Source organism: Bacillus rossius, chromosome 10, assembly GCF_032445375.1.
Source record: "Bacillus rossius redtenbacheri isolate Brsri chromosome 10, Brsri_v3, whole genome shotgun sequence".
NCBI classification, from domain to species: Eukaryota; Metazoa; Arthropoda; class Insecta; order Phasmatodea; family Bacillidae; genus Bacillus; species Bacillus rossius.
Window position 1 is genome coordinate 48,735,090 of NC_086337.1, and position 1,153,433 is coordinate 49,888,522.

The 1,153,433-nt window shown below is 39.4% G+C and overlaps 7 protein-coding genes across 9 annotated transcripts in view; 2 read left to right on the plus strand and 5 right to left on the minus strand.

Moving 5' to 3' along the window:
• LOC134536121 (eukaryotic translation initiation factor 2-alpha kinase) overlaps positions 1–26,938 on the minus strand; it is a 29,297-nt gene extending 2,359 nt beyond the window's left edge. Inside the window, exons 1-17 of the mRNA XM_063375704.1 lie at positions 26,681–26,938; positions 26,425–26,551; positions 24,320–24,473; positions 23,293–23,470; positions 20,072–20,255; positions 17,598–17,738; positions 15,789–15,906; positions 14,683–14,796; positions 11,876–12,050; positions 10,256–10,337; positions 9,935–10,179; positions 6,812–6,955; positions 2,925–3,264; positions 2,056–2,289; positions 1,188–1,364; positions 829–993; positions 1–9 (exon numbers count right to left, since the gene is read on the minus strand). The exon at positions 1–9 is cut by the window's left edge and continues 2,359 nt beyond it. Of these exons, the coding sequence (XP_063231774.1) occupies positions 1–9; positions 829–993; positions 1,188–1,364; positions 2,056–2,289; positions 2,925–3,264; positions 6,812–6,955; positions 9,935–10,179; positions 10,256–10,337; positions 11,876–12,050; positions 14,683–14,796; positions 15,789–15,906; positions 17,598–17,738; positions 20,072–20,255; positions 23,293–23,470; positions 24,320–24,473; positions 26,425–26,551; positions 26,681–26,832 (2,739 nt within the window). The 5' untranslated portion in view covers positions 26,833–26,938. The remainder of the gene's footprint in view (positions 10–828; positions 994–1,187; positions 1,365–2,055; positions 2,290–2,924; positions 3,265–6,811; positions 6,956–9,934; positions 10,180–10,255; positions 10,338–11,875; positions 12,051–14,682; positions 14,797–15,788; positions 15,907–17,597; positions 17,739–20,071; positions 20,256–23,292; positions 23,471–24,319; positions 24,474–26,424; positions 26,552–26,680) is intronic.
• Positions 26,939–31,563: 4,625 nt separating this feature from the next.
• LOC134536122 (colorectal mutant cancer protein) lies at positions 31,564–190,735 on the plus strand. 2 transcript variants are annotated; one of them, XM_063375705.1, is made up of 16 exons: positions 31,564–32,069; positions 79,683–79,903; positions 87,612–87,766; positions 161,434–161,547; positions 162,597–162,759; positions 166,056–166,195; positions 166,753–166,941; positions 169,176–169,343; positions 170,738–170,982; positions 174,020–174,150; positions 174,900–175,083; positions 176,446–176,653; positions 179,994–180,182; positions 182,881–183,077; positions 186,021–186,123; positions 188,177–190,735. In XM_063375705.1, the coding sequence occupies exons 1-16, from the start codon at positions 31,939–31,941 to the stop codon at positions 188,306–188,308; spliced, it is 2,670 nt and encodes an 889-aa protein (XP_063231775.1). In that variant the 5' UTR covers positions 31,564–31,938; the 3' UTR covers positions 188,309–190,735. The 2 variants fall into 2 exon arrangements, with proteins under 2 accessions (XP_063231775.1, XP_063231776.1); XM_063375706.1 differs by lacking the exon at positions 31,564–32,069 and adding an exon at positions 60,047–60,891.
• A 7,881-nt stretch (positions 190,736–198,616) lies between these two features.
• LOC134536123 (pre-mRNA-splicing factor SPF27) lies at positions 198,617–205,203 on the minus strand. Its single transcript, XM_063375708.1, has 5 exons — positions 204,937–205,203; positions 204,737–204,829; positions 201,858–202,030; positions 201,665–201,775; positions 198,617–199,258 (listed from the first exon to the last, which is right to left on the minus strand). Exons 1-5 carry the CDS (start codon positions 205,009–205,011, stop codon positions 199,018–199,020), a joined length of 693 nt encoding a protein of 230 aa, XP_063231778.1. The 5' UTR covers positions 205,012–205,203; the 3' UTR covers positions 198,617–199,017.
• A 2,999-nt stretch (positions 205,204–208,202) lies between these two features.
• On the plus strand, positions 208,203–229,256 carry LOC134536124 (large ribosomal subunit protein uL4). The gene is made up of 8 exons (XM_063375709.1): positions 208,203–208,439; positions 214,847–215,024; positions 215,641–215,886; positions 216,566–216,690; positions 216,818–216,916; positions 224,548–224,819; positions 225,497–225,656; positions 228,916–229,256. The coding sequence occupies exons 1-8, from the start codon at positions 208,437–208,439 to the stop codon at positions 229,204–229,206; spliced, it is 1,374 nt and encodes a 457-aa protein (XP_063231779.1). The 5' UTR covers positions 208,203–208,436; the 3' UTR covers positions 229,207–229,256.
• A 10,880-nt stretch (positions 229,257–240,136) lies between these two features.
• Positions 240,137–249,119, minus strand: LOC134536125 (uncharacterized). 2 transcript variants are annotated; one of them, XM_063375711.1, is made up of 3 exons: positions 248,812–249,119; positions 247,402–247,641; positions 240,137–244,141 (listed from the first exon to the last, which is right to left on the minus strand). In XM_063375711.1, exons 1-3 carry the CDS (start codon positions 248,854–248,856, stop codon positions 244,076–244,078), a joined length of 351 nt encoding a protein of 116 aa, XP_063231781.1. In that variant the 5' UTR covers positions 248,857–249,119; the 3' UTR covers positions 240,137–244,075. The 2 variants fall into 2 exon arrangements, with proteins under 2 accessions (XP_063231781.1, XP_063231780.1); XM_063375710.1 differs by having other exon boundaries at positions 247,402–247,659.
• On the minus strand, positions 248,942–948,612 carry LOC134536341 (nephrin-like). Its single transcript, XM_063376094.1, has 13 exons — positions 947,804–948,612; positions 567,121–567,253; positions 555,604–555,812; positions 525,157–525,270; positions 516,043–516,246; positions 336,591–336,742; positions 320,503–320,647; positions 304,074–304,204; positions 296,021–296,180; positions 286,989–287,282; positions 266,096–266,392; positions 250,860–251,114; positions 248,942–248,991 (listed from the first exon to the last, which is right to left on the minus strand). Exons 1-13 carry the CDS (start codon positions 947,901–947,903, stop codon positions 248,942–248,944), a joined length of 2,244 nt encoding a protein of 747 aa, XP_063232164.1. The 5' UTR covers positions 947,904–948,612.
• Positions 948,613–1,030,422: 81,810 nt separating this feature from the next.
• On the minus strand, positions 1,030,423–1,044,489 carry LOC134536342 (uncharacterized protein DDB_G0290685-like). Its single transcript, XM_063376095.1, has 3 exons — positions 1,044,341–1,044,489; positions 1,032,413–1,032,660; positions 1,030,423–1,032,341 (listed from the first exon to the last, which is right to left on the minus strand). Exons 1-3 carry the CDS (start codon positions 1,044,487–1,044,489, stop codon positions 1,030,423–1,030,425), a joined length of 2,316 nt encoding a protein of 771 aa, XP_063232165.1.
• Between the last annotated feature and the right edge of the window lie 108,944 nt (positions 1,044,490–1,153,433).

Genomic DNA, 1,153,433 nt, shown 5'->3' on the forward strand with positions numbered 1-1,153,433 from the left:
GAGATCAAACTGGAAGCGAACAGCAGCAAAGCATTATTCGCTTTGAAGTGCAATCTCACCGACTCATTCTCTGGAAAGGAAATCTTAACACTTGAATTATATAAGTGCATTATTCTAAAACATAAAAAATAAACTTAGCTTTCTGGCTCAAAATGCCATAGTAGGATTCAACTCAACTCCATATAAGATAGTAGTAATGATAGCTAATCCTGCGTGATTGATTAAAAAATACCAGAAGAGCCATGTACCATATTTTCTGGTGGATAAGATGAGAACTTTATGCAAGTTAAAAAATTTTAAAAAGCCTTTTAGGTAGTCTTATTTGACAAGTCATCTTAAGTGACGACACTTATTTCACTGTTGCATGGAGTACCTGGTGCCAGGTGTCTACAGACAGGCAAATTCAGATGTGAAGGATTTTTTTTAAATTTTTTTACCCATTCATAGGGAAAATAAAAACATGAAAAATGCAAGGAAGATATTTTGAATAAATGTTAAAACTTTAAATGCTTGATCAAACTACTGCAGTCATGTGACTTGAAGAATATTCCTCACAATGTTCTGTATGTCATGCTTTATGCAAATGGTATAATTTTCTATGCTGCAAAATTAGAAGTAAGGCAGTTAAAACTGATCTCTCCTTTTGATTGCGAAACTGCTGGTCCACCAGTTCCAGTGGCCTCACGTTTGATGCGAAAGTGCATATTTATTTCCCATTTTTCATCACAGAGACCTAACCTCGCCTTGAAAGCGGGGAAACCCAAGTAATGAAACAGAATGGCGGACCCCACTCTACACTCCCGCAGGACCGGACCCGGGGGCACGCACCTCCTCCTTGAACTGCAGCTGGAACTGAGGGGGCAGCTTGTTGCTCCGAGCCTTCGTCAGCGTCGTCACCCGCTCCATCTCCGTGCGGAAGGGCACCAGCAGCTCGAACAAGATCACGCCCAGCGAGTAGATGTCCACTTTGTAGTTGTACGGCAGACCCTTCGACTGAGAGACAAGGATTGACGGTTGGACGCAATTTATGGTCTACGTACATCACCCCAATCAGAAAGGAACAAAAAAATTAATAAGTAGACACTCAATTGGGAATCACAATGAGACAGCTTTTTATTTATGAAATGCTTCGGTCACACATGCTAGAACAGAACAGTAATCCACACAGGGGGTGGTGTCACACCAACCTGCTCAGGACTCATGTAGAGTTGGGTTCCGACCTGCGCCGTGTGTTTCTCGTCCGCCAAGAATGTTTTACCCTCAGCACACGGAGTCTGGTCGCAACTGCCTTCGACCATCGCGGTTACGAGGCCGAAATCACCCACTTTGATCTGCCCGTCCAAGGAGAAGAAGATGTTCGAAGGCTGTAACACGACAAGAACAACATTACTAGTACCAAATACCACTTGGCTCTGACAATGTACAGCCCTTACAATTGCTTCACCCAACGCTATGATCTACAGGAGTTAACACGGCATGTTTATATGCAAGAACATGTGAAGCGCAAGAAAATTACACTGCCTGAGCATTCTGCGAGTTCACATAAAGTGGAGAGTGATATGCAAGAAAGCGTAAAAATTAGAGGTGAATGTAAATCACACTTTTACTTCCGAGCCGGGGTTCTTGCAGGAAATATGTCGGTATCAGGAGCAACAGCAAAGGAATTATGCTTCTCAACTGATGTACAAAATATTTCCTATCAACTAAAAAAAACTAGAACCACTCTGGTATGTTGTATACATACTTATGCTTAAATTGTTAAATTGTTATTTATATTTCCTCAAAATTTTCACTACGGCTGATCTAACACTAAGTAACACTTTCTCTTAAATTTTTTTTTTTAAATAAGCCCTTGAGATACACGTGAACACAAGAGTGAGTACGCATCGAGGCCGCTCGAGAGAGAAGTCCAGTTCGGTTCACACGTGCCCAATCTACTCGGGCGTCGACTCTGCCTGGCAGTTGCTGTGTTTCAAACTGGCAGCTGTCGAAACTGGTTCAAGTTCAGGCACGTTCAGCGCGACAGGCAACGTCGCTCGGCTCAGGGGGCCGTACCTTCAGGTCCCTGTGGATGAGGCCCTGCAGGTGGACGTACTCGACGGCGTCCAGGATCTGCAGGAACACGCCGTGCACCGTGGCGGGGTCCCGGGACTCCACGTTGTCCTTCAGCCACTCGCGCAGGCTCTCCTCCCGGCACAGCTGCATCTGGATGAACAGGAACATGCGCTCCACGGGCCTCCCTCCGTCCCCGCTCCCCACGTCCAGGGAGAACGGCCGCTTCACCACCACCTGCCGACAACACCACACCGCACATTACACATTACCGAGTCACGAGCCGAGTTCAACACCCTCTGAAATTTCCTAAATGAGGCTTAATCAATTTCACAACTTGCTTACACTTTAACAACAACAGTAATTTTACAAAACACACAAACATGACACTTATTAATTTCACCACTCTTTGGAAACTGTGTCGGTGAAATTAAAGAACATACATAGTTTCAAAACCTACCGTCATTTCAGTTCCACTTTACTGAACCAACATGCCTTGGAAAGTTTTTGCTACTTAAGTTTTAACTTGCTACACACCATAAATCATAAATAGAAAGAATTAATAATACATACTATATACACACATATACATACAATATGATATATACATTATATATATTAAATATATAATATTCTATATATTCTTTCAGTACTAATAGCATGCCATTTCAATAATGCAAATAGTTTAATATTAACATCATTCATCGTTGTGAAAATAAAATGACCATTTCCATTATGTATTTATTCCAAACCAGTGGACGGCTAAGAGGTTAACAAACACCCCAATGCAGAGGAAGTAGTACTGATTTGACAGAAAATATTAGGACACATAAAACCACTTTTCTCTATGTGAGAAATCCACGAACACTTGCCTGCTTCATCTCGTTGCTGTTGGAATGTTTCTTCCACTTGGTCTTGGAGTTGCTCTCCGAGCTGTTGCTATTGAGAGTGATAACACTGTGCCTCCTATCGCACTCTTCTTCTTGCTCTTCTGGTGATTCAAAGGTGATGAAAGAATCGCTTATATCCAACGAGCGGCAGCCTTTCTTGCTCCTCACATGTGGGTGGATTAGAGAGTCGTCTATGTTGTTAGTACTTCGCAAGTTTAAGAGGAATCCAGCATTGGAAGAGTTTTTGTCTTGATATGTGGCTTTCGATGGTTTAACTGGGTCCATAGAGGTAACCTCCTCCAAAGAACATGAAGTGCTGATGCTGAAATAAATAATTATTATTTTTTAATCACACCAGAAATCCTAAAAGTCATATTAGAATAGAGCAAAAATACTCAACAAAAAAAAAGACAAAAAAATACTGTAATAGATCCACATATACCGTATATACTCGTGTATAGCGCGCCCTTTTTTCCCCTCAAGTAAAGGGAAAAAATAAGGATGTGCGCTATACACGGAAAAAAAAGTTTGGTGGGGGGGAGGCGAGGATGAGTGGAAGTCGTTAACTGCCGGGTGACGGTGACGTTTCTGGTCAGCCCCCACACATACGCACAAGCAACAAGGCCTCTGTTTCACACACACACAGACTCACAACCTGGTCTCTCGCACACACACACACACACACGCGCGCGCGCAAGCTCGCACATCATGGTCTCTTGTTTATTTTTAGACCTCCCCCCCTTTACAGAAAGCCAGCTCAGAAGCTAGTAAAAAAAAAGAGAGAGAGAGAGAGAGAGAGGGGGAGAGAGAGAGAGAGAGAGAGAGAGAGAGAGAGAGAGAGAGGAGAGGAGGAGAGAGGAGAGAGGAGAGAGGAGAGAGGAGAGAGGAGAGAGGAGAGAGGAGAGAGGAGAGAGGAGAGAGGAGAGAGAAGAGAGAGAGAGAGAGAGAGAAGAGAGAGAGAGAGAGAGAGAGAGAGGAGAGAGGAGAGAGGAGAGAGGAGAGAGAGGAGAGAGAGGAGAGAGAGGAGGAGAGAGGAGAGGAGGAGAGAGAGGAGAGAGAGGAGAGAGAGGAGAGAGAGGAGAGAGAGGAGAGAGAGGGAGAGAGAGGAGAGAGAGGAGAGAGAGAGGAGAGAGAGGAGAGAGAGGAGAGAGAGGAGAGAGAGGAGAGAGAGGAGAGAGAGGAGAGAGAGGAGAGAGGAGAGAGAAGAGAGAAGAGAGAGAGAGAGAGAGAGGAGAGAGAATGTCTGTCACCAGTTCCCCCCCCCCCCCACTCCCACCCTTGCTATCCACCATTCCTCGTCCCAGCAGCGACTGGTGAGTCATCTAGTTCTCCGCGCCAGCTTAGCAACGTAGCGTGGCACGCCTCCCTCCCTCCCGCCCACTTACCATTTGTGACGATACAGCGCTTCATTATCTTCCCTTCTACACAGCAGAGTTTAAGTATTTTCCTGACGCATCACCACACATCAATTTAAATAATCAGGTACCACAAAAGTTAGTAAAATTTATTTATGGGGGAAAAAAAAATTCAATTTTTTTTTCTTTGGAATTTGTTGCAAAAATCGTGGTGCGCGCTATACACGAGGGCGCGCTATACACGAGTAAATACGGTAATTATAATTTACTAGAAATAATTTTTAAAAAAAAATCAAGCACAACAGTGCAAATTTGTAATGAGCAATTACCTACTGTCACTGCCATTTTCACTGTTGAATGCTACTCATGTGTTACTGTTTCATCCAAATAAATTAAAAAGATTATAAGTATTATACCACTTACAAAATTTTGCAACCCTAAAATTTGAGAACAAATAAAAAATAATAAGAGTACACAAAAACCAGAAAACTGAACTAAGAATTCTTTTATTCAATGAACAGAGTTTTATCATTGTGAATGTTAAAGTTTGCAAAAGACTGTTACGGTGCAGTTGTTCACCAATGTTGTTGCCATGAGTAGAGAACTGTGACGTTCGTGTTATTTTCTGGTACTAGGCTAGATTGCACACATATGTATTCAAACTGGTCAATTTCTTTTGTTCATTGGCTGTTGCAAGATTTCACCTTCTGTCCAGAATGCATATGGCTGGATCACATGAATTCAGGTAATTTCATAATGGTTCCTCTTCCTTCAGGTGTGTCAAACTACCCATGATCCAAACTAACATATAAAACTACATAGTCACAATGCTATAATGAACACTACACGACAAAATAGGCACCTGCATGAAGTAGATTATATTTCTAATTTCCGTCGTGTCATGCCACAGTACAGAAAGCAAAAACAGAAACCTTGCAGAACTAACCTTCAAAAATATTTACCTATTTGGTAAATGTTTATGCTGAAAAACCAAATTTCTCTTTACATTTAGTTTTACTTTCACATTTGTAGTATGCCTTCAACTGTTTATTATGTTTATTTTCAATTTTTAGCATGACTAAGCAGAATTAATTTCTATCCCTTATCATATAGCTTGCTTCCTTGTATCCAAAATAAACTATCTCAATTTATACAATAGACTATTAAATGTTATACTGTTATGCACTTTGTCGACAGGAAATAAAAGGGCCACAGCACATTCTATATTTAATTTTATGGACACATTTGACTTGGAAAGACATGCTGACAGCCACTATCAGAGTTGGTCGTGTTAATGTTATGGTATTGTAACCCTACGCTTTTAACTCTGTTGTGCTGGAATGTTGTACGACACCTAATAGGCAAACACAATTTTTATGGATTCATTTTTAGTCCAATTCATTTTTAAAACAGAGGATTTCAGTGTTATTGTTTTTTTAAAATAAAACAGTTTTTTAGTACTTGCTCCACCACAATAGGGGTAAAGCTTGTATGTTGCATTTTTACGGTAAAAAAAAATTATTAATAAGTTGGTCTAGAACAGATACATTCAGAACAATAAAAATAAGTTGGTGAGCATTTATGGTTTAAAATTTATTCTTTAAGAGATGCACCACAAAAAAAATTAAATTAATATTCTGATCCATGCACTTTAGTGCTATGTTTGTCTGGAAATAAGGACATTCCCTCGAATTTCCAACGTTAAGAGTCCTTTTTCCATGATTTGAGTTAAGATTTGGTTTAAAAACTACTTAATTCCATTATATAACTCGCATTTTGGTGCTACGCAGTGCTGACACTTGCTTGCTGGTGTTATGTCGGTTTTATTGCAATTCACCATTAAAATCGTCCCTACTAACGGTATTTGTCTTGTGTGATGTGTCGTGGCATTGTGACTCCAGCTTGATGACACGCTAAAAAAAAAGTAAGTAAATTACAGGAAAGTAACTACAGTAAAGTGTGTGTGCGTTTTTTAAAGAGTTTAAATGTTACAACTTTAAACACTAAACTACAGCCACTTTTTGGTACATGTGATTTCATTGCCAATTTTTTTCTCTTGCAATCAACGCACAAGGCATTTTTTTTTTGGTTGAACGTAGTGTATTGACAAGTGGCCGATTTGCGCTAAATAACGTTTATTAATTAATAGAGCCACGGAAATTTCGCGGATTCATTTAGTCACAAGCTAGAATGCAAACCTCCACACTGTCGCACTGTGTTCATGATTGGACCGCAGTTATCTGGACACGCCCCTCTACGACCGTGAGCCAACGATGTCTGGCTAGGAGAGAAGTAAGCGAATCAGGTGGTGCCGAATAACAAGGATAAAGATGTTCTCGCTAAGAAATCAACCAATGGGAAAGTAAACATGGGTCGAGCACACCTATAACTTTGAATTCTATCCTGAGGCCAGAGGAATCCGCGAAATTTCCGGTACTCTATTAATTAACACGTAATGACGTCTGTGTGTGAATAATAAATGTTGGTTCTGCAGGTATGTAGCCACGAGCGAACCTGGGCGGCCACAGCTTGTCCTGCTGCTCCTGCCAGCCGGGGGGCGGGCACTCCAGCCACGCGTTGAAGTAGCGCACTATGTGCTGGTGGTCGAGCTTGGCCAGCGCCCGCACCTCGCGCATCACCCGGTCCCGGGACTCTGGCCTGCAACCACACGGGCCCCCTTCACGCCTCACCCCTCTCCCACCCATCCTCTGCTCGACGACAACCCCCCGGTGACTTGACCTCGCTCGCCACCGCGGGGTTGTTGCCGTTTCCGTTTCTCCTCGCACCTTCAGAATACCATTTCTCTAGTGTTCAGTGCACTAGTTGACAAGTGTTGACTCAACAAGTAGCCAAAGCTGAGTCCAATGCCATGTCAAACAAAAAAAAAAAAAGTAGCAAGGAAGCTTTATTGCAAACTGGATCAAAATATATTTGAAATGGCAAGATTGCAAGGCCTAATCTCTCTCTACAGTAAAGTACCTATGTGCAACACTGCACTGCACTGCACTGTTTATGTTATTATTGTATGTTGGACCTCCGTGGAAAATACCACTTTTTTTTTTTTTTAAAAGCAGTAAAGAACAAGATGGCTACTGTGTTAAATTCTCAAGTCTCAAAAATTTCTGTTAATTATCAGGTTCATGTCGAGTTCCTCCAGACATATAATGATACCAATAATTAAAGTAAATGTGGCAAATTAAAACATTCAACACTGACAACATGAAGTTTAATAGGTTTATATGTATATGTTTTTCTACTACCGTTCCCCAAGGTATTGCTCTTTTAATTTGGTAATCATGCAAATAAAATAACATATGTGTATCGATTTAAGAAACTTGGTTAACGAGAAAAACTTTTAAAAGGTTTTATGTTTTTATCGCCATTGTGAATATATTTTAATATTTTTTTTAAAAACCTTGAGAGCTAATTTTGAATTTGACGGGGAGAGTTGATGTGCAATTCAAATTGGAGATTCAAATGAAGTAAATTGTGTTTTTACTAGGGATGGGTTGAGTACACATTTTTATCGATTCCGATACCGGTACCGATTCCTAAATTTCGATTCTCGATTCCGAGTCATTCCAGTTTTCGATTCCTGGTAATTCTGGTCACATAATTAAAACTACTTAAGAATTTAATGCATTACATAATGATAATAACATGTATAAAGGATAATTATAAACTTAGGATTAAATGTTGAGGGTTTTTTTTTTTCAATTACCAGTGAAGAAGCATCTTCACATAAAGTTTGTTTGCTAGTAAGTACGTACTAGGCTGTGCACAAAGAAGTTCAACATTTAGACAGGGTTCTTTAACAGGCGATAACGCCGATAACATAACATCTTTTTTCAAAATGGGTTCAAAGGTAGCACTACTTTTTTCTGTGGTACCTTTTGACTTAGTTGGTGACAGTGCTGTAAACAAAAGTTTGTTTTCTTCAAAGACTATTTTTTCTGGTAGTAATGTGTGCCGGGATTTCAAATGCTTCATTAAATTGGTTGTAGATTTGTAAGTACGGCTCCGTGAAATTTGCGCACTACCATGATTACAAATTGCATATTTGTCATTTTCACTATTGATGCGAAAATGTTCCCAAACTTTAGACATGTTGATACAATATCAGACCATTCGCATCGTAATTTGAAACGACAGTCTGCGAACATTTTTTTACTAACAAACTAGCAAAACACTTGAAAATAGTTTTAGCAAAACAATATTTGTGCCAAATAAATAGCATAAATGCGCAACAATTCACAGAAACCTCAATAGCACGACGGTGAATTACGCCGCCGTAATTCACCGTCGTGCTATTGAGGTTACTGTGAATTGTTGCGCATTTATGCTATTTATTTGGCACAAATATTGTTTTGCTAAAACTATTTTCAAGTGTTTTTCTAGTAATTATTACGGATTTCCTTTGCAAGAAATAAACACGAGCCTCTGTTGGCGGTATGGCCAGAGAATTCTTTAAAATCGATTGTTGCTTTCATTATACAATCTGTCCCGTACGCAACGAATCGATACGTTTCGACTTGACTTTATATTTTATGGCCACCAGAGATTTTGTGGAGGCCATCATCCTTGAATGGCTCACAACTAAAATGGTGACGACACGTGATGTGATCTCGTTTCATAACCGTCACTTTCTTCACAAAAAACAATGGACTTTTCTTAACTGCAAATAAAATTAATAAGTCTTTTTACAATTTATTTACATCTAATACATGAGTGAGGAATAATGTTCTTCGATCGTGGAGTTTTAATTAGAGGTTAAACATGCCCGGTAACATTGTTTTTATTTATTTTTATTTGTATAAAATTAATATTTAATAATAATGAGGATTATTAGGAATTTAATGCGCATACGGCAGGTAAGATATATTAAAATAAGTAAGTAAAGTTCAGACGAAAATATATTACTACTGTATTTTCTTAACTTAACCGATTCCTAACCTACCTTGCCGTTTTTTAGTACCCGATACTGAGTACCCAAATTTTTTAATAATCGGTGGTATCGAGGAATCGGAGAATCGAATCGACCCATCCCTAGTTTTTACCACAGTGGGCTCTGGGCCAATGACGATCCATTTACCAAATAAAGAAAGAATAATCAAGTGCCATTTTACACTAGCCACTAAATCAAAAGAAAACAAGGAACAATATTGGTTCAATACACTATTATAAGTAAAACATAAATATAAAGTTCTAACTCTAAACCAAATGCCAAATTTTCCTCACTAGTGAATTTCCTCTAACATTTGACAAAGAACAAGAAAAATTTTTTTACGAAATGCAGGAAGAATTTTATACGAGAAAATTATAAAATGGGGAGAAAGTTTGCGAGTGTAAAAAACATGGGTGAGCGACTACCACGCACATTAGAAGTGAATCTTCACAGATAGAGGAGCAGTATGCGAGTGCACAAGTCTGCAAATGTGCAAGATTGAAAGAATGTAAGTATACAAGTGTCCAAAAGTGTAAGTGCACAAGTTCACATACTTGCAAGTATGCAAGTTATATGTGTGTGCAAGGTCAAAGTGTGTGAATTCTATTTGCCTTGACTTACCCTACGAGTTATAAAGAGTTTACTATTAAAAAAAAAAATTTACTGTAGAAAGAATCTTGAGAGGTCCGCACCTATTGGGCAATGCTATCCTCTTCACAGCGTAGCTCCAGTCATCAATCTTATTTTTAGCCTCGAACACGACACCAAAACCTCCTTTGCCGAGGCAGCGGACGGGTTCGAAATCCGTGAGGTAGCGGGAAGTGAACTCTGGCACCGCAGGAAGCTGCCCGGGAATCGACTGGCTCCTGGCGGTCGACTGATCGATGCCGGAGTCCGTATCTTCGGTGACGATCACGGGCTTCTCCACCACCACGACCTGTCGTGATCATGCCGCTTCAGACACGAGCAAGCGAGACCTGTGTTACTCTGACAACACGCGTGAGCACACGTACCTTCAGTTCCTTTACGTACACCTTCCTGTACAGTAGGTTCACCAACAAGGCTGTGCTGAAACTTATGATTACCACTTCTTTCCTGCAATCAACAAACGTGACTGCAAAACCATGCACAACAGCAATTTTTTTCCTTCACAAAATCGCTTTCAAAACTAATACTACACGGAGCATTGCAAAGATAAGAACACTGCAAAAAAAAAGTAAATTACAGGAAAGTAATTACAGTAAAGTGTGTGTGTTTTTAAAGATTTTAAATGTTATAAGTTTAATCACTAAACTACAGCCACTTTTTGGTACATATGATTTCATTGCCAATGTTTTTCTCTTGCAATCAATGCACAGTGCATTTTTTTGGTTGAAAGTAGTGTATTGACAAATGGCCGATTTGCGCTAAATAACGTTTATTAATTAACATGTAAAAGCCTATCCCAGTACATGCCTGGGTCTCCAGGTACAGCCAGAACCCTTAAGGTCTGAAAAATCTATTCAAGAAGATAACTGCAGCTAAAACTGGCAACACCAACGATTGAATTAAAAGGACAGTTTCTATGGAATTATGACTATTGTTTACTACTGACAAAACACAGTTCCTTTTTTTCACACCGGAGTAATCTCATTTCAACTGGAGGACCACACATTCACTTGCGATGTAGTAAACATCCACTGGTCTGTCCGTACTTGAGTCACCAGAAAAGACCCATGCCTCGCAGTCAGAATTGTGTGGACAGCACACTCATTGTCCTCCACAACGTTGCCACCCACTCTCACCATGTTCCACATGTGATTAACTCATTAAACAAAAGAACTGACAGGTGACAATTGCACCTGGTAACAATATACCGGTATTTCAACGGCCAGTGCTACCAACTCAAAAGTTTAATTCGCTCATGCACACTATTTTCAACCTAGTTTGTTGCTGAGTATATACACAACTATTTTTAGGATTCTGTATTATCACAAGATGAAATGCACTAGAGAAAACAAAAATGAGTGGTCATTAGCATGCCAAGTGCACCCTGCTTTAACGGCACTGCTTAAAAATTCACCATTGAATCTTATGCATCACAAAACAATGAAAACATTCTAGTAAATAACATCAAGAGCGAGAGGCTTTTTTACATGCTTGCCAACAGTGCAATGACTGCTGCGAGTCGAACAATCAAACGAACACTATCACTATCACACGTAGATATTTTACAGAAAAAAAGATAGAGATACTAACATTACCAATGACGTATATTGTGAAAAACTAAATAGTTGTCTTCAAATCTAAATGAAAATGCAGATTTCTAACTATTTTGGAATGTCCATAAAAACTAGAAATAATATACTATAATCAATCAGTAACATTATGAATCTAGAAAATAAGACTTGTTACGACCAAATATTTTGAGTAATTATTTGAATACAAAACACGTTGTTCATGCTGCTGCAGTATCTTTGGTGAGCAAGGAACTGCAACATGCTGCATGTTAAAAAATTATTTATAACCTGGTATCAGAAGGAGAGTTTAGTGAATGATGCTAATGATTCAATACCTTAATTCAGCACGGTGTCTCCTCGGAAGTCAGTAGGCCTACCATGGCGCAGTCTCACAAGACTGGGAACTGCACTCACCAGTAGTACCAGATGGAGACAATGATGATCTGTGCTGGCGTGTCCTCTGCAAACATCCCTTCTTCCCCGCCCCCGGAGTCCTCCGGCGAGACGACCGGCGCGATGGTCACGTTACGCCGGCACTGCCCGTGCTTGTCCGACAAGTCATTCTCACTGAAGAGGTAGTAGCCGTTACCTGGGCACAGGGCCGGTGAAAGGTAAATTGGCGCCCTAAGCGAAAAACCTTAATTTCCCCCCCCCCCCTCCCTCACTCCGGGCCGGACACCCAAAAAAAAAATTTCCTTGCTTCAAAATACATCACGTAAGCCTAATATTTTGTCAACAATCAAATGTAAGCAGGCTTGTGTTTTTTTTTTTTTTTACTTTTTTACTTATTACAAATCATAAACAGGTCACCGTGGACTTTAAATAATTACTTACTATATCAATATAAACATTTCAAACTGTTACAAAAATCCATTTTCATCTAGTTTCAATAATCGTTAAACATGTTATATCAGCTGTTATGTGTCGTGCTGCGCCGCCCCCAGCTACGTGACGTCCTAGGCGGTTGCCTGGTTCGCCTGTGTGGACACGCCGGTCCTGCCTGGGCAGTAACATTCAGTAACAGTACAATCCCAAAGAGTACTTCGAATACACCCCTCGAAAACGAATCTAAGTTTAAGGGTCTAAAATAAAATAATATGCAAGAAATGTAAAAAATACTAACCATGGTGTTGATACATTTAACCCTTTAAATGTCTGTTTCATGAAATAAGTTTCCAGAATCAACACACATAAAAATTTTAATTATATAAATAAACGTTAAAAGAAAACTACCTTGGGGAATGGTAACAGGATAAGTATAAAAAAAATTGACCTAGTAAACTTCAGAGGTTATCAGTGTTGAATTTTTAAATTTACTTTATTTCTTCTATTATTTTTTTAAAAATCTTTTCCCTCAAATATTGAATTCTTCGAATACTAAGCAATTGAGGATTTGATTGGCCCATTCATATAAATAACATATGATAATGAAAAACCCTCACATAAAAAAAAATTCAAATACTTTAATCTAGCCACATAACTGCATTTAATCCAAAATAAACACAGAATTTGCACAGCCTTTGTTTCCGAGGTGGAACAGAAAGTGTACAGTGTTCAAATTATATTTTATTTATAACAGTCTTTAGTGGTGGCCCTCAACTTTACAAATTTTTGGACCATTTACTTTAGGAGGCCCCAATATTTTGGAGGGGCCTTATTGAGGTACCTAGGAGAAAATAAAAAAAAGTTTGATGGGGGCCCTCCAAATGAAAATTCATGAATTAAACTCTTTAAAACGATGTTATGAAGTCAATTGAGAACATTAAATTTACACAATGTTTTGGTTAAATTATTTTACAAAATTCTGATATTCTTTCTAAACAACTTATAGCCAGGTTAATTCATAAATATTAATGATCAAATTCTGGCAAGAATGCATCATTATAAGTAGCAATACAACCTTTGAAAGTTTTTCTGATACAAAATCATGAAAACTTAATTGACATAGTAAAGTATTGACCTGCACTTTTAACTATATACATGCCAAAAGCAATTTAATATTCCCCCCTTTTTTATCCAATAATTATAATTTTTTTTTTTTTCCAAATAAAACTATAAAGGCTTGCTGGCTCTGGAGCCACTCCCGATAGTTTTGCACATAAGATCCTACATTAAAAATTAATATTTTATTTTAATGAAAGTACTATATATGTGAAAAGTGACTCATCATACATGCTATCATTTATATACAGTAACATAAATATAAAAAGGTTGAACGTACACCATGATTACACATTTAGACCAATACAAAATATTCACGACTATCAATTCAAACAAGCACTTAAATACTTATTACTATTTAAATTACATCTTTGTGGATTAAAATTATACATCAATTTCTCTTTTTAAAAAGGTACAAAAAATTTACTAGTTTGATTCCGTAGTAATTATGGCCAGAGTAAATCTTCCTTTTTAAAATACTGGCAATAATGACTTAATGCATTTTACTATTAGTGTTGAAGAGCATATTTTAAAAAAGAAAGAAAATTAATTGTATTTTTAAATAATTAATTGTGAAGAGTCTTGTATGCAGTAGCTAATGAGAATATCTTTAATGTCTATACCATCGTGAATGTTTATCAAAGAGGTTAATTTTAAACTTAGTTAACCTATAGTCCCAGATAAAACAGTAATGATTTTAAAGTGTTCAGATTAGCAATAAAGAGAAACTTTACATTTGTCTTGCTGGTAACTAGGTTTTAAGTGATGGCAGATTAGCTTGATTGCATTTTTAAGTGAATCTTACTAATACCTATTTCAGGATTTGAACTAGTAACTTGAGTTTTATATACAGACAAACAAATTTATGAAAAAAAAAAAAAAAAAGGGGGTTGTCTGTAAAGTCGGTTTATGGACGATAATTTTGCGTGATAACGTCATAAGAAAATATTGATGAAAAATTGCATACTTTTTAATTTTCAAATATTATTTACAGTTATTACAAAATTTAATTTAAATAATTAGTTTAAATATAATCACGAACCATTAGATAAAAAGCCCGCCTTAACCTGTTTGATATTATAGAAGATTTTTTTGCACGGTGGTTGGCCGGTTCTTGCACGCTCGGCTCAGGCAGAACGTGAAAATTTTTTGTGCGTGCAGCCGGCATTCATCGATTTATAATACGTTATCACATCAAAATTTTCATGGTCCTTTTCGTGCATTTATGTAAAAAAAAATTTTTTTGGTCATTATTTTTAAATTCATACAAAGGAGCTCACCATTGACGTATGAAGAAGCGTACAGAACAGACATGGCTGTGGTAGACAGTTGAGTGTCGTGATCATCACTGCTATCGTTGCTGTCACTACCATCTGGGAGACCAAGGGCAGTACCTGGACGGAAGAACAGAGTTAAGTACCAACATTTTTACAGCAGATTTCATCCCTTATTTCATAAAATTCTATACAAAAGTTATTGTAAAGCTACAAACAGTTCTGACATTTTTGGCACAAAACAGTTTCCTTATTTTTTACATCTAACTGTAAGAATAATATAAATTTTTTTGAATTTTTTTAAAAATATTTTCTATTCTAAACACTTTTTGCCTTAGCTGTGCTGTTTGAGATACAATGCAAGATGTATACATGATTAGAAGGTTTAGGATGTGCAACAGAAAGTTATACTTGGAGCCAGTGTTTAATTTGTACAAACTAATGAGTGCAAATAAAAGCAACAAGAGTGGGTATGTGAGATAAAGGCTACTGTTTACCTTCCATGTGTTATCTCACACACAATCGGCCTTATGACTCTACAATTCTTAAATCCAGTGAACATATTTTTATATAAAATGTAATCATACTTTTTTATTAATTAAAAGAATCAACTCTGTTTAAGCTAGTTTACTTACTACGTAGTAATGTTGGCTACTTACCTGTTTACCTACTTTAAATAAATTTAAATGTTACACTGTTTTAATATTTAGATTATAAGCCCAAATATAAATGCTAAAATAAATTTTTTTTATTATTTTTTAACTGTTACTAGTTATAATGCACGAAGAGAATAAAATGCAGATTACATATTCATAAAATCTGATTTTAGATATACTAATCTATTAGAAAAAAAATTTTTTTTGTTTCCCACGTTGATAATTTACATTTCTCCTGAATGCCAAAAATGTATTTATCCAATAAAGAAAAGTCAAAGCTGTTTATATTTTTTTGAATTGGTGTGGTTTTATTTACGATTTAATTCCTTTCTACTTTCAAAATAAACTTTCCTAACTTTCTAGGCTTTCTCAAAGGTTTCCGTCAACCCGAGTGAGACCCCTCCTGAACTGAAGCATCGCGACGACGGACGGCTGCTCCGAGGCACTGGAACTCACTCGTGACGGGGACCGGGTGCCACGGGATGCGCAGCGACAGCCCCGGGTCGCCGGCGGTCGCGCGGGACTCCAGCAGGGCCTTCCTCCTCTGGAGCATCACGCTCTCCTGGATGTACAGCTGCAAGCACACGGCGGCCGAGTCAGGCCGAGCTGCTGGGGGCGGGCTCTCCCAGCACCTGCGTGCAGCAGCACTTAATCGGTAAAAAAAAAAAAAAAGGGGGGCGTTGTCTGTAAAGTCGGTTTACGGACGATAATTTTACGTGATACCATCATAAGAAAACATTGATTAAAAATTGCATACTCTTTAATTTTCAAATATTATTTACAGTTTTTGCAAATTTAATTTAAATAGTTTGTTTAAATACAATAACGAACAATTAGTTATAGAAATAAACTGATATCAAATCAATGTCAATAAATTGTTAAGTTGAAATGACGAAAATTGGACAAATAAATCAAATATTTTTTTAAATTGCTGCTTTTAAAAAGCCCGCCTTAAACCTGTTTGATATTATAGAAGATTTTCTCGCACGGTGGTTGGCCGGTTCTTGCACGCTCGGCTCAGGCGGAACGTGACAATGAGTCATGCTTTTTCGTGCGTGCAGCCAGCGTTCATTTATTAGACGTTATCACGTCAAAAGTAGAACTGTGTGTCCGTGCTGTCACCGTTTTTTTGTCCATCCAGAGTATTTAGTTATTTTTACAGCTGGTTTCATCTGTGCATCATTGTACTGTTGTGTCGTCCAAGGGTGTTGTGTTTGTCTGAATTTACCGTTTTCGTTGCAACTCTCTCGTCATTGTCCGTCTGCTTTGTGTGTCTGTGCTGAAAGTTTTCCGACTGAATTCCTTCCACAGAATTTTCGGTTCTGTCTAGACATTTAACTTTGACACAAGCGGATTTTCAGCTTGTTCTCAGTATGATTTTTTCCTTCTTTGTTGTCCATTTTAGAGGTTTTTTTATGACAACCAGTGTAAACCAGTACTAACCTATTTGTCAATGAAATTGAAAGTATCATTCAAAGAACATATTTAGGGCCAGGAGTATGCAGAATTTTGAGGGAAGGGGAGAGCTTTCAAATTCTTTTCTTTTATTAGTGGAAATAATAGATTTTTAGGATTTCGGCGGGGGGGATATTTCCCTCATCCCTTGTGTACGCCCCTGTTTAGGGTTACGTTATTCAGAGAGTGTGAGTTTGAAAGTCAAGTTTTAACAACACAGCATTTGATGGAGTTTGGAGTAAGTAACATTCCTATTTTGGACCTTCTATGCTCATGTTAATATATCAAACAAAATTATTTTTGAACAGCTTTTTTCTCTGAGAAAAGGTTGTGGAACTCAACTCAAATTTTGCAACTCCTAACAAAACCATGATGGAAAAAAAAATTCACCAACACACCAACAGTTATGAAAAAATTATGCACAAAACATTAAAAAAAATCTATTAATAAGACAAAAAGGTTACAATTTAATATGTTTACATTAAAAAAAAAGATATTCAATTAAAAGGACTAAAAATGACATCCCTGGGCACTCTAGTAAGTAAACTCCTGGATTTCCGGTCATTGCAGTTACAAACCTAAAAAACGATTGCTTTATTCATTTTTTAAAACTTAATTTGAAAAGGTTCACAAGAATTGCGGTAGCCTGAGCAACAAACCTACTGAGAAAAAAAAAACAGTAGCGGACTATGTTTACGGAGCTAGCTGGGCGTTTTCTGGTCCACCAACCACATATTTTGGCATCGCGACTCGACCACGTTGCTGCTCCAGGGAACACCGCACCACACACCTCTGCCGCGCTCTCCGCACCTGCTTGTTGTGCATCCCGATGTAGAGCGGCGGCGAGCCGACCCCCAGGTCATCCCCGCGCCAGTGCGAGCCGCTGAACAAGTCTACCTCCAGCATGCTGCCTTCCGCGTACTGCCACGCCGACACCACCGGAGCATCGAACTGAGACCACATTACACATTACAGCTTCACACAGCACAGAAAACAAAACACCATTCAAAATTGATAGAATTTTCACAGTACGTATCTTCAAGACCCCTTCCAGCAAAGGTGTATTTACTGGTAAGTAAGGACGGGCCAACCAAATCCTCAAAATACCATCAACGGATCTGATACTAGAGGAAAAAGATTTGAAGAAAAATATTAGAGGAACCTCCTGAGGTTTACAAGGTCAATATTTTTCTTCATACCTATCCTGTTATCATTCCTCAAGATGATGTACTGTTAACATGTTATCGTGTAAATAAAATTACAATATGCGCTGATTATGGAAAACTAGTTCGTTTAAAGGGTTAATGTTTCAACATGTTTTTAATTTTCTTAAACATTATTTTATTTTGGACCCTTGGTGCTAGATCTGGATTCAAGGTGAATATTCAAAGAACTCTTTGGGATTCAAATTCAAGATACAGATTTAAAAAAAAAAATTGGGAATTGACCCATCCCTACTGGCAAGGGAAAGTTCTTTAAGTGACAATATTTTCTGAGGAATTCAAAGAACAGCTAAATGGAAGTAATTGGTAGATATGAGCAGATACTCAAACTCGAAAGTCGAAGCTCAGCTGCAGCTCAACTGTTTTGAGTACAATAATATCATTACATATTTGACATGTGCAATGTGCATGATATGCCGTAACATTATTTAGCAAAAACTTCATAGCATTATATTGTATTTACGTTCTCTCAATTCCTTAAGGTAGGTTTTATATTACATTATTATACTGCCCAAGAAACATATATCCGACTATTTCGTTTCCAAAGACTAGAAAACAATGCCATTTTGAGATGGCATGCTGTACTTCAGGGCAAACAAACTTGAAATAATAATGTTAGGGGTGTATTTTTTTTCTACTGCAGCAGAAATTGATAGTTTCATTGCTAGACAAAAACTCAAAAGTATTACAACATAGATCTGTATAGGTTATCTAGTCAAAATAGTGTGAGGCTGTATTTTTGTTGATTAACGTGCTACTATTATATCATTGACACCTTGATCTAACAGTAATTAAAAAAAAAAAAAAAAAAAAATGTGAAATGAAATTTGACACTGCCCGAGTATTGGTATTTCATTAAGTCGGGACAGTAGCTAGCCATGAAATTGGCAGAAAAAAAGATCAAATAGTTAATATACAGTAACTTTTCTTTGTTTACATTTTCAGTTCTGTAATAGATATTTAGAGTACATCCAATAAATAGAGTTTTAAAAAATGACTGCCTTACATAGCAGTTTCTTAAAATAAGTTAATGATATAGAAAAATAGTGTTTTTGAGTAGTTCAAATGTTACTTGATAACCATGCAAAGGAAATTTTTGAAATCACACTGCTTTATAAAAAAAACTCTACGAATAACTAAGCAGAACTATGAAGAATAAAAAATTGTACATAAAAAATTATAAAAAAAAGAACATTGAAAAACTTTAAAATAATGATCAATATTTTCTCATTTTTGAATCCCTAAAACACACTATTTTCCTTCACTTCCAAGTCCTATACAACTAGCGAGTTCTCCAGAAACTAGTGGGAATAAAATACTCAATTTTAAGGAAATCATAAGTTGGTAACATTAATTATATATCATTTATTCACATGAAAATCTACTGGAAGAAATATATAATGGTACCTTAACAAACACCAAGAACATAGAATCATTCTCAGGTAAAAAAAATACCTTAATTTCGAAATGTCCTCTCGCAAAATTATCGTAAGAAAAACATATGCAATCACTAAAGCTCAGCTAGATTTTTAAAAACTAACCAAGTGTGGACTCTACTCGACTCAAAGGTATTATTACTGAATTCGGCATGACTATCAAATTTTCACTCTAACCCTTCTCTACTAAATAGAAAGAAAAAGTCTGGAAAACAAACCACTGTCACAACTTTTGTAATAATTATTGTAACTTTGAATAATTAGAGACCAGAAAAATTTGCGTGTTCAATGACCTCCAGGATAGACACCAATATCCTCTACACACACTCGGGCAAATGCCAACTGTTCATTGGCTGCTGACTTGTGAGTCGTCTCGACCGAGTGTCTGTGATTCGACACTTCTTTGAGCGAGGGTCTCTAATTGGCCCTCAGTCCTCCAGATTAACAGTGAACCAATGACAGAAGCAGCACCAAGGTATAATTATTTGAATTTTAGCATGACACGAAATGAACCCGCGAATTTTTCAGGTCTCAATGAATAATCAATACAAAAGACAGTTTAATGTACTTTTTTTTTCTTCTCAGACAGTGAGAGCTAGTACTTGTATCAATCGTATCTATTCACCTTGTATTTCCACACCACCCTGCTGGGATTGGCCTTGCTGAAGGCACACACCAGGCCCTCTGGAACAATTATTTTGAGGACGAAGTCGAAAGCCGGACTGCGGCCTTCTTGCTTGCCCCCGTGGCAGTCCGAGTTGGGGTTCATCACCATCTTCACATCGTGCTGAGCCACACTGAAGTTCCATCTGTCACATGAATGTTCAAGCCTTAGCGAATACTAGTTTTTTTGATGACAGGAAAATATCAAATTGAATGTTTAAAATAATTCGTTAAGTTGAATCGAATTGCAAATATTGTTTCTCCAGCAAGGCTGTATTTTTATAAAATACTGGATTGAACTTAAAAAATATATATTTTAACTTTGTAATGATGAACTTACTGACTAACATGATTAACCAATTTTGACCATCATATAAAAACATTCAATAAAATATACAAACCAACCATGCATAATACAAATAGGTATTGGGCATTCACAAAACCGAACCCAAGTGCCACATTTGATTTTTTTTAAGTAACCAACGTTATTCGTACAAACCATATACAACAAAAACAAAAATTAATGAGCAAATCTTAGGCTTCCATATTTTAAAACTTCGGAACAAACGTCTAGCTTGACATCAGACGTGAAGCTTTGTATCACAACTGGAGATTAAAACAAATTGAATAGCATATTTCCTGGCGAAGACCAATTTTATATTAGAAAAAGCTTTGATTTAATCACTTAGTCAAACCTTAGCACAGATCCAATTAATACCCTCATGTTAACTAGAGACGTGAGTGCCAAAATTATAATCACATATTTCTCGAGAAAATTATTATTTTTTACCGACATAGAATTTTATAATTTAAATAGGTTGATAAGAATTACTAAAAATTTATGTTCTGCAAATCAATAGTAACTGTTTAAACACCAATTTTTTTTTTGTTCATAACAGTTGGTACTGGGTAGCATGATTCCTAAACAACCCAAAATATTGAGCGAGACATTAAATGGTAGAGAATAACCAAAATGTAGATTTTATTTGGTTCTGTTTGCATATAAAGGTTGCTAAAATTTATAGGTGATTCTCTGAAAGTATAATCTTTTGAAAAATATTACTGTTTTGCAGAAAATATTCCGGTAAATTGAAAAACAGTATTCTCAAAAAATATATTTCCAGAAAACTATCAACTCTAAGGTTTACTTACAGATGTTTAAAAAGATTGACAGTCTAAAGAAGAAGAGTAAACTACACAACTACGCAGGCCATGGAGATATAAATTGTTGTAATTTTTTAAATATAAATAAATTTGCATAAATTTTACATTAAAAATTAATGAAAGTAACATATCGTGAAGCCTTGATCCATGTTTGTAACACACACAAACCACCACCACCACCACCACAACCACTACTACACACAAACCTAACACAAAAACTACATGTATACATTCACACCACACCATCACTATTAATAATACACACACACCACACCATCACTATTAATAATACACACACACCACACAACTATATATACTATGCACACACACCACACCTATATATATTATGCACACACACCACACCACAACTATATATATTATGCACACACACCACAACTATATATACTACGCACTCACACCACCCCACAAAAAATTCTACTACGCACTCACACCACACCACAAAAAATTCTACTATGCACTCACACCACACAAAAAAAAATTCTTCTATGCTCTCACACCACACCACAAAAAATTCTTCTATGCTCTCACACCACACCACAAAAAATTCTTCTATGCTCTCACACCACACCACAAAAAATTCTTCTATGCTCTCACACCACACCACAAAAAAATTCTTCTATGCTCTCAAACCACACCACAAAAAATTCTTCTATGCTCTCACACCACACCACAAAAAATTCTACTACACACTCACACCACACCACAAAAAATTATACTACGCACTCACACCACACTACAAAAAATTCTACTAAGCACTCACACCACACCACAAAAAATTCTATGACATTATTTAACCATGTATGTATGTCTAACTGGTAACCAGAAATATATAATTAAATTATTATCTTGGGACAGTCATTAATTAAAATTCTCATAAACTGTACACTAACAGGAAACCCATTTTACCATCAGCAACAGTGTGTAATGACTTGCGACTCAGCACCGGGCTTTATAAGGGTTCAGCTACAAGATGATTTTGTGATGGGTTGATGTTATCTGTTGCCGTACAAAGGATGAATGGCGCATGATACCAATTCATAAAACTAAGAAAATTTTGGAACCAAAATAACTTCTACCTTGAAAGGTATCAAAAACAAAATTACACCCCCAACAGTTAGTCATGCATCCAGACTTAAAGTCCATTCAGGCTTATCTGAATGTGTAAAAAATCAACTACTGAAAAATTCTTTGCCTGCAAATTGGGAATGAATGTACCTGACAAAAATTCAGTATATATTCTGTTAGGTTAGTAGTACATCATTGAATTAAGTTCCTCGTCTTAGGTATTTGTTCGAAAATGGTAGCTGGTAAAAATTATTTGTTTTCAATACAAACTTAAGTATTGAATTTAGCATGAAAGCAACATCTTTCATCTCCAATAATGTTACAGTTATGCTTTGCTTGATGCCTACAAGTCATTAGGTTCCCCACAGTTCTTCAGAATAATTAAGGAGTTCGCATCGGTGGTGAGAGACCCATACCTTGTGAAAGAGGTGAAAGAGCTGGAGAAAGAGCAACGCAGGGCAGCGAGAAGGATCATTGATGTGGAGAAGGGCAAGAGGGAAATATGCATAGGCCATCGGAGATGATCACGAGGCGTGAGGGAGGCGGAGGGTGGAAAGGCTGGTAAGGTTTTTTTCTAGGTGATCAAGGGGCTGGGGAAAGATGGGAAACAGTCTGGGTACAGTAGGTTACAGGGGAAGGAGAGATAATGCGTGGAAGATCAAAAGGGAGTGCAGACGTACAGAAAGAGTGAGGCACTCATACCTGGTGAGGACAGGGCGGGAGTGGAACGGACTAGAGGAAAAGGTGTTGGCGGTGAGGGGTGTGAAGGACCTACGGAGGAAGTGAAATGCGGAGACAACTCCTTGCCGCTGGCTGAAAGCTCAATAACAAACGGATGTAAAAAGTTCAAAAATTCAGCAGGGCATTAAAAATTTTAATTTAAGCAAGGACCAGCTGTAGTAACTAAGGCAATCAGGCTGGACGAGCCCTCACCTTTCGGAGCCGGAGCGAGCTTCCACAGCTCTGACCGTCTGGGTGAGCCTCTGCACGACTAAGACCTCCTCAGTGTCTGTGGCATCGTCCGTGAAGTTCCTGCAGTTGCTCATCGAACACTCGTACATCAGCCGGCCAGACCTCACGTCTACCCCATACGTAGATGTCTCCCTCCCACCTATGACAACCAGAATGGCCACTGTAGTCAAGAGATCTGATCACTTGCAGGGATGCCACTATTTTAAAATTTTGAAATGCCCTGACATTTCTCCTGACAAGCTAAAGATTTTTCCCTGACAATTTTTAATGTTGCACTATAAGAAAACATATCAACTCAAGGTTGACTGGTTTACTACATGGGGTCTGCAATAGTGATGTTTAACAAATGGTTGTGAAAATCATATTAAAAATTCCTCGATACAAAATTATATCACAGATTTCCCTGGAACGCTCACAAAATTCCTGAAAATTTCCCAGTATTCCAGAGAGATGGCAACCCTCACCTGGCTCCTACGACCATAAAAGCTCAATTCCTGTAGGATTAGGTCCCAGATTTCTCGCAAGCGTGAAACATGGCAGATTTTGCAGCAAGCTGATGGATTTTCTCATGGTACTACTATTCACCACCCTTCCCACCACAAATTCATTCAACAAATGCTCCATTCTCATCTAATCTCATCTAATCCCAATTTAGATAAAAAAATATCCTTAAAGTTGAGCAAATTAGTTGGGTCCTGCATTTAGGTGCCTTAAAGAAAATACTACAACCTGTGTACAGTAGATTTCCTTCAGATAAAGAAAATGTTTAGTATTAAATATATGTATATAATTATGAGTATAGTTCATGAGATAGAGCCAAATGAAAGAATATAAATAAAAATTTTGCAAGCAAATGGTATATCACACAATATTAAAAAAAAAAAAAAAATTCTATTTGGTTTGAAAATGAATAGTTGAAACAACACAAAATAAAAAAAAAGTTGCAACAAAATCTAAATCCAGAGCCGAATAAAATAGGCTGTGTCACCTGCAATGACCAAGTTGTCGGAAAACAGGTAGCCCGATGACTGCAACAGGTTATCTGCAGTGACTGGGACAGCCTCGATGCTCTCCCCGTTGAAACGGTACAGCCCTCCACTCAGCGAGGGGATCATCCGAACCCACTGGCCCTGGTTGGTCAGCTACGGCACACACAACTCCTCGAGAACAGTACTTCATACTTTACATAAGGTCTTTGTTTCCTTGTGTCGAATGACCTCAGGATTCAGGAAACCAGCAAGTGCCTGAATAACTACAGGGATTCGCTGTTAGCGTTAAAACGTAACAAACTGTAACAGTATTTCCCATGTTGCACAAGATGAGGATTGAAGAGTTGAACTGTTAGTCTGTTATGATATAAAACGAGTTATCTTTGTCATGATGCTGCTATTGTGTGGAGAAGGATGTGTGGAAACTAATTTCGGGATGAACTCCAGGATGAACATAGGCTTTCCTTCGCCTGGAACAGAAATTCTAATTAGTGCCCCTCTCTCTATCTTTCTCAATAAACGCACAATGCATAAATTTGTTTTTCATCCGTTTGTATGTAACATTGTACGTTAAATAAACTCAATAGAAACTCGGTAATGAAGATTTTAATTGAAAACATGGTTATTAGTAATGAGGAAAATAAAAATGTAAGGTAGATAGTATATAATTATTTTTTTTAATTCACCTATGTACTTAAAAATGATCTCCCCCACTTTCTGTAAGTTTTCCAAGAACTAAGTACATGTAGGAAATTCTGAAACTTATTTTTTTAAAGTTACATACATATTATTTTGTTGAAAATATTTCAGTTTAATAATTCTCACTTAAATTCTAGTATGCTTTTGGATATGTAAAATGTAAATATTACAAAGATTCATGTACAATGACATGTTCCATAGCCTTATGGTATGTACCATAATCAAAGTCTCAATGGAATGTATGAATAAATACATTACCAGAAATTGTATGTTCATGCTACAAACCTGTGCATACTGATCAGTAGTTACTCTTATTGTATTCATTCTTACCCTCTGCAATTTCTGACAAGTCTTACTTTAGAAAACACAAGGAAGTTGAGGTCAGCTATGGTGAATATCTGAAAACTGATTTCATCCTGTATTTATTAGGTGACAAATAATTTAATTTTAAATAAAAGAAGTATTGTGAAAATGTTATTTTCAGGGTGTTTATATGTTGCGTAAGACTTTGCTAAAGCTACTATTCAAGTCCAGGAGTTTTGACTGTTTGGTAAACTATAAAAATATAGTATTATTAACATTTTTGTAAGTTTTTTTTTTTACTTACGTTTAAACGTTACAATATACTTTACCTTCGAGTCTCTCACATTCAGTCAAAGTGCTTTTTGGGAAATAAATATATTTTTACCTTAAAATTAATGACTTCATAAATTATTTCTGCAAAAGTTCCAAACACAATCAACATAGTATAACACATGAATAGTATAGCAATTAGCACTAACACAACACAAAACTAGCACAGCGGCCTGCTTCAACGGGCATAAAATTAACCCCATTACTTTGTTTATTTAATTTTTTTAGCCTTAAAAAATTTCTGGTATAGTTGGTAGTGTTAAATTATATGTAAAAAAAAAATATTATTAACAGAATAATATCCATAATACATGAATAGCAAAATTAAATACAATGATAAATTTTAACTCTTTCATAAATTGGACTGTGATGTAACTCCATCATGTGAACATAATATTCAATATCTGGCACAATCTAAACACACATATATTCTTGTTTATTAAAATAATATCTCAAAGACGATGTAGCAGAACGTTCAGAATTTATGATTGGCCGAAAACATATCACAATTATAGCAATAACAGTGTATAAACCAAAAGTAAAGCTGAGAGCAAACTACCTATACTTATTAGGTACTAATATCAAGCTTGTGGAAATGCTTAATACAATGTTCAATTGTAGCTAGTTAGATGGAATTAAATGGAGTTATACTATTATGTACTTATAATACTGTGATGTGTTAGTGAAATACTTATGTTGATTGTGTCCGGGGCTTAAAGAAATTACTATCTACTTCCCCTAATTAACCAAAATATAAACAATATATAGTTACCTCTAGGCGATGTATGCTGGATGAAAGCATTGGGCCTTGCCCTGTGTTGACATCCCATGATAGCAAACCTCCAGACAAAGCATCTAAAGCTGACAGTTTGCCGTCCAAAGTGGAAACAAAAACTAACCTGCAAACAACAGAACGGTTAAACTGAGTGATTTATCATTCAAAAGAAAAGCCCTTTTTTTTCCCATACAAACTCAAATAATTAGTTAACGTACAACGCGTAAAAAGGTTTGTATAAAATAATACATACTTCTTAATCTCATCTTCTGTTCTCAAGTTACTTGGATTGCAAAAAGGTAATTCACCTATTCCAACTTCATCGTTACCGGATATAACTAAAACAACAGTCGATATACAAAACAGTAAAAGACTTATAAACCTTATAAATACTGATGTTGCCATTAAACAACCACCACAATAAATTTTTGAAGAGTACTTCCCCTAAACACACAAACAAACAAGTCTCAGCTAGTTATCACTTCTGTCAAAAAAAAAACCTTGTTTATATGAGACGTCACTTGAAAACATTGGACAAAAACAATTGTTTCATGGCTATCAGTTTGTTTCAAGGCACAGCAAGATTTAATTAATTTAAAATTAATATAAAAAATATCTATAAATCTTAGATTAACGTTTTTCATACCATCACACCTCAACTGAAAAAAAATAATTCCGCACTTTTCCTTTCCATCCAAAATTTATCCAGCTCTTAAGGGGCCCGCCTCGTCAGGGGTGTATGTGTGTTAGTGAGGCGGGGTGATAAGCGCGACGCTCTCTGGTGCTTCCAGCGCGGTATAGCCTCTAAGCGCAAGGCTCTGAATTGGCGCGCATTCGTCTCGTCGTCACAGGATAACTGTGAAATTTGAGCGGTGACCGTAGCATTATATGGCGGAGAAATGAAGATAAAGGTGTTATGCAAGCCCCTTAAGTGCTTTCAAGAATCTGTATTGATTGTTTTATGCCTAAAAATTACTCTGAAAACACGCGTTTTAGGCATTTTAACGCTTCTAAAAATACAGTTTAAAAACTATATCCGTAATTAAAAGTACTTTTCGGTCCTCAGCGAACTCTTAAATGCTATTCGTAAATAGGCCCCACTCGGATATCTTGAGTAGTTTTGAAATCGTGTTGTTTTTCCTGAAGCTCTGCACACCGTATGTGTGCCTAGGTAGGCGGGCCCCTTAATAAACTATTGAAGTTTATGGCCCAACTGCCTCTGACATCACTTCGCCGATCCCTCATTTTATCATCCAAGGAATTTAGTGTGACAGATCAGAAACCAAAGTTTCTATGACTGCCGTAGAGTAAACTTATTTTGAACGAAACATACACTTATCATTTGGATCAACGAGCAGGGTGCATGTCCTGTGCAACTGTTTGGTACAAGAGCCTGCCTGCATGTCGGTATGAAGTGTAATGCTAATATAAATTCTTGTTAAATGTACGGCTGGGAAAGGAAGGATACTTCTCACCAGTTACATGATGAAAGGTCGTATTGGTAATAATTATAGCAATGTTTGCATGCTGTAGTTCTGAAAATCTTTGCTAGCCACTCCAACAAAGCCCTTAATACACATGCATGAGTGGCTAACCCATTAGAGAAAGTCCATGTGAATCAGGCCGAAATTCTTACAGGCATACAATCGTGTGGTCATGATGATGTAAACATAATTTACAAGAGTTATTAAACTTGACATGTCCCGGCAACAGCATCTAGTGCTGGGGTGGCTTGAGGGGGGATGTGGCGTCCTCCATCATCACTTGACAGCTCCTGTAGTCGGCAATTCACCGTACAGAAGGGAGCTGGTCCTCTTGCAGGGCTGAGATCAAGGAAGAGGAGGGAGGGAAAGCTCCTAGAGCGATATCCTCGAAAGGCCACTCCAGGGGAAGACGGATGCTAGAGCTAGAGGTGGGTCGAAAAGTATCAACCTGATACTTTGGCACTGATACGCGCCTGTATCAGTAACGGCAAACGAGTACACTTGAAAGTATCAAGTACTTTAGTATCAGTTCTGAATTCGCCTGGAACAACACCATGGCCAATGTGCGCGTGCGCAGAACCCGATCGCAGAATAGATGACGGTCACTTGGGCGGAGCTTGTGAAAGGGGAGGGAGCAGGAACGACGAATAAGGGATAAAGAAGGGAAATAATGTAGGGGAGGAAGCGCAGGGGAAAGCGTTGAAGGAGAGGCGCAAAGCGAAATTGTTACGAGTCGTTTGGTTATTGTCCCACATCAAAGTACCCTCAGTGCGCAGTGCGTGCACAGTCTCGTTCAATAATAAAACTAATGAAATTTTAATATTAAAACCTCGTGCGCCGCGGCGCCGCCTCCCGGCCCAGCTGCCCACGCAGCGACCGAGGCGGCGTCCGCCTGCGCCAGCACCTCACGCGCCGCCGGCGCTAAGGCGCCACGCGCTATGGAATCGCGTGTCGAAGGGTGCCGGCTGAGCTAGGGGGTCGTCGTACCGCGGGAGCGGGAACACGGGGCGGAGACGGGCTTCCACTGGGGGGGGCATTTGACGTCGTACCGACCATGGCCTTTAAGCCCGTGCTCCGCACCGCCAGTACCGTATCCCGTTTTCGGAGCGCGCCCCTTGCCCAGCCGGATTGAGTCAGACGAGCGCCTCGGGCGTGACCCCAATAGACAACAAACCAAATTAACAGTCACCGCGGCCACTGGCCTTAATTAAAATGCCCGTGAATGTCGGAATAGGAGAAGTCCCTCTAAAACAATTCACAGTGGGACAACATGGTAGTAAATTTACAGTCGCCAACTTGATGTTTCATTTTAAATAATTAAATACATTAAAACTATTGTTAAGCCTTAAGCACCCAATTACCAGGTGCTACATTTTAATTGGGCACCTGGAACATGTTTTAACTGGTAATATAGTAAATTAAATTAATATAAGTTTTTTGACGCCGACTCACAAAGAAGAGAAAGTTTCTCTTCCTTGCGAGGCGGCCATGTCTGGCAGTCTCGAACCACTCCGCGCCGGGAACAGACGTGTGTCCGTGGGCAGCATCCAAGTTTCTTTCATTTTATTACTTTTTATTCTGTACTAAATCTTTAAATTTAAAACCTTTTGTTAATTCACCGCTGCCCACGTCGACTCGGCGCGTATTTTGCGGATCCGGGCCTATCCCGACCGTCTTAAGTGTGATACCGCGATACATATCGTAGCACAAAACGTACGGTGCTGGCCGACTCCAGCGAAAGAGTTTTTACTTAAGGACGCCGTGCATATGCCTGCCGGCTGCACGCACGTAAGTGTTTCGCCGAATTTAGGAGCCCGCTCATAGAGCACCCCCTGCACCCGTTAATGTTCGGCGCTGGCCGTCTCCAGCGAGCATCGACCCGCGTCCCGCGAGACTGCCGCGGTAACCATTAATGTCGAGTAGCGTTGTTTTTTCTGTGTTAATCGTGTAACGGCTAGACGTCGCCAAGTGTTGGTGAGAGTGTTTTGTAGCGGGACTAGATTAAAGGTAATTCTCACCAACTCGTGTATACTAATTTTCCGGAGTGTCCCGTACTCCACACGGCCGAGCGGCCTTCACAGTCAGGGACAGTGGCGTCTCGTCAGGGCAAGCAAGGCAAGCAGTGCTTGCCCAGGCAGTTTCCAGACATTGTATTTTTTAAATAAATATTTTATTCAGAATAGTATTTTACTTTGGCTCGTGCAGTTAGGTGTATGTATTTTTTACACTATCTTCTTGGGACCCAATACTGTGTGCTGTGCGCTATAAAAAAAGAACTCGTTGACACAAAAACATGCTGTTCTAGAAGCGTTGCTAGGTTTAGAAGCGCTGGTAGGATCGCTTTCAGCAGGAAGGCTGCCGCAGTAGTTTCCTTTCGGAAGGGGGGTGGCATGGAACAAAGGTTCAGGGAGGGGATTGGCTGGAAAAATACGCGGTAGAAGCTACGAAGGTAACGCTTTCTTGCCGAACTGGAGCGAACATGGCCGAAGCAGACGGTGGAATTTTTCCGCCGACTGGTTCGGCTATGTCCGGTACAGTTCGGCACGGCAGGTGGCAAGGTCGCGTTTCAGTCGGCGGTCGTCTCTCGGGGCGCGCGCATCTCTCCCGCGGGTTGTTGGCTGGCAGTGCGTAGGGGATTTGTGGGCGTACGATGATACTACACTCCCACTTAGTATATAAGTAATGTAGAGTAGGTATTTTACTATCAGAATAATTTAAGTCAATCATTATTTTTCAAAAATAATGTATTTAAAAAAAATGTCAATTTTTCTACTTGTGGAATAGTCAATGTTCAGTTAAGAAAACTACTTAAATAGCACCATTTTGTACCTTGAAATCCATATTTTCCCGGCGGAGGGCCCCCAGACCCCCCCCCCCAACCTCATCATGTTTTGGTGTGAACGGAGTTATTGCTTCCCCTCATGTAAACCTCACGCCTCGCCACTGGTCAGGGAGAACCATTCAGGGTAGATTCAAGCCGTGTACCTGGCGGGGCACGCGGGGGCAGAGTACCCACGACCCAACATCAACGGCCTAGCAGTCCGCTAGCCTGGCGCCCCTCCGGACAACAAGAGCACCACGACGCCCGTAGCGCCCGTCAGGTACCCCCCGGGCCTTTCACATAGGTCGGGTGACGGCAGGTCCAACCAGAGAATATTTTGACCCAATAAGCTCCGATACTAGACAGAATAATTTTATTTTAGCTATGTGAATTGTATTTAAATTTTCTGTAAGAGTTGGGTAGTTTAAGGTGATTTATTAAATCATGAGAAAACCTTAACCATACAATGGTTCAACAATGTTTATGTAAGAATGTTATAGTGCATAGTATATAAATTTTTTTAAAACACATAAGGCATTGTGTGGTGTCTTTCTAATTTATCTTATTAGTAAAGTTTGCATTTTTATACTGACATAATATTAATACCTAAGAACTTTACTTTATGCGGGACCCACAGAGAAAAATATTATTTGTTTAGCTAGAGTATGTAGTTTTTTCTAATTGACTAACGGTATACCAATATAACTTAATTACTAGAAAGTTACGTTCCTAAACCGTTTTATAGTAATATCATAGTAAAATAACTATAGCATGAATTTTCTTCTGTTGTTGGCTATCTTTGTGTACAATATCTGTGTGTTGTTTATTTTCTTAATTTGTGTTTCTAGTTGACTGTTTGTAACATTAAATAAATATATAATTATTATAAAATTTGTATTCTTAAATAGTTTATGATGTATACTTTAGCTAAACTTGAGATATAAAAGTTAAAACACAATGTGCAAGCCCAATGATTTTTTTAACTGCATTCCCTTCTCTTTATCATTATTAAGGAAATCGTTTATGTTAATAGTACGTAAAAATTTAAATGGGAATGTAATTGAGGTTTAAGATAACATAAGCTTTATGGGAACTAATTTATTGATATCTGGTGAATAGTGCAAGTAATGGGCCAACATTTGTTTGGTGGGTATTTTGATGGGATAATCGATGTTTTAGATTAATTAATTATTGCTTAAGATAGAAATGGCAGATAATATCGAGCACAACTCTGAATGTTATGGGGGTAGTGAAGATGCTAGTTCAGTTTGTGATGAAGAGCGTGTCCGGAAGCTGTTTCAAGCCTGTGATGGAGATGGTGATGGCTACATTGACAGGTACTTTTCTTTATTTTAGCCACATACTTATGTTTACTACTTACAAAACTTAGTAAAGAATTGTTTAATTCAATAATTTAGCACCAGATATATCCCAAGAACCAAAAAGTTGAACCGAGAAAAGGTATTTCTGATGATGAGTAAAGAGGTATAATAATTAGGAAATGCATATACACAATAATGTGTAGATTAAGTTAGCTATATTTAAAATACAGTAAAATCGTTTGAGCAGTTGGTTAGGTGAAGTTACATTTAAAATTATATAAATTTGTGTAAATGGTTGGTTAGGTTAGTTTCATTAAAAATACTTAATAGCAGTTTTCGGGACAAGTAGTTCTCAAAAATAATCCTAATTTATATTTATGTTTTTTTCTTAAAGATTACCTAGAAAGTTAGTCATTCTCACCTGAGGTCAGAGTTTTAAGTAATGGTATTTTCATCCTGATTGGATTCACATAATGCACGAAGCTATTGGGTAAAAATTGCATATCATTTATCCAAGTTTATACCTACCTGTATCCTAATGGCATAATCCTCTATACATTGAACCTGTGGTACATAATTCTTGCCCTTTTAATTTAGTACCTATGTTGAAAGATCCTGGACATAACAGAAGCTTGTGATAACAATTATTTATGATTGTAAAAGGTATACAAAAGAAAAGACATTTATTTGTATTGTGATATTCAGGTTTTTGTAATGTCTAGGATCTTACGATGTACTAAATTAAAACAGCATTAAAAGACCATTCCATCAGGATCAAGGGATAAACTTGGGTATGTGGTAAGGTTACTGATAAATTTTTGGTGCATTTTTGTAGAGAGTTCTTTTACAGATGTATGTTTGCCTTTGTAGACTGTATTTTATTCAGTGTGTTTGCGAATTTATAAAGACCACATGATAAATAACATTGGTTGTTAAAAGTGACTATGTATTTGGTTAGATATTTCAGGAAATATCTGCAATATTTTTAGTAGCTAGTTAAATGATTGTAAAAAATCATCATTTGCATCTAAAAGCTTATCTCGAATATATCGTAAACCCAATCACTTATTTTTCTTTTTACTTAAGGTACATAATAAATGGCAGTGATGATATTTGTTAACAGATTTTGATATGTAATTTTCATCATATCTTCAGAATCTCACTGGTTATCTGATGTGAAATTATTTGAATTTCAAGTTAATAGAATCAGCAGTTTTTGGTTAAATAATTTTGTATAAACAGATAGAAATAATGTGAATGTGAAGTGGTTTAGGGGTAAAATTTCCGTATGACGTATTCAAGTTCATCCCTTGATCCTGATGGCACATGATGTTTTAATTTAATATGTCACAAGATTCTGCACATAGCAAATTTTTATGTGCAATGATCTTTCAGTGTTCTAAATTAAAACCGCAAGCCTTTGTACCACAGGATCAATATTTACAGGATCATGCCATTAAGATCAAGGGATAAACTTGGATATGTGATACGAAAAAAAAAGTACCTGTTTAGGTGCCATTCTACTTTTGTAACAGGAATATTTCAATAATTAAAAATTCATTGGCTGACGTTTCAATTTTATGTGTGTTGATTGATAGTTATAACACTCGTAAGTGATAGTATGTACTTAACAGAATATTCAGTTCAGTTATATCTAGGGCTCCACAATGCATGTCCGCTTGCGGTAGTACTGGTGAGAGATTGTTGTGGATTTCTAATGCAACTAAACTCCCATAAAGTTCTTTCTGTTTGTGGGGAAATTTAGTTAAGTTAAATTTTAGGATTAATTTAAAATCACAGAGTATCAGCTTCACATTATGAAACAAATCCTATACAATTAAGTCAAAATGCTTAAAAATTCATGCATGCAATTATAAAAAAAAAGCTTTAGATGTATACAACAAATTTTTTTTAACCTCAAAGCAAATTTCTCATTTGGTAAAATTGGGCAAGTCATATAAATTGACAATATCCAGACAGAATAGTGGTTTATGGTACAATTAAACTTTACCAGACTGTTAACTGACACATGGACAAGTTCAAAAATGTAAGCCTCTGACAAACAGTACCAAGAAATTAAAATAGTATACCAGAAGCATGTTAAGATTTAATGAAATAATAGCAGCTTAAATCTGCGTTTTGTACTTTGCAGCATTAACTACCAACTTCAATTAAATTTTTTTTATCAAGTTGCATTGTTTATCAAGTTGTTTAATTTTTTTTACAAACAAATTATTTAAAAACTATGCCATAGCTCTAATGTTCATACATAGGCCTAATATTAACTTTAGATGGCTTTGTTTATTTACACTGCTATGCTTGACAGTGATGAAGACTTGTAATTTACTAATTGTGGCCTTATTTTTGGTACTGTACACTCATTCAGTTCTCCTCGTACACTGATGGCATGATGAGCCTGGAGGCTGGAGTGTACCCCAGACATCACCACGGGGAGGTGACTGTGGTGTACAAAGCGGGAAATGAAAGATAAAACGGCGATGGTTCGCAATTGCCCTTCTGCAGTATGGAGATTAAGGGACAATGCAACACACTGTCCTGAACCCGAGGAGGAATTCTCCCGCAAGTGAAAAAATTGCTGACCCATCTGGGAATCGTCAGCCAGAATCCAATTCATTATAATCCAACTATTTGTACACTGATGCACTACCAAGTGCAAATTCTAAATTTAAGTCTTGCAAATTATAAAACCAAATTTTTTTTATAGTTTTGGAAATTTGTTACGTGTAAGATGATAAAATATTGAAACCATTTTTGTGGGCCTGCTTACACTGTATGTCATAGAAAAAATTCAAGAACTGGCCAAAAATAAAAAAAGAATGTACAAACACACAGAAAACAAGCTAAAATCAGTTGATGTCAAATGTTAAATGCATAAACAGCGCAGGGCATTCCATAGAGAGAAAAAAATTAGAATAATATCAGCAATGGCACATGTCCACAAAGATAGTTTAAATCAATCTTCCCCATTGCAATATTCATTCAAAGTGAAAGTCGCTGCTGTTACTACCGGCGAGTGGCTTTCCTCCCCACACTGTCCTTGCACTTTCTTCAAAGGTATCGTAACATTTAAATTCAAAGATAATCAAGGAGCACCCGAGGATTAAGAAAGGCTCCGGCAACAAAAAGGTGAGTCCAAAACTAAAAAATTTATTTTCAAATCTCCAAAGACAAATTATTAGGGCATCGTGATAGTAGCATAAAATAAAAAAAAAAAATCAAGAAGTAACTTCCTGTGCATTTAATGGTAATTTTAAAATAAATACATCTATGTAAAAACCAATATTATAAGCTACACAAATAACAATAATATTTCCTTGTTATTTATAAAGTTAATTAAATAAATATTTACCCTTAAAAATACTTAAAAAATAAATGTACATCCTACATGATTATGTATAATATAGTGTACAAATAAATATAAAAAAAACTATATACTATGAAAAAATTAGTTTATGTAAATAAAAAACTTAACTGTTTCTAACATGTGCGAGTGTACCAACCTAAATTTTTAGTACCGGACTTTTTTTTTTTTAACATTTTTGCTCGAAGAGTTATTTTTTTTATTTATAGTATTTTAAACTTGCTTGCAATTATGGTCTGTCGTGACACACATTTTCATGCCTGCAAGACTTGTTTCAAACAGCAAAGTTTGGGTTACTTGCCAAAATAAAAAAAAGTGAGAACACCCTTATATTTTTCACTAAATTTAACTATCAGTTTTCTCAGTCTTCCCACGGCTAAAACGGGGAATGGGGCGAGACTTACTTTTTTAAAATTTATTTATTGCAATGTTCCAGAGAGCATTGCTCAATTTTGGAACTATACAGGTCAATGTGACATTATACAAAAATTTTTTTTTAAGAAAACAAATGCACTCTAGTCTGTATCAGAATGAGATTATTATAAACACTAACATTTACAATATTCCTCACACATTAAATTTATTACAGAGTAGTACCTTTATATTGATAGTTTAACAAGAATCTAACATTGTTTTTTCTAGACATCACTATGCATACATATCAATTTCCCACACATATATTTTTAACAATTTAAAAAATATACTTCCAGGTTTAATGACTTGATTTTTTTTTTTTTTGTAGTTTATTGTAAAGTTTGGTTGTACTGTCTGCAACACTAGAAGATCCATATTTAGCTGTATTATAAGAGTCTAGATAAATATTTCCGATTTGCCTTGTGTGTTTATGATTATTTTTAAAAAAAAAAACATCAATATTACCATGCATCAGTTTATATAGTAACTTTGTTTATATAAATTATGCTTGCTAGGTGAATTTGCATTTTAATTGGCCGTATTTTACATTTTAAAGGGTGAATGTGATGGGGTGGAAAAGGGCAGCCTGTACAGAATCTTGCTAGCACACTTTTGTAGTATGTCTAGTTCTTTTATCATGTCCTTTGACCCATGTGGCTTTGCTCCCATATTGTGCACAAATATTGAAGATGCAGATGAATTAATCCATAGTACACACTTTTACAGATACAGAGTGGTACAATTGTTTTAGGTGGTGTAGGATACTGATTATGTACACAAAACTATTTTAGTTTTAATAAGGCTTATATGGGCAACTCAGGTTAAATTACTGTCAGAAAGCCTAGATGCTTATCAACTTTTTTTTAAATGATGTTTTGTCTATGGTTAAGTTAAAAGAGTTTGTGGTGTTTGATGTAACTTTTGACGTGATCGGGTAGCAAGTTTTTGGTACACTTATTTTCAAGTGGTATTGTACGAGCTAATTTTTTACAATATTGAAATCATTTTGCCAATCCTCATATAATTGTCTAGTTGAGTTTGCTTGTCTGCATCATCAGCAAACAGCGACAGTACGCCATGAAGTGATACGAGCCCCATGTCTTTGATGTATATCAATAATAACGGTCCCAAGACTGAACCCTGTGGCACTCCATAGGTCATATCCAGCTCTTTGCAGTCTCTTCCATTGACAAGAGACATATTGTTTCCTTTGGTTTGGTTAGCTAGTTAACCATTTTTTTGGCAATTCCTCTTATTTCAGATGCTTCTAGTTTTTGTAACAAGAGGTCGTGATGTAATATCAAATTCCTTTTTTGAGATCTATAAATATTGCACCTGGCAACCTTCCCTTCATCCAAGGCTCCCTCCAACTTTTTTGTTATATCTTTTATTGCATTAGTTTTTTTTTCTTTCAATAAAACTGTATTGTTAAGGATAGAGGAATTTAGATTTTGACGTGATAACGTCTTATAAATCGATGAACGCCGGCTGCACGTACAAAAAATTGGCACGTTCCGCCTGAGCCGAGCATTTGAGAAAATCTTCTATAATATCAAACAGTTTAAGGTGGGCTTTTTATTTTTAACTAATTGTTCGTGATTATATTAAAACAAATTATTTAAATTGAATTTGCAAAAACTGTAAATAATATTTGAAAATTAAAAAGTAGGCAATTTTTCATCAATGTTTTCTTATGACGTTATCACGTAAAATTATCGTCCGTAAACAGACTTTACAGACAACCCCCCCCCCCCCCCCCCCTTTTTTTTTTTTTTGAAAAATACTGCAGTCTGGATTAACACACTTTTATATTATCTTTGATATAGTTGGAAGTATGAATGTTGGTCAATTTCATGGCTATGTTTCGAGTCCCTTCTTGGTATTATTCTAGCAATTTTACATTGGTCTGGAAATTCTCCAAGAGAAAAGGACTGGTTGATTAAGTTGGCAGGGTTTATAGTTCCTTGAAACCTTTTGGAAATGATGTTGGTAATTCCAGATTTTGTTTTGTAATTTTTTTCTTAAATTATGTGTTGATTTCACAAAACTACTGTTTGTTAGTGGAACTAATTTTGGTAACTTATTTGGTTTTTACCTACATTTGAAAAAAACATATAAACTCATCAGCTACTTAATTTGCTGGAATAGTCTTATCATTCCTGATTAAATTAATTTAATGTACATTTTAAGATATTTCCACTTACACAGCACCTGCTATAGTCACTTTTCAACATTAGGTTTTGAGGATTCTGCTTTAATCATTTTTCCTTTTAGATAGTTCAAGGAACTCTCTGCTTATCTAAGCTGCTCTATAGCTTAATTTTTTTTCTACAAACACTAGATTCTCTAGTAATTCCTTTTGTGTAATATTCAATAAATTTATCATATGTATTAATGTTATTTCCTTCTACTGAATATGTGCTTTTTTTAAAGTATAAAATAGCTACCCTAATGTTAGTATGTCTAGAAAGAGTGACCAAACTAGATTGCCTATTTGTGACACATTTTTTCACTTACATAAAACAAGAGGGCATTGTGATTACTAAAATCTATTGGAAAGTTAATGACTCGTGTGAATAGTTATTAGTTAATATGTGATCAATTAGTGAGTCAGAGTTTCCTGTTATTCTTGTTGGTAAATTTTTATTAGGCTGTGGATGATGAAATTTTGGTGTCCATTAAAGTGTTAATATTGAAATAACCTGTTACAAATGTTGGTTTCCTTAAAAGACCAACCATTAATTCTTCTAAGTAATAAAAAAAACACTTTTGCAGTTTGAAGATCTGGGTTGTAACTGATTATTACATTAAATTCACAACTTTTTTTTTATTACTAACCGACTTTATACTATATAATTTTACAAAGTTCAAGTATATTACATGACCAAGAGTTGTGCATACAAATGTCTACCCCACCCCCTCTACGAGTCGTTTTTTCGGCATCCATAATTAAATACTCTTGCCATGTTATAAAAATTTGTCATAGTATTAATGATCCACGTTTCTCATATTACTATTATATCGAGAGGTTGTAGCCTACATACCATAATTTCCAGGTCTGTCATCTTATGTTTTATACTTCTAGCATTAATATGAATACCACTAAATGCAAGTTCGTGCAGTCGATTCTGGTAGTCCATTTGTGTGAGCGTTCGTTACTTACGCCAAACATTACTGGCGATAAAAGGGCGCAAGTAAGCCCCTCAAAACCATTCACGTAGATTCCGCTGATCCACTTGCCAAGAGCCACAAAGCAATGGTAGTTCCACTATTCGGGCGGCCAAAGTTCGCATCCCTCACGAGGTGAAAACTTCGTTGCACACCGGCCGACACACTTCGACGCCACTGACGTAAAAGTTAAACAGTGCGTTTCTCATTTTGATAAAAAAAAAACACTTACGTCCACTAACGGGCGCCTCTTCGAAGCACACTTGGAGGAATTGTTCAGGTACTCTTCAAACCGCGACAGACAACTCGCGCAATCCCGGCCAGCGGCAGACTTCTTGACGTCAACCCCCCCCCCCCCCCCCCCCCCCCCCCCCCCCCATCTCTTTTTACGTGCCTTCACTCGCACTTTCAAGAATGTTCGTGCTCACACACGTAAATATACTATAAAAATACTTTAAAGTTCCTTACGCTCACACGAATAATAAAGATAAAAAAAACATAACCCTTTAAAATTTACATGAAAATTCAAACTAATAACTGAAACTTTAAAACCGTTAAAATCTTACCGCTTCTAGCCAATTCTAGCGTCATTTCATAATCATTGCCAACTTGAAACATTATGAACCAAATATACCATGCGTGTAAAAATAAATTTAAACCAATTAGATAAATATTTTAAATTATAAACATAATTAAATAAGACTAGTATTGCTAAAATAAAATAAAAATACGTACAGTAATTAATAAAGAAATGGGAGTGGCAGAGCCATGTCCCTAAAGAACTGTAACTTATTAATTTGTAATTAATATGATTGAGTGGGACATCATAAGTTACAGTTAAAATTATTTTTCAGTGTAAAGTATTTTTATGTGTTTATAATAAGTGATTTTTCATGCAAAGGAGAAATTTTAGGCAATGCTACCTCAAGGGAAGGAAGGAATTTTCTTTACACTTATATTCTGAGAATGTCAAAATTGTGCCAATCAAAAAAAAAAAAGTATCAAGACTTAGCTTTCAGTAATAACAACTCAATAAAAAATGCTACCAACTTACACACTCTACTTGTATATTTTCAGATCCTCTGGTGGGTGTAGATTCTTATTAAGTATCTGTTTTGGTGACCATATTTTTTAATACAAGTAGCAGAACACTCATAAACGAAAGTTTAATTTACACTATTCTTGAAACGAAAGTCGTATTTGCTAATTAAATTAAATTAGTAGAACATTAACAGTAAACTTTATTTGAAATATAGTTTTCATTTGAATCAATGGCTCAGTGCAGACATAGTTTATAAAATCAGAAAAAGGAACGTAGTGTAGGAAAATTGTTAAGACACGTGCTAAACTAAATTAAAAATATGGTACCTTCAGAAAAGCAATATTGCTGGCATACCAGGTAATATAAATATCTCCGTTGTGGTCTTATAAAAGTGCAGGGTTTTATCAACTCACTTGAACTAAGTAATGATATTACAATATTTTATTAACTCTATTTCATCCCACAAGGCAAAACATATATATATATATATATATATATATATATATATATATATATATATATATATATAGAGGCCTATATAATGCAAAACAGCAGGATGTTTGATCACCCTAGTGCCTGTGTAACATTAAATTTAAACAAAAAATAATAATAATTCCATACATCAACGTAACTTTTTTGGGATAATTTTTACAATCAGTAACAATAATGTTCTATATTTCAATGAACCTTCTTTTCCATAAATGCATAGACAGCACAGATAATTCAGAGGAAGGAATTAGTCGGAATAACATCAGAGCACAGAAGAACAAACAGCTCTGGAGACGGACACAGACAGAGAAACCTAGCGATGATGAAAACAATTTTCTAATTAATCTTCAGTTCCCAAATTTTGACCACGTTAGTGGAATCCCTGAAGTTAATAGTGACTAGTTGCTACAAATAGTTTCCCCAGCGAAGTCGTTGGTTGGCGTTTAGTAATGATTTTTTTTTTGGGAATGACTACAAATGTAATAATACTATCAGTAGACAATTTAATTAGGTTGCTAGTTGAACCTTAGGGGGGTGCCTCCCATTTCAGGTCAAGATTTTATATTTACAGTAATTACAGATAAACTTGTAGACTTTTTCAATTGTTTAAATTTCACGAAATGAAAAATATATACAGCGCATACTTTTTGCATAATTAGCTGCCAAAGTTACATTTTTAAGGTTTTTGTGTTGTACAAATGAGGAGAATTTAATTTATTGCAGAACTGAAACTTTTTAGGTTTAACTGCAATGCAACTGGCTACTTCAAGAAATGGTTTGAATTTCTTTCAGAAAATATTAATTAATTGTAACTGGTATTTCATAATTCTCAATTTTGTTAGGATTTTGACAGCCAAGAAACATGAAATGTGTTTTTGTGATAGAAATGCAGACCATATCATGAAATAGCCAGTTGCATTGCAGTTAAACCTAAGAAGTTTCAGTTCTGCAATAAATTAAATTCTCCTTATTTGTTAAAAATGTAACTTTGGCAGCTAATTATGCAAAAAGTATGCGCTGTATATATTTTTCATTTCGTGAAAGTTTAACAATTGAACAAGTCTAAAAGTTGATCAGTGATTAATATAAATGTTGAATCATGACCTGAAATGTGAGGCACCCCCTTAAGTTCAGCGGACGCGGGAAGCCAACGCACTTACCTCCCGTGCCATCACTCTGGTCGGAAACACCGCTGTCCCTATGCCCAGTTCCCCCCCCCCCCTCCCTCCGGTCAAGCAGCCAGAACTCCAAAGCCCAAGCACGGGCCGTTAACTGCTTTTATTTCCTCCGTGCCTTTGCGCTTAAGTCGTGCGCTGCGGGATTCACGGAATGGTCTTCCGCGCTTTTAAGTGATTAAAGCTTCGGCGTGTGTGTGTATATATATGTAGATATTCACTCCGCCTGCCTCTGATTGCGAAGGGTTGCATCGATCGACGCGTCTCTGGGGCGTGCGTCAGGACAGCTTGAGTTCTCAAGACTTCATCATCTCCTTCGGGCGCAGGGATACTATTCCGCTGATAATAAACCGTAGTGCTTTTTGACGGCCGTCCTTATAGGTCGAGGGCTGAGAAGGGAGAGGTTTACGCACCAGCGAGTCATAAACTGGGGACATTTAACCCCTCACCCTCCTTCCATACCTTCCTGTCCTCCCTTCCTGTTCCCCCCACCTTGGCGAAATTTGGAAAATGTACCAGCGAAGAATATCTAACCAATGTTGCACCCGAAAAACTTGTATTATATATATATATATACATACATATACACACACATATATATATATATATATATATATATATATATATAGTGCGTATATAAAGCCTTTATAACACACTAGCTGATCTCGATGTTGCACGGGCTTTGCCCAGACGGGATGGGGGCAGTTTTTTTGTAATCAGACGTAGGCAGCAATTTGACTAGAACGTCAAGTGTGCGTGTTTGTGTGCGTGTTTGTCGGGAAAAGGGGGGGGGGGATCGAGCCTGAATTCGACCGACAAAAAATTCGCCTGAAGTTTCATCACGTAAAAATAAGTTGAAAACACATGCACAGCATATGGTATAAATTTCTTCCCGAAGACTGGTGAACGACTTAGAAGTTGCCGCTGAACCTGTAGATTTTGAAAATAACAAAGAAAATATTTGTTATGAAAGCGTCTGCGTAATGTCTGATGAACAAAGTTCTACAAACACTGCAAATCTTGTACTTAAGTAAAATTATTTAATGAAAATAATTTGGGGTAACATCCTTATTTCCCACAAGTTTTAGCTACGGGGAGGAATAATGTGGTTTTTAAAGGCGGATTTTTGATCTGCATGTCATATTATTTCGTTTTTTTTTGGTCATGGCAATTTTCAAAGAGCTATTTCAAAAATTTTAACTCGCTTCGTCTCTTGATTTTTTTCCAGAAAAACAAACGCAAGGAGGTATCGAGTTAAACATTTAGAAATATCCCTTAAAAAAGGCAAGATAGAAAAAATACCACCATGACGTATGAGACCGAGCATTAAAGTAAAGAAAGATGAATCATCTAGAGTTTTTTTTCCTTCCACCACTTTGCAGCTACGTAAAAATTTAATCTACAAAAAGTGCACACTAATGAAACATTTTTATTTTAGCGAAATTAAAAAAAAAAATATTCAGACACGTCAAATTAAGCGTGGACCTGCCGTAAAAGTCTCCCCAAAGTCAAGAAAGTATAATTTTTTTTTAAAAATTATTTTGCCACCCAACCGGGAAAGATAACCTTTTTTCGTGTCTTTCCGCCTTTTCCATCACACAGCAAAATTATCTTTGTTATGTGCCTAGTAGCTGATGTCCACGGGATCACCGAAACTACTAAATAGTTGTAAATATGAATAGCGATATGATCTGTCTTAATGAACAGAGAGCTTTTTTTAATGCTGCACTTTTTTAATAACGCATTAAGATCACGGACCTATTTTCCTAATCTGCTGCCAGATGCAAACGCGTTAGGGATTTGTCGTTACAACGTGTTTATAAACTATGCAAGAGCAGCAAAAAAAATCAAGAGTTGAATAAAGCAGTGACGCGAGAGATGCTATTAAAGAGGATGCTGCGAGGGATTCTGTCCTTTACTGATCCGTCATGTGCTCGCGTCAGCCCGCAGCCGACAGATGTGCTTGCTTCCTGTGTGTGCGGCTACCCTGTCCCTCCTCTTTTCTTCAACCCCAGATGCCGTCCTTTTTTTCTTCTTATTTTTCCTCCCTCCCTCCCCCCAGAACACATGTACTTCCTGGGAACAACTCACAGGGCGACAAGTGTCTTCATGTAGCCACGCGCACGTTTCTCGAGCTGTAAGGCTTCCTTCCCTATACAGTGCCACCGTCGGCTGAGCTCTATGAACTTCTCAATCGAAGCCCTGGTGCAACTAACTAGTCGTTCATTTCTTCATCCAGACCATTTTCTGTCGCCTGTATTCTCTAATAACACTTATTGCATGCAAATTTGCATCCATCATGACTTTATTCAGGTCCCCCCCCCCCCCCCCCCCTTGTGTCCATGCAGGTTTTTACTTTGGACCAATCCAAAATATAAATACACTCATCATTAGGGACACCTGTATTTCGCGAATACATTTCGTGTCAAGGTATTTCACAAAACACTGTACCTTTTTTCTAAGAGTCATGGCAAATTGTGAGGGTGCAGCAGTACGGTGACCAAATTCTCATTGGCCCTGTCAAGAGCGGGACGACACCTCTCACCGACCTCAGCCAATAACCACAGGAGAAAAGCTACAGTATTTTGTGAAAAACTTTGACACTAAATGCATTCGCGAAATACAGGTGTCCCTACTCATCATATTAACGAGACACACCGTAGTTTATTTTTCTCCCCAAATCGATTTACACAAATATACTCTTAATTGTTTCAATATTTCTCCTTCAGTCCTGGGTGCCTAACAACTCTCGTTGGGATCGCTCTACGCAGCTGTTTCCACGGTTTCCAGAGGGTGTACCGTATTGATTTAAATAGTATTTCATTTCGACCCATGCTGTCTACATTATCAGTTCAAAGCTATCCCGTTTTGTTTTAAATGTAGGTTTTTTTTTGTATGATTACACGTTGAGAACAGTTTTAAAATATATTTTTAATAATGTTAGTAGTTTAATGTACGCATATGTTTTTTTTACGCTTGACTCATACATACGATATAGTAAGAGAAAAATCAAACCGTTCTAGATCATACTGACTGTAGAGCGTCCCACCCTTAGTTTCAGTACAGAGTAAATGGTGCGCGGTGTTACCAGAGTGATACAACTCGGCGACATAAAATAATTGCGTTCCGCTAATCATCATATGGTTTGTTTACACTAAAATGTAAATTTTTACACGCCATTGCAAATTATATAAAGTTTTAAATTTAAAAGATATTATTATTGTTTCTATCTTTTTAATACTATAAAATGGTGTATATTGACAGTATCATTACAATTGTAGTCATTCTGAAAACACCAATTCAATACTCAACACCAATAATTATTTCACATTGTAAAATATTTGTAGGACCCTGTCACTTGTTAATTTAAGGAATTCCATTTAACCAGAGCCAAAATGTTAATAATAAATTGTAATAAAAAAAGGTTGTTGAAGAAGGCAAGAGGGCATTATGATTTTGACGAAGTAAATCAAGAATATTCATTATTTCCCAAATTCTCATTTAAAATTTCCTTTTACAGCATACAATAATTCAGAATTTTTTTCCCCAAAATGTTTCTTTACCTTACCGAAACGCAATTTTTCCGAAACATTACAAAGTTATGTCTAAAACGGTCGTGCTCTATGGTATACATCTGGCAACAGTGACAGCGCTTGTGGCAGGAATGGTGTATTGTAGAGGAGATAGTACATGCCCATTCCACTGCACACTGCAAACGAAGGATGAGACGCGCTATATAGCATGCAAGTCACAAGTCGAGCACCTCATTATGCAAGAAAGCGGCTTCAGTGGTGAAGAGAGAATACGGCCGTCTCGTTGAGTAGTTTTATTTAACAGCTTGAGAAAGAAGATGAAATGAAATTCATTCGAGGAATTTGGTCAAAGGAGAAGAAAAAAAAAATGTTGGTGTTGGAGAAGGAAAGTAAGGCGGAACACAATTAGGAAGTAATCTGTATTGACATTTGCTTCCTTCTGTAAGGTGGTTGAAGGGAGGGGGGGGGGGGGGACCGGAAAACTTAATTTAGCTCGCTACGTCCCAGAGCTTTCACTGCAACCTTTTGAAACGACAGGGTGACTTAAAAGTTGTTTCTCTTGTTTGTACTTACGGCTCGGTTTTACACGCCAGGTTGATTTTATTTTTCGTTCTATCATAATTAATTACTTTATAAAGGGATACATCTAAAATTTTAACTCGTTACGTCTCTTGCATTTATTGATATTTACAGATATTTTCACTTAGTGTAATATCCTGGGTCTAAAGAGAATCGCAAGTGATGTTAATTACAAAGACATGCGCGGCTTTTTTACGTCAGTGGTATTGCACAAAGTGAATATCTCTTGAAATTATTTATGGCAGAACAATAAATGCAAAAGAATCGGGCTAAATTTTTTTAAAGCAATCCCTTAAATACCTAAAGGTAATGGCAAAACAAATAATCAACACGTCCTTCATGTGTGCAAGGACGGTGGACTGAACAGTCTGAACTGATGGACTGACGGAACTGATGGCTTTCCGTAGATCCTGACTGGGCTCGAGAGCCTTCGGTCCGAACTGCCTCGCGTGGGAACAGCGTCTCCGCCAGTCCAAACTGCCAGTCCAAACAGTCAGTCCCATCAGCTGAGTGTATAGTGTTGGACATCTTTGTTTGTACTTATTTTTTTTATTTCCCTTTAACGAAAAGTACAATTGGAAACTGTAGCATGCAAAGTTTCTTTAATGTTCTACGATGAAACGATGCATCCAAACAGCAACAGTTACCACAAGGCTGATCGTGTGTGTGTGTGTGGGGAAGGCTTCAGGTCAGTCCAAAACTGACAGTTCGGACTGAGCAGTCCTATAACTAGGAGCTGGACTGGTGTGTGTGTTTGTGTGTGTGTGTGTGTGTGGGGGGGGGGGGGAGGGCTTTAAGACTGCGTGCGCTTCTATCGCCCTTATCACCCTATCGTGCCGGGTGAGAGATGTGCTCGCTCCAGACCCGAACCAGAGCTTTATGGGGTCCGAGGGTTTGGGGGCGGGGGGGGCGTTCGACACCCCTCCTTGCTCTCCCTCGCCTAGGGACAGTTAGTGTCGGCGATTGATTCGTCCGCCCCGCGGGGCCGCCCCTCTCTCTCTGATTGATCGTCGCGCGCAACATGGGCCGATCCCGGCGAGCAGATACCCGGCCTGTTATCGCGGTCAGTCGGCCCGAACTCCCGGCCTCTCGTCGCCTCTGGCTTCCGGCGCCTCGCAGTCGGCTGAACTCTTGTTCAGGACAAAAACTTCCCTAATGTAAATCATCCGTATGCAACTCAGCCCAGCTTTCGTGCTGAGGCAGACAGACCCCTGGCCATTAAAATTGCATCACCCAGATTTGCTAGGTGAAATACCTAATCGTCAGTGCCATCCAGAGAAACCAATAGCGCAGGGGTAATTTAAAAGTACAACTTTTCAAAACCCCAAAATTAATAATAAAAAAAAGGGGGTTGTCTGTAAAGTCGGTTTACGGACGATGATTTTACTTGATAACGTCATAAGAAAACATTGATGAAAAAATTGCATACTTTTAAATTTTAAAATATTATTTTCAGTTTTTGCAAATTTAATTTAAATAATTTGTTTAAATATAATCACTAACAATTAGTTAAAAAGCCCGCCTTAACCTGTTTGATATTATAGAAGATTTACTCGCACGGTGGTTGGCCGGTTTTTGCACGCTCGGCTCTGGCGGAACGTGACAATGAGTCATGCTTTTTCGTGCGTGCAGCCGGCGTTCATCGGTTTATAAGACGTTATCACGTCAAAAAAAAGTATTAAGACTGTAAACGTTACTGTTAGTCGTAACTGCAAACGTGATCTGCGCGTATCGTAACGAGCTCCAGCGGCTCGGCCGGGGTCGTTACCACAACGCCGAACGTACAATAACGCCGAATACCATAACGCCGAATGCCAAATTGACCGCAACGCCGACAGCTAGAAAACTGCTGTGTACCACAACGCCGAAATACATTAACGCCGAAAAATGTTGTTGCGGGGAAGGGGGAGGGGGGCACAGGAGCAAAATGAAAAACAACTGAATGAATTTGTGAGCTAACCTTACCTAACCTAACCTTTGCGGCAGTCCTGCAATGACATCTTTCGGCGTTAATGTATTTCGGCGTTGTGGTAATTCAACGTTGTGGTACACAGCAGTTTTCTAGCTGTCGGCGTTGCGGACAATTTGGCATTCGGCGTTATTGTACGTTCGGCGTTGTGGTATTTCGGCGTTGTGGTGCGTTCCCACTCAGCAGCCGTACCTTTGACCCGGGGGGGGGGGGGGGAGACCTGGGGCGAGCAGGATTGGACTCCGATGACGCGCCAGGTGTCTCGACCAGGCAGTCGCGGGAGGCGACCATTTGTGGTCCCGCGAGCGGAAGCGGTCTTCGTCGGAGAAGTGGATTGCGTCTCCCCCTCCCCCTGCCTCCACCCCCCCCCCCCCTGGCGAGGGACCGACGTTCCACGCACAGTTGCAGTCCGTCCGCTCAGGGTGTCCACAGTTAGTACTTTCGTACTAGATCTAGTACTTTCATAAGTTTTTTAGTGGTCAAGTACATTTACGCTCAGATCTAGTACTTTTTTCTTTAATATAATATTATTACAGTAACTCCAATATGTTTTATTATTAAGAGTAAATATTTTTAAAAACTATGGAATGTATGTGTGTGTGTGTGGTGTGATATTTAAGTTAGAGCATTGCAATGTCATGATAACTTCCTAATTTGTTAAAACCATAACAAATTATAATTTAGTATTTCTTTTTTTTTCAAATCTAGTACTTTTTTTCTCGTCTAAGTTGGTACGAAATATTTTTTTCCTTGTGGACACCCTGCGTCCGCGGCGACAGATGCCCCTGAAGCTGCAGACGGCGACGAACCGTGCGCGCGGAGACACGGGATCGACGTGCCGCGCGCCGCCTGGACCGGACACGCGCCGCTCGTCAGTGCGGCGCACAGTGTGCAGTATGACCAATCTAGAGGGACAAAACTATTTTTTTTCGACTTTTTTTTATTATGGGTTGTGGTTATTGAAATGTTATCGTAGAGACTGCAGACCATTCTGTAATGTGCTTGGTTGACCGTTTTAAACATTGCTGCGTGCCTTCTGGAGAGCTGATAAGAGAGCTGTATCGGAAAAAAACAAAACATTATACGTTGTTTTGCAAAGTAAATTAATTTCAGTAATGTAACCCTGTATGGTCTTCTATAAATATTATAAATTTTGCTGACAAAATCGTCAGAAATCATTAAGTTAACTAAAAATAATAATTAAAAAAGCAAATAAAAGCAAAAGGAAACATCATTGGCTTGAGTTTCGAATTTTGTCCGTCCAGAATGCTCATATTGCACACTGTGCGGCGGGGCCGCTGTCTTCCTGCTAGTCGCTCGCCCCCGTCCCTCCTGGACCCGCCTGGCCCCACACCCGCCGCCACCGTTTCCACATTTCGATCAGTGCGACGACGAATTCCGCGCCAGGACGGTCCCCGATCGCGCGCTCACTCGCTGTCGCTGGAATACAAAACAGCGCGACGGCGGCTATACGCGAAGATTTCCAGCCGATCACGCTCGACACACGTGTGACGCCCAGCGCGACGGAAAAAACGGCGGACGCCACAGGCTTCCCGATCAAGAAATATATTTTCTATATTTATCGCTTCGCGGGCGCGGAGTTACTGAAATGCTTGTCAGTATTTTTTTGTTTGTTTTCGAAATGATGGTTAAACTGGTTCATTGGCAATTCTATTTTTATTGTGTTTTTAACGGTTTTATTTGCTAAATTTATTTATGAAATGGTTTACGCACAGTGATGTTAACGATTGAATGTTAAATTTGAACTAAAAAATTATTCTCATGTATTATTCATCGCAAATTGTTGCGTAAAATGTATGACCGTTTAGGCTCATGATAATTGAGGTTGCATCACAAATTTTTTGGCACATACTTAATGAACTTTGGCTGCGGCCTTATTGGAGCATATGTTGGTGAAGAAATTATCTGAACTTAATTATTGTCCTCTTTTTGTGTCCTTGTGGAACAGCGCAATCTCTTGTTGTATTTTGTATGTAATGTGTGGACTCGCTCTGCTAGGTACCCTTAATAGAAAGGGTGAAATTATACAGTCCAATACTGATATGATATGATATGACCTGTCGAGCGCCGTGTGTAACTTGGTGTGAATAGTGTGGTGTCTTGTAATCTTCTTCGTTCACACCACGTTGCAGATTAAAAAAAAATATCCTGCAAGCATTGATTGCTGTCTTATGTTTGGTGTGTACGTAACATCAAGAAACATTCGATATGCAATTGTTTACGCGCGAGTGAAAAAAAAATCACAATGAAGTGATATTTTGCTATCGCATCGCCATCTTCGGATCGCGCCGACGCGCTATTGTGGAGGTCTCCTTCTTGGACGCGGCATGCTCCCTCGTGTGTGCACTCTGGCAGCGGGGAAACACTGTGCTGCTGAGGCCGGGGAAACACTGTGCTGCCGAGGCCGGGTTTAGAAGACGCAAGGGACGTAACGTCGCCGCAACGCAACATGACGCAACATGCAGCCAGCGCAAGTCAATCACGGGGGTTTACAAAGCAAGAAAGTCAACAACCCTACGACTTGAAATCATATATTAGTAGAAAACAAAATTTCTTGCCCTGGGTTTCCTTTTTGATCATTTATATTTATCACGAAAACACGAAATTACCAATAATTTGATTTCTAAGTGTTAATTTCGTTCGCTGTGCTAAATTTTAACAAGTGAAAATGTGATAGGTATGTACTACAAAAACATCGTTGCTTTATTATGTACGTAACGTCTGCGTCGTTAATAGTTTTCGTATCACTTCATTTCAGAAATGGAAGGTGAAAACGCAAGCCGAACGCTAGAATTTGAAAGTTGCGTAATTTCTATATAAGTTGGTTTATTGAGCTTTTTTGCGTCTTGCGTTTCTTGCGTAGTTCATAAACCCGGCTTAAGTCTTCTCTTCGTACTAGTCACCAGTGCCGCGGGTGCTGCTGCACTCTGTGGAGTGTTGCCCTGCCCTGCCCTGCCCTACCCTGCCGTGCCCTGCCCTGCCGTGCCCTGCCCTGCCGTGCCCTACCGTGCCCTGCCGTGCCCTGCCGTGCCCTGCCCTGCCGTGCCCTGCCGTGCCCTGCCCTGCCCTGTCCTGCCCTGCCGTGCCCTGCCCTGCCCTGCCGTGCCCTGCCGTGCCCTGCCCTGCCCTGCCGTGCCCTGCCCTGCCGTGCCCTGCCGTGCCCTGCCGTGCCCTGCCGTGCCCTGCCCTGCCCTGCCGTGCCCTGCCCTGCCCTGCCCTGCCCTGCCGTGCCCTGCCGTGCCCTGCCCTGCCGTGCCCTGCCCTGCCCTGACGTGCCCTGCCCTGCCCTGCCGTGCCCTGCCCTGCCCTGCCCTGCCCTGCCCTGTCCTGCCCTGCCGTGCCCTGCCCTGCCCTGCCCTGTCCTGCCCTGCCGTGCCCTGCCCTGCCCTGCCCTGTCCTGCCCTGCCGTGCCCTGCCCTGCCCTGCCCTGCCGTGCCCTGCCCTGCCCTGCCGTGCCCTGCCCTGCCGTGCCGTGCCGTGCCGTGCCCTGCCCTGCCCTGCCCTGCCATGCCCTGCCCTGCCCTGCCCTGCCCTGCCGTGCCCTGCCGTGCCCTGCCCTGCCCTGCCCTGCCCTGCCGTGCCCTGCCGTGCCCTGCCGTGCCCTGCCGTGCCCTGCCCTGCCGTGCCGTGCCCTGCCCTGCCCTGCCCTGCCCTGCCCTGCCGTGCCCTGCCCTGCCCTGCCCTGCCATGCCCTGCCCTGCCGTGCCCTGCCCTGCCCTGCCCTGCCCTGCCCTGCCCTGCCCTGTCCTGCCCTGCCGTGCCCTGCCGTGCCCTGCCCTGCCCTGCCCTGCCGTGCCCTGCCCTGCCCTGCCCTGCCGTGCCCTGCCCTGCCCTGCCCTGCCCTGCCCTGCCCTGCCGTGCCCTGCCCTGCCCTGCCCTGCCCTGCCCTGTCCTGTCCTGCCGTGCCGTGCCCTGCCCTGCCCTGCCCTGCCGTGCCGTGCCCTGCCCTGCCCTGCCCTGCCCTGCCCTGCCCTGCCCTGCCCTGCCCTGCCGTGCCCTGCCCTGCCCTGCCGTGCCCTGCCCTGCCCTGCCGTGCCCTGCCCTGCCCTGCCCTGCCGTGCCCTGCGCTGCCCTGCCCTGCCCTGCCCTGCCCTGCCCTGCCCTGCCCTGCCGTGCCCTGCCCTGCCCTGCCGTGCCCTGCCCTGCCCTGCCATGCCCTGCCCTGCCCTGCCCTGCCATGCCCTGCCCTACCATGCCCTGCCCTGCCCTGCCCTGCCCTGCCGTGCCATGCCCTGCCCTGCCATGCCCTGCCCTGCCATGCCCTGCCGTGCCGTGCCGTGCCATGCCCTGCCCTGCCATGCCCTGCCGTGCCGTGCCCTGCCCTGCCCTGCCCTGCCCTGCCGTGCCCTGCCGTGCCCTGCCCTGCCCTGTCATAGGCATTCCCCCCAGAGTCGCGTCCTGTAGGTACGTCCATCTTGGTGTTGCAGTCGCAATGGCGATCAGTGTGTTTCATTCACTACCGGGAAGCCTTCATTTCACAGACGAGAGAGCCACACCGGAAGTTCCCCGAAGTTCATGCTCGCTTTTTTTGATTTTTGATTTCACAGTACCTTTAATGTAGCTATCCTAACCAAATCAACCGTCCATAATGTTTTAAAGTATTTATAATGTAGCTAACATAACCTAATTGACCATTAATTATCATGAGTTACAATGAACAAAAAAAAAAAAAACCGAAGATGCACGATCGGACGTTTGGCTCTCTCTTCTGCGAAAAGAAGGCTTCCCTTCATTACCACGTCATTTAGTCAACTACAGTAGAAAGCAACACTGTACAGCTTTATGCTGTCAACATTGGCAAGCGCATGACGAATAACCAAGTGGCATGCAGTGATGCTGTAATGATGTTATAAATAAATTGTTAAGTATTAAGTGTTATCACCTGGTTAAAAAAAACACATTTGAAACACTAGAAGTTGTTACCATAAATTTGTAGGATTTTTTCATACGTTTTTAAAATCAATGTTCTGTTCACTACCCTGATCAGCATAACATTGCAGCAATCAAAACATTAAAAACTAAAGTTATTTGTTATTATTTACATGTTTTATTCAGTTGAAGAATATTTTACTTTATTTTATTTTACATTTTATTATAATCATAAGTAATGTAAATGTTGCAAAATTTAAGCCGAAATGAACGATAAAAAACTATTTTTTGTCGCTATCACGAATGTATATAAATTAAAAGTGTGTGAGATTAGACTTATTTTCAGTGTCATCTGAGTTGTTCTAAGACTGAATAAAATCGCTCCAGTTGAGATTGAATAGTTTTGTGGCAGTCTCCGTGTGTTAAAGCCGACACCAGTGATGATATTGATTGCTGCTGGCCCCTCCCTCGTGGAACGTGCTTGCTGTACAGCTGACATTCTCGGCGAGTTCTCCGGGGAGGGGGGGGGATGTAGGAGGAAATGGAAGTAGCCACGCTGTGAAGACACGAAGGAATGAAGGAATGGAGGGATGAAGAAGTGCAGCGAGAGCGTGTTAGCGGGAGTTGTAAGAGTTCAACTGAAATGAATGGCACGACCAAGAGGGAGAAATGAAGACAGAACGGCGGTCTGGGAGCAAAATGTCTCGAGGGCAATAAAAAGAACGAGAGGAAAAAAAAAAAGAATGGAAATGTAAGGCGTGGATTTCCAACCGCTTTTTCGCCCTTTTCCTTTTATACCAGAACAGTTTCTGCTGCCTTTATTTTGTTGAACGGGCGTAAGATGAATGAATGGCCTGCGTAATTTTCGGGCTATTGTGTTAATATCAATGTGTTTGCATATACGTGCATGTACATGTAATAAAATGAGATCAACTGTTTGTATTTTTACGTGAAATATGTGTTCAAAATAGTGACATATTCGCTAATAAATGATACAGAGGTCAGAGCAATTTTTTTTTAAATAATTTTGTCTCAGCTTTTTAAAATGTTTAAGTGCCAAGCAAAAATCATGCAAAATATTTTGATGTATTTCAGCACGAATATATATATATATATATACTAGCTGCAGTACCCGGCTTTGCCCGGGCTGAACACCGGGTGATATATTGTCTGCGAGTTACAGCAAAATGGATAGCGATATGTCCAGTGTGTTGGACAATAAGAAATGACACATAGGCTAATTACTGTTTGTGTATCTGTGAACTATGATTTTCTGTTTACCCATGGCGATCGGTTGAAAGGTTTAGAAGTTGATGCGCTACAGCGCCATCTAGCGGCGAGTTACAAAATAAAATGGTTAGCATAAAAACCTTCTCCATGATAAAAACACTTCGATGTGCCAACTTTCATGGCGATCGGTCAAACGGTGTAAGAGTTTATCGACGTCATACATACCAAAATCCAATTATATATATTCTTATATTTAGAGATTTTGGGGCTTTCACTTTTGCGAAAAGTGGATGTTCAGGACCTCGAATGGTTTGGAACACTCCATCTCGAAATAAATGATATTTGAAATTCCTGAAATTGTCGAAATTTTGGGGTTTTGTCCCCAGAGGGGGAGGGGTGATTTTGAGGACCCTGAATGGCTAAGAAACAATAAAAATCAAAAGAATGATATTTGAAATTTTTTAAATTTTGGGGTTTTGACCCCTTAGGGGGGGGGGTTATGTTGAGGACCCCGAATGGCTCGTAAACACTCCAAATCGAAAAAGAATAGGTTTTTGGAAATTTTGGGAATTTTTTTAATTATTGGGTCTTTGACTCCTTGTGGGGGGAGGGTAGTTTGAGGACCCCGAATGGCTCGGAAACACTCCAAATAGTAAAAAAAGTATTCTTAAATTTAAGAAATTTTTCGAAATTTTGGGGTTTTGCATTCCCCCAATCCCCTTACCACAAATTTGTTGGAGAACACGTCTTTGGGTAAACGTTCCGCCATCCCCCGGACACTTTAGTTCGTAATGACTTAATTTTAATACAATTTTCTCCAATTTTTCGAAATTTTGTGGCTTTCACTTTTGAGAAAAGGGAGGGGGGGTGGAGGTTCAGGACCTCGAATGGTTCGGAACACTCCATCTCGAAAGAAATGATATTTGAAAATCCTGAAATTTTCGAGATTTTGGGGCTTTGTCCCCAGAGTGGGAGGGGTTATTTTGAGGACCCTGAATGGCAGGGAAACACTAAAAATCGAAAGAGAATGATTTTTGAAATTTTCTAAATTTTGGGGCGTTGACCCCTGAGAAGGGGGGGGGGGGGGTGATGTTGAAGACCCCGAATGTATCGTAAACACTCCAAACCGAAAGAGAATAGGTTTTCGAAAGTTTGGGAATTTTTTTATTATTGGGTCTTTGACTCCTTGTGGGGGGAGGGTAGTTTGAGGACTCCGAATGGCTCGGAAACACTCCAAATAGTAAAAAAGTATACTTAAATTTAAGAAATTTTTGAAATTTTTCGTAATTTTGGAGTTTTGCACTCCCCCCCCCCCCCTCCCTCCAAATTGGGTGCGAAGTCGACTTTGGGTAAAAGTTCCACCATGCCCCGGACACTTTAGTTCATAATGACTTAATTTTAATACAATTTTCTCCAATTTTTCGAAATTTTGTGGCTTTCACTTTTGAGAAAAGGGAAGGGGGGGGGGGGGTGGAGGTTCAGGACCTCGAACGTTTCGGAACACTCCATCTCGAAAGAATAGATATTTGAAATTCCTAAAATTATCGAAATTTTGGGGCTTTTTCCCAGAGGGGGGCGGGGGGTTCTAGGACCCTGAATGGCTCGAAAACGCTTAAAATCGAAAGAGAAAGATTTTTTAAAAATTTTAAACTTTCGAAATTTGGGGCTTTAACCACCTGGGGGAGGGGGAGGGGGTGATGTTGAGGACCCCGAATGGCTCGGAAACACTCCAAATCGAAAGAGATATAAAGGAAAACTTATTACCTACCTATGAATAATTTTCTAAATAAATTAATAAATAACTCTATGTTTAAGAATTTACGTACATACATAATATTAAACTTCAAACTATACACACCAAAAAAAAACTAAGGATGTTTGTGAAACTAATTTTTATTTGTCATAATGTTTAAAACATTTGTAGGATTTGTTGATATGTAAAACTGTGGTGGCCATATTCCGCTTATCCAAAGGAGTATAGAAATTAATAGAGATATCACTCCCTGTACACACCACAATACTTTGAATTAAGTAAAAAAAAAAAAAAAAAACATAGTCCAAAATAAAACAAAAAGTATAAATAACAACTAATTTTTCAAAAACATTTATTCAACTGGAATGACAATGTTAACATCCACCTGAAATTTAATAGAAGTAGGTAGGTAAGAATATATATATATATATATATATATATATATATATATATATATATATAAGAAAATAAATGAAATTAAAACATACATAAATAAAATTATATCACACTCAACCAAACATAATGTTTAATATGAAATAAAGGAAGATGGCAATTACACGTAACTATTCTAATTAATAAAAAAATCAACTTTCCTGAAATAGTAAAATTCAAATTTTTCAACAATATATTACATAATTGATAAATATTTCTGGTCTTCGGTCTCAGTAGCCCTAAGACTCTTGACGCTCAGCAGATAAATTATAAACACTAAACCAAACTCCTTGCAAATAAGTTATAAGTAGGTACTGTAAAAAAAAATAATTTAAATTGTAATAAATACAAAAACGGTATTGAATATTGAAACAAATATGGCGACACTACAAACTGTCAAGATATTTATTTTTTTCTTACTCTCTACTTAGTTCCTTACAATAGCAAAACGTAACGTAATGGCTTGAAAGCTATTGCTCGGCAGACATAGAGGAATGACACTAACAGTTTGTATATCTATGACACACGTTACATAAAATTAAGATATATTTTTTAAACCCGTTTAAAATTTATTTTTTTTTAGACAAAAGATAGCCTATGTCCATCCCCAGGATATAATCTATCTCCTTGCCAAATTTCATTACGATCCGTTCAGCCGTTCAGCCGGGAAAAGGTAACAAACAGACAGACAGACAGACAGACAGACAGACAGACAGACAGACAGAGTTACTTTCGAATTTATAATATTAGTAAGGATATATATATATATATATAAAATTAACTTTTTTTTCATTCCTACGGGATTTGAATTGAATTGTCATGTCATTAATGTAAAAATGTAAGAAGTCTTCAATAGAACTAAAAAAACATGAATATTTAACATATTTAAAAGACGTGTCTAATTCATTTAGAATATGATAGTAATCTGCATCTTACTTGTTTCTTACTTTTTAGTTTGCCGTAGTCGGGTTAAGGTTTTTTGAAATCTTTATTTTTAATTCGTAATTGACCTTGCCGGGATTTGAACCGAGGGCTCCAAGGTCCATGACAAGTGATTTTGTATTACAATTGTTACTGTAAACTTTTTAAAATTTTAAATTTCTTTCCAATTTTTTTGGATAGTAATTATCTATTTTCAAAATGGCAGACATGATGTCATAATTCAAAATGGCGGAATATAAATGGCGAAAAGATTGCGGAAAGTTCTAGAAAACAAAATGGTTAAATCCAAAATGTTGGAATCCAATATGGCGGAGACAAAAATGGTGGCCGGGGACAAGATCATCCTAAATGGTGGCCGGGGCCAAGGTAAAAGGTCAAGGTCATCCAAGGATGCCGCTGTGACTTCACAATCCACAGCATGCATCCTGTGCCAGAACGGGTCCATACATTATTTATATTGTTTAGAACTCACATAATTTCTAAAAATGTCAGTTTGTGTGTCTCTGTATATTCTGCCTTTACTTGAAAACTAAGGAATGGATATCGATAAACATTTTTCTCGTAAGTATGGCATTTGGTTAACTTAAACACTAGTCCATATGCCATTACAAAATTCAATCTCTATAAGGTGGAAATTGTGTAAATATTATTTTACAATGATTAATCACACGTCTGAAACTAATCAAACAAAAGTTTAGATATTGGAATGCAATACACATGCAATAATATCTACTAGTTTTTTTTTTTTTTTTTTGCCATTTTTCGTAATTTTGTTGAGAATGGGGTGAGTATTTTTAAGTAAAGGAAAATCGTATCACTGAATATATTTTAAGTGGGTCAGAAACTGGGTATTAAGCTAAATAACACACACAAAAGCTAGGAATTTCTATTCTGTGTTTTACCATTTTGAATTTCTGTTTTTGAATGAGTTTAAATGGGCTTTGTTTTAGGTGTTTTTTTTTCTTCAAAATCTAAGCATTAGACGATGCATTTTGCATAATGAATTTATGTACAAAATAAAGTAGTGCTTATCAAATTATGCCCTGCCCTTGAATGATAAATACGGGATGCTTGTAGTGTTATTGGGGCAACGGATATTACCGAATCATTACAGCAGGAAGTCTTTTTACTTTGAAAATATACACGAAGTTTTTTTTTACGTACATACTTGGGAGCAACAAGGTGAGTAGTGAAAAACTGACACTGAAGCTAATAAATTTTATTGTTATAATCTACACTTAAAGTTAAGGTGTGAGTTTTTCAAAAGTAAAAAAAGAAAAGAAAGATAAAATCGGAAAGTTCTGATTTTTTTTAAAGGCTGTGTATGCACCAAATCCAATGAAGCAGGAATTGAAACGTCATTTCAAAATTTGTTCCATAGTAGAGTGAATAGGAGGCGTTATTTTATCAGGGTTTAACCTGGGAGAAAAAAATAAGACACATCATCATAAAAATAAATAAGTTTTATACCTATTTCCACTTAAGATGTTCCAGCCGTGTTTTTTATTTTTTTATTTTTTATTTTTTTTTGGGAATTACACCCTTTAAAAACCAGCCACTTTGTTGCATTAGTTACTTTACGCGTACTTAAAATATTTGAAATTTATCATATGCCTTTTTACAGTGTTACACTATCTGTTAAAAAATTTGCGTGAGCGAAGCCGCGGGTGTTACAGCGTGTTTATTTTGTACGTGCATAAACTTTAACTCAGAGAAATCAACAAATGTTCAAAGTAAAAAAAAAAAGCCGTGTTTTTTGTCAAATACATTAGCTCTCATTTGACTCTTTTCATACTTATGTACATGTTAGCTTTATGGAGAAAAATAAAGAACGTCTTTACTAGACCAGTGTAATAATCGTTTGCAGCAAGCACATTCGCTAATGTCATCATGCACATAAATAAATAAAAAAAAACGGCAGATCCCCAGAATTTTTTTTTTGTTCGACTTAAATAGCAAAGGTTACCATAACTGAGCTGCCAAGTTCTGTTGACTCGTCAACACGAGGTCATGTCAGTTTAACGCGCTTGCCCACTGGATGTTTTGCCTTTCTTAGACTTCTTTTTTTCAGGCGTTCAGTTTTTTTTTTTTGAAACGTCATCGCGTGTGGAAATTATAGAAACCATGGAGCTATGAATTGGCAGGAGACGGCTTTGCTGTGACGTAGGTGAAGTCACTTTTTAACCTCGCCATCGCTGTATTGTACACGCCCCAAAACATTACGGAAATGGTGCTTGCATATCATGAATTTTTGTGCGGGAATGTACTGGTCTTGTGTAGTCGGCGTGCAAGTCGAGTGCGGGAATGTACCGGTCTTGTGTAGTCGGCGTGCAAGTCGAGTGCGGGAATGTACTAGTCTTGTGTAGTCGAGTGCGGGAATGTACCGGTCTTGTGTAGTTGGCGTGCAAGTCGAGTGCGGGAATGTACTGGTTTTGTGTAGTCGAGTGCGGGAATGTACTGGTCTTGTGTAGTCGGCGTGCAAGTCGAGTGCGGGAATGTACCAGTCTTGTGTAGTCGACGTGCAAGTCGATTGCGGGAATTTACTGGTCTAGTGCAGTTGAGTGCGGGAATGTACTGGTCTAGTGCAGTCGAGTGCGGGAATGTACTGCGAGGGCCGGCAGCAGGCGGCTGTGAGACGCCTGTCCGAGCAGGAAGCGGCCGCGGCCGTATCGGGCCATCAATCAGGCTCCCCTCGCCCGTCTGCAAGACGAGCCGGACGAGACGATTTGCGCGCGTGTGTCGGACGAGGCTCAGCTCTCTCTCCCCCCTCCCTGCCCCCTCTGCCCCCGGGGGCGGATGGCGGCGGCGGCGAGCGGAAGCGGGCCCTGCGTGTCGCGCGTGGTCCGCGCGGGGGGCGGGCGCGAGGCGGGGGCCGCCCGGCCAGCAGTGTGGGGCCGCCCTCGGCGACGCGAGCACGGAGTCGTCGAGTCTCGCGCGCGCGTTCGACCTATCGAACACACCTGCGATGCGCAGCACCCTGTTGGTCACACGTCGTGAACTCAGGGGACAACTGGATCTTCTTGTGTTTCGTCGCTCGACCTATCGATAGTTACTCGATCTGCGGAAACTACCATCGCAATTACGAAGTTTCAGCCGAGCATCGGGATCTTCGACTGTAAACGTCGTTCGATTCGTCGATCGTACCTGCGAGATCTGCTGCATCTGCCATCACGGAGTGTGAATGAACACCGTTGAAAATCTCTCATCCCTCGGCGTATAGCCTCATCCGTCTTGTTTGATCACACGTCGTTCTGCGAAAGCTACCGTCGTGAGTGAACTCGAAACGAAAGTCCCCCCCCCTCGGGACAGCTGGATCTTCTTGTGTTCGTTGCTCGACTTATCGATAGTTGCTCGACTTATCGATAGTTGCTCGATCTGCGGTACCTACCATCGCAAGCGTGAAACCCGTATGAAGTTTTCAGCTGAGCAGTCGGGATCTTCGACTGAAACTTCATCGTACCTCGAGATCTGCGGGCGTCTGCCATGTGTGAGCCCAAATGAAGATGTACCACGGCTGAGAACCTCCGAGGTCGCCCGACAGACGTCTACGTCGTTTTGTTGTCTCGCGCCAGGATGTGCGGCCGGCTCCTCCGGAGCTGTACTCGCGAGCGGGAGTGTGTCAGGAACTGTGCAGGGCTGTCGGTGCGACGGTGAGTTTAGGAAGGATGCTCGTGTACCACGACGCGACACACCGCGCGCGCTAGTTGCCGCCTCGGCCGCCCGGTAGCAGCACCGCCTCGGAGGATGTCCCTGAAGGAGTCACACCGCGTCAAGAAGTGGGAGATGCGCACTATCCTGCGCGGCTCCTTGCGCAGGCTCAAGAGGAGCAACAGCAACGGGTCTGTCTTCCCCTTTTTTCCCTTTCGTACTCTCGACGCCGGGCGCCTGGCTGGGCGCGCAGGCTCTGAGGCGGGTTCGTAAACCGCGCAAGAAACGCAACACAATCACCGTCGTTTATAAAGCACGACGTCACCAACCCTACAACTTGAAATTGTAGAATATTATAAAACAATAATCTCCTCCGGGCTTCATTTTCATAATTTATGTTACCACGAAAACATGTGAAATTGTCAAACCATTTTTATTTGAAAGCGTTAATTTCTTTCGCAGTGCTAAAGTTTCACAATTGAAAAAAAATTACGTATGAAATAAAAACAACACAGTGACCTTCTATGCACGTGACGTCTCCGTCTTTAAAATATTTTTTTTCGGAACACTTCACTTCCAATACGGAAGGCGGAAACGCAATAAGTTGAAAGTTAGTTTAATACCCGCGTTGCATCGTTGCGTCTTGTGTAGTTTATAAACGGGCATTTTAAAACGTCGGTTATCGAACTTTTTCCGTCTTGCGTTTCTTGCGCAGTTTACAAATCTCAAACCAAGAGCGACGCTGTCTCGCGCCTCAGACGCCTCCCCGCCACTACGAGTTGTTGGCACCGGACTGGGTGTACATGCTTCGCCTCGGTAACGTGTCGTTCCTTAACACTTTAATTACGTATTATTAACTATCGCACGTTCTTATATTACTTAAAAGTAATGTCCACGTAAAATACCTCCGTGTAAACAATCTCTTTTTTCGCTGCTCAAAAAAAAAAAATACTCGTTAGACGTTTATTTTTTGCTTAACAGTAAGGTCCGCCTAAAACACCTCCGTGAAAACATTTTATTTTTCGCTGCCCCCCCCCCCCCCAAAAAAAAAAAAAAAACTCGTTAGAAGCGAAACTGTTAAGTGCAACGACACTTGTTTAAGCAAGCGCAATAGCTCTTTAATGCCATTCTTCATGACGAGCCACCTTGCAGTTTGTGAATGGCGGGCGTTCATACCCGGAGCTCTGCACACCGTTCAGCGGGAAGTCTTCTTTTCACAGACGAGAGAGCCAAACGCCCGATCGTACATCTTAGTTTTTTTTGTTCGTTGGAAATAAATATGACGGTGTTGATAAAAGGATACTAATGGTCAATTAGGTTAGGTTAGCTACATTATAAATACTTTGAAACATTGTGGACGGTTGATTTGGTTAGGATAGCTACATTAAAGATACGGGAAAAAAAGCATGAACTTCGGGGAACTTCGGGTTTCGGCTCTCTCGTCTGTGAAAAGAAGGCTTCCCCCCGTTCAGCTGCCCGGCTTGGCGGCCATATCTAGCCCTGGAGTCGCCTCTTGTCTGCTTGTTCACGGCCTGTCCTCCACCGGACCACGGGTTCACCGGGTGTTTTGAGGGGTCCCAGCGAGATGTAGGCGCCAGCAGTGCTGAGGACACAGCCAACTGTCTGGTCAGCTGAGTGTGGAGCAGGGGCTGAGGAGGCGACTACGCTGGGTTGGTGGCCCCAGCCGCTGGCCGGCTCCGAAGCTCCAATACCCTCCCGATCAAACAACAGGGAGCTATCCCTAACAGTTCTGTAATTTAAAAAACTCTGGAATGTTTTTAAAAAACAGAACAGGAAGATACTCCCACACTACCCTTCGAGGGCGCATATTGGGAGGGGAACGTTGAGAAATGCCGGCTGCAAGGTCGGAATATATCTGTTCACGGCAGGAACGCACCACAACGCCGAACGCGCCGAATGCCATAATGCCGAATGCCAAATTGACTACAACGCCGACAGCTAGAAAACAGCTGTGTACCACAACGCCGAATTACCACAACGCCGAAATACATTAAGAGTGGTATATACCCCTTTTTAAAACCAGTTATACATGCGTCCACTACTAGCCTATTTTCTCGAGAATTATGATAGCTACAGCTTCCAGATTATTAATCTGACGAGAAAAGTAATGCAGTTTTTCCAATATAGTTTTATATTTTGGAAATCGTGACGCAAAATATATTTAAAAAAATGGTAAAAACAAGCAATTCGTTGACGAATTTCTAGTTATTCGATGAGAAAAATTAAAATTTGAATCTATATTGGAAAAGATTATATTTTTCTGAACAAAATGGTATATTAAAAGTATAAGGTCACCGCATTAAATATCAGTTTATTTGGTTAGGAAAACTGGCTAATTTGGCATTTTTAGTGTCTGCCTTGTGCTGCTCGACGTGAAAGTTGATGCCAAGCTCCGGGAAGACGAGCAGGGTGGGGATGACACTGACACGCCTCAACGTCGCCCGCGGTAGGGGAAGTGCTGATCTGTAACGGTGATAAACCTCCCTCCTCCCTTCACCCTCTTCCTGCTACACAGCAACACCATTTCTCTGAAGGATTCATAGTCCAGGCATTTTATGAGAAAAAGGGGTCGATTTACGGACAAATTGCAAGAAAAGGTTTTATTATATCAAAATTTGCAGAAAAATTTGTAGAATAACATATCCAAAATCCACCGAAATCCACTTTATTTTGGTAACGTTTTTTCCGGGATTTGTCCCGGAAAAATGCGGAATAAATTAATAACTGGAAAACGGTGCGTTCTACGAAGAAAGGTAGAGACACTAAAATTAAAGAGAGCCAAATTTACCATAACATACAAAAAATTTACAAAAATACACTAATAACTACTATTTTGTTTTCTGGAATTCGTCACGGAAAAACCTAAAATATTGAAATAAATTGAAAATAGCGCACTTTACAGCAAAATGTTTCAGGACAAAGTTAAAGTACACAACGATTTTCATAATATATTACAAATTAACAAAAATCAACACAAAATAGGTTTTTGGTTTTCCAGAAAATTTCCTGGAAAAAAAAGGACAAATCGAAAACGTATCGTACGTCAAAGAAAGTCGTGACTAAAATTAAAGACTTTTTTTTGTATTAAATATAATTTAATTTCACCAAAATCTGCTCATATATATAAATGTATATATTTTTATATGTATAGTTTTTTTTGTGACTCGTCCTGGAAAATCTTTAAAAATTCAATAAAACGAAAACGGAACATCGTATTGAAAAAGTTTCGGTGGGACAAACAGAAGCACACAAGATTTCCTTTACCAGATCCTAAATTCACTGAAATCTGGTAAATAGATTTTATTTTGTGATCGGCCACGGAAAAAGTATTGAATATGTAGGCAAAATAACAGAAAGCATTGTATCCCATGTGTAACCCTTCTTCCTCCTTAATTGGAAGAGGGGTTGCGTCCCCGACTCACTCTGGGCGCGAAGGGAAAAAATAAATATTAAAACCAGGCATAAAAAGCTAAACAATATAAATTCCCCACACCACTGCCCAGGGGTCAGGCCAAAAACTTCAAAGGATATAATAGCAGAGTAACCATTAAACAAACAAGAGGCAAGACTTTGGACGTATGTTATTAAAAAATAGAAATTTGCAAAAATAGTATTTACTATACATAACCATACAAGCTTAGTTACAAAAGCTGACGTTAATAATGGCAGCATATTATCCCCATTTGCGATACTAACAATAACCTTTAAAACATCATAAAAATATAAATACTGATAACAACAAGTATAAAAATATATAAGGGCGTGAGGCGTGGCCACTATAAAATATCAAAATTTACTGACTGCCCTAATACCAAAAATCAAACAAGACAATCAATACAAATATATAAAAATTCTACAATAATAAAACTGAAGTACAAAAAATGTATTTAAATAAAGTTCTTAAACTCTCAATCAACAGTTTAGTCTTTCTTCTGATGTTCGTTGCTAAAGACTTGCCAAAAAAAACAAAGTTAATATCCTAGGCGTGCGCTGGCTTCCTGACCTTCCTCACCAACTCCAGAGTCTAATGCCACGCCGGGCCATAGGTTCGAATTCACAAAGGCGTGAACGATGATCAAAAAAAAATTATCTTATTTTTTAGGGAAATGTAGCAAAAACTCTTCACGTAACATAACCATGTTACCACAGAAGTATTTATCATCTACTTCAAACAAAGTCTTACTTCTTTATTAACTTGCCAATGATTTCATAAAAACGTAGAATGGCCGCACCAACCAACATCAGGCTGCGCATGTAGTCCAATACAGATCGCATACTTTTAATAATACTGCACAAGCTTATTATATTAGCTAAAGCCAACTTTAAGTATGCAAATTACGAAGACAAAGTCTCAAAAACAAATTGCAAAATGTTCGTTTCTTCCAAACTTATACTTTTATTACAACTACAGGCAAACGGGCGACCAATTTAAAAAATCCCACACTGGAACAACGTGTGAAACGAATGGGCCTCTTCACCAAACAGGCTAATAAAAGTTCCGTCCAAATAAAATTTAGTATGGGAAAATACACAGTTCACTAGGTTTGCCAAAAACCAGTGCAGCACCACGGGGGTAAAAATCAAAATTGCGGCCTCTCTTTACCTTGATAAGTTCAGTATCACAGGGCAAACCATTGCCCTGTCACCCAGCGTGGAGCCTCCACCACCATACTCTTCGTCGCCCGTTGCCGTCCGGCACACCAGTCCGCGCCGTCACATGGCTCTGTCCTCGACGGTCGCTCGCCACACACTCCTCGCGACCCCAGCTGATTTTCACTCCCGGCAAGCCGAAAGTCTGACGTCATCAGCCAACCGCCGGGCGCTCGCCAAGTAGTATTTACGTGAAACACAATCGATGTTCTTAAACTCATAATCGATAGCTACCAAACGGCGTAGAACTAATTAACAGAAACAAATATAATTAAAAAAATTTACAGATAAATTAACATTAATTAAAAAAGGCGTAAAAATATGTGAAATAAAAAACCATATAAAACTAGAGACCAGCAACAAAAATAAATTACAAGTAAAAATGTGGCCCTGCCGGCCACACATGTCAAATTGTCAGATCCGAACTATATTCATTTTTCATAATATATATTTAAAGTCACTTAAATTATATTCCTTTTTTCAGTTAGTGATGTGTTAAAACGTTTTTGAAATCTACCAAAATTATATTCCAGAAAACAAAATCAGACTCATTTCAACTGCTTATCGTTTGAAAGAAAAATTCGACACGTCCATTCTCACAAAACATACCATACAATTAAATTTACACAAGATTTCCAGTGACCTGTATCGAGAAGAAATAGAAAAATATACACACATTGGGATGCACTCTAACACACAATACTGAATAAACATGCATTAGGTAACATACATAAGTACTTTAATTTAAAATATAGGTTACCTAAACAAACATTAACGTGATTTTATATTTCTATTAATGTTAACAAACTGATCCAACAATTCGGAAAATTACCTACATATAAGCTCGAAATGTTATTTAACAGAATCATCCTGTTTAAGAGTGGTATATACCCCTTTTTAAAACCAGTTATACATGCGTCCACTACTAGCCTATTTTCTCGAGAATTATGATAGCTACAGCTTCCAGAGTATTAATCTGACGAGAAAAGTAATGCAGTTTTTCCAATATAGTTTTATATTTTGGAAATCGTGACGCAAAATGTATTTAAAAAAATGGTAAAAACAAGCAATTCATTGACGAATTTCTAGTTATTCGATGAGAAAAATGAAAATGTGTAACTATATTGGAAAAGATTATATTTTTCTGAACAAAATGGTATATTAAAAGGTCACAGCATTAAATATCTGTGTATTTGGTTAGGAAAACTGGCTAATTTGCATGGATATGTAGGAACACCCTACCTTAAAAGCCGTCACAGTAATTGCAGTCCTCGGGAGGTAATTCACGGTTTTTACAGGTTGATCCATGACAGTTTCCACAAGCCGAAGAACATGAGATGCCGTGTTTCCTAGAACTGCAGTTGGATGCACCGCAACCATATTCCTTGCAAGTGCACCTGATTACCTTATAAAGGCATTCCGGAACTGTTGGCTTGTCTGTCGAAATTGGCAAGAGAAGGTAGCCACATTTTCTCCATCCCCATTCTTCTGGATTCATCTTAATTCCCTTCCATTCTTGTATCTGATAGAAAACCCTTAAGAAATGGAAACGAGCTGAAGCACTAGTTGGAGGTAATTGTTCTGGTTGTACACATTTGGAACTAGTAGCTGCATTCTCACTAAACACTTTACAACGCAAAGTGTCGAGTGTGTCACTTCTTGACCCATTGTACAGGCGTACTACAGCTGTTCTGCCGATTTTACAGTGTCTTCTTTTGACACACTGGGAATACTATCTGAAATACTTTCGCAAGTTGCCTGAAGGCACTGTCATTCTGGAGCAGATCCAATGTTTTCCCCTTTCCTATACCATAGATGTGTGATGTGTCACATCCCATGAATGCATGACAGAAAAGAATATTACTACAAATTTCATCACCGAGCTTCAGCTTTAGCTCCTTAATGTGATATGTTTTCTTCTGCCTTTGTTCACTTTTTAAACACAAACATTTATGTGTTTGTGAGCCAAAGTAGTAGAGTAAAAGGACAAGTAAATCTGTGTCTGTTCCTATAACTATTGTCAACTGTTATTTTGCACATTTTAAAGCTTCTTGGACAATGTAAATATCTGCATCACCTGGTGCTTCAACAACAGGACATTCTGCTTCGCGTAAATGTATTGCTAATAACCTTACAAATTGTCCTTTATTTCGCTCGTTCAAAAGAAACATATCTTTACGGAGTGATAGATGCATTTCTCCTGTGAATTCAACTACGGGTGATGCATTACCTCTTGTTCTTCTCATATGTGCTGTGTCTTTAGTACTGTGAGTTTTCCCATATCCATCAAATACAGTAGTTGCTAATCCATAATTTTTCAAGATGAAACTCACGTACAGCTGAGCGATCTCGTTGTATGTTGCAGTATGGGGCCAAGGTAACTGATGAAGTAAATATCCTCCGTCAATGACATATTTAATTTAATTTTATATATTTTATCGTTTGCAGAGTTATAACACATGGATACATAAAATCACTCAGTACAAGGGAATGGGAATTCAATCGTATAAATAGTAACTACATATACCAGCCAGGACAATAGTACACAAATTTTAAGCACAATTTGATAAAGGTCAATTATATAAGGCAATTTTTTTGCCCATAATTTAATTCACGATTTATTTTGAAGTACAGTGCACAATTTCCGTTTTTTTTTTTTGCTTTCGATAACTTTTTACCGGGACATTTCCTGAAAAACAAAAAAAAAATTAAATGTTGATCTGTGTTAAATTCTCATATATTATGATAAACATTGTTTACTTTATCTTTTTCCTAAACCATTATGCTGTAAAGTGCACAATTTGCGATTTATTTCATTTTTAATATTTTTTCCGGGACTAATCCCGGAAAACGAAGCAGAATTTATAAGCTGATTTTCTTGAACTTTGGATATGTTATGGAAAAGTTAATCTTCTTTAATTTTTGCCTCTACAGGTTTTGTCGTCACATGCACCGTTTTTGAGTTATTATTTTATTTCGTGTTTTTTCCGGGACAAAACCCGGAAAAAAGTTACCAAAAGAAAGTGGATTTCGGTGGATTTTGGATATGTTATTCTACGAATTTTTCTGCGAATTTTGATGTAAAAAAAACCTTTTCTTGCAATTTGTCCATGTTTTTTTCATATCTTTCCTGGACTATCATGGGACAGACGATTTCCTTGGCGAGTAGCTTGAAAAGAATCTTCACTCGGTAGCAAACTACATTGTAAAAGATTTTTAAGTCTGCTGATTCGTTCAATGGTTCGTTAATGCTGTTTGTGAGCTTTCGCATAATATAAAAAAGACGCAATTATCTGTTAGTCGGTACGCATGGAAAAAAAGCAAGACAAATTAATCGGTAAGTTAGGGCGACTTTATTTAAGTGCGAAACGGAAGAAAAGAAGACCAACGGATCTGATTGAGTACCAGAAACAAAGGTAAGATATAGCGATACCGATATTAATTTTTCTTTTATCAATGTAAAAGAACACCGGAGAATTCCAAAACCGGCTAAAAACTATTTTAAGAAACATATTTTACAACTAAGTTTGTACAATGCATTTAATTTTTTAGAAAAATCCGAAGAGTTGAAGAATATGGTGCAATTCAAGAGGAAGTCAACAGCACAATAACTGATCCCCAAACAGCTAACTTGACGGCTCATTTTTCTTTACCAGGATCAAGCAACGCAGGGAATGAAAATATGGTTCTGAATCCTGATGAGGAGTAAGTAGCCAGTGTTTTATACTACACAAACTGCGAACTGTATTTAACGATAACATTTATAATTAGCATTTTATTACGTTCAGAGTCTAATGAAAGGCTTAAATTTTTCATATAAATAATTTTCAGTTCAGTAATTGAACTTCTATAGATTTGTTCTTGGAAAAATATATATATAGGCCTAGTGTTACGGACAGATTAAAGAAAAGTTAGATACTCGGTATTACTGTTGTATGCAAGTCATAGGAAGTTATTATGGCTTGACGACCATACATACGTCATCGATTATCAATTTCAATTAGTAATTTTAAAAAGTGAACTAATAGGGCATTTATTCAGTCCAAGAAAAGTCCATGTGACGTGAAAAATACTAGTGCTATTATAAAACAAGCCGAAAGATAATTAAATTAATCAGTATGGGTGAAGTTATGAGGGTGGGGGAATAATTGCGAGAATGGAAGGCAAGCTATTGATAACTCACTGTGTTCGGTTCCAAAAGACAGTTTCTTCATCCCCCACCTCATTTCCCTTGTTTGAGCGTGTCTCAGTTTACAAATGCGTTCGACTATCAACAAATTATTGTGTTACTTGTGGTAGCCGCTAGCTGGAAAAACGCCAGGAATCCTTACTGCTGTATGTTGCAATATTCAAGTGCGTCATTGGGTGATTGTCCATGTTTCCTTATAAAAAATATTGAGTGCGAAAAATTTTCGCCTCGTAGGCTTTCTAGTAAAGGACGATATACAATATGGCTCTCCTGCAAACAAAAAACATTCAGTAAATATATGATGACATAAATTATTATTGTTCCACGTAGCCTTTCCTTTTTTTTGAATGTTACTTCTTTGTATGCAAGTTTGTACGTGCATGCATGTGTATGCCCGTATCTCGTGCTGTACCTACATTCTGGAATTAGACTTGTCATATTAGTGTACAATAAAACTCTCTTACATCATATCCCACATTTACTGATTAGTTTGCGAACAGTGGTAGAGTTTATAGGCAGGATTATAGAATTAACTGAATATTTCACTACCTTTAAAGAGTAATTCATCAACATTTTGAGCGGAACACACAACTATAAAATTGTACTCAAATATGAGAGCCAAAATAGGAAATTTCGTTACTTTTGGAATTTTGATACTCAACATGTCACAAATATATTTTGTTTTAATCTTTGCAGGACAGTCACCAAATCGTACGCCAAACTTCAGCCACCAATCCAACTGCTGGAAACGGAAGCCGGTGTTTTTCATTGGTCCACGGAAGTGTCTGACACCATCATCATAGAAAACATCAACATCGTTGAAAACTTAATAAAATGGCGTATGAAATGAGCAGTGTTCAACAGGAAAGAAAGGTATTTAGAACAAACATTTATTGCTGATTTAGAATTTTTGTAATAAAACGTTTGAACCTATTTGAAGCCAACAACAACCTGCTAGAACCTAGTAAGAGCCATAATATACTCTCATGACATACTTAATGTTCCAGCAGTACAACATGGCAGGCAGTCCGAAGAAATAGTCATCAAACAGCTAGAAGACCAGGAAAAAATTAATATAAGTAAAGCTGGTCTTTTTATTGACCAAGAACACCCATTTCTTGCCGCAACACCCGATGGCCTTGTTGGCGAAGGTCGTCTCGTAGAAATAGTGTCCTGCTTCGGCATATGGAATGGACATAAATGAAGCCATGCGAGAAGGCAAAATAAAGTATTTGAAATATTCTGAAGAAAGTCCTACTGTCATTTCATTTAAAAAAGATCCTGAATATTTCTACCAAGTCCAGGGTCAACTTCACATAACCAGAAGGGATATTTGCTTGTTTGGCATCTGGACTTCGAGCCAAAATAAATTAAAAGTACCTATTGGAAATTTTCAGAGACGACACATTCTGGAAAGAAAAAAATGGAACCAAAACTCGTTTTATTTTACACACAATGCGTTCTTCCGGAATTAGTTGATCCTAGACACACAAGAAATATGGAAATTCGGGATCCGCCGCACATAACAGAGGCTATCAGAAGTCATAAGATAAAATGCATGGGAAAACGAAGATCGTCCAAAACAAAACCGAATATTACACCCTGATTACATTAAACGTGAACATTTTTCAAGCTTTTGCAGAACTTTCAAGAAAATGTTGGTCTTGGATATTCATTCAAACTAATTTTTATAGTGACCTGTTTGATTTATCAATCTAAGTCGCCTGCTCACTTTGCTTCATAAACTATCACCTTTCATACTGGAAATTATTCTTGCTCATTGTTTCTAGAACGTTTAACCATGCCAAGTATTTTCATGAACCTTCATTTTTAGTATGCCAGCACCTACGTGTGCATAAGAAAGTATAGCCCGTGTGGTCACGTTCAGTGGCTACCTAGAGAATCATTACCGTAATTATTTTGGATATGTAAAAAAATAAAATGTCTTACCTATAATGTAAATTTTAAAGCTGAGTTAAGCTTTTCAGAATGGTTAAATGCTCAAGTGAGCAATGGTGTTTAAAATTATAGAAGACATTGCTTGTTTAGGTGAATAAATACTGAGGTGTTCGTAACTGTTACTTTTGAAGGAAATTAATTCATTTGGCAGCCAATTGAGAAATTTTGTAAAATTTTTAAATGAGAAACAAGAGAATTTCATAAAAAGAGTGTTCGGTATGCATAAACTTCTTGTCTGGTAAGTCCTAACAAAAAGGAGAAACGAAATAAATGTATAATAGCGACCATAAAAATATTTTGCTTCAGTGGTAAGCTGAATTAAATTCTGTGTTTTGTTGTTTTAAAAGTGTGTGTGCATTAAATCGAATAGTATAAATGCCTGTCTAGTTAAAAATATAAAGCTTATGTACATTTTTTGTGCGTCACAGGTAAAAACCAATTTGTGTGTAATTCTACTAAACTTGTTTAAATAATCTGTTGTCGTTTACTGTATCGGATTTGTAAAATTATTTCTATTTAAGCATTTGTTTCTCTTAAATACCTCTCTAAAGGCCATCTACATACTTTTAAGATTGTTGGACTTTTCTGCAAACTGTTTTGAAAAAGGTTTTTGTGATGTAAAAATATTTGTGTTTAAAATGTCTATTATACCGTACAGTTTTTTTTTAAATTTGTCTTTCTTGGAAGTAACTCGTGCCCACGTTGGTTTAATTTATAGTGCTCTTTTTAAATTTATTTGTCTTTTATAACATAATGAACATTGTATATTGGTGTGAAACAAAATGTATGAATTACGTGTGAAATAATTACATGTTTTATAATGTGGAATTATGTAACGATTTTTTGTATAGTGCCTTTTTATACCACGTCCAAATAAAATATATGCTACCTGCATGATAACTCATTGCCATGACACAAGTGAAACAATTACAAATGAGATTATTCCATGTTATAAAAACACGAACACTTTTTTTTAAAAAAATAGTACATAATATGTATGTATTTCGAAAAGCTTTTACAACTATCATTGACAGATGCGAGTTATAAAAAATACATAACATCGATTCGGAAAATATATTTAACTTCGGCAAGATTTGTTTGCAGAATAAGGTAATTTCATGTTCCTTGGAGGATATGTAACGTTTAATATCCACGTGACTTCGAAAATTACGATGTAATATCACTTTTCCCACTTCATGTAAAAGTTTGTGTTTTTAGCAAAAACATAGTAATCCATTTTATATTTTTTTTTTTTACTTATGAACTACTAAACACGCGTAAAAAAATGCTACCATTACGACAAACATACTTTTCGCGTTATTTGACATTTGAGTTGAATGAAACGTTGTGTGTAGCCACTAGCTCGCGCGGCGCTCCGCTCGTACGGGGAAGGAAGGCAGGCAGGCAGGTAGCAATGCTGTCGAGACATCCCGACCCGTACCGCGCCGTCATGAGGAGGGAATGACCATGGCGTGAGGGAGGGTAAACCGAGTCTATCCCCTCCACCGACATCATTTCGCCAGGACGCGCTCCTAGTAGGCCACTCCTCCAAGGCTAAACTCCGCCCAGGCTAGAAGTATTTTGTGCTGCTCGCGCCGGATTCTGAGTAGCCGCTTCTCTATATACCACTCTTAACGCCTAAAAATGTCATTGCAGGACTGCCACAAATGTTAGGTTAGGTTAGGTTAGGTTAGGTTAGGTTAGGTTAGGTTAGGTTAGGCTAGCCTAGGTTAGGTTAGGTTGTGGTATTTCGGCGTTAAGATACATTTAAGAAACACACACAAATTCATTCAGTTTTTCATTTTGCTCCTGTGCCCCCCCCCCTCCCGCTGTAACATTTTTCGGCGTTACTGTATTTCGGCGTTGTGTTACACAGCAGTTTTCTAGCTGTCGGCGTTGCGGTCAATTTGGCATTCGGCGTTATGGTATTCGACGTTATTGTACGTTTGGCGTTGTGGTATTTCGGCGTTGTGGTAACGACCCGTTCACGGCCTGTGGCTCGAATCACTCCCGCGCCATCGCGGCTGCTCGGTTCGCACGATATCTTCAACACTGGTGGAGGGTCCTTGGTGCTCAGTACAAAGTTTGGTGACGGGCAGTGGCGGATTTAGAGGGTGGCACGTGGGAACGTTCCTCTCCCCCCCCCCTTTTTCCAGAAGGGTAAAATATGCACTTGATGATACGACTTCTGAAGTACCTAATAAACAGGTATCATACTAGGCCCAGACTACCGTTGCCCCACCCAGAAGTCAATTTTGGGTCCGTCCCTGGTGACAGGTGGTGGGTGGTAGCACCTGAGGTTCTTATGGTTGGTTGATTCTGCGGTGGGTCAGATTGCCTTCCAAACAGGGTTGGATTTTTTTTTTTTAAACTAATTGACTTGTTCTTTTTTTGGACCAGGTTTTTTTTTTAGGTTCAAACAATTTTTTTAAAAATTCACTTTAGTCGTTTGGTTCTCAGCATGTTCAAATAAAAGCCGTACATCTCGCTTTCTGTCAGTAATGTTGAACCAGAAAAAAATATATCAAAAAACTGAAGTCCAGCAAATCTGCACATATGACTGGGACTTAACCACAATAAAGGGTATTTCCCCACAGGAGGAGGATTCTCTATAGAATGGATCTTTCCCACAAAATGGAGATTTACAGTACAGTCGGGGATTTTCAACAGAATAGGGATTAAGTATTTTATTTTTAATTTTAGAGGAGAATTTAGCTGGACATGACGTACAACTTATTCACACAATTTAAATGTTAAGATATTAATTAGTATATTATTTTTCTGTTCCTGCAAATCACAAGAAACATTTATGACCAAACTTTTGTTGTTATTAAAATTGAATGAAATCTGTCATTAAAAAATTAAGATAGTCTATTCAAAAATACATTATTAAATTTTTTTTTATAAAAACCACTTGGTTTAAACCATGGTTTAAATCGCGTCTTAAACCATTTTGGTTTAAATCAGTCAACCCTGCTTCAAAATTATGGAAGTGCACGACAACCTAACCCCCCCCCCCCCCTTTTTTTTTATCACTTAGTTCTGAACCCGGGAAAACGAACCCGGGACCTTTGGTTAACCGGCCAGTATTCTTGAGCACTAGAAAATAAAGTCACCCTCCCCTCCCCCGACCCGTTTAGAATTATTTTATGACGAAGTGTACTCTTGACGATGTATTTGATTAGTGGCATAGTTTTGATCATATATAGTCGTGCATCTATCGGCGCTATCGAGGCCGACTAACGCGCCTCTTTGGTTATAGCCTATTATGAAAAATAAAGTGTTTAAATAATAGTGTGAGAATATGAATTCTGATATCAAATGGTAGGAGAAACATTGATTAAGTGCTCTTTAAGTCCTTTACTTATTTTTCCCTTCGTCAATACTCATTTGAAATATAAATTTCCACTATATTTTTTTTTAAATTCATAGCTTAGGGCTGTGACCGTGTGTAAGGTCACGAGACGTTACAGATGTTTTGTTTTATTATGTTTCTACACGACAAACAGTTAAGGACAGGATAATAGTATAGTCAACCTTACCTGAGTCATTGTGCGGGGAAAATAAAACATGAGTCGTCATCGTCGAGTCATTGATAGGTTAATGCTGTGTGCTGAAAAAAATGAGAAGCCTAAGATATCCATCAATTTCTGTCCCTGCCCGAACACGCCCGAATGTTCACCTTCGGCCAACCTCGGTATTTGTTTTATTTTTGCGCAGGAAAAATGAATTCAAATATTAAAAGAGGTCGGTTAAGTTAGCTACATTAAAACACTTTAAAAAACTATGGACGGTTAGTTAGGTTAGTATAGCTACAATAAAATAAACAGAGAAATATAAATATATATATATATATATATATATAAATAAACCCGAGATTGGCCGAAGGTGAATATTCGGGCGTGTTCGGGCAGGGACAGAACTTGATGTACATCTTAGGCTTTCCGTAAAAAAATGGTAAACATTCAGCGAAAACCATAGACTGCGGATAGGGTTGAGTGAACCTTCTTGCGTGTCAGCCGCGGGTGTGATGAATCCCTCCCCTATTGTAGGATCCGCTGTGCCTTCCCTCCTTCAGCGGAGAACGCCCCACTCCTCGACTGGAAATAGCACGGCCTGGAATAAACGGTAGACCGCCCAATTAGCCGCTAATCACGCTAATCACGCCTCTCGGTGGCGAGGGCGCGCAGGTTAACTTTAGACGCTCGCGCGTGGCTTCTACTCCCCCCCCCCCCCCCCACCCCCGCAACCACCCTAAATGGACGTTGCCACGTGACGGACTCGTTATCTCGGCACGTGCTTCTCACTTCGTTATCATATTCACCTGTCAACTCATTCGCCTGTACAAATTTTTTTTTGACGTGACAACGTCTAATAAATCGATGAACGCCGGCTGCACGCACGAAAAAGTGTCCCTTTACGCACATTGTCCCGTTACGCTGTGTCCCGTTACGCTCATTGTACGCTTGAGCCGCATATATCTCTCTTCCACTCGATTGGAACAACCATCGATTTGACTTTTTCGAGGCACATTAAACTTGAAACACTCCCATTCGTTTCCTACTTTTCCTATCATCGTCCTATCCTTAAACAGAATAACACAGATTGGAAGAAGTTAAATAGCAAACATGTATAAAAGTTATAGTTAAAATAATATCTTCGTTAAAGTAATAAACATATTTGAATTAATGAGTGCAAATAAAAGTAAATTTATCAATTAAATTGTAGATTTCATTTCACTCCTTTTTTGTATCCATACAAAATAGGGATAATTCAATAAAAATAATTCAATTTTATTCATAAAAGTATGCAATCATTTCATCAATGTTTTGTTATGACGTTCTCACGTTAAACTATCGTCCGTAAACCGACTTTACGGACAACCAATTTTTTTTATTTATAATTTGTATTAGTTGAAGTAACGGGCGTTGCCCCGGCCAAACAAATCATAGAACACTTACGAGTTTCAAGTCAGTTGGATGTACACTTAGAAGACGGGAAAATTTCAATTTAAAGTCCCATTTTTTTTGCCCAGGTAACCCCTAGGCAAGACGTGACGGACGCACCAAACGATATAGTGTTATAAATTCAAGGCAACGCCATCTAATGACGAAGTTCTAAACTTAACTGTTCATTAGCAGCTGCGAGCTTCTCTAAGAGCATGGTTTTCGCCAAGGAGAAGAATAGGAAGTTGCTAGACCTTACTATATATACATATATGGCCGTGTGGCGGACTTAGAGAAATGACACAAACTCTCTCTTTTTGTGTGTGTATGACCTACTTCCTATGAAGTTCTACTATAAAACAAAATATACCTCTTTTTTTCACTCCTTAGGAATGGAATTTCATAATTATACGTAGTCCATGCCACTCTCCGGCCCATAAACTATCTGTATGCACAAAATCATGTCTATCTGTTGCTCCGTTTCTGCGTGAAAGAAGGAAAATCACACTTTGGCATTTATAATATTAGTAGGGATGCTCAAGCCAGTGTTATAAGTTACTCTTTAACTGTAAATTTATAACATTATTTATAAAAAATCAACAATAGTAATATTTCACATTTATTTATCTTAAATCGTGAAGAAAATACTAAATTAAAGAGTAAAAAAAATTTAAGATACTACCCCTAGGAACGGGTGAAGAAGGTGCTCACATGTGCTTTGTCACCACCACTGGACTGAAATAAGTAATTTTCTATGTGTTGCAGGTATGTAAACTACGGTAATAATACATTGGCAAGGAAAACAAATGAAAATAAAACAAGCATGATGACTGGAACAGATGCCAATTCCCGAAACGTCGCAACTGTTTGTCATAAACCTACTTACTGCGTTCGTCGTGTTGTCGTCGTTGTGTTTTCCATAATACCTGTTTGGTTTCATCGTTGGATCCATTTGTTCGAGATCAGCTGATTTAGGCTTGTTCTCTGTGGGTTTATGTTTTCAGTTTTACTTATTTTGCATTCTTGAATTTTTTTCGTGACAAACAGTGCAAAACTGCAATGGTGCATGTCCAAAAAATTGTATTAAATCCAAACTCCCAATTGCATGAATCATTCAAAGAACGAAAATATTTTTGTCAACCTTTTTTGAATTTTTTTTTGGTTCGATGCACATAAAACTTGCTCAGATTGTTAGGGAAGAAGAGTGCCATTGGGATGGGGGCAAGGACGGATGTTGTAATCTTATGAGAAATTGTACAAGATTGCAGTTCGTATGAATTCTTACAGATGTCGGAATGTGTCTGTTTCGCACTTAGTGTATTCAAAAATTGACATAACCAAAATCCAATCTTTTTAATGTTTTCAGCAATGTTATGTTTTTTTCTCAGCCCGGTTCTACAATGGCACGGGAACAGGAGACGCATCTCGTATACGTAGACGGATCTCCCGGTGCATTTCACTACCGCGTCTGCTGCTTCCACAATGTACGGAAACATAACAAATGGCAACCAATGAGATTGAATTTCAAAGTTACGAAATATTAATTTAATTAAAAAATAATTATGCTTCGTGATCATATCACGGGCAGAATTTTTATTCAAAAAGTATGACCTTCGTATGTTTGTTTGTTGGTCTGTCCCATACGCGTTCCTAAACCATTCATTCGATATCGATTAAATTTTGCACACTCTACCTTCGAAGTACGAAAAAGGCCACTGTCTAGATGATATTTCGAAATAAGCAACACTTTAAGCACAATTTAAGGTGGAGCGCGAGTAATATCGATAATTATCAGTAAGTATTTTACGACAGTTCTTCTTTTCGATGGTCCGAATAATAATGGTGGCACGCGAGTCGAGAGAGAGAGTGAAAGATAGAAAGGGATATATAAATAGAGAGATTGACACATAGATAGGGATAAAAGAGATATTAGAAAGATAGTGAGATGGCGATATACAAAGATGTATAGGGCTATAGAGAGGAATAGAGGGAGATAAAGAGAGATGCTTTGTATAAGTGTACCTTCTTCAAACAAATTACAAAAAAAAAAAAAAAAAAACGAATGAGGCATCAGCTAGTGTAAAGTAAACTACTAAGTGATAATAGGACACTAGATGTTCTTGTTCTCGACACATTTGTTGACGTATACGTACAGACAAACACGACTACCGTCGCAGCCGAGAGGGAAGCCTTCTTTTCACAGACGAGAGAGCCGAACGTCCGATCGTGCATCTTCGGTTATTTTTTGTTCACTGTAAAAGGTTAGGTTAGCTACATTAAAGATACTCTGAAATCATGTGAACGGTTTCCTAGCCCTGGATAGCTACATATTTAAAAAGTTATTTGCTAAGCAACCATTAAATGATTTTACAGTATTTTTTTAATGTAGCTATACTTAACCTAATAACCAATCATCCACAATGTTTTAAAGTATTCATAATGTAGCTAACCTATCCTAATCGACCGCAAAATTTAATGCCACACCGGTTTATACATAAGCCTGTCACAGGGTTTCCTCCCCCCTCCCCCTTTTTTCTTTATTAACCCAGCGCTCTTAGCCTCACGGCCCTGCCGCCCCGGATCACGCCGCATACGCAACCAGGAAGGGCGTTAGAGCTTTGGGCTATACACAGGGGCTGAGGCTACCCATCCCAGCATGTGTACCACCATCGGCCCCCTACCCCACTCGGCTGACCAGAAAGTTGGATGCTCACACGTAGCCCTCCGGAGTTGTCATCACACCGGTTTATACAATGAGATGGAACCGAGGGTGGGGGGGGGGGGGGGGGGTGAAGCGAGCATGAACTTCGGGGAACTTCGGGTGTGGCTTTCTCTCGTCTGTGAAATGAAGTGCTTCCCGCAGCCGAGCACTGACATGTCTGCCGTGCGCGCGTGCCTTTAAGGGGTGAGAGACAGAAATAGAACCACGCCATCTTTGTTTCAACATTTTTTTTAAGTCGATACCAATAAATTGTTTATTATTTATATTGTCAATTTACCTTTCGTTCTGGCTGAGCTCACACATCAAGATATGTAATTCAAACAAATAAAAATGTAGATTTTTCGTTCGTTCAAAATGTTAATTTCTCAGAAAGTTCTTCGCCGATTGCTTTGAAATTTTTGAAACAACGTTGCATTCGAGTAGTTGCGTGTGTCACACCTGTAGCACTGTAGCCGGGGAGGAGGTCTAGCGTGCACGCCCCGGGTGTGTGTGCAGCCAGGACCTGCTGACGGTGTGCCGCGAGCTGAACCTGGAGGACTCGCTGGAGGAGCTGATGCGCGAGCTGGGGGCCGACGAGCACGGCCGCATCTCCTACCAGGAGTTCCTGCGGCGGCGCCTGGCGCTCCGGCCCGAGATCGACGCCCTGCGCGGCCGCGCGCGGCCCGGGCGCCGCAGCACGCCCGAGTACCTGCCCACCAGCAGCGACAACAGCCTGGGTGCGTGCCCCCAGTTCCCTCTCTCTCGACCAGTCTGGTACACGGCTGTGTTAGCTGAGGTACCTGGCGTTGCCCGGGCTCAACACGGGAGGAAGGTGTCTGTACACAGTCAGGGGCGTAGCCAGGGGGGGGGGGGGGGGTTAGGGGTTCAACCCCCCCCCCCCTTAGCACCAAATCTTTAATTAAATTTCTTATTCATCACTCAAACAAATTTCTTATTAAAATTTAATAAAAGTTTTAACAATTACAATATTTAAATTTAAGTACCGAAAACTGCTAAAATAGCACTATTTAACACCTTAAAATCCAAATTTTCCCGGGTGAGGACCCCCGGACCCCCCCCCCTTTTTAATACGGGGGGGGGGGGCATACTTCTTAACACCCCTCATACACAAATCCCGGCTACGCCACTGCACACAGAAACTGTCTTTTTGACGTGACAACGTCTAATAAATCGATGAACGCCGGCTGCACGCACGAAAAAAAGTGTCCCGTAACGCACGTTGTCCCGTTACGCACATTGTCCCGTTACGCTTATTGCACGCTTGCGCCGCACCTATCTCTCTTCCACTCGATTGGAACAACCATCGATTTGACTTTTTTCGAGGCACATTAAACTTTAAACACTCCCATTCGTTTCCTACTTTTCCCATCGTCGTCCTATCCTTAACAGAATAACACAGATTGGAAGAAGTTAAATAGCAAACATGTATAAAAGTTATAGTTGAAATAATCTCTTCGTTAAAGTAATAAACATATTTGAATTAATGAGTGCAAATAAAAGTAAATTTATCAATTAAATTGTAGATTTCATTTCACTCCTTTGTATCCATACAAAATAGTGATAATTCAATAAAAATGGTTCAATTTTATTCATAAAAGTATGCAATCATTTCATCAATGTTTTGTTATGACGTTGTCACGTTAAACTATCGTCCGTAAACCGACTTTACAGACAACCAATTTTTTTTTTTATCTTAACGTCAAGCGTGCAAAATCTGATCAAGAGTTGCCCAAATTCTGATTCAAGGGGTAGAATAAGGTGTTTTTTTTTGTGGAAAAAGGGGGGGGGGGGGGGGGGGGGAGCCGGAGAAAGGTAGTATACCAAAATCTCACGGATTCAAATAATTTTTTTTTTAAAAAATCAGACGTAGATAGTAGTGTTCTCATTTTTAACGCCAAATGTGTGAAATATTTCATTCTGAAAGGCCAGAATAATGTTTTCATGGATAGGAAAAGGAAATGTTTTTTATTTATTTAATTTTTTTTCTTCGTAATCTCGTGTTTTCAGTGATTTTTTTTTTTCATCCCTTCAACTGTATTTTGACGATTAATTCCTCATTTTAACGATTTATCTGTAAAATATTTCTGTAGTCACACAACCCTTTTGCCGCTAGGTTATTCTTCAACACTATGGCCTGGGTTGTTAGTACAGAGCTGTCCGACATTAGTCTCTTAGTGTGTTTGCTTGGGCTGTTGCTGGTTGCTCGATGCAGAACATCCCCTGGAGGAAATAACGACTCGGGACATCAGTTCACGTCCTGTTTTTTGGACAGCAAGCTCCGTTGCTATCGAGAACACTCGACGAGGCTGTGCCTCGCGCAGGTACAAAACAACAGCTTGTGTGGCGCCACAGCGGGAAGCCACGCAGATCAATCGAGATTACCGCTCGCGGGAAGGATGGGGGGGGGGAGGGAAATATTTTCATTGTGTCGGATGGTTTTAGTAATTTGACGCGGTTCGTGTTCACCGTACTCTGGTTTGGAGGCAGACAGCCCCATGTGCTAAAAAAAAAAAAAAAAATTCAAAATTAGTCTAACATGATATGCCATTGCGACGTCTAGAAAATACATTGCAGCATTTTTACTTTATATTGTTCGCGTTTCAGTCGTTTCGAAACAAACGATTGGATTTTGCTGGGTTGTGAATGCTACCGAGATGGATATGAGTTGATCATGGAAATAAGTTCTTGCTTTTACTTTGTCCTCTCCCCAAGTACTTATAGCGGTAAAAAAAAACATTAAATGAAATTGGCTTCACCACTACTTTGGTAATTAATTCACATACATGTGTTTAAAAGATTACATGATAGCAAATATATAACATGTTATACTGTTAATATTCTCACCCTTATTGTAGGCCGAGGAACGTAAGAAAAATTAGCTGTCTTATTTGATTTGCAGTCATTATACGTGTAGCCGTAGGTGTATGTACACAAACATGTTTGAACTAAACGACTTCCGCGACTACAGCATGCTTCATAATTATAATTTTAATTAAATATTTTCTTGTTTTTGATAGTACGTGCAACGTTCAGAGACACACTTTTCTCTAAGCAAGCTATCGAAATATAATTTTGAAAAAGCCACGTGACATCTAAAAATTTAAACGTAACAAGTTAATAAGATATATGCAAACAAGCATACAATTTTCGTAATTTCTCATTGCTTTTTATTACTTTTGTTCTCCCTTCACTATTTAAAAAAAAATATAGTTAACATTCATCTTTACCAAATTATAGATTTATCAAAAACAATTAAGCGCAGATAAAATAATAAATTTATAAACAAACGCGTTTTTGCCGGGTTCCGGGCCTTTAAGATTCTCAGACGCCTGAATATTTGCCCAATTAGCCTTGGTAAAGCAGCCAATGAAACTTATCCGGACGTAACAGCGAGAGTGAATGCGGTCTCACATAACAGCGCTTGCCCCTGCCCGATCTAATCGCTGCTACACTGCAGTACACACCTGCTGAGAAGGTAGCCGTCCAGCCATACAACCTCCCAGTGTTCGGGTTGAGGAAACCCAAGTTACTTTTTTATATGTAACATCTTACCTCGCTCTGTACGGCATTTGGCGTGATTTAGTGAATGCGACGGAAATTGCATGGAACGGAAATTTGTAACCACGGTGCTGCCATTTGTGGTGGTTGGCGCGAACCAAAGTTCACAAAGACAAAGGGAAACGTTATAGTATTAACTCTTTAATGAATTTTAACAAGATGGGCAGTATTTTAATGAAACGCCTTGTTGAAAATCAGGTCCAAAGCCGGGGTTTAGTATATTTTCTTCAATTTTTATTTTTGCTATCGGAGCAGTTTCATTATATAGTTTGAAATTTTGGTCTGCAAATCAAATGATTTCGATAGTCAACGTAACTTCTCCGGCAGTGAATTATAGTGGCCGTTGCAGAAAATACATGTGATTCGTATTCAGGAATGTAGTTGAATACACAATTTGCTTATAATTATCATGCTAGGGTTTATTATAAAAGATTCTGCTTTAAATTCCGTGTCCGAGTTTCTTATTACCAGTGCGTTTGCAACATGAGAATATACGAATTTTCTCGTTACCGAGGTTAGATGTCACACATCTTTGGCGAGTACTGAAACACTCGCTCTCATATGTATACTTTTTTTTTTTTAAATGACTACACGAGAGATGTCACTGTCAATATTTACTATGTTACGGTCTTTGCAAATCTCGCATTGTTCAATCTCTGCCTTAATGAACGCAAATTTTCGATATCAAACGATAATAAAAATTGTTATGGAATGAAAATAGTTGAAACCAAAGGCGATAATTACGAACACTTGCAAGACATTGTACACCCATTACACACTGAGATAGCAGTAAATAGCAAATAGATACCACTGCTGCCATTGTAAATATAATTTAGTGTATAATTAATATTTATAAGTTTAGATCTCTTTCAATTGTACTAGTTTGTTTATAATATTTATAAGACCATTAATTAGTGGCTTTTGATAGTATTATCATTACAATTTATACATTCTAAAAGAAAAAAAATCAATGATAAACACAAAGTAATATTTAACAGAAGAAACTATTTGTAGCAAATATTAATAACATGGAATTATATTAATTATGTACTACAGTAAAATAGCATCTTAATTTTTAATGTTAAATGTTACAAAAAATCTATGGCAAAAACGGTTGAAACCAAGATGGCGGCTTTCAGTTACATTTTCTTAAAAAAATTGGTTGTCTGTATAGTTGGTTTACGGACGATAGTTTAACGTGACAGCGTCATAACAAAACATTGATGAAATGATTGCATACTTTTATGAATAAAATTGAATAATTTTTATTGAATTATCACTATTTTGTATGGATACAAAGGAGTGAAATTAAATCTACAATTTAATTGATAAATTTACTTTTATTTGCACTCATTAATTCAAATATGTTTATTACTTTAACGAAGAGATTCTTTTAACTATAACTTTTATACATGTTTGCTATTTAACTTCTTCCAATCTGTGTTATTCAGTCAAGGATAGGACGATGATAGGAAAAGTAGGAAACGGATGGGAGTGTTTGAAGTTTAATGTGCCTGGAAAAAGTCAAATCGATGGTTGTTCCAATCGAGTGGAAGAGAGATAGATGCGGTGCAAGCGTACAATGAGCGTAACGGGACAATGAGTCATCCTTTTTCGTGCGTGCAGCCGGCGTTCATCGATTTATTAGACGTCACGTTAATAATAATAATTTAATATTATCATATGATGCTCTTGATGCAGTACAACTGAGTTTCGCGGCTGGCCACGTGACTGCACGTCTTTGTTCAGCGCGGCGGTTCTCGTGGGGTCGACTACCACGATTGAAGGGGAAAAAAGCACCGCTCACTGCGTGTCGGGTTTGATACTATCCTGCGATTGCTAGCGTAGATTGTACATTCGCCTGCGAGCGAGAGGGAAAAAAGAAATCTTAATTATCATCCATTTAGTCTGCAGTCGACTTTTCCGCCTCGGCCCTCGGGCGTTTTTTCTTTTTTTGTTCACGTCGGCGCCCCAGGGGTTTGGTTACGTATGCCGTCCAATTAGATTATCAGCCATTATGCGGGCGCCGTCAGATGGGTTAGTGTAGCGGGTCTCACCCTCAGATCGCAGTGTGCATTCAAAATGAGCATTTACTCTCTCTGTCCAATGCACGACTTGTGCTGTTAGCCCTGTGTTCTGTAGCCAGGTATACGCATAGAGCATAAATGTAATGAAACATCTTTTTAAAATTTTTATTTTGTAAAGGAAAAAAAATTAAGTGAGTATTTTGAAAATAAATTTTCTTGTTGTATTGCATCATGAGCATCATATGATAATATTAAATTATTATTATTATTAAGAACATGTAACTGAAAGCCACCATCTTTGTTTCAACAGTTTTTGCCATACATTTTTTGTAACATATAATATTAAAAATTAAGATTCTGTTTGACTGTAGTACATAATTAATGTAATGTATTGTTTTTAATAGTTGGTACAAATAGTTTCTCCTGTTCAATAATAATTTGATTTTAGAACTTTTTTCTTGCAGAATGTATAAACTGTAATGATAATACTGACAAAAGCCACTATTTTATAGTCTTATAAATATTATAAACAACTAGTACAATTAAAAAAAATTAAACTTATTATAAATATTGATTATGCACGAAATAAGATTTGTAATGGCAACGGTGGTATCCATTTGCTCTGTACTGCTGTCTGAGTGTGTAATGGGTGTACAATGCCTTGAAAGTGTTCGTAATTATCGCCACTTGCACGACATTTTTACACCCATTATATTACACTTAGTAAATGGCCGTTGAAGATATTTGTGACACAAGAACAAATGCAAGAAAGCTATAGATTTCAAATTTCAGAAATAGCACTTAAATAATAGGAAATACGAGAAAAAAATGAACATAAAGTGTGAGATCTAGCCTTTACTCGGTTAATAGAGAATCTACTCTACCTTTCGTCTGCTCCATATTTCAATCCTTTGGTCCTTTGGTCATCGTTGGTCCGTGAGAATGTCGTTGCGCCACACTCTAAAAAATTAAATTTACAAAGAGCGCAGGTTACAAATTATCCAGGGATCTTCGTAATTATGCGTAATTTACAGACACTCATTTCACTAACTTTGAACGTGAATCCAAAATATTTTTTTGGTATATTAATAAAACATCCAAAAACGTGATAAATCGACAGTAAGAACATCATCTGTTAGCCACCTGTTTGTTTACTTTTTTTTTTTTTACGAAGTGCTGAATCTTTGTAGAAAATGCGCCGTATTTCGACTCCGGGGTTGTATGTTTCGTCCTGAACAAAGTTGGACTTAGGTGGACAAAAGAAAGGTGTTCGTACTGTAGAATTAGCACGTTTTTGAATTATTACTTTACCAATATATATATATATATATTGGATTCATGTTTAGAGTTAGTGAACTCAGTGTACGTAAATTCACGAAGACCCCTGGGTAGTTTTGCAGACAGTATTCTTCGTAGATCTAAGGTGAAAATTTTGAACAGCTATGTTCCAACCTTTTGGTCGGCATCCTCCAAAAGTCTTCCCAAATGTGCGCCCTATAAGAATAGATTGGGAGTCGGCTTACAGATCCATTATTTTTTTTCTTTCCAGAGAAAGTAATATCTTTGAATATATATACTGTATAGAAGTCGCGAGTGGATAGGATTTACTCTACGTTTTTCAGAAGCGCATGATGAGCAGCTTGGGAACTTCACCGCTGCAGTGCGCTGCCGTAACGCCCTGTATCGTCTTAGTTGTTATTTACACGTTAGAGCGCAGCGCTGTCGCCCGCTGTCATTCCCCGCTCCCCTAATCCATCATTCACTGCAGCTCAACGTCGTTAAACGGGAGGGGGAAGGGGTGTTTGAAGAGTTCGAGACTTGTCCGCTAGGGACCACCACAAGTAGATGCCCTAGAGATGGTGGCGATTGCGGCGGTGAATTAACCAACTACCTCAAAACCGTATTAGAAATTTTAACCTGGGCTGGCGACTTCTATACAGTATATATATTCAAAGGTAATATTAAGACAGAGCTGTCAAAGGATTACTCCCCCCTTGGACCAGGAAGGTGTTAGTGTCTCACCTCAGCCCTCCTGCCTCACTCAGCTAACCAGGCAGTTGGCTGTGTCCTGAGCCGTATAAGACTCAGGCAGACGGATTGTGCCGACCTGCGGCCGGCATTCTCACGGTTCCCCTCCCACACGTATGCGCCCTATCAGGGTAGGGTGGTGAGAAATTTCCAGTTCGTTTGTACATTCCAGAGCGATAAATTTTAAACAGAACTGCTAGGGATCGCTCCCTCTTGTTCGACCGGGAAGGTGTTAGAGCTGCGGCAATGACCAGCGGCTGGGGCCACCAACCCAGCATTAGTCACCGACTCAGCCCCAGACAGTTGGCTGTGTCCTGAGCCACGGAGGCCCTCGGTCTCCGTCAAGATCTACAAAATGTCACTCAAAATAAAAAAAAATAATAAAACAACATCTTAGGATTTCAAAATAAACATTAGGTTGGGGGGGGGGGAAGGGGTAGCAGTAGAGCTGGTACAGGAATGTCTAACCTCCTTAGGACAGGGGGTGTAGGGTGTTGACTGAAAAAAAAAAGTGTGATTCATGCCACATCGTTTCAGGTTTATTTCCGGTAAACCGAGAACAACACACGAATAAATAAATAATTAAATAAATACATGTAAATAATGTCACGCTACTCTGTTCACAATGAACAATTCGTGAGCACTGCTGGCGCCTACCCCGATCTCCCACATGACGCTGGGACCCGGTGAACCCGTGGTCCCGGTGGACTGCCAGCCGTCCAGGCTGGCACCGGGAGCAGTGTCGTTGCGTCACCCCGGGCCGGCGGCAGGTTCGTGAGGACGGCGAGGAACTCTGGTCGCGTGTCTGCAGGGGCGGCCTCGGCGGGCAAGCTGGAGAGCTGGGAGTTCGACTCGGGGGCGCGCGACCTCAGCCCGGAGCCGCACACGCTGCAGAAGCTGGTGGAGGCTGCGGGCGGCTCGCTCACGGCGGGCTCCACCAGCAACATGCTCGACCTCGCCAACAAGGTGAGTCCTGCTGCACAGGGCCGGTGCAAGGTCAATTGGCGCCCCTGGGCGAAAAACCTTAATGCCCCCCTCATCCCCCCCGGGCCGTACACCCCCTCAAAAATTTTTTTCCTTGCCTCAAAATACATCACGTAAGCCTTAAGATTTTTGTCAACAATCAAATGTAAGCAGGCTTGTGTGTTTTTTTTTTTTTTTACTTTTTTACTTATTACAAATCATAAACAGGTGTCCGTGGACTTTAAATAATTACTTAAATCAATATAAACATTCCAAACTGTTACAAAAAAACCATTTTCATCTAGTTTCAATAATCGTTAAACATATAATATCAGCTGTTAAGTGTCGTGATGCGCCGCCCCCAGCTACTTGGCGCCCTAGGCGGTTGCCTAGTTCGCCTATATGGACGCGCCGGCCCTGCCTGCGACCATCACAGGTCATCCCAGGGTGGCCGAGTTCTCCTTACTTTGAAACATGAATCAACGATAATAATCACATTGTACAAGTAATACATCCAAAAAGCGTTGAGGACGCGTCGGGAAGAACTCTGGTTCACCGGTCATCCAGAGTGCTGAGTTCTCGTTACTTCGAAACAAGAATCAACGATAATAATCACATCACATAAATAATACATCCAAAAAGTGTTGAGTCTGCAGCGAAAACATTTTTTTTTCCCCCACAGAAGTCGGAATCCAGCGTAATTTTCACGAAGATATTGTTAACTCTTCGTTTCTTCCAGGTTAATTCTTCGTAGCAAAGTCCATGAATTTGAAAACTTTAAAAATACATAAATAAATAACACAACTCTTTAATTAATTAATTAATTATTCAGACGTTTATTATTCAAGCCTATTCATTGGCCTATGAACTGCTCTCGGCGCTACGTTTGATTCTGGGCCACTCCGTGTGGAATTACAATAACCTGACCACATGGAAGGGTGACGTTTGGAGCCTCAAACGGCGGAGGACCACAAGACGCGACCAGAACCTCTGGGAGCTTGGTTCCGGAACACTGCTGCAAGGCGCGCGAATCCACCGTCTCTTTAATATCATGTTGCGTTTATGTAGATATATTTAAACAGTTAAATGTATTAATTTAAAATAAATATATTCAGTATAGTAAAGTTTGCTGTAAATTCATATATTCAAACAGGAGTTGTTTAAAATGATAACAGTTTTTAAATTGTAGTTTACTGTAGATTGTGCTTCGCGATTTTATTTTTAAAATCACACAATTATGTACTTTAACTGTTTAAAAATATTTAAATTATTTGATTGATAGTTTAATATTGTGAGAAATTAAAAAAATAATTTAAAAAAAAACAAGTGCTAGTGGGTATCGAACCCGAGCCAGCAGATCGCCAGGACATGCGCTTGTTCAATACGCCATATGCCTGAACTGACTACAATGTAAAACATATTACTCAAACATCACTTCAACGTAACTAACGAATTAGGAAAGAAAAAAAATTAAGGTATTGGTAGAGATTAGGTATATACAAAGCACCCAAACGAATGAAGGGGAAAAAAAGTAATTTGGGAAAATAATTAAAAAAATAAATTGAGACTGAATTATGAATAATATATTTCATTCTAAACTCTCATTTGACCCGATGGTAATGATGGGTCCAGCTACCACTAGCGCCGTTAGTGCGCAGGCCGCCGCGAGCTTCGCCGAGACGAGGCTGAGTTAAGGTAAGTTGCCGGACCTGCCTGTGTGACCGTGATCTGAACACGTCGCTGCGCGGGAAGCCTTCATTTCACAGACGAGAGAGCCACACCCGAAGTTCCCCGAAGTTCATGCACGCTTTTTTTGATTTTTGATTTTCTCAGTATCTTTAATGTAGCTATCCTAACCAAATCAACCGTCCTCAATGTTTTAAAGTATTTATAAAGTAGCTAACCTAACCTAATTGATCATTATTTATCATGAGTTACAATGAACAAAAAAAAAACCGAAGATGCACGATCGGGCTTTTGGCTCTCTCGTCTGTGAAAAGAAGGCTTCCCGTCGCTGCGCAGTCTCGGAGTCTGTGCCCCGGACATCAGGCGCATTGTCGAGCTGACGAGGTCCCACAGCACTTTACTCTCTTCAGGGTTCAAGGAGGTAGTCTGTCTCCTCAATTATTTAACTTTTCATTTCCTCGTTCTTCCCGCGATTTTAAATAAATTCATAACTTAAACATATTTAACTGTCTATAGAAAGTTTTTTTTTCTACTTTGAAAATCGTTATTTTTTTTATGTTTATGAACTTAAAAGACAAATTTTTATGTCAGGCCTAGCATGTACTGAAAGCATGTAATTTTGTGGTGTACAGTTTTTGGACCAACGTTTCGTGTCTAGCCTTCGTTTTAAAACTCTTAATTTAAATGTACCATTCGTTAAGGTAATATAAGTTTAGGTTTTCCCAAAACCATATAAACCTGAGTTTTTCTTTTTGGGGTTTTGGGAAAACGTAATTTTTATTGCTTTATGAACTATACAAAAATTAAGTTTAAAAATAAATTAAGGTTACGTGTGAACGGTTCTTCCAAAACTCTATACTACATTATGTCATGATTTCAGTACATGCTAGGTTTGACATAAGAATGTGCCTTTAAGTTCATAAAAAACATTAGTAGGGAAAAAAGTTTTTTAAACAATTAAATATGTTATATTATGAATTGATTTGAAATCATGTGCAAAAACTGGAAATATTAAAAGGGTAATAATGCAGGATACCTCCCCCTTTCATATAGCAAGCATTTCATATTTCTTGACTAGTAAAATTGAATATGTTTTCTTTTTTTGCGTTAAGGGGTACGGATAGAAATCTAAAGACGCCATCTTGGTTTCGAAAGTTTTTAGTCCTCAACAATTTTATATATTTTAATCATTGAGGGGCTTCTTAATTCCCGGGGGGGAAGTTAGAAGTTTAACGTTTAAATCATATTGTCAGGCCCTCGCATTTTTGTTTCAGAAATGATACATGTTCCTCGTACCCTCGTAAAAAATGAAGTTGGTCATCACTGCTCTAGATCAGTTGTTTACATGTTCGATTTTGATAAGTTTACTTAGTGCATTCGTGTGGGACCTGCGTGTTGCACTAGTAAGAAGAGCTGCTGAATGAACATTCAGCCAGTAAACGCCGCGGTGGTTTTAGCCGCAGCGCCAGAAACGCTCAGTGTGACACAGTGGCGGCCCTAGATTTTGCAGGGCCCCAATATTTGAGAGAGGCGCCTTTTCGGAGAGCCCGAGGGTTTCGGCATCCCCTCCACTAGAAAACTTTTAACAATTACATCTTTAAAATACATTTGTTTTATCTGTACTTTACCTTGGATTTTATATTATTTCCCGATAAATTTTACTCGGGGCGAATTTTATAAATGCCAACGATAAAACTCTGTGCGAAATCACGTCATTGTATACGAGGCAATAAAAATCATTGCAAGGTTTTTTTTTTTTAATACAGCATCATGAAAACTCAGTTGAAATCGAAAAGATATACTGGCCAGTGCTTTAAAGCACGCGCTAATGACAAATTTTAATCCTTTTTTTATTTTTTCCTTTTAACGTCCTAATTATTTTTTAGCGGGAAACTAGGCGATCAACGAAAGTAAATAAGAGAATTGAAAAGTGCTGGCGCGGGGCCCAGGCTTGACGGCGACCTCGGGTGAGGGGGGCCTCCAACGCCGCCCCTGGACCGCCGCCTCCGGACCGCCGCCCCCCGGGCCCCACAGCACGATAGCGCGGCCCCCGGCTGGGGTGGCGTCCCGCCCCCATCGATCGGCGACGCCACTTCCTCACTGCGATTGCTTCCTGGCGACATCACGGGGGTTGACTTCCTAACGACTTCGGGCGTAGTGCGAGCACGGATTATGACGAACATGCGTGTCAAATGAAACGCTCGTTTCAATGTACGGGACATGTTTTTTTTTTTAAATACAGATTTACGGGCGGCCTTCTTTTCACAGACGAAGTTCCCCGAAGTTCATGTCTTTTTCCGTATCTTTAATGTAGCTATCCTAACCAAATCAACCGTCCTCAATATTTTAAAGTATTTATAATGTAGCTAATCTAACCTTATTGACCATTAGTATCCTTTTATCAACACCGCCATATTTATTTACAATGAACCAAAAAAAAAAAACGAAGATTCACGATCGAGCGTTTGGCTCTCTCGTCTGTGAAAAGGATGCTGCCCCAGATTTACAGTTAAATTCCCGAGCATGATGACATTCTACACACTTGACTATCAGAAACAAGAGGAAGGGCCACTGTCTACACGAGATTTTGAAGAAACCAACCCCCCCCCCCCCCCAACCCATATCACCCCTTAAAGCAGAATTATCCACATTTGAGGTTCTGTCTACGCCTGATTTCTCAACTCTTTAACTCTTTCAGTACCAGGTCCCATACCATGATTTTTTTTCTGTGGTCACCAGTATGAGTTTTTAATTTAAAAATAATAAACATATAACGTTAATACCGAGTTCAAACTGCTTACGGCCAATCGTTGACATTATTACCATTTGCTAAACGCTACTGTGTGCAGTTGCCCTTTGTATGCCCAAAAACGAGTACTTGTAGAGGCGTCCGCTTCAGTACTTCCCAGAACCTCTCTCCTGTATTGCTTTTTTAGGAATCCTGATAATGCAAACCCAGCAGTGAAATGTTTCATGGTTACCGTTTGGTCACCCACCATTTATTACTTCCGTTAAAGGTTAGAGAAAGCGCAAACGTAGGATTCGAGGGAGAAAGATAGGAACAGAAAGATCCCAGATTGGTTTAAACAGATCTTACGTCATAACAATGTTTTTTTTTTTTTTTTTTTTTTTAACGTTTGATAGTTAACGTAGGCCTTCATTAAGATATTTTCAAACACCATAAAACATTTGAAACCTGCAACAACATTGAATCAAATACAGAACTTCAGGCAGAACTATTTGTAGCAGCCAGTCAATATTTAATTCAGGCATTTGTGCTAAATTATATATGCTTTAGCTAAGAAAGATTTTGGGAAATTACTGGGTAGAAAATTGTTATGTCTCAAAAAAATGTTGAAACCAATATGGTGGATTTGGTTCCTGTATCCTGTATACAGAAAAGAACATACAAGGTTACATATTGCTGCGAAACTCTTGGGTACCGATTGTGTGATGCGAGTAATTATTATCAGAGGAGTTGGGATGGATTTGTCGCCCCCTTGCCAGGGGTACATGAGCGGGACGTCTCAGTGATAATGGCCACCGGGGACCGAGAGTTGTGGTCTCGGCGGGAGGTTAGAGGAGGAGATCGGAGGAGGGAGTAATTGGAAAGCCGATGGCGACCCGCGATATTTAAAACGAAAGCAGAGCCCGGCAGCTGTTTGCCCGGAGCTCTCGAGGGTCTCCGTCCCTCTCTCTCTCTATCTCTCTCCCTCTCTCCCTCGCGCCCGGCTGGGGGTCACCCGCCCACACCCGGGGGTTGCTGTGCGTCTCAGGTTGGGCGGCGGGGGGGGGGGGGGGGGGGTGGCTAATTGCCGGTATCGCGCGCGGGAACACTTGTTCGAGGGCTCCCGGCCCGCCTCTGCGCGCGCTCGTAATTGGCCGCCGCGTCTTTGAGTGCCACGCCCCATCCCTACCCCCTCTCTCATTCCATCTGTCTCCCTTTCCCCTCTGCCTCCATTTTTTTTAACTCTTTCTTTGCTCTTTCCAGTAGTGGAAGAGCAGTGTTCTTTCTTTTTATCGCCCCCTGTCCTCCTCCCCTGGGAATGACTGTAGGATAAGGAGACGAAGGTGCTGGCGAAAGGGTGTACCCCACCACTTGTGTTAATCTGGTTAGGAGTTGGCCGGGTAGCTCTGGAGGGCTCTTGTCGCGAGTGCCCCGTGCACCCCCAGAGTTCCAGCGAACACAGTTTGTTTTCGAACACACAACTTCATCAGTTAAAAGCTGCGATCCTTTACTTGAGTTCTTCTTGTGGGCTGTACAGACACATTTTATTTATGTCCTGGATAGGAATCCAAATCAGCCCATAGGCTGATCGCCCATCATCGTAAATTTTTGTCATTTTTACTTCAGGTCAGCGTGTAGCTGACATCACAAGGCATAACTGGTTTTTAAAAGTTCTCAGAAGTATGTGTTTCTGAAAAGGATTCAAAGTTGTTTAAAAGGATTTAAAATTCTTCAATGTAGACAGCGATGTGTTCACGGATTTCATAGTATGGTGCAACAAAGTCACGTTAAAAGACTGAAACATTGCTCAACCATTGTATTTTCTGTAATCCATAGACGATGCAGGATGTGTTGTGCTTATAGTCTTGTGTCATGTAATCTGTCTCAAATTTGACATTTCTCAAATGTAATACACTTGACGTTTGTTTACGAACACTGACAATCATATGGAGTTGTTTGTAATCACTGTTGACTGAACGATGGTCTCTGAAATTTAAGTCAAGTTCCATTACACAGACTGTGGCTGTATAACCCTTTGCTTGCTATTTCCTTCTGTGCCTCTAAAATGCTTGCCAGATTGAGTTTGTATGCAGTTGTGTCCATCACTTGGTTTCAAACAACTGACCTAAGATGTAATGCGATGTGATATAATGTAAGATGAAATAAGATGTAAGTGCGATTGTACTACGCGGAAACGGAACTCGTGAAGCGGAACATATCATGTTGAAGCGCGTTAGTTGACTGGCAGATGTGCATACATAAGGCAGGAACCATCTTCAGTCCTTCGTTGTAAGACTGCTCGAATGGAATGATGCAGTTGTATTGTTTGTGCCTTCTGTTACCTGGAATTCCATCGGGTGGCTCGAAACATATATCATCTCGAGTGTGGAGTGTAGGTCCACATTATGGTGATATATGAGCTTTAGAACCTTGTAGAGTCTCTCCGACATATGTGAAGAAATTCTGGAGATGTACAGTATTTGCGAGTTATTGCCAGCAGATACTAACTTAATAATGTGGAAGTTGCATCCAAGAACTCTTTGGTTTGTCACATGTCACTTCAATGATCTGGTTGAGTCGTCACTTTCAGGCTGTCGTCCAACATGGTTGAAACAGGGAATGGTTCGCGGGAAATTTGATTATATTGAATGGTGTGCTGTACTCAGAAATGGGAATGTAACTTTGACAGGCGCCAGTTCGCGATTGTGGGAGGCTCAGTGCGTGAACTAACGATAGAACAACATATTTTAAAGAAGTCGTGACTTGGACGCGTGGCATAGGGACTTGGTTCTTTTGAAAATGGTGCAAGGATTGCATATATGTGGCTCGGCCATGCCAACAGACGCAGCACATGAAATTTAATAATTGAAAAATAGTTGGATGTAAAAAAAAAATGACTTTTCATTTTTGCTTTGTGCTTCACAAATGCAAAAGCCAGGTAGTTGTTATATACTGGGATGCCTGCGACATATGGATCCCGCTGACGCGACATGCGTCTGTTTACACGTGTTCGCTCCGGGAGCTTTTCACAAACACTGTTTTCCGCGCTCCTGCTAACTAACCTAATTACAGACCTTGTTCGGGCTCGCCTCGCCTCTGCCTCGGTGGCGGCGGGGGGGGGGGGGGGGTGGAGGAGGGGCCGCGGCGTCGTGGGTTCGGCTGTTTCCGCCGCTCCTCGGGTGGGCTCGGCTCCCGGAGCGGGTGGAGGGGGGCCGGGGGTGGGCGTTGGTGCGGAGCCCGCCCGCTCCCTCTGCCGACAGTGGGACGACCGCGGCGTAGCCGACAGGCGGCTTGGGCGGCGCGCGGTCTCTTTCGCCGTCCGTCGTCCGCGGGCTCCGAGTCCCTCCCGAACCACACCCCGTCGCTAGTTATCGCGCTCTTCGCAGCGGGGATAATAGTTCGCTGTTCGCTGCAACCCGGATGTAAACGCGAGTGCACATGGTAATTCTACCCCCAGCTCCCCCCCCCCCCCCCCCCATCTCATTGCAGGTTTACACGTTCTTCGTCGTCGTCGTCGGCGCGCTATGACGTGTTCGTGAGAGACGAATGTCGCGTACGGTCTTAAGAGGACTGCGCTGCACTATATATTGCATATATATAGTTCAGAATACATACTGTGCGTGCTTTACTCGACTGGAAGCACGGTTTTTCAAGGCAATTTAAGTAAAGGTTTCAAGCTCCGAACGCGATTTTAGTCGTGTGGTTGGCTCGTGACGGGAGATTTGAACTTGAGGTGACGCAGTGTGTGTTGTGCATAACCGCATGAATATGTTTGATATTTTTATGAAGCCCAGTTCCTTTTTTTTTTTAACGGAAATTCATTGCGCATGTTCCGCTCTATGCCTTTAATCGGATCTGTACACGCTGTCTACCAGGCGTGAGGGGTAGTGTTGCCAGTTGAGTAAAGTGCTGCCATGTTTTGGAAGAGCCGTCGGTAGCATCTGTTGGCTGAGTGAAACAGTGGCGGACGCAGGGAGGGTGATAAAAAAAAGGAGGGGAGCGACATATATCTCCAGAATTTATGAAGAAAAAAAAAAGTGCTGTATTTCGGTAAAGAAGTATGTTACTTTGGGTTAATAAAGGTGAGCTGTTTGTTACAACACCTGACACCACAAAGACAGTGATGCATGTTGAGAAAGATAATGCAATTGTCCATATCCCTTGTTGTTGACGCAAGTTTTTTTAATTATAAAAAATATATTTTTTTCAGTCCCCTCCCGGAATTAATTCCCGTGTCCGCCACTGGCGTGAAACCACCAGCAGAAGATAGTTTCAAAGAGCAGCGGTGTTGGCGCGGAGTGGTTATCGACCCGAGTGCAAATGGAGAGCCCTAGAGCACACAATTACCATGCTTGCATAGCCGCTCGACTGCTGCTCTGTTGTTTGAAGTGCGTTAAAGGAGATAGTGCGGGTTCGCACCTTGCGAACAATAGTTCATTTGGCGCGTCAACGCCAAGCCAAACCCGATACTTGCCTGTGACTGCGTTCAACGAAACTCTTTTTTTTCCATCGGTTCTTTGTTAAGGCCTTTACTTTCATGCCCTGGTGCTATTCAGGAGTGAGTAACGATCGAAACCAAACCTATTCTCACGGTAAAAATAAGACTTGCCCTGGGTTAAAACCCAGTACCTGTCGTACCAAAGTTTGTAAGTACCTCGACCACTGTGCTTCTTATGGCGAAAATAAAAACTAATAAAAAAGCTAGAAATAATTGACACCAAGTAGTTTTTGATTGGAAAAAGAAGTAAATAAAAATTAATTTTCAAATTTTTTAAAATAAAAATGTAAATTTTTGTAGTGTCTTAAAAACATAAATATTCCATATGTAAGGACATTTAAATTCCACCTTATTTTGATAAGGGTTTTTTGACTAAAATTTTGTTATTTTTTTAATGATGCCTAGTGGGAAAATCTTTTTTAAAATAAAGTGACTTAGCTCGATTAGTTTAATTTTTTTTTAATTTGATGTATTGTTGGTAAGATAGTGATACAGGTATGTGCAAATTCAAGTGTAAGTAAGAAGGCACACGACGCTGTTCGTACGAATACGCAGCCCGATTAAAAGAAGCGCCATAAGGACATTCATACATGGCCTGCGGCTTTGCACAACGAAGGTCACCAGAGACGTTAATTTTTTCGCGTAACGTGTTGGTAACAACCCTCTCGTCTGCAAAGAAGGGGTTCGATTTTTTTTTTCAATACGGTGGTTTTATCGTGCGTTAATTGGCCAGCCTTCTAGTACACTCTACAAATATTGCGAATGCGCACATTCCGTAATTTAGCCATGGAACTTGCCGTATACGAAGAAATGCGGTTAATAAAATGGTACTGAAGAAGCTAAATTGTGTAATGTGTGGAAATTCTAAGAATAAAAAAAGGGGGAGGGGGGTGGTTGTCTGTAAAGTCGGTTTACTGACGATAATTTTACGTGATAAAATCATAAGAAAACATTGATGAAAATAAACAATGGAAACCACATTAACATTTCACTTCACTTTATAAACAGTTCACGTGTAGGTCGTGTGCTGCCGCTGTCTCTCTTCTACTCGGACGTCATCGGCCGATCGTGCGCCTCTCTGTCGCTTGTTCCGCGCTCTCGCTTTGCACGCTCGGCTCTCAGTCGGAACGTGACAATGAGTCATGCTTTTTCCGTGCGTGCAGCCGGCGTTCGTCGATCTATGAGATGTTATCACGTCAAAAAAAAAGTAAAAAATAAAGTTCTCATCACGAATATAAATTAAAAATAAACTAATAGTAAGGTACGTGTAGTATCTAATATGGCGGTCAAATTTCCAATACATAGTATCGTTGGTCGGAAACAGTAGCGTAGCCAGGATTTGTGTATGGGGGGTGCTAAGAAGCATTTCCCCCCCCCCCCCCCCCGTATTAAAGCGGTGGGTGGGGGGTCCTCCCCCGGGAAAATTTGGATTTTAAGGTGTAAAATAGTGCTATTTTAGCAGTTTTCGGTACTTAAATTTAAATATTGTAATGGTAAAATTTTTATTAATTTTAATATGGAATTTGTTTGAATGATGAATAAGAAATTAATTAAATATTTGTAGCTAAGGGGGGGGGGGTTGAACCCCTAAAACCCCCCCTGGCTACGCCCCTGGTCGGAAACGCTGCGGAACAGAAACGGCAGGCCACAGTTTGAGACGGCGGGCAGGGCTGAGCGGGGTAGAAGTGTCCGCGGTAGCAGCGAACCTCGCGCGGAAGCGTGTTCTGGTAACTCGCGCTGGGCGCAGCGCGGCGGTCGACGGGAGGACGCCGTGCGTCGCGGCGCGGGCGACTGAGCGTGGCGAGCGTGGCGTGCGCGAGCGTGGACGACGGCCGGGGAGGCGGCGTGGCGGCGGCGCTCACCCGCTCCCGCTCCTGGCTGTGCTGCCCCGCCGACCGCGGCGGCGGCGGCGGCGGCGGCGGCCCACGGCCCCCGGACGACGTCGCCGCGCACCAGGTGAGCTCCACAGTGGCTGACCCGCTCGCCTTCCACCCATTCATCCACCTTCAAAAAAGGCATATATTTATAATTCACCGACGTTTCGGTCGACATTGCAGTCGCCATCATCAGGGAGCAGTTACCTACTCAGTAGGTAGTAGGTAACGGCTCCCTGATAATGGCGACTGCAATGTCGACCGAAACGTCGGTGAAATTATTTGCCAAGGACGCGGCTACAACCCAGAAGCCAAGCTACTTCAGACAATGGCCGTGAAAGCCTGCGAACATTATTATTATTATTATTATTATTATTATTATTATTATTATTATTATTATTATTATTATATATGTACACACACGTAATACATGCATATTCCGGGAATGGCTGAAAGTTAAAACACTCCAGCATCGTCTGTGTTTTCGTGTTTTGGGCGAGTGTCTTATCAGGTACCTACGTGTCGATTGTTACAGCACCGATCACAGTAATTGACCCGGTTAAATACGGCAACGACGTCTTTCGCAGACGGTCGTCATCCACGAGGAAGAAACCGCTGGTGCGGGTGTACCTTGTTGCAGTTTTATTAGACGTACAGATTTTTTTTCGCGATAAATGCCTGCCCCTTAAGAATGCACGTATACACATGCATGCAAGTAGAGTCTAGCCAGGAGTGGAAGCGAAATAATCGCGGTCATCTACGTTCCTGTAATAGTTTCATTTTATGGTTTCTTTTTTACATTTTTTTTTGTTTGCGAAAAATGCGTACACGCGTGTTTTCACAATTTGCTTCACGTAATTTTAAGGAGGATAGCCTATTGTAGAATCTTCGTTTTAAATTTGTGTATAGGCGCGTTACCGACGCTAGGACTGCACGCCAGTAGTTCCGTGCCTGGCGCCTAAACGCTGCGAGGCGCATGACGCGCGAGCCAATGTCGCCCTTAGCGCCCGGCCAGGTTCACGTCGCGCGAGCGTCTGGTCTCGGCGGTCGTCGGGAGACGTCGAGGCGTGGCCGAACACTGGTGGAACAGGAGGAGGGGGGGGGGGGAGTTGGGGTAGCACACGTAGGAAACCCGATGGCCGCCGGCGATGTCTGACGAGTTTTCCCACGCGCGACAAGTCCGGACTCGTACTGAGATCGCCGGGCGTTATGGCACGCTTGATCCGAGACGACACCTCTGCTGGGGAAACGCTGGGATGTTCTCGTACTGCGCATAATCAATATTTTCGAGGAGGAAAGGAACACAAAGTCGTCATCTTGGTTTCAACAAATTTATTTTTGCAAGAACAATTTTAATTTTTTTCGTTCCGGCAGAGATTACACATCGAGAGATTTTCTGAGACTATAAAACAGTGTCTATTGAGTATCATTACAGTTGTAATTATTTGATTAATCCACTACTTAACACCAATGACGTCACATGGGAAACTATTTGTAGCGATTAGTTACCAATAACTTCAGGCACTTCAAGTTATGTACTGTGCTTTCACGCAGGGAAATATTCTATATTAAAGTATAAAAATCATGATCGGCCTCAAGATTAATGAAACCAAGATAGCGTATTTATGTTTCTATCCCTTATGTAATGTTAGTATACTAGTTTTTTAATTTTATTTTCGTGTTTTTGTAACTATTGATACGTAAAAATTTAGTCGGTCAGATTCATTGCATATGTGTGTAAATGAACGTTTTTTCTTTCAAATGTAATATTTAAGGGATGCCTGCAGTTTTATAAGAAAGACCATTTACAAAATAATCAGCGTATAGTACTTGTGTTTTGAAGTACGAAAGTAAATCCAGATTTGTATGTTATCCATGCAAAATTTGAAAACACAGCACTGTTGCCAAGTTTGGATGTCCCAGGCTCCAGCAAGGGAGCAGTGTGTGATCGCTCACTCCAGTTGTGAATCCTCGTTTAGGCTCGTCCTGGGCAGCTGTCGAGGATTATTGCATTTTCAAGTCGCCGTTCCTATTTCACTGCATGTTTTGTCGTTAATGTCGGCGCCATTAGCATTCTATACGTGGTCTGCTATTGGTTAAACCTTTTATAATTAAAACATTTCCTTACTTATTGCGCTATAGCCGTTGTTTTTTCTCGCTGTTGGGTAATTCATTTAACGTAAAATGTTTACGCGTAATGATATGGAATCACCGGAAACCCAAAAACTAATCTTGGTGTATAAGGCCAAGCTGTAAGGTGGATCGGCTTCCTCTATATATATTTTTTGTATATGTATTAATTACTTCATTGTGTAGTTTGGTGTTTTAAAATAGGTCCTATCAGGCCACAAATAATATTGAAACTTTTCTTTTAAAATTCTTGATATTGAGTCACACTCATTTCTGTAGACGTATTTAAAATAAATTAAATATTTTTACGTTTTATATAACCCGAAAAAAAATCTAAATTTCAATAGTCTTTACCAGCATCAGAAAACATTTTGATTAATTATATATATCACTATGACATTTTTAAATATTTTATTGGTAAAGTAATTTACGGAAGGTGACAAACAAGTCCTAGATGGGAAAATATCTTCGCACTAAAGCTTCAAAAATGTTCCGCAGGGAAGCGCTAGAGGAAGGGTTACAACCCTTAAATAGTGAGGACAAATTGCAAAATTTTCAAAATAAAATGAGCCAATATTTTATTGTGTGTACTCTCTTTACTATTAAACAACCACCATCCTTTCCCCCTCATTTTATGTCATTTCTGTGTGTGATAGAGCATAATCATTGTACGTATCAGTAAAATTAAATCTGTAAAATTTAAAAGTATGAGTTACATAAAACTAAATTATTTAAGAAAGTATAATAATTATAGAATTTATAAGTTATTTTTCAGTGTAGGGCTGTGATCTGTTGGTCGGAACACTTCCCGAGCCTTTGTCGTCCACCACTGCACCATCGAAGGTGCTGCGATAAGGTCGGCGACCGCGGGATTGTCCTACGTGCAATCCGCCCTTATGGGATTCGTGCTCGTGAAAGCAAATTGACTGTGAAAATTCGCGCAGTGGTTATTGGCTTTCCCCGTCCACGCCCCGACGCGACGGGATGAACGCCAAATTGGATGTTTTCAGCCGTGGGTCGTCCAGCGCTGTGTTCTGGAGGCCCTCTCGCTCCCAACTCCTTCCAGAAAAGTTGTTCGAATAGTGTCAGAGGTTCGTGACAACACCGGGAAACGTCACTGGCACAGCCATGATAAGCTATTGACTTCCATCACCTACTAACTGCCACGGGGACGCACCACAACGCCGAAATACCACAACGCCGAAATGCCAAATTGACCACAACGCGGACAGCTAGAAAACTGCTGTGTACCACAACGCCGAAATACACTAAGGTCGAAAAATGTCATTGCAGGACTGCCACAAAGGTTAGGTTAGGTTAGACTAGGTTAGGTTAACTAGGTTAGGTTAGGCTAGGATAGGCTAGGTTAAGTTAGGTTAGGTAAGGTTGGGTTTGATTGTGGTATTTCGGCGTTTAGGTACATTTAAGAAACACACACAAATTCATTCAGTTGTTATTTCGGCGTTGTGATACACAGCTGTTTTCTAGCTGTCGGCGTTGTGGTCAGTTTTGACAATCGGCGTTATGGTATTTCGGCGTTGTGGTCAATTTTTGACATTCGGCGTTATGGTATTTCGGCGTTGTGGTAACGACCCAACTGCCACCCTGAAGATGGTGACTGCGAGGTCGACCCAAAAAGTCGGCGAGATCTTCGCCTTCGACTCGGGCTGGAACCCAGAAGCCAAGGCAACTTTAGCACAGCCACGTTTGTTCGACAAGTTGGGTGACTTGAGTTTCCACGAAACTGTTTGCATAAAGGACTGGTTCCAGTATATGTTGGAGATGTGTGACGGAATAGCCCAGTCAGAATCGTGCCCTGCGGAAATTGGCCTGCGTTTACGTCTCAGCGTATCTTCAAAATAACGAAGGCCACTTGGGGGATCAAAGGACATGTAAAAGTAAAACAACTGAAATAATTCATGTCTTATGTAAAGAATTTATCTCTTACAATGAAATTAGGTATCTGTAACTTTTAAGATCGCAGAACATTTATTTAATAACGCCACGAGTATTAATGTGATTTAAAAATAGCAGGTGTTTTTAATTTTAATTTTCTCAAAATCAGAGCTTTATATATTGTATCCAGCACTTTGTTGCATTATTTTAATTTTAAAGTAGGTGAAAAAAATAATTCAGTCTTTGAAAGTGTGACAGGATTTAAAAAAGTTTGTTACCAGTTCAATTGTCACTTCCATAAATCACGTTACTTTAAAACATTTTCCACAATACAAATGTTTTGGGCGGCTTCCCCCGGTTACAAGGTAATCATACAGACTTGTCCACCCCCTGCTTGTAACACACCACTGAAACTTCTACACGTTGGTGACAACCGTTGAAAGTCGATTCGAAACGCCTGTTAGTAACAACTTGTGGCGACAAGAGCTTATTGGTTTTTATTTATAGTTAAGGGGCCCGCCTCGTTCAGGGGTGTATCTGTGTTAGAGAGGCGGGGATGATAAGTGCGACGCTCGCTGGTGCTTCCAGCGCGGTGTCGCTTCTAAGAGCTGGCGCGCAGTCTTCTCGTAGTGAATAGGGAAACTATGACACTTGAGCGGTGGCAGTAACATCAGATAGTTGAGAAATGAAGATAAAGGTGTAATGCAAGTCACTTAAGTGCTTTCAAAAATCTGTACCGATTGTTTTGTGACTAAAAATTACTTTGAAAACACTTCTTATAGCCATATTTTAACTCTTCTAAAAATACAGTTCAAAAACTTAACCCGGAAACCAAACTACTTATCGGCTCTCAGCGAACTCTTTTAAAAAAATTATTTTTGTAAACGGGCGCCACTCGGATATCTCGAGTATTTTTCAAGTAGCGTGTTTTTTTTCTTCTGGAGCTCTGCACACCTGTGTGTGTGTGCTCGCGGGGTAGACGGGGGGGGGGGGGGGGCGCACATTAATAACCTGTCTTTGCGAAGCATTCTCTGGTAAATTCCAACCACGAATGTCGAAATGTATATAGGGGCCCCTGGTTATTCGAGCACGGTCGAAGTCAATGGCCCGGGGTAGGGGAGGGGGGGGGGGGCTCTCGAAAGGAAAATGAGGAGGGTTTCTCTCTCTCTATCTCTCCCCCGCTGCCACAACTGTTCTCCCGGCCGGTAGAGGGGCGAGGCGGGAGTGCTCTCGACACAGCAGCGCAGGAGTACCGCCGCGGCGGAGGAAGAAAGCAACACCCCCCTCCTCCCCCGCCCCGGGTAAGGCCGGGTTTATAGAAAACACAAGAACGCAGAAACGCAAGAACGCAGGACGCGACAACCGCAAGAAATTCACAGTCGTTTATAAAAAAAACGCAAGGACGCCGGCCATCGCCAACGTCAAAAAATAAAATTTCAGGAATAAGTCAATATTATTTTTAATTTCTTGTTGTACTTATCGTACAGGCAGGGAAAATTTCGGATAAGCTGAACAAGAAATTCATCAGCTTCCTCCATTGCGCTGTATTCACTAGAAGAATGCCAGCCCAAAACATAAAGAAACACAAGCGAAACGATTAGTTACAATCGCAGAGCCTTCTACATGCATTTACATGACAGTTTCAGTTTCCACATACTAAAGCAACCAGTATAGAAGGCCGAAACGCAAGGAGAAAACGCAAGAAGTAGAAAGTTGAACAACTTCTGCGTTGCGTTCTTGCGTTTTTTTTAATAAACGTGCTGGTAGAAGAGTTAAGGTTGGACTTTTACCGTAGTTGCGTTTCTTGCGTTTCTGCGTTCTTGCGTTTTCTATAAACCCGGCCTAACTCGCGGCATGGCGCGCGACTGCCTCGTCGAACAGGGGATTAAGAAGCGCGCGGAGAGCCTCGAGCACAGAGCCGCGGAACTCTTGGCTGTGCCGCTGGGATGGGATACTTCCCCGCGATAGCAGGGCCGGCGGTGTAATCGGCTTACGCTCCGGGAGTTCCCGAACATAGTTCCCGCGTGGGAGTGCCACAATACCTCCGGTATTCGACCAAATCCTACCCCCGTCGGTGGTGAAAGAAAGGGTTTGTTGCGGTTGTGGAGGGGGGGAAGAAGAGAACGATGTTTATGTTACAAAGAAGTGAATCGATACTTGGTACATTTATTAAACGTTTTAAAGTAATATCCTGAACTCCCATTCACGATCTTAAATACAGTTTGATGGAATTTTTTTTTTCAAAAATGTATAAATTTAAAAAAAATCTAAATGTGTTTGTGTGTGGCGGAGGGGAAGGGGGTGGTTCTGTGCGGTTGCGTTGTTCAGACGTCCTCCCTCCCTCCCGCCTTGCCACGCGACCGCTGATTACCGCCCAGAGTGCAGATGTGAGGGGGGGGGGGGAGGGGGCGACGCCCGCCGCAGTGCGGGAAACCGGGCGTCAAGACGCTGGGCGACGCCCCCCCCCCCCTCCCACCCTTCCCGTGTCCCCGGACCGCCCACGGCGCGCGCCGGCGGCTGTACGGGCATAGCTCGGCATGCCTTTCTGCCGCTGCGGATAAAAACTTCCGTAGGCGCTTTTTTTTTTTTTTTAACGTGTAACATCTTAGCTTCCTGCATTTGGCGGGAGTGATTTCGTGAATGCGACGGAAATGCGTAAAAACCAACAGTGCTGCCATCTGTGGTGGATGGCGCGAAAAAAAAAATTCATAGACACTAAGGGAAACTTTATAGAACCGTTTGATGAATTTGAACAAGATGGGCAGTATTTTTTAAATAAAATTCCTTGTTGAAAGTAGGTCCAAAGCCTGAGTTAAGTATTTTTTTTTCAAGCTTTTTTTTCTTTCGCTTTTATCAGAGCCGATTCATTATACAGTTCAAAATTTCGGTCTGCAATTGGAAAGATTCCAAAGTCGACGTGGTTGCTCCGGCAGCGAATTCTAGCGGTGGGTGCTGAAACTACGTGTGATTCGCGTCAATGGCGGCTTCAGGATGACTTTTCGGGAGGGGCTATCGCACAAAGAAAGGTCGTAGTTGCAAAAAATGAAAGTGGTCAGATATTGGCCTTTGGATATTATTTACAAATTACAGGTTTCAAATACAGAACCTTAGTAGCTCCATGCAACTTTTGATGAGATAAAAGTTTAACATATGAAATTAAATATTTAAGTAAACATAAATATACACTAATCAAATAATTGTATCTCGGGAGGGGCTATTCCTCCCCCCCCCCTCCCCCCCTTTTCTGGAGCCGCGCTTGATTCGCGTCCATTGCATCTAAACAAAACCCAGTAGAAATCTGGCGACCGGCATACCACGATTCTCGCTTTTTCTACTCTTATCGCTCGGCCCCAAATGGTCAACTTGGAAGTGCAATTCCGTGTCCAAGGAGACGTTTCGTGCTCCTTGGACGCGCCCCACTGATAAGTATTTCCTTACCCCTACCTCCCCTTTCTCCCTGCTTGCTTCTACGTCCCCTTCCGTCCCGTTTATCACCCACTCTTCCCATCCCCGCACGCAGACAGCTCGTAAGACACCCGAGCATACTATAGGCATAGAACAAGGAGGGAGATACAAAAGTGCGACCCTTACAGTGGTAACTGACACCATTTTTTGTGCAACATGTGACACTATCTTGACGACTAATTGCTTTAATGAATAAATTCAAGCTTTGCAAAAAGAAAAATACTTTGGAATTTAAAAAAAAAACATGTTCTATATTAATGAGTAGGAGATGCAGTATTTCCGGTATGCCACACCACAAAATATGTTGCATTACTTCTCACAATGAATGAATGTAGATATTTTAATATCATATTATTAATGCTACTTGTCTAGTGGTTGGCCCCAAAACTACTTCAAAGAGTAGGTCTCTTTGGGAAACTAAAATTTCTCCCCCATGACTGTAGGGACAGCGAGTTTGGTGGATGACGTCCCGGGCGTGTTCGGATCGCATTGGGGGAAGTAGTGGGTTCGGTGGGTATTGTTCCCCTCCAACCCTCAAACCGGGTGAAGAACCTTGCACCAGCCCGCCCCCGCGCCGCGTCTTCACTTTGCCGACCGGCGAGGGTCGTTACCACAACGCCGAAATACCATAACGCCGAAATGCCAAATTGACCACAACGCCGACAGCTAGAAAACTGCTGTGTACCACAACGCCGAAATAACAACTGAATGAATTTGCGTGTGTTTCTTAAATGTACCTTAACGCCGAAATACCACAATCAAACCTAACCTTACCTAACCTAACCTAACGAAATATAACCTAACTTAACCTAGCCTATCCTAGCCTAACCTAACCTAACGAAATATAACCTAACTTAACCTAGCCTATCCTAGCCTAACCTAACCTAGCCTTCCTATCCCAACCTAATCTAACCTAGCTTAACCTAACCTAGTCTAATATAACCTAGTCTAACCTAACCTAGTCTAACCTAACGTAGTCTAACCTAACCTAACCTTTGTGGCAGTCCTGCAATGACATTTATCGGCGTAAGTGTGTTTCGGCGTTGTGGTATTTCGGCGTTGTGGTACGTCCCCGACCGGCGCGGCGGCGAGTGGTGTTTTCACGTGTTGGCCAGCGCCTGGAGCTAAAATGAAATAAAAATGAAACAAAAAAAAGGGGGGTGTGGCTGTGTCATGGAGACGGCCGTGTTTCGTACATGATTACGTGTACGTAACCGGTAATATTTTCTTTACAAAATATAAAATACACAATTTTTTTATTTTAACACCATTTATATTCACTGTAACTGTTTTTACACTAATGTTTTGTATGTGAAATCGATAGATTTTGACGAGAGCTGACGATTGAAACTCAAAAGAACGTCGAAGCTTCTCCGAGTCCAAAAGTTATTTCCGAATGGAAATCTCGAAACGCAGCAAAATGACCTCAAAATGGCGGCGCTTCCCCCTCCACTGCGCGGGATGCGTCACGGTCCTCACTTAGCGTAACGAATTATTTGATCCTTTAGCTATCCAGTGGTGTGATTAAATTTTTGGATGGAGATGATTGATGTTTAGCTGCAACACCAAACTGTATCCCCCCGATTTTATAATTTTTTTTTTATTGCCTCCCACTAGGCCGGCCGATTCATCATACTGCCATCAGGGGCAGTAAGCGTGGGCGAGGCCAGAAACCGAAGTTTCTACGACTCGCTAAGTGCACAGTAATTCAGGTGCACCCCCACATTGATGAAGAATCATTTGAATCGACGGCGGGGGTGGGTTGTCTTGTGGGATAGGTTTGGCACACGGGCCTGTGTGCGCGCCGGTAGGTTGTGTGATTCTCCCACTAGGGATGCAATTTTAAAGACGTGTTCTCGTCAAGTAAGGAACTCGGGACGGGCCGTGCCCCGACTGCAGCCAGCAGCGACTACCAGCAGCCTCGAGTGGATCTCTCTCCAGCCGTCTCTTCCCCAACTCCTCCGTCAATTGCGTCGTCCCCTCTACTTCGGGAACCCTCGGCACTCGTCGCCGACCACTCGCGCCGCTCGAGGGCGCTCCGGAGACTAGCGCTCTGCGCCTTCGTTAAGGGGCCCGCCTCGTCAGGGGTGTATGTGTGTTAGTGAGGCGGGATGATAAGCGCGACGCTCGCTGGTGCTTCTAGCGCGGTATCGCCTCTAAGCGCACGGCTCTGAACTGGCGCGCATTCGTCTCGTCGTCACAGGATAACTGTAAAATTTGAGCGGTGACCGTAACATTATATGGCGGAGAAATGAAGATAAAGGTGTTATGCAAGCCCCTTAAGTGCTTTCAAGAATCTGTACTGATTGTTTTATGCCTAAAAATTACTCTGAAAACATGCGTTTTAGGCATTTTAACGCTTCTAAAAATATAGTTTAAAAAACTTAATCCGAAATTAAAAGTACTTTTCGGCCCTCAGCGAACTCTTAAATGCTATTCGTAAATAGGCCCCACTCGGATATCTTGAGTAGTTTTGAAATCGCGTTGTTTTTCCTGAAGCTCTGCATACCGTATGTGTGCCCAGGTAGGCGGGCCCCTTAAGGACGTTTGTCCGCTGTGCCGCTTGTGGAATACTGCGCGGTACGTCGGGAGCAGCAGAAACACTCTCCGAAGCTTCGGGTAGATTCTCTCACCTTTATAATAAGTTTGTCGATATTTTTTATTTATTTAAGACAAAACATTGGAAGGCCAAAGGTGGATTATTTATTTTTTTTCCTTCCTCTATACGTTTGTTTGTGTTTTTTTTGTCCTGAATTTATTTTTACTGGCTTGATGGCTCTTCTTCGCCCCCTCACTTGTATTGCCTGTCATAAAATATATCTGATGCTATATCTGGAACTGCAAATCCCCGCCGACATAAATTTCCCCCGACTGTAATTACGGATGGTGGCGCCGCTTAGACGCGCTGCAGTATCACGTGCCCCCTCCCCTCCTCACCCCTTTTTTCTCACTCCCCTGACACTACTGAAAGTTGCTCCCCTTTCAACCCCATTTCAACTGATGCTGTGTTTTTATTCGGTCATCATTTCTGACTACTGCTTCTAGCGCAGCCGTCGCTGAGTCTATCTTCGCATCTAAACAAGTGTGCAATCCGAATCCGGGATTTAGATCCAAGCAAATAAATCTCTCTTGAAGCCTTTTGCGAGTTGGCTTGCAAAATCCTTTTTTTTCCTATCTCTATAATACCTACCGTTCATACAAACTTTATATTACAGAGTTTTGAATTGATGGTAGAAAGACGAACTCATAGGCTAAAACAGACAAAAGATCAGTAAGACTTCTAAGCAACATCGGTTGTCATGTATCGAGAACTGGGGTATTTTTTTTTTTACCATCTTTAGGCACACATGCACTTATTATTTGCATATCTCAATCTGTGGTAGTTACCTATAAATTGCCTAAGACACTTCTGTTATTCGAGGTCCTTTCCTCGTTGAGAAATCCGTTAAACGATTGTACCTAGAAATAGGTAGTGGATGTTATCCTAATTGTTATGGAACTTTGTGTAAGTGTGTCTGTATTTGTTTAATGTTTTTTATTTCTTATGCTCATCTACTTTTCTTAATGTATATTAATTAGTGTCCATTGTTATTTTCTCCTGTAAAATTTTTTTTATCGTAAGTTCTGTTGTTTTTTACGTCTCCATTAAATCATGTATGTTGTTATACATGGTACGATCAATGATCTAAATGTCTGTCCACAAATTAATCACACTTTCGTAAGTCCACTAGTTTTACTCTCCGCGCTGGAGCTCCACTCGACAGTGGCGCTCTCTACATTTCGTCTCTTACGTCGCACCTGCTTCGCTTTGCTCACGTGTCCGCCGCGCACACAACACCGTGCCAGATGCTTCTGTCCCCGATGCCTCGATCCGACGAAACCCGTTGCTCGTCGCCCGCTATCGCTCGCCAGAGGGACACTCGCCCTTGTTGGTCATCCTCTCCGTCTATATACCTCTCATTCTCTCTCTGGTAAGGTCTCGTAGCCCTTCGAAGTGTCGCGTCATCAGAGTCGACACTTGACACCAGAAGTTGCGAGAACAGTGGCGTCCTGGTTATGCCAGTTCTTGTTGTGCCGAACACTCGAGAAGAACTGAGAGGCGTCGCTGAAAACTATTGTGTTTGTTTCGTCTTTTCGTTTTGTCGTGTTTTTGTCTCGTTTCAACTGTTGTGCTGAATTTTTTTGGGTTCAATATGTTTGTGCTGTCATCAATTGTGGTTTTTTTTTCGTTCTCTTAGTCCATTTTTCTTTGTTTTTCTTTGTTTGTTGACCATATTCCTGTTATGGAATATTATGTGGTGTTTATATCATGTTGACAACAGCAATATTTTGCTTAATTTGTGTTTTTGTCTTTTGGGTATTTTTTTAGTTTTCTTCTACGGACATACATATGCTTAGCAATGGCGTATGTCCAAAAGCTTACATCAAGTCGCTGATAATCGGATTACCGTGTAGCGGTAGTAGAGGGGCGGGCCTTCCCTGCAGGCTGGATGGCCTGCCTCGTCGCTAGCAGCTTCGTAACAGTAATTTCCAACGCCTTTTATACGGCAAGGCCTGCAAGAATTTCCTCTTCGGACGAAATTAATGAGGTGAAATAGGCAGTAACCTATCACGGCGGGCGAGGCCGCGCCTTAAATCACCCCCTGGCGTGACCCGGGGGTCTTAACTCGCCGATGATAACCTCTGCGATCTTCCCTTCTGCGGCCTCCCTCTCGCGCGCGGCAATCGCACTTAGCTCTTCCATTGATCTTCCATCGGTGGGTTCGTTCGCCACGCCCCGCTGGCGTCGCGACTGCAGAATGTCACATTGTATAGACATGGATGTTTTAACCCCCGCGTCGAACCGAAACAAACAACTAACCGCAGGTGTAAAATGCTAGTTGCCGTTATATCCGCACTGCATATCCGACATCCACCACTGCTAACAAGTTTGGTTTAATGGATCTGTTTGAGAAAAAAAAATTTTGTTCGGAAAACGCATTGTATAGTAGCGCATTTTAAATGTTTTCACAGACGAACTCGGTGAACAGTATGCAATACGCGAAATATAATTTATTACCGATGCAGCAGTTTAGTTCTCGTCGAGAATTAAAATTTCAAATTCTCATTTCAGCAACGTCGCGCCCGCGACGTGAAGGGGAAAAGAAAATTCTGATCCGAAAGTCTTTCGCGTCCGCGAACATTGTCGCACTGACGTCACACAGATGTCGGGCTTGGTTATCATTCGCGTCGCGTCCACTGCGTTGTTTGAGATCCCAACCTTTAACGGCCTGCGCATCACTCGCTTTGATTTATAGGCAATCAATCACACATTTATTTATTACAGGAATTCCATATGGTCCGAACGCTTTTTGATGTCAATCATGCAAACATCCACACTTTGTTACAATAAGATTTGTTTTCCTGGCAGTTTGCGTAGCAGATGATTAGCACAAAGAAGAAAGAATCGTGGTGCGAAATATCCCCCCGCCCCCACCCCAACCCAAAAAGCATTTTCTTTCCCCTGTGGAAGAAAGAACCGTCGGAAAATTCAGCTGTTCAGGAATTCCTCGGCTGCCACACTCGTTCTCATCCGCCGATGTCTCCATCGGCGTAACGCGATTCCGGTTGCCACGGGCAACGCCCGCGACGCCTCTCTCTCTCTCTCTCTCTCTCTCTTTCTCTCTCTCCCACGGGGAACGTCGTAGCGAGTCGCTCTCCTTCGCGCTGCGTCTCGGTCGTTTTCGTCTTCTCTCGACTTCTCGGACAAATAGGGACTGCATTATGTGGTGAATTGCCATAAAGCCGAAATAACACTGCAACGCGTGTCAGTTCGACGCGTAACGCCGAAATTAAAGTTAATACACCACAAAGCACCGAAATTTATCGAAAAAATATGAAATCAATCAGCAATTTAACATAACATAACTGAAATTACAAAAAAAAAAAAAAACTTACTACAGTAAATTCATTGACTGTAATTTATTTGATATGAATTTTGTACCAAAACGTATGAACTAAATGGGTTGGGAAAATATTGATTTTGCATCTCATTTAGTAAGTGCATCATGTGTCAGTCAAAATGAGGCTATTTTTTGGTGCAATAAGTTTGAAGAAATATTTTAGTTTCATATTTGCTGAATAATACAATATTGTTTTATGATTGAAGCCAGTTTATAAAATTGGAAACGATTACACGGAAATGTCCTGTTTTAAAAATGAAATAGGCCTAAAAAATAAAACCATAAAATCTTATATCTACTGATAAACTATCCTGGCTTTGAAGGTGGCGCCGCGTCTATGTTGTAGATTGTACCCACGTTTCGCCCTGCATTGCAGCAGGCATCTTCAAGGTCGAGGGATCATTACTTATATTTGAGGGCTTTTCTTGTAAATTTATATCGATTGCGCTTTTGCGTTTTGTGTTTGTTCTTAAAATTTCTCAACAGATATGACGCTAAAAAGTCTAGCAACCTGCTCGAAAATAAAATTTAGTAAAAATCTGACGCGAAAAACAATTGTGGTTTCAACAACAAATGCAAGAAGCTATCGGAATTATTCACAAGAACATTCCTTAATAGTAATCACAAGAAAACGGAATAACCAATATTGAGCGTGAGTTCGAGCCCCTTTGTAGTGTAGATTTGTCTCAAATTTGACAGTTCCCCAAAGCAGTACCAGTGGTCTGCCACTGTTGTTTATTCAACAGAATTTGTTAAAAATTTCATGGGTCTGTCAAATGTCCGTAAACAACCATTTGATTGGGGTCGCACAAGCCATATTGATTTTTTTATTTTATTTTTCACGTCATTACTACTATGCCTAGTTTGTATTTGTTGTTCTGTCACAAATATTTTTTTAAACATCTAATTACTTAGTGTAATTTAATAGGTGTAAAAAGCGAGATATCTAGTCAAAAATTTGATAAATAGCACGTAAATAAAGTAATAAAGAAAAAAATTGATTGTCTGTAAAGTCGGTTTACGGACGATAGTTTAACGTGACAACGTCATAACAAAAGATTGATGAAATGATTGCATACTTTTATGAATAAAATTGAATCATTTTTATTGAATTATCACTATTTTGTATGGATACAAAGAAGGAGTGAAATGAAATATACAATTTAATTGATAAATTTACTTTTATTTGCACTCATTAATTCAAATATGTTTATTACTTTAACGGAAAAGTAGGAAACGAATGGGAGTGTTCCAAGTTTAATGTGCCTCGAAAAAGTCAAATCGATGGTTGTTCCAATCGAGTGGAAGAGAGATAGATGCGGCGCAAGCGTACAATGAGCGTAACACGAAACAGCGTAACGGGACAATGTGCGTAACGGGACACTTTCGTGCGTGCAGCCGGCGTTCATCGATTTATTAGACGTTGCCACGTCAAAAACAAATACAACATTGCGTGTGAGATCAACCCTTGTAACATTCTCGTGATGTATCTCGTGGTTGTAACCGCTGGAGACCACGTCGTGCTTCGCCGCCGAGTTAAGGGCGAACAGCGCTGGGCGGTAGTTTATTTACGGTGTCATTGGGAATGTTTGGGGGGAGGAGGAGGAGGGGTATTTTTACGGAAATGAAAGCTGTGCCGAGAGCTCGTGCCGGAGACTCGTTTGTGTGAAACACTGTCGGCGACGATCAAAGTGCACTTAGCACCGACGTCAGCCAAGTGTCGGAGGCGCGTGTTCAGAATGTGGCGTGCTGCAGGTGGCCGCCAGCCTTCCCTGCCTGCTCAAGGGTGTGTTTATGTCCGTGCGACGCTCGCTGGTGCTTCATGCGCGGGGGGACGCACCGCAACGCCGAAATGCCAAATTGACCACAACGCCGACAGCTAGAAAACTGCTGTGTACCACAACGCCGAATTACCACAACGCCGAAATACACTAACGCCGAAAAATTTCATTGCAGGACTGCCACAAAGGTTAGGTTAGGTTAGATTAGGTTAGGTTAGACTAGCATAGGCTAGGTTAAGTTAGGTTAGGTTATATTACGATAGGTTAGGTTTGATTGTGGTATTTCGGCGTTAAGGTACATTTAAGAAACACGCACAAATTCATTCAGTGGTTATTTCGGCGTTGTCGTACACAGCAGTTTTCTAGCTGTCGGCGTTGTGGTCAATCTTAACATTCGGCGTTATGGTATTTCGGCGTTGTGGTAACGACCCCATGCGCGGTATCGCCTTCGAACCGGCGCGCAGTCTTCCTTGAGTGGCGAACATGACATATGGCGGACAAATGGAGATTAATATGTAATGCAAGTCCCTTGAGTCCTTTCAAGAATCTCTACCGGCCGTTTCATGTCTGAAAAATTATTCTGAAAACACGCTTTTTAGACATTTTCATTCTCCTAAAAAAACAGTTTAAAACAAAATTGTTTGTTGTTTGGTTAGTCTTCAATGAATATGCAATTTATCCTCTAGTGTAAAGGCAGCTGAGAGTGTCAACCAAATGATACGACCTGAGTTCCGCTTTGCTCTCCTGGACTAGTGCGCATTCATATTGACATTTGTTATAGTTTTGGTTACACAGGGCTCATTTCGAAAGTTCTCCACTGCCAGATTCAACTTGTGTTGTCTGCACAATCTTAACTAATCAGTTTATATTTTAGCTAGTGACAGGACGGTTTCGCGGATTCGTTCGGTAGCAAAGTAGGCCGGGAGAACCTCCTGTACATTTTTACTTTCTTTGATGATTTGACCACAGTTTATAGTAAGCACACCATCTGGGCGATCCGTTGCGAGCAGTCAGTAAACAAGGCGAAAGAAGCATCGACCCAATCATTCGTTTCCAACCCCAGTCCAGATGACACGATCTCTGACCTTGGCATCAGACCATTAAAACGGCTTGATTGTGTATAGAACAGTTTGGGTCAGGCCTGAAGCCAAAATAATTCACGCGGAGCGTTTACCAGTCGACTCGCGGCATCACTTGTTGGCGCCCGGACGCCGTGACCTCGTCCGCGCGATTTACGAATTCGAGAGAGAGAGAAAGAGAGAGAGAGAGAGCCGGTCGACGTCTCATTATTTATGGAGCGAATTAAAACGTCCCCAGGTATGCTCTCCTCACCCCCCCCCCCCTCCTTTCAGCTGACCCCGACACCCCTGGATTACCCTCGCCATAATGGCGTTCGATTAATTGCGCGGGCGCTGCGGCGCGAAAGGGACGCGGAAAAAAAAAGGGATGTTCGTGCCGCCCGCGCTCCGCTTTAAGCGCGGCCCTTCTCCCTCCTCTCGGGCCTCGGCGCGATATCGACCGAGATATATCGACCTGGCCCTCACCTTCGCCTTCTCTCTCTCTCTATCTCTCTTTGGGCGCCCGCACCTCATCGGCGCTCTCCTTTCTGCGAGGGAGATGCTCAGCATTGTCTGCGCGTGAAGTGTTTTCGCCCGCAGCCGGGGAGGAGGTGTTGGGGTGGGGGGCGTCCTTTTCTCGCGCCAACGGAGCGTCGCCGCAGCGCCGACTATAATTAGCATCGGGGCGTCTCCGCGTCTTCTACCCCCTCCCCCTCATCTCGAGCGGGGGTTGTCGGGAGGAGAAGGCGTGATTGGCCCGCGTCGCCGCCGCCAGGTTCAGCCGCTCCGGCTCTGTGTGGGCGTGAGTGCGACACTAGCTAGCTTCTCCCGCCGACAGTCTTGCGAGAGGCCACACTCCCGTCCGATGTATCGATACCCGGAGACGGCTCGTCGCGGCGTCGAGCGAGTGTGCGGACAAAGTACCTTACTTATTGTGCTTTTTTTTTTTTTTAGCAATTTTTATCGTGCAATTTGTAAAAGGCGAGACAAGTACCTGTATTCAAATCAAATTTTTGCATCATAATCACTATCCACAAGTTCATTTCCTGAGTTTCCATAGCGGTGAAAGGCATACAATCTAACGTTTGAAATTTTTTTTTTTTGGTAAAAATCGTAAAACCGCAAAAAAAAAAAAATTATAAAACCGACGGATGAAGCCAGACTTAAGTAGAAAATCCAGAGTAATTGATTGTTAGTACAGGTTCTCGTTGTTTAATAATTTAACTTTAGCGGCGGTTAGACTGTTTGATCGTGACATCCAGCGTAAATGTTCACGAGCGCCTGGTGCCCCAGTCGGTACCCGGGTGGCTGTCTTGGGGGTGGCCTCCTCTGCTTGCACGTGATGTGTGCAGTAGTTCACTGTACCCAGATATGTAGTCCGTGGTATGTAACTGTCTAAAACTTGACATTCCTTCTGCCACTGCTGTTCTGTCAACGATGTTGTAAACAGCTTTATGTAGTGTTCAGTTCTGCAAAAAAACATCATGTGATGCTTTCCAGGTGGCAGTTTGGAAACGGGCACTGCTTTCGAGAACCGTAAAATTTCAGACGAGTTACGTGACACAGACAATAATTTGTTCCAAATGTGAAATTGTCATCGCTCACACACACAGGTCCTGGTTCATTCGGGGGGTTCTCCGATGCTGATTCTCGTCCGTGGGGTGAACAAGAGGACGAGGCATCATCTATCCATAAAGTCCATTCGCTCTTACCTGAAAATCGAATAATGTTCTGTTTGCTCCACTACCGGCCATTTCAAATTATGTTGATACCGCTTGCAATAAAGCTTCCGTGCTAATTTTTTTTGTTTGACATGGCGTATGACTTAGCTTTGGCTGTTTGTTGAAGTCAACACTTGTGAACTTGTTGTCGCCCGCATGAAATAATAAGTTATTTCCTCGCGGCGCTTACAAACTAGAGCCTGTTGGTAAATACGTGGTTGCGACAAGGTATAGAAGGTCTAGGAGATATTATTTGTGCCTTCAGATGACAAATATTGGGATAAATAGTTCAAAATTATAATTTCAGCAAAAAAGATGGACGAATCCAAGATGTGACGGGGCATGATCCTCCCTGAGTTCACCCGGGGATGTCCCACGGGGCATTCCGTCGCTGCTTCAGCACATCTCGTCCGCCTCTGACGACACTCGACGCTGACTCCTTCGTCGACGTGAGGCTGACGTGCGGGGAGCATGGCAGGTTGCGAGCTTGCCTCGCCGGCGGGTATCCGTGAACCCCGCGACACCGTCTCGACGTGCTGGGATGAAGATGTCGGGTCCCGCGCGCGCTCTGCAGGACCCGCGCCCGGAGCCCCTTCCCGCAGTGCGGTGTCGATTAGTCGAGACGACCTGCCTGTGTCTCCCCCGCAGTTACTCGTCCAAGCTCCATCGTCAGGCCCAGAGCTCTGGCACTGCAGAACCACTCACTCTTGGATTGCCGCTCACGGCTCGTGGTGCGCGGTCTTACCAAATCTCTTAACACATTACGAATTCCAGGAGATCTTTTTCTTTGGAATTACGATTGCACAAGAAGCTTTTGTAAAGAATAATATTTTATACTATCACGCTTATAAATTGGTATAATTCGCCAATTTGTTAACTCTAACTTAACAAGAAACCGTTGGTACAAATTCATGTGATAGTTGTACAGAGAACACGATAAAGAAATTTATAATAACATATACGTTGTAATCACTATAGCTATCGCTGACCAAAATTTACCAAAACGTCCTTAATTGCATTGTACACTCAGGTTTTTTTGATACTCAAATACTTTCAACACACTCTTGCGCTCGCTGCCTGACAATGAATGCAGTGTCTTTTTTGGTGTTCCACCTTCCATAGTTCACATTTATTTAATTCACATAAAGTCAAAATAAAATCACATATGTGAATAAATAATCCGTAAAAATTGTAACTGTAACGAGTCACCGGACACAACGCGTCGTTTGGTCACGAGACACGGCACTAACTGACAGGCTGGTATTCAGAAATGCGTGCCTCATTTTCTCCAAAAACACGGGCGTGTTTCCTCTGACCTGACGATGTTGCTCCTGACGACAATTTGGGAGCCGAGCCTCTATTACAGCGCGCTCTTGCGCTGATGAGACATGTCTTCAAAACCATGGAAACAAAAACTGCAGGAGCAGTTGAGATGGTGTTGGTGTCATTGTGAACATCTTTCACGCTTTCGACCCCCATTTAACTTTAATATAAAAAAAACATCGTTGCTCAACTTTTTAATGTGTTAATTTTCTGAGGAAATGCATTTTAGTATTAAGAATAAATTTACATAACTTTTTGTCTTGCGATTTATTCGGTGCCATGTGCGAGAGAATAGTGCAATGCAGAACGTTGGGTGAGCGGTAAAACACGAGCAGTAGGTATAACCGCTGTCGAGTTGTGTCGACCTTAGGAAAGAGCGATAAATTTGTGTACTGACAATTTAATTGTTGTACCTTAATAGTGTATTAGATAATATATAAAACTGTATTTAATCGAACCTGTGTTCTCCTGGTAACACTATGATCTACGTCTTGCCAGATATTTGGTTAAATAACTTCAACATTGAAATTACAGCAAAAAAAAAAAGGGGGGGGGGGGGGCGTAAAATCCAAGAATACGAAAGTGAATACCTTCTTCACCTTGGGAAATAACTCGTGATCTCGCAGCAGTCGCATGTTTCTTGCGTGTGTGCTCTTTTCGACGGCTTCTCGCGGCTCCCTGCTCAGCAAAGCATTGCTGGATCTCCTGAGGCCGACCCTCATCCACGGCCAGAGAGAGAGAGATAGAGAGAAAGAGAGAGAGAGATAATCGCGAAGCGTGCGAGATAAGGACGGGGCGGAGGAAGAATATGTCGACCCAGGAGGCCGCGGAAAAGTGATATCATTCTCCACCTTGACGTGTTCATCTTGCCCCGCAGCACACCTTTTTCTCTCTCTCTCTCTCTCTCTCTCTCCTGTTCTACCCGGCATTCCCGCGTCCACCAAGATGGCGCTCGGACCCTCCCCCCCCCCTCCATCTCACCCGCGGTTTCCCGGGAGAGTTAATTACTTTCTCCAGGCGCGCGTTTCGCCGTTCCTCCCCCGCGGTAATTAAACGTGCTACGCCGCCCCGGGAAAAAGGGGGAGGGGTTTGGTTATGCCCCCCTTCGGCGAGATAGGACGACCTTCGACCTCCGTGGCCGCGGCGAGTCGCCATTCACTACTCACTACTCGCTCCTTGCAGGTTCGATGGCAGGTCGTGTGTTGTCATTCCTTGAATCGCCTTGTTTTTTTTCCTTACTTTTTTACTTTGTTTTAGTTTTAGACTCGGCGTGCGGCACTCGGTAGGAGTAATTCCGCGAATGGAACAGAAATGTGTAACCACGGTGCTGCCATCTGTGGCGGATGGCGCGAACCGAAGTTCACAAAGCCAAAGGGAAACTTTGCCGTATTAACGGTTTAGTGAATTTTTAACAAGATGGGAAGTATTTTTATTAAATTCCTTGTCGAAATTCAGGTCCAAAGCCGTGGTTTCATTTTTTTTTTTAAGTTTTTTTTCCCCTCGCTTATATCGTAGTCGTTTCATCATGTAATTTAAAATTTCGCTGTGCAAGTCGAATGTTTCGATAGTCGACGTAGCTGCTCCGGCAGTGAATTCTAGCGGCGGGTGCGGAAACTACGTGTGATACGCATCCAGAAATGTAGTTGAAAACAATTATTTGCGTGTATCTGTCATGCCCGGCAATATTTTAAAGAATTCTAAGTTAAATTACGTGTCCGAGTTTCGTAGCATAAGTGTATTTGCAACATGATAACACGTGAATTTTCTAGTTACCGAGGTTTAGATGTTACACATCTCTGGCGAGTGAAACTTATTTACAACTTTTGGAAGTAAATCAAGGCGATGACTCGTAGAGTGCAACACTCAGGAATGGACTGCTCGTCGGTTAAGAAAAAGGAGGGGGGGGGGGGTGAGAGACAACTAATAAAGAAGAGAGTCGTACCACACAGTAAGGCTCTTTGCAGGCTTTTCATCGTTATTCTTACAATTGTGTACCTCCGTTCTGTACTTTAAGGTTTAGTTTTATAGTTCAGCTCATTTATTGAATATTTCAATTTTTATCGTCTAAGTGGTTTCTTGAAGTGCGAAATTTCAATTCTAACGCACGCGATGGTCACGTATCCAGTTTTATTTTATTTTATTTTGGGTTTGCTATAGAAATTTTTCGTCTATATAAACCTAAAATAGACATAGGGGCCTATCTGAATTTTTTTTTCATAAGAAGAACTGAATTTAACCTGGGTATGTTTTAATTCTGTAAAGCGTAGTATGTACCTAATAATTTACAATAATATTTCGTCCTCCCCTTAAAAAAAATGACTGTATACGAATGTAATGGATAATGATTGTCGGTTAACGACAATCATAAACCGTCACCTTTGTGTACATAGTCATGTCTTAAGGACTGGGCTAATTCTTACTTTTATTTCTGAAGTATTCAATCGTAAACTAACTTCATTATGGGTAGGTCGCCAGAAAGTTTAAAATGTGTTACTTTTAACAGTTTATTATTTAAAATAATCATAGAACGTACTATTTTTATAATGAAAATTCCATTACTAAAAAAAATCGACATGTTGCAAGATGTATTACACAGATATTAAATAACCACGTGAAAAGTACAGAGCAAAACAATGAGTGGACTGAAAGGTCTCGGCTGCTGATAGTGGAACTTTCGAATCACTATTTCCACGAGTCTGTGTAAGGCTCATGTTCCAAGCATGATGAGCCTTTTTTAAGTTTGTGTGTTTGCATCTTAACTGCATTGTTTCATGCGCGATGGGTTTCACTAGCTTTTCTGCACCGTTCTGGTACTAATCAGCTCGAAGAAAAAAAAAGTATGACGATTAATCATGGAACACGTGGTTTTTGTATTTGACGTAACGATGTATATATTATGAGCATTTTTACTTCATGACCTTGTTTTATTTTTAGTTTTGGTTTAAATGTGTTAGGTAAAATAAAAATTTTATTTAATTTTTGCATGAGCGAAATATGCAGCTGTTAAACGGCACGTTATCTGTGGTTTTTTTTTTTTTTCCCCTCTTGCTTCAGAAGACATGGCACAGTTAAACGGTGAATCCGGGGAATAGATGGGGAAAAATAGGGGGGTGGTAATTGTGGCACTGTTTTTTTTCTTCTCTCTGGGAGAGCAGCGGTAATCGAATTCCACCTTTAACCCTTTATTTTTTTGTGTCGCGGACTGTACGCGGTAATAAAAACAACGATGCGTTCGCCCCGCGTGTTTGTGTAAAAGGGTGTGGGGATGGGAGGGGAGTATGCAGCGCCGAATAATTTATCTGTCCCGGGGGAAGTGGCCGACCCAGGGATGAAGAGGGGAAGGGGGTGGAAGTCGCCGGACATAGGGTTAGCGCGTCGAGTCTCCTTTCCGGCCTGGCCCGTAGCCAGGGTCCAGTACAACCATTGTGCAAATTTTTTATGAGCAAGTTTCATTTATAGTTGAATTTTAAAATAAAATTAATAATTATTATTAGACTTCCAGAACTCCGAAATTCACACACATACATTTAAGTAATGATTTTGCTTGAGATGTTTAAACTAATAATTTTGTATTTTTTTTACTATATTAGTTTTTAATACTTTGATCTTAAGTCAAGTGTACGATGATTTTGTTAAAATAAGTTATAAACGCGTATATATACCATTGGTATTGAATACTCAAGTTTGTATGAAGTACATGCAAAAAACACGTGCACATGTTCTTTTTTATTTTCTCATTAATTTGAACGCTCACACGTATTGTATCTGCTTGCAGAAAATATTGCAGGTTTTTTTTTGCAGCGAAGCTTATATGTAGGTCTGTCCGTCGCCTATGACTTTTCCGGGTCAGTGACCAAAAATGTGGGCTTCCCGCCAAGTGGAGTGAATGTCGACTACTCGGAAACACAGTTACGGTCGTTTGTGCGCACGAGGCATCATCGCAAGGACCGTTGGAAACACGGCAATCAGCTCGCGCCTGTATGTCCGCGTGGAAAATGTTCCCGCTCGCGGAGGAAACTTCCCTCCCGTCCAATGGCGGCTTCAGGATGAATTTTCGGGAGGGGCTATCGCACAAATAAAGAGTCGTAGTTGCAAAAAAAAATGAAAGTGGTCAGATTTTGGCCTTGGAACATTATTTACAAATTACAGGTTTCAAATGCAGAACCTTGGTAGCTCCATGCAACTTTTGACGAGATGAAAGTTTAACGTATGAAATTAAATATTTAAGTGAACATAAATGTACACTTATCAATAAAATTGGTCTCGGGAGGGGCTGTCGCCCCCACCGCCCCCACCGCCCCCCTTCTGGAGCCGCGCTTGCTCCCTTCGCGTCCCCGTAGGAGGAGGAGGCCGGCAGACCCGGGACAGTAAAAGTTTTCGCGACGCCTTTAAAAACACCGCCGGCGCCCCACGAGACGGCGGGAGGGAGGGCGCTATGGGGAAGTATTCTCGGCACATTCCGCCCGAGAGAGCGCGCGTTCTCTCTCTCTGTCCCGACAAGAGTGCGAGGCGCGTTTTCTTTCTTTTTTTTTTTTTTTTTCGCGGCTGTTTCACTTCGTCCCGAAAAGCGTGTGGCGCACTGTAAAAAAAAAAAAAATCAAAGCAGTCACGAGGACTGCCGGCAGAAGTGAAAACTTTTTCGCAATTTTTACGAAACAAAATATTATCACACAACAGATTATTTATCGCAATGCATAGTAATTGTAGGTATTAAAAAAAATTATCTTAAAATTTTTAGGTTATATTTGCTACAAAGACTCCGTTTTCTTCGTTATTCAAACTATATATCTATATGAGAATATTAATATATTTTATACTCACTTTTTACTGCACAGTAATCGTATACTTACGATTTAAAAGCGCAATAAGTTATAGTGTTATCGTCAACACGTCACGTGACCGTGTCGATGACGACTTACATGAATTTACTACCTATCCAAACCTTCCCATAGAAGTTTTCACTTCAAAGAGTGTACGTTTTCCAAGGAAAGTTCCGTCCTGACTCAAGGGCGTCGCCAGCCGATGGTCTAGGTAGGGGGGGGGGGGCAAGTTGTGGGAAAAGTATGTATTTTTTTGCATTTGGCTACATTATTTTATATCTCTAAGGCTCTGGGGGGGGGGGGGGGCGACTACCCGCCCCCTCCCCTGGCGACGCCCTTGTCCCGACCTGTGCGGAAATTTTGGTGTTGGTTCGAGCTTTCAATACATATACTGTATAGAAGTCGCCAGCCCAGGTTAAAATTTTTAATACGGTTTTGAGGTAGTTGGTTAATTCACCGCCGCAATCGCCAACCATCTCCAGGGCATCGACTTGTGATGGTCCCTAGCGGACAAGTGTCGAACTCTTCAAACACCCCTTCCCCCTCCCGTTGAACGACCTTGAGCTGCATTGAATGATAGATGGGAGGGTGCGGGGAATGACAGCGGGCGACAGTGCTACGCTCTAACGTGTAAATAACAACCTAAGACGATACAGGGCGTTACGGCAGCGCACTGCAGCGGTTGAAGTTCCCAAGCTGCTCATCATACGGCTCCTGAAAAACGTAGAGTAAATCCTATCCACTCGCGACTTCTATACAGTATATATATATATATATATATATATATATATATATATATATATATATATATATATATATATATATATTCAAAGGTTCGAGGGACCTCGTCTTCCTCGGCGGCTGCGCGCGGACGGACCGCAGGTAGAGTCCTCCAGGCTTCGCCGTCGGGGAGGTGGGCGGAGGGGGGAGCCAGGGGCGTGTCGGTCAGATGTGGCCGGCGAATACCTACAGCCGTTTCCTTCTTAGATTGTCTGGAGGCCAGACACGGCTTTCCTTTCAGTCCCCTCACCCACATCCAGACAGCTCGCGAAGGGTCTTTTTTTTTTTTTTTTTTGTGGTGCAAGGGGGTGTCGGGTGCTGTTACGTCACTCGCCTGCCGTCGAGGAGACCAGGGTTCTGTTACCGGCGGGGCACCACACCCCCGAATTTCCCGCGAGCCCAGTTTCACATCCTCAGCCCCCCGATGACTGATATATTCTCTCATCTTCGCCCCTCGTAGTTTTTAGACGGCGAAAATACAGCAACAGAAAAAAAAAAATCGTTTCGCGTTCTCCCATTTCAACAAGTGTGAGTCAATTACAGAGCTGTACAACGTGATTTCCGTCGACGTCGCGGCAGTAAACCTCCCACCGCTCAGAGCATTCGACGGTAGCACCAGCAGTTTGAAGAGACTGGTTTGTTTTGCGGAAAGTAAGTAAAATAACATGTGGTATTTTCATATTAGCCTATGTTAAATTTTACTCTAAGCTTATACCATTATTCATTTCAATGTTACAGGCTTGTGAAATCAGATGAGTTATTTACAAACAACCTGTATTTATAAAAAAAAATTGACCTTCAATTTTTTTTTGCGAGATGTGAATATCTAATTAGTATCAAGCGAGAAACCAAGAGTACCTGGGAAAATCATTTTGTCGGGCCCCCTCCCCATTGGTTAAACTTTCAAACATCACAATTAAAAAAAAAATAAGACTGTAAAGGCCCGTCTACAATAGCAATGTCCTAAACTGTGTCCGAAGGACACTCGTCGCTGATTGGTCCACGTGACCCTCTTACGTCATGCGTCAAGTGGGCGAAGGTCCGAACCTACCTGGTCCGAAGACATTCGTCAATTTGAACTTTTTGTCCTAATCTGTGTACTTCGGACACAGAAAAAGAACAGAATACTCACGATATTTGAATTTCCGGTTCCCGTTTGAAAACGTGGTGTTTGTTTTTGTTATTGAAGGAAATGGAAGGTGTTGTAAGTCCCTTATAACTTACATAACTTTCATAAGTTCAATCTCAAACTACAAAGCATCAAAACAATAAACAAAAACATTTGGTTTGGCACATTTACTGCGCTCTGGTGACAACTTTAGAAATCAATACATTCGGACATCGGACATCGCAATTGTGGACAGGGCAGTTTTCGGTGAGACAATGTAACGTCACTCACATCCGGATAAGGACACGGACCACGCACAGGTTCGGACTATTGTAGACGGGCTCTAACAGTTACAGTGGCTGTAACTGGTAGATATCCAATGAATTATGTTAGCAATATATAAACTTATAATTTCTCTCAACTCTTAAGGTATACTCATGCGTTAAAAAAAATTGGAAACTCAACCGGGCGCCCCTGGTACCCGGGCCCCGGAGATTTTGCCCCCTCTGCCCCTCCATTTCGACGGCCCTGCATAGAGGCCCCGCCTACCCGGGCACAACACACGGTGTTGAAGGTTTCGGGGAAAAAAACCAAGCGATTCGAAAGCTGCTCGAGATCTGTTTACGAAAAGCATATACGAGGACGCTGGAGGGCGGATGAGAAGTTCTGTTTTCGTATTTCGTTTCAGAAGAGTGAAAATATGGGTAATACGCGTTTTTCTTCTTCAAAGTAATGTTTACGTATGAAGCACCCGGTGAAGGTTGTTGAAAGAATTCAAGAGACTTTCATTAATCCTTCATCTCCTGTTGTCCGCCCGCCGTATAATATTGCGGTTGTCACCCAGATGTCACAGCTGTCCTGTGCACGACGAGAAGACTGCGCGCCAGTCCGGAGGCGACACCGCGCTAGCAGCACGGGCGAGGGTCGCTCCCGACATCCCCGCCTCACTGACAACCCCTCCACCCCCCTCCAACTAGGCGGGGCCTGTGTTCTCTGGACGCGGACCGCCGGAGCGCTGACGGGGCGCGACAGGCCATTGTTCTCGCGCCTTCCGCTCGCAGCGCCGACGTCACCAGGTGCTCGCCGTCTGAAGCCCTGGTGCCCTGGTGTTTTGTTCCTCTGGTGTCCTGGTGCTTTGGTGCTCTGGTGTCCTGGTGCTCTGGTGACCTGGTGCACTGGTGACCTGGTGCTTTGGTGCCCTGGTGCTTTGGTGCACTGGTGACCTAGTGCTCTGGTGTCCTGGTGCTTTGGTGCCCTGGTGCTTTGGTGCACTGGTGACCTGGTGCTTTGGTGCTCTGGTGTCCTGGTGCACTGGTGACCTGGTGCTTTGGTGCCCTGGTGCTTTGGTGCACTGGTGACCTAGTGCTCTGGTGTCCTGGTGCACTGGTGACCTGTTGCACTGGTGACCTGGTGCACTGGTGCCCTGGTGCTCTGGTGTCCTGGTGCTTTGGTGCCCTTGTCGAGACCTGCCGGGCTTCACGTCCTGACGAATACGCCAAAATTTACCACAACATTTATAAAATACCATTTTATAGCCACGTTTGAAAAATAGAATCTATACGAATAAAAAATTGTAAATTTTCGTTCGTTAAAAATGTTAAATCTCAGAAAGTTCTTCGCCGATTGCTTCCAAAATTTTTACTCAACGTTGCATTCGAATACGCGCGTGGTTTTTTTTATACCTATGTCACATCTGTGACAGGTAAAAATATGGATAAAAATATAAATAGGTTAAAACCTAAATTTTTTAATATTTTCATTGCTATTAGTGACACACACATATAAAAAGGCGAGATCGAGATAGAGATACAGGTATATATGTAGATAGAGGTATACAATGAGAGATACGGAAATGGAGAATTAGGGAGGGATAGATGCTTTGTATGTGTGTACCTGCTTCAAAAAAATTACATGAACAAAAATGATCGAGGAACTGCAACGCATACCGTGCATTAGTTAGTAATAAATAGAATACTTAAACTCCAAAACTACGCATTTAAAATATTTAAACTGTTACGAAAATAATTCTGAGTTTTATAAAATATTTACTATCATTTTGAAAACAGTTTTATTTAATTTTTATTTGTCAGTAGACAAATTCAACTCCGTGTTCGGCGGAACGCCGCAGTTGTCCGAAACGTTTCACACAACTGCTTTAGCGTGCTGGGGTTTATAGTAACTACTCCCTGGTGAGGGCTGGATCACCACCAACACGGGCTTTCATCGCGACTTGGAGGTGTCTGAGGAGTAGCCACAAGTAGAGGCAGAGGCTACCAATCCCAGCGTCATTGCCACCCACTTTAGCTTAACCTGTGGTCGGCTCTGAGGAATCCGCGTCCTGAAGAGCATCATCACAACTCCGCGTGGCTGCTCGCAGCTGCCGACGGTCACGTCGAGACGGTGTTTACCAGCCAGCCGTCAGTCGCTCGCCGCTGGGGCGCTGTTCGCTTGTTTACCGGCCGTCGGCCTCCTCTGCGGCTGCGCTCAGCGCTCCAAGCGGGAGCGCCACGGCACTAATCTCCCGCCACTGGTCATGGGGGAGAAAGTCCAATTACCGAGACTGAGGCCTAGTTTTTTTGAAGTAGTCATGGACCCGTCCGCTAGATAGTAGTTTTCATAAAATATTGCTGACATAGCTACATTAATTTATTAGGAGAAGTAATGTATAAGCAAACAAACCAGTGAAAATTCACCCTATTTAGGTAGCCACTAATTTTGTGGTGTGTAATACAAAGAGTTTTTGCACCTCCTACTCCTTTATTTATTACATTACGGTTTATTAAAAAACAGCATTAAGTATTTTCATATCGATTAAATTAGTTTTGCGCCGCCAATGAGATAACTCAGTATAACCAAAAAGAAGTATTAACTAAAAAAAACTTTGTATGAGAACCTCTATTCCGATTATTTATTTTCTGGTAGTTATGGGCCCGCCCAACAAATAGCGACACATGTCGCGTGAAACATGGTTTCAGTTTTCACTGTAAGAGTCGCACTTCTTTATTTCCCTCCTTGTTCTGTGCCACTGGTGTTCTGTCGGCGGTGTCAAGTGCTTGTCAGTCTTCGCAAACGAATATTTTGGGAAACTTCGGGAACTGTCAAAATTTTGAAACTCGTTACATTCCACGCACTTCACTTGTAGAAAATACGGTAAATTTACGGACTTTTTTTCAACGAAGAACTAACATGAAATAAATTTAGTGTTCTGCGTGAATTCTGATCGTCGTATAAACTTATCCGTACTCTGACTTCCTAGTTATGTGGTTCGTTTTAAACAAGGTAAAATACACACGTGAAAGAAATAGTAGTGTTTTTGTTGTTAGACTAAGTTTTAGGATGCTTTGTCAAGATACCGAGATTATTCTTGTTGATTCGTTACTGGGAAGATAAAAGTAAATTAGCGAAGATCCCTGGATAAATTGTAATCATTGTTGGACAGACTACTATGTATTGGCTTGCCTTGGACGACCCAAAGCTTTCAAAGAACAGGGAGAAGACGTGTGGACCCAAGTTCATAAGCCTGCGATCTTGACAGTGGCGACTTTAGACTCCACGGGACCCTGGGCCATTCGCTATTGCGGGGGGGGGGGGGGTGTCATATTTTGAAGAGTGGCCTTACCGGTGAGGCCTGAGTGGGTGTAAGTACCATCCAGGCCCTCCCCTCAGGAAAATTTTGAAAAAAAAAAAATTAATTACAACAACGCTTTAGCTCATTTATCTCGAAAATTTTGTGTTCTTTTATGATAAATTATTCTCGGGATGGTTTTATAAATTCTTACTATCCAGTTCCGGTAAAATCGCGTTATATTGTGAGGCAATAAAATATGTGAAAGAATATCTTATACAAAAACATGATTTTGAAAAAAAAATTGACCTAGCACTTTAAATTGCAACCCTGAAATTTTAAATTTTTTTCTTTTTCCAATAACATCCATATTTTTACCAACGAAATTAAAACTGGAAGGGGTAATCCCCGGGCCCGCGGATACGAGCAGAGAAGGGGGTGGAGGGGGGGGGGCGAGCGGTTGCCCGGTTCGCCAGGCCTTAGGGCCGCCCCTGGATGTCGATATCAGCCAGCGAACACACAGAGGCCGCAGGCAAGAGTTCCACCTGACCTCTTCGCTCACGACCATAGATCGCCCCATTTCCAAGCACAAGGCTGCGTGCAGACACTGGCCAGGCGCGCTGTCTGTAATGGGCACAGCCTCGCGTCTATTGGAAGCTCGTGGAATGACGACGTGGACGTCGCATGCGCCCGTGGCTTATGTCGTCGGGCGCGTATTTGAGAACACCGCCTCGGTGAGGCCCCCCGCCATTGCTCCCAGCCACCGCCTACTCGCGGCGTGCATTTGTGAAGCGCACCCCTGGTCGCATGCAGTGGCGTAGCCAGGATTTGTGTATTGGGGGTGTTAAGACGCATGCCCCTCCTCCCCGTATTAAAGCGGGGGGTCCGGGGGTCCTCCCCCGGGAAAATTTGGATTTTAAGGTTTAAAAATAGTGCTATTTCAGCAGTTTTCGGTTTCTTAAATTTAAATATTGTAATGGTTTAAATTTTATTAATTTTAATATGAAATTTGTTTGAGTGATGAATAAGATATTAATTAAAGATTTGTGGCTGGAGGGGGGGGGGGGGGTTGAACCCCTAAACCCCCCTCTCCCCTGGCTACGCCCCTGGTCGCATGCAGGACACCGAAGACTGTTGCTTTGTGCGGGGTTTGTTACACGCCGAGGTAAACCCGTGAAGGGCCGGCGTAACTTCCCTGACTTGGGCGTGGCCGGATGTGGCGAGGGAACCACTTCAGCGTGGTTCAGAGGTGCTGGGTGAGAGCTGTGTCGAGAGGCCGAGGGAACACATCCCAGCATCGGCACCACCACAGTCCCTAGCCCACTCAGCTAACCGACAGCAACTAACTCGCTAAGCCCCTCCAGCAGTACTGAGGGCGCCTATCCAAACGTAACACGTTTCTGGGACCCCTCTGAACACCCAGAGAGCCCGTGACCCGACCAACTAGCTGTTCAGGCCAGTGCCGGAGCAGTAACGCTCCTTCCCCGCCCGCCAGTTTCGAAGTAGATACTCCCGGGGCCAATGGCGGCTCCAGGATGACTTTTCGGGAGGGGCTATCGCACAAAGTAAAGGTCGTAGTTGCAAAAAAATGAAAGTGGTCAGATATTGGCCTTGGAATATTATTTAAAAATTACAGGTTTTGAAATAAAGAACCTTAGTAGCTCCATGCAACTTTTGATGAGATAAAAAAGTTTAACATATGAAATTAAATATTTAAGTAAACATAAATATACACTAATCAATAAAATTGGTCTCAAGCCCCGAGTGACCACATACACCACACGACCTGAGCGCCAGCATGGAAACCCCAGGGGGGATTCTCCCATTGCGATTGGCCGTCCCGCACTGCGGCACTCCTGCCCGTTGGCCCTTCGAGCTAACGTGATAACTGCCCCTTCGGAGCGCAGGGTCAGCATCTAGAACGGTGTTTTCCCAACCGGGAGGGCCGGCTCATCCTCTGCCTCCCCTACCCTGACAGGGTAGTTTGGGAGTCAGCCTACATAACCGTATTTAACGTTCCAGAGCCGTTTTATAAATCCAGAACTGTATGGGGATTGCTCCCCCCTTTTTTTTTTGATCAAGAAAAGGTGTTAGGGCTTCAGCTGTGACCAGAGGCTAGGGCTACTCATCCCGACATAAGTCACCACCTCGGCCCCTTGCCTCACTCGGCTAACCAGACAGTAGCATCTAGGACAGTCGAAACGAGAAGAACGCGCGAAGTAGCAGCGGCCGTGTGGATGTGCTGCCTTGTGCTGCCTGGCTCTTCGCGCCAAGGCCACTGCCCGCTGCCGCCGCGCCCCGCGCGCCAATCACTATAAATAGCCGTGTGCTGGTCCGGACCCTGCCCCGCCTTGCGCCTCGCCAGCCCGTCGCGTTTATTTCCCTTCAGCAGTAAACGTGTCGTCGGGACGAATTAAAAATAATACGCGTGCCGGACCGCCATGCGCGCTGGAACCGAAACTCATATAACTTCAATAATCCACTAGAACGATAAAATAAAATAACTAATATTTCAGTACACTATTGTGGTTCACAACAATTGTAACAAACATGGCGGCGGAAAACGATTTACAAAAATTCAGGGTTGAAGTTTAGTATGTTTCATTGTTAAAATTTGTATAATCTGTGTCCTATTTGGTGTCATGTTTCAAGTTGGTCCCCTTTTTTTTATCTCAAAGTCTGAATATTTTTGTAGATTTGCGAAAACTTGTTTCGATTGTAAATACATTATTTTTTTAACACAAATTAATGGTGTGTGAATTTATTTCAAACGATAAGAGCAAATCTGTGCGCTGATCGCCCATTGTAGTACACAGTAATTTGAATATCGCGAACGTTATTCAGGCTGGGTCGCTAGGATCGTTGAAATCGTGTGTCTTCAGCGTTCGCTATGTTAAAAAGCCTGAGTTTCTTACATTTTATATCTATAATATTTGATATTACGTTAAATCTGTCTTCCCCTTTAAAAAAAATGGGGTGTGGCTGTGTCACGGACACGGCCTTGTGTTGTACGCGAATACGTGTACGTAACAGGTAATAGTTTCTATACAAAATATAAAATACGCTATTTTATGTATGTTATAATCACCATATATATATATTTACTGTAACTATTTTACACTAATGTTTTATATATGCAATCGAATGATTTCGACGAGAGCTGAAGATTGAAACCCAAACGAACATCGTAGCTTCTCCGAGTCAAAAGTTATAATAAATGTAAATCTCGAAACGCAGCAAAATGACCTCAAAATGGCGGCGCTTCACCGTCTACCGCGTGCGGTGCGTCACAGTCCTCACTTAGCGTAACGAATTCTTTGATCCTTTAGCTATCCAGTGGGGTAATTAAATTTTTTGGATGGAGATGGTAGATATGTAGCTGCAACACCAACCTGTATCCCCTGATATTGTTATCATTCTGTTTTTTGAATCGCCTCCCACTAGGGAAGCGACGAGCGCGCATGGCGGACAGTGGGTAAAGCGCCAACCCCCGGCGACCAGGCAACCCGCTGTGCGGCCAAGGCGCTGCGCTGCGGGGAAGCGTGCCTGGCAGGCGTTTATCACCCAGCGAGGAGCAGTCTCGCCCGTCAGGCCTCGATTTACTGCAACCTTGTGTTCACTGGCTCCGAGTCAGGCACCCGAATAATCCTCATTCGTGCGTCCTCCGATTATTTCATTTCGCTTCTTCAAATTTAAAAGTAGAAGTTAGTCACGTTACATAAATACAATTCGATAGTGCAGATTTTTTGAAGTGAAATTTCTTTCTGCGCGATGGGAGTAAAAATTTCAAGCCCGAATTTTAATGCAACGTTTTCGTGATTTTTTTTTCCCTAGCCTAACTAAAAACTAAGTGTATTTGGAAGGGGTCTGGGTTAGGGAGAGAGACTAAGTGCGTCTCAGGTCGAAGCCTACTCGCTCTAATCATGCAAGGTTTAAGCCATGCATGAGAGATAGCATGCATCATGTGCTAGGAGGGAGAATGACCAGCCATGGCAGCGATTGGCGCTAAGACTGACTCCCATCACTGACTATTCTAGACTAAAACTAGATAAGTTGGGCCCAGGTAAAACCTGCGTAGACACAGGGATAATCCTGGGCACAGTCATGTGGGGGGCAAATTTGTATGCATTAATATCAGGCAGGTTGGTTACAGGAAACAGGAGGGATGGTTCCTGAAGAAGAGCTGGTCAGAGTAGTAATAAACTGCTAGGAAATGGGCGGGAACTTGCACATTTCTGTCCGCATTGGTTTTGGGAGTTGCTGGTTTTTTGGCGCGACTTTCGTCATTTCCCGCCAGGCTGCCATGGTCAGCTCGTGTAGCTAAAACAAGATTGAGTGTACGCTTGCTGTAGTCATTAGCGAATTTAATGGCTAAAAAGTATGTTTTCATAGTAATTGGTAGGTATAAAAATAACCGGTACAGATTCTCGAAAGCACTTGTGGGACTTGCATTTCACCTTTATCTTAATTTCTCCGCCATATAATGTTTAAGGTCACCGCTCAAATTTCGTAGTTGTCCTATGCACAACGAGAAGACTGCGCGCAAGTTCAGAGCCTTGCGCTTAGAGGCGACACTGCGCTAGAAATACCAGCGAGCGTCGCGCTTATCATCCCGCCTCACTAACACAGATAAACCCCTGACGAAACGGGTCCCTTAAGGCAGAGATCACACATTCCAAGAATTTTTTGAGACGATAAGATAGTTTCGATTGATTGTTATTGCTGTTGTGGTCATTCAAAAAAAAATCCAGTCTAACTTAAGAAAGAACTATTCGGAAAAACACTACATTAAATTACATCCCGTGCTTTAATATTAATTTTTAAACGTAAAAAACCATTGTAACTAAGATGGCGTCTTTTTCTTACCTCTCTCCTTATCAGTTAGGGGATGTTTTAATTTAATATGTGTGTCTAACAAATGGGGCCTGAGAAATATTGTTTTTGACACTGTATTTCATCTCGTACTACCATCGCTGAGTAATAAATATTATGACGTATGTAAAAAGATTATTTTTCGTTAATGAAAACGTACGGTTGTCGCTTCAGGTTCTGGAGGGAATACGTAAGACCTTCTTCCCGCACGTCAGCGTGGCAGAGTCGTTAGGCCGTGGGTGCACGCGAAACGGCAAGAAGAGTCGACCTTATCGCTGCGACTCCTTATTGGCTGCTGTAATCACGAGACGCGGGTTTGGTCGAGTGTGGATGGGGTTGGCTGGCGAAGGAAGGGTTTTGCGAGGGGGGTGGGAGAGATTGTTCTGCAGCGAGGGTGTTCCGCGCATTAATATCTGAGCAGCTAGTTCGCGGTCTTTCTTCCCCCTTTTATTTCTCTCTCTCTCTGTCTCTCCCTTTCCTTACCTCGTGCCTCGTCCTGTGACCTCGCGCCCGATGAGGTCAGGTCGATGTGACCTTTGAGCGCCGCGCATGCAGCTCCCCCCCCCCCCCCACTCTCTGTGTGTGTTCCCGGGAGGGGCGGGCAAAAAGTGTTCTTGTTCGTTCCGAGAAGGTCCGCTACTCCCCGCTCAGGCGAGACACAGCCTCTCAGCATCGAGCTACGAGGAGACGTCCAACCAATCACGTGCGACACATCTGTGACGCCACCGCGTCAGAAATGGCGGACGCGACAGACTTCCCGATTAGAAATACAGTAAACTCCCTATTATCCACGGGCGGATAATCCGTGGTGCGGATCATCCGCGCATGCTACGAAAAAAACACAGCCCACATGTAAATCTGTATTTTATTACAAGTGAGTAAATTTGAACTCTACTGACGAGTGTATTGTGTGCAGTATACAGTAAAACGCCACAGGCCTTCTCGGAACTCACGCAGTGTCTAATGAAGTCTCTGAGTACGTAAAGTACTGTATCCTTGTTACGAAGTAAGTACCGAACACTTTTAATTATTGTATGTTAATTATTCAGTAAAATACTAAAATTTTAGCATTATTTAAAATATTTACTGTTAATTGTAACTTCTACTATACATACATTTTTAGATTTTTAAGTTGAAATTAATGTTTCCGTTTTTGTTTCCCATTTTCGTCTCTTTTGCGGATTATCGGCGATTTTCACTATCCGCGGTGGCCCTGCCACTTAATTTAGCGGATAATCTGGAGTGGAGTGTACTGTACTTTATATTTACATCGCGCCGCGGGCGTAGAGATACTGGAATGCGTGTCGGTTATTATTCTTGTATTTTTTTAAAGGTTTTTATTACTAAATTTATCTGTTAAATCTCTGGAGTGGTTCACGCACGTTGATTTTTATACAACTGAATGATAAATTTTGAATTAACCAAATTTCTCTGAAACATGTTTAAAAAAAAAACTCGGGAAGCTTTGATGGCTGTAGTATGTTTGGTGAGTATGTAACAGCATGAAACATTTTACGTACAAACGTATGTGTTTGGTTGTCGCGCGGGGTAAAAACCGTATGTTCACAATGACGCAATATTTTGCCGCCGCATCGCCATCTTCGCATCGCGCCGTCGCGCTATTGTTGTTCCATCATATCCGTTCTTTATAATACATACTATTTTTATACCTTATGGTGTTTAGTGTGTTATTAGTATCCCCTTTATTGTTTAGTTTCATCTTTCAAGTGAATTATTGAAGTATGAAGTTTCACTTCTAAAGCTCTTAATGGCCACGTACATTTTTTTTGACGTGACAACGTCTAATAAATCGATGAACGCCGGCTGCACGCACGAAAAAGTGTCCCGTTACGCACATTGTTCCGTTACGCTGTGTCCCGTTAGGCTCATTTTCCCGTTACGCTGTGTCCCGTTACGCTGTTGGCTAGTGCAGTAATAATAGGTTATGTTACAATTGACTAAAAAATTATGGTGATTCATATAATTGATGATATATATTTTATTACAGTTTATTTATATGAAAACTTTTTCATAATTATATTTAAACTTTATAGCTAAACGCCAGTTTTTAAAATTAATTACAAGTCATCTACCCGTGAACTGTTTCGTCGACTGTATATAAAGTGAAGTGAAAAGTTAATGTGGTTTTCATTGCTTATTACAACAACAATTTCGGCAATAAAGGTTAATTATTCTTGCATTTAAAAAATCTGATTACTAGTATAATTTCAAGTATTTATTCTTTTATTATTAAAATAAAAATGATTCAATTTTATTCATAAAAGTATGCAATAATTTCATCAATGTTTTGTTATGACGTTGTCACGTTAAACTATCGTCCGTAAACCGACTTTACAGACAACCATTTTTTAAGAGGTGCAAAGGCTTAGTCTCACACGCCGAGTTGGTTTTTTAATTGTATTATTACTTTCACTGAGAGATTTTCCTATTCATTCATAAACAACAGCAAGAGTTCCAAAGAAATTTATTTAAATTTAATGTAAAAATTTTGTGATCGCTGGTGGTAAGATTGATATACGCCAATTTTTTAATAGACTTTTTTTTTGCGTCCAACGGAACGCCACTGTGGTACTAGTAATTGTTTTTTTTTATTGCGAACACAGTTTCTGCAGGTTTTTTTCTTCAGGTTTACTTATTACGTACATGCTGAGAAAACTGTGTTAAAACACCCGTGGCGTCTCTAGTGGAGGTATTAGTCCAGCTCTTACCTCTATGGAGTCACTTTGTTGGTTGTCTTGGGTATGATTGTATGAACAACGCCACGCTGTTTCTTCCGTGTGATAACCTAACCCATGCCCCCCCCCCCCCCCCCGCAAGGGTGGGGCTGGGTGGACCCTTGGGTCCAGCCCTGTTTATTTTTATCTCAGTCTGTGAAATAAATATACATACTCGCTATGGTAATTTTAAAGTAAAATAATTTTATAAATAAAGCTTAGTTTGGACTTATAAAATAGTGACCATAATTTTAGCCTGTATTTTACGGTTAAATAACATTCTCCAAAGAGTGTAGGCAAGAAATAACCATGCAATCATAATGCAACACGTGACTGTAAAACTGTGTGTGTGTGTGTGTGTGTGTGTGTGTGTGTGTGTGTGTGGGAAAAGGAAGGGGGGGTTTCTCAGATCCTGGGTCCAGGGCCCGTAATCGAATGTGGAGGCCATGACCTAACCTGACCATTAATTTCGGGTTAACTTCGGAACTGTTCGGAGTTGCGGCTGTGGTTGTGGGTTTTCCATCCCTGTGAACTGTAGGCCGTCCACACGTGCCTCAGTTTTATCTTTGGACGATGCCGGAGGAAGTGCATCTCGTCGCACTCGCGCGCGGCAGGGTGTGTCTGGTGTGACCCTCGCGGGTCAACTGGCCCGACCCCCGATCCCTGACCCCTGACTCCGCGTTCGGGATCGGTGGCGCACGTCTGCAGGACTCGCACACTCACAACACCTCAGGGTCACCGAACATCCCTTATCCACGTCACCGTTAAAACCTGATATCTATTTTCACAACCAGAGGTAGTGGGGCGGCAATCCGCGGCCTGGAACTCTACTACGCGGGCCCGCGGTTTGATGCCCGGATCTGGCATTCGGACCTCGAATGCCCCCAACGGCTATGATGACAGTACAGTTGCAGCTTAACCCTGCGGCGGTGTTGCCTGATTGAGCAACAAGTCTGATCCCGCGCGGCCCCAGACAGTTACTCGCGTCAGCTCGACCGACACGAGTCATCTGTGCATGTTGTACACTGCCTGCATGCATACGATAAGCAGAAAACTTAAAAAATATACGGAATGTTTTCCATAGGACATAGTTTTGACCTGAAAACCCGTTTCACGGTCACGATTTATACAAGTGCAGGCAGGCCCCCTCAGTGAAGGGCTTCTTAGTCCCAATGGGGGCCCGGGTCCCCCTGCCCCCCTCCCCCAGGGGTTTACGCCCATGCCCAAGGACGTTTAACGGAGGGGGTGGCGCCGGTCTTGATGGGGCGACAGGTGTGAAATATAGGCGAGTATAAAAATAATTTAACAATATTTACGTTATCACGTAAAATTTTCATCCGTAAACCGACTTCACAGACAAACCCCTCCTTTTTTTCCTTCTTTCTAACCGTCGCGAGACGCGGCGAAGTGATAAAGGGAAGGAGGGAGGGGTGACGTGAACCACGGTCGCGGCATGGCGTCTCCTGGCGTGGCCTGGACCACCGCCGCCGGGAGGCCGCGGGCCCCGTGCGCGCGCCGGGACGGCGGGGCCTCCACGTATCGACCCGCGCGCCGAGGCAGGCCGGGGCCGTGTCGGCTCCCCCACTCGCGACTCGCGCGCCGACAGTGTCCCGTGTCCTGGACCTTTACCCCGGGGGAGGGGGTGTAATAACAACCCCCTACCCCCCATAGATCAAGGGGGTGTGGGCATTGGTGACACCTCCTTTGGAAAATTCGGAAAAAAAAAAAAAAAAAAAAAAGATCTTTAAAAGCACGTTTTTATGGTTAACGTGAAACTTAAAAACTCCGCCGGGTTGATTTTTTTTTACGTTCTAACGAGAAAATCCCGGTGCAATTGCTTTATTACATAAGAGAATACAACATTTTGAAAAATGTTTTCCAACGTGAAATTGTGTCAACTCGCACGGAAGGTCGGAAGGTATTAACAACCACTTTAAATAATTTGCTGATTGCAGTTTAATTCTTGCGTTTACCATTAGTGTCCATAGTATTTTACATAAAAATATTTTAAAGAAAGGAAATTAAAAAAGAATAGTTGCCTGTGGGCTTTGCCCCGCCCTGGAACCGCCCCTGATAAATAATCACATTAGTGTGGACTTTCTACTTCGTGCCATGTGAAGCCACGTAATGTGATGGAAAATCTAAATTTAGATGTTAAGGAAAGTATAAAAAGAAATACAACATAATGACTATTGAAATTGGCAATAACTTCTGGTTAAATATTATCTTTACTATACTATGTTACACAAATTGCTTTATATTTAATCTCAGTGTAGAAGTAGATGGAACGCGTGTGAACACATGTGGTGCAGCGGGGAGACACTGTACCGGCAGTCCAGGTAGACGAGTTTCCAGTCCTCTGTCCCGTCGTCCTAATGTCCGCTTTCCGTGTGTTCCCGAAACCACTCCAGTCCGGGTTGTTGTGTGCCTGTCATCTCTGATGACCTCGCTATCGACACGAGTCGTTAAAGCCCAAGTAAAATAAAAAAATTAAGTGAGAACACGAATGCGATAGGTCTTATCTCGCAGCCGCGCGTAGACACGATGTGGGGTGAACCTCCCAGAGGTGGCGTGGTACGGCGCAGCACAGAGGACTCCCCAGTTTTCAGCCACGCCTTGAGGGCCCCGCCTCGTCGGGGTGTATGTGTGTTAGTGAGGCGGGATGATAAGCGCGACGCTCGCTGGTGCTTCTAGCGCGGTGTCTTCTCTGGACTGGCGCGCAGTCTTCTCGTCATGCACAGGACAACTGTGAAATTAGAGCGGTGACCGTAACATTATATGGCCGAGAAATGAAGATAAAGGTGTAATGCAAGTCCCTTAAGTATTTTCAAGTTTCGGTACCGGTGGTTTTACGCCTTATTTACTCTGAAAACATGCGTTTTAGCCATTTTAACTCTTCTAAAAATACGGTTTAAAAACTTAATCCGAAATCAAAAGTTCTTTTCGGCCCTCGGCAAACTCTTCAATGCTTTTCGTAAACAGACCCGACTCGGATATCTTGAGTAGTTTTGAAATCGCGTTGTTTGTCCTGAAGCTCTGCACACCGCGTGTGTGCCCGGGTAGGCGGGGGCCTTAAAGGACTAAGCCAGATCGCCGCACGAGAGACGCCGATGCAACCCCCTGTCCCGCTATGCCCGGGCGCACGTCGTCTACGCTAGGCTTCATGCCGCCAATCCGCAGGGATGCTAACTCGTAGCCAGGAAAAGTTACTGAAATGTCACATTTTATCTAAATTAACAAAGGATACAAAAATATTCACGCGAAAAAAAAATTGCAAGTTACAGACATCTGCTCCGAGTTCTAGCAGTTTTCCCAACTCTCGCACCCCGAGGACTTCCTACGAAGTAGTAAAATGGCGTCGCCCAATACCATCGAGTCGGCAAGGGCGCATGGATATCCTCACATCAGCAAGACGTGTGCCTTTCGTAGTGTGATTGATCGCACCTGTGCTGAGGGAATCAACATCCGCCATATTTAATTTTAAGTATTTAGCTGTCACTCTTGTTACGTATTTTGATTTTCATTCGTGGCTTAACATGTCATAAACCTTGTTCGGCTAGTGTAGTTATTATTATTATTTGCTTCGAAGCTTCCTGAATTAATTCATACAAATTGTTAAAATTTAAAAAAAAAAAAGTAAATTCAAAATTGGACTGATTAATTTAAGTTTACTATTATTCGTGCCATGTCGAGCCAAATAATGTAGTTCAAAATCTAAATTCAGAATTAAAGCAAAATATAAAAAAATATTAGATCATGTGTATTGAATTTTTCTGAAAGTGTATTACGAAAGTTATTTCAAATTGAAGTTGGCAGTTACTGTTGTTTAATCACTATCTTTACTTCTGTGTTACAAAAATAGGTTTGAACTGAATGTCACTGTAAGTGTTGATCGCGCCGTAAAGAGGAAGGTAAACGTGTGAGGGTGCCATCCTTACACGAGTGGCGGTTTTATTGCATGCATAACTATGATTAACTGTAGGACTGGTTACGAAAGTCACGAAAAAACTTCAAAATAGCTCGTGAAGTAACGAAAATTTATTTCCCAGCAAAACTCACATTTTGTTTTTCGACCCTCGCTTCAATTTATATTCACACGTTAAACATACTAAATAGTTGGAGACTGTCAACTTAAATCACGTGGAAATTATCTTTGAAAAAGGTTTTAGCTAACTTTAAATTCGGCATGTTCCTGCAAATTGTAGACAATGTTTTATTTTATTTTTGTCAAGTTTAGTATTGGTTGTATATATTTAAAAATCGCCAGTGATGTGTAACATCTAACTTCGGCGACTAGCATATTCATGTGTACTCGTGTTGCAAATACACTTTAAATAGCCCGCGGACATGAAATATAACGTAGAATTCCTTTAAAAAAAAATTCAGATCGTGATAAATATACGCAAATTGCGTATTAAACTAAATTTCTGGACGTGAATCACGCGTAATTTCTGCACCCGCCGGTAGAATTCGCTGCCGCAGCTGCTGCGTCGACTATCGAATCATTCGATTTGCAGAGCGAAATTTTGAACTGCATAATAAAACGGCTCCAATTAAAGCGAAAAAGAACTGGGGGGGGGGGGGGGAACCAAACCTCGGCTTTGGTCCGGATTTTCGACATGGAATTTTAGTGAAATACTGCCTAACTTGTTAAAATTCATAAAACAGTTAATATTATAAAGTTTCCCTTTGGCTTTGTGAACTTTGGTTCGCACCATCCGCCACAGGTGGCAGCACTGTGCCTGCACATTTCCGTTCCGTGTGACTTCCCGCTCCATTCACGAAATCTGTACCGATAATATATATTCCATCTTGTAGATGGAAATTCTTATTTAAAGGTCCTGATGATTTCCTCCAGTTGGTTCACCAGTTACTTGGTGGAGGTGGAGCGACGCGGCGGTATTCTGGTCACGGAGCCAGAGTCGGTCTTCATTAGCGCGAGTCCGGGGTCGCCGCCGGCCTCTGCGATTGGCGGCAGTTCGTCGGACTTCCCCCCGCGCGCGCTGATTGGCTCGTCCCGGGCAGCTGCTTGTCATTCTCCGCGGACCCCTGCTCGGGGTTCAGCAGTTCAGATTGCCTTTCCAAATTATATATCTATCGTGGTGTGACGTCCTTAGGGGTGCCGGGATAACTTGGAAACACACAATATTGAATTTTCTAAGTTATTGCAGTTGTGATAGTTCTAAGTTGTGTGTTTATATTATCTTTGAAAGATTTGTGCAATGGGAGTGCATGACTTGATGTAAGCTTTTGGACATGCGCCATTGCTAAGCACATGTATGCATGTAGAAGACATTTTTGTTGTTTTTTTTTTTGTAGTTTTCTTCTACAGACATACATTTGCTTAGCAATGGCGTATGTCCAAAAGCTTACATCAAGTTGTGTGTTTATAATTTGTGATAGTTGTAAGCTGTATGTATCTAAGCTACCGCAGTTATAAGTAGCTACACTGTTATAGATTATAGTGAGTTTACCGTCTTTCCAACGAAGAATTGACCTGAAATAAACGAAGAGATCTTCGTGATTTAAAATAACTTAATCTTCGTAGAAACCACTCCGTATTTTGACTTCCCAGTTGTATGTTTCGTTCTTAGCAAAGGTGGACAAAAGCAGTGTGTTCTCTCTGTAAACTTTACAGGTTTTTGAATTGTTTACTTGTATACAAAGAATATTGTTTTTGGATTCATGTTCAAAGTAAGTTAACCCAGTGTCCGTAAATTTGCGAACATAGCAGGAAATTTACCAAAATCCCTGGATAATTTATAACCAGTATTCTTCGTAAATTGAAGGTGAACATTTTTAACAGTATAGGACAATTGTGAGTTATGTTGTTTCTAAGGTAATCTACGTGTTTTTAACTTACGGCAGTTCTTTGTCGTGTCGTGTTTCTAAGTTATAATAGTGTTAAGTTGTGATGATTCTGACGTGGCGTTTTTCTAAATTATGATCGTTATGAGGTATTTAAATTTTAATTTATGTGTTTTCTTTTGCAAGAATTCTAATTTATGACTTTTCTAACTTGTAACTTTATGAATTTTACGTAGATAATGTCCTTAAATTAATATACTTTCCCATTATTTATTTTTTTTTAATTTACTTCATTGAAAAATATGGATGTTAAACTCGTCCCACTTAAAATTGCCCAGTACTCTAGTGCATCACTTCCAAGAAGCTTACTTAGCTCTCAAACCCGTTTAGGAAGTCACCTCCTCCCTAAGTCCTGCATAATTTCCTTTGCTTCTGTGTTCTTCATTATATAGCTTAGAATGTAGTAGATATCGTTGTTTAAGATCTTGTTTTATGTTTCGAATGTTAGTAATAAAGCTCAAACCAACCATGCGTCATTTCATCGCACACTCCGAAAATTTTACCTATATAGTAGAGTCGAAAATATTTTTCTTTGTCGCCTTAAAATATGATTGTGCATTTGAAAGCTGTACATTGTGGTGGTTTAATGTTCATAATTTTTTATTTCACTTTATCCTCTTCCTCTCGCTCAGTTCTGCATTTCCTTTTGGTTACTATTACACACACTAACCGGAAATTATTTGTAGATTTCAGGAAAATTCCCTTAACAACTTTGTTACGTGTAACCCTTACGTAGTGAAAGTTCTGGCTTGTTGTTCCAATTGAGACCGGTTAGAAGAGACTTGCATCCCTTTAATTCAAAAACGAAGTGTTTACAGACGTACACTTTAAGTAAAAATGGTACGCGTTATCATCTCAATAAAGGTTTGTTATAGTCTGTCGCACGTGACATTGTCTCAAATTTCACAGGTCTAGAAATAAGTTCCGGTGTTACCCATTTCCCAACTGTGACTTATAAAGAACTACGTGGTATTTGTGAGCACCGGCATTCGCATGAAGAATTAGTTTGCAAAAACACTGTAGAGAGAGTAACGGTTGCAGAATGATGCGTACACAACAAAGAATTGTCGAATTCGAGGGGCAGGTTGGGCGACACAGACTGTACGTTAGTCACTGAACCATCCTGCGTTTCACGCAGCAAATACGTTAAAGTACTGCACACATTTGCCTTCAGTGATGAATGTTTAACTAGATCACGCGCCTTAACGGGCAAAGTCGCGCACTGATGTGAGAAGTTTTCTTATTTTCGGGGAGTCCTTGAGGGAAGGGGTAATTGCAGGCATACACACATGCGACCCCTTTGCCGCCCTGCCTCATTTCCCTGCTCGTGTGACCCTCGACGCCCGAGGGGTGGGTTTATATTTCCCTCGGGGCAGGCGGGGGTGGTTAGCCGCCGCCGCCGCCGCCGCCGCCGCCGCAATCCGACCAGAGGTCCTCGGAGGAAGCAGTCCCACCGGCCCGGGACTAGTTGCCTGATCAAACCACTCCGCGGGGCCTCGAGGTCCGACTGCCAGCACTGGGCTTCGAACCGCGGACCCGCGCAGAGTTCCATCACTTTCGTTCTCTTCTGTTTTTGGAAAACTATCGTGTTTGTTTCGTCTTTTCGTTTTGTCTCGTTACAACTGTTGTGCTGAATTTTTTTTTTGTTCAATATTTTTTTTTGTGCTGTCATCATTTGTGGGGTTTTTTTTTCGTTTTTTTTTTTTTTTTTTCGTTCTCTTAGTCAATTTTTCTTTGTTTTTCTTTGTTTGTTGACCATATTCCTGTTATGGAATATTATGTGGTGTTCATATCATGTTGACAACAGCAATTTTTTTTTTTTTTTATATAGTTTTCTTCTACAGACATGCGTGTGCTTAGCAATAGCGTTATGTCCAAAAGCTTACATCAAGTCATGCACTCCCATTGCACAAATATTTCAAAGATAATTCCATCACTTAGACTTTGAAATATGCATAGTGCATACGTTTTACATGATGAGCTGGTAAAGTGTGTAATTTTTTTTTTTAACATTATTGTGCAGCATGGACAAGGAGAACCAAATAAAATAAATAACTGAAAATGCTGGTGGCTATAGCGGGGAATGGATTAAAATTCTTTCAGAAAAATTTCTTTGATTTTATCCAGCCCTTTAAAAATCACGAAAATTCTGATGATTTTAAAAGACCAGGTAAAATTCAATAGTTATTTTTTTCTGAAAGAAATTAAATCTTATCACATAGCAGCAATTAAAATTGACTTTGAACCTAATAAGTTACAGTTTTGTATATTTCGTTTCATTTTTCATGTCCATACTGCACAAAAACTGTAAAAATGCAACTTTGTCAGCAAATTATGCAAAAAGTATGACATGTCTGTATATATATGTTTGTTTTTTTTCATTTTGTGAAAGTTTAGCCACTCGAAGAGTCGTCAAAACCTCGGCTAGCCATCCATTGGTAGTATATTTTAACAGATATGATGTAAGTTTGTTCGGCCGTCGAAGTAGAAACGTTGATGAAGCTTCATTTGAGAAAAGTGTACTCGTTGGGTCGTGCAGGGTGTATAGTTGCTTCTATTTTGAAAGCACTCCCACCTGACGTAGCAGCTCACGGCTCGCGTGGCTCGAAAGTGACCTCGCTAATTGCGACCGCGTCGATAATGGCTTCCCCCCTCCCTTTCCAACACCCTCGCCATAGCCGAGAGCGGCGTCGTTTAGCATTCCTGGCTCGAGCCGGCCGCTGGGCGGGAAATAGGACGGCACGACGGTGTGGTCGGTGGTTGGTTGGACTTTGTTCTATTTCAAACGGATCCGATTCCAACGTCCATCGGACATTTATAGTAGTGAAACTTTTTATGTGTGTACACCACGCGATTATAGGTCGTGAAACTGGTTAAGATAATGGTTGAAATTTTTCTAAGATAACGGGTTGCTTTCGTAGTGCGCGGTAAGACAAATAAATCTTAAGTTTTTCACTTTTTTTTTCAGTGAAAAATCGCACGTATTATCATGTTGCGTTTAACTTCAGGCGAAGTGAAAAAAAAAATCTTTGTTATTATGTGTAAAAAAAAACCTTCATTTTGACACAACTGAACAGTTACGACTTTATTTATGTTAGCAGTGGCAAATTGCGTCCAGGACTAACTCGAAAGCATTTTCCATTACCGACAAAAATTTCAGGAATGCAACTTTACTCTTCTGGTTTGTAATGCATCTATTTCATTGCGTAAAGGAGTCCGAATCTTTATAATGTCTTGATTGTTGTAAGAAAAGCTAAGTGTAATCAAAAATTTCTAAAAGTTAGGCTGGGTAAAGCTATTTTGTTTCATGCCAAGTATTTGCAGCATAAAATCCAAAACAGATAAATTGTAACAATGAAACCATTTTATAAATCAGCTTCAATGAGAATTTTAAGTTGATTCAACCATATCCAAAATATATATACACACATATATAGTTATCATTTGTGGATGCTGAAACTCGACCCTTGACCAAAATCTAGAGAAAAGAACGGAAGCTTTTGAAATGTATCTATCGCCGTCTTTTACGCATCCCTTGGGTGCTGAAAATTTCAAACGACGAGGTCCTTCATCGGATAAAGAAGCGGAAAGAACTGCTGCTCATTATAAAGCAAAGGAAGACTCAATATCCGTGGCACATTATAAGGGGAGAGAGGTACGGGGTGTTGCAACTCATCATTGAAGGGAAGATAAAGGGAAATGTCTTGTTGAGAGGAGGAGAAATTCGTGGTTGGTACAACTGCACGTCAGAAGCTTTCCTCGCTGCAGCATCTTACTTCCTGATCTGGCTGCATGGACCACCCATCTCCATAGGCAGAAGGCGCCTTAAGGAAAGAAGAGAATATGTTACACATAAGACGCAAAAAAAATAATCATAAAATACATGAATACCAATTCTTCACACTTTAATGTTTCATTATTAACAATCGTAAAAAAAGTTTATTATGTGATATAAGCAGTATATAATCATTTTTAAAAACGTTCTTATTGTTCCCCAACAAGTCAACCAAGGGTGATTTCGACTCGAAATTAAAAAACAAAAATACGCCTTAGCGATCCCGCTGGCCTTTTTTTTTTTTTTTTTTTTTTTTTTTTTTTTTTTTTTTTTTTTGGAAGTGTGAGCTGGCGCAACTTTTCACCGTGATGTTTGTTCTGGTGCTCGCCTTGTCCGCCTCTTTATCGTGCTATTCCCCTTCCAGCCTCGTCCTCGGATCCGACCGGTGCGTAGGAGGACCGCTGAAGGGAGGACGCAGGGCTATTTCCAAATCGCTGAGACTTAGGCAGAGTTAACAAGTCTGAAACCAGCATCCTCTTTCCCTCTTTTTTTTTTTTTTTTACTCCTAAGCGGCGCGAGTGTCCAGCGAAACGTTAATGCCGGGATTATACCGGCTTACGTGCGCCCTCTTCCTGTCCCTCATGCGAGCTCTTCCTGACTCTCTCAACACGAACTGTATATTTTGCAGATAAAAGGTCCCGGCCAGCTTCGAATCGCTTACGCGAGTCCAGCAGTTTAATCCCGCTGTAGAAATAATATTATTAATTTTAGCGAATGTCGTGTATGGAATTTAACTTTGGACCTACGTACTCATGACCGTGGTTTCCACATCAAAAATTTGCCTCCTTTAAGGTAGAGCGTAAGCATCCATAGACATTCAGTTTAATATAGACCTTATAATGAAATCGCCAACTCGGCGTGAGACTAAGCATTAATTATTTGTCGCCCAGCGCCTTTTATTGTTTGTCAGTCGCTTGTTCTAGAATCTGTCGTTAGTTGTCCAGTACCTATATGTTTTCCGGTTTTTTATGTGTGTCGTAGTCGTCACCTTGTCTTGTATTGTCCCTTAGTGGATGGTGCCTGCCTATGAGGAGGTATACCTACCTGAATGCAGTGCGTACTCTCAACGCAGTATCCGCCTTATGTATGTTGTCGTTAGTATATTCCCATTTGTGTAGTGCCTACCATAAAAGTGTTGCTAGGCATCTAAAAAACTAATAAATAATAATACCAAAATTTCTTAGTAAATTATCTAAACCTTAGACAAAATTTTAGCTCCAGAATGGCTTGAAAACAGTTTTTTTTTTTTTTTAATTTTTATTTTTCAGACTTTCCAGCGTATAGGTGAGCTCCCATTTTCTCTAGGGGCGTCCCCAGTAGGTGAATGGAAAATGATACAATCTTCGGTTGGACGTTGGTGTCTTACAGGAAAAAAAGAAAAGAAAAAGAAGCCAGTGTTTGTCGGAGCACTTGAGCCACTGTTGCCCGCGCTGACCTCCGATAACCGAGCGCCCTTCTGCTATCTGGGATGGCCGATATGGCGGCCACGACGAGGTTTTTTTTTTTTTTTGGTCCTTTGGAGGGATGGGGGTGGGTCATCTTGTTTTATTACCCCGTTGTTCTCGGAGAACGCGACCGGAAAGAAGGGAAGAGCCCGAAAGGGGGGGTCCTTCTTTCGCTTTACGACGAGCACTTAGCCCTCGTGGTTGGATAAACACGGAGGTGGCGGCAGCTGCCTTGCGGGGAGGATCACAGTTGTCCCGAAGTCAACCCCTCCCCCCCCCCCCCTCTTCCGGGCTCTCGCCCTCCTCCGGTTCAGGAATCTCGGATCGGGAAGGGCGTCGTGTGAGCTCAGACGAGTTCTTGGTGGCGTTCCTGAGGAACGAACAACCTCAAATAAAGTTGGAACACGAAGAAACAAAAGTTCTGGTGTGCATACGGCATTCGGTAGGAGTAATTTCGCCGAATGGAATGGAAGTCGCATGGAACGGAAATGTTTATCAACAACGGTGCTGCCATCTGTGGCGGATGGTGCGAACCAAGGTTCACAAAGCCAAAGGAAAACTGGTATACGGCATTTGGTAGGAGTTATTTCGCTGAATGGAACGGAAGTCGTGTGGAACGGAAATTTGTAACAACAACGATGCTGCCATCTGTGGCGGATTGTGCGAACCGGAGTTCACAAAGCCAAAGGAAAACTGGTATACAGCATTTGGTAGGAGTAATTTCGCCGAATGGAACGGAAGTCGTGTGGAACGGAAATTTGTAACAACAACGATGCTGCCATCTGTGGCGGATTGTGCGAACCGGAGTTTACAAAGCCAAAGGGAAACTTTGTAGTATTAACTATTCAATGAATGTTAACAAGATGGGTATTAATTTATAAAATTAATTTTCGAAAGTCAAGTCCAAAGCAGAGTTTCTTCCCCAGTCTTTTTCTCTTTTATCGGAACCGTTTCATTATACTTAAAGTTTAAATTTTCGAACTGCAAATGGAAATATACTATAGCTGACGTAGCTGCTCCGGCAGCGAATTCTACTGGCGGGTGCGGAAATTACGTGTGATATGGCGTCCATAAATTAATTTGAAAACACAATTTTCGTATATTTATCACGCTAGGCATTTCTTAAAATTTCGTATCCGAGTTGAAAATTATAATTTATTTGCAACATGGAATCACATGAATTTTCTAGTTGCTGAGGGGAAGCCTATTATATTCATTGACCTCGAGTTGAAAATAGAAATAAACCTCGTTTGTGCATCTCCGTGGTTTTTTTCCCCCTCGTGAAAGTAAAAGGTGGGTTACGATAGGTATATTACATGAATAAAATTCTCGCAAAAATTCTTTCTTGATGTATTTTTTTTCCGGTGGGCCTATGTCTAGATGATAGTAACTAAAATTGAAAGGTTGGTCAAGTTAGGTCAGCGACAATGAAAATACTCACTCTTGAAAATGTACTATATATAATTCCTGCCTGAAAGTTGCGTGAGTGAGCGGCCCGATGCCGATATGTTCTCGAATAGAGATGATAAAAACCGGTATTTTTCGATCACAGTATAAACTGTGATTGTTTCTTTTTAGCGGTGGTCCGATCACTGCCAAATCCTTTTTTTATCTTCTCTAGTGATGAAAGTAATAATTGAGTAAATGCAAGTGCCAATGACGTAACTTTTCAATTCTAAGTAGTTTCAAAACAATTAACTAATATAAAGTTGGTCGAAAAAGAAAGTTTGTTATAAAAGACAGTAATTGAAAATATGTTAGGTTAATATTGAAGTTAATATGCTATATCTGTTTAGAAATCATCATCTAAATTTATAGTATGTGTTATGGTAATGTTAACATTAAAAATAAATTTCAAATTGTGTCCAGAAAAAGCATTATTTTTTACAATGTGTTACATATATCAGACGTCGGAAATATTGCATCATTTTACTTCTCTTCGACAATAGTTATTATAGCTAAACAATGCTAAAAAATTGCTCCAGAAAATATCGTTACATTTGTAAATTACAAATAAAAAACTTTTCTCATTAGAGACGAAAAATTTATATTTAGTTCGGTGGGAACAGGAGCTGCGATCTATCGGCTAGTAAAGAACTATTTAGTTCTTCTATAAAGCGCTTCGATTTTATTTCACGAAGTAAAATAAAAATATCTGCACCCCAGGCGACAAAACAAAAAAGTGTGCATCTATTGGTTGTTTGGGTAACAATCACAGTTTAACGGGAAAACGGAAGCTGCATTGCAATTGGTGGATTGAGAGCAGTCGTAGTTTATTGGAAGCTGTTCCGCCGAAGGATCAATCGCAGTTTCCAAACTTCCTGTGTCCGCTACATCGGCCGGAACGCTGTTCACGTCGCGACCGATGATATTGCTTACTCTGGTCGCAGATACTTCGTGCGATGAATCGCAAACTGTGACCGCGATTTTTATTTTATATCTGCGACCGAATCAAAGGTCGTGGTCTTACGACCCATCTCTCTTCTGGACTGATCGTGGCCAGTCAACATAATCACCCTCCCCAGACGTACTGTACTGCGTTGCAGTCAGGCGGTTAGGCAACCACGTCTCTCGCAGTTGTACGACGGGTTGCAGCGGCGTATTGGCAGGCGCTAATCCTGTTCGACCGACTCCTGTTGCGGGTCTCATCAGTAGATTGCAGTGCGCATTATAACGGGCGTCTACTGTCTTTCCAAAGCACGATATCTGCTATTAGCGCTGAACTTGTTTCGGTGTTCAAAAGAGCTCAAAAGTTTTAAACAAAACTGTAGGTATATTATAATTATGTGTTTTTATAATCTACTTGAAAATTGTATTTTTAAAAGAAAATTTTTAATAGGGAGGTTTTGAGATACATTTTCGGGTTGTATTTCATCAAAAGTATCGTCTGATAATATTCAGTTATTACTCCAGGAAAAGTAACAGAAAAACACTACGTGGGTTTCAAATTTTTTTTATAATTTTATTTTTATTTCGTTTGTTATTAAACGTTTTGCTTTTGTTTGACCATTGGACACAATTAATTGAATGTCTTGTTATTTTTGGTGATCAAATGCTACAAATAGTTTCTCCCGTGAAACAATAATTGGTGTTTAGAATATACCAAACTGTCTATAGTTATTGGTAGTATAAAAAAAATAACCGGGTAAATGTCGACAATCTGGCAACAGTGGGCGCTATTTGTTCTGCACTGCAAAGTAAGCGCCAGACGGACTAACAGTGCGTTACTGTATTTATCTCCGGGTTTGCCAACATGGGTATTACTCGCTCCCGCGTTCGCGTAATTATTCCTCCGTGGTTATCGGCTGAGGCGTGGCTCGCCATGCCAGTGGGCAGCTGGACAGAGCAGATGAAGATGAAGAAGAAAAAAAAATTGGTTGTCTGTAAAGTCGGTTTACGGACGATTTTTTAACGTGACAACGTCATAACAAAACATTGATGAAATGATTGCATACTCTTATGAATAAAAAAGAATCATTTTTATTGAATTATCACTATTTTGTATGGATACAAAGAAGGAGTGAAATGAAATCTACAATTTATTTGATTAATTTACTTTTATTCGCACTCATTAATTCAAATATGTTTATTGCTTTAACGAGGAGATTATTTTAAATATAACTTTTATACGTGTTTGCTATTTAACTTCTTCCAATCTGTGTTATTCTGTTAAGGATAGGACGATGATAGGAAAAGTAGGAAACGAATGGGAGTGTTTCAAGTTTAATCTGTCTCGGAAAAGTCAAATCGATGGTTGTTCCAATCGAGTGGCAGAGAGATATATGCGGCGCAAGCGTACAATGAGCGTAACGGGACACAGAGTAACGGCACAATGTGCGTTACGGGACACTTTTTCGTGCGTGCACCGGCGTTCATCGATTTATTAGACGTTGTCACGTCAAAAGGAAAGTGACATCATTTTGAAACAGCAGCTTGGCAACTGTGCCACGCCTCTGCCGTCGCGATTCGTCCTCCCGCGTCACGTGAGCAGCCCGGCTGTCATGTCAGTCCGGACTGCCTCTTTCCGTAGGCTGGCTGTGCTTCTACGCTTATGTACGTCGTTTACGTTCATTGATTTACATTTTTCATCTCGATTATTTTACAAGATTTAATAATTAATTGTATACAAATGTTTTATATTAATACCAAATATTGAGTATTTATTGAATTTTTTTTGACGTGACAACGTCTAATAAATCGATGAACGCCGGCTGCACGCACGAAAAAGTGTCCCGTTACGCACATTGTCCCGTTTCGCTGTGTCCTGTTACGCTCATTGTACGCTTGCGCCGCATATATCACTCTTCCACTCGACTGTTTATTAAGTGAAGTGAAAAGTTAATGTGGTTTTCATTGCTCATTACAAAAAAAAATTCGGTAATAAAGTTTAATTATTCTTGCATTTTAAAAATCTGATTACTAGTATAATTTCAAGTATTTATTCTTTTATTATTAAAATAAAAATGATTCATTTTATTCATAAAGTATGCAATCATCTCATCAATGTTATGTTATGACGTTGTTAAGTTAAACTATCGTCCGTAAACCGACTATACAGACAACCAATTTTTTTTCTAATGATTTAATTTTCTACTTTACCAACTGCATCTATAATATAGCTCCAGTCCTTTTATTATGTTATTTCTTTAAGTTGGTAGCATGCAAAATTATAGCTAGTTATTGTGCCGTTAATTAGTAAATTAGACACGATATATTTTAAATTTTTATTATGATTTTAAATTTGGTGTGGAAATTTTATTTGCTCTACTAGAGTGTGATTTTAATTTGTTAGTCTGGTGTACTCCTCTGAGTTAAACTTTGTCTCAGTGCTCTGAAGACCCTTTCCCATCGGCGTATCGGATATTTTGCTGGCCTAATCCCTGACTGGCAGACAGCTTACCATTTCCCCCGCCTTCAGTCACGCCTCAAGCCTGTAATATCATTTCTCTTCGTGACCCTAACTGCATAGACAAGCCTGTAGCTTGCAGGCGACCAGTTCGCAGAGACGAGCTGAGATTGGCTTTTTTCATCACGTGTTAGTGTTATGTTCGCTCCTCTGCAGCCACGACGGGACGTAGATTCCCATCAGCGTTGCATTTTACCCTCACCTCCCCCCCTTCTCAGTTCCAAGTAAGACCAATGACCGGTCGTAACCCCCTGGGCAACAGTGACCGTTCTCAAGGTCTTCTCGCAAAAGCGAGTGTGCCAAAACTGATCACAAGCGCTACCTAGCGACCAAGTCGCGAACTTCTCCGCTAACCTACCCTCTAGGGCGCCAGAGAGCAGCACCTGTTTTCCCTTGAGTTATATGGACGCCAGGCGCGAGTCGATTGTTTTCAACTCAGACCCCTCCGACAGAGTTCTCTACTGTCGCCCAGTGATGCCAACTTCAAGACTCCTGCTAAAGTTTTTTTCTCGCCCGCATTCAGGCAACTTCGGAATCTTTCGGCGGCCCAGACCTCCCTCCACCTGTAGGAGCCGGCGGGCACTTTTAATTACGAGACGCGGTTTGCCGCGACACAGATCTACTCGCGTCGCGTATGCAGACAGATCTCCATCGAGTATCGGCGAATCGGCAAGACTTCATCCGACCGCTAACGACTATGTAGTCGCTGTGTATAAGGGATGCTATCCCTCAAGTCAATCCTAGTAGATTAGTCTGTCTGCATAGTTTAATTATTTACCTTCAAATTTTTTTTTTCTTTTAATTGTTATTATGAAGAAATCATCCGCGTCCTGCCGCGCAATTCGCGAGCTCCAGATCCTGGCTGACTCCACGACTGCAGCGTGCTGGGCAACTCCCCTGTTTTGGTGAGTGATAATTCGCGACCCCCCCCCCCCCCTTTTTTTTTCCTTTAAATTTTTTTTGGGCATTTTCTGCCCCATAGACTGCCTGTATACAAGTTCTAATCAGGTTTGATTTGGACTGTTGCAGACAGGGTCGATGACAGGGAGAGACTGATTGCTATCATCTCGTGCCCCCCCCCCCCTTTTCCTGTTCCGTGGGTCACATTCGAAGAAACGTTTCTACTACCCGACGTGATCGTTTGAAGACCTCGGGTGGTAATGTAAATTCAACATTTCCCCCTTACCTAGCTACGAACTATCTTAAGCGGATGACCAACCCACCAGCGACCAGTGTTTTTCTCAAGAAAATGTAAAACGAATAGAACTAATTATCAATGTAATCATCGGATCCATCCAACTTTGGGTGTGAAACTCATAATGCAAATGTTTATATTTCAAACTAAGAATGTAAATTGGTTTAAGTAAGCGCGGGCCGGCCCATTTTCGTTTTTCTTTTTGTTAATCTTTGAAAATTGTTAAAACCTTTTGTATGTAAAATAATGGAAACAAGATAATTCATCAGGGCAAATAAAACAGGGAAACTATAGATCAAGTTAATCGTGTAGTTTTTATTTATTGATTTTAACGATCCCCCAACTTCCTCCTTGCTTGTTACAGGAAGTTCCTAAATTTTGTTTGTTCCCCACCTCGTGTCGCCTCTGGTAAATCAATTTATTTACTTATTTTTTTTTATCCAGCATGTTTCCAAGGCTCTTTTTTTAATTAATTCCAAATAATTCTATTTTGAGGCACGAGGGGTGTTACAACTTGGTAGCAGAGCATGGTTTCCTTGGTCTATAGGCATACCTGAATAATATAAGCATACCTAAACTAAAAATAAAAGTACAAAAATTTTTTTTTAATTAATTTTTGATAATAGCAATTTTGTAATAATATTGTAAACTGATCGCTGGTACACCCTGTAGTTATATTGCTTTTTCTATTTTAAAATTTATTTTGAGTTTTACGTCCCACTGTGATTGTGTTTGCGCGCGGTCAGACACCGCGCGGCCTCCGTCGCGTCGGTGCGACGACCCTCAGGCAACGTGTCTTATCAGGCGCGCGTGTCATTCTCCCGGCCACCACTTCACCCCTTCCCTCCACGCCTCACCGGCTGGTGGAGACAAGGTCATGTCGTTGACCCGTGTCCGGCAGCGTAACAATGCGTTGCAATCTAGTTTGTTACTCGCGGCCGACAGTGCCCTGAGTTTTTCTAAATTCCTCCCTTTTATCAGTGTTTTTTTTATAACACATCCGCCTGCAAACCAGGCCATCTTTGTGAAAAACAGATCATCGAAGTCCTTTCGGACATCGTGGTATTTTTGGTTTGTCTCTCGGCGTCTTGTGCGCGCCGACTATCTCTTCACCACATGACAGGGCCGCCAACCGCGCGGAACCCCCTCTCCTCTCCCGTGTGCTCCACTCATGGGCCACGTATTTTGTAAACAAACTACCCATGCTTTGTAGGTCCTAATGATATAATTTTTATGTCACAAAACAAGCACTATAAATAATCTATACTGCATTAATTCTAGCAGCAAAGTATTTTCTTAATCTAGGGAAACGTAAATTATAACATAATAATTTTATATATACCTTATAATAATATTAACAATACAAATAATATGATAATATAAACGTTTTGTTTTAGCTAATGTTAAGGAACTTCCATTGTTTACTATTTCTAAGTATCTTAAAATTAACGATTAAGTATTTTAATAATACATAAAATAAATTTATTAAGGGTCCATTCATTACGTAATATAAAATAAGAATATGCTCATAAGTAATTTTAACAAGTACTCTAATCCTATTGCATCGTTCACAAGCAACGTGAATATACTTCGACGTACCATTTCATGGTGTCACCATACACATCCATGTGCCTAGCTTTTGTTTAGATTTATTTCGTGATCACCCAACGAGAGGTGCAATCACTCATGCCTTTAAGGAAAGGTTACTGAATTAAATTGTTTATATACACGGGTTGAATCCCCAATACTTTTTACGCTAGCCATGAGGTGAGGAATTTATTGTAAGATAGAGTACTATACCTTTTTTTAACGTCGAGTTTTCTATGAGCAATTTACCAATTAATCTAAGACGGCTAAGTAAAGGATAAATAATATTTTTGTAATTATGAATTTTGAGTAAACAATTTATTAACTTTTATATTTTTTTTGGATCGGTATCAATCTCTTTTATAAGGTGGCGTACAACTACGTATTTAAAACTGAGCACAGTAGCTCATGCATCACTTTACACTAAATTTGATTGTTTTCTTGCTCTCTACCTAAAATTAGTAGTTTGATGTTCATTATTATTTTGCATTGTTTTGCAAATGTGACTTCCAAGGTGGCATTAAGGTTTATTTTCGTGTATTTCTAAAGTCGAGCTAGGTCAAGCTAGTCACAGTGCAGCACTAAATTCAGGCGTTAAATCGCGAGAGGTCTTCTGAGCCAATGAGCCAAGACCTGGCCCTCTAGGTGAAAAATCCTATGACCATAGAGTGTTCCCTGGGTTACATCCCCAGCACTCACCCTTTGGACGACCTATGTTCAAATCCCCTCTTAGGCAGTGTGAACTTTTGTGCCCGCCATGGAAGATCCGACAGCGAGATTATAATTAATTTAAAATTAGCTTTTTTTTAGGATCATAATATATCATGTTACGATGTTACTTATAGTTTTTTTATTAAATTTTAGTGCAAGAATTATGATTAATTAAAATTACATAATAACTACAATATTATACCAGTCAATCTTTTATAATCTAATTTTTCTTTACATAATCAATTTTTCATCCAAATTCGTTGATCTTTCGGGTTTCGAACCCGAACTAACTCAGGGGTGAAATTCCCTCGTAGGTCTCTCTGCTTCAGCCTGATGGTCTGATCAACCGTCGGAGCTTGAACATATTGAGCCTATGTGAGTTAATAAATGTAGGTATCCGGGACCGAGGTGTACTTCGCTTTTAAGCAAGTATTAAATTCATATCTTTCGTCTGATCCATCGTCAGATTGTGCAGAGCTATGACTCAATGTCTTCGACTTCTTATGGACAGCGAAACAATTATGTACAGGGGTTATATTCCCAAATTTAGTTTGTAAGTTACGGGTTACCATACCCATTTACAGGGGTTACAGTCCCCATTAGTCACTGAGTGCTCAAGGACGCATTTCCCTTGTTTCGGCCTCAGTGCTTTTCGGCCTCCCTCATAGTGCCCATTTTGTGTTCCTACACGATATCCAAAATCTGAGATCAACGGGATGAATTCATTTCATTAATATAGCAAAGACATAAATAGTTGTAAGCATACAGGTACTTTAAGGTTAAGCTTTAAATTTAATATTTTTATTTATTAAATGATTTTAAGGATTTATGTTAAATAATTCAAACCAAGTTTAAATGGACCCTATTTAATTATAAACCTTGTGTTTGACTCATAAAGTGTTACAGTCAAAGGACATGGAATTAATTCTGCTTTATTACAAGCAGTGGGGCAACAGGCATCCTTTTTTTTGTTCAATAATAATAATAAAATCAAGCATATAAAAATAGGTATTCCCCCAGAAATTAAGCAGCTACGAGGTGACTAGTCTCATTTTAATATTTATCAGTCTTTAATCACCGAGAAGGGTGAAATACTTTCAACCCCCAACGAAAGGTCCACTTAATTAATTTGGGTATGTTTGAGCATCCCGTTTCTAGGCTAGCACAAGCTAGGTAATTTAAGATATTTTAATTTTTAATTTTTACATACCTTATTTCAGTCTTTAACAAGCTACTTGACGTAAATAGTTTTAATTTTTTTACTCAGAAATACCTCTCTGATATTTTTTGAATCTTCATGAATCTTGTTCCACGATTTCATATTTTTAATTTCTTATTACGTTCCTTTTTTTTAATATTCATAATTCGTAAAGTAAGCAAGAATAATGTTTGTAGTGTTTTTTTTTTACTGATGTTGCATTAATACTTTTACATGTTTAGTTCTTTATTTTCCTTGTCCGTAAATGTGATGTACAGTGACGTACATAGAGTCTGAGCACTGAAGCTGTCACATCTAGCCATTTTTCCTTTTTCTTTTGCATTCTACCCCAAAGTTGTATTTCTTTTACATCGTTATCGATGAGATGCTTTATTTAAGTAAGAGCTACGTGACTTCCAGACGGCAATCTGGTTTCTTTTATGTGTTTTACTAAAATAGGAGCTAGGTCAAGCTAGCCAACGAGCGGCGCAAAAGTTAGGGTCCTCTGAGCCAACGAGCCATGACCAGGTCCTCTGAGTGAAAAATCTCATGACCATTTTCGAGTGTTCTTTGGGTTACATTCCCACCACTCATCTTTGGACGGCCTATGTTCAAACCCCCTCTCAGGCAGTGCGAAGCCTATCAGCAGTCATGGAAGATCTAACCGCTCTATTATAATTTATCCCCTTTTTGATTTATAATTGTTGGTTTATTGCATTTTACATTTCTTTAAATAATTTAAATTTGAGTGCGAAGAGTCGTTAATTTATCGTTTTGTTTCCAGAATAGTTTAAAATAATAAATATTAGTTAATAATAATAAACATCAGAGTGGTATGCACTGAAATTTCTTAATTTATCGAATATTTAAAATTTTTAAATTCATTAATCTCTACGGATTGTTGATCTTTTGGGGTTTTCATCCCCACATATTTAAAATTCCGCCAAGGGAAATCCACCCTTAGGTCCTGTGTCACTCTGGGACTGAGGCTCTGTTTCGCCTTCGAGCAAGCAGCAAATTCGACTGTCTTCTCCATCGCCTGACTGTACAGGGCTGAGTCCCAATGCCTTCGGCTTCTTATGGAAAGACTATTGTACAGGGGTTTACATTCCCACTTTCATTATTTTCAGGGGTACACAAATCCCCATCTTTCATAACTGGCACCCGACGGACCAAGTTCCGGTTCCGGCCCAGTGTTTTCGGCCCGCCTCACAGCGCCCAGGTTTAGAGTATTTGTCACGTGACACCATTCCCAACATCTGAGATCAACTTTCCTCATGACATCATTCACCGTTAAGGGTAATTTAATTAATTATAAAACACCTTCGATTTGATCAACATAATTTTTTGTAAGTAGTAGGATACAGGCGAACCTGGTACTAGTTCTACTGAGCAGTGTAAGCGTTTATTTTATTTTCCCTATATGCTCCGCATTCAAGCGGGGGAGTATGTGCCGTTAATTAGTAAATTCGACACGATATATTTTAAATTTTTATTATGATTTTAAATTTGGTGTGGAAATTTTATTTGCTCTACTAGAATGTGATTTTAATTTGTTAGTCTGGTGTACTCCTCTGAGTTAAACTTTGTCTCAGTGCTCTGAAGCCCCTTTCCCATCGGCGTATCGGATATTTTGCTGGCCTAATCCCTGACTGGCAGACAGCTTACCATTTCCCCCACCTTCAGTCACGCCTCAAGCCTGTAATATCATTTCTCTTCGTGACCCTAACTGCATAGACAAGCCTGTAGCTTGCAGGCGACCAGTTCGCAGAGACGAGCTGAGATTGGCTTTTTTCATCACGTGTTAGTGTTATGTTCGCTCCTCTGCAGCCACGACGGGACGTAGATTCCCATCAGCGTTGCATTTTACCCTCACCTCCCCCCCTTCTCAGTTCCAAGTAAGACCAATGACCGGTCGTAACCCCCTGGGCAACAGTGACCGTTCTCAAGGTCTTCTCGCAAAAGCGAGTGTGCCAAAACTGATCACAAGCGCTACCTAGCGACCAAGTCGCGAACTTCTCCGCTAACCTACCCTCTAGGGCGCCAGAGAGCAGCACCTGTTTTCCCTTGAGTTATATGGACGCCAGGCGCGAGTCGATTGTTTTCAACTCAGACCCCTCCGACAGAGTTCTCTACTGTCGCCCAGTGATGCCAACTTCAAGACTCCTGCTAAAGTTTTTTTCTCGCCCGCATTCGGGCAAGTTCGGAATCTTTCGGCGGCCCAGACCTCCCTCCACCTGTAGGAGCCGGCGGGCACTTTTAATTACGAGACGCGGTTTGCCGCGACACAGATCTACTCGCGTCGCGTCTGCAGACAGATCTCCATCGAGTATCGGCGAATCGGCAAGACTTCATCCGACCGCTAACGACTATGTAGTCGCTGTGTATAAGGGATGCTTTCCCTCAAGTCAATCCTAGTAGATTAGTCTGTCTGCATAGTTTAATTATTTGCCTTCAAAATTTTTTTTTCTTTTAATTGTTATTATGAAGAAATCATCCGCGTCCTGCCGCGCAATTCGCGAGCTCCAGATCCTGGCTGACTCCACGACTGCAGCGTGCTGGGCAACTCCCCTGTTTTGGTGAGTGATAATTCGCGACCCCCCCCCCCCCCTCTTTTTTTCCTTTAAATTTTTTTTTGGGCATTTTCTGCCCCATAGACTGCCTGTATACAAGTTCTAATCAGGTTTGATTTGGACTGTTGCAGACAGGGTCGATGACAGGGAGAGACTGATTGCTACCATCTCCTGCCCCCCCCCCCCCCCCCCTTTTCCTGTTCCGTGGGTCACATTCGAAGAAACGTTTCTACTACCCGACGTGATCGTTTGAAGACCTCGGGTGGTAATGTAAATTCAACATTTCCCCCTTACCTAGCTACGAACTATCTTAAGCGGATGACCAACCCACCAGCGACCAGTGTTTTTCTCAAGAAAATGTAAAACGAATAGAACTAATTATCAATGTAATCATCGGATCCATCCAACTTTGGGTGTGAAACTCATAATGCAAATGTTTATATTTCAAACTAAGAATGTAAATTGGTTTAAGTAAGCGCGGGCCGGCCCATTTTCGTTTTTCTTTTTGTTAATCTTTGAAAATTGTTAAAACCTTTTGTATGTAAAATAATGGAAACAAGATAATTCATCAGGGCAAATAAAACAGGGAAACTATAGATCAAGTTAATCGTGTAGTTTTTATTTATTGATTTTAACGATCCCCCAACTTCCTCCTTGCTTGTTACAGGAAGTTCCTAAATTTTGTTTGTTCCCCACCTCGTGTCGCCTCTGGTAAATCAATTTATTTAACTTATTTTTTTTATCCAGCATGTTTCCAAGGCTCTTTTTTAATTAATTCCAAATAATTCTATTTTGAGGCACGAGGGGTGTTACATTATTTATGAAGCAAAGTAAGTATTAATTCTAACGCGCATGCATAAGTACACGCATCCATTTTCTATTTATTTTCGTGACTTTCCATGCGCTTACTTGTAATTATGTTATTGCGTTTAGTATTTGGCTTGAAAAAAAAAGTGTATTTTCATGTTGATGGTATGGTAATAAATTGAATGACGCGTTTGCTTCATTGCGTCACAAAATTACTGGTGTTCTTTTTGCTGATTTTAGAAAGAAACACAACCATTCGCGAAACACAGACGATACTACAGTTTTTTTAGCACTAAGTATCAAAATCTTTTCGCGAAAACTACACGCCTCAAGATTTTGTTGTCACTTATCAATGGTTTTCTGTTCAGGTGACAAAAAATATGTTCGGGTGCCCGCATTTTGTTATTTATTGTAGCTATCACTTTTCAGGGCAAGAGATGGGGACTATGTTTCAACAGTTTTTGGGCCATAAAATATCCTTTTGTTCAATTTTATCTTTTTAATTGTACTTCATTAAAGCATAGTTTATAATTTTATGAAATTTCTGAAGTTAATGGTGGATGACTGTGATAAATAGTTTCCCTTGTAAATTAATTGGCGTTTAGAATTTTTTTTTTAATGATTGCTACTGTAATAATACTATCAATAATATACAACGTTGAGAATATCTAAATATGTGATCTCAGCCTTAACGAATGAAAATATCTGATATTTAACGATAAACAAATTGATGAGACAGTAAAAAGAGCGCGTGTAACTCAGTACAAGTGATAGAAGAGAAACTTGTTTGGCAATTCAAACCTCGACTCGTAAGTATATCGTAAGAAGTAAAACGGCAGAGAGAGCGATAGAAGACAATTTTCTGAATAAATATTACTCACTGTAGAAATACTCATACCGTAAAGAAAAACTGTGCGTTTTACTGTTTCTTCAAACAATTCTGTCATTTGCAACTCGCCAAACATCTTAACGAAATATGAAATTCATAACAGGTAGCGCTATATATGCAGTAAGTGCAGGCACTGTCTCAACAGCGCTCTCTGCGCTGCTGGTTGGAAAAAAAAAAAAGGAGAAAACGCGAGTGCGCTGGCAGTAAAAATAAAATTCAAGGCACTCACAACTGACTGTATAGGATACCTATATCTATTGTTCCGAGACGAACGCATGCGCATACTTTCTGTCTTATTCTTTTGTTCATATATATCTCTCCGTTCTATTTTTTTTTTGGGGTCGGGGACGAATCATCGCGCAAAGAGGAGAACGAAAACGAGCCCAGCAACGTATATATAGGATAGTGCTCTTTTTATATATATATTTTTACCAAGCATCAGAAATGCTTCACGTGAACGTTGCACTAAAATTCTGCCTTGAAACTTACCTCTCATCGCGCGAGAGAAGTTTCACTTCTAAAAAAAAAAAGTTGAAAGCAATACGACGTACCATCTCTTCCATTTCGAAATAAAGGTACCTACGTGGTGTGTGGAGTGACGTGTTGTGCCAAGTGTGAGCGGCTGACGCAAGGAGCAGTCCCGCTGACCCGCGGGTGTGCCCTCGCTGTTGCAGCTCCACCTGGCGGCCCTCGCGTCCTTGAAGGGCGAGATCCTGGACCTCTCCAGCCGCCTGCACTCGGTGACGCAGGAGCGCGACCTGCTGGACAAGTCCCTCAACAAGATACAGGTATAGCGCACACTCGTGTCAAGGCCGTTCTTCGTGCCGTATCTCACGTCCTTAACTTGCATCCTTGTAGCGTTTAAAGAATTGTTATCGCTATGTTATATTTTTTAAAAAAATTGCGTGCGCGTGTATTTAAACACACATATTTTTATACTTTTTTTGGTGTTAATTCAATTTAATATTTTGGAGACTAATAGTCTAATATATACGTGTGTATACCTCGGACACACAATAGCCACTTTTTGGCAAAATGCACTTTTAACCATAAACTTCTTTCTAGTGACATCAGGGAGCAGTTACCTACTCAGTACACGGTACACGGCTATACAACTCTGAGGCCAAGCTACTTGTGGAGTCTATATCGTCAAACCTCGACTGCAGGTTTATCATGACGAGCAAGCTTCCGAAAGGCCGGTTCGCGTGATTGAAGTTGTAGCTGGGAAACTTGTTCCTCGCAGTGTGGAAGCAATGCTGTCTTGCAGGGGCGCGACAACAGGGGGGGGAGGGTATTTCCCCCCCCCCCCCTTCTGAAACCTTGAAGTGGGGGCATATGGGAGTAAAGAAAGTGCTGTGTAATCAAATTTTTGATAATAAAAATGCTTAAATAGCACCATTTTCCACCTTGAAATAAGAATTTTCCCGGGGGAGGACCCCTGGACACCCCCCCCCCCCCGCTTCAATAGGGGGGGGATCGATGATTCTTTATAAAAAGGTATATTGCCCCCCCCCCCTTTTTGGAAATTTAGTTGTTGCGCCCCTGTCATGTGATATGATAAATGAGATACCGAAGGTATAATATCAAAAATAATCTTAAATACGGATAATCTTAAACATTTATAAATAGGAATATTCCCAGCAACGAACGACCCAAAAAAAAAAAATATCAAGGTAGCCAAACGTTTTCTTTCAAAAAGTTAACGACTTTTAGGTTGTTAGGTTGCCGAAAAATACCTCGCAATACACTGATTTCTGAAGAATTGATTTGCGATTGTTTATCTGCTATCCTTGGCGGGAGCGCGGCAGGAGGACACCGGGGCTGTCGCGTGTTGCAGCTGGAGAGAATCCGCGACGCGGTGGACGCGGAGGAGAAGCTCGACGGCCAGGCGCAGCGCTACGAGGAGCGGCTGACGGAGCTGCACTCCGTCATCGCCGAGCTCAGCCGCAAGATCGACCGCCAGCGCACGCTCGTCATACGCGAGGAGGAGGACGTGTCCGGTGAGACGCCCCCCCCCCACCCCCCTTACCCTTCCCAAAAGCCCACTAGCGATAAGGACATACAATGCCACTTCAAAATAGTGCCTTTGAATATATATACTGTATAGAAGTCGCCAGCCCAGGTTAAAAATTTCTAATACGGTTTTGAGGTAGTTGGTTAATTCACCGCCCGCAATCGCCACCATCTCCAGGGCATCGACTTGTGGTGGTCCCTAGCGGACAAGTGTCGAACTCTTCAAACACCCCTTCCTCCTCTTTTGAACGACCTTGAGCTGCAGTGAATGATGAATGGGGGGGTGCGGGGAATGACAGCGGGCGACAGTGCTGCGCTCTAACGTGTAAATAACAACTAAGACGATACAGGGCGTTACGGCAGCGCACTGCAGCGGTGAAGTTCCCAAGCTGCTCATCATACGCTTCTGAAAAAACGTAGAGTAAATCCTATCCGCTCGCGACTTCTATACAGTATATATATTCAAAGATAGTGCGAAGCACACAGGTGAATGGTCGGCCCCCTCGGGTTCTCTGCCTGTCGTGTTAGTACTGACCCTCATGTCTGATGGCATAGCTCGCCTGCCAGGCCTCACCTACAATGCCAGCTGCGTTCTGAAAGGCATGAGATTTTGAATTACAGCCTAAATAAATTAACTAAATAATTTTCTTTCTTAGTAATTTAAGTGGGCTGGCTGGCAGCCCGGCGGGAAACGACTGAAGTCGCCCCCGAAACAACCAGTGCCACCAAAATCAATGCGGACAGCAATGTCCAAGCCCCCAATTCCCCGCATGGTAGACTCTTTTCTACTCTGTCCAACTCTTCATCCAGATCCATCCTTCTGATTCCTGTAATCAACCTGTTTGTCAATAATGCGTGAAATTTTGTATCCCGCATATTAGTGCCCAGGGTTTTCCCTGTGTCTATGCAGGTTTTACCTGGGCCCAACTTATCTAGTTTATAGTCTAGAATAGTCAGTGAGGGGAGTTAGTCATGGCGCCAATCGCTGCCATGGCTGGCCAATCCCTCTCCTAGCACATGATGCATGCACCCTCTCCTGCATGGCTTAAACCCTGCATGATTAGAGTTTATAGGCTTCGGCCTGAGACACACTTAGAGTCTTTCCCTAACCCAGACCCCTCCCAAGTACACATAGTTTTAATTTAGGTTAGGAAAAAAAATCTTCCCAAAAGCGATGGAAAAATGCCAGCATCATAAATTAAGTTTTAAATAAAAAGAAAACATGAACATAATGATTTACATAAAGTAGTAATTTTACAGGCATTATTAGGTTAGAATTTATGGAATGTTGTACAAACGGAGCGGTGTACTGAGTGTAATTGCAAAACTATTATACTTTGGAAACATTTTTTTGACGATGTTGAATTATCTTGGTAGCAATGAAATAAGCATCGCTGCCATGTGCTCGTGTGTATGTTTTTTTTTTTTTTTTTTCAATTTAAACTTGATTTTCATCACTCATACTTTGCAGCCGTGCAGTTTTTAAATTTTGAAACAATTGTAACAGTGTTTTGGTAGGTTTGTATTGGAATATGAATAATCTTAAACGTTTATAAATAATATTCCCAGCAACAAATGACTTAAAAAAAAAAAAAATCAAGGTAGCCAACATTTTCTTTCAAAAAGTTAAATACTTTTAGGTTGTTAGGTTGCCGTAAAATACCTCTCAATTCACTGATTTTGAAAGAAAATAAGAACATTAGTTATAGAATTGATTTGCGATTCTTTATCTTCCTTCTTTTGTGGGTAAGCGTCCCTGTCTGTGAGCTTGAGGCCGTGTTTATGAACCTCGCAAGGAATGCAACAAAGTAAAAACACAACTGACGCAGGATAATCATAGTCATTCTTAAAGCACGCAAGTCATTATACATCACAAAACCTAAAACATTTATTTATTTATTTCTCTTCATTAGACCCATAAATGTGTTTTTAATTAATGCTATGGGACTCATCAAAGTATAAGTTGAATGTTAAGAATACAAAAACTACAGACATGAAAGTAAAGAAAAGAAGTATTACAGGTAGCAACTACAGAAATGAATTTTTTAACTTTCAAGAAACCAAAGATATAGGTAAGAAAACTAATGTTTCAGAATAACTAGAATTGATAGTGTTTAATTATCATCACTAGTACTAGTGTGATATGCATATATAAGTATAGAGAAGATTTTTTTTTCGGTGAGGTGGGGAATGAAAATTTTGAGTTTATCTTCTGAACCATCTCTTTCAAAATTTCATACATTTGAACAAGAAACTTTCATAATTTAATCTTACCAAACAAATATTATTTAACTTATTATTTTCATATTGTTGTGATTGTACTTGGATTCACTTTATGCACATAGTAATCTGACTTAAATAGGAGAAAACATACCACAGAACAAGAAACTCAAAAGCATAACCTAGTAAAATAATAAAAAAAAATTGGTGCTAATGAAAAAATGTCATCAGCCAGTTGGTGTCTATTAACTAACTATTGTTTAAAGGGCTTATTTGTATGATTCAGTTGTAATACAAAATAAGTTTATAATTTTTTTTCAGTAACAAGTATGTGTGATTTGCGTGCATGCAAGTAGCCAAAATTAAATACGTTGAATGAAGTGGTAGTGTCATGAAATTTTTATTTAAAATTTTAAATTTGATGCCAGCTTTTTAAAAAAATTTTATAGTGACTTGTTAAAAAAAAAAATAATATTTTGTTAAGTCATAGAGTAATGAGCATGATTGCACCACAAATAATCTTTGTTTCTGTTAATTGCATCAAAAAATTTTCTCAGGGAGAATATCCTGGACGTCCACCTTACTTGTGGTTACATATTAGTAGAGACATGCAAAATTTGCGGGTTCGATGGCCTTCAGTATAGACTGCACATACCCCTGTACACTCGGTCAAATAACGCAAGTTCATTTGCCTGCCGACTTGTAAGTCGTCCCAGCTGGTTTGTTTGTGATTCAATCCTTCTTTGGTTGAGGGTTTATAACTGGTTGAGATTCGTCCAGATGAACAGTAAGCCAATAGCAAAATTATCTAAGAGGTATATGTGTTTGAATTATAGCCTATCACCGAATGGATCCGCGAATTTTGCAGGTCTTTACATATTAGCATCTTGCCAACAGTTCTGTTGGGGTGCAGATGGGTATTTCCAAAAATTTCCTCTTCTGTCATTATCCCTGAAAAGATTTGTTTGCGTATGTCATTCATTGGCAGGAATTGAGGATCATGTATTATTCAGTTGATAGTTTCTTCTGTTAACGAGCGTTGTGGTGACTTGCGAACCGGCAGAAACTGAGGACCAGGACATCAGCCGAGACGCGGAGGGCTCCACCACTCACCTGGCCGACGACTCGGAGCTCCAAGACGTCGACAGGACCATCGGAGACGCGGAATCCAGCACCGACGATAATGACAACCCCGTGCCGGAGGTAAACCCCCTCGTAGCGCGCGTGACTCATTCCGCCGTTTTTTTTTTTTTTCCAGGTGTGTCAATTCCCTGGCTTCACAGAAACAAATTATAGGTATCGCCGTTTGTGTGCAGCTTTTAACATGTATAACTTAATTCTTTGTATATCAGTCATATAATTAAAAAAAAATTGGGATTTCCCAAAATTATTCCAATTTGACATAAAAATTTGCCTTTAAGTTTCTAAAAATTTCTAATAAATACTTTAAATTTATAAATATTTTTGTAAACAATATATTATTTATTAAAAATAATGAGCAATACCACTAAACTATGGAAGCAAAAGAATTTAGTTTAGGATATCCCACTTAATAACCCTTAAAGTTGGCTGCATCGTGTCAAGCCAGGCTGTGGGGGGTCACAGTTTCGATTCCTCGGACCTGGCTTGGACCCAAGCAGCCCGAAAGTTGCACCTGAGCACTGATGTAAGTTAAACCGGTCTTGTGTTGACCGGTCGGGTGGGCTTCCGTCCCTCACGACCCGACCGTGGACGGGGTGATGACGGCCGTGGTCCGCCAGGCGGAGGAGCCGGGGCCGCTCGACAAGGAGACGGCGACCTCATGCCGCAGCCTGCAGGCGGCCGCGCTGGCGGAGGAGCTGGCGCAGCAGCGCGCGGACAACCAGGCCCTGCGCGACCAGCTGGCGCGCCAGGAGCAGGAGCTCACGGAGGCGCGGCTGCGCGGCGACCGCGAGCGCCAGCGTCGCAAGGTACCGCGCATCCCTCGTCGGTCCAGACACTATCACCGAGTGTATTGTGCTCACGCTAGCGTCAGCGTCGCAAAGTACCGCGCGTCCCTCGTCGGTAGACACTATCACCGAGTGTGTTGTGCTCGCGCGAGCGTCAGCGTCGCAAGGTACCGCGCGTCCCTCGTCGGTCCAGACACTATCACAGAGTGTGTTGTGCTAGCTCGGGGTGTCTGTAGGGTCTCGAAAGTCATAAGCACCACATAAAAGTGAAAAGTCATGAAATTAATCTTATATCTTTAAACGAGCAATTCTTGTATGTATATAATCTAAATCTCTGAAACGGCTCCAATGATTTTCGTGAAATTTAGTATGCAGGGGGTTTCGGGGGCGATAAATCGATCTACCTAGGATTCATTTTTACAAAATGTCGTTTTATCCGTGTTTTCAACTATCAAATTTATTGATAATCATGCCATTTTTTTTAATTGTTGTTTAAGTGTTGTTAAGCAAATGAGTGTTTGTTTGGTTTGAGGTTAGACCAAGAAAATCAATTGTTTACTTACGCAAGGTACCGCGCACCTCTGCCCATCCAGACACTATCACCGAGTGTGTGTTGTGCTCGCGCGGGGTGTCTGTAGGGTCTCGGAAGTCATGAGCGTCACATAAAAGTAACAAAAGTCACAAAATAAATACTATCTGTACTAGAAGTCCCTAAACTTATAATATCCTGCTGCTACCACTTGCTAACTGTTTACTGATGCTTCTCTTAGTTGATAGTTGTACATTAAGTAAAATTATTTGGAGACAGTCCACTTAAGTAATGAGAAGATTATCTCTGGAATGGTTTTAGTGTTCTAATATAAAAAAAAAATTTGTGTAACCCTGCGAATAGGAGTTCTATTTTGTATTTTCTTTCATTTTGATTTTTGTACGTAATATTACCCTGTAAGGTGTAAGGAGTAAAAAAAATTTTATTTTAAGGTTTTAAAGTCCTGAAAATTGTTCACTAGATATTCCCTGTCACCTGTTACACTCTGTTCATTCAATATGAGATGGGATATTTTTTTTTTGTTTGATAGTTGCTGCAAGGAAAATTTAGACTTTGACAGCAGAATAGGTTTAGGTAACAAACAAAAAAAAACATAAATCATGTTTAACCAGACTACTCTTATCATTTATCAGTCATTATTTTTTTAATTTCATAGGAATATTTAACAGTCAAAAACAAATGTTCCTTATGCACCTGTCAAAAAAAGACTTCCCTTATCTTGAACAGTATGTATTTGTTTCGGAACAAATGTATAAGGCCTCAAGTATATGATTTTTAATAAAAAATATTTTACTTTACATAATAAACTGGAATAATATATAATTATTAAAATTGTATACCATTAATCTTATTTTATACTGAAATTTTTACTACATTATCTGTAATCATAAGTGATTGACAGCCATCAATTGTTTTCCTTTACAATTCAAAAGGCCTTGGCTTCATTGACAAATTTAACAAAACATTAATGATTATGAGCCAGAAATCAAGTTCATACATTTTAATTTTAGAAACTGTCACCTGAAATTATTATTAAAGGACATATTATAACGATTTTAAAAGTTTTTTTTTTGTATAGATATATTATATATATATTTTTTCAATTTAGGGGTATTTGGCTAATTGAATTTTTATGAAATCAACTTTTGTAAGAGATTCCACCCATAAAAACCAATGATCGAACATGTTCACGTTGTGATTTACACTACCGTATTTAAATTTAAATCACTGACACATTGGTTATTTATTTTATTTTGAAGCTGTGTAGAGTAATTCTTACCACTTTTGTAAAAGCTAACTGTTCTTAAATTGCAGCAGACCAAAAAATTTTTTTGATATTACCAAAATGGCACTTGGGTTGGGAACTCCAGGATTGACTCCACAGTCTTCTAAATACTCGGGCGCATGTCAACCTGTTGATTGACTGGTCAATTGAGAGCCGTGTTAAGTGGGCTGCCGATGATCATTTCTTCTTCGGCTGAGAGTTCCTCATTGGCTCATAGTCCTCCACATGAACTTTGGCCGATTGTTTGAGAATGCCAATTAGAAACAAGTTTTCAGCCTATCCTGAAATTTAATTGCGAGTTTTTCCGGGCCAATTCTGCTTCTGCCGTTTCCAGTCATTTTCTTGTTGCCGTCTTGCCGTCGTGAGCTTGTCTTCTCGCCGGAGGGAGAACTGGTGCTGGCACGGCCACATGTGTCGCAGGCACGCGAGCTGGAGGGGGGGAAGCCCAAGCTGCCTGCCTCGCCTCCCCCGCTCTCCAGTCTGGCGGTGGTGCCCCAGGACGACATGCCCGTGTGCAAGGTCGCAGAGAGGGTGATGCTGCGTCGCATGGACCGCCACATCACGGGTTCTCAGCTCGCCTCGCTCGGGGTGAGTCGCCCGGCCGGGTCATCTCCCTCTGTCCCTCCGTCATTCCTCCTTTATCTGCTCTTCCCACCTCCTCTTTGGTCTTTCGTGAGGCCCTCTTCCTGTGCACTTCGACCCCTATCATTTTCCCCAGGCAGCCTATCTTTTCCCGTTCACGTCACGTAACCATACCATCTCATTCAAGCCCTGTAGCTTCCAAGACTCAATTTCTGTTATTGCACGTACGTTTGATTATCACCTGTCGGAGCTTCTGGATTGTTAGCCAAAGGTTCCACTCGAATTTGAGCTGGGTGGACTTGTTAAATTCAGGGAAAATTTGCTTCCTGCATTCGGGACAAAGTGTTTTGTTGTCCCTTCACTGCCGTACTGCAGAAGGCGGTGGGCAACCATTGTAGAATAATCTACCCATAGTGATGGCTGGGGATCAAACCTGAGGAAGCTACACAATATAAATGTCACATATTAATTTTATTTTTTAACTCCTTTTGGGATAGTGGTTTGATATCACTTTTGGAGGAAATGATGATGGGCCGGAAAGTTTCGGCTTGCCATGTCGTACCATCTTCAGGAACATTTTTTTTATCTGCAGTTTGCAAGGTTGCAGGGGTATGGGGAAATATATTCCCTCTCCCCCTCTGAAATTCTAAAAAAAATCTAAAAATCTAAAGACTTTGAAAGCAAACAGCGGAAAGTGGATCCAGACACTCCCTCCCGGAAACAAAATGTGAAATTCTGCGTGAGAGCCTTCTGGCGGGCGGGGCCGAATCTCCGGAGCCAGGTTTGAGTTTCGAGATCGTAAATATAATATTCATGGGATATGCACACGTACGGCTTTGGCCTTTATCGTTTATTTGTTTTGTTTTTTTATGTTTTTTTTCTCTCGTGAATATTGAAAATTTGTACATTAAGTAGCAGCTTTGAAAATATATACTGTATAGAAGTCGCCAGCCCAGGTTAAAATTTCTAATACGGTTTCGAGGCAGTTGGTCAACTCACCGCCGCAAATCGCCACCATCTCTAGGGCATCGACTCGTGGCGGTCCCTAAGTGGACAAGTGTCGGAACTCTTCAGACACCCCTCCCCCCCTCCCGTTGAACGACCTTGAGCTGCAGTTAATGATGGATGGGGGGGGGGGGGGGTATGCGGGGGGAATGACAGCGGGAGACAGGTGCTGCGCTCTGACGTGCGAATGACAACCTAAGACGATACGGGGCGTCACCGCAGCGCACCGCAGCGGTGGAAGTTCCCGAGCTGCTCATCGTACGCTGCTGAAGAACGTAGAGTAAATCCCATCCGCTCGCGACTTCTGTACAGTATATATGTTCAAAGGTAGCAGTGAGGCGGGCCGACGGCGGAGCGGCGTGGTCTGGTCTGCAAGGGGGCCCGGTGGCGTGCAGGTGTGCCACACGCGGGTGGCGGAGAGCCTGGTGAGCGAGCTGCAGGAGGCGGACCGGCAGGAGCTGCGCGGCAGCGAGGCGGCGCGTCGCCAGTATGAGGCGGAGGCGGAGCGGCTGGCGGCGCGCCTAGAGCACGCCCGCGCCCAGAACACCGTGCTGGCGCTCACCCTGGAGGAGGCCAAGACCCAGGCGGACCGCCTCAGCCTGCTGGTGGGCAAGTACGAGTCCAACGCCACCGCGCTCAGGTGAGCAGCACGTCGGGCCATGCCCAGTGGAACCCTGTTGGTACATAACTCTCGTTAACACACAGTGTTTTCATAGTCCGTATAAAGTACATACGAGTGCTCAGGTGAACACGTCGGGCCCTGTCCCGCTTGCGACATGAGGGCTCTCTCCACAGCTGCCGTGTCCAGTGGAACCTCACTGATGAAAACCCTGTTAGTACATAACTCTCGTTAATGCAAAGTGTTTTCATAGTCCCTATAAAGTACATAGGAGTGCTCAGGTGAACACGTCAGGCCCTGTCCCACTTGCGACATGTGGGCTCTCTCTACAGCGGTCGTGTTCCGTGAAACCTCATTGATAAAAACCCTGTTAGTAATAACTGTCGTTAATACAAAGTGTTTTCACAGTCCCTATAAATTACATAGGAGTGCTCAGGTGAACACGTCAGGCCCTGTCCCGCTTGCGACATGTGGGCTCTCTCCACAGCTGTCGTGTTCAGTGGAACCTCATCGACGAAAATCGGTTGTCTGTAAAGTCAGTTTACGGACGATAGTTCAACGTGACGACGTCACAGCAAAACATTGATGAAATGATTGCATACTTTTTGTGAATAAAAATTGAATCATTTTTTATTGAATTATCACTATTTTGGTATGGATACAAAGAAGGAGTAAAATGAAATCTACAATTTAATTAGTCAATTTACTTTTGTTTTGCACTCATTAATTCAAATATGTTTATTACTTTAACGAAGAGATTATTTTAACTATAACTTTTATACATGTTTGCTATTTAACTTCTTCCAATCTGTGTTATTCTGTTAAGGATAGGACGATGATAGGAAAAGTAGGAAACGAATGGGAGTGTTTCAAGTTTAATGTGCCTCGAAAAAGTCATATCGATGGTGGTTCCAATCGAGTGGAAGATAGATAGATGCGGCGCAAGCGTACAATGAGCGTAATGGGACACAGCGTAATTGTACAATGTGCGTTACGGGACACTTTTTCGTGCGTGCATCCGGCCTTCATCGATTTATTGGACGTTGTCATGTCAAAAACACTGTTAGTACATAACTCTCATTAATACATAGTGTTTTCATAGTCCCTATAAGGTACATAGGAGTGCTGAGGTGAATATGTCAGGCCCTGTCCCGCTTGCGAATTGTGGGCTCTCTCTGTATTTTCATCACTATAACTGTCGGGTTCAGCGAAACCTCATTAATATAAACCCTTTTTAATACAAAACTCTCGTTAATACAAAGTGTTTTCATAGTCCCTATAAATTACATAGGAGTTACAGTGATAAGTAATTTTTTTAAATACAAAAATGAGGTCATTACGTTTTACAAAGTTGTTATTACTCCAAGGGTACAACATTTATATGAATTAAAGGATGGTTGGTCAAATATCCCAGAATAATGTGAAGTTTAATTTATTATGATACTAGTACCATTGCTTTGGCTCATTGCAGGTTAGGGAAAAACGCTTAGAAATTTTATTCTTCGAAAATGATGGTAGTATGTCATTTTGTAGATAATTTTTTAAAACTTTGTGTACGTAATTCTTCTGTCTTACAGCCTTTTAAGTGTGATACAACATTTTTTTTTTGTTTGTTCAACAGGTGTAGCTATCCCAAAATCTTAAAATTGTATTTTACAATCCCTAAAAAAAAGAAGTATATTTTGTGTGGTATAAAATTTTATGCACGGTTTAAGTTTATTTGAATCTGATTTGGAAATTATATAAATGTTGTGATTTAATTTTGTAACAGTTTGGTTAGTACAAACCTCGTTATTGCATTGTGACAAAATTATGGTCCCTTTATATTTGTGTTATTGAGGTTTGACTGTATTTTGTTTTTCGTCTAAAATTTTCTCAAAATATATTTACTAAATGTGCACCAAAATTGTTGTACAATATGTATCTTCTCACGCTTAGGAAGCAACAACCCTTATTGTAAACTTTCAGAAACCAGACTTGTCTTTTATTCATACCTTGCTGTTTGTCTAGGACACGTGCACGTGTATGGTTAAATTATTTTAGTTTATGTTTGTCACTTAAGACTTACCTGCAGTTCAGTTAACACACAAAAACAACACATCCACCATCTTTGCCACAAATGTTCTAATCTCATAGATGAAAGGTATATGACTGGCTAATAAGATGAAAATTAGTTTGCACTGGTAAAAGTTACGTATCACATATTCAAATTTATCCCTTGATTCTGATGGCATGATCCTATACATTTTTATCCTGTGGTATACGATGCTTTGCTGTTTTAATTTAGTACTTCATAAGATCCTGTACTTAAAAAAAAATTGTGATATTCATATTACTCAATAAATTATGATCTTAAGTTGAATAAAAAGGTAAATATATTTTGTTCAACTTACAACCATTATTCATTGTTATATGACAAGTTTTTATGTGCAGGATCTTTCTATGTAGGTAGTAAATTAAAACAGCAAGCATCATGTATCACAGAATCATACCATCAGGATCAAGGGATAAATTTGGATAAGTGATATGAAATAATTACCGCTGCACTATCTTGCTTTAGCGGTAGTGTAAAGTAAACCACAGCAACCACAGGTATGTGGTGTTCCCCTAAATGTTACACTTGAACCATGTGGTTGATGTTCTAGTAATTGTTCTCTACTCTAGTTTTCATTACCAACATGATTCATGATATTGCCATGTCTTTGTGATGCAGCCAAGTTACATGTATCCGAAATGACTGCAAAATATAAGCCCCCACCAAATTAATCCATTTTATGTTTAAATGTTTGCTAGCATATGCACTACTAATGTTTTAAGTAAATTATTTGTAGTTTTAGCTTAGAATGGATAGAAAAGTTTATTTTTTTACAAAAATGAACTCAAAGGTTCTTTGCAGGTATTAAGAATGTGTATATTAAGTTTTGTGTAAGTTGCATTAAAATGCCTATTTCATAATAAAAAAAACAATTTACAATATATTAGATACTAATCTTGCAAAAAAAAAAAATGCCAATTTTCCCAGCTCCTACTTGTTACTGTATGAATATGTTTCGTTAAGGTTGGCTCTCGGCTACAGCGACAGAGCTATCGAGGCGTACGACGTGTTGGTTGCACTGCTCGAGAGTGAGCTAGGCTTGCTGCTGGCGAATTGTCGAGCTGCGGGCATCGGCAAGCAACTCAACATACGTGGTGGGTGCAGTGAGTCCTGCACACCTGGACATGTGTTATTCCTAATTGTTACATTTACTGGCTCTTTTATAATCAATAATAATTTAAAAAAAAAGTGTCTGTGTAACTTAGTACACATGATACAAGTGAAACTTCTTTTTGGCAATTCAAACCTCGACTTTTAAATGCTCTCTTAATATCGCTTTGGTGTAGGACACTTTTCAAAACAATATTCCACAAAAAATGTTGCATGAAAATTCGTCCTTGAAATCATAATTGATATTTCACCCCCATCGCACCCAAAGAAGTTTCACCTCAGAGATATTTGGTTACACAGCTAAATCAATATTCATGTAACACAGTTTAACAATACTGATTTACACAAATAATTAAAAATAATAAGTTTTGTCAACTACGTGACCTGCACCCAATAAGATGGACTGAAAAATGTTATCCACTCGTCCATCTAAAGCTTGGTAACTTTATACTTTTGACGGGTGAACGGATGAAACTATAACCTCCTAATGTCTTCTAGGTGTTTGCATATAAAATATTATATTAAAATGTATTAAAGTTTGTTTCATTGTTTAGCTGATTCCAAAATAATTTCTTAGCTTACGTTTAGACACATTTCGAAAGCTCTTTTTTGAAACAAAAATGGTCTAAGTCACGGAAGTATTGTAATCACGTATGGTAACTACGTCCTGTCCTGTCGAAGTGACACTTCGGAGAGGACGCTGCGTCCACTGTTGTTGTGTGGCGTGCCGCAGGGGAGGGGGTGGACGGCGACTTGGAGCCCTGCGAGGTGAACAGCATCCTGCGCAGAGCTCGGGAGAACAGGAGGGCGGCGGAGACGGTGGCTCGGCACCTGCTCTCCCGGCTGGACAGCGTCTCGGTCAGCAACGCCATCTGCCTCAGCGCAGCGCCCTGGGAGGAGTACAGCCACACCACCAGGTCTGCCCCCCCCCCCCCCCCCCCCCACCTTCCTGCTGTCCAACTGTCGTCTGTCGCAGATTTGAGAATTACGCTGATTCTGTACAACAAGTAAAAACTGGTATCCTTAGATCCAGGGGCGTAGCCAGGGGGGGGATTTTTAGGGGTTCAAACCCCCCTCCCCCTTTTGCACCAAATCTTTAATTAATTTCTTATTCATCACTCAAACAAATTTCATATTAAAATTAATAAAAAATTTTACCATTACAATATTTAAATTTAAGTACCGAAAACTGTAAAAATAGCACTATTTTACACCTTAAAATCCAAATTTTCCCGGGGGAGGACCCCCGGACCCCCCGCTTTAATACAGTGGGGGGGGGGGGGGGGGTGAATGCTTCTTAACACCCCCCATACACAAATCCTGGCTATGCCACTGCTTAGATCTATCTACAAATCAATTTATCACAGCATGCTAAATATTACAAAACAAAAAGGACAACTACTATGCACCGGAAAATAACTATTCAAGAAAAAAATGTTAGCAGAATAAGAGGCTGTAACATTTAACATAGATCCAGGGGCAGGGGTTTAAAAGGCACTCAGAATTTTTTGTTTGTGTACCTCAGTGACGTAATAATCTCGATGTTGTACACCAATTGAACCAAATAGATAGCGCTGTTAGTTTTTTTAAACCTAAAAGTAACTAAATTGCTTTGCTTCTTTCGATATGTTTTATTTATATTTTTGACTTCTTGGATAAGAGAAACAAATTTATTGAGTTTGCTTTGTGATTTGTGTACCTACTTATTACATTTTGATAAGAAGTTGTCAGTTTTGAAGTTAAAAATATGGAAATTGATGTTTAGGCTTCTGTTTATAAATAAGTCAGTTGTATTAGTGTTTTCGTAAAGTCAGCAAAAATAAGGATGGGAAATCCCATCGGACACTCAGCTAGTCTAGAGTAAATTTTGTCCTTTTGAGGTTGCGCGACATATTTTTACGTGAGGTACCCCTGCGTGCACCTAATGGTACGCGTTTTGCACATTATTATTGTAAGCAATATGTTAATCGTCGAAAAGATTTGGCCTGTGATTTAATGTTGTTTCAACACGCAAATAAACTTTTACGTCCCGTGTTGTAATATCCTTAACAGAAGGGAACGCTACGTAGTTTGCGTGGTAATAAGGTCATAACTGGCAGGATTGGTGTCTCCGTTAACTCATAGATTTCAGTTTTATTCTGGTTAAGTTTTGTGACATGTCGTTAGTTATTGTAATTTTTATTTGATGATGGAGAAATTTCATAAACGCGGCAGTTAATGGGGTATATTGCTGTGAGTTTTGTAAGTGTCGGTGCCACGGGAGAGCGTGTGCGTTCCAGCACGAGCTCGTCGGGCGAGGGGGAGTGGGGGCAAGGGGAGGAGCGGCGGCTGCGCGACCACATCGGCCGGTTGAAGACGGACCGCGCCACCGTGCGGGCAACCGTGGTGGAGCTGGAGAGCTGCCACGCCGAGCCGCCGGGGTCGCGCCAGGCCATCTCGCTGGCCGAGGCGCGCAAGCTCGACCTGGAGACGGCCGTGCTCATGCAGGTGAGGCGTGCTCCCATCGGCTCCCGGGCTCCCTCGGCCGTGAGCGCCGACGCGTCGTCCTGCTCGTGGGCTCGACCCCAGCGAGTACAGTGGTGGGCAATACGGATGAAAAACCAATACCTAGAGACCTGCAAAATTCGCGGATTCGTTGACCTCTAGGATGGACTCCACAGTCCTTTAAGTACTCGCGGAAATGACACCTGTTCATTGGCTGCTGACGTGTGAGGACGTCTCAACTAGGCAGTCCGTAATTCGCGCATTTTCTTGGTTTAGTGTTTTCCGTCGGTTCACAGTTCCCCCGGATAAAATGTGGGCCAATCGCAGAAGCGTCACGAAGGTATAGTTTTTTTGATGCTAGCCTATCGCGAAATGAATCCGCGAATTTTGCATGTCTCTACCAATACCCATCTATTTCTGTAACTGATCAGATAATTGATACGAAACTGATTCAATACTTTTTTTGTAAATAATCACGGTGCAAGTCTCCACAAATCCAGTATTTTTAACTTCTAAGTATTCACCTGAATACAATTATTTATTTGAAGGATTTTTTTAAATGATAACAAAAAAAAAAGTATTTTATCACAATTAAATTTGTGCATAAACAATATGCATTATGTCTTTGACTAATTAACAAACACAGCATTAAGGTATAGCCTTAAATTATAAAAAAAAAATTATGTAAAAGATGCCTGCAGAACTATGAAAAGGTGAATAGAAAATATGGTTGACACTTGAGAGGGTTATATTGTAGTACTTTTTTCACTGGTATCGATTTTTTTAACTATCATTTGGAAACGATTATATCTGAAATTCAGAAAATTAAGAATATCTGCAAATACTGATACTACAATGATTATAGCTTTACATCACCGATTTTGTATTAAGTGATTCAAAGCACACTATAATCTTAGAGGTCCTTTGGCCTTAAGGCTCTCTCTCACATGCAGAGTTTTTTCATTACTTTTAATTAAGGGATCCACCCATTGATTTATTCAGGTAACTCTTTTGCCTGTGTAAATAGGTCACATATTTTCTCACCACATATATACAGTATTTGTCCTTAAAGTAATTGGATTGATAGTACAAAGACAATTTACAACAAACAACATGATAACTTTAAAAATCTTCAAAGTAGGACCCCATGTGAAGTCACACAGCGCTGTCAGCATTCTTTCCATTGCTCATACGCCCCTTGGAACTCGTCTGGGTTGCTGCGAAGGTACCTCACCAGGGTAGGACGCCATTTTCAGACTGTGGATTTGAATGATTGAAACAGTCTGAAAAATGGCTTCCTTTGATGATCCTCTTCAGCCGGTGGTGCTAGGGGGGGGGTGAACAGAAAAAATTTGCACGGAGACAGGTCTGGGCTGTACGCAGGCTGTGGCAAGGCTGGAATTTTTTTTCGTGGCCAGAGACTCCCTGGTCTCCAAAGCGGTGGTGGCTCGACGCGTTGTCACGGTGGAGGTTCCAGCTGTCGGCAAACCTCAGGACGGACGCGTACGAGCGATGGAAAGCATACACTTTGCTAAGTGTTATTTTTGAGCTGTAAAAAGTTACGCAAGTGATCATGATTAAAAAAATAAATAAATTTTGTGACTTTTTACTGTTATTAGCAATCGCACCTGTGTTTCCGTACCATTTGCGTCTCTGCCTGAGGACGGGAGCAAATAGCAGTTCCCGAAACGTCGCTTGTTTCTGTTTTAGAAAACTGTTGTGTTTGTTTTGTCTTTTCGTTTGGTCGTATTTTTTGTCTCGTTTTGACTGTTGTGCTGAATTTTTTTTTGGGTTCAATATTTTTGTGCTGTCATCATTTGTGTTTTTTTTTTTTTTGTGAAAACTATTGTGTTTGTTTCGTCTTTTCGTTTTTCTGTGTTTTTATCTCGTTTCAACTGTTGTGCTGAATTTTTTGGGTTCGGTATTTTTGTGCTGTCATCATTTGTGGGTTTTTTTTCGTTCTGTTAGTCCATTTTTCTTTGTTTTTCTTTGTTTGTTGACCATATTCCTGTTGTGTGGCGTTAAATCCTGACAACAGCAATTGCTTATTTTGTGTTTTTGTCATTTGCGTTTTTTTGTAGTTTTCTTCCACAGACATACATGTGCTAAGCCTACATCAAGTCATGCACTCCATTGCACAAATCTTTCAAAGATAATAGATAATCTTTATTTCGGTAGTATCTGTTGGGAAGATTCGAGACCAAAAAACAAAGCACACAGAGCTCTAGCCCTCGTGTCGTGGTGAGAGCAGGAAAATTTTGTGTCCGAGACGGGAGTAGAGGGCTGTGTGGGGCGTGACTGTGGCGTCCGAGACGGGAGTAGAGGACTGTGTGGGGCGTGACTGTGGCGTCCGAGACGTGAGTAGTTGACTGTGTGGGGCGTGACTGTGGTGTCCGAGACGGGAGTGGAGGACTGTGTGGGGCGTGACTGTGGCGTCCGAGACGGGAGTGGAGGGCTGTGTGGGCGTGACTGTGGCGTCCGAGACGGGAGTGGAGGACTGTGTGGGCGTGACTGTGGCGTCCGAGACGGGAGTGGAGGACTGTGTGTGGGGCGTGACTGTGGTGTCCGAGACGGGAGTGGAGGGCTGTGTGGGGCGTGACTGTGGCGTCCGAGGCGGGAGTGGAGGGCTGTGTGTGGCGTGACTGTGGCGTCCGAGACGGGAGTGGAGGGCTGTGTGGGGCGTGACTGTGGCGTCCGAGACGGGAGTGGAGGGCTGTGTGGGGCGTGACTGTGGCGTCCGAGACGGGAGTGGAGGGCTGTGTGTGGCGTGACTGTGGCGTCCGAGACGGGAGTGGAGGGCTGTGTGGGGCGTGACTGTGGCGTCCGAGACGGGAGTGGAGGGCTGTGTGGGGCGTGACTGTGGCGTCCGAGACGGGAGTGGAGGACTGTGTGGGGCGTGACTGTGGCGTCGGAGACGGGAGTGGAGGGCTGTGTGGGGCGTGACTGTGGCGTCCGAGACGGGAGTGGAGGGCTGTGTGTGGCGTGACTGTGGCGTCCGAGACGGGAGTGGAGGGCTGTGTGGGGCGTGACTGTGGCGTCCGAGACGGGAGTGGAGAGCTGTGTGGGGCGTGACTGTGGCGTCCGAGACGGGAGTGGAGGACTGTGTGGGGCGTGACTGTGGCGTCGGAGACGGGAGTGGAGGGCTGTGTGTGGCGTGACTGTGGCGTCCGAGACGGGAGTGGAGGACTGTGTGGGGCGTGACTGTGGCGTCCGAGACGGGAGTAGAGGACTGTGTGGGGCGTGACTGTGGCGTCCGAGACGGGAGTAGAGGGCTGTGTGCGCGTGTGCACGGCTAGTGTCGGAGACGGGAGTGGAGGGCTGTGACTGGGGGTGTGGCGCACAGGAGCTGATGGCGACGCGGGAGGACAAGGCGGAGCTGCGCGCGCGGGCGTACCTGCTGGAGAAGGAGCGCGCGTCGCTGGAGCTGAAGCTGGCGGCACAGGAGGCGCAGCAGGCGGCGCAGCTGGCTGCTGCGCAGCACCTGCGAGCCCAGCTGCAGGAGGCCGAGCAGCTGCTCGAAGCTAGGAACAAGGTGCGTGCAGGACATCACCCTCGGAGATGGTGATTCATAGCATTTAAAATAATGACATTTAGCATTTTGTAGCGTTTTTAAAAAACACGATTTAGCCAATTCTCTCATTGTACATAACTGAAGAAAAGCATATTTTTAAAAAAGGAAACCGTTGCTTACGTTTCACTGACCTTTTTTTCCTTTAAATGACTTCTCGGTGGATCTTTTTTTCTTCTTTCTTTCAGTCTGATGTCCGTCAGATTCAATGTGCTTTTCAAGTACAGTACACTCCCTATTTAACGCGGTTGTCGGGGGACATAACTCTGTTATTTATTTATTTTTTATTTATTTGGAATTTGTCACATGCCCAAAAGTTCCACAGATTATCATTCCAGTGTAAAACGCCGGTTATCATCGTATCAAACGGATAACAAAGTCGACAACCTGTGCTGGCACATGAGACATTTGGATATGGCAGTGTGAAACGTACAAACTGCGTTTATGTACTTACATTAAATTCTATTTCATGTTCTGACAGTCGTAGACTTCAGTGGTGGGCGCACTACATTGCAAATAACAGGAACAACAGTTATCGCCACCAGTGTACGGACTCCCACCTCCGTCGGTACCGCAGGAGGAAAACATCTACAGACGGCCGGCAAATGAGAGCAAGAGTACCACACACTAGCAGTGATGATAACAAAACAGACAAAACACTAACAAAGGTTAAAGAACCATAACACATGACACATAAAACATATACATAGTTATTTTGTGCCTTCCAGGCCTTACTTGATTATACACTCATTATACCTTCCACCGTATAAAACCATACCTGGGGGCAGATCAAAAGTAGGGAGAAATTTTCAGCTACCCCAAAAAACATTAATAAACTTTCAAAAATACTTGAACCAAAATGGCATCAGATCTTATTTCGGAATGTTTAATAAACACATTCTTTTATTTGAATGAAAGTAGAGAGATATTACTTTATGTTTACGGTGTTAAATAAAGTACGGAGGTCCAATTCGTTTGTAACATGTCTCTTCCCCCTTATAATCACAAAGCTGCTGTCTGGATCCTCCCTGGCCGCATATGCCTTAATAGCATTATCACAAGCCTATTGGCTTGTAGGCATGCAGCAAGCAGCAATTAATCTAAATCATCTTGTGGTATGTACATAATGAAAATAATCTCTTTCAGAAGCCTCTTTCAAACATAGTAGGTACTTTTATAAGACATCAAGTTAAGAAACTTGTGCCGATTTGTACTGCCGACCTAAGTGATGTCAGATTCTGAACTCATTCTTTCAGTCATAATCCACAGGTTGTAATTTTTTTCAGTGGTTGATTTCATAAGTGTTTAAGTAAACTTTTAAATGGAGTGGAAACTTACTGCGGAGATATATATATTCTAATTTTCTGTGCATTACTACCTCACATTGGCTTCAATTTTGCCAGTAAAACAACTTTTCCAAATCACCCCAAAAATCAAATGTATCTGTTAAAATCATTTTAATGTAAAGTAGTGTTTTGACTCTGTAAATATCTCAATTAACCTATGGATCACGAAATGGCTCTCACACAGCCCATCGCATTTAAACTCTGATGTAAAAAAAAGTTGTATTCAATTTTATATTGCGTATGTATATGTTTTGTTACATGTAATTGGTTTTTAGTACTTGATGTATGTGTTGTCAGCTGCAGTGTGATAGTAGTTTGTGTCTATTTATAGTGTCAGCCAGATTACGTTCCCCTGACTTTGGCTGGCACTCAAAATCTATAGTAAATACAATTTTAAAAAATAATGAAAATAACAGTGTACTACTGCATCCACCATGATGACATATGTTTCTGACTTTTATTTTGGCCTTTAATGTGGTTGGAGACCGTCCACTTAAATCTTGTGGAAATTATTTGTGAAATGTTTCAGCTTTCTAACATAAAAAATGGTACATTCCTGTGAATAGTGTGTATAATTTGTATTGTGTTAAATTTAGCTTAGTTTACTTGAACAACTAATTGGTACCGATCAAATGTAAACTATTAATAACCTGACATTATGGGGAAGATAGATTATTGTAATTTTTATTTCATGAAAGAGAAGTTTTATTCTTTTAAATTTAAATTTTGTGGAATCTTAATTTCTTTTAGGTGCTCGGTAAAACTCCCTAAATTTCCGGATATGTAATGGTTTTTCATCTTTGCAAGTCCAGGTGATGTAGAGCTGCATTAAAAAAATAGGTGTGGATGGCGGAGCACCCTTGGTGTGTTGCGGGCTTGGCTGTAGCTTTGAATATATATACTGTACAGAAGTCGCCAGCCCAGGTTAAAATTTCTAATACGGTTTTGAGGTAGTTGGTTAATTCACCGCCGCAATCGCCACCATTTCTAGGGCATCGACTTGTGGTGGTCCCTAAGCGGACAAGTGTCGAACTCTTCAAACACCCCTTCCCCCTCCCGTTGAACGACGTTGAGCTGCAGTGAATGTTGGGTGGGGGGGTGCAGGGGAATGACAGCGGGCGACAGTGCTACGCTCTAACGTGCAAATAACAACCTGAGACGATACAGGGCGTTACGGCAGCGCAATGCAGCGGTGAAAGTTCCCAAGCTGCTCATCATACGCTCCTGAAAAACGTAGAGTAAATCCTATCCACTCGCGACTTCTATACAGTATGCATGTTCGAAGGCTGTAGCGTGACAGTAGTTTGTGTCGGCAGGGAGTGACGAGCGAGAGCGAGGACGGAGACGCGGGCACGGACGAGCAGTCGGAGCTGGGCGCGGCGCTGCGCAGGGAGGCACGCCTCAAGGAGCGCGTGCAGGAGCTGGTGGGGGCGCTGGACACCGTCAGCCACGGCGCCGAGCTGCGGCAGCAGCAGTCCGCCGACCTCGTCACAGACCTCAAGAAGGCCAACAGGTCTGCTTCCACACCTTCTTTTTGCATTGCCTGTACCTGTGGGAGAAGCCTTATGTTAGAGGGGACCTAAGTGTGTCTCACGCCTAAGCTTGTAAGCCTAATCATGCCGGGGATAATTCATGCACAAAATGGGTCGCATGCATAGTGTGCCTTTTTTTGGGGTCTGGCACGACATGGCAGCAGTTTGTGCCGTGACAAACTTCCCATCTTAAATCTAGCCTCAAATAATGGCTAATGTGTGTCCCAATATATAAAAAAAAAACCTATCATTCCCACCACCGAAAGGAAAGAATTTGAAAGCAGAAAATGGTTCTATCCCACCACTACCTCCCTCCCCACAAAACATAAATAATGAAAATCTGCTTACACTCCTGGTAGTGGGTGGCTATTGTTACCATCCACCCAACTGCCATTCAGCACTCAGGATGTCCACACAAATATGTAAAAAAAAAAAAATTACCTGACTTTTCCATTACCAAAATTAGGAATTTCCATGACCTTTTCTGACTTTAAAGTAAGTTTCCCAACTTTCCCTGATTTTAAAGAATGTGGACTCCTAATGGGGTCAAACACAAAATTTTGCATGTGGTGGACAGGACAGTTGTTTGCTGTGAGCTGTTGGGGTTTTCCCTGGGTACTCACTCGTCCCCTCCACCATTCATGTTGTGTATATCTCATTACTTCCCAACACTAATTAATGAGTCCTGAGTGGCCGCGATGACAGAGATGTGGTGCTTGTGTCGTGAGGTTGGCGTGTTCTGTCCCAGTCGCCAGCGTGACTCGGTCTACTTCAAAGAGGCCGAGGCACTGTAATCTTGTGCCGGAAGTGGAGAGCGGGTCTCGTAGGTGACAGTAGGCTGAGAAACATCTTTTATTGGGGACGTATATCTGCTATGGCAAGTTTTTTAGAAAAAAAAAAGGGGTGGGGGAAGTGTTGTAACCAGGTGTGTAACAACTAAATTTCCTAAGGGGTGGGGGGGGGTAATATACCTTTTTATAAAGAATCATCGATCCCCCGGGAAAATTTGTATCTCAAGGTGGAAAATGGTGCTATTTAAGCAGTTTTATTGACTAAAAATAGATTACACAGCACTTTCTTTGCCCCCGTTTGCCCCCACTTTAAGCTTTCGGGGGGGCAAAATACCCTTGCTGTTGTTGCGTCCCTGGTTGTAACATTGTTAAGTGATAAGATGGAGCTATAGCCCTTCCTTTAGTCTTGGTCAGAGAGAGATGGACACCAATTCTCTGCTGAGGCCTGTTTATCTTCCCTTGTTTGATCCTGCTGTCATATTTCACACTAACGCTCACTATCACTTCATCCCTAGTAATTCCTTAATTATATTTTTTTACTGTTATTTCATCTTAACTCATCCCCTCATTAATTTCTTTGTTCTTTTTTTTTTGTCCACTTCTTATTGTACTATTATTTTTCTCTTAGGAATCTAATTTCCATTTTCAGCAACCCACTCGGATACATGTTTTGACTTTATTTATCCTGTGTTATTGCTGGTTGGTAAAATACTTCATTAGTTTTTACTAATGACATTACTGTATTAATGTAAGTACTTTTCCAGTAATAGACCTGCGTGCTCTACACTTTCCACTCAACTCTGTTCTGGTAACTGTCTACACTTTCTAGCTCTTTCTGCCTGTAAACTAATCTACACTTTCTAGCTCTTTCTGCCTTTAAACTTAGCTACATTTTCTCTTTGCCTTCTAAGGCTACTTTCCTATTTGTTTCATTATTCCTGTCCAGTGTCAACATCTTGCTTCTTTCCTATTTCCTATAGTTCATGTCATCCAAAATGATATTAATGCTGGCTCTAATTTTTTTTGTCATGAGTACTTTTAAAGCATGGTCACAAGTGTTACATATTATTGTTACATACAGTAATTTTATATTTTGACCTACATTTTACATCATAGAATTTCACTCTTAGAGGTGGAGTTTAACTCTTCTGATGCTGATTGGCTTCATTAAGGCTAATATTGTGAGACAAAAATAAGATTTTAGATGTTGAATATGGTATACCTGTACCCTAACCATATATTTCTAGTGCACAAAACTACTCCCAAACCCTTAGAACGCTTATTTTTAGGGAGCGGATTTTGATGTCCTATCTGTGACTTAGCTGTTGCTCTAAATTATGTGCATGCACAGAGCTCACTTTTTTGTGATTTTGTCCAGATGGTGGACCATTAATTATATAATTAGTCACTTTCATGAACATCAGGGATATACCAAGTGTATCGGTACTCTAAATGAAACTTTATTATTCCAAAATGATCCTGGAATACAATTTGTACACTTTAATGGTCATAGCAAGAAATAATTGCAACTTAAAAAGTACTCGAGAAAATTAGAAATGCAGTTCCAATTTTTGTGCTATGCTGCTGGTATCTCTAGGATTTTTTCAGTAATAATTGTATCGATGGATGCAAAATGACAGCTAGAATGCATTGGAACCAGTTTCTAGCCTCATGCAGGGCATCGTTTATTAAAACGGTTGTCAATCTTTTACCTTCCGGGGATTCGGTTTGGATACGTTCTGGAATACAGCCTGTGTGTGAGGTTATGGCTGTATCACAACAAGGCAGTGCTTATTCACTACCTTACCTGAACATCTTGGAATACCACCCTAAGTGTAGCCCAGTCTTTACACAGTGACTGCATTTTGGAATGCTTTGGCATCTACCGTGGTAGCCGGTATTTACGTTTATTGTGGTGTCAGTGTGATAAGTCCATCCACGGTGTAACTGTGACTTAATAAGCCTGAAAAGCATGTTGGTTTCTCTTTTATGTCGACTTCCATGTACAATTTAAGATATCACTAGTGATGTCTAGCCAAGATGAAATTCCTGTTTGTCATAAACTCCAGCTGAAGGTGGGTTTTTTTTCTCTATGGTTAAAAAAAAGTCTGCATGTTTGTTTCTGTCTTGTAGTGCCCTTGTCCAAACACTGGACCGCTCCAAGAAGAAGTATCAGTCCAGACTTCGGAAACTTGAGCAGCAGATGCTTGCGATGGTGGATAGACACTCTACCCAGGTACGCACTGCATTATGTACTTATCGCTGAAAATCACATTTGTGGTGGCTTAAACTTTTTTGAAACCTGCCTTTCAAAACAAACATATGTAAAAGTAGACATGAGTGAATATGTGCATTGTTTGTGCACACATATTCAAGTTGGCAGCACTTCAGAAAAGGTTTTTTTCTGAATTTAATATCTTATAATAAATGTAAAACCCTCTTAAAAGTAAAATTCCCTGCATAGTAACAGTAAGTTTAAAAAAATTTAGTACTTTACATATAGATAGAGTCCCGTAAAAGTGGTTTTATTTTTCCTTAAATTTTGTTTTGAAAAAATCAAATTTTCGTTTTATTTCGCTGTTTTAGTTTTTCATGTTTACTTTAACTTTTGAGAATGGTTTTATGACCTACAAGTTTCGCTTGGCTAAATAATAGTGGCAGGGCATATACTGCACTCTAAAGTCAACACTATTGGCAAATAAAAATTGTAGGCTTGAAACAGCTCGGCACGGCCCGGTGTCGCCTAGCGCGCTGCCTCGGCACGGCCCGGTGCCGCCTAGCGTGCTGCCGAGTACTCGTTACTATCGTGTCGCTACGTTACTCGTTACTTCTGATACCGCATAACATGCTATGTTATGTTGCAGCAACGAATCGAGTCGTATTGCGTACGCGTACAGTATGACGTCACGTAAATAATAATAAATAGAATATAAACAATTAACAATATTTGATAATTAACAGTTTTTGTTAACCAAGAAACAATTAAATCTCATTAGAGCGGTTTTATTATATTATCTCTTTTAAGATAAAAACAAAAAAAAACCTGAAAATACGCGATAATAAAGAACAATATCATACATATTTGTAATTTGTAAAAAATACTATCTTATAAACAGTAAAAAAACTTGGACGACAAATTTCCATATTACACTTTACTTAATAAACAAACATCGTTCTTTGTAACGTAAATTCATCGAATATGCGCGCGCATGCGTAAAACATACGAAAAATGCGAGTAACGAAATCCAGCCGTGTGTATCGTTTCGTTTCTCGATACTAGATGGCGCACCCGTTACTCAGTACCGTATACATACGGTTTGCTACAGCTCTAACGAGTAGGTTGCCAAGCCAGTCAAACGTAGTTGAAAGCATGAGGTTGTTAACCGTTCAACATGAAAGGAAGAATTAAAAATTTATATTTCTCTACAAGATTAATGTGTAAATACAGCTGTAAGGCGACAGTTTGCAGCAAAGAAGTGGGTTGAAAATCATGGCAGCTATATTGTGTTGAAAACATCGCCGGTATTTTTATTAACTTTGTGTTGATGCTCAGGTACATTTTTCTCTTTTTAATTAGTTTATGATTGCAATTACTGCTTTCGTTTCAAATTGTCATGATTACGTGACGGGAATACTGTAAATCATTATTTACTTTCATTACTACAAAGCGGCCATGTTGGAACTTAGAAAAATGGCGATGTGCCGTCAACGTCGTGTTTACTTGTTTTTCGCGATGTCTTGCATGGGTGGTCTAATTCATTATCATCAGTTTTATTTCTCGATGCTGTGCGATTTCGGTGTTTTGTCGCGAATTAAGGTAAATTGCGGTGTTATTTCGCGATATCGCGATTCGCGAAATTTCCGTGTCTCTACATATAGATACATACATACAATTAAACTATTTTGATTAGTTTTCCCTGGTTGTATGCGAGTTTAAATTGTTAAATAATTTTAGAAACTAACAGGTAGCCTATTTATTGTACAATTATTCAGGTGCCATTACCACTTAGTTTCGTTCATTTTCTAATTTATACAAAAAAAATCTATTTCAGAACTACCTAGAAATGTACCTTAGCCAGTGACCACTATTTAGCTGTATTAATGTGCAGTAGGTTGCCAACCTTGGCAATTAAAGATAATTTCTTATAACTGCTTATTATCAACAGTAATAATATTTGTATGGGCCCAGTTCTATATGACAGGAATTCATTGTCTCTTTATTATCATTATTATTATTATTATTATTATAGTCGTTATTCAATTGATTTATTTTGGCTTTTGTGGTGCAGGTGAGATGCTTAAAGCAGCGAGTTGCCACCCTGGAAGAGGAGCTGGTGCAATGCAGGATGCATAGCTACCAACCCGTAACCACGCAGGGCAGCCACTCTCAGAGCTCCGGCGCGAGCGAAACATCGTTGTGACGGCGAGACTGAAACATGTTGTCACAGGTTCTCGTTGGCTCATGGCTCGACGGCTTGCCGTCGCCTCCACAGTGACCCGTGGTCATCAGTCTCCTTTATTCAGTGTGACTGTAACATAGGGCAAATATTTTTGTTATCGTCTGTATAGATTGCCATAATTTTGGTGCCTCGTTCTTGCCTTTCTGCTGTAAGCATGGGAAACCAAACCTAAATCGAACCGAAACTGCTCCTATGATTTTTGCCACGAGACCAGAAAGACTGACCTACGTTGTTGCCATGTTGGCAACTTGACATTGCATGTTGTTACATCACACCTTATGTTGGCAACTTGACATTGCATGTTGTTACGTCACCTTACTTTACACAAGAGAAGGGAAACACAAATTCAGGATGGTATAAAATGAAACTACCAGTTATAACTGGTTTTTTATTTTTGTGGGTTGCAGAAAGCAAAATATCACTGTGGAAGAGATCAAAATCTGATAGTAATAAACCTTACAATTTATTGCTGCAGCATTACAAGTAGTTGATCAAGAACTAAATACTAAATACTAAAATAGTTTATGAAACTTGTCTGAAAGATGAGCCAAGTTGTGGGTCCGTGCCAAGAAAATTATTACTACTTCACTATCATCAATCTAATGTCATTACATTTTATGAACGTCTATTGGTTTGTTGAAATGGGGGTTGACATTTTCGAGGGTGGTTAGAAATATTAATCTTCCCACAGGCAATATTTTATCTGGTGTTGTGCCTATGTAAGGACACAACCGCTGTCTCTACCTGTCTGGTGTGATGTAAAGATGAGTGGTAAACACAGGCAGATCTGTCACTGTGATGCCCTATCATCTTTGGCTTCAAACTGAAGATGGACCCACAGCACATCAATTTCACAAAAGCAAAAGGGTCAGGAAAGTTAAATGCCTACATCTTTCTCTGTCCCTCCACCATTCCTCCTCCACTGTTCCATTATTTTCCTCTCTCCTGCAATCCTTTACATATCTGTTCTTCCCACATCTTCCTTGGGACCTTCTTCTCTTCAACTCCATAACTTTCCTAGGCAGCTTCTCTTTTCCCATTCTCCAGACATGTCAATTATTTTTTTTTTCCTAGATCTCATTCAAGTCTTGTACTCCTGCTCTTTCTTGCATCATCTCATTCGTGATCCTGTTTTACCTTTTCTTTGCTGACCTGGCCGCAGCAGATGATGATGATGATAATAACAATAGAAGCAAACCACAAGTTTGTGGTTGAATATGGTTGTGTTGCCGTAACGCTGTCAGCAGGTACATTGTATAGCCCAGGCCTCTTGCCGTCGCCGGCCTACAACTTCATCGGAGTTCAGTCGTGTACCTAGCGTTTATTTGAATGAACAAAGTGAACACACACCATTTACTCCAAGATTCTGGACTGCAGCCTGGTCCCAGTTTACAAGTGGGCCAACCATAATTTTCCCAAAGCACCAGTTTTTTATAGGCAGAAGAATTTGAGGTGCAAAAAAAATTAAAATTGTTACCGTATAATACTGCCAAGAACAGAGACAAGGGGAATTGTTTGTTTATGCTAACTTCTGCAGTGTTCTTAAACATATTATGCCTTAAACCAAATACTTTGGAATTAGATTTAAAAACTTGTTTAACAATATAAAGTGTACTGCAACAACCATTTATTAAATTTAAATAAAAAAAAACTAACAGCTAAAACCTTTGAACGACCTTGGTATTTAGTTGAATAATGTGCTGTTGTAAGACTGATGGTAATTGAGTTTGAATTTGTGAAATTTTATGATGTTTGGGGGGAACTTGTAAAGGAAGAGGATGGGTAAAGATCGTCAACTCAGAACACTGGCTGCCTGAATTCAGGGTCTGAATACAGTATGAAACTTAATTTATTAGTATCAATCTTAAGTCTTACACTGACTCATCTTGGTTCATCTGTCAGAATCAGAACTCGTTCACATTTACTTTAAAATTTTTGAACCCGCCCCCAGACCCACACATTACCTCATTGTTAGCTGGTTGTTATTTATGTTAAATTTAACACTAAAATAGCAAATGAACAAACTAAATGCTAACAAAAGAGGCTAAAGCTTTGAAAGCTCATAGAATTAGATCTTTAACAGCACAAAAGACACTTGGGTATGAATTTACTCTACATAGGCTCATAAGATTGTGAAACATGGAATGTTGAAGTGTCATCACCTCAGGAGATAGTCATACTGATTACAGAATGTGCCATTTAGCTTTGTTAATTGTTCACAATTTTTTTTTGTTGGCTAGTGCATTGAAGGCTCTCTTCCATAATAGCATTGTGTTTCCAGGCTGTAAAAATGTATATTGTAATACAAAGCAATGTTATTTGACTGCAAACTAAATCTATGTAATTTTTTACTCAAAAGAAGCATTAAATGTGTGAGATTATAATTAATACTTGTGATTAACTTCTTTAGTATCTACATAATATGACTACCCATAGTAATTTACATTGCCATTCTGCAAAATGTTTTTCTTAGGTGTAACAAAATTACATCTTAAAAGTGAAATTTGTGCCAATAATGTTACTGAAGAGAAATGTACTGAAAATCGCATCACATACAGATTTTAACTTCCAAGGTTCCAAACTATTTAAATAAATGTTAAATTGTGGTTAGTGATAAAAAAATGTGTGCATGGAGTTCATGCGCAACAGAAGTGAAACTTCTTGCTTATTATGTATAGATAAAGATAAATTATCAGTATTTTTTATCGAATAAGAGATGATAATCGAGAATAGTAAGGATGCGGGTATGGTCTCAAATTAAAAAAAAAAGCCTTTTTCCGTGCCCTGTACTCACATCCGTTAACTGGCATTTTTTGGCATCTCTTTTAGTGGTTTATTCCCATGTTACTTTAAAAAAATACCTCTTATAAGCTTCTGCCTTTTTAATATTTTAAGGCATGATAATAAAAAATGATATCCAGCTGAATAAAATGAAAGAAAAAAAAACATAACAAATAACACTTTCAAGTTAATCTCGCAAGTCTACAAGTCCTTTTAACATTTCAAATCACAGTGTTCACATACCAAAAAATAAATTACACTTATAAAGCTAACCTTTTAAGTCTAAACGTCTTTTTTTTTTTACATTTTCAATCACATTATTCACATACAAATGAATGATACTTATAAAGTTAAATGCACAAATTAATATTTCTTTTCCACACAAATAAATAAATTTTAGATATGTTAAATAAAATTTAAAAAATCCGGTAGCGTCAATTGTTAGCCGTTACGAAAACTCAGTTGAAGACACACACAAGCAGTGTTACGAGAATTATGTAGTATCACTGTTGCGTCATTTTTACAGGAATTTTCGTAGCTCCCTCAAAAAGCAGTTTCACTTTAAAAAGACACACAAACATACATGCATGCAACAAACGAACAAAAGATTTCCATAGCCTTTTAAACACAGAGTTGGTTTCGTCACAGGTATAAATCACACTGGGAATAAATCAATTACAGTTAAATTTAAGGTGTTGGAATGATTGTAATTTTTGTTGCAATTATATTTTTGGGTTTTATGTGTGTTTAGTGCCAAATGTTAATCTTCAGGGGTAATGTGATGAAATGAATGGAAGTGATGTGAGCAAAATCATTTTCATGCTGACAAACATTGAGATGACAACCTTACAAATGAAAATACAGTAGAACCCTTGTTTGATCGTGTATATATGTAATTAATGAAATTCAGTGTGTGACTTTTATGGTTCAGTGCGGTATGGTGCTCTGCAAGAAAACTATACTTAAGACTTCCTAGCTATTGATTCACACTAGTGCGTAGACGAGGACATTTCCTGTGTTTTAAATCTCCCGCCCTCACTGCATTCACTGTGTGAGTTGGCAACACATCCGGCTACCAAGTTTCTACAGTTGGTGTCCCTGGCGGCAGGCGGATGTAACCAGTCGTCATCATGGAGTCTGGCCGGTAAGACGTCGTTTCGGGTACACTCGGTACCAATCTGTTTTGCCGTACATGTGATGTTGGTCATCGGTGTAATACAGTCCATTTTTTCGTATGACCAAACATTTTGGTCCTCCGGGCCGGATATTTCCAGTGTTTTTCGTATCGTGCGCAAGTTATTGTGGTGCGTTTTATCGTTTGCCACGCGGGCATTTATTTGTATTATCGGCCCGCTGTTTCGTTAAATTCCGCTTCGTGTAAAGTTGTTTGGTATTCCACGCCGTCTACCGTTCAGATTCTCTGTTATGCTGTGTTAGTGAGGCTAATAATTTGCCGGTGCGTGTCTCGTGAATGAATTAACCTAACAAAGTGCGCGAGTGAGCACGTGTTTTCGAAATGTTGTTCGCATTCGCGGACATCTTGTTAAACATTGCCTAGTAGATTTTCGCCGATTTATTGCCTCGTGGATTGGTTTACTGTACTTAACCTCAATTATGGCTGGTGCTCAGGCGGCAGCATTGCGGTTACGTCTCGCAGAAGGTCGTATGAAACGTGCAAGCGATCTCTCAATTGCCGCGGCAAGTGATGTTTCAAAGGTGAAGTTATTGTTAGCTACCGTCCGGGATTTGCCTGCCGTGAAAACGTCGTATGATGCAGACTACATCACAGTGGAAGCAGCATCGGCTGACCTCGAGGATTATAATGCAGAACTGCACCTGCAGCGTATGATGACGTTTGAAGAGCAATACTACAGTGTGATGGCCGCTGTAGACGCTGTGGACAGTAAACCAGACCTGCTGGAGACCTCCGCTAGCGAGACTTCAAATGGCCGTAAGTTGAATGTTGCTTTGCCGAAGATTCATCTTCCTCATTTTGATGGTACTCCCCAGAAGTGGCCTAATTTTGCAAATTTATTTACGACACTTGTCACGGAGAACTCTCGGTTGTCCTCTGTTGAAAGGTTGGCATATTTAAAGGGTGCTGTCTCTGGTGAACCTCTTGGCATAATTCAGCCTTTAGAATTGTCAGAAGCAAACTTCGAAGTTGCATGGGACTTGCTTGTAAAGAGATATGATAACAAAAGGTTGATTGTGTCCGCTCATGTAGAGGCCCTGTTTAATGCACCTTCAGCATCTGTCGAAACCCCCAAGTCACTTCGCCAGCTACTTAATGTCATCTCAGAAAACCTTGCTGCTTTGAAGGCACTGGGAGCTCCAGTGGAGCATTGGGACATGATCCTTTTACCGATACTGTCAAGGCGGTTGGATCCCAAGTTGCAAGGAGAGTGGGAACTTAGTTTGAGCCATGAGTTTCCTAAACTTGAAAATTTTGAAGCATTCCTTGAAAAACACTGTAGGGCCCAGGAGTTGGTTGGTTCGTCTCGCTCCAAGCCTGTGCGGCCACAGTTACTGAACCAAAGGCCGCAGTCCTCTTCTATGCCTAAGAATCATAATTCATCCAGCTTTGTTGTCAATTCATATATATCACAGTGTTGTTTGTGCAACTCATCACATACCTTGCACCAGTGTCCTGAGTTCGGATGTATGACTCCCAGTGATCGCTTTGAAATAGTAAAGAAACATAGATTGTGTTTGAACTGTCTAGGAAAGTCTCACCAGTCAAAAAACTGCCCATCTACATCATGTCGCACTTGTGGTAAGAAACATCATACCCTGTTACACTTTGTACAGAAGACTTGTTCTGACAAAAATGACGTGTCGGCCACCTCATCACCAGATCAGTGTGTGTCTACTCTTCCAACAGTTATGTCAGCAGTTACTAACTCAGAACACACCATTCTGCTATCAACAGTTCAAGTTGCGGTTTTGGACTCTGCAGGGAATGCATGTACAGTTAGGGCCCTGTTGGATTCCGCTAGCCAAGCTAGTTTCATTTCAGAGAAGTGCATGCAGAGGCTACGTTTACCTCGTATTAAGGCGCACCTCCCAGTCACTGGCTTGTCAAGCACACCTGTCAATATCGCTCGAGCCTTTGCCTCCATTGTTATTGCTCCTGTCGGTGGGGTTGGGCCTCAATATGCCTTGGATGTCTTCGTCTTGCCTCGGATAACTGCGGATCTGCCTTGTGTAAAGTTGTCACCTGAAGTTAGCAGGGCAGTGTCTAACCTGAAACTTGCAGATCCTACGTTTGACACACCTGGCCCTGTCGATTTGCTCATCGGCGCTGACCTTTTTCCCCAACTGCTCACTGGAGGCAAGCTCAGTGGCCCACCTATGGCTCTTGACTCTGTATTCGGTTGGGTTTTAATGGGAAGGGTGCCCTCTGAGCCACCTCAGTGCTCTAAGTCATTTTGTGTTTCACTTTTCACATTATTCCCTCCGTTAGAGGACACCATGAGAAGATTCTGGGAGTTGGAAGAATTTCCGGCCACAAGGCATTGTTCTCCTGATGATGACATCTGTGAAAGGACATTCGTTGACAGCCATACCCGGAATGGCGAGGGTCGTTATACTGTGTGTCTGCCATTTCGTGCCTCGCAGCCGGAATTAGGTACCTCTCGTTCTCAAGCGGTTCGTCGTTTGATTGGGCTCGAAAGACGTCTCAGAGGAGACCCTCAACTGCGGAGCATGTATTTTGAGTTCATGACGGATTATCTGACAGCTGGGCATATGGAAAAGATTCCCCCCGAACAGGTGCATTCGAAACAGGCATACTACTTACCGCATCACTCTGTCGTAAAACCAGAGAGCTCAACAACCAAATTACGTGTAGTCTTTGATGCGTCTGCAAAAACGTCCAATGGATTATCCCTGAACGACAACTTGCTGACTGGCCCAAAGTTGCAACGTGATATTGTTGAAATTTTGTCCAACTTCCGACTGCACATGGTTGCCTTTACAGCAGACATAAAACAGATGTACCGCCAAATCGGTGTTTGTATTGAGCATCAAGAGTACCAGCGTATTGTGTGGAGATTTGCTGACACAGACCCTATTGAAGATTATTGGCTGAAGACAGTAACGTTTGGTGTGTCTGCAGCTCCTTACTTGGCCCTTCGCACGTTGAAACAACTAGCTTGTGATGAATCTGTGGCATTTCCTTTGGCGTCTAAAGTTTTGCAGGCAGACATCTATGTTGATGACATCGTGACAGGCTCACAGTCTGTCAGCTCTGCATTGGAAATCCAGCGCGAATTGATTTCATGCCTTGAACGAGGTGGGTTCAGACTGCGAAAGTTTTTGAGTAATCACCCAGCTTTACTTGACTGGTTGCCAGCTGAAGATTTGGAAGTGCCACAGTTGTTTTGTCTTGACCCGGATAGTCAGTTGGCTGTAAAGGTGTTAGGGCTTCAGTGGAACCCAGTCTCTGACATGTTTGTGTACAAGATTAAGAGTAGCTCCATTCGTGCCACCAAACGCACCATATTGTCTACAGTTGCAAAAATCTTTGATCCTCTTGGCTGGCTTAGTCCGCTGTTAATGGTAGCTAAGCATCTGCTGCAAGTCCTGTGGTTGAAAACTGTTGACTGGGATAGTGATCTTCCTGAAGATCTGGCACATCGCTGGAACCTATTTCACAAGGATCTACCCCTGTTGTCATCCATAATGATTCCCAGATGTATAAGAGGGTCAAACTGTTGCCGTTACGAGTTGCATGGTTTTTCAGACAGCTCTGAGCTTGGCTACGCAGCAGTCGTCTACCTGCGTGTTCTTGGCCCTGATGAAGTTAAGATCCATCTGTTGATGGCGAAGTCAAAGGTAGCACCTCTAAAGGTTCAGTCACTCCCAAGATTGGAACTGTGTGGTGCCCTACTCCTTGCCCGGTTACTCAGCCATATCACTCAGAGTTATACAGAAAACATCACTGTGTCCTCGGTGACAGCCTGGACTGATTCGCAGGTAGTGTTGGCATGGGTAAGGTCATCTCCTCACAATTTGAAAACTTTTGTAGCGAATCGAGTGAGCGAACTTCAGAACCTCACTGATGCTGCCTGGTGGAGGCATGTACCGTCAGCGGAAAATCCAGCAGACTGTGCTTCACGAGGTCTACTACCAGCGCAGCTTCTGGAACATCACTTGTGGTGGACAGGCCCGGTGTGGCTGAAAGAGTCTGTTCACCACTGGCCTTCAAGCTCTCCAGGTGCTACTGAAGTGGATCCAGTCCTGCTGGAACAGAATGTTTGATCGTGTATATATGTAATTAATGAAATTCAGTGTGTGACTTTTATGGTTCAGTGCGGTATGGTGCTCTGCAAGAAAACTATACTTAAGACTTCCTAGCTATTGATTCACACTAGTGCGTAGACGAGGACATTTCCTGTGTTTTAAATCTCCCGCCCTCACTGCATTCACTGTGTGAGTTGGCAACACATCCGGCTACCAAGTTTCTACAGTTGGTGTCCCTGGCGGCAGGCGGATGTAACCAGTCGTCATCATGGAGTCTGGCCGGTAAGACGTCGTTTCGGGTACACTCGGTACCAATCTGTTTTGCCGTACATGTGATGTTGGTCATCGGTGTAATACAGTCCATTTTTTCGTATGACCAAACAACCCTGTTATAATGAATCTGAAGGGAGTAGTTTATATGTTCACTATAGAGGGGAAACTTTATATCTGGGAAAACTTTTATATTGGCAATACATACTCAAAAGCATAATCTTAACTACATATAGGCCTAAGCCAAGAAAAGAACGAATGAAAATACTCAAAGCAACAGTTTTATGAGCAAATGCAGATATTTTTAATACACTACACATGTACAAACTTTCTATTAATGGTTCTTCGACATCGGCGTATTTTCCTTTTTTCAGGCGTTTAATACTCTGTGACGTATTCGCAGCTTGAGAAAGAAGATTGTTCAGCTTGTTTAATATTGTATTTAATGTGGATGTTGCAATTCCCAGTTCCTTTGATATTAACACGTGCGGGACAGTGGGGTTGGAGTCTACCTTTTTAACAATGTCCAGTTTATCTCGCACAGATAATGCCTTACGTTTTTTAACGCGTTTTTCACCCATTTTTATGTACGTATTTCTTATTGAAGCACATTTGCAGCTTAATAACACGAAATTCTTTTTACCGTCAAAAGTAAATAAACGAAAAATAACGAGTCTGGCGCATCAAAGATCACTACGTATCATTTAGTATCGCAGTTGCTAAAGCTGGAACGAAAATTTCTTACTTTCTATGGAAAAAAAAAGTCCACAGTTCTATCTAGTGGTAGTCTTACGAACCTTACTCGATCAAAATGTCCAAAACGTGAACGATAAAAATGAGACGAAAAATTTTGAATTTGTTGCTATAATGTACATACGTATTTTTGTGGCGGTAATTTATGTTTAATTTTGATAACTTATTAAATGTACACGCGTTCGCCCATTCTTTAACGTTTTGTGAAAATACTTGTAATTATATGAAAATATTTGAGATAAATGTGCATTATGTCGGCAAAATTTGTTCGTGGTACACGGGAAAACGTATCAACATTGACAAAAGTTGTGCGCTATATCCAAAAAATTAATACATAACCTCACATCATTTTGCCGGGACCGAGACGGAAATTCACAATAAACGGGAATTCATTATAGGCGGGTTCACTATAAACGGGTTCTACTGTAGTTCACCAACAAGGCAGTAACTGATGACTAAAGCTGCAATGCTTTTTATATTTATACTTGGTTTTATGTATATTTCTTTAATTACTTATTGTGGCACAAAAATTTTGTTTTTCAAATGGAGAAAAACGTGGTTTCACGGTAAACGTCTCAAACGAAATTGAAAAATAATACAGTATGAAAACCTCTCTTCTCATTTGTTTGCACTTTGGTTTTAGAAACCTTATAGGTTAGGCCAAGAAATAATTGTTAATGGTATGTGAACACACATTACAGTGTGTTTTGTGTAGGTTCTGTCCTGTTTATGCCAAAATATAGAGTTGGTGTACTGCTTCATTTAGTACCTACCATGTGTTTTAATGATTCAACAGTAAGTTATTTATTTATTTTTTTGTTGAATTTAAGGAGATAGTCAAATGTATATTTTTTTAGATAGTTTCTGTACTGTAACCCAAAACGGTTTTTTTATTCTGTAAAAATCATCAGAAATTCTGAAGAAAAGCCTTGCTTCAATTTCCCCCCCCCCCCCCACTTTTTTTTTTAAATTTTGTTAAGTGGAGGGCCCTCTTAGAACAGATTTCTTAATTTCTTGGCATGTTTTCAAATCATTCTGCAAGATGGCATTGTGATACTTGAAGTAGTTTTTCATTTTATCACATGGTTAGGTTAGGTATAAATATAATACATGACATGATATTGTAAAATGGGTTGGTTGGTAGTTGGTATAGCTTAGCGACATTTAAAATACTGTCAAATCATTTGGAATTACCTTACAATCTCAGAAACACAAATGTTTGCTAAAAAATTTTTATTTCTAGTCCATCATTTCATTTTTGACTCTTGAACCCTAGATTCAGATTCAAGGCACTCTTTGAGATTTGAATTCAAGAAAATGGGGATTTGACCCATTACTACATTAAAGCCATTTAATAGTTGCTTTTCATAATGATAACAGCGATAAAATATTTACTGTACACATTAATATGTACTTTAATTGAAAGGCTATGGAATGTTTACAATGATTAAGGATATCTATAAATTAACTTATATTTTTTACACTATTTTGCTGTATTAAATGTTAAAAAAAATTTTTTTTTACATAAATTAACCAATCACTTCTATGCTCGAAGCAACATTTTGTTCACACGTTGGAGAATTAATTGTGCTCGCTGCACAATAAGCGAAGAAGATCGCTCAAGCGTCCTTCACTTGCGTCTCCTCCTTGTCCTTGTCTTTTGTGTCTTTGTCCTTGTCCTTGTCCTTGTCCTTCTCGGCCTTGAGCCGCGCCATCTCCTTCTCCAGCTGGACGCACGACTGCTCGATCTCGTAGTTCTTGCTGACGAGGCCGACCCACGACGCCTCCAGGTGGCGCAGCTTCTCGCCCCCTTGCGTCTGCATGTTCTTGCGCTGCCAGTTGATCTCCTGGATCTGCTTCCTGTAACCAACCCTCACATCACATCACTGGGTATGGGAACTGAACAGTAGCAGCACCTGTCCATACATACAAGCTCGAGTGGTTTGAGTGCTTCAGTATGTATGTTTATCAACACATCCTGCAAACCACACAGCGAACAAGAACAGTGTTTGTATACCTGTGTAACAAAAAAAATTACGGGTTTTTGAAGACCTATAAAAAATCACTTCTACCAAAATTAAGTAATGTTTAACAACATAATTTTAAAAAGAACAAGAACCATAACTCACCTGTGTATTTTCGACAACCATTAACCTTGATAAACAAAACTCATCCCTTTAAGATTCTGCTTCTTATGTAAGATACTACAGAACAGATACCTTTGATCGTCCTTCTTCCATTTCATAACTTTAGCTACTAGCCACCAGTTTCATTTTACTTTAATAAGAATTAAGGACTATTCTGGATTATAGAAGAAAATGACTTTTTTAAGGTCTGCGCGAACCCATTTTCTGCATATTAACCAACACACTGCTAGTAAATAAAAGGCAAAATGGTGATAAAAATATTTCTTACTCTTTGCAATCACATGACATACCTTACGCATATAGCTGAATGTGAAACACAGTACAAAAGGAATTAATCCTTTTTTTGTTAGATAAAGTATTCATAAAAAAAAACATTCATGGAAAGTACTTTTATTTACAAAGTGAAGTATAAAAATGCACGCAAAACAATTTAATTTAATAAGTCATGCAACAAAATCTTTCTTCAACTTTAAATAGAAAAACAAACTTTAAATAGAAAAACAAAATCTGTGATCCAAATGCAAGCCGAACGAACGCGTAACTACCGTAGTAAACACCACGAGTGAGCGGGATGTCAAATGTAGTTAACTCGATTCCGCATAGAGAGCGCGCATTGCATGCAATCGGCGAGATATCGATATTCGACTACGTGTGCGCGCTCTATACGGGAAGCAACATAACCAAACAGTAATGATTGCAACGAAAGCTGGCTACATTTTTGTAAGTGGTACACTGCGGCAACACAGACAAAGAATGAAGATTATAACGTTTAAAAAGTCTTAAAAGAAAATTTACACATCAGGCAGCTTTGTATTTCCGTTATTGAAATAAGTACGCGGTAATTACTGAATAAATATTACCTATATTTATACTTTAAAAACATTGTTTTATACGGAAAATATACCTACACAAAGTGCTCGGCATCTAATAGCGGGACCAAAAACATAATGCGACGTTTACACGAGAGGTTTTTTTTATCCAAATTTTGACGCCCTAAAATATAGGTGCGACGATTATGCGATAAAAGAGGGTAGGTCCACCCCAAGTTCATTTTCCTGTTGAAGCCACTCGATGTATAAGCATACCTAATATGAATGTTGTACCCATCAGCAAATTGTTTAACAAGATATGCATGTTTAGCATGAATAAACACTAGAGGAAAACTTTCAACCACTGAAATTAGTGCTTGACAAGAGTATCGAAAGAGACAAAAGTGTATTAACTAAAAATGACACTACAAATAAATCTCATAAAACCTTTTATTTCCCTCCTAACTATTTGGATTGGAGGACCTTAAAAACTGGCAAATTTTACACCCGCATTGAGCACTTTTTATATAGGCTGTTTTACAAACATGATTAAGACTTACCAGTGTGCTGAAATTGCAATCTTATTTCAATTCCTGAGAGGAAAAAACAGCGAATACTACCACAGTTATTATACATGGCTCTGAACAACAGCCTTGAATCTAGCTTATACACTGTATTCTGCTCTCAAAAAATTTCCTGAATCTCAAGTTTTTGATTTTCCTGTAGTCAAAGAAAATTAGATTTGAATTCATTTTTTTTTTCTTTCTTTTTTCAAGCTTTGAACACCACACATAAATTTAAAGAAAAACAATTTTTTTTTTAATTACTTGTGAAAAATAGTACATAAGATTAATAAAAAAATTAGGTAAACAGAAGTCAAGAGCAAATGATGATTGATGAACTTAAAAATAAAACATTTTGAAATTTGCAGAGGTGATGTGGAATGATAGCAACATGACAAAACTTGGACAGTAAATAACACCAGAAAGCAGTTTTTAGCTTTTTAAGTATTTTCATGACGGGGAAAATAAAACTTACAAAAATATATCTAATTCTTTATCTGTACACATTAAAATAACTTACAACTGATGGTTAACCTAATTCATACCTGTTTTATCAAATTACACGTAGTTAGTTTCTACTGTCCAGACATCAAAATAACTAACTTCTCTTCCCAACTCACATCCTGTAGTGTACAAATGCTTCTTACTGTCCTGATTGTTCCATCAATTGAAGCCTTTCTGAAGCTAACCAATACAAAACCTCTACTATCGCACACCACAGTAACTAGCGCAGCCAGGCAAACATACCTCATGCCCTGCAGTTGCTTCTGTGCCAGCGTCACCAACTGCACCAACACTTCCAGGTACGACTTCCACGCCTCGCAGCCGTACTCCACCATCAGTTCCAGGTTGCAGATTCTGCAACACCGCTCGTTTGCGTCACAATCAACAACTACGTGCAGGCTCGGAACGAAGTGCCGGGGGGGCTGCCACAACGCACCTCGTGGCCTGGTGCTCGAGCTGGGCCATGGAGTTCTCGACGCACTCGTTCCACGCCGCGATGTCCGTCATCTTGCCGGCCGGCGGGGGCGGCAGCTCGTAGCGCTTCATGCTCAGCACGTCCATGGGCAGCCGCTGCTGCATGCGCTCAAACTCGCTGCGCATTATCTCCGTCTGCAACAGGGAACACGGCCCACGGCCCGTGACTCAGCATCTCGGGAAATGAAGGATTGACTTGACTGTCACTTTTCTCTGCTATGTTATTCGCAGAGATATTAAGGGCCCTGCCTATACCCAGACACACACATACGTGTGCTGAGCTTCGGAAGAAACTAAGCAATTTTAAACTGCTCAAGAGATATCCAAGTGGTGTCTCGTTATGTGGTTATGAATAGCATTTAAAACTATGCCAAAGATGGGTTCTGTTTCCGTATTTTGTCTTTAAACTGTATTTTATTAAGAAAAAAAAAGAAGATAAAACGTGTGTTTGCAGAATGATTTCTAGGGTTGAAACTCCTGGTAGAGGTTCTCCAAAGCTTTAAAGACCTGCATTACACCTTTGTCTTCATTTCTCCGCATATAATGTTATGGTTACCACACAAACCTCATACTTGCCGTATGCACGACGAGAAGACTGCGCACCAGTCCACAGCCTTGTTCTTAGAGGCGATACCGCGCTAGAAGCACCAACTAACATGTTGCACTTATAATCCCACCTCACTAACTTAAATATACATCTGACTAGATGAGTCCCTTAAGGTGAAGGGACTTCCAATATTATAGTTAACTCCAAAACACTCATGTTCCAACTCGGTGCTCATAAATTTTTAGCCAAGCCGAGATGGGATCCAACCCAGAAACCTTTACACATGAGAACAACGCATTAGCAATCATGGACACCGAAGATCATTAGCCATTTATAACGTACTAGAAATATAATATAATTGCAAAATCAAACAATGAAGCAGGTAAGATACTTCAGAAAAAAAATGTGCTACCTGTAATATGTGTCAAAATTAGGTGTACTGTGCTTGCTTTCGCTAGTATTTCAAAACGATGTTTACAAATAGTTTTTCAGTTTGTCCCAGATGTTTCAAGGCCGTTTTATCATTAGTCAGGGGACTTTAATACATCGCTTCACATCACTAGGCTACAGTGGCCCATTCTGACATCAAGCCAGGCGACAAAGAACATGCTTGATGCAACCTTTTTCCTTCCACTTATCTATTCAATAATAGGTGCCATTCATAAAATTGAAACAGTTCTCTATTTACCGCAAATATTTTATAAAAGTAATAATTTGTTGCACAAGCATGCTAAATGTACATTTTCACACCGAACTTAAAGGAAACTTCGGTAAATATGTAGAGTCGCTGTATATGCGAAAAAAATGCTAAAAATCCGAAAATACTTTTATTCTATGCTCTTTCACTTCCTCTTTTCAAATCAACCGGCGGAGATAAGAAATTCCAAATACTTTAGAAGATATCTAATTTTTTTAATTTTGGACATGTAGAGTAGCGGTATTTGCGAAAAAAAATTCTAATAATCTGAAATTACTCTTATATGCTCTTTTACTTCCTCTTTTCATTAAAACCGGCGGAGATAATAAATTCCAAATACTTTAGGAGATATCGAATTTTTTAATTTAGCAATACAACACCTGTACAACCATTCGAACAACGCCATTTTTGTTATTTTGCTGTGTGTTCGTGAATGCGTAATAAATAAAATGGTCGATTAGGTCAGGTCAGTTACATTATTAATACTTTGAAACTAAGCGGACATAAAAAATAATGTGAATTAATTTTAATGGTTGTTTAGTTTTAAAATATTTATAATGTAACTGACCTGACCAAACAAACCGGGACAAAGGATAAACAGTAGGAACTAAAATGGTCGATTAGGTCAGGTCAGTTACATTATAAATACTTTCAAACTAAGCGTACATTAAAAATAATAATATGAATTAATTTCAATGGTTCTTTAGTTTTAAAGTATTTATAATGTAACTGACCTGACCTAACAAACCCGGACAAATGATGAACATTAACAACTCACGTAAAATTTTTTTGTTACTTATTACTTGCGCAACAATATCCAAATAAAAAAATAAGACTTTAAAATTAGAAATGTTAAAAGTCCACCTAAGTTGGAGGCGGGTACATTTCCTTTGCCATTAGAAGGAAATGATGTAGTCGTTCACCTACGTCGCGATACCTCCGACGGAACATTAATAAATAAATAAATAATCACGTATTGGTTCATTTGAATACTGGCCAATCATTCATAATGTAACTGACCTATCCTAATCGACCATTTTAGTTCCTACTGTTTATCCTTTGTCCCGGTTTGTTTGGTCAGGTCAGTTACATTATAAATATTTTAAAACTAAACAGCCATTAAAATTAATTCACATTATTTTTTATTTCCGCTTAGTTTCAAAGTATTAATAATGTAACTGACCTGACCTAATCAAGCATTTTATTTATTACGCATTCACGAACACATGGCAAAATATCGTTCGAATGGTTGTACAGGTGTTGTATTGCTAAATTAAAAAATTCGATATCTCCTAAAGTATTTGGAATTTCTTATCTCCGCCGGTTTTAATGAAAAGAGGAAGTGAAAGAGCATATAATAAAAGTAATTTCAGATTTTTAGAATTTTTTTTTCGCAAATAACGCTACTCTACATGTTCAAAATTAAAAAATTTGATATCTTCTAAACTATTTGGAATTTCTTATCTCCGCCGGTTGATTTGAAAAGAGGAAGTGAAAGAGCATAGAATAAAAGTTTTTTCGGATTTTTAGCATTTTTTTTTTTGCATATACCGCAACTATACATATTTACCGAAACTTAAATGATTACATCTATTACCTCAAATGCATTCACATTAAGTGGTGGCAGATGTTCTAGGTAATTCTTCGTCGGGCGGTACCTTCTAGTTTCTTCTTCCACCATGGCCAATGCCTAAAAAGTACATAAAACACAAGTGTTGAAAAAATAGTGACCTTAAATAGTATTCAAAAACATATAACCATATTACTCTATATTTAAAAGGAAAAACAAAAACTAACCGCTTCCCTAACTCCAGGTTCATCATAGCCATGGTCAATATACGGCAAGGCATCAACTACAACTTCGCCAGCCATTTATTTATTACCAATAAAAAAAAATATATTCCTCTTCCTACAACTATTATTATCACGTTAAAGTCATCCACTCTCCTACAGACCAAAGAAATTAAGTTTAGTTTACTTTTTCATTACAAACCAACACATTTATCACTTTGAAACAACTAACACTTTTCAAAACAATAACAATAACAAACTATTTCCAAAGATAAACTTGATTGGATTTGGGAAATGAATCATAACCAGAACAATATATAAAACGATTTTCAATTATGACTAACTTATAGCTTTCATAAATATAATTTATAAACCTACATTAAAAAATAAATTTCTGATTGCAGGAAAATATTTTTTCACGAGAGTCAAAATAAGAGATTAAAAAAAAATTCTACCTTTCGTAAAATGGATCATTGAGTCTTTTTATACACCATAATATAAACATTACATGGGTTATGCAGGCCTAGCACAAAAACGGTTTGTATATTTTGAATTTTGCTAGCACTGACATCGTACAACCCGTGGTCATAACACCCTCTCACCCCTCCTGACATTGTAGGAATTCACCGACTCACCCAGCCCATACAAATAAAAAATTGTGAACCCCTCACCAAATATCCAAATAGTGCCTATAATCAAGTTCGGTATTCCAAAACCCCCCCCAAAAAAAGGGTATATGTTATGAATATGCAACACCTGTACCCAAATAACTTCATTCCAGTGCAAGATAGGACATGGTCAGTGCCTTATTTTTATAAATTGGATTTTGTTGCCCCAATTTTTTGGCTTTCTGTTGCCCAAATTCTGCGCATGAACAGAGCTTACTTTTTCGTTGATTTCGTAAAGATGGCTGAACCGCATCTTGAGACTGATGCCATCCCCACTACCTCCATTGAGTTTTACGTGATTTTTATATGGTTCGTGATCTCAGGGTAGGTTCGGCCTTGTGGCTAGAGGTAGGGGTTAACGCAGTAGGGCCCCCCGAGCTGTTATGGCCACTCGGGACGCCTGAAGAACACAATATTATTGATTGATACCTGATGAATTTATTACAGCACAGCCCTATACATAGTGCTGCCCGTCCTGCCCGTAACGGTTGTCCCGAATTGAATAGTCACACGCGCAGCCACTTTCTCAGTGGCGGTTCACGATATTACTACGCGTGAAGGACATACTCTTGCACATGATGTGATGGTTACAGAATAAACCCTAACATGACATATTATACCCTGACGAATTAAACACTTCACTATAACATATTACGTATTACACTGGGCTAATGACACGTAGGCCCGTATCTCCTGCAACTCTACCTGACTCTTAGACTTGTCCCAGATATTGATTCGTTAGTAAGTTTGGTGGCACGTGTCGCCTGCTGGCTGCCCTGTGCGGGCTGAAACTATTTAGCCGGTCGGCTAGGTTGTTGCGTGAAATGCCGACATAACTTCTTGTAGATTCCCCACAGTACTTACGTATAATGCTGAACATTCGTCTTGGAGCACTGAATAATTTAAGTGAAATATCACATGGTAAATTGAGGCCGACCCCGGAACTGTACGAAAAGATTGAGAAAGATTACGACTATTGAAACTACATGTCGGTGAAAACAAAAGTTGCTGGTTCCGTGTTGCGCGGAGTCTGCCGGCCTCTCTGAGCTCCAGAAGGATCCTGCCGCTCTCGCCGCGCGCGACCCCCCTCCCCCACCAGCTTTCCTGCGTAAACCTGTGATTTTCGCGGGAAACTGAACCGGCCAGGTTCGGGACAAGGCGCACAGTGAAACATAATTTTTGAGAGGACTGAAATATTAAATGATGAAAATAATGTCTCATAAAAACCTGTGGAAAATATACATAATTACATTTGTTGTAGTTCGGCGGAGGGATATGCAACACCTGGCCGGATACTTCCGCCGACGTAGCACTTGTTGCATGGCGTTCACCTCATTGCACGATCTACACTTTGGTGCGTGCACGAGCGCGTTCGGTGCACACGCCTTTGCGAGACGTTGATGAGGCATAGCGGTCTATGCGACATAGAGGAGCATTGGTGGTCGGCGTCAAGACATTAACTCGTATAAAGTAATTTTTGTGAAAATCGGGGGACATACAAAGTATGTTGATATGCCAAATAAATTTAATGATAACGAAACTATCCTGTAATAATCTTTCTGCCCTTTAAATGTTCATAAAAATAATCGCAACTTAAAAGAATGTGAGAAAATTAAAATTACACCATTTGATTCGCATGATAGAGCTGTATATAGAGGAATTTTGTTGTAGAATATTATAAGCGATGGTTACCAATCAATCGCTACAATGCATTGAAATCGGTTTTTAGACTCTTACAGGGCACAGTTTAACAAAACCGTTGCTTTTTTGTTACCTAACAGGGATTGGGTATGGACACATTATGGATTTTGCTCTGCGAGCTAGGTTATAGTTGTATCTGAACAAGGTACCGTAGTGCTTATTCACTATCTTATCCGAATATCTTAGAATAACTTGACCAATGATTTTTTTGTGATTATTTTTTATAATTTGTCAACCAAAAAATCCATTAATCTTGTAAGCAAATAAATGTAACCCAAATAATGCCCGCAAGAGAAAGTGTGACATGAGACATATTTGTTGGCCCCTTAGGTCACCATTAAATATGAAGACCCTTAATTAATGGTTCTAATTAATTTATACTATTACCTGAGTGTGTCACTTTGTTATAAGAAAGCCAAATATTCACAGGTGGAGTTGTTACAGCAAATAACAAACTGAATTAAACTTGATTTACATTTTTAAACTAATTATTTACTTTATAATTAAATACATCATTTTGGGCCTTAAGTTGTTTGTTTGCCATACATTAATTAAAAAAAAAAGGAAAACATAATGTGAACAGTCTATAAGTTATTGCATGAAATTTTAATCTTTTTATTTGTAAACATCTTTGCGCTCAGTTTATAGCATTTGGTAGAAGAAATTTTTTGAAAATGGTACGGAAATGTGTGACAATGGTGCTGCGTCTGTACAGAATTCTCAGAAACACTTAAAATATATGATACATTGTAGTAAAATAAGTCCATATATAGTTAATTTATTAAATATTAGAGTACATAACAAATGCATTGTTGGGCCAAATGAAACTTTATGAAAGTGAAACTACTCTGAAATATTTTTGTTAAACTAAAATTGTCATAGTAAAAAGTAATCCCGAATTTTATTGACCTAATAATAACAGGTTTAACCATCATTCTAATACATATAAGAAACTTTATATATTTATTTTTTAGATGTTAACAATATTTTGGAATTTTCGTTTTGTTATTATGTGTCTCGTGTCTTTCTATGTATTTCCAGTTCCGGTCTTTTGTGGACGATTGTCGGGTGTCGGCGTATTTTCGTCGTCGGCCATTGTCAATGAATGTACCGTTTATGCTTGAAAATTAACGCAACATGGTGAGTTGAGCTTTGTGAGAAGTAATTTTGATTATGTTACATCACATTTAGTATAAAGTTTATGTTAATGGTGTTGACATCGGTGTAATTCAGGAAGGTTGAATTAGGCCACGTGTATCTTTTCACTGCTGGTGTTTGATAGCATGTGGGAGCGATGATTGAGGATGTTTTATGTATGATTTTTTACATTTTGATTTATAAAGATCATATCTTTTTCGAAATATATTACAATCTGACTTCTTTGTAATCGGAAGGCGGCATCACCAAGTCATTGTCAAAAAATATACCATCTCGTTTAACTTCCAGCCGCACTAACTTTTAATCCCATCCAGAAATTGTCGTAAAATCACTACCTGTGGTTTAATCGCAGATTTCAGAAAATCGTATTCTCTCTTTGTGCTTCATCTCACGAAGTATCTGTGACCATAGCAATATCATCTGTCGCGGTCTTGTTTCTGACAACTAGTAGTGCTCCAGCCAATGTGGCAAATATATAAATTTGGAAACTGCCGTTGCTCCAATACCACCAATGGCAGAGCAGCTTTCAGGTAAATATGATCGCTCTCAAACCACCAATTGTAATGCAAGCAGCTGTAGATTCCTTGAAACTGTGATTGTTCCTTAACAACCAGTAGCTCTTTGCAGAGGGGGCTCGTAAAATCACAACCTGAATATCAAGTAATCACATGACTAGCACTTCAGTCAATATGAAAACTGTGATTGTTCCTAAAATACCAATAGCTGCACACCTTATTTTCTTATATTGTCTGGGATTATTTTTTACTTTGATAATACATCAAAGTCCTTTATACATGAACTAAACTCAAGTCGATAGAGCTCAACTCCTGTTCCCACCACATTAAATACAAACTTTTGGTTTCTAAAGAGATGGTTTTTTTTAATTAGTAATTTACAAATGTAACAATATATTTTCTGGAGTAATTCTTTAGCATTATTTAGCTATTATTACTGTTGTCGAAGTGAAGAAAAGGATGCAATATTTCAGATGTCTTTTATAGGATATAATGTCTTGTCAAAATAATGCTTCTTCTGGACTTGATTTGAATTTCTTTTTTAGTGTTAAATACGAGTAACATGTATTACAGTTTTACAATAGATTTTCTTATAGTATATTTACTTCAATAAACACAATTGGTAAATATGTATTTGCGAAATTGTTTTTATAAAATCCGATAATACTTTTATTATATGCTCTTTGAATTCCTCTTTTCATTAAACCTGGCGGAGATAAGAAATTCCAAATACTTTAGGAGATATAGAATTTTTTAATTTTCATTGTTGGTCAATATTTGTTAAAAAAAAATTTTTATATTCCGAAAATACTTATTCTATGCTCTTTAACTTCCTCTTTTCATTAAATCCGGCGGAGATAAGAAATTCCAAATACTTTAGGAGATATCAAATTTTTTAATTTCCATCACAATACCTGTGTGTTCATGCGGCGTTAGAAATTGTTTCTTGTTTACCAGTATGAATTTTTTTTTCGCGACGTAGGTAAACGACTACATAATTTTCTACGAATGGCAAAGGAATTGTACCCGCCTCTAACGTAGGTGAGTTTATAACGTTTCAAATTTTAATGTTTTGTTATTTGGATATTGTCGCGCAAGTAATAAGTAAAAAAAAAATATGACGTGAGTTGTTACTGTTCATCCTTTGTCCCGGTTTGTTTGGTCAGGTCAGTTACATTATAAATACTTTAAAACTAAACGTCCATTAAAATTAATTCACATTGTTTTTAATGTCCGCTTAGTTTGAAAGTATTTATAATGTAACTGACCTGACCTTATTGACCATTTTAATTAATTAGGCATTAACGAACACACGGCAAAATAAAAAAAATCACGACGGTCGAATGATTGCACAGGTCGAATGATTGTACAGGTCTTCTATAGCAAAATAAGAACGATGATATCTCCTAAAGTATTTGGAATTTCATATCTCCGCCAGGTTTAATGAAAAGAGGAAGTTAAAGAGCACAGAATAAAAGTATTTTCAGATTTTTAACATTTTTTTTTTTTTTGCAAATACCGCCCAACTACATATTTACCCATAATTTTTTTTGTGACAAACTTCCTTTTTGCAGTTTATTTAATTTCTTTAGTTTACTAACCCTTCATTAAATATTGTCTTTTATACTTGATAATAAACAAGTCATATTGTAGAGTTATGTCATTAGTACTTTTGCAGCTTGCTCAATTATTAATTTCACCATTAGAAGAGACATTTGCTTGAACTGTGTTGGGATCACAGCTAAAAATCACATATTCAAAATGAGCACTCACATTTGAGACTATGATAAAAAAAAATATCTGTTTGTACATCTCTGATGTCATCCAAATCGTTCCAATTCTGTCCCTGTCCTCACCAGTAATGAGTGCTCCTCTCATCCTCTTCACCTCTGTTTTTTATGCTATTGTCCCTCGTGGTCCTCTCTTTAACAGTCGAAAGGGTCTGCTTCGGTGCTTCGGGTCAGTGCTAATTTCTGCTGTGCTGTCGTGTGAACGATGTGCATTTTTGATTAGATTATATGAGTCGTGTATTTCCAAAACTGGCCATCTCCCTCGGAACAGTTTTGCGAGAAATCGAGAAATGCTGTTTACTCAATTCCATGATGTGGCATTCAAGACTGTTTATTAAATGAATATGGCCGCTTTTGTAATTAACTGGTCCTTATTCACTGTGGGTTACCATAGAATTTGTTTTTCTAGAACAAAACCATTTTTTTTTATTTTGTGGAGATGGCCGGTTTGGGAAATACACGACTCATATAAATGAATCACACAGCTATTAGGTAAATATGTAGTTTAGCGGTATTTCTGAAAAATGTTAAAAATCCGAAAATTCTTTTATTCTATGCTCTTTAACTTCCTCTTTTCATTAAACCCGGCGGAGATAAGAAATTCCAAATACTTAGGAGATATCGCCGTTCTTATTTTGCTATACAAGACCTGTGCAATCATTCGACTGTTGCAATTTTTTTATTGCAATGTGTTCGTGAATGCCTAATTAATTAAAATGGTGGATTAGGTCAGGTCAGTTACATTTTAAATACTTTCAAACTAAGCTGACATTAAAAATAATGTGAATTAATTTTAATGGTTGTTTAGTTTTAAAGTATTTATAATGTAACTGACCTGACCTAACAAACTGGGCCAAAGGATGAACAGTAACAACTCACGTAATATTTTTTTTTACTTATTACTTGCGTGACAATATCCAAATAACAAATACAGTAAAACATTAAAATTTGAAACGTTAAAAACTCACCTAAGTTAAAGGTGGGTACAATTCCTTTGCCATTAGTAGAAAATGATGTCGTTCACCTACGTCACGAAAAAAAAATTCATACTGGTAAACAAGAAACAATGCCGAATGCCGCATGAATGCACAGGTATTGTGATGGAAATTAAAAAAATCGTTATCTCCTAAAGTATTTGGAATTTCTTATCTCTGCCGGGTTTAATGAAAAGAGGAAGTTAAAGAGCATATAATAAAAGTATTTTTGGATTTTTAACATTTTTTTTCTGCAAATACCGCTAAACTACATATTTACCAGCTATTATAATAAACAATAAATGCATGACTATCACCATTGTATCTAAGTGTTAGTGTTAACACTTTTCAACTGATACTAGTCTTAATGGAAAAAAGATCACGTTCACTACATGATACTGTGCATTACTATTGGTTTGAAAATGAATAGGGGAAATGTATATAGTGACATCGAAGTTGGTCATTGATAACAAAAATTGACTGGTGAGACTTAGGAAAATATATTAGCTGTAACATTCTTACAGTGCAGTTTTTATCATGATGTAATAATAAAATTCTGAATGTAACTTTTCCAAACAGTAGCCATGTTTCTTTTATTTACATTGAAACAGAGTTTCTGAATTCCTACTGGTTTTTGGGATATCACCTTTTATAACTTCTGTTACAGTGTGTGTGTGTGCACAATTCTTCGCTTTCCCGTGTGGGTCTGTGTGTGTGTATGATTTGAAAAACTTGGGTTAAGTTGTGGGAATGGTCAATTACATAACATTAAGTTAGCTACATTAAAAATACTGTAAAATAATTTTAATGGTTGCTTAGGAGTTACCAATTTAATATGTAGCTATCCTGACCTAAATAATCGTTCACATGGTTTCACAGTATTTTTTATGTAGCTATACTAACTTAACTAATTGATTTTCACAATTTAATTAAAGTTCTCCAAGACCCACACGGGAAAGGAAAAAAAATGGTGGCTGCTGCATCACTGTACAGATATTGCAATATATTAAATGTGATTTCTCAGAAACGAGTAGGAATATAGAAACACGGTTTTCAGGGTAAATATAGGTACGTCTTTAGTGTAAGACAAAAGTATTTTCGGAATTTTATTATTTCTTCAGCGAAAATCTCTGCTGTATGTAAGAATGTTACCTATAGTATGTAGTATTGGTTCCAGTGAAATACTTACTAGTGTCGAAACAAATTTTGGAAGATAGTATGAGAGTGAGTTTTGGAATTATAGTATTTGTGGTATGAGTAAGAGTGAAGTAATAAGTGAAATAAAATATTGGTAATATACTTACGTATTGGCTTTTCTGCAAATTAATAATTAAAATTCAGAAATAATTTTTTGTTCTGAATCTAGAGACGTTCCAGTATTTACCCTGAAAACGGCGTCTTTATACTCGTATTGGTTTCTGTGAAATAATCGTTTACAGTCTACATTACAATACCTATGCATTGTCGCAGCCATTGCCATTTATTTTTAACATGCTTACATATGGAGAAAGAGAATCGGCAAACCTAACATTCGCATTCCATTCTGAGGCTGCGTTTGTGCATGTTTGGTATTATTACAAAATTGTTACTTCGTAATTGGTTATTAATTATCACAGACCTGCCAACTCTCACGATTTTGGTGTGAGGCTCACAATTTTAAGGTCCATCTCACGCCCTCACGCCAAAATAGTGTTTCCTCACGATTTTTAGGGGCCCCAAGATTTTGTTTGCAAAAGTTACAAAACAAGTTTTACGAAAGCTTACAGTAACGAGTTTCCATCAATATTCGAGTCACGTAAAGGAAGCAATTTTGCGTTTTGTAGCATGTGCCGTGCTGATTTTTCTATCTCGCATAGTGGAAGAGGAGACATTGTGAAACATGTCGCTACAAAAAAACATAACTAACACGTGAAGTGTATTTCTTCCAATAAAAAAATTAATTTTGCTGTGAACAGTGATAATAGTGTTACACGAGCAGAATGTTATTTTACATCTTTTTTAGTTGCGGCCCTGCATGATCACTACACGACAGCGCTAAATTATGTTCAACTAAATTAAATCTGCAACCTATAATTTGTTGAAATAAATTTTGAAGCAGAGACCATGTAACATATGTACAGGTATGTCACTTAAATTTAAAGATTCTCACTTGTTGTTTTTTATATCTAACCTGTATTTATGGGACTGAAAATTTTTATCGAGGACCTCATGATTTTTTTAATTTTAATGTTGGCAGGTCTGTTATTACATTTCATTTTTATTTTAGAAAAAAATAATTCTATTCAATAATTGTATTTATATTATAATGTTCATTATAGCTTCTAACAAAGTAGCTTCAGATGTGTGTCTTCTCGTCAGACATGTTATACTTATACAAACAAAACAGTAATGTGGAATTTGACCTTCTGCCCTACATAAAATACCATATTTCTGGGAGTATTAATACCGGTCCATGTAAAACTTCCGCTAATTTTGTGGGCCTCAAATTACTTTCAGAAAAAAAAGTTATTAAATTTAATTGTATATTCACTTTTTACCTGTGTCGCAAAAAAAACCAGTTGTTGACCGTAGTGTAACCCTGCCCCTTTGTGACGCATGGCATTCGGCAAATTCCCAGGCAATTGTCCATTTCATAAATGTCCAGCCTACTGCGCATTTGCTCGGCCCACATCACTAGCCTGGTCAAAGAAAAACACACAAGTCTTACGAATTACATGTTTTATTTTTCCAGGGGATTTAGCAGACAAATTCACCAAACACACACCTTTGAGAAAAGTTGAATTGCAGTTGAAACTCATGTTGAGTTGAATGATAAAAAAACTAAAGATTTTGGATAGCTTTATGGTCTTAGGTGCTTCCGCAGGCAGGTATCCGCATTTGATCTGAACAAATGGTTTATTGCAATTAGCAGAGAAACTTTTTAAAATGGAACACTGAGCATTGGATAATGTTTAATTGAACAAAGTTCTAGAATCTGCTGTTGCTGCTTTGAAATTATTTCACTGAAATTATTTCACTGAAATAGTTAAAGGTATCAACATGTCATGAAATGTATAAGGAGAATAGTTAGCTCTAAAATTATCTTGGTTTGGCATGCTGACTTATTCCAGAGTTTGTCAGCAACTCGTCCACTGATAAGCATCTACAATGACAAGAATGAAGCCACCGGGAACACGGTTGCCCTTCCGGCAGTCTTCAGGGCCCCCATCCGCCCGGATGTGGTCAACTTTGTCCATGACCAGATGGCCAAGAACCATCGCCAGCCGTACTGCGTGAACAAGGATGCAGGTGAGTGTGCTAGGACGAAGTGCCACACACACAGCGTCCCAAGTCTTGAGATGTTATCTTGGTCATTTCATTTTCTTGTGTGGATGCTATTATTCAAGGGCAGTTTCTGTAAGTTTTATCATAATAGTTATGTTTTTTTATGCATTTGCATGGATGGCATTTTACATCTTCCAAATCAGGTTGAACTTAAAAAAAAAATACATTTCAATATATGTAGGCATCTGAGTTAATAAAGATGGTAGTCCATAATTTAAATGCTAGTTGTTTTGAGAAGGTTTGTGAGCTGTGTTTTAAGCAGAGTTGTAAATGGTGTCTTGCATTTTAATGCTTCATGAACATCAAATTCCACAGACTAAACAGACTCTATTGACCCAGATCTGTGCGTACACTACATTGAAGAGAAGAAATAATCAAACTTGGACTTACACAAACATCGAAAAATTATGAATGTTTCATTTCCTCTGAAAAGTTGCTACTATGTATTATAGAACATATTCACAGTTTTCATATGAACACTCGAGACTCAGATGTGATGTAGAAGAATATATGGAAGTGGTATTTCCAGGTGTTGATTAGGAAATCGGTGACGCCCGGCATGCGTGCTGTACGTTCGCAGGTCACCAGACGAGCGCGGAGTCGTGGGGCACGGGGCGTGCCGTGGCCCGTATCCCCCGAGTGCGCGGCGGAGGAACCCACCGCTCCGGCCAGGGTGCGTTCGGCAACATGTGCCGCGGGGGGCGCATGTTCGCGCCCACGAAGCAGTGGCGCCGTTGGCACCGCAAGATAAACGTCAACCAGAAGCGCTACGCCATGGTGTCTGCCATCGCTGCGTCCGGCGTCCCTGCGCTCGTCATGTCCAAAGGTGGGGCCGAGCGTTGGTTCGATTTTCCCCCCGGTGTGTCCCGCTGTCTGTCGTTCGACGTAAGAGTTTCTGGGATTGTGAGTGTTGCAGGTTATATTGAATTGGTGTAGCGTTTGACAAAGTTGCGCTGTTTTTTATCTGTTTTTTTTTTTTTTCCTTGCGCACGATGGCAGCAGCACTGCGTAACTTTAACACAGTGCAACAAATTAATATGATTAATAAAATACTATATTACCCTTCCTTTGATAACTATTGGCTCCCTTCATGTCTTATTTTTTATGTTACGCAGAAATCTCTCTGTTGCCAGAGTGTAGCCAATGTTATAATACGTCATCTGCCAAGTCAGCGGCAGCTCTGGTGTGAAAGACCGGAAGCTCTGAAGGCATATTCATCTCGCATCTACCAGGATGCACTAGTGGCAAGTCCTGTGGTTAGTGATTTTATGGCAAATGTGCAGTATCTGGAAAACGTACAAGTTTATGCTTTTTTATTGTAATCAGACATTGAAACAGAGTTTCTATATTATTATCATTTTTATTTGTAACACAGAAATGTTGGAGCCTATTTAGTCAAGTATCACTTGCTGTTCTTTTATTTTTCAAAACTATTTATTTTTTTGTTTTTTTTAGGGTAGTCACTTTTTGAAGACTTTTTGGTTTTACATGTGTGATATTTCCAGGCCATATGGTGCAGGATATTCCAGAGATGCCTCTTGTTGTCGACGACAAAGTTCAAGAATATAACAAAACAAAGCAGGCTGTTATATTTTTGCGTCGCATCAAGGCTTGGGCAGACATACAGAAGGTTTGTTGGAAGTCAGTGCCTTTTTAGTTTTGTTTTTAATTACCAATGTTTGCGTAGTAGAAAATCAAGAATTTGTGTCAAATTCACCTGTTAAAAAAATCATTCTTCTATTTTAATTTTTGTGTAGGTGTACAAGTCAAGGAGATTCCGTGCCGGAAAAGGAAAGATGCGTAATCGTCGCCGCATACAGAGACGTGGCCCTCTTATCATTTATGATCAAGATCAGGTAACCTATTTTGTTATTTTATTTACATTAAAAAAAAATAAGATTAGTCATTCTTGGGGACCCCAAAAAATTGTTAAAAAGAATATTGAAGATGAAAGTTTAGATTTGATGTTTTGAAGTTTTCTGTGAAATCAAAACATTTTTTTTTTGTGAAAACACAGTTTGGCACGAAATACAGTTATTTCCATGAGCTGATCAATGCCGTTTCTGAAAACATCATGAGGTGGGCCTTAGATTTGTAAAACAGGAAACAAATTATAGTAAAATAAATTAATATCTCAAACGTAGTATTTTATTTCCCTTAGTGCCACATCAATATTATTTATGAATGCCTCAAAGGCGATTCTTTGGTTTTAGTCCATTCACCCTGTGCTGTGTGTACAACACAAAGTTAAACATCTTGTATTTATTATTTTTGGTCATTTAGTTGAAAGCAGGATGGCTTTGTGCACAAGAGGGCTACTATACATTTTATTTTTATACCCGGTTTTACGTAACTTTTCTTAAATTGCTTGATGTGGTAAAAAAAAGTCATTTTTTCAGGTGGAGAAAAAGTTTGTTTCCTGGAAAACTCACAAAAAATGTGGAAAATAATATGGAAGTAGCCATCCTCTCGTCTCTATATACACTTTAACTTTCATAATTTTATATTTTTTGGGAGTTGATGCACTGCTTTACTTATTACCTACCACATGTATTGATTTAACTTTTTTTTTTTAAATTTTACGGTAGTTATAGAAATTATTACATGTATGTTCAATCTGTAATTCTGAAGGTCCTCTTTTTTTTTTTGAACAAAATGACTATTTTCTTACATCCCCCCCCCCCCCCCCACCCAAACATTCTCAAAAATGTTGCTGTGATAGTTTAATAGTTTACCATTTTAACAAGTGGTTAGGTTTGGTTAGCTGCATTAAAATTAAAAATACTGTAAAATCATTATGAAATACAGGATTTCAATGGTTTCAGTGGTTAGGTTTACACGTTTGAATTATTTAAAGCAATCAAAAGGATTATTTTTGATGCCTACTCATAAATTACAAGTAAATTATTAAGCTTAACAAGAGACCACCCATGTTGTGTGTTTTCCCACATTTTCCCACATCTGTTAACCATCCTTATTTTTTTAATAGTATGTTTAATGTAGCTAACCTAAACCACCATTCACAGTAGCTAACCTAAACCACCATTCACACCATTTTGTAGTACTGCATTTACTCGCAAATGAGTTGCCCCTTCGTATGGGTCAATGTTAGTTTTTTTTTTTCCAAAAGAAAAAAATTGCATATGAGATGCTGTATATTTTATTAAACACAAAATCTGCATAAAATCTATGAACCGTAAGTAGTAAATATAGTATGTACTTTTTTATGTACCTAACTTGTTGACACACCATTTCATAGTAGTATGTACTTTCAGTGTACCTAACTTGTTTAAATGGTGTATCCAAATGTCCTCTTAGAGAATGATTGGGAAAAAAAAATATCAGGAAGTAAAAAAAATTTTAGAATTTTTAATTTGTTACTGGAAAAGAGACTTTTTGTTCAGAATTATCAAAAGTTCTTAAGTTTAAATTATTGCATATAGAAAATGATTTTTAAGGTTATAAAAGGCAAAAATGAATATTGGATTTAGAATTTAAGACTTAACAAACAAAATATTTTGCACCGGTTTTGTACACTGTTATTATATTTTAGTACCATTGCCTTATTTTAATACTGCGATTGGATAATTTTTATTCACTGATTTCTGGGCTCCCTAATCATTGCTAAATATTTATACAGACAATGGCAAGTAGTAAATATGGTGTATACACTGGTATATATGTCACTTACAAGTGTAATTATTACCAAGATGTGCAAGTGAAGTTTAACAATTTATTAATATTTTCGTATTAGAAAATAGTGTTCATACCTGCCAACTTTTACGGATTGTCCGTAAGTTTTACGGATTTTAATACTATTTTACGGTTTTACGGACGTCTTTAATATCTTACGGATTAATTTTTGCGTGGTGGTTTATTACCATTCACTGTACCGGCCATGCATACCTGCCAACTTTTACTGTATGGGCCATGTTACTGACGCACCGACGGAAGGTGGAATGAAAACAAAACAAGAGATAGATAGTTATTTGTATATGGTTTGGACTGGTCTACGTTTGTTTTCCACTTAACGCAACAAAAAAGTGCTTCCTTAAACGGAGGAACGGACCACAATTGTGACGTCAGCCCTACCTCTTTGGTCTGTTCCTTGTTCCTTATATTATGTCCAAAATGGCTGAATATTGTTCGTAGTTCCAATTTAGTGCTGCGCAAATGTTTTTTTTTGTTTGTATTTACGTGATGGGAACCATGAGTAAGCTAGCCAACAAGAAATATATTCAGACTTACCCTGCTGCGTATAACAACGAATTCTCGTGTATACTGAAATCGCAAAAAGGAGAAACTTTTGTGTTTTGCACAGTGTGCCGGTGTGATTTTAGTATTGCTCATGGAGGTAGGTCTGACATAACTACACACATTAAGTGTCCTAAGCATAGGAAAAACGTGCTTTCTGAGGAAGAAAATAAGAAGATTGATAGCTTTTTCACCAGTACTGCACACACGGGGTTGGAAGTGACGAAAGCAGGCACTGTTGATGTCAAGTGGGCTGAATTATCAAGAGTTCGTGGAGTAGATGGCTTGCTGAAGTATAACAGATTGTCAAATGCTATCAATTCTGTCAATCCCCCACAGTAATTCAGAATGTGAGCGCATTTTCAGTATGGTAAAAAAAAAAACAGAACCCAATTTAGGTCCTCCATGTCATCTAAAACTTTGCAGTCTATTTCTGTGTTGAAATCAAGGAATTGTGTTTGTTATGAACAAAGATTTACCTCAGATTTATTAGGTAAAGCAAAGAAGGCAACTGCTGCACATTCTAAGTCTTAAAATTGCATCAAGGATGATAATCAGGAAATGACTGAAATATGTAACAAACATGTGATATAGCAAGGTATGTCTTTAAGTAATCTTGTTTAGTGAATACTATTGCTTTTGTTTTGTACTTGATCATTTTGCTTTTCATATGCATGCTGTGTAAATTGGCACATTCTGGATAGGTTTAGTTTCCCAGTACATTTACAATATTGACTGTATGAAGTTTTCATTCTAGGCCATCGATATGCCCTTCATGTCATTAGTAAATTAGCAGAAACCAAATGGAATAGAAAAATAGAAAATAATTACACATAAAGCATGTAAAAAATTGCCGCATTTGATTTACGATACATTTTCCCAATTTAAAAGTTTTCTTGATGACCAAACTAAAAAGTTGGCAGGTATGAGTGTTCAAGTTGTAAATATTAATTTAATTTGTAGTTGTACTCTTCAAGATTAAAATGATGCCTTTGGTTCGCATGTACAACCTTTTCCCCAGAAAAAGCATATAGAGTGGCATCACTCAATCATTCTGGTTTGGAATGACTGGAAACTATTCAGATTTGGAAAACCTGAAAAGGTCAAGAAATTTAGGAATCTAGAGCTATTTGGCTGCCCTGGAAATGGTTGTTCAGTGATAATACATTTTTGTTTGAAGTATTTGCATTGACTGTTCAGTTGGAGACAACACGTGGCAAGATGATGCTGGCACTAATGATGACACTACTGGGTTATGATCACCTGTGATTTACATTGACACCTGAGTGTGCCAGTATCATCACCAGTACTGTGGGGGGTCACAATATTCCTGCCAAAATATTTCAAAGTTGTATTGTGAGCTAGTATTATAAACAGATAGAAGTAAGAAATAAATGTTACATTAAGCTAATTTAAAATAATAAAAAAATATGTATTATTTTTTTCACTTCAGCATACATTGGCTAATCTGATTGCACAAAAACTTGTAGTAAAAATTTAGTAGAATAAAACCCTGCTAAGAGGTTTCTCTAGATTCTTCGAAATTAAGACCTATCAACAGAGAAACCTTACTAAAAGGTTAAAATAGTCCTAAATTTTTGGAACTTTTTTCACTTTATATTTTAATGTTATTAAATTAGTAAATCGAATGACCAAATCAATATTAAAACACATTAATAATGAAGTTTCAAAAAAACTTATACTCACATTAACCATTGTAACTACAAAAAAAGGTATAACAATAAAGTAAATTGCTGTAAATTCACGTGGCAGCAATGAAGTGTTAAAAATTATTAATTTCAGCTTTTTTATAAAAAAAATTTGCGTTGGAAAATTAAATGTAAATAACCAGTTTGGCCGGCTATTAACATTTGAAGAGGCCAAAACCGGTCCAGATTCGTCAAGGTATCCAAGGTTCAGTACAGTAGGACACGGCCATAGTTCAGCCTCATCTTTTTTGATTTATTATGTACACAGTAAGTTTCAACATTTCTGCAACCCATCGATAGGAAAATAAGTAATGTATTTTTCAGACAATTGTCCTACCTAACCAGAGAAAGACACTTACATGAGCACTTTATTTACCTATATCTATGTATTTTTCTCAATGTAGCAAAATTTAATTAATAATTGCCTTCACATCTTTGTCAAATATTTAGATCTTCGTCTTTGACTTCGGTGATAATTTATATCTTAAACTTGGATTCAAATTAAAAAAAAATGGTCTTTGCACACTCCTAAAATTTCCAGCGTAATAAGTACATACAATTTTACCCTGTTAGTTAACTTTATTAATACAGTCAAACCTCTATCTATCGAACTCGCATGTATCAATTGTCCGTGTTTATCGTATACTTTCTACGGTCCCGGCAAAATTGCCATACAACTAAGGTTAAAAAAGTCAGCTTGTACCGATGTTGGAATTATCGTTTTGTCCGCATTGATCGTACAAAATATGTGGTCCCGTCACTGTAAATTATAATAGATGATCGTTTAACCATAAAGATTTTGCAGAAATAACAATTTCTTAGAAAGAAACCTTCATAAAAACAGTAACGATAGTATACAGTAGTAAAAATCAGCTTAAATCTGCAGCCAAGTAATGGAGCACGTAAATATGAAGAAAAGACAAATGAACAACACCTTACGAAGAAATATGGATGATGTACCATAACTACAGTACAAACCCAATTGTTATCCTAAGATAATTACCATAAAAAGAACTAAAGATTCTTTGTCGATACCATAATTACTACAGAAGCACGATAGCTACCACATTTGCACTACAGTTACCGTAACCACTGAGAAGTATATTTACCGTGACGGTAATGTATTTATTTATGACATATTAAAATTAAAGAACATTAATGAAAAAAAGGATGTTAAATTTTTATATGTACGTTTGGCACATGTTGCGAAGAAATAATGCGATCTGAAAGAATGCAGTACTACTACGAAAAGTGAAAAGGATACTCGTGGATTTTTAGGTTATGGCAGTCTCTCGTTTTTCAGTAATATCGGCCGAAAATTAACAAGCGTATCGGAAGTCGGCAGAAATGCCGATTCAACTAAATATTGGCAAAATCGGCTTCTTCAGTACAGCTCTACATTTGATGACATGAGTAAACATATTTCAGACTTCAGGATATTGAAAAAGACTTTAATTGCCATGTAGATTTATTGTGTGTATGTTTTTTTTTTTTTGGAAGTGTAAATTGAATTAAGTAAAAAAATACTTTCATTTGTATTTATTTTTCAACTGATATATTTCTGACACTAATTTTGAGGTTGGAATATTATTTTTTTAAAAATTCTTAGAGTGAAGTCCACATCTATTGAATGTCCGCATCTACTGAATTTTTTTTGTTGGTCCCCTGAAAAACGATAGATAGAGGTTTGACTGTAAGTCTAAAATTCTAAGTACCTTTGAAAATTTTTTTAATGATATTTACTGCATGCAGTTAGTAGGGATGTGCGAATCCTTGATTTTCAGTTTGGTTTGAATCCGATTCGAATCCCTGGCAATATTTGAGATATGAATCCGATTCTGAATATCAAGCACAGGATAATTAAAAATAACTGATTAATTTAAAAATAATGTGTTCTCTTTTTTCTAACTGTAACTACTGACAATTATTTATTACATTGAGATTGAAATGTTTGTAATTATGTAAACTTAATTAATAATAAACACTTTAAAATATGAAAACCAAAACACATTCGACTCTCCAACTCACGTAATAAACTGCACGCCACAGGGAAATCTCTGTTTTATAAACATTTCAGCAAACGATACCATTTTTTCTCCAATATATAGCCAAGATGTTTTTTTCTTGTAGGTATGTACACTACAACCCTGTTATAACATTCTCCAAGGGACCAACTTAAAAAAATGTTATAAGCAGGAAATCATAAAATTACATCTTCACTTTGTATAAATTACGTGTGGATTGATTAATTTAAAGAGTATAGGTAAAACAACACAAAATACAGGAGTAATACACTAAGTACAGCAATAGAGTGGAAAATTGGTTAATTTTATTTATAGATAATACCTAATAATATGCTAAAAAAAAGTTTTGTATGATACAGTTCAGAGTCGAAACAGAAATATTCAACTCTTTTGCAATCACAACATGCGTTTTGTTGGGGTTCCTGTCCACTAGTTAATAAACTGAATTTTTTCAGCTACAGAATATGATTTTCGTTTATATTTATCGGCCATCTTAGCCGTACAATAACCTGAATAAAATTTCAATACTGCGTATTTTAATTAAATACAACCGTGACTACAATAAGTAAGTGAAAAAATAATAATTACGGTAAAGGTTAACCACAAACAAAAGCCGTGAATATATCCATAGAACATTTAACCATCTCAAGGTGTTAAACCTTTGAAACAAAAACCAGCACCATAGAGTACAGTAGCACTGTTTCCGACCATGTATCAGTGCACAAAATGCGCATCATAAGTATAACGGAATAAGTCATAGGCTAACGAGCGCGAACAGGACGCCATATTGATAGTCGATCTGGTGCAAGTTGTGGAGTGCGTGTGTACCACGTCTATGGTGAACTACACAAATATAAACATCTGATGTTTGTATATGCGTGCTGTATTTTCTAGCTATGGTTTCGCTCTAAATTATGACTTTGAAGGAAGGGATACTGAAAATTGTGGCAGTTATCAAAGCAAATTTGAACGTTAAAGGCGGGAATGTAGAAATTTTAATATTGTTACAGGCAGGAAATTAAAGCATTGTGATAAATGGAGAAATGACGGGACCATGAAATTATGGTGTTATAGGCGGGAAAATGTTAAAAACTGGAATGTTATAACCGGGTTGTACTGTAATTGTTTTTAGTTTATAGTTTGCTATACGACGAAATTCGTAATTATAGTTTAAGCTCTCGAAATCTCAAAATTCTTTTAATGTCACTGTGTTATTTAATTTACATATTTTTCTTTGATACATCATATTATAAATACTTACGTAATAGTAGCCTAATTTTATTTTTGACTGCTAGTATTTTTGAGCAGTATTAAATTAATTTATAACTTTTGTGAATATTCATAATACTTTTCGAATCCATGTAAGTACAACGAATCCGGGTTCGGGTAATTGTGGATTTGAACCGTACCCTAAAATATCGGGTACTCGCACATCCCTAGCAGTTAGACCTAAAAGCGACAGCTGCGAAGGAGAATCGTTGCGAGGCGGCTGTCGGACAGGGGCTGACCAAGGCGTTCCGGAACATCCCCGGGGTGGACCTGATCCATGTGAACAAGCTGAACCTGCTGAAGCTGGCGCCGGGCGGCCACGTGGGGCGCTTCGTGATCTGGACGCAGTCGGCCTTCGCCAAGCTGGACGACCTGTACGGCTCGTGGCGCAAGGCCGCCAAGCTCAAGAAGGGCTACAACCTGCCGCAGCCCAAGATGGCCAGCACCGACCTGGCGCGCCTGCTGCGCGCCGACGAGATCAGGAACGTGCTGCGCCAGCCCAGGTGAGACTAGGACAGCTGTAGAACGTGGATTGTGTCGGATGAAGCCAAGATACAACTAAATTCCAAGCTCAAACGTGAAACCTAACATAACAACATTACAAAAAAAATTTTTTTGAAAAATATTATTAATTTTTGTCAATTATCTCAAAAACTCAAATTCGGTGATTTGGCAGAATTAATTGTTTTACCAATTTTATCATGAATTCATAAACCTGTAATTATCACATATTTTCTTCACGGAGATTATTGAATACATGCAGTAAAACCGTCTTAAGGATAATTCCTTTTTGATAAATCTTGCAAAGTACGTTAAAAATTTTATCACTGGACTTTTAAGTAAATGTAACATATTTTCAGCTTTTGCGCAGAGAATTTGTTTTTTTGTATAGATATGTGAACTTTTTTTTATAGCTATAATGTTACTTTTCAAATCATAGTTTACTAAACGTACTTTGCAATGTCGTGCTTCCTCCGATTGGGACGGTGTGCGCTGTGTAGTGTGTAGCTTTGAACCTGGCACGAATGATGACAACCAAACTCACCAGGGCATTGGGTTATGAGTACCCGTGATTTACGTTGACGCCTGAAGACTGCCGGGGCACGCGGCCGGCCCTGGGGCAGGGAACGACAGTGTGGCAACAGTTGTGAGGTGTTTGTTTGCTCCCCCGACTGCGCAGGAAGGTCGTACGGCGCAGCGTGAAGAAGCTGAACCCGCTGCGCAACACGCGCGCCATGCTCAAGCTCAACCCGTACGCGGCCGTGCTCAAGAGGAAGGCCATCCTGACCTCCCTCAAGGCGAAGCGGGCCCGCGACGAGATCCTCGCCAAGAAGAGAGGCGTGAGTGTCCAATGCACAGGGGCCGGATAAATTGGAATCTTGTTATAGACGCTATTTTTTTTGTTAATTTACACTTTAGTTAGTTATGGGTCGAGACTCGAAAAATCGAGCGAGTCGAGTCGAGCCGGCGAAACTAAACTCGACTTGAAAACCGAGTGGATTAAGATCGTGTCCTCGAGTCTCTTCAAGTTAAGTTTTTGGCTCGACCATAATGTTGCACAATTTCCAATCGTGAAGGTACTTATCCGAAACCATGCACTTTAAAATAAAATAAATAAAACGTATTATTTAGGCCTACCTAGTGGAAAACCTCTGATCCAACACTGAAAACCTTGAAAACGAAGTCAGAAGATTATTTATTTTCGATTGTGTGTAACTGCAAACTGTGCATCCCATCCTTCAATATGCACTTAATAATTTTTAATTACATCAAAATACCTTTATTTAACTATAACGGAATTAAAAAATGTTCTCTAGATTCAGTCATGAACAAGACCATGAACATCGTCAATATTTGGGCAGCTTTGGAAGTAAATAATATTTACTACTAAACACTAGATAGCCGCCATTTTAACTCCAGGCCAATGCTATTCATTGGTTGATAATTTTCGCAATTGTTTTAAAAAATGTATACTTTCACACTTACGAAGAATCAACCCTAACTTAGACTTCAGAAGTTTGTAGTCCGTCTGGAACACATGCACGTGTATATGTAATTACATTTTTAAACTTGCATGGATCAGGTAGAGACATTCCGTTATAGACATTTGACAAAGGACTTTGTTTTACTGGAATGCTTTGATTGTTTTGAGTTAGACATACAGTGTGACTCACCAGATGCACGCTTCTTTACCTCTGGCGTGGTATGTAGTTAAAGCCATGTCTAATAATTTTACATTTGAATGAATTATTCCTTTCATTTTTCTTATGAAATCAGAGTCAAATGGTACTGATTTGCCACACATTGCACCATGGTTATGGTGCCATTTTGAGAGTAGTTGGACAATATGCTTTCCTTGGGTATCTTTGCCTTTTTGGAAGTCGTCTGCTACTTAAATACATTTATATTTGAGTTTCAAAACTTGTCAATTTTTTGCCAGAGAAAACTGACACAGAGTTGGGGTGGAAAATGGCATATTTTGATTTATGGTTTTTTGGTGGAAAGGATGGGGGAGGGGGTTCATTTGGTCCAAAGTGTTTATTACCATCCATCTCAATTATGACCATATTCCCGTGAACCATGAGGGGTCGAAAGAATAAGATTTTACCGTATTTACTAAGTTGCCGAAATTAAATTCAAATTTCTCAATATTCTTAGCTTCATGTATATTTCTCATCTTGGTTTTTTTTGTGTGTTTGTTCCACTTGCTGTATGTATGCTGTAGAATCGAAAATCAAATTATTTATTAGAAATATCAAATATTTTTTTTTAATACCTACAAGTTTCCAGATTTTTCATCCTCTATATTTGTATCAGTGGCAATATGATGATAAAAGTTTTACCTACAGGGCATTGGGTTCTGAGAACACATGATTATCGTTGACAACCTGATTGCCGCTGGTCAAATTTTTTTTTAAAATGACACCTTAATATATTGTGTATTAATTGACGTCTGAAAGTGGAAAGTGTATACAGTTAAATTCTGTTGTTACGACTCCTCTTTGTTCCTGGGAATAGGTTTGTAATAAACATTTTGGACCAATTGACCCACCCAGACCCCCACTCAGAGACAAAATTTTTCACACCAATTCTGTGTTCAGTAGTCTAGCATGAAACTGATAGGTTCTCAAGATTAAATATGAATTAATTTTAGTAGCAGACATCTTCCAAAATAAATATCTTATTAGACAACCTGCTGCTGACACTATAACAAGTATAAATGTGGCATGCAGCTGTATCTTTTAATGAGCGCTAAGTCCATTTAGCATTGATTTCACAAGAAATTTGTTAATTTTTTTAACTTAGGCCATCAATATATACTGTAATGTCGTCAAAAAAATTTTCTTTAGTTTATAAAGAAAAATTAATACCATTTTTATGTGAGCATTTCAGAATTCGCACGAAAACAACACACAGATATCTACACCTCTCCCCCAACCCCTCAAAAATATGTCTATTTTATTTTGCATGTAGAAAATTTCCTAAATTTTACCACAATGAAAAGTTCTTTTCATAGATAACACATTTGTAGCTTACAAATATGTGAGTTGCAATCTGTAGTGTCTTAGGAGACATTACTGGCTACACACTATATATCAATTTAAAGCATATTTTCTTTGGAACGAGCAAATTGGTTGTCATAAAATGTAAGTTCTAAAATATTTCTATAAATGAAACGCATACTACTTTCCGTCTGTACCTTCTCTGACTTGTTCATTATTTATGGTACTTTCTTAAAAATTGATGGATAGGTTAGAATTGAACACATGCGTGAATTGTAGTAGTTGATTAATAATACGGACAGTATGGAAGAAAAGTTGATGGTTGATGTTGTCGAGCAGCACTGCACTTAGTCTGAAAAAAAAATATGGATTTGCGGAGAAGTTTTGATGCTAATTTTAAATCAATGCTCCTTAAATATGCCATAGAAAATGGTACACTCGCAGCACACTGATGGTACAGTATCTCGGAAAAGAAATTGAATTTGTATGTACAAAAAGGTTTTTATTATAAATATCATTTCATTTAATATATAGTACTCTTGCATCAAGAAAAGAGAATGCTAACAACAATCTGTGTATGTCATCACCGGTACTGAGAATGCTAAAGGCAATAATTACCAAATACATGAATATACACACACACACACACACACACACACACACACACACACACAGATATATATATATATATATATATATATATATATATATATATATATATATATATATATATATAAATGAAAATTGGTAACAAGTTTTTATTTTAAAAGTTTGTTGCAGGGCATATCTAAACAACGAATAGTTTTGGTAATCTTCAAAATATTTGGGGTTTAAGGCTTACTCGTGGGAGCGACTTATTCGGGTAAATACGGTATATGTACATTCAACAGTGTTACACATGAATGACTATACTGTCTGGACTATGCTAACATACTTTATTAATTTTATTTTTAATATTTATATTATTCCAAAAGTTTAACCACAATTAAATTATTGAAAATATACATATAATTTTAGTTTATGCTTAAAGTAATTATAATAAAAAAATAGAGGTGCTTCTTGTAGGTTTCTACAAGTAATGTACTGTTTGTTTTAGATCACTCTACGCGTAGACAAACTGGCCAGGATGGACTCTAAGACTCTCGGCAAGCGTAAGTATGCTTTGGGCAAGCAGAAGGAAGTGAAGGCGAAGAAGCCCAAAGTGCCCAAGGCAGCCAAGGGCACAGAGGCCAAGAAGGTGTTGCCGAAGAAGGCAGCTGCCAAGAAGCAGCCGACAAAGCAGGAGCACATCACGAAGCAGCGCTCCAAGAAGGAGTCTGCCAAGAAGGAATCCGGCAAGAAGGAGCCCGCCAAGAAGGCTGAAGAAAAGGCACCAGAAAAGAAATGAGATGAATGCTATTGTTAATGTGGAGAAATAAAGAAATGTAAATGGTTGAATTGCTGGCCTTGTGTGCTTTTGAAAACTCCCGGGTCTCGGAAATACTTTTTAACCTTGTACTGGCTATGAAACAACAGAAATTTTCTGTTTTGTATACTGTATTTTTTTTTATTCCCACTTTCAAGAAGGTGGTGGTATGTGAAAATAGAGCAAAATGGTCCAAATCTAAAAGAGTTTCTCATGTTTGGGAGGGCCCAAGCTTTAATCCCTGTCCGACCATCCTGATTTCATGTTTCAGTCTTTTTGTCGGAATCAATTGTGGAAAAATCTAGACCTGCTTCTTGTAATTGTCTGTCACTTCCTGCTGTTTGACAGGGCATATTGCTAACTATAATTCATTTGCAATTATCAATTAATATGTGAATATTTGTAAATTTTAATTCGTGGTTAGGACTCATACTGGAATTGGAAACTTTGGATGTTTTTCATCATTTGAAAAATAATCTCTTGAGCTTCATCTACAATTAATCTAGTCCTGCTAAAAGAAATTACTGTATTTACCTTAATATAATATGATTTTTACCAAAACTGTGGAAATTTAAAGTGGAGGTCGCATTGTAATCACAAACTTGAATCATGCCTTTGGGAATGGCTTAGTTGTAAAACTACATACTGCCTCTTTAATGTGTCACCTATGCCACTTCAGATCACTGTTAATTACAGTCTCCTGGACCTCTACTTAGTTGAAAAACTAAAATATCTGCAAGTAAACTGCATAACATGTGAATTTAGTCCATGCCACTTAATAATGTAAGGGCTACAAATTTCAGATAGACCCTATGTGTTCCAGAGAGAATTCTGGACAAGAGGAGCTCATCTGTAAAAGAAAAACTAACCAAATCATTTTTAATGCATTAACCCCTTGTGATATCTCGTGGTGACAAATGCAGATCCTTAGCATGGCTCAGGAAACAATTCATCTGTGGATTTAGTTTGAGGCAGCCTGCTCAAAAAATAATGGCAAGTAAATATACCATGTTGGTGACAGCAGATAGTCGAAGGAACTTAAGGGCGTATGACCCGTTCCAGGTCATGATTTTAGATTTATATTAATCACTGATCAACTTTTAGACATTTTCAATCGTTTAACTTTCACGAAATGAAAAATATATATATAGTTGCATACTTTTTGCATAATTAGCTGCCAAAGTTACATTTTTAACCTTTTTGGGTTGTACAAATAACGAGAATTTAATTTATTGCAGAACTGAAACTTTTTAGGATTAACTGCAATGCCACTGGCTACTTCAAGAAATGGTTTGCATTTCTATCACAAAAACTCATTTCATGTTTCTTGGCTGTCAAGATCATACAAATTTTGAGAATTTTGAAATGTCAGGTAAAATTAATTAATATTTTCTGAAAGAAATGAAAACCATTTCTTGAAGTAGCCAGTGGCATAGCAGTTAATCCTAAAAAGTTTCAGTTCTGCAATAAATTAAATTTTCCTTATTTGTACAACCCAAAAAGGTTAAAAATGTAACTTTGGCAGCTAATTATGCAAAAAGTATGCAACTATATATATTTTTCATTTCGTGAAAGTTAAAACGATTGAAAATGTCTAAAAGTTGATCAGTGATTAATATATATCTAAAATCATGACCTGGAACGGGACATACGCCCTTAAGTCCGTATTAATGATGTTGATTTATAGGGAAAAAATATGCCAAGCAATGGCTTGTGATCAGTTAAAATTTGAAATGGACAAAAATACATAGGAGGGAGTGAATTTCTTTACTGCAATAAATAGCCAGTCCCTCTTGATTAAGTGTGAGTAAGCTTCCTCCAAAGCTGACATGTTTATAGATTTTTAAGCAATTGGTATGTCTATAGCTTTACCTAGCAGGGGACTATAATGTGTGAGCAATGCACCAAGAGGTGAAGCATTGGCTGTAACCAGAGATTATAAAAGGATACATGTGGAGCATTAGCCATCAGACATGAAACTGTTTTTCCCCATTTTTTCCTTCTGATTTTTCACTTACCAATATGGCAGACATTTGTTTATTTCAATCAGCTTTCTGGCCTGCAATTATTGACTAGTTAAGCTGTGGAAGGAAACGCATATCAAAATATTACTGGTTAACATATATGTAAAGAGTCCAAAATTAATCTTCATAATACAAATGTAATTATATGAGTTGACATTTTTCTCAAATTTAACTTCCAGTACAGGTACAGCTGATAATTTGTAAACAAATGGCCACCATATTGTTAGGTGTAGCACACTAAAATCCCCTTCCTCTTGACTTCATCCGACCTTGTGCTCTATCTCTGGCTGCAAAGACCAAAGGTAACTTATGATTATAAGTAGCTTTCACAGTTTCAAGTACAAGTTGGTGTTCAGTGGTCCAGTCCCACGCAGCCTTCGAATCCAGCAAGCGGTGTAAAGATTTGAAGATTGTGGCCTTGTGTCTAAAGAATCTGCTATAGAATGAAATTATTCTCAAACAGAAACTGAGGTTAGTCTCCTAAGTGAATAGAATCTGGGTGTAAGCTGCTTCTAAATCAGTATCATAGAATATGACACCCAACAATTCTGACAACACGTGATCAATGGTATAGGTTTCAGCAAAGCATAATATTAACAGTGCATTTGTAATCTGCGTACAATCACAATGAACTATTGTGCTTTTACAGGAATCTATATTCCTATCTACTTTTGCCCCAATGCTGTTCTATCCTAGTTGAGAGTGAAAAAACAACGGAGCCAGCTTACTGATAATATTGATTGAGATAATCTAAATGCGATAGTAGTTCCCAGTGCCTGAAATGGCAGGAAGTTACATGATTGACTGCTAAAATGTCTTATCTGACGTGGAATAGGGTACGTCAGGAGACAAAATGTTCACGGTGAATGGAAATGCTAAGGGTATCAAACCAGTTGCAACCCAAAATATTCTGTCCAAAAATATCAACAACCAGCACAGGCAGCTTAAAAGGGACATCCTTGGGTTGAACAGTTGTGTGGAATTCACCAGTAAGAGTTGATAACGGTGATGCCCATATGTAGTTGATTGGGCGTTGATGAAATACAGATTGGGTGACACAATTTGCACAATATCCATCAAAGGTGCCTACATTCATTAGAATTTGAGAACAGCTAGAATCCACTTCAAAGTGCATGGTAAAATTGTCAATTGGTACCTGCATCAATTTTTTTTTTTTTGACGTGACAACGTCTAATAAATCAATGCACGCTGGCTGGACGCACTAATTTGTCCCACTTACGCATGCGTGGCATATCTCTGGTATGTTGCGGACGGTACAGAGAACTCGGCCGGCACGTGGCGGCGTACTGGTTCGAGATTATTGTTGTGCACCGCACCACGGGAATATATTCGCAAGGAAATGGCGTTCCTACAAGTACGTATTATTTTAATTACTAGTGTAAATCAGTATATTTAAACAGTGTTGTATGAGTATTGTTTAGCTGTGTAACTAAATATTTATTGCTGGGATGATACTTTTCACGCTTTAGTTTGACATTGGTAATTATTTGTCATGAGTTATTATTTGATCAACTAAATCACACACCGTATTATAGTTATGAGCCCATGAGCCTGTAAATATTTCGAGTCCAACAGAGAATATGTTAGTTAAAAGAAATTCAAACAAATATCGTGCGTGGAATATTATTCATATAAACAATCTGAAATAATTTTCTCAATTTGGCCTCGTGGCCTTGTGGTTAGACTGGCTGACTTCTAATCCCAAGATTGTCAGTTCGAGTCCCGGCAGCTGCGAAATTTTTTTGTACTTGTAAAAATAAATACGGCGCACGCAACATTTCAAAAGTAATAAATATATTTGAATTAATTAATGCAAATAAAAGTAAATTTATTAATTAAATTAAATTGTAGATTTCATTTCACTCCTTTGTATCCATACAAATTAGTGATAATACAATAAAAATGATTCACTTTTATTTATAAAAGTATGCAGAGGTAGATTTTATCATACAAAAGATAGAAAAATTTAAAAAAAAATTCTTCCTCAAAGAATAATATTTTTAATGCCCAAATGGTTTGGTTGCAAAAACCTATTACGGCTCAGTCTCAGGCCGAATATGATATTTCCTTTTCTTCTGGATCAATCATTTCATTAATGTTTTGTTATGACGTCACGTTAAACTATCGTCCTAAACCGACTTTACAGACAACCAATTTTTATTTTAACCTAACGTCTAGTCGACTTTCGAGGTCAACAGAGGCGTAAACTCTCAACACGAATCACGAAAAATTTGGAGCAGGGAATCCCCACACATACTTGCACGGAGTGTTTTCGGAAAAAAAATCATGGAAAACAGGAGGAAATCAGAATTGGATGGACAGGGGTATTCGAACCCGAGTTCGTCGAAATGCAAATTTCGTTTTTTTTTTTTATATTAAGACAAGGCGATGGCTCAGCCAACAGAATCAAGCTTTCAGATTGCGGTAATGACCTGCAAGAACCAAGATGGTCGATAAACCTACCTGTGGTAAGGTGGCTGCAGAAGTGTGACAAATCAACTGCAATGAAATTTGTGTGATTGTCCATCACCAAATGTGATAAAGACTTTCTCCTTTAGCTTGCAAGCCCAGTCTTATTTCAGACATTTTAATTTATTTATGGAGTTGGGCAAGTTCTAGCAGTATGTCCCAACTTAGCATATCTGAAACAGGTCAAGTTATTGTTGGACGTAAAACTAACAGACAGAGACATAAATTTTAGTCTCATTGTCCCACTGGTATGAAGTTTGCATACCTACCTCGTCTGTGCAAGAATTCTTAACCTCAAAAACATTGGCTTTTAAATGTTCAACCATCTGTACTATTTCTAAGGCCTTTGTGGTATGTAGTTAATTTCTTCGAGAACAGTTTTGCCTTTAAGTAAATGTTAAGAAGGCCACAAACTAAAACCATGGTTTTGACATAGCCAGCAAAGTTTCAACTCGGACACAACAGCATCTCGTGTGCCAGAGAGTTGCTGTTCAAAACTCCACTACAAACTCAACATATGTATGACTCACGATCTTTGGCGTACTGCAATCCTTTAAATCATAAATTGTGTGGTCGTCTAGTATTTTTATCAGGAACCCTCGCTTTTGTTCATCAGTCACTTGCCCTTCTGAATCTAACAAAAGCTGAAAATGTTCCCAATTTTCAGCCCAGGTTTCTGGGAGGGAATGGTTGTATTTTGTGGAGGATGATGCCATGTTGGGCACACGAGAATTTTCACTGAGTATGAATGAAGCAGTGTAAAAAAAAAAGTATTGTGCTTGCACTAATCTGTTGCCATTGTTAGGTAGGTTTGTTTTCACCATACTGTATCACATACACTCCGAGTATTAACATGAAGGTCTCATGTTAATGGTGCCTTTGAGCTGACGTGCAAATTCCTTCTATCGTGAATAACATGTCATTCTTGCTTGAAGTTGGGTGGTGACTAGGAAGTATACTGTTGCGTTCTCTTCTGCTTTCCACATTGAAACATCCCTTCCCTGCACCTAAAAATGTTATGTATACACATTATTATTAGCATTACGAATGTATGTCAATAAGGTTTGTCTTTTCTCAGCTGGTTCATTACACTGTAATCACCATATCCTAAAATATAGTTACAATATTTATTAATACTCATTTAATAATCAGTTATAATCAGTGGTATATAAATTTTAATAGTTAATAGATATATGAACTGACAGTAGTTTAACTAATATTGATAGAGACACAAAATTAAAATAATATTTCTGTAATGAAAATATGTCTGCAAATATAACAAGAATTGTGTCTTGTTTTTACCAGTCAGCTGGTGATATTTATTACTGTGTTACAACAATTCACTTAAATCACCTCAATAATAATTATAGGGTAGGTGGGGGCAATATTGTTCGCGATTTTTGGTTTTAAATATTTGTGGACAGCAGTTATATGATTTTACTAGGTTTCTGGTATAGAATTAAAAGATTAGGATGTAACTAACCATTGTATAACAATTTCAGCCAAATATAGTTATTATTTTGGGAAATATTAATTTTTATTCGAACAAATGATTGTGCGGAGATTTGCCCCATTTTGTGGGGCAAAGTTCCGCACTGCGGAGATTTGCCCCAATAGTGGAAAACGGGAGGTAAAAATACGAATTCTATTAAAACTCATCATATAAACTTTATTTTAGTAGTTATAAAAGTCACTAGAAAGAATAGAAACTGTGAAAGGCTTATTTTTTTAATATCTAACTACCATCTCTGAACATAACTTTATTGTGATGAAACAATAGGCTAATATTACAAAAACTTAAACTTATTGAAAATCACCTACGTCAAAAAGTGTAGTTTACTTAACATAAAAAATAATAAAATTAAACTACCTTCCAACTTAAAGACTAGGAATCTATTGATTTCTCGACTAGTAGACAGTCAAATCAGTCAAATCGTCTGGGAAAGTTAACATTTTATGAAATCTAGCACTGTGGCTCTCATTTGGTTTTGACAGTTTCAGGATGATATCTTTTTTGTCAACGAACGCTTCTTCTGGAGTTTCTGAGAATTTGTAGGTATTAGGATACCGCTTGAAAAACATACATTCGTATCCTCCGTGGCTATGAGAAAGGATTTTAGCCACATAAAGTCGGAAAGAGTCCTTAGTTTTTCCATGAACTTTAACTATAGCATAGTCATTCGATGATAGCGAACCAGAGTTCTTGTTCTTTTCAAAGTTTTCTGTTTCATCTTCATCAACCTCACTTCCAGAAAACTAAGACCTCACATCAAGGTCAGTGTCAGTGTTATGAAGAGACATTTCACCTTCAGATTCTGAAGTGCTTGAGAACTCAGTGTCAGTCTTTTTATTTTTTTGTTTTTTTTTATACCTTCTTTCAGGAGGAAAGAGCTGTCTACCCTGCTTCCTTGACATCAAACGTTTCTCCTTTTCAGTTGCTTCTTTTTTTTTGTGCATTCAATTCTTTTTCCATGTTTTCTTTATGAGGAGTTGACGTCAGCAACACAGATTTTAACCCTTTTCTTGACCGTTTCCTTCTTATAAGTATTTTCGGAAGATGAATTATTTCTTCTGGGCTCTTGGCTTGATGCTGACATTGTTCAGCATTGTCTTTGGCTGAAGTTCTATCAATACAAGCAGGAGGTTGGGCAACAAATTCTTCTTGGCTTGCGACAACTGATGAATGTGCTAAGGAGGCAGAGGATGTTGGATCAGGAGCAGCTTCCGAGATTTTATCAGGTTGATTGAATGCAATCAATCTATTGTTATCTGGGTCCTGTAAGTCTCCTTCTTCTTCATGTGGTAGTTCCTGGTTTGTTATTTCAGCAGGAAGAAAGTCATCATCTGTGAATTTATTTACATCCAAGGGGTAAATTCCTGTAGCTCTAAAACCTTGTACGGCATTTTCGATAGTGCCTGCCTTCTCGAAAGCTATCTTGAAAGCTTCGGCAACACAGGATATGTTGAAAACTTCTCCTGGGTGGTTGACATCCCAAGTGTCAACAGCAGCATCGTAATATTTTTTCAAGGGACCAAAAAAATTACGAATAAGTGGTTGTGTCTTGTGACTGCTGTGTGGTGGCAAAGTCAGGAGGTGAATATTGTTTGTTTTTGCATAAATCACAGCCTCAAGAGTTGTGTGAGACACATGGTTATCCAATATCAGCAATATACAATTGTTTTCACTTGGGTTTGCATGTTTTTTGAAGTGCTCAAGCCATGTGATAAATGTGACTGTCGTCATATATCCTTTATCCGTTATACCCATGTCGCATCCAGTAGGCCCTCCTTTGATTAGCAAACGATTTATTCTTTTACGTGCATATATGAAAAAAGGAGGTACATAATGAGCAGTGGCATTCATAGCGCAGACAGCTGTAACAGTCTGACCTTGTTCAGCTGCGACTGTTTTGGAAACATCCCTTTTCCCTGTTGGTGCTACATGTTTTGGAAGTTTATTTGGCACCGTTTGTACCCCACATTCGTCCATGTTGTAAATTTGATTTGGACCAAATTGAAACTTTGTCAATGTGGCCTCCAAATTATTAAAATACATCGATAATTGGACCCGATTAAAGCCCATAGTTCTAGCCACACTTGTCTTACGTGGCACTCATAGTGACAGGTTGTTCCTTTTCATGAAATCCCGAGTGAAGTCTCTACCAGCTAATTTCGCCTCGGTTGAAAATTGGTGGGGAATTTCATTTTCCTCAGCATATTGATAAAGGAGAAAACGTAATGATTTAAGGGTCAAACCAAAGTACATTTTGTCAAGTTGAATGCAATGTTTAACCAAAGTATCCTCCTGCTCCTTGGTGAATGTCTTCTTCCTCCCAAATTGCCCACTTGCTTTATTTGCCTTCAGTCGATTTCGTAGTGTCTTTTCATCGAACCCAACTTCTTTAGCAGCTCTACGAACCGAGAACCCTCTTTGAACTAACGAACAAGCGACTTTGAATTGCTCTTCTGTCATGGGTTTGTAAGTTTTCTTCCTCACATAGTTCCTGGAACAAAACAAATCTTTAGAATAGGTATGTATCTAACTAAAGCCAGTACACGAATCTTACATGTGCAGGTAGATATTAATTTTAAAGTGAAATACTTGATGGGTATAAGTAAACCTTTAAGTTAATAGAAATACTACATTTATTTTCACTATTTATAACTCTGTTAGAAAAAAAAGGAAAGTCAAAAGGTTTTGCAAAAATGGAGCAGACAAGGGGCAAATGTCCGCATTCGGAAGAGTGCGGAGAATTGCCCCAAATAAAGTGAGGAGACTTGCCCAATTTTGTAATGTCCAAAAGATGAGCTACTTTTTTTTTTGTAAACAAAAGAAAGAATAAAAATTAAGCTTTAATTTCAAAGATAATCAATAACACTTTTTGACAGAAAATTCTACAGTTATAATAAGTAGCTCTATTCTTCTAGAACTTTAAAGAGAAGTCACGAAAATATTGTAATAAACATATAAATATCTGACTTACCTCATTTTTTCTGCTCCCGAATGACCATTAACCATGAGTTCTCGAGATACAACTGGAAGTTGCACTAACAACCTACTGAGGCAAGACTGCTTGAGTAATCGATTGTTAAAATCGATATACCTCGATGCGGACACTTGCCCCCTGCGGACAATTGCCCCCACCTACCCTATCTAATTTCATTGCTGTAGCAGGTTTACTCAAGTTTTTATAGTAATATTGATCACTGATAAGTATGTTTTTTTTCTTTATATGGACGCACGTACAACAGTATGAATATATAACACTGATGAAATTTACTTTATTAGAACACTAGTATTAAATACTCAGTCAAACATTTTGTACACAAGATTATGACATGTAATCAGTTTTAATTATTCATAATGCAAATTACTTACCACTCCCAACATGGTATTGTAATTGTGTGATCATTTACGCCTATCTCCATCTGTTATCACAACAATAAGTTTAATTTCTTATGCATCTACAGAACCTGCACCCATTATTCTTTTGCTTCTTCACTCATATTTAGACATGCTTAATCATATGTAACTGACTAGTTTATTTTCACATTTGTAGTATTTGTCCTTTGAACAGCAAGGCATTTCTAGCGATGATGTAATTTCTTTAATTGGGTGAAAGAGTGTCCTGAAAATAGCATACTACTGACACAAGCAGTGCTATCGTCCATACAATTCTTCTTTGGAATTTCCAAGACTTATTGCAGTGAAACTTCTTTTTCAATTATTGTGCATTACGAAAATTCTGATCGCATGAGGGGAAATAGCTATGTATGTGGGAGGGGGGTGATCGGGAGAAGAAGGGAATTGTTAGGTACATGGTGGCGGAACTGGTAGAGCAGATGGCAGGGAGAGGTATAAATGATGCTGCATACTTGCACACTTGCTCATTTGCGCACTTACCCACTTGCACATTTGCGCTCTTGCCCACTCACACATTCGAGCATTCACACACTTGCGTATGCGCAGTTGTTTCTTGGGGGTGGCGCGTCTAGCTATCCTACTCCGGGGCCGTTGGCGCGGTTGGTGACCGCTGGAGCAGCCTTGAGCGGGCTCCATGTGGCGGCGTGCGGCTCAGGTTGAACCCTGCCACGCTGCAGGGATAGGCGGGTCGCGGCGATAGGGACTTGCCTGCGATAAGCAAGCATAAAGAAGTGACACTTGTTTAGTACCATAGTTCGTCTTATGCAAAAAAAAATGCAGTATAAGTTAATATGATTTTTCTTACTTCCCACTTATATTTCTTCCTCTCTTTGACCTATCTGTTCTTGCATCTTGCTACCAGGTGCAGTCTACCTCTTTATTCCATGTCTCTATTTGTTTTATGTATCTCCATATCCATCACCTCTACATGCTCACGATTAATTTGCAATATTACATTACACGCTTTTGAATAAATTAGCTGTAGCGTATCAGCACAAACGCACTTCGCGGACACAGGTAGATAATGAAAGTTATTCTGAATTTGTACGTGCTTTTCTGTTCTGCAGTTACAGAGTTAGCTTGAAGCGAGCGTTCGTGAGAAGAGACGTAACTGATATGGTCGCTGGCCAAGTCGTGGCAGCCACCACACCTCCCGCCCCTCGTTTAAAGCGACGGAGGGGAAACAGCCGGCAGCCGTGACAGAGGGCACTATGAGACAGCAAGTGGTTTCGCTGATGCAGACATTTACATCTAGTAAATGAGAATTCTGAGAATTCTGCAGTGACGTGCCTGTTAAATTACAGGAATAAATGCAAGAACGTCTAAGGCGTGTCCAACTGGTGAGTTCCTTAAATTCAGAAGATTTGTACTCTACAGAAAAGTAGTTTAGATAAGGCCTTTTTTCCATGGTGCTGGCGGGGTATAAAAAGTGTAAATGAGGGTACAAGGCAACTTAAATCCACCAGATCAACGCAGAATGTACTTTTTATTCCTTTCCTACACAAACAAAAGCTTCCTGGATCCCGCTGCAACGCTCGTGTTCACACTGGCCGTCCATAACACCTGTGAAATGTAAAATTTGTGTAAAACCAACCAAGATTGGTTTCATAGCATATTATCAAATTTTTTATTCTATTTTAATTCATTCACAATAAATCACAGCAATTTAGATGCTTAAAAAGAGTGAAATAAACTATATTTTATGTAAAGAAAGATATTTTTTATTTTACATATACAGCAAAAAGGTTTGATATTTACAAATCAAATTTTTGTATTTACGTTTACATAATATTAATGCACATTTTTCAAGGTAAAACAGTTTTTATATAATTTTTTAACACTTTGTCTTTTTCACACCATTTTATTTTTACACAAATGTTTTAGTATGTAAACTTTTTTTACAGTCAATTATTATGGGAGCGAAATTATTGGAATGTGCGAAACAGTATCATTTTGATTCAAATGACATAGTTTTGTTCAAAATTGTTGCACAAATAATTTAAAATTGGAAGACAGCTGCTATTGAGTTAGTAATCTTGCAAATTATTTTTGTAAGTAAATGTTTGAAAATACTATAAATACTTCTTTTCAGCACAAAGAAGGTACCAAAATAGGCTGAGTGGTAATTTAGCAGTATTCAGTGATTTTGACAGAATTTTCTGTGCCAACTTATTTTTTTTTTGTACATCCAGAGCTAAAAACTAAAGTTGCTGTGTTTTTCTTACATGAGTATGAGTATAGTCATAAGAGTGTATACTTGTTGAACTTATTTGTGCATCAGTACATCACAAAGGTACAAAAGGAAGTGGTGCATTGATAAAACCAGGATGTTTTGGGAGAAGCTTTGTTAAAATCCCAATCCAGATACGCTGATTCTGGCTGTCCATGAGTTTTCTGGATTCCTCTAGTCCAGGGGTCAACAGACTTCCAATTTAAATCAGCCAAATGTTAACAGATTATCAAATTTTTTAGTGCAGCATCATGTATTTTCTCTGTATCTGCATGGAATTTTAAGATGATAAAAAATATGAGATCAAATCAAATTAATTTATTCACAAATTCAACATAAAAATCTTTAAATAAAGGTACTTTGAAAAAAAAATGCGTAAATTAAAAAATATATATATTTTAGTCATTAGTAGAGCTCTACCGATAAAACATAAAAACCTAAATTATTTTAATTAATTAATTAATTATTAAAATAAAAAAAAGCACCAGGGCGAGTGTGGAGGCAGGTAAGCAGGTTGAAGACATGCGTTGTGATTGTGCTGTTTCATTTTGTTCTGCTTTTTTTTTTTTTTTTGTGCTGTGAAACGCATCGAGATGCAGAGACGTGAAACCCTATGAAAAAAGCCGCAAGCGGCTCGCAAGCCGCAGTCTGCCGACCCCTGATCTAGGCAACTGATAAGATGGTTCTTCATTTTAGGTCATGTATTGCTGTTTCAAAAATAATTTAGGCCTATCCGCCACTAACGGCCTCATCAAGTAATTAAAAATTAAAATAATGTCTTTGTGGCATTCCAGTTGGAAAAAAAAAGTTCAGTATGATTTGGCCTTTGTTTTCACACGTAGTTTTTAAATCCATCTTTTAACATGTATAAATTTTTTTTTTTTTGCTATTTAATATTGTGTATGGTAAAAATCTAATAATCTTTCAGTTTGCTACAAATTAACATTGCCTCAAAAAAATATTGTAAAATTATGCAATATTCAGCATCATTGTACACCTTGTGTATAATTTCCAGCTTCTCTCAGTGAGTAGCGAGTTTCAAGTATCAGATTTATGTGTGTCTCGATGGAAAATCAAGAACTGAAGTGCACAGTAATTTCTCAGGTGAGTATTGTATTTCTTGTATTTGTGTGAAAACAGCGCAAAGTGCAAAATAAAATACAGTGTAAGCTGTTGGCTCGGTGGTTAGTGTTTCTGGTGAACCATAGGTCCGTGGTTCAGGACTTGCTTTTAATGATGACTAGACACTTCAAAAAAATGTTAAAACATGAAAAATTTCAAAATTCAGTTAGGTAATTGCATTTTGTAATCATGAAATTGTGGGCATATTGCTGTAAACACTGAGTTTAAGAAAAAAAGTATTTATGCATGTATGCATACAGATTTGATAGCTTACTTTCAATAGTTTATGCAATTATTTACAATATTTCTATGCCCTTGCACAACCTGTTGACAATAAACCAACCACATGCTAACAAATGCACCAGCGGACAAGAATGTTTTTAATTTTCATGGCTCTTTTGACTAAATAAGTTATTTAAATATAGTGGAAAAATGCACACTAAAATTCTAAATAATAATCTCTTTCTGGGACAGGTCATGATGGATGTATTTTCAAACATAAAATATTTATTTCTTGTTTGTAGTTTTTTCCAGTGTTGTTGTTAATTGTATTTGTAGGTTTGTATCCAATACTTTACAGGATTATATTTACCTAACGGAAAATGGTACCACATGTATTTTGATGCTGTTAAAAAAAAATGGCATCAAGAATAATTAAAAAAAAAAAAAAAAAAAAAATTGAGTTCATCATTGAGGTGCTTTGAGGTGCGGCTTGACAGTTATCTACAAATCCTCGAGTACATTGGAATAAAGTATCATGTAAACCAAATTTGTGAAACTGATTTGGAAAAAATTAAGCGATGCCTAGACTGAAGCCAAGTTATTTCAAAATATTTTTATTTACTATTCGTTCTGATGTATTCCTGGCACCATCTCTACTGATAATAATAATAATTATTGTACCAGATACACAAGTAGAATTAGAGCCCTTTTGTCACTTTACTAGAGGAACATAAATTTAGTTTGGGTTGTGAAAACATAGTATTGTAATAATTAAATTTATTTAAGGAGCCATGAAACATTTATAAATATAAGAACACACAAACCTCAATTACAAAAATATAATTTATGGCCAAAATATAATAATAATTTTTTTTAGGATGTTATTAAAGTTGAATCTGTGATTAGTAAATTGAAGACGTTTAGCTAAGTTTAAAGATAATTATTTTTTATATTTTACTAAATTGTTTTTTAAACTCTGTAGATTTGTGTATGTACAAGTGAAAATACTTTTATATTGTGCATCCAAGGTTACATCCTGTAAGTATTAAAAGTTAAACTCAAATTTCATGGTAGCATGTCTAAAAGCAACCAAAAAATACTCTAGATACATAAAAAGTTTTTTTACAGCACAAAATAAATTTTTACAAATTTTTTATGAAAACTAAAATGTTGACATACAGAATGTTACTTTGTGAACATGTAAACGATGCTGTTTTGCACATTCCTGAGAAAATGAATTTGAGTAAAATGCTTAGAAAAAATGGATTGTGTGGAGCAAGTCAGATAGGCAAGTCACTCGCGTGTCACATCCGTTTGCAGCACTTTCGTGTCCTTGTGATAACAGGTAGTCGAGCGGTCCACATCGCTGTTGACGTGAACACTCTCAAGTCATCTTTTTTGAATTTATGTATTTATATATAAAAAAAACAAAACACCGACGTATCATCAGTTCTCTCGGCATCTAGGCAACGTGCATGTTCATTCGTATCTCCAATACCTGTGTATAAATTGACTAGCATGTAAATGCTTTTTTGTTTAATGTGTGAATTAAATGAACAAGATCTATAAACTTTATATCGAAAAAACGTCAGTTTTTTTTTACAAAACTGTCTTTTTTTTTTTTTTAGCATTAACACCTTTGAAACTTGCCTGTTTTTTTTACACGTAGTTTTACTTAACATATTTTAATCTTGCATGTTGCACGAAACAGTGAACCACTGTGTATCAGTAAACACGGGGACAACAGTCGTGGGGCGGGAGGGACCGCCGGAAACACGGCCGGGGGCATCCTGCCCCGAGGGGCCAGCGTGCTCACTGGTCGGCGGGCAGCGAGGCCGGTCAGAACCTCGTCGTGGTCATGCGGGGCGCTGGGACTCCGCCCCCGCCCGCTGGACGAACCACCCCCTGCGCCAACCAACACGACACTCCCCCTCAACACCCGCCGGTGGCTCCGCCCTCTCGCACAGTCATCATTTCACATCTAGTCAGCAATTGTTCTTTGTAATTGAATTCGGTGCACAGTGCTCGAATACTGTAGGGTCGCTATTTTACTACAGTCGTGTAGATGTGCACACAGGGTGTCCACAGTTAGTACTTCCGTACTAGATCTAGTACTTTATATAACTTTTTTATTTGTCTAGTACAGATGTAGTACATTTTTCTTTAATATAATAATAGTATAGTAACTCCAATATGTTTTATTATTAAGCTTGATTATTTTTTTAAAAAACTATGGAATGTATGTTGTGTGTGTGTGGTGTGATATATTTAAGTTCTAGCTTTGCAATGTCGTAATAACTTCCTAAATTGTTAGAAACCATAAAAAATTATAATTTAGTACTTGATTTTCAAATCTAGTACTTTTTTCTCACCTAAGTTGGTACAAATTATTTTTTCCTTGTGGATACCCTGTGTGCATAAAAACTGCATATTAGTTCGTTCCCAAGACCATAGAGCAAAGAGGCAAATAATGTGAGTCACTTTTGCCCCGTGTTGTTGGAGTGCGCCCAACTAGGAGAGTCTACTGTAAAACCTGTCATTTACTATTTTTAATATTTATTACTTCCCTCTCCCCCATAAAGTTGAGAGGTTTGTTCTGTTAAAAATGCTTCAAAGAAATAACTTTTTTTACTCAAAATCAGGTAAACTTATAGTTCTGTCTCACGTGCCATTGTTTATTTCATTTTCTTGTAGTTACTTTTATTTGAGGGCTTTTCCCGCAAATTTAACACTTAATTATCTTGGGTTTTATGTTTAGTCTAATATTATCTTAATAGATATTTACTAAAAATTTAACTTAGTGTGTACACAGGTCACAGGGCACAAAGAGGTAAAGAAACTGAAGGTCTGGTAATGAAAGTCACGATAAGGTCACAGAATTAACGGTAATGGTGCTAGAAGTCTTGAAACTTTAATATCCAGCAGTCTTTATTTTTGCTAATTTGCATTTAGTTTTATGACTCCTAGCTTCAGTTTATAGTTTCACATTAAAAGAGCACGTGTATCTCAGTACACGTAATAGAAGTGAAACTTCTTTGGCAATTCAAACCTCGACTCGTGTAATGGGTAAAATGGCAGAGAGAGGGGGGAAATAGAGAAAGAAGACTTTTTATAATAATGATTAATTAACAATATTATTCACTTTTGAAATACACCATAAAGAAACACTGTGCATGTTACTGTTTCTTCAAACGATTCTGCCATTTGGAACATGCCAAATATCTGAATTAAATATGAAATAGCGCTATCTGTACGCAAATGCAGGGACTGTCTCAAAAGCGCTCTCTACGCTGCTGGTTGAACAAGGAGGAACTTGAGCGTGTTGGTAGCAAATATAAAATTCAAGGCATTCACAGCTGACTATAAAGAACACCTATATCTATTTTCTGAAACAAGTGAATAGACACACACTGTCTTATTTTTTCGTTCATCTCTCTCTCCCTCTCTCGGTTTTTTTTTTTTGGACGGGTGTCGAATCATTGCACAAAGAAGAAAATTTAAATGAGCCTAGAAATGTATATAGCATAGTGCTCTCTTTATATCTCTTTGGCCAAGTACATATTCTCTGTCCTTTTGATGGCATAAAAGTTTCACAACAATCTTTCATGAAAACGTTGCATTAAAATTTGGCCTTGTAATTTTACTCTCATCATGCCCAAAGAAGTTTCAGTTCAGAAAATTGTTGGAATTATCTTTGATAAAGTTTTAGTTTTCTAACGTAAAGCTCGGCACGTTCCTGCAGATATTAGATATGTTTTGTTACATTTTTGATTTTGGTTATTACATACCTATTTATAAAAATGATAATGATATATAAAAAAGTTGTAAGGAAATTTTATTAAGAGGTCCTTAAAAAGTTCTAAAATTGTTTCACTAGATATTTGTAGACACCCTGTAAAAGTAAAAAGGTATGCAAGTGTTCAAAATTACAATAATTTGCGCTCAAAAATAATGTTACTCAATATCTGGTGAGAAAATTCGAGACCCTACAACAAATAATAGTCATGTAGATTTTTGGACATAATCGTTCTGTTTTAAATAATACATGCAACAACTTGTAATAAATTACATTGGTATGAGAAAAAGCACAGTGTATTTATTATGAATACATTAGAGTTTCACTAAAAAACATTAGATACGAGCGAACCTGATATGGGCCACAGAAAATCCGGATTAAATAAAATTCACCATAAAATTCACATAATAATAAAAATAATAATAAAATAATAATTTAGATGGGTAAAACTATAAAAAAAATCAACGATTTATAACTACAACTTTTCCTACAGCTTTACGATAGTTTTAATACTAACGTATATTTACACCTAATTTTTAACCTTTTAGCTGATGTAGAATTAACAAACCTAAACAAAAGTATGGCTTTTTTAAAATCCTCTCTGGATTTACCAATGTCCGGACAAGGGGAGTCCTGATTAGCGGACTCCTCTGTAATTTTTTGAAGGTTAGAAACATGATAAGAAGACTAAATCAAAAACATCAATGCTAAGACCATGCAGAAAAGATAGAATATTAAGTAAGACTTCTTTGTGGATGGGATAAAGTTATAAGATACATAGTTAAAACAAGAGGAGACAGGTGGTGTTAGTCTGGAGAAATCAATATTCAGGTCTTCATTATTATAAAACATAAGTTATTCAAAAAGGTTTTTAGCCGATCTAGTCATTTTTTAGAGCAGGGGTGCTCGACCTCTGTGACCTGAATTCACAGTTTGAACCAAAATGCAGATCGTCGTAAGATTTTATGTGTATTTGAAGGTCCAGTAGTAGTAAAAACATTACCCGAAACATTAATACATACAGTCGTCAAAGAAAAAAAAAAGTAAAATAGGATATTAGAAAATCTACATAAATAAAAAACCTTCAGTATGTAATATTGGCAAGTCAGTACTAAAAAAATAAAATATTACTTGAAAACAAAGAAAATAAATTTAAAACGACTTTTAAAAATGGCCAGCTATTTTTATGAAGTTGTAGAATTTTCGGGCCTGGGGTCGAGCACCCTTGCTGCAGGATATTTGTGCGCACACTTGGAAGTACCTTGCAGCACCTTGCAGCTCTAGGCAACACAGCGGGCAGGCGGGCGGGCGGGCGGGCGAGTCTACTCTACAGGGGGGCGGCGAGCAAGGACAGACCGGGGTGCTATACCGTGCTCTCCCGGCGCTGCGGGGCGGGGACGAGCGGGACGCCGGCCAGGTGGTGGGGGTGCAGGAGGGGCAGGGCGGCGGGCGAGGGCTCCTCCCCCCCGCCCCCCCTCCTGGCAGCGTCGATCTGCGCGTACACGACGGGCTCCTGCCGGCGGAGCGGCGTGGCGGAGACGCTGCCTCGCCGCGGAGACGCGCAGCTCGCCCGGGCGTGGGACAGCTCCACGTACGTCACCTCCCCGGCCTGCCACACGCCACGCGCCTGCCGCTCTTAGGTCACCGCCTCGCTTCACTGTCACCACAGTGAGTTTAGTACAGTCCCGAACCCTTGTGTACGTTACTTGTTGAGGGTTCATCAGGGCCGGCGCATCCATATAGGCGAGCTAGGCAACCGCCTAGGGCGCCAAGTAGCTGGGGGCGGCGCAGCACGACACATAACAGCTGATATGATATGTTTAACGATTAATTAAACTAGATGAAAATGGATTTTTGCAACAGCTTGGAATGTTTATATTGGTATAAGTGAATATTAAAAGTCCACGGTGACCTGTTTACGATTTGTAATAAGTCAAGAAGTAAAAAAAAAAAAAAACACAAGTCTGCTTACATTTGATTGTTGACAAAATATTAGGCTTACCTACGTGATGTATTTTGAGGCAAGGAAAAATTTTTTTGGGGCGTCCGGCCTTGGGGTGAGAAAGGGGGGGGGGGGGGGGGGGCATTAAGGTATTTCGCCTAGGGCGCCAATTTACCTTGCACCGGCCCTGGGGTTCATGTTACAATTGATGGCGTGTTACACTCACCCAGTTTATTAGAATTAATTGCGTACTCAATAACTGAATTTTAGAAAATTTAAAATGTGTTGTAGCAAACAATATTTATGACTGATTACATTTGCAGGTACACGTGTCAACACGGTTTTGGTAAGAATACATATAGTATGCAATTTAGTAAGAAAGTAATTCACTTGTTGCATTGCGTCACTGTATAAATTAAGGCTTCTGTTTATTTCTGAAAGCCTTTTAGGATTTTACAAATAAAAAACAAAAAAAACAACCCATTGTTTAAAACTCAAGTTTGATCGTAATAGTCTTTGAACATAACTTATTAGGTAGCACCGAGGGGTGTGTAATATACTTAAAAGAAATAATACATTGTAAAACCATTCACCTTTAACAAATATATATTTTATTTAAATTCAGGTACATCTTATAGATGCACAAATATATTTTCTTTTAGTGAAAAAAGCATCAATAGGGTAATGCATCTCAGAATCGATGGCATCTTATGTTCGAGTTATCACAGTATGTGCTAAGGGTTGTCTTGTATTTCAGGCAGTCGTTGTTAGAAATGACTTTCGAAAGTCAATTCTAAAATGTACTGGTTAACTAGAATCCACTGTGCGAATACTCACTGTTTTCGGTGTGTTGTTGCCGACGTTGTTACTGTTGATGTACATCGCACCGTCGGGAGACTGCAGTCGCGGAGTCACGGTGGTGTACAGCCTCTGTGGGACGTTGTTCAGCTTCTCGAACGCTTTCTCGTCAGGGTCTTGGTAGTCGTCTGCGATCAGAGATCAGATACAGTTCTGAGGCTGCATGAGCACGGTCGAGGAAACCACTTTGCACTCCTCGAAAATTATACCGAAGGTAATCCAGCCAAACCAGATGATGCTACCTCGCAAATAGTTATAGTTGTGACAAAAAAATAAACTATGCATAGTACCTAGAGACAAGATTTTATGGTTTTAATTTTTTGAATTCATTTATTTCATAGTGTTAACACATTATTAAACAAATATAACATTTAATTTTTTATTAAACTTATTTAAACAGCATCATTTTGAAGAGTACATAATGCACTTTTACAATATAATAATTTGTAATAAGCATTTATAACTAGTACTTGGAGAATATTTGTGTGTTTGGAAAATGACCCATGTTAATGTAAAAAGAACAGTTTGCAAGATAAAAAATAAACTTACAGTTAAAAAAAAAAATAACTAAAAAAAACATGCTTTTATCGTTGACTGCACTAAAAAATAAAAAATAAAATTTAAATTCAAGTTTTTTGTCCAACAGCCATGGTGTATTGGCATGCTTATCAATGTTATTTGGTCTGGAAACTTCATCTTTCTCTTTGGCGAAACCCATCCGCTTACGGCTGCTAGTCAACTAATGGTGCTAATAACAGTTTAGTTTAGAACTTTGTCAATAGATGGCGTAGCCTTGAGTTTGTAACGCGCTATCGTTTGGTGCGTCCCATCACGTCTTGCCTAGGGGTTACCTGCCTTCCCACAAAATGAAGCTGAAGATTGGCTACCCAGTTTTGCTGATGCATAGCCTTGATGCAACAAGATTATGCAATCAAGGGGACTTAAAAATCAAAATTTCCCTGTTTTCAAATTTATGTCCTACAGACTTGGAATTCAGTAGTGATGTGGGGGAGTGTTAAGAAGCATGCCGCCCCCCCCCCCCCCCCCCACGTATTAGAGCGTTGGGTCCGGGTGTCCTCCCCCGGGAAAATTTGGATTTTAAGGTGTAAAATAATGCTATTTTAGCAGTTTTCGGTACTTAAATTTAAATATTGTAATGGTAAAAATTTTATTAATTTTAATATGAAAATTGTTTGAGTGATGAATAAGAAAAATAATTAAAGATTTGGTGCTAAGGGGGGGGTTTGAACCCCTAAAACCCCCCCCTGGCTACGCCCCTGGGCGTGCTACCTGCACAGAATCTCATTCAGTGATTGGAATTTTTGCATTTGTTACACTTTGAGGACAGAAAACTGAAATAAAAAATTGATATGCTTTTTTTTAATCTCCCATCATTTTCCAGCTAAATAAAATATTACAAAGCTCAGAGCCCTATAAATAATAGCAGGATTGCTACTCCACGTGCCAAGGAAAAGATCCCTAGTTACTTCATAGAGATTCTATACATATTTTGATTATTAATTTTGTAAGTACATAGAAGCATAGCATTTAAACATAAAGTTTATGAATAACAAGCTTGCGACCTGTTTATAAGTAAATTAATAGAGTGAGGAAAACATTTACGGTTGTCAAGTTTGTCGATTGTGAAGGACATAAAGTGGGTAAGATTCAATTCGCGCTGAGTGTTCGCTATGTGCTGGTACTGCATGTGCTAGCCAGAGGCGCAACAACTAAATTTCCAAAAGGGGGGGGGGGGGGGGGGGGGCAAAAATAACATTTTTACAAAGAATCATCAATCCCCCTCTATTGAAGCGGGGGGGTCCGGGGGGTCCTTCCCCCGGGGAAAATTTGTATTTCAAGGTGGAAAATGGTGCTATTCAAGGCAGTTTTATTATATTGAAAAATTGATTACGCAGCACTTTCTTTGCGCCCGTTTGCCCCCCACTTGAAGGTTTCAGAGGGGGGTGGGGGGGCACAATAACCCCCCCCCCCCCCCCCCCGGTGCTGGCGCGGGAGGCGTTGCGCACCGCTGTTCTGCGGGATGATGTCCGGGTTCTTCTCCTCCAGGCTGTCCAGGCTGTCGTCGGTGTCCTTGCTGAGCGGCACGGAGCAGGACTTGTCGGGGCCCGGGCCGCCCTCGTCGCGCCGCTTCTCGTCGCCGTCGCCGCGGCCGCGGCAGCGCATCACGCCCACAATCACCGCCGCCACCAGCACCAGCGCCAGCACCACGCCGATCAGCACGCCCAGGATCGGCGTGATGTGCAGCATCGCTGGCCCGGAGGCTGCGGGCAGAGAGCCATCCCTAGGCCGTGCGTTCGCCCCCTCGGCTACCGGCTCTGCCGGGCGTAAAATGTCAGAAATGCGATAAAAACAGCTTTCAAGGGGCTGTCGCTTTTTGAAATTTTAAACTCCCCATTTAACTGCTAGGTATTACATACAAACAACCCCCCCCCCCCCTTCTCCTCCTCAAAATTAAGCTGAGTCGGTTACCGTGCCGCATCTGCTGTTGGCTTGCAGTTTGAGCAGATGACTCTGGGCGAGTCGACCAAAGGAATATCTAATCGAGAACAAAACCCAGTTTACAACAACATCTCTTTTGAGTGAGCAACCGATGAACAGGAGTGTGAAAACAAGTTACCTGGTCGGTAGAGGAGGGACGCGTAAGCAATAAAAAAATCCAGGGAAATTGGTGGGGACACGTTCGTCGAGATGATCCTGCCGTGTGGTTCGTTATTGCCTCCCGCCGCAGCGTGGAGGGTGAGCGGGACCAACACTGCGGCCCAGTCCTGAACCGGAAGATGGAAATTTTACCACTCGTGAGAAAAATCCCAGACCTGGTCAGGAGCTCTAACCACAAGGCAACAGCTTGGACCCTCTGTGCAGGGCTGTCGTGAGGGTTGGCTAGGGCAGGAGGGGGGGAAATTGAGTTTCGTATATTTTTTATCCGTGAGTTCTTCAAAAATTACAAGTATATTGCTAAGAGAATTCATGGGAAACCTACCAGTCATGCGTTATGCACAGATCACGCTTATAGTTATAGCCACAGTAAAATATTTAGTCTTTGGAATTTTTGTTTGATATTTTAAAGTTAAGAAAGCTGGGCCCTTTGTTTCTCTTGACCGCCCTGCCTCTATGTGTGGCATGTGTGTGCGTGTGCGTGATTTTGTGCATGATATAATGTGTGTGTATATAGGCATTAAACATCATTGGTAGTATGTGTATGTGTGTGTGTATATATATATATATATATATATATATATATATATATATATATATATATATATATATATACAGTGTTGTTAAGTAACGAATTACAAGTAATCGAATTACTTGTAACGATTACTTTTCAAGTAATTTATACTTGTAACGAATTACATTTAAAAAATGTAATTCGTACTTGTAATCGGAATACATAACATTAATTGTAATCGATACTTTATATTTACTTGCCGTTACTTTTATTCTTGGAACGTATAATGAATACAATTAAGAGCAAGAAGATGGTACACTTTTGTATTAGTAAAGTTTATAATTTTACGCTTGTAGTGCTACGATCGTATGCACAACATCTATGATCAAAATTGAAGAGCCATAGTGACTTGCAGTGTCTCCAAAATTACCCTATCCTAAAATCTGCATTTTTAAGGTCAATTCCACTACTTGTATAAAGTCTTTTGATGTTACGCAAGCAAGTTTGTCCTCAACTATTATTAATTTAATTAAAGATAATAAATTTAATAATTACATGAAATCAATTTTTTAACAAAACATATATGTATGTATATTAATGTAACAAAGTGTAAAAAAATTGAATCGTAGGTGAGTTTTAAAATGGTAGCGGAAAGTAATTGTAATTGTAATTGTAATTTTACTGATTACTTCTATGTAAAGTAATTTTTACTTGTAATTAGTTACATTATCACCACAGTAATTGTAATTGAGCCCAATTACTTCTTCCGAGTACTTTTAACAACACTGTATATATATGTGTGTGTGTGTGTGTGTGTGTGTGTATACATGTATGTATGTATATATGTATACACACACATATATATAAAAAATAATGTATCAACTATCAATTTTAAAAATATATATGTTAAATGCAGGAAAATCAACTAATAAAACAAAAATTACCTCACCATCAAAGTTTTAAAATGGAGGAGGGGTGGCCTTATAGGTTACCCTCCTCCACCCCCCTCCCTTTCAATCACGACACACCGGTCACAAGAACGTATCCCTTTATTTTCGAATGAGGGGGTGAGGTTTAAGAGGGGAGGGTCTGTATATATTCTAGAGGTGTGCTGAATATTTTTCTGTGACAAGTAAAAAAATAGTAAAATAATAAAAGGGCTTGATATACAGCATTTATATTGACAAAAACATGACAATGTATCCACAGCCTAGAAGTAAGAACTTATTATAAACATTCACAGCTTGAATAACTAACAAAACAGCAAACACATTAAAAATCACTTTTTTTTTTTAAAAAAAAATTAAGAACCACATTCAACCAAACTATATCTACTCTACTTACTTATTAGTAGTATATTATGTTTAGACATAATCACGGGTGAGAATCTGTAGGATACGCAGGGGGACCACAGAATCTGCGGTCAAAGCATTTTGCACATTGGGCTAAACGACTCAGGCTGTCTAGGCTTATGTGCATGCAACAAGGGGAAAACTCTACATCATCAGAAGTTTTCCTTAAAACATTATTATGTTATTCATCTACATGTCATGGTTATGATTGCCTCCACATAGAGGGAATCCTATGGGATTTACATCAATTAATATAATAACTAACTGCCTGGGAAACACATTAATTTTAATTGGGCAGACTAATAACAAAACTTTCAATGCTTGTCCACACAATTAACTTACCTGACACAACCTCATTAATTTTATAATAGTAAGTATTTCTGCTATTAAAATAATTGTGTGTGTTTGTGGTGGTTACCACAGCATTTGGATAAAAAAAAAATTTCATTGTACTTTTTATGATGCCAAAAGGGTTGAATTTTCAGGCCTTATTTAGTTATAGTATTTTATCGAATAACAGAAGACAGTTCTTGTCAAATGTCCACTTAACATCCCTCTTTTACTCTATTTGATATTCACCATATATACTTACTATTATCAAAGCTATTGATATATGTGTATATATTTTTTTACTAGAGTACTTTTAAATACATTATAAATGTTTTAGGACTTCAAAGGAATCAAATAATAAAACCATTATTTAAGATATGTATTGTGATAAGGTTTTATATAATTTCCATGACTTGAATTCACATAACCATAAAAATAATTGCATGCAGCAGTCATCTTGAACCAAGAGCATATCCAGGGGAAAAAAATAAAACATAAAAAATAATATAAACTTCAAATTTATGAAAATTATATCAAAGAAATAGGGACACTGCATCATCTGTGAAAGGTCATAACTACAACCTTTAGAATTTTTCATAAGATTAAAACTCTTCCATTTTGAGCTGGATATGCCCTTGTCTTGAACTGTGTACACATTTACAGCTAAATATGTAAAAACTGCAGCCAATCAAATATTCTACATGCAATAAAAGCTATACAAAAATCAATGGAAAATAATAATTAAAAAATATATAACTGGCATGCATCTGACAGTGATATATATATGCTAGCACCATTTCAACCATGCTCAATTATATATATACATGCATAGACTAGCTAACAGTGTTTTTTTGAGATTTCATTTCACAAAACACAAGTGCTATTCTTTAGCTACCGGTATTGGCTGTAGGTTTAAGTTGACTGAAATAAATATTCAATCTACCTTAGCATGTATGTAATACTGCCATTATAAAAAACTACTATACATAGTTTTATAGCAAATAATAACAAAAAATATTAAAAGCATAATAAAAATAACATTTGTGAATAACCTAAATATTTTGATGATTATATTCAGTATGGTATAGAGTTTGGCTACTTTTTTTTTGTCCATCGTAAGGGGTGTCGTTTAGAGCTTCTTAGATGTTAAATTTGGATACAGACTATGCCATGCTGTCATTGGCATATAAGAAAATACTTATACGTACTGTTTTATTTTGTTTACCAGTATGTTTATAATGTAATCATTTTTTATATGGGTTTACTATATGGAAAATATTTAAGTATTGTTACAAAAACCTAGAACAAAAAATATTTTGTGTTTTGGAGTTAAGTACTTATTATTAATAATCACAATAATATTTTGTAGCGCTGTAGACAAAAAAGTATTTCCTTGCCATATTTCCAATTTATTTTATCATTTTTTTTGTGGTTTGTTATTCTCTGTGATACATCAGATAGTATAGGCTACTATGTAAATCAAAACTTAAGGTTCAGGTGTGTGTAGGTTATGCCACATTAACATAACATTAAAATGATATTAAGTTTTCTAAGTAGTCAACATAAAAATTATTTCTGCATACAGTTTCATCATTGGTAAATAATTAAAATAATTATAATTCATGAATGATACTTGAAACATAATTGACATTATCAATACCAGTCAGAGTATAAAAAATGTATAACTTACATCTCAATGATACACAGTAGTTAAAGGCATTTAAATATTTCACAACATGAGCTGTGGATATTTAAAATTGGCTGAAAACTAACAATAGGTGTAAATACTTTCACATTATTACATTTGCGTGTAAACAAAACTATTCTTACTTTCTCCTAGTGAATAATTTAAGGGAAACAATTACTTAAATGCAAGAAAGTATAATATTTCAGTGCCTGAAATAATGAAAAATTACTGCTACAAACTTCTAGGACAAGGGTTTGTTGGATGCATTTTTAATAAACAATGCATAGTCGCTAAGACATAAATTTTGATCGTGTGGGGAGTCCGATCAAAACGCAAGTAGCTAAAATGTTAAAGTTTTACGAGCTGTATTCCTACAGTGTTCCTAAATAATAAATTTACTCAAATTGTTGATTTGACACCAGAATTAAACTCCTAAAAGTTTGCAACATTAAATTTTCTAACAGTCAACACATAAGCAACTTATAGCCAATAGCGACACATTTCCATGTACGATAATGTGCGGCAAAACTAAATAGTATGTCAGTGGAAGGAAAGTGAATTGAAAGTAATAATGAAATAGTAATTGTGTAAATTAAATTTATTTTGAAATTTTTTTTACAAATGCAGTAATACAAATCTATGTTTAAAATAAAGTACAATATTTTTAAAATATATGTATAATTATTTTATAATCTTCAGGAAAACACTGTCAGTCACATATCCACTAATGTTCACAGTCATCAGCAAATGAAAAAAGCATTGTTTAACAGAATAACAAAAAAATCCCATCACAGCACAGTTTTTAAGACTACCCCACCACCATTTCACCACCACCAAGTTAGCTCAAGTCTACTGAGTTTATAAACTGGTGAGAAACTATTGATTCCCGCCACATCTCCCCAACACTGTTCACATGCGTTCTGCCACTGCGGGTGTGTAGCCTGGTCTGCCATAGTCTACGATAGTGAACGTCCGATGTGAGTGATGTCACATTTTTGCACGTGAAGCAGCCACGTCTACGATTGCAAGACCCGAAACCGCAAGTTCCAATTTTTTTTTCAACAGAGCAATAAATTAAATCTATGATCCCAAGTATTTCTCAACTGTTTTTATGGAATGTTTCAAAGTTTGTTTGGCAATTAATCATGTTAAATTTACACAAAATAAAACTCTGTATGTTGAAAACAAGTGCAGAATTAAATAGAAAATATTCAACTGTGTTCCACATATTTTATTTGAATCATGGATTATATAAATATTTTGATTGTAAAAATTTAAGGTACTCTGTATCAATTTGTTTTCAGTATTTTTGTTGAATATGTATAACAATATTTGTTTTGGTGTTTGCATGTGAAAATATGCTCGGATGACTATTTCTCCCGTTGCCTTCGGACAGTGATGGCCAACTTCACTATTTCTAAGGGACCCAATATCATTATTCAGTCTAATCTGAGGGTCACACAATTAATTATTATTGTAATTTTACAGCATATAGTTTTGACTAATCTTTTCCATAGAGTGACTAAAAAATAAAATTCTGGCGTGTAATAGATTAACAAAATTTTTTTAAAAATAACATTGACGAAAAAACTAATAAATAAAAAACAATATATAGATTATGTGGATAAAAATAATTCTTTTGAATACATCCGTTTTGAATACACTAACTTCTAAACACTGGGGCCGACAAGAGGGAGGGGTAGGGGAGGAAAAAAAATCCCCAGGATCTGGGTACCAGAGTGGCCCCGTTAAGTTTTAATATTTTTTTTTTTTGTGCGTTTGAGAGATTACCGTGATAGGAATAAAATTACAAGTAGATCACTAGTGAAATTAACTTGAAACCTAACAAATTATGCGATCCGTTCCATTTTTTTTTGAAAATTTTTTTTTTGTAGGATTAGAAAAGCCCCGATGTCTTGATGGCTCTGCATGCATGCGAACAAGGATCTCCAACACGTGACAGTAGCTATACCTACAAGGCACATAAGGTGGGCCTTGCGAGACTATGCCGCGGGGCCAGGACCGCAACTAGGGGGGGGGGGGGGCGACAAGCGGGGCATAAGCCCCGGGCGCAAAGCTGCGGGGGGCGCCGAAATCACTTGCATTGTAATTCCTACTACAACTGGTAACTGGTAAAAAGTTTTTTTATCTTGCATGCCAGGAATGTCTAATCTGATTTACAATATAACGTCTCAACATATATTTAATGAACAAGTCTAGTGATTATACGGACTACTTTAAGGACACAGTGGATTCATGCATGGAAGGTACAGTAACACAGGAACTGTTACATGTAGGTATGGAAAATGCTTAAATAGCACAATTTTTTCCGTTGGAGGGCCTTGGACCCCCCCGCTTTATTGGTGTGGTATGTGCAAAAAAGAGGGCTGGGGGAGGAGGGGGGGGGCGCATGATTCCATTCATGCCCCGGGTGCCAGAGACTAGTTGCGGCCCTGCGCGGGCCGCCAGGTGGCCACCACTGTCCTAGGGCGAGTGAGCGCGGAACAGCAAGTCCGGAGAGCGGACCTCGCCACAACGTACCGCCGCGCTGGCGCTCTGGCGGCTCGGGCACCCGCGCGTGGATGGAGACGGCGTCGCTGGTGGCGCTGGCCGTGACGGTTCGCACGGCGAGCACCAGGCCGCGCCGGTCCGGGGGCAGGTCGCCCAGCTCGAGCGCGCCGGCCGAGCGGGAACTGGCGCTGGCCACCAGGCGGCGCGTGTCGGCGTCGAAGGCCTGGAGCATGAAGGTGGCGGGCGCGTCTCCCGGGGGCGGGTCGCAGCGCACCGTCACCGAGGTGAGCGTCTGGCGCGCCAGGGCGCACCTCTCCGGGGGCTGCGGCCGGGCCGGCCCACCTGGGGCGGCGGGCACACGTCACACGTCGGCACGCTGCTTCCTGCCGCGCACTCGCGGGACAGACTCACCGCTTCTCGGCAGGTCTTCTGTTCACGCACACTCACAATGATGGGCGGGAAATTCTTTATTTAACAACTGTTTCACGTAATCTCGTAACCAGGGGCGTGCCTAGGGGGGGGGGGGGGGGAGAGAAACGAGCGGGACCGGACCCCCCCCCCCCCTTTTCAGGGCTAAAAATATTTTAATATATAATTCATAAAATGAAAAAAAATAAATATTTACTTTTATGAAGTTACGGCCAGTATTTTTTAGATACCCTAAATCAGCAATATTGAACACGTATTTTTCAAAATTTTCCCGGGGGAGGACCCCTGGACCCCCCGCTTAGCTGGGGGGTATTCCATACCTCCCAGACCCCCCGGAAAGGCCCTAGCCTTCTGCCTGACCACCCCTCTCCCCCCCCCCCCCCCCCACCCCAGAGCGTAGATTAATCATTTTCATGACATATCTTAATGGCAATTTTACTGTTTCGCTTTTATGTACACATGAAAGGTAAAACTGCTTACTTAATAGTGTACCAACAAAATAATAAAATTTTGATTTTCTTTTGTAGATGTTAAAAAATATTTCTACTAAAGATAAAATATATCTTTAAATTATAAAAGTACTACATGAAAAAAAGGAAAGATGATCAAGGAAGATGACACTTACAACTGTGAAATTGTGGTTGAGAGAGCTCGGTTATAAGAAAAATTACTCCCAGATTTGTTTTTTTTAGCTGGAAGTAGTTTCAGAGATTTCAATTTAAATTTAAATTGTAAAAGTGCAGAGTTATTACTTTAAGGGAAAAGTTTTAAATATGTCTTGTTTTATTTTCTTGTCACAAATCATCTGCCTGACATTATCTGTGTTGTTCAGAAATGTGTGTGTGTGTTTGCATTACGTTTTTTTTTTTTACTTGCAGAGTGGATATGTTGTAGGAGGCACAACCAGTTTACTTCTTTAGTCAATGGTTCTACTAGCACAACTGTGTACCTACTACAGTGCTTAAACTTCCCAACTGCAGACGTGTTTTGTAAATACTTTCATTGACAAAACTCAGCAATTAACCAATACTGAGGCAATAGCAAAAACAAATTGTTATTTTTCAACACAATACGTATTTTGCACAAAATATGCTTCCAGACCCAGAGAAAAACTTTTGAGTTTTAGGCATCTTTCATTTTTGCTTTTTGGAAGGAGCTATTTTGATCTACAATTGAAAGTTTTTTTTTAAATTTATTTAGGAATGGTAGTTCTCATCATTTAACTGTCATAAGTTTATTGTCTGCACTGGCATTGTTTTAAGTCAATTGTGCCTTTCAACAAACTGTTACAGTTTTTTTTTAACTTTTTTTCTTATCTTCTGTTATCTTGTAGGAACTTTTTAACTTATTAAAAAAATCCCATATAATGCGACTGTAAGTTTTTATGTCAACACTTTATTAATATGGACCTCAATCTGTATCCCTGCAAATTGTTTAATGCAATGCATTTGTTTAACAAACCTTAACTATTTGCACAGATTTTGTAGAAATTAAACGAATTGCCAATCTGCTGCATGCGATCGGTGATGAATGCAACGTCCAATGTTCGTGCTCTGAAGTCGATGCATGTCGCTTGCATCCATTCATGAGCAAATACCGACTGTATGCACAAGGGCAGTTTTTTTGTGCAACACTCCCGCCATGTCTCCCTCTTTGTGTATGTGCCAGTTTCAATGCTGCAAGTGTTACATGTTTCATTATTAGTGGATTGAAGTGTGTTCTGCATCAATTCACTATTTTAAATTGAATAATTAAAAAAAAAATGTGTCTTGCAGAACTATCCGTAAACAAACATACCCTTTCTTGTAACCTGCTGGCCACAGTAGTTATATTAACTAATTTTTGCTTCAGTAATTTTAAGGAAAAAAAAAACATTTTTTTTTGCAGCTGTATGTTATGTGGGACAGAATATTGCATGTTTGCTTGTCAAAGAGTTTAGAAATAATAATTCTTGGCCAGTTAAAAAAAAAAAGTTAAATGTTTTCAAAAAGGTAAAAATACAGATATGTAATGATGTGATTTATAAGTATTTGTTTTTATATTCATTTTATTACTTTTGTGAACTCGATGTGCTTAACTAGCCAGGGCCAGTGCAAGGTAAATTGGCGCCCTAGGCGAAAAACCTTAATGGCCCCCCCCCTCTACCCCCCCCCCCCCCCCCGGCCGGACACCCGAAAAAAAAATTTCATTGCCTCAAAATACATCACGTAAGCCTAAGATTTTGTCAACAATCAAATGTAAGCAGGCTTATGTTTTTTTTTTTTTTACTTTTTTACTTATTACAAATCATGAACAGGTCACCGTGGACTTCAAATAATTACTTATATCAATATAAACATTCCAAACTGTTACAAAAATCCATTTTCATCTAGTTTCAATAATCTTTAAACATATTATATCAGTTGTTATGTGTCGTGCTGCGCCGCCCCCAGCTACTTGGCGCCCTGGGCGGTCGCCTGGTTCGCCTGCGTGGACGCGCCGGCCCTGGATCTAGCGATGGTAAAACGGCGCCTGGACGGGAGGTCGGGAGTGTCTGCGAAGGCGAAATGCTTTGACGAGCTGCGGTTCGAGGGATGCGCGCGTGTTCGTGTGGGATCGTGTGGGATTCATAGAGAGGGGGAGGGGGAAGACGGGGGCCATATGTCGGCGGACGGAGGACTGCGAGTCCACACCTGCCGAGTGGCGTACGTGCGCGCGGGGGAGTCGAGTGAGCTCGGGATGTGACCTTGGCGGACGCCGACATCCCGCCCCGTGGATCGGGGCGAGCCGCGAGCCGTCGACACCTGGTGCTGCTGTCAAGTGAGTCCAAACCAAACTTATTTACCGGCCAACTTTTTTTAAGAGAAAAAAAAAATTACGTCAATCGCTAATTTCCGTCTAGGAACAGTGTGACCTGCCAACCTTAAAAAAAAAAGATAAAGCTACTCTCCTTCCACTGGTCTGCTTGTGTTAGAGGCCCTTTTCACACGGGCAACTCTATCGCCGGCAACTGATATGCTAAAGTTTACATGTTCATTCGCCTGTGTTTTTAGATACATTTTCTTATTTTTTTTTTCAACGAAATGCAAATGTAAGATAAAAAACGTGATTTTAAAATTGGTTTTAATGTTAAGGTTGTTACTGCGTTACAATGGTTATGTTCAAGCGTGAAAAAAAGGGGGAGGGGAAGTTATTTACCGGCCGTTTATTTCAACACAAATACTTTATGCAGCGGGATTTCCAGCGAGCGTTCACACGGGCAACTGTCTCGTCAAGGTCGGGCAACTCCCGAGCGATGGTTGCCCGCAGTTGCTCTCCCCGTCAGTCGCCCGCTACCGCCTTCAACAACTGTTCCGTTCAGTTACGTGAGAGGGCTTCCGCACGGGCAACTTGTGTCTCGTCAAATTTCGTTCTTTTTTGTACTGCAAAAACATGCGTTCCACGTTTGATGCCGAGATATTCATTGAGTTGATCATGAGTGGCCAGCCCTGTGGGAAATCTCCATAATGTTGGTTACGCTAATAAACTTGTGGGAGGAAAATAAAATTTGTTACGAAATTTACGAACCTAGTGCATTATCAACTTAGTATTTTTTGGTTATTATAAACTTATATTAATCAGAAATTATTCTTGATATATGTTTCTAAAGAACTATTGTTCATTGTTACACATTTGCCTAGGCATTTTCATTATTTTATTGTGTCGTGTAATTCATACAAATAATATGTACCTGATTGTGACTGCAATTCGTTCCTCAATAGGTACACATCAACACTACTTCAACACCAGTTTCAAAATTTTGCTCAGTTCATTGAACTTGTCTAGTGACGTTATGAAGTAGTTATAAAAATTGATTTAAAAATCTGAGGAAATATGAAAGAGAAGGCTCCTTCCTTCGTCTTGGCAGCATTGACAGGATGCGCCCATAAATGATTTTTCTTGACTACATTTTTGTGTGTAACATCTTAGCTCTCGGTATACGGCATTTGGTAGGAGTGATTTCGTGAATGTAATGAAAGTCGCATGGAAAAGAGAAAGGGAAATGTTAGTTTTAACTGTTTTAGTACATTTTAAAAAGACGGGCAGTATTTTTCCTGGTATTTTTCGCTTTCATCGGAACCGTTTCATTATATAGTTTAACATTTCGCTCTGCAAATCGATTGATTCGATAGTCGACGTAGCTGCTCCGGCAGTGAATTCTAGCGGTGGGTGCTGAAACTACGTGTGATTCCCGGTCCAGAAATGTATTTTAAACACAATTTTCGTTTATTTATCATTCTGGACATTATTTTAAAGAATTCTACGTAAAATTTTGTGTACGAGTTTCGTGACATTTTCAGGGGTTAATGTTACACATCTCCGGCAGTACCGAAAGACTAGCTTACATTTTTTTTTTCTCCCTGTGGACACATTCGCCCATTATCAACGCAGTAAGAATGTATTTAACGCCTATAGCACCAGAGCTTGGCGCGCACTTAAGCGAGCAGTCAGTTGCACACTGGGTAATACTGACTGGGATCTCCCCAGCAGTCGGGCAACTATCGCTGGAAAGTCTGCGGCGGGGCAACTGCAGTTGCCATGTCTCGGCAACTCGTGCGCGATCGAGTGCCGGCAACTTGTTGCCCGCGTGAAAGAGCTCTCAATATTACGGTAAACTGTAAATTGGGCAGACTGCATGTACGACGCTTCTGGGTGGCGAGTTAAATGCACCCACCTACCTCGCTGGGTGAGCATTTTGTCGCTAATATACTTTTCGTTAGCTTTTAAACTTTTTGTTTGTTGTTAACTTGTGCTAAAACGCTGAATGGAAAATACGTGAAGTTAACACCTCAAACGAGCGCGATTATGACCTGCGCTCAATTTTGTTTGCAAATTTTACATCGCTCGTGCAGTAGTAAATTACTTTTACGGGACACTTAAAAGTTGTTATAAAACTTCAAATATAAAATCTTGTGGGTTTTCACGAAATATGCGTAGAAGTATCGCCTTTTGACAACGAGACTGCAGAACGTTTGGCTACGTACAACTGGTTTTTTCCCCCCCTAGTTTACTCTCTCGCTTATAGAGTTACGTGCGAGTGTGTATTTGATCAGGCCCATCGTGTTTATTAAACTTTACTGGCAAGTTGGAGACTAATTATAGAGGAAGAGTGTGTCAGCGGTGACGCCACTTCAACGCATGAGCCAGCGGTCGAATGGGAAGACGTAGCGTGCTATATGCTAGTTGTAACGGCCGGAAGAGGAGGCGGCAGCGGAGAGGTAGAAATGACGCAGCAGTGATGCTACGGAATTCTTATGAACGTTGCTTTCTTTTGTCTATTCCTCAGTTTTCGTAACGGCTATCAATTTACGCTACCATAATAATTTTATCAAAAGTATCTACAATTTATTTATTCGTATGGAATAGTTATTGATTTGTGCAATTAACTTGATAATTATCATTCATTTTTATGTGAATCGTGTGATTTGAAAATTTAAAAAAAGACGCATAGACTTAAAGAGGCTAGCTTTATAAGTGTTTTTTTATTTTTGGTATTTGAACACAATGTTTTAAAAGGACTCGCAAACTTGATATAGATAGACTTTATAAGTATAATTTATGTTCGATTGGAGTTTTTTTCTTTCTTTCATTTGATCCAGCTAGAGATCGTGATTTAACGTCATGCCTAAAAATAATAAAAAAGGGAGAAGCAGATAAGAGGTATTATCAAAGCCAACGTGGGAATAAACCGCAAAAAGAGGCGTCAAAAAGTGCCAGTGAACGGATTCGAGAGTAGATAGCGCGGAAAAAGACAACTTTTTTTTTTTCATTTGAGGTAATACCCTCATCCTAACTATTCTCCATTATTATCTCTTGTTTGATAAAAAATACCAATAATTTATCTCTACCTATACATAACTAGCAGTACCCGACAGACGCTGTCTTGCCTGTTTACCTCTATATATCTAAAATTGATGGTTTGCATGCAATCTAGAATCTATAAAGCGTTTGAAATGGTATTCCATTTTAAACTCACTCACCAATTATCACAGTCACAATCATTATTTGTTGTTACTGTGGATCAAAGACGTAAAAATCACAATAAACCAGTTTTCATGGCGATCGGTTAAATTGTATAATAGGTTTTGCGCTGCACCGCCATCCAGTGGCGAGTTACAAATAAATGTATATCGCGAAAATATTCTCCGTGTTCTAATATATATATATAGACACACACACCGTTTTTTAACAGCGATCTGTAGAACGGTGTATAAGTTAATGTGTAGTAGCGCCATCTAGTGACGAGTTGTAGCAAAATGAATAGCATGAAAAAAAAAAAAACTTCGATGTGCCCACTTTCGTTGCTATTGGTCAATCATGGCCCGCACAAGGGCCCGGGCCCAGCCCTGTTTATTTTTAAATCTTTACCTATTATAATTTTTTACCAACTAGAAAAAAAAACATATTGAATATTTTATAAATAAAGCTTAGTTTGGACTTACAAAATAGTAACCATAATTATGCCCTGTATTTTCAGGTTAAATAACATTCTAAAAAGAGTGTAGGTGAGAAATAACCATGCAATTATAACTATCACGTGACTGTAAAATTGGTAAGGGGGGGGGGGGGGCCCTTCTCCGATCCTGGGTCCAGGGCCCGTAATACAATGTGGGAGCCATGCGGTCAATTGGTGTCGGAGTTTACCAACGTCATACATACATAATACCAACATCCAATTATGTATCTGTATGTACACACACAAACATATATAGGTATATATCATTAGATGGTTTCATTATTGTGTAGTGCAGGAGGCCGTCCGACAGATTATTCCTACCTTACGGCCGGCGTTCTCGCGTTCCCCTCCCACACATGCGCCCTAATAGGGTAGGGTGGGAGTAGCATTCCAGTTCTCTTTGATTATAACATTCCAGAGCTTTTACGAAGACAGAACTGTAAGGATTCGCTCCCTGTTGTTTGATCGGGAGGGTGTTAGAGCTTCAGCAATGACCAGCGGCTGGGGCCACCAACCCAGCATAGTCACCGCCTCAGCCCCAGACAGTTGGCTGTGTCCTGAGCCCTGAGACTTTATCAGCACTGCTGGCGCCTTCCCCGATCTCCCACATCACGCTGGGACCATTCAAATACACCCGGTGAACCCGTGGTCCGGTAGAGGTTCTATCCAACCTCTGCTAGCTGTCCAGGCTAGCAACCGGAGCTGTGTCGTCGCTCACCACGTCGACTCCGCATCGGGGCTAGGGAACCCTCGGAGCCTGCTCCAAGCGATCGGAACACCACTACCAAGTACGAGTCCTGCCCAATCAGAATCCAGGGCCTTGGAGGAAACCTCAGCGGGACCTTTGAATATATATATACTGTATAGAAGTCGCCAGCCCAGGTTAAAATTTCTAATACGGTTTTGAGGTAGTTGGTTAATTCACCGCCCGCAATCGCCAACCATCTCTAGGGCATCGACTCGTGGTGGTCCCTAAGCGGAGAAGTGTCGAACTCTTCAAACACCCCTTCCCCCTCCCGCTGAACGACCTTGCGGGGAATGGGTGCGGGGGAATGACAGCGGGCGACAGTGCTGCGCTCTAACGTGTAAATAACAACCTAAGGCGATACAGGACGTCACGGCAGCGCACTGCAGCGGTGAAGTTCCCAAGCTGCTCATCATACGCTCCTGTGAAGAACGTAAGAGTAAATCCTATCCACTCGCGACTTCTATACAGTATATATATGTTCAAAGGCGGGACACAGAGGTCGTGGAGAGAGAGAGAGATAGAGATAGAGGGAGAGACTCACCGGTGCGCTTCTCGGCCGCCTTGAGCGTGTAGGCGTGCAGACGCACGGCGCCGCTGCGGCCCTTGGCGTTGGACGCGAACAAGGTGACGTCGAAGCCCAGCCCCGACTCCAGCCCGCTGACCACGAACAGGGGCGCGCGCGACGTCACGTTGGAGACGAGGCCGCGCGTCGCCGCGTCGTACACCTCCATGACGAACTCCTGCGGCAGACCGCCGTCGAAGCCGTCGGCGCACTCGACGTGCAGCGAGTCGGCCGTCTGGTTGAGGATGGTGCAGTTGTGCGGCGGGTCCGGCTTGCCTGCGAACCGCGCCCAGCCTTCAGGCCTGTCGTCCGCCTTCCCCGTTCCCCCGTTACCCGGCCATTGCCAGCCCCAGGTTAAAATTTCTAATACGGTTTTGAGGTAGTTGGTTAATTCACCGCCGCAATCGCCAACCATCTCTGGGGCATCGACTCGTGGTGGTCCCTAGCGGACAAGTGTCGAACTCTTCAAACACCCCTTCCCCCCTCCCGCTGAACGACCTTGCGTGGAATGGGTGCGGGGGAATGACAGCGGGCGACAGTGCCGCGCTCTAACGTGTAAATAACAACTAAGACGATACAGGGCGTTACGGCAGCGCACTGCAGCGGTTGAAGTTCCCAAGCTGCTCATCATAACGCTTCTGATAAACGTAGAATAAATCCTATCCACTCGCGACTTCTATACGGTATATATATTCAAAGCCATTGCTGTACCACCTTTAAGTCACTCGTCAGATCATCATGGCCATTGTCTGCATCTTCCTCGAGGCTTCTGGGCGCGGGCCGTGCCAAGATAATATCAGGGGTTGACAATGAAAAGGAGGTAAGTGCCATATTTCACCACACTGTCATTTCTGCAGGAAGAGAAGGATCTACTGAAGATGCGAAAGTAATACCTAACCAAAACAGCACTACAAATTTTATCATAATACTTCGAAACAAGTCAGTGGTAGAGTATTTATACTCCTGAATTGGTTTTTCTTTTCCTGAAAAAAAAAAAAAAGCATTAATGGCACTTACCTCCACGCCTCAATTGTCTTACGACGTTTCGGCAGTCATTGCAGCAGGCGGGGGCGCAACAACAAGGGGGGAGGGGGGCGCAAGGGTATTTTGACCCCCCCCCCCTTTTATGAAACCTTGAATTGGGGGCAAACGGGGGTATAGAAAGTGCCGTGTAATCAATTTTTAGATAATAAAACTGCTTAAATGGCACCATTTTCCACCTTGAAATACAAATTTTCCCGGGGACCCCCCCTGCTTCAATAGGGGGGATCGATGATGCTTTATAAAAAGGTATATTGCCCCCCCCCCTTTTAGGAAATTTGGTTGTTGCGCCCCCTGGCAGCTGCCGTCTATCGGGTAGACTTTGACTCAGCCTGACCGGTGCAGAGAGATAGGTCCTTTTATTACTACCCTGGTGTCTGTGTGGCTGGGCCGGCCAGACTTGGTCTGCCTGATGATGGCAGCTGAAATGACTGCCGGAACGTCGCAAAGACAATTATCTGACACCGCCTTCGCCCGGAAGCCAAGAAAATGTAAAATTATTATTTTCTTTTACATTCACCTTATACATCACACTTTTTTTTTGTTATCTACAACAAATTTTAGCCCATTCTGTTGTGCCCCCCTAACTCGGCGCCTTCTCTCCCCCCCCCCCCTCCAAATCCAATATCCGTACCTGCACACACACACACACACACACACACACACACACACACACACACACACACACACACACATACACATACACTCTCTCTCTCTCTCTCACTCTCTCGCTCTCTCGCTCTCTCTGTTAGGTTCACGCCAAAAAGTTATTTGAATGATTCTTGCAATGGTGAAGGCTAATCTAAAACTCGAAATTACACTAGATGTCATAAGAAAACCCCGAGAATGGACAGCTAAGAAATTGCGGTTAAGTTTTCTAAGTTTCTGGGAAAAAGTCTTCTTTAAGACGAAGATTCTCGCACCCATTTAATCATTAACTTTAATATTTGATGCAATAGTTTTCTAATTTCATAACCTTCGGTAGGAATATAGTAGAGGCTAATAAAAATTATCAATCATATATGCAGGGCGTATGCAAAAAAATAATTGGGGGGGGGGGGGGGATATAAAGCTCTTGGTCAGCTTTTTGCTTTCGAATTATTTTCTGTTGCTGGTGGGAATTATTACTTTTTTTTTCAGGATTTCGGGGGCGGGGGGTGATGGGGGGGGGGGTTTATCCCCTCCCCCTCTTGCGTACGCCCGGGCAGCCAGCAGACCCCGACGTTTCGGTGAGCTTTGTTGCAGCCATCTTATAGTAGTTAGTGACTGCAGTCAGGAAAGCCTGCGATCTAGATATTGCATGGTAACTATGAACAAATAGGGGCGCTGGGACGCCCAACAAACAAGGCGGCGAGACGGGTTTCTCTGGCGAACAGGGGGACGTAAGCATTCGTGTGACATTGATGAGAGAAGCAGAGGGGAAAAAAAAAGTCGTCCCGATGCTACGAGGTTTGAGGCGCCATTCGCCAGACGAGTCCAAAAACTTGCCAGCGCTGGGTCGGACAGAATAACATTTTCCGAGGACGATAGAGAGAGTGAGAGTGAAGAGAAAAAAAAAAGGTAGTGGGGGGGGGGGGGGGGGGGGGGGGAAATTCACGGCGACAAACAACACCGAAGGGAAAATAAAAAGAGGCAAACAATAGTAAAAAAAAAAAAAGTTGCCAGCACTGAAACAGCAGGATCGCAAACTTCAGGCGCGCGGATATTTCGTAGTCTCCAGTGGCCCGACTGCGGAGAAACTGACAGCTTCCTAATCGAGTGCCGCCCGACGTGACGCCGAAGAAACCTCGCCGACCGGAAGTTAAAATAATAAAAAAAAACAACAGCGCAGCAGGACAGAGAGAAAAATGTGCACATTCCCCAAAAAAAAAAAATTTTTTTTCTCCTTTCTCCCCCCTCCCACCCCCTTCTGACAATACGCGTCGGAGGAAGGCGGAAGCGAAATTATTCGCTGGAAACGAAAAACGCAAGAGAACAACCCCTCCCCGGAAGGAAAAGATTCATCTCACAGCTGAGATTACGTGTTTCTGCGAGTGTTTATGTGAGCACAAATAAAAAAAAAGGAACAAAAAAATTATATACTAGTGAAACACGTACCACAAAAGAAACCCACCCCTTGCTTCTAGCCGAAGGCAAATCTGCAGTTATTCGCATAATAGTATTTCTACGAATGCTACAAAACATACACAATATGCTATTATTGCATTGAATAAAAACACATTAAGAAATTAGTTTTCTTTTTGTGGTAGGTTGGCAGCAGTTAGGAGTTGTTTCCACTATATAGCCAATGAAACTTCATGTTTGTGTTCTGGGTGTTACAAAAGAGAAAAATTGTTAAATTTCATTGCTTCATCACAATGCACGCAGTATGCAAGTAAACCTTGAATATGTTAATTTATCACAAGCAATGTTAATTGTTACACATAATCGAAAACTTAACAGTTTGAATTTTAACCATGCGCGTAGATTCCGGAGAAGGCACCCTATCCAGAGGCAGTGGCGGATCCAGAGGTTCACCTCGGAGGGGGCACTCTAGGATTTCAGAACAGCCAGAGTATTTAATCTACTCACACTACACGTAACATCCAACCACCAGATTTTTTATGATTCTACAAGAAATTCATTAATTATATTTAAAATATTTTTATTGGTTTCAGAAACAATCATTTTTTGTCGGAAATATTAATGTAGCAGACAACTGGTTTTCGGGGGGGGGGGGGGGGGCACTTGCCCCTGGTGCCCCTCCTTGGATCCGCCATTGTCCAGAGGTGACTTATGTCGGTTAAAACCCATGCGCTAAACTCTGCCCCCTTCTTCCAACGCCCTTGATTTTAACTGCCAGAATATAACATCTGAAAACACTTTCGCCTTAACGTATAAGCATAACAACATCCAGTGCAGGTGATTTTTATTCGCTAAGCGAGTTACTACCACAATAATAAGAGATATTACAAACACGTTCTATGAATGATTGTTTCATTGGGGAAGATTTATTTAAATGATTATTTTGGACATACGCCATTGCCAGCTTGCACTGTATGGCGTAAAGAAAACACACGTGTATCCATCTATCTTTGTTCGTTCTTTGGGTTTTATCTATGACAGCGCTAACTAGCAATGGCGTTTGTCTAATATTGAAATTATCAACACATTATAGGCTATATTAATATATAAGAAATTCAGATAACTATCACAAAATAATTTAACCCGCAACAAAATATATTTCATCCTACTATTTTGTTGAATTTTTCTATAACCAAATGAACATTTTGTTTGTTGGATTTAAAACCAGCGAAAAAATTAATTTAGTTAGAAAACAGAATTTTTTACAGGATAGGGAATTTATATTTGAAAACTTATAATTTATACACGTACATTGGACAGCAAATTATTCCGGACACGTGAAATACAATGGACTCGATGAAAATGGAAGTCAGCAGAGGGAACACACGCTCGCAGAACTTGCTTCTCGCCTTGCAAAATGCGCTCGGGAGTGTTCGAGTCTCCCCGCGAGCTTTCGGAAACTCTCGCAGACGCCGAAGAGACTGGCGGGATTTATGAAAAAAAGAATTGGTTAGGTTGGTGGTGGGGGGGGGGGGGGGGGGTTAGGACAGCGAGCCCACGGGGGAGAAATAAAAAAAAAAAAGATGTCCCGACGGCCATATACGCGATTTATACTTTTATTGCAGTGTGAGATTTTTTTTTTTTTGGAGAGAGAGGACCGTTGTAAAGTCATATATAACCACGCGACTAGATGTTCGCGCCCGAAGAGATCAACGCTGCCAAAACGCATCCCTCCTACCTCCGTCGTATTCGTAGCACAACAGGCGAGTGGAACAAATCACGACCGATTTGTAATGGAAAGGTTTCCTCCTCCCCCCCCCCCCCAACCACCCCCGCCTCTCCATCCACCATCACCCGAAACATTTCACTTCGTTCCGAGGAGGGCGTAATATCTCAAAACAATAAACAACTGACAAAAAGAAAAGGGTGAAGAAGGGGAAGAGGGTGTTCGGACTGTGATAAACCGCAAGGAAGTGGCTTCCGAGAACACTGCAGGCTCCAACCCCGAGGACGAACGACAAACCTGACGATTGAATTAAAAAAAAAAAAATTAAAAAAAATTAAGGTTGGCTGTGTCTGGACACGTCAGCAAGATTCTGACGTGGATGCACCAGCCAGCCATCTTAACGTGCGAATGAGAGAGGCAGGGATGAGGGGTGATGTCCAACACAAAAGGGGGGTGGCTAATGAACAGTTAGTTAGCCATCCCTCCAATTAAGTCACGAGACCACGGAGTCTTAAGCCTGACGGTCAAATCATTCGTATCTATCGCTAAAGGATAGGCTCTATATAATTGACTCAAAAAAAATATCCAAACAATAATAATTAATCCTTGGGAACTCCGAGGGAATGATTTCCCTCAAACGCGAATTTGAATTTTGAAAACAAATTATGGATTTTAGTCCTTATGCTTTGAATAAACATGTATTACTCATATTTATGTGTTTTTATTAAAATGAAGATGTTACGGCAGATATTTTTTTTTAACAAAACCACTTAAACCAATAAAGGACAGTGTTAAATAAATCCACTTTGCAGCATACACTTTGTGATACAAATAATTTTTTTCTAGATCCGCCCTTTCTATTCATCTCAAAAGGGTTAACACGAGCGGGCAAGTGCCTCGCGCGTAAGGGCGACGAGCAGTCCGATGCGCAGGCCGGCGTCGTCCTAATGGTGCTCCGCTGCTGCCACACCACGACACGCGATAGAGCGCATCAAGACGGGGGATCTGAATTGTTGCCCCTTGGAAGGGCAGCCCTTCAGGATTTTTCTGACAGTGGTTTGTTTGTACAGCGACTGGAAGGGCAGCCCATCCAATTCCTGAAAAACACGTTTCTTTAAGTGTTTTAAATAATCCTGAAAACTTGCCCCTTGGAAGGGCAGCCCATCAGGATTTTTTTGACAGTAGTGTTTTTGAAAGGTTGTCTGAATTGTTGCCCCTTGGATGGGCAGCCCTTCAGGATTTTTCTGACAGTGGTTAGTTTGTAAAGCGACTCGAAGGGCTGCCCTTCCAAGGGGCAGCATTTCAGTCGCCCCATCAAGACAACGGCGGCGAAGTGGAGGGGATAGTGTTCCGGATGATGGGTGGGGGGTGGGTATCTGTTAACACCCCTCCCCCCGCGGATAGGGTTGATAGAGGGCGAGAAAAGAAAATGACATCAGAAAACGAACTAGAAGAGCTCGTCTGTGCACCAAGACGTGAAGAGATTTCTATTTTCGCGACCCACGGAGTGGACGGGTAAGGAGGGGGGGGGGATTGAGGGGTAGGATGGGGAAATCGTTGGACCGAAGGGTTCGAAAAGGGAGGGGGGGGGGAAAGGGGAACGAGAAATCGAATCAAAACTTGGCAAGGTCTTTTTCTGCCCCGGGAAACTGCGGTCCAGCCACATGAGAAATGGCGAGTTGCTTACCGGCAACCACATTTAATCTCCGCGCGGGGACAGGGTGCCGCGAAAGTTGCTCCACTGCGACATTTTTATTTCGGTGCGTCGCTCGCAATGTGCCTCAGCGCAGCAGAGTTTTTGAAATGAAAAACATTTTTTTTTTACAGCCGGTAGGGTAAAGCAGGATTCACAATCACCCGTCACTTCGTCTATCACGTGACATACAGATGGCCTGATGAATTCCACTCATCTGTCCGTCAATACCTTGCCGAGCTTTAAATTTCGACGAACGGATGAAATTATAATCTCAAAAATGTCTGAAAGGCATTTCCTTTATTTTAAAAGTTTGTTTTTTTGACGTGCCAACGTTTAATAAATCGATGAACCAGGCTGCACGCACGAAAAAGTGTCCCGTTATGCACATTGTTCCGTAACGCTGTGTCCCGTTACGCTCATTGTTACGTTACGCTGTCGGCGAGTGTAGTAATAATAGGTTATGTTACAATTAACTAATTATGGTTATTCATATAATTGATGATAGATATTTGATTACAGTTTATTTATATGAAAACCTTTTTCATAATTATATTTAAACTTTATAGCTAAACGCCAGTTTTTAAAATTAATTACAAGTCATCTACACGTGAACTGTTTCGTCGAGTGTTTATAAAGTGAAGTGAAAAGTTAATGTGGTTTTTATTGCTTATTACAACAACAATTTCGGCACTAAAGGTTAATTATTCTTGCATTTTAAAAATCTGATTACTAGTATAATTTCAAGTATTTATTCTTTTATTATTAAAATAAAAATGATTCAATTTTATTCATAAAAGTATGCAATCATTTCATCAATGTTTGGTTATGACGTCACGTTAAACTATCGTCCGTTAACGGACTTTACAGACAACCAATTTTTGTTTGCGTATTTGTTTATATGCTTCTGTATTGTGTTTTGAAGTTGGTTTAAGTTTGATATTGAAAACGATAAAATCGTTTGATACACAAAAGTAATTAATAATTCACGGTAACTCGAAAGATTGTAGAGTTTGTTTGATAATTTTTAAGTGCTCAGGGTGCATAATCGTCAGAACGGTAAAACTTTACAAGAAAAATTCTCTCAAAAAATGTAAGCCTTTAGCCTATAGTTGGTTGGCGGCATCCATGTATAAAAATTTTATGGCGGACGGGTGACTCATTGTTGAGTCCAGCTCAAGTCGAAGCACTGACGTCATTCAGAGCGCAACGAAAAAAGCGTCACAAAAAAAAAAAGGTAACCTGCAGAGGGAAGGGAAGCCTTCTTTTCACAGACGAGAGAGCCAAACGCCCGATCGTGCATCTTCGGTTTTTTTTTGTTCATTGTAAATAAATATGGCGGTGTTATTACGGCCCGTTTGTATTAAATTACAAATAAAAAAAATTGCACTGGGAAATAACTGAACATGACCATATTTCATATAAAAAAAACTTTACCTGATGAACCTCTGAAGTATATTCAACAATTCAATTCAGTCATTTCAAATTATACTCCTCATATACCGATCTTCTGTAAATGTATAAAACCATTGCATTTATTATAAACTTTTACAATTATAAAAAATTATAAATTACTATATTTTCGGCAGGAAAAACTGCAACGAAAAATCTTTTAATGATTAGATCTTCTACCAAGATAACTTTACTTTTTTAAGTTACCTCTATAAAATGTGAAATATATAGAGCGGAAAATTGCACTCTGAAAGAAGTTTTAACTGAATCATAATCATACTTTCCCAGAGTTTGTTGAGAACTAAGTTGATATTAGGAACGTCCAATAACAGCATTATAATGAATACGCGTCGGAAATGAAAGCAATATAAAGTTTAGTTTATATTAGAGAGGAAATAGAACCTTTTATGAAAAACAACCCAAGTTAAAATATGAGACGACTTCCGAATTGGATTTACAAGACAAAAAAATAGCGAACCACAGTTATTTCTGGATAAAAAAGCTTTTATTTATATACCTTTTTTTTATAGTGGTTTGATCGTTCTCATAAGAAACATCTTTTCTGCATAATATGATTTTTATTTCAGTCGCTACGATGTGAAGATGAGCATCTGTGTTGTAATGTAATACAAACCCCTTAAACAAGTAACTTGAAAAAAAAAAAAAACTACAAATAACAGGTTTTTAAAACTCATTTACACTAACCCATGAAAATAAAAATACCCTTAGTTAAGATGAGTTTAAAAATATACAAATACTTGCACATTAACTATCTAACATATTTCAACATACTGGAGATTTTTTAAAATATTTACTAGAAAATTACAGTTGTTGCGCGGTGTTTACGTACATTATTTTTTTATACTGTGATGGTACACGTCGGTAAACCTTGACGTAAATAAGATACAATATTCTTGCCAAGCAACATCGAGATGTTACTCGCCTTGAGTTTCAAGTCACCAGAAGTGACGGCTCACTATACAAAACTGGCCTAGAAATGGCGCCTTTTCAGTCAGTTCGCGGTCAGATAGAATTTTTTTTTCGCGGCAATGCATTTACTGCTTTTGTATTAGTTTGTTGTATGACGAAGAAGCGCATTATAATACATTCTCATTACTCTTACGAGAGGCGAAGAAATTTTTTATTGTGAGAGGACATATTTATCTCTTGTTAGAGGTAAGTGAGCATTCTCGTTGCCATTAAATCCAACAAAAAAGTCTTAATCATTCTTAACGTGTGTGTGTGTTGTATGTGTATGTATGTATGTATGTATGTATATATATATATATATATATATATAAAAAACACAACACGTTAATAGAGCCTCGATTGTTCCGCGGATTCATTCAACTCCAGGTTGGACTCAACTTATCTGTGCACAGTCAAGCCTTTTTTTTTGGAGTACTCATTGGTCAATAACAAGGTCACGTGCTTTGCAAGTAAGTATTGGATAACTACTTCCTTTCCTTGTTTATAACTGTGTGTCACGAGAGCTGTGTAGTACAATCATAGAAGAGAAGCAGGTGTATTATGTGCTTAATCTACTTTGGTAAACAATTAATCCGTGTAATATTCGTTACTCCTGTCAGTAGCGTTTTTAAACCTCAGGATTTGATTTTTAACTTGAACAATAATAATAAAAAAAATACTTCCCTTGTATCATTTCCAGGTAGCCGAGGCCCTTAATTATCAAAAAATATGAACCATAACGAGAGATATTTCAGCTTGTTTTATAACTGCGACTAGATAGCATGCGAATTATTCTACGTCGATATTCACACACGAGACCTGTGTTTGGACTGGAGATATTCCTGTTTGTTTTCCTTTCCGCGTGTGTCTGAGGCGGTATGGGAATGAAACTGAAGACGCCACGAGGATGATACCACGCTGTTTCGAAGGAGACGATAATAAAAAAAGTTAACTGAATATCGAGAGACGTCCTCTTTGTTTTCTCTCGCGGCGCTGGGAGGCTTCTCCGCACACACTCGCACACCCGGACAGCGGCGGAGATTGATCGAGCAGCCGCGACCTCCCCTTCGGGCGAGTCGGCAAGCAGTTTTTGATTGAGTGTCGTCCTCCCCTCCCCACACCCCTCGGGAGACTTTCTATCCCCACCCCTCGCGATACTCTCTCTCTCCCCACCACTCCCGATACTCTCTCTCCCTACCACTCCCGATACTCTCTCTCCCTACCACTCCCGATACTCTCTCTCCCTACCCCTCGCGATACTCTCTCTCCCTACCACTCCCGATACTCTCTCTCCCTACCACTCCCGATACTCTCTCTCCCTACCACTCCCGATACTCTCTCTCCCTACCACTCCCGATACTCTCTCTCCCTACCCCTCGCGATACTCTCTCTCCCTACCACTCCCGATACTCTCTCTCCCTACCACTCCCGATACTCTCTCTCCCTACCACTCGCGATACTCTCTCTCCCTACCACTCCCGATACTCTCTCTCCCTACCACTCCCGATACTCTCTCTCCCTACCACTCCCGATACTCTCTCTCCCTACCACTCCCGATACTCTCTCTCCCTACCCCTCGCGATACTCTCTCTCCCTACCACTCCCGATACTCTCTCTCCCTACCACTCCCGATACTCTCTCTCCCTACCACTCCCGATACTCTCTCTCCCTACCACTCCCGATACTCTCTCTCCCTACCCCTCGCGATACTCTCTCTCCCTACCACTCCCGATACTCTCTCTCCCTACCACTCCCGATACTCTCTCTCCCTACCCCTCGCGATACTCTCTCTCCCTACCCCTCGCGATACTCTCTCTCCCTACCACTCCCGATACTCTCTCTCCCTACCACTCCCGATACTCTCTCTCCCTACCACTCCCGATACTCTCTCTCCCTACCCCTCGCGATACTCTCTCTCCCTACCACTCCCGATACTCTCTCTCCCTACCACTCCCGATACTCTCTCTCCCTACCACTCCCGATACTCTCTCTCCCTACCCCTCGCGATACTCTCTCTCCCTACCACTCCCGATACTCTCTCTCCCTACCACTCCCGATACTCTCTCTCCCTACCCCTCGCGATACTCTCTCTCCCTACCCCTCGCGATACTCTCTCTCCCTACCACTCCCGATACTCTCTCTCCCTACCACTCCCGATACTCTCTCTCCCTACCCCTCGCGATACTCTCTCTCCCTACCACTCCCGATACTCTCTCTCCCTACCACTCCCGATACTCTCTCTCCCTACCACTCCCGATACTCTCTCTCCCTACCACTCCCGATACTCTCTCTCCCTACCCCTCGCGATACTCTCTCCCCCTCAGGAACCAGTCTCTCCTGGGAGCCACTCTAGGTCCCCGACGTAACAGACGAGGTTGGTATCGTCCACAGACAATCCCTTGTCGCGCGCTGCATCTTTAAATGGACCGATTGCGAAGACCGTCACGTAAGTTTCAACCCGGTTCTTAAAAAATCTTTTTTCCAGCCAGGACACATTGCAGCTACCCCTGGGTGCACTTCGAAATGAACTTTCAAGCTGCAGCAAACAGTCGTCTTTGAGGCGCGGTGATTAACGATCGTATTTGGCAGTATGAATTGGAATGTTCAGGAACAATTAAGCATTTGGAGCATGAGCCAGCAGCAGTATTGGATAAAGACACGGTCGCCATCTTGGATAATGATATGGCTATGATCATTCGATTTTACACAAAAAATGATTGAAAATTCTTTTAAATTCCTCAAAATTTACTTTTTTTTGTACAGAATTCGGATAATGTAAGTTGCAAAAAGTGTTGCAAGCATATCACCAACAATGAATAACGCCAACAAATTGTGGCTGGATTGTTGTACGTTAAAATTAAATTTTACACTTTTACAATATTTTTAAGGACAGTAAACGCCATCAAGATTTTACAAAAACTACGAATACATTTAAGGAAGATTTTAGTGCAAATTTACCATATTGAATAACTAATAAATCCTCAAAAAAATCCCGTAAGTAATTAAATTGTTTGCTGAAAACAATCTGGGGTGCTTGCCACGTGCTTTGTTAATTTTCGTATACCATATACTTGCTTGATTTCATAATAATTAATTATTAAATATAATGTAAACTAAGTGTGTAAAAAACATGTATACTTTAACCGTGTGGTCGAGTACCATACGGGGTATATCTAACACATGTTCAGGAGGAAACACGTCATCTGTGACGGATCTCAAGGGAAAATATATATAATTAATTGTTTAATTTTAATAAATTAATTTTAATGTAATTCATTGTCCAAAATCAAGTCCATAACCGGTGTTTAGTGATTTTTCACGTCTTTATCGCTTTTATCGGAGCGATGACATTATAAAGTTTAAAATTAAACTCTGTAAAAGGAATAATTTGATATTTAACGTAATTGCTCCGGCAGCGAATTATAAGGGCGTGTACGAAAACTACATATCATTTGCAACCAGAAGTTTAGCTGAAAACACATTTTGCGTAAATTTATCGCTCGCCATTATTTTAAAGAATTGTGCGTTAAATTTCTTGTCAGGAGTTTCGTATTGTTAAGTGTATTTGCAACACGAGAAACATATGAATATGCTGTTTAACGAACTTAGATGTTACACATCACTGACGAGTAGTAAAACATACGCCCACCTTGCTTCTACCCGAACCACCCCTCCCTTTCCTTGCGCGTCTCCCCCACCTCGCGGCCACCTCCTTCCCCCTCCTACTAAGGCGCGGCCTACGAGTCCACGCGCCGGCGAGTCAACCTAGGGTTTGGAAATACGCGTCCGGGCAGCTGGGGCCTTTAACGAAGCTCTCCTATCGAATATAGCAAGAACTTGTGGAGATACACTGCACGCACCGAGTATCGGACCGTCATCTCCAAAACCATTTATGCCAACAGCGAAATTAATTGCAGCCGTGTAATGGATGGGAGTGTAATGTATGCATCTCCCCTCAGTGAGGCAAGTGATCGTGGATCATTTCGGGGGGAAAAGGGGGGGGGGGAGAAGGAGAAAGCCCCATTCTCCCTTTCACACGTGACTCGGTGAAGCGGACACCCGGTCCGCAGGTGCCGACACAATGGCAGTTTATCTGCGGCGGCACCGGACAAAAGGAGCGACGCCTGAAAGGGAGGGCGGCGGCTCTTTCAGAGGCGACAGTCTCGATGATTGATTGACGCGCCCCGCGGCCTTGTTGTGCGCGTGAGCTGTCATGCTCGAGAGCGGCGGGGAACTGAGGCAGTATCTTCCGCGATACAGGGATGCAGCCTGGGTGTGAGGCGCAGCCAGGGGGGAAGGAGGCGTAGCCAGGGGGGGTTGAGGCACAGCCAGGGGGAAGGAGGCGCAGCCAGGGGGAAGGAGGCGTAGCCAGAGTGGGAGGAGGCGTAGCCAGAGTGGGAGGAGGCGTAGCCAGAGTGGGAGGAGGCTTAGCCAGAGTGGGAGGAGGCGTAGCCAGAGTGGGAGGAGGCGTAGCCAGAGTGGGAGGAGGCGTAGCCAGAGTGGGAGGAGGCGTAGCCAGAGTGGGAGGAGACGTAGCCAGAGTGGGAGGAGACGTAGCCAGAGTGGGAGGAGACGTAGCCAGAGTGGGAGGAGACGTAGCCAGAGTGGGAGGAGGCGCAGCCAGAGTGGGAGGAGGCGCAGCCAGAGTGGGAGGAGGCGCAGCCAGAGTGGGAGGAGGCGCAGCCAGAGTGGGAGGAGGCGCAGCCAGAGTGGGAGGAGGCGCAGCCAGGGGGGAAGGAGGCGTAGCCAGAGTGGGAGGCGGCGTAGGAGGCGGCGTAGCCAGTGTGGGAGGCGGCGTAGCCAGAGTGGGAGGCGGCGTAGCCAGAGTGGGAGGCGGCGTAGGAGGCGGCGTAGCCAGTGTGGGAGGCGGCGTAGCCAGAGTGGGAGGCGGCATAGCCAGAGTGGGAGGCGGCGTAGCCAGAGTGGGAGGAGGCGTAGCCAGAGTGGGAGGAGGCGCAGCCAGAGTGGGAGGAGGCGCAGCCAGAGTGGGAGGAGGCGCAGCCAGAGTGGGAGGAGGCGCAGCCAGAGTGGGAGGAGGCGCAGCCAGAGTGGGAGGAGGCGCAGCCAGAGTGGGAGGAGGCGCAGCCAGAGTGGGAGGAGGCGCAGCCAGGGGGGAAGGAGGCGTAGCCAGAGTGGGAGGCGGCGTAGGAGGCGGCGTAGCCAGTGTGGGAGGCGGCGTAGCCAGAGTGGGAGGCGGCGTAGCCAGAGTGGGAGGCAGCGTAGCCAGAGTGGGAGGCGGCGTAGCCAGAGTGGGAGGCGGCGTAGCCAGAGTGGGAGGCGGCGTAGGAGGCGGCGTAGCCAGTGTGGGAGGCGGCGTAGCCAGAGTGGGAGGCGGCGTAGCCAGAGTGGGAGGCGGCGTAGCCAGAGTGGGAGGAGGCGCAGCCAGAGTGGGAGGAGGCGCAGCCAGAGTGGGAGGAGGCGCAGCCAGGGGGGAAGGAGGCGTAGCCAGAGTGGGAGGCGGCGTAGGAGGCGGCGTAGCCAGTGTGGGAGGCGGCGTAGCCAGAGTGGGAGGCGGCGTAGCCAGAGTGGGAGGCGGCGTAGGAGGCGGGTTAGCCAGTGTGGGAGGCGGCGTAGCCAGAGTGGGAGGCGGCGTAGCCAGAGTGGGAGGAGGCGTAGCCAGAGTGGGAGGAGGCGTAGCCAGAGTGGGAGGAGGCGTAGCCAGAGTGGGAGGAGACGTAGCCAGAGTGGGAGGAGACGTAGCCAGAGTGGGAGGAGGCGTAGCCAGAGTGGGAGGAGGCGCAGCCAGAGTGGGAGGAGGCGCAGCCAGAGTGGGAGGAGGCGCAGCCAGAGTGGGAGGAGGCGCAGCCAGGGGGGAAGGAGGCGTAGCCAGAGTGGGAGGCGGCGTAGGAGGCGGCGTAGCCAGTGTGGGAGGCGGCGTAGCCAGTGTGGGAGGCGGCGTAGCCAGAGTGGGAGGCGGCGTAGCCAGAGTGGGAGGCGGCGTAGCCAGAGTGGGAGGAGGCGTAGCCAGAGTGGGAGGAGGCGCAGCCAGAGTGGGAGGAGGCGCAGCCAGAGTGGGAGGAGGCGCAGCCAGAGTGGGAGGAGGCGCAGCCAGGAGGGAAGGAGGCGTAGCCAGAGTGTGAGGCGGCGTAGGAGGCGGCGTAGCCAGTGTGGGAGGCGGCGTAGCCAGAGTGGGAGGCGGCGTAGCCAGAGTGGGAGGCGGCGTAGCCAGAGTGGGAGGCGGCGTAGGAGGCGGCGTAGCCAGTGTGGGAGGCGGCGTAGCCAGAGTGGGAGACGGCGTAGGAGGCGGCGTAGCCAGTGTGGGAGGCGGCGTAGCCAGAGTGGGAGGCGGCGTAGCCAGAGTGGGAGGCGGCGTAGCCAGAGTGGGAGGAGGCGTAGCCAGAGTGGGAGGAGGCGTAGCCAGAGTGGGAGGAGGCGTAGCCTGAGTGGGAGGAGACGTAGCCAGAGTGGGAGGAGACGTAGCCAGAGTGGGAGGAGGCGCAGCCAGAGTGGGAGGAGGCGCAGCCAGAGTGGGAGGAGGCGCAGCCAGAGTGGGAGGAGGCGCAGCCAGAGTGGGAGGAGGCGCAGCCAGAGTGGGAGGAGGCGCAGCCAGGGGGGAAGGAGGCGTAGCCAGAGTGGGAGGCGGCGTAGGAGGCGGCGTAGCCAGTGTGGGAGGCGGCGTAGCCAGTGTGGGAGGCGGCGTAGCCAGTGTGGGAGGCGGCGTAGCCAGAGTGGGAGGCGGCGTAGCCAGAGTGGGAGGCGGCGTAGCCAGAGTGGGAGGAGGCGTAGCCAGAGTGGGAGGAGGCGCAGCCAGAGTGGGAGGAGGCGCAGCCAGAGTGGGAGGAGGCGCAGCCAGAGTGGGAGGAGGCGCAGCCAGGAGGGAAGGAGGCGTAGCCAGAGTGGGAGGCGGCGTAGGAGGCGGCGTAGCCAGTGTGGGAGGCGGCGTAGCCAGAGTGGGAGGCGGCGTAGCCAGAGTGGGAGGCGGCGTAGCCAGAGTGGGAGGCGGCGTAGGAGGCGGCGTAGCCAGTGTGGGAGGCGGCGTAGCCAGAGTGGGAGACGGCGTAGGAGGCGGCGTAGCCAGTGTGGGAGGCGGCGTAGCCAGAGTGGGAGGCGGCGTAGCCAGAGTGGGAGGCGGCGTAGCCAGAGTGGGAGGCGGCGTAGCCAGAGTGGGAGGCGGCGTAGCCAGAGTGGGAGGCGGCGTAGCCAGAGTGGGAGGCGGCGTAGCCAGAGTGGGAGGCGGCGTAGCCAGAGTGGGAGGCGGCGTAGCCAGAATGGGAGGCGGCGTAGCCAGAGTGGGGGGAGGCATAGCCAGAAGGGGAGGCGGCGTAGCCAGAGCGGGAGGAGGCGTAGCCAGTGGGAGGCGGCGTAGCCAGAGTGGGAGGCGGCGTAGCCAGAGTGGGAGGAGGCGTAGCCAGAGCGGGAGGAGGCGTAGCCAGAGCGGGAGGAGGCATAAACAGAGTGGGAGGAGGCGTAGCCAGAAGGGGAGGAGGCGTAGCCAGAAGGGGAGGCGGCGTAGCCAGAAGGGGAGGCGGCGTAGCCAGAAGGGGAGGCGGCGTAGCCAGGAGGGTAGAGGCGTAGCCAAGGAGGCGAAACCAGGGGGAAGGAGGCGCAGCCAGGGGGGGTGTAGCGCAGCCAGGGGGCGGCACTGTCAAGGGGGGGGGGAGTCCTTGTGGTCCGGATCCCTACCTTCCAGAATTAAAAACTAAAATAAAAACAAGTCTGGATTGGAAAATTACAGCAACTTAGCTATAGTCTTTAAGTTTATTGAGAGATCTAATATATAAAATTCTCGTGTCACAGTTTTCGTTGCCATACTCCTCCGAAACGGCTTGACCGATTTTGATGAAATTTTTTGTGCTTATCCGGTATCTATGAGAATCGGCCAACATCTATTTTTCATCCCCCTAAATGTTAGGGGTAGTCCACCCCTAATTTTTTTTTTAATTTCCAGTTTTTGGTAGGAAATCACCATGGCAACGGCTGTTGCTTTGTTGATGCTTCATTCGTCTCTATGGCAACGGCTATTTCATTGTTAGTGCAGTCCTCATCACCGTTGAAATTTTGCAAGTACTTTAAATATCAAAAATTGCCCTTTTTTTTTCAAGTATATATATTTTACAGACTTGAAACTTCACAGTAATGTTCCTTATGTTACGCAGGATGACATTTTCCGAAAATTAGATCCCATAGCATAGGTGGTTAAAACCAGGCAACAGTGGGTACTTTGTCTGCATGAGAACAGTATTTTGCATTGTTCATGACTTCTGCGTCTCCATGGCAACAGGCATCGCGCGGCAGTGGCGTACCCACAACGAGGGGCATGTATTATGAGCGGCGCAAGAGTGATCTGCCTGTAGACTGCCGTAGCGAAGTACGGGTACATCAGTTTTATGTTGCGTGCACGAGTCGGGAAACCATCGGTACATTATACAGCATTGTAATAAATTTTCACGGAATTTTTTATTATTTACCATTACTGTAAATGGGAGATGTGGCATAATTCTTTTTCCATTAGTATAGCCGTGCGAAGCCGGGTCGGGCAGCTAGTTATATATATTTCCTCGTCATTATAGCCACATACACAGAAGCGTATTTAATTTCCCAAGTAGTCTATATTTAATGCCGGTTATCATAAGTGTTACTGTAAGCACATCTTTCATACAAATGTATTTCATGTATTTAATTACATTATTATAAATATATTTATGGTTTTTTAAACCGAAATAATAAAATAATTGACTTAAAAACAGTTTAATACAAAAAAATATAAAATGTACAGTTTTGTGTTAAAAGAGTTCCGAAAGTTTACTGTTTCCTGAATATATTTACTGTGACAACCATTTTTAAAAACTTCAATTATAAATAAAACTTACACATAAAAAAATTAATGTACTGGTCTTACTGGACCAACATTTTCACTAGATCTTGGCTACGTCCTGAGCGACAAAGCCTGTGCCGGACACGAATGCACGAGCTTCAAGTTGGTAGTCCACCAACGTGGTTCGCCGTCGACCTCAAATTAGGACACTTTAAGGCCCCTTATTCAATTGCAATGTCGTCATTAATATTGTTCTGCGTGACCTTCTGAAGTAATGGGTGGTGTGGGTGATGGCCCTTACTTCTCTGGTCTGAATGCGAGGTGCGATCCAAGAGTAATGAGTGGATTTTTCAAAATTGCTTTTTTATTGAAAAATTAAAAAAAAAATACAATTCAATGTTATCTCCTTCTTCGTGCGTGCAGCCGGCGTTCATCGATTTATTAGACGTGGTCACGTCAAAAACGGGGTGTGGCTGTGTCATGGACACGGCCGAGTTTTGTACGTGAGTAAGTGTACGTAATATTTTTATTTTAACACCACATATATATATATATATATATATATATATATATACATCCACTGTAACTATTTGACACTAATTTTTGAAGTGAAAACTTCTTTTGGCGCACCGCACACACATTTTTTTCGTAGGTAGTAAGTTAGGCTGATCCGTCACGCTCTGAGGTGAAAGTCTCGATCGGGTGAACTCGGGACCCCCGAGTGTAACCGAGCGAGACAGATGCAGTCAGCTGCTCTTCGCTGTTGTGTCGCTGTGTTTAGTATATCCAATTAATACGTAATAATTGTCATTATTAATTTAATAGTTATTATTGGTACGTAATAATAATTTTTAACTTAGAAGGTGTCTTTACCATTACATAGAATGCATCATAACACCTTCATCCCTGGACTTAGTGCAATTTTTCAAAAAAATGTAACATAACACCTTCATCCACTTACCCCTATTATTATTTGGTTTACATTGTGAGGTTAGTGTGTGTAGTTAGTGGTTTATCGTGCTAATATTATATATTGAAAAAAAAAAAAAATTATATAATTGATTGCGATTGCCAATGAAGTTTTCACTTCTGACGTGCGGTCTTAAGCACACACTCTATTTTTTATGTATGTAATCGATAGATTTTGACGAGAACAGACGATTGAAACTCAAACGAACGTCATAGCTTCTCCGAGTCAAAAGTTATACTAAATGGAAATCTGAAAACGCAGCAAAATGACCTCAAAATAGCGGCGCTTCCTCCTCCACCGCGTGCGAAATAAATATTAATTAATAATGAGAATTAATACATATGCTGAATGTTATTCTGATTTATTTTAATTATTTATTGAATAAGAATGTAACATTGTATGATTTATAATCCATATTATAAATTCGGGAATATAACCTTACTTATATAAATACACTTGGAAATTTTTATAAGCACAATTTATATCACTAATGATTACAATAAATAATTGTTTTTGATGATATTGCCCAGTATTAAATATCAGTCACTAAGTATATGATTTAAAAGCACGTATATAATTTTTATTTGTATGCAGCATTTTTTTCATTGTGTCAATTTTTGTTGCGTGCTGCGCGCGCATCGTAAAAATTCACACTCATAAATTTTTTTTTCATAATTTTCCTAAAGAAATGCAATTTCAAAAACGTCCCGAGAAAGAGAGAGGGAGAGAGAGAGAGAGAGAGAGAGTTTCTGGAGTAGTAACATAGATAAAGAATAAAAATATATCTGGAATGCTTGGACATACAGAGTTCATGCACAGGCCCCACAGACTCGATGATTTGGTAAAATTGCTGAGAGTAAAAGCCTTGGCAGCAGAAGAAGAACGAAAGAAGACGTCAAAATAATAAGAGTTAGTGAGAGTTACCAGAGCGGAGAGATGCCAAAAATCAACAGTTTCTAAATTATAAAAGCGAGAGAGAGAGAGAGAGCGAGCGAGTGAGCTGTCAGACCGTTCACTCCTGTCTGACTTCATCTGCGAAACACCGGTTGCGCCGCGTGTTTCGAAACAATTATTAACTTGTTTTTATCTAATTTATCTCCCTGGGATTCGTTCCAAGTTTATGAAGGTTCTGAATTTTTCATTACTTCCCTTCTTGGGAAGTTCACGGTATCCTCGTTATCTCTTCATTTGCCGAGCTTCCTCCGAGTTTCCGTTCCTCCGCGCGGATCAGTTATAGTTGCGAGCCCGTTGTTGTCTCGGGTCGGCTCTGGGTCGATCGAACGTTGTTTACACCCAGGTCTCTCTTTAAAGGCGGACACAGTAGTATTTAGTTGTTCATATTACAAACATTGATCTTTTTCAGTGATGTGCGGTCAAGGACCAACAAGAAAACTAGTTACTGTCGAGTCAGACACATTGACTAGAGACCTGAAAAATTCGCGGGTTCATTTCGTGTTATGCTAAAATTCAAATAATTTTACCTTAGTGCTGCTTATGCCATTGGTTCACTGTTAATCTGGAGGACTGAGGGCCAATTAGAGACCCTCACTCATGGAAGTGTAGAATCACAGGCCACCCAGTCGAGATGACTCACAAGTCAGCAGCCAATGAACAGTTGGCATTTGCCCGAGTGTGTAGAAGATATTGGAGTCTATCCTGGAGGTCATTGAACCCGCGAATTTTTCCAATGACATATGATAAGTTATATAAGAAGATAAGTTATATAATTCAATAAATAGTGTAAAAATTAGTGAATAATAGCTCTAAACTAAGAAAATGGGGCTAGACTTGTAACACTTCAAAAGACTACACTAATTAAGGTAAGATGGGGTAGATCGACAAAAGAATAAATCAGAGGAAAAATTTTTCAAAAATTCGTTTCACACTTTTAAATGAGTTAATTTAATTTTTAATGAGCCAAAAAATGGTTATACATTTGGCAACATAAGTGTTTTGAATATCTACTACAGATTTAAGAAGTAATGTTTGCATCCAAATTTTTTAAATCCAAATTCAAATTTCAATATTGTTGTATTCTTGTATCCTTGAATAACGTTTTTTTGTTCAATCTTTGTTTTGTAAGTAGTAATAAGTTTTGTTGATGCCTGAGCAACAATCTACCCTAGCGTTTAGACACGATTCATCCCAACTTCATGTTAAAGACTGCCTGCGAGCTCGAAGGGAGAGGATGCTGGCACGCACCTGCGGGTATGACGTGGAAGACGCAGGGCTCCTTCTGCGCGCCCAGCTCGTTGCGACCGGAGCACAGCAGCGTGCCGTAGTCGAGCTCCGTCATGGGCACGTACGAGGCGAAACTGCGCGTGCGGTCGGACGCGATGTGCGACGACTGGATGTCCACCGTCTCGGCCGTGTTGTTGAAGCGCCAGCTGAAGGCGACGTCGGGCGGGTTAGCGTCCACCTCGCACATGACGCGCGCCATCTCCTGCCGCGCCACGCCGTACACCTTCTGCTGTGCCGGCCGGCACACGGGCGCATCTGAGGCGGAAAACAAAATGGCGGATAGAGGTCGAGCCTGGTCCCGAACATATACTCTCCCACTATACACTCCATATTTCACAGCGCCACGCCGTACACCTTCTGCTGCGCCGGCCGGCACACGGGCGCATCTGAGGCGGAAAACAAAATGGCGGATAGAGGTCAAGCCTGGTCCCAAACATATACTCTCCCACTATACACTCCAGATTTCACAGCGCCACGATGTTGCACCTTCTGCTGCGCCGGCCGGCACACGGGCGCATCTGAGGCGGAAAACAAAATGGCGGATAGATGTCGAGCCTGGTTCCGAACATATACTCTCCCACTATACACTCCAGATTTCACAGCGCCACGACGTGCACCTTCTGCTGCGCCGGCCGGCACACGGGCGCATCTGAGGCAGAAAACAAAATGGCGGATAGATGTCGAGCCTGGTCCCGAACATATACTCTCCCACTATACACTCCATATTTCACAGCGCCACAACGTGCACCTTCTGCTGCGCCGACCGGCACACAGGCGCATCTGAGACGGAAAACAAAATGGCGGATAGAGGTCAAGCCTGGTTCTGAACATATACTCTCCCATTATACATACAACATTTTACAGCACCACGATGTGCATCTGTTTGTGCGCCGGCCGGCACACAGGCGCATCTGAAACGGAGAACAAAATGGCGGGTAGAAGTCAAGGCTGATCCCGAACGTATATTCTCCCACTACTCATTATACGTGCTACGTCCTACCGTGCCACACCTTACACCCCCTGCTACTCTTATCAGCCCACTCGGGCATCAGCAACATGAAACAATATTGTGGACACAGACACACGCGCGCGCACACACACACACATGCCCATGCACACATATGTACGTTCAGCTATGGTTATTTTTACATATGTGAAAGACCTGTTTTGAGACAATAATGAGTATTTCTTACGAAAATTGGCGTATGATTTTATATTTTAATGGTTAATGCAAGTATAATTTTTAAAACATCAAACATATAATCGAGTATTCAATAATTGGGCTTTATTTTCTCAAAGGTTTTGCACAGTTAAAACTAGAAAACTATTCAGAGAACGGATTAGAAGTAACTTTAAATATTTACTCGGACAACACGAAGTGTAAATGCCCGGGTAATAATCCGAACTCATTATTACCGCGAACACTATTTTTTGGTAACACAATTGTTTTTATGTAAAATTTACAATAATACGTGATTATTTCTGTTCCATTTACGAAAAAACAAAAACATTCTGGTATGCATTACAGCCTCTCTCCGGGCAGTAATGCGATTTTCGCAGGATTATAAAAATACATAACAAAAAAAAACTGCTCTGTTTAGTTGTTGGCAACCGTAACTCGCTTGGCTGCGAATCTCACGCCACGCCCTCGTGGGAGCCACTTGGATCGGCTAAACGAATCAGCTTCACGCACGCACGCAGAACGCTTTCTGCGGTCGGCGTTGAATTGTGAGAGTGGGAAGGGTCGTTGGTGGAGAGGGGGTGGAGGAACCGGCTGAATTAATACATCACCAGTATTGCAGTTGTTTGCGGAGCGCGGGCGATATTTCAATCAGCGCGGCGAGCAGATACTGCCGCGATAGGCGCGCGCGCCGGCGGTCATGAATACGAACCTCAGCGAAGAGAGAGCCACCCCCTCCCCTCCCCAGCGAGCCGCGCGCGATCCGAAACTGGAACGTCACGGCCGGAAAACCTAACTCATTGGTTACAAGGGTCCGCGCAGGCGGCGCTTAATTCATCCGCCCACTACAAGCGAAATTTGCGTAAACACTGCCGCGTCGGGGTTGATGATATTAATTGCTGGAATGGCCCCCGTTCATCAGCGGTATCATTCGCTCCATGTGACGAGACAATTGCATGCCAAACACTGCGTGCTAACGGAGTTTTAATACCGGCAGAACGCAAATTAAGCGTGCATTCATGTCGATTCGAAATATAAAAAAAATAACTCTGTGATGGCGGCGCGCAGATGGGCAAATATTAGCTCACCGCAGTGAACACAGGTGCCGTTACTCCCACAGTTTGAATTTTGATTCGACAGTTGCGTTTAGCAAACCGAGAAAACATTGAGCTCATTGGCACACACCCTCGTCCCTTGGTCGGCCACACACCAGCATTAAGGCCGGGTTGATAAACTACGCAACACGCAAACAACGCGAGAAAAATCACATTTCGTTTATAAAGCACGTAAGTCGCAAGATGTCACCAACCCTACAACTTGAAATAGTGAAACAGTAGAAAACAAATTACATACCCGGACCTATTTTAATTTTTAATGTTTTTCGTGAAAAAATATTTCTAAACTCTCAATAATTTGATTTAAAAAATGTTTCTTTTTCTTCTTTCTCTGTGCGAAAGTTTTTAAACAAGTGACAAATACAGGGCAAGTCTGAATTCGACCAACAAAATTCACCACAAGATAATTTAGAAACATCTGTAAGACTAAAGGACTTAAGTACTTCCCAAGACTAGTATACGCCTTTGAATTTGGGGCTGAACAACATTTTTATTGTAAATAATAAAAAAAAAGTATTTAAGATTAAACAACTGAGTGTCTATTTATGTTTAACTAAAGGACTAACTTAACTAAAGACTAAACTAACTTTAACTAAAGACTAAAGGACTTAAGTGCTTCCCAAGACTAGTATACGCCTTTGAATTTGGGGCTGAACAACATTTTTATTGTAAATAATAAAAAAAGTATTTAAGATTAAACAAATGAGTGTCTATTTATGTTTAAGTGAATGAAGTTATACAATCACGGCGAATTTTGTCGTTGTAGCCAAAATTATTTAATTGCATTAACTGGGGGGTAGTAACACGCCACAAAAGTATGTATAAAATAAAGGTGTTACTTCCTGTTATTTCAACTAAATAACTTTGCTGCAGTGACCAAATTTGCTTGGGTTGTAAAACTGCATTCAATTGAACATAATGCAGACCCTCAGTGTACTGCCTCTGTTATTTACAGTAAGAAACTGTTGTCCAGCCACAACTTAAGATGCATACCAACTTTGGGAAGCACTTTAGACCGTAATTAGTGTAGACGTTTACAACTTAATTTGTCGCAATGAACCTGCATGTGAAGTTTGTTGGTCGAATTCAGAACTCACCCTGTATAATAAAAACAACATCGTGGTCTTCTGTGTACTTCTGCGTGTTTGAAAGTTTTCGAAACACTTCACTTCAAATAATGAAAGCGGAAAAAGCAAGCCGGAACGCAAGAAGTTGAAAGATGCCCGATGCACGCGTTTCGTTTTGGCGCCTTAAATATTTCATAAATGGTCATTTAAAATTGTCTTTATCGAAATTTTTGCTTTTCTTGCGCAGTTTATAAACCCGGTATGAGAGTCGAGGCTAGATCGAGGAAATGTCCCGGCAATGGCTATAGAAATTAACTACATATATATTTTTTGGCGACAGGCTAGAATGCAAAACATTTTACGCTTCATTACTGTTATCATTTTACCTTACCTCTTGTAAGAATGCTTTAGTCCTGTTCAAGAATTTCATGGCCGTATTTTGTTGCGACCAGGATATATTGTAAAGTGTGGCATTGACTAGCAAAGAAATTAAACCGAATATTTATATGTCACGTGCACATTTGTAGAGTCTAGCTAGAAGTCTCAAAATGTCCAGCAAGCTGCAGGTTCCTAGAAAAGACGCAGGATGAAGCACTCTCAAACTGGATGGGGGCGCAGTCATCCCTTAACGTTGGAACTATGTAGAGAGGGTGGAATATGGACCGTTTGGATTTCGCTGCAATCTCTTGCTGCTCATGAATTCCCAGCAGGAAAAATCCACATAATAAAAATGGAAATACGTTCAAGAACAGGGGAATGTTAACTTCTGGAATACAGATCCCATTTTCGATCGTAATAAGAAAAGTAAACGTCCAGGGTTCGATTCTTCAAGTGCATCGCAACTTATGGTGTTTAAAAACAAAATCAAAATTAATGTTTTATATGAAAAACAGCTGCCAAATTTCATAAAATTCCTAACTTTTAAATGATAGAAAAAATTAAATACATTTTTGAAAGAAACTCAAACAGTATCATAAAGTAGACAGTAGCATTTCATTTAGATCTATAAAAGTTTCAGTTCTGCAAACTATTATATTCTATTTTTCGTTAAAAATGCAACTTTTGCTGCTAACAATGTTAAAAATATTATATATATAATATTTTGTGAAAATTAAATATATATATAATATTGTGAAAATTAAGTCACCAAAAAAAGTCTAAAAGTTCAAACCAATGACATGTAATAAGGCAAACATCCTTGAGAGCATGCACAATTATGGAAGCTAGCATAAAACAAGGGCTGGCATTGCTGTTTTACCTTTTTCATCCGTTATTGTTTTGCACAACATTAACGTACAAAATTTTGAACAGAGAGTTGGGATATACAGTACGATCGCGCACTGGTCGGTAAAAACTGAAATCGGCTTTGTAGGTGAGTCACAGCCATTCTAAAATTCAGTTGGACTGGCATCCCGCAAACAACGGGAAACGCGCGGAAGTTTGCCAGAGATAGGATAAACACGGGAAAGCGCCCTCGCAAGATCCCCCCCCCCCCCCCCGTGGGGACTGGAAGATGTTTGGACTGGAAGTCGGACGAGTTGGTCTCTTCGACGGAGAAGTTCTCGCTAAGCCAATCGCGCGAGGACGCTCCGCGGCAGACCTTACCCGCACCGTCACCGCCCGTCATCCGTCAGCCAATCCAGTTAACCTGCACTTGGCGCTGGCGCCGCACATTGAGGGGGGGGGGGGGGGAAGGTGTGTCAACATCATTAAGTCCGCGCTGCATCGGCACATCCCCGTCTGGTTCCCGGCGATGGGGAGTTCCATCAGAGTCAACACGAGCGCTGGCGAGGCGGTTCGTGGTTACACACCGAGTCTTCCTCCCTGGAGAAAACAGGCCCGGAGCGGAGCTGCGACGTGCAATCATATGTCAAGCCATTCTCTGGGTGCTTGCAGGGGCCCCCTTCCCAAAGACAACATAATGTCATAATAAGCACGCCCCAAACCCCTGCCGTCATACTGAATGATTAAGCCCGCCAGGCTCTGTGTTGATATTGGTAATGAAGGGGTGAAAGGGGAGGGGGATCTCTTGTAACGAATACAAGGCTTCATGTTTACCCTAAAACCTCCCCTCCCCTTCCTTCTTATCGCTCTTCCTCGCGTTTCGCTTGCCAGCACCCGGGAACCTGAGGGGGAAGGAGAACAAGAGAAGGGAGAGGGGAGGAAAGGGGAGGGCGGATCTGTACTAGAAGTGTTCCGCTACCCCTACTTCAAACCCCCGCGCGTCTTTTCCCATTCGCTCGCGCGCGCCACATTTGACTTTTGCAGGGCCTCATCTTTATTCACGAGGCACGCGCGGGGAGGTTCGACGGGCAGAAAGACGGGGCTGCCCGGCAGCGGAACTGGGTCACGCTTGTGTCAGCTCAGCACCCCCCCACCCCCTACGCGTCAGTGGCAGCGCACAGCGTGACGACGCAACAAAACGCACCGACCGGGGGTTAACGGCACGCACAACGCGTGTTTCCTGGAAATTTGCATGTTGTTGTGAGATTCATGAGCGAAACTTTACATCGAAGCGTACGGTAGGAAAAATTCTGTTTTTGGTCCGGAGGGGGGGGGGGGGGGAAGGAATGAGGGGTGGAACTAATAAATTAAATTATATATGGACTATACTAAAAAAAAAAACACGCCACAATAGAACGAACCCTGGACATAAATTACATTTTTACGAGAGGAGGAAGTTGAAAGCATAATAAAATTGCTTTATGAATGCTTTCTTGGAATTAATACGAACTGGTCCCATACCTTTATGCCCGGGCGAAGCCTAACTGTATCTCGTCGTCTTGTCAGCTCTTGGTTACTGGTTCCCGGTGGCCGTTTTTGCTGAGGCACCGCGCTTGTGTGACGAGAGTCTGTGAAACACAGCTCCCAGCTTGACTATTGGTTGGGAGCAGGGGCGTACGCAAGATATATCCCTTCCCCAAAAACAAAATAAAATATGTGCGTGTACTTACGTACGCGATTTAGAAGTTATTTTTATTTGGCGTAATAAAAAAACTAACTTTAATTTTGCATGCAAATAATGAATAGAAATAAAATAATAGGGCTGTAGTGATATTATAAATACATATATTATAAATTAAATAATATCAGTATTCAATATTAAGCACGTATATTGAATTAATTATTTTATTTTATTAATAATGAAAATCAATAAATATGCTGAAATTTTATTCTAATTTATTAATTGTAATAATTTACTAAATAATAATGCAATAATGTATCATTTATAATGCAAATAAATTATATATAGTAAGATAACCTGACTTATATAAATGCAATTGAAAATAAATTTTAAAGACTTTTTAAACACAATTTCGATCATTAATATTTACAATAATTGCAGGTTTTTAATTATATGGTACAGTATTCAATATCGATCACTAAAGTATATGATTTCAAAGTACACAATTTTTATTTGTTTGTAGCTTTTTTTCATTCTGTCAACTTTTTTATTGTATGTGGCGCGCCCATTGTAAAATTTTATTCATAATTTTTCCATAACGCACCTAAAGAAGTATAACTTTTAAAAAAATCTGTAAAAATCTATGATTCACCCCATCAGAAGGTAAGAATTTGAAAGCAAAAAGCGGATGAAGCGGTTCTATCCCCCCTCTTCCTCCTTAAATGAAATTGTGCTTACGCCTTTGGCTGGGAGCATGAGTGTATCCAGAATTTGAGGAAAGAGCGATTGTGGGTGATTGGGGGTTGAGGCAGCTGTATGAATATATTTTGGACATGCCTGTTTCTGGCAGGTATGGAATACCTTAAAATAATAATAAAAAATTACTGCACTTTAAAGGTAGATTCTTCACTATCACAGCTTGTGATTATGTACGAATTTGTGTTTAAAGTGAAGGCTTCTCCCTAAATTGGCATATTCAGTGGCCTTGAACAGAGCCATATTTACTCATTGAGGACATTTTCGGATGCAAGGCTCACCGGGAACCGAACCCGGACCTCCTTGGGGAGGGGGGGGGGAGTCGAATCACGTGACCTCTCGAGCACAGTGGCTCCTCGCTAGCAAGAAGCTGTAACTGCACGGGTCGGGCGGAACAAACACAAGTCGAGTAGGAAATTACCGGCAAACTTCTGCTGAAGTTTCACCACGAAAACATTTTAATTTGAAGCTAGATTGCCGCCTATGGTTTGAAGTCCTTCCCAAGTTTGGTTAAACCCTTTCAAGTTCGAGCTGTACAACTTTTTTTTTATTGGTCATAATGAATGCAGTATTTAAGATGGAATACTGAACATCTGATTAATGATTAATTGAATCAATCACAAGAAGCATCGCAAAAACTTATCACCATTGTAAAATTATTTCTTTGAAATAATTGGTGGTAACATCACATCAGAAAAAAAAATTATGGGGAAAAAAAGTGTGTCACCCCCAGTTATCTGAAAGAAATCATTTTTCGGTGGTTGTAAACCTTTGTTTAATAAAACATCGTACAGACACATAGTATTTCATCTTAAATATTTTATCTAATATTTAGAGTATAGAGGTTGTTCATCTTCAACTTTAGAGTTGTATACCAGCATTGGGAAACAGTCGTTATATGTTTTCAACTTTTTTTTGGTGTTGAACTTGCAGCTGATGGAGTTTCTGTCTAACTCAACCCGCATAGTTGCGCGCGAATGAAAGCGGTGGCTACGTCTGTACGATTACGTGGTAACCGAATGTAGAATTATTATTATTATTATTATTATTATTATTATTATTATTTTAACTCTTGGTCTGCGCCATTTTAGTTAGACGCCCACAACATTGGCTGAAGTATAATGTTTGCATTTCTGTTAAAAAAACAAACAAACTTAAAATTACTTTATTTCGTGGAGGTGACTGTTGAACGACGGAGATTAGTAAAAAAAAAAAGGGGGGGGGGAAGGGGTCTTTCTCATTTTGACTTCAAGTATTAACATGGCAAAGACTGACTGCACATACCAAACTCCTTTGCTTTTACCTCCACGGTCAAGACACACACGTTAGTTGCCTCCATACAATCTCAGAGATAAAGTAGTCAGATCCAACATTTTTTTTTAGCATTCTGGAAGACCGAGTCCCCCCCAGTCTGCAAGTCGATCCAGGAAAAAGCATAATCGGCGAATCAGTCCTCCCAGATCAGCCACCGTTCCCTGATGAAAGGACAAGTGGTAGCAGCTACTTTCTGCACCTTATTGTTTAACTTGCCGAGACCGATGGAGCAATTACTCCCACCATGGGCTGAGCATCCATCGAAACAACGGCTCCGTAAGGTCATCGGGAGATGGAGACACCATTCCCCACGCAACCTGGACGTGTTTGGTGAGGAGCTAGAGCGAGAGGCTGAGGCAACCCGTCCCAGCATCACCACCACCACTAACCTGTGGTCCACTCGAGGGAATTACCTGTTCCAAGAGTCCAAGAGCATCACAACTGACGGAGGCCCGAAGGCCAACGCACCCACCTTCCGCCCCTCCCAAATGTGCGTCCTTTAAGGGTAGATTGGGAGTCTGCTTGCAGATCCGTATAGTCCAGAGCCCCGCCTTACTGAAGCTATACCAGATCCAGAAAGCATGCCCCCTCCACCACTACAGCACCCGCTGGGCTAGAAGAGTGGCTTCACAGGACGAAGGGACGGGCGCACTTACACTTGACGTCCAGGTAGACTGGGTTGCTGACGCCGTCGCCCTCCTTGTTGCTGGCGACGCAGGTGTAGAGCCCCGCGCGCGCCCTCGTCACCGACTGCAGCACCAGGCTCTGGTTGCTCACGATGGTGCCCGTGCTGGCGTTGTTGTACAGCGGCTTGCCCTGCGGACAGTCGCCGTCCACCGGGTGTTAGTCCGGGGAGTCGGCGGTCCGGGGAGTCGGCGGTCCGGGGAGTCTGCAGTCCGGGGAGTCTGCAGTCCGGGGAGTCGGCAGTCCGGGGAGTCGGCAGTCATGGGAGTCTGCAGTCCGGGGAGTCTGCAGTCCGGGGAGTCGGCGGTCCGGGGAGTCGGCGGTCCGGGGAGTCGGCGGTCCGGGGAGTCTGCAGTCCGGGGAGTCTGCAGTCCGGGGAGTCTGCAGTCCGGGGAGTCGGCAGTCATGGGAGTCGGCAGTCATGGGAGTCGGCAGTCATGGGAGTCGGCAGTCATGGGAGTCGGCAGTCATGGGAGTCGGCAGTCATGGGAGTCGGCAGTCATGGGAGTCGGCAGTCATGGGAGTCGGCAGTCATGGGAGTCGGCAGTCATGGGAGTCGGCAGTCATGGGAGTCGGCAGTCATGGGAGTCGGCAGTCATGGGAGTCGGCAGTCATGGGAGTCGGCAGTCATGGGAGTCGGCAGTCATGGGAGTCGGCAGTCATGGGAGTCGGCAGTCATGGGAGTCGGCAGTCATGGGAGTCGGCAGTCATGGGAGTCGGCAGTCATGGGAGTCGGCAGTCATGGGAGTCGGCAGTCATGGGAGTCGGCAGTCATGGGAGTCGGCAGTCATGGGAGTCGGCAGTCATGGGAGTCGGCAGTCATGGGAGTCGGCAGTCATGGGAGTCGGCAGTCATGGGAGTCGGCAGTCATGGGAGTCGGCAGTCATGGGAGTCGGCAGTCATGGGAGTCGGCAGTCATGGGAGTCGGCAGTCATGGGAGTCGGCAGTCATGGGAGTCGGCAGTCATGGGAGTCGGCAGTCATGGGAGTCGGCAGTCATGGGAGTCGGCAGTCATGGGAGTCGGCAGTCATGGGAGTCGGCAGTCATGGGAGTCGGCAGTCATGGGAGTCGGCAGTCATGGGAGTCGGCAGTCATGGGAGTCGGCAGTCATGGGAGTCGGCAGTCATGGGAGTCGGCAGTCATGGGAGTCGGCAGTCATGGGAGTCGGCAGTCATGGGAGTCGGCAGTCATGGGAGTCGGCAGTCATGGGAGTCGGCAGTCATGGGAGTCGGCAGTCATGGGAGTCGGCAGTCATGGGAGTCGGCAGTCATGGGAGTCGGCAGTCATGGGAGTCGGCAGTCATGGGAGTCGGCAGTCATGGGAGTCGGCAGTCATGGGAGTCGGCAGTCATGGGAGTCGGCAGTCATGGGAGTCGGCAGTCATGGGAGTCGGCAGTCATGGGAGTCGGCAGTCATGGGAGTCGGCAGTCATGGGAGTCTGCAGTCATGGGAGAGGTTGTTTAAAAGGGTAACAGGAACTATCTATAGGAAAACCTAATCGTAAAAAAAAAATCATATAATTATTATTCATAAGGCTCAGTCTTTCGTAGCTTTTTTCTTTTTTCTTTTATTTTATCTTTATTTAAGGGCTATTTATAAACTTTTAACTCGATTCCTATCTTAAATGTGTTGTTCACCCACAATTATTTTCTACAGATATTCACTTATTGGGGAGAAAAAGTCTCTCAAGTTTTAATCATTACGAAGAATTTCGCGCTTTTTTACACCCATGATATTACACTGAATGAATATCTGTCGAAAATATTTTTTGGTAGAACAATAAATGTAAGAGAGGTATCGACCTAAAATTTAGAAATAGACCTTTAAATTAAGTTAACGACGAATAAAACATTAAAAAATCAACATGGCGTGTAAAGTCTGAGCCTTAAAAGAAATGTGTTAAGAACACACCAGAAAATAGGTTTTCGTGTTCCGCTTTTACTTCGCCATTTAGCACGGTAAATATTCAACATCCGCCACAGCTTCGCTACCGATGACGTCATCCGAGGAGACACAATCAGACGTAGCTGTGCAAGGGTGCAATTCAAAACTTAAAAAAAAATTGGTTGTCTGTAAAGTCGGTTTACGGACGATAGATTAACGTGACAATATCATAACAAAACATTGATTAAATGATTGCATACTTTTATGAATAAAATTGAATCATTTTTATTGAATTATCACTATTTTGTATGGATACAAAGGAGTGAAATGAAATCTACAAATATGTTTATTACTTTAACTAAGAGATTATTTTAACTATAACTTTTATACATGTTTGCTATTTAACTTCTTCCAATCTGTGTTATTCTGTTAAGGATAGGACGATGATAGGAAAAGTAGGAAACGAATGGGAGTGTTTCAAGTTTAATGTGCCTCGAAAAAGTCCAATCGATGGTTGATCCAATCGCGTGGAAGAGAGATGGATGCGGCGCAAGCGTACAATGAGCGTAACGAGACACAGAGTAACGGGATAATGTGCGTTACGGGACACTTTTTCGTGCGTGCAGCCGGCGTTCATCGATTTATTAGACGTTGTCACGTCCAAAAAAAACTCTCTGTGCAACTGATTACGTGCAGGACGCAAGATGTCTTCGCGGGCGAAGACGTGAACTCGAAAGTTAAATGGGACCACATTGAGAACATCTCGTTGGCATCACGGATGGGAGGTGACGAGACGAGAACGGAGCGTTGACAGAATGTGTAGGTATGTTGCGAAAAGAGGGGGGGGGGGGGGTAGTGTCAGGAGTGCCCTGAGAAAACCCATTGGTCCACGACCAAATGTCCGCCAAGTTTCCCTGTCTGCTAACAATCCGGGAATGACGCCTTCGGGGAACCGAACCCGGACACGTGCCTCCGTGTGGTCGAGCTCTCTGATCACACTCGACCAACGTGTTGCCTTCGATGGATCGATTGGCACGTGGCAAGGGTCGTTAGCTCGGATAATTGATCGACTGCTGAGAGCTAGATGACACACTGGCGATACATCGGGCCTTCTTTCGGAAGGACATTGATTCGTATCTCGTTCCAGGTACCCGGATTTCCTCCCCTTCCCCTTTCCCGCTCCTCGAACATGAATCCACTCCAGACCAATGCTTGGATGAATATTTGCCAAGGGGGTCATGGTCGATTCTTTCCTCTGCTCCCCTGCGCAGTGTAATTATTAGAGACCGGAAAATTTCGCGGTTTATTTCGCGATAGGCTAGAATCCAAGTGCGTGCTAACTTATTGCCGCTTCAGTGATTGGAACACAGTTTGCCTTAAGGACTGTGAGCCAATGATTGACCCTCAACTTAAGAAGTACCGAATCACAAGCATCCCAGTTGGTGTCACGAGTCAGTAGCCAATGAGCTGGTGTAATTACAGAGGATCGTGGAGTCCATCATATAGGTCATCGAAACCACGAATTTTTCCAGTCCCTAGTAATTATGTGGCTACTGGGACAATGCATTTCTTGTGGGACTAACAATTGTAGGCTTGCCGTTCGCAAGGATTCGGTAACGTTCGGACGTTTCCGTCGCCAGCTGCTCATGATCCGGGAGCTCATCGACCACAGTCCAACACCTTCGTCTTCTACATCCGCAATCCTGTCCGATGGTTCACGGGTGTTTGTACCAGAGTATTCCAGGGTCGCCTGCGAGACACTGTACCGTCGCCGGTAGTTCTTGTTAAAGCCCGTCGTACACGCACGTCTCTAGTGACGAGGTAAAATAATAATAATAATAATAATAATCGTGCGTTGTGTTGTTTGATTCCGATAATTCGCCAAGTTTATGCACAGACACGTGTTGTTGCCCAGGGGGCCGAAACGCGATGAATAAACACATGAATAAATCCGCCATCAGCGGTCGTCGAAGGATACATACGTACGTACGTACGTCCGTCCGCTGACGAGGGAAAGAGGGAATGTTTTTTTTTTTCAATTTTTTTTATTTCTTCACGTGCGATTCCAGTTTCGAAAAAAAAAAAAAAAAAAACAAGGGCCTGATTTGCAACTGAACTCCCCTGACGAGCACCAGTGGCGTGCAACAAAGGAAGGAGTGCCGCTCCAGGCTTTTTGCGGACATTTCCAGCGAGGACGGTGGAAGCGAAAATAAATAAAAAAAAGTGTGGGGGGGGGGGGAGTAGAGGGGGTGGGGTTCCCTCTCCCCTTGTGCTCGGAAACAAAATTGATGGCACGTTTGAAGTTATCGCGTGGAGGTACGACGACTCATATTGTGTATCCCTGATGTCGCATAAGGAAAAAAAGAATTTGGGTTTTTCGGTGGGGGATGGGGTTGAGGGGTCGACGCCAGCGGGATCAAAAGCAGTGTCGGATGAGGGCTTTCTGACGCAGGGAGAGCAAAGGGGTGGGGGAAAACTCGGAATAGGGCGCAGGATGTATCTCTACCGACGCTCGGAGAAAGCCGCCCCCGCACGATGCATACCGTAAAACTATTTTTTTTTCGCCACAAGTGATGAATTGTTACGAAAACACACACAAGTATATATATATATATATATATATAATTAAATATTATCCACTGCAAACATTATGTTGCTGCAAACAAACAAATAAAAGTTAAGTTATAGTTACACCAAAAAAAAACTTGCATTGTTTTTAAAAATAATACAATAACTGTATTTGTAATGAAAATGGCTACGATTATTATGAATAATATTTTGTGTTACATGCCAAGTTATTGAAACTCCTAAAAATATATTAATACACAAATAAAATACATTAAATAAAAAAAATTGGCAATAATCGTATGATTATTTAATACTATCTGTGACGAAATGTAAAATGTAATTAATGTGGGTTAAAAAAATTTCTTGATATATACTTTTTTACTTTACCATAAAGAAAACTATTTTACAAATAATAGGCCTACAGTTTGGTTGGTGAAATAGCCTTCATTTATTTGGAATTATTACGTACGTCACAAAACTACGGTGTCAAAAGTATGAATTAGAAATTATTTTTATTTACTACTAGGTAAAGAACCCGGCCTTGCCTGGGCTTTATGCATCGTGAAGAGGTTTCTTTTAGTAGTATATGGATAGTTTTTTTTTCGAAATCTTATGCAGACATTAGATATACTTATATAGAAATTAAACCATCCAGCTAACATTTATGTTATATATTTTGAACCTTGTGTTGCAAAGTTTGAGGGCACAGAAAGTTTTTCGTTTTTTTTTCCAACGGGAGAGTAAACTATCCTGCTTGCTGAATCTCGAGAAAAACCACGTACAGTTGTCCTGAGTGAAAAATCATGACGTTTGCCCGTGTGCCTTGTTGATACTCGTAGTGAACGCAAGTCGTTGGGAAACTGCAATCGATTTAAATCGAAAGGCAATCGGCGCGTTGCCAGGAATCGAGGAGAGCACTGACAATGCAATAACCGTTTCCACGGAGACGAAGAAAGCTCCAACAGTTGAACAAAGACGTGCCGAAGTTCTTTTAAGGAATGCACGGGAATGGGGGAATGTGTGTAATTTTCTGAAATCCAACGAGAATTCGAAGGTGAAGTGTGCAAAATTTCATCCATATCGGAGTAAAAATGTAGAATGTATACGAAACAAGCAAGCAAGCAAGCAAACAAACAGAAAACAGAAAACACAAACACACATATACATATTATGTATATCTTCTACGTGAATCTGGACCACTAAAAGCGCGAAAAATCGTTATCCATCCTTCGCTCTAAACAGTATTAAAGTGAATGACGAATGCATTTACTTATATATATATATATTAAAGTGAATTACGAAAGCATATATAAATAAATAAATGTATATATATATATATATATATATGGTGTTTCACGCGTCACCGAGTTCTAAACGTAATTCCAGTTTTAAATAGCTCAAACGCTCGCCCCAAGCGCGACTTCAAGGGACGAAGGAACGACGAAAAACACACAAAATGTTTTTTTTTTTTTTTTTTTTGAAAATTATGTTGGGGAAGGGGAGAGGGGGTAGACATGACGGTCGAAGCGGTGCATGGACGCCCAAGAAAAACCTTCAGCTAGTGGTAGGTGGATCTGAACTCCCGTACTGAGACAACTTAATATCGTAAATGCAACGTTTTGAAAAGGGGATGGATTTAGGGGAGTGGGAGGGGTAGGGGAGGGGAGGGAATAAAAGAAGACCACCACGCCAAGATTCGTTTGCTTTGCGAATTAAACTACCGCGTCCAGAAGGAGTCGGGTTGGGGGGAATAAAAAAGGGGGGGGGGGGAAATTAGTCCCATTCCTACGGTTTGCATTGCCCATCCGCCTCGAGTGAAAAAAAAAGTGGGAAATAAATCCGGAAACGATAAATAAGTTTCAGCCGCAGCGCTTAGGACCGGAAAAAAAATGTTAATGGGATTAAATCTCACTGAGAAAAAATTCCACGGAAACGGAAAACAGGACCTCTAACAAGTCATTATTTTCACGCAGAGGATCATCACGAAAATGAAGGGGGGGGGGGGGGGGAGGAATAGAGAAAAATAACGGAAAGATGTTGGGAGGGAGAAATGTTAATAACCCAGATGGTTACTACTCTTTCTAAATATTGACAATTTAAATCAAGTCAATTGTAAAAATAAAATCAAGTCTTAAAATTATAAGGCAACAGTTCAACAATTAGCACCATAAATTTGTCTTGTTATTGCATAACTATTTGAAAAATAAAAAAGAGTAGATAGTTTACACTCTGGTCAATTTTGGATTACGATAACATACTTGGTTCTTACTGTTTTCTTAAATTATTTCTTGCGTATTAATTTTTATTTCTAATGAAGGACTGTTCAAAGATTATTTATTTCCTGAATGCTAAAGCCTTATCTTCAAGTGGACTTTCCAACCAAAGTTATAATTTTATGCTGGATGCCGTGGAGAGGGCAGAGAGGGCTGAGAGGGCGTGAGAGGGAGGGAGTGGGAGGGAGAGGGTGGAGAGGGGTGAGATGACAGGAGAGGGAGGGAGAGGTGGGAGAGGGCGGGATAGGGAGGGAGAGGGATGGATGAGGGAGGGTAGGGAGAGGGAGGGAGAGGGAGGGATTAGGGAGGGAGAGTAGGGAGAGGGAGGGAGAGGGAGGGATTAGGGAGGGAGAGTAGGGAGAGGGAGGGAGAGGGATGGATGAGGGAGAGGGCGCGAGAGGGATGGATGAGGGAGAGGGCGGGAGAGGGATGGATGAGGGAGAGGGTGGGAGAGGGCCGAAATGGCGGGAGAGGGCGCGAGAGGGATGGATGAGGGAGTGGGAGGTAGAGGGTGGAGAGGGGTGAGATGACAGGAGAGGGAGGGAGAGGTGGGAGAGGGCGGGATAGGGAGGGAGAGGGATGGATGAGGGAGGGTAGGGAGAGGGAGGGAGAGGGAGGGATTAGGGAGGGAGAGTAGGGAGAGGGAGGGAGAGGGATGGATGAGGGAGAGGGCGCGAGAGGGATGGATGAGGGAGAGGGCGGGAGAGGGATGGATGAGGGAGAGGGCGGGAGAGGGATGGATGAGGGAGGGAGAGGGAGGGAGAGGGATGGATGAGAGGGAGGGAGAGGTAGGGAGAGGGAGGGAGAGGGCGGGAGAGGGATGGATGAGGGAGAGGGAGGGAGAGGGATGGATGAGGGAGAGGGCGCGAGAGGGATGGATGAGGGAGAGGGCGCGAGAGGGATGGATGAGGGAGAGGGCGGGAGAGGGATGGATGAGGGAGAGGGTGGGAGAGGGCCGAAATGGCGGGAGAGGGCGCGAGAGGGATGGATGAGGGAGAGGGCGGGAGATGGATGGATGAGAGGGAGGGAGAGGTAGGGAGAGGGTGGGAGAGGGAGGGAGAGGGCGGGAGAAGATTGAGATGGCGGGAGAGGTTGGGAGAGGGCCGAAATGGCGGGAGAGGGTGGGAGAGGGATGGATGAGGGAGGGAGAGGGAGGGAGAGGGATGGATGAGAGGGAGGGAGAGGTAGGGAGAGGGAGGGAGAGGGCGGGAGAGGGATGGATGAGAGGGAGGGAGAGGGAGGGAGAGGGATGGATGAGAGGGATGGAGAGGGAGGGAGAGGGCGGAAGAGAGCAGACTCACCCCATGCCGCCAGCTGACCTTGTAGACCCAGGGGTTGGACTTGATGCTGCAGTCGAAGTACACGTCCACGCCCTCCCTGATGGTGCTGGCGTTCAGGTTGCTTCCCAGCTCCAGGTTCACCACGGGCACGTCTGCAACACCGGCACGCACGTGCAGGAGCCACGTGCCACGTGTCTCGTGCTTCTGTAGCCGCCACACGGCGAGAAACATTCCCAGCCTGGTTTTATAATGAAGCCTAACGTTAACTACATGTTGATGTGTTGTTTACCAATACTAACTTCATGTGTAGCATTTTTTTTACGATTACTCCTAGCGAGTTACTTCATGTTATCAAAAAAATAATTTACCATTAACCTAACTGCAGCTACGGTTTATTTTCCTAACTAATTGCTAATTAGTGTTTTTTAAATTTTTAGCACAGATAGCGACTCTGTAGACCTCCATGCTCAAACCCGAGTTATGTTTTCCCAACACTCAGTGGTTAGGTTGCCAATAAATAAAAAATAAATAATAGCTTATCATGAAGTTTTTATTCGGCGCACTGTTTAGGTTATAAAATATTCCCTTCTCTAAGCCTACGCGTGTTCTAATTCTCTGATCGAGGATTCGTGAATAATAAATTTAACAAGTGATTTGTGTTAATGTCGGTTATATTTTGTTTGCGAAAGTTCTGGCATGTTTGCGATCCGAATGAAAAACAAGGTCATGCCTTATTTTTTTACACTCAAAGAATATTAAAGTTACATTAGCATATCGCAAGCCTTGGTTGTGACGATAATACCTAATATTAGAATTTGTTTTACAATTTGAATGTTCTCATTGACGCTATGTGAATGAGAATATACAATTGTAATACCAATTATAATATGTATTTGATCAGTAAATCAGTATAGGACTAAATAACATTTTATATTCTTGAAAAAAATTTGTTTTTAAAATTAAATATTATCCAAAGTATTAACAAAAAAAGTTGATTGTAATAAAAAACAACGTTTGCAACAAAAAAAAGTATTTCCTTTTTTTACGCATGTAAGTAAGTCTGTGAAGGAAAAGCAAATATTTAAATTACATTCCCTATTCCAATCGGAAATCTAAAATAAAGACTGTGTTGCTTCAAGCTTCCTACATACAAACCTTGAGCGCTTTAATCCATGCACTGAGCTCTTCGATGAAATTAAGCAAAAAGCAATCTCTTGGAAACATCGGACCAACATTGTCACACTTAAAAGCTTGAGCAGGTTAATCGTATGCTTTCACTCGCGCAAAGATAAGTTTATTTTGAAGGAATAGTTCAGGCAGAACTTCCGCCCCAAACCTTTTCGACGAACCTTTCAATGAAATCTGTAACGGAGTTCTGATTAACATTAGCATTGCAGTTAAAAGATGTTTATGCTTGCAAAGAAGTCGAACTTAGTTATGAATCAAGGCATGCATGAACAGTTTGCTGCATTCTCTAACTTTGGCCTAGGGTCGCTTTCTAATTTAAGTTTGGAATCATTAGGAGCAATACTATTTTTCGTAAACTGAGACCAGATTCAAGAGAGAGAAATGTTTCGAGCTTCCAAATACTAGTCCAGGTATCTTCTTAACATTTAAGGAAGATAATTACGAAGTATAACCTTATCTTCAAGCACAATCCCCCCAAAAAGATTTCTGAAAGAGTTAATGCCTCTTGCCAATTCCTCTCGGCCAGCAAATTAAGCGGCAGAAAATGAATGGAAGAAACGTCCTTTAAAAGATTATTATCGGTGAATAGTATTACATTTTCTCCGAGCGTCTTTCAACAAGCTTAGAGCTGAAGAATCTTTTATAAGGACAGATCTAATTAATTCTGTCCCAGGCAGTTCCCCACTTTAATTTGAAACAGCTCAAGTTTTTTTTATACTAGGCAGCTAGCGTTTTGTCTGCGAATAAAGTCGTTGAATATATATTTTTTGGATTGCAATATACAGACAATCAAGGATCACTTAATTAACTACTGAAGGAGAAAAAGACGCCTTTGCGTAATTTGGTTCATTGTTAAAACTAAATGCATAGTGGGTTTGAAAACAAAAAAAAATAAAACATATAAATAATTTTAACTCTTAAGGCATAATATCCCAATTTAGAATACAACTATATCAATTTATTATATAAAAAACTATAAACCTTTCAATAATGCGCTTAAGACCACATTTAACAAAATAACTTTATAAAAGCAGTACGTGGCAATGATGTGACTTCTGACGTGTGTTGGAAGTACACATTGGCTGGAAAGAGAAAAAATATAAAGTATTCCATTCAATAGGATCACCTATTAGATATAGCTTCAGAAAGTAATTTTTAACACAGAACTTTTCAAAAAAAAAAATGTTTTGTCCGAATTCCCCATGGAGTACATACATGCAATTACCACCGGAATTGGCATCAGTCCTGTCCAAATTAAAATGTTTACTTAAGGCTCAGCCTCATTGATCTAATTAAAAAATTTCAATTTAGATTTATTGGAAAAAAAAGTAGGATTAGAGAGGATACATTATGGCACACAGCCTCGAAAAAAATAATAAACTTCTAGTAAGAGAATGTGACGAAATGAACCTAACAAAATGTTTCATTAGACATCTGTCATTGTGAAAGACAGCTAATAGGTTAATTTTTTTAAATGAAGAATACGTAATGCGATCGTTTAGTAGTTCGTAGTAAGAGTTCAGAATGTAAATCAATAAACTTAGTAGACGTTGAAACATGCACGTCAAGGAAGTTGTTGAACATGCTCGCACATCTGAACACACGCTGAAGAATAGTACGTGCGGTCTGCGAGGAAGAGGTACAGAGGAGGCGGAGAATCATGGTTAACAAACCAGGAGGGGCGAGAGAGAGAGAGAGAGAGAGAGAGAGAGAGAGAGAGAGAGAGAGAGAAGGGGATATATGCTGTTGCGCGTCGGTCGCCCAGAGCAAATGGTCATTGACGTGACAGCGCTTCCACGCGGACGAACACATCGTCACGTCGAGACAGGCGGGATACGCATTCGGGGAGAGAGAGAGAGAAAGAGAGAGAAAGAGAAAGAAAGGGAGGGAGACGGGCTCATGTGTATCCGACAAAACTCGCCCATCCAACTCGAGACCCTTCGCAGCGGTGCAATTGTTTCGGAATAAATTCATAACACGTTTGGAGATTAACACGGGGAACCTTATGAACACTCGAACAATGCATAATTCTGTACTCCCTTCCACCCACTCAACCGTAAATCCTAAAAGTTAAGTTAAAAATCTATCATTCGGCACCAACAAAGGGAAAGTAAAAAAAAACAGTCAAAGTGGGTTTACCAAACCCACCTTCCTACTTCCTCCACCAGAAATGAAATTGTGTGTACGCAGAGCGTGTCACAAGAGTTCAGGCGGAATCACTAGTAATGAGCTGGTTTTGATCATGGTTCGAAAACATTTTCTGTTGCACCATTGGGTTATGAGCGCTGAGCGAAGATCATTGGGAACTTCGATGTGAACAGACTGTCGGGTCGGTTCGTAGCAGTGATATCGGATCGACACTGCGCCAGCAGATATGCCCGGCGTTTTCACGGACTTTGTGCATGTAAGTTTAATCAGACCTAAATATTATAGTATTATTTAGAAAAAAATCAGATCACATATAACACAAGTATCAAAAAGTTAACTTTTTCTAGAGGTACATCCTCTTCTCACGTGTAATACTAAAATTTTAAATGTATGAAATGCTTGTTACTTTAGATTAATGTTTCAATATTTATTTGTCATTATTACTTTTCATATTAAATTAAATATCTATTCATATTACCGGATTTCTTTTTTGTATTAACTTTTGAATACCAGTACGTGTTTTCAGTCGTTATTAAAATTAAAAAAAATAGGGCAGCGACTACAGTATATGTGCTGCCATCTTGTGGTATTCGCATTTACCATTTGTTTAGCTGAGTGAAAATCGTTTGTAGCGACTCATGTCGTTCTATCCCACCAATAGAAATGCTCGTAACATTTCTCCGATACCGCTACTACCTGTTGTAGATTGGAAATGTATGAATTATAGTTTACGCAAGCCAAGATCTTGTAGTCCCAGTGTGTTGGCGCTTAGTATTTAAAAGCATGTACATAATTATTATTTGTATTCAGCCTTTTTTTAGTCCTTTGAAAATGTAATTGCATGGTGCGCGCGCACTCAATTTGTTTTTCAAAACGCGCCTAAAGAAGAATAACTTTAAAAAATCAATAATATGCCGAAAACTATTTATTATTTCACAGGAGAAACAATTTGTAGAAGTAGGTTAGTGTTAATAACAAGGTGTTCCATAATTTATAATTTTAAATGACGTCAAAACATTTTTTGACAAAAAAGTTAAAACCAAGATGCCGTATTTTAGTCCCGTCTCTATAAAAGTAAAAAAATATATATCAATGATGATCTTGGTGAAATACAAGAAAATGAATTTCCAAATTTCTTATTAATTATTTTCATTTACAAAATACATTGTTTCAGATACCTACATTAAAAAAAAATTATTACATTACACAATTGTGTTTAAAATTTTTTTTGCTCTATGGAGCATATCTGGCAACATAGCACACAGAAACATGGACATCGGTTATGGCAAGAAACCGTGCATTGGAAAGTGAGAGTAAAGTGCCAAATGAAACGCGCACTGGAAACTTAAGGTTTGAAACACGCTATAGGCGGGAGGTCCATTGTTAATACGTGTCGGAGTGTACCAAGTTTCCCGACGTCACCACGAGCGCGCGGTGACTCTCGGTTATTTCAATATGGCGCCACCTCGCCAAACTTCACTCCCCCCCCTTTCCCCCACCAGTTGTAGCCGCCGCGTCTCCACAGGTCCCCCATTCAACCTCCCCTCTCCGGCCGTAACACGGCCCTATTTTACCCCCAACCGGAGGGCCCTGGCAAGAAGGGGGTAAAAAAAAAACAAATTTCCTAAAATATTGCTTTTCATAATCGCCGTCGTAAGATGGGGCTCGAACCGTGGTAGAACGGGGCGTATGCATGAGCCCCCCCCCCCCCCCCCTTTTCTTTATCAGGGTAGGGGAGGGGAGGAGTGATGGACGACATCTGCGCGTGTTAGCATTGGTCGAACAGGACTACGGAAGCCTGCGGCCCGGGAAGGAAAAAAAAAATCATCTCGCGAGAGGTAGAGAGGGAGAAAAACACTGCAAGATGCTGACGAGATCTGCTTGAATGCTTTTCGAAAAAAGCCCTCATAGCAGCCTTTTCGTGGTGCATAAAAAAAGGCCATGCTTGATTCGCCAGTTTCTAAGGAACTGCTTCTCCGTTTTATTACTGGCCCAATACCAAACATAGCCTCAGTCTGCTTGTATCCACGCATCGATCCGTGAAAGTAAAGAACAAGGGTACTTTTGAACGAAATCTTTCTACACTGAAAGAAAGCTTTGTTTGTTCAACAATATATTTGCTTCTATAAGCCCAAATACGTACATAGGTCGATTAAAACGATTATTTTGCTGTTATCTTTAAAAGATTTGTGCAATGGGAGTGCATGACTTGATGTAAGTTTTTGGACATACGCCATTGCTAAGAACTTTTTCTGTTGAAGAAAAACTAATAAATAAAATAAATAAATAAAAATAAAAATAAAAATACTCAAAAAAAGATACAAAAACACACAAAATTAAGCAGTCGCACCTGTGTTTCCGTACCATGTGCGTCTCTGCCTGAGGACGGGAGCAGATAGCAGTTCCCGAAACGTCGCTTGTTTCTGTTTAGGTAAAACTATTGTATTTGTTTGTTTTTTCGTTTTGTCATGTTTTTTGTCTCGCTTCAACTGTTGTGCTGAATTATTTTGGGTTTCAATATTTTTGTGTTGTCATCATTTGTGGGGATTTTTTCGTTCTCTTAGTACATTTTTCTTTGTTTTTTCTTTGTTTGCTGACCATATTCCTGTTTCGGAATATTTTGTGGTGTTCATATCCTTGTTGACAACAGCAATTGTTTGCTTAATTTTGTGTGTTTTTGTATCTTTTTTTGAGTATTTTTATTTTTATTTTTATTTATTTATTTTATTTATTAGTTTTTCTTCAACAGAAAAAGTTCTTAGCAATGGCGTATGTCCAAAAACTTACATCAAGTCGATTATTTTGCTGTAGGAAAGATTTGGTTAACCTGAAACTTTTTTATTTCAACTCAACTATATATTTTGTTAGGGCACACACACGCAGAACTTTGCTAGACATACAATTTGGTATGGCCAACCAAATATTTTATTAACTCAAGTAATTATTTATTTCGCCATATGAAAAAAAAATCTATATGTTTAAAACAAACCTTTTTCTCTGTGTATGCTGCAAAAAAAAATGAAAAAAAAAGAAGGATTTCTCGGTATACGGCATTTGATAGGAGTAATTTCGTGAATGGAACGGAAGTCGCATGGAGCGGAAATGTGTAACCATGGCGCTGCAATCTGTGGCGGATGGCACAAACTAAAGTTCACAAAGCTAAAAGGAAACTTTGCGCTATTAACCGTTTCATGATTTTTAACAAAATATTTTAATAAAATTCCTTGTCAAAAATCAGATCCTAAGTATTTTTTGAAATTTTTTTTTCTCTTTCATTGGAATTGTTTCATTATGTAGTTTAAAATTCCGCTATGTAAATGGAATGATTCAATAGTCGACGTAGCTGCTCCGGCAGCGAATTCTAGCGGTAGGTCAGGGAAACTTGTGTGATTCGCGCCAAGAAATGTAGTTGAAAACACAATCTGCGTACATATTTGTCACTCTCGGCATTATTGAAAGAATAATACGTTAAATTTTATGTCCGAATTACGTATTATAAGTTGTATTTGCAACATGAGAACACACGAATTTGCTCGTTACCGAAGTTAGATGTTACACATATCTGGCGAACACTGAAAGGCTCGCTCATAGTTTTTTTTTTGTACGAAAAGGTTGGAACAGTTTTAACATATCAGACCCTGAGAAATATATTTTCGTCTCATAACGAATATTTTAGATTAATGTTGTTGAATAAACCTTTAATTTTTTTTTCAAAGAATTCAAAAATTTGTTGCCGTGGACAATTTACAATTTTGTGAAATGTTTCCTTTTTTTTTTGTCTGATTGAATTTTGTTAAGTTTAAACTTTTTTTTTTTTTTTAAACATTTAACAAGCGCTGAAGTTTCTACCCGCATTACCGTCAATTTCATATATTTTAGTGTTCAAATTGTTTATTCTTGATTTGTCTGGAATAGTTGATCTACAGGACGTGGCCAAGCGCGGGACCACTGTGTCCAGCGTCTCGCCGGCTGAAGTCCTCGGTACTTTGCATCAATGGCTTCCCGTGCGACGCCCGCCGCAAGTTCCGTGCGCCGCGGGAAGGGGGTGAGGGGTGGGGGAGGTGTTGCTTCGAGGGACAGTCACTGGGGGCGGGGGGGGGGGGGGGGGGGGTCGACCCACGCCGCGTTGCCGCAGCCAGACGCGAGGAGAGCGGCGCGCCAACTCGCGCGCGAACCTAATTGATTCCCCTCTAATGGGCGCATTATCAGGCGTCGCGTCGGACGGGGTGAGGAGGGGAATGTGGGAGGGTGCCTAGAGGAGCGAGAAAACTTGTTTTTCCAAAGTGGCCAAGTTTATGCAGCAAAGCGGCCGCGCCTGGCCCCTAGAAGCAGCCCCGGGAGAGGAGAGTGTCCTGGCTCTGAAAAGGGGGGGGGGGGGGACGTACAGCGGGCGAGGAAATTCCCCGCCGTCATTGCAAGATAATTAAAGTCTCGAAGTGGCGGAAAAGGGAGCGCGAAAAGGAACGCCCCCCCCCCCCCTCCTCCTAACCCCCTCCCTCGATGGAAAAGTCACTTAACTCGGGAAATCCCTCAAGTCTTTGTGGGGGAGGGGGAGGGGGGGCTCAGACTTTAAAAGCAACGGGACCTCTTCCAAACATGTCACAGGCCACACAAAAGGTATAGTTTTTTTTAAAAAAGGCCGAATAAGTGTGAACGTTGTAGTTTGAATCAAGTTAAAAATAATCTATATAAATAAAAAAAGTAAATGTACGTTCGTTCAAAATCGTAAATCTCTGAAATTTATCTACAGATTGCTTTAAAATTTCAACACAGCGTGTTCTTATAAACCTGTATCACACTTGTGACAGATAAAAATATAGATAAAAATATAAATAGGGAAAAAAATATATAAATGAATGTTTGTGTGTTAGTCTTCTGTTTGTCAAGATAAATATATAGATATGAATATAGAGACACAGAGAGATAGAGAGGTAAAGAGAGATAGAGCTAGGGATATATATAGGTGTAGAGATATACCTATAGATAGGAGATAGATGAGATATAGGTAGAAACATAAATACATACAGAGTGATATGGAGAGATATGGATATATATTGATATAAAGAGATTATTTATAGCTAGATTTATAGAAGGACATATAGAGAGAGTTGATTTGTATATGTGTACCTACTTCAAACAAATTGCAAACAAATTTGAGAGACACACAGCAAAAAGCACGCTGAATATTAGCTAGCACTAATATTGTTTAATATGGTTTAATTAATACGAAATGAAGTAACTGAGTTCGATAGTTGTTTCTGAATATGGCCTGATGTAAAATTTTGACTAGCATAAGCTGGATACACTTATGATCCATAGTCATTAAAAAAATTAAATTTTGATGTTGTAACTGTGGGGTCACGACTCAAAGAACATAGAACAAGGCGGATGCTATACATATTTATTGAGCACAATTAAATTCACAATAATTCATTAAAATAAAATTATAATCAAACAATGTTCTTTGCTCGTGTCTTAACAAGCTTACTGGCAAGCTTCCATACGCGGTTACTTGATTCAGGGCAGTAACACAATTGTTTGGAGATTACTAGAGATGAAATAATCACAGTGTACACACACACTGCAATATAAGTATATATATATATACTAATTGGGTCAGAAATTATCCCACTTAACAATTATTTCAATTATTTGATTCCAATTGGTTACCAAACCGGCAGAATTTCCTGAAAATTCGATTGCTTTCACACTAGCGATAATGTACATAATTATCTGTAAACATCCACGTTAAACTTAAAGAAGGAAGAAGTTACAATTATGATATCAAAACATTCAGTTGTTAAGAGTCATCGAGTGAATATTTAAAAAAAAAATTATTAATATTTTTACAAAAAGTCTCAGCCAGAAACTTAAGTTGCGCCGTTATGTGAGATGCGACAAGTGTAGTGTATCACTGAACAAGTTATGCGATGGAAATTAACACCGCTGAAAATGTGCGGAACTAACTGCTGCTAGTCACATGCCTTGTGTTGCTTTGCGGTGGCATTAGCCTGTTGCTTTAGTAATGACGGTTATGACATTTTAGCAAAACTTTTGTGTTCATATATCTCTTTCTGATTTTATACCATACGAGGTATCCGATACTTTTTTTGTCTGTAATCCAGAAATAAATGGCTTGAAAATAGCATAAATTCCTTTTCATTGAGTTGGAATACTTCATTTCAAAATTCTTTTAAAAATATGATATAGTTAATACTTCAATGGTTCTTATGGTTCCTTAATAAATACATACATACTTAACAAGGAACCACAAGAACAGTAGAGTATGCTGCAAGAAGCAACTTTGATATTATTACGCACAGGACTATTCATTAGCGCATTACCAGGATGCTCTCTCGGAAAAAATTCCAAGAAGAGAAGTGATCCATCAAAGGACGAAGGAATAAGCAGTATAAAGACTCAAATAGAATAACGAATTAGGAGAGAGTGGTTACTAAGCGGTAGCCCACATCAACAATTCTGTGGTTTTTTCCTGGGGAATACTCGCCATTTCATGTGCCATAACTTAAGATTTATAATTCACAGGATTTTTTTAAAAAGGACAATTTTGACTGTTCCGCGTGGTTGAATTAGGTGGCGCAGAATGAACTAAGTCATGCACAGCTAATTTGCGCGGTAGAACCTACAAAATGGAATTCAACTTTCGGACAACTCAAATTGAGACGCTGAACATAATGAAGAAACGATGGAATGACACAAAGAAGACGTTCATAAATATTCCTGAAGCATCTCGGAGTGTAAAGGAAAAAAAAAAAAAACTCCAATGTCGCGATGAAACACCAAAACACTCAATTACGTTAACATTTCGAAAGAAAATGTTGGCTGCCTCGAATTTTATTTATTTTTGGTCATTCGTTGCTGGGAATATTCACCATAACTGTTTCAGATTATCTATTTTTGAATACGGAGCAACGTTAACACTATGTTAAAGTGTTTAATTTTTGTTTGTTTTAATAGTTAAAAACTGCATAGCCGCAAAGTATGAGTTTGAAAATCATAACTTCAGTTTGAATTGAAAAAAAAAAAGAAGGAAAAAAACACGAGCACACACCTGCACATGTGCACATGGCAGCCATGCTTATTTCACTGCTACCAAGGTAATTCAACCCAGTCAAATATTTTTTCAAAGTATAGGTAATAGTTTGCAATTATACTCAATACACCACTCCGTTAATACCTCATTACTAGAGACCGGAAAAATTCGTGGGTTCAATGACCTCCAGGATAGACTCCAATATCCTCTACACACTCGGGCAAATGCCAACTGTTCATTGGCTGTTGACTTGTGAGTCGTCTCGACTGGGTGGCCTGTGATTCGACACTTCTATGAGTGAGGGTCTCTAATTGGCCCTCAGTCCTCCAGATTAACTGTGAACCAATGACAGAAGCCGCACTAAGGTATAATTATTTGAATTTTAGCATAACACGAAATGAACCCGCGAATTTTTCAGGTCTCTACTCATTACATAGATTATGAACTAATGTTGTCTGTGAAATTAATTTCTTATTTTAATCATTATGTTTAAGAATTTTCTATTTTTTTTTATTTTTTTAGGTAAAACGTAGGTTTTGATGTTAGCCGCACAGTTTTTTTTATTTTATTCTTAGTGGTGATATTCCGTCTGTTCGGTGAGGGGCCCTCCTGCCCGGATGATGACGAGTCTTGCCGCGTGCTCCCGCAGAGGGTGTTGTCTGGTGTCGCTGCGGCCGCCCCCGGGGCCGCTCGCTGATTGGCCGGCGGGGCCCGGGGCCTCCCCCCCCTCCACCCCTCTTCCCGGACATCTCGCGTGACGTCACGGCGCATCGATCCCCCTCGTGGCCGGGTCAGCCCCTTACTCCCTGCGCGGCTAGCCCCCACCCCCCCTTCTCCTTCATCAACCATCCATCACACGAGCTAACCCGCGGGCAATTCCTGCTTTCGGTCACTTTCCCGCCCGTGACGGTCATTTTTACCTACCTTTTGTCAGACCTCTCGGCCCTGCTAAAGAATCAACCGGAAAAATTCGCGGATACATTTCGCGACATGCTGAAATGCAAATAATTGTACCTTTATGCAACATCTGCCATTGGTTCACTGTTAACCTGGAGGACTGTGGGCCAAAAGAAATATCGAATCACGAGTCCCCCAATTGAGACGCCTCACAAGTCACCAGCCAATGAACAGGTGACGTTTGCCCGAGTATGCACAGGATCGTGGAGTCTATCCTGGAGGTCACTGAACCCGCGAATTTTTTTTTCAGTCCCTATCAACAACGCAGGTTTAGTTACATTTCGAAGAAATACTACACCTTGCAGTTTTATCATGGCCCGACTTTCAGATAATTTCTACCTTAGTTTTTTTTTCTTCCAGTTTTATGGTGCCTAGTTGTCCCTAGACACCAAAACCATCGTACTGGGATGCTTATGATTCGATACGTCTCACGTTGAGGGTCATTCAGTGGCTCAAGAGTCCTTCAGGAAAACTGTGGTCCAATCACTGAAGCAGCATAAAAGTTAAACGTATTTGGATTCTAACCTATCGTGAAATGAAACCGCGAATTTTTTTCCGTTGTCTCTACGTATGTGTAATTATTGACACGGTGACTGCCTTAATTATACACAAATTAATACCAGGAAAGATACGTTGTATAATGAGACTGGAAAATCTCCGTCAAGTTCGTTGATGGGCAAAATCGAACCAAAGGGGGTTGAAATAAAAAAAAGTAAAAAAAAACCTGAAAAGTTGTTGTAACTTCTCTCGCAAAATCCCTAACGCCCCCAGAAGGTAAAATACTGAATTAATTTTTAATTTGAAGTTGCTGTAAACTTTCTAAATATCATCTAAACCTTTTGTTGTTAACAATCTATGATACGACCAACACTTACTTCATTGCTGTCGCAGAAAAAAAATTCTGTTCAGGGAACGGTTTACAATTAACTTCTTAACTAATGAAGGAACTGGGAAAACACGCGCACAAAGAATCCGAACCCAGTAGTAATGCGACATTTTTTTTGTAGCGATACCGTTACTTTCGTGTAAATGTAAAAATCTACAAACCTATGTAATTTTACACGATAATTTCAGTTCCGTTTACAAAAAAATAATCACAGTGAAGCGACGTGTGGTCATGCGCCGATCATACGAAGCAAAGATAGTGTTAAGTTCTTTGAATGAATCTTCCGATGGGGAATAATTATTTGGAATATTGGTATGGGATTTTTTTCCCCTGTCAGTTCATCATCGTTGGTATTCTTGAGGTTTTTCTATAATGAAGCAGTAAAAACCAGAATGGCGTGTGTCATTGAAATCATTTTATGTAAAAAAATATTTGTAGATACACAAATGTGTAAATATTCCGCAAATAATAATTATTTTAATTTACAATGAAAATTTCATAACAGTTTATGTGTCTTCAGAATTATACTTTAAAATCCGTGTTCCGAGTTTCGTATTGTAAGTTTATTTGAAACACGAAGAACTCGTTACCGAGTTTAGGTGATTTAACATCACGGACGAGTACTAAAAGACTCGCTTGTATTTTTAAAATACAAATAAACATGACCCAAAAATTTACCGAACCACTTACTCGTAACAACCTTCAAACGTTATTTCTGATGGCATAATAGTAGTATACAAATGTATGTCCGGGCACTGGGTTCTGGGTTTGGTGTTATGGTGTTATCCGCCATCTTAAATTGTGACGTCACGGTGGCAATCTTGGATGACCTTGAACATTGACCTTGACCTTCAAATTTAGCCAAAAATCACCAAAATTTCCATTTTATGAAGAAAAAAATACCGCCAAAAATTATCAAAAAATTCCACAATTCAAAAATTAGGATTTCGAAAAACCTCACAATACTTTTTGCCTTAGAAAGAACAAAATGTCCTAAAAACGGCTTAAGCATCCATTACTAAAGCTTCCGATAAGCCATTTCTAGGAATAAGGATACCATGACCGCCATCTTGGATTATGACGTCACCGTTGAAATTTCCGTTACGGCCGCCATCTTGAAAATCCATAATTTTTTGTTAGGAAATCGGGAAATTTTTTAAAATTTATAAAAAAATTAAATAATAGAATTTTAAAAAAAATTAATAAAATAATATTAAAAAATAATAATGTACACTTATGCCATGGAGCTCGGAGTCCTCGGTTCAAACCCGGTGAGGGCAAAAAAAAAATGACGACCAATCCTTCCTTCACGGAATCCGCTGCCAGACTGACCTCCCACAACTTCTGTCAAAGTACCTATATATATCGTCAGCGAGTATGACGTCATGTCCGCCATATTGAAAATCTATATTTATTGTCCGATTTTAATTTTAAAAAAGTTTAAAAATTTATAAAATGAATAAATTTTTAATAAATTTTTTTTTAAAAAAACAGTTGCATGTTTTGTTACGACAGCCATCTTGAAAATCCGTATTTCAATGCTAGAAATTCTGAAAAAATTCCAAAAATTATTTTAAATGTTAAGTTATTTAAACGATTTCGGTCGTCGATTCGATTCCCGATGAGAGTAAACCAGTAATTTATTAATATATTTTAAAAAATTCACAATAAAAAGTAATAAAAAGCTCTTACGACACACCCGACATTTTGAATTATGTCACCACTGTATCATTATCGTTACGGACGCCACCTTGAAAATCTTTATTTATTATCCGATTTTAATGAAAAAAGTTCAAAATTAATCAAAAAATTAACTTATTAGAATACTGAGGCTTTAGACATGGATGCTTAAGCCGTTTTTAGGACATTTTGTTCTTTCTAATGCAAAAAGTGTTTTGAGGTTTTTCTAAATCCTAATTTTTGAGAATTTTTGGTGGGATTTTTTCTTCAAAAATGGATTTTTGGTGATTTTTGCTAATTTTAGCGATTTTTGGCTAATTTTTGGTTAATTTTGAAGGTCAAAGGTCAAGGTAAATGTTTAAGGTCATCAAAGATGGCGGACAACACCACACCCAGAACCCAGTGCCCGGACATACATTTGTATACTACTCATAATGATTCTCTCGCTCCGGCGGGGTGGATCAACAGCAGGTGGTCGAAACGGGGAAAGAGAGAGCGCGCACGTTGGTACCCGTGCAGGGACGGGGAAGAACGCGAGTGGAAGAGCGGAGATTTAATTTTTATAAAGTTTTCAGGGAGAAAACAGGGGAAGGTCGCGTCTGAAAGGGCTCCATCCCTGCAGCGCTAGACAGGGCACGGCGAGAAAAAAAAACCCCAGCACGCTACCCGTGGCGCTGGTAATTAATTTCACGTCGTCGAGAAATGTCGGGGGACTGGCTGGGTTATCATACATCCTCCCCGGCTGCTGTGTGGAGGGCAGGGTTCGTGCGTGTATCACTAATGATACAGGTCTGAAGAGCGTGTCTCGATTATACATGCAAAATAAGCAAAGGCAAAGGCAAGGGTTTGCAGTGCACGTCTAAGCATACAGAGTCTGGATACACAGCGGAACTACGTCGATGATAGCGGGCTGCGAACCACTATGTTGGCATGACGTCATTCATGTTGACAGGATATCAGGTAATTTGGCATAAGATCGGATACATCGGCAGAATGTCAGGTGTGATTTCAGAATGTTACGTATACTGGCAGAATATCCGGCTATACTGACAGAATATTAGGAATATTGTAGCCGCGTCCTTGGCGAATAATTCACCGACGTTCCGGTCGACATTGCAGTCGCCAAAATCAGGGAACAGTTACCTACTGAGGTTCTTACAAGTTATCCTGCCTTTATATACTCTCGCCTGAGAGGAAGGTGCTTCCTGATTGGCTGCAGCTGTGGGCCAATCAGAGCCTGGCGACTGCAATGTCGACCGAAACGTCGGTGAATTATTCGCCAAGGACGCGGCTACAACCCAGAAGCCAAGCTACTTCAGACAATGGCCGTGAAAGCCTGCGAACATTATTATCAGGAATATTTTTAGAATTTCAGGCAGAACATTAGGTATACTGCCTGGATATCAGGTATACTGTCAGGATATCAAGTATACAGCAGAATAGCAGGTGTGCTGACATAATATAAGGTATATTGGCAAAATATCAGGTACTGTATGTAGTTTCTGACTTTTAACTGCCTCATAAAGTGCCATGTACCTAATTAGTAATATGATGAGTGAAATATATTTGTTTACTTTCACACGCGTGGTCTTGCGGTCAGAATCACTAACTTGGCGCTTGCTTACATTTCCTAGGGCCATGACATTGTCACATAGACGTTTGTCCAGACGGAGGGGCGGTGGTGTAGAAGGGAGGAGCGTAAGGGGGGGGGAAGGGAAGTTGAAGCTGGAGGGAGAGGGAAGGGGGAGGAGGAAAGGAAGGGGGAGGGGGAAATGAAGGGAGAGTGGGAGGGGGAGTGGAAAAGGAAGAGTGACGGGGAGGGGAGGGGTGGAGGAAAGGAAGGTGGAGCGGGTGGGGAGGGGAGGGGGAAAGGAAGGGGAAGCGGGATGGGGGGTTGGAAAAGGAAGAGTGACGAGGAGGGGAGGGGTGGAGGAAAGGAAGGTGGAGCGTTTTTTTTTCCTAACCTAAGTTAAAACAATGTGTGTAAGGGAGGGGTCTAGGTAGGGAAGACTCTAAGTGCGTCTCAGGACAAGCCCTATACGCTCTAAACATGCGGGTTTTTAACCATGCAGAGAAGGTCACATGCATCATGTGCTAGGAGGGGATTGGCCAGCCATGGCAGACGTTTTCGCCATGACTAACTCCCCTCACTCTTAATTCTAGACTAAAAATAGATAAGTTGGGCCCAGGTAAAACCTCCATAGACAGAGGGAAAACCCTGGGCACATACATGGAGCGGGAGAAGGAAAGGAAGGTTGGGGGGGGGGGGAGGAAGGTGGAGCGGGATGGGGAGGGGGATGTGGAGAGGGGGATGTGGAGAGGGAGGGGGAAATGAATGGGAGCGGGAGGGTGGAGGGAAGGAGGAAAGGAAGGTTGGAGCGGGAGGGGGGTTTGAAGGGCGAGCGGAAGGGGAGGGGGTAAGGAGGGGGAGCAGGAGAGAGAGTAGGAGGGGGAGGAGGAGGAAAGGAAGTAGGAGAGGGAGGCGGAGGGGGAAGGGAGGGAGTGCGGGTGCGGGTGCGTGGTGCGACAACACTCACGGTGGACGTTGAGCACCCAGCCGTCCTCCAGGGTGCTGTCGGCGATGAGCGCGTTGGAGGCGCGGCAGGTGAGCACCTTGCCGCCGTCCTCCATGCTGGGCATGAAGGTCAGCGTGCTGGTCGTCACGTTGCCGTCCTTGCTCTTCTGCAATACAACACACCATCCACGTTCACGTCACCGGCACATGCAACACTAGCTAGTTGCAAGGCGTTCATAACAAACACTTTGGTTTTATATACACGAGATATTTATTTAAAAATACAAATTATTTTAATATTTTATAAATGAAAATTATTTATAATATAAATATGAAAATACTAGATAATGCCCGGCATGCTTTGCAATGCCTCAATCAATTTTTTCTGTAATTTTTTAAACGTATACTAAGCATCTCTCTTTATCTCTCTAATTCTCTATCTCTCTATGTATATCTCTATAACTCTCTCTATCTTTCTATTTATATCTCTATCTCTCTATATATCTTTCTAGCGGACCCGACAGACATTGTCCTGCCCAAATGTACTTTTTCTGAGATATGGATATGGCGGTAAGTATTTCTACGCTGGACATTTTGTATTTTCTCATTATGCCCTCCTCTTGGGCACGCCACTGCCGTTACCAAAAACCTTTCCCATGGTTACGCAGAAGGCAACAACAATGCAAAATCCCGTTGCCATGGAGGCTTATTATCAACAATGCTTAGTTTTTTTGCTTTTAAAGCGTGTTTTTTTAGTTTTTCTTAACTCAGAATCGAGATAAAATATCCAATTGTGAATCTAAACCATCCTCGAATCCCCGTGAACTCACACACAAAATTTCATCAAAATCGCGTACAAGCAGACAGACAGTAAAAGTACTGTTTTATTATAGTAAGATAGATAGATTATTCTTACATGTTCGCATCCATGCAGTATATGAAAAATCAGCATGCATAGCCCCACACCTATAACTATATGTTTCTGCTGCCCACGACTTTTTCCGCATGGAATTTTGTATTATCTTGCACCATTTAGAAATTTAAACATTATAACATAACAGTTGATACAGTTGTAGTAGTTTTCTTATGTTCAAAAATGATAATTTTTCTCACCTCTATTTTAGTCTTTGCAATAAAAATATGTTACTACCTAATTTTTGAGTAAATATGTTTCTACTTTCAAATGTAATGACGGGAAGACACTTCATAAAATGTCTTTGTAAACCACATTTACTGTTTTTTTCCGTTTTGAGCTAGAATGTAAAGATTGTCTGCATTACTGACCCGCGAGCAAGCTACATACATTTCAGAGAGAGAGAGAGAGAGTGAGAGAAAGACACCTATTGAATGTCTATCTAACTAATTTTTTTATGAGAGCATATTTTCATTAAATAAATCATGAAATCATTCAACGATAAAAGCTGTTTATTTAATTAAGCGGACGGGTTCGCTCCAAGGAGAAAATTGACGCGGCGAGACCTCGTGGACATAGAGAAATGACACACACTCTCAATTTGTGTGGCTATGAAACATGATTTTTTTCTGCAATTTAAAATGTAATATACAAAAAGGGTATTGAAAATTGAAACAAATATGGCGACACTATAAACTGTCAGGATCTTTATTTTTTTCTTACTCTCTACTTAGTTCCTTACAATAGCAAAACTTAATGGCTTCTAATAATGCGTTGCAATTTTTGCTTTCAAAGCGTGTTTTTTTAGTTTTTCTTAACTCAGAATCGAGATAAAATATCCAATTGTGAATCTAAACCATCCTCGAATCCCCGTGAACTCACACACAAAATTTCATCAAAATCGGTCCAGCCGTCTAGGAGGAGTTCAGTGACATACACACGCACACAAGAAATATATATATAAAGATTAAAAAAAAAATGTAGGTATGTGTTTGGAGTCCACGCCCGACAGAAGTGAAACTTCTAGCTTATTAGAAAGATGGATAGAGATAAATTGTTAAAATATTTTTATTGAACAAGAGATAATAATTAAGTATAATAAAAATGCGTGTATGAAACAAATGAGAAAAAAAAACTAAGGAGTAGAAAAACAAAAGGAGCGTTTCGAGAATTCCATACTGCTACATTTCGACCTCTCCCCTGCCGTTACAACTAGCATAGGTATAGCATGCAACGCTACGTACCTACTCCCCCTCTCCAACGCATCTTTAGTCGTCTTCCCATTCGTTGGAGTGGCGTCGCGTCGCCGCTGACGCACTCTCCTCTTACCGGTTCCCCCATCACGTTACCTAAAAATTCCCCTCACGTGATCCGAATTTTCGTAACGCTCGAAAATTGTAGCGCCCTCAGCAAAGAAGTTTCACTTCAAAAATATTTGAAAAAAAAAAACGTTTTTAATTAAGAACCTTTTGAAAAAATACATCGCATGTTAATTGTCTCTAGTCATTCAAATATCTTCCTTGCTCTAGATTCGATTCAATATACACCAGGATGTCAACCTCACTGGCTGTGCTATTCGTATGAAGGTGCTCAATTGGAGTTCGCAACAACATTAGCTTGCCATAATTCAAATGTGCCTTAACATCTATTTGTGATCAGTTTAATACTATCATTAGCGCTGTAAAATTGACCCAACAGTGGTTGGTAGATTCATAAGCCTATTTGCAAGTGGAAGCCATCAACTTGAATCATATTAAAAAGGGGGTTGTCTGTAAAGTCGGTTTACGGACGATAATTTTACGCGATAACGTCATAAGAAAACATTGATGAAAAATTGCATACTTTTTAATTTTGAAATATTATTTAAAGTTTTTGCAAATTTAATTTAAATAATTTGTTTAAACAAAATCACGAACAATTAGTCAAAATGCCCGCCTTAACCAGTTTGATATTATTGAAGATTTTCTCGTACGGTGGTTGGCCGGTTCTTGCACGCTCGGCTCAGGCGGAACGTGACAATTTTTCGTGCGTGCAGCCGGCATTCATCGATTTATAAGACGTTATCACGTCAAAAGATGCACGCGGCCAAAACGGACAAACTAAGCCACGGCTCGCTAATAAATGCTGAAACTATAGGCCTCGTCAACATATAACGCTATGCCCCCATACATATTATCTTTGCGCCATGTACTCGGTAGCAATGCTAGGAGCAACATGTTAGCAAAGATCAATGAAAATGTTACACTGTAAGCGCATTAAAACAGAATTCATACAGCGTTTCAGTCAGTCAGTAATTCATTGATGAGTGTATTTGTATTTAAAATATCTTCACCTAGTAGGCATAAGACAATATGTCACAAAATACATATCTTTGTTAGAGAGTTTAAAGAATTTTAAAGAGTGTTTCACTTATTTACTAAATTATTTTCTACCCAAAATATGTGAATTTTTTACATATCGTTGATCGCACATTCCACTAGAAAGAACGTCAACCTGTGATCAAGTTTATGGTTAAAAGTGCATTTTGCCTAAAATATAACATGGTGTCAAATGGCTCCGAGGTTATATATATATATATATATATATATATATAATTTCTATTTATTTCAACAACCTAAGGACGGACTAAATATAGGGAATACTAGGGGTTATTAATGCCCTTTTTAATCTTGTTTAAACCACGTATTATTTGGCCTTCTTATCTTAAAATCACATTTTATGGGGCTTACATATTTTTGATACATTAGAAATTATGTGCAGCCTGCATTTATTACTTTAATAATTAGTTGTTATTCTGTAATACATTTATTTCTTATAAATTAAACTATTCTCCTCTAATTGATTCATAACATTAATTACGGTTAGTTTGTTTTAAATTTTATTTTATTTTGTTTTATTCCTCTTGAAATACATACACTTTTTCTTATGTATTGTGAAATTTGTCACTAGCCCCCAAAGGTACAACACTCGATGTTAATTTCGCAATTATATGGCCTTTAATATATGAATTATGTTGCCTTTCATCTACGAATTATGGTGCCTACCACCTATGGTTTTTAAGCTTTCGGTAGGCATGTTACAACTTGAAATAGATAATTAAAATTAATATATTTTTCCCCTGCCGTATCTGATTCCAAGCCAAATTTCTCGTAACGATATTTAAAATGACCTCGTTCTCGTAGAGACGTTAGGCTAAAATTAACAAAAAAAAATATTGAGTTTTACACGGTTTTTTTTTTAAATTCAGAACTGTAGATAGTCTGAACTTTTAAATATTTCTGCTAAAAATAATTATCCGTCTTTCAAGTAGCGCGTTTTTTTCCTTGAGTCGCGCGACAAGTACGTCATTGGGTGGATTCCCTTGACGTCAACCAGGAAGCGCGCGCGAGCAGAGGTGACGAACTGCGACGTCGACCCGGAGCAGGAAATGAAACCGAAGCCGCGCGAGGAGTTGGTAACCGTGTGCGCGAGCGAGGCACAAGGCACAAGGCACAAGGCACGAGGCACGAGTGACGCCCCTGCTGCGACCTAGGGTGGTGGGGAGGGAGGGGGGGGGGGAGGAGCAGAACTTGCCCCATCGATCACTCCTGTCAAAGTCTGCGAGGCACCGTCGAGAGCTGCCTCGCTTCCAACTGTCTCCCGAACTGTCTCTCCCGTCCCGTCGGGTAGATTACCGCAAGTCCCCAGACGCTAGCGGAGGTGGTGGCGACGTCTGCATGATCGCGTGCTAACTGCGTGAAGCCTTCTGTTCCCCAGCTGATTGCTGCGCCGTATTGGTTAGACGCCCAAACACATTGGCTCAAGTGCAAGTGTTTTCATTTTTGACGTGCCAACGTCTAATAAACCGATGAACGCCGGCTGCACGCACGAAAAAGTGTCCCGTTACGCACATTGTCCCGTTACTCTGTGTTCCGTTACGCTCATTGTACGCTTTGTTATGACGTTGTCACGTTAAACTATCGTCCGTAAACCGACTTTACAGACAACCAATTTTTTTTAAACAGTAAATAACTTCTGTAATGCAACTAACCTAATATAACCTTAGTTCACACGATTGCACAGTATTTTTTTTTTATTGTAGCTAACCTCACCTAACCAATTGTCCAAAAATATTTGAAGGTATTTTTTGACGTGATAACGTCCTAATAAATCGATGAACGTCGTGCTGCACGCACGGAAAAAGCATGACTCATTGTCACGTTCCGCCTGAGCCGAGCGTGCAAGAACCGGCCAACCACCGTGCGAGAAAATCTTCTATAATATCAAACAGGTTAAGGCGGGCTTTTTAAAAGCAGCAATTTAAAAAATCTGATTTATTTGTACAATTACGTCATTTAAAATTAACAGTTTATTGACATTGATTTGATTTCAGTTTATTTCTATAACTAATTGTTCGTGATTATATTTAAACAAACTGTTTAAATTAAATTTGCAAAAACTGTAAATAATATTTGAAAATTAAAAAGTATGCAATTTTTCATCAATGTTTTCTTTTGACGTTTTCACGTAAAATTACCGTCCTTAAACTGACTTTACAGACAACCCCCCCCTTTTTTTTTTAATGAAGCCTGACAATTATCTAATTTCTCAGTCACTAAAGCCTATGAAAGCACACCTCATAACTAAATAACCAATTTTACGAAAGTGACATATTTTTTTTTTTTTTTTTAACTACGGAGATTCAAATTCATACTTACTAACCACCATCAAGCACTATTCCCGCAATGTGTTGGGCGGAACAATATGGCGATGGCGAAGTTAAAAATGTGACTTCAATTACATCACAGACTGCCGTCTCCTGACGATTAATAAATTCATGCCGGAAAGCCGCGTGGTCTGATGGGAAGCCTACAAGGCACAAAGACTTTTCGATTTTTTTTTTTCTTAACCTAACTAAAACTAAGTGTATTTTGGAGGGGTCCGGGTTAGGGAGGGACCTAGGTGCGTCTCAGGCCGAAGCCTATACGCCTAGTCATGCTGGGATTAGCCATGCAGGGAGAGGGTCGCATGCATCATGTGCTAGGAGGGGATTGGCCAGCCATGGCAGCGATTGGCGCCATGACTAACTCCCCTCACTCTTAAATCTAGACTATAACTAGAGATAGGTTGGGCCCAGGTAAAACCTGCATAGACACAGGGAAAACCCTGGGCACATTCATGCGGGATGCAAATTGGCATGCATTACGTGTAGGAATTTACAGGAGACAGAGGATGGTCTGGATGAAGTGTTGGACAGAGTAGAAAAGAGTCTACCATGCGGGGGTTGGGCACTTGGACTCGTGGTCCGCTTTACTAATTTTCCAGTACTGGATTTAGTGACCAGGGACGCAAGCGCCCCTGGTGGTGAGTGGTTGCACTGACCACTCACTCCACCGCCAGTCAGCACAAGACTTTTCGGCACGCCCGATTGGGTGCCCGGAAAGTTCCGAAGTTTACCGAAGTTCGTCGCTCGCTCGGGAAAGATCCGAGGTGTGCTTTCATTTTTGCCCGGGAATATTTTTTTTTGATGTCTAACGCCTTATCTCTCGGTATTCGGTATTCGGTATGAGTTATTTCGTGAATGCGTCGGAAGTCGAGGAACGAAAATGTGTAACAACCATGCTGCTACCATCTGTGGCGGATGGCGACAACCAAAGTTCGCAAAGCCAAAGTGGAATTTCATAGTATTAACTGCTTAGTGGATTTCAACCAGTTGGGCAGTATTTTAATGAAATTCCTTGTCGAATATCAGGTCCAAAGTCGGGGTTTAGTATATTTTTTTAACGTTTTTTTTTTTTTGCTTTTATCGGAGTCGTTTGTTTGTATGGTTTAAAATTTATAAGTGTAAATCGAATAATTTGATGGTTGACGTAGCTGCTCCGGCAGCGAATTCTAGCGGCGGGTACGGAAACTACGTGTGATTCGCGTCCAGAAATTTATTAGAAAAACAATTTGCGTTTATTTATCACGCTCGGTATTAATTTTAAAGAATTTAAGGAAAAAAATAATTCTGGTGTCCGAGGTCCGAGTTTCGCATTATAGGTGTATTTGCGACACGAGAACACGCGAAAGTACTCGTAACCGAGGTTAGATGTCGCACATCTCTCGGCGGGCATTGAGAGACCCGCTCGCTCACGTGTTTCCCCCCCAAGTCACGTGGATTAACGGCCGCGGTGCGTGTCCTGTGGGGTAGTCTGGGGACACACTACAACGCCGAAATACCACAACGCCGAACGTACAATAACGCCGAAAACCATAACGCCGAATGCCAAATTGACTACAACGCCGACAGCTAGAAAACTGCTGTGTACCACAACGCCGAAATACATTAACCCCGAATAATGCCATTGCAGGACTGCCACAAAGGTTAGGTTAGGTAAGGTTAGCACACAAATTCATTCAGTTTTTTTTTTTCATTTTGCTCCTGTGCCCCCCCCCCCTTCCCCGCAGCAACATTTTTCGGTGTTACTGTATTTCGGCGTTGTGGTACACAGCCGTTTTCTAGCTGTCGGCGTTGCGGTCAATTTGGCATTCGGCGTTATTGTACGTTCGGCGTTGTGGTAACGACCCGGATAGTCTGGCACACGCGCTTGTCTGAATGCCGGGGTACTGTGCAAAGCTGAGTTGAAGTTACGTTTTGGTGTTCGGCGAGGGGTGGTAAGGATACTCCCCCACCAGTTATATCGGCTAACTGGTGAGTTGCAGTGTCGTGTTGGTGGGCATCAGAGGCTTGTTAGTGTACTGTAGAGAAAATGGTAAGAACGCATTTTTTTTCCGGGTGCACAGAGAAAAAGGTTTGTTTGAATCAAACAAATATATTTGTTTATACATGGCGAAACAAATATTTACTTGGTGGAGCAAAATATTTTGTTAGCTTAACCAAGCTCGGTTAGTAACAAAAATGACTTGTTAGACCTGACCAAATATACTTTTGAGTTGACAAAATCATTTTGTTGGGTCAACAGAATCTTTCCTACTGCAAAATATTTGCTTGAATTGACAAAATATATTTTATTTCGCCATATGCAAACAAATATTTTGTTGAGGCAAACAACCTTTCTCTCGGTGTGTGAACATGCAAAATGAAAGATCACAAAAATGGTTTCAAAGTTCAAGTAGTTTTAAGTAGCCACTGGGAGAATAGTGGCTAAAGCGCTCTGGGGAATGCGATTGTTAGAATGCAGATATATAGTCGGCTTTTCCGCGTCCAGATAATAACCACGTCAGAGCGCGTCAGAATGACACGGCAATGAGCGATTGCTCATTCATACATATTCTACTTTTCACCAGACCGAGTGTTGGTAGACGAATGACCAGTGCTCTCGGCTTCGGCAGACCCCGGATTGTGGCAAATTACTCCACTATCGTGAAATTACACCTGCCGCTTTGCAAACAGATTTGTCAGTTTACCAGCGGGGATTAATTAACAACACCTAATTTGCAGTGGTGTTTTGAGTTAAGTATGCGTTGCATTAGCGAAACAAGGGCGAAATGTCAGCCAATGATGGCGCAAAGGTGAAATCCTTCAATAAATTAACACACGCGGAACGAAATATAAACCCACGCGACATCAGCTGAATTCAGTTAAACCCAATTGGAAAATAGGAGCAGCAATTGAAAAATTGCACTCAGTAATTTATCTAGAAACTTATTTGAAAAGTAATTGGAACGAACGATAGCTTGAAGATAAATTTGACTGAATTAATAATTAATTTCCCATTTAAAATCCCAGCATTATTTAAACTAAGTTTTTGTCATAGATTATTACTTCTTTGTCCGATATAGTTCGTTTGAAAAAAAAAGATAATGTAAACGTGAGATTACCAAGATTTTGTAGAACCCCACTTTTGGACTTTTCTTAAATTGATATTTATAACTTTAATAATTATACTAAAAATAAGTTCCCTTTAATATCTAGTAAATTATTAAGTAAAAATTATATTTGTATCAACATTTAGTTACAAAGCAGACTAGGAGCACGTCCTCATAAATTTGTTTAAGCGTTTTTTTTTCGTGTAAAAAAGGCAAATTTGGCGAAGGAAAAAAAATGTAAATAGAAATTTCGTGAAAACGTAATCACCGCGAACATTCTCCCGCCAGCCGGAGCGAAAAAAGGCGGTCCTTTACTCGCGCGCGGCGCTGCTGCCGGCCAGGCAATTCTTGCCAGTGAGTTTATTTCAAATTATTAAATTAACCAATGGCCAAACTATTATGTCTTCAATTTCAGACCAGACAACCACTCCATACTCCAACTCCTCCATGGCCAATTGGATGGGAAAAAAAAAAAAAAAAAACGCTTTGCGGGATCGCAGACGGCATATTTCAGAAGGGAACTTCGACTCCCATTCGGGTGTCCCAACATCCAAGTGGACCAAAAAAAAAAAAATCTTCATGTCCTTCTTAAGCCCGCGCCGTTGGCTGCTTCGCCGGAGAAGGAAGCACGGACGTGAGCACCGGAAGACCGGAAGGAAAGAGTTGCGCTGGTGGGAGTCCCCTGCAACCATAAACTTCTTCACCCCATTTCTCCCCGCGCAGAGACTGAACGGTAATCTCTCTCTTCCTTCCCCCCTCCCTTTTTCCTGGGGGCCACCACCTGCTCCTGAGGACCTGGTAAATGGCTCCAGTAGGAATAGAGATGCGAGCCCCCCCCCCCCCAATAATCTCCCCCCCCCCCGGTGCCACGCGAGGGGCGCGACGCAGAGCGCTGGGAGGAGGGGGGGGGGGGGTAGCCTTCTTTTTACAGACGAGAGAGCCAAACGCCCGATCGTTAGAGACCGGAAAAATTCGCGGATTCATTTTGTGATCGGCTGAAATTCAAACATGTGTACAATTCTGCTGGTTCTGCTATTGGCTCGCGGTTTAACTGGAGCTCTCTGGGCCAATGAGAGACTATCGACCAAAGAAGCGTCGAATCACAAGCTACCCAGTGGAGACGACTCGCAATTTAGTAACCAATGAACACGCGTGATTACTTGAGAAGTGCAGAGGATAATGGAGGCTATCCTGGAGGTCATTGAATCCGCGAATTTTTCCGGTCTCTACCGATCGTGCATCTTCGGTTTTTTTTTGTTCATTGTAAATAAATATGGCGGTGTTGATAAAAGGATACTAATGGTCAATTAGGTTAGGTTAGCTACGTTATAAATACTTTAAAACATTGTGGACGGTTGATTTGGTTAGTATAGCTACATTAAAGATACGGAAAAAAAAAAACATGAACTTCGGGTTTTTGGCTCTCTCGACTAATGAAAAGAAGGCTGCCCTGCGACGGGACCGTGCGACTGCGACCGAGTGGCGCGAGACTGTGTTGTCAGGACAGGCACAGAGGTGAGGGGCTAAACCACTGTCGAGCCTGGCTCCAGTGACGAGTGCGAAGATTTAATTAGTATTGTAAGTATCAGTAGCTAATTAAAAATTGTATACAATTAATTTTGGGCTATCCTTACGAACCCTTCTTCACCAACACGTAAAAAAAAAAAAAATTACCTGACTATTGCCTAGTTAATTTTTTTTTCTTCTTTTCATAAATCAAAAAAATATATTCCCTTGTATTTTCGCATGTTTTTTCCCCTGATTTCTCTGATGCCTGGTAACACCGCAGGAACGTAGGACTCTGACAACAACACGTCCAGTAGCACCTCTCGGGATCTACCCGCTGACGGAAAACTAATGACGTGGGGGTGGGGGGGGGGAGGGGGAGAGAGTTTTTGATCCCGGATGTCAGACCAGAAGCTCTCACCGACAGTTTCGACACGGAGAAAAAACCCGAAATACTTGCCCTGCCCCTTTCCTCCGGGTTGTCCCTCTTGCCTTGATCCGCCTCTTCTTCGTGCCGCTCTTCTTCTCCGTCTCTCCCACTCGTCTTATCTGTTCCCTCGCCCTTCCCGCCGGCCACTCGGAGGGGATTACAGGGGCCCGCCCCGAGGTTCGCTCTGACGCGGAACCAGAGACTGGCGATGTACCTACCCTCCCCTTCCATCCCTTCTCCCCATCCAACCAACGAACGTTATCTCGCCCTACGAGAGACAGATAGAGGAAGTTACCTCCACGTCGAACTTTCCTTTCTTCCGGGCAAGTCTCAACTCCCCTCTCTCTCTCTCTCTCTCGCTTTCCGCCCGTGCTTCCGAGAGACAGCCTCTTGACGAGATAAGGAACCGTTGTTATCTTTCAGCTTCGTGATCGCCCGGTACCTTTGGTCCTACTGCGCTCCGCTCGGAATACGACAATGAACTTCAATCTCTCTCTCTCTCTCTCTCTCTCTCTCTCTCCTTTCTCCACCTGCCGTGTCATAGAGACCGCGTTCGATGAAAATGTAAATTGTTGTTATCGCACCTTTTATTAGCTTGTTTGTTGGCGCCGGTTTGAAAATATACGGCTGTCGAATACTTTGAGAAATTATTTATAGATATTGATATTTAACTAATATTTAGCTTTAGTTTTCTCACTGCCGCAAAAATGCGGTAACAAAACAAAACACACGGAGTTGACTTTTAATTACTCAACAGAAATCGCACGATTCTATGTAGTTGTGCAATGGAATTTTTACATTTCGATAATTGCAATGAATATCACAAGGGCGCGGGGAAATAATTAAATCTCCGTGGAGAGAGAAAAAAAACATAACGAAAGGATCATATATAGAACTTTATATTGTACAAAACCGCAAGGAGGAGGGCAATATTAAGCTGGGTTATAGACAAAAGGGGAGGAGGAAAAGACAGCCATTGTCCATCAGAAAACATTGAGTGGATAATATGACCGCCATTTTGTGAATTTGTCCGGTAGTTGCCTGGAAACGGTGCGGTTTGGCTGTCTTCACATTCGCTAACACAAGTTTACATGGACTATTCCAATACATTTGATACGACCAATAATCTTGTAGCTTGTTCACATTTTGAAAATTATCTCTTTATTTTTCATGTAGGTAAGAATATTATTAATACTGCCATTATAGTTCCTGTGTATATCAAACTCATTGTCGAGATCTAGTGGCAATAGACTGGACTCGCATAGAGTGGTGTATTTTTGATGCGCTGCAGGGGTCAGTTATGTTAAAAATTCTAATCTAAATAATTAAACTGAAATGCTGGGTACTTAATTATTACAACGTTTTTTTTTCACGTTTTTTTTTGCAGCGTCTTTGTTTATATTGTGAACAAAATAATAGTTATGAAGTTTCCTTAAACTAAGAAAAAGTTTACAAATTTCAAATTTTGCTTCTCTGCTATGTAGTTTGTGGTAAGTAATATATTTTTTTCCCGGGTGTCTACAAGACTATGCATCGAGGCCATAAATGTTCCATCATCTGATTGTGAGTCAGCTTACAGCAGAAAAAAAATCTCGCCAGAGATGTGCAACTTATAATACGAAAAAAAAAGAAAAGGAATTTAACGTATAATTCTTATAAATAATGCAGATTATGATAAACACACACAAATAGTGTTTTGAACTACATTCCTGGAAGCGAAGCACACGTTGTTTCCGCATGCGCCCGCTAGAATGCGCTGTCGCAGAAGCTACGTCGACTGTAGAATAAATCTATTTACAGAGCGAAAGGTTAAAACTATATAATGAAACTGTTCCGATAAAGGCAATAAAGACTTAAAAAGAAAAGAAAAATACTGAACCCCTGCTAGTAACCTAATTTTCAAAAAGGAGTTTCATGAAAATTTTGCCCATCTTGTTAAATTTTACTAAAAGGTTAATATAAATTTTTTTTTACTTCCGTTCCATTCACGAAATCACTCATACCGAATGTCGTACCGGAAAAATTTGCGGGTTCGATGACCTCCAATATAGACTCCAATATCCTCTACACACTCGGGCAAATGCCAACTGTTCACTGGCTGCTGACTTGTGAGTCGTCTCGACTGGGCGGCCTGTGATTCGACACTTCTATTGAGGGTCTCTAATTGGCCCTCAGTCCTCCAGATTAACAGTGAACCAATGGCAGAAGCAGCAGCACTGAGGTATAATTATTTGAATTTTAGCATTACACGAAATGAACCCGCGAATTTTTCAGGTCACTAGCTGTAAGGTGTTGGACACATCGATACACATCAATAATACCTATAATGAAATAAAAAATAACTTTAGGAAAGCCGAAATTGTAGTAAAATTTCCAAAAAAAAAAAAAAAAAAAGCGTGAATGAGATTTTGTTTCCCCCCTTCCTTCCCCTCCGCGGCGAGGCAATTGAGTCGCTGGTTGGACGACTCAGGGGCGACCCCAGCTCGCACAAGCGCCGTAATTCCCGGCTCGCTTGCGGGCGCGGAGCAGGTCGCGCGGCGCGGTAATGAAGTCGCTTCTTCAGGGCCCGAACAGCTAACGAGAGCAACTTTAATGAGGCATGCGACAAGATGTCGCGGATCCCGACCCTAGGGGGGAGGGGAGTGGGGGAGGTTGCGTCGCGCTAACTTCGCGGCAACTATCCCGAGCGAGCGCAACCTCGTTCCACGGCGAGGTCGCTAACTACGTTCCTCGCGGGACGTAACTTCGGAACGTGACTACAAAACAAAAAAAAAACAAAAAAAGACAAACGAACATAACTCCCGGTGTAATGAGAAAAGATTTCCTTCGAAGAATACCTATTAGCCAGTCTGTGTAAAATTATCTGTCGTTGACTAAACATAAAAAAAAAATCGGTTTTGTAATAATTAGTTAGTGTATGTCCACAAAATAATGTCCCGGTTGCAATAACAGTTTAATTTAGACTGTTTAAAACAGATCATATCTCAAATTAAAGGTAAACTAACCTACTTTTTCTTTAAATATTAATAATAATAAGTTATTTCCCATTTTTTACACTTTGTTAACAATATTCACTTAATTAACCAGGAAATTTAGCACTCACGAAAGCAAGCTTGTATGTGAGTGCATTTAGTCGCTTCAAATTACATTTTATTAAATTAAATTTTCAATATGTTCACCTTTAGTTATACGGCACACTTCCGAACCATAGTCTAATTTTTACCACTCTTTGGTTAAGAAGTACGAGTAATGGAAGAAACAGCCTCTTAAATTCGGTGTCTCAACTCTCGAAAATTATTATGTAGCTGCGGAACGTAGACGCGAACTTCTATAAAGCCCTAAAGAAAAAAATCGCAAGGCGTTATGTCAGGTGAACGTGGAGGCCAGCGATAAAGAGCTCTGTCGTCTCGAACATTACGACCAATCCAACGGCCAGGGACGTTCAACCACTCCCGTACAAAGAGATTACAATGGGGAGGGGCTCCATCCTGTTGCCAAATCAAGTTTACATATCCACCCTCTACTACAAAGATGGCGCTGCAAGCGAGACAACAAAGCAGTATTCACGCATGATCTTATCTGAAACGGTTTGAGTTCTTTTTAATTGTGACCTTGACCCGACACTCTAAAACGCTTGCAGTTGATAATATTAAAATTTATAACTGGAAAATTATTTTATGGACAAACTGTATATATTTATTACGTACACTATATTCTAGGTATTATGTACTGTACTTGAATCAATTTTGATTCTCGTCGACAGCTGAGAGACGGATGAAACTCAAAACAAGGGATGCTGTGTCAGGAATCATCACAAAGAAATCATCACAACATTGAGAAAAATATTTCTCACACTTTGAATAACAATAAATTGACACTTACGAGCTGCTGACATTGAGAAAAAAAATGAGAACTATAATGGTCCAGTTTCCGGATTTGTTTGCTTAAATAAAAACTTTATTTAATTATATTAAATTTTAATTTAAAAAGCGTAACATTGTAGGTACAGTTTATTGTCGTTTTAAATATGAGTAAGATTTTTGGGAAATATTATATAAACACAGGCACGCACATATTAGCGGGTAGTTCACAACGAAACAGACAATGTCTGGCAGGTTATTACTTACGAGAAAAAAATGCGTATTTTCCCTAAAGTTACTAATAAGGGACTTACGCTGCATTTCAAAACCAAGTATAAAAACTCATTTACTTTTAGTAATATCGAAAAATAAGCAGAGCATCTGAGAATAATGACTCTCATAAAAGAGATGTGGCACCTGTGAAGGCATGGGGGACGCAGGAGAGGGGAGAGGAGAGAAGAGGAGTCAAATGTTTCCTAACCTAACTAAAACCAAGTGCAGTTTGTTTGGGAAGGGGTCTGGGTTAGGGAAGACTCTAATCATGCTGGGTTGAAGCCATGCAGGAAGGGTAGCATGCATCGTGTGCTTTTTTTTGGGAATTGGCCGGCCATGGCAGCGATTGACGCCATGACTAACTCCCCTATCTTAAACTCCAGAGCAGCGGTTCCCAAAAGGTGTCCCGCGGAACCCTGGGGTTCCGTGAGTCAGGACGAATGCCATGTAAAGCAGGCACAATTATTGTCAATTTACTTTCTTTAAGGAGTTGGGGTTCCGCCAAAAAATAAAAGTCGATGAGGGTTCCCTGGCCGAAAATAAATTTGGAAACGCTGCTCCATACTGTAACTAGTTAAATTGGGCCCAGGTGAAACCCTTGGGCACGTTCATGCAGGGGTTAAATAACCAAGCACCAAGCAGGCAGGTTCAGTACAGGACAAGAAGTTGGGCCCAGGTAAAATCCTTGGCTGGTTCTTGCAGGGGTTAAATAACTGCAAGCAGCAAGCAGACAGGTTCAGTACAGGACAAGAAGTTGGGCCCAGGTAAAATCTTTGGCTGGTTCATGCAGGGGTTAAATAACTGCAAGCACCAAGCAGACAGGTTCAGTACAGGACAAGAAGTTGGGCCCAGGTAAAATCCTTGGCTGGTTCATGCAGGGATTAAATAACAAAGCATCAAGCAGGCAGGTTCAGTACAGGACAAGAAGTTGGGCCCAGGTAAAACCCATGGGCTCGTTCACGCAGGGGTTAAATAACTGCAAGCACCAAGCAGGCAGGTTCGGTACAGGACAAGAAGTTGGGCCCAGGTGAAACCCTTGGGCACGTTCACGCAGGGGTTAAATAACTGCAAGCACCAAGCAGGCAGGTTCAGTACAGGACAAGAAGTTGGGCCCAGGTGAAACCCTTGGGCACGTTCATGCAGGGGTTAAATAACCAAGCACCAAGCAGGCAGGTTCAGTACAGGACAAGAAGTTGGGCCCAGGTAAAATCCTTGGCTGGTTCTTGCAGGGGTTAAATAACTGCAAGCACCAGGCAGGCAGGTTCAGTACAGTACAGGACAAGGAGGATGGTCCGGGTGACAAGAAGGGGGGGGGGAGAGGGAGAGGTGGCACGCACCAGCTCGTTGACGCTCCTGAGGGGCACGCTGCCCTTCCACCAGGTGATGACGGGCGGCGGGCGGGACCCCACGGCCTCGCACTGGATCTCGTAGTTGTTGTCGGCCGACAGGGGCCTGTTGTTGCCCAGCAGTCGAGCCCACAGCGGCCGCACTGCAACCACACACACAGTCCCGTCACAACCAGCTCGCTACCTTGCACCACGTACCCACAGTCCCGTCACAACTAGCTCACCACCTTACACCACGTACCCACAGTCCCGTCACAACCAGCTCACTAACTTGCACCACGTACCCGCAGTACCGTCACAACTAGCTCACTACCTTACACCACGTACCCACAGTCCCGTCACAACCAGCTCACCATCTTACACCACGTACCCGCAGTCCCGTCACAACTAGCTCACCACCTTACACCACGTACCCGCAGTCCCGTCACAACTAGCTCACTACCTTACACCACGTACCCACAGTCCCGTCACAACCAGCTCACTACCTTACACCACGTACCCGCAGTCCCGTCACAACTAGCTCACCACCTTACACCACGTACCCGCAGTCCCGTCACAACTAGCTCACTACCTTACACCACGTACCCACAGTCCCGTCACAACCAGCTCACCACCTTACACCACGTACCCGCAGTCCCGTCACAACTAGCTTACTACCTTACACCACGCGTCAAGTGAAACCTCTTTGCTGAAGAGGGCTGCAGTTTTCGAGCGTGACGGTAATAGTTAGGTTCGTGGAGGTGGAACCCGATGAGGAAGAGGCAGAGGGGAGAGGTAGAAATGACGCAGCATAATTGCACACATATACTTGCACACGCACACTTGCACACTTACGTACTTGTGCAAAAGCATAATTTAGCGATCGCGTACTTGTTTGCTTGTGTATATATAATATGCGCCTTCAGCCAAAGAGAATTGTGTTTCCTTTAGCATTGTGTGAGCAGATTAAGTCATTGATACACCACATTAACCGTTAAAAGAGCGTGCTAAAACCATGTGTGTAGATCCAGGGGGGTAGGAGGGCGGGTGCATCTTCCCCTAGAATTATAAAGCCCCACAATGAGGGGCCCCGCTTACGCTATGCAAAATCATGATTGTGAAACGGGGGTTGACAAACGTAAACGTCAAATATATTTATTTATGGAAAATATTTTTTGTATATTTTTTTAATTTTCTGGTTATTGCATGCGTGTAGACCAAAATACAACATACGAGAACCTTCGGAATGGAGAGATAAACATATGAAAAACTAAAGAAGGAAAATTACCAATTTCATCACGGGCCACTAAACGAGATAATGCGCATATATATTTTTTTATAAATACATTAATCAATATACGGCGTCTTGTTGCTGTTAAGAAACAGTAGTATATATTTTGAAAACACCAAAGCTTCAGAAAATAATAGTAAACTTTTTATAATACAAAATAAATTCGCGGAAGCTGAATATCGAACTACGTGAAGGTTTTTTTTTCCTCCCTTAAACGAGATTTTATTAAAAACTTTTTTACCGCCATTGAACCACGAGTTTGTTTTAAACGCGTTTATTCAAGAAATTTTTAAAGTGAAACAATCGAGGTTTGTGTTGGACCTGTTGGGGGAATGGAAAGTTTTCTACGAATAGAAAGAGTTTCGAGGAAGGAAAATATAAATAAATAAAATCGCGAAATTCTCTGGCACAGCGTTGGATAATATCAAGTTGAAGCTTGGGCCTGGGTAATTAAACAAAAAAAAATGAAACTGTAATAATCATGCAAATTTACAGATATTTATAAATTTTTACATTTACATGAAATCAAAAAATGCTTGCAGTAATACTGGTTTTGGATTCTTGCCGGTAAATTTAATTGGTGGTGTGTTATCCCAGTTCCTACATCAGTTTGAGTTATTTATAAACAGTTCCCTGAATAGCTTTCCCGCACATTAATAAGCACAATAAAACAAAATGAAATAAATTCATTGAATATTCTATTATATTTTCCGTATTTTAAAATTGTTATGCTTGAATAAAACACCAATGAAAATTTTAAGTTACGCGCCAAGGATTTTTTTTTAAATACCACCAATTGTGTTAAAATTTATTAACCAGTTAATAATATAATATATAATGTTTTTTTTTTTGTGAGATTTGGTTCGAGCTGTCAACCACAGATGGCAGCACCGCGGTTACACATTTTCCCTTCAGCTTCACCCAAAGAAATTACTCACACGTTATGCCGTATACCTAGGGACATCTGTATTTCGCGATTTAATTTCATGTCAAGGTATTTCACTAAACACTGTAGCTTTTTCTAATAAGAGTCATGGCAAATTGTGAGGGTGCATCAGTACGGTGACCACATTCTCATTGGCCCCGTCAAGAGCGGGACGAAAACCTCTCACCGACCTCAGCCAATAACCACAGGAGAAAAGCTACAGTATTTTGTGAAATACCTTGACACGAAATGTACTCGCGAAATACAGGTGTCCCTACGTATACCGAGAGCTAATATGTTACACGTAAAAAATAAATAAAAGATTCTGCGCGCCCATTGGCGATCCTCGTTCGCCTAAGCCCCTCCCCTCACGCGCCGATCCACAGGTCGTCCGACGCCCCGGGGAGGAAGTCATGGCGTAATGGCGTAAAGCCCTGGTGAGAACCCGGAGACGAGAGGCTGATCAGGTGATAGATCTGTACCTTGGGTTGGGTGGCGGATGGACTGTAGATCCAAGCACCCTAAGAAAACACCTCTCTTCCTCGACAGGTTCTTAATGGCAGTCCCGGGCTAACCCCGTAAATTAAAGATAGAGAGAGAGAGAGAGAGAGAGAGAAAAAAGCCATATTTCTTTTCTCTTTCGCGACCCGCCCCATCCCCACTCCCCACATTTTCTCCCCTGTCCCCCCTTCCCTCTTCAAGGGTTCAAGCGCACACCTGCGCTAACTGACCGGACAGGGCGTAAAACCTTTTTATCGGCGCGCGTGACACGGGGCTGGCCGGGGAACCAATAAAGTCGTCGGGACACGTCTTTACGTCGGCCCGCGGGCTCCAATCAGCGGCTCTGTGCTCGCGCGCGGCGGTGCCGGTGAAATACGGAACGGCTCGAGACAGGCATTTTCCCCCTTGCGTCCCGCCACCAAATCCACCACTTCGGGCAGTTTTACGAGCGGGACTGGTCGTTCTAAGGCGGATGGGTCCCGCCTCTTCAATTTTATGTGCTTTCATGTTCATTTACATAATCAAGTTTATCACCTATAGCAGATACCGAAAGAAAAAAAAAAATTCGCAGGTTCGTCTCGCGAAGTGCTAAAAAAATTCAAATAATTATACCTTTGTTCTGCTTCTGTAAATTGATTCACTATTCATCTCGAGGACTCTTAGCCAATTAGAAACCTTCGAGTTGATAAAGTCTCGAATCACGAGCTAGCCTGCTGAGACGCCTCACAAGTCAGCAGCCAATGATCAGGCGACTTTTTACCCACTTTACCACCTCTTTCCACCCCTTTAGGGAAGTAAATTAAAAAAAAAATCCCTCGTTAGTGCGCCGCTAGGGTATTCAGGGAATATTTCCTCCAAATTTCAGATATCCAGGTCCACCGGTTTAGGCTGTGCGTTGTCAGTCGGTCTGTGATAGAGTTTTATTAAGTAGATCTTTGTTTCTTTAAAGACTAATATCTGACCATGGAGTTAGGAATTGCCAGAAGACAGCATACTGTGACGTAGTTGAAGACACTTTTTAACCTCGCCATCACCATATTGTTCCACCCAAAACATTGCGGAAATGGTGCTCGATAACGTCGTATGATGTTAAGTAAGGATGAATCATAATCTATGTCGTTAAAAACAGCCATTCTCATAGAAATAGTAACTTGAAACTGATTCCACAATGGAAACAATACACTTCAGCCGATGTTTTGGGCGTCCAACCAACATGGCGTAACAATTAGCTGAAGAAGATAAACGGCTTACCACACATTTACCACGTAATCAAGCATGCGTGGCCACCCTCTGTTTTTGACGATGTTGATTTTGTATTTTGACAATCTCAGTAACTTATCTATACAATTACAAGTATTATACCGTGCCTCACCCGGGACTCAAACCCAGAACCCCTCACCCTGAAAGCCGGCGTGTATCCTACTGCGTTTCGAAGTTCGGCTTCTTTGTCCCAGGGTTACAGAGAGTATCGATGCTTTTTCCATGTTAATTGTCGCAAAATGAATATATATGTATATATATACACACACTCTCTTTTAGATCAAATATTGAAAACAAATTACATGTGCGTGACACAAGCTAAAATGAAGCTGAAGGAAAATCAAGACGAAATGTGTAAGTAGGTACTCATTATTACAAAAGTGTGATTATTGCGTCTCCAACATCTAAGACGGCGTTCTACCCGGGTTATAGTTTATTTACTTATTTAATTTAATTTACTCTAACCAGTCAGAGAGCATTGACACTAGAAGAAAATACGCGAAGATTAAATAAAATGAGTTATCCGAAAAACTACTGCTTTGCTTCAAGCTGTAAAATAAACCCTATTGATAACATAATTTTTTTAAGTTGTGCAGGCTTTTTATCGAAACGAATACAATTTCAGATCGAATACAACTCTGGGCCCCTAGTGATTCAACAAGGAAAGTGACCCGTCGCAGCTAATCAATGTCAGTTTCAGGCATCAATAGGAAAAAAATTTCAATAATAATTTACAATTCATTTTAGAGCCTGAAAACTGAAGCTCATTTAATATATCACACTTTTATTTTTTGTATATATAGTTGTTCTCATAATTATTTAATCTACGGCAGGCAAAACTTTCCTGGGACAAATAATAATTACCTCGAATTTGAGATATCTCCTCGACTCTTAATGAGTTTTGAAAGTTTTTGTATAACTGGTGTTTATTTTTACATTTTTAATTTTGTTCACAAAAAAATGGGTAAAAATGTGTTCATTACTTTAAATACTTTCCAGTAAATTAAAAGGTTCTTCCTTCCAACAACGGATTTAAACTTTCCCCAGAGCAATTTGACGACGGATTAAACAAGGAGGCCTTTTTTAATGAAACCCGAGAGAGCAAACAATAACTTCTCTGAAACAAATTTCCTCGAATAAAATTTCTTCTGCGGATAACATGTCCTGTCGAATCGAAGCAATTTATTTCTGGCAGAAATCAGTCCTACAACTCGACGCAGCCAATAGCATTATTTCCTAATTAGGATTATTATTGTTTCACTTGTTTCTTGTTGCGTCTCTGATTTGGACGTACTTTTTTTCTCTCGAGATAACACTGTTTTTATTTCTCTTGCAGAGTTTCACAGTAACACTCATCGTTAGGGACAGGAAAAATTCGCGGGTTCAATGACCTCTAGGATGAACTCCATAGTTCTTAGTACACTCGGTCAAATGCCACCCACTCATTGGCTCCTGTCTTGTGAGACGTCCCAACGTAGCAGCCTGTGATTCGTATAAAGCTTTGGTCGGGCGTTTCTCATTGGCCCAGAGTCATCCAGGTGAGTTGTGAGCCAATAGCAGAGGCAGCACTGAGGTATAACTATTTGTATTTTAGCCTATCGCGAAATGAATTCGCGAATTTTTCCGGTCTCTACTGATCGTTCACTAAACCGCACCTACCAGCCAGCAAAATAAACTCACTATATATATATATGTTTAATTATGTTGATGTTTGACCACTCAAAATGTGTACAAGTTTAACCGTGTAAACCATAAAAATAAAATAATGACAATGAACGGCACACACACCCTTAAGGGCAACGGAACCTCCGAGGAAATAGTTGGCTCGGAACCACTTAGTAACGACTCGGGCTGTTGGTGTCAAACACATGACCCCCAATATGTGAACGCAACGTGCCAGTGAACACAGCCACCGTCGACATAAAACTCTTCGTATTTACAATATATGTTATCTATTTAATGTTTGGTTCTGCCACACAGATGTTTCACTATCTGTAAAAGGAGTCAAAGGAAAAAAAATATGGTTTTACCATTAGTTTATAAGTTACAAAAAGTTTATTTCCACTCCTGGCAGACTTTTACCACGGCAATATATAATTTCACGTGACGTTGAAAAAAAAAACAGAGCTCTTTGAAACTTTTCAAATTAAACTGCATATTACTGGCGAAATAGGAAGCCATACACAGACTTTGTACATCTCACTTAAAACAACTCATAACATTTTAGTTTCCAGGATTCACAAAAAAAAAAAAAAAAAAAAAAAACCCTTTACGCCAAGCAAAAAAAAATTTCCTCAGTAATGCATTAAAATAATGATTTTTTTTGTCAAGTTGGCGCGGCACTCTCTGATGTATTCCAGACGCCCCAATGAAATGTAAAAGAGTTTCCGGAAACTTCCAGCCAAGGTCATGTCATGATTTCGAATCACGGATCAAACGGAAAGGTTTTCCCTCGTCAATGTTTTACACGTTACACTAAAATGGGTGCAATATATTTTTTTTCTAAAGGAAATAAAATCATAAAATTATGATCTCTGACAGCACAGATATTTTGATGACCTAATTGAAGTATTTAATCATTGATTGTGTATAAAACATTTCTTCTGTTGCTCAGTCAACATAATATCTAGAAAAAAATATTTTATTCACATTATTCTGTTAAATATATGCATTCATCCACCCAGATTACTGGACCATTTTTTTCTCACAAAATGTAAACATTGAGGCCGATATATGACCATCACCGATTATATATTCATGAATGGATACAAGCCGTGACGGACGCAACAGACGAAAATGCGTGTCATTTTCAATGCAACGCCATCTATTAACGAAGTTCTAAACTAAACTGTTATCTGCGCCGTTAGTTCGCTAGTCGCTGTGAGCTCTGCCAAGCGGACGGGTTTCACCAAGGAGGACAGAAAGTTGCCAGACCTCTATATGACTGTGTGGCGGACAATTCTCCCAGCCCTGTGTGCATGATACAGGCACCGTCTGCGAGTACTGCGTTATGCAACCCGCAGCACCGTACTGTTCAGCTCGCAGCCTAATGCTACGAATCCAGGGGTTTTGCCAAAACCAAACAAATATGTTACAAACAATCTGAAAAGAAAGCGAGTTAAAATTGCATTGCTATTTAGTTCTGAGATATGTTCAAAGTTTCAAGTCTCTTGTTCATTGAGAAGTTATTTTAAAACCGATTGATAAATCTGTACCGAACAGATACAGACAGACGAAAGTGAGTTAGTAAAAACGTTTTAAAAAACACAATTTTACAATAAATGTGTTCCTTGGTGCTTTTTATGTCAAAGCCGTTCATATAGGGTAGAAAGGCTAGGGGTTTTCGAGTGTTTAAGATTTTATAAAATACAAATTATTTATAAATTTGTACATTTAGATGAAAAAAACTGCAGCACTATCAAATTGTGTTCGCAGTAATACTGGGTTCGGAATTTTTCCCCGGACATTTATTCTTAGTGTTGTCCAAATACCTCCAATACTTAAATAAGCAATTAGACGTCAAGTAGTTCAATTAACATTATAAACATAATACTTTTGATTTGAACCTCCCGTCCGAGTTTTTTTTAAACATATTTCTCCGCTAGTAGTTACGGGCCCAACCAATAGATAGCGCCACATTTCATGGATTCGGTTTCCACTGTAAGAGTCGCACTTCTGTATCTCCCTCCTTGTTCTATGATCCCGGTGACTGACGAGACTCGTCGAGACTTTGACAAGGAGGGGGGGGGGGGAGTGAAGAGTTCGACGGAAGTGGGTGGAAACAGCACTAGGAGAGGGGGTGGGGGAGGAAAGAAGAGGTCGCTTCTGTGAACCCACAAAACCTCTCTCCAGCAGGGTCGTGCCCTAGGGCCGTACGCAGATTCCCGAAACTTGCAAAACACGCCCACGGAAACAAAAGGACGTGGGAGAGAGATATAGAGAGAGCGAGCGAGTGAGAGAGAGAGCGAGCGAGTGAGAGAGAGAGAGAGAGAGAGAGATAGAAAGTTTTCGGCAGGCCAGGAAGTCGCCGGGATTAAATTTTTCCACGGAGAGGAAGCAAGGAAATGAAAAGGAGAAACTGATCGCAAAGGACTCGAGGTAAAACAAAAAAAATAAAAAAATAAAGGGGATGGGGAGGTAAACTGGAGATACGTATTTCTCCTCTAGGTTTTTTTTTAAAGAGAGACAGGCGATATATTTTTTCCAGGAATTACGCCTCTTGATACTTACGTTCGCGTTCAAAATATTTTCATGTCAACGAAAAGTTGAAGACAAATATTTTGGAAGGTATTCAATTCTTCAGTCCACAAGTAGACCCACAATGTGGCTAAGATGTAATTTCGAAAGTATAAGAGATTAAAATGCATTATTATTTAAAAAACTGTTTGCCTTTCGTAAGTTATGTATATTAATAATCATCAACGTAGGCTATTGACAACCAACAAGTATCTGTTTTCTCGTTTCCACGTATGTAATTCAATAATACAAGTAATTCATACCCTGGGAATTGTTCTGGACGGTACAGGTGGGTCAAATTACAACCTATTGCAAATTTTTTGCAATTATTAAGCAAACGCTCAAATGTTTGGAAGTATAGCGTTTCATTATACAGTACAAAAAATTACTTATAACTATTGCGTGATAATGCCCGATCAATGGAACATTTAAAACTGCCGAGTTCAACCCTGTCACTACCACTAACGAAGAGGTCTTCCACAAGGCAATGCGATGAACTAACTCACAGTTCATCGACAAGGTCGCCGTTTGAAGAAAGCCAATCAACACTCTCGCCTTCAATGACGTCACGCCGAGCCAATAGGATAGGCAGTGCCAAAACAACTTCCGCGCGAATGCTCATGAGTCTGAAGAAAAAAAAAATACGCGCGACAATAGGATGCTAGCAAAGCTGCTCAAATGTCCTACAACACTTGGCTACATTTGAACCTAATAAATTTTCAAACTAAATTTTACAAAGAATAGTTTCAACCTATTTAAATACAAACATGACTTCAACTTTAAAACTTAATTCACAAACTCTTAAATCATTTAAAGGGGTTAAGTTTGTCACCTAAAGAGCCAATAAATTATTTTATGTAATAATTTATGTGCTTCGTCAGAGTTTTTTTGCAAGTTATGTTTTGAGAGAGATATTTAAATTATCAATAACCCAGCCTTAATAACAAGATATACCATATAACTCCTTCATAGCATTCCTACGACTTATAGAAACGCAAACAGTGAACAATATATTTGAAGCAAAATTTCAGGTAAAATATTCTATAACAATTGCTGAAAAATAATTTTCTTTCGGTTCAGTAGTTTAATATGAAAATCGCGAAAAATGCAAACAAATATAAAAATAATGCGGGGAAAAAAATCAAATTTGGAACGCATGCAAAAAAATCCTTATCATTTCGATTAAATAATTGGTTGTTCTAAACTACAGCCATAATGGAAAATAAACTACAAAAAGTTACTTTTATTTGGATTTTTTGTTACGTATTTTGATCTAATGGCTGTACTGGTTTTTTTTCAAGGTTCATTAAAACTGAAAGTCTAAATACGAATTTAGCACTTGAAGGCCTGTAAGTAATACAGCTAGCTGCAGTGGTGAATTTTTCGGGATGATGCATGCATACTCTTAAGGAATGCAAGGCGCGGTTAAGTAGGCTGTTGACTGGCTCATCTCGCTTTGAAGACACGCGCGTTTATGTCTGCCCCATTCTTCCTCTCCCTCTCTCCCTTCTTCCTTCTCTCAGCGGTCTCCACGCCTCTCTGTCCGGGACAGACCACTGACGGGAGCAAACCCCGTTAACGGAGCGAGCAGCTTTATGGGGATTTTTTTTTTTCGGAAGCCAAACTCTTTATGGCGGGCACTTATGAAGAGACAACTTGGGCCGGTTTACGGCCTTGCACGGAGGTTGTAATTCTTATGCGAGTTTACGAAATTTTTTCAGAAGAGGGTTGCTAAGGCGAGGGAAAAGTTTTTTTAAGGTCCATACAGCAATAACACTCCCCCACTCCGAAGGGGGTAATTCTTCGAGACTCGAGATATTAGCTTCTCACTCCTAGAGGCCTACTTTGCTCGGTTTATAGGGAAGGGAGAAACGAGCTCACGTCATGAAATTTGAGCGCACAGCTCATGCAAACTGTTCACTTCTAAATATACAGCTCTTCTTTACAACAGTGCAACATGACTGATGCAAAATGTTTAAGTTATGGGCAGATGAAGAGAGAGGGGCGCCAAAATGTGGCACGAAGTTATAGTCAACCATGGTTATGTTAATTATACCATTACTAAAAAATTAAAATTAAAGACAAATGTGAATTACGTTTCAGATAAATATAAATTTCAAGCAAACTATTACTTATAAATTGCAGTTTCACTGCATGATGTTTCAACTAACAGTTTAACCTTTCGTTATGGCTTGCTTTATAATATAATCTAAAGAAAAGTACGCGATAAATTACGAACTTATTGCATAAATATTTATTAGTTTAAGAGGAGAAGAGTGAACATGTTAGGCGTATTGACTGAAGCAAAATAAAGGTATGGTATGTATGTGCTAATTGTGCTACGGCTGTTAACAATTTTTCCTGAAATATATTTTTGGAATGCCAAGATTTGTGAGTCTTGAGTACTTATAGAAATACGTAATATTGTAACTATCGAGCTAATTAATCTATCTGTTAATAACGAGCTTAAAACTAATTTACTGAATAGGTATACTTATACTACTTATCTGTGCCCGTGACTTCTTTCGAGTGAAATAATAATTAGTTGTTAGTTCATAAACTATCGTCAAATATACTTGGCAAGTTAGGTCAACAGTGAAAATTATCAGTACTAAAGAGTCACATGAATGTTTAAAGAGCTTCTCTATGCACGTTTAACTAAACTGAGACAATCTCAAACCACATCATAAACATATAAGTATCACAAGAATTTTTAAAGCAATAAATTATCTGTAATAATGACAAATCGAAATTTTTTTTTTAAAGAAGTCTGAAAAAGTCATACGTTTTATTGTGAAAAGTTTTGAACGCCAAAACCAAAATAAAACAAAGTTTGTTGTTATTAAGTACAATCTATTTTCAGTTGAAAAAATAAAAAAAATGCATAAACAGACTGTGTTTTAGTTTAATTTTGAGCAGTTTCTTAATATTGTTCTTGAAAGCTGGAATAAAATCACAATATTGATCCGAAATAGTGCAAATGCTCCAGATAAAAAAAGTGTAAATCTATTACAACTGCACCATTTGAGTCTATGTATGAATTTCGAACAGTTTATTTCCTTTGATTTAAGTTCGCTAATATACGTGTGATTACCGATGATTTTTCTGAGGATTCCTCCACCTTGAACTCAAATTCCGAAGCAATTACACTTATTAAACAGTCAACTACAGCCCGGTATGAGAAATAAGTTAATTACTGTGAATTCATTGATTTAATTCGCTGATCCAGGCAGGTCTATCGATGAGGGTGGAGGGGCAGCTAAGGGAATGAAGGGGTATACGAAATCTCTAGGAATCAGTTGAGTATCACTTATACAGGCGTGGTCACGGTAACTCTTAGATTTGTACTGTTTGGCGCGATAACGTCTTATAAATCGATGAACGCCGGCTGCACGCACGAAAAATTGTCACGTTCCGCCTGAGCCGAGCGTGCAAGAACCGGCCAACCACCGTGCGAGAAAAATCTTCTGTAATATCAAACAGGTTTAAGGCGGGCTTTTCAACTTATTGTTCGTGATTATATTTAAACAAATTATTTAAATTAAATTTGCAAAAAACTGTAAATAATATCTGAAAATTAAAAAGTATGCAATTTGTCATCAATGTTTTCTTATGACATTATCGCTTAAAATTATCATCCGTAAACCGACTTTACAGACAACCCCCCTTTTTTTAATTGCGCGGTTTCAAAAATTGTATATTAGGTAATTTGGCTTCTCTCGGCGGTCCTAGATTCGCGAGTGCACACTGTAATTTATTTTTTTTGCAAATGGAACAGAAATATTCATGTAAAAGTACAGATATTTGAAAATTTTTACATTTACATCCAAGAAAAACTGCACCACTACAAAAATAAAAAGGTGTCCAGAGTAATACCGACTTCGGATTCTTACCAAGGTTTGTGCTGTAACAACAGCACCTCCAATAGTTAGTTATTTGGAAACCTTTCCCCGAATGGCTTTCAAGTACTAACTGCGCACATTAATAAACATAATAAAATCAAAATAATTTTTTAATTAATAAATATTCGATTATTCTTTCAATGGGTTTAAAAAAAATTATGCTTGAATGAAGTATCTCGAAAAACGTATTTCATATATGCAAAAAAAATATCTATAGCCATGTGTTGTACAGTATTACAATATCTTTCTGGTATAGTGCTTCAAAACTATTTCTTGGTAAATAGTCTCCGAAGGAATCTTTTTGAAAATGTTCGTCCTGCGTAGAGCTGGCGGCTGTCGTCACGGAGGCTCGGAGCTATGCTCATCCCTTCACCAATCACCTCCTCCACCCTACAACCCCTCGCCCCCCCCCCCCCCCCAAGGAGTCGCGCTCCGCCGCGGCCCCGCGGATGACTGAACTCAAGAACACGGGAACGCCATCACCATCCTCCGATGCCTGTCTGTCAGCTGACAAGGAGGGGGGGGGGGGGGGAGGAGTTCTCTCTGGTCTCGCTTCCCCGCTTCCCCGCTTCCCCGCTTTTCCTTCCCCCCACCCTGCGACATACGTCTGACGTGGAGGGCCTCTAGCGGCTAAGGGTTTCGCCTATCTGGGCACGCACACGCTATGGTGTGCAAAGCTTCAGATTACGGACGATAGTTTAACGTGACAACGTCATAACAAAACATTGATGAAATTATTGCATACTTTTATGAATAAAATTGAATAATTTTTATTGAATTATCACTATTTTGTATGGATACAAAGAAGGAGTGAAATGAAATCTATAATTTAAATTGATAAATTTACTTTTATTTGCACTCATTAATTCAAATATGTTTACTACTTTAACGAGCAGATTAATATTTTAACTATAACTTTTATACATGTTTGCTATTTAACTCCTTCCAATCTGTGTTATTCTGTTAAGGATAGGACGATGATAGGAAAAGTAGGAAACGAATGGGAGTGTTTCAAGTTTAATGTGCCTCGAAAAAGTCAAATCGATGGGTTGTTCCAATCGAGTGGAAGATAGATGCGGCGCAATCGTACAATGAGCGCAAAGGGACACAGCGTAACGGGAAAATGTGCGTTACGGGACACTTTTTCGTGTGTGCAGCCGGCGTTCATCGATTTATTAGACGTTGTCACGTCAAAAAAATAAAAAAGATAATGTACCATGTTTTTATAACGGACTTAAAAAAGTATAAAATAATTTCTCTTATCCTTATGAATAGAGACCTGCAAAATTCGCGGATACATTTCGCGATAGGCTAGAACACCAAATACGTTGTTTGCCTTCTTGCTGCTTCAGTGATTGGGCAACAGTTTATTTGAAGGACTCTGAGCCAAATGAGAAACAATTTACCAAAGAAGTATCGAATACGATCATTCCAGTTAACATGTGTCACGAGTCAGTAGCCAATGAGCAGGTGTAGTTCGTCCGAGTACGCAGATGATGTTGGAGTCCATCCTATAGGTCATTGAAATCGCGAATTTTTCCGGTCTCTACTTATAAAGGATAAAAACATTTACAGATTTCTAACTTTTTTCTAAATTATCCTGAAAATCCATACTTGGCAACTTTTGATAGCTATTAAAAATACTTGTAAGATTGGAAACGAAAAACATTAGGCGCATGCAGCAGATAATTGATGCATTAATAACTCAACTAACAATTTTATTGCACCGCAAATAATGTGAACCGATAATTCAGTTCTTTTATTGATAGCTACTCTCTACACTCTTTATAGTTACGTGTTGCAAGGCTTTAAGGATACACTGAGGGAAGTAGTTCTGTTTGTGCATTGATTTTTACAACTACCTTTCTAGAAGAGTGAATATGACTGAAACACTTTTTTTTTTTCTGAATAATTTGTAGGCATGGATATTTTTGAAAGAACTCAAGGGAATTGCGTTACACCTTTATAGTCTTTTCTCCGCCACATAATGTTATGGTCATCGCTCGAATCTCATAGCTGCCCTGTGCACGACGAGAAGACTGCGCGCCAGCTCACAGCCTTGCGCTTAGGGGCGATACCGCGCTAGAAGCACCAGCGAGCGTCGCTCTTATACTTCCTTACTGATTTTTTACAGGCCGAAATTAAGAAGGAAAACTTTACCCATGCTATTAGCACGATTTTAAGTTCCCCCACCTAACTAAAGATACAGTGTATTTGTTGGAGAAGTCCAGGTTGTGAAAGGGATCCAAGTGGGATCATGCTAATCTGTGTGACGGCGGCCTCGCAGTTTTCATATCAGATGCTGTCAGAAAATCGCGGATACGCGAGAACTCCGTTGTTGGAAGTAACTCCCCCCCCCCCCCAAAAAAAAACGTTCGCACTTAAATGCGATTATCTTTAATTCTTGAAGCTACTGACTAAAGTTGCACTTAGCAATAGTGTCGAGGTAAGCAACACTTCGCTAAACGCCGGTTGGTTTTTGAGGTTGTTTACTTCTTGGCCACAAGTTAGCCACGACCAAGTTAGCGCGTAAAATATTTGAAAACTCGATTGATTGCTTACGCACCTAGTGAATCAATTAAGAGGTCACAATAACTGAAACAGAGTCATGAACGGTACAAACAAAGTAAATAATAATTTACTTCAAAACAGATAACTAATTTCCGTTTCCTAATACCCCTTGCGTGGTCTTGCTGGAATTGTTTTTGTTAATAACATTTTCCATTTAACTTAATTGGTATTTTAATAACTGACTCGCGTGTATTTTTGTTAGTATTCCTAAACGAAAACTCTCGATAGATTAAAGGTACCTCCTACTAATTAAGTAACAGTTCGTGTCAGAAAAGTATCTGTACTTTCTAATATTTCTGCATTGATTTAGTTTCAATCCTCTGTTGCGGTCGTATGTATTCCTAATAATAATAATAATAAAGTAGAATAATTTACCGGCACATCTTCGTAGAATTTTAATCGAAAAAAGAGAACCGCAAACGGCCGTATTTTTGAAACCAAGTCCCGAGTCGTAGATCACAAATTCAAATTCATCAGAGGTCACTGAACGCATTTGTAACTGCCAAAGCATAGACGTAAACATCCGCCTCTTCCATTCGATATCAAGGAAGGGAAACAAACAGGAGGAAAACAGAATTAAGAGGAGCTGCGAGTAAAACTGCCTAAGAGAGAGAGAGAGACGGAACACAAAGGAAACAAAAGAAAGGTTTTGCTGAAAGTTTGCATGTCGGCTGGCCGGCGGGTTTGGCCGTGACGTAAACAAAATTGCAAGCTTCAGGGGCGGAGGGGGGAAGGGGCATTTGTCTGCCACAGATTGTTGGACATTTCCCGAGATAGGCGCTGGAAGGGACGAAAGGGGGTCGAGAGTTTTCCAAGTTGTCGAAAGCCAGTTTTGGGAGAGAGAAAAAAAAATATATCGTCCGAAAGAGAAGTGAGTGCATTTGGCGCCCAAAAACAGAAGAAGAAAAAACAGAATTCTCGTAAAAGGGCGACACGACAAACAAGATGCTGGGAAGCGAGGGTTTAGGCACGTTGCATAACACCCGTTACGTCAGACTCTTGTCGGGTTACACACATAAGAGCGGATATGAAGGGTTTCGCACCTGTGTACATTGAGTCCACGCGCGCCGGAGTGAAACTTCTTGCTGATTATATTATTAAGTATAGGAAACAAATCCTCTTTGGCTAAGTTCGCAGATCAAGAAAACACACACAAACATCAAAGTATGCAAGCACTAAATTATGCTATTGCGCAAGAATGCAAGTGTTCTGCGTCATTTCAACCTCTCCCCTGCTGACTCCTCCTTAACTGGTTTCCCTATCACGTACCTAACTATTCCCCTAATGCGATCGGAACTAAGAACACTTAACTAAATGTTCTTGTTAAAAGAGAAATATTTCTGCAGTGACTCCGTAATAATAATTCGCATTAAGTAGTAAAAATGCTATCACTAACGATAATTGCGAAGGTCACTGTACAATTACATTTAACTTCAAAATATTGGACAGATATAATTATTATAAAATATTTGTGACTGCGTATAACTTACTTTTCAGTGCAGGCACTGTTACTGATCATCCTGTCTTTAATTTACTCTTAAGATGATTATATATTATGAGTGACTTCACAAGAATTAGTAAATAATATTCTTTGGGTTAAGAATGTCTTCGTCATGTTTAGGAACTAACTTGATTCATCGCTACCGTGCTTAGTTGGGTTCGGAAAATATATTTCCAGCGTATCAAATGGTAATAATAGTGCATAAATATTTAAATCATGTTTACACTACGCAGAATCTGAAATGCCGGTAGACTGATGCTCGGAAGGGTTTCCCCATAGCTGCAACATACGAACGTATACTGTTCAACTTTGATCGATGTCAAACTTCACGTCAGCCTATCCATCATAACTCGCGCAAAAACTCACTCCTAACACTTATCGTTCTCTTTTTGGAAGCATGTCTGCAGACGGAATAAATTTAGAGTACGATTCTGTATAGGAATGAATAATAAACTGATATTTTTACTTCCTAGGTGGTAAACAAAATTTATAAAATTTTTGGTAACAGTTATTTGTATAACTGTTCTATGCTGAACTTTTTTTGTTGCGTTCTCGAAAAATCAATTCGTAGTCAAGTAAAATTTGAAGATAATTTTGTTACAAAAATGCCACTTTTATTTTTCTTGACTTATCCTTTCGATGAGCATAACTTTTTTTTTAACTTACGTACTTAATTTAACCAAATTCGCACACATGGAAACTTCTGAATTTTATATTTTAAGTCTATTAAATACTTGTGATATTTTTAATGATTTCAAGTAAAATAATGTTAGCAATTTTCTATAACTTTTTGAGAGATGTAAAGAAAAGAAAATAATAATTGTGTTTAGGGTTACTAGTTTATTAGTCTACATGCATAAATAGAAGTGTGTGTCCGTACATTTCACCTTGCAGCCACAAATACCCAGCAAAGAGCACTGATGATTGTGTGTGGTAGTAACCTTGAGTCTCCCTATGGTGCACTATGGTGGTAGCTGTGGTGGTGGGGGGAATGTATGTTTAAAGTGGTTGACCTCGGGTATTTTCTTAAATTTCGACTAAAGTGGTCTACAAAACGTTCGGAATCTTTTATAATGTTTGGGATTTCTCGAACTTGGTGTATGCGTAGGTCTGCGAGTTACCATCGGCCACCAAACAGCTACCAACGACCACCCGTCAATGAATGTTTTAGAATGTTCTCGAATGAATTAAACTAAACTGGCCACCAAACACCCCACTATCGACCACCCGTCATTGAGTGTATTAGAATGTTCTCGAATGTACTAGAGTGAACTCGGCCGGAATAACTGCACAGATGTGCCAAAAAAAAAAAAAAAAAAAACTAGCGAAGCGGGGAGCCCTCAGCTAGTTGACTATAAAATTACACCCATAAGTATGGCCATTAGTAACTTTATACAAAACTTTAATCTGTACAAATGCATTTATCGAGATCGTCCTCTGTCTCCTGTATTTTCCTTCGCTTAATACGTGCAAATTGGCACCCCACATAACTGTGCCCAGAATTATCCCTGTCTCTAAGCAGGTTTGCCTGGGCCCAACCTATCTCTAGTTATAGACTAGAATTAAGAGTGAGGGGAGTTAGTCATGGCACCAAATGCTGCCGTGGCTGGCCAATCCCCTCGTAGTACACGATGCATGCGACCCTCTCCCTGCATGGCTGATCCCAGCATGAGCAGGCGTATAGACTTCTGCCTGAGACGCACCTAGGTCCCTCCCTAACACGGACCCCTCCTTTAAATACACTTAGTTTTAGTTAGGTTAGGAAAAAAAAATATCTTTGGTATATTGAGAGAGGTTGGGATGCATGATCGTTACACACTTCAACTGTGTGTTCGTTGGACTGTAATTTCTTTTCTCCTTTTTACAAAGAAAATTATTAGGAACTTAGTTTCCAAACGATATCACTAGTAAAACTGCAAGGCAGAGTTTTTTTAAAATTGCAAATGGTACAAAGCTCTGCCTTAGAATTTCACAAGTGATGAAGTAGGCAACTGAGTTTCCATGGACTAACCTTATAAAAGTAAAAAAAATTGGTTGTCTGTAAAGTCGGTTTACGGACGATAGTTTAACGTGACAACGTCGTAACAAAACATTAATTAAATGATTGCATACTTTTATGAATACAACTGAATCGTTTTTATTGAATTATCACTATTTTGAATGGATACAAAGAAGGAGTGAAATGAAATCTACAATTTAATTGATAAATTAACTTTTATTTGCACTCATTAATTATTCAAATGTGTTTATTACTTTAACGAAGAGATTATTTTAACTATAACTTTTATACATGTTTGCTATTTAACTTCTTCCAATCTGTGTTATTCTGTTAAGGATAAGACGATGATAAACGAATGGGAGTGTTTCAAGTTTAATGTGCCTCTAAAAAGTCAAATCGATGGTGGTTACAATCGAAAGGATGAGAGATAGATGCGGCGCAAGCGTACAATGAGCGTAACGGGACACAGCGCAACGGGACACTTTTTCGTGCATGCAGCCGGCGTTCATCGATTTATTAGACGCTGTCACGTCAAAAAAAAAATTACAGTGTAAGTTCGACCCTAAACGAATGACAAGACACCGATTGAAAAAGTTACAAAATTTCAAACGATCCGATCGCGCGTGATCGGGAAGGAAGGTGAAAGTTGGCGGCAGTCACAGTGGTGGACAGTAGTCGTCGGGCTCGCCTGAGCTGAGAAGCTCGGCCCTGGCGGCTGTTCTCCACGTCTGCAGCTGCAACTCGCCCGGGCGTCGAGGCTGGTCTCCCGTAGACACGGTTTCTCCTCTGGTCTCGGCGAGCACGTCTAGGACGGCTATAAGCAGCTGCGCCGGGAACTCTTGTCTTGCTTCTAGCCTCCGCCGCGGACACGCAGATAGCCTCCCCCACCCCCCGCCCCACGCGAAGAGAGGCGCCGGCCTCGACCGAGGGGTTAATTGCCGTTAATGTCGTCGATATTACGCTCTTCTCCATTCTTCTTCTGCTCCTCCTCTTCAGCGGGGTTGGCAAGGGGCCAGGGGGAGAGAGGAGGTTGGGCACAGGGTGTCTCGAAGACGGCAGGGGAAGCCCGCGCGGAATGCAAAATGCACCCCCCTTCCCACCCCCTCTACTTCAACCCTCCTCTCCGGGTCATGCCAGGACGCGACGTCAGCCCGCCATCCATCACCATCCATAAGGCGCGCACGCGACGCTCCAAGGAGGAATAAGAGGATCAAAGTGGTGACAGGAGAAGGAGGGGGGGGGGAGGCCTGCAAACTCCGACGACGACGACGACGATGACGCTCATTAAACACGATACAATGCCGCCGTCGCTACGCTTCATTAGCGGCGTCCTCGACCCTCCCCCCCCTCTTTTTTTTTCCACCAAGGCTCTCACCCCCCCTCCTGGTCATTAACCCACATTATTCTTCCTAGGGGGTCTCCCGGTCGAATTTCTTTCTAACCCCCCCTCCCCCCAACCCTCCGCTTCATCTCCGTTCCCGACACCCAAGGAGCCCATTTCGCGCTACAAGTGTTTTGAATTCGGAAGCGTCCCGTCGAGCGAACCACTCACGACGTGGCGCGCTAGTAGGGGGGGGGGGGAGAGAGAGGCAGGGTAGGACTAATGGAAGGGGGAGAAGGGGAAACATTAGCGGCGACGTTTTCGCAATGAAAAACGACGCCCGGCGACCCGGCGTCTCATTACCAGGAGGACGCGAGCGTCCTCAAGACGGCGAGTGGCAAGCGAAATACCCTCCGCCCCTCGCGACAGAGGGCGTCGAAAGTATAGAAGAGCAGGCCTGCTAAGGGCGAACTTGGCTCGCGCGCTACATGCTTCTTCGACTCTACAGGACGTGTCCTTTGAAATTAGTGTGGATATTTTGGTAGATGCCATGGGCGGTTTATATTGGAGCGAGTAAAAACTTAACTCCCCAAACAGCCAGGAGAAAAAAAAATACAAGATCTCCTCCTGAAGTTTTTAAACGAATCCAACGGGAATGAAACTCAATCAAACTATACCTACATGTTTCTATACCCCGTTCGCACAAATTATCACTCCGTCTGCTTGCTAGACGCGTCAGTGATGCTCCTAGAGTAAGTACCTAATATATTAAAAAAAACACATTTCCCTGAAAAGCTAGTAAATATAATTTTACCTATTTTTTGTAATGACGAATGGAATCGGTAAACAAAGTATAGCTCATTAGTTTTGGATTTTAGACATTAAATTCCTCCCCGACAACTTAATAATAATGCTTAAAAACGCCACTGGTAGGTGTGAGAGGGTGATCCTAATGATTTCATTCCGTTTAAATAGCAAATTAATGATTAAGATGATAAAAACCATCGGCACTTTTCTAATATTTATTTGCGGTAGGACGGTTTGCATGTAAAGTATTTTTTTTGTACAATTTTATACGTGTACATAGTGTTCTATATGTTTTTCAGATACGTGAAAAGATGCATGCTGCTTTTGTTCATCTATTTTAATTCTGGAAAATCGCTGAAATCAATGTAATATATCATTATAATCACGGTAGCGTAACAAGTCACGCTATGTTTAGCTTGTGATCATAAGGCAGTTCCAAAGTTTTGGCGTATAGCCGCATGAGTTGTCTTTGAATCAAGAATAGGAAGACTTAACTTTTTTTTTGCTTGGCGGGACAACAGAAGAGAACATCCACTATTTATATGTTTGTAATTAATGCCCCGTGTCTTACCTCCTATGAATTTATATATGGATTTATATCCCCAATTTTCACTCCCAAGGGGGTGGAATTTCATAATTATAAGCAGCCCATTTTTAAATTCAATATATATGCTACCTCAGTTTAAAATTGTATTCAAATCTGTACAGTATTAAATATTTCTTTTAGTACCAAATAACCAAACATAATACATACTTTTACTCATACGTTTGCTAGGATAGCGAAGAAAATTTCGCTGGAGGTACTTCAATTCATGTGGCATTAGCTATGGAGCGGGTGTCTGTTATGCCATACATAAAAAGTCAAATTATTTAGCAATTGGTTAACAAAAAAACCGTAGCTGTACAAAGGCTAATGATAGAATTTTTTAATAGCTGGGAAAGAAATCGCTTGGAGGAATCGTAAACGTTCCAGCACGAAGTAAGTATGGTTAAACAAAGATGTTACAACATTATAAAGAACTTGCTGAATTACCCAGCGTTTCCCTGGCTAAAGCACCCTTGGGAGGTGATTTTAGAGAAGGAAAAAAAAACGTTTAATGGCTGTGTAATATAAGGAACATCACTGCAGAGTTTCGAGCATGTAGAAAGTATACTTTAAAAAAGGGAAATTTTAATATTTAACGCTCCCGCAACCCGCCTTGCAGGTTGATTAAGATCTGAAAGAGAGTAAAGATTTAAAATATGAAAGACGTCGCCAGGAGATTCAGATACCATCAACAATGCAAATAGTTGTTGCCATGGAGACGAAGAAAGCACCAAAAATACAAATAGCATTGAAAAATAGAGGAATTGTGATCTTTAACGCCCTCGAAACCCCCCTTAATAGATGATTTTCGTAAAATACTTTCTTAGCGGATGTCTACGTAGTAAAAGGAATACATGAGCCAAATTTCAAGTGTGTAGGTGTAATAGATCCTGTGGATTCTAGATGAGAAAGACATTGAGTGGTATTTCGCTTCATACAAACTTTAACGCACCTTTCAATTTCAAAAAAAATCCCTCCTTTGTGCTCCCCTAGGGTACTCAAGAAATATTACATCTAAATTTCAAATCTCCAGGTACACCGGTTTAAGCTGTGCATTGTCTGTCACTCAGTGTTAAGAATTTTATTATGTAGATTAGCGTTACACTTTATTGTAACTAAATTTGTTTTGTTATGCATATGGGGGTTGCTATCTTTTTTTTCAATTATTAACATGTGAAATATTTGTTATATTTATTTCTTGTTCTGACACGTCTTTATACACTTTCACACTAAGTTTTTCAGGAAATCTATCATTCTCAAAAGCAAGATTGTGTGAAAGTGCTAATTGTCTCTTTATGCTACGTGCGCTATTTTAACTATATTGATATTTATATTTCACACACTCCCCCCCCCCCCTCCTACGCCTACTTCTTACCGAATTGCTTAGGCCAGACAAATAAAAAAATACAAAACTCACCCGGAATACGAACTAATAGGAAATGGGAAGTGGTTTTAGTATGTATATATTGTTGTTAGTTTGTTTTTGTCATACTTCTGCAGTTTATATTGTATTTATATTTATTTTTGCTTCTGGCTGAATTTCCTTTATAAGAACTCTATACTTGTAAAGTAACTATTTAACTCTGACATCAAAATATATCTCCTAGTTTTCTTATTTGTGTTGTTTATTCTAGTTTCTAAGATTTATTCTCTAGTGAATCTCTAAAAAAAATTAAAAATATCATTTATGTAAAACGTCTTACCAATTAAAAAAAACGACGAAACATAACCGCAACAGATTCATGCATGTTTTTTTATTTAACTGTAAATTATTTTCCAACTTCAATACAGTTTCGGCTAGCTGCAATAACTAAGTAAGATGTAAAAAAAAATTATTCATGGTTTTCTGTTAAAACAATACCAATACAGTTAAAAGTAAATTTACAATCATTTCACATTAATTCATGCAATTATATAAATATGTATATATATTTTTTCGTAATGGAAAAAAAAGTTATCCGCGTAGGTCTTTCAGGATAAATTGAATACGACCCCCCCCCCCCCCCCCCGAGGGGGAAAGTGCCCGTAGTTGCTTACGCGAAGAGGCCGATGATTGCACAACAGTAGCGTAGTACAAAAATAACAGAGTTAAGCGTTCGTCGAATGTTTTCCCTTCTCTCATTTCTAAGTGAAATATATCCGCAGCGAGGCAGGGGTGGTATTGGAGAGAGGGGAGGGGGGGAAAGGCTCATCTCCATGTCGAGTGAAAAGTAACACATTTGTCTCTGGGAGAGCACTGAGAGCGGCTCTGAAGTAAACAAGAAGCACTTTATGGCTCTGACAAGGACGGATGCGAGGAAGGATGCCCGTCGCGAGGCGGCGAAGCGATGTAAATAGAAATAAAGAAAGAGAGAGAGAGAGAGAGGGAGGAAGGAGAGAAACATCCCCTGAAAAATAATATTTCTCTGTCCACGGATGCTCGCTCAACGTCTCCCCTTCACGTGGAATGGAAGCCCTCCGGGCCGTGGGCCTGTGACGGAATCCATAGAATTCGTCCGCCACCGTCGGGCAAAACTGATGCTTCTGCCTTTATTAGCGTTGCGCGCTGGTCCCTGCCGTCCAGTTCCCACCCCCCTCCTCCACACCTTTTACCAAAACCCCCAAACGAAGTACGCAGTGAAAAGGAGCGCCTTTTCAAACAACCCAAAAACCTCGCAGTCAGACAGACACGCCTTCAGACTTGCGACATCAACCAGAGGAAATCGTACGTCTGTCGGCTGCTCGGTGAAAACGCTTTCGTCGGAAGCTCCGTACACTAAGTACTTTGTGGGATGTTCAACTTGCAGATATTTTTCCAGAAACTGACAAATTTTTTTTTTTACTATTTCGTGCTGGTCAGAAATCAAAAATTCAATTTATTGTTAGAATGAACAAATTCCTTACATCTGAAGAATCACGCATACACGCACCGCCTGCGAGTACTGCGTTATGCATCCCGCAACACTTTACCGTTCTGCGCGTTGCATAATGCCACGAATTCGGAGGGCCTTTGCTAAACAAAAGCAAACAAATTTGTAACGAACAGACAGACAAACAAAAAAAAGAGCCATTATTGTATTGTCATCCATTTCTAAGTTACGTTCAAATTTTCAAGTCACTAGCTCATCGGGAAGTTAGTTTAAAATCTATTGCTGAATGTGTACCGAACAGAGAAACAGACAAGAAAGCAAGTTAATCAAAAAGTAAAAAAAAGGAACATCGAGAGAACTCGGTTCGGGGCAAACTACTAGTATAAAAGCGTCAAAGAACAATGTTAGTTTCACAGAATAGTACATACATGGAAAATCCCTGCATTAGTCGCATGTTAACGCTGAAGCTATGGATATGAATCATGTTGCAACGTGTTTACCTGGTACTGCCTGAAATGCACGCGTTCGTGTGTAAATGGCTCTTGCTGCTCCACAGAATAGAAACCACTTTTCCCATCGAAATGTTGACACTCGCCTTTTCCGGTAATTAAAAGCAAACACAACCGCCGCATGCGATGCCTGCACCCTAGACGACCCGCACGCAGGCTTGCAAGATATAGTTTCCCAGACGTTCACTGAATTGCCACGAGAATTCACTGTAATTTTTGAAGTTTAACTTCCTTAGGCGCGTTATGAAAAAAAACGATGAGAGTAAATTTTACCGATGCGTACGTACCATGCTACGAAATTTTCACAGGATCGAAAAAAGACTACATCCAAATCCTACTAATATTATAAACGCGAAAGTTTGTAATTATGGATGGATGTTTGTTACTCTTTCACGTAAAAACTACTGAATGGATTTGATTGAAATTTGGCCTACAGCCTGGATTAACACATAGACCCCATATTAATATGAAATTCCATCCCTAAGGTAGTGAAAAAGTGATAATTTCATTTTGTAACAGAAAAAATCATAGGTCATAGACATACAAATAGTGAGTGAGTGTCATTTCTCTATGTCTGACACACGATCATACACACAGTAAGGTCTGGCTAATTAATATTTTTCTCCTTGGTGAGACCAGCCCGCTTAGTGGAGCTCGCAGCGGCTAGCAAAATAAAGGCGCTAATAACAGTTTTGTTCTTAACTTCGTCAATATATAGAGTTGCCTTGAATTTTAAATGCACCATCGTTTGATGCGTTTGTCATGTCTTTAATTTTCGTTTGTTTGTGCTGCATGCGTTCCTATACCATTCATCCGATTGCGATGACATTTTGGTGATTTGTTATGCGCATTCCCATGAAGGTTACTGAGACGGTATAACTATTTTTTAATAGTTGGAGCACGAATCGTGTCAAAAATGTGTTTATTTCATTTTATATAGCGGCACTTCCTCTGTTTTTGTTGTATAAGTGCGCACGTATGACACAATTCATTTAAATATAAAAGAGAGACAGAGATAGTGATATATATATATATATATAGTGAGATAGAGACGGAGAGATTAGTTGAGATAGAGCGAGGTATAGAGAATTAAATGGGTTAGATAAAGCGATATACCTATAGATGTATAGAGCTATATAGAGACTTATATATAGAAGATATAGAGATAGTGGGAAGTATATATGAAGATATAAATAAATAAATAGAGATAGAGAGATACAGACGGTATAGCTATTTTTTAATAGTTGGAGCACGAATCGTGTCAAAAAATGTGTTTATTTCATTTTATATAGCGGCACTTCCTCTGTTTTTGTTGTATAAGTGCGCACGTATGACACAATTCATTTAAATATAAAATAGAGACAGAGATAGTGATATATATATATATAGAGTGAGATAGAGACAGGGAGATTAGTTGAGATAGAGCGAGGTATAGAGAATTAAATGGGTTAGATAAAGAGATATACCTATAGATGTATAGAGCTATATAGAGACTTATATATAGAAGATATAGAGATAGAGGGAAGTATATATGAAGATATAAAGAAATAAATAGAGATAGAGAGATACATAGATGTATATAGATGTAGATAGAGATAAATATATAGAGAGAGATGGATAGATGATTTGTATATGTGGAACTATTTCAAACATATTACAAAACAAAACTGAATGAGGCATTGCAATGCAGGCCGAGCATTAGCTAGATTATGGAATCTTTTCAATATTAGTAATCTCTTATTTTTCAGCTTTTTTCTGTATTGCTTTATAAAGTCTAAATTACATACAGACCAGGAAAATAACTATAAACTGGCAGACCAACGTCTGTCGGCATCTGAAAGTGATATAAATTAATTTTCACACTTGACATTCAAATTAAGAAGACAATTACTAACTACATCTGATTTCGAAAAAGGTCCCCTTCACCCTGTGTTCAGCCCGGGCAACGCCGGGCATTGAAGCTAGTTATATATATATATATATATGTGATTTCAAATATTATACTTAAGTGATTGATATTGAATACGGGTCCATATCAACGAAATTTTTTTAGTGTGAATAATAGTGACAGAAATAGCGTTTAAAAATGTTTTCAAGTATAACTATGTAAGTAAAGTTATGTTTCCGTATTTGCCTTATAAATTATACATTATTATTTCATAAATAATTAAAATTAATAAATTCGAATAAAAATGCAGAATTATTATTGGTTTTAATTAGGAATTAAAATTTATCTCATTTATTTTACTTAATTAAATCATTAATTCAATATACGTTTTAATGTTAATATTGAATAATGATTATTTATTAAAACAATTTTTTGATTGATTTTACACATTACCAATTATATTTATTATATTACTCCAGTCAATTTATTATATAATTTATTTTAATTATTCTTATGCAAAATTAAAGTCAGTGTTTTAGTACGCCAAGTAAGAAGGTATAATAACTTCTAACGCGAGTGCCTAAGTAGGCCTACCCATTTGTTTTTGTATATGGAACTGAAATAATCATGTAATATTATTTTGGACATTTGTATATTATCATGAAATCAACTTCCACACAATAAAAAAAATGTTCGCAGTAATACTGGGTTTAGATGCTTGCCCAGGCATTTATACTTTACGTTGTCCCAGTAATTGCATCGATTAGAGTTATTTGTGAACCATTCCCTGAATAGCTCTCCCGCATTAACTGCACGCATTATTAGGACTATTAAAACCAAATAAATTTCCAATTTTTTAATATTCTATATCCTTTTAATGGGTCAAAAAATTATGATTGTAAAAAAAAATTAAATTTATGCGCCAATTTTCGTAAGCCTGGCAAAAAAAAACTCAGTATTTTTTTTTAAAACGTATTTCATATATTCAAAAATAACTATGCGATGAGTTTTACAAATTTAAAACATTTTTTCGTAAGTATAACGAACTACTTTTTAAGAACTGGTTTCTAAAAAATATTTTGTAAAAATAAAAATTATTTTCCTATGTATGTATAAAGTTGGCAAAAGCCATCGGGAAACAAAGTGTGTCTTACTTCAAGATATTTTTCTCATTAAGCAGAGTGTTTACACGAAAACATATAATTTCCCTGGTAAACCTATAAGTAACATTTTCTGGGCAGAGTCCTGTAACTAAATCATGGCTTTTTGGGTTGAAGCCATGTCTGTATGAAAGATGGTATGCCCGACGTTTCGGCACGCCATCTTCAAGGGCGATCAACAACAGATGATCAAAAATACCAGGCCTTGAAATGTTAATCGCCCTTGAAGATGGCTGCGTCAAGACGTCCCGAAACGTCGGGCGCACCATCGTTTCCGCGGAAGTGGCCTCGACACGAAATCCCAGAGGTTTACAAAATTTGGTTTTGTTATCAACAGGCAGAGTAAGGCTGGACTGTCAATAATCCGTTCCGAATTTTCGTTAAAAAGCCGAGTGATTCACAATATGCGCTAAGGACTTTTAACTCATTAAATGAATTATTTCGCTCTAATATTTATTTATATTTATTTTCGAGTTACCGTACGCTATTGATTAGAATTTTGAGTATGGGTTCAGTTTTTGTTTCAAATGTAAAAGATTTTAATGTGTTTAAACGCTATTAAAAATATAGCTTGGAAACCGCTATACTAATGAACGAATTAAAAAAGTACACACAGATATTTTTTTTGACGTGACAACGTCTAATAAATCGATGAACGCTGGCTGAACGCACGAAAAAGTGTCCCTTTACGCACATTGTCTTGTTACTCAGTGTCCCGTTACGCTCATTATACGCTTGCGCCGCATCTATCTCTCTTCCACTCGATTGGAACAACCAAGGATTTGACTTTTTCGAGGCACATTAACTTGAAACACTCCCATTCGTTTCCTACTTTTCCTATCATAGTCCTATCCTTAACAGAATAACACATATTGGAAAAAGTTAAATAGCAAACATGTATAAAAGTTATAGTTAAAATAATATCTTCGTTAAAGTAATAAACATATTTGAATTAATGAGTGCAATATAAGTAAATTCATCAATTGAATTGTAGATTTCATTTCACTCCTTTGTATCCATACAAAATAGTTATAATTCAATAAAAATGTTTCAATTTTATTCATAAAAGTATGCAATCATTTAATTAATGTTTTGTTACGACGTTGTTACGTTAAACTATCGTCCGTAAACCGACTTTACAGACAACCAATTTTTTTAGTCACAACGGATGCCAGTGGTAGGGCCTATGTAAAAATTACGTAAAAATGCATTACCTAGCTATGACTTACCAGTGATGTCAGACCTGGGTCATGTATTCACGTGGTCAAATTAACTTCACTTACTGCTACTGCAGCATGTCGGTGATGCGAACTCACAAGATTTTACCCAACCAAAAAAAAAAAAAGAGTCCAACACGCACATGATACAGTCGAGTGTATACAATGTAGGGCCTATTAGTGTATATATGCGTTTACATGTACACAGGCCGCTGCGATTCGCCAGTTTGGGCGCAACACGTCACTAGCATGTCGGCGACGCGAATACCCATAAGTTTTGCCCCTACCAAAAATCACTCAACGCGGCTAGGGAAGTTTTCACGGCGTACGAGACCCGGCGTTAAGGCGCACTGCGAGGTTGCCGTCGCGTTGCGAGCGAACAAGGCGGTTGGGAGCCCGCGCCTGCACGGCGCCGAGTCCTGGGAGGCGGCGGCGGTAGGCGGCGGGGGCGGGTAATGACGTCAAGCCGCCCCCATCGGAACAAGCAGCGGGGGCGGGACCCCACTCGGGCGTCTTTGAGCGGCGGGCGGTGATTCGATCACGGCAATTTGCGACGGGCTGAGGGGATTGATAGCCTCTCGCCTCGCCACGTCGCCGGGCGTTAAGGCCCTGCTCCACCCTCCACGTCGGAACACCGCGTCTTCACGACACTGCCTTTGTTGTTCAACTGCAGTACATGTGCAGGCATAACAGCCTCCCGTCACTGATGAGGAAAGATTGGGTTTTGCATTTGAATTATATATATATATATATATATATATATATATATATATATATATATACACACACATATATATATACATATATACATATATACATCTCAGCTCTCGGTATACGGCATTTGGCGTGAGTACCTAATTTCGTGAATGCGACGGAAGTCGCCAAGAACGTAAATAAATGTGTAACAAACCACATCTGTTGCGGATGGCGCGGATCAAAAGTTCAAAAAAGCCAAAGGTAAAACTTCATAGTATTCACTGTTTGATGAATTTTAACAAGATGGGTGGTGTTTTAATAAAATTCATTGCCGAAAACTGAGGTATAAAGCCGGGATTTAGAATTTTTTAAAAGTTTTTTTTTTTAATATTTTGGAGCCGTTTCATTATATAGTTAAAAATTTCTGTCTACGAATCGAATGAAAATAGTATTTGCATAAATTTATCACGCTCGGCATTATTTTAAAGAATTCCACGTTAAATTTCGTGTCCCGAGTTTTCGTATTATAAGTGTATGTACAACATTAAAACACATGCATTTGTTCGTTACCGAAGTTAGATGTTACACTATGGTAATAGCGTCACATTAATTACGAGGCTAAAGCTTTCTTCTTGCGCCAAAACATTGATATAAAATATTTTGTTTTAATGCGTTTATTGTATTAAAGATATAAACAAGTAGGAGAGAAAGCCCGGAAACCTGTATTTCCGTACAGGAAAAGAAAACAATATTCACTAATGGCACCTAGTAACGACATGGAAAAAAACATTTTGATCTCACATCGAGATTTGCGAGACTGTAGACTTGGCTGTGCTGCGATCACGTGTTTATGTTCTTTGGCTGTGATTGTGTTTGCCGCTATCCGATGAATCGCTCAGAGGTTGAACACAAGTAACACGAATTATTTCTATTGAGTTTGTTGGACAATGCGTGGTGGTTCAGTGCCCACTGAAATACTAAAGGATCCGTCGCCTTAAGCATATGTGCATATCGGTGTGACGTACAACCTTACTTTCACTGTTATATTTTACACGCTTTTTCCCCCTCAATATTTTGCGTCTATCAAACGCGTAACAAATTTTTTAAACCTCGGGGCGCAAAAACGCCGCAGGCGCCTGCGTGTCTGTACAGCGGCCACACGCTAAACACGTTTGCTGCGGGTTTGCATAACGCTTCAGGCGTCTCCACAACTACATGTACGTGTTTGGAAATACACTGAGGAAAAAAAACTCGTATTTCTCTTAAAAAGTCTGTTGTATAAACTGTTTATATTCGTCAAGTATTTCCAAAATAAATGCGAAACAATTAATTTTTAAAGTTCAACAGGGTTACTAGAAATTTTACTAACTTATGCCCGACATTTTCAATGAAATTATAATGCTATGATAACCCGTTCGATGCAGAATGCAAAATTAGTTTTTTTTAATTAATCACTACAATATTGCACTTTTAAAAAATATTAACTTTAAAACGCCTTGACTATTACAGATATTACGGGACCCACACACACAGTTTCTCGGACGAAATTTTAAAGTTTATTTCAAGGCAGAATATAAAAATTTTACAATGAGTTTCTTTTTCAAAATATAGGATTTAAGGAAGTATGGACCCAAGGTTACAACAGTTTTTTTTAGTGTTTAACGAGCCCCGGGCTTCTGAAATGAGGCTACCAGTCCAGTGTACATGGGTGTCATACTTGCGAGTGCTTTCTCGACAATTCATTTTGTGTTGACAAATGAAGTTACTTCTAAAAAAATAAAAACAAATAAATGGCTGAAAATGTTGATTTATTAAGTTTGAAAAAAAAGTGTTGTTTATTTAGTCTTATTATTTTTTCAATGGGCGTGATGGTCCATTAAAATAATAATCAGTAACTTTTCTCGGAATGGCGCGAGAAAGAAAGAGAGGAGGGAAAAAAAAAATAGTAACTTGTGGAATACATTTCCGCGGTAGAAGGGCGTGAAACGTGAGGAGACAGTGGGAGGACATCGCGAGTAGGATGGACGTGTTGGAGACGTGGTGGGGGTGGAGAGGGGAGTTGCCACCCTTCACATCCTCCGAGAGAGTGGAGTCTGAAGGGCGCCGTTATGACAGCATCTCGCGCGTCCTGAGGAGCAGGGGGGAGGGAAGGAGGGGGTATACCGCCACCTTACCCCTCCCCCCTCCAACCTTCTCCGTTCCATCGGGGCTCGCCAACCCCTAACACGACCCAGAGGTCGATGACGTCAGCGGGCGCCGCCTTCCGGCCGCATTAGTCGTCCCAGCTAGGCGCCGGCGTCCACCCCTTTCCCCTTCCCTTTCTCAACCGGGCGGAGGGGAAGGAGGGGAGGAGAGGTATCGGACACGTGGCAGAAGCGGACGAAAGGGAACAATGATATTCTTGTCGGCGGTTGGAACAGGAACCACGCATTAATAATAGGATACTTTGTTGTTGTTGTAATTATCCCGTAAGTTTTATTGCAGATAAATTCTTTAAAATGATTTATGCTCTTTTTTTGTGCTTTCGAGTATTTATTCGGTATATCAGTGCCTTTTATGATTTCGAAACTTGCCCACGAAGTATTTGATACGCCCTTAAACGTACCTGAGCCAATAATACACAGAGAAATGCTGTTAAGTGTATGGATTTGGGGGTCTATTCTGAAGTTGAAGTCATTTTGGTTTTAAGTTGGTTAGAAAAAAAACCCGAAAGTAACTTGAAAGTAACTCGCTAGGAAGAATAGTTTAAATGCCATCATGAAGTGAGTATTGTTAAACAAAGATGTTGCAACAATTAATTAACAATATGTATATTTTTTTTCCTTTTCATACGGGAAAGGGCTGTGCGAGGTATTTCTCATGTTTACTTCAGTTAGCCTATTAACACTCAGTCCACTCCCTGACTTCTTATCTCTATGGTTCAAACGATGGTAAGTCTGGCCAGTGGTAGCAGCCAAATAATAAATATTCTAACATGTTATTGTTTTAATGTTAATGATTCGCGAAAAAAAAATTTCAAGAGCAATTCAACAAGCTGAGGTCCGCCCAACTCGCGGAGAGAAACAGACAATCGCCGAAGAAAAAACGCTCTGGATTCCCTCCTTCATCGCTTACGGTACGCCCTCAACAGGCCTCCGTCTGTCCTTATCGCTCTCTCGACTTGCTCCAGCAAACACACGCGCCAGGCCCGCCACCTTCCGAATGGGAGATAAACTTCCGCCTTTTCAATAACACCTGAGAAATGAGGCTATTTTTGCCAACCTCCAACAAGGAGCTGCTTCTTGCCACCGCTTTTCCCCCCTCCCCCCCACTTACTCCAACACTCTCCCCCCCCCCCCTCGCACACCACTACCAACCCGCCGCGCAGACCTTCACTAGGCCCTCGGGCGCTCGGTGGGGGGGGGGGGGGAAATTTATCGACGGGCGAAGGAGGGATGGCGCAACTGCTTCGGGCGCAGAACTGAGATACGGATATGGCCTGCGCCTTTCCGGTCCTTCGTGGGTCGTTTTGTGTTTCCGCTGTCTCAGTTGGCCGGACTGCTGTGTTTTGTTTCCCCCGCTGGGCAAACGTCTGCACGGCGAAATTTTATTTATTTATCATTTATATATAAAAAAAAACATTATTTTAACCCAAAAAAACTGTACAGCAACACAACAAAAACGTTACTGTGGCTCTACAAAAACATATCTGCACTGTTAAAACTATCCGCTTCAATCTGTTAATCAGGAAAAGAATTATTTAAAAACCAAACAAATATATATTTTGCCCTGCTGTGCAGTTACTCACCAGATGAGTGTACTTACTAAAAATAACAATTCACCTAACATTGGAAAAAATTAAGATGCAAATTTTAAAATGCAGCATTGATAATTTGTTTTCCTGTTCAGAAGCAGGATTATTTTTAAAGAACTAAAAAACTAACAAAATATAAAGTATAATCATAATTTTGTTACTTAGTGCCGATCACTGGATGTCGTAACGACATCAGGTGATTCCTTTACAGTGTCAAAATATTAACATACAATTTCGCTTACAACAAAATCTCAAACGCAAGCAAAAAAAAGTATCAATTTTAATAATTCCCAACTGTGATCAAAGCCTAGACTCGGTTAAAGCCACGGTTAATGTCATTATTGAAAATGCAGACTAATGATGTGATCGCAAAACGAGGGACAAATGAAATACAATTATTGCGGTTTGTATTAAATTCGAAGTTTCACTTTTCTTTGAATACTGTGTAAATACGATAAAGTATGTAATTATTTTCTTAAGGGGGCAAAATCCTATATTATATATCTTCTAACAATTTGTAATTTTGCACGTGAATTCTAATACATTCATAAAATAGCCACATCTTTTTATTATAAAATGTATTTTTTTACTAAACTAATCCTTTTTTATGGTACTAATTAATTTATGAATTTACTCCGACAAACAAATTTTTATGTCAATCCAAGCATGTACTGAAAGCATAAAATATTGTGGAGCACAGTTTTTAATTTATCGGTCGTTAGCCTTCGTCTTAACACCTTTTTATTTTTTGTTTATCATTCATAAATAGATAAAAATTAGATATTCTCAATATCACACATACCTGAATCATTCAGGGTTTTAAAACCTCATTTTAACTTATTTATTATATACTGAGAATAAAGGGTTTTAAGGCAAAGGCTAACAAACGGTTCATCTAACACGTGATTTGGTGCTTTTAGTACATGCTAGGGTTGACATAGAAATTTACTTTCGAGTTAATAAATGCCATTAAATAAAGACTTGTTTAGTAGAAAAATAACATTAGACGAAAATTGAATATGGTTTTACTATGAATTTATTTAATATACTGTGCTAAAACACGAAATATTAGAAAAAAAATAGTTAAGGTCACTTTTACCTTAAGCTTGACCTAAACCGAACCGGAGGACCTTGGCTCGGTTATTTTAGCAGGCGTGTGAGAAGTATAGCCCTTTTCCGCAAACGTTGATTGACAGTAAAAATGCTGAAGACGCGCGTCGCAGCTGTAAACTGGGTTACGAAATTTAATCCCGCTGAAGTATGTGGCTGCGTGCCTGCCCAGACTCTCAAATCCTCGTCACGTACGTCTGTGCCGAAGACATGAGTGCAGACTCTTCAGATTGAAATATTAACGACGAGTGGGTTGTTTCGAAAAAAAAAAAAAAAAAAATGGATCCGTTGCAACAGGCTCTTATTACGAATTTAAAGTTAGTTCATCTTTAACTAAACGCATTCGGAAGCCCAGCTTCAAAATACACTGTCATGTTCCTGTGGCCAGATGAACAATTCTATATTGCCACAGGCCGCACAAACAGTTGGTTTCATCAGTACAAAAATAACTTCAAGATTTGTTAATGCACATAACTTTCAACGATGTCGAATGCTTCTTAAATTACAAATTGATTATGCAAGAAATATTGATATGGGTTTAATAAATGTTAGGTATGCATGTATTCAATTTATGTTTAGGTTAATACAATATCTGTGCTTACATTTTTAATTCTTGGTAATATTTTCTGCGAATATAATAATTATATAAACACACATAACTTTTGTACCTGTAATCAAGTATGTATTATATCTCTTACTCTAGCCTGCGAATGAAAATTCTGTGTACAATTAAACACATTCCATTTTTTTTACACAATAAATTTGTTTTAGCTACTCCCTTCATTTGTATTGTTTAAACTTCCTATTTATTGTAGAGGTAAACATACGCAACAATTCTCTCATGCTAAGAAAGGTAAATTAACCTTGACCTTTTATTAAATTGCAAATTACCTTAACACACAATTAAAAAATAGCAGCACAATTCACTATAAGATATCCTCTCAATAGCCACAACCTTGTTGTCAAGGCAACGGGCTCGCCTTAGCAGAAATTTAAGACGAACCAACTACTTTTATGTATAAAATATAGATATGTTTACATGCTTTATTTTAGCGCCCTCGGATTAGTTATACATGGTTAGTAACGTAAAAGGTGCTGATATAATACAACAATTTTTCTAGTTGAAGATAATAAAGAAAATTTAATTATATTTTTTATTTGTAAGATGCGGAGTAAAATTGTTTATACTGCCGCATGTTTCGTACGTGTACGCCCGTCGATCGACCAAAATGTGCCGGTGAGTACGGGCGGATGTTCGGTTGGGAGGAATTCAGTATTTTAGACGTGGCTGCCGACTTACAATTTCTTTAGAGAGCGCGAGGTTCACTTGCTACTGTTGCATCAGCCCAGGGAGAATTTTAAGTAATAGGCATTAGTTGAAATTAAATTGTATATAAAAAATGCTGTACATTTTCTGTGTATGAATGTGTATTCCTCTCTAAACTCGTTACCTTTAATTGCTTAAAATTGTAATATATTTTTAGTTCTAAGATTTGATTATCATAGATGTCTTTATTTTGTGATTTTTAATAATTTTTCAGAGTAAATGTTTGCATATTTGTTTATTTATTTATTTTTGTTTTTAGCCCTTATTAAAAAAACAGTTTGAAATTTAAAAAATCTATACACTGTATGGAACTACTTATGTATATTCAGGTTACCGTAATGAAAATATCTAGCCGACAAAACAAACCTCATCTATTCTGTAAAGTCGTTCAGATTCTATGATTGTTTTTACCTTCTCTGTCAAGTCGTTCAGATTGTATTATTGTTTTTACCTTCTCGTCATGAATGCACAATGCGATCTTTCCTATCCTCTTAAGTCAATTGAGAAATTTCTAAAGTAAGTACGATATCTCATGAAATAAATTTTGCTGATTTGAAAGATGTGTTCTTTGAGCAAGTTAAATTATACAACGAATTTTAAAATGAACCAAATGCATACTTTGATTAATTATTATTGTTTTCACTAACTTTAAGAATATTTTTACACTCGAAATTATGTATACTTCCGTTTTGTTCCTTAATTATTCATGTAAACAAAACAAAAAAGCTGAATACATGAACTCTTGCATATACTTATGTGCATACTTAGGTATGTGGCAGTGATTATTGAGCTGTTCATGAAGATAGCTCGAGCGTTGGTAGTAATAAACGAATTGATTAAGAAATTTCAGTTTGAATATTAATGATTAGCCCTAACAAAATAAATACAGATTGCTTTCACGATTCCCTCACGCTAGTTTTCACGAGTAAAAAAAAGGGTTATTTATATATTCCTTCCGCCGGTTCATAAAAAATAAAAACTAACAGAAGCTCCAGAATTGGTTAGTTAGTTGGCAGGGGAGCTCGCGGGGAGTTTATTCAATGAGACGCAACAAAAACAATGGCTCGCTCCGAAGACGATGCGCTTCACTCGGCGCGGAGTCTCGGAAGCAATGCGGGTGTGAGGTTGCCCCGAGGGACGGCTCCGGACAGTTGGCAGCACTGCCAACCGAGCACCGAGCACCGAGCTCCGAGCTCCGAGCTCCGAGCTCCGAGCTCCCAGCTCCGAGCGAGTACTGGCCGAGCGCTCGGTACATACACGCAACATCTTTTAGTTTCCTGTACCATGCACCAACTAAAAATTGCCTTGGTACGCAAAAATATGTACCATCTTTCCTTGAATTAACCCACGAATAAATAATTTTGTCTATGCATTGTCACGAATAAATTTCACTGATTATAGTAAACTCGCCAATAACTGATGGAAGGCGCCCCAAATGCACCAAGAGAAAGTATAGTTTGACCATCGAAATATTTGTCTAAATAGTGACACTCAAAATTCAGAGTAGTTACTTCAGCCGTTTATTGTAACAGGTTTAGCAGGGGAAATTTTTTGTTAACTGATTTTTTTGCTGCTTCAAAATATATTTTTATAAACTAACACGGTTTATTTTAAGGAATTTTTTTAGTAATGTTTTTACACGAACCATATTTTTTTTGTGAAACTTTGTCTCATGTGAGGGTAAGGAAAGGTTATGATTTATTAGTGATTTATTATTGAAAGGCTTCTTTTCACAGCAATGATTCATTATTTCGCTAGTAAAACGTCCTATCCTTTCCTTCCCAAGTAATAAATGTAAGGTAAAAAGCCCAACAAAACGATTTCGTGTAAGATAATATGCATGAAAAAAAGTTATTTATTTCGAATTTCGTTTAGCTAACAAAATATTTTGGAATGGCAATAAATGTTTTTCTACTCATAAGCCTACCGGAAAAAAAAACACAGACTGAATAGTTTTACTGTGTATTGTTAATGATTCCGACATTTTAAATTGAAATAAAAAAGTAATTTAAAATATACGTAACAATGTTTCGCAAGGAAAACCCAGCAAATAAAATGGAGTTTGTAGAATAAATTAAAACTGTATTTGATAGGTTTTTTCATCTGTAGCATACAGAATGACATGAGTAATTTTTACAGGCTATATTATAAGCGATAATAGTGTACTTTAACAAAATACGTTTAAGAAAACATGAAACATGAATACTAAAACTGCACTTTAAATTACGTAAAATCCCGGACGTTCCTTGTTAGCCGGTTTGTAGTAAGACAAGGTTTGGAAATTTTTAAAACTATCTCTACCCCCATCCCCAGATGACGGACATTAGTATAAGGTCCCTAATACAAACATGAATTTTTCGTCAACTTTATCCATTATATTCGTAATTTATGCAATGCAAAAATTCCCCTTAAATTTCACGTAACTAAAAATGTATCTAAGTAACGTACAAGTATTACTTTTTTATCCGATAGTCAATTTAAATGAAACAGTTTTTTTTCACGTGTGAAACCAGAGATACGAGTTGAGTCCTTTGCTGTACTGAATGTACCACGCTGTACATCAGAAGCACCCAGGAATATAAAAAAAAGGTAGGTTTCCAGCTTTGTGTGATTTCCACGGTGGTGCTTATAGTTGAACGAATGATAAAAAGGACGGCACTAACGCAATCTGCCTTCTGGCCCACTGGGGCTTTTTTTTCAAAGGTGGGACAAGGATAGCTGCAGTGGAGAGTTATCTAATTACATTTAGATATTTTTACCAATATCAGCTTTTAAAAGCCCAGCCAGTTTCGCCCAGTGAAGTCTGCGGCGTGGAACAGATAGAATTAGGAAAAAAAGGAGGGGGGGGGGGGGTGTTTATGAGAGGTCGATGCTAAGAGAACATAAAAGACCGACAGATGCGAGTGAATAAAGTGGAGGGTAATCCATCTACAGCAGAGAAAAGAAGAGAGTCGACGTTATGCAGCAAGCGGCCAGATAAAATCCGAAAAAAAGGTGTAAACGTAGATAAATCCCCCTTTCATTATTGTATCTAATATACACACAAAAGGCAAGAAAAAACTACTCAAAGTTGTGTGACTGATGACAGATCTGATGTTAACATTAGGAACAAAAACAATCAAGGGAAAAAAATAACATTTGATCAATTATGTAATTTAACTACGTTTTTTTAAAATTACAAAATTAAAACAGTCAATTATAAATGTACAAAGTGACAAGCAGTTGACAAAATTAAAATAAATAAATAAAGGAACTCAAACGTATTAGCAGACTAAACGTACCCACAGCAGCAGGATAAACATACATGTCTTAACTCAACGCTACAATAAGACCACTGCTACAAAAACTGTCGTCATTCTAAAATTCCCTTCAAACCATTTACATTACGCATGGCTTGCTCAATTAAATTAGTCATCTGTTTCCCAGTGTCATTTTAAGGTGAGCGGTTTTCAAATACAATTAAAGACTCTGTTTAAAAATAGTTTAATTAAATTAAAAAATCAGTCACACACTAAGAAGATGAGTTCCACTATCCACCTCCAGGCTCCATCACCAGATAAGTTCCAAGGCGCAAAATTATTGTACAAAATCATCCGGGATTACATCATATACTTGCAAAGTTTCAAATCGATACGACAATTAGCAGCCGGTGTTAATACCGACTTCCCCTATTTGTTTTCATAGTTCGTTAGTCAATTAGTTACAAAAGAAGCTAATATAAGCGTGGTAATGTCAACACTTTACTTCAATGAAATGTGCCAACGGTTGCACGTCACGTATGCCTCGAATAAAACAAATCTGTTAAGAGGTCGCCACGCGTGTTATATGTGAAACTTCACACTTCAATAACACACTCGAACGATAAAACAAAACGTTTAATAATTGAACTGAACGATAAAAACCTAGCAAAAAAAATAGTGCGTGGAGTCCCTCCGCGCGGAAGAAGTGAAACTTCGTAATGTGGAAATGAAATTAGGAAGGGGTAGAAATTGATTTTTAGTGAAATCATATTGTTTCTTTAAGACAAACTTTATTAACATTGCTTACAATGCATAGCAAGAATACCACGCGCATGTGCTTGGGATCTACCGACGCACTCTCTTTCTCTGTCCTACGTTCTACCTTTGTGTATATTTCTTTCTCTCTCCCTCTTGCGTTGGAATATTGGACTCTACTCGTTGCTAACGCTCGCGCATACGTTCGAGTGCCACGCATTCACTCTCGCTCTGTCTCTTTCTATTCCCCCTCCCCAGGAGCGTTGAACTTTTAACGCAACAGTGCTTTCATACCCCCTCCATGGTAGCGTTAAACTTTTAACGCAACCTTGTTGGAAGTCGCATTAGAAGTTTCACTTCAATAAAAATTATACAGCAGTGATTCACAATTGCAACCAACACGGCAACGGAAAAAACCTGAAAAGGGTCTTTACATCAGTCCAACTCTCTCCGCTTTTAACTCCAACACTTTTCCGTTACGCTCCGATGAGTCATCGCCTAGGCTTCACCGTACCGGCTGCAAGGCAAGAGCAGGCCAAGTATTGTTACGTCCTCCTGCAAAGACCTCCGTAGCCATCCACGACGTGATTGGAAATCGCGGGAAGTTTGTGGTTGACCTCGAAGAAGTTAAAGATTTGGAATTCCAGCAGTCCCGGTGAGCTGCGTCAGCGCACAAAACCCCCCTTTTTTTCTCCCCCCTTTTTTTCTTCCGTCCTCCTCAACACAAACCACACACACGGGAACTCGCGGGTGAAAAAAAAAAAAAAATAAACGGGAACGGGGTGGAGGAAAAAAAAAAAGAAGCGAGGTTTGCTGAGTCAGGGATGCTGGTGGCTTGATGAAAGTTGGTGGTTGCGGAAAAGGCGGTAAAAGTTGTTGGAGAGAGAGAGAGAGAGAGGGGGTTTGGAGGGGGGGGGAGAGGAGGGATCTCGCGGCCCGGGCATCTGGTGGACCCGCGGGTGTAATTTATTAACACCCGGCGCGCCCAGCGCACGCGGCCTCCCCCATTTTGACGCCACTGCGCGACGCCCCTACTTTTTTTTCCCCACCCCCTTCAAACGGCCCCCCCCCAGTCCACCACCCCCCAAAAAAACAAACCCGGTCCCACGGAACAGCGGCTCACTTCATTTACCTCGCCCGCCGCATTTACACATGGCGTCCGGGGGCAACGAGAAGGGGCCAATAAAAACAAGTGAAAAACACATATATATATTTTTTTTCGGGGGGAAAGGGGGAGATGCTATTAATAATGAAGCAGGTTTATTAATAAATGTTTCGCGGGGTGGCTCGTTGCGAAATAGCAATTTACAGCCCGGTGAAATATTCATAAAGGGAGCCAATGTGCGGAATATCCTTGATTTCGTGACGCGCGCACAATGAATCATTTCATCCCCCCCACACCAACCCCTCCCCCCTTTTTATTTCACGTGGGTATATTTTGTGCAATTTTAAAAGCTTGGAACGTTGGGCTGGTCTTTGAAAGAGCAAGAATTAATAAAATCTTAATTGACCTTTTGTTTCATTTCAAAATAGGTGATGCGAATACCGTTTCAAATGCTTGAATTTTTTTTTGTGCGTTGGGTAAAATATTTTTTTTAATATCACCGGTAGATAGCGCACAAGATTTTTTTCGTGTATCAACTTGAAAAATCTGATGGTAATTGTGAAATTCGGCACATAACATAGAAGTTTTGGGGGAAGGGGGAAATGGGATTTTCATAAAGATCATAACTTAAAACAACTGTTAAACTGCAAATCTATTTGTATTAGTCTCAGTTACAAAAGCGGGAAAACGAGTTAGTCATCTCATCCAGGAATTGGAATTATTTCTCACTCATAACTTTGATAAATTTTATTTTGAACCTCACCAAACTAGATACCACAGTGCTCTTTTTCAACAAAATGTTTTTCTCCATCACATATGTTAGAGTGTTAACTACTTAAAAAAAAAAAACTGTGGTGATACGAGGAGGACGTAACTCTAGCCAAGAGCTTCGAGAGTTTTAGAGTCCCTGTGAAGTTAACATTCTAAAGAGAAAAAAAGGTTTTACAATTTTTGTCAGAATTTTCATCGTTGTCAAAGTCATCTCGCCCCAGTAACGGAGCAAAATAGTTTAGATAATAATTGAAATACATTTTTTATAAGTAGTTACACCACGACAAAATACGCGGAAAAAAATAAAAAAATACCTCCCTACATGTATCTGTATGTATCTTGACTACAAATAATTTCGTTTATCTGCATTCCAATTTTTTTTTTTTTGTGTTATAACACTACGATATTCAATTAAATATCCGTAGTAAAGATTACTCTGGCGAGTTGTTTCCTTGCTGGGATTCGGTCTGGACGATGTCTGGAATACGGCCAGCGATTTAGGTTGCGGTCGTGTCCCAAACACGGTAGTGCTTTTTCTCTACCTTACTCGAAAGTCTTGGGATACCGCGAGCGTCAGACGCACGGTCGTGGTACTGAACAAATGAGTGAGCGCGGTCTGTTGCATTATTTAATTTTAGAAAATTATTAAGCTAAATAAATTCTACAGCAAATATGCGAGGGAATGCTGAGACACTTGATTTTCAAAATAAGGACCTTGGAAGAGTTATTTTAAAACGTCTAATCAATCGGATCTTGTTAAGAAAAAAAAAATTGGTTGTCTGTAAAGTCGGTTTACGGACGATAGTTTAACGTGACAACGTCATAACAAAACATTGATGAAATGATTGCATAGTTTTATGAATAAAATAGAATAATTTTTATTGAATTATCACTATTTTGTATGGATACAAAGAATGAGTGAAATGAATTCTACAATTTAATTGATAAATGTACTTTTATTTGCACTCATTAATTCAAATATGTTTATTCCTTTAACGAACAGATTATTTTAACTATAACTTTTATACATGTTTGCTGTTTTAACTTCTTACAATCTGTGTTATTCTGTTAAGGATAGGTCGATGATAGGAAAAGTAGGAAACGAATGGGAGTGTTTAAAGTTGAATGTGCCTCGAAAAAGTCAAATCGATGATTGTTCCAATCGAGTGGAAGAGAGATAGATGCGGCGCCAAGCCTACAACGAGCGTAACGGGACTCGGCGTAACGGGACAATGTGCGTAACGGGAAACTTTTTCGTGCGTGCAGCCGGCGTTCATCGATTTATTAGACGTTGTCACGTCATGACAAGGCCACGAAGGATTACGATTACATCCAAAACGCGACGAAACAGTTGCAAGTGCTGACGGTTTGTCACGTCGTTGCCTTTCCTTCGGCCGTGTCGGGGTGCGATTGCGGGTGCAGCTGAAGCATCGTCGGGAAACAGTTCCGCAACACCTCCCTTGCAGCGGTGCTGTGACCGGCTCTGCAGACGCGCGTGGCTGGACCTTGGCGGTCGTCCTACCCAGGTGCCAGTCCACCTCCGCCTGACCCCAAGCCTCGACGACCTTCAGCGGGGGACGCACCGCAACGCCGAAATACCACAACGCCGAACGTACAATAACGCCGAAAACCTTAACCCCCGAATGCCAAATTGACTACAACGCCGACAGCTAGAAAACTGCTGTGTACCACAACGCCGAATTACCACAACGCCGAAATACATTAAGGCCGAAAAATTTCATTATTATTATCTTTGAAAGATTTTTGCAATGGGAGTGCATGACGTGATGTAAGCTTTTGGACATACGCCATTGCTTAGCACATGCATGTCTGTAGAAGAAAACTACAAAAAAACACAAATGACAAAAAACACAAATTAAGCAAAAAATTTGCTGCTGTCAGGCGTTGTGTGGCGTTAAATCCTGACAACAGCAATTTTTTGCTTAATTTGTGTTTTTTGTCATTTGTGTTTTTTTTGTAGTTTTCTTCTACAGACATACATGTGCTAAGCAATGTCGTATGTCCAAAAGCTTACATCAAGTCAAAAATTTCATTGCAGGACTGCCACAAAGGTTAGGTTAGGTAAAGTTAGGTTAGGCTAGCCTAGGTTAGGTAAGGTTAGGTTGTGGTATTTCGACGTTAAGACACATTTAACATTTTTTTTCGGCGTTACTGTATTTCGGCGTTGTGGTACACAGCAGTTTTCTAGCTGTCGGCGTTGTGGTCAATTTGGCATACGGTGTTATGGTATTCGGCGTTATTGTACGTTCGGCGTTGTGGTAACGACCCACCTTCAGCGCTAGGCCAGGCGGGGGTGTGGAGGGGAGGGGGGTGGGAGACACCCCTCCCCCTGCTCGAGATGGAATCCGTAATAAAGTCGGAGGAGCGCTCGTGTCGTAGTCGGCGCGCCAAGATGACGCGCGACTTGCCGGGCGATGATGCGTCGGTACCCCGTCGTCGACGAGGTCTGCCCCTGGTGGAGGGGGGGGGGGAGGGAGGGTTGCTGAAGGGCGAGGCGCGGAGATTGGAATTGGTTCGGATTCTGAAGGGATTTTTCGCTCGCGGAAGAAATAGCTTCAGGCTGTGCTCGGCGTGAGGATAAAAAAAAATTGCTGCGTCGGTTTACAGGGGTGAGGAGGGGTGGGCGGGAGGAAAGAGAGGTGCACGGTTAAGGGATACGGTTTCGGACAAACACCGCCCGCAAATCTAATAACCCTAGAGGGGAGAGGGAAGGGGGTTAAGAAAGTTGTATGGGAGAAATATAGATCTCTCAAAATTTGGAGTGAGCGCAGGTTACAAGCAAGTCTGCCGTCGATTCGAGACAGGGAAAATATATATTCGAGGAAAGACGCGTGATATACAGCCACCGGGCGTATTGTGAAGCTAGCTAAAACTCCTTGCCAGCATTTTTGGGCCTTTTTTTTTTTTAGCCTGTTAAGATTCCTGGTCAGTTGCAGAGAATAAACGGACGACTCGAATCACGGCAGACCAACGACTTGAGGTCCCCGCCTATACCTGGGCACGCACACACCTGGTGTGCAGAGCTTCCGAAAGAAACAAAGCGATTTTAAAACCCGCTCCAGATATCCGAGTAGTGTCTGTTTACGGAAATCATTTTAAGGGCCCCGCCTATCTGGTCACACATACGGTGTGCAGAACACAAGGAAAAAGAAAAACAAAAAAAAAACAACGCGATTTGAAAGCTGCTCAAGATGTACGAGTGCGGTCTGTTGACGAAAATCGTTTAAAAATTCGCTGAGGACCGATAAATGGTTTTGTTTCTGGATTAAGATTTTAAACTGTTTTTTTATAAGAGTGAAAATGGCTATAACTCATGTTCTCAGAATAATACTTTTTAGGCATGAAACATCCCGTACAGATCCTTGAAAGCACTTACGGGAATCGCATTACAACTTCATCCTCATTTCTCCGACATACAATGTTATGGTTACCACTAAAATCTCATCATTGCCTTATGCACGACGACATTACTGTGCGCCAGTTAGCAGAATTGCTTTAGAGACGACATCTCGCTAGAAGCACCAGCGAGCGTTCTTAGGACAACTATGAGAAAAGAGTGGTAACCACAACACTATACTGAGGAGAAACGAAGATAACGCGCAAGTCCCTTGAGTGCTTGCAATAATCTATACCGGGTATATTTCATGGCTGAATAATTATTTCGGAAACCACGCGTTTTATCCATTTTCACTCTTCTTAAAAAATACAGTTTAAAAAAAATGAATACGGAAATCCGCCCTCGGCGTATCATTAAATGCTTTTCGTAAATAGATACCACCATGATATCTCGAGCATTTTATAAATAGCGTTTTTTTTTAAGCTTTGCACACCGTGCCTGAGCTCAGGTAGGCGGAGCCCTTAAAGGCCAAGTAGTCTTTGAATTCTTATCGTCTTAAGCCTTTGTGCACATCCGAGTCGCGTAACACGCCTAAATTTATCTCAATTTTTTTTTGAGCAGGATATGATGGATTCGATATTGGAGATTTTTTTCTCTCTCTCTCCCACTTTTAAGTCACTGCAAATATCTCCACGGTCAACCGTTGCCGAACGGAAAACCATTACTTATTACATTTTTTTTATTTGCGTGGAACGTGACCTACCTCTTCAGCTCTTTTTCTCGCGTTGAATGCTTTTCCTAGATATTTTTTTTTTACCCCTCTTCTCGTTCCATTTATTCCGCGTCTCATATCGAAAAGCGGTCGATTCGTGGATTCTTTTCTTTCCACATTTTGTCTGCAAGCGGTGTGGGCCGGAGTGGGTTGGGTTGGGTTGGTTGAAGGGGGGGGGGGGGGGGAGGAAGAAGTCAACGAGTGGAAGTGAACTCGGTTTCTTGGATGGTTGTGGACCTGGGAAAGGGGTTTGTTGGTGCAAGGAGGGGGGAGGCAGCTGGCGAAGAGAATGAAGGCGAGGAGAAGACCAGGCTACGCAGACGTTCGCGAGTGGTGTAAAGAGCGAGTGTGGGGGAGGGGTGTTTTGGGGTTGAAACGGGTGGGAAAAAAAAGTTGGGGAGGGGAGGCGGAAGGAAGAGCCAAACAACTTCAAGCCTTTGGAAAATATTTCTCAGAGGGCTCGAAAATTATATTTCAAGCTTCCTGGCCGCGTCTGCCCCCCCTTCCCGCAGCAAGTCTGCGTACTCTCCAGGAATGCCCTCCTCTGCTCTGCTACACTCCTCCAGTTCTCTCCCCCATCTCCACACTCGCCAGTCCCGTCTCCTCCAAGCCTCTCCTTCCAACCCGGCGCCTGTTCTCCCGGCTTCCGCTGCTGAGAATTCCAGATTCGTCTCGGAGGCTCGAGGAGAAATTGCAAAGCGAAGCTGAGGAATTCTATTTTATCATTTTAAGAGGAATTATACGGTTGGTCCACAGGGGTCAGAAATGATACAAATGCTGTGCTTCAAATAATTGCTTGCATGAATAATTGTTCTCACAAGCATAGGTGACTCATCCTCGTTGGAGTTTCCCGATCTTCTGCTGACCCCGTGTTGTTCATCATGCTGAAGGCGTGAATCCTAGAACTAGATGATCAATCAATCATCGTCTAGCCTGCGCTGAAAATAAAATTAATGAGTATATGGTTTTACAAAATGCTAATTGTGACCACATTGCATTGCATTGCATTTCAGCCAAATAGCAGAGTGGTTGAATATTGTCGGGTCAGTAGAGGATCCCAAGTAAGAACGACCTTCACCAATTTGATAACCAGGTGAAAATTATAGGAAGCATGCGCACTCTCTCATATTTTACAGGCAGGTAGCGTGCAGATGCTATGCTACGTCCTCCTTTATCGCATGAAACAGTACGAGCAACGCTTCTCTGTCGCACATATTTACCTGCTCCAATTTTTTTTAAACTTCAAAGCCTGGCTACCGTTATCTATAAACAGATTTTCACGAGCAACCCTATACCACGATTCTCTACTCGCAATAAAATTACCTACATTTTAATGTATATATATTCATTGTGGTAAGCAGATGAGGTGCAATTACTAATATCAATTTACCTGTTTGTACGCGGCTACCACAGGTAATAGGGAACAGAAAAAGGTAAGCTACCGATAAACTGCATAGAGCGAATGTTGTATACTTACTTTCGATTAGACTATGAGTCGTTTGGCAACTAAGTCAAATTTAAAAAAAAAAAAGTTATTAATTTTGTTATAATTTTAATTAATCATAGCCATGAACATTTTTTTTACGACAACCCTATTGGTACACGTTTACAAACACTTTTATTTATTAAAATATAATTTTCACCTGGTTATCAAATTGGTGAAGGTGGATATTACTTGGGATCTTAGACTAGTATGTTTTAGCTGAATGCAGCGTGTGCCTGAGATCCTCAGGAAGTGTGGAACTGGCTGGAGGAGACGGCCAACCACAATAGACACTACTGACTCCGCGCGCCTTCACAACTGCGCATCAACACCTCACGTTGTTCGAGCTGTGCCAAGTGGCATTCGTCGATTCGGCATCACGTGAGAGACAAGGTCTGATTGCATCGGTGGTCATTGTCCAAAACCACCTACTTCGGGTTGAATTTACTGTTGCAGTAAAAAAGAAGTTTTATAACCAACATTGAAATATTTTGTAAATATTCACCCTGTCAAATATGCTGTGGCGAAAACAAAACAATATTATTAGTATTCGCATAGGTGCTTATTATAGTCAGAGCAAAATTGTGTGGTCAAACATTCCTATATATAGGCTATTTATTTTTTACGGACACCGTTACCGCAAAATATTTCACACGATGAACATTAAAAGAAAGTTTATGTGTGCTCAGAACCCTTCTTTTTAATTAGCATATAAATTATGTCGATAAATTGTGAATTAAATCTTGGTCCCACACACCAAATTGATATTTTTTCTTTTTCGAAGTTCAGTTAATTTTGAAAAACTAAAACTGTTAAAAAAATAAATTTTATTATAATAAATGTTTTTTTTTCTGTCTCAGAAAACCCTAATTAATGTGCACTCTACGCCTTGTAGAAAATAAAATTGCAGTAATATAAAAAAAATCGTTACGAATTAAACAAGATGTAAATCTAAAACACTGTCGGCAGGCTTGGAACTACCGATCTTCGCCACATAGGTAATGGCGGTGTGTGGGAGTTACACGCGAACGTAATGGAGACAGCGATCTGAGATCGGACCAGCTCTCTCGGCTGGTAGCTCTGCAGGAAACGTGGCTTGGAAAATGTCAACGCTTACTCCCTCGAGCTCTTGAGTGGAGGTGGGGGAGGGGGGGGGGAGGGGGTTTGTAGCCCGCGTGAAACATCTGACCTTCGCTGCTTCCTTCCCGCTTCCCCCGTTACGGCGTGAAAAGCCTCGTCCAGAAGGCCCCCGCGGGGTCAAGCGAGACAAGGCGTCGCCACTGTCTCGAAATTACAAATTCAAGAGCAGCTGATGACGGACAAATGTGTACCCCCCTTCCTCCCCACGCGGTTTTGATGCTTCCTGGTGGCAAGGTTTCTGGGGAAGGGGGGGGGGGTTAGTGGGAGGAAGAGTGAAGGCCGTCTTCATCTCACAGAGATCACTGCCTGGACAAGAAGATGCGACAGCTGCGAAGTAGAGAGAAAGAGATAGAGAGACAGTGTATATATATATGTGTATAGTGAGATTAATGGGGACAAATAAGTTACTCGATGTCAGTGTCGTAGCAGCCACACGCTCTCAACTGGAAAGAAGGCTATATACCAGAGAAGATGAGTGGAGAGAGTTCGGCTACGAAGCGGAAAAAAAGAAGCACAACTGTTCCATTTTTTTCTTCTTTCACGAGCTCGCCGAGTTGAAAAATGGTTTCCCAGTGACCGTTTTTATCAAATGTCCCCTCGCACGAGTGAAGGTTGTTCGGAAGTAATCGATAGGTTATTATTCCTTTTTTTTCTTCTTCTAATGCAGATGCTCAGATTATTATTTTAAATTTTGATGCGTCACATCTTGCATTACAGACGTATTATTTAATTTTACCGACGTTGATGATTCAACAAAACGGACGACACTGTCGCAGAAAAAGAAATGAAAGGACAATATTTTTTTTATAACATTTATCAGCAAATAAGCACGTTATGAAAATTCAGACGGAAAGTTTAATTCTGATAGTCCGTTTACGCATCAAACGTATTTATTTTGTTCGTGCGCGATATAAACGCTATTCACTGTAAATTTTGTTGCGTCATAAAAATGTATTCTCTTGAGTGGAAAAGCGATGTATTTTATCAACTACGGGTGGGAAGGGGAGGGGGGCTATTTTTTTGCAGTGATAAACATATTTCCTATGTCACACTAAATTGTTTAAATAGTTCTAATGAAGTGAAGTGTGAAATATTCTCATCTTAAAAACAGCTTAATTAGATACCGGAGCTGCAAAAGGGAATAGGAAGTTTGTTTTTACATTGCTGTCATCTTTCATTTCTTACACTAACAGACTTTGTTCTTTAATAGATTTAAGTGTTCCCAAGTAGCTACTCCCAAGATGAAACTAAAATTTCAAAGCGCAGCTCCGTTAACACCAGCATTATTGTAGGTATTTAGAGAAGGGCTAAATAAACCGTGGGGATGGCTTGTCGGACTTTCACACCGTACGTTTCTTAATTTGCGCAACAGAAACTGTTCCTTAAGACTTCCTTTCACATACAATACAGCCACACACTGGCGGCTTGTACAGAGGAGGTCTGTGGCAACAACCATCTAGTAGCAACATAAACTTTTGCGTTGTTGCTGTCATCTGTGTTTTGGCGAGTGATTTCATTCTTAAAATATGATACAAAAATCCGCCTTCAATAAAATACACAATGTAGGTTCACGTTGGAGGTTCAGAAATACAACAAACATAGCGACGAAAAAACCTTGTTAAAAGTCTCGACAGTTTTCTGACTAATTTATTCGTTCTTTCTCTATCTCCCCCCTCCCTTTTTCCACCCAATTAGATTTCCCGTTCCCAGACCGCAGAACTTTTACTTTTTCGTCACGCTCCGATCTCGTCTCATCCTATTTGCCGAAAAAGAAGTTTCACTCCGTAAAAAAAATAGCAGTTGGTCCATGATTGTATAACTGCGTCAAATTTATGCCACTTTTATTTTTCATTCAGAAGTGAACGATAAGTACTACATTGCGAGAATTTTTTTCCTATATATTTCTGCTGCATTATATCAATTTTCTTCACTTTTGATTTTGTTCATCGTTGATCTATTATATCTTGTTTTAAATTGTTTTATTTATCACTTATTTCTTCTTGCTTTCTTTACTTCTTACATGTCAGCATCTTAGTTTCTATCTTGCTTAAGTTATCTTATCCAATTATAAGTCCCCAAAGTGTATTTCTTGTTTTCAATCATAACCACCCATATATAATAGGTATATATTTATTATTTTTATCACTTACTCCTATTATTTCTTGAGTTTCGTGTCTTCTCCATATTTGTTTCAATATCCTTCTTTATTTATTTTTCTTACAATTCATACTGTCGTCTCCCTTTTGCGTGTTTTATCCATCCTATGGGGTCTTGGTTAGCATTCATCCAGTCTCCTCCCCATTACTGGTGCGAGTTGTTTCTATGTATTATAACATTCCCTTTCTTCAACGATGGTTTGAAAATCTTCATATCTACACTTGTTATTTACAAGAAGTTCTTTATTCCTGATATCTTCCGTTTTTGCACATTCAAATATGACAGGGAATACTGTATGATCTTATTGGCATACAATGAAAATTGGGGATTCAACGAGGTTCATATGATGCAACTTATGTTAAAAATTTCCATGTAGTAGTTATTCACAGAAATCCATTTGTTCTTCATTCTTTTCATGACATCAGGAAAGATTCCATATGTTTATCTTAGTTTTCTGTATCCTCCCATATTTTTAACCATATTCTCAATGTCTCTTCTCTGGCGTTTATATAGTCTTTATTAGTGACTTTATGTGTCTGTGACACACTATTATAACGAGGTCAGTGAAAATATCTTCTGCTATTATCTGTTGACGTAGTCATGTATGCTTTCGTAATCGTGTGTTTACGTCTCAGCGAAGAAAGTAGCATCCGTCTTATGTAGGAGTGTTCAACTGCCTTATCCCATACTGCAGTTGCATAAATCAGAAAAGTTTTGTAGAATCAATTATAGATAGTGGATAGTGTTTCAAAATCAAGCCCCCAATTTGCAGGTGAAACTCTTCTCAATTTTTTTGAAATATTATTAATGACATCTTACCGGCATACTTGGTCGTGATAGTTTCGTTTTTCCATCCAGGTACACACCTAGGTATTTAATCTTGTCAACTACACTCACTGCACTGGATAAGTGGATGTCTGGTGTGACTTGAGTCAACTTCTTAGGAGCATTGCATCCATCTTCTCGGGCTATCTTGAGTTTGATCTGTGCATCATGTCAAGAGAGCGTTCTCTATCTCTCTCTCTCGTTCAATATCTAAAAATTGCTTGTTGTGGCATTCCTAGGGGCATGCATGTTTCGCGAAAAGATTCTGAGACGAGTTGCAAGTTAAAACACTGTAGCATCGTCTGTGTTTCGTGATTGGGTGAGTTTCTTTCAGGTACATGTCGATTGTTACAACACCAATCACAGTAATTCATTGCGGAAGCAAACGCGCTCTGAGTGGCTTGGTCAAATAAGGCAACGACTTCTCTCCCAGACGGCCGCCAATAACAAGGGAAAAACCGCTGGCACGGGTACACCTTGTTGCAGTCTAAAGGACGTTCATATTTTTTTGGCGAAAAATGCCTGCCCCTAGGCATTCCGTGCCACCTACTGAACTTACGCCCGGTTGTTAGAGAGCACTCTGTACACCTGGGTGGCGTGTGCGCTGGTTGGTGGGTAGCCCTTTGGGGAAGGGAGGGGTGGAGGTGAGGCGGTGAAGGAGGTTGGGAGGGGGGAAGACGACTGGAGATACAGCCTATTGATCTGTCTGGGATGAGGGGCATGGATGTGGCAGGACAAGTCAGCGAGGAGCGCAGAAGTGGAGCTCTGAGAAGCGGCAGACATGACATATGCACATCCTCTCGTCCTTTGCAGAGCAGTCTGGAGCTCGTCACATCATCAGTATTAACGTCTCGGCAAACGTGGCCATGTTGGAGATGAATGCAAACTACAATTCGGAATAATACACGGAGGCTTGCAAAACATTGTGTGCATATATATAATGTATGTATGTAGGATTCGCAAAAAGAACCCCGAGCGGCCCGAGTTTTGCGCGCATTTTTTTTTAACCGATACACCACGAGTCATCTCTGGATAGGCAGCTCGTATGTTGTGTACTGCCCGTACGTTGACCTATATGCATGCATGCATGCATGCAATAAGCAGAAAACTTTAAAATGTACAGAAAGTTGTTCATAAAACACAGTTTCGACGTTTACGTTTATCAAACACCCCCCCTCCCCCCCCCTTTCACGGTCACAATTTTGCAAGCGCGAGCGGGTCACCCTCAGTGAGGGACTTCGCAGTCCCGGGTTGGGGGGGGGGGGGGGTGGGAAGAGGCTTCTTTCCCCCCAAAAAAAATCCACGCCAATGTGTTTTCGTACCATGTGCCTGGGGACGGGAGCAGATAGCAGTTCCCGAAACGTCGCTTGTTTCTGTTTTGGAAAACTATTGTGTTTGTTTCGTCTTTTCGTTTTGTCGTGTTTTTGTCTCGTTTCAACTGTTGTGCTGAATTTTTTTGGGTTCAATATTTTTGTGCTGTTATCATTTGTGGGAGTTTTTTCGTTCTCTTAGTCCATTTTTCTTTGTTTTTGTTTGTTTTCGACCATATTCTTGTTATGGAATATTATGTGGTGTTTATATTCTGTTGACAACAGAAATAGTTGCTGAATTTGTGTTTTTGTCTTTTGGGTATTTTTTAGTTTTCTTCTACAGACATACACATTGTGGACGGTTGATTTGGTTAGGATAGCTACATTAAAGATACTGTGAAATCGTGTAAACGGTTTCCTAGCCCTGTATAGCTACATATTAAAAAGGTTATTCGCTAAGCAACCATAAAATGATTTTACAGTATTTTTTAATGTAGCTATACTTACCTAATATAACCAACCATCCACAATGTTTTTAAATATTTATAATGTAGCTCACCTATCGTAATCGACCGCAAAATTTAATGCCACGCCGGTTTATACAATGAGATAGAACGGCGTATGACCTATGAGTAAGCTACATCCCAAATAAATAAATACACCTGTTGTGGTACGGAGAAAAAATGCGAGCATGAACTTGGGGTAACTTCGGGTGTGGCTCTCTCGTCTGTGAAATGAAGGCTTCCCTGTCTGTGTCTCGCGGCGCGGAACCGGGACGCCATCTTCGGCGACGAAGACCGCTTCCCAGTCCTGGCAGGTCAACCACTCCGACCACTCTGTCCGACTGGGACGTGCGGTAAAGATTTTATCCTCGACCTGGCTCAAGCGATCGAAAAAAAAAAAAATATAAGGCTGCAGTATGTTGGAAATTATTAAGTGTAACTTTTGGTCGTTTTATTAAAACAGACCATAATTTTTTTTAAAACTGTAACCAGAACTATGTTTTTTTTAAAGAACAATAGATAAAAAATTGTCTAATATACTCAAATCTGTATCGAACTATAAATTGCTCTGAATCATAATAAATAAAATGTACTTTTACTTTTTTATAATGCTTGAGAACTACTTTGGATTTCGGAACCAAAGAACATAATTTTTTTTTTAATTTAAAGGAATAAAGTACACCTGATATAGTACATAAACGCCTCTTAGTTTAAAAATGTAACTATTTACATGATTAAGCCCGGATGTTTTATGATTAACATTAACTATCAAAAGAATCGAGGAAGAATGTGGTTTTATACAGATTTAAAGTTTCAAGTCGTAGAATTGGTGATGTCTTTGCGACTGTTGTACTTCATAAACGACCGTGATTTTATTGCGTTAAGTTTGTGTTGCGTCCTTGTTTTTTTTTCTTTTTCTTTTTGCGTAGTTCGCTAACCCCAGCCAAAGTTTTTCCAAGTGTTGTATGAATATTTACCGTCAAAAGGCACTCGTGCGTCGCGAGAGAAACAGTATCGGTGGCCGTTAAAGTAATCGGGGAGGGGGTTGGAAAGAGGGTTGCTTTCCACTTCTGCTTTGTTTGCAACCCTGCCTCCAAGTGCCAAAGGCACGAGGAGCTTTCATCAAACACGAGGACTCTCATTTCAACCCCCTCTCCCTTTTCCAGGCCGTCGTCGACGCGCCAATTATTTACGTCCTAATACGAGGCATTCCACTCGGTGCTTTTGGCTCGAGTATTGGCAGTTCAAGCACCTTCGTCGTTCACAGACGGCGGCCCTTTTGACTGGAGCGTTATTTTTTTTTTTTCAGCTGTCATTTCGACGAGAAGATTACGAAATAAGTTTTCCAACAAAGTGAAACCAGTTACGGACAGAGGAAAAAAAAAACAACGTTGACTAAACGGCAGGCATGCCGTTAGTGGCAACACGTTTCCATGAGAACGTTATACTTCTTCAGGCGTGTTATGGAAAAAATTACGAGACTTGAATGTCTTCACGATGCGCGCGCGCCATGCTACGAAATTTTCACAGGAAGATGGCGGACCCACGTGTATGTACATAAACCCGTATAAAGTCGCTTTCATGAAAATTTAAGGTCCATACCAAACGTTTTGGTGTGCCAAATGAAACTTTGTGACAGTGAAACTACCCTGGAATATACTTGGTAAACTAAAATAGTTACAATCAAGAGTTATTTCAAGTTAAAATAATATATTCTGGTATTACAAAAATTATAATAAATATTGTCTTTACGATCTTCTGTCAAGCTTCGTAGCGCAGTGGATGTCGCCCTACGGAGCGTAGTCAGCCACGCACCGGGCTACGGTCCAGGGGCTCTGGGTTCAAATCCCGGGTAAGACACGGATGTAATCTGTGTTGTCCCAATCGTCTCCTTGGTGCTTAACCATACAACACAATTACAAATACAATTTCACAACGACGCGGGTTACATGGAAAAAAAATCAACATTAAGGGGGGGGGGGGGGGGGGGGGCGATGAGATGATTGGCACATTGGTGACTGTCAAACTTGCCAGTGTGCCAGCCATACTAAATAAAAAAGGTTATAGTTCGCTATCAATAAACTAAAGTAACGTGTTTCAAAACTCGGCAGTGGATTTTTTTATACCTTTTGAAACTATAGAAAACTGGATTACACAAATGGTGCTTCAACCAAAAATACATTAATAAATTTTATTTGTTTATAGTGTTGCTATGGTATTAATAAATACATAGCTCTGTCCATTGGATTGATTAATTTTTTTTAATGAACAGTTAGACTTGGTGTTGGATACTGCAGGTTTCCCGCTCTACCACCGAGCGCTGTTCCCGTCCAAGGCAGAGTCAACGAGGGCGCCACAAAGGAAGCGGAAGTCGATCACGGCCGGAACTATCGTTTCCCGGCCTGCGATCCCGTACGGGATAAACAACCTGCCCTACTTCGATCATATCTGCGTCCCCGCTTTGTGCCCGGGAAGCCTTCTTTTCACAGACGAGAGAGCCGAACTCCCGATCGTGCAGCATCTTCGGTTTTTTTTTTGTTCTTTGTAACTCATGATAACTAATGGTCAATTAGGTTAGGTTAGCCACATTATAAATACTTTAAAACATTGTGGACGGTTGATTTGGTTAGGATAGCTACATTAAAGATACTGTGAAATCATGTAAACGTTTTCCTAGCCCTGGATAGCTACATATTAAAAAGTGATTTGCTAAGCAACCATAAAATGATTTTACAGTATATTTAATGTAGCTATAATTACCTAATATAACCAACCATTCACAATGTTTTAAAGTATTTATAATTTAGCTAACCTATCCTAATCGACCGCAAAATTTTATGCCACACCGGTTTATAAAATGAGATAAAACTTAAAAAAAAGCAAACATGAACTTCGGGGAACTTCGGGTGTGGCTCTCTCGTATGTGAAAAGAAGGCATCCCCTTGTGTTCAGGTCAACTTAAGAACCGACCAATCGATCCATGTGTTCCTATACATCCTTTAGCCTATATAAAATTTAATGTTTGTCTATTCGTCTTCTATGCGTTCGCGCAAAGATGATCCGATTAAGTTTAAACTTTGAACTGTTGTTGTTGGCACTTTCGCTAAGTTTATGACACAGTACCATCAACGTACAATAGGTGACGCGCGAGTCGTATTGGACCATGTGTGCGTGTATTGTTTGTATTTAATTTTTGAAGCTTTATCCGTATCCAACACAAAGATTTTTGCATAGTTAATACCTTCTGTGTCTCCACGACAACGGTCATTGCATCAGTTCCCCCCCCCCCTTTTTTTTTCATTCGAGGTGCGGTCAAATTCAAATTCAAAAGATTTTTATTTTACATTGATACAAATTTACATTTTCATGACAGTGTGGCATGCCAGCACCAGGTGCTCCTTTGCCAAAAAATACATTTATTATAGGTGCGGTCGAGCTGTGTGTAAACTACATGAACGAGAGTAGATTTATAAATGTAAAGGGCTGTTTTTTTTGTAAATACTGAGTTTTCTCCACAACCACTCACCGCCTTATACGCGCGGTGGTTGTGGTGGTGGTAGATAGCCCTTGGTCTACCATCGATCCTTAGACGGTTTAATGAAAGTGGCTGTGCGTCTATGTTTTAATATTAATTTTTGAACTCCGTTTTCCCGGTAATATCCTTGGCAACGGCTGTTGCATTGTTGATGATCCATTCGTCTTCATGACAATTGCTAGTGCATTATTTATGCATTGTTCGTTTCCTGGCAAACGTCTATCGCATTGATGATGCCTCCTAGAGAATTATTGTACCATAAATGCCGTTGCACTGCCTCAAACTGAAGGGTGGATCGCCGATAATTTTCTGCGGAATCTGAATTCTTCGAAATTATGTAAACGTCTGCAGGATAACATTTTTGAAGCGAGTATAACAACTGGCAAAGAAAAGTGAATACCTTTAATTTCAACCAAAACGCCTTAGATTTTTAAATGATTGAAATTCTCAGTGATGTTGGTTTGCAGTTTGACTATCAACAAACTACCAACCAAACCACTATAAATCTAAGATCATAATTTATTCTTACCCGGGTGAATGCCGGGTGTTGCAGTTAGGTATTGTTAGATAAAATCAAACTTAAAGGTCTTTAGAAAACTGTTGAATCCAATATTTCTTCTGGTTATCGTAGTTCTAACAATTATTTTTTGTTTGTTTCATGAGTTGATTTTCGAAATTAGATTTTTTTTTCTTTTTGTTCGAGGCGGCAGTGGCGTGCCCACGAGGAGGGGCATGCAGAATGAGAAACGCGAGAGTGATCTGCCTGCGAACTTCCGTCGCTAAAACAAATCATCACAAGGCCTTGTCGTAATCGAAATAACGGCCACAGGATCACAACTTAAAGACCATACACACAATTAAACAATAAAATCTCAGCCGTTTCAGTTGGAAACACTTAGCTAGTCGAGGATATTTTTTTTAAAACAGAAAAATTTCATCTCGGCTCATTTGCCGGCGCAATGAATCGACGAGCGTTTTCGGAGATATTTCATTTCCCAGCTCGACTCTTCCGAGCGGGGTCCCGGGGGGGGGGGGGGCATGGTCGAAACAAGCAGAAAGAGTCGTGCTTCATGTCCCGCGGAACGCTGCGCGGGGGAGAGGGTGGGAGGGGGTAAGTGAAAGGGCAAGCAGCAGGGAGACAGGGGGTTGGTTTGTCACGGAGCGATGTGTCGGTGGTCCGTGGCGGGGGGTGTAGGGAGGGTAGTTGATGGCCGCGGGGGCGAAGACCCCTTTTAACCCGCGCGGCAAAGTGACAAAACTTGACATCTTTACGGCGCAACAAATAACGGGAGATTGTTTTAGTCGGGGTGAAAAAGGAGGGTAGAGGAGGGAGGGGGTGGGAGGGCAAAAGGCTGGAGAGAGTCCAGAACCGTCGCATCGCCCCTATCTCTGGTTGGCCGGCTGTGTGTGTAATGCGTATGCAAATTATCCGCAGGAGCAACTCTGCAGACGCTGCTCGGAGCCAGACCGCAGCCTCCCCCCCTTCCCCACAAACCACCTTCTACAACCACAGGCCGCTGCAACGCAATAACTCTTTCAGTTACTTCACTTTAAGGCAACAGACAACCTGCACCGCTACAAGGAACGAACAAAGTTTTAAAAACCTCCCACCCCCTACCCCCCCCCCCCCACCCCGGGCAAACCCGGGCACACATACGGCACGCAGAACTTCAGAAAAAACACGTAAATAAAATAAAACTGTCCAAGATATCCGAGTGGCGTATGTTTACGTAAAGCACTTAACAGTATACACCGAGGGCGGAAGAGTTGTTCTGTTCCCGGAATTAGTTTCAAAAACGGTATCTTCACAAGAGTGGAAAAAATTGCTAGAACACGTGTTTTCAAAGTAATTTTCAAGGCACGGAACGGACTTGCATTACACCCTTTATCTTCATTTACACATCGTGTGACAGCCACCACTCAAATCTCACAGTTGCCCTATGCACGACGAGAAGACTGCGCGCCGGTCCAGAGAGGCGACACCGCGCTAGAAGCACCAGCGGGCGTCGTACCTATCGTCCCCGCCTCACCGACACACTTGCACCCCTGACTTCAAAACTCTTCAGATGACGGCGAAACATCGAGAAGCGACTACAATAATGAAAAATCACGACATCCCCAGCCGCGTAACCGGAAGTGGTTCGGCAGAGCTGGCGTGCGAAAGGAGACACGAAAGAAAAAAAAACCGTTACGAAGGGGTTGAGAAGGGAGGGGTGGAGGTAAAAAAAAAAAAAAAAACCAGAACAGCCCTGCTACCAGCGCGACGCTCGTATGGGAAGGAAGAGAGGTAGAGGCAGAGACAGCGGCGACCGTTGCTAAGTGCTCGGGAAGAAAATGAGATTCGGACGATGTTCAGCGTTGCAGCCTTACCTAGCTGCCGCCTGGGGCAGAGTTAGCGGGAAAAAAAAATTCGTTAAGTGTCCCCGGGGAGAAGAAAAAAAAAGGGGGGGGGGGGGGGGAGGGTGGAAGGCTCTCGCCTGGAAGACGCTTTACCTGGAATTTGAATTTTGCCGCCCCGCAAGAGAGCGCAGCGCCGCATACGACCGCAAGGCCACTTTGTGCTCAGCTGTTTTAAGCCCCCAGCGAGGAAGTAGGGGCTGGACTGCCGACGCAGGGGGTTGTTAAAATAGTCGTGGTTATCTCGGGAGTGTCCGCGCGGGGGAGGGGGGTGAATGTATTCGCGCCCTGCGCCCACATGAGTAATAGCATTAAAAGCTAAAACAAGAAAAGAAGAAAAAAAATATTGTCGGAAATGTGTAGACGACAAAAAAAGAAAAAAAGAATTGGATTTAAAAATCAGTGCGAGAGCAAGTACAAAGGAAGTTCGTAGAAGTAAAATATATTTGCCTATCCACCCACTTAAAGTTAGCAGGACATTTTATTACAAAAAGAGCAAATTAATTTTAAAATTTGGAATGTGCGACACACATCCAACTGTGGAAATAGCAGCTCTCTCTGGTAGAAAACTTGCATTTTGTAAGTAGTATTTTTAATTTTATTAAAAATGTACAATGTGTCTGTAAGCTTCGCAGGAGAAAGCTTACTAATTTAATCAAAATAACTTATTTAACCCTACCAGTTCTGAAGCTATAGCTATAGCTATATATAGCAATGGAAATGTTCTAATCAAGAAGAGAACGAACACATAAAGTACCGTCGCCATGAAGTAAGACGTTGTATGAATATTAGTAACACTACAAGTATGATGTTGATATTTCACAGATAAATTTAACTTGTGTTGTAATAACTTAGAAGAAAACTTTTTTGTTTGTTTTAATTCTGATAGTGGGTGCGAAATTCAAAACTAAGCCTTGGTAATGAGAAATTCTGGGAAAAATGCTATTTGCAACATATACATGAATGGTTTAATCAGTAATAATACATAATTTCAAGATGGCAGTCTATGTCAGCATTGGCTTACTGTAGGCTGGTAGATGAGGAATTTAAGCAACTTTTAGAATTTTGGCCATGTTTTATTAAAAATTTTTTTCAACCTAGAATAAATTTTTTTGCATCATTCAGAGATCGAACAGAGGGAAGTAATCGATTATCTCAGTAAATTAATTATCTAGTGATTTTTTTGATAATTTTTCCCGAATGTCTAGCTAAAAAATGTTAGATTTTCAATATGGTGGCCAATATTGCCGACAAGAGCACCTCCCACCTACTCCTGGGTCAGAAGGAACTATTAGGTATATACTAATGTTATCCCTTGACAACGAAACGTCTAATATTGCCGAATGACCTTTGAAAAGGTGTGAATACCAATCGCTAGAATGAATACTATAGGCCTATACATTTTTTCAAATAACGTCATCTATCGACTTATTTTCACAATCACTACAGAACGTATTCTCATGCTGAAGGCAAATCGCAGATCTTTTAATGTTTCAATCGCGTATATTTTAGGTATTGCGTTGTACCTACAGCGCCATACTGCAGAAGGCAATGGAAATACCTTGCAGACTCATGGAGCCAAAAGTCTTTTTTTTTTTTTCATGACGCAGTAATCCAAACCATCATCAAAAAGTTCTCGCGTCGACAAAGAAAACAGAATCGTAAATGAATGATTCAGAGAATATGCGTAAGCAAACCTCTGAGATTCAGATGCGTTGTAAAAAAATGTATGTGTATTTACATATTCTGTCCATGTAAGGTTAGTTTTTTTTATATATATTTGTCTTGTAATTTGGAAAACACATGCAGTTAATGTCTTTTTACTCATTCCTTGTGAAAAATTACTACATAATTGTATAATTGTACACCAAATGTCGGTTGTTATTCTAAGAAATCAACGTTTGTGTAAAACTACACAGTTGCTGGATAAATTAAAGATTCTCCTGATAATTTCAAACCCACAATGTCCTAGTAAAATTTCATTAACATGAACTAGAATAACACGTTATGTAGTGATAATAATACACCACCATCTTGGTGAAAAGTGTGTTAAACTCGATGTTCAGCAGAAAATCACGTTTATGTAAAGGTTACATTTTTTCGAATCCAAACAAATGAACATTGTTCAATATCCATATAGAAGGAAAGTGCGTTAAAGGCTATGTTTGGCCAGAAATGGCTGTTTTGTGAAATTTGTTTGAAACCAAAAAATCCAAGGTTTTGACACCATCAGATGCAATTTAGCATTATAAGAAGAAAATAGCTTTTAAGTGAAACGTGCGTATGCCACATAGTTTGGCCGGAAATAGCGTTTTTGTGAACGTTCCACTTTCTCGAAATAAAAAAAAAGATAGAGCGGACTATTTTAAGACGGAAGTATGAATTTGAAAATACGATTAACAATATTGTAAATAGGCTATACTCACTTTTATCTCTGTGTGCCTATCAGGCAACATTCCTTATGCAAAATTACCACAACATCGTCTAGTTTTACACCAAATGTAGGTTGATACTCTAAAAAAAAAAAAATATCGACATTTTTTTTTAAAAATAATACACAGGTGCCGTTCGGTGAAAGTTAACGATTCTTCAGGAAGGTTTACACACGTGTTTGCGTCGTCGGCTCTCTCCTGGCGCGGACCCTGGGAAAACCGCAATGCGTTACACGCCGCGAGAAAAACGCCTCGCGCGTCGTTCCCCTGGAGGTGAGTTCGCGCCAATATACGTCCGGTTCGCGCGTGCAAGGAGCTATCGCATGTCTTTTGAGGGACGAGCGGGAATGTGAAAGGGAAGGGGGAAGGGGGGAGTTTCCCGTCAGGAAATGGGTGGGGCAAAAAAAAAAAAAAAAAAAAGAAGTCGACCCGCTTGTCGCCGGCGATCAAACGAAATTGGTTTTCCCAAACCCCTTCCCCCCCGGTTTAACCCCACGCCAAGGCCTCTCGAACCCGGGCGAACCCCCGACGAACAAGACAAGGGGCACGCGAGCCGTAGCGTTTCGTATTGCGATTCGGCTTGTGTCGGGGCTGCGAGCGGATAGCAGACACGGCACGAAGGATAGAGAGAGTGTGTGAGAGAGAGAGAGAGAGAGAGAGAGAGAGAGAGAAATCTCACGTGCCGGAGTGCCTCCCACGCGATCTCATGTCGTGTTCACGTCTCCGTGAAGGTTTTGCGCGCCGTCCATGGAGGACAGAAGAACCATGGAGGTGGCAGGAGCGGAGAAGCGCCGCGACCCTTCCCCCTCCCCCAACCATCGATTTAAAACCTTTATCAAAGCGCAATTTCTTCGTCGCAGCGTAGAACAAGGAGGGAGATGAAGAAGCAGGTGGTGGCCACATCTGCATGATTACGGGATAAGAGTGTGAAACCCTTCCCCCCCATTTTTTGCTGAAGTTTAGAGTTGGCATTGTGCAACCAGTTTTAAGTGACTGTTTTAAACGACGGAGATTCTATTCCATACTCGCTAACCGTCGGCAGATGTTATCAAGCACCATTTTCCCGCAACGGTTTGGGCGAAACAAGATGGCGATGGGGAGGTTAAAAAAGTGACTTGAACCGCGTCACAGAATGCCGTCTCCCGACTATTCCTAACTCCTGTGTATAGACGTGAGACTCTTCAAGTCGAAACTGAAACCGTGTTTGGTGAGACATGCGACGCTATCTGTTGGGTTGGGACCTTAACTAGCAGCCAAAACTCTCGGGCGGGAGGTTCAAATCCAAAGTTTTGGCTTTATAGTGCTAATACAACTACTTGATGAATAATTGCTTAGTAGGTTTCTGTGCTGTCTATGCATTTAACATTTGACAAGTACTGATTATGGCTTGTTTTTTTCTGAGTGTTTGTGTATTCATATTTCTTTATCCGTTCTTCCGGTTTTTTAAAATGACATACAGCGTAAACTAGCAATAACGTATGTCCAAAATAACGTTTTAAATGAATTTTCCCCATTGCAGGAATCATTAAAATAATTAATTTGACGTAGGAACCCACTGTACGCAGGCAAGAACAGTGCAAACTACTTTATAAGAGGTTACGTCATTACAACGGGCCTAACTCAAGTCACGTCATGGAATAATAGCCGGCCGAGAATCCTACCCAACGCGACGATGGGGAGGAAAAGTTTAGTTACAACTGACAGCTCTGCGTCCCTACTGAGATGTAATTAAATTACAATTTACATTTATCTGCATAACTACATTTTAAAGTGGATGGAGCGCGTGATAAGACGTAATGAAACGCTGAATGACGTTATAATATGGAAGGCTGAAAGAAAGAGAGGACGCATGTAGGAAGATGGCTACAGATGGCGATTAAAGATAGAAAAGCTTTCATCAGAAGTTAAAAAAAAAGTTAACTTAGGCCGGTATTCCAAGACACTAAAATAAGTATTTATGTTTTGAATAAGCTACACCTGTACCCTAAACGTATTTTTTTATTGCATGATTTGACACGGCCAGTCCTTTTATTTTTAGGGAACGGATTTTGGTGTCCTATCCTTGGCCGATCTGTTGGCCAAATTTCGCGCCTGCACAGAGCTCAATTTTTAGTTGATTTCGTCCAGATGACGGACCCGCGTCTGCCGCCATTAACTTGTATATATATATATTTTTTAATGATCATCGGGAGATGTACCAATCGTGTTGGTGTGCCAAATGAATCTTTATGATAGCGAAAATATCCTGGAATGCATTTTGTATACTTAAATGTTAATTACAAGAAATAATCGCAACTTTAAAAGTACTTGAGAAAATTATAAAGGCGGTCCTATTTTAGTGCATTGTTGCTGCTATCCCTAGTATTTGCTGCCGTTACAATAAATTGTATCGATGGTTGCGAAACATCCGCTAGAATGCGTTGAAACCCGTTTCTAGCCTCGCGAAGAGCACCGTTTATTAAAAAAAATTGTTGCCGATTTGATTCCTTAATGGAATTCGTTTTGTCCCGCGGGTTAGGTAACGGTTGTATCCCAACAAGGCAGTGCTTATTATCTATCTTACCAGAACATCTTGGAAATACCCGCCCTTTGAAACTCCTTTTGAAAGGGAATAACGCGGCTTTGTTCATACTAATCATTCAAAAATAATAATCCTTGTATATAAAAAAATGACGTGGAATAGTCCTGAACGCTGTTGGCCAGTTGTTAATTTAATTTAATGTTACACCGCACAATGAGTACCGCTCCCTTCGGGCGGAAGCTATGAATGGACGCACAGGAGGACACAAACAGGTGTTCCGTTACATCGTGCGCCGCACCGTCGGTTAACCGACAAGGTGCGTGACGCCGCGACGTTCTTATAAGTCACCGTCGTGGGTTCCCGGCTAATTGCCAAACACAGGGAGCGTCCTGTTTCATTCTCCTGTCAAACCCACTGTGTTGTACCCTTCCGCCGCATGTCAGCATTAACATAACGTTGGGCCTGGCTACCTGATGTGTCTGGGAGCAGAAATGAGAAGAGCTGTAAGTATACTGTATTTTACTATCAGCAAACTTCTGACAGCCTTTCCCGTTCAAAATCTAAAAAAAAAAAAAAAAAAAAAAAAAAAAAAAAAAAAAAAAAAAAAAAAAAAAAAAAGGGGGGGGCGTGGAGTGTGGCTGTGTCATGTAATATTTTCTATACAAAATATAAAATACGCTATTTTATGTAGGCTATGTTATAATTGTTTTTTTTTTAAATTTTTAACACCATACATACTAACTGTAACTATTTTACATTAATGTTTTAAATATGCAGTTGATAGATTTTGACGAGAGCTGACGATTGAAACTCAAACGAACGTCGTAGCTTCTTCAAGTCAAAAGTTATACTAAATGGAAAAACCCACAAAATGGCGGCGCTTCCCCCTCCTCCGCGCGCGAAGCTTCACAGTCCTCACTCACTTTCTTTGATCCTTTAGCTATCCAGCGGTGTAATTAAATTTTGGATGGATCTGGTAGATATGTAGCTGCAACACCAAACTGTATTACCCGATTTTATCATTCGTTTTTTGAATTGCTTCCCACTATGGAAGCAATTTTAAAGACGTATTCACGTCAAAAATAAAAAAAATGGAAGCGGGCTAGACGTTATAATTAACTTGGCGTAATAAAAACCTAACTTTAATTTTTCATGCAAATAAGTACTAGAAATAGAATAACAAAATGACTGATGCGATATTATAAATACGGTTACTAAAGTATAAATTGAATCTAAATAATATAAATACCCAGTATTCAGTATAAACATAAACATGTGTATAAAAATAATTGTTTAATTTAGTAAAATAATCGAGAAATTTTTGAATGAAAAATGAAAATAAATATTATGAAGGTTCATTCTAATTAATTAATTATTTACTAAATAATAATGTAATAATTTATCGTCTATAATTTAAATAATTAATACATAATGTGGAACATAACCTCACTTTAATAAATACACTTGAGAAAAAAAAGTTTATAAACACAATAATTTATATGACTAATTATCACAATAAATAATTGTTTTTTTTAATGATACGGACCAGTGTTCGATATCAGTCACGAAAGCTGACGGTTCGTCGTCCAGGTGGGTTCCAGGCCCGGGCCCGATGCAGTAGCGTGCGCTTTGAGCGGGGCCGCGGCGGGTGGTGAGTGACGCGTGGATGACACTTCCTGGCGGCGACTACGTACCTCCCCGCGCGATGCGTCAGACAGAGGAAGGGAGCGGCTGACAGACGAGCAGCGATGGCGGCGCCGCAGGGCCGGTCGTGGGTTCACGCCTGCCAACCTCCCGCCGCTGGCCTTCTCTCTGGGTGGGCCATGGGTTGGCAGCACCCACTGACTCGTGTGTGTATTCGAACCACTCGCCGCGAAGCTCGTGGACAAGCCGCTAACTGCGTCCGCGTCTTGCAGTAAGAGACAGCCACGCCACATCTTCTGCATGTTCTAATTTATTCAACAAATTGGAAAAACTTTACCCTTTAGTTATGTCTGCTTACTATCACCATTAATATTTTTTTTGGAAACCAGGAGCAAGAACTATGGTTAGAAAATTTATTACTCACTCATAAACTTTTAACCAAAAACCTTCTTTTTAATAAACGATTTTTCTTCCGTGGCCCCTCCTTTGTCAAGAAAGCTGCCGTCCAAACCCCCTCCTTCCCCTTGCCGGACAACTTAATCATTCCTCACTAACGTTTTAAGTTGGATATGCAATTGGTCGTGGATCAGTGCGAATTACTTACTTCATGGTGCGAAATTTTTTTTTGTCCGAACCCAATCATCCATAGGCACTCCTCGGTTACAGCTTCTACACGCCGTTCAATGTCCTGTTCGAGCTGAATTAGCTGCTCCAAACACTTTACTTTACCCTCGAACTGAATTCTGGTTTCGTCGATCCTCTTCTTCATTTCTTCTTGAGCAGCAACTAGCAGCAACTATTTAGCCTCGCATTTATTCGTGATTCCTCTTCATTTCTTCTTCGCTATTTATCATTTCACTCTTCACTTGGTTCTTCCACTCCTCTTGGCCCCTCTTCATTTCTTCAATTATTGTTGTACACTTTTACTAGCTACTAACATTTACAATACTAATTAAATCACCACACTAATGTCTGTTCACAAACCACTAAGTATCTGTGAAGTCCACAGTACGCATTCCTCACTGGACCCAGGCTCAACAGTGGTTCGCCCCTTACCACGCGCCTGTCCGCACACACAGTCTCGCGCCACTCGGTCACACACTCGTACGGTCCGGTCACTCCGCACTTCACTCAACCCGTCTGATGGAACTCAACTGTCGCGGAGGCGGGCGACACCGCTTTTTTATACTCGTGGTGTCTTTTCTGGAACGTACTGGCGTCTCATCCCGGGCCGAACCCGACGCTTCGAAGCATCCAGAATAACAGCGAAACATTCACGCCACTCCGCGCGGCTGCCTCTGTAAGCCGGCGGGATTCCCAGAACCAAACAGGGATAGATGACAGCGGCGAGGCAGAGGGTGGGCGGGGTCCCTAATGGTACACGCGCGTGACGTCATTGACCGCGGGGGGGGGGGGGGGGCCCGTCGGTCGCCCGGGTTATCTGGCGCGCATCGCGTCCTCGTCTCTCCCGCAGCAATCAGAAGTTGCAACCGGGGGGGGGGGGGGGCATTCTTTCACGGACGTACTGTATTATCCCGCTCGGTAATGGAACCCACTACCGTCCGTCAGTCCGCGAGGAAGCTGGGGGGTCACAGCTGCAGCCGGACACGTACGTCAGGTTTGAAGTGATGGGGGGGGGGGGGGGGGTTTAGGGAGGATTCTCTAGACGGCGGCATCCGGAGTGTTGTTTGCCCCGGGCCACGATGGCGGCGCGTCGAACCCAAACCCCCCGTCGACGGAGCCGCCGCCAGACCGCGGGTCCAGAGGCAGAGTGAATGGAAGGGGAGGACGGAGCGTGGTAGCCGGGCACAGGGAGAGGAGTGGAAGGGCCGAATTAACCGTGCATCGGGGCGAGCCGTCACCATCCAACGAGCACGACCGCCCTGCGCCCTCGTCCGGAAGGAGCCACGAACTACGCGCGCCGACTGTGATATTGCTTCCTGCGAGGGAACAACCGCCCAAGCGACGCGACTCCCGAATAGTGCGGGGGTTAAGGGTATGAACCTTGCACTTTTTGATAAAAGCAAGCCACTTCGTATACTTTATAATTGAACACTTATCAACATTTTTAGAAGTGGTGCTCCTCGGTACCCCTCATAGGGGGGCCGGTACCCCCTTATAATGTGCCAAAATTAAGTTTTTCTCGTTTATTTGAAAACCGGCGGTTCCGGCGACAAATATAGCCATACACAAAATGAAAGATATTTAAATTTCCTACAATAATGTTCCTTACTATTTTTTAAGAAGAACTTACCGTTTGGTAGATAAATAATAATTAACATTTAGAATATATTGATGAAGTAAGAAAACCAAACTCAACTACATTATTGGCCAATAGTTTTTATAAAAACTTAAATACCTACAGAGAACAAAATCATTTGTATATTTAATGGAACATATATTAATTACAATAATTAGTAATCGAGACTTAAAAATAAAGTTATACTACAGAAATGACAAGTCGCGCATTGCGCCAACTCCTGGAATGGATAATCCAGAACAATTTGAAATGTCTCGGATACGTCTATGTTTTGCGTGTTGACTAGATGTTATAATTATGAATACCTTGATAAACATAAATTTGTATATGAATTGTATATTTTAATGCTAATAAAGTTGCAACAACATATTTTGTTTATTTGTTTTGGAAACTATGATGAGAAGAACAACAGAAATACATATAGTTACAATATGTAGTTGCTTGATGTTTCACATAACAGTAAGTTAAAAAGGTAATTAAAGTGTTTTAAATTTAAAAAAACTAATTTAAAATCGATATTTATATACAAAATTAATCACTTTACATCAATAAAACTATGTTTATATTCATTCGAACTAAAATGTCTTTTAAAACATGGCAAATATAATGCAAAGTTTGTTCCCAGGTATGTAGGCCTATTCCTGTAATTAGTACTCTTTCCATTACCTATTAAATCAAATATTGGTAAAATTTTAACATTTCTTTAAGACATTGTAACAATAAAACACAAATTCCTGCCACCCAAAACATGCATTACTACCACAAATAAGTAAGTAATTACGCACATGAAAATCATTTGTAGTCGGAACTGCATTTGCCACCACAATTGCACAAATCAGTGCACTTGAGTTGTACTTTTCAACACTTGCAGTGTGAAGAACACCCTTAACTTGAATCCACAACGCACTAATGAAGACATAGACTCTGAAGCTTGTGGAAGAGTCATTCAGACTGGCTGCCATTCATTAACATCTTTCCTCCAGCCATATTCTGCAGGACTTAGGATATATGTCAACACATATTCTAGGTTTTAGAACAAGTTTCAAAACATCACACCGAAAAAATAAATGAAAGTTTAAATAAAGGGAAATACATTTTATTCTCACCTCAGGCCGTGGATTTGCTGCGTTACTCCAAACACAACCTCCTTGGTAGGCAGCACGCTTGACATGTAGGTAAAGGGCATCCAATGTAGGAGGAATCGCTTCCATTTGCCTGCCTTTCTTGGTAAAAAGACTCTTTTTACATTCATTGACACTATCCAACTGACTACTTATGTCGTACATTACTACGACGAATTTCTGAATTATAGGCATTGCCTCACTAACTTCAATTCTTGCCATGGACAAAAATCCCGATATAGCCTCAGGAAACGCTTTTCAGGCTTCCCATGCCGTTTTATTTCCCTTTCCGCTGAACTGCGACACTGTGTCACAGCCAGTAAACGCATGGAATATGGGTAATGCAGCTGACTTCTCGGGGCCCAAGGCTGATGAGATTTTATGAGCTGCTACATTACGTTGATGTTTTCCGGTTCCAATCGAAACCCACAGTTCTTCCAAGTTTTGAATCTGACTCACAAAGCACACAGCAAGTACAAGTACGTCAGTGTTGATGGTTCGTATCACAATTTTGGAACAACCTCGTGCTGCAGCATCTGCAGCATGAACTATGAGTCTGACATCGGCCTCCTCATGTGCACAGGGGCATAGACTGTCCATATCTTCACGTTGTACAGAAGTAATCACATTTGAGTGCAGTGTAGAATACACTTCTTTGTCAGTAGTTTTACATGCTTGGATGGTGTGTTTTCCAAGATATTTAAAAGGCTCTGTTTTATTCTCACTATCTCTAAGAAAACTTTGCGAACTATGAGGAATTTTGGTAGAACTCATGACTCGTATTCTTCTTCCACTGCCTCGTTTTGTATGTACAAAATTCTTGAGGCTATCTTTGGTATACAAATCCCAAATTATATCAAGCCTTTTGGCTGGCAGTGAAAAAATATATGGAAGGTATACATCATCCACATAGTCTTGAAATGTTTGTGCACCTTTAGGTTGAAGCATGTGAACAATTGCAGCTGCATCCAAAAGTATTGCATTCACTGGAGGTAATGTTGAAACTGTAACCTCTTCAGAACTTGATAGTGTGCACTGTATTAAATCTGATTTAGATTGACATACACGTATTTCACCAATAACCGACAGTGAAGGTGGACAGCACTGATTCTCATGCTTAAAGAATTCATCAAGATCACCGTATTGTGTTTGACAGGCTATGTATACTCTACCAAAAAGGGAGCAGTCGTTTTTCAGGCCAGCGAATTTGCCATCTCCAACTTTCTTGGTAGAGTTTTTAGTTTTACTGAATGTAGGAAATATATTTAGTTTTATGGGTTCCATTATACCCAAAGTTGCTTCTTCCAGCCTTTCCTTCACAAACCGCTCATATAACTGTTTTCCCTCTTTTCCAATAATCTGGACAAAATTCGCAACTGTACTATCTGCAACCTCCCTTGTAAATAAATTATAAAGTTTGGGGCTGTCTTCCAGAAATGGGTTGCCAAGGTTATCTATCACAGCTTCCAAACATTTTACATCTTTCTTAAAACGACTCTGAGCCGAATTGGTGTCTTGGTGATGTTTGACTACTACATTATCAGGATCAGCCGAACATGTTCCAAATGTCTGAACTATAACATACAGCTCAGGACTAGCCAAAACCCACTTGTTAAAAGATTTAGAATTTTCTGTTAGGCCAGTTATGCCACAATCGCCTTTCAATACAGCATTAACCTGTTCATCAGCATGATCTAAGGCAATGTTTGAGAATTTCCTTTTGCATTTTGTTGCCACAAATGCACCAGATTTAAATTTTTTTTTGCGATTTCAGGATGATCATGTTCCAAGTTAACCATGTCTCTAACATGAACTGAAAGCCATCGATCATAATGTGTGTTCTAAAGCAAAAAACCAGGGCAAAAGTCTAATCATACCTTCAATGTGTACTTGTCAAAGTCAGCTTGACGTATGGCACGAACAAACTGTAATATTATTCTCTCCAGATGCATTACTAAGCTCCAGAATTTGTGTTGAGGATATAGCTTGCACCTTTCTTCATCCCAATCTTTAAAAACTAGCTGACTTTCTTCATCACATGTTTCCCTGTAAACATTATATACCTTCCTTTTCGAGGAATACAGAGCACAAAGAGTAACTTGATGGGCGTGTGATATGTGTTGCTTTTATCATTGCATCTGCTTTACCTTGAGTCGTGATTTCAGCTTGTACAAGAACATTTACCCAACCACTGTCCTCAAGCCAATGGCCGACTGCCCTGAGCGCAGCAAGTTCTATGTGAAGTCCTCCGAGCATAATAACAAAATGTGTTTCCCCACGTGTTTCTGGTTTCAGAAATTGTATTTGCTTGGCAATAGCATAAAGTGGTTGATATACAGATATAACTGGCACAAAATTATTATACAAAAGTCTTTGTATCTCTTAAACAGTAAGTCCAAAAAAAAAAATAAAAGGGAACAAGTTTGTAGAAAATTTAAATATCTTTCAGTTTATATATAACTGTTTTTGTCGTTGGAGCCACCGTTTTTGAGATAAATAAAAAATAATAATTTTCGCACATATTAAGGGGGGTGCTGGCCCCCCCAGGAGGGGTACCGAAGGGCACCGCTTCTGAAAACTTTCAGGGGGGTGTATTTATGAATTGTACGAAGTGGCTTGCTTTTATCAAAAAGTGCAGGGTTCAGCTGATTTTTTGCTCTTAACCCCCGCACTAGAAGGCCGAATCCTCCACGGCGACCATCGTCACGAGTCGGGATCGCAAATTCGCGCTAAAACTTCACCTAAACACACTAGAATCTGATACCGGACAGCTCCTATAGAGTTCTGTGTGAAAACCCCGATGTCGCTTCAGTACGATAGACGGCTGAAGGTTCGCCCAGCACGAACAATGTATCTGTTTAACGCTCGTGGTACCAACATTATGACAACGAAAATATGTTTCTGTAATAATTTTATAGGTTGATTGATTTATATATGTATACTAGCTGCCCGACCCGGCTTCGCACGGTTGTATTAATGTGGGAGGAAAAATGAGACCAAATCTCTTATTTACAGTTATAATAAATGAAATAAAATGAAAATTAATTAATTTTGACAAAAAAAAATACAATGCTTTGTAATGTACCGAAGAAAAAACGAATAGCACCGATGGTTTCCCGACTCTCGAGCACGCAACGTTGTCATGGAGACGAAGTACACACTGTTTCCAGGGCTTAAACACAAATCAACATTGATAATCAGTTTATTATTAATTATAAATTATTAAGACCATTAATCGAAATAAAAAATAACCTATCTCTCAAGTTGGAAAAAATTACACATAAATGCCAATTTTCATCCAAAGCGGTTGACTTGGTGAAGAGTTCACTGGAAACAAACATCAGGACACTGGATTTATATATATATATATTAAGAGATATATATATATAAAGATATATATATATATAATTGTAAGTTTTGAAAATTTGAACATTAAATAAAATGGAAGGGTCCCACAAAATTATTTGCCCCGGGCCCTTGGTTTTCCTTGATGCCTCTAGGTGCTCTTCTTCCGGCGACATTGTGTATTAAAACACAGCGCGATTTGAACGCTTCTCAAGATATCCGAGTGATGTCTGTTTACGGAATTAATTTTGAAATACGCCATTGGCGTACGGGTACTTCTGTTTGCGTGTTATGGTTTTGAACTGTATTTTTTAGGAAAGTTAAAATAGTTAAAATTCGGGGTTTTCAGAGTAATTTATAGTCCCGAAACACCCAGAATAATCTTGAAACCACTCTCGAAACTTGCATTAAACCTTTTAGCTTCATTATTTCTCAGCTACATAATCTTACGGTTACCGCTCAAATCTCATGGCTGCCCTGTGCACAAACAAAAGACGGCGCGCCAGTTCACAGCTTTGCTCTTAGAAGCGACACCGCGCTAGAAGCACCAGCGAGCGTCGCACTTATCTTGACTCACTAGCACAAATACACCCCTGAGTATATCTAGGTTGTGCCCCTTAAAATTAAATAATTTTATTTATTTTTTCCTAGGTATGGTGGCCGGATTGCATACTTCTAAACATCTCATCGAAACAACAGTAAAAAAAAAAGAGTATAAATACGCTGTCAACTTATGTATGCATTTTAATTTAGAAAAATTAATTTTTGGGAAAAACTTTTTTTTATTCCACCATGCAGTATTGGGGCGTTTATTACGTCACAATGCGGCATGACTGAGCGCCACGTTCCACGTTCTTTATGAGTGTTTAATTTAAACTGTTGGCAATACGTTAGCAGCGGCAGATTCGCCGCACCTATGCGTTTCAGCCGGCGGCGAATCCCAGCTCAGTCAACGTAACGGGGAAAATTTTAATTTCCACTGCGGCTTTTTTATTTATTTATTTATTTTTTTTTTTTCCGGCACAACAGTACGCTTAATGGGCGGCGTCATATTAGGGACAAAAATAAAGAGTGGAAGAGAGAGAGAGAGAGAAAAGAAAGCCCGTATCTCAACTTAACGATCAAAAACACCTCCTCTCCTGATGATTGATGTTGTAAATTAAAATGGAATATAAAAAAGAAGAATGCGGGAGCTGGGAGAGAGACGGAAGAAGCCGTGGACGTGTCTGGAGCGAGGGTGGGAGGGGGTTGTTGGTTGGGTACAAGGGGAGGGGGTTGAGGGTATTTCGGACGGCGGTTTGCAGCGACCGCCGGTATTTGGCGTCAGCGTCGAGGGCCGATATATCACCGATGGCACCGTCAAAAGTGGCACAATGCCGCAAGGACGCTATCGCCACCCGGTATCTAAAACTAATTAATTCCGCGTTTTGGTCAAAGTGCCCCCGGGGGAAGAAGGGGGGGGGGAGAGGTTCACCGTCAGCAAACGTCGGCGGTAAAAAAAAAATAACAAAAGAATCCATCCCAAAACGCGACAAGCATCGACGTTGTTTCGTTACACCGGGCTTTGATTATCTACCTTTTCCAACCCCCCTTCCTTGCCACAACTCGTTCCCCCCTCTCTGCTGTTAATATTTCATTTGCCTCACTCCCTCCCCTATCCCCCCTCCAAACTTCCACGACCCCTTTTCGCGGCGCGTCCGCTGCGGTGGCTGACTAATGAGAAATAACCGTGGAAATGTGACCATAATTCAGGCCGTGCGCGGGGGTTGGGAGGGGGTGAGGGGAGGCGGTCTCGGTTACGACGCTATCTAATCACGACAGCAATCCGTCTTCTCGCTGCCCTAAACACCGCGCTACCAACCTCTCCCCGGAGAATTTCCCTCCCTCTGAGACCCACGGGGCGCTCTCGTAAGATATCCGGACCTTGCATCGAGAACTGGCCGCGAAAAAAAAAAAAAAAAAAAAAATTAGGGGAGGTGGGGGTGGGTTGTCTTGGTAAGGCGCGGGCAGAGAAGGAGAGGCGGTAGAGAAATTTAAACATGCGAAACGGCAATTTGTCAAACGCTGATAACGGAGCTAACTTGGCGAAACAAGCGCCAAAGCCTATTCCCGGACCCCTTCGGATGTAAGGTTTAATACCTGCTTCTGCTGCTCATTGGAGGGAGAGATAAGACCGCCGAGGACTCTCTAAGCGAACTTTATCTGTGAAGCAAAGTGAGCTGTTCGTAACCGCGAGTAATCGATTCGCAGCTTAAATTTAGATCATACGGGAGTAAAAAAAAAAAAAAACTTTCTAGTGTGTCTAGAATAGGACTCTTGATAGCTAACTGTTTTGAAAGTGTGAGAGATGGAGACTAATTAGGGTTAGCAGAATTAGCTGAGCAAAAAGTGATTCTTCAAATTAAACTAATGATCACTAACCTAAAAACATGTTAAAATAAAATAAAAATGTGATTGGGGATCTATGAAATGAACAAAACAATATTTTTTTTCTACAAAAGTTAACCATGAAGCAGAATCATCGATCGGAAATATCAATTTGATAACGTGATTATCGGAATTCTAGAAATACTCATTCATAAAAAGCTTTAGACAAAAAGCTTTAGATTATCTTTGTTTAGTTGTGGTTATAATCAAACCACTTGATTGAGAAAAAAAAATTCTGCTCTAATTAAATGCCGAACATTTTTAATGCAGTTGCCCATATTTTTAACTCACTTTAAAGTTATACATAGATCATCTGTGACAATATTTACGAAATGGAACGCTGACGGAATGCTGTCAGTTAAATGTCAGTACGGCCGTGAAAACTGGCAATAATGTCAGAACCGCGTTCTGCACCGTACAGGATCGCTACGTGTGTACGGCTAACTCCAAAAAATCTGCACCCGGCACTTCGCCTCCTTCCCGCCCCAAACGTCACCGCGCTGCGATCGCGCGTCCTCTCAGCCAATGGGGAAGTGCCCTCACGCGCGCGAAATTCAAAATTTAAGCGCTACTCTTCGGCGCCTGTAACTTCGCAGGATTGTATCTATTTACGTACATATGTAAATCGAGTCTCGGTCTCACACGCCATGATCTCTCTCTCTATATATAAAATAAATAAATAACTATATATAGGTATACATATACACACTTACACAAACATTTTCTGGCTTAATGCTTTTATTTAAGAGCTGTTTCTGAATTTTAACAGATCCTGTCCTTGAATTTGCTTTTCTGCCATAGATTAAACTTAGAGCACGAACACATGTACAAAATTTTACACATGCTGTATTACACAAAGTGTATATCTGTTGAAAATATGGGTGGGAGCATGGACGTAGATCCCGGGGTAACAGGATGCCCCCCTCCCCCTAGAACCAGGAAGCCCCCAGGACCGCTAGCGCTTGCAAAATCGCGACTATGAAAAATGGGGTTGATAAACATAATGTCAAAACTATTTCTCATACACTTTTTTTTGTATATGTTATTTTTTGGTGCTTATTGCACGGACATAAGGGCAGTATACAGTAAACAAGAACTGTATCCAGAGATGACATGTTGGTTATCCCCTCGCGCAAAACTATCGGACGAATTCTGTGGATTTGGGCCCCTCGGTGAGAGAACTACAAATTTGCAAACCACGTATCGGGTTAGAATTTATTTCAGAAAGAGCCCTTCAATAATAGTAATGAAAAAATAAATCCATAACGGCTGGTGATAACAAGGCTTTGTAAAAAAAATTTGCTTATTTTGTCAATCCCTGCAAACCATTAAAGTCCTGAACATTCTGCATACGTTTGATATTCACCAGGAATTCGCATAACTCGCGGATGCTGTGACGGCGTCATTAAAACAGCGCGGGCGTAGTCTCATCAGGTATTGCAGGAACAGGGACCGGCGCTATCAGCAGATCCCAGGATGTCGCCGGACGAGTCCTTTTCAACGACGCCTGGAGACGCGGAGCGAGGATGATTCATTTCCCTTTGAAGTCGCCCGCGCGAGCGGGACTTTGAACGTCGCGTCGCGGGAATGGGTCCGTTTTATTAGCGAGCAAGTTTCCCTCTGGAGCACGCGACGCCGGCGTCCACGGGTAACGTTTCACAAGCGACGCCGTTCCAAGAGACGGCGTCGCCAGCTGGTCTTTTGAGAGGGCATCGTCTTTCTTTCTACCAGGAGCGCCGTTCTTGTTCCTTCTGAAAGAGGTCCTGCGGCAACCATCAAAGACAACAAAAGAACTATTGTGATGCGCACATCGGCTACTGGGTTCAGAGGAGGGGAGGGGGGGGGGGGTATCATGGCGATGTGTTCAAAGACTACATGCTTCACGACTTAACGGCACTCTTACTGTGTGTACCCAGCCTAATGTGAACGTTTCGGACTCGGACTTCTCTGAATGCCCTTTTTTCCGTCGATGACAACTGCACGGTATTCAACTAAGGCCCAGCCCTGCTTTACACACGTTTCCACTGAGAAAATGTCTGGGTTCATGCCTCTCTTCATTCCGAATCGCTGGAAATAGTTTTGAGGCAACTATAAAAAAAATGTTTGTGAAAATTCACTAGGAAAAATACGTGCCAATGACCGCGGTTTGGATGTTCAAATACTCGAATAACGCATTATGCCACTTAAACATGCACTTACAGACCCGAAAATAAGCTTGAACTTGTATGTGCTCGGTCAAGAAGTAATCCTTCACTCCAAATCTGGGAGGAATTTAATTCTTTTTACTTTTGCAGGATGATTCGAAAGTTCTCAGACCAACTTTGAAGGTAGGTTAGGCATACAGAAACAGGCCAAAGTCACATGTTCATTGGCTGATGACATGTGAGGCTTCTGAACTAGGTAACTTGTGATTCGATACTTCTTTGATTGAGGGATTCTAATTGCCCAAGAGTCCTCCAGATTAAAAGTGAACCATTAGCACCAAACGCAAAATTATTTGAATTTAAGCCTGTCACAAAATGAATTCTGGTCTCTCTGTATGCCTGATCTACATTTGAAATTTGTGAAATGACTTTTGAATCATATTAAAACGGTTTTTTTTTTTTCTGTTTATGATCCATTTTTCACATACCTAGAATAAACAAAAAACATTTTTGGAATAATTACAACGACCGAAAAATCTTTACTTAGATAAACATAAACTATATCCAATCATTAGATCAACAGACCGAAATTTGAAACTATATAATAAAAAGGGTCCGATAAAAGCGAAAATCCCTGGATTTGATCCTGACTTTCGACAAGGATTTTCTTTAAAATACTGCCCAATTTGTTTAAATTCACTAAACTGTTAAAACCATAACAATTCATCTTTGTCTTTGTGAACATTTGTTCGCACCACGCGCCACAGATGGCCGCAATGTGGTTAACACATTTACGTTCCAAGCGACTTCCGTTCCGTTCACGTAGTTACTCCCCACCGCGCGCCGTTAGACCAGTCAACAAGAGGCAAAGTAAGCACATTTTTCCAGCAAACCCAAAAACTTGATATAAGGGTAATTCGAGGACGCTAAAGCGAATGGTGCTAATTGTTTCGAAATCGGACGTGACGTTTTTGGAGAAAAGGGAAAAAATTGGTTTGACTCAGTTTTTCTCAGAATCTAGGCGTTTAAGCGAAAAAGGTTTGAAATAAAAGTTGTGGAGAATTAAAAAATACATAAAGTTTTTCAAGTCCATCTTCGTGATTGCAAACATGAGCGAGAAATATCGGAGAGAAAGTAGTAAAGCGTAATTGTAATAGTGGGGCTAGTGTGCGTGCGAGCGTACGTACGAACTAAACACAAACGAAAGGTCTTCGGCTATTCTCGGGTCTCTCCGTCATGACCAGACAGTGCGAGTGAGACGAATCTGTTTGTTCTCTCTTTCTATTTCCTCACGCGTTAGCGAGTATTTTTCGTCTTTGGCCGTCGAGTGTCCAGCGTTCTATATATCTATATATAAATTCAAGAAATTAATCTTTTAATAATTGCTAATCAATTTACTATTTATTACTAATTATTGTTTCGTAAACTGGTGTCAGTTTATTAAATTTAAGTATTGAATAAATGAATAATGGTAAATCAAATAACTATTAATTAATAATTGTTTAATAATTAATTATTATTTATTAATAATTTTAAATAACATATCTTTTATTATTTCAAAACTTGTAGTTAGTCATCAACTGTTACTTAAATTTTGTTAATTATCTTAAGTTCAAATAATTAACGTTAATCTTTTATTTTTGTTGAAAGCTTTAAAAATATTTGGGCAAGTCTTACCTTAATATATTTTTAATAATGTGTTTTCTATTACTATATACATAGAATATAATTAAGACGTAATATTTTAATAGTTTCAAACTATACTCGCTAACATAAGCGAAACTGTATCTAGATGTCCGCTTAATAAGTTTGCTTATACATTAAAAAAAGATTTACCCAAACATTTAAACATATCGTTGAAAGTTTTTTTTGGAAACTTTAAGATATCTAAAATAAAAGAAACAGGAATAATAAAAAATCTGGGCTAGAATATTGAAGACATAACAGAATTTTCAAAGGTCCCTCCTACAATATAAAAACATGTGCGTACAGCAATTGTTTAGAGAACCACGTGTTAATGACACACGAAACAACAGTAAACTCGTGGAATAACATCATGTCAGTGTTAAGAAGACTATAAGTATCCGCTCTACCACTCTGGTTCTGGGGTAGAGCGCCTGCCTTGTGACTTGTAGGACCCGGGTTCGCGCCCCGGCTCCTCCAAGGCGGATTGCCCAGAAAAAATGGTGGCATTTTCTCTGGTATGAATACAATCCCTTGTAACAAGTCAGGCTACCAAAGAAACGGTGGGTGGAACAGAAAAAAACCTACCAGGTGGCTTCCAAATGGGGAGCCCGTTTCTTTTCTTGGGCTCCCCATGCGGTGGCCATTCCGGGGGTTTCTCCGGGGGAACGGAGTTTTGCAAAAATATTTTTTTGTAGTTTTGTAGCGTTTTAGTTTTTAGTAACTGTAGCATTATCATTCCAACATGTTATAAATAAAGCTCAAACAAACATTAAAAAAAATTTGCTTTTGTACAAAAATATTTCAATTAAGTGTGCATCAGTCAGAGAGATTTTAATTAGAAAAGAATCTAAAGTATGCAGAAAAATTTCTTAAATTAATATTATAAATTTCAGGCCCTTAAATTATTTTGAAAATATGCTACATTCCTATATAACCTATTTGCATTTTTGTTGGTTCAAACATAATGACTCGGTTTGGATTAAGAATTCCAAATTGCAATTACAGAATTAGTGACACTTTTAAAGCATTAGTAATTATAAAATTTGTAAAAAATATAACTCCTTTTGAATAATCTACAAATATTCATTGGTAAAACTTTTGTAATCTACATATTTACATATTTTGTATACACCATTTTAGTTTCTGTTTAATTTTTGTGAAAACCAAAGTAACCAATTGGTTAACTGAAATTTATCAATATTTATCTATCTGTGTGTTGTGTTGTTTCGTGTTTTGTCGCATTGATGTGTATATCTTGTGTTAATGTGTTTTTGTAGTTATTTTATGTCATAATTATAGGTGCTGTAAGTCACAAAAACTGAATTTCAATTAGATCTGACGGTTTTAATGACGCAGGATAATATGCTACGCATAGTAATATTTTTTATTTTCTAATATAAAATTTACTTAAATTTCAGCAGAGTTTATTTTTGAAAGACTGCAAGCCTATGCAAAGCCCATCAACATTATAAATTTACGAGCCTATGTCTCCCCTAGAGCGCCTGTGCTGCTTGCTCTGTCTGTGCCAACAAACTACACTACACAAAAATATTTCCCTAGCATTTCAGCATCTAAAAAATACATTTTGTAGACTTTATATAATTTATTCCAGACATTAAAAATTTTAACATCTGAGTTTTTTGTGTTCAGTCACAGAAAACATTAAATCCTTGAATATTTGCGTTGGATTTTCACTCATTAAATAATGATATACAATTACTTCAATTATTCCAGTGTGCAAAAATGTAAATACTGTGAAGCTAGTTACATTCCAATTTTACGAGTAAGGCCGTTTTCCTCATTCCGTAGAATGTATAAGAAATTTTGGCAGAATGGAATACTAAGTACCACATGTTTTTTTTAAATCGCCGTAATAAGAATACAGTGCTACTACCTATATAACATTTTTGGAAAAATTTCTTCTCGTCTGCGATCTGGATTGCAACTATCACCGTCTGAAGAGCTATCTGTACTTTTGAAGTTAACCTGAGAAACATTTAGAGGGTTGACAGCGCTACCTACCAAGTATTCTATACACTACTTCCAGGACAATGCTGTTGTACTCATTCCATGGAGAGTGTAAGAAAATATGGCAGAATTCTGTCTCGTCCTTTGGACTTATGGTACTTTTCCACCTTTTTCGAAGAGGCCAGGCGGAATACTGTCATTATGGTAGTTTTCCAATATGGTAGTCTTCCGTCGCCCTGCTAACACGTTAGAAAATAGAAAGAGCGGTCAAATGGTTCCGTCTAACTTGCACTGTCTAGTCATGACTGAGAGACCCGAGAATAGCCGAAGACCCTTCGTTTGTGTTTAGTTCACACGTAAGCTCGCACCCACACTAGCCTCACTTTTACAATTACGCTTTATTTCTCGCTCATGTTTGCAAATACGAAGATGGACCTGAAGACCTTTTTTATGTATTTTTTTAATTCTCCACAACTTTTGTTTGAAACGTTTTTCTCTTAAACGCCTAGATTGTGAGAAAAACTGAGTCAAACCAAATTGTTTTCTCCAATTACTTCACGTCCGATTTCAAAAATGTTAGCTCCATTCCATTTAGCGTTCTCGAATTACCCTTATATCAAGTTTTCAGGTCTGCTGGTAAAAAGTGCTTACTTCTTTGCCTCTTGTTGACTGGTCTACGTGTACCGAGAGCTGATGTGTTACACATCAGAAGTATCATCAGAACAGAATAGTGGGGGTGGCGCGCCGTGGGAAAAGGGATGGAGAAGGAGAGGCGGAGGTTAGGATTGTGATGAGGGGGAGGGGGAGGTTAGGAAGGAGGAAAGTGGGAGGGGGTGTTAGGAAGGTTGGAGAAGGGGGAGGTTAGGAAGGAGAAGAATGGGAGGGGTTGTTAGGAAGGTTGGAGAAGGGGGATGTTAGGAAGGAGGAGAGTGGGAGGGGGTGTTAGGAAGGTTGGAGAAGGGGGAGGTTAGGAAAGAGGAGAGTGGGAGGGGGTGTTAGGAAGGTTGGAGAGGGGGGAGGTTAGGATGGTGGAGAGGGGGGGACAGACGGCCGGATGCCCGGCTGAAAGCCTCTCGACGAAGCCTCTCGCTCGTCGGAGAGCAACAGCGCGCCGGACGCGCTTTGTCGCGGCCCCTGATTGGAGACGGGCGCGCGCTGACACCAGGTTGTCGCCGCCGCCACGCGCCCACAATGACCCCCGTCCCTCCCCCTTACCACGCCTTGGTTTACTTTATCGCTCCCGGTCCCCGGAGGGGGGAGACAATGCGCCCCACCTGCCCACCTCTTGTCTCGCCGCCGCGCCGCTATAATGCCTGCTGTGCGCGTGTGCTCGTGATTATGCCGCTCTCCCCGGGAGAAATACGACCGCACGCGCCGTGCTTGTGCGATCGCCTCGGAGGTCCCGCCGCCTTGGGCCTTTTTATGACGACGCAACACACTCGCCTGGGCGCACATTCTGTGTGCAGAACTTCATTAAAAAAAAAAAAAAAAACACTCCAATTCAGAACTGCTCACTATATCCGAGAAGTGTCTGTTTACGAAGATAAAAAAAAGATTACGCCAAGTAATTACGAGTTCTGATGCCATAATTTCGTTTTCAAACTGTATATTCATATGAATGAAAAAACGATGTTTTTTTTTTCAGAGTACTTTCCAGGCATGAATATCCCCGAACAGATTCTTTTAAACACTCAAGGGACTTGCATTACATCTTCATCTTCATTCCTCCGCCATATAATGTCAGGGACACCCCTCAAATCTCATAGTTTTTTTTTTTTCCTATGCACGACGAAAAGGCTGCGCGCCAGTTCAGAGGCGACACCGCGCTAGAAGCACCAGCGAGATTCGCGCTTAAGGGGCCCGCCTCGTCAGGGGTGTATGTGTGTTAGTGAGGCGGGATGATAAGCGCGACGCTCGATGGCATTTCTAGCGCAAGGCTCTGAACTGGCTCGCAGTCTCCTCGTCGTCACAGGATAACTGTGAAATTTGAGCGGTGACCGTAACGTTATATGGCTGATAAATGAAGATAAGGGGTAATGCAAGTCCCTTAAGTGCTTTCAAGAATCTGTACCGGTTGTTTTACGCCTAAAAATTACTCTGAAAACATGCGTTTTAGCCATTTTAACTCTTCTAAAATTACATTTTAAAAACTTAATCCGAAATCAAAAGTACTTGTCGGCCCTCAGCGAAATCTTAAATGCTTTTCTTAAGCAGACCCCATTCGGATATCTTGAGTAGTTTTGAAATCGCGTTGTTTTTCCTGAAGCTCTGCACACCGTATGTGTGTCCGGGTAGGCGGAGCCCTTAACATTCCGCACCACTGACATAGATAGACACCCATGACTAGACGTGTCCCTTCATGAAAATTGTTTTAACAACTGTTTCTGACTATACGTTGAAATAACTTCATCGAAAGAGCTAGATGTATATTTTACGTTCGTACCGTGCAATCCTTTCCGCTTTCCGAACGTTTTGCACAGAATTTTTTTTTTTACGAGCGATACATGCAGACGCACGACGGGATTTGAATCGCCGATGCGTGGGAGCGGGTATCCGCCCAATAACTCCGCACGCGGCGGATTACACGTTGACGCAACATTCGCTGACGCAACTTTATACTACCGAGAGCCAATACCATTTGCCGTTGAGCTCTAACTGCGCGGGGGATCACGTGGACTCTGAACGAGATAAACGCGCGTCGAAGCCACGGCACGACATGCTGTTTGGTTCGTCGACTCTACAGCTCGGCTGTTGTGTAGAGCAGGGGGGGGGGGGGCATAGGAGGAACGGGGGTGATAAACAACAGGCGATGTCACCGACGTCAACGCCCTACGACAAGTTGCGCGCACACACACACTAAATATCCATAATTCAGCGCGTTTCGGTAACGTTGTTGTTCGACCCGGTTTTTTTGGAATCAAAATATTTGAAATCCATTTCGAAATCGAAAAAATGTGAATCATTTATGTAATGGAGCATCATACCAATTCCACATTAACTTTTCAACACATACACACACGTTTGAAACTTGTAAGTCACGTCTATCCCTTTACATTTCAATAACGAAACTTTTACTTTTAAAAAAATGTTTTCTATGTATGTAAATAAATGAACAAAAATCAATAATTGTTTAATGGTGGTATTATTACTTCTAATTGGAAAATCTTTTGATTCTGCTTCCTCTTTATTTTGCGAAATTTGAAGCCTCGCGGTCCAGAAGTTTACGATCCAAGAATCATACAATTACAATATCGTTAGTGATTCAAGTAAATAAAACATTGCGAAAAGATTATGCTACAAAAAATCTAAAAAAAAAAGCAGTTACAAACTCAATCTTAACGAAATTTGGAAAGATAAAATATTTTTATCTCGAAAAAAATTATTTAAGATCAAAGAATTTTCCCGAAAGGTATTTCTTCTAGCACTTTGTAACAACTTTGCACAAAATTAATAAAAAAAAAGTTTTTTTTTTCATAACCACCATGCACGTTAGAACTGCTGATTAATGCTTTAAAATTCTTCTTGAATAGGTGAACACTCACCGATGTGCTAACCAGGTTGTGTTCACCGTGAAAGGACCTGTGTCCTGGCTAAATGCTCTGCTGACCATAGAGAGTGTTCAATTTCAATGTTATGATCTTTCCCTAGTAAATGATATCTCTTCTCGTTATCCATTTTTTTTGTTGCGTTTATTTTTGGGTTGGACACGAAACCTCCCACAATGACATAAAACGGCTCTATGTCAAGTAAAATTAATATAATGCCACTTTTTCTTTTCGTATATTGCTTGAAATCGGTTTTTTTTCTCGCAATTACTAATTTTGAAAGGCAGTTTGGCTGGATGGCCTTGGTTCTCACTTTCACACAGAGACAGCGTATTCGTTGCACAATCAATGTTGAAACACCAGGACGTAATCTGAAAGCGGAATTAATTACCTACTATTCACGAATAAACCTTATTAATTGATTTTGGGACACAAATCCACCTTTATTGGGTGATTGCGTAACTTGTTCCACAACTTCAATTAAATTTGATTTATAACAATCCCTCTGAATCGAATAGGGTTGATTACCAAGGTTCTGAATAAGTAAAATACGCCGTTGCTGAAGCAGCAGTTGTTTCAATCAATTTTTTTATGGCTTACTTGTAAGCGTTCAGCGACAATAATGTTAATTGAGCTTTGAATGATACATGTCACTGCAAAAGATTTTTTTTTTCCTGTGGTTTACAATGCCACTGGTTCATGGACTTGCGTTTAGAAGGATCCTATTTCGAATCCTGGTATGATCATTCTCATTTTGGTTTTTGCAAGTAATCCCGAAGTAAATGCTGGAAATGTTTCTTATTCTTATTCATGGCCCACGGGTGATTTTAAAAACAGCTACAAGAACTGGGGCATGGGCCACACCACTCGACTCTTAAGCATATCCTAAGGAGTAAAGCGGTAGAGATAGAGAGAAAGAGAGAAATTTTTTTGATGTGACAACGTCTAATAAATCGATGAACGCCGGCTGCACGCACGAAAAAGTGTCCCGTTACGCACATTGTCCCGTTACTCTGTGTCCTTTTACGATGTGTCCCGTTACGCTCATTATACGCTTGCGCCGCATCTATCTCTCTCTTCCACTCGATTGGAACAACCATCGATTTGACTTGAGGCACATTAAACTTGAAACACTCCCATTGTATCCTAGTTTTCCTATCATCGTCCTGTCCTTAACAGAATAACACAGATTGGAAGAAGTTAAATAGCAAACATGTATAAAAGTTATAGTTAAAATAATATGTTCGTTAAAGTAATAAACATATTTGAATTAATGAGTGCAAATAAAAGTAAATTTATCAATTAAATTGTAGATTTTTTTTCACTCCTTCTTTGTATCCATACAAAATAGTGATAATTCAATAAAAATGATTCAATTTTATTCATAAAAGTATGCAATCATTTCATCAATGTTTTGTTATGATGTTGTCACGTTAAACTATCGTCCGTAAACCGACTTTACAGACAACCAATTTAAAAAAAAATATCGAGCGGTTGGTAAACGGAGCGTTAACACCTGGAGCTCTGCTCGCCGTTAGGCGACCTTTGCAACTCATGGTCTCGGCCAGAGTTTCCCAGACATTTTTTCTCATAGACCACTTTCAAAATTTAGCTGTGGACCCCCTGCAGCTACAATTCTACCATATTCCCAAAACTCGAAAAAAAAAATGTGAAGATTAGATCTAAATATGGAAATTTGCGTTGCAGCTGAGTTCCAACCACGAATTAAATAGTTTTCGAAAAAAAGTGAGATTTGATAGGTTAATTGGTTGATTGATTGATTGATTGTCAAGTCTCGACACGTTGTACTGAATATGGAATATGCAAGTTTTTACAATTAACAGTCGCTGAGCTTCTTATAATATTATCTGCCTACATTGATAGGTGAAGTCAAGCCAACATTTTTTAGTTCTTCACTATCGAAAGCAGATACATTTTCGTGGACCCCCGCTTACGAATTGTGAACCCCCATTTTTGAAGTGAAACTTCTAATGCGACTTACAACAAGGTTGCGATAAACGTTTAACGCTACCATGCAGGGGGTATGAAAGAACTGTTGCGTTAAACGTTCAACGATCCTGGGGAGGGGGAATAGAAAGAGACAAGAGCGAGAGTGAATGCGTGGCACTCGAACGCATGCGCGTAGTATACCTGTTACAGGCCAGCGCGGGCGTTAGCAACGAGTAGCGTCCAATATTCAAAGCACATGCGCGTGGTATTCTTGCTATGCAGCGAAGTTAACAGTGTGAGCGTCGTGAAATTAGCTGAAATACGTACTGGTTGTTCTATTGTATTGTTCTATTTTAAATTATAATATTCATTATTTCATTTACTTGTTTTTTTTAGTTTGATTTGTTACAATATGACTTCACTAAAAATCAATTTCTACCCCTTCCTATTTTCATTTCCACATTACGAAGTTTCACTTCTTCCGCGCGGAGGGACTCCACGCACTATTTTTTTTTTGTCACGCCAACGTAGACCCCCGTCGAGTCTCCCGTGGATCGCTACGGGTCCACCTGGACCACTTTGGGAACTAAGGGTCTAGGACATGGCCGATGCTTGTCCCCCAGAGACACCTGATTTGTGCCGTGCGTGACCGCCTGTAACGGGCTCGTCGTCGACGAGACGTGGAGCTCAGCTGGAAAATAAAATTGAAATACGGTGAGGAAAAGATATTACGAGGCGAAGAGGTCGCTGTCGACGATCGACTCCGATTACACGGCAGCAAAAATTGGGTTCCCCCCCCCCCCCCCTTTTTCAAAACCTTCCACCCCTTAGAGGTGCTTTACGGCGCCGATTAGCTCCAGCCGGCGCGGCGTTTCATTTCTGACGTCCGCGCGCGGCGAGACGAGGCACCGAGGAAAAATGCGCACTACAGGGCCGCGTGCGCTGCCGGATAGCGGCGTGACGAGGCACCGAGGAAAAATGCGCACTACAGGGCCGCGTGCGCTGCCGGATAGCGGCGTGACGAGGCAGCGAGGAAAAATGCGCACTACAGGGCCACGTGCGCTGCCGGATAGCGGCGTGACGAGGCATCGAGGAAAAATGCGCACTACAGGGCCGCGTGCGCTGCCGGATAGCGGCGTGACGAGGCACCGAGGAAAAATGCGCACTACAGGGCCGCGTGCGCTGCCGGATAGCGGCGTGACGAGGCACCGAGGAAAAATGCGCACTACAGGGCCGCGTGCGCTGCCGGATAGCGGCGTGACGAGGCACCGAGGAAAAATGCGCACTACAGGGCCGCGTGCGCTGCCGGATAGCGGCGTGACGAGGCACCGAGGAAAAATGCGCACTACAGGGCCGCGCTGTTTAATGCCCCCGCCTGCCCGGGCACACACACGGTGAGCAGAGCTTCAGATACAACCATGCGGTTTGAAAACTGATCGAGCTATACGAGAAGGGTCTGTTTACGAAAAGCATTTTAAGAATTCGCTGAGAGCCGAAAAGTAGTTTGGTTTCCGGATTAAGTTTTAAACTATATTTTTATTATAGTTGAATTAGCTAAAAGGTGTATTTTCAGAGTAATTTTTAGGCATAAAACAACCGGTAAATATTCTTGACAGAACTTACGGAATTGCCATTACACTTTAATCTTCATTTATCCGCCGTACAATGTTACGGTCACTGTTAAAATTTTATAGTTGTCTATGGACGACTAGTTCAGAGCCTTGCGCTTAGAGGCGATATCGCGCTATAAACACCAGCGAGCGTCGCGGTTATAATCACACCTCACTATCACAGATACACCCCTGACGAGGTCTGAGGGCTGAAGAGTGTTTCTGTAGCTGTATTTTGTTTTCAAAATTTTTTTATAATGGTTTTAAAAACACGAATTTTCAGATTAATTTTTAGACATGAACCGTCCAGTTCAGATTTTTGAAAGCACTCAAGGGACTTTCATTACCCTTTTAGCTTAATTTTTCAGCTATATGTTATGTCTAACGCTCAAATCTCATAGCTTGGAGGCGATACCGCGCTAGAAACACCAGCGAGCGTCGCACTTATCATCCCACCTCGCTAACCCAACTACACCCCTGATTAGGCTCTGTATCACACACCTAAAGTTTTTTTTCCATTACTTTTGGCAAGGGCTATTTCTAACATTTTAACCCCGTGTCTCTCTTGCTGGACTAAAAGAAGAGGAACGAAGAATGATGCAGGGTAGGGATGAGTTACAAAGGAAGGTAAGAGAAGGGGCAGAGAGTATGACGCTGGATTCGTGATTTTCGCACCTGTCACCTGCCCATAAACGTTTTATCGGGAGGTGGCCATCGTGTACTTCAGTTAAAAAAAAAAAAAAAAAAAAAAAAAAAAAAAAAAAAAAAAAAAAAAAAAAAAAAAAAAAAAACCGGTGTCTTCCGGAAACTTCCTATTTATTCGTCGTCTCTGCATGCTAAGGCGTGTACATGAAGTCTAGTCTCTGCAGGCCCTACTCTACCTGAGGGTCGAACCTAGGACCTCACTCGCGAGTACCCGCCGCACTGGTACCGCCGTAAAGGTTCGTGGCGCATTACAGACTCTACAACATACGTAATTTTTTTTTAAATTGGAACACAAATATTCATGTTAATTTCAGATTTTTTGTAAATTTGTATACTTAGGTACATGAAAACAACTGTATCACTAAGTGTTCCCAGTAATACTGAGTTCGGATTCTTGCCCGAACATTTATACTTTGTGTTGTCCCAGTACCTCCAATGGTTAAATTATATGCAAACCAATTCCAGAATAGCTATCCAGTATTAACAGCACACATTAAGAACAAAAAAAGAACAGAAATATGTAGTTCAATTATTGAATTTTAAATTATATTCTCCATGGTTTGAAAAAAAAAATTGTGCTTGAATGAAACATCATTTAAAATATAAAATTATGCACCAATTTTTGTAAGAAATATTCATTATCATCTCGAAAAAACACATTTCATATATATGCAAAAAATATTTATAGCCGTGTGTTGTACAAAGTGAAATAAATCTGTATAGTAATATTACAAACTATTACTTTCCAACTGGTTTCCAAAGGTTCCAAAGGAACATTTTGTAAACGTATAGAAAATTTGTTGCTGTATACTCCACTTCTTAGTTGCTTCACGCACTTCTAGTACTCTTAGTAACATAGCTATACACCCTTGCACTGGACTGACATCGCTTCTCTCTACCCGACCATCTCACGTGTCCTCGCACAACGCCATCTCTTATTTGAAACCCCTTCGCTTCCCCCCGCTCCGCCAAACGACGTGTCAGACTCACACAGAATGCACCTCGGAACAAACGGAAACTCTAAACAACGAGATGCGGCGAGAGATCAACTTATTCAACTGCTGTACTACGTCGTTTCTCCACAGAATTCAAACTAAAAGAAATCCTCTAGAATCATATTTCCTTACAAAACGAATATACCATTCGCAGAAATGAACTGTGTTTTTTTAAAGATAGGAAGCTAAAAATCTTTCAGAGATAATTTCCACACGATTTAAAAATACAGGCTGGCAAAAACGGCGAGGGAAGTTTCGTGATTTCCAGCACTTTTTTTCCGGGACTTTTTATGTGACTTCTATGACATGTCTTCTAGTTTCCTGACTTTTTCGTTACTTCTGTGACCTGTAGACACTCAGATATACTGACTTTGGCGCGAACAGCGATCTGCACTTGGACGATACGTCTCAATAGGCGGCACTAAATTATCAACTACCGACGGACTCTATACGACGGACATTAGAAGCAGCAAAAATGACAATTATTTGAATTTTTATCATATCATGAAAAGAATCCGCGAATTTTTTTTTTCCTGTCTCTATCGATTACCTTTTGAATGCAATCTTCGAAGTGCACGCTCATGTTTCCCTAATTCAACGGATTGAGTTAGAAAATCACCAGATGATGCGCAGAGGCCGCCAAAGTCGGGCTGCGACAGTAAGCCGGCATCTCGTTAGCAGTCGGGCGCCATCTTCCGCCATGAGAGCGGGTCCCAGGGGAGGGGGGGGGGGTCAGCGCTAAGCATGGCTAGAGGGGAGGAGGGCCTACTCTCTCCTCCTCCACCTCTCGCGCGGCTATTACAACAGGCGAGGCAACAGCCCTGTTACCGCAACGGGGTCATTGCTACGGAAGCGGGGACCACTGTAATTGCCACGGTTCCGTACCCTCTCGTGCAATCAGAAACTAAGGAGAATTTAAGGACACCATTACTTCATCGCCTTTTCCACTATCAAGAGGTACAATACAACAAGACCCCCAAGAAAATAACAATGTTAAATAATTAAAGAACAAAAATTAATTTTGTTGGTTAGTTCAATTCTTACGGATAAGCCTCTGTTCAGAATTACCTCTGGAACACACAGCTAGCCCAAGCATAGTGTCTATCTGATCACTAATTACATTTACATGATAAGTTCGAAGTAAGACAGTAAAACGCCCCTTTTTTAATTTGAAGGTGAGATGCAAAATACGAAAAACGAATTCAAAGTTTTTTTTTTTCAATCACGTGGCCCGACGTTCGCCAATTACACTACGCCAAGCGTTGTTTGCTGCCAAGTCGGAAACACAAGAACATTAAATCAACCGCATTTACCCATTACTTGTGCGCTGTCAGTCTTTAATAAGATTTTTTTTTACGAATACTTAGTGAAATCGAAGGAGTTTTTAACGGCCCTTATTTAATTAAAGACAAATTAATGACTTTTTAAGGATATTAAGGATGCGTGAGAACCCTGATTGCACGCTTACGAACGATATCCCTGCTGATAGTGATACAAATTTATATATATTTAATTCTGTAAAAGCTTGCATCTCTAAATAAAATAAAATATTTTCTTATGTCCATGCAAATCGTTCTGGTTACAAAATTTGTATCACTGCCTTTAAAACCGGGGCACTCTAAAACGTTAACTTAAGTTGTAGATGTCCCCTCTGTCTTGAACAGTTTTATATTCCTTCATATATATATATATATATATATGGCAAACATTGCAAACACATCCGAACATAAGGTGATTACTAACATTAATCTTTCTTGTACACGAATATATGCGTAGCCAACCAAAATACATACTCCATTCCTTTGCCACCGCACTCGTCAATATCAAACTTGAGCTTTGATGTCCGTTCTGGAAAATTGGCAATAAGATAACTACTACTAAATGTTTTCATCTGAGGTTTCCTTTATTTAATAAAATTATCTTTATTTACCAAAAATCTAACTGTCCCAAACACTCTCTGTACTATGTGTATATGAGGACAGGTGTATGGGTGTGTTGATGTGGCAACTTCTGCTCTACCACACCGAGAGAAAGGTTTGTTTGTCATAGCAAAATATTTGTTTATATATGAGGAAATACATTTTTTTGTTGATTCAAACAAATATTTTGTTTTTGGAAAGATTTTGTTGATCCAGAAAAATGGTTTGGTCAGTTTAACTGTATATTTTGTTAGGTGTAATGAATCAATTTTGCTACTCACAAAAGTTGGTTTGGCCAACAAGATATTTTGTTACAAGAAGTACATATTTGTTTCGCCATATATAAACAAATATTTGTTTGATTCAAACCAACCTTTTTCTCCGTGCAGTGTGTAATAGAACATAGTAATTATTACATATAATTACATCATTTAAGATAACGTAGTTTACTGTGTCTCGTACCAACAACTCAACGGTTTATGAAAATATTCAATGAAAGGAACTAGTTTGTTTAGTTCTCCTTATTACGCCCTCGACGTCATCCTAATACATATATTATAAATGCATTGTATAGTTTGTAGTAGGGACACACTGCCGTATTTAAATTATGCAAACACTCCTATTTGCATATCATATAAAGTATAGCGCTGTCAAAACTATGTAAATAACCTTATTTACATCACACTAAACATCTAGAATGAGATGTATCCTATGCCTGACTATCTAAAGGCAGGGTCGTACAGGCATCTTGCTCAAATGATGGTTAGTCTTGAAAGAACATTTAAATAACTTAAAAGTTATGATGATCCATCAACAGTAAAAGCAGACGCAGAAATCAAACGTAAACAATGAAAGTAATTTTAAAAAAAGTAATTATTTCTAAAATAAAAAAAAATGGCGATAAAGTTTCTGCATTTTACATATATTGCATTAATATGTTCATGACATATTCGATTGGTCCTTAGAGGAATGTGATGAGTTGCTGTAAACTGCAGCTCCGTAGGCATGGTCAGTTGCCATGAAGAAAAGTTTTTTTTTAAATTACATAAAAAAAATAAAAATAGTCACTGCAAGTAAAACAAACAGTTTGAAAAAACAAACATATGTAACGCCGTTGCGGTACAGATTGTTCCACAACACAGTGTGGAACTGTTTTTTTTTTTTTTCTATTTGCCGATCGGAACTATAGCTACTAGCAAAACTCTTAAAAAATGTCACGCCGGAAGGCTAGAGTTGGAAAAAAATTTTTCCCGCGATAAATTAAAAGTCTCAATGAGCGCGACTGCTACCTCTTGAAGCAGCCCCTGAGGGCGCGCCCGCAGCGAAACAAATCATCACTCCTCCCTCCTCCCTCCTCCCTCCTCCGTCCACTCTCCTCTTACCACCTCCCTCCTCACCTCTCGACAAACAGAGGGTCGCCGAGGCCTTTATCTCGAGCCGTGTATTCCGCGCACGCGCGCGGCTGCCTGGGGTCCTGGTAGTGGGGGGTGAGGGTGGGAGAAGGAGGAGGCAGCACCTGATGAAGGGGCAAACTTCCACCGGTGTGGCGGAGGCCGTAGGGAACACGTGCGAACCTCTCCGGGAAAGTAGTAACACCACTACACCCCTCCCTCCCTCCATCCCCCCTCCACCCCACACACAACCCAGCCCTAACATACGCCCCTGGTACCGCCCCGGGCGCACGGTCGCAGACTTGTTCTCCTAGATTACGCTCCCTGCGCCAGCAACGTCGGAGTTTGTTAATCCGTGTTTAGTTTCAGGGATCACCACCCCCTCCCCCCCCCCCCCTCGCGATTATGTGCCGCCAGAGAAATGGAACAGGAATGTTCATGTTAAATTACAGATAAATATATATTTTAAATTATGTACATTTACGTGAAAACAACTATATATAGAGACCGGAAAAATTCGCGGATTCATTTCACGACAGCCTAAAATTCATATAGTTATACCTCAGTGCTGCCTCTGCTATTGGCTCACAACTCACCCGGATGACTCTGGTCCAGTGAGAAACACTAAACCGAAGCTGTTTCGAATCACAGGCCGCTACATTGGGACACCTTCACAAGACAGCAGCCAATGAGAGGGTGACATTTGACCGAGTGTACGTAGAACTATTAAGTTCATATTAGAAGTCATTGAACCCGCGAATTTTTCCGGTCCCTACGCCATATATATATATATTTCCTAAACTTCGGAAAGAAAGGGGGGAAACTATATAGTCATATCCCTCTCCCCTACACCCGCCACTGCTAACAACCTCGTCACGGGCGAGATGCGACGTGACACCGTGAAGGTTGACGGGGTTGAACGGGGAAACCGTGTGTGGCACGTGTCGGAGGGGTGGCAAGGAAGAGTTAATGGAGGGGGAAGTGATGGGAAATAAGAGGGGAGGGGGAAGGAAGTGGTACAAATGAGGAGTTGTCACACTGCGCTGCGAACGCCAGGGAGAAATATATCGCCCTGCGATAGCTGCTTTAGGGCTGGCGTATGGTAAGCGAGCACAATGCCATTCCCCCGTATTCCCCCCCTCCTCTGTACACTCCAGTTCTCAGTAGTATAGTTTGATGTGTTCGGGAGCAGGGTTCTCAATTCTCGGGGTGGAATGCTTGGAGTCCCCATTAACTTCAGTTCTGCGACGTTGGGAAGGTGGAGGGGAACGGAAGTGGACTGACCAGTGACACGGACATGATTGGCCTCGAATTGAATAATCAAATTTCGGAGAAATACAAAGATTTATTTTAAATTAAAAAAAAAGAATCTTTTAGTTTCAAGAACTAAACGCTTATTATACAGCATTTTTCTTTCCTCGTCTGCCACAGACGGTAACTTTCGTTAAACATATAGGTACCAATAAATTAAATAAACGTAAAAAATAAATGTAACAGTCTAAACATTAAAAAAAGTTATATAAAATATTATACTTCTTTACCTGGTCATCAAACCGGCTAGGCACACGTCATTTTTGTGTTGAATATGTAAAATAAAAATAATACATTTTAATAGTTTAATAAATAATTTCCACATAGTAGGTATAATTCATTTTATCCTCTGTAATAATGAATATCTAACTAAGTTTAAATTATTCTCTTCCAGATTAGTAACATTCATTAAAGGTATTCATGAATATTAGTAAAACAATAAAAATATTTTTAATATTTAAATTATCTATATATACAATTATCATTAGAAACTAATGCTCGACCACAAATCGAATTTTAGGCCGAGATAATAATATAAAGCGAATATATAATAACTTAGTTATTAAAAATTATTTACATTTGGTGAAGAGTCTAAGACGTATGCAAACAATAATTATTTTAGAAAATTTACATAACTCTGAACTAACAGATAAACCAATGCATTTCAGTCACTGAAATAATCCCCAGAATTTTACTGATTCAAATTTGCAGTTTCTGTTCACGCGCCGATTAGTCCGATTTTTAAAATTGCCACTATTCCCCAACTACTAGCTTTATACGATTTACCTCTCTGCAGCGACAGTGTGTGAAAGATTTGATAAAAAAAAATTGGGTTATGAATCAGAACGAGCAAATTCTACGCGATTTCAGTGAAATTAAGTGCGTGTGAGAGCGGAATCGCCAGGGGGGGGGGAAAAAAAAAAGTGACGTCACGGAAACTACCCTGGGCTGTCGCAATGATGAGTTCTGACGGACCTCGCTCCCTCATACTTGGAGAGGTTATCTCGTCGCGTCACTCCTAACAGCAGACCTACCATCGCGAACCTCACCTCTCGTCATTTTTTTTATTTCCTCCCCTCCGGAAACCCCATTCGCACGAAGAGGGACTGGGGAAATCGACGCTGCACGCGTCGATCAATCGAAATCTCTATGTTGATTCCCACACATCAAACACGAGCGCTCTCTCCAATTCGATGAAGAAGCGTTCGTTTAATACTGCCCAACTCTTTCCCACTTCCCTTTCTCCATATAACTCCCCCCCTCCCCTCCTCTTATCGCAGAACTCCACCCGCCGGCGTAGCTACCGCCCTTTTCCAAAACCCCCCACACCCCCCCCCCCACCCCCGTAATCACGCGCCAACACCCCATAACTCCCTCCGAATCATCCCGCGACCGGCAAAAGCCCCATTTTCAGATCAACCGGTGCGTGGCATCTTCATTATCCGAGCCGCTCGGCGCCGGTGGACGTGCGACAAACGAACCAATAGAACACCCCCAAAAAAAACCCTCCCACCTCTTTCTCCCACCATTTTCCCTCTCACCGCCACCAGGGTTTGGAATGATGGTAATTGGAGAGAGAGAGAGAGAGAGAGAGTAGGTTGGTGTCGGAAGGAGAGGGAGAGAAACAGAGAGAAAGGCGTGGAGTATCTGCCACTGGCACACAAGGGCGTTCCTCACACACACAACTTAATGATACTACCTACGCTCTCTATATTATCCACTTCACACTCAAACCGTTAGCGGTGCACACAGGAACACGCCTCCCCGCTGTACTGTCCAATGCACTCTCCCCTGCTCGGATCTCGTATCATAACTTAAAAAAAAAATGGTTGTCTGTAAAGTCGGTTTTACGGACGATAGTTTAACGTGACAACGTCATAAAAAAACATTGATGAAATGATTGCATACTTTTATTATGAATAAAATTGAATCATTTTTATTGAATTATCACTATTTTGTATGGATACAAAGGAGTGAAATGAAATCCACAATTTAATTGATAAATTTAATTTTATTTGCACTCATTAATTCAAATATGTTTATTACTTTAACGAAGAGATTATTTTAACTATAACTTTTATACATGTTTGCTATTTAACTTCTTCCAATGTGTGTTATTCTGTTAAGGATAGGACGATGATAGGAAAAGTATAAAACGAATGGGAGTGTTTCAAGTTTAATGTGCCTCGAAAAAGTCAAATCGATGGTTGTTCCAATCGAGTGGAAGAGAGACAGATGCGGCGCAAGCGTACAATGAGCGTAACGGGACAAAGCGCAACGGGACACTTTTTCGTGGGTGCAGCCGGCGTTCATCGATTTATTAGACGTTGTCACGTCAATAAAATGTCAGCAAGTCTTTCAGTACTCGCCAGTGATGTGTCACATCTAACCTCGGTAACGAGCAAATTCATGTGTTTTCGTTTTTCCAAATACACTTATAATACCAAAATGGGACACGAAATGTAACGTAGGATTCTTTAAAATAATGACGACCGTGTTAAATATTCACAAATTGGTCTTCAATTACACTTCCGGACGAGAATAACACGTAGAACCCGCCACTAGAATTCACTGCAGGAGCAACTAACTTGACCATACATAGAATAAATTCGATATGCAGAGCGAAAATTTAACTATATGACGAACCGGCTCCGATAAAAGCGAAGAAGATTTGACGAAATACTAAACCCTGGTTTTTGGACCTGATCATCGACAAGTATATATATTTTTTTCAAATACTGTCCATCTTGTTGAAATTCATTAAACAGTTAATACTATGAAGTTTACCTCTGGCTTTGTAAACTTTGGTTTCTGCCATCCACCACAGTTAGCACCGCAGTGTTTTGATACACATTTATGTTCTTTGACTTCCATCGCATTCGTGAGATTACCCTATACCTAGAGACCTGAAAAATTCGCGGATTCATTCGGTGATAGGCTAGAATTCAAACACATATACCTCTTAGATAATTTTGCTATTGGCTTACTGTTCATCTGGACGAATCTCAACCAGTTATATACCCTCAACCAAAAGAAGGATCGAATCACAGACAAACCAGCTGAGACGACTTACAAGTCGGCATCCAATGAACTGGCGTTATTTGCCAGAGTGTACAGGGGTATGTGCAGTCTGTCCTGAAGGCTATCGAAACCGCGAATTTTGGAGGTCTCTACGTATACCGTATACCGAGAGCTAAGATGTTACACATCATAAACATCCCATTCGACACAGCCTACAGGCGTAGGTGGATTTCGAAGTATCTATTTATTTTGGAAATATTTTGGAAATTTTTATAAACTTCTGGAATATTTCAAGAACTTACTGTACATAACATATTTATGTTATCCAAATTTACAAAATGATCGATTAAATATTTTCTCATTTTCCATGCAGCGAAAATATTACGAATATTTTTAATTCTATGTATCCAGCATTTAATAGTTTAGAACGCAGTATTGAATAGCTTAGAACGAATTTAATATTATATGCCAACTGAGATAATTATTTAATATATTTGACCTTCAAACACTATTTTTTCATCCCTTGCACTAATAAAGTGGTCGTATTCAAATTTGTTTTGCACCAAGGTTTAAGACAATATTAAGATGGTTTAAAATAAATTCGAACGTTTCGATACTGAGAAAGTTTAGATTATTTTATTTTACTCCTGTTTTTTAGATAATAATAATCCGTTTCATCAAAAACTGTTTCAGCCAAAATTTTATAAAATAAATTACTACGGATTTGATAGCATATTAAAAAAAGTAGTGATTTTTTTTTTTACTTAAACCTTGTTGTTTCCACCCCTTGCAGTGATGATTTATACTATCATAAATTGTTTCATACAAAAGTTTCAATAAAAATTATAAAATTTACAAACAAAGGGAATTAATAGTTGTTTGATATGCAACCCATGTTTATTCCCCCTACAAAAAGAACACATTTTTTTTGTCCACGTGCGCGTTTACATCTGGTTAGAGTCGAAATGCGGCGTAGTTATTACGAAGATTCAGTTATTTGATATTACGAAGAGCTATTTGTTTATTTGAGTTACATTCTTCGTTGAAAAGTCGGAAAATTTACTGTAAATTATAACAGTGTAACAGTTTCCATTAGAGAGTTTTTTTATTATTTAAATTGTCACATGTAAATTAGTATTGTGAAACAACATATTTAAATGCACTTGTAATATAACATCAAACAAAACTGTACGAAAACTGAGACAAACGACACAAGTCTTCATAACCTCAAAAATGCACCAGCTGTTGTTCGCCATGACACTTTACTTGAAAGTTCTATTGTCAAATGAGCTGTTCAACGCTAGACTCGAAAACATTTCAACTGCGCAACTTGGACGCGGGGTCTACACTCACAATATTAGTTTACGGTTAAAACGTGGGTCTGTGTGTGCCCCGAGAAAAATTATATGTTTGGGTCGACCAAATATGTGTGTATTGTACTTCACCAACGTATTGTTTGTTGGTAAATGGTGTGTATATGTAGCTAAGTGACGCTATTCAAACACGCGTGTCGCTGGGTCGAGCTAATATTTCCCGCAACGTATTTTGTGTAAAAGGTTTTCCATATTGTCACGTGCAGCACATGCTACAGTCAGTATTCACCACTCGTTCCCGCGAAAAAGAAAATTAAATTTTTGACATAACAACAACTTCCTCAAAGAGGTCATCGGTAGACAGTAAAAGTTACTTGTGCATTTTACATGTAAATTATTTGGGGAAAACGTTTTAAGAGGCCCGCCTAGTCAATGAAGTATTTGCGTTAGTGTGGCGGGTTTATAAGTGCGAAGCTCACTGGTGCTTCTAGCGCGGTATCGTCTCTAAGTGCAGGCGCAGTCTTCTCGTCGTGCATATGACTACTATGAGATTTGAGCGGTTACCGTAACATTATATGGCGGAGAAATGAAGATAAACGTGTAATGCAAGACCCCTGAGTGCTTTCAAAAATCTGTTCCGGGTGTTTCATGTTTAAAAATTATTCTGAAAAAAAAAAACAAACGCGTTTTAGTCACTTTCACTCTTCTAAAAATACAATCTACAAGTAAATTCAAAATTAGAAAACAGAACTACTCTTCCGCACTCAGCGTATTATATGCTTTTCGTAAACAGACACCGCTATTATATCTTGAGTAGTTTTTAAATAGTGAAGTTTTTTCTGAAGCTTTTACACCATTTGTGTGCCCAGATGGGCGCGGCCTTTATATTTTTTTTAATGATTTTACAAAAATATAAAGAACATTTCCACAAGAGCAAGACACGGCGGAAGGAACGAGCGTGTATATGGGGAAATGTGAAAACAAAATACCCCATTTTGGATTCAACGTTTTTTTAGGTTAGGCCTGATAAAAATGTTCCATTGCCCGGTTTGGAAAATTGTTCTTCGGGTTCAGCTGAGAGCACGCTTTAAGAGAATTTAGAATACTATAATTTAGTGTTTATTGCCCGTAATATTAAAACTATTAAAATATTAAAAGAAAACATTATTAAAAATAAACACCGATGACTTCACAGAAAAAAATATTGTACTAGCCATTCACTATTATCTTAAGACACTCTAATTATGTCTGTGTCATGCTTTAACGTCCAAAATTTCCGATACTAAATGATAAACGGTTGTAATGGCCCGAACACTGTTTGAAACCAAGCTGGCGCCTTTAGACTTCACATTAGATTATTAGTTCACGATTATTGCATTTTTCACGTTCTTTTTTGTTTTTGTTTTATTGCAATGCTTACTGATGCTATGTTACACTATAGAGCATTAATTATTTTTTTTTTGTGCCAGATAAAAGGTATTCTACACATTAAGGTCGAGTTTATAAATAAACAAGGCAAGAAATGAAAGACGCAAATGTTCAGCAACCGTATTTTATAGTACCAGTTTACAAAAATACGCAAGACGCAATAACGCAAAGGAAGCATTTCTCAACTTTCATCTTTCTTGCGTTTTTGACGGCCATATTTGAAGAGAAGTGTTCCGAAAACTTTCAAATTCTCAGACGATATGTGCACAGAAGCCCACACTTCTTTCTGTTATATAAATATTGTTTTTAAACGTGTTTAACTTTCACACAGTGAAAGAAAGTAATGGTTTAAAATAAGATAATGCACAATTTCTTTAGTTTTTGTGATGGATGTGTATTATCCAAAGAAGCCCGGGGAAGAAATATGTTTTCTTCTGTTATACAGTTTTTAGTTATGGCGTTTTGCGTGCTTTATAAACGACCGTGGTTTTCTTGCCTTGATTGCATGTTACGCTGTAGTGTCGTTGCGTACCTTGAGTAGATAAGCCCAACCTTAATGCTGTTTTTTTTTTAGTGAGAAACGTTCATAACAAATTTTTTCCTGTCTAACTGCGTCATGATCACTCACTAATATCTTTAAAAGATTTGTGCAATGGAAGTGCATGACTTGATGTAAGCTTTTGGACATACGCCATTGCTAAGCACATGTATGTCTTTAGAAGACTATTGTGTTTGTTTAGTCTTTTCGTCTTTTCGTCTTTTCGTTTTGTCGTTTTTTTGTCTCGTTTCAACTGTTGTGCTGAATTTTTTTTGTTCAATATTTTTGTGCTGTCATCATCTGTGGGTTTTTTTTTCGTTCTCTTAGTCCATTTTTCTTTGTTTTTTCTTTGTTTGTTGACCATATTCCTGTTATGGAATATTATGTGGTGTATATATCCTGTTGACAACAGCAATTTTTTTCCTTAATTTGTGTTTTTGTCTTTTGGGTATTTTTTTAGTTTTCTTTTACAGACATACATGTGCTTAGCAATGGCGTATGTCCAAAAGCTCACATCAAGATCACTCACTATAATTCATGTTCTGTGTTTCCGTAGTTGGGCAATGCGGACAACTTCACTTCTGAATTCGCATGAAACCAAAAAAAAAAAAAAAAAAAAAACCCAACATGCGGGACGAAGCCCAGCTTCAGAGCCGTGGTTCCCCCCGTGGCGGGGAAGGCCGGGGACGAACGTTCGGGAAATATTCGGCGCCGAAGGGCGTAGGCTCGCGATGACGGTAACGCGGGGCGAAGGACCCCGGAGAGTGGCTCCGAGAGGCGTGGAGGGCTTTTATTCTCCCCCCCCCCCCCCCCTTCCCAACCCAGGGCTGGCGTTGGGAATGTTGACGGAGCGGAGCACCGGCTTGTGAGTGTAAGGGGGTCGGGGGACAGGAAAGGGGCGGGGATAGGTAAACGTTATTGTGCGTGCGTAACGCCGCCGACGGGAAAGGGTCGTCCAATTTCGCGTGATGGCACGTGCTGCCGGGAAAACACGGGAGTAAATGGGGGGGGGGGGGGAGAGAAGGGTGGCGATGAGTGTTCGGGCGAGGTGTTGGGAAGGGGGGGGGGAGAGAAGGGGAAGCCAGTGTGGCGAAGTGTTATGTTCGCGCGGGTTACGCCTGGCGCCGGCGCCATTTTGTTCGGAGCCCTAATACGCCATCACGACTCGTGGGTCGATGGTGACGTTCGAAACGCGCCGTCGTTGTCACCCCCCCCCCCCCCCCTTTTTCCATCCCTTTCCCTCCTCCCCTCTCTCCTTCGTCAGTGCAACACCAACTAAAAAAAAAAAAAAAAACCAAATGGACTTGAATTACCTGAAGCCAGTCGTTCGGAAGAATTTCAAAATAATCTGGGAGTGTCTGTTCATTCCTGCATTTTTAGGGAGGGTGCGAATCAAACCGCTCGTTGAACCACGTGCGAGGTAAAAAGGAAAGGTTGTAACTTGTAACAGTTCAGTTGTCGAGATGTTTTAGAGCGTTCGTGCTGATATGTTACAGCACGGGAAACGTGACCAATGGCTGGATGCTAAACTAAAGGATCACAACATTTGTTAAAATGGTGGCCTCGTTTGATGGTGTTGCTATAAACTTGATATCTATTTGAAAATTTTGACGTGACGTCTATTAAATCGATGAACGCCGGCTGCACGCACGAAAAAGTGTCCCGTTACGCGCATTGTTCCGTTACGCTCATTGTTCGCTTGCGCCGCATCTATCTCTCTTACACTCGACTGTTTATGAAGTGAAGTGAAAAGTTAATGTGGTTTTCATTGCTTATTACAACAACAATTTCGACAGTAAAGGTTAATTATTCTTGCATTTTAAAAATCTGATTGCTAGTATAATTTCAAGTATTTATTAATTTATCGTTAAAATAAAAATGATTCAATTTTATTCTTAAAAGTATGCAATCATTTCATCAGTGTTTTGTTATGACGTTGTCACGTTAAACTATCGTCCGTTAACGGACTTTACAGACAACCAATTTTTTTTAACGTATTTATGACGTAAAAAAATATGGCTACAACCACGGCCAAGTACCCACTCGGCTTCTATTGGTCGCACGGAGCAACGTGGACGGAAAAGAGCTCAGCACTGCCGAGCTGTTCCGTAGGGGTCAGTCTCCGTCTGCGCGCCGTTGTATAACGGGCCTTAGCGCCGGGGCCGCGGGAAGCGTGATGAATGCGAAACCGATGGACAACGACGTCCAGTGGGCTGACCGCCCCGCGACCTCCGAGGGACTCGACCGGAGGAACAGCGGCACTGGAAGTGTCGAGGGGAAGGGGGAAAATCCGATACGAGTCAAACTCTCCGCGGGGCGGAGGCCGCGCACTTTGCCTCTCCCCCCCCCCCCCCCCCTCTCTTTCTGTTCCCACCATCAGCTTCGAGTCTTCTCTTAGACCTCCCGGGACGACTGACGACAAACCCCCCCCCCCCTCCCTCCTCACCCCAACACCCCGCAAGAGGCAGGCACTGAACTCTCCTCCGCTCGCCGACCGGGGAAACAAAACACTCCAGGGCCCAGCGCAGCTCAGAACACAAACTCTTGAGCGAGGGAAACAGGGCAGGTACATTCAGAGCGAGTTTTTTTTTTAACGGCACCTTCCTCCTCCACGGAAGACAAATAAGCACGATCTGCAGCTAACGTATAGAGACCTGCAAAATTCGCGGATTCATTCGGTGATAGGCTAGAATTCAAACACATATACCTCTTAGATAATTTTGCCATTGGCTTACTGTTCATCTGGACGAATCTCAAACCAGTTATTAACCCCTCAACCAAAGAAGGATCGAATCACAGACAAACAAGCTGAGACGACTTACAAGTCGGCAGCCAATGAACTTGCGTTATTTGCCCGAGTGTACAGGGGTATGTGCAGTCTATCCTGAAGGCCATCGAAACCGCGAATTTTGCAGGTCTCTAAGTATCAGATATTCAGGGGCGGTGAAACGGGTTGGCCCGGGAAGCGGGAAGGAATAGGTATTGAAAGATGTCATATTGGTTTCAACAGTTTTTATACCATGACAATTTTTTTTTTTTTAAATTTGTATTATTGAAAATTGTTCTTCGTTAAGGCAGCTTAATTGTGATTAGTTTATCTATTGATGCATTTGTTTTATTTATACATTTTATATCTGAGTAAATGAAATTCTCTGTCTTATGGAGCCCAAATGTGTAAGCTATTTAGAGTCATATTTGTGTCGGTGAAAAGAAGCTCTGTGCTCCTTTGTGGCATTATTGATGCACAATCAGCCTTACGACACGCCGACGTTCGCACCTAAAGGATAATTTATCCTTGCCCTTTTTTAAGCGGTGACAAGAATTATTTATTGTTTTGTGAATTAAATATAATTATAACAGTTAAAGTGAGGGTCCAGGTCGTATTTAGTCTCCCAAAATGAATATGTCAGTTATATGTAGACTGTACAAATTTTAATCGTTTATAGTAATACTTGATTATTTTTAATATATATTTTTTAGATATTGTTGTTGGAAATCCGCAGTAAAAATATACGAAAACACAAAATCAAACCATAAAAGATAAAATTAATCAAAACCGTGGTTATGATATTCAATCAAATATGTGCAAGTATTTATAAACGGTAAATGCTGCATAAAAATGATTTAAGCAACTTTTGTTTTAGATCTCAAATGCACAAGATGATTTGGATGTTAAAATTTAAAACAATTTAATAAAGTATATGGTTTCTGAGAGTGAAGAAAGGAAATCCAAAAAATATTTTTTTAACTATTCAAATAAAAGCGGGGAATAATCCTGCGTAGGGATTTTGAAGTAAATTGTTGATCATTATTTATAAGCTCAAACTAATAAGTTGTCATAGAGGATTTCAATTTACTTACGTTACATGCCTTAGGAAGGTATGGTAAATTACTTAAAAAAAGAAACTCAAATTTTCTCCTACCTAGAAAGCCTTACGAGTAGGCAACCACAGTAACATGGTTTCCGACAGAGCCGAATACAACACGCTAATAACGGACACAATGCAACCATCGACAGCAAAATTATGTGTTATACATAGAGACCTGTAAAATTCGCGATTTCAAATCCCTAAAGGATAGACTCCATGATACTCTATGCACTCGTGAAAATTACATCAGCTGATTGGTTACCGACTCGTAACACCTGTTGGACTGGAATGATCGTGATTCGCTAATTCTTCTGTTAAAGATTTTTCATTGTCCCAGAGTCCTTCAGATAAACTGTGGCCCAATCACTGAAGCAAAATAATGTCAAAAAGTATTTTGACTCTATCCTATTGCGAAATGAATCCGCGAATTTTACAGGTCTCTAGTTATACATAATATATGTGTTGTACTTCCCCCCCCCCCCCCCCTTTTCCCCTAAAAGTCGGCATCCCTTCTGGGAGTATATAGAGGAAAGTGACCAAAGTGGGACCCCGGTCCCTAAGTCGGACCCCCAGGTTATTTTCCTTGGTAGGTGCTGCAGTGCGGCGGCTGAAGATGGAACCTCTCCGCCAGACAGTGAATAGTGTGTAGTATATGTGGCAGTACCAGACTGGCGCAAGTAGTCAGCCAGTTCTGCCATTACAGTTTTTCGTGCGAGTGAGTGTTTTAGCACCGGCATATGAAACAGTGGACATTTATTATCTAACGAAGGGTAAGTGGAAGTTTGTTTACAGTTCTGCCCTTTATAAATATCAATCTATATTCTACAGATGAACACATTAGAAACATGTGAAAAATGTCTGTTTAGAGGCTTGTTAAATATTAATGATATTTTATCCGAAGTCGGACCCCATTAGTGTGCCCAAAGTCGGACCCCTAGTGAAGTTACGATATCTGGGCGGCTGATAAAATTTACGCCTTTTCGAAAGATGATGCTGAACAATGTATATGAAGGTATCGCCTTAATGCCGCGAAAACCCGCCGACCAGTGTTCGTTGCTAATATGTCATTTGTTTTACATCAGTGACTTTGCTTCTTAGTGTATATGTCAGTACTTTAATTCAAGACTTAGTAATTAATTTTACAATCAACTTGGAGTCAGGCCTGCAGTGTTTCATGATGGATCCCATTTGCATTGTGAACTGTTGAGTGCCTTTACAGAAAACTGTCAAAAAAAGTGTGTTATTTAAAAAACATCTCTGGCTTATTGAATTGGTCTAATTTATTCTAAGTTCTGTTTTATGGATATGGATGGCTAGTTCAAACTGAGAGAAGCTATATAGCAGGAATATTTTTTAAAATCGTAAAGTTTTTCCCAGTCTGTAAATGATATGTACAACACTATGTTTCAGATTTGCAGCAAATCCGTTGAACCATTGTTTCATATGTCTTAGGGACATTCCAACTCTCGTGGAAGATCATGGGATGCCCATTAAATATAAGAAGAAATTAGAGCTATTATGAATAAAACAATGTGGTGGAAGAAGGCATCTAAAGTTTTCGACGATCCTAAAACAACATCGCGATAGGTTAAGTACAGGGAAGCACATAGGTCTAACTATGACATTGTCGAGGTCCACTCCAGATTTGGTTGCTCCACAACATTAAGACAACGGGACTGTAAGTCTACCAAGCACATCAACCTCACCAATGATAGAACCTGGTCCATCATTTATTTCAGTAGGTCCATTGGACTTCAGTCCTGTACACACTATTCGGAGAAGAATCTCGACAAGAGGTCGGAAAGCTACCTTCAATCCTTGGATAAGCCAAAGAGAAGACAATGTCAGCCAGCCAAGGGAAAAGAACATTACAAAAGAGGTGCGGCTTCTACAGGTGGAGGAAAGCGAGGAAGAGGACGTGGGAGATCAAGGACCCAAAATTTTGGTGGAAGACAAGATAATGAAAGTTCAGACAGTGACTATATTTCATTACATGACAGTGGGGACTCTTATTTCTTATTTGGACATCTGTATTCCACAAGGCGTACTGCCAACTTAGGATGATGCAGACTGCATGTTTTGTGGACGAAAATTTTCAATGGACTTCAATCAAGAAATGTGGATACAGTGTGCGATGTGTAGCTTGTGGGAACACGATGAGTGCACGGGAAATGACAGAAATATTTACATCTGTGATTTCTGCCGTTAGTGCCATAAACAGAGGATTGTGGCACTAATAAGTTTCTGACTGCATAATATAATTTACGTTATTGTAATTATCTGCCATTATTTAAGTATTTTTAATAATTTTTCTTTGAATGTTTTCCAGGGGTCCGACTTTAGCAACATTTTGTCAGGCACTCAATATATCACTTTTTTATTTAAAATTTTATAGAAAAATTATTATGTGTTTTAGATTCACGTAAACACTGTAAATCACTTAGCAGTGAATGAAACAGTTATGTTAATTAAAAATTAAATGTTTTGTTGTGTAAAATATAATGCTGCAAGCAAATAACAAAATAGGGGTCCGACTTTGGTCACTTTCCTCTACTCATTCCATGGGCGGCTTCGGGAAGACTTTTCTGGAGCGACTTTCGTACACAGAAAGCAGTTGAAAGAAATTACATCATATGCGTAAGTTGTAGAGATTGGCTTTGGAATAGATATTTTAAAACTTGTGGTTGCGAAAACTGAACTTTAGTATTTTCATACATTTTTTTGATGAAAGAAAAGTTCAACCACGCGAATTTAAGTAAACATAAAAAACACTCTCCAAAAACAATGCTGCCCTATCCTCCCTTCCAATTGCAGGAGTCACGCTTTCCATCTTTACGGATCAACGTAGGCCAAATTGTCATCTTATTTACGTTTCCTTTTTGTTTAATATTCCTCCTTGAAGTTATTTACGTCCTGTTACGTTGGCGGGGTATAAAGATTCTTTAAAAGTAAACGATCGGGAATAACAAAGGGAAGAGAACTTGTGTTGGTTTTGGGAACAAGTATTACCCTCAATTCTCTCAGCTCTGTGTACGTGCTAACCAAAAACCTCGATGGCTGAATATGCTAGCCATTAATCATATTTAAAATCGATGCAGCAAATCAGGAAAATTTCGTTCTCGCAAATGTCAGTGGATCTGCCCGCAAAATTGAAGCAATGCGTCACGGACGCACGCTGAGTTATCAGTATCATTTTGAAATATATTTTTTTGTTCCCCCTCGCCCCAATTAAGTCGGCGATACGTCACACAGCGTGCTCCGTACAGATCGGTGGCCGGCATTTCGAGCTTTTCCTATGAGGTGTCACATTTGGTTATCTCATATGTTTTTCTGACAACCGGACACTACATACCAGCTTTGCAGCAAAAGGTAGTTTTATAAATGGTTTAAAGTATTATGTTAAAGACACAAAAATACTGTTTAGAAAAATTATGGAAAATAATTGAAAACTTAATTTTTATAAATATTATTGAAAAATACATAGTAATTTTTACTCTTACTATAGCTTTACAGTATGTGAGGCCATTTTTTAAATTTTTGATACAATTGATGCAAATAAAATTAACCTCACAAACCTAAATTTTGCTTACACTTATGATTTTTTTTATTTGTAACACCTTAGCTCTCGGTATACGACATTTGGCAGGAGTAATTTAGTGAATGTAACGGAAGTCGCATGGGACGGAAATGTGTAACTACGGTGCTGCCATCTGTAGCATATGGCGCGAACCAAAGATAACAAAGCCGAAAGAAAACTTTATGGCATTACCTATTTAATTAATTGTAACAATATGGACAGAATTGAAATGAAATTCCTTGTAGAAAATCATGTCCAAATCAGGGTTTTAGTGTACATTTTTTAAAAGTCTTCTTCGCTTTAGTCGGAGCCGTTTCATTATTTAGTTTAAAATTTCGCTTTGCAAATCGAATGATCTGATAGCTGAAGTAGCTGCTTCGAAACGAATTGTATCTGCGGGTGCGGAAACTACGTTTGATTCGCGTCAAGAAATGTACATAATTCCAAACACAATTTGCGTATATATGATTCACCCTAAGCAAAATATTTTAAAGACTTCTACTTTAAATTTCGTGTCCGAGTTTCGTATTAAAAGTGTTTTTTTTTTTTTTTGCAACACGAGAACACAGGAGTACTGAAAGACTAGCTCACACTTATTTTTTTTTAAAAAAATTATAATTCCCAAGATACATGATGTTTAGAGGTGGCGGAGTTCATAAACAGAAGCGATATACAAAGCACATTCCCGCCCTCCCCGCCGTTACATTAAAAACCGCCGCCGTGCAGAAGTCGCGATAAGCGCTGCAAGCGCCCTAAATTAACTTGAATTGTTATTTATCCCAGCCCCCGGCAGAGGTCGGCCCGACTTGCAGGAATGCAGCGGGTCATGGTCGTAGTAGGGAGGGGGGGGGGAAACTACGTACTGGCGCCCCCTCCCCTCCGCTGCACCCCCTCTCCAGAATGTGCGCGGGCACTAATCCCGAAAAGGGCGAAGGCACGCGCAGAGCATGAAGATTACAGATACGGAATAGAATAAAAGGGGTGAAAGAGTAGACGGGGGGAGGGGGTGAAGAGCAGCTCAGGCGCGACAATGGACCCCGTTGTGAGTTATCACCGGGGGCGCTCTTCCCAAGAAGGCAGGGATTGGAGAGGAGAGGTTTCGAAGGAAAAGAGTGGGGGGTGGGAGAGGGAAGGACACGTTTTTTTCCCCCCCACCCCTTTTTCCGCCAGGGGCTGGGGCTTTATTTACCCCTTTTGAGGACAGGTCCGGCGTAATAACCGGGATTACCAGGCGCTCAGGAGCGGCCGAGAGGTCCTCTGGTAGGCGCTATCTGCGCCAGCGCCGCGGAGGCTGGGTGCTTGGTCCATGGGGGCTCTCAGATAAGGGAGGCCCGCCTACCGGGGAGGGACAGGGGGGAGGGATTACAGTTACAGAGAACACAGAGAGGACGACCGCCGGCTGAAGCCCTTGTGATTACTGTCCGAATCCGGCGTCGCACCCACCCTCACCCCTTCCCCTTCTCTACCCTTCATCCGACCTTGAATCCCCCGTGTGAAATTCCCCTCTCCCTTTTTTTCCTCCATTTTTTTAAAGGCTTTTTCTCTCCCCTGAACCACTCCCCTGAAAACAACTGCGTAGCGAGTGATAACGTTAATCTCGCGCAGAAACGCCGCGTTTACTTTAAGAACAGCAAACGCGTTATCGATGAAAAAAAAAAAAAAAACTGTGTTCCCAACAGGCTACCTTTAATCCGCTGGACTTAGTCACAATGATGTCCCCGAAGTTCGTGAGATATTCTCATCCTAGGTTGGATGAAATTCGGAACTGCCGTGCGAGGTAAAGTCGATATTGCTCCTTAGGAAACTCGTTCTCAGATACTGAATGTTTTTTCAACTGGATATGATTTTTTTTGGGACACCTTACTTACGTAAACGGTTCTTCTTTCACGTACTGTAAGTAGGAGGAACATTCATAGAACTGTTCGTTTACCCTAGTATGTTTTCAATCCAAATGGCTTGATAATGATGAAATTTTTTACAGCTATAATTATTACACAAATAACTTTAAAAAAATAACGTTCAAGTCTAAGACACGAAGACAAACATTCGATTCGTGATTGAATTCTACACATAATTATTGTTATTCTAGCTTCCTTCAAGCAAATATTGTAATATTGTAGGAAAAGTATGTGATGTTACTATGTTACTTTAAAATATGTTATTTATGATCAGTTTCTCACTTACCAATTGTTTTGTTTCGCAGTTAATTTTATTATAATTTTTTTTCCATATTAACCACAACAAAAGACACATTTCTGAAAAAAAAAATTGTACTATGTAATTCTTCTTGAAAGTTATTCGTATTAAGTTTTTTACCTCCCGCTCTAGTATACTCTATAATACTTGTTATTATTCATGAAAACAAACTTACCACTTTTATCCCCATTAAAGGTGATATTTTTGAAAATGATAAAAAAAAAATTTGTTCTGTTTACTATTCATAACCGAAACCGTAACTTCTGCTTTGTTAACTTTTGAGATAAAATTTTTAACTTAAATTCATTTATACTTCTTTTCAACCTCTTAGCGGTAAAATTTTGCTATAAAATGTAGTTTAGTGTTAATTAGTCAAAGAACTTTACAACAAAAATGTTTCATCGAAATCGCTTCCGAAGGTTTTGAGTGATGCTGCAACAAAAAATTGTGTAATTCGATTTAACTTAATATGTTGGATTAACGCCATCAATGGTTTAAACAGATTGTTGTATAAAAACACCCTAAGTGATGGACAACTAATATGAATACATAAAATCACGGAAAATAAACCAATATTAGCCAACGTCTAATGGCTAGTTTTTCGTGTTCATGCATCGTATGTATTTCTTGTCCACCCGTAAAGTTTTTTTGATGGCAACCTGCATTTAATTAGGAATGACGCCCTTCAAACTCTTATGTTAAATAAATAAATAAATAAATCTTATTAAATTTAAAGAATCATACAAATAAATTATAATTCGATTTAGTTTCCTAGAGGTTTTTTTCTTTAATAAATTCATTGAATGTGCAGACTTATTATCCTAAGCAAAAGTATTCTTAACACATATAATAATAGGGAATTGTGTGCATTCATATTCATATATATTTTCAGAGAAAAATATATTAATATTAAAATTTACCCGTTAATTTTTCAATGCGCCGTTGCCCAATCCCCGCCAGCGAAAAGTAGAATGACGAAATTATCAATTCTGTCGTTCTCTTATCGAAAGGAGAATGAAAGGCGCGAAAACATCAGCTTTACGTGTAAAGGGCGCGCAAATGTTTCAAACAAAACACGAACAAAATACGTCGCCCCACGCCACATGAAAGCGTTGCCAACAAACCACGCGTAAAATGTATTCCGCTCGCAGACATGAATGATAATATACACTGCACAGCGGTGAAACTACTTACAAAACAAAGCGAATAGGGTTACAAAACACACTGCTATATAAGCTTAACGTAGTATAAACCCTACAGATGATGGACACAGAAAGATTCTGTTCCCGTTTATTTTTATAATAGAGGGGCAAGAGTAATCTGCCAATCTTTCTGACATGTACATACTATTTTCAAAGTCGGAAAACATACATAAATACTATATTTATTTTCCATTGTCACATATTTTTATTTTTCATAATTTCATAAAATATTGGATTTGTTCACTGAACATTTAACACAGTGAAACTTTAACCAGATAATTTCAGTTAGAGTTGAAGAAATGTGCTTACAAATAAAGACATTAACCAATCTTTTCACAAATGTAAAAAAAGGAGTAAATTGTAAGGGTCACGTCTTATCTGTGGGAAAAAAAGTACAATTCCAAAAGTTGAATTTTTGAGAACTACTGGCGTTCATATATTTATCCGAAAACAGAGTTTCCCAATTCTTACTGTTTTTTTTTTTTTTTTTGAGAAATTATCCTTTATAAAGTCCATTAGATAACATGCGCAGTGACGGGGCCGTCATGTTGTGCTTTAAATAGCGTAGCCGAGACTGCTTTCCACGAGACATTGATCTCTACTAGCTGCAACTTGATCCTGTAGTTATCCGGAGATCCTTAGGAATATAACGTAGCCGAGGCTGTTTTCAAAAAGGCAGGGATGTTTAACGTCAGTTGGTTTCGGCTGAGGCCATGACTAAATGGTTTATCTTTACAATGGCGACGGCTAATTCACTGCACCGGCTACCTAATGTAACCATAATAATAATATTTAATATATCAGTAACCATTTGGAATTTAAAAACGCCGTTTTCAGTGTAAATAGAGGAACGTCTGTGGTTGGAATATTATAATTGTTTCACGGAAAAGCCGCGGCTCTTACAGTACACAAAAAAAAAAAAGGTTGTCTGTAAAGTCGGTTTACGGACGATAGTTTAACGTGACAACGTCATAACAAAACATTGATGAAATGATTGCATACTTTGATGAATAAAATTGAATCATTTTTTATTGAATTATCACTATTCTGTATCGATACAAAGAAGGAGTGAAATGAAATCTACCATTTAATTGATAAATTTATTTTCATTTGCACTCATTAATTCAAATATGTTTATTACCTTAACGAAGAGATTATTTTAACTATATTTTTTTACATGTCTACTATTTAACTTATTCCAATCTGTGTTATTCTGTTAAAGATATGACGATGATAGGAATAGTAGGAAACGAATAAGAGTGTTTCAAGTTTAATGTGTCTCGAAAAAGTCAAATCGATGGGTTGTTCCAATCGAGTGGAAGATAGATAGATGCGGCGCAATCGTACAATGAGCGCAAAGGGACACAGCGTAACGGGAAAATGTGCGTTACGGGACACTTTTTCGTGCGTGCAGCCGGCGTTCATCGATTTATTAGACGTTGTCACGTTAAAAATTTTTTTATTTTGCTCTAACATCTAATATGCATTTCGAAATATTTTAATATTTCTAGTGTCAAATTACACGTGTGGTCCCTAACAAACCCCGTAACTCCGCAAAGGTGTTCTATAACACTGAACCCCGTAGTAAATGTGTAACAATGGTGAAAACAGCGAGGCACCCGACGTTGACACGGTAAGTATATTCGACGACGGTTTTCCGTTGCCTTTCGTGTGGAAGGAAATACATGGAACGTGGATCTTTATCGTGGGATTGAACAAATTTAACCTTTTAAAGTCCCCATTTCGACCGGGAACTAAACCTGGGCATTTCCGATTACATTTCCGGCGTCATGGCCATTAGAGTAAGTTACTAAGTGTGTCTGATGTTTTTTTTTTTATGCTGGTAGGGGTGAATCAGTTATAGGTAGGGGCATGCAGATATCGCGAAAAGATTTCGAGACTAGATGGAAGTTAAAACACTATAGCATCGTCTGTGTTTCGTGATTGGGTGAGTTGCTCCCAGGTACATATTGATTGTAACAACACCAATCACAGTGATTCAGTGTGGAAGTAAACGCGTACTGAATGGCTCTGTCAAATAAGGCAACGACTTCTCTCGCATATGGCCGCCAATCGCAAGGAAGAAACCACATTAGCGGGTATACCTTGTTGCAGTCTAATAAGTGTTCAGATCTTTTCGCGAAAAATGCCTGCCCCTAGTTATAGGCCTATTAATGGGTAAGATATAAATCGGTTCAAAAGTTATTTTTTTTTTTAAAAAAAAAATCAAGATTTACAAACAATTTCTGACGTTCGAAACTTACCTGAAGAACTATATCATGTTGTTGTCACGCACACGCATATACCCACAATTCACGATGCGCCCTACTAAGTCTGTGGGGTGAAAACTGAATTCTGGCGCTATTCTCTCTCCACTTCTCACAGGGATAGCATTATTTCTTCCCGTGTTTTTTTTTCTTTCCCCCCCGTTCTGGTAGACATCTGCTCGTAAATAAGCGCATTGCTGTCCTGGCATCTATTCCACCCTTCTTCACCACCCCACTGACTGCCTCCTCCCAATAACACCCCCCCCCCCCCTTCCACAAACCCAGCCCCATTCCTTATGAGCTGCGATCTTCCGACCAACTCCCCAGCCAGTAACTACCAAGAAGGGGTTGCTGAAAGAAAAAAAAAAAAAGGGGGGGGGGGAGGAGAGCGATGGGCGGAAGGAAAATGGGCGCAGGCCAATTTGAAGTCCTGATTGCAAATCTCGGTCACGAATTTGCGACACGGCATGAATAGCAACCGAGTAAAAAAAAAAAATAACTTCCTCCAAGATGCCTTATTTCCTTTCTTCCTCTTCCTCCAGATATCTGTCCTCGTCTTAACTAGGACGCTCGTGCTTTCTGGGGCGTGACACGACGTGTCCGTAGACACCACAGAAACTCCTGGAAGTCGGTTTGAGATTTCCACACCTTTCCGTAGGGGTTGGGCGAGATATTGTGGCTGGTTTCAGTAGAGTAATCCCTTAAATAAGAAACACTGTGAACTACTCGTAAGCACTCAGTCCTGAAGAAAGCCCAAGCGATTCTCTAAACGAAGGTATAGTGTGTGTACATGTATACCATAATTCCCCACAAATTAAATGCTGATGATAAACTACCGTACGTTAACGACTTTGATTTCAAATGTGCAATAAATTTGAGTGAAAAATCCCTGAAGAAAGAACGCAACTATAGGGTAAAAACATGTTAGTTTAAAACACGTACCTTTTGAAAATTTAAGCATTCCGGGCCAAAGTGATCTAAGTGTTAACAAATTGTTAATCCTTTTTTTTTTGAAAAGTGATTTAGAAACATTATGTAATGCAGAACACTTGATCTGAGTCAACGATTTGCCAAACTTTAAATACTTACTTCAATTTCTTACAACTTTGATTACTTTGTCTCGGAACCATTCAACTAGTTTACGAGAACTTAGAATGATATGATTTCTAAGTGTCGTAAATATGGAAGGAAATTCGATGACGTAAATACTTGGTATAAATACTAACAAAAAGTATTTAACTGTTTGCAAACAAAATTATTCTACCGATTAATGGATATAATCAGTTAAACGTCGTGTGTTTATCACAACAGGTTTTGATCCTAACTATAATTATGATAATGGTGATAAAACTGTAAACTGTAAATTTAACAGTAATTATTATGTAAAATTACAGATGTTTGTTATTTATACATTTAAATTAAAACTGTATTACTACACAATAATGGTCGCAGTACTGAGTTCGGATCCTAATTCCAATATTTATTTATGCTTTGTGTTGTCCCAGTACCCCCAATAGTTGAAGTTATTTGTAAACCGTTCTCTGAATAGATTTACACTATTAACTACATACATTAAAAGGGATGGTATGACAAAATAATTTTCCCATTATTGAATATTCAGTTGCTTTTCCAATGTTAAAAAAATTATCCTTTGAATGAAACATCATTTAAAATGTTAAAATTATGGGCGAAGTTTCGTAAAACAAAAATACTCAGTATTATCTCGAAAAACGTATTTCATATAAAAAAAAATAACCATAGCCATGTGTTGTAAAATGTTGTATCTTGCTTGTAGTAAAACAAACTATTTCTTGGCTAATATTTTCCAAAGGAATCGTTTGTAAAAGTACAGAATATATATATATATATCCTGTGTACTGAATATGTTAAAATTTCACGGTAGAAAAATAAATCGGTAGGTTTTGGTCGCCGTGCGGTATTGAATCTTTTCACTGCCCTACTGTCGCGAATTCGGAGATCTGGAATTCTGCGGGCGTAATCGCCCCAGCTCTATAGGCGAAGCAGACTCAACTGCGTTCGCCGGCCGATCTCCCGTTTAACCCATTCAGAGATCGGCTCCCGTGGGGGGAAGCGCCCGTATGATACCGCAATTACCGTTACAGTTAAATCCTAATCCGGCTTCTCGCGCGGGTTCCGAGCTCGGCCCCTCTCTTCCCCTCCACCCCCCCCCCCCCCCTCCGTGCCGTCGAAGCGAGGGGGAGGAGTGGTCGGGAAGGGGGGGGGGTGTCTGGAAGAGGAGAGGGGATCAGCCGCTCGGCCCGGAACAGGGGCGACCGTGCTGCGATCTACCGGCGGCGTCCGACGTTAACGGGGCGGGTTGGGAGAGCTCTTAACGGATCGGCGACCCCGATTTTGCGTGGGAATTCCTCGGGTCTCCGCCTCCTTGGAAAGCTTGTCAGGGGAGTATTTGTGTCGGTGCGATGCCTGCTGATGGTCCTTTCCAGAACGGTATCTCGCCTGAGCTGGCGCACTGTCTTCTCGTCGTGCATTGAGCGGTAGCCAAAAAAACATTAGACGGCGGAGAAATGAAGTCGAATCTCTACCGGACGTTTCAAGCCTAAATAATTATTTGGAAACACGTGTTTAAGCCATTTTTTTCACTCTTATAAAAACACAGTTTAAAAAAAATACGATTAAAAAACTGCTCATTCGTCTTCAGCCTATTCTTCAATGCTTTTCCTTAAACATAATTCACTCGTTGAAAGATTTGTGCAATGGGAGTGCATGACTTGATGTAAGCTTATGGACATACGCCATTGCTAAGCACATGTATGTCTACAGACATACGTGAGCTTAGCAGTGGCGTATATCCAAAAGCTTACATCAAGAATTCACTCGGGTATGTTGAGCAGTTTTCAGATCGCGTGTTTTCTCCTGAAGATCGGCGCACCGTACGTGTTTCTCGGTGGGTAAGGCCTTAATGAAGCCTCTTGCTCTGCACGCATGCCTTAATGTCACCTCCGTAGTGCCCGCTGCGCTTGCAACAAGATCTTCAGGCGGTGTCGCTATGGTTTCTGTCGCCGCGGCTGAAAACGTCCGCAGCGTTTATATTTTTGACGTGACAACGTCTAATAAATCGATGAACGCCGGCTGCACGCACGAAAAAGTGTCCCGTTACGCAAATTGTCCCGTTACGCTGTGTCCCATTACGATCATTGTACGCTTGCGCCGCATCTATCTCTCTTCCACTCAATTGGAACAACCATCGATTTGACTTTTTCGAGGCACATTAAACTTGAAACACTCCCATTAGTTTCCTACTTTTCATATCATCGTCCTATCCTAAACAGAATAACACAGATTGGAAGAAGTCAAATAGCAAACATGCATAAAAGTTATAGTTAAAATAATCTCTTCGTTAAAGTAATAAACATATTTTAATTAATGAGTGCAAATAAAAGTAAATTTATCAATTAAATTGTAGATTTCATTTCACTCCTTCCTTGTATCCATACAAAATAGTGATAATTCAATAAAACTGATTCAATTTTATTCATAAAAGTATGCAATCATTTCATCAATGTTTTGTTATGACGTTGTCACATTAAACTATCGTCCGTAAACCGACTTTTCAGACAACCAATTTTTTGTCTTGGGAAACGTACCGTCGTCGTTTTTTTAGCGAATTTTCTTTCAATCGCGTTTCTTAAGAGTGCGAAATGCAGGCATCTGAAAAATGCACCAAGTAAATTTATCAAATTCTTACATAGTCTCTCCCCAGTAGGATACTGTTACCCTGATGGTGTCGACTGCAATGGCGACTGAAACGTTGGTAAACTCTTCACTTTGGATGAAGCTGAACCCCACAAGCCAAGAAACGTCAGTCAATGGCCGATATGTTTGTAATTATGTAATTTTTTTTTGATTCGGAAGCTTTAGTGGTATTTTTTTTTCTCTTCACAACACTCTGATAGGTTAACTTAACTATTAACATATCGATTTTATGAGCAACGAAGTAAATACCTCTAGTTACATGAAAGCAAAATTTACCTTATGTAGCTAACTATAACCACAGGGATTAAAAAAAGTGGTTTAACTATTTTTATTCTGATTAGTTTATATAAATTTGCCTTTTTCTCTTTTATTTTTACATTGTGTTTACGTAAGGTTAAGTTACTAACTATACTGGATGATCATGAAATTATTATTCAAACAAAACGTCGATTATGAATAAACTTGCATGACTTTTTTTCACACCACAGGAAACGCGTAGCATACATTCGTGACAAAATATGCAACAAACACACACATACATAAAAACAATTAATTTTTTACAGTATGTGGAAATGCCATATTGCATAAGTGATAACATGGGAAAAAAATTACTTGAAATGGCGGGTAAGGCCATTCCATAGGTAAGCCTTTGCTTAAAAAAAGGGGTTTGTCTGTAAAGTCGGTTTACGGACGATACTTTTACGTGATAACGTCATAAGAAAACACTGATGAATAATTGCATACTTTTTAATTTTCAAACATTATTTACAGTTTTTGCAAATTTAATTTAAATAATTTGTTTAAATATACTCACGAACAATTAGTTAAAAAGCCCGCCTTAACCTGTTTGATATTATAGAAGATTTTCTCAGGCGGTAGTTGACCGGTTCTTGCACGCTCGGCTCAGGCGGAACGTGACAATGAGTCATGCTTTTTCGTGCGTGCAGCGCCGGCGTTCAACCTATTTATAAAACGTTAACACGTCAAAAATGTTTTCCAAAGGAATCGTTTGTAAAAGTACAGAATATATGAGTCGTATAGTTCCAAAACCTGCCTTTTCCACTTTTGGTGTTTTTACAATAATCAAGGAAAACGTATTCATATTGATCACACAATAAATTTAGCAAGATTTGTGTTTATATCAAAATAAAATGAATCAAAGGGCAGTTTTTTCAAAGCTAAATGTTCAAAAAATGTTAATTGTGAGCATTATAATGAAATCAAAATTGAAGAAGGCATGTTTTGGAATTAACAGTGGTGTTAGGAAACTTTTGGAATAAACACACATGGATATGACAGCTTTTGAAAATAACAAGAAAACTTAAATTTTCAGATTTAGGTTTTGAGGTGTTTTGAAAATACAAAATTTGAAGTTGTAATCAAGAAATACGTATCTCTATAGACATGACGATGTTACAATTACATGCAATTAAATATCTTATACATAAATATTACTATAAAATACAGTTACAATCTGTCAAACAAATGTAGCTTAAAATAAAAGCACTTTCAATGTTACACTTTCATTGTAAAGAATATACATATTTAAAAAATATTTATATTCTCAAATTGTTTTCTTCATAGCCACCTTCACAAAACTCGTGCTCCTGGTATGAACAATCCTCAAACTCATTATTACCACTATCTAAATTCTTGTAAAATGAAAGCACTGGCAGGTTTTGCCACAAATCTCCAAAATGTTTTTCAAGCAACTTATAAACATCTTTTACCTTCTCCTTTTTTATTCTGTTTTTGCAGAATGGGAGCACTGAGGCGCTAATTTCTTGTACTGAATTATGTTTCTTAACAATGGACCTATTAACACATAAAATGTCACTTCTGTATGCTTCTTCTCCCCTGACAAGCACTAAAGAGCTTTTCTTAGACTTACTGAGGATAATACGTTTACTAGGTTTGAATTTGAAGTGCCATTTCCCAGGTGGTAGTTGGACGTCACTCACAGCTGTTTTCCAATCATAGACTGGGCATTCGGCAGAACCTAGGCAATGTAAAGTTCCATGGTCAGAAAATATCTGCATGTATTCACATGGTTCAATTATCGTATCCTTCCGTTTAATCACTTTCTCAATACGAGCAAACACTCGATCTGCAGGCATGAAAGAATGACCTGTCACGGGAAATATAAGTTCAATGGTATTCACATTTTTTGGTGCCTTAGAAAGAAGCCACTTTGAAAGCATTCCGACGATAATACCATTCTTGTTTTGTCCTCCGCACCCATCTGCAAATAGCCTAACCTTATTTACAGAAGGATCCACAGGATATGAACATAAATTATGATATACAGCACTTGCTATTTCATTCGCACCTTTAGGATGATCCTTTTCAGTCCAACAATAAACAAATACATTCCCTTTATCCAGTGTGTCTCGAGATGATCCTCTGCAAACAGTAAAATTAAATATAAATATTTGTCGACTATAGTACGCTGACTGGTCTGGTACTTTAGGCAAAACATGATTTTTCTGGCAGTCATATGACAGAACAAGCGTTTCCTCATTTTTCTCTTTCAAAAGCTGAAAAAATGCTTTAGCTCGCATTAAATGTACTCGCTTCTTAATTATCAGCTCAGATTTCTTTTCACTGTCGTGGCAACGTTTAATTTGCTCTGTTAACTGAAGACACTGAGAGCAAACGTCCATTGCCGGCTGGCCAAAACCTATATTGAAGTTTCTATTAACATAATTCCTGAAAAAAGATTTTGTTACTTTCAAACTTACTTCAGTGCACTGGGTATTATACATTCTCCACAGTTTATTGATCGACAAATCGCTTGGTAAATAATGCCTATTGCTTTTACCTCTGCAGTAGTGGGATTCAAGTGGTTTTAATTGCTCAATAAATTGTGCAATAGATTTGCGCTTTGGTTCATAAGCTTTCGACCTGGTGTCCCCACCTCGGCGTTCATTCAACACCTCACATTTCATGAAATGCTTCTTACAAATGTTTTGTACTCTTGTCTTTTTAACTCCTAAAATGCCTAAAAATGTCTTTTGGCAGACAGGAATCTTACCAGGTTCTCCTGGTCTCAATGTTGCCTTCTTAACGTAATACGTTATTGATATACCTTTACGTGAACTTCCTTCTTTTACTGCCCTTTTTCTTTAAGGCAACGATGCACTGCAGTACTTAATAATAATATAATCCTTAGAAAAGAGCATTGAAATGATTTACATCCCTTTTTGTCAATGTGCAGCACTTGTATGCGTTTGATTTGTGACCACATTCGGGCTGCTTTGGTGGACACTTGGACGTGTATCTGAAAATAAATGACATTTTTAGAGTTGTACAATTGCAAATGTAATAAGTATTTATATTCTTTATAGTGATATTTATATTAATGTTTTATAATGTGATTTTTCAAAACAAAAGCTTGCAAATAATATTTCACCCATTGGTGGCGACAATACTTACCTTTCTACTTTCTTTATGTTTTTTATCCACTTTGCAGGATCTCTTGTTCTCTTCCTCCCCCGTTCTGTAGTTTTGATGACAGAAACATCTAGTTCAGAATGTGTGTCCATTATGTGAGATTTATGAAGAAAAACACTATTTAATCTACATCACAGCACAAACTTCTTTCAGATATAACTCAGGAGCACAGGAACACATGATTTCTTTTCTGCAACAAATGAATGTGATAAATTCGAATACAGCCAGAATGTACAGCCTAGAAAATAAAAATTATTAAAAATACAATTGTTCTGAACCATTGGTAGTTTCATAATAATAATCTTTAAATAGGCATGTTTTGGAACATAAATGGATATGGCAGACTTATAAAAATGAGGATAAAGCAGCATTTGGAATAAATTGAAGTAGGCATGTATTGGAACTAATTTAGAAAGGAGAAGGCAGTTTTTGAAAAAAAACTTAGATTTGCTATGGTGTTTAAAATAGGAATAGATTTTTTTTGGTATAATCTGACAACATCAAAGGATGCGAATTCAAAAACAGAAGGTGCCAGTACCACCAACTCATTTTGTGATTTTTGGGGAGAAGGCAGGTTTTGGAACTATACGACTCATATATATACATGTCCAGGTGAATACACTGTGGATTTCTGGAAACACTGGCTTTCGAGTTCCCTGTCGGTGGGCGTGGTCGGGATTTGTGGAAGAGGTGGACTGAAGGAAGATTTAAGAACGTATTTATGACAGGATTTTCTTGGAAAAGAAAAGGGGGGGGGGGGGGGGGCGGTTGGAAGGAGGGAGTGTGCAATATCCGCCAGATAAGCGGGGAGCGGGAGAATCTATCTGAGGAATCTTGTGTATTTTTTTTAAAATTTTAATGTTAATGTTAATAATATTTTTAAACACATAAAATGTGAAAAAAAACCATTTGCAGACGTGTACTGTTGTTGAACTGGGAGATGGGTAGAGGGGAGGATTGCCCCTAATGCTCCCGACGAGCGGATGGGATGTGAGATCACGCGCAGCTCTTGTAAGCTGCTGGCAAAAATACACGCAGATCACCAGAACGAAACGTCAAGTGCCGCTGGGTTCTGCTGGAGTGGATGTAGAGCGGTCTCGATGAGGAGATATCATCGCGTCTGCGTTCCGTGAAATATATCCTCCCCCCTCCCCCCACCACCCCGAACAACGCCATTCGCTTCTGACGCTAACTTTAAAAACCGACAGCCGAAAAGTGTTCCCGGTTTAAGTAAGATTTACTTTTCCATCAAGGTTTTCCGTCAGAGAGTATCTGAAAAAAAAATAAACATTAATACCATACCCAGTTCATACACTTATTATTTTTTTTACAAAGCTGCTCCATCCTAGTAAAAAAATACGTATATTCATGTAACACACATAATTCTGGACACGAAGCGTTGCCAAGAGTGATTTGTGAGTGCGTGGTTTATTATTATTATTTTTGTGGACTCCAATGTGCCGACAGAAAAATTTTACCGGGGAAATATATATTACTTTGACTTCCATTGTGACGGTTTTCCAATACGTGATAGATGCTTTGTTTTGACTTGCGTCAAAGAAATTGATGATTCATAGCACGGTGCTCTTAATGCTTACAAAAAAAAAAACAAAAAGGTTCCCACATTCCATTAACATAACTATAAATAGAGATCACCTTATAAACGTAAACATGTATCCTAAAAATTATTAAGATATTATGATTATAGTTAGGCCTATTATCTAGAAAAAATAAACATCTCAGTCTCATGAGTGTTTTTTTGTCTTTAAAGAAATTTAAATTGGTTAAAACTCCATGAAGCCCTAAATTCACATTAATTACATAATTAATTTTATTTCTGCCCTTAACATCAGATGGAAGTCTAAATATATAAAGAATGCATAATCTTCTTCTACTCTTGAAATACGTTATATGAGCGCTAAAAAAATCTATAGAAAAAGTAAAATTTTTTATCATCAAACTAATTCAATGAAATATGGGGAAAGGGAAAACAGCTTAAACAAAGATAGGAACGCAGTTTATTAACTATTTTAGTTACTAAACCTTTGAATGTTTTTTTTTCCCATTATGTTTTCAACGAGCTGAATTTCATTTCATTAACTAAACATTCCATTAAAAAATTTCTGTTTGTCTAGCAGGAGATATTACGAGCACAACCATAAGAGTTAATTGTAAATAGTTCTATCGGTAAAATACTTGTTTAACTTGTAATGAATGATATTGATATACTGATAAAATTCCCAGACGAGACCGGTTATTCGTGGATGGAAATTTAAAGGAAACAATAATATAGATGAACAAGCATTCCCGTGAAGCTAATCACTCACTAGCACAGCAATAGGAAAGAGAACATTGCAGCGTCAAGCAGTTAGTACGTTTTACGTTTGTTTTCATCCTTTTATCCGGCAGACATCTTAACAAATGTGTGTGTAAGCCGCTTCCTCCCCGAGACATAAAACGTACGTTCAAGGTGTGACACTATGCGTACGTGCCCAGATAAAATAAAAACGGTCAATTAAAAGCCTCGCGAGACGCTATGCCATATCTTGCCGCTCACTTTACATGGCGTGTTCTCTTTCTCTCTCTCTCTCTCTCTCTCTCTCCTCTCTCCGTATAGTTAATAAAGAGCGCGCACGGATACCGGAGGATATCCTAACAGCCTGCGTATTCGTCTCCCCCACACGGGGCAATAAATCCGTCGGAGGTGCGAGACGGGAATTCCAGCGGTGGGGAGGAGACGGCGACACCACGCCACCACGCCACAACGCCACCACGCCACCACGCCACCACGGTGTCTACACCACCTCCATTCATCTCCCACCGCAGCGCAGGTAACCACTAGCCCCGAGCGCCCCGGAATGCATTGTCTCAAGATCTACAGCAGAGCTCGTGTTTGTCATTGAAATGGGGATTGTGTGTATGTAAGGTGAACACTTAATTACTGACAAAGAAAGCGCATTAAGATTAAAAATAACACCTATAAAAATTAAATAATTATATTGTCGCGGGTTGAAATTTTGCAGGGTTGTTGAAATCAAATTTAGGGACTTTACTGACGGGACTCTGGGCTGGCTGCTCTGTTCACTCGTCAGCGCAAGTGGCGTGACCATGTAATTGGGGCACGGGGCCGGCGCGGCGCGCTGCGGGCTTGCAGAATTTTGTTTGTTTGTTTGGCCGCGCGCTGGCGCAGCCACGGGCCGCAGTTACTGGGGCGCGCTGTCGTAACAAGCCGCGCGGTGTGGCCTGCACATTGGGGTAGAGGGGGGGGTAGTCTTCCCAGATGTTCTAGTTAGTTGTTTAGTAAATTTGACTTCAATAACGAGCTTTTGTTATGGTAGGCGCGGCAGGGCGCGCGAATTTAAGCGCAAGTGAGTGATGACTCGGGGCTCACTCAGGCGGAGGCTATGCGTCTCACCTGTGGTCACGAGTTGTTAGTTCGTTCGTGATGTAGGAATTCAAGCTTTCGGGCGGAAGCTATGGTCGACGCCAGAGGCCACGAGTCGTTTAATTTAAGTTAGGTCATAATGTAGTCGTCAAGCTTTCGGGCGGAGGCTATGGCCCTCGTCAGGGGTCACGCGTCATAGTTTTTAAAATGTAATGTTCGTTCGGGATTTCAAGGGCAGGAGAGGCCCCTACGTTATTTTTTTAAAGTAATCGATCAAGAAAGGCTTTTCGGAAAATGTGAGTATGGACTTATCTTTGTTTTAATTTTAAGTATTAATTATGATTTGAGGTATTCGGAAGGACAAGGGAAGTGTTTAGTGAAGTTCTCTCATTCTCTCTCTTGTAAGGTCGTTCAATCGTTAAGGAAGTAAAGAGATTATTGTTTTAAATTGTAATCCCGCTATTTAAATGTTCTTTAAAATGATGTTGAGTATTTGACTTTAAGAATAAAATAATTTTAATTAAGTATTATGTTATTTTGCAAAATCTCCTTAGTTCAGCTCTCACCAGACATCCTGTACGGGATGACGAACCTATGATCCTAGGTACAGTAAAGTATTTTATGAAGTTAAGACTAGTTGATGCCAAGCGAGTTGTTTCTATGTAAAGAGCTACGATTCTCTCCCCCCTCTGAAAGTGGATCGTGACAGAAATGGCGGTGGCACCGGCTAGGTGCACGTGACAATATAATGACTAAGTGGAGAAGTTAAGACTTTAAGCCTTCTATTACACTTACTTACTTATCTTATTCCTAACAGTTATTGATTTTTATATGTGTAAACATCTTAGCTCTCGGTATACTGCATTTGGCAGGAGTAATTTAGTGAATGGAACGGAAGTCGCACGGAACGGTAATGTGTAACAACGACGGTGCTGCCATCTGTGACGGATGGCGCGGTCCAATGTTCACAAAGCCAAAGGAAAACCTTATAGCATTAACTGTTTTAATGAATTTTTAACAAGGTGGGCACTACTTAAATAAACCCCCTAGTCGAAAATCAGGTGCAAGGCCAAGGTTTAGTTTTTTTCTCAAGTATTTTTTTCGCTTTCATTATATACATAGTTTAAAATTTCGCTGTGTTAATTAAATGATTCAGTAGTCGACGTGGCTGATCCGGCAGCGAATTCCAGCGGTGGGTGCAGAAACCACGTGGGATTAGCGTCCAGAAATGTAGTTGAAAGCACAGTTTGCGTAAATATTTATCACGTCCGGAATTTTTTTTTGACGTGACAACGTCTAATAAATCGATGAACACCGGCTGCACGCACGAAAAAGTGTCCCGTTACGCACATTGTACCTTTACGATGTGTCCCGTTACGCTCATTATACGCTTGCGCCGCATCTATCTCTCTCTTCCACTCGATTGGAACAACCATCGATTTGACTTGAGGCACATTAAACTTGAAACACTCCCATTGTATCCTACTTTTCCTATCATCGTCCTGTCCTTAACAGAATAACACAGATTGGAAGAAGTTAAATAGCAAACATGTATAAAAGTTATAGTTAAAATAATATGTTCGTTAAAGTAATAAACATATTTGAATTAATGAGTGCAAATAAAAGTAAATTTATCAAATAAATTGTAGATTTCATTTCACTCCTTCTTTGTATCCATACGAAATAGTGATAATTCAATAAAAAATGATTCAATTTTATTCATGAAAGTATGCAATCATTTCATCATTGGTTTGTTATGACGTTGTCACGTTAAACTATCGTCCGTAAACTGACTTTACAGACAACCAATTTTTTTTTAAAGAATTATATCTTGAATTTTGTGTCAGTGTTTCACGTTGCGAGTGTGTTTGCAACACGAGAACACGCGGATTTGTCCCGTTACCGAGGTCGGATTTAAAAAAAAACCTCTCAGGCGAGGACTCGCTGACACCGGGCGACAGGACACGGGGATCCTGGGTGGACTGGACTGACGCTAAACAATTTGGGGGGAAGGTGTTATCGACGGTCCTCGGGATCTGATAGCGCTCCACTAAATAAGTCCGTTGAGAAAGGTCAGGGGGGGCCGGAGGAGGAAAAAGGGGGGGTGGGAAAGGGGGGTGAAGGGTTGAGTCTCTCCTCTGGAGCGGAGTGGGCAGCATCGGACTGCGGAGGTTCTTTTATCAGATTCCCGGAACGACCGGTACGTATCGCGATCCGACCCGGGGAAGGGACGACCATTGATTTAGGACTTAGCAATGCCGGCGGAAGGGCTTCCTCCTCCACTCCTCCCTTCCTCCTAGCCGAGACGCCGAAGACCAAAAAAAAAAAAAAAATCGCGACGTCCCCCCACCCTCTACATCCTCCTCCTCATACCACCCTTCAACCTCTTTTGTGCTGTTTTACGTGGGGCGAGCGGCTCATTCAGCTTTCACGACCTCTTAGGAGAAGTTGGAGGAGCGCGCTGTTCGTTCCCAGCCACGCGCGAACTGTCCCGTGGCTCGCGGGTTGTGGGATGCGATGGCGGGGGAAGGGTAGAGGGCGAGTTAAAGGAAGCAGGAAAGAGCACGAGCTGGCACACGAAAAGCCCCGAAAGCTTCCCTCCTCCCAAGCCTAATCACTAGGGGCAGGCATTTTTCGCGAATAAATCTGAACACCTAATGAACTGTAACAAAGTATACCCACACGAGCGGTTTCTTGCTTGTGATTGGCGGCCGTCTGCGAGAGAAGTTGTTGCTTTACTTGACCGAGCCACTCAGGACGCGTTTGCTTCCGCACTGACTCACTGTGATTGGTGGTGTAACAATAGACATGTACCTGAAAGAAACTCTCCCAGTCAAGAAACACAGACGATGCTGCAGAGTTTTAACTTTCAGCTAGTCCCGGAATCTTTTCGCGAAACATGCATGCCCCTACTAATCACCGTTATTGCAGTCTGACGGTGAAAACCGAATCGCATTTACCTTGGCGACCGAGACCGAGAGTGAATGATCAAATACAGGTAATTACAATGTCACAAAATTATTCACCATTAATATACAAATATTTTTGAACCATTGAGGTAAGAAGTTTGGGAGTTCGTGTGTACAATTTTTGCCATGTTAATACTTGAAGTCAAAATGAGAACATCCCCCAAACCCTTTTTCCTAGCTGCACAGCAAAACAAAATTTTTTTTGGTTAAGTTTAAACGCGAATTTCTTGCAGAAGATGTGCTGGTGTTATGTTTGTTCAGCAATATTCACTAAATGATGGAAATTTTACGATTCTCCCTAGCGAGTTATTTTCAAGCTATTTAACAAATTTATAGCATACAAGCCTTTATACAACTACGATTTGTTTTGGTGTAGCGATTAGATCAATTAGCATACGAGGGCGATTAGCCCTTTAGTATCTTTAACAGCTCTGCTCCTTAAAGGTGTGTGTCTCGTTCCAATCCATTATTTTATATTTATGTTCAACAAGGATATATTTTTAGACTTTTTTAGCTGCCGAACTCGAACAAAATTATATATATATATATATATATATATATATATATATATACATACATACATACATATCGTGCATACATTTTCCAGAATTATATGGCAAAGTTGAATTTTTAAATTTTTTGTGCAATATGGATAAGGAGAACCAAATGGAATAAATAACTTTTTTTTATTTAAAGGCAATACTTATGGCTACTGATATGAGTGGTATGGTATAAAATTCTTTCAGAAAATGTTTTGTAATTTTATTTAGCCTTTTAAAATCATGAACGTTGTGGTGATTTTAAAACTCCAAGTGAAATTAAATATTTTTTTTTTCCTGAAAGAATTAAAACCGGTTCACATAGAAGCCAGTAAAATGGACTTTAAAACTACACGTTCCAGTTTTATATTACTTTTAAATATACTTAACTATACTGCAAAATATGTAAAAAAAATACAACATTTTCAGTAAATTATGCAAAAAGGTACGCGATATTGATTGTTCAGATCCTCAAAACGTTGGCAACTTTAACCCTGTAGAACGTGAATATAACATAATTACCTGGAAAGGGACATACACAATGAGCCATAGGCTTATGCCACACTGCGGCTTAAACATCGGGACTGTTTTTTGACGTGATAACGTCTTATAAATGGATGAACGCCGGCTGCACGCACGAAAAAGCATGACTCATTCTCACGTTCCGCCTGAGCCGAGCGTGCAAGAACTGGTCAACCACCGCGTGAGAAAATCTTCTATAATATCAAACAGGTTAAGAGTTCAGTTTATTTCTATAGCTAATTGTTCGTGATTACATTTAAACAAATTGTTTAAATTAAATTCGCAAAAACTGTAAATAATATTTGAAAATTAAAAAATATACAATTTTTTATCGATGTTTTCTTATGACGTTATCACGTAAAATTATCGTCCGTAAACCGACTTTACAGACAACCTTCCCTCCCTTTTTTTTTGGCTGGATATTCGTACGACCACTTTTCGTGAGTAAACAGTCCAGGTCTCTCAAAATGTACGAATTAGATTTTTTCAAAATCAAACACGTAAATAATTTATCTAGAAGAAATCGCCGAGTAGAAAGTGGCAACCGCACCGGCCTTGCCACGCATAAACGCATTACGTAAAAATTTAATTTTTATATTTTTCCCTCGTTTCATTTGCGAATAAACATGTACACATATATACAGAAATAAAATTATATAATAGGAATTAACATTTAATAGAAGCCCAGATTTTTTTTTTTTTGTGTGTACAAATTTTCAATTAGTCGTTAGTGTACGACTCATCCAGAGCTGTGCAGGTAATTACAGTTTCGGTGGAGGAGGATGAGCGGTGGGGGGGGGGGGGGGGTGGGGGGGGTGTCCCGACTGCTCGCCCATGCAATTTCATACAACGTTGATTGCGAAGGTGCCGTTTGTAATTAGTGGAGCCACGCAGCCGTCTTACGCCATGCTTTTGTTACAAAGATAATCGAAACAGATGTCCATGGGTACATCGAGTAAGAAACACAAATAGAGCAGACACAGATGTGCTGTGAGGACAGGCCGTGACTTGCAACACAGCTTGATAAAAAAAAACAACCAAAACAAAGCAAAGCGACTAAGGAATGTACAGTCGGGTAAACATAAGCACTAGTACGTTTAATATTACTCCAACTAAGTTATTTGCTTAGTCTAATTTTTTTTTCCTTGGATAAGAGGATTGCAGTTATCGATTGTGACGAGATAAAGACAAGCTTACACGTCAGAGCACACGCATCATACATGCATATCAAATGAAGTCTATAGCTAAAGTAAGGATTGGTAACTGACGAAGAAATATTCCTTCTTTCGGTCGGATTCATGTTGCTCAAACTATCTATAAGCTGAAAATCGACTCGTATAACGTTAAAAGAGTAATTTTTGTTTTGTCGTAATAGCATGCAAATCACTTAAACACTCATACATATTGCAAATCCAGACCTAGTGATTGAATGGGCAAGAGGCTTGCCTTCTACCGTGATCTGCAAAGTATAGAGATTTTTTTCTCCTCTAAATGAAGTAAACGTAATTTATTCTCCTGCGAACAGGTCAAGCGTTTCAAAAATTGCCCGCAGTTATAGTATAGTTACATATACATTTTTTTCCCGTGTGTATCAGCATTTGTTAGTTACCACGCTATACATACATATATATATATATATATATATATATATATAATCAAATTTAGGAATGGACTATGCAAACAACGAATCATTGGTTTTTACCATCACAAAATAACTCGCTCGCACTTCCAAACTGACATTTATATTATGTTTTGCACAACGTTTATGGATAAATGCAATGTAAAAAAATCAGTACACACAACATATTTACATATTCATATTATGGTTTTTAATTTTTTGTGATCCGACTGGTAAATGTGCAAAAAAATTAAATTAAATGGAACTGAAGTTTAAATATAAAAAAAAGACATTAATATCATTGTTCTGTATTCCCTGGTACCTTGAAAATTATGTTTAATTTTTCTTGGTGTAAAGTGAAAAGTGTGTTCAGCGTCTATTAAAATCTATCGGTGTTAATTCTTGAATAACTAAACAACTGGGTAAAGTTAATTGTTGCTGCAGCTTGCTCTATGTGTGATAAGAATAATTTATTGTTATGGCAAAAGTACAAAATATGGAAATTAGCGATTTTGTAGACTTTTGGATATTTTTCGAGTTCACAAAAATATTTCTGCTCCGGTGGCAATATATTTTTATTGAAGTGAAAACTTCTTTAGCCACGTTGAGCGATTTTTGGTAGGGACAAAACTTAATGGGTTCACGTCACCAACATGCTAGTGACGTGATGCGCCAGACTGGCGAATCGCAGCGGCCTGTGTACATGTATGCGCTTACATACACTAATACATTGTATACACTCGACTGTATCATGTGCGTGTTGGACTTTTTTTTTTTGGATGGGTAAAATATTGTGAGTTCGCATCACCGACATGCTATAGTAACAGTAAGTGAAGTTAATTTGACCACGTGAATACATGACCTAGGTCTGACATCACTGGTAAGTCATAGCTAGGTAATGAATTTTTACGTAAGTTTTACATACCACTGACATGACTAAAAAATGACGTAAGGATAAATTATACCATGCTGACATCGTACTGATATAATAGCAAAATAATTTTCTTACTTACATTTGACGTAGAAATGATGTCATATTACTAGAGACCGGAAAAAATCGCGGATTCATTGCGCGTTATGCTAGAATCCAAACACATGTACCTTCATATTAGTTCTGTTATTGGCTCACAGATTATCTGAAGGACTTCGAGCCAATGTAAAACCTTCAATCATAGAAGTATCGAATCGGAAGCATCCCAGTTGACAGGTCTCACAAGTCAGTAGCCGTTGAGCATGTGGCATTTGCCCGAGTATATAGGGGATTGTGTAGTCTATCCCATAGGCGTGCGCAGGACTTCAGTATTGGTGGTGCCAGATTACACAACAGCCCTGTCATTCACGGACCCCGAGCCTAAAGCGGGTGGTCCGGGGGTCCCCCCCCCCCCCCTGAAAAATTTGGATTTGAAAGCATTAAATCCACAGATGTAAAAATTTTAACATTTTTTATGACAAATTATTGCTTTGAACGTTATAATCACCAGGAAAACTACTAAGCTATTTACAGTTTTAAGCTTTGTTGAGCCATAAAGTAAATTGCACAAATTGTTTGCAGGAATTAATGCTGGTGGCTTTGAAAAACTGTAATTATATGTTTTCTGAAGACGCCAAATAAATGCTAGATAAAACATTCTCAAATGTTAAGTTTTGAAATCAACAAATGAAGGGAGTTTTTGTAACATACCTACATTAAATATGTAAAATATTAAAATAATAAAAATACACAAATAAGAGTGGGCAAAAGTTTTAACTTTTGGAATACAACAAAAATGTTTTGTCGGCGACTGCATGTAAGTCATCGAGTAAGCCTATCCTTTTAACTATCTAAACTCTCTCTTTTTTAAAATAAACCCTGGCGGACGGCGGCTATTATTTCGTGCGCCTGCCGAGTGGAGTGAATAGTGGACACCGAGCGCGCATTCTATGTAATTCGAGGAGAACTAGGAGAAGTATTTACATTTCAGAAGTAGCCGCATCCCGCGTGTACAACACAAGTAATTGCAACTGGCTTGTTTCCGTGTGTATAGTTGGTTCGATTGATAATTGATATACTGATAGTGTTATGAGCACGTATCTGTAACTCGACACGATTGGAAAACATATTTTTTTGGAAATAATACGGATTTTTGTAAGAATGTATTATTTCTGCTTGTAAAAACAAAATAACGTTAACCCTAATGGTGGTGCCAAGGCACCTGTGGCACCTACCGTGCGCACGCCTATATCCTAGAGGTCAATGAAACCGCGAATTTTTCCAGCCCCTTCATATTACACATTTAAAAACAAAGTTTTAAGTTTTCACTTCTGTTGACAGTCCCCATGACTGGCTATTTTATTTTTCTTACTTTGTGCCCGCACGTGACCTCGCTGCGTACTTTACATGCGCGGAAAAACTTGTTTACTTCGCGTCCGCGCAACTCGTCCCTCTACGCTCCCCATCCCCCCCCCCCCCCCCCGACACGGGGCCACCGGACACACTGAACATCCGGCGCGCGATGCTGATTGGCCAGCGGCGGTCGAACAGCGGCTCGTTAGTTGCCCGTCGGTCCCGCGGAGGTCGCGCCACATCCGGCGAAGCGGTGGTTGGCCGAGCGGAGAGAGACAACGACAACGCAAAAGGAAAAAAAAAAAAAGAAGACAAATACGCTCCAAGTACCGTCCGTTTCACCAGACAATCTCGAACTTGCATCTGAAGAGAGCGAGGTCATCAGAAAAAAAAATATTTTCATCGCCTTTAACTTTTAAATTGATAAAATAATTCCCCTAATGAGCTACGTCAAAAGACCGGTTGAAATAGGCATGTGTAAAACGGAAAACGCCTGGTACATTCCAGAAATACACTATGTCCATAAAAGAAAGTCAAAGTTATAATTTTTAATAGTATCAACTGTAAGGGTAATAGTTAGGACCATGAAAATTCCGCGAAAAGATGCCGAGAGTAGCTAGAAGTTTAAATACTGTAGCATCGTCTGTGTTTCGTGATCGGGTGAGTTACTTTGAGGTGCATGTCGATTGTTACAACAACCATTCACACTAATTCAGTGTGGAAGCAAACTCGTCCTTAGTGGCTCGTGCAAACAAGGCAACGACTTCTCTCGCAGACGGCCGCCAATCACAAGGAAGAAACCGCTGGTGTGGGTATACCTTGTTGCAATCTAGTAGGTGTTCAGATTTTTTCGCGAAATTTTCCTGCCCCTAGTAATAGTGTGTTGGTTCAAGTCCACAATTAAAGAGTAACTCAAAAAGTGTTAGATAAGCGTATTCGTGAGCACGGATTAGTTGTTTTCTCGCTTACAACGCCACCTACGAAAAATGGTGACTTCTGAGCATAGAGCGTTTTGTGATCTGCAATTTTCTAAGAGTGGAATTGTAATTTCAGTTCAACGTGCATTTCGCTTCAAGTTTAGGCAATTGTCGAAGTCCCTGAGCGTTGTTAGATTGGTCGTAAAGATACAGCGTATCTACCTTAACGAAAACTAGTTAAAAAGGCCTATTAAAATTTTTTTGTTAAAGTTTTTCCTATATTATTATTTCCACTTTGGAACCCGTAAATAAAATAAATAACAAGAGAAAGTATTTTCGTGTTTACTGATTGCATTTTTTATTAACCTAAGTGAATTTGCTTTGCGGTAGATATTTGTTTAATGATTCATCTTCGCTTATGGAAACATATTATTTAGTTAAAAACATGACACATAAAACGCTGATAGTTTGGAGCTCTATCTACGAAGAAATTTATTTTATATTTAGGCTTGATTTATTGTTATGTTTAAATTTTAATTTTTAACTTTCAGTCCAGGTTCACAACGAATGGTGATGTCCTTTCTGAACGTCCGTCCCTAAACTTCATCTATATTAGACTCCTCGTCAAACCATTAGTGGAAAAACTGTGAGAATATATTTACGATATATAACGAACAAAGAACTCATGGGTCTTATACAGTGGCCTGAAAACTTTGTGGCATTATTTGGTGACAGCCTAGAACGCAAATTTTTGTACACTTGAAAGACCCTTTTAATTGGATAAAGAGCGGGGACTGGGAAAAGTAACGGGTTTAGTGACCTCCACGATAAACTCCACGTATTTCTGCATCCTTGGACTAACGACGCCTGATCATTAGAGACCAGAAAAATTCGCGGGTTCAATAACCTCCAGGATAGACTCTAATATCCTCTACACACTCGGGCAAATGCCAACTGATCATTGGCCGCTGACTTGTGAGGCGTCTCGAACTGGGTTACACTTTATCCGATTCTTTTTTGACTGACTGCCTCTTAATAGGCCAAGAGTCCTCCATATTAACAGTACTGCCTCATAATAGGCCAAGAGTCCTCCATATTAACAGTGAACCAATGGCAGAAGCAGCTCAAAGGTATGATTCTTTGAAATTTAGCCTGTCACAAAAAAAATAAAGAACGCGAATTTGTCCGGTATTTATGAGAGTCTCGAGTAGGTTGCTCATACTACAACTCTTCTTTAATTGCATGTCTGTTCCTGTCTCTAATAATAATAATAATAAAAAAACACGAACGGAATAAATTCTAAAGCCACGTAAGCAGCCCCCCACCCACTTTTTTCCCTCCACGGCTAAGAGCCTCCGGAATTGAAACCTTACAAGTAGGGACAGGAAACATTCGCGGGTTCAATGACCTGCAGGATGAACTCAATAGTACTACGTACACTCGGTCAAATGCCACCCACTCATTGGCTGCTGTCTTGTGAGACGTCCCAACGTAGCAGCCTGTGATTCGATAAAACTTTGGTTGGGTGTTTCTCATTGGCCCAGCGTCATCCAGGTGAGTTGTGAGCCAATAGCAGAGGCAGCACTGAGGTATAACTATTTGTATTTTAGCCTATCGCGAAATGAATCCGCGAATTTTACAGGTATCTAGTAATTTCTAATAATTACGATATACACATTATGATTAGAGACCTGTAAAATTCGCGATTTCAAATCCCTAAAGGATAGACTCCATGATCCTTTATGCACTCGTGCAAATTACATCTGCTGATTGGTTACCGACTCGTAACACCTGTTGACTGGAATGATCGTGATTCGCTAATTCTTCTGTTAAAGATTTTTCATTGGCCCGGAGTCCTTCAGATAAACTGTGGCCCAATCACTGAAGCAAAATAATGTCAAAAGTATTTGGACTCTATCCTATCGCGAAATGAATCCGCCAATTTTACAGATCTCTAATTATGATGTATGGAAATTTCTACAGCAAAAAATAACAACAGTCAGTTTCTACAGGGAAAGAGAAAAACTATATGTACTTAAGTGTGCGATTCATAGATTACAATTGTTTTTATAGTACAGTTTATTATTTTTATTAACGCGAATAAAATAATTGGCTGCCGAACAGAACTCGACTACGCTAGGTTTAGCTTGTGCTTCAGTGAACCGGGGGGGGGGGGGGGGGGGGGGGGGTTGTCTGTAGCAGTTCGTTACGCACACTCACTACATTTAATTAATCCGAGCAGAGGGCGGGCGACGTAAATGCGTAACGTTCCTTTTGCGACCTCGGTGAACGCCCCCCCCCCCCCCTCCCACCCGGCGAGTAATCACGAACAGGGCCGTCAGAGGAGTTTCATGGACAGTTTCCGAGTCGAGATTTATGCCCGCCCGCCAGGAGTGCGACCCCCCCCCCCCCCGGGGTCGAATGCGCCCCGCGCATTGTTTACTTCGAGGTCGTTAAGCCCCCTGTAGACTGATCGACCCCGCGTGTAACGGCCACTTTTCCGTTACGGCCGAAGTAGGGTGGAGGTCGTTACACGCACTTACACGTCGCCGTGTGCCGTGCGCGCGTCAGGAGCCAGAACACTGTCCAGTTGTGGTAATGCTTAGAGACCTGCAAAATTCGCGGTTTCGATGGCCTTCAGGATAGACTGCACATACCCCTGTACACTCGGGCAAATAACGCAATTTCATTGGCTGCCGACTTGTAAGTCGTTTCAGCTGGTTTGTCTGTGATTCGATCCTTCTTTGGTTGAGGGTTTATAAATGGTTGAGATTCGTCCAGATGAACAGTAAGCCAATAGCAAAATTATCTAAGAGGTATGTGTGTTTGAATTCTAGCCTATCACCGAATGAATCCGCGAATTTTGCAGGTCTCTAGAATGCTTCAACACTCACCTTGTAAGGTTTCAATGCCGGAGGCTCTTAGTCGTGGAGGGGTAAAGGGGGGGGGGGGCTGCTTACGTAGCTTAAGAATTTCTTCCGTTCGTGTTTTTTTATTATTATTATTAGAGACAGGAACAGACGTGCAATTAAAGAAGAGTTGTAGTATGAGCAACCTACTCGAGACTCTCATAAATACCGGATAAATTCGCGGTTTTTTTTTTTTTTCGTGACAGGCTAAATTTCAAAATATCATACCTTTGAGCTGCTTCTGCCGTTGGTTCACTGTTAATCTAGAGGACTCTTTGGCCTATTAAGAGGCCGTCAATCAAAGAAGAATCGGATAAATTTTAATACAGTTCGAGACGCCTCACAAGTCAGCGGCCAATTAACAGGCGTCGTTTTTCCAAGGATGCAGAAGGACGTGGAGTCTATCCTGGAGGTCACTGAACCCGTGACTTTTCCCAGTCCCCACTCGCTATCCAAGGGTCTTTCAAGTGTACATACATTTGCGTTCCAGGCTGTCACCAAATAATGCCACAAATTTGACAGGCCACTGTATAAGACCCATGAGTAGAGACCGGAAAAATTGCTTCAGTGATTGGGCCACAGTTTATCTGAAGGACTCTGGGCCAATGAAAAATCTTAAACAGAAGAATTAGCGCATCACGATCATTCCAGTCCAAAAGGTATTACGAGTCGGTAACCAATCAGCAGATGTAATTTGCACGAGTGCGTAGAGGATCATGGAGTCTATCCTTTAGGGATTTGAAATCGCGAATTTTACAGGTCTCTAGAAATTACTCATCCCTCCATCTCAGGGACGTGAAAATATTTAGTGGACGCACGGATTAAACAAAAAAATTATAATAATCTTGTCTATCAGAAAATTTAAATACCATGATGTCATATATTGTTCAATGACATTTTGCTTAGTATGGTTTACTTACATTAGTTAACTAGATAACAGTCAATTAGTGTTATTTTTACTGATACAGTGTTAGTAGTAAACGTAAATACATTTCACGAATACGAAAGCAATACAGTTTTTTTTTCGAATCATGTTGCTGAAAACAAAAAGAGGTAAGTAAGCTTAACGATTTATGTATGTATCGTCTTCCAACTTAAATAAGTATATGCATAGTTTACAAACTTTGATCACCATATTACAGTATTCATTTACATGCAAAGATTAGTTTATCCATCGTTACTCATATGCTATCCATGAATACGAATTTTACGTCGTCATATCCGAACACCATTTGCAAACCCAAAGAAAAACAGCAAGAACTAAATCGATTAAATAAAGGCTTAGGCGCCGTTATGTCATAAATATGCTTTACTTGTATTATAATGCCTTTTTTTAAATATATAGTTCACATTATTTCTTGTGGTAACAGTCGTCTGTATGAGAAAACAGCCAACCTTTTTCCTTTTTTTTTTGTTCATTATTTTAATGATTCTTGCACAGAGAAAAATGTTTGTTTGAATCGAACAAATATTTGATTATATATGGCGAAACAAATATTTACTTGGTGGAACAAAATATTTTGTTAGCTTAACCAAACACGGTAAGTAACAAAAATGATTTGTTACTCCTAACCAAATATACATTTGAGTTGACAAAATCATTTTGTTGGGTGAACAGAATCTTTCCTACTACAAAATATTTGTTTCAATTAACAAAATATATTTATTTCGCCATATATAAACAAATATTTTTTGAGGCAAACAAAACTTTCTCTCAGTTTGCAAAGGGGAATATTGATTTGAATGAATTTCTTGGACATAGAGCCATTGCTGATTTACACCAGTTGTCATAGAATAAACTAAAGAACAGACAACCGAGATGAATACATAAATACACAGAGCACAAGCCAAAATAAGCTGATGTCAAATGTTAAATGCCCAGACACACTAGGAAATCCGTGAAAGAAATTGAGTCAGAAAAAATTACAGCAGAGACGAACACAAGGGGTCGACAACGACGAGGATCAGTTTGTTTGTGTCAGATGACAGAGAAGCAGATGTTAGTTACAGAAACGTCGCACATGTTTCGTCGTAAGATGCCTTCTATGTTCGTCTGTGCTGTCGTCGTTGTGTTGTCCAGAATATGTGTCCAGTTTCATCGCTGGGTTCGTCTGTGCGTTGCTGTGTCATTGTTTTGTCTAGACTATCTTTTTAGTTTCTTCGTTGGGGTGGTCTTTCAATCGCTGTGTTGTGCAAGGTTTGGTTTTGTTTGTATTGACTGTACTTGTCTCAAATGTATTCTCGACGTTTTCAGGCCAATGTGTTCGTCTATGTTGTAACTTCTTCTGACCGAATTTCTTTCAAGGATTTCCTTTATTATGTGACTTCAGCTGATACTGGTTCTCCATGTATTCATGTATTCATCTCTGTTGCCCATTCTTGGTGCTTTTACTAAGACAATCAGTGTGAATCAGCAGTTGCGCATGTTCATGAAAAATTATTTAAACCAAAAAAGATTTTATGTTTCTTTAACGAGTTAAGCTCATTTTATTTCCCTGAGAGCAGACCAATCATTTCAGAAATCACCCGCAGTTATATAAATTCTTTCGTTCATGTATGCATAGGAAATTCATAACTAAGTATTTCTATTTTTTTTCTTCCTAATTCTAGGAAAGGGCTTCACAACAATGAGCTAATGGCTCTTTATAAACTCAAACACTTATAACTTCTACGCTTCTTAAAAAACAAAAAAAAAAAAAAAAACATTCCAACAGTGCTGTGATGAAAAACTTGGAAATATTGTAAAGGAGAAGAAAAGTATTTAATATTTTTATTATTATTGGATTGGTCAATGAATACAAATTTTACTTTCAAGATGTTTTTAGTTTTACTGGGTATCTTTAGTTTGCTCGTTTATTCAAATGAAAATTTATTTTTACTAGTAACAGTAGTTTTGTTAATGTTTCACTTCAATGTCAGCTAATGTATGTTTAATGTGTATGAAAGCAAGTTTAAGCCGCACCCTCCCACTGTTTTCTTTCTTACTTACTTTGTAATCTAACGTGATGGTAAACATGCCAAGTCGTAAAAGACGAAAAGCAGCCTACGTGGTAAATTGAGGTATTTCCTTGTTATGGCTACGAGCGGAAAAGTTAGAGGCATTGGGAATTCTCAGATTATAGTAGGCTCCGGAGCACTCGTGTCGGAGTTGGTGGTCAGTAAACAATATTTTCATGTCAGATATTAGACTTGAGTCGATACCCGCCAGTTTTTTCGCTTCGCCTGTGTGACCAAAGCCATGGAAGATCCTAGCTACAAAAGTAATGACGTAACATTCAACACGTTCATATTTGCCGCTCAAGTTCTGCGTAGTTTAAATATGACTTATTGCGTAATTTGCCACCTAATAATTTATTGAAAAATATAAATTCAAGAAATATTTGCCCGTTTTATTTTGTCATTAAAATATATACGTAAACATATGAGTTTTATTTTAAGCAAAAAAAAAAAAGTAATTAAATGTGATAATAAAGAACTAAAGTTAGATTACCATTATGTGTGACAATTTGAGTGTATGCATAATATATATTAAAAAATACACTTTCTCTAGAGTTGTAGTTGAATAATGTTTGCATTTATTTTTTTCAATATACCTATGGTTAACAAAACTAAATTTCCTGAAAACCTTTTTGTAATATTGTAAATGACGTGAAAAAAGGGAGATAAATATCATTGTAATTAGTAAATTTTCATTTGTTAGCAAATGTTTTAAATCATAGGTGGTTATTCATAAAAATGTTTAAAATAAATATTGTTAAAAATATAAATAAATATTGTTAAAAATATATTAGTAATTATAAGCAGGCATTTTCCGCGAAAAAAAAAGAACGCCTATTAGACTGCAACAAGGTATATCTGCACCAGCGGTTTCTTCCTTGTGATTGGCGGCCGTCTGCGAGAGAAGTCATTGTATTATTTGAACGAGCCACTTGGGACACGTTTGCCTCCGCACTGAATTACTGTGATTGGTGTTGTAACAATCGACATGTACCAATCACGAAACACAGCCGATGCTACAGTGTTTTAACTTTCAGCTAGTCTGTGAATCTTTTCGCGAAATATGCATGCCCATATTAGTAGATAACAACTACAACAAAGTGGTATCAGAAGAATGAGTCATATAACTTAATAAATTTTAGTAAAGTAAGTATCGTGTAACCTGCCTTAAATTTTACTTTTCTTGAAAGTAGTACCAACGGTCGACTCCTGTCCGGTGTTTGAAAACCACTTGGTGTGGTTGTCATTGTCCTTGAACAAGCGTCATGTGATGTTTCGTAAGTGGCAGTTGGGAAAAATAGGTAACGCCGATTCTGCATTTGTAGAACTGTCCAAATCTGAGACAATGTTAGACGACACAAGACTTCATAAGCACCAGAATCGCACATCGGGATGGTGAGCCAATGTTGCCAGCCATGGCACTCTACATTCGGGTACTTTCAGGCACAAGAAGCTCTCAGTTTGGGTGTCATTCAGGTACATACACACAAAAATTGTGATAACAACATATTTCTATCTCATAATAGCGTGACAAAATGAAATTTTATAGTTTAAATGCAATACTGACTGTACTGCTAAAGCCATTGCGCAGGATTTAAAAATGCATCGTTGAATACTACTATTCCAGCCACATGTGAAATATTGTATTTTCATATTAAAGGTTGGTGTAAAATTATTGTACATATTACCTGTAATATAGATATGGTGACTTCAAATTTATGGTTTTTTTTAACAGCGTAGCCGCGACTGTTTGCAATGAGAGATAACATTGATCCTGATGTCGACGCGCTAGTTTTTTCATTGATCCCGTGGTTCTCCAGAGAGACTTAGGAATACAGCGTAGCCGAGGATGTTTTCAAAAAGTCAGTGATTTTAAATGTGAGTACTTTTACGGCCTGACTGTTTTACACCTTAATTGGTTTTACATTCAAAGTGAATATAGTTCAATATTTTTTTTACTATTTTTTTCTGAGTTCGGGTACGTTTGCTTTCCCGAGCGGATCTTCTAGGTCCGTGGTTCCCAAACTTTTTCGTCTGGCGACCCACATTTCCTTATAGGAATACCTCCAACGGTCTATCGGTCCACGGTGGAGTAAAATACATTATTTGTATCGTATCCCTTCCTTATATATATATAATTTACCATCAAATATTGCAAATATATATTAAGATACCGATTGATTATTAATAAACAATTTGTGTTCCGATTTTAAAATGGTTGACAAAATATAAGCACTTTGTTGCAAAACATTTATTTAACAATCGATATGTGTTTGCACACAATTCGATTGGTTTCGATTTTTCTTATCTTCTCTGATGGTTATTTCAATGGTTTCCGATAGTTTTAGGATCGAGTCGCGACCCACCGTTTAGGAACCGTTGTTCTAGGTTACCAGGTAGGCTACAGTCATTTGGGTACGTGTACCCGAACTCGGATCAGTAGTGGATCCAGGGGGGGGGGGGGGCACCAGGAGCAAGTGCCCCCCCCCCCCCGAAAAACCAGTTGTCTGCTACATTAATATTGCCGACAAAAATGATTGTTACTGAAACCAATAAAATATTTTAATATAATTAATGAATTTCTTGTAGAATCATAAAATCTGGTGGTTGGATGTTATGTGTAGTGTGAGTAGATTAAATACAAATTTAGTAATTTTAAGACATTTCTTCTCTGGCTATTCTAAAATCCTGGAGTGCCCCCTCCGAGGTGAACCTCTGGATCCGCCACTGACTCGGATACGTCTGGGAACTTCGCCGCTACCGGAGGTACGGGTGCCATTTTTCCGCGAGCGCGCTTGTACGCGTGTGTCCCCCCCGCCCGCCAAGGACAGAGCCGGGCGCTCACGTCGTGGGAACAGGCGCGAGTGTGGAGGCATTCTCTCCCCCCCCCCTTCTCTCTCTCACTAGAACAGGTTCCCGTCGTCTCTCCCCTCACCCCACCGACCCCCCTCCTCATATCCAGCATCCGCTCATTCAAGGACCGGAATGATGCACGGTCCGAGATACCGGGGGCGGACCGCAAGAGAACACGAAACACCAGCGAGAAAGAGAGAGAGAGAGAGAGAGAGAGAGAGAGAGAGAGAGAACGGCTCCATCCAAACACATACCAAGTCGAGAATAAGAGAACGTCCTTTTAATGAGGCGGGATAACCGTCGTTTCGAAACTCTCTTGCGGTCGCCGCCGTAAACCGTTGACAAAGGGGGACGGGGGAGAAAGAGAGGTCAGACGGGCGCTTGCAGATATGCCGCTCTCGCACTGAGACGCGGGCGGGCCGGACGCGTGGCAGGTTCCCTCCCCTCTTCCCCCCTCTTCCAGGAGACGGGAGTCCCTCCCCCTCCCCAGACCGAACCTTGCCGAAGGCACCCGAACGCGCCCGAGAGGACACGCGCAGGAAGCGTGCCTCCTCGCAGCTGCCTCCAGCGCGCCTGGCGGCGGCCGAGGGAACCCGTCGCCTCGCGCCACGGCTATTTTCTCGCGAACCTGTGTCGACCCGAACGGCTCGCGGGCTCGGAAGCAGTTATAATAATTATAAAGGTGGAAAGAATTTCAACGGCGCTGTGGAAGAGATCATCCGCGGTCAGACGACTCTATATAACCAGTTATATATACATACATGTGTGTATATATAATTTTTTTTTCGCGTGAGCTGTAGTAGCTTATGCAATATGTGCATACAACGGTGTGGCGTGAAAAGAGTGAAAACTTAATATATATATATATATAAACGTGTCTTCATGTGCATAAATCCCGTGTAGTTGGGGGGGGGGGGGGTTGGTTAAAAACCCTCTATTGTAGCGTGTCCGCTTACTCTTGCAAAATCGTAACTGTGGAACGGTTATAAAATCGTTGATTCCCCGTCAACGGCGAGGTCATTACAGACGAATATATCCAGTTCAAAAAATAAAAGAAGAATGTCTGAAGGGGGAAAAATGGGTGAGGGGACGTTCATTTTCAGTATCCAACAGAATAAGGTGGGAATTAAACATATTTACGGAACTAAACATATTTATGTAACTAAATATATTTCATGAAGGCTGAGGGCTGAGGTACCGCTTTGAGGTGGCTTTGAGTCTCTGCGCATCAGCGTTCGACTTAATATCCCAAATTTACTCTCACCGAAATGCTGACATGAGTTCGACCAGCACACATGTTAACTCGGCTGGTTATGACGAAGTTTGCAGAACCACCGCCCAATGAAGGACCTGGGCGTGACGGCGAAAACAAATCGCTCACAAACAAAACAAGCTTACTAAAGTTCTTTCTGAATGTGTTCTAATCCAGGAAATATCGTCGCTTAGCAAGAAATACCGCCTGGAATTTTTAACGAACTTGACTCTTTGGTTCCAGCGCATTCGACCAGACATTTCGCACCCGCCGATATAATTTTTGAGGCTAACTTACCATAGATAGCAGCACTATCGCAAAAAAAAAAAAAAAAAGGAAACTCGTAAATACACAAAACAGACTTACTAACTGCAGTAGGCTCCATGCTGAGGTAATATAAGTAGTGTAGTAGTTCGTTACCCTCCTTTATAGTAAAAAAAAAAATAGTATTAGAAATTTGTTTTAAAATAAATACACACTATACGTAGGCCTACTTAAAAATAAGCATTTTTACATCTGGGCTTCCAGACATTTGTAATATCTTGCAGTTGTGTATCAATAACTAAGTATTTAAATTTTTGGATCAGTGTGTTTTGGTTTTAGGTAGGTTGTTTATTCTTAAACTTTGTTGTGAATATATATAAAACTAAAAAAAAAAAAACACCGTTAAAGTTTGTATGTAAATAAAAGGGCCTAATATTACATTAATTCTGGTTTAAGTTTGTCTGTAAAAACATGTCTTGGTGGTCACTTCTAGAGAAACATATTAATAAATTTAGAGATTCGCATATATGTATCATTGCTTCAATTACATAAAGTACCTTATTTTAAAAGTTAAAAAAAAATATGTTTTTCAGTGTTTGTATATTATCACTTTGGTAAGAGAAATATATGTGTTTTTATGTTGAAGTAAAAGACTAGCTGCTTTTAAAGTGTAGACACAGATAAGAAAAATACGCGAATTGAAGTCAAGAGATATATTTCAGGATTATGCCGATAGTTTTGGACGCCTGCACGTCGTGCGATAGAACGGGACTACGGGCTACACTAACTGCTAACAATTCACAGCATCTTCTAAGCCGTAGAATTCCCCCCCCCCCCCCGGAACAGAAAATAGGTTCCCCCCCCCCCCAACCCTCGGAACATAAGCACGTACAAGCTTCGCCGTTACAGCCTTGTTATTTTGCGACAGAAAATAGCTATTTCCGCCCTCCACGTCTGGCGAGGAAGCGTATCCGCAGTTATTGCCGACTCCATAACTGACAGTTAACGTTCCCCTCTCGTGTAGGCCGTGGAGGAAGAAACGTCTACCTCTCTGTATACTGCCTGATAAATATAGCCTGGAAAAAATTTCCAGATTCGATTCGCGATAGGCTTTACCATAGTGCTCGTTCTTTGCAGTTGGCACACACACATTCTTTTTTATGTGTAAACATCTTAGCCATGGGCGCAAATCTGTAGGATTTCCAGGGGGGGCCCGTGAATTCTGTGGTTGAAGAATTTTGCGCTAGAGGTCAACCGAAACAAGTCTTCTCTGGATGATAAGCTCGTATGCTATACACTTTATTTTTACGTAAGTGATATTAACAATAAAGCAGAGCAACATATGTTTTAGTAATTATTAATTAATGACTATAAGAAATGATCTCTCAAACATGTTTGTATAATTTGCTAACCTAAATACATAAAATATCCATGAAAAAATCTATTAAAATAATATACGTGAATATAACGCTGTCCGTCCGTCTGTCTGTCCGTCTGCCACCAGGCTGTATCTCATGAACCGTGATAGTTAGACACAAATACTAAAAACATAGTAAAATAAATATTTAAGGAGGCTCCCATGCAACCAACGTGATTTTTTTGTTCGTTTTTGCTTGATATTGAAAACTGCAACAGGTAGACGCTTGAAATATTCACAGAATATTTAGTTATATATTCACTTTAAAATAAATGATTAAATTAAAATAAAACAAATTTTTAAGGGGGCTCCCATACAACAAACGTGAAAACAGAATAAAATTTCACAAATGATGTATTTCTGTTGCCGCTATAACAAGAAATTCTAAAACAGAATAAAATAAATATTTAAGAGGGGCTCCCAATCCCATACAACATACATGATTTTTTTTTGCCGTTTTTATAGATAATGGTACGGAACCCTTCGTGCGCGAGTTCGACTCGCACTTTGTCAGGTTTTCTATGCCACATCACATAATTACTGCGATTCAAATGCTGTTCGTGAAATTCTTTGTTCACAGTTTTTGATGCGCCCTAAAAACCCAAAGCTCCAAAGCTAATAAACGGATCAACATCAAATGAACGATCGAATCATATTAAAACCCTTAAAGACTCTTTTATTTAGTAAAGGCATCAACCAGGTAAAAAAGAAAAAAAACTTAATGACACAAATGAAAAATCTCGTAGATAGAACTATGAAATTTATCCTACAGCTAATTGAACCACATACATTTCTCGGCTTATTTTTAGTATAATCAGTATTTTGGCAGTGAATATTATTTAGTTAAAATATACCGCTTGATTAGTTATTAAAGAGACGCGTTTGCTTCCTTATTAACTTAAATACGAATGTGTAACGTTTAAATACTTCTTTCTCAATCTTACTTTTGTTTACTCGTGCAGTGTTGCAGTTATCAAATAACAAATGTTATAAAGTGATTATCGGCCATGAATTGTGAAAATTATCGTTTGATAATAAAAGGGGAGTGATTTTAAATTCCATATTGACGAGGAAAAAAATTATTCCCTGTATATTCACATGTAACGTACAGAGCAGCTAGCCTTACAGAATGGAGATGAGCTAAAAAAAAATTCCAGTAATGGTATATAAGTTTCAGTTCGTAAATAAACTAAATTCTGCTATAATTACTGTTAAAGTATTAAGTTGTTTATTTACTGGAAAAAATAACGTTACATAATCACTTAAATAAAATATATTACCTAAATAATAGTCACTACTTATAAAACAATCAAGCTTACCAGGTGAGAATCAGATTCTGTTTTCCGTTTCTTCCGCGTCACGAAATTATCCATGTTGATGTTTGCCAAGAAAGCAGAAGACTGGCGCACACGAGAGCAAAACCACTTTAAAAACAGACTACCTGAAACCTATAATACTGTCGTTTCAGAGGACAAGGTAGTGTGGGTATCAATGGGGAGGAAATGCTAACGGAACCCTACCCTAGCTTAATCCTTTGGAATGAACGGTTTCTAGGAATTAAGGGTTTCAAAGTTCTCACTGGAAAACTCCATACCATGTCTTTCGCAGAAGGGGTAGGGGAAAATAACTACGGAACTCAAAGGTAGGAATATAAAGCATGTCAAAGTGTCTGTCGTCGTTGTAAATAATAATCTGATATATATGTTGTGTACACCATTAACTTTAAAATCACGAAGTGGGCCCCCCCAAGGAAGGGCCCATTAATTCCAGGGGGGGCCCGGGCCCCCCTGGCCCCCCCGGGATCTACGCCCATGATCTTAGCCCTCGGTATACGCCATCTGGTACGAGTAATTTCCGTGAATTGAACGGAGGTCGATTGGAACGGATGTGTGTAAATACGGAGCTGGCATCTGCGGAAGTCTCAGAAATCTCGAAAATCTTGAAAAAATCGGGATTCGCGTGATTCGCCCGTTTGTATTAACTTCCGCGAACATCGTGGGATTTAATGAGCGTATTGGTGTGCCAGAGTAAACTTTATAATAGCACAACTATCATTTTATACTTAATGTTATAATTTAAAGTTATTAAAAGGAATAATGACAACTTTAAACATATACATTACAATTTTGGTAACCCTTAGCAGCGTTCGTCATACTGTAGAGAGACAAAAACTTGTTAGCCCACATATACTTGACTCCATGGAGAATAAAGGAATTTTGTAATTAAATTTTTACTTTTAAATCTTAAACGTTGAATCAGCTCAATAATGTTAAGGATTTTTTTTAGGAATTATTTACAGAATAATTTCTGTCGTTAAAGCAAAAACAAACATAACTTAGTGTTATAGTAGGTGTTCTTAAAATGTTTCAGGTTAATTATTTTAACAGATCTATCGGACTGCTGCTTTTTATTTTAAAATACTTAAATGACTGCACCGCGTTCGTAATGCTTTAGAGAAAAAAAAAAAAATTCAAAATGTTTGTTGCCATGTTCGTTCCAACTCGGTTTTCCTGGCTAATAAAATAAAGGTATTTTTAAAGTTGTGATTTCATATATTTTTATGACTATTCAAGTATACAATATATATTACATGACACTAAAACTACCATAAAGTTTACTTTGGCATGCCAATATACTTAGTACATCCCGCGATTTTCGCGAAAGTTAATATATAAGGGTGTATGTTGCCACACGTGGGTCCGCCATCTTGGTGACTTCGGCTCGTGGCTATAGACGTCTCTGCACGCATGCGCATTGGACTTTCAACCTTTTAAATTTCCGTAGTGCGCACTTATTTCATAACATTTCCAGTGCATACTATAATTTCACCCTCAACGCACCTAAAAAAAGTATAACATAAAAAAATTGGTTGTCTGTAAAGTCGGTTTACGGACGACAGTTTAACGTGACAACTTCATAACAAAACATTGATGAAATGATTGCATACTTTTATGAATAAAATTGAATTATTTTTATTTTAATAATAAAAGAATAAATACTTGAAATTATACTAGTAATCAGATTTTTAAAATGCAAGAATAATTAACCTTTATTGTCGAAATTGTTGTAATAAGCAATGAAAACCACATTAACTTTTCACTTCACTTTATAAACAGTCGAGTGGAAGAAAGATAGATACGGCGCAAGCGTACAATGAGCGTAACTGGACACAGCGTAACGGAACAATGTGCGTAATGGGACACTTTTTCGTGCGTGCAGCCGGCGTTAATCGATTTATTAGACGTTGTCACGTCAAAAAACGCAGGTCTAAAGGGAAATGCCACACGTTTAGAGTTGAAACATTTACATGCGACTCTTTTAGATAGTTCTGAGAAATCAACAGTGCCATCTTGTTAAAACGAATTATAGCTAGGGGTTTAGTAAGGGGGAAACATTTATTACCGGTTTTCCAAAAACGAATACTTTTTGTATATTTATCACGCTCGGCATGAGAACACATGAATTAGTTCGTTACCGAGTATAGTTGTTTAAACGTCACTGACGAGTGCTGACAGTTTTGCTCACATTTTGACGTGACAACGTCTAATAAATCGATGAAAGCCGGCTGTAAGCACGAAAAAGTGTTCCGTTACGCACATTGCTCCGTTATGCTGTGTCCCATTACGCACATTGTTCCGTTACGCTGTGACCCGTTACGCTCATTGTACGCTTGCGCCGTATCTATCTCTCTTCCACTCGACTGTTTATAAAGTGAAGTGAATAGCTAATGTGGTTTTCATTGCTTATTACAACAACAATTTCGGCAATAAAGGTTAATTATTCTTGCATTTTAAAAATCTGATTACTAGTATAATTTCAAGTATTTATTATTTTATTATTAAAATAAAAATGATTTAATTTTATTCATAAAAGTATGCAATCATTTCATCAATGTTTTGTTATGACGTTGTCACGTTAAACTATCGTCCGTAAACCGACTTTACAGACAATTAATTAATTTTTTTGTAGTACACTGAAACGATAAGAAAACCTCAACTAAATAAAAGGGAATCGAATCACAATCAACCAAGTTTAGATATCTCTCAAGTCAGCAATCAATTAACAAGTGAATGAGTACGTGGAATTTTATGATGTCGATTTTAAGAGGTCACTGAGATATACTTTAAAATTGGCTATTCTATGGCACCTTTTGTTTTGAAGTGCAAAAGAAAGGAGAAACTGTCATTAATGTTTATGAATTCTAGAGCACTTGTTAAAAGTAGGAATGAAATAATAGAATCTCATATCACTTTTAGTGAGAGTTCAGTCATCAGCTTGAAACGCGACGATGTTGTGTCATTAGTGAAAAATGAAACAAAGTATGCACAACGTCTAGAGAGATATTAATAATAAAAAAAATGTTATTCAACACTTCAGTTTTGTTTTATTAAATGAAATAGTTTTTAAATGAAAAATTTTTATATTGAAGAAATCATATCAAAGCAACAATAAAGGTAATATAATTAGATGTGCTGTTTTTTTTTCCGTTTCCGTAATCAGAACGAGAGAGAGATAGAAAGTACTTCCAAAGTTGAGACATTTGGTTTTGGGACAATGTTAATATACCTGTCTCCTAGTCTTTTTTTATATATCAAGTAGTACTTGGCGCTGAGAAGAAGATAAAAGAGGACTCGGGCAAGTTGTTCGAGATGGAAGTTTCAAAAGAAGCGCCTACTCGAGACAGCTTCCATGGAGTTCAAGAATGAAAATTGGAGGAGGGGGGGAGAAGGGTGGTTGGATGGGGGGGAGGGGGGGGAAGACAGGCAAAAATTTCATGTTTTCAAAGCAATAACCGGGATCTTCGCGACAACGCGAGGGTCCGCTTTCATGCCTACGATGCTTCAGGTGGGGAAAATTGGGTTGGTGGATCCTCTGGAAGAGGTAAGCGTGGGGGAGGGGGGGACTTATTACTTTAGAACTACCCACGGGAGTGGAACGCACGGCAAGGCGCTCTTTATATCCCCCCCCCCCCTTATTCCCACCCAGAGCTTCATTCCTGCATTTCTGCACAGCTTCTTTTTGGAATTCTTTCCTGGCAGTGTTCCGCAGCGACAACGCAAAGTATTTGAGCGAAGTCTTAATTATTGTTTTTTTTTTCCTTCTGTATTGTAATTTTTTTTTCTAGAGTGCAGACTTTCATTCTTGTCAAGAGAGTAACGGCCTCTTTCCCCCTCCCCTCACCCCCTCCTTCAAAATTGTCATCACTCGGAATGTCAAGCATTGTACAGTGCCTACCACGAAAAGGGCCTGCGAATTTTTTTCCGTACTATACGCATAGCAATTTCTCAATATCTCAAGCAAAGTTTCGAAGTGTCCTGCGTATTTTTTTCCCCCTGTGTCTGGATGAATATTTTGTGGTACTCGATACCTAGGGACCGGAAAAATTCGCTGGTTCAATGACCTGTAGGATGAACTCCATAGTTCAACGTACACTCGGTCAAATCCCACCCACTCATTGGCTGCTGTCTTGTGAGACGTCCCAACTTAGCAGCCTGTGATTCGATAAAGCTTTGGTTGGGTGTTTCTCATTGGCCCAAAGTAAACCAGGTGAGTTGTGAGCCAGTAGCAGGGGCAGCACTGATGTATAAATATTTGTGTTTTAGCCTATCGCGAAATGAATTCGCGAATTTTTCCGGTCTCTATCGATACCTATCGATCGGGAAAAAAATTCGCGAATTCGTTTCGTGATATGCTGAAATTGCAAAGATTAGAAAAATAATAATAATACTTTCGTGCGTCCTCTGCAATTAGTTGACTGTTAATCTGGAGGGATCTTGGCCAATTAGAGACCCTCGACAAAGAAGTATCGAATCACGAGTCACCCAGTTGAGACGCGAGACAAGTCAGCAGCCAATGAACATGCGGCGTTTGTCCTGGTGTGGAGTCTATCCTGGGGGGGGGGGGGGGGGGTCATTGAACCAACTTATTTTTATCAGAACCTGTTTATTCCACGTATTTCGTTTAATCTTGGTACACTCTCACACCTGGACTCCAGATGAGTGCTTATTAGACCCCCCCCCCCCCCCCCCCCCAAAGTAGGAAAATTAAATATTTAATAAGTCGGATCGTTTGACCATCATTTGATCACATTTGATCACATTATATTAGCATTTGATCAACTTAATTAACATAGCGACAGCACATGGAAAAAAAAATGCGAAGTTGGCCCCCCCCCCCCCCCCCCCCCACATTTGAAAATAACAAATGTTTAGGTATATTGCAATGCTAGAGAATCATTTGATCAAGTTTGATCAACCAAAAGTACAATTTGATCAATCATTGTTTATTAAATATATAGATTTAAAAAACAACAAAAGTGCGTAGTTACCCCCCCCCCCCCCCCCCACATTTGAAAATGACAAATTTTAATACTACAGTCACGGCAGACCCAGCGACAGCGGTATATGTGGGCGTGGTGCAGTGTGAGAGAAAAAAAAGGGTGGGTAGGAGAAGGAAATAAAAATAAAAAAACGTAGAAGATGCTTCTCTTTGTGGGCGACAATCGTTCCGTCGCGACCTCGTTACGCCGTCTCACCGCGTCGACAAAAATGTCGGTTTCTGAGCTCCTTGGATGTCTACACATTCGACGATCGTCGACGCGTACCGACACACAAAAAAAAATATATGTCAAATGCAAGTTTCTATTTTCAACCTGTATCATCCTTCTTTCCTGCTTTTCAAGGAACGCGTGTCTCGCCTTCAGAAGTAACGTTTCTTTTCTCTCTCTCTCTCTCTCTCTCTCTCTCTCTCTCTCTCTCTCTCTCTCTCTCTCTCTCTCTCTCTCTCTCCCCACCTAAATAGCTAGTACGCAGAAAACAGCTTTAGGGTACAGAGATACAATTTTCAACTGAAATAATAGCAAATAACGTGATCTTTTCACCGTTTCTCATAAAAATATCCATTCAGTATTTTTTTTTTTTAAATTACAAAAATTCATAATTAGGTAGTCTTTATAACTTCATTTCAAGAGTAGAATATTATTTGTACTCTTTTTTTTAACGTTTTGTGAAAGTTCAATCCTCGTTTTCTTATTTTATTTCACTGTTTAAAACACTGCAGATACTGCCCAGCCCTCTGTCCACTTGGGATAATGCCACGTGTTGTTCGTCGATGTTTCAAATTGGTTTCCGTTGATTCATTACTTTTTAGACTGGTAGTTTGTCATTGGGTCACAGTCCTCAAGATAAACTGTGTGCCAATCGCAGAAATACCGGAAAGTCAAAATGACTTTTAAAAAATCGTCATGCTATCACGAAATTAATACGTGAATTTTTCCGATATTTAGATATGAATAAGTCCTCAGCAAAGACTATAATTAATGCCAATAAAACTTCTAACCACAAACATAATGGCATAGTTTAATAAGTACACTACTTCGGAGTCGGCAAACTTTTCGGACGATGTTTGCCGAAATTTACGAGCCAGACAATTTGGACGTATTTTATATCCAGGGAAAATTAATCGAGCAAAGAAAGTAAAATATAGGGCGGAAACTGAAAAGAAAGTATCACGATCAGCCCACTTAAGAGGTCACAGCAAGCAGCATGAAATCACTTCATATGCAACTGCGAACTGAATGCAAATCCCCGGGTTCAGTAATCTGCACGATACACTCGATAGTCCCTTAGGAATTTATATTCAGGCTAATGTAATTTTCTCATTGGTGGCTGAAGATATTTATAGGGACTGGAAAATTTCGCGGGCCTAAATGACGTCCAGGATAGACTCCGCGATCCTCTGCATACTTGGGCCAAAGTCATTGTTCATTGGCTGCTGACTTGTGAGGCGTAACTTGTGATTCGATTATTGTATGAATGAGTGTCTCTAACTGGCCAAGATTCCTCCAGATTAACAGTGAACCAATAGCAGTAGCAGGACATAGATATAATCAGTTTGAAATTTAGCCTCTCACGAAAAAATAAAACCGCGAATTTGTCCGGTATTTATGAGAGTCCTCGAGTAGGATGCTCATACTTAGAGACTGGAAAAAATTCGCGATTTGGATGACCTCTAGGATAGACTCCACAATCCCCTACATACTCAGGCAAATGCCACCTGCTCATTGGTTACCGACTCGTGACACGTGTCAACTGGGACGCTTGCGATTCGATACTTTTTTTGGTTAAAGGGATTTTTATTGGCTCAGAGTCCTTCAGATAAACTGTGAACCAATCAGAGAAGCAATATAAAGGTACAGTTGTTCGGATTCTATCATATCGTGAAATTAATCCGCGAATTTTTCCGGTCTCTACTCATACTACAACTCTTCTTTAATTTCATGTCTGTTGCTGGCCTGAACTTACCCGCGTGAGCCAATCGGAGATGCAGCAAACATGAACAAATAATGGAATTTTAAGCCTTTTGTAAAATTAATCCACGAATTTTTTTCCTGTCTCTATTCCTAACCTGCACATAGAAATAAATTATATGCATAGCTAATTTATATGGTCGGCAAGATTAACTTGAAAAAAAAATTAATAATGTGAGCGTGTCTTTCAGTAATCGCCAGTGATGTGTATGTAACATCTAACCTCGGTAACGACGAGCCTCCAAGGCTTGTAACTCGTGACAGAGCGACGTAAACAAGTTGTTGTGTATGTATTTTTTTCCATAAGAGTAAACAATATAAGCACACGTTTCACACCCTGTGACTTGTATAGTGTCATGACTAGAGACCGGAAAAATACGCGGGTTCAATGACCTCCAGGATAGACACCAATATCCTCTACACACTCGGGCAAATGCCACCTGTTCATTGGCTGCTGACTTGTGAGTCGTCTCGACTGGGTGGCCTGTGATTCGACACTTCTATGAGTGAGGGTCTCTAATTGGCCCTCAGTCCTCCAGATTAACAGTGAACCAATGACAGAAGCCGCACTAAGGTATAATTATTTGAATTTTAGCATAACACGAAATGAATCCACGAATTTTTCAGGTTTCTAATCATGACACAAGCGTAAGAGGATTTTTTTTAAAGCACTGATGATTCGATTTTTGTTGAGTTAGATGGAGGTGCTTCGACGACCAATGGGTACCAGACCCTGGGAATATTTGAACACAACATTTATAGAACTGTTGAAATTATATTGGATTAGCAGAACCCTGCAGACGTTGTCCTGCCAGTGTTTATATATTTACCTCTATATATCTCAAATGGATGGTTTGTATGTAATCTAGAATCTATAAAGCTTTTGAAATATTCCATTTTAAACTCACTCACAAAAAACTAATCAGTCACAATAGCTATTTGTTGTTATTGTGGATTAAGGACAGTAAAAAATCACAATATACCAATATTTATGCCGATCGTTTGAAGGATGTAGGAGTTGATGCGCTGCAGCGCCATCTAGTGGTGAGTTAAAAAAAATGGATAGCATAAAAAACCTTCTCCATGAAAAAAAAAAACTTTCGATGTGCCATCTTTCATTGTGATCGGTCAAACGACGTCGGAGTTAATCAAACGTTATTCATAATAACCTACTATTTTATATATATATAATTTTTTTTCACAACTTACTTATAACGTATTAGAAAAGCGACATGGCAAGGCGTCTAACTGATCAAGACTACTGTTAGCGGAAGGAACGGTAAATCGCTATGACTTCTTTCTCTTTCTCCCTTTTCTCTCTTAAAACACCATGGGAATAAAGTAGCTTGGATTCTGGATTGTAGCCGCGTCCTAGGCGAATAATTCACCGACGTTTCGGTTGACATTGCAGTCGCCATCATCAGGGAGCAGTTTACCTACCTACTACTAGGTAACTACTCCCTGATGATGGCGACTGCAATGTCGACCCAAACGTCGGTGAATCACTCGCCAAGAGGACGCGGCTACAACCCAGAAGCCTAGCTATACTTTAGACAATGGCCGTGAAAGCCTGCGAACATTATTAACGCCACGGGAATGTTTGCGCTCGCTGTCACGCCACAGCACGAGCGCCGACTGGGCCACAACGAAAACAACAAAAAAAATTGATTGGCGCTGCGCTCTTTCTCCCTACTTCCTGTCACACTTTCCGTCGCATTCACGAAATCACTAAGGGCCGGAAAAATTCGCGGTTTCGATGGCCTTCAGGATAGACTGCACATTCCCCTGTACACTTCGGCAAATAACGCAAGTTCATTGGCTGCCAACTTGTGAGTCGTGTCAGCTGGTTTGTCTGTGAGTCGACCCTTCTATGGTTAAGGTTTTATAATTGGTTGAGATTCGTCCTGTTGAACAGTAAGCCAATAGAAAAATCATTATAAAGGTATATGAATTTGAATTCTAGCCTATCGCCGAATGAATCCGCGAATTTTACCGGTAGCTAGAAATCACTCACGCCAAATGCCCGTACACAGAGAGCTAGGATGTTACACACACACAGACAATAATAGCTTAAATATAATACAATATATATTAAAAACGAGTGTATGCTGACCAAAAGGGTCACGGCATTATTACCGTGTTCGACCAACAGTAAAGAGAGAGAAGGGGGGGGGGGGGAAGATGAAGTGTGGTATTGGCCTCTGAAGAGGATGCACGTAAAAAATAAAAGGCGGCGAAAAGGATGCTGTAACAATATAAAGGGGGCCGGAAGTAAAGGGGCAGTCTGTCTGCCCGGAGTGTCGAATGTAAAAAAAAAAGGTTAGGCTTTGGCGTGTAAAAAAAGGGGTGGTTTGGGGGGATGAGGGTGGGGGATGCGACGACTCGTGTAGGCGGGGCTAGGACGTGCACAGAAACTAGAAGCAGCAGCGAAAACTGCGTTCGGCATTCCCGTCCCGTTTTAAAGCGAGCACTTCGTACAGCGGCTACGCAGCAGACGGGAGAACTACTCGGGTTTCGATTCGACTCCCCGTTTTCACATCGTTCTACACAGTGTGTGCATGACGACCGCTGTTGCCGTATGGCTAGGGATCGGAAAAAATTCGCGGGTTCAATGACCTGCAGGATGAACTCCGTAGTTCTACGTACACTAGGTCAAATGTCACCCACTCATTGGCTGCTGTATTGTGAGACGTCCCAACGTAGTAGTCTGTGATTCGATAAAGCTTTTAGTCGGGTATTTCTCATTGGCCAAGAGTCATCCAGGTTGAGTTGTGAGCCAATATCAGAGACAGCACTGAGGTATAACTATTTGTATTTTAGCCTATCGCGAAATGGATTAGCGAATTTTTCCGGTCTCTACGTATGGCTACTGCCTGGCTTATTAACGTCAAGAAAATCCAATTTTGTATACGATCGTAAACTATATAATAAGTATTAATTTTGTATGATTATGCCATACAATAGTGTACACTGACAGTATTATTATAGTTGTAGTTATTGCGAAAGAAAAAAAAATTCAGTGATTAAAACCAATTATTATTTCACCGGAGAAACTTTTATAGCAATCGTTCATTATTAATATCATCAAGCAAACCAACACAATAATTTTCTACAAGAACAATGTTTTTTAATAACGTTTAAATTTTTTTTCAGAGGTAAGCGAATATAATTTTAAATTGCGGTTTCAAAAAAAATTGTGAGTTTGCAAAAAAAAAACAAAAACATTGCTCTAAATTCAATGTTACGGTTACTTCCACGACCATTGCTGCTTATTCAGGGACTTTTTTTGACGTGACAACGTCTAATAAATCGATGAACGCCGGCTGCACGCACGAAAAAAGTGTCCCGTTACGCACATTGTACGCTTGGCGCCGCTTCTATCTCTCTTCCACTCGACTGTTTATAAAGTGAAGTGAAAAGTTAATGTAGTTTTCATTGCTTATTAAAACAATTTCGGCAATAAAGGTTAATTATTCTTGCATTTTAAAAATCTGATTACTAGTATAATTTGAAGTATTTATTCTTTTATTATTAAAATAAAAATGATTCAATTTTATTCATAAAAGTATGCAATCATTTCATCAATGTTTTGTTATGACGTTGGTCACGTTAAAATATCGTCCGTAAACACCGACTTTACAGACAACCAATATTTTTTTCCCCCGTGAGTTTCAGTCTTTTTTTTTTTCTTTCCCGTGTCCAGTGGACACGTTGTTCTAGCCTGGAGCGGAAACAATCCCGGGGACAAAGAGGCGCCCCGCGGGAATGTGGTTTCCCCTGACGGGCTGCCACGTGTGGTGTGTGGCACAAGGGCGCTCGCTGTCTGCATCAGCCGCGAGCGTCGGGGGGCGGGGTTGTTCTGGGGCGGCGCGGGAGGAGGGGCGTGCGGGGGTGAAATCGTTGACGGCGCGTCCTCGCGATAAAGCCGCTCGTATCGGAATATTGGCACCCCGCTCATCGACACCGCCATTGGTCGCCCGGCCGGAGGGGTGGGGGGTGGGGGAGAAAGAGATGAGGGGGTTGTTACTGCCGGCGACCCCATGAATGGCACTGCATCGTTTATCCTCGACAAGTCCTTGTCCCGTGTAAACGCGATCATTTAACCCCCCCCCCCCCCCCCCACCCCTTCTTCGTGGCTTTGTTGCGAGTAATTACCACTCTTCTGTGCAAACAGGCGTTGATGAGATCTCGCTAAACTGCAGGTGGCTAGCTTTTAGTTTACACTCTTTTAATTTTTTTTTATTTGTTTTGCCTTTCTAAATTGAAACCAGAGCATCAATCTGGCATCTTTTAAAATGTGTATACGATATAAATGCAGATTAGTTTTACATTTTCAATCATTATTTCTGACTTTCGAGGCACATTCTATTTGTTGAAGTAGTTCGTTGACAAAGAACTAACGCGACATAGAGAAACTTTGCCGTTAATTCAAAGCTTTTAATTGGGAACGTTTGATACCAGTGAAAGTAAACTATTAGGGTAATCCATAAATTAAGACACCTAATATCCAAAATATATTTAGGGCTATTGCTTGATAATTATTTTGGAATACCTCACAGAAAATTATTTAATTAAGCATCAGTCTGAAATCATGAAGGCTCACTAGAGCTCACCCAGTATTACAGTTTTCACTGCAGTAGTATACTACAAATTTGATGGTCAATTACAACATATTTTCTATGCAATGGTATCAGATTCATTGAACCATAATAAAGACATTGTTAATGCATTCAATGAAACCATTGTCAATGATTTTAAGACAAAGCTCCTGTTTCATTTGGATTTTCTCACTATTTTATGATGGTGCAGCAAGCCAATATAACAGCAGATATGAAGTATGTGATCTTCTTTTCCATGAAGGACTTTGGCTTTCCCTGCTGTCCACAGTTACTATTGAAACCACCCATGTAAAAGTGAGCCCCTTTGGTGGTGTTGTCGGAGAAATAAAAGGACGTGATGTTAAGACCTGAGCTTAAAAAAAATAATTGTAGCTCAAGATTTTACATATGCTGCTGCAAAATGAGTAAAATATATTATTATATTGCATGTTCCTGAAAACTAAAATTCCAGACATTGCATGCAAGCCTCAGCATCGTTTGGAAAAAAATATTCAGGTGACACCGCATAGTGGTACTTATGGAGTCGAGCACTGGGAGAAAAAAAATTTGTAAAATATTAGTATTCGTCTCATAGTCATTTTCGATGGCCTAACGAAGCTTGTGAAAGCACCTAGTGCATAGAACGACTGAGAAAGAGCACAAATAAAACAGTATGCTGCAATATCATTTACCGAATCGATGGTGCCCGCTGTCTCACAGGAGAGTTTCCTTAAAAAAAAAAAAAAAAAAAAAAAAAAAAATAAGAGATGAAAGGCGAGCGTGATGCGGATGATACAGGCTGCAGGATCTCGAGACACGAAGACGGGGGAAGGATATAAAACACCTTGCGAGAAGTTAGAGAAGAACAGGAATCTGCGGTCCTTCGAAGTGTGGCGCCAGGTTGTCGGGCAAGGTCCCGCTAATTCGGTCGCAAGGGAAAAGGGGGGGGGGGGATGGCAGACGGGGGACACTTGTTCGTGTTAGTCGCCGCCAGAGAGACCACGTCTCCTAAATTCAGGGCTCACCCCACCCTCGGAACACAGTTGCGGGTGTCGGTTGAAGGGGGGTGTTGGAACAAGGAGTGGAGGGAGAGAGTCGGAGAGGTACCGGCCACCCTCTCCCTCTCTCTGCCCCGCCTCTGTTCTTCCCGGGGGGGGGGGGAGAGACTCGCCCCGCAAGCAAACAACCAGGCCGCGCGGGGCTGTATCAGGCCCGCAAGCGCTCCGGGGACACACCGCTGCGGAGAGAGAGAGAGAGAGAGAGAGAGAGAGAGGCGGGATAATTTAGAGAGTGGAAGAGAAAGGAGAAGGGAGGGCCAGAGGCGTCGCGACGCCCGCTTATCTCACGGGCGCTCTTGCTGCCTGCTTCTGCATGCACGGGCGGGCCGGCGTGGCACAGGCGCCTGGGGAGGGCGGCAACCCGCAATGCTTTCCCCGAGTTTCTCCACCCCCCCTTCCCCCACCCCTTCGCACTCCCGGACCCCTGATCGTATTTTCCCAGAAGCCCAGGCTCCACGTAATTTCAATTTATTTACAAGCGAGAAAGAAAACTTAAGAAGAGAGACACACGCCCTGGGTCTGGCTTGCTCTTTCAGAGTTGGCCCTCGATATCAACCACCCTCTCCCAGCTTTTTGTTTCGTCTCCGAGGCGACGTGTCTTCTTCCGCTAGATGCGACGTCTTCGGAGAATTATGCACGACGAGCCGAATAAATTCGTGTTGTTTTATTTATTCGCTTTCCCTTTTTTTTCCCCTGCCCACTTTCCGAAGGGATGTCAAGACGACATGGAAGCGGGAAGCAAATAATCTTGACTTTTGTGAATTATGCCGCTGCAACGAAATGGAAATTCATTTCGTACTCGATCGACTGAGACTTTTCTGCGCGTTGCTTGCTGGAGGAAGTAAAATACGTTTGCATTTCCCCACGGCATCCAAACGAATAAATGAAGGAAAAGAATTTAAGTGCTTATTCAGTCGCTGACACATCTCTCACGATCACAGCACTGAACCTGAGTACGGGTAAAAAATAAATAATGAATCTGCGACAGCTGAAATAAAAAAAAAAAAAACAACTGAGTATATTATTTTCTTTTGAATTTTACAGAGACGAGGTCACATTGATCAAAAACCTTCGTTACGCTTGACACACGAGAGAACATTGAATTTTACTTCGCTAGGAACAACTGCTTATTAGGAATACGGAATTTTAGATTCATCCGTTCTTTAGTTGGAAAAAAAAATCCCTTACAGTTATGCAATCGGGAACACAAATATATTAATAACTTATACAAAAAAAAGAGCTATCGCTGTCAGAAATACTACAAAAATGTGATTTTAGGGACCAGAGGTACTACTACCAATATCACAGCGCCTTCAGCGGTGATTCAGTTACTTAATTTCTGATCTTTAAATGATTTTGTGTGTACCCTCATGTGCACAAGTAAAATAACACGACAATAATCATCATTAGTAAAATGAAAGTATTCTTTCATTTGTTAAATAAATATACACTTTGTATAATCTAAGAAACCTATTACTAGATGTACGGCAATATTGTGGATTTATTTGATCGCACGTTAGAATGCAATCCTTTATGCTCTTGCACTGTCTCGGACCGCATTTAATGAGATAGGCCTCTCTACGACATGAGCCAACGATGCTCAGGCTAGGAGAGAAGTGAACATATCAGGTAGTGCCTACAAACAATAACAAAAGAGTTCACGCTACGAAAACAGCCAATGGAAAAACAAACGTTGGTAGAGCAAATACGAGGTTTTGATTTCAGCCCGACGCCAAACGAATTTAAGAAATTTCGGTATCTCTACCTATTTATTACTACAAGTAATCCTAAACGGTTGTACAATGTGATGATAAAAATCATATTTTATAAAAAAAAAATTAAGTGATTTCATTATACCTTTGTGCTGATTATGCAGTAAGGGAAATTAGGGGTTGTTTTCCGAAACCTCATGTAGACAAGGCGATGTAAGAGTTTCTTTTAAATCGGACATAGACATTTATCTTCCTCTTAATTTTAACGCAAAACGTGCAAAGTTTCATCAAAAAATAAAAATAAAATTTGTTTTAGGGGGGAAAGAAGGATGGGGTGTTTTTTTCATTAATACATTCGCCTTCCTTTTTGTTTATAAATAAATTATAGACAGTAATTTTTCCCTTATTTTGAATAAAAAGTGAACAAAATTTCACAGAGTAGTGTCAAAGTTCTATTTTAAGGGATGGGAACGAGGGATAGTGTTAATTTTTCAAAATCATGACCTTACACTTTTTCTTAATTACACATTGAGCAGTAATTTTCTTATTTTCAAATTTTTATCAAGATGTTCACAATTTAGATTTTAAGAAGGAGAAGGGTTGGAGATGGTTTTTCGAAACATCACACAGACAGTGAGTGACATTCCTCGTATTTCAAAGATCAAATGTGCAAAACTTCATTGAATACAGATAAAGGGCTTAGGAACGCATACGGGTCAAACAAACAAACATTCTATATATATAAATTTAAACATTAATGACAATATTATAAGATATTTTATGTCATAACACTTAATACGACGTAAATAGTATGTTTTCTTTGCTGGAGTTATAATTATCTAAAACATCTGAAAAAAATGATTCAAATAAGTTGAATAGTCGGCTTTTTAAATATACACCTTCAGAATCTTCAGGTGACAATCAGAAATGAACTGACTTAAAACAAGGAGTCGCCAATTTAGCCCTTTTAAGGACAAGTACGCAACGTTAAACTCCATACAAAACAATCAGATGACTCAATAAATACAAGACCAATACGTTTATAAAGAACACTTTTAAATTATAGGGTTCAAAGGATAATAATGTAAAATAATAATTAACAGACCTGAGTTAAGGAAATTTAGATGGCCGATATCGGTTCATGCGCTTCGTAGAAAACACTACGAGAAAAAATAAATTAATGCGAATAAAACAATTGTTACGTGGTTAGAAGAGTAAACACATGCAAGCAATTTTTTTCATTAGATTTTATTGTATTTATAAGATTACTTCGTATCTGTCTGTGCTTTGTAACATCCTGATTTGTTATTTATGAATTGGGCAGCCGGATACATTAATGTAAATAGGATTTATAGTGTGGTTTGAGAGAAATTATATTTGTGCCATATACTTAACAATTTTTGACAATTTTAATTTGCCAATAAAAATGGGCGAAGAAATAGCAGTTAAATGTGTGTGGAATACGTTAATCTTGTCAATGTGAACAGTTTCCATGTTAAAATATAAAATGTTGGATCTAACGGCAATCAAATATTTATCGTTTTGGGCAAACTGCGGGATACGCAAAAAAAAAAAAAAAACTTCCCACCAAAATTATTTCTTCCCTCCTTCGACAAGCTTAATTCCATTAAATACGAGCTCTACGAATTTCGTGATCAGAAACTTGGCGTAGGGTTTCCACTGATTTTTCGGTGTTTGGAGAAACGATCCGAGAGTCGTTAATTAGCGGAGAAAATACGTGGAAGAACTCCAGGGAACAAAAAAGAAAAAAGTTACACTTTTGTTTTTTTTTTTTTGTTTACCCTCGCGGCTTCCCGTAGAAATTTTTCACGGTTCCATCGCGCCGTCTCTTTCTAGATCCGAGAGGAGGGCAGAAAGCTTCGGGCATTTTATTTATTTAAGAGGGAGCGATTGCTACCGAGCTCTTTCTCCTCCCTCACGTAATTTCACCTCGCGGCCGCATCGGAGAGCTAGATAACCTCCCTCCCCTTCCCCCTTCCAAGTCACTACCCCCCCCCCCCCCCCCGGCTAACCCAGACAATGCACTAGGCGCTAGAGACCGGGGAAAACCATGGATTCATCTCGTGAAAGGCTAAAATTAAAACAAGTTTGCCTCTTTGATGCTACTGCCACCGGTCCACTGTTAATCTGTTGGAGGACTCTTGGCCAATGAGATACAGTCGATCAAAGAAGTATCGAGTCACAAGTTACCCGGTCGGCGAGACGGCTCAAAAGTCAGCAGACCGAGTGTGCAGACTGTAATGGAGTCTATCCTGGAGGTCATCGAACCCTTCGAATTTTTCTAGCTGGCATTTTGACATACACATTTTATTTTCCTTCAGTTTGTTACTATCTAACCTTGAGCAATGTATGTACACACAAGATGTGAAATTGTCGAGAAAATTGCGCGAGAGACTTAATAATTTAAAGCCTGGCGATATTTTCACTAATAAATAGAGACCTGTAACATAAGGGTAATTTTCCAGCGCTAGGCTTTGCTCCAAAAACATGTACTCGAACAAGTAAATACCTTTTCTTCGTTGGCTGCGGCCGCATTTTTACTTTCTGTCCGGTTTACTTGTGGTTGTATGTCCCGCTCCATGCCATTATTTTATATTTACGTTCCACGCTCTTTTTAAATGGCTTAACTTCCACAGAATGAATATAGATAATACTTTTTGCATAAATAGCTTGCGAAGTTGCATTTTTAAAGTTTTTATGCAGTAGAAGTATATTGATTAAACTGTAACTTTTTAGGTTTAAAGTCTATCTCATTTTGAAAAAAATATATATTTCATTTGGCCTTTTGAAAAATCATCAGAATTTTTATGATTTTAAAAGGTTAAATACAATGAAATATATTTTCTGAAATAAATTAAAAAACGTACTATGCAGTTTTCACCAGAATTGCCTTAATACCAAAAATTTTCAGTGATTTATTACATTTGGTTTTCCTTATCCATACTGCACAAAAATGTTAAAAATTCAACTTTTCCAGCAAATTTAGTGAAAGTATGGAATACATATATATTTTTTTCATTTTGTTGAAGTTTGGTTACTAAAAATGTCTGCGAGTTTAACCGTGTTAAAAGTAAAAATGAACAAAAGACCGGAAACGGGATATACACCCTTATGGCAAGATCACAGGAAATGTAATATTTTTTATTTGCTTATTGTACTCCAGGGCGTGTAAAACTACCCATAATCCGATTGAAATGAAGCCAAACATACAATGGGACCATTTTATCCTGTCCCAAATAATAACGCTGATATTGAAGGTCTCTCTGTTCATCAGATGTGCGATGGGAAAGCACCTTCAAAATTCCTCGAAGGAATTAAACAACGAACTTTCAATAAGTAGATAGCTAGGACCAGTGAATTTTCGCGAAAAGATTTTTGGACAAGGTATGCGTTTCATGAATGGTCGGGTTTCTTACGGGTGCATGCCCAGTGTCGGCACTCGAATCAACAACAATTCTGTGCGGAAGCAAACACGTTCTAAACGACCTGGCCAAACAAGGCAATGGCTTCTCCTGAAAACTGCTGCCAATCAGAAAGCAGAAATTACTGACGCAGGAATAGCGCACTGCAGTCTGGTAAGCAAACAGATTGTTTCGTAAAAAAAGAAAAAAAACTGCCTCTATAGATTCATGCAAATATTAGCTTTATTATTTGGAAAGAGGCGGTAATTCATATACCAGTGTACACCTGACCCGCGCGTTCTCATTGGACCACAGGGTAGTTGCGACACGCCCAGAAGGACAGTAAACCAACAACACTACAAAATTCAAATGACCCAGTTACAAGTAATCCGGCCATAGGTTAAAATGAGGCAGCAATAGCCCAGTAAATGGTTCAGTTTTTTACGAGCTGGATTTATGTGGCATGCACTCCTGAGAGGGCAGAATCCAACCAACACGGACTCCTCAGAGCCACGGGGAAATAGATACGCCATTTCTAGAGACATGCAAAATTCGCGGTAACGATGGCCTTCAGGATAGACTGCACATACCCCTGTACACTCGGGCAAATAACGCAAGTTCATTGGCTGCCGACTTGCAAGTCGTCTCAGCTGGTTTGTCTGTGATTCGATCCTTCTTTGGTTGAGGGTTTATAACTGGTTGAGATTCGTCCAGATGAACAGTAAGCCAATAGCAAAACTATCTAAGAGGTATATGTGTTTGAATTCTAGCCTATCACCGAATGAATCCGCGAATTTTGCAGGTCTCTAGCCATTTCATCGCGACTTGGAGATGTCTGAGGAGTACCTAGTTGGAACGAAATGTCGAGGCTACCAATCCCAGCATCATTGCCACTCATTCCTCCTGAACCATTCTGCTACCACTGGTTGAATCAGAGGAAGAATCCATCCTACGAGTATCACAAGGCTCTTAAACACGTCTACCACATCAGTTAACAGTAAAATATTAAAAAAAATTGGGGCGTGGCTGTATAATGGACACGGCCGTGTGTGTTATACGTGAATACGTGTATTTGGATTTGGCTTTTTGACGCGTATAGGCCGACATTATATATTATTGATTATATATTATTATTTTAACACCAGATGTATTCACCGTAACCATTTTACACTATTGTTTTATATTTGCAATCGATAGATTTTGACAACAGCTGACGATTGAAACCCAAACGAACGTCGTAGCTTCTCCGAGTCAAAAAGTTATACTAAACGGAATTATCGAAACGCAGCAAAATGACCTCAAAAATGGCGGCGCTTCCCCCTCCACCTCACTTAGCGTAACGAATTCTTTGATCCTTTAGCTATCCAGCGGTGTAATTAAATTTTGGGATGGAGATGATAGATACGTAGCTGCAACACAAAAACTGTATCCTCAGATTTAACATCATTCTGTGTTTTTTAATTGCCTCCCACTATTGAAGCAATTTTAAAGACGTATTCACGACAAAATGAAAATGCTGGTATAATTCGGTGATCATTTACCGCTGCCGCCAGTTCGCGCCCGCAACGGAGACCACTTTCCTATCTTCGGCGCGGGTGGAACAGTGTTCTCGGGAGCCGGCCGAACAACTGATTCCCTCGTGTTTTGTGCGCTCCTGTGTCCGACCCCGTTTTGCAAGTCGTCGCCACAACGGGCCCGCCCACCCGGGGGGGGGGGGGAGGGGTGGTTTGGGGGCGGGTCGTCCCGTTTTGATGCAAATCCCGTCCATTGTTTCGGTTTGCGAACCGATCCCCCAATGCCCGCCGCCGGATGACATTGTATCGCGAGAGTGCGCGCGCCGGATCGAGTGCTTGTTCGTTCCGCGCGACACAACAGCTGCGGGGCCCGTGTTACCTCCGCGGACGTAATCTCTCTTAACGAGGTACCGGCAGGCCACCTCGCGTTTTCATTTCGCGACAAACTGAAATCAAATTACTAGAGACCGGAAAAATTCGCGCATTCATTTCGCGATAGGCTAATATACAAATAGTTATACCTCAGTGCAGGGGCGTAGCCAGGGGGGGGGGGGGGGTTAGGGGTTCAACCCCCCCCCCCTTAGCACCAAATCTTTAATTAATTTCTTATTCGTCACTCAAACAAATTTCATATTAAAATTAATAAAAAATTTAAACCATTACAATATTTAAATTTAAGTACAGAAAACTGCTGAAATAGCACTATTTTACACCTTAAAATCCTAATTTTCCCGGGGTAGGACCCCCGGACCCCCCGCTTTAATACGGGGGGGGGGGGGCGCATGCTTATTAACACCCCCCATACACAAATCCTGGCTACGCCACTGCCTCAGTGCTGCCTCTGCTATTGGCTCACAACTCACCTGGATGACTCTGGGCCAATGAGAAACGCCCAACCAAAGCTTTATCGAATCACAGGCTGCTACGTTGCGACGTCTCACAATACAGCAGCCAATGAGTGGGTGACATTTGACCGAGTGTACGTAGAACTATGGAGTTAATCCTGCAGGTCATTGAACCCGCGAATTTTATCCGGTCCCTACAAATTACGTTTAACTTTTTGCTGCTTCAGGGATTGGACCACACAGTTAGCCTGAACCACCCCTGAGCCAACGAATGACCCTCAACGTAAGAAGTTTAAGTTCACAAGCATCCCAGTTCAACAGGTGTCGCGAGCCTGTAGCCAATGAGCTGGTGTGATGTTCCCGCGTACATAAGAGGATCGTAGAGGTAAAACCGCGAATTTTGTCACTTTCTAGGTTCAGGGTTTCTTGGTTCACAGTTCTCTCTCTCTTTCTCTCTCTCTCTCTCTCTCCCCCCCCCCCCCCGATAAATTGTGGGCCAGTATCAGAAGCAAATGTATACTTGTTTTGATTTTAGCCTGTCACGAAATAAAGCCGTGAATTTTTCCGGTCCCTAACTAATGAGCGATGTAGATTTTTTTTCTCGTGAAAGTACCTGCCCCTATAATGCCTGTGTCATGCACCTTGTCTCAGATTTTGCAGTGATAGATATTTGATTACAGTTTATTTATATGAAAACTTGTTCATAATTATATTTAAACTTTATAGCTAAACGCCAGTTTTTAAAATTAATTACAAGTCATCTACACGTGAACTGTTTCGTCGACTGTTTATAAAGTGAAGTGAAAAGTTAATGTGGTTTTCATTGCTTATTACAACAACAATTTTGGCAATAAAGGTTAATTTATTATTCTTGCATTTTAAAAATCTGATAAATAGTATAATTTCAAGTATTTATACTTTTATTATCAAAATAAAAATGATTCAATTTTATTCATAAAAGTATGCAATCATTTCATCAATGTTTTGTTAATGACGTTGTCACGTTAAACTATCGTCCGTAAACCGACTTTACAGACAACCAAATTTTTTTTTAATAGATCGATTTACTGAATTATTAAATTCCTAAAATGTGAATTCAGCATCCCTGTATTGAATAGACGTGACGGTGAAATCAAGGTGTGTTAGGAGTCGACGTCGGGGTGTCCGGCCACTGACGTCTGAACGCCTGGAGGAGCCTGCCCGTGTCGGGACACCCCCCTTCCCCTTCGCCCACCACGTGGCCAGCGCTGTAGTGGGAAGCCTAAGATGTAAGAACATCAAGTTCTGTCCCTGCCCGAACACACCCGAATATTCACCTTCGGCCAACCTCGGGTTTATTTATATATATATTTATATTTCTATGTTTATTTTAATGTAGCTATACTAACCTAACCAACCGTCCATTGTGTTTTAAAATGTTTTAATGTAGCTATACTAACCGACCACTTTTAATATTTGAATTCATTTTTTCCTGCGCAAAAATAAAACAAATCCCGAGGTTTGGCCGAAGGTGAATATTCGGGCGTGTTCGGGCAGGGACAGAACTTGATGGACATCTTAGGCTTATCGCGCTGTAGTCGGCGTGTGCTCAACTTGTGGCACTGGCGAGTGCCGAGCCTCACTTCGCTGTCCTGCCTTCCGGGCTGGCAACGTGCTCGTCAGCGGACTTAACCTCCTGCGAGGGCGGCTCGCAGCACGCGAGTCGTTCCGGAACTTGGTTATCATTTCAACCTGGTCTGAACTCGCCTTTCGGCTCCGCCTGTTCAAAATTCATTTCGGGCGTGAAGTTTCTCTTGGATGATGATTGCAGTAAATGGGTCTGTCGTGTGTGACGAAACAATGGGTAAAAGTGGGACTTGTGATGGGCAAGGGTCATTTTGACGTGACAACGTCTAACAAATCGATGAACGCCGGCTGCACACACGAAAAAGTGTCCCGTTACGCACATTGCCCCGTTACGATGTGTCCCGTTTAGCTATGTCCCGTTACGCTCATTGTACGCTTGCGCCGCATATATCTCTCTTCCACTCGATTGGAACAACCATCCATTTGACTTTTTCGAGGCACATTAAACTTGAAACACTCCCATTCGTTTCCTACCATCGTCCAATCCTTAACAGAATAACACAGATTGTAAGAAGTTAAATAGCAAACATGAAGAAAAGTTATAGTTAAAATAATCTCTTCGTTAAAGAAATAAACATATTTGAATTAATGAGTGCAAATAAAAGTAAATTTATCAATCAAATTGTAGATTTCATTTCACTCCTTCTTTGTATCCATACAAAATAGTGATAATTCAATAAAAATGATTCAATTTTATTCATAAAGGTATGCAATCATTTCATCAATGTTTTGTTATGACGTCACCTTAAACTATCGTCCGTAAACCGACTTTACAGAGAACCAATTTTTTTTTTGCCTTCGTAACTTTTTTCCACGCGCGACCACATATCTTTTGAACGCGGATGTCCGAGGTCGGTGCTTCGCGCTGGGAAGCCATTAAGGAAGTTTCTCCCCGTGATCGGCATGCTGGATCTAGCGGACATGTTCAGTCGTGGCAAACTGTGTGTGTGTACGCGCTGGTAGTTTGCAACGGAATTTGCACAGCACTGAAGGGTTTCTCCCCTTTATTTCCCTTCGTCGCGCTGCGTCGCTCTGGTTGTTCGGAACCTTCAGAGGTTTTGGATACACGCCTTTGTGCGTTTTCTCTCGTGTTTTAGCGTGTCCGGAGACCGGATAATTTGTTCATTTGTGTGTAAGGATTTAACATTGATGGGAAATCCATGTTACACGTCGAGGTGCTTTGTGGCAACGGCTCGCACCCGAACGAGTATCTAACGTAAAGTTTATTATACCTGGGTGTAATGAAATTATTTGTTTGAAAACATTTCTTTTGGTGTGTGTTCATAATATTGTTCTTGTCCAGAGGCGCCCCGGTTACATTTTGTACAGAGTATGAGCGCATGTAGCTTGTGTTGAGATGGAGGTGTGCAATGGACCATTTGCGTGAGTCTAGTCGTAATTGTAGAGTTCACTAACTTGCACATTTTAAATTTTGGCACGTAATTCCGTTGAAGGCAAAGAATAGTTTCTGTAATATTAAGGTAATCCCCTGCCATCTAGTCTTGGCCTTAAAGTGTTTTTTGATGGTCACTGAAAGAGCGCACAATGTTTATTCTTGCGAAATAAGCTGTCGTGAGATTTAAAGTGTTTTCGCAATCTCTATATAAGTTAAACTTTGATGTTATGCGTCTCTATGTATGGATATATTTTGTAACCGCATTGACTACTTTTCTATATTATGCACATATTCTGACCTTTAACCCAGGTTGGCTTTGATGTTAAATAAGCATCTTGAGGTTCATTCACGGACTTTGTTCCCTATCGTAATTGTGTAAATTTTTTGTAACGACATTTTCAGCCTGAGTGCCAATTTTATGTCATAACGTATGTAACACGTTACCATAACTTTGTGCAAGAGATTCTACACATTTGTAATGTTCAGAGCTTATACGACTTTTCTATTTTGATATTAAATTTTAGATATTTTGAACTTTGATTTTTCTTTATGTGCTCACTATTCCCATGACTAACGGAATAGATAGACCTTTGAAAATTAAATTTTGGATACACCTAAAAACTTGGCATGGAGCCTACACTCGTCCATAATTATGAATTTGTAAATAAATCAAAGTAGTTGCGTCAGCTATGAGAGTTTGCATTTGTGAAGTGACGCATAAATCAGCCTTCACCTAACTTGTGTTTCAGCTGTATTCATTTATTTTTATGAGACCTTTAAAAGTATAAAACATAAATTTTCAGCAAACTATATAACCCGTCTTCAACCTATCTTGAATACAGGTAATAAAAATTTTTTTTCTTCTATTTAAAGTTACAGTTTGTAGACCTGCATAATTGTATGCAATTAAAAAATAAATGAGTGTGTTATTCTGTATTGGTTGAGCATCCAATGCTTTACGCTTTAAGGTTAACATAACATTCAATCAGTTTTATGTTTTAATTCGGCGCGCTCTACTTTTTTTAATCATGACGTTGATATATATTGTTAATAACCAAAGCGACCCCACCACGAAAAAGCAATTTTGCAGCGAGGAGGGGCTTGCTATACACGGTAATTAGAAGAATTAAACGCAGCACAAAGAGCTACGGAATCAATTCGCATTCCGTTAAAAAAATACAGTAATTGGATTAAAATTCCTAGGGGTTCTCTTTCAATCATCGATGAAGCAAAAGCATCAATATCAAAATCAAACGTTCCTGTGAAAATAATTGTAGGTAACTTTTTAGAACACGTGTAAAGTGCTTTGTCGTATTTCAGAGCGAACACACATTAGTGACTAGTCAGTTTTTTTTAACCTCCAAACAAAGGTGACTAAACCCCCTTCCGTAACATGTCCTGTATTCATATGAATGGTAATGTATAAATGTGCGTGCCTCTTTTGTAGGTTGAGTTTGTTGCACTCGACAACCACAAAAAAATACATTAAAAGAACTTACATCAGCACGTGTGTCGACGTCTGAGGTGTAGTTGGTTGAAGGATTGGCCACTGTCGGCGCAAGGAGACCTGGGTTCCTGTCCCGAGAAATATGCGGACGTGCGCGACTGTTTATAACTGTAGGTGCACATTTAGTTTTGTTTATAATTCTCTCCTCGCTTGATCTCGTGGTAACATGTTGTGGATGAGTCCGGTAACCGTCCTTTTATTTGATTTTCGCCCGTGGTGTGTTGCATCGAATGTGCTCCTGTTTGATACTTACAAAAACAAACAAAATGTGCGCTTTCTCTTTGATTGGATGACACTCCCAGCGGGACGTTGTTGTTGTTCGGCTCCACGACTCGGGAGGACCACACAAATAAATTTCATTTACTTTAGCGTCGAGGCGTTATCTAAAAGCCAATTAGAAGAGACCTGTAAAATTCGTGATCTCAAATCCCTAAAGGATAGACTCCATGATCCTCTATGCACTCGTGCAAATTACATCTGCTGATTGGTTACCGACTCGTAACACCTGTTGACTGGAATGATCGTGATTCGCTAATTATTCTGTAAAAGATTTTTACATTGGCCCAGAGTCCTTCAGATAAACTGTGGCCCCGATCACTGAAGCATAATAATGTCAAAAGTATTTGGACTCTATCCCTATCGCGAAATGAATCCGCGAATTTTGCAAGGTCTCTACCAATTAATACATTTCGCGGGTTGTCGCCCCGAAAGGAGGAGGGTCGCGACACAGCGCATCGCGTTGATTTTCCTTTGGGTTGGTCGGGGAAAGGGGTGGTGGAGGTGAAAGGGAGGTCAAAAGGGTTAGTCGGGATGGTTGGAGGGGATGGGGTGGAAAGGCGGTGTTTAGTTTCACGGGCCGGCGAATCACTGCGGTATTGTCTATGGAGACGGAGAGGGGGGGGGGGGGAAGGGGGGTTTGCAGTCGGTCGCCGCCGAAGCGCGCTGTGGGGACGACCTCAGCAACCGGCGCGAAGGCGGTCCTCCCGAGCCGCAATCGCGCGACAACAGCAGGCAACGTCGCATTCACCCAGGCGTGTCTGGTGCTCGTTGCACAGCTCGAGGGCTTGTGTGTGTGTGTGGGGGGGGGGGGGAACCCAGGAGCGACCCAGGTCACCGTGAGACGAGGGTCAGAGGTCGGGCAGCGGCCGTTGACACCTCAGCGGTTTCGCTAACCCAACAGTGATTTCCCGTTAGCACGTTTGTTTGACTGACTCTTGTTTGTTGTCTGCGTATTTTATTTTATTTTTCTCTTGTCATTACTGGAAATATTCGCTAGGGGTTCAGCGACATTCGGGATGTACTCGGTGGTCCTCTTCATAATTGGCTACTGACTCGAGAGACGTCTGCACCGTTTAGTCTCTGATTGGACATTTTATCTGGTCGAGCGTCTACCACTGGCCCACAGTACTCCGCATTAACTGTGAGCCAATAGCAGACTCAGCACAATGGAATCAAGTATTTCAATTTTAATCAATCACGAAATGAAACTGCGAATTTTTCCTGTCTCCACTTGTATTATAAAGGGCTAGTCTCTTAAATTTTTAACGATATCTCTCTTCCATTTTATGTTTCATCATAACTTTTGACACCACACATTGCTGTTGTCATGCAAATGTTTATAGTTATTATCACTCTAAATGTTTTGTACCAGAATTTGGAACCTCTAAAATTACAGTAGGTTCCGAAATGTTTGAGGTTAAATCTCGGTGCTCGTTAATAATTTGAATCATTTGGGGATATTTTGATAATCCCCATGACCCTCCAAGGACCCTTATACATGGATAACAATGGATAAAAAATTACAATACCTCACGCGCCATTTCTAGAAATTATTGTTAGTAAAACCTCCAAGGTAGCAGAAGAGCACGTTTTGTAGGGCACGAAGTAAAGGTAAATGCGTCTCTTGATGATACCCATGAACCAATGATCGACTTATAGTCTAACCATATCAGCTAAATAATTTCATAAACTTAAATTATAAAAATGTTTGATATTTATATTAAATTTTTTAAATAATCAAACAATTACCCTATGAATATGCTAAATAAAGTAAATAGACTATACAACAAAAATTAGAATTTTCTGTTCTTGCTATTTCTAATAGCATTATAATATTTCGTAAATTGCTAAAATTTTACACATGAAGGTTTAATTAGTGGCACTGCAAATTTATCTAACTAACAAAAGTGCAAATTCTAACGAGTCAACGATTTACGTACCTGAGTGGTCCCTGACGACAATCACAGATTAATTAATTTTATGTTTTTAGGACGAAATTTCTATACTTTTTATTCTGTGCAAGGGGTTTCCCATACGGAAGTCTTGCCCTGGGGCGTAAAAGAAAATATGTGCTATGTTGAAAGAGTCAGAACTCTTTTTAATTAACAGTGCTGAAAAAATACCTGGCTTTTGTGGGCGAGTAAAAATGAGGTTATTTAATAAAGAAATTAAGTTCCAGGTTAACTCGTTTAGATTACTATAGGTACCGATTTTAAGTAGCGTTTGGATAAAAACGCACACAAAAAGAAACCTTCAAGCGAGATAAATTTCGTAAGCTGGTTTCTTTTTGTGGTGCCATTTTAACAACTGTGATAATTAAGTTAAAAAAAAAAACAATCAATGCGAGAAACAAATTTTTCTAACGAGGGAAGGAGGGGGAAGTGCCATTGTGTTCAGAACTAGATGTTTTAACCAGAATGTTTAATTTTATTCGGTGTAAGTTGTAATCAGGAAAAAAAGTAGAGAGTTACATAAACCTCTTTAAAACCTCTTGGAACCGCCAGTTAAAAAAAGGTTAACTTAAAAATGGAACATTTATAAAAAAAGTAGTGGCGTACGCTATTGATTTTTGTGGACATCGCACGTATGCCCAATATTAAAACTGCAAAAAGAAAAAAAAAACCTTTTATTTTTATCGCACGATACGCTGATAGTAGGGTAAGCCAAAATTCAATTAAGATTTTATTTGATACCGCATTTTATTCAGGAAAAACAATAAATTCACAAAAAGCACTGATTTATATGCAACAGATTTTTTTTTCATTTTCTTTAGAAAAAATTCTTTTCGCAATTTACAATTAGTTTTTTTTTAGTATTTTAAGACCAAATTCTCGTACATAAATTAAAATTAAGGGGCTAAACCACTAATGAATGAGCAAAAAAAAAAAAATCCTTCATTCCTAAGTAAAGAAATAAAATGGACAGTTAGTACCACACATCATAGGTTGGGACCGAAAACATTCGCGGGTTCAATGACTTCTATGATAGACTCCACAGTCATCTGGATACTTGAGCAAATATTCCCTGCTCTTTGGCTGCAGACATGGGAGACGTTTCAACTGCGTAGCATGCGAATGGCTACTTCTTTGAATTTTATTAAGGTTTCTCATTGGCTTAGACGTCTTCACATAAACTGTGGACCAATAGCAAAATCAGCGAAGAGATAAAACCTTTGTTTTTAGCCTATCACGTAACGAAACCACGAATATCCCGTCCTTGGCCATAGCTATAACGATAAATAGATCAATGTTATAATCATAAAAGTAGTTCAGATTGATGAATGCTTTTAAAATTCCACATATTCATCAGCACTAGCGACCACAGTGGTGAAGTAATAAAATCACTCCCCTCTTCTGGATTCACGGCTTGATTCCCAATAAGCCCGTCCCGGATTTTTTTTGTTGCCAATACAAAAATATTTTATTAATATATAATGTTTTGTGGGGACAACACAAAGTGGCTTATTGGTAACATAAATATTTAGCTTTCGCTGATAAATGGCTTCGTCGAGACTTATTATTATTATTTCGTTATTTCCACGAAATATTTGGTAGGGGTTATATTGACAAAATAATATACATTTGTGGCAAAAAAAATCACGATTTTTTTCAATGCGGGATTTTTCCAATTAGCAATGGGACGGATGTTAGGTTTCCTCGGGCAATTCTGTTCCCAGCCCCCTTCCTAAATTGTAACTGTTGCTGCTACAGCTAGTGCATCAGTTTATATCATAGTAATGAGCGAGTGGCAAATACGAGTCCCAAACCATAATAACGAGTCTAATTATGAGCGATCAATAATATATATTTATATATAGGTAGTGTACAAGTCTTGTACTACTACTATTAACCCCATAGTGATTCTTAATTTTGGTGTGATTTCTTTCCCCAGGACTATAAATTACTATTCAAGTACTATAGGCTATATCTTACATAAACAACAAAAAATTTATATGTAATTTAAATTTTCCATGTAGTAAATGATTCAATTAAATGCACATGTGTTTACTTATAATAATGCTGGGCCCTGTTTATTAAGTACAAATGGAATTAACCAGTGTGCCATCAAACTCTTACTAGGTGTTTTTTTTAATAAGTTTTCATAGACTAAGACATAAATTTGTTACCGGTGTAATGTTCACGCTCGTAAGGCTCTTTCTTCCCTCCGGGTTTTTGACTTCAGCTAACCCCTGCTGGCTTACCAACCCGCCACACTCACCCTGAGAAGGTAGACTACGCCGCCAGGCACTACGTCAGACCACGTGTCCAGAAACTTTTTCCGGCGTGTGTGTGTATGTGTGTGTGTGTATTACTGCATAAATTAATCATTTTGAATAATTTACGCACACACTCAAAAAACCAGTATTTGCTTATGTATGGTTTAATTAAAAAATAAAATTCCGTAATTATTTCAAACTAGAATAGTATTTTTTCCCCCTCTTCACGCTGTTCGCTAATTAGTCATTTGTATCCCCTTTCAGTTATTTTTTTTTGTCAGTAAAAATTATTTCATGCAACTTTTTTTTTGCAGGAGCCAAAAAAAAATCCCCCGTATTTAACTAGTTCACTTTATTTTACGTACCTGCGTCGTGTGTATAAATATGAACCCGGAAATTATTTCTGCACGAAAAATTAATACACACAAAATGGCGACCATCAATCCTTTTTTAGCTCGCGACCTCCTTCCTGGCGGGCCGGCGGCGAGCTAGCACCCGTGCATCACGAGTCTGCTGACGCACTCCCTCGCTCTAACCCCTCCCCCTCCCCCTCACCCGGGGTCATGCCCCAGGGAGGGGTGGGGGCTGTAGTTATTAAACACCCGGGCCACGGGACCGAGAGCAGTTTGTTTCGTGCTGGCCAAGTACGTGGATTTGCCTGTGTGCCGCGCAGTTCATATCTCCCGGCGTCGCGCGGCGATTAACCTTTGTTACGCCTGGTGCCGACCTCCACGCCACTCCTGCGCTCCTGGTCTCTCCTGCGGGAGCTACCTACCTTATAAACGGTGCCCCTGTACGAGACTAGTAACTGGTTTCAACGCATTCTAACGGACGTTTCGCAATCATCGACGCAATCGTTACGGCAAAAATACTAGAGAGAGCAGCAAGCACCATCGCACAAAAAAAATAATTTTCTCAAGTACTTTCTAAGTTGCGATCATGTCTTGTGATGACCATTTAAAGTGTACAAAATGTAATTCCAGGATAGTTTCGCCATCATAAAGTTTCATTCGCTTTTTAGTAGGTACTTCCCAAGATGATAAAATAAAAATGACTATATCGCGGGTCTGCCATCTGGACGAAATCAACGAAAAAGTGAGCTCTTCGCATGCGCTGAAATTAGGCTACAGATTTTCAATGGATAGGACACCAAAATACGTTCCCTTAAAAAAAGGGGGACTGGCCTAGTCCTATCGTGCAGCTAGGAATACGGTTAGGGTACAGGTGTAGCTTATTCAAACCCTAATTTTTGTGTCTTGGAATACTGATTCGAGACAAAGCTATCCTTCCGCCTTTTTGCCGAGAGAACCTTGCGACGTTAATTTAAACATGTGTGCCTCCGCAGCTTCCGCTACCTTCTCCGTTTACCCTCCGCCCCTCCTCTCCCAAACTTGCCGTTTTCCGAACCATCCAGCCACAACTCTCCCTCCGTTCAATCTGGAAATCCTTGCCAAACCGGAGGGGGGTCGCAGTTGCAGATTACCCCGTAAATCTTCATCATCGAGGCCGAAACTCCGAAACCCACGCTTCCACCGCCCTTCTCTTTCTGATTCTGCACCCACCCCCTTCTCTCTCTCTGTCTCTTATATCATCCCCCCTCCCCATGCGCCTAGCGTCTGCCCGCGCGCGTGGGAGTGGGGGGGTGGGGGTTGGTGGGATTACAACAATTACTCTTCATAACGTCGCCGCACCTTGGCCATGCGTCGCTAAAGGGCCGCCGTCTCTAACAACCCCTAAAAACTCCCCCTTTTCCCCTTCCACTTGCCAACCAAACATAACCCCCACCCCTCACACCCAAAACCAACCCCAAGCCCGTTTTAATTCAAGCACCACGAGGGAAACGAGTTTTAATGAGGCGGTATTTCGCTGTGTTGTTTTCGCAGGGGCCGAGTGTGTGCATACGGAAAAAAAAATATTTTTTTTTCTAACCCTCTCTTCCACCCTTAAAATAAAAATTTAAAAAATCGGAAAGGTGTTGAAGAGGAGACTGGGGGAGTGTGTCCTATTCCCCCCCCCCCTCCCAGTTTACGTGGAAACGCGCGTAATTTTCAACCATCCTGCCCTTTCCACCGAACACGTCGACGTATTTCTTGCACGTTATTTGTGGGCGGAGTGTTGGTGTGTGTATCGGGGTCCAGTCGTGCCGGTGCATCCCGGCAAAACAGTTAAACAAACAATGCCCCCCACCCCTCCCCTGAATTGTTTTCGCACCACCCCCTGCGACGACACGGCCACGCGTGACCCGCCCCTAAACCACCCCTAAACCACCCCGCGCGGCGCCTGTGTGTTCCTGATGCACCCGCGCGCCGACACAGGTGATGCACGAGCGCATAACTTACCCTCGGGAAATGTTATTTCTAAAGGTTGTTTCTCATTAAAGGAGATAAAGAAAGGTACATTTTTAACTTATTTTTTCCCCCCCGCTTTTTCTACCACTGAATTTGAAAATTATGATCTATTTAAGAAGCAAGGCACACTGACAGTTCTAGATAGTAACTTTAGCGAATATTATAACAGTTGAAGGAATTTAAATTTAAAAAAAAATTATAACGGATCCCAAATGATTTAACAGAAAAATTAATACCAAATACAACTAATCGTTTCCGACAACAGGGATTCCATAAATTATGCGCTCAAATAACATTTTTATTGAAAAAAGAAACATATATTATGGCGACTGTTTTCCGGATTCATCATTTACTGTCAAGTAATTAGTGCACGTGGCTTCCTTTGGTAAAAACAATAAACTCTGGTTTTATTTTGCGTTTTGGCCCTCTTTTAATAAATTCTGTTCAATCGATATGAAATGAAATACCACAGTTATACTCTTTCATGTTGATTTACACATTTATATTATTGAGAACATTTTACGTAATAATACTACATATTATGAAATGTAATCTTTGTGAATAACTCTTGATTTGAACATGGTTTATTGGTTTTAATTTACAGGTATTATTTGCCGATTTTCATTGCCATTGTACGAGGTATTAAACACTAAAATTATTATTTATCTACTACGCATATTGGTTGCTTGGAACGTATAAGTGTGCCTTTAATACTTGTGCTTTCTGAAACACAACATTGGGTGCTTTATTACTAATCATTTAATTGAATAGTCAAACTTCATAACTGAATTTAGAGGAAAATATTTTACAGTTCCAAATAAAATTAAAAATATGTACAGCCAATATGATCAATGATGGCATTAATCCGCCACTTTTATGTATATGTATGTATACAGTGAAAGTACAGTAATAGAGATAACAATAAAATTATCAGATGTTAGATACAATTTATTTGTCGTGAATCATTGAAACTCCATGCTTAAAGTCAAGAATAAGTTAGTAAAACAATTCAGTCACTTCAACAATTAGGTTTATTTCACTGTATGTTCGTGGATGAACATGCAACGAAATTTAAAAATATTTCAAGGTTGTTTCCTGTTTTCACTTTGAGTGTCCATACATTATCTGTGCCATGTGCTTAAGACGATTTTTCCTTATAAACAACACGTGACATGAGGTTTTCTGAAACGTGCATGCTTTTTATAGAGAATCAACAGTAAGTTTAATTTTAATACTGGAAAGCACTGAAGGGACTTCCATTACACCTTTATCTTGATTTCTCCGCAATATAAGGTAACGGTCACCGCTCAAATTTCACAGAAATCCTGTGACGACGAGAAGACTGCGCGCCAGTTCAGAGCCTTGCGCTTAGAGGCGATACCACGCTAGAAGCACCAGCGAGCGTCGCGCTTATCATCCCGCTACACTAACACACATACACTCCTGACGAGGCGGGCCCCTTAAGGCAAACTGGACACTGCGACGAGTATTGATTACACTTAGTGAGAAATTCAAGGGCGTTGTTAATTTTTTTGAGTTCTGCAAGATTGTCTCAAATAAACCGTTTGAAATAAGTCCTGCAGGCGTGAAAATGTGATATGCCGAAACAAACCATTTAAACTGGCTGCAGCTTTAAAGTGCAAGGAAATAATTTTTACAAGCCTTAAGAGAAAATTTGTGAAAAAGGAAAAGTACTTAAAATTTAGGTCGCAACGCTCACACACGTTTATAAATTTAACGGTAGTTAAAGTTTTAATAATTTTTTATTTGCAGGTTTTGTGGTAAAATAGAAAAAAGAATTTTTATATGATACATATTTTATATTTATTTGTAATCATCTTCGTGATTATATTTACGTTTTGAAAATACCAAGAGTTAAAAAAAAATTTAATTGTTGATAATGTTATTATATTATCACTTACTACGTGTTATATTTTAATATGTATGGTTTTTAAAGTTACTCTGTGATTATTTAATCATTTATGCTTCAATCACGTCACCTCTACATTCTGCTTTTAAAGATTTGAACAGCCATTTGGCACCCCTGAAGAACTGGCACCCCTGAAGTACTGACACCCCCTGAATAACTGACACCCCCTGAATAACTGACACCCCCCTGAAGAACTGACACCCCCTGAGGAACCGGCCCCCCTGAGGAACTGACACCCCCTGAAGAACTGGCACCCCTTAATAACTGACACCCCTGAAGAACTGACACCCCTGAGGAACTGACACCCCTGAGGAACCGGCACCCCTGAGGAACTGACACCCCCTGAGGAACAGGTGCTGCGACTCACGGTTCATGTCGAGCGTGACGGCGCTGGAGATGGGCGCCACCAGGTTGTTGTTGGACGCCTGGCACGTGTACACGGTGCTGAGGTCGCGTCGCTCCAGCCGCTCCAGCCGCAGGGTGTTCTGCACCCTGGAGTCGCCCAGCGTCTCGTACGAGTCGTCCAGCAGCGCGTTCTCCAGCCACCACGTGACCCTGGGCGGCGGCCGGCCTGCGGACCCACATCACCACCACTCACACTCTTGCCTGGTGCCGCGGGGAGCCCACAACCCACGTGGTTTCGGTTCCCTGCGACAATTTCCCGAGATTTCCCAAGTTTTGCGTTTTGGTATTATCGCCACTTCAGCCGCTAAACCAGAAGTTCACAATGAAAACAAGCATGTCGTGACTAACCTAACCTAACTCTTCGATTTTTTAAATTTTTTTTTCTAACCTAACTAAAACTAAGTGTATTTTTGAGGGGTCCGGGTTAGGGAGGGACCTAGGTGCGTCTCAGGCCGAAGCCTATACGCCTAGTCATGCTGGAATTAGCCATGCAGGGAGAGGGTCGCATGCATCGTGTACTACGAGGGGATTGGCCAGCCATGGCAATGATTGGCGCCATGGTTAACTCTCCTCACTCTTAAATCTAGACTATAACTAGAGATAGGTTGGAAATTTCAATTTTTGAGGAAATCCGAAGTTGCACGAACGTGGTGGGGAACCGAAACCACTTGAGTTGTAGGCTTCCCATGTGCTGTCCCAGTAGGTACCTCCGTTCCCTGAGTACTAACTGCGCACGTACAGTTCAGTATTACTAGATACCTGAAAAATTCCCGGGTTCATTTCGTGCTATGCTAAAATTCGAATAATTAAACCTTAGTGCTGCTTCTGCCATTGGCCCACTGTTAATCAGGAGGACCGAGGGCCAATTAGAGACCGTCACTCATAGAAGTGTCGAATCACTGGCCACCCAGTCGAGACGACTACACAAGTCAGCTGGAAATGAACAGTTGGCATTTGCCCGAGTGTGTAGAGGATATTGGAGTCTATCCTGGTGGTGATTGAACCCGCAAATTTTTCCGATCTCTAAGTATTGAACATTCTATTATCTTTCCCTTGGTTTAAAAAAATATATGTTTGAATGAAACTTCAATTAAGATATATAATTATGCACCAATATTTTTTTTGCAAGAAACACTCAGTAATATCTCGAAAAATCTAATTATATACCTATATATAGACACACACATATATACATAACAAGAAATACTGGTTTCCAAAGGAATATTTTGTAAAAAAAAAACAGAAAAAAAAAATTCCGCGCATAAATGTCATTTTTGCTTCCCTTAGTATAACTATAACTACAGGTCTCCAATTTTAAAAGTGTTCTTCCAGCTCAGTACGCCGGATTATAATTGTTTCGGGGAGGGAAGGTAGAATCTTCCACTCAAATTGAACAAACGTTTTATAAACGTAATACGAAACAGTTATAAATTTGTAGAGGTACAGACGTTTCGCGGAATAATTTGGTTGCCAGATACATTGCAAATATTTGTACTTTTTTAACTGTATTCGTGATTGCACCGATGTTTTTAAGATACACGCCATTCTACAACCGTGAGCCAACGATGCACAACTACATAGAAGAGAAGTAAACGAATCAGATAGTGCAAACTATCAAAATAAAAAATGCTTCTCGCTAAGAAATCAGCCAATGGAAAACAAAAGTTGGTAGAGCGAGCAAATATAAACCTTTGAATTTTAATCTGAAGCCAAAATAATTCGCGGTATTTCCGGGTCTCTACTTATTGCACGTTAAATTATTTTCAATACAATCGAGCGTTTTTTTTGAGGGGGTGACATTTGGAAACAAAAGCATACATCGATATTTGCATAATCCGTATCTGTCAGTTCTAATGGAAAAAAGTAAGCATACTATGGTCACGTGTGCAAAACACTTGAATCGGTCCACAACATATCATTAGGGACTGGACTAATCAGCTGGTTCAATGACCTGTGGGTTAGAATCCGCAGTCCTATGCATGCTTCTGCTCATTGGTTGCTGACTTGTGAGACGTCCCAGCTGGGTTCCCCGTGATTGGATACTTATTTGGTTGAAGGTCTCTCATTGGCCCAGAGTCCTGCGGTTAAACTGTGAGCCAATAACAGAAGGATTCGCAAAGGAATAGCTTTTTGAATTTTAGCTTATCGCGAAGTAAATCCACGAAATTTTCTTGTGTTTTCATAAAATTAGTCTGTGGTTGGATGTGGAGCAAACAGAAATGGAGTTACTGTTTGTTTGGACTGCGTGTTTGTTACAACCAGAAACTGGCACACGTGGTCTGGGGTGTGCGCATTTATAAGACACTGGACCCATTACAAAAGGTTTATTAAAATTTCCTTCTATTATTTAATATTGTTCCTGTTTTTATCCATTATGTTAAACTATCTATTACCAAGTGTACATTTTGGCAAAAGAACACAATGTGTTGGGGTGTCAATTCTGTAATATACCAAACCATTGTAACGTGTACCTTATACGACAATAAAACTCTTGAATTGAATTGATTGACTCACGTTCCAGAGGACGCGGGTTCGATTCGCGGTTCGGTCAAGATGATTTTGCATTTTCCAAGTTTTCTCGAAACACTCCAGATAGTTCCTGTCTTTGGATTGCCGATCGCTCAATCTGTTCCTTTGAACTGAGCTGTTGAGTTTATTCTTCTGTAATGACGTAAACACCATAAGACCAAGTAAAAATATACAAACGTGAAGTAGCAAGCACTACTAACTTTTAACTTGGAAAATGTTTGGTTTGAAATTTAATTAATAACCAATTAACGGCGATCGTGAAAGAGTGAATTTAAAATTTTGCATGCAGTCATCATATTTCGCGAAAAAAATTGCAACTAATACGTTTATAATCTCGCGAAAATAACGCTATCGTAAGTATAAAATAATGTGCTGTGCCATATAGCTAAAAAAGAAAGAAGTGAAAATATAACTATTTTGTTTGATATTATTCATGACGACTGAAAATAATTGACGTGTGGTCTATTTTACTTTAGTTGCAAATACGCTGCTCAAGTTAAACAGGTAAAAAATTTTAACTGTTTCATATTACGTTTACAAAACGTTTGTTCCAATTGAATGGAAGATCCCTCCCCCCCCCAATTCTAATCCGGCGTATTGAGTCGAAAGAACACTTTCAAAATTGTGGCTTCGAAGCTTAAGGGAGCTAATCCCACATTGCCAAGTATTACCACCACTTCACTGGCATCTGGCATCAACAGGCACGAATTTCAGCTGCCATACAATGTTATATGATAGAAGGAGGGGGCGGGGACTTCACCAAGCACCCAATATTAGCATTCCAATATTAGTTGGAAATAAAAAATGGGGGAGGGGTTGGTAGTTCAGAGAGAGAGAGAGCGAGAGAGAGAGAAAGGTTATGTCTAATTCTTCCGCCCACTTTCCTCTCTTCCAATTCCGTTTTTCATTTATTCTCTGTGGGAATATTTGGCAGCCTTACTATTTTATCCTGCGGCGTATTTCCAGCTTTTGTTTTTCCAGGGATAAAAAGTTAACTGGGATAAAGAACATAATTTAACAAAGTACAAGTACAGATTTTATCGTGTTTTTTTTAATGTCCGCGTTTGCACGCGATCAAAAATTTCCCCTTCAGCCGCTAGTGTTATTACAGGGTGGGGGGGGGGGGGAGATAGAAAGAGAGAGACGGCAAAGATAGAGGAGAGAGAATTAGGGAGAGAGAGAGAGAGAAGGAGAGAGAGAGGCTTTTGCTCCAACTAATTTAGCTAGAAAATATATTTTAAAAAACATTCGTCAGCTTTAATAATTTGTCGAAATGACTATAATTGTAGCTTATTGTATGTATGACATATCTAAGAGATGTATCGCTATTATTGCCTGAATGTGTGTCTCTGTTCACATCATGCAGTTGAGGAGAATCCGGTAGACATAATAATAATGATCAGTTGATTAGAGACACCAGTACTCCGAAAAAAATGATTTTTTTTCAAGATAGTTCTCAAAATGATTAAGCGTTATGGTTTAAAGAGTAATGTTTTTGAAATGAACTACTTTCAGGCGCATCACGTGCGTTCAGCAAAGTAACGGCCGGCACTCTCGCAGGCCCAATCACGTGTCGGAAAAGCATCGATCATGAAACCTAAGCCAATAAAAATACTAACTGTGCCCGTTAACACAGCGTGTTGAAGTCTAACAGCCAAAATGTTTTCGCTGAACGCAGGTAAAAACTGTACCAGATCCTCTGAGACCGGAAACTGCACACATCCTGTAGGCGTGGTGCACTGCGTGTTTGCACCAAATGTCACCTTAGAAGCATTCTACAGACAATCATTTTTTATAACGGCTTCAAACCAGTGCAACTTGATTGTAGATTCGTAAAAAAACTGCTCTATTTGAACCTTTCAGTTCCTGAAATTTATTTCATTGATATCTTCAGTGAACTCTACAGCTGTGAATACTATCATAATGAATACCACTGATTGGACAGTCAGTAATAATTTATCAGCCAAATGTTCAAATGTCATCATTTCTCTTATTTAGGTCAATCCCACTAATGTTATAAATTCGAAAAAAAAATTATGTGTCTTTGTTACCACTTAGTTGAACGGATTTTCATGAAATTTGATATATATTTACTTAAGGACCTTTGCTTAGGACGTAGGGTATTTTTCATGTATAGTTCCTGTGCAATAAATAGTAACAAAACGTAACTCTGTAATTGCCGAATGGATTCTATTTTTGCTTTTTAGTGTATTCGATAGGTGTACATTCTGAAATAATATAGAATATTTATTATATAGAAATTATATAGTGTTAAAAAGTTCTTTAATATATAACTATACTCTGTATTTTTTGTAATTATTTTTGGTGTTTGTTATTTTGGCGAAAAAAAATATTCTGAAATAACTTATGTACCCAGCTTCGCACGGGTAGATAACGATTTTTAAAAGAGTATAACTAAAAAATCACTATTAAAACACTTATATTAAAAATATTGCTATGTTGAAACTAACTTATTTTCGCACTTGGCCTTAAAATTCTAATTTGTTTAAGCAATACTATAATACATATGACTGTAAAGAGGTAAAAGAGCATACATCCCTGATAGTTCCAGCCTTGAGTCACAAAAACAATGAGATATTTATTTCACCACTGTAATATACATTGATTGTGCGTTGTGTGACTAGTACTAATAATTAAAGTAAATCGTTCGATCATTTTATGAATCTTCATGAAATTAGTATTAATGATTATATAGTTTATTATAGTATTATACATATCCATGTAAAATTTACTGAATTTCGCTTGTAGTAATATACATAATTCATTTCCGTATATGATATTTTATGAGTACATGTATAATGAATGTGAATTTAATAGTGAATTACATTGTGTTAATTTTTTTAGTAATTGTATTTTTAATGTGTTGTGTGTGATTGCTTAAAATGCGCGTCTACACTTCACATGTGATTTTTTTTGTCTCATTGTTTTTTTTTCTTTTTTACCATATTTATGTTGATTATATTTGTTTTATAGTTGTATATCGACTGCCTATTTTGGACTACGTCTGTTGGCCGCCGCTCTAAATTAATAAATATAAATAAAATAAATATATAACTTTATCTGGCCGTGCGAAGCCGGATACAGTAGCCAGTTATTCATATTTAGAGCGAAAAATAATTCACGCGGACCGCCTTAATGCCACCCTGCAACGCACTTGGGCCAGTATTCCAAGACACAAAAATAATGGTTTATGTGCTGACTATGCTACACCTATACTCTAACCGTATCCCTAGTGCACGATAGGACACGACCAGTCCTTTATTATTAGGTAGTGGATTTCGGTGTTCTATTAGTTGCCGATATGTTGCCCAAATTTTGCGCATGCGCAGAGCGCACTTTTTCGTTGATTTTGTCCAGTTGGCAGACCCGCGTCTGGCGCCATTAACTCGTATAAAGTCATTTTTGTGATCATCGGGGGACGTAAAAGCGTGTTGGTGTGCGAGATGAACCTTTATGATGGCGAAACTATCCTGGAATACATTTTGTACACCTTAATTGTCATAACAAGCCATATTTGCAACTCAAAAATAATTAATTATAAAAGCTGTTCTATTTTTGTGCGATGGAGATGCTATCTCTAGGATTTTTGCCGTAACAATTTTATCGATGGCTGCGAAACGTCCGTTAAAATGCGTTGAAACCAGTTTCTAGCCTCGCGCAGGATTCTGTTTATTAAAAACCGGTTGCTGATCTGTTACCTTGCTGGGATTCGATTTGGACACGTCCAGGAATACGTCCTCAAATACGGCTAGAATACGTCCTAGAATAGGTTATGGTTGTATCTCAGCAAAGGCAGTGCTTATTCGTTACCTTATCCGAACGACATGTAATGCCGCATTGAGACCACCTGCACTGAAGATGGCTGTTCATGTACTAACAGCCAACGTCTATAAGTTTTCAATAGTGTTGTCATGCAACTGTTTTGCAACCAGGTTTTTGCATTTCGTCAGATTTCAATAGCACGTGCTTATCAATCGTTCTAATGTGACTGATTATTCATTACGAAACCTCTACATCTACGTCTGAAGGACAGGCGTATCTAAATATACATCAAGATGTTCATGCGGAACTTACTCCTCATTAGTAATATCGAGATGTTCATGAGTATCGTTAAAATCATAATTTTGCCTCCCGTCCCTTTCAAAGGCGCATTATAATTACCAAATGAAGTAACAATACAGTTAAAAATTATTTTATAAAGTTCATTAAATGCGTTTAATTTACAGCAGAATTGTATCGCACGTAGGGATAGTTAAAATTAAATATTAATATAAGTCTTAGTACATTTTTTACAGATTTATAGATTTGATATTAAACATATTTTTTTTCGAGTTGGGTCTAGTGAGTTCTGCGGAGTAACAAAGGAAAAAAAAACTGCTACATTAAAAATAAAGGGGGTTGTCTGTAAAGTCGGTTTACGGACGATGATTTTACGTGATAACGTCATAAGAAAACATTGATAAAAAATTGCATACTTTTTAATTTTCAAATATTATTTAAAGTTTTTGCAAATTTAATTTAAATAATTTGTTAAAATATAAATCATGAACAATTAGTTAAAGCGCCCGCCTTAACCTGTTTGATATTATAGAAGATTTTCTCGCACGGTGGTTGGCCGGTTCTTGCACGCTCGGCTCAGGCGGAACGTGACAATTTTTCGTGCGTGCAGCCGGCGTTCATCGATTTATAAGACGTTATCACGTCAAAAAATTGTAAATATTAGTTATTTTATTTTTAGAAAAAATTGTTTGTAAAGTAAAAGTGAATTAAACCCGCGGAAGTTTTAACATTATACTTACACACATAACAATTTTTTTTAACGTAAGACGCACTTATTTTTATTTATAAAATATAAGTATATATATATTATGAAACGACTACAAAGAGCGCAGGTGACTTTGTAAATGCGTGTAAATACGCACGAAATACGAAGTAAATGGTGCTCACAGGATTTATCCGATTATACAGGCTCTTGCCGCGAGGCCTGGCTCTGTGCCGTTACGGGCCCATTAATATCGTTAAATGCTCCCCGTGACACAGCTTTCCAATTTGGGCGACATGTGTCACGCGGCATCGATTTGTTTCGCGCGCACACAAAACCGCCAGTGCAAAAAGCTTAATTTTCAAACGTGAAAGGAAAAAAAAATATAACAATAAGTTGGATGACTACCTTAATTAATTGCGAGCCCTTTTTTTTTTAAATTCAAATCATCCGCATGCACCGAATGGAAAATATAATACCAATGGAAAATACGATCGCTCGTTACTTACTTTTTCTGGTGTTTATTATTAGGCTGTATACTTTACCGCGTTCGTAATTGGAACTTTTTTCTAAGCATAAAAACCCACAGCACCAATTAAATTAAAATATTTAATTTCAAAATTTAAAAAAGTTTTTAAAATTTTTAATGTGATATATTTAAAAATTCACTCACAAAAATATAATTAAATAAATAACCCGAAGTAAATCATCTGTACTAAATCACACAGTAAAATCTTAAAAAAATCATAGCGATTACAAGTGAGAACAACTGCATTTTAGAGGGGGGAAAAACATAGATACCGACCATAATTCGCGGGAATTGATTATTATGTACCTGCGTTGTTCGTAACACTTGAAGTGAATAAAGTCTGCTTGGAAGAACTAGGCCGTTGGGAACTAGACGCCAGTTACCTATTGCGATGCGCTGGCCTGCAGCCCTGACGTATCTTCAACCGAGTTGCAGTTCTTACAGAACTTGCTGTTATTCACATGCGTACTGTTCAAATTCTTTCCGAGCTGCAGCAAATTTTTCTGGCCAGGTTTTCAAGCCGGTATCGTCTGAACCCGAACCACCACTGCAAGCTCCCACTCTGTTTACCAAGTTTAAGCTCTTCCAAGGTAAACACTCACTGCAATCTCCTACTCTGTTTACCAAGTTTAAGCTCACCCGTGGTAAACACTTTCTTGCCCGAATGGGACCTAACCTGCACATTAAATTCAAACAGCAGAGAAAATAACCCAAATGCATAAATCTTTAAAGGGTGGCATAACATCATTAACAATATTTATTATGATTTGACTTTTTGCATTTTTCATATTTATTAATATTTCTTTTTCCAATATATATATATATATATATATATATATATATATATATATATAGCTCCAGCAGGTACATTTACTTTATCTTGAACAGGTATGATAGTTTTTCGTCATCAAAGAACATCACTTGATCAATATTATAAGTTACTTTATTATAGCCCAAAATACAAATAACAAACGTTTGAATAGCTGTAACCTGACTGAAACGAAACAAATGGCGCGAATAAGTGACTAAATAAGTTTTAAATTTTATATTCAGGTATTTGAAGAGCTAAGATATTGTTTTTTTTTTTTTTTTATTTAAACAAATATGGCCACCGCAACTCTAACAATGACACATGACACAATTGTGGTCACTGAAGGGTTGTGCGTGCTGCAAGTTCCCGCGTGTCGACGCGCCGGGGGGAGAAGACGTGGAGGGTCGGGGAATCGGGGACTCACCTCCGGTGGCTATGCACATCACGTCGGCGGAGCTGCCCTCGTTGTACGGCCCGATGGTGTAGTGGGCCACGTGCGAGCCCCTGTCGTCCAGGATCTGCAGCTTCACGGGCGGAACTGCAACCACACAGACACACGATCTCAACTCTCGCCGGAGTGCTGTCTCGCAGAAACACTGGGGTGAACCATGGCCCCCGCAAGGGTGGGGCTGGGTGGACCCGCGGGCTCAGGCCCCGTTCATTTTTATCTCAGTACACACAGGCCTACTCGCTGTGGTTATTTCAAAGTAAAATATTTTTTTATAAATAACTAGCGACCCGCCCCGACTTCGCACGGGTGCAATGGCGACTCCAGGAAGATCTCTCGGGCAGGGCTCTCGCACACAGGAGGATGCAGTTAATAATCATGACATTGCCCTTGGGATATTCACAAAATATATCGTCTCAAATACCGAAATTTAGTTTTTTTCGTACAAATTTTGATTTGAAAGAAGAGTTTAGCACATTAACGAAAGTATTTAAGTTAAGATTAATATTCCCTACAAAGAAATAAGAAGTAAAATTTGGGCTCGGAATGGGGCTATCGCCCCCTGCGCCCTTCCTCTGGAGACGCGCTTGGCACGGGTGCAATGCTGATACTAAATATACTACAGGATGTCTTTATATACAACGTTCACAGCTTTCTTTGTAATTAGACAATATTAACATAATATAAATAAACTAAATGCACAATGTATTTAAGGTACTTAATTGGATAAGGATTAATGCTGTATTGCTTGAAATCGCTTCGTAAATAATATATATAATAAGGTAAAGTAGGTATAAAAAATGGTTATTGTGGGTTAGTCCTCAGAGATAAGACATGTACCATTGCGGACTTTTTTGTAGACCCTTTTAAGGTGTACAATACTGTAGTACATTATTTTGATCTATCTCGTATGGTTTAGCCAGCGATTGCAATGTAATCGCAACAAAATGTGTTTATTTACGACATCACATTATAAACCTCTAAAATCATCAGTGTTTCTCGACTATATTATGCATTTATTATGCATATAAAACTTCCTATTAAATAACTCTATTTATTTAAAAAAACCGTATCAAAATCCGTTGCGTAGTTTAAAAGATCTAAGCATACATAGGGACAGACAGACAGCGGGAAGCGACTTTGTTTTATACTATGTAGTGAAGTGAAGCTTAGTTTGGACTTATAAAATAGTGAATAATGTTCGCAGGCTTTCACGGACATTGTCTGAAGTAGCTAGGCTTCTGGGTTGTATCCGTGTCCTTACCTAGGCAACTGCTCCCTGATGATGGCGACTGCATTGTCGACCGAAACGTTGGTGAATTATTTGCCGAGGACACGGCTACAACCCAGAAGTCAGGCTACTTATCAACTAGTGACCATAATTATACGCACGTGACTGTAAAATTGGGAAAGGGGGAGGGGGGATCGTCTCCGATCCTGGGTCCAGGGACCGTGATCGAATGTGGGGGCCATGGGGGGAACTGTTATGTCATCTATGTTATGTTATCTATGATTTTTCATTTTAATCCATATCAAAAGTTTTTTTTTTTTTTTTTTTTTTTTTTTTTTTGCTAGATATGGCATAAAAGTTTGCTGTCTGATATTTCTGAGTATGAAAATAACGATTCATTTTACACGAACAAGAACTATGGCCATGTATTTTTCGCAAAGAAAAATTGCCAGACCAGCTTTGTGTTAAAAATTTGTAGCACTGTCTGTGTTCTGTGTTTGGCTGGTGTTTATTTCAGGTGCATGCTCTCTGTCACCTCACCAATCACAGCCACCCAGTCTGGAATGTGGCCTGAATGTCCCAGTAAAATAGGACTGGCTTCTCTTGCAGACGGCCGCAAATCACAAGGGAACAATCGCTAGTGCAGACATACCCAATAAGCTATTAGAATTTATTTCTCTCCGAAGTCCAATATGTAAAATATATCAAACATAAGAATTATCATAAACGTATAATTGTATGTGAACAAAATACACTTTAATACCCACGAAGGTCACAAAATTAATTTTTTAGGATTAACCTTGTGTTAATATAAGGAGAATAGTAGAATACAGTTCGTACGTTGATGTAAAATGTTACAAATCTGTAGGCGAATGTATAGTTTCATATCATTGCAAACTATTCTCAGAAGAGCAGACGATTACAATTTATAATGAAAACTTGATTTACGTTTCTTATAGTTTTCAAAATAAACCTCTTCTTTAATAATGAACTGTGTATATTTGTAAAAAAAAAAGTTTTATTTCCAATTTTTAGTTTCGAAAATGTTGGTTAGGCCCGGCCTACCGGCTAGAGACGCCACTCATTGCTGACAGCTAGCGAGGCGTGCAGTGAGTGGTCGATAAAACAACATTCTGGGAGAAGACTGTCGGCAGAAATATCAGCCCGCGGACCTGTCATAGAACTGCAATGCTGTATTACCAAAGAATTGTATTAAATCATAGTTTTTTTTTTTAAATTGTATTAAATCATAGTTTTTTTTAAATTGTATTAAATCACGGGTGATGTTTCCGCACATAGCATAATAGAAACGAGAAATTCTGTAGTATATAGACAAATGGAAAAAAAAGGTGCAGGTTCTTAAGTACGCGCGTTTGAAGTTATACTTACAATGCGTAATAAAATAAATGACTTTAATTTTGCATGCCCGTAATTAATAGAAATAAAAAAATAACTGTAATTATATTATAAATAATTTTGTAAAATATAAATTCAATCAAAATTTAAAAAATTCAAATAAATACTCAGTATTCAATATTATCTAATATAAACACGCGTATAAAATTAATTATTTAATTTAGGTAAATGATCGAGATATATTGTTATTAGTAGTTAAAATCAATAAATATTCTTAACTGTTTATTCTAATTTAATAATTGTAATTTTTTATTTAATAAAAATTTAGTAATTCATAAAGAAAATAAATTATAAATACGAAAAATAAAATTTGTCACTAAATTCACAGTAAATATGTATTACTTACATATATGAACCATCCTGAGAAAATTTCGTTGCATGGTTCGCACGCATCGTAAAAATTCTACCGTCACAATATATATATATTTAGTTTTTGCGCCTAAAATAAATATAACTTCAAAAATGAACAGTAGAGTAGGAACACTAGTTAAAAATCGTTTGAGATTATTAAGTTTTCAAATAATTTATTTTTATTAGACTGTGTATTGCGGTGGAGATAAGGGGCCTAGCGAACCTTCAGCAGCCTTCAGCTCCGTCGCGGGTCCTTTCTTCCCACTAATAATTCACAGGCGATTTCAGCGCTTGCCATGGGCTCGCTGACCGTGTAGGTACGTGTGTTAGGGGTGCTCGCCTTCCACTTCACCCCTTATCACCTTTCCTTCGCCATTATCGCCCTCGCGGGAGTGTGCGTGCGTGTGTGTGTGTCTTTGCCCAGCCCCCAGACCCAACCACCCTCCCCCCCCCCACCCGAAAAAGGACCCACACCCCTTCATCACTTTCGCTAATTCTGATTTACACGGGGAGCGGGCGACCTTATATCACCCCCCCACGATCTCGCGTTTCTCATTTTATTTCCCGGCCATTCATTTGTCTCGCGCACTAAAACCCTCTACCCCCTCCAACTCCCGACGAGATTTAGTATGTGCGTGTAAGAGAGAGAGAGCGAGAGAGAGAGAAAGTTGTGCTAATCTGTAATTGCTATTTCGCCTTTCCTCTCTTTTCTGCTTGTCGCGGAAGCGGGTCCTTTTTGTGCCCTTTTTCCTCCGCTTCCCACACACCCCACCGCGCCTCCACAGCGGTAGCGCGCCGAAGACCACTGGAGATATCCGATCTGTATACGGACCGCCAACAGTGTAGTTGAATAAACATCATGAACCTAAAACATTGAGTGTGAACCTCCCCGTCCGAGTTCGTATTTTTTTTTGCTACTTAAGGTCACAAAAAAAAACAGATAGCGTTACACGTCGCGGAAAAACATGTAGGAGTCGCACTTCTGTGTATCTCCTTGTTCTGTGTGTCGGATTGGCGCGAAGGAATGGACGGGTCTTGGCGCGGGGCAGCCGGGGGGGGGGGGGGGGGGGGGGGGGGAGGGAACCGCGCGCATCGTCACGTCGAAACGTTCTTTACTTTTGGATTGAGCCTCGCACTGACGTCTCCGTATTTGAAATGAAATGTATAAGGAGTATTAAATAAGCAATACAAATCAGATCTCTCTAAAAAAAAAGAAAAAAAAAGGAATAAAATGATGACGGAAAAGCTATACCCTGGAAACTCGAATAAGTCAGATTAAAGGAACTGATTTATTTATTATATAATATAAACTGTATTATATTATCTAATACTAGCTGCCCGACCCGGCTTCGCACGGCTATACTAATGGAAAAAGAATTATGCCACATCTCCCATTTACAGTAATGGTAAATAATAAAAAATTCCGTGAAAATTTATTACAATGCTGTATAATGTACCGATGGTTTCCCGACTCGTGCACGCAACATAAACTGATGTACCCGTACTTCGCTACGGCAGTCTACAGGCAGATCACTCTTGCGCCGCTCATAATACATGCCCCTCGTTGTGGGTACGCCACTGCCGCGCGATGCCTGTTGCCATGGAGACGCAGAAGGCATGAACAATGCAAAATACTGTTATCATGCAGACAAAGTACCCACTGTTGCCTGGTTTTAACCACCTGCGTAACATAAGGAACATTACTGTGAAGTTTCAAGTCTGTAAAATATATATACTTTAAAAAAAGGGCAATTTTTGATATTTAAAGTACTTGCAAAATTTCAACGGTGATGAGGACTGCACTAACAATGAAATAGCCGTTGCCATAGAGACGAATGAAGCATCAACAAAGCAACAGCCGTTGCCATGGTGATTTCCTACCAAAAACTGGAAATAAAAAAAAATTAGGGGGTGGACTACCCCTAACATTTAGGGGGGATGTTAAATAGATGTTGGCCGATTCTCATAGATACCGGATAAGCACAAAAAATTTCATCAAAATCGGTCAAGCCGTTTCGGAGGAGTATGGCAACGAAAACTGTGACACGAGAATTTTATATATAAGATATAAATAGTCTTGTGTGTGTCTATTATAATTTGTGTACTACAATAATTAAAACATACTACTCTTGCAAACCTTGAAAAAGGATTATATCCAGAGTAGTTTTTTAAGTAATATATATAACCCATAATAATTTTCTTTATAAGCTGTAAGATAATATGACGTCTCCCGGACCTCTGTCTCCCTGCTCGGACGTGCCGACGTCTTGGGTTCGAACCAGCGACCCTACAACGCTCCGGCGAGCCGCTCCGGTACCTCGCTTCCTCCGAGTATCGGAGCGACAGTGTGGGCTTGTGTCGTTCACGTCACACTATCAAAAATTACAGTAAATTATACGGACTTTTCAACGAAGAATTCAACTGAAATAAAAAAAGAAGTTCTTTAATTATTTAAAACAACCGAATCTTCGTAAAAAAAAAATTAACGCCGTGTTTTGACTTCCCTCGCGTGTATTTTGACTAAACAAATGTAAACACACAAGTGGACTAAAGAAAATTTTTGTTCTTTGCTGCGGACTTGACCAGTTTTTTGAATGTTTTGTCGACGTGAAGTAGCATGGCTTCCAGGTTGCGGCCGCTAACTGCGCCGGCACTCGCCTAGTCCTAGGTTGTGGCCGCGTCCGTACAAGGGGAACATATCACCGACGTTTCGGTCGACATTGCAGTCGCCGACAATCAGGGTAGAGAGAAACCAACAGGCCGACTAGACGAAAGGAAGGCTGTGATTGGCCCATAGCTGCAGCCAATAGGGAAGCACTCCTCTCAGGCGAGAGTATAAAAGGCAGAAGATCTTGTAGTAACCCAGAAGCCAAGCCGTTTCAGACAATGGCAGCGAAAACCTGCGATCATTGTTTTGTTATTACACCAAGAATATTCATTTGGATTAAATTTCAAAGTAATTGAAGTCAGTGTTCCTAAATTTACAAAGATCCCTGGATAATTTGTAACTAATGTTCTTCGTAAATTAAAAGTTGAAATTTTTTAACAGCGTGAAAGTGTTAGTTTCAGAGTGTTATCTTTAAAATTGTCTGAATTCTACTAGACGTCCTAAAACAGAAAACCTGTCGTTAAAATGAACCGTTTTCACACTAGCCGCTAGCAAAGCATTAGGCCCTATAAATGTATTTTTTTTTTACAGGCGGTCAAGGGTATAATAGAGGAAGAGCGATAAAAATAAATACACCAGGGCGAAAGAAAGAAAAAGAAAGTAACCTTCTACCAAAGGCGGTTCAGAATGTCCAACGCTTAGTGGCCAAATCGGTGGTGCGGAGCGATCAGATAAGAATAAATTTTTGGCGGGGGAGGGGGTAGGGGAAAGGAGCCTGAGAGGTGGGGTGGGGAAGCTGAAATTTGGCGTTGCTACACTCTCTACCCCATCCCAACCAACCCCGTCACAGTCCTCCACAGTTCGTTGTTTCCCCGGACCACTTGGCAACGCCCCTTACCCTTTTACCATCTCCAAACCCTTCGACAGTTGCGAGAAAGGTTACGAGTCACGCCCTGACGTAACTGCATTCTTCGTTTTCCTCCCCCCCCCCCTCTCGTCATCTTCTTTTCGTTGCGTCATCTACTACCACCAGCTGGCACAGAGGGGAGGAAAAGAAAACGAACGAAGAGGGGGCAAGGAAAAAAAAACCCCGGCTGGAAAACAATCCCAGTCGTCATGCCAGACTCTGCTTCGGATACAATGAAAGTCGTGGTCCCAATAACGTCAACAAAACAGACGTTGGCTAATGAACTATGAATGCGATTTGTTTAGAAATCCTGATTCTTCCGGAATAAATCCGGGCCATTATTCTAGGGAGTATTTCGGTGAGACGTATAATTTCACATTCGGGGCGAGTAGCCAACTTCTTCCCTGTAGGTTTTTATTTGGCAAATAACTGCAATGTGTCCTAAAAAAATGAGGTAAAAGTTTTATACAAGATTTATTTAGTTGTTTAGTAATTGGTTTTCGTGACAACCTTTAATGCATGTTTAATACGCGCACAAATTCGAACACTAGAGAGATCAAGACTCATTACATTATGCTTCTATTTTTGCTTGAAAAATGAATGAACCAAATAGTTAAACAATGCCTGGTACACACGTAGCCAAGCTGACAGTGAGATAAAATAAAAATGTAATATTTCATGCGTTCCGAATACAAATTTTCTTAATAAGTATATACATGTATTTTCGAAGGAGCAATGTTCGTACGCATTGAAAATTTTAATTTTTAATAAACTTCAAACGATGTACGTGTGAGAGTTTCTCAAAGTACATTCACTGTTTGAAATCACAATTAACTTACGGACTTTTCAATGATAACTGGATAGTCATACATACTACACCTTATTCTGACTTGCGAGTACGTGATTTTTTTAGGCTCTGTTAATAAGTCAATATTATTCGTATGAGTTCATGTTCAAATAAAAAACACTCGGCATAACTTTAAAATTTACAAAGATCTCAGGATAATTTGTAACCCATGTCCTTCGTAAATTTGCGGACAGCATTTTTAACAATAATTCTTCAGAAGAATAAAAGTAATAAAAAGGAAGTGATCGAAGCTTATATTTTAAACAGAAATGAATAAGAGAACTTATAAAAGTGGTTGTCTGTAAAGTCGGTTTACGGACGATAGTTTAACGTGACAACGTCATAACAAAACATTGATGAAATGATTGCATACTTTTATAATAATATTGAAACATTTTTATTTTAATAATAAAAGAATAAATACTTGAAATTATACTAGTAATCAGATTCATTTTCTTACGTACATTTGACGTAGAAATTATTTCATATTACACATTTATAAACAAAGTTTTAAGTTTTCATTTCTGTCGGTGCGGCACATGCGTAAAATGAGCGTAACGGTACAATGAGCGTCACGGGACACAGCGTAACGGAACAATGTGCGTAACGGAACACTTTTTCGTGCGTGCAGCCGGCGTTCATCGATTCATTAGACGTTGTCACGTCAAAAACTAATACCAAAAGAAAAGAAAAAAAGTATGCGAAACAACTAAGAATAACGACGATACGACATCGGCAATGAAAACAGGGCAGGAAAAAAAAAATAAAAGATACAATTTGTTCGTCGAGTGGACAAAGTGAACCGAAACAGCAAGAAAGTAAGAGAACGTTGTCCGAAACGTGATTATCTTTCATAACTGGTTTCAATAATACTTTCCGTCAGTCTTTCAAACGGTCGCCTGCGACCCAGCCAAATGCCCCCCCCCCCCCCCCCCATACGCCAATTATTATTTTCTCTCTCTCTCTCTCTGTCTCCCCCTCCACATTTTGCTCACCACCGCGAGTTTCAAAATCATTCGTCGTGAATAGATTTTTACTCAGTTTTTTTTCCCCCACCCAGTCTTCTTTCACAATTGGCCAGTGGGGGAAAAAAAAAGCGTTGAATGCAATCCTCCATCCACCCCCCCCCCCCTTCTCATCTACATAGCCGTGAAGCGCAGGGCTTGGCCAGCCCATTTATCCTTCAGTGTAAAGATATATATGTATGTGCGTGTGCGTTCCGCACCTCTGCAACCCTCCCCCCTTACCCTTCACCGCTTCCTTCGCCACACGTTTCCGGGATCCGTGAAGCGATTAAGCGGGTTGGGGGGTGGTGGGGGGGGGGGGGTAGGCTATCGTCTGCGGCCCAAAAGGGACGCCAAAGCCAGCGACGCGGCCCGGAGGATATAAATAATCTAATTAGGACGACTTCTCACGCGAGCGGTCCCAGAAAGAACTACCTACCCCCCTTCTTTTGGCTCCCACACTCACGATCCATTTCCCCTCACCCTCTCCCTCCCTCCTTCATCAAACCCAAGCGCATCCCGAGGAGGATCTGCAAAATACACACAACGTCCCCGTTCTCCACCCCTCTCATTCCTTCACCCCTGCCACGCGGGGGGGTTCCGCGCTACCCTTATCGAGTAACTCCAGCGAGGATCACCCTCTCTGCTCCGCCCGGTCAAAGCCGCTAATGAGATTATAATTATCCGGGAAACGCTTCCGACGCACGCCAGTGCGCGCGCGCGTGGGGCCCTGATGTCTCCTGCCGCGGAGTTGCGGGGGGGGGGGGGGGGGGAGGGGGCGTAACCCTTGAACTGTTCTTCACGACGTGTTCTTTCGCGCGTCTCCCGAGTGCCTGACCCCGCGCCCCGCTGCGCATTTCATTCTGTAAATTTACACACGTTTGTAAATTCCCACATTTACACGAAAACAACTGTGCCTATATGCGTTGAAAAGTAGGGAAAATTTTGATCTTCGACGCCTCCGTAACCCTCTCGTGGGGAGTTGATTTTTTTTTTTTTGGAAAAAATCTGTTCTTTGCAGGATGTCTACGTAGCAGAAGGGAATACACGTGCCAAATTTCAAGTTTAAAAATATAAGGGTGGAAAATTTGTAAATATAAAAAAAAAAAATTTTGCTGAAAAGTATTTCTTTGTTGAAACACCAGGCTGCGTTAGTGTTAAAATAATTTGGATATTCTTTCTCCGCAGTTTTCTTACTGAATACAACCTTTAAAATTAAAGCATAATTTTATTAAGGCTGCAACGATAAAAGACACGTCCTTAGACACTATTCGGAAACAGCATGTAATTTACAAAGGGGTTGTCAATTATATAATTTTACCCACAGAGCAAAAATTATTTTAAATTTCACACGTTTTTTTTCTCTTCAAATGACTACGGACTGTCTGCAAATGAGTAAAGTTCGCAGGGAAATTACTTTTAGTTGGCTCCAATTTAAAAAAAAATCTGCCATTGTTAACTTGGCGTTGGTGCAATAACTGGATCACATTTACTGAACTTGGCTTGAAGTCACGCTAGCCGAGAAACAATGCAAGTAGCAGAAAATGTATAAATTGCGTAGAATCAATTAGTTTACACCTAATTGCTAACATCTCCGTCGACATTATTTGATTATAAGTGCTCAAAAATTGTATTTTTTTTTGTAGTTTTTGTTTATTCGAGTTGGCTTGGAATAGTACATTTTCCAGGATCCTACAGCAAGATATTCGTACTTAACAACAAACGAGAAAAAAAATAAATAGTGCGTGGAATCCCTCCGCGCGGAAGAAGTGAAACTTCACTGTTTACTTCGCTGCATAGCAAGAATACCACACTCATGTGCTTGGAATATTGGACGCTACTCGTTGCTAACGCTCGCGCTGGCCTGTAACAGGTATACCACGCGCATGCGTTCGAGTGCCACGCATTCACTCTCGCTCTGTCTCTTTCTATTCCCCCTCCCCAGGAGCGTTGAACGTTTAACGCAACAGTGCTTTCATACCCCCTCCATGGTAGCGTTTAACGTTTAACGCAACCTTGTTGGAAGTCGCATTAGAAGTTTCACTTCAAATATAGTTTTAGAAATTTTCCTGTAAAAAAATACGATTTTAAGCCGAAACGCGAAAAACCTATTATAATTCCAACATCTATTGTTTGTTAAGTTCAACTCGTGATGTAGTAGGACTAAATGGTCTAGGGATTATGTATTGCACATTTCCTGGGTTAATGAATCCAAGGTACACACTGGGAATTGGTCTTTTTTTTTTTTAATTACGATCCGTTAAAACAGTTTTTTTTGTCGGATTGAGTGAGCGACTTCCGTGATGCAGTTTTCATTGGTATACGAAACGTCCCAACTCTGCGCGGAATGCTAAGTTGGTATTCTTGAACACATCTCTCGCCCCCCGGGTTCATTGGCTATGTTCGTGTGGTAGCTACGCGCCAGATACAGTGGCGTACGCACGGAAAGAGGGGAGGGACAAGGGTGTTTACCTGCCTCGAGTTATGAAAAAAAAAATGAGCAAATCATTATTGAAGACAGAGCGTTACTGTGTGAAAAGCCATGTCACCTACCAATACTATTTATTGTATGCCCACATGACAGTGTGTTAGTGTCAATAGAAATGTAAGTTTTTTTTAATACACGTATTCAAATTTTAAATTTGTTTCAAATTTGTATTTTTAAAAATAACCGCTCCCAAAACAATATTTCCTGTATCCGCCACTGCCGAGATCCAATCTACGCACATGAATAACGAATAAATGGCTAGAGTACCAGTTGCTAAGTGGCCGATTGTGTGCAGAAGTGTAACACGTTACATTTATACAGGTTGTTTGCATACTGCGGAGATTGAATTCAATGAATGGGGTGGCAGGAAATACCCAAACAACCGGAGACAAAACCTTGCAAAGTTACTTCCGCAAACAGCAGCGGGCAAATTGTAGTTCGGCTGGCTTCAGGCGACTGCTGCACCGGCCGAGAGGACGCGCGGACGCTAGCTAGTAGCGTTCTAGCGCCCTGCGGGGAGCGTTGCCCTCGCCTCCGGAGACACGACTAGGAACTACCTCCACCACCGGCAGCCATCTTGTATGACCTAGACTCCGGCCACCATCTTGGATGACCTAGACTCCGGCAGCCATTTTGTATGACCTAGACTCCGGCAGCCATTTTGTATGACCTAGACTCTGGCAGCCATTTTGGATGACCTAGACTCCGGCAGCCATCTTGTATGACCTAAACTCCGGCCACCATCATGGATGACCTAGACTCCGGCAGCCATCTTGTATGACCTAAACTCCGGCCACCATCTTAGATGACCTAGACTCCGGCAGCCATTTTGGATGACCTAGACTCCGGCAGCCATTTTGGATGACCTAAACTCCGACCACCATCTTGGATGACCTACAATCCGGCAGCCATTTTGGATGACCTAGACTCCGGCAGCCATCTTGTATGACCTAAACTCCGGCAGCCATCTTGTATGACCTAAACTCCGGCCACCATCTTGGATGACCTACACTCCGGCAGCCATTTTGGATGACCTAGACCCCGGCAGCCATCATGGATGACCTAAACTCCGGCCACCATCTTGGATGACCTAGACTCCAGCAGCCATTTTGGATGACCTAGACTCCGGCAGCCATTTTGTATGACCTAGACTCCGGCAGCCATTTTGTATGACCTAGACCCCGGCCGCCATCTTGGATTCCACCATTTCAATTTCCAGAACTTTCCGCCATTTTGTTTTCCAGAACTTTCCGCCATTACGTTTTTCTGATCTTTCCGTCATATTGTTTTCTAGTATTTTTTCTGCCAACTTGGATTATATAACTCCCCACCATTTTGAATCATCGATTCACGCCCACCATACAGTAAATCTGTGATTGTTATGGGAAAAAAAATACGTTTTATTTTTTTTCTCACCCCCTCCCCTGCTATTTGGCACGCCCTCCGCGAATCTCCGGATCGCTCTGCGCCGGAGGGACATCGCACGCGAGTTTGGCGCACACGTGACACGCTCTCTTGCGCGCGCGATTTTACTTCATGCGCCATCACGCTGTTTCAGGGAATGTGAAATTCAAATTGGTCTCTCGCGTTGTTTGGTGAGGGAGTGTTTTTGGGCCGCATAATCCATTGGCTGTAAAGGAATAAATTTCTGTTTGGCGTGTGTGTGTTTTTTCTAAAAAGGGTATTGCGGAGAAAAGGATGGGGGAGGGTAGGAGGAAGAGGCGAAAGACTTGTATTGAACGCCTAGATACACACATTCATTTCACTACGGCCGGAAATTTAGTTCTCTTCTCTCCGCCGCGAGTGGCCTACACTGTGGCTGACGTACGTAACGTAAATGTGCGAGTTAAGCTGGACTCACGATGATCCGTCTCATCCGTCCGTCAATCATGTGACATACAGCCAATCGTATGGCCCGGAAAATTCCATCCGTCCGAGCTGTAAAACCGTGTCAAACGTTAACTTTTGACGGACGGATGAAATTATAACCTCAAAAATGTCAGAATTTTTTAATTTTTAGTTTTGTTTTTAAATTTGTCAAGCTGCATTCGTATTATGTTTTAAACTTACTTGTAAACACGTTTTAAGTTTGATATTTGAAAAGGGGGGGGGGGGGAATTGTCGGATATACAAAAGTAATTAATAAACCGCAGTAACTCGAAAATATACTCAAATATTTTATAGTCTGTCGCATCATTTATATGTCCTTAACGTACACGATCGTCAAACTTGTACACCTTTACAAGATAAATTACCTCGAAAATTTAAGCCTCGATAGTTGTTGGCAGCATCCAAGTAGAAAAAACAATATGACGGACGTGAATCACTCGGTTTTTTGAGGGACGGATGGAGGACGCACAAGCGACAGATAATTGTTAGAGACCCGGAAATTTCGCGGATTCATCTGGATTCAGAGTAGAATGTAAGGTAATAGGTGTGCTCAACCTATGTTCGCTTTCCCATTGGCTTATTTCTTAGCGAGGGCATGTTTATCCTTGTTAATCGGCACTACCCGATTCGCCTACTTCTCTCCTAGCTGGGCGTCGTTGGCTCACGGTCTCGGAGGGGCGTGTCCAAATAACTGCGGTCCAATCATGAACACAGTGCGAGAGTGTGAAGATTTGCATTCTAACTTGCGACTAAATTAATGCGCGAAATTTCCGTGTCTCTAATCATTGTGAGTCCAGCATTAGTACCAACGATTATTCCATACATCCTTCCAAGATTTTTTTCTGCTATATCAACAATCTATATAACGAACTTAAAGCACATTTACCTGAGCTCTTGTTAAACTATAGATAATTTTTTTTAATTTAAAGGCGCTTAGTTTCTGTCGCTTCATGCACGCCAAAAAATTTTTTCTCATTTTTTTTCTGCCAAAATGAGCTGTGTTTGGCCCTGGAGTCCCGCAGAGAAAGAGCCAATCAATCCGTAACGCAGTGATGTCGCTGCAGAAATTTTTGGAAAGAAAAAAAAAAGTTTAGCACAAAGTTCTACAGCGATTAGCCACCGCTGACGCTAATGATGACTCGTGACATTTTTGGCTGTGATTTCGTAGGAGGGACTTGAAGGCGAACTTTCGCTCTCCATTAACAACGGGTCCCCTTTGGCCGCGCGCGAAGAAAATTTGTAGGGTGCGTGGTAGTTCACGCTACCCCTTTCCCCTTTCCTTTTTCCCGTGGTCCTCCCCCTCCTTCATAGCCCCCTTCTCCACCCCTTCATTCGCCTCTCCCCTTCCCCCTTAACAATCCAAGCACCTAGTTCCAGTTGGCGAGGTTGCCGCAGTACACGCGTCTCAACAAAGTTTGATCAGAGAGTTTCAAACTCCGCAAAAAAAAATTGGTTACGAGACGATTAGCGGTCATGGTTACATTGGGCAAGATTACTAACTTATTGTTGCAAAAAAACTCGCGTACGCATGAGAGTGACGTCACCAGCTTGGCATGCATCGATAACCGAGCGAGATTGAAACTCGTTAACCTATTCACAACCTATTCGCCTTGGGACTGTATACTCGTACATATTTTAAGTCATTAATCAGCTGTTTTCATTTGTCTCAAATATTGTAATTTAAAATTAGATTACATAAACCCACCTCAATCACAATATAAGTGCCGAGATATTATATTTTTAATTATTTTTTTTTTTACATTAAAATCAAGTGAAGCAATGCAAATTTTTATGAAAAATTCCGAAGCCTAATTCAAATATTTATTTGGACTTCTACTACAAACGCTCGAGCAAAGTAAGCGGTGAGTTTGCGAGTCAGGATGGTAACACGTTTTTTATACAATGATTATTTGTCTTCGCAACATTTGCTTTGCAATAACAAAAAAAAAAGGTACATAATTATACACCTACTGACGTTTTCCACGATAACAAAACAATTTAATGTTTAAGGCGATGTGTGCAAGTGAATTTACTTGTCAAAGTAATTTCAGAATGTGTCAGTAGGCGCAGCCCACTTCTGTTGAATTACGAGACGGTTGGAGATGTGGGTCCGGCTACAGAAATCGATTTTGACGTGATACCGTCTTATAAATCGATGAACGCCGGCTGCACGCACGAAAAAGCATGACTCATTGTCCCGTTCCGCCTGAGCCTAGCGTGCAAGCGAGAGCGCGGAACAAGCGATCGGCCTAAGCGCATCTAACTGCAAATAATATTTGAAAATTAAAAAGTATGCAATTTTTCATCAATGTTTTCTTATGACGTTATCACGTAAAATTATAGTCAGTAAACCGACTTTACAGACAACGCCCCCTTTTTTTAATTGCCGTTATTTCTAAGGTTAACTGTATTAAAAAATACTAAATAGCTTCCTTAACTCTCTCCCCCCCCCCCCAATAAAAATAAATACCGTTTTTATGAATTGTATACAAAAACACAAAAAAAAACTGGTTTCTTTTTCAAAAAAAATTATTAATAGAAATTGTAAGTTTCACCATATCAAGTTTATACAACCGGTTAATATAGTCTAAGAATATATTTTAAAGTATGCAGCATAATTCTCTCGGCTTGAAAAATAAACTCCATTCAGAAACAAATTTATAATTTTTATAGCGTTTAAGCACACTTAGGTAGCATACATATTTACTTATCGTTTGACTATGACAAAACTCTTTTTTGTTTGAGATACGTTTTAAAAACTAATACATATTTTATGGTAGTTTTTATGTATGATTTACAACAAATTACATACTATATTTTTAATAAAAAATCATCATGAATCCCCCAGTGGTGAACTCTATAAAGTTGACCAATTCGAGCCTACCGAACGAACCCGGACAAGGTAATGGAAGAGAACAGAGGATAAAGCTAAATATTTTTTTAATAACGATGATCAACAGAAAATGTGTCTCCGATGCGTTAACACAGCAAGAGACTTTGGTTTTATACTAAATATCGCTCGGAGATGCTACACAATAACTGTGGGTATAACAGCACTGCCAATGTAAAAGCACACGCAAAAAAAACAGCACGTGCAAAAAAAAAACACCGTTTTTTAATCGTGGCCGTAAGCGTCTTAAAGGCCAAATCAATATTGTTTTCAAAGGCTCGGCTTCGCCCATAGTGGTTGATTTTTTGTTTATTTAAAGGTTTCTATGAAGAATTATATTTATTAAAAGGGGATTCAATATTTAAATAGTATGCATTTGCCACTGGTAAAGGTAAATAAAAATATATTTTACTGAATGTCGGGGAAATCACGCAAATATATAACAGGTATTGTTTATCCACTTTCATAAGAGAGAGTGTGCAGAGACGAATAGGAAAATACCCATGAAATTCGGTACGTAGATTGCACCGTTGGCACATAGAAAAATTTTTTTTCTGAAAAATTGATTTAGATTCAAATTATTACATTTTTAATAAAAGGATACACCAGTTTAAATTGAGAGTAATATAAATATATATAATTATATACACAACTGGTCTGTGAATAATTGGTAATTCAAAATGTTTAAGAGGTTTTAAACGCTTATTTCATTTAATATATGTGTAGCTCAATTTATAATACAAGTATTTACCACTTTTATGATTTCTAAAGCTCATATAAAATAATAAGTCAAAAAATTATAACTACACAGACGGACACAGTTGGCTAAAACGACGAGACAGAAGCAACAGTAACTGTAAATAAAGACAAAAAAAGCATGCATTGGACAACATAGAGACAAACAGAAGAACCCAAGGATGATACTAAACAGATAAGTCGGACTACACAACAACACAGAGACACACAAGCGAATCCATCGATGTGCCAAAACAGATATTATGGACAAAACGACGACGACAACAAAGATGAACACAAGTTTTCCCTAGAACAACAGTTACGACGTTTCGAAAACTGAGATCTGTTGTCTCAGTAAGCCTGCTGTGCCCATCTGACGCAGAAGCAGTCCAAAGATGAAATGGTTTCAATTTTAAACTATTGGAAATTGAAACCACGATATTGTCCTGTCTTTAATCAAGTCCGTAGTTCACACGTCATGTAACCCTCAATGTTTCCATATCTTTATTAATGATCAAACGATGCACACTCGAGAATGTACCTTCAGTTTGAGAAGATCACGTAATTTTCGCAAAAAAAATATCATAACGTTGATTAGAGTGCAATAAGTTACGCCTGCAAAAGCGGTTTCTTCCTTGTAGGCTAATTAGTGACCCAATTCAAAAGAGAAGCAATTGCCTTCTTTGACCTTACCATTCACGACGCGTTTGCTGTGATAAGTGTAGGCCACTAATGGTTAACCTGAAACTGGGGGGAAAAAAATTCAACCAATCACGAAACACCGACGATACTACAGTGTTTTATCTTTCAACTAGTGTCGAAATCTTCTAGCGAAAAAAAAATTCACGCGCGTAAACAAGAGTTACATTACAATAATATGAAGTTGTTTTGGGGGATGTGATGTTCTCTGCAGCATACTCCAACTTCCCGAAGCTGCCAACTGTGGGTTTAGACACAACTAGAACTTCTTCACGCCCTTTTTCCCCCTTTTCCAGGCGACAGCCGCCTCCGCCGCTAACTCGCTGGAGCACGTACGACAAATGTTTGCCGGAGGAACTGCTAATACGAGCAGATTTGCGACCTGGGAACTTTCCGCCAGCGGTTGGAAGGGCGGTGATGGGTTAGGCGGCCATTGGTGGAGGTTGGAAAGAGAGGGTGACACGGTGGGGGGGGGGGGGGGGGGCAGACTGAAGAGTGGTTCTGAAAGGTAGGGGGGGGGGGGGGGGAGGGGGAGACATGTAGGGGCTGGCGGTACCGTGGACGAATGTTGACGGCAAATACGGACCAGCAGGAAGGAAAAAAAAATTACTACGCGAGGTCGGGAAATCACGAACGAAGTTTTCCGGCCCAGTTATTGAATTAACCTCTCCCGGGCGAAAACGGAAAACAACACACGTATATTCAAATGCCAGAACTACGTATAAAAAGAAGCGACGTAGTTAAGAGGTACGACAAATTTATGTCTGTACCCTCTCTCCCTTACTTTGCCTCCCTCCACCAAATTTTTTTTTTATTGTTTCTTTCGTTCCTCCAATCACGTTTTCGCTCGGCTGTCAACTGCGTTAGCAGTTCTTCCTCTCCCCTGGACAAAATACCACTTCCACCGTGGGTGTTGGAAAAGGGGGGGGGGGGGGGGGGAAGCGAACGGGGGTCGAGGAACATGCAAATGTGTTCCGCACGTGAGCAGTCTTGCTAACGGAATTTGTTTGCCCCGCTGCGGAACACGTTCCAGAATCAGCGCCCAAGTGCGACTCCGTTCCCTGACGGTCCCGTGACGCAGGAAGAAATTAAAAATGTACCGTTCGAGCATGAAGTTAGTTATTTTACATTCTTTCCTTCTACCTCCGCCATCGACAACGCCTCCCTCCCCCCTCATCACCAAATAACAACTCAACTGACTACCTACCAAGGATTCCCGAGGTAAAAAAAAAAAAAAGGCATTTGGCTTTCGATTTTTTTTATGAACCTGTGAAAAGTTTCTACACATATTCACGTACTTGAAAAAAAAAAACCTGTGCAAACCTTATTACTTCCAGCAAACTTAACTCGCTATTTTTTTTTCTAACAGAGCTACATGAAGCCTATCCGATTGTCACCTATTGTCAATGACGTTGTTGCCAAATTACGCATCCCCCTCCTCTTTCCTAGAAATCTGTGAAAATGTTTACATAAGTTAGACTTTATAATTGAATTTTAATTTAGTTTTTACCTTGAAATTATTGTTATTACTATAGTTCAGATGCCTGATAAACACATAGAGAACTACATATTTCAGCCTAGTGATGGTGACGAGGCACCTGTTAGAGCCTTTGTCACGCATGCCCATGAATAAGGTAAGTTGTTGATATTATAAGTAGGGACCGGAAAAATTCGCGGATTCAATGACCTCTAGGATAGCCTCCATTATCCTCTGCACTTCTCAAGTAAACACGCGTGTTCATTGGTTACTAAATTCTGAGTCGTCTCCACTGGGTAGCTTGTGATTCGACGCTTCTTTGGTCGATAGTCTCTCATTCGCCCAGAGAGCTCCCGTTAAACCGCGAGCCAATAGCAGAACCAGCAGAATTATACACATGCTTGAATTTAAGCCTATCAAGAAATGAATCCGCGAATTTTTCCGGTCTCTAATTATAAGCATTGAAAAAAAATATAGGTTATCTTTCACAAGATTTTATAGTATAGGGAATAAATAGGCCAGTGCTGAATGGCCATATTTGATATTTTAAAAGAACTATTTCAGTGTATGGCTTACTTACAGATGAGTTTATTTAATGAATGTAGTCGCTTACGTGTCGACTAACCATACGGATAGACAACCCTTGTGATTAACATCCCACTCTGGTATTTCCTTTAATTTTAATCCTCCTAGACTGTCGTCAAATGAAAACGAAAATCATGGGTGAATGTTCCGAGTCACTGCCACACAACTGTGCTTGTTTGTGAAAGTGATTTGAACATCCCATATTTATAAATATTGCCATGCAGAGAAAAAAAATTAAAATAAGTACTTGTAACGTGAATACTATGGCGTTTAACGATAATCATTGTTTAATGGCACTTCCATATGTACACTAGTTTTCCCCCTATCGTTGTTTTGTAGGTAAAAAACATACAGATTATGTAATGTACCTTTTTATTACATATATTATTTAATAAAAATACTGGGATTCATACTAGAATAAAGCACTATAATCATAAAATCAGAGGTTATGAGGGCGTTTACAAACCTGTCTTTAAATTAATTATTTTCCTTTTGAAATTACTTGTAGAAAGACTTAATATAATTATGTTTAAGAAATAACAAAACTAAGTTTGAGTTTCTTTCTTTACTGGTCAACACATTTGAAAATTAAAACATATTTATAAAGTACTTATAATTACTACAAAAATAAACTATAGACTAAATTAATTTAATCGTTAGGCCAATTACAGATGAATTTAAACTTAATAATTTTGTTTACATTTTATTCCCATTAAGAAAATACTAATTAATAAAGTTAAATATCATGTAAAACTAAAAAAAAATTAAAATGCTTGATAAAATTGCATATGTGGCACACTTAAAATCTACTTTAGGCCTACATGCCCTTACACTCATGCTTTAATAAAAATGGCATCGCCTATTTGTTTATGTACGTGCCAAAAACATTTTCAAGCAGTAATATAAAAATCTTGAAGAAGAAAAAACGATTCCAGTGACAGTAACATAAAAATTTTAGTACTTTTTTCTATGACTTTAATTAATGGAAAAGCTTTACCTGCTAAGCTCCAAAGCATCTGGTACATCCACGTCCTGTATATTGACAGAATCTTTTGTAATGGTTGATTTAAAAAAGAGAAGTATTTATAAAATAGCGAATATATCATGGTAATTTATTCTAGAAAGTATTATCCTACCGTTTACCGATTTACAAATATATATATAATTTTTTCCTGGAGATTTATTTTGCTAATGAATGGCTAGAATTTGCTTAAAAGTATTTTTTTTGGTAATTATATAAAAAAACCTTGTCTTCGTCGCAGGGTAAACGGAGGTCGCACGAGTGGAATAACAAATTGGGCGCGACGCGCGATAAATGTTCAACACGCGCGAGCGACATCGTGTAGGCCCGGCTCCGAGTTGCGGCGAGTGGTTGTTGTGTCGCTTGTTCGACATTCGCGGCGCGTCCCCTCGGCGGTGACCGTGTGAGCCCGGCTTTACGCGGTCAACGCCCAGAAGAGTGAGGGAGGGAGGGGTGGGGGTGGTGATGAGGGGTGTGTGTTCCTGGCCCCTCTGTGCGCTGGCCAAGCGGCGACTAGGACAGATTATTCCGACATACGGCCGGCATTCTCACATTTCCCTCCCACATATGCGTCCTATAAGTAGAGACTGGAAAAATTCGCGCTTTGGATGACCTCTAGGATAAACTCCATAATCCCCTACACACTCGGTCAAATGCCACCTGCTCATTGGTTACCGACTCGTGACACGTGTCAACTGGGACGCTTGCGATTCGATACTTTTTTGGTTAAAGGTTTTTCATTGGCTCAGAGTCCTTCAGATAAACTGTGAGCCAATGAGCGAAGCTTTATAAAGGTACAGTTGTTAGGATTCTACCATATCGTGAAATTAATCTGCGAATTTTTCCGGTCTCTACCTATAAGGGTAGGGTGGGAGAAACTTCCAGTTCGTTTTATAAATACAAACAGAGCTTATTATTTAAAAAAGAACTGTTAGGGATCGCTCCCTGTTATTTGATCGGGAGGGTATTAGAGCTGCGACTGGGACCACTAACCCAGCATAGTCACCGCCTCAGCCCCTCTACCACACTCAGCTGACAAGACAGCCGCTTTTACGCTGCGTTCGCGCTCCGTTAAAAAAATCATTCGGAAATATTATTATCTGAAAGAAGTGTGCGAAATAAACCCAGCGATGCCAAACCGTGGTTACACGTCGCAAAAAAAGGAAGAACTGATTTCTTAAATTGCTATTTCAACAGAAATATTTCACTTGACCACCAATTATGTTTACCACCAAAAATAAATACCAAGCTAAACGAGTGCGTGTGATAAAAAAAAATCAAGGATGTCTACGATACCTAGAAACACAAATTCAATATTTTTTCAGGAAATTATTGCAAAAATTTCTTCTTCCGCACTTTTCGTATCAATATTTTCAAAAAGAAACATTGTAGGAAATAAAAGTAGTATTCAGAGGAACGTGCCGATTTTTATTTTATAAAAACAAAATATTTTCCGAAATAGTTTACAATAAATTTAAATGGACAGTTTTTAATTATTTTTATCTATTATGCGACTATGAACTTAAGGAAGAAATCGAAAATTAATCAAAAATTTACCAAAAGGCTGCTGGAAATTCATGTTTCGTGACTTCCAACATAGTTACCATTTATTTGGGGGATTTTTCATAGTTTTTCATTATAATTAGAAAATAATTTAATAAAAATTTCCGGACATACGCAATTTCAGTTTTGCAACGTATGTCATGGAAACAATTTTTCAAAAAGCTACGGTTTAAGCCCCACTCAAAGGCGCAGATACTTGAAACGCGTGTCTGCTAGGTTTGCCGCGGGGGTTGGCGGGGGGAGGGGGATGTCGCATATCGTATTTCCTTAGCGCGCGCGCGTGCGTGCGTGTGCGTGCGTGTGTGTGCGTGTACGCAAAGCGAAGCGAAGCTGGTAGCGTCGCGACGCCATGCAGCGTCTCATTAGCAACCGCAGACCGCGGCGGCAGACGCGCTCAAAGGCGACGACTCTCTCTCTCCCCCCCCCCTTACCCCTCGACAACCCAACACCCCCACACCCCTAACTTCGCCCGGGCGGAACCGAAATTTCGCAATTACCCAGCCAATGATTAGCGAGCGGTCGGCCAAATTGGCGCGGGGCGCGACGCGACTTTATCGGTCCCCAGAGAGAGAGAGAGATGGGTGAAGCGGGAAAGTTGAGGGAGGGGAAGGGGGAAGGGGGAAGGGTGGGTTAAATTTGAGCGACATAGACGGACGCTCGTGGGAGAGGAAGCTTTCAAAGGGCGGGCGCATCAACCGGGGCGAATTTCACATCCGCAAACGCTTTTCCCGGGGAAATGGGGGGAAACAGCGACGAGCCAGGGTTGTTGCAATTACCCCTCGCCCCTTGCAGACTCGGCGACCCGGGCTCCAAGCGGCCTGCCGGCTCGGGGGAAGTGGGGGAAGTGGGGGAATTGGGAGCGGAGGCAGAGCCGGGCTGACGTCTGAATTCCTGGAATCCAGTTGCGGTGCTAATGAACCGAGCATGTATCGTTCATCCGGCTAATTGCCGGAACAAAATGGTTTTGTTAATGAATGGGGCGGCCTGCCGCCTCCGCGCCGAGAGCTCAAGTAAGGCAACTGCGGAATTTGGGGTGTGACGAACCGGAATGTAACCAGTGAGTTGGGGAGGAGGGTTGACGTTCGTTGAAAAGAGACAAAGTAAGGAAAACAAAACATTGTTGTCTCTACACTCAGCTCATGGATAAACCTATCAGATAGTTTCATGCCGAACAGTATTTTTTTAAAACTCAAGCTCATTAATTAATTTTTTTTCTTTATATTTCATACCTATATTCTTTTAAATCATAAAGGGAAAAACCGTAGTCATTTATGTGGTGTAAATGTATGATGGAAAATACTTTTTCTTTAATCTCAGCTTGTAGTTTATTATCCAACCAATTATCTATAATCATGAACACGATAGTGTGTGCTATTTTTTTCCCACCTACTTGCTGCCAAATAATCCAAATTTATTCAAGGACCCGCATTTGTTTAAGCAACTTTGTTTTTTGTCGTGCGTAGTTAATAAAGGAAATCCATTCAGGGAACGGATTACAAAAAAAAAAACTTTAATTATTGCAGGTACTGGGAGATCACTATCATAAATGCCCAGTAGGCCTATTACTGCGAACACTATTTTTAGTGATGAAGCAGTTTTCATGTAAATGCAGTAATTTGCACATATCTTTAATTTTACTTGAACATTTATGTTCCATTTACAAAAACCAATTTACAGCGAAGCGGAGCGGAAATTAAATAAATTAGATATGGGATTTTGGGTTAAAATTCCTCTATGGAAGCGGTTTCAGTTGTTCTGTGTGGGAAGGCTCAGAAATCAAGATCACAGAGGTTCCTGGAAACAGAATTTTAAAAATGCAGGGAAGGTCACGGTAAAATAATTTCCAACGGCCTGGTGGCAGGAAAATATGTTTCCCGAAACATCTCAACTGTTTTTTTTATTTTCTCAGAAAGCCTACTGCGTTAGTATGTGTGGTAGTCGCTGTGTTGTTCAGAATATCAGTTGTTTGGTACATCGCTGTGTTCGCCTGTGCGTCTCCGTGTTGTCTTGTTGTCAAGATTATCTGTTTGCAATCATCGTTAGATTCGTCTTTTTTTTTTTTTGGCTGTGACATCCGTTGTCTGTTGTGTGCCTTTATTTACTGTTGTTGTTGCAACTGTCTCCTCGTTGTCAGCACACCGCGTCCGACTGTCCTGCGATATTTTTTTTCTTCTAATTCCTTCCACGGAATTCCCCGTGTTTAACTTTTGGCTCCGGCTTATTTTGGTTTGTTTTCTGTGTGTTTGCGTGTTCATCTTTTTTTGCATGTTATTTAGGTGTTTCTCGATGACTTTACAGTGTAACCAGTAGTAGCGCATGTAAAAAAAAATTGGTTGTCTGTAAAGTCGGTTTACGGACGATAGTTTAACGTGACAACGTCATAACAAAACATTGATGAAATGACTGCATACTTTCATGAATAAAATTGAATAATTTTTATTGAATTATATCTATTTTGTATGGATACAAAGAAGGAGTGAAATTAAATCTACAATTTAATTGATAAATTTACTTTTATCTGCACTCATTAATTCAAATATGTTTATTACTTTAACGAAGAGATTACTTTAACTATAACTTTTATACATGTTTGCTGTTTAACTTCTTCCAATCTGTGTTATTCTGTTAAGGATAGGACGATGATATGAAAAGTAGGAAACGAATGGGAGTGTTTCAAGTTTAATGTGCCTCGAAAAAGTCAAATCGATGGTTGTTCCAATCGAGTAGAAGAGAGATAGATGCGGCGCAAGCGTACAATGAGTGTAACGGGACACATCGTAACGGGACACTTTTTCGTACGTGCAGCCGGCGTTCATAGATTTATTAGACGTTGTCACGTCAAAAATTAGATCAGTCTTCCCCACCGTAAGAATCATTTAAAGATTTTGATGTGAGCAGACTATTTTAACCCTCTTCGAGGACGCAGCTTTCAAATGTGACCGTCGGAAAGAAAAATATATTTTTTTTATTTTCACACATTAAACGTTCTAAAGAGCAGTTATTCGCAGTGTCAGGACCACTAACCCCGGTAAGGGCTGGCGCGGTGAGAGGCAACACAGCTCGGGTACTACTGGCCTGGACAGCGAGTAGAGAGGTTGGCCAGGCCTCCACCGGACTACGGGTTCGCTGGGTGACTGAGGGGGTCCCAGCATTATGTGGTAAGATCGGCAGTGCCGATAAAATCTAAGGGCCAAGGACGAAATCAACCGTCTGGTTCTTTTTTTTTTCGCACCTGAAATTCCCGGGGACGCACCAAAACGCCAAAATACCACAACGCCGAACGTACAATAACGCCGAAAACCATAACGCCGATTGCCAAATTGACTACAACGCCGACAGCTAGAAAACTGCTGTGTACCACAACGCCGAATTACCGCACCGCCGAAACACATAAACCCCGAAAAAATGTCATTGCAAAACTGCCACAAAGGTTAGGTTAGGTAAGGTTAGCACACAAATTCATTCAGTTGTTTTTCATTTTGCTCCTGTGGTCCCTCCTTCCCCACAGAAACATTTTTCGGCGTTACTGCATTTCGGCGTTGTGGTACAAAGCAGTTTTCTAGCTGTCGGCATTGCGGTCAATTTGGCATTCTGCGTTATTGTACGTTCGGCGTTGTGGTATTTCGGCGTTGTGGTAACGACCCGAAATTCCCTCAACGACAGGCGCTCCGGGCGAACGCCATGTCTGTCTCCCCCGATTGCAAGTCGGGGCCTGGGTGCAGGTACGTTCGAGTTGAGTTTCGAAGTGCGCAGTTCCATCGCGACATATTGCGGACGGCGACCCTCGCCGGGATATCTGCTCGCCTTGACGCACGGCCAGGCGGTCAGGGGCAGAGGACAAATATTAATAGCCCTGTGTCAAAGACGGAGCACCCCCGCGCAATATCCTAGGGGGCCTCCGTGTTTGTCCTCGCCGATTGTGTTCCTCGCGGAGTTTAGGTGTGCGTTGGCGCTCCTAGATTGCCTTGCCCCCCCCCCCCCCCCACTTCTTCCTTTTCCGGGCCCCTGCGTATCCGTCGGATGGACCCCTGGCGAAGGGGGGGGGGGAGGAGGCTGTATAAACCAACAATCCGACATCCATCTTCGGTAGCGCGAGGGGGGAAGGGGTAAGGAAACAGGAAATGAAAGTGTCTGAGAAGAGCAACGTGGAATCGGCAGAGCGCGGAGATGCAGCGATGCTATATAGAGTCTCCGGACCATCGGTAAACTGTGCTTTTTGTTCTGCTCAGCCGGCGCTGATACGCCGAGGGCCATGCCTCCACGGGGCCTCCGCGGGCGTGGAAACGGATTCGCCGCTTACGTGATCGGGAAAGCTTTTAGCCTACATCCCCGGCTGCACTGCTACAAGTTTTCACCTTAATTTTTACGAAGAACGCTTGTTACAAATTATACAGGGATATTTGTTAATTTACGGTTTTCTTCGTAAATTGTTTTCACTTGCGTTGAGCACGAATCCACAAGAATAATCTTTGCATTCACAAAAAAAAAAAAAAAAAAAAAAACAATCAACAGCAAGTTCACCCTTCTTCGGCACACCTGCCTGTTTACCTAGTTCACAGCGTAGCTCATAACTCGGAAGTTGGAATACGGATTCAGTTACCTAAAAAAAAATACGAAGAATTCTGCGTCTATTTCAGGTAATTTCTTCTTTGAAATGACCGTAAGTTAACTGTATTTTCTAACAGTGTACGACCAGAGGCTGGGTCAACCCGTCAATAACTAAAGTGTATGATGTAAAAGCACGTTAATAATTTAATTTTTATTTTTTATGTAGTTTTTTTGTATGAAGCTTTTTTTTTAATCCTGTGGAGATTTCGTTGTATGTTGCGCGCGCATCGTTAACAATTCACTCTACTCTCTTTTTTTTTTTTCCCTTAACGCGCGTAAATAAGTTTAGCTTAAAAAAAAGGCTCGGTGAGCTGTCGACGCAGACGGCGGGACATTGCTCGTTACCGCGTCTGTCGGGGAGCTTGACGGCGTGTGACTCGCGCCGGATGCCTGAGGCGCGCGGATTTACATCCGACACGCGGCGGGGCAAAATCCACGTTAATTTATTTTCTCGCGCGCCCGGGAGCTGTCCGTCGTTCCCGGCGCGGCGGCGGCGGCCGCGGATGAAAACCATTTAAATCCGGCTCAGAGGCAGCCGCTCGATCCGACCCGGGACGGATCCGCCGATATCCCCGGACTGCGCCGCCGACGTGTGTGGCCCCCCCCCCCCCCACTCTCTCCATCCCACATCCACTGTCGTTGATCGCCGGGCGCTAAACGAGCAGCGTAAACATCATCCGTCTCCCTGCAGCATTCACCAGCTCGTTTAGTGCACATGCGCCGTGCTGAAACCCGCGCATGACCCGTGTCAACGTGTCGACGCAGGTCTTAACACAGGGGCACCCCCCGACTTAACTAGGACAGTCAGTCGTGGCGTCAATCCCTGCCATGCATGGCTGGCCAGTCCCCACGCGAGAGCGCGCGATGCACGCCGTCGTGACTTAGAAACAAACGACTTAGAAACACACGTGGAATTTTCTAAATTTTTGCGTGTTTCTAAGTTATCGTAGTTCTAAGTTGTGTGTGTTTCGGCGTTTGGTTATGTGGGAATTTTTTTTCTCTCTCGAGAATTCTAAGTTATAACAGTTCTAAGTTGTTTTGTGTTTTAAGTTATGTTTGGAACCCCATGCCTGGAATCCTGCTCGATTAGGCGTACAGGCTACGGCCTGAGACGCACTTAAAGAGTCTTCCTTAACCTACAGGTACCTCTCCAAACCAAATAGAATTAAGTTTGCTCACGTTGAAACAGGCTTCAAGATTAGCGTAATTTAAAAAAAAAATAATTTCTGGTCTTTAGATTTATCGGTCCGTTAGAGGAGCCTACCTCCGTAGTGCAGTTCGCTGCATGCCGGCTCTCAGCCCAAGGGGTTGTGGGTTCGAGTCCCCGGTAAGGCGTGGGTGCGCATTTGTGTCGTCTAAAATGGGCACAGAAAAAAATCAACCCCAAATTTTCAAACTGTCAATAACAAGCAAGTCAATAATGGCGAGGGTAAGATGGGAGTGAGGTAGGAAGGGGGGAAAAGGGGCGATAGTTATTAAAACTACTAACGAGTCTAGCATTAAAAAAATGTATCGTTTGATAATAAGAGTTTTTGGCACTTGAGCCAAGGGTCCTGGGTTCAAATCCCCGGAGGGTTCTCTTTGAAATGAATAAATAAGGAATATAGTTTTATGAGAGGCAAGAATGTTATTGTCATAATATAAATAAAAATAGTTTTTAAATGTAGAAAAAAAAAAGTTTCCTTTATGATGTAAGGATGATTTTACATAACGAGGATAATTGGAAGAATGGAAAGTCTTTCGCCACGTTTAGTTGGTACACCTAAGTAACAGAGATGTACACCTATTAGAGAGTTGCAGAGCAAGAAGAGGTCAAATATTCCTTGAAAAATCTGTTTCATGTCAAAAAATAAAAGATTAAACTTCACCAAGATAAAATAAAAGTAGAATAATTAATATTATTTATTATCTTGCGTTTTATTTTGCCATTAAAATTATATACGTACGACATAAATAACTGTCTAAAAATTTAACTTTAATCATCAATTCAGACATTCTTACAAATGTTTTATTATTATTTTTTAATTTATGTAAAGGATTTGCCTGACAATATCTTGCGTTAGTAATTATTTAAGAAATATGGTATCAAATTAAAGCTTTTACAAATTTCACGTGGCTCTCAAAGGCTGCTGTTGCAAAGTCTCATGTACTTAATCTTCCTGTGTATTGCACATGGAATAAAAACCATAACTTATTTTATCTATGTATCTGCAGGATAACCTGGGTGAACTCTGAGGTCCTAGTTACTTACCGGCAGAAGCGCGAAAAACAATGGTTCTCGAATATTTATTGGTCGGTGCTTCGCAAATGAGATAAAATTTCCCAACTACGTAAATCACAGCTAATCGCCGTGCTTTTGTGAAAAGCTCTGCGCCTGGAAAATACTTCACAGAGAGAGAGAGAGAGAGAGAGAGAGCGAGAGAGAGAGAGAGAGATTCGCGGAGATCAAGAAAGTGAACCATATTTCTTTCTTCATCCCTCCCCCCACCCTTCTCTACAAGATAGCAAAAAAAAAAAAAAAAAAAATCTTTCCACCGAATCAATAAACCATTCACCGAGTCAGTTCGCTGTCAAAGGGATACACTTGTTGCCTTTCAAAGGGGGCAAGTTTCCGGGGGTGGCTGTGAGCGCGGCTGGGGGGGGGGGGGGATCCGCGGATCCCTTGTGAGGGCAAGGAAAAGTCAACGATCCTTCTGCTCGCAAAGTGCACACACCATCTGGCATCTTCCACCAGCTCTCGTCAGCACTTCGATTTCCCCCCCAGGGACCTTGACCTTTTTTTTTATTGCAAATGGAACTGACATATTCAAATAAAATGACAGATTTTTTGAAAATTTGTGCATTTTCTTGAAAACAGATGTATCATCACAAAACAGCGTTCGCAGTAAGACTGCTTTCATATCCTTACCCGGTAATTTATGCGTTATGTTGTCCCATTACATCCAATAGTTAAAGTTTTTAGTAAACAGTTCCCTGAGTAGCTTTTCCAGTATTGACTGCGCGCATTAATAAACACAATGAAAAGAAATAATGGCCAATTATTGAATATTCGATTATCAATGATATAGTTGTAAAAATTATTTTTGAATGAAACATCAATTAAAGTAGAAAATTATGCGCCAATTTTCACAATACATACTCAGCGTTATCTCGAAAATGTATTTCATATATATATATATATATATATATATATATATATATATATTTATTTAAAAAATAAACATGGTTATTCGTTGTACAAGTTTACAAAATCTTTCTTGTAGTATTACATCTTTTGTAATAGGGGTATGTGTTTCTCACGGGAAAAAATTCTGTTCGCTCATTGCACTGCAAGAAGAAAAGCCCGCGCTAGCGAGTGTTCCCTTGTGGTTGGCGGCCGTCTGCAAGAGAAGCCTTTAGACCTATTTGGCCGGGCCATTCAGGACTCGCGTTGTTCTGCACTGGATGGTCATGATTGGTGACAGCAGACCAAAAAAAAAAAAATTGTGTACGTGGAGTCCACGCGCAAAATAAGTGACACTTTTGCTTATTATATTATTAGTAGAGACCTGTAAAATTCATTTCGCGATAGGATAGAGTCCAAATACTTTTGACATTATTTTGCTTCAGTGATTGGGCCACAGTTTATCTGAAGGACTCTGGGCCAACGAAAAATATTTAACAGAAGAATTAGCGAATCACGATCATTCCAGTCAACAGGTGTTACGAGTCGGTAACCAATCAGCAGATGTAATTTGCACGAGTGAATAGAGGATCATGGAGTCTATCCTTTAGGGATTTTAAATCGCGAATTTTACAGGTCTCCAATTTATTAGGCATAGTGAACAATTAATATGTATACATACAAGTATGCAAGTATGCGAGTATGCAAGTGTGCCTCTACCCCGTCACGTAACTAACTATTCCCCTCAAGCGATGGTAATTTTGGTAACGCTCGAAAAATTAAGACGCCTCAGTAAAAGAAACGTTTCACTTCGTAAACACCCAGACAACCACGAAACACTGACAATGCTATGAAATTTTAACAAACACGTGGTCCCAGCAAGGAGCGCTGGTGAAGGGGGAATGTTAGGCAAGGGGAGCAGAGGGGAGGGGGTACTCACTGATGACGGTGAGGTTGACCTTGGTGTTGCGCGTGGGCGACTTCTTGAAGTCGACGCGGCAGCGGTAGACGCCGCCGTCTGAGTCGCGCACGCCCTCCACCGTCAACTTGGCCGGGTCCTCGGCGTAGCGGAAGTAGGCGCGCGCGCCCAGCACCTGCTCGTCCGTCCAGTGCTTGGCTTGCTCCAGCGGCTTGCTGCGCGCGTCGAAGCTGCGACACACGTGCACACACACGCGCCTTAAACACCACCCTCCCTCCTTACGACACATCTCCGCGGCACACACGCGCCTTAAACACCACCCTCCCTCCTCACGACAGCTCTCCGCGGCGCACACGCGCCTTAAAACACCACCCTCCCTCCTTACGACATCTCTCCGCGTCGCACACGCGCCTTAAAACACCACCCTCCCTCCTTACGACACCTCTCCGCGGCGCACACGCGCCTTAAACACCACGCTCTTACGGCACCTATCCGCGGCGCACACGCGCCTTAAAACACTACCCCTCTTAATAAACCCCTCCGTGGCGCACACGCGCCTTAAACACCACCCCCTTACACCTCTCCGCCTCAACCACCAAGCACTCGTCAGTGGCGCGTAACTTCTAACCTCGGGTAACGTGTTCTCAGTTTGCACATGCCATTATAATACGAAATTCGGACACCCCACTAGAATCCGCTGCCAGATGCAGCTACGTCGACGTTGCCAGAGCGAAAGGTTATACTATATAATGAAACGTCTCCAATTAAAGCGGAAAAAAATACCCCTTGAAAAAAAAAACCAAACCCCGGATTTGGACTTGGTTTTCGACAACGAATTTTATTAAAAAATAATGCCCATCTTTTTTAAAAAAATAATTAAAATATTAAATACCACGAAGTTTCACTTTGGCTTTATGAACTTTCATTCGCGCCATCCTCCACAGATCTCAGCACCGTGGTCACACATTTCCGTTCCATGCGACTCTCGTTCGATTCACGAATTTACTCCTATAAAATGCCTTACACCGAGAGCTAAGATGTTACACTTAAAAATATTCTTAATGGCTTGATAAAAAAAAAACTAAAAGAGTTATACATCTAACAGTAGGTGCATCCATTAGATAAAAAAATTAACACAAATATAATCAACAGAACAAATATCTAAAAATCAATTCCTTAAAAAATCCAGATAAAAAAGGAAAGCCACATAAGGGAAGTAGAGGAATAGAAAAAAGTTAACGATATTTTAATAAACGCCCTTACATAAATATTTGAACAATCGTTAAGTGCCCCGTCTGCCCGGGTACATAAGGTGCGCAGAGCTTAAGGAAAAATAACGCGATTTCAAAACTACTCAAAATATCCGAGTAGGGTCTGTTTACAAAAATAATTCGCTGAGGGCCGAAAATTACTTTTGATAGGTAACGGATTAAGTTTTTAAACTGTATTTTTAGAAGAGTTGAAACGGCTAAAAGGCATGTTTTCAGAGTAATTTTTAGGCTTAAAACAACCGGTACCGATTAGTGAAAGCACTTAAGAGACTTGCATTACACGGTCACTGCTCAAATTTCACAGTTTCCCTATGCACGACGAGAAGACTGCGCGCCAGTTCAGAGCCTTGCTCTTAGAGGCGATACCGCGCTAGAAATACCAGCGAGCGTCGCGCTTATCATCCCTCTCCACTGACACATAAACCCAGCCTGGACGGGCACCTTAAGCGGCATCCGCTTAATCACTCTCAAAGCAGCACACGTGTTTTTGTTCACGAATACTGAAAACGGCATGAAGTTGTTTACAGTGTTGACACGGGAATCCTTCTTTTCACAGACGAGAGAGCCAAACGCCCGATTGTGCATCTTCGGTTTTTTTTGTTAATTGTAAATAAATATGGCGGTGTTGATAAAATGATACTAATAGTCAATTAGGTTAGGTTAGCTACATTATAAATACTTTAAAACATTGTGGACGGTTGATTTGGTTAGGATAGCTACATTAAAGATACGAAAAAAAAAAACCATGAACTTCGGGGAACTTCGGGTTTTGGCTCTCTCGTCTGTGAAAAAAAGGTTTCCCTGTTGACAGACAAAAAATAATGGCGGAAGGATAGGTACACAACTGAAAAAACTGTTAAATTTGCGACAAGTTACGTGGCACGAACTATATATTATCACTGTCTCTTTCGGGTATTCGGTGGCAATGGTCGCTAACACATCGGGCACTATTCCAAGACGTTCGGGCAAGGTAGCGAATAAGCACTGCCTTGTGTGGATGCAACCGTAACTTAACCCGCGGGCCGTATTCCAAAACTTGTCCAAACCGAAATCCGGTAAGAAAACAGATCAGCAGCCTCATTAATAAACGGTGCCCTGCGCGAGGCTAGAAACTGGTTTCCAACGCATTTTAGCCGACGTTTCGCAGCCATCGATACAATTGTTACGGCAAAAATCCTAGAGATGGCAGCAGCACCATCGCACATAAATGGAAACCCCGCCCCACCTACCGATTTTTATTTCTAACCTAACTAAAACCAAGTGTATTTGTTTTCGACACATACGGTGCTAAGAGCTTCAGAAGAAACCACACGATTAAAAAAAAATTGCTATAAGATATCCGATTGGGGGTCTGTTTGCGAATCGCATCTAAGAATGGAATGTGCTGAGGGCGGATGGGTTTTTCGGTTTCCGTGTTTTGTTTTTAAACTGAGTACAGGGAAATAACATCATGTTTTACTAACAAAAAGCATGAATAAATATCTATAGGGTACAGTATTCCACATACAAAATTATTATTTTTCTGAAAATAATGAAGTAAATATTATAGTTCATTTTAAGTTGGTTTTTCTCTTGTCAGAAGAAATGGTACGTGCACGAGAGAAATTATTGGACTGTAACTTGTACGTTTAGCGTACAAACGTGCAACATAGAAAACGTCGTGCAAAGTATATGTGCAAAATAATATATAAAGTATAAATAATTAAATTTCCCCTTCTTTCGTATGAAGTCAATTCAATTATTATTTTTAACCTCTTTTAATTAACCTAGCTCACATATTCCTCTGCCTTTATACTATCAGCGGTGGTTACCAGACGATGGAAGGCCCTCAGGGTTGTTTGAACACATGGTATTAGGAAGAAAGGAGGTAAGGGCATGCGCATCTTCCCTCCCTCCACTCCCAGGCCTCTGACGTCACCTGGCGGCCAGGCCATGCGCCTGGAGGGGCGGGCGCGGGCCGGACGAGCAGCGCTGCACGTGTTTACCAGGAAGTTGTACGCCATTGTCTGTGATTGACCTCGTGAATTGTTTAGGAGACGGCAGCGGTTTTAAATATACTTAATTATAATATTATTTGTATTAGTTTATTATAAGTTATAATTCAACTCACATATATGCAAGACTTTATTTAGAAACCATGTCATACTGCTCTGTCTTTGGGTGCAACAATAGCAGTAGGCGAAATAAAAGTGTGAAATACTTTCGTTTTCCTACTTGCTCTGAAATTCATAAGTTATGGATAAACTGCTGTCGAAGGGCAGATGTAATTAATGTCAAAACCGGTAGGTCATATTACAACACACCACTTTTAATATTGTTTACACGAGAATTAAATCGTTTCTATGTTGTCAATAATCTATGTACGTGTTTTGTTCATTTTCAGCACGAGTATGTTCAGCTCATTTTAGCGAAGAGTGCTTCTACAAAAGCTTACGAGAGAAACTGCTAAATTACTCACCGGTGAAAACTCGAAAATTAAAGAAGGACGCAGTGCCTAACTTGAAGCTTCCAAACGTTACCTGCACTGTACAGTTAAATAGAACTGAAAGACAGAATATCAGAACAAGGAAGAACTTAGTAAGGGAAATTCTACTACATGCAAACAGAACAACAGAGTGAGTAGTAATTAAAATCTGTATACTAGCATTAATCTGTCATAGTAGTTACATTAATTTAACATGCAGAGCGATTTTTAATGATAAAGAACACATTTTATATATCTGTCTAAAACATTTTTATGGGTATTTTTTGCTGGCTTGCGTTCTGTTTTTATTTAACAAATAATATTTCCGAGAAAATTAATTTTTTTTACATTCTATTATATCATCGTGATAATTTAATTATTTAATTTTCACTCGTATTAATTCTGTGAAACCCACAAATGAATTACTCTGCTAAATTTAACCGCCTATAATTACGTATTTCTTTATCGTTGCTGTATATTTTATTCTCGTGCAAATTCCCTTACAAAGTGAATTAACTTTTGAATTAGGCTTATATATATAACCTTAAAATTCTGAAGTATAAATGTTTAGAATTTTTCCATATTGTATTGTAGGTCTATATACTGTTGAGATAATGTTAGTCATATTTCAATTACTGCCAAGTGATTATTAAAGTATAATATAAGTTTTGAAAAATAATACATATAATATAGCATTAGTGAATTTCAATAGCTCTAATATGTTTGTAAATAAAATTCAATACAATTAAATTTCATTTGTCAACGCTTGGTTTTTACAGGCTGAGTCCGAACGCCGAAGAGCATGAATCACTGCCGCCTGTCTCTACTGCCTGCCAAGACTCGCCTCCTGTTCGTTCCGAGGATGATGTTCGAAAACTTCACGATAGGATTCGAGAACTGGAATCACAGGTAAAAGAAACTTTGATTAAAAATGAAGAATTAGAAAAAGAGAAGACATCTCTTAAGGAAGAAATGGAAGCAATTAAAACACTGCACACTGATTCTAATATTAAAGTGCAGGAAGTGTTAGGGAGATTTTTCACTCCGGGACAGATTCCTTTGATTTTACAGAATAAGAAACGAAGGATTTGTTGGTCTGCAGACGATATTGCTGCTGCCATTTCTTTGAAGAGTGTAAGTGCGAAAGCATATCGATACCTTAGAAACAAGCTTAATTTTCCATTACCTGATTTAAGTACTCTACGGAAGTGGGCTTCGCAGTTGGATTGTAACACGGGCATTTTATACGATGCTGTGGCTTTGATGAAATGCAAGAGCAGGGAACTTGGAGATTTTGATAAAGTCACTGTCATTTCTTTCGATGAGATGAAAATTAGTAATCAGATATGTATGGACAGGAAAGAGCAACAGATTCTAGGTCCTTACAATTACGTACAAGTTGCAATGGCTCGTGGTCTCTTGAGTAACTGGAAACAACCTATTTACTATAATTTTGACGAACCCATGTCTGAAACAACACTGAAGAAAGTGATCGTGTGTTTAGAAGAAAGCGGTTACAAAGTTTGCGCGGCAGTAAGCGACATGGGAGGAGGTAATCTAGCTGTTTGGAAGCAACTCGGCATATCTCCTAGCAACACATCATTTAAAAACCCTCATTATAGCACCAGGCTAGTTTATGTTTTTCATGATGCACCACATTTATTAAAACTAGCACGAAATCATTTCATTGATAAAGGCTACGTCCTTCAGTCAGAAGTTATTGATAAAACATCTATTGAAAAGCTACTGTGAGAATCAACACATGATCTAAAATTAGCACCGACACTGACCCAAAATCATCTTGATGTCCAAGGGAGTGTAAGGCAGAAAGTCAAAATTGCTGCACAATTATTTTCAAACACGGTTTCGTATTCACTGAAGTATGCACATGCTAATAACCTTATTGAACCTGACGCTAGTGTGATCCCAACATCAAATTTTCTCAAATTATTTAATTACTGGTTTGACATTTTTAATTCTTCTGTTCCACAAACTGCATACGGGAAAGGTTTGGTTCATCAGGATAAGATTTTATGTTAAATGACAAACACAATCGAACTGCTGAGAGTTAAAGGCGGGAAACATAAATTGCCTTTTCAGAAAGGAATTCAGATAAACAATCAATCTTTGAAAGATTTATTCGCCTACTTAAATAAGTCACTGAACGTTCGGTACATCACGACTGTTAAACTTAATCAAGATGTATTAGAATGCTTTTTTTTTTTTTTTTTCATATATCAGAGGAATGGGCCATCAAAATACACATCCATCACCAGTAGAGTTTAAATACAGGCTAAGAAACTATGTATTTGGTAAGCATTCTGCTGCAGTTTTTTCTGAGAAACAAAATACCAATGAGAGACCTGAAGAATCGTGCTTGCTTGAGGTCGCATCTCATGTTTGCGAAGGAGAAAAATATGTGGGTGAACGTAACAACTTATTACTTCAAAGAGAATTTGACGTAGCATCAAAGCTGCAAATGGAAACTTTAGCTGCAAGTGACTGTGTAGAGGAATTTCCTTTCGAACACAATGAACATTCGATAAGGAACGAAGGGTTAAAATACATTGCAGGCTATGTTGCTCATCGCTTCAGAAATGCACATCCTGAGCTCGGCTCTGTGAAATTGACAACGGAAAATTCTTTTATTGCTACACAATCTGCGGAAGGCTTAGTGAATCCCGAAAATGAATTTCTTGAAAAAATTTCTGTCGCAGAAAAATGTTTCAACGATTTTCATGGTCCACTATTTTCCACTGATAAAAATATATTTGAACTTTTGACAGGTGTAATTATGAAAGAAATAGGGAATACCTTACCTTTTAAAGTTGTTCACTGCTTCGTAAGGACAAGGACGTATATACGCATCAAGCATTTGAATATAAAGAACAAAAATGAAAAAGACAAGAAGAGGAAAGAAATAATCAAAATGAAAAAAATTATTAACTAATTTTGTTGAAAACGGTACACTACTTTCACATAGGCTGTCAATGTTTCTACAGAGTTGAACATAAACTTTATGTTTTGTGTAGTAAAAATTTTTGAATGCATTATCTTGTTCCGTGAGAATGCATATGTCGAAAATAATAAATATTTTTGTTAATTTTTTATGTTTCCCAGGTATTGTTGTGTTAAAATTAAAAAAAAATTGTGTTTCGTAAATGTATACTTCTTTCATATTTTTTTTTGTTTACTATAAAGTTCTACTTTGGTAAGTAATTTTTGTAACACGTTTGACTGGCCTACATGTTAATGCAAGTTCTAACTACTTCAGAAACACTCATATATATAATTGCATTAATTAAGTAAAAAATGTATTTGTGATCGTTCGCAACGTTGTCGGCCGGTTCAACATTGTACATACCGCTGTCACCAATGAGGTAAAATAAACCACAGTAGCTGGCTGAATAGGGGCCGAGCGTGTTGGCCGAGCGGAGAGACAAGCCAGGTGGCCGCCAGATGACGTCATGCGCAGTAGCCGTCGAAACTCGTCGGCCGCTTGCCTGCCCCCTGGTTTGAACACACGTTAGAGCTTCACCGAACCAGAACCATGATTAAACCGAGTATCATCTACCAGTGTCGATCTCCCTCGCCGTAGAATCTAACATTGACAAACCGTTCTGAATGTGTCCGGCGAGTCGATTACGACTTTCATCATCAACGCATCGATCGGAACTACCCAGGAAACCAATTATCCCCACCCCTTTTCCCGCCGGTAGTGAGAAAAAGGGGGGGGGGGGGTTGACGATTAAATCAACGTCGTCCATAGTTTTATCTCATGGCTACATCCATGAGCTCTTGGTGGCTATTGGCAGTAGCCTGAATTTCGAATCGAGTGCACCTTTCAGGTCGTTTATAGCTTCTTAATTTCAGACCCACTTCTTCTTTTCCGTTTTCCCTTTTTTTCCTTTTATTATGTTTAAGAAATTTCCATGTTTTCTTTTACATTTGAGGTAGCTTGGCTTCTGGGTTGTAGTCACGTTTCGGTCGACGTTGCAGTCGCCATCATCAGGGAGCAGTTACCTATACTGTTTACCAGTAGGTAAATGCTTCCTGATGATGGCGACTGCAATGTTGACCCGGAAACGTCGGTGAATTATTCGCCAAGGACACGGCTACAACACAGAAGCCAAGCTACTTCAGACAATGACCGTGAAAGCCTGCGAACATTTTCACATTTGAGATTACGTTTTCTATGTTGGCACTTAATCAACCGCGCAGTTTTTTTTTTAGTGGCCATTTCCCGCCTACGCTTTTGCCCCACTACCCCGGCCGAGCAGTTCCCGCGTAAGGAGACGGCTCCTGGAAATCGGCGCTCTCTGGAAACCTAAGATGCACATAAAGTTCTGCCTTTCCCGATTACACCCGAACAATTCACATCCGGCCAACTTCGGGATTTGTTTTATTTTTGCGCAGGAAAAAAATGAATTCAAATATTGAAAGTGGTCGGTTAGGTTAGCTACATTAAAACACTTTAAAACACTATGGACGGTTAGTTAGGTAAGTATAGCTACATTAAAATAATCAGAGAAATATAAATATACATATATATAAACCCGAGGTGGGCCGAAGGTGAACTGTGCGGGTGTAATCGGGAATGGCAGAACTTTATGTGCATCTTAGGCTTCCCGGCGCGGCGCTCTCCCTCTGACATGTTCCCGCAGGCATGTTCCCGCAGGCGTGTTCCCGAGACCGCGTGAATAATTCCACGCAGTTCTCCCGCGATGGGTCGGCGCGCCGGCCGGCGGAGTAGAGGGGGGAAAAAAAAGGAGAGCCGAATCATCGAGAAGTGAACTATGGACTCCCGGAGATCCCAGCGATGCGTCTGCGGCAGTCGATACACCCTCTCCCCCCTCACCCTTCCCCTGAATGTTTCATGCGGAGAGTAACGACCGCGGGAAGCGACGAACGCGGGAAGATGGAAGGGAAGTGAACCCATTGAGACGGATAGAGATAAAGATAGAGAGAGAGAGGTGGCGGGTGAACGCCGGAAAATTGCGCGGAGGGGGGAATAATATTCCAACCAATCAGATCCCGCGGCGAGATTCCTCGAGGATTACCCGCGCCGCTGGAGTTCACAGATAATCGATTATCAGCAAAAAAAAAAAAAAATTGTCGAAACAGTTCATCGAGCCCCGAGAGACGAATAGTACGATTTGTTTCAGGAACCAAGCGGAGGGGGGAAAAAAAGTTTAAAAAAAAAAAAAACGAGAGAGATACGAAGTCCTTTTCATATCTACAGCCTTACTCCTTTCGCAATATTTTTTTTTTTAAAGATGATTCCACCCCTTTCAGTTTTCTTTCCGCGGTAAATCGGGAATTGGCGTGTTCGGTTCGTTAGGTTTGATTTGCCAGCGGAGGGGGGAGTGTGGCTAAAGTGTGGGATGCCTCGCGTAAAAGGAGCCATATCGCTAAACCCACCCCCTCTCCTCGTCCTTCAAAACCCTCCCTCAACTCAAACGAACCATCCCTATGACTTCCAAAACCTAAAAAAAAAAGACCGTTTTCCTGTTCCCTCCGGCTGCGCCAATCCAATCTTCCCGTTCCGAGGATCACGGAGTCTCAATTGCTTTCCCGGTAATTAGACGAGATTAGAAATTAACCGCCGCTTGAGATTCAGGAAACATCTTTGTTGGCCCCGGCACTGCTAATACTGTTTCGAGCTTCTTGCTCCCTTGTGTGTTGCGTTGCCAGAGGGAAAGGCAGAAGATGGCAGTTCTTCCCAATTCTCCTGACCTAACCAAATGAAATTTTGGTGAGATTAAAAATTGATTACCATTAAATTATCTGCCAAGTTTCGTGGTTTCATGACCTCGATTATTATGAATACACAAAGATTTAAAAAAAAAATCACAGATAACCTATTAAGTGTAGTTGTTCAACGGTGTTGGTAACAATGATAGCTTTTATATGGTTGAAAATTTGTTAAAAAAATATATATTCCCCAGTTTGTAAACATAAAACAAATGACAAACAACAAATACCTATAATATTATTTTTAAAAATCTGCATCAAGTAATTTACGCTTTAATCATTTATAGTTATTTTTTAATATCTCAATCAATTTATTTCTTAAATTAGTATTAAAATAGCTAGTTTTACATATAAAATATGCGCCTTTTGTTACTGTTCATCAATAGGAATGTTGATAATAACCTTATTATTAATAAATAATTAATTTTTACTTAAAACATTTTTTTTGATGAATTTATCATTGCAATAAATATACTACTAATAAAACATTATATTTAAATACTTAAGTCAAAAAGCATTCTACATTCCTATGTGCAGTGAAATAAATAAATATATGTAACCATAAAAGAGAGGTTGTCATACATTAAGGTTATAAATTCAATTCTAAAAATGTAATGCCTATAGTATTTTTTTTTTTCATAAAATTTCCTCTAAACTCTACGATATGAAAAAAAACAACAATAAATTTAGCATGCATCGTGTGCTTTGATGTAAATTGGCCGTGGCTAGGGCAGCTACAGTTGCCATGACTAACACCCTTATCTTAAAATCCCGACTGCAACTAGTTAAGCCGGGCTCAAGTAAATTCTGCGTAGACAATGGGATGACACTGTGCTCATTCATTCAGGGGTAAATTATAGCAAGCATTAAGGATCCCACCTGCCCGGGCACATATACGGTTTGCAGGGCTTCAGTAAAAAAAAAACCACGCGTATTGAAAACTGCTCAAGATATCCGAGTGGGGTCTGTCTACGAAAAACATTTAATAAAGAGCTGAGGGCCGATAAGTAGTTTTGTCTCCGGATTAAGTTTTTAAAACTGTATTTTCAGAAGAGTTAAAATGGTTAAAAGGCGAGTTATCGGAATGATTTTCAGACATAAAACAAGCGGTACAGATTCTTGAAAGCACTTAAGGGAATTGCACTACACCTTAATCTTTAATTCTCAACCATATGATGTTACGGTCACCGCTCAAATTTCATAGTTTTCCAATGCACGACGAGAAAGACTGCGCGCCAGCTCACATAGAGGCGACACCTCGCTAGAAGCACCAGTTAGCGTCGCGCTTTATCATCCCCGCCTCACTAGCACGGATACACCTCTGACCAGGCGGACCATGTTCGGGCAGCCTTCTATTCACAGACCAGAGAGCCAAAACCCGAAGTTCCCCGAAGTTCATGTTTTTTTTTTCCACGTATCTTTAATGTAGCTATCCTAAACAAATCAACCGTCCACAATTGTTTTAAAGTATTTGTAATGTAACTAACCTAACCTAATTAACCATTAGTAGAGACCCGGAAATTTCGCGGATTCTTCTGGCCTCAGGATAGAATTCAAAGTTATAGGTGTGCTCGACTCATGTTTACTTTCCAATTGGTTGACTTCTTAGCGAGGACATTTTTATCCTTGTTCATTGGCACTACCTGATTCGCTTACTTCTCTCCTAGCTGGGCATCATTGGCTCACGGTCGTAGACGGGCGTGTCCAAACAACTGCGGGCCAATCATGAACACAGTGCGAGAGTGTTAAGGTTTGCATTCTAACTTGCGACTAAATGAATCCGCGAAATTTCCGGGTCTCTAACCATTAGTAGTATCCTTTCATCAACACCGCCATATTTATTTACAATGAAAAAAAAACCGAAGATGCACGATCGGGGGTTTGGCTCTCTTGTCTGCGAAAAGAAGGCTGCCCGACCAGGTTCGGTACATGACAAGGAGGAAGGTCCAGCGTTGGCGTCTGGATGGGGCGGGCAGCGGCGCACGCTAGGGTTCCTGACAGGTGCGGTCGGAGGAAAGGGAAGGGGGTAAGGAGTGGATGGCGGCCCACCTGTAGATGGGCGACACGGCGCCCTCCTTGTACCAGATGACCAGGTACACCTTGTCGGCGCTGAGCGGCGGCGCGATGTCGCAGGGCAGCTTGGCCACCGTGCCTGCCACCGCCTGAGTCTCCGTCGTCGTCACTGCAACAAGCAGCGGCACCGACGTCAGCTCCCGTCAGCTCCCGCTCACGTCACACGTCCTCGCCGTTCAAGGGCTTGGCAAGGGGGGGGGGGGGGGCTTAGGGGTTCAAACCCCCCCCCTTCCCCTCCTTAAGCACCAAATCTTTATTTAGATTTCTTATTCATCACTCAAACAAATTTCATATTAAAAATTAATAAAATTTTTTACCATTACAATATTTAAATTCAAGTACCGAAAACTGCTAAAACAGCACTATTTCACACCTTAAAAACCAAACTTTCCCGGGATGAGGACCCCCGGACCTTCGCGCTTTAATACAGGAGAAGGGGGGGGAATGCTTCTTAACACCCCCCATTCACAAATCCTGGCTACGCCACTGCATTCAACACACATGGTAGCAATCCTTATGCCAAGGACTTCGTTTATTCTGCTAAATAACTTCAGAGTATTTCCAAGTGAAACGTCTTTGGCTGATGGGGGGTTACAATTTTAGAGCGTTACGAAAATTTCCAATCTCATAAAGGGAATACATAGTTAGGTACGTGGTGGGAAACCGGGAGAGGAGGGGGGGGATAGTTTGGTTCGTGGTGGGGGAACCGGTAGAGGAGGATACGGCAGGAGAGAGGTAAAAATTGACGCGGCATACTTGCATTCTTGCAAACTTTCACACTCGCATATATGTTTTTTTATCTGCGATCAAAGCCATATATACATCCTATAAGTATATCCTCTTAATAACACTCATTTTTATTTAGGTTGATGGCGGGTACAAAGTCAACCGGAACGTCGCTGATATATTCGCCTTGGACGCGGCTACAACCCCAGAAGCCTAAGCTACTTCTAGACAACGGCCGTGGAAGCCTGCGATCTTTATTACCTTGTACACAGTTACGATGTATTTCTTGTAGGTACTACTTTTTTGGTGACTAGTTTTTATATAATCTTTTGGAAATGTAATGAGTAGAGACCTGTAAAATTCGCGATTTCAAATCCCTAAAGGATATACTACCATGATCCTCTATGCACCCGTGCAAATTGCATCAGCTGATTTGTTACCGACTCGTAACACCTGTTGACTGGAATGATCGTGATTCGCTAATTCTTCTGTTAAAGATTTTTTCATTGGCCCAGAGTCCTTCAGATAAACTGTTGGCCAATCACTGAAGCAAAATAATGCCAAAAGTATTTGGACTCTATCCTATCGCGAAATGAATCCGCAGAATTTTGCAGGTCTCTAGTGATTAGTAATGCCGGGAGGTGGGATGGAACCACAGACCCATACTTAGAGACTGGAAAAATTCGCGGTTTCAATGACCACTAGGATAGACTCCACGATTCTCTATGTACTCGGGCAACTATCACTTGGCCATTAGCTACTGACTCGGGACACCTGTTTACTGCGATTCTTATGATTCGATACTTTTTTTTTTGTTGAATGTTTGCCATTGGCTCAGAGTCCTTCAGGTAAATAATTGCGGTCCAACCACCGACGCAGCATTAAGCTGAACGATTTCGGATTCCAGCCCTGTCTCGAAAGGAATCGGCGAATTTTTTGCCGGTCTCTAACCATACTTGTACCTTTGCGAGGGAACCTCTCCACGCGGAGTTCGCGTGCCGACACCCCGTACTCAACACAGGGAGGAGGGGGGGACAGTGATGGTGAGGAGGGGGGGGCGAGGGGAGTCGCAGTTGTCCCCGCCGAAGGCTCTCGTCCTGGGGGCCGGGCTGCGCCCCCGCTTTGAAGTCCTGCCCTGTGTCGGGATCGCGTTCGCGCGGCGCTCGAGGTCAGCCCGTTGGGGGTGGGGGGGTGGGGGGTGAGAGAGGGGAGGGGGTGTTGGACAGCACCGGGCCACAGAGGGCCTCGACAGCGAACACGGCGGGCATACGCCCTGCCACCTCTGCAGGGAGGGTCTCGGGTTCCCCAAACGCACCCTGCCCGCCCTTCACCTCTTCATCCCAGGGAAGACTCGGGGACTCGTAATAGCGGCGCTGACGTGAACATGACCCGTGGTGAGAGTTCTGACAACTAAGAAATATATAAATTACTCTTTTTTTTTCTTAAACAAAATTATAACTATCATCATAACGTATGCCTTGAAACCTTTGGAGTATCAGTTCTGTAATCGATTAATTCTGCTGAAATGAAAAAAAAAAGTGTAATTTTGTAAATTTCGAAGCAAATTATGTATATAATATTTATTTTTTAATATTGTGTTATTTAAGTCACTCAAAGGGTCTACAAGTTTGAAAGTGGAAAAAAAAAGTAAATGCAAAACATAACCGAATAGTCACGTACCCCCTTTAAAAAGTTTGCTTAGTGGGTTAAATAACAATTTGGTTTCAGATTGAGTTTATTTTATTACATATTTTTAAACGTCGGCAGATAAAAAAAAATAATGTTATGTTTCATGTATAAAAAATGCACAGATATTTGAATTGAAAGATGGTTCTCAGCATATAGATAATGATATTTTTAATTTTGTAAAAAATTATGTCATTGTAAATAAAGAAACAACTAATTTTATGACACCTTTATAGATTAGTCAATTTTATTTGCTGGACATACCAAGCATTTGGTCAAAATTTTCAATTGTAACTGCTTCTACTTTAGGCATTTATAAGCGTTTGTTAATGTTATCTATCGCTCAAATGTGCTTGTCACGGGCTCTTCTCAACTCAACCCACAACCGCGATAGGTTGAACTTCGGGTGATCTTACTCAGGCTGATCCGATCCAGATATCGAACGCGGGTAAACTTCTCAAGGTTACGTTTAGAACGGGTAGGGTAAACTATGAACTCTGAGCGAGCTAACCTGGCAAAGATATCGTAAGCTCATTAAGAAAAGGCTTGGAAGAACGTTGATTTTATTTTTCACTCTAGGATTAAAGTTCCGTAGCCCCTGGGATCAAGGCGTCAAGACTGTTTAGTAGTTCTCTCCACTTGGTTGATTACTTTGCCCCTGAAAGTTTCCAATATCCAGTAATTGGACAGATAATGCTCGTGGAAGGTCTTTTGAGTTTCCGTCTATGAAACAAAAATTTACTAAGATAACTCAAGTAATAAATATATATTATTTTTTTTTTTCGAGAAAAGAGAAATTATCATGTCAATAGCGTTGAATACGCGTACTGTTTCTAAAGTGTAGTTAAAATTTATAGAAAATAGCGAAAAAATTAATTGTAGTGGTCACAAGTATTTTTAATAGTACATTCCTGGTCAGAGTATAGCACACTGAGCGCAAAATATCTTAAAAATTGGTGAACGATGAAATTTACCCTACATAGATGTAAGGCGTAAGCAGTTCATTTACTTACAGATATCAAGTTACATATCTGTTAAGCAGACCAACAAACCCTAATGGTATTTCCTGTATCTGTACGAGAATACGTAATGGTCGTCGTGGTTTCATGTATATTCAGATATTTTTGCGATGCAAGATTTTAATTTGGTTTAGCGTTCACGCCTAACATTCTGTGAATTGGACCTCCCCTGCAGAAAACTCCAGGGTCGGCTGTTCGGAAAGAAGTATAAGCTCCAGGGTTACCTGCTCGGAAAGAAGCATAAGCTAAGCGTCAGGGTGTCAGAGGGGAAACAAGGAGCTCGAGGAAGGGGGGGGGGGGGGGGGAGTGTTCCGACATTTCTCAATTTCCAGTGACACGTGACGCTAGACGGAGGAGATCGAAGACGGAAAAATATTTCAAGAGGTAGAGGAAGTGTTGGAGGGAAAAGGGAGGGGGAAGGTTGTAGCGGGGCGTATGTGCAGGAAGCTCGTCTGATGTCCCGTCACTGCCACGGGGAAGGGGGGGGGGGGGGGCACTCCTCCACTTGCGGAAATTGGGCGCTCTCTCTCTCTCTCTCTCTCTCTCTCTCTCTCTCTCTCACGACGGCTTGCCGAAACACACCCGTGTTTCCCTACCTAGGTCAGGAGGTGCGCGAAGGGTAAAGAAGAAGTCGAGCTCTGGAATAGCTCATTTCGAGTTTCATTTTTTGTTTTTAATAACTAGTTTTAATTCTGTCAAATACCAACGTTAATTTAAACGACCGTCCAGAAACGAGAAACACTACTCGTGAACTTAAAGCCCGGCAGATTTCTGATGGTTATCTCTACACGAACGTCTTGGAACACATGCAGCACCTTTCGTCGGGGATTCTACGATGTCACTTTCGAGCGGGCGCGCCTTTAGTCTGCACTCTACGCACGACGTATGTGATGATCGTATTTGTCCACGTTTATTTAAAATAAACTGCAGGCTTTCGAGGCTTCTTCCCTTGGCTTTCGAGGTTAAGCCGCGCCGCCGCTGTGATGTTTACCAACGTTTCGCTCTGCTTTGCAGCTGATATCTTCAGGGTCGAGGGTCAACTGAGAGCTCCTAGGTGTTTCGAACTCCACACGGTATTTGCATGGGGGTCTTCTGCAGGTATCCAATCACGAAGAGCCTGAATGCTGCAATTCAGAGAATAATTTCGACACATGCTACCAGGGGCGTAGGCACAAAGGGATGAGGGCTATCGGGGGAGGATTATCCTAAGAATACATAAATAATCTATCGTCCCCACCAACAAAAAGAAAATAATTTGATAGCAAATAGCATTCAAAGAGGTTCTAACCCTCCCCCCCCCCCCCCCCCCAGGCCAAGCGAAATGAAATTCTGAGTACGCTCCTGACTTCTATGTTCCCCTTTCCCGACTTCATTGGAAGCCAGGGGAGGGTGATAGCGAGAGGAATATTCCAGAACTGTGTCGGGGGCAGAGCGCGGCGAGAGGAGAAGTCGAAGGCCGACGGCAGGTCACGTGTCCAATGACGCGCGAGGACAGGAGCTTCGCTAACCCCCTTCCCTCCTTCCACCCACCAACAGACCCACGGCTCTCGACGCTTCGCCCGCCACCCCCGCGACTGTCCTCTATATTTTTTTTTTCTCTCGCTTGCGCTCCCGGTAGCTTCGCAGCTCTTCCCCCCCCCCCCCCCCAGTCCTCCCCGGGTCCACCCAGAGGGACGGGAGAGAACTTTACTCTGTGTAAATGGACGCGGCTCTTCAACCGGGCGACTGATGGAGGTGCCTGTGCGGGGGAGGGGGAGGAGGGGGGGGAGGGGCGCTTTGAAGAGGCTAATTGAATTCCTGTGCTTGCCTCTCGACAACTGCGCGCCTGCGACCCCTGGTGCCTTCCTACCCCCCCCTCCCCCCCCCTTAGCAATCGACCACCCACCTCTAGAATCCTACCCTTCGGTTCGACATGTCCGTGTACGCCCCCCTTTCCCCATCCTCTACTCTTCCCGTTCTCCCCCCCCCCCCCCCCCACCAGAACCTTCCTCCTGTTACATGTTCGACATCCGACATGGACTGCTCCGGGGACCAGCGAGAGAGAGATAACACAACATCGCAGTGGCGGCTTCTGCCTTCAGAGAGCGCTGTTCCGTTCGAAGGCTTTATTACTAAGCGGTTTGGCCCGCGGGGGTCGTGCGGTGGATAAGGTAGGGGCGAGCTTGGGTTATTGCAATCTCGCGACGTTATATTTGTTTTAGGACAGTTCCCTCTATGTAAGCGTTCCGTATTGTTTTGTCGCGAGCCAAATGCCGTGCTGTTTCCCTGGCAGTGTTTGCAAACCCGTCAGGTATGTATGTGTGTTCAAAACTATATGTGCCCACGAATTTATTCGCGTGGGCATATGATTCGGTACAAGTTATGTAGATATTAAATTGGAAAATTATTGGTTATATATGTGTGCACTAAAGTAAAAGTTACACAAAAGCTTCCATGAAATTTAAAGTGATCACCAACTCGAAAATACGGCGAGTATAATTTATCAATTGCTCATTCACCCACTTACTCCCAAGTTGAATATCATACTAAAATTTTTAAAAACAATACAAGAGATTCATTTATCAACTTACAAATTAATCAGATTTTTTTACCTACTTTAGAATCAATATTGAAGTGATGGTACTTGTTTGTGATTATCATATCTTTAGAATCATGTGTGTTATTAATGTTAAATAAATACTTAATTAATCCTGAGGTTTCAATATTAAATGTTTTGAATTCTAAGTGATTATAATCAGCGGTTTTTCGAGTAAAATCATAGTGTACAGAAATACAGCTGAACATTTTTTAAATTTTAGTTTTGGTTTAGATATCTAATTGGCTAACATGAAAAATATATGTTTAATCAAAATCAACAAGACACTTTGAATTTATTTATTTTTTGATAAAAAAAATATTTGTTTAAATGCACAGTACGGCGATTGTCACGACCCCGACGAGAGGTATATGAGCGCTTCGTCGCATTTTCGCGACGCCTCCTAACATTCCTATCACGACCACTTAGTAGATCTCGATTGGCTCGATTGGTGCCGGATTGCAGAATGTGCCGGACCATAGTATACCGGATTACGATTACCTTTCACGTTCGGAGCTTCACTGTCATGTTCACTTTTATCATTTATGGTCTGAACCGAGCATAGTTTGAACACTGCTTTTATTAAATGGATTCTTTCCATTAAACAGAGGAAAGATCCGTGGTTATGACCGGGTCCTCTTCAAAGTCGTCCGTCGCTGGCGTGGGCTGGCGCGGGTGGGAAGATGCTGTTCATCTCCGGCCGTGCAACCCGTGCCCTGTCGCCGTGGGAAGGATTTCACGTGACTCCTTTCCTTTCACGCCACATTTATTTGATAAAATTAGCCTTTTTGATTTTCGTGTTTAATCCGCATACGTGGAAAAGATATAGTGTTTTTTTTTTCCCCCACTGTTTTACTACATATTTAATTACTTTGTTACAGTGTTTCTACTAGCATTTCATTGTTTATTTTTTTGGAAATGTGATATTAAAACATTGTTTGTACAGCATTATCGGACAGGCTGAAGTGCTTGGACATGGTTTGAATTTTGCAGAACAAAGGATAAATATTAAAAATGAAGATTAATCAATGCATTTGTTTTTTTTTATATTAAAATTGTTTGAAAAAAAAAGATTCTGCTAGTAGTCATATTGGTGAACTGTTTTGTGAGTAAGCTTCAGACTGGAAAGGCGTAAATTACGTACTTCGTTCCGAAACGCAGCAAAATAAATAAATAATGAGAGGAGAGAGAGAGAGAGAAAAAAAAGAAACCGAAAGACCTCAATTTTCGCGCATTCTGGAAAATGCAAGCTGGCTTCAAGCGCCATAAATTCCGCAACGTTTGACCTTCCCCCCCTGCCACCCCTTCCGTTCCTTTTTCCGGCGGCATTAGTTCCAGTAGCTGCCACCGCAGCGCTGTGCCCGGGCCCACCCCGTGTTTCATAATTCAGTTTCGGGGCAATTCCAGGGGGCAGTAAATGGCCTCTGCGACCGCAGGATACATGGGCGCGATTGCCGTAATAGTTTGTCGTGCCGGCCCCTCGGTGGCCTATCAGGCTAGCGGTTACGCCCACAACCCTTCCCCCCCCCCTCTTCCTTTCCCTGTTTGACCCTTGGATACTCCTGACCACTCCGGCTGCCACAAACTAACCCCCCCCCCCCTTCCCACCAAGCTTCCGCCACCACCCCGCGTAGCCAATACCACTGCGAAACTCCTTCCAAGCACAAAACTCTCTACCTGAAATTTACGCAAGGGTAGTGCAAGTGCCACTCCTATCAGCAGAATTTCCCCCCTCCCCCCTCCCCCCTTCAGTAGCGAACGGAATGCTCAGATCTCCTTTCTTCTCCTACACAAACCTTCTCTCTCTCTCTCTCTCTCTGACCGCAAGTTTCCCAGGGGTCAAGCCGACTGACCCCCAACACCAACAACAGGCACCGCACAAACCCTTCCTGTACAATGCAAGTGCGACAGCTCGAAAAAATAAGCGCAGAAATTGGGTTACGCGCGCGACATTTCTTTGTTCCGGTGTTGCTCCCAGAAGCTTTGTGACGAAAAAAAAAAAAGTGGTGCAAAAAAAATATCCGAAGGGTCACTATGTCTGTAAAAACTTAATCGTTCGGGGTAATTCTGAACACAGAATTTATTATATTAATAAAATAGCAAAATAATTCAATCAAAACAAGGAAAAGTCCTTTATGATTGGCCTTTCTGCATTCGTAAGGTTAATAGTACAATTTTCTATATTCTGGTGATAAAAATGAAGGTGGTATTTTCTGAAATTAAATTTATCTATGACCTAAACGCAATTTTTTTGTCTTTGCGTGATGATATAGCACAAAATAATATGATTGGCCTTTTCATTTGATGTGTAATGTCCAATATTTTTTTACAAATTTTATTAAAATAGTTTAAAACTTTTTTCAGTAGGAATTTTTTTTGATAAGGATTTAATTTTCCTGTATTTATCTTTTTAAGTTTTAACATTTTTGTAAAGCAAATTCTTGTAAATGCTATACTGCAATATGAACAAAGCTTGAAATATCAAAACGCTATCAATTACAGCCCTGAAACTATTCATAGATTGACGTAGCCTAACATTATTATTTCGATTGAAAGAAAAGTATTATTTTCTTCTTTATTCGCGCCATTGCCTGCTAATTACGTATTTATAAATAGTGTCATACACTTTTCTTTCAAACATTTTATTTATTTATTTTAATAATTCTCACACACATAGTTTTATTTATTTTTGAAGCGGCATTTTTGCGTTGTTACATCCTCTGAAAAAAAAAATTAAAAAAATCCTTGTCGTTTCACGATACACACTCAACTTCAATTTTTTTTCCTCGCTCATTCGAAGCAGCCGGCACGCTAGTTTCCCCTGTAGCACCTCGTTTACGGTTTCCTTTATGTCTCGTAGTTATTTCAAAAAATGCGAGAAAGAAGGGAAGGGAAGGAAATATTTCTATGAGAGAGAGAGATAGATAGAGAGAGAAAGAGAGAGAGCAGTACGCGGAATGACTTTGCGTCTGTTTCAACGGCAATCCCTGAACTTTGAGAAGAAAAAAGCTTCCTTACAATATTTTTTTTCTTTCCTTTTAGAAACGTCTGAGTGAAAAGTTTTCAGTGTGAGATCGTCGTTTTCGGTTGAAAGCCAGCGGAAGAAAGGGGAGAAAGTAATCCCTCCATGAGTTGGAAGGTGATATTTCTCACCCGCGAGGAGTATACAGCGTTGCCAGTGTTTGGCACTAAGTACGGGGACGAAAACACAGACGGAGAATTAGTTAAATGCCGACGGATGGCTCGTGATGGTCGCCAGTTTCTACAGCTCTGCACTGATGAGTCAAGGGCATAAATGTTGCGAATACACGCACAAACACATTGTTACGTGCGCACTAGAAGGCATAGCCACTGAAGTCACGCGCGCATACCTTAGGGGATTAGGGCGGCCCGACCTCGCAACCCCCTGCCCCCCGCTCCATCCTTCAAACGCGTTTGAAAAGAGAGATAGAGAAGGGGAGAAAGAGAAAGATGAGACAGCTGTTTCCCGTTCGTTCCGCTAACAGTGGTCTTGAACATGTGACTTTTCTAATACTTTATAAATACGTTGTGAAAGATTTACGTATAATCCCTACTAAAAATATAAACGCGAACGTGTGTTTGTCTGTTTGCTCTTCTTTCACGCAGTGAAGGAGCAACGGATCGACATTTTTTTTTTGCATATAGATAGTTTATGGGCCGGAGAATGACGTAGACTTTATATAATTATGAAATTTCATCCCTAAGGGAGTGAAAAAGGGGCAAATTCAGTTTTATAATAGAAAATCATTGGAAGTAGGACATAGACGTTAAACAAACAGTGAGTTAGGGTCATTTTGCTATGTCCGCCACACGGTCATATAGTAAGGTCTGGCAACTTCCTATCCTTGTCCTTGGAGAAACTTATCCGCTTAGTGAAGATCACGTCTGCTAGCAAACTAAAGGCACTATTAACAGTTTTGTTTAGAACTTCGTCAAGAGATGGCGTTGCCTTGAGTTTGCTACGCGCTATCGTTTGGTGCGTCCTTCGCGTCTTGCCTACGGATTACCTGCCTTACTACAAAATGAAGCTGAAGATTGGCGTCCCAGTTTTGCTGATTCGTAGCTTTGATGCACCGAGTTAGTGCAATCAATATGACTTTTAAATCCAAAATTTTTCGTTTTTCAAGTGTATGTCCTATATACTTAAAACTCGGTAGCAATGTTCCTTATAATATTATGACGTGTTTAACCCGGGAAACGCTGGGTGTTTCAGCTAGTATATAATAAAAATTCAATAATTAATACAAATTGCGTTAATACATAGTTTGTGATGGCAAGTACTGAAAGACTTGCTCAATTTTTTTGCCATAACTCCGTGAGCGAGTGGAGAACCTAATAAACTGGCCTCTGCTCATTTGTTCTTATACACACTCATTGGTTCATCATTTCCAAGCGACACATGCTGATAATCCACTGTGCACGCTTCGCGATTGTTTAAGCGAATATAAACCAACATGATAAGTTTGTTCTCCCTCCACGTACTTCATCGTTCCGCTACACTTACGTAGATATTTATTTGCAGGTTGTCGGCTGGCGTGCGTAAATAAAAACTAAAGAATTTTTCTTGGGCCATTGAAGTATTTTCTTGTTTAAAAAAAAAACTACCCTAAGGTAAATTAAACTAATTGCTATCGCTGAATTTGACGACGGAATATAGCAGCAAATTCTTTCCAAAGACGAGATAAGATCGCGAGCACTTGAGCGGTTCGGACTCTCATATTATCCCTGTGTTCGTCCTGTCGTCTCTCCCGTCCAAGCTGGGACGAACTCACGGAAGTCCAAGTACAGGAAATGAATTTTGGGCCGACGGCACGTGATGAGAAGAGGTTTCCTCATCATACTCATAAACATGCCAAATTTGCGTTATTATTGGGAAACGGGCTTGTACCTACACCATTACATATTTTTTAAAATGTAATTTTCATTGGATATCAGATACTTTTTTTTCACCCTTGGTACGGCACGAAGCCAAAAATAAGAAAATTAATCTGACCCAACTATATCCCATTCGGATGAAATGCGGCAGTAGCCAGAGGTGGAAATCCACTGTATTCCCAAGGATGATGAGAGAAGGGGGGGATCATGCCGCTATGAACCTCTATGGATCCGCCAGTGATCTTGGATTTGGTATAACCACCCGGCTAGCAGTCAGCTCCTGGAACTTACAAGTAAAGAAATACAAGTTTAAAGATCCTAGTCTGATAACAGAAGATGGGACAAACTCTGCAGGTCTCTAAAACACAGATACGCTATGTGTTCCCCCCACCACTCCGGAGTAAGCTCGTGCGTGGCGGCCGCTGACCGCGCGCAGTCACGCGCCGGCAGACTTTTATCTCCGCTGCGCTGGAAGTCGGGCAATAAGTCCAGAAGGCACTGGCGCGCGGAGACGGAGGGAGGAGGCGTGTGCAGCGGAGGAGATCGCGCAGTTGTTGACCCCCGGCACGTCGGCGCCAAGTCCTCTAAATAATAAGACCCGGCGCTCCTTTCCCCGAGCGGCGATGTACGAGGTCCGCGCTGCGTGGGGTCTCCCGGTTAGCGGCAGCGGGGAGCAGCGATTAACCACTCGCCGCCGATTTAAGTCCCGCGCAGAACCAGAATTTGGGGAGTGTTTGCGCGCCCTCTCGCGGGGAAATATGGGGCTCTCGTACCACCCTCCCTTCGGTTTACTCGTGGATGGTGGAGGTGGGTAGGGAAGGAGAAAAGGGGCATGGTCCCCCCCCCCCCCCGGTTGCAGGGGCAGTAAATATCCCCGAGCTGGCGCCGTTTAGGCGCGGAAAACTAGGGACAACGGATTACAGCGCTGCTCTACATGGTAGCTCCGCAGAGGATAGGAGGGGTGCCGGCGTGTCGTGTCGTCTTTACGAGCATAGTTCTGTCCCCCCCCCCCAACAACCCGCGTGCCCAATGAGGGTTCTGAAACACACACACACACACATTCTCTCTCTCTCTCTCTCTCTTTCTCAACGTGGCGTGGTTGCGAGTGCAAATGGAAAACGACAGTTTCTTGGTCGCATGTACGTATTTGGTGAGAAAATCGCACTAATTTAAGCGCATACTAAATTGGAGGTGATTATATTTAATTTCCTTACTGTCATCAAACATCATCAAACATCATCAAACGTTTTCCGGGGTAGCTTGGTTAAAAAAAAAAAAAAAAGCCAGAAAAAAATATTTGATAGAATATATTATCACAAGACCACAAAACATGTTTACCCCTTTGAAAAATACGCGGTAAGGGAGAGGGAAGGTGAATTACTTTTCTGAACACAAGTAGCTGAAATATAAATAAAGGAAGCTTTATCTTTAGATGATACCATGATGGGTGCTGAGATAGCTCTATATTTTACTTATGTAGGAGTTAGCTGCTGTGTTGATAGTGCAATATTTTGCCATCGCACATAAATAAATTTAGTGTTTTGTTTTTGTGACTTGTTGTTCTAATAGGCCTATTTCATTTATTTTATTTGTTATTATAAATGTATGTAAGGTATCAACGAATTCACTATATACTGTGAATAAAGATTTCATGTTAAATATTCAGTCATTCAAACTCTGTACTACAGCTTGGTCGAGTTATCCGTTGCCGAGGGACTTTTTGCTGCTCCCCTGGCCAATGGGGAGGCTGTATTCCAAGGCTAATCGAATATTAAATTTTAAACTATTTTCCAAAATTTTATGAAAACATTTATTCTGATGCGAGAAATTCATATAGCAGTATGTAAATGCAACAAACATAAAAATTTAAAAAAAACTCTGCCCAAAAACCTGATATTTGGCTGCGGGGGCGGGGATTAGGTTTTATCCGACGAGTGCTGGTTGTTTGACCGGGAGTGTGCGGGTCACTGAACTAGCCTCCTCGGAGGACAACGAGGGAAGTAGAAACGAGAGTTGCATTACTGCCTCGAAGGCGTACTGATGCGCCTGGTCTTCGAAGTGTCAAGGTTTAGTGTCTGATTCAGTCCTGGACCTGAAGCGCAGATGCCGACCCCAGGGTATGGCACCGGCCCCTTTGGATGACGAGATAGCGATAAGTCCGTCCGTGATTTACGGTAAAACTCAATAGTGAATTAATACGTACTGCGTTCAATTTTTCACAAATTGAACTCCAGCAGCCAATTTTTTATGAGCGGCCATTTTTTTTAATTCAGTTGTTGTTTCATTCGTCTGATCTCCCACCCAGATTGGTGATTTTACCCTATCCTAACCGGAGCAAGAGTAAGACGGATCGAAGGACGTAATTAATTTTTTATTTTATTTCAAAATCCTCCCCTTCCCCAAACAGTCGAAAAAATTCCTGTATCCGCCACAGATTGTGTGTAGCTCACAGACAAATGAAAAAAAAAAAAGATGCGCCATCGAAACAGTGTAGTAGATCAACAAGAAACGCGACGCGGGCTTGTGTACCACGCGGGAAGTGAAGCCAAGGTGAACTGTAACTGGATTGGCTGGCCCCGAGCAGGTAGCTGCGGCCTCAGCCAATCCCAGGGGCGAGGAAGGAGCAGCCGCCGTCTCAGAGGGCGCCGGACGCTCGCAATCTGATCAAGGGAGGGGGGGAGGAGGGGGGAAGGGCCCCGGGCTCAAGTCGCTGTGGCTATCTTAATTTCCCACAGGACCGAAACCACGATGCTTATCTGAGGTTGGAGGCGGCAGCATAAACTGCGAAAACGCCCTGGGAGGAGGAGGAGGAGGGGAGGGGCGAAACATAATCCATTGAGGTAGCGGGAGTAGTGAGCAAAATTAGCGAAGGACTGACTTCCCCCCCCCCCCCCTTCTCCCCTATCCTCCTCGGGCCTACCACCCTTGTACAAACACAGAGGCGTTCCTTAGACAGCACGGGAGACTTGAAACACGCTCAAGCAAGTTGCCACCGGGAGTGCTCAAGGGTGCATTTCCCGTCCCGTTCCCGTTCATTATTTTAATATTTGCGTACCACGCGGTCGAACTGGCAGAATTTTTTTGAGTGCATGACCTTCGACAAAATTATATCTCGGTAAAATTGAATTTTTTTACGGTTTTTGTGCAGCCTGGAAAGGGATTAATGAAATATTTTTAGAAAACTGGAAATTTATAGGTTTGAAGTCTATTTTACTGGCCTCTGTGTGATATGGTTAAATTTATTTCAGAAAAAAATTATCTAATTATAACTTGCCTTGTAAAATCCTCAGAATGTACTTACTTAATTGATTTTTAAAGGCTGTATTAAGTAAATCAATTTTTCTGAAAGAAAGTTAAACCATACCACGCAGAAGCCATCAACATTTACCTTTGAACCCAAATGATTTCAGTCATTTGTTCCATACGTATCTCTCCTTATCCACACTGCACATAAATATTAAAAATTAAACACTGCTAACTAATTATGCAAAAAAGTATGCACTATGTGTTTTCTTCATTTTGTAGATGTTCGGCCACTCAAAATGTCTACAAGTTTAAACGTGGAGGATTTTTGTCCATGAGACGGGATGAGAAGTGCGACGCACGCTGGTGCGTTTAGCACGACATCGCCTCTAAGCGCAAGGCTCTGCATTGGTGCGCAGTCTTCTCGTCGTGTATAGGACAACTATGAGATTTTAGTGGTGACTATTACGTTATATGACAGAGAAACAAAGATAAAGGTGTAATTAAAGTAAGAGAATACTGGTTTAGCAATGTTTACTCTTCTAAAAATTCCAGTTTAGAAACGAAGTAGGTAAACAGATCTACTCAATCGACCTGGGCGTATTCTTAAATGCTTTACATAAACATAAACCACTCAGTTATCGTAATCAGTTTTTAAATAGCCTTTTTGACGTGATAACGTCTTATAAATCGATGAACGCCGGCTGCACGCACGAAAAAGCATGACTCATTGTCAAGTTCCGCCTGAGCCGAGCGTGCAAGTACCGGCCAACCTCCGTGCGAGAAAATCTTCTAAAATATCAAACAGGTTAAGGCGGGCTTTTAATAAGCATAAATTTAAAAAATTTGATTTATTTGTCCAATTTCGTCATTTCAAATTAACATTTTATTGACATTGATTTGATTTCAGTTTATTTCTATAACTAATTGTTCGTGATTATATTTAAACCAATTATTTAAATTAAATTTGCAAAAACTGTAGGCCCTAAATAATATTTGAAAATTAAAACGTATGAAATTTTTCATCAATGTTTTCATATGACGTTATCACGTAAAATTATCGTCCGTAAACCGGCTTTACAGACAACCCCCCTTTTTTTTCTGAAGTTTTGCACATTGCATGTGTGTCCAGATTATTCTATTTTTGACAAAATTATCATTTGGGAGTTTAATGTTAAACTTGTACGTCACAAGTCTAGGAATACCTTTACGGATTTACGGATTTACGGATTTTTCAACGAATAATGCAGCTCAAACAAACTAAGCGCTCTTCGTAGTTCGAGATAACTGGTTCTTTGTAGCGAACTACGCATCATTTGGACCCCCTGAGTGCTGTGTTTCGTTGTAAAGCAGAGTAAACGGGCACCTGAAGGAAGAATAGTATTCTCAGGGCCGGATTGAGAGGTCTGGAGAACTCGGGGCAACAGAGGAGCGGAGGCCCCCTGGCCCCAAATTATTTTCCAAATAAAATGAACAATTTTTCTCAGTCGAGTTTTCCAATAAGTAATTTATTGTGAAATCAAGTAGATTGTCTTAGTATTTAAAAAACATACACAAATATAATCGGTGACAAGAATTATATGAAATTAAATTTTAGTGTAAATGAATATTTCTGATAATATTTAACAATAATATAATCATGTATGTACAAAGTACTGTAGGTAAAGGTAAAACAGCGAAAAAAGAATATCAAAGGATTTGTGGGGGCCCTCCGTTTGTGGAGGCCCCGGGGCTTTCGCCCCGGTTGCCCTCCCCTAAATCCGGCCCTGAGTATTCTTGATGTGGACTCAACTATAAAGGTGTTATTTAAACTGCAAGATTATTACCGTGAATTCACGCTTAAAGTTAATTACGGAAGTTATTTTTAAATTTACTATGAAACCTTTAATGTGTAATTAGAGATTTTCTTAAAATTAATGTATGTATTTTAACAGTGTAGGCATGTTTTAAGTCTAAGGCCAGCTTGTACAGTCGTGACTTGAGGCAAGGTAGAGTATTCTCCACTTGATCAACCTGCAAAGTTTTTGCTTAGATTTCACTTAACTGACTATGCAAGAGGCCCTAGACGTACTCGAAGAGTCCATTGCGATCCAAGCCACGAAATTACCCACTCGTTGGAAGAAATCATGTGCCAAGCCGGAAGTTAGGTACGAACGTTTTCTAATGCGGTATTATTGCATGTATAAAACATCGAGAACCATTTTTTAGCCACCTTAACCTCCGATTATCGATTGAATCGATCTTTCAAGTTTATAAATAATCACCTCGTGAAAGGAAAAAAAAATGAACCACGTTTTCATCGCTGTTAAAAGGTACAAACTTAAAAAAATACATATAATTATTTTAGTGATGTGTTACATATTGTAGGAGGATTTTTTTAATTTTAATTATTTTTAAGTCATTGCTTTATTGCAGGAATCTATACTACAGCGTAAATTATTTATTTTTCAGAAATGCATAGACGATGGAAAGTATCTCACTTATCAATGACGAATACGACAGTTAAAATTCAAATAGTACAGCAACTGCAGTACTACATTTGATTGCCGATCGTTCATTATTCATTAAAATAATATTTTGCTTAATAGGCTTGCGTCAAAGACGTACCATGGTCACTAGAAATAGTTAGTTGCTACGGTCAAGGGGGGAAATAATTAAGGAAATGTCAAGATTAAAGAGCTGTAAATATTAACGTAATTTGATGCTTCCGGCAACGAACATGAAATTTAATGGTTCAACTCGTGAAAGGAAATCATTCCAAAGCGTAATAAAAAATCATGACTAAGAATTATTCAAGTGCACAGCTTTGTCGGCGAATATAAAAGTAGTAATCCTTAGACATCATGGTATATTGTAGTCACGACATCCGGTCTACAGCTCTACCAGCAAAGAGGTCACACCTGCCCTTAAGGGGGGGGGGGGGGGGGGAGAGATTGGAACAAAATGACGCCATCATGATTTTAATAGTTTTTAAGTCATAACCAATTTCTACATATTTATTTTCAAATCTTGGCTTCGTTAAAGCAAAATATATAATTCAGTGAAAACCTATAAGTTAAAGGTGATTAGATGCCTCAAATATGTAATTAACCCTTTGAATAATTTAACGTTTAGAATTTAATTCATTCTTGGGAACATTTACGCCTGAAACATAAGTGTAAATATACACTATTCTTGTTCTTTTCACACCTCTTGATGTGTGATCGTTACCTTAATGAAGGAAAATTTTCAGTATTAAAAGAAAAAATAATTTTTATTGCATTAAAATTCTTCAAACGAATATGGTAGCAAATACTACCTTAAGGGAATTAGGCCTCACCATCTTGAAATTTCAGACATTTTTTATCCGCTTGAAATATAGCTTCCGTGCTACATTTTTTGGTTTGACATGGCAGAGCTTTGGCTACTTGAAGTTATCACTTGTGAACTGGTGTGATTTTCATGATAGTTGTGGTCGCCTGCATGAAAAAAATAAGTTATTACATCGCGGCACTTACAGACTAGATCCTGTTAGTAAATATGAGGTTGCAACAAGTTTTAGAAGGTCAGGGAGATATGATTTATGATTTGTCATGCCAAAAAAAATTGGGATAGATAGTTAAAAATTCAAAATATAGCAGAAATATGGAAAAAAATCCAAGATGGCGGGGCCTAATTCTACCTTAAGTTACAGTGTTAAGAAAAAAATTTCAAGTAATTGTTTACCCATTTCTTTCTCATTCTGGTAAAGAAACCACGCTCAACACACCTTATTAAATTGAAAGCCACTGTTAAAAGTTTAGTTCCGAAGTTTAACTTAGTCGAACATCGACAAAAAAAAAACTAGTTTCTAATGTAAGAATAATTTCGTCATAATTACAAGATGTTCTAAAACTCGTGAGGTGAATACATTAGAGGGTGATGAAGAGCGATTAAAAAAACCACAAGTATCAATACAGGGTATGTTTGGAACTCAATCGACGAGGAACTAAATTGCGTTTTCCAGCAAACGGTATAAACGTTAAGTTTACAGCAACATTTTCTCCGTGGATCTCCAACGAGGTGGATGCGTACGCGAATCCAGAGACGGAAGCGTGTTTTGTTTTCAATACTTGCTCGTCTATTTGTGTTACGTGAACCCCTAATGTATGCACCACGAATGTTTAGTTTAAACATTCTATGTACCGGTTATGCATGGAATCAGCAAGCACGTTTACGATGCAAGTTTATCGTAGATCATGACTTGCTTTGGGATAGTACTATAAAATAACAACTGGGAAAATACGAGTCGGACTCCATACCGGGGGTTCTCACGCCATATACAAATGTTTGAATTTATGTTTAAAACAATCTTAAATTGAAGTTTTCTTAGTTTATTTTAGTCGAGCGTAAGATATTTACACTCATTGTTTATTAAAAATAATACAAAAAACCTCATACACTGTCACTCCCACAGACCCAAGTAATTGTCTCTGACATCTTTTTGACACGCACCGACAACAAAACTTAATTATTATTTGGTTTGACAAAACTTAAAGACACTGTTAATTTTTGGTTCTGTGTACATTAGAACTTTCTTTCTCGTCATGTTTGCGATAAACAAAACGCTTGTGATATTTTGACTGAAATACATACTTAATCGTAAATAAGATACCATAAAAGATATACCATAGTATTAATAAAGAGTTATTTTTAAACTGTGCGTAGGAAAAAAAATGCAAAAATAAATCTTTTAATGAATTCCTAAAAATAAATATTAAGAAAAAATGCCCAATCTGTTCCCTGGTGAAATAATTATCTACAAAACACAGCCGGATATAGTACAGTTCCATATTATTTTTCAGCTTATAGCTAGGGACCGGAAAAATTCGCGGGTTCAATGACCTGTAGGATGAACTCCATAGTTCTTCGTACACTCGGTCAAATGTCACTCACTCATTGGCTGCTGTCTTGTGAGACGTCCCAGCGTAGCAGCCTGTGATTCGATACAGCTTTGGTTGAGTGTTTCTCATTGGCCCAGAGTCATCCAGGTGAGTTGTGAGCCAATAGCAGAGGCAGGACTGAGGTATAACTATTTGTATTTTAGCCTATTGCGAAATGAATTCGCGAATTTTTCCGGTCTCTACTTATAGCTATACCTGTCAGCAACCAGATTGTCCCCTGTGGGTTTGCCGCTGCCTATATACGTGTAAACGATACGCCCCAAGGGACTTTTTTTTATTAGGAACAATTTTTGGACATTACATTCAAGAACGTATGACGCCAGTCGCGAACAAATGTCGATAGGTTTGCGGAAACACCGCCACACACTACTGTCGCTTCCGGGTATAATAAATAAAAAAATTGAAAACATACTCCGGGATTAATTACTAAACGTAACTGAAAAAAAAATATTTTCGGTTATGTGTCATGAAACGGAATTTTACAGTAATTTTAAAGGATATAAAAATTGGAAAAAGGCACATTAAGATGTCCCCCCCCCCCCCTCGAAATGCACTTACTTTGATAGGCCTACTATGTGTGTGTTTGAATTTCCTATTTTCATACGATGACAGCAAAATATGTTTAACATGGAGTTTAATTTCATGTATTTTAAAAAATAACATTTTCTGTCGTAAAAGATGGTTACCTATATAGTTTTAACATACAGAAAGCCAAACCAATCAATTTTTCAGAATCTCACAAAGTAAAAGTTTCATATATTGCATGTGCGATAGTATAAACCCTTTAAAATTTCAGAAATGCAAGCATGTATACAGTAAACAATAAATCAGAAAACGTAAGATCCAGGAATTAAGGAATCATCAACACAGCTGTGTTAAAGTCGGTTGCCAATTAAATAACGATTTACGTCCATCTGGCAACCCGCTATCACTTTGTTCGGTCCACTTACAGCATACAATTAAATATAATCAGGTAAACTATCTACTATACGCCGAATAAGTTTTCAATACACACTCTTGTGAACTCATGATATTCGCACATCAATATTTAAAATATATATTTTAGTAATTTTTATATCTATTATTTCATGATATTTTTTATTATGAATGAGTTTTTAATTTAGTTAATTTATTTAGGATAATTTGTTTGTTCCTTCATCTCATACATCACATCGTTTTAAATGGGTTCTCTGCAAAATAACACGATATTAAAAAATTGTTAATAATAATTAATGTACACGTATACGTCTGGCCTTTGGATTAGTTTAAAAAGTTATTTCTGGACTTCGAAATGAGTGTGTTTGTCATCAATCACCGACACAAAATGTATTCAAACAAATAAAAAAAGAGTAACTTTTTTATTTAAAGAGAAACAAAATTTTAGTAACTTAAACCTCTGATGTTATGAGAGAAAAAGTGTTATCGACAGGACTGGCCACAAAAGAAAAAAAAATCTTCGTTTTTTTTAGTGGAATTTCGAGAGTTTTCGCAGCTGGCCAAATAAAAAAATAAAATGTGGTTTTGTTGGCAAAAAAAGGTGGGGGGGGGGGAGACAGTCTCCCCTCCCCACGGCAAACAGGACCTGCGGGTGGTCAAGTGAATGGAGAGGCCAGGACGACGGGGCGACAACCTCCCCCCCCCCCATTTTCCTTTTATTTGGCTTGTATTGTCGCGGTTGGAGGAATCCTCCAGGTGTCGCCCGATGGGGCCGCGACTCAAACAAGCCATCAGGGGCACAATGCCCTCCCTCCCTCCTACCCTCCTCCCAGGCGCAACTCACCCCCTACCGCAATCATCCCCGGCGAAGAGACGCAGAAGATGTCCTCCCTAACAGAACTCGAGGAGATTCTACAGGCACACAACCTTTCACTTCAAGGGGATCCACATCTGTCATTTCAAATTCTGAAACTAACTAGCAGCAACTCTATATATGTGTATTTGTATTTTCTCACCTTCTTTCTCTCTCTAGAGTTAATACTAGTTTGCTTGGGAAACGTCTAAAGGGAGTATGTTTATCAACCCATAATAATTTGACAAATTCTCACAAGTCAGAAACTATTCATAGAAAATTCTGGGTGGGCTGTGTTTCGGAATACAGCCGCCAGAGTTTTGTTTCGTGAATTTCCATCGCTCTGAACGGGAATGTTGTTTATGAAATAAATAAAATAGTTTAACAGATATTATGCTTTATTTTTTGACGTGAATTCGATGAACGTCTTATTTCACGGTAGGGCGGCCACACCAAAGAAAATTATTTAAGTTATAAAAATTACTTACTTACCTATAATATTTGAGCAAATTATGGTTAAAGAAAATTAGAATAGCTTTCATTAAAAAAAAATTGGAGCTCTATTTACAACGCTACAGACAGTATTTTTCTTCCCTGGTGAGTAATTTATGGTGGGTAATAATAATGTTTACGAGTGTCTGCAAACCAAAGCAAAGTGGCTTTGATAACTGTAAGAAATATTTGTTAGTTATTTTTTTGCTGACTTAATCCATCAAAATTTCTTCCATTGCCTCGCGGTTCTCTTTCTTGGGAGTTGGGCGGCTGACAGTAAAATTGTGACACCAAGCCGCGACAAACTCGGCAAATCGTTCACAACCACTGGCTCAGCCGACTCCAACATCAACACAAGGATCATCAGAGAGCACATCCACGACCGTTACCAAGCTATTTTCTGCATTACCCGTCGCTTCTCGAGAGGTGGACGGGCGAGGCTCGCTTGAGCGCGAAATTCGGGCTTTGTTTGTGGCTCGTTTTGCTCAGCTAAAGGAACGTGGTTCTAAACTCAACAGCGGATTAAAAAAAAAATTAAACTATAAAATGTCCTTTAAGCGAATATATATGAATACATTTTATTCATTTGCATTATACATTTTAAATTAGTACCTTACTATTTAATAAATAATTTAAATTAATACATTAGAATAATCATTCAGCATGTTTATTGATTTTCTTTACTAATTACAATTTATTTAGATTTCCTTACTAAATTAAGTAATTATTTTTCAACATAATGTCTATATTAACATTAAATACTAACTATTAATTAAAATATAATAATAATTCAGTGTCTGAAATCAAAAAGTACATAAGTAAACAAACTTTTTTTTCCAGTGTACTATAGATTGCATTCACAGGCGTTCAAGCGCTGAACAATGGAACACTTGCAGGTAGCCGACGATTTAATCTCGCCGAGTTTTGAGCGTGTACCTGCGCAGGTAAAAAGGAGGGATTCCTCCGTTGCAGACACCCTCGCAGATGTCTGTGACATGGAAGGACAAAAAAAAATAATGGTGATGTGGCGGAGGGGGGAAGGACGAAGATGGAGGCTGCACAGAATGACACAGCTCTCGGGGTGAGAATGGATGTTTGCAGAGTCAGCGAGTGTATTTAGTGAACTGCGGTGACCCCCTCGACTGGGAAAAAAAAATTGTAAGCGACTTGTTATAGACGGAAATATCAGCTCCTAGTTTTCCTGAAAAGAACGGCTGCCAGACCCTAGTATAAGTTTATTTGAATCCCCTGGACCGTTTATATGAATGAGGAGAATAGAGCTGAAGAAACGGGAAAGAGCTACCTGAATTCCTTATAAAAGGGAACTAACCCAAACTGGAAGATTCTGTCTGTGATCGTTTTATCTCGGCGTTGCGAGGCAAAGCTTTTTAGTTGACACTATGCGCACGAGGGTTTTATGTATTTTTCTTCTTATTTTTAAATAAACTCTTGCAACAACTGCCAGTAAACTTTCGACAATTATCTGTTATTTTGTACGCCTTAAAAAAAAAACGAACTCTTCTTTATATTGGTTCAAGCATCTTTGAACTCGTTTGCTTTTTTGAATTAGTAACATTCCACATCCTGTATCGCCATGAATCTGGCTGATTCCAAGATCCTGCCCAATGCAAGCCTTTAAAGTGGAGCGAAAGTAAAGACTTCAGGTATTCTAAGACACAAAAATAATGATTTAGGTATTGAGTATGCTACAACTGTACTTTAACCGTGTTCCTATTGCTAACTACTGCGCATGCTCGGAGATCACTTCTTCGGTGCTTTCTTTCTACATGGCTGACCCGCGTCTGGCGTCATTAACTCGTACATATTAACTTTCGTGTCAGTGAAACGTTATGACAGCGAAACTGTCCTGGGATATATTTTGTTCACTTTAAAGGTCATAACAAGACATGATCACAACTTTAAAAAAAATAATACTTGAGAAAAATAGCAATTCAAATTTGAATACTCATAGTTTCTTCTTCAATCATGTTGGTCTCTGAAGCAGAGTGGTCAAGTGCATAGTAACTAGGAGAAATAGTGTGAATGATAACGTGATCAAAATCCGGCAGTTACGAATTTTAAAAAAATCTATAAAACTTATTATTGCATATGAACACTAGACTTCATGTAAAATATATTAATAATTATTTATTTGAGTAATAAGCTATAATAACTTCTAATATGTAGATCAGGCCTGGTGTTTGTTTATTTAATATTATATAGTCATGTAACCCTTAGTTTTTACTAACTATAATAATATAAACACAATAGAAGTTATGGTATGTATGTATACATGTATTTAGATTTCACGGCATTGAGTATATATAATTAATCATATGTATAATTAATTTATTGTACATCCTCTGTGCCCAAGAAATAGTTTTCCGTTAGAAAAATCGTGTTACCAATATTTGATAGTTAAAAAAAAAACATTTCATCAGGTGCAAACCACACATGGTGAGTTTTGTTGTCTTCCATTATATTCATGTAAACGTAAACAAATGTTGTGTAGGCACACGTCAAGTAGAGTGCTCATAACGCGGTGTAACTGTGTCTAGCCTCGCTCAGGACGCCGTTTATTAAACCGGCTGCCGAATTAGTTCTTTTACTGGGATTCGGTATGGGCGTTTTCTGGAATACGGCCCGCCAGTTAGGTTATGGTTGGTCACTACTCTTCGGGCCAGCTTCCCTCTACCGATGGCGTAGCTGGAGGAACGCCAAGGTGTAAGCCGGTCTTCCAAGACGTTCGGGTAAGGTGGTGCCGGTGTACACTGTTAAAGAACGTGCCCCTGTACCCTGTTATAGAACGTGCTGGTGTGTCCTGTAATAGAACGTGCCGGTGTACCCTGTAATAGAACGCGTTGGTGTATCCTGTAATAGAACGTGTTGGTGTATCCTGTAATAGAACGTACCTGTGTACTCAGTTATATAACGTGTCCCTGTTCCATGTTAAAGAACGTGCTGGTGTGTCCTGTAATAGAACGTGCCGGTGTACTCTGTTATATAACGTGCCCCTGTTCCCTGTAATATAACGTGCCGGTGTACTATGTTATATAACGTGCCGGTTGACTCTGCTATAGAGCGGAACACGCCAAACTCAAATTGGTATCTGGCGCGGTTCCCAAAAAAAAGAATAAATGTTATTTTATGTTACAAGGAACGCTTGGTTCATCTGAGGTGCCTTTATCTTCGTTGTACATACTGTAACTCCCGGCAGCGCACGTGGCGTTTGTCCGTTGTCCGTTGTCCGTTGTCCGTCGTGACGGACAATGGCCAAGCCGGGACGGACATGGACGACGGGAAGCCACCCACGGCGGCCCATGCGAGATGCCTATCTCGTGGAAGCCTCTGTCCGCCGCCGCTGGGACAAACGTCGCTACGCGGACCTCTTACCTGGCCCGGTCCGGGCGCGTGATTTACAGTGTCGCGTGGAGGGTGTGTGTGTGTGTGTCGGGTTTCCGGGGGTGTGGGTGTGGGTTCGAAAAGGAAACCCTAGTCGTGTTTTCCTCTCGCACTCGAAAGGCGTCCCTTTGGCGGGCGGAGGGGGTTAGGGGACGCCATTGTGCGTCGCCTCGTATTTATGTGCCGGTCCCTTAGCGGGTATCTGCGGCGGGGAGGATTCATGGAGCCCTGGAGGGGCATCTCTCGCCCCCGTCGAGGCTGTTCCAGTTAAAGTGCCACCGCGCGCGCAAACGGCCAGAGTGTACGGAGAGGGGATGATTTAGTGTTGCGCCACCGGCAGCGAGACTCCTTTATGCCCTCTTCGTACTGCGTTAACAAGAATTTCTTCAGCGGGGATGGGCCCCGATGGCTGAGGCTAAGCCTTATTGGGTCATAAAATATATAAATATATATTTTTTTTTTCGCAAGGTTTCCCCCCCTTCCCGTAAACAATAACTGGCTACCTAGCCGTGCAGGATTTATATAAAACAATTTGCCACAGCTCGCAGCACGGTCGTATTATATAATTGGATGGCTTGACAAACCCTCACAGGATCTAGCTCCTGGTCCTCGCGGAAGTCATCATTCGTGGCCTAGTGCAACCATTGTATCATCTGCACAATACAAATTTTTTTTTGTAACGTTACAAACTATTTTAAAGCTCATTACTTGGAAAAAGACAACGAAATTCCACGAAAAACTATTTTAAAAAATACAAAAAAATTATTCAGGCTTGTGATACAACTCTATCCTTGCTGAAAAAAGGAGAATTTCACAAGCAGACACAATAAGTTCTTTTTATATTTTTTTAAAAATTTCTTTTCGTGATTCGTTAAGCTTGATATAGCAAGAAGTACGTTGGTTTTCTCCGTGTGCTCCTGATTATTCCTGCCAAAATATTTTAAGTTTTTTTTCCGAGTGCTCCTGATGATTCATGTCAATGTTTTTGTTGGTGTTTTCCGTGTGCTCTTGGATATTCCTAGCGAGACCTCTGCTGATATCCTCCGAGTGCTTACGATTGTTCCTGAGAATACAACCCTTTCCTGTAATTTTTTTTATGTAATGAGACAAGTAATTTTACTCAACAGTTTCATTTTAGTAGTGAATTCCTTTTACTAAATCAGCGCTTACAAACTCGGCAAAGAATTTTACTCACCATTGCTAGCCATAAGAACCGCATTTACATGGGTGGTTGCGCAGAGCTTCGGGGAAAAAAACGGCTCGTGTCATCCGAGTGGCGTCCTTTTAGGAAAAAAAAACATTTTAAGAACATGCTGTTATCGGGAGCGCGGTTCTGTTTACGTATTTCGTTATTAAACTGTATTTTTAGACGTGTTTTTGAGGTTAATATTTTGGCATAAAAAATTCCGTGCACGTGCACCCACGCACGCACGCACACACACACTCTCTCACTCACCTACTCACACAGTCACTCTCTTACTCTCACACTCACTTTTTCACTCACACTCATCCTCTAACACTCAACTCTCTTACTCACTCTCACATTCACCCATTCACGCACTGACACACACACACACACGCACCCACACACCCCCTCCCCTCCGATCGCTCAGACTGCTACGAAACAAATTTCAATGCGCGCTACCAAAGAAGAGTAGTTTTGAAGTTTTCTACAAAAGAAAAAGAAAAACTTTCGCCCATTCCACCCTGAAAAAAAAAAAAAGAAAACGCCCACCGCAAGAAACAGCTTGTAATAAATATAAGAATAAAGCTTCTCCGAGGGAATTATTCGAGGGGTAAAGCTTCCCGAGGAAAAGAGACGCGATATAAATTTGAGGGGCAGTGAAAAGGGTTGATCGGGTCAATTCGATCGTCTTGGCAGGACGCCGAAACGAGGGGGGGTCTCGAGAGATGGTGGGGCAGTTATCGGGATGTGATGAGATGCCTTAGAGAGGCGGGTGAATATTGGTGGTAGGGGGAAGGGGCTAGCTAGTGACAAGCCCGGGGTTAAAACCGATGTCTTTGGTTCTCCGTTCCTCTCTTGACCCCACCTTCCCTATGCCGCGATGACTGCCGCGCTCGCAACCCCCGCCCCCCCCCCCCCCCCCCATTCCACCCACACACACACTCACACACGGAGGTCAAGTATCTCCGAGTGCACTTCTTCTGACGGCCTCTGGGGCTTTAACACCCCAACCCACATTCAACCCCCCTTCCCTACTCCCCTGATGGTCCGCACATCCCGCGCTCGCCGACAATTCGGGTAGTCGGGTTCGGCGCGCGTCGCAAGAAGAGCAGCGCTTCGCGCCGGATGATTGGCTGCGAGTTTCACAAAGGCTACGCCCTACCCCCCCCCCCCCCCCCCCGACACACACACACACCAGGAGCGCCCCTCCGACGCGACACAGCTGACTGCCTGTTTTTCCCGCATCGAACCTCCACGATACCCAAAAACCCACTCGCGCTAATCTGAAACTAATGGGTTGCTTAGCACATTTTTCTTTAACGCGTCGTTGAAATTTTAAGCCGATGGAAACGGTAACAAACCACTGAACTGGAACAGGAGAAATATCGCGGGAAAAAAACCCGCAACACCATATAACAATGAATAATCCTAAAAGTTGACTGGGTTGATTCAGACAAGCACTGAAAACGTAAATCAGAATGGCCTGGATTCGAAGCCGGGTTTGTTTGGAGTCTGGGTCCATTGTCCTACTTATGAGTGACTTTCAGTGTCTTGCAGGCGTTACCACCCATCGAATTAAAAATAATTAGTTGCATTTTTAAAAAAAAGGGTTTAAGAAGAGCAGTGTTTCATTAAAATACTGCTGAAAGTGTTTACTTTTTTGGTTTTTTGATTTATTCTCTAAACATTTCAGATTAAATTTACTTAACATTAATAGGTTTTCCTAACAGAATAAAATACAATTGATTATCAGTTTTGAAATTGTATAGTTGGTATTTCAACAAATTTCTAACTTTATTGACGTGACGTCTAATAAATCGATGAACGCCGGCTGCACGCACAAAAAGTGTCCCGTTACGCACATTGTTCAGTTACGCTGTGTCCCGTTACGCTCATTGTACGCTAGCGCCGCATCTATCTCTCTTTCACTCGATTGGCCTATGCGTCCGAGGAGATGAAAGACAGCGGCAGCACACAACTTACATCTACACGTGAACTGTTTCGTCGACTGTTTATAAAGTGAAGTGAAAAGTTAATGTGGTTTTCATTGCTTATTACAACAAAAATTTCGGCAATAAAGGTTAATTATTCTTGCATTTTAAAAATCTGATTACTAGTATAATTTCAAGTATTTATTCTTTTATTATTAAAATAATAATGATTCAATTTTATTCAGAAAAGTATGCAATCATTTCATCAATGTTTTGTTAGGATGTCACGTTAAACTATCGTCCGTAAACCGACTTTACAGACAACCAATTTTTTTTTAGTTTTTTTCAGTTCTATAATTTATTGTACTGCGGGACTGTAGGTTTGTTTGCAGAAAATCAACAAAAAATATGCCAGACTAGTTACACAGATTATATTTCACTGTTATGAAATTACATAATTCATGCTGAAAAAACAACATAAGAACACATAAATTTGTTCGTTGCGGAGGTTAGATGTTACTGCACGTGTTAATGACACACGAAACTACAGTAAACTCGTGGAATAACATCATGTCAGTGTTAAGAAGACTGCAAGTATCCGCTCTACCACTCTGGTTCTGGGGTAGAGCGCCTGCCTTGTGACTTGTAGGACCCGGGTTCGCGCCCCGGCTCCTCCAAGGCGGATTGCCCAGACAAAATGGTGGCATTTTCTCTGGTATGAATACAATCCCTTGTAACAAGTCAGGCTACCAAAGAAACGGTGGGTGGAACAGAAAAAAACCTTCCAGGTGGCTTCCAAATGGGGAGCCCGTTTCTTTTCTTGGGCTCCCCATGCGGTGGCCATTCCGGGGGTTTCTCCGGGGGAACGGAGTTTTGCAAAAATATATATATATTTTTTTAGTTTTGTAGCGTTTTAGTTTTTAGTAACTGTAGCATTATCATTCCAACATGTTATAAATAATGTCCACATAAACATTTAAAACATTTTTAAAATTTTTTCATGTGTACATAAAATATTTGAATTACGTGTGTATCAGTCAGTGAGTTGTTGTATACAGATGTTGCGTGTTAAACCATTTATCGGTATATATTTTCTTGAATATTATTGACAGTTAAATTTTAGTCACAAACTATTGACCAATTCCTTTGTTATGTAGTATTTTAAACGTTTTATTTCTGAAAAACCACGTAGTTTTCAATCAGGAAGATCGTCTTTAACACACGCAGTAATATGTTTATATATGTGTGTGTGTGCGCGTGTGTGCCAGTATTACATTTAGCATCCAGTTATAAAAAAAAATATTCTTTTTATTTCAACACTAGCTAAACCCGGCCACGCTTTGCTGTGGCACAGTTTAATATTAATTCATTGTTTAATTTAATATTTTACTGTGCATGGCTGTGGAATGTAATAGAAGAAATAAAAATGTGTTTAGCTTAAATATTTTTATTGTAAAGCTAATGGAAGGACTACATTCCTTGTTTTCCCATTTTTTGCATAAACATATAAGTAGATCAGATAGTTTACCGACTCTGGAGCACCCGACATATAACTGTCCATGAGATAAGCATTCATTTTCTAAATTCAAACCGCACACTTGCAAAGATTGTCCTTGTGCTTTATTGATGGTCATAGCGAACGCAAAGCGTATTGGAAATTGAAGTCGTTTGAACTCGAACGCCATATCTGTCGGAATAAGTGGCATTCGTGGAAGTAATACGTCTTCACCTTTATGAAGTCCAATCAAAATTGTTGCTTCAATAAGATTATCCATTAATTTTTTAACTACTAATCGTGTACCATTACATAATTTAGGCTGACAGATATTTCGAAGCAATATAATTGGCACACCAATTTTCAAATTCAAAATATGTGGTGGTAATCCTGGAACATCGAGTGAATTGAGAAATTCCGTTGGAAAGTTCACTGCTTCATTTTGGCGCACTACTGAATCAATAGATTTGTATGTCATTGTTTCACCTTCGATTCTGTTTATAATACTATTGTTCATATCGTGTACGTCAACATTTTTAGCCGCTAGAATGGCTCTTTCGCTCAACCATGCATGATTTTTGAATTTTGTTTCGATGTTTTGGAATACCTTGTCTACTAATTCCTCTTTTGAATCTACGATGTTGCATAAATCAGATGATAAGCTGATTTTTCCTGTTTCTGGATTTGTAGGTACAGTGCCGTTACCAACTTCAATTAATTGTCTTGAAAATATGACTGCTGTTGGATAGTTCTGAAGTTTAACTCGCATATTCGTGGTTAAATGCATTTTTTTTACTGTGCTCCAAAATTTGAATATTTTTTAATTCAAACGTATTTTTATCAATAGAGTCGAAAGAATATACTTTCAAATTAAATAAAGTTTTTTATTCTTTCTTGAAATATATATATACATATTTGTGTAAATTATAGTCGTCAATGCACAATGGTCGAGTAGCCTGATGTGCTTGAACTTCGACAATATGGTACAGCATCGTCGAGCGTGGTCACAACTAAGTTGGGTGACCATGATATTTAGTTATAGAAACTTTTTTTCCGACTTTTCCGGTGGATTTTCCCAAACTTTTATTTCATATAAACACTCTTCTGTTAAGATGCAATGTTCTGTAAAAATTTCAATCCAAACCATCGTATACTTTCCGAGTTTTGCGGCCAAATACATACGGAAGCTAAATTTTTATATATATATAGACTAGCTAAACCCGGCCACGCTTTGCTGTGGCACAGTTAAATATTAATTCATTGTTTAATTTAATATTTTACTGTGCATGGCTGTGGAATGTAATAGAAGAAATAAAAATGTGTTTAGCTTAAATATTTTTATTGTAAAGCTAATGGAAGGACTACATTCCTTGTTTTCCCATTTTTTGCATAAACATATAGATCAGATGGTTTACCGACTCTGGAGCACCCGACATATAACTGTCCATGAGAGAAGCATTCATTTTCTAAATTCAAACCGCACACTTGCAAAGATTGTCCTTGTGCTTTATTGATGGTCATAGCGAACGCAAGGCGTATTGGAAATTGAAGTCGTTTGAACTCGAACGCCATATCTGTCGGAATAAGTGGCATACGTGGAAGTAATACGTCTTCACCTTTATGAAGTCCAATCAAAATTGTTGCTTCAATAAGATTATCCATTAATTTTTTAACTACTAATCGTGTACCATTACATAATTTAGGCTGACAGATATTTCGAAGCAATATAATTGGCACACCAATTTTCAAATTCAAAATATGTGGTGGTAATCCTGGAACATCGAGTGAATTGAGAAATTCCGTTGGAAAGTTCACTGCTTCATTTTGGTGCACTACTGAATCAATAGATTTGTATGTCATTGTTTCACCTTCGATTCTGTTTATAATACTATTGTTCATATCGTGTACGTCAACATTTTTAGCCGCTAGAATGGCTCTTTCGCTCAACCATGCATGATTTTTGAATTTTGTTTCGATGTTTTGGAATACCTTGTCTACTAATTCCTCTTTTGAATCTACGATGTTGCATAAATCAGATGATAAGCTGATTTTTCCTGTTTCTGGATTTGTAGGTACAGTGCCGTTACCAACTTCAATTAATTGTCTTGAAAATATGACTGCTGTTGGATCGTTCTGAAGTTTAACTCGCATATTCGTGGTTAAATGCATTGTACGAAATGTATTTTTTAATTTAAACGTATTTTTATCAATAGAGTCGAAAGAATATACTTTCAAATTAAATAAAGTTTTTTATTCTTTCTTGAAATATATATATATACATATTTGTGTAAATTATAGTCGTCAATGCACAATGGTCGAGTAGCCTGATGTGCTTGAACTTCGACAATATGGTACAGCATCGTCGAGCATGGTCACAACTAAGTTGGGTGACCATGATATTTAGTTATAGAAACTTTTTTTTCCTACTTTTCCGGTGGATTTTCCCAAACTTTTATTTCATATAAACACTCTTCTGTTAAGATGCAATGTTCTGTAAAAATTTCAATCCAAACCATCGTATACTTTCCGAGTTTTGCGGCCAAATACATACGGAAGCTAAATTTTTATATATATAGATGAGCAAAGCGTTTCATACTTTCCAACCAAATCTTATTAAAAAAAAATTTAATTTTGGTCACATCAAGCAATGCGTTTTAATTATCTTACAAATAGACGCTTTGCTGTCAAATGTATTCCGCAAAGTAGTAGTTTATCTCTACTACTCTTTAATATTTAATAAATGATATTCCAACTGTAATCGGAATTGATCAAGAAAAATTGCTGAAAGAAAAAAAAAAGTAAATATGTTTGTGAAACTATATAGCAAGATATTTCAGTTTTCCAGATCTGGTTTTTAAGTTAACAAACGTCTCAGAATTATGTTAGCATTTATTATATACCATTTATTAAAAAACTGATTCAATTAATTACCATTATCTCAATAGTAAGATATGACATTAAAAGTGGTGTCCGTTATTAATACCTTCCTGTTATAGTGGATGCCAAGATTTTATTTTTCACCAACATGTAGATAATACTATTAGTTGCACTTGAAGATCTTAGGTCTTATTAAATTTATGACTTTCTCTGCATCAATACCTGATTGTATACTTTGTTCTTAAAATTGATTAGCTATGAAGTAGAATATTGTGTCATAATTAGGAATTAAATAACTAATTTTAATTGTAATAGAATTGAAAGTATGCAGAACATATTCTTAAAATAATATTTTAAAATTTCAGGCTTTTAAATATGCTACATTCCTATATAATTTTAATTTGCATGTTCTATTTACTAGACGTCAATCAGTGATAGCCTACGTTTTATTACCATTTTTGATTTTTCAGACATATCTCGGTTTGGATTAATAATTTGAATTTGCAATTATAGTAGCCTATTAGTGACACTTAAAATAATAAGTAATCTGGAAACATTCATTGGTAAAAAAACGAAAGCAAAAATGTTTTTAAAGCTTTTATAATCTATATTTTTATTTTGTAAACACCATTTTAGTTTCTGTTTAGATTTTTGTGAAAACCAAAGTAACCAATTAGTTACTATGAACTTTATCTATCTTTATCTATCTGTGAGGTGTGTTGTGTCATTTTGTCATAAATTTATTGATATGTATGGTATGGTTGTTGTTCTATGTTCTAATATTTCGTTTATAAGGCAAAAAAAAATATTTATTTTTGAAAGAATGCAAACCTGTGTAAAGCCCACCAACATTCCATTTACGGGCCTATGTCTCTCCTAGAGCGCATGTGCTGCTTGACCTGTGCCAACACTACAACACAAAAATATTAATATCTGAGATTTGGGTGTTCTATCACCCTAATAATGATAACATTACATAAGAAAACCCTAGAATATTTGCGTTGGATTTGAAGTCATTAAATAATGATCTACAATTACTTCAATTATTCCAGTTTGCAAAAAAGTAAATTCTATGGATCTAGTTACATTACGATTTTATGAGTAAAAGGGTCATTTTCCTCATTCCGTGGAATGTATAAGAAATGTTGGCAGAATTCCCCTTCGTCCATTTTTTTCGTTAAATATCGATTCCTCTATTAGAAAAAATTGCACGTAACGTAGTTTAAACATAACCGGATCTACATTTATTAAATTTTACTAAACGTTATTATAAGTACTTTTTTAACATAGTTTTAATAGGGGCAAGTATTTTTAAGCGAAAAGATTCCAAGACTAGCTGTGTATTAATAAAACACTATGACAAAGTGTGTGTGTTTCGCGATTGTTTGAGTATCTTTCAGGTGCACGGCTACTGTCGGCACAGGAATCACAGCTTATTCGCGCGGAAGCAAATACGTCCTTGATGGCCCGGTCTCTTGCAGACGGCCGCCAGTTACAAGTGTACCTCACTCCAGCCTATAATGAGTATAAACCGAAGGGAAAAAAAAGGCGGATCCATTTCATGACACGCTAGAATTCAAATAATCATACCTTTGTGCTGCACCTGCTGTTGGTTCACTGTTGTTCTGGAGGACTCTTGGCCAATCAAGAGACCATCAGACAAAAAGTTGGGACGCCTCAAAAGTAGAGACCTGAAAAATTCACGGATTAATTTCGTGTTATGCTAAAATTCAAATAATTATACCTTAGTGCTGCTTCTGCCATTGGTTCACTGTTAATCAGGAGGACTGAGGGCCAATTAGAGACCCTCACTCATAGAAGTGTCGAATCACAGGCCACCCAGTCGAGACGACTCACAAGTCAGCGGCCAATGGACAGTCGGCATTTGCCCGAGTGTGTAGAGGATATTGGAGTCTATCCTGGAGGTCTTTGAACCCGCGAATTTTTCCGGTCTCTACTCAAAAGTCAGCAGACAATGAACAAGGTGACGTTCGCCCGAGGGTGCAAGAGGATCGCGGAGTCCATCCTGGAGGTCAATGAACCCGGAATTTTTTTTCCCAGGCCCTGCTAATGAACGCCAGCCGCTAAGTACTGACTGAAAGCAAAGGTTTTGAAGAGTTCGGAATGGCTGGGATGCAGAGATGGTAGCGGCCTGCCGTCTGGCGCGCATATGCCGGTGGGTAAGAGAAGGTGGAGGGGGGGGGGGAGGGGTAGAGAGAGAGGAACGGCTTAAACTGCCGCTTCTCACCCTTCGTGGGGCCTGCCTTGGCGCAAACGGACAGACGGACGGACGGACGGACGGACATTACGCAGTCCGTTTGGAGCCAGAGACCTCACCAGGGACCGTCCTCGGTATCCCGAGAGCGGCAATGCGCCCCCCTCCCCTCTTAAACCATCACACACCCCGCCCCCCTCCGCCACCAACCACCGTGAGCTCGACGCGTGCTGCCAGGGAAGCCTTCATTTCGCAGACGAGAGAGCCACACCCGAAGTTCCCCGAAGTTCATGCTAGGAAACCGTTTACATGATTTCACAGTATCTTCAATGTAGCTATCCTAACCAAATCAACCGTCCACAATGTTTTAAAAGTATTTATAAGGTAGCTAACCTAACCTAATTGATCATTAGTTATCATGAGTTACAATGAACAAAAAAAAAAAAAACCGAAGATGCACGATCGGGTGTTTGGCTCTCTCGTCTGTGAAAAGAAGGCTTCCCGTGCTGTCACTGGCAACCCGACAATACGACGTGAGTCTTCAATTAAACTCTTTCACGCATATATCAAATTTTTAGGGGTAGGATAAAAGAGCTCAATACAAAGTTATTCGTGACGTAGTGGAACATAACACGGAGATGATTCAAATTGTTTTTGGAGTAAAAAAAAAAGTTATATGAGCATAATGTGTAATCACAAGAATTATAAAATAGTAATATTGGTACTTATTTAGTTTTTACTATTATATATCTAACAATTCCAAAAAATGATGATGATAATTATTTACCAAACTATAATCGCACGTGTCGTAAGTTTAAAAGCAGTTACGTTTGATTTGTAAACTGTTTTGCAATCACTTCAGTCATCGTGGATTTTTCAAGTTTCTTTTACAGTTAGTTTTAATTTGTTTTAAAAATTATTTCAGTGTTGTCAGATATAGGTCTATATTATCTTGTAGGTAATACTCCTTGGATTATTTCATCTTGCTCCTGAACGTAAAAACAAAAAAAAAGTATTTAACAGTGAATCTTTAATGAAACTTGAACTTTAGAGTACACATTAATTTAAAATATTTGTACATGTTTTCTACGTAAATAACTTTGCGAATTATTTGGTCCACTTTAACGAAGCCAGCGAATAAATTTTTCATAAATAATGTATTTATAAGCTTGTATGTGTCCGGCATTACTAAAAGGCTACAGGAGGAAATAAATGATTATTTAACGTTTCCAAAGATAGCTCCTTGATATTGTTGGGCCATGAAACGAATTAATAAAACTTACTACGAACCTGAGGCTAATATTTAAAAAAATCCAAGGTGACTGGTTGTAATATTCATCTAAGGAATCGGTCTCAAATGAACTATTTTTATTATTTTAATTTTTCGTCATGTATATTCTTAGAGCAATTTCTGTAAATTTTAATACGATACTATCCTTACATTTGTTGTTCTGTTGCAAATATTTTCAACAGGTTTTCACTAAGTGTAATGAAATACGTGTATTAAGTCGCGCAAGCGATTGCAATTACAAAAACTTGCACGATTTGTTTTTCGCCCGATATAATACATTTTATTAATATCTGTTGAGAATATGAGCGACAAAACAATAAACACGAGGGAAATATCGTATTAAAAGAGTTCTGAAATAGCCCTTAAATAACACCTAATAATTACGAGGAAATTAAAAAAATAATTCATAATGGCGTGCGAGGCCGAGTCTTCTGTGCGTTACGTAACCGGAAGCCACTACTCACACGCATCCCGGAATTGTTCTGGATCTCTGTACGCAGTTTGGCGATCTGAATCAAGCAGCTACAACCAGACCGAAGCCTTTCGTGTCTGTGTGCAAAAAAAAAAACTCTTAACTTATCCTCTCCATACATAACCATATGACGTTGGAAATATTACATTAATCTTTCTGCGCACGACGTAAAAAATCTTACCACTAACATTTCCCCCCGCAATTCTCTAATTCGGAGTTCGACGAGTGCAGCAGAACACTTCGCCAAGGAGAAGTATCCCAAATTATTTTGCCTTTAATATCTCGTTTTTTTTTAAACATGATTATAAATTAATTCATACTATTATAACCATATTTAATTGTTTTTAATTTTTTAAATAACTTATTTAATTATATTTTTCGAACTTAATTGGCAACTATTTATGTCTATCCTAGCGTGTACTTGAAGCATGAAATCATGTGTTATACAGTTTTTTTACTAACCTTTATTATGTAGCCTTCGTCTTGAAACTCATTATTTTTAGTTCTTAAATCAATAAATCAATAAAAATAAGTTTTTCACAAAACCAAACAAGCCAGAGTTTTTAAAATATTTCTGAATAAATTGATATAGGGCCTACTTAAAATTAAAGAATTTTAAGTCGAAGACACACACTATCGGTTAATCCAAAACTGTAAACCACAGATTCCATGCTTTAAGAACATGCTATGACTGACATTAAAAATTGTTTTCTAAGTTCATAAAAACTATTAAATTATGATTTTGTTTTTGTAGAAATACTTTTTATGGATAATTTAAAGTGATTATATTACACGGAATATTGGAAGCAAAATGATTTAGGATACTATCCCCTTAAGTGGGAGGCGCGCTTAATGCCCTCTCCCCCCTCACCACTCAACACCCCCCCCCCCCCCTAACCCCACTCCGGGGCTAACTCCAACCCACAAGTGTCTGGCGACAATGCAGGCAGAGGGACAGAGAGAGATGGATAGGGATAGGGTTAGGCAGGCAAGAGACGGAGGATAGGGAGAGAAAGAGAGAGAGAGCATGCTGCCAGCCCCCCCCCCACCCCCCTCCACAACCCAGGAGCCGGCTCGGCGTTGCCATGGTGACCCCGGAGCCTGCCACGTCATCTCTCATTACTCCGGGGCGTGACGTCACCCTTTAGGACGAGCAGTTGTTGACGATTAGTATTTCTCAATTTGTACATTTACACGAAAACTACTGTACCGCTACAAAATAGTGTTCGCAGTAGTGCTGGGTTTGTATTCTTACCTGGGAATTTATATTTTTTGTTGTCCCAGTACCTACATTATGTAAACCGTTCCCTGAATTACTTTCCAGTATTAAGTGGAAACATTAATAGTAATAATAAAACAAGTAACTTCAATTGTTGACTATACCATTATTTTTATTTTCAATAATATATACTTGCATAAAACAGCAACCAAAATTTAAAAGAATGCGTCAGTTATCGTAAGCGTGACAAAATTTATTCAGTATTTTATTTTCAATAACGTAAGTATATCATATATGCATGAATAACCATAGCAAATTGATGCAAAAATTTCCGATATTTACCTTGTTGTATTACAAACTATTTATTGGAAAGTGGTTTCTAAAGGAATCTTTTGTAAAAGCACAATTGTTTCTTTTTATTTTTCTGCGTATGTTCGAGCCCCGGAGGAAGTGAGGACGGACAGGATGCGAATGTGTCGCCATGGCAACGAGAGAGTTCATTTATTTTTACCACCGCCGTCTGGCTCCACCGTCCTAAGTTCCCACGGAGAAATTTCACCCTTTTTTTCCCCTAACGCTTCCATCCAGGTTTCTCGTATTTTTCCAGATCTTTAGTGTGTGTGTGTGTGTGTGTGTGTGTGTGAGTGTGAACCCTAGCACACACACAGTTTTATCTTAACAAATTAATGTGAGTGTGATGGTGTCGTTATGTATTGACAATTATCATGTGATGTAGGGTACGGACAATGTATACAATATGTGCATAAAGTAAATGTCCCAGTTATAAATTTTAATAGCATTTACCGGTAAGCGTTGCAGCGTGTTGGTTCAATGTCACAATGAAAGGTACTTTGCATCGGTTCCTGGGCTTCTTCCGAAAAGCTGTCCCATAAAAACAAATCACAGTTTTGATGACCTCTGTACTATGGACCACTATTTTATGTACAGTAAAAAAGCATATCATACCACGAATAAAGACTGAGATAATGTTTTCTTTTGTCCAGACAAAATTGGCTGAATTAAACTTAATTTATCTCGAAACCTGAAGAAAATGTTCTCATGAAAATCATCAAATTTCTTGATGAGTGTAACATACAATCCTGTGATCTGAGTACTCAATTCAGGGTTGCTAAAGAAACGGCGAGCAGTGTTTCAGTCATTTTTTGAACCAAATCCTGGCTTTGGTTTCTCCACAGTCAGTTCCATTTTATTCTTGAATCGTTTAATTTCCTCTGATCGTTGTTTTACGCTAGCCTTATCTTCAGCACTTCTAACATCCCATTTTTTATATGTTGCTTATAGCTAATGTGTTAAAGGCAATCGAAAAAACGAATACACGCATGAAGCAAAACAAAGCCAAAATTACCTTAGTTGCTGTCAAATTGCCTTGATTCATCGTGCACAATTTTGGGAGTAGCACCACAAATAAAACGCATATGTGAGAGAAATAGTTTCTGTCAAAGTAGTTATACACTTTTCCGTCAGTTATTGTCAGCAGAAGTTCATACTTAATAAAAATTTTAGAATCAATAGTGTTTACAAATTGTTGGAAGAAGATTGTTTATATCTTCCAAGAACTTGTTATTTTGCGCTTTAGTGAATTCCTTAGCGAAAATGAACTTAATTGGACGATAACGGCCGAGGATTCTGTAAAATTATGTTCTTGCTGTCTATTAATTTCAGGGGAAAAAATAAAAATATGAATCGTCAGTATCCTCACTGGACTAAAATGTCTGTTTATAGGCAGTATGCAACGTTTCCTCTTTTTGAATGATGATTCCTCGTTGTCTTTACTGTTGCTAACCATTCGGCGGAAAATTTCGACGAATAGCTGGCCAACTTTATTTTTGTTTCTTTTTGAGAGTCCTCAGTAACATTCCGAAAATAAAAATTTAGTCGAAAGTAACTCGAACATTCCTTTCATCCTTTCCGTGTTTGAGCCATTATTAAAAATACTCAGTCTTTGAAAGAGAGTAAAGGTGCTTTGAGAAAAAAAGCGTACCCGTGTGTGCTGGCTAAAATACATATTATGATAGATATAAATGGTGCAGCAACGATACATAAAATTTTAGCCTGGATACACGTGAGTACCTGTTATTTAGAGCCACCGAAAGTTGTAAAACAAAGAAAAATATAAGATGTTTTTTCAAAACATTATTTCAGATTTTTTTGCGAACAGACAGATTTATATTAATTAAAAAAAATACAGTTCTCACCCTCAGAAATGAGATCTAAAACTAATAATTTACACTCGGTTACAAACTGCCACAGTTAGATGTTGTCGAAAGAATCGTGAAAGTGTGACTGACCTATTATTCCGATTGCACTTGAATCTTTTGCTAACTTTTAATCCTTATGACTCTTTACTATGGAATGTTTGTCAAACAATTCTTAGAATCGGAATTTTAGAGGCGTTGTTTACATTAGTTAATCGTCCATTACTTGGTTTTACCTTTGCCTTTGCCCACCCAGATTGTTCGGATGAAACACTGTACGGCAGGTGCGGAGGCTACGTTTGATTCCCGTCGGAAAATGTAGTTGAAAACACAATGGCTGCATCCGAATACCTAGGGATGCGTCCATTAAGTTCACGTCCCTACATCCCTAAACAAATGCACCCACAATTTAAAGGATACATTCTAAAGTATGTACGATATCCGAATAGTTATACATGTTGGTTTGTCATTGTACTAATGTGGATTGGCCTTTTATATTCATGACATCTAAAGGTGAGCAAGTAAAACGTAAATGAACATTCCAATTTCTAAAATATTTCGTATGATTTAAATTATTGTTGGGAATTGAAATATGGAAGAAAATTTGAACCGGGCACTTGTTCCTACAAATAAAATTAATTTACTGTTTATGTGAATTATGTAAACATATACTTATAGTATAAGTATTTATAAATACCATAGTTACATTTTACGTGTTTATCTTCAAGTTCAAAATCAATTTTGATTAACTATCTCGTATCACACTCTCGTTTTTAAAGGGTTATGTTCACAATAACAAAGCTAAGGGATGTATGGACGTATCAGTGGATGTGAGAGTTGCGTCCCTTAAAATCTCGAACTAGTGGACGCATGAGAGGATGCATCGACATCCCTTGTGAGAATTCGGATACAACTCAAAGATGGCAGCGTCCATTACGATGCACTATCTATGGATCCCTTAGCTATCCATTAGGCCACTATTCGGATACAGCTAATGTGCCTACGTTTATCACGCTCGGCCATATTTTAAAGAATTACATGTTGAATTTCTTGTCCCAGTTTAGTATTTTAAGTGCATTTGCCAAATGAGACACATGAATTTGCTCGTTATACACTGGCGAGTACTGAAATACTTTTTTTCGAGTGATATACTCTCTGCCTGTCTGTTACGAGCAACGCGTTTCCATCGAACTATGGAGTCCGGATCGCAAGACGTTTGGTCCCAACTATATATTTTAGTTATATTGTCAGTGATAAGGTAATGAGTAAATAATACATAATTTAAAATAGGATAGAGTATCTGACCTTTTTTTTTAAATCCAAGTTTGGGAAGCTTCTTTCTTCTTTGTAATTCTTACGAATGGTCCTCACCCAGTTGAAGGCTTTTTTTTTACATGAAGCAATACATTGAATATAATCAAGTTGATTCGCGAAACAATGTGCTCCAAAACTTAGGTACACTGAAAGTTGAAAAAGTATGAATTGAAAGACTTTCAAACATTAAGTAACTTCTTTGAAAAAATTAATTTTAAATGTTTTATAATAAAACATTACTGGATTGTATGTATTAATATTCCTAGAAGAAAACTATTTTAAAACCACTCTTATCGATTGAAAGATTTTTTTTACAACAAACATAGTTTGGTTTATTTAATTTCATTTTAATATTGCTTGAAAATTATTATTATTTTTTAAATTTGTGTATTGGGAATGCATTCGACTGCCACAAACTCATCTAAGTTCCTGTGCAAAATTCACATGAAAAAAAAGGGTCCAAAAGTAAATAAAAAATTTCATGGACTCGTGACATGAAATTCCTGTAATATGAAAATGGTCAAGGTTTTGACTTAATATGTGATTCAAGGGATCGAAAAAACTAAAAATTTCAAAGTTGTTTGAAATTAAATGTTATGGAGTAAAATGACAGAGTGCTGAAGATGTAGCTTATTAAAAAAAGTTAATGTTTCAATTGGTGCCTGCTTGGACAGTTAACTTTCTGTTTTATGCAAATCAATGTAAGAAGTGGCCTGATAATTACACATGTTCTTGTGATCGTACCCTTGCAAGTCATTAGGGCCACACACGTAAACGTTTATTTAGGCATGCGGTGAAGTAAACACGCCATTAACAGAACGTACATATCAAAACAAGGCTTCAAAACGTGTTCATTTTAAACGAGTCAACTGAATGGGAGCGCACTTTCCACGAAAAAAATTACGGGGTTTGCGTTCCACGTCTCCGACAAGATAATATAGTGTCACTCTCAATTAAGCACTAGATACACACAGGGGCGTGACAACTGACAAGATAACGTACTTCTTTAGAGACTCAATTGCCATTCGATACTGGCAAAACTATGTGATTTAGTTCGACCAAACACAATCAGCTTTAAACGGACGTCGAATAAAACAGAATCGACTGTAAATTATACAGTTCCATGGACCTTCTACATACTGAACCATTACTTCGACAGGGTTAATTGTTACGCATGAACATTCTAATTTCCCTACTTTTAAAAGTAAACGTTTCGAACGTGCTTTTCTTGCTGGTTTTTTTTTTCATTCGTGTAATGAATTTAATTAAAATAGAAGGTGGATGGGGAGGAATTTCGTCTTCATGGAGAACAGCGGTTTTTTTTGGTTGAGTAAGAATAAAATATAGTGACAAAGGCAGGAAAGAGTATTGCAGGCAAAGACCACAGCGGTGAATCACAAAGGAAAATGTGCGTTTTTTCCCCTGTATACTCGAGTGGTACGGATAAGGGATAAGGGCGGAAGAAGAAAGGGGGCAGGGGCACAAAGCGAGAGGGGGAAAAAAACGTGTGAGATGTCAGAGAATGGCGGGGAGATCAGAGGTAAGGCTCGGGGCTGTCACTCTCAGCTGAAGAGGAGTCAGAGGCAGCCAGGGAAGAAGGCAAAATTGCAAGTACGTGTGTCTGAAAGATTCACCCCAAATATTCAGAGCAATTGTGCTCTTCTAGCATTAAATTTGTTTACAAAACGTATCAGTACACCTTACACTTAAAGATATTTTCATTATTGTACTATCAAAAAAAGATTTCAAACTCAATAACCGTGTAGCAACTGTGTATCTGCCAAACACTCAATGAGACAAATATTTTTCACATTTTTTTAAAAATAGTTATAATGAAGAGAAACTTCCCATAAAATCAGTAGTCTACGCCTATTTCGAATCATTGAAGATTTTAATAGGCGTTTCTTTTCATATAGTGCAGCAGTAAAGATAAATTCAATGGAAAATTATCGCTATCCTGCTTTTTTTTTAAATTTTTGTGACGCCAAAATGAGCTATATTTAGTTTCTATTCGAAAAGTTCATTGATTATACTATTGAAATGGCTAAAAATTTCAAAAAACGAATTTTTTAAACGCATTTATTGCTATGTAAATGCTGTTTTGCAAAAGCGAGATTAAGTTGTACATATTTCTTACAGAATCTTGCATCAGTATGCTAATATTTTTTTCCCCCTAATAGTTGAATATATATGTTTAAATCATCAGCATAGAGCAGAAATCTGATATGCTGAAGTACATTAACTGTGTCATTCATATAACCGCAACAAGATTACGTTGTTATTAAAAACAAAAAAAAAAAGGTTGTCTGTAAAGTCGGTTTGCGGACGATAGTTTAACGTGACAACGTCATAACAAAACATTGATGAAATGATTGCATACTTTTATGAATAAAATTGAATCATTTTAATTTTAATAATAAAATAATAAATACTTGAAATAATACTAGTAATCAGATTCACTTTCCTACGTACATTTGACGTAGAAATTATTTCATATTACACATTTACAAACAAAGTTTTAAGTTTTCACTTCTGGCGGTGCGGCGCAAGCGTACAATGAGCGTAACGGGACACGTCGTAACGGAACAATGAGCGTAACGGGACACAGCGTAACGGAACAATGTGCGTAACGGGACACTTTTTTCGTGCGTGCAGCCGGCGTTCATCGATTTATCAGACGTTGTCAGGTCAAAAAAGAACAGCGAAGCTAACAACAGACCGCGTGCTTGTTTTTTTAAGTGGAAAACGCTTGCAGTTTCATCCATTTCACCACGCAGCGAGGTCTCCGAGAGAACTCGGGCAGCGTCCTGACACGTTCAGCTCGACTCTGAGAGACGTCAGCCTGTCGCGGCTTCACTGCACACGAGACCCCCGCGGCGACACGCTCAAACGACCCGCGAACACATCTCCTCGTAGAGAGGAAGAAAAAAAAACAAAACAGCTCGAGGTTGAATAGTTAACGAGCTACCGTTTGAGTGAAATTATGTCGTGGCGATGAGTCGGGAGGTGTTAACAAGCTTGAAGACGTCCGACGCGCCTTTTACGGGCCGGGAAACCTGCTATTCTGTGTGCAGCCTGATGTGTCGTGTACTCACGAACGGACCTTCAGGTGTCCAGAGTTTAGGACTTCCAGAAAAAACCAGTCCTCGAAGGATGATGAATATTGAGACCGCCTCAAAGTAGTTCGTACAAGCTTAAAAAAAAAAAAAAAAAAAAAAAAAAAACATCATGTGAAGATTCTCTCTACCAGAAAATCTGGCGGAGGTGTTGAAATAATTTTGTGCTACATCGACCACAGATCCACTTGTTGCCAGCGTTAATAGTATTTTATTATAGCATAGTTGACGAAGTGCAGATTTAAGAAAGTGACTATTTTTAACGAAATTGCTAATCATCATCAGACGTGGTCAAACACATCCCAATGAATGTGTTGTGGTTGGTGATGACCAGGTTAAAGAAGTGACTTCAGTTACTTTACAGCATGCCCTCTCCTGGCCAATTCTAACTCAACGTAGAAAATGTGGTCGAAAATCAGAATCGTGCATCAGTACGAAAATGTTTTTTTCCCTAATTGTTGAATATATTTTTAGATTATCAGCTTCGAGCAGAACTTTGTTATACCAAAGTAAATTAAATATGGAATGTATATAATCACAACAATATTTCGTTGTGATTAAAAACAGTTATAAAAATATAAAAATAAATTAAATTATAATTTCGAAATGTACCTGCTAAATTTCGCGGCTCTAGCTCTGCGCTACCAGAACTACAGACAGAAAAACCCTCTTTTATTAATATAGAAGAGTTAAGAGAGGGTTGGTGGTGGGCTGTGTAACACAGTGTGCGCCAACCTGCCGGGCGCGGAAAGGTATTTTCTGCACGAGAGGATAGAGAGTAGAGAGAGGAGAGAGGGGAGAGAGATAAAAGAGAGTAGAGAGAGGAGAGTGCGGAGAGAGTGAGGATAGAGAGTAAAGAAAAGAGAGTAGAGAGAGGAGAGTGAGGAGAGAGTGAGGAGAGAGAGGAAAGAGAGAAAAGAGAGTAGAGGGAAGAGTGAGTGAGGAGAGAGGAGATAGAGGAGAGAGAGGAGAGAGAGGAGAGGAGAGAGAGGAGAGGAGAGAGAGGAGAGGAGAGAGAGGAGAGGAGAGAGACGAGAGGAGAGAGTAGAGATAGGAGAGAGATAGGAGAGAGATAGGAGAGGGCTGCACCGTGGCTAGGAGGGGAGTCTGCGAGCCAGTGACTGGCGTCAAGTTGCGAAGTAAGAGCGCGGCTTTACGCGGAGAGGCGGTCGCGCGGCTTGACGAAGTGGTGGGGGTTGGTTGGGGCTGGGTGCTGGGGGGAAGTGTTTCCAGACGCCGGCGGACAGGGATCGTCGGCTGCGAGAGGGAGGGAAAGATGGAGATTAATGACGTCACGGGACTGGCGGCCCGTTCGTCGCGCCACTCACGGCGACACTAACAGTCGACCTGGAGAAGTTAATGAGACAGGCGCGACGGGTCGTAAACTAGCGGTGGAACTGGAAACTACTCCAGCGGTTTGTCCCAATTGGGAGCCATTTGTCCCTTAGCTTCTTCTTTTTAGGTCGACGCCTACTTTCAAACATTCAATACTAGTACATCAAATAAGAAAATATGTAGTTTAAAGTTATTTTCGAGTGGCCTTCACCTGACCCAACTAATCACTTTTGAAACGTCACCAAGGACGTATCTGGACTAGTTCCAGCCCGGGGCGTGAAATTCAACTTGAAGTCCCCCCCCCCCCTCCTTTTTTTCTCTCTCTCAAAACCAACCAAACCAAAACATTCACCGACAACACCTCATAACGCTACCACATATTAATTATTCCACTATCTTTCTCAAATATATTTGTAACTCAACTTAAATAATGGTAAAAAATTATATATAATTTTAGTAATTTCATTTTGAATGCATCGAAAGTTGGGTAGGTAGTACGTGGAAAACGCCAGTTTTTTCCTTCAATATTTGACAATATACATGTACGTATCTTTCAATACTAATAATTGAGATCATTGGCCTTCAATTTTTTTTTTGTGTTCTAACACTACGATATTCAAGTAAATATCTATAGTCAAATTTACTCTGCCAGTTTATCATAAACCCGCCCCCCCCCCCCCCCAAGCGGCGCCCGGCCACAAGCCCCGTGCCTGCCCCCCTCTGGGTACGTCCCTGAACGTCACAGTTTATTTCAATTTAAAAGTTGACTGAAATTGTTGAGTATTTAAAAATTATCAGTTTTTTTAACTAAAATAAATAATGCGCTACCAGTGAATAGGGAAAACTTAAAAATAAAAAAAGGGCAAACAAACATTAGTGTTTCATAACGTTGGAACGCGTTGCCTGGCACAAGAACACTCGTGACTTGTAACCTTGGCAGGCACGTTCGAGCGACTGGAACTCGGAAACGAGGGACACAGTCCTATGGTGAGGGGAGCAGAGGGCTGCTGTTCGCGCCGACTCGCGCTGCACTCGGCTGAGCGCCGTGCAAGGCCGGGCGCGACACGACATATCACGACACGACACGACATCTCATGACACGACACGACACCACACCACAACACACGACACCACACCACACCACACCACAACACACGACACCACACGATGCGCACAGAATCAGACGCGGCACGGCGCCACAGAAAACTGTCACGATCAGACACGAGGCGACAGCATCCAACGACTGCTCCATCTTCGTCGCGAGCAGACTTGTCTGGTGGCTGCAGTGTTCTGATAAAATTGTAAATTTTTTGTTCATTCAAAATCTCAAATCTCCGAAAGTTCTTCACCGATTGCTAGGGTTCAGGCATTTTTCGCGAATAAAATCTGAACGCTTATTAGACTGCAACAAGATACACGCGCACCAGCGGTTTCTTCCTCGTGATTGGCGGCCGTCTGCGAGAGAAGTAGTTTCCCTTATTTGACTGAGCCACTGAGGGCGTAATTGTATTCCGCAATGAATAACTGTGATTGGTGTTTTAACATTCGTCATGTGGGTACCTGAAAGAAACTTTACCCAGTAAGGAAACACAGACGGTGCTACAGTGTTTTGACTTTCAGCTGGTATCGGAATCTTTTCGCAAAATATGCGTGGCCCTACCGATTGCATTCAAATTCCCAGACAACGTTGCATCTGAACACAGGCTTACTTTCGCGGAGCGCTCCAGTAGCCACTGTCGTGCGGCAGTTAGCAGCTTGCTCGATCGCCGTGTTCGGCCGTGTTCGGGAGCGCTCGTTGAGTTCCGGACGGGCGGAACCCGAGCCCGCGCGTGAAATATGCCGCGGCGCCTCTGGAACAGGATTAATTTGAGGACGCACTCTCCCCGCGTTGAATGCTTAATGGCTCGTGGGCGACCGCTCTTTGTCGACGGCGAAACATCTACTCAATAGCCTGCTTTAATTAAAACTTCGGCCGCGGCGCGCAATCAACTGCTGTCATTTACATGCGGGAGTCGGGCGCCGCGGTTAAATTAGCGATGAATAAGCCATCGACGCACTCCAGGGGAGGGGATAAGGGGGGGGGGGGAGGGTCGTAGCGCAGAGTTTCGCTTCGTGTCTTCGCAAAACCTCTGGTCGAACAAGCGAAGCTGATTCGTCCATAATCTGAGCCCTCCTTAAAGTGCATTTTTGAATTTGATAGCGAAATTAATGTGCCCTTTCCATTATTTAACTTTTTTTTCCCACAATTTGGAACTGTTTCAATAAGTTGCCAACGAGTAGGCTTCGACATGCTACATCGTTTAAGTACGTGCGTTATGTATGGCTCTTCTTTGAAAAAAAAAAAAAACACGCACAAACAAAACTACCAAACTTAGGTAGAAGCTTCTGAAAGTGACTTTACAAAAAAGCCAGCCAGTATTAGATTCCTAAATGTTAAAACTAACCCATAAGCATCTATTTATTTTCTTCATTTATTGTTAGCTTTATATAATCTATTCGTTACTACACAGTCTTTTTTTCTTTCAAATAGGTATTTATAACAAAAATGACGTTGGGTTAGTAAATTATGCCAACACAATAAAATTTTCGTAGGCATACTTGTTTCAAAATTACAAATATATATATATATATATATATATATGTGTGAACTATTGGCATATTTCTATAAATTTAAACCCTGAACAATAAGAACTATAAGAATAAATATATATATGTATAGCCACAATTTTACAGATCAAAAAATATTATATTGCATTATTAAATAGACACATATAACAGCGAAGACGGCGAAATAAATGATTACTTCAGAAATAGAAACTGTAGCCATGAAAACTTTAGTCTCTGTGGAAGAGATTTTGAATTGACCAGTTTTCTAACCGTAAGACTTTTTCTTGAATATTCACTATTAATATTTAGCCACTGACAAATTAATAAAACTAAACGGACTACTTAAATGTTTCTTTCAATAGCTACACTTAAACTGAAAGACCAATATTAATGGTAGCAGAAACAGCAGTCGTTTGTAAAATTCACATGTTTATTACGAGTAACATATAATGCACCGGTGTACATGTTCGCAATAAGCTAAAATGCACACGTGTGTCCAACACAAATACAGCCTGCACTTGTGATAATTAACACCAAAAAAAATGCGAGGGAGTCTTTCAGTAATCCCCAATGATGTATGACATCTAACTACATACTGTAACGATCAAGTTTATGAGTTCTCGTGTTTCAAATACCCTTATAATACGAAACTCGGACATTAAATATATCGTAGAATTCTTTAAAATAATTCCAAGCGTGATAGATAGACTCCAATTGTGTTTTCATTGCGAAAACGCGAATCACACGCAGTTTCCGCACCCGCCGCTAGAATTCACTGCCGGAGCAACTACGTAGATTACTGAAACGGCTCCGATGAAAGCGGAAAAAAGAATTTTTAAAAATGTTTAACTTCAGTTTTGGATCTGATATTCGACTATTCGACAATGAATTTTATTCAAATACTGCCCATCTTGTTAGAATTCATCAAACAGTTAATTATACATTTTCCTTTGGCTTTGTGAACTTTGGTTCACGCCATCCACCACAGATGGTCGTTACACATTTCCGTTCCGCGCGTCTTCCGTTTTACTCGTGTGATTATTCCAACCGAATGCCGTATATCGATGAGCTAAGATGTTACACACACACACACACACACACACACACACACACACACACACACACACATGCAAGTCTGCCACATGCACGATCGTTTCAGAAAATAATTGCCCTAACAAGAGTCCATAACTAGCCCGTTGTCAGAAACAGAAATTGCTTTTTAAAGTTAAGTTAAGTTTGAATCCATCTTTTATAAATCGCGACTCGCCCGGTGGCACGAGAGAGAGAGAGATAAAGAACTTGCTGGTGCCACGAACAACCCCTCCCAACAGGGTGAAGAGAGGGGGAAGAGGGGGGCCCGCCACCTAACAGACCACCCTCCACAGCACTCCCCCCCCCTCCACCCACCCCCTATGGGCGTGTTTGCTTTCCCGCAGTACACGTCCCTGCGCCACAAGCCCCCTCCCCCCCTCAGCCTGCTGGAGTCGCGCCCCCGGACACTCGAAACCTCCCAGCGCCGCCGGCGGGAAACCACTCCACTGCCGCCAACCCCGCCGTTGTTAAAAGCCTCCCCCCCTCCCCCCTCCCCCCTGCCCCCTGCCGCGAGCAGCTACTCGGCGCGGGGGTGGTAAAAAGCCCAGTTGCAGAGGAGAGCGTGGTCGGTCCGGAGGAGTGGTCGAGGATGGCCGGCCCCAGGAGGGGCGTAAAGGCCCGAGCGTGAAGGATGGGACAGCGGAGATAAAAAGTCAAGCGAGCCAGTGCTAATACTCCTCCTCCTCCTCCTGCTATGCTCCTTCCAGGGCCACAACTTCCCTAACTGCAATCAGGAAAACACGCAAGTGTTGCCAGGAAGCGGTGCGCGCTTGTCCGCGACGGCTTTGGACACCCCTTCGCTGATCTCCGGAAGTGGGGGGGGGGGGGGGGGGGAGATGCAGATAAAAAAACGCGCACTCTTCCTCGCAGTTTGAAACTAAAAGAAGGTAAACAAAAAGCTTATCTGCCCCGAAGGGAATGGGAGTCAATCAGGTGCCTGTCTCAAGCAACTAAGTGAAACCAGCGACGGAATAAGTAAGGTATTTGGAAGGGGTATTACCCCCCTTCCCACAAAAAAGAGTTTTTAAAATTAACGTTCTTAAATATGTAATATAAATTATTTTTACTATATCATTGTGTGAGTAATTTGCGACCAAACCATTCTATCGCACCTTAATTTGTGTATAGGAAGTAAAATGCATAGGAAACGCACCATATGAGTATTGTAAATTCCACATGCAATATTAGAGGTTAATAATTTCTGTAACATGTGAAGCGAAAGATATTGATCCGGCTGTGTGTCGGATGGGACTTCTGGCGTGAGGAGGGCTGTCTGAGGACTACATCCCTCCCCCACCCCCCGCAACCTTTTTTGGTCCTTTTTCGAAGTCAGTGCAATCACGTATTCAAACTGACAGTTTACTTCTTAAATTCACTTGTGTTAAAACTGACTTTGTTACGAACGTCCTGGTGTACAACAGGTAAAGTTGGAACACTTGTCTGTGTTTAACATATAAGTTATTGAAAATAACATTTTTACATAAATGTATTATTAACGAAGCCTGTAGCACAATTCATTTATCTAGAAATACTAGTGTAAGATTTTACAAACTTTACTTGTTTTTTTTATAAACAACACTACAAAAAAAAGTAAAATAACCACGTTTGTACATGTAATTTTAAGAAATATTTTTTCAGTGTAGCCTGTAGCAATAAGAATACGCATTATAATCGTAATACTGCATAGGATATAAAGTATGGCCGCGTGTTGGGATTCCATACCCTTTTCCCTGCGTACAGGATGAAATTATTCTTCCAGGGCAGGTACAAATTAGACGTTTACCCATTTCTCTCCGCTTCCGAAGTATTTTAATATCGATATTAGGTGCATTTGGCCTGAATCAGGAGGGAAAAACCCAATTGACTTGAAGCCGTGCCCTAGAATACGTTATTTTTTGTAGCGAGTTTTTATAAATCTCTAGCAATTTGCTTGCAAAGAGGATTTTTAAATGTTAAGATATTTCCAATCGAAACGATTCATTCTAAAAACGGAGAAAAAAAAAACTATTTTGATGATTAGGGAGTAAATCAGATCAGACTACTTAATCAATGCTAATAATGGTTAAGCGTGTAGAGAAAACTAGTACTGCTTGACAGATTCAAAAATACTATTTTTTTGTTAGCTATCTGTCGTTTGCATTTAGTCTTTTAAACGTTTCGAAAATGTTGTGCCAGTTAATAAAATTGAAGTCATTAATTACTTAGACTCTTGCTGCACTATTTGAGTTTTCATGCTTGCGTTCAGTAAAGTTATTTTAAAAATTCTATGTTACTAAAGCACATCTTGTATAATTAGCAACATAGCATTTGACTCATTTAAACGTAATTGTAGTGTTTCGGTTCATTTACAAGTTCCATAGTTGGTGTGTTGCAGTGTTTAAAGTTATACTTCTTCAGGGTCCAATGTGAAGGCGTGTTTTATCCTTTTGTGTTTAAACACAAGATATGCAAAGAAGCACGAGGTTTATTTTAAAACGAATGAAAAAAAGTGTAACTGACAAATTTTAAAGAATATCATAATGTGTTCTTTTATTATTAAACTATTAACTGCAACTAATAGTATTTGTTTCAATCCTGAAACCAGCGAACACTATTCTCCAGTTTATTTTTTCAGGTTTACCTATAATTTAACTATCGATAAAATTGTGTTAGAACATACATGCCGTAAACAGTATTTACCTCTTTCGTCGGTTCTCTTGAATATGGCGAATTATGCGCGTTCTCTTTCTTTTGGTATAAATTTATATGCTTTGTTTAATTATATCGAAGGCCATTTTTTGAAGTATAACGTCTTAGCTCTCTCTACACGGCATTTGGTGGGAGTAATTTCGTAAATGCGACGGAAGTCAAGGGACGGAAACGTGTAACCACGGTGCTGCAATTTGCGTGTATTTATCACGCTCGGCATGATTTTAGTGCACATAGTACGTTAAACATCGTGGTCCAAGTTTCATATTATATGTAAGTGTATTTGTAACTTGAGAACACGTGAATTTGTTAGATGTTACACTGAAAGACTGGCTCACATTTTTTTCCTCATTAATTCTTCTTAGCTGAAATTATTAATAAAGCAGGGGTGATATATACATGTATATTATGGCTGGAGGGGAGATACACACGTGTGCTTCATGACGGGAGTGGATGCTCGCTATTGGCTGACGCGCGGAACCCCACAGCGGAGAAAGCAGAATGGAGCTCGTCAAAGGACGGATGGAAATAATGATGGCCGCGGGGCCGTCGCCTCGCGCCCGGATCTTTCCTGGACCGCAGCCTCCCGACTCTCGGCTTTGTCGTCGCTGCGACGAGCTAGGCGCGCACGACCTGTCGCGGCGTGGGTGCGCGCCCGAGTCGTCTAAGGGGCGACATGAGACGGGATGATGAGTGTGCGACGCCTACTGATGTTCCTGAGATCAGCCTGAAGGCGTCTGAGAGTGCACGTGGGCAACCAGGATTGTCTCTAAATGTCTCTGAATACTTCCATAAATATTAATCTTCAATGCCTAAAATTCCTTATAAATTTCAAAATAAATGTGAATAAAAATTAATGTAATTTTTGGTAGTATTCAACTACCAAAACTCTAAGCTTCTGGAGGTGCGGCGCGCTTACGTTTAATATACACAAATGTCGGGGTATCACACTACTGGATTAAATTTCTTAATACATACTTGTTCAATGCCAACAGGATAATAAATCGTGATAAAGAGTTTTTTTAATACGCTCTTAAGATACAAACTATAAAACATTGTCCTCGTGTACCTGAGAAGCCTGCCTGGCGTCAGCCCGGCAGGTGGAGGGGATGTGCTTTCAAGCAACACGGATCCTTGAGTTGGGCAAACAAGCTTGTGCCGAAGCTTTTACGGGCCTATCCTAACACGTCTATCAGCTGTTCCCTGATTCCACCTTTGAGGTGCAGGTAAAGGGAGGGGGGAGGTGCGGAAAGCCGGACATGTTCCGGAAAACATGATGTTTCTGAGGTACGGTTTCTGAGGCGTTGACCATGCTGGGTTGGTGGCCCCAGCCGCTGGTCGGTGCCGAAGCTCTAACACCCTCCCGATCAAACAACAGGGAGTGATCCCTTACAGTTCTGTTTTAAATAAGCTCTGGACTGTATATAAAACGAACTGGAAGTCTCTCACTACCCTACCCTTATAGGGCGCATACCTATGTGGGAGGGGAATGTGAGAATGCCGGCCGTAGGTCGGAAAAATCTGATGTTTCCAAGCGATCGGGGTAGGCGCCAGCAGTTCTGACAAGGTCTAAGGGCTAAGGACGCATCCAACTGTATGGTTAGCCGAGTGAGGCAGGGGGGGGGCTAAGGTGGTGACTTTGCTGGGTAGCCCCAGCCTGGTCATAGATGAAACTCTAACACCTTCCTGATAAAAAGGAGGGGGGGGGGGGAAGTAATCCCTTGATATCTTTGTCTGAATATTACTTGCCCTGGAATGTTTAAAAAATGATCTGTAAGCCGACTCCCAATCCACCCTTAAGGGCGCATTTTTTGGGAGGACAGGTGGAGGGTGCCGACCTTAGGGTGGAACACAGATGATGTTTCTATAGCGAGGCTCTGAACTGGCGCGCAGTCTTCTCGTCGTGCATCGGGCAACTATGAAATTTGAGCGGTGACCATACTATTAAATGGTGGATAAATGAAGATAAAGGTGTAATGCAAGGTCCTTGGTTCCCCCCCCCCCCCCCCAAACCAAAAAAATAAAGACGATACAGGGCGTTTCATATGTCTAAAATTATTCTCAAAAATCACTCATTTTAGCCCATTTCTCTCTCCTGAAAAAAACAACACAGTTTTTGAATGCTGAAAATGAACCACCCATCCGCCCTTAGCATATTCTTAAATGTTTGCCATAAACACTGGAATATATTGAGCAGAACCACCCATCCGCAGTTTCCGAATCGCGTGTGTTCACCGGGTGGCTCTCGTAGTTGGCAGTTTCCGTCGTCCTCAGCCTCTTTACCTTACTGTTACCCTCAAGATATTTCATGCAGCAAAAAAAAATAATAAATAAAAAAATCTCTTTCTACACAACCTACTAACACGCGTAGGTAGATTTCGAAGTACCTATTTCTTCCGAAAATATTTTGGAAAATTCTATAAACTCCTGGAACAATTAAGACTTTAATGTAGCATACATAACATCCTGTATGTTCACCAATATAAAAAAAAAATCATTTTATTAGTGCTTATGTTCAATGCAGCGAAAATATTTTGATTTTTTTTTTTAAATTTAATGCAGTCAGCATTGATTGTTTAACGAATTTCATATTATCCTTACTTAGGTAGTCATGCCATTATTTTTTATCTTCAACCACTATTTTTCATCCCTTGCACTACTACGTGATCATATAATTTTTTGGATAAAGTTTTAAGATATTATTATTATTAAATTACGACAAATTTAATACTAAGAAAGTTTTAATTTTTTTAGTTCAACCCATTTTTAAAGTAATAGTTGTTTTCATAAAAAATTGTTTGAGCAAAAGATTTTAGATAATGTTTAGGCATTTTGCAATGAATTATAATATATTTGATAGTATACATATTAAAAAAGGAATGATAGTTGGTCGTTCTACCCCTGTTATTTACACCCCTTGCAGTAATTGTTTGTACTATCACAAATTGTTTCAGACAAAAGTTTTAGTTAAAAAATATTAGATATACAGACAAATTGAACGGATTTGACAGTGTACCTACTAAGAGGTTATGATTTTTTAAAATTCTACCTTTAAGTTTTTCAACCCCTTGCAGCAGTGGTCTTTATTACTCACCTGTGATTTGTAAATATCTAACCTTGGTAACGAACAAATTCATTTGTTCTCTTGTGGTTCATGTTACAAATAAACGTATAATATGAAATCCCGGACTCGAAGTTTAACGTAGAATTATTTAAAATTATGCAAAGCGTAACAAAATATACGAAAATAGTGTTTACAACAACTTTTATAGACGCAAATATCAAATAGTTTCCATGCGCAACGCTAGAATTCGCTGCCAGAACAGCCATGACTTCTATCGAATCATTTGTTTTGCAGAGAAATATTTAAAACTATAATTACAGTAAAACGTCTCCGATGAAACCGAGAAAAAGACTTTAAAAAGTACTTAACACTGTATTTGGACCTGATTTTCGACAAGGAATTTTAATAAAATACTGCCCCTCTTTTTATAAATCGTTAAAAAGTTAATACTATAATGTTTCCCTTTGTCTTTGTGAACTGCGGTTCGCGCCATCCGCCACAGATGGCAGCGCTATGTTTGCACATCTCCGTTCCCTGCGACTGCCGTTTCCAATCACGTAATTACTCCTACCAAATGCCGATCATACAAAGATATGAGATGTTAGACATAATTTTTTTTTAAAATTACAGAAACTAAATAATATATTTTTTTTCAGACTAGAGTGGAAGTTCGAAAATTCGTATTTTTTATTTCCGAGGACCACGCAAGGAGGCTGGCCGCCGAGATAAGCCGCTCCATCAAGATAAAGCGATCGTCACGGGCTTGCGACGGTGGTTTGGGGGGGGGGGGGGGAGGGGGGGTATCATCACTTTCTCCCGCTCACCCGACAAGAAATAAAAAAAAAAGGAGCACGTTGACAAACCGCCCCTTCCGGCAAGTTTCGGTTCCAGCCCATCGGCAAATGCGGTTTCCGTGTAAGCCAAATTATTGCGGCGGGGTTTGGGGGAGGGTAAAATGCGGCGGAATGCGGTGGCGCGTTTTATCTCCACTATCACGCGCCGGGAGTACAATAGTGCACACAGGGGAGTGAGTAGTGGAGCAGAGGATTGATGCCCCCCCCCCCCCCCAGCACAAGCCGTCGAGCGCAAAAGTACACAGAGTTTCAAGTAGTTTCCGGATGATTTTAGTCTTCGGGGTGAAGGGGGCTGGAGGGAAAACATAAAACACGTAAAACGCTTCGTTGCCATTTGCGCCGTCATGTATTCCCTTGTCACAACGGAACTGTTGAGTGACGTGCTCTTTGGCGCACCGATTTTACGCCCCGGGTTATTTCTCGGTCAAACGCGGTTTGGTCCACACCTATGGTAAGTGGAAACCACAACAACAACAAAAATACTGATGTAGGTAAATATTCGTATTACTAGTCAGTCGTATGACATATCTCAAACAGTTGTAAATTTTTTCACGTGTCAAATGTATATTTGTAACAAAAACTGTAATTTTTGTCATTATACATGCTCTAGATAAGAAAAAAAATTAGAGTCTGGAATAATAACTGACATCTATAATAAATCATAAAGTGAATTGAAACACTCAAGGCTTCAAAAAAATCACTTTTATTTTGCAGAATAAAACAAGTAAGATAGTACATAAAATTCATAAAGTTAATACGCTGATCTTATTTCATCGTGAAGATAATTATTCAAACATTCAATGTTAACGTATTAGCTGTTTTATAAATGCTTATTAAACACTCACCAATATGAAATGTGCACGACACGTAAATAAAAAGCTAAAGATCAATTTTAAATACACACATATTACAAACATTTTTCTTTTGCTGCAGAATACTTTGAATATAAGTACCTAAAGAAAAAAAAATAGCCAAAGAATTCTTCATCGGACAAAACAAATAGTTAAAGAAATGACGTGTGTGTGACGATGCAGGGAAGCTAGAACGTAAACTCGCTCAAAGATTGCGTGGCCGGGAGCGACGTGGTCTCACCTATATAACCCCTATTCTTCCCTACAGAGCTTCTATCGACCTATCGACCTCTCCCCCTTTTCCCAACTCACTCTTCCGCCCATGCTCCTCACACTATCGACACCTCCATAAAAGCCAACTGATTTATTCCTCTCATTTGGCCCCGGGCCAAGATTCACCAAGTCACACGCCCGGCAATCCACACAACGCCAATTGTCCCCCCCGGCCGCCGCCGCCAGCGCTGGCGGGGAAGGGGAGGAGGGGGAGAAGGAAGGGTTGAAAGGAGAAGGGTCGGGAGGGGTCAAAGGGCGAGAGAGTCGGAGTTTCACGCCCCATCGGCGCGGGTCCCAGAAGCCACCTCCGGCAACTCTTTCCTCGAGCCAAGGAGAGACATGTTCCTCCTGAGGAGAGACTGCAACTCTGTGTCTTCTCTCACTTCTCCTCCGACGTCATGGCTGGCCAGTTACACTTCATTTGTCCGTGTGAATGATTTGCGTGCCCGAAAACCGCCCCTTGATGCCTCCCCAAACACACGACCAGTCCGAACTTTGTCGGGCACTGCCGTGTGTGAGCGACGACTGTGGACTGATCGGTAGGAACTGATGGACTTCACGAACTGTTGATGGCTTTCCATCGTATCGGACTGTGAGCGTGTGGGAACAGCGTCTCGCCAGTCCAAACTGTCGGTCCAAACAATCAGTACATCAGCTGAGTGTCGTGGGCAGACATCTTTGTTCATACACTTTGGTTGCTTTGCTTCCCCCTTTCCCCTTTTTTCCCAATTAAAAGTGCAATTGAAAATTCAATATCCAAAGTTTCTTCCACACTCCACGATGAAACTATACATCCAACGGCAACAGTGACAAGACCGATCGTGTGTAGGGAATTCTTCACTTCAGTCCAAACTGTGACTTCGTATTGTTCGGTCCAAACTGAGCACCTGGACTGATCGTGTGTGCAGAAGGTCTCAGTTCAGTCCAAACTGTCAGTTCGGGTTCAGCAGTCCAGACTGGGAGCTGGACGGATCGGGTGTGGGGTTAATTAGATGGTTGCAAAAAGGCATTTCCACGAACATGGGCCTTAAACCCAGAAGCCAAGAGGTAGTTGATGAATCTGGCCTATAAATTTAAGTTCCATTTAAGTATCAAATTCGTAAAAATACATCACTTTTAAGTGTCAATTCCACACATGGCATTATTTAATGTTTTTTTTCAATATTTGTATTTCATTATAATACAACAGAGCTTTAGCTGTGTACATTTTCCAGCTTTGGAATCAAATAAAAATAATGCTAATAACGTAGAATTAAATTAAAATAATAAAAACATGTTCATAACAACTGTTAACACTGAACACTGAATAATTATTCTTGTGGGGACTATGGATATAGTGAACTTATTATTGCACTTTTAAGTGCCGCTAAACGTGTCATTAACAGTGACGAATCCATACCTCAATAAAGAATAAGACGTGGGTGCGCCATGTTCGAAATCTTATTTTTTTCCGTGTTAGGTTAGGTTAGGGTAGGTAAGTTAAGGTAACTAGATGTGCGGTAAGGGTTATTAGTTAAGGTTGGTTATGGTTAAATATTTTAGGTTACAATGAGTGAATTTTTAGGTGTGATTTTTTTTTAGGTTTTGATTTTAGGTGTTTAGGGTTGGTTTATCAGAGAAGGTTGTTAGGACAATTTTTGAGAGTGTTTTAGGGGATTTAATTTTTTAATCGTCTGTTTTTACTAGTGGTTATTTATGACTCGGATTTTAAGGCGTGGTTGTAATGGATGGTGTAAAGGATGGTTTTTGTGGTAGATTTAAGAGGCAGTTTTATTTTCTCTAGTTAGGTTTAGAGGTGGATTTAGTGTTATTTTAGGATAAATATTTCTTGTAATTTTTATGGTTTGTTTTAGGGGTAGTTTAACAGGGAATATAAATGTAGTTTTTATGCGTGGATTTAAAGTTTTTTGATGGGTCCTTAATTAAAGTACTCGTTTAACTCCATTTCTAAAAATTTCAGTTCTTCAATAACCAATGAAAAACAAACCGAATGCTGTTTTGACACACACTAAAAAATTAGTAATGAACTTAATTAGCGAGTGGAGTGAGCTCTCCTACTCCCCTCCAAATACTATGCCACTAACATCCTCCTGCTTCACTACCACTTTACACGGCCCCCGCGCAAGTTTCACTGCTTGCATTGGAATCCACGCACCCATAGAAAAAAAGTTAAAAAAATTCTATCTCTAGGCATGTGTCTCTTCGTGCAAGTGAAAATATTTCATTTTTTTAAGTTTCATTTTTACACGTAGTCGAGCTGGTATAACTGCACTGTACAGTTATAAATGTATACGGCATTTGGTAGTAGTAATTTCGTGAAAAATGGAGCGGAAGTCGATGAATGGAAATGTGTCACAAAGATGACGGCTGTACGTGTAGCAACATAAACCCCGTATATAGTCACTTTCGTACACACTAGAGGACATACCAAACGTATTGATGTGCCAAAATGAACTTAATAATAGCATAACTATCCTTTAATACTTTGTATTATAATTTATAGTAATAAAAAGAAATATTGACAACTTAAAAAATACGCAATGAAAATTTGACAATATTTAATTAACATTGAAACGTAGATATAGCTCAAAGTTCATCATACTGTAGAGAGAAAATACATTTACACCCTAAATGGCCTGGTCAAAATAAAATATTTGTAGGTTAAACTATAAGTAGTGTTTCTATCATTAATACATTTGTTTACGTAAACAGACTTCCAAATCTTAATTTAATAATATTTCTAACATATTAATAATTTTTGCTACGCATTTTATGTAATATTAGTTAATTTTAAACACATTATGAAATACATATAAGTTAATTTAATAATATAAAAATATCTACGAAATACTAAGGGGAAAAACTAAAGCAAATTATATATAAAAAATTTTAAAAGTGGAGTTTTAGTAAAACCATAGCTAAACTATTAAGATACGCGAGTTTGTATAGTTTTTCATGTTGATGTAAGTGAGCCTAATGCTGTTTTACATCCACTTCCTAAATCCCGAAAAGTGGAGAGGGGTTTAGCTAGACGATTTTAATGCATGTAACGTCATTTCAAACACAATGCTTCTATTCCACAATGTGACGAAAGAACGTGGGTATGCAGAATGGTTCCAGATGAAATTTTTTTTACAGTCTGAATAATTAATGACAGGTGGGACGCCTAGAGGGTTAGTGCAAAGCTTTGAGAAATAAATATAATTTGAAAGAAAATTTAACTCATTTCAGTAAAAAAAATTACAAAAATAAACCCAAGAGTAGAAATTAAAGAAAAAAAAATTAAAAACACGATTTTATCCAACGCAGCGTTGATAAAAAAAATTCATGGAGTTTCACAAATAAGGCACGGTGCAAAAAAAAACATAAATAAAAAATGCGTGTCGCTAGAGTCGGTCGTAACGGAGACGGAACGAGTGAAACGACACTTTTATGGACGCGCTTTGTTCCGCGCAAAACACACATCCGTCATGCGCCTTGTCTGGTTTTAATTAAAAGTGTAATTATTTCGCGCCGCTGCAGTGGACATCGGGACGAACGCCTAAAGGTGGCGTGATGAAGCATGTGTGTTATTTCCGGACCGAATCCCTCTCTCGCACCGCGTGTATGACCTTGTGTGTGTGTGGGGGTGGGGGAGGTAGGGATGCTTCGGAACAAAACACGACGAGCTAACCTTTGGAAATTACTGCCCCGCGCGACGCGACACTCGTGCAAACACTTCCAAGGATTTATTTTTATAAATACACTCTAAAAAGAATTTATAGATTGAATTTTTTTTTTGACGTGACAACGTCTAATAAATCGACTAACGCCGGCTGCACGCACGAAAAAGTGTCCCGTTACGCACATTGGCTCGTTACGCTGAGTCCCGTTACGCTCATTGTACGCTTGCGCCGCATCTCTCAATTATTCCACTCGATTGGCCTATGCGTCCGATTTCATTTCTAAACATTGACTAAAGTTTTAATTGCTAACATTGAAAATTTATTATTTGAAAAAAATTGGCTGTCTGTCTGTAAAGTCGGTTTACGGACGATAGTTTAACGTGAAAAAGTATGGTGATTCATATAATCGATGATAGATATTTGATTACAGTTTATTTATATGAAAATTTGTTCATAATTATATTTAAACTTTATAGCTAAACGCCAGTTTTTAAAATTAATTACAAGTCATCTACGCGTGAACTGTTTCGTCGACTGTTTATAAAGTGAAGTGAAAAGTTAATGTGTGGTTTTCATTGCTTATTACAACAACAATTTCGGCAATAAAGGTTAATTATTCTTGCATTTTAAAAATCTGATTACTAGTATAATTTCAAGTATTAATTCTTTTATTATTAAAATAAAAATAATTAAATTTTATTCATAAAAGTATGCAATCATTTCATCAATGGTGGTAAAAACAGCTTCGCAAAGGGTAAATATCGATATATCTCGATATTTTCGATAAACGATATATCTCAAAATTACTATAAATCTATATATCTCGATATTTTCAATAAATCGATACTTATGATAAATCAACATTTTTGATAAATCGATACCTTCGATAAATTTATATTTTCGATAAGTCGATTTTCGATAAATCTATATTTTCTATAAATCTATTGTTTCTATATTTTCGATTAATTGATATTTTCACTAAATCTATTGTTTCGATATTTTCTATTAATCGATATTTTCACTAAATCTATTTGTCTCGATATTTACGATAAATCGATCCTATATAACGATATTTTCGATTGAGCGATGTTGTCGTTTGCACATCTGTTCTCCCGGCGACAGCGCTGCTCTCTGGTCGACCCGCCGCGTATCAGCTGATTGCTGATACGGGGTAAACGCTCCCTGCAGATACCAACCACAAAGCAAGCCTTCATGCTATAAAATAATGCTCGTATTTTTTTTTTGGAAATTGGCAAAATGTGCGGTATTTAGAGGCAACATAACCTAAAAGTCGTTCACTTTTCGACAGTAAATGTTGACAACCGTGATTTTTTTTAATGTCGTTCGTTGCTAGGAATATTAACCGTATGACGTTAAAAAAATAATTTTTTTTCAGTACGGAACAACCAAAACACTATGTTAAAATGCTTTTATCTTTTGTTTCAAATATTGAAAACTGCACTGCCGCAATGTTTAAGCGCTGAAAACCGTAATGTCATAATCATTCATGCGAGCAAAGCACACACAATTTTTTTTGCTAGAGCCATGCTTTGTTTTAAAAAATGGCTACTGTTTAGTTTAAAAACCAATTACAGTAACTGTAAATAAAATTAAATAAAAAAACCTTTTTGGCAAAACTTACAGGCAAAGGTAGATTTTCAAGCAACTATTTATTTTAAAAATGTTCTGGAAACTTCAGGAACAATTTAAGAACTTAAAATGTATGTGACATCCCATATGTTGTCCAGTATTACAGAATGATTGATAAAACATTTTCTAATATTCCACGCAGCGCACTATGTCGTTTAACAGAAGCTGTTGCGAGTTTTAAAGTCGGCGATTTGTTAATTATGTTGATACACTTGTTGGTGCTTTCGGGCCCGTCTCGTCAGGGGTTAGTGAGACAAGATGATAAGCGCGACGCTCGCTGGTGCTTCTAGCGCGGTGTCTCCTCTGGACTGTCCCGCAGTCTTCTCGTCGTTAACAGGATAACTGTGACATTTGAGCGGTGACCTTAACATTATATGGCCGAGAAATGAAGATAAAGGTGTAATGCAAGTCCCTTAAGTGCTTTCCAGAATCTGTACCGGTTGTTACACGCCTAAAAATTACTCTGAAAACACGCGTTTTAGCCATTTTTAACTCTTCTAAAAATACAGTTTAAAAACTTAATCCGAAATCAAAAGTACTTTTCGGCCCTCAACGAACTCTTATATGCTTTTTGAAAACAGACCCCACTCGGATATCTTGAGTAGTTTTGAAATTGCGTTGTTTTTCCTGAAGCTCTGCGCACCGCATGTGTGCCCGGGTGGGCGGCGCCCTTAAGAGACCAGAAATGTTAACTCTCAAAAAAAGTTCTCAGAACATTCAGCCGAAATAACGAACAGTGATACCAACTTAGCACTCTGTCATATCGGGAAACCTTCTTCTCACAGACGAGAGAGCCAAACGCCCGATCGTGCAACTTCGGTTTTTTTTGTTCATTGTAAATGTGTTGATAAAAGGATACTAATGGTCAATTAGGTTAGGTTAGCTACTTTATAAATAATTTAAAACACTGTGGACGGTTGATTTGGTTAGGATAGCTACATTAAAGATGCGGAAAAAGAAAAGCGAGGATGAACTTCGGGGAACTTCGGGTTTTAGCTCTCTCTCGTCTGTGAAGAGAAGGCTTCCCCTGTGACATCACCGCCAGACTGCGCGACTCGCGAGTGGAAGTATCGACTTGTCTCGACTTGTCTCGTGACCGCGCATAGCGCCGCGGCGCGTCACGCGATAGGGCAGGCCGGGGAAGGGTCGCGGAAAGAAACACGGGCCCTTGAACGACGCGAGGAGGAACGGGCGCCCGACCGTTAAAAGTTCCCAGCCTCCCCTGGCCCGGGGCGAGAATGGCCGCGATTACCACGCGCGCTGCCGCTGCGCTTCCTAACGATTATGTACGGGGGGAACCCGAGGGTGGGGTGGCGGAAAAACACAGAAAACATCTAACCCACTCCTGCTGCCTCTTCCACGGTTACATTCCTCGCCGAGGCCTTTTTTTTTAGGTGTGGGAAGGTCGCAGGAGGCTCCAGCCCGCAGAAGATTTAGCGGCACTTAAAAGTAGACGCGATGACCGGCCATCTGCTTCTTTTTTTTTTTATTTCACAGCGGGGGAGTTAAACGCTGCAAAGAAATAAAAAAAAGAAAGAAGCACGCTCCAAAGCGTTCTTCGTCATCGTATATCCTTCGTCGTTAATTCCTCTGCTCATCTCTCCATTAGCCTTGTCCCGCCCACGTATGTCCGTGCGTGGACGTGTGGTGTGGATTATAATTTTTAGTGTCCATCGCTGAAGAGAGTTGAAAAAAAATTAAAGTTTTTAATATGTACTTTGAAGCACAGATATTCTTGGTTACAAGAGGCATAATTCAATTAATATAATTAAGAGTTCAAAATAAGGTTGAGCAAAGTAGGTACGTACATAGTTATTGCATTCGAATAAATTTTGAAACCCGCCTTCCATCGTCCAAAGCAAAGAAACCAATACATGCTGTTACACCGGATGTTTCCGGGCGATCACACAAAAAAAAAAAAACGGGCGGTTGTAACGCAGAACCAAACTTTGGTTTGTTTTTTTCTGCTCGTATGACTATGTACCACTACTGACATTTCCTGAAAGATAGGCAACAGTACCATACAAAGGGCCGTCCTGAAACTGGAGCTGGAGCCAGGAGCTTGTGCCAATGTCCACCATCTTTGATGTGACGTCATGGTGGCCATATTGGTGTTAAATCTCCTTAACATTCATCGAAATTCCCAAAATGCCTTAAAACTCCTAAAAAATATTCTTTACTAGCTGCCCGATCCGGCTTCGCACGGTTGTATTAATGGGGTTGAAAAAATGAGACCAAATCTCTTATTTACAGTTGTAATAAATGAAATAAAATGAAAATTAATTAATTTTGACAAAAACTTAATACAATGCTTTGAAATGTACCGAAGAAAAAACGAATAGCACCGATGGTTTCCCGACTCTTGAGCACGCAACGTTGTCATGGAGACGAAGTACCCACTGTTTCCCGGGCGTAAACACCAATCAACATTGATAATCAGTTTATTATTAATTATAAATTATTAAGACCATTAATCGAAATAAAAACTATGCTATCTCTCAAGTTGGAAAAACTTACACATAAATGCCAATTTTCATCGAAATCGGTTGACTTGGTGAAGAGTTCACTGGAAACAAACATCAGGACACTGGATTTATATATATTAAGATTTCGAGGGAAAAAAATACCCGTTTTGAGGAAAAAAAACCCCGTTTTGACCCACTTTTATTGTAATTTTAATTAAATATTATTATTTTTTACTTGAAAATATATATTTTTGTATTGATGATGGATCGAACCAAGGCGATCAAATCAATAATTATCGTAACGATTGATAATTTTTTTAAAGAATGATAATTTTGATTATATATGTATTTTTTCCCGAAAAACTAGCTAAAAAATTACAGAACTTCAAGATGGTGGCCAAGATGGCCGAAAAATGGCGGATATCAAGGTAATAAATAATATTGCACTCAAGCAGGAAAACAAACTAACATGGCGGCAGCGCACTCTAGCAGACGAAAAGAAAATTGAGGATCCAAAATGGCCGCCATGACGTCACACTGGCCGTAGTAATACTTGCATAGGCATTAGTAGTGGGAGTTCAGTCTGCCGGTTGTTTCCGTGGAGGAAGGAACCGTCACCATCAAAGATGGTGGGTATGACGTTAGCAAGATTTCTTATTAATTTTTAAAAAAATTGTAATATGGTAATTTGTAAATTTTTTCATTAATAAATGACATCTTTACTCTTGCCGGGAAATGGATTAAGAATCTAAACATTTGAAGAAACATTTTAATAATTATGGAAATTTTTTCGTAATTTTTGGTCAACAATTAAAGAATTTCAAGTTTACGGTCGGTGGCTTAAGGCGGCTTGTCAATGCGTAATTTAAGCCACTTTTAGGAATTTTCTTCTTCTTTTTAGGCAAATATATTTTTAGGCATTTCGAACTTTTTATTTTTGAAATTTTCTGTTGAAAAAACGGGAAATTTGTCCTAAAAACTGGAATTTTTCCCTTTAAAAAAGGATTTTTTTTAATGAGATTTGATTTTATCTTTAAAAGATTTGTGCAATGGGAGCGCATAACTTGATGAAAGTTTTTGGACATACGCCATTGCTAAGAACTTTTTCTGTTGAAGAAAAACTAATAAATAAAATAAATAAAAATACACAAGAAAGACAAAAAACACACAAAATTAAGCAAACAATTGCTGTTGTTTATATTCTTGTTGACAACAGCAATTGTTTGCTTAATTTTGTGTGTTTTTTGTCTTTCTTGTGTATTTTTATTTATTTTATTTATTAGTTTTTCTTCAACAGAAAAAGTTCTTAGCAATGGCGTACGTCCAAAAACTTACATCAAGTCGAGATTTGATTTATTTTTGAGAAATTTTGAGGAAATATGACACAAAGATGGCCGCCATGACGTCACAATCCAAGATAGTGGACATCGGCACCAGCACCTCGATCCAGCTCCAGATTCAGGACGCCTGTTTGTATACTACAGGCAGCAGCAGGTTGTTCCGCACCTCGGGAAACACTAACTACACAGGCGAGTAGAGATCTTCCAGGGAAGTTCTCCAAATATAATACTAAGCGTCTGAAATAGCGTAAAACCATGTCCACGAGCAAGATAAATTATGGATAGAGACCTGTAAAATTCGCGATTTCAAATCCATGATCCTCTATGCACTCGTGCAAATTACATCTGCTGATTGGTTACCGACTCGTAACACCAGTTGACTGGAATGATCGTGATTCGCTAATACTTCTGTTAAAAATTTTTCATTGCCCCAGAGTCCTTCAGATAAACTGTGGCCCAATCACTGAAGCAAAATAATGTCAAAATTATTTGTACTCTATCCTGTCGCGAAATTAATCAGCGAATTTTACAGGTCTCTAACTATGGACAATCTATGCTAGAAATATAAAGAGAATGTGTAAGATTGATTTTGAAGTTATGCTTCCTAAGCACGTAATGGAAAAAATTCCCAGAATGAATTTTTACGATGCGCGCGCAACATGCAACGAAATTTTCACGCAATGAAAAAAGTCTACATACAAATAAAAATTATATATGTGTTTTTAAATCTTGAATGTTAGCGATAAACATTGATTACTGGTACATATCATTAAAACCATTAATTTATTGTGGAATATTAGTTGTAGAAATTGTGTTTATAATTTTTTTCCAAGTTATTTATGTAAGTGAGGTTATGTTCCCGTACGTATTATGTATTACGATTTCGGGTTGCTTGCAAGCTTCCATTGTCGCTGACAGGGAGTGTCTGTGGAAGATTAGTAGTCCCCTGACTGTTTTCATGGAGTGTTTGTGAGACTGTTCTTTTATGTAAGTATAATTGATTAGTATTTTGATTTTTATATTATATTTTGACGTGACAACGTCTAATAAATCGATGAACGCCGGCTGCACGCACGAAAAAGTGTCCCGTTACGCAAATTGCTCCGTTACGCTGTGTCCCGTTACGCTATGTCCCGTTTCGCTCATTGTACGCTTGCGCCGCTTCTATCTCTCTTCCACTCGATTGGCCTATGCGTCCGAGGAGAAGAAAGACAGCGGCAGCACACAACATACATCTACACGTGAACTGTTTCGTCGACTGTATATAAAGTGAAGTGAAAAGTTAATGTGGTTTTCATTGCTTATAACAACAACAATTTCGGCAATAAAGGTTAATTATTCTTGCATTTTAAAAATCTGATTAATAGTATAAGTTCAAGTATTTATTCTTTTATTATTAAAAAAAGTAGCATCTGTCGGCGAGTGCAGTAATAATACGTTATGTTACAATTGACTAAAAAATTATGGTGATTCATATAATTGATGATAGATATTTGATTTCAATTTATTTATATGAAAACTTGTTCATAATTATATTTAAACTTTATAGATAAACGCCAGTTTTTAAAATTAATTACAAGTCATCTACACGTGAACATTTCGTCGACTGTTTATAAAGTGAAGTGAAAAAATTATCTGGTTTTCATTGCTTATTACAACAACAATTTCGGCAATAAAGGTTAATTATTCTTGCTTTTTAAAAATCTAATTACTAGTATAGTCTCAAGTATTTATTCTTTTATTATTAAAATAAAAATGATTCAATTTTATTCAAATAAAGTATGCAATCATTTCATCAATATTTTGTTATGACGTTGTCACGTTGAACTATCGTCCGTAAACCGACTTTACAGTCAACCAATTTTTTTGATTTAATAAATAAATACAATTAATAACTTGAAATACACTTTTAGCATATTTATTGATTTCCATTATTCATTGATATTTATGTCTAATTTTTTATTAAATGAAATTAATTTTAAACACTTAATAATACTAATGGTGAACATTAAGTATTTATTTAAATTGTTTAATTTGATTGAATTTATTTTTTACCAACCGTTAATATCACTCCAGTCCTTTTATTGTTTTAGTTCTATTAATTATTTGCTTGCAAAATTAAAGTTAGTTTTTTATTACACTGAGAAAGTACAACTTCTAACATTCGTACGTAAGTACACTCACCCTCATTTTTTTCTTTGTTGGCTTGTAACAGGAAATACTCAAAATCTACTCGACCGATTAAAAACAAAAAAAAATCGCTGGTCTAAAAATAAGTTATTCCAGATGGTCGTACGCTGTGTTTAGTAAAAAAAAAAATGGTTTCGGCAACTAAGGAAATATTTTTTCTAAAAACGTAAAAAATGACTGAATCAACTTCTTTGCTAATCCTTCGTAAACAGTTTTTAGATAGAACAAATTACGGAGCTGAATGCATGAGAACCCTTTGAAACGAAATGGAAAACTTAATGGTAAACGACGGGTACCACATCTAGCCCGATAAAAAAATATATATAATGCAGCTGTATGAAACAAACGTCATTCATTCCCAATACAGGATGATTTTGTTTTTATTCGGAGCTTTGCGTGTCTTCGGCGAGACCATTATGGTCACAGACGGCAACACACGACACAAAGGTTATCACAGAAGGAAACGGCCATGGTATATATCCCAGAGCCATCCCAGCATTTTCCTTCAGTGAGTCTGGGAAAACCCTGGAAAACCGAAATACAGAATAACCATGGCCGGAATTCGAACTCTCCGGTCATCGTGAATGTGAGTTTGGCGATTTATCGCTGCCTGCCGTTCACTGTTGGTTGGAAAACCAAAATAATAATGAGCGAATAAAAAACTGTAACTTCGTAAAATAAGATTGCCGTTGTAAGGCAACCTGGATCCTCAGCAACAGCAATAGACAACACGCCACGCCCAAGTGAAGGATTCTGTTGGTGCACAAAACTATGCTTGTTTCTTGTAGAATAGGTATACCTGCTACTTTTTTTTAGCGTTACAGCTGTTACAATGTAAATGTAAAAATTTACAAAAATCTGTAATTTTAAATTAATATATATGTGTCAGATACAATTAAAACACATTGTATTGTCTTATTTTATTACATTTTTTACTGTCTGGACTTTTTATGCTTGTTTACTTCTTGCATTTAATTTTTTTTAGTTCCATGCAGTTTATAAAAGTGAGAAAGCTGACTTTTACGATCACGCAAAACCATTCTAGCGAAACACCCGTCAAAGTACGTCCTACGAACGAGTAGCTACTTTTTTCTGACATGTTACTTTATCAACGAGTTATCTCGTCAGCTGAATATTATTCCATCACTTTTGGGGGAAAAAAATACTGTTTAATGTGTGGCTAGCCTAGTTATATGTACAATGTGTTTCATTATTTTTTAGAATGTAAAAAAAAATGTGTGGACAGACAGCTTTATGGCTTCCATACGTTCATCATATCACGTCAGAGTACAACTGTCGAATACTGCCCCTTGAAAAGGCAATTTTGCAGTTCTGTATGTCTTTGCCGGAGTTTAAATTACTGGCTTCGGCTTTATCTCATCGAGATGAAACACTCCCGAGTTGAGGAGGTGAAGGAAGATGAGGAGGGGAGAAAGACTGCGCAGCAGGTGAGCATCGCTGGGTCCTTCATCCCACACACAGTCACCCGGTGTGAGCACACAGAGTCACCGGGATCTCCATCAATATCTCATCACGGCGGCAGGCTATCTCTCCTTCCTTTCGTTCCCACCGCCCCTACCCCCTTCAGGAGTCTCCCCCCGTGCCGCGGAGGGAACATCATCAGAATTTCATCGCCACCACCTTTGGAAACTTCCGGCCAGCGAGCAGCTTCCTGACTTTGTGCAAGAGGGGTGATTGAGGGGTGGGAGAGTGGGGGGGGGGGTGTGGAAGGGGAGGACGGAACTCCTCAAGGCTGGAAGGAGAGAAGCTATTTTGTTCTTCATCAATTGCGAATAAGCTTCAAATATTTGTCCAGCACTCTCGGAGTGCCCTCCTCTCGAGTTTACTTAAACGAACAAGTGTTCGGCTACTTGGGCAGGTTGGATAGTTGGGAAGGAAGATTTTGGACGGGGAGGGGGCGAAGAGAGATAGAGAGAATGAGAGAGAGAGAGAGAAAGAGAATACCCTCGGTCTGGTACGCAGCGGAGAACTTAGAAATTCTGGGAAGTATATATATTTTTTTAACGGTAAGTATAAAAAAAGGCGTAGTTGTTTGAAAAAAAAGCATCAAACAAAGCCATTTTTTTTCGAAGTATCTTCTTCGACATTCAACGGAAAGTAAATTAAAAAAGCTAAACAAATCTTTGCTATGGAGTCGCAGTCAGATAATTTGACAACACCGTCAAAGTATCTGCAAAGCGTTTAATACGAACTACATTTTTTTTTAACATCCTCGACATTTCCGACGAGACTCACTTCATTATATTATAGTACCAGGGCTTCCCGTCACGCCAATGGCGGCTTCAGGATGATTTTTCGGGAGGGGCTATCGCACAAAGAAAGGTCGTAATTGCAAAAAATGAAAGTGGTCAGATGTAGGCCTTGGAATATTATTTACTAATCACAAGTTTCAAATACAGAACCTTAGAAGCTCCATGCGACTTTTGATGAGATAAAAGTCTAACATATGAAATTAAATATTTAAGTAAACATAAATGTACACTAATCAATATAATTGGTCTCGGGAGGGGCTATCGCCACCACCGCCCCCCCCCCCCCTTCAGGTGGCGCGCTTGCGTAACGCACACAGCGAAGCCACGCATGTGGATCGACACATGCGGCTAAGTAACGGACGGAAATTGAGGATGGACTCTCGGAAAGGTGGCCTCAGGAGGACTCGGGTTGGAATCCCGCTTCAGCTATCCTTATTGCTTCACTCCAGCGCATGTTCCAAAAAGTTCTCTGCGGCTGCATATCGCGCTTGGAGTGCGCTCGAAGAGCCAGTAAGGGCAACACATGTCACGTTCGTCTTTCAGGAAGTCTGTTCTGAAAAATACTCAACAAAAAATAAAATATTTGCGAAATGGAATAAGTAGTGTACGTGATCATTAGTTTTTTTTAAGTTTTGTTCAAGTGTTATGTGCTTATTCAAATTATTTGTGGCCGTGGCCACGCCCTGGCCAGCGAAGACACAGACGGCAAACCGTTGATCCAGGCCGACAGGCGAAATTAACGGGACTCCCGTCACGATTTTTAATCAACTGTGGCGGCTGAATCCAACCAACCGCTGTCAAATAAGCTACATACAATCGCAAAAAAAAAGTTTTTTTTTTAGTTAAAAGTGGCAGCTTTATTTGTTATTTTGGGATTGACGAGTATATTGATTACAAGTCTTACTCGAGTTAAATTTTGGGATGCTGATTTTAAGCCTATGTTTCGAAAGAATAATGCATGGAAGCGATAATTCAGATACCAAGCACAAACCTGAAGGTCTACTCATATATTCGTAAAATCGATAGATAACCTTAAGTAACAAAAATCACATTGAATTTTTTACACGATGACAGTTTCTAAACAATGTTTTAAAAGCTCTGTACACAATACTAAAACATATCACCATTTTTTTTACGTAGAATATATCCACGTATTTCCAATTGCCTGGCGAAAATTTGTTCTCCCTTGGCAGTGGCATATTTATTGAGTCGCCACCAAATTTGCCGCCGCGAGCGTATAAAAGAATAAACAATAGGCGAAAAAGCAATTGCGGAAATCACAAAGCACACAACTGTATCCTCGCAACAACCGGTAAAGCATGCGCGACAGAGGTTTCGGATCGCCCGAAACTTATTGTTACCATCCCGACACATGAATGCTAAATCACCCGCATGCTGAATTTTTTTTTAAAAATATTTCTTTTTTTTATTTAACGTGTGGCGTTAAACGGAACAAGTAAGTATCTTACGCAAAAGTGACAAAAAAAAAACCGAATAAAAATTTTGTGGTGGTGGGGGTTACAATAGTTTAGGGGGGGGGGATGGGGGGACAGGCATGACGCAAAAATTATGGGGGCGATAAATGTCATACATCATTAAAAATTCTATACGCGACCCGGCGAAGCAGTTCGCTCATTGTCCAGAGAGAACGCATGTGTAGGCAGGAGGCGGCGAGCTCGCGTGGAAAAGGTTTGGGGATGAATTTCTGCGCACGAGGGGGGGGGGGGAGGGGGGGGGGGGTCGTTCGGAACGACCAGGAAGAGGGGGTTTGTGGAAGGGGGGGGGGGTGAAGAGGGGACGCTTTATAAAGCATTATTTCCGGCTGAACGACGAACAACGCACCGCCCAATTACAGAGCGCGAATAGTCACGGGCACGGTTGTAAAAAAATAAAAAAATAAAAAAAGTTCGGTCGAGGTGGGGGGGTTGTGAGGACATCGAACATTTCTGTGGAGCCGCTGTGATTAATTGACCAGAGAGGTGTTTTTGACCGCCAGCGCAGAGAAGACCAGGGGCAAAAATCAACAACTAACTCGGATTTTTTTCAAAGCCCTCTCCCTCCCACCCACCCGTTTCATCTCCAATCCCCCCCTCCTTCTACAACGACTCTTTTTTTTTTGTTTCCCCCCCCCCCCCCAGGTCCAAAACCCCCCACAGCTTCCTACAGACCCAACATCATTTGATTTTCATCATTTCATCACGTACCACGTCGCCAGCCTTCAGCTAACACGGCTTTACATCCCGAACAGAATTTTCGCTCGTAAAAAACAGCATCTATTGCGTCTGATATTCGATAAAAAAAAAAGCTATGCAAATAGACTTATATAATATTCCGAATTAAACGTAAGTTATGTAAATTCTTTTTTAAAAAATTTTGTAAGCTTTTAGCTATGCTCATTTAACTTTTTAAAAAAGTATTTTGAGTTACTGACGGGCTTGTAAAACGCACTGTTAAGTTCACCGTAGAGGAGTAGACTGTATATGATGATTATTTCAGTAAATCATGACGATGATGCGTCGTTTTACGCGTTACTGGGTATCATGAGCACAGGTAACGACATGGTGACGACAGCCACGACTTTCCTATGCTTGCCGAAGCAGGATGATTCTGCAGTGGCTTACCATTGCCTTCCGCTGGATGAAGTTGAGATGGAAATCACAAACACCCAGTCCTGAACCCAGGGAGAAGGTTTTTGAAAAAAAATCCCCTCCTCACCCGGAAAAATCAAACCGGGCAAACACGATAGCCCCTGGACCACATTGCAATTTTTTTTTAACGAACGTAAAAATTACAGATATTTGTTAATTTGCGCATTTACATGAAAACCACTTTATCACTACGTAATAGTGTTCGCAATAATTCTGGGTTCAGATTATTTCCCTTGGTATTCATGCTTTGTGTTGTCCCAGTAGGCCTACATCCAATAGTTAAAGAGTTATTTTCTAAACCGTTCCCGGGATAGCTTTTCAAGTTTAACTGCGCACATTAACACGCATAACAATATAAAGTCGAATTATTGAGTAATCTATTATATTTTCCGAGGTTTTAAAAAAAATATTATGCTTGAATGAAAAATCAATTTATCGTCAATTTTCGTAATTCTTTACTCACTTTCAGACCTTAATCAGCCTCCAAGGCGGGTTGCAGGGGCGGTAAAGATCAAATATTTCTCGGCTTTAAAGTACACGTCCTGCAGACTTGAAACTCGGCAGGAATGTTCTTAATATTACACACACACACACACACACCTACACAAACACTGAGCACGGGGTTTTTCTAAAATTTTCGTTTCTCGAATATATTTAATATTATCTAGAAAAAGTTACTATATATATATATATCTTGTAGTGTTAAGAACTTTTCATCGGCAACTGTTTCCAAAGGAAAATTTTTGTAAATGTCCAGAACGTGTGTTGCAGTTGCAGTTCACGATGCATGCGTTCAGGTATCTCCGGCCAGGTCGCGAAGTAGGTACCTACCCCCTGACGTGACGCGCGTCTCTGATTGGCCGAGCGCGCCCCGTGGCGCGCGGGGGGGTTGGGGCGCCGGTGTACCCGTCTCCCCGCCGCTAATAAATCGGGGCGTCCCTGTCCCCCCCCCCCCCAGGAACAGCAGCAAACACGAGGGCACGGGCCGCTAGCGCGACACGCGGCGTCAGCTGCGGGCGAGCCGTAATAAACTAGACAGCATTGTGCGCCGGAGAGAGACGGAGATAGCGAGATAGCTTGGAGAGTGAGAGAGAGAGAGAGATCCGAACCAGGAAATATCGAACCAGTGCTCGGGTTGGGTTCTGATCCCGTTTGGGAACACGCCCTGTTGTCGAACTGCCGGCGGAAAATCGTGCCGGGAAACCGACCGCGTTCCAAGACACGATTGACTGTCTAAAAATTAAAAAAAATAATAATAAGCTCTTTTCTCTCTAGCTCTCTCTCTCTCTCGCTTTCTCTCTCTCTTTCTCTCTCTCTCTAGTCTTCTGTTTCGCACTAACCCATACCGGTACCTTTCTGCGTCTCGTGGCAACGTCTTTTACATTTCAATTCTTTACTCACTTTCAGATCTTAATCAGCCTCCAAGGCGGGTTGCAGGGGCGATAAAGATCAAACATTTCTCGGCTTTCAAGTACACGTCCTGCAGACTTGAAACTCGGCAGGGATGTTCTTAATATTACACACACACATTAATTGAGCATGGGTTTTTTCGAACGTTAGAGATAAAAATTTCCCGTTTCCCGAATATATGTCCTAAAGTCTTGATATTCAGCAGTGATGCTCCTTATATTATAAAGCCATTAAATAATAGCGTGGTTTCCCGAAAATCATCACCTAAGGAGAGTTGCGAGGGCCGTTAATTTTCAAAATTTCACGTACTGAAAAAATAGATATTACAAACTTTTTCGGACATTACAGTACGTTTCCTGCAGGCCTGAAACTATGCAGTGATGTTCCTTACATTAAATAGCCATCAAATGAGAACGAGGTTTTCCGAAAATCAGTTTCCAAGGGTGTTTTATTCTGGGCAACGCCGGGTAATTCAGCTAGTGCCATTGTAAACTTCAACTGCGTGGTAGACTCTGTTTTGACAAGCCTCTAATGACAAAAACCAATAATAACACTATACTATTCGAATTTAAATTTAATATGTTTAAGTTTTATGATGCTACCATATGTAATTTTTTTATGAACAGGTTCTTGATTATCTTTATTGTTGTTTTATAATTATGAAACTTGTTCTGGTTTAACTGTTAGTTACCTGCTGTGTTGTCTTGTGTATGTGTTATTATAGTATTGTCCTCAATGTTTTGTTTCATGTGGTTGTTTTGTCTATGTAATTTTTTATGTTTATCGTGCCTACCACCCATGGCCTTATGCCGTCGGTAGGCATGTAACAAATTGATAAATAAAAAAAAATAAGTTAAATAAAATGATTCAAGTACATGCAATTCAACCGGAAGGTAAAATGTGGCGGCCAACAGACAATATACATCGACTTATTTTGTGTATTAGTGTGCCGAGTTCAGCTGGCATTCAGAAAACATAGTTAATTTTGTAGGTTTATAAAAACAAGTCACGTCACTGTAAATCATGCGTAGAATATGCGAATCAAAACTAGTGCTTATGTAACCCTCTAACGCGAGATATTTCACACAGGGGAGCGACCATTGACACACGAGAATGTTTCCGCTGTCCCTCACAGCCAATAAACGACCAAGTAATTACACGTCAAAGAATCCGACTCTCTTTTTCACTTACGTCGGTTTACTTAGTCTGTAACTCGGAAAGCAATCAGCAACACTAGTAATCAAAGCCTTCCTTGGTGCAACCACCTAAACAGGTTCACAAGGGCTAGCATGAAGCAACCATCAGCAATATTATTAAACAGGGACTGAAAAAATTACGGTAGGATCAATGACCTCAAGATAGACTCCACTATCCTCTGCATAAATGGGCCAACGTCATCTGTTCATTGGCTCTTTACTTGTAATATAAGGTTTCCCAACTAGGTAACTTGCGATTCGATAATGCTTTGACTAAGGGTCTCCAAAAGGCGAAGAGTTCTCCTGAATTAACAGTGAACCAAAAGCAGAAGCACCACAAATGTAAAGTTATTTGAATTTTATCCTAAAAACGAAATGAATCAGCGAATTGTTCCGGTCTCCAGTAACATGGCCTGAAGCAACTACCAAAACAAGTCTTTGAAACCTAGCCCGAAGCTACCACCAACACAAGTCTTTGAAACCTAGCCTGAACCAACCGCCAAAACAGTTATTTGAAACCTAGTATGAAGCCTAACACCTCGAATTGTGTCCGTGATTTTTTCTATATATTTTTTTCTATATCTGTACCTATATTTAAAAAACAACCTCGAACTCAAAACTAATCACACGTGTCAATACATGGTTAGAAATTACGGGCTCAAACACAAATAATTTCTACTCGATTTTTTTTCAGAAACGCGCGCGTTGTTTTGGCCGGATTCATACTCCTGCATCCGCGAAAACAAACTAATTACCCAGCGGAGTACAAAAAAAATGTAAGCTGCCGTTCGCGTAACTTTTTTTTTGCGAGCGCAACACGATTACGAGCTCGCATGTGCATGGCCCCCCTCCCTTCCCTTTATCACCCCTTCCCTCCTCCCTAAAATTCACGAACCCTAGACCCAGCGACGCAGAATTTTTTTTTTTTCGACCAATCAGCACGGCGTAACGCGGCGTCACGCAATATTGCGCGCGCGGACGGCCGATTCGATTACGGAGAACAACTCGTTCGTAGCTCCGGGTCTCGCTGCATCTATATGCAAATATACCGTAGGGTGAACACAGACGACACAGACAACACAGACACCGAGTGTCTGGACCGCTGCGCTCCTTCGACAAGATGTGCGTCGATGTGCAGGCGAAATATTCGTTTCTTTTTTTTTAACGATCTTAAAATCTGATAACAAGCATAAAATATTAAGGTTATTTTGACGGAGGCTAGAAGTCAGGGAGTGTTTGAACTCCGACTGAAGAATTTTTTTTACGAATAGGAACAGCTATTTTTTTTAGATGAAAATATAGTCCGATTACAATCCATATTTATATAATTTTAAATCTGTTATTATTTTTTTTTTAATTTTGGGTTTAACTAGCGCCCGGAAAAAAATTTCGGATTCATTTCGTGCTAGGCTAGAATCCAAATGCGTTTTTTTTTTTTGCTGATTTAGTGATTGAACCACAGTTTGCCTGAAGGACTCCGAGCCAGTGAATGACCCTCAACGTTAAAATTATCGAATCACAAGCATCTCAGTTAGCAAGTGTCACGAGTTAGTAGCCAATGAGCTGGTGTAATTTTCCCGCGCACATAGAGGATCGTGGAGTACATCCTAGGGGTCATTCGAACCCCGCGCATTTTTCTAGTCTCTAGGTATAACTATGGTTAGAGGTACGGCAACTTTCGCGCGAATTCAGTTTGTTGCAAGTTAGAATGCAAACCGTCATACTCTTGCACTGTGTTCATGATTGGAGCGCTGTTATTTAGATACGTCCTGCTACGAACTTGAGCCAACGATGCCCAGCCTGGGGAGAAGTAAGTGGAAACAGGTAGTGCCAACAAGAAAGAACAAAATGGCTCTCGCTACGACATCGGACAATGGAAAAGCAAATGTTGGTTGAGCAAATATAAGGCTTTGAATTTGAATCTCAGCGAATTCGCGAAATATTCGTGGGTATAACTATGTAGTATATAGTTTAGTAAGTATTGTACCTATTTTATAGCATGAATTTTTCTGTTTTTATTTGATAACAAAAAGTGAAATTAGTGCATTAAAAATAGTAGGTAATATGTTTTTTTTAATTTATTAATAGCTAATCAGTAGGGCTAAGTAGGCCCGTACTTTTCACGAAAATATCTTTAGACCAGCTGTGAGTTAAAAAACCTTGTAGCAATGACTGTGTTCATGATTGACTGGTTTTTTCCCCCAGGTACGTTTTAACTGCCTGCACACCAATCACAGTCATCTAGTGCGGAAGCAGACGTGCCCTTAATTACCCTGTTAAATAGGGCAATGGCCTATCTTGCAGACAATTACTAGGCAACACTCGCTAGCGCATTAACGCATACCTTATTGCAATCTAATGAGCGATTAGAGTATTTCTCGAAAAATACATGCCACTACTAATCAGCTTTCGCAGTGTTCGTTTATTTGTTTTATAAGTGTATTCTTCAAATAAATAAATAAATAAAAATTCTGCGCTTTTTTTAATCGGTTGACCTTTTTAATTTGGCACAAAAGTTACTTCTTTTTTTATATATTTATTCCCACATATATATAATATATATAATTATAAATATATATTCAACTGTATATAGCATATAAATATTAGATATATAACATAAAAATTTGTGTTATAATAAGGCCACTGCATTATAAATAAGGGTTTGTTTTTACCTTACCGACCGAAATCCTTGGAATGGCTAAAGTCAAGGACGAATATATATATATATATATATATATATATATACATATACATATATATAAAAGCTTGCAGTAGGGCTGCCCGAAGTTTGTACATTAACGCATACCTACCTTATACCCGAAAATGGCGTAAGCGAAATGTTCTTAAGGACAGCGTTTCTAGAAAATATTTTTGACTCGAAACTTTTATCTCGGAATCGCGGCATCTAATCCCAACTCTCGCGACTGGCAGCGGAGTAGGCACGAGGAAAAATAGTTGAGCGTAGCTTATTCTTATTCGCGCCCTTGCGATGACATATACAGTCACTATTAAATAATATATATGTATAGGTATCTTTAGTGATGGAGGAATACATTAGTATTCGTATTTTCATATTATTATTTGTTTGATTTTCAGAATTTTCCCATGGCAAATAGTGCAAAACTGTAATGGCGTATGTCCAAAAACCGCATCAAATCAAAATTCCCCCTTGCATGAATAGAGACAGGAAAAATTTGCGGATTCATTTCGTAATAGGCTAGAATTCAAATATTTATATCTTCAAGCTGCTTTAGCTTTTGGCTCTCTGTTCATCGCGATGTCTCTGGGCCCATGACAAATCGGCACCTAGAGGAGTATCGAACTACAGGCAAACCAGCTGAGACGACTCATAAGCCAATGAACTAATTGTATTTAGCCGAAAATACAGATAACCTGTGTAGTCTATCCTGAAGGTCATCGAAACCGCGAATTTTTCTAGTCCCTATGCATGAATCATGTAAAAAAAAACGTACATTTTAAAATATTACTTAAGTTTAATTTTGTGATGGTTTAAATATACATTACTCGTGATACAACTCACATTAAGTGGCGGGTCTCCGAATGAACTAAGAGCCCATTGAAGATGTTAAAAAAAGCACAGGTGTTAGAATTTCAGGTATTAGTGCGTGAAGTGGATACATGACACAATTGGCGAAGTCACTATTGACTATCAATCGGTTCGCGTACAGAGCCGTAGCTGAATAATGGCAAATAACTAGAGACCGGAAAAATTCGCGAATTCATCTCGCGATAGGCTAAAATACAAATAGTTATACCTCAGTGTTGCCTCTGCTATTGGCTCTTAACTCATCTGGATGACTCTGGGCCAATGAGAAACACCCAACCAAAGCTTTATCGAATCACAGGCTGCTACGTTGGGACGTCTCACAAGACAGCAGCCAATGAGTGGGTGGCATTTGACCAAGTGTACGTAGAACTGTGGAGTTCATCTTGGAGGTCATTGAACCCGCGAATTTTTCCGGTCCCTACAAATAACACAAAATTGTTTAAACACCTGGAAGAAATTAGCTAAGAAGAATCGTAAAAAAATTAATCAAGTAATGGGAATTGTGCAGAATGATAACAACAAACTACATAAATGAGTATAAAACTTTATTATAACCTCAAATGTTTTGCTATCCAGTGGTGTTCGTACTCATTTAGACTTCAACACATTCGCTCCGTAACTTCTCACCACGATGGAATGAATCTGGGAGAATAGGTACAGACTTTTCACGATTATAGGGAAAATTTTGCCACACTGTAAAGAATATTTGTAGCATTTTTTTTGGAAACCAATTGCTAAAATATATTTTTTTTAACTACAAGAGAAATGGGTTTTAAATTTCAAAGAATATTAATAGAGACTATTTAAAGTAAATACTGCATTTCTTCAAAGGTGTTTGTATGGTTTTAGTAACTAGTAACTGTTATCACTGAGATTCTGGAACAGTGCAGCATGTTATTCAAAATTTACTGGTTGGACCACCCATAGTTTTGTCACATCTGAAAGAATAATTTTGTCATGTAACAGGAAGTAGTTCGCAATGTCACAAGTCACAGAGTGACAGAGGGACTCTCCTTCAAAGATCTACCATCTTGATATCTTGACGAAATTCTATTAAGCTGCGTGTCACAATAAAAGCATTTTGTATAACTACTGTTGCTTTTCTTTTAATTTTCCAGCAGACAAAGGCTTACGAAAAAATACTTCGAATTCAATTAAAATTGTTGTTGTGTAAACAACTTAGCTCTCGGTACACGACATAGGTGAATGGAACGGAAGTCGATTGGAACGGAAATGTGCAAACACGGTGCTGACATCTGTGAAAGTTTCATAAAGAAAGAAAGCGGACACCCGTGATTCATCCTTATATATTCACTTTCGCGAACATAGTGGGATGTACTAAGCGTACTCATGTACCAAACTAAACCTTATAATAGTACAACGATCTTTTAATACTTTATGTTTTAGTTTATTTTCAGAAAAAAGAAATGACAGCTAAAAATAATACGCATTACATTTTTGATAATCCTTAGTTAAATTAGAATAGGGCTAGCCCAGCGTTCGTCATACTGTAGAGAAACAAGAGATTGTTAGCCCACATGTACTTGACGCTCTGGAGAATAAAAAACTTTCATGATGAAATTTTTGACGTGACAACGTCTAATAAATCGATGAACGCCGTACGCACGAGTAAGTGTTCCGTTACGCACATTGTTCCGTTACGCTGTGTCCCGTTACGCTAATAAATTGACTAAAAAATTATGGTGATACATATAATTGATGATAGATATTTGATTATAATTTATTTATATGAAAACTTGTTCATAATTATATTTAAACATTATAGCTAAACGCCAGTTTTTAAAATTAATTACAAGTCATCTACACGTGAACTGTTTCGTCGACTGTTTATAAAGTGAAGTGAAAAAATGTGGTTTTCATTGCTTATTTTTACAACAATTTCGGCAATAAAGGTTAATTATTCTTGCATTTAAAAATCTGATTACTAGTATAATTTCAAGTATTTATTCTTTTATTACTAAAATAAAAATGATTTAATTTTATTCATAAAAGTATGCAATAATTTCATCAATGTTTTGTTATGACGTTGTCACGTTAAAATATCGTCCGTAAACCTACTTTAAAGACAACCAATTTTTTTTTACTGCGGAATCTTAAATGCTGAGTAAGTTGAATAAGGTTAATATTTTTTTATTTGGTAAATGAAGCTGTATTAAAGTAGCCAAACATGATTCCGCCGCCCATGTTTCTCCACCCACGTCCACTGCATGCTCACACAGCTGAGGGTAGGTGGAGGGTTGAAGGGGGAAGGGGTGGGGGGGTGGCTGTTGGCGACGCCAGGGCTCCCGACGGCAGCCAATTACCGTAAACAATGACGCCCTCGGACGCTTGCAAGGGCGAGGAGGTGAGGTTGAAGCGGTCAGCGGTCAAGGGGGGGGGGAGGGGAGAGAGAGCCACGTGTGTGTGTGTGTGTGTGTGTGTCTACTACATTACCCAGCGCGAGCGCAGGTAAACACCGCCGGGCCACTTGACAGCGTGCACTGAGACAATGGCATACCCCCTTCCCTCCCCTTTTCACACAAACCCTGTTGCCCTTAGAATACCACCCGCACCATCTTTCTCTCCGGGGGTCACGACCTGGACCCCCCCCCCCCCACACTTGTGCAAACAATATATATTCCATGCCGCCGCCGAGGCATTGTTTACCCCCCCCCCCCCTCACCCTTCATGAGCACGGCGTGGCAAGCCGAGATGGAATTGGCGGCACCCCCCCCCCCCTCTTTCCACGTAGCCCAGGACCCAAAGACTGACCAGATCGTCGTCAGTCTGACCACCGAGTGACCGTGATAGACATAGATAAATAAATAATTGATTTCCTGAAGGCCACTAATTACTTAAGTCTCTTCATTAATACCAGACGATAACGGCGTGAAATAAAAACTTGGAAAAAAAAAATATTACCGCCTTGTCGAGCCAATAACTAAGTCATATTAAAAAAAAAACAGGAATTTTAAGTCGAAATTGTCAAGTCCAAGACAGGGTGGGGGGAATTTGCTACAATTTTTTCCCAACCATCAGTCCATAGGACACTGATGTGTGAATGATGTAGCCTACGTTACCACATGAATTCACAATGGGCCACGTACCTTAGTGACACATGGTATACCGGACATTTATAGTCATGATAGTTCTGCTGCTCTACTTATTGTCGGAAATTATAGTTTATCGCAATGATTTTTCGAGCCTCGATAGTCAGCATTCAACTGTAACTTCTTCTTACTTTTATGATCGGAATAAATATTTTTCACATCACGTAGTTATTTTAGGTCAGTCATAGAGGTTATTTATTGCTGTATGTGTTTTTTGTTGTTGGCTAAGTAATTTTAATGCGGAACAAGGTTCTGTCACGGAACAGAGCCAATATTAACGTAAATGTTGAAAATATGGACAAAGTGTAGAATAGCGTGCTGTCAACTTTCCCCTCTATCTCTACTCATGCTGGTGATGGCGGTGGTGGTAGTAGTAGTAACATAAGAGGAGATGTAATAAAAACAAAGCACACCATACGTGAACTAGAATGAAAAAAAAAAAAACAGCACCAGTGAAGTATAAAGAAACTATTTTTACTTCGTAAATTCTTATTAATTTTGTTCACTTAATGCTTTGTAAAAGCGTGTGAATTGAGTTTAATATTAACTGCTCTGTTAAAATTTTCTCTCAAATTTTTAAAATAGCGAAGTGCCCTACTATATTACAGAAATAAAAATTTGCAGTATACATTTAAATGAGTCTGGCTACTTAATAACATGGTTATTACTCAGATTAATATATCGAATTTTGTTAAAGTATACCATTTCTCAAATGTTACAAGAACTTTATGTATTTAATTATAGTTGCATTAATATTTTTTGGGATGAATTCTAACTGTTCCATGAAATATAAAGCAGCAAATAAATTTTTAAATTTGAAAAGTTTTAATTCAGTAACACATTTAATTTTCATAGGCAGTCGGAAATATAAAATGGGAATTAAATCAATTTATTTCTCAAAAAGAAATGCAACTTACAATTAAAGAATTTAACTAATGCGCAATCTACCGCATTACGTTCCGGTATTTTTTATGCCAACCACGAAAAACCGTTCATAAACTATTGTTGGGCAATTGTAATAATTTCGTAATTAATGAAGAAAAAAACTCAACTTTTTGTGAGATAAATTACTTTAACCTCTAACACTACTTACAATTCTTCGTGAATAAGTAATCTTTCTTGGCAGAGTTATGCTTGACGTCACGAAGTCAACAAGAAGGGAAATAAATCCGCGCAAGTGCAGGGGCTGTTCGACGGTCTGCGCCGCCTCGCCCGACATGTTTGCGAGGGTTCCAGCCGCGTGAGAAATGGCGGCGCCGCGGGAGTTGCAGATGTCGTCGCCGCCGCGCTGCAAATTCCTTGTTTCTTGCTTCTCGCGGCCCGATCCTCCCTCCCCGACCGGAAAACCTCCCCCCACGCACTTTCCTCGGGGACGCGGAGCGTGTTTCTTCGGCGCGGCCATCTGGCGCGCCCGGCCGGAGCGGAGACTCGAGGTGGGCGAAGGCGGCAAGAAAGAGGAACAGGAGAGTAGGGAGAGCGAGAGGAGAAAACGCGGAGGAGAGAGCTTGGCACGGGGGTGGAGGAACGAGCAACGGTTCCCGAATCATTAATCTCGAACAAGATGTGTCAATTTGCGGTTGCGTCGCCTCGACAATTAGTCTCCGACCACACCCCCCCCCCCCCCCCCCACTCCGCTGCTCCTTCAACCAACCATCTCTTTGCAACTCGGGCGATGACATTTCTCCAGCGGGCGACCCTGGGAGAATCTTTGGAGAAAGTTTGGCTCGTGGCTACGTAAGACGAATAGCTGCGGAGGGGGGGTGGCTTCTTGCCACGCACCCTCCCCTCCCTCGCCAGCCACATCCCGACTCGCCCCATCTAGCTGGCGATGGAAGAAAGGAAGGGGGGGGGGGGGCAAGAAGGGTCTTGTGGAGTGGTTGATGGTGGGGGAAGGGGAGAGACGCGAATGTAGCTGGCGCCGGGGCCACGACATTTAGTGGTCCGTGAAAACGACATTTGTATAGATCTCCGCAGCCCGCGCGAGAGAGACGCAGCGATCTGCCCCGGCCATCGGTGAGAGAGAGAGATACAGCAGGAACCTCTGGGCTGGGCAAACAAGTAAAGGACCAGCTACAGAGATGATGAAGGGGAAGAGAGTGCGAAGGAGAGAGGGGAAATGACCGTGGCGTTACTGTTTTGGTTGCGATGAGAGGAAGATGGAAGGAGGGCGCATAAAGAGAGAGAGAGAGAGAGAGAGAGAGAGAGAGAGAGAGAGAGAGAAAACTTGGCAGTTGTTTTATTGAAAAATGAGAGAGTGTGTCAAATGGCGGCCAAAAGAATTCTTGTTTATGCGAGGAAGAATTTTTTCTTTCGGGTGGACAGACCGCATAATTTCGGCGGAGCTAACATTATTAATTAAATTTTAATTATAAATGTTTAAAAAAGCCACCATATTTTTCAAAAACACTCAAAAATCTAGTCTAGATTACTTTCCAAGGCAAAATCTTTAAAAAAAAAATTATTTTTGGAGTTAACACTTTTATAAAAAATTCTCCTAACACGAAGCTCACATGCATGCTGAAAAACTCTAAATAAAAAAAAATTAAAAAAAAACTGTTCAAAGCATGTTTATAATATTTTTTAATAATAGTTTTGTCACCAAAAGAAAAGCGCAAATATCTCGAATTTCACAAAATAAATGTTAATTAATTGTTTCGCACATTAGTTATCTTCTTGACACAATAAGTATATCTATTTGGATATAAATATGTATATTTATATTTGAAAGTATTGTCACTAAGAGATATTCGATTTTTGATAAACGTCATAAAAATAATAATATAAACTATTAAAATGTCTTGATGTAAGTTTTTGGACATACGCCATTGCTAAGAACTTTTTCTGTTGAAGAAAAACTAATAAATAAAATAAATAAATAAAAATAAAAATAAAAATACTCAAAAAAAGATACAAAAAACACACAAAATTAAGCAAACAATTGCTGTTGTCAACAAGGATATGAACACCACAAAATATTCCGAAACAGGAATATGGTCAGCAAACAATAACAAACAATAAAAAGGAAAATCAAAGAATCAGCCTTCATTATTAGCAATAAAAATATTTTCAGCCAGCAGAGCATTGAATTAAAAAATATGTGGATCCCTTTGATAAAGAGAGAAACATCCCTGCAGCACAAAACAATAGCCAATACTCAACCCACCATAACCAATCCGCTTTAACTACATGGTGCACAGCCAATGGGGAGACAGCTCGTCTGTCATTGGCTGAGCAAGATGTAGCCCTTTCTCTGATAAATACCCTCATTTTCCAGCCCCTTCTCAGTCGCACCTGTGTTTCCGTACCATGTGCGTCTCTGCCTGAGGACGGGAGCAGATAGCAGTTCCCGAAACGTCGCTTGTTTCTGTTTAGGTAAAACTATTGTATTTGTTTGTTTTTTCGTTTTGTCATGTTTTTTGTCTCGCTTCAACTGTTGTGCTGAATTATTTTGGGTTTCAATATTTTTGTGTTGTCATCATTTGTGGGGATTTTTTCGTTCTCTTAGTACATTTTTCTTTGTTTTTTCTTTGTTTGCTGACCATATTCCTGTTTCGGAATATTTTGTGGTGTTCATATCCTTGTTGACAACAGCAATTGTTTGCTTGATTTTGTGTGTTTTTTGTATCTTTTTTTGAGTATTTTTATTTTTATTTTTATTTATTTATTTTATTTATTAGTTTTTCTTCAACAGAAAAAGTTCTTAGCAATGGCGTATGTCCAAAAACTTACATCAAGTCATGCACTCCCATTGCACAAATCTTTTAAAGATAACATATTAAAATGTTCCTGGAATATAATAATCACAGTTCTAATGCCATTTTTGGGATCAGTGATGATAATAAAATAACCATGCTCTGCTACCAGTGTTGTGACACAACTTCCGAATATATATAATATATATACATATGTAAATATACATAAATACACACATATGTATGACTACAGAAATCCATGCTGGATAAAACTAATTTAAATGATCAAAAACGCCTCAGAGGTGGAGTAGTGAAAACAGGTAAAACCTAGAAATACCGACTCTTATTCGGGTCAGCAACTTGTGGATCATTAAACGAAAAGGAGAAAATGCATTAATGTTAAAAAACAAACAGGTATCTCATTATGTGTCTGTTACCTTTTAATAACTTAAGGTTTGAAACATTTTTAGAAGTTAACTAGAGACATAACAATAGTGTTGTTGTTACGTATTTTTTTTTTTTAAATTCCAGAGAGAAAGAGGACCTATCAAATTTGGCAATTAACAGCAAAGTTCTTAATTTTGAAAAAATTTAGAGATTTTGTAGGCAGTCCGAGATTCGTCTTTAAAAAAAATTCTGAAAGATTAAACAGGATCACATTCCTTCGATACAGATCTGATGCGCGCCGACCGATGCGATGTATTCCTCAGAGGGGCATCAAAGAAATGTACCGGGAACAGCGGCAGACAGAGAAGGCATGAATCTCAAGAGTTCGCGAAGGAAAATCGAGAAAGGCAGCCCAGAAGGGAAGAAAGTTGAGGTGAAATGAAATGAAGCTGCCGGTTCCCTTCCTGGAAGGTATAGGGGCCTGATATTAGTTTCGGAAATTGCCGCGAGATGGCGCGAAAGGCGCAGCGGCAAGCATGCATGTGGAGCCAAATACAGTACACTCCCGATTATCTGCGAAATTAAGTGGCAGGGCCACCGCGGATAGTGAAAATCGCGGATAATCCGCAAAAGAGCCGAAAATGGGAAACAAAAAAGGAAACATAAATTTCAACTTAAAAAATATATGTACAGTAAAAGTTACAATTACGTAACAGTAAAAATTTTGAAATTATGCTAAAATTATAGTATTTTACTAAATAATTAACATAGGTACAATACATTTCAGTAATGTAAACATAAATGTGCTCGGTACTTGCTTCGTAACAAGGATACAGTACTGTACGTACTCAGAGTTTTCATTAGACACTGCCTGAGTTCCGAGAAGGCCTGTGGCGTTTTACTATATACTGCACACAATACACTCGTCAGTAGAGTTCAAATTTGCTCACTTGTAATAAAATACGGATTTACATATGTGCTGTATTTTTTCGTAGCATGCGCGGATAATAGGGAGTTTACTGTAGTTTCAACTTTGACCGACAGAGAGGAGTGTGAAGTGGCACAGCGGGTGCAACACGGCCTACCGAAGGTACATCAGAGGGGGGGAAAAGGGGGTCGAGGTTAAAAAACCTATTGCCTAGATTATCCACCAGATTCGTGGTGCTGCTGAAAGGCGAGAAAAGACCCAGTACAAGGGACCAATAAAGAAAAAAAAAAGGGGGTGTGTGTTTCTGGCTACTAAAGTTCGAGGAAGATAAAAAAACGCATGTGTGGAAGTGGCATAGGGCAACGAACCAGGCATGGAGGCACATCGAAACTTAACTACCGTGTCTTTCCGAATGTGCAAATCGCGCCAGTGGAAGGCACGGTAGGCACAGAGGTGTGTTTAAAAAAGGAGCGCCTGCCCAGAGCACCTGAGACAGAACGCGCGGCTAACTCAGCACGGGTTGAGGTTCCGAGTGGTACATAAACGCCCAGTGCTGAAAAATTAACGCCTGCGGAAGGTTAACGTTCGATGGACCACACCAAAGCAACGATAGTACTTTTAAATTACGAAACCGTTGAAAGCGAAACCCGAATCTCATTTTCAATGTACTTGATAGAAATAAATAAAAAATTTATTGTTCAATAAAGTAACTTTCTTTGCGGCACATCTGCGCGGGATGGTAGCAATCAACGTCTACGATTCAGGCAGCGAATTATAGCGTTGTGGGCTTAGAAACTATGTGTTGGAATTGCATCCGGAAAGTTTGGTATTTGAAAAGCGAATATTTTATTTATCATAATATTTATCATGCTTAGCGCTATTTAAAAAATAATAATCATTCTACGTTAAATTTCGTGTCGGAATTTTGTATTATAAAATTTTTTTACAACTTGGAACAACCTGAGAACACATTAATTTAATTTGCTTGTTACCGAGGTTAGTTGTTTACACATCACTGGCGAGTACTGAGAGACTCGCTCACATTTTTTTGCACCAACACTATTTCTTGTTTATGCTGTATATCATAGAAAAACCACAAGAGGGACAAAGAGTTGAATACTTGAATACACAGAAAACGTGTCAAAATCAGTCAATGTCAAATAGACAGCACAAAAATTCAATAGAGGAATTAGAAAAAAATATCACGGCACAAATTAACAGTGGGCTGACAACGACGAGGCAGTTGCGACAAGAACAGAAAAACAAAACAGACAAACTAATAACCTTGTAAGTTAGTGTAACTATTCATCTTTCTTGTCCATTCTTGTGGTTTCTTTTTCACAAAGTCTACACTGAAAACCAGCAATGGCGAATATCAATTTAAAAAAAAAAATGTTTTAAAACAATAAGTCTTGATTTGACGGGGAAGAAAAAAAATATTTTTCACCAGTGAAGAAATCCCGACCCAGCCTTTATCTTGTTAAACCACTAAGCTATCATGTCGGATTTCAGTTCAGCAGTGCCACCACCATTGATTCTTACTTCCATCTAAACAGTAAATTTAAGTTAATGCCGCATTTGAAATGAACGTCGCGGTACGCATTTCAATGAGGGATCACCTGTTAAGTAAGGCAAGACACGGTAGTTGATGGTGAGGCGGTTTTTTCTTTTTAAATTTTTTTCCCCCCGTGTCCGTGTATAATCCGTTTAACGTGCAGCGCGAGCGGGCCGTCTGTTTACTGAACTAACGAGGGCCGGTCCTTAATCCGCGGCGGTAAGAAAAGCGACGGTCACAAAGCGAAACCCAGTCCGGAATCAACGCAGCTCATTACGACCCCAACGGAGCTGCGGCGAGAGAGACACTAATCCACCTGGCCGCGGTGTGGCGGGTGCGGTCTCGGCCAAAGAGGAAGGAGTGTGGTCCCGCGCGCGATTTGGAGGCCACAGAGAAAGTTAACTAGGATGCCGACGCGACGGCGCAGACGAGTGAGATCGAATGCGCTATAAACCGATACAAATAGAGCCTCGCGCACTGTAATTTTTTTTCTGCAAGTGGAACAAAAATAAAATGTAAAATTACAGATTCTTGTACATTTACACGAAAACAACTATATCACAATACTGGGTTCAGATTCTCACCCGGGCGTTTATGCTTTGTGTAGCCCCGGTACCCCAAATAGTTAAAGTTATTTGTAAACCGTTCCCTGAATAGCTTTCCAGTATTAACATTAAGCATGATGCAACAAAATAATTTCAAATTGTATACTCGTTTATCTTTTCCGTGTGTTTTTTTTTTAAAATAATGCTTGAATGAAATATCAATTAATATATAAAATAATGCACCAATTTTCGTAATTTTAGTAATATCTCGAATAAAAAAACGTATTTTAATTATGCAAAAATTACTATTAACATGTGTTGCACAACGTTACGATAAACTATTTCTCGGCAACTGGTTTTCCAAAGGAATCTTTTGTACAAGTACGGAGAAATTTTTTGGATGTACGATAGTTTCCGTAATATATCCTATTTGTAAGTGGCACCGGTTGGGAAGCTAAGCATCCTTCGCCGTTGGGGGGGGGGGGGGGCAGCGGATCTCCGACTTGCTCTAGCTGACGTGACGTGTTCCCCAGGGGTTGTCACGGGAGGAGGGGGTGGGGGTGGGGGAGAGATGCCAGCTAGCGCCGCGTCAGGCAACGAAACCCGCTTACAGGAGGGGGTAGGTGTGGGGGGTGAGCATGTCCCTCTCACACAAGGGGCCGGTGCAGTTGGTCCGGGTCTAACAGGGGGGGTCTGTTAGAGGGTATCTCCCACCCCCCTCCAGGGCCGGGGTATTGGCAGCGGGAATGGCCAGGTGTCCGGCCAATATAGAGCGTGGCGGCGGCTGTTCTTCTGTGTTACGACGGCGGGCCGGCGGGTTAACGACCGTCTTGTTTACGACCCGCGCGACCTGCCTGCGACACACCCCAAGCGCCGACCGCGCCCTTATTAGAACTTCACACGACGACCACGGATTTGAAACAACAACTAAAACCACCTTCAGATTAATTAAGTTTTTTTATTCGAAATCAAAGTATACTTCAAACCCCCTACTTTTTGAGCGATCAACAGGGGAAAAAAAAAGGAGATTTGCAATAATATCCTCCTAGACCAATGCGGTACAATTGTCTAAAAGGCGCCGTGGTTACGTCAGTATTGTTTATCTGTATTCACTGGTGTATGATCAGAAAACAAACACAAATCACAGGCATAGTTTCTAAAAAAATTATAATTTTTTTTTAGAATTCAATCAAATCACCTAGATTCATCTTCATTTTGAAGATGTCCACATGAACCGTGATTTTAAAGAAGAAAAAATCACAAGAAAAAGTATAAAATGTTGAACCAAATGCTAAATATCCCCCCCTTCCCCTCCACCAAAAATGTTCCGTAAAACACCTTTTACATTATTGCTTTGTTAAATACTTGGCAAAGATTCAGCAGGAAAACAGTAGTAAACAAATCTGAGTAAATTACTGGAGTGTATTCAATTTTTTTTTTGTTGGCGGGTTGTAATGTCGCATACAACTTAGCTTCCAGTTCAGAACAGTCGAGAACGGAAATATCACGATTTCGCGTCACTGCAAATTTGCTACGTAATATGCCGTTTAGCTTTTTGATCAGAACACGGAAACGCATTCGCAGTTAACCAGCTTGATTCGAGAGCTCGATACACGCATCTCTGCATTTCAACATCGGGTACCAGAGCGTGCAAATGGCATTCAGCAACACGCGGCCCATTATTGTTATTGATTGAAACACTGGGGGAGCGAATTAATTTTTAGCAGCAACAAAAACTGCTAAATTTACAGTGCTCCCCTTCCATCAGCATCATTAAAAATTTTAATAAAATTAAAGTTTACAAAGCCTAAGCCGCGTGGTTGGAAACGGGACTTTGTACGTGAAATTGTAATCATCTCGCTGTTACATCTGCGGTTTAGAGAACGTGAATACTAATTAAAAATACTTGTGTTTGTTGACTGATGCTCGCTGACCAATGGAATGACTGTGCATTCCTTTATGAACCAAATGACGACAAACATGATATAATTGTGGCGAAGGCTCACTTGTGCGTGTGTTGAGATAATTGTTTCCAATATTTTCTGGAACATTGTCACTGCTGTCAAAATGTGTTCTACAATTAATTATAGATTGTGACTTCAAAATTAATTTTTGAATGAAACATGGTCGTTTGAATAAAAAAAGGACACTTTGTGTGTGAACTGTATATTGCTGACGAGTAGTCACGTAGAAATAAAATCATTGAAATAAAAAAACAACTGGGTAACCAATAAACGTGATTGAAAATCTTTAATGCAATATTCGAGTTAGGTCAGTGACAAGACTAATATTTTTTATTTATTTTATTTATTATTTATAAGTATTTTATTGCTTTTAAATATTATTATTTTTATTATTTTACATAAATCCATAGCTTAATCATGGTTAACTGTTTATAAATAATTATATTATTTTAATTAACTTAAGAAGTTAAAGAGCAAATTTTTGAATTGTGAAACTACTTTTTATTATACTTGGAAACCAAAAATAACACAGTAAAGAGTAATAAAAAAATTACAAATATGTTAGAAACATGGCATTAACATTTGATAATTAATACTACTCTCCTTCCTAAACTCAAAATGTCCCGATAACTTAGTGGTAGAACGCGCGTTTGTTTTCATAAAGGGATGTGGAACATATATCACCACTGGGATTTTAATCCTAACATGAATATGTAATCACGTGGTTTTGAATTTACATTTATTTTGTAGCTTTTTATCGTAAAACGCTTTATTTTTAGGATATCATTCATAAATTAATAACAACTTGGTTTTACTAATATCATATCTGAGTTTTGCAGGGTCTAGGAAAAATTATTTTTCTTATTGATTTATAAAAGACATACTAAACGTAACTAATGTTGCGAAAAATGCTGCATGCAAACGGTTAATTTAAAATTGTGTAGGACACGATTTCATGATTTTAATTTATTTCAGGATTAAAGTATAAATGGACTTATAAGTTAATAAAATCCAGCAAACCGACACTTATTTAATACTAATAAAAATTCTCATTAGTTATCAACATAAGTGACACTAAAATTTCAATTTATATCACCCAAAATATAATAATAAAAGAAAAATAATTTACGTAACTACGATGTGTGATAAGTAAATATACCTACTTCGGAAACGTTCTTCTTTTGATTTAAAAGCGGATTAAAAAAAAACTGTGATGTAGCACAGTGTTGCGCTAGACGAGTGAACCATTGGAGTGGGAAGTGAACTGTCACGGTGTGTCCGCGGAGGTTCACTGTGCACCAGTGCGCACGCACGGGCCCGTGCACCGGGCGCCATTTTGCTGCGCGGGGGAAGTGAGCTAGCACGGAATCCTCGCAAACCAAAAGGGAGGGAAAAAAACTAACAATGGCCTCAGTAAATTTAAACAGACCGTTACTTCCGTTTGAGAGAAACCCCCAGCCGTCGCACAAGACCACTCCCGTAATTACTACGTGAAATTGCCCGTTGGAAGCTCAAATGGATTTGCAAGTATAATTAAATTCGCGCGTAGTAAAAAATATATATATTTCAAGAGCTTACTTACATAGCTTAAACATATATTTGAGCCAAATGAAGTTGCTCTTGCTTGGATAAACTAACATCAAGTTGCTTTGTTAACAATGTCAACGTAGTGACATGCAGTAGGTACAACTTATTTATTCTTCTCCCAAAAACGATACTGTTCCCTTTTGGTATTGCTTTAAAAGCTTTAATATTGCAGAACACTTTGAATTTTAATTGGCCAAAAGAAATACATAGGAGTAGGTATTTGAATAGTGACATTTTAATGATCTGAAATACGGTTTTAACTTCTACCAACTTTTTTTAAGTTTTAAATATTTATGACAAATAACACTGATTTCAGGAGAGCGATTTAATGCTATCAAGATTTGTTCTTGTTATTTTTGCGACACAACATATCATTTTAACATGCGAATAGGTATTGCGCTAAAGATTATGCAAATATATGCCTTGAGCAAATATTTCAATTAAACCATTTTTTTAAATTTAACGCGGATTGCAATTTTTAGAGGCCATTTCCTAATAAAATATCTTAGCCTCAAGATTAAAACGCTTCGAAGTGGTGGATTGTACGTCTACCGTTTGTACACGGCTCAGTTTCAAAAGAAATTTTTTTTTTTTAAGGTTTAGTTAGGTTGATATTTATTTTGAAAAATACGTATTTATTTTATTTCTAAAACGTATTCAAAGTTTTCAAAAGGTTTGAAAATTTTAGACTAATTTTTATTATAGGCGATCGTAAAATACAGTCTACCTAGAACCTTAAAGAAGCTAAACAGAGAAGAATAAAGACAGATGAAAAGTGGCAACATTTTCACTTGGATCGCTTTTTTTTATATTCATAATTTGCTATCCTTTCGTTTACAAGAACACATGCAAGGTAAAAAAAAAATTCTTTTGATGATTTCCTCCTTAGCGCAGAGCAGAAAATCCGTGAAAGAGAAAATAGAAGGTATTTTTGGGGGATGGGAGGGGGAGGGGGGTGTTCCATCTTTTTCGTTTCCCTCGCGATGTTAACGCCCGCACTTGGAGAGATTGCTCGCGAGGAGAAACAGTGCCGCTGGATGAATGGGGCGGACTCGAAAAGACGTCAGTTTGCTGTATCAAAGCGGGTTTTCCCCCCACATTACGCTGATGGATGTAACGGCAGCGCGCATGCTTGCGAATGCTGGGCTTCGGGGAAACAGAGGGAAGCTGTTTGCATTCATGATGCATTCTTTAAGAGATTGCCTTCAAGTGGGCCGACCTGTTTATGAGCTAAATAAAGCACCGATTGCTCCGGAGATTAATTTTTCGTGCGGTTTACTCCAGGTAAACTCTCGAATGTACAATTTCTAGGTGTTCTGGAAAATTAACTACGTCATTGTGCTAATACTATTGTCTGTACTAAGTATTCCGCAATAGTCTGAAATTTGGGAAAGTTTTCAAGCATTAAGAGTAAAAAAAACACCTAAGAACTTATGAATAGCTGGCTATACAAAGTTAGTTAGTATTAAACTGACAGGGAAACATACACTATACTTTCAAAACATTTACAGTTAAAATCGATCCTTATTTATATACTTACACACACACACCTTAAGTGACAGTAACATATGTTTAGAGCAATGACAACTCAACTTCAGAAATAAAAAAACATATACATATTCCATTCTCTGTTAAAATCACACATTATGCCTACCTTAGTAGGCATAATATGAAATTCGTTCTAAGCTGTTCAATGCTGATGCGGCATGGAAAACGAGAAATTGTTTAAACGATCATTTTTTTTTATATTGGAAAACACGTAGGATGTTATGTATATGTAATGTATATTTAAAGTATATTTAATTCTTAAAATTTTTGAGGAGTTTATAGAAGTTTCCAACATTTCCAGAAGAAGTAGATACTTTGAAATCTACCTACGCCTGTGGGCTGTGCCGAAAGGGATTTTATTTTTGCTTCATCAATTTTATTTTTTCACTCGGTTGTTTTCGTGCAAGGTAAGGGATGTCTTATTTTTCATCCACGAAAGCAGCAATATGTATTCGCTCACTCCCACTGGTGACATATAATTCAGTCGCCATACTTCTTTCAACGAATTTTTTAAGAGTAAACATATTAGCTCTCAGTATACGGCATTTGGTAGGAGTAACTTCGTGAATGGAACGGAAGTCGCATGGAACGGAAATGTGCTGCCATCTGTGTCAGATGGCGCAAACCAAAGTTAACAAATCCATAGGAAAACTTTACAGGAATTTTTGTTTAATGAATTTTATCAATATAGGTGGTTTTCAATCAAATGGCTTGTCAAAAATCAGGTCCAGGGTTTAGAATACTTTAAAGTATTTTAACGTGAAAACGTTTTAAAAAGGTTTCCATAATAAAGTCCCGCCAGAACTAGCGATAAAACGCTTTTGTTTTCACCAAAAATTTAAATATATATCGTGACTCAAAGGTTGTATCACCAAGCGTTGCATATATTCTGAAAATAGACGACTGTACGTTGCCTATCAGTGCACTTATGCCATCGTGCGCCTACGTCATTGAGCGGGGAAGGAGGAGGGAAAGGGGGTCTGAAAAAGAGCCCCGAAATTCAATCCGCACAACCAAAGAATTAGTCGTAACTCCGCAACGGAAAGGGTTACACGAGTTATTTGTGCGTCGTTGTATGGATATCGAGGTTCTCTGAAAGGTAAGCTGAGCAGGAAAAAAAAAAATAATGTTGTCGAGTGAAAATTTTTGCCGGGTGACAGTTCACAGAACGTTCAGGCAATGCCGCGAAATTACAGAAGTATTCAGCGCCAGAGGCAGCGAGAAAGTGATCGACCATTCAGGCCGGTTCGTGACGAATCAAAAAAACCACCGGGACTTTTCAAGAGAACGAGTAAGGCGCCTCGTTAGCGCCGGAGACATGAGGCGTCGGGCGCTGTTTGCATGGCCACAGACTGCGTCGACCAGTACACAGGCTGGGATGACTGAATTCACCTCGAGAACTATGGCGACCCGAGATACAGATGGTCAAAGACGAAGCAAATTAAACACCGCTCAAATGTATTAAATGTAAAGTAAGTAAATATTTATTTATACTTGATAAATGTAAAATATCTTTTTAAGATTAATCAGAAAAAAAATGTAAATACATTCATATAAAGATGAGTTTTATTTCTTTCCTCTTAAATTACACCTGATGATCGACTAGAGACGTTTTCACGCAAAAGAAAATTACGAAAGTATGGGGATACTACTCACCCCGATTTTTCTCGCTTTTATCGGAGCCGTTTCATTATATAGTTTAAACTTCCCCTCGCGTCAAGAAATGTAGGTAGTTGAAAACAAAATATTCGTATATTTATCACGCTCGGTATTATTTTAAAGAATTTTACGTTCAACTACGTGTCCGAATTTCGTATTACAAGTTTATTTGCAACATGAGAACACATGAATTTGCTTTTTTACCGAGGTTAGATGTTTACATATCACTGGAGAGTACTAAAAGACTAGCTCACTTTTTTTTATCTTTTGCACTAGCCTACTTTTCATGTAACCCTTGGAACAGAGTTCAAATTGATTGAGCGGCTTAGCTCGTTACACGCTACTCTCACTCTCTTTCTCTCTCAAAGCTCATCGTCAAAGCGATGAGCGCCGTGTGCAATTTCACCCTATCTCAATTTTGTCACAGTTCCCTTTCTCTGTCGACGGCACTGAAATTCGGTGGCCTAAATATTTTTTTTCTTTCCATTCTCGTTTTGTGTCGTATCCGAGGTGAATACTGTAAAGAGGAATTTTCCGCATAAATTTAGCAGAAGAAAAATGCGAGAAAACGTCGCTAATACAAATATAGATCATTTGAGAAGCACCAAGAAGTTAGTAACGATTCTAATTTTTGCTTACCTAAGCAAATTAAAATTGCAAGTTAAACATATGAGAGATGCAAACGCTATTATTATTATTTTTTAAACTGTTATACGAACAAGAAATGTGTCATTATATTTATATTGTCGCGGGTTGAAATTTTGCAGGGTTGTTGAAATCAAATTTAGGGACTTTACTGACGGGACTCTGGGCTGGCTGCTCTGTTCACTCGTCAGCGCAAGTGGCGTGACCATGTAATTGGGGCACGGGGCCGGCGCGGCGCGCTGCGGGCTTGCAGAATTTTGTTTGTTTGTTTGGCCGCGCGCTGGCGCAGCCACGGGCCGCAGTTACTGGGGCGCGCTGTCGTAACAAGCCGCGCGGTGTGGCCTGCACATCGGGGTAGAGGGGGGTAGCCTTCCCAGATGTTCTAGTTAGTTGTTTAGTAAATTTGACTTCAATAACGAGCTTTTGTTATGGTAGGCGCGGCAGGGCGCGCGAATTTAAGCGCAAGTGAGTGGTGACTCGGGGCTCACTCAGGCGGAGGCTATGCGTCTCACCTGTGGTCACGAGTTGTTAGTTCGTTCGTGATGTAGGAATTCAGGCTCACTCAGGCGGAGGCTATGCGTCTCACCTGTGGTCACGAGTTGTTAGTTCGTTCGTGATGTAGGAATTCAGGCTCACTCAGGCGGAGGCTATGCGTCTCACCTGTGGTCACGAGTTGTTAGTTCGTTCGTGATGTAGGAATTCAGGCTCACTCAGGCGGAGGCTATGCGTCTCACCTGTGGTCACGAGTTGTTAGTTCGTTCGTGATGTAGGAATTCAAGCTTTCGGGCGGAGGCTATGGCCCTCGTCAGGGGTCACGCGTCATAGTTTTTAAAATGTAATGTTCGTTCGGGATTTCAAGGGCAGGAGAGGCCCCTACGTTATTTTTTTAAAGTAATCGATCAAGAAAGGCTTTTCGGAAAATGTGAGTATGGACTTATCTTTGTTTTAATTTTAAGTATTAATTATGATTTGAGGTATTCGGAAGGACTAGGGAAGTGTTTAGTGAAGTTCTCTCATTCTCTCTCTTGTAAGGTCGTTCAATCGTTAAGGAAGTAAAGAGATTATTGTTTTAAATTGTAATCCCGCTATTTAAATGTTCTTTAAAATGATGTTGAGTATTTGACTTTAAGAATAAAATAATTTTAATTTAGTATTATGTTATTTTGCAAAATCTCCTTAGTTCAGCTCTCACCAGACATCCTGTACGGGATGACGAACCTATGATCCTAGGTACAGTAAAGTATTTTATGAAGTTAAGACTAGTTGATGCCAAGCGAGTTGTTTCTATGTAAAGAGCTACGATTCTCGCCCCCCCCCCTCTGAAGGTGGATCGTGACAGAAATGGCGGTGGCACCGGCTAGGTGTTCGTGACAGAAATGGCGGTGGCACCGGCTAGGTGCACGTTACAAGAAATGGTAGAGTTCGCCGGATAGGTTCTATTTCTGGAGAGAGAGAGAGGTAGATTTTTATGTTTATTATTAAGTTAGTTTCAGCTTCTGATAGCAGGTTATTAAGAGTTTACTTGAGGAGAGGATTACGGAATTTTAGTCTATAGTGGAGGAAGTCTTTGAGATTTTTTTTTTGACGTAACAGATGTTTATTTGAGTATACTTGTAAGGATAAAGTTTATAGTGATAAGTTGTTTTAAGTCGTTGAGTTTATCAGGGATTTTTACGTGAGGAGAATACGTTATAATTTAAATGATTAATAGAGATAATGCAAGTGGTTTAATTTAATTGAAATTAATTTTAAGATTGTAGGTTAAGAGAGTTAAAATTTAAAATAAAGTTTTTTTCGTAAATAGGAATTATTTTCAAGAGAAGTTTGTTTTGTTTTCGTGCGCGTAGGAGACGAGACGTACGAATTAAATCAGTCGAGGGAAGGATAAACGTTAGAAAGGAATTAAAGAGAAAACGAGAGTTTATGTAAAAGAGAGTTATAGAATTTATAGTGATGTTTTGTTTTAATTAGAAAAATGTTGAGAGTTGTTTCAGAACGACACGTCAGTGGACGTGGCAGAGTGAACACGTGACGGGGAGGTGCTGAGACCTAGCGGAGAACGGAGGAACCGCAAGCGAGGGTTGGCGCACCTGATGGAATTCGGTGACGTCACGGGCTCATACGGAGACGTGGACAGGCCGTGACCTTGTTTTGATCAGCTGTACGGTAACTTAGCGATAAGAAAATAGACTATTGGTTAAATAAATTTAAATTTAAGTGTGTTTTAGGAGAAGAGGAACTTTCAGTATGTAAGTAATTTAATTCAAGAAGTGTATGATGTATAGGCTAGAAGTGTTTCGTTGTAAGTTGTTTATGTTTTGTTAGTTAAATCCTACCTCGGTTTTAAAAATATTTTTTTGGGATTTGTAAACATTATTAAGGAGGTACACTATAAAATCGATAAGCATTGAGAAAACTGGGAAGGCTAGATTTTGTGTGTAGAGGGAATTTACTCCAAAAGAACAGAGAGACAAAATTAATGTTTTCATTAGGGCGAGGGACCCTAAGGTGAGGCGTTGTGTCCCTGGGAAGAAAGGGAATTGTAGCGCAGACCATAGGAGATGGGCTGACTACGGAATTAAGGGTCAGGAGAATCCTGAGAGTTGTGAGTAGTTTGGGACAGGAGTTCCCCATGGTAGTACCGAAGTGGCTATCCTGTATGGGATAGGGTACCATTTCAATGAAGTTTGTTGGTGGGGTTAGAGCCCCCTGTGTAGTGGGCCTATAGCAGATAGGCACTACAGTGAATTTGGTTATTTTGTGAGGTAAATTCCCTGGAGGTTAAGTAAGATTGGATTCAGTTAGGAAGGAGGGAAATGAGAAACATTGCTGTAGAGAGTTAGTGTACTTGCCTAATGTGAAATTGAATTTTAATAAATTAATTAATGAGAAAGTTTTTTCTGGTCAAATAATAATGGAAGGGAATTAATTAATTTTTTTTGAGTAAGGTGTTTTAAGTAATGAAATAAAATAAGGTGAAGTAATTTGAATAATTGGGGAGGAGTTTCTTTAAGAGTTTAGATAATTGTTTTTGAATTTATTGAGATATTCAGCCAGTGAAGTTTGAGTGTGAGAGATACAGTGAGATTTTAAGGAAATCGGTTGTTTATTAATTAGGACAAATGAGATTTTATGATTAAGAGTCAGTAAGCATAGTTAAAATTTACGACATGATATTTGTTGACAGTTTACAGTTATTAAGGAGAAAACAGAGTAATCTATTTATTTTTATTTTAATGGTTTGAAGATAAGATTATGAATTTTTTTTTGGAAGTTTCTTTGGCATGTTGGAATAATTTTTTTTGATTTTTAGAATTTACAGAGAAAATTTAATTGATTTACATTAGTTTGGAAGTATGGAGGTTTAGTGTTTGATTAGCCCTAACTTGATGGTCGGATCCCAAAAGAATGCCGTAAAACCGATAGCCAATTGAGAGGAATGCGGTAGGCGCTTGTGTAGAGAGGGGTTGTGGGAAAACTCCTTGGGACTGATGGCAGATCAGGGGCCCTAAATAGTGTGTGATGCTGTAAAACCAGTGCAGGGAAAGCCTGGTATGCTTAAATTTTTGGGCACAGGTTATGTAAACCTGGGGTTCCATGGGATTTAGTCATGTTAGCTGCTGTGAGACATTAAGAGTTCCAGGCTCCATAGTAAAGTCAATGTAAATTTTTGTTTTCTTAAAATAATAAATTTGTTTTTAATTTTTTTTGAGATATTTGATTTGTAACAGTGAATACAGACCCCGAGGAATAAGAGTTGTCATGCTGTGAGAGGAGAAGGTGGTAGGCCTAAAAGGGTACAGGCACCACAGAGGTTATGTGCATTGCATAATTTAAATATAAGGAAACTTGAGAATTTGAAATTTTGTTGTTGGTTTGTACACCCATAAGAAGAGTATAGGCAGAATTTTTATTGTTATGAGATGTCTAATTTAATTGAAAAGAAGAAAGTTTAAAGATGCAAGGTAACATTATTATTGTAATAATTGAAAGAGATTAAGAGGTAGAGAGAAATAGGCAGTTTTTGTTTGTAAGTACTAAAGTTTACATATAGAAATTTAGTAACTAAGAATGAATAATAAGTTAAGTCTAGTGTAAAAGTTTTTTTTAAGTTTGTTAAGTTAAGAGTCACAAGTAAATTTTTTTTTAGAGAGAATGTCTTTGATAGGAAGTATTAGAAACTTATGGGAATTTTAGGGTAACATAAATAATGTAGGTAATGAATAATAAATAGATGGTAGGTCTTAAGTTAGGATTAACATTTGAAGCAGAATTTAATTAAGAAGAAGGAAAATAAATAGGCCTAATGAAAAGAACAAAAAAGGATTTTATGGTAAAGCATTTTTTTTAAGTAATAAACAATGAATAATAATGTTGTTTCAGGGTAATGTGTACTAATAATACAATTTTTTTTTAGGACCAAAGAACAGGAATTATGTAATTTAAATTAACATGTATTTTTGAAACTGTTACAGATTCCTTAAGATGAGCTGAGCAGCAGTCCAGTTTACAAGATGACAAGAGTTCGAGAGACAAGATACAAGATCACTGAAACAAGAGCCAAGACTGAAGATTCAAGAGAAGAGAAAGCTGGCAGCCATGGACTTACAAGTGGAGATTAATAAGGTCATGTAAAGTTTTATTTTTTTTTATGGAAGACAGTAACTGGAGTTTTTTTTTGTTATAAACATTATTTACAGAACTTTTTAGGTTATAGTAATGTAATGGAACTAGTGAGTTGTGGTAGCTGTCAAAAAGAACTAATACCTTAAGTTTAATTTTTAAAGTTAATTTTCTTAATTTACAGAGGGATTAGTAGTTTTTTTTAAAACCTTATTTAGGTTGGAATTTAAATACAATAGCTTATTATAAATGTGTACGAACAGTTCAAGTTCACAGTACTGATAGGTAGGTCAGATGATCTTATTGATTTTGATGATTTGTTGTTTTGAGTTGATTTTTAAGTGTTGTGAATTAGACAATGAAATAGTTCTGAAAACTTAAATTATTTCAAGCTAAGAAATAGTAAATTTAATTGTAACTCGAAGGACACCAGAATTTACTTTTTTTTGAATTAGTAATGTTTGAAAATTTTATACTTTACAAGAAAGGTTATAAACAAACAGATCGGATGGAACAAGGATGCAGTAAATCACAATTTCAGTTAGAATTATTGATTTGCTTTTGAGGTTATGAAGGAAAAGTTGCTATAATTTAAAAGTTTAAATAAAATGTTTTTTTTTTTTTTTTTTTTTAAATTTGTTTGAAATAGAAAGTTTAAAAGTTAATTAGTCATGATCTAGGTGGGTGATGGGGTGGGAATTGGCCACTCTTTTTCCCTATAACCTCCCTAACATGGCCTTCTATTACATCTAACAGAATAGAAGAAGAAAAATACTTATTATTAGTTAGAATGTTTTTTCATGAAGATACCTGATGAACTTTTATTGTTTGGAAGAATAGAAGCAAGGTTAATCAGATATTTTTACTCAGAAGAAGAAGAAGATAAAGCAGTTTTATGACTCGACAAGCCAGAGATTGGTGTTTCCCCTCTGCGCTTCTATTGACTACGTTGTTTACTCTCATGGGATAGCTGGTTCGGCACCATGGAGAGAGATTGGTGGGCATTGTGGTTGCCCCCAGAAGAAAAGAAGAGTAGAAGAGGTTATGGGTGGGTCATGTGAACTGACCTTCAACCCAGTTACTTCGTGGGGACTATTTGCTGTATAGAGAAGATCAAGACTCAAGAGTTAGGGAAAATCATTGGAGGTCATGTTTCCCTTCCTTAAGTTTTTCCTATCAAATTATTTGCCTGATTAGATTATGCTAAGGGTGGGATACTTTATGTTAGCAGTTGAATTAATTAATTTTATTTTTTTGTGTGTTTGCATCCTTGCCCATCGATTGCAGTTTAGTAGTTAGTTTTGTATTTGTCAGGCGTGATGGTAATGCCTGTTGATGATGTTTCAGAATTGTAATCTGTTCGTGATGAGGATGGCACAACTCCGAAGCAGATGTGGGGAGAAGTTGTGAGCTGCCCTGGAAGCCAGTCCAGTAGCTGTTGGAGTTGAGTGGTGTTTGCTGATGGCCAGCCCAGGGAGCTACTCTTCTCGACAACACTGACTTCGAGGAGTTGCACCAACCTTCACGAGATAAGAGTTTAATTAATTGAAACACTGTAAGGACACTTAATTTTTTTTGAAGAACGAAAGAAGTATGGTAATAAACAGAAACCGAAAAAAAAAATAATAATAATTATCAAGAATTTGCACATTGTTTAACGAATACTGAGAAACTAAGAACAGTAATTTAATTTGTAAAGAGAGCTTCACTAACAGAACAATTTTTTTAGAATTGAGAACTCGAGCCTCTGAAGGTTCCTGTGAGAACAAACCAGATAAAAGTTTTACATTTAATTTTATGAATACTTGTTGTTTTAAAATAAATCTTATGCAGAATCTAGATGTATGTTCAGACAGCAAGGAACTAAGAAAATTATTATTTTTGTGAAATGAGGAATTTATAGTTATGGTTTAATGGAAAAAGACAATTTGTAATTTTGAGGTAGCTCGATGGGGCTCGAGCTCTGTGAGGGGAGGGTTATGTCGCGGGTTGAAATTTTGCAGGGTTGTTGAAATCAAATTTAGGGACTTTACTGACGGGACTCTGGGCTGGCTGCTCTGTTCACTCGTCAGCGCAAGTGGCGTGACCATGTAATTGGGGCACGGGGCCGGCGCGGCGCGCTGCGGGCTTGCAGAATTTTGTTTGTTTGTTTGGCCGCGCGCTGGCGCAGCCACGGGCCGCAGTTACTGGGGCGCGCTGTCGTAACAAGCCGCGCGGTGTGGCCTGCACATCGGGGTAGAGGGGGGTAGCCTTCCCAGATGTTCTAGTTAGTTGTTTAGTAAATTTGACTTCAATAACGAGCTTTTGTTATGGTAGGCGCGGCAGGGCGCGCGAATTTAAGCGCAAGTGAGTGGTGACTCGGGGCTCACTCAGGCGGAGGCTATGCGTCTCACCTGTGGTCACGAGTTGTTAGTTCGTTCGTGATGTAGGAATTCAGGCTCACTCAGGCGGAGGCTATGCGTCTCACCTGTGGTCACGAGTTGTTAGTTCGTTCGTGATGTAGGAATTCAGGCTCACTCAGGCGGAGGCTATGCGTCTCACCTGTGGTCACGAGTTGTTAGTTCGTTCGTGATGTAGGAATTCAGGCTCACTCAGGCGGAGGCTATGCGTCTCACCTGTGGTCACGAGTTGTTAGTTCGTTCGTGATGTAGGAATTCAGGCTCACTCAGGCGGAGGCTATGCGTCTCACCTGTGGTCACGAGTTGTTAGTTCGTTCGTGATGTAGGAATTCAAGCTTTCGGGCGGAGGCTATGGCCCTCGTCAGGGGTCACGCGTCATAGTTTTTAAAATGTAATGTTCGTTCGGGATTTCAAGGGCAGGAGAGGCCCCTACGTTATTTTTTTAAAGTAATCGATCAAGAAAGGCTTTTCGGAAAATGTGAGTATGGACTTATCTTTGTTTTAATTTTAAGTATTAATTATGATTTGAGGTATTCGGAAGGACTAGGGAAGTGTTTAGTGAAGTTCTCTCATTCTCTCTCTTGTAAGGTCGTTCAATCGTTAAGGAAGTAAAGAGATTATTGTTTTAAATTGTAATCCCGCTATTTAAATGTTCTTTAAAATGATGTTGAGTATTTGACTTTAAGAATAAAATAATTTTAATTTAGTATTATGTTATTTTGCAAAATCTCCTTAGTTCAGCTCTCACCAGACATCCTGTACGGGATGACGAACCTATGATCCTAGGTACAGTAAAGTATTTTATGAAGTTAAGACTAGTTGATGCCAAGCGAGTTGTTTCTATGTAAAGAGCTACGATTCTCGCCCCCCCCCCCTCTGAAGGTGGATCGTGACAGAAATGGCGGTGGCACCGGCTAGGTGTTCGTGACAATATACCCATAAATTAAATTATACGTTGATTGTCATTGCAATAACAAATTATTTACATTTTTACCAAATTAAAATAACTGTATAAGCAAAAATATTTTTAGTCACTAGATTTACTATATACGATTAGTTGTGCTATAAACAATATTTAACAACAATTTACTTATAATGCATTCTTATTAGGTAACCTTCGTAAAAAAAAGTTCTAGCTCGTTCCTGTGTATATATCCGACTTTTGCCATTGATTCTACGAATATTTTAGGGTTCTATCTAATGAAGACCAAAACGTTATCATTATTTACAGAAAAATATAGCCTTAAAATGAGAATCTGACAAAATCAATAGGGTGGTTGTAATTATCGTATTTCTTACTTTCTGAATGAAGCATGCGCAGCGTTTAAACAGTTTAGATACTTCATTTCACACACCACGTGACCGCTGTAATAAAGTTTTCAATATCCTACAATACCCCACAGCCTATGTATTTGCGGTAATAAAATTTATTGAATAAATCACTGCCCAATTAACTAGCAAACAAATTAAAACAATATATATTATATAATATCATTGTGCAAGAAGTGATTCAATTTAGCAAATCAATCAATTAGCCAAAAAAATGTTTAAGATAATTCTTTGACATAATCGATTCCTGAATTTAGTAGAGGGCTCAATGATATAAATTTTTAATTTTTCGTTGGTTCAAGATGACCGACAATAAATCTTATTTTTTTGTCTCGTCCATGTGACGCTTTGCTTATCTTACACTACCTAAACCAAAAATCATAAAGCCATGATATAAAACAGAGTTGTATTTATAAACATAAGGAGTAAGTGAGAATGTGCTGTCACCTAATAAAAACATAAAAAAAAAAATTTTTTAATGTTGTCGCATATAATTTCAGAATATATACAGATTTATGAGCTATTTTAATATAGGCCTATATTTAAAGTTTGTTTCATCCCATAGAGCAATAAATAAGCAACGGCTACTATTGTGAAACCAATTACATGTTTAAATTGGATTACCTCCTTTATTTCAGTATTTGGTGCGGAATAAACTGCAAGCCGTAATTTATAGGAAGGTGATTTTTACTCTTTGAAATATTATTCCCTAAAATAATAATTTCCCCGCTTACAACAGTATTAGTACCTTAGGTGATGTTTTAGTTAGCTCTCTTCTTCTAGAAGGAGCGCTTATAAATATTACATTTTCATAAAGCTTTCTGTAACAAAAAATACCCTATAGCCTCTTTTTTTAAGCTGTGAAATATTTCACGAAGCTGCGAAACTCATGATATGAATTTCCCCAGTATCCTTTATTTTGCAAGTAAAATGAAGTGTGCGCAATATAGCCTAGTTCAAAGAGGCTTTTAAAGAGGCACGAAAACGTTTCAAGTGCGGGGAAAAAAATATTTGACAGTTTTTTTAGAGGTCTAAGTGACAAACATCTCGTAATTGATTCTACCAGCACTTACAAAAAAGTAAGTGGTATAGAATTTATTTTTCCTTTTTTTATCTTACCTATCTGTATTTGTTTCGTTAACATTACTGTGGCTGGCTGTCCGGACATCCGCATCAGCTCTTCACATTTGTTTTCGGTGCTACTTTATATTGATGTTCGTATATGGTTTTGTATTTGTATAGTGCCAGCCTGTTTTTTTGGGTTAGATGGCATTAATTAATTATTATAAACACTTTAATTCGACAGCAGTTAGTAATTAAAAACGAGGTACATGTATTTCTTAATACCTCAGTAGTTGATGTTATACTTACGAATACAAAAAAGGTTTTACGTGGACCTTTCCGATTTTATATCAGAAGAGATTTTCCCCTTGTTTGTTCTTTAAGGCGAGACCAGCTGCCAGCCCGGCATGGCCGATACTCGCCAGAGTTCAGTTTACTGCTGGTCCACCTGTTTCTCTTAGAACTTTGGCTGTAAAACGTCGGCAGGGCATAAACTTCCCCCCAAAGTGTCTTTAACTTAATTAAATTTCCCTCGCAGTATATCTCACTTGTGAGCTCACGAGACGACGAGCCCCTGGCTTCGTCTCAACCCCTCAAAACATGGATGTGTTGCGGGAGTGTATCGTACCCCTGAGCATGTTAAATTTTGTTCAATATGTGAAGGGGGAGGGAGGGTGCATTTTCCCGAAGGACGAAGTCACGGCAGCTTAAGTTTTTTATGATAAAAACTGCCTGTCATAATTAGTGATATCAGCAAACTTGCAATTTGTGTCTGGAATAAGGGGCGAAAGCCTGTTTTAATCCAATATTATTTTTTAAGGAGTTTAATAATTTGTAAATTTTCTTCTTTTGACATTAAAAGAGAAAACAAAAACACACACAAGTGTGCGTGGCCATTACACGCGTTATAAGTGAAACTTCACAGATATAAGTATTACAATGTAAGTCTATGCTCAACAAATAACACGCAATTAAGTTGACATTGAAAGTTACTAACCTTATCTTCTAATCATGATAAAAGTGTTCCAACTGAAATGCCGTTGCAAGCGAATGTATTCTATTCATAGTTTTACGTCAGCTAACTAGCAGCGCTGCTAGTACCATCTGTGGATGTAAATAAGTTTGACTTAAAAATATTTAACAATTAATTCATTTAAAAGGTAAAAAAATACACAATAGATTCACGATTGTTAAAAAAAAGTGGGTTCTCTCTGAAGTCGGTTTACGGACGATACTTTTACGTGATAACGTCATAAGTAAACAGTGATGAAAAATTGCATACTTTTTTTTCAATTTTCAAATGTTATTTACAGTTTTTTTGCAAATTTAATTTTAAATAATATTTTTTTTTAAAATATAATCACGAACAATTAGTTAAAAAGCCCGCCTTAACCTGTTTGATATTATAGAAGATTTTCTCGCACGGTTGGTTGGTCGGTTCTTGCACGCTTCGGCTCAGGCGGAACGTGACAATTTTTTCGTGCGTGCAGCCGGCGTTCATCGATTTAGAAGACGTCATCACGTCGAAATGGGGTGAAATACTTTTGGCGTTACCAGTTGCGAAGACGCATCGCCGCAGATGGCGGCAGCACCGTGGTCGTCGCGCATTTTATGTTCCTTTGACTTCCCGTCGCATGTGTGTGCGAAATGACTCCCGCCCAAATGCTTGCACGCCGGGAGGTAAGCTGCCACGCGTCGGTGAACATGCGCGCGTCGCGAGGAACAGAGTCTCTCTCTTATCTCGCTGTGCTGGCTGTCCGCTCCAGACACGGGCCGCACGCAAGACCTCGTCCACCCGGCCTGACTGGAGGGGGCCGGGCGCGGGGGAGAAACTCTAATTACCGAGACTGACACCTGGTTTTATTAAGTAGTTATGGGCCCGTCCGCTAGATAGCAGTTTTCATAGTTTTATTGCTTACATAACTACATTAATTTATTAGGAGAAGTAATGTATAAGCTATTATCAGGCAAACAAACCAGTGAAAATTTCACTCTATTTAGGTAGCCACTAATTTTGTGGTGTGTAATACAATGAGTTTTTGCACCTCCTACTCCTTTATTTATTACATGACGGTTTATTACAAAACAGCATTAAGTATTTTCGCATCGATAAAATTAGTTTTGCTCCGCCGAGGAGATAACTTAATATAACAAAAAAAAAAGTATTAATTGGCCACACAACCAAAACATCACCATCATCACCACCAATGGAATCAACGTCACCACGCACAAATAACCGGCCCCCCAAGGACTCAATTGTTGGGAGGGGCCCAGTGCCGGGGTATTGTAAATTTTTGATTGTTCTCTTGTAAATGTATCATCTGTTTTCCTCCGCTGTATAATCTGTACACTTGCTTAATCAAATAAAGTTGAGCAAATTTTTGGCGGGGTGGACCCCCTGGGGGGTCCCCCATTTTTATTTAAAAAAAACTTAGTATGAGAACCTCTATTCCGATTATTTTATTTGCTGTTTGTTATGGGCCCTCCCAACAGATAGCGACACATGGTTTCAGTTTCCACTGTGAGAGTCGCACTTCTTGTTCTGCGGGGCCGGGGGAAGGAGTGGCTCTGCCCCCGGGAGGTTGCGCGGTTTCCCCGCTTGAGAGCGCTATCGTCGGTCGTCGTGGCGACGGCGAGGCAGTTGTGATGGAGGAGGGGAGGGGGAAGGCCGTGAGTCATGCGCGCCGAGCCGCAATTAGCGCAGTTGGAGCACCCCTGTCGGGCGAGAGGAACGGGCCTCGAGAAGGGGTGGAAGGGTGGGGGGGGGGGGAGGGAGAAGGGGTTAATAACACACCCTGCAGATATTTCCCCGCGCAATGGAGGGGCGAGCCGCCGAGACTCGTGACGAGAGAGGGGGTGACATCAACCCTTAGCGCGAGACTCTACGCTCCTCCACTCGGCGAGTGTGTGCACTTCAGTTCGCACAGAAGTGCGAGTCAAGTTAAAAAAAAAAAAAAAAAAAAAAAAAAAAAAAAAAAAAAAAAAAAAAAAAAAAAACTTCCTTTTTGATTACACATGAAAACAATTTTTTGCTGTACAGACTTTTTTTTTTCCTTTCCTTCACTACACGGATTAAAGTTATACATGTTCCAGCCTGTTCCACTATTTTCCAGTGTTTTTTGCGTGATGCCGTTGTCACGTGTAAATGATTTTAAAGTTTTTTTTTGACAGACTAGCTGTAAGGCTACAGACTTGTAAGGCGCCGAAGGCACCAGTTGAAAAATTATGAATATAACAAACACTTTAATTTAATATAGTCTATATCTCTATTAAAAATAAATCTATTTTTAAACTGTGCAAATTAAAATTACTTCTGATGGGTATGTAATAAAACATTTGATAAAAATTATATATATATTAAGTGCATCTATTTACTAATAAATTTAGAATCAAGAAATTAAGTGACCACCAAAAAAGAATAAAATATAAAAAAAATTAAAAAAGCTGTAATTACAAAAAATTTTAACTATACAAATACATTAAATACAAAAATACCAAAGTTTTTTAAAAATAAAATTATAGGCTTAAAAATAAGCGTATTAAAAAAAACAAAAGACAAATATACGAAAGGGCGCAAGTACATTATTCAAAATATTATCGAAAGATTCCAAGTGACGCAAACTTAAAATTTGAAAGAGGGTTTAATTATCACAGTTTTTCGTTTAGAGCTAAATTAAGCCTTTTTAGTGATTATGAGCATAGTTATTCGTAAGGTGTCTAAGGCACCCATTGAAAATTAATGAATAAAACAAAAAAATTAATAAATAAGGCGTTGTACACTATGTAGCTGTATTACAGATGTTACTCTATTGATACATTACCCTTTTCTATTTAATCTACATCTCAATGGACTAGGCTAATATTTGTGCTCCATTATACGTCACTCTCTAATGTATACATATCTCGTTGGCGTTACAGTCAGTGAGTCAGTGATGAGCGTAACTATATATACATATAGAGTTGTTTTAAAATACATAAGTAATAGCTTCTTTTTCAGATATCCTCTGGCGGTTTAGTTTCAAAGAAGGTTTCGGCACTGTTTTTGTAAAGCGGATACTTCGAGTTAAACTTAACCAACCAAACATTTTATCAATAAAAATAAAAATTGATCTCGGCTCGATGGACATGTTCGAGCAAGAAGTGAAGGGTTGTTTGAAGTCCATTCCCCGGCGCTCAAGTTACGCGCCGCAGCGCTGCTGTCACGCCTCCTCGCCAGCGGGGAGTCGCGGCAGATCTCCGAGCGAAGCACAACACGTGGAGTCCGCGAGCCGACGAGAGTAACACCGCTACCTCCTTCCCCCACCCACCACGCTCACAAATCCTCCTCCCCCTTGTGAAGTCGGCTTCCTCTCGTTGGCGTGATCTATAACCCGGAGGTTCCTAAATCGAACTCGACCCCGGAGATCATGGAGGTTGGGATTGCAAGGGGGTGAAGGGGTGAGGGGGAGGGGGGTGATATTCTGTTGCCCCACCCTCTCTAAAACCCCACCCCCCCACCAACCCTTCTTCCGAAGCAGTAAATAAGGGAAAGGAGAAGCAACTGCGCCATTCCACCAGCAACCCCCCCCCCCCCTCCTCCCACCTATACCACCATCTACCCCGCGCTACATTCTGGTGCCTTCTGCTCTCTGCCCGGAAGAATACAGCTCAAAGCCGAGCTAGCCTCCCGAGTAGTCGGCAACAAAAAAATAAAAAAAATAAAAGTGTTTTATAGTGGTCGATCCTTCAGAGGGCGCGCCGCTGGCTCGGAGAAGCCCTTATAACCTGGAATAATACCCCTGGAAACCACCCTCACTTTTCAACTACCCTTCCTTCCCCTTCTAGTATAAGCCCCGGGCGGCCCCCGATGAGATTGTTTATACAATACGCGGGGGTGATCTCGCGAGTAGGAAAGTGTTTCCGGGGAGAGGCGGCTTGTATTGGATTGGATGAGCTCTTCCGAGGCGTAATGTTTGGCCAGCGTCTGGCCGGGTTAGGAGGGGGAGGCGGGGGGGGGGTAGGGGGAGGAAAAACCCAGCGTTCAATATGATCGGCGGCGCCCCGTCGAAACTGCAATGTCTGAGGCGGGTAGGCGAGGGGGGTCCGGGGTACAGATCTCTCGCACCCCTACGAGTGTCAAGTCGGAATTTTTTATTTTTGGTTTGTTTTAAATGACGCGTTCTGGGGCCAGTGCTAGCAAAAAAAAAAAAAAAAAAGAAATAAAGTGCTTGGACCGTTTGGAGCGAGGCTCGGAAATCCGAAAAGAAAACAGACAGCGTTGGAAAAATAAAACCAACTGCGCAGTAGCGTCACGAGAATTCCGATTGGCGATATAGCTATTTCGAAAATGCGATTACAAACCTCACGCCGAAATAATCTCCTTTGAATAAAAAAAATGATATTAATGGAATTACAACTGATCGAGTCAAGTATCGAAAGCACTGTGAAAATAAGCTATGAGCAGTGAAAATGTATAATATTCCTTCAATTTACTTTTCCATTTCTCGCTTAGCGTCGGGAAGTTTTTAGAAATGAAGACTAATACAAAAATTATTTTAATTTTTTTATTAAATAGAGTCTTGAATCTTAGTACAATATGTAAAATAGAGAACTAAAATTTTAGAAAGTTTTACAACGATAATTAAGATTGAACACCATCAGGAAATAAAGATCAGTTCATACCACACGTGTACAATAAATGATAGTAAGAGAATATTAAATTTATTATTGTGGCTCTTATGCTGACAAATTTTTACCTGTTTTTTTGCCTAACAAAATTTAAAAGTTTTTTTTTTAAATCGCTAAAGTAATCTATAGATCCTATATTAATATTAATGGACTGCTCTAACCTGCAAAATCATGGTATTTAGAATTTTACTTTTTTTAAAAAATGTTTTTGCACAAATATTTATATAACATTATTTTTCTCAAGAAAAATTATTTTTCCTTATATCTATTCAAATATGAAATAAACAACCTACTTTATTTAATGCACACTTATGGTGGAACATTTCTCTACCTATTAAAAAAAAGCTGCACTGTGAGTGAATCACTTGGCACGTGATATCTACATATGTAAATAACACTTCTTTTACAAAACTTCCTAACAGAAAAAAACTACTTATAAAACATAATACTTTAAGCTTAGAGATGTAGCAAAAACCATCAGAATTAGAATAATACACTTGGAAGCTTCATTGTGGGAGAAAATTGATAATTTTTTTTCTTCCGGATTTTTATTTGTATGGATGCCACTTCGTAAGCACATGCTGTGTGTGGTCAGCACCAAGCTCCGTGGCGCTGTCGGATGCGAGCTGACTTCCGATGTGAGGTGTTGCGGGTTGGAGTCCGCAGTAACGCAAGTGTGTACTTTTGTATTAATAATAATGGCCACAAAATACCTATAAGCTGAGTCAATGACAATGTCAAAAAAAAAACTGTAAAACGAGCCAAGCATTAAAAAACGGGAAACCTATAGAATACTGTATTTTATTTTGTTCTCAGTTCAAATACAAATAATTTTTTTTTTAATGAACGAGATTTATACAGTATGCTAAACTCGTCGCTTATGAAGAATTTCTCCTTTAAAATTCCAGTTTATAAACCACTAAGTATATTAAATAATAATGACAAAGTTACGTGAGCTTTTATTATATTACAGATTCAGCAAAATTATCCACGGAGGTTTCATGAAAATGTATCTAAAAGCTTTTCCCGTAATTTAATTGATATTTTTCTAGCAGTAAAGTCTGTGCCGTATAACTTGTATCAAAATTGACAATCCTCGAAGGTAGTATTCGCGAGTTGCACTCATTTTCAAATGTCACTTGTAAAAAAGGAAAAAAAAATTGGTTGTCTGTAAAGTCGGTTTACGGACGATAGTTTAACGTGACGTCATAACAAAACATTGATGAAATGATTGCATACTTTTATGAATAAAATTGAATCATTTTTATTGAATTATCACTATTTTGTATGGATACAAAGAAGGATTGAAATGAAATCTACAATTTAATTGATAAATTTACTTTTATTTACACTCACTAACTCAAATATGTTTATTACTTTAACGAAGAGATAACTTTTATATATAACTATAACTTTTATACATGTTTGCTATTTAACTTCTTCCAATCTGTGTTATTCTGTTAAGGATAGGACGATGATAGGAAAAGTAGGAAACGAATGGGAGTGTTTCAAGTTTAATGTGCCTCGAAAAAGTCAAATCGATGGTTGTTCCAATCGAGTGGAAGAGAGATAGATGCGGCGCAAGCGTACAATGAGCGTAACGGGACAATGTGCGTAACGGGACAATGCGTGTAACGGGACAATGCGCGTAACGGGACAATGCGCGTAACGGGACAATGAGTCATCCTTATTCGTGGGTGCGGCCGGCGGTCATCGATTTATTAGACGTTGTCACGTCAAAAACATGAATGTTTACGAACAGTTACATTCACATGAAGTGATTTACAAAACACCGCTGACAGAACAGCAGTGGCGGAAGGCATACCAGCTGTTCTACTTTCGAGAACTATCTAATTTGAAAAACCTTACATGCGATGGGCTATAAAACATCGCACTTGCAAACATCACTTGAGATAGCCCTTCAATTTCCCTGACTTGTAATGGCTGCACGTCTCCACTGAGCTCCTGTCGGACGAGAAGTGTAACTAAGTACCTACCTAACATGAGTGCGTGATGGATATTATAAGTGAGCGTGACTGTGCGTGATCGTTCATCGTCGTCTCTGATTTATTCCTGACCGTATAACCGCCTTCCTGCTCTCGTCCCTGAGATTAAATCCGCCGACGACGTGCAAAGAAGACGACTTCACCAGGTGGTCTGGGAGAAGGGGAGGGGGGATGAATGAAAAAAAAAGACCGCTGTCTCGGCTTTTGTAGAAGAACAGAAGCGCGTTTAGAAATCACCCCATGAAAGTCCCCGGGAAAAACAATCCACGGTGGAGTGCCCCAGTTAAATTCCCCTGGACCGACTCGCTCGCCCAAAGCAGCTCCACACTCGACTACCTCCTTTTCCCCCCCCCCCCCCCTTCCCTCTTCGTCGATCTCTTTAACCCTCTTCCTCGCTTCTCTCTGCTCTCGTGGCGGGGAGACTGTGTGGACCCAGTGTAGGTAAATATTGCAGCCTTCAACGCCGGCAAACCGGGGGGGTTGGCGAGAGGGAGTAGAAGTAGAGGGGGAAGGGGGAAGGAGGGGGGCATGTCCTCCTGTCTACTTTACAATGCAAACACTGCAGCATTAGCGCCGGACAAGCGGCTGGTCGGGGGCAGGAAGCGGGGGCGGAAGGGGGGGAGGGGAGTAACAGGGGCAGAGAGACGTATAGGATGCGCCCCTGTTCTAACCGCCCACCCCCCACCCCCTCTCCTTATCCCTTCGCCCGTGGCAATCTAAAACCCTCGGACTTGTCGAGTGTGGTCCCCGTCCGGCCAATCGAGTACCTCTCCTCTCCTCTTCCCCTCCTCATCACCCCTCCCCTCCACAATCCCTTTGCTGAAACGCAACGACCTGGCTTACAGCGCGAGAGGGGGAGGCGGGCGTGTTTGCATAATCCCCGTCGGGACCGCCGTTTACCCTGGCAGCGAGACGAGACTGCGCGCTCCGCGGAGAACTCTCCCGCCGCCGCCGCCGCCGCCGCCGCCGCCGCCGTTGACGACGACTTCCCGGCCCGAGGCACGAGTGTCCGTCTGTATCACCGGCTCCAGAGGCTGTCTTAAGGCCCGTCTCTGCCCCTGCTTTGAAGGCTACCCGCTCACACTCCTGTGTTAGTCGCTTCATTTTCATGACGTTACTTCTGTTTCAGACGGCAGTACCAGAAATTATTTTGCCTCTAATATTTCGTATTATTGCATATTAGTTTCAATAAGTTCATTATATAACTATACATAAATGCTCATAATATACTTTTTCTCATAAAGAGTCCTTAATTAGTGGTTTTCATGAACTTATAAGTAGGGACTGGGAAAATTCGCAGTTTCAATTACCTTCAGGATTGACTACACAGTCCTCTGCATACTCGGGAAAATAATGCCAGTTCATTGGCTGCTGACTTGTGAGTCGTCTCAACTGGCTTGCTTGTGATTCGATACGTCTTTGGTTGATGGTTTCTCATTGGCCCAGAGTTACAGATGACCAATGAGTTAATAGTAAGAGCAGCTTAAAGGTATATGTAGTTGAAGTTTAGCCTATCGCCGAATGAATCCGCGAATTTTTACGGTCTCTACTTATAAGCAATTTGCCTAGCATGTACTGTAAACATGAAATCATGTGGTTTAGTCACACAGTTTTTGGATTAATTGTTAGTATGTAGCCTTCGGCTTCAAAGTCTTTATTTTTAGAATATAAATCATTAAACTAATAAAAAGTATGTTCCGTCACAAGCGGTATAAAAGGCGCGTAGTTGTTCATTATTGTAATTACTGGCACGACACTTTACAGGTCGCGAATATAGTTAAGTAAATATCTGGTGAAAAAATTTCGGGACAAAACATAAACTGCACCTGCGCTAAAAAAATTAATTTACAAAATAGCCCTTAAATAATATTTACGACAAAATTAATGAAATGATCAATATGCGTACGAGACGCAACACCTCATATTTTTCCCCATTTCTCACGATCATCTTTTTCATAAAGGTCGCAATTTTACAATTTACTGATGGACAGAAAATCGCTCGACAGGTTTAAAAATTGGGAAAAAATTGTGTTTCATAAGGTTACAAGTTTACACAATCATCAGTGGCAAGTATACTTTTTATTGTATTACAAATTTATACACACTTTGTTTTATTTAATATTATAACTTACATGTGAAATTTATTGTTTTTATATTTTATGAACTGATTTATGTTTTATGAAACATGTTTGCAATTTTCTTATGGCATGTTAAAAAATTTGTAGACTCGTCCAACAGAAGTGACAGGTTCCCGTTAGTACGTAACAAATTTTTTTTAATTTTTTTTTATATTTTATAGACTATGATTTATGATTAAATAAGACAGTAAGATAAAAACTGGAACACACGTAATTGCTGCGAGCATTAAGAAACGAAATTTAATAAATAGAGGCGGCCACAAGAGGTCTGCCATCCAATGAAAACCAAACATCTTCTGTTCCAGGGCCTGCCAACGTCAGCCTATATAGATTTCGTGAAAGGTTAGTAATGAAGGGGAGGGGGGAAGTAATGGCTGGACGAATAGCCGAGGGAACTGTCGAAAACGTCATTCGCCCTTCCTTCCCGCCGCGCGCTTACGACTGAATTCCGAGGGTTTTCCGGGAGTTGGGGGAGGGGGTGGAGTGGGAATTTAATGTCTCAGCGGGGAAGATAGTGAGAGAGAGTGAGGGGAGGGGGAAAAACTTTAACGTCGATGCGGGCAGCAACCACGGGGAGACATCAAGGAACCGCAGAATCTGACGGCAGAGAAAAGGGGGGGGGGGGGGGGAAGAAGAAGAAAAAAAAAGAAGGAACAGTTGAAGATAACTGGCCGCAATTATCGTTTCCCTTCCCCCCTGCATTTCCTGCCATTCTTGTGCCGGTCGCAAGAGACCGCAGGCTGGCGCGAGGATGGTAGAAGAGGGGAGGGAGAGAGGCCGCGCTACAAATAAAAGCGGTCGGATCATCGTCGCCGCTCGTTAGCGCGAGTTAAGGGCGCATGCGCGCGTCGCTGCGGCGGAGGAAACATCGCATCGGCTCGTGTCTACGTGCCGGGCCGGATGCACACGGACGCATTTTCCTTCGCGAGGCACCTGGCCACAGGAACGGCGGATGTCAAACAAAAAAGGCCCGCAGGATACAAATGTTTACCTGTTAGTTCCCGATTTAAATCCACGATCTATAAAATTTAAAACACGCGTTTTTAAAATCATTTGTGTATATTTCCTCCCGCTGTAGTCAGTATTATTCAACGTAAATTGATGTTTTAAATTTTCGCTATCGATATCCTAATACTAATGACAAAAATTTGCTTGGTATACACGGAGAAAAAGGTTGGTTTGAATCAAACAAATATTTGTTATATATGGCGAAACAAGTATTTACTTCCTGCAACAAATTATTTTGTTGGCCAAACCAAATTTTGTGAGTAACAAAATTGATTCATTACACCTAACAAAATATACAGTTAAACTGACCAAACCATTTTTCTGGATCAACAAAATCTTTCCAACAACAAAATATTTGTTTGAATCAACAAAAATAAACGTATTTCTTCATATATAAACAAATATTTTGCTGCGGGAAACAAACATTTCTCTCGGTGTACATTATAGTCTAATTAATCGTGTTGACAGGAGGGAAGAAAATCATGTGGCGATGTTAGAGCAGAACAGTAGCTGCAGGCTGGTTTGAACATAGTTTAATTACTGTGGTTATTTGAAAGAAGAAAGACTAGAATTAAGTTGAGAAGATTATAACGACCGTGGGGTGTGTGCTAATTATTAAATGACGCAATTAGTGCGGGCTATAAATGAACGAGGAGTTATTAGGACTTTTTCTTACTGTTACTTTGTTCACTTTTTTTTTCCGGGATGTTGCAACTGAGCTGAATTTTTTTTTTTTAAATTTGGAAATACGGACTGAACACATTCAACAAAATCTCAGCATGCGTTCGGTTCGTAGGTACGTACGTATACACACACAAATACACACACGTAGCCAGTTAACGCATGGACAATATTACGACTGCGCACAATTGAACTATTATTACGGTGATCATATAGCTATTATGGATCAGGGAAACAGGAAGAGAGCAAGCCATCATCAGTAGTACCGCCATCTTGCCACGTTAGCGTGTTGCACGATAACTAGGGCCATGAAAATATCGCGAAAAGATCTCGAGAGTAGCTGGAAGTTAAATCACTGTAGCATAGTCTGTGTTTCGTGATTGGGTGAGTTACTTTGAGGTGCATGTCGATTGTTACAACAACCATTCACACTAATTCAGTGTGGAAGCAAACTCGTCCTTAGTGGCTCGTGCAAACAAGGCAACGACTTCTCTCGCAGACGGCCGCCAATCACAAGGAAGAAACCGCTGGTGTGGGTATACCTTGTTGCAGTCTAGTAGGCGTTCAGTTTTTTTCGCGAAAATTTCTTGCCCCTAACGATAACGTATGTAGATTCCTATCACGTTATTACCTTGCTGTCATAGGGGAAGTATTAATTTAATTAATTTTATTGGATACTTCCCACTGGTGCGTAGCTTTTTATGTGTCAAAATAACAATTTTCATGCATACAAGAATTGCTCGTTTGAGAGTATAAGACGTGCCGTTGGTACAACAACAGCATAACTAACTGTGAGGCGACCTATTTCTGACTCAATGATTTGGAAACTAGATTTTTTTTTATTAAAATCTTTTGGCGCTAACTCATTTTAAAGGGGTTAGTTTGTTTAACAGAGCCATCTGTAAATGCTGTTCATTTGTATTTTCAGTTCTTTCCTTGAAAGTCTATTTTTGATGTGTGCGCCGCTTAGCGGCTTAGTACTCTACTTTAAGTACTCCAAATTTTAATAACCTATGGAAACTTAATTAAATGGATTTGAGTAATTTAGACTTAGTTTTATGAGTTTGTTTCATTAGATTTGTAAATAGTTTGTAAAGTCCTTATTCATTGTTATGTTAATTTCTCATACTTAAATTTATAATCAATTTTTCCACCGAGGAAATAATATCCAGAATAAAGTAATTTTCTTGTTCTTTACGTCATCAGTACGGAAATTTCGCGCATTCATATAGTCGCAAGTTAGAATGCAAGCCTCCACACTGTCGCACTGTGTTCATGATTGGACCGCAGTTATTTGGACACGCCCCTCCACGACCTTGAGCCAATGATGTCCAGCTAGGAGAGAACTAAGCGAATCAGCTAGTGCCAATTAATAAGTATAAAACTGTTCTCACTAAGAAATCAACCAATGGATAAGCAAACAACGGTTTATCAAACCTATGACTTTGAATTCTACCCTGAGGCCAGACGAATTCGCGAAATTTCCGGGTCTCTACTGATGACCCTGAGTGATTCCCTCTGTGACCAACCAGCAGTAGCCCGATCCGGGGTTTTCGCGACATGTGGTTGGCACTGGTTTAGAGTTATTTATTAGTTAATTGTTGGTTGTACCCTCAGGTGGTGGTTACAACTGCTAGGCTCAGCAGGTTTTGTTAAGATGACAATAGAACACTGATTGTATGTATGTGTCAATAATTCAGCCCCTTTGTCTTAGCTTCTGTGATTTTCTATCATAAAACCGAAAATACCATGTTTTAACTTCTTTTCTATGTTTTAAATTGTATCCAAGCGCGTTCAAAATTAAAGGCTATTAAAGTAAGAAAAATCGAAACATCAAAAATACAAAAATTCAAACATCCAAACTTTTACAAATTTATAAAATAAGTAAAAGGATATATCGATAAAAAATAAGTTAAAATTATCGATTACAATATACAACAGAAATTATATTTTCAAGGAATTCAAATAGTTTAAAAGTGTGGCATATAAAAATGAATTTTTCCAACACTTTTTTTTGGCATTACTTAGTATTGAAAGAGTTAATTTTGCCTTCAGCTTTAAGATTTAAAAAGCACGCATTGCAGTAACGAAGAAATAGCGGATCCAACAGAAACCACTTGACTTTGATCACAGGTTTAAAAATTTGTATGTTAACGTTTCTAAATATGTAAAGAAAGTTATAAATCTACAGAATGATATGGGTAATTAACTTTATAAAATGGTATCCCTCCTACATTTGTTAAGGGATAAGTCAATTCCAATAGGTTTTTGGTAAACTCTTTCCAAGATAAGGTTAGATATTTGACAAGTACTGTCATTAAATTAAATTTTTACAGCTAAAAATTCTTAACAAATTAACAATAACTAGAAATGCATGATAAGCAATAGTTCGGTGCTACGAATCTGTACTTGTATTGGTTATCATGCCGCAATTTTCAGTTGTCAAAGTATAAACTTTACATCAAGCACCAACTGAAAAAAGTCTCCCAATATCTTAAACATATCGTACAATTGTAAAGTAATTTTAAATATTATAAGAAATATATTGTAACTATGTACAACACATGGCTATGGTGATTTTTGTATATATAAAATATGTGTTTTTTTTTTTTTTTAGATATTACAGTATAATTTTTTTTACGAAAATAGGCGCACAATTTTATATTTTAGTTGATGCTTCATTCAAGCATAATTTACTAAACCGTGGAAAAATCAATCAAATATTCAATATGCTTATTCTTAAAATTTTGCGCTGTTGATACATTGGTGGTACTTGGACCGCTCAGATTATAAATTCCCCGGGTAAGAATCCGAACCCGGTATTACTGCGAACACCAATTTGAAGTTATACAGGTTTTTTTTTTCATTTAATGTGCAAAATTATGTTATTTGACATAAATAATTATATTTAATTTACAAAAAAATTGGTTGTCTGTAAAGTCGATTTACGGACGATAGTTTAATATGACGTCATAACAAAACATTGATGAAATGATTGCAATCTTTTATGAATAAAATTGAATCATTTTTATTGAATTATCACTATTTTGTATGGATATAAAGAAGGAGTGAAATGAAATGTACAATTTAATTGATAAATTTACTTTTATTTGCCCTCATTAATTCCAATATGTTTATTACTTTAACGAAGAGATTTTTTTAACTATAACTTTTATACATGTTTGCTATTTAACTTCTTCCAATCTGTGTTATTCTGTTAAGGATAGGACGATGATAGGAAAAGTAGGAAACGAATGGGAGTGTTTCAAGTTTAATGTGCCTCGAAAAAGTCAAATCGATGGTTGTTCAAATCGAGTGGAAGAGATATAGATGCGGCGCAAGCGTACAAGGAGCGTAACGGGACACGGCGTAACGGGACAATGTGTGTAACGGGACACTTTTTCGTGCGTGCAGCCGGCGTTCATCGATTTATTAGACGTTGTCACGTCAAAAAATTATTTCCAGTGCAAGGAACCGAGAGTCTGTCTTGTGACGTCCAACGCGCTCGTGTGATCCGGGCCTAGCGGGTGGAAGGGATGGGAAGCGGAGGGGGAGCGGGGTGTCACCGCGACCCGCCCGGCCGTGGAGCAATTGTCGAGCTGCCGCCCGCCGCGGGGGTCAATGAGAGGAAGCTGGTGCTCTGCGCGGGGCGACAAGCGGCTAACAACACCGGGGGGCAGCTCTGGACGCCCCTGGGACCCTCGCGCGGAGTCCTTGGCCACCCCTGGAGCCGGGTTCTTCCCACCGCGCTCACCGCCGCAGTCGTGTCTGAACTACGGTCTCGTAATCTGCGGTACACAAGGAGGAGGGTGGGGGGATTTGTCACTTTACGAAAAAAAAAAAAAAAAAAAAAAAAAAAAAAAAAAAAAAAACCTTTTGGAAACCAGTTGCCAAGAAAAAAAATGTTTGTAACCTCACAAGAAAAATATTGTAAATTTATACAACGCATAGCTGCAGGGGCGTAGCCAGGGGGGGGGGGGAGGGTTATGGGTTCAACCCCCCACCCCTTTAGCACCAAATCTTTAATTAATTTCTTATTCATCACTCAAACAAATTTCATATTGAAATTAATAAAAATTTTACCATTACAATATTTAAATTTAAGAACCGAAAACTGCTAAAATAGCAATATTTTACACCTTAAAATCCAAAATTTCCACGGGGGAGGACCCCCGGACCCCCCGCTTTAATATGGGGGGGGGGGGGGAGAGCATGCTTCCTAACACCCTCCATATTAAAATCCTGGCTACGCCACTGCATGACTGTGGTTATGTTTGCATATCTGTAAGGAATACGTTTTTTTTCGAGATGACACAGTTTTTATTACGAAAATTGGCTCATTAATTTTATACTTATAATTGATGTTTCATTCAAACGTTCCATGTTTAAGTTAGTCCAATTTTAAAATATTGGACTTAATTTTGTTGAATCGTGCTTTTTTATGTGCGCAGTTAATACTGGAAAGCTATTCACGGAACCGTTTGCAAATAACTTATAACTATTTGAGGTCCCGGGTCATCAAAAAAGTTTTTTAAATGCCCGGGTAAGAGTTCGAACCCGGTATTTATCGCGGACATTATTTTGTAGTGATACAGTTGTTTTAAAGTAAATGTACAAATACCTGTGATTTTACATGGATATTTCTGTTCCACTTATAAATAGAAATTACGGTGTTTTTGTCCCTTAAATGTATTTTGTGCTTAAATTTTATTTATTTCCAGTAGTTTTAAAATACTCAACTGGGATCTAGGCTTTCATAGCCAGAGTCACCAACTACTTCTTGGCTCTTGGGTTGAAATGGGCAAGAATTCAAGCAAAATTTCATTTTTTTTGGGAAGGGGGGGGGGGGTGTTGGTGGGATATAGAACCTCTTTATGTGATGTATGCTTTCAATTTATTTAAATGCAATATGCGTAGAAGCGTCAACCAAGATGAATTCAACCACACGCACATGGCTCTCAACGAGCTGACAGTGCACTTATGACACTTTCGCCCCGAATCTCCTTCCACACCGCCACCCTTACATGAACAGCTGTCCCCGCCTCGTAATAATACACGCATCCTGCGTCGTCACCCTTACAGACAACAAAAAAAACCGGAAGGACATTATAAACACGAAACTGTTAAAATTCTGAAAATTACTAGAATACTACAAAAGATAATAAAACATATAAATGGGCGTGTAATTATGTATACGCGCTAGAAGTTCTACTTAATTAGCGTAATAATGAACTATCTTGACATTTTGCATGCAAATAATTAATATAAATAAAATATTAAAATGACTCGACTGATATTATGAATACGGTTTGGTAAAGGATAAATGAAAACAATTTAAAATGTAAAAAAAATGTATTCAATATTAATTAAAACACGTGTATTAAATTAATTATATAATTTGGCAAATTTTCAATTAATAATTAAAATCAATAAATATGCAGAATGTTTATTCTAATTTAAATATTAATTACTTATTAAATAGCTAATAATGAATTATTTGATAATGTGAATAAATTATACATACGGGAACATGAACTGACTTAAATAAATACACTTGATAAATATTTCTAACAAACAATTTCTATCACTAATACTCGCAATAAATAAATATTTTAATGACATTTTCCAGTATTCAATATCAAACACAAAGTATAAGATTTAAAATAACTTACATAACTTGTATTTGTAAGTAGCCTCTTTTTTCATCCTTTGAAAATTTCGTTGCATGGTGCGCGCGCATTGTAACTCTCATAATTTTTGCATTATGCCCCTAAATAAGTATAATATCAATAAAATGAAGCAATTTAAACAGTTCTCTAGGAAACTTTCACTATTTCATATTGAGCGTGAGAATAAAATTGTGAGAAAGTATTTGGACTAATTATTATTTATTAATTACTAACGTCCCCTCGTTTGTAAAAAAAAATATTTAAAAAAAAAAACGCGTGTGACCACGCCAGTACAAACTTCTGTGTAGACAGTGGACTACCGCAAAGCTTAAGAAAAAACACACGCAATTCCAAATGAAATTTTTTCACGAAAAACGCTTGAGAATTTTTACTGACGAAAAGTATATATGTGACTTCGTTCTTTTTTTTTGTGTGTAACTATGAATAAAGAAATGTTAGCGAGTCTTTCAGTATACGCCAATGATGTGTTAAAATCTGAACTCAGTAACGAGCACATTCACGCACTCTCATGTTGCATATAATATATGTATGGATGATACATGACTAGGGACTGGAAAAATTCGCGGGTTCAATGACCTCTAGGATGAACTCCACAGTTCTACGTACACTCGGTCAAATGCCACCCACTCATTGGCTGCTGTCTTGTGAGACGTCCCAACGTAGCAGCCTGTGATTCGATAAAGTTTTGGTCGGGCGTTTCTCATTGGCCCAGAGACATCCAGCTGAGTTGTGAGCCAATAGCAGAGGCAGAACTGAGGTATAACTATTTGTAGTTTAGCCTATCGCTAAATGAATTCGCGAATTTTTCCGGTCTCTATACATGACGTTGATAAACCCCTACACCATTTGACCGATCGCCATGAAAGTTGCCACCTCTGAGTGTTTTTTTTTTTTCACGGAGAAAGTTTTTTTATGCTATCCATTTTTGCTATAACTCGCCGCTAGATATGGCACTGCAGCGCATCAACTTTTATTCCGTTTAAACCGATCTCCCATGAAAATTGATATATTGTGATTTGAACTGTCCTTAATCCTCAATAACAAACAAATAGTGATTGTGACTGTGATGAGTATTTAGTGAGTTTTTTTTAAAGTGGAATCCGAACCCACTATCAACTGCGAACAAAACACTCTTTCGTTCCATTACAACAACAACAAAAAAATAAGCTGCGAACGGGGGTCGGCTCACTCCGGGCAGGCCTGGTCACACCAAAAAGGAGGGGGGGGGGGGGTTTGGGACAAGGGGCAGGTTGGGGTGGGGTGTGAGTGGCTAACACAGCCCGGAGGCGTGTTCCCGCCATTCAACATCCGCCATTAGGGACGTGCGCGTGACACTTGCCATTGATTGATAACAAATACCGTCCGAGCACACAGCACCGGAGGGGGGGTTGCGGTCCTGGTCGCTTGGCCTCCTGCTTGAAGGGGCGTGTCTGCGTCAGCGGCACGGGGCGATACTGCGACTCTGCCCCAGCGCTGGGGCTAAGACAAGGCAGCCAACCAAAGAACTGTTCTTGCCTATTGTAGCGGCTCTCTATGCGTAGAGAGCTGAAAAATTCGCGGGTTCATTACGTGCTGTGCTAAAATTCAAATAATTATACCTTAGTGCTGCTTCTGCCATTGGTCCACTGTCAATCTGGAGGACTGAGGGCCAATTAGAGACCCTCACTCGTGGAAGTGTCGAATCACAGGCCACCCAGTCGTGACGACTCACAAGTCAGCAGCCAATGAACAGTTGGCATTTGCCCGAGTGTGTAAAGGATATTGGAGTCTATCCTAAAGGTCATTCAACCCGCGAATTTTTCCGGTCTCTATCTATGTGACAGATCTTTTATAAACAGTCTTGGATATTATGTGCTGGTTTCCCCTTTTTTTTTGCAGTAAAATACAGAGGTCGAGAGACTAGCCACAACATAATAATATTTTTAAGGAAAATAATATCATTTAAGTATATCGGAGCCTTAAAAATGATCATTTTTAATTGATAAAATAATCTACACAAACTTATAGCCTTTAACTGGCCTTTGGTCTGTATTTTCTATTACAAGTATTTTTGTTGAAACAATGTGTTAATTATTAATCACATTATCAAGAGAAAGGTAATTCAAAACAAAGAATAAAAAATATAAGAAAAGGATCCCCTTTTTGCCTCTGGACTGGCGCACAGTCTTCTCGTCGTGCACAGGATAACTGTGAGATCTGAAGGGTATCCACAACATTACATATATGGCGGATAAATTAAAATCACTGATTAGTGTCACAAATAATTAACAAAATTGGTAGCTACATTTATTTATTTTCAAAATATTGCCTGTATAGATATTTGATTGTTTTTCAATTTATTTACTCCATAATATTTTCTTAGTTTATTTTTGTGGTCGGCACTTGGAAGTCAATCACTTAATACTTGAGGTTTTTTAAATAGAGCGAAACGATGTGGTGAAATTATCTAATGAATTATTGGCAAGCCTTTAAAACAGAGAACAAACTACAAAATTATGATACGGAAATCTTGGATAGGCTGCAACACGCATCATAAACGTAAGTTGAATTCAGATATGTCGACACTGTGTAACGCACATTTGATGATGAAGCCACTACAATTGCAAATGCATACGGTACGATGAAGGCAAAACGGTTTTAAAACAAAATTCATAAAGTGACTCAAATACTCTGATAGGAATTTCGTAGGTAAATAAGGACATTTTTTTTTGTTTCAAGTAAATAAAAAAAAACTGAAGTTTGAGCTTGGGTAGCAATTAAATGGTTTATCCTAGACAAATAGACGAATCGTTAGGGTTCATGAACTCACGTTTCGTTGCCTCGTGCTTTCCGTTGGTCAACATTTGAATTTATACAGCACTAATTGCATAATTGTTTGCAGTTCCAAAAAAAAAAGTTGGCTTAGTGAAATATTTTTCTCTGGGTCCCGCCGGTCGTGGAAAGAACGGGATATTTGTTTTTGAGTGAGATATCTTGTGTGCAAGAAAATTATCGTAACAACTGTTATAAGTTACAGCAAATTTTACAGACTATAGCTCAAGATAACTGGATTTTAGTGGAAACTATGCCACATTCAGACTTTTGAGTTGTGTGCCATAATGTTAAATGTTGTAAACATGCACGTGACAGGAACAAGTGTTTTGCTGAAGAAGTGACACGTGACAGGAAGCAGTTTTTGGTGGTTTTTCTTAAGAATTGAAGATGATTATTGCGAGTTCACGTTCAATGACAGTGAACTTAGCACCCGTATATTTACAAAGATGTATTTAAAACTTACGAAAATTAGAGACCAAAGAGATAGGCTAAAATCTATATAATTACTTCTCTGTGCCGCGTCTGTTATTGGCTCACAGTTAATTTGGACAACTCTGCAATGAGGAAGATACAAACAAAAAAATATAATCACATTAAACCCGGTTGAGACGTCTCACAAGACAGCAGCCAATGAACATGAGGCATGAGGAATTATCAATTATATTCTGGAGGTCATTGAAAAAGCGAAATTTTCCTGTCCCTAACAAAGATCCGTAGATAATTTATAAATAGGAACTGGAAAAATCCACTGTCTTCTACATACTCCATTAAATGTCTCAAGTTCATTGGGAGCGGGCTTGTGAGACGTCTCAACCTTGTAGCCTGTGATTGGATATTTCTTTAGTTGAATATGCCTCATTGGCCCAGAGTCCTCATAAAATGTGAACCAATAGCAAAATAAGTATAGAGGTAAAATAATTTAAATTTTAACTTGTCGACTGAAACGGGTATTTTCATGGTTCTTTAGACATAACCAGTCATCGTCGTAATTTTAAGGTGAACATTTGTCATCACTAAAACATTTGGAAAAAAACGTTTCTCCTCCAGTAGCATACGACATTTGGTATCCACTTGTATTTGACGCTCTGCGTGACTACGAATCAACTTTTACGCATTTACAACACACTTGCATAACCACTTCTTCTTTAGCAATATCACATATCTTCGATTCTATAAAAAATTACTTTCTCCGATAATGATTTAATGAACTAAATTATTAACAAGGGATTAACGACTCGTCATTATCGGGGTTTAGTTATGAAATGTGCCTTAGAAGCGCTCCAGTAAAACAAAATGCAGTTTCAGAACATAATTTGAGTTAAAAAATGTATATCATTATTCCTCAGATTTTTATCCCCCGTGGTCCTGTGAATGCGAAAAAAGCTAGCGTAATCAGCTCTTAGTTTAGAAAGGAGTGCATCTAATGTATCTACACTCTCCGACAACAAATAAGGTGGTCTACAAATAGACTGCACAGCCTTAGGCCGGTGTCTCTCTTTAAGGTTGTCACTTTCTACTCGGTGATTTCGTCTAGATAAATTAGAGCTCAATTTTCTTCTAGAAAAATTATTCACATGTTCGATTTTTATGAATTTACTTACTGCATTCTTGGAAGACCTGGATTGTGGACTCTAAAAAAAAGCCGGTTGAAAGAACATTCAGGAAAAAAAAAATCTGCAAATGTTTTAGCCGCAGTGATAGAGACGCTGGGTGAGACATCACTCTTGTTTCAAAAAAAACTTTACGTAGATTAGTTTATGTGTAAACATTCGCGCATACTTCTATCTACGCGTGTGCTTTATGGTTTGATGACGATTAAAAGAAAAGTTAAAATGCATCAGTTATATACATCTCAGTTACTGCAGATAATAAAAAAATAATTGCTGGTGTTTTATTTCTTGGAGGAGTCGTTGGAAATGTCTGTGATGATAACGATTACGGAACTCGTGACCCGTCGATAAGGAATCGTTAACAGATCTTGACTCGGAAGCGTCTAGCGGCGTTGGCCCGAAAGCACGACCATGGTTCATAAAAATTTCGGCTCCGGTACTTCGCCGATGGATAACTGCTTGATTTATCGCATCTCAGGGAGCAGTGCAGTCTATTTATGGAGCAATCAAAATCCAAAATCTTCATGAAAACACTGCGTCCTACCCGGTACAAAAATGGCTACGGCACGCAAACAGGAACTGAACGAGACCGTCTCAATCCTCTCTCGGGAAGGATTTTTTTTTTTAACTTACTGAGTTTAATTAATCAACCGTTTATCTTATGAAATAAATAAATAAAAATTAGCTGTATATAGTTTGAATGATGTTTAGCTGAAACTTAATTAAATTTCAGTGAATGAACTCCAGTGATTTTTTTCACACAATTCTACAGCCACTAATTCACAAGTAAAGGTTCAAAATAAAATAAAAGATAGAAATAGTGCTGCTTTGACAGTTACACTGTTTTCATTTTAGAGTTTATTATGTATGCTTAGTTAAGCTCTACTTATACCTTCCAGATATGGCATCCCAAATGAAAGGATCTGAGTGTACTTCAGTACACGAATACTTACTGCTTTAGCGATAAACAAAGTATTTCCAGACCTACAGTTGTTTTCATGTAAATGCAACAACGTACAAATATCTGTAATTTTATGTGAATATTTCTGTTCCATTAAAAAAATATATATATAGTGTAACCCGTCTTTCGGTTTCTTTACGTTTTCGTGACTTTAAATCTGTGTAAATCACACATTTTTGTCCAAGTGAATTTTTTTTTTAACTTAAAACCTGATAAGTGTTCGAATAAGCTGGAACTAGCTATAGAGCTGTCAGCTTCGAATAGAGTTGTGCGAACTGTCAGCTCTTCGAAAGAAAAGAAAGCACACGATGTACATTGCGGACAGTACGAGCGTGTGTCTAAAAAAAAAACCTCAACATACCTCGAGGAGAACAACAAAGACGATGCGATGTTATTCAGAGTGCTGCCAAAACGCTGGGTTTGGAGGATCTTTTCGCGGGGGAAAAAAAAAACGTGTGTCCCTAGGCTGTATCGTCCTCACATGAATTGGTGTAGTAAGGAAGAAGGGAGAAGGTATGAGGGTAGAGGGAGGAAAGTGGTGTAGAAGAATGAGTGGGAGGATGCCGTGTTCCGCTTGGAGAATGGAAGGCGTTTGCGAAATTGAAAATACGAGTGGGATTGTGAAGGGGGAGGAGGAGGGGGGGGGGGTGGAGGGAGCGGCGTGAACAGGGATCAGCGGCTCGCGAAAGTCCGCAGGCGAAGAACCAACTCTAGGAAGCGAAATCTGCCGTGGTTTACATATACGTGCACGTATTTCTTTATGTATTTCTGTTCGTGCACCGCGCGCGATCTTGGTGAGGATACACAACACGGAGACGTCCTCTTCCTAGTCGCGATCCTGTGCTACGTGACGGCGAGTGAACGGCGTGGAATGGCTACTTCTGCGCATTTTTTTTTTTTTGGGGGGGGGGGGAAGATAGGGGCGTTGGGGATGTGCGACGCACAAGAAGGAAAAAGAAAACTTTTTAGGGTACTCAAATATTTGAAACACGCGTGATCATGCGTTGAAAACAGATATATCTATTTGCAATGCCTGTCCACGTCTTAAATGGAATATAAGAATGGGTTTATGACAGATATTGTAAATATTATATATATCTACATATTGTTACAATTTTAATGCTAACACCGCATCCTCCTACCTCAGAGTTGAGAGTTAAAAGTTGCGAGCGTTACGAGTTGCAAAATGTTTTGCAAAAAAAGTATTCCAGAGTGTGAGAAAGTATGCCGAATGTTTACAAAAAAATTCAAAAATTACACGAAATCATGCGCTGCCGCTGCTATCTGTAACCGACTGTAAAGATATTTCACTTCAAAACCTTCTTTAGATAAAACCGCGTCATAGACCGCGTCACCGTGCAAAATCTTAACGAGTAGAAAAAAAAAATGTAGACATATAAAACCCGTGTGTTCAAAAGCTTTCGCAACACTTCCCTTCAAACATGGGAGGTGGAATCTCAACCCGAAACGCGAAGAGTGGGAAAATATGCTTCCGTGGCGTTTCTGCGTCTTGCGTAATTCATAAAGAGTTGTTTACGAAACGTTTTTTTTTTTTTAAGTCACGCGCGTGTTACCTTTTTTTTTTTTTTGTAACATTTTTTTTCCCCGTGGTTCACAAACCCAGCCGAGATGACCCTTTGGTTTCCCGACGCAACGCGGGGACGACGTGCAGAAATAATTTCACCCTCGGCCGTTGGTTCGCCATGTTGGATTCCCGGAGGGAAGGACTGGCTGCAGCTTTCATTTGTTTCTCCTGTACGTCACCCGTCCCTGAGGGGCGCAAGGCTCGCTCGCGGATCACAAACAAGCCCCGAGGGTTCACAAAAATATATATATATATATATATATATATTCCAGGCCAATCCTTTTGACGGGGGGGGAGGGGGGGAAGTGTGGGGGATGAAGCAGCCGGCGCATGAATACTGCATGTCGGAACGATGACCGGCAGAGGCGATCACGGAACCACCGTACGACCAACGAGTGGAACTACTTGGTGTGAGAATGAGTGTGAGAGAGAGAGAGAGGGGGAATGATAACGAGGTCCCGTAAACTCCCATTGGCAGGCAACTGATGACGTAACACCTCGCAAATACCTCCATCTTCCCCTCTCTCCATGATCCTCTTTCCCACGGCAAACCACTACATAACTAAAGTATTACATTTTCATTGACAATGCACACACAAAAAATTTTTTTTTCTGTACTTTTACAAAAGATTACTTTGGAAACAAGTTTCCAGGATATGGTTTGTAATACTAAAAGAAATATATTGTATCTTTGTAAAACATTCGGCTATGGTTATTTTTGCATATGAAATACGTTTTTCAAGATAGTACTGATTATTTCTTACGAAAATTTGCGCATAATTTTATATTTTTATTAATTTTTCATTCAAGCATAAATTTTTTAAACAGTAGAAAAGATAATAGAGTCTTTAATACTAGGACAATATTTAGTTTTATTTTGCTTATTAATGTGCGCAGTTAACAAGTGTAAGTTATTCAAGAAACGGTTAACAAATAACTTCAACTTTTGGTGGTACTGGGAAAACACACATCATAAATGCCCCGGTAGAGAAAACATTATGTTTTGAATTTTAACCTAATCCTAAACGAATTTACAAAATTTCCGGATCTCTAGGCATGTATTTTTTAAAGTTGTTTTTTTTTAATGTGTGTACGGCTTTTGGCAAGAGTAATTTATTGAAAAGGAACAGAAGTCACTGAACGTAAATGTGTCACAAAAATGGTGGACCCCACGTGCAGCAACATAAACCGGTGTATAGTGTCACTTTCGTTAACACTGTGGGATATAGGCTATACCAAACGCATTGGTGTGGCAAATGAAGCGAAGCGACGTTAAGACACGTTTTGCGCGCTTCCTCGCACAAGGCAAGAGGCGGGTGTCCAGAGCAGGAAGAAAGGTTAATACATACATACATAGAGAGAGAGAGAGAGAGAGAGAGAGAGAGAGAGAGAGAGATCAGAAAACGATGCATGGAGGGGGGTCTGTTTTTATCGTGCTTGTGTTTTTTTTTGTAGCAGCATTTGCGAGAGGTCGCGGTCCGACTTCTCGTGATTTATGTGCGAACGCTGCGCGCACTGTGGTTTGCAAGATGGGTGATGGAAAAAAAAAAAGGGGGGGGGGGGACAAAAGAAAAAGAGGCTGGTGAGGATAGAAAGAGTAAAGTAGAGAGAATTAGGACAGATGACGGGGGACTGTCAAACACAATCCCTCTCCCTGATTGGCCGCCAGTGCAGTGGAGACGTCTGTGCCCATAGAGTTTAAATTAATGAATATATGTATGTATTAATAGATGGATAAGTCCTTAATTTTTTTTATTGACAACGAGGCCATTAAAATGAAACGGGGTGAAGAGATAAATATACAAAATTTATGGAATGAAGAGGTAGGGGAAACAGCAGTGCCCTACTAGCGATAAAAATAAAGATAAGTTTTGACTTCGCGACGAATCATACCCGGATGGCCTAGGTAGGAGGCAAGTGATCTGTTTTATTGTGTGGACGAGACGTGGACATTATTAATAAGTAAAACATTTCTTTTTTTTCTTTTGCTACACACTAACAACCCTACCCCCCCCCCCCCCTTCCCCATCATACACCTTTCCCAAATAAGTGAATCACCACTTTCATCTCGAACAAGGTGCACATTTACGTCCGGGTAAAACAATTCTTAAACTTTTATCAATCCACAATCCCTCAAATTAATAGTTTATTGACATTTTCAATAAAAGGTTTTTCTGTAAAAAAATGTTATCGGTTGGTTTATTATTTATATACAAAAGCAGATATAATGCTATAATTTACACGTCACTACAGAAATATTGAAATCAACCAAACGCGTATCAAAAATACTGGACAAACAAATTCCGAGGATAAACTTGAACAGACTATACAAATCAGTTAAATATATAATAATTTTAAATTGTTTAAAAGGATATATATATAAACATGCTTAATTTATACTGTCTTAAAGTGATTAAACACATTAAATTTACGCTTCCACACCTGTAATATTCGTTCCTAATTTTTTATTATATTATTCTTAAGAGTTTTTTTTAAGGATTAATAAGATAAATATGGGCCACGGATACATGATGTTGGGATGCTCTGAATAAATATATCAGCTGCATCCTATGGAGCTGAATATTTTTAAACGGAAAGGTAGACTTGGCAACCCTGTGGGCGCGGCGCACTGCAGTGTCTCGGCGGGTCCCCGAGTCGGAGCAGCGTTGCCACGTCGACGTGACGACGACGAAGCGGCGCGCGCCTCCCACTGGCGGAACAGCTCGCGGTGCGTTACTTTCCGTCAGGAGTGCTTTCTCTCTCTCTCTCACACTCCTTCACCGACCCCTTGCGTGTGTGTGTGTGTGTGTGTGTGTGGGGGGGTGATGTGACGTCATCATTCTTCTTCGTTCGCTACCCCGGCGTTCCCGCGGAACGAACCAGCCCCCGCGCTACAGGAACTCGAGCGGGAGAACGCAAAAAAAAAAAAATAAAGGAAAAAAAATATATAGAAGTGACACCTCGTGGTTGCGCCGTTCTCCGCGTTTTCGCCCGCGGCTTGTTTATGTAAACAAGGGTCGTCAGGCCTGGAAGTAGAATGGAAGGAAAAGGCTGCAAGGTGATTGGGGGAGGGGGGGGGAGGCATGACGGGCTGGTGTAGAAGGGGGGAAAGGTATTTTTTTTTTGAAGAAAATGGAGAGGTTCGTGGAGACGACGCCTCGCTAAACAACTTTCGCGACATGAATTTTTCATACCTCGCCTAGGGAAAGACGATGATGGGGGGGGGGGGGGGGGAAGAAACGTCACCACTGCTACGATTCGGTTAGGGGAGACACACACTCGTTCCCATTCCCTCCCGCTGACACACTGTGAAACACCCGCCAGGAAAACCTTGAGTATGTTGCGTGTTTATATATTATGCCAATTTTTGACGTGACAACGTCTAATAAATCGATGAACGCCGGCTGCACGCAAGGAAAAAAAGTGTCCCGTTACGCACATTGTTCCGTTACGCGGTGTCTCGTTACGCTCATTGTACGCTTGTGCCGCATCTATCTCTCTTCCACTCGATTGGAACAACCATCGATTTGACTTTTTCGAGGCACATTAAACTTGAAACACTTCCATTCGTTTCCTACTTTTCCTATCATCGTCCTATCCTTAACAGAATAACACAGATTAGAAGAAGTTAAATTGCAAACATTTATAAAAGTTTTAGTTAAAAAAATCTGTTCGTTAAAGTAATAAACATATTTGAATTAATGAGTGCAAATAAAAGTAAATTTATCAATTAAATTGTAGATTTAATTTCACTCCTTTATATCCATACAAAATAGTGATAATTAAATAAAAATATTTCAATTTTATTCATAAAATAATTCAATCATTTCTTCAATGTTTTGTTATGACGTTGTCACGTTAAACTATTGTCCGTAAACCGACTTTAGAGACAACCAATTATTTTTTAAATATTAAAAGATAGGTTTTCAAACTTAACAAAACAAACTTAACAAAACACATTCCCGGTCTTGAACTCGGAACAACCACGCGTTACAACCACGGTATACGATAACATTAACATACTCCAATATGACAGGAAATATTTACAATCAAATACAGATTCATATGCGCGTCTATCCATATGACTAATATAGTATGTTTGCCGTCTGTCGTTTGCATAGCGCATAGACGATAAGTCCCAGAGACGTGAAAATTGCTGTGTGTGCGTGTATATATATTCCAAGGTTGGTCCTTTTCCCCCCCACAAAGAATTTTTTCAAAGATTTTCGGCCACATTTTACCAATCAACCTCGCCTCTAATCATTGCCAAATTGCTTTCGTGAAGTCATTATGTACATTTCAACGGTGTGAGTAATTTAAGTATGTTCCATATTTTTAACTTAGTTTTACGAATTTTGGTGAGTTTTAAAACATTTTTTTTATAAAACATTCCCCCTTACCGTGTTCTTCATTATTAAAGTGCTTCCGGAAATATTACTAGATAGAAAGTCTTAAAACCATTATAGAATATATAAATGACGTCTGGCTTTCGTTCGAAACAAGAACAACAAAATATATATAATTAAACATTTTTGTACAAATTGCTTAATTGTATGGCCCTCAGGTTTAATTATAACGGATAACAATTAAATCCAAAACCCACCTACTGACTTATCATTTGTATATCTAAATACAAAAGGATTAAATAGCTAATACAGATTCATCGTAGGTCATCAAGCAACACTAACTAATGACATGTCGTACCCTTCATGTATGTATATAACGAACAGTGCGAGTATGTTCTGCCTGATGAACTCCTTAGCGAAGCGCGGACACATAGTCTGTTTACAATAAAACAAAGCGAGTTGTCGCCGTGGCAAGACACTACTAGACTCTTTTCCAGAGGATAGTCCTTGTTTATTTCGGTTTCCCACGTTTTTTTTGAAACTACCCCAGTCAAGTGCTGGGATGGTTCTTCATTGAAAAGTCATTGGTGGATGCGTTCCCCAACATTCCTGTACAATGCTGTCGAGTTTAATGACCTCAAAGTCGCCGAGGCGTAAAGCCCAAGTAAGAACATTGTACATAATAAATGTATAATTCAAACTGTAATCACTGTAGAAACATTAGTAGAACAGAAATATTCATATAAAATAACAGGTTTTTTTTTGTAAATGTATACACAACTGTATGTTTACGTAATAGTGTTCGCAGTAATACTGGGTTTGGATTGTTACCCGGGCATTTATGCTTTGTGTTGTCCCAGTACCTTCAATAGTTAAAGTTATTTGTAAACCTTTCCCAGAATATCTTTTCCAGTATTAGCTGTGCACATTAATAAGCATGATAAAACAAAATAAAGTTCAATGATTAAATATTCGATAATTGTTTCCATGCTTTAAATAAAAATTTTGCTTGAATGAATAATCAATTAAAATTTTAAATTATTCACCAATTTTCATAAGAAATACTCAGTATTAGCTTGAAAAACCTATTTCATACATACTAAAATAACCATAGCCATGTGTTCAGAGTTAAAATACATTTCATGTAGTAATAAAAACTATTTACTGGCAACCGGTTTTTAAAGGAATCTTTTGTAAAAGTACAGGTAATACTTTTCAGTACATCTACAGTCTGTCTTTGGATGATGGAGTTATTTCCGTACGAGTATTTTCGTGCGATGAATGAATATCGGTACTTAACAATAACAAAGTAATTATAAAAGGCATTGTTCAAAGTAAATATATAATATGTTACCTTCTATTAAATCGTACATAGTGAAACGCACACTCCACGTTATCACAATTAATTGTTCTAGGTGATTCCTGTAGTTATCTGTGTAAAACTTCGCGCGTGGCACTAGCAATTACGCACTCGATGCCTCACAAAGTATACATATTGTGTCACTTTATACCGGCTCAGCTTCTATATTCTCCGGTAGTTTATCATATGATATTCACTCCATTGTAATTAATTTTTGGAAACATTTCCGAAACTTGTAATGAAAGTCACACATTTTACCTAAAAAATAATTGTTTGGGATATTTACCATGTAAATATGAATAATTTCCTAATCATTGGACTCTTTACAGGACTTTGAGTGAAATAGCACAAATGCTATATTAATTGTAAAAGGTTACTAACATTCATAACATGTTTAGAAAATTTTACCTTAACATTTTTTAGAGTGTAGATTGTATGTGGCAGATCATACGTTGGACATTAAAGAATGTCCGTTATTCCATTCTAAGCCAATATATATTCTTTCAAAGTACTTTTCTTTTGCTTTGTAACTGTAAACGCTCGACTCAAGACTTAAAATATTCAACGATTACATTTGAACTGTTTTTAGTGGTAAGAAAACAATTTTTGTTTCTATGGTGATGACATAATCTATCAAGTCCAATGAGTATAGGGATATTAATTAAAATGACTCTTAGAACCTAGAATTACTGAATGCCTACGCAAGAATTTATTTTTGCACGAGTATCTGCCCAAATAACAACCAAAGCAAACATTTGCAACACTAATTGGACAAATACCGTTCCGTAACTCCATGATTAGCCAGCATCCATGGGTTAGCTTCGGGCGAAATAAAAAAAAAACTCCCATCATCGACAGCCGTAATTACGATATAAGAGTCGTCGGAAATGAGCAAATAGAATGAAACAAATTTTCAGCTGATAATTAACAGATTTACTGGGGCGTAACATATCGTGGGAGGCTTTAACGCTATGAACACGCTATTAATCAAATAATTACCCTCGTGCGACTTAGTGGGCAAGCATTAATGGACTTTAATCAATCAATATTTTAATAAATGATAAACTGCATGTTCTAGCCAGTACGTGAAAATTTAAACTGTTTGTAAGTATGCGAGTGTCCTTTCATCAGACTATGGGGCGGAAAAAATTGCAAAGGCAGGGGTTATGTAATTTTTTTGAGATATTAACTGAATTGCACTTATTTAAAAGGGTTATTTTGATTTCATTGAGGGCACAGAACTAACAATCAAGATGAGGTTGCAGAAAAAAAATTCCTAATGCTATTAGTTGAAAAAAGTTGGCATAATATACGCATAACAATAATTGTTATCAATAGTTAAAAGGCAAGAGCTGACTCATCACACGCCAGTTTTTAACAACTATCACAATTGTGAATCAGGCATGCGTTTGCTCACGAATGACATTAAAAAAAAACCGACGACTTTTTTAGAGTTCAGATACATACTTACCGAATTATCATAACTCAGTCGCATTTATTTGAGCGAGAAAGTATTTATGCTCTACAGTATTTTCATATCTACCTTCCGTTCGAAAGTTATTTTTTTGGGAGCTGAGTACAACTTCTCAGATTGCTGACAGCTAATTTTATTGAAGGGTAAGTTTAAAGCATCTAGGTATATCTAAAAGTTTACGCAAATGTACTACACTTTCAAACGAATGTTAAATACACACAACATCTGCGATCACAACACCACCCAGTCGTACTCACGTGTGGCCTTCCCTTCCAGAAGAGTTCTCTGAAAAAGCTTAGTTTCTGCAGCTGGGTGTGTGACGTCACTCACCTATAAAGAAGGAGAAAAAAAACTTTAATAATAGCAGCTCAATTTATTCTTGTTCTAATAAAACTGAAATAACAGTATTTTAGTAACTGTACAGTATGCAATGTGCTGAAACCCTTATACTATAACATTTTTTTGGGATTTTGGATTATTTACAAATCTTTTGATGAGCAGTAATTTAAAGTTACATATTTCATTGAATAAGTTATTTGCAGAGGTAAATGTTTTTGGACTATTATGACGTATTAAATGTAACATGTGTGTGAAATGTGAATGGGCTTAGCGATGACAGCACAAACAGTGGCTCGGCTGATTCCAGGGAGAGGGGATCTCAACTCAGTAAAGGAGGCTCGTGATTGGCCAGCTGACATGGAGAAGGGACGTGTCCTCGGAAGGCGGATCACCCAATCCGGACGACTGGAGACGGACACTTTGTTCGACGGTCGTCCAGATGACGACAGGTCCAGGACGTAACGTTGCGATGAGTTACTGAGGCGCACGTTTCTCTTTGTGTTGGCAAGCTTATCCGGGCAGCCAATTCGAGGAGACGGCAGGTCACGAAGTAAACCATCCTGACAATAAAATTGGGCGCGGCCGTGTCGATAAAACTTTTTAACGGGACAACGTCTAATAAATCGATGAACGCCGGCTGCACGCACGGAAAAGTGTCCCGTTACGCTCATTGTTCCGTTACGCTGTGTCCCGTTCCGCTCATTGTTTCGTTACGCTGTGTTCCGTTACGCTGTCGGCGAGTGCAGTAATAATAGGGTTATGTTACAATTTACTAAAAAATTATGGTGATTCATATAATTGATGATAAGTAGATATTTGATTACAGTTCATTTATATGAAAACTTGTTCATAATTATATTTAAACTTTATAGCTAAACGCCAGTTTTTAAAATTAATTCCAAGTCATATACACGTGAACTGTTTCGTCGACTGTTTATAAAGTGAAGTGAAAAGTTAATGTGGTTTTCATTGCTTATTACAAAAACAATTTCGGCAATAAAGGTTAATTATTCTTGCATTTTAAAAATCCGATTACTAGTATAATTTCAAGTATTTATTATTTTATTATTAAAATAAAAATGATTCAATTTTATTTAATTAAGTATGAAATAATTTCATCAATGTTTTGTTATGACGTTGTCACGTTAAACTATAGTCCGTAAACCGACTTTACAGACAACCAATTTTTTTTCTGAGAGCCAGTGTATCAGAGCAACGGAAATCTTATCCGATTCTAAATAGTTGAAATTACCACCGAGTCACAAAGTTTTGTTACAAAAGACACAAAGCAATATATTTTTTTTATTCGTACAGAAGACGAACTTGGAGAAAAAATCCACGTAGGAAAAATAAAATATTGTTCGATTGTGCGGGAGCCCCTATAAATAAGGTATAAAACCGCGGAGTATGTCTGGCAACGTCGCAGAAAGATTTGCGGGCGAGTGCGCTGACAGATTAGGTTCGAGACGAGACCCGAAAGGCGTGTTGAAGGAGGAGGGGGGGGGGGGAGGGAAAGCGTTGGGAGGGGCGGATGGCGGTTGGAAGGGGAAAGGGGGTGACTCTTGTGTTGGTTTTTTTTTGGAAGAATAAAGAAGGGGAAGGGGAAAGGGTTACAGGGTAAAGTACTGTAATCTTCCGAAATAGCTGCGGCTAATTAAATATTCCGTAGCGTGCGGCTCATTTCCAGGCAACCCTTCCCACTCCCTCTACTCCCCTCCCCCAGCAATTCTTCAATTCGTCGCGGTCCACGGGATTATGCGCACTAGATATAGGAGCAGCGAGTGAAGTACCAGGGTTCCACACCGCGCGCCTGTTAATGTTTTAATTTGTCTGGCCGGGCGACGAGGAGGAACGAAGGGAAAGTTCCGCGGTGGCGCAAATATAAGGATTTTGTTGGTCGGGAGGAGATGATGAACGCTACCGCTATTTTACATTCCGTCACTACTGGGCGCGGGATGGACAAAAAATTCTGCGCGGAAGAGGGAAAACTCTCTCCGCAGTCGGGTCTTGTCCTATCTGCCAGCTGATGAAACCAATAGTCACATTATTTCCTCCTCCCCCCCCCCCCCCCCCAAAAAAAAATTCAAATATGTGGCACTGTAAGCAGTATACAACGGCTAATATGATAAAGAACAAAAAAGTATGGAAAGAGACGAATCGTAATTATGTTTTTTTTTGGGAAAAAATTTCGGCCGTGCACCTTCTTCTGTTGTGGAGAGATATTTTATCAAACACCAATACTTTGTTTCACTTCAGCCATATAGTGCGAATAAAAAAAATTACTTTCCAAATAGTGAAGCTTTATTTTAAATAGGCCTACATATAAGTTATTTGTATTCAAACCTCAGTGAATAATGGGGACTTACAACAGAGTCTTAAATTACAAATAAATATAAATTTATTTTACGTAAAGTTAATGCTGTATATAAACAGGGTGGAAACAAATAATAAAATACAGTTTATTGTGTTGTATGGCTTTTTTAAAAACATGACGCAATCATTCCATTTTTTGTCATAATAGGTTGTTAGATATCAACATTCTTTGCTAGTAAAACAGTTAGTGTTTAAAAATATTTACAATTGTTGTAAACAACTTTTGTTTTAGTCGTGTCATATTTACTATCATTGAATAATTAAAAGGTACAGAAAATTAACATAGATTGAAAAAAATTTACATTTTAAATACTTTTTTTTATTCGTCTAAAACAAGTAGAAACAATCTTAACTGTTTATTTGCAATCGTCGCTACAGCAACAGGCACACAGTTGAACAAAATGTTAAAAGTAGAAAACTACATCCCCTCCCCTCTTGAAAGTAAGTTTATGGATAATGTTCGCAGGCTTTCGTGGCCATTGTCTGAAGTGGCTTGGCTTTCTAGGTTGTAGCCGCGTCCTTGGCGAGTAACTGCTCCCCGATGATGGCGACAAGCAATGTCGACCGAAACGTCGGTGAATTATTCGCCAAGGACGCGGCTACAACCCAGAAGCCAAGCTACTTGAAGTTGATGTATAATGATTAATAAGTGGGCAGATGTAGTCGTTGAATGTAGGTAGCCTACAAAAACAAGCTGCGATGGTGACTGGGGCCGTGTTAAGTGCAGATCTGTGAGGGAGGTTGCGATGCGGCGGAATGGCAGGATGACGTCACACACGCCCTTCAGAGAGACGTCCCGTTCCCGCGGCCGGAATACAGATCCTCCCAAATGCCACGAGGCGACATGTCTCACGTGAAAGAAAGCCCGCCGCCGTCGTCCTTTGCCGGCGGCCTTTTACCTTCCGCTGCGCCAGCGCTGCTTAAGCTGCTTGACAACCCTTAAGTGCTCGGGAATGGGAGGGAGAAAGTAGGGTAGTTTGCAACCCTGCACCATCCTCCTCCTGCTCCTGCTCCTCTTAAGGGCGTGCGACTCCCCTGTGACTGCGTCGAGCGAAGGGGGTTTTGCCTTGTTTTATTCACGAACGCAGGGGAATGCTAGGGTGGTGGGGTGGTAGGGCCCGTCCTAGGCGGCCTCCATATATATTTCCCGTGAAAACACCCCTCTCTCTCTCTCACTCACTCACTCTCCCTCTGTAAGTCGGCGAGCGTGCGGGGTCGTAGAGCCCTCCACCATTCTCCTTTTACGAGCCTCACGTATGCACAATTTAATAGGGTCACTAATTAGCCAAGTTGGCGCCGGTATGTCTTTACAAGCGCCCGCACGCACGCACACACACACACACACACACCCGCGAGGTGCACGAGGGCCGCAGATGCTCCCGGAGGGAAAGTGGCACGCCCGGGGAGACCAAGAGGGGAGGGAGGGAGGGTGCGTTTCAAGTGCTCTCCACGGAGCCATGCTTACTTTTTTTTTTCTCTCTCTCTCTTTTTTTATTGCTCCTGCTGCAAGCGCCACCGTCAGGCGTCGAGAGATACCTCACACCCCGGTGCGCGCCTGGCCTCGGTCGCTTTGAAGTCCCCCTGGCGGAGGGAAAGGGAAACGTCTTTTGAGCGACGCGAGAACTCGAGGGACAAGGCGGCGCCCTATCGCTCCAGGTCTCCCCAAAGGGCCGGCCCTCGTCGGCTGTGGGCCTGTGAGCAAGTCAGGGCCCAGCAGGAAAGGGAAAGGGACAGCTCCGGGGAATACGCCTGGACGAGGAACCCGCGTGACACGTGTGTGCGCGACAGAAGTGACACTTCTTGCTTCATCACTACGTAGAGACCTGAAAAAATTCGAGAATTCATCTCGTGTTATGCTAAAAATTTCAAAGAATTATACCTTAGTGCTGCTTTGTGCCTTTGGTTTCACTGTTAATCTGTGAGGACTGGGGTCCAAGTGTGGAGACCCTCACTGATAGAAGTGTCGAATCGCAGGCCACCCAGTCGAGACGACTCACAAGTCAGCGGCCAATGTACAGGTGGCATTTGCCCGAGTGTGTGTAGAAGATATTGGAGTCCATTCCTGAAGGTCATTGAACCCGCGAATTTTTACGGTCTCTGTTTATCATTAGTAGAGACCTGAAAAATTCGCGGATACATTTCGCGATAGGCTAGAATCCAAATACGTTTGCCTTCTTGCTGCTTCAGTGATTGGGCAACAGTTTATTTGAAGGGCTCAGTTTACCAAAGAAGTGTCGAATATGATCATTCCAGTTAACATGTGTCACGAGTCAGTAGCCAATGAGCAGGTGTAGTTCGTCCGAGTGCGTAGATGATATTGGAGTCCATACTATAGGTCATTGAAATCGCGAATTTTTCCGGTCTCTAATGTGTAGGTATAGGAAACACACATTCTCTTTGGCTGAGGTCGCAGATAATAAATATATGCGAGTCAATTAAGTTTACAAGTATAAAAGTATGCAAGTATGTAGGTGTGTGAGTGTGCAAGCCTTCAAGTGTACAAGTTTGTCAGTGTGTAAGTGTCCAAGCATTCAAGTATGCAATGGATGAAGTATGCCAGTGTGAAAGTATTCAAGTTTGTAAGTATTCAAGTGTTAGTATTCAAGTGTGCAGTTACGCAAGTATACCAATGCGCAACTATACAAATGTGCAAGTATACAAGTGTGCAAGGATACAATTGTGCAAGTATTCCAGTGTGCAATAATGCAAGTGTACAAGTATGCAAGTATAAAATTATGCTGCGTAAGTTATACCTCTCCCTGCCGTCTCCTAAACTACCGGTTCCCCCACCACGCACTTAACTATTCCCGTCATGCGATAGGAATTTTTTTTAACACTTAAAAATTGTAGGCTCCTCAGCAAAGAAGTTTCATTTCAAAAATTAGGGTTTTATACTCGGCGCGGTTGTGCACTCGCGGATACTTTTAAGGTAATTTATCTTGCTTTAAGACTTTGTTGACGTAACTAATTCATAAATAAAGTTACATATCTTGAAGTAGTTTTGAATGTATATTAGTTGTCCGCCACTAGGTGACTTCCCTTATAAGGTTACGTAACTGAAAAACGGCATATTGGTTTCAATCGTTTGACAACGATTTTTTAATATGATTTAATTTCACCAATTTTGGCTATGTTTGAGCATAGCATGTTTGGTATTTAATATTTTTCTTACAGTACGACAGCTGTAATTATACTCTACGTATAATACCCTAGTTTGAAGTTTCAGCAAAATGAAAAAAAAAAAAATGAATTAAAAAGTTTAAATCCTGATGGTAAAGCCAACAATTTAGGGATTATTATGTTAACAATTAAAAAATAGTTTAATTGAAAATATTGTAATTAACGATGGTAAAAATTTAGATTTGTAATGTTAACAAGCCTGGTAGTATTAATTTGCAACAGTGGACGCTATTTACTCTGTACTGCAGAGTGAGAGACACTGTAGAAAACATTTTGTGACTTTTCGCCTATAGCCATAAATTTTACGAAATAAAATGGTGGTGATGGTTAGTTATGGTTAAAAAAAAAGAACTTTCTTTCAACTCAGGCAGAACGTCGACAGGAGCGAGGGTTTCGTCAGGGAAGCGGTCTTTGTGTGGGACAAGTTCCGCGAACTCAAACATCGTGGAGGGGGGGGGGGATTCGACAGAGGAATCGTTCGCAAGGAACCGACGGTAAACTTGCTCGGGGCTGCGAAAATTTCTGGAGGAGATGAAAGAGTGCCCCTCCGAATCACACGCACAAGTGAGCAAAACATCCCACCCCTAGATGGCGCCAGGGGTTGTTTGGACGGGCGTCGCGGTGAGAGAGGGTTTTGATGAGGAGAGAGAGGAGGGAGGGGGGGTGTGGTGAGGGACAAGCGGCCCCTTCCGACTCTTCTCTGCGTGGCGAATGGAAGGATGTATGTGTGTGTGGGGGGAGAGGGGAAGGGGCGACGCTGCGTAACACAGATGATGGCAGATGAGATCAGCAGCATCCGGTCGTGTCCCTCCCCCCACCACCCCCCTTCTCTCTTCTCTCTCATCTCAACCCCTCCCCCGGTCCACCAGCATAACCACGGCAACCAACCCTTCAAATTTGCATGTAAATTGGCCGGGCACGAGGGACGATCAAAAGATTAAATGTACACACTGCGGCAGCCGACGAATTGATTGAGTTCACTTTCCTTCGCCTGCTCCATCCAGTCCCCGCTTCAACCGGGGCACCCCTTACACACCCCCTGCGCCCTCCCGCGCGAAAATTCCTCCTCTCCCCACTCCCCCCGCTATTCCTTTACCACCCCGCACTCCCTACCACGAGCAAGCGTCCACAATACCTTTTCCATCCGCGGCCGTCGAAGCCGTGTGCGGGAAGGTGGCGTGGGGATGATGGGGGGGGGGCCCTTTGTGCCGCCCTGATTGGGCGCCGGGCGGTGGAGTGGGGGGTAGACCCCGACCGCACAAGGTCTTTCGCCTACTTCCGCGAATTGGATCCCCCCGGGTCGACCGCTTCTTTGGCACGTCGCGGCGGCCGCCGGCTCCCGCGGATCGATAGGCCGGCCGCGTCGGGGCGCCGCGCGTCTCTCCGGCGTCTGTCAGTTCGAGGGACGGAACTCGCGCACCTCGTCTTCCGAGCTGTATCGCCCCGGGGAAGATAAGAAAATAAAATTGGTTGTCTGTGAAGTCGGTTTACGGACGATAGTTTAACGTGACAACGTCATAACAAAACATTGATGAAATGATTTCATTCTTTTATGAATAAAATTGAATCATTTTTATTTTAATAATAAAAGAACAAATACTTGAAATTATACTAGTAAAGAGATTTTTAAAATGCAAGAATTATTAACCTTTATTGCAGAAATTGTTGTTGTAATAAGGAATGAAAACCAAATAAACTTTTCACTTCACTTTATAAACAGTCGACCAAACAGTTCACGTGTAGATAGATGACTTGGAATTAATTAAAAAAACTGGCGTTTAGCTATAAAGTTTAAATATAATTATGAACAAGTTTTCCTATAAATAAATTGTAATCAAATATCTATCATTAGAAACTCGTGAATTTCGCGGATTCAATGACCTCCAGGATAGACTCCAATATCCTTTACACACTCGGGCAAATGCCAACTGTTCATTGGCTGTTGACTTGTGAGTCGTCTCGACTGGGTGGCCTGTGATTCGACACTTCTTTGAGCGAGGGTCTCTAATTGGCCCTCAGTCCTCCAGATTAGCAGTGAACCAATGACAGAAGCCGCACTAAGGTATAATTATTTGAATTTTAGCATAACACGAAATGAATCCGCGAAATTCACGGGTCTCCATCTATAATCAATTATATGAATCTCCACAATTTTTTTTGTCAATATTAACATAACCTATTATTACTGCACTCGCCGACAGCGTAACGAAACACAGCGTAACGGAACACAGCGTAACGGGACACAGCGTAACGGGGCACAGCGTAACGGGACACTTATTCGTGCGTGCAGCCGGCGTTCATCGATTTATTAGACGTTGTCACGTCAAAAGGGGGTTTGTCTGTAAAGTCTGTTTACGGACGATAATGTTACGTGATAACGTCATAAGAAAACATTGATGAAAAATTGCATAGTATTAAATTTTCAAATATTTATTTACAGTTCTTGAAAATTTAATTTAAATAATTTTTTTAAATATAATTACGCACAATTAGTTAAAAAGCCCGCCTTAAACTGTGTTGTACACAGTTACAATGTATTTCTTGTAGTATCACAAACTATTTCTTGGCCACTGGTTTTTAAAGGATTCTTTGGTAAAAGTACAGAAAATTTGTTTCCTGCGTACGTAGACTCGCACATGCCCCACTTATCCGTGCTGCTCCTAGCGTACATTATATATATATATACTTAGAAGGAAAAAAAACATGATCAGTACCTACGGTTTCGACGTCAACCGCAATTCTCTTACAAAATTTAAATGGATGTGAACTGATGCCTGCCATGATGTTCTTCCACCGCCGGTAAACACTGGCTGTCTCTATATTATATTTATTTTTCAGTATTGTTACTACAGATGCTTTAACGTTTTTATATAAGAAATTATGAGTTTAAAAAAATCTTATAAACCACAATAATTGTTTTAGAAAAGGGAGGTGAATTTAAACCAATACCTTTTCCTTCCAGCGAGACACGGAGTGACGCTTTGAACCGCTTAAGGCATTCGCGCTGTTCTTGAAACAGCGTATAAATTAATTTTTAAAAAATATAAAAATCTCTCTAAAGTATGCAGCTACATTGACTGCTAGTTAATTATCAGATACACATTTTGTTTCCTTTAAAATATATATATATATATATTAGAACAATTAAGACTCTACTATCATTACACATATGTATCTTACAATTGCATGATTGATTCTTTTACCTAGCATAAATTTAATACTGTATTGGAGATACTATGTATTAATGCAGTATTGCGTTCTGAGTACTGTTTTTATCACGGCCACATATTAATACACCGTAAAAACGTTTTGTAATTTTTACAAAACTGAATTGCAGAGCTTTGTAAAATTGCAAATGGTACAAAGTTTTACCTTGCTATTTTACAGGTGATGTCGTTGGCAACAGATTTTCCAAGAATTTTCCTGGTATAAAGCACATAAAACATTTTTTAGTGTAGGACTGGCAACTTCCTTTCATTTTCCGTCCGCTCAGTGAAGCTAACGGCGCGGCGGCTAACTGCTCTAGCAATAGACACACACGGTCTTAACAATGTGTTGAATGGGCGGTTGGGATGAAACCGTTTCTCTTTTTTCCCTTCGTTTTTAGATTATCCATTTTAATTTATTTGGGACCTATGTAGGTGTTTAATGCACCTTGGCGGTACAATATAAGGAGTGATCCATTAGAACATAATAAATAATAGGGAGAAGGCAAAATAAAATTCTACTCCATGTCACGCCTTATACCTTTGAAGTCGGTTCAATTTTTTAATGCATTATTTTAACTTTTTCAGTGCTATTGAGCTGTGTGTGTGTTTTTTTTTTCATATAGCCTAATAGATTACTCGATAAAATCATATAAAATGATATTTTATAAGGACATTTTAACAATTCAGAAATTCATAAGAATAGCCTTTTTCGAGTTCCCCCATTAAACTGAACGGTATTCCACAAAACCCAAAACAATTCTGACGTCCGTTCTCTCCCAACTCCCAATGCTTTGAAGTTTCACCGCAGTAGCCAGTTAAAGCTGTTGAGGCGAAAATACGGGACTGAAACAATAGCATTTCTTCCACTAAAAACTGCGTTACGTTTCAAGCATCTAAACAGGAGTTTCGTATACGTCACATTCTAATTTTAATTTATTCTTCGCACAACAGTTACAGCGAAATTATTATATTTTTTAATAATTAGAATTTTTGAACAAGAGTGGGAGTTTACAAAGTTAAATTATTCAAAGAGTCCTTTAGTTTTTTATGTTTAAACTCGATATCATGGTTTTTAGAGTAAAATAAATTTCATTTCGTATTGTAGTCTGTAAGTTAAAAAACTGAGGAAATTATACGTATAAATTATTTTTAAAGAAAGAACATCATCTAAATTAAATTATTTCATAGGAACATTAATTATTTCATATTAACATTAATTTTTTTTCCCACATTAATAACCTCTTTAATTTCCCGTGAATTCTCTGCCATTTTAAAGATTCGTTGTGGCGGAAACGGACGCCATTTCAGTTTTCCCTGGCCAAGATTTCGATTGGCCGTTTGCATCCGATATCCAAATTATTTTAGAACCCGTTCTATATGCAAAATATACGATGGTGGCTCAAGTCGTCCAACTTGTCAAACAAACATGGCTGTACTAGTGTCGTTCCAACTTTATTTGACACAACATGTTGGAAGGTGTTGGAAGCGGGAGTTTCAAAGTGCGGCCTGGCCTTAAAGCGAACTTTTTGAAACAAAAAAGAACTGCCACTAAACATTCTTTTAACACTGGAAGACCAAGAACTCAAAATAAAAAATGCTATTCATACGCCGTACGCGATACATCATGAATCAACAGGAGAGACCGTCGATTATCTCCAAGATCGTCCGTGTATCGCAGCGAGGCACGAACTTAACTGTGAGATCGCTCGATTAATTATCGGATCCGTGGCCGATGTTGCCGCGCCCTGGAGAGCAACGCCATTGACGAATACCCCGTGATTGCACGTTGCCCCCAGGATTACCAACACACGGATGTCTAACAGGCGTGATCGCCCCCCCTCCGGGCTCGCCTCGTGCATATTGAAATGTCTTCTGACAGCCTATCATTTACCTTTCACCCGCCTCACCTGCTACTGACGCGGTGCAATTCAACCGAAAAATTCTACCCCGATCCTTCTCCTCTTCCCACCAATTATCAAATTTTTTTTTTTCGCCCAGAGCTGACAACAGCAATTCTCTCGTCGAACGCGGGCAATTGAATCGGGCCCGTGTGTAAGTACACTCACGTTAAACTTTCAGTAGAGCTCCGAGATACAAATTTTCGTTCATCCCAGAAGTACGTCCACCCAGAAAAATGGTTTGTTCCAATTACAAAAAAAAAAAGCGAAACTCGGAACTTGTTTACAGCTGGTACGTTAAGTCGAGGTGATAACTCATCAGGGCGTAACTGAAAGTGCAACGCCAAATAATGGGTCACACGATGGTGAAAACGGGGAGGGGAGAATTTCAGGAGTGTACGCAGAATTTAATTGGGTTTAAAGGGGAAGTGTAGAACCATATTTATCCTGCTCTTAGCATTCAAATTATTTCATTTTTTTGGTAAAAATATTGTTATTTTTTTATAATGCTTCACAGCGCAGGGCGATGCCTTCATTGGTCCTGACAGCAGCCATGACAGATCGGACAGTTTGTTTGGTCGATCGCCTTCCCTTTCAAGTCGTCCACTTTAGAATCAGTTGCTAAGGGAGAATGGATATATGTTATAGCCTATATATATCCCCCCCCCCCCCCCCCAATTACTCTCTCCCTGCGTAAACCCATGAAGAATAACAATCCCTGCTCTCACACTCCCGGGTAAGTGTTAGTGAAGTAACGCCATAGTGCTGCGTTTTCCGTTACGCCGCTGACACACGCGACACACTAGTCATGCTGACCGTCGCTCCTCGTGAACGCAGCCCGCTGTAAGGCTGTAAGCAGACACACTCAGGCTCTTCTCGCAGCAGCACATTCGTAGACGTGATGATGTTAAGTATGTTGTTGTTTACATTACTGTTCAGTTTCGTCTTTCAAACAAATTTTTTGACGTGACAACGTCTAATAAATCGATGAACGCCGGCTGCACGCACGAAAAAGAGTCCCGTTACGCTCATTTTACGCTTGCGCCGCATCTATCTCTCTTCCACTCGATTGGAACAACCATCGATTTGACTTTTTCGAGGCACATTAAACTTGAAAAACTCCCATTCTTTTCCTACTTTTCCTATTCATCGTCCTATCCTTAACAGAATAACACAGATTGGAAGCAGTTAAATAGCAAACAGGTATAAAAGTTATAGTTAAAATAATCTCTTCGTTAAAGTAATAAACATATTTGAATTAATGAGTGCAAATAAAAGTAAAATTATCAATTAAATTGTAGATTTCATTTCACTCCTTATTTGTATCCATACAAAATAGTGATAATTCAAAAAAATGATTCAATTTTATTCATAAAAGTATGCAATCATTTCATCAACGTTTTGTTAAGACGTGTCACGTTAAACTATCGTCCGTAAACCGACTTTACAGACAATCAATTTTTTTTTCTTATTTCAAGTGAGTTATTTAACCGAGAAATTTCACTTTTGACGCACGCGTGTTCACGTAACAGTATTTTTCTTTGTTTCTTAGTTACTAAACACAATAGAGATTAGTTCCCCACACACAATTCTGATTTATAAAAATTTAATGATCACTAGAGCACAGCTTCTGAGTTTAATATGTATACAAAGCTGTGTAGACTAGGTTTCAGTTGTTACGTCAGTGAAATCTTACTTCAAATAAAACATTTTGTTGAGGGATTCGTATGAAATCAGTGGAAATTCATTTAACTGTTATTTACTAGAGAAATTAATATTTGTGTGTGGGCAATCAACTAACGTATATTTTAACTGTACTTTAAAATATTACCGGCTTAATTAGTTGAATTATAGATGCAACTGAACTGACTTACCTCCCACAAAATTATCTTGTGCATAATACTGTATAAGAAATTGTTTTCATGTGTTCAAATTGTGAGTTAGCCTGCTTACCGAAAATTTCAAATATGTGGCCAATCAATGAAACCTATTTTTTTTATTATTGAAGTTATACTTCTTTAGGCGCGTTATGGGAAAAAAATATGGGTATTAATTTTGACGATGCGCACGCACCAAGCAAAAAAAATTTACAGGATGATAAAGGCCTACATCAAATAGAAAATACACATATGTGATTTTAAATTATAACCTATTCTTTAGTAATTGATACTGGATACTGGTCAATATAATTAAAAACATTTATTTATGAATATTAGTGATAAAAATTGTATTTATTAACTTTTAAAGTGTATTTATATAAATGTTCCGGTAAGTATAACGATGTAAGGTTTCTTGTAAGCTTCCATTTTGTCGCTCACAGATGGCGTCTGTGGAAGGTTTAGTAGTCTCCTGGCCGTTAAATGAAAGTGTGATGTTATGTTCCCGTATCGCCGTATATATAATTTATTAGCATTTATAATTTATTACAGTATGATTTATTAAATAATTAAATTAATAAATTAGAATGAACATTCAGCAAATTTGGTGATTTTTATAAATTATTTAAATTGTATCTACTATTTTACTAAATTATTATTTTTTTAAATTAATTTGATCAAAACTTCACCAACCTTATTTATAATGTCACACCAGTCCTTTTCTTATTTTGTTTCTATTAATTATTTACATGGAAGATTAAAATTATATATATATTTTTTATCACGTCAAGTAATTATAAACTTCAAGCGCGCGTACATAGGTACACACAAACACTATTTATTTTTTTTTTATTTTCGTGATACTAGTTGAACTAATTTTAAACTTGATTGGAATGTAAACTCTGTTTTTTTTTTTTTTAGTTCTTCGTACTTTATTCGTACTTCTCGGGAACTTGCACAAGAGCGATGCCTTCATTGGCCCTGACAGCAACCATGACCTCGGACCTTTTATTTTGTCGCTCGCCTTCCCTTTCAAGTCGTCCACTTTAGAATTAGTTGCTAAGGTTCCCTTTCCCTCACTTCCGAACTTTCGACATCTTCCCAAGTCTGGTAATTCACTTGTTACTTCATCCTTTCTGGGATTGCTGCTCCGAGTCTTCCTCTGAGATTTCCCCCGCCAAGCGGTCCCTCAACGCCTGAAGTTAAGGTGCAGTGTTTCAATTCATGACAAATGAGACGTGCCTCCATTACCTGAAAACATGCCGTCACTAGATATCTCGAACGAACGCCGAAGTGAAATAAAATACACACAATAATCTTCATGGTGTTATTTGCGAAAAGTTGCTAGTCCAGTTGCTCAAATTCAGTTCTTTTTAATCTGAGGTAAAATCTGTGTTTGGCAGGATTAAGGAAGAGCAGAGCATATTCCTTAAAAGCGTTTAAAAATCGGCTAATTTGTTAAGTGCATTTCTTCTCATTGTAGGTAGCAAGATGATTAGCAAACGGGCCAACATGGGATTTTCCCAGAGCGCCAGATTTAGAGGGGTGCGGGTATTTGAGGTGCGAAAAACATAGAAGGGCAAAAAAAAATTGAGGGGTGGGAAAAAATAAGTTTTTTAAACTAAGCAGCTACGTCGACCGTTAAATCATTTGATTTTCAGGCCGAAATTTAAAACTATACAATCAAACGGCTCTGATAAAAGTTAAAGAGACTTGAAAAATACTAAACCCCGGATTTGGACCTTATTTTCGACAAGGAATCGTATTAAAATGCTGCTCATCTAGTTGAAATTCGTTAAACAGTTTCCCTTTGGCTTTGTGAACTTTGGTTAACGCCATCCGCCACAGATGACAGCACACCGTGGTTACGCATTTCCATTCCATGCGACTTACGTTCTCTTCAGGAAATTAACCCTACGTAAATGCCGTATATTTGAGAGCCAAGATGTTAAACATACATCAATAAAGAACTGTAATTTATTACACTGGACGAACCTAATGTATAACCTAAAATTTCACTTCGGTAAGCTTCGGAGCTGTTCGGGTTGTGGTTTGCGGCTTTCGTCCCTGTGAACTGTACAGGCTACCCGATCCTCGGTCCGCGATTATCGATCCACCCGGGGTAGTCGCCCAAACACCACCCCTCTCCCTACTACCCTCACACACACGGGCGGGCGACTGTCGCTCCACCAGGCAGTCCAGTTCTGCGTGGTCAGCTTCCACGGCTAACGGCGCTTTTCTTCCGCTAATGGTTTCATGGTTGCGCGCGCAATCTCCTTACGGGATTTATGGCGTCATACGTAAAGCTTTTTGCGACGCTACCGCGTTCAATTTTCCCCCACGTCGCATAGTTTCGACTCCTGTTCGGAAAGGGGAAGCTTTCAAAATTAGGAGGAGGGGGGGATGAGAGAGGTATTTCACCTACTAATCGTGTGAGGGGTCTCCGACGGATAAAACCCGGCCAAGTCCGGAAGGAGCGATAAACCGGAATTAATCACCGCAGCGGGCGGGAGTTTATGTGCATGAGACAACGCTCTTTTTTGCGGCGGCGCAAATCCGGAAGTTTCTATATCATACTTGGCCGTACCTATTACGTGGTTAATGAATGCCTTCCACAAGAGTATTCGAGCACCAATCCGGCCACCTCACGAAATGGGCCACCCAATAACCTATCCACCACCTTGGTGAAACTTATAAAGTTTAGGAGCTATGCACAAAATCTGAGCAAGTGATGTAAAAAAAATGCTATACTTTTGTTTTCACGTTGCACTGTTGTCTAGTTGTAAATTCCTTGTCGAAAATCAGGTCCAAAGCTGATGTTTAATTTTTTTTTTCGAGTCTCTTTCACTTTAATCGGAGCCTTTCCATTACAAAGTTTAAAATTTCGGTCTTTTTGTCAAATGATTAAGTAGTCGACGTAGCTGCTCCAGCAGAAAATTCTAGCTGCGGATGAGGATGTAACATATTTTTGGTTTGTGAAACCTTTGAATATATATACTGTATAGAAGTCGCCAGCCCAGGTTAAAATTTCTAATACGGTTTTGAGGTAGTTGATTAATTCACCGCCGCAATTGCCACCATCTCTAGGGCATCGACTTGTGGTGGTCCCTAGCGGACAAGTGTCGAACTCTTCAAACACCCCTGCCCCCTCTCGTTGTATGACCATGAGCTACAGTATATATATTCAAAGGTGAAACTGTGATTTGAAATTGAAAAGGTACTTACAGATTTTGAAATAGACTTTATAAATGTCATTTATGTTCGATTGGAGTGTCTTTTTTGTTCTTTCATTTTATTCGGGTGGAACTGGTGATTCAACATCATGCCTAAAAATATTTAAAAAAGGGAGAATCAGAGATAAGAAATATTATCAAAGGCAACGTGGAAATAATGAGCCAAAATTTGCCAGTGAACGGATGCGAGAGTACATAGCGCGGAGAAAGGCATTTTATTTTCCAGTTGTGCTATTACCCGAATCCTTACTATACTAAATTATTATCTCTTGTTCAATAAAAAAAAACCAATAATTTATCTGTATACTTAATAAGCAAGAGGTTTCACTTCTGCCGTACGTGGACTCCGCGCAAACAATCTTTTTTTATTTTGTTTATCGCTGAATTGTTTTTTTTCCCCCTTAAACGTGATTTTTACCGTGATTAATTCTCAAAACTACCCCACCCCCTGGGAAGATCAGCGCATCACAGTCGTCAGATAATTCCCTTTACCCATATACACCCCTTCGCTAAGCACGTGCGCTTTTTTGGCGCGAAGCTTTATGCGACACGGCGATGGGCAGCGGAGCACGAGCAATTTCATCTTCTTGCAAGGACACCAACCCTCCCCCCCCCCCCCACCCAACATCTACTCCGGCACTGGCCGCAACGAACCTCTCGGCGCGGTGTCTCGTTCCGAAACGCGTCTTAAATATGTAAATCTTGTCGCCTCCCCCCTGGCCACCCTGCTGTGACGCGTTCGCTACCACAACCCCCCCCCCCCCCCCCCTCATCCTTGTGCTTCCGCGACCCAGCCCCCGACGACGCAGTTAAATCTACTTTACACTAAATTTAACCGGAATTTATGCCGGTACCTCTTCCGGCCGCGAGACGAAAGAGAGAGAGAGAGAGAGAGAGAGGTTTTTATGTATTTTTTTTTTGTTAATGGATGGTGGTTGCGGGAGGCGCGGAGAAATTCACAAAAATGCTTATCTCGCGCAAGATGGCGACGTTTTATGCGCGTGTATATGCGCCGCGGGGGAGGTTGTGGGTCTTTCTCGTTCCAAACCCACCACCCGTGTCGCCCTTCGCGCCTAGCACCCTCACACAACCCTTTCCCTCGCCCCACATTTCAGTTTTTCGCGGGCGAACCGAGATCTCATCCTCCGCAGTGCGGGAGTAGAGGCAAAGGCGGAAGGGTGTGGGCGGTTTTCTCGCGGTGCTCCAAGCCGCGGCCCGCACAGCTGTTTGCTTACAAGCTCGCTTGACATTGGAGCAGGGTTGGTTTTTCAGGGACGTTGGCAATAACGATACTGAGACTGTGTTATTGTATCCTCATTCCCCTTTGGAAACTTAATTCATTGTACTTGTATTGTAAATATTTATCTTAAAGGGAGCAGCTTGTGCTAACGAGTAAGTGCACACATAAGTATTTTTTAAAAGTTGGCAAAAAATAAAAGCATTTAGTGACCAAAATTAAGATTTTTTAAAATTATTAATACTAGATAATTCATAATTGATAATTCAAGAATATCATATATATTAATACAGGTAGAACTCATTTTTTATAGCAAAAACCACGCAGTTTATCCATATAGTTGGTATCATTATGTACGTAATTTTTTATTAGTTAGTTAAAAATAGTTTGAATTATAAAATAGCTTATTACTGAATTTTTTTTTTAATTTCTGTATTATTATTGAATGTTCGTCTGTTTGTTCGAGTATTGAGAAAAATTTACTGGACCGATTATGATGAAACCTATTGTGTTTAAATGTTAATAATAAGAATAAGAAAACTGGTGTATATTTTATCTCGCCACGCTGACGGGAGACATAGGTATATAACAATAAAACCACATTGTTTCACCACCAAGTGCATTCACTGCAGGGGCGAAGCCAGGGGGGAGGGGGTTTAGGGGTTCAACCCCCTCCCCTTTAGCTCCAAATCTTTAATAATTTTCTTATTCATCACTCAAAAAAATTTCATATTAAAATTAATAAAAATTTTACCATTACAATATTTAAATTTAAGAACCGAAAACTGCTAAAATAGCACTATTTTACACATTAAAATCCAAATTTTCCCGGGGGAGGACCCCCCAAACCTCCCGCTTTAATACGGGGGGGGGGGGGCGCATGCTTATTAACACCCCCCATACACAAATCCTGGCTACGCCACTGATTCACTGTAAGGTGATCTCCCATTTCTGCCAACACGATTAATCGCACGAGGGGGACACACTAAGTTTGATTCTGATCGTGTAATATTTGATTCGTTTTTGTATGCGTTTACATAAAACGACACGTGTAACTCTTTAAAACTCACTTAGTTATTATCATCATCTGGAAAGTTTTCTTATTTAATTTATTGACGCGCCATTGAAAACACATGTATTTTACTAACAGGGAAGGCGTGGCCAACAGGGATTGAGTGGTGTAGCGTGCTGCGCGCAGGCTTCAGGCTTCAGGGGTCGCGGGTTCGAGTCTCGGGTAGGGCAGTCGGTTTTTTTTTCTAAATGTGTGACTTGTTTGTCGTAGTAAATGGACCTGCACAGTGAAACACGCCCAAATTAGCTACAACAAGATGAACCGGCTGGTTGGCAGTGGCGATCACCAGCGAGCCCAGCGGCCGAATTAACTCGCCTCCCATAAAAGCAGTTCGGGTTTGATTCCCAGCGGGGGTCTAATTTAAATGTTTCGACAGTAGACGTTTTAACGCACTGTTTTGTTTTATCCACCAATAAGTTTGTTTGCTTTGATGTCAGCTTTCTCATTCTCTCACACTACACATTTCCGGAGAGAAATTCTCATTAAGATTCTGGCTTGTACAAAGTTGAAATAAATAATAAAAATATATATTTATGTATTTTTTTTTCTTATTTTATGTGGTGAAGTTAATGGGTTCCGTTTTGTCTTGCAACTAACCGCATTCATAATTATTACTAAGTAGGCACTTGCAAGATAAGCTTAGTGAAAAAATGTAACCAAGGACGAAAAATATTTAAAAATACAATAAAATAAAAACCAAACCATAAAATCCCTAGCAAATTAAAACATTCGCAGATAAGTTAAACATGATCTACCAAACGTATGAGCTATCAAAGATAAGACTTTAAAAATATTCTTTAAAAATCTATCAAAATCTATAGTTTTAACGGTTTTAAAATATTTTACCCATAGCAAAAATATTTCAATAAAAAATGTAAAACAAATATTTCAATTTAAATTTTTAAAAATACTAATAGGCCTACGTTCTCTTATAATAAATCATACATATTCCACACATTCACGCATATTAAATCCTATATTCACACATTGCTGATACCGCCGCTAAACCTGACATCGGAGCCTAGCAAGTTCCTGAATAAGGTTTATCTTTTAAAAAACAACGGAAAGGGAATTTTGAAGTCTGATTGACTCGGGTAGTTCATTACAGCTATTTAGTTCAGCGTTATGGCATATTGAAGTACAATGAAGAGATGGTTCACGCATGCCATTGTTAGTTACCCGTCGGGAAATCACTAAACGGAATAATTCTGTGCACTAAAAAAAAAAACTCTAGCAACAACAAAACGAAGCAACACTTAACATATTTGGGCCCCTGCGATACTTGATTCTCCCCCAGAATTAATTCTACATACAAACGAAAGCATTTCCTACGGTTGTAACTTTTCCCGCTCGCGTTGTTTTGTTTTATTAGACCCCACCCCCCCTCTCCACCCCGCCCCCCCCACCCCCCCCCCCCAATTTCTTCTCTCAACCCGTGCCGGGACACTCAGCGTAATTAAAAGTGGACCCCGCCCCGCCTGCCCTGCGGCGAAGTGTAGTTTGGAAGTCCCGCTGGCTTCCCACGCGCCGCGGCTCTGCTGAGTTGTGGCTGGTTGCTCTGCCCGACGCTAAGTCCCAACCTCTCTGCGCCAGCACGAGTCACAGTCCACAAAGTCAACACAACTACTTAACTCACGTTTCTAACTCAAGCGTTTTACAATCACTAAAGTACAAGATTTTAAAGCACTTATGACATTTTTGTTTGTAGTACCTTTTTTTTTTGTATTTACCTTTTTTTTTTCTTCATCCTGTGAATATTTCGTTGTATGGTACGAGCATTTACTCTCATCAGAAAACTTCTGATCAGAAATTCTCGTGCTCAAATAGACACGATTTTTTCTAATTAAAAAAAACTAGACCACTATTTGCTAGTAAAAATATCTGCTTTATTTAAATGATTCATGTAATGGAGAAATTTTGATTTAATTCAATTTTTTTTACATACGCCATTGCAGCTTTGCACTGTTTGTTTCTAGAGCACAAAATAGGAAATAAAAATAAAAACATAAATTTACAGAGAACAAGGCTAAATAAGCTGATGTCAATCAGATGGTTCCAACGATGAAACATAACAGGTTTTACGGACAACATGAAAGAGGAAAGCACAGACGAATACATTCAAACTTTTAATATCAGACAGAAAAATAATTCCATGGAAAATTAACAACACAGACAAACAAAGTAGGCCAATAACGACGAGACAGTTTAAAAATGAACAGTAAATGAAGACAGACAGACAACAAACCTGGACGACGCGACGCAGCAAGCAATCTTAGCGCTTTCACGTAGCAAATAATTTGTTTTACTCAAAAATGTAATTTATTTGATTTTTTTTTTAATTGTTTTCCGTAGTAGCGTTATTCATTATTGCGTAACAAAAGTTTGTAAACAAATTAACTCATATTTTGGTGCAGAGTAAACATTTTAAAATTTAAAAATAACTCGTATAATAGAAAAATCATGACACATTTATGATTTTAATTTTTTGCTTCAAAACCGTAATTAAATGCCCTTTCAACTGTTCACGGCTAGACGCCGAGTTCTGTGACATACTGTATAGATAGAAGAATAATTCACTAGTGAATTGTAACTTTACCAACAAAAAAAAAAAAACCTTGAGAAAGATCGAAAGTTTTAGGAATGTTATTTTTGATTGTGAATACATAAACTAATGAATAAACATCGTTCGTTGTACCCGTTTAATTCCTTATTCTGTACATCCATCTCCTGTTAAAGTGTGTTTTTTAATCTTGGTAAGTGTTATTACTGGATTTATACGTAGGTACTGTTCAAGTGCCGAAACAAACGTATCCTCACGTTATTTAATAATTTACAGTTTTTATTTCAGGAGTTAACAACTGCTGGCATTGATTTATTTATTTTTTTCGTGATCCCATTTACTTTTTTACGGTAGTAAAACCTGTGTGGTGCTTTTAAGTATGATTAGTTTTACTCGTCAAAGTAACGCTTGATTTAATATTCTTTTGTGTTACGTGAGGATACAAGAGCCGCGGAACCTCTCATTTCAGCGGTATCCCATTCTAGCGAGGGCAGCGCCACCCGCAGTTACCAGGGCAATTGGAGCGGTGATTGCCAGAACCATTGTCGAGGATGGATGTGCCGGCGCATTCTGAGAAAACAAGAGCACACTTGAAAAGAGGCTTAAATCAACTAATGGTTCTTCTGAACAACCAATTGTTTATCATAATTTGGAGAACTACAACGAATTCTTGTTCATACGAAACATTTGATCTATATATAGGTATTGTCCGGTATCTATTTGTAGATTCACAATAAAACATTTATTTTTTTTAAACTGGTTCCTGAAATAATTACAAACATGGATTTGCTTGGCTTCTTGGGTTGTAGCCTCGTCAAAAGGCGAAGATATCACCGACGTTTCGGTCGACGTTGCAGTTGCCATCATCAGGGTAGCAGTTACCTACCTGATCATGATGGCGACTGCAACATCGACCGAAACGTCGGTTATATTTTCGCCGTCGACGCACCTACAACCCAGAAGCCAAGCAATTCCACGCTGCTTGAAATTACAGTAAATTTTACGTAATTTTTAACGAATAAATCAACTCAAATAGACGAAGAAATCTTCACAATTAAAAATAACTAAATCTTCGTAATATTAACTTCAGATTTATGTTCTTCGTTATAAACAAAGTAAATACACACCTGAACAAAAGAAAAGTGTTCTTGCTGTGGACGTAACCAGTTATTGAATGTTTTGTTTATAGTTATACCAAGAAATGTACTTTTGGACTTATGTTCAAAGTAAGTGAACTCAGTATCCGTACATTTACGAAGATCACTGGGTAATTTTTAACCAGTGTTTTAACGGTGCAAAAAATGGCTGCGAAAGCCTGCAATATTTATTAATTGCAAACACGATTTGCAGTGCATGAAATGAATGCATTTTTTCATCGAGCTTCCTCACCAAGTTATCGAATCCGTTGTTTGAAACTGCCAGAGGAACAACTGGTTTGTTCACGGCAGACCAGGATTCCTGGTTGTTAAAAGTCCCGGTTCCAATTCCCGGTAGCTTTCCTTGGCTATTTAATGACACAGCTGTGTCATTCATCCTTCCCCGAATATTGAATAATCTTTTAGCATAATATTTTGTTAAAGCAAAAATAAAAATTAATTATTGCTACCTACAGTGCGTGACAAAAATCAAAATCAAAATCAAAATAAAACAAATTTTTTTTACATCATACATCAAAAAAAGTGGAACAGGAACTTCCTTTATAGTTTCCAAGTATTTATAACATTTACTAAATACGTAGAGGTTACAAATATGTATGTAAATAATGACTATGTTATTGAGCTTAGTTAAGGCAAAAAAATTAAAATTAGTTATAAAGTAATTAAAATTTGAATTATTATGTAAAATTTTACCATGGAAATGAATTTCGTTTAGAGCTTGTTATTAAGTACTTGTGTTTAACTATAAAACATATAGGTAACTTCTTGGTTCAAAATTAGAGAATATAGTCGATGTTATTCTTTTACACAGCAACTCAGTGAACTTTTTTAATAACCCTATTAAAATGTTATAATATTGAAATATTATCTTACAATTTCCGTTGTAGTTTCGCTCTGGAAGATTATTTTAGACTGAAATATGAGATAAACGTTTCTTTTTGCAGTGGCACCGAAAAACTCGTTTCCTTTTCTGCCATTTCCTGAAACGTTCACGCCAGAGATGGAGCGGAAAGATCAAAAAGACACCGAGAACATCAGAGCACGTCTGTAATAGAAATTTGGACTTTGTTAAGATGGTTATTCTGCACGCCGACGAAACGTCCATTCTTGAAGGGAAACTGCAGCACCGCTGGGCGGCTGTGAAACCAAACGACAAACGACTCCCCAGTCGTAAAAACGCATTCGGTTTCGAACGATACCCCATATTGCCCATCCTTCCTGCCGCTGCGCTGCAAAAAAAAGGTTCGATGCAGAGTCCTCGCATGCGACTTTGTTTGCGAATTGAATACGTAATGGTACTATTTTTCTTCTTCTTTATTTGTCTGTCGTTTCTTTGTCCCGAACGGTGCACCACTGTTTATTTTTATCCGGTCGCGTTTCTTCGTCGGTGGTCGACAAGTATTAAACTCTTCTACTGTCGGAATCACTTCCGCCTGATTCATGAACGCGTGCTTCCTTCCGTATCCAGCACATTCTAAAAAAGTCTTAACCAAAGTTGCAAGAGAAAACTGTCGGCATTACTTTACAATCTCTCGAGGTAAAAAAAAAACAACAAATAACATTTTATATGAAAAAAACAAACTGTTTTTAACTTTTCTTGAGTAACCGTTGTCTGGAAAATAAACTATGTGATAAAGACTGGCTCATGTTTGAAAGGTCTTCGAGTCCACTGTAACATAGTTTTTTTATATAATGTTATTCCTACAGTTAATTAGTGTTATAATAATTAAGCTTATTTATTACGAAAAAAAACTATGGCCGTAAGTTACTCACATGCAGCTCTATCGTAACCTAATTTTTTCTTCTATATATAAATCAGTAGATACTGATTAACATTAAAGGGAAAGACGCTTAGAAAATTACCATCTTATTGAGCAAACGTTGGGAAGGTTACCAGAAGGTAATTCTTGCTGATATAATTCACCATTAAAAATACAGGAAAAAAAATTGTCGCTTTAAACGTGTAAGTAAACCAAATCATTGGGTTTGCTACACACAAAATTGCATTTTTAAAAATAAACAATTTTTTAAAAATTATTTATTTTAAGAAACTTTGAATTAAATTACGATCGCGTCATATGTAAATATCAGACACGTACGTGCATATTAAAAATTGGGGAAGATATAATTAGCCTAGAAATAAAAAAAAGTTCCACATATTTTAGTAATTGAGCTGTAAACTTGAGTAATATAAGCCATATATTTGAGATACCAATAAAACTGATTTTAAGGGTGGATTGTATTTTATGTATGAGGCTTTTGATCAACCAAGAAATATATACCATTAATTTCAGCAGCCTTACTGGAAAATTTACAGCTTTCACCACTGAGATTTAGCTACTATTTTGCAAATACTCTTAGAAAACTGCACATACATAATGTTTCATGTTAAGTGCTCTGCAAAGATGAGCACAATGGTAATTTGCGCAATTTATTTTTGGCCATTTCTTCTTTGTTATTGGTTCTACCAAATGACAAGGTTTAATAGTTGTATGTAGACGATAAATATTTAAAAAATGGTGTCTGCTCTTTTTAGGTCCTTTAATAATGCGATTTCGTTGTAAATACATGCAGCTTTTAAAATGGCAGCTACCAATTTTTTATTAGCATAATTCAGATAAAACTATTATTCTATGGCTGATACAACTTTCATATCTTGCCTTGAACATGCAATAAAATAAAATAAATATTATATATAATATATGATAATAAAAAATAATAAAAAGTAACTGCAATTATTGATAGCAAATTTATAATTTAACAAAAAATAATTATAATAAGTTAAACCAAGAATTATAGTAACATTAGCAATTAACTGAAAACCTTTTTTTAGTTAGGGCTCGTCAAAACAATGTTGTTAAATTATAAAAATCCTTAATTAATCACTTAAGGTTAACTTGCAGATACCACTTCCATGCTTAGTATAACAAAGCCATCGACCGTAAAGGCGAAAAACAACAGCCACTCTGGCTGTCTCGCAGAGAATTGAGCTACAGAGCCGTAGGGATCAGTAGAGATAAAAAAGGGAAATAAACTTATAAATTACGATTTAAAGCATTTAGGGGTGCAGTAACAAACTATAACCTCACTCAGCGGTGAACGTCATCTGTGCAATTGAAATACCTAGGGTGGGATAAAACCAAAACCTATAGCTCGCTCCCTACGATTTAAGCTTCGTTGCAATTCTTGTTTGTAGCGAAATGGCGCCCAACGCGATAAAGCTTCGGAGTGGGGTAATTTACAAGAGTATAAATGACGTCCCTGACATCGCTGTAGGGGAAGGAAACGCACGAAAACTCCACGAGAGATGCGGGTGAGAAGAGAGGAAGGGAAGAGAGAGAGAGAGAGAGAGTGTGTGTGTGTGTGTGTGTGTGTGTGTGTGTGCATGTGTGTGTTAAAAAATGGCGGAATCCAGGAATAAACTTTTATGACCGCTCATGTTCAGTGCGGCGGGACGTTTTAAACCCTACCCCCTCCCACCCTTTTCACAACTGGTTACAGGAGGGTGACTCCCTCCCCCTGTACTCCAGCAGAAATGCGAAATGCGTCGAAGGACGGAAGAGAGCAGAAAAGGGAAGGAGGCAGTTTGTACGTGCCCGTTTTAAAACTGACCCCACAAACAACCCCATATTCTCCCCCCTCCACCCCCCTTTCACCACATTGCACGGTAGGCAGCCGGGAGTGACGAGGAAGCGTCATACATTCTCATTATCTGCTACGCGAGGGGCTTCAGCTGTTTTTACCGCCCGTTTTCGCGCGTCGCTTGTTTTTTTTATATTTTTATTAATGTCTCCGCGAGGCGGCGCGAGTGTGCGATGTCAGCTGGGGTCGGCCCGTGTGACGTCACCGCGCGGCTGCGAGTCCCGGTCACGAATTTCCAAACCCTAGGTTGACTCGCGTGCTGGCCCTTGAAGCGCGCTGGGATTGGTAGCGGCACTTGCGCGGAAAAAGGAGGTTGGTGTTTTCGACTAGGGTCACCGCGGAAAGGGATCGCGTCCTGGCGAATTTTTATGATGGTAACGGTTGTTTTGATCTTGGAGGGGGAAGGGGGAAGAAAGATGCCATCATGACGTGGCTAAGGAGCACAAAGCCACAGTCGGCTTTAAAAGAATAAATGCAAGCTAACAAACAGGCGAGGGTGAGCATGTGTACTGTGCACATTCTGAAATAGGTTTATAAAAGATTATTTCAGAAGACTTCGACGGTGAAGGCTTTAGTTGAGTGCTAAATGCGATGGAGATTTGGAGTGAGAATTGCAATTTTTAGATGAAGAGTTTCTCAGGCATTACTAAATCAGAATGTATTAAAAAAATTAAAATAATTTAAAAAACGCTCTTTTTTCAGTATTTGTGGTTTTATAATATTATTGATTCGAACTAATAATTAGTATTTTTATCTGTCTTTTGAAGTGTAATTGATTGAAAAATAAATGTTACATAAATCTGAATGTAAAAAACAATATTCATAACGACTTTTACGATTTAGACAGTAATATGTGATTTCCAGTTCATTTAGGCATGTTTGTAGTCAGAATTGTACATTTTACCTTTCAATTACATGTTACATTGCAATAGATATCTATAAAATATATATTTTTTTAACTAGTTATACTTTAGATGCCATGTCTGACAGAAAATTTTGTGATAAAGGTAGCTTACATAAATTAATGAAAATATAATGTTTATAAATACACACATACACATAAAATCTCATGTATGTCATTACCATGAGCCCAGTCATCCATCACCTCTTAACATACATCAATTTTAGCGATTGCAATAATTTAGATGTAGTGTAGTATTAATAAATTACGTATAAAATAGCTTAAAGACATTTGAATCAACACTAACTACAGATACAGTTATTAAACCAATCTCGTATCCTAAAATATAAAACTCTTGAAAAAATTGGTGCATATATTTATTTACGCGCGTTAGAAATGGCGTAATAAAAAAATAAATTTTATATTGCCTGCAAATAATAATAGAAATAAAAAAATAAAAATACTGTTAGTAAACTATAAATTGAGTCAACAAAACTTTAAATAAATAACCAGTATTCAATATTAACATAAATGTATATAAATTATAATTAATATTAAAAATACAAATATGCCGAATGGATATCCTAATTTATTAATTATAATTATTTTTTTCAATAATAATGTGATAATTTATAATGCAAATAAATTATACAAACAGGATCATAACCTCACAGAAACACTCTCACGAAAGCGGCCAGGAAAATATTAAACCCTCAACGGACACTTACTTGCAGCAATAATGGAAGCTCACAAGCAACCTGACATCGTTATACATACGAGAACATAACCTCACTTATATAGATGCACTTTAAAATGTTTATAAACACAATTTATATCATTAATATAAATAAATGTTTTAATTATATCAATCAATAAGTATAAGATTTAAAAACACGTATATAATAATTATTTTTAAGAGGTTCTTTTTTCATGCTGTCAATTTTTGATGTGTAACACCTTAGCTCTCGGCATACGGCATTTAATAGGTGTGATTTCGTGAATGGAACGGAAATGGGACAATTTGTGGCAGATGGCAAAGGAAAAATTTATATAATTAACGGTTCAATTTTATTAAATTAATTTCAACAAAATCAATTATAGAAAATCAGGTCCATAGCCGGGTTTTAGTAATTTTTAGCATATCTTTATCGCTTTTATCGAAGCGATTTCATTTTCCAGTTATATGGAATAATTTGATAGTCGACTCTGTCTCTCCATGCAAGGCTTTCAAACTATTAAGTGGAATCCTCTATTACCCCGTGAATAAGGTCGACAGCACGCCGCTAATTTTTAAAGTTACGTATCAGGCCTGTATGTATTGGAAATTCGTTGTTTTGCTAAGCAGACTAACTAGCAATTGTTTCAATGCGTAAAGAATTCAAATTTTTTTTATAAGTATGTCTTCAAATTTAATGAAAAAAAAAAACATTTTTAATGTACATTTAAAATTGCCAAATATTTCATGGCGACATGAAAAAAGCCAGGTCAAGCAAACGTTTCGCGTTTACAGCCAAACAATTTTGCGAGTCACCCACAGTGAAATTTTCCCGTCACCGTTGGAGAATTTTTAGAGATTCAAGAGCCGCGAAAGCATTCGTGTGTACGTCTAAGCATTTTTATTCTTTCTTGCGCCGCTTGCGTGACAAAATCCGGTGATGCAGATAGGTGGAAAAATAATTGTCCGTGCAACCGGAAACTTGCCGCCCTAAATTTACCGTGTCTGGAAACTTCCCTGGCGTCTTCTCCCAGGAGTTGTATATTACCCCGGGCAAAGGGCTCTCCTTTCCCCCCTCCCTTGCTGGAAAGAAACCGCCAACTCCTCAATTGATTAGTATGAGGGTGGAGATCCCTTTTTGAAGATGCTAATATCCAAGTGAAACTTAAATTCTTGTCTGTATTGACGTGAGCGAAATTAGCTTCTGGAGAGCTCTCCACCCTTAGACACAAGACACAAGAAGCCACCTCCCCCCCCCCCTCTTTTCCTTCCCTTATCTTCCTTTCGCAACAATTTTATGCCGAGCCTTGTTACATTATCTTTGATGATGGTAATTTGCATGCAATAGCAGAGACTGGAGAAGGTAATGACTAGAAAGATGAGGTAAGGGTAGGAACACGTGGGTTGACGGGGGGAGAAGGGGAGTGTTACTGCGGCAGCACAGAAACTTCTTTTATAACTTCGGTCTATCTTCCTTTGATGCGCGGGGACAAAGAAAACACGGACGTAAAATAATATATCCGCTTATCTGATGTCGGGCATAATGAAAAGAGAAAAGAGGACACTCAAAATTTTAATTCATCGCGAGACCCGAGTCAAACATCTCCCGCGTCTGATGTATGCTTAGAATGAATCTGAATTTAAAATTTTGTCATGTTCAAGGGATATTCGTTAAGTAATCTTCGATTGGTCATTAAAAAAAGGGGTTGTCTGTAAAGTCGGTTTACGGACGATAATTTTACGTGATAAGGTCATAAGAAAACATTGATGAAAAATTGCATACTTTTTAGTTTTCAAATATTATTTACAGTTTTTGCAAATATAAATTTAAATAATTTGTTTAAATATAATCACGAACAATTAGTTAAAAAGCCTGCCTTAACCTGTTTGATATTATAGAAGATTTTTTCGCACGGTGGTTGTCCGGTTCTTGCACGCTCCGCTCAGGCGGAACGTGACAATTTTTCGTGAGTGCAGACGGCGTTCACCGATTTATAAGACGTTATCACGTCAAATATAAACGCGTGATAAAATTTTTTGTTGGCAGTTTTAGTTTGTTATGTCTCTACTTCATATTTTCACATAATCTCCATTTAGTTCCAAGCAATTTTCGTAACGCTGCACCAGTTTCTTTAACCCTTCTGCATAGACGTTCGCCACCTGGGAAAGGATCGGACACTTTGGCAACAGGCATCACGGACTTAGAATAGGCAATGCGTGTAGCCTAAGTACAGGAACTTAGAAACATCTCCGGGTAACGTTCGTTTAGGCAATTTCCGTACTCGAGTCTAAAAATGATGGCCACCGTTTTTTTAGGGGGGGGGGGCGAAAAGGGCGTTATTTGGGTTGATTTAATGAAACATAGGTAAACAATTACAGAAAAAAATTACCTAATTACGGTTGTTAACTGGTTAGGGGGAAGGCTGGGTAACTGCACGCACTTAACTTTGACACATTATATTTCTGTTAATAAAGTTTAAAAATCAATGAAATTAATTTGTTGCAAAGCGACATTAAGTCAGTTTAAATATAGCCGAGTATTAGTACTTTGTTTAAAAGGGAAGTGTGATATTTTACTTATATTATTAAAATATGTATTGCGTACGATTACCCACTCAAGTCGGGTAATCGTACGCACTAAATTTGTGTTGCGTACTATTACCCCCTATGTTAATTCTGGTACATAAAAATTTTCCCGAATATTACCTGAAAGAAATTATAATTCTTTAAATATGACAATGTACCTAAATAACAAAATACACTTTTTGTACTATAAAGATGACATAATTTTTCTCTCTTTTCTTTTCAAATAAAATACATTCGTGAGTTTATTTTTATCTAAAGTTTTTTTTTTAAATTTTCATAGGCTCTAGTTCATAATTGCAGTATAATATTTTCAAAATATTTATGTAGGTATTTGGATGAAATTATACATAGTTCAGTACGTAGCTTACTCATTATTTGCATTGTTAATGTACAAGTAGGGAGAGCTAACAAAAAACAACACATTTACACACTGACAAACCATAGTTCCCAATGTATGGAAAAAATTAAATTTTCGTCAAAATAACTAATCACGGTTTTTTATATGACAAAGGAGTAGACTATTTCAGCAACAAAGTTATTGAAATAATTATACTTTGGCTTGAAAAAAAAACTCATACAAAATTATAGTGATTTTCTGCAGAACTATAGTCTGAATGGACATAGTCAGAACACCTGCCACAGCGGTACCACAGTTCTCTGGCCTTACCAAACTCTCCACAAAACATGCAGATCTCATTAGTGCTATTTTTTTGTGTTAAAGATGAAGCCAACATATCCAAATCTTCAATGTCATCATCTTGACAAAATATTTTGTATTTTGTATTTTTTTTTTTTTGCTTCCCTATATCATGTTCAGCTTGTGTTTCCGTTTTATTTTTCCTCTTTGTATCCACTTCTGACAGCACATTTTTTCTTGGAGTGTCTGTTAAAATTTCCAAACGCCGTTTTCGTCTCGGCGCCTGCCTGGTCCCTATAGTCCTTGATGTCGATAGTTTTGTAACTGGGGAAATTAGTATATATATTTGTTTGTTATTTTCGCAATGTACATAACCATTGATATGATATATTTAAACAAAACAGTTACCAAATTTCGCACGGATGAATGAAACGCAGATGGGGAACTGGTACGCATGCCTGCGTACGAATACCCCAAACGACGCCATGTCAGTTTACTGACAGTCACAGTTGAAACAATCACAAAGTACAGGCCCTTACAGCGTTAAGTTATAGCAAAAACACCACTAATTATTTATAAACATCTAAAATGCTACAAAAGTACACAGTTGTTTCCTTACCTCAAATGCAATGAATGCAGGATCTTATTGGAAAAATCTCCGATTTAAAAAAACACGAATATCCGACACAACTTCAGCCTCATGCCATTGCCACTCGACTAGAACGAAAATACTCCTTTCGCCACATAGTAGCACCAGCGTTCTCGCGTGCGTCTCCTCTTCTTTAGCCAGATACTGACGTGCGTACCATTACCCACTGCGTCCAGTTACCCCGCTTTCCCCTATATTTCCAGGCGGCGAAATTCTATGCAGAAGGGTTAAAGAAACTGTTGCAGCGTTGCGAAAAGTGCTTGGAACCGAAAATATGAAGTAAATATGTAGTAAACTAAAACTTTCTCTCTGAGATCATTTTTAATGACCAAACGGAACTTGCTATATGAATATCCCTCGCATTTTCATTTACTTTCTTTACCGAAATAAGACCAAGTTACATACATTTCACTAAAAAAAAGTCTTCAGGTATTCCCCGACTTGAATGTTAGATTCTTTTGCAGATCGTCAAAAATGGCGTACTCACTACTCGGAACTAGGCTTAGATATCCATATTCAACGGCGGCAACATAATACGTGAACTGCCTTGCGGCCTCTCGACTCCAGAAAACAGAGAGGTTTTAACAACATACTTTTAACGGAGAAAATTTTCATATTCAAGCTGTGTTGGACTGCTATCAGGGTCTCGTTTTCACTGTAACTTTCAAATCCATGCGAGAGTGTAACGACTTGGAAATTTTCATAAAACTCGAATTTCAACATTCTTTTTTAATATTTTTTTTATACTTTTCACGAGAAAGTTGAAAAGTTTTGTAAATAGGTTCTTAACATACTTCTGCAAAAAAATAACTTTAAGGATAACAAACCCACAGTAATTTAAATGGGATTTTTTTTTAAATTACAAATAAAAAAGTAACACATTTGAAAAGAAAAAAAATTAACGGTTTACAAAACATAAACCTTACTTTAACATTCGGGGAAAAATTCCTACTTTTTTTTTTAGCTTACTGCCTAATTAGGATATTCTGTTTTTAATATCTGAGGTTTAAGGTAACTTTTTACATTTCTACAAAAAAAAGAATGGTTTTTATAGTATACCTACTAAAATATTTATGATTTTTTTTTTTTTGCAGTTTAACCCTTGTTACTTCTATTACAAGCATTAATGGTTTGTTACATAAAATAATTACTTTGGACAAAAGTTTTAAATAGTATTTAAAATGTTTAAAATAAATAATAACTGATTGGATATCGCACATGGTATGAAAGTTATGTTTTTTTTTATTTCAATCCCATTTATTTTAAACCCTCGGTGATGAATCATGTTATCAAAAATTGTTTCAGACAAGCTAGAAATTCAACAATTTTTTTGACGATTCCAGGTTTACCCATTAGTCCCTGATATAAAACCCTGAATGAAATTATGATTACATTAGTTTTTCGCTGCCCTCCCAACACCAGATTTTCCTCTTTTTTTAAAAAAAAACCAAACTGTTCCGTAACTACCGCAAGGATCGGTAAATTAAAGCTTCCAAATTAATTACAAAAGCGACGTTAAAGATGCCAGCTGTTCGCCGAAGCCAACTTTATTTGCCGAGCAGCCGGGGAAATTAGGGATCGACTCGAAATCGCCCCGAGCCAATGGATAATGCCGGGGTTCCCGTTAAAACTTCAAACTCCCACACGAAGCACGTAAGGAAGATAGAGGACAGGGTGGGGAAGGGGGAAGGGGGAAGAGGGAGGAGGGGGGGATAAGGAGGGCAGAGGTCGAAGGCTGTGCCGTGCGGGCGACTGAAGGAAGAGCAGAGCTGCTGGCGGGGATTGAAGCCGCGGACATCCATTATGGATGCGGCGGCGCCATCTATAGTTCTTGCGGCCGGCGGCGCGTCTCCTGGCCGGAGCGCTAGCGTCTCCCGTCCGCCTGCAGGAGGTCTTCACGCCGTCTGGACGCCTGGGCCGAGGCGGCAGCGACAAAGCGGATTAATTTTCGTTTGGTTTTTTGGCGAACTGCGCGGCATTAACCCTGGGGTGAAAAACGGCAAGAAAAAAAAAAGGGGGGGGGGGAAATTGGTTGTCTGTAAAGTTGTTTACGGGCGATAGTTTAACGTGACAACGTCATAACAAAACATTGATGAAATTATTGCATAATTTTATGAATAAAATTGAATCATTTTTATTGAATTATAACTATTTTGTATGGAAACAAAGAAGTAGTGAAATGAAATCTACAATTTAATTGATAAATTTACTTTTATTTGCACTCATTAATTCAAATATGTTTATTACTTTAACGAAGAGATTGTTTTAACTATAACTTTTATACATGTTTGCTATTTAACTTATTCCAATCTGTGTTATTCTGTTAAGGAATAGGACGATGATAGGAAAAGTAGGGAACGAATGGGAGTGTTCCAAGTTTAATGTGCCTCGAAAAAGTCAAATCGATGGTTGTTCCAATCGAGTGGAAGAGAGATAGATGCGGCGCAAGCGTACAATGAGAGTAACGGGACACAGCGTAACGGGACAATGTGCGTTACGGGACTCATTTTCGTGCGTGCAGGCGGCGTTCATCGACTTATTAGACGTTGTCACGTCAAAAAATTATCTTCAAGACGTTAAAGGCTCACCGCAAAATGTGAGATGACAGTCCGTTCATTTCACGAGCAAAAAAATGTTCTCTTTTTATGTGCATTTCTCTCAGGTTCCATTCGAATGTAAACCTTTATTCTTGAATATGATCTTTTTTTTTAATGAAAACTTTCGTTGAATGTTTAGTTACGTTTCCCATTTTTTTCCCCCAGTGCGATATCGTTCGTCGTTCTGAAAATAAGCAGTACAAATTGTGGTGGATCTGCTTCAAGAAAGAGGGCTTTACTCACGCAAGAGTTGAATGTGTGTGTCTCCAGGCGCGAAGGCGAAGACCCGCCGAGTGAAGTGTTGTAGGTCGACCTTATAACCGTCACGCTGGGACTCTAAAGCGCCCTCATTCACGCACAGTTTGTCTGGCAGTTTACCGAAATCCTGATATAAGGAATAAACTCAAGTATTAACTGAGCTAAACTTTTGTAACCACATTTCAGTTTTCCGCTATTCCTTCAGTTTTTATTAAGATTTTTTTTTTCCAGTTTCCCGGAAAGTTGAGAGAAGGTTGGTAATTTTTTTTTAAACGTAAAATACATTTAAACGCGTACCCTTTTTTTAAAGTCTGGGCTAAGAATGGTTTATTCTAAAGAGTTTACTTTTAAATCTTTTGCAATTAAAACCTTTACTTTTCCAGTCATTTTTATTTGACTGTTAAATTATTTGAAGAAAGAGTATTAATATTTATCTTTACACGAGAGTTGTTCATTTATTTCTGAATTCCTCGCACTTGAGCGCCGCTTGCTGAGGCTAATGGGAAGCCTTCATTTCACAGACGACAGAGCCACACCCGTAGTTCCCCGAAGTTCATGCTAGCTTTATTGATTTTTGATTTCACAGTATCTTTAATGTAGCTATCCTAACCAAATCAACCGTCCACAATGTTTTAAAGTATTTATAATGTAGCTAACCTAACCTAACTGACCATTAGTTATCATGAGTTTCAAAGAACAAAAAAAAAAAAAAAAACCGAAGATGCACGATATGGCGTTCGGGTCTCTCGTCTGTGAAAATAAGGCATCGCAGGCCCTCACTATCCCAGTTACCGGTTGCTTGTGAGGTTTTTTTTTTTTTTTTCCAAGGTTCGTTTACGCCTCGTCCCATTAGCTTCGCCCCGCGTGGAAGTAAACACCGTAGGAAAGTTATCTCCCGGGGCGTTTGCTTACAGCTCCGCCGGGTAAACGAAAGCAGGGCGTTTTTACTCTTGTGTTTTCTCTTTATTTCCGGCTGGCGGAGAGATGATTCTCGGTCTTTATTGCGCTGCCCCGGTTGTCGGGGGAGTGTTTTCCGCGCCGAGGTGCCGGCCGCGTCGATTCAGAGGAGTAAACACGGGGGCTCAACTGCCCGCAGGAGCAGTAGCCCAGTAGAGGTGAACCAGGGCGCGTTTACACACGGGTAATTCCTACACAATGACCTTTAAGGGTGTATGTCCCGTCTTAAGTCATTATTTTATTTTTACATTTAACACGGTTAAACTTGTCGATTTTGTCGTTGGCCGAATTCAAAAAAATGAAATAAAAATGTGTATGGTGCATACTGTTCGTATAATTAGCTGGCAAATTTTAATTCTTAATATTTTTGTGCAGTACGGCTAAGGAGAACCAAATGGAGTAAATAACTGAATGACAATGCTGGTGGCTACTGAGATCATAAAATTTTTGATTATTTTTAAATGGCGGGTAAAACTACAATTTTTTTTCTGGAGGAAATAAAGCCACATCACGTAAAAGTCAGTAAAGCTAAGTTTGAACCTTAAAAATTCCAGTTAAATATTTAATTTCATTCTCCTTATCAATAGTGCACAAAAGCCTTAAAAAATGAAAATTTGCCAGCTAATTATGCAAGAAGTATTTTATATATATATATATATATATATATATATATATATACACACACACTTAGACTGAAACAACGGTATCTTTCCTGGTATTCGAAACCAAGACTACCGCCACCGAAGCAGGTGGAAGTCCCTACCAACTGCGGCACGATAAATATCCCGTGAGTGTAAACGCGCTCTGAGTTGCATCACAACAGCGCAACGGTCGTGCAACGGCAACGGCCGACGCAGATGCACGTTTGTAATTACCACGCAATTGTCCCGTGTGATTAAGCGTGAACAATAAGGGGGTGAGCAGTGGGGGGAGAAAATGAAGAGAAGAGGGGGGAGGGGGGTGTTAGTGTCCGCCGCGAGCGAAGAACCCTTCCATTACCGCGGAGGACGGGAGCTGGCTCACTCTGACGTACACTGTTATAATCACAGTGCGCTTAAGACATTTCAAACCAAAGGTTATTCGCAACTCCAAACAAACGGGTAATTTGTGGTAACTGCTTCGTATTTAGACTTCTTGTTCTGTAATCTGATGTAAACGGTTTAAACACGCACATGAAAAGAAGGTTTTTTTATAATGTTTTGCTGTCATTAATTTGTGCAAGTATTTAAATTAATCACGTATTTATGCTATTCTTTTTTTCTTATCCCAAGTAATAAATTCTACCACTATATTTGCACAACTACCACAAACCGATATTTTCGTAACTACTGAAAATTAGTAAAATTGCACAAAAAACTGTCAATAATGCTTATAAAAGATTCGTTAAAAGAACAATTATGCAGGTTCATTGTTTTTAGATCACACAGCACATATTTTGTCATCATTGAAAGATTTGTGTAATGGGAGTGCATGACTTGATGTAAGATTTTGGACATACGCCATTGTGTCGTTCCATACGCAATGACGAGCAATATATGTGTGGTTAAATATATAGGCTAAAAAAAAAAAGTGAGTTAATGGGAATGAATCATTAAAACTTGTACACGGGTTGGGATGTCCCTGCCCGGAAGGCTCGAGCGAAAATGACCGGTCTAGACGTCGGGATGTCGAGGCCTCGACGCGCGACGCACGGCACGCTATCATCGCCCCCCGGGCAGCAGCGATAGGGAACTAACTGCCTGGAGCCGCGAGCCCAAGTATGAAGGTTCCATCAGAAGCGGACCCCCGCGGTTAGGACGCGGCGACGGAGGATGTAGTAGTTCGGATAGAGACACTGGGGGAAGTATAGGTGGCGGTGCGGCTGGAAAGGGGTTTGAAGGGGGTGAGGTTTGGGAGGGCACAGCTATTCTCGCCGGAGATTGCTGTTCCTCCTGAGGGGGGGATAACTCGGGACAAGTTTCCGTCCCGAGGCCCCGAGAATACTCTCTCTCTCTCTCTCTCTCTCTCTATCCTCCGACGCAACGTCTTCGACGAGAACTTTGCAGCGCTTCTGCTCTTCCCGCTGGAGGTTGGCACCCGTTTTTTTTCTTAACCTAAGTTAAAACTATGTGTGTAAGGGAGGGGTCTAGTTATGGAAGACTCTAAGTGCGTCTCAGGGCAAGCCCTACACGCTCTAAACATGCGGGTTTTTAACCATGCAGAGAAGGTCACGTGCATCATGTGCTAGGAGGGGATTGGCCAGCCATGGCAGACGTTTTCGCCATGACTAACTTCCCTCACTCTTAATTCTAGACTAAAACTAGATAAGTTGGGCCCAGGTAAAACCTCCATAGACAGAGGGAAAACCCTGGGCACATACATGTGGGATGCAAAGGTCATTGCATTATTACAACCAGGTGGATTACAGGAATAGAAGGATGGTCCTGGAAGAAGAGTGGGGCGTGGTAGAAGTTCTACTATGCAAGGGGCGGGGCACTTGGACATTTAGTCCGCATTGGTTTGGTCAGGTCTGGTCTTTTGGGGGCGGCTTATGCCGTTTCCCGAAGTGCGGGTGTCTCGAGGAATCCCCCCTCCCCCCCCCCCCTCCCAGCCCGAGGCGACGACGCCGTGTGAGCGGGACAAGGTAGCGTTGTCGTGTCTACAGCTGCCAGGGGCTTGACTCATAAATTATACTATAGAGACCTGTAAAATTCGCGGATTCATTTCGCGATAGGATAGAGTCCAAATACTTTTGACATTATTTTGCTTCAGTGATTGGGTCACAGTTTATCTGAAGGACTCTGGGCCAATGAAAAATCTTTAACAGAAGAATTAGCGAATCACGATCATTCCAGTCAACAGGTGTTACGAGTCGGTAACCAATCAGCAGATGTAATTTGCACGAGTGCATAGTGGATCCTGGAGTCTATCCTTTAGGGATTTGAAATCGCGAATTTTGACAGGTCTCTAAGATACATTTCAGCAATGATCGGGATGAAAACAGGGCATCCCGGGCTGTAAATCGCACGCAGCCCTGCACACACACAGACGCAAAAAAAAAATAGATTTGTAAACGGAACGCAATATTCGCTGTTCGCGCTCATCGACAGGGCGTGGATTCAAATTTATGTACAGCCATCTTGAAGTTTTTTTTTTCAGGGTTTCATTAGAAATTCCTCCAGGCAAATGCTCAAAAAGGTTCTCTACTACAGTTCGTGAGCCTCTTTGCTTTCAACTATCTTTTTTTTTGTGAGTTTTAATCTCTTACAAGTTCGAGAGGTTATACCCAATAAATGAAAATCATGGCCATCGCCCGCCTTAAGATTGAACTCGCAGAACCACTAATGGGAATCAGTTGGATTTCATTTACGCCGTTTTTGTCGAAAAACAAAAATTCAAAGCGACGTCACAACTTGAGCAGGAAGCGTCGAAAAGTTTTTTTTTTTTTTTTTTTAAATTTTTCACAAATCCGCTTTCTTCGCCAGTTGTGCTATCGCTATCTACACGAGCCTACTCGACCGTCCTTTGCTTTCCAAAAGCAGCGTTTTTCATTTCCTTTTCCATTTTTCTCTCTCTCTTTCGACAGTAATTTATTCTCGGCTGCAGGAAATACCCCGCCGTGCATAATCCGGCGTTTCGTGCAAATGTTTGAAGTGGGTCCGCGAGCCATCTATAAATAAAATAAAAAAATGTAGCGTGTACATCAGGTTTCTAGAAAAAAAATAGACGTATATGGACGTGGGAGAAAAACTGACTGCAGCCATTGCCTGGCATTTCTCGTTGCCTGTTGCAATTTAATTAAAACTCACGCTTGGGAAAATACGGCAAAATTAAATACTATGCGAAATAAATTGTTTTCAACTGCACGGATTAGAATACCAACATAGATAGTAGGTAGGCATTTAGATACCTATCTCGCGCAATGGATTAGAACGCCATTGCAGTACTTATATTTGAAGAAACCAGTTGAATAGCTATGGTATTCCTGTTGATAATTACAGAGATACCTAGATAATTTTCGCAAGTATATGGACAGAAAATTTTTCTACTGATATCATCGTTTACCATCAAGTTGACCAAGTGCAGCAATTTAACTCACGACAAGTGTGCTTCATCGCGGTAACAATTTCTAGGAAAGCGGTACTATAGAAAATACGGGAAAAAAAGTCAGTCTGACTCAAGATTTCAAGTTATGAATCTGAATATTTTTAACACACAGAGATAAAAGTTTCACAAACGGAGCCCTCTACGTCCGCACGCCATAATAACCCTAATTGCGGGCGGATTGCATTATGTTGGCTGCGGCTGAGTATCAGGCTCTGAAGGAACCACAAATTTTTATTTTTAAGTTTTTACCAAATAAAAAAATTACACAATAACTTTTTTTTACATTCTTTTTTTGGAAAGGCATGCTGCCTGCAAGGCTGCCAACGTATTTTGACGCCACAAACGTTAGTAATTCATTTATATTTTCCTTACAAAAAAAATTAGGCCAAAATGATAAACATTTCAACTTAAAATTTCAGATAATATAGCTTACAAAATTACTTACATTCAAAGTTGACGTAACAGCTAGCATCTTCAGCCAGTAGATAATTAATGAAGGAGGGCAAAAAAAAATTGACAAAAATTTGCGTGTTTATTTTCTGTTACTCGGAACAGTTAAACAACGTTTATACATTATTTTCATACGTTTTAAGTGCATTGTAATGTTTATAAGGACTAGGCTTAACACCACAGCACTCTCTTTGATCCCGATAATTGCTGGATTAGCATTACCTCATTTATCTTGCACGAACGTTATTGACTTAACTGTGGTAGGGTTTATTACTATCATTATTTCGCTGTTTTGTTACAGTACTGTTTTTAGATTATACCGCGCATATTGAATTAATTAATTAATGGGTTTCCAGTGGTTTTAAGTTAAGAGTGGCACAGAATTTACGCGTCGGTAATATCAAACAAACAAAAAAAAACGATGCTTCCACAATGCCATTAAAGTTTGCACTAGTTTCCAGATTGGTCGAGATAGAGTGAAAATAATGAGCTGCAATATAAAAGTTACCAAACATTCTTTTTTTTCCGAGCACAATACGCTCATAATTGTTACGAGAAAAACAAAGCTGTAACATGCAATACAAATTCTGTTAAAGTAGCAAGTTCATCAAGGACGATGTGTTTAAACGTAGGGGAAAAATAAAAAAAAATTAAAATAGATATTGTTTCTTTTTTTTCTCTCCCCTTGTAGCACTTTGTGTGGGCAGTTTCGTGTTATCGTATCGCGCGAGTTCATGTCAAATTTCGATTGCGATCGAGCGTGATTCGTCGAAACGATAGCCACTCGACGGGCGGACAGTCAGTGGTTCGCGGTAAACACACACACACACGCATGGGACTTGCTTTGTTCCCGACGCAGCCAGAAACAATGAAAACAAACGCGCGCCAAGTGGAGTGACCCGTCATTGTCTGAAAAGTGGGGGTTGCAATTTTTTTTTCATGGGCTGGGATTTAAAGGGGGTTGTTTTTTTTATTATTTGGGGGGGGGGGGGGGGAGGACGGGTGGATGGGACAGCAAGGTTGGAACAATTTCAACTCCGCGCGAACAAATTAATTGAGTGAATATCGCAAATCGGACCGGGCCCTCTCGCTCTCTCTCTCTCTCTCTCTCTCTCTCTCTCTCTCTCTCCATGTCGCCTCCTGTTTGTCGATCGTGCGAACGGAACTCGCGTTAATTCCGCTGTGCAAACGTCAAACCGCACCGCAAACAAAACCGAAATCAAAATAGTAACAGATGCGTTCGTCGAAAAAAAAAATTAGAAAAAAAAACGCGCTCCGGATTTGACGAGGGGGGGGGGGGGGGGCAGATCACAGGGGAAACTCCGATCGCGGGCGTAATACCTCGGACGTTCGGCCAACACGGCGCCCGGATCGGGTTTCGAATATTTTATAAAATTGTCCTCCCCCCCCCCCTTTCACCCCATAAAACAAACACGCACATACACACACCCTCTGCCCCCCCCCCCAACTACCCTTTTCTAGCGGCGGTGGAAGCGATGGCTGCAATCCAATTAATTTTTCAGGTGGCGGCCACAGCGAGGGTCCAACAGATCCCCGCAGCGGTCTGGCCTAGCGGGGATCCAGCGACGCCGGGACATACATAACGGAGGGAGAGACCATTGTGCCTTGTCGCGCCGCGCCATTTTGCCAGTCAGTACTTTTATAAAAAAAAAACAACAACAATGCTCCCGGGGTCTTTTCATTCCCTGTCTCCCCCCTCACCCCAAACAAACTCATAAACTCTTTTCACTTGCTCGGTGTTAGTTATTACGTGAGCACGTCCCCTCTTTTTTTTCCCCGGTCGCCAAAAGGCTGAGAATCGCTAGTCTCGGCGGTACAGAGCCGCTACAAACCCTGCACGCACCATGAGCTTATTATCCTGTATTGACAGTTTTGGATTATGAGCGAGGATACGGATGTTAAGAAGGAATGAGAATGCACTGCTTAGGGGGGGGGGGGGGGAAATGTGAGCCAGTGATGTGTATAAACAGCTAGTCTCGGTAACGAGGAAATTCGCGTGTTATAATGTTGCCAATAAACTTATGATATGAGATTCCGACAGGAAATTTAACGTAAAATACTTTAAAATTATGCCGCGAGATATAAATATACGAACAGAATTCATGTCAAAGAAAAAAAATAACGATAAAAATTATTCTCCTTTTCAGAAACTAAATAATATCTGTTTAACAAGATGGCACTATTGATTTCTCAGGACTGGTCGAACAGGAGTACCAAACGCGTCGCACGTAAATGCCTCAACGCTGAAAATGCGCAATTTCTCCCTTGACCGAAATTACCATAGCCTGCGTTTTTGAGGTTATAATCCTTTTGGCGCGTTGAGGGTGAAATTTTAGTAACCACCAGAAATACAATGACATAAGTGCGCATTACACAAAGGAAATAACAGGTTGAAAGTCCAAAGCGCATACATGCAGAAACTGCTTTAGCTCCGAACTGAAGTCTTCAAGATGGCGGACCTACGTGTGGCAACATGCACCCTTATATACTAACTTTCGCGAACATCGCGGGATGTACTAATCGTATTAGTGTTCCAAAGTAAACTTTATTGTAATGAAATCATCCTAGAATACATTTTTAAAACTTGAATAGTCATAGGATATGATCGCAACCTTAAAAATACCAATAATTTATTAGCCAGGAAAATTGTTTTGAAACAAACACGCCGTCAAAGATATTTAACATTTTTGTGGTCCTATAAATCATTACAAACGCGGCTCTAACTTTTCAGTATTTTCCAAACTAACAGTTACAGTCCAATTATAACATTAAAATAAAATAAACTCAAAACATTTAAAAACACATAAGTATATGTATCTATATTTGTTTGTGCTAAACGACATAAATCAGTCTGTAAGGACTTCCTACAATCAAACCTGAACCATATTAAGGTTATTCAACATTTAAGATTTACCATATTCACAGTTCACGAAATAATACATATTTCCCATCAACAAGGCAAAAATAACATTCAAGAAAAAAATGACGTAGAAAAAATCTATTTCGTTTAATAACTTTCATTAAATTAATATAAAAACAATTATGTATTTTATTTTACCATTAAGATATTGTGAAAAACTTTAGTAAAAAACTTATTTCCGTAATGAAATGCTGTCGGAGTATAATTTTTCTACATGTAAATTGGAAAATTGTTTTATTTATTGTGATTCCTCTAATACAGTAAGTTGTATGGCTAGAAACTGTGTCAAATTCAGTTAATAAGACGTTGCAAACCAATATATGTGTTGTTAATACAGCCTCAACTACCCTACAGGAATGTATTGTCCTCAAGGAAGACATATTTCACTCAATTTTAAAATAATTTGTTTTATTGTTGTTCATTAGCTTGTAGGTTGAGTACAACACATGAAAAATAAGCCCTAATGTTTTTCCAAAAAAAAAATAATATATATATATATATTTACTCGATTTTAGATATGAGTAACATTCATTAAAAAATATTACTTTTCACTTATTTTAGTCTGGTTTTAATACTTACGTCATTTATGTGAATTTTCATTAGCTTTCTAAGCGGACGTGGGAAATTGTAACAGTTTTATGTAAATGTCACAGAAGATATGGAGGTAACGAATGCTTTTTCAAAAAGAGTTACAGCGATAACCCATTCATTTTACGATTTTCTTTCCTAACCTAACTAAAACTAAGTGTATTTGGGAATGTAGGTGTTAGGGGAGGGATCTAAGTGTGTCCCAGGCCGAAGCCTCTACGCCTAGTCATGCTGGGATCAACCATTCAGGGAAGGGTCGCATGCATCGTGTGCTAGGAGGGGATTGGCCAACCATGACAGCGATTGATGCCATGACTAAGCCCCCTACACTTTTAAATCTAGGCTAAACTACTAGTTAAGTTGGGCACATGGTAAAAACCCTGGGCACAGTCATGCGAGGAGCAAATTTGCATGCATTAAGTGTAGGAAATTACAGGAGACAAGAGGACGGTTTGGACGAAGAGTTGGCCAGAGTTAAAAGAAAGAGTCTACCGTGCGGGAAGGGTTTGGGCACTTGGACTCGTTGTTCGCTCCCTTTCATTAGACGAACAAACCCTTTCAATTTATCTCGGAAATCGCACATTTTCCCCCCTCGCACATTTCTCCACGTGATAGGGGACTGAAAGGGGAAATGTATTTTAAGAAGATAAAAGGGGAGGGGGGGTGAGAGAGAGGTAACAAAGAATCACCCGCCCAAGGCGTTGAATGAAACTCAACTTTCAAGGGGCGCGCGGAGCGGTTTGTAGGAGGGGGGAGTAAGGCGAATGAAGACGTGAAGGGTGGGGGGAGTGGGGGGCTAAGGGGTTTCAGCGAAAATTGGACAAGTTTTCTTGGAGTGTGCTCCCGCGCGTACAGTGCGCGACTGTTCGCCGGAGTTTACGGGGACAAGAACAGCGGTGAAGCAAACGAGGAGCGGTGGAGTGGGGGATTTGGTACGGGAGGGGGGGGGGGGTGGATGAAAAGGGTGCCTCCGGGACTCGCTCAGGTTTTGGGAAGCGAGAAGGAGCAAGGGGGTTGATACAGCGGGGGAATTTAGGAAGCCGAATCTGATTACTAGTCTTACGTAAGGGTTTTGGTCCGGGGGGAAGTCGGGATGGTTGGTCCAGAAACCTTACAGTTCCCTCTACTTCAGGCAAACCCTCCCCCCGCGCGCCCTCCCTTTATTTCCGCTGGTCTCTCGCCCCGGCGCGCGACGACAAACCATAAACAAGGGAATCTTCGATAACCTCCGTCCCTGGTTCGGCAGGATGAGCGGGTGGAAGGGGAGAGGGGGTTGTTAGTTCCGCGCCCCTGGCCGTAGCTCACCTGGCGCGCGCGCAATTACGCGGCTTATCGGCGGGGATAAACACACCGCGACCCCCCATGGGGTGTGTTGTGCAGCGGAGCAGGAGGGTGGTTGTTTGTTTGCACGGGCGCCCTTATCTGCCATCAGACAGATGTGCCCGCCAGCTCCGGCCTTGTCCTCGGGAGCATTCGTCAAGCGGAGGAGACCCGCAGCGGGTAGTTTCCAAAATCATTTTCCTCCTAATACGTTGTGTTTCTGCACCTGGTTTTACATAGGTACGTAGATTAAATTTTTAACCACGAATAATCTTTTCATAAAGTTCTGTTTCTACTTTGCAAGACCTTAATGTTTATGTAATTCCTAGAATGCACTGAAAAAAACATTAATGTATGTGGTAACGATGCAGTTTTAAATTAAGGGTTTATGTCACGTTCCAGTTCATTATTTTATTTTTACGTAAATACGGTTAGACTTGTAAATTTTTTTAGTGTCTGAAATTCAACACAATAAAAAATATATATAGTGTACACTTTTCGCATAATTAACGGGCGAAGTTTATTTTTTAAAAATCTATTTTAGGCAGTATGGACAAGGGAAAACAAATTAAATAAATTACTGGAATTTTTTTTTAAAGGCAATGCTATTGGCTACTGCGTGATATGTGATTACTTTCAGAAAAAAATATTTTATTTAGCCTTTTAAAATCATATAATACTTGATAATTTTAAAAGGAGAGGTAATTTTAAATATATATATTTTTTCTAAAATAAACTAACCATATCATATAGCAGTCAGAAAAATTGATTTTAAACCTTAAAAGTTTCAGTTTTACATTTCATTTTCCTTATCCATACTGCTCAAAAACTTTTAAAATGCATCTTTTCCAACAAATTATGCAAAAATTATGCGAAAAATATATAATTTAATTTTTGAAATTTCAGCCACTCAAAAAGTCGTCAAGTTTAACCGCCTGGAACGTAAATATGATGTAATGACCTTGAACCGGACAAGCACCCTTCACCGCTTTTTAAAACTCTTGAGTTTTTGTATACTATTTTTTTAACTAACTAAAAATTTAGTTTTCTAACAACCATAGATAACAGAGTTCTCAAGGTGGTGGATGGGGGGAAACAATTTTTATTATGAATGATTTACTACAAATTAAGTGTTTTAAAAAGAAGGCTACATGCGAACGGATAATGCAAATTTTTATATTCCGCACGATTAGATACTTTCAACATATGCTGAATTCTGATTTAAGAATTTGGGTTCAAGTTAAAAAAACAGTAAATAAGGATTTTTTATCATAATTTTTTTTTATAAATAATTAATTATGGTTTATATAATGAATGTATTTTAACTTATGAGCAAAAAACGCGAAATATTTGAAACAAACACCACATACCTAACAGTTGCCCTCACGCGATCGGAATTTTCGTAGCGCTAGAAAATTGTAGCATTCCTCAGCATAGAAGTTTTACTTAAAAAAATAAAATGAAAGATAATTTACTGTGTTGGCATCGGTGATATTGAGAAAGAGCGCGCGGCTCTATGCCATCTCTACGACCTCGTCAGTTCACAACCTTTTTTTTTCTTCTCTCTCTCCCCACTCTGGTAGGTCGATGAGGGGGGCTGTAAGGGGAAGTTAAAGTAAAATGGCGGGCATTTAAATGTTCAAGCAAATAGAAAAAGTTAAAGAAAAAACTTAAAAATTAAAAAAAAATTGTACAATTAAAATAGACCGTTATTTTCGAGCAGTTCCTTCCCGAAAGTATCAGGCGACCAGGAGTCAGAGGGAGGTTGTAAACACGTGCTCGTCACTGGGTCGTTACCACAACGCCGAAATACCACAACGCCGAACGTACAATAACGCCGAATACCATTACGCCGAATGCCAAATTGACCGCAACGCCGACAGCTAGAAAACTGCTGTGTAGGTACCACAACGCCGAAATACAGTAACGCCGAAAAATGTTGCTGTTGCAAGGGGGGAGGGGCCCACAGGAGCAAAATGAAAAACTGAATGAATTTGTGTGCTAACCTTTACCTAACCTAACCTTTGTGGCAGTTCTGCAATGAAATTTTTCGGCGTTAATGTATTTCGGCGTTGTGGTGGTTCGGCGTTGTGGTACACAGCATTTTTCTAGCTGTTGGCGTTGTGGTCAATTTGGCATTCGGCGTTATGGTTTTCGGCGTTATTGTACGTTCGGCGTTGCGGTATTTCGGCGTTGTGGTGCGTCCCCCGCGTCACTCCGTGGACTTTCTTTTCTGCCCAAGAGGGAAAAAGATGCCAAATTTTCTCCACGGAAATTTCCGGGCCAGTGTTTCCCGGTATCTGCGAGGACGCCACCAGAGGCTTCTGGCTCCCGAGCGGACAGCTAGGGGTGGGTTCGGGGGTGAGGTTGGGTGGAGGGATGAGGTTGGGAAGGGATGGGGGGGTTGTGGCAGCCAGCGGTGGGCGGAGCGGAGGGCGAGGCTCGACGCAGACCCAACAACACACAAAGAGAGAGGGTCCTCGGGCTCGAGGCTCGGTGTCTGCACACACACACACACACACACACCCACACACAAAGTAATTAGCCGGCAGGAAATTACAGAGCCGTTGCGCGGAATAATTAACTCGGCGCACGCCTCAGACGCGATTTTACGGCAACCCTGCCACCCCTCCGCCCCCCTCCGCAACACCGACAAGTAGAGAGCCAGTCCTCCACCTCTGGGAGCTAGCGCTGGGCGCTAGCTTCCCCCACGTGTTTTTTTTTTTTTTTAGGTTCGTGTTTCGGCACCGAACGCCGGTAGCTTCAAAAAGTCGCGGGTTTTATCCCGGCGCAGAGGACACAGACAAGCGAGGCGTGTGTCCACCCGATATCTTATCAAAGCCACGACAAGAGGGCTATTAAAAATTCTGCGTGACTCACCTGATTCCCTGTAATACGAGAACGAGATAACGTTACTGTACACGGGAACTACACATTATTTATTTTATTTTTAATATCTGTAACATCTCATCTCTCGGTATAAGGATTGTTTTTTTTTTTTTTTTTTTTTCGTGGGAGTAATTTCGTGAATGCGACGGCAGTCACGGAACGGAAATGTGCAACTGCCACGGAAATGTGGCAGATGGCCCGAAAGAAGGTTCACAAAGACAAAGGGAAAATTTAGAGTACTAACTGTTTAATTAATTTTAATATGTTGGGCATTATTTTAATAAAATTCCTTGTCGAAAATAAACTTCAAAGCCCGGGGATTAGCATTTTTTTCAAGTCTCGTTTTTATCGAAACAGTTTCATTATATAGTTTAAAATTACGGCCTGTTAGTCATATGATTTAATCGTTGATCTAGCTTCTCCGGCAGCGAATTCAAGCCTTGGATGCGGAAAATTTGTGTTATTCTCATCGAGAAATGTAGTTGAAAACAAAATTTGCGTATATTTATCTCGCACGGCATTATTTAAAATAATTCTGCGTAAAATTTTGTGTCCAAGTTTCGTATAATAAGTATACGTGCAACATGAGAAAACATGAATTTGATAGTTACGGAGGTAAGATGTTTTCTCATCACTGTCGAGTACTGAAAGACTCGATACATTTGTTTTGTAACTAGAAACAAAATTATACATAAAGGTAACTCCACTTTACAAGAAGAATACAATTTCAGTTAAATTATTTTTCTGCCCAAGCCAAATTTTTTATTAATACCTATTTAAACTGGTTTTTTTTTTGGGAGACTTTTACGAGAAAAGTCACTGACTTCGCCTACAAACCGCAGTGTGTTGTGGTTTAAATTTGTTTCGTGTCTTTATAAAGTTATTTTAGAAACTAACTTCAGAGATGAAATATTATTCGTATAGTTAAATTAAAATTATAATAATTTCGCAGAGAAATGTTTTTGCGGTATAGCTTAGAGCAATGGCAATAGGTATTGACAAAAATATCGCGAGCGTGTAAAATATTAAATTAAATATTCACTAAACATATATTTAAAATAATTATTTTCATTTGTCACATTGAACTTATTACTCATGAAAAATAGTACTTCTCAGAACTACTCATTAGTTTCACATCGATAGGACCACTGCCTCGACCTCTCGAATGGCGATATCAATATTAAAATATTCGGAATAGAGCGGCAGTTATGTATTCCGTAGCTTTTCTTGTAAGATCAAGAGCATTAATGACTGCTTTACTGTTTTTTTAGCTACGGATATTTGAGATGTTTCTATGTTTAGTTTGATGTGTCAGCATCACATTCCACTTAATTTATAACAGTTGGGCGTAATGTTCAAAAATAATGTAAAATTAATTAATTATTTGTAGTTGAATAAATCAACTGTAAGCAAACGATGTAATATTTTCTTACCTAGCATATTAAAATGTTTTATTTATATATAATTTATTGAATATTTGCAAAAGTATTAGGCATAAGAGAATTTTTTAAATGTATATATAAGTATTAAATGTTTAGATGTTTATGTATTATTCATGATCGAGGGATTTGGTTTGTATGCAAAATAATAACAAAAGTTTTTAAAAAACAGAGCCTTCTCGAGGATCATTTTCATGAATTTTTAAAATTAATTAATTTGTTGAAATAAATAAAATTGTTGGATTAACTCGTGACCAATACAATTTTTTTGATACGATTATATTTTTAATTTCAAACACAAGTCTAGGTTAGATATTTGTTCCAATATTAACTTTGTTTTCATAATTTTATTACACGGTAATACCACACTAAATTCAATGAAAACTTATTTCCTTGAATATTTATCATAATTTACAAATATTTGGGAAAATATATTTCGAGCTACCTCTGTGTAAATTCAAAGTGTTTCAACTATCACATTAGTACCAATTATTATTCATCAGTTTATTGATTGCGTTTAGTACAACGCACAATTACCCTGCATTTTATCACACAGAACACGTTTCCCAGATTTACACACGGCTGTTTATGACTAAATGTGCTTGTTAACACGGTAGAATATAAAAGTAGGTAAATTGAAACACGTCGAATCCATTACTAAACGGATATTATCCAATTACACTCACTGATAACTAGCTGTCGCACCCATCGGCAGCGAGATATGTAATTCCGTTTCGCAACACAGAATACTGATGAACTTAGCCGCTTTGAGTGATGTTTTTTTATTATTCTACAGCTGCAACCATCACATCTTACACTGAAACCAGCCTCATAGTAAGACTATGAAGTAAATTTGGTTAAATGTTGACTATGTCGTGTAGTAAATATTCCTGTACAAACTCCGTTATATGAATTTAAGAGGCCGTTTCCGTAAACTGAATGCAGCGTACAAAGAATTTAAAAGAAGTTCGTATTGATAGTAATTGAATTCAAATCTAACCTGTTGGATTCAAAAAATTTTTCTATATTAAAATGCAAGTTTTATTTCTCGAAATAGGAAAAAAACCTAATTTTTACCAGCATGCCGTACGTACTCTATTAGCCAGGCGAGCCTTTAATTTTATCGTAGTGCAGAAGTAGCCTACGACCAGCTCTCAAGAGTTTACAGAAAATAAATATTGGCATGCTAGGTTCGTGAGATATCTTGTGCTGAGTGAACAAAACTGAACTTTAGTATATAACATAAAATCAGAACTGTACTGTGCTATAGTTTAAGGGTTGAATCACTTCCACGGGGAAACACCTTAAACGTTAAATAATGGTCAATTGCTTTATAATATTGGTGCTTAAGACATAACTTAAAATATAAAAAAAATAAACCCATACACATATTGTAAACAGGGAGAGTTTATTTGTTTGTAATAAAATAACTCTAAAACTACTGAACTTCTTTCAAAAATAATTCCTCTGTTATAAATCGAATTATTCTAGATATATATGGACTACTTATTGCATTTAAAAACATGGTTTTGTAAGAAAAATAATATTTGAAACTAAAATCGGAGCAAAGTGATCAAATTAACTCTTTGTTGGTTTACCCTGATCAAATATGACAGACATAACAAACCATGCCGCGCTAGACAGCACATTCGAATTATGCTATTTTATGTTATAGCCTATGTATAATATATCTCGCAAGTGTACATGATGTAGGACCTCAATCTTGTCTTTCCATAACGTTCTTTGACATCATTTTGACTCAATTATGGTTAAACAATTTAAATTTCAAAGAAATGTAAAAAAAATATGTTTTTAACTTAACAATTATTTTATTGCAAATTCTTTATTGAAAATTGTGATATACTCGAGCGAAGCCGAGTACACAGCTATTGAGTTATGCACTATGCGGGTTAAATATTTTCAAAGAATAACTGACAAAATATAAATGAAATATAATATAATTCATCGTTGTCCCAGTTTTGATGCGAAATATATTGTGCTGTTTGTTACTGGGAAAATTTGGTGTCAATAGAAATATGAACAAGTATTTTTTTATGTCAAAAATGGGACAAACCAGTACTTTGCAAATGCGCTAATTTTCTAAAATAGGCAAAAAAAAAGTATATGCTCAGCGTTTTCTTATTTCTTTCCGACACACAAATCATTTTCTTTAACCCAGATATTAACTCACCGGAATATCGAGACTGGACCTAACCAATCTAGGTCTTAGTCCTTCGTGGCCAGAGTCAATTTGGATTGAGACGACGTCTTGGAATTATGGATTCCCGCGGCGTTACGGCGTGCATTGTTGCAGCCATCTTCAATTGCGCTAAACAACAGTCAACGAGCTTTGAATATGGCTGCGACAAGGCACGCCGAAACGTCGCAAAAATCCATCGTTTCAACAGTCGTGGCCTCACCCCAGAAGCCAAAATTTAGTTATGGAAATAACCTATTTTTTTCTCAATAACCCCACGATGTACTGATGACGTGTTGCCATTGTACGTTTAAACCATTGTTACCTAATTGCCACCAAGTGTAGCTTCAAGGAAAAAGCCTAGGGAGGATAGCTACTACGGAGCCCGAACTATATTATTGATTTTATTTTTAGGGTTTATTATTTTTTAGTTTAATACTTAAATTAATGATTTTTTTATCAATAGTTTCATGAAAGTGTTTTATAGTTCAGTATTTGAGTCAATATATTTGTAACATTCGTAAATATCCTTCTGAAACTTCTTCCGGGAGCCGTCCCTTTATATATATATATATATATATATATATATATATATATATATATATTAGCTGTTACATTTCACAGTTGAAGTCCCAAAGCATCTCAAAAAGAAAGACTGGCTAAACGCGTGACGATCAGGAAACCCTTCGCTGCGATAGGACAAGCCGGCAGTAGACCTTCGCGCCGGCTACTAAAGGACTGTACTGCCCTGCTAAGCACAAAGGTCGTATCTACATATTTTGGCCAAAATGAGTTATTGTTAGCAGGTTGTTGTTTGTAAGTAGTTCTACCAAATGCTAAGGTTTAATGTTCGTGTGTGTACAGAAAATACGTTAAAAAAAACCATTTGAATAAAGTTGTATCTGCAATTAACAAATCATTTACTAAGGTCATTTGGTAGTAAGTGACAAATCATAAGTGTTTGAAGTGGTATCTACTGCAGTTACCATTTTTTGTCTTAGCATTATTCAGATACAACACTTGTGCTGTAGCAACCATGTAAACATATTGTATTGGCCGGATGATCCCTCCGACATCTGTTATCTCTCGCTCCCAGACGCGCGGCGCGACTGTCGCCGTCAGGGATGTTAGGAAGTGGCCCGATCATGTGGGCACAGATGCCACCAAAAGTGAATATTTAAATTTTTTAAAAAAAGGACTGGCACACTCATATAATTGCCTGAATACTTTAGATTCTGAATTATAAACGCAGTATGATGCTGAGCCACGTACGTAAATACGATACATAATGTAGAGAGACTATGGATACCACACCTATAGGAAAAAAAAATATTGGTAGGCTGTCATTTTTTTTTATTTTATTACCACACGAATATGAATTTTAACTATCAAACAGAACTTAAAATACAAATAATCGTTTCAAAATAAATGCAATACCAATATCAAGCATAAAAAATTAAATAATTTAAGGGAAAAAATAACTAATTATTAAGCAGTGAATAATAATGATAACCAATTTTGAAATTAGGCTATTACATATACCTACAGGAATTTATTTTTGATGGTAGTCCCAAGGATTCTTTTATGGTATATTATAGAAAGAGAGTATTTTTGCATACCAAGGTAATGTTTGTTTGGTACATGGCTCGGGTACATAAAAAATGGTACGTGTATAAAAGGTCGGCACGTCTAACGCCACTGGTCGCTACGCTCAACAGTAGTGTCGGGGCTTTAGTGTATTCAGTATGGTATCATCGTGAAGAACGAACGTGATAACGGTACACTGCCACAATTTAATGAAAACTTTCTAAAAATAAATTCTTTATAATATCACCACCCAGGTATTTCCCGTTAACACTCAGTCAGAAGGCCAACATAGTCTACATGTAATAATAATTTGATAGACCGGAGCCTATATCACTAAAAAAATAGTGTTCGTTGTAATACTGGGTTTCGATTCCGATCTTGGAATTAACGCATTGTGTTGTCCCCAGTACCTCACATAGTTAAAGTTATTTGTAAACCGTTCCCTGAATAGCTTTCCAGTATTAATGAGTATAATTAAACAAATGATTAAATATTCAATTATCTTTTCTATGTTTGAAAAAAAAATGACATTGATTTTGCGGCATTTTTCATAAGAAATACTGAGTGTTATCTCGGGAAACGTATTTCATATGTGCAAAAAATAAATAAATAACCATGGCCATGTGTTGTACAAAGTTACAGTATGTTTCTTGATGACTTGGCAACTGGATATCACGTAAGAGTACAGTTGAAAGAATTGAGCTGTTCGGCGCTAACACGAATGAGGCCCGCGTTAACCTCATAAGATTAAATGCTATTTTCATTTTGCTTATAACTAATTAAATAATATAGATTTCGAAATGATGCTTGCTTGATATGTAAGAAAACGATGCTCTTATCAAAGCCCCTTTCTTAAAAAAAAAAACGTGCATAAATTATAGTTCTAACCTAGACAATACACTTATGCATATTAGTGAAGATTCGTATAAAACCATAATTTATGCACGTTTTTGAAGAAAGGGGCTTTGATAAAAGCATCGTTGTCTTACATCAAGCATCATTTCGAAATCTATATTAGTTAATTAGTTACAGGGGCGCAGCCAGGGGTGGGGTGGTTAGGGGTTAAACCCCCCCCCCCCCCCCCTTTAGCACCAAATCTTTAATTAATTTCTTATTTATCACTCAAACAAATTTCATATTAAAATTAATAAAAATTTTACTATTGCAATATTTAAATTTAAGTACCGAAAACTGCTAAAATAGCACTATTTTAAACCTTAAAATTTAAAATCCAAAATTTTCCCGGGGGAGGATCCCCCGGACCCCCCATCTTCAATACAAGGGGGAGGGGGGGGGGTGGCATGCTTCTTAACACCCCCCCATACACAAATCCTGGCTACGCCACTGATTAGTTATAAGCAAAATGAAAATAGCATTGAATCTTATGAAGTTAACGCGGGTTGCGTAGTGCCCCTGAAACACTGGAGTGGCCTCTTCAGGTGATGCACGGGAGACATGATTCGTGTTAGCGCCGGAGGCAGATCCCGAACAGCTCATTATACTTTCACTGTACTCTTACGTGATATTCCTTTGGAAACCAGTTGCCAAGTCATCAAGAAACATACTGTAACTTTGTACAACACACGACCATGTTTTTTTTTTTTTTTTGCTTATATGAAATACGTTTCCCGAGATAACACTGAGTATTTCTCATGACAAATGCCACAAAATCAATGTCATAACACTGGAGTGGCCTCGTTGAAGAAGCGGGTCTCACCTTCCTCGTCGGTCCACATGAGGTGGGCGCGCGCGGCAGGCGGCGGCGGCGGCGACAGCAGCCCCAAGGCCACCAGCAGAACGAGCCGCCTCATCGGCCTCCAGGAGTCCGGGGGCGGCAGGGCGTCCCGACGCCGCCGCTGACGAGCCGGGGGCGACGCATCCCGCGCGCCGCCCCTCCCCCCGGACGAGCTGTCCTCCTCCGCGCGGGTCAAGTCTCCTCCTCGACCGCCGCCGACGGGGAACGGGAACGGAATATTCCAGAGGCCGCCTTCCGTCCGATACACACGCCTAGCGCGCGCTGGTCCACGTCGGGGAACACTCTTGGATCCCCGATCCTCCCGTCCGTCGAACACACACTAGCGCTGGTCTTCTGAGGTTTTTAATTTTCCCTACGACGACACTGAAACTCACACGAGACTTTCCACGGCAGTTGAAAGATTTCCCCGTGTGTGTCCTCTCTTTCACCGCGGTTCTCCTCCGAGGGAACTGCCCCAAACGGTTATATGTTCACCTTAAATTCACGAAGAACACACCTGTTACAGATTATCCAGGCATCTTCATAAATATTCACGGACATTTGAGTTCACTTACTTTGAGCACGAATCCCGAAAGAATATTCTTGGTGTATTACCAAAAAACCTTTCAGGAACTTCTTAAGAACACTCTTCAAGTTGTCCACGTTTTAGTTTGGCTTTCGTCTGGAACATTCGAAAAATCGCTATCTGGCGTTGTTTCTAAGAAGATTCAGTTTTTTTTTTGAGATTGAGAAGAATTATTTGTTTGTTTGAGAGGTTAGTTATCCGTTGGTAAAGTCCGTGAACTTGCTGTTATTTCTAGCAGTGTGTAGGTGAAGTTGTTGCGGTCCCTTTTCACTTCGCTCTTTCCACGACGACCTGGGACAGTCTTCTCGCGCCTCAAGGCGGTCGCTTGGAGCGGGGGGTGCGATGAGGGGCGCCCAGGAGGGCGGAGGGGGAGGGGGTCCATCAGGTCCGACCTCCAGCCCCGCTGCAGCCTATAGAGACGTCGCAAAGGCTCGGCTTCACACGCCACATCCAAATATTCCGCTAATTTCCAATTTATTAATGAAAAAAGGGTGGGGTTGTCTGTAATGTCGGTTTACGGACGATAATTTTACGTGATAAAGGTCATAAGAAAACATTGATGAAAAATTGCATACTTTTTAATTTTCAAATATTATTAACAATTTTCGCAAAATTTAATTTAAATAATTTTGTTTGAATATAATCACGAACAATTAGTTTTAAAAAAAAAAGCCGCCTTTTAACCTGTACGATATTATAGAAGATTTTCTCGCACGGTGGTTGGCCGGTTCCTGTACGCTCGGCTCAGGCGGAACGTGACAATGAGTCATGCTTTTTCGTGCGTGCAGCCGGCGTTCATCGATTTATAAGACGTTATCACGTCAAAAAAACATTTCAAAAAACCAGGCAACGGAATCTATTTCGTATGCTTCACCCAGAAGGGGAAACCCAGAAAATATGCTTGTAGTGAGAGACGGCACAGTCGGTAAAAACGTGGTAACACCAAGTTTTAAATACTACAAAAAAAATGGGTACGTGTACTTATGTACGCGCGTGAGAAATTATACTTCTTTGGCATCAATAAAAATAGTTTTTAATTGCATGCAAATAATTAATTACAATAAAATAATAAAAGGGCTGGAAAAAGATAGTTAACACAGTCAATAAAGTTCAGTTTAAATTAAAATAATTAAATAAATAAAATTTAGAGAATAGTAAACCTACATGACATAATTTGTACTAAATAATATAAGATTCTGAATTCCAAATTTTTATTATAGATTATTTAATATTTTAAAAGAAAATAAATAAATTTAATAATTAAATTCAAAATTTTAATTTAATGTTATTCATTTTTTAAATATTTATTATTTTCTTAATTTAATATTCGCTTTTCATTTTTATCAAAAAGTTTTCATTAAATTTGTTCATTAATTTTTATAAATATTTATTATTTATTCAATTTAATAATATATATTAAATATTAATATTTTAATTTTATGTTCGATTTTAATTTTTATCACAAATTTTTTATTAAATGTTTTATTAAATTTATTTATTTATTTTGTAAATATTAAATAACCAATAATAAATATTTAATATTAATAATTTAATAATATTTAGTATTAATTATATTAAATAAAATTTTAATTTATATCAATAAATAATAAATACGGATACGTAGTTAACCTCAATTATATTGGAGCACTTGAAAAAGTATATAAGTTAAGCACAATTTTTTTACTAATATTTACGAATAGTAAATAATATTAATCAAAATATTCAATTTAAATCACTACTGAATATTATTTATTAGCACATATATATAATTCGCACTTGTTTGAACCTAAAACACGTGTTGTGAATGTAGAAACTAGAAACATGTGGATAAATATTATTAATATGAAAACCGTGATCAGAGGCGACGAGCGTGCCAACATGCGCGACTAATAGAGGTTCTATTTCTATTTGGTTGGTAGCTTTTTTTCGAGACTTAATGAGCGGTTTAGCGGGCAGTTTCAACCTGTTAATGTTGTGTTACAGTGATGCGCCCGCATCTAAAAATTTCACTCTCATCATTTTTCTCATAACGCGCCTAAAGAAGTATAACTTACAAAAAAACTATGTAAACGAGTCTTTCAGTACTCTCGGTAACGAGCACATTCGTGTGTCCTCATGTCGCAAATGCACTTATAATATTTAATACGGGCCTCAATCTGTGTTGACCGTGAAGCTACCTCTGACTAGTTAAAAGGATTTACTGTGTGTTATTTTGTCCGTGTCTAGACCAGAATAAAACTCTTTGGCCTAAAGTGCATACAAATACATAAAATAAAAGTAACGTGTGTAACACACCCTAACATTTAAAGATACATGATATTAATGCGTATAAGAAAATAATGAACGTGTTATTCGTGGCCTTTAGTTTATGATGACACGTGTTTTCGTGAACGGTATACAACGTTAGGAGTTTATATAAGTAGGTTTCAATACATAGTATAAAATTAGCCTTAGACTTATGAAGGTGCCATATATAATAATGTTGTACAGAATTTCATTCTTAAGGAAGCTGTTTGTTAAAAACATCTAGGTTAAAGTAGTATATTTTGGTTATGATAATTTGTAACTCGCCTTTTGAGTAATATATATTTTATGTAAACCTATATAAAATATTTGTCAATTTAACAAACAGTAACGGAAGGAGGAGAAATAAGATTTGAAAGGAGCAATATAACCTTTGTTTGCTATTTCTGTAGTTGGTGGATGTAGATGCCGCGATGAGTTATTGATTGACTAATTATTCCATCTAAATGAGTTTCAATTAATTGATAGCAATGGTTACCGTCATCTAGGGATCAGTTATGCGAAGCGCTTTAGTAATTTTCAGTTGCTTACATTTATTTCACTTCAGCTTTTACGCGTCGAAAACTCAATAGGCTATTGGCTTTCGCTAACGTCCGAAATTCATACTGTTAAGCACAATTTCAACACCACAAAAACCCGTTATCTTAAAATGGTTATTTTGCAATCAAAACAAAAAGGATGTAGCCAAAATTTCTGTTTACATGCGTAAAACTTCTTGTGTGTGGCAACAGGTGTCTAACCCAAGGCAGAGTACTGCAATATAAAACGTGAACGCGTGAAGTATGATTCCTACATTGTTTCACCAATTGTACGAAATGAAAGGCACATAAATGTATAACGAGATGTCAAAACACTGTCTTCCGTCCTGGTATGGAGCAGCTACCAAGCAGTCACGTATAGAAGCATCGACCCTTTTAACGTTGCACGTTAAAGTTTAATACTACCTGTATGCCCCACGGGAAGCCTTCTTTTCACAGACGAGAGAGCCAAACGCCCGATCGTGCATCTTCGGTTTTTTTTTGTTCATTGTAAAATGTATGTTAGCTACATTATAAATACTTTAAAACATTGTGGTCGGTTGATTTGGTTAGGATAGCTACATTAAAGATACTGTGAAATCATGTAAACGGTTTCCTAGCCCTGGATATCTACATATTAAAAAGTTATTTGCTAAGCAACCATAAAATGATTTTAAAGGTTTTTTTTTAATGTAGCTATACTTACCTAATATAACCAACCATCCACAATGTTTTAAAGTATTTATAACGTAGCTAACCGATCCTAATCGACCGCAAAATTTAATGCCACACCGGTTTATACATTGAGATCGAACGAAAAAAAAAGCGAACATTATCTTCGGGTGTGGCTCTCTCGTCTGTGAAATGAAGGCTTCCCATGCCACACCGGTGAAGTCATGGAACCAATAAACGTTTACCCAGAAGCGAACGAAAGAGAAACCATTTCACGTCGCTCAAACCCTCTCCGGACGCCGTCCTGATAGGGCGGCGCGTCTCATGAATAAAAATCCGGAGTCCCAGGGTCGTCACTTATTGACGGGGCCCACTTTCCTGCATCGGCGAAGGGGGGATGTTTTATTCAGACCCCGGGCGGGGACATCGTGAAACGCGACGGCCAGGCTTACCGTGGATTATTCACGGCGTCCAGCCGTCCAGGTCGGCAAAGGCGCCGCGCGCTGTCCCAACTCCGCGAATCTGCTGGCTAGCCGACGGAGAATAATTTACGAAATCATCACGATTGAAAGGAAGAAAGATAGAGAAAAAAAAACATTGCATGCGGACGAGAAATGAGGTTGTTTTTAAACTCCCGGTTTGTTTTCGTACGGTCGATGCTATAAAGCTGTTTACTTTGGGGCAAGAAAAATAGTAGATTTTTTTTTTTTTTAGGTTTGAATTCGAAAGAATGCATCGCATACCAAAGCACGCTGAATGTTTGTCTTTTGATCATTTTTAAGGCAGTTTTTTTTTTTAATCTTAGGTGACAAATTTTTTAGGTTTGTTACCAAAATTGGTTTTGTATTACAACAAAATCTGAACCCACAGAATCTTTGGCGAGAAAAATATTTCACCTATATATATATTTTTTCCCAGCTAATTAATTGCTAGTTTAAACAACTAGTTGGTGGGTTAATAGAGAAGGGATGAGACCTCGTGTTTGATACAAAAAATAAATCTCGATTCGGTGAACTTAATGAAGTGGCTGGTATTACGTGCAACGATACACTGTTAAATATTCTTGAATCTTATTTGGTATGTGATTCAAGAATAGGCCAAAAAAAATTACCAAATTAAAAATGTCAAAATTTTACCACACGCGTTACTTGAAAATCAACGCATATACGAAATCATTTCTTGAGAAGTAACCCATCCAGGGAAAGCGATTAGCCTGTAGTTTGTTTCATAAATCACTAACTTTTACTGAAAAGTAATTATGTACTAGAGAGAGTAAACATTTACCATCAAAGGTTTGGCTCAGTATTTTATACTGATTTCTTTAGCTTGTTAACTTGCAGTGTTTTAAAGGCAGTTTACAGTGTTAAACCTGCAAAGGTATGTTTGAGTTGGCGACTCACTCTTGAGCGCAAAGCGTTTTGTGTTCCGCAATTCGCTAAGATAGAATCTGTAATTCAGTTCAACATGCGTTTCGTTTCAAGCTTAATTGTGATCCCTCATGTGGCAAAAACATCCGCCGATAGTTTCGATGCAGAGCTCTTTTTTTTTGTGGCCCCCACCTGACATAACGCCATGCGATTTTGCTTTTGGAGCTTCATAAAAGACCGTGTCTACGCAACACCGCTGCCTCATGATTTGCCAGAGTTTAGACACAGAACTGAAGAGGCTATTGCTTCCATTGCTCCGGACTTGTAAACCAAAGTGCGGGGATAATTGGATGTGTGTCGCATAACTAAAGGTGCACTTATCGAACATTTTTAGGTTAAACTTTATTATTTTACGTTTAATTTGATGTATGATTTGTTGTAAATAGTCTAAGGTAAACTGTAGGAATATACCATTTGAAACTGGGACATTCTTTTATGGACACGCTGGATTATGATTATGGATTATGGAGTATGACGTAGGCCTATTTGTTTCATTAAATCTTTTATTAGTAAGATCATTTAAAGTACCAGTTTCATAAAATGTATCATTTTTCTAAAGTAAACATGTCTCTGGCGTAACAAGTAATGAGTATCCATCATTACCTTTTGGAATGGGGTAATGGCGAACATTGCATAACTTTACAAAAGGTATTATTCTTATGCAGAATTTCTATCAAATGTATTCTGTCGTATAAAGAAGTGTTCGGCATTAAATACTTAACAATTCGAACAAAGAAAGAAATATTATATGTAATATGAAGCAATTAAAATTAAGATTTTCCTTAAGTGTTCACCATTACCCCACTCTCCCTTACTTCAGCTGGTAAAGACCGTGGCATGAAAAGGTTTTAAGAAAATATTATTGCTTGAATGTATTGAAAAAGTCCTGACGTCCGCCTGGTATTTGTAGACACTCAGAGTTGTAAGTGAAAATGAAAATTTTCCTCGTGTGTTACACGAGCTGTGTCGCAACTGTAGGTCGAGGCAAACTGTCCCGGGAAGCCCAAGATGAACATCAAGTTCTGTCCCTGCCCGAACACGCCCGAATATTCACCCTCGGCCAACCTAGGGTTTATTTATATATATATTTATATTTATATTTCTCTGTTTATTTTAATGTAGCTATAACTAACCTAACCAACCGTCCATAGTGTTATAAAATGTTTTAATGTAGCTAACCTAACCGACCACTTTTAATATTTGAATTCAATTTTTTCCTGCGCAAAAATTAAACAAATCCCCGAGGTTGATGTACATCTTGGGCTTCTCGAACTGTCCCACAGCCGAGGTCCCACTGCGCAGGCGCCCGGGACTGTACCCCGCGGACAGGTGTGTGTGTGTGTGGGGGGGGGGGGGGTGGGGGAGTGGAAGGGGTAGGAGAGACCGCGTGTGCCGCATCAGGCGCCCAGATCGCGCGCCGCGGCGGACGCCATCTTGCGAAACTGGGTCGGGCACGTATCGCCCAACACCACCGCGCCCGCGCCCGCTAATGATGTGTATCCTCAATCACGGCGCCCATGATGCCGCGTCGCGAGCGGGCCAGGGGTCTCCGCGCGATTCTGTACACACATCGCCGAGTCTTCTCGTCCAGTCCGGCAAGCCTTCACTTTACAGACGAGAGAGACACACCCGAAGTTCCCCGAAGTTCATGCTCGCTTTTTTTCCCCGTTCTATCTCATTGTATAAACCGGTGTGGCATTAAATTTTGCGGTCGATTAGGATAGGTTGGCTACATTATAAATACTTAGAACATCGTGGATGGTTGGTTATATTAGGTAAGTATAAGCTACACTAAAAATACTGTAAAATCATTTTATGGTTGCTTAGCGAATTAACTTTTTGATATGTAGCTATCCAGGGCTAGGAAACCGTTTACATGATTTCACAGTATCTTTAATGTAGCTATCCTAACCAAATAAACCGTCCACGATGTTTTAAAGTATTTATAATGTAGCTAACCTAACCTTTTATAATGAACAAAAAAAATAACCGAAGATACACGATCGGGCGTTTGGCTCTCTCGTCTGTGAAAAAGTTTCCCTTCAGTGCCTTCCTCAGCGTTCGATTCTTTGTGTACATATGTGGATGAAATTAAGCACAATTAATGTTCAAAAAAAAGGGAGTTGTCTGTAAAGTCGGTTTACGGACGATAATTTTACGCAATAACGTCATAAAAAACATTGATGACAAATTGCATACTTTTTAATTTTCAAATATCATTTACAGTTTTCGCAAATTTATTTTAAATAATTTTTTTAAATATAATCACGAACAATTAGTTAAAAATCCCGCCTTAACCTGTTTGATATTATAGAAGATTTTCTGGCACGGTGGTGGGCCGGTTCTTCCACGCTCGGCTCAGGTGGAACGTGACATGAGTCATGCTTTTTCGTGCGTGCAGCCGGCGTTCATCGATCTATAAGACGTTATCACGTCAACAAGAGGAAATTTACCGCTTTATCTGATTTTAAAAGAGCCACCCCTATCTTCCTGTCCACATGAGGTTTCAGAAAGCACCCCCTTTCGCATACCTTAAAAAACAGGATATTGATATTTCTTTTATGAAATTTTGAAGGTTTGGCGTTAAAATTAAGAGGAAGTTAACGGTCTATGCCCGATTTTTTTTAAAAAAATTCCTATCCTCTTGAGATTTATAAAAACCGTTTTATTATACTAGAGTTTAAAATTTAGGTATGCGAATAAATCGATTCAATAATCAACGTAGCTGTTCCGGCTGCGAATTCTAGTGGCTTGTGGGGAATCTACGTGTGATTCGCGTGCAGAAACTTATTTGAAAACAGAATTTGCGTATATTGATCCTGCCAGGCATTATTTTAAATAGTTCTAAATTAAATTTCGTGTCCTAGGCCCGAGTCTCGTATTATAATTATTGTATTTGCAAGATGAGAACACACGCATGTTGCTCGTTACCAAGGTTACATGTTTCACAATTGCTGGCGAGTAGCTACAGAAAGACTCTCTCTCACATAAGTATATATATATATTTTACTCCTGAGGATTACGATAGGGCTAGCGAGTAGTGAGTGAAAGAGAGAGAGAGTCAGTGAAGAAGGAGGGAGAAGGTCGACCGGAATCGATAAATCATTTCGGTAATGGCGGTCGAAGTGGACCCCACGTCACGCGACACTGTCTTGCGTGCCGGTAATTGATTACGAGTTCCTCCCCTCACCCGCCCTAACCACCCCCCCCCCCCCCCCAACCCACCTGGCATTGCCGGATTCCTGGCAGAGATTTCCACCCCCTACCGCCCTTAAACCCCAGTGGCCTCGGCCCTCACCCCCCCCCCCCCCCCCAATTCCTCGAGTCTATGCGCCACAAGGGTGAAATAATAAAAGGACGAGCGATGTGCCTCGCTGTCGGGAAATTCCAGGGAAGAACAGTTTTACGGATAGTTTCGTGTGGTGGACGACGGAAGGGTTTGCGTGGTTAACTCCCGCCATTAAATTTTCCTCCGTACGGCTAGATGGAGACATCGGAAGGTAAGTCGTGGTCGAGATTGGCTGGAAATTAGAAATAACTTGGTATCAGTTTTTGAAGTGTGCGGCTTGCAGACTAACCCCCCCCCCCCCCCCACCCCTCTTTCCTTCTCTCTCTCTCTCTCTCTCTCTCTCTCTCTCTCTCTCTCTCAGCCTCGGAGCTATAGAGTTAACAAAAACCGATATTCTTTAGACTTTTTCCTCTTGAAATATTTTTATTTTCTTTCTATTTTACATAGATTACACAAATATTTTACGTATTATGGAAATATAAAAAAGCCTGGTCTTTGAGTGTTCTATATAAGTTTTAAAGTCTTCTTTATGTCTGCGTGAAGTATTCGCAAAACATATTTAGTTCTATGAAAATCACAAAAAAAAATATATCGTTCTTTTAAATGCTGTTTGTTTGAATAAACGCTAATATTTTTTAAATTTAAAATTCAAAAGAATTAATTTTAATTTAAATAATAAAAGAAAATACTACATAACAAACCATAGAAAATAATATCGACTCAAATATTAGAGAAACTTATCATCAGTTAAAATATTTATCCATAGATATATATATTTATTTATGTTTATTTTTATTTATACATAACATTTTTGAAACAAAATATTCAAAATCCAATATATAATTATTTAAATTGCTTTGTGCATAGGCTCTCTTCCGGACCGTTTGGATTGTCAACCAATCCATCCACTTTACAATTTGCGCTCTTTTTTCTCTTTCTCTCTCTGAAAGCCCACCTTCCTCGCCTCAAGTCCAACTTCGTAGTGGGGAGAACGCCTTTCGTGTGGTCATGGATTTTAAAGACAGGGTTTGAAACCAGGATTCCAAAGACACTCTGAACCAATTCGCACATCATGTAGGAGTGCCTCTTAATTGTAAGCCAAACGCTTAAAGAATATTCGTTTAGGGAGATACTTCGTCAGGACTTGTTTGCTAGGTTTTGTTATGAGTTGTAAATTACTGTGATGTATTTTTTTAATATCTATTAATAGTAGCAGTTCCTTCAACTTGTACAATAAACAGACTTGAACTCACCACACTTATTGAAAATGTTTGCCAAATTTTTCTTGAATAAAATAACAAATGTTATAGTGAAGCACAACGGTTTTCTACCACCCCAAGCGTAACACCACTATAAATGGAACCTCTACCAGCCGATCTTTAAGAGAGGCCATTTTTGGATTCAATTGTTTAATTTGTCTGATCTCGTGACCAGTATTCAGGTGGATATCCATATTTTGCATGTTATTCGTTTCGTGGCATCGTTACGTATAACTAGGGGCATGCAGATTTCGCGAAAAGATTTTGATACTAGATGAAAGTTAAAACACTATAGCATCGTCTGTGTTTCGTGATTGGGTGAGTTTCTCCCAGGTACATATCGATTGTTACAACACCAATCACAGTGATTCAGTGCGGAAGTAAACGCGTCCTGAGTGGCCCAGTCAAATAAGGCAACGACTTATCTCGCTAGACGGCCGCCAATCACAAGGAAGAAACCACGGGTGCGGGTATACCTTGTTGCAGTCTAATAAGTGTTCAGATCTTTTCGCGAAAAATGCCTGCCCTTACGTATAACCCTGTGATGCGACACGGTGAAAAGATGTCGGAATTCTCTCCACGTCGTTCATCCGTTGCAGTGTATCCGTATAAAAAAAAACAAATGCTACGTCCTGTAGGTACAGGAGCGCAGATAAACTTGCAGCGGCCGCCTTCATGTTCATACACCTCTCGCTTGAAAGAAGAAGGAGGAAGAAAAGGTCACCTCGTTGTTGGATGTCAGAAAGATAATTTACAAGTAGGAAGGTGTATCGTGGTTCGAGTTTGTTGGTTGATTTGAAAGTTTCAGACGGTGAGTGGACTGTACAAGAACTTTACGAGAATGCATCCCGACGAATTTGGATTTTATTTTTATTTTTTGGATTCAATCGGGCCGCAAAAATGAAGAAGAAAGTCGCGCCACCCGTCCTCGTTGGTTTCTCTGGTCGAACCGTTGACTTCCTTTGATGCGACGGCGAAAAGACCGCGACAAATGACGGATCTGAGCCCGTTGCATTATCTTCGTTTCAATTTTTGACACGCAATTGTGTGAATTTATCGCCAAGGACACGGCTACAAACCCAGAAGCCAAGCTACTTCTGACAATGACCGCGAAAGCCTTGCGAAAATTATTCGACACGCAACGCTGCAACGAGACCCGTCCACGCATGCAGATCCTGGTCACGCAACGAGGCTACGTTACGGACGTGCTTGCAACACACGTGATACCCACCTTCATGATTCTACCCTGAGCGTATCCGGAGCATGGACAAGATCATTTTTGAAGGACGTAACCGACGGTGTTCCTCCGTGAAAAGGGCTGGTTACAGGGTCCAAACTTTGCGTCGCGGAGACAATTTCGGGAATATTCGGCCGCGGGTGTGCGAGGAACACCAAGTGACGTGACTGGGCGTCACAAATTACGAGGGCGGAATAATTATGCGCGGTCCGCGGCGAAGTTAAGTCGCGTGCGAGCCGGCGCTAGATAAGGGAGGGGGAAAAAAATAAAAGCGTCGCGTGACGCCAGGACGTTGGGTGAATTTAAGTATATTCACGAAATAATTGCATTTATCAGCAATTTGCGAACGCGCTCGGAAAGGGAGAGAGAAAATGGTTACGGCATCTTAAAATATTCCAAAAGTTGGTGGTTCGTTGGGAGACAATTTTCGCGCTAGCGTTAAGACCTTTAGGTCATCATCTGGATGTCCGACGAGAATTATTGACATTATCTAATAACCGCCCCGTGTCACCCGAAATAACATGTTCTAAGGAATATCACCGCGTTAACTGTGTTCTGCTGCATGATGACAGTGATTTCACATAACTATTCCTACCACCAAATGCCGTCTGCATTCCATGAGCGGAGGATCTTTCACTTTTTTTTTTTCAAGCAAGAGGAAAATATGCCGGACTTATTCATATTTGCTGCGTACATGCCAATGATTTTCAACAATGTAAGCTTGCTATAGACACATTAAGTAGGTCTGTTTAAACATTAGTGACGACGGAGAATACTTCTCAATAAATCGTTTGAAATTGATCTAAATTAATTTAAGCACTATATAAACGTATGCAATACAGGGCGTAGAATATTTTCATTTAAATTTGCATAAATTAATTTTAAATAAATATACTGTAATGCTCCACGGCTAGTCCATGACTTAACTTACTATATTACTTGCAAAGCCAGCTTGATTGTCAAACCCAATAGGCCTATTATCAATCTACCACCTCCTCCTTCCGGGTTTTTCACCTAACGGCAGTGGTCATTGTGAGGTAACATTCCCTAAATGCTTCATACTTAGTATCGGTATGAAACGCTTATTTCACGGAAGTGTGGAAAATACCATGATAGAAATGGTCATGGTCTATTTAACTACATTTCAAACCACCGTTAACTCATGTTTCATCCACCCCCTCATTTCTTCTTGTAATCAATAGTCATGGGAAAAGAGATTGGAAAAATTCGTGGTTTTATTTTGGCTAGAGGCTGAAACTCACTGTTTACCTCAGGGTTTCGTCTGCGATTGGTCAGCAATCTATGTGGAGCACTCCGAGCCAATAAGGAACCTCCAACTAAAGAAGTATCCAACTAAAGAGGAGACGTATGTCTGAAGCGTACAACTAATGACCACGCGATTACCCCGAGTATGTTAATGACTGTGGAGTTTATAATATCGTGTTTAGCATCACTAAAAACATTAGTATAAATTTTTATGTACAATACAGAAAATGTGTTTACAAATGTGTTTTTTCTATAAAAAATATTTCGTTCCTGTTTAATGCATAGAGCGGCCTTTCTCTAAATGCTCCAAGCATAACACTTAAAGCCATGTGGTCGTTATAATCTTAAAAAATTGGGACTCGGTATGATTTCATGCTAAAATAATGAGGCGTTTAACGCTACAACGATAACATTTACATAACATGCGATTTACTGTAATGAAACAAACAGAGAAGATGCACGTTGTCACGTATTTGTTAAATAGAATTCTACACGTATAATATCTGTACCCCAAACTTAAGTTGGTTTACGTACATTTTCAGGTTCTAAAAATAATATAAGACCGCCACCATTGTATTAACGTAATAATTTAAATACTTATTAAAGAGAGTAACATAATCACTCTTTTGTAAAATGTAAAAATACGTCAGTACTGGCTATATATTTCAACATCCCTCTCTGCGTCTATTCGTTGACGCAATACAAAAGCAGTTATTTGCAAAAAACTAACGCACTAAGCACATACAGTACCTATCAAATTTTAAGACCACAAGTTTATGTCATATAAAATTACCTAGTTTTCAATTTTTTTTTTAAGTTATCATTTCATGAATATTTTATGAATAGTGTAGGCCATGAGACTTATATCAACCCAAAAAATATTGCGATACGACATTTAATTTTCAAGAAACAATTTTTTTAAATGGTTGTGCAAACTATTGAATGGTGCTTATACGGTCTCACTCGCTTACTCGACAATATTTTTATTTATACGTAAACACGCAATTGTACGTTATTATTTTTTCCTGTATTTATCAACAGGTAGGCCTAAAAAAATTTCTTATGAAAACAAAGTTTTTTAATGTTTTTATTTTTTCAAAATGATCCTGAACATATCACAATACTGAAAAAAATTGATCCTGAAACCAACCAAATCGTTTAATATTTACAAAATATTTAATAATAATAAATATTCATAATTAAAAAAATTGTATCGTAAAAACTACATGTTTTCTGCGTCGATACATGTCTCATGGTCTGCACTGTTCACAAAATATTCATGAAATGATAACTAAAAAAATCGAAATCCAGGTAATTTAATGCGAAATAAACTTGCCTTAAACTTTATTTGGACACTTGTGTTACAGCATAGCAAAACCAACTAGCTCCTCGGAGGATTCAGCTATGCTATAACACGCGTTCGTCTGTATATACTCTCAGCTGCACGGTAAAAAGGAACAAAAGTTGAGTTTTTTCCCCTCATAACCACAAATATTTTGTGTTGTATATTTATTACACTTTCAATGCAAAAGTAAGGCTGCGACAAATTTAAACACATCATTGAACCCGCGAATTTTTCGAGCCAAGGCGCAATTAAAAGTGCACGTCGACTCTGTTAGTGCGTCATCCGTCCGTCCGTCCAAATCTTTGCAAGCTCTTAACTTTTGACGTAGGCCTACGGACGGATGGATTATATCTATGGTTTTGGCCGTGAAAGTCAATTGTTAACCAGAACACAGTCCTGTGGTTTTGTATAATATGTCCAAATAATTTAATCACGACTCAGAATTTTCCAGATGAAATGCTAATACAGTACGTACATATACACGAACATAAAAAACAAAAAAAAAAACACATATAAATCTAAGAGAGATAAAAAAAAATCCGCGGATCGTTGGCAGCACTTGCTCGGGGAAATATTCCGACGGACAGATGGATGTCAATTCGTAAGTCGCGTGACGTTGACGGACGAAAGAGTGACGGACAAGGGTGACGGGCTATTGTGTAGTCCGCGCCTTCACCGGTCATGGACACAAAGGAATTTTCTGTGTCGGTCACTGGCAGTAGATCTGCCAGCCACGGAGCTGCTGAGATTAATCGCGGTCATGTGCGAAAGGTGGCATGGGGTAGTTATCACAACGACTAGATACCACAACGCCGAACGTACAATAACGCCGAATGCTAAATTGACCGCAACGCCACAGCTAGAAAACTGCTGTGTACCACAACGCCGAAATACAGTAACGCCGAAAAATTTTGCTGCGGGGAGGAGGGGCCACAGGAGCAACATGAAAAACAGCTGAATGAACTTGTGTGCTAACCTTACCTAACCTAACCTTTGTGGCAGTCCTGCAATGACATTTTTTTGGCGTTAGTGTATTTCGGCGTTGTGGTAATTTGGCGTTGTGGTACACAGCAATTTTCTAGCTGTCGGCGTTGTAGTCAATTTGGCATTTCGGCGTTATGGTTTTCGGCGTTATTGTACGTTCGGCGTTGTGGTATTTCGGCGTTGTGGTGCGTCCCCGGTGGCATGTCGTGTTGCCATGGTTACCTGCGCGCGTCGAAGGGTGAATGGGGAGGGGGATAAGAGAAGGGGGGAGGGGTCGTTGGCCACCCCTGGACCGTTTGAGTCATCTCGCCGCGCGCTGACGGGGTTGAACGTCCACGGGCGATCGCCCATCCGATACACCGCGCGCGATGCTGATGCTTGAGGTCGGCCCCGCTATATTTACACCCGCCTCGCGCGACTTCGCAGGATATGAAAATCCCGAAATAGCGCCGCGGTCGGCCCGCAGGTGTCCTGAGTCACCGCGACGTCGAGTCGTCGGCAGCTCGGAGCAGAGCGATCAGCGCCAGGGACGTTTTTTTTCCTAACCTAAGTTAAAACTAAGTGTGTAAGGGAGGGGTCTAGGTAGGGAAGACTCTAAGTGCGTCTCAGGGCAAGCCCTACACGCTCTAAACATGCGGGTTTTTAACCATGCAGAAAAGGTCACGTGCATCATGTGCTAGGAGGGGATTGGCCAGCCATGGCAGACGTTTTCGCCATGACTAACTCCCCTCACTCTTAATTCTAGACTAAAACTAGATAAGTTGGACCCAGGTATAACCTCCATAGACAGAGGGAAAACCCTGGGCACATACATGCGGGATGAAAGGTCATGCATTATTACAAGCAGGTGGACGCAACCATTAGTTTGGAGGGGTATGGGGGGGGGGGAGGGCAAGCGCGGCTCCAGAGGAAGGGCGCAGGGGGCGATAGCCCCTTCCGAGCCCAAATTTTACTTCTTATTTCTTTGTAGGGAATATTAACGTTATCATAAATACTTTCGTTAATGTGCTAAACTCTTCTTTCAAATCAAAATTTGTACGAAAATACTAAATGTTAGTATTTGAGACCATATATTTTGTGAATATCCCAAGGGAAATGTCATGATTATTAACTGCATCCTCCTGTGTGCGAGAGCCCTGCCCGAGAGATCTTCCTGGAGTCGCCATTTGGAGTGGGGGGGGGGGGAGACACGTGGGTCCAGACCCCCTCCCTTACAATAAGCTTAGACAGAATATCACAATTGTAGCAACCGATCTGCATAAGGTTACAGTGATATTAATTTGGAAGCATTTTTTTAAAGTCCTTATTGGGCTAGAACAGTTTATATCACCCACCATAAAAAGCGGTGGGCACACGTCTTTTTGTAAGAATTTCTTTCATACAAAATTGACCACGAGCGTTTCATGTATTTATAAAAGTTTATGACTTGTTTCAATGAATTCTTGAAATAAGTGACTTAAAAACAAAATGCATAAAAAATTCTAATAAAAAATCAAAAATATAAAAAGTATAATATAAAAAGTTTTTCATCGCTTAAATTTTTATGTGTAAACTATTCCTGGAGATTTGAGTGTGACAGTCAATTTTCGTTTTAAATTCAGCTATACAGATAACTTACTAAAAAAAAAGATATAATGGTTCAAATGGAACACCCCCCCCCCCTTCTTTCAAAAAATCCTGGCTACGCCCTTGCACGCGCCGCAACACATCAGAACTCTGGAATTTCACTAGCGAAAAAAAAAAAAAATACCTTCTCCACGAGCAAAGAAGAACACAAATAATCAAATAATCTATAGCAATAAAGGTAATCCATAGCAATAAAAGAGACAGCTTTTTGTGTCTCGTAGGCGCACCAAGAAAAATACATTTCTGTACTTTTACATAAGTTGCCAAGAAATAGTTTCCAAGCGAAACACTCAAAGCCATGTGGTCATTATAAACTCAAAAAATTGGAATTGGCGTATGAGTTCATGTTAAAATAATGAGACGTTTAACGCTACGATAGTATTTACTTATCATGCGACTTACTATAATAGACGATACAGAAAAGATGCACATTCTAATATATTTTAAATAGAGTTCTACACATATATTTATAATATTTTTTTTTATTACTCCTACGAGTTATATTACGTTCGGTATTGGTTATATTATGGGAGCTACACGATTATTCGGGTTTTCATAAAAAAAAATCTTCGCCATATCTACCCCTTTGAACGTATTTTGCCCATTAACGAATTCAACCGTGATATTACATTACTTAGTTTTATGCATTAGTTTGAAAGTTTTTTGTGCCAAATTACGGCAGTTATTGTGTTCATAAAGTTGTGTTTTATATACACCAACATTTGAGTTGACAATGGTTTTTGTGTCTATGGACCATGAAATGAAAACCTATGTATAAATTTTCCGGAAGTCGTAACATGGTAATGAATACAATAGGTAGTCTTTCTACAAAATCTAATTAAAAGTTGAATGTGAAAGGTGTAATGATGCTAATTTGTAAAAATTAAATTGCATACTAATTATGCACAAAATAATTGTAATTTTTGTTTCTCCAAGTCCTGGTGATTATTTATACGCGCGTGGAACCTTAGAGCTAATGGCTGAGTTAAAGCAGAACCTCTGTGTTAATTCACAGGGTTTTACAAACCAACTTGAAGTTGAATTGTTCCCGTTTGGACTCACTGATAAATTAATTACTTTACCAAGCGGGCAAAATACTTAGGTTTGCATCAGATGTCTTGGGTCATAAGCATATACTTACTAAAAAAAATGAATGCTTACTACAAGGAAGGCAAGGAGTATGGTATAGCGCTGGTCAAAATGTAAGGTCAATCGCTGAAAAGGTAAAATAAAAACGACACAGTTAATGGTAAAATTATGCGGGATACGTCTGTTCAACAGTTTTATTTAAATTCCCTCACCTAAAATTTTTCTTTGATATTCCCCGAGTTTTCCAGGTTTTCACGTTTTTTTTTTTACTGAAGATGGACATCCTATACAAACACGAATGATCATTAGCGAGGATCCGGGAGGGGGGAGGGAGGCAGGGCACCACCCTGGAATGAAGAAGCCCCTCATTACAAACTCGTGACTCCAAGACGGCTTTGACAAACGTAAACGTAAAAAAAAAGTTTTTTTTTTTTTAACATTCTGTATATTTTAAAGTTTTATGCTTATTGTATGCAATAAAGGTCAAAAATACGGACATTATAAATAAAAAAATGCAAGCCCCCTATCTAGTGATGACTCGCGTCGGTAAAAAAAAAAATTCCACGCGCAAAAACTCCCTCCCCTCCCCCTTTCTTTATCCCTCGTACCCTTGAATCCTACAAATATGCTTAAAGGGTAGCATTTTTTGAATACATATACCCGACGAGAGAGAGAGAGACATCATGGATTTATTTGTTTTCAGAGTCATATGCCTAACTAAACAAGCACGATTCGCTAACGAAACTTGAGACTGTGGCGTACGGCGCTTGTAGTAGGCCCGCTACAGCCGTTGCGGTCTTGTGGTCGCGCCGGCCGATCAGCCCTCAGTGCATACGGCCGTGGCCATGCCTTTGCGGCGAGCTGGGACGGGCGACCGCGCTGCGGCTACGTGGTCGGGGCGGGATTTTTATCCCGGTGGAAATATCCTAGTAAAGGGAGGGTGGTAGGAGGGGGGAGGGGGTGGCACGCGGGTGGTCTCATATGGGGACGCACCACAACGGCGAAATACCACAGCGCCGAAAACCATAACGCCGAATGCCAAATTGACTACAACGCCGACAGCTAGAAAACTGCTGTGTACCACAACGCCGAATTACCATAACGCCGAAATACATTAACGCCGAAAAATGTCATTGCAGGACTGCCACAAAGGTTAGGTTAGGTAAGGGTAGGTTAGGTTAGGCTAGGTTATGTTGTGGTATTTCGGCGTTAAGATACATTTAAGATAAGCACACAAATTCATTCAGTTGTTTTTCATTTTGCTCCTGTGGCCGCCCCTCCCCGCAGCAACATTTTTCGGCGTTACTGTATTTCGGCGTTGTGGTGCACAGCAGTTTTCTAGCTGTCGGCGTTGCGGTCAATTTGGCATTCGGCGTTGTGGTATTCGGCGTTATTGTACGTTTGGCGTTGTGGTATTTCGGCGTTGTGGTAACGACCCGTCTCATATGAGCCTGCGGAGGGTTAACGGAGGGGGATGGAGGGTTGGAGAATTACCCCTTCCACCCTGAACATCCAACGACCCCTTCTTCCCCCCACCACTCCTCCAACACTTTTGACACTCGCTCCTCTCGCACTCGGGAAATTGTTTGTAAACTCGGCCGCGCGACTGCAGCGCTGTTAATTTCCTGTCGCTGTCATGTGCGCTCCTGGCGTGGGGGCGGGGGAGGGGGGAATTGGGGTTTTTTGAGCGAGGGTGAAAGAGAGGATGATTACAATAGGGGGGTAGGTGGGGGAAGAGATGTTGGTAACCCCGCCAATGACTGCCTTTGCGTCAGCACGCCGCCGAAAAGAAGGGATGGCAAAAAAATATTGTATGATGTACCGGATGTCCAACAAAGCCAGTGCCAAAAGAACATGCTCAGCGGGATAAAAAAAAAATAATAAAGTACACGTATTATTTCAAGGTTGAATGAGGATAAAAAAAAAGTGTTAATAATGGTGCAATTAAAAAAGGCTATGAAGGCAGCGAGTTACATACTGAATGACCTGGGCTAACAAACTATGTAGTTAAAAAGAGTCCCCACGGATTTCCCAACTCTTGACTAGAGTAACATTACACTGATTTTTTTTTTCATTTATGGCAGCGCCTCGCTGGGTACAAAATTAACTTACATGCTTTTTTAAATTTAGGTACGTAATGTAACTAGAGTTTAAATGAATTTAACAAACTAAACAGTGTGAAGGGACTGTACGTGGTGAAACATTCCCTATACATGGATGGCAACCAAAATCATGATTTGGATTAACCAAGTGATTCTACAACTATTTAGACCAACATTTACTGAGCTGAAGGCGAAAGCAAAATGCACGGATAATTTATAAAACCGTCTTACTTCCGTTTTTTTTCCATCCTACGTTTCATATTTATCTTCTGAAAATCTTCCTATCCTAGATCCTTGAAATATTTTACTTTAGCACAGCCAGGCACATAACTGGGATTATGGCAAATAATAATTTAATGAGTTTTATATTTTTCAATGAAAAAAAAAAAACGAAAACAAGAATTTCGAACTGCTAAGACAACCCTGGAACCAAATAAGAATTTTTGAATTCTATAACATAATTATCAATTTCATGCTTCCACAATATCAAATAAGCATCGAAAGAGGTGTGCTCTAAGAAATGAGAATTTTAAGTCTTCAGCATGCATACCATTTGGCAACCAGGCATGTATCCCTATTTACATAAATTGCGATATTGAACAAGTCTTGTCCTATTTAGTGGATTCCTAAAATATCACTACCATGTTAAATTGCTTTATCGTAGGTAATGATAAAGAGAGTTTAATTCCGTCGGTAAATATGGTAAACAGATCATTAAGAACGCTAACATTTAGATTATTTTCTGTGAACAAAACAAATGAAATAATTAAACATGTCATGCCACTGACGGTTCTTTACGTTAGTGTTTACATGTATAAGGTATATATGTCATTTAAAATATGTACCTAATGCAATTGCTAAAACACTGAAAAACTTAAAAGAGAACAGAAGACGTAAGAATTTTTTTTTTTGCTTGGTCACGCGCACATGACAAAAGATGTAACTTTTTTTTTCCAAGTTACTGCATCACATCAAAACTGAACACGACATTTTTTGTAAAATAACTGAAGATATTCGTGAAAAGAGCCGAAAATAACAGTACAGATTTCTCAGTGACAGGCTACTAAATTTATAAAGTTAAAGCCAAATAGTCACATGTGACTTACAACTTGGATTTCAATATTTACGTGTGCAACGATAAAATATGTTAAGCGAAATAGTAAACAGATAACAAATACGAGAGCGACATCGTTTAGAAAGCTAAATTTAATAATAACTAGCGGTTGTTTACTATTTAGATGAGATTTTAAGGAAAAAAAAAACACATAAAATCTTTTCGCAATTTTTTTTTTTTTTTTTTTTTTTTAGGTATTCTGTGTCAAATTACTGTATAGGATGTTTAGAGATAAGTCTGTTTTCGAACTACATATTTATAAAATGTACCGCATCGAAAGTATAAGGTAAAAATGCATTATTTGTCAAGTGATAATACTACTACATAGAAGCATGATGATTGTTTTTATTTTCTCATGATTTTTATATTCAAGAGATATTTCAGAAACTTTTAACACGATACCTCCCTTGTATTTGCCGTTCTGTCGAAACATTTTCCTCAGATTTTCACTACGTGTTATGTAATGGTTTGTAAAATTTCGCGCAAGTTTTCGTTATTCCTATCACTTACATGACATTTATACTTATTGAGCATCTGTTTCAACTGAAGCAAAGAATGCATTACGATAAAATTTCAGATATAGCACTTAAATGATGATGATGATAATAATAATAATAATGCGTGTGATGCCGAGCCTTAAAAAAATAATACCTCCTGAGATTCCGTCCGAACCAACTACACGAATACTTTCGGCTGGGCGACCTTGGGCAATTTCCGCGAGAGAGGAAAGGAAAAAGGAAGGGGAGGGGGGCGGTAGAAACGAAGACGTGTTGCGTGAACCGGCACGAGCGCGCGTGTGCTACATGACAGGAGTGCACAACCGCGGGTCACTCGCTCACTTCACTCGCGCGCAACTCTCCCGATCACTCCGCGCTTCGGGCTTCGGCCCCGGGTGGGCCCCCGCGCGTCGATCGTACCGGACCGCCACTTCGCGCGCAAACAACTGGCGAACACATCCCACATCTCTCTCCAGCGTGAGGGGTTGGGGAGAGAAGGAGGGCGACAGATTTGCAACCGGTCCGCTTCTCTTCTCGTCTCTTCTCTCTCGCATCCCCCTACCATCCCCCCCCCCCTCTCTCTCTCTCTCTCACTCTCTCTTCCTCTTTCACCCGCCCCTCCCCGCTCCCCGGCGGCTTGACAGCAAAACACGCGAGGGTGCCCGCCCCCACACCCCCCCCCCACACACTCACTCCACAGTCGTCGTCACTTCCCGGGGCTCGCGAGCCTGGCACTCCAGGCCTCGGCTAGAAGACGGCTCGTGCGGCTATAATTACACTCCGTGCGCGCGCGCTATCGCGGACTGAGCGGGGAGGGGACCTCCATGGGAAGCTGCTCATGGTCCCCTCTGTCCTCCTCCTCCTCCTCCTCCTCCTCTCCTCTCCTCTTAACACACTCTTCCTGTGTCGTCATCGTGCCCACGGAGGAGCAGGCGGGAGAGGATATGCATCTCGCCGAGAGAGGTCCTAGCGCACCGACATTTCGCCACAGCTCCGCGCACGCTTACACGGTTCTCTGTTATCAAAATCATGATCGGATTGACCAAATGATTCTACAACTATATAGACAAACATTTACTGAGCTGAATGTGAAAGCAAAATTCACGGATAATTTGTAAAACCGTATCTATTACTCCCGTTTTTTTTTTTCCATCCTACGTTTCATATTTATCTTCTGAAAATCTTCCTATCCTAGAGCCTTGAAATATTTTACTTTAGCACAGCCAGGCACATAACTCGGATTATCCGAGGGTGGGTTATCCGAGGAACTGATATCATTTTTGAAACCACTCCGATGGCTAGACACACGTGAATTAATATTGCAATTTTACAGAAATATCCTTGATGTGTAAACATCGGTGGGAGTAATTTCGTGTATGGAACGGAAGTCGTTTGGAACGTAAAATGTGTAAAACACGCGTGCTGCCATCTATTGAAGTCTTAGTAATATCGAAAAGATGGCGGACAGGCATGATTCAAGAAATAATGACCACTTAAAATTACATTTAAATTCTGGCATTACAATTTTTACAACCCTTAGTTAACATTGAAATGTAGATATAGCGCAGCGTTCATCATGGTGTAAAGACTCAACAATTTATTAACCTGCATATATTTTATGTCTTGTATGTTCTTTACAATGAATGATAAATAAAATATGTTGTATGTGAGGAAGAAATGAAAAATAAAACATTTAAAACATTGTACATATTTACAAAAATAAAAAATACAATAAACAGTTATCAGTGAACAGCATATCGCTAACATGAATATAATTTATTTTAGTTTCTTTGGAAATACTGTGGCTTATAAACAATTCTAAGCCCTTTTTTCTATTTGTATGCAAACAAATACCTTTAACACACGACAGTAGGTATACATGATAATATTTCTTTGCCGTGCGAAAATAAGCCGCAGACCGTACGTACATGGCCACTGAGGCAGATAGTATGAATATATATTCTACGTGACAGTGTTACTTATGATGAAGCTGGCCTGAAAGGGTCTACCTACTGTGAAGCTTATCCATTGCCCTGGTAATGCTGGAACATAATTTAAATAATTTAGCTAATTACTGCCAATCACTGACGCACACGGGTGGTCACATTCCGATGCTGTATTATTGATTTAAAGCTAAATTTGAAACTTTTTAAGTAAATCAAGACAAGCAATGTTCTTTGTAAGAAATAAGTTCGCTTGATTTCCGTTATAAGACACTCAATGTATTGTATTTTAGAAATCTAATTAATAAAAGTTTTTTTTTTCTCGATAGATTTTAAATGAATTAAGTAAAGTATGTAAGGTTACATTAGTTTTGTGTAGTAATGTTTAGGTGTACGGAAAGTCTCGACGCCTTAATTTGCCTCATTAACAAAATAATTATAGAAATAAAAGTGCCAGTACCATAACACAGGGGTGGCCGTTCAAGCATTATTGCATGGCAACTCTGTGAGGCCAGAATTATTTGTCTAGCTTAAAACATTTCCTGAAGCGTAGTGTTTAAGTCCTTTGGACATTTTCAAATAACTTTATTTCATGTAAGTGACCGTGCTTAACGTCAGAAATTATAATTAGTACTTACTAAGGCGCTTCAGGAAAAACCACGCTATTTGAAAACTACTACAGATATCCGAGTGGTTTCTGTTCACGAAAAGCATTTAAGAATGAGTTGAGGACAGAGTAGTTCATTTTTTAAACTGTATTTAGAAGAGTGAAAATTGGTAAAACGCGTGATTTCAGAACAATATTTAGGCATCATACACCCAGTACAGATTCTTAAAGGCACTCAGTAGCTGAAATTGCATTCTGATTATCTATGTATGTATTAGTATTATTACTTCCTAGAAAGAGCCAGTGGGACAAGGTTAAGAACGGCAGGTCGTAAAAAGTATTTATTAGCTATCTTGAAATAATATTATATTTAAAAAAAAACTGAAAGAAACCCACGCTTTTATCAGTTACACACTAAAAAAAAAAAAGGTTGAAGAATTCCATTATCCACCTCCTGGCTAAAATATCGTAGTCGTCCTACGCACGACGAGAAGACTGCGCGCCAGTCCAGAGGAGACACCGCGCGTGAAGCACCAGCGAGCGTCGCGCTTACCTGACCGGGCGACCCCTTTAAACCATCATCAGACGTGATCGTCATAAGGACATAAAAAATTCGCGGGTTCAATGACCTGCAGGACGAACTCCATAGTTCTACGTACACTAGGACACATGTCACCCATTCACTGGCTGCTGTCTCGTGAGACGTCCCAACGTAGTAGCCTGGTGATTCGAGAAAGCTTTGGTCGCGGGTATTTCTCATTGGCCAAGAGTCATCCAGGTAGGTGAGTTGTGAGCCAACAGCAGAGACAGCACTGAGGTATAACTATTTGTATTTTAGCCTACTGCGAAATGAATGGATTCGCGAATTTTTCCGGTCTCTAGCTGATCGAGCACTACCTCAGTCATTTTTATCGTGTGCTCAGTTCAGCCTTTGAATATATGTACTGTATAGAAGTCGCGAGTGGATAGGATTTACTCTACGTTTTTCAGAAGCTTATGATGAGCAGCTTGGGAACTTCACCGCTGCAGTGCGCTGCCGTAACGCCCTGTATCGTCTTAGTTGTTATTTAAACGTTAGAGCGCAGTACTGTCACCCACTGTCATTCCCCGCAACCCCCATCAATCATTCACTGCAGCTCCAGGTCGTTCAACAGGAGGGGAAAGGGGTGTTTGAAGAGTTCGGCACTTGTCCGCTAGGGACCACCACAAGTCGATGCCCTAGAGATGGTGGCGATTGCGGCGGTGAATTAACCAACTACCTCAAAACCGTATTAGAAATTTTAACCCGGGCTGGCGACTTCTATACAGTATATATATTCAAAGGTTCAGCTGTGGTAGAGGAGGCGGACTTCACAACTACGTCAGTGCGGGCCATCTCACGATAGTGCCTGGCTAGCTCCGCGCCATGATCTCGTATGCTCGGCGGGAAGCCTACGATTCACTCGTCCTTCTGGACATACCCGAATACTTCACGTTGGCAAGCCTTCTTTCAACAGACGAGAGAGCCAAACCCGAAGTTCCCCGAAGTTCTTGCTCGCTTTTTTTGTTTTCCGTACCACAAAATATGTATTTATTTGGGGGAAACCGTTTACATGATTTCATAGCATCTTTAATGTAGCTATCCTAACCAAATCAACCGTCCACAATGTTTTAAAGTATTTATAATGTAGCTAACCTAACCTAATTGACCATTAGTTATCATGAGCTGTATATTTATTTACAATGAACAAAAAAAAAACCGAAGATGCACGATCGGGCGTTTGGCTCTCTCGTCTGTTGAAAGAAGGCTTGCCAACGTGAGTATTCGGGTATGTCCAGAAGGACGAGTGAATCGTAGGCTTCCCGTACTTCGCCCCGGAAGAGTGGGGAGGGGGGGGGGGAAGGGTACAGGGTGCCGGCCAGACAACGCGGGTGACAGACGTCCGGAGACTTTCATAATTGGGCACTTCCTCTCCCCGGGAGACTTTGAGCGCGACAGCGGCCACCCGGATGTGAGTCACGTGTCACGGACGGGTCGTGGAGAATATAGACCCCCTCCCATCCCGCATCTCCGCCAATTCAATTTTTTTTTCCATTTTTTTTTTAAATATGTATTTATTGAATTGTATCAGAGAGCATTGCTTTGTTTCGAAACCACAGAAGTTACACGTTGGCAATATTACAAACATAATATTCCTAATTAATTACTGCACTACAGGTGTATTAAATGTGATTTAATATCTGACAAAAAATATTTTGCACGTTTACCACTAACATGTATTCTCTATATTTTTTTAAGGCATCGCTGTTATTATTTCCAATTTATTCCATATAATTTTATTCCGTTTCGAGGTACTCTTTTGGGATCCGAATTTTAAAATTGGATTATAGAAAATTGGGATTTGACCCATTGATGATTATTCTAACCAATTAAACGATTTTACTCCAAAGTTTTATGTTTTGATAATTTTGTGTTACGTTTGCTTATCTTGACTTGACACAAGCAGATACATATTTAACTTTTTGACGTGACAACGTCTAATAAATCGATGAACGCCGGCTGCACGCACAAAAAAGTGTCCCACTCGGATGTCCCACTATGGATGTGTCCTTTTTGCTCATTGTACGCATGCGTGGCATCTCTCTTCATGCTCATTGTACGCATGCGTGGCATCTCTCTTCCACTCGATTGGAACAACCATCGATTTGACTTTTCAATCATATTTTCGTCGTTTGAATTATTAATATTATGTAATTTAACGATCGTCCACCGATTTTCAGCACAATCGGTACGGTTATTTAAAAGTAATGTTGAAAATTCAAATACGTTTTGAACCAACAATGCTGTTTTACAGTTACACATAATAATTCAAATTACACCCGGGATCTTTTGCACAATGTTTTAAAAAATATTGTAACACATTATAAATAAGTTTAGTGTATTTGGAATGCGTATTTGTTATAAAATCGTGTTCATATTATTCCCCTACCGTGAAGAAAATTTTTATAAATATATATATAACATCTCAAACTTTAATACTTAAGAATGGCCTCGTGGGCGTGTGGTTAGCGTACCAAACTTCTAAACTAAAGTTTGTCAGCTCAACACCCGACAGCTGCGAATTTTTTTTTGTACTTGTAAAAATAAATACGGTGCACGCAACATTTCAAAAGTAAAAAATATATTTGAATTAATGAATGCAAATAAAAGTAAATTTATTAATTCAATTGCACATTTAATTTCATTCCTTTGTATCCATACAAAATAGTGATAATTCAATAAAAATGATTCGATTTTATTCATAAAAGTATGCAGAGGTAGATTTTATCATGCAAAAGATAGAAAAATTAAAAAAAAATTCTTCCTCAAAGAATATAATATTTTTAATGCCTAAATGGTTTTGTTGCAAAAACCTATTACGGCTCAGTCTCAGGCCGAATATGACATTTCCTTTTCTTCTGGATCAATCATTTCATCAATGTTTTGTTATGACGTCACGTTAAACTATCGTCCGTAAACCAACTTTACAGACAACCAATTTTTTTTTTAAAAAAGTCTTTTAAATTACATTTAAAGCTTACCTTGTCTTATGTTTAGGAAATGTTATTTATGATAGAAGAATTACCGTGTGTAAGCGAATCTTTTACTTATAAAGTATGCTTGCTAACTGAAATTGCTTTCTGATTATCTATATATTATTACATCCTAGAAAAAACCAATAGGACGAATTAAGAATGGCAGGTCGTACAAAGTCGCTATCTTTAAGTAATATTATATTTTAAAAAAATTTAAAAAAACACGCTTTTATCAGTTAAACACTAAAAAAATTAAAGAGTTCCATTATCCACATCCTGGCTCCTTCATCATATCAGTTCGATCGTACCAAACTATTGTACTGCCATCCGGATTACATATACCTATTTGCAATGTTTAAAATCGATACGATAATTATATGTAGGTTAAAATCGACTACTAAAAATTAGTTAGTAACAAGTGAAGCTAATATAAGCGTTTTAAAATGGGCTGCAACTTTATATATATATATATATATATATATATATATATATATATAAATTAATTTAGAATTCATTGCTCGAATAAACACAAGACCTACGTTCAGACCTTTGTTTAAGTCGACATTCTTGACTGTGTGTAAATATTAGGTCTAATGCAGCCACCCACGTTTAATAATACTGGTGCGGCGGTAAAATTATAACAAAATTGGAATTTAAAAATATAAGAGAGCCGGATATAATCCCTTTTATACGCCGTTTATGACAAAAAAAAATTACAAAATCTAAGATTGTGTGATATATTCTCATTTATACACCTTTATAACAAAAAAAAATAATAATTACAGAATCTAAGCTAGCAGTTTATGATCCATTTTTTACGACGTTATAAAAAAAAATGACGAAACAAAAATGGCGGGGTACGTTCTTCCATGCGCCGTCGCATCGTAACGTAAATCTTCCCTCGAAACCCATTAACGTACTCTTGAGTCAAAAAACTCGAGATCATCCCGAGACTTCTGAGGTTTCTAAAAGCCCAATAAAGATTTATCGAACGATCTGACGGTTACGTGTTAATGCTGCCGAGGAAGTGACGTCTCTGCTGTGACTACAGGTTCCTCCGCCGACACTGCGCAGACGCCGCAAGCCTGCACTACTCGAGAACTTCCACAGTTCCCCATCCGTTTACGACCCGCGCTGCTGATAGCGTCGACTTTCATCTCCAGGGTCCGCGCCGAAGGCTCTGAGCTTCTGGCCAAAAGTCTCGGGCAGATCGACGATCTTTCAATCGTGGGGGAAAAAAATGGTTGTCTGTAAAGTCGGTTTACGGACTATAGTTTAACGTGACAACGTCATAACAAAACATTAATGAAATGATTGCATACTTTTATGAATAAAATTGAATCATTTTTATTGAATTATCAGTATATTGCATGGATACAAAGAAGGAGTGAAATGAAATTGATAAATTTACTTTTATTTGCACTCATTAATTCAAATATATTTATTACTTTAACGAAGAGATTATTTTAACTATAACTTTTATACATGTTTGGTATTTAACTTCTTCCAATATGGGTTATTCTGTTAAGGATAGGACGATGATAGGAAAAGTAGGAAACGAATGGGAGTGTTTCAAGTTTAATGTGCCTCGAGAAAGTCAAATCGATGGTTGTTCTGATCGAGTGGAAGAGAGATAGATGCGGCGCAAGCGTACAATGAGCGTAACGGGTCACTTTTTCGTGCGTGCAGCCGGCGTTCATCGATTTATTAGACGTTGTCACGTCAAAAATTTTCCTCCAGGTTTCGGATCGGAAGACTTTTTGTTTTTAACGATGATCTTTTCATAGTTAATATAATTTTTACAACTGTGATCATGATCACTTACTTGTAGGCTCTGAATCTTTTCATGAAGGTCAGAGAACTAAGAAGTTTTTGACTTCTTCTGTCCCAGCTGGTCAAATATTCTGGCTAAGGTAGCAGTTGCCTCCCCATAGAGGTTCGTGGATAATGTTCGCAGGCTTTCACGGAGCATTGTCTGAAGTAGTTGTGGCTTCTGGGTTGTGGCAGGTAACTGCTCACTGATGATGGCGACTGCAATGTCGACCGAAACGTCGGTGAATTATTCGCCAAGGACGCGGCTACAACCCAGAAGCCAAGCTACTTCAGATTATGGCCGCTAAAGCCTGCGAATATTATGTAATCACTTACATTACTTATACAATAAATAGTCGTTTTATGTGTTGTTGGTGTTATGACATTTCTATTAATTGTTTCAATCACCTAACGTCACGATAAAGATATTTTGCGGATAAGAAATACAAATAAAAAATTAACAATCAGTTAGTTTTATGTTTGGTTCATAGAATGTATGTGGATTTCCGTCTTGAAGTAAAACTTATGTCCTTATTGTTGAACTTCTTTGGTTTTCATTTTTAAATTACATGATTGGCTTACATGGGTTTATATGACACGAATATATAACCGAGTTACATAGATTTACATAAACATAATTTTATTTCAGAATAACAAATATTTATATTACATTACATTTCAAAAAATGAATATAATTATAAGTTTTAATACATTAGGCGACTATTAAAATATAAATTAAATTAGATAAAAACAAATACCTGTAGATTGAAAATATAAATGACAAGACAAAAATTTCCCATCTAAAATTTCTAACTATGTTATAATTATTATGAAGGAAGGGTTACAATCAGTCTCCTGAAGTCATACAAAACAATGTACTAAAAAGCGATCCATGTGCTGTAGACAATTACTTTGGTAAACACTTTGCTGAATTTTATTATTAGCTACATGATATGCAGTTATAACCACAGATGCATACATATGCAACTAACTTAATGCCACCCATAATTACCAGCAGCCACGTTCTTTGGTCGATTAAATGTCTAAAACAAACTAAATCAACAGGACTAGATGATATTTCCCATTTTATAATTAAGGGCTGCAAGGAGATTTTAGCACCTTTAAAACCTCACATTTTCAATAAAAGTCTGTCTTCTGTAATCCACCTAAAATTATGGAAACAAGCTATTGTAGTTCCAATATTTAAAAAAAACGAGAGCTAGACAATTAGTTACGAATTATAGACCAATCTCACTTGTATACGATTTTTGTAAAAGTTTTTTTTTTAAAATCATACATAAACATATGTATTTTCACACATACTATTTAATATCGGACTGTCAACACGAATTTTCACTAGTAAAATAAAGATTTAAAATTTATTTGCCTTTGTAAATTATAGTTACGGCGAAATTCTATCTCGCAAACAGGTGTATTCAATATATTTTAATTTGTAAAGCTTTTGATACATGCAATCCCTTTTTAATTGTAAATAAATTAACTAGTTTTGCTTTAACGTCTGTTGCACTAATTGGTTGTGTAGCTATTTAATGAAAGTTTGTTTGCTGTACGACTTGGGACTACTTTTATCATTTTATTTCAATGCACCGTCAGGAGTTTCTCAAGGTAGAACTCGTTCACTATTTTAATTTTTTTTTAATTTTCTTAAATTACATAGTTAATGTAGTCTAGCACACTAGAGCTCTCTATATTGATGATCTAAAAATATATACTACCATAAAGATTACAATCATAGCATATTACCAGAAAATGTAAACAGAAAATTTTAATTATGTAATAAACAATAAAATGACACAGAAAACTCGATATAAACGTGATCTGGGTATTTTTTAGTTTCGATAATTTTACTATCATGACCGTGTTGGTAATTTAACAGCAAGTTCAAAACAAAATATTAGGGATTATAAAATATTTAACTTATTCGGCTACCTCTCATGACTTGTGTGCATAGTCGTTATTTTTACCTTAGTTAATATCTAGATTAGAGTACGGCTCTGTCATCCGGAACTCGATAACTACTACTGATTCAAACAAACTTGAAAATATAAGTTTATTTTGTATTTTTGTAATTTTGTTCCGTTGATCCCACATGGAGTCAAGGCTCCAGGATATAGAACATGTCACGGTATACAAGTAGTTCCCTTTACATACAAATATGTATGTGCAGACATTAATATTTACATGATGCAAGTTACAAAAAAATACAGAACATGTTACACAATTTAACTGTATAGTGATACTTCATATTTTATGCAAAACATGACGCAGTTGTTATCACAAGTCCATTCAACAAATTAACAGTTCAATTTTCTCTATTATCAATCAAATTAAAGAATTACTTCAGAGAGTAGGTAGGATATTCTATAAGTATTTGTTTTACTGTTTTATTTTGAATACTGGTAAACTGTTTATGTTAGATATTTTCTGTGATATTAAGTTGTAAAGTTTTACTCCCATGTAATTTAGTCCATTTTCAAATCGCCTAGTGTTATGTTCAACTATCCGGTTGATTAGTCCACCGTCTTTGCTCACACACGCATGGGGCAGTTACGATTGTTCAGTCCCGACTGATAAGTCCTGATCGTGTGTGTGCTGGGTTGGGAAAAGGGGGGGTGGCGGATGCGTTTTTTTTTTGTTTCTCGGTCCGGGAGATGGGAGGCGCGCAGCATCCGTGTGGGACGAGAGGTCCATGACACGTCGGCTCCCAAACGTCTGGCGACTCGAGACGGTTCAAGGTCACCTCGCTCCAAACCACAGGCCGCGGCGGGCGTTAAGGAAGAGCAATGACAGCCGCAAAGCATGCTTCGCGCGCGAGAGAGAGACCGTTCATGAGAGGGGGTGAGGGGGAGACGTGAAATGAGAGAAAGAGGGATGGTGGTGGTGGTGTTGGTGGTGGGGCAGAGAATTAATTTACGAGCACAAAAGCTCGCGATGTAAATGAAGGGGAGACGACCCAACACACGCACACACACACACACACACACACACACTCTCTCTCTCTCTCTCTCTCTCTCACACACACACACACACACACACACTGCAGGCCTAACAGCGAACATTCCCCCCTCCCCCCCCTCTTTACCACTACAACTATTCCTTCGCCGACAAACTCTAGTGTCTCCCATTCTTATCACTGACACGTGAATGACGATGCGGGCTCTGTGTTGGATTCCGGGGCAGACACAGGGATTGGGTTGGCGTAGTTGTTGGGGAGGGGAGGTTATGTGGTTCTTGTTTTTTTTTTTGTTCCTACTGGCCTCGTGTGAGGTTCCCGGGTCCTGCAGATGGCGCGTTTATTTAATTTTTTTTTACGAGTGACCATGATTTTTTTTTTTTTTTCGTGAGGAGCCTGAGTAGAATTAACCAGTAACAGATCGAAATAACGGATATTTGAAGTTTACTTCTTTAGGTGCACTATGAGAAAAAAAAAATTATGAAAGTGAATTTTTACAATGCGCGCGCACCATTAAATGAAATTTTCACAGGATGGAAAAAAGGGCTACATACAAATAAAAGTTATATATGTTTTTTTAAAGCTTATAGGCTACTTTAGTGATTGATATTGAATACTGGTACATATAATTACATAAATTTAATTATTGTGAAAATTAGTGATAGAAATAGTGTTTATAAACTTCTTGAAGTGTATCTTTAGATAAGTGAGATTATGAGTTTATGTTTCCGTATGTTTCATTTATTTGCATTTAAAATCATAAATTATTGCATTATAATTTAATAAATAATTGAAATTAATAAATAAGAATAAATATTCCTCATAGTTATCGATTATCATTAATAATTAAAATTTACCTCGATTATTTTACTAAATTAAATAATTAATTTTACACAAGTGTTTATAATAATCTTGAATACTGAGTATTTATATAAAATGTTTAAATATACGAGTATTAAATTTATTCGTTACAAAACGTCTTTATAATATCTATCACTCGTCCTTTTATTACTTTTTTCTATTAATTAAATGCAAAATTTAAGTAAGTATTTGATTGCGCCAATTAATTATAATTTGAAACGCGCGTACATAAGTATATGCACCCATTATTGTACTTTTTTTTTCATTTTATGAAAGTAGCCATTTCCATGTGCAGAGTAGTGCAGTACAACTTGCGGCCGTAGAGTAGTTACAAAAAAAAAACCTAAATAAATGAAAAAAATAAATAAAAATGCGTGTTCTGGTGGCATAAGCAGGTAACTGGGGATTTGAAAATCTCAAAGCATTTTGCACATTCGAGTTTCAACACAATTTATAAGGTTCGTTAACTAAATCATGCGACAATCATATCGAATACATGAATTAAAATTTCGAGAAACGACTGTTATGCGAGGCTTTATTATTTATTGACGTTAGTTTAATTTCAGCGCGATCGTTTTTCAAAACTTTTAATATAGAAGTATTACGTGCCAATTTTTATTGCACGAACTGTCATCTTACGTACATACACTTCACGCAGAAAACCTGGAATCGGCAGGAAACCACAGAATTACAAAATGGCTTTGAGTCCATTTCCTTTCCATTTGTGTAATTTTAGGCTATTCTCGTCCATTTATCACGATAGCTCTTTGCAGATAATTGCGTGGCTTATTACCGCTGTTAGATACCACTTAGTAAAATACCTGATGACAAAATTTGTGATGTAACGTTGAACGGAAAACGCAATAGATTTATAGGATTATACTGCAAGTGATAGCAGTGACAAAGAAACGGAACGACTCCAGTTCCGCGCGGTACCGGTCCTTTAAGCCTAGTACACACTAGTAGACATGTTCCGCGATTTTTGTCTCTGAGACATGTCTAGAGTAGTCTATGTAGACATGTCTATAGACCAATCGCCGTCTACGAGTCTGTTGCGAGACAAAAAATCGCAGGTCTATGGTCTCCCGATTGGAATGGGAGACCATAGACTGAATACGACTGATTGAAAAGTTTTTGTGTCAAGTATAACACATTTTTTGGTTCAACTAGTGTACTAAGAGCATTCTGTAGTCTATAAATAGGTTCAAAAAAGAGCATAAGTATCGTAAAACAGGATAATAGCCTCGCAGACCACTGGTACCATTTGCGATATTGCCTGCTTAGAGATTCTGAAGGTGTACATGAGGCTTGTGAAAGAGGAAACGCAGGGTGACAGCCAGTCGAAGAGAAGCGGGAATAGTTTCTCTAAATGTTGTATCTTTCTTCATTATTAGTCCTCCAACCTTCAGAAGCAAATCTTCAAAATCAGCAGATGTCAGCCGGGTAAAATTTCGAAAACCCATAGCGTTTTCCAGTCTCAATTTATTTAATAACGTATTACCGAACCTAGGTCCTTCTGCGAACACTTCACGCGTCCACCAACGTTTACGTTTTCGCGTTCTTTCGATTGCAATTAGTACTAAGCAGGTACTCTTTCCGCACAAAACAATGTCCTCCATGATGGACTGACGGAGACGAGACGAAAAATTCAAATCGTAGTGTGGACGCTAGACGAGACGAAGGACGGTGCCCATAGACGGTCTATAGACCATATCTCTAGACCGTCTATATACGGTCTGTAGACAAATCGCGCAACATGGTTTATTAGTGTGTACTAGGCTTTAGTCTGGGCGCAAGTCGAGACGTAGTTCGGTGAGGTGAAGTGGCAAGTTTCCGTGCAACACAGAAACGAATAAGAACTGCGAATGTTCGCACGCAGCGCAGGGCGAAGTAACTCGGTCCGTGAGCTGCGAAGGTCTGTGCTCGTGCCACAGTTCTTCACTAGTCAGCGCGTCCTGCCCGCAGAGAAAATACCAAGAGAAATTTATAAATAACTTTAATGTCATGAGAGATATAACCTACAAAATGTTCTTTTTGACGTGACAACGTCTAATAAATCGATGAACACCGGCTGCACGCATTACTCAGGATGACTCATTGTCCCGTTACGCTCATTGTACGCTTGCGCCGCATCTATCTCTTTTCCACTCGATTGTAACAACCATCGATTTGACTTTTTCGAGGCACATTAAACTTGAAACACTCCCATTCGTTTCTTACTTTTTCTATCCTTAACAGAATAACACAGTTTGGAAGAAGTTATATAGCAAACTTGTATAAAAGTTATAGTTAAAATAATCTCTTCGTTAAAGTAATAAACATATTTGAATAAATGAGTGCAAATAAAAGTAAATTTATCAGTTAAATTGTAGATTTAATTACACTCTTTTTTTGTATCCATACAAAATAGTGATAATTCAATAAAAATGATTCAATTTTATTCATAAAAGTATGCAATCATTTCAGCAATGTTTTGTTATGACGTTGTCACGTTAAACTATCGTCCGTAAACCGACTTTACAGTCAACCAATTTTTTTTTTTTTAAATTGGAAATTGCGCCGTTTTTTATTTTCAAGTAGGTACGTGAGAAGTACAGAGATTAGTTTACTTGTGTGTTTGGATACTTCATTCACTTCCAGTTCGGAACGGCCCTTCAGTGTCAAACGCGAGGACAAGTATGTTGTAGTTTTTGAACATCGGGTCGAAAATCTGAGGCAAAGTTACGCGACTTGGACTGTACGTGTGTACGAGGCGCGGCGCGGACGAAGAGCCCCTGGCACGTAGGCAACCCCTCGCCCGACAGGGTGTTATCCCGGGGGGTGGGGGGAAATCCTTGAAACACGCGGGGGCTTTGGGAAGTGGGACGCCGGGCCGCCATCTTGCACGCGTGACACGCCCGGGTACCTGGGGGATTACCAGAGGGGGAGGATCTGGCGCGAAAGTGCGACAAGGTTGAAACTACCCCCCCCCCTCCATCAACAGCTTCCAGCGGACTTCCGTGCCGGAGTGCTTCGGCGGGGGACGTTTTCAGGCAGCATTTGCCGGCGGGACATCAAAGGGAAAGGTGAGCACGTCGCGTGTTGTCCTCGGCTGCGCTGGCTTCTGCAGGAAGCCTCTTTGGAGACCCGCAACAGCCAAGGCGCGGGACCAACAGACACCGGGTTCCGTTCCCCTGCTCAACGAGCACTGCGAGCACAATAGAAATTAAAAAATTGTTTGTCTGTAAAGTCGGTTTACGGACGATAGTTTAACGTGACGTCATAACAAAACATTGATGAAATTATTGCATACTTTTATGAATACAATTGAATCATCACTATTTTGTATAGATACATAGAAGGAGTGAAATGAAATCTACAATTTAATTCATAAATTTACTTTTATTTGCACTCATTAATTCAAATATGTTTATTACTTTAACGAACAGATTATTTTAACTATAACTTTTATACATGTTTGCTATTTTACTTCTTCCAATCTGTGTTATTCTGTTAAGGATAGGACGATGATAAGAAAAGTAGGAAACGAATGGGAGTGTTTCAAGTTGAATGTGCCTCGAAAAAGTCAAATCGAGGGTTGTTCCAATAGAGTGGAAGAGATATAGAAGCGGCTCAAGCGTACAATGAGCGTAACGGGACACAGCGTAACGGTACAATGTGCGTTACGGGACACTTTTTCGTGCGTGCAGCCGGCGTTCATCGATTTATTAGACGTTGTCATGTCAAAAAAAGGGGGTGTCTGTAAAGTCGGTTTATGGACTATAATATTGCGTGATAACGTCATAAGAAAAAACATTGATGAAAAATTACATCCTTTTTAATTTTCAAATATTATTTACAGTTGTTGCACATTTAATCTAAATAATTTGTTTAAATATAATCACGAACAATTAGTTAGGTATAGAAATAAACTGAAATCAAATCAATGTCAATAAATTGTTTATTTGAAATGACTAAATTGTACAAAGAAATCAACGTTTTTTAAATTGCTGCTTTTAAAAATCCCGCCTTGATCTGTTTGATATTATAGAAGATTTTCTCGCACGGTGGTTGGCCGGTTCTTGCACGCTCGGCTCAGGTGGAACGTGAAAATGAGTCGTGCTTCTTCGTGCGTGCAGCTGGCGTTCATCGATTTATAAGACGTTATCACGTCAAAAAAAAAGTGGTCCTGGGCCTTCAGCTAGCCTCGCGCAGGGCACCTTTAAAAAAAAACGGTTGCTGATTTGTGTTCCTAACTGGGATTCGGTTTGTACTCGTTCTGTAATACGGCCCGCGAGTTAGGTTACGGTTTGTATTCCAACAAGGCAGTGATTATTCGCTACCTTACTCGAACGTTCTTGGAATATCGCACTAAAGCTATTTAGGCTGGGCCCAGGCAAGACCTGCACATACATAGGGAAAAAACAGAGGACAAGGTCATGCGAGGTGCATTGCGTTACGCGATAGGGTTCGTCTGCACCGTCAATATTATTTTTTTTTTTCACTCATTACATATTCCAATAAAGAATTTGATCGAAAATCAGATTATAGACGCAATCTAGTGAGTGCTTCTCAGCTATTGCAATTCAGGGAGGTAATAACTCGTGAGTGACCGCCACAAAATTATTTGGAAACGTTATAAAAATATATTTTCATTAACTTTTTACTAATTGTAGATAACAAATAGCATATATCTGGCGATAAAATTCTTTGCAGAACGCAATGTCTTTATAATGGAACTTTCTTAGTGGGTCGGATCCCAAGCCCTACACTGTAAAACCTTTTTTTTTGTACATTTACAAGTAAATTCCTTGTAAACTCAGTTGCCAACAAAAATCACTCGTATAACTGCAAGGCAGAACTTTGTATACCATTTGTAAATTTTACGAAGCCCTGCCTTGTAAAAGTAGAAAAGTATGTACAGTGCACAGAGAAAAAGGTTTGTTTGAATCAAACAAATATTAGTTTATATGTGGCGAAACAAATATTTACTTTCTGTAACAAAATATTTTTTTGGCTTAACAAAAATTGGAAAGTAACAAAATTGATTTGTTACACCTAACCAAATATACAGTTGAGTTGAAAAAATTATTTTGGTTGGGTCAACAGAATCTTTCCTACTACAAAATATTTGTTTGAATTAACAAAATATAATCTATTTTGCCATGTACAAAAAACTAATTTATTGAGGCAAACAAACCTTTCTTTTTCGGTGTGTGTGTGAGCAAGCAGGGCTGGAAACGTGTACACTGGCAGCGTGCGACGTGGCAACTTTAGTGGCTCGACGCGACCCAACGACCCCTTCCCCCTGCCCCTAACCATGCGAGGACAAGTTTTTTTTTCGCGACCGTGGTCGCTGAGGCGTCGCGCCCGAGCCGCGAGGACGGATGGCGTCGGTCGGAGGCCGGCGGAGGACAAGAAACGCTCCAAGACCGACGATGAAGCGTCCCGCTCCAAGAGTGGGGAAAGACAACGCTGTAAATTCGTCACAATCCCACATTAAAAAAAAATTGGTTGTCTGTAAAGTCGTTTTACGGACGATAGTTTAACGTGACAACGTCATAACAAAACATTGATGAAATGATTGCATACTTTTATTAATAAAATTGAATCATTTTTTATTTTAATAATAAAAGAACAGATACTTGAAATTATACTAGTAATCAGATTTTTAAAATGCAAGAATAATTAACCTTTATTGCCGAAATGTTGTAATAAGCAATGAAAAACCACATAAAAATTTTCACTTCACTATATAAACAGTCGAGTAGAAGAGAGATAGATACGGCGCAAGCGTACAATGAGTGTAACGGTACACAGCGTAAAGGAACAATGTGCGTAACGGGACACTTTTTCGTGCGTGCAGCCGGCGTTCATCGATTTATTAGACGTTGTCACGTCAAAAAAAAAAAAAACAGCTTTCCTTTAAGTGACTTAGGTTAGGCTGATTTTAGATGGATTTTGATATGGAGCGACTTACGGAAATTTTTTAAATACTTCGTCGTTCAAGGTCCATAGACGGCAAAACCTTAAGAGTTTATATATATTTATATATATATATATCACCAATGTTATAAATGCGAAAGTTTGTGTTTGCACGAACCATTGAACGGATTCGGATGAGATTTGGCATACAACTAGCTCATAACCTGGATTAACACGTAGGCCACATATTAGTATGAAATTCCATCCCTAACGGGGTTAAAAAGGGGTTAATTCAATTTTATGACAGAAAATAATACGTCATGGACACACAAACAGTGAGAGTGTGTGTCATATTATCTCTATGTCCGCCACACGGTCATATAGTAAGGTGTTGCCAACTTCCTATCCTTCTCCTTGGTGAGACCCATCCGCTTAGTGGAGCTCGCGGTGGCTAGCGAACTAAAGGCGCTAGTAACAGTTCAGTTTTGAACTTCAACAGATGGCGTTGCCTTGAATTTTAAACTTGATATCGTTTGGCGCGTCCGCCACGTATTAACTAGGGGTTACGTCTTCCTACAAAATGAAGCTGAAGATTGTTTTGATGATGCATAACCTTGATGCACCGAGATTAAACAATCAATGAGACTTTAAAATCATAGTTTCCCGTTTCTCAAGAGTATGTACTCCAGACTTGAAACTCGGCAGCGATGCTTCTTGTATTATCATGTGTTTAACCCGGGCAACGCCAGGTGTATATATATACACACACACACACATATGGACACGATAAATTCCGTAAATTTGCATAATTACTTCTGTACTGATACATAAATTCAATTCTTTAATGGACAAAATACGATCATAGAGGTAGAATTTTTTTAAAAAACAGGAATATCGTTATAACTCCCATAATATGACCAATATCGCTGCCGTTTGAACGTACTATTACTCGTAAGAGTAATACTAAAAACTCTTCTTTTAAATCTTTTTTTATTCAACCAACCCTAACTGCAAGAGGTGGGAAAAACAAGGGTTGAAGGACTCAAAAATATATATATAGCTCCCTTAGTAAAGGCACAATCGAAACCATTAAAATTGTTTGTTAATCTTATATATTTTATCTAAATTTTTCGTCTAAAATCATTTTTAATAGTATAACACTAATACCATTTTCCCACACATTTAAAATCACATTCTTACAGAAGATAAGAATAACCGCACTGTGATTTTTTTTTTTTACTTCTCACATAAACAATTAAAAAAAGTTATAATCAATCGTGAAATGGTTATTGATTGCGATAGAATATATAAATTAGAATATGTGTGTGGTGCATAGCAGTATTAGTGGAAGTGGGCGTTGGTAGAAATGGGAGCTCACCTTATATTGGTTTTACTTGGAGGTAAAAAAAAAAAATGTGGTTTCATTGTTATATCTCCGGCTTCCGTTATCATAGCGAGATATAATACCAGATTTTAAGTCTAATCGTAATCTTTTAAACAAAAAAGGTTTCATTAAAAGTCTGTACAGTAGTTTTTGCGCGATACTTGAGCAAACCAACAAACAAATGTTCAATATTAATATAGAAATTCCATAAAAAATTAATTCTATAAGTAACTATTTTAATTCAAACTATTTTCAACTAGGTATATAGTAAAAGATTTTAGACTTTAGAACATAACAATACCAAATTTATAAGTATTCAGCGTGTTACAAAGGGTTAAATGCATTTGTTATCTTTTTTGTATTAATACGAGGGACGTTCCGAAACTAAGATTCATCTTCTTTTTTTTAAGGGTAGATGGTACACCAAGTGAAATAAACAATCGCCAGAAGAATCAACGCCAGTTTCTGGTTCAACGACGGAAGTAGCTTCAGCGTAGGAGGAATTGTAAAATTCGCGATTTCAAATCCCTAAAGGATCGACTCCATGATCCTCTATGCACTCGTGCAAATTACATCTGCTGATTGGTTACCGACTCGTAACACCTGTTGACTGGAATGATCGTGATTTGCTAATTCTTCGGTTAAAGATTTATTCATTGGCCCAGAGTCCTTCAGATAAACTGTGGCCCAACCACTAAAGCAAAATAATGTCAAAAGTATTTGGACTCTGTCCTATCGCGAAATGAATCCGCGAATTTTACAGGTCTCTAGGAATGACGCATGCGCAGAGCGCTGGAGAAGATAGAGAGGGTATAGCAGACCAGCGTGCCCGAGGTTAACTCCAGCACAGACCACGATGGCAGACAAGACGTGTGCTGACAACGTGGTCGCCAATGGAAGTGCGTGCTGTTATCCGTGCATTGAAAGCCTCACTCTCTGGACGTCACTGCCGAGACAATGCTTGAGGTGGAGCAGGCTGCGCGACAATACCTTGCATCGCAGGGCACCGAGTTTCACCAGAGCGGTTCCCTCAAAATCATTGCACGCTACGAAAAATGTCTCAACGTCGGTGGCGGCTGTATCGAAAAATAGCGCAAGGTGTTTAATTCATAATGCCATGGTGCATTATTTTTTTGGAAATAAAGTTTCCGTGTGGAAAAAAAAACGAAACTTACTTTCGGAACGTCACTCGTAAATAAATATATACATATATATATATATATATATATATATATATATATATATATATATATATATGAAAACGCGAACTGTGCCAGTCTCCACTTATAACATGTACTTATAGCAGGTCCTGTGAGATCTGAGATCTTTCCAGAAACTGTTTGAAAAAAAGAGCCTCTGGCAGTGCGTGCACGGGTTGTTTAAATCACAGCTGCGACCCCAAACCAACATTTTGTCCGTCAAATTGGCGGTTGTGAACTCAAGAAGCACATTCATTTCAGTGAATATTTCACGCGCTAACGTGTTGATGTATCGTTTCGGAACCTGCAAACAGTGAATTACAAAAAAAAAAAAAAAATCTTCAGAAGTAGATTACATGGCCAGACTTTACGACCCCTTTCGGCTCATAAATCTTCCCTCAAACCTAATTCGAAACGAAAACAAAAAAAAATTCCAGTCCCGACTACCTGAGTTTAGATAGGGCAAAAGGGGCGGGGGTGGATTTCGACATAGGTGTACAAAATATCCCAATTAAAGAAAGGTCAAATAAATGAACGGACAAGGAAAAAAAAGTATGACGAAGCGCGCTCACAAGCTGCAATAACTGTTAAAACATTTGCCATGGCGTTCGTTGGCGACATGATTTTTTTGAGGTTATAAAATCACAGCACTTTGTAGATTCAAATTTCAATAAAAAATGATGTTAAATAAAATATCTCTAATACCCCTTAAATGTGAACTGATCTAATTAAGCATTATAGTTGAGCATATTTTACAAGCGCAAGTCCGTTGTAATTAAAAAAATTGTTATCAAAATCACAATTTTTTTTGTTGACGTCAGGTGACTGAAAATCACGCAGAAAACACTAATCATTCTACCTCATCGTTAGCATACGATTTTAACGCATGTTGGATAACTAACAATACATAGAACTGTATACAAAAATATTTTTCAAAATATATGCTTTTTTTTTTTTTACAACTTAAGGCATTTTGGATATTAGTGAACACCAGAGGCCGGGATATTTCGCCAATTCGTTTGGGTATCAGGCTAAAATTCAAAGCCTTATATTTGCTCTTCCTTTGTTTGCTTTTCCATTGGCTGATTTCTTAGGGAAATCCTTTTTTTTTTGGTTCTTATTAGTTGGCACTACCTAATTCGCCTACTTGTCTCCCAACTGAGCTTTGTTTAATTATGGTCGTAGAGAGGCCTACTTTAATAACTGCAGTATAATCATGAAACAGTGCATTCTTAACATGCGATTTAATGAATCCACGAAATTTTCATTCATCTAATGGACATTTATTTAATTTTTTAAAGTTTAAATAGAAAAGATGAATGTTCAACAGCCTGTTGATGACGTTTTGGTTCCTATATGAGAGACTCCCATATACGGCTTGTCACACACAACCTTATTCAGGGTTTCCACACTAGTAGTATGCATTGATATGTACTGCGCCTGGTGCCAGTGCGCGGTGTCGGTGTCGGAGTCCGCCATTTTGGATTGTTACGTCACGGCCGCAAGCTTGGATGGGCATAACCTTGACCACGATCGCAATCTTGGATGGCCTCAACCCCAGAAGCCATCTTGGAATCTGTTATTTAATATTATAACATCACAAATGCCGACTTGGATTCTCCATCTTGAATTCCACCATATCAGATTCTAGAACTTTCTCAAGTTACGGATTCGACCATTTTGTTTTTCTGTAACTTTCCGCGATCTTGTTTTAGTCTGATAGTTTCAGCTATCTTTTCTTCTTCTGCTGGAGGCCACCGTATTGTTTTCAGTTGTTGGAGGTCGCCATCTCGGATGACGTGATTATTCACCATATTTTATACCTGCTGTTTGTTCTTAGAGTGCGCCAACAATGTGCATGTAAGGTCGATGTTCCATTACCCAGTAGTGTTTTTATGACCCTTATAGACATATATTTAATTTCTTTATACAAAACACATCAGAAGCGAGGTGATTCGAACCATGACAGGTTGGACTTCTAGAATGTAAATCTCACGCTTTCGACCACACACGGCCATCGAGACTTATACCAGACTAAGAATGAAACACATACATATTGGACTTGTAGTTTGTTTTTTTACATGAAGAAATATTAGCAGCATCTATTGGAGGCCGAACCGCTAAGATAAGCCTTAAAACACACCTTTTTTTTTTTCTGGCGTGTCGGGATCCTGAACGTGGTGACCCCACAAATATGTCGTCGCGGGTAGCGCGTGTCCGCGCGTCTTGACATCCTCCTATTTGAAAACATCCCTCACGGGTGAAGGGCTCTATATATATATATATATATATATATATAATACACATATATATACACACACACGAGCCAGCTCCATGGTCCTCCCTGGACAGTCTCTCAACGCGGATATTAACGACCGTAGCAGCAAGAGAGAGCAAGAAGTGACCGGAACGGCCCAGGGACTTCTCACCCCCCCCCCCCCCCCAACCATCTCGGCAAACCCTTTTGCGAACTCCCGGGGCTGACCCGCCCACACATTGTTATGCCACGACGTAGTGTGGGCTGGAGGAGGAGGGAGAGGGGGCAGGGTGGTCCCCCTGTGGTCCGAAGGGGCGTAAGATGGAGTATTTATGAGCCGGTGGGGGTTGGTAAAGTGTGGAGGGGGTTTGTCGGCCAGGCGAAAGGGTGAGAGTCCCAACACTTTCTATTCTCCTCTTTTCTTTCCAAGACCTCGGTTCTGCGCTTCTCGGAGGTTTTATGTACGCGCATGCATTTAACCCGCCGTTTGTATGGATATATAAATTCTTTCCACCTCTCCTTTCCCTCTTCCCCCTTTCTCGACCGTGTCGCACCAGAATACAGAGAAATGCGGATCTTGGCGTCCGGCAAAAGAGAAAGAGAAAGAGAGAGAGAGAGAAAAAAAGCGATTTTTTTTTTTAAAAAAAAGCCTCCATTGTAATTTCCTTTGTAAACCTCACCACCAAATCCTTTCCCAGTCGTTTTCCATCCACGGTATATCCCTGTCCTCTAAAAAAAAAAAAAAATATTAAGAGGGTTGGTCTATGCAATGAGGAATTTAAAAAATTCTGAACCACAGCCTGAAGTACAGGCTCAAGGCCTAGTTTCGGACAATTTTGGATGTCGGAAATCATAGATCAATGTGCCTAGTAATTGCGAAACTTTGTAACCTGTCTTTTTCTTAGGAATTCCGGCAGTTACGTCCATTGAGATGTTTTTGTCTATGCTTCGGCTAGGACAGGGTAAAATCACAAGACTGGTAGCGGGATCAGACAAATGACCGCTCCGTAAACTCAGCTGCTAGAATTTCAATTTATGACGAATTCATGATATTTATTCATTTACTATTTAGGATCATATCGTAAATCACGGACGGACTTATGATTAGGTAAATCAAACCATCTCGTACCCTCCAAAGGCCGATGAAATTATTTGGGGTCGGCGTTTACACTTGAGGCCCCAGAACTGAATCCAACACTCAACGGTGCAGTGACCATTCGAAAGGACCCGCCCCTGCGGCCAAATTTCATGTTCGTGCGCGGATAGTTTTATTGAGATCTATTTGGATTTTTAATATTTGCATAGTTTTTACATTGGTACGTGTATTAAATTAATTATTTGTACGATAATTTAGAAAAAAAATTGGAATTTAATATTCGACTAGCCTTGAAATACAGCTTCCCCATTGGCCAGGAGTGAAGAGACGGGTCAGTCACCCTGGCTGGTGCTGTTAGCTCCGGCGTGACCCTCGCTAGCAGCAGGAAGTCCCTCGGCAATGGATACTTGTCCTGACGCTGTCTCTTTAGAAGGGTTCCGTTATTTAACACGAAATGTTAAGTAGGAACATACATTGTGAATTCGCTGATACCTTAAATGTATTTATATAACAACAAATAAAATAAATTCAAAAGGCCTTCTTATTAAAAAAAATTATTGAAGTCTGTCTCAAAAATTAATTTTTAATTTATTCCCAGACATTACAGTCTGGAGCCCGTTATTGTTATGAGATTGTTTTAACGTAGAAACCTAAAAAAATATGTAAAAATATGCCATGCTGTTAAAAATATTTTTTATGAACAAGTAAAAAATTTAAACTACAGGAAATAATTTAAAAAATTTAAGACGCCATGAGTATAACCTTCTAAATAAAAGCTCTAAACCGGTTGTTGATTTAAATGAGAAGGACTATCCAGTCAGTTAAAGTATCGACTTTTTTCTTTTCTTTTTCGGCTGCATCAGTAATAATTTCTATGATTACTTCCATCCTGGGCTTAAAGCTATGTATTTCGTATTCCCATATGTCTAGACTGAACGGTACTGCAGAAAATAATGGCGCATCATTGCATAACAATCGAGAAATTTTTGCTATTTTTTTCTTTTCATTCTTTCAAATTAAACCGATAAGGGAATCAAAAGAACTGTTTGAATCAACTGTGTGGAAGTATGTATGTATGTATGTATATATATATATATATATATAGCCATAACTAGAGACCTGCAAAATTCGCGGTTTTGATGGCCTTCAGGAAATACTGCACTTACCCCTGTACACTCGGGCAAATAACGCAAGTTCATTGGCTGCCAACTTGTAAGTCGTCTCAGCTGGTTTGTCTGTGATTCGAACCTTCTTTGGTTGAGGGTTTATATTTGGTTGAGATTCGTCCAGATGAACAGTAAGCCAATAGCAAAATTATCTAAGAGGTATATGTGTTTGAATTCTAGCCTATCGCCGAATGAATCCGCGAATTTTGCCATAACTATACAAAAAGAATATATTGTTTAGGCAAACAAACCTTTAGTTCGGTGCAACCTCGAGACCGTGCATTAACAAGTACCACAAACTGTGATTGCAGTAATAGGACGTCAGGGTAATAATGTTTCGCTCTCGCGAGTGCTTTTTTTTTGAAAGATTCTTTGATTACTGACTCATTCGTGAGACATACATTACTTTTAATAGAATAGGCCACTTATGTGTAGACAACAAGTTAACGTTTATTTGATACTTGTGAATAAAGTAACATTATTTGAAAACATAAATATGGTAACATTAATTTTCTCTTGATTATTGTCTAATGTCTTAGGCATATAAATTAATTTCTCTTTTTTAAGTTAAAAATTTTAGGATAGCAGGACCCACTTAATACACTCCCTTAGTGATTGAAGTTTTTAAGGTTTGACATTGATCAAAGATTTTTATTTGTTATTTGCTGGGAAAAAAATAAATTGTTCATTTGTCAACGGCCAAGACCAGTACACAAAATTTATTTTTAGAAGTGACCAGGTATTTTTTTTCGATACCTTCTCGTGCTAATTAACGCAAGATTTTCTTACTAATGTAACGCTAGCACGTCGCAAGGCCTTAGCTAACAATCCTCTCCAAATAATTCTTCTGTTCCTACTCTCCCCCCCCCCCCTCCCTCCCCAAGGGTAGTTCACATTTTCCCATTCGTCAGCAATCAAAAGCTGTTTCATTTTTAATTGCCAATCCGTCGTTATTTATACACCAAGTTCTAGCGGTCGAAAAAAAAAAATAATTGATCAACATTTTTCCAGTGACCATCCACATTCTGTGCACGCTCTCTATTCAAATGTCACTTACGCAACTCTGACTTACGTTTTATTTTGAATACGTGATGAAAAGTAATGAGTCCTCGATAAGTCCGTGATTGTGTCAATATGACAATCGCAACGTGGGACAAAAACGAGAGACTTTTTACTTGGCTGCTATGATGCATTCAGCTGGGAAAAAAAGTATATTTTCGCCATTTTTTAAATCCGTAAATGAAGAAACTCTCACTTTAACACTGATCATACTTTCCTCTTTGTAAGAAAAAATTGCATTTATCAACACGAGAAAATATCGTAAATAACCCCTAGTCACTTCTTGAAATAAATTTCGTGTACTAATCTCGGTAAATTATTGACATAATTTGTTTTTACTGTTGTAATGAATATTAAGGGTATAACCGCGCAGTTGAATTCAAACCATTATTTTTTTCCCCATTAAATACCAACTAGAAATCTTTGATCAAAATCAAAACTTAAAAGCTTCAATCACTTCAATCACAATGGGAGTGTATGACCATTTATCCTGAAAATTTGAATTAAAAAAGGAAAAATAAATTTGGGTGTCAAAGACGTTATAAAATAATAAGGGGAGGATTAATTTTTACCATATGAATAAATCAAACTGTGTTACTTTATTCACAAGTATAAAATAAGAGTTACCTCGTGGTATACCTACACTTAAGTGGCCTACTCTATTAAAAACAATATTAGTCTCACGAATGAGTCAGTTACTTCAATAATCCTTCAAAAACCTCGCGAGGGCGAAATAATATTGCACGAAATAATATTTTACAGTAAAAAGATATCCTGGAGTCATTCAGGCAATAAGTACACTGCTAAGGTTAAAAAATGATGCACTCACCACAATATTAAATAGGACTTCGCTGAGCATATGAACAGGATACGGTGTATTGTTTGAGTCTTTGACTGTCACCTACCTGCAAAACAAAAAAAAACAGAACAGACAAGCTTTAGAAACGACGTTATTAATGAAAGAGAACAAAGGCACGTAAATTACCAGATAATGAAGCAAAAAAAAATTGACGGGAAAATGGGGGGGGGGGGGGGGTGAACACCGTTAAAACTGTGCCCGAATTAATCCCCCGACAACTCTCGCAACGCAATATCGCGTAAGTTGCTTTGATTAAAACATCAAAATTAATTCTGAGCGCCGGCGAAGTCCTGCTCTTCGCAACGGATCGCTGATGAATATTCCCCGCACAATCCCATCAAATTGTCATAACCATCGGAAGCGAAAAGGGATTACGTCAAACTCGGGAGGGGGAATAGAAAAAAAAAGTTTGCGCCATCGCAGTTGAATGCAGAACTGGAGGAAATTTCATTGGATTAGCGTTCCGCGTCCACGCTTGCGTCATGACCGTAGTTAACGAAGCCGTAGGAAAGAAGTGAAACAGCGGCACATTTTCATTCTGGCGGTTAAATAAAAAAAAACATCCAATTAACTTTGACGTCCACGCTGATGAAAATTACGTATACCCCTAAACAAATTTCTTCTAGCGATAAACAGCCATTATAGTAACTACGAAAGCATACTTAATTTTTAGTTGGAGATTATGGAATGAACTAAGCTAGGTTGCAGCCCTTTGTAACTTCTTACTTTATTGCCATTACTCTTTTATAAATTTAACACTGAACATATTTTCTCAATGTTGTTTTATCATAAATATTCACAAAGGTAATTAACAAAGTGTATTATAATGGATGTAAAAAGTCGTGAAAGTGACGACTTTTCAACCAGTAATTTTGCACATAGTAAATATTTGTTGAAAATAACGTTAACAGAACGACATATGCAAGAAAGGTGCTGTATTAAATTTACATAAATAGCCCTTAGCTAATAGTTATTACGAGAAAATTAAAATTAACATGTCGTGTGAAAACAAGCCTTCATGATTGGAAGAAACATATTTCACATAGCGTTGTTATTTTAGGGTTAATCAAGGACCATATTGCAGTATGTAGTTCCCCATTGGCTGAGTTGTTTGCGAACGAAATTTGTACACCAATGAGAAAAGACCTGTTGAAAATATGGGACAAAAATCTATTGAAATGTATAAAACAGTCAAATGTTCCCACGATTAATAATCATCTCTACCGATAGTTTTCCCGCGTTTTAATGTTTTTTATAGTTTCTCACCTAGGCCTTGGCTGTCACATTACGTCACTGAAACGTAGTAGCCGCTATCTGGTCGTTCAATGGACGAATAAACCGATTCTTAAAAAGATTTTCGCTTCGGACATGTTCTAAATTTTTGAGAATGCGATTTCTATGTCTTCATCGTTAATGGTACTAAAAACCGCTGTGTTATTCTTATGTGTCACAAAAAAATCTACTTAGTAAAACTCTAACACCGATTGATTGACAGACGAATCCCAGCTTAAACCGGTGGACCTATAGAGGTTTGAAATTGCGTTGTCCCAGTACCACCAATATTTAAAGTTACTTGTAATAAGTTCCCTGAATAGCTTTCCAGTATTAACCGCACACATTAATTAGCTTGATAAACAAAATAAATTCATATGATTGAATATTTTATTATCTTTTCCGCGGTTTAAAAAACGAGTATGCTTGAACGAAACATCAATTGAATATACAATTATGCGCTAATTTTTGTAATAATTACTTAGAATCGTCTCGATAAATGAAGTTAGGTAATTACGTGATATCAAGTAACGCCGTGATAGATAGAATTCTCTCAGTAACGGCGTAGCTTGAACTCCAACGATATTAGGATTTTTCCGTTAGATGACTGACATGTTCAGTAAGATGGCAAGCCTGCTAGATTCATCTCTAGGCAAGTGTACGAAATTCTAAGACTATATTCGTCTTGAGGAGCATTGCGGACGAGATAGTGAATGGTGGTGAAAACAGAAGCGGACGTTTTTATTTTTAGAAAACAAACTTTTCAAACTACAAATTTCATTTTAACGCCAGTTACAGGTAAGATACAGCTTTTTAACATATATAATTTATATGTAAGTTTTGTAACTCGTTTAAGGCGTGCGAGCTTAGCAATTTAATGATTTTTCTTACATTTTGGAATTATTTTTCCAGGCTTCGCGCTGAAATGTCGCCGAAGCGGACAAAGCCAGGGTGCTCCTACACGTCTGAAACCTTGAAAGAAGCATTGCGTTTGGTGAAGGATGAAGGATGGACTGTATACAAGGCTAGTAAACGCTTTAGTATCCCTTGGAGTACCCTCAAGGATTATTGTACTAAATTTTTAGCAGATCCAGATAGTGCAACCCTAGCAAAAATCGGAAAGCCTTTCGTAATACCACCTGAATTTGAAATTAAGGTAGTAAATTACGTAACATCAATGCAATCGCTAGGCTTCAGGCTTACAGTTAACCAGGTCCGACGGTTGGGATATAGGATTGCCGAAGCTGCAGGTCTCAACCACCCTTTCTCTTCAGATAAACAAATGGATGGTTGGTTTTGGTAGGATAACTTGAAGCACAGATATCGTCTAACACTCAGGACGCCAGAAAATTGATCTCTTGAGCGATCTGCGATGGCAAATCGAGAAAGTATAAATGAATTTTATGAAAAAACTAAACAATTAATGAACGAACTAAACTTAGTAGACAAGCCAGCACAACTCTGAAACTGCGACGAAAGTGGGCTCTCTTATGTCCTGAGGTCTGGGAAAATAGTCAGTAAGGTGGGCAAAAAATTTATCTGCAACAGTTTAGTAAAGGCTGGGATCTATATATTGAACAGCTCCATCGCTTGTTACTCAGGAACAGAAACGGAATCGTCTACAAAGGAAAAGGCTGTAGACGAAATTTTGAAGCTCCCAGTGAGCCAAAAGGAGCGCAAGACTAGTAAAAATGACCCTTCTGCAAAGGTCTTTTCTACAAGCACACAAAAACTGTCAACATCAGGGGAGGCAGGGAAATAAAAAAAATTGCATGTGGCCGTAGCCATAAATCGAATCCACGGAAAGAAAATGACGATGTTTGTGGTGCATGTGGCAGTTCCTACGCAGATGATGCCAAGAAGAAGAATGGAGCCGAGTGGATCGAATGCCAGTTTTGTAGTGTCTGGCTGGTATCATGTAAAATGCCAGAAAGTTTTGGACAAATTGTATTTTATGTGTGATGGGTGCGATGAATCTGATGATAGTGACTAAAAACTGCCAAGGAAACGTAATGCAAGTGCTGTCATTTCTTGTGTAATTTTATATTTAAAAGCCTACTTTGATTTTTATACTGTTTTGTTATTTAGGCCTATGTTCTGCAATAGGCCTATGTTTCGTTATGGACTGTCAAATGCACCATATCTTCTATGCAAAATTACCAAAAATTACTAAGGTGACTTAATACTAGATCTAATTTTTGTGTTTTTTTAATGTTTTAAATAATATTTTTTAATATCTTTTACTATTTGTTAATTATTTTGTGCAACATCATGTTTTTTATGGCCTGCCTGATGCACCAGAACTTCATTTCAATGTTATGCACCATTTAATTTAAATAAAAAATATGTACTTAAGTAAAATAACACCGCCAGTTGTAAACATTATACTATCACGAATTAACCTAAATACTATCACGGACTTAGTTGAATATCACGAAGTTACCTACTTATACTACCAAACATTTTTTAGTTAATAACTCAGGGCACAATATAAATATTTTCAAAATTTTTGTTTGGAATTGTTGGTAAGAAATCCCTCTATCGAAATAAATTAATGCAAATAACCATTGCTTAATATTTTCGAAACTCTAACAGAAAAGGCTTAGTATCACGGAATTACCTAACTTTACCCTATTTAATGTATGCAAAAATAACCATAGTCCTGAGTTTTACAAATTTAAAATATATTTCTTGTAGTATTAAACAATTTTTCTTTACAACTGGTTTCGAAAAAAAAAATCTTCTGTTAAAGTAACCGCGTCCTTGGCGAACAATACACCGACGTTTCGGTCGACATTGCAGTCGCCATCATCAGGGAGCAGTTACCTACCCTGATGATGGCGACTGCAATGTCGACCGAAACGTCGGTGAATTATTCGCCAAGGACGCGGCTACAACCCAGAAGCCAAGCTACTTCAGACAGTGGCCGCGAAAGCCTGCGAACAATATTATGTTAGAAGTACTTACTTAAAAAAAAAAATGGCGTGAAACATCGTCGTGAACCGATCGCACGGGTCGTAACCGTCACCTGGTTTCGGAAACGAAAACGCGAAGCGTCAGTTCGTGCGTACAATTTTTTTACAGTGACTGCCGTGGAGTGCGCTTACGCCGAGCGCCCGAACCACGGCGAGCATTCAATTCAGAGCCGCGCGATCAGCTGTCGAACCCGCGAGGTGAGGCCAGGGGAAGGGGGAGGGGGGGGGGGGGCAGGCGTCGCGGCGCGAGGGACGTCGATCTCCGACGCGTCGAGCATGATTTATAACCCCCCCCCCCTCAAACCCCCCACTACGTGGGTAAATAGCTCACCGCCCGGTGGGCTACACGCATAACGGCGTAATCCGCGGCACACCGAACAGCCCTGGCGCTGAGCTGAGTTCATGAAGCGCAAGCCACAACTTTTCTTTTTTGACGTGACAACGTCTAATAAATCGACGAACGCCGGCTGCACGCACGAAACAGTGTCCCGTTACACACCTTGTTCCGTTACGTGGTGTCCCGTTACACACATTGTTCCGTTACGCTGTGTCCCGTTACGCTCATTGTACGCTTGCGCCGCATCTATCTCTCTTCCACTCGACTGTTTATAAAGTGAAGTGAAAAGTTAATGTGGTTTTCATTGCTTATTACAACAACAATTTCGGCAATAAAGGTTAATTATTTTTGCATTTTAAAAATCTTATTACTAGTATAATTTCAAGTAATTACCTATTTATTCTTTTATTATTAAAATAAAAGTGATTCAATTTTATTCATAAAGTATGCAATCATTTCATTAATGTTTTGTTACGACTTTGTCACGTTAAACTATCGTCCGTAAACCGACTTTACAGACAACCAATTTTTTTTTTTACGAGAATTATTTCACGCTCCACCCCGAGACAACCAACGCTTTATAATTCGCCATGAAAAAGATCTATAAGGGCCGCACCCTACCGGGGCACACATACGTACGGTGTGTGTGTGTAGAGCTTCGGAAAAAAAAAACTACCGATTTATAAACTTCTGAACAAATCAAGGATGAGTAAGTCTTGTTTGCATATTTAGTTTTTTTTTTTTTTTTAACTGAACTTTTACAGGCGTGAAAATGGCTGTAAAAACGCGTGTTTTTAGACTAATTTTATACATGAAACAGTTACTTTAAAGGACCCAGAGAACTTTCATCACACTTTTATCTTTACCCGGCATATAATGTTATGGTTACCGTCATGTCGAAGACTGCGCGCCAATTCAGAGGCGACACCGCGCTAGAAGCACCAGCGAGCGTCGCGCTTATCATCCCGCCTCACTAACACAGATACACCTATGACTGGATGGGCTAATTAGCTATCGGTATTTTGAAGGTCACGTTTAACGATTGCGTTTTCCAGGACAAAAAAAAATACGGCAGTGAACTACTGAGGTTGGTAATAATTACATTATTAAAGCAAATTGATTTGTATTAAATTCTATTAAAATTATCTTCATTTTTTTATTTAACGAACGGATATAATTAGCAAACCCCCTCAATAACGTCAGTAAATAAATAAATAAAAAATATATATAAATTTGTGGGTTCAAGGAAAATCAGGAAAGATTCTACAGGCACCTGTGTACTCGGGGTTATGCCATATTTTGATTGGTTAAGATGTGCGAGTATTACAAGTGGGTTGGGCGCGATTCGGCACTTCAGGTTTTGTCATAGGTGCAGCTTAATCCGCGTGAACTGCGGAGGAATAGAATATTACAGCAAACAGGTACATGCGTATGAATTCCAACCTGTTGAGATATTCAAGGTCTAGAGAATTAATCTAATTTTCCTAAGGAACTCAAAATACGTTTAGAATACTTAAAAATTGAAAAAAAAAAAAATTGGTGTTTGCCTATTTGATTTTAATTTTATCGTTTTGAATTTAAAAAAAAAACAACAGAAATTGCATTAATTCTCGTTAAAAAAATTACTACAGAAATGAGTTTAAATTTAGTTTTGTAGGTATAGTTAAAAAAACTTTAGGCTTATAATTTTTTAATCCAGTTAATTTATTGGAAGTAAATGAGGAAACAAACACACACACACGCATATATATATATATAAACGTTAAACGGGTAAACGTATTTTTCACATAACAATACTATTACTAAGCACCAAGTGAATTAACACCATTTACATCACCTATTGTATATCATTCAATTTACAAACAAGGTTGTGTTTTGATTATTTACACGACTCGTGATGTGGTTGGGTGAGTAAAGATTACTTTGACAAGCAATTATGCAAAAACAATGGAACCAGAGAGAGAAATAAAAAAAAAAACTTATAGTTCGTCGAAAATTAATTACACGTGGGGTCTTCAAATCGGTACCTTTTTTTTTTCTTCTTCCGGTAAGAGACACGAAACAAAAGAATGTTGGATCGCGCACGCTCTCTCAAACCCATGCTCATGGACCAAAAAAAAAAAAAAAAAAAAGTGTGAGTCACAAACAAACACCATGAGTAGGGGGGGGGGGGGGTGTTATGTTAGCCGGGATGCGAGAAGAGGGGAATGATGCTTGAAGTGTCCGCGGAAAAGGGCGGAAAGGGGAAAAATATATTGTGTGAGAGGATTGCGAAGTGTTTTGGAAGAGGGAGGGGGGGATGAATATCTCGCCTCTGGCGGCATGTGCAGTCGGGCGCCAGACATCCCCTTCCCCCCTCCCTCAACCCCGATAGAATTGTCTCCTGTTACAGACACTTTTACTAATGGAAGCCAGCGTCGCTCTCCCCCCCCCCCCCCCCTCCCTCAACCCTAAACTTCCCTCCTACATACCGTGATGCAGCGAAGGATGCAAGACGGGAAAATGCTCGGTGCGGGTGGCAGAGCAACGGGGGAAGTCACACCACAATGCTCCTGTCAACTGTTTTTTTGTTTTTTTTTTGTTAAATATATTTCATGATAAAAGCGCAAAGTATTTATTGCTAAAAGGGTAAGAAATCTTACTTTGACAGCCGTAGTGTTTCCAGCGCGCACTCTTAGACTGCAGTGGGCGTTTCAAAGGGCATTCATTTACTTCCCCTTTCCATTGCAAGCCTTTCTAATGGCATTGCCCTTGCTTGAGTGTGATCTGTTGCCAGAAATATGAAAAGAGCACAAAACGGTTTAGAAACAACTTTATAACTTACAAAAAAAAAGTTTTAAATATACTAAAGAAAATTTTAATTTTAAGAGTAATATTTGGAATTAGGAATTTCAGTAAAGACAGTTTATTTTCTTATTTCATCAAGAGAGTGTTGCAAACCCGCCAGGCGTCGAAGTATTTCGTTCTAAATTTTATACTATGTAGTAATTTTTTTAAATCGTAAACAGCGTTGTAAAGGTTTGAATAACAAGGCGATATTATCGTTAATTTTGACATGTAATATTAATAAATTTTTTATACTCCATATCACAAAAAATTAAGAATAAGAGTACTATCATAAATGTTTAAATTAAATAATCATACTTCAACGACAGGATTCGCAGTGTTTATATAACTGTGTTCAATTAGACATTACGCAGTTACTTAGCGTTCCATTGTTAACAATGTCTTTGTTACGTTTAATAATCGTCAGATTTAGCTTCAATCTCAAATGCGTTATGTTTCAAACTTATTCTCACGTGATGAACGCGCAGCAAGAGGTTTGCCACCCTGCACTGACTGACGCGTCTGGCCGCAGTCGGCGCTACACTTCTCTGCTCGGCCGCACCGCCGCGCTGCGGTCGGCTGCGCACAACAGCCGCTGGCGCTGTTTGACGATCACTCCTCGTGACGTCACGTCACCGGTCGCAAACGTTTGCGCGCGCACACGCGTGACTGACGCGACCGGGACGACAGCCAGCTAGTCCCCCGCAAGTGCAGGGAGAAGCACTGCGGTTTGGCTCGTGTTAATGGCTCGCTTACACTGCCAAACAATTGTTTGTCTGTAAAGTCGGTTTACGGACGATAGTTTAACTTGACAACGTCATAACAAAACTTTGATGAAATGATTGCATACTTTTGTGAATAAAATTATTGAATCATTTTGATTGAATTATCACTATTTTGCATGGATACAAAGAAGGAGTGAAATGAAATCTACAGTTGAATTGATAAATTTACTTTTATTTGCACTCAGTAATTCAAATATGTTTATTACTTTAACGAACAGGTTATTTTAACTTTAACTTTTATACATGTTTTCTATTTAACTTCTTCCAATCTGTGTTATTCTGTTAAGGATAGAACGATAATAGGAAAAGTAGGAAACGAATGGGAGTGTTTCAAGTTTAATGTGCCTCGAAAAAGTCAAATCGATGGTTGTTCCAATCGAGTGGAAGAGAGATAGATTTGGCGCAACCGTACAATGAGCGTAACGGGACACAGCGCATAACGGGACACTTTTTTGTGCGTGCAGCCGGCGTTCATCGATTTATTAGACGTCACGTCAAAAGGGGGTTGTTTGTGAAGTCGGTTTACGGACGATGATTTTACGTGATAACGTCATAAGAAAACATTGATGAAAAATTGCATACTTTTTAATTTTGAAATACTATTTACAGTTTTTGTAAATTTAATTTAAATAATTTGTTTTAATATAATCACGAACAGTTAGTTAAAAAGCTTGCCTTAACCTGTTTGATATTATAGAAGATTTTCTCGCACGGTGGTTGGCCGGTTCTTGCACGCTCGGCTCAGGCGGAACGTGACAATTTTTCTTGCGTGCAGCTGGCGTTCAACGATTTAAAAGACGTTATCACGTCAAAAAAAATTATAGAACTGTCTAAGGCTAATGCAAAAACAAACTCAATTCTTTAACGTGTCCGTTTACTCTGTTTATAAAAAAAATACAGCATTCTAGATTTGAAGAGCTTGTTATCTTAAATTACGAATAACTCTTCGTTCATTTCAGGTGTATTATTCGCTGATGAATCCATAAATTGACTGCAAATTTATAACAGTGTGCAGGATTGCTTCAAATAACTGGTGATGCAATTACATTAATTTTTAGGCCCCTTCAAACCAAATGTTCTATTTCACTGGGCCTCTTTTGTAAAAAATAAGCAAAATTGAACAAATCTATTAGCAATGAGCAGGAACGTGCTGATATTTATATTCATCGATTGTTTTCTTTCCCTGTATTTGCGTTATCAAAAGTTTTTGTTTGTAATTAGTGGTTTTGTTTGTCTCGTCATATTCATCTCAGTGTGTTTTCCTGTGTCTAAATATTGTTTTGTTTCCATGCACCGAATTCTCTGTGCTGACTATGCATTTTAATTGGCTGATTTTGGCTTTATTTCTTTGTGTTTGTGTATTCATCTTTTTTTTGTCCGTTCTTCGCGTTTTCATCTATGACATACGTCGCAAACTAGCAATAGCGTATGTCCAAAATAATTCTTTAAATCAATCTTCACCTTTGTAAGAATAATTCAAAGGACGTATCATTTTCACATGTTCTTGAGATAACGTTCTCAACTTTTTGCATTTAATATGCGACTGTAAACTGAGGCGAGGCGTCGTAAATCAAAACGCTAGTTAGTAAAATGCTGATGAAACCTTAAGATTCGTCGTGATTTCCATCACATAACTACTGTTTACTTCGATATATTGACGTGTAAACATCTTGATTTTCGGTGTACGGCATTTGGTAGGAGTAATTTCATGAAAATGGAACGGGAGTTGATGAACGCAAATGTGACACAAACATGATGGACCCATGAATCCCGATTTATAAACGCCTAAGAAACTGGTAGTACACTGTTGATAAGACACAGTCTCCTACCCAAATTGTCCTTATAGCGCCGTGGTAGAACGCACGGTTGAAAATATCAAAGGGTAATTGTTGACGTGGGTCAACCTCGTCAGAGAAAATCTTTTTGATAACATAACTTGACTATACAAAATGTGCCCTCAGCAAATATACATGGAAACATTTTATTTGTTCATCTTATCGCTACAACATTATTAATTCATTGGATTATTTCATACTTGGTAGTCTTATATTCTTTATTTTTACTAAAAATAAAATAAATTACGTTTATTATGAAATGAATGTCTATTATTTTGCATATGTAATGAAAATAAAACTTTATAAATGTACAACCATCCTTTAATACAGTGTTTTAAATTATAGTCATTTGACGTACGTATACCGAAACTTTATAGTGTTAACTTTTTAAATGAATTTTAACAATATGAGCAGTATTTAAAAAAATTCCTTGAAGAAAATCAGGTCCTAAGCCGGGGATTGGTATTTTTTAAAGTCTGCTTGGCTTACATCGGGTCCGTTTCATTATAAGGTTTTAAATATCCTTCTGTTTGGTGCTAACTATGAGCGCCGGATCGGTACCAGTATTTCAGCAGTTGAGTCAGTACTTATATAACCCCGGGCGGTCCCTTTTTTTTAAGCTCTATGCGTAACCAACAGGATTTGTTTTCTACATTTACCCAGCCCAAGTTTCTGTGCACACTGCAGTCAACATCTTAAGGGCGTTAATAGTTAACTAGCAATATCTAGAGACCGGAAAAAATTCACGGTTTCATTTCGCGATAAGCTAGAAACAAGTGGGTGTAACTTATTGCCGCTTCAGTGATTGGAACACAGTTTGCCTGAAGGACTGTGAGCCAATGAATGACCCTCGACGCAAGAAGTATCGAATCACAAGCATCCCAGTTAGCAGGTGTCACGAGTCAGTAGCCAATGAGCAGGTGTAATTTGCTTGGGTACATAGAGGATCATGGAGTCTAACCTATAGTTTATTGAAACAACAAAATTTCCCAGTCACTATTTATATACCCTTGGCTGTGAGTGGGCTTCTCCTTGACTGGCTTTGTTTGTTGGCCAATCAAAGGCTGTCTTCTATCTTATTGGCAGGAAAGATTAGAAGACTGCAGACAACTGGCGGTGGTTGAACTACTTCCAAGTTTACCTGTTTGGTAATTTTTCTATATTTGTATTTCATTAGGCCGAATCTTGGGTTTCCCGCGTTGCTACAAAACTATTCATTCAGATAAAAAAAAATACTGCAGGTGTCCAGGTGGAATGGGTGATATAGCAAGTGAAGCTAAACAAACTGGACAGTTTATTGGTAGAGACCGGAAAAATTCGTGGATTCATTTTGTGGTAGGCTAGACTCCAAACTCGTTCACCTTCATTCTGAGTCAGTGATTGGACCACCGTTTACCTGAAGGTCTCTAAGCCAGTGAAAAACCTTCAACAAAAGAAGAATCAAATCACAAGCATCCCAGGTAACGCGTGTCACGAGTCATTATCCAATGAGCAGGTGCAACTTGTCCTAGTACATATATGATCGTGGAGTCTATCCTAAAGGTCATTGAAAACGCGAATTTTTCCAGTCTCTATTTATTGGTAACGACCATTTCTTCTCAATTTCGGTATATATGTAGCTGTAACTCTCGTTCCTTCACTCCCCCTTCTTCTAACGAGGCCCCTCCCTAATCACGTGATTCTGATAATTCCGCACTTTCGTTCCGCACGCGTCATCCAGGGCAAAGTTTGTTGTTCCGTTTGGCGGTAGTAAAGTAGCGGTTAGTTTTCTGCGTGACCGGCTACAATGCCCGTTTATCTCTTATCCAATAGCCAATCAAATAACTCCTCTCCCGCCTCGTGTGTTTTATTTCCATCACGTGCCTCGTGAGGTAGCGCCGTAATAAAAACGAATCACGGCGCCTCCTCCCCTGCCCCGCGACAAGTTTTCTCGCTCCCCCCATAAGACGTTCCGCTCACGAAGAAAGTGTAAAAGGGAAGGGAGGTTGGAACTGTCCGGTAGCTGATACGCTACTGCTTCTGCGCGTGACGTCACAATGGGAGCACATGGCAAGACGGGTTTGGCAGACGTGCACGGCACGTTGCAGAACTAACTATGTGTATAGTTTGCAACTCAAGAAGGCGGGCGCTGAATGCAAACGAGTTTTCCTTTTCAACAAACTTTAAATGAACCAAGTATTCATTTTTAAGTTATACGTCTTAGGGCACTTTTTTTTTAAATGATGAAAGTGACTTTTTACGATGCGTGCGCACCATGCAACGTAATTTTCACAGAATAAAAAAAAACTCAAAACAATTTAAAGGATACACACAAAAAATATGTGTGTGCTTTTATATCATATACTTAAGTGATTGATATTGAATACTGATCCAAATAATTAAAAACATTTTTTATTGTGAATATTAGTGAAATAAATTGTGTTTATAAACTATTCCATGTGTATTTAAAAAGTGTATTTATGAATGTGAGGTTATGTTCCCGTATGTATAACTAATTTGCATTATAAATGATTTTATTATTATTTAATCAATAATTAAAATTAATATTTTAGAATAAACGTTCAGTACATTTATTGATTATGATTATTAATTCAGCGCGATTATTTTAAAAAATATAATTAGTTATATACACGTATGTATATTAATATTCCATTTATATTAATATTGAATACTGCGTATTTAATTTAATTTTTTATTTATACCCTTTCAACAGTATTTAAAACATCACCCCAGTCGTTTTATTATTTTATTAGAAGGTTGTAAGGTACCTAAGGCGCCCATTAAAAAGTGATGAATATAACAAACACTCTAATTTAATAACTAAAGCGTGTTCCAATTATCTAGGTGTATTTCAAATGGTACTCTAATGTTACACTTTCATTTTATATTTTATACACATCTCTACGGAGTAGGTTAATATTTGTACTCGATGATACGCCTGTCTCCAAGATATACATATATGTTGGGCGTTACTGAGTCAGTGAGTCAGTGATGAACGTAACTATATATAGGATTTCTATTAATTATTCGCATGCAAATTTAAAGTTAGTTTTTTACTACGCCAAGTAAGTATAACTTCTAAGGCTCGTACATAAGTACAAACACACATTTTTAAATCATTCTGCAACGGTTCTAAAAAAAAGTTAACTAAAGAGTTTATTTTGAAGCCAACAAACTGGAAATGCCCTATCTTAATGCAAATACTAAGATAGTATGTTATTAATGCATAATAACACAAATATAAAAAAATAAACTGTTGTTTCACTTCAGGATTGTTGAGAAAATAACTCGTTTTGAAGTATTTGGTGTTCTCCGTTTGGAGTTATACACCAGGATGGGGGGATATTCTTTCAAAAACTTCCTGAGATTATTTGAGGTGCCTGAATACAAATGTTATTTCAGTAAATTTTCACGTTAATTAAAAATTCTGAAATTTTATTTGGTTTTTGATTTATAATTTTCAAAAATAAATATTGCCAAAATTAGGGTTTTATCACAAATATTTTTAAAGTATTAAACTTTGGTATTTTAAATTTAAAGTGATAAATTAGGATTTTCCAATTTTCATAATTATTACTCGATTTTAGGTTTAAGTATCGTTAGATTAAGCAATGGTTTGGTTATTTGGAGTGATGATAATTTTTTTTTAACACAATTATTTCCTCAAATCCGTTATTTGGATTTTGAGTAATCATTCAGCATAAAAACATACGTTTTCTAGGCGTGTAAACGAGCTTGAACCTCCTATACGAGCCACGTGCAAAGAGAGAACCCCCATGAGACATAACCTCCCTACTTCAACCACAGCCTGCAGTGTTCCTTTTGTGACGTCATACCGGGCGACGTGTGGAGGTAGAACTTAAGTGAGATACCACCTCTTTACTTCCACCATGAGATAGTAAAAATTGAGAGAAAAAAAGAGATAGAAGAGCATTTTAATGATCTTAACTCATAGGCTAAGTGGTTTTAATGAAATGATCCACTTTTATCATCGCCACTTTCACCTCCTTTCTCACAAAAATATCGGTCTTTTAAAAGGTACTCTTTTCGGAAGATCATGCAACAGACCTAAATATCCCCTTTCATCTGCCAAAAGAAAAAAAAATCACAAGGCTCGATACGGTCTTCTTTTGGGACTTAATTGTTTAATTCATGCTTTAGGTGAAAAACATCCTAACCGTATTCTTAATGATACTAAAAAATTTTCTGCCAACATTACATCGCTATCCAAATGCAATAGTAAGCACCAGCACATTACAATTTCAGTGTTAAAAATCAACAGTGATTAAGTCATGAATACGACATGCGTTTTGAACTTATGTTTTAATAACATAAATAGACAAAAAAAACTGATTTTTAGATAATGATTTGTAACCGTTCTGTGGAAATTTTTAAAGTGAAAAATTATTTTACCGATGATATGAAGTTGGCAAACTATATATAATTTATTGGGCTCATACCGCATAAATTATCAATAATTGATGGAGGAAATTAAGTACTTGAAAGCTAAATAGCTTTGATTCAAGGCTTCTGTTTTTGGTCTGTTTGGTTTTTTTTATAGCTTTCATGAATTTTCTTTACGTGATATGGAGCGAAACGTTATTTTATTTATGTTGAATAGGAATTGTCATTTTACTACCACGCAAATTAAAATTTTTATTTTTATGGAGATGCTAAAAAACAGATTATATTGTCCCACTGTTTTTTGTCGTATTTTATGTTTAATTTAGAAATGTTGAAGCGTGTGCGTTACAATGGGTCGTATATAATTTATTTTGTGATTTCATTCCGCATTAATAAAGTACTGGTATACAGAAAAAAATAAACTCAGGCTGGCATGTGTCTGCAATTGAAAAAAAAAAAAAAAAAACGGTGAATTCAAAACCCGAATGCAAACACTGAATCCAAGAGCCATACAAAATTGTTCGCTGTGATGTCGCTACCGTAAAGCAATTAATACCAGACTGTTTAAACAAAACGTGTCAAAAGTTCTAGGTCTGCAGTATATATTAAAATATTTTTAAAAAAATACTCGAGTGTCTCTTCAATGAAAATTTTTTAACTCTTTAAAAGTGAAACTACGCAAATTGTTTTTTTTTTCATATGTGTTATTACCATGAGTTAAGTAAATCAGCCACATATTAAATTAAAATTTACTACAGACAAACAAAAAGCGGAAGTTTGCGAACGTTTTTCCTATAAAATGTTCTGAAGTCTGAAAAAAAACTTATAAAAACACTTAAATTCTTAATATGAGTGTAAAATAAGTTATAACGTTTTGAATCCAACATTGGAGGAAGTACTTTTCAACACGTAGGCTAATTAAACTTTGAGACGATGATGTCCGCAGTCAGGAATATACTACGAATGTGTGGCTACCTTGTGATTTTTTTTTATCGTTATTACTTCTAGAGGCTACCTGCACATCTGGGGGGGCTCTACCCAATTTCGCCTCGGAATTTTCCTTCGCACCGGAAGTGGCTGGCTATCCAGGCCTTGGCCCGCCAGAGCGTAGGGAACAACTAGGGGGGGGGGGGGGCAGCAGAAAAAAAAAGTTGCGGGGCCTCAGGGGAGCGAACACCAAACTGAAATGGAACCTCGTTACCGAGATCACCTTCCCCCCCCCCTTCTCCCCCCTGCTCAAAAGCGCGGCGCAACTCCCCTTCCCCTCACCACCCCTTCCCCCGGCAGGCAGCGCCGAGAGACGCAGCGCAGGCTCCGAGGCTGCAGCATTGTTTCGGGGAAAGGCAGTAAAACCCTGCAGTTTACAAGAACGAGCGCAAGACGAGGGGGAAGGGAGGGAGGGGGGTGGAAAGAGTTCGGGCGGAGCCGAGGGAGTTGGGAGTAGTCGTTTAACAGTTAACGCAAGGACGTAATAGCACCTAGACGAGGGGGGTTGAAGGAGGGGACGTGCACTGGCAGTCCGGGCAGGCGTCATCAGCAGAGTGGTGGTGGTGGTAAAGGAGGGGGCAGGCATTAAGGGGCGGTCCCAGCAACCCTCCCAACCCTTCCTCGTCAGCGGGGAAAGAGACCGTGAACGGACGCCCCACGCGCTAATGGAATCATGCGCGTGTTGGTGGTGGGGCGGCTGCGTGGAAGGGGGAAGCGGGCGAGAGGGTTTCGGAGCGAGAGAAGGCAACACCTCCTCCTGTGGAGAGCCCGCCGTGAGACTCCGCAAGGTTAGAGCGCGCTCTCCTTGCCAGAGTCCCGAACCCATCATCGGGCGAAGCTGGGGTGGGACGGGGAGACCGGCTCTGCCGATACCCCGTGGGGTGAGGAGGGAAAAAAAAACTCTGTGCGGAGCCCCTGCGCACCCGGGGATAGGCAGCCCCCGCTACACACGCCCGCGCGCGCGCGGCCGCAGGCCCAGGTAATTCGAATTACGGAAGTTGGCGGGCGCGACGATAGATAGCTCTCGGCAAGTAGCAGCGGGGCTGGGAACAAAGAGGTGAGCTCCGCCTCAGTACAGTATTCGAGGTACATTTCAAAGAAGTACCGCCTATTGTAGCCTTTATCATGTTGCGACTTTCGGTAAATTTTTATGTAGTTTTTCGTTTCAAGGTCCATAGATCTCATAACCATAGCCAACTGAAAAGTTTATATATATAAATCACAATTTTGTGGACACGATAACTGTCGTAATTATCACAAATCACTTCCAAACTGATACATGAAATCTATTAATGGAGAATCTCGGTCGAATTCGTTAATGGGTAATATCCGAGCAAAGGGATAGAAATGGAGAAGGTTTTTTTTTTTTTAAACATAAAAATCGTTTTAACTCCCATAATATGGAAAATATCACATCCGTTTGAAGTTATTATAACTCGTAGGAGAATTGCCAAAATCTTATGTCGGAATACGTTTTGATACGATCAACCATTACTGCAAGGGGTTGAAAAAACAAGGGTTGGAGGAGAAAAAAACATACCTCTCTTTGTAGGAACAACATCGAATTCATACATTTTATGTGTTAACCATATAATTTTTATCTAAAACTTTTAACTAAAACAATTTTTGATTAGACTAACCATTGCTGCAAGGGTTAGAATTTAAAAAAAATATCATAACACTCTTAGTAGGTACACTATTAAATACGTTCAAAAAGCTTGTAAATCTTATAATTTTTACCTAAAACTTATGTCTAAAACAATTTTTGATCATAGAAACCAAAACTGCAAGGGGTGGATATAGCAAAGGTAGAAAGATTAAATGAGGTTACGTTTTTTAAAATATATACTATCGAATTCAATATAATTTATTGCAAAATGCCTAAACTTTATCTAAAACCTTTAGCTGAAACAAATTTTTGATGAAACGAACTATTAGTGTAAATTCTAGGTTTGAAATTAAAAAAAAATAAAACTTTATTAGCATCAAACTTGTCAAAAGTTATGAATAACAATTTTAATGTGACATTATACATTTATCTATAATAAATTTATACGCCAGGATTTAGTGCAAGGGTTGAAAAATAGTGTTTGAAGAAAAAAAATAATTGCATAACTAGCTGAGTAGGCATAATGTGAAAATCGTCAAGACATTTAATGCTGGATGCAAAAATGTTAAGAAAAAATTCAAAATTTATTTTGCTGCATGAAATATAAGAAAATGTTTAATCGATCTTTTTTTTTTTTTTAAATATTGGCGATCATACAGAATGTTTTGTAGGCTACATTAAGTTCTTCAAATTTTCTAGGGGTTTATAGATGTTTCCATAATATTCTCAGAACAAATAGCTACTTAAAAATCTAGCCTGTTAGCTGTGCTGAAGGGGATTTTTTTTTTGGGATGTTGAAGGGGATGGCTATACGAACCGCTTGTATTACGAGTGGCCGTTTTCAAAAGCCCTGCCTCTGCCGGCTAATTGGCCCTTGACGCACCTGGTTGCGACTTTGTATCGGCGCACAGGAACCCACCCCCCACCCCTCTTAATCATTCCGGAACTCTGCCCGTAATACACCCCGCTAAGCCCTCTCGAATGTGCACTCGTTTCATACGGGACCTATTGCCTGGCGGACATTGGTCGCGTGAAGATGAGGAAGAGAAAAAAAAGGGGGGAGATAAAGAAGGAAACTACTATCACCGAAAGTAAAAATAAAATTCGTAATTGTTTCTACTATCTCGTACTATACATACTCAGGATCCCCCAAATAAGAATATGTAATAAAAAAAGTCAAGAAGGTCTATTAAATGTACTCAAAAGATTTTCATGTTGGAATGAGTATTTTTCATATGATTTGCTGTAACACTTAGTCTTCATAAATATGAGTTTACAGATTTTCACCCCACTTTTCATAAACATAATAATTATAATTCAATGAGTTTTTTTCTCTTGAGAGATGTTTTCAGGCGTCCTATGAACTATCCTGTATTTTGGGGTCAGTTCTTTTAGAGAATACGTAGGCTGTAAGCTGGCATATTACTTTTATAATCATTTTCCTGGCGAGTAATATGAAACATCTATGTGTGGGTCTGCAGAAAGATTTAAATATTTATTTAACCCAAACAATCATCCTTCGCAAATAATTTATTTCCGTGGAATGGCGGTACAACAAAGTTTTTGATGCTGCAGGAAAAAGCCCTTTAAAACCTAATACTCATTCTCAACCATCGAATTGGTCATTAATTAATGAATATGTTCTGCATATTTATTCTGATAGCTCTTTCCTTGGATGTTGGGTCATTATTTTTCTCATGATGTATTTACCAAACGTTACTTTCAAGCTACAATTTGGTGACTTATTTCCGCTAATAAAATAATATGTAGCAAATATTTGTTGAGAAATTTTGAGAGGAAGCATAAAATACAAAGAATCTATCATGATAGCTGTACAGGAAAACTCTTAGTTAATAGTAATGGCAGGAAAATGAAATAATATAATTGTGAGGCGGTACCTTTTCTCAACGATAATCAACCAAATTTATAGGAAACAGTAAAATTTTTCTGTACTTTTATAAAAAATCCCTTTGGAAACCAGTTGTCGAGAAAAAGTTTGTACTACGAGAACGATATAGTAACTTTGTACAACACTAGGCTATGCTTATTTTTGCATGTATGAAATACGTTTATCAGTATTTCTTGAGAAAAATAGGCGCATCATTATATATTTAAATTTATGTTTCACACAGGTATAATTTTTTAAACCACGGAAAAGATAATTAAAAATTCAATTAATATACTTTATTGTTTTGTGCTTTGCTTATTATGTTTTCAGTTAATACTCGGAAGATATATAGGGAACAGTTTACAAATAACTGTAATGATCGGAGGTTCTGGGACAACACAAAGCATAAATTCCCCGGGTAAGAATCCAAACCCAGTATTACTGCGAACACTGTTTTGTAATGATAAAAATTAACAAATATCTGTAATTTTATATGAATATTTCTGTTCCATTTACATAAAGTTTTACAGTGTACTAACTGATAATAATTTTTTCCCTTTTGCAAATTGTATGTGTTACAATGCAGATTATATTAATATTCGCATCTACCACTAATACCTAGGAGGCTGCTTGAATAAGGTATAGACACGTTGTTAGAAATTACAGCAATTTTACGGAAAATTTTATAGATAACTGGATCTTCATAGAAACTACGTGAGGTTGTCTTCCAATTTCTGTTTTTTTTTTTTTTTTTTAAGTGAAACTTATTTGCTGAGAGGGCTACAATTTTCGTGCGTAATAACATTTCCAATCGCATGAGAGAAATAGTTCGGTACTTGGTGAGGGAACCGGGAAATGAGTTGGCAAGGGAGAGGTAGAAATGACGCAGCATACTTTTACACTCGTATAACTGCATACTTTCAAATTTACATACTTGCATACTTTACACTTGCATACTTACACAGTAGACAGTAGCTCAATTTAGCGCCAGCGTACTTGCATATATATATATATATACACAGATATATAATTGATCTGAACCTCAGACAAAACTAATTATGTTTCCTTTACCTAACAATATAATAAGCAAAAAGTTTCACTTCTGTCGCATGTGGACTCCAAGGACACGTTTATTTTGTTACCAGGGTACACATGCACGTGAAAGAAAAAGATTATTTTTGCCACAGGCTTCATATTCAAAGATTTATCTCTATAAATTGTGTTTAAAGTAAAATTGACAGAGTGAAACTTAATCATTTAGGAAGTTCCATAGATACTCTACAACCAATCTGCCTAACTCAAAGATGAAATTTTTTAAAATCGCCTGACAACTTAATTTTAACCAACAAAAATTCATGTTACACGTATAACAGAATAAACACGTCTCAAAATATATTTCACAGCACGCAGTTTTCTTTCAAGCATATGTGCGGGTTACAGATTTCTGTGTTTGTTCTGGCTAGATTTGTACAAAAGTATTTTGCTGTCGTTAAAAGTTTTGTCACATGCTGAACACGAATCCAGGCGGTGCAAAACTTTTATTGGGTGGTGTATGTACAGTTTCTAATACAACGTCACCGAAAACCAGAAGAAAGAAGAAAAACGTTTTTAGAACCATCAAATATGTAAATTGCGATAAAATGATTCAACACGATAATTATGACACATAGAGGCCGTTTTTTGACTAGTTTCAATGATGTTTAACGTGCTTGCAACACTAAATATAAATTTAGAAAGCTCTGACTTCGGAATTAAAACCAGCCGCCTCGGCGACATGAAAATTGGGGAGCGTGAGACCAAAAATGAACACGGTGTTTAATAACTCTGTGTTAACAACCACAGCCGAGAGAGACCAACTCCCCGGTCGGAAGACGCTCGTGTCGGGAATACCTACGACCTCATTATGATTATCATCGTGTAGCCCCATCTAACTGCAGACATTATCTGTGTCGACACCGCCAATGAATATCTCAATTTCATCCCCTCCCCCTTGCCAACCCCTCCTATCTCTTACTGGTATAATCAGGCCGGCACCTGCTACAAATTGGGTAGTCGATTTGCATACGGCCGTAAAATGTAAACAGCGATAATTGGTACGCGATAAGAAACAACAGGGGGGGACTGTGAAACAAATTAGTGCGCCGTCTCTCGCACCCTACAGGAATACTTATTTGATGAGGAGGCAAGGCGTTTGTGCTGTAGGAACGGGTTACATAATACAGTCACCGGATTAAACTGCAGGCGGAAGAGGATTACACATGTCGGTAACTCGGAGGCATACGACATTGTGTCCACTTTTGGGCAAATTGCACTCATAACCATAAACTTGACCACCTTTTGACGTTCTATTAAGTGGCATACAACAATAACATCTATGATATGTTAAAAATTCACATATTTTGGGTAGAAAATAGTTGAGTTAATAAGTGAGGTACGATTTAAAATTCTCTAAACTGCTCTCAAGAAAAATATGGTTTATTTGACATAGTTTCTTATTCCTTCGAGGTACAGATATATAAAGTATTTTTGGATAATATTACATTATTATAGCCGTAAAGTCATTCAAATACTATGCGTGGTTTGTAAAATAATTCCAAATTTAAGTAATTAAACAGTTTTGTGTTGACTGTCACATGAAAATTCTAAATCTCTTTTTTCTTCTACATAGTAGTCACAGAATAGTTTTCAAAACTAATAAGCAAAAACACAGATTTACTGTGGTAACATTTTACATACTATTCAGTTGTCAACAGCATGACTTTCTTTGCTGGTTTACCATCCGACGCTCTGCTGGGCCAATGAGGATGAAGTTAAGGAACCGTACATAACCACACGGAGTTGAAAACATTTCTTCCAGCTACAAGCAAAGTAAAATGATGCATATTTTGAAAAATAATTTAGTGCAAATTTTTTTTTACGATAAATCATCTCTTGATTTATTACAATGTCTTGGATTTAATACAGCTTCAGATATTACTATCAGTTTTTTTTCATGACTAAATTCCTTACACGGAATTCTGGTGCTGTCTGATATTTAAGTTTGAATGTGTTCATCTGTGCTGTCATCGTTGTCTTGTCCATAATACCTGTTTAGGTAAATCATTGGGTTTATCTGTTTGACATCAGACGATTTAGGCTTTGTTTTCTGTAGGTTTATGTTTTTATGTTTATTTCTTATTTTGCACTCATGAATTTTTCCCATAACAAACAGTTAAAAACTGCAATGGTATTTGTCGAAGAAGTTGTATTGAATTAAAATTCTGCATTTCATAAATCATTTAAAGAATGTATAGATAATTTCATCTGGTATTCAGTCTGGCAGAAACTTAAAAAAAAAAAAAAAAAAAAAAAATCCTTAAATCAGCTCAATTGTAAAACTGAATAAAAATACAAAAGGAAAAGAATTTCCAAAGAAAATTTAATCAATATTAGTACATTTACACGGCTTCAAAGCAAAAGCACGTACTTAGAAAATTCTATCGAGAAACATTTTGTTTTATTAAGTTCTCTTGAGCACTTTGCCTTGTGACAAAGATTGGTGAGATAAAGTCGTGCCCGGCTAAGGACTCCAAATCAGTAACCTTTGGATGAGGAAAGGAAGAAAGACGACAAAATCAACATGGCTGGCGGGGCGAAACGGTAACATGAAGGAATTAAAATAAAAGCGCACTTGGAATGTATACCGAAGATATTTTATATCACACAATACAATGTATATTTGTTTAAGATTAAAAGGACGGGAGTGAAAACGATTAATAAAAATCAGAAGTTATAAATTTTCCCAGCTGAGCTGTAAGAAGGGAAGAAAATAGCAAAGGAGGGGGGGGGGGGGGCAAAAAGGGCTTTTGTCCAGGCACCACATTTGGGGGGGGGGGGGGGGGGTTTAAACTTCAGTGTAATTTTTACTATAGATATCAAACATCGCAGGGTTAGAACAACAACAAAAAAAACAAAGTTTGGCGGATGGGTTATTTGTATTGAACGATACATACATGTATATTGTCAAAATTTTTTAAAACTGGTATTTTACGCCTACTATCCAACTTGCAATGTATTTAAAAAAAAGACTGCACATAAATCTATATCAAACAATTATTTGAAATATTGGAATTGATATGCGGTGGCGATGTGAGATGTGAGATGTTGTCGGGAAAGGTTTAGGTTTCGGGACTGCCGAGGCGAGTTACTGGCCCGGGTGGAAACTGGTCGAGTTGCGACGGGGCTTGTTCTGGAAGCAGACTGTACTACACAGCCATCCCCTCCGTGTTAGGGGCGAGGCGAGTCTTCAGGAACGGTCGCCGTCACGTCTCTCGCCGAACCAATCGAAGACGCCAGAGCGGGGGTCCGGATTAGTGCGAAACTTTAATTAAACTACACGGAGCAGTGTGGTGTCGGTGGGTGGTTGGGGGGTGCGGGGTCGGTTCCCCGCGCGAGGTTAGGGTGGGGGAGAGAAGCGGGTTCCGGCCGGGCGAGGAACAATTATTCAGCAATTTGGCTCCGAATTGTAATTATTTTACCGTCGTTTCGAAGTTTCCCCGCCTCGCGCTTCCCGAGACGTCTTCTTGTCCTCCTCCCCCCCCCCCCCCCACCACAACCCCTTCGTGGGGGAACCAGGGGAGGAAATAAGAGGCGGAACAGGACAGCCGCGGCGAGACAGGTGAGAGAGGGAGGAGGAGGGGGGGGAGGGGGTGAAATCCTTAACTATACGTCACAGTTGAAGCGCAGGGGATTCGCGCGTGGAGCACGCAATTACTTTTCCTTCCTTCCTTCCTCCGTCGGGTAGAGCAGAGGACGAGGAGGAGGGATACAGAAGCGCGACTCTTAACGGTGGCACCTGAGACCGGTTTTTTTTTTTTTGCTCGACGTGTGTCGCTGTTGGGTGAGCCCGTAATTATGAGCAAGAAAACTACGGCGGGGAGATTTTAATGATGGTTAAACTGCTTGATGTATCATTGCTTAGTTGAATAAATACAAGTTGTGCAAAAATTAGCATATAATATAGTTTTGTAATAAAAAAAAAGTAATGTTGTAAATACATGAGTAGGAGATGCAGTGTTTCTGGTATGCCACGCCACGAAATATGTGGGAATTAATTTTCACTGGTTTATTATGGTATTATAAAAGCTAAAAATCTAGCGGGTGGGCTGAAAACCACTTCAAAAACTAAGTTTCAGACTCAGCAATTGGAGTTTTTTTCCTCACGTTGGAGGGTAATGATCAAGGCAGCGAAAAATGAAAGGGATTCCAAACCGACATGTCTATCGTTCGTTCATAAGGTCCCCCGTCTACCTGGGAACAAATACTGTGTGCGGAGCTTAAGAAAAAAAAAAACAACGTGATTCAAAAGCAGAGCAAGAAATGATAGTGGTGTCAGTTTACGAAGAACATCTTTGGCGGATGGCGATAACCAAAGCTCAAAAAAATCCAAAGGGAAACTTTAAACGAATTTTTACATTACAAGGAAGTTCCTTAATGAAATTTCTTTGCAGAAGTAAGAGCGTCGCATCAGACAATTGAGCCGCCACATACGAGAGGCGTGTTCATCAGTAGCTGATATCAAAAGCGCTGGCAAGCGCCGCGTTCTCGCCGGCAAATACACAATATTTCAGGCTTCACGTCTGCAGGCGAGACTGCAGTAAACCGATTAGTTCCCTTGGTCGAAAAAGGAGAAGAGGAGGAGGTGTTCGGGGGGGTAGGATGGTTCAAGAGGCTTTCCAGCGTCTTCGTCGACAACGGGAAGCGCAAACTCCCTCAAACAAGGATCGTCCTACAACAACGAAACTCGTGAGCAGATGTTGACGGGAACCCGTCTTTAATACCGTGAACACTTTCCTCACAGCGTGCTTGCGATGAAGCATGGAGCTACTTACAAAGAAAGAAGCTACATTTTCCAGTTTAGATTGAAAACAGCATGGAAAATGGGCTCTCTGAAGAAAATGAAACTAGAATTATTGTTATTAAGCCATGATAAGAATTTTTTTTTCTGTCTAAGGTGAATTAAAGTCATCGAGTACATTAAAAGATAAGTTATTTAAGCAGATTTGTATGAGGTTACAGAATTTAATTTAAAAAAAGTAGTTGTAAGCTGGGCACAAAAAAATCAATGGGCATCCACAATATAAAGCATTAAAGTTAAATTGGCTAAACGTTGTTTTTTCTGAGACAATTATAATTTTGTATATATATTAAACATATTTGATGTGCAATCGTCTAGTATCAACTGCTTAGAGAATTTTAACAAAATGCGCAGGTTTTTAATGAAATTCTATGACGAAAATCAGGCGAAAGCTGGTGTTTAGTTATTTTCAAGTCTTTTTATTTTTTTATCGGAGCCGTATCACTACATAGTTTAACTCTTCGCTCTGCAAATCGAATGATTCGCTAGTCAGCGCATCTTCTCCGGCAGCGAATTCTAACAGCGGGTGCATAAACTACGTGTTATTCGCGACGAGAAATGTAGTTGAAAACACAATTCTCGAATATATATCACGCTCGGAATTATTTTTAAGAATCCTGCACTAAATTTCGTGTCCGAGTTTCATGTTTTAAGTTAATGCGCATAATGAGATCGCCTGAATTTACTCGTTACCAAGCTCACTTTTTATTGTAAAAATTTGCACAAAAAGGATTAACAGTATATGGCCGTTGTCGGACTAAAAAACGATCTTCAATAAACATACTCCAGGACACGTATTAAAAAAAAGATAAACGACTTATGCCTGTAACAAAAACTTAAATTCCGTTTATGCATCGGTTAAGAAGTCCTTGGGTGCAACAAATAACTGATATTTATTTATATGGTGAGGGGGGGGGGGGGAGAATGATCTCTCTCGCGACCCAAATTGCAAGAACCGACTGTACAATCAAGTGCTTCAAATATCTTCACTAAATAATATAATTATTTAAAACATTTGGTTTAAAATTTTTTAATGTGTCTTATTAATTTTCTCAGAACATTAACAATTTTTTTAAAAAAGGCACGAAGTTTTACGGACATCTCATTCGCGGAAGTAATTTGACAACTGTTGGAATTTCCAGGCGTGGAAGAGCCGTGTCTTGATGAAGAGCAAAAAGATACACGCGTGTCATAAAAAAAAAATTGCTAATATGAGGGGGATGGCATCGTAATATCTCTCTGGGCACAATGACCTCGCAATCTCTCTCTCTCTCTCTCTCTCTCTCTCTCTCTCTCCCCCCCCCCCCCCCCCACAAATCGTTAAATCATCGCGGAGGCATTGAAGAGCTGAACACTTCAGAAATTAAGGCACCGAGTGACCACGGCACCCGCCAGCCAGGCCCGTAGCCCGGATTTTGTAAATGAGGGGTCCAAAACAATCATTATATCAGTTTTTATGACTAAAGTTTCTTTTTAGTGGATTTTGAAAATAAAATTGATTGTCACACTAAAATCTCACGGAATAGTAGACTTTCAAACACCAAAAGGAAAAAAAAAATTTTGCTTCAGAGAATATAATTGCAAATTTCAAACTTCGTCTTTTATTTAATTTTTTAATACTTTGCTACAGTAACGCGTGTGTAAATCGTCATTAAATAAAGACTACTTGGGAAATCATTTCCTGCTGCTTTTGTGTACGAGTTATGTTGGGTTATAAAGAAGATATATATTATTGCAGCCCACTTAAGATTACAATAATCTTTACACAATAATACATCTGTAATAATATATATATAAATTGCTGTAATTTTATTCTATATTCTATTGTGCCCCCCCCCCTCCCACTTTTAAACCGGAAAGGGAGGAGTCCTAAACCTTCGGACCTGCACCCTAGCTGCGTCACTGCGTCAGCCCTAGCGAGACCAAGGCTACGTCACTGCGTTCAGCCCCTGGAGATTCCCGGGTTACGTCACTGCGTCAGCCCCTGGTGAGCTCCCGGGCTACATCACTGCGTCAGCTCCTAGCGAATCCCGGCTACGTCACTGCGTCAGCCGCTGGCGAGTCCCGGGCTATGTCACTGCGTCAGCCCCCTGGCGAGTCCTGGGCTACGTCACTGTGTCAGCCGTTGGCGAGTCCCGGGCTACGTCACTGCGTCAGCCCCTGGCGAGTCCTGGGCTACGTCACTGTGTCAGCCGTTGGCGAGTCCCGGGCTACGTCACTGCTTCAGCCCCTGGAGATTCCCGGGCTACGTCACTGCGTCAGCCCCTGGAGATTCCCGGGCTACATAACTGCGTCAGCCCCTGGCCTGTCCCGGGCTACGTCCACTGTGTCAGCCCCTGGCGAGTCCCGGGCTACGTCTCTGCGTCAGCCCCTGGCGAGTCCCGGGCTACGTCACTGCGTCAGCCCCTGGCGAGTCCCGGCTACGTCACTGCGTCAGCCCCTGGCGAGTCCCGGGCTACGTCACTGCGTCACCTGCTGGCGAGTCCCGGGCTATGTCACTGTGTCAGCCGCTGCGAGTCCCGGGCTATGTCACTGTGTCAGCCCCTGGCGAGTCCCGGGCTATGTCACTGTGTCAGCCCCTGCGAGTCCCGGGCTACGTCACTGCGTCAGCCCCTGGCGAGTCCCGGGCTACATCACTGCGTCAGCTCCTAGCGAATCCCGGGCTACGTCACTGCGTCAGCCGATGGCGAGTCCCGGGCTACGTCCACTGCGTCAGCCCCTGGTGAGTCCCGGGCTACATCACTGCGTCAGCTCCTAGCGAATCCCGGGCTACGTCACTGCGTCAGCCGCTGGCGAGTCCCGGGCTATGTCACTGCGTCAGCCCCTGGCGAGTCATGGGCTACGTCACTGTGTCAGCCGTTGGCGAGTCCCGGGCTACGTCACTGCGTCAGCCCCTGGAGATTCCCGGGCTACGTCACTGCGTCAGCCCTGGAGATTCCCGGGCTACATAACTGCGTCAGCCCCTGGCCTGTCTCGGGCTACGTCACTGTGTCAGCCCCTGGCGAGTCCCGGGCTACGTCTCTGCGTCAGCCCCTGGCGAGTCGCGGGCTACGTCACTGCGTCAGCCCCTGGCGAGTCCCGGGGCTACGTCACTGCGTCAGCCCCTGGCGAGTCCCGGGCTACGTCACTGCGTCACCTGCTGGCGAGTCCCGGGCTATGTCACTGTGTCAGCCGCTGGCGAGTCCGGGCTATGTCACTGTGTCAGCCCCTGGCGAGTCCCGGGCTATGTCACTGTGTCAGCCCCTGGCGAAACCCGGGCTACGTCACTGCGTCAGCCCCTGGCGAGTCCCGGGCTACGTCACTGCGTCAGCCCCTGGCGAGTCCCGGGCTACGGTCACTGCGTCAACCTGCTGGCGAGTCCCGGGCTATGTCACTGTGTCAGCCGCTGGCGAGTCCCGGGCTATGTCACTGTGTCAGCCCCTGGCGAGTCCCGGGCTATGTCACTGTGTCAGCCGCTGGCGAGTCCCGGGCTACGTCACTGCGTCAGCCCCTGGCGAGTCCCGGGCTACGTCACTGCGTCACCTGCTGGCGAGTCCCGGGCTACGTCACTGTGTCAGCCGCTGGCGAGTCCCGGGCTATGTCACTGTGTCAGCCGCTGGCGAGTCCCGGGCTACGTCCTGCGTCAGCCCCTGGCGAGTCCCGGGCTACGTCACTGCGTCAGCCCGTGGGGAAGCCGAGGCTCGGCTACCGTGCGAGCTAGGGACTTGAGTAGGGAGGACCTGCTCTCGAGCAAATGCAACCGAGGGTAGGAAATATTCTGGACTTAGGCCGAGTTTATAAACTACGCAAGAATGCAAAAATGCAAGATGCAAAAATGTTTGCAACGATATTTACGGTACTTGTTTATATACTACGCAAGGCGCAATATCTCAACGATAGTATTCTTCAACTTACATTTTTCTTGCGTTTGGCTTGCGTTTTTAACGGCTATACCTATTTGAAGAGAAGGGTTCCGGAAAAGTTTAATAACGCAAACGTGTATGCACAGAAACCCACGATGTCCTATTTGTTATGCAAACCAATTTAACACTTGTTTTACTTTCACACAACGAAAGAAATTAACTCTTTTAAATCATATTATCCCCAGTTACTTTAGTGTTCATGATAAATACGAATTAACAAAAGAAGCTCGAACATCCATGCTGCAGAGGATGGTGACGATCACAGGTATATAGGAACGAAAAAGAAAATTGATCCTGCAGGGAATTTTTGACGTGACAACGTCCAATAAATCGATAAACGCCGGCTGCACGCACGAAAAGTGTCCCGTAACGCACATTGCCCGTTACGCTCATTGTACGCTTGCGCCGCATCTATCTCTCTTCCACTCGATTGGAACAACCATCGTTTTGACTTTTTCGAGGCACATTAAACTTGAAACACTCCCATTCTTTTCCTACTTTTCCTATCATCGTCCTATCCTTAACAGAATAGCACAGATTGGAAGAAGGTAAATAGCAAACATGTATAAAAGTTATAGTTAAATATCTCTTCGTTAAAGTAATAAACATATTTGAATTAATGAGTGCAAATAAAAGTAAATTTATCAATTAAATCGTAGATTTTCATTTCACTCTTTCTTTGTATCCATACAAATTAGTGATAATTCAATAAATATTATTCAATTTTATCATAAAAGTATGCAATCATTTTTTCAATGTTTTGTTATGGCGTTGTCACATTAAAACTTTCGTCCGTAATCGACTTTACAGACAACCAATTTTTTTTTGTAGAATTTAACGTCAGGTGATTAGGGGCGGCAACACACGACAATGGCGCCGCAATGAAAGAAGCGGCATCCGACTTTGCGTTATGTTGGCGAGGTCAGTGGTAACAATGAAGGTGTCGTGTGAGAACGATGAGAAACTACAATCCCAGAACTTGCCCGTTGGGAATGAATTCGGGTTAAGAATGTACAACGAAAAAAAAAAAAAAAACTATCTCCACCGACATTCTTGTCCGGGTCCACTGATTTACCGTCGGCACTACCAAGCTCATTAGATATTTAAATAATATATTTGCACCAAATCCGAAGGGGCGTTAGCCGGCAGCAGCAGTAAATTGTTCCTTTGTATTGCAACACAAACCATTCATAAACACTGATAATTTACAAGTGCTCTCTCCGCACCCTAAAGTAATTACCCGGTGCATTAAACAACACTGAGTGCATACGCGAAATTACAATACGTAACGCCAGTCTGAATTCCTAACTAGGACGGTTGGACGTAATTCCCCCCCTCGCTCTCATACGAAACCTTAACACCCCTCCGCAGCTTACAAACATAACCGACCCGCGATGATGAAAACGCGCATCGAGTTGATCCGGTTTCCATTCCGACAAAACAAAACAACTTCATTACGAGCGTCGGATGCCGCGCATAGTCGGCCGGCAGGAACCCACCCCCTCTCCATCAACAACCCCCCTCCCTCCCCACGGGTTCGCTGCGCGATTAAACAGCGCCGGGGTGTTTATCGCGATTAATAATCAACAAACTGATTTACGGGGCGCCCCCACCGCGCCTGGCGTCGCCCGCAATATCCGCTCCCCAGACAGAGCCGAGTGCCTCGTCCGAGCCAGCGGTCTTTGACTTCCGAGCGAGATCAGCCAAATATCAAGTAAACAGACTCAACGTTTATTTTTTTTGACGTGGCAACGTCTAATAAATCGATGAACGCCGGCTGCACGCACGAAAAAATGTCCCGTTACGCACATTGTTCCGTTACGCTGTGTCCCGTTACGCTCATTTTACGCTTGCGCCGCATCTATCTCTCTTCTCCACTCGATTGGCCTATGCGTCCGAGGAGAAGAAAGACAGCCGCAGTACACACACTTACATCTACACGTGAACTGTTTCGTCGACTGTTTATAAAGTGAAGTGAAACGTTAATGTGGTTTTCATTGCTTATTACAACAACAATTTCGGCAATAAAGATTAATTATTCTTGCATTTTTAAAAATCGGATTACTAGTATAATTTCAAGTATTTATTCTTTTATTATTAAAATAAAAATGATTCAATTTTATTCATATAAGTATGCAATCATTTCATCAATGTTTTGTAATGACGTCATGTTAAACTATCGCCCGTAAACCGAATTTACAGACAACCAATTTTTTTTTCTGAATCTACTGGGAATTTTAAGTCAATAAAAAATAAAAAATGACATATAATCAAAATATCTTATTCATTATTCGACATCACGTATTAAAATATAAAGACAGCCTAGGAAAAAAAATACACGTAAATATTTCTCTGAAAATATTATGGCTTCATACCAGTGTCTACTGACAACAAACTAAATATATTTACTTTATACATTTATTAAGTGGCGGCCAACATACATAATCCCAAATAGTCTGGCACCATACAAATATAAAAACAAATACAAATACAAGTAGCTTGGTTCCTGGTTTGTAGCGCGTCCAAGGCGAATATATCACCGACGTTTCGGTCGACATTGCAGTCGCCATCATCAGGGTAGAGTTACCTAATGGTAATGAGGTTATTTACAAGTTCTTCTGCCTTTTAATACTCTCGCCTGAGAGGAGTTTTTTCCGATTGGCTGCAGCTGTGGGCCGATCACAGCCTTCCTTTCGTCTGGTCGGCCTGTTGGTTTGGCCAACCGGAGCTGAGCTTCTGCGATTGGCAAATCAGTGGCCTCTTCTCTTCTGATTGGCTGGGTTGTGTGGCCAACCAGAGGCGAAAGGAAGGCTGGATGCGGCTACAACCCAGAAGCCAAGCTACTTCAGACAGTGGCCGCGAAAGCCTGCGATATTTATTAACTACAATAGAAAACATTATAAATATAGAAAAGAAATAAAAAAAATCTAATTCGAAGGATAGACTCAGCTACTCAAACTACCATCCAAAACACATTAAAAAAGTGAATACAGTTAAAATAATAATAAAAAATAATAATTTTACTAAAAAGTAAATTATGCACAAAAGAATTTACTATTAAATTAATATATAAAATTCATATATTCTACGGATATTAGTCATTTATTTTACTGAAAGTGAAGTACAATATATATATATATACTTTTAATAAGCAACTAAGGCTGTAAGGATTGAAAGAGCAGGGCTCAGAACGCCAGTTTATACAAGACATTAGCTATGCCAGATTATATTTCTTTGTTGAATGATTATCAAACGGTTCCCACGAAACGATTTCTTGAGCCGAATCCAACCTACGGGCTGTCATTTGGCCATCACTGATTAGGTGACTAATTCAAACGGTAAATTATAGCAGAAATATTAGTTGAACTCAGGGTAGAGGAAATAATCACTTAAAGGAACATGGAAAAGTTTATGTTTGAATATCAAAGCAAAATATTCCAAGACCGTAAAATATGTTTAAAATATTTCAGAAGAAATAAACACTGTGTTTCTCTTCATATATATATATTTTTTCGTTTAAGAGGTATAGAAACGGTGGGTTTAATATTATTCGTTTTTCGTGTAGCTAATTTCAAAACATTTGAAAAGCGGAGTTCAACTTTTTACGCCATTTAATAAAGACGGCAGAAAAATCCCCCCCCCCCCCCCCGAGTAGCATTTCGGAGATACAAATCGCACAATAATACAGCGGTTCGTGTGGAAAGAAGATTAAAGAAAAAACGTCACGGTGAGTTAAAAAAAGATAAAATGTTTCTGAGGCAATCCCAAAAACCTTTTATTTAATTTCCTCGTTTAATTATCTGCCCGAGAGAAATAACGCCTGAGCTAGCACGCTCTCGGGGTAGTCTTTTCTGACGCACGCGAAAGAAAGGAGGGAAGTAGGGGGGTGAAAAAAAACCTGAAAACACGAAACTCCCCGGGCCCCGCTGCGGGGGGAGAAAAAAACTTGAAAGGGGACGAAATTGAGTCTTGAGAAGTAAGCAGCATGGCAGATATTTTTTTTTTTTTTTGCACGAGGGACCGGTGGTGTCTCTGGAAAGGAGTGTTAAGTCGCCGTCAACACCACAAACCTTACGGGGGAAAAAAAAAATTCGCGAAGCGTCTGGCAAGACGATTTTCGCGCCTCGGCACTGAAAACAAACTGAACGCGGGCAAAGGGAAATATGGAAGTGACGTAAACCAGGGGAAGGGTCTTTTTCACCTCTTCCCTTCCTCCTTCTCTTCTCTTTCTCCCCACTACCTCTCCCGAATTAACGGGCAAATAAACTTCCTTAAGGTACGAAACTTTATCCAGATGTTCTCGGTGCAATGAATGCCCTTTGAAAAATTCGCGAGTTTACTGACCATCCCCTCCCTGGGTTGAATCCTTTCTCCTCACATTCCGGATTTTTTCTATTTACACACACGTTATTTAGGTTTCTTTCTCACGCAGCTTAGCTTTGTTGAAACACTTGTCTCCGGAAGATGTAAAGTTAGATTTCTTAAAAATTATGTGCAAAAAAAAGTATCATCATTCATCGACCACACTATTTTACTTTTTGATTAAATATTTTTGAATTTTATATCAATAAATTGAAAGTAATATTTCTCTAACACGGGTAAGAAAAAGTCATGGCGAAACTCACGCTACTTTAACGATACAAAAAAAAAGTTAAACCTTGTCAATCCAAATGAATATTTTCTTGTGTTTTTTTTTTCCCTAACGCTGACACCAGTACATGCAAAGATTTAACGGTGATTTGGACACAGCTGGTCGCAGCTTAAAAACCTATACCAACTTATTGTGGTAGGAAGCAACAGCGAAGGATGTGATAAGGGCGGACATATCCTCAACCCAGAAGTTAAGTCAAGTCACGTCGCCTACGGCTTCAAATACAAACCCCTTTATTAATGGTAAGTCAAGAAAATTAATATATTTGTTCAAGCATTATATTTTTATAATTTTTTTTAGTTTACCCTCCACCCTTAGAAAAATTTCATGTGATCCCCTAGGAGCGATTATGGTCTTAGAATATTTTGTCGGATTTGCTTTAGATTTTACACTTGCACATGAATAACATGCTTCCTTTAATTCGATTACGGTGTCATTATATAAAAAAAATTCATTTTGGCACACCGATTGGCTTGGAATGTCCCCCCCCCCTTCTCGATGTTCACGAAAGTGAGTATATACGTGTGTACCTGCTGCCTCACGTGGATCCGCTATCTTGGCGACTTCGGCTCGTGGGTTGGACCTGAAAAATTCGCGGGTTCATTTCGTGTTATGCTAAAATTCAAATAATTATACCTTAGTGCTGCTTCTGTCATTGGTCACGGTTAATCTGGAGGACTGAGGGCCAATTAGAGACCCTCACTCATAGAAGTGTCGAATCACAGGCCACCCAACCGAGACGACTCACAAGTCAGCAGCCAATAAACAGTTGGCATTTTCCCGAGTGTGTAGAGGATATTGGAGTCTATCCTGGAGGTCATTGAACACACGAATTTTTCCGGTCTCTAACAATAAGTATATAGCATGCTACGCTACGTACCTATCCCCATTCGACCGCTAGCGCATGCGTTGGAGTGGCGTCGCCGCTGACGCACTCTCCTCCTCTACCGGTTCCCCCACCACGTACCTAGCTATTCCCCCCTCATTTGATCGGAATTTTCCGTAACGCTCGATAATTGTTGCTCCCCCCCCTCCACCACAGCAAAGAAGTTTCACTTCAAAAACTCCGGGAGAGGTTGGTTCGCGCGGGTAGGTTTATCGACGGACCGAGTCCGGACAATGTGCCACGCTTGCACGTATGCACTGCAGGGTTTGTTAGTTTACCCCTGGTCTCTTCAGCTCCGCCGTTTTCCGCGCGGTTTTTTTTCTTTCTGCTTTCCTTTCTGCCAGCGCCGTCTCGCGGTGGCGGAAGTGTTTACAGCACTCGCGCGACGCTAAACATCCCGCTCAAAGGGGAAGAGCAGGAAGGGAGTATTAATAACAGCGCGGCCCCCGCTCGAGGCCACAACACACGCTGCTGCTGCTCCAGAAGTTTCTTATCCTCCGCCGTGCCATTGAAGGTTGTACTGAAGGATTCCACTTATAGCTACACTAGGACAAACCCGTTTTGTAACCGCCACGAATTACTTTATTAAAAACCTCTTAAATTCCTGTCATATTATTAATTTTTTTTTTTGCTTTCTTTCCCAAATTTTATTTTCGTCAGCACAAAATATCGATAAAAGTAGGTAGGTATACCAATATTTTTATAAACAGTCTTTTTTATGTGTAACATCTTAGCTCTCGATATACGTAATTTCGTGGGAGTGATTTCGTGAATGCTACGGATAGCGCATGGGACGGAAGTGTGTAACCATAGTGCTGTCATCTGTGGTGGATATAGCGAATCAAATTTCTCAAAGCCAAAGGGAAGCTTTAATATGATTTACTGTTTAGGGATTGTTGGCAAAATGGGCTGTATTTGAATCAAATTCTTTGCAGTAAATAAGGTCGAAACCCGGGGATTGGTAATTTTTTAAAAGTCTTTTTCACTTTTATCGTAGTCGTTTCATCGTATAGTTTAAAAGTTTTGTCTGCAAGTCAAATAATTCAATAGTCGACGTAGCTACTCCGGCAACAAATTCTAGTGATGGTTGCGGAAATGTATATGTAAACACAATGACATGCATTTATCACGTTCGGCCATATATGCAAAGAATTTATTATTTATTTAGCATTCCGTTAAAATTTTTACACATGACAATTTATGTTTTGTGAACAATTAAATTTGCTCGTAACTACGTTTAGAAGTTAGGCAACACTAGTGAGTACCAAAAGACTCGCTCACTTGTTTTTCTTTTAGTGCTTCGCTTACAGTAATCAGTCCCACATCCAATCAGGGAATGTTTATCATTACATAAAAAGCTTACTTTAATCAATTTGCGTCCAAGTAAAATGCGTGATTGTAAAGCGTTTACTTGCTACGGCCGTCGTAAACCTGGCACTAACTATGCTTGTGTGTGTGAGTGAAGCCAGGTAGTACGATATATCTTCACCTGCGTATAATATGCAAACTCTTCTTGTGACGCGACGAAACTAGCGTTCGTAAAATAATTTATTCTTTGGGACTAAATAAAACAGAAGTGATCTTGCTGTAATATTGCGTGACAAATAATATAACAAACTGTGGCGTGTGAAGTAATTCATAAATGAATGTTAAACCATTTTTTTATAAATTTTATCATCAAGCAGAAATTAATCCTTAAATACATTTTATGTCCGTAATGATGGCATTTTCCAATTTTGCTGTCAAAATTGTAGTGAATCATGTGCATTTAAAAAATCAATATTTATTGGAAAAAAACTACAAAGGACAAATTGTGATAAAAATAATATCTTATTTATTTCGCCATTTAGATTTTATGTATTGAAAACACTCCATTATTTTTTACTCTACAATTCACGAAATTATGTTTCAACTAGTTTTACAATTTTCCACACACAAATAAAAACCAATGGTGGAAGGGGTAGTGGGAAACCAACCACACTCTTATCGCTTCTATGGATCCGGCACTGAATAAAATAAGTTCTTTTCACCCTGATATTTGTTCTCTCTCAATGAATACGAAATTATGAAAGGAAAAAAGAATTGGTTGTATGTAAAGTCGATTTACGGATGATAGTTTAACGTGACGTCATAACAAAACATTTATGAAATGATTTCATACTTTTATGAATAAAAATAAATCATTTTTATTTGATAATAAAAGAATAAATACTTGAAATTATACTAGTAATCAGATTTTTAAAATGCAAGAATAATTAACCTTTATTGCAGAAATTGTTGTAATAAGCAATGAAAACCAAATTAACTTTTCACTTCACTTTATAAACAGTCGACGAAACAGTTCACGTGTAGATGACTTGTAATTAAGTTATAAAAACTGGCGTTTAGCTATAAAGTTTAAATATAATTATGAACAAGATTTCATATAAATAAATTGTAATCAAATATCTATCATCAATTACATGAATCACCATACTTTTTTAGTCAATTGTAACATAACCTATTATTACTGCACTCGCCGACAGCGTAACGGAACACAGCGTAACGTAACACAGCGTAACGTAAAAATGAGTGTAACGGGACACTTTTTCGTGCGTGCAGCCCGCGTTCATCGATTTATTAGACGTTGTCACGTCAAAAAAAATTAAATAATTTACAAGCACAGGCCGGGAGCACACGTTGTTAATACGTTACCGAACGTACAGCAATCTCGGCTGGAGATTCGTCGGCCTAGCGCCCCACGATCTCTTGTTTTCTCAGCTTGACCCCGCCCCCTCATCCACGCCCGGGCTAGGTAACTAGCAGCCGGCGGGGGACTTCCACGGAGGAATGTCGATCAGGGAGAAGACACGAAGGGGAAAAGGGGGTGGACTATAAATCAACTTCAATCTCCCTCTCCCCCCGCGCCCTCGAGAACCGACCTAGGCGGGCAGGGTTTATGAACCGCGCAAGGAAAGCAACGACGCAACACGTAACACAAGCAAGAAAGTCACAGTCGTGTATAAAGCACGCAAGTCGCAATGCGTCACCAGCTTTTGAGCTTAAAAAATGTAACACATCGAAAAAACATTTTTTTTGAAGTGAAACTTCTTTGCTGAGGGGACTGCAATTTATTTTCGAGCGTTACGAAAATACCGACCGCAGTTAAGGTACGTGATTAGGGGGAACTGGTAGAGGAGGAGAATGCAACGCCAGTCCAACGAATGCACTAAACGTCGAATGGAAAGACGTCACAGGAAGAGTTGGGGATAGGTAGCATAGCATGCTATATGCTAGTTGTAACGCCCGGAAGGGGATGCGGCAGCGAGAGGTAGACATGACGCAGCAGTGATGCTTCGGAATTCTCGTAACGCTGCTTGTGTGAGTCTGCTCCTCAGTTTTCGTAACGGCTAACGATTGACGCTACCATATTTATTTTATTTGAAGTATATACTATTTATTTATTCGTGTGGAAAAGAGTAAATGATTTACAAGTTTCGTTCATTTATATGTAAATAGTGTGATTTAAAACGTAAAAAAGACGTTACTTTATAAGTGTAATTTATTTTTGGTATGTGAACAATGTGATATGAAATGTCAAAACGCCTTAAAGACTTGTGAGATAGACTTTATAAATGTAATTTATGTACGATTTGAGTATTTTTCCTTTCAGATCATACCCGTATCCTTATTATTCTCAATTATTATCTTATGTTTAATAAAAAATACTAATAATTAATATTTTTCTATATATCTAATAAGCAAGAAGTTTAACTTTTATTGCGCGTGGACTCCACGCATACATTCCCTTTTTTTTACCACGGGTTTCTTTGATAGTCTATGTTATTTACCTAAACAAAAGAAATAGTTAATATATCGTTTAAAAGTTTTATTTTATTTCACTCTGAGAATGCATAACAAAGTGTTAACGTTTTGCATATAACAACAGAACATCGTGTGCTTCTATGCACATAACATCTGCGTCTTTTTAAAGTTTTCTCTACACTTCTCTTCAAATATGCCCTGTTGGAAACGCGAAGCCAAATACGCAAGGAAGGTTTGTTGTTTGAACAATAATTTGCGTAGCGTTGCGCCTTGTGTAAATTTATGAACAGATACTCTTAAGTTACACAACCTACCAGCGCACACACAGGCCCGTGTGCCAAACTTATCCCACAAGATACGCACCCCCGCCGTCGATTCAAATGATTCTTCATCAGTGTGGGGGTGCACCTGAATAACTGTGCACTTACCGAGTTGTAGAAACTTCGGTTTCTGGCCTCGCCCACGCTTACTGCCCCCGGATGGCAATATGATGCATCGGCGGCGTTGCGTGGTTCGTAGTCCGGCGCAACGTCTCTGAGCGTGAGGTAGAGAAGTGGCTGGTTGGCGTGCCCTGGCGCCATTAAACATCGCCCGCCTTCCCCCTCCCGGGTGGAGGTGTGTTTACACAGCCGGGCAGAGGTGAGAAAAGCCCTTCGGGGAAGTTCCAGGAAAGTCTGGCGAAGGGAGGAGGAGGAGGAGGGGGAGGGAACACACCTCGACATTCCGCGCGCCCCGCGAGAGCCACCACGCGCGCGCGGCTAACCGGATCAAATTACAGTCGCCGACGACGCCCCGGGAGCCGATCATGAATAATTCCCCGCCGGCCGGGGGTGTGCGCCCTCTCCCCCCCCCCTCACCCCCTCCTCCCTTCCCCGACGTCTGGCGGACGAGTTCGACGGCATCCCCCCCCCTCCTTCCTCCTCTTACTTCTCGCCGGGAACCCCGACACCCGCACGAACTCCCCTTCGCTCGTCGACACCTCGGCGCGTGAGCGATGGACGGCAGCGCGTGCTGGGGTCGGGCAGAGCTGTCGGCCCCCGGGTCGCCGCCACCTGTTGCCGAGAAGCCCAAGATGTACATCAAGTTCTGTCCCTGCCCCGAACACGCCCTAATATTCACCTTCGGCCAAACCTCGGGATTTGTTTCATTTTAGGCTCAGGAAAAAAATGAATTCAAATATTGAAAGTGGTCGGTTAGTTATAGCTACATTAAAATAAACAGAGAAATATAAATTAACATAAATGAACCCGAGGTTGGCCGAAGGTGAATATTCGGGCGTGTTCGGGCAGGGACAGAACTTATTATCTTTGAAAGATTTGTGCAATGGGAGTGCATGACTTGATGTAGGCTTTTGGACATACGCCATTGCTTAGAACATGTATGTCTGCAGAAGAAAACTACAAAAAAAAACACAAATGACAAAAAAACACAAATTTTGCTTAATTTGTGTTTTTTGTCATTTGTGTTTTTTTTTTTTTTGTAGTTTTCTTCTGCAGACATGCATGTGCTAAGCAATGGCGTATGTCCAAAAGCCTACATCAAGTCAGGGACAGAACTTGATGTACATCTAGGGCTTCCTCCTGTTGCCTCCCGAGGTCACCGCCCCTCTTGGACGGAGTGGGGGGCCGTCGAGGTCCTATGCGTGTCCCTGCTCGTTGCGGTCGGCTGTTTCGGCACAAGCGCCACCAGGACACGACTGTCTTCGGAGTAGGTACTGCGCACAAGCAACGGCTTGGAAGGCAGGGAAACCACCCGAGACCACCACCACCGCGTCGGCACTTTCACTACCGTCGCGCCTGCAACTATATCATTTATTAAAATGAATCAACAAAATTATCTTTGAAATTTAAGTTTTAGAATTTATTGTTCAGATAAATAGTTTTAATAATTTTTTTTGAAGTCAAACATCTTTGGGCGCGGTGAGAGTAAAAAATTTCAAGGGCCGAATTGAAATGCAACGGGGTTTCCGCGAAACATTGTTGTGAAACGTTTCTGACGTAAAAAAGGACAGAGAATCTTGACCAAAGAGATAAAAAAAAAAAAAGAGCAGTATGCTATACACGTTGCTGGGCTAGTTTTCGTTCTCCTCTTTGGTTGATGATTCGTCCCCCACAAAAAAAAAAATTTTAACCGAGAGAGATGGATGAACGAAAGTATAAGATAGAAAAGGTGCGCACGTGCTTATTTCAGAAAAAAGGTATAGGTATCCTATCTATGCCTTAAATTTTATATTTGCTACCAGCGCTCTCGCGTTCCTTCTTGGTCAATCAGCAGCGTAGAGAGCGCATTTGAAACAGTCCCTGCTTAATTTTATATTTTAAACGATGTTTCATTCAAGCATCATTTTTGTAACAATGGGAAAGATAATCGAATATTCAACAATCTGACTTTATTTTGTTGTATCATTCTTATTATGTATGCAGATAATACAGGAAAGCTATTCAGGAAATCACTTTAACAATTGGAGGTACTGGGACAACACAAAGCATAAATTCCCCGGGTAAGAAATCTTAACTCAGTATTACTACAGTTGGTTTTATGTAAACGTACAAATTTACAAATATCTGTAATTTTTTCATGATAATTTGTTATATTTGCATAAAAAAGGGGGGGTTGTCTGTAAAGTCGGTTTACGGACGATAATTTTACGTGATAACATCATATAAAATTTTTATTTTGCTGCTTTTAAAAAGCCCACCTTAACCTGTTTGATTTTATAGAAGATTTTCTCGCACAGTGGTTGGCCGGTTCTTGCACGCTCGGCTCAGGCGGAACGTGAACAATGAGTCATGCATTTTCGTGCGTGCAGCCGGCGTTCATCGATTTATAAGACGTTGTCACGTCAAAAATTGTACTGTGACTTCTCATCACTCGCTCATTCACACTGCGCTATCTCGGCGCTCCGATCAGTTTAGTGGTGAGTCGACCCACAGCCCACGGACCGTTCATTCGTCGGTTCGCCGAAGACTCGGACAGCAGACAGGCGATCACTTCTCGACTGGTAAATAAATTTAAAACCAACAAGAAGGGACATTCTTGCGAAATTACGATTTGTAACTATTTTTCACGTGACAACATCTAATAAATCGATGAACGTTGGCTGCATGCACGAAAAAAGTGTCCCATTACGCACATTTTCCCGTTACGCTGTGTCCCGTTGCGCTCATTTTAGGCTTGCGCCGCATCTATCTCTCTTCCACTCGATTGGAACAACCATCGATTTTACTTTTTCGAGGCACATTAAACTTGAAACACTCCCATTCGTTTCCTACTGTTCCTATCATCATCCTATCCTTAACAGAATAACACAGATTGGAAGAAGTTAAATAGCAAACATTTATAAAAGTTATAGTTAAAATAATCTCTTCGTTAAAGTAGTAAACATTTGAATTAATGAGTGCTAATAAAAGTAAATTTGTCAATTAAATTGTAGATTTCATTTCACTCCTTCTTTGTATCCATACAAAATAGTGATAATTCAATAAAAATGATTCAATTTTATTAATAAAGTATGCAATCATTTCATCAATGTTATGTTATGACGTTGTCACGTTAAACTATCGTCCGTAAACCGACTTTACAGACAAACAATTTTTTTAATGGCTTTTAGGTGAGAAATCAATTTTTTAAAGGGAAATTATATATATTATTTTGCATACTTACTAGAATTATTAAATTTGTTACGCTCGCCCTCTCGGTTAAAAATTCTGGCCACCAGAGAAACAGACCCGTGCTTCATTCGGGTCCCGAGCTGCGATCAAATAATAATAATAATAATAATAATTCTCACCTGCGCACAAAGCGTAATTTAGCTGGTTCGCAACTCTTCCTGCGAAACTCGGCGGTCAATAACTTCCGGACAGTGCTTTACGCCAGCGAGAGGGAAGTCTGACTCTTCCCTTTGAGATCCGAACAGTCTGTTAACGCGGCGGCGATCTGTCTGTGTGCTGATCCCTTGCGTAACTTAACCCAGTTCATTATTATCCCTCTCTCTCTCTCTCTCTCTCTCTCTCTCTATTACTTCGTGTCTGTGTGCTCTCCCGCTCGAGAACACTTGATAACAAAGCAGTAGAACCGTTCTGAACTAAAAAAAAAATGCTCCGAAGCCGAACTTATTAATAATTGTATGTCACGGTTCTTGGCACGTACCTCGCGAGAATAAAATTTAATAACCCTGTCTGCAGCAGAGTAGCGATTCTACCGCTTATAGAGCTTCAGAGAATATTTAAAAAAAAAAAAAAAAAAGAACATGCGAGCGAGTCTTTTAGTTCTCGCCAGAGATGTGCGACAACTAACGGTAACGAGCAATTTCATGTGTTCTCTTTTTGGGGGGATACATTTAATACGAAACTCGGGCACGAAATTTAACGAAGAATTCTTTTAAAATAATGCCGATCGTGGTCAATATTCGCAAATTGTGTTATTCAACTACTGCATTTTCTTGACGCGAATCACACGTAGTTTCCGCACACGCCACTAGAATTCGCTGCCTGAGCAGCAGACGGAAATTTTAAACTACATTAAGAAACGGCTCTGATAACCCGAAAAATAAATACTTAAAAAAAATACTAAACTCCGACTTTGGACCTGATTTGCGACAAGTAAATTTTATTAAAAGACTTCCTATCTTGTTGAAATTCATTAAACACTCATTACTTTAAAGTTTCCATTTGGCTTTGTCTATTTCAGTTCGCGCCATCCGCCATTTGACGTTCGTCGAATTCACGAAATTACTTTTACCGAATGCCGTGTGCCGAGAGCTAGAATGTTCTACATCAAAAATAAGATAGTAACCACGTTGTTACTGGGGGAAAAAATTAGTAACTAACATAGATAGATACAAGTATTTTGCTGTCAAAAATGAGAGTTTTAAAATAAACATGTTTTGCACTTCTTGACTTGCTGTGGGCGTAGAAACAGTTCTCCTGGCCTAGGTTAGTACAAAAAACAGAATTTCGATGATTTGACTTTGGATTTTTTTTCATGTACAATTGTTTAACAAAGAACCTCTGGTTTCCAGGTTTCCACAAAAAGGCAATGTTGTGTTCGTTGTACACAGCGAATTCGTACGTCCGCCAGTGCTAAACTCTAATGCAGGCGATATTTTTTGAAGTTATATTTATTTTAGCATGCTATGTAAAAAATTATGCGAGTTAATATTTTACGATACGCGCGCAACATGCAATGAAATTTTCACTGTGTGAAAAAAAAGACTACATACAAATAAATTAGATTTATGTGCTTTAAATCTTGTACTTTAGTGATTGATTATGAATACTGGACCATATAATTAAAAAAAAACTATTTAATTTAAATATTAGTGACAGAAATTGTATTAACTATCTTTTATGAGTGTATTTCCAAGTGTATTTATATATGTGAGGCTAAGTTTGCATTATAAATTTAAAAAAATATTAAATTAGATTAAAGATTCCGTACATTCATTTATTTTCATTAATAATAAAGTATTTTCTCGAATATTTCACTTATTTAAATGATTAATTTTATACACGTGTATAGTATTGAATACTGTGGATTTAATTAATTTATTTTTCGTAGGGTTGAATTTATACCTTACCAAACGTATTTATAATATCACTAAGTACTTTTATTATTTTATTTATATTATAATCATTTGCATGCAAAATTTAAGTTATATTTTTTTATCACGCCAAGTGAGTATAACTTGTACGCAAGTACCCGCACCCATTTACATTTTTTTTATTTGTTCTCCGCGCGCTGCGGACACCAGCTGTTGGCTCGGCGACGCAGACGTTAATTTCCTGTGGGCGTCGCCGGGGTAGCGCGTGTCGGGCGGTTTGGAGGGTCAAGGGGGTAAAGTGAGGGGGGAGAGAGAGGGTTGTTAAACGGCCCGGCGGAAGCGGGTTCACGAGAGATTGGTGACGAGGGGGGGGGGAGTAGGGCGTCGACGACGGCCATTGTTCCGTTCCCCCCCCCCCCCCCGGCGGCGCGTCATCGTGCGACGGACAGGGCAAGAGTCGCCCCCATCCCCCCGGCCCGTCAAAACTCCGGGACAAAGTCTCAATCGCCGGACGTTCGGGGCGGACTTTGTGTGCGTGCGTGCGCGCGTGCGTGTGTGTTGGGGGATATAGAGGAGACAAACTTGGCGCTAAGGACCATAGTTATCCGGGACAAGGACGAGAGAGAGAGATAGAGAGATAGTTGATACACGCTGCCACGACACGCTGTTATCGGAGGAACGATGACCGTCGTCCGAAGATGTCGAGAACCAGGGAGGAGGAGGGCTTTTGGTAGTTGAAGGCTCGGAAGTCGTCGGAAGCACGTCACGGGCCCTTCTTGCTCCCTGGCCCCCGCGTCGAAGCCGGCGCAATCGACCGCGGAATCCACCGAACTCGCCGGCAGAGAGATAGAGAGAGAGAGAGAGAGAGAGAGAGAGAGAATCGGGGCCGGCAAAAGGATCCCTCAGCTGTTCCGAGCCCCGGCCGCAGTTTCCCGCCAATCACCCACGTGTATTAACTCCACCAGAGGACGGCGATCATGACCGCGCGAGGCACGGGCGTCAGGCACAGACTGCAGACTCCTCGCTGGAGCCAGGGAGACAGCGAAGATGGCGCCGTGGCGGGGCCTATGTGCTCCGGTAACTCGCCGACAGGCACGCACGCATGTCCGAAAAAAAAAATATCTGTCATTGCCACCAACAAATGGAAAGACCTTTAAAGCAAAGTGGTTCTATTACTCCTCCTCTTCGAGGAAATGAAATTCTAGACACGCTTCTTTTTGCCGGGGTGATCGTTTCAGCCGGTGGAAGTTTTCTCCGGGCTGTTCCCGGTCCATTCCAGGTAACCTCGACCGTCTTCTACCAGCGTGGATTCCGACTCTCGGAAAAAAAAAATCCATTTTTCGGTCCCGTGGGAGATTGTTTAAGACTGATATCTCCGAAAATCTCGTGGCCTGCGTTTTTAAAATGTCGAGTTTCGGAAAGATGACAAGGATTGTGGGTGGGGGGGGGGGTGGTTGTTGGGGGGGGGGGGTTGTTGGTGAGGGACATCAACACTTAATAATCTGTTCCTCTGAAACTGGCATGAAACGAAGTCCTGAGATTTCAGCAACGACGAAACCCCATTGCCGGGGAAGGACCAGGAGTGTTCTACGCGAAGATATGTGAACGTCCGGCCGGGATCAAAAAATCTGAAAGCTTATTTCAGTATCCTTAAAAAGAGGCCCTTAATGAAAATACTTTTTTTGACATTGTAAACGAAACATTAATTTAATTAAAAATTCTGGTCATTTAATAAATTCCACCCGCAGACTATGCACATACATATGTATTGTTCTGCCACACTGCATCGGTATTGTTCTTTCTAGGCTTTCAAGTTTTCTCCACGTCTTGTTAAGATCTTATTTTAGCGTGGAAGAAACGGCTCTTTAATTATCTCTCTCGGTTTCCTTATCCTTCTCATTTTGAGCCCTCGTTAGTGTGGTAAACAAAGAATCAGATGTTCAACAAAGGAAGAGTCCTGGTTGACATGCCCTTTAGAGGAGAACGAAAAGTGTTTGTTTTTCTGGGTCCTTAGTTAAGCTTCCCTTTTCTACTATGACTTCCAAAAAAGTAAATATTTAAATTAAAACTGAGACCGTACAGTATTAATGAATATTTCAAAGAAACGTACAAGAAAATCTTAAAAATACAGCGTTAATAAATAATATAATAATTACTATACATGTTAACCAAATATTTAGGTTCGGAGCAGAATTTTCGGGTCTCAAAAATCATTTTCATCCATTTAAATACACAAATTTCGTTGTCAGAACACAAGAAGTAATTTCCTCAATTTTTAAAAATATTTAATGGTGTATTTTATTTGAATTTCCTCAAGTTTTTTTATATTTCAGTTTGTATTTTATTTTATATCACCCAGAACGTAACTTTTTAGCGTTAATCTGTCTTGTCGAGCTAACGATTAACCACTAAAGCGACAATCACTTTTGTACTCCGCGTGGCAGGAGTTCAAAAATCACACATTCTTTTACGTACGAACCAATGTACGCTTGGCGTAACGCGACACAGCGAATCGTTCCGCCCGCGATTACGGGAACTACTTTCGGGTGACATGAATAACGGCGGGACGTAAATCATGCGAGAACACGAGAGGATGCGTGCTACTCGGAGCGACCCCTGGAAAAAGGAGGGGGGTGGGGGTATAAAATGTAAAACCAGGAGGAGGGGGGTGGGGTGGAGAAATGAGTCGCATTTGAAGCCCCAGAGGAAATATCGGCCCAAGGGGGGAAGGGGGAAGGCAATGCTTCAAATATTTACTTGCGTGCGTAGCGCTGACGCAGCGGCACGGATAAAACACTGAAACGCGAATTTAGTTACTTCGTGTCATGGCGTCCGTCGTGTTACGTTAAAAAGGCGGGGGATGATAGCTAGGGAGGATAGGGAGGGGTGGTAAGTGGGGGGGAGAGTCGCAATAAAACACCGTGGGTCCCGTAGAACGAACAGCACTTGGTTTATTTTACACTTGCACGGAAAATAAAATTTTGCCTGGAAAAAAAAAGGGGGGGGGGGGGGGGGTGCGGGATGAGAAATATAAACCTAAACAATCGGACCGGGACGAGCTCTGCGGAGTTGTAACAAGTATCACGACCCGTGGAATTGAACAGCTTCGTTGTAAAGAAAACACTCCACGTCCAGGAATAACTGCACGGTAAGCGAAAAATACATTAGCCAGATGTTTGTTTGCTGCTGAAACATATTTTTGTTTCTCGGAAGTAAAAAAAATACATTTTTATATATTTTGTTGACATAAAAGAATAATCACTTGAAAAACGTTCAATTGTCAGTTTTTAATATTTTTTTTTATTTGCGCGTTATTTCATACTTGGTAAATACGTACCATTATTTATTCCACAAAATTTTGCACTACAGAAAGAAATAATATATTTCTTTATTTTAATATTGAAAATACATTTTTTAACGATTAAACATAACTAAAGCGCCATAACACAGAAGTGATTTGTAATATTTGAAGGAATAAAAATCTTTGTATTTTTCTGATTCACTTCTAATGTTCTCATATGACTGAAACTTCAGTATTATCTTGGTTTACTTCTAATTCTAATATGGCTATAAGTAGACGAAAAACAACAAAATCGTAGGTGTGATTATCTCTGTAAACATAAGCATTAGCAAAACAGAGTAGCGAGTGGTATGTAACGGAATTTTAAATTATATGTACATATATTAGAACACAAGAAAATATTTTATAAATGCTTTGAAAATGGTCAAGCATTTGTGAAATTGATGTTCATTATATGGCTACATATGAATAAAAATTTTAACGAAAGACTTCGTGAATTTTGCATTAGCTCAGAAAATGTTGTTTCTTAGTTGGTTTAGAGAGGTTGTCTAAATTTTCCTTCTGATCTTAAGTCCAACTGCACCGCAGACGCAAGCACAGCCAAACCCTGCCTCAAAGATGACCTGGTCAATGTTTCGGTAGCTACTACAATGCGCGCGGTTTCTCGTCAGCTGCAGGGGGGAGAACTTGCCGTTTGCTGGCCCGTGAAGGCGCCTCGATGGACGAGGAGGGGGGGGGGTATGGAGTTGGGAAGTGGTGAGGGGAGGGGATGAACGTGACGCGTCGCGGGTCCGCATGTCGCCGTCGACAAGCTCGCCGCGGCGTGCGATGTCCTTCCGGCGGCGTTGTCACACGTCACGTGACGACGCTCGATTGCCCGTGTCGCCGCGGTGACGCACAGCTGCCGTCCTGACATTCCCGTCAGCCCCCCACCCCCACCCCCACCCCTTTTCCGTCCAACCGGCGACAAACACACCCGTGCATTCTAACTGCCCGGGATGACAATGCCCTCACCCCTCTCCGCGGCCCGACTCCATCCCCTCCTACATTCACGGGACATTTGCCCCCCCCCCCCCCTCCCCGCCATTCCAGTTGTGACCATCCACGGTCGTCGAACCAGGGACAGCGGAGAACAGGGCTGGAACCATGTTGTCTGAGGACACAAAAACCTCTTTCGCCTATACTCCGTCACTCACTCACTCGCACGTTATTTCGGCCGCAAAGAATGTTCGGTCTGTGTTTGACCTCCTGCCGCACAGTGTATAGAAAGAAGCGTTGGTGGCTCACGTGGCTAAAGGTTAGCTCGATAAAAAAAAAGTGACTAACGCTAAAATATTTGAATTCTGGGTATTAGCAAATGTTATATAAAATGAAACAAAAAAAATAAGGAAAATACTTCTTGCGTTCTGAAAACCAAATTTGTGGACATACGTGCACGAAAAAAAATTTTTTTTTTTTTTGAGGTTCCAAATGCTGCACTGAAACTAAATATTTGATTAACAGGTAATATAAACATATATAGCGTAAAATATTTTACTGAATGAAAAAAAAATAATTTGACGCATGCTTTTATATTAATTTTTAATACTAAGAATTTAGTTATTTTTTTAACAGCAATTATAATATCACTCCAGTTCTTTTATTATTTTATGTTAGTCATTTGCATGCAAGATTAAATTTAGTTTTTTTACGCCAAGTGAGTATAACCTTTGACGAGTGTATATAAGTAGGCGCACGTACTAATTATTTTTAAATTTATAAATTTTTATCTTTATTATCGCTGATTTTACAATATTTACACCTATGATCTTTGAAAAATTCCATCATAATCTAAATTATCAGTTTTAATTTAAATATACACATTTTTTTGGAAGTCATATTAGAAAACGAAGCTTAACTAAGGACTGGAAAAAATAAAAAAAACTTTTCGTTCTCCTCTAAATGGTATGTAAACTAGGACTCTTCCTTTGTTGAAGTTACACTTCTTTAGGTGCGTTATGAAAAAAATTATGTGAGTGAATTGTTATGGTGCGTGTGCAACACGCCAAAAAAAAAATACTTTTAGGAGAGGCTACATATTACTAAACATTTATACATGTAATTTTAAATAATATATTGTAGTGATTAATAAGGAATATTTGTTCATACATAAACAACATTTATTTATTATTTCTTTCCTAATATATTATCAATTTTAATTTAAATAACTATAAATATAATATAAAACATAACATATTTAAAGGACGAGGCGACTAAATCTTGCATCAAAGTGTGCTTAACCACAATCTGGTTATCTTTTTATTTGTATGTACAATTAGTTTATATAAATTTTTAAGTGTTTTTGTATAATTGATTTGCATTATACATTAATAATAATTACAATTTTTGACGTAACATAGTCTAATAAATCGATGAACGCCGGCTGCAAGCACGAAAAAGTGTCCCGTAACGCACATTGTCCTACTACGATGTGTCCCTTTACGCTTATTGTACGCTTGCAGCGCATCTCTCTTCCACTTGATTGGAACAACCATCGATTTGACTTTTCAATCATGTTTTCGTCGTTTGATTTATTAATATTATTTAATTTAACGATCGTTCACCGATTTTCAGAACAATCGGTACGGTTATTTAAAAGTAATATTGAATTTTCAAATACGTTTTTGTACGAACAAAGGTTTTTTACAGTTACACATAATAATTCAAATTACGCCCCGGATCTTTTGCACAATGTTTTAAAAAAAATATTGTAACACATTATAAATACGTTTGGTGTATTTTGGATGCGTATTTGTTATAAAATCGTGTTATAAAAACGAAATAATACTATTCCCCTACCGTGAACAAAATTTTTATAAATATGTATATACCATCATAAACTATTATTTTTCAAGTATGGCCTCGTGGCCGTTCGGTTAATACGGCGCACGCAACATTTCAAAGGTAATAAATATATTTGAATTAATGAATGCAAATAAAACTAAATTTATTAATTAAACTTTACATTTCATTTCACTCCTTCTTTGTATCAATACAAAATAGTGATAATTCAATAAAAATGATTCAATTTTATTCATAAAAGTATGCAATTTTCATCAATGTTTGTTATAACGTTGTCACGTTAAACTATCGCCCATAAACCGACTTTACAGACACCCAATTTTTTTTAATAGCCTATATTTCTACCTAATTATTGTTCAGCTTGACTGAAAGTTTTTTTGCAGGAAATCAACTAAAAAATTGCCTGACTAGTTATACAAATTATATTTCACTGTTATGAAATTACATAATTAATGCTGAACGAACAACATAAGAACACACAAATTTGTTCGTTACCGAGGTTAGATGCTACTGCACGTTTTAACACCATGTCAGTGTTAAGAAGACTGCAAGTATTCGCTCTACCACTCTGGTTCTGGGGTAGAGCGCCTGCCTTGTGACTTGTAGGACCCGGGTTCGCGCCCCGGCTCCTCCAAGGCGGATTGCCCAGATAAAATGGTGACATTTTCTCTGGTAGGAATACAATCCCTTGTAACAAGTCAGGCTACCAAAGAAACGGTGGGTGGAACAGAAAAAAACCTTCCAGGTGGCTTCCAAATGGGGAGCCCGTTTCTTTTCTTGGGCTCCCCATGCGGTGGCCATTCCGGGGGTTTCTCCGGGGGAACGGAGTTTTGAAAAAATATTTTTTAAATGAAAATAATATATTAAAATAAAAAAATCACCATTTTTATTGACTATAATTAAAATAATTCATCTAGGTTATTTTACTGAATTAAATAATTAATTTTAAAATCGTGTTTATATTAATAATAATTACTGAGTGTTTATTTACATTTTTACTTGGTGGAATTAATACTTTCCCAAACGATTTTATAATATCATTTTTATTTTTTATTTTCATTTATTATTTGCATGCATAATTAAATTTAGTTTTTCATTACGCCAAGTAAGAATAATTTTAAACGAGCGAACATTCATACATTTTAAATCTATATTTTGTTTAAAGGTCATTATTTGCATATTTAAATTTGTTTTGTTTTTGTAAATACAACGTAATATTTTTTTAAGATTGTATTTTTTTTGTCTTCATTAAATACCACGTTTTTTTTTTAGAATGATACTAACCTAACTTTTTTTGTGAGAAATGTAATATTAATTCGTATTAGCCGGGCCATCGGGTTAGTTTCGAAAACATTATCTGACTCTCGAAAAGAGCGAAGTTGACGTATGTAGACGGGAGCAATCGGGTAAGCAGGGTTGGTGGCCCCTGTGGTGTAGGCAGCCGTGCTTGACTTGGGCGTCGCGCGGGCGAGCATGGCTCCGCGCCTTTCCTCGGGCCTCGTTGCGACGCACTTGGGAGTTACAAACACTCGTACCTCCCGAGTGCCCGAGCACAAGTGGTTCAAGTCGGGCCTTACTGACCCACCCCTGGTAACTGGAGACCACCTCGAGATTACAGCGGTGTTAACTTTGAAAGATTTGTGCAATGGGAGTGCATGACTTTGTGCAAACTTTTGGACATACGCCATTGCTAAGCACATGTAAGTCTGTAGAAGGAAAAAAAAAACAAATTAAGAAAAAATTGCTGTTGTCAACAGGATATATACGCCACATAATATTCCATGACAGGAATATGTCCAACAAACAAAGAAAAATGGACTAAGAGAACGAAAAAAAACAAAACACAAATGATGAATTGGACCCAAAAAAAAAATAATTCAGCAAAGCAGTTGAAACGAGACAAAATACACAAAAAAACGAAAAGACGAAACAAACACAATAGATTTCCAAAACAGAAACAAGCCGGCACAACAGTTGAAACGAGACAAAAAACACAACAAAAACGAAAAGACGAAACAAACACAATAGTCTGTTTTGGAAAACTGTCCAAAAGTTTACTTCAAGTCATTACAGCGGTGCCTGTGTTCGGTTCCTCACCGAGGGAAGGAGAATATCCCACGTGTTGGGGGGGGAATTTACTCCCTGGGGTTCATAACCAGGCGTTTCACCGTCGTCCGCACTGCGGGAGGCATACCACACCCGCAATCATCCGTGATCTCACTGTCATGAACACACGCTGGTTTGCCCCTAGGCTTCCATCAACGTGCTGCCCACCTGGGGGTCGTCACGTTTGAAGTCAATATCATGAATTTATAGGGAAGTCAAACAATCCCACAGAGACAATTCAAATAACGACGCAAGTACTCGGCACAGCATTGAAAAAACTACATTTCTCAAAAGATCTCAAATTAAATTAATCCTATCCAACTCCGTTAATACTTCAAGGCGAGTTCAGCGTATATTCAAAAGAAAGCTGTTCTTCAGATGCATTTCAACTTGTTTTTTACTTTACCATTCTACTTTATAAATGGCTATTCATAATTTTCAAATTTACTTCGAAGTTAATCGTTATAGTTGCAACGAATATATCTTTGGTATAAAATAAAACAGTTCAGAACAGATCACAAAGGTGCCCAGAAATTATAGAAAAAAAGTTTTCCTGTGCTTTTACTTTGTACGAAGTTTATAATTTTTTAAATAATTGCCACTGCGAACAGTTTTATCTCTTATGAAGTTTTTCTCATTTTAAAAAAACCAATAATAGCAAAACTTTAATAAACTATTATGATAATACATTCATTTTATTTATCCCGATTGGTATAAAATCATTGATAGGAAGTCACCGTTTATTTTTGGTGAGATTCAAATTTATTTTACACAAAGGGAAACTAAAAAAGAAGACTCTAAAATTATTGAATTAAATTTTGATTTTCAAGAACTTTTTGTTCATTAGGGTCAACTGGCAAATCGTCGAAACGTACTTCGAAAAAGTAATACACCGGTACTTTAAAAACAATCATCGGTTAAAATATCAGTACAATTTAATAGGACGGTTAAAAACTAGTATGACTTCTGTGACTCTAAAAGAACAAATTTCTATAGTTTAGTAACAAAATTAAATAATTTGGTACATTTTTCTACTAACATGCCTAATAAATGTTGATCAAGATAGGGACAAATTGAGAAGCGAAATTAATCAATAAAACTACTGAAGGAGTGTTAATGAGGATTAGCCCTATGTTCTTTCAGATTGGCAACTTGGCTGAAATTTGAAATGCTTACAATTATATGGAAGTTGGAAGTGTGACTTCATCGAAGTTCCCTTTAAGCCCAGCCAGCATGACATGAAGGAAGGATGGAGAGGAGAGAGGTATTGTTTCATTTGCTTGACATGTTTTGGAAAGTTGTACCTACATTGCAAAAAGGTTTAAAAGGCGGCCTTGTCAATAAACACTGCAGCGTTCCTCGGAAGCAACGTCGTGGCATCGGGAATTCTCAAGTAGTCTTCCTTGTTGATTTTCCTTCGCCTTTTAAGAGCTCGCAGAAGAGCGAAGAGTAAGCGAGCAGAGTAATTTCCTCTTCCTTCACGCCGTTTCCCTGCTGAAACTCCAGTCTGAGGACAGAGTTCCTTGTACGTTCCCAGCAACTGAAGTACGACTCGGAGTCATTTCAACACCACACTTAGCCTTATAAGTTGTGTGCCAAAAACAATAACACAAACCAAGCTCTAGACTGAAGTGTGAAATTCAAAGGAGCCTGTGGATTTACGTTATTTGAATGATTCTTGCAACGTAGACTACTGATTATTTTTTTAATACGCCATTGTTTGGTTAACAATTTAGGTAAAAAAATAACCTGAAGAATGGACAACCAACGTGATGTACGTATTTATTTCAGTGTTCATCTTCTGTGATTTTTGTTTCAAGTGTAATATTCTTAACATCTTGGAATAAGTGAACCACGTTATCTATCGTATGGCCTACTCAAGTTCCAAAATTTGGCGTCAAGCTCATAAATGATGTATTTTATCAAAATTCAACTTTAAAAAATTGTTCTTTCCATAGTACTGTTAAAAGTTAAGTTTCATTAATGATTGTTTGCCATTTTCAGAAATATTTTTATCAGATAAAAACTACATATTTTTTTTTTGTAATATTCACTTGCGCTTTTGTTTTTAGGGAAACATGGCCTACAACCAGCTGGCTTCACTCCCCGTCGCTCAAAGTTTAAGCAGTAACCTGCCCCGAAGGCAGTCACATTCCGACATCACCCTTCCTTTTCCACCGCGCGGAGCCAGATGCCAACTCTGCCTTTGGTAGCGTTTAGAGATCTGGGATGTTTGTTAGCACTGCCACTTGTCACGTCAAACTATTTCTTTTCTGAAATAAAAAAAAAGGTTGAAGCTGTAGCGTGGTGTATATCTCCTTTTTTTCACTGACGTTAGTTTAACATTTCGTTGAAAAGGTGAATTTTTACTTCAGAGACAAAAACCTCAAAGGTAGCTAGTTTGATGTTTGGCCATCAGGGCATTTGCCGGGAGTATTTCTGGGAAAACACAGGAAAAGGCTAAATAATTAGGTTGCTTGGAACGAGAATTATATGTAAGTCCTTCGAACGGGAGTTGAGTATTCTCAATCACTGCAACACTTTGCTCGGTGAGCATTAAGGTCCCCGCCTACCTGGGCACACTTACACGGTGTGTAGAATTAAAAAAAAAACAATCCATTTAAAAACTGCCCAAGATAGTCGAGTGCGGTTTGTTTACGAAAACCGTTGAGGGCGTATACGAGGTTCTGTTTCCGTAAGAAATTTATAAATTGTTTTTTTTTTTTAGGAGAGAGAAAAATGGCTAAAACGCTTGCTATCAGATTAATATTGAGCATTGAAAATCCGATACAGATTCTTGAAAGCACTCAAGGGACTTGCAATAAAACTTTATCTTCATTTTCCCGCCATATACTGTTCGGGTACCACTCAGATATCAAAGTTGCACTAGGCACGACTAGAATACAGCGCGCTAGATCCGAGCCTTGCGCTTAGAGGCGATACTGCGCTAGAAGAACCAGCGAGCGTCGACGTTATAGTTCCGCCTCACTAACACAAGTGCAACACATTTCTATGCGGTTTATAAAAAAACCAGCTACACCGTATACAAAAAAAATCAATTATATTCCCAAAGAAAATAAACTCATATTTTATTGCTCAGAGAAAATCTGGTAATAATATGCAAACTAATAGAAACTATATCTTCCGTTTTCAATCAATTTTTGTGGGGAAGAACTTTTATTTCAGGTTTTAACCATAATGCTTGGAGCCCTTTATTTTTTGTCTTAGACTCTTAGAATTTTCTAAATAATGATACCTAGCAAAGAAACTTTATATTTCCCTTGCCACGTAAAATCTTTCGGCCGAAGTTAACTGGTTCGTCAGTGAAATAATGATGTGGTCTGGAACATTTGGCAACATACCGTATAGGGATGCCTGCTATAAGGCTGCTAAAAATCTCATTGCATACTTTGACAAATTCTGCTACAGAGAATTCACAGCTGACTGTAAACGATACCTATATATATTTTCTGAAACAAGCGCATCTGCTCACAATATTTTATTTTTCCGTTAATCTCTCTCTCTCACTTGGTACTATATTTTTTTGTTGGATGGGGGACGAATCATTGCACAAAGAGGATAATGAAAATGAGCCCAGCAATATATGAAGCAAGTGCTCTCTTCACATCTATTTGGCCAAGTACCTATTCTCTGTTCTTTTCGCATCAGAAACGTTTCACAGCAATGTTTCACGAAAACGTTGCATTAAAATTAAGCCATGAAATTTTACTCTCATCGCGCCCAAAGAAGTTTAATCTTAAAAAATTTTCATAGTTTGTAAAATTAGTTCAGACGTTGGACAGCTCATTCAAAACATAGAAAATGTTAATTTTCTAAGCAACAGTTACCTGACATGTCTGCTCAGAGGCTAGAGCTTCTAGCTGATAAGACTAAGTGTTATACTGTAACTTCGTCCCCATACAGTGGATGGCAATTGCGAACCATTGCCTGATTATGTCTCTTGTTTGCCCTACTCACGTTATATTTAGTATTTTCCCAATTCTACCGAGCTGATCACCCAATAATAATCAATAAACTGTTTTCGTACTGATTAATTCTATTAAAAAATTATTATTATTTTTTTTAAAATAAATGGTCGAAAACATTCTACATCGAACTAATGAAATTATCTTTTCAAAAATGAATAAAAACATTAATTATGGTATGAATTCTAATACCTTTGATATTGTATAATAATTAGTTTAAATATGTGATTCAACAATTTATATATCCAGGTCAAATGTACACGTCGTGCGATTGGTCAAATTAATAACATAAAATATCCTTAATTATAGCGGATGATTAACATACTAGGTTTAAATTTTCGAAATATTTTTATCACTAAAATTTCATATAACATGCAACATATATGCATTTATTTTACAGTAAAATAATTTTAAATATAACCAAATTTCTAATCATATCTTTTACTTTCAACTATAAATCTTATGAAAAAAATTTAAAAAAAAAGTTTTTACCCTATATAATTTGGAAAAAATATTTATTCAAGAATCTGGTAACATTACTTTACATTTATAAGATATGTTTCACGAAATCAACAAAAAACATACAATAAAATTTAATGAATTAACTGACATATATGATTGAAAATAATTTTTTGGATATTTAGTGAATTCTTCGAAAAATTGACTCAAATAAACCAAGAGAAAAAATTATATATCATGTATATGTCATTATAATATTTAATTTGAAGGCCTATTTTAAAGTATACATATATTACGTACAAACATATTACCTACCACCAGTTAATTAACACCACAAAATGTCAGAAAAGCCCGGTAAAGTTGTCGAGGTGAATGTCCGATATCGTCAAGACAAAAAAAAATTGTCTATCGACGTCGTTAACCAACATTTTTTTCAGCCGATTGTTTGCATCTTCGCAAACCTTAAAACTCGGGCGAAAATCATGTTAACGACACGAAAACTTACTCGTCGCAAAATAATAATAAAAAAATTATCAACGCGTGGTGTTCATTTTCCTTTAATCTCATTTTCGGATAACAGCTCGATAACACGATTTGGGAAGGGGGGGGGGGGGGAATAAAATAAAATCTCTGTGATTAATCCAAGACATGTTTCGCACCAAAAAAAAAAAACGGATCGTTCGTATTCGAGCTATCACCGCTCGGACGTTTTTTTTTTCGGTTCGGACACAAAAGAAGGAAAAAAAAAGAAGGAAGGTTTGTTTCATAAATACGGGGAATAATTGCAGCCTGATTAGCGTCGCTCCGCGCGATAAAAGCTCTGTGCCACTTCCCCCGTCCCTCGACACCCGCGGGCCAATCTTCAACGCTCCGGCCACACAAATTCACGCCGCGGCGCTAATTCATCACCGCAGCGGACAGCCCGACGACCGGCAGTTTTATTCGGCGACGCGCCCCGCCGTCACGCGCGGGGTGGAAGGGGGCGGGAGGTGATTAATTTCCTAGAGTGGAGAAAAAAAAATGGGTTGGGGGGGGGGGGGGTTACATCACGAGGAGGGGGAAAAAACACACTTACGCACACACACACTAGTTCCTCCTGTGACGACTGAGCGGGCTGTTACCTGGACAACGGGAGAGCTTAAATAGCGTGGAAACTGCGCTGTCCGGTAAGTTTTAAATACGGTACAAATTTACCTCGCCTCCTTTAAAACGAATCGCAGGTAAAAATTGTTTTTCCATTAGTAGAAAAAAGAATTAATACTTCGATAGGTGCCCGTAGTTCAAGGTGTTTTTCTTATACTACCTTTCGGTCGCATTCGATCATTTGTAACATAAAAACTTAATATTTTTGTATTTTTTTTAAATATAAGCTATCTTTTTTAATTTTCATTATTAAAAAAATCTGAAATATTATTGCATGGTGGTATATATATTTAACAGCAATGGTGTTATATGTATAATAATAATAATAATAATAACCTTTACTGACATAGCGTAACGGATGTTTGTACACCATGACACACACACACATTCTTGGTCAATAAAAAAATATAAATAAACTAGTAAGAAAACGTTTTGTTTGACATTTTTAGTTTACATATCTACTTCACATTTTCACGTAATCGTCATTAAGTTCGAAACACTTTTCCTGGCGCTGCGCCAGTTTATTTAACCTCTCTGTATAAAACTTCGCCGCCTGGAAACTAAATCATTTGACGATCCGATTTTTGTAGCGTTTTCTGTAATTTTTTTTACATGTTTCATGAAATCACTCAAAACAACGCCATTTTCATCCCCAAAACTATTATAACTATTAATATGTTTCTACTCGAAAACGAAAATTGCTAAAACGTTTTCCGGAAATGTTTAATCAGCACATGTACTTAGGCTACACGCATTGCCTATTCTAAGTCCATGATGCCTTTTGACAAGGTGTCCGATTTTGACGCAAAAAATTGATCTGTAAAAAAAAGACCGCGTGTAACTCAATACACTTATAGAAGTGAAACGTCTTTAGCAATTGAAACCTCCACTCGTAAGTAGCCTATATCGTAAGCGGCTAAATGGCAGAAAAAGAGAGAGGAAGAGAAAGAAGACGATTGCTTTAAATAAACATGTACTAACAAAATTATTACTCACTTCAAAAATAACTGTTTAGGATATTAACATTAATTATTGATCAATCAATAATGCTCACGCTTTAAATACTTACACCATAAAGAAAAAAAAAAACTACTGTGCGTGTTACTGTGTCTTCAAAAAATTCTGCCATTTGAAATTACTGAAAGAAATATGGAATTCTTAACCGGTAGCGCTATCTATGCGGGAATTGCAGGGACCACATCTAGAGCGCTCTCTTCGCTGCTGGTTGAACAAGGATGAACTCGAGTGTGCTGGCAGCAAATAATATAAAATTCACAGCTGACTGTAGGCCTATAGGATACCTACTTCTATTTTCCGAAATACTCTCTCGGTTACATTATTTGGCGTTGGGGGTGGGTGGGAGGGAGGGAGATTAGAATCATCACACAAAGAGTTTGAACGAATACGAGCCCAGAAAACGTATATAGTATAGTGCTCTCTTTATTATATCTTTTTGGCGAATTATCTTTTATTTTGTCGTTTTTCGCGTCAGAAAAAAACGTTTCAGAACAGTGTTTCACGAGAAAACGTTTCCATTAGAATTCGGCCCTATACAATTTTTATTCTCGTGGCGCCCAAAGAATATAATACACTTAAAAAAAAAATTGTCCGAAACAAAAAAAAGGCAGTGAGTTTTTCTCGAGTGAGTTGTGATCTCCTCCGGAGCTGGAGCCGCTGGAAGTATGAAGCCACGTCCTCCGAGGGCGGGGCGCGGGACCGACAGCCCCGCAGACACCCGGGGGGGGGAGGGGGGTTAGGGGGTCACTCGGTCGCGGGCGGGCTACCACGGTCCATCAAGAGACGCCGCGGTGATTAATCTAAGAGACGTGGCGCCCGGCAGCGGGGGGTAGGGGGTCGGCGAGGGAAGAGGGGGGGTCGGCGGTCGCGCTGAGCTGATGGTTGACGTCAGCCCGGAGACAAGAAACACCGGAGCCGTTTCCGCGGAGGGGGGCAAGAGACTAACGATCAAACAAGTCGCCCGGAAACGGCTATTAATCACACGGGTATTTATCTAATAGGTTTTTGCCCGTAAGGGGGTGGGGAATGCATGGGGGGGGGGAAAGGGGGGTTGGAAAAAGAGGGGGTTGAAGACAACGGGGACGAAGTGGAAGTGAAACGTCTGAGGAATGACCTCTTAAAGTCTTCCACTTGGTCCTCAGGAGTTTCTACGTCTGTTCTCGTTAAACGACTCGTTGGAGGTCACAATCATCAGTCACCAGGACACCTTAATCAAATCACTGCTTCATTTTGGTGGTTTCAGAATCCACTCCCCTACTTAATCAACCTTAAAAGATGTTTAACTGGATAGAAAATGGTGGCACCCCTGCACTGGAAAACAAAACCTCATTCGTTTTCCGCCATGCGCGTTTGGAATTAAACTTCGCATATCCTTTTCGCACTTAACCGCCGTGTAGGCAGAGCTACTGCTGCCCATATGTGTGTATTTTTTTTCAGCAAGGAACGTGATAATTATGACACTTTGTTATTCTAAATTCTTAAGTGATGATGCTAGAACAGTACAATTACAGGTCATGTGTAAGTTTAGTGTTTTTTAAAAATTTACGAAAATATGAAGTTTCAGTTTATAGTTGTGTTAAGAGTCTTTAGAATGATGTTTGTATTGTGCAATTGTAGTATCCGCAACTACAAGGCCTCGCCACAGCCAATACCTCGATGTCGTCATAATAAAAGAGCCCATGGAACAAACATGACGTCAAGTAACAATTCGGTTACATTTCAATCAAAATTACTGTTACGCGTTTACCTTTTTTGCATTTACTCATCTTTTCGTTTCAATCCCATGACATCACCCAGACTTATCTCACCATCTGTGCAGAAGTTTCAATAAAAAAAAAACAGTTTTCTGGCTACGAAAAAAAAATTATAATGACTACAGAATAATTTTATGTGTGCCCTCAAAGTATTACCAAAACGAATATGTTTCATGGCCAGAAATGTTTGGCGTCATAAAACTAACTTATGTTAAATTGCAACGTACGCTTGAGTATTACTGAAAAGTATTACATTTTGAAAAAAGTAATTTATTTGTTGGCAAAGTTAATGAATTCTGTGCTGAAATTTACAACAGACGCTAGCATTTCTCGTGAAGATATACGAAGAGAGTTTCTTAATGGATGTTTCATTTCCAGGACTGCCCTGGAACCATGTATAGCAGTCCTAACGAGCTCCTGGCGTGAGAGGACTTACACTGCATGTTGAACACCGTGATGTAGAATATATATTCTTACGACGGTTTGAAGCAGGCACTTGTACACTTGATCTATTTACATCGTTTAGATGATCCACCGATAACTTAAGTAGCTATTTTTTTTTTCCAGCTCGCAACAGAGCATGGAGTGTTCATTTTTTCTTCCTTCGGTAATGGGAGGTTAACGCTTACATCGCGAGCGAAAGTAGAATCAAACTTGACGATGGAAATACCCTCTAATATGTAACTGGGTCAGCCACCAACCTAACTAAAGAAGCCTTTAATAAATTCAGCGTTACTTTCGAAAGTTTAAATGTAAAAATGCACATTATTTTATATTTCCTCAACAAGCATAGACTTTTGAAGTTCAATTGTTTATGGTCATACATTCTGAAGCAAATACTGAAACCCATGTTTTCGTACTGGTTTTGGAATTTTAATATTTTAATGAGATTTGTTATTTTTTTTAACACTTGTAATTTGAATCTTATTTTTCCGCCCGTTTAATTAAGTTAGTTTTTATGGTTAGTTCATAAATTTTTTTTTGTAACAGGCGAGCTTTTATGGAAAATTCCTAAGGGAAATGACTGTTACGTCGGTAACCCCTACAGTTGTCTCGAAGGTCGGAGAACTTTCAGGTCTAGTGTAATTTATATTGTATTTAGTTTTTTGTAAGTATTTTTAAGAGTATTTTACTATATTAATTTTTAGCTAAGTATTTTTGTAGCTTATTTTTTTTTTTTAGTATGGCTGCCTTAGTAATAGGCTAGAACGTGAGCTGGAACTATTTTCTTTCGTGTGTGTTGACCGGAAGGTGGTCAAGCGTGCTGTCGCGCGAAGATGGCGGAGGTGGGGAGGGGAGTGGTGTGGAAGTGAGAGTTAGCCACGGGCCGGTGAGAGAGAAGCTACGGCTGCTGCCTGCGCTCCAAGAGAAAACGTTTGACCAGGGTTGCGCAAACGTGAGGCCGCACCTACCGCAGAACAACTATGTAACTTGTGTTTGCGAACAACTACTGCATAAAGTGATTGCTGGTGTTCAAGACATACGAGTGCCTGGATTTGTGCCCTCTAAAGGGCTCCGCCTACACGGACACACACACACGGTGCGCAGAGCTTCAGGGGAAAAAAAAAAACGCGATTTGAAAACCACTCAACACATCCCAGTGGGGCCTGCTTACGAAAAGCATTTAAGAGATCGTTGAGGGCCGAAAAACACTTTTTGATTTCGGATTAAGTTTTTAAAATGTAGTTTTGGAAGAGTTAAAATGGCTAAAACGCATGTTTTCAGAGTAATTTTTAGGCGTAAAACAACCGGAAAAAATTCTTGAAATCACTTAAGGCACTTGCATTACGCCTTTATCATCATTTCCCAGCCATATAATGTTACGGTCTTCGCTCAAATTCCACAGTTATCCTGTGACGACGAGACAACTGCGCGGCAGATCAGACAGAGCCTTGCGCTTAGAGGCGACACCGCACCAGAAATACCAGCGAGCGTCGCGCTTATCATTCCGTCTCACCAACACACATACACCCTTGACGAAGCGAGCCCCTTAAAACTGGGTGTTGTTGGGCGTGCTTGGTTGCTGGTGTTCAAGACATACCACTGTCGGGATTTGTGACATGATACTGGGTGTTTCTTGGTCGTCGAGCTGCTGTAATGTGCTATGGTTTCAGCAACCTGAAGGAAAAAAACCCACTACAAGCTTTCCGTTTTGCTGTGTTTTTGTCTCGTTTCAACTGTTGTGCTGAATTTTTTTGGGTTCAATATTTCTGTGCTGTCATCATTTTTGTGGGTTTTTTCGTTCTGTTAGTCCATTTTCCTTTGTTTTTCTTTGTTTGTTGACCATATTCCTGTAATGGAATATTATGTGGTGTATATATCCTGTTGACAACAGCAGTTTTTTTGCTTGATTTGTGTTTTTTTTTGTCTTTTGTGTTTTTTGTAGTTTTCTTCTACAGACATACATGTGCTTAGCAATGGCGTATGTCCAAAAGCTCACATCAAGTCATGCACTCCCATTGCACAATTCTTTCAAAGATAATATACAAGCTACGAACTTGCAAGTAAATGTTGGTCTTCCCTATTTACGTCCGCCCTTGTAAAACAGTACTTCTTTCACGGAAAGAATATTACCGTTTCAGCGCCGAGCCCCTTGGTGCGTTGAAATAAAAGAGAGAGCGGAAAAAATACTGTGTTGGTCTTGAATTCACGAGAATGTAATAAGAATGAATAAAACTCCTCCGGAACTAACTCTTAAATGGATTTTTAAAGAATTCGCCTCTTTCGCTTACCGGAAATTTAACGGTTTTTTTTTGTTGGTATAAAAAAACTGTAAGCACACGCAAAGAGTTTACTGACGTTTATGATACAATTTATAAGGTTGGCCCTGGGCTTTAATGTTTATTAAAAAGTTGTAAACGGTAGCCGTAATTTTTAGATGGCTTAAATATTTGCTATCACTTTTTTTATGTAATTTTGGGGTATTATGTGTGCTACGATTTTTGTAAATGTTTATCGAGTTAAGCTGTGTTATAACGTGTATTTTGCGTAACAACTCAAGGACATGGTTAGTTTTCCCTGTGAGATTTGTTTGATAATAGATTTTTATAGTAAATTGTTAAAAGATAATTTGTTATACTACCGCCTATGTGTACTCCTAATCCTCTATTTAGATGCTTAAATGTTTTCAAACGTCATTACTGTTTGGTATAATTTTATTGGCACCCTTTCAGATGCGAGTGCTAGTTCTTTGTTTACTGCAGAACTTAATTTTTTTTTTCATGTGTGTGCCTCTTTTGTTTAACGTAGATTCCCGCAGGGTGCTGAAGTTGTTATCACTGACCCAAAGCCAGGGTAGTGGTAACAATATGTAGAGAAACCTTTTATACGTCAAAATTATTTCACGACTGCGCTAATATAAAACATATGCAAAAAAAGTTTGCCTAAATTTAAATTAAAAATTATTTATTTAATTATGCTTATTTGCAAGATGAAAAAGCATTTTCTTTTAAAGTGACAAAGCAATTTTATTTACACGTTGAACCTAGATATTCTTTCTTTTCAACTATTGTTGAGCCAGAAGATGTAATTTTTTATGCACGTTCCATGATTTTGCTTGATTTAACTATAAACCATTAACTGACTCAGACCGTCATCTCAGTGAGCATGCAGCAAAAGAAACGTAAACGTTATAATGTGATAACCCCACCCTTTATTGCGTTATCCGCCTTCCCCCCTTTAGCTAGGCGCGGCGTGCAGTAATCGGGAACAGGGGTTCATTAGGGATTCCCTTTCGAGCTTAAACGCCGCTTCGCCGAACATTCAACCCACCGACACTGCACTTGCGCGAAATAAACTCTTGGCGCGCAATTTCACCCCTGAGCTTAAAAAAAAAAATTCCCCCTCTGGGCGAGGCTCGTGAATTTTTGAAAGCGTCTTAAGACGCACTATAGCGGCGCTCAAAGTGAATTCGAGAACACAGGACCTCGCGGTATCCACCGAAGAAGAGCGAGAACGTAAGACGGAGGAAGAAGAAGAAGGGTAAGTTCAAGAGTACACCGGAGGTTCGGGACGAAACCTGCTTCGAAAGGAAGAAACGAAGAAGGGAAGGAGGGATGCAAAAGGAAATGGAAAATGACAAGTGGTCCGCTCCCTGGTAAGCTCATAGGAAGAAATTTAATTTCGAGCTCATCGAGTTTCCAATGTTCTTCGAGTCCATCTCGTGTTTTCACTTTCATTCTTCTTTTTTTTTTAATTCTATTTTCTCGCCTCGTTCTTTCCTGACTGCGTGCCAAACCCCTCCCCCTTTGCAGTACATAAAACAAAAAAATACGTCAAAGTACGAGGAATTTATATTTTTTTAATATTCTCCTTTCTAATTTAAATATCTGGACGCTCTTGCTTAAATAACAGCAAAATTAAATGAATATACCTGCGCGAATCACAATTAACTAGCTGAGATGTTCTTTAATTTACCTTAATTAGCAATTTTTTTTATATACTCCGTGCTTTTCAATTAGTTGGATTCTGTCATCTTGTTTAATTGTGGCGCTTTGTTGGATCCTGGCGATACGAAATTAGTATTTAGTAGCATTATGCACGTTTGCGGGGCCGTTCTGGTTCCAAGATCTTCAAAGAGTCTTACGCGGAAGAAAAACCGTCACGACACCTCCGACATCTGATCCCAGAGGGATGCGAACGCCTTTGTCACGGCTTAAAACCGCCGGGAAGATAAGTCAGGATCCACCGGGAGATGTCCCTCCTCATCCCTTCCGGGGAAAAATTTTTCTGTGAATCCAATTAGCGACAAGGGAATACGCGAAGTCTCTCTCTCGTATTTTTTTTTTTTTGTTCTCCTCTCCCAAAATTCCCCTCTTCCACTTCGGGGATACCCTTTTCCCCTTCCTCAACCCGAGCGGGGACGTGAAATATGTAGTCTCTAATCACCTCGACCTTTCACCTCCTTCCACCGACCGACCCTTCCCCCCCCCTCCCCCCTTCTTCTCCGGCGGTCCCGCTTTGTGTCGTGCGAAAACATTTGCTGGGCGCGTGCTTTCGGCGAGGAGGCACGCACAGGACACGAGAAGGAGGAGCAGGAGATAATCCCGTTGTAAGTGCCCGTCGGAGGATTAATATCCTTTTATCCCCTCCCCCCCCCTCCCCCGGGATCCTTCTCCACGGTCGCGACCTCTGGCCCAAAGCAAACAAGCTGTTGGCTCGCGACGGGACAGGTCATAAAGAATGCAAGGGAGAGGGAAACAAAAAAAAAAAAGGTCAGAGAGTGGTAAGGGGTAGGGTGTCGGCTTGTAAAAACCTGCTATGCTGCGGGAATGTTCCGGGTTCGCACGTAAGGAGAGAGATGGAGCCACACGTGGAATCGGGGGGAGGGGAAGACATCTCCCGCCTGGCACCACTCTCTCGTGGGTCCTTGCGTCAGGCATCACGCCTCATCTTCCTGCTTCAGGATGGTTCCTCCTCCCCCGGGAGAAAACACCCTTGGGCAGCATCCTCTTAACGTATTGCCTTTCCAGACGTAACGTTACTTAAAGTACCGCGGCAAGTTTCCACCCCAGTCCCCCCCGGGGAGATCTCCAACCATCTGCCTGTTTTCATTACGTCACTCGGAGCAACGTGACACTCACGCTGATCCGAAACCTTTTAGAATACAGCTGTGGAATATTCTGCGTGATACAAACATCAAGTTCAACGACGGTAAAATAACGACTCCTAATATACTTCGGTACGCAGTGACCTTAAAGAAAAATCATTGACAACACATCGCGAGTTCACGAATCCTGAACAACTTAATTGAACGTCGAGGCATTTGGGACCACCCCTGTTTTTTTTTTTTTTTTTTTTCATTCTTGCAAACATGTTTTTTTTTTTTTTTTTTTAGTTTTGTTGGTTTTTGTTTGACTGTTTAAAGCTCTTGAATGCCTATTTCTCAGCTGACGTTTAATTTAAATCTAGTTTAAAGATATGCTATTTTTTTTTGTTCTTTAAGTAATTTCTTTATGCAGTATTTTTTTTTTTTTAAATTTTCGTATATAAATTTTGGATGTGGCATAAGTTACGCTAGGTTGATTTTCGCAATAATTACGGTGCTGAATAAACTATAACAGTGATCTGGTGTACCACAAGTGTGTACGAGTAATGCCATTTAAGCTGGGTTTCTTGTCTGTCGTCACATCGACGGAGCTGCGGGCAGAAGTACCAGCCAGCGGCGACGACGCGAGAGGCAGGTGGGGGGTGGACTTCACGCGGGCATGCAAGGACTGAGTGGGGCGCTCGATGCACCGCGCTCCAAGGGACAAGGCTCGTGGACGCAACTACTTCGGCTGGGAGCGGAAACAGAGGAACGAACCCCCGCATTCACAGCCTGAGGACGGGAGCAGATAGCAGTTCCTGAAACGTCGCTTGTTTCTGTTTAGGAAAATTATTGTGTTTGTTTCGTCTTTTCGTTTTGGCGTGTTTTTTTTTTGTCTCGTTTCAACTGTTGTGCTGAATTATTTGGGTTCAATATTTTTCGTGCTGTCATCATTTGTGTTTTTTGTTTTGGTCTCTTCTGTTTTGGAAAACTATCGTGTTTGTGTTTCGTCTTTTCGTTTGGTCGTGTTTTTGTTTCGTTTCAACTGTTATGCTGAATTATTTTGGTTGAAATATTTTTGTGCTGTCATCATTTGTGGGGGTTATTTCGTTTTTTTCGTTCTCTTAGTCCACTTTTCGTTGTTTTTCTTTGTTTGTTGACCATATTCCTGTTATGGAATATTATGTGGTGTTTATATCCTGTTGACAACAATTTTTTTTTGCTTAATTTGTGTTTTTGTCTTTTGGGTATTTTTTAGTTTCCTTCTACAGAAAAAAAAAGTGCTTAGCAATAGCGTATGTCCAAAAGCTTACATCAAGTCATGCACTCCCATTGCACAAATCTTTCAAAGATAATATTGATGAATGTTGACGTGAAAACATCTATTCGCTCGATAGAATGATAGTCGGTCGAACATTCTCGCGTGATGAAATACCACCATATTTTGAATCGCTAATAACTGCCGAAGTAGCAGGGGTCAGACATTTGCAAGACTGTGGCGGATAACGCGTAACCAAAGTTCAAAAAGGCGAAGGGAAACTTTAGAGTATTAGCAGTTTAGTAAATTTTAACAAGATAGGAAATATTTCAATAAAATACCTTGTAGAAAATCAGATCAAAATATGGGGTTTAGTACTCTCCAAAGTCTTTTTTCCCCCCTCAATCCTTATTTTTCGCTATTATCGGAGCCGTTTAATTATATAGTTTAATATTTCGGTCGGCAAATGAAATGATTCGACAGGCGACGTAGCTGCTCCGGCAGCGAATTCTGAAAGGCCTTTTGCGGAAGCTATGCGTGTTTCGCATCAAGAAATGTAGTTGAAAACACAAAAATGCTTGTATAGTTATCACGCTCAGAATTATTTTTAATAATTCTCCTTTAAATTTGGGTGTCCGAGTTTTGTATTATAAGTACCATTTGCGACATGAAAACACGTTAATTGGCTAGATACCGAGGTTACATGTTACACATCTCTGGCGAGTACTGAAAGACTCGCTCACACATATATTTTTTAGTTTAATCGTTCAAGCGAGTTTTTGATAAAGTTTATTTCATCGTTAAAAGTTGATAAGTGATGCGTGAGGTTGCACTTTTTAACAAGCGTGGTGAGCGTACGTCGTTATTGTTTTAAGTTTCTGCTAGCTTTATTAAATGTATAACCGATGAAAAACAAAAAAAAAAATATGTGCAGGTTTTATGGGGACTATTTTTTTAAAAAAAAAACTGGTTGTTTTTAAAAGTGTTCATATTGGCGCGAATTCATGCACTGGAAGTATTATTTGGCCACAGTTTGAAAAAAAAAAAAACAACAACTGGTAGTCCCATTGTTCTCTCCCAGTGCAAACAGAGAGATGTGTGTGTGTGTGTGTGATAGCTGGAAAGGAGTAGGGGGAGAGAGAGAGAGAGAGATACACGAACACACAGCGACAAAGGGAGCGTGTTTTCACCCCGAGGGTAGGGGGTTGGCATGGCCGGGGCCCAACGCCCGTAAAGCCCCCGTGCCTTTTCTTGTGAATGTTTCATGTCTGTTTTGGGAAGAGAGAACAGGGACGGGAGGATTTTGGTTGCGAGCGATCCAATATTTGCGGAGCGGAGAGCAAATGCCCCCGCGCGCGCGCGAAACACGGGAAGCGCCGATGCGACAACCGCGCGAAAGGGAAAGGAAAAAAAGTCCCAGACTTGTAGCCTTCCGCACGTAACGTTTGGAGACTGGCGAACGTCAACTCATGCTATGACTATAGAGTTGCAACAAGCGAACTCTTAATACCAGCACCACGAACCGATTCGTGTGTTAAAAATATTTACCAGAAGAGCGAACCTCCAGCTGAATTTTTTTTCCCCTCCCAGAGAGAGTACCTCAAACAAAAATCATCCTAATCCATCAATTAACTCCGAAATGCTTTTATAGCAAACCAACACCCATAATGAGCCCGCTAGATAACTTAGGGTTTCACTGCAAAACACTTCTGTACAAAAGCTTTTTTTTTTTTTTTTTAATGCACTATAACAGTATGGATTTAAACGAGAGTATAAACTTTTGTGAACATATTTTTAAGTAAATAAATCTGAATGCAATTTTCATTACGATTTAACCATGTTTTTTTTCTTTTTAATTGTTTGCTTTGTTATACCATACATTCCAATGCTTCTGTTGCTATATATATATATATATATATATATATATATATATATATATATATATATATATATATTGCGATGGAGGGACTAATCTATACATGTAACTGAAGCTATTAAAAACATGTAAACTGTGTAATGTTTTGCACGAAAGCACGCTTAGAAATAATGTTCGCAGGCTTCCACGGCCATTGTCTGAAGTAGCTTGGTTTCTGGGTTGTAGCCGCGTCATTGGCGAATAATTCTCCGACGTGGGTAACGCAGTATGCAACTGCTCCCTGATGATGGCGACGGCAATGTCGACCGAAACGTCGGTGAATTATTCGCCAAGGATGCGGCTACAACCCAGAAGCCAAGCTACTTTAATACTACGAAGTTAGTGAAGAGACGATATGAAATTAGAATTCGGTAAAATTGTGGTCGGTGTGAGATATGTTAGATCATAGTAGAACCGCCACAATAACGGCAACGAGCAGAATTATTGATAAAAAAAAAGAAGTTACCACGAGAGAGTAAAGTTGCAGGAAAGTTTTGTTTCGTTTTCCACGTAATTTCTGTTTCAGTTTCCGTTCGGACGGACAGAAAGAAGGGCGTGCCCTCCGCTCGCTGCCCCAGTAACAACTGCGCGCGCCCCTAAGTCCCGCGATGGAGCCCCGGGTACGCTTAGAAATGTAAAGCCCGCATTCACAAAGCGCCGGGTGTTTGTGAGGCTCGCGCGGATGAAAGGAGCGAAGTCCCCCCCTCCCCCCCCAACCCACCCGACCACTCTCTCACCATAGGAGGATAGCGCTCGTTCGCGCTCAAATGCTGCTGTACGGGACAAAGCGAACGCCGCAAAAATGATCCTTAAGTGTTGCCACCGACCGTGGAACGTTCTGTATTATCACGAGCTGCAAGCCGCGCTCTGTGGAGGCCTCGCTTTCATCAAGTTCACGTTTTGTTTTCAGTGACGTCAGTAGTAAGCACAGGACCAGGAAAAAGGTTTTCAGGAGTTAAATCGGTTAACCATCTTCTGTCCCTATATTTAAAAAAAAAAAAGGGAAACTCCAACTCTATCCTGCATTGCAGGGCAGTTCGAAATTCAGGAAAATACTAGGTAATTTTTTTTACCTTTAAATGTTTTTCATTGAATGACATAATTTTTTTTTTTTTGGCTTTAAATACCTATAATACCAGCTCCAAATCTATAGCACGTCTCGTATACTTAGTTTGCAGTGTAATGGACGTTCACTCTCTCTTTCCAATATACAATTTCTGCCACTAGAATTTTTCTTGTCTCTGTGTGAAATGTGGCCAGATAAGGGCCATAGAGAACAAAAGTTTTATAAACAATTTTTTAATTTTAAAAAATTGGCCTATGTTTCTCAAAGTTCGAGAAATATAATTGAACAGAAATCTGAAATATTGTATCCTGTAAAGCTAAATTTTAAATGTGAATTTTTAGAACAATGCTCTTTCTAGTTGCATTTAATCAATAGCATAATATATTTTTACTTCTAAGCAGTCAAAACCAAATTTTTCCACATTGGTTTCAAATGCCTCTGTCAACAACAATTTTATATACAATTTCATATTAAGATTTTGGCTCTGTTAGAGCATAGCACACTACTTAATGGAATACCTTAAATTAACTAATAGTGACAGGAGCTGAAAATAGTTTCTCGTGTGAAACAATTGGCATTTGGTACTGAATTAGTGTTTTTTTCCCAAATCATTACTTCTGTAGTGATACTGTCTATGGGCACAATTTTCTTGTCTTAAAGAGATCGAAAAAATAGTAAAACTTTATACAATTTACGATGGCGTACAATATGTTCTTTTGTAGTGTGAGTAAGTAAATAGTCCATACGATCGATAAGTGAAAACCGGTTAATCTGTGTCGTCAAGTACATGGTATAGTTCTGGCAACAGTGATCGATCTTTACTCTGAATTACAAACTAAGGATGATAAGCTCTATAATAGGGGCCAAGTGTAAAATGTGGGTTACGTTACCGCCAGCGGATGGATTTCATTGGGGCATTAACCCCTCACACCCGTCCATCGCCACTATCTCATTCGTCGAGGCACCGGTTTCATTTCTCATCGGCTCTAATGACCGCGATCTCGCCGAGAAGTTAGAACCATGATTCATTAATTAATTCTATCAGTTACGGGCGTACGTTCCAACACTTTTTACCTGCTTTCCCTACTCAGTACTGTGATTAATAAAGTGCGCAATCATTTCCTTCTAAGCTCTTTACGAACTTATGTCACATTTATCTTAGAGTTCCTAGTTCGAGTCCTAGCTGGTCACTTCTAAATTCCCACACATACACGTATTCAATCTTCTACAGGAAAAATTAAAAAATATATGTCACCAAGTTATAATTATCAAACATTATACCTGAATTGATAACATAATCCAACTTCAATCGCAGAAATTTTTTGGATAGAAGATCTCGGTAATTTCTTCCACAATTGTCGGTGTAAGTACTCATTAAAGAACATAGAGTTAACATTACACAAAATCTATGTAGCAGCAAAGTCTCCATAGACGTTAGTGTAATTTCACACCTACACGTGTTGATGTATTTTTACTCTTTTGGTCAAGTAAAACTACTATCAAAAGTTTAAAAGTACGTTTGCTATGGTTTGGTACATATGCAATAGCTGTGGGTGAATGTAAACTCAGTGATTTATAAATTCACCAGGCAAAGGGCCCGGGAAAAGCCGCGAGCAGGCGAAATGAGGAAGACAAAGCCACAACGATTCTTCGCGGACGAATGCCGTAACAAAAAGCCACACCATACAAAAATCGACTGAGTTGATTATTTCGTGTTTAGAAAAAAATAATTGAGGACTTTGACCACCCTCACCCTTCGCGGAGTGGTCAGAATGTGCCCAGATAACTTGGAAGCACTTCTTAATGAATTTACGTCAATTTTACAGTATTCTGACAAAACGGGAGCTACGCTACTCCCCCCCCCCCCCCCTTTTTTAAAAAAAATCTAAAGGGGGTCCGACGGTGCTCCAATGCCTTGGGTGCACTTCCAAATAAAAAAAAACATACATTTTTATTATTTCTGATTATTTATGGCTTAACCACCCCCCCCCCCAAATCCTTTTCGCACCTACCCAAGGAGGAGGGAGTTCGAGTAAAAGAAGAAAATAAATATTCATTGACCTTACGGAAAAAAAACACGAGGTTTTCCCGATAAAAACTAAAACAAAAAAATTATTTTTCCTCCATCCCACCCCCTTAGTTGGAGGTAGGGGTCCACGAAACTTAAAAACAATACAAACCTAAGAGCCCTTTCGAAAGAGGAGGGGGGGGGGAATATAGCCGCCCTACTCTGGTTATTCTGGGAAGAGATAGCATTGAGACAAAAATTTCCTTTCTTGAACACTGTTTTCCAATACGGTCTGCAAAAATGGGGGATTAGAAAATTATTCTTAGTCCAAATTGATCTTGGATGGACTTGCCTCTTTCTCTCTCTCTCTCTCTCTCTCTCTCTCTCCCTCCCTAATTGTAAGGAAGCTTCCACAGAGCTTTTAATACAATATAGATCATGGACACTTTCGAATACATTTTCCTGGGACGAGTTCGAATTACGAGCGAACATTTCGTTCTTGAATAAAGATTATATGACACATGCGTGCACAAGTATTTTTTTTACCACAAATGTCAGTTCATTTAACTGCATCGTTGAGTAAATTTACATTAACAATGAACAAGTTAATTTTCACTACTTCTACAAATCATTTATTTATAGTAGCTTATAGCTTTACATAAACGATGTGTGCTTTCGAGCAATTTTAATGTTCATCACCTTAAATTGCTTAAGTACACTTCTAAAAATCTTCGTGAATTAGCGAAGTATGAAATTCAGGATCGTTTGGATGTTAGCCTACCGTCTTAACCACTTGCCGCACTAATGAATCTTGAAGTAATGGGAATACTACTTTCGTAACCTAAAGTAGAGTAAATGGGATTTTGGCAGTATGGGCTGCAAAATGCACTATATTTTTTTTACGGTTCCTCGGTAGTAGTAAATTTTCTCTGACAAATATATTGTACTTTTACATTGCAATGACAAAAAACAGGAACCTGATTAATTTAATTAAGCACATGATATATCTGTAAAATACTTATATACATCCAAGTGCGTGATTTAACACGTGAACTTTTGTAATAAAAAATAAAAATTCGTGCATTCTTACCGAAGTCTGTAGCACAGTTTTGGTTTTCTAGAAACATTTGTGTAAAATTACACCAAGTGGGATAGTTTTTTTTTCTTTCAAAATATCGCAACTAAAATAATGTAACATTAATAAAACTTTGTATATTAAATTTTGCAATGTTTGAAGTGTATAGGTAAAGAGAGATGCATGGGAAGAATATATAACGTCCGCACGCGAAGGCAACTTCTAAAAATAAAGCTTGCGCGTGGAAAAAATCACGGAAAAATTTCTCTCGACGACGTCCAACTTGCGCGACAGTTGCCTGCTGCGTCTCCGACATTAGAGCTCTAAAAGGGGTTTTCGCGAAGGAAATAAGGGGAACATAAGGAGGGGGGGGGGGAGAAATATACGGAAAGCGGAGCGTCTCGAAACGAACGACGCAAAAACGGGTTAACAGCCGCGACCATCCCCCCCCCCCCCTTTTTTTTTCAGATTCACTTTTTTTTTTGCCCCCCGAGTTACTCGTAAATTTGTTTACAGCTCCTCATGCAGCAGCCAGAAACATGAAATTTCCGCCGCGAAAGTAAACAGTTTGCGGGCGGGGCGCACGGCTCGGGACGTGAAGGCGGCATAGACGACGCCCTTATAGACGAAGTTAATATTTACGCAACAGTTTGGGACACTCTTGCGAAAAGGTCGACGAGGAAGGGGGGGGGGGATGGTGTCGCGCGGGGAGAAGGGTGTTCTCCAGTCGAAGAGAGGAACAAAACAAAACAGATTTCCCGTCGCACGTCCCCAAGAAGAATATTCAGATTAAACGACAAGGAAAAAAAAAAACCACGGAAGACAATGCACTCGGTGGATTTTATTTATTTATTCATTTTTCAGAAAGGATGTTGAAGTACTTTCTCCTCACGGGAGATCTATTGATGGACGACTTAACATTTCAACTTAAAAAAAAAAATCACTCATGCCCGATGTGGGATTCGAGCGTAAGACCTCAATGAAAAAATTAAAAAGGGTTGGTGCACTTTCGGTCTTTTATATTTATTTATTTTTTAAAAAGATATTACATCATCCCTTTTTCTTGAGGAGTCTTATCGCCAAACTACTTACAAACTAAAAAAAAAAGAAACCATAAACTCTCATGCCCAAAACGAGATTAGAACTTACGAACCCACACATGAAATATCAAGTTCCCTGAATGCTGCAAGCCACCGAGCCTGTACAGTTTAAACTGAGTAGGCCTACGCAAAGTAAAGGTGGCGATATTGTTTTATGTCACGTTGCTATTCGTAGACGCATAAAACGAGACCTCAGGAATAAAGTGGGTTCCTATACTGACGAAAAATGGGTTTTGATTTGGTTAGGCGACTTAGATTTTATTTTGTTAAGTTACAGCTAGGTTGGGCTAGGTTTCTTTTGAGTTTGGTTGTTTTGCGTGAGGTTATCCTAGCCTAGGCTGGGTCGAACGTTAAAAGGTGTTTAAATATTGCTTATGCACGATTGGGAAATAGTTCTACTAACAACAGAGACAAATTCAACAATGATGCTAGCAGCATCGAGTAAGGTGTTTAATAGCAAGAAAAGTCCTTCCTATGTTTATTTTCATGGTTTTACCAAACATTTCAATGCTTCTGTCGCAGTATTATTTATGAGGGAGAGGTGAATCTAAAAATGTGACTGCAGATAGTAAAAATACGTATGTAAACTGCGTAATTTTTACTTACGTCAACACGCTTTAACTGATTTAAAAAGTTTATTGAAATATTTTGAATGCAAAAATATTAACAATCTGTTATTAAGATAAATTAATAATTACAAAATGCTTTTAATCATTTAAAATCAAGCAAGTTCATATTTTATCTAGATCTTGAATGCACTTCTAAATTAAAACATTAATATTGCTTTCCTAAGGGCCACGTAGTAATGCCTTACTTAATTTAATTTATTTTCTGAAAGTATTTTTTTAAACTTTTATTTTATTTTATTGGAACATTTTATTTATTTTAAAACATTTTGTATTATAAGGAGCCAGTTAATTTAAAAACTAACATTTAATGTTTTTAGTTTGTAGCCTTTTAAATACCATCTTGGAAAGAACACAAAAAAAATATTAAAATAAATTAGAGACCTAATTATAAAAACAAATCATGCTAACTTATAATTCCAGTTTCAATAAGAGTACGACTATATGTAGATCAGTTCTTCGCGCAAAGAATTAAATTAAAAACTGAATGTTGTTTAACCGAAAGAGAGCGTCCTAGGAAGCAGACATCTGGCGGACAGGAAGGGAACCTCGTGCTGAGAGGCAGAGGGGTTGTGTTCGCGGCTCGGCTGTCTTATAAACTACTAGGCGCTTGGGCCGAGGAGGGGGTGAGGTTGATTAGGCTCCGGGGTGAAAAGGGGTTTGGTGAGGAGGGGGGTGGAGAGAGGGACCTCCGCGAAGATTAACGGCGAAGCAACAGCGTGCCGACTCGCTGAAGAGCAGGGAGATCTCGTCAAGAAGGACGATGGAGCTGGAGGGAGGCTGCGCCAATGGACCATAGCTGGGCTTCCACATAACTTTGTCAACTCCAAAGGAACTGCGCTATTTATTCATTTTTAACCATGACACTAATACATTGTTAAAATATTTCTCCTTAAATATTTTATAAAAACACTATGTTGGTAAATTATTCAGTAATTTTAGTAAGTTTTCGGATAAAAACGATAATATTTTTTAACGTCAAACATGAACTAACAAAGGAATCGTCATTTAAAAAAAACCTTTACAATCTTGTTAATTCTACAGCGATTGCACACTTAATCCACTCTCGCGGAAGGCAACGGTATAAGGCAGCCAGTCAAAATCCGGTTTAGTTTCCTACGAAGACAGAGATATCTGGAACTACGAAGCACACTTAGTTTATTTTAGGCGCATTATTCGTTGAGAATTACGTAAAATGTACTGCTACATCTGGCTGTTAACGTGACTTGACTGTTTAAATGTATTCCTTTGAAGGTCAGATCCACATATCCGAACCACATATATATATATATATAAATAAGTTCATCAGTACGTTCTTTAAAAAACAGTGCAAAACTATAATGGTGTATGTCCAAATAATTATATTAAATTAAAGTTGATCAGTAATAGATGAAAGTCACGCCAATTCTAAGCCTGCTTATCCAACATTCCTGTTATTCCAAAATGTGTATATGTTTACAAGGGGAAAAAAGGGGGGGGGGGGGTTGTCTGTAAAGTCGGTTTACGGACGATAATTTTACGTGATAACGTCATAAGTAACCATTGATGAAAAATTGCATACTTTTTTGATTTTAAAATATTATTTACAGTTTTTTCAAATTTAATTTAAACATTTTGTTTAAATATAATTACGAACAATTTGTTAAAAAGCCCGCCTTAACCTGTCTGATATTATAGAAGATTTTCTCGCACAGTGGTTGGCCGGCGTTCATCGATTTATAAGACGTTATCACGTCAAAAAAATAAATAAAAACAAAGCCCATAAATTTACAGTGCAGGGGATAGGCCTACGTAGTGATTGAAACAATGACAACAGTTAGCTCCATGAACCAAAACCAAACTGAGCGTCTGAGGCAGTGGCGCTCCAAGCGAGGTCAGAGCCATTGTCCGCGAGTTACCGAAAGTTTGATCAGTTTCCGACGTAAAACTAAATAATTTTGTAGTTAAAGAAGAAAACTACATTTCCGTTGAGACAAGTTTTGAACAAAAAGCACAATTTTCTCCAAAACTCTCTATAACTAGAGACCGGAAAAATTCGCGGGTTCATTTCGTGATATGCTAAAATTCAAATAATTATACCGTTGTGCTGCTTCTGCTATTGGTTCACTGTTAATATGCAGGACTCTTGGCCAATTAGAGACAATCTATCAAAGAAGTATCCAATCACAAGTTACCCACTTGAGACGCCTCAAAATTCAGTACCCAATGAACGGGCGCCGTTTGCCCAAGTAGGCAGAGGATCGTGTAATCTATCCTGGAGGTCATTGAGCTCGCGAATTTTTCTATAACTAACCTTATACTTAATAAATTAACATTCATACCTGACTTCATTCTAGAGCCGCAAGGTAAGAGTGAACAGTTTTTTGGCCATAACATACATACGTTACTCCGTTCATTATTTGAATGATGAGTTCGTTTGGGGCATAGCCTATAATAACTGTGCATACTGAAATATATATTGATTGTCTACAAAAAATTTCCACTATGAAATAATTTGCATCAAGTTATTTTTTCGTTTTTTAAGGATTAATTTATTTGTAGGATTTCAAAAATTATCTTTATTATTTTTTTTAAATTAACATATATATTACTGTGTGATCTTTGCTTTGCGGAAGGCAAAATTATCAAGGCTCGGTATCACACACCATTGTTATATAATGGCTATCTGTTAAAGGAAACAATGTTTGCAAACTATAAAAAAAGGTCATGCGAGTGATAACTAAACATACTGAATTAAATTACCCAGTGACAAGATTTGACTCGAAACAGTGCAAGAGATGTATTGTAATATACATATTTATAAGAACAGTTTTTTTTAAAGAAAAACTCCCCGTAGCGCGCACACCTTTAAATGCATGTTCTGGATCCAGGCCTGTAAACGCCCTTTAAACCGGCGATCCCTCGTCGGAGCCTTGTTAGTAGGGGGAACGCGGAGGTTCTGGTCCACTCCAGGAGCCCGCACGCAAGGCAGGCGAGAAGAAAGCCACCAAACACGCCACAGGACTTAATTTCCCGGCGTCCTGGACGCAATAAGGACGGGGGAAGTGGGGGAAAGGGTAAGGGGAGGGGGTAGGAATGATGCGGTAAGCGTCCTCTGAGAAGGTATCCTCCCGAAGAAGACGTTGCTTCTCTGTGAAGGATGCGTCCCACCGCCCATCACGCCGTCGCCCCTCGAGTTCCTTAGAGACGAGAGTGCGGGCAGTCGCGGAGGGGTCGGCGGGGAGGCAAGAGGATGCTTGCGGTTGACGCGGTGGGGGGGGGGGGGGGGGGCACGAGAGGACAAGGAAGAAAGATTGGCGACGAAGAACAGGGGATTGGATGCGGTGGTCATCTGATAGCTGACCACACAGGAGGTAGTAGCTGGAATGAGGGAGAGGTGAGGAGCTCCTTCCCCCCCTCTCTCTCCCACTCGCTTTTTTTTCCCCAGACTCCTATCCCAGGATCAAATCTCCGTCGTAATCCTTCGGTCCGTCCCCGTGACATACACTCTTGAGCTGGGTTGGAAAAAGGTCGTTGGAAGGAAAAAAACGATCGTCTCTTCCTTTCCTCTTAGTTTCGGGCGAAATGGTGGTAAAGAGGACTTCTTCCGCGCAATACATCCAATTTCGTTTTTTTTTTTCCCCCATCCACCACTGCTCAACCCTCGATCTCCTGTCACTATTGCAGCGGGAAGGAGTTCTTGTCCTGCATTCACCTGCAGTTTACGAAAAAATGACAGAATGCTCAGATCACACAATGACGTTTGTTGCCTTTCAGGTTATCTTTACGGATGAAAAAATAGTTAAACTTGAAGAAGTTTAATGGGAACCGCCACAACTTGGCACACCGTACTGTGTACAGAGCTTCAGAAGAAACCACGTAAACTACTCAAGACATCTGAGTGTTGTCTGTCCAAGCTTTTAAGAATGCGCTGAGGATGGACGGGTAGCTCTGTTACCGTATTTCTTTTCAAAACTCTATTCTTAGAGAGTGAAAAGGACTTCAACGGGCGTTTTAAGAATACATTTTAGAGATAAAACGCCCAGTTAAGATTCTTAAAAGCACCCAAGGGCTTTGCATTAAACCTTTATCTTCATTTCTCCGCCATCTAATGTTATGGTGGCCACTCAAACTTCATAGTTGTTCCATACACGACGAGAAGACTGCGCGCCAATTCAGAGCCTTGAGCTTAGAGGCGATCTCGCTGAAGAAGTCATAATGTTTAATAGTGTTACGTGCAAAAATATAAAAATGTTAAATAATGACCTAAAATGTACACTCTAAAAAAAATTTGTACTTTTACAAGGGAAATTCTTGGAAACCCTGATGCCAAGAATATTTCTTGCAAAACTACAAGGCAGAGCCTTGCAAAATCGCACATGGTACAAAGCTCTGCCTTGTAGTTTTACAAGTAATATCCTTGGCAACAGGGTTTTCAAGGATTTTCCTTGTAAAATATACAAAAATTTCTTTCAGTGTAGTCCACGCGCTTAAAATCACTCTTTTCCAATAGTTAAGTATGTATAATTTTTATGTATTAAACTAATTATTACAGGGAAGCTAAAAAATGGATTACCAACATTAATTCTTAAGTAAATGACTAGCTGTATTGTTTAAAATAGTACAACATATTTAGAATAACTATTTACATTATTCTAAAACAGAGCGGTAATTAGCAGAATCATTAATAAATCTGTATCAACGCTGGTTTCGTATAAAGTTTATAAGTTATTTTAACTTTAACATAAAATTTATAGAAACTAAACAGATAGTCCAGTAGGTATTAACGCTTACACGGAGCGAAAGAAAATTATGGAAAATGTATGGAAATATAATAAAGATTAAAATTAAAAATAATGTTTTAAATATCGTTGATAGAAAAGTCATATAGAATTAAACAGACAACAAAACTTAAGAAAAATGGATAACATTCTTATAGTAAATAATTATTTTATTTGATGTCGTAGTAGTGGTACTATTATAGTTATAAAACACGAAGTTAACTAGCAAAAAAAAAAAAATACACGACCAAAGATACCAGAATTCATTAATGCAAAACGTGGGCTATCTCTTTAACACATGGCATTTTTTTTAAACAAATGCTGGCGACAAGTCCACTGAAGAGAGGAAATTGCATGTAAGTTTTTTTTTGTTGACGTGATAACGTCTTATAAATCGATGAAAGCTGGCTGCACGCACGAAAAATTGTCACGTTCCGCCTGAGCCGAGCGTGCAAGAACCGGCCAACCACCGTGCGAGAAAATATTCTATAATATCAAACAGGTTAAGGCGGGCTTTTTAACTAATTGTTAGTGATTATATTTAAACAAATTATTTAAATTAAATTTGCAAAATCTGTAAATAATTTTTTTTAAATTAAAAGCTAGCAATTTTTCATCAATGTTTTCTTATGACGTTATCACGTAAAACTATCGTCCGTAAACCGACCATACAGACCAACCCCCTCCTTTTTTTATTCCACTGTGAACCGCAGCGAGGAAAAGCACGGGGAGATGAGTGTGTTCGTGTTCGGCGTGCAGCAGAATGCGCGCGAGCGGAAACAATAGAAAGAGAACCGCTCACGCCCCGCAATGCACTCGTGTGCGCAATGCACCCGGCGGTCAGTTTTGCATAAGTGATCTCCGGAGATACGGCACGGCCGCTCGTGCCGTGAATGTCTGCACGTCCCGTCCGGAATTCTCCCACGTCCGTTCAAGCTTCTGCACTTAAAAGAAAAGTAAGCTTGAGAATGACTTAGGACTTAGGAGACCGCCTGGCTAAATGCAAGATATCTGTTAACTTGAAACATTTTAAACACACATCATAACACTAAGCATATGTTCGTACATTTGTTTTTGCTTAAACGACTTTAATGAGTCTGCAAATACTTTATACAAATCAACCTTAATTTATTCAGCTGATTCAACATTGTTATAATATACTTTATAATGTTATTAAAATATTAAAAAAAAAACCGTGACAAGATTTGAACCTCTTCGCTTGAAGTTACCCAAGCGCGCACTCTACCGCTGTTGTAGTAACACTCTTGGGAATTCAGAAGGAGAATATGCATTATAATCAGTATATTTCCAGTTTTCTTAGCTATTTTAAGACTTGTAATTTCATTTTACAATGAATATTTTAGTTCACCAAATATATTAAGGGGACATTTCACTATCAAATGTTTTCATTTGGCAAACCAATCTTTTTTTTTTTACTGCTTGACATTTAAATGCATTTAGAAAACTTAATATACTCGAATAAAAGACACTTCACAGATAAATTAATTGCGGGAAGTTACGATTATTGTAATCATTGAATTTCGAGCTTCAAAATTTACGCGGCTATAGACGACATTTATCAACCTTTCGCAACATAAAAAATTTACAGGATTAGTTTTTAAATGTGCAGAAGTACCAGCAATGAACTTTGCTACAGACCCATTAACTTGTAATATGACATTGATTCAGTTTTATTATCACTCGCTGCACGATGACAACACCGCCCCCCCATTTTGAAGCTTAGAGGCGATAACGCATTACATGCACCAGCGAGAATCGCACTTAATAATAATGATATGCCTCTCTGACGAAATCACGCAAGCCCTGAGCATACCTTGGCTCACTAAAGCTGAGTGCACTCCTCTATGCTTATCACTTCACCTACTCTGGGTTTCCCCCACAGAGACTATGTCTGCCACAAAGGCCAGCAGCTCCTCACAAAGGAGGTGGAAAGGGGGGGACAAACACCCGAGGGCTTTATAGTTTACCACGCAGTCGACGGAATATAATAGCGCGCTTTCCTCCGAGCAGAACAACGTCGCTCGGGGCCCGTCGGATGTGGACGCCGCTCGCCGGCATTGTTCGCCACTTGGCGTAATTACGTGCACAAGCCAGTCCTCAAGACGACTCCGCCATCAACCACTGATATTCCATCTGATGGTCTCCGTACGTAAACCAGCGCGGGAATACCCACCGCCAAAGCTTGGAGGAGGTGTTTGACGCGAACAGTGGCGTAGCTAAGATTTGTGTATGGGGGGTGTTAAGAAGCATGCCCCCCCCCCTCCGTATTAAAGCGGGGGGTCCGGGGGTCCTCTCCCGGGAAAATTTGGATTTTAATGTGTAAAATAGTGCTATTTTAGCAGTTTTCGGTACTTAAATTTAAATATTGTAATGGTAAAAATTTTATTAATTTTAATATGAAATTTGGTTGAGTGATGAATAAGAAATTAATTAAAGATTTGGTGCTAAGGGGGGGGGGGTTGAACCCCTAAAACCCCCCCTGGCTACGCCCCTGGACGCGAAGATGTTTTGTGCCACGATATAGTCTGCAATTCACACGAGCTTGACTCGTTTTGGATCAGAGCTCGAGACCTGCAAAATTCGCGGATACATTTCGTGATACGCTACAATTCAAATAATTATACCTTAGCGCTGCTTCTGCCACTGGTTCACTGTTAATCTGGAGTAATGAGGGCCAATTAGAGACCCTCACTCATAGAAGTGTCGAATCACGGACAACTCAGTCGAGACGACTCACAAGTCAGCAGCCAATGGACAGGTGGCATTTGCCCGAGCGTGTGGAGTGTAGTAGAGTCTATCCTGGAGGTCATTGAACCCACGAATTTTGCAGGTCTCTAGTCATGGCTGTCGGCGGAACTCGTCTCGCTCGTGGCTCAATGTTGGCTCGCAAGTACTCTGGACCAGTTCCCCCCCCCCCTCCCCCCCTCTAAATTACTTGCACGTGATAATACACAGTTGACAACTGATTTTAATGGGTCAGGTCTTTACGGAAAAAAAGGTTTTCTTTAGTGCATAGGCTTCATCTTGCCACAGTGAAAACGTTCATATTATCAAAAGTGTCTCAATTTTTCGCAGTATTAATTTCACTCAACCATTCTTCGAAATACAGTGAAACAATGCACCTCCTTCTTAAAAATTTCCCTTAGCAATTTTACCTCGGGCATTATATTTTCGATGTTTGATTCCTATGATAATAAGGCTATGGTACATTTGAAGTTGAAGTTGTGGTGGGTACCACCATCTACTCCTCTTTATACTCTCATTGGTGTTTTGTACCATATTAAAAAAATTTAAGACAAAACTCAATTTACAAAAAGTCCGTACATCTAGGACCATTTCCTCTCATTTGGTAACTCCGTGGCTTTAAAATTTTGGTATTTAAAATTTTTTTAATATCTGTTTTCCTTTTGCCGAATTCTTTTCGTTTCTACAGCTATTTTACCAGAATTTTTTCAGGTACCAATTTTTCTGATTGCAATGTGTTTTATTAACCGGCGTTTTAGAAACTGGTTACATATTACGCCACTATGAGGCGCTGCTATCGTGGCCAGCGTGGAGCTGGGAGCGAGTCGCGCGGGAGTGTCGGATAGGACCCGGGTTGGCTGGTGCACACGGAACACCGCGGAAAACTTTTGATCATGGAGCTGACGAGTCGGAATCGGACACGGCGTGTTGGAAGACTTAGTGGCTACCTAGTTAAAGCAATGCTTTCGCTCTACGTGATGGTTACGACGCAGAGATATGGCTACACGTCGACCGTGAAGGTAAAAACATTCTGATAAAATTTTTCTTACTCCCGGCATAGACATCATATCGTCTACAGTCAGAAAATTCAGTGTCTAATTAACATTTCGGTAATTGCAGCTACTTATTTGTTTTTGGTGTCTCAAGAGCCGAGTCCTTGCGTGCAAAGATCGTGTTATTTTCAGCTGGAAAATTAACTTGCTCATTTACAGTATACTGACATTTTTTTAAGTTTGTGCATGAACTTTAAAGGTCACCTGTGGTTTCACGTAAATACATCAGGGGTTACGCAATGTTACTTTTTTTTATGTGAACAAAAAATACTTAACTTTGATGTGAATATTACCGCAGCAGTGTTCAACAGTGGTATTAGCATCACTAGAGCTCTGAATTGATTTTGTTTGCACTCAACGATAGCACGTACAGTATACTCACGTAATTAAGTTCACAGGGCGTTTAATGCTGGAGCCTAGACATGATCGTAGTATTCTTTAATGCAATTTTAGAGTGAGTTTCATAAAATAATTTATAAATGAATATTATATAAACTTGAAGATTATGTAGCCACTGACATTATTATATTTACTATTTTTAAGTGGTTTTTTTAATTTTGATTGTATACTTTTGTAAAGTAATAACTAAAGATAGTTAAATTCCACATTTGCATTAGAGCCATTTGTTGTTGCGGTATCTTTGTTAAGATATTTTAGATTTTTGGAGTACTTTGCAGTTTGAATTTTTAATTTTTTTTTTTCCAAGTTAATTGGTAACTGAGCAGTGTTTGCGCTTGCTATATTAATATTTTCGCGTCTTGTTTTCCACTTACGTGTCTTGTAAGCAAATGGTTGTTAGGTTAGCTTTTGAGGTGTGCTTCCAGTATGAAATAAAGTCTAAGCCATGGCCTGTTGTTCACCGCATTTGTAGCATTTATATATTTGGCTTAAATACATAATTTGATTGAGAACTCCTTTCAATATTCTAGTTTTCTGACACGTCTCAGCTTGGACCTAGCCCCAGTTCACATGAATCACACCTTACATCTTATCTAGCTTTTCTAACTACAAAACAAATTATTTTAGAATTTCACAATGTCTAAGCAAAATATAAAAAACAAAACAAGATTTAATAAAAAAGAACAGAACGAAGCATTTAATGCAAGCTAAAAAGCACTACATGGTAAAAGTGGCTGGAATTGAAAAAAATTAAAAACTGCTTGAAAATAAAAAGTGATCATTAGAAATAGAGAGAATTAAAAAATTTAACAAAAGCGTATGAACAGTTTTAATGCAGATGATTAGCAAGCTGTTAAATATAAAATTTATTTGATGCTGCAAACAATTCATTAAATTTAAACAATGGTTTGGTCTTTAATTACAATGCCATGAATGTTTTTTGTTTTGTGTTACCTAAAACGCCTAACACAAAATACATTCGTAATGAATTCAGGCCACAATAGCAGACTCAGGAGCGGGTCGGCGCACGAACGGCGCGGGGTATCAAGGACTTGTGCGGGATTATAGCGCATCTCATTCTTGTTTCACAGCGCGCATTTCAATGGACATTCTACTCTCTCGTTCTGCTGTTAGATCTGTTCTTGTTTCGGTATAGTCTGTTCATAGATGTACTCTAGTTTTGGACACAATTTTTTAATGTATTTTTTTTTAATTATCTAATTATCTGAAACATTGTGTTTTGTAAAGTGAAATTTTGAATGAAAAAATTGAAAAAAAAAAAAAATTCTTGTAGTAGATCATCAATAGCATTTTCGGATAACATTTAATTTTTTTTTTATTTCTAAAAAGACGAAATTTAATAACAATATCTTTGTTACAATTTTTTTGTTAAATTTTTAATGTAATTTAATATTAAAACGTTTGGCTCTTTAATGAAATTCCTTGTTGTTAATAGAGACTATCTGCTAAAAATAAGGTTCTACTGTGGAATATGAAATTAGTTTTTAGGCACAATGACTATTACAGTAATAATACTATCGATGAGACACCATTTTTGCAGTAGTATAAAAATCAACGGATAGTATAATAACAAATTAAATCGGCACATGCTAAAAGGGCCTCAGTCCAAGCAAGTCCAGTTTTGAGAAAAAAAAAAAACGAATTTAATCTGTCTCTAAGCCAATCTTTTTAGCGTATGTTAAGAATTTCCCTAGCTAATATTAGCTAAACCCGCGCGTGTGACTCAATCCATTTTTAGCACAGATAGTTGAGACTATATCCTATAACATGCAATTTTCATGCTTAACTCACTTTGCCAATAAATTTTGTGACCGAGGCCCTTTTAAACATGTGCCGATTCAATCGTGTAATAATTAAGTTGTTGCACACAGAGAAAGACCTAATGTTGATCAGCTAGGTAGCATCGATCGCGCAACAGTGTTAAAGCAATTCACTCTGTGCGGGTACTGCAGTCTGCGCCCTCCTCTGTGGTCTGTGTCACGCGCAGACTGAAGCACGTGCGTCCAGCCTTGCCCCCCTCCTGCAAGACGCGCAGCGCATGCTTGACGGTCCCAGCGGCACGGCTTGCCGATAAGGTCAGTTCTCCCGTCGACTTCCCTTCCCCCCCCCCCCCTCCCCGAGCCGGCCACGACCTCGCGAGCGGTCACGTACGGCAGCGACCTCGACGACGTCGGACCTCGGGTCGTCGGGGTCCCCCCGACCACGCGCGCCGACTGCTCCCGTCGGTCACGCTACGCCCTCCCGAGAACCCCCTCCCCTACCCCTCCACGAGACGTCGCTCTAGGAGGGGCGGGGGGGAAGGAAGGAAAGAAAAACACCAATAAATAAACAAAAGAAAAAAGGACGTGGCGGAGAGGAATGAACAGCTTAGCAGTAAGTTAATAATGTTCGCAGGCTTTCACAGCCATTTGTCTGAAGTATGTAGCTTGACCTCTGGGTTGTAGCTGCGTCGTCGGCGAACGATTCACCCGACGTTTCGGTCGAAAATTGCAGTCGCCATCATCATTGCAGGTCGAGCATCACATAAACGGGTCGTTACCACAACGCCGAACGTACAATAACCCCCGAATATCATAACGCCGAATGCCAAATTGACCGCAACGCCGACAGCTAGAAAACTGCTGTGTACCACAACGCCGACATACAGTAACGCCGAAAAATGTTGCTGCGGGGAGGGGGGGGGGGGGGGCCACAGGAGCAAAATGAAAAACAAATGAATGAATTTGGGTGCTAACATTACCTAACCTAACCTTTTTGGCAGTCCTGCAATGACATTTTTCGGGGTTAATGTAATTCGGCGTTGTAGTACACAGCAGTTTTCTAGCTGTCGGCGTTGTAGTCAATTTGGCATTCGGCGTTATGGTTTTCGGCGTTCTTGTACGTTCGGCGTTGTGGTATTTCGGCGTTGTGGTGCGTCCCCCACATAAACAAGCTGATGCGACAGTTCGCGGGCCGTTACGAGCGACAAGGGCTCGTAGTCAAGATGACGGAGTGTTAAAAAAAAAAAAGAACTCTCTAGGCGACGGGAAATTCCCAAGGTTAGAACGGACTCGTGAGTACGAGTTATGCTGGGGTAATGGAACTGCGAACACCGAGGACTATGGGCGTTAGTCACGTGCGTCCATAACAACTAGCTCTATAGCCAAGTGACCCTGAACCTCACGTACATCAAGTTTACTTTTAATGTCTGCACTTTAAATCTGTTGATGCGTCCTCGCTGTACAAGAGCAGGTAAGAAGTGTTGAATCATCGGTGAGAAATTTAAACCAAATGATGAAGATATAATCTGATCTGCGTATTGGCGAACGAGAACACTAAATAAGCTGGCTCATATCCCCACTATCCTCCCCCCTTCTCCATCATGCGTCAGATAATGTCTTTACCGGCCTTACGCCCAGTATAACTTTTTATTTTCCCAGCCAGTGATAAGTCGACGTGAATGCGTCCGGAAATCGGAATGGCATGTCGCAGAAAGGCGGGGAAAAAAAAGGGCTAGGGGTCGCGGCAGAGCGACCTGCCCCAGTCGGCGCGGCCAGCATTAATTACCTCGCACGGCCACCGTCGTGTTATGCTAATGCGGGCTGTTTGCGTCGGGCCGCCGTGACCCCTCCCACCAATTCCAAACTACCGCCCCCCTCCCCTTACCCCGCAGACCAAACAACCCCACACCCCAACCAAACCAAACCCAAACATCCTCGCCTATTTTGCGTCCCAATTTCCACCGCGAGCAGCGCCTACTGCTAACCCTCCCTCCCTCCCCAATCTACCCAACTGTCTCTTCACCGACACGACATCGCTCCCAGACTGACGCCTACCCCGCAATCGATATGTCCCTGAGGCCCCCCCCCCCCACTCTCTTTTCTTCAACCCCTTTTCAACTCGTCACCCGCCCCTTCAAGCGCGCGTGGGCGTCGACGGTTTGTCCGGGTTCGCCCCGGAACTAACCGTCGCTGAGTTCCTCGCGATCTGCCCCTCCCCGATGCACCTGTTGACGTGACGTCACAAGCTGGTGAGGTACCCGGAATACATCCGCGCGCAATCACCTTTAATTCAGGTCCGAACTTAGGCCTCGTAATGCCCTAAATATCTTGATACCGCTTGCAATTTACGCCTCTCACCTCTGACTTAACGGGGCTAAAACTTGAAACTTCAACATGCTTACCTCCCTTGAAATTTTTTTTTTGTTCTCTCACAAATATTTCCAACATAACATTAACTGAGTGTAATATCATGCCCGTAAAAAGTCGTGCAAGTATTCGTAATTAACTATCACTTGCGTTGACTTTCTACACCCATTAATATTACACTTGGTGAATATCTGCTGAAATATTGTATAAATAGCCATTGAATAATTATAGTTAAGATGAGAAAATGAATAAAAGGATCAACATCGCGAGTGACACCGAGCCTTGAGTGGTTAGATCACTCACCTACCCACACGGTCCCAGAACAGGGTTCAAGACCTAGAATATTTTTGAAGTGGGAAACGTGATGGGCGTTGTTTTGAGTCTGTGTTTTTTTTTTTCGCGGTATCCCCATTTTTTTTCCTACTCGCAAATTCTTTTAATACTCCATTCTTCGTTGGGTGTAATTACACCCAGAAGTCTCGTCATAACTCATTGTTTGTTCAATTTACGCGCGAATCAATGAACTGGCATGCTGTCTTGTTTTTGACGGCGAGAACAACTCTATAGTACTTAGAAACTTAGAGCAGTGATTTTTTTTCTAAGAACGTTCTAAAGATTTTTAAGTGACTCACGGACCTACACAATACTACCAGGAAAAGTTGAAACAGCTAAAATTTTCGTAAACCCCGCACTAAAAAAAAGTTACATGTGTTTAATCGCCCTTTAACTTGACTGCGTAAGTTAAGTTTTTTTTCCCCCTTTTGAGATTGCAATATTCAAGTTATGTTGAAAATTTTATAATTTTGAAGGTATCTAATCTGTAGAATTCAATACAGATTAAAAAAAATACCAACACTTGTTGCGGCAGAGTAAAATTCAAGCTGAGCACAAATGATCAGCACACATTCAAAAAATCATAAAAAGCTAAACGGTGCGGCGGATGTACTTGAATCTTTTCTCAGTCATAGAAAATCTCAGTTTTTTTTACAAGTTACAGTTACTCGGTATGGACTCCTCGAGTTATGCTGCAAACATCGAGGTGGTGCCTATTCAATCTCGTCCCACACTTAGTGCAATGTGTCGGCAATGTGTGTTGATTCAAATGCCACTGTGATTCGCTGTCTCATATCTAGAGACCGGAAAAATTCGCGGATTCATTTCGCGATACGCTAAAATTCAAATACACATACCTTTAAGCTGCTTTTGTTAGGTTCACTGATCATCCGGACGACTCTGGGCCAATGGGAAACACTCAACCAAAGAATTATCGTATCACAAGCAAACTAGTTGAGACGACTCACACGTCAGCAGCCAATGAACAGGCGTTATTTTCCCGAGTATACTGAGGACTGTGTAGTCTATCCTGAAGGTCATCGAAAACGCGAATTTTTCCAGTCCCTACTCATATCTAGCAAAGTCAGTGGTGGAGGTGACACGAACATTATGTCTTTGACATGACCCCCACAGAAATAAATCGCGAAACAGTTACTGCCTCCCTTTCCGCTAACTGAAGCACGCACCAACTCTTCTGCTGTGCGGTCGGCGTCATTATAAACACTAACTGCTTATAGCGGAGGCAACCTGCATGCAACAAACGAATCCGAAACACGTGCAAAAATAATTTATTGTATTCTCTATTGGCTCAAAGAGGTTTTACGTAAATCGTCCACACCGTCAAGTTTTTATGTTGGTTATTTTAAGTGTACTGATTATTCGTGCTCAACCTGTAGAATTATAAATGAAGGAAGCTAGCTTATTGTACAAAAAAAAAAAGAGAAACTTCATTATAATTAAAGAGAAAACAAATGAGTTTCACGAAAATATGATCGGCTTATTATTTCTGAAATTTTTCGTTCTTTCTTTGATATGGATGTCAGTGCCGGAAAACTGCTTCCACGACCCGTCGACCCGAGACACGCAGGTAAAATAAGAGAGAAGTTAGCTTATTAATTTGCAGGTTTCGGCGCAAGCGATGCGACAGTGACATCCCCGAAGGAGTAGGAAGGGAGGAAGGGGAAACGGGAACAAACCTCTGCTAATGAGAGCACGATACACGCCCGGAGATCATAGGCGTGCGCAGGACTTCAGTATTGGTGGTGCCAAATTACACAAGAGCCCTGTCATTCACGGTCTCCGAGCCTAAAGCGGGGAGCGGGGGTTTCCCCCCCCCCCCCCCCCCCCCGGAAAAATTTGGATTTGAAAGCACAAAATGGTGCTATTTAAGGAGTTTCCGAACAAAAACATTAAATACACAGATGTAAAAATTTTAACATTTTTTATGACAAATTATGGCTTTGAACGTTATAATCACCAGGAAAACTACTAAACTATTTACAGTTTTAAGCTTTGTTGAGCCATAAAGTAAATTGCACAAATTGTTTGCACGGAATTCTGCTGGTGGCTTTGAAAAACTGTATTTACATATTTTCTGAAGATGCCAAATAAATGCTAGAAAAAAACATTCTCAAATGTTAAGTTTTAAAATCAACAAATCAAGGGAGTTTTTGTAACATACTTTAAATATGTAAAATATTAAAATAATAAAAATACACAAATAAGAGTGGGCAAAAGTTTTAACTTTTGGAATACAACAAAAATGATTTGTCGGCGACTGCATATAAGTCATAGAGTAAGCCTATCCTTTTAACTAACTAAACTCTCTCTCTTTTTTTAAATAAACCCTGGCGGACGGCGGCTATTATTCCGTGCGCCTGCCGAGTGGAGTGAACAGTGGACACCGAGCGCGCATTCTATGTAATTCGAGGAGAACTAGGAGAAGTATTTACATTTCAGAAGTTTCGTAGCCGTGGCCCGCGTGTACAACACAAGTAATTGCACCTGGCTTGTTTCCGTGTGTATAGTTGGTTCGATTGATAATTGATAGTGTTATGAGCACATATCTGTAACTCGGCACGATTGTAAAACACATTGTTTTGTAAATAATACGGATTTTTGTAAGAATGTATTATTTCTGCTTGTAAAAAACAAAATAACGTTAACCCTAATGGTGGTGCCAAGGCACCTGTGGCACCTACCGTGCGCACGCCTATGCCGGAGATTGAGGAAGGGGTAGGTAAGGGATGAAATGCCTTGGGGAGTCCTCCAGGCTTTTCTTTTTTATGTATATTTGGGTACAAATCATTTTATTTCTATTGTATCGAGTGATTTTGATTTATGTTTTAGGTTTCCGACTCATTTCGGCATATGTGGATTTATTTCATTTCCATTGGTGTCGTTTAGGTTTATTTCGGGTATTTCACATTAATATGTTCAAGTAGACAACAATTCCACACATTTCAGTCCTTTCCAATGATTTATTTCGTTACAATTCATGCATTTAATCATTGAAATTCGTTTCTATTAAAGTATACTTATTTCGTTATAAATGGGTTCTTTTGATGCTTTTTGATGTTTTTTTACTTCATTTTATTTATTTAAGTACATTTCGGTTCAAATCATTTTATTTCTATTGGTATTTCGATTGGTATTGAAAAGTAGTTAGGGGAAACGGGAGTGAGATAAAGTATTTGAAATGATTCTTGCAAAATGGGAAGATTGATTTCAAACATTATTTTGAACAAGTCTAGTTTGCATGGTATGTCACAGAGAAACCATGAGAACGAAAAAGTGAGATGAATACACGAACAAACAGAAAAAAAGCCAAAATCATTCGTGTTTCTTTGTCCGTTCTTCGTATTTTCTCTATGGCATACTGTAAAAAAAATAGCAATGCCGTGTGCTTGTGTGGCGTAAAGAATATGCTTGCTTTATTATAACTTCTTCTCTGCAAGACAGAAACATCAGATGTCAACAATACCAAATAAATGATAAAAGTTCATAGTTTTTAATATATAAACACTCTGATAACATTACTTTCCATACCAAAGTAGTATTTAATAAGTTCGTTGATAGTTGCAATGGTCCTCAGAGGGGTTTAACTATAATTGATATTCAAATGAACCACGCGTAGACATAGAGTTGATGTTGTGTAGAACTGTCTTAAGTTCAAAGACACGATGTTCGTAGAGGTGAAAAAAGTTATTAAATAGTCGAATGTTAATAAATAATTGTTTGAATAGTGTGCGGACGTTTCGGAACAGGCTTTATGTCCGAAATGATGTTTTAAAATCAGGGGGTGACGTGTTGTTGGTGTCGACGGTGCGGTTGTTCCGTTATTCACCGATCGCGCACGGGCGTGCAATGACGTCCTTCGACCCCAGCGGCCGCCACAACGGGCCTGACTCAGTCCGCAGCTGGCTTACGTGCGCGCCACTAGACCTCGGACAATAAGCGTTATCTGAGACCTTTACACGCGAGCGTCTTAACCCTTGAGTCGAGCGTCTGCGGCAAAGCACACTTCGAACAAATTAGTAGAGACCTGTAAAATTCGCGATTTCAAATCCCTAAAGGATAGACTCCATGATCGTCTAAGCACTCGTGCAAATTACATCTGCTGATTGGTTACCGACTCGTAACACCTGTTGACTGGAATGATAGTGATTCGCTAATTTTTTTGTTAAAGATTTTTCATTGGCCCAGAGTCCTTCAGATAAACTGTGGCCCAATAACTGAAGCAAAATAATGTCAAAAGTATTTGGACTCTATCCTATCGCGAAATGAATCAGCGAATTTTACAGGTCTCTACAAATTAGTAAAGTGCAAAATCTGTTTCCTTGAAATATAGAGGATTTTTCAGGAGAGCATGCTTTTGGTTTGTTTCCGCTTCTTTATTTTTTTTACGTTAGGAAAAGATATATTTTTAATTAAATTCAACCAATATTTATTTAACCAATTTTTTTATATAATTAAATTTCTTAATAGTTTGTTGTTTTATTTTTGCCAACTCTATTTCATAAACAAATGTACATGGGTTAATTACTTTCTGAGTACAGAAATTGTAATGTAAGTTACTATTCTTTACCCAGGGTAAATATATTTAGTTACGTATCCATGCGAGCCTCCCAACATTTTTTTTATAAATAAGGTAAATTCACTAGAAAAATGTTATATTTGTGTGATTAGTTATAAAGCGTTTGTAATATATAATAGTATATAGTACTAGTGTTCTATGGTATCATTTGAACTAGTGATTAACTTTTAAATTACAGCGAACAAAAATTTTTTTAGTGACGAAAATACTGAAATGTTCTCATGATCATCAGTAAGCTGGAAATTCACTTTATTTACATATAAACCAAAGCATTTAAGGCCACAGTTTTCTTTATTAAAAAATAATGTCCAAAGAAACGGGTACATTAATTTTATTCCTTTCACAGAAAAGTGCGGGAACTGACGTAGCGAAGGTGTTATTTTTATACGTTCAAACCACCTTGACTGCAGAAAAAATATTGGTTGTCTGTAAAGTCGGTTTACGGACGATAGTTTAACGTGACAACGTCATAATAAAAAATTGATGAAATGATTGCATACTTTTATGAATAAAATTGAATCATTTTTATTTTAATAATAAAAGAATAAATACCTACCTGAAATTATACGAGTAATCAGATTTTTAAAATGCAAGAATAATTAACCTTTATTGCCGAAATTGTTGTTGAAATGAGCAATGAAAACCACATTAACTTTTCACTTCACTTTATAAACAGTCGACGAAACAGTTCACGTGTAGATTACTTGTAATTAATTTTAAAAACTGGCGTTTAGCTATAAAGTTTAAATATAATTATGAACAAGTATTCATATAAATAAAATGTAATCAAATATCTATCATCAATTATATGAATCACCATAATTTTTTAGTCGATTGAAAACATAACCTATTATTACTGCACTCGCCGACAGCGTAACGGAACACACCGTGACGGAACAATGAGCGTAACGGGACACAGCGTAACGGAACAATGTGCGTAACGGGACACTTTTTCGTGCCTGCAGCCGGCGTTCATAGATTTATAAGGCGTTGTCCCGTCAAAAAAAAAACACTCGTGGAGCTAGCCAAGCGCGCCACTTCATTAGGAGACAAATTAAGTGGCGATACGTAACCTGCGTTCCTGCACACGTCACAACGACGGGAGCCCGAGAGGGGAACAGCCCTTGTTCTCCTCGCTCGGAGCGTCATTCCCGGTCCCGATGCGCTCTCATCTGTTAACGGTGACGTCAAAAGGCCTCTGCGATGCCGGGACTGAAGAGGGTTGATGGGTGGGGGGGGGGGGAAGGCAATAATTCACGCGGCGCCAAGATTCCAGCGGCATTTCCCACGGGCCAATCCCGCGCCATAAGCAAGTGATTACGCGAGGGCAGTGCGCCGGAACCGAGAACGGTAAATTACAATCTCCGCCGCGGCATCGGGAGGGGGCTGAACCGAGCTGTTTGGGGGGGAAGGGGAGGGGGTGGAAAACTGGGGCTTTCGAGAATGGAATCCTGCAAATTCAGGCCCCCTTTCCTTCCCCGTCGCGGCAACTTTGACGCGAGGCAACTTCTGCTGTCGAGCTCGTTAAATCGAGGGGACGGGTAGGGCAGAGAGGGGGGGAAGATGGAAGGCGTCATTGGGTTGGGCGGTTTTGGAAATTTGAGGGGGGGTGGTTAGGGAGCAGGAAGTGCGGTGTGCGAAACGGAACAGAACACTCGCTGCGAAATTATTCATTCCCCTACGTTCCGCAACAGCTCGGGACAGACGCTGCGCCTGTGTTCTTGCGAGACGTCAAGTGGTTGGATGTTGTGAGGGGATGCCATGAGAAGGGTTGCGTCGAGGGTTGAGGGGGTAGGGTAAGTCAGACCTTAACTGCTCAAATAAATCGCACCCGCCTGGTAGCGAGGGTGGAAGGGGGGGGGGGGTAAAATGCAATGACGGGAGTGTTTCCAGTCATAATTCCAATAAAACAGTTAAAAAACCAAAATAGACAAAAGTCTGTTGAATACTAAATTTTGAATATGCCTGCTGCAGTGTAGACCAAAACGTCGGTGCACTCTATCACTCAACTTCGAAAGCCAAAATAGTAAAAAAACATCCTATTGTTTTATATTTACTGATTTTATTTCGTATGCACTCTATCTCCCAAAGTGTAAGAAATGAGGGATGTTACCACAATATATAAGGTTAAATAATAACCAGGGCCATGTACTAAAGATTCCCATACCAGCTGTGTGTTGAAAGTTAGTAGCACTTTCTGTGTTTCGTAGTTGGCTGTTTTTTTCTTTTCCCCCCCAGGTACATGTCTACTGTCAGAACACCAATCACGGCCATCCATTGCGGAAGAAAACGCGTCCTTAATGACCCTGCCAAACAAGTGCAATGTTCTTTCTTGCAGACGTTCGCCAATCACAAGGAAACAATCGCTAGAGCAGGCATAACTTTTGTTGCAGTCTAACGAGCGATCATATCATTTCGCGGGAAAAAAAAATGCACGCCCTATAAATCCGTTTGGTGGCACTTACGTACGTTTGCTTGCATTTGTGTTGATACACACATACACACATGAATATATATATATATTTATTTATTTATTACAAACCTTAGGTACATAGATGTGAGGAAAAATATATATAAAAGAACTTGTGACTCACTGCATGGCGCGGCGTTGCGAAAAATATATATAATATATATACATATATATAATCTTCACCATTGGGAAAAGTTTCTTCTCGCTTGCCGCGTGGAAATTCTTATTTCGCAAGCTGAAGGCAACGTGCCGCTCACTATTCGGGCGGATAAGCCCATTTGAAAGGCTTGGGCGTCGCTCTCCGGGAAAGTTTCGGCGGCGTGAAAGGAAGGACGGAGCCCTCTCTCCCCCCCCCCCCCCCTAAAAAAAATTGCGCGAGGATGTGGTTGAAGGGAGGAATCGGAAGAATGGGGGGGGGGGAAAGGGGGGAGATGGAAAAGAAGCAAAAGGAGCTTCTCGGAGGTTGGTCGTGGGTGCGTTGGACAGAATGAAAAAAATGGGGGAGGGGGAGATGGGGGCCAGAAAGGAAAAAAAAAAAAAAAAAAAAAACAAGTGCGTGACTGGAACTCGTGTGCTGGAACACCCGGTGGGGAATTATTGATGCGACACCTGTAGCCGGCCTCCTGCTTCTTCCCTGGCCGCGCCTACCTGCTGCGCTCTTCAGGCTCTGCCTCGCCGTTTTCAGTTTTTTTTTTTGTTTGTTTATTTCCAGGTTTTGGTGAAGAAATTTTCCGAAAGTAGAACAGTAAATGTTGAATCTTACACTTAATACAGCTCCGGAAATTCAAAAATGAACTTTAAGTAAAATACAGACTGAACTAAACAAACAAAATTTTCAAATATAAATAAAATATGGCTTTGGGATGATGAGAACTTTCAAATTATAAAATTATAGGCCTATATGAAAAGCTTATACAAACCTTACGAGAAAATAATACGAAAACATATATCACGTGCCACTAAAATTTTAATTTTAAAACAACTTTTTTTTTAACACGAACTTCTTACACCCAAGAAAAAATCTGCGATTTAATTGTCTTTTGACTGAAATCATACAACTGTAAATATTTTTGGTTAGCAATATTATTACCCTTCAGCGATAAAATGGAAGTGGCCAATTTCCTTTTCAATTATTTTTGTATAAAATATGGCGATGATCAATTTTTAAGGGATACTATTAATAGCAGATTTTTAAAAAAAAGAAGGTTGTCTTTTAACAGTTTCAGTTAAGCTGTCATGGGAAAATGCGTGGTTAAGAATCGGGCGCTAAAACGCACTACACACGAAGACGTTAGGTTATCTTTAGGTGATGATGATGATGATGAGTCGTTTAAGTGCATTAGTGTGTGTCGTGAGCACGGTGATGACAACCGTGGCAGCCGTGATGTTTGCGGGGGCAGGATGATTCTGCCGTGGGTTACCACTGCCTTCCGCGGGATGAAGGTGGAAGGGAAATCGTAAACACCCGGTCCTGAACCCCCGGCCGGGAATCGAACCCAGGGCCCATTAGCCCACCAGACAAACCCGCTAGCCACTAGACCAAGTCGGCGGTCTGTCCTTATGTAAAATGAGTAAATTTCTATATTTTCTAATAAGCAACAATTTGTCAGAGTTAAAAAAAAAAAAAATCCGGACAATAAAACATTAGTAGGAATTGCCCTCGAGGAAAATGATCCGATTTGAAAACGCTTTATTTTTTGGAGGAAGGCTGTACTGTATAACATTAAACACATCGTTGTCACTGGACCATTAGTAGCTTAGACACGCCTCTAAAAATAAGAACCCAATAACCGATTTAAAACATTCGAATGACCCCGTCACAGGCAATCCAGCTTAATTGCGGCAGCAGCAATGAACGATAGACAACGACTTATTTGTGTTCAATTGTGTGTTATTAGTTTGATGGGCGAGGGCCGAAACCAGACGGTATTCCAAGTCTTTCGCTTAAGGTACCGAATAATCTCTGCCTTGTTGGTATAAAACCGTAACCTAACTCGCATGCCATATCCCAGAATGTGTCCAAACCGAATCCCAGTAAGGTAACATTTCTGCGTCCGTTTTAATAAATGGTGCCCTGCGCGAGGCTAGAAACTGGCTTCAACGCATTCTAGCGGGCCTTATCGCAACCATCGATACAATTATTACGACAAAAATATTAGAGAAAGCAGCACCATCGCAGTTGTTGCGATTTTTTCTTGTTATGGCCATTAAAGTGTACAAAATGTATTCCAAACTCGTTGTTTCGCTATCATAAAGTTTCAATTGGCACACCAACACGCTTGGTACGTCCCCTGACGATAAAAAAAAAGTAGCTATATATGTGTATGTATATGTACACACACTAGTTAATGGCGCCAGATGCGGGTCCGCCATTTGAACTAAATCAACGGAAAAGTGAACTCTTGCGCATGCGCGGAATTTGGGTTACATATCGACAACCAATAGGACACAAAGATCCGTTCCCTCAAAATAAGGAACTGACCGTTTCCTATCGTGCATTGGATGTACGGTTAGGGGTACAGGTGCAGTATAATCAACACCTAAACCCTTAATTTTTGAAGTGAAACTTCTAATGCGACTTCCAACAAGGTTGCGTTAAACGTTCAACGCTCCTGGGGAGGGTGAATAGAAAGAGACAGCGAGAGTGAATGCGTGGCACTCGAACGCATGCGCGAGCGTTAGCAACGAGTAGAGTCCAATATTCCAACGCAAGAGGGAGAAAGAAAGAAAGATACACAAAGGTAGAAAGTAGGAGAGAGAAAGAGAGTGAGTCGGTAGATCCCAAGCACATGCGCTTGGTATTCTTGCTATGCATTGTAAGCAATGTTAATAAAGTTTGTCCTAAAGAAGCAATATGATTTCACTAAAAATCTATTTCTACCCCTTCCTATTTTAATTTCCACATTACGAAGTTTAACTTCTTCCGCGCGGAGGGACTCCACGCATTATTTTTTTATTTCTTTGAATATCGGTGATATACTCGGCCAGTGTGGCAATGGAGAGTAAGTTATTAGTATTTTTGCTGATGCCTGAATTTAAATTCGTCCAGCTCAGCAGAAATACGGGTCTGCCGGATATGTTTTCAATATTTATCATCATCCTCGTTCGTCAGAATACCAAAAGTCAAAGCTTTAATTTGCCCCACGTACAGTTAAAAGAATGAATGTATGAAAATGTGTTCCACTCTCCCCCCCCCCCCCTCCAACCACAAAATTCCATGAAAACGTCGCTTTGATATTTGTGTGTCCTCAGAGTGCGTCTATCACTCATCTCTTGCTAATGGAATACCGTGGTAATTAGGGCATACGCGGAATTACCTGATGACATGGTTTCGTTGCATTTATTACACCCTTTTTTGACGCGGAAATATTGCGGCACGTTAAAAAGATGATATGTCACCAAGAGATCGTGTAATGTGGAAATTGATAATAAATATCAGAATTTGTGCCGTCAGTTAAAAATCAAATAACGTTCCAATTTTTAGCAGGTGTTACTCACCGGATGACATTCGAGCAGTTTTATACGTAGTAAAGCAGTTTCCTAAACATTAGTGACTTAATCGTACATCACAATCTTCCATTTAACAGACATTTACTTTAATTGAATAAAATTGATTCCTGAACTTATAGTAAAATACTAATTAAAAAATCACTTAACTTAACCGGCAACAAAAACCAAACATATTTCTGAATTTCGCGTTATTAAAATAAAATTATAGTGTTTATTATATTTTAAATACAAATAAATTTATCTACGGGAGATTAAGTTTTAGCGAGTCTTTTAGTACTCCCCAGTTGTGAGAAAACATGTAACCAAATTCATGTGTTTTCATGTTGCAAATACACTTATAATACAAAACTCGGGCACGGAAAATAAAATTTAATGCCTAACGTGATAAATATACGAAAATTGTGTTTTGAACTATTTTTCTGAAAGAGGATCATACTATGTTTCCGCACCCACCACTAGAACTCCAATAAAAGCGAAAAAGACTCTAAAAATTAATACTAAACCCCGGATTTCGACCTGATTTTCGACCAGGAAATTTTATAAAAATACTGCCCATCTTGTTATTATTCATAAATCAGCAAATATTGTAAGTTTCCCTTTGTCTTTGTGAACTTTGGTTCGCGTCATACGCCACAGATGGCAGCAAAGTGGTCAAACATTTCCCTTCCCATGCGACTTCCGTTCCATTCACGAAATCGCTCTCCAACCAAATGATGCCGCTATACCGAGAGAGCGATAATAATTGTGTCAGCGTTACATGGCGAGTATTATGTTATTTCAGTACTCACAGCTGCACATATGCACCACAATTTCTGCCCCTCCCCCCCCCCCCCTTCTCATCCATACCAGCAAAAGCAAACAAAGACACTCGGGTGTTCTGATCGGCGTGACCCCGAACACGCGCACAGGACTGCGCGCAGCACAATCCTCCCAGGCTCCCATTATCCGTCGTGACGCGACCCCATTGTTCGACGACTGCGTCCCTCGCCGCTGGAAGGGTCGCAGGGAGTGGCAGGCGCTGGGGGTATATCAAAACGTTTCTGGCGTCCGGCAAGAGACGAATCATGAAGGGGGGTGAAGTGAAAAGGTGGGGTGATTAGGGGGGAGTTTCGGAAATGCGCTCGCCACAATAGCGCTCAGCGGGCCAGAAACTCCATCTCCTCCTCCCCACCCCCCTTTTTTTTTGGTTGCAGCCGCGAACAAAAACAATGGCAGTGCATCGGGAGGATTAACAAAAGTAGGCAGAAGGGGAAAAAGTGCAGAATGGCTGTTCGTTAAAAGAGAAAAAAAAGGGGGGGAAACTACCCCGCTAAACCTCCTTTCTACGTGGGAGTGTCGGGACTTTTACAAAAGGTAGTGTGCTTGATTTTAAGGATTTTTTTGTTTGTTCCAAAGCCCTTCATCTCCCGGAGTGTTCAACGGCTGCGGTTCAGCCACCCGGGGCATGGACGTGAGTCATTGCAACTGGCTGCTGCACTTTTCATCCGCAGTTTCGCGCGCGTGCGAGAGGGCTTTTCTGCTAATTATTCCAACCGGGTGTGGAAGGGGGGGGGGGGGGGGTCTGCATCCGTGAAATATAGGAGGTGTTCCAGGCTCGTGGCGATGAATTATCCACACGTGTGCGTGTGGCGCGTCAACAGCGTGCGATAGTTACGGCGTGTCACACATGCAGTTGACGACTAGCCAAAATACATATATATTGTGTGCAAATAAAACTGTTTGTTTTATCAATCGTAAAAATGTAAATTATAAGAGAATTATTTCGTGAATAAATAAATTTAATTAATTAATAAATTATTTCAGTATTTCTAATTTCTTAGATTTTTTAAAAGATTTTTTTAAACTTTTTTTTAATAGTAGAAGGTGTAGGTAACGGTTAAAGGGAAACGTCTGGTTGGGGTTTATCTGTCTTAGTGAGGCGGGATGATAAGCGGGACGCTCAATGGCATTTCTAGCGCGTTATAGCCTCTAAGCCCAAGGCTCTGAACTGGTGCGCAGTCTTCTTGTCAAGCATAGGACAACTGTGAAATTTGAGCGGTGACCGTAACATTATATGGCCTAGAAATAATGGTAAAGGTGTAATGCAAGTCCCTTAAGTGCTTTCAAGAATTTATACCTATTGTTTTACGCCTAAAATTTTCTCTGAAAACATGCATTTTAGCCATTTTAACTCTTTTAAAAATACAGTTTTAAAACTTAATCCGAAATCAAAAATATTTTTAGGCCTTCAGCGAACTCTTAAATGTTTTTCTTAAGCAGAGCACGCTCGGATATGTTGAGTAGTTTTGAAATCGCTTTGTTTTTTCCTAGAGCTCTGCGCACCGTCTCTGTCCGGGTAGGCGGAGCTCTTAAGTGTACAGAAGATGTAAGGAAATTCTCCGCTCTTTCTGATTTCTTTCCAGTACAGAAATACTTTATACAAGATGGGATGTCCCAGTTGATAAGTTATTTTAATACGGTTACGAATAAAATAAACTTTTTTTTTTGTGTAAATAAGCTGTTCCTTCAAATTACTTGCTACGTTAGCATAGTAATTTTTTTTTACAGAACGAATAGTCGAAGTTATCCAATTAATTTTTTCTTCTTAAAAACGTATAGCATGTTTGATACTATTCTGATTTTTTTTATAAGTTTTAGAATTATTCAGGATCGCATAAAAAAAATTCGTTTCAGCACAGTCTACCGGGGTAGGTATGTAGATTTCTAAATACCTACTTATTCTGAAAATATTCTAAATACTTATGTACATTTCTGGAACATTACATTATATATGTTCTCCAATATTCCAAAATGATCGATAAAACATTTTTCATATTCCATACAGCGAAAATATTTCGAATGTTTTTAACTCCATGCATGCAGCATTGAATATCTTAGAACGATTTTTCATATTATGCCTACTAAGGTAGTTGTGAATTGATTTGATCTTCAAACACTATTTTTCATCCCTTGCACTAACACGCGGCGGTATAAAAATTTTTCTTTGGACCAAGAGTTGGAATAATATTAACATGGTTTAAAATAAAATCGAGCAAATTTGATAGTTTTAATTTTTTTATTACAATTTCCCCTCGTTTGACTGTAACAGTTCGTCTCATCAATCGTTGTTTTTCAGCAAAAGATTTAAAACAATGTTTAGGATTTTTTTAATATTTATTAATTTGATAGTATATCTATAACAAAGATATGCGTTTTTTTTTCTAACTCTTGTAATTTACACCCCTTGCACTAACAGTTGGTAAATAAAATTTACTTTAGACAAAAGTACTAAAATAAATTTAGGAAGTTAAAATAAGAAGTCAAGAATTCAAGGAGTTAAGAAGTTAATGATTTAAGAATTGTTTGTCCTTAAAAACTACCCCTTGCAGTTAAGGTTGGCCGTATGAAAAATTTATTCAGTTAAAAGATTTTGGCATTAATCTTACAAGTTATTATATGTTAAAATGGATGGGATATTTGTCTTGTTATGGGAGTTGCAGAAATTTTTCTGTTTTTCAAAAAACCTTTAGTGGAATTTGGCCCACTAACAAACTCGGCCGAGATTTCCCATTAATAAATTTTATGTATCAGTTTGGAAGTGTTTTTTACGAAATTATGGCAGTTATCGTATCCATAAAGCCGTAATATGTTTATATATAAAAGTTTTTGAGTCTACGATGGTTATGTGTATATATATATAATGAAATAAAAAAATAACAATTTACCTACAGTCGCACCAACATAAACGGATACAATAGGTAGTCTTTCTTCGAAATCTACCTCAAATGTGCAGTTACAGTCTTTAATTAATGATATGATGCAGGGTGGGGATTTTAATTTTTTTTAAATGCCTCTAAATAAAATATAATCTTTTTAATTATATTTTTTATTCATAATACTAAATAACTGGTCTGCCAACTTCTCTCGGCTTTGCGTTGAGTTATAGGACCTTTAAAATGGAAGAATAATATATATATATATAGATATAAAACTCTGTGCGGATCATAAAGAAAGGTTAGATGATAAAATATAGTAATTTATAAAAACGAAAATTATTTTTATTTCTTATAAAATTTACAAACATAAATTAAATCAGCCCTGACATTACAGTTAACAGGTACAACCAAAATAGATCAGGCCATTTTAAAAATTAGGAAATATGTAATACAACAACGATAAAAGGCTAAAAATTTTAGTACAAAAAATATAATATTTATAGCACGGCTTACATCTCTGTCCAATAGTGACTGACATGTGCATGCGTCTGAACGAACATGCTTCCGAAGATCTTTTCACTTTGTGATGAGAAAAGGAAGATATAAAAATTGTTTCGATGCTAACATAAACAGAATGTTTTGCTGCATGCAGCAGTTGTTGCTTCAGCCAAGGAGGCCGCGATAAGAAGATTATTTAAAGAGATTCAACAGAAGATTGATGATGAATTTCCCTGGGACCATTCCTTGGGCCCTTCAAGTAAGGCTTCTTTGATGCGATATTGTAGTTTAACGAAATACACCGTGCTTATTAATGTGAGATCTCAACTCCCATAAATCATGCTGGGTTTGAATAGCCTGGTTTAAATGGACAACGGTTGTTGAGGGAAAACTCGGCGAGGATATTTTTGTGCTTTTAGCTCTTTTTTCAGATCACTTAGCGCATAATATCTTTTAACATAAATACCGAAAGCACCTTGCGTTTCTTTGCTATCGTGCGTGTGGTAAAACTATGCTTTCGATTTGTTAAACATATCCGCGGTCAGTAGCGCTTAAAATATTTTTGTATTTTCTTTTCTAGCACGCAAAAAAAGAAGTTCCCGCATAACATGTTCATTCACTAATTTTCTGTTACTTTATATTTGCTTAAAATAAGAAAATAATAGTTCAATAACCATTTAAATGTGACAAAAATTTCGTATTTTTTTTAAGACTTACTTTGGTCCGAATAATTAAAGCTTATGGCTGATGCAACGAAGTTATCGAATTCTTCGTGCTTAAACCTTTGTCGAAATCACCAGGTTTCCGTGAGAATCAGGCTTCGTATTCGAGGTCTAGCAGGGAGGAACGGAAAATTTCTTACACGTTAAAAAAAAAAAAAAAAAAAATTGTGGCCACGTGGATCGCACGCTTGGAGGAACGTCTGCCACAGGTATGCCAGGTGACGGCGATACGAGATGAATCTGACCACACACGGCCCTTACGCCCCCCCCCCCCTTCCCCACAAACCTAGAAGCCCAAAATACCGCACATACCTCCACTCACTTGCAGCCCATCCATCCCGACGGTCCCATTTTATCCCCTCCCCCCTCCCCCCTCCCTCCTTTCCACGGGCATGGCTGTCGCAATTCCCTGCATACCGCCGCCGCGGAGCCCTTAACGGAACGCGTACATGTGCGTGACGAGGCGTTGATGCACTCATGCACTCGACTGACAGCGTCTCTCGTCAAGAATCCGGCCGACGTTCGATCCAGAGGCAGTGAGCGTGGGAGTTGATCAGGGTGTACGTAGTGGGTAAGGGGTCAGAATATGAGGGGTTAATATACACTACCCCCCCCCCCCTCCCGAGATACAGTAAATTATTTTAAAATTTATCGTTTCCGCCAACGAATGGAAATAATTTGAAAGCAAACAAAGAGGACAAAGCGGTCATATCTCCCCCGAAATGAAAATCTGCGTACGCTCCTGGGAGAGTAAGGGAAATATAAATACTAATGTGCATGTTGCAAGGGAACGCATTAATGAATACGCCAAAGCTACGCACGCATACTTACGCATACCGACGGACGTGTTACAGGAGAAGAAAAAATAACTACGAGTAGTGATGCATTCGTTTCCATACGCTATGCACTAAAAGTAAGCAACATGTGTATGAACTCGTTTAAGTTATTATTAAATAAAAAAATATTTTTAAAAATGTTTTATTTAAAAAAATGTTAAATAAGTTGCACTTTTATTGAAAGACTGGTATTACTCTGTTACAATTAATAATAAAATCACTGATTTGATTATTCATTCTGTTTATATATGTTTTAAATTTCTTAACTGTCTAGACGATTATCTTAAAACAACAAACATTAATGTGACGTTTAATTGAACAAATAATATTAAAATCGTTCATAACAATATTTTTTCCGCCTACTAAATGACCAAAATAAATTTGCTGAAGTGAATGAACCTCCTTACGAGATTTATAAGCAAAAAAACATTAATTAGTAGTTTAATGATAAAAAGTATTACATTAAATAGTTTGAATAGTGCTCCGTGTGCAAAAAAACAAACTAATTCTTAATATATATAATGTGACATGCAAGGACACATAATGGAAGTGTATCGATACGAAAAATCGATAGCTCGGCCGATGTCTCCAGACATCCGTTCGACGTACTGTATGTAGCTCGGAAAGAATACACAAGCGTACGACGAGACCTCCGCAACGGGTCATTACCACAACGCTGAAATACCACAACGCCGAACGTACAATAACGCCGAATACCATAACGCCGAATGCCAAATTGACCAGAACGCCAACAGCTAGAAAACTGCTGTGTACCACAACGCCGAAATACAGTAAAGCCGAAAAATGTTGCTGTGGGGACAGGGGGCCAAAGGAGCAAAATGAAAAACAACTGAATGAATTTGTGTGCTAATCTTACCTAACCTAACCTTTGTGGCAGTCCTGCAATGACATTTTTCGGGGTTAATGTATTTTGGCGTTGTGGTACACAGCAGTTTTCTAGCTGTCGGCGTTGTGGCAAATTTGGCATTTCGGCGTTATGGTTTTCGGCGTTATTGTACGTTCGGCGTTGTGGTATTTCGGCGTTGTGGTGCGTCCCCCTCCAAAACTTCTAAACGACCCCTCCTCCTAACCCCTTCCCAGATACTACTAACCGCTTGGGGAGGAGGGGATAGGCCGGAACTGCGGAGAACCGGGCAGTTCTCCAGAAATATGGCGCGCCGTCACGTCCCGGCGAGCTGAGCCGCTGGCGCCTGCGGGGGCAGGCAACCCGGCGGACTGCGCTGTCTCGCCGGCTTCCGACACGCCATCGCTCGAGGCGGGCGGTCATCAGGGGACCTTCTTTCCTCCGGCGACCACGACCCCCCCCCCCCCCCCCCTCTTCGGCGCGAGACACACGTGTGCGACCTACCCCTCTCTGTCCCTGTCTCCGGTCCCCGCGGCGAATAAAGGCGGGAACACCACCCACGTCATCACCGTGTTTAACCATCAATATATTTATATTTTTTGACGTGACAACGTCTAATAAATCGATTAACGCAGGCTGAACGCACGAAAAAAGTGTCCCGTAACGCACATTGTCCCGTTACGCTCATTGTACGCTTGCGCCGCATCTATCTCTCTTCCACTCGATTGGAACAACCATCGATTTGACTTTTTAGAGGCACATTTAAACTTGAAACACTCCCATTAGGTTTTATACTTTTCCTATCATCGTCCTATCCTTAACAGAATAACACAGATTGGAAGAAGTTAAATAGCAAACATGTATACAAGTTATAGTTAGAATAATCTCTTCGTTAAAGTAATAAACATATTTGAATTAACGAGTGCAAATAAAAGTAAATTTATCAATTAAATTCTAGATATAATTTCACTCCTTCTTTGTATCCATACAAAATAGTGATAATTCAATGAAAATGATTTCAATTTTATTCATAAAAGTATGCCAAATTTCATCAATGTTTTGTTATGACGTTGTCACGTTAAACTATCATCCGTAAACCGACTTTACAGACAACCAATTTTTTTAAGTGAAACTTATTTAGTAAAGGAGGCTACAAATTTCGAGCGTTACGAAAATTCCGATCGTACGAGGGTAATAGTTAGTAGGTGGTAGAGGCGGTTGAGGAGACGACAGGGGAGAGGTATAAATGACGCAGCATACCAGCATACTTGCACTCTCACATACTTGTATACTTTTGCATACTTGCATACATGGATACATATTTTTTTTAACTGCGACCTCGGCCGAAGTAAATTGTGTTTCCTATACGTGATAATATAATAAGTAAGAAGTTTTCACTTTTGTCGCGAGAGGACTCCACGCACATATATTTTAGTTTTTTGTTTTGACAGTGTCGCAACCTTGTTTCAGCTGTCAGATCTGTATCGCGACCAAGAGCGCGAACGCACGTAGCCGCACGGAACAGGAAACGTCATCACGCACGCACGCACGCACGCACGCACGCACGCACGTGGCCGGTGACGGGCGTGACAGCCGCCTCGTCACAGGGTCGCCGGCGGAAGGACAAAGGGCTGCGACTTGTCTTGTCACCTCGTTGCCAGGGCGACGCGACGTGACGCATCTGTCGCCATGCGCTGCTTCCCTCTCGGCGACCCTTTGAAGTAAGTTCTGTTTTTAAAAAAAAAAGTTATTCACGCGATGGGGAATTTTGATTTAACATACAATTTCTTGGACTTACGGCATTGCAGCTGCGCACTGCTTGTAACGAAATAAATTCATAAAATGAAAAAAAAAAATCAAAATAATAAACCCACAGTCAAAACAAGTATAAATCAACTTATGTCAAACATACAGACCAAACGATGAAACTAAGCAGGTATTATGGACAACGCCACAACAGCAGCACAGACGAAAATATTCGAACTTAAATATCAGACAGCTCCAGCGATTATCCACCACTAACATAAATACACTCCCGTCTAGGTGTCCTACTCAATAAATGCAACTCGTGACCGTTCTTGTGTAAAGACGGTGATATGTCGCGAAATCGCGTTTGACCTAGAAGGTCTGCAGAAGTGTCTTCTTCCCACCCTCATGGCCGGATTATATATTTTTAAAGTCTTTTCAGAGAAATCGCCGACGTTCTATGAATTTCAAACATTAGCAGCTTCGTTTTTATTGGTTCAGTCAGGTGCGGAACAAGCTTGCTTCACCAATCACAGCCGGTTAGGTAGAGAAATGCTGCTGACTTCAACAAATATTATTAACCCTGATTTATAGTCGATTTTTCCGATGTTAAATTACTTTGGATTAATCTTGCTTTGGATTAAAACGTACTCGGTTAATAACCTGGGGATAGTCAGGGGTTATATATATAATTTAAATTAAACACTTGGAAAAACATTTCTGGAATTCATCTCATACCAAATATGCTCGGCACTATACTTCACCTGGTTTGATCCAGTGCTCTGACATGTCAAGAAAAGTTTTTGATCTGTAACATCTTAGCTCTCGGTATACGGTATTTGGTGAGAGTAATTTTGCGAACGCGACGGAAATGTGTAACAGGAAGTGGGGAACGACGGTGCTTCTATATATAGCTATATGGCAGATGGAGTGAACCAAAGTTCACAAACACAAAGGGAAAAGTTATATTATTAAATGTTTAGTAAATTTCAACAAGTATGACAGTATTTTAATAAAAATACTTGACGAATATCAGGTCGAAAGTCGCGGTTCAGTATTCTTTTTTTTTTTGCAAATCTTTTCGCTTTTTTTTTCTCTGAGCCGTTTCTTTACATAGTTTAACTTTTCGGTCTGCAAATAGAATGATTCGATAGTCGACGTAGCTGCTCCGGCAGCGAATTCTAGCGGTGGATAAGTGTGATTTGCGTCCAGAAATGTTGTTGAAAACACAATTTGCGTATATTAATCACTATCACGTATGCCGTTATTTTAAGGAATTCTACATTAAATGTTGGGTCCACTGTTCATATTATAAGTGTATTTGCAGCATTAGAACACGTGAATTTGCTCGTTATTGAGTGTTAATGTACACATCAGTGGCGAGTACTGTTAATACTAGCTCACATGTCTCTCTTCTTCCTCCACATTTTCTAAATATTTCGACTTAGCAGGAATTCACTTTTATTTGTGTGGAAATGCTATGAAAATAAATTGCGGAGGCTCTTAATAAATCCATGTTCGCGTCGGTGATATCACTTTCTGGACAAAAAAAAAAAAGAAGTGTAGCAATGACGAGGGCCTGCGCCATATTTCATTTCCTTTTCCTGGTAATCACGTGTCAGAACCATCGATCAAATCCACGAGAAGCTCCATAGCGTCCCTCCTCCTCCTCCTTTTTGCAACATTCTCAAACCACCACCGCGCCACCCTCCTTCCGACAATACAACCACCTACCCCCTTACCTCCTCCTGGCCTTGTATAGTGTATACTATAACCCGGCATCCACCACCCCTTAATTCTTCGACAGCCACCTTTCTGCAGGCACGCGGAACGCATTGTGCGTCAGGGGGAAAAGGGCAGGGGTGGATGGTTGAAGAGGGGGGTGTGGAGTATCCCCTCGATGGTGATGAATAGGGCCGACGAAATGCGCGCACACACGGGCCTTGAAGAGGGCGGCTTCAGGGAGTGGGGGTGAGTGGCGGCGGGGGACATGATGAATTAAAATGGTAAAGGGAGGAGAGAGAGAGAGAGAGAGAGAGAGAGAGAGAGAGTAACCCGGAGAGGGGCGACATACTTCGGCCTCGCTGCAGGGGCGTCTCGACACGAGATTATGAGGGTGGATTGACGAGCAAATCCTCTTGCGAGGGTAGCTGGTGAGGAGGATTGAGAAGAAAAAAGGGGGGAGGGGAGGGGTGTTTGTGGTTCCGAGGGGGGAAATTTCGGCCGACGATCGAACCCGCGCGGCGGTATTAAAGCGGCGAGGGTCCCGCCACTTTCCTGGCATGCCTCTGCAAGCTCGCCGAGGCTAACACCGACTGGGAAGGAGTAAAAAAAAAATTCTTTGCCACCCTTTCATATCAAACACGTGACATTGCGGTGGCGAACCAGGAAAAAAAAATAAATATCCCGAGATATGCCCTCAAGTCAGTACCCTAGCTGATTCACAAGAGAGAACGCCTGTTCTATTTTTTTTTATTGACGTGACGTCTAATAAATCGATGAACGCCGGCTGCACGCACGAAAAAGGATGACTCATTGTCCCGTTGCGCACATTGTCCCGTTACGCTTTGTCCCGTTACGCTCATTGTACGCTTGCGCCGCATCTTATCTCTATTCCACTCGATTGGAACAACCATCGATTTGACTTTTTCGAGGCACATTAAACTTGAAACACTCCCATTCGTTTCCTACTTTTCCTATCATCGTCATATCCTTAACAGAATAACACAGATTGAAAGAAGTTAAATAGCAAACATGTATAAAAGTTATAGTTAAAATAATCTGTTCGTTAAAGTAATAAACATATTTGAATTAATGAGTGCAAATAAAAGTAAATTTATCAATTAAATTGTAGATTTCATTTCACTCCTTATTTGTATCCATACAAAAATGTGATAATTCAATACAAATGATTCAATTTTATTTATAAAAGTATGCAATCATTTCATCAATGTTTTGTTATGACGTTGTCACGTTAAACTATCGTCCGTAAACCGACTTTACAGACAACCACTTTTTTTTTAAATGTTTTACATATTAGTTCTCGGTACACGGCATTTGGTAGGAATAATTTCGTGAATGGAAAGTAAATAGCATGGAACGGAAATATGTAACGACGGTGCTGCCATCTGTGGCGGATGGCGCTAACCAAATTTGACAGAGACAAAAGTAAACGTTATACAGTACAACCTCTATTATCTGCGACCGGATTAATAGGGCATTTGGTTAACCGGGTTCGCAATTAAAAATTTAACTATTTTTTTGAAGAGGGGGGGGGGGGGAGGAAACTTAGCCCGCGAAGTGTAATTCATTAAGGAAGGGTCAAGAAAAGGAGCCAAACAAAAAACAAGTATTTAAAGTAAAAACGAACGGACAAAGAAATGGACTCGAATTGCCCGTGTATAAATTACTTCTGAAATATTGCTGTATTGTATAACCTAAATACATTTTAATTCGACTATCCATGATTTTCCCTTATCCGTGCTGACCTCCTCCCCTCCACCAATTTCCCATTTTCCGGTTAATAAAGGTTAGCATTTACTGTAGTTTTAAGTGTTTAATGAAGTTTAACAATTTTAATAAGAATGGAATTATTTTAATAATTTTTTTTGTAGAAAATCAGGTCCAAAGCAGTTTTTTTTTTTTTTTTTTCATTTCTTCATTGCTTTAATCAGAGCCGTTTCATTATCTAGTTATACTTTTCGCTCTGCAAATCGAATTATTCGATAGTCAATTCTATAGTCGACGTAGCTGCTCCGGAAGTGAATTCTAGCGTGGTTTTTGAAACTACTTGTGATTCGCGTCAAGAAATTTTGTTGAAAACACAATTTTAATGTATTTATTACGCACAGCATAATTTTTAAAAAATTCCACGTCTAATTTCGTTATTTATTTTCGTATTATAAGTGTATTTGCAACATGAGAACACACGAATTTGCTCGTTACCGAGGTGAGATGTTTACACATTACTTATGGTTACTGAAAGACTCGGTCCCAATTTTGTGTATATTTTTAATTCATCCTTATTTAGGGATAATTCTGACATTTAATTTGATACTTCCCTTGAAGTTTTTACTCTACCAAAAAAAAATATATTTCCAACAGCTTACACAAAGTGGGCGCCAAACGAATTCCAGGGAGGTACCGAGTTAATATTTTAGAAATGCACCCTAAATAATACTAATGACGTAAAAACCAAAAAAAAAAAAATCAATTTGGCGCGTGAGACCTAGTCTTAAGTGACCATATAATAACAACTTAGTTGTCACTACCAAAATATTTTGTTACTACCGTCAAAACATTTTATATATAAAAATTGTGCTATGGGCTTTTATTCCCGGCACATATGCAATACAAGTTCTACAGTATATCAGTGGCGGGATTTCTCAAACAGCTGGTAACCGGGGAGGCTGCGTTATCTGATATTGTTTATCCGAGAGACCTCGAGCGCTGGTATACTGGCGTAAGTCCCCCCTAGGCATCTGAGTTAGTTGGTAGTTTCAGATAATGCATCCAGCCAAAGAAACGCTGCCACAGTCTGCGTTCGAAAAAAAAAACCTCCTACAATACATCCGTCCCTCAACTTTCTGCTGAGATTATTTTTTTCTTTTGAGAGAGAATTTTTTTTCTCCGCGCGAGTAATGGTGGAGAAAAAAGAGCCAATGTAAAGGACTTTTTACTTGAGGACGATTTATTGGCAACGGTGGGAGAGACATTGGCTGCGCCTGGAACTCATAAAATACTCCTCACAACCCCCATCTCAAGACAGGTATTATAAATAAATATACTTTAGATGGTTTTACCGCAGTAAAACCTCATAATAGGTTTCATACAATTTTTTTATAATTCACTTTGAGAGATGAAATACTACCAGCATTTCCTTCTTGCCTGGTCATTCATCAAAACACAATTAAAGAGGAATTAACTTTTTATTTCGCAGGAGTCTTGTGTGCTTCGCGAAACGCCTTTAATATCCCCTCCCCTTTCCTTCTTCTGTGGGCTGGAAGCTGTTTCTTTATCCAAAATTACTGGAACGAATAGTTCATTATCTTGAATAAACTCGGACGGGAAATGGAATTTCGGGGTTAGGAAAAGCGGCTGGGTTCCATTAGCGCCTTCCGCGTACTTTTCCCTCCGAGACTTATCCGTTCCAAACGAAGTGTAAACATTCCACCGGAACTATTTTCATCCCAGAATGATTTATTTTTCAAAGCCTAAACTACAGCTCATGGATGGTAGCAGGTTGTTATACATAGATGCAGAAAGATGCAGCATTTGGTGAATATTTTTTGGGAGACATTACAAATAAATATGTACTTATTTACGTATATATTGTCCTTCAATCTAAAAAACAAAAGCATGCGTGTACTATGAACGCGCACTAGAAGTTATATTTCTTTCTTATTTTTGTACCGTCTCACTGTACAAAGGTTTTCACGTTTGTCACCAATTTTTATGTACAGCTACTTTTGTGTACATGTGATAGTAAAAAAATTAACAATAATTTTTTTTTGGATGCCTTGATTGATCACTATTCTCACAACACAGTAGGATGTGTACTGATAGATAGAACAAAGACATTTGAATTATATTATTTTAATATTAGTAAAACGTGGCAGACTAAAATTGCCAACTGTTAACATAAGAAATGGTCCTGCAAAATAGCAAAAAGGTTACTGGACAGGGTGTAGTTTACAGTTTTAAAGCGTGGCGCACACAAACACACATCTGCAACAGTAGGTATTTGTATATATTGGTGTGAATAAAGAATTTATTTAATTTTTAATACCAAACTTATTGCAATTTTTATGGAAATGTATGTAGGGCACAAATAAAACCCAATAGTTCGGTTTCCAGTATCTACACTTTCACTGATACGAAAATATACAAAATTGAATAAATGTATGCGTTTCTAAAATGGTATCAATATTTCTCAAACTATCAATTTAATTAACATGTGATGGTTACTTGTGATTGTTCGACTAGTGTAGACTCAGGGTGACATGAGTCTCTAAATCCATTGACCACTGGAGAGGAAAGTAAAATTAACTTGAAATTATGGTGCGTTTAGGCAACATAGCGTATTTTCAATGACATGTAATAACACTGATAAATCAGTGAGAATCAGTATTTCAACACACAGTAAAATATGTAACAATAGGTTTTAGGCCGTATACTTACTTTCTGGTGCTCTTGGCGTTTTTAAATAACAAGTCTTCACAGTAAATGATGTCAGAAAGTTTTAAGAACACTTACTGCGGATTCGCATATATTGCACCCTCCTATTTTACAACTCCTTATGGAGTTGACCTAGTTCTAAACTCTTTTAATAGGTTTAACATACTCAAATCCAACAATTTAAGATATGGGTTGCTTAACAGAACATTATTTATATTTATATTTATATATTTTTCCACGTCCGCAATCGATGGTGTCTAGTCCCAAAATAATATTTTATTCCGAACGTTTTAAGGTTTGCAATGAACTAAAAGAAAAGTTATGATTGGCCGGCTGTAGCCATAGCCAACAGACGCGAAGTTTAAAAGTTCATAAATACAAACTTAAATGAATACAAACATAATATAAACAAACATCCAATTCACATCAAAATGTGTGGACTTAATAAAACATTAAAATAAAGGTTTATGTTAATAAGATATATTAATACCAACTAGAGTGGTACGGTCTATTGTTGTCAAATGGCATCTCTAGCTTGCATAGAGTATCAGTGTCCACAGAGATGAACTCGCTCATAGTTCGAAACAATCAAAGAATAAGAATATTGACCAACATAATATTGATACAGTAATCAACCAATTTTGCATTGACCGCTGTGACTAGTTTCGTCAAATTTCGTACACTAAACAATTTTTAAAATTTATAGTTTCAAATACTTAACTTCAAATATATTAAAATACACAACAGCGCTAGGTCACACAATTTATGTCACTGAAAAATATTTTACAGAACAATGGACACGCACACACGCACATACACATACAAATACACACATGTATGTGTGTGTATGTATGTGTGTATGTATGTGTATATATATGTATATTTATATATATATATATATACACACCCGGCGTGGCCGGGCGGTGTGAAAGCAGGTTCGGCAGTAACTTGTGCTCGGGCAGTAAGGCACACACTATTCTCCTGTTTCTGCTTCTGCTTCTTGGTCCGCTGGAATCCCCCATTCAATTCCAGTAAGCCTCGTAACGAACATTTCTTTCTAGAATGTCCAATACAGTAGTCGTCGCTACTTGGTCACGTGGCGATGACGTCAGAGCTTACGCAGGCAGCCAACTTTCGAAAGTGGCGACGGGCCCGCGCGGTGATGATATAAGTTGGCAGGTGGCCCGCCACCAGGCGGCAATGGCAAGCGGGTAGCCTGCCACCAGGCGGCAAGCAAGGTGGCAATACTCAGGGCACACCTAAGTCGCTTACACAAAAGTGTTATATAGTAAGTTACACACGCAACAATTTAGTAAGGGGGGGATGAAGTTAAGCGAAAAATTTTGTAGTTGTTTAAATACGTTAATAGATTACAAAGGTATGTAGCTCAAAATTATAACAGTATCAAAGTGATTTTTTTGAGAAGAATTTTAGTTTCATAATAAAACAGTATTCTAGCAATATTTTCTGTAGTATGGAAATTTCTACCGTGAACTTTCTTTTGGTTCAGCACATGCAATTAGATATTGTTAAGGTGCGACAGGGGAGGCACGCAGGCCGATGCTGTATTGAAACCAAAACCCACGTTTAGCGTCATTAACACTCGAGTATAGAGCGTAGATAAATAATGAGGGCGAGTGTTGTACGCTTGTTAGGGGCAGGAGCCATTTTTCCTCGCGGACTTTACAAAGACTTGGAGAGAGTAAGGCAGGTGCTTGTTAGGACGAAATATTTGCTTTTTTTTTTGTTAAATTTCGTACGCGTGGATGTTGGCAACACTTTGATATTTCGGCGCATTCCAAGCCACTGCGTGATCCTCGAATGTAAGATGAGGGTCGGTTAATTCTAGGGCGAAGATAGCAACGAACGAATTCATGTTGGGGGGGGGGGGGGGGTGAGGCGAGTTCCGTTCCTGCACACGTCTCTAATATGATGATGGATTGCAGAGGATCTGTCTCCATCGCAAGACCATCGCTTTCCGAGAGATGATGAGTTCTCTCACCCCCCCCCCCCCTCCTTACAATATACTTCTCTTCCCACCTCCCCCGATGTTCGACGTCAACTCTTTCACCTCCCTCGCTCCATCAACTACCCTCAGACCATGGCGAAACCTCTGGGTCATCATTTGTACCGTCGTAGCAACAAACTTCTCGCCTCTGTGTAAACATCAATTCATCAGGAGAATGAAAAACATCGGAACTAATATTTGGCAATGGCATGGGTGGCCGGAAAATTGATTTTTTTATATATATATATATGCTTAGAGAAAGGCGGGTGAATTTCGGTTCTTTCGTTATGTAGGTGTCATTTATCAATTTGTAAACACGAATGGGAATTCGGAATTCTCGAACATATAAATTATTTTTAACGAAGGTTGGAATACTTTGAAAATAAATTAATTCCAACGCCTAACGACGATGGATGACTGACGGGCCGGGTAGCTGCTTTTGGTTATCCAGCATAGCCGTGGGGTTATGACCATGGTGTGACTGGGGTGGACTAACATTAGTAAGCTAAATGATTCTGCGGTGTGTCCCCACTGCCTTCCGCAGCATGAAAGTGGAGGGACAAGACACGTATTTACTTAACGCAAAAAATAAACCTTTCCCAAAGAGAGAGAAAAAGTCCTACCCGGCTGAAAATAGAACTCGGACCTAAGAACCCCGCCTACCAGGGCGGGTTTATCGTCGTTAGGTGTTCACTCACGACGCGCAGAGCTTCAGGGAAAAAAATCCACGCGATTTGAAAACGGTTCAAGATGTCCGAGTGGTGTCCGTTTACGAAAAGAATTTAATAATACTACGAAGACATATGAGTATTCCTGATTCCGGATATCGTTGTTAGGCTGTTCTTTCAGAAGAGTGAAAACTGATAAAACGCGTGTCTTCAGAATGATTCCTAGGGATGAAACACACGGTGGAGATTATTGAAAGAACTCAAAAGGATCTTGCAGTATATCATTATCTTCATTTCTCCGCCATATAATCTAATCTCATAGTTGTCCTATGCACGATGAGAACTCTGCGCGCCAGTTTAGAGGCGACACCGCGCAAGAAGCAACAGCGAGCTTCGCACTTATCATCCTGACAGGGCGGGCCCCCTTAAGCTGAACATCTGAAAGGTCATGCTCCTACAAAATAGAAATACGAATGCTTTAGTTTTAATTTGCACCCAAATGAAAAAAAGCGATGTCGGAACCAAAAAAAATTAAATTGTGAAGGGGAAAAAGTAAAGAACCTTTTTCTTTCTTTCACTAGCTGAATCTGAGTAGCTGCAGACCTGAAGTATAAAATATGCTGTATAAAGCATTAAGGGATCAATTAGATAAGTGGTCGACCATAGTAACGCTTTGCCAATGCAAATTGTAACTATAGATCAGGCTGAGATACTTCGCCGTTCATTAAAAGGAAATAAAAAAAGTGCGGAAACCGTTTGATTTAGCGGAAGCGTTGGGCAAATCGCAGCGAGGCTTTTTTTCTCGAACTATTATTTAAAGATCACTTGGAAATGAAATATAGGCGCGTGGTACGGGAAGGACGGCGATGGAAAAGAAATATGAGAAGCGAGGGAACCCTTAGCGATCGGAAACGTATTCCACTCGAAGGTGGCGGAGGGTAAAAAAAAAGTTTATTTTTTTCATATAATGAGCTGAAAATGAAAAAAAGAAAGAGGGTAAAAATGTATTTCCACGCAAGCTGTTAAATGATTGATTTTCTTTACAACTAAAAAAAAAAAGGAATTACTAGCTTTTCGGCTTTCGTTCATGATGTGTGAATAATCTGTGGAGCGTTTCGCGGAACACAACCGATGTTGCTGAATTCAATCAACCTTTTCCAGGAAAATCATATATGTACGCATTATTTCTAAACAAAAATCAAAGCTGTACCATCTAAATAGAAATTTACCGTTATATTACATTGGTGTGGATAGAATGGCCTCTTTTTTTCCCCTTGTTTTTTGGTTGTATTATTATGCTACTCGTTCTGAGGGAGAGATAACAAAGGGCTGGGTAGAATGAGGACAAAGTGAAAAATTGCTAAAACGCATGTTTTCATGACAATTTTCTAGGCATTTAACTCCCGGTAAAGATTGTAAAAAAGCACTCAAGGGGCTTGCATTAGACATTTATCTTCATTTCTCCGCTGTTTAATGTTACGGTTACAACTTTAAATCTTATAGGTTGTCCTGTGAACGACAAAAAAAAATACTGGGCGCCAGTTCAGAGGCGACACCGCGCTAGAAGCACCAGCGAGCGTCTCACTTGTCATCCCGCCTCACCGACACACATACACCCCCGACTAGGCGGGCCCCTTAAACAACAGCAATGGCAGTAAATGAAATAGCTTACCTGACGTGTACGACCGAGCCTTAATCTGACACAAATAAAACGAGAAAGACTCCAGTGGCCCACACAATCCACCCCCTTATGTTCTCCATAGGCACGCATCAAGGAAAAGCTACCTACAGCGAAGATGTCTGCTACGAACACTGTTTATTTTACACCACCTCGTGTTGACGGAGGCAAGCGATTGGGACAGGGCAGTTGAAGGGGGTTGAAGCACAGGCATACCCCTTTATCCTCAAAACGGTTCATATTTTACGCTGCTGCGCTGTGGGAGGTTTTGAGCTAATAAGGGTGACGCGGAATTTTGTTTACTTTCCATCCTCTCCCTTTGGGGAAGAGGGGTGTGTGTGGATGAGAGACGTTGTCTTTATCACTCTTTTTATTGCCACGGGGTCTTAATTAAACAGCTAGACGGTAACCATACACCCTCATCCTCAGGACATTCCGTTCAGTTCAAGTCGATTCTAAAGGGGTTGCCCTAAAAAAAAAAAAGGAGCATCGCCTCCAATAGAAGAGTCAAGTCGTACTTTCGGACTACACATCTCCAACCTTGTAAGGAATGCAGTCAAGTGAGGTGAGCGCGCGTGAGAAATCAAAACTAGTTTTTTTTTTTTTGTCATAAACAATCGGGTGAGAGAAAAAAAAAATCCATTAAACAAAGTCTACCCAGTATATCTTTGGCCTTCTATGGAATTAACTGTGCCGCATTTAAGATTTTGCTCCCTGTGACATATTCTTTTTTACGTATTTAACAGGTAATCCCAGCCCCAGCGCGCTGAAGGGTTCGACACAGCATGACGCTGCTAGCGATGTAAAGTAAGGACAGAAAGGGTGGATGTTGGTGAAAAAAAACAGAAAAGGGAGAAGAGGGTGAATCCCTCGACAGATGGGCAGCGACTGGAAGCCAAATTAATTTGCTGCGCTTCATGGTAACTTTCCGGAGTTTGAATATAAAAAAAAAAGGACGGAAGAAAATGCTGGTAGTTGAGGGAAAACGTGATGGGGTAACATAGGATGGTAGTACGCAGTTCGGAACACGAGAGGAGGAAGGAATTGTAGTGGGGAAGACCGTGGGGGAGGGGGGGGGGGCGATACGGTACGAGCCAACATGGCAGAGAAGAACCGAGTAAATTACTGGGTACATGTGCTGCCTGGAGACCTTATGAGCATGATGAAAAGAAGAGGGGGGGGAGTGAGAGGTCGGTATGTCAGATTATGTACGTTCTAGGCATGTGTGCGGCCGGGGAGGGTGGGGGGGGGGATGTTTTGCAGTTAGGGTATGGTTGAAAGAAGAAGGGGAGAACAGAACTTTACCGACCCTGGAATACCCGAAGTTTGGAGTAAATTACGTGCGCCAATTACAAACAAGCCACGTGGGGCGAGCAGGGAAAAAAAAAAATTCGAGCACAACACGATGTAACAAGGGCGAAGTATGAGATTATACCCCTCCTCCCAAAGGAGATAGCTTTCAAGGTTATACGACAAGCCTATGAAAATGAGGTCTCAGTTATAAAAATGCATCTTTTTTTGTGAACACTATTAATGTCTTCATCGTAACCCATATAAAGTAACTTGCAACGAATAAGAAAATCACCTTGAATTAATTTTCAACTTTCTTTACGCTCAAGAGATTTTTTTTTGATTCCAAGAAGCCGTGCGTATATAGTTAGTTTTCTCCTTAAAAAAAAAACTTTTAAAGTTTATGAGGAAATTATTTAAGTATTGTGGGAAATATTTCTTCATTATTTATTTTCTTTAGTGGTCCAGGAGATATCCTAAAGTAATTCTTTATATGTGATGTCTATTGAAACAATTATTTTCTTAAAAAGTATCCATCATTTGTTTCTCCTTAATAGTTGATGTTCCCATGATCCCTAAACTTAAAACCCCAATAACACACTATAATGAATTTTTTTTTAATTCCCCCTCCCACAAAAATGGCTCGTCTAACTTAATGACGTCACTACCAAACACATTCAGTGACACACACAGTATCTGTGTAACGAACTAGCGCAATGGAGGAAAATGTTGGTGCCCACAGAACATTTCATTCGCATGCGGCAGAACATATACAGTACATTCAAACCACTCATTTTCTGTATGAGAAATAAAATGATTGAGTCTTCCAGTACTCGCCAGTGAAAAACTAACCTCGGTAACGAGAAAATTTAAGTTTTATCATGTTGCAAATACACTTACAATACGAAATTCGGGCCTCGGACACGAAATTTAACGTGGAATTATTATAAAAATAATGCTGGACGTCATAAGTAGGCTATACGCAAAAAGTATTTTCCGGAACGGTCGCTAGAATTCGCTGTTGTAATATGGAAAAATTGCATTTCCAACATCACGTGCAGAGATCAGCTCGTTTTCTCAGTCTAGTATCGAACCATTCGATTAGCAAAAATAAATTTTTAAATATTATGAAATGGCTCCGATGAAAGCGAAATATTTCAAAAAATACTAAACCCCGGGATTGGCCCATCTTGTTAAATTGCATTAAACAGTTAATACTAATTTTTTTTTCCCTTTTGTCAATGTAAAGTTTGGTTCGCACTTTCTACAATAGACACCGTCGAAAGCAACTTCCTGTTACACATTTCCGTCGCAATTACGAAATTACTCCCACCAAATGCCGTATAGCAAGAGTTACGATGTTTCACAAATAAAAAAAATTCTTTTCACCTAAGAAAATAGTTCCAGCATACTCAATTGCAACTTCTTTTTTTGTGTGAAAAATTTTCTTTGTGTATCAAATTTCTCTTTACCCATTTGGTGTAATATAAGTGAACATTTGTTTCGACATTGGTGGTAGGGAATTTTTTAGAAACGAGTTGCAACAATATTTTTTTTTTTTCGTTTGTAATTTTTTAAATTTATAAAACTCTTAGTTTGTCTGAACAAGCAAGTATTTTAGTCACCCAAATTTTGTTAAACAGTCATATACAGTTCACATTATGTAAGTCCCGCAATTTGTTAAAAAATATAAAATATTGTTACTTGTAGCATTACAATAAAAATGGTCTCCAAAAAAATAACTCTAAGAAGGTGAAAAGTTTTTACTAGTGTGTGATTAAAATCCTATTTGGATAAAAATAACTTTTTTTTAAACCAGAGCGCACTTCTGCTGTTTTGCAGTCTTGTTACGTAGAACATTTCGAATCGGGCTATCAAAGAAGACGATCAAATACGCGGAAAATGTTACGGCCGTTGCCATAAGTAATTGGCTCGAAAAATTTCGTTTCACAGCTGCTCAACCACATCTTTTAACGCTGCACCAGCCTCTGCGATGCATTTTATTCGTGTATCTCTTTGTTAAGCAAAACTGTGGCCAACTATAGAGATTTAAAAAATAGACTTAATTCTTCCGTTTTCATATACTGAAGTCCATCCGGGGATCCTGAAAGCTTAATCCTGTAGGCTTGGTCCTGTGGTACACGATGCTGGATGTTTTAATTCAGTACATCGAAAGATCCTGATGACATGATCCTGTGATACGTGATCTAGGTTTCGCCGTTTGGGTAGACTATCTGCAGGCTTCGCTCTGATTACTTTAGCCAGCGCCGCTAGAAGCGCCTCACTAGAAAGCGACTTTCTTGAGGTGCGCCACCAACCGAGGATTGTTTGTGTAAGCGAGGACACTAAAGAGTGGTATCTGACCCTTCCAGTCCTCCTCCCGGCTGTCTCTGCTCGCGGGCTAACCACGCGGTTATCTCCCCCCCCCCCCCCCTCCCTCACCAACTCCCCCAGGAGGTCGTGCAGGAAGAATTATGCCCGTCGCTGCGCCGGCGCGAAGGAATTGTGTGCCGTTAGCTGAGCGCCCTCCAAGATTTCCCACGGGCCCCACTCCACTTCCCGCACCGTGATTCTGACACCTTCACCTCCCGCCCCTCCCGACACCCCTCTTTACCAACCTCTCCGCACCCCGCGGAAAACCCGCCCAGGAGCTATTCTAAATGCTGCTGCGGTCGAGAGATACAGAGCTCACGTTGCACACACAACGCCCCTACGGTCGCGTTGTTGTTATTAATTTTTTTTTTTTTTAGTTCTTATAAGACGCACGTCGTGGTTTTTGTACTTTTGAAGTCGTACGGTCGTTTTTTTTCGGACTTACAAGACATAGAGTCATGTGTTGTTTTTTTTTACATGCTTTATATTAGCTTCACCTGTATGTTTGTTTGTCTGTCCGTCTGTAACTCTTTCGACTAAGAGTGAGTGGCTCATCTGTAAAATGTCCCACCAATTTATTACGTTCGTTAGCCGAGCGGTCTAAGGCGCGCGACTTCTGTGACGTCAGCTTTCGGATTCAGCGTTCGTGGGTTCTATTCCCGGCCACGCCGAAAAAAAAAATGTTTTTTTTTTGTTTCCGGTAAATTCTAAGATTATATCCATACATCTAACTGTAAATGATTCGGAGAGACTTTACCATTTCTTTGTGACGTTGCAACTCCAAATAGTTATCTCAGATGGTAATAGGTAGTGTCGGTAACTCATTTCCCTATGATAATTATATATAAATATAGTTTAAAAAACTAAAAAAAACATGCTTTTAAAGAATATCAAACTAAAAAGTTAAAAATAAATATAGTTTAAAAAACTAAAGAAACATGCTTTTAAAGATTATCAAACTAAAAAGTAAAAAATAATTTTAAAATTTAATTTATGACAATAGTATATAAGCAATACTAGTATAAATGAGAAAAAAGCATGGGGCGCTTAATATACAAAAAATATGGCACAAAGCGCCTCAAGCTTTTTTCTCATTTATACTAGTATTGCTTATATAGTATTGTCATAAATTAAATTTTAATATTATTTTTTACTTTTTAGTTTGATAATCTTTAAAAGCATGTTTCTTTAGTTTTTTAAACTATATTTATTTTTTTTAAGTTCCTAAAAGCCTTGCAGTCTTGTTCTCAGATATCACAAGCCACACGGTCGTGTTTTCTGGACTTAGATGCCATACGGTCGTATTTTTTAAAAAGCCGTGCAGTCGTATTTTTGCTTTCTTAGAAGACGCACTTTTTTTTCTTTTGCTCTTAGAAACCGCCTGACTGTGTGTTTTCGTTCATAGGAGGGAGCCACTCAGACAGACATGTGTCTAGGATTCAATCACGCGCGGGGGCTAGCTTTTCCACGTAGATCGGGCTCTATGAATTTTCTACGACCTCGTAGTCAGTTCACAGCCTGTTTTTTTTTCTCCTCTCCCCACTCTGGTTGTGGGCTGTGGGGCAATAATTAGGAAGCTATCTTTAAAGGGGAAAAAACAAAAGTTTAGCGTATTTTCGAGCAGTTCCTTTGTGAAAGTATCCGGTGACAAGAAGTCAAAGGGAAGGTAGTAAACACGAGCTTGTCACTAGGTGGTATTTTCTTTCTGCTCAAGAAGGAAATCTCCGAACAAACTTCTTCACGGAAAGTACTGAAGCCTACTAGCGTATATTGTTGATAAAATTCATGTTTTTTAAATTTTTTAAATTACAATTTAGGAACTTTTCAAACTGCCACAGGTGTTGTATAAAATCACATGATTTTTTTTAACGTGTGTTAATGACAAAAGGCTTAAGTTTTACACATTTGACAGTCACGATTTTATAAGGGCCCATCGTAGCTTAAAATGCACGTTTATAGGAGTGTGAGTGATCTCGAATCTTCCATGGATATTGCATCTCAGGGCTGTTAAGGCATGATAATTATAGACTTAGTTCCTATCTCACATGAAATTCAATATAATATTTTGGTTTTAAATTGTACTTATAAACAAAATAATATAGTTAAACCAAATGTATTATCTGTGTCAAATGTTTCCTTGTTATTAAAACTCTTGGTATGATGCATTATAGGTTTTAAAAATCAATCTTAAGTTAAATATTTTTGTGCTAAACTTCGGGAGGGCGTTAAAATTGTATGATTTTAATGCGACCGAAATTATTTCTTTGAGATTAAAAATTTAAAGATTTTACTTTTAAGGAGCATAGTTTTCACGCAGTTCATATAGGTGTTTCTTAGTTACACTATCACATTGCCTTCTTTCACTGACGTAAATAGATAATGATTTTTTCTAGTATGAACGATTGAAAAAAGTCATTTAGAAACTGTTAGATCTATACATATATAATAAATTTATTGTTATTTTCCTTATAATAATAGATTAAATCGGCAAAAAATACAGTGCGGTAGTTTTATTATTAAGACCAATTTTAACAAACTAGAAAATACTATCAATAGTTTTATAAATAACCAATTTTAAGTAACTAGCTGCAAAGCTCACTTTGAGTGCTAGAACACTATATTATAAGATAAATGAATTTCTTGTTTATTTAAAAGGGGTGACGTAACAGCAAACGAACAAAATGGCAATACCTCAACAGCACTATAGGCATTGATTGCGCATAGGTGTAGATAACGATGAAAAGCATCCACAAGAGAAAATAACACGTTTTTTTAGTAGGCCTACGTGTCAAATAATTGATATAAGTAGATATTTCTCATAATTGTAATATTCATTTTTATATTTATATTAAAGTCTAGACCTATAGCCTACACACTGTTAGAAAATTACAAAGAACATAAACATAAATATAATAATTTGTAAGAAAAAACAGGATTTTTTTTTTAGTTTTTAGTTGTGATATGGTATAGTATTTGCTTTTCGTAGTAAATGGTGATATAAAGTTTGTTTACTTAAAACTTTAACACTGTTATTTTTTTTAATTTGCATGTGGAGAAAAACACTAATTACATACACGATTATTGGGTAGGTCACGGAGCTATCTACCAAAATATTTAAAAATACCGCAATTTTAGTCTAACTGAGCATCTAAGGTACATCGAACTAACATTTATTTCAATAAATAAAAATTTAAATATAAAATTTAACGTCTTTAGAAACATGCTACCCTTAAAATTTTCTTTTCCCAAGCTAACAGCGAATTCTTCGGCTTCAGCCATGGTAAGAGGTCCACTGAGATGAATCTTTTTTTGTCTCGTGCCTGCTTCAACCATTTTAAAACACACTCGTCCACGTCTGGGTTTTCCGCTCCCTTAGCCCTTTCCCTACTTCATCACTGTTAGCTAAACTGCTCAAGATTTTATCTTTATTTTTAAGTTTTGTGGACGAAAGAGTCCGTGGGAATCCCAAAGTCTTTCGCAATCTCAGACTTTTTTTTTCTTTTTTCAAGCCTTTTCTTCACCTCGCGAATGGCTGCCGCCTTTTCAGCAAAAGTTAAAGGTTTTGTTCTTAACCCTAGTTGGTTTGGACAATGACATTGCGAAACACTACCCTGTAACTTAAAGTACAGACCTAAAACGCAACAGTTTCGCAAAGAATTGCAATATGTATACTGTGCTGTAACAGCTTACTCCCGTCTGTCGATAAAGATAGACTGAAGAGCGGGGCGGAAGTGGTGACGGTATGATTGGGGGGGGAGGGGAAAAGTAAAACGAAGCCGAAGCCTTTGATACAGTCGCCCTAGCCGACACATCAGAAGACACCCCCGCAGGCGGCAAGCTGACGCGGCAGTACGTAAACAGAACGCCGATCACAGTCTCAGAGTCTCGCTTCGTTTGTACAGTACATATACATTCCTCTAACCTCACAATCAAGCCTGATAACGTGTACAAATCTTCCCTGCTACATATTGAGTGTCCTGATGCTATTATGCAGTACATATTTGTAGTTTTTGTACAAAACTATATTCGATTTTACTTCGTTTTATCCAAATAATAATCGAATTACACACGATTATTTTTTTTTACATTGTGTGTACAAGAATGTCAAGGAACCGATTAAAAAGGTTCGAATCAGCCATGATTTCGAATTAAAAACGTTCGAATTATTCAAATCCAACTGTATTTGTATATAAAATAACTGGTTTTTTTCTTAGTTCACTTTCGAAAATCAGGTTCATAGCCGGGGTTTACTATTTTTTTCATGTCTTTATGGCTTTTATCGGAGAAATTTAATTATATAGTTTGAAATATGATATGCAAATGGAATAATTAGATAGTCGATTAGTTGCTCCGGCAGCGAATTCTAGCGGTGGGTGCGGAAACTACATATGATTCGCGTTCATAAATTTAGTTGAAAACACACTTTGAGTATTTTATCACGCTTGGCATTATTTTAAAGAATTCTGCGTTAAATTTCGTGCCCGAGGATCGCATTATTAGTATATTTGTTACATCACGAGAACATATTAATTTGCTGTTTATCGAAGTTAGATGTTACACATCAATGGCGAGTAATAAAACACTCGCTCACGTGTTTTTCTTTAATATCCTACATAGATACTACATATTTGCTTCCCAAAATCAACTCCCAGAAATAAGCACTTGTTAATAACTACAATGCACTATTGGAATAACATCTTGTAAGTATATTACAGGACGCCGCTCTAGCACTCTGGTTCTGGGGTAGAGCGTCTGACCTGTGACTTGTAGGACCCGGGTTCGCGGCTCGGCTCCTCCAAGCAGGATTGTCTCAGGCAAATGGTGGCTTTTGTCTGATAGAAATACAAGTCAGGCTACCAAAGAGTCGGTGGGTGGAAACAAAAAAAAACCTTCCAGGGTGGCTTCCAAATGGGGAGCCCGTTTCTTTAATAGGGCTCGCCATGCAAAGGCCATCCGGGGGTTTCTCCGGGGTCGCGGAGTTTCGCAAAAATATTTGTTATCATCCCTTTTTATTATTATATATTTTTTATTTCAAGACATTGAACTAGCTTTATTATATCAAAGTTATGTATAAATTAGTTATTTTATTTATTAAAGTAAATAAGTTAATTTTAATGAGTAAATATGCTGAATGTTTATTCTAATTCATTAATGATAAAATTTATAATTGCAAAAAATAATTATTCATACAACCTCACTTACATAAATACAGTTCCGTAAGATTATAAACACAATTTATAGCACTATTATTGACAATAAATACACAATAAAAACGAAAAAGACTTAAAAACACAAATTTTTAAATATGTCACGTTTGGGAGTGGGGCACTCAATTACAAGATGACGGAAAGTTCTAGAAAATAATATGGCGGAATTCAAAATTGCAGAATTAAAAATGGCAGCAGGAATCAAGGTCATTTAAGATAACAACCCTGACATCATAATATAAGATGGCGGACCGACAATCTTAATACTCATCCAAAACCCAGGCGCAGGAACGGATAATAAATACTACTCAATGACCGACACTAGTTCGGGTAGTTCCTATTTATATTATACCAGCACCAATTAAATTTTATTTCCAATTACACATAGTATGATAACAATTTTCCTAAATAAAATATAACATCGCCATACTTTGGCAGGATTAAATCAAAATTGTACGCCAGTGAAAACAGTTTCTGTTCATTTTAGACAGTTATGCTCTAATAAATTTTGTGCTTGTGCTCGAACTGTCGAATCTAAGAAACAAATGTTATTTAATTCATCTCATCGGAATAGAGTCTTTCACTTGAGAAAAGTGAGGTTTTCAGCCATAAGCACGATGAATTGTAACGTCACTTGGTTTCTTTTATCGCAAGTGTAACTACGTTAAACTGGTACGCCAGACAGAATGTTTTCCGCACGGCTGCTTGTTTTTGCGCCATGAAATTAAGGACGAAGCTCCTAGAACAAAATTGTGCGCTCACGACAGGAATATTTCATACTTATCATAGATTCGTGTCCACGGAACTGTTAAGCGAAAAATGAACAAAAAGCGGAGGATAAAAAAAACTTAGTTTTAAGATGGAAAAGTCCACGGTAGCATTCCGCATCGGCTAGTTATGCGCAAGGAGTCATGATTATAAGGGAACAATGTTTTTTTAAGTGAAACTTCTTTCCTGAGTGGGTTACAATTTTCGAGCGTTAAGAAAAAGTCCGATCGCATGAGGGGAAATATGTGGTAGGGGAAACGATAGAGGAGACAGCAGGGTATGGTATAAATGACGCAGCATACACTTCCGCTCTTGAGCTCTTGCGCACTTTCATGTGCGCGGTTGGCTCTTGGGGGTGGACGTCACCCTATATTTGCCCTTTTTTAAAATTGGATATCTAAACCAAATGTAACATTTAAAAAAAAGTATTACCGTACGAAATAATTCTTCTGAAAATGATGAAACTATTTGACTTGAAATTCAAATAAAATTTTCCTGGTAACAACAAGATAATTTTTTATTGTGATATCTAAACACTTAAAAAAATATTAAGATGTTTTAAATATATAAATCTTATAGCAAGCATATATCATTAAATCTATTTTGATTGTTAAGTAAAAAAATTATAAAAAATAATAAATAAATAAATCTCATGAAATAGCTCGAGTGTTTGTTTGAATTTAAAGTGAAACCTTTTGTTTGGATGATATATAATTTATTTTAAAAAACAAATTACAAATCCTGCTTGGCTGTATAACCGATACCGTTGTACACTTGCGAACTACTCCGACACAGCACAAGGGCAGGTGAAGTAATGTGCGCTCTAACTACACTGAGAGAAAGGTTAGTTTGCCTCAACAAAATATTTGTTTGTATATGGCGAAATAAATATATTTTGTAGTAGGAAAGATCCTGTTTCACCCAACAAAATGATTTTTGTCAACTCGAATGTATATTTGGGTTAGGTGTAACAAATTATTTTTGTTACTTACCGCGTTTGGTTAAACTAACAAAACATATTTTGTTCCACCCAAGTAAATATTTGTTTCGCCATATTATATAAACAAATATTTGTTTGATTCAAACAAGCCTTTTTCTCTGTGTAGGTCACGGCCTCCGCCCCGCCCGTTGTTCTCGAAGGATGACGACGACACGACGATGGGGCGCTGGTAGACCGCGGAGGAAGATGATGAGAAGAAAGGGAAGGGTCTGATAGGGGTGGTGGGGGCGGTCTCGCGGCCGCGGTTGGAAAAAGGGGGCTGCTTGACGGTGGAGGGAGGAGGAGGAGGAGGAGGAGAGGTGTCGGATTCCCCTCCAGACGTCCGGACGCGCTCCGACGACCCCGGGCGTGAAGACGGGCTCGGATCCGCGCCGCGTAGCCCGCAGCCGCCGCCCTCTGAACATTCTCCGCCCGCGAGTCGCGGGGAAACTCCGCCCGAGTCACCGCCACCTGCCTTCTTCACTCCCTGACCCCTCTCGCCCAGTCCGTCCCCCAGCTCATTCAGAGGCGAGAAGTTGCCAGCCGTCGAGATCTGGGCAGAACTTTACGGGCAGCCTTCTTTTCACAGACGAGAGAGCCAAAACCCGAAGTTCCCCGAAGTTCATGGTTTTTTTTTTTCCGTATCTTTAATGTAGCTATCCTAACCAAATCAACCGTCCACAATGTTTTAAAGTATTTTTAATTTAGCTAACCTAACCTAATTGACCATTAGTAATCCTTTTATCAATACCGCCATATTTATTTAAAATTAACAAAAAAAAAAACCGAAGATGCACGATCGGGCGTTTGGCTCTCTCGTCTGTGAAAAGAAGGCTGCCCGAACTTTACTCAGCCCTCCTTTGCGAACTTTCCTGGGGTGCACTTTAAAAAGCGCTAATTTCCTTTACTCAAGTATAAGGATCTTTTTCTTTAAACGATACGTTCTTCAAACGGTTAATGCGATGGGTGGAATCTGGATATTAATGCAGCATTTTTAGACGTACGCCATTGCAGTTTTGTACTGTTTGTCATGGAAAATTTCCGAAAAAATATATATATATAATTTACAGAAAACAAGACCAAATCAGCTTATGTCGGACAAATAGAAACAACGATGAGACAAAACAAGCATTATGGACAACACAAAGACGACAGCACGGACAAAAAAATGCTTATCATATAAATATCTCACAGCACAAGAATTCCGTTGAACGAACTTAGGTTCTGCAAGTAAACCGCCCTTTTGACTGGCTTTCCAGCAATGGCGGATACATAATTTTTTTCCAACATTTTTTGGGGGGTGGGGAGGGGGGATGAAAAAGAAAACATTACTATTAACATTAGAACACTGACATATCTCTTAGCTTTAAAACAGCGGAACTACGTCATTGAGATTGTTGCACGATAGCGAATTCACTTAGATTTATTTTGTGGATTTCTTTTTGGAGTTTTTTGCGATAAATTGTAAAATTAATTAATTATTTACATAAATATAGTAATGAATATAATAGTTGTGTGTTCACTAGGTAATTGTCTACCAGGAAAAAACATATGTGCCAATCTGAAATTTATTTTGTTTTCAATGTCACTATAATTATTATGTTTGAGTAGGGTGGCGACAACAATAATATTAATCACTCGGCTAACTATTCAAAGCACAACATCACGGCCATATCACTGCGCAGGCTACCTAAAGAACTCTGTAAACGATAATTTCTCAGAAACAAGTTGGAATTCGGAAACGCAGTCTTCAGTTTAGATAGAGGAACGTCTGTAGTGATCAAAAACACAATATTTTGAATTTTATTATTTTTTTACGGCAAATACGCGAACCTTATAATTGACCGCAAAATGTTATGTGATTACATAAGAAAAAGTTTCATAATTTAAAAACCTTAAATGCCCATTTATATTTCAACTATAGCATAAATTCAGGTTATAACATTGTGTTGTATCTCTAAAGTTTTTAAAAACCTTAAATTCCCATTTATATTTCAACTATAGCATAATTTCAGGTTATAATATTGTGTTGTATCTCTAAAGTTTTCAATTATATTTGTTTGTAACTTATGTGGTAAAAAAAAACTTTATTTGTTTTTAATCATTCATAATTTAATGAATTTTTAGTTTTTTTAATAAACGTAAAAAACGAGTTTTTATAATTTTAAGAAAACCCACATTTCTATTGATATATAAATTATATATAGTTAAAAGTTAATTAAAAACTGCAGACCACATGATTACGTGCTCGTAGCAAATACTAGGGTTTAAATTATTTGAACATTTTGAAATTCTAAAAAGCATTAAATAAACATTTACTGATTTAAGAAAAAAAAAACATTTTAAAAACAATTAACGATGGTTTTATATATAAATTTATTTAAAATCATTAAAAAACCTAATTACAGAAACGAAATAATTAAAATTATCAAACATCCTTTAAAATTGCGCTTTGAGATATTTTAATTACGTTTAGCTGGAGCCAGAATAAACGTCATGTTGGTTCGTACGAGACTGGCTCGTGAGCTGTCGCGCTGCTCCCGGAGTTCAGTCGGCTCGTTTGGCTCGGCGTGACTGTGTGAGTCACGCGCGCGGGGAGTTACCTGCGACGCGGAGCAGTCACGCCCGCGGAGACTCGCTCGCAGACAACAAAGAGACTGCGAGAGCCGTTCCGAGCCGGCGGCAGTTGCAACACACACGTCTCGTGTCGCCGTGCAAACCTCGCAGTCGTGTAACCTCGCGCTGGATTTTTTTTTTATGACGTGACAACGTCTAATAAATCGATGAACGCCGGCTGCACGCACGAAAAAATTGTCCCGTAACGCACATTGTCCCGTTACGCTGTGTCCCGTTACGCTCATTGTACGATTGCGCCGCATCTATCTCTCTTCCACTCGATTGGAACAACCGTCGATTTGACTGTTTCGAGGCACATTAAACTTGAAACACTCCCATTCGTTTACTACTTTTCCTATCATCGTCCTATCCTTAACAGAATAACACAGATTGGAAGAAGTTAAATAGCAAACATGTATGAAAGTTATAGTTAAAATAATCTCTTCGTTAAAGTAATAAACATATTTGAATTAATGAGTGCAAATAAAAGTAAATTTATCAATTAAATTGTAGATTTCGTTTCACTCCTTCTTTGTATCCATACAAAATAGTGATAATTCAATAAAAATGATTCAATTTTATTCATAAAAGTATGCAATCATTTCATCAATGTTTTATTATGACGTTGTCACGTTAAACTATCGTCCGTAAACCGACTTTACAGACAACCAATTTTTTTTGTAAATGGAAGATAATTATTTACGTGAAATTACAGACATTTATAAATAACTAAGGTGTGTTTGTAAGACGTATTTACAGTCTGAGTACTGTCGTTTGATTAAAAACAAATATACATAAATACACTTAGTGTTATAATATGTGTTTCAAAAATGTCCATTGGACTGCAACTTATAGGTTGAAAAAATACTTTAAAGATAGCGCCGTGTTCAAATACCAACAAAATGTTAAATATTTTGACGCCATTTTTGTTCCAACATAATTGTCATGGCTAAATATTACAGGTATTTTAAAAATTACGATTATATAGTGTTGTGACTATTTCCATTTTTTGCAAAATGTATTCCAAGATAATTTCACTACCATAATGTTTACTTTGGCACACCAAAATGCTTAGTAAATTCCCCGATGTTCGCGAAAAAACTATATACCGGTACATGTTGCCGCGTAAATATTTATGTTCCATTTACAAGCCAAGAAATACTTTTTAATGCTACAAGAAAGATACTGTAACTTTGTTCAAAGCATGCCGTTGGTTATTTTTTGCATATACATGAATTCACGTATTTACAAGATAATTCTGAGTATTTCTTACGAATATTGGCGCATAATTTTATATTTCAATCTATGTTTCATTCAAGAATTATCTTTGTTTAATATGGAAAAGATAATGGAATACTCAGTAATTGGAATTGATTAGTTTTTATTATGCTTGTTAATGTTCGCAGATAATACTGGAAAACTACGTATTAAGGGAACTGTTAACAAATTACTGAAATACTAGCTCACATTTTTTAGAGGTTGTATGTTTATGAGAATTAGCCAATAATCTACAACTTATGTATTGAGTCTGAGATAAATAATAGCAAAGATGTATTTTTCCGAGACAACGAATAACTCATGTATATAACAAAAGCCTTAATCTCATTATTCAATTATTTTTAAAATGCTGACGTTTATTTTTTTATTTTTTAGCGTGCATATGCATATCAGAATTCTCAACTCACAATTCAGGCAACCGTTTTGATATCTCATCAGGCAAAACTTTACTTATAGACCTAAAAATGTATTTCGAAAACAATAATGTTAGGTTAACTTTGCAAATGCTCTAACTTATTGTAATAACAGACCCAAAATAATTTAAAAAGGGAAATAAAAATAATTATATATTAGATTTATAAAACTAAAGCGGGTTTGAAGAAAAAAAATAATTTCGAAGAAATTCCTTAATAAAAAAATATATATATTATTTTAATATTGGTTGGATTAGCTTAAAACAGACGCAAGCTCTCTCCAAAACATTAGCGTCTACGGAAAGATCAGGGCGATGCTATGTATTGACCGAGCCTTCTGGTTAATTGCTAAAGTCGCGCGGTTCTTTTATTTCTACCCTCCCGTAAATGTGTGAAGGTTCGGGTTTAATTGATTTCCCTGGGCTACATCTATTAGAAAAAAGCTACCGCAACAGGTCCCACTGTTTAGTGACCAGCTACCCTGGCAGCTGTTAGCTCTTGACACGTAACTGATTTAATGCTCGCTTGAGGCGACCGTGAACCAGCTCGGGTGAAAGTCTACTGTGTTTTGTTGCAGACAAAAAAATCTTCCAAAAATTATCCTGCAGTAATTAAAAATAATAAAACTGTAAACATAAAAAATAGTCAAAGAATACCGTTTTAAAATATTTCCTCACGAACGATTTTATTAGTTACTAGCTGATCCAACAGTTGTTGTCCTGTCCAAATTTCAATATAAAGTGTTGGTGATATTTTTGTTAGTTTATGAAAAGCTATCGATAATGTATAAAAAAAATTAAATGAGAAGAAAAAAATTATTTAAAGTGATCATTGTAGTTATTAACGATTGTGGCCATGGATATTAATTTTAAGGAGGAGTACATTCAAAGGTACGCCAATTTGAAAATGTTACATGCTAGATGAATTATGTCGGCAGTACTCCGCTGAAATGCTGGAAATGTGTGATCTGCCTGGAATATAATCGTCTTGGAACCATGCGGTTTTGTTTCAAAATATAAGTCACAAATTAATTAAGTCAGAACTGCAAGTAAACGAAAAAAAAATTGAAATACTTTGATTCGATTGGTTTGCAGTGACATCACAATATCGTTCACTGCAATGCTTTATGATACACGAAATATTTTGAATTGTTGTCTGGCGCGTGAACAAACAAAACCGACATTGGAACAGGTGACATACAATTGACCATGCAAGAAATATGGATTTTCACACTTAATACCACAAACATTCAATGAATTCCCATAAAACTTTATGCTAATCTAGGTTTGCCACCTACTGAGAATTTTTATACCCGAATGATAAAACGTTTTGCGTGTTGTAGAATACTTTGCCTCGAAAGTAATTTTTAGTTCTTATAACTGTGTTGATAGGCCAACAAGATTTTTTTTTCACTTCTTTCCTCCTATTTGCATGAGATTACGTAGATAATGCAGAGTGATCGAAAAATAAAATAAAAGATATTACTCCCAAAATTAAATTATTTATACACTGAAAATATTAAATTAATTTTAAAAGAAAATAATAAAGTTTTTACCCACTCAGAAGAATCAATCACATAACAACAAAGTGAAGGTTCAAAGTTTGCGATTACCGCGCAAAATATATTTCTTATTTAAAGGCTTATTAATATGTCAACGAAATAATAGTTTCATCTGTTCTCTTTATAAGTGTTTTTAAGACATTTATGTACTCTATATGTAAGTACAACCACAGAATTTACGCTGAGATAAATATGAATACTCAATATGAAAAACCTTTATTTTTCTGAATATTAATTATATTATCAGCTTATCAGAGAGGTTATACGAATTTAAAATACATAGAAATTATTTCAATTAGTGAAAAAATAGCTATGCCATTTTAAAAATATTTTTTGTTTTATTCAGGTGATCAATAGGTACGCTTTCATGATACTTACTAGTTTAAAAAATAATTGGAAACGGGAAAAATTTCCACTTCCAATATGTAGTAATGATTTTTTTTAGTTAAAAAATGCATTTTCAAGTCCAGCATAATTTTTTTCAATTAATTTCAGGCCTCTAATAGTTGGTCACGTGTCAAAAATTATCGCGAAACGCTTTATGGTCTTTACTAACCTTACTTAACATCATTAAAACTGTGAAATATCCTAACGCATAAAAACGTCAACGAAACCAATTCCTCATTTTATACCAACTTAAAAAAAATAGTATCTTTGTCAAATGACATACACCTAAATTCCTTTTAACTAATTAATTTTTAATTTCACTGCTTGTAATGTTTACATTAAATTTCAAAATGCTGTCACAAGAAAGCATTTTTATCAGGGGTTGATATTAAAAAGTGATCAATAAAAATTGAACGAACAGAAGTTTGTGTACTCTGGTACTTTGACGGCAGTCAAAAGGGTTTGACTCGCTTGTATAGAATAACAAATGGAATGCCACGGCCAGACATAACTCAGTGAACGCTGATTACACCCGAGTGTGTCATTAGTGACTTGCAATTAATGGCACCATTCATGTTAACGACTTTCTTTTCATGACATACTGACGAGTTATTTGTTCTTTTTATATATACATACGTTCACGCAAACTCGTTATTGGGAGCAAACAGAAGAGATGGAATGAGCCAAACTACACATATCCATTATAATAAACAAACTAATCGCTTTACTATATTAAAACAATGATGGGCCGGTATTTTAAACAGGTATATATACTTAGCTGAATAATGATTTTTTTTCCAAACGAAAATACGTGCATATGAACATACATGCAGGGAAATAAATTATAAAAATCTAAACGATATAGCTATTTAACTCTTCGTACAAGTATACTAGGATTAAAATTAACAAATTATTTTGATGCGCACAAACGTTATAAGCGGCAGTGCTCGTTATTTAGCTACAGTTTTCTCCTTTTATTTTTAAAGATTATTAATGTTTGTCATATCACTAGCCTATGATAAAAAAAATTAAAAAATCGTTTGCTAGTTAGGAGATTTTACCACAGTGGGTATTAAGAAAAACTGATGACATAAATAATAAGTTTTTAATAAAATGAAATGAGTAGCCAAAGCTTCAAGTAGTGGAGTGGTCGCCTAAGGCTTCGAGCGCTTCCATTTACTGTTAAAGAGGCATAATATTTTGAAGAGGAGTGTATATAAAACATCCCCAGGCCCTCCCCCAGACAAGAATAAAAAATAAACTCATGAAAATAAATTTTTTTTTCAAGCCAATCTGGAACATATTTCACGCAATAATTTTGTTAATTTATCTCTTTAAATTTTTGTATTCTTTTCTGATCAATTATTCTCGGGTTGTTTTTTTATCAATTCCTACGTCAAATACCGGTAAATTCGCGTTATTATGTGAGAAAATAAATTGTAAGAACGATTTTCTTAAACGAAATTGTGATTTGAAATTTGAATTGACCAGCACTTTAAATTGCGCGCTATAAATTATTATTTTTTTCTTTTCTCGATAGCAAAATTAAAAAAATAAAATGTGCGGACACGGTGCCCGGTTCGCCCCCCCCCCCCTCCCCCCCCTTTTTTCCCCCAGTGTTTGTAAACAGCGTAATGTGTTCGTAAACAAACAATCATGAGATGCTTTGCAAATTACGGTTGGGAAATGAGTATTCCTGGAACTTCGTTTCAGAGCGAGAGCGGTCAAATTTGTGACAAGTTACATTACACGGACTAGCGCGCGTCCCGTCCTCAGACTGCAGTGTGAAATTAAATGGACGTTCACTCTCTCTTTCCAATAAACGATATTTGCTATTAGCGCTGTCCTTGTTTCGGTGTGCTCTGTTGCCAGATGTATATCCAATGAGCACAAAAGTTGTAGACAAAACATATTGCAATCAAAAATCTAAAAAAAAAAAAAAATGCACTTATTTGATTTTTTAAAGAAAAAAATTTGAATGACAATTTTGTAATTTCATCAAGAGCATCGTCTCATAATGTTAAATTTTTAAATCTAAGGAAATGTAACAGTTTTTTTTTCGTATTTTTATTATCTATTTCATTTAATAGTAAAAGTTTGGCTCTTTTTGACAATATGTAGTACATAAATTATTTTAATGCCTTAGTTATAGCGACTGACTGCTACATAAATTTCCTGTGAAATAATAATTGGGGTTTTAGAATTGATGGTTTTTTTTCTTTCTTTCAGAATGTACACAAATGTAATAATACCATCAATACACTATGTTATGGCAGCAAATTAACAAAATTAAAATTTATTTTAATTTAATGCTAACAAAATGGGCGGTGACAATATGGCATCCTGTTTTAATGGTAAAGCCTTATTTTGTCACTAGTGAAAGCTAATTTATGCCTTCCGTACGGTTATTGTGTAAAATCCTGAAAATAGGACCAGCGATGCGATGTATCGCGAATTATGTAACACCTGTAGTATATCGTCTTTTCGTAAAGAAGGATATGGCATTTTGTTGACGTAGTTGTCTAAAAGACGAAAATCCGTTAAAAAAGCGTATTCCTCCGCTTTTCTTCTGTATCAGTAATGTGGACCCCACTTGCTCCATGTTGCAATCTAAGCGTGAGATAGACTATATATATACAGCACTAATGCATTGCCCAACTCATTTCCATTCTGGCTTACGGAAAACGCGCCCTTTTCTCCTCTTCATCAGACCAGAAAACACTCCACTCATACAAAAACAAAAAAGGTATCTCACGAACTTACCAATTGTGTTCTGTGTGTAATGTGTGGGGTAGACGCACAGAGATATCCGAAAAAAAATGCGTTACTGACACTACTTCATATTTTACTAAAAGGTAATAAAGTTTTAAGTGTGTTGATCCAGAACTTACAGCATAAACATTGAACTGGTACATGTTTGCTTTGCAGCGATGTGCATTTTAAGTATGGCTACGTCCATGCACGATAGCTATATTTACGTTTAGCATAAACTTAACTAGACATTTTGTACACAATTTTAATATGCCAAAAATCGTTATTTTAAATTTATGATTGTCATAACTCTTTTGGTTTATGAAATTTTGTATGTTTACGTTGTTGAAATTAATTTTGATAATTACGTCACCTTTGATAATGACGTCACCGCGTCAGTATTGTTTAAGTTAAGAATAATTGAACGGTGACTTGATTAAGAAGCTTATAAAATGGCCGGAGTCCATTTTGAACGATAAAAGTGTTGCTGTACTGTATCCAACATTTATGGTGTATTTAGCTAGGCATCTCAGTATGTGTTACGTATATTTAACGGCCTAAAAGAGTAAATTGTTAATATTCATGTTTATATCCGACGATATCAAGCGTAGGAGTGAAAAACTTCAAAATAGTTGCCGGTTCCTGAGGTAAGCTTGAGAATCTACATATGCTTAGTGACGCCACTGTATTTGCGTAAAAACTGTAAGTCCGACAGTCATAATCTATGTTTTATTGAGTTTTACTTGTAATTTACTACTAAGAGGACTTAACAGTTGGACGAAATACGCAAAATTAAGAATTTTATTTACAAACGTATTTCTGTTTCCCAAGACTCAGGGTATGTGTGGTTGCATGGTTATACCCGGAGATATTTAGCGGAAAGGAATTTAAAATTAACTATAAATTTGGTGACCCAATTTTTATATATCAAATTGAACGGTAAAGTTTCAACGTAATCAGAACTTTTGTATATTCTTCATCGTGTCCTACCGAAATCCCGTGTTTAATAATAGGTACCTATATAATATTACGTTAACGTTTGTGTACTAGCGAGTATGTTTAAATAATGTAATAATACGTATCAGAAAAGTAATTTTTATAATAATTTTCTATAAAACATACTTGTGTGATTTACACAGATTGCTAATACGTACGTATCATTATATGTAGGGAATTATGTGTATTTAATGCCATATATGTGTATGTGTTGGTGGCATCATTTTATGTTTATAAAAATTCAATAATACACTCGTATTGGTTGGTTATATGTATGTATACAACTATATACATGCTGATAAAATATGATACTCAACACACATTATTTTATCACATATTGCTCCGTTACGGTAAGAATTCGAATTATCGTGTAAAATTTCGAATCTGCTGAAAACCTTTTCTTGTGAGTAACCACGCAGTAAATAATCCCGGCATTTTATAGGCAAATTTACGTCTTAAAGATCAAAACTTTACAGAAAATTTTATTTATTGAAATTGGAACAACTAACCTTTAAAAAAAAATCCATTAAATCATACATTTACCATTATTGGGAAAGTTCCAGAAGTCAATACAGCAAAGAGCTTAGGTATTATTCTGGACCAAAATCTAGACAGCTCGAAGTATATGTAGGTATTTAAAGGGCTGCGAAAACAGTGTAATTGCGTACAAAATTTTAAACATATTTTTAAAACCAATCTTAAACTTAAAATCTTTTTTTAAGTACCGCTCAGGAATTTTTATTGAAAAATTTATTAAGTATGGTATTCAAATGCTTCAGAACTCAGAACTTATGCTTTGATACGCATACAAGTTGAATAAACAGCACATCACAAAATATTTGCAATGAATAATTATTTGCAATAAATAGATAAATATTTAAAGTAGGTGACTGCTCCAAATAACTAGGCGGGTAGCTAAAATGAAAATTCAGGAGTGGCCTAAATATCTGTTCAATAAGTTATTGCCACTGACACCTTATCACAGTCATCTCACCAGGCCAAAAAAAAAAAAATACAGTTCCAGCTCACAAAAATGACTTTAGAATTCCAGCGCGTAGAAGTACAGTTTACAGAAAATCATTTACGTACAGAACCAGCAAACTGTGGAATGACTCACAAAAAAATTAAGTTAAAAATCATCTATTGAGACTGTTTTTCAAGAAGTGCGATTAAAACGACATCTAGGTTAACCATAGTAATATAATTAAAGATTTTTAATAATAAATTTGTTTTGTTTTCCAAAATTACTTATAAGATAATTATTACAATATAAAATGTTTAAATGTATGTGTATAGAAGTCACGTATTTTTTTAAAACCGGTGCTTGTCTGAACCGTCGATGGGTAAATAAATATTCAAGATAAAATAATTCCATTACATCATATAACATATATTAATTATCTTATATTTCCAATCCGGAAATATCCACGTAAAATAAAAGTTGTAACGGGGGTGGATTTATAGACGGTTATCACAAACATGGTTTGGAACGTGAGGTTAGTAATCTTCAGGCTTGTCAGTATAGGGCCTACGGAGATGGCCATGCTTGATTTACTACATGACGTGTTAGATATGTGGCCTACCGTTCTGGAGCATGCAGCATCCAGTCAGACGTCACGAGTGCACCGTAGTGCACTACGTGTAAATGCTCATCTTCTAAATAGTCGTAGATTTCAAGAAAATAATTTAATAATTAGTGACATTATTGAAAAATATCTGTCTAAAAACGTTGGCATCGTCTTACTCCACATTTACATCAAAATAAATCTCCACTAAAAAAAAAAAAAAAAAAAAAAAAAAAAAAAACATTGAAAAAAAAAATGTCAACAAAAGTTTCTTGTAAAAAAGTCCAAATATGATTATTTTTAATAAATTTTTGTATGCAGAAACCTCAGCATTTGGTCTTAAGTTTGTTCGTGTCATAGATGCGTATGTCAGGATTCCAGGACAGAAACATCCCTGGGATAATAAAGATGCAATTTAAGCCTTAAATGTATCTAACACGCGAAAGAGAAAACAACCTCGTAATTCGCATAATCATGCGTAATAAAAGGCTGGATTTTTTTTTTTTTACAGATTTTACTATACCAAAGAAAGTCGCATTTATCAAAAAAAAAAACTATATTTCGTAAGCCAAGTGCGGGGTGGCGAAGGCAGCGTAGTGAATATATATATTGTTTGAAAAAAAATTTAGGTTGTGAAATTGTTTTCTATGAATATGTAAGAGTTGTTATTTTGATTTTTTTTTAATTGAATCTGTACTACGGTTTCCGTCAGACACTGCATGAATATTTTTTTTTTCTACCGCCCGGAAGAAAATTTAATGACAGGGGGAGTAAGTACCTAGCGGCCACCATATTTGGCCCAGTATGATCAGTCGTCCCGGCAGCGGGGTGGGGCAGCGTACCTGTCTCCTCGTCCAGGATCTTCCCGTCGGCCACCCGGCACAGGGAGAAGGCGACGAGAACCCACGCCGCCATCCTCGAGCTGCTCCCGCGGCGGTTCATCTTCCTCCTGGGGGCGCGCGGCGGGGGGGTGAGGTCCGGGCCCCGCTTGTTCCTCTGGTCAGCCACAACCACCCTCTCGATGGCGTCCGTCAGCCTCGCGACCCGGCCGCCGGCGTAGCGCCGACACAGCTCATCCCAGCAACGTCCGTCGCACAACAACAACAACCAAAACTTAATAAATAAATAAAATTTTTTGTCACATACGCGGTGCCATCACATCTTGACCACCACAGGCGAACACACGGTTAACCCAACCAAACGAGTTATTCTTAAAATTTGACAAAAACAGTGCAGCTGGCCGAGAAAAATGCTTCTCACTCCGCGGTGAACATCGATCAGCTTGGTAGTCGTCACTTTCGAGTCTATACACGTTTTTTCATAGACTAAATTTTTCTACGCACTTCGTGCTTTACGTTTTTCGCACGTGGGGTTTTCTTTTTTTTTAATGAGAGGTCCCGCGGAGGGAGAGGGTAAAATAAAAAAAATTCCGCGCGAAATTTTCGCCTAAGCAGTTAACTTAAGTCCGTAATTATTCTCTGTAAGATCTCGTGGTGTTTTATGTTGTTTTTCGATCGGCCGGAACGGCGCCTGAGATTTATTTATTAATTTTTTTCCCCACCCGCAAACCAGAAACGGGAAGGTAAACGGGGAGAATGACAGTTCCGAGACCCGCCCGCGCACCTCCTCGCTGCTCGACGCGGCGGACACTGGCTCCCGAGGGCAGCGCCTCCGGATCCCTGGCGCGCGAGCGGCGCCGAGCGGCGGCGGAAATGCCCGAGCGATACCTTCCCCTTCCCCTCCTTTGTCGTTTGATCCCGAACCGGCCGACACGGGGCTGCCGCCGGCAGGGTTGCTGCAGCGGCAGCGGCACCCCCCCCCCGATCCCTCTCTCTATCACCCCCTCTCTCTTCCTCCCGCGCGCTCCCAAGCGGCCGGTCGGCGAGCTAACTGGAACAACGCGTCATGGCTCGGTATGTTGGACCAGGGGGAGGGAGGAGGAGATAAAAAAAAAATATCCTCGGAGGAGGGGGTTACGTCAACCCGCTAGCCGCGATGACCGCTTCCGACGGAGGTGAAAACTCTTTTTGGAGGCCGGTTTCGCTTCGACACCCGCGAGCGGAAATCCTCTCTTCGACCTTCCTTATTCTTCTCTTCTTAAAACACCGAAGGAAAAAAAAATTTTAAAAAAACAAACTAAAACTCGAGGCTAACCTCTCACTTATCAAGCCGAGCGCCGCGTCAAGTGGACGGTGATTTTTCACGCGCGCTGGGCACACGAGTCCCGACATGAAGATTTCCTTCCCTACGACGTCCCCGTGCTATTATCGCGCGGCACGCTCTGGGGCGATAAAAAAATATATATGTATGCTTGTTAGTAGGTTGCGATGTAACACGCTGATGGAATTTTAGTGAGAATTAAATTGAAGCTTGTGATTTTTTGACTGGCAGCGCGTGTTAGGAACGGCCAAGATAATGATTAAAAAAAATAACTGTTTTTAAAACCAATACCGTTAAAAAAATACCGAGGGACGTTCTCAGTATTAAAAAAAATACGAACTTTTACAAAACTAAACCTTTTATCATTACATAAATGTATGTAAGTTTTCAATATGTTACAGAGTGTTCTCCAAGAATTACAGCAGTTAAAATCTGAATTCTTGATAAACCGATTTACACAATATTAACTAGTAAGTTAACGTTGGCGTTTTGAAAAAATACCCATTGACTATGAAATACAACAGTCGAAAACATTTCCAATCATATTAAAAAAAACTATTTATAAGACACTACTTCTTAATTTGGGTTAAAATATTTAAATTACAGTTTTTTGGGCAGAATAAGATTGTTTTCCTTCATAAATTAAGTGATAAGTTCAGTGGTTAAATTCCCCGGCACCTGAAATATGCAAATTTTAACGTGCACAGTGTGAAACAGTGAGTTCTTGGTGTCTGTAAAGTCACGTATTGTGTGGAAAGGCAATGTTTTCAGTGACTGATACACATAAATGGGAATCCAGTTGATATCCGGGTGTTTTCAGACCTACTGTTATCACTGAAGGCCCCTGTCATATTAAGTTCGTCTTAGCATAAATTAATTAATTTCTAAAACGTTTATTTCTAATTTTGGCTAAACATCACGTCAGCAAATAGGTTATTCAAAAAACCACATTACTGTCTCAGGAACAAGGAAAGCAATCTGTTATCAACTTTGGCAATAGACCGTGAAAAGTTCCATCACTTGCTTGGAGTGTTACTAATAACACTTGGAAAGCTGAAATCTGGTTGGCCGGATCGGAATTTAAAACCGTATCTTTAAGGAAGCGAATCCAGAGTTTTATCACTGCGTAACCTGTTTTGGTATCTCCACGAAAAATAAAAATGCATACAAACAGATAAGTGTCATGCACGAACAAAGTGATTTTAAATTCACAATCACCTACAAATATTCGTTCCCCCCCTTATAAATACAATAACTGATATAAACCATTTACGAAACGATCAGTAAATAAAGAACATGAAAAAAATATTCCTTCAGAACATTGACGTTATCATATATAACTTATCGAAGGTAACAAAAAATCTCGCACAACCGAAAATCACTGTCGTGATGATCTGCTTACGATAAAATAATTTTTTTGGCTAAACTTCATGATTTATACGTCGGTTTTTCTAATTCTAGCTGTGTGTTGAATTTTATCTTATTTACTACCTCTGTAAAACCTTCAAACTGTACACACTTCTGAAATTGACAACAAATTGTATTTTTTTTTTTTTTTTTTTGGGTTTGTAGTCTTTTTTTTGTACAACAAACGTCTGAGCTCTAGTCACAATTTTTTTTGTGTGTAGCCTGTAGTCGGTGAAGAAATAATAGGGCATTTTTTTAGCCGGAGGATATCACGCCATGACCCAGTAATTTTGTGACGTTCATAAAGATAAGTGGGTAAACAACATTCTGGCGAAGGTGTTAACTTCCAGGTCGTTTGTGGTTATTTGATTATAATAACTAGAATACTAACTAGCTGTTCAAAGAATTTCCTGTACAAAAAGGAATAACCTAAACTTATTTGCTTCCATAAATTTTTTTTGTGATTTAAAATTAACAAATATTATAACTTTATTAAATAGTTTGAAAAAAATCCCTTTCGGCACAGCATACGGATATAGGTAGATTTCGAAGTACCTATTTATTCTGTAAATATTTTGGAAATTTAAACTTCTGGAACGTTTTAAGAACTTAATGTACATTAAATATTTAGGTTCTCTAATATTACAAAATGATCGATTACATATTTGCTCGTATTCAATGCAGCGAAAATATTAAGAATATTTTTAACTCAAATGTGTCCACCATTGAATTACTTGGAACGATATATGCCAAAGAATTTAATTATATAATTGTTTTAAACTTCAAACTCTATTTTAATACCTTGCACTAATAAAGTAGTAGTATAAAAATTTGTTTGCACCAAGGTCAAGGTTTATAATTTTTACTTGGAAAGATTTCTTTTAAGATAAAGTTAGGATAGTTTAAAATAATTTCGGACGAATTTGATAATAATTTTTTTTAATATATATATATTTTTTAAATTTCAACCCTTGTTTTTGTGGTAGTAATTCGTTTCAACAAAAATTGTTTCAGCCAAAGTTTTAGATAAAGTTTAAGATTTATACAATACATTATAATGTATTTGTTAGTTAATCTATTTGAAAAAAGTAATAATATTTTTTTTTCTTTTTAACCTTGGTTTTTTTCCACTCCTTGCAGTAATGGTTGGTTAGAAGTTTCGTATTATAAGAATATTTGCAACATCAGAACACATGAATTTGCTCGTTACCAAGGTTAGATGTTACACATCACTGGAGAGTACTGAGAGACTCGCTTTACATTTATTCTTGTATTTATTTACTGTTTTTCTTTTTAAATTAATTTATGCATGAAATCCCTGAATTGTGTTTTCACACAGTGATTTTTTTACAGTTAATGTTAAACTGTTAACTCAACAAGTTACTGTCTCAAAACATATCTATTAAAAAAAAACCTTGAAGCATTGACGGCTGTCTGTCGTTTGTTTGGTGCATATGTGGGTATGTGGCAGCACGGGGAATTTTCCACGCAATAGTTTATTTTTTGGCTGTCGCGCGGGTATTCTCACAATGACGCGACATTTTGGCGTCGCGTCTCGCCATCGCGTCATTGCGCCACCAGCCGTACCGTGCGCTGCTTGGCTAGCCTCTTCATCCTTCACCCATCTTCCAACCACGGCTCATCGCAGCTTCCGCGAAACTGCTGGCCTAGGCCTGCCCGGGGAGTCCCGACGCCCGCGATTAAACCTTCATCGCCTGTCCCGCCGGGGACGCTCACGAGACGTTAGGCCCGGTTGTGTTTGACGCTCAGGGGAGTGAGGGGAGGGGGGGAGGGTGTGTTCCAACGGGGAGGAACCAGCGAAGCATCGGGAGACCTGACGGCGAGCAGTCAGACGGCGAATCAGGGTGCGACTATCATCCCCTGTCCCTCGCGAACCCCTGGGAGCTCCGGCTTCTCTTGTGCGCTAATTGGAGGCGATGTAGGGCGCTCCCTCGGGTGAGGCGGCGGAGGGGCGGGGGGGGGGAAGCCAAGGGCGCCGTAGCCGTTACCAAACTGATTATAACGTGGCTATTAGCGAGAACAGTTAGGGTATGGAGCCTGCGGGGGGGGGGGGGGGAGAGAAACACTACACCCCTCCCTCGCAGCAGGTAGGTAGCTTCAACGAGATTAAATAAAGGGGAAACCGACCGACTACAGTCTTGCGGGCAACAGAAAATTTTCGCATCGGCAAGGGGGAAGGGGGTGAGAAGGGGAAGTGGCGGGGGAGGGCCGGAGAAGGTTAATCGAGGAAGCGGTTTTGGAACTTCGAAATGATCTCTGTTGGACCGCAGAGGCCGGGGCTTGAGATATGTAGTCCGCGGGACCTGGCGGAGGTTTATTTATCCTGCCGGACAGTTCGAGTGGTCTCGACGTCATGCGCAGACAAAACACGGGAAATGGGGTTCGCGTACGATACCGTCATTAACAACTCACAATTTTTTTCTGAGTTTGAGGGAACAGAGAGAGAGAGAGAGAGAGATAGAGAGAGAGATAGAGAGAGAGAAATCTCTGAACGAGTAGTTCGCACGTAAGGTCTATCCGCACATTCTAAACATCGTAGAGTTGTTTTATTCATAGATTTTCAACCACGGAAACAAAACTTACATTTTAAATAATAATACATGCACAGGAATATCTATAATTTAAAAAAAAATTAAAATGTATGTTTTAAAGCATTCTCACTTGACGTAGTTAGGGTGTGTTTGTTGATTGGCTGGAGCTGGTTGCCAATAATTAGGGACCAGCTTGGGAAACACAACTAGTGTATATAAAGCATGTTTGAATTTTCAAAGGCATTTTTCTCGGAATTGGCTGGCCAATGCGCTTTGTTATTTTAAGGGGGAAACGCCCGAAAGGAAAACTGCTAATGCACCGAGTCTCATTCCGAAGTGAATTTCCCAAATCGTGCCCTCCCCTTTTAGTTCATGTCCTTATTATCCATTCTTGTATTTTGATATATCTTTTGGGGTATTAAATTTGACCAATTAAATAACGTGGCGGACATCAATGGAGTTATGGCTGATATATATTTTGAAATCTCTGATGTAATCTTAAGTTCTCAGGATAATTTTCCAGCCAGTTTCTCCTATACAAGGTTTTTAATGTAGTGCTATCTATGTCTTTGCCTGATGCTTAGGACCCTTCAGTATTGCAAATATATTGAACTTTTTTTGAAAATAGTTGTCATATGGCTATCCTTCTATTCAAAGAATTTTATGCATTTTAATAATGGTGTTGGATTTATTCTCTACTTGGGGTGGCTTCATGGCTTTATTATTTTGGTTTCTTTGTCATTTTACTTCGTAAATAGTCCTAGCCACCTTGACTATAGGGTGGAAGCAACTGCCTTCTCTTTTTGGCGTTGTTTGATGCATACTTGCCTGTAGATACCTATCGGTCGGTATGAATAATTAGTTTCGTGTCAACTCTGTGACCAATGTGGTTATCCTCTTTCATTGTTACTGGCACATTCATGACGATCATATTTTCCTCTATTTACATGCTTAAAGTTCAGATACTTAAGGAATCGCTTAAAGTATTTCTGTACCATGGTTCCAAATCAAAATGTCTCATACTTACATCTGTTCCAGCATTTCGGTTTGCTCGGGATGGTGTTTATTGGTGTATCTTCGACGCCTGCAATGGAAATGTTGGATGAAAGAGGAAACGAAAATAAAATTTTTGATAGTAAATAACAGTCAGCTTGCCAAAAAAAAAAGTAATGTCCATTTCATTTTTCACTAATATGGAATAAATATTAAAACAGTATAGTATTTTAAAATATATATTTTTGGTCTGTAGCCACTTCGTACTGTTATTCGGTTCAAATAGCGAGTCAGTAATGAGGAAGTTACCATAAAATCTTAAAAGTAGACGCATAATTTCGGACTCTTGACACTGCCCAGTTCATTAACATTATGTAACGCATTTTTTTAAAACTTGTATCATGTGTTTGTTCGTTCTAAGTTTTACAATATTGGTAAAAAGATTAAAGCTATGAAATCAGCTTCAATAGCTTTTTTTTATTACGTAAAAGAGCGTTTCCTGAAAGCCGCTAATAGGAAAAGACTGTTCAGTCATTTAAAACTAAACCATTTTTTACCAAAATTTATTATTACTCTCTACGGTCTCATCAGTTTAATTGTAAAAAACAAAGTGTAAACGTGTGGGGTAAAAGAGTTTTGTCAGTCAGACACGGTAAATAAACACACGAGGCAATTGTAGTAGACAGCCACACACATCATTTCTTGACGCTACGAAATCACCGAGCCATTGATAGCTAGCTGTTAGTTGGGCGGTGATTTTAAGGCGTAGTTTTATTTCCAATGATGAATTTTTTTTCAATTTCGTCACCCGTGAATCAAGCTTCGCTGTTTGTCATCACTTCACGGCAATGTAGCTGAAATGTTTTGAAATATAGTTTAACTGATGATTGTTCCAGCCCAGCTTCCAATTTGTTATTTAACACAGCGTGTATACTTCTGTCCTAAGAATAAACCAATGTTATTAGAGGGCGAGTGACGTGTTTTCAAGCGTATACCATGTGAAGCTATGGAAATTTGAATTGCGATGTATGTGTGAGTAATTATTAAAACTGTATTCAAACATTAAGTAAGAATGAACATGACGTCAACAAACTAAAGTTTAAACGTTATCATTTAATAATGCTTTAAGGTACACTATTTATTCGAATTTGAACACAGTTAATTTTTTTAAAACTGTGATCGCAATTAAGTTCTTAACAAAATCTAGTAACTAGATGCTAAATAATGTAAATTTATTTATTTACTGCCTTTTGAATTTAATCATTGCCCAACAATGTTAAATTTTAATTTGGTGATTATTTCAATACCTGATATGACAGAGGTTCATGTGATAACTATAATGAACTATGCTGTATTTTTGAAGCTGGGGAAATCAAACAAAATGTATGTATGTATTATTCAGTTTACGTTTTTATTACTGTCTAGATATTAAACACCAATTTCGCTCAGAGGAATACATTTTACTACAAATTCAGTTAATAATCTGGTATTGATTGCCGAACACAGAGAATAAACTTCTCGCCACAAATCGGAAAAGCAGGATTTACTGTAAATCAATAGAAACCACAGTTAAAGCCGTGGTTTTTATAACTCTAGTGATACAAGAAGATTTGTCTTCAGTACGATGGAACCAATATCATTTACTGGATAAATTTTTCCAGCATTAATTTTAGAGCTAAGAGTGCTCTTGCTAATGAAATGCACTTTTATCCATAATCCGCACGACCGGAACATGTATCGAAATAATAACGGAATATTTTTTAAATGGCTACACAAGTACGGGTGTGTTCCCGTGCTCTGGATACGTTGAATCTAAACGTCGTGCTTCGAGAAACTGCAAATTTTTGCGTAGTTGAACAGCGGTTATCCATAATAGAAAAAAATTCAAATGTGCAAGCATTAAAGTATGCTGTGTCTACTCCTCTGCCGGTTCCCCCACCACGTACCTAACTATTCCCCTAATGCGATCGGAATTTTCGTAACGCTCAAAAACTGTAGCCCTCTCAGTAAAAAAGTTTCATTTCAAATATCTGCAGGAGTCAAAGAACTGCCAAATTTTAGTAGGTCATCTGGCTACCATACTAGTGAAAGGGTTAGCTACACGAATGGAGTTTATAACTGCCCAGAGTCGAAAAATAGATTGGAAGCTTACGCAGCCATTGTCTGATTAACAATATGTGCTTACGACACTAAAGCGGCGTTTCAGTTGTGATGTAAACGGACGTTTCGTTCTGCATTGCAGCAGGCATCTTCGTGGTTAAGTATCAAGTTTGAGGTGGGAGACGGTAGGGCTGACTACTGTCTCTTAGTGCCAGCCAAATAAGATTAGTGCTCTCCCGTCATTGGCTACGTATCGGACAACAATGATGTATTGCCACGTCTCATTGGCTGCTGTTGGCCAATCAGAGTTAGACCCTGTGTGGCTTTTCTTCTCTTTCGCCTTTTACCAAAGTTTTACTTAGATTTTTGTCGTATTCTCTATTGGCATTTGACAAAGTTACAATATGTTTCTTGTAGTCATACAATCTATTTTTTTTTGGCAAACTGGTTTCCAAAGGAATATTTTGTAAAAGTACAAAATTTTTTCTGAGTGTTGTGTACTGAAACTACGTGGACCGCTGGATGGCGCAAGTTATCAGCTGACGGCAACGAAGATGGTGACTTACTCCCCATTGTAGGGTTGGAGGCACAGAATCGTTCAGGCCGCACTACTTATAGTAATTAATGCAATAGGTGCTGTGTTTGCTGCAAAAGGGAAGCATTTGGGAAGGTGTTGGGTTATCCTTTGTTGGTAAGCTCAGTGGTGCAATAGCAGAAAAATTTGGAGTTCAATGACTGTATGTGCCGCGATCGAGACTTGACTCAGCAGTTACGTCCATAAAAGAGTTACTAAAATGAAGGGAGTTAGATCGAAGTATTAAAATATGAGCGTAATTCCCAATTTGGTTTTCTCCGAGAAATTTTGCCTATGTCTATATCTATATTGAGAAAACATACCTTTATGACCGCGTGCAATTGTAAATCATGTAGCATATTTGTAAAAAAAAATAACTTCATTAATATGGTCAAAAGAGTTGGATGGTTTTAGAATTTCCAAATACATATTACTAATCACGTTAAATGAGCAGAAGCATTTTTTCATTATTTAAAATATGCCGTTCATTTATACAAATTAAAACAAATACTGTAAGCTATATAACATAATGTATTCATAAATGTAAAATTAAATAATTGATTACTGTAAATGCATTGAAGCTTTATTTCTGTGTAACGTGTTTAAAAAAACTGCAAACTGACCAACATAATGTGTGTTCCGTGTACGAGCAAATGTTACATTCACTTCGCGGAAGGCAAACTGCGTTATTTTTTCTCTCTTTTGTGGAACATAGAAATAATTGGCATCGCTCCATATTTCCGCAGTGACAGGGGTTTCATTGCTGGCTGCTCGTAGGAATAGTGGAAATTTTTAATTAAATATTTCGTTTGCTCGTATTTGGCGGCAACTGCGAGATTATTTTCAACCATAGATTTTCATTGTGAATTTTTTTAGAATTTTTTTAGATACAGCGAAGTTTTTTAAAATCCGTTTCTATTATTTGTATCCACATTTACTGATAAGTAATTTAAAAACAACGGATACATTTAAAATTGTTTAGTATTCTGCATTATTAAAAAACATAAAACTTATTACTAAGTAGTTAAAACATTTTTTGCTTATCACATAGCTCGCGTGGGTACACATACTGTGCAGAGCTTCAGGAAAAACAACGCGATTTAAAACTACTCAAACTATCATAGTGGGGTCTGTTTAAGAAAAAAAAAACATTTAATAATTCGCTGAGGGCCGAAAATTACTTTTGATTTCGGACTAAGGTTTTAAACTGTATTTTTTACAAGAGTTAAAGTGCCTAAAATAGTGTTCGGAGAGTAATATTTTTTTGGCGTAAAACAACCAGCACAGATTCTTTAAAGCACTCAAAGGACTTGCATTGCACCTTTATCTTCATTTATCAGCCGCATAATTTCACAGTCGGTCTATGCTCAACGAGAAGACTGCGCGCCAGTCCAGAGGCGACACCGCGCTAGAAGCAATAGCGAGCGTCGCGCTTAACATCCCGCCTCACCGACACACATGCACCACTGGCCATACGGGCCCCATAAGTGTGGGAGGAGTTTTAATACCATCTCAATGTTTGCCGCGTTACTCGAGGAGCGCATATTGAGTCACTGTAACTCGTAAAAAAACTTTCAGAGATTCTCTGTTGACTAAAAGAGGTTTTAGGTAAATCCGCCGTACCGTTCATTTGTATGAATTTTCGATGTTGCATTGATCGTTTGTTCTCACTTTGTATATGAGTCATAAGTAAGGACCTGCGAAATTCGTGGTTTCGATGGCCTTCAGGATAGACTGCACATATCCCTGTACACTCGGGCAAATAACGCAAGTTCATTGGCTGCCGACTTGTAAGTCGTCTCAGCTTGTTTGTCTGTGATTCGATCCTTCTTTGGTGGAGGGTTTACAACTGGTTGAGATTCGTCCAGATTAACAGTAAGCCAATAGCAAAATTATCTAAGAGGTATATGTGTTTGATTTCTAGCCTATCACCGAATGAATCCGCGAGTTTTGCAGGTCTCTAGTCATAAGTTAAGTGTCTGTGCTATAATACTACACTCATTACAGAACCGCATGCATTAATTTATTCATGTAGGGCTTTACAACTGTGAATACGTTTAAATGAAATTTTATGCCTCGCTCTTGTCAAGTACGGAGGAAAAAAAATAATAATTGTGAGAACGCGCGTTTCCTCTGCCATGACTGATGCGTGCGTTAAGTAAAATAAATTATTCTTGCGGGAGAAAAAAAAATATCTTACTCAACACACTCCTGGCTCACGCCAAACAAGTAAAATAATTTCTTTCGTGAAATATTCTAATTTTTCTTTCCGCCACATCCGTTGAAATGGAGGGGTAAATAGCACGTTTACCTCAATTTGGAATCCTTTTATCTGAGTTTGCGATTCATGGCTGTTGGCTTTGAGATGTCATACAAGAATACAGCATCTTCCATTCGCTTCGCTCATCCGTCGTCCTTTTAGGTTGCATCCCCCCCCCCCCTTCAAAACTCTTTTTTGCACTCAGAGACCCGTGGAGGGCCCCATTTTAAAAACCAATCCCAAGTAGCTTTATCCAGGGAAACGGATATATTAAAACGTTAAGAAAATAGTTTCAATGATTTTTTTTTCCTCCCTCTGCATTTCGTCGCTGCTTTTACGCTCCATTCCTTTCTCCCATATTGAATTCTGTGCCGAGAGAAGGATTGGTTGGACGAAATTTAACCTTCCATTCTGATTTCAACAAAGAAAATATTATATTCTTCTCTACACTTTGCTTGTTCGCTTCGTTCACTAAAAGAGGGAAAAAGTTTTTGGAGCAATCTCGCTTCTTTTTCGCCTCCTAGCCTTTAAAAAAAAAGTCCTTATAATAGTTCACAAATAAATTACGTAGACTGGGTGTTCCATTCATTCTTCAAATATTCGCTTGACACAATTGAACATTATTAATCACGAAGAAAATGTGTTTTCTCTCTTCCATAAACAAAAGTTTTAAAACAAGTCAACGTGGAAAGCAAATATATGTTATAAATAAAACCATGTACCTTATATTACAACCAGCCCTGAGAAAAATATGTACTTCAATTTTTCACGCATAATGCATCCATAATTTGCTATGCCTTCTCAGACCCGGTAAATGTAGTACTTATAATAATTATCAGTAATTACTCAGCCAAACAGAAAAGTTTTATTAACTTTTTTATTGTGTTAAGTCTGTGCCTTTATTTCAAGTCGGTTGGCTGATTGGTGGCGGATTGCAAGCTGAACATTACACTTAGTTTTGCATTTTAGAAACTTGGTACACATCCCGATGCCTTTCTTAGTATTCGAACACCATTCACTGACTTTATTTTACCCGGTTTCTTGCAAAGATGTCAAGTGTATCACAAGCAGTTTTAAGTAAAATTTCTTGTTACATAGTTTATTACAAGAACAAATGCACTTACCCGAGTATTTACTTTATCAATTTTAAGTTTAATAGTTAAATTTCGTCCGAAATTTGAGAAAAATAGATACCTAATAATTAATGACGAGCTACTGAGTATTTTTTAAAGTACTTAACTATATTTAATGGAATTATTTGTGTGTAATGACATACCAATGTCTCACACGAATCTGTTGAAAAAAATGCAATGGTTAAGGGGGTGACTATGAATAATATCGCCAATAAATTAAAGTAAACATGAGCTAGGTCTCACGTCATTATAAGTAATTATATTAAAATTGTAAAACATTAATGTAGTTATGAAATTTTTAACGAACACTTCTCCACGATACCTGAATTGCCTATAGGTATAAACATTTCCTTTGAATTAACATAGACACGAATAGAGGATCTATTATTAAATAATACACTTAAATTATCAAATAACCCTTAGTACATGGTCAAAAACATATTATGAATATTTTGCAACTTTAATTTTAACTCTGTTCACGAGCGGACAGTAAGACTTTGGTTGTCCCAACAATATGGTTTCGTTTTGTAACGCTCGGAACTCTTACAATTAAACGACGGAATACGCAAAAAGAGTTCCTATTTTATTTTAAAGCAGGACAGAGTTGAGTGGTTAATGGTTATAATGTGTGATATATTACATCGACCCAGAAAACCATTTAGCGAGTTGAATGGATATCCTCATTAAGCGATAAAGTACTTCGCAAGGGGTAGAAAAGGAGGAAAAAGGTGCTCATATTGTAAGGGATTTAAATTAATGGCTCAATCTGTATGCATAATGAGGGATATCGTCTGGCAAGCGTGTGTCTTGCCATGCGGGTCAATTTCCCAGCTAGCTTCAAGTACATCACGTTTATACGGATGTTAAACCCACCAACTGGCTTCATGAAGTAGGTCACTACCAGTGAAACCATTTATAAATCCACTAAAATAAAACATTCAAGAATTATTTCTGAAAATATTTGGCTCTCACATATTTTTGTCCCTTTCCTTATTCATAATACGTGCAATTTACATTCGTTTGGTTGATGATTAGGCGCTGAAACAATTCTCTGCAATTTAATTTTGCAATTTGATGGCTACCCACAAAAAAAGAAAGCACTAAGAATAGAATTGTGTGAAAATGTTTAGTGTTCTATAATATGATGAGTAGTGAGGTGGTCATTTTTGGTGGGTCTGTTCTCATTTGCCTGTCGGTAAAATAAAAGAAATTTGGAATAGCCCATTATATAGGTAATTTATTGGGATGGAAATGTTTGTATGACTAAGGTATCGGAGACCAAAATTGTAAGTCTATTAAATTTAAGTAATTTATGTTCTGAGAAGTATAAAAATTTAAAAAAAACAATTGTGAGCTAGTATTTTAGTACTCGTAAGAGATATGTAACATCTAAACGCGGTATAATGAACCAATTAATGTGTTTTCATGTTTTATAATATACTTGTTGATACAAAACTCGGACACGAAATTCAACGTAAAAGTCTTTAATATAATGCCGAGCGTGATAAATATATACAAATTGTATGTTAAACTAAATTTCAGGACGCGAAACACACGTAGTTTCTGCATCCGCTGCTAGAACTCGCTTCCTGAGCAGCTACGTCGACCATCAAATCATTCGATTGTAATGAAATGACTCCGATAAAAGCGAAAAAGACCTGAAAAAGTACTAAACCCCGGCTTTGGACCTGATTTCGACAAGTAATTTTATTAAAACACTGCTCATATAGGTAGTTAAAATTCATTAAACAGTTAATGCTATAGATTTTCCCTTTGTGAACTTTGTTTCGCACCATCCTCCACAGATGGCAAAACCGTGTTTACACATTTCCGTTCCATGCGACCTACGTTCCATTCACGAAATTACTCTTACCAAATGCCTTATACCGAGAGCTAAGCTGTTACATATTAATAAAACCTCTGGACACAGAAGATTTTGTTGTTACGTTATTTTGAGTTACCTACGGTCCATTCGCCACTGATGTACAAGACATATGGCTTGAAAAATTCCCGTATGTTGGAAAATAGCACTCGAATTCATGGTATATTTGGCTAGGTTTTTTCTCTTCATCTCTAATTTATTTTAATCTGTTCTGATTTATTTGCAGCGGCAGTGAAGTGTGACATCGCGACTACGAGACCTGCAAACCAAAGCACTGATGCGCTTTCAAGGTAGGAGAGCATTGTTTTATGATTCTTTTAGTAATGGCATTTATTAGTGCTTACATTCAATAACGTTCTTGAAAACACTTAAGAAGTAAAAATAAATAAACAATAAAACGCTAGGATTCAACCTTTCATTCTGCTCGAAAACCAGAAAAAAAGTAATGACTTTTTAAGTAAACATTTTTAAGATCAGTAGGTGTTTAAGCAGTTACGTCTAAAACGCTCAACTAGAAGACGTTAGCTCACCCGACGTCTGTCGAAAGTCAAACCACTGATGAAATGGTAGAATGTGGATGGTAAGGTGAAGTAGTAAGAACCCCCGTCGATTGGCTAGACGTCATATTTATGACCGGGATATACGAACGAACGGGATACATGTTCTCGGTTGCACCCTTGACCACTTACGCCAAAATAACTCAGATCTCGTACCCCAGTACTTGGTCCCATAAGGGTAGCACGTTCAAGCTAAGAGATTCCAAGTTCAATGCCAAGCTCATGACTTTCACTACTGCTGGTGAGTATAGCCACGGGTGTTGAACTCATAACTAGAAGGAGATTTCGCACCTGCCAATCACAGTGTTGGGCGCAAAATCCGTTCAACTTTCTGCAGCACACGTTAGAATTATATTAATGATACACGAAGTTTATAAAACCTTGAGTGTGTGTATCACATATTATATGACAATTTTTTTTTATAATTTTATATATTATCGTGTGCAGTAACAAACGCACACATGATATTTAAGCCATTTAACTGTTATGTTATTGACAGTTATTAATTATTGAATATTTTCTAAAATAGTTTGTGTTGAAATTAATGTGACTGTTTATGAACATAGTATATGTACTTACTTGTGTCTCGCTTCTGATGTCATTACCGAGATCTCTCTAAGAAGCTTTGGCGTATTTTACGCGATTATAATTTACTTTTTTAATAGATGTGTAAAAATTAGCAATAATTCTTATTTTAAAATCAGTGATTACTTTAAAACTCTTTTAAGTTTTTTCATTGCAATGGTTGTTACAGTTGTAAACCGCTAGTGTGAACCTCCATTGTGTACATGATTTAATACTTGGGTTTATGTTCAAGTGGATTATGGAAGTGTGAAGTTTGACTTCTAATGAGCATTTTGGCTGAGCTCGTATTTATATTATTAGCACTAAACATTAAAAGTAAGTATAAATTTGACCTAGAAGCTTCGGCTAGAGGTTCGTCATGACAAAATAAGTTGGAAACATCTCCACGACTTAAGGTCTACAGTGCTTCCCAAGATATGAAGTTGGAGCTGAATAACAATTTTACTGTAAACAATTTAGACAATATTTAAGATAGAACACTGAGCAACCGCCACTAATTTTGTCGCTATAATAACACGCCAAAAAAATATGTGGAATATAAAGGTGCTAGCCTCATTTATTTCAATGAAATATTTTTTGCTATAGTGAAAATACGTATAATTTCATTCAGACAAACATAATCCACACACCCAGTGTTCTATGTTAAATTATTTCAATATTATCTATATTAATAAAACTTTAAATGTCTTAAATGTTGTTAAATCTCCGAAAGCTCTTCAACGATTGCTTTGAAATGTTGTCACAAAGTTGCATTCAAATACACACGTGTATTATATACCTATGGCAACCTATGACACGTTAAAATATAGATAGGTAAAAATGCATATATAAATGATCGTGTTTGTCTTCTGTTTACGATAAAACTGTTGTTAAGCCCCAAATTCAAAGATGTATACCAGCCTCGGGAATAACTTTATACCATAAGACGTGTATATGTTTTTCAAAGTATTCTGTCATGATGTGCGTGGAGCCGAAGTTCATCGCTTGAATTCAGACCCACATTATATATAGTGCCCAACGCCGGCTTCTGGAGGGGGGAGGGGGGGGGCAGGGTGGCTCCACGCCACTAACGACGGCGCCGTCACCCGTCGCTGTGACGTCACCAGCTCGAACATTCCGGTCGCGTCGCCTCTAACATGCGGATAACGAGGCCTCGCCGACGCCCCGCCTTGATTAGAAGAAGTTCTTTTTTTTTTTTTTTTCGGGAGCGGGAAGGGAGAAAGGGTCCGGGACTTCATAAGTGGGACGTGCTTGGAATCGCAGGGACCAGCGGGAGTTCCAGAGGTGGGGGGAAGGAGAAGTGATGGTAGGGGGGTGGGAAGGGTGGCACGAGAGCGGAAGTGGGAACGCAGCAAGATTTCGTCGTGCATTGGTCGCCGAGGGGTTGGGGAGGGGGGTTTAAACGAAAGTAGAGTGGCGTGGACCGAGGGAAGACTTGACGTCACGGGCGGACAAGTGGTGGGGCGAAGAAGGAGAGAGAGAGAGAGAGAGAGAGAGAGAGAGAGAGAGAGAGAGAGAGAAAGAATGAGAGAGGAAATGAAAGCTCTACAGACTCGAACCTCGGCCCCCCGCCACTGAGTGTGTTCCGGACCTGAGCGGGCTGTTTGCGCCAGTCGAGAGGATTTCGCCAGTTCGCCGCAACCGGAGCGACCGAGCGACTTATGCGAGCGGCGAACGCTGCAAAATCGTCCAAGCGACCGCGTTCCTCCCGTACCTACGGATTGGAAGAATTCCAAGGTTCAGTGACCTTCAGGACAGACTCCTCTTGGGCCATCGTCGCCCGTTCATTGGCCGCTGACTTGTGAGGCGTCTCAAACGGTGTAACTCGTGATTCGATACTTCTTTGACCGATGGTCTCTAATTTTTTCGAGAATCCCCGAAAATTAACAGTGAAACAATAGCAGAAGCATTACAAATGTACAATTATTTAAATTTCAGACTTCCACGAAATGAAAACCGCGAATTTTCCCATGTATCTACGTTTACCTAGCGACTGGGAACATCCGCGGATTCATTTACCTCCAGGATATACTCCACAACCCTCCACGCACTGGGTCATTGGCTACTGACATGTGAGAACTTTTGTCCACGTTGCTTGTGGTTCGCTACTTATTTTGTTGAGTTTTTTTTTTCAATCGGCTCAGAGTCAATTCAACTGCGCTCCAATCACAGAAGCAGCCAAACGATAACTGTGTTTGGCTTCTTGCCTATCTCAAAATTTATTCGCGAATTTTTACGGTTCCTTTGGCTATAACCTTCTCTCCTTTTTCTTTTCAGTTAATCTGAAACCATCTAAATGATAAAGGTTAGTACTATGTTATATGTAGAGACCGGAAAAATTCGCGAATTCATTTCGCGATAGGCTAAAATACAAATCGTTATACCTCAGTGCTGCCTCTGCTATTGGTTCACAACTCACCTGGATGACTCTGGGCCAATGAGAAACACCCAACCAAAGCTTTATCGAATCACAGGCTGCTACGCTGGAACGTCTCACAAGACAGCAGCCAATGAGTGGGTGGCATTTGCCCGAGTGTACGTAGAACTATGGAGTTCATCCTACAGGTAATTGAACCCGCGAATTTTTCCGGTCCCTAGTTATATGCAATTAAATGTTGGCTTCCTGACTGGCGCACAGGGTCTACAAGAGAGAGAAGAGCGTTAAGGATGAACCTGGCTGGCCAATCACCAGCCTCTTCACCTCTACGCCTAAGGCGATGAGTTGGCATGCGATGATATTGTCGGTAACGTGCCTCTATAACACGTGCATGATAACCCTATGTACAGTGTGAGTCGGAATTTGACCGACCAACTTTGGCTACAGGTTCATCACGAAAATAAAATTTAAAAAAAAACCTTGAAAATATGTAAACCACTTGGTACAATATGATTCTCAAGGCTGGTAAACGCCTTTAAATTTGGTGATAAATATCCTTTTTTTTTATTTTAAATAATAGAGAACGTATGTATTATGGATCACTAAAAGCCTGGATAATAATAATAAAACAAGTCCTACAGATACTTCAATAATTTTAGCTGCTGTAAAAATATATTATTTCAATACTTAGAAGTAGTAACAAGTAAGGAAAATACATGGCAAATAAAAGTGTTTCAGCCAATATCCAGACGCTTAGTGTTCAATCGTAGATTATTTTTTTTTCAATAAAATGATTTTTTAGCTTCAAATTCAAAGTCGTATACTAGGCTTTGGAAGCAATGTAACCTAACCTGTAAGTCGTAATAAATGTTTTCAACTTTATTGAAGTTTAAAGCTTGAATTCAGACTCAGCCTGTATATGATACAGCGCCCGCCTATGATACCATGTAAACAATGTTGCGTACAAAAATGTTTATACGAATACAATTTTTTTTTTAAAATAAGTGTTTCAGGCTTTTAATGCTGTTATAAATACATTTGAAAACTAACTTGTAGATTGATGATAATAGTACAGAAGCGTGCAATAGTTTTGAATGCTATTCGTAACCGGACAATTTGTTTAATATACGTTGGCAAGTTCTAAATGACACCGTTAAACCTGTATAAGGGACTGTCATCATATGTAGGTTTCAAAATAGTTACTATTTGTGTGTATTCGTCATCTGCCTGTGACCCGTCGCGTGAGAAGTCATCAGCAGCTTCTCTGGTGGTCTTCTAATCATAACCTCAGATTAGGGGTGGTGGGGGGAGGGAAGGATGGGAGGAGGAGAAAATGCGAATGAGATCGACTCACCTTCATTTACCCTTTTTTCCCTTTTTCCCCTATCAACAATACACGTGCAGCTCATTAAAATTTCTCGCGAGCTCCCGTTTGAATGAGCTCTTTTTTTTCAGCACGTGTACGAAGAGGTTGTAGGGTATATCCGTCATAAGAAGTTCATCGTTTCACCATCCAATTTTAAAATTCTTTTTTCACTAGAAGGTGACCATGCTGAAAAAGTGGTCAGAATGGGGGAAAAAATGGTGTTGTTTCCTTAAATTTCATCTACCAATAAAATCTTGAAATTTAAATACATGTCAGTAACCTTTCTGTCGCAGTACCTAAGCTTTTAATCGGAAGATCACACTGAGGCTTTTGAACTTAAAAGAAACACATTAATTACATTGTCAACGAATAAATTATAAGCTCTCAATTCATAACATTTATAAAATTCAAATCTGAACTAAGCCGTTTTATAATAATATTTTTTTCTCTAATTTAAGAAATTTTAATTGATAAAAATTTTTACAAATTGGCATTCTGCGGTAACAGAGACATAAATCAGATACTTAAAAAACATATTTCCAGCTTTTCCCCTCATGTTTATAGCGTAACATGTTTAGTAGTCATTCTAATAATGACATACTAGGCACTCACCTAGCATATTGCCGGTAGATGCCAATTTTCTGTGATTGATATCGCACGGCGATACAAGGTAAAAATTATTATTATTGTATTATTATTACACTGGGATGCGCTATACAGCCGTACTTAATCGTGCATCAAATGCTCAGATAAATTAAATCGCCTTACTGAGAAACTTCTTCTGAAGGAGGGTAATATTGCGAAGAGAGTGTCTAACGTAAAATCAAAGTTCATTTAGAAGCTTAACGAACTTGTACAGATTTTTTTTTCTTTTGAAATCCACCAGGCGTAATTAAAAGAATACACAAGTTTTATGTATGTGCTTTTACAAGACGAGGCTGAATTCTACCGACCAACTTCAGCTACGGGTTCATCCCGAAAAAATAAGTTGAAAAATTCTGTACGATTTTTTTGTCTAAAGTGTTTACCAAAACTGGTATACGTCTTAGATGATGGAGCATAACAATATTTTTATTGTAAATAATAGAGAAAGTATTTCAGGTTGAACACAGAGTATCTGAATTATGTTTACTCGAATGAAGTCCTACAATAGCAGTCGTTACAGCAAAATTATTTCGTGGAAAAAATTGGGGGTAGTAACCTACCACAAAATTATGTTAGTAGTATACGAATGTATGTTCTGGAACATGGCTTCTGGCTGTGGTGCCTGTGGTGACACCCGCCATCTTGGATTGTGACGTCACGGCGGCCATCTTGGATGACTTTGACCTTGACCTTTGACCTTGACCTTGAATTTGATCCTCAAAAATCGCCAAAATCCGCCAAAATTGGGCAAAATTTGCCCAAAATTCCTCAAAATTCGCCAAAATTTCCATTTTTGTGAAAAAAAATTCCGCCAAAAAATCTCAAAAAATTCCACAAATTAAAAATTTCTCTTTTCGAGGGAAAAATTTCCCGTTTCGAGGCAAAAATTCCCGTTTTTAGTCCTTAAAAATCCCAGCGGCTGAAAATTCCTAAAACTGGCTTAAGCATCCTTAACTCAAGCCTCAGTTAAGCCATTTATAGGATTATGACGTCACCTTTGCATTTTCCGTTACGCCCGCCATCTTTAACTTTTTTATTTATTATTCGATTTTAATGAAATTTTTTTAAAAATTATAAAAAAATTAAATTAATAAAATTTTAATATATTTTTTTTTTTAAAAATTGTACTTTTTAGACACGGAGTTCGGAGTCCTCGGTTCGAACCCGACGAGGGCAAAAAAAAATTAAAAATGGCGACCGATCCTTCCTCACAGTGGCTGCAGGCAGACTGACTCCCAACACTTTTTTTTTTTTTTCAAAGCATATATAACGTCACCTAGTATGACGTCATGTCCGCCATCTTGTCTTCATTGCTGGAGACCACCATCTTGTTTTCATCGGCGAGAGTGCGCTGATGCCATGTTAGTTTAATTCGTACCCGCCAGAGTGCAGTAATCATTTATTATTGCTGTGACACCCACCATCTTGAAATTTGGACGCCATCTTGGAATTTTGTAATTATTTAGCTAGAAATTCGGGAAAAATTCCAAAATTCATTAAATAAATCACTCATTAATTTACATATTGATTCGATCGATTCCTGTCCTTGGTTTGATACCCGATCGATGCAATAATGTTTAATTTTATGTAAAAAAAATAATAATTTCAATAAACCACGTTCAACATTATTAAAGAGACTTTAAATCATCTACTACCATCATCCTATCAGACATCAAGACCACCATATTGTAAATTCGTAATTTTAATGCTAGAGATTCGGATGAAGTTCAAAATTCATTAAATAAATTTATAATCTAAATGATGATTGATTAGATCGACTTAGGTCCTTGGTTCGATCCCTGGCCGATACAAAACAACTTTAATTTAAAAAAATACTAAAAAAGTGTTAGGTTTGAGAAAATAAAAACACCACAAGTTCTTTTAAAAAAATTTTATTACATAAATTCAATACACTACTACAAGTACAAAAAAAAAACACTGACAAATTACTAAAGCCTTTTGGATTCCTCGATTCAAACAGTCTTCTTATTGTACGGACTAAGCCTTTTACATGACTTTAAATGTCTATCCGATCCGGTCATCAACGCAGCCAGAGACGGACTGAAGTTCATATCACTTATATAGTCTCATTAGCCGGTACAACACATGAGTCAAATCAATAACCATGTTCATTATACGTCTCGGAGCATTTTTTATAATGACGATGTAAGCTATCGAGACGTGAAATTAGTTTATTGCACTTATTGCACTGAAATTGTATTCTTTGAACATTATAAGAACAACCGCTTCTTTCATGTCTGCGAGCATTTGAGGTGATAGTAAATGATACACCACAGTATTTGCACTGATGCGAAGTACGCTCTTCATTTATTGAAGTATTCAATGCTGATGAAACTTCAGCTAATGGTGGAACACTACATATCGAAGTCTCCTCCAGTGTTGTCAGAGACGTTGCCAACGGGATCTGCTCCAACATCGTCGGCGCCGACGTCATGGTTCCCGTAGTCGATGGTACATCCTCCATCGAGTACGACGTTAAAGTCGGCAAAGATGCCATCGAAGTCTCAAGAACAAGCAATTACACGTCTTATGCACCAGAAGAAACAAACTAGATGATCCGTACACCGTCGACGTCAGTAACAAAACTGAGCGTCCTGCTGTCTAGGACTCGCTTATATACATGCACCGTATGGAATAATACGATAGTCAAACCAAGAACATTTTACTAAAATACTAGAGTCAAAACAACATTAAAAAAATAGAAGCACCATCAAAAAAAAAAAAGGAAGCACACTTGGAAGCACCTTCAAAAAAGGAAAAAAAAAAAATTGGAAGCACCATCAAAAAAAAGGAAGCACACTTGGAAGCACCTTCAAAAAAGGAAAAAAAAATTGGAAGCACCGACTACGAAAAGGCAGCACATTTGGCAGCACCGACAACGAAAAGGCAGCACATTTGGAAGCACCGACAACGCAAAGGCAGCACATTTGGAAGCACCGACTACGAAAAAGCAGCACATTTGGAAGCACCGACAACGCAAAGGCAGCACATTTGGAAGCACCGACTACGAAAAAGCAGCACATTTGGAAGCACCGCCTACGAAAAGGCAGCACATTTGGAAGCACCGACAACGAAAAGGCAGCACATTTGGAAGCACCGACAACGAAAAGGCAGCACATTTGGAAGAACCGACTACGAAAAGGCAGCACATTTGGAAGCACCGACAACGAAAAGGCAGCACATTTGGCAGCACCGACAACGAAAAGGCAGCACATTTGGCAGCACCGACAACGAAAAGGCAGCACATTTGGCAGCACCGACAACGAAAAGGCAGCACATTTGGAAGCACCGACAACGAAAAGGCAGCACAGTTGGAAGCACCGACAACGCAAAGGCAGCACATTTGGAAGCACCGACTACGAAAAGGCAGCACATTTGGAAGCACCGCCTACGAAAAGGCAGCACATTTGGAAGCTCCGACAACGAAAAGGCAGCACATTTGGAAGCACCGACAACGAAAAGGCAGCACATTTGGAAGCACCGACTACGAAAAGGCAGCACATTTGGAAGCACCGACAACGAAAAGGCAGCACATTTGGAAGCACCGACAACGAAAAGGCAGCACATTTGGAAGCACCATCATCGAAAAGGCAGCACATTTGGAAGCACCGACAACGAAAAGGCAGCACATTTGGAAGCACCGACAACGAAAAGGCAGCACATTTGGAAGCACCATCATCGAAAAGGCAGCACATTTGGAAGCTCCATCAACAAAAAAAAAAAGGCAACAAGGAAGCACAAGTTACGAGATCTAAGTCTTAGAAATCAGAATACAAGAAATAAAAACATTAAATTCTTATAATTTAAATTGTTTATTTTATTGCTTTACATTATACAAATGCAAGTAAAACAAGCCATTATTGTATGTAGCCAGCATTCCTCAGTTCCTTGAGTATGAAGGATATTTCTTTGATGCACGAATAGTTTCCTGCACAAAGCGAACCATGCAGAAGTCTTAGCCGGTCAACCAATATGTTTGGATCTTTCCATGATGTGTAATCAATCTCTTCTACCTCCATCTTCCTTGCACCTTTATAAATATTATGATCTCTGGTGTCTTCCGTTTTACCACCAACCTCAGGGTAACTTTCATGTTTGAGACGGTGATCATCACAAGCTTGATCAGATTTATTTAATATATCACGTCGTTTCCACCGTTTCGGTCTCAGGACACCGCCACATTCTTCGATCTTGGCAGCTTTAGGTGCTTCATCATAGTCTATGTCTTTGTCATCAGCCTCAGAGTCACTGTAACAATCACCGTAGAAGGAATCGTCTTCACCCAATTTTCCGTAATATTTCGATGTTGATGATGTTGAAGCGTCTTCATCGTCTTCATGCTTCCTTTTTAGGAGTCCATCATTTTTACAAAGTAGGAAAGATCTACTTGAATTCGGCTGGAATATATTCTCTCTTTTCACGTTAAGGATTCTTCCATTGTCTTCATTCTTCCGTAAATCATCAACCTCCTTCAATTTAAGTTCTTTGTCGAGATCGGAAGAGCCAAGAAAATTATTGTGGTAATGCAGATCACTCTTCCTTAGGATGGTAGATTCATCGTTGTCCTCTAGCTTGTACGCAGGCTTGGCGCTACAAGTTCTTCCATGTCTTTTTAGGCTCTCTCTCCGCGTAAACGACTTGCTACATCGAACACAACTTATCATATTGCGCAGTGGATTTTTAACACAGTCATTCTTCTCGTGTTGTCTTTTATTCTTTCTCAAGATAAAATCTTTACTGCAAAACTTACACCTATGTTCTTTCGATACAGCGTCAGATCCCAAATCAGAATTCATATTAGTTACTGAGACTAATGCCAGATACCAATTGAGTGTTTTAAATTAGATTCAATACTTAAATAGAAATTTTTTCATATTTCATCAGCGAGAATTAATATATCTCCTGCAAAAGTACTTTATGCATGTAGTTCTGCTTTTCAACAACAGATGTCGCCACATGTTGCTTGCAGGTAAATAATATTTAGTTATTTTATGCGGGATGCGGGATGCTCACTAACGATCGCAAAAGAAGGATGGCTTCGCTAGACTCCAAGGAAAAGGAAGTTCGTCTTGCATGTTGGTGCTCCACAGATGTCTCATGGCATAATATTAATTTGACTGAGTAATGATATGTGTTAATTCCACCTTATAAAAATATTACAAGTTTTGATTTAGTAGCAGAAATTATCGAATTAAATGTAACTCCAAATAAAATGACATGTCTCATTAGACAAAAAAAAAAATCCATGCAGAGAGCGGTTTCTCAGAATAGTCAGAAACACTTGAAGAAACCACAGGAATGATTGCAAGAACACGAGAAAACCATCTAAATATTGACAAGAATATTCAGGAGCACACGGAGATAACCACCATAATATTGACAAGAATAATCGGAAGCACACGGAGAAAACCGCTCTCTGCATGGATTTTTTTTTTGTCTAATGAGACATGTCATTTTATTTGGAGTTACATTTAATTCGATAATTTCTGCTACTAAATCAAAACTTGTAATATTTTTATAAGGTGGAATTAACACATATCATTACTCAGTCAAATTAATATTATGCCATGAGACATCTGTGGAGCACCAACATGCAAGACGAACTTCCTTTTCCTTGGAGTCTAGCGAAGCCATCCTTCTTTTGCGATCGTTAGTGAGCATCCCGCATCCCGCATAAAATAACTAAATATTATTTACCTGCAAGCAACATGTGGCGACATCTGTTGTTGAAAAGCAGAACTACATGCATAAAGTACTTTTGCAGGAGATATATTAATTCTCGCTGATGAAATATGAAAAAATTTCTATTTAAGTATTGAATCTAATTTAAAACACTCAATTGGTATCTGGCATTAGTCTCAGTAACTAATATGAATTCTGATTTGGGATCTGACGCTGTATCGAAAGAACATAGGTGTAAGTTTTGCAGTAAAGATTTTATCTTGAGAAAGAATAAAAGACAACACGAGAAGAATGACTGTGTTAAAAATCCACTGCGCAATATGATAAGTTGTGTTCGATGTAGCAAGTCGTTTACGCGGAGAGAGAGCCTAAAAAGACATGGAAGAACTTGTAGCGCCAAGCCTGCGTACAAGCTAGAGGACAACGATGAATCTACCATCCTAAGGAAGAGTGATCTGCATTACCACAATAATTTTCTTGGCTCTTCCGATCTCGACAAAGAACTTAAATTGAAGGAGGTTGATGATTTACGGAAGAATGAAGACAATGGAAGAATCCTTAACGTGAAAAGTGAGAATATATTCCAGCCGAATTCAAGTAGATCTTTCCTACTTTGTAAAAATGATGGACTCCTAAAAAGGAAGCATGAAGACGATGAAGACGCTTCAACATCATCAACATCGAAATATTACGGAAAATTGGGTGAAGACGATTCCTTCTACGGTGATTGTTACAGTGACTCTGAGGCTGATGACAAAGACATAGACTATGATGAAGCACCTAAAGCTGCCAAGATCGAAGAATGTGGCGGTGTCCTGAGACCGAAACGGTGGAAACGACGTGATATATTAAATAAATCTGATCAAGCTTGTGATGATCACCGTCTCAAACATGAAAGTTACCCTGAGGTTGGTGGTAAAACGGAAGACACCAGAGATCATAATATTTATAAAGGTGCAAGGAAGATGGAGGTAGAAGAGATTGATTACACATCATGGAAAGATCCAAACATATTGGTTGACCGGCTAAGACTTCTGCATGGTTCGCTTTGTGCAGGAAACTATTCGTGCATCAAAGAAATATCCTTCATACTCAAGGAACTGAGGAATGCTGGCTACATACAATAATGGCTTGTTTTACTTGCATTTGTATAATGTAAAGCAATAAAATAAACAATTTAAATTATAAGAATTTAATGTTTTTATTTCTTGTATTCTGATTTCTAAGACTTAGATCTCGTAACTTGTGCTTCCTTGTTGCCTTTTTTTTTTTGTTGATGGAGCTTCCAAATGTGCTGCCTTTTCGATGATGGTGCTTCCAAATGTGCTGCCTTTTCGTTGTCGGTGCTTCCAAATGTGCTGCCTTTTCGTTGTCGGTGCTTCCAAATGTGCTGCCTTTTCGATGATGGTGCTTCCAAATGTGCTGCCTTTTCGTTGTCGGTGCTTCCAAATGTGCTGCCTTTTCGTTGTCGGTGCTTCCAAATGTGCTGCCTTTTCGTAGTCGGTGCTTCCAAATGTGCTGCCTTTTCGTTGTCGGTGCTTCCAAATGTGCTGCCTTTTCGTTGTCGGAGCTTCCAAATGTGCTGCCTTTTCGTAGGCGGTGCTTCCAAATGTGCTGCCTTTTCGTAGTCGGTGCTTCCAAATGTGCTGCCTTTGCGTTGTCGGTGCTTCCAACTGTGCTGCCTTTTCGTTGTCGGTGCTTCCAAATGTGCTGCCTTTTCGTTGTCGGTGCTGCCAAATGTGCTGCCTTTTCGTTGTCGGTGCTGCCAAATGTGCTGCCTTTTCGTTGTCGGTGCTGCCAAATGTGCTGCCTTTTCGTTGTCGGTGCTTCCAAATGTGCTGCCTTTTCGTAGTCGGTGCTTCCAAATGTGCTGCCTTTTCGTTGTCGGTGCTTCCAAATGTGCTGCCTTTTCGTTGTCGGTGCTTCCAAATGTGCTGCCTTTTCGTAGGCGGTGCTTCCAAATGTGCTGCTTTTTCGTAGTCGGTGCTTCCAAATGTGCTGCCTTTGCGTTGTCGGTGCTTCCAAATGTGCTGCTTTTTCGTAGTCGGTGCTTCCAAATGTGCTGCCTTTGCGTTGTCGGTGCTTCCAAATGTGCTGCCTTTTCGTTGTCGGTGCTGCCAAATGTGCTGCCTTTTCGTAGTCGGTGCTTCCAATTTTTTTTTCCTTTTTTGAAGGTGCTTCCAAGTGTGCTTCCTTTTTTTTTGATGGTGCTTCCAATTTTTTTTTTTCCTTTTTTGAAGGTGCTTCCAAGTGTGCTTCCTTTTTTTTTTTTGATGGTGCTTCTATTTTTTTAATGTTGTTTTGACTCTAGTATTTTAGTAAAATGTTCTTGGTTTGACTATCGTATTATTCCATACGGTGCATGTATATAAGCGAGTCCTAGACAGCAGGACGCTCAGTTTTGTTACTGACGTCGACGGTGTACGGATCATCTAGTTTGTTTCTTCTGGTGCATAAGACGTGTAATTGCTTGTTCTTGAGACTTCGATGGCATCTTTGCCGACTTTAACGTCGTACTCGATGGAGGATGTACCATCGACTACGGGAACCATGACGTCGGCGCCGACGATGTTGGAGCAGATCCCGTTGGCAACGTCTCTGACAACACTGGAGGAGACTTCGATATGTAGTGTTCCACCATTAGCTGAAGTTTCATCAGCATTGAATACTTCAATAAATGAAGAGCGTACTTCGCATCAGTGCAAATACTGTGGTGTATCATTTACTATCACCTCAAATGCTCGCAGACATGAAAGAAGCGGTTGTTCTTATAATGTTCAAAGAATACAATTTCAGTGCAATAAGTGCAATAAACTAATTTCACGTCTCGATAGCTTACATCGTCATTATAAAAAATGCTCCGAGACGTATAATGAACATGGTTATTGATTTGACTCATGTGTTGTACCGGCTAATGAGACTATATAAGTGATATGAACTTCAGTCCGTCTCTGGCTGCGTTGATGACCGGATCGGATAGACATTTAAAGTCATGTAAAAGGCTTAGTCCGTACAATAAGAAGACTGTTTGAATCGAGGAATCCAAAAGGCTTTAGTAATTTGTCAGTGTTTTTTTTTTGTACTTGTAGTAGTGTATTGAATTTATGTAATAAAATTTTTTTAAAAGAACTTGTGGTGTTTTTATTTTCTCAAACCTAACACTTTTTTAGTATTTTTTTAAATTAAAGTTGTTTTGTATCGGCCAGGGATCGAACCAAGGACCTAAGTCGATCTAATCAATCATCATTTAGATTATAAATTTATTTAATGAATTTTGAACTTTATCCGAATCTCTAGCATTAAAATTACGAATTTACAATATGGTGGTCTTGATGTCTGATAGGATGATGGTAGTAGATGATTTAAAGTCTCTTTAATAATGTTGAACGTGGTTTATTGAAATTATTATTTTTTTTACATAAAATTAAACATTATTGCATCGATCGGGTATCAAACCAAGGACAGGAATCGATCGAATCAATATGTAAATTAATGAGTGATTTATTTAATGAATTTTGGAATTTTTCCCGAATTTCTAGCTAAATAATTACAAAATTCCAAGATGGCGTCCAAATTTCAAGATGGTGGGTGTCACAGCAATAATAAATGATTACTGCACTCTGGCGGGTACGAATTAAACTAACATGGCATCAGCGCACTCTCGCCGATGAAAACAAGATGGTGGTCTCCAGCAATGAAGACAAGATGGCGGACATGACGTCATACTAGGTGACGTTATATATGCTTTGAAAAAAAAAAAAAAAAGTGTTGGGAGTCAGTCTGCCTGCAGCCACTGTGAGGAAGGATCGGTCGCCATTTTTAATTTTTTTTTGCCCTCGTCGGGTTCGAACCGAGGACTCCGAACTCCGTGTCTAAAAAGTACAATTTTTAAAAAAAAAATATATTAAAATTTTATTAATTTAATTTTTTTATAATTTTTAAAAAAATTTCATTAAAATCGAATAATAAATAAAAAAGTTAAAGATGGCGGGCGTAAAGGAAAATGCAACGGTGACGTCATAATCCTATAAATGGCTTAACTGAGGCTTGAGTTAAGGATGCTTAAGCCAGTTTTAGGAATTTTCAGCCGCTGGGATTTTTAAGGACTAAAAACGGGAATTTTTCCCTCGAAACGGGAAATTTTTCCCTCGAAAAGAGAAATTTTTAATTTGTGGAATTTTTTGAGATTTTTTGGCGGAATTTTTTTTCACAAAAATGGAAATTTTGGCGAATTTTGAGGAATTTTGGGCAAATTTTGCCCAATTTTGGCGGATTTTGGCGATTTTTGAGGATCAAATTCAAGGTCAAGGTCAAAGGTCAAGGTCAAAGTCATCCAAGATGGCCGCCGTGACGTCACAATCCAAGATGGCGGGTGTCACCACAGGCACCACAGCCAGAAGCCATGTTCCAGAACATACATTCGTATACTACTTATGTTGAATATAAAGTTATTACCCCCAATCATTTCAATGAAATAAATTTGCTTATAAGTGCTTGTAGGACATGGTTTAATTAACTATAATACAGACGCTCAGTGGTCCGTCTTGAATATTTTCTCTGTTATTTACAATACAAATCTTGTTCAGACCCAAATTCAAAGACATATATATGCCTTGGGAGGAACTTTAGACCAAAATTCGTGTAAAGATAGTCAACTTATTTTGTCAAGATGAACCTGCAGTTGAAGTTCGGTGGTTGAATTCAGACTCACCTTGTGTATAAAAAACTGAACTAACCGTCTTAATTACTATAACTAAACAATAACAGTTCTGAAGATCTCTATGTTCGCTTTTAGTGAATATTATTCTTTCATAGCTGAATATTCTTTGAAAAGCGCAGGAGTGCAATTTTTTTTTCCTTAAAATACTCAGTCCGCACAGATGGCATTTGGCAAACAACTGTTAGTTATTTAATTTTTACTTTACCCATTTTTTGCAAACTTTTTTAAAAAATTGCTGTTTTTTTATGAAATCTATAAAACACTTTCTGCATAATTAGCAATAAAAGTATAACTTTTAACGTTATGGCTGCCCGCTTGAAAGGAGAAATAAATAGACTATATTAATGAAACATTTACCGGTTTGTAGTTTTGGATACTTCAAGCCATAATTTCATATACCCCAAGGGAAATTTGTAGTTCTATTTAAGGTGTAGAATTCTCGAAATATTGGGGAATTTTCACTCGTTAATAAAGTAAATTAAGTATCCAGCAAACTTTGACTTTCAAACGGAAATGTTTTATGATCTGTAATTATGATATTGTTTCTTTTAGGTGGGAGTCCAACATGTTTAACTTGCATTTTCGACATCTTATTATGAAAGAAGTATTTTCATTTTTTTTTTTAGTTTCACAAAAGTCATTATTGCTAATGACTTTTAGTGAAGCAACGTTCCACATTAATGTTAAATAATGAACTGCTAGGTGTCAAACATCCTTTCGTAGGTTTAGTCGCTTGGCGTACGGCGCTGCCTTGCCCAAACACACTTCAAATGGAATTTTAGTCTGAACTTACTCCTCTAATATTTTTGTATCAGCCACAATTTAATGGATTATACGCGGTTTTTTTTCTACTGAGTTAGTCAAAATGATTTTTGAAATATCTTTCAGAACTTATTTTCCAGGGGCGACGCTTTTTTATGATTCTCTGGACATGCAGTGTGCACAGAAAAATTGGTTTATAATTTAAGTATTAATTTGTTTTCTCTTATATAAATTAATATTTTTATTAGTGAGTAGATCAAACTTGATTTATATTTTGAATAATAATTGTTTTATGTCATTTAAGGAAAAAATTGTACTATATATAAGTAACTCGAGTACAAAACACTACGTAGTTTTGATATATTGAGCTGGTTGCTCTTAAAAAGCTTAATCCTCCGACGCATGCGTGCAATAAATTTGGTAATTTAATAAAATGGTATTAACGAACAGAGGGAAAACGGCCTTGTTACAAGTAAAGTGTATCACCAGCGCTGTGAGCGAAGATATGCTTGTATTCCCTTGTCTTCGTACCACAAATCCCGGCTTCCCTCACATTCACACGAGAGCGGGCGAATCACAACGGTTAAAATCAATCGTTACGTTCAAGGACTGAATGAAACACAAATAAAGATAAACACATTTTCACCGTTGGAAATACTTCCATGCTTTAAGTGTAATATCTTCTCTCTCTGTACGGGGCATTTGTTATGAGTAATTTCGTGAGTGGAATTGAAGTCTAACTGGAACGGAAATGTGTAAACACGATGCTACCATGTGTGGAAGTCTCAGAATTCTCTGAAAGATGGTGGACCCCCGTGATTCATCCGTATATATTGCTTTCGTGAACATCACCAAATTTAAAGTGACAAAACTAATTATTTATAATAGTACAAATGTCTGTCAGTACTTAGTGTTATAATTGATAGTTAAAAGAATGAAAACTGGCGTTACGGTTTTAGAAACTCTTTGTTAACATTGAAATGCAGCGTCTGACGTACTGCAGAGCCGCAACGGATTGTTTTTTTTTAATTTCAGGTGTGAATTATTCCGCGCATCACGGGAGCCGGCCGGGCTGGATTGAATGTCCGGCGGAGCTGGGCTCGTCTCGTTAAAAGCCAATGGCCCGTCGCAGTTCTGAGGCGCAGGGGTCGGAGGTCGGTACGGCCCGCCCCTCCCCCCGAGGGACGTAACTTGGGAACTAATCCACCCCTGCCTTCCACCCTCACTGATCTCACCCCCGCTCGGCGCTCCTTTTCAACCCCTGCGCGTAAGCCCGGAATCCTCGACGACCCCACTCCCCCTTCCCCTTCCTGCTCAGTCTCTAATCCTCGGGCCAAATTAAAGAAGGGTCGGCGACTCTCTGAAACGTATAGTACACGGCATGAGCGCGCAGGGGGGATGATAAAAAAAAATAAATAAAATAAAGAACACCCCCCTCCCCTCGACCCGATGCGAAGCACGCCGACACGGAGGATTTGGTGGAATAGTTGGAGGGGGGGGACACTGGTGCCCTCAAGGGAAGATCAGTACTTACGCACCCTTGCGCCGCCCTGCAGGAAGGGAAGATTTGAAATTTTCCGCGTCACGGGATAATCCGAATCATTAGCAACCCGAGGGGAGACAACGGATCACGATGCGTCTCGTAAATTAATTCGTTTACTGTCATTTCCCTGCACAGAAAAAAATATTTTTCTGAACTCTTACAAAAGATTCCTTTTGATGCCAGTTGTTTAAAGAAATAATATTTGTAATACAACATGACAGATATCGTAACTTTGTTCAACACATAGCTATGGTTATTTTTTGTATATATGGTATATATATTTTTGGAAGCAATATAAAAACATTTATTTTGAAAATTGGCCCATAATGTTATATTTTAATTTATTTTTTATTCAAGCGAAACTGTTTTAAACAATGGAAAAGATAAGCGAACAGTCAAAATTTTGAATTTTATTTTGTTCTATCATACTTATTATATACTGGAAAGCCATTCAGGGAAAGGTTTAAAAATAAATTTTACTATTTTAATTACTGGGACAACACAAAGCATAAATGTCCAGGTAAGAATGCGAACCCAGTATTACTGCGAAAACTATTTTATAGAAATACGGTTGTTTCCATGTAAATGTACAAATTTACAATAATCTGTAATTTTACATGCTTATTTCTGTTCCATTTACTAAAAAAATACAATGAGGAAAAATTTTGTATCTAGGAGGCGCTTTGTCATTCATTTTGTTTTTTACACAATATTGGGAATGTCGAATGTCATTTCGAACTTGACTATTACCGAGAAAAGAATGAGGAAAAATAGTCATACTACAGCTGCCCATAACAAAAAAAAATATTTAACTGGTCTTTAAAAAATTCAAGGGGGTTGTAAACCACGAATTATTTTCTGAACGTGCTGGCAAATTATGAAGTTCGTTGCGATGATGGTTTGGTAACCATGCAATAGCAACAAAAATATAATCAAGACAAAAAAAATCCCATTCGGCCTGCAGGCGTAAATAGTTAAAGCTATTTGTAAACCGTTCCCTGAATATTCTTCCAGCATTAACGGCTTTCGTTACTAAGCGTAATAGAACAAAATAAAATCCAAATATTGAATACTAGGTTTAAAAATTTATTCTTTGAATGAATCATTTATTGGAATTATGGATTAAGGAATACTGTGTTTTGTCTTAAAAAACCGTATTTCTTATATGCAAAAAATAACCATTGCCTTGTGTTGTACAAAGTTACAATGTCTTTCTTGTAGTGTTGCGAACTGTTTCGTGACAACTAGTTTCCGAAAAGTCTTTTTTTTTTTGTGAAAGGGCAGACGATAGTTTTTTTTCCCCGCGTGCTGGAAGAGGGATGGGAAGGAGGAGGAGGTGTGTCTCCCGCACGATCTCGCGACAGCCGCTCTCGACTGACGGCTCGAGTGGGATACGCCCTGCCGACAGACCTCCTCCCGACCCAACGGCCCCCGATGATGTCACCCGGTCGGTCTGGCGAAGTCCCCGACTCGGCGTCCCTCGACCAAGCCCAGGGGAAGCCTCCGTCCAGGATGCGCAGAGAACAACGACCGGCGACTGAAAAATTCAAACAGAGAAACTAAATTTAAAGGAATTCGTAGCCACGATCAGAAGCAGAATGATAGAATGTATGCTCAGTCTTTAACGAAGCACGGAATAAATAAATTTAAAAAAAAATTAAATAAAAATTTCGCGAATATGGATATCTTTTCATCCTTAAAGACCCCCGTCTACCTCGGCACGCACACATGGACAGAAGGACTTCAGAAGAAAAAAAAATAACATGCGAGTTTTAAAACTACTACTAAATATCTTGCAAATGATTTAACAATTCAAAACCAACGAATATGTTTACACCGCAAGTTCAAGTCACCATCGCGATTTTTGTGATAAATATAGAATGACCTGAAGCCGACTGTGATATAAGTCTGTCTGCGATAAGGCATCTCTGGCAAGATCGAAGACTGTGATGAAGCATCTGAGTCTGACAAGATCGAAGAATTTTAAAAGAAGCACTTGAAGCTCGCAAGAACGAAGACTGTGATGAAGCGCTGAAACGTTGCTTTTAAAAATCAATTATTCTTGTCAAGCTTATGATTTTAACTGGGACTATTATGGAAGTGACTTTGAGGCCGTCGATAAAACCGAAACATTTCAGAGATCAGACGTCGTGGGAAGATTTTAAAATGCATATATTCAAGTAGTGTCTGTTTACGAAAAGCAAAAATAAATACTTTGAGAGCGGATGCTTATTTCTTTTCCCGTAAATAAGTTTTTAAGCTGTTTTTTTTTTTTTAGATAAGTGAAAATGGCTAAAACGTGTTTATTCAGAATAAATGTAAGGCACGAAACATCCAACAGATATTCTTGAAAGCATTTCGGAGACTTGAATCGCACATTTAATTTCATTTCTCCGCCATGTAGTGTTGCGGTTGCCGCTCAGATGTCACTGCGCGTCGGTTGAGAGGCGACATTGGCGACCGCCCTGCCCCTCGGGAAAGAAGGCAAGGCGGAGGGGAATAAGGCTGGAGAAATGGCCAGACAAGAGAAGCGACGCCGTGCGGAAAGCGGGGTTCGGACTTGTAAATAAGCGGGGGGCGAATGAGAGAGAGAGAGAGAGAGAGAGAGAGAGAGAGAGAGAGAGAGTAGCGCAGATTTGGAGACTTGCGTCGTTGCTCGTGTAGTCCAGACCTCCTCGTCGCCTGCCGGGTTCGCGCGCGAAGTGTGATCGGGGGGTTCTCGGCAACGCTCGCAACTATCATCACCCCCCCCCCCTCCTCCTCATCACCCGTCACGTGTCATCTCTGGAGGGGACTGGGGAGGGGGCAGATACGGCACGAATCCACTCCGCTGACGCGGAAGAAGGGTGCGCGACTGCGCGTGTGGCCCCCGAGAGCAAAGGCCGGCGTCACGTCACGCTCGACAGGATCCTGATCCTTCCCGGGAGGATCACCCGGACACGTTACGGGAGTCCGAGTCCCCGGGATCATCACCCAGATCAGGAAGTCTCAGCTTCAAACGTTCATCGTGAAACAGACTGGAACCTTTTTCAGCGAAATAATGTTCACAGCGTTGCATCGAGAGTCGTGTAAATTTTTAAGATGTATTTATTGCTCTGAAAAATAAAGTTTGGGGTCCTTGATATCAGTTGTCTTACTTTTTCTACCACAAACGGCTTTCCTTTAGGACAGAGTCACTAATAAAATGGAAGAAGAGATCACCCCACCCTTTTTTTCCATTAAAATTAATTGTCTTTTATTACTTGATTCTTATTTTAAGCTTATAAAAAAAATATGTTATACAGATTTGTATGGTTCGTTCATTCTTTCGCTTTTGAACAAATTACTTAAATTAAAATGTGTGTTGTTTTTTTTTTTTTTACTTTTTAGCTTATACAACATAGAGTGTTTTTTTAGTTTATTAAATTATATTTTTAGTTTATATTTTAATTACTATTTATTAAAGTTTTTTTTTTAATCCATGGAAAAGACTATGGAATGTTGAACAATTTGAATATTTTATTATGCTTATAAATGTGCGCAGTTAATAATTGAAAGCTATTCCGAGAATGATTTTTTTTCGAAATTATTTTATTTGACAGCTATTTTGTATTTCAATATATTGACAGTATAAAAGTTATATACTTAACTTACAAAAAATTTACTTTTATACTTTAAGACAGGTCGGTACTAGCGTATAGCAAGCAGTGTTACGTTATTAATTTTTTTTTAAAAAAAAACCTAACATGGTAATTTGATAACCAGCAATTCAATTAATGAATTTATAAATTCGATGCGATACTAAATTTGACATTATGAATGTTATTTTTAATAATGGCTCTTAAACACAGACATATATTTGTAAAAAATACACGGTACCATTTATCCTATGTATAGTTTCTCTCATCACTGACTCACTGACTCTGTAACGCTGGAGAGATATGTATACCTTCGAGTTAAGCGTATCATTAAGCACAAATAAAAGCCTACTCCATAAAGATGTGTATAAAATATAAAATAAAAGTGGAACAATAGCGTAACATTTTAAATATAGCTACATAATTGAAATATGCCTTGATTATTAAATAAAATTGTTTCTTACATTCATAATTTTTAATGGGTAGGTACTTTAGGTGCTTATAATTACTAAAAAGGCTTAAATCTCAGAAAGTTTAGCTGTAAACAAAAAACTATGAAAAGTTTCCCCTTTTTGGAAATCTAAGTTTGCGTCACTGGCAATATTTTGATAATATTTTGAATTTTTGTGCTTAAGACTTTTCGAAACTCTTTGTTTTTATTTTTTAAATATGCTTATAACGTTGAAGTTTATAATTTTATTAAAAAAACCGTTAATATGTTTGTCTTTAATGTTTGTTGTATATTTTTGTGTGCCCGAATATTGTTTTTGGTAGATTTTCTTTTTTGATTTACGTCCTTCTTTTAGAATTTTTATATTATATTCTTCTTATGTGGTCACTTAATTTCGTGCTGCTAAAATTATCAGTTAATAGTACAGATGCACATTATATATATATATATTATTTTTTGTCAGAATTTTTTTATTTCATAGTTTTATACATATATATGTATATATATAAATTTCATTTGAACAATATTTAAAAATTTAAACTTTTAATTAAAATAATTGTGTATATTAAATTAAAGTGTTTGTTATATTCATCATTTTCCAATGGGAACCTTCGGCGCCGTACATCCTCCTAATAATAAAATTAATTCACTACGCAAAATGAAGCTTTGCAGTACCATGTGGAGTGCGAATTTTCGTTGCATTAAACATGGGAACGAAATGATTCGTTGCCAAGTGGATGTTGTTGGTCCTGACGTTAAGACTGCTACTCGGGCCGCCATCCATATGCATCGCCGAATGCAAATGTTTCGCTCATCCATAACCAATGGGGCTAATTCGCGAAGCAGCTTGCTAGATGAGGAAATTTTGCGTGATGGATGAGAGAGGGCGAGCCCTTCTGGCCGCGCGTTGCCGTGGGTGACAGGTCAATGAAGGCCGGGAAGCTACCCATTTTCACGCTACAAATGACCCAGCGTCTTTGTCCGGGTGTTTCACTCCTACTTAATTCCTTCTCATTATTTACCATTATTTAACGCAGTATGCACACGAAATTGTGTTTACCCCTTACATACGTTCCTCCACGGCTGGCTGGCGTTTATACAAGAGTTATTGCCAATACTTGTGTGAATTAATATACATAAAACTGAAACATAATTAGAATATTATTATGCTAGTATAAAATTTGTATTAAAAAATGTAAATAAATTTATTGTTCTTAAAGGACTATTGATTTATTTTAATGGCGCTCCTTAGAAGCTTATTATCTAACAAATGCATGAAAAAAATATTAACTTTCGGTATTTAAAGCAAATTAACTTCCATGAAATGAAAAAAAAAAACCTATATTCATGCTGCAAAATCAGAATTTTAATAATTTGGGGCGTGCAATTGATTAATATATATAGTAGAATATTTACTAGGAAGTAAAACTAAAATTAAAAAAAAAAAAAAAAACAGAAAATTTTCTCTAATTAAAGATTTATAATGTTTACGTAATTTTTTAACTTATACAATAAATTATTTGAAAACTTAAAAGTTCCAAGATTATTTAATATGTAGTATTTATATAGTTAGAGCACCCATTAAATTATTAAATCAAAATTTTTGCAGTTAACTATACAAAAATTATATGGAACAATTTTTCTCATGTCATTGAAGTTAAATTTCAATCATCTAGAAAAATCTACAAATGTAACTGTGTGTATGGTGTATGTTTGTATGTATATGTGCATATATACATGAGTGGTATGTTAACGTATCTCTTTCATATTGTTAATAAATTAAATTTTATTTCGCTTTTCTACTTTTCAGGTATTTAGGCATTGCTCGTTTAACAAACGATCTGGAATTTAGCCTAAGGGGGCCTGCCTATCTGAAAACCCAAAGAAGAAGTTATTGAACGCATTTTTTTTTTTTTAATTTTAAACATTAAATACTGAAAAAAAAAAAACACTTAGAAACATACAACGATAACCTTTTCTAGTTATTCGAATTCCAATAAAGAATTGTTTTTAAAATATTGGTTTAATAAGTTTATTTTTATGTTAGCTGTATATTTTTGTTTATTTGAGGATTATTATTGTAAAAAAAATTGTTTAATGGCGGTGGACGACTGAACTTTCGTCACCCACCCGGCTGCCAGACAGCTGACCGCAGAGGGTCAAGTTAGGAGGACACTTAAGTTGTGCCGCCATTGGTTGACCGTGACAGTGGGCCTTCCCCCACCACACAAACCCTTCTCGAACACACGCACCTCGTATCGAACACCTGTCTGCCGCCAAACCCGCGGGTAACGCATCTCCACCACCCCTTTTTCCCTTCTCCCGTACCGTAATCGATGGTGTGGGTTTCAGGCCTTTGCGCGCGGTGGTAACGAGACACCCCTCCCCCCCCAACCCCCCCGCATCATGATGTTGGTTAAGGGGTTTCGCAGTCCTCGGCCATTGTCCCATAACACGTGTCCCGGTCGCTCCGGGGCTGACGTCGATGAAGGGGGGCGTTGGGGGGAAGGGGGGAGGTATCTGTTTCGTCCGGTCGGCCTCATTCAGGAAGTGACCGCCAGGTGCTACAGGAATCGCCTTTCACGGGAGCCTGATAGCTCCTTCTGGCGCACTTCATCGAGCTCTCTCATTCTTTCCCTCGCTCAGGAAAAAAAAAAAAGGGGGTTGTCTATAAAGTCGGTTCACGGACGATAAATATGCGTGATAACGTCATAAGTAGAGACCGGAAAAATTCGCGGGTTCAATGACCTCCAGGATAGACTCCAATATCCTCTACACACTCGGGCAAATGCCAACTGTTCATTGGCTGCTGACTTGTGAGTGGTCTCGACTGGGTGGCCTGTGATTCGACACTTCTTTGAGCGAGGGTCTCTAATTGGCCCTCAGTCCTCCAGATTAACTGTGAACCAATGGCAGAAGCCGCACTAAGGTATAATTATTTGAATTTTAGCATAGCACGTAATGAACCCGCGAATTTTTCAGGTCTCTAGTCATAAGATAACACTGATGAAAAATTGCATACTTTTTAATCATCAAATATTATTTACAGTTTTTTTGCAAATTTAATTTAAATAATTTGTTCTAATATAATCACGAACAATTGCTTAAAAAAAAGCCCGCCTTAACCTGTTTGATATTATAGAAGATTTTCTCGCACGGTGGTTGGCCGGTTCTTGCACGCTCGGCTCAGGCGAAACGTGACAATTTTTCGTGCGTGCAGCCGGCGTTCATCGATTTATAAGACGTTATTTTGTCAAAAAAAAAATTCTGTACTTCTTTGGAAACCAGTTGCCAAAAAATTGTATGCAATACTACAAGGAAGATACTGTAAATTTGTACAACACATGACACTGGAGCATAATTTTATATCTTAATTGATCTTTCATTGAAGCATATTTTTTTTCAACCACATAAAAGATAATTGAATATTAAATAATTTGACCTAATTTTGTTATACTATGCTAATTAATGTGCGCAGTTGATACTGGACAGATGTCCAGGGAACGATTTACTAATAAATTTAACTATTGAAGGTACTGGCACAACACAAAGCACAAATTCCCGGGTAATAATCCGAACCCAGTATTACTGCGAACACAATTTTTTAGGGAGTGATACAGTTGTTTTTCATGTAAATGTAAAATTTACAAAAAGCTGATATATGTATTTTTTATGAGTATCTCTGTGTTTTTTTTTTTTTTTTTTAAATTACAGAGCACTTTCTTTATCTTTTTCTCGACTAACGCGTCGCACTCGTGTGGCGAGGATCATGGGTTCGAGCCACGAAACCGGAACGTCTCAATTTTTACTAGCACGGAGTCAGTGCTTCAGGTGGTTCGGAGCTCGCTGTAATCTTAACGGTACCGACTCCTTAAAACTCTGTGCATAACTTTAGGGGGGGGGGGGTGGAACACGCCTCGCGATCTTGCAATTTTAAGTCTTCTGATACCGCTTGCAGCAACGCTTCCGAGCTCATTATTTTGGTGGTTTCACGTGGCATTCCATTGGCTACTTGTTTGAAGTCAAAACACTTGCGAACTGGCGGGATTATCTTGACAGTTGTTGTGGTCGCACTGCGCGAAATATATTAAAAGTAGAGAGACAGGAAAAAAAAATAATTGCGGACTCATTTCACGATAAGCTTAAATTTCAAACTTCGCAAACCTTTAAGCTGCTTTTGCTACAGGCTCGCTGTTAATCTGGACGATTCTCGGTCAAATAACCTTAAAAAAAGGGGGGTGGGGGAATTACGCCTTGCGATCTTGCCACTCAAAAAAAGTATACAAGTTTGACCGGTGTGGAACATAAAAAATGAAGTAATTATCTGGAACGGGACATGAACCGTTAAAGAAACTTGATAGTTATAGGCCATAGAAAGAGAAACGCGGAGCCTGTTGATGTTTCGGAGACGAAACTGCGTCGGAAAACGGCGCAGCACATCAGGCTCTCCCGACGAGCAGCACACGTCTCCGTCGTCTTAACTACGGGCTGCCTCGCCAAACGTGGGGAGGGCGCTTATTGTGTATCTCTTAAGCCCGTGCTCAGTCTGGGCTCGTACACACTGACACACACACACACACACACAGCTCATTCTCTCTCTCTCTTTCTCTCTCTCTCTCTCTCCCGTCATGCCACACACCCAGCAGTCTTGGGACGGCGAACCATTGAAACCACTTCTCTCTTCGCTTGGAGGCGATGCCGCTGCAAGCACCGAGTTAATTCCCAACTCAGACGTTGCAGAAATTAGGAGCTTCACCCTCCGCTAGACGCACAACGAACCCCCTCTTCCTCCCTCCCCAACTCCCCCGAGCCATAAGAGCGACAGTCGTGCAGTTGAAACTATAAGGCTGCTTGCCAGCTTCGCGGCTTGTGCGTTCAGCGGAATGATAAACACTTGTTAGCATTACAAAAAAAAAAACACACTTTTTTTGTTTTGTTTTCACAAAACACCTCACGTTAGTAGCACTACTGACTACTAACTACGCGTTTTTTTTTTAAATTTCTTTCTAACAGTTTTCATCCACGGCGGAGAGTGGACTCGTGATCCATTGTAAATAAAATAAAATACAGTCGGTTAACCTTCAAAATTTCTCATACATAAATGTTCTGTTCGGAAATTCCAAGCACCAGAGGTTTATTTCGACAGTAAATTTTCATATTTTAGAGTCTTAAATTATTTATAATTTATTTAGGATTTCGGGGGAGGGAGAGGTAGGACATTTACCCTCCCCCTACTCAATTTCAACCACCAATCCTGCGTACACTTCCGTTTGTGAGGGAAAGGTTTTAAAAATTGCGATGTTTATTGAAGTGTGTAGATAATTAATTTTAAGTTAACGGCGTTATGTTCTTAAGACTTTCCTACAAAATGTTAACTGGCCAATTATTTTTAGAAGTAATAAATTTGAAAAAATAATTATTATGCTAAAATATGACACTGTGAATTTTTGTATAAGTGTAATATTAAATTAGCAAATCTTTGTGAAATTATCTGTAAAACAGGGAAAGTGTTTTTTTTTTTTTTTTAGTTTGTTTTAAACTAATTGCATAACTGCGTTCAACAACTATATGTGCACGGTTCAAGCTTCATAGGGTAAAATAAAATAAAAACGATGCATGTAGAATTTAATGCATTAGAAATGGCGAGTGTCATCATCCACGAACCCCCAGTATATAAAATGAAAAAAAAGCAAAGTGTCTGTGTATATATATATATGTATTTTTTTTCCCCAAGTTTTACCGCCATCATTATTTTTCTCCCTCGACCGGCGATTCCCGCTCGCAAAGCGCCCGTTTGCCTCGCGCCATTATAACAGCCGGGCCGACACCAACCGCGGTATTGAACGGCGAAATTGAAATTTGCGACACGGTTTCACATTGTCGCCGGGGATGTTAGCACGCCATTATACTCCCTCTCCCCCATTCCTTCACACCCCTTCCACAGCCGGTCGCACACGTCACGCGGCCCATGCATGTCCTCGTGGAAGGGGTGCTAGGGTGAAGTGCGAGAAGGGGTGGAGAGGATAGGGAATCCGGTGGTCTCTGGAGCGACGGGTCCATTGTCTCTTCACGCCGTGTCCCCGAAACCCAGCTGGCCTGCTTTCCGCCCCGCGTGGTTCGACACCGTCCGCTCCTAATTAAGCATTTGCGTTCGACGATAAAATGATTGAACAGGGGGAGAAGTAATAGGAATGTTTTTTTTTTTTTGACGTGACAACGTCTAATAAATCGACGAACGTCGGCTACACGCACGAAAAAGTGTCCCGTAACTCACATTGTCCCGTTACGCTCATTTTACGCTTGCGCCGCATTTATCTCTCTTCCACTCGATTGGAACAACCATCGATTTGACTTTTTCGAGGCACATTAAACTTGAAACACTCCCAATTCGTTTCCTTCTTTTCCTATCACTGTCCTATCCTTAACAGAATAACACAGATTGGAAGAAGTTAAATAGCAAACATGTATAAAAGTTATAGTTAAAATAAACTCTTCGTTAAAGTAATAAACATGTTTGAATTAATGAGTGCAAATAAAAGTAAATTTATCAATTAAATCGTAGATTTCATTTCACTCTTTCTTTGTATCCATACAAATTAGTGATAATTCAATAAAAATGATTTAATTTTATTCATAAAAGTATGCAATCATTTCATCAATGTTTTGTTATGACGTTGTCACGGTAAACTATCGTCCGTAAACCGACTTTACAGACAACCAATTTTTTCTTTGAAATTATATCCAAATCGGCGGCAAAAAAGACGTAACTATAAAAAAGTGTTCAACAATATTTGATTTTTATTTTTTTGGGAAAAGGAGGGGGGGGGGGGGCGAACGGAGTCCCTGCTAAAACTCCCTCACCCTTTTTGTGCGGAAGGTTTGCATGTACTTATCGTCCGTCTCTCTCCAAACTATCACACACGCACCTTTAAACCCCGTTCATCCCTGCTAATCTCCACGATATAGTAATCTACTACATGAAAGGATCGTCAACTCCGCCCGTACGGTTGGGAAAAGGGAAAACAATTGGGGTGGACAAGAAGGGGCAGGCAATTTTTTTTTCTTTTCGAAACAGTGGTTTCTTCCTTGCGTGTAACTGGCGATCGTCTGCAAGAGAAACCATTGTACCTACTCATCTGCACGGACCATTCAAGATGCGATTGCTTCCTCACTGAATGGGTGTGATTCGTGTAGCGACAGTAAAACGGACCTGAAAGAAAATCAATCAATCGCGAAACACAGTAGATGCCACAGTGTTTTTTTTTTTTTAACGTCCAGCTAGTCTCAAAAAGATGTTTGCACCGGATAGTAATATCAAAATAAAAATTTATTTGGGCTGTTCTTTCCGAACCTTTTTTCCGACGCATAGGAACGTTTGCATCTAAAGCCGGACGTCTTGCTTTAAGATACTGAGTTTTATATAACAAACTATTTAATATACACAAAATAAATATTTATTTAAATTTTCATTAATTTTAATATTGTGCAAATGGCATTTATTTCTGATACATTTATAATGACAAAAATTATTTGATAAAAAATAGTTTTTAATGAAGAACCTCTTGAAAAGCTGCATTGCATGAGAAACGTCTCATTCTTAGGTAATATTTAATGAATTATATAATGACATACTTACTCAAGTGATCAAAATTGATTTTCAGTGATAAATTGAATATTTACTTAATTTGCGAAGTTAACTATTCAGATTATAAAAGTAAAAGAATGATTAATATCTCACAGATTAAAAAAAAAAGTAAAAGCTCTTCTTTAACTTCTAACGCCATATTTTGGTGAAAAATTCGAATGCACGTCTTGAAAGATATAAAAAGTACGAAAGAGTTGCCGTGTGTAAAATCTGCCTGCCTCGGACTCCTGGTGGGCGACTTCCCGCCACACACTGGCATTTTGCAGGCAGGCGCTATCTTACAGAGTGACGCGATTATTATGTCAGTGACGAGTGTAACTTTATATTGGAATTGTAGTAGGTTGTGAACCATGTGAGGAACTGGCTCGTAGAGTACAGATTTGATTCATGTCGAGGTGTTGGGATTTCCATCAATAGAATCATACACATTTAAGCAATCACAGCCACCAAAGAACTATCCTCAGTAATCTTACTTATTTTATTATTCGTGTTATTATTGTAATAATTCTAATTTTCCCAGCGTTTCCGTTTTTTGTGCGTGTATACCTATGTAGTAATTTGGTGTTTGCATTCTGGGAAATCTATGCTTTAATCAGCTTTATTGATTGCAAGGTTCAAATTCCAACGTTTGTAATATTAGGTCAATATTATTTATTCTGTTTAAATTACTTTAAATCTTCGGTTTAAATTTTTTTAAGAGCCGTATTAGAAATGAATTAACATTGTTTCAATTTTTTAATGAACCAAAATAAGAAATGTACCGTCCTTATTATATTTAAAGTGAATTGTTATAGTTAGCGAAGGGAAGACATCTCTACGATATAAAAAGTTGATATATTTGTATTTGTGAAATCTTTACCAGCATTTACTTCGCTCAGCATAGGAATAAAGTGTAAAGTTACAAAGCTCTTAGTTTGATCAAATTATATTGATCAAATTAAGTTTTTGTTTTCTTAAACATGTTGCGCCAATCAACCTGTTAAAAAATTGAAGTCCTAAAATTTTTACATTCACTCTAAATTCAGCAGCACTTTGATAAAATCGGAGTTGAAGTCTAAAATGTGTGTTTAAATTAATAAATTAACTGTTATTAAATAATATTGTGAGCACATGGGGCGCTTGTAATGACTCTTAACGTATTATTAAAAATTGCCAGACCATACGATCTGACACAACTAAACTCTATTTTAAATACTTAACGTCCGCAAAAAAAAATCCACGTAATAGTGGATTTTTTGCGGACAGTAATAATAATTTCAATATTTTAATAGCGAACCTTCTTTTTTGTTGCTTTTGAATGATTCAAAAGTGGCGCAATGTGTGCAAACAAATCCCTAACCATCTGTGCAACAGATTACCATACCGATTAGAATTTTTAATTCTACTCAAATAGTAACCCGGCTTTATTCATGTGCGGTTTATTTGTTTATTTTTTGTTGCTGCCAACACTCTTGTCAAAATATCAGTGAAACATTTTGAGCAGAGCTATGAAGAGGCAGGCGTTGTAGTGAGAATCCGTCTAGCAAGAAAATACCCGACTATGTTCTTCGCATCCAACTTTCTCTTGTGTTGCGTTTCTTTAAAAGCGAATGTGGTTGGTGACTTACTGGTGAATGATATATCATTAAGACACTTTAAAATAAAATTAAAACTTCTGAATGGAACCTCAACTCCTAACGCCTATTAAAGTTTACAGTCACGCTTGGAACATCTAAGGCCTAAGGTATCGACAGTGAACCAAGATGACGACTGGACGATGTTTAGTCAGCGAGTGTGTTGACGCTGTATAACTAGGGAATAAACAATAATGTATATGAAGTAGTAGAATAAATGTTTAGGTACAGTTCATTAATTACGTAAGGTCGATTTTAGCCATTTTTGACCCCGCTCCGCCATGTAAGGACACATAAGATTTCTGGGACCTACCTCCCCCTTATAACATAAGGTTTTTACCTAACGTTCCCCTTAATTTTGGTGAAATGAAAGTTTTTTTTTTTTTTTTTTTTTTTTGCGTTGTTCACGGAATTGTCGAATTACACGAATAATCAAATGGATGCGCGTATTCATCGAGAAAAGCTTCTTAAGTGGTTATCACTCTGTGTGGATTATTTAAAGAAGTGTGTAGTGTAAAGATTAAGCTGAAACATGTGTTCAAAACAAAAAAAGGGGGTTTTCTGTAAAGTCGGTTTACGGACGATAATTTTACGTGATAACGTCATAAGAAAACATTGATGAAATGATTGCATACTTCTTAATTTTCAAATATTATTTACAGTTTTTGCACATTTAATTTAAATATTTTTTTAAATATAATCACGAACAGTTAGTTAAAAAGACCGCCTTAACCTGTTTGATATTATAGAATATTTTCTCGCACGGTGGTCGGCCGGTTCTTGCACGCTCGGCTCAGGCGGAACGTGACAATTTTTTCGTGCGTGAAGCCCCGGCTTTCATCGATTTATAAGACGTCATCACGTCAAAAAAAAAGAAGTTATTTTCCGGTCCGTGTCCCGACAGTATAATTGCCGATCGTCCAGGAAACGTTGCGGTGGCTATAACGGGGTCAGCGACGAGGAAGACGGCCTTTTGAGGGAAGAGGAGGAGGAAAGTGGTTGAGAACGATGGGGGTGTGGGGAGGGGGAGGGGGGCAGAAAGAGGCGGAGTGAGTGTGTTTCCGGAGAAGCCGCGAAACCACGCAGGGGGGGGGGGGGAGGGGGGGGGGGGTTGGGCGCCCCGACCCGGGGGTCGGCATTAAATTTGCCAGCCGCGACCTCGACGATCGGCCCGAGACATCGAACCCTTATCGCCATTCGTGCGGCAGCGGAGGGCGGGAGGGGGGTGGCTGGTTGGCTAGGGGGGGGGGGAAGGTTTCTGGTCCATGCTATGACTCACACAGCGTAGCGAGAGGTGCAACGCTCTCAAGTGGTACAGTCCATGTTGCAGAAGCGTAAAAAAATGACTTGATGTAAGCTTTTGGACATTCGCCATTGCTAAGCACATGTAGGCTATGTCTGTAGAAGAAAACTAAAATAAAAAATATATAAAACACAAATTAAGCAATAATTGCTGTTGTCAACAGGATATATACACCACATAATATTCCATAACAGTAATATGGTCAACAAACAAAGAAAAACAAAGAAAAATGGACTAAGAGAACTAAAAAACCTCCACAAATGATGAATCGAACCCCAAAAAAATTCAGCACAACAGTTGAAACGAGACAAAAAAACACAACAAAACGAAAAGACGAAACAAACACAATAGTTTTCCAAAACAGAAACCAGCTAGCACAACAGTTGAAACGAGACAAAAACACTACCAACGAAAATGTCTAAACAAACACAATAGTTTCCAAAACATAAACAAGCGATTTTTCGGGAACTGCTATCTGCTCCCGTCCTCAGGCAGAGACGCACATGGTACGAAAACACAGGTCCGACTCCAAAAGCTTTCATGTCATGCACTCCTATCGCACAAATCTTTCAAACGTAAAAAAAAAAATTATAGTTGTTTTGTTCATTAACAGAAGATTCCTTTGGAAACCAGCTGCCAATAAATAGTCTGCAATGGTTATTTTTGCATAGATGAAATACTTTTTCGAGCTAATACTACTATTTTCTTAATTAAATTTGGGCACAGGTTTTTTTTTAAAAAAATTATGTTACAATCATTCATGCATTATTTTTTTTTTAAAAAACATGGAAACGACAATGGAATATTCTACAATTTGTCTTTTATGCACCTTTTATGCACGGTTTACAAATAACTTTATAACTACTGGAGGTACTAGAACAACAAAAAAGCTTAAATTCCCGGGTAAGAATCAAAACCCAGTATTACTGCGAACACTATTTTGTGACGGTAATGTTTTCATGTAAATGTACAAATTTACAAATATCTGTAAGTTTACATAATATTTCTGTTATATTTACAAAAAAAATTACTGTGTAGGGAGTGAGACAATAGTAAACTCTTTGCAATTTTTTCGTCAAGACTTTCATGTGAACTTTAAGATATTTTGTTGTGTTTTTTAAAGGACTTTTGAAGTTTTAGTCTTCACTTTTAATGTGCGTTGCGGCCACGGTCAGATTTTTTAAAAACTCTAATTTAAGATTTTTTATCCTCAAAATTACGGGGAAAAAAATTCTTCTAACTGGTCAGTCGCAACTAACGTAAAACTAAATTTTACTTGAACAAATTTTGAACACTGACACCTTTTGAACTAAATTAATCCCATCAACTGTTATTCCGTATAATTCAGCACCACCGTGCTATAAAAATGTTCTCTTGGAATACGTGAAATTTTTCTCTTAAAATTATTAGAAATAACCTTCTATAATAGTGAATAGCTTTTTTTAAAATGATTTTCAAGGAAAATTTTTATACTGATTACGTTTCAATTCTAAACTTTTAAAAAATATATTTCCTACGTGTATTTTAAGATATTGAACAGTTTAAGCAGCTTGAATCTAAATGTACAGGTGATTGAAGTTTTATTTAAGTAATTTTATTTGATATTTTTATTATAATTACAAAAAAGTAAGAGTAAACTAATATTCCACAATTTAGGGGTCATAACTTCGTTGAGTAGTCTACGTCAGTCCAAGAGTCCATTGTTACTCGGTTTTAGTTTCTAGGCTGTAAAACGGGATGTATACATGTGCTTCGACAAAAGTGATATTATTATCTTAAAACCGTGGGATTATGATATTAAATATAACCTAATTTTTAAGTTGGCCAAAGAGTTTTTAAAAAATAAATTTTATCAAAATCCTCTAGTAGTTTTCGATTGATTATCCAACATACAGACAAAAAGACAAATTTTTAAAAACTATATGCTTGAGTTCTCAGAAATGTAAATAGCCGTTTCCAGTAGTTTATACATCATTTCATCCAGTGTACAGACGTTTTGCTCAAACAGTTCTATAATTAATATAGATATATATAGATATGCAGTAAAATTTCAAGTTGTATAAAACTTAAAATTGTAAAATGAAAGACTTTGGTCCCTAGAATAGAATTTTAAATGTTTTCAGCTGTCCTATGCACATTACATTTATCCGTAAAATAGTTTTGTGAGATTCCAAAAACTACCAGAAGTTTTTGAAGAGTAACATCTTCGCTATTGGTGTACGGCATTTGGTAGGAGTAATTTCGCGAATGGAACGGAAATGCGTAACCACTGTGCTGCCATCTGTGGCGGATGGCGCGAACGAAAGTTCACAAAGCCAAAGGAAAACTTTACAGTATCAACGGTTTAGTGAATTTTAACAAGATGGGCAGTATTTTAATAAAATCCCTGGTCGAAAAACAGGTACAAACGGGGTGGTGGTTCATAATTTTTTTTTCAAGTCTTTTTCGATTTTATCGGAACGGTTTCAAAAAAAAAGTTTAACCTATCGCTCTGCAAATCGAGTGATTCGATAGTCGACGTGCGGAAACTAGGTGTGATTCGTGTCAAGAAATGGAGTTGATAACTCAATTTTTCGTATATTTATCATGTGAAGTTTGTATTAAAAATTTATTTGCAGCATGAGAACATATGAATTTGCTCGTTACCAAAAGTTACATGTTTGCACATCACTAGCGAATACTGAAATAGAATCGCTTACATTTTTTGAAGTGAAAACTTCTATAGGAAGGTTTGGATAGGGAGTAAATTCTTGTAAGTCGTCATCGACATGGTCACGTGACGTGTTATTTTTTTTTATATTTCAAGGATAAAACTTAATTTATTACATTTTTAAAGATACAAGTTTTTAATTTTAGCTTTATTTTCCAAGGAAATTTTAACGTTATTGTGTGGTATATATTGGGATTAACAGATATTTTTAGTAGGTAGTTAAGTTGAGGTTATGTTTTTTTTTCTTTTGTTGATTTATTTACGATGTGAATTTCTTCAAACGTCGGTTTATTGATTTAATTGATTTAATATTGATTATTTGTAGATTTAAGTTAATAATTTTTCATTCTTTCAATGAAACAAAACTTCATACCTTCTAGTTTTAAATTTATTTTTGGTAGGGAAAAACTTATGGGTTCGCGTCACCGACATGCTAGTGATTGATATAACACCAAAAATCATTTTCTTGCGTTCATTTGACGTAGAAATGATTTGAAATATTACACATTTAAAAAACAAAAAATTTAAGTTTTCACTTCTGTCGACAGTCTCCATGAGTGACTTTTAGTTTTTGACGTGATAACGTCTTATAAATCGATGAACGCCGGCTACACGCACGAAAAATTGTCACGTTCCGCCTGAGCCGAGAGTGCAAGAACCGGCCAACCACGGTGCGAGAAAATCTTATATAGTATCAAACAGGTTTTAGGGCGGGATTTTTAACTAATTGTTCGTGATTATATTCAAACAAATTATTTCAATTAAATTTGCAAAAAAACTGTAAATAATATTTGAAAATTAAAAAAAGTTTTCAATTTTTCATCAATATTTTCTTATGACGTTATCACGTAACATTATCGTCTGTAAACCGACTTTAAAGACAAACCCTCCCCCCACCCTTTTTTTTTTAGATAGCTTTATCGTACGTACTTGGATACTTTCCCTCTCTTGTCCCCGCCATCAACAGATTCACTAGAGATGATAATCGCCAAAAGAAATCGGCGATCAGTCCAGCGCTACGGTTCTTCCTCCCCCCCCCCCCCCCCCTTTTTTTTCACTCGCGGGAGAATGCCTGGTTCGCTCTGGGCTTGAAGTTGATGTCGGGAGCGGCGGGCGGTTTTTGTTTCGCCGTCCCTATAGACGGCAGACAACCCCGCGCGCGGCGCTCGATCGGAGATGAAATATCGGCTCGGAGATCATCTTCTGCTGACTCGCTCAGGGGAGCCGTGCAGCTCCGTTATCTCTCGGAGATAAATCATCGCGGTCCTTCGCGGCGCGACGTCGTTCGTACCCCCTTCCCTCCCCATTCCACCCTCCTCAACGCACCGACGACGCGTCTTTACATTTCTTGCGACGCGCGCCCTCCACCAGCACAGCAGCGCGTATCAATAAAAGATATGGTGTCGGATGAATCTGTCGGGAGCGAAAGATATCTATCCCTCTGCTTTTATCTGCGGAGGTAAAAAAAAAATTGTAGATATAACAAGTCGCCTCGAATTTTTATTGGTTCACATTAGGTTTAGTTTCAGATTTCAAAGTAAGTCCAGAAAAAAATTATTTTACTGTTACCATAACGCAGTTGCCAAATATTTTATTTAAGCATTACACTTTAAGCTCTATATTATTACAAAAATTGATATTATTATTCATTTAGGACATTTTTATTCACTACATTAAATTTTTTCCCCTTTGGAATTCATTGTTTAAAAAATGTAAAGCATGTAGAAGGATTCCTTGTTTAAAATGTTAGCAATTACTTACACATTAAAAAAATGTTAATTTGAATATATTTTTTTTAATCATGCCAATAGTTTGGGGCTTAACTTTGGTTTATAATAATTGTTTGGTTTTCGTTGCTTTTACAAAATAATTTTTACGATCATGAATGCTTATTTACTTGGCATGATTCACATTGGTAAAAAGTGAAGAAATAGTTGTTCTTTATGATAAAGACTAAGAGTGATTTTGTGAATTAATCAATCACAAACATTTATCTAATGCTTTGTGTATAGTGAAATTTAGAATTATATTTACTAACCTCCAGTTTTTAAATGTAAAGTAATGGTAAAGGTATGGTTTTACTACTCACGTTTATAAACGTAAAGGCATAAGGTAAGTCAGCCCCAGAGATTTTAGTGGGCATATTAATAATAGGCAATTAACTTATTTTTTACTAATTTATACGAGGCACGTATGGGATTGTTTTACAAACCCCTGGTTTAATGACGCGAGCATAATAACCTGGAAATAGTAATTTAGTACTTAGTAAAACACTTGAGACGATTGTAACAACAGCCTGAGTGTTAAATAAATTATATGGTTTTGTAAATTGTGCCATGTAGTATATTAAAATTGAAATTTGAATAATCTGCGTAGGCTACTTTACAAACCTATTTGATTGAAAATCGCCCTAGAATCACATAAACGCATTTACCACATAACGCCGAAGCTACAGTCAGTATTAAGTATTTTCAGAACAGCTCAAAAAATTAGTTAAAATGAAAGTATCTTTTTTTACAGATACGGCTTTTTCCGTTTCCGGGTTCTCCATCACGGAACTGAAACTGGAAACAAAATGTAGAAAACGTTTTTTTTTTTTAAAGAGAAGCTTCACACATAAAAAAATTAACGTCGGCTGCAAATTGCGTTTTAATGACTTCATATTAGTCGCGCCGCCCGCATGAATCAACGCCGTTGAACGTGAGATCCAGGTTAATGACATCAAATTGGTAGCAATTACGACTGCGGGGACCAACCATGTAGCGTTTCAGCTGAATAAATTTTAGCGTCTCGTCTTGCGCCTACCACACAGTTAGAACAAGTAGGAGAGGAAGAATAGTCTCAATACCAGCTCCAATCAAACATAAAAGGTTTTCCGTTTGATTTTTTCGGTGACACATTTGAAATGATCGTTCTCACGGCAAATAATTTTCTCCAATAAGTAAGCATAATCCTTTGTAAAATTTAAAATGTCGAAATTATTAAACTTTTTTTTTTCGAGACGAAAGCGAAGCAATGTACTCGCCGTCATAAGCACCTGGGATCGTATTCCAGTCCATGCTGTTTCAACGATGGTATCTTACTATACGCCAGGCCATGACCGGGCCTATACTTTCCGCATTACACTTTGTAGGTACAGGCGCTGCACCTGATATATATGTGTGTGTGTGTGTGTGTGTGTGTGTGTGTGTGTGTGTGTGTGTGTGGTGAAGGGGAAAAAAAAGGGGGGGGGGGTAAATGACGACGACGACGACGATGGCAAATGATCCTGTCCCAAATAATTAGATCTTTAATATCATCCTCCCCACAAACCCTGTTAAAAAATTTTCACCTTCCATTTACGAAGATTATCAGGGAATGTTCGTAGATTTACGGACACTAGAGTTCATTTTCTTTGGACATGAATCCGAAATGAAATTTTTGGTTTATTAACAAAAAAAATTAAAAACTTGTTTGAGTATGTTAACATTTGTTTAAGCTCAACAGATTTTAGGTCTTGAAAATTTTTTTTCTCCGGTTATTGTCGAAAACTTGCCTTTACTATAATGAAAACTGTACACATGTCCTTTTTTTTTTTTTAGACTCGCAAAAAGTGACTATCGATATCATGATCACAGTAGTTGTAATTATTAAAAAAAAAAAAGTTCATACCGTGCCCTGTAATTTCATAAGAAAAAAAAAGCTTCAGCTGATGAATATCAACGAATTCAGGCCTAAAGCCTCAATTCCAGGTGTTTTTCCTCTTGAAAAAACGCAATTAAGTAAATTTTCGTGGACTGGGGTGTTTAAAGTCATTTGTAGACATCGTTGTGAAAATATCTCAGTGGTTGCTCACTGTAGCAATTATGTGCTATCAGACTCACATGGCATGAAAGATCTGGAATACAAAAATTAATGTTCTAGCAACCAAAATATATTTTAGTAAAGAAATTAAAAACATTAACTCGGGGCAAAAAAAAAATATATGTGTAAAAAATTGATTCGTTGGGGATGGAAACTTTTTTTTTAATTCGCTTAATTGCCCGCGAACGTATATACCGATCTGCACGAAGACGGTATGAGATTCGTCTAAGATCGCGGGATTCAATTTTTTTTTTTTTTTAAATTTAATGCCAAGGCGCTTCGCGACGACGGGTGTCAGGAAATGAGAAGCCAAGGCGTCGCGTCTGCCCCCGTCGGAGCGCCTCTTCGCCTCATCTCCCCCCGTCGACGCCCGACGGTGTCTCACAAAGGGCAAACAAAGAGCTGCGCTCTCACAAAAGCACGACCCTCCCTCCCTTCCACGTCCTTCTACCCCCTCCCCCCTCTCCCCAGCTCCCGCCTCGCCCAGGTGGAATCAATTTCCATGTGTAATGCGGCGCTTCTGACGCGGGGGCGCCTGGTAATGAGGGGGGTGCCTGACGGCGGGGGGAGAGGATGGGGGTGGCAACGCGATATCCGGCCCTGGGATTACTCCCCTGGTGACGGGACCCTAATAGCCCGCCCTAGCTAACACTTGGCAGGAGCCCTGCGCGTTTGTGCCTCTCTCTCTCCTTGCGAAGCAGCTGCGTCCAGCCGGTAATCGGCACAAACACCACGAGAAAAAAAAAAGGAGATTTGTCCGTAAAGTCGGTTTACGGACGATAATTTTACGTGATAACGTCATAAGGAAAACATTGATGAAAAATTGCGTACTTTTTTTTTAATTTTTCAAAAAATATTATTTACTGTTTATTTTTTTTGCAAATTTAATTTAAATAATTTGTTTAAATGTAATCACGGAACAAATTAGTTAAAAAGCCCGCCTTAACCTGTTTGATATTATAGAAGATTTTCTCGCACGGTGGTTGTCCGGTTCTTGCACGCTCGGCTCAGGCGGAACGTGACGATGGGTCATGCTTTTTCGTGCGTGCAGCCGGCGTTCATCGATTTGTAAGACGTTATCACGTCAAAAAAAAACCTTTTAACTTAAGAGTGTTATATATTTATATATGTTCATTGGCGTTGGACCTATTTGGGGGGGAGGGAAATAAAGAAGCCCCTCACTTGCAAATTGGTGACAGTGAAAAGATGTTGATAAATGTAAACGTCAAAACCATGTTCTATGGGATACTTTATGCACATTTTAAAGTTTTCTGCTTATTGCAGCCATGCATGCAAAAGTATGGACAGTATACAATATGCAAGCACCCTTGACTTTTGTCAGTTAAAACCCACGCACATAATTCTCGGTTGGCGGGCCCTCCTTCCGAATACTACATATTTGCGCATCTGTATGTGTTATCTACGTTACACCATCCACAACTACGAAAGTTATGTTGTACACATTTTACAAAAAGTAGAAACACGCAAAGCTGTGTTTTTTTCTCTCCATAGAATCACCCTGACACTCTAGGCCAAGTAAAAGGTTTTGGTTGTTACTGCTGATCTGACTTTAAACAAACAAATGGCGTGTATCACGTATTTGGCTTCAAAATTTGGAACAAAACCTCTTTTGCAATGCTTATAAACTGTTCTAAAACGCAACTTCCAAATTTTGAGGGGTAAATCCCGTATTATGACTCGCTAAGTTACTATATTTCTAAGTCACGTGTTTCGGCGTTGTGTATTTCTATGTTATGTGTTTCTAGGTTATGATTTTTTAATAACTTATTACAGTTCTAAGATATGTTCCTTTTTTTCTCAAAAATTCTAAGTTAATTTGTTCTAAGTTGTGACTTTTTAAGTTAGGTATGGATGTCAGACTATTAAAATTTGTTTGTAACTGTAGAAGGTGACAATGAATAGAAGTGTAATTATGATAGCATTGTTATTATGGACATCCATTGGATTGCGATCAAGTGCGCAATATAGCTACGTAGTATAATAAGAGAGTCTGTAGGGGCGATCGCCTCTTCCGAGTCTGAATTGTATTTTTTTTGTAGAGCGTATTTAAGTTAACTTTAAAACTTAAACTATTGTCTTAAACGTGTATTCCATCAACAAAGGTGCAGATTTTACAAAATGTTTTATTAATGTTCCAAGGCATCATGATCTGTACGACAGTCCTTATCAGAAATTTTTTCCAAACCTAAATTAAAACTAAGTGTATTTGGGAGCTCTAGGTAAGGAAGACTTAAGTGCGTCTCAAGCCGAAGCCTATATAGTTAGAAAAATGTTAAAGCAAGATGATACACATCTTTTCGTCAGACTTTTTCTGGTACCCATACATATGTTTCGCTGTGATTTTTTTTTAGACGTTTCACGTCAAAATGACATGACAATAACCAGTCGGGATTTGAACCTGTGTTCTCGAAAATACGAATATAGTGTCTTACGACTCGGTCCATAAACTTCGATAGTGTAACTTTTCTCATCATCAGATTGCCTTGTAGTGATTCCTTATGCTACAGGCGTGAGTGTACGATTATTGCATAACAGTACAAATACATATTTTCAGACTAAAGTACTCCATGTAGGCTATCAACACATGTCTTGAAAAATTATTGGCATCTAATATTATAAGTACAACTATCAAATATTTTGGACTCCTAAATTTTAATTGACGTCTTTTGAGTATATCCTGTACTAGTGCGTGTAACTACATGTGATTTTATTTACACATTTACCATGGATGTAGACAGTATTTGTGGAAGGGGAGGGCAGAAGCCAGTCCCTCCTCCAGAAACTCCCTTACAAATATAATGCTTGAAAATACACTTTTAGATTAGTTGAAGATCCCTTAAGTACTTTTTGAAATTCCTGCCATTGTAATTTTTGTAAAATAACATTCTTTGTCTAAAAAAATCTGGCAACCCTACTTTCCCCCTTTTTGAAGTTATACTTCTAATGCGACTTCCAACAAGGCTGCGTTAAACGTTTAACGCTCCTGGGGAGGGGGAATAGAAAGAGACAGAACGAGAGTGAATGCGTTTTGCTATTGTAAGGAACTAAGTAGAGAGTAAGAAAAAAATAAAGATCCTGACAGTTTGTAGTGTCGCCATATTTGTTTCAATTATTTTCAATACCCTTTTTGTATATTACAATTTAAATTGCCGAAAAAAATCATGTTTCATAGACACATAAATAGTGAGTGTGTGTCATTTCTCTATGTCCACGAGGTCTCGCCGCGTCAATTTTCTCCTTGGGGCGTACCCGTCCGCTTAATTAAATAAACAGTTTTTATCGTTGAATAATTTCATGATTTGATTTTAAGTTTGATTTGATACAATATGATGTCACTAAAAATCAATTTCTACCCCTTCCTATTTTCATTTCCACATTACGAAGTTTCACTTCTTCCGCGCGGAGGGACTCAACGCACTATTTTTTCATGCAATTAAAAACTATTTTTTAATGATGCCAAATAAGTATAATTTCTCACGCGCGTACCTAAGTACACGCATCCATTTTTTTTTACTACGCTCTTGACACTTATTGTTACAGAAACAGAAACAGAAAGAGGAACCCTCTTTTGAATAAGCTTCTCTGCACTTATTCTTGTGCCTTGTTAATAGAAATGTAAACAAATTTACACATAAAACAAACAAAACACAAATCTGTTTAAAGAAAGTCAGTATCTATGTGAATATCAAAAAATTCAGTATATTTCATTAAAAAAGATTTCCACTGGCAAACAACTTTTTAAATAATAGGTAAATTAATTCAAGATGTAGTTTCGGACAAACGCCATTATTAAAAAAACTGTATGTCATGACAAACATCAGTCTGTTAGTGCCTTAAGATCTCTTTCCCGAAACGTCGCAACTGTTCTCTTAGGAAACATATACTGTGTTAGTCTGCGCTATCATCGTTGTGGTTTTCAAAATATCTGTTTTTCCGCTCAACTGTTGCTTACGGTGTTTGTCTGTGCTGTCATCACTGTTTCTTCACATCGCTGGTTTCACCTGTGCGTCTCTGTATAGCCGTTGTTTTTACAATTTTTATCAGTTAATTTTCATCGTTGATTTATTCTTTTTGCCGTTGTGCACCGTAACTTTTCTTTGTAAATCGAACATAAATATTCATGTGACCTTAACAATTTGTTAATTTACATGAAAATAACTGTGTCACTACAAAAAAGTGTTACTATTTATGCTTCGTGTAGCCCCAGTACCTCCAATATTTAGTTGTTTGAATAGCTTTCCAGGAATTAGCTGTGCATGTTAAGCACGGTAAAAACAAAAGAAAGCCAAAAGTAATATAAAAACGTTAACTTTTCTGTGGCTTTAAAACCAAATTAATAAAATGTATATACAATAACTTCATGCTTGTAAGCACATGCATATTTTAACTAAACACACTCTTTTAATATTTAACATTTATTTCAAAATAACTTTACCATCGACAGTGCAAGCTCTTACATATGTTTTTGCTAGTCTATATTTCTATATAATTATTGTACAGCGGGATTGTAAGTTTGTTTGCAGGAAAGTAAATAAAAAATTGCCAGACTAGTTACACAAATTATATTTCACTGTTATGAAATTACATAATTCATGCTGAACGAACAACATAAGAACACATAAATTTGTTCGTTACCGAGATTAGATGTTAAAGACACATGAAACTACAGTTAACTCGTGGAATAACATCATGTCAGTGTTAAGAAGACTGCAAGTATCCGCTCTACCACTCTGGTTCTGGGGTAGAGCGCCTGCCTTGTGACTTGTAGGACCCGGGTTCGCGCCCCGGCTCCTCCAAGGCGGATTGCCCAGACAAAATGGTGGCATTTTCTCTGGTAGGAATACAATCCCTTGTAACAAGTCAGGCTACCAAAGAAACGGTGGGTGGAACAGAAAAAAACTTACCAGGTGGCTTCCAAATGGGGAGCCCGTTTCTTTTCTTGGGCTCCCCATGCGGTGGCCATTCCGGGGGTTTCTCCGGGGGAACGGAGTTTTGCAAAAATATTTTTTGTAGTTTTGTAGCGTTTTAATTGTTAGTAACTTTAGAATTATCATTTCAACATGTTATAAATAAAGCTCAAACAAACATTTAAAATATTTGGTTTTCTACAAAATTTTTTTTAATTAAGTGTGCATCATTCAGTGAGTGGTTGTGTGTTCAACCATTATCAGTATATATTTTCTTGAAGTATTATTGACGGTTAAATTCTAGTCATAAACCTTTGTTTTGTAGTGTTTTAGCAGTTTTTGACAAAAACATATTTTAAAGGCACATGAATTTTATTCCTAAAAATATTATTTCTATAAAACCACATAGTTTTAAATCAGGAATATCGTCTTTAACAAACGATTTTTTTTATATATGTGTGTGAGTGTACCAGTATAAATCCAGATGTAAATAAAATATTCTATTTATTTCAACATGAGCAAAGCCTTTGATAGTTTCCAACATAATCTTATGATTAAAAAATTGTTAATTTTAGGCCTCGTCAAGCAATGCGTGGTATATATGTTTTAATTATCTTCCAAATAGACGCTTTGCAGTCAAATTTGCAAATGCAATGTTATGGTATTAGGTGTTTCGCAAAGTAAATAAATTATATTCCAACTGTAATCAGAATTGATCAAGAAAATATTCTGACGAAAAAATATATATATATATAATTGGGAAATATGTTTGTGTAACTATTCAGCTAGATATTTCAGCTGTCCAGATCTAATTTTAAAGCTAACAAACGTCTCTGAATTACGATAGCATTAATTGTATGACCTTTAGTAAAATAACTAATTTAATTAATCAGAACTATCACATAGTAAGTAATGACATTGAACGTGGTGTCCTCTTTTAAGACCTTCGAGTTATATTGGGTGCCAAGCTTTTTTCCACCAACATGTAGATAATACTATTAGCGACACATGAATTTAAAATATTCTCTGCATCAAAAGATTTTAATTAGAAAATAATTTAAAGTATGCACAAAATTGTCTTAAATTAATAATCAGATATTTCAGGCATTTAAATTATTTTGAATATGCTACATTCCTATATAACCTATTTGCATTTTCTATTTATTAGACGTTCGATCAGTGGTGCACTTTTTAATATCAACATTTTACTACCAGTTTTGTTGGTTCAGACATAATGACTCGGTTTGGATTAAGAATTCCAACTTGCAATTACTGAAGTAGTGACACTTTTAAAACCATTAGTAACTATAAAATGTGTAAAAAATTATAACTCCTTTCGAATAATCTATAAATATTCATTGGTAAAACTTTTGTAATTTAACATATTTACATATACATTTTGTATACACCATTTTAGTTTCTGTTTAAGATTTTTGTGAAAACCAAATCTTTATCTATCTGTGTGTTGTGTTTCGTGTACATCCGAAGTTTAATAGATATTTAGGGGAAAATTCCAATACTTTCGGGTAAAGTATAGAATAATCACTGCCTTGTTGGGATACAACCGACCGCAACCTATTTCGCGGCCTGTGTTCCATAACGTTTCCAAACCGAATTCCAGTAAGGTAACAAATCGGCATCCGTTTTAATAAACGGTGCCCTCCGCGAGGCTAGAAACAGGTTCCAACGCATCCTAAATTTCGTTTCTCAACCAACGATACAATTGTTACGGCAAAAATACCACAGATAGCAGCACCATCGCACAAAATATTTAACGGCCTTTCTAATTTTCTCAAGTACTTTTAAAGTTGCGGTTATATCTTGGTATGGCCATTAAAGTTTACCAAATGTATTCCAGGAAAGTTTCTGTATCGTAAAGTTTCATGCGACACGCCATCACGCTTGGTACGTCCTCCGATGATCACAAACATGACTATATACGAGATAATGGCGCCAGACGCGGGTCCGCCATCTGGATGAAATCAACGAAAAAGTATGAGAATCCGTTACCTAAAAATAAGGGACTGGCCGTGTCCTATCGTGCACTAGGAATACTGTTAGGGTACAGGTGTAGCATATTCAACACCTAAACACGTATGTTAATGTCTTGGAATACCGGCCTTAGGTCTATGTAGGCTTGCCATTAAATTTAAAAAATACTGTTCAGTAAACAATGTCACAGTGTATGAAATGAAAGTGGAATATACGTGTATTATCGGAACTCAGGTAGAATAAACCGCGATCAGTCGGAAATGCGAAAAAATGTCTCGCTACCGATCGAAGGATAAATTTAAGCGTTATTAATCATGATACTGTGAACAAAAATATTTGTTTAATCAAAAATATCAAAATTGTTCTCAACGCGCAACCGGTATTATCGCGCAACAACAAAACCGGTTCCATCGCCGCTATCGGCCGATGGGAGATGGAGAGAGATGGAAAGGGGCGCTTGCCCAGGTACATAACAAACCCAGAGCTGGAATTACTAGTTCAAACGAACCCTTAATTGGAATCTCACGTGCCAGGGGTCCGCGTCAATTATTTTAATGAACGCATCGTCCGCCCGCGTGCTTGCCCGCGAGTTAACGATCGGGATTTGGGGCGGGGGGGGGGGGGTTGGAGGGGTTTGCATCGCGTGGGCAGGTAGCGCTCGCTTCGGCGTCGATTTGGCGCGAAAACGCGAGTGTGCGTGGCGTTGCAGCTCGCGCCAAACACCCCTTCCCCCTTTATCGCTCCACGCGGCGTGACCTTTGCCCCCCTACCCCCCTTCTCCTCGTCGCACCGAGCCAGACCTCGACACCCCGAGGCCAAGCATGCAAACATCACGCCTCTTCGCGCATCCGCCCTATGCAGCCGGGTTCAACCCCTCCTGCTCTCTTTTAGCACAAATTTCCCCTCTTCCCCCTTTCCAGGATATCGCTCCACGTCACAAACAATTAAGCCGTTTCCCCTCCACCCACCCACCAAGCGGTGTAAATCACCTCGCGGCCGGCCCAGATTCAAAGGATGCGCGTTACGCCCATTCCGACAACCCCTTCATAACCCTTGTTCCTCGCACCGAGCCACGACCTGACCTCTCCCTCCCCCTCCCCCCCCCATGGCCACGCCTCCTGACCCCGTCCTCCCCCTCCTTCCCCCTCCTTCCCCCCTCTCCCCCACACCGGCAGAGCCGGGCGGGACGCGGCGAACGAAATTACGACGTCGTTCATACATCAGCGCACGACTGTCGACGGCAGCCCCGCGCGGAGGTGGCCGCCTCGTCGGGCGCTAAGGGCGACTCTGGCTCGCGCGTTGCACGCCTCTTCGCCCCTACTGGCGTGCAAGTCTTCTCTTTGGGTGTCCCTCTACACCGCCTACAACACCGTGTGGAGAATTTTTCACGCCTAATTGATGTACGTGAAAACACCCGTAACTGTCTCAAAATGAAAATGGGCGCGTGTGCTAATTAATGTACGTGCATTAGAAGTTACCTTTACTTGGCGCAATACAAAACTAATTTTAATTTTGCAAGCATAAATTTAGTATGAATACAAAAATAAAAGGGCTGGAGTGATATCATAATTACGGCTGGTAAAGTATAAATTCAATCAAATTAAAAATTTATATAAATACTTGTAATTCAATATTAACATAAACACGGGTATACAAATAATTATTTATATTAGAAAAATTATCAAGATGAATTTAAGTTAATAATGAAAATCTACAAAATTCTAATTTATTAATTTTAGTTATTTATTTAAAAAACAGTGAAATAAGTTATAGTACCTATATAATGCAAGTAAATTAAAAAACGGACCCTTACTTATATAAATATACTTGAAAATACACTTGAAAAGTTTATAAACACAAATTCTTCCATTAATATTAACAACAAATTAATGTTTTATTGTAATAAACCAATATTCAATATCAATCACTAAAGTAAAAGATTTGAAAATTGTATTGCATGGTGCGCGCGCATCGTAAAGATTCACTCTCTTCATTTTTTTCATAACGTGCCTAAAAAATTATAACTTCAAAGTACACGTGATTGACGAAATCATGGAACGAAACTTGTACAGAAACAAGCAATGGATCTTAAATGCTAGTATTTATCAGATACATTTCATATATATCGAGTGGTTTGTAAATGGCGCGTTAACACATACAGCTCTGTAAGCCTTTTAGTGACCTAGCCAAGCGGTTACCTTAAAATCGGGTTAACTAAAATTATAACCAATAGTTACTATTTAGTGTCTCATAATAATAATAAGTATCTTCTGCCTAAAAAAAACTAAATATTGTGGAACTACGACGTCTACTTTCATTTTTACATTTCTTCTTCTTAATGAACTGACTAGTTTCAGGCATCAAATAAACTAGAACAGAATTTACGAGACACTAAAGAGTAACTATTTATTATAATTTTACAGTTTTTAATCATTCTTAAAAATTAATGAATAATTGAATTTTAATTAATTTATGGAAGGAAAAAAATGTAACCATTTTATGTCAATTGAAGCTTATTATTTATATATGTACGTATTATTGTATTTATATTATTTAACGAAGAGAATCTGTAAAAAACAAATAAAATGTAAAGACATAGAATGTTGAACCCAAGGTACTATCTTTCTAATTCTTACTCTTCTCCATAAAATGCGATTATTGAGTTAAAACAAGTAAATTATCATTTCACCACCATTTGTTGGGGAATGATTATAAATTTCAGGTCCCTTCTTCACTGGATACAGAGAATGCATTAACTTTTTAAAATTTATTGTTTGGACACCACACTTTTTGTCCACAGTTTAACCAGTCACATATTAAAGTATTTTATTCAATTAGATATCCCATCACAAAAATTAATCAATCCTCCTGTACTAAATAGTTTTTCAGGATAGCTGGCTTCCTGACTCAGTCACCTTGACGTGAAGGATGGCGAAGTTCGCAGGTGCAAATAGAATGAACGTCCTAATAACTAGAGGTCGGGAGAATTCGTGGATTCATTTCGCGACAGACTAGAATCCAAATAAGTTGACTTCTTTTTCTGCTTCAGTTATTCGGCCACGGTTTATCTGAAGGTCTCTGACCCAATGAACAACTCCAACAAAAAGTAGAATCGTATCAAAAGTAACTCAGTTAATAGGAGTCGCAAGTCAGTAGCCAATGAGAAGGTGTAATTGGATCATGAAGTCTATCGTATAGTTTACTGAAACTGCGAATGTTTCCAGCTCCTACTAATGACTTATGTGATCATGACCCCGACCTGCTCCTTGGAGATTGTTGAACAGGTTTCCATCAGTCCTCCTCCAGGAAATTAGTTTGACTTAACCTAACTTAAGTGTACCTGTTTGGGAGGGGTCTGGGTTAGGGAAGACTCTAGTTGCGTCCCAGGCCGAAGCATTTACGCATAATCATGCTTCGTTTATGCATCGTGTGCTTTGTTCGGGGATTGGCCAGCCAGGCAGCAATTGGTGCCATGTCTAACTCTCCTGTAACTCAAGCTGAGGAACTTGCCCTCCGAGGACTAACCATAACCATCTCTCTCTCTCTCTCTCTCTCTCTCTCTCTAGCTGTCAACCTAGTGCCGATGGTGCCTAGACAGCTCGTTTATTTACCAAAATGCGTGGAGCACAAACAACATTATTACCTGGGCACCTGACAGACAATCTTGTACTATTTGCCATACTATTCTCCTAAGACCTGCGTCTGTTTCCTACAGTTGTGGTTGATAGAATATATATTTTTTTTTACGTGGCGTCCCTCTTTCAGGCGTATCATAGACGTTTAATTTTATTGTTAGAGTCAAGTGAAGGAAAAAAAAAAACTTGGGTCACCAATCACAGCTGATAACGATAATAAATTGCGCAGGACACTAAATGCAGGTGCATGTGCGTGATATAGTTCCTTGTTACGCGGATCCGACGGCCCTCCTTCAATTCAATCAGCGGCGCCGCGACCTCTGTCCTAGTCTCGCAGTCCAATAACAGCAGCGGTAAGGGGAGGGGGGAGTGAGGGCATTACCGGGGCCGCGGCGCGCAGCAGCAAGCAGCCGCCGCATGCAGATAAGCAGCTGATTGATGGCTGACAATGCGCGCGTCTCGCCCGGCAGCGCATGCGACCGCGGGCGCAGGCGCGTGCCGCGGGTGGCCTACCCGGAGACAATACAGGCGCCCCGGTCGGGAGAGGAGATCTGGGGGAGGTAATCGCGCCGATTATGACGCGTAATCCGCCAATCGACCCCCGTCTGATGATTCGAGGCGTTTGAGCCGTCATTGATTGGCAAGGGTCGGTGCGATGTCGTGAATCCGCAACTTTCAATCTCGTTTCCCAAATGAACAATATTTCATGTGTGATGACGCCAGAAACACATGCAACTTAAGCTATGATTTAACCGAGAGTTCACAAAAAGACGCAGATTTTTGATAAAAAATAATACATATTTACCGTTATAAATAAAACAAAATTTTATTTGTTATGTAAATCAATGTCTACTTGAATGTTTTTCCTCAAATCTATATTGAATGAAATACAAGCAGGTATTTAATTGAGAAGACATATAGGCCTTCGTACAAGTACCATGGTTCAGAGATAATAAGTTATTATTAAAGAAAAAAATTGGTTGTCAGTAAAGTCGGTTTACGGACGATAGTTTAACGTGACAACGTCATAACAAAACATTGATGAAATGATTGATCCAGAAGAAAAGGAAATATCATATTTGGCCTGAGACTGAGCCGTAATAGGTTTTTGCAACCAAACCATTCTTTGAGGAAGAATTTTTTTTAAATTTTTCAATCCTTTGCATGATAAAATCTACCTCTGCATACGTTTATGAATAAAATTGAATCAGTTTATTGAATTTTCACTATTTTGTATGGATATAAAGGAGTGAAATGAAATGTGCAATTGAATTAATAAATTTACTTTTATTTGCATTCATTAATTCAAATATATTTATTACTTTTGAAATGTTGCGTGCGCATTATTTATTTTTACAAGTACAAAAAAAAATTTCGAGGTACGCTAACCACATGCCCACATGGCCATACTAAGAAAATGTAGTTTCAAATGTTATATATAAATATTTATAAAAACTTTGTTCACGGTAGGGGTATACTATTAACACGATTTTATAACAAATACGCATCCCAAATACACCAAACTTATTTATAATGTGTTACAATATTTTTTAAAACATTGTGTAAAAGATTCCGGGTGTAATTTGAATTATTATGTGTAACTGTAAAACACCATTGTTGGTTCAAAGCGTATTTGAATTTTCAACATCACTTTTAAATAACCGTACCGATTGTGCTGAAAATCGGTGGACGATCGTTAAATTACATAATATTAATAATTCAAAGGAGAAAATATGATTGAAAAGTCAAATCGATGGTTGTTCCAATCGAGTGGAAGAGAGATGCCACGCATGCGTACAATGAGCATGAAGAGAGATGCCACGCATGCGTACAATGAGCAAACAGAACACATCCGTAGTGGGACATCCGTAGTGGGACACTTTTTCGTGCGTGCAGCCGGCGTTCATCGATTTATGAGACGTTGTCACGTCAAAAAAGGTCTTCATCAACGTGCGAACCATTTTACTTAAATCTAAGAAGCAGATTATACAATGGCGAAGTATTGAGAAGATTTTCAATGGAAAAATACGCAATATAATCAATGTGTGTTATAACTGTCTTAGTGTAAGAAAAAAAAATGTTTTCGTAGAATCCACTTGCGATAGAAGTGAAAATTTCTTGTTTATTAAGTATAGATAGAGATAAATTATTAGTACTTTATTATTGAACAACAAATTATAATTAAGAATAGTAAGGATGCAGGTGTGATCTCAAATTAAAAAAGAAGACATTTTACGCACCCTGTACATTTGTTCACTGACACTTTTGGTGCATTTTTGACGATTTATTCCAACGTTGCTTTTGATAACAACTCTTATCTGCTTCTGCCTTTTCATTATTTTTAGGCATGATGTTAAATAACGATCTCCAAATGAATAAAATGAAGGACTAAAAAATACTTCAGTCGTTCACAAATTGCAATAGTCAAGTCTATCTCACATGTGTGTAAGTTTCTTTTGACATTTTAAATCTAATCCCAGTGTTTATATACCAAAAAAAAATTACACTTATAAAGCTAACCTTCTAAATATGTAAGTCTTATTTACATTTTCAATCACACTATTCATATAGAAAAAAATGATACTTGAAAAGATAGTTATACAAATAAATAACTCTTTTTCACACGAATAAATAAATTCTTCATACTGTAAATAAAATGAAAAGAATTATGGTAGCGTCAGTCGTTTGCCGTTACGAAAACTCGGGGCTAGAATAACACAAGCAGCGTTACGAGAATTCCGTAACATCACTGCTGCGTCATTTTTAATTCTCTGCCGTCTCCCCTTCCAGCCGTTACAACTAGCATATAGCATGCATGCTCCGCTACATACCTATTACCACCCCTTTACCGTCTTCCCGTTCGACCGCTAGAGCATGATGCGTTGGAGTGGCGTCGCCGCTGACGCACTCTCCTCCTCCAACGGTTCCCCCACCCTGTACTTAACTACTCCCCTCATGCGATCGGAATTTTCATATATCTTGAAAAATTGTAGCCTCCTCAGCAAAGAAAGTTTCACTTCAAAATCATAATTAAATTGACTTGCTTGATTTTTCATGTTTTGCTTTTGACTTTGATTATAATGTAATATTGTGATTTTGCTGAGAACTTCGCTGAGTATACTTAAATGTACACATCATTAACCTTAACTACAATTTTCAAATTGCACTGCACCTAAACGTTGCTCAATACTTTTAAAAACTTGCCTGCATACTTCGGCGATTCTCATTTTATATATAGCCTTGGTATATTCGTAATTTTATTCTCCCTCCCCCTGCGTCAGTTCAAATATACATATGCTTTCATCATTCTAGTGTAGAAATTCACTAAGTTTGATTTTATCGGCATTGCTGTTAATTATTTTTGTATTAATTGAAATAAATTTATAACAAAAAGTTCACTTTGATGTGAAGTGTTTCATATACAGTGTAGGTACTAGTAATACTACATAGTTATTTGAGTTTCAAATACTATGCGAAAACTCTTGAAGTGTTTCTCTTACGAGCCGAGGATTTTTTTTAAATATTTATATTGTTGGCAGCGATGATTTCGACAGAAACAGAGCAATTCCGAGTCGCTTCCAGACCGGTCGATAGGGGAAGCAGTCCCAATCTCGTGCGGGAAGCCAGTGGTGCGTGTGAGGGTCGAGGGAGGGGGGTGGAGATGTTTTCCAACCCCTGCCCCCCTCCACCCTTCGCCCGGGGGAAGCCAGATCGGAAATAGGGGAGACCGGAAGTAGCTGGCGGAGGGGGAGGGGAAGGAGTTGGAGGGCGTCTCGACTCGGCGTCTGGAACGATTCATCCCGAGAAACGAGTTCTGCACGGCTCGGCAAACCGGCAGCCTTCGGAGGAACGGCTGCAGAAGTGGCCAGGATTGCTTGGGTTGTGTAGTGGGGGGGATGACTCGGGGTTGGGAATCCAAGAGGCTGAGGTTCAAATATCAAGGATTGCGGGAATTGTTGCCCCTGCGGCAGGCGTTTCGAGCGAAAATTATTAGCTCGCCGGGTATAGGGGGGCGGCTTGAGGGGAGGGATTACTCCCGCCTCGACAGACATCCCCTTACAATATTTTCCTCCCGTTACGCGTGTTGCGTCGAGATTATTTCCCCTTGGGCGAGCGCCAATCATATCTGCCATTGACGACATTGCTGTGTGTGTACCTGCCCCTGAGGGGTAGGGTAATTTTCCGCAAGGAAGGACACATCCCTCTAAGTTTCTTGAACGTGATATTCACGCATATTTTAATATTTTCTGGGCCATGTTACATCTTCTTTGGAGACTCTCCTTCGCTTCTGGAGAATAATAATAATAACATTTTGTCGCGTTTATGAAAGTATAAAATATATATTATATCCTTACTTAAGTATGCAATAAAGTGATTACATTGTCGTATATTTATTACGAAGACTGAAAACATTAGATCTCTCAAATCTATGATTTATTAGGAAATCTCTTTATATTTAGACATTAATTTTTAGTCTCTTGTCGTTGAATTTTTATGTTGAACTTGGACCTCAAATAGTAGGTAAATCTAAAAAGCACTGTAAATAACAAAATTAATGAACGCAAATTTTATTTTTATTATTTTTTAAATATATTAAAGTATCAATAAACTTAAAGAAAATAAAAAATATTTTAAGAGCAAATAAACGCCGTCAATTTAATTATGAATACCTACCATCCCGAAAAAAAATTTAGAAAATCAATTAGAAATACATTTTTAACTAAACACTGCCTTGTTAGTAAGCCTTTAGATATAATATCTATATTCAAACAATTTTTTTTGTGTATCATTTTATTCAAGAAATGTACAAAATTAACCTAGTTTCCATGGCAAACTCAATTAACGTGTGTACATAAGAAATTTACTGAAGAATAATTTTCAATCAAAATTCCATAATTATTCCTCAAAAAGTACAAAAGTTACTTAAGAGAAATTTCAATTAAAATATCACAACTGCTCTAAGTTGTAGAAGTGTTTTTATTTTACTTAGAACTACTAAAACGATGATGGTCGGTTGAAAATATTAAACACTAAAACATATTTATGGTAGAATAAAAAATAAAACATTACATGAAAACACCTGCCATTAATCTCCATCAAATAACTTATAACTTTTCGGTAATGTCACTCACCATCAAATTTTCTCCTAAAGATCGGATTCGGAGAAAATTAAAGGAAATTTTGCTAGCGGTGACAGGACTCTAAGGAAGATGACAGTTCGATTTGCTTTCTTTGAATGATTCTTCTAATCAGGGGTGGAAATCTGTAGGATTCGCAAGGGAAGCCCGCAGAATTTCGCTCCAAGGAGGGGGGAGGGGGTAAGGAATGTTGGGCTTGTGTTTTGAACCGACACATTATCTCTGTATACGATGGTCGTATGTTGTACAGTGACCATATTTTAACATATATAAAATGCAATAAGCAGAAAACTTAAAAATATAAAGAAAGCAAGCGCGCCCATACCTATGGGCAGGGTGGGTCCGTGGCTCCCCCTAGCTTTCAGGCAAAGAAAAATATTAGGTGTTCTTGAGCATTTTGGGCAAATTTTGAGTCCTTCAAGGCCATTTTTGGCCATTTTTTTTTTTGTCATTTGTGATGGTTTGCCCCCCTCCCCCTACAAATTTTGCCCCCCCCCCCCCCCACTTAAAAAATTTAATATGGGTGCCCTTGAAAGAAAGTTTTCAATAAAACATAGTTAACGTTTATCATCTCCGCATTCACAGTCACGATTTTGCAAGAGTAAGAGCGCCCCCTCAGTGAGGGCCTTCTTAAATTCAGGAAGGAGGGGAGGGGCATGGACCCCAGGGATCTATGCCCTTACTCGCACTGGCGAAAATGGATTTAAAACCATTTTTACACGCTTTATATTAGCTTCACCTGTATGTTTGTTTGTTTGTTTGTATGTTTGTAACCGACTCCTTTGGGTGCGATTTTGACCCACTTTAAACGGCCAGATTTCATTCAATCTTTATAGATTTATCGAGGACCGATGACAATACACTAATTTGATAAGATTATTCCATTATTAAATTTACAAAATAAGATTTTTTCAATTTATATAATTTCACAATATTAAGTAGGCTTTGTTTATATCGCGCCAAAGACAAACTGAAAGAAAAGAGTTCGCACATTGTAAAGAAAACCATTTCGCTCATGTGCGAACGCTTTTTTTTTCAGTTTGTCATTGGCGCGATGTAAACAAAGCCTACTAAATATTGTGACATTTAATTAAATGAAAAGTGAGAGTGGGTTATGATTATTTTACACAGGCCATTGCTGGTCTACGCTGTATGCCACAGAGAAACCTGAAGAACTGACAAATGAACAGATGCGCGAACACAAAGAAAACAAGCCTGATGACGGCAGCGCATGTCTGTTCCCGAAACGTCGCAGCTTTTTTTTGCCTTAGGGAAGCCTGCTGTGTTCATCTGTGCTGTCATCGTTGTTTTTTTCCGGAATATATATTTTATAGTGTCGTCGCTTGAGTTTATCTGTGCGTCGCAGTGAATGTCGTTTTGTCAACCAGATTATCTGCTTGGTGTCATCGTTGGGTTGATCTATTTGTCTATGTGTCGTTCAAGAACGTATTTTGTTTTTGTTTTCTTCCTTGATGAAATTATACTTCTTTAGGCGCGTTATGACAAAATAATGATAAAGAATGTTTACGATGCGCGTATACAATGCAACGGAATTTTCACAGGATGAAAAAAAAAGAAAAAGATACATACAAATAAAAATTACACGTGATCTTGGATACTGGTTCGTATAATTGAAAATATATATTTATTCTGAATTTTAATGTATGAATTGTGTTTAAAACTTTATAATTTTTATAATTGAGGTTACGTTCCCGTATGTATAACCATGTCAGGTTCCTTGTAAGCTTCCATTGTCGCTGGCAGGGAGTTTCTGTGGAAGGTTTATTAGCCGTTTTCATGGGAGAATTAGTGAGGTTATGTTCCCGTATGTATTATTAATTTGTATTACAAATTATGCATATTGATTAATTTCATCAACAATTAAAATTGTTAAGGTTATTTTACTTAATTAAATAATTAATTTTATATACGTGTTCATATTAATATTGAATACTGAGTAATTATTTTTAAAAATTTATTGTGTTTGAATTACAGTTTAACAACCGTGTCTATATAATCCAGTACTTTTATCACAATATTTGTATTACTTTTTTTGGCATACAAAATAAAAAATAATAATTTATTTATTACGCCAAGTACATAAGTACACGCAATCATTTTTTTTTTTTACAACTGCCTCGTCGTTGGCCATCCGAATGTGTTTATCTGTGCTGTGATAATTTTTCCCTGTCTTCTTCCTTCCAAGGAATTATCTGTGCTGTCCATGCACTTGACTTCTGACATCGGTTTGTTCTCTATGTGTTTGTACTTATATTCACCTCTTAAGTTCGTATCGCCGCCGTGCACGTCACGCGTGCGCCGTTTTAGCGGGGGGGGGGGGGGGGGGGGGAAGTGGGGGTCATTGCAGGCTGCGCGCGGAAAATGAGACACAGAGTACCGCCGCATTAATAATTCCCGCCGCGCTGTCGGCATGCACGAGCGACGCACAACACGGGGGAAAACTGATTCCATCGGCGCCACTCTTGAAGTGAAGTGTGCCTGGAAAGCACTGAATAGTCAAGCATTTATATATATATATATATATATATATATATATATATATCGTTTTATTTATCGCGTATATATGTATCACATTATATACTTATATCGTTATATATATCACACATATATATTGTGATCGAGTCTTCTGGACTTGCCAGATATGTTCAACATCCAACCTCAGTAACGAGCAAATTAATTGTGTTCTGGTGCAGCTTGAAATCGTGATCTGGGGTGATAAAAAAAGAAAACAAGTACAGAGATAGCTTTTTTTCGGCTTCTGAGAGTTCCTACGTTGAATTCGTTTACTGTTGGAGTGACGCCATCTATAGTTCCACCGTAAGTAACAAAAACAGCTGTCTTAAACATAACATTGTGTAGTTTAAACCATATCACTGCTCTTTTTTTATAGATTGAAAAAAAATTTGCACTAGTCTGAATCTTAAGAAATATTTTTTACATAAGTGTAGATATTTAAGAAACTTACATTTTATTCTGTAAGAAACTCCAGTTGGTTTTTACGCTCATTGTGGATGACGTGCAATTCAGTATTCTGCTTTGCGATAGAACGCAATTTGTTGTGAGAATGCAAGTTTTTCAATCGTAATAAAAGTATAAGTCTTAATGTAAAGAAAGAAATAATATTTTTTCAAAGAAACATGACCAACTATTAAAAAGAGTTTCATATAGAAAAGTCAAATAACATTATATTATTTTTAAAAATCAAGTTATTATTAAAGTGGTAAAATTAAAATTTTCATATCTTTAATCTTTAAACGAGAAATTCTTGTATATATAAATATAATCTGAATTTCGTAAACGGCTCCAACGATTTTCATGAAATTTAGTATTCAGGTGGTTTCGGGGGCGATAATTTGATCTAGCTAGGATTCATTTTTAGAAAATGTCGTTTTATCCATGTTTTCAATAATCAACTTTATCGATAATCAACTTAAACATAAATGACTCTTCCTGACATCTATTGGCGACTAATAAAACCATTTTTTTTTAAAATTGGGAGCAACTAACTGCTTAACGACACAGCAACACTAAAGTTATTCCAGTAAATGATGTTGTTAAGCAACACTAAGCCAATGAGTGTTTGGTTACAGGTTAGACCAAGAAAATCAATTGTTTACTTATATTATTTGTGTTTCTTTAACTCACGTGTTCACTTTTAAATGCCTAAACGATCTTTGAGAAAAAAAACGCTTATAAACAATCTAACTTCATGAAGCCGAAAGTCGTCTCAAGAACACCTTGAAGAACATCGTCATCAAACTGGTCAGGTTTCTCAAACTTCACACAGTGAAGACTCATTTCAAGAAAATCTTCATGAAAATAATCAGGTTTCCGCTCGTCCCACACGTGCTGCTAAAGTAAGATGCTTGCACAACTTGACTAACATTATACGATCAGAAAGGTCTTATGATTTATATGTTTCACGAGAGCGTGCGTCACAACGTGTGGCCGCTGAAAATGAACGAGAGCAGCAACGTCTGCAAGATTTGCGGCGCATGTGGCACAATGTGAAGCCGTTAATGAAAGAGTTAACCAACCACTTAATTCTGGAATTACTACCTCAATGATGAAATTATTGGAGTTCATCATTCGAACGCAAAATCGTTATGTACAGGGATATATAATGAAGCTAGAAGTAGAGGACGAAATGAATCGGTTAACTTCTGCCCAAGGGTTACCCTCACCATACGTAAAGCTTTTATTTAGACTTCCAGATCCAGCGGATCGCAGAAGGTTTAATATACCGGTGTGTAATGAGGTTTGTGCAGTTTTTACACTAAATGCTGATCAAAGCTTTCCAGAAAATGAAATGATTGTTCACCAGCGCAATAAAAACATTGTCTCTTTAAATACTGCTGATAAGCGAGTCGAGCCATTTACTTACCCATTATTTTACCCAGACGGCACGGATGGTTTTAGCCCAGATTTGCAGTTACAAACGCCTGATGCCAGCCGCATTCATTTAACTCGGCTTGAACTGGCACAATACAGATTTTCGTTTCGACCAGAGTTTGTACGGGAGTTGCATTTTACAAAATCAAATACCTAGCAAAGCTCGATCATCCTGGTACTATGTTATTTATATAGTTTAAAAAGAAGAAAAGATAATTAATCTGGAAAAAATATGGTCTATATGGTTTTGTTTTAGTTTCTTGCCAGCTATCATCTACCTTGCATTGTTGAACTTGCTAGGAAACACTCTGTATAAATACTTATTTATATTTATCGCCCCCGAAACCCCCTGCATACTAAATTTCATGAAAATCGTTGGAGCCGTTTCCGAGATTCAGATTTTATATATATAATATATATATACACAATAATTGTCGTTTAAAGATTAAAGATATAAGATATAGTATAAAATATATTATTATAATAGTCTCCTTGTTGGCCCTTCAGTGCATTGACTTCAAATTTAAACACGGATAAATCCATTGTATTCTCAATATTTTATTGTTTGCATGTTATAATACCTTTATTTTAATCAAAGTTTAATAATGTAAGAGTCATAAATGCATACAAATATATTCTTCTGTAATTCTTTTTTTCTATAATTCATAAACAACACCTATCACTTTGTCTGATCATATGTATTCTTTAATATTCTTTTGTACGTTTAATACCATACAAAATATTTTTTATATTATTTAAACGTATTATTTATATACACAGAAAACTTTTACTAAATAAGATTTCAGAATAATTGTATAAATAATTATGAATAATTGAATAAACATTTAATTTTTTAATTTTTTTTTTATAAAATCTTGTTTCATTTTCAGTTAAGTGGTAAGGTTAACATGCATAAGTGTTATTAATATAATCTTATAGAAATTTGAGCCTACCAATATATTTTTTGGATTTAGTTTTCGTCTTTCGCTTAAAATGTTATCGAGTAAGATGAGACGTAAAAATGTTTTTTTTTTCCTTTTCATTAGTTTCAGATGAAATCCAGGAAGATAACATTGGCAGTAGTACTGTGTATGCTTTCCTCCGTATTTACACAAACCTCAAGACTTGCAACCTTCATAACATCAAGTGCTGTGGATGAGGAAGATGCGCTCATTACAGATACAATTCAGACTTTATCACTTTTCTTTCATTTTGTGCCCAATAATCTACTCATCTACGTCCAAAACATCAACAAATCAACCTTCGATACACGCATTCTCCAAAATATTTTTTTCCACATTCAAACTACTGCTATCATCGTAAGTCAAGACAGAAATGTAAACATATCTTCTTATGAAATTGAAGTTATTAGTAACTACATTTTATTTTTGGGAAATAACTATTATCAGGAAATTAACAATACGTTAGCTCATCTTTCAAGGTTAACTACATGGAATCCGAGTTCAAAGTTTGTATTTGTTATATCTTTACTACTTGACAATGCAGTGAACGCCGCTAGAGATGTACTAACGTACAGTTGGAAGTATTACGAAATTATGTCGTCTCTTGCAGTGTCAGTGATCGTTACACGAAATAAGAAGCCACAACTATGTATTCATAGTTTTGATCCATTTGTAGGTAACGGAAAGGTAAGAGATTTTTCGGAAGACAAGCAAAATATTCTTTCGTTGCGTAAACTACCAAATTTCAATGGGTATCCTGTTACGATTGCATCCCAATCATTTGCTCCGTTTGTGTTGGAGAAAGTAAAGCCTAATGGGGAACGATATCTTGATGGATTATCAGTGCAAGTTATGTCTATAGTAATGAAACGACTGAATCTTTCTCTAGTACTAAACAACATTTCAGGGAAATTTTTGTCAGATTATGTAATACCTGAACATTTGCGCGTTAGAGCTGAGCCTGACATAGATTATCTTTCTACAGTTATCGGCACCAATAACTTTAAACATTCACTGTATCCGTATTACACTGACCACATCGTTTTAGTTACACCTAAAGCTAAACTCAAACCAGGATGGATGTACGTCCTTTTACCTTTTAAATTAGACTTGTGGGTGATATACTGGATCTGCTTTCCTGTTTTAGTGATCATCAGCAGGTTATTTTCTATATTAGGTCCTTCTGTCAAAACCAGCCGTTTTAATGTTTTGGAAACATTCAGGTTATTTTATTTTGGCATGTCGCAATACAAGTTACCATTTGATTCCATAAGAATGTTTTTAATTTCTTGTTCTTTTTTCAACATCGTTATAAACAATGCTTACACAGGTCTGGTTACAAGCTATTTCACTGTACCTCAATTTTATAAAGACATAAATTCATTACGTGATGTTGAGCAACAAAATTTAAGAATAGCTTTTCCTACCGATTTTGATGATGTAAGGTTAGATATTTCTAGCTTATTTTATGATATGGACGTAACAGACTCTAAAATTAATGCATTAATGCAGCGAATTATTATTGCAAATACACTTCAGGAAGCGATTCATTTTACAAAGTTCTATAGAAATATTACTACAATATATTTTGGACTGGGCGCCGCGTACGAAATAAGCAAGGCAGAGAATTTTCAGAATAACAGGCCTTTACTGCACGTGGCAAATCCTGAAATAAGTTCTATATTTTGTGTAACACAATTCAGAAAAAACTTTCCTTTGCAGGACATAACTGACTCTGTGATGTGGAGGATTATTGAATCGGGAATACTTTTAAAGATAATAAATTACTATTCAGAAATCAATGACTTCCAAGCGATGCAGAATAGCAGATTTGACGGTGAAGCTAGATCTTTGGAGTTAAGGAACTTACAGACATACTTTTACATCTTGTTTTTTGGTTGCACTCTTTCCTCGCTGATATTTATTTGTGAACTATTGTTGCCATAATTCTCAAAACTTTATTCATTATTGTAAGCAAAGTTATTAATGAGTAAAAATGAAACTCTATCATCAAAATATTATATAATTTATAAATATTAAATATGATATGGAATATGTATTGTTGTATTAAAACATGTGAAATATGTATTTTATTTTTATTAACCTGCTCTGAATTCAATACAATATAGTTTTACAAAAATGTTCCAGTAAACGATATTAAATGAAAAAAATCCCAACTTGATGGCTAATGTTTAAACTGTATACGATTATGTTTAATTTTATGAAATATCATTAAAAATACTTCTCAATACAGAATTATCATGTAATTGTTTAACACACCATATACTGGAAACGATATTTAATGCAATTAAAACGATGATAGTAAATTGTCATTTTTTATGTGTTTTATTTTATTGAAAAATATGTACAGTGTTAATTAAACTATGTAGTACAACTAAAATTAATAGGTATATTATTACATTAGTCCATTTAAAGATTTTTCAAAATCTTGCGCAGTTGTAAATCAATGCCAAAAGTCGTGTTTGTCATATATCTGAATGACATTTATATGACTATAAGCATTAAGGGGTATGTCCCGTTTCAGGTCTTTCTTTTATGTTTACGTTGAACAATTTTGTTTTAGATTTTTTCAGTGGCTGAACTTTCATATATATATATATATATATATATATATGTATAGCCAACGTTTTGCATAATTTGCTGTCAAAGTTACATTTTCAACGATTTTGTGAAGTACCGGTTAGGATAATAAAATGAAATAAAAACATGAAACTTTTTATGTTTCAGTAATATGCGACTGGCTGATTCATAAACAGTTTTAATTTCTTTCAGAAAAAAAACTATTACTTAGTTGCCAAAATCTACACAATTTAAGAATTTTGAAAGACTAAATAAAATTAAATCAATTTCTCTGGAAGAAATTAACACCTTTTCACAAAATAGTTTAAAATAATTTTTGGTTGTTTATTTTACTTTATTCTCCTATTCAGTACCGCATAAAAAGTTACAAATGTAACTGTGGCTTTTAATTATGCAAAATAAAAATATTGAATTAGTATATTTTTCTTTATCTTGTGAATTTTCAGCTACTCAAAAAGTCTACAAGTAATAACGGTGAACGAAAAAAAAGGAGGGGGAATAGAGGAAATAGAACCCCTGCTGAATTTATGAAAAATTATTCAAAATATCAGTGAAGACAGTATGTTGCTGTGTTTGAAGCTACTTCGCCTACGGCTAATACTGTAGGCCCATAAGTCAGCGTGTTGGTGTTAATAGCAATGTAAGTTCTTATAGAACAGGTTAAAATTTGTAATATTAGTTACCACCATATTTGATTTTCTAAATGTTAAATTACAGCGTGCGGTACAACTTCCGTAATGGAGTACAGAACTCGTCAAAAGTTCAGAATTATTACGAAATAAGTAAAACATTTCCTGTCCTTAGACTTTTTGTGCAACATTTTGTAATACATTTTTCCACCGTTGTTTTCGTTGAAACTAATTTTCTATGAAATATATTTACTATAATCAGATAATTGGTTGGTACGTAATGACATTCTTTCCAGTTTCTGAATATAGTAGAATATTGGCGCATTTTACTATGTGGGAAAATAAAATTTACCTAAATGTTAGATTTTCTAAAAACCTGCCAAATTTAATAACTTGCAGACTAATACGCCACTCTCCACAATTTTAATTTATAGAAAATGCTGATAGATTAATTTTTGCAAAAGATAGCACCAAATGATTGAGGACCGGATAGTACTTATGAATATTGCGTGAAGGTTCCAAACTAACCACTTGTACTATACCTGGGTCGACAGGACGAAGGAACTGTGTCTGGACACTTTCTAAAAGTAAGCGCCCGTAGACAGGCGTAACCATCGCGACACTTGCAGAAGCCCGGCTGATGGTATTAGTTATTATTACCTCCCGTCTCTTACAGGCTGAAGTCCTCGTAATAGATATCACAGTCTGAAAGATCATGAACACTAGGAAATATCCTATCCGCAACTAAATGTTTGAGCAACTCGCATTATTTTCACTGGAATCAGGCTGGACTCCACAAACGTAATCATTGGCTGCCGCACACGTATGACCTCCCCTCGCGTCGAACGTAATACGGTTAAGGTTTATTTTTTACGGAGATTTTCATTTATCGTCGTCCTTCAGGGCGGGTTTTACAACAAGGTGCTGGAAAACACCGGTGCGTGTGCAAGCGCCCTTAAATGGAGCCTGGCCCGCACTACAGGAGGCGAATGAATATAAAAGAAAGAGGAAGCTATTTTGAGAGATTATTGGTAGTTAAATAGAGAGTGAGCGAAGAAGGTCGAAGGGAAATTTCAAGTTCACCAGTCAGAATCACCTCCCATCGATCCATCAACGTCGAACCTAAGGGTGTTTATTATTTTCGGATGGTGGCTACCGTTTTTTTCTCTCTCTCTCTACTTTATGAGGAGAAGGATATAGACCTGGCGCTTCGAGAAATGCGAGAAGACCGGAAATAGGCGGTGAAGGAGACGCCGCACACAGGATAAGTCGAGAGTTAGGGCTCTGCTTCGTCCCCCCTTCCCCCTAACCAATACCAAAAAAAACACAATCGTGAGAATGTGATATCCCCACGGAGTGCAGGTGCAGTCGAATGGTGGTAACACGTGACAGTTCGTCACCTGAGACTCTACGTAATCCCGCAACTCGGAAACAAAAGACAAACCTCACGACGACTAGGCCTGTCCCAGCAATGATAACAAGTTTGGTTTGCAGCACACTCTGTATAGTCGAGGTCTCACTGAGCGACCCGCTTATCACGACATCTCGGGGAACTATAAGCTGACGAGACCATTGTTTTGAGGCATCCTCTTTGTATTACGATGCACCCGCGCGTAAAAGCCACTACCTTAATCCTTAATTCTCGGAACGCCATTTCAGTTGCCGCAAAGTGCAACGTTAGATTTAAAATAGGATTTTTATGACTTGAGAGTTTATTCATGGCTGGGAGCACACTATATCTTTTCTCACCGTTCTCTTCCCTCTGACGCTACTAAGGTGCATTTTTATGAATTATTTGGCAGATATAATATTGTGTTTTTGCCCATGATTTCGATTTATTTAATCTTTTAACTTTGGTGTAATAGTTTATAAATGGTTTAATAGGGCCATCAAGATTTAATATAAAATTTTAAGGGCCTTATAGGCCAATTTATATTTACACCTTAGCATGAACTGAAAGCATCTAATCATGGGGTATATAATTTACCCTAATTAGTATTTTCTTGGTCGTAATTTTCTTTTGTTTTGGGTTAGTATTTGCAAATAAAATTCTTTTCTTCCCAAAATTTTAAAGGCAGAGTTCTTCTACGTTTTAGTAAAAATCTAAGTTTTAAGTACACAGTTTTACGACAAAGGATAATTTCGGCCAGTTTATTTTATATTGTTTTAAAAGAAATTATATTCTTTTTATTATTCAAAGGTTTTAAGTAGAAATGTTTAGCCTTAAGGATTAATATAATCATTGAATGAACAATACATTAATTAATAAAACCATTTATAAACGGACCAAGCTCACGAACCAAAATAAAACAGAATTATAAAATCGGAGTTTATTAGGACTTAACCCGTAAGCACGGGACTGATCTTCGTCTGCATTTTCTTAAATAATAGCTGTTTTTCTCGTCGGGTATCGATTTATGTGCGGTTTCTATGCTTGTTTCCAACCCGAAACAGTTAATGTTAAAATATTCAACAAAGTCGCCTGAAGTTGAAGCACGCGAGGTGCTATGAAAAGGCTCGTGTACCATCGCTTTTAGCGATCTTAATGCATTTTAGTATTGTAGGTCACTACGAATCGATATTAGCAGGCTAATCAAATAGATCACATTGAAAACCCTGTTAGGAATTTAAATGTCTATGCTTATTAAATTAAATATATTTTCAAGTTTTGAATTACTCGGTAGCCATGGCAGCTAAGGGAACACGATCATATCGTGAGAGCGTGTGATTAGATTAAAATCTTTTTAATATGAACTCCGACCCTGATTCACAAGTTGATCGGAGACCCATGTGATGTTGGAGTTATCGACAATTGTGCTTGATCGTGGATGTAAGACCCAACCTAAACTTTATTTAAATACCGACAGAATATTGTCTATCGACTCCCTCCTTGCATAACGAGGAAAACAACATACAAAGTAAAATATTTTGGGTTTTATGTCATAAAGTGCAAACACACCACGGATCTCGCTTGAGAGTTTAGATAGGCACAATTAAATACCACTTATATAGTAGAAATAAATCGAATCGAAACAACTCTGTGTTAAACATTTAGAAAATGTAAATGGGTATCTTATTTTTTTTCATATTACATTTTTTCACATTACGTTTGTCGATTTTATTTTTCCCGTTTTGTTGAATTCAGAGGTATATTAAATCATGATTAAATCACACCACGTTTTTAATTCATTAAGTAGCATATTTTGTAAAATGTTGAAAGAAACACATAAGTATTTCATTTTATTCCAGTTTCCGTCGTGTTTAAAAATTCCACTTTCATATAATTTAAATATACTTTCCGCTTTATAGTAGATCTGGAGGTATGAATTTTCATTACAACACAGAATTCACATTTATAACCCCGGAATTTCACAGATTGAAACTATATACCAACTAAGAAATTGTCTACATATGTTATTCATTAAGGTTTCTTACTGTACACCGTAAAAGGATAGTGATATTTTTCACCTTTTTACTATACAAGCAATACAATTAAAAAACACATTTTTTACTTCTTTAGGCGTGAAAGTTCGGAAAATTGTAAAATAGGTTTTTAGTTTTAAAATACTATTATGCCCGAAAAGTTTTACATCTGTTTGATTACATAGTTTCCAAAAATTCTTTTATACATCACAAAAATACTCCCTCTCCAATTTTGTGATAGAATAGAAATTTTTACCACAAGATTTTTCGTTTTTTATTCTTGCAAAGATTAATTTCCTTCGCTATATATACATATATATATAATTCATAAAACCAAATAAACCATTTTTACATCCCAAAGTGGTAAAAATTCCGAAAAAACAAAGAAGAGTAGGCTATATAGTTATTTTTTAAATTTTATTATTATTTTTACCAAATACTTTACCTCTAAGCTGATAACACTGAAAATATTATTTATTTTAATATACCCACCTTTTCGGTAAAAATTTTAAACCTGGAAAAATCGAGTTACATAACTAATTACGTACGTTATTCGTGCTCAAATCCGAAATTCCGAGAGAAATTAAGCTTGGGTGTTAAAAATAAACTCAGCATGAATAAAATACCACAAAACGTAGGTTAGCCTTTATGGTCAGGTTTATTTTTAAATTTGTTTTGACATTCCACCTCAAAGAGGATATAAATAAGGTAATTTTAGTTTATTATATATAAAACCATCTTTTTTCTAAAGAATATCAATCGGGATTAATATCTGAGTATTTCTGATTCCGCATGAATTTTTTTAAAACAAACGTATTTTTTATAATAAACAAAATTTACCTCATTTATCTCCTCTTTGAAGTGGAATTTCAACAGCATTAAAAAAAACTTACTGTGTAGGTAACCTTATGTTTTGTTGTATGTAATTCATTTTAATTTTTTAATCCCCAAACATGATTTCCTTCGGAATTTGGATATGAACTTATTTTCATAAAATATTTTATTATAGTATTTTATTTTCATAAAACTGATTAAACCGTGCGTTATTGCGCCAGCTCGATTATATCAGGCGTTTGTAGCTGAGTGCGTGACATTTCCGTAGTGTCCGCGGCGCATAAATTATTCCCGCCTCGGTTACCATCGCCGTCCGGGGCGGCGCACGAACCGTTTGTGTTTGTTTGCTCGTACACGAAGGAGCTGACCTCCTAACGAATAAGCCGGGTCGGTGGTAACACGCATTTAGGGAGCTGCCGGCTCGTCGGCCTTTTGTGCTCCGCGTCGCTTCACAGGTTGAAGTCTCCGCTGCGACTGTTGGGGTCTCCGCTTCGACTGTTGAGATCTCCGCTGCGACTGTTGAGATCTCCGCCTCGACTGTTTGGGTCTCCCTGCGACTGTTGAGGTCTCCGCCTCGACTGTTTGGGTCTCCCTGCGACTGTTGAGGTCTCCGCCTCGACTGTTTGGGTCTCCCTGCGACTGTTGAGGTCTCCGCTGCGACTGTTGAGATCTCCGCCTCGACTGTTGAGATCTCCGCTTCGACTGTTGAGGTCTTCGCTTCGACTGTTGAGGTCTTCGCTTCGACTGTTTGGGTCTCCCTGCGACTGTTGAGGTCTCCGCTGCGACTGTTGAGGTCTTCGCTTCGACTGTTGAGGTCTTCGCTTCGACTGTTTGGGTCTCCCTGCGACTGTTGAGGTCTCCGCTGCGACTGTTGAGATCTCCGCCTCGACTGTTGAGATCTCCGCTTCGACTGTTGAGGTCTTCGCTTCGACTGTTGAGGTCTCCGCCTCGACTGTTTGGGTCTCCCTGCGACTGTTGAGGTCTCCGCTGCGACTGTTGAGATCTCCGCCTCGACTGTTGAGATCTCCGCTTCGACTGTTGAGGTCTTCGCTTCGACTGTTGAGGTCTTCGCTTCGACTGTTGAGGTCTTCGCTTCGACTGTTGAGGTCTTCGCTTCGACTGTTGAGGTCTCCGCTTCGACTGTTGAGGTCTTCGCTTCGACTGTTGAGGTCTCCGCTGCGACTGTCGAGGTCTCCGCTGCGACTGTTTGGGTCTCCCTGCGACTGTTGAGGTCTCCGCTGCGACTGTTGAGGTCTCCGCCTCGACTGTTTGGGTCTCCCTGCGACTGTTGAGGTCTCCGCTGCGACTGTTGAGATCTCCGCCTCGACTGTTGAGATCTCCGCTTCGACTGTTGAGGTCTTCGCTTCGACTGTTGAGGTCTTCGCTTCGACTGTTGAGGTCTCCGCTGCGACTGTTGAGATCTCCGCTGTGACTGTCGAGGTCTTCGCTTCGACTGTAGAGGTCTTCGCTTCGACTGTTGAGGTCTTCGCTTCGACTGTTGAGGTCTTCGCTTCGACTGTTGAGGTCTCCGCTGCGACTGTTGAGATCTCCGCTGTGACTGTCGAGGTCTTCGCTTCGACTGTTGAGGTCTTCGCTTCGACTGTTGAGGTCTTCGCTTCGACTGTTGAGGTCTTCGCTTCGACTGTTGAGGTCTCCGCTGCGACTGTCGAGGTCTTCGCTTCGACTGTTGAGGTCTCCGCTGCGACTGTTGAGATCTCCGCTGTGACTGTCGAGGTCTTCGCTTCGACTGTTGAGGTCTTCGCTTCGACTGTTGAGGTCTTCGCTTCGACTGTTGAGGTCTTCGCTTCGACTGTTGAGGTCTCCGCTGCGACTGTTGAGATCTCCGCTGTGACTGTCGAGGTCTCCGCTGCGACTGTTGAGATCTCCGCCTCGACTGTTGAGGTCTTCGCTTCGACTGTTGAGGTCTTCGCTTCGACTGTTGAGGTCTCCGCTGCGACTGTTGAGGTCTCCGCTTCGACTGTCGAGGTCTCCGCTGCGACTGTTGAGGTCTCCGCTACGATTGTTGAGGTCTCCGCTGTGACTGTTGAGGTCTCCGCTACGATTGTTGAGGTCTCCGCTGTGACTGTTGAGGTCTCCGCTGCGACTGTTGAGGTCTCCGCTACGATTGTTGAGGTCTCCGCTTCGACTGTCGAGGTCTCCGCTTCGACTGTCGAGGTCTCCGCTGCGACTGTTGAGATCTCCGCTGTGACTGTCGAGGTCTCCGCTGCGACTGTTGAGATCTCCGCCTCGACTGTTGAGGTCTTCACTTCGACTGTTGAGGTCTCCGCTGCGACTGTTGAGGTCTCCGCTGCGACTGTTGAGATCTCCGCTGCGACTTTGAGGTCTCCGCTTCGACTGTCGAGGTCTCCGCTGCGACTGTTGAGGTCTCCGCTACGATTGTTGAGGTCTCCGCTGTGACTGTTGAGGTCTCCGCTGCGACTGTTGAGGTCTCCGCTACGATTGTTGAGGTCTCCGCTTCGACTGTCGAGGTCTCCGCTGCGACTGTTGAGGTCTCCGCTGCGACTGTTGAGGTCTCCGCTACGATTGTTGAGGTCTCCGCTGTGACTGTTGAGGTCTCCGCTGGGACTGTTGAAATCTCCGCTTCGACTGTTGAGGTTTCCGCTGCGGTTGTTGAGGTCTCCGCTGCGTCAGTTGAGATCTCTGCTGCGACTGTTCGGGTCTCCCTGCGAATGTTGAGGTCTCCGATGTGATTTTAGGTCTCCGCTTCGACTGTTGAGGTCTTCGCTTCGACTGTTGAGGTCTCCGCTGCGACTGCTGAAATCTCCGCTGTGACTGCTGAGGTCTTCCCTGCGATTTTTGAGGTTTCCGCTGTAAACTTAAGGTCTCCGCTGCGACTTTTGAGGTCTTCGATGCGATTGTTGAGGTCTCTGCTGCAACTGTTTAGGTCTCCGTTGCGACTCTTGAGGTTTCCGCTGCGACTGTTGAGGTCTGCGCTGCGACTGTTCAGATCTCCGCTGCCACTGTTGAGGTCTCCGATTCACCTGTTGAGGTCTCCGTTTCTACCTTGGCTCGCCGCAGCGAAGCTGACGGCATGCAGTCCCTAAAGGTAGGCGGAGAACATAAGCAAACAACTTACATTAATCGTGATTATTTACTTCTGTTGATGACATTGAGTCTTTTTTTAGATAATTACCTTTTCTCGGAAGCATAGCAACGCCTCAGTGGCGACAACCTTCATTCCAAGGCATGATGATTATGTGGGTTTTGCTTTGCGGGATGAGGTGAAATGGACCTTACACCCAGTTCTTTACTAAGGGAGGAGGTTATGTAAAATACCCTTCCCGGTCGGGATTCTAACCCTGGTATCTTGTCCCACCAGCCAGAAACGCTAGCCACTAGATCAAAAAGGCGGACTTGCAAGTTTTGTAGTTTAATTATTTGCAATAATTTGTTCTTATGATATTAGTCTTAGTGTTAGTACTTTACCTACTAAAATATTTATAATCATGTAATAATTTCTTTTTAGTATTTTATTAATTATTTTATGTAGGAAGATTCAATTATTATTGCAATTACTATTTTTATTGTAAATATATTATTTACGATCGATTATATAAGTAATAACACATAGATTATTAGTTTTAAATACTTTAATTAGGTTTATGATTCTTTTACACTATTAATGTATCGTGTAATTTAAAAATAGTGTAGGTAAGATCATATTTATTTTTTCTTTTGAATTAAATAATAAATATTTTGTATATCGTTATTTTTATTTGTAAAGTTGCTTTTTTGCAGCCGCTTTCCTGCTAAAACATTGACAGGCATATTGCTTCATAGACAACTTCTTGACACATAGCATAAGGCCTATAGTAGTATAGGATAACCGGACCGGGGACACGGGTCCTGGGTGTGGTGAGTAGTGACAAGCCACATCACGACGGCCTTTTTGGACTCAAAAATTCCTCAAAATTCCTCAAAAATCCTCAAAAATGACTCAAAATGACTAAAAATTCCCGTTTTGCGGAAATATATCTAATTTTCTTCCACAAAAATTCAAAAATTAGGATTTCGAAAACCCTCAAAAGTCTTTAGCCTTAGAAAGAACACAAAATCCTAAAAGAGGCTTAAGCATCCATGTCTAAAGCCTAAAATGTCTAAAAAGCCTAATGTCTAAAAATCATTAAAAATTAATTAATCGAATTGAATAAAAAGTTTAATAAAAATATTACTTAAAAACCACTATTGCACTTATCGTTACGGTCGCCATTGTGGATTATACAAATGTTGCATGTTTCGTTACGCCGCCATCTTGGTTGAGTACGATGTCATCCTTACACATTACATTACGACCACCATATTGGATCCTATTAATGTTGACGTCATAATCCTAGATTACGTCAGACGCTTATCGGAGGCTTTAGACATGGATGCTTAATCCTCTTTTAGGATTTTGTGTTCTTTCTAAGGCTAAATACTTTTGAGGTTGTATGAAATCCTAAATTTTGAATTTTTGTGGAAGTAAACGAGAATTTTTTTTCTTCAAAACGAACATTTTTGAGTCATTTTGAGTCAATTTTAAAGAATTTTCAGGAATTTTGTAGTCAAAAATGGCCACCGTGACGTCACAATCCCAGATGGTGGTTCGGCACCCGGTACCGGACCCTGGACCTTGTGCCAGTAGCCCCATTCTTATACTACTGCCTATGTCACACGATGCGTTTGAATCAGAGTATTTGCCAGTTTTTACTTGGTGATTCCTTCTACATAAAATGTTAAATTTTGAATAATTGTCTTGGTGCAGTCCGGAAATAACTACATTGTGCACCTTAAGAATAGCGTTCAAAAATTTACAGCCAAATAAAACTATGCTGAAATTATAGCCACAGTGACAGAAACGCAATTTCTGAAACAAGTCTAAAATAATTATTTGAATTTGTTTATCTTGAGAAAATTAGAAATTTCCTTGAAACATATCATACAAATATAAATGCAAAAATAAAATAAATAAACTCTCCAAATGCATGTATTTTACTACCTCTTAACATCCAATTTATTATTTCAAAAGTTTTAGTCTCTTGTCTCCCCCCCCCCCCCCCCCCTTGTTAAGAAGCACAAACCAGAGTTATGTTTTGTCTCAAAACAAGTTTAGTTTCACCATTATTGAGAACCTTAGTATTATTTTATTTTTCGCCAAATTAAAAGAAAAATGATGTCCTCACCATTAAAACAGATGACAGATATTCCAAAAATTTTAGAATTCTTTTTTATGATTTACTTTAATACTAAAACATACTAAGCGTTTTGATTGTCTATTCGCGATGTTTTGTTTTATCACATCAGAAATTGGGAATTTTAAATTTTAGCCTACAATGTTTTCACAACTAAAAGACGTAAAAACAGAGTAAAATATTGTATTGAAAGGTGACAAACATAAAAAATAATAATTTTTTTACAGTCGGCTGGGCTTTAATACAAAATCATCTTTGCCTGTGACAATAGCCACAAAAAAGAATGTTTTGAATTTTGCCATACTGCACCTCTTTGTGTATTTATATTACAAATTTAAACGCGCCTGACATTCCGGAAGGCTTAGTGTATGACGGAAAGTTCATAAAGTAACTAGTCACAAAAAAAAGTTTCGTTGAAAGGAGAATAAAATTCGATACTTATAGATTTAGATGGCTGGCACTACATGAATATTTTCATACGCATCTTTATAAGTGAGCTAAAGAATAAAATATAATACAAATAAAGATACTGTAATGTATCGTGTATTTCCATTAGGACATTTAGCAGCTGCAGGAGTCATGATTTCAAAAGAAGCCATTCAGCAAAAAAGAAAAATCTTCACGAGGTTATTTCCTGTATGTTTTCAGGTGCAGAATAAAATGAATGCTGTATTGCTGATGCTGTGGATGTTTTCCTTTATCACTGCACAAACTACTAAACTCGCTGTTCACGCGACATCAAGAGCTGCGAAAGCTGAAGAAAATATCGCCGCAGAGACAGTGCATATTATTTCACTTTTTCTTAATCATTTGCCAAAAGATTTAGTGATTTACGTCCAAAACTGCAGTGAATTTGTCTTCGATACTCGCGTTATCAGAGGTATAAACTTCCAATTTAAAACTGCTGCTTACGTTTTATGTCCAAACATGAATGATATCATCGAAAACAGAGTAATTAGTGGATATGCCATATTTTTGGGTCATAACAGTTTACGATACGTCAGACACACATTATCACATCTCTCTGCCCTAAAAATGTGGAACCCAAGAGCAAAGTTCCTGTTTTTGCTATCTGTACATGCTGATAATGCTGTAAATATAGCTAGAGATATATTATCGTTCAGTTGGAAGTACTATGAAATTCTGCAGTCTCTTGCATTGTCAGTGGCGGACGCAAAAACAGTAAAACCATACCTGCTTATCCACAGTTTTGATCCTTACACAAATAAGGGAACGCTAACCAATTTTTCTAGAGAAAAGCAAAACATAAATTTATATAGCAATAGATATCCAAATGGTCAAGGTTTTCCCGTAACAGTCTCGTCACAAATGTTTCTGCCATTTGTATCTAAGATGACTAAACCTGATGGTAGCCTGGAAATCGATGGGCTATCGGTACAGGTAATGTCAATTATAGCTGAAAAACTGAATGTGTCTGTATTCCCTGACAGAGTTCCTTATCGGTTATTAAAAAAATACGCGTTGCCCGAGTCCTCGCGCTTAAAAAATGAGACCGACATAAAATATCTTACTACAATTATTGATAAAGGCAATTTAAAAATGACGATGTATCCTTATCACATAGACCATGTTATATTAATTACACCTAAAGCTCAACTGATTCCACGTTGGATGCACGTAATTTTGCCTTTCAAAATAGAGCTATGGATCCTATATTGGTGCTGCCTCCCCACACTAATGGGCATAAGCACGATATTTTCCATATTTGGCCGTCACTTATTAAACAATCACTTTAATTTTTTGAATATATTCAGGATATTTTACTGTGGCATGTCTCAGTATACCATGACGTCTGATTCTGTTAGAATTTTTTTCTTATCTGTATCGCTTTTCAGTATTATAATGAACAATGCTTACACAGGATTGGTCATGAGCTATTTCACAGTGCCTCAGTACTATGATGACATAAAGACCCTAGATGATGTGACACAACAAAATTTAGGAATAGTGTTTCCTAGAGACTTCGGTGACTTGGAAATAGACTATCGCAACATATTTATAGATCTTGATATGACAGACACAAATATATTTATTATAATGGAACGTATGCAATTCATGCAGACACTACAAGAAGCAATAAACATGACAAAGATTTACAGAAATATCACTACGATATACCTAGGATATCCTTCGTCGTATGAAGTCAGCAAGTCAGAGAATTTCCAAAATCACCGGCCATTACTACAAATAGCTGACCCTGGAATTTTTTCTCTGTTATGTACGACACAGTTTAGAATAAACTTCCATCTACAGGACATATGTGACTCCATAATGTGGAGGATAAATGAGTCTGGAATACTTTCAATGAAAGTAAACAAATATTTAGAAGTTCATTACATTCAAGCATTGCGACAGGATAAACTTGATGGCGAAGCTAAGGCTTTGGAGTTTGGGAACTTACAGACATATTTCTACATATGGATTTTGGGTTGTAGCATTGCCATTATAATATTTATTTGTGAACTGGCTTTGGTACGAATATGAAATCCCAAATAAATGTTACTAGTATTAATTGTAACAATCTATTTTCGGTTGAAAATATGAATGATTAAAAATATGGTATATTTTAATTTAATTATTTTATGTATCTTATATATTTATCTGATACAAATAAATCACTGTTGGAAAACTGTACCTAGTAAAGCATTATTTAATTACCCATGAAAAGTTATGAACAATTGCATTGAGACACATTCACAGTAGGTATACAGAAAAAAAAATAAAATTTGCTTTTGTGGAATACAATACTGAAAATTTCTATATCATTTCTCTCCTCGAAACCATAAAAATGTGGTAGTCCTTATAAAGCCAAATTTGAAAAAAAAAAAAAAAAAAAAAACACGTAATAAAATACGAAGAAATATAATAGACAACATCAAAATTGTAATTTACACCTTCATTGCTTTCAAGGATCTAAAGAGTTTTCTACTGTATTTTGATCGGATGCAAGGAAGCGTTAAGAGACACATGGGCATGTGCATGAAGTCCTCATTCGCCTCTAAGCGAAAAGAGAGCTGCAGTTCAGTATTTCAGTCTTGTTTCGTCCACTTAGAATACTTTCAGCGGTGACCCGACTGATAATTTGGTCGCTGGAAAGTGTGTAACAAACTTCAACACAGACCTCTTGGATAGTTTCATAAATATTAAGCAGTTATTGGTGGTCTCCCAATTTTATCGAATCCTAATCTCAATTCAGAATCTCAAAGATTACTTTAGATATACTCCTTTAATCCGAATCTAGGTCTCAAGAGTCCAAAATAAAATAATGTACAAGAAAATAAAAACATTAACTATGGTGTAGAAAAACATTTACCTAGTAAATTTCAGACGTATCGATGTTGAAATTTTATTTACTTTATTTTCTCAGGCTCATGTTTGCGATAAATAGCCTCCACGAGTCAAATGAAACCTAACACAGCGCCAACTCGAACAAAATATATTAGAGCTAGGTAATTGTAAGTGAAAGCCTCTCTAAACGGACCAAACAGAGCAAAAAGCCTCGAAAGCCAGTCATAGGAAAATGTAGGCCGAAAGAGAATTTCAAATAGAGCGGTTCCGGATGGTAAATTTTAACAAATCTCGTGAGAGACTACCAGTAAATACAGTCGAACATATAACCTCCTTTTCTTTAAACAGTCGGTTAAAAAGTAACTCAAGACTTGCCTTGCACGCCGCTGTCGTGCTGAATACCGAAGAACTAACTCTGTCCCTCGGCTCGGTCGCATCTGTCCTCGAACTCTCTTGTCCTCGGCTCGTATGTAGTTCGAATCCTGGTGACCGCAAGACTCGGCAATACCGTTCACCCGTTGAGAACGGAAGGCTTGCTTGAAAAAACCTTCCGTTGCTCTTGATTTCTGTTATTTGGCGTGGCATCAGAGGCAAAAAAAAAACCATTGAAGTTAAAAACTTTTGTGATGCGTTGTTAGTTGTTCCTGAATGTTTCACATCTGATATTAATAGTTGGTCAACGCAATAACAACCTGTCTGTAAAGGTTAAATTAGTTTTTTGAACATTGCATTTTACAAACTTTTAATGAGGCAAATGCTTTCGTTAAGCTTATATGTAGTTTATATATATTATGGTTTATTTAACTGAGCTATTTTTAAATCCAATTTTTTTTATCACTTGTAAAACACATCGAAAAAAAATATTTTACAGGTGTAAAATCATGTTCAACACGGAACATAAAAAGGGGGGAAAAGGGTTGGTTAATACTAATTCTCAGCTGACAAGGTAAAGATCGGAGAAAAACAGTCAGCGGGGCTTACTTCCCAACCGCACGTAGCTATATTCAAACCGGAATAGCGCGTCGAGCGGCGAATTGGCAAGAAAATGGGAGGATTCGAGTACAAATAGAGAGAGAGAGAGAGAGAGAGAGAGAGAGAGAGAGAGAGGAAAAAAAATGGGTGCTTGACTTCTATGTGTTTGTTTGCATACTTTTAGAACCGCCCGCTACGAGCCCTGAAGACGCGAATCTCCGAAGCGTGCGTCATCTCGAACTCCGTCGTCCCTAGAAAATCTCCCTCTCCCCCTTCATTTGTAAATGCGGGGGGGGGGGGGAAGGGGACTCTGGCGGGAACTTTCCCTCCGAGACGGCGGGCATATCTGCCTCGCACGCAGGGACTCCGGGCGTCCATTTCCATGAGAAGCAAGCGCTCATAAATTATGCATCGATATCTGCACGACCTGAGGAACTGAGGTTATCGATACCACGGAAGGAAAATAAATGCAGATTGAGAAGGAGTGGGGGGAAAAAAACTTTTTTTTTTATTAAACTCCCGTCACGATGACAGTAGAAACCGCACATGACGACTTTCGCGACCAGTTTCCTTAGACTCAAAAAAAAAATTTAAAATTTTTGACAATCTTTCTGAAATCTTAATGAAATTAAAACCGTATTGGATTGGAAATAGGTTCAAGTTTATTGATTCCCAGACTAGTTTGCAGTAACTTCCCTAAATTTCAATGGCATCCTTAAGGGGGAATTCCCCCCCCCCCCCCATACCACCTTCTCATATTAAACCTCTTTAAATAAAATAAAAAATGGAGGGATATAAAAAACATCTCCAGACTGAATCTATCCTTTGAAGTCAGTTCATTTTTTAAAAGTTTTTACTCTACATTTTTTTAGTGCTACCTTGTTTCTAAATATTATTAAACTTTATTTCTTTAAAATATGGTATTGACACTGGTTTTTCAAGACTTTAAAAATGCGTTAAAATTCAGGCAGTTATTTTTATTTTTCGAATATTTAGACTCTAATTACATTTAACTGGGAGGTTTTTTCATATTACCTAAGATTATTCGGCATAGTTCGCCCTCCCCACATTTAGAGGCTGGGTCCGCCACTGCAGTAGATTTGTTATAATACAATTAGTTTTTCAACATTTCAATAATACTATGCCACTCTTTACTTTATTTTCTATCTTTCATTAGGAAATAATAGAACAAACTATTCAGGCTGTGTGACACGACGTTCAGTTTAGTTCAAAGGAAAAATAAACTGTTGAAACACGTAAAGCGTAAACTATCTACATGTTTTCCTTCATTGAAAAGCGGGGAATAATAGCCCGAAGGCAAGATTTCTAAGACAAAATGTCTGTAGGAATATTATTAGCTTTGTTATGCGCGAAATAATTTAATACGATGTGATACTACTAACATTATATTAAAACGAAAACCACTTGGCCAACTACAAATTGCTGATAACCAATTACATATATAAAAAGTCATATTGAAGGTAGTGAGGTACGAAATATCAATCAAGGCATTTCATTTTTTTTTTGTTATATTGGCACTACCATTTTAACATTTTATTTATGATCATTCACGTCCTTTTTTTTAAATTGGAATTATAGAACGTGGTAGCTAGGAAACAAACACACGAATTTCCGATCTATTGGTGGATCGGCTTCAGTAATTTGTTGGTCGGTGAACTCATAGAATAAATAAAATTATAGAACGGAAACCCCCAAACTAGGATTCCGGCACTGTTGTTAGCGCCTCTGGCGGCTGGGTGACTAACTAACGACATGAGCGCGGGCATTTTAAATGAATCTAGTTGTAATTAGAAGTAATGTTTGGATATTTTCAAACAAAAATCTTAATACTCTAATTTCTGGCAGTTAGAAAAAATGAATATTAAGGTTGTGGTATAGTGTTAATACCAGAAACACTATACTTTAAATATTTCACTGATATTAATTAAATTTGGTTCGCAATAAGCTATAATAAAATAATTCATAACAATATTGTAAATATCATTCTTTAACCTGAAAACGTTCGTCTCTGTTATGGTATGTCATTATATGGGTGAACCTGCAATCTAAATCGTGGGTCGCTAATTGTAAGAAAATGACCGTATTTGGGTTTGGTTTGTTCGCAACGCTTGTCCAAGTATGCTCTTCCCCCAAAACTGGTGGTTTTAATACCGTCTGAATAAACGAAACAAGAGCGTTGCTGTGAATTTCTCAACAATATTTTCCCTGTGATAGCTATGTAAGCTTTATTATGGAATCACCACAGTGCTACGAACGCAACGCGACAGACGTGATGTGACAGTAATAGATCACGTTATTGTAAACATGGGGTTTTTACTTTAACGACGAACAAACATTAAACATAAGTATAAATTTTTTTTCAGTTCAATGCACCACACACAATTCATTCAATTGCCCTTTTTAAAAGAAAATTATTAATCAAAATTTAGCGTTTGATTAAAAACTTTTCTACGTTCGAATACATTTCTAAGAAACATTTAGCAAAAAATGTAATCTTAAAAAATACAGGAGCCGTAATAATAATCTTAATTATGCACCAGTATAGCCACCATTCCAAAACCAAATTCCATCACTATTTTTATTAACGTCACGTAGGCGATGCACTGAATGAGAAAATCTTTCATCGTCGGAAAGTCAGTAAATTCGGTCACGCTAACGTCACAAACGTGTCGCAACGTGATTGGCTAAGTTTATTAGTTTCGTTCGCGTCGCAAGCGTGACGCGCATCGCGCATCGCGTAGGGCGACCGCTAGGCGTGCTCTCAACACGACCTGTCGTACTCGGAAATTCGTCGTGGAGGTCAAGGAAGCTAACCACCCCTCCCCGCCCCCCTCTTCCACAAACATGGATTCCAGCAGCTAACATTTTCGGAGCAGGACCGAAGTCGATGCCACCGAATCCTGCGTGCCTGTGGCACCGTTGGGTGGGAGTGATTGTGGGAAAAGGGGGGTGGGGGGAGAGATTTGGTGGCGTATTTTGATGTGGTCGACGAAGCCCTAGGCACCCCCTGCGGTCATCATACAGAATATCCTCTCCCAAAACCCCTCTCCTTTGCCGACAAATTTTATTTTATTTTATTTTTTACCTCTCTCGTTTTTACTTCATCGCCCTATACCTCTCCGCGTTCCCTTTTTTCCCCTCTCCCGTTCTACACTCCTCTTTCGATATCCACTCGCTGGCCCGTCACAAATAACCACCGGTCGCAAAAACCAAAACCAATATCGCTCCACCTCTCCCTTCTCATCCAACCTCTCTCCCCCCCCCCCCCCCCCACCAGGATTTTTTTTTTTACCGCGGATTCAAACGCCACGCAGCCACACCCGTGGTTCGCCCTGGTGTGTTCTACCTTGCGTAGCTTCTCGCTGCAGCGGTGCCAAAGAGCGCGCGATGCGTTCGCTCGCTTCACCCCTCCTCCAAAAATGCTTTTTGGCCACGGCTGAAATAACATTGCCTCCCACCCCCCCCCCCCCCCCTGGCTGGTTTGTTGATGAGGGATGGAGGGAGGGTGGAGACATTAAACGGGGTGGAAACTGCAGGCGCTCGGCGATCCACGAAGCACAAAATAAAACGATGCAGCCAAAAACAAAATGACAATTTCTAGAGCAGATAACGTGGAAACCACCATTTAAGTTGCTTCCTCTGCAAGGGACGTATTCACCGGGTGACCTGCCAAAGGGCATTTTGAAATTTTCGCAAGCGAGTTTCGACGTTCAGGAGAATATACAGTTCCTAGTAAATCTACTTAACGAAACCGTTTCCTGTTTATGTGTTGAGCACTGGGGGATTTTGAGATGACTGGATGTAGCAAGAGTTTAAAATGTTTGTATTACGGTTCTTTCATTAAAAAGAAATTGTATTTCTCAGCCGGTTTTCAACCATGAATTGTAAAAAATTAAAGAGTTCTTGCATTTATTTAAGTATGGCTGTGATTTTTTTCTGCGTGTATTAAATACATTTTTCGAGATAAAACTGAGTATTTATCACAAAAATTAGCCCATAATTTTATATTTTAACTGATGTTTCATTCAAGCATTTTCTATAACATGGAAAAGATAAACAGATACGCAACCAAATTGTCTTTATTATTTTGTTGTATCATGCTTACTGTGTCCACAGTTAATACTGGAAATCTATTTAGGGAAAGATTTAAAAATATCTAATTATTGGAGGTATTGGGACAACACAAATCATAAATGCCCGGGTCAGAATCCGAACCGAGTACCAATTACCGTGAACACTTTATTTTTTGTAGTGATAACAGTTGTTTTCGTGAAAAATGTACAAATTTACAGATACCTGTGATTTTGCATGAATATTTCTGTTCTATTTACAAATACAATGAAGTTACAGCGTAGGCCTATTTTAAATCTTCCAGAATTAGTATTATCGGTTTGCTGTTGCTTCTCGACTGTAGGGTTCTCTGTCGTTAGTTAAGCCCGCGCGGGGGTCGCGACCCGCGCCAACCTGCTAATTTAAAAGTTACCTTTAGCAGCCGAGCCCCGGCTGATAATTCGGTGTGAATATTTCAGAGCGGTTCGCGACATCGTCCCGCGGACTGGTAATGGAATCCATGTGTCACCGCCATCAATTATTCATCTCTCTCTCTCGTGATGAAGGGGGGGGGGGAATGAAGATGGCGGTTGTTGGGTAAGGAAGCCTTGGTGGAGGGGGGAGGGTTGGAGCAAAGGAGACGAGGTGCCCATCCTACCCGGCGTTCCGCCCTCGCACGAGGGGGAGTCTCTCTGTCCCTGAGGCGTCTGGCAACGTCGCCCTCCCCTCCTCTTGTCAGTGCTTCCCCTCACGCACTCATCATCCCTTCACATCCGCACCCGCGTGTTAATTGCCACAAGACACCTTCACCCGCGTCCACAACTCCTTCCGAGACGATAAGAGGCTCTATTCTTGCCTCGCTGCTACAGGCCTGCACGAATGCCTGCATCATCATCATCATCATCGTCATCATCATCGTCATCGTCATCGTCAGCATCACTGAGGTGGGAGCGCGGAAAGCAGCGAAGAGTCCACGCAAAGAAAGCTTTGAAGAAGATTGATTGCGACCGGGGGGGGCTGCATGATTGACACATATGAGCGATAACAGTGGGGGAATATTTTTTTTTCTTTCAAAGGCTGATATTTTTGAGGCTTGTAGACCTCACACGATGAGATATTCCCTTTTTTTTTTTACTACATCTGTTGGGATGGTAGCAAAAAGAAGAACCACTCTTAACAGATACGCATTGCTGTATCATAGATGTTAAATGAAATCATTTATCTAAGATAGCAACTAAAAAAGCAAAATAAAACACCCACGACGAATGTTAAGGTTGCAATCAAAAAAAGGATGAAATAAAATTATTGAAAATCCTCCGACTAAAAGGAAGTAGGTAACAGAAGATAAAAATAAAAATAATTAAAAAAGTGTTGATTTGTCGCTAAGTGTCATATAAACAACTAATTATGACTTTTCTTAGTGTTTCCTTACTTTATGTACCTATTTGTTTCTACTATAGATAGACACACAATAATACCAAATATAGGTACTACCTATTAATATAATGACAACCCAAGAAAATCCGTCGGAGCTGCCATTGCCATCTCTGTTCCCAAATTCAACTTAAATATAGTAGTATAGTAAAGCATTATGTGTCTCGTAGAGATGCAGCAATTTATATAAATTAAAGACTAAATTTTTTACGTACTCAACGTAATTTCAATTAGTCACAAACTCATAAAACTGCAAAATTTTAGTTAATTTCGGGGCAGGACAGGGCAGTTTTTAATTTAAATGTCTTTTAAGATGCATAAGAACTGTTGGCATGTCTACGAACTATCATTTTCTGTTTACCCATGACAATCGGTTGAACTGTATAGAAGTTGATGTGTTGCAGCGCCATCTAGCGGCGAGTTACAAAAAAAATATATCGTAAAAAACCTTCCCCATGAAAAACACTTGGATGTGCCAATTTTTATGACGATTTTTCAAACGGTGCCGGAGTTTATCAACGTCATACATACCAACAACCAATTTTATATATAAAGATGTTTATTTCAGCACCCGCTAGCGAGTTACTACCATAACACCTATCCAAGAACCATCACCGATGAATCACAAACCTATTTAAAGAAAACCCTATTTAAATCGGTCAAACCGTTTTGGAGATAAGTGGGAACATTTAGTTTTTTTGCACACACAAACAACCTCTAACCCTGTACGTATACACCTTTCTCCGTTCCGTCGTGGGTAACACAGCAACTCGTACTTGCTATTTTTAGAGACCGGAAAAATTCACGGATTCATTTTGTGATAGGCTGAAATTCAAACATGTGTACAATTCTGCTGGTTCTGCTATTGGCTCGCAGTTTAACTGGAGCTCTCTGGGCCAATGAGAGACTATCGACCAAAGAAGCGTCGCATCACAAGCTACCCAGTGGAGATGACTCACAATTTAGTACCCAATGAATACGCGTGTTTACTTGAGAAATGCAGAGGATAATGGAGGCTATCCAAGAGGTCATTGAATCCGCGAATTTTTCCGGTCCCTAGCTATTTTACATCGCTTTAGTTGGCTGGATGCGCTCTAACAGAAATAATTATTTTTCAAGGTATTCTTTAAGATGCATTATATTTCGAGTATTTCTTACAGTGAGTTCGTTTAACTCCACACTTCTCAGCAAATTAAATGCTATACAATAAATGACCTTAGTAAGAGGAAATGACTAATAATAAACAAACGTAAGAAGGGTAATTAGTAAACAAATTTGAACCAAAAAAAAACCTATTTTGAAAAAATAAAAGTTTGAAATCCTATTGGGACTTAACTGTATTCGAGTTAATTGTAGTCCTAGTTCAAAGTCTCCGTCTTTGTTCGTCTGAACTTTATCATCCGAACACACATCTGTACACTTATAATTCCAAAAATCAATGTAAAGTTTTTGGTTATTGGCGTAATGTTGTGTTTTACAGAAGAAGTAATGTATTAAAGTATTAATTAATAATAGTTTTTTATTGTTTGAAATTTATTTTCCCTATTATTTCTAAATAACAATCTCATACAAAATATCCTAAATGGTTTTTAGGATAAGTAACATATTATTCAGTGTACTCTATGAGTAAAAGAAGTATTTTTTTTTGTTACCAGCTGTTCCATTATAGTGATAAGATATCTTATTATTCTTAATAATCAACAGAACAAAATTTAAATAAAAACAAATTGCTATGAGAAAAGCAATCATTTTGTCTCACATTTCACCCTGATGTCAATAATTAAAATGAATAAACTAAAATATATAATAAATAAAAATAAACATAAAATTACAGTTTAAAACATAGATAAGAAAATTTATAGAAAAAAGTTGCAAGGCAAAATAGTAAACTTTAATTACAAATAAAATACACCCTTTATACATTTGCTTATATAAATGAAAAAAATAAAACTTAAAATATATTGCTAATTACAAAATTAGTACATTTAATTGTTAAAATAAATTAACACTTTTATAAAATGTTTGCTTTATAATAATAATAGTGTCGGACCGTTGATATTTTAAAATAATCAGTGATAGAAGCGATTTATATTGTTACTTGTTAAAAGCATTTAACTTATTAGTATATAAAAATGGTATCTCCGTTGGATTACAGAAAACTAGTTTCTCACGTTTCTGATGTCTAATAGTAGATAAATGTTCACAGATATCACTAATCAATGTGCGAAAACTCTTAAAATGCAATAAAAAAAACTATCCGAGCATTTTTTTTGTACGAGGTAAACGTTCAGAGTGACTGAAATATCGACGTTGTAACAGTGCATTAATTCTTCATCGAGTGTGAGTGAAAGTTAATTGGATTTCATTTGTATTTACACAGAATATTTTGGTAATCGAAACCTGTCCTACGTTGGTGGCCGGGGAATATTAAATGAAATCCTACATCCGTTCCTGGAATAGCATCCTAGTTCAAATATTTAATTCCTTTACTGAGTTATAATCACGTACTTTTGTAAAAAAAAAAAATCCATTATCTCAGGCAAACATTATTAAATTTTGTTTACAATAGATTAAAAAATATCGTGAGGTGTTTGTTGTAGTATTTCGTGGGAGGAGGGGCGGTCGGGTACCATTGTCTTGTTTTGATGATAATTTCACTTTCTGAGATCGAATACCGCATAACTCGTGGCACCTCAATAGCATTGAGTTTCGGTAGAATAGTTCTTCATTCTCGTAATAACTTTCGTGGTCACATCCACTTAAGGTATTTTATTTTTCATGCGTGAAATTTGGACGTAAACTATAAATCTCTCTTTTTTTTTTTTTTTTGTAATTTTATGTACCATTTTATTTCGTCTATAAGCTTCATCGAATCGTAATTTTATTGTTATAATTTGTCTCTGAAACTGAAGATATCGCGGTAATATGAGTTATTTGCTGGAGGTTATAAATGACGACTCGAAAGAAAAATTTCATAGTAACAGAACATTATTTTCCAAATATCTAACTGAACTAAACTTCTATGCTCATATTTAGCTGTGGTATCAGTCATGTGTGTTTAAATATGTCAGAAGGTGTGTAAATAATTATTAGAAAATTTATAAGTATTTTAGGATATGTACCTATATCTTTTGATGAGGTTATTAATTAAATTTTCTATTACACAAATTAGTTTTACTGTAGTTAAAATTAAAATCATAGAATTTAAATATTTTTTTTCCCCTTTATTAATATCGTCTGTAATGATGTATAATTTTATTTTATTAATTTCATACATATCAAATAATGTTGAGTATCTTATTTGTATTTTTTTTTAAATTTTGTTAATTTATTTTGTATTGTATTTTCAAACAAATTTTCATTTTCTTCGGTTATTGTTCTTAAGTAGGTTAACTTAGTTGGACACTTTTTTTTTTTTTGTGTTTTGCTATCCCTTTACATGTACTTTGTAAATGTTTCTGTGATCAGTGGTCAGGGACGTCGGAACGTTTTTATGAGTTTGGGGGGGGGGGGGGGGGGCTAAAATATGTATCACACTTACCTCAGTCCTAGAGCGGGGGCCCTCCCCCGGAAAAATTTGGAATTTTAAATGCAAAATTGTGCTATTTAATGAGTTTCCGAACCAAAATATTAAATATACCATTCCAAGAATTTTATGACGTAGTATGTTCTAAATACTACTCTGACAGTAGATGTTATCTTCAGTAGATGTAGTACAATTTAAATAAAATACCATCTGGGAATTTGCAATCATTTTACAGTATATTGACAATCATAAATTTGATTTTCTAATCAATGTGATCACCAATGCAACGTTTGTAACTACTGGTTCAGAAAAATACTACTAGGACCAAACATTTATTCTGGGAAAAGGAGGGGGGCGAAATGCTACTCACGACCCCCCCCCCCCCCCCCCCCCCCCACCATGCATAACAGCACGGTGGCGACTCGCCCCTGCTGCCTCCCCCCCCCCCCCCCTGTGCTGACGTCCCTGTCAGTGGTTAGGCAACTGCGCACATAAAATTAGTCAATGAAATGAAATGTCCTCGTGAACGGGCCGTGCTTTGACGTGTGCGCGGAGCCACAGGCAACTCGAGCTCGACCGCGCATTTGTTTCCTCGAACCTGGGATTAAACCCGCTCCTACTGGACAACCTGCAGTCGACTGAACACACACACACACACGTCAGCCCGCGTTCAATGCTTACATTGAAAGAGAATGGCCGCACCCATGGTACTCCTGTATAATAAAATTAAATGAAAAAGATAGGCTGTAAATTATTTGAAATCGAGATTTGAACAGAAATATTTTTCATTAACTTTTTAATTTTTACATGAATATTCAATGGTAGGTTACTGTACGCCGGGTGGAATACATCTAATTGAAGTGGCGTTTTTTTGTTGTTGACGTATGAATATATAAAATTATTGATAATTATTATTTTTTTTGTTTGTAAATTACACAGTACCAAGTTGCGCGTGTGGTTATATTTCGCTTCTTGATTATTTTTTTGAGTAAAATAGAAAACTTAAAACATACTTTAAGGGTTAATTCGAATAAGTTATCTGTTCCAGATACCCAATTTTAAAATTTTATTATGTAGTTTTACTAGTGGATTGAGATTCGATGAAAGACGTATGTGTGCCAATCGTACATTATGTAGCGATAAATTTCGTCGAACAAGGTTGTACTTTTAAAAGTTTGCTTGCAAACATAGATTTTTTTAAAAATAAATCTATCTCTACTGCGCAAAACTCTAAACCGAGGATTCTGAAAGAAATTGGTCACGGCTTTTTTGTGAGAAACTGTTTTAAGATTTCCTTGCGGGCTGAATTATTATGTTAAAAAAGCGATTAGCGATGCGGTAAAAAGCACTGAATGTAATATTATTCAGTGAGAAGAGTAACCTATAGCAGTTTAGAAGAATCCATAGAAAACTATATGATATCCTGACCCGAGTTAAAACTGGTATCCTACTTCACTTCGCCTAATTCAATTTTCATTTGCGTCAAAACCAACTCAAATGCAATTACAATGCTCCTTTTCGCATTTGCGAGTTCATATACGATGTAAGAAAGATAGCTAGCGGTAACACACAAAGCTACTAGTACATTTACGAAAATCATTGGATCGTTTTTAACCAACCATTGTTTATCGTAGACTGGCTCGGCGCACGATCTCCAAAAGCGCCGGGGCGCTAAGGGTGGCATTGGCTCGCGCATCACACGACTCTTCGCCTCTCCGCACCAGACTCCGCACTGGCCTGCAGTCTTCGCGTCGCTGAAGCGCCTCTATGGACTTTAAGAAGTGACCTTGTAATTTGATCCTGGAATATTGAAGAGAAAGGCTACTTGCACTTCACTCTACAACTTACAATATTTGTTCAGAAGTTTTCATAAATAAAATCTCCTTTGAAAACACCCGTTTTATTTTTTTTCTATGACCATAAAAAGACAAGTTAAAACGAGACCATGAAACAAAACTTGAATAGGCAAAGTGCAATCGTTCTCAAGCGCTATCCGTAATCGCACACTTTCAAGAAATCTGGAACGGCTTGTACGCCGCTTGGCGTGAATTTTTGGGAGAGCGCATGTAGGCCGGCTCGTAATTCATCTGCGAGTCATGGACCGATAATGCTCGCTGTGATGCTGTAGAACCTGCGCAGTCTTAGTCCTCCGCGTGCATTTACCTCGGCGACAGGAAAACATAAATTCAACTTTCCTTTTTCGCAAACCTTCCCTGTTTCATTCCTCCGTCGACAGTCAATCAGTAACGCTGGATGGGTCGCAGCGCGGGGTGAAAAATTATACTCTCCAAGATGGAAAGTTAGGTGTTCCTTTCCGTAACTACCCCCCCCCCCCCCCCAAAAAAAAAAAGAAAGAAAATAGACTCCGTACAGACGCCAGCGGGCAAAGTGAAGTTTTCATAACATTTTCATCCCTCTTCTTTATTTCACTCTGTATTTTTTTATTTTTTTTTCAACCCAGCGACGTTTTCTTGCCATCAGTTATTTCCGCTTTTTTACGTCGTTCGCCAGGCGGACGGGGAGAAGGAGGACCCCGCTACCGGCGGGGAAGAAGTTGATGAGAAAGCTCTCCCGCTAAGCTAAACCTGCAATAAATCGACCAACGGCGGGTTAGGACGGAGGTATATAGAGCGGGAGGCGAGTTGGGGAAGAAAACCGTGGAAGGAAGGAAGGAAGAAAAGAAGAGGGGAGGGGTGGAAGGAAGAAAAATAGAGGGGGGGAGGTGGAGGCGATAAAAAAGTTAAAACAAGCCGGGGGTTGGAAGCAAAGTATGTAGGAAGTTGCGGTGGCACTTTTCAACTGTCGGTTGTGCACATACATTACTGCGGCGACCTCCCCCTCGCGCTTCACCCCCTTCGCCCCACACAAACGACGGAACCCTTGGTCACAAAAGGGTTTCCGCATGGCGATACTGCCGAAGCAAGAGGCAGAGAGAGGTCCCGAAATTCACTTTTGTGCTCTTCGATTAAATCCCGGGTCGACCACCTCGCAGGACTTGGTGTAATTTGCGATGTCGTGGACCGACTCTTTAAACAACAGGCTCTTTGCGGTGATACAATAAGGAGGAATACAACTGTCATTTCTTTTTTTTTTTTAAATATCATATCTTGCAGATTAGATATTTAAATTTTAAAGTCCTACAAACCACAAGACCTAGCTTTCTTTGGTCGGTATTTTTTCCCCTCATAACGTATCCAGTTTATATAAAAGTTTTATCATTCTTATTTTTCAAAAACATTTTTTTTGTTGTGGTACAGTTTCAGAAACACGTTCAACTGTTAAATTATTTTGATATTTTACGTTAAAAAACGGTTTAATACGTTATACTTAACAATCGCTCACGGGGACAATGTTCTTTATCGCGTATCGAGTTTATATTATATCCAGTTTATCTTCGATACAGGTATATTTATTTATTTAATTTTTTTGCAGTTTAAAATAACTAACAAATTCAACTGCATCTTTGTTTCAACTTTCTGCGTTAAATAAAAATTTTTTTATTTATACAGAACCCGGAGAAAATGTTCCTCAAAATTTTATACGCGTTTTAATAATAAAATGGTAATTATACAGCTTTGCATCGCAATCACATCCAATTCCTTTCTTTATATTAATATAGTATGTTTAAATACAACTGGATACGCAAGGTCACTCTATGAAGTCAACTTATGCGACCAAGTGTAACCATTTCCTAAACAGAATCCAATTAAGTGAAATAGTGATTTATTCCCGGTGGTACATACTGGAGCCTGTATAATCAAAAAAGACAATACCTCCGTAAAAAGCATTGATTCATAATTGAACGCCCTGTAATGATAATAATTAATATAGATATTTTGAAATAGGTATTATAACTAAATAATTCCCAATTAAGGCTAGGTATATTTTCCCGTCCCCGTTCCCAATTAAGGTTAGGTATATTTTCCCGTCCCTGTTCCCAATTAAGGCTCGATATATTTTCCCGTCACTTCATTTATTTAAAGGTTTTTCTCTAAATTAAACACGATACCTGTCTTGCAATTGTAACTCTTTCACAAACGCGAAAGCGATATCGTACAAATATTTACAGAAATATAACTTAGAGCCAATTAATTACATTGGTATTAATTGGCCTGTTTCTTTATAGCCCGGCCATTCTTTACAGTTATAAGTAAACATTAATTAGAATTCATTTGTAAGTTTGGTGTTTAGAACAGTAAAATACTAATAAATGTATTATTTAATAATTGAATAATTTTATAAAACATATAATTTTTCGTGCCTTGTGTTTTGCAGTTATGTGTTCCAGTACTATATATATATTGCAGAGAGTAAACCATTATTCTTACTTTTGAAATTATTTTTCTTTTAAACGGTTCTATAGTGGAAACAAATAAATATAAAGTAATCTACGTTTGACTACTCTATTGTCATAAATTATATATAAAACCCAATTTCCAAAAAAAAAAAATTAACTTTTGGGGCGTAGAAAATCAAGAAAAATATTATTTAATTTACTATTAAAACCAATAATGTAGTTTCTTTGGCATGCTCGATGCGTTAATCATGTTAACTTTTGTGTGGCCGGCTACCCCAGAGTGAAAGATGCTTGGAGGAGGAAGGGTAGGAATGAGAAGGGGGGTGGGGGGAGCGAAGGAGCGATAAAAAGTCTGCTTGCAAACAAAAGAGACCGCCCCACCGCAGGTCGCCTAATTAAAATCCCTTCCCTGCGGGACGACCTTGGGAAAACATCCACGGCATATAATACGTATTATTCCCCGTTCACCCAACTCCTACATATCTTTCTTTTTCTCCCTTGCTCTGACCCACGCAGCAGTCTTTCGAATAGTTGCTTCCACGGAACACACTTTAGATGTGACTGAAGACTCACACAAAGGAATAAAATGAAATAAACCTTTGCAGTTGCCTTTTTATTTGAATAACATACCTACACCACTGTCTTTTATGTTGGGGAAACTTTCTGTAATTAACTAATTTGTTACTGATAACTGACAACATTCTTATCTTGAAAAATTGTATTTATATATATCTGTGGGGAAAAAAAGCTCACTATATGTCAGTGACCTTGTTGGGAATTTTGTAAGGATGTTTTTTTGGAAAACTAATCTAAAGGAAGCAGCCAGTTTTTTTTTGAATATATAATAACAACTGCAAGCCGTAAGCATATGAACTTTTCAGCATTTTTTTTTTTTAGGATACGTAAGTTGCAAAGGTTGGTAATGTGTACAATTTTATTTATTGAAGATCTATCAGCTTGAACAGAACGAAGATGACAGAGATTTATTATCAAGGATGGAAGCTAGGTCACTAATAGTTCACGAAATAAATAAAAGCAACAGGTAGGCGTTCTTCCAATGACTGCCGTGACGTGTTATTATTAATTATCAATCTTCTACACGAGTCGCATTATTCCTTCGGCCCAAATGATTGAAAGTTGAGGCCCACCCATTTGGCTCCTTGGTCATTGTTTAGGAGCCAGTGACGAGATAAAAAAAAAAAAAAAAAAGGTCGAAAAGGGTGAAGCATAAAAGACCAGTTAGTGAAAATTGAATGCAAGGGGACCGAAAAAAAAAGGAAGGGCATCATTAATAACTGAAAGTAGTAATTGAAACGGGGGTCCCCTGGACAACGGCTGCTGCAAACACCGCTGCCGTTAAAGGACTTCCCCCCATCCCTCCAACCCCCGTGCGTTTCGTGATCTCGTGTTCATAATTACGTGCTCGGGGAACAAACCACCAAAGACGACGACGACGACGAGAGTGGATGGGAGAGGAAAATAACAGCATGGGGAAAAAAAAAAGAAAAAAAAAGGCGGAGCAAAAGGGGACAAGGAGGCTAGGTGAGGCCGCGGCGTCGGAATAAATCTGTCGTCGCCCGCCCTTAATGAGGTACTCGTTACGTCGGGGCGGTCGCCGCCTTATCCGGACGCCGACGAGGACATTATTCGGGGCTTGCGTTTTAATTAATAACGCGCGCGCGGGGTGGTTATCACCGCGGTATTTGTCCCACCGGAGGGGTCGGTGGGTTGTTGGACGGAGGGTGTTGCGAGGGGGTTCGGGACAAATAAGGACGGTCGGTATAGGGAACACTCGGGCTATCGTGTCACCGAAAGGACGAAAAGAAGGAGCGGAGGACACGTGTTTTTTTTTTTATCATCCCTTCCCCGTGTGGAAAAGCCACCGCGTCGGGCGCACAAGTTGTCGTTGATAACGTCTGGGGAAAGGGGGGGATGGAAACAGTCTCCTCTTCCAAGCCCTGGCTTTCTCTCGAGAGAACTTTTCTTTTCCTCGCACACGGACCATCCTCTGCCCCTGCTGCTCCGGCCCTTATCTCCGCAAAGCCTCCCGCTGTGACGTGACATGTCGCCCCCCTCCCCCTGTTCCCCCCGGGTCACGACCCTCCGCGCTCGGCCCGGCGCGTCGAGTTCTCATTACTGACGTCAGCGCTGCACGCCGGTGAAACGAGCACGGCACACACTACTCAAACAACAAAAAAAAAAAGTATAGGTGCGTGAACCTACGTGCGCGCTTTGGAAGTTATACTTACGTGGCGTAACAAAAATAAAACTAACTTTAATTTTGCGTGTAAATAATTAATATAAATAAAATAATACAACACTGGAATATTATTATAAATACGGTTGGTAAATTTGAAACAAATTCATTAAACACTCAGTATTCAATATTAATATGAACACGTGTATTAAATAAATATTAATATTTAATTTAAACAAGAGTTTAAATCGTAAATCTTGTGTGTAATCCCAGGCTGTCGGTAGCAGAATCGGAAGGTGCGGAAAACTATCACCACTATGCCGTGGCCTATGTAATGAGACGATAACGGACGATTGGGGAGAATGCTGCGAGGTGACTTGAAGGCTAACTATCTCGACGATATCCCACGTGAGTTTTTGAAAAAATTCGTAAAGGTTAAATCGAAGCAGCGATCACTACGTTTGTGGACGTGGAGAGTACGAGGCGCTCGATACGCCTCAAAAGGGTCGTCGGTCACTGATTGATTCAGTGCGTGAGGCACTGAGCTACAGGGCCGGCGCGCGACTGACTCCCTCCTGTTAGCGCCGCTGAGGTACAACCAGAAGGGCGGGTGGTTGCCAAGGAGGCGGGGGGGGGGGGGGGGGTTGGCTTGTCGAAGGGTGGCTGCGGGGGCGGGAAGGCAGAAGTGTGGAGTTCGCGCGGCGGTTTCCCCGTAAGTTTTCGGACGCTGCTCGCAAACCAAGTTCCGGAGCTGGTCGAACTTCCTCCCCCCCCCCCCCCCGCGCTGAGTGGTTGGGCGGAGGGGGGGGGGGGTGGCAGGTCTCGGCCGTGGCTGCGGAAAGGGGAAGGGGTCGGTGGATCTTACTTCTCGACCCCGGGTTATGCTAGGCCGCAAGGGGCGCGGGTAAATGGAAATGTGGTAGGCAGAGGGACGAAAAAAAAGATTTTTTTTTGGCGAGACCTCGCAAGGATGGGGTTACGAAACAATGTCGGATGATTTCGGGGCACGTCTCGTGGTTTAAAGAGTAGGAGAAGAAGAAGGAGGGAAGAGAGAATCAGAATAAGAAGAAGCGTGTCAACAGGGCCGCCGTGTATAATCCCCAATTAAAGCCGTTTTTCTTAAACCCACCCCCCTCTCCCCCCTCATGCCCCTCCTCGTCAAAAGCTTTCCGCTTTCCTTATGTGCGACCCTTTACCCTCGTTTGCACTCGCGTATTCGCGTTCCTCCCGCTTATTAGCTTACTCTCCTTTCCCGGTACGCGTGCCGTCGTCTTTGCCGGCGGAACTTATCGCTTCCTTATCTGTGGACCCTTCCCCCGCGCCGCACCCGACCCTGACACTGTGTGTACACACGGGGGATCCCGCCTTGCTTTATAATTCGCGGCGTAACCTCCTTCCGCCCTCTCGCCTCTTTAATTCCGGGCCGCTGACGAGGCACAGATAATTAATTATGTATGTAAATGCCTTCCGGAAAATTTGTCCACCTTCATTAATTACCACACTTAGCGAGCGCGCTGGAGGAAGAAAAAAGGAAGAATGTAATACGAGTATAGTATGCCTCTGAAATAAATTTTAACGGTGGGTTATAAAGGAGCTTTTTTATCTCTAACCATTATTTATATTATAATTGGTGTATAAGTAATAACAGTTTAAGGTGACATAGGCAAGCGCATCAAGTGTCTCGTATCCTACATGTTCGCAACGTAGTGATTGGTGCTTCGATCGTGTGCGTGAGTGAGTCGGAATTCACTAAGCCTTGAATGTACTTTCACTTAAAGTCATACAATTTTCAAAATTATGTGTGATATTTTTTTGAATAGTATTTGAAGTACAGATTTTTACAGATATCTAATAAAGTATCACGTAATTTTTCTGAACGCAAATATAGAAAAGTTTTTAATGCTTTGGCTGCCAACTTTCAAGAAATTTTACGTTGGTAAAAATAACCATAACGCTCTGCGACTTATCCATAAGTTCTTGTTTATAAATCCATTAGTTTACCTTTTCCAATGCCTTGCGAATCGCCGCATCAGAGAGCAATTTTTTTTATGCAGCACCATGTGGTGACGCCACCGTTGTGGCTGATGACAGTGCTTACAACTTTAAAACTTACCTCTACGTTTTTATCTCCACTTCTACACGTTTCTGAGCAAGAAATTGTTGGAATTTTTAGTCAGAAATTCAGTATCATGAAATTCTGATAACTAAGGAGCAAAAAAAAAATAAAATATTTTCTTACTATGTTGGCGTCTCTTTGCTGTCTGCTTTTCTCCGCATCTACATTTGGAACAATATGCGGAAACGTTAAATCATTTCACCAACTTTGTCCCCTTTGAGACGAACTTATTGTTTCTCTGAGATTTAATCAAACTTACACCTTGCTTTCAAGCGCACATGAGTGCCTTGGAGACGTTTTGCTCCCAAAGCGTTTCCATCTTCAGTTTTGAGAGAGCGGGCAAGTGAACACGGGTTTCCCTCACGCGTGAGAGAGAACTGTTTGGTGGGTTGAAAAGGGGGGGGGGGGGGGGAAGGGGTAAGACACTGAGCTAGGAGACGCTAAGGAAACGATTTAATTCCCTAGTATAGCCCGTAGTCTAACACTGAAGTTTTGAGCGCCCGGTATATTTTCCGGTACTGATGCGGCACAAACGGAACGGACTTATTCATGCACACGCGAGCGCAGTTCGTTGGAGGAGAACGGTAAATGTTCCGCGAAAGTACTTCGGAAATTGAAATAGTTCGTACGGGATCCCCACGAGACCTTGAAACTCAAAGATAGAAATGTCCCAAAGGAAAACAATACAAAAGTTCTATGACATGATTAATTGAAATATGCAATATACTGAGCATAACACAGAGGAACCATCATTCCATAGTTAAAAAAACAGCTGTTTTTTTTTAGGCATCAGTAGCTTCGCTGCAGTATTATTTAACAATTATTATTATGGAAACGATAACGGTTTGGTTTAATGTTTATATGGTTACTGAAATACCAAATATGCAACGGAGAAAAAATATATAATTTTTTATAACTATGAAGTAATCTATTTTATACTAACCAAACTTAAAATATTATTATTCTTAATACCATAGAATAGAATTATTTTATTGGTTTAAAATAATAATGTAGAATCTTTAAATTCTTCTTATGTAATTTATTTTATGGTATTTTACACGAACGCAAAGAACAAGCAGAAGGAAGACCTTGTAAGTTTGGGGATCTTAAAAAAACAGCAACTGCCAACCAGAAAGACATTCCTACGTCAGGCTTTCAGTCTGACGCGGCAAAAAAAAACTTCCTTTCTGTTGCCGACACTGCCTCACGTCCCTTCGGGAGAGAAGGGGGAAAAAACATCCATCTCCTTGTTACCTTCCCAAAGAAGAAAGACAAAAAGATACCAGGAGTTTTGCGGCATGGCGGAGTAGGAATCAGTCGGTGCGTGAAGTGGATGTGGCTCGATGGAACACGAACAGTTATCCCTCGATAATTACGTTATGAAAACGATAATTTTTTTTTCTCTCAGAGAATTAGATGCAGAATTGTTCCTTGTCGGAACATGTAAAAAAAACCGTAGCCGTTTTCTATTTAAGTAAGCCCGTTCTGTTCCCTTTTCTCCAGAATTTATCTCCTTGAAATAATCGGGCAAGGAAATGCATTATTTGCTGATATTTTTTTGAAACTCAGGATTTCCATGAGGGTGTTGTCTAAAATTACTTTTTTTTTTTTTTGCGCGTAGTTTGTAGAAAACCATTTTTTAAGTCACAAAACTTTTGAAACTGAAATTAGGTACACTGAATGATTGAATGAGTTCTTATTCCAAAGAACACTAACGTGAAATGAACAACTGTTCGCCGAGCTATCGGCCTGCATCAGCATGGGAGGGCCGACGGTGCCACCAGAGGGACTGGTGGACAGACACTCGGTGGTGCTCATCCGATTCAGATGAGCCTTTGAATATGTATACTGTATAGAAGTCGCCAGCCCAGGTTAAAATTTATAATACGGTTTTGAGGTAGTTGGTTAATTCACCGCCCGCAATCGCCACCATCTCTAGGGCATCGACTTGTGGTGTTCCCTAGCGGACAAGTGTCGAACTCTTCAAACACCCCCTTCCCCCTCCCGTTGAACGACGTTGAGCTGCAGTGAATGATGGGGGGGGGGGGGGGGGGATGCGGGGGAATGACAGCGGGTGACAGCGCTGCGCTCTAAACGTGTAAATAACAACTAAGACGATACAGGGCGTTACGGCAGCGCACTGCAGCGGTGAAGTTCCCAAGCTGCTCATCAAACGCTTCTGAAAAAAGTAGAGTAAATCCTATCCACTCGCGACTTCTATACAGTATATATATTAAAAGGATGAGCGGAGGATCTTGGCCAACGACTGGAACGCATCAAGTGGATGTCACCACCCACACTCCATGTTGGTGATTTCCTTTTCTTGTCGTTACCATTTGCTGATAATTCTTCCTGCCAATTTACCCTGCCAATTTACCACGATAGCGCTCTTGCAATTTTAAGTTCCGTTTTAATTTCTCTCAGCGGATAATTATTAAATATTGCCTAATAGCGGCAAATAGTAACGCACCTGTAAGTCAAGAAAATGAAATAATAAATGTTCGCTTGCAAGGAATTTTAAAACTGTAAAAAAAATTGTTTGTGGTAAATATCTGGTGAGAAAATATGTGTGACGCCTCAAAAAATGCAAGAGAGCTATATAAATAAATTCACGCAAAAGAAAAATCCTTCGCTGATAAAAAAATTTCACCTTCAATTTACGAAGAAAGCTGGTTACAAAATGTCCAGGGATCTTAGTAAATTTACGGTTATCTTCGTTAATTTACGGACGCTGAGTTAACTTATTTTGAACTCGAATCAAAAAGAATATTCTTGGTATATTAGCAAAACATTCTAAAACAACATTCTAAAACTGGACAAGTCCACAGCAAAAACAGTATTCTTTTGTCCACTTTTTTTTAGAACGGAACATATGAACTTGAAAGTTTAAATACGGCGTTGTTTCTACAAATAATTTTTTTTTTTAATTACGAAGACGTCTTTGTTTATTTGAGCAAAATTCTTCGTGGAAAAGTCCATATATTTACTGTAATTTCTAAAAGCTTTGATTAAAATTAATTATAAGTAAATTAAATAACTATAGGGCGTGTGAGTCTACCCGACAACATCAGTGGGATTACCACTTGCTGTACAATCGCATCTGTGAACGTTAGAGCACTGGCCGCAAGGCAACAGCTCTCATTTCTGACGTTGGCTCAGATATTTAACTGCATTAAATTTACAGGGACTAACAGAAATTAAGGGCCCTGGAGAAAATAATTTGTCAGGCCCCTCCCCACTTCTTAATGTAAAATTTGTAAAACCTCAAAAAAAAAAAATGTTACGATGACCATAAATGTTATGTCGATCTGCGCGCATTGCATTACTCAAAAGGGTTTCTAATGGATTTTTATTCGCAATCTAGTTGCAATTTTTTTTCCTTATTATTAGGGTAAACATACGCATTAAAAATAACTTCAGAATTTTAGTTTTAACACCCATAGTTATGAATTAAGTCAACTATGCCTTACACGGTCCACCTGAGGTTTGCAATTTAATTTAGCTTGTAGGTGACGACACAAATACCTATGACTGCTCACCCAAGGATCTTACTTGAAGGTCCCATGGGGATGTGAGTGTTTCTAGCACAAACGGGGCTGGTGACCATATTTGTGAGTATTCCGGTAAAATTACTGACAGTTATACTAATGAAAAAAATACACTTATTATATAAACCTGCTTCAGGAATTATAACTGCATTAACACTGTTTAAGTGTAACGATTTAGCTCTCGGTATACGGCATTTGGTGGGTGTAATTTCGTGAGGGCAACGATGTCCAGGAAAGGAAATGTTTAGCAACCACAGTGGTGCCATCTGTGGCGGATGGCGCGAACTAAAGTTCACAAGGACAAAGGGAAACTTTATAGTATTATTTGTTAATGAATTTTAACAAGATTGGCAGTGTTTTAGTACAATTTCTTTTCGAAGATCAGGTATAAATCTGGGATTTGGTCTTTTTTCATGTATTTTTCACTTTTGTCGGAGCAGTTTCATCATATAGTTTGAAATTTTGGTCTGCAAATGAAATGATTCGATCGTCGACTTAGCTGCTCCGGCAGCGAATTCTAGCGACGGGTGAGGAAACTACGTGTGATTCGCTTCCAGAAATGTAGTTGAAAACAAAATTTTCTTATATTTTTTTCACGCTCGGCATTATTTTAAAGACTTCTACGTTAAATTTCGTCTTCGTTTTTCGTATTATAAGAATATTTGCAACATGAGAACACATTATTTATTTGTTCGTTTCCGAGATTAGATGTTATACTTCTTTGGCGAGTACTGAAAGACTCGCTCAAAAGTTTTTTTGGCATACGTAACTACACGTTAATTTTGGTTGGCACGAATGGAATAAGTCATGGATAACTTTCGTTGAAACAACGTATTGCATTAGTTCTGGAAGTCAGCTCTCGATATTTCACGTGTTTTTTTTTTTAAAAATAATTTAGACTGCTTGAAAGAATAAAACAAGTGCACACATTTGCTACCACATTAAAATTCCAAAACTAACAAATTCCCCTCGGGATTGAAACTAGAGATACGTATCAAGTTGCGGACGTGGGACAGAAATTCATCTCCCTCGAGTAGAAGGTATCCGTTCCCTTTATAGGCTTCAGTAATTTTGTCGGTCGTGGACTCCCGAGATGCCGAACGGAGAATGAAGTAAAAAAAAAAAAAAAAAAATTGAAAGGTTTAATTTTTACGAAGGGTGATAGAAAAAAAATACGTTTCCGAGAAACGGGCGGAATGAGGGCAAAAGGGGAGAAATTTGTCAGGATTTCCTTAAGTGGGTCTCTCTATCTACGCACCGAGGGAGAATGGAGAGGTACAGAAAATGAAGGGAGGAAGACAAAGAGGAAGATACATAAGCTGTGTTGAGCACGTCTCTACTTCGTGGAAGAGCGGTGGCAGCTGAGAATTACGACGTGCGTGTATGTGTGTGGGTGTGTGCGTGTCTAAAAGAGGGTGTGGCTTGCGTGCATGTGTGTGCGTGCATGCATGTTTACAACGATGGTGCATGCAGCCGCTAGGGCGCTCTGCATGATGAACGGTCCACGGTTCGCCCCCAATCCCGAGTTATCAGCGCGGAGGCCTGAACAACCCCCCCTCGAACCCGGCACAACAACCATCCCCCTGCCCCCACGTGACGTCACCGGTCTGAGGGCGGAGAGAGTCGGCTACGGGGAGTGCTGCCCCTCCATAAATACACCTGTTAGCAGCGTCCAATCATGGGCTGGGAGGATACGGGGCCTACACAAGGGGGAAAAAGTTACAGGGAAGCCAACTCTCAAGAGTTTATTGAATGAAACATTTTTGGATACAAGCTTTGCTGTGATACGGCAAAGTTATGTTGTGCCTCGTAATTTTTTTTCCGGTTCTTCATTAAAATTATAAAAAGCCAAATTTGGAGTCCCCTGTACTGTAACTTACAACAATATTTTGATTAAAGTTGTAATTTTGTTTGTTTGCTGAGCTAATACGTTCTAGGTTTTCTCCAAAAAAAATGGTCGCGTGTAATTATGTAAGTACGTTAGAAGTTATACTTACTTGGCACAGTAAAAAAAAGAACTTTAATTTTACATGAAAATAATTAATAGAATTAAAATAATAAAATGGGTGAAGTGATATGAATACCGGTGGTACAGTATGTATAAATTTAATCGAATTTTAAAAAAATGAAGTAAATACTTAGTATTCAATACGTTTGTATTATTTATTATTTATTTTCGTAAAATAACCTTGATAAATTTTATTTAGTAATGAAAATCAATAAATAGGCAGAAAGTTTATACAAATTTGTTAGTTTTACTTATTTATTAAATGATAATGTAATAACTTATAATGCAAATAAATTACACTTACATAAATACACATGGAAAAGATTATAAAAACAATTTATATAACAAATATTAACAATAAATGTTTTTAATTATATGGACCAGTATTCAATTTCAATCACAAAAAGTATTTGAATTAAAAGTTCATATACAATATTTATTTGTAAGCGGCTTTTTTTCATCCTGTCAATTTTTGTTGCATGGTGCGCACGCATCGTTAATATTCACCATCATCATATTTTTCATAACGTGTCTGCCTATAGGAGTATAACTTAAAAAAAAAAAAAAAAAAAAAAACCTTTTTCTAGATAGTTGTTGTGAATTATTGTTACTCGTCTTCTTACATAGAGAGCATCTTTTTAAAACAACATAAACTCGATCTTAGTGTCTCAAATGGACTTTTCTACGGAAGACTAAACGCGGCGCGCCCCTGGTAATTACCGACTTTCGATTTCCAACTAACCACCGTGGTTTCAATAGGCCAAGGGGATGACTCTGTTTACATACTATTAGGACCGCGTAATTAACTAGCCCTCCAACAAGCGGCTTAGATAAATAATTGACCAGCGCCAGCCCCAACGAAGCGAAATTGAACCTAAACAACGCCGTAGCTGACATCTGACTTCAAGCCCCGCAACTCCCAACATATGTTTCTTTTCAGCGTGGTTAATATCAAACGTAAAAATTAACACGCCCATGCTATTTATTTTATATAGGCTATCGATAAAATTTCAGGTAACAATATTTTAACACACTGTCTGCAAATATCTGCATTGTCACTTCCAAATTAATTACTTATTAAACTTAAAAATTAATCATCGTATAGTGTACAAGTTCTTCAACTACGAAAAAAAATAACCCAAATATTTTATTTAATACTTTCTGTGGTTAGACATATATTTATTAAACCCCCTTATTATCCCCTGTGAAAAAATGAGAGTTTGAATAGCTACTCGAATTGAATATGTTAAAAAGACTATCTCTATTCTATCATTACGAAATATTTAAAATGTTCTGTTAGGAGAATTTATATAGGCCATAAGAGATATGATTTTTTACTTAAATTAGGAACTTCATATAAATTGAAATAGTTAAGCAATCATAAAAAACTATTTTAATGGTCTGTAATATAATAATAAAAACAATTTTGTAATAAAATATTAAATTTGGAACACAATTTTTTTCAGTACTGAATCTGTATCATGAAACTTATTCAGTTTAACTATTGTTTAATATGAAGGGTTAATATAATTTATTAGTGTCCTTAACACAATAAATTATGATATATTTTCAAATACATAATGCATAATTTGTAAAGGCGAATGTAGCAAAAGTTTTGTTAATTTTCCGTTAATGTTATTATTTTCAACAAAGAAATATATTATAATTTTTGTTTTACCAAGGTGAAAATCTGCAAGGGGTGGAAAAAAACAAGGGTTGGAGGACGAAAAAATGATAACTCCCTTCAAAGGCACACCATTGAATCTGTTTGGATTCTTCATAAATTTTATAATTTTAATGAAAACTTCTGTCTAAAACAATTTTTCATAAGACGAACCATTGCTGCGTGGGGCTGAAGAACACAGGGGTAAAATTAAAAATAAATTCATAATTTTATTACCATGTACACTATTAAATCCGTTATAATTTATTGTACAACCATAATTTTTTGGCTATAACTTTCGTCTGAAATATTTTTTTATATGACCAACCATTACTGCAAGGGGTGGACTAAACAGGGTTTGAACGACAAAAAAAAATGTATACCTCCCTTAGGAACATTATCAAATCCGATAATATGGTTTTTATACCCTAAAAATATTATCTAAAACTTTTGTCTGAAACAATATCTGATAAAACAAACCATTGGAAAAGGTGGATAATGAAGGGTTAAAATTCAAAAATAAATTATTAACTCCTTTTTTTTTTTTTTTTTTTTTTGTGTTTTGAAATAATAATGCTTGAATGAAACATCAACTGAAATATAAAATTATGCGCCAATTTTAGTAAGAAATTAAAAAAAAAGTATTTCATTAACGCAAAAATAATTATAACCATGTGTCGTGCAAAGTTACATCTTTCTGGTAGTATTAAAAACTGTTTCTTGGCTACTTTTTTCTAAAAGGAATCCTTTGTAAAAGCACAGAAAATATTTTTCTGTGCAAGGAATATTTCCATACAGCTAAGGGGAATTTTCTTGTATGTACCTCACATGGTATGTAACGAACGTACCTTTGTTTGCTGTGTAGAGTTGCTTCACTATTGCGTGAATTTAATCACTAGACGTGAAGGAATTTTTTACGTCAGTTTACAGAGATGCTGGCGCATGTGTACTAAATTATTCTGGGAGCCGCTACCTTCTGGCGGTCACGACGAAGATTGGATTAAGCGGAGCTGATGGCTGTTGACGTGACGTGTACCGTCAGACACAGGCAGCAGCTGCAGGGAGCCTGCGACGGCCGTGGCGGGAGGACGTGCGGTCGGATCTGCAAGTTTGTGATTCGCGCGCGCGCGGAAAGTACAGCGCCGCAATAAAACAGCGTCCTGCTCTCTCCGCGAGGGTTTTACGGCCCCTCAGACCAGGCTGTTGCGTGTGATGAAGGGAGGGGGGAGGAGGAGGAGAAGGGGTAAGAGGAAACCCCCACAGTGCGAAGGTAGCTCCTACATATGCAAGTGAGCAGGTGTGTGTGGGCGAGAGCGTAGCAAAACTTTACTCTAGGGGGAGTGTAGCGAAAGCTGGGAGCAGTTGCTACTAAAAGGTGGCGATCGCGCTGAAAGCGAAGCTCTATGGACTCTCGAAACAAATGGCGAGGTAACATTTCACCCCCCTTTTCATTATGGCATGGTGGCCAATTACCCTGAGAGAAGAGATAGGGCGTGGCAGATAAGTGTAGTTCATGCTAATATGCTAATTTATACGCGCCGCCGCGGCGCGCTGTTTATCGAGATCGGACGAGCCGGGATTACCTATCGAATTACAGCTAACGTCTCGTCTACATCGGAATCATTAGAGACGCCGGGAAGTGAAGATATGCGGTTGGTGCATTGACGGAGCGTATAAGTGGGGGGAATTGGGAGAACCTCGGTAAAACCAATCGGCTTACGGCAACGTACGCCACGTTTCCCACTTAAGGGGGGAAAAAAATAGGTGTGACCCCACCAGAGTTCGAACCTGGTTCGAGTTGGTGTTAGGCGAGTGATCTTCGCTCTGGTGCACCGCACTGCTATTAGACTTTCAGAGCTACCCAGGATTGATTACACGGACTCTAGACACTTATGTTATTCGACACAATGCCACACCTTCTGATTGTTGAGTGGCTCAACTTTGAACGGGATGTTGAAATTTTTTTATATAGCCTAACTCCCGACTATCTTGACACTAAAAAAAATTAACTTGTAATGCAAATGGTTTACATAGCCCAACTATGGAAACACGCAGAAATTCCCCCCCCCCCCCAAGAGATTGTAAAGCATCATATAACGTCAATCATATAGGTATATGATGACAAAATTTTACAACCGAAATGAAGTAATACCATTAAATGAAAAAAAAAAAAAATTCTTATGTAAGTCACCAAGACATTGGGATATTTCATTGCATTCTAGAACGCTGGTAGGGCGGCCGGACACGAGATGGCAATGTAACCGCCTCGTCAAATTGGCGGCGTCGTTGTGCGGTGAGCAGCGAAGGTAAATAATCCATTCATAATTCCGTCCTTTATTTTTTTTCTTAGAAATTACGCTTTGCTGGTTTCGTGAACGGCCACGGAGAAAAAAGTATATTTATATTCAATGGCGATACGTAATTTTTCGCATAATGAAACATTCCTCGGAATTTTCCCAGAACAAATAAAGCAATTTAATAAAAATTGAGCCAGCCAGCACTGAGGGGTTTCGTGCCGAGCCAGCAAAATATGGGGGGGGAGGGGGGGGGCTTTACATCTGCTGAAAGGAAGATGCATGGAACTTGGATATTGTGTAGCGCGATTATTGAAGGAACACAGGGACAAAATGTTAACTACAATGTTAAAAAATATTCAACTTAAATTCACGAATATCGCTGGATACAATTATAAAGGGATCTTAGTTAATTTTAGAGTACTGAATTCACTCTCTCCGATAGTGAATCCATGTTAAAAATAAATTCAAAAACTTGTTTAGTTTGAAACAATAAAGCAAAAACTTTTTTTTTTTGTTGAGTTTTATTACCAACTTAAACACAGCTCAGAAGTTTCCACGAAGGTGCATTAGTTTTAAATTACAAAGGACATTTCGTTTATTTGGCGTCAATCCTTCTTTGAAAAGTGCATAGGCGAATTGTAATTCGTAACCGCGTAGGGATTATACTTATTACATGTTTTATGCTACGGGATCTACTCAGCCATTATTAGGGTGAATATAAATCCATACATTTAATTAGTTCTACTAAATTTGGCCTAATAAATTAAAATCTGTCAGCAACTGAAATATCATCTAAAATATGTGACATTTTCAAAGAACAATATCACTTGGTTTTGATCGCTGAATGGATTTATCATGTCAGATTTATTACTTTGCACAAATCTTTGTGGATATATAATAAAGATAATTTAAAATAGAAACGGTAACATATTAAAAAAAAACATATGTATATATGTATATATAACCTTTTGAATTGACGATGATTTTGGGTTCTATGGACCATGAAAGAATTTAAAACTTTATAAAAATTTAAAAATTTACTTTAAATGTTGTACACTTAAGTTAAATAAAGCCTATTATAGAGAGTATTGCTCAACTTAGTTAATAAAGACAATCACAGAAGCTGCAACAATTGCCGTTTTTCTCTGGACAGTTCTTCATTTAACGAATAATCTGGTAAATAAGATATCTTATTTTCACCCCAATACGGCGTATGGAGTTAGCAACATATACACGAGTAATAATTTAATGAGTTTGAATGCCAGCGAATATTCTTGGTGAATAAATACGCAGAGTAAACGACGAATTACATTTTCAGATGAACATAGGGACGGTTGCTTGCGCCCCTCGTGCGCGGGATAACAGCAGATTAGGCATGTAAATATGTAGAGAGAGAGAGAGAGAGAGTGAGAGAGAGATTGGCTTGAGAATGATGAAATATGGCCTTGAAGACAATTCTTGGGATAGGAAAAAAAAAGTAATGAGAATTTTCGGAAGGGCAGGAAGTATACGAATTTAGAATGATAAAGAATGCGAGGTATATGTACGACAGGAGGATATGCAAAACAGATGAAGGGGAAGGAAGGGAAATGAGATTTTTCTTGCTCTCCTTTCCTATTCCATACGCTTTTTGGTTTGGGAGTAAGAGGGTTGCACAAAATATTTGATGTCAGGGATTATTTTTATGCCGAGTCTCCCTTAGATGTTACATTGAATTTTTTTTTCAGTACTATTTTCAGAGGGTTTTTTTTTTTCGTTTCTCGTCTGAAATTGTTAGCTGTTTTCTATAGAAATTATCTCAGAGACAACCTCGTCACAGCGCAAAGTGATTGCTCGAACGAAAGGCCAAACTTCTTTACTTTTCCTATATGTTTTCTTACAAGAAAGCTGGTAAAAACTACTGTCAAACGAAAACGGAACAAGCATCCGCATGTTCATCCCCTTCTACACCGTTTTCCGCCTAGAACCGACTGCCTTAAAAAACCGAATAATGTATGTTATTTTGAGTTCGTTCATTTTGCTAGTTTTATAAGCCAATACGCTTACAGTTGTCAGAAATAAATCAGAGAAGTTTCATAATGCAGGAATTTGCTTCATATGGCTGTACATGCAAAGTCTTCCATAAAATAGTAGACTTGAGACAAAACTCTGTACCTGCAGAACTTGTGTTCATAAATTGTTTTAAACAGTCAAAAAAATTAAACTTAAAATTATGGTGACATAAATGTAAGCTGTTCAAAAAGTTCTTGGCAATGTGTTTTAAAATTTACACTTCTTGCAATGTAACAACGTTGTACCTTTGAATATATACACTGTACAGTATATATATTCAAAGGTTGTACTAAGGCAATTTATTTCCGAAGTATTTATATGTTGTTATAATTATTTTTTGAGCAAACAATTCCAGAAGGTGATGGGCAAACCATCGCCATCTAACTCACGGTAAAAATATGACTTAACTTATTGTTCGTGACCACCAAGCATTGTCAACATCGGTGGTGACCTTAGATACTGCGGTGCGCTGTGTCAGTGGCTATTGCGGGGCCCCTGATATTTTTAGAGTGTTTTTAACGGGGAGCTGGGGTGGTATGGAATTAACCCCCCCCCCCTTCCCGGCCGGGGAAGCCGACCCAGGAAAATTTGAAAAAAAATGCTCTTTAACAACTTTTTAATATCAACCAATAACTTAAATCTCATCGATAGTATTGTTGATTTATGATAAGAAATATTGATGATTTTCCTTAAGAAATTATACACGGGTTAGGTTTATAAATTCCAACGATCAAATTTCGGTGAAATCGATTCTTTATGTGAGGAATTATAATATTTTAAAAAAGTGTTCTTAAACGAAATCATGAAGAATCATTTGAAAATGAAAGGTATTGGCCAACACTTTGAATTGCATGCCTAGAACAAATCAATTATTCCTTTTCCCATTATGTTCTATGTTTTTCAAAGCAAACTAGAAAAAAAATGGTTCATATAATTATGTACATGCGTTAAAAGTTATACTTATTTGGCGTATTGAATAAATAACCTAAATTTTGCATTCAAATTATTAATAGAAAAAAAATAATCAAGTACTGGATGATATTATAAATGCGGCTGGTAAAGTACCAATAAATGTATTGAATGATAATTTTTTTAATAAATAATCATTATTCATACTCAATATAAACACTTGAATAAAATTAAATTTTAAATTCATAAAATAAACAAATAAAATTTGAATTAACAATAAAAATAAATAAATATAAGTTTATGCAAATAAATTAATTTGAATTCTATAATAATAATATTTTATGTACAATTTATAATACAAATAAATTAAATTTCAAAAAGTAACCTCACTTGCAAATTAACTTGAAAAATATTATTACCAAAATTTATATCATTAATATTTACATTAAATAAACGTATTTCACTACATGAAACAGTATTCAATATCTATCGCCAAAGTATAAGATTTAAAAAGCACATATAAAATTATTATATGTATGTAACCTTATTTCCATACCGTTTCATACATTTCATTGCATGGTGAGTGCGTATCGTAAAATTTCAATCTCACGGGTTCTTTATTTTTCTGTACGTGCCTACAGAATTGAAAATTCAAAAAAAAAAAATAAAAAATTAAAAAAATGGAAATGTTTTGGCGCGGAACCAAGCTAGTAGCGGGAACTGGACCCATTGGAAACCTGGTCCGTCTTTTTTGTGACTACAATAGACTAATAGACTAATTCGTGTCCAGATAAAATCCAGGGCGATTCCCGTCGGTAAAGGCGGGCGGACGGCGATTTCGTGTGCGGAAAGCGAAAGCGTGCTCGGACTCCACATGGCTGATCGCGGGAGTGGCGCGACAATGCCCGCCACTCCAGAGGCGCCTCCTCCCGGCACACGAGCGGACACTAACCGCCGCTGTCACGTCACATCTCAGCTTGTAAACAATCGCGGGCCGGGGGCGGTGCACGCATGCCCGCGCTCACTCCGCTCCCGACGACGCGACGTGGCGACGCCGAATCATTTGAAGCTCCAATAATTACATTGTTCGCCCACGGGAGCGGGCGGGCGCCAATTTCACGCGCGGCGGCGCGAGCGGGTTTAATTGCCGACGGCGCGGCGATAGCGGTGATCTCGTGCGTGAAGCTGTCCGTGTCCTGCGCTTCCCCTAGTCCGTGTGCTGCGCTCTCCCTTGTGCTGGTGTTCATTGGCTGCCATCTCCCTCATCCGTGTCCTGCGCTCTCACTATTCCGTGTCCTGCGCTCTCCCACGTCCGTGACTTGCGCTCCCCCTTGTGCTGGTGTTCATTGGCTGCCATCTCCCTCATCCGTGTCCTCCGCTCTCCCTTGTGCTGGTGTCCAATGGCGGCCATCTCCCTCGTCCGTGTCCTGCCCTCTCCCCCATACGTTTCCTGCGCTCCCCCTAGTCCGTGACTTGCGCTCTCCCTTGTGCTAGTGTCCATTGGCTGCCATCTCCCTCGTCCGTGTCCTGCCCTCTCCCCCATTCGTTTCCTGCGCTCCCCCTAGTCCGTGACTTGCGCTCTCCCTTGTGCTAGTGTCCATTGGCTGCCATCTCCTTCGTCCGTGTCCTGCCCTCTCCCCCATTCGTTTCCTGCGCTCCCCCTAGTCCGTGACTTGCGCTCTCCCTTGTGCTAGTGTCCATTGGCTGCCATCTCCTTCGTCCGTGTCCTGCCCTCTCCCCCATTCGTTTCCTGCGCTCCCCCTAGTCCGTGACTTGCGCTCTCCCTTGTGCTAGTGTCCATTGGCTGCCATCTCCTTCGTCCGTGTCCTGCCCTCTCCCCCATTCGTTTCCTGCGCTCCCTCTTGTCTGTGGGCTTGTGCTCTCCCTTTTCTGGTGTCTATTGGCTGCCATCTCCCTCGTCCGTGTCCTGCCCTCTCCCCCATTCGTTTCCTGCGCTCCCCCTAGTCCGTGACTTGCGCTCTCCCTTGTGCTAGTGTCCATTGGCTGCCATCTCCTTCGTCCGTGTCCTGCCCTCTCCCCCATTCGTTTCCTGCGCTCCCTCTTGTCTGTGGGCTTGTGCTCTCCCTTTTCTGGTGTCTATTGGCTGCCATCTCCCTCGTCCGTGTCCTGCCCTCTCCCCCATTCGTTTCCTGCGCTCCCCCTAGTCCGTGACTTGCGCTCTCCCTTGTGCTAGTGTCCATTGGCTGCCATCTCCTTCGTCCGTGTCCTGCGCTCTCACTATTCCGTGTCCTGCGCTCCCCCTAGTCCGTGACTTGCGCTCTCCCTTGTGCTAGTGTCCATTGGCTGCCATCTCCTTCGTCCGTGTCCTGCGCTCTCCTCCATCCGGGTCCTGCCCTATCCTTTGTCCGTGCCCTGCCCTCTACTTTGTCCGTGACTTGCGCTCTCCCTTGTGCTGGTGTCCATTGGCTGCCATCTCCCTGCTCAGACTGTTTGCTTATCAGACAACACTGCGACACAGTGTGCCGCAAACTGTATTGTCATCATAGCAGTTGCGGGCCTCGTGGTCCGTATGCCAGAACAAAGCATCGAACCAAGGGCCCGCGAAGAGTTCCAGGCCGCGGATTGCCGCCCACTACCTCTTGTTTTAAAATAGAGTTTATGTGTGGATGTCTGTGAAAATATGATGCTGAGTTACTTCTATAGTGTTGTTTAACTTGTATCCTTTGGTGGGGGCGGTCGGGGCTTTAAAAACCTACCCCCTGCTGGGGGCTATTTGTGGATAAGAAAGTGGGAAGAGGGAAAAAAAAAAAAAAAAAAAAAAAAGGAATGAGCTTTAGAAACGGGTTCGAGTCCCAATGTGAGCAGTTTCAGTCATACTGCCTGCCCGGTGCTCTAGTTGCCAGAGTTAACAGCCTGGATATGCTGCCATCTCCCTCGTCCGTGCCCTGCGCTCTCCTCCATCCGGGTCCTGCCCTATCCTTTGTCCGTGTCCTGCCCTCTACTTTGTCAGTGACCAGCACTCTCTCTTGTCCGTGCCCGGACCTCTCCATTGTCCGTGCTCTTTTTGGTATTACCCCTACGAATTATATTGCTTTCAAACAGATGTTATATTTATCATATTATGTCGATTACAGAAATTTTTCTGTTTTTCAAAAAAAAAAAAAAAAATTCCTCCTTCCTACTCCTTTGGTTGGATAATGTCCATTATCGAACTCGACCAAGATTTTCCATAATTATATTTTAGGTGTCAGTTGGTAAGTGATTTGTGAAATAAATGCTGCAGTTATAGTGTTCCTATAAATGTTATATATATATATATATATATATATATATATATATATATATATATAATATTTTGAGTTGATGATTTTGGGTTCTATGGACCATGAAACGAAAAACTATATAATAATTTTCCTATAGTCGCAACATTGAAACGGTTACAATAGGTAGTATTTCTTCGGTATCTATCTTATATGTATTGTGTTTCTTTGGTGGAAAATAAAATATTATCAACTAACACGGTTTATGTTAAGGAATAAGAAAATATTTTAACGTTAAAAGATTTGAAAGACGATTGAAACCGTGTATTTATTTTAAAATGCTTTTATTAGCTTCACTTGTAAAGAAATCTTGGAAGTTGATTTTAAACTTCTTCTAATGGTCGTTTCGATTTGAAACTTTGCAAGTATATGTAATCCGAATGAGAATACAATAATTTGGTACCACAGAACTGATGTGATGATGGAGCCAGGATATGGATAGTGGAACTCTGCAATGGCTACTAGTAAATCCCTTACTTTTTGGTCTATTACTGACTAAGCGTGTATTTTAAAACTATAATTCACGAACTGTGTGTAACTGAAAAAAAGAGTTTTTTAATATAATAATGTTTGACGTGATAACGTCTTATAAATCGATGAACGCCGGCTGCACGCACGAAAACGCATGACTCATCGTCACGTTCCGCCTGAGCCGAGCGTGCAAGAACCGGCCAACTACCGTGCGAGAAAATCTTCTATAATATCAAACAGGTTAAGGCGGGCATTTTAACTAATTGTTCGTGATTATATTTAAACAAATTATTTAAATTAAATTTGCAAACAACTGTAAATAATATTTGAAAATTAAAAAGTATGCAATTTTTTCATCAATGTTTTCGTATGACGTTATCGCGTAAAATTATCGTCCGTAAACCGACTTTACAGACAACCCCCTACCTTATTATTTTTTTTTTTTACTTGTAACGTGTCACACACAGCTGTACTGCGTATGATTGTAAACGTAAAAATATGAGAAAAGAAGGTTAGTTTAAAACCAAACATAAAAATAAATCCGTTCAGTCAAGCACGCGCCTGGTGTGAGCTTATATCCGTCTGCGCAGGTGAAGGCGACGACTGCAAGCCGTTTGCCCGCGGGTGTGACGCCGTTAACTCTCTCCCGCTACCGGCGCCGGATGCCGTAGTTTCGTCAGCGCCTGCGCGCGGGGGTCGTATCCTGTGAACGTAGCGGTCTCGAAGAAACGCCTTCCGACCCACTCCTTTTCCCACCCCGCTTCAACGTCAATCTCCCCCCGCGGGTGGGTGGGGGAGGGGGGGGGGGGGGGGAGGAAATGCACGTTGTTGCAACTTCCTCGCGGCTCGTTCGACGCAGGAAACGACTCACGTCAAACACCTGCAGTCAGGTGGAGGCCTGACCCACTAGGGTACTTCTGCGGCACCTTGAGGGGCCTTATTGGGTGGCCTGGGGGGTATGGAACAGCCTCCTAGAGAAAAAATGGGGTAAGGGAAGCCTTCCACTGAAAATTTAAAAAAAAAAAAACTTTTTAGAAACGTTTTTTATGCCAACCTAAACGTACATTTCGTCGCTGATTTTTTTAAAAAATTTTCTTAAGACATTTTGTTGTTTTTTTCCCCCTGATAAATTAACAATACGTAGGTTTTAGGGGAAAAAAAATAACGTTATTATATAAGGCAGAAAAAAATATTTGAAAGTGTTCTAATACGAAATAATTAAAACTGAATTGAAATCAAAAATTTCAAGTACGTACATGGTAATGACCATTTAATACTTTATTTTCCCAATAATCTCAATAATTTTTCACAGAAAGATAGACAAACAAAGAAAACAAACAACATTAAAATGGCTGACGTGGGGCCCTGCTATAGGCATAGGGCCCTGCTAGTTGTAGTTGCCCGGGTCGCTCGACCTAGGAGTCTGTTCTGCCTGCAGCGCATTCATGCCGTCCATCTAGGGATCCGCCTGATTCAGGAGTATATGTGAGATGTTGAGGAGAGGCGATTAGGTCGACGCTTGCTGGTGCTTCCAGAGCGGTGTCGCCTCAAAGCGCAAGGCTGTGGCCTGACGCGCAGTCTTCTCGTAGTGCGTGGGACAACTGTGAGATCTGAGTGGTCATCATAACCATACATGGTGGAGAAATGAAGGTAAAGTTTGAAGTGCAATTCCTTGAGTTCTCTCGAGAATCGCTACTGGGAGTTACAAGCCTAAAATATTTTCTGAATACACTTGTTTTAGCCATTTTCACTTTTCTGGAAATTCAGTTTAAAAATGAAATACGAAAACACAACTACTCATCCGTCCTCAGCTAGGATATTTTGAGCAGTTTTAAAGCCACGTGTTTTCTTCTGTGTGCCCGGGTAGGCGGGGGCCTTAAATAAAATTTTGCAAGAAATAACAAGGAGATAAAAAATTCATACAAATTGCCACTGTATTAACCAAGAAAAAAATAACGCAGGAAAAATTTTCTATTTGTAAAAATTCCAAAAATATTTGGTATAGTAGATAATCATAATCTTATAATTAAAAACATTTAAATTCTTCCTATAGTAATTAGTTTTTTAAAAAATTTAGGTCCACGTGCCACGATCGAAAGCACGCATACCTAGATGGGCAAAGGCTTAATTAAAAGTGACCACCAATTTTAAACATTTCACTTTCACGTCAAGTCGGGGAATAAATTTCCCCGATATGCTGACAATATGATTGGCTGTAAACCAAACAACGAACATGGCAGTCAATTCCACGTTATTTGCTGTGATCTTCATCAATGTTTGATTTAGAAAAAAATAAGTGGAGACGAAAATTTATGGTCTATACAATCCTGTTTTGAATATGACTGTAATATCTGCTGAAACGTAAGTTATTTAGATTACTTCTGCGCCCTCAAACGCCAGTAAAACGTAGTCATAGTTTCGTTAATTTTAGCCGATGAACACATAAGAAGCCTTTTTTTCGGAATAAAGAAAAAAAATTATCATGCTTTTATAAAAATTCCTTCTGTACATTCCCGATCCAATGTCACGCTCCAGTAGACTACAGGAATTCCAGTCCGCCGCATAACCACAGAAATGGATTAACTGGTTAGATGAGTGGGCAAAATTCGCTCGATCGGACGTCATTACATTATCCTTTGATCAATGATGAATCGAAATTTAGAGGGGAAAAAATACCGTTCGACGCTTGATATTGGTTTGACCTTCAACATTTTTGTGCACAGACCAATGAGCAATTCCACGAATTGGCACTGCACTGCCGCAAAATGCAACAAATGTTTGCAGCTGTCCATTCACCTAATGGGCTGAAACATGGTGATGGTAAAACTGACTTTCCGCGAATCAAACGTGTTAGGACGCACGCTTGATTTGTTTAAGTGAGTGTTGGTTTTTTTCACCGTTACCCTTTGTTTGCCTTATTAGATCAGTCACTATCTTAACTTTCCTAGTTCGATACATCGATAAGTCCTCGTCGGAAACGAACAAAGTGGAGCAGTGAAAGAATAATTTTTTTTAAATGAAGAATCAAATTAGTTTTATCAAGAGTACATTGTAGCGTACAGAGAACAGTGACTCTGAAATATTGAAATGTTTGATAAAAATATATTTGAGCATTAGCAATATTAGCTGTTTTAATTTTTTTTTATTGATTTACTGTTGTGAATGATTCTTATTATTCAATCTTCAATAACGGCTAAAAAGAAATTTCGTAGCTTATAATAAAGTTATTGTTCATTTAAAATAATATTATGAATGCACTATATTGGTAAAAGATTTATTTTTCTTAGTGCTGGCGATAGTTTAGTAGTTTCACAGAGGGGTCGGATAGTTCGGCAGTAATGGGCAGTGACATCCATGAGCGTACACAGAATTTCATTTCTTCGCGGATTTGGGGGGGGGGGGGGGGGGTTGGAATTGAACCACTTTACTCTCTGTTTGATTTTAAAAATCTTTCAATTTGTTGGTTGGAGTAATATATTTTTATCGATTCTTTCGTATTTCGGGTAAAGGAAGGTGGGTGGGGGGGTTTGAGGAATAAATCTCTCCCCTGGTGAGAGCTGCGTTAACAACCCGCTTTTTTAAATTTTCCCACACACCACTGCCACAGCCATCATATTATCTTTACATTGCGTAATATGATATCATGTATACGTAGTCCGCCACTTGGTCTTGTGAATAGCGTTTCTGACTGGTGGGCCAAAAAAATGGGGATATATATATATTTTTTCAAACTTTCTCCCTGGGTTCAAGACTGGGAGTTTGTGGTGTCCCTTTTACATTCATCCCGCGGTAGGCAATGGGAAACCACTGCGGAATCATCCTGCCTCGGCAGAGCATGGAGACGTCGAATCTGTAGTCACCGTAGCGTTGTCTGTGCTCACGACACCCATGAGTGGATAAAACAACTCATCAGGCCATATGCTAAACTTCAGCTTGCAATTATAGCTGAAGACTCTACAATACCTTATACAACATGCTTTTGAGTAGGTTGATCAAATTGCCTTCTTATGATGCTGAAGGTGAAAGTTACCGCAATCAAAACGTGACACTTATATTTTAAGACATAACCATTATTTTTTCAACCTTGACGCACACAGTGACTAGTGAGGCATAACTTTGAGATAAAAAAAAATGATCCCATGGATATCCACTAAATGTACCTCTAGTATCCAGCAAGCAAAATTTCATCCATGAGTTGCTAGTCTCATGTTTCGCCAGTGATAGAAGGCTTCGAAAGTTGAACATCAGTCTGGTTGATAAACTGCGGTATCGCGATTTTCACTTTGGTTGTTCGGAATACGAAAAAGCACGCTCTTAAAAAATAAAAAATACGTGGAATATTTTCAGTTTAAAAACATCCAATTTTACGAATGAAAGTATTTCTGTTACGACTGATCGGAAGCAGTACCTGCGATCTGCGATGGAGGCATTCACAAACGACCGTGGATACATAAAAAAGGGACGAAATTTCTAAGGATGGGAACTGTCGTGTTTGTTGTACGTCACTCAGGCGAGATGGGAATGGATAGGGGGGAGGGGATGGAGGCTGCAGGAAGCGCAGTAGAACTGTGAGGACAAAAAGTTACAGTGGCCATTGACGAACGATACCTATTGATCACCTGACAAAACTGTGCGGGGAGAGGAAGGGGGGTTGGGGGAAGGGCAGGGAAGGGGAAAGGAGCAGAAAATAATAACAGTTAAAACGAGATCATCAATCATCAGACCGGATTTCGCTTCCATTCGTACGTTCAGCGATGCGAGCAACTTGGGCATCGCTCATGCCGTTCGGCTGCTGGACGCTCGAATGAATTGTCGAGAAGGATGTAAGGGAGGCAGAGTATTCCAGGAAAACGTTCACAGAAAGGATATTATGAATTCACTTACAGTTTTAACGCAAGGATTCCAGCATTTGTTGGGTAGAAATCTGACATGTTGTTAAGGCACTCTTAAAAAAAATATTGTCCGCACTTCTCCACTATTGTGTTATGTAAATAGCTTAACGTTCACAAAAAAGGATATTAAGAATTCACTTACAGTTTTAACGCGAAGCTTCCAGCTTTGGTTGGGTAGAAATCTGACATGTTGTTAAGGCACTCTTAAAAAATACAACATATTATCCGCACTTCTCCACTATTGTGTTATGTAAATAGCCTATTTACACTTCGAAAATCTTGTGCTGAAATCCCAGAGAAGAGTTAATGAACATACACAAGGAACACATGGATCGATGCAAGCAAAAACTGATAATGACGGTAGACGTTTTGTTTAATGAAAAGTCACGAAACTGAAACAAAACTCGTCTCGAAGTCAAAATAAAGGCCATCATATTCTGACTGTATTGCATTATCTCGAAACTTAAATATGTGACGTTAGTTATTAATTATTTAAAAAAATGTTTTTTATAATTTAAATATTTTTCCGTTTGTTTGGATAGTAGTTTTGGATTTTCAATATGCAAGATATGACGTCATAATTCAGAATGGCGGAAAGTTCTAGAATCGATGATGGCGTACGTGGTGTCATAATCTAAAATGGGTGGGATCCAAGTTGGTAGCTGTGGTGTCATAATTCAAAATGGCGTGTACGACATTATCCAAGTGGTCAAGGTCATGACCTCAGAGGCAAACTTACGGGTTTGCGATGGGGAATTTTAGCCTATTTTAGAACATTTCAAGCCTCTGTCATTTTCGGAAAATAAATCGAATAATTTTCACCCCGGAAAAGGAATTTTTCTGTCGATATAGGAACATTTATGAATTTACAGATTTTTAAAAATATTTTTGATGTAATTTTTTTCCCTAAAAACTAGAAATTTTGAGTCATTTCGACAAATTAGAACTTAACAAGTTGTAAAGAATAAGGTTAAGTCTAAAAGTTTATCCCCGGTAACTAAGCGTCCTAATTAAAGATGTAAAGGGAATCACACTTGTATGCATATTTGACCTGTAATATAATGCTGTTGAAAAAGAAACTGAATAAATGAAAGACACTTAGACATATGAGACCTATTGTACGTGAAACCAGTTTTGTCAGGCAAGTAGCCTTCCTTTAAAAAGGGCGTCCATGTCCGTTGAACAAACATCGTGGACCACCCTCCAAACTATTCGTTCCCAGAAATTAACTGCTCGCATTTACATTTTAGAGTTTTAATTAAGCCAGTACAAATCTGATCACGAGGAAAAGACTTAGTGCATTCCTGAAGGAGAATGCTGGCCGTATATGGTTTCCTCTTCCCTCTCCGTCTGAATGAAGCTGTAATGGACCGTATCCTGCTAACGAATCAACCAAACGTAACCTAATTAACAAATACTGTAAATTAAAACGCGGATCCGGCCATCGGCCACGGAACGAAGAAGGATATTTTTTGTACGAAGCCAACTCTTATTAATGCTTTCGAGCAGGTTTTTTTTTTTTTTTTTTTTTTTTTTTAACGTTTATACGAAAATTTTACTTTATGTAAATAAACCTGAACGAGATGGCAGCCTGATGCAGTATTAAATTAAAATAGTGCCGGAGCTGTTGCTGAACACCTTTAGGTTCCCCTCAAACCATCGTCATCCACTTATAAATCTTAAGACAACTCACAAAGAAGCCTTTTGATAGTGACATCACTATAAACAAGTTCACGTAAATAATGTGAAGTTTTGTTTTCAAATTCCACATCCGTCTGTGTTGTAATATTTAAATTAAGAATGTATTCACAGTTCATATATTTCTGAAAATAAAATATATATATATATATATATTTATACAAGGGCAATCTAAAGAAAAAAAAACGAACATATATTCAGAAACGTACGAAGAATTTGATTTCGAAGGGGGTGGGGGGTGTAATAGAACCCACTTTTCCTGCTGTTTGCTTTAGAATTCTATCACTTTGTAAGTGGGAAATATAGATTATTTTTTGGATTTCGGGAAGGGGAATATATCCTCCACATCTACCCTCCACGTTTTGCGTAAGTCCCAGCGTGTGTTTAAACAATCAACCTTAAACCTTGAAGAGACTTTACGAGTATGATACGTTCATGAAACTGGACGTAAAGGTTGGTCTGAATGGTGGAGATGCAAGGCATAGAATGGACAAAGCGGGTTTTTGATCAATGGACTCGTTGACTACACACTCCTAGAAGTTGGAAAAATGCGTAATTAATTGAAATTGGAGCACTCCGAAAAAAAACCCGCCAGCCATCGCTGATATCCGCCATCTTTCCCGTTTATTTCCATATGGATATTTTATATTAAGGGAGGAATTCCGATGGCGAAACCTCGTTTTATTTATTTCGGTAGCTGAAGAAATATTTTACTACGTGGCTTATAAAAGGATGGTAGCTGCTCTTTCCGCAGACGTTTATTTCAATAACAATTTCTTTAAAAGTCTTCACGGCACGCCGTAAATTTCTGGAGCGACCCATACATATTTATTTGCTAACGTATGTACCGCCATGGTAAATGAAATATAGCATGTTTTTTTTTTTCCCAAGTCGTATACTTTGCTGTGTTTTGTAGTACACCATTAAACAAATTACATTTATTCACAGATATTTTTTATGGTTCCAAAAATTCTTAAGTTTATTCTGGAATAACAAAGAACAATTTAAAAAGAAATTTATTTTTAAAATCTCTATTTTAATAAACTGAAAAGGCTACCATTAGAATTTCCTTCTTATTATTACAGAACTATATACCATAAACGAGTGAAACTTTTTTTTGACAGATTGTGTGATGCATTTAACAGTCGTTATGTACACATTATCTTCTACATTAATTTATTTGTTTTTAGAACAACTACGCTGAAAGAGTTTTAAGATGTCGAACTGAAAACTTTTATAATGCAACTTATCGTGAACGTGCACATTTTCGAGGGATGTACAAATGACATACGATGCCTTCATACGTGGAGATATTGTGTGCATTTAAAATTACAGAATCATACTTAACGTAAATAAGATCTTAGTGCGCTCGAGTTCCACATTGCCTTTGAACGTAAAGTACTAAATTATCTTAAATTCGTATTGGCGTGTTGCTGAGCAATGGTGGATAGGAAATTCTACACTACAACGAATTTATAACGTTTCCAATTAATGGTTGGTTAATTTTTTTCATGTGTAAACACCTTAGATCTCGCTACACGGCATTTGGTAGAAGTAATTTCGTGAATAGAACGGAAGTCCTATACTGATTCACTTTGTGTAAGCCTAAGAAATCTCAAAAAAATGGCGAACCTGCATTTGTAATTCGTTTATATTAACTTTCGCGAAAATCGGGGGATGTATTAATCGTATTGGCGTATAAACATTTCAGATTTAAAAGTAACATTTTCATCACAAATTTATTTTATTTTGATAGCGGGGAATATATGTAGGATAACATTTCTTTTTTTGCCAACACAATTCTAAGCCCCAATTTGCCACACACACGCCAATTTTTTGATATTTTTGTAAACTTAAGAGTTCCATATGTTAAAAAGTTTCGTTTCCCAACTACATGTAAAGTTTTCAAAGTTTGGACTATCCTTAAGGCATAGTTACGTTATTAATGAAAAACAGAAACAATTTTAAGTTTGTAGTTCTTAAGATAATTCTGTTGGAGTTTTCTTTGCCATCCGCAGTAACTAATGAACAGATCACTTCATTAAAAACTCTGCGCTGAAAATTTCTTAGACCTGATAAATATTTGGCTAATTTCCAGCGTGATAAGCACTGATTCGAACAACCCTGATAAATAATTTATTTCTGGCAAATTCTTCAAAAATTATAATGTACGTACAAACCAGTGTACCTTGCAATAGCTAAAAAGCAACTTCTCCCACCTTAAGTCGCTTGTGCTTTTAAGTTCAAAACAAGGGGCACCGTATATATTGTTCTTTTACGTGTCTTACGGCCGGAAACGTCTGGCCGAGATATGCAAACGAGTCGCGCCCCTCAGCCCCCCAGCGACGTAAACAAAGAATTCCTTAATTACTAATTATACGTACAGCAACCTTCAACATACTGACAGAAGGAGGTCGTATATAAAGGTCCCACCCAACCCCACCTCGCCGACGTTGTTGCTCTACCTGGAAGCTCTGAAGACATTAAAAAGGAAGGACCTATCCTTGGTCCTCCACACAGTGTGGTCTCTAAGTGCAGAAGTCTTTTACCACGATGGCCTCCAGCTTCGGCCGATAAAATTGAGGACTTAATTTGGAGCCGACCATAAAGTTCCGAAACAAGGGCTCGCAGTTCGCACAACAAATCAAGCGCCGACAGATTTATGTCCTAAGGGAACTCCTATTTTTTTTTTTTAACATTTTCTTGCTCCTTTTTTTATCCCCGTCCCAAAACGATTGGGGATCATTACCTTAACAGTTTTTGTGTACACTGGTGGGCTCCCGATTTCGAGGTTAGGGTAGCGACCGGTGGAGAACCCAATGTGCTGTGTCGCGCTGACTCTTCCAAATCGCGAATGGAATTCGCCTTTACAGCAAGCCATCGCCGAGTTATTGGAGTGAGAAGGTGTTTCACGTAAAGCCATCGTAAACGAGAAGAGTATTACCATCATTTTTTTTTCCTTCTTCTAGAATTTTACTCTGGAAAAAATATAAAGTTTTAACGGTGGGACGGAAAGTTATAGATAATAACATGGATAATTGTTACTACCCAACGAAGTTTACATGCGTTGGATTCATTAAGTAATGTTTTTTATTCTTGATGTCGTTAATATGGTCTCTTTCAATTCTCGTTGCAGGAGTTCTGCTTTTTCCATGCTGCTATTTTTTTCCAATAGTGGCGCCGAAAATCTAACTCTCCGATTTGTAGGTAGCAAATACCTTTACTTTACCCGGCGTGATTCAAATAAACATGTTGGGACTGATTACATCTAGCTATACATCACTCGGACATTTCTTAAGTACGCTCTTATAAATCATCCCATTCTTCGTTAGAAGCCAATTAGAAAGGTCTGATATTTCATACTGCGTATAATACTTTAAACATACGGGCACTTAGCGAGTACCCTGAATAAGCTTTGTTAGCTCCCTCCAAGCAGTTATTATTATTTATAGGTACGTAAGGCGTAAGGAATATTTCCTTACGACAACCATAATAAAACTTTTCTCAGTAGAGTGCGAGCTATAATCCCTTATTTATGAACAATGCCACGGGGGTTACAAGAACTGTATATCTTTAAACGTAACCAGTTAGAGTTCTTATTAGCATACGCGGAGGCGTTAGGACAGATTATGTCGTTTACAGTTGTCTGTTGTGGTATTAACCGCTGTGCCTCTCTTATAAACGAATAAGATGTCGAGTTGCGTAGGTTTTCCGAGAGATCGTTAATGTTGTCTCGTTAAATTACAATGAAAATTACTGTTTGTAAAACAAGCTTGAAAATGTGTCAAAACAACGTATATCATAACCATGGCATGAGCTACAGTAGAAAAGAAGTATTTTATTTACGACAGTAGGTTTAACGCAAACACAAGTTGGAAAACTACACAGTAAGTTAAATCACTCCAAATATTATACAACGTCCCTTACGTTGTAAATCTTACTCTCTACGCTAAGAATGAACAATTTTATTTATAGCTAGGCTGTCTAGATCACTAATTTATTAAGTTGAAGTTCAAGCCCAAAATAACACACACAACTGCACAGTACTGCGTGACAATGTTCAGTCATACGAGCATTCCAATTTTTAAATTAATAGATTCGCGTTAGATCACACAGAATTTTTTTTTGCAACAAGTTTTTTTTTTAAATTTGGAAAATATCTACTATTAATATTTTGAAAAAACTATAAGTTAAAAAGTTGTGAATTTTCAACAGATACCGGATGAATTCCAAACTTACAGCGAAATTCATAAATTAGGATACCTTAGTATTTGCATGTTCAGAAAAAGCAACAGTTTTAAATTTTCCACAGATAATATAACTAAGTTTAAACCGCTTGCTGTGATACAAAAACATAATCCTAACAGCTAGTTCCCAAATAAATTTCTCGCAACAAAAAGAACTCGTGTCCTATTCTAGAACAGGTGATCGCAGAATTAGCAGGTTAAGGGTCGCGAGGTGGGAGCTTCTGAATTGGTGATGATTTCGATGGAGCTCGGAAGGAATGTGAATAGATTATTTTGAAATATTTAATAACCTATAAATTTATGTAAAAAACTAACGAAGACACAAACAATTTAAAAATGTGTACCAATACATTTTCTTACAATAAATTATGCATATACACGTATATTGAGGTACTCGTTTTCTTCCCGCACTTGTATTCCGTCGCTGGTTGGTTTCAGGACTTCATTTTCTAACGTCTTACACTGAGACGAAAAAAAAAAACACAGAGTAACAATAACAGAATACTTCTGCAAAAGCTTAACCCAAACACTGGAACCAGCTACAGACTTCTAGAAGTCTTTTTTTGTCACTAGCAAACAGTAATTTTGTTCATAAAATCATAAATTTTACTCAGTATTCGTACAACAGAGGACGCGCGCATGATACATCGTTTCTGGAATGAAATTTCGTACATGGAAATAAAATAATCGAAACATGTACTACCTAGGTATATATGTCATTTTGTTTTTTTTAACCGGTTTTCAAGCATTTTGTTAGAATACACACATACTTGAAGGTAAACACACTTCACGGGATGCCGTTTTATTCACCCTCTGAAGGAGGCAATCATCTCTGGAGTGGGTCAGACGATGACGGCTCTAGCAGGTCATTACCACTTCCAAATTACAGAAGGGAGTGAGTGAAGAAGTATTTTGACGAGCAGTGTTGGCTGCCCACCTCAGCGGCTGTAACCGCTCTTTACTACTTGAGGTGTACTTTTTTTTCTGATTACCATATTAGCTACTAATAATTTCTGTGCAGGATTTTTTTTTTAAATTTATTCATGACTTCGGTCTTGTCGACAATGAGGTCTTAAGACACTTGCATCAACACCAGTGCCGGCAGATCAGGAAGGAATAGCCACTGCCTTTGGCAAGGAGTCATCCCAGAACTTCCTTGCACTGATTTAAGGAATCCACGGAAAACCAAAATCAAAAAGTTCGGACCAGAATACGAACCTGGTACCTCAGGAATGTTAGTCCAATACCTTACCACTCCACATAATGCTGTGAAATGTTATTTTTAATATAAGAAAAAGGCCAAACACTATTATTATCACTAGAATATTAATTTAAGTAAATATAATATAAGCTCTGGTAAAATTCTTAGTTCTATTCACTTTTAATTCAAGTGAGTGTTCTTTGCATTCTGGATGTCAGTGCTAGCCAAAAGCTTAGCTATCATTAGGCTATATAATGTTTTTACTTCAGGTAGTAGCCCTTTACAAGAAACCAGACAAGCAAACTATCCCAAACAGGAAAATATTTTGTGAATTAGGCTTATTTGGTTCTCATATGTAGAATATAGTTAATACGGAGTTACTTAAGTCTGTTATAATTTCTTAAGTAAATTGGTTATTTTTTTAATTTGTCTAACTCAACGTTAAGCGTAAATTACAATTATAAACATTTTTCTTCGTGGTTTTGCTTATAGGTACTGTCTGTACCGCGGGGCGATGTAAACTGCATTCCATTAGCGGAAGTTTTAACATTTGCTTCGACGACATTTCCCAGCGCATCGTGTAAAGGGACACACACAGAAGCTACAATTCACTACTTTTATTTATATAATTTCACTAACAATGAGATAAACTACCTTTTGTACCATGGGTCTTTGCTTCGTCCGTGTAATTGATGAAGTACCCGACGTTTCGGCTTACCTTTTTTTGCATACATCACCGAGGGCGACTAACAACTGAGCACGTGGGCTCAACCTAGGAGCCAGAAAGTAGACAGTGACTTTGGTCACGAAAGAATTCACTGAGACAAATTATAAGCAGCATCTGAAAAGTTTCGATTTCGCAATCCTTAAAATTAGGTTGCGGATATATTTTAAAAAAGAAATTACACATTTATGTATTAGGCCTATCGATCTAAAAAATAATAATTCTTTTTCTATATCTCATGGAGTTTAAGTCACTCAAAAAAGTCTACACGTTAAATAATTTATTTCAATGAAGGCTTACGTTAAACATTCTTTTTTCTCAAATTTGACATACCGCAAAAGTATTTCACAACTGTCACTTACAAATCATCACTTTATATCTGTCTACGAACACTTGACAGTCACGTGGAGTTGTTTACAAACACTGCTGACAGGTCAACAGTGGTACTTGTTTTGAGAAGTGTACAACAGCGACAACAAAGGGGAGGGACTTCCACTCCGATGCATGAAGCCGTGGGGACGGGATGCGCGGGTCCCGTGAAGAGATCTCTTCTTCGCGCCAGTCGGCGACGAGAAGGGGCGTGTAATCCGTGGCGTGGAAACCAGGTGTGAATAATGCGTGCCGAGATGGACACCGCCAGATAAACAACGGCGGGAGGGATGACCACGCACCGAGCGGCCATAAGATGAGGGGGGGGGGATCAAGAGTTTCCCCATCCTCCTTCCCTCCTTCTTGGTCTGGAAGCCTCCCGGCGTTCGCCCCTTTCCACCCTTTCAACCCTCTCCGAACAACCCCTCGTCCTTGAGCGTATCAAGGTCAGCGCACGGTCCCACCCTATAGGCCGTCCCACGCTTAGGTTGCGGTGCGGAGTAAATGGCGAACACTGTTGCCTGGTTTATACCACCCGGCTTGTCAACATTGAAAGTCTTATTTTGTACACCATCGTTAATCGAAAACAGTTTTAATTTTTTTTTTTTTTAAAAAGTGTAAGAAAGAGTCTTTGCTGAGGAGGCTACAATTTTCGAACATTACGAAAATTCGATTGCATGAGGGTAATAGTTAGGTACGTGGTAGAGGAGGAGAGTGCGTCAGCGGCAATGCTAGCGGTTGAATGGGAAGTCAGAAATTAAGGGGGGGGGGGGGATAGGTACGTAGCCTAGCATGATATATGATAGTTTTAACGGTCGGAAGGGGAGACGGCAGAGAAGTAGAAATGACGCAGCAGTAATGCTACGAAATTCTCGTAACACTGCTTGTGTTTGTCTACTCGTTAGTTTTCGTAACGGTTAACGATTGACGCTACAATATTCATTTTATTTAAAGTACCAACAATTTATTTATTCGTGTGGAAAGGAGATATTGATTTGTGCAATTAATTTTATAAATATCATTCAATTTTTTGTGAAAACGTAAAAAAAAAGACGTATAGTGTAATTTATTTTTGGTATGTAAACGCTGTGATTTGATATTTCAAAAGGATTTATAGACTTGTGAGATGGTCTTTATAAGTGTAATTTATGTTCGATTGGAGTTTTTTTTTTTTCGTTCTTTCATTTTATTGAGCCGGAGATAGTAATTTAACAGCAAGCCAAAAATAATAAAAAGGCAGAAGCAGATAAGAAGTAGGTATTAAAAAAGGTAACGTGGGAATACTCCATCAAAAGAGGCGCTAAAAAGTGCCAGTAAACGGATGCAATAGAAATGGGCGCGGAAAAAGGCATTTTTTTTTCTCTTGATATACCCGCATCCTCACTATTCTCAATTTATATCTCTTATTCAGTAAAAAAAATATATATATATATAATAATTTATCTCTACCTATAACTAACAACCAATAAGTTTCACTTCTGTCATGCGTGGACTCTTATGTTAAATTTCGTGTAGTTTTATATTGTAAGATTGTAATATTGCAACATGAGAACACATGAATTTACTCATTAGCGAGGCTAGATGTAACACATCACTGGCAAGCACTGAAAGATTCGCTCAAATTAATTTTGATTCGTTTCTATACTACTGCTAAGATAAACGAACTTACACTGAAAGTATTTGAGTATTGTTTCTTTTATTTTCTCGCCTTATTTCACTAGGCACGCTCTAACCTTCTCTCTAACCTTCTCTTGAGACAGGAAATCGTGATGTAAAAAGGCACGCAGAGAGCTTGAGAAAGCACTAAAACCTGGACTCAGTGAGCAGGGAAATTGTAGAGCATGTAGGGAAAAAAAAGATTTTGTAGGTTTCATCCGTAACAACCACTAAAAGAAAAATATTTTAATTTTAACATGCACATTTTTAACTACGAAAAGGACGAAAATTGTAACTACGAAATTTCCTTATCCAATCGTTATGCTTTGCAATGCAGATTATAACTCAATGATGACATGCCAGTACTTAACAAAAAAAATCTGACTTGTTTAACCGTCAACATACTGTGTAAAAGCGTTGCAACTTTAGTTTTATTATTGGCTTTGGTCCCGAAAGGGGCTTTTCCGCACTTGGCTGGGCCAATGAGATTTACGTTACTGTTCTACATAACGTCTATTATTCGACACAGAGGTAAGAAAAAGCTACAGTGTTTGAGCAATATCTTGACAACGAAGGAGTTTTTGGGAATAAGCTGTCTCTATTGATAAATTTTTTCCTCTCCAAAACAAAATATATTTCTAACTTTCAACAATATTTGTTGTCTATCATTATAATTTTTTAAACATAATGTTTAAAATCTTTGTAAAATTAATCTTACATTTATAAACCAGAAAGTAATAGTAAATGATAATTTCGTCAATTATAAACAAGATGGACTATCAGTCAGGCTGAACATAATGAAAATAGAGACATAGACATGTATGTGTTCAATTAAGCCTCTAGTGGCAACTGTCCAGTTCTGGCAACTCTGAAAACTGTCACAGCCCCAACTAGAGATACCAAGCTCATACGTTAGTTGACTTACTATGTTAACCACAAAAACATTTGTGATACACGTTAATATTTCTTCAGCATAAACAGACTGACGTTATAATGAAATAAAAGAAGAAGAAAAAATAGAAACAAAAATTAAACAGATTTTAGAGCCAGAACAAACCAAACATTATTTTTTTTCCTCCATTGAATTAATCAAAGTGAGTTTAAATTAGGGTGTTTATTTTCGCTCTCAGAAGTTATACATAAATAAGAAGCAAATTTACAATTATTTCAAGTTTGGTGGAAAGCCGTGAGCTACATTATCAGAAAACGTAAATTGGAGTAGAATAAAATTAAACAATACATTGGTTTTCATCTTACGGAAAATTAAGTGTGGGGTATAGTGTAGCTATTCTCCTCGCGCAGTCATCTAACAATTTTCTTACCACTGTAATCTCTATTACGGCAAGCGATTTCGGCATGTATTTTAATAGATACTATCGGAAAAATAATCCAATGTGTTCCCATTTTCACGATATGGAGTGGCTTCTAGATTTCACTACGTATTTGAACCACCACGAACATACGGTAGTGAAGCTGAGACTGCTTTTGAAAGAACTCGGACTATTTCATACCCCCCCCTTTTCCACCTTTCCTATCAAAAAAAAAAAAACTCCAGGTTCGACGTTGTCGTTCCGGTAAAACGGATCCTCGCCAGAGATACCATCTCCGCGATGGTATCCGACGCCGGCACCAATTTGTTGGTCGCGTTCCGTTTACGATCCCACGAGCGGGTTATGCGCGCCGCGTCGTAACAGGGCCCGGGGATGATTGTCTTCCTCGGCTGCGCGTGGCGCGAGGTGTGATGATCATTTCCATGGGTCCGGCCCCCTAACCGTTCCCAGGAACTGTCCGTGTCCCGAGCCTACCTGGGCGGCGCCGTGTGTCCTCGTTCCGGGAACAACAACAACAAACTGTGAAAGTGGCGGGTGGGAGCGCGCGTCATGGCGCGCTAAGGGTCTCTCTCTCTTCCACCCCGTCTTACCTGCAGGCGGCGCTCCCAGCGGCGGGCAGCGTTAATTAAGGGCGGCGGAGGGCGATACCGGGGGTTTGTGGAAGAGGGTGCGACAGAACGAAACATCCCCCCCCCCTCCCTCCAACCCACGATCCTCCCTTTCCAGACATTATTATTCGTGATAGAGACATTTCCTGCGGGACGAAGACTCTGTCCCTGCCCACAAATTTCACACCCCAATTACCCCACGGCTTCGTCGCCGTGAAATATGCTACCCCTTTTCCTGCCGGCTTCAAACAATACCACCTCCCCCTTCCGCCACCTCCTCCACCACTGTAGCACAAACCTCCACGCCCCATCGCGCGCAACTACGGAGAGACAATTACAGCCGTGGCTCACCGGGAAACAAAAAGCATTAACGCAACCCCTTTCGCCCAATCCACCCTAAGGTATATCTTTTTTTTATTATTACTATTTACTTCCTCTGACAATCACCGCCACGCCCGTTTCTTTAATTTTCTTAATTAGCGCCCGGCCAGAATACGACGCAGGTAATTAATAGCATTATTAGTATTTTTAATTTTGGCGCTGACTTGGACCGTTGTCTGTTAGGCACGAACTTAATTCATTTTTCTTTCGGTATACCAGATGGATTATCACATGCATTCACAGTTTTTTTGTTTCTGAGCTGTTCCACGAACAGTCAAGACCTTAGGAAACGGGGTGGGATACGCCCCCGTTCAAATTTGTAACCTATTCTGTTCGGTAAAATAAAGAAGTACAGAAAGTAATTTTTTATTTTAGTTTGGCGGGAGTTTTTTATTATATAAAAATGCTGCTGGGGAAATTTCAGTACCTTGCTACTAGTGTTAACCGAAATTTAGAGTCATGTTCGTGTAAAACTATACGCACTTGAAAAATACTTGGGAGTACACCTATATTGTCGCATTACCTGGACGTTTTTAAATCGACTTTTAAGACAAATATAAGTGATCACTTCTTGAGCCAAAGAAAAAAATCATTTAGAGTGAATATATTAATTCATTATTAAACATGTATATAACTTGGTGTTAGGTACATAAGTAAGATATAGTTAAATTTGTAAGAATGTAAGTAACCAATTAATCTATTTGGTACATAGTGCAACCTAAAAAAACCTGGGCATTCCGCTTTGATATGTTCGCTCCCGTAACTCTTTGGTCATAGTCTCCGAATTGAATGTGGCTGAAAATAGAATTCAGCTTTTTTTTTCCCAAGTGGTTCTGTGCCCAATGTCATAATGAAAACATCTTGCAATATTAAATCTTGTGATTGCCCTTGTATCGTGCTTCCAGTTACTTAAGGTATTTGTAAAATCACTATAATTCGATATTCGTAAAAAAAAGTGCTTTAAATTAAAATTCTATACCGGGAGCCATTGCAGCGATATCAAATTTAAGAAAATTACTTCATCGAAACTACTGTTGATGGGATTTTTATACAACGGTTAACCATTTGAAATAGAATACAGAGATTATGAGGAATAAGACATCGGCGGGGATCATGCAGTTTAAAAGCCCCGGAAAATACAGGAATTGCATGTAAATGATCGAAAAATTATTCATTCGACCGGCAAGGTCGACAGAGGAGAAGCAGGCCGCGATCTCTTCGGGAAGATAGCGCGGATTCAGAAATTTTGTGATGCTTATCAGAATAAGAAGAAAAAAAGAAGCTAGGCTTTCGAGTACTTACTTTTTATTCGTGGTTGCTCTCGCTGGGAAGTCAAAAGCATTCCAATATAATCTCAAAAGTCATCAGCATCTTCACAGTCTTTTGTGTTTTGTTTTCTTACATCAAAATGAGTAACTGCTTTCGATAGAGGGGAACCGGTCATAAATGTAAGACAGTTAAAATAATTTTCTCCGTGCGTAAGCTTTCTAAAAAACTGACAGTCAAAAAATAAAACAAAACCGCTTTTATAGTTGAATGAATTAAAAATTTTAAAAATTTAATATTTATCTAAGTTTTTTGTCCTATAGTCTGATAATTAACCACGACCGTGTACAACTAAAAACGTGGAGTGCTTGATATAATAATTTGTCTTAAATTTTCTATCAGTAATAACAATATGATTTGTGATAGATTTTCTATCACTTATTTTAGGATGTATTCAATACGAAAATTTTACGATTGTCAGTTAGAAAATTTTAGGATATAGTCATTACAACCTTAAATCTCATAGTTGTCCTACGCACGACGAGAAGACCGCCTTGCGCTTAGAGGCGACATCGCGCTAGAAGTGCCAGAGAGCGTCGTACCTATCATCCCGCCACACTGATACAGGAACACCCTAAAATCTCGTAACTGAAGGCAGGTCAGTTTAATGTTAAAAGAAGTAATGCTATACGTGCAGATCTCAGGTGTTTAAAATGTTTATTTATTTAAATAATACAATACGTTTTTTCTCCGGAGGGGGGGGGGGTGTCGCTTTGTTTGGACAAGTTTCAATTCAGTTTGCGTTTGAATTTTCTTTAATTGGTATATTTTAATTTTTTTTCTGAGTAAAGATACCACTTAATATTTTTAATAAATTGTTGAAGAATCGTTTGTGAATAAACTCAATTGTAAATTTTTACACCATTTGATGGCGAATCGTAAGACAACGTTAGCCTCGTGCGTCCAATTCGAGAATCGGTCTACGTCATATCTCTAGGCATTCCGTGCCGACACCCGTCGAGCAGATCCCGCGAGGTGGGATCCACACACAACTTAAAAACACACAACTTAGAACAGTCACAACTTAGAATACTTTGAACAAATTCACCTAGAACTGTCATAAGTTATAACGACCATAACTTAGAAACACATTACGCAGAAACACACAACCTAGAAACATCGTAAATTAGAAAATCATAACTTAAAACTATAATAAAATTGAAACACACAACTTAGAAACACGAAACTTAGAAATACATCGCCTAACCACACAACTTAGAACAAGAATAAATTATAATTCTTGAAAAAAAAAATCCACATAACCTATAACTGTCGTAAGTTAGAACGATCATAACTTAGAAACACGCCACTTAGAAACTTCGTAAATTAGAAAAATCATAAGTTAAAAATGTATAATAACTTGGAAACACGTAAGTTATAAACACATCGCCGGACCCTTCAACTTAAAAACACACAACTTTGAACAGGAATAACTTAGAAAATGGTATCTTGTTTGTTTCTACATATGTTGCGATAGCAACAACCCCTTGCGAGGTGTCACCGGAGCCCTGCCACCCTTCTCGCCCTGTGATAGGGGTGGTTGTCCCGCCGGCACTGCGAGGCCGCGCCGAGACGCCCCCCGCGGCGGCACACATGCACACACACGCACACACACGCACACACGCGCGACACAACACTCCCCCGCGCGAAACCCTGCCCCGGCCAGATTACTCGTCGTGGGTAATAACATCTGTTTACCTTGTTCCGACGGGTAATTTCGTTTTCCCCTTCCCAAGAGAGAGAGAGAGACAGGTAGGTGTCCGTGGGCGCCGGACCCGAAGGGGTTTTGGTTGTAATTTGGGGGGAGGGGGTGAAGCTGCGATGCGGGAATTGGTATGGAGAAGAACTGAGCAGGCTAAGGGCAGCTCCGATGTAAATTCCGGGTACAGGTTTGTCTCCGGGGTATAGTCGAGCGAGGGAGACAGAGAGAGAGAGAGAGAGAGAGAGAGAGAGGTGGATCTAAATTGCCACCACGCGGAACCCCTACTGGTTACCTACCTTCCTTCAACCCCCTCTCTCTCCACCCTTGTCCACCCACCGCGGACTGTTGTTCTGGTCCAACCGGATGGGGGGGGGGGGGGGGAGAGACCCCGGGGGCCGACCGCCGGGGTGATTAGCATACCGTACAGATACTGTTCCAGGTCCGAGGAGGACCAGGAGGGGGTTGGCGGCCGCTGTTTCCGTAGCCCCACACGTCCGCCGCCGCGACCCGGGAGGTAAAAATTAAACGCGCGTCGGCGGGCGGCTCCCGCGCCCCTGCTACGACGACGACGACGACGACGACTTCACAGCGACGAAAGGGAATGTTTTATTCATGCGGCAAACCTTTTCCCCCCCTCACACACCCTGGAACACCTATTTCCCCTTTCATCCCTTCGCCCCTTAACACACCCCCTCAAACCACCCCCCCTCTACCCCGGCCATCCGTTCCACAACGGACCAGCCCCGCTAATAGCATTAGCAGCGACAAGACGTCGAAATCCGACTCCGCGTCCTTCTGAGAGTACGCACACCGACGGTTAATGAGCTTCATTACGGACGAGGGTTTGCGAGAAGGGGGTGGTGGGGTCTCGGCCGGAAATATTCAATTATGCGGGCGTATTTCCGCGCCGCGATCCTTGGTCTAACGAAGGGCTGATACGCTGGTGGCACCGAGGGCTTACCTGGTCCGTGAACAGCACCGCCGAGTGGCTGGTTGCGCCGGGGGCTGATGGTTTGTAATGCAGCTGCGACCCTGCGCCCAAGGACATTTCACTGGAGCTCGTTACACACTTCCCAATTATGTAAAGACAGTTTGGTTTTTCAATGTAAAAGAAAAAAAAATAATAATCTAATAGAGGATTTTCATTGACTACAATTCTTTGGACATACGCCGTTTGTCATGGGAAAACTTTAAGTATGCAAGTTAAAAATAAAAAAATAAATATAAAATTCAAAATCTAATAAAAATATAAAACCACTGTTTGTAATTACGTTTAATTTACGGACTTTCGAACGAAGAATTTAACTCAAATAAACGAAGACTTCTTCGTAATTTAAAATAATTGATTTTCATAGAAACCATGCCTCAAGCAGGGGCGCCAATCTGTAGGATTACCAAGCGGGGCCGGGTGGGGGGGGGGGAGGGGGGAGAGAGAGAGAGAGAGAGATACTGCACGCGTCCGTTGAGGTTTTGCACCCGGGGTCTTGATACGGTGCTTGCCTGTTGCCTACTGCCCATATTTTTGTTGCCTACATGCATGCAATAAGCAAAAAACTTTAATACACACAGAAATTTTTTCCATCAAAACTAGTTTTGACATAAAATCCGTTTCACAGTCACGCTTTTGCATGTGCAAGCTATCCCTCCTCAGTGAGGCGCTTCGTAATTCCAAGAGGCTAAAGCCCCACCCCCCTCCCCAGGATTTAAGCCTACAGCCTCAAGTATATTAACAACTGCAAAATATAGGATGCAGATCTTTGAACAGAATATTTTTTTCGATCCTTGCATGGTAAAAAATTAGGAATGTTATTTTAATTTCAACTACATTTCTGGACGTGAATTACACGTAGTTTCCACACCCGCCGCTAGATCTCGTTGCCGTAGCAGCTGCGTCGACTATAGAATCTTTCGATTTGTAAAGCGAAAGTTTTCAGCTCCGATAAAAGCGAAAAAAAGATTTGAAAAAGTAGTAAACCTCAACTTTGGACCAGATTTTATACAAGGAATTATATATTATATATATATATATATATATATATATATTGCCCATCTTGTTAAAATTCACTAAACAGTTAATATTCTAACGTTTCCCTTTGGCTTTGTAAACTTTGGTTCCCGTCATCCACCACAGATGGCAGCACCGTGGTTACACATCTTCATTCCATGCGACTTCCGTTCCAATCACAAATTACTCCTTCTTAATGCCGTATACCAAGTGATACGTTGTTACACATAAAAAAAAATTTTATCTTGGGTATATCGAAAATGGTAATATACATCTACTGGAATTTAAATTGGTGAATTTTTATTCTTCGCACAGATGTTTCTAAGCTACACTTCGTTCTTTTTTTTTTCAATTGTCTTTATACATAATTTTTACAATTCTAACAAACGTAGAACACCTACTTGAGCCATATTGGCCTTAAAAAAAATTGCACACTAAGAATTATACGAAAACATTTAACTTGTAAAGTAACGTGATCGTTAATCTAAGTAGGCACATTCGAAAAATTCTGTGCAGTTACTGAATGAAACCCGACTACCCTAAAGCTACGCACGCAGCCTTTTAGGACATAGGCAAACAGCCATCTCAAAGACACGAGCCAGTGGCCAAGGCGGCCACACTATCCGGCAAACAATTTTTCCCGCCGTTCGCGCCAGCGGGTATTTATGTGTCTGGCAAACAAACAAGTCTTGTTGGCACGCCTGGGGGGTCGGAGATCGATTATGCCGGCAAGCCGGGCTGTCGGGAAGGCGGCTTTCCGTTCGCCGACTTGAAGTTGTTTACGAACGTTCAAGCAGACAAGCTGCACAGGCTTAGCCATACGCGCGGGGTCGAAGCCAGAGTAGGATTAAAAAAAAAAGTAAAAATTAAGAGGAAAAAAAACTTAAAGTCAGTCATGGGAACTGTCGACAGAAGTGGAAACATAAAATTTTGTTTTTAAATGTGTAATATTAAATCATTTCTACGTCAAATGTGGGTACGCAAGAAAATGATTTTTGGTACTATATCACTAGCATGTCGGTGACGCGAACCCATAAGTTTTTCCCCTACCAATAATAACCTTAAAACTAGAAGAAATTAAGTTTTTTCATTGAAAGAATAAAAAAAATTACTAACTAAAATCTACAAATAATCAACATTAACTCTAATATATCAATAACCTGACATTTGAATAAATTCACATCGTACATAAATAAACAAAAGAAAAAAACATAACCTCAACTTAACTACCTACTAAAAATATCCAATACTCGCAATATGTACCACACAATAACGTTAAAATTTCCTTGGAAAATAAAGATAAAATTAAAAACTTGTATCGTTAAAAATATAATAAATTAAGTTTTATCCTTGAAATATAAAAAAATTAACACGTCACGTGACCATCCAAACCTTCCTATATGTAGAATTTTTCACTTCAAAAATGTTTTCACACGTATAATCCGACCTCCGTAGCGCAGTTGTATGCACGTCGGCTTCTTGTGAGTGGTTTCCGGGTTATAGTCCCGCGTAAGTCATCATTTATTTGCATGCACGATGGTCAACAAGGTTAAAACGCCCGACCATCAGCCATTAGGTTTTAGGGTACGGTACCCCGCTAGTTCTGTCAGATTTTGAGAAGTGTTTGCTAACTCATTGAAAGGTGATGAAATTAAGATTCGCAGTTAAAGTAAACATTGTTTACTAACAGCTATACGCTACGAGAGATAAATATTTTTGTTAAGTAGTTTAATAAGGTCATTGTTCGTGTAAATGTACTCAATGATGCAGTATAACTAGTAATTGCGGTAAATTAACGCCTTCGTGCATATGCTACGTAAGTTTTTATGCTATGAAGTAAAATTATATACCAATGGCTCTGATATATGTATAAAACCACAGCAATTGTACTTAAACATTAATGATGGTACTTTTGCTCAAACACAAGAGTAAACTCCTGTGTAAAATTACCCAAGTGTAAAATTACACTCCTTCTGTGGAGTCTCAGCTGCCACATACATTTTTTGTATAGAATTACACAAATTTTTTATGTGTAACATCTTAGCTGTCGGTATATGGCATTTGGTAGGAGTAATTTCGTGAATGGGATGAAAGACGCTTGGAACGGAAAAGTGTATCACGGTGCTGCCATCTGTGGCGGATGGCGTGAACCAGAGTTCACGAACCAAAAGGGAAACTTTAAAGTATTAACTGTTTGATTACTTTAAACACGATGGGCAGTATATTAATAAATTTTAGCTGTCGAAAATCAGGTCCAAACCTGGGGATTAGTATTTTTTTTTTTTTCAAAATATATTTCCCTTTTATCGGGGCCATTTCGTTATATAGTGTAAAAAAAATCTCTCTGCAAATGAAATGTTCCGATAGTCGACTTAGCTGCTCCGGCAGCGAATTCTAGCGGTGGGTGCGGAAACTACGTGTGATTCGCGTCCAGAAATTTTTAATGAAAACACAATTTTCGTATATTTAATCACGTTCCGCATTATTCTAGAGTATTCTACGGTTAAATATCGTGTCTGAGTTTCTTGTTGCAAGTGTGTTTGCAACATGAGAACATACGAATTTGCTCGTTACCGAGGTTAGATGTTACACATCTCTGGCGAGTACTGAAAGACACGCTCACTTTTTTTTGATGTGACAACGTCTAATAAATCGATGAACGCCGGCTGCACGCACGAAAAAGTGTCCCGTTACGCACATGGTTCCGTTACGCTATGTCCCGTTACGCACATTGTTCCGTTACGCTGTGTCCCGTTACGCTCATTGTACGCTTGCGCCGCATCTATCTCTCTTCCACTCGACTGTTTATAAAGTGAAGTGAAAAGTTAACGTGGTTTTCATTGCTTATTACAACAACAATTTCGGAAATAAAGGTTAATTATTCTTGCATTTTAAAAATCTGATTACCAGTATAATTTCAAGTATTTATTCTTTTATCTTTAAAATAAATATTATTCAATTTTATTCATAAAGTATGGAATCATTTCATCAATGTTTTGTTATGACGTTGTCACGTTAAACTATCGTCCATAAACCGACTTCACAGACAACCAATTTTGTTTTGCGGTGCTATTAACATACGTTCGCAATTACCCTGGACTACTTGAGCGAGATGTGCGAGGGTGTGAGTGGGAAACTGGGGCAAGTGGCGAGCGCAGCCTTGTGCCGTTCTAACCCTCGCGGACTGAGGGACGTCGCACCAAACTGCAGTCCGCCCGACCGCGAGCAGCCGAGAGAAGAAAAGTTGGAGTGAATCGGCCCATATATCCTGCGCGTTATGATGTTTATGTTGTCTTATCCTCCCACTTTATCTTTCGGCGTAATTTTTACTGCAGCCCATCCCCCTTGCCGCGCGGCTAAACCCTTTCTTTCGTTCTTTATTTCATTTTTTTTTACTCCTGCAACCCTGGTATAAAAGAAAAGGGAAAAAATATTTTTTTTTTTTCCTCCTTACCCCTTCAAATTCAGCGTTGGATCCTCTTGGATCCTCTCGCTGTTTCCCTTTCTATTTGCTCATCCGCGAAGAGAGAACAGTATGAGATGAAGGAACATTTCTTCTTTTTTTTATCTCCATTTTGTCCGTTTCCCGTGCCATTTCATCCCCGCTGGGTTTTCCGGAAGTGGCCGGAGACGTCGGTAAACCAGTGGGTAGAGGAAGGGTTGAGAAAAGGGGGGGGGGGGGATATGAGCTGGATAAGGAAGGGGATCAGCGTTGGAAAAAGAAGAAACGGTTTTGATGATTCAAGGAAGATGGGCACGGAGGTCAAATAAAGATTGTGCGCGCAGGTTTCTGAGAAGCGGGAGGTAAACATAAACCCCTACCTTACAAGGACGTGATGGGGGGGTTAGGGGGGGAAGGAAGGAGACAACGGACAGTAAAGTGAAACTGTCCACTATTTTCCTCCCCCTGGTTACGAGCTGCTGTCCCTGGGTAAAACCTCCGCGAGTAGGCTGTTATTCCCTTGTAGACTCGTGGTCGCGCCGTACAAACTTCATTGCCGAAAGAAAGAAAATAAAGGTTTTGTAGTAAAATAAAAGTGAAACGACTTTATTGGCTCCTCTCTCGTAAACGGACTACGTGCACTCAGACTGAAGCGTTCAGGCATCTCTTCTTTGTGACGCAGTCGAATCAACAAATGTCAATGTCGTCGGTGAGGGTGGGAATCGGGTTTACACATCCTGACTAGGGCATGGATGTGTTTGGTGAAGTTTGTTGTAAATTTGTTAAGTAGCGCCTATTTTACACCGTCAAATCCACTAACAAAAATTGAGAATATCATATTAAAAATAAAAAGCAAAGGCAATTTTGGTTTCCTAGCGTTATCGAACCATAAGCGTTGATTTGGGAAGAGTCATCCATAAACATTTTGAGCGTATTCTCGTGTAAAAAAAATCCCCTTTGGCACAGCCTAGAGGCGTAGGTAGATTAAGAAGTACTTATTTATTCTGGAAGTGTTTAGGAAACTTCAATGAACTCCAAGGACATTTTAAGAATTTAATATACATTTAATGATCGATTAAAATTTTCTCATATTTAACGCAGCGAAAATAATTTTTAATGTTTTTAAATCAGTGCATCATACATTGAATAACTTAAAACTAATTTCATATTTGGCTTAATATGGTAGTTATGGATTTTTTATATCTTTGAATACTATTTGTAATCCGTTGCATTAATACGTGGTCGTATGGATATTTACTTTGACCCAAAGATTTAGAAAATATTAAGTTAGTTTAAAATAAATTCGTATGAATTTGATAATATGAAAGTTTTGGATTATTTATTTCAACTCCTGTATTTGCGGTAATAATTCTTCTAATCAATTTTTTATAATTTTTCAAATAAATAATGGATTTGATAATGTATCTACTAAAACATTAATACTTTTGTTTTATTGTATTTCAACACTTTGGCAGTATATTATTTAAGATCGTAAAGTTTATACATTTAAATTATTCACTTTTTTTTAACATCTTTAGAAAGTCATACCAAGGGATATTTGAATATTATCTTTATGAAAGACATTAAATAGGTTCTGTTTCATCTCCTACAAACATTAATGACAATTTTTTTTATAATCTATTATAAATCACCGAAGTGTGTCCCTTTTTTTGACAAGGATTTATATATTTTATGTTAAGTTTCTTCCGAGAATGAAATAAAACCCTCTCTCCCTATTCTGTACATTTTTCTATTTACCTCCTCCTTTTAAATTCCCACTACCAAGATCGGTCCTGTAATCATTCGGATATCGTACAGTGAAGATATTATCTCTAGGGGGATCCCGACTACAAGGGACATCATTAAAGGTACTTACATTCCCAGGTAATATATTTATCCGCGTAATTCAACGTGTGCTTTGCATAATACCGAATTATTATTATTTTTTTTTTGGGGTTTGGGTTACGGGAACCTCCTCCTTCCAAACGTTTCACCACAAATTCACGTTAAGTTAACGCGTTTGTTTTCTTGTCGCGATGCAAGAAGACGTTCAACGGCCACCCCTCGCTCGGAGCAGCGCTCCTTCCTTCCCTGTTACCGCTCCCGGGAAGATACGATCGAGTCGCCAGTTGTAATAAAAGACAGCTGGAATTCCGATGTTTCTGTGGCGTCGGGAATGGTATTCAGTTGTTACGAAGAGGGCCCTCACCTCCCTACCTCTCTCGCGAGATGAAGGTAACGCCCATTCGTTTTTTTCCAGGAAACGGCCGAGGAAGAAAAACGCATAAAGAAAAAAATAACTATACATATATATATATATGGTGTATGTATAACAGGTTACGACGTGGCCCAGTCAACCCAGTCATCAAGAGTGTCTCTTCTCCCAGCACGAGCGAGCTAACACGAAGCCGCGACATGTTCAACACGGAATAATGTTCACGGTGCTTGAGCTTTACGTGGGAATTAAGGTCTTTGACGAAAGCTGCGTGCGATCAAAGACACGCATTACTCCAAAGTAACATGTGAATCAGGACTCGCGGCGTGGAACTTAAAAAAAGGAGAAAAAAAAGATGTTATGTTAATGCAAACGGAAATCCACGATGAAGGAACAACGCACAACCAAAAACATCTGTATATTTTTTCTGTACGGCTTCTTGTTTCGAGAACAATTTTTTAAAGTGAATATAAATCATCAACTGATTCCCAATGTAAGCAAACTTAAGCATACCTGTTCGTCATACTCTCCTTTGCATATTTCATTACTACTGGTTGTCAAAAGTATATCAAAAGTTTTTATTTTTCAAGTAGGTTTCCAATACCTGTGTATAAAATGAAAAGCTCAAATCTATCTTCAGATATTTATGGTTCGTAAAAAAAAAAATAAGTGCATTGTTATGTTCGTAGTTCTAGTCAAAGTTTTAATCACCAAAAATAAAAAATAAAATTATTAATTAGTATTAAATTTTAAGCTTACATTCAAAGGGTCTGAATAACCTGTTTTTGACCGTCACGCTGCTGCTATTGCGGACTTTGCAGAATTACACAAGATTTTTTTTTTCAAGATTGTTGTAGACTCCTCGCGATTTAAACTAATACTGTCGCTTTCTTCGTTCTTTTTTGCCCAAGAAAAATCTTTTAACTTATTGACACTATCAGCAGCTTGCCGCCTACTGCCCCTCTCAAAAGATTGCTCTCTTCCTCTCCCCCCCCCTCCCCCCTTACCACCGATCCACACTTGAGGAATACTTAGGTGCCTCTTTCCTTTCTTTACCTCAAGGAACTTTTCATATTATCATCATTGCAATGATCAATACTTTGCTTTCATTATTTACAAATGGCGTTATTGATTTAATGTCATTAGTCATTATTTAAGACAGTCTCAAAAAAAAATTCAAGCTTTACTTTACAAATAAGAACCATATAAAATATATGGCTCAAGGAACTGAATATGATGTGGGCAGCAAAACACTGAATATGAAGTGTAATTCAAGGCTCATCTCAACTATCCTCCCAAATATTTATTTTTCTTATTTCTGAATTTTATAGAGGGTATTTTAAGCAATGCATATATATATATGTGTGTGTGTGAATTTACAATAAACATGGAATTGGTTATTTCTGGGAAGGAGTGGCCAATAGTTGTATGAGCCCCTTTTTGCAAATATTAATTTTAATTAATCATTTAAAGGTTTAATACCTGTGCATCTAAACATATTTTGACATTTAAACACTAGAACGGTATTTTATTTTTATATCACGCTATGTTATGATATATATTATATATATATGAAGAAAGATTTAAAAAGTTCTAGAAAAAAAAGTCCCATAGATCTATAGGCTTAGCTTATTCAGGATTCCTCAATAATACTATTTAGCTTTGTGGATTAGTTATCTATATATGTATATTGAAAATAAACTCCAAATTTGTTAACGTTACGCTATTATATCAGATCAAATAACTCATTCCTGACTTTTTGCATTTAGACAAAAGTGTATATACAGGTCAACCGTAGACAAAATTTGCAACAAGGGATGAAGCACCATTATTTTTAAGCGTTAAGTCCAAAATATACTTCCTACATTAAATAATCCAACAGTGCATGAGAGGTAAAGCCTTATTTATTCTGCAGCATTTGTAACTACGTATTAAACTACTTTGTTTCGGGAATCGAATCCAAAACTTTTTGAACTGAAGTTAGTTTATTTTTTTGCAAAGAACTGGGCCAAAGGGTTTGTTTGTAAGTATTTGGGCACGTGTTTTTTTTCCAGCTGACTTTTGTATAAGTGCTGTGTTAAAATCAATATTTCACATGTTAATTTGATGACTGTAATAATCAAACTGGTAGTTACTTCAAATTTATACTATCTGGGGAACACATAATTACGATGTTATATAGCAAATTTTTAAGTTTACGGAAAAATATTTTTGCAAATCACACGTAATATATCACTGAAACCATAATTTCCTAATCAGCTACTCTAGTGAAGCATTTACCAATGTTTTAAAGTCAATTATTTCTTTTATTAAGGCGAAATTTTTACTATTGAAATTCTGAAGGGCCACTTATTTAGCGCTACGACGTCTAGAGTATCGAAAACAAGGGATCAACGAATTAATACATTTACTGAAGTTATTCAGGGTTTCATCACGTACTTAGACAGGACACGAGAATTTTTTTATTCGTGTGTGTCATATAAGTCTCTTTTCCGCTTATTATAGACCATTTATCATCATTATGTTTTTTATCAGTGCATGACAACCTCCCTTTTTTGTGCATAAAAACATACTAAATAATAAGATAATTGATTGTATGCCTGAAAATAATTTTATATTCTGTTATAAAAATTATTGTCCGCTACCGCAAGACAAAAATTCAGTTCTGTAATTCTGTTTTTCGCCTATCCTGAATTTCAGCGGATCATGCCAAGAAGTTACAGGTAACCTACGTTCAGACCTGAGAATCAGTTCATCATCTGAACAGTGTTGAAACTGACGCATCGAGAGGAAGAAGGAGAATAAGCTTAAGTAGTTTTTTTTTCTACTGCAAGAGAAACCGTTCTTTAAATGGGTTGGGAAAAAGAAGAGAATGGAAGGAGAAAAAATAAACCAGGGAAGTTGCAACTCCAAGACGAATGGCGAGCAAAGCTGATTTTGCGCCAGTTGCATGACGCTAGGAGCTGGTTCGGAGGCCCGAAGATAGGTACCTAGGGAGTGAATCCCGAGGACATATATCTGCCACCCTTCAGTAGAGGCGGCAGTGCAGAGGGGTGGGAAGTTAGGGTGGGGGGTGTGAGGTGTGGATGAAGGTATACTTTCCGAGTCGCGAGGAGTAGAAACTTGTCCAACTCTTCCCGAACCGAAAGCCCCGAGCTAAATCTCTCCTTAAAGCGGGCGAACAAGCCTGTTACAAGACGGGATGGGCTGCCGGGTTGTAGGTGGGAGAGGGAGGGGGAGGGGGGGGGGTCGAAGGGTGACCCGAAGCGTCAATAATCGTGTTCGGGGTCGAAGTTCACGCGGCAAACGCAGCGCCGCAAACGACTCCTTTTACTTCCTGCGCCGTCTGTCCCACGAAATTTTAGGAGCTCACAGCATTCAGTTCTCCCACGTAAGAGCGAATTTAGTGGCCACCTTCGCATGCGTAGTTAGATAAAATTTGAGACTTATGGAAGTTAGAACTTTTACAAAAGATTCCTTTAGAAACCATTTGCCAATAAATTCGTAGTAAGTAATAGTACACTAAAACTATTGTAACTTTGTACATCACACGGCCGTAGTTATTATTTAATATAAATATACGTTTTTCGAGATATTTCTTACGATAATTGGCACATAATTTTATATTTTAATGCATTCAAGCTTAATTTTTCAACCCTCTAGCTGTTTCTCAGGTTAACTTTAAAGCGTACAGATAGCGCTTCAGACGGTGCTAGTTGCAATAACACATATCCAGATCGCGGACGAGAAGAAAGAAATGTAGCACTGTATTCTAATTACGACGATTAAACAATATATATGTGGTACCTAGTATTCCATTCTGCCAAAATTTCTTATGCATTATACGGAATGAGGAAAACGGCCTTACTCGTAAAATTGTACTGTAACTAGCTTCATAGAATTTACATTTTTGTACACTGGAATTATTTGAAGTAATTGTAGATCATTATTTAATGAGTGCAAATTTTCTTATGTAATGTTTTCTGTGACTTAACACATAAAACGCATATGTAAAGGTTTTTAATGTATATAATAAATTATTTGAGTCTACAAAATATGTTTTTAAAACTGTCAGATCTAATTGAAGTTCAGTTTTTGTGCCTTACAACACCTATAAATGAATTATGACATAAAAAACAGCAAAAACACAAGATATACACATCAATGCGACAAAACACCACAACACAAAGATAGATAAAGTTCAGTTAACCAATTGGTTACTTTGTTTTCACAAAAATCTGAAATCGAAACTTAAAAGGTGTATACAAAATATGTAAATATGTAGATTACAAAAGTTTTACCAATTAATATTTGTAGATTATTCAAAAGGAGTTATATTTTTTTACACATTTTATAGTTACTAATGGTTTTAAAAGTGTCACTAATTCTGTAATTGCAAGTAGGAATTCTTAATCCAAACCGAGTCATTATGTCTGAACCAACAATAATAGTAATAAAATGTGCATCACTGAACGAACGTCTCATAATTATAAAATGCAAATAGGTTATACAGGAATGTAGCATATTCAAAATAATTTAAATGCCTGAAATTTGTAAATATTTTAAGATTTTTTTCTGCATACTTTCAATTCTTTTCTAATTAAAATCTTTTCATTTAGAGAAAGTTTTAAATTTAATAAGACTTAAACATCTTCATGTGTTGCTGATAGTATTATCTATGTAGGTACATGTTGGTGAAAAAAAGCTTGGTGTCCAATATCACTCGAAGGTCTTAAAAGAGGACACCACGTTTAATGTCATTACATACTATGTGATAATTCTGATAAATTAAATACACTAAATGCTATCGTAACTAAGAGACGTTTGTCAACTTGAAAATCAGATCCGGACAGCTGAAATATCTTGCTGAATAGTTTCACAAACATAATTCTTCTTTTTCATCAGCATCTTTTCTTGATAAATTCTGATTACAGTTGGAATATAATTTATTTAATATTAAAGAATAGTTGAAATAAGCTACTACTTTGCGAAACACCTAATACCATAACATTCCATTTGCAAATTTGACTGCAAAGCGTCTATTTGGAAGATAATTAAAACATATATACCACGCATTGCTTGACGAGGCCTAAAATTGACAATTTTTTAATCATAAAATTATGTTGGAAAGTATCTAAGGGTTTATTCATGTTGAAATAAATAGAATGTTTTATTTACATCGGTACACACACACACATATATATATAAAAGCTTGTGTTAAAGACGATATTCCTGATTGATAACTATGTGGTTTTACAGAAATAATATTTTTTCAGAATAAAATTCATGTGCCTATAAATATTTTTTCGTCAAAAACTGCTAAGATACTACAAAACAAAGGTTTCTGACTAGAATTTAACCGTCAAAAATGCTTCAAGAAAATATATACGGATAAATGGTTGAACGTACAACCACTCACTGACTGATACACAATTAAAATATATTTGTACAACAGCAAAACATTTTTTAATGTCTTAAATGTTTGTTTGAGCTTTCTTTATAACATTTTGGAATGATAATGCTACAGTTACTAAAAAAACAAAAAATATTTTTGCAAAACTCCGTTCCCCCGGAGAAACCCCCGGAATGGCCACCGCATGGGGAGCCCAAGAAAAGAATCGGGCTCCCCATTTGGAAGCCACCTGGAAGGTTTTTTTCTGTTCCACCCACCGTTTCTTTGGTAGCCTGACTTGTTACAAGGGATTGTATTCATACCAGAGAAAATGCCACCATTTTATCTGGGCAATCCGCCTTGGAGGAGCCGGGGCGCGAACCCGGGTCCTACAAGTCACAAGGCAGGCGCTCTACCCCAGAACCAGAGTGGTAGAGCGGATACTTGCAGTCTTCTTAACACTGACGTGATGTTATTCCACGAGTTTACTGTAGTTTCATGTGTCGTTAACATCTAACCTCGGTAACGAACAAATTTATGTGTTCTTATGTTGTTCGTTCAGCATGAATTATGTAATTTCATTACAGTGAAATATAATTTGTATAACTAGTCTGGCAATTTTTTAGTTACTTTCCTGCAAACAAACTTACAATCCCGCTGTACAATAATTATATAGAAATATAGACTAGTAAAAACATATGTAAGAGATTGCACTGTCGATGGTAAAGTTATTTTTAAATAAATGTTAGATATTAAAAGAGTGTGTTTAGTTAAAACATGCGTTTGCTTACAAGCATGAAGTAATTGTATAAAAATTTTATTCATTTGGTTTTAAAGCCACAGAAAAGTTAACTTTTTTATATTAGTTTTGGCTAACTTTTGTTTTACCGTGCTTAACATGCACATGTAATCCCTGGAAAGCTATTCAAACAACTGTTTGCAAATAACTAAATATTGGAGGTACTGGGGCTACACGAAGCAAAAATCGTAACACTGTTTTGTACTGATACAGTTATTTTCATGTAAATTTCATGAATATTTCTGTTCCATTTGCCAAGAAAATTTACAGTGCACAACGGCAAACAGAATAAATCAGCTATGAAACTTAAAAGATAAAAATTGAAAAAACAACGGCTATACAGAGTTGCACAGGTGAACCCAGTGATGCGAAGATACAGTGATGACATCACAGACAAACACCGTAAGCAACAGTTGAGCGGAAAAACAGATATTTTGAAAACCACAACGATGATAGCGCAGACTAACACAGTATATGTTTCCTAAGAGAACAATTGCGACGTTTCGGGAAAGAGATCTTAAGGCACTAACAGACTGATGTTTGTCATGACATACAGTTTAATTATTAATGGCGTTTGTCCGAAACTGCATCTTTAATTATTAATTTACCTATTATTTAAAATGTTATTTGTCATTGGAAATTTTATTTAATGAACTATACTGAATTTGTTGATATTCACCTAGATACTGACTTTCTTTAAACAGATTTGTATTTTGTTTGTTTTATGTGTATATTTGTTTACACTTCTGTTAACAAGGCACAGGTATTAATTAGTGAAGAGAAGCTTATTCAAAAGAGGAACCTGTTTCTGTAACAATAAGTATCAAGAGTAAAAAAAAAAGGGGGGGGGGGGAAAGTAGGGTTGCCAGATTAAACCATTACACTAAATAATTTAAAAAGATTTGGCCAAAATTTTATAAATAATTGAATTTTAGAGCAATTATTAATAAATGGAGACAATACATTACGACCTCTATAAATTAAATGAAATACATTTTATTAAATTAATTCTAACTAAATGGGAAAATTTATTCTTTTTCTTCTGATTTTAATCTTTCGAACTGGAGATTTGCAAATTCAGAGGTTAAATAATAGTCAAAGAACGTAATAAATCGATAATCAAAAAATGAAAAGGAGAGAAAATAATTGTCATCGTCATCTACGCGTGAAAACTGAACTCTAAGTTCAATTGTTGTATTCTCAGCAATGAAAAGCTATGAATAAGGAAAAATGTTAGATAAGATATAATTTTCATTTATAATGTAGTGACAATTATAAAAATTAATACTTGGTTAGCTAAAATCTTCTTCAATTTTTTTCAAATACCTAAGACCCTGATTGAAATCAAATGCTGATGAGTTTATTGACAAACAAAGAATTCTGGTTATGGTTTTTTTTACAACGATTATTCAATTTCTATAACAAAAGAATATTTCTGTCAACATTAGCAATCTAAAATGAACCCGTATAGAATCCTACATATTAATTTTATTATTATTTATAGCCCGAACTGTAATTAAGTATTTTTTACTTTCATTATAACGCCCCCACAATCCCCTTCGTGGATGGAATTTCGTAAAATTCGTTTTCAGTTGAACTCAAGATGACAAAAATAATATTTCGTCAAATTAAAAATCTGTAGGAGCTATTGGTTTGAAAATAATTTTTTTTAACGCCACCGCACGGCCCTTTGTGGTTATAATTTCATAACATTCGTTCTTAGTAAATTTTAACATGCCAAAAAGAATATTCTGGCCAAGTTTTATACTAATAAGAGCTAAAGTTTTAAAATGTGGATTTTTTTTAATTAACGCCCCCGCAACCCCCCTTGTAGGTGGAATTTCGTAAAATCCGTTCTTAGCTGACCTCAACTCGGCGAAAGGAATATTCCTACCAAATTGCAAGTCTCTATGCCTTATGGTTCCAGAGATATTGTGATGAGTCAGTACATAGGTGAAAATCTCTTATTTATATATATATATATATATATATATATATATATATATATATACACATACAGAAAATTCAATATATTTTACTTACGATACTTAACCGTCGGTTGTCAGGGAATTGTGATTTTCGGTCACTAGATTGCATTTCATTTCAAATAGTGACCTGGAGTTAAAAAATTAACTAGAATCACTAGACTTTGTATGCTGCTTATTTATTCAAATTCTTTTTAAGATAATAGACATAAATTACTCATGTCGTTCGAGTATTAGGACTGTATGGTTGCGTATTTTCTTATGGTAGTTTTTTGTCGCCCCCAGACGGAATTCTTTGATTATGGTAGTCTTCCTGTATGGTAGTCTTCCAGTATGGCAGTATTCCATCGCACCTTCCTCGTCAAAACTTGAGGAAAAATACCATATTTTTATTTTAACAGATCGTGACTATCAGTATACAGTGCTGCTTCCTATAACACATTTTTGGAAACATTTGTTTCTATTAGTGCGCGATCTGTCGAATTGATTTATGACTGCAACTACAGAAAGTAACCTTCTGAAGCGCTATCTGTAGCCTATTAAGTTAACCTAAGAAACAGCTAGGGGGTTAATAGTGCTACATAGTGACGTATTCTATACACTACTTCGAGAGCAAAGCAGCTGTACTCATTCCATGGAGTGTATAAGGAAATAGAGGTAGAATTACGCCTCGTCCTTTGAACTTATGGCATATTTCCGTTATGGTACTTTTCCGCCTTTTTGGAAGAGGCCAGGTGAAATACTGTCATTATGGTTTATTTCCGATATGGAAGTCTTCTGCGCCCCCTCCATAGGACCTATACACGTTCAATCAAGGATTTTTGGAACGTGACGGAACTTCACGGAGAAAGCCTGGGTTTCCTCGGAGTATTCCTGTTTACCCCCAAAGATACTTATAATCGTCATTCCTTTGTAGATATGGCTTCATATTGTGTCAAGTTTTAAGGATACTGACACCTTAAGACCCAGTGACAAGGCTAATGTAACTTATAGAGTTAATAAATTATTGGACCTTCATTTAAGTTAAAATTTTTATAGTGGTAAAAAATTAGTTTAATTATTGGGTAGGTATCTTTTGGTACAATTGAAATTGTTGTTAAGGACTCACCTATTGGCTAGTTACCAATACTTTATTATATAAATTTATATTAATTTTAAATTGTAGGTAATCCTAAAGTAAACTTCATTTAATATCAAATCGTTATATGACTTGGTCTACTGCAGTTGACATTAAAATTACTAAAACGTATTTTACAAATCTAAGGTAGGTACATCAAAAGACCTTTTAATTAATACTCAATTAAAATTTTTAAATCCAAGGCGTGTAATTCTTTATAAGACATTGAATAAGATATCATATTTTCTCTACTTGACGTAACCACCACTTAAGAAAAAAAAAATTTCCAACTGATCTTATTGGCAAATAAAAAAGACTTTCAAACAGTTTTTTTTCAACACTTCATAAATAATTTTTTTTTTGGAAGCATCAAAATCTTACCTTCTTTTTGACGAAAAGTTATCTGTTCTGGTGGCGAACCGAAACATTATTTTTTCAAGTCCCTTCCTTTTTTGTATCAATTTGTCTTACGGCTGAGAGTTTCCTCCTTCCATTTTCCCGGGGAAAAAAGATAGAATTTTTTTTACACAATACATGGGTTCTGAGCCAGGATATTTTTTCCCACCATTCTGTTTCCTTTCAACCAATAACGGATTTTTCGCGTTGAGAAAACTTATGTGATTCTTGTTTCGACATTTCTCTAGTTTTTTTTACTGTACGCTAAACAGTAGTAAATTATTAACTTTGATTCAATTATTTGTGTGTTTTATTACACTGGGTAAAATCTGAATCAATCACGTTATCTTTTTCAACAAGACACAAAAGTAAACTCTCATTTATACGCACGTTGTTGAATGACGAATTATTCTCTTGTTTGTGGTCCTCGGCTACACGGACGCATAAACAGTGTGCAAAACTCCAGGGGGAGAAAAAAAATCCCTACGATTTCAAATCTACTGATGAAATCCGAGTGGGGGCTGTTTATGAAAGGCATTTCAGAATACGCCGGTGATGAATGAGTAGTTCATTTTTCGTATTTAGTTTTGAAACGGTATTTTTTTTTAAGAATGAAATTTGTTAAAACTTGTGTTTCCAGCTTTTTTTTTTAGGATTGAAACATCAGTTACAAAATCTTTAAAGCAGTGGAAATACTTGCATTACAGCTTTATCTTAATTTCTCCGCCATATAATGTTACCGTTTCAAATCTGATTTCATAATTACCCTGTGTGCACGACGAGAAGACTGCGCGCCTGTTCAGAGCCTTGCGCTCAGAGGCGATACTGCGCTCGAATCACCATGATAGTCGCACCTATCGTCACGCCTCACAGACACTAGGCGGGCCTCAGCAGTCGGCGAAACAACCGCCGGTCCACCACTGAGGAAAGTGAACGTAGGAAGGATTGGGGCAGGGCCCTTACCCAAGTTTTTCAGAGAGTAATTTTTTATTTTAAATTTTACATAAATCTTCGTGAAAAATTGCAGATATCTGTAAAAATGTACATTTAAGAAGGGAAAAAAAAACTTCATCACTACAAAAATAGTGTTCGAAGTAATACTGATGCTCGGATTCTTGCTCGGGTATTTATGCTTTGTGTTCTCCCAGTACCACCAATACTTAAACCGTTGCCTGAATAGCTTTCATGTACAAACTGCATACATTAATAAGCACGATAAAAAATAAAGGCCAGTTGTCAATGATTTGATTATCGGTCCAATGTTTAAAAAAAATATATATGATTGTATCAAAAATAAACCAATATTTAACCATTTTCGTAATATCGTATTTTCGTAATCAGTATTGTTTAAAAAAACGTATTTCATACATGCAAAATAGCCAGAGCTATTTTTTTTGTAAAAAGTTAAAATAGTTTTCTTGTAGTAGTGCAAATAATTTCTTGACAATACAAAAAAAAAATATGTTGTATGTGCAAAGACGCAAGTAAACCGTGATTCGTATTATGTTTTACAAGAAATTTATGTCGACGATGTTTCCCTCCCGACAGGAGTCTTAAAAATAATAATGAAGTATTATCTACTATAAATGTTGTAATTTTTAAACGCTATTTTTATACAAAATTTATAGTGCTTCTTTTCCAAGGTTATAATAAAAATATTTCAAGAAGGGAAGTTCAAAAAATTCATACATTAGCTATCAAATAAATATTTGTAGTTGCCACCAGCTGAAGAATGTATGTCTACTACTGCAGGGAACATATGTAAAATAAAAAAATAAAAAATCATTTACATTTAAACAAGTAAATTTGTTTGTTTAAATAAAAATTCATGTGTTCAAAATTTATTAAAAACTAAGAATTCTGTGTTTAAAGCTGATTTATTTTTGTTTCCTTTCTCTTGAGGTTTAGATTTTATTTGAAGAACTCTATTAAGAGTCGAATTCAAGGTTCGGATTAATGAAGAAAAAAAAAATGGCTAGACTTATCCATGATACATATCTAAACATAGAATTACATGAGGCCAACGAATTTCTCCAGACAAAGTTAACTTAGCGAATGTCAAATTACAGAAGGACCTCCAGGATTCTTTCTTTTTTTTTTTTCATTGAGACGTGCGACTTACAGAACTCTAACTTTGAGGCTCGGGTGTTGGTTTAAGTTCACCGCGAAACACTTAGCCAAGGTGTGCGGGGGATCAGGCGAAGGCCTGGTGGATGATGCGACAAGGCGGGACACCTGACGACGAAGAAGTGCCCCGCAGACAATCATTTTGCATCAACATAACTGAAGCCTGAACCCTCTACCTCGCTTCCTCCTGCGACCCCCTCTTTGTGCTCACCGCGCATCTACTTTAATTTTCTTCAACCCCCGCTCCGCCGTCACTGCCGCCCCATCCCCCCTCCAACACCCCTCGACGCACCATACATTTAATTAATCACTCGTCAACTTCTTGAAAGCTGCCGGAAAAGGAGGGGGTAGAGAAAAGTTTCCTTCCCTCTGCTGCACCCTGTGTGCCTAAAGGTCCCCCAGGCTCCTACCACTCACCCCCTCACAATTATTTTTCCCGCCGTCCTGTAAGATGATGATAAAATCCTCCCCCCCCCCCCCCACCTTTCCCCGCTCAACCCCGAGGGCCAGGAGTTAATTACCTCGCAACTTCGCTAAACCCCGTCAGCCGTGAAGAAAACTTAATAAAACGGAGGCCGCGGCGCCGTTCTTTCATCGCGGTTAAGCAGAGGGTGTTAGCTTCGCGCCGGCGATGTTTTTGAAACCGGGGGGGGGGGGGGGGATGTTTGAGGCGGCGCCTCAGAGCAGACTCGCGGTCGAGTAGCCCCGAGAGCGAAGTTTCGGTTGGTTTTTTCTTTGTCAACCACGGCAAGTTTTCGCGCTTGGAGCGTGTATACAGCTACGCCATGGGCGCTTCAAGTGTTAACGCACACAATGACCTCACTTCCAGGTTTATTACCACCATGGAAAAAAACCACCAAAATGCGCTGAGTTAGTGTTTTACTTCTCATATTATTATTTAATTTTGCGAATTAAACCCTTTTAAAGAAATATTAAAAATTGCGAAGAAAAAATTAATTGATCAGGGAAAAGTACAAAAAAGTGCGTCTAATTACGTACACGCTTCAAAAGATACTTTTTGTTTGTTTTAATGCACAGAAATATTTTGAAATTAATACTACTCACAAACATGTAACATTTAAATATTAATGGTTATATAGCGCAGCGTTCATGATATTAAAGAGAACCAACAAAAAATGTTAAAGCATATTATTTAACGCCAATTTGTTCCAACATAATTTTCATGTTAATAAAAATAGGTGAATTTGCGGTAGGCGAGTGACATCTTCTTGGTGGAAGACGAGTGATATCTTCTTGGTGGGAGGCGAGTATCTGACCACTTAACGCCTTACGTCGCTGTGTAAATTGAGTATTTGAATAAAAATTTTACTTTACCAATGTATCGTGCAATCCCTCGAGATATTAGATGTTAGACCCACATAACCAGCGTCACTAAAAGAAATTACAGAAAGAGTAGCACTTAAAACCAGGACCAGGAATACAATTTTTCAGCACAACCATGCATCACGGTAGCTTAACAAATTGAATATCTTAAAAACTTCAAAAACATAACATCAAATCAGTTCAGAAGCCAGTCAATGAACTAAAGGAATTGATAGGGAACTAATGTAAGGTATTATTTTATTTATGAAGCGAAAACTACTATGGGAAGGTTTGGATAGGGAGTAAATTCATGTAAGTCGTCATCGACATGGTCACGTGACGTGATAACGATAACACTATATCTGTTCATATTAGTGTTCAAATTGTGTTTTTTTTTTCAATTTTTATTTTAAATCTTAAGTGTACGATTACTGTGCAGTAAAAAGTAAGTATAAAATATATTAATATTCTCATATAGATATATAGTTTGAATAACGAAGAAAACGGAGTCTTTGTAGCAATATAACCTAAAAATTAAGAACATCATTATTTATTTTTTTAATACCTACAATTACTATGCAATGCGTATTTTATAGTAATTTAGGAGTTATTTTACTAACGTGATAAAACAAATTTGTTGTGTGATAATATTTTTTCGTAAAATTGTGAAAAAGGCTCTGATTTTAATAAAAAAATATTTTCTTATGTAACACAATTATATTTCACAAAGTAAGTATTTCTTATTTTAAAATATTTTTGTATTTTCTTAATTCTATTATTAATATTAATAATAGTTACTTTGATTTACAAGTTTTATTCTAAGATCAAACAAATTAATTTGGATATCCAAAAATAACAACTGTTTCTTAATAGTTATAAGTTTTTTTACTACTTTCAAAATATTACATTGACCTTCCATGCAGGTTTAGGGTAACAATTTGGTGGCGTCAACTCTGAAAATCCTCAAAAGTAGCATTAAGCATAAATGGATATATTAGTAAGCACGTAATCAAAATAAGAATTAAGTATTAAAATACTGCTAGCTACATCTTAAACAATTTTTCGTCAAAATATATTCTTAAGTGAAATTCTTGCGTCTCAAATAATTTTTTTATTTCACTGTATGATTTAAAGAAATGACCAAATACGTTTATGATACCCATCCGAATGTATTTTTTCGGTACTTTAAAACAACATTTTTTTTTTTTTAAATAATCGACGTTATAATTTAATATGCCTAACCATATAGAGTTTATGGTTGCCTCCTTATTCTGTACCACCAGGTTTGTGTGAGAGAACAATTTTTTAGCATCGTACGGGTTTCACCTACAAAAATAAAAAAGGGTCAAACCTATTCGTTCCACTTAAAAAAAAAAAAAAAAAAAAAAAAACAATAAAAGTTCTGTCTTAAAGTGCCCTATTTTATTTATTTTTTTCCACCACCACCGTTACCTCTTCACGACCCGGTGAAAGCATACATGTATATATATATATATATATATATATATATATATATATATATATGTGTGTGTGTGTGTGTGTATATATATATGTATTAATTTTTCGCGCGACGAATCGTCCGTCGAGGCGGATCTGGCTGACAAAGAACCGGGTCTCGCGTAAATCACATCTTCCCGCACCGCGGCTCAGTTCGTGTCAGCCCCGGGCGAGGGAAAAGGGACCTCAGCTTCGACGGGCTCCGCGCCGCGTGGGAAGAAAAAACCTCCTTCTCTCTTCTCTCCCGCGATCATTGTGTCGTCGCGTGTGAGGCTCACGGCCTTTTTTTTTTTTTTCCCCTGCGCGCCCCGCTGTAATTCGTCGCGGTCGTCCTCCGAGGTCGACTTCCCGGTTGCTCATGGAGTGCGAGATCACGTCTGGAATTTCCAACTGCACCACCACCACCATCCTGAACCGTGGTAACTAATGCTTCAAGCCCGTTAGCAGCGGGTTCACGCGGGTTGGATCTACATCTTACCGGCACAACTGAGCTCTGTTGGCCGAAAACGCGTAGTCGTCTTTCGACGATCAATGCACTCGGCCGAAAAGGCTTTTTTTTTAAATAGAAACTTGCTCGGCAGAGACGTCTTTCGATGGTTGAAACCGAATGTGGTCAGCAAACTCATCCGAATGAATGCTCGTTCGGTTGGAAATGGATTAAACATTTGAAGTTTTCATACGTAATTTTTCACGTTTGTGTTTGTAAATTCTATAAAAACATGTTTGCCACATAGCAGTATCGTAATATGAATATTCTGTAAAAAAAAAAATACCTGTTTTAGCTCGTCACAAAAGATGCGTCTATCTTCACTAAACAAACAAGCTATGTATTTTGGGTTTGACACTATGAAAAAGGAAGAAAAAAAATTGAAAAGAGATAGGACGTTTTCTCACAAGCAGTCTGAGCAGGTCATTCGAGAAAATGTTGTGCAGTGTTGCCAGATCTCTGCGAAAGCGGATGGGAACGCGCTCTCAGCTGGCAGTCACTCTAAAAGGCTTTGCTTCTATAAAGTGCTAGAGGTGGAAAAGCTTCCAGGTGAATGACAGTAGACCGTGATTTCTTCGGATGACTCTGAATCCGTCCCTAAGACCACTGATTATACACTTTTGTTTTTCGTAAACAACCATATTTTGAACCAGTGACTGCCGGTAAGTGGCGTTATCACTCGTGCTGCTGTTTTACTCTGGAGTGTATAGGGTGTGTAGGGGCCCGGTCAAAAAGGCAGTGGCTTATCTTGTAGACAGCTCTACCAATTAATCACAAGGAAGAAAAAGCTGGCTCGGGCACATCATATTGCAATATAATGGGCGTTCAGATCTAATGCCCGCCCAATTAATATTATTAACACTCTTCGCGAAAAGTAATTTTATTTTCACAGAAAAAAAAGTTGCTGCTGAAATATAGGCCTATTAGAAACCAGTGAAATCGACCATACGAGGTTTATACCACGCACAGTGGCAGTCGATTGCTTAATTTATTCATAGGCTCATTTGAAGCTTTAACAAGGTGGAAAATATATGGACAAAATTAGAAAGAAGTATGGGTATTTTTAGTGACTAATGTTTCCAAGAAAATATTTTTGTAACTTTCTAGTTTCGGTCGGACAAACTATTTTCCAAGTTAGCTGTTGCAACCAGTCCTATATGGTTTTGGTTTCAATTTTAATACTATACTTAATACGATACTTCTTTACTTCTGTTATTTTAATTGAGGTAACAAGTAAGGGAGTTGCTGTTTGAAATCTTTGCTATGTTAATCCTCAAAGACAAAATGAAAACCCTTCCCATGCCTATGTTGATACCAAACCAATTTTTTTATAATGAAGATTGAAATTAATTCCTTACATATGTATTCGTTTTACTATACTCACATCATAATGACATTTTTAGGCTTCTTCCTAGAGAGTTCTTTTCAAAATTCTAGCAAATTAGCTTTTTAACAGCTACGATATTTTGATATCCAATCTCTAACCAATTGACTTCAACAGTTGAACAAATACCCACTTCTATGGGTTTTTTTACGCTGCTTTAGTTATCAAGAGTCTAGATGGTTTTAATACTTGCGTAAAAAAACTATTCTAGTAAAAATACTTTCGACACATTTCGGGAAAACTATTTAATATCAGGTATAAAATCAGTAATATGTATTCACTCTGATCATATACTATTTTCTCTAAATATTTTCAGACATGCAACATTTTTTTCTCTCAAATCCACGGCGTAAATAAAGTGTGAGTTTTAAAGTAAAACAAAATAAATAACGTGCATTTCAATAGCACAAAGATGGATTTCAGTTATACACTACTCCAATATTGAAACTGTGTTGTAAAATTGTAGTAACGTTTTCGAAAATATGCTGAAAAAAAAAACATTTTATAACTTGTTTACGACAATGTTTACATACAATTTATAAAAAATCTTAATCCAGTCCTACTCTGCGGAGTATTGTGTGTCCTACACGAGATTCCAGTACTCTGGCCCTTCAATAGTTTTTCATGGGGGAGAAATGCGCAATGTTATGATGCTTTCGATTTAGTAGACTCTAATTTTTTTTTTTTGTAAATGGAACCAAAATATTCACATAAATTGACAGTTTTTTGAAAAATTTGTCCATTTACGGGAAAACAACTGTTATCACTACAAAACAGCGTTCGCATAAATGCTGGATTTCGGATTTTCACCCGGGGAGTTGAAGCTTTTGTGTTGTCCCAGCACCTACAATAGTTAAAACCTTATTTTTAAATTGTTCCCTGGATGGCTTCCCGGAATTGACTGCGCACACGCTCATAGGCATGTTGAACCGAGCTGGAGTCGTGGCAACGAGGTGCGCTGTTGGGCGTTCTTCGCCGCAGTCAGTGATGACAGGGGCGAAGAGCTCGGCAGACAGCGACTCGCCGGTGGGCCTGGACTGGACGCCACTATACGCACTTCCACGCTAGTGACCGCTGGGACTGATCCCCGCACTTCCAGGAAGAATTTCAGTGTTTATATTATTCGTTGTATGCTTATCTGGCACACTTCAGACAGTAGGTATATACAGTGGCGTAGCCAGGATTTGTGTATGGTGGGGTGTTATGAAGCATGCCCCCCCCCCCCCCCCGTATTAAAGCGGGGGCCCCGGGAAAACTTGGATTTTAAGGTGCAAAATAGTGCTATTTTAGCAGTTTTCGGTTCTTCAATTTAAATATTGTAATGGTAAAAATTATATTAATTTTAATATGAAATTTGTTTGAGTGATGAATAAGAAATTAATTAATTAAAGATTTGTGGTTAAAAGGGGGGGGGGGGGGTTGAACCACCAAACACCCCTCCTGGCTACGCCCCTGGGTATATAAGGTAAATTAGGTTTAGTCACGTCTCATATGTATTGCGTGTCGCAAGCGTAATATTTTACCAATGACTAATGCGCAACTATTTAAGAATAAGCCCTAATTAAATAATGTGTAAATGAAGTTTCTCATTGTGACGATCAATGCACCTTAAGCGAAATGAAACCTAATTTGCGGGGAAAGTTATACTACATCTTGCGCAAAGAGCTACAATAGCCTTTTCAGGGCTCATATAATGTATGGTAAAATCCTAAATAATTTGCTTTTTTTCTTTTAACTTCACGCACACTCTTGTTGGCAATTTTGGTATCAGCAAAGGAGCGCTAATGCTCTATACGAGACTATTCACCAAAGCAAGATAACATGTGCTGTTTTTAAAAATTCATTTTGTGAATCAATTCAGGTGTTGATTTCTGTTAACAAATGCGTGTACCTCTCTCTCAACACAGGTTTTATGTTCGCTTGGTTTTTTTAAACCTCTTCTTGTCGTCATCCCTTTGGGGCCAGCAATACAGATTTTGTTGTTGTTGTTTTGTTTCCAGAGTTATTTCTTGGAACACTTGCAACCGCCCACCAGTCATGCTCGAGCTGGAACACGGGACAAAGTGTCGGTTGGAATGTCTCCCGGGGGAGCCATTAACGCGCGGAGTCCCGTCGAATCGCGCATGCGCGGGCCGCGTGACCAGCGGCCGTGTTCTCATCGCTGGTGCGCCCAACGGGCGACCAGAGACAGCGTTAACGCGCTTGGAAAATCGACGAAGCTTGTTAATATTCATTGCCGGATTGCGAGTGTTGGGGGTAAAAAAAAAAAAAAAGACTGGACTATGCGGACCGGGCAGCGAGCGCAACATGCTCGAAATCAATATGGCCGTCCGTCGCACGTGAGAGCTACGTCACGTCCCGGTGTCGTCGAGGATTTCCACACGCACGGGTCGTTACCACAACGCCAAAATACCACAACGCCGATCGTACAATAACGCCGAATACCATAACGCCGAATGCCAAAATTGACCGCAACGCCGACAGCTAGAAAACTGCTGTGTACCACAACGCCGAAATACAGTAACGCCGAAAAATGTTGCTGCGTGGAAAATGGGAGGGGGGGCACAGGAGCAAAATGAGAAACAACTGAATGAATTTGTGTGCTAACCTTACCTAACCTAACCTTTGTGGCAGTCCTGCAATGACATTTTTCGGGGTTAATGCATTTCGGCGTTGTGGTGATTCGGCGTTGTGGTACACAGCAGTTTTCTAGATGTTGGCGTTGTAGTCAATTTGGCTTTCGGCGTTATGGTTTTCGGCGTTATTGTACGTTCAGCGTTGTGGTATTTCGGCGTTGTGGTGCGTCCCCCGCACGCACCTACTTACTCCGTGTCCTATTAATTCGGGGAGAGGCCGCATCCGGGAACGGCCGCTCGGATTGATCGAAACTGCGGCTAACCACCCCCTTACCAACGCAGCTATACATTACTAGGCAAATATACCTGAGCAGGTAACAGCCACATCTTCCATGATACTCCCGTAGCCTAGCCTCGTTGAAAGCGTGGATGTATCGTCCCAGGTCGTGGTTGTATGTTCTGAAAAATTTTAATCATTCTTGTCAGCAATTGGTTAGCTAAAAAAAAACTATATCTGATGTATGAAGGCTAATCTAGAAGTTTGCTTGAGATACACGTAAAATAAAAAAAATCCCCTGGGCACAGCTTTTTTTATTCTTCGTGATATATAATGGATACTTCTATAAACACATGGACCATTTTAAGAACTTAATATTACTTCTTAACCTTTGCTTTGTCTCTGCTAATGATTTCTTTTTTTGAGCATTTCTCAGGCTTTGGCGTATTTAGAATAACCACTTAAGTGTTTATTTCAATTAATGCCACTTCAGCGAGAGAGCGACAGACTGTACAACTTCGCTGGGCGAGTTGGTATCCGTGCAGGAGGGTGTCATGGTAACAGCACAGAGAGTTCCATGGAAGGAATTAGTCGGGAACTGACAACGATGTTAAAGTGGCAACAAGAACAGAATCTGTTGATCGCTGTGTCGTTCAAGGTTGTTGCTTGTGTTCTTCTTGCAACTGTCTCGTCGTGGTCGGCCCACTGCTTTCGCCTGTGCCGTGATATGATTTCTGACTTATTCCTTCCACTGAGATCATTGTGCTGTCTATGCATTCTCACGTGACATCAGCTGTTTTTTTCTGTGCGTTTGTGTATTCAATTTTCTTTTCCATTTTCGACGTTTCTTTATGATAAACTGTGAAAACCTACTATGGCGTATGTCCGTAAAATTGTTTTGAAACAAATTTTGTTTCTAACCGCAGCCTCAATGAAGTTTGGCGAAAGGCACCGAGGGAATGTCGATGGGTAGCAGGCACTAGACCGAAAGTCATTTGAACGAAATTTCGGTCCAGAGCCTTTCGATCTAGTGCATTTCGGTTTGGTGCCTTCTGTTCTAGTGACTTTCGGTCAACTGATGTTGCCAGAGTTAAGACATATTCCCAGCGAGATAAATTTCAAGTTTTCGGTTTAGTGCGTTTTGGTGAGGGATCTTTCGTTCTAGTGCCTTTCGGTCAACTGCTGTTTCCAGAGTTAAGACATATTCCCGGCGAGATAAAGTTAAAGTTTTCTATGTAGTGCAATTTTGGTTTAGTGCCTTTCTGTCTTGTGTCTTTCGGTCTCGTGCCTTTTCGGCCAAATGGCATTCGTTCTGGTACTCTTCGGTCAAGTGATTTTCCAGCCTACTGACGCTTCTGGCTCCTGGACCACCAAGTCTTGTGGTGACACGGAAGTGCAAACAAGCGCACGTAGGCGCGAGTCCATTTGTTTAATCGAATAGGCGTCGGGCTGTAGTGGGGAGGGGGGGGGGAGATGGAATCTCGTGAGCGCGCGGCAGCGAGGCCACTGCAAATGGTCGCGATGCAATTTCAGTCGGCGATGACATCGCCGTTAAACTTATAACTCTCGGCGGGATGTCTCGCCGGGGCTGCCAGGTGTCGGTGATTCCTGGTGCGTGGGTGCAACCCCTGTGGCACCCCGAGGCCTCAGCGGGGGCGTGTGCACTGAAAGAAAGTTTTCCTGTGCACCAAAAATATATTTATTTGTATACTAGCTGGAATACCCGGCGTTTCCCGGGCTAAAAAAGCATCATGGTATGAGTATCATCACTGCCGAGTTTAGAGTCTGCAGGACATACACTTGAAAAACGAGAAAATTTTGATTCTTATGTCCCACTGATTGCACAATCTCGATCCATCGAGACTATGCATCAGCAAAACCGATACGCCCGATCTTCAGCTTCAATCTGTTAGGATTGACGTGACGGACGCACCAAACGAGAGCGCGTTAAGAACTCTAGGCAAAGACATCTATTGGCAAAGTTCAAAGCTAAACTGTCATTAGAGTCTTTAGTTCGCTATGCAGCCTCGACCTTAACTAAGCGGTTGGGTTTTCCCGAAACCTTACAATATGACCGTGTGGCGGACATATAGAAATGACACGAAATCACTGTTTGTGTGTCTGTGATCTACCTCCTTTTATTTTCTATTATAAAACTGAATATAGACATTTTTTTATTACCTTAAGGATGGAATTTTTGTAGTTATATGTAGTCTATGTCACTATCCGGCCCATAAACTATATGTATGCAAAAAAATTAATGGAGATCATTTGCTCCATTGCTGCGTGAAAGAAGGACAAACAGACAAACACACTTTCGCAATTATAATATTTGTAGAAATGGCCAAATATATAAATACGGTTGATTCAAACAAAATTTTTGTAGTGGGAAACTTTTGGTTGAACCGATAAAAGGATTTTTTTATTTCACGTATATGTGTAGTTTTATTGAGTGTAAATTCAATTTTTTCACACATAAAATAGTGTGGCCAACCAAATACTATTTTACATCAAGTAAATATTTGTTTCGTAATACGCAAATAAACATTTGTTTGACTTAAACAAAATATCTTCTCTATATATATATCTCGTTTCTCCTAAATTTACTTGTCATAAACGCCTCTGGGACTTACGAATATTTTTGGCAAGCATCTTAACTTTTCAAAGCATCTGGATCAACGTTCTTTAAATTTTAAATACACAAAATTTGCTTTTTCTTTACAGGTACGGTATTAATTTACATACGTGGCTCATACAAAACATTATTTTAGTTATTTGTTCAGTGTAACCTATTATATTTCCCGTGTGTCCTTCCCGATTTCTATGATTCGTTGAGACGAAAGCGCACACACAATCTTGCTTCTGCTGGGAACGACTCTGATTGGCTGATACCGTCAAACATTCGACATATTTCAGAACACATCCTGCGAACACAATATTTGATGGAAACTAAAGTCGAAACATATTTTCATAATAACGTATCAGCGCTAGTGAAGTCCTACAATGTATAATTTTTTTTTGTACTTATTACGAGGACAATATCGTGTCCGGGTTTTGTATTGTGTATTTGCAACATGAGATACGTGAATATGATCGTTACCGAGGTTAAAAGTTGCACATCTCTGGCGAGTACTGAAAAGATAAGCTATTTTATTTATGTTTTACTACACATTCGGTTCATAATTTGGCATACAAATCGAATACATTAAGTGAAAACAAGTTGAATTGGTCAATACACATTTTGCACCCGCCGCTAGAATTCACTGCCAGGGCAGCTACGTACACTGTTGAATCATTGATTAGCAGAGCGAAAATTTAAACTGTATAATAAAACGGCTCCGATCAAAGCGAAAAATACTTGAAAAAAATTACCAAACCCTGGCTTTGGACCAAATTTTTGATACGGTATTAAACTAGTGGCCCATCTTGCTAGAAATCATTAAACAGTTAATTCTATAAAGTTTATCGGAGGGCCTTGTAAACTTTGGTTCGCGCCACCCGCCACAGATGCCAGCACCGCGGTTACGCATTTCCGTTCCATGCGACCTCCGTTCCACTCCGAAATTACTCCTGCCGAACGCCGTATGCCGAGAGCTAAGATGTTTGTTTACACGTCAAAACTCAACATGGCGTGTGGACTCCTCCTTAACCAAGATACGTTCTTGCCCCGCCCGGCGGGAACGTAATTCAAAACGTGTAATTCTTCACATCTCCCGGCCCGCTGGGACGCGGAGGTGAGTGATATAGGGGCGGAGCGGTTATATATATGTGTGCGGCGGAGACGGTTATGTAAGAATGAAGATAGCGGAGGACGGAAAGGAAAGGAAGAAAACGGTAGCTGAAAGCTGCCGAGACGCGTAAAATAACACGCAAAGTGAATCAAGTTCATCTTCCCCCTGCTCTCCTCACCCTCCCCCCCCCAACCAGCCCTCCCCACCAACCGTGCGCACCTTCGCATTCGTGGTTTCCAAAGGGGCTCGGGGAATGTAATTATTTAAATGCTTCCGTGGAGAAAGCTTTCAGGAATGCATTAATATTATATGAGATACTAAACGAGAGACCTGGGCCTTCCCCCGGTACGGCTAGATGGAGGAGCTTCTTCTTTCATTTCATTTTTATTTTCTTTCCCCTCCAGGAAATTGCAATTTAAGAGTGGGCATTCATCTGCCTCTTTACCTTTGTGACGCGCGCTTTTCGGCGCACGCACAATGGATTTCCTTCCTTTCCCCGCCGCGGAGCGCGTGACACAGACGTGTAGTACGTGCGTGCCGGGGCGTCACGCTCGTGACGTGCCAACACGTGACTCACGATTCGTGAGCGCTCCGTCGCGCGCCCTGTGGTTCGGAGCCCGCTTCTGCCCCAGAGAGGTTTCGTCGCCTTTTTCAGCTTTTCCTCGTGCTCAGACGCCTCTCTCTCGCCTTCACTTTTGACTTCAACGCTCGTATCTCACAGTTGTTGTCTTTTCAACTTTTCTACTATGGATAACAACAATCAAGCAAGAAGCCTCCTCGAACGAAAAAAAAAAAAAAGTACGCTGTGTAAGGTAAATTTTTTTTTATGTGTGAAATTTTGGCTGTCGGTACACCAGGGTTTTTTGGCGGGAGTAATTTCGCGAATGCGACGGAAGTCAAGAAACGGTAATGTGTAACAACCACGGCGCTGTCATCTGCAAAAGTCCACAATGACAAAGAGAAACATTACAGTATTAGCTTTTAAATGAATTTTAACGAGATGGGCAGTTTTTAAATGAAATTCCTTTTTAAAAATCTGGTCCAAAACAGGGGTATTGTTTTCTTGAAGTCTTTTTCGCTTTTATTTGATCCGTTTGGTTATGTAGTTTAAAATTGCTGTCTGCAAATTAAAAGATTCTTCCATAGTTGACGTAGCTTCTCCGGCAGCGAAAATTCTAGCGGTGGGTGCAAAAATACGTATTATTAGCGTCCAGATATATAGTTGAAAACACAATTTGCGTATATTTATCATGATGGGCATTATTTTAAAAAATTCTAAGTTTTATTTCATGTCCAAGGCCCGAGTTTCGTATTATAACAGCGTATTTGCAACATGAGAACACACGAATTTGCTCGTTACCGTGGTTACATGATATACTTCTCTGGCGAGTACTGAAAGACTCGCAAAGTTTTTTTTCCCTGACATTACTACTAGTAAGGGATATTTCTATAATGTAACCACTAAACCAAGTTTGTATTTGTTGTTGTGTCAGAAATATTTTTCTCATATATTTCCTAAGTTTTTTTTTGTAAAGGCAAGTGATAGCAATTACACTCACGCGTCTTTTTACACTTAGTAAATATGTGTGAAAATATTTGTGACGGAACAACAAATACAAACTATGTAAAGTGTTAAATTTACAGTATTATCCCTCAATTATAAGTACAGACGAGAAAATGTAAAAACCAACATGGCGTGTGCGATCCCGCCTTAAAGGATTGTAGTAAGGGTCTGAGGAAAATATAACGGGCGGGCGAAAACCTCTCTATCATCTCCACGAGTTGGTGCCCTTGGGGGGGGGGGAGGGGGGGGGGGAAGGGTTCATTCCAAAAATTGTAAATTGTAATTAAAAATAAAACATACATACCCTGTCCTTAACGCATATGTGTTCTTGCGCGCGCAAACAGAAACAAGCCAGTATTTAAGATTGCAGGCAGTTGGATCGCATAAGTTAATTACATAAAATTCTGAATGTTTAAGCAATAAATTTTATGTTTCCCCCAAAATTAAACCGTTCATTATTTTTTGATGCTCATTATGTTAAGTAAGAAGTTAAATGATACGATTATCGTGTGTTATAGTACCTCACATTTAACAATCGGTTGTTCACAAACAAGAAAATAAGCGATTAAAAGCAATATTTAGGCAACTGTTTTCTTCTTGGTAAAAAATTCTTTTGACCTTTCCAGGTTCCAGCTGTCCTTATAAATAGTTCTAGGTGTCAATATATAATGTATTCCATATATTCTGAACATTTTGAAATATACTTCTGGAAGTCATCCTCAACAACTGCATAAACATATTCTTACGTCCGTTTTTAAATTGACAAAGTTTTTTTCAAATATTTGAACTGATTTAACCCCTTGGTTAAAATGAAAAGAGTTCAAGTGAGCTGGAATGCATTAAACGTAGCAATGTCACAAGAAGAACTTTTAACATTAAGTATAATTACACTTTAAACTATCATTTATACTGATAATCTTACAATTGACATACACGATATATTATTACACTCCAAGATCATGTAGAGATTATGGTGGGAAGCCATGGTGTGCATTTTTGGATTTATAGAAATGCGTCGGTATTTTTTTTAAATTTCCTCTTTTAACGGTATTACTAAGAGCGAAGGCCTTCCCTTAAAGCAGTTGGTACAACCGTGATTTCAAGCTTTGAATTACTTTGACAATCCAAGCTACTCTAGTTGAGCTTAGGAACGCAAGTTTGTGTCATAGTCGTCCAAGTTAAGCATCAAACGATGTTAAATCAAGTAAGGCAAAATGACAACAGGGTGTCAGCTCAAACTATCAGTAATCTTCTTCGTGCAGGTGGGGTGGCTCGTGAGCACTTAGGCCCTTTGAACGGGAGAGCACCGCACAGCCCTTAGCGACTGGGCGGAGGAACACCGTGGATGGACCCTTCTGTTCTCATATGAGTCGCGGTTTTGGCGCGCTCTCATCTGGGAGGGAACGTGGAACACGATACGTCCAGCATGGATCTGGTATCGATCGCGTGAATTATATATATATATGTCCGATCCCCTAGTTATTTAGACCAGTTTTAATTATGGTCCAAAATTAAAGCATGTTTGTTATTTAGGTGAGTCTCGGTGTGTTTGGAGTGCAAGCGCGTGGGCGTGCGAGGAGAATTCCCGCGTGTTATACGAAATGAGTTTCGTTTGGCCGGGTGCTGGGTTTTTGCGAGCCCGTGGGGGGGGGGGGGGGGGGGAAGTGGAGGGTGTTGGTAAGACGCGTGGGTTGGCCCGGGAGGGAGGGGGGGGGGGGGGGGCGCAGGACACCTCGCAGAGAGCGCGTCGCAATATCCCGGGCCCGCGAGACCGTTTGTGGCTGGGGCCAGCGCTGCCTAATTTACTGCTAATACCGCGCGCGCTGTTATTAATTTCGGGTAATGCTTTGTCCTGCGGCGGCGAGGCTGCCTGATGAAATGGTTTTGTGGAGGGGGGAGGAGGAGGGGGGGGGGGGGGTACTGCGCGGCCGTGGTTTTGCGCTCTCTCTGATACCCAGAATGCAACGCGCGCGCTCTCTGCCGCCGCGGGTGGTGGGGGGGGGGGGATCAGCGAAAACGGTGCTACGGCGAGTGGCTCATACTGTTGTCTGGAGAGAGAGAGAGAGAGTGTGTGTGTGTGTGTGTGTGCTATAATTGAACTTACTATCGGGGGTGTTCGTGGAAAACGTGCTATAAATACGTTTCTCTGTATGAATGGCTGTTGATTGGATTAGCATGGAGCACGATGAGAAAAAAAAAACACAGCGGCTTAAAGCGCAGTCCTTCACGTTTCCACACTCGCGAAACTTCTGGAATTTTGACCTCGTCGGGAATCTAGCCCCGGATCCCTAGGTGGGTGGCGAGTTATTTGACCACACTGAACCATCACACTGCTTAATATTAACTCTATTCCGATACTGTGAGTTCTGACAATGTCTTCATGGTTCTTAAACGTCCGTGAAATAAATGGCCCCGCCTACCTGGGCACACACAGACGGTGTGCAGAGATTAAATAAAGAAAAACGCGCTTTGAAAACTACTCAAGGCATCAGAATGGTATCTGCTGAATAAAAACATTTAAGATTACTTTGAGGGTCGACGAGTTCTTCAGTTTACGTGTTTCGTTATTAAACTGTACTTTTAGAATAGTGAAAATGGTTGAAACGCGTCTTTTAGAATAATTTTCAGGCACGAAACATCCATTACAAAAATCTTGAAAGCACTCGAGGAACTTGCATTCCTCCTTCATTTTCATTTCCACGCCATGAAATGTCATGATCAGGTGTGTTACTCAAGTGCGGAGGCTCTAGGGGCGATACTGGCACTCGAGTTACACGCTTTATCACCTCTAAGCACGAGTTCTTCGTTGGCGGCGCAATTCTTTGGAAATTGAATGGAGGTCACGTCATTGTGGCGTGATTACGTAGACGAAATTTAAAATGTTCTCCCTTTTATAAAACTTTAATTTGGTTTAACAAGATGGTAAGTACTTTTCATTTCTCAGGGCTGGTAGACTAAAGGAGTGCCTAACGCGTCGCATATAAATGCCTCAACGCTGAACCACTTACAACCTCCCCCCCCCCCCCCCCCCCCCCTCCTAGATAGGAAATTATCGTCGGCTGCCTTTTTGAAATTATATTTATTTAGGCGCGTTAAGGGTGAAATGTTATTGTGTAGCCAGAAATGCAATGAATTAAGCGCACATTACGCAACCGAAATTTAACAGGTTCAAAGTTCAATGCGCACGCGTGCAGAAACTGCTTTAGCCCCAAGCTGAGGTTTTCAAGATGGCTGACCCACGTGTGGCAACATGCAGACGTAAATATTAACTTTTGGGAACATCTGGGTATGTACTAAACTTATTGGTGTGCCAAAGTAAACTTTATGTAAATGAAAAAAATCCTATAACACATTTTTTAAAACGTGAATAGTCATTAAAAAGATAAAATCGCTTCTTTAAAAATGCTTATAAATTATTAGCCAGAAATATTGTAAAATTGTGCAAAAACAAACATGTCGTAAAAGACATTTACCATTTTGCTTGTTCTCTAAAGCATTCTTCTGAAGATTTTTCAACCTATAAGTTATAATCCAATAGATAAATTAAAACAAAATTAACTTGAAACATTTTAAAACACATATTATAATATTAAGTATATGTATGTATATTTGAGTTTCCTCAAACGTCAGAAATTAGTGTGTTAATGCTTCCTACAAACATATTAAATATATTAATAACTTAGCAGAATCTGATTTTTAACAGTGTTATTTGCTTTATAATATGTAGTTCCATTGATAAACGTATGGGTGGTAAGTAATTAGGAGCGATGGAAGTTTTATTCTGACACCTGGTAGGACGACATACGTTGACAAATGTCGAACGCCGTTGGTGTTGTACGACGCGGGGGTTTAAATCCCGGTTCACCATTTCTCCCTTAAATCGCTCCGTGCTAATGCCGAATTGAAACACACGTCTCTGTTGCTAACGACCACGTCACCTTCCGAGTTGCGGAACACGAGCCAACGACACGCTTTGATCTCCAAGGAAAACCCTGGAAGGGCAAACAGATACGCCCAGTTGATCGCAAGCGATGCACTGGGCACTTAAGGATCTCGCATCAGAAGCGTGGAAAATTAAACGTCAGGGGCGGTTGCGGACGGCTGGTCATCCGTCAAAGGCATTCACGTCATGGTCATCTCCAGCACTCTTTCCCCACTTGTCACCATCGTGTAGATGGGCGCCAGTGAGAATTTCAGGGGGGGGGGGTGGGTTACTGGAAGGACGGTAATCTAATGGAAAACCCCTGTCGACACAATTCATCGCAGATATTGGTTTTACGTCACACGAAACACAGCTACTACACGGAAAAAAAAAATATACACGCAAGCCTGTCTTAAAAAGTCGTTAAAAGTGTCAATCAAGCGTTAGTTATATCGATTTTTCTTCTAACGGTTTCGAAAATATTTACTCGAACGAAGATTGAGGATTATATGTTTTGCATTCTGTAATAATAAACTAATTTAATCCCTGAAGAAAAAAAATCGAGAGGTTGGAACTTGTGTTCATTTATTAAAATTTTTTGTGCATGCAAAAAGAAAAATAAAGTGGCGCAAAAAAAACCGTGGAAGATAGAGAAATTCTGCGACTACATTTTAATTTTCTCTTCGCTTTTGTAACGCTTCTGAATGTTTCAATTCCTTAATCTGAACCGTGCCCGTTCCGTTGACTATTAATTTCATGGGATCAGTGGTGGGTATATTTGCTAATTCAGGCTGCCGATACCACGTTTCTTCTTTCCTTCATCCGCCCTGAAACGGCTCCCTGCGACCCTCTTTCACTTCCTCCCTCCTCTCTGTGCCTATTCATTCTGTTAATCGTTATTGCGTCCCGCATTAGGGGCTGGGGGGTGCAATTGGTTGAATCGGAGGCGTTCCCTTCCAGCCAGTTGGGCCGAGCTATTTAATAGCGTTTATCCCGTTCGCAACACTCTCGACCCTGTAACTTGCGCCGGAGCACCGATAATTTGATCTCCCACACACACACACACGCATGCACGCACGCACAGTTTTCCCTACCAGCCATCATCCCTAATAATCGTAAAATCGACCATGAAATTGGGGTGGTCCCCGAAAGTGCCGCCCTGTTTAACAGCGCGAGCAACAAGCATCTCTCGCATCCCCTAAAACGCCCGCATCTTGCCATGGGACCTCCCTGGTCGTCCGAGGCGCTTTTCAACACCTCCACCCCCTGACCGACACATTTCCTCCCCCTTCCTCCGCCGGCCCTTTTACGCAAGATACGCAGGCGTAAATGACTCCTCCCGCGTTATTAAATTAAAACGGCTTTCAGGAAGGAAGGAAAAAAAAAAAAATAGGCTACGGGCTGAAGACCAAAATTGTAGGGGGGTGTGATGGCAGGGCGATGAAAAGACCCTTCTCTCCCGATGTTAGAATTTTCAATAGCCACGACACCGCCGGGTTACTGCTGCGAGATTGCGCACGGTCCATTATGATGCTGGACGCATGGACGCATCGGAGACACGTTTCAAGTTACCCGATGGGCACTCGGTAATTCAAATGAGGCCTTAATGGGAAGTTTTCTCTCATAAGCTCACTTCGGCTTTGGAGGGAGGAAAAAAAACAGACGAGGAGAGCGTCAGAGGTTCAATTCCGAGGTACGTTTATTACCGGTTACGCACTTCAAGTACGATTTAAAATATTTGTTTTCTTTTTTAATAGGGTCTACCGTCACACGGTTCATTCAAAGTGTTGTTTTAGACACGCACCATTGCTGGTTACATTGTATGCCATTAGAAACCTCGATAACGGGACAAAAAATCATGATTATTACAAAAAAAAATCAAGCAAACATTAAAGTTAAATTCAGCCAAAGTCAATAATTGAAACCATGACTAGCACAGAAAATTTCTTGGAAGGAATTAATAATAAAAAAAACATTATTACAGCACAGACAGACACAGTGAGCTAAAATGACGAGACAATAGCAAAAATGACAGTAAATAAAGACAAATAACAACCTTGGTCAATGGTCAACACATCGACAAACAGACGACAGAACGATGATACCAAACAGATAATGGTAACATTTTAAAATATGTTATTGATCTATAAATTTGGTTATATTTTTACAATTAATCCATAATGTGTCTTATATTTTTTTAAGGAAAAATTTAAAGAATCGTAAATATTCCACAAATGTATGGCAAATTGTTGATACAGTGTAATTAATATTTTCCATTACATTTAAAGGATAGATATTAAAATGGTATATAGAGAATGCCAAATGCCATGTTAAGCTGTACAATTTTGTAGGCATAGATTATTCGCACATATTGAAGTCTGGGAGTATTTTAATATAATGAGATGTTGACGAATAAGCTCTCATTGGTGTAAGATGTACGAAACCAAAATACAGCAAAATTGTTTTTTTTTTTTTTTTTTTTTTTGTGAGGTAACAGTTTTGCATGCTTTTAATTGAAAATTTGCCTCCGAAAAAGTATGTATCACACATTTATAGATTTGCGAATACCATAGACACATACACATATTGTCTAATATCATTATTATTATAGTTGTATCAATTATCAAATATTAATTAACTACTAATTGTCAATGGTTTCACAAATGGTTTTTAAGTAGCAGCCATCCATTATAAACTGCAGTCATGCGGATCGAAAATTGTTATGGCCTAAATACTTTTGAAACCAATTTGCTGATACGCGGCCCACATGAAGTTAAATATAATAAATATAAACTTTAACAACATAAAAATTATGAACTGTCGCCTCCCGTACGCGTGACTGCTGTAAACTAATCTCCATTGTTTCATTGTTTACGTTTTGAGAGCATATTACAGACACAGTACTCCATGGACCAATTTTCAAATAACTGGAAGTGGGGTTACACACCTGTATTAAAAAAAGCAGCGGGAAGTATTTTCATATTAATTCTTAAGTGTATTTTAATTAAACTTTATTATAATACGTCACAATGTATAGGCAAATTTGTGTTGTTTTTGTTGATTATTATCGCTATTGGAGTACTTGTGTTTTACGTGGCTGAAGTTGGTTGATTGCTAGATCGGAATCCAGTACACTGCCAATACCACAACACTAACAGCAGTATATGCAAAACTACCACGTCTGTATTGTGCAACACGGCACCCACATGACAGCGGAATATATCACCGAGTGGCAGACTGCGTACGCAACCGTATATAACATGATAACACGCTACTACTACCACCACCTCAACCCCGAGCACTACTACACATACCAACATGGCGCCTTTCGGGTCCTACATCTCCCATCTAAAGTAACCTTTTCTCCCAGTGCAAGTACTGCGACGGAGCGAATCACAAAAAAAAAGCGAACTCCTGAAAGGGATATCATCAGTGCAAGTGGTTGAAGAGCTCTTAATTGGAACGCCATTCAGTTCTTCGTCGTAATTGCGGGGCCCCGCCTCTTCAGGGGCGTATGTGTGTTAGTGAGACGGGATGTTAAGTTCGACGCTAGCTGGTGCTTCTAGCGCCGCTTCGACACTAAGCGCAAGTGCAGTTTTCTCGTCGTGCATTGGGCAACAATAATATCTGCGTGGTAGATGGGGGATCAATGAAGGCCTGCGGGTGAATTAAAGAAACTGTACCGGGCGTCTCGTGTGTAAAATTAACTCTGAAAACACGCGTTTTATACATTATCAAGTCGTGCCAAGTGATTTTTAAAGTAATGAGAAACACCTTACTTTGCCCACGATGTTCTATTAACTGGGCAATAACTGTTTCAAATTAAAATCATAGCATTTTAGGCCATATTTCTTAACAAAACAATAGGAAAAACCATACCTATGATCGCAGCATTGGTTCATTTTAAAGAAAACTACTGGTACGTTTTATTTGCGAGACTTCCAGGCCGAGGGGCGAGACACAATTATTTCCTACATTTCACGCCTTTGCAGTTCCACACGTCCTCTGTCAGCATTCACAAGAAGTCAAACTTTCAAGCTTTGGCGCTATTAGTTAGTTACGCTAGTAACTATATCGTTGTGTTTTCGTTACATGCCCGTTTGATTACCAGTTTTTTGTTGTCTAGATCATAACTCAATGTGTGTGTGTGTGTGTGTGTTGTTTGCATTAGGTTTGAACATTAGTTTATCTCATGTTTGTTACCTGAAGGCCATTATTGTTTGCTTGCAGGTAAATTCTCAGTTTTCCTTGGCAGCGATTTAACAGGAACAGGAGGGGGAGTCACGCGGATTATATTACCAGTCAAGTTGCAATGGCCTCACCGCGTAGCTGATCGTAAAGACACCCGGCGCGATACCGCACGTGTCTTGCTTGCAGCGCCGTGCGCGTACCCTTACTGACATCCGCGACCAGACTCTCGTAAACCAGCGCGCGCAGCACTCCCAGCAACCCGAGCAGTCGCGCGAGGTACTTACTTGCCCGAAGAGCGGGCGCCGCAGGGGCGTACGTAAAGTATTAACTGCGGCGCGGGCCCAGGCCGTCAGGGCGCGCAATGGCTGCAGCAGGCGGCGACCCGAGCAAGCAGCAAGGTGTCGCCCCAGTTTACGGTTGGCCAGCCTCCCTTCATTCCCTCCTTCTCTAAACGATTCATGCGATCGGGACTTCTCACTCATTACAGTTTCCTGGACATACGTCATGGCAGTTTTGCACTCATCTACATTGAAAAAAAAAAATTGGTTGTCTGTAAAGTCGGTTTACGGACGATAGTTTAACGTGACAACGTCATAACAAAACATTGATGAAATGATTGCATACTTTTATGAATAAAATTGAATAATTTGTATTGATTTATCACTATTTTATATGGATACAAAGAAGGAGTGAAATGAAATCTTCAATTTAATTGATAAATTTACTTTTGTTTGCACTCATTAATTCAAATATGTTTATTACTTTAACGAAGAGATTATTTTAACTGTAACTTTTATACATGTTTGCTATTTAACTTCTTCCAATCTGTGTTATTCTGTTAAGGATAGGACGATGATAGGAAAAGTAGGAAACGAATGGGAGTGTTTCAAGTTTAATGTGCCTCGAAACAGTCAAATCGATGGTTGTTCCAATCGAGTGGAAGAGAGATAGATGCGGCGCAAGCGTACAATGAGCGTAACGGAACACAGCGTAACGGGACAATGTGCGTTACGGGACACTATTTCGTGCGTGCAGCCAGCGTTTATCGATTTATTTGACGTCACGTCAAAAATTAAAAAATGTTTAAATAAGCTGATGTCAAACAGATGAACCCAATGAAATACACAAACATGTATCATGGACAACACAGCGACTACAGCACAGACGAAGACATTAACACTTATGTATCAGACAGTACAAGAATTCCGTGAAAGGAACTTAGTCATGAAAATAATATCATCAGCAAAGGCGAGCACAGTGGACTAACGATGACGAGACAGTTTTAACAATAACAGTAAATTCAGAAGGACAAAAAAAAAAACACCTGGACAAAGTAGCAAATAGGTATACGATCACAACGATGAAGATGAAAAAGATATAATGGACAAACAACGACACTACGTCGACGAACCAAAAGGCTATCCGGACGTCGGAAACAACTGAATGAGGGAGTTTCGTCTGCAGCAGGACTGTATTGGAACTTTTAGGTCCAGGACAGGAAAAACTAGAGAGAAATAGCTTCGTCTGTGGTTGGAGCCTCATTACTCTTGCCTGAAGCCCTGGCTACGCCGGGTATTTCAGCTAGTATAGTTGCTACAGAATAAGGGTTCATTTTTTTTTTTTAAGGTGCGCTAAGTAGCCGTTGCAATAATAGATTATTTTTGTTCCGAGCCTGCCTCCTTTGCCACAAACTTGCGTGCATCATCAATATCTAGTCGTAAAAATTCCCCGTTGAGACGACACCACTGCTTCGCGCTGTCAGCATCCATCAGGTCCGCGTTTATGACTCATCCCAAGTCAGGACACGCACCCTCGCGCGTGCGTGCCGCATCAATTAAGAGCAAATTAGCATTTAAATAGTTTCTACAGTAACTAAAATTTAAAATAATTACAGGCGCCATTACGTGACCCTGGAGTTCCGAATAAATAATTAGACCCCCGTGTCAAAGTGCTCATTACGCGTACAGATACTTTTTTTTTATGTAATGTAAATTATATGACTCGTAATTTATTAACAGTTTTTTTCTTTACTCTGATGTTTTAGATCATACATAAGATGTACTCCCGAAATAATTGACAGTGACATGACACTGCAACGTGTAGGTATTTAATAATAAATCGTGTGCCTTTTTCAAGCAATAAAAAAATAACATGAATAAGTGCAGAAGTTGGTGCGTGATCACTAGGAACAAAAATTAAATTTCCAAATTAATATGATGATAACTATATTATTAATTCAGAAGTGTTAGCAAAGGAACAATATAGTTAACGAGTACAAAAAAATGAAAACGTTTACGTTTGCAATAAATACCCAATTCTAAAACAATAAATGCCATTACACATACAACAAAAATTTATTGGTTACAATCACTTCTGCCGTAAAACACTATAATAAAAACACTGAATTTATTTAAAAAAAATACATTTTCAAATAGTCTATAGTTTCACAAAAGATTAGCAAATATTTTTGAACTGTGAGAATTACTTGCTCTTTCTATCTACTTTGGGCGTCAATATTTAAATATGAGCTATTAAATATACGATTTAAGGATTCACTGTCCCATTCAAATTTTTTGGTGCCGCTGACAGCATTGTTCAGCATTGTGTCTCTAGCGCTGAAGGAGATGATTTGTTCAAAAGCTTGAATAATTAATAACTCAATTGGAGGTAAGGCCGAAAAAATTTACTTTTAGATTATTAAGTGTAGCAATTAAAGAAAAATTATATCTAAATTCGTTACACTTTTCCAGCAGAAAACGAACAAACAAAAAATGTAGTCCATTCACTAGCTTTAAAGTAAAAAAAATATATAATTGTATTTAAAAATAAATTTGCCTTCCTTTCATTCCACAGCATAACCACAGCAACGGCAAAGCAGTGTATTGAATTGAATGGTGTGTTTTTCTCGGTGAATCTATGTTCGCTAGAATACTTTTGATTTACTTTCCTATTCATTTCATTTCAGAATGAGCCGCAGCGAAGCGTGGACGGGTTGAGCTAGTGTTTTATAAACGAAACAGTTTTGTGATGGCGTTTTCGAGGAGGCGATAGAGTTTTTTATTTTATTGTTTGCCAGCGTAGCTGACATCATTGCGATCCGACTGACATAAGCGGATGCAGACAAAACGCACAAATATCGCCTCATCCGCAAATAACCCCTCCAACTCCCCCCTTCCCCCCTGAACACATACTTGCAGCCATCCAGCTTAGAAACGTGTTGCGCCCCAGGTGGCCCGCGCAGACAAACGCCGCGTAATTAATGGCGATTTGTCAGCGGCCGTGATTAACAACCTGAAAGGACGAGCCGGGGAAATGGGAAAGAAGGGGAAGGGGGTGATCCGTCCCCGGATTAACGATTGCAGTTGTCGAGAAATCGCAACTGCCTCTACTCCTTTCCAAACCATTTTTGTTAAAAACCAAAGTGGTTTTTTTTTCCGGCGAAGAGTCACTTCAAAAGGGTTGGATGCAACGGTCGCATCTGCAGATGGCAAATAATTGTGGGCGCAAAAATAATATAAAAAAATAAATTTATTTATTTGTAAAATATGCTTTTCCTAAAAATTTCATAGAAACGTCAACTTCAATCAAATGTGCATATTTATTTGGTGTATAGAAACTTCATACTGATGTTGATTCTTCGAAATAAAACGTTACGATTTTACGGATGGAATGAGTTACCGACCCAACAAGTATTTCACTTCTTTTTTTCTTTTTTTTTTTGTTTCGTTCATCTTTGAAGCGAAAATGTATTTTTCTCTTCCGGATTTTTCTCTCATTTCCTGTACTTCGCGAGGCGAGGAGGGTTGATAGCTTGACGGCGTGTGAGCTGCAAATTATAAACCTGTCAGCCGTTTCGGAACTCTTGATTTTAATCATAGTGCTGTCGTCGACATTACATTATTAAGGCGTTTCCCTCAATTCGGAAGAGAGAAAAAAAATGCTCTGCAGCACTTCGTAACATTTCAGCAATATATTTTTCTGCAAACGGTTTGGAAAAAAATTTGATCGTCTCTTTAAATTTTTGGAAGGAGAGGCTTCCTATAAACATTTTACTAAGCCTCGTCACAGTGTACATTCAGTAAACAAAAATATAATTTTTGATAAATCTCAGCCATTGTTTAATAGTCTGTTAAAAATAGTTTGTGATATGAAAAGTTATAATAATTGTCCATATCCGTTGTTGTAAATAACTTCCTGCGTTCTTTAGAGAGATATAATATTTCGACATCGTGGTTGCACGTTTTCAGTCATATTTTCCAATCCATTCACAAAGTGAATAGACCAAACAGAGACGAAATCACGGGTAGACAAATTTCGGGTATTTTAAAATCTCTAACTCAATAGCTCGATGGTTTATTTTTTTCGTTTCCTTACTTTCAATATAAAATCCATATGTAACGCATTTAAGTCGTCCTGTGATTAACATCTTGAGCGACACCAAGCCAACATTTAGGTTTCCAAGCTGACAATAGTAGGCCATTTTTGCATACGTTGCAGTATACCTACTTTTCTCTTGAACCATCTTCTCAAATGTCTTGAAAAATTTTAATTTGGCAAAGTATTAACAAATTATTTATAATTTTCAAATTAATAAGTAGGTGAATTCATTAGTACATAATAAGTATAATGATTATTTTTATTTCAATGACCACACTTACTCTGACTTCACATATAGTGTCTAAAAATTATTTTCTTACGTGGTAATGCTAATAATAGTTTTTCCTTTCAAATTAAAAATATATAAAAAAGTAAAATTCTTTATAGTTTGTGATAAAATTTGAATTATGGCTCGGCTCCAAATTCTTGTTTAAGTAATTGCGTATTTATACAATTGTTTAACATATCTAGAACAATTTCTATGGATTTTCAATACATAAAGCATTGAATTCTGTGTTTTGGTACAAATATTGGCACCAGATATATTGTACTAGTTATATGTAACTTGTAAAAAGTATTTGCCTTACTAATTGGGTCGTAATCACTCACTCACTCACTCACTCACTTCATTTTCCGACACTCCGCTGTCAAATAAAGCATAATAAATGTATTATATAATCCATATTTATATTTGTTAAATATAATAAAAAAATATGAAATTGAAAACAAACAAATTTAGCATATATAGTGAAACCTTGCTATAAAGTCAGACACAGTTCACCCACATATAACATGAACGAATTTCAAACACCAGTAGATTAATGAATAGTCAGTAATTAGAATCACACTCATTTAGTTTGAAAGACTAGCACTTTACTTGAAGGAAGGCATAAATATATAATTAAATACAATACATTTATGTAAATAAACTTCTACTGCTTGTGTACGACTGAGACGTATATCGAGTTTTCTTTTCTTTGTTATACATGTTTCTAATGAGCTTTCTCGTTGTGCATTGCTGCTTGCAGAGTAATAAGTTTAACTAGTTTTATGGTGTGATGAGTCTTTGGAGACAAACAGGATAAACAAATATAACGCATTATAATACGGTATCTGTATCTATATTAAACCCGGGAAGTACCTACACTTGCACCTTAAAGTCCAAATTTATAAAAGAAAAAATTATAAATCTAATGGGTTAGTGTATGTTGCACTTAATCGACAAACACACAATTTCCTGAGGAGCGGAAGTGGTATTCGCGTTGGCACGCAGCGGTCAAAAGAAAAAAAAAAAGACGACAGGGAATCCTTTTTCTCGCCCCCTCAACCCTTTGTTTTGGCAACAGCAGGAAGGCGACATTTATCAACCCGGTCCCAAGTCCTTTAGTCCTGCGGCGACAGGTCGAGGCGGCGTGGAAAGGATATTTACATGGACGTGTCCTGAATTATTGTCCTCGGTCCTGCGTCTCCGCCCCGAACAGCCCTCCCCTCGCCGCTGACTCTTCTGCTGGCAGCCACGGGCCACATTCGCCCCTTTCCGGGTCTCCCCGCAGAAAGAGCCGTATTTCTCACGACGGCCTACACACGGATGCTATTTATATTACTCAAGTTTTATACGGCAGCTGAAGGCAAAAATTGTAGGCTTACCATCCCCTCTTATTAAAGTATATGCGTGTTCCTTTCCTGGCGTGATTTATCCTGAAATTGGAACTCTTGGCCCTGCTACAGATATTTGCTGCTTTAAAGGCACCGCAACTAGAGAGCGTTAAATGTAACGTCACTAAAGGCCATCTCGTGAGACTTAAAACTTAACGAATAATACAGGCTGTCCAAAAAGTATGTCCCAGTTTAGTTTAATTTAGATTATTTACAACAAATCATACATCAAACTAAAGGTAAACTTAAGTAGTTTTTTTACGTATGTTCAATATGTGCAACTTTAGTCAAACCTAGAGTAAAATTATTCCCACACTTTGTTTAGCAAGTCCGGAGTAATGTCTCAATTCTAGCAAATCGTTAGGTAGCGACATAACGTGGACACCGTCTTTTATAAAATCCCAAAGGAAAATGAAATCTCATGTCGTTGTGTCAGGTGAACGTGGAGGCCAGCATAAAAGAGCTGTCGTCTCAACCACTACGACTAATTCAATGGTCAGGGACGTTGCCGTTCAACCACTCTCGTACAAAGAGATTCCAATCGGAAGGGGCCCCCATTCTGTTGCCAAATAAAGTTTAAAGGTTCACCCTCCACTAATTGGGGAAAGAGCCATTCTTTCGCGCTGCAAGTGAGAAAGCAACAAAGAAGTTACTCGCGCATGCTCTTATCTAAAACTGTTTGAGTTATTCTTTGATTGTTTCCTTTGAACGTACACTCTACAACGCTAATAGTGGTCACTATTAAATTTCATAACTGGGACATTCGTTTATGGACATACTACATTTGTCTCAATTATGAGTTCTCAAAACTCTACAGTGGCAATTGTGTGTGTATCGTCCTGCCACTGTTATTGTGTCAAAATGTTGTTTATTAATACTTTAGTGTAATTGTCAGTGTTCGCGAACCAACAACATGTGTTCTCTGCAAGTGCCACTTACAGAGGACTGTCATATTTTATACAAATTACATAAGATAAGCCTCATCGAAACGCTTACAAACTAAAAGTTGATACTAAAAGTTGATGCCATCCAAATGGTAACCGTCATGGTAGGGGAGGGGCTAGGGAAAAATCCTTGGGCCAAACATTTTTTTATTCCCCTTTTTTTTATCCTAATGGTAGGAGAAATCACTATTATGTTGTTAAAAAAAAATTATTTAAAATTACAAGTAATGTAATATTTTTACAGTCCACATTTACAGTTATGACCATGTGAAACTTTATACATTTAATTTAAAATCGTGAGTTTTTAAAAATTGTACCAAAGTGTTAATTGTTCCTTTTTTCGTATTAAGTTGTGTTTAAATTTAAAATATTGAAATAAAGAAATTTTTTGGATGTGCTTGTGATGCAAAGCTGTATGATTGCCAAAAATGTATTTTATTTTGAAGATATGAATTAAAATGGTTTTTGATATGAACTGGATGCGCAATAAGGATGCGGCTTCGCAGGAGGTGTGTTCCCTGAACCCACGACCCCTGGACTGCGAAGTGAAGGCCATCCGAAGGATTGTGACAGGTTGATCGGCCCAGTGGCTGGGTCGGATCCTTGGCCATTGTCGCGGTAAGATGGCCGTGAATTTAACCACGGCAGACTTTTGCGAGAGAGATTTCCGCAGCATAAAGGGCGAAATAACAACACGATGAATGGAATTCAATCAACACAAGTGATTCGACCCCCTGAGATATTTCACCACCAGCTAGAAGCTCACACAACTTTTTTTCTCCTTTTTAATTATAATTGATGATGTAAACGTCTCAGCTTTCGGTATACAGAATTTGGTTGGATAAATTTCATGAAAGTGGAACGGAAGTCGATCAAGTGAATTGTTGTTTACTAATATTTAAAGTTACTATAATTTTGGATTCGCTAAGATCTTTTTGACGTACAAAGACAAAGCTGTTGCTTGTGTGTTCGACCTGGCCCGACGGCACGCAAGAGAACCTGTCACCCCCCCCCCCCCCTCCTCCTCCTCGTCTAGTGGTCATGTTAGAAGAAGGGCGGGAGGGATCGGGCTGCGAGATAACGAGACTTGGAAAAGTACCGCGTCGGGGGTGGGACCTGGTGGAAGGGTGGAAGGGAGGGAGGGGAGTGTAGAATGACTCGTTACAAACTGGAACAATGTCTATCCCGCCGTCATCGCCCCTGCGACGGGCTGAGGAATGCGGAGCCTCTCCGCCCTTTGCCCCCCAGCGGTTGGGGGGGGGGGGGAGTTATTTGGGACGCGGGGCATTAGCCCCGAGTGGTGAATGCCCTGTCACACTGTCGAATATCCGTCGCAAAATATATTTGACGATTATTCTCCATCAAATAAATTTGGAAAAATAACCTTAAATACTTTTTAAATCATTTCATACTTTCAAAATTTAATTTTTGGTCTCAGTTATCTCAATCTTTTCATTTTTTATCCTATTTTGAACTTATACAATGCATCAAAGTGTTGGATTAATCATTTTACTTTTTATGATTGTTTTGCAGATCTTTATTTTAAAATATTTATATAAATAATAATAATTAAGTATTCAGTGATTTTTTGAAGATAAATAAATTGATTTTCTTTTTCAAGCTAACAAATATTTCGCATATTAAATTTATTTAAACAGTATTTTAGTTTATTTCGCTTTTACAACCTCTTTATTCGCCCATTTTAAAGATTCTTTTTGACGGAAACCGATGTCATTTCCGTTTTCAGTAGGCACGATTTTGATTGGCTGATTTCGTCCGACATCCAAAATATTTTATAAACAGTCCTAAGTGCTAAATATTTGATGAAAATTCAAATCATTCAAACTTGTCAAACAAACATGTATGTGCTATTGACTTGTTCGGTGACGTCATAATCCTCCAACCTGGACACGACGTTATTGGAAGGTGTTTGAAGCGAATATTTGACGGTGTGACAAAGCCCGATCTGCGACGCAAAGGAGGACTTCAAACCCCAGGACACGGAACACGGAAGCGCAAGATGGAGCGAAAGTATTATGAACGTTCGGGACCACGGACCAACTCGCATTAGCGATTTTTAAATTTTGATTTAGCGATTTTTGAACGTAGATATAGCTTTAACGAGAATGCCAAATGTGAAATTTAACTCACTTTAAAACTGGAAAAACAATGTACTGAAATGAAAACCGACCGTAATAATAAACTCACAACGAAACAAAAAGAAACCACTCAAGCAGAGCGGTAATGAGAACTAGAGGCCAAAGTCAACAAACCAAAAACACGTGAACATGAGCACCTCGATTGTTGCCTGATTACACAGTGTCACGATTTTCAAAAAAAAAAAAAAAAAAAAAAAAAACCTGAGTTTCGTATTATAAGTGTATTTTCTACTTGAGAACACTTGATTTTGCTCGTTACTGAGGTTATTATGTTGACACATCACTGGCGAGTACTCAAAGACTGGATGACAATTATTATTTGTAAATGATATAACAAAAATAAATAGTTTCATGTCGAAGGATGCATACTAACGGTTAATCAAAAGTGTATATCACATTATTTCATGTTTATGGTAGAGTTCATACTATCCGATTGACACAAAACTTTGACTTTAAGTTTATTAAAGACATTTAATAATGACTTGTTTAGTAGAAAAATTGTTATAAACAATCATGCATGGTTATATTATGAATTCGCTTAAAATAATGTAAAAACAAAAAACGAAATAAAGCCCAGTATTTATTAAGATTAAAATTAATTTTTGAAAACCTAACCATTTTTGACCTTATATTAAAGTAAAGTAAATATATCTGAGAATATTCTTTATATAATATTTAACAGCCACGTTAAATTCTTAAGTGTGTACTTGTGTTAAAAATGAACAGTGATGAGTACAAACCTCCCTGGTGTTTTGTTTTACGGTATTTTCTCTATGTGAATAGATCTGAAACAATCGCGCTGTTTTCGGGATTTGAAAATAAACGAACCTATCACTTCAAGGAATCTAAATAAATGTTCATGTGTAATGAGATCCCAAACTAAACGTATCTAATAAACTATCTTGGAATACGAGGTTGGTACAATCGACTACATTGTTGCGACTCAACTTCGGAAGTCAAGATATTTTTACGTGTGGGTAAAACAGAACCGGAAAGGATATTCCGAATATTTAATTGCAGTTTTATTTATCATGAAATATTTGACAATGTTAGTTAACTTATAAAAAATTTAATTTCTGTCTGCGTGATAGTGACATGTTGCGGGATATCCGTCTTCTCTTACGTGATCCGTCTCAGTTTTCGTGCCATTGTAGAATGGGCTTAAATGAGTATTTAGTTGGACGAAGAAATAACAAAAGGATTAACATTTAAAACGTTTAAAGTAATCGATGTTATATCCTATATCCAAATGTTTTTGATGAGGAATTCAATGAAAATATACGCTTGTCACTAACACGTTTCGCTAAACAGTGAAATACTTTATTGATGCGGCCGACGATATATTGTAAAAAATTGTGTACATAATTTATTTAAGAATATTAATTTTTATTAAGTACTCTCGGATAGACTCCAAAATTTAACATAGTTACAAAGTTTCGTCTCTAACTCGGGAGATGGCCAGGCACCTATGTTTTTTTTTGTAATTATTATTACAAAAATTCCCTTATTGATTTTTATTTCTTCTAAAAAATTATTTTTCTTACAGTATCTGAATTTATTATGATACAATACGTTTTCGTCCAGAATATCTGCAGTTTAATCACTAAGGGCGATTCCAAATCGTAATTAAAGATTTGGGATTCGATGACGGTGCGAACGATTAACCTCTGAAAACAATTATCGGCGAAGTTAATCACAGAGACGCGGGAGGAAAGGGGGAAAAAAAGCTGCGCGCGTTCCGATAATCAATCCCTTTCACCGGCAGCCTGGTTTTTGCGCCAGTTGAACCAACACGCCGTTCCCAGCACGAGGCAAATGATTCGCGTCCAAATATGGTAACATTTGTAGTTTCATATAAATAAAATATTAAATATGAAGCTTAAAAAAATCATGTGTTTTCATGTTGCAAAAAAAATATATAATGCAAAACTCAGACACGAAATTTAACGTACGATTTTTTATAATAATGCAGAGCGTAATAAATATACGAAAACTTCGTTTTCAACTACATTTCTGGACCCAAATCATACGTACATAGTTTCCGTACCTGCCACTAGATTTGCCTGCCGGAGCAGCTACGTTGACTATCGAATCATTCCATTTGCAGAGAAAAATGTTAAATTAATACTTAATGAAACGGCTTCGAAAAAAGCGAAAAAGTATTTGGATACTACTGAACCCCGGCTTTGGACTTGATTTTCGACAAGTAATTCCACTAAATAACTGCACATCTTGTTAAAAGTCAATAAACAGTAAATATTTTCAAGTTTTCCCATGGCTTTGTGAACTTTTGTTGCGCCGTACGCCACGGATTTCCGTTGCCATGCGACTTCCGTCTCATTCGTATACCTAGAACTAGGTTTTAAGTACATAGGTATCTATATATTCAAAATGTAATTGACAAAATTAAATTGAATATTAACACGTTGAAATCAGCTTCTCTGAAACAATTTTTGAACGATTACCTTTTTCTAACATAAGAAGTAAAACATTAAGTTGGATGGATGAATATCCCTCGCATTATTCAAACCAAGATCATAATCAACCTTTATTATTTCATGTGTGAATTTTAATGAAGTAACATTAATCAGAATCTCATAAAATGCTATTTTAATAACTTTCAGATAATTTTCTTATCTGCTGACGTTATGAACCTATACGATCATGAGCATTTTAGAGGAGTTAGTAAATTTAAAACCTAAGATAGATATAAAAAAGGACCATGGCTTCTTTATATATCATTTTAGACAAAAAGTGTAAATAGAGCATATTACAGAACAATTATGAACTATTTCTCACGGATATTCGATAGTAAATTGAAGCGTTGACAATGAAAAGGAGGTAAGTGCCTTTAAAGCTTTTTTTTTAAGGAAAAGAAAAACCAATTGAGGAGTGTAAATACAAGACCACTGATTAATTTTGTTGCATTATGATAAAAAAAAATTGGTACGTTTGGTTCATGTTCGCCTTCGCATAAACAGTAGATCCTTCTTTTCCTGGGGAAACGACAATGTGATGAAATATAGCACTTAGCTCTTTAACAATGTTAGAGCCTCAATTAATATATGCCGTTGAAAACTATTATTAGTGTTGATTTTATCAACAGCCTGGTTTCCGAACCTCCCACCAAGACGTTGAAAGTCGTTACGGGAAGAAAAATGTATCGGGATCCGAGGGCTCCGATGATGAGCTCGCTGCCTCTCATAATGGTAATGACCGGCTTGAAGGTTCCAAAAACAATTACGCCGTCACGCAGAAGGGCCCCCCGTGTTTGTTAATCAGATATGGCAGCTCTGAGTTATTGATATGATGAAATGCCACGCCCGCTCGGGGCACCTCTTACGTCTCCTGCCAACCCCCCTTTCCCCACGTTTGAAGGCTGCCTTCCCCCTCGATCACAGACCGTACGTACTTCACTTCAAGACCCGACACTTTCCCCTCGAAGATAAATTGTTTTTTTGTGGTTATAAGTAATAAACACTTCGGGGTGGCGCCAAAAAAAAAAGAGGGAAGGCTGGAGTATTTTATGGGCAAGAGTTTCTGACGGCGGCGGGTAAGATGAAGTTTCGGTGGTCTTTATTGGTTGCGCCAAGGGGTAGCTTTTGTGTGAATAGGGGGCGGGGAGGAGGTTATCAGACAAAACTCCTGATATTTCCCCGTCGAGACTGTGTCAAGTTTCTGGCACTAATCTCTCGAGGAATTGTTAGAGACCTGAAAAATTCGCAGATTCATTCGGTGATAGGCTAGAATTCAAACACATATACCTCTTAGATGACTTTGCTATTGGCTTACTGTTCATCTGGACGAATCTCAACCAGTTATAAACCCTCAACCAAAGAAGAATCGAATCACAGACAAACCTGCTGAGACGACTTACAAGTCGGCAGCCAATGAACTTGCGTTATTTGCCCAAGTGTACAGGGGTTTGTGCAGTCTATCCTGAAGGCCATCGAAACCGCGAATTTTGCAGGTCTCTAGGAATTGTGCATACGCTGTTATAAATTACAGTTAATTTGCAGATTTTTTTTTTGTTACGAAGAAATTTTCCTGAAATAAACAAAGAGTTCTTCGTAATTTCAGGTAGCTGAATCCTTGCGTAAACTACGTCGTATTCAGAAATCCGTGCTCCGCTGGAAACGAGGTAAGCAGGCAAGTGTAAGGATGAAGAGCGTAGGCCTACTTTCTGTTGGTTTAAAAAGTTTTTGAATGTTTTTGTTGGTGTGCAGGATTGTTCTTGTAGATTCGTGAAATCATTACACGTTAATCTACGAAGATAACCGTAAATTAACGAAGATCCCTGGGTAATTTGTAATCAGCGTTCTTCGTAAAATTAAGGTGAACAATTTTAACAGTGTACTTAAAATCCTGTTTTAACGCAATTTTGGCCGGCCGTGATGTAATGAATGCGATCTCACATATTGTTTTCCTGTGTAAACTTCAATATCTATATGCTTTTAGTAGTTTTGATTTATGTATGTAAAATTGATAATTCCGTGATTTTTATGTTATTTTCGTATTGTATAATTCATCAGTTCCTATGCATAACGTTTTTTGACCACCGCGTTCGTAATTATATCGTATACTTATTAAAAACTAATATGTTATTTTAATCTTCCAACGTAACGTACCTTGTGTTTACCAGTTTTTTTTTAAATACTAAATAGAACAATTAAAAATTGAAGCATACTGAATTTCATCCTTTTATTATTATTTAATTCAATATAATAATTTTTATGTAAAATCTATCCAAATATTCCTGAAAGTTGGGCTGGAGTCACACTATGCGATTATGCCACTGCTGCCAAATCTTCCGTAACGTTTTTTTGACTGAAAATTATTTCGACTGTTTATCTTAGAGGTTACAATGCAGGTAAGTAGTATAAGAATGTATGTCCGAGCGCAGGGTCCTGGGTAAGGAGCTGGAGCCGATATCCGCCATCTTGAATTCTGACGATACGGCGGCCATCTTGGATGACTTTGACATTTGTTCTTGACCTTCACAATTGGCCAATAATTGCCAATAAATGACACAATATTCGCCAAAATCAACATAAATTTCCAGATTTTAGGAAAACATTTACGTCAAAAAAATCTTAAAATTCAAAAATTTCACCGACTGGTGTTTGTTTACGAAACACATTTTAAAAATACGCTGAGGGCGGATGAGTAGTTAAGTTTCCGTATGTTTTTTTTTAAAACTGCATTTTCAGGAGAGAGAAAAAAAGGGTCATTTTTAGACTAAAAATTCCTGGTACAGATTCCAGAGAGGTCTCAAGAGAATTAATTGCTTTAAAGCTTTCTTTATCTTCAATTTCATGTACCGCTCGAATCGTATGGTTTCTTTACGCACGACAATCAAGCGCGGCTCCAGAGGAATGGCGCAGGGGGTGATAGCCCCTTCCGAGCCCAAATTTTACTTCTTATTTCTTTGTGGGAAATATTAATGTTAACTTAAATACTTTCGTTAATGTGCTAAACTCTTCTTTCAATCAAAATTTGTACGAAAATACTAAATTTCAGTATTTGAGACCATATATTTAGTGAATATCCCAAGGGCAATGTCATGATTATTAACTGCATCCTCCTGTGTGCGAGAGCCCTGCCCGAGAGATCTTCCTGGAGCCGCCATTGCCGACAATGAGACTGCGCGCCGGTACACGGGCGATACCGCCGCTAGAAGCACCAGCCGCCTCACTGGCCAGGCGGACTCCCTTGATGAAGGGAGGGGGTGGGGGTGAGGGTGAGGTGAAGAGGGGAGAGAGGCAAACATGGCGGCGTCGCCAGGATTAATGATAACGACACGCGGCGCCGGCCCGGGCAGTTCATTCCGCGGGCGCCGTGACCCGAAAACACGGGACCACCTCGCGCGCGGTCGGTCTCCGCACGTGGGTGGGGAGGGGTGGGTGAGTGTACAAGAGAGGGGAGCGGGAAACCAGGGGAAATAGCTCCTCTTGGCTTCAGCGTTGAACGTTCGTCCCCACGTTCTCCCTTCCCACGCCTCTCTTGATTCCGGCTGGGAAGTGCGCATGCGTGCTGCAGGTGGTAAGGATTTGCCAGAAGCGTCTCTCCAACCCCCCTTCACCACCACACAGCAGTTACCTGTAGTCGGTCCAGTTCCCTAAATCTCTCTCGCGTCCACCCCTACTACCCCATGCAACATCGGCGGCTCGAACCAACCGACCGCGACGATTAAAGCGGTGTTCATCAGCGGTCGTCGCGTGCACCTCTGGCCAGCGCGCGTCACTGAATTTTTTTTTAGGGGAAGGGAGAAAGTGAGAAAGTGAGAGTCACTACTATAAAGTCCGGACATCAGCACGAAAAAAAAAACAACACATTTTTGAAGTTGAAACATCTTATCTCTCGGTGTACGGCATTTGGTAGTGAGTAATTCTATTAAAAACGGAAAGTTTTTCGATGAACGGAAGTGTGAAACGCAAAGATAGCGGGAGCCACGAGTAGCAACGTAATCCCGTATACAGTCCCTTTCGTAAACGTCATGGGTACATACCAAACATATTGTTTTTGCCAAATTAAACTTTATGATAGGTAGTGAAACTACCGCGGATTACATTTGGTGAACTAAAGTAGTCACAGTAAAAGGTAATCTCCAAGTATTAAAATATCTAAGAAAACTGGCAGTACAATGATTATAATAAATATTCTCCTAGCAAAATGTCAATGGCCTCGGTGACACAGCGATAGTGCGCACGCTTGTTAACCTCGTTGAAATATCGTCATTGGAAAATTTTTAAACTTTTTTAGTGACGTTAATATAACATTTTTATGATAAGAATGTTTAATCAGCTCAATAAAGTTAAAGTTGGTATGTAGTAATTATTTACAGACTGATTTCAGTCTTTTAAGCAAAAACAAATATACAAACATATACTTAGTGTTATTATATGTATTTTATAATTTTTCAGGTTAACGTGTGCGGAAACTTTATAGTATTAACTGTTTAGTGAATTTATTAAAATATACAGTATTTTAATCAAATTTCTTTTCGAAAAAAAAGGTCCTAATCCGGGGTTTAAGATATTTTCAAGTGTTTTCCGCTTTTAACGCAGCCATTTCAATTAAATAGTTTAATATATTCATTTATTTCTTGCTGCCATCTACAGGTGATGGTGGCAAGCAACGGTTACGATTCAAGCAGCGAATTCTGGTGACGCAGTAAGTAAATATATGATTCGCGTCTAGAAATTTAGGTATGTACTTGAAAAGTGAATATTTTATTTATCAGTATATTTATCACGCACGGTATTATTTTCAAGAATTATTGTTTAAATTTCGTGTCCAAGTTTAATTTCCAACATGAACAACATGACAATACGTGAATTTGCTCGTTACCGAGATTAGATGTCTGTACATTACTGGTGAGTAGTGAAAGACTTGCTCACATACTTTTTAAATTATTTTTCTAATGCGCGTTGAGAGTGACATTTTATTATGTGACGGAAAGCGCGCAAAATATATCGGAAATTTAAACAGGTTGAAGCCCAAAGCTCATGCACGTTTTTGCTTTACCAACGACCCGAAGATTTATAGTCACAACGAGAAATAATCGTAACTTTAAAATTACTTATAATTTATTGGTCAAGGAATTTCGGTACAACAAAAGTGATATCGAAGTTATTGAACAATTAGTTTTTGACGTGATAACGTCTAATAAATCGATGAACGCCGGCTGCACGCACGAAAAAGTGTCCCACTACGGATGTCCCACTACGGATGTGTCCTATTTGCTCATTGTACGCATGCGTGGCATCTCTCTTCATGCTCATTGTAGGGCCTACGCATGCGTGGCATCTCTCTTCCACTCGATTGGAACGACCATCGATTTGACTTTTCAATCATATTTTCGTCGTTTGAATTATTAATACATATTATGTAATTTAACGATTGTCCACCGATTTTCAGCACAACCGGTACAGTTATTTAAAAGTAATGTTGAATTTTCAAATACGTTTTGAACCAACAATGGTGTTTTACATTTACACATAATAATGCAAATTACAACCGGGATCTTTTGCACGATGTTTTAAAAAATATTGTAACACATTATAAATAAGTTTGGTGTATTTGAAATGCGTATTTGTTATAAAATCGTGTTCATATTATTCCCCTACCGTGAAGAAAATTTTTATAAATATATATATATAACATCTGAAACTATTTATTATCGTGGGTGAGCAATCAGCGACGTTATCTTTTAATTTTAAGGTTGTCGGTTCGAATCCCGGGAAGTGCAAAATATTTTTTTGTACTTGTAAAAATAAATACGACGCACGTAATATTTCAAAAGTAATAAATATATTTGAATAATGAATGCAAATAAAAGTAAATTTATTAATTAAATTGTACATTTCATTTCACTTCTTTGTATCCATACAAAATAGTGATAATTCAATAAAAATGATTAAATTTTATTCATAAAAGTATGTAGAGGTAGATTTTATCATACAAAAGATAGAAAAATTAAAAAAAAATTCTTCTTCAAAGAATATAATATTTTTAATGCCTAAATTGTTTGGTTGCAAAAACCTATTAGGTACGGCTCAGTCACAGGCCGAATATGATATTTCCTTTTCTTCTGGATCAATCATTTCATCAATGTTTTGTTATGACGTTGTCACGTTAAACTATCGTCCGTAAACCGACTTTACAGACAACCAATTTTTTTTCTATAATATTTCAAACTTTGCTCTATCTTTAATTTATTTGTCAAATTGAATTTGATCCTAAATGTAACACGTTTTGTATGGCATTAATTACAATATAATGTACATACTTAATTAAACGTTTTCTATTGTAGCCTTATTTTTTAAATATTTTTAACAAACAACAAAGAAATAATACATCACATAAAGCAAATTCCATGACATGTGAAAATAACCATGTGTTAGCAGCAGAGATAAAAAAATTTGTTCTGCATATTTCAAAATAATTCTTTTAAAAAGTCATTAAACGTTTAAAGTACGTACATAAAAAAAACATATATGTAAATATACACAACCTTACCACCTCCCAGATATCAGTTGATTCTAAACCATGCAGAAGCCTAATAAAATGCAATCCGAAACGTCGATTTTTTTTGTACCACTGCGTCGCAGCTCAGCTTCGAAAACCAAGAGAGTTTACTTAAAAAAAAAAGTTTGTTTGACTTTATACTAAAACTAATACTTAGTTTTTGTATCAAAATATTTAGTTTTTTAAAATATACATAATGCTTATAAAAAGTTTTTTCATACAGAATACAGATTCGACTTCATGAAATTTTTTTTTGCTTGAGTCTATAAAATATGCTTCACGACCAAATACTTGTTCTAAACAGCTCTGAATATTTTAATTAAGTGAACATATATAATAATTGTAGAAACGAATCATTGGTTGAGGCAAGCAATAGTTTATAACAAGACAAGGTTTTTTTTCTCTTTTTTTTTTCGTAGGTAGTGCAGATGTGTCGAGAACAGCGAAGTCGTTTAGGGCGTGTGTCCTCCCTCGCGCTGCAGCTACGCGCGTGAACGAGCGCCGATGGGGGACGCCGGCAGAGATATACGCCCTGACGGTCACGCGGCATACTGCCTCTCCCCCCCCTCCCTCGTTCACGCCACGTCACGCCACGCCCTCCCTCCGCGGTGACCGCCGTCAACACCCGTGAACCTCGTTGAAGGGGCCCGCCTCGTCAGGGGTGTATGTGTGTTAGTGAGGCGGGATGATAAGCGCGACGCTCTCTGGTGCTTCTAGCGCGGTATCACCTCTAAGCGCAAGGCTCTGAGTTGACGCGTAGTCTTGTCGTCGTCACAGGATAACTGTGAAATTTTAGCGGTGACCGCAACATTATATGGCAGATAAATGAAGATAAAGGTGTAATGTAAGCCCCTTAAGTGCTTTTAATAATCTGTACTGGTTGTTTTACGCCTAAAAATTACTCTGAAAACATGCGTTTTAGCCATTTTAACTCTTATAGAAATACAGTTTAAAAACATGATCCAAAATTAAAAGTACTTTTCGGGCCTCAGCGAACTCTTAAATGCTTTTCGTAAACATACCCCACTCGGATATCTTGAGTAGTTTTGAAATCGCGTTGTTTTTCCTGAAGCTCTGCGCACCGTCTGTGTGACCAGGTAGGCGGAGCCCTTAACAGAGCCGTCCGCCGGTGATTAACTTATGGGACGGGATGTAAGCAGGCTTGCAGGAGCTAGCAGCTCCCTGGTCCGCTAATTGTGGCGTCCGTGGAGAGCGATGCAGAATTGGAGAAGGGGGGGGGGCCGACACCCAAGGATGGAGTGGGGGAGGGGTTTGGTTAGTTGGCCGAGGAGACGCCGCGACTGGTCTGCTGGTGACAGCCCAGTCAGAAGGGCGGACGGGA

What these genes read in the sequence shown, in the direction of transcription:
- LOC134536122 (XM_063375705.1), top strand. Translation starts at nt 31,939, where the DNA reads ATGGCAGATAATATCGAGCACAACTCTGAATGTTATGGGGGTAGTGAA. An exon ending in TGCTCGAAGCTAGGAACAAG is followed by an intron (nt 180,183 to 182,880) that starts GTGCGTGCAGGA and finishes TTGTGTCGGCAG; the next exon opens with GGAGTGACGAGCGAGAGCGA. An exon ending in GACCTCAAGAAGGCCAACAG is followed by an intron (nt 183,078 to 186,020) that starts GTCTGCTTCCAC and finishes TCTGTCTTGTAG; the next exon opens with TGCCCTTGTCCAAACACTGG.
- LOC134536123 (XM_063375708.1), bottom strand. Translation starts at nt 205,011, where the DNA reads ATGGCTGGCGAAGTTGTAGTTGATGCCTTGCCGTATATTGACCATGGC. An exon ending in CTCGAGCACCAGGCCACGAG is followed by an intron (nt 201,776 to 201,857) that starts GTGCGTTGTGGC and finishes GCGGTGTTGCAG; the next exon opens with AATCTGCAACCTGGAACTGA. An exon ending in AAGCAACTGCAGGGCATGAG is followed by an intron (nt 199,259 to 201,664) that starts GTATGTTTGCCT and finishes GGTTGGTTACAG; the next exon opens with GAAGCAGATCCAGGAGATCA.
- LOC134536124 (XM_063375709.1), top strand. An exon ending in AACGTGCTGCGCCAGCCCAG is followed by an intron (nt 224,820 to 225,496) that starts GTGAGACTAGGA and finishes CCGACTGCGCAG; the next exon opens with GAAGGTCGTACGGCGCAGCG. An exon ending in TCCTCGCCAAGAAGAGAGGC is followed by an intron (nt 225,657 to 228,915) that starts GTGAGTGTCCAA and finishes TGTTTGTTTTAG; the next exon opens with ATCACTCTACGCGTAGACAA.
- LOC134536125 (XM_063375710.1), bottom strand. Translation starts at nt 248,856, where the DNA reads ATGTACATCAACAGTAACAACGTCGGCAACAACACACCGAAAACA. An exon ending in GCAACAACACACCGAAAACA is followed by an intron (nt 247,660 to 248,811) that starts GTGAGTATTCGC and finishes TAAGAGCGGCAG; the next exon opens with GCGCGTGGCGTGTGGCAGGC. An exon ending in CGCAGCGCCGGGAGAGCACG is followed by an intron (nt 244,142 to 247,401) that starts GTATAGCACCCC and finishes TGGTTGGCGCAG; the next exon opens with GGGGTGGTTCGTCCAGCGGG.
- LOC134536341 (XM_063376094.1), bottom strand. Translation starts at nt 947,903, where the DNA reads ATGAACCGCCGCGGGAGCAGCTCGAGGATGGCGGCGTGGGTTCTCGTC. An exon ending in AGGTCAGCTGGCGGCATGGG is followed by an intron (nt 296,181 to 304,073) that starts GTGAGTCTGCTC and finishes GACTGTCCGCAG; the next exon opens with GGCAAGCCGCTGTACAACAA. An exon ending in CTTCCACGTCATACCCGCAG is followed by an intron (nt 266,393 to 286,988) that starts GTGCGTGCCAGC and finishes CGCGGTTCGCAG; the next exon opens with GCAAGCCGGACCCGCCGCAC.
- LOC134536342 (XM_063376095.1), bottom strand. Translation starts at nt 1,044,489, where the DNA reads ATGACGATGACGATGATGATGACGATGATGATGATGATGATGCAGGCA. An exon ending in TTGTGGCAATTAACACGCGG is followed by an intron (nt 1,032,661 to 1,044,340) that starts GTGCGGATGTGA and finishes CAACTGACGCAG; the next exon opens with CGGAGACCTCAACAACCGCA. An exon ending in CAGCGGAGACCTCAACAATC is followed by an intron (nt 1,032,342 to 1,032,412) that starts GTAGCGGAGACC and finishes GTCGCAGCGGAG; the next exon opens with ATCTCAACAGTCGCAGCGGA.